General features: G+C 47.1%; 23 protein-coding genes, 15 long non-coding RNA genes, 1 other non-coding gene and 3 pseudogenes across 101 annotated transcripts; 24 read left to right on the top strand and 18 right to left on the bottom strand.

The window, feature by feature from the left end:
• The first annotated feature begins 20,576 nt into the window (after positions 1-20,576).
• Positions 20,577-57,910, top strand: GRID2IP (Grid2 interacting protein). Of its 8 annotated transcripts, none has more exons than XM_049699446.1 (22): positions 20,577-21,055; positions 28,705-28,859; positions 36,918-37,166; positions 37,396-37,481; positions 40,021-40,090; positions 40,584-40,678; positions 41,010-41,193; positions 43,751-43,905; positions 44,902-45,054; positions 45,310-45,407; positions 45,587-45,704; positions 46,478-46,833; positions 47,248-47,664; positions 49,437-49,524; positions 50,318-50,395; positions 50,922-51,118; positions 51,445-51,600; positions 51,725-51,811; positions 52,670-52,799; positions 52,889-53,007; positions 53,909-54,073; positions 54,309-57,910. In XM_049699446.1, the coding sequence occupies exons 1-22, from the start codon at positions 20,642-20,644 to the stop codon at positions 54,378-54,380; spliced, it is 3,642 nt and encodes a 1,213-aa protein (XP_049555403.1). In that variant the 5' UTR covers positions 20,577-20,641; the 3' UTR covers positions 54,381-57,910. The 8 variants fall into 8 exon arrangements, with proteins under 8 accessions (XP_049555403.1, XP_049555402.1, XP_049555401.1 ...); XM_049699445.1 differs by having other exon boundaries at positions 44,899-45,054; XM_049699444.1 differs by lacking the exons at positions 20,577-21,055; positions 28,705-28,859 and adding an exon at positions 34,118-34,266.
• Positions 57,911-73,502: 15,592 nt separating this feature from the next.
• KDELR2 (KDEL endoplasmic reticulum protein retention receptor 2) lies at positions 73,503-88,633 on the top strand. Its single transcript, XM_004268942.3, has 5 exons — positions 73,503-73,715; positions 82,433-82,533; positions 85,710-85,868; positions 86,951-87,203; positions 88,324-88,633. Exons 1-5 carry the CDS (start codon positions 73,625-73,627, stop codon positions 88,356-88,358), a joined length of 639 nt encoding a protein of 212 aa, XP_004268990.1. The 5' UTR covers positions 73,503-73,624; the 3' UTR covers positions 88,359-88,633.
• LOC125961466 (uncharacterized) lies at positions 73,727-80,372 on the top strand. The gene is made up of 2 exons (XR_007472208.1): positions 73,727-74,926; positions 76,377-80,372. It is a non-coding gene; the product is annotated as an uncharacterized LOC125961466 (long non-coding RNA).
• A 681-nt stretch (positions 88,634-89,314) lies between the features above and the next one.
• Positions 89,315-95,193, bottom strand: LOC125961464 (uncharacterized). The gene is made up of 2 exons (XR_007472206.1): positions 95,074-95,193; positions 89,315-91,467 (listed from the first exon to the last, which is right to left on the bottom strand). It is a non-coding gene; the product is annotated as an uncharacterized LOC125961464 (long non-coding RNA).
• On the top strand, positions 92,851-93,802 carry LOC125961461 (DNA-directed RNA polymerases I and III subunit RPAC2-like; annotated as a pseudogene).
• A 31-nt stretch (positions 95,194-95,224) lies between the features above and the next one.
• Positions 95,225-126,276, top strand: DAGLB (diacylglycerol lipase beta). 2 transcript variants are annotated; one of them, XM_004268940.4, is made up of 15 exons: positions 95,226-95,435; positions 96,832-96,983; positions 103,832-104,003; positions 105,177-105,435; positions 106,894-107,016; positions 107,999-108,126; positions 109,105-109,231; positions 110,825-110,908; positions 112,762-112,839; positions 115,287-115,367; positions 115,457-115,584; positions 121,137-121,205; positions 121,288-121,360; positions 122,376-122,617; positions 122,718-126,276. In XM_004268940.4, the coding sequence occupies exons 1-15, from the start codon at positions 95,341-95,343 to the stop codon at positions 122,914-122,916; spliced, it is 2,010 nt and encodes a 669-aa protein (XP_004268988.2). In that variant the 5' UTR covers positions 95,226-95,340; the 3' UTR covers positions 122,917-126,276. The 2 variants fall into 2 exon arrangements, with proteins under 2 accessions (XP_004268989.2, XP_004268988.2); XM_004268941.4 differs by lacking the exons at positions 105,177-105,435; positions 107,999-108,126 and having other exon boundaries at positions 95,225-95,435.
• On the bottom strand, positions 113,530-113,602 carry TRNAK-UUU (transfer RNA lysine (anticodon UUU)). The gene has a single exon. It is a non-coding gene; the product is annotated as a tRNA-Lys (tRNA).
• Positions 118,679-214,795, bottom strand: LOC125961467 (uncharacterized). Its single transcript, XR_007472209.1, has 2 exons — positions 214,754-214,795; positions 118,679-120,536 (listed from the first exon to the last, which is right to left on the bottom strand). It is a non-coding gene; the product is annotated as an uncharacterized LOC125961467 (long non-coding RNA).
• On the bottom strand, positions 126,201-160,927 carry RAC1 (Rac family small GTPase 1). 3 transcript variants are annotated; one of them, XM_033426859.2, is made up of 7 exons: positions 147,112-147,379; positions 137,581-137,652; positions 134,681-134,798; positions 130,478-130,534; positions 128,918-128,980; positions 128,018-128,177; positions 126,201-127,823 (listed from the first exon to the last, which is right to left on the bottom strand). In XM_033426859.2, the coding sequence occupies exons 1-7, from the start codon at positions 147,144-147,146 to the stop codon at positions 127,693-127,695; spliced, it is 636 nt and encodes a 211-aa protein (XP_033282750.1). In that variant the 5' UTR covers positions 147,147-147,379; the 3' UTR covers positions 126,201-127,692. The 3 variants fall into 3 exon arrangements, with proteins under 3 accessions (XP_033282750.1, XP_049555434.1, XP_004268987.1); XM_049699477.1 differs by lacking the exons at positions 130,478-130,534; positions 147,112-147,379 and adding an exon at positions 160,830-160,927; XM_004268939.3 differs by lacking the exon at positions 130,478-130,534 and having other exon boundaries at positions 147,112-147,373.
• LOC101283823 (small integral membrane protein 10-like protein 2A) lies at positions 174,397-193,102 on the top strand. 2 transcript variants are annotated; one of them, XR_007472205.1, is made up of 3 exons: positions 174,397-174,867; positions 185,426-185,625; positions 191,274-193,102. XR_007472205.1 is itself a non-coding variant. In XM_033426860.2 (2 exons), the coding sequence occupies exons 1-2, from the start codon at positions 174,682-174,684 to the stop codon at positions 191,292-191,294; spliced, it is 207 nt and encodes a 68-aa protein (XP_033282751.1). In that variant the 5' UTR covers positions 174,538-174,681; the 3' UTR covers positions 191,295-193,102. The 2 variants fall into 2 exon arrangements, 1 of the variants encoding a protein (XP_033282751.1); XM_033426860.2 differs by lacking the exon at positions 185,426-185,625 and having other exon boundaries at positions 174,538-174,867.
• On the top strand, positions 196,002-205,408 carry LOC125961465 (uncharacterized). The gene is made up of 3 exons (XR_007472207.1): positions 196,002-200,975; positions 201,068-201,539; positions 205,209-205,408. It is a non-coding gene; the product is annotated as an uncharacterized LOC125961465 (long non-coding RNA).
• A 7,179-nt stretch (positions 214,796-221,974) lies between the features above and the next one.
• Positions 221,975-222,379, bottom strand: LOC101273766 (60S ribosomal protein L22-like 1). Its single transcript, XM_033426861.1, has one exon. The coding sequence runs from the start codon at positions 222,356-222,358 to the stop codon at positions 221,990-221,992; it is 369 nt and encodes a 122-aa protein (XP_033282752.1). The 5' UTR covers positions 222,359-222,379; the 3' UTR covers positions 221,975-221,989.
• Positions 222,380-241,641: 19,262 nt separating this feature from the next.
• Positions 241,642-332,389, top strand: CYTH3 (cytohesin 3). Of its 2 annotated transcripts, XM_033426855.2 has the most exons (14): positions 241,891-242,082; positions 306,842-306,924; positions 309,207-309,271; positions 309,726-309,792; positions 316,905-317,023; positions 323,416-323,496; positions 324,372-324,484; positions 324,572-324,720; positions 324,914-325,025; positions 328,755-328,831; positions 328,932-329,003; positions 329,096-329,250; positions 329,398-329,493; positions 331,163-332,389. In XM_033426855.2, exons 1-13 carry the CDS (start codon positions 242,031-242,033, stop codon positions 329,468-329,470), a joined length of 1,218 nt encoding a protein of 405 aa, XP_033282746.2. In that variant the 5' UTR covers positions 241,891-242,030; the 3' UTR covers positions 329,471-329,493; positions 331,163-332,389. The 2 variants fall into 2 exon arrangements, with proteins under 2 accessions (XP_049555433.1, XP_033282746.2); XM_049699476.1 differs by having other exon boundaries at positions 241,642-242,082; positions 329,398-332,389.
• Positions 261,954-276,536, top strand: LOC117201005 (uncharacterized). Its single transcript, XR_004482902.2, has 3 exons — positions 261,954-263,181; positions 263,239-270,877; positions 272,431-276,536. It is a non-coding gene; the product is annotated as an uncharacterized LOC117201005 (long non-coding RNA).
• A 223-nt stretch (positions 332,390-332,612) lies between the features above and the next one.
• On the bottom strand, positions 332,613-368,427 carry USP42 (ubiquitin specific peptidase 42). 5 transcript variants are annotated; one of them, XR_007472203.1, is made up of 18 exons: positions 368,299-368,427; positions 363,935-364,184; positions 361,646-361,846; positions 352,420-352,530; positions 350,661-350,763; positions 349,671-349,738; positions 348,920-348,990; positions 347,896-347,978; positions 345,531-345,642; positions 344,458-344,598; positions 344,171-344,271; positions 342,911-343,064; positions 341,290-342,006; positions 341,077-341,171; positions 337,911-339,368; positions 335,899-336,881; positions 334,538-334,581; positions 332,613-333,620 (listed from the first exon to the last, which is right to left on the bottom strand). XR_007472203.1 is itself a non-coding variant. In XM_004268936.3 (18 exons), the coding sequence occupies exons 2-17, from the start codon at positions 364,173-364,175 to the stop codon at positions 334,574-334,576; spliced, it is 3,972 nt and encodes a 1,323-aa protein (XP_004268984.1). In that variant the 5' UTR covers positions 364,176-364,184; positions 368,299-368,427; the 3' UTR covers positions 332,613-333,620; positions 334,538-334,573. The 5 variants fall into 5 exon arrangements, 3 of the variants coding, with proteins under 3 accessions (XP_004268984.1, XP_049555395.1, XP_033282709.1); XR_007472204.1 differs by lacking the exon at positions 368,299-368,427 and adding an exon at positions 366,429-367,724; XM_004268936.3 differs by having other exon boundaries at positions 336,574-336,881.
• Positions 368,428-375,802: 7,375 nt separating this feature from the next.
• Positions 375,803-376,421, bottom strand: LOC101273004 (60S ribosomal protein L9-like; annotated as a pseudogene).
• A 5,510-nt stretch (positions 376,422-381,931) lies between these two features.
• Positions 381,932-412,665, top strand: EIF2AK1 (eukaryotic translation initiation factor 2 alpha kinase 1). 7 transcript variants are annotated; one of them, XM_033426845.2, is made up of 16 exons: positions 381,933-382,130; positions 388,600-388,758; positions 391,917-392,050; positions 393,231-393,268; positions 394,020-394,119; positions 394,705-394,785; positions 395,673-395,772; positions 396,307-396,364; positions 396,690-397,017; positions 398,214-398,325; positions 399,219-399,338; positions 402,361-402,461; positions 407,957-408,068; positions 408,306-408,388; positions 409,469-409,702; positions 411,868-412,665. In XM_033426845.2, exons 1-16 carry the CDS (start codon positions 382,013-382,015, stop codon positions 411,976-411,978), a joined length of 1,989 nt encoding a protein of 662 aa, XP_033282736.1. In that variant the 5' UTR covers positions 381,933-382,012; the 3' UTR covers positions 411,979-412,665. The 7 variants fall into 7 exon arrangements, 6 of the variants coding, with proteins under 6 accessions (XP_049555431.1, XP_049555430.1, XP_033282736.1 ...); XM_033426844.2 differs by having other exon boundaries at positions 396,304-396,364; XR_004482891.2 differs by lacking the exon at positions 411,868-412,665 and having other exon boundaries at positions 381,932-382,130; positions 396,304-396,364; positions 408,306-408,820; positions 409,469-409,571.
• Positions 403,241-407,638, bottom strand: ANKRD61 (ankyrin repeat domain 61). Its single transcript, XM_004268935.3, is given in 5 exon segments — positions 403,241-403,657; positions 403,659-404,295; positions 405,744-405,838; positions 406,759-406,823; positions 406,826-407,638. Coding segments are annotated over 5 exon segments (1,248 nt in total). The 5' UTR covers positions 406,974-407,638; the 3' UTR covers positions 403,241-403,354.
• AIMP2 (aminoacyl tRNA synthetase complex interacting multifunctional protein 2) lies at positions 412,662-420,957 on the bottom strand. 4 transcript variants are annotated; one of them, XM_004268933.4, is made up of 4 exons: positions 420,701-420,957; positions 415,985-416,191; positions 414,018-414,249; positions 412,662-413,191 (listed from the first exon to the last, which is right to left on the bottom strand). In XM_004268933.4, the coding sequence occupies exons 1-4, from the start codon at positions 420,833-420,835 to the stop codon at positions 412,803-412,805; spliced, it is 963 nt and encodes a 320-aa protein (XP_004268981.1). In that variant the 5' UTR covers positions 420,836-420,957; the 3' UTR covers positions 412,662-412,802. The 4 variants fall into 4 exon arrangements, with proteins under 4 accessions (XP_004268981.1, XP_033282747.1, XP_033282749.1 ...); XM_033426856.1 differs by having other exon boundaries at positions 420,821-420,950; XM_033426858.2 differs by having other exon boundaries at positions 415,985-416,281; positions 420,821-420,945.
• A 94-nt stretch (positions 420,958-421,051) lies between these two features.
• Positions 421,052-447,344, top strand: PMS2 (PMS1 homolog 2, mismatch repair system component). 8 transcript variants are annotated; one of them, XM_004268932.4, is made up of 15 exons: positions 421,052-421,206; positions 423,405-423,544; positions 424,219-424,305; positions 424,487-424,589; positions 425,288-425,471; positions 428,489-428,656; positions 429,250-429,347; positions 430,722-430,821; positions 432,389-432,473; positions 433,868-434,023; positions 436,459-437,329; positions 440,388-440,555; positions 442,847-442,947; positions 443,488-443,657; positions 446,215-447,344. In XM_004268932.4, exons 1-15 carry the CDS (start codon positions 421,184-421,186, stop codon positions 446,356-446,358), a joined length of 2,598 nt encoding a protein of 865 aa, XP_004268980.1. In that variant the 5' UTR covers positions 421,052-421,183; the 3' UTR covers positions 446,359-447,344. The 8 variants fall into 8 exon arrangements, with proteins under 8 accessions (XP_004268980.1, XP_033282714.1, XP_049555405.1 ...); XM_033426821.2 differs by having other exon boundaries at positions 421,067-421,206; positions 423,410-423,544; XM_033426822.2 differs by lacking the exon at positions 421,052-421,206 and adding an exon at positions 421,835-422,884 and having other exon boundaries at positions 423,410-423,544.
• Positions 447,345-447,501: 157 nt separating this feature from the next.
• On the top strand, positions 447,502-487,198 carry RSPH10B (radial spoke head 10 homolog B). Of its 4 annotated transcripts, none has more exons than XM_033426624.2 (20): positions 447,502-447,820; positions 449,112-449,482; positions 451,948-452,023; positions 455,061-455,129; positions 456,969-457,142; positions 458,749-458,834; positions 459,538-459,658; positions 466,466-466,642; positions 467,800-467,959; positions 468,185-468,306; positions 468,923-469,112; positions 470,468-470,582; positions 471,535-471,614; positions 471,714-471,862; positions 477,935-478,042; positions 479,019-479,162; positions 480,555-480,680; positions 482,044-482,143; positions 485,241-485,439; positions 486,918-487,198. In XM_033426624.2, exons 2-20 carry the CDS (start codon positions 449,208-449,210, stop codon positions 487,090-487,092), a joined length of 2,646 nt encoding a protein of 881 aa, XP_033282515.1. In that variant the 5' UTR covers positions 447,502-447,820; positions 449,112-449,207; the 3' UTR covers positions 487,093-487,198. The 4 variants fall into 4 exon arrangements, with proteins under 4 accessions (XP_033282515.1, XP_033282514.1, XP_033282516.1 ...); XM_033426623.2 differs by having other exon boundaries at positions 447,502-448,359; XM_033426625.2 differs by lacking the exon at positions 485,241-485,439 and having other exon boundaries at positions 447,502-449,482; positions 486,918-487,130.
• On the bottom strand, positions 461,616-462,661 carry LOC101271755 (peroxiredoxin-1-like). Its single transcript, XM_033426628.2, has one exon. It carries the CDS (start codon positions 462,612-462,614, stop codon positions 462,015-462,017), a length of 600 nt encoding a protein of 199 aa, XP_033282519.1. The 5' UTR covers positions 462,615-462,661; the 3' UTR covers positions 461,616-462,014.
• LOC117200965 (uncharacterized) lies at positions 462,882-466,070 on the top strand. The gene is made up of 2 exons (XR_004482818.2): positions 462,882-465,652; positions 465,885-466,070. It is a non-coding gene; the product is annotated as an uncharacterized LOC117200965 (long non-coding RNA).
• Positions 479,826-483,424, bottom strand: LOC125961468 (uncharacterized). Its single transcript, XR_007472210.1, has 2 exons — positions 482,738-483,424; positions 479,826-481,688 (listed from the first exon to the last, which is right to left on the bottom strand). It is a non-coding gene; the product is annotated as an uncharacterized LOC125961468 (long non-coding RNA).
• Positions 487,199-489,062: 1,864 nt separating the features above from the next.
• On the bottom strand, positions 489,063-510,111 carry CCZ1 (CCZ1 homolog, vacuolar protein trafficking and biogenesis associated). Of its 2 annotated transcripts, XM_004268930.4 has the most exons (15): positions 509,979-510,111; positions 508,899-508,996; positions 508,714-508,807; positions 508,358-508,435; positions 507,900-507,947; positions 507,233-507,316; positions 505,974-506,149; positions 501,784-501,865; positions 499,510-499,571; positions 499,098-499,209; positions 497,977-498,010; positions 497,214-497,331; positions 490,908-491,066; positions 490,495-490,622; positions 489,063-489,408 (listed from the first exon to the last, which is right to left on the bottom strand). In XM_004268930.4, exons 1-15 carry the CDS (start codon positions 510,090-510,092, stop codon positions 489,353-489,355), a joined length of 1,443 nt encoding a protein of 480 aa, XP_004268978.1. In that variant the 5' UTR covers positions 510,093-510,111; the 3' UTR covers positions 489,063-489,352. The 2 variants fall into 2 exon arrangements, with proteins under 2 accessions (XP_004268978.1, XP_033282518.1); XM_033426627.2 differs by lacking the exon at positions 508,358-508,435.
• A 30-nt stretch (positions 510,112-510,141) lies between these two features.
• LMTK2 (lemur tyrosine kinase 2) lies at positions 510,142-684,780 on the top strand. Of its 5 annotated transcripts, XM_033426620.2 has the most exons (16): positions 510,142-510,280; positions 518,994-519,081; positions 567,936-568,637; positions 630,386-630,510; positions 633,529-633,673; positions 637,451-637,524; positions 641,256-641,374; positions 646,951-647,038; positions 657,209-657,345; positions 664,016-664,100; positions 665,035-665,156; positions 669,394-669,543; positions 670,808-673,769; positions 679,636-679,768; positions 679,992-680,234; positions 681,125-684,780. In XM_033426620.2, the coding sequence occupies exons 4-16, from the start codon at positions 630,445-630,447 to the stop codon at positions 681,151-681,153; spliced, it is 4,353 nt and encodes a 1,450-aa protein (XP_033282511.1). In that variant the 5' UTR covers positions 510,142-510,280; positions 518,994-519,081; positions 567,936-568,637; positions 630,386-630,444; the 3' UTR covers positions 681,154-684,780. The 5 variants fall into 5 exon arrangements, with proteins under 5 accessions (XP_033282511.1, XP_049555394.1, XP_033282510.1 ...); XM_049699437.1 differs by lacking the exons at positions 510,142-510,280; positions 518,994-519,081 and adding an exon at positions 519,113-519,261; XM_033426619.2 differs by lacking the exons at positions 510,142-510,280; positions 518,994-519,081; positions 567,936-568,637 and adding an exon at positions 603,776-604,167.
• Positions 523,563-525,687, bottom strand: OCM2 (oncomodulin 2). The gene is made up of 3 exons (XM_033426629.2): positions 525,627-525,687; positions 524,928-525,060; positions 523,563-524,493 (listed from the first exon to the last, which is right to left on the bottom strand). Exons 1-3 carry the CDS (start codon positions 525,685-525,687, stop codon positions 524,310-524,312), a joined length of 378 nt encoding a protein of 125 aa, XP_033282520.1. The 3' UTR covers positions 523,563-524,309.
• Positions 684,781-687,147: 2,367 nt separating the features above from the next.
• Positions 687,148-690,151, top strand: BHLHA15 (basic helix-loop-helix family member a15). Its single transcript, XM_033426617.2, has one exon. It carries the CDS (start codon positions 687,148-687,150, stop codon positions 687,703-687,705), a length of 558 nt encoding a protein of 185 aa, XP_033282508.1. The 3' UTR covers positions 687,706-690,151.
• Positions 690,152-690,246: 95 nt separating this feature from the next.
• On the bottom strand, positions 690,247-717,624 carry TECPR1 (tectonin beta-propeller repeat containing 1). 9 transcript variants are annotated; one of them, XM_033426605.2, is made up of 26 exons: positions 717,486-717,591; positions 716,333-716,407; positions 713,588-713,822; positions 712,989-713,171; positions 712,593-712,715; positions 711,538-711,663; positions 709,149-709,323; positions 708,941-709,041; positions 708,287-708,388; positions 706,666-706,811; positions 703,593-703,948; positions 703,101-703,246; positions 702,353-702,508; positions 701,603-701,752; positions 701,357-701,514; positions 700,608-700,735; positions 699,589-699,691; positions 695,847-695,943; positions 695,692-695,771; positions 695,084-695,140; positions 694,474-694,654; positions 694,049-694,184; positions 693,156-693,248; positions 692,275-692,381; positions 692,008-692,127; positions 690,247-691,838 (listed from the first exon to the last, which is right to left on the bottom strand). In XM_033426605.2, the coding sequence occupies exons 2-26, from the start codon at positions 716,341-716,343 to the stop codon at positions 691,677-691,679; spliced, it is 3,432 nt and encodes a 1,143-aa protein (XP_033282496.1). In that variant the 5' UTR covers positions 716,344-716,407; positions 717,486-717,591; the 3' UTR covers positions 690,247-691,676. The 9 variants fall into 9 exon arrangements, with proteins under 9 accessions (XP_033282496.1, XP_033282497.1, XP_049555213.1 ...); XM_033426606.2 differs by having other exon boundaries at positions 713,106-713,171; XM_049699256.1 differs by having other exon boundaries at positions 713,588-716,216; positions 716,333-716,647; positions 717,486-717,546.
• Positions 694,191-710,571, top strand: LOC125961434 (uncharacterized). The gene is made up of 4 exons (XR_007472162.1): positions 694,191-694,414; positions 695,025-695,275; positions 706,335-706,826; positions 710,478-710,571. It is a non-coding gene; the product is annotated as an uncharacterized LOC125961434 (long non-coding RNA).
• A 69-nt stretch (positions 717,625-717,693) lies between the features above and the next one.
• LOC117200962 (uncharacterized) lies at positions 717,694-727,037 on the top strand. The gene is made up of 4 exons (XR_004482815.2): positions 717,694-717,916; positions 722,919-723,043; positions 724,068-724,233; positions 725,847-727,037. It is a non-coding gene; the product is annotated as an uncharacterized LOC117200962 (long non-coding RNA).
• On the bottom strand, positions 720,409-726,954 carry LOC125961436 (uncharacterized). Its single transcript, XR_007472165.1, has 3 exons — positions 726,921-726,954; positions 721,580-721,646; positions 720,409-721,436 (listed from the first exon to the last, which is right to left on the bottom strand). It is a non-coding gene; the product is annotated as an uncharacterized LOC125961436 (long non-coding RNA).
• A 6,180-nt stretch (positions 727,038-733,217) lies between the features above and the next one.
• On the top strand, positions 733,218-741,670 carry BRI3 (brain protein I3). The gene is made up of 3 exons (XM_004268926.3): positions 733,218-733,538; positions 734,044-734,146; positions 741,277-741,670. Exons 1-3 carry the CDS (start codon positions 733,397-733,399, stop codon positions 741,407-741,409), a joined length of 378 nt encoding a protein of 125 aa, XP_004268974.1. The 5' UTR covers positions 733,218-733,396; the 3' UTR covers positions 741,410-741,670.
• BAIAP2L1 (BAR/IMD domain containing adaptor protein 2 like 1) lies at positions 741,584-903,553 on the bottom strand. Of its 5 annotated transcripts, none has more exons than XM_049699274.1 (14): positions 903,550-903,553; positions 807,412-807,487; positions 802,378-802,464; positions 771,086-771,147; positions 770,910-770,981; positions 769,515-769,652; positions 768,696-768,848; positions 765,842-766,009; positions 763,264-763,411; positions 761,307-761,514; positions 760,595-760,672; positions 758,740-758,920; positions 744,365-744,402; positions 741,584-743,778 (listed from the first exon to the last, which is right to left on the bottom strand). In XM_049699274.1, exons 2-14 carry the CDS (start codon positions 807,479-807,481, stop codon positions 743,703-743,705), a joined length of 1,479 nt encoding a protein of 492 aa, XP_049555231.1. In that variant the 5' UTR covers positions 807,482-807,487; positions 903,550-903,553; the 3' UTR covers positions 741,584-743,702. The 5 variants fall into 5 exon arrangements, with proteins under 5 accessions (XP_049555231.1, XP_033282501.1, XP_033282502.1 ...); XM_033426610.2 differs by lacking the exon at positions 903,550-903,553 and adding an exon at positions 830,237-830,562; XM_033426611.2 differs by lacking the exon at positions 903,550-903,553 and adding an exon at positions 830,237-830,562 and having other exon boundaries at positions 741,584-743,775.
• On the top strand, positions 743,976-754,611 carry LOC117200963 (uncharacterized). 2 transcript variants are annotated; one of them, XR_007472157.1, is made up of 3 exons: positions 743,976-744,158; positions 747,630-751,891; positions 752,514-754,611. It is a non-coding gene; the product is annotated as an uncharacterized LOC117200963 (long non-coding RNA). The 2 variants fall into 2 exon arrangements; XR_007472158.1 differs by lacking the exon at positions 752,514-754,611 and having other exon boundaries at positions 751,235-752,271.
• On the bottom strand, positions 793,847-793,954 carry LOC117201031 (uncharacterized; annotated as a pseudogene).
• On the top strand, positions 840,320-843,992 carry LOC125961435 (uncharacterized). Its single transcript, XR_007472164.1, has 2 exons — positions 840,320-840,428; positions 841,701-843,992. It is a non-coding gene; the product is annotated as an uncharacterized LOC125961435 (long non-coding RNA).
• A 587-nt stretch (positions 903,554-904,140) lies between the features above and the next one.
• On the top strand, positions 904,141-916,393 carry LOC117200957 (uncharacterized). 8 transcript variants are annotated; one of them, XR_004482802.1, is made up of 4 exons: positions 904,141-904,279; positions 904,945-905,072; positions 913,097-913,190; positions 914,106-916,393. It is a non-coding gene; the product is annotated as an uncharacterized LOC117200957 (long non-coding RNA). The 8 variants fall into 8 exon arrangements; XR_004482799.1 differs by having other exon boundaries at positions 904,917-905,072; XR_004482798.1 differs by having other exon boundaries at positions 904,141-904,329; positions 904,917-905,072.
• A 61,303-nt stretch (positions 916,394-977,696) lies between these two features.
• NPTX2 (neuronal pentraxin 2) lies at positions 977,697-990,029 on the top strand. The gene is made up of 5 exons (XM_004268924.3): positions 977,697-978,309; positions 979,911-980,127; positions 985,300-985,544; positions 987,322-987,501; positions 988,538-990,029. Exons 1-5 carry the CDS (start codon positions 977,884-977,886, stop codon positions 988,763-988,765), a joined length of 1,296 nt encoding a protein of 431 aa, XP_004268972.2. The 5' UTR covers positions 977,697-977,883; the 3' UTR covers positions 988,766-990,029.
• Positions 990,030-1,065,042: 75,013 nt separating this feature from the next.
• On the top strand, positions 1,065,043-1,071,527 carry LOC117201011 (uncharacterized). Its single transcript, XR_004482910.2, has 3 exons — positions 1,065,043-1,065,134; positions 1,065,215-1,065,325; positions 1,071,237-1,071,527. It is a non-coding gene; the product is annotated as an uncharacterized LOC117201011 (long non-coding RNA).
• A 44,098-nt stretch (positions 1,071,528-1,115,625) lies between these two features.
• Positions 1,115,626-1,133,501, top strand: LOC117200956 (uncharacterized). The gene is made up of 3 exons (XR_004482796.2): positions 1,115,626-1,115,851; positions 1,131,528-1,131,629; positions 1,133,364-1,133,501. It is a non-coding gene; the product is annotated as an uncharacterized LOC117200956 (long non-coding RNA).
• On the bottom strand, positions 1,122,375-1,139,365 carry TMEM130 (transmembrane protein 130). 3 transcript variants are annotated; one of them, XM_004268921.3, is made up of 8 exons: positions 1,139,110-1,139,365; positions 1,133,404-1,133,709; positions 1,131,960-1,132,119; positions 1,128,581-1,128,747; positions 1,127,770-1,127,854; positions 1,126,342-1,126,544; positions 1,124,265-1,124,377; positions 1,122,375-1,123,797 (listed from the first exon to the last, which is right to left on the bottom strand). In XM_004268921.3, the coding sequence occupies exons 1-8, from the start codon at positions 1,139,192-1,139,194 to the stop codon at positions 1,123,609-1,123,611; spliced, it is 1,308 nt and encodes a 435-aa protein (XP_004268969.1). In that variant the 5' UTR covers positions 1,139,195-1,139,365; the 3' UTR covers positions 1,122,375-1,123,608. The 3 variants fall into 3 exon arrangements, with proteins under 3 accessions (XP_004268969.1, XP_004268970.1, XP_049555244.1); XM_004268922.3 differs by having other exon boundaries at positions 1,122,375-1,123,761; positions 1,139,110-1,139,360; XM_049699287.1 differs by lacking the exon at positions 1,139,110-1,139,365 and adding an exon at positions 1,138,752-1,138,794.
• Between the last annotated feature and the right edge of the window lie 2,267 nt (positions 1,139,366-1,141,632).

Here is a 1,141,632-nt window from a genome sequence, read left to right as displayed (position 1 = left end):
GGCTCTACATCTTGCTTTCTTTTTACTTCCCCCAAAATATGTCTCGGTGATCCTTCCACACCAATACGTATATATTTGCCATATCATATTTACCTCATTATGTGCAATTCATTGTTTAGCTGAGCCATAGCTCATCTGCCAGGGTCCCAAACTCTAGTGCCTACAGGGGATATGCAGGTAACAAATCAGTAAAGTGACAAAGTGGAGCAGGTGTGTTTTGTTCTAAGCAGAAGTAGCTATTTATTTACACAGACCAAAGGATTGTTAACTTGAATTCCAGTGTTTTAAGAGTATTTGAAAACCTGGCTTTTTATGACATAAATCAAATTTTTTAATGTTGGCAACTAATTCAAGATTTTAAAACACTATTCAGGCTAAGCACAACATACCTTCAGGACAAATCTAGCCTAAGGGCCACCAGTTTGCGACCTTTAATATAATGGTCCTATTACTAAACATTTAGGTTAATTTCACATTTTGCTATTACAAACTGTGCTGAAGTGAAAATACCTTCATGAACTTCATTACACACAAGTAGGTGTATTTCTCTAGGACAGCTATAGGAAGTAGAATTTCTGGGCCACAGAATAAATAGGCATTTTTAATTTTAATAAATACTAAATTGCTCTTGCACTACAAATGTCTGAGAGAGCCTGTTTCTCCAAACCCTTGCCAACATTTGATAGATCGGCTTCTGCTTTTTTTTTTTTTTTTTGGCCCTGCCATGAGACTTGTGGGATCTTAGTTCCCTGACCAGGGATTGAACCCCAGGCCACAGCACTCTGGACCACCAGGGAATTCCCAGATCAGCTCCTTTAATATGTATATTCTGATGGGTTAAATGGCATTTTATTTATTTATTTGCTCACCACACACTTAGGTAGCACCTACTGGGTACCAGGTACCGTTCTGTTAAAAATTTTAAAATATTTATCATTTAATCTTTATAGTAACTCTATGAGATAAGTACTATTATTAATATAATACCACTTTTATAGATGAGGAAATGGAGGCATAGAAAAGTTAAATAATTTTCCTTCAGGCCGTAGAGTTAAAAAGTATTAGAGCCATGATTCAAACTCAGGCCATTGGGCTAAAGAATCAGTGTGCTTAATTGCTGTGCTGGGCTGTCTTCACTACAGCTGGCTGGTTTCTAGTGATGTTGAACATCTTGTGAGTTTATTGGCCAATTGTCTATCCTCTATTGTGAACTGCTTACAATTATCCTTTGCCACTTTTATTTGTTTACCATTTTCTTGTTGCATTGTGTAAATAATTATTTACATATTTTATGTATTTGTTAGGGAACAGGCTAAGGTGCTTCTCTTAGTTCAGGCTCCGTAAGAGCAAACCCCAAGACAAGGATTTGGTATAAGTAGTTTGTTTGGGGAGAGGTTCCCAAGAAACATGGTGAGGGATTGGGGGAGAGAAAGGAGAGGAAAGCCGGGAAAGCAGATGTTGATGAGTAGAGGGGGGCATGTGGGGCTCAGTCCCACTGGGGATCATCTGAGAGGCTCCACAGAACACGCCTCAGGAGTGTCCCATGGAGGAGCAGCTACTCCTGGGACAGTAACTCCCGAGTCCTTCGGGCCTGCCCACACATAGGCCAGCCCAGCCCCACGTACAGAGGACACCTCAGGCAGACACTCAGGAAGCCATCCATCTCCACGGAGGGCTGTGGGGATACAGGCAGGGCACCTACAGTGTCTGCTCTGCTGTTATAACAGAGAGACCCCAAAACACAATGGTTTTATTAGGAAAGAAGTTTATTTCTTTCGCATGCGATAGTCCAGAGGTAGGTGCAGTCCAGGCGTGGTAGGCAGTTCCGCTCCAGGAGATCCATGCGATCACACAAAGACCCAGATCCTTCCTATCTTGTTGCTCCACCGCTCGGTAAAAATTTCCAAACCTTCTCTGATTACATCACCCCTCACGGACTTAGAATTTTTTTCACAGAGCACCTCAGCCAAAAGAAATATCTAATAATCCCATCTATTAAATAATTACCTCTGAACAACTTCATAAGTATTTGTGTCCAAACAACTTAGTGCCCCTTGCGCACTGCACAGTTTATCAAACTTTAAAAACAGGTTGAAAACCACCATTCTCATTCCTGCTCCACATTCCAGCAGCACTTGCTTTCTAAATCCATCTTCACAAAGATGAGATGTCAGGAATTTCTCCATCTAACGGGTGAAAATGTGAACTAACTCAAGCTAGCATTTCATGTACAACACAGATGTTACTTTGTTTTCTCAAATTTTTAAGATATCCCATAGCATCCCCATGAGTTTCTGCGGCACGCCCCCCGCCCCCTCCCCGGCACTCTGGGCACAGTATGCAGCCACAGCACTAGGGTGTTGCCCTTATGCCAAAGTCACTACCCTCCAGCCCCTGAGTAGGAGAAAGAAGGAAATGAAAGGCTGTTCACTTTCAAGAATGGAACTTTCCAGTTGCACTTAGCCTTTCCTGCTCAGATCCAATTGGCCAGAACTTAGTCACATGGCCATACCTGGCTGCAAGGGGAGCTGGGAAATGTAGTCTCTGGCTGTACTGCTGTGTGTCTAGCTAACACTTGGAAGGTTGTACTGCTGTGTGTCTAGCTAACACTTGGAAGGTTGTTACTTCTAAAAGGAAGAAATAGAGAGAAATTATTCTCAATCTTATTCTGGATATTAATCCTTTGTCTATGATATCAATTCCAAATATTTTCTCCTACAGATCACATCTGTTAACTTTGTTTATGGTGTCTTTGTCATACAGAGATTTTAAATTCTGAAGTACTCACATTTATCAGCCTTTTGTTTTGTGGCTTTTGGGTTTTGTTTTGTTTTATTTTGTTTTGTTTTGGCCGCGCCCTGCAGTGGAAGCGTGGAGTCTTAACCACTGGGCCGCCAGGGAAGTACCAAGGGGCTTTTGTTTTTGTATCGTATTCAGCAAGGTATTCTTTATTTCTTTTTTCACTTTTAGGTGTACAGCAAAGCAATTCAGTTATACATATACATGTATCTATTCTTTTTCAAATTCTTTTCCCATTTAGGTTGTTACATAATATTGAGCAGAGTTTCCTGTGCTATACAGTAGGTCCCTGTTGGTTATCCAGTTTAAATATAGCAGTGTGTACATGTCAATCCCAAACTCCCAAAGCAAGGTATTCTCCAATATTACATATACCAAAAATAAAAAGCACACACACTCATACACACAAATATATTCTGCAGTGTTTTCTTCTAGTTGATTTAAACCTTTATCTCGAATTCATCTGGAGTTTCTTCCCCTGATGGCTGAGATCATTTCAGAAGGGAAAGGAAACATTTAAAGTGGTAGCCAAGGCATTATGTATCTATATATCTTTCTCCATTTACAATGGAGTTACCTTCTAATAAACCCATTGTAAGTTGAAAATTGTTAAGTTGAAAATGCATGTAGTACACCTAACATACCAAACATCATAGCTTAGACTATCCTACCTTAAACGTGCTCAGAACACTTAACATTAACCTACAGTTGAGCAAAATCATCTAACACAAAGGCTATTTTATAATAGTATTGAATATCTCATGTAGTTCATTTAATACTGTAGTGAAAGTGAAAAACAGAATGGTTGTGTGGGCACAATATGGTTGTAAGCATATCTGTTGTTTACCCTCATGATTGTGTGACTGATTGGCGGCTGCAGCACACTGCCACTGTCCAGCATCACAAGAGAATGTTGTACCACATATCGCTAGCCCAGGAAAAGATCAAAATTCAAAATTCGAAGTCTGATTTCTCTTGCACCATCATAAGTCGAACCCTTTTAAGTCAGGACTGTATTAAATTCTCAACTGCCTTACAACTCACCTTCCTGCTTTTCATGGCAATCTTCTGCACACGTTCCACATGGAACAGTGAACACTGGTGTTTCCTACCCAACACACCTCCATGCGTGTTCTTTGGGTATGACTGAACTACCCCCACCTCTAGGAGTGGGTCTTAATTGGTCTCAGCCAATCAGGATAATCCTATCCTCCTTATCACAGTAATTTTTCAAAACAAAAGCCAATGTCTGGAATGCATGACCAGCCTCTGGGATGCAAGTGAACCAATTAGAATGAAGCTAGGATTCCTTTCCAATGGTGTCTCCTCTCCCTTAGATTGACTAAAGATATTAAGGAGGAAGCCTGTAGCTTCACTTCCCTTAACTTGTAACTATGAGGAAAGACAGCCTGAGGATAAAGCCTACGTACTGGAGAGGGCAGACCCAAGAGAGGCGCAGAGAAATGAAGTCAGAGCCCTGATCAAACTGTGCCTGAAGCCCACACCACAGCTGGACCTCCTAGTTAGATGTCCCCTTTATTTTTTTAAACTATGTTGAGTTACATTTTCTGTAACTTGCAGTTGAAGACATCCTAATCCTAAAAGAAACAGGTAGTCACTCAGCTCTTTTTCCCCTACCTCATATTTTTCTCTTTAAACTCATTTAAAATTTTATAGAAATGTAGAAATAAACAGCAAAGAAAAAGACTGTATTTTACTATCATAACTGCTACTTTATTATTGTGTGTTTCTATAAACATGAAAATGTGAACTTTATATGCGTTTAAAAGGTTTACATAGCTGTAACTGTAGTGTCTAGACAATTTTTAAATTTTGCTTTTTAAATATAGTTTATCATAAATTCTTTTACTCTATCTAGATAATTTTAATTATTATTCAGGGATACAACATAATGAACTTAATCTTATCATTGGACATTTGTATTATCTCCTACTTTTCAGTATTATAGTTTTGCAAGTATTCATATTCATAGCTTTTATTTTTATTCAGTTGAATTACTTTCTCAGGACACATATCTCAGCGGTCAGTCAGTTCCTGAAACTCATGTATTTCTGGCATTTTATTTTTTCCCTCTGTTCTTCAAAACCTCTAAGCATGAACCTTGACACTTGTACTTTTATAAATAGCAGAGGAGAATACATGCTACTTAAGCCTAAATCCAAAATTTTAATTCAAGTGTGATAGGAAGGATGGTATCACCCATGAAACATGTAGCAAAGAATCCCTCTTTGGAGCATTCCTAGGCCCTCCTGTCAACCCCTGAAACTGGACCTGTGGTATCAGTTTTTTACCTGCTACAAGATCGGTTGACAGGATCAACCACATTTTATACCGCCATCTCTTGTCCCCAAGGGAATGACTGAAGCAATACTTTGGAAAGGGGATACGGGACTTCATAGCTACCCTTGCAGAGACAAATATAGCACATGATGCTTGCTTACAAACAGTGATTTATTGGTCAGGAGGAATTTTACAATGGAGAAAAAATATATAAAGGAACATGACCAAAGTATTTTTTTTGGAGGACAAGCATTGCGTCTGTATTTGCTTACTATTGTATCCATATCAGCTATTTTAGTGCCTCGTTCATAGTAGATGGTCAGTAAAAATGTGTTGAATGAATGAAAGAAAAAGGATGAATTCTACCCAAAGGAAAATCTGTATCCTGGATAGCAACCAAAACAAAAATTCTTCTGGCCAGTAGGTGGGGCCATAGAGTGTCACCATTAACCAGCTTGAAGCATTACATAGGTGTGGCCAACTTAATACTTTCCAATGGGCCTTTGCTTCCTTGACTGCTGCCTCTTAAGGTAACTGTGTTCAGCTCTCAGTTCAAAGGGATTGTCAGAGCAGAATCTCTATTTCCCGATCACTTCTGGTCTTGTCTTAAGCCTGTGCCCTGTTCAGCTCTCCTCACCCCACATGCTCTGTCATTCCGGACACCAATACTGCAGTCCACTGTCAACTGTGGTATCTCTCAAAAGAGGGAATAAGAATAGCTATACTAAAAAATTATCCTTTGTTTATCTGAAATTCAAATTAACTGGGAGTCTCGTATTTTTATTTCCTAAATCTGGAGAGCCTATCTCTAGCTACCTACCTTAATGCCTCTCAACAGAAATTTTCGTTTTCTACCCCAGTTGAGACCAAGAATTAGTTTTGCAGTTGGAATCTGGTCATCCCCTGGTTAGCAGTGTTGAGCAAAAGGAGAGTCCAGCCCTGGACATTGAGCTGGGGCTGAGCTGTCTCTGGCTGACCCTGAGACATTTTCAGAAAAGAGAAGCCACCTGACAGCCCAAAGAAAAGGCAGACAAGCAAGAGATTCCAGGCTGACTGATGGAGGATGGCCCCTCCCTTCACATAAAGTATACAGTTTGTTCTTCACTTGTTTGGTTTGTATGTTACACAGAAAGAGGCTGGAGAAAGACAAGGGATGATGTTGTGAATACTGTCTCAGAGCAGTGGGGAAGAAATGAGGAGCACTTCTTGGTCAGGGTCCCAGAGTCATGACTTCCTTGTTAATGCTCTCGACACCAAGCAAATCAGGACTGACACTGGGCCCTGTGAAGGGCAGACATGAGTGTCATCCCAGGAGGAAATTCAGAATGAAAATATTCGGTGGGAAGTCATGTAGGGGTTAAGCAGATGAGTGCAGGGGCTTCCCTGGTGGCGCAGTGGTTAAGAATCCGCCTGCCAATGCAGGGGACACGGGTTCGAGCCCTGGTCTGGGAAGATCCCACATGCCGCGGAGCAACTAAGCCTGTAAGCCACAACTACTGAGCCTGCGTGTCTGGAGCCTGTGCTCCACAACAGGAGAGGCCGTGACAGTGAGAGACCCGCGCACCACGATGAAGAGTGGCCCCCACTCGCCGCAACTGGAGAAAGTCCTCGCACAGAAACGAAGACCCAGCATAGCCAAAAATAAATACATAAATTTATTTAAAAAAAAAAAAAAAAGAAGATGAGCTCAGGAATCAGGCTTCCTGGGCTCCAGTCCAAGATCCACCTCGTCTAGCTGTATGGTTTTTACTTAACCACTGTGAGTCTGTTTCCTCATCAGTCAAGTAAGGATAAGAGACTCTACCTCAAAGCGTTGTTGGGAGGCTTAAATGAGATAATGCACGTAAAGCACATTCAATCAACACTGGCCACTGCTACAGATGTTAACAACTGTGATCAATACAGGAGAACAAAGTGGGAAGTACTTCTGACCTCTGAAGAGGTTTGGGGTATCAGGGTTCTTTATGTTGCAAGTAACAGTAAGCCCAACTCAGATGGGAATAAACAACAAAGGAGATTCCTTGGCCTCTGTCACTGGAATATCGAGAGATGGTGCAGGCTTCAGGAATGGTTTGAATCAGCAGCTCAGTGACATCATCAAGCATAGAGGTTCTTTTTGTCCCTCACTCTGTCATCCAAGTATCAGCTTCATCCTCAGACCAGCTTTCCTTCTGGTGGTGGCATAGCTGCCAGCCACAGCTGGGGCTTCGTGCTTCCCCATTCACTTCCAGATGTTTACCCTGGTGTTCCAAGTAGGAGTGCTGAGATTCACCCTGGCTGGCTTGAAGCAGAGGCTCACTCCTGCACCTTGAAGGGCTGGGAAAATGGACTGTGCCTTTTGGTGAGTTAAACAAGGCCCCCTGCTGAAGCTGCAGGGGAGATCAATTTCTTGCAAATCACGTGAGCTGCTCAGGGGAGAGGAAGATTCCAGACAGAGACCTGGGTAATACTAGAAAGGGCATGGATGCTGGGTAGGCACTCAATAAGTGGGTATCTAATAAGTTGTATCTGGGATGATGGGCACAATAAGTAAAAAATGTTCCCCCAGTTAAGAGTGAGCCCAGGATGAAATAAGTTGCCACAGTGAAAACGTGGGATGAGTGGGGCGTAGCAGGAGCTCGTGGTGGACGCCCTTCGTCTCCCAGACTCAAAGGCAAATATATTAATAAACTTCCTTCCTGGCAAGCCGTCCCCTGGTGTAAGTTCGAGAAAATGTGTATTCAAAGGAAGAAGGAGGAAATTCTAGCCACAAAGCTGCAATCTCACAGTTCTGCAAGGTCACCCAGAACGGATGCAATTCCTTAGGAAGAGCAAGAGGCATAAAGAGAGAAGAGGCAGAGGCTCTCCAGCATCACGGGGTGGCAGGAAAAGAGGGGCTGGCAAAGACAGCCCAGTTAGGGTGGTCCACCAAGAGGGCCGCCATGGAAGCCAAAGGAGGAAGTGTTCTCTAATCTCTCCAGGGGCGCTCCAACAGGGGAGGCAAATGGGAGGCCCTGGAATGAGCGTTCCCACAGACATGAAGAAATGTCCCTGGGGAAGCGAGGTGCTCCCTATCCTGGCACAGGCTCTGGCGGCCCCTCCGGTCCCCTGAGCTACCACAGCAACTCCTCTCGCTACAGATGTCACGTTGCGGGCTAGGAGCTCCAGAATCCGCAGGATTAACAGCTTACAAACTGCAGCCTGGAGAAGGCCGATCCGGATCCTGCCGTGTTGGGAAGCAGTCCTGAACATTAGCCCGAAGCCAGGGGACCGGAGGGAGAGGCTCCTGGGATACACAGAGTGTGTTGTTTGTCACACACACAACACAGTGAGGTTGTGCATCACCCTGACCGTTCCACTCTGATGGCGCTCCCAGGAGTGGAGTGGGGCACCGAGGGAGTGTGTGCAGCTGAGATGAGCTCAAACTGCCCCCAAAGTCAGCTGTGCCAAACGCAACCTCCTTCATTTCCCCATAACTGGACCGAGCTTGGCTCCCATGACCTGGGTTCTAGTGGGGCGGTGAGTCTGCTCCTCCAAGCCTTCTCCTGAGCCTCCCTCCTTGCCCACTGCTCCAATTCTTACTTCTTTGGGGTGTGAAAGAGGCTTAGTCCCAGTGAAAGCAGTCTCACTCTATGGTTTATGGTGTAAACCATAGGTTTTTGCAATATTTTCTTTTCCCCTTCCAAAATCCCCAACTTGACATCAAAAAAAAAAAGAAAACAGTTTGTATTTCAGAACTTGATCTTTCACCAGACACACTAAAGTCCACTAAAGAGGGTGAAAGACCAAAAGGTGCTCTTTTAAGGCTAAATCTCCCCATCACACACACACCCCAAGTTCCCATCTAAAGCTACCTTGACGACTGGGGGAAGAGCAACAGGTATAAGGGATAGGCAGGACGACTTCTCCAAATCTCAAACTGTTCTCCACCACATTTATTTAAGGACAGGTGCTTTCTTATTCCTGGCAGGACTGGAGATGGTTTACATAGACATACAAAACAAGATAAAATAACTTTCAAGTGAGTAGAGGGGAAACAAGACAAAGGGGAAATGAGCATAAGAAAGACAAGGTGCACCAGTGGGTGGATCTCACTTCCGTCGTGGAAACAGGGGTGCCAGGAGAGGCTCCTACCGGCACTTGGCTCACAGACCAGCTCTACATGCAGCTCAGGCCAAGGCTTGTGCCAGGGGCTGAGCAGAGTCAATCCTGCCTGGACCCGGACGTGACAGCTACTTTGTTCTTCACTGTTGTTTTGCTAACGCTTCCTGTGACATGGTGGTGGGATTTACAGTCCCAAATGCTGCTCATCACACCACACTCCTCTCCAAAGAGCACCCCCAACAACTCCCATCCTTAATTCACACCAGATCCGTGGTCAAGTAAGCCCCCAACTTTTACCCTGTTTACCGCTAAGCCAACTCTCCTACTATCTTGTTGGATTGAAACGATTGTGGCAACCAGCATCCCTGACTCTGGAGGCTGAGTCCCCACCCATCATCTTCCCCAGCATCCCAACATTTGCAGGCTGGGTGGGAAGATGAGTGTCTTTATCTGTGGTAGGGACAATGCCAGGTGCTTACCACCCGGCTTCCTCTTCCTGGGCACAAGGGAAGGTGACATCTCCCAGGCTCCTTTGAAGTTTGTTCTGGGCATTGAAAAGCAGGCAGAAGAAATGTAGGTCACTTCTAGACCATGCCCTTAAAACATTCCCGCACAACCCTCTGGCAATCTCTTCCCCTTCTATAATGACTTCTACAGAAGTGACCACATGTTTACGATGTCGGCATCACAAGATAGAAGGATCTAGAACCCTGCGTCTTTTCCTGGAGGTAGCCCCCACCCCCGACCCAGGAAAGCCACCCAACCCATGCCAGACTGTGATGTAGGCAATAAATAAAACTTTATTATGTTAAGCCACTGAGACTGCAGGTCGTTTGGTACCACAGCCAGCATGCATCACCCTGACTAATACACTAGCCAAGTTGAGGCCAGTCATCAAAATTCCATTATGACTCTGGTCAACTTCAGCTCTCATGTCACAGGGATGGACAATCATCTGGACCAACCCCTCCATCCCCTCAGTAGGCTGTTGCCTATTCCCCTGCCTTTGTTACCCAAGGTCCTAAGGATACAGTGCAGATATACTCAGAGGCTTTGGGTAGGAGTGCATGACGTGACTGCAAGATATCAGTGCCCAGTCCTCAGTCCTGAGTGGCTGGGTGTGTCAGGGTAGACTTGGCATGGAGAGAGGAAGACACGAGCCAATTTTAAACTGATGTCTGGGTCTTCCCACTCAATCCCTGTCTGCCCACATTTGCTCTCCTTGGCCAAGGCCACTTACCTAGCTCTTAACACATCCTGAGTGAAGAGCCTTTTAACCATATTCTGATGAAACTTCACTACAGCAATGCACAAGTTTGCTAGGGCTGCCTTAAAAATACCACAGACTGGGTGGCTCAAACAATAGGGATTAATTTTCACACAGATTTCAAGATCTGAGATCAAGGTGTTGGTAGGGTTGGTTTCTCCTGAAGCCTCTGTCCTTGGTGCTGTGTCCTCACATGGTCTTTCCTCTGTGCACATGAATCCCTCGTTGCCTCTTTGTGTCCAAATGTCCACTTCTCATAGGGACACCAGTCAGATTGGGTTAGGGGCCACCTTAACAGCCTTATTTTAATTTAATCACTTCTTTAAAGATTTATCTCCAAATGCAGTCGCATTTGGGGGTACAGGGGTTAGGAATTCGGCATAGGAACTTGAGGGAACACAATTCAGCCATAACGAACAAGATCCATTTTGTGGTGTTTGCGGTCATATTCCTGTGGATTATTTAAGGAGAAAAAAGCATCTTCTTATGGGGGGAGTCAGATCAACTACAATATACTCTTAACAGGGCGCCAGGGCTGGGCTGGATGTTTCCAAAGTTTGCTGGAAGAAAAAAATTAGGAGAAAATCTGCACAACCTCGGGTTTGGTGATGGGTTTCTAGGTACAGCACCAAAAGCATAATCTTCCCCCTGCAAATTTAATAAACTGGACTTTATTCAAATTTAAAATTTGGCTCTGTGAATAACACTGTTAAGAGAATTAAAATACAAATTACCCACTGGAGAAAATATTTGTAAATCACATAACAGGTGAAGGACTTGTATCCAAAACACACACCAAAAAACTCTTAAAACTCAATAAAAATTTTAAACAGACAAAATATCTGAACAGACACCTCACCACAGAAGATACACAGATGGCAGATAAGCACATGAAAAGATGTTCAACATCATTTGACATTAGGAAGAAGCAAATTAAAATATCAATGAGATACCACTATATACCTACTAGGGCTAAAACCCAAAATAACCTTTACAATACCCATTGCCTATAAGGATGTGAAACAACAGGAACTTTCATTCACTGATGGTGGAATGCAAGATGATACAGTCACTTTGGAGACAGTTTGACAAAGCTAAAGTCTGTCTTACCATATGATACAGCAATCGTTTGTATTTATGTACAACTCCTAGATATTTACCCAACTGATTTATGTCTACACAAAAGCCTGTATGTGAATGTTTATAGTAGATTTACTAATAATAGCCCCAAACTGGAGGCAACCAAGATGCCCTTCATAGGTGAATGGATGGTGACCCATCCAAACGATGAAATGATGTACAAAAGTAAAGACACAAAAACATGGGTGAATCTTAAATGCATATTACTAAATGAAAAAAGCCAGTCTAAAAAGGCTGTTTGATTCCATTTATATGACAATCTGAAAAAGGCAGAACTAAAGAGACAGTAAAGAGATCAGTGGTTGCCAGTGGACTGAGGGAGCAGGATTGATCAAGCACAGGGGGTATTTTAGGGCATTGAAGCTCCTATAGGCTATAGTAATGGTGGACACATGACATTAATCATGTATCAAAATCCGTGGAAAGTTATAGCACAAAGAGTGAACCTTAATGTATGCAAATTTAAAAAATCGTTTGGGAAGTTAGGGCATCCCAAGATGAAATACAGAATGCGACCCCCCCAAATCAAACTGTATTACAAATGTATGAAATAAACTCAATGAAGGGAATGAGGGGAAAAGATGCTGACTTAACTTGGGAACTGAGTGGAGACTATATGACTAAAGGTGCAGAAGCAAGGACACCCCAGTAGGAATGAGCCCATCCAGTGCCAGATCTTAGTTTCTAATACGATTCTTCGAGAAAAGAAACCAGAGCTCCTCGGAGAAATGGTTGATTCTAGGGGTGGGATGAGCCTGGCCTGCGTTGTAGCAGCAGAAAATAAGACAGTGTAAAACACACATATGATTTGAGCAAAAAAATAAATAATGTAGGACTGGATTATGAAACAAAGTATAAAATAAAATATCCATGAGTCTATACAGATACAAATGATTGAATAAATCAACAGAGGAGAAGAGACATGTCTCCTATGCAGAAGGATCCCAAATAATTTATGTAGAGCATAACTCCCCAAATTTAAGTGACTTCCAAAGAAGGCAGGACGCAGGGGTGGGGGAGGGAGAGCTGTACAGGGGAGAAACCTGACAAACGGGACCTCAGTCAGGTGATCAAGGTTAACAGCATGTAAATCACATTGATAGCATGTTCCCTTGATACGACGTGATGAGAATCGCAGTTTGCTTCTCTGGTCTTCCTCCCCAAAACCCACAACCAGTCTAACTATGAGAAAATATCAGGCATACCCAAGAGAGGAACATTCTGTGGAACAGCTGACCAATCCTCTTCAAAACTGTCAAGGTTAAAAAAAAAAAGTACTAAAGAACATATTTAATGAATCTCTTATAAGCTATTTCCAAAAACAAACAAACAAAAACCTGTCCAGGTCATCAAAACCAAGGAAACTGCCACAGATTGGAGGGACCCAAAGAGACATGACAACTAAATGCGGCATCTTGGATGGGATCCTGGGACGGATAAAGCACCTTAGGTGAAAACTAAGGAAATCTGAATTAGCTGATAATAGTGGATCCATTTTAGTTCATCGGTTTTGACAAATGTAACATGTAACTAATGTAAGATGTCAGCGATGGGGGACATTGAATATGGGGTATATGGGCACTGTACTATTTTTGAAATTTGTCTGTGAATCTAAAACTACTCTAAATAAAACTACTCTAAAATATAAAGTTTCTATTTTAAGTGGTTTGTGACTTTGGGGAACACAACTGAATTGTCAGAAGAACCTAATAATACTGGATATAATAATGATCACAATACTTACCATGTGCGATACTGGGGCCCATCCTGGAGATTCTCTTAAGGTTACTAAGGGCAGGGGCTTCCCTGGTGGCGCAGTGGTTGAGAATCCGCTTGCCAAAGCAGAGGACATGGGTTTGATCCCTGGTCCAGGAAGATTCAACAATTCCCCAGAGCAACTAAGCCCGTGTGCCACAGCTACTGAAGCCCGTGTGCCTAGAGGCCGTGCTCCACAACAGGAGAAGCCACCGCATAGAGAAGCCCATGCGCCGCAACGAAAAGTAGCCCCCGCCCGCCGCAACCAGAGAAAGACAACGCGCAGCAATGAAGACCCAACAGAGCAAAAAATAAATAAATAAGATAAATTTATTTTTTTAAAAAAAGATTACTAACGGCAGCCTTGGGGAGAGAATGCACTTCCTTCTGTTTGAGGCATACAGCGTGGCTTTATTTATTTATTTATTTTTGGCTGCATTGGGTCTTCATTGCTGCGCACGGGCTTTCTCTAGTTGCCGCAGGTGGGGGCTACTCTTTGTTGCGGTGTGCGGGCTTCTCATTGCGGTGGCTTCTCTTGTTGCGGAGCACAGGCTCTAGGCGCGCAGGGTTCAATACTTGTGGCACGCGGGCTCAGTAGTTGTGGCTCGCGGGCTCTAGAGCGCAGGCTCAGTAGTTGTGGCGCAGGGGATTAGCTGCTCCGCGGTATATGGGATCCTCCCGGACCAGGGCTCGAACCCATGTCCCCGGCACTGGCAGGCAGATTCTTACCCCCTGTGCCACCAGGGAAGCCCAAGGTTTTATTCATGTATTCATTCATTTTACAAATATTTATTGAGCACCTGCTACGCAGCCGAGCACTGTTTTAGGTACTACAGGTACAGCAATGAACAAAAGTGATGGAAATCCCTGCTCTCCTGGGGCTTGCACGTTAATGGGGAGAAACAGACAATAAAAAAGTTAAATCAATAGGTCACACGGCAGGTCAATTGGTGAGAGTGCTATGGGGGAGGGAAAACAGAAAGCAGCGGACAGAAGGAGTGCTGGGGAACCACTCACAGAACAGGAGACACCGGAACAGATTCTAAGGGGGAGGGGGAGGGGCACGTGCAGACATATGAAGGAAAACAATCTAGGCAGAGGGAAGAGCTAGTGCAAAGGCCCTGAGGTGGGAACATGCCTGGCCCTTGCACAGAGGGAGAAAGCAAAGCGTAGTGTAGCAGCGGGAAAGCCAGGGATTTGCAAGGGGCCTGACTGGGTGGGGTCCTACAGGCCACTGTGAGGAATTAGTGCTGGGCTGGGTTTTGAGCAGAAGAGTGACGCGATCTAACTTCAATTCAACAGATCATTCTGGCTGTTACATTGACCATAGAGTGCCGGGGGCAAGGGAAGCCCAGTGAGGAGGCTGAGGAACCAGTCCAGGAGAGGGATGATGGCGGCTTGGACCAGGATGGCAGCAGGGGAAGTGGAGAGAAGCAGGTAGGTTCTGGTTATCATTTTAAAGTCCAAGATAGAGTCCGGAGGATTCGATGATGTTTGAATTTGGGATGTAAAATAAAGAGAGGAGTCGAGGGTGCCTGCTCTTTTCAGCAGCACCCGCCAAGTGTCTCCAGAGGTTCCTTCTTCCACACCTACAGACATCCCCCTCCCTGACTCCCACGAAACCCTGGAAACCTCGGCCTGGCCTCCCCCACTCCCCACCTGCTGGCATGCCCACAGCTTGGCTGGACCTTCTGAGATTGGGGTGGGAAATGCCCAGGACACATTGTGAGCCTACTGGGACACGGTGGGCAAAAGAAGGTGGAACCCGGAGGAGCATGGAGAAAGTATCTAGGCTTGGGGGGCAGAGATGTGCATTCATCTGAGGTCAGTTCTACAGGACCATGAGTCTCCCTGAGGGCTCAGGTGGAGGAGGGCAGAGATGGTCAAACACCATCTCAGCCACTCATGAGCTTGTGTGGCCCTGGACAAGTCACTTAACTCCCTGAAGCTCTGTTTTCTCCTCTCTGAACTGGGGCTAACAATTCTGACTTCGCTGGGAGAGTCGTGACCATCACATGAGGTAACAAATATATGACAACTGCTGGCGCATGATGGGGTCTGGCTCAGTGTGTGTTACTTTCCCAGCCTACATAAGTTACAGGGTTTAGGAGTGTACCCCTCAAGTAATTCAAGTTTCTAAACATCACCTTTATCGAGGTATAATTTATATGTAAGAAATTGCATACATTTAAAGCATAGAGTTCAGTGAGTTTTGACAGGCACATCCCTGCCAAATTACCACCACAATCAAAATACAGAACATTTCCATCTTCTCCAGAAGTTTTCTCACACCCCTTTGCAGTTCATCCTTGCCTCTACCTCGGCCCCAGAAATCACTCGTCTGCTTTCCAATGTTATAGGTCAGCTTGTATGTTATAGATTTTAATATAAATGGAATCATAGAGCCTTTCATTACCAGCTTCCTTCACCATGGAGCTTTTGAGGTTCATCCTTGTTGTTGATTGTATCAATAGTTCATTTCTTTTTGTTACTGAGTAGCATTCCATTGTAGAGATAGACCACAATCTGTGTCTCTATTCGCCAGTACATAGGTATTAAGATTGTTTCCAGTTTTTGGCTGTGTGAATAGTGCTGCTATAAACATTCATGTACAAGTCTTTTTTAAAAAATTTATTTTATTGAAGTAGAGTTGATTTACAATGTTGTGTTAATTTCTGCTGTACAGCAAAGTGATTCAGTTTACTGTAGAGCAGAATATATATATAAACATATATATATATATATATATATATATACACACACACACATACATACACACACTCTTTTTCATATTCTTTTCCATTATGGTTTATCACAGGATATTGAATACAGTTCCCTGTGCTATACAGTAGGACCTTGTTGTTTATTCATTCTATATGTAATAGTTTGCATCTGCTCATCCCAAACTCCCACTCCATCCCCCCCACACACACTCCCCCTTGACAACTACCAATTTGCTATGTCTGTCTGTTTCTGTCTCTTAGACAAGTTCATTTGTGTCATATTTTAGATTCATATTTTGATATACTTAGATCACATAGAAGTGATATCATAGGTATTTGTCTTTCTGTTTCTGACTTCCTTCACTTAGTATGATAATCCCTAGGTCCATCCATGTTGCTGCAAATGGCATTATTTCATTCTTTTTTATGGCCGAGTAGTATTCCATCGCATATATGTACCACATCTTCCTTATCCATTCATCTGTCGATGGATTCATGTCCAAGTCTTTGCGTGGGCATATGCTTTCATTTCCCTTGGATAAATCCATACCCAGGAGTGGGATGGGTGGGTCATTTGAAAAATGTTTAGTATGTTTAGCTTTTTAAGAAACAGTATTCCATAATGGTTGTACCATTTTACATTCCCATCAGTGCTGTTAGGTAACTTAATTTTGTACCATATAGACTTTGTTAGTCAGGAGGACAAAAGAGCAACCCAAGTGAATCAGCCATGTGACTGCCCTGGTTTGTGTCCAATTACCATGCAGCACAACAGTTCTGCAGCCTAACAGGCCCTCAGAGTTGTGCTTGAAGACGTACTCAATTACAGCATCAGTCACTCTTCCACCAGGCTCTGGGGACACTCTTGTTCACTCACAGTTTTTTTTTTTTTTCCAATGAGTATATACTGTAAGCTTCCTAGCAGAATTTATAATGTACATGAGACTAGAGCACACATATACACACTTCTCTCTCTCTCTCTCTCTCTCTCTCTCTCTCTCTCTCTCACACACACACACACACACACACACACACACACACAGTAACTTGGAGCACCTATGGTTAAAGCAAACTCTGGAAAGCATCCAATTCAATCATGGTGACCTATTAAGAGTACCTTCTGATCTGTCTGATCCCCATTCCCCACATCCTGAGAAAAGGATTTAAAAATAAACTTTTAATTTTAGAACAGTTTTAGGTTTGCAGAAAGTTGGGAAGACAGTACAGAGTTCCATCTTACCCCGTACCCAATGTCCCCTATTGCTGTCATCTTACATTACTATGGTCGATTTGTCACCCCTAATGAACTGATACTGACCCATTATTATTAGCTAATTCAGATTTCCTTAACTTTTCACCTAACGTGCTTTCTCCGTCCCAGGATCCCATATTGCATCTAGTCATCAGGTCTCCTTAGTCTCCTCCAGTCTGTGACAGTTTCTCATACTTTTCTCGTTTTTGATGACCTTGACCATTTTGAAGAGCTACGTATTTTCAGAATGTCTCCCAATTTGGGTTTGCCTGAAGTTTTTCTCGTAGTCAGACTGATTACGGGTTTTGCAGAGAAGTCCACAGAGGCAAAGTGCCATTCCCATCACGGCAGATAAAGGGTCTGTGCTACCAACCTGATTTTTCCCTGCTGGTGGTGACCTTGATCACCTGAATGAGGTCATGTTCGTCGGGTTTCTCCACTGCAAAATACTCTCTCCCCACCCTCGCATCTGTCCTCTTTGGAAAGAAGTCACTACGCTAAGCCCACATTTAGGGGTGGGGAGTTCCGTTCCACCTCCATAAGGAGAAATAGCCGTCTAAATTATCTGGAATTCTTCTGCACAGGAGATATGTCTCTTTTCCTCATTTATTTAATCAATTGTTTACATCAGTGTAAACTTGCAGATATTTATACTTTGGGTTGTAACCCAACACTATGTTATTTACTTTTTTGCTCAAATCGTTCCAGTTTTGGCCACAGGGAACCCTTTCCTTCAGCTCCTGTGTCCCTTTGACAAACCCCATCGTGTGTGTGTGTGTGTGTGTGTGTGTGTGTGTGTAGCACTTCCTTACTCTCCAGCACTAGAAGATGCTCCAGGCTCACCTTGTATATTTCCTGCCCCAGCCCTCGAATCGGTCATTTCTCCAGGGAGCCCGGGCTCCTTTTACTGGGCAACGATATTAGAAATCAAGATCTGGCACTGGATGTGCTCATTGCTGCTGGGATGTCCTTGCTTCTAAGCCTTCTCAGCTGACAGAGCAAGCAAACTGATGTGCAGGTACTAACCTATGCATACGCGCATATGTGTAAAGATTTCTCTGTATATCTATCTGCTGCAATAGTAGGCTAAGCATGAGTTCATACTGCTGTTCCTGACTAATCCAGTGCCTCGCGGGTCATTCCAGCTTTTCCCCTTTGCTCATCTGTAATCTCCCACTCCAACAGGGAGAATCCTGGCTCCCACGATCCACTGACTTAACTGTTCAGTGCCAGTGTGCACGTACAGTGTGATTTCAGAATTGTCAACCTGCACCCCTGTAGGGAACAACTTTCCCAACTAGAGCACAGTGTTATGCACAGTTCCTTTTGCCTTTCGTTTTACAGACCCTGCTCGTTTCCAAAATTACTTAGGTCAGCATCTTTTCTCCCATCCAAACATCTTTTTCTGGACTGGGTCTCCCCTTCTCCTGCCAATAAACCTGGCCTGTGGGGCTCCGGAGGTGGTGTCCTCTGTGGGGACTGGATCTCCATGCCCCAGAGAGTTTCATCAGTCCCCTGTGCCGTCACCCCCACCCCCAAACAGCCCAGTTGAATCCTCTTGACCCACCTGCCAAGCTCTGTGACCTCAGGGGTGGACCTGGCCCCAGGCCCAGCTCCAGTCAGTCTTCACTCCTGCCTGAGGACCACTGCACATCCCCCAGGACCCTACAGCAGGGGCCGGCCACTCTGGGCCCTGGCCAAGCTGTCCAACCATCCTGCTGGTCCACCTGGTAACCGGGGCCTTCTCGGGTTACTCAGAGGATCACTTTGCCTTAGAAACTCCAGCTGTCACCTCGGACGCATCAGTAACCGATGCTAAGGCCCTGAGCAGCGGAGGGCTGGCAACAAGCAAGTGTCCCCAGGTGTCCCGCGAGCGCTGTGCTCTATCACTGCAGCCACTGCCGTCACCAGGGAGGAAGGTGAGCAAACCTGGAGGGAGGTGAGGGACCCAATATTCTGGGATGGGCAGCCCTGGGATGCCTGCCTCTCGTAAGCCCTGTTGGGAGCCTGGAGTCCTGTTTCCAGGGGAAGATGAGGGAGAAGAGTGACCCAGACGGGGAGCTCTGCATGGGTGAGAGAGGGCTTTGGTCAACCTGCAGGGCTGCAGACGCACTGGAGGGCTGGACACAGCTCAAATGCCCAGCAGGGTTCGCTTGCTGGCAGCCTCTTTGGTTGTGCAGGCTCCCCAGGTTGGGTGTAGATGTGTTAGGAGTTGCCTGCTCTGGCCTCTGATAGGCAGCCCTGCCAGAGGCCGCTGGTCAGAATAGGTGCGCACAGTTTCCAGCCAGCCCCTCTTTGATCGTGGAGGAGCTGACTGCTTCTCTCGTGGTACAAGAACTGAGCTCAGGCCCCTCCAAGACACGGGGATGCCCCCACCCCGCCTGGGCCCAGCGGACCCAGGAGTCCAGTGAGACCACCGTGTGACAGCATTAAGTGTCCCTGAGGCCCTGTGGTAGCACCACTGCCTGGCGGAAGAGGACCAGGTCCCCTGGGGTGGGCTCGGGAGTGAGCCTGCCGGCCTCGGGGAATGGCAGCTTCCACCCCACCAAGTGTGAGGAGTTCTCACACCGTGCACTCTGGTGGCAGGTGACACAGGTTCTCACTGAATGTCACTCAGGGACATTTCCTCCCAGAGTCCCTGATGCTCCTGGGAGCCTGGACCTCCTCCCTGCCCCCCAATGGTTCTAAGAAGTGTTCCCCAGGTGTCCTGGGAGAGGCCAGCTCCTGGGAGAGGGAGCCAGTGGGAGGATGCCACCCATAGTGTGGGTGGAGGGCTCTCCAAACACCTTCGGAGGGCCGAGGGGTACCGAGACCAGGGCCTTCAAAATCCAGCCCTCAGAGGTTCTTCTAAGCCAGCATCAAGAAGATCTCAGAACTATGGACTCTCACCCAGAACACTAAGCCTCACCTATGACGTGTCACCCTCACCTCCCCACGATGTGTTTGCGTCTCCAGCCCACACAATCATCTGCTTTTGGAGGACAGAGTCACCTCCCCTACCCCGAGCCTGTCGTAAGGCCAGGAGCCCAGAGCCCCCAAATCATGCTTCCTCAAGGAGGGCAATTCAAAGGGCAAATAACCCCCAAGGTCAGTAGGAATTTGTGAGCGCATACCACTGGGAAGTCCCATTGTCCCATGGAAGTTGGTGAATCGGGCACAACTGGATCCAAGAGTTCAGACAATATCCTAAGAACTCATCCTCCACACGGAGGCAGAGAGGAAGAAGTAGAGACTCGGACTAGCACAGGCTTTGAGTCTTTGAGCGGCACGCAGCCCAGTGTGCAGTCTCTCTCCCTCTCCAGCTGCTCGGACACCACTGCCATGCCAGCCACCAACCAGGGCTGGCCTGAGGACTTCGGCTTCCGGCTGGGCGGCTCGGGTCCCTGCTTCGTCCTGGAGGTGGCCGAAGGGAGCAGCGCACACACCGGGGGTCTACGGCCTGGGGACCAGATCCTGGAGGTGGAGGGGCTGGCCGTGGGCGGCCTGAGCCGCGAGCGCCTCGTGCGCCTGGCCCGGCGCTGCCCGCGCGTGCCGCCCAGCCTGGGCGTGCTCCCCGGCCCCGACGGCGGCCCCAGCGCGGGATCCGGCTGTGCACCCCTGACCACAGCCTCGCAGGCCCCTCGCTCCGGCCGCGGCCTCTCTCTGGGCCGCGAGCTGCTACGACTGGCCGGCCGCAAACGCCCTGACGCCGTGCACCGAGAGCGCAGGCGCAAAGCCCAGGAGTTCAGCCGCAAGGTAGGACGCCCAGGGCAGGACGGGGCGGGGCCCTAGGAGGCGGGGTGGTCTGGGGGTGGGGCTCTAGGGGCTATTGTTCTGGGGGGCGGGCACTGTGGGCGGGGCACGTCAGGGGCTTGATTTGTGGGAGTGGCTTTTCTTTATTTATTGAGGTAATACGGATGCACAGCTCAGTAAATCTTACCTAGGCATACACCCTTATAACTACCACCCTGATCAACCTGTAGATTAATAGCATAAAGACAGTAATAGAATGCAGAACACAGAATGATTCCTTCACCCTCTCCTTCATGAGAAGGTTCTCATGTGATCCTTTCCCTGTGTATCTGCCCCAACGAGAGGTAGTTACTATTCTGTCTTCCATCGTTCTAGATGACTTTTGCCTGTTTGTGAACGTCATATAAGTGGAATTATATAACATGTACTCTTCGGTGCTGGGCTTCTTATGGTCATGTTATATCTGTGACTTTCATCCCTGTTGTGTGTGGTAGTGGATCATTCTTTCTGTTGCCCGTATTAGTAACATACTGCCTTAGTCGACTGCGGCTGCTCTAATGAACTGTCAAGAGTGTGAGCGGCTTATAAGCAACAGGAGTTTATTTCTCACAGTTCTGGAGGCTGGGAAGTGCAAGATCACAGTGCCAGCAGATCAGTGTCTGTGACGACCCACCTCCTGGGTCACAGACAGTCGCCTTCTTGCTGTGTCCTCACAGAGCGGAAGGGGCTAGGGATCTCTGCTGGGTCTCTTTCACAAGAACATTAATCCCTTAATGAGGGCTCTACCCTCATTACCTAAACATCTCCCAAAGGCCCCATCTTTGGGGGTTAAAATTTCAATAGATAAATTGGGGAGGGGGACACAACCACTCAGACCATAGTACATAGTGTTATTTTCAAAAGAGCCACACCTGGGCTTCCCTGGTGGCACAGTGGTTAAGAATCCGCCTGCCAATGCAGGAGACACGGGTTCCAACCCTGGTCCGGGAAGATCCCACATGCCGCGGAGCAACGAAGCCCGTGAGACACAACTACTGAGCCCCTGTGCCACAACTACTGAAGCCCGTGTGCCTAGAGCCCGTGCTCTGCAACAAGAGAAGCCACCACACGAGAAGCCTGCACACCGCAACGAAGAGTAGCCCCCACTCACTGCAACTAGAGAAAAGCCCGTACGCAGCAACGAAGACCCAACGCAGCCAAACATAAATAAATAAATAAAAGAACCACACCTATTTCAAGCCCCCACAAAACCGGGATCTGGCCCTGCACAGCAGTCTGGATGGCAGGTTGGCCACAGGAGGCCCAGGTTTGGGTCCCCCAAACCTCCAAAGGCATCGCCTGTCAGACTTTGGCACAAACATGCTCTGAGTGTTCTCAGGTGGAAAGTTAGGACTTCCCTGAGGACTGAGAGTTAGGAGCCTGAAATGGCCAAGGCCTCCAGCCGAAAGAGGAGCCCAAGGCCTGAGTCACCTTCAGGAAGTGAGGGGTAGCCACCAGGAGAGGTGGGGACCCGGGGCTGGGAAGGAAAGACTGAGGATGGTGTTGGCCTCAGGCCAGAATCCCAAGAAACCTGGGATGTGACACATATATGAGGAAGAGGCTGCCCAGTACGATCATGTCTACCGGGAAGGTCTCAGGGCAGCAACTACCTCAGGCCATCCGCCCTCATATACCTATGCTCCAGGGCCTTCAGATGTGGTCCAAAGGCCCTCATTTGACTGAAACTCCAACTGAACAACAAGTGAGCCGGGAAAGAGTCTGGAGCCTAGACACTCCCCTCACCCTGCCTAGGGTTCAGGCCCCATGTGGATGCCAAGCCCGATGTCCTGGAAACTTAGTACCTGCTTGGTACTTGGGACACTTGAGTTCAGATACCATTCCTTATCCTCCATGGAAGTGGATTTGCTCAGTCCTGCCCTTGGCAGGGTTTGGCCATGGGGTTTGGGGGCGAAGGGGCCAGGAAGCCATGCTGGAGTTTGGCCATTGCCCAAATGGCTCCCAGCTCACTGCCCAGGTATCAGATCCCCACCCACCTGGCCTCTTCCGGCACCTAAGCTTGGCCCAGTCCTCCTTCTACACGGACCCCCCTCAGGAGCCTCACCTCTACCATGTGCCCCGGCATAACCCCTTGTCTGGGCAGGACCTCAGCTGAGCCTTTCAGCCCCATTCCCCCAAGCAGGCCAGCCTCTAGCCAGGTCCAGGCAGTCACTCACACATACACACAGGACTCAGCTCTGGCCTTCCTAGGTCACCAGAGTCCAGCTCCTCAAAAGATGTGACTTTTTCCTATCTCCATAATAAGCTCGCCCGTAACAATAAACATCAAAGATATGGATGCCTTTGCACCCACCACAGTTTATTTTTACCCCCACTTTTAGTCCTCTAAGTGTCCAGAGGGCTGACCTCTACATGAGGTCCCAGCATTCCAGACTCCTCCATCTCAACATGAAGCTCAAAGATTCCCATAGAAGAGGAAGAGAGCATAGAAGATTGTGCCTCACAAAATTAAAATTCTAAGCAATACTAACAAGGAATATGATAGGGTGATAAGTGGAGGCGATCTGTGTTCCATAGTAAAGTGTCGTAAATTTCTTTTCTTATCTAGGAAGGGGCCAGAGATTATTGTCAGACTTCGGGTCATTTTTTTGTTGTTGCTGTTTAGTTAAATACATGTGTTAATAATTTAATGGTAACTACTAAAAAAATTAAGAAAATATTCATTAAAAAAGAAAAGAAGATTGGGCCTCAACTCTTAAGGGAGGAATCCACCCACTGCACCTCCTGTCAATGCTCATTGGCTAGAACCAGTCACACTGCTGCTTCCAAAGGATGCTGGGAAGTGTAGTCCTCTGTGTGTCCAGGAAGGAGGGGAGACCTAGAGATATTGGTGAGCGCTAGCACCTGAATCCATTCCAGCTGTTGTAAAAAACTACCACAGATTGGGTGACTCATAAACAGGAATCTATCTCTCACAGCTCTGGAGTCTGGAAGTTTGAGAACAGGGTGCCAGCATGGTTGAGCGAGGGCCCTCTTTGGATTGCAGACTTCTGGTTTTGTCCTCACATGGTGAAAGGGGCGAGGGAGCTCTTCGGGGCTCTTTTATAAGGGCACTAATTCCATTCATGAGACCTCCACCCTCATGACCTCATCACATCCCAAAGGCCCCACCTCCTAATACCATCGCCTGGGGCATTAGGTTTTCAACGTACAAATTTTGGGGGGACACAAACATTCAGACCATAGCAACTAGAAAAGTCTGCTGTAATGCCAGATGACCTGCTGTAGAACCAAAGATCTGTCCCAGACTCCATGCAATCCCTGGAGAGTCGGAAGGGGGCCCATCAGAGGCCCCAGAAGGGCAGGGTGGACATGCAGACTTGGCCAGGAAGCAGGGCCAGGGGTCATGACTGAGGGAGGAATCTGACCAGCTGCCCAGGTCAGCTGTGGTGCATTTTCTGGCAAGAGGGAATGGAGAGTGGTAGATTCTGGTTAGAGCTCCCCAAGCAGCTCCACAAATCCCCAAAAAAAGACTGCCTCAGGAAGATCAACAGTGTCTGTGGAGCGCCTCCCCCCACCATCCGCCATTGGTTTTGAACAATCAGCTCCCAGATTCTCGCCAGCACTCTTCCTGCCCCAGATTGTCCTCCTTGAAGAGTCTGATATTTAATAGAAAATCCATTAGTGTCCCGTGATGGCGCATCATGCTTAGATGTAGGTTGAGAGCATCTCGGTAATAGCTGACACCAAAACCGCACTGTGGCAGGGGCCCCAGGAGGGAGGAACTATTTTTTCCTCTTTCTTACATAAAACATCTTTCCCCCTAGCCATGTTCTCCTTTGAATCGAGGCTGCAGCTGACTTTGATTTCAAAGCCACTAACCTTCCTCGGTCTGGCGGGTTCTCGAGGAGGGATGCCTGGTACTGCAGCCTGCCCCACGCACCGAGAGGGAAAGAAAGGTCGGCGGGGAAGCTGCGGGAAATGCACCTCGAGAATGGCTGGCCACTTGCCAGCTCTTTGGTTCAGTCCTGTAAACGCTCACTGAATGCACCAAGCCCTGTGCTCGGGTCTGGATAGGAGTAAGATGTCAGGTCTATGTCTCGGGCCATCACACCTGGTGAGGGAGACCCGGTGTGCAGGTGCCGGGACTCAGGCATGCACAGAATGTGGCCTCTGGCTGGATGCCCTGGAAGCCACCTGCTAATACCTGCTCATCCTCTATGGTGTCACCACCTCTGGAAAGCCTTCCTTAATCCCCTTGTGCTACCACGTAGAAAGCAGCTGGATGTACAGTTCTGAAGTTCAGGAGCAAGCTCTGGGCTGAAGATCAAGATCTAGCCGTCACCATTTGGGGTCCTTGTCCAGAGCGGTGTCAGGGAGCACTTGTGGCAAGTCAAGGGGTGGACTGTGGCGGGTAAGGACAGTCATATGGAAAGAGCAAGTATAGACAGTTCTGAGCAGGAAAAAGAAGAGGATGGTGGGGTTGTGGGATCAGGGAGGACTTTATTTACTGGGAAAGATGTGAACATTTGTATGAGCTGAAGGGAAGGAGGCTGTGGAGACACTGAAATCCATGCATTTTGCCACGGTTGATTACAGCCGTCTGATGAGCAAGGGCTGGGGAAACAGCTGTGAACAGGACTGGAGGGGAGCCTGCTCTCATAGCTGCTGACATGCCTGTGGGGAAAGGAACAATGAGCAAGTGGCCAAATCAATAAACAGTTATTTCAGATGATGATCAATTAAGGGAGGAAATAAACAGGGAGATGAGAGAGTGATGGGGGCCCCTTGAACGGAGTGGTCAGGAAAGGCTCCCTGAGGAGGGGACTTTCAAGCTGATAGCTGAGTGACAAGTAGGTGGCAGGAAGAGAGGGTGGGGACTCTGGTGTGTGTGTGTGTGTGTGTGTGTGTGTGTGTGTGTGTGTGTGTGTGCAGTGGAATGTCTGTGGCCTCGTGGGTTGGCCTTGCCCAGGAGAGTGGAGGGTGGAGGGGAGGGATGCTGGGTCTGTTGAGAAGTTTGGAGGTGGATGGAAGGGAGTACTGAACAGCCCACTTCTGGCTGAAATTGCACCTGCACGGTCCTGAGAGAGATGCATGGCAAACTCTCAGGCTCACCAAGTGGCCCAGCCTCCCACCCCTGCTTCAGGGTTAGCTCAGGATGTCAGTACCCAGAGGCACCCCCAGACCCTGAACTAACAAGGCAGGGATCTCCTGGAGTATGGACAGACAATGGTTAACTGCTGCATTTTTAAAAGTATAAGTGGGAATTCCCTGACAGTCCAGTGGTTAGGACGCTGTGCTTCCACTGCAGGGGGCGCAGGTTCGATCCCTAGTCGGGGAACTAAGATCCCACATGCGGTGAGGCAAAAAAAAAAAAAAAAAAAAAAGTATTGGTGCCAGGCACAAAAGCCCACATAGTATATGATTCCAGTCATAAGAAATATTCAGTATGAGCATCCACAGAACAGAAAAATAGATTAGTGGCTGCCCGGGGCTGGGGAAGTAGGGAATGGGGAGTGACCGCTTAATGGGTACAGCGTTTCCATTTGGGGTGATGAGAATGTCCTGGAACTAGAAGGTGGTGATGGTTACACCACATTGTGAATGTACTTAATGCCACTGAATTGTACATATGAAAATGGTTACAGTGGTAAATTTTATGTTATGTGCATTTTTACCACAGTAAAAAATAAAGGGAAAAAAAGAAGCAATGACAACATGTATGCCTTTTCCTGACTGTATAAGTCATATAAGCTCACTGTTTAAAAAATGGAAACCATTGACATAAAAATAATCAAAATCACTATAAACCTTAGTGCATATTGCCTGTGCAGACATATGTGTAATTATCTATGATAAAAATGTAACACCGTGTGTTCCATTTGATAACCTGTTTTTTTCACTTACCTGTTTATCACAAACATTTTCTATGTATTTTATAACAGCTTTATTGAGATGTATTCATATACCATACAATTTATTCATTTAAAGTGTACACTTCAATGGTTTTTAGTATATTCACAGAGCTGTGCAACCATCACCACAATTTTAGAACTTTTTAATCACCCCAGAAAGAAGCCCTGCATCCATTAGCCATCACTCCCCATTTCATGGTTTTTAAATAAAGACCTACAGCATCATTCTCTCTGGCCAGATGGTACCACATTGCATCAAACCTTAAACACTGTCGATTGCAAGATGCCCTTGTTTTATTTACCACCAAGAAAGAAAAATCCCTGCCAACTGACCCATGACACATGCTTCCTTATCTTCTTGTCACTTAATTTGTAGTTAGTGGAAGAGGGCTTTTAGACTTATTTGGACATATTTAGTACTCGCAATGCATATAACTCAATGGAAGTAACAATATGAAACCTATGACCAAATTCATACATGCACAGGAATGACAACTAGCCGTAGGACACAACCTGATTTCAGAGATGTTAAAATTTTTTTTAAAAAGTGCTCACCCTAGAATCAACGATATCCAATATTGCAGAGTATGGAGTGAACTTGGCTGTGAAACAACAGAAGTTGACTCCGCTAACTGAGGCAGAAAAGGAATTTGTGGGAGGAAGAGTTCATAGAATCAGTGCTGGAGACCTAGGCTTAGGACCAAGAAGGGATGGGCCACCTGGAGCACAGCTGTCCTAAACACCCTTCAGAATGAGTCTGCTCAGGGCGCGCTACAGGGCTCTGCCACTGCCCTGAACAAGCTCTGTGTCCCCACATCTCTGCATCATTCCTTCAAGAGCAACCCTGGGTAAGAGCCTCCGATTGCCCGAGGCTGCAACATCAGGCCCAGGACCTTGCCTCTCACCTGTTTGGGGATTTCCTCCCATCTTGGCTGCATAGCCAAGGAAATATCCCCCAAACGGATGTGCTACAATTATTTAGCCTGTAATGTCAGATATTTATACTGCTTCCAATGTCTCAGTATCATAGACAATGCAGAGGTGAACCTCTTCACTCATATATCGTCGTGCACTTGTCAGGACACGTCAAGGATACATTCGTCGACGCACGATCATTGGGTAAAATGACAGGCGCATTTTTAGGCTTTGGACACTCTTACTGCCCATGTCCGGTAGGCTCCTCTGAGTAGATGTGCTCTGTCTGGCCTCAGCTGGTTTGCACACTAAGGTGAAGAAAACAAAAGTCCAGAGGGAGCATTGAGGAAACCAGAATTTGGGGTGACGCGTGCACTCCAGGGCTTTTTTGTGGAGCCAGAATGTTCTCTGTGGGATCTCTCGGCGGAAGAGTATGGTGGAAGGGGATATAGTGTTATGATGATAGTAACCAGCAATTACAGAGCGCTTGGCACGTGTTTTAAGCCCTTACATGGAGTCCTTTAATCCTTACGATATTCAGTAGGTCTGTCTCTGGGTTTGAATCCTGACTCCATGGCCTTGAGTAAGTCACCCCACCCCTAGCAGCCTCCGTTTCCTTAGATATAGAACAAAGATACTGGCCCCGCCCACCTCGTTGGGCTACTGTGAGCTCTGAAATGGCATGGTCTGGGTAAGGAGCTCTCACGGGGGCCCAGAGGGGGCTGCCATGTCAGCTGTCCTGGGGGAGAAAGGGAGGGAGGTGACTGATTCCCTGGTGTTCTGCCCTGGGACCCTGGTGGCCACTCATCAGACCCTTCCCCGCAGGTGGATGAAATCTTGGGGGACCAGCCGATGACCAAGGAGCGGATGTTCGCTGCTCTGAAGCAGTTCGCGGCTGAGCAGCGGGTGGATGAGCTGGTGTGGGTGCTCACCCTGGTGCTGCCCCTCGAGGCCCGTGGGCCCCTCCTGGAGAACCTCAGGTACCTCAACTGGGGGGCAGGATGGGCAAGCAGGGGTGCCCACTCTCCCACCACCACCCCGGGCTCCGCTGCTGCTGTTGCTGCGTGGCCCGCCCCTGAGCTGGACCCCAACACCCCCTCAGCTCCAGGATATGGGTGGGCCAGTGACCCCGAAGGCTGCTGGGAAGGGCAGCTGTTGGCTTTGCTGGCCGCCAGGGCATCACTTTGAGTGAGAAGGAAAGGGCTGCTAACTGCTGGGCTGGGACGGGCTGCAGAGAAGACCCACCCCCTGAGCTCAAGTCACAGTCTGCCCTGCTCTGTCCCCAAACCCAGATCGCAGAAATCTCCAGTGCGACACCAAGACACTCCTAGTTCTTCACTGAGCGGGAGTAATGGCGCAGTGTCAAGGCAAGGAAGCCTGGAGCTGTGCTGTGTCCATCCCGGGCACCGCCCCCCTCCCCAGCCTATAAACAGTGTGTTCTCTCTGCCCTTTGATGATGACAGCTGCATGCCAAGAACCTCGCCAGGTCCCTAGATGAACACTCTCTCGCTGAATCCCACCAGCACTGTTATTGTCCCCATTCCACAGAGGTAGACTGAGGCTCAGAGAGGTTAAGGGACTGGCCCAAAGTCACACAGCAAATGAATAGCAGTCACAAGAACATGAACCAGTCAGCTGTGCACTTTCTGCTCAGCTTTGGACCTTCTAAATTCCTCCTTCAGGAAAAAAAAAAAAAAAATCTCCTGGTAGGTCCACACCTGGAGTGGCCTGGGAATCTCCCGAAACCGGCCCCCCACCTCCACCCCCATCCTGCCCTGCACCGCACAGCTTTGATCAGGCCCCCTTGGGCCTGAATGATGTGTTCCCTGCACGGGTCCTGCGGGGCTGGCTCTCCACCCCCTGCCTCCAGGGCCTGTGACGCTCCCCCACCCCCACCCCTCCCCCTTCCTGGGCTCAGCCCGCCCCCTCCCCTCGCTGCCATTCACCCCGCAGCCTGCCCCTCCCTCTGGGCCTGGCCAATGTCAGGGACCGGGCTGGCCACCCCCACTCCCCAAGCCCGGGCGCAGCGTCTCCGCTCTGCAGCAGAGCACAGAAGGCCACCAAAAGAGGCCACCATGAGCTGCCTGGGGTGAGTTAGGGGCCTGCCCCTTGCTGGGAAAATCCGGAGAGAAAAAAAGTTATTTCTAGAGCCAAATTTGCAGAGCAGATGATGCGCTGGCGCTGAGGGCTCCCTGGGGAGGTGATGGATGGGCAGCCCCCCACCCCGCCCCTCCGCACCAGTGCTGGGCCAGGGGCCGGGTGGCCAGGCTGTGCCTGGGAAGTTGGCATGCGTGTCTTAAGGCTGTTAGCCGCCAGACTCAGCTGGAGGCCCCCTCGGTCCCTCATCTCCCTCCGGCGCTGCCCAGGCTTCCGTCCCTGCCGCCTCTGCCGGGTCAGCCGGTCTGCCTCCCGGGACAGCCCCTACGCCCGCCTTTCCTGTCCGCGGCTCGTCCCCCGAGCGGCCGGCAGAGGGTCAGGAAGAGTCGGGGTGGAGAGGCACCCCCTTGGGCATGCCCGATTTAGAGCCTGGGAACCGGGAACCCTGGACACCTGGGATGCCCAGTCCCCGCGGCGTCCCCGTCCCCGGGGCGCTGCTGGGGAGGATGAAACAGCAGCCTCTTGTCCGAGCGTCAAGGGCGACAGGAAAATTGGGGAGGCTGCTGGAGGGGGGGGCGGTGCCCAGCTGGGCTCTGCAGGGAGAGGGGTGCCCTGGCAGCCTGGCTTCAGCCACCCATCCCCCTACCTCCCCACCCCCCCTCCACCACCCCTCTGGTGTACTGGTGTACTCTGGTGCCCATGTACTGGGTTCCAGGCATGAAGTGATGATCCCCACGCAGCTCCTTCCCGAGAGAGCTCAGAGGAGGCAGGGAGGAATCAGACAGTTTTCTGTGATTCTGAGAGCTGAGCATCAGCTGAGGGGCAGCTGAGAATGGACTCAGCACAGGGCAGTCAGGGCAGGCTGCCTGGAGCAGGCAGCAAGTTCCGGAGCTGGAGCTTAGACAGTGGCCGGTGGGGTGTGGCCTGTGTCCTGTGGAGGTGGGAAGACAGTTCCTCAGGGCCAGGCGTCTAGCCACAGAGGTGGAGCCCGGAGAGCCAAGGCGAGGGTGGTACCACACACAACCCAACCCTGGGTACCCAGCTGTGCCCAGCTGTGACCCACCCTGCCTTGGTAGAGGGCCATGAAGGGCTCTGGGTGCCCAACTGTGCCCAGCTGTGACCCACCCTGCCTTGGTAGAGGGCCATGAAGGGCTCTGGCCTTGGGACCCCCCAATTGAGGAGAGACAAGGCTTGAACGAGAGGTGCAGCAGCAAAGGGTAGGTAAAGATACACGTGTGCGCGTGTGTTGTGCTCATGTGTGTGCACACTCGACAGAGGCTGGAACCCACCCAAATCACCGTGTGGCCTCTGAGGGGTGGTCCCAGTGGCCCAACTGGAAGACTTGGGGAGAAAGGAGAAGGAGCAGTGAGACCATGAAGTTGGGCCATCCAGTGCAGTAGCCACTAGCCACATGTCACTCTTTAACATTAAATTTAATGGATATCAAATACGACTTAATATTCAGCGTGGCCTCATCATCTTAGCATGGCTGTGAGGGTGAGATTTGGGTCAGTGGCGATGTTGTAAGTAAAGGGTCTTATCTTTCTTTACGACAGCAGTTACTCCTGTGGCTCAGAGCCTAATTTGGGTCTATCCCCAAAGGGATTCCAGTCTGATGAAGTGATAAAATGACTTTCTAATTAGGACAGGCCAGGTAGTTTGGAAAGCGTGACGTGGATAGGAGGGAAGAGGAAAGCAAAGTCAGCTTTGTGCTCTGCTAGTGTTTCAGGAAAAAATGCAAAGAAGGAAAGGGTCAGGGGTAGGGGTCGGGAGAGGAAACAGCTGAGGTAGTGGAAGAAGCTGTGTTTTGAATCCCAGCAGACCTAGCGAGCCCCCAGTCCACTCACTGGCTGTGTGACCTTGAGCAGTTTCACTAACCTCTACACTTCATTCATAAAGATGGGGTTGGTCATTTCTACGTGTTCCCCGTGGGGTTCTTGGTAGGAAAGCATGTAAGTGGACTCTGCCAGTGGCAAAGCAGAGAAAAGATTAGTTGAGAATCTGGGGGATAGGGTGTGAGCACTCCTTCACCCTCCTCTGCTTTAATGACAAGTGTCAGCGACACCATCATACAAAGCTCCTTGGAAAATTCTATGACACTGTAGGGGAAGCGCCAGGCATCTAGTATGTGCTCCGTTAAATTGGTTCCCCTAGGGAAGGTCTCTTTCTCCCTAGAGAGGTTCCTTGACCATGGCACTATCGACGTTTGGGGCCCCATGTTTCTCTGTTGCTGGGGGCTGTCCTGCATGTTGTAGGACGCTTAGCCGCATCCCTGGCCTCTGCTCACTAGATGCCAGTAGCACGCCCTCCTGCCACTTGTCATTTTGTGACAACCAAAACTGTCTCCAGACAATGCCAAATGTCCTCTGTGGGGCAAAATCACCCCCAGTTGAGAAACACTGCCCTGGTGTGACCTGCCTTTGGTAGTACCCTCTTGCCGGGGCAGACATTTCAGCAGGACCAGCCTGGCCCACCCTATGCCGCCATGGGTCATCTGGCCAGATGCACCAGCTGCTGGCCCCTTCGGTGCCTTCACTGTGCTGGGGTGGCGGGGGGGGGGGGGAACCTGGCCCCAAGGCAGCGAGTGCACTGCTGGCTGTGTCTGGATTCGAGCAGCAGCATCTGCTCCGTGGTCGCGTCTCCAGTGCCCACGGCAACGTGGACGGTCTTCACAGCCTCAGGGCCATCACAGCTGGTACCAAACAACCAGAAATGGCTCGATCATGATGGGACGGCTGTGGCCCTGTGGATGACAGGGAGCTGTGCTCACCGTGAGGATTTTCAGACACTTCTCCCCCCGGCAGGGCTGAGGTCAGGCACGGGGAGGACACCGAATGAGCACCGGCTCAGGCTTCCTGCTGCTGCAGGGGAGACATAAAGCCGTGAGAGGTCACCCCAGAGTGGTGGCCTCCCTGGGGCCAGGCATGCAGGGCTGAAGTGTGTTGGGCAGCATGGCCTGGATAGAGGACAGAGACTGACCGTCAGGTCTGCAGGGGCCTCCCTGTGACGAGCTGCAGGAAACCCGCAGGCAGGATCATGGAGGATGTTCCCCGCAAAGACTGAGGCGGAGCCAAAGTCCCCAGGGTTTCCTGCCTCTGCGGTTCCAGCCTGTCTGGGTGGTGACCGCCTCCTTGTGCTGACCCCCCTTCCCCCAGCGCCCTGCCACTTTGAGGCTGTCCCTGAGAAACCCCTCCCAGGATGCCCTGGGCTGGCTCCCCGGCATCTATCCTTTGGTCCTCAGAACTCAGATTCTCACCCTTTCCAGCCTGAAGCTAGGACTCGGATCAGCAAGAAATGACAATGCAGTGGGGGCCCTGGGGCCTGCTCCTGTTTTTTGGCAGGCCCAGAGCTGGGGGAGGGGTCCGAACCCCCTTTCCCCTTATCTCCGTCTCTTCCCCTTAGCTGGTCCTCCCCTCCCCTCTCCCAGTAGGACACGCCCATCCCAGGGAGGCCCTCTGTTCCCCCCACTGCCCTCACCTGGGACTTGCCCCAACCTGGCCACCCCCTCCTCATTTCCACTCGCTCACCAGGTTTCATTAACTTGACTTCCTGTGTTTTAGAATCTGGCCACTTGTCCCATCCCAACATCCTTTGCTGTGCCCCTCCCAGCATCACCCCTCCCCTGGTGTACCAAACCTTCGGGGTCCCTCCACCTCCCCTTAAATCCTTATACCCTCCCGCGGCTCCTCACTGTTCGGAGTGCAGCTTGAGCGGCTGACAATGGCATTCAAGGCCTCCTTCTCTAGCCCCTTCTCCTCTGGAGCTTCCCCCTGGGTGGGAAGGGAGGGTCTCTCTGGACGACACCTGCTGAGTCCTCGAGTCCCAGCGCAAAGGCCACCTCCTCCAGAAAGCCTTCCCAGGCTCTGCACAAGGCAGTCGGAGCTTCCTCTGAACGGTCGGGTTCGGCCTCGCAGCATTCGGGTGTTGGGGACTCTCCGGAGCGCCGCGGCCCGAGGGGTCGGAGGCGAGGCGCCTGGGGAGGTGCTCGTGGAGGGGGCCAGAGGAGGCGGCGTGACGGCCTCGACCAGCCCAGCTCGCGGGGAGCTGACTGAAGGGTCCCCCGAAGGGGCGGGGCCGGGCGGGGCGGGGCCACCCGAGAGGGGGCGGGCGCGGGGCCTCGGGCCCAGCCGGCTCGGGAGGGGCCGAGCGCGCTCGCCCAGCAGAGGCGCGTGGAGTCTCGGCGACCTCGCTCAGCTCGCGGGCTCCGCCACCCCCTGCCCATCGGCACCTGCCGCGCCGCCGTCGCCGGCTTCAGATGGGGAAGGACCAGGGCTTCTCTCGGCACTTTCGGTAGTTTCCCCACTGCGCCCGGAGCCCCCGGGAACCGCGCACCCTGGTGCGACGGACCCGCCTCCGGCTGACCTGAAAAGGGGTGGGGCTGGGGCACTGAGGGGCTTCGCTGTCCTGGGTGGGCACCCACCGAGCCTGGCTGGGGGCGGGGGCTTGGGAGGGCAGGCATAAACCGGAAGGTTATTAAAGGGGCGAGTTCCCCGCGCTAGGCACCCGGAACCCGTCCGAGGCCCTAGGGGTCGGGATCCAGGTCGGGGATCAAGGGCTGGGATTGAACTGGACTGATTGAGGGAACTGGGCAGAGAACAAGGCGGGGAATGTGGTGGAGAGAGAGGACCCTATGGGAGCCCCGGGTAGGAATCTGGAGTTGGATTTAGACCTGATCCCCCAGAGAGAAGAGAACTGACTCTGAGTGCAAGGTCATTGTGTGGCACCCAGAAGAGCCCTGTGGCCACAGAGAAGCTTCTTGGCATAGCAGGGACCTGGGAGTCCTGAGGCAGCCGTAGCCAGGCTGTCAGGTCAAAGGGGCATCAAATCCATCAGCCACAGTGGTCCATGAGACCTCACTGCATCTGGATCTGCTGGGCCAGTCCATTCAGAGCAGACCCAGGGCTGGGGTGCCTGGGCCAGACTGAGCCGCATGGAGGGCCCACACCAGCCAGAAAGGGCATCTGGCACACCAGGCAGCCTTGGCTTCCTTCTCAGCCCCAAGAACACCAAGGAGGGAATGGGCCACCCGACTTTCTCCTACCTATGCAGTTGGTGACTCACCTGGTTTCCACTGCAGGGGCAGGGTGGCGGCCGCCACCCTCTATTGCTGCTAGAGGGTGGCAGGTTGGACCTAGGGGCTGGGGGTGTTGGGCTGATACCTTCTGGAGCCTGGGGCCAGAGCCAAAGTGTAAGGTAGACAGTTTCCGGCTTGTCATCTCTGCTTTGCCTGAGCATGAGGCATGTGGGGAAGGTGCAGGCCAGGCGGAAGGAGAAGGCAGGCTCTGGAGACCTTGACTGACCGTGTGGGGAATGCGACTGAGGCTCTAGATTTTCGGGAACCACTGGGGGTGGGCAAGGATGCGTGTATCAGGCGATGACTCTCCTGGCAGAGTTGAGCAGGCCATCGTTCTAACCTCCTGGTTGCCTGGAACATCCAGATCTGAAGCAGAGCTCACTGGGGGGTGGGGGGCAGGCCCTGATGCACCCTCCTCCCCGAGGATCCACATCCCTTCCCTCCCACCAGGTAGCTTAGTGTGTCCACTGACCTTATTAAACTACCCACAGAGATCGGGGCAACTTAGCGGGGGCCACCGTGCGACATCAGAGGCGTTGTATTTCAGCTGTGGCTGCAAGGCCTCTGCTCCCTCCCCTCCTCCCATGCCCTTGGCACTGGCTCCTGGTCGAAAGAACAGGAAAGGGAGCCTTGGGATGCAGCCAGGGAGGCCTCGATAGCAACCAGACCTTCAGGGGCCCTCGACAGAGCCCTGCCACAGTGCGGAGGTCCAGAGGCTGGGCTTCCATCTCAGCTGTGCCGAGGGCAGCCGAGTAACCCTGGAAAGTTAGGGATCCTCTCTGAGCCTCAGAATCCTCTTCCATGGGCCAGGGAGTCCACCAGAATGTTAACTGCTGCCATTACTTAGAAGTATGGGTGGGCCACTGGTAGACCCCTGTTTACTGCGTCTCTGAGTCCCAACCATGTGCCGAGCCCTGGCTGGTCACTGTCGGTCACACCCAAGCTTCAGATCCAGCCCTCAGAGAGCTTCCAGCCTTGCCGAGGAGACCTATGGGCACCAAGGAAACATTCCAGGGTGTGGACCCCAACAAGGGACTGTGTGAGCCTCCCCGCTGCCTCTCATCACTTCCAGGGTGACTCCTTTTAGAGCAGGGTCCACAGTGCCTTCAGCTTTGAAGCCGAGCGCCTGGCTGGCACAGAGAGCAGAGACTTCCTAAAACATGTTGGACAAAACGAGGAAGGCCAGTGTTGGGTGTTGAAGGGCGAGCCCGGTTTAGCTAGAAGAGCAGAGAGTGTGTGCTAGGTGGGGGCCACAGCCCGGGCAAAAGTGTACAAGACAGGACTGGATGTGGTGGTCCTGGCGCTTTCTGAGGCGGCAGCTGTAGAGAGGGCTGCTGGGAGAAGCAAGCTGGGAGCTGGGGAGTCTGATGAGGGTCTGGGCGAAGTCTGACCCCGGAGCGGATTGTGGCTTCAGTTTTCTCCAGCAGAGCTGCCTGGAATCAGGCAGGGAGACGGTGGGTGGTGGGGACCCCTATCTGCTGTTTGGCCTGGTGCGAGGGCATGAGATGAGGGAGTCTGGGAGAGGCCAGAAGTGGGAAGACAGAGGCAAGAGGAGGAACGGGTCCACGGATGGGCTTTGAGGGCACTGAAGGCCCCGAGGCCAGAGTAATGGGGACAGTGGGAACGAGACTTTCCCCGAAGTGCAGCAAGTAGGGCGCCGTGGCCTTCGTGTGGCCCGGGCCCGTTGGGGCGCAAGTCCGGGCACTGAGGGGGACACTTGGGGTGTGGGCTGCTGATTCCCCCGCCACCCTTGGGTGGAGGGGAGAGCCGAGGGCAGCGCCCACGAAGAGAAGGTTTTGGGCCGAGGTTTGCCGAGTTCAGGGCGCGATCAGGGGGCGCGCCCCGACTCTGCTGTCCTCGCCCGCAGGATCTTCATCCCCAAGAAGCACCGGGCGCGCTTCGACGAGGTGGTGTCTCAGGGTCTGCTGGGCAAGCTATGCCGCGCCCGACGGGCGCAGGGCGCGCAGCGGCTGCGCCGGAGCCGCAGCGAGGAACGGCCGGAGCGCCTCCTGGTGTCCACGCGCGCCAGCGCCGCCCCGCGCCGCCCCGACGAGCCTCCCCAGCGCAAGGCCGCCTCTCTGCTCGGCAGCCGCGCCGGCCCCGGGGGCGCGCGCAGGTACCCGAGACGCGTGGGCGCGGGCTGCGGACGCCTCTCGGTCGGTGGGCTCGGCACGGAGACCCGGGCGGAGGGCGCGGGGGCGAAGCGAGGACAGCTGGGGGTTGGGGTCCAGGAGAGGTGAAGGAGAGCGGGACGCTGGACGTCGCCATCTCCTGCACCCCCCAGGCTCCTCTCCCCAGGGGAAGGCGTGCTGCCCGCCCCCCACCCGCCCCTTCTTTCTCCCCAGGACGGTCCGAGTCTACAAGGGCAACAAGAGCTTCGGCTTCACGCTTCGCGGCCACGGACCTGTCTGGATCGAGTCTGTCGTGCCTGGTGAGGTGTGGGTGGGTTGTTCAGGATGGGGTGAGGGAGTCTGTTAGGCCGATGCTCAGCAGCCCCTCCCCCTTTCAGGTACCAACCTCAAGTAGCCTGTGTCCTCTGAGTGTCCCAGAGCAGCAGATCCAAATCATCCACCTTCCCCAGTCAGGGCGAACCCCCTCCAAGTTCAGGGTCACCCCTGCGCCACGTGAGCCAAGTTCTCCGTCCAGATCTTTCCTATGTCCACAGGGAGGGCAAGGGGCACTGCCTGAGACACGGGGTCAGCCGGGACAGAGCTGGTGCCCGCCCAGGCTGAGCCCCAGACAACATTCCCATTCCCTGGGAACTGCGCACTTGCTGGGCGGGCAGCAGGGCTTCAGGGCCTCTTCCCACTATCCAGCCCCCCAGCCCCCCAAATCTGGACTCCCCTCCTCCTCCCACCTGGCCAGCCCCTTCTTGCTCCTGGAATGGTGCATCTTGAAAAAGGCAGTCTCCTCAGTGAAGGAATTCCTTCTTCCTACCCTTCCAGTGGAGCATTGAGGGGAGGGAGGGAAAAAAACCCATTTATTGTGGAGGCAGCCCATTCCCTTGTGGAAGGTCTCCGTGGACAGACATGTCTCCTGGTACCGAATTGATCTCTCCCTCCCTGTAAGCAGCCCACAGGGCTGGGTCACCTGCTCTGTCCTGTCCCCATCCCCTCCCAGCACCTGAACATGATGTGCTAGTGAACCAGCCCCATCGGTGCCCCTGCTGATGCTGAGTTCTTTCTACCCTTCTGCATCTCACATCTCCAGTGCATGGATTTGTGAGAAGGGCTCTTCTGATCGCTGGGAAAGTGCCTCAGTGCCCTTGCATCACTGTTCCAGCCTTCGGATCATTCTGAGACCCAGTCCATCTTGGATTTGTACATCACTAAGTCATTGACACACTGTTGTAGAGAAGAGGCCCAAGGCTGCTCTCTGGGGAGCTTCCTCTAGACATGATTAATTTCTCCTCTTTGGATATGTCTCTTCCAACTTTGCTATCACCCCCACCCCCACCTCCCTGCCTCTCCCACATGGGTAGCCAGAGATACTTGGCCTGGGGCCATGTTAAAATCCAGGGGTGCTGTTCTCCCCAACCCAACCTCCAGGCTGGTAACGCCATGCCTTCCTCGTCATAGGAAGCCAAACGGGTGCTTCGATGGCAGCTTTTACAGATGGGGATACAGGCTTGAGGGACTCTGGCAAATCAAGGACTAGAACCCGGGGTCTCCTGACTCCTGATCCAGTGCTCTTTCATCCCTTGCCAAAGACCTCTCTGGCCTTTCCACCCCAGCCTGGCCCACGCTTCCAGGCAAGCCATGTTGGATTTGTCACCATCGCCCTCACCCCCTTTTCAGTCCCAGGAAAAAAAAAAAACCCTGGCCCCCTCTGTCAGGAAGTCTTCCCTGATCATTCCCCTTCCTCTCCTGACGAATCCCACCTCAAGAGAGAACCAATTGCTCACAGTCTGAGAGTATATTTAGGCATCTATCATTTCCCCCAACTTGCTTCCAAATCATATTTAGAGTGATGAATAATGAAAGAGTCAGAAAGAAAAAAAAGTCTGTATCCACAGGAGCAAACTTAGCAGCTCCCCCTTCTCCAGGTATCAGGTACTGGGTTAGGGCTGACCTGCAGGGCCATTAAGGCAGAGTGAGAATTAGCTGCTCCCATGTGCTGAAAATGTAGGTTTTATTATTCAGACATGGTGAGGCCAACAGGTCAGGAGATGACTGCCATTAAAAAGATGGTGTGTTACAGCTCCCAAGAGGAAGGGGCACGGCACACCATGCCACAAAGGGCCACACAGGGAAGCACCAGGATTGGTCACGAGGCAGAGGGAGCAAGAGGAAACGTGCGCAAGAGTCCTTTTGTTTTTTTGTTTTTTTTTTTGTGAAGAAATGGGTGAGGCAGGGTAAGCCAGCTAAGCAGGTTTACCTGGACTGTGCGAGCCCCATAGACGAAGGGCAGCGGGATGGGCTTAGGATTGGTTGGCTGGCACGGGAAAGATGCACTTGCAGACCAGTCATGTACCATCTCTAGGGATTGGCTAGCCTCTAGAGGGACAGTCCCTCCAGTGTCAGCAAGGTCCCAAGATGTCGAAACATGATTAATTCTTCATGTTTCCCAGCCTGAGGGAGGAACCTCCCTCTAGACACATTTTCTCCTAGTGACAAAGACACAGAGGAATTTATGACGTGGACCTTTGTACGAGGGGTCGAGAATAGAGTATAGAGTAGGGTCCTCTGCGGGTGTGCACACCTTCCTTTTCTGCTCTCCTCCCCCAGCTCAGGGCTGACCGGTGGTCCACGCCGGGTCCCGAGCACTCCCACCCTTGCCAGGCTTCGAGCAGCTCCCTGCTTCGAGCAGCTGGGAGCAGAGGGGCGCTGGCTCTAATGTGGGACTGCTGGCCTGAATTTGGCTCTCCTCTGCCACCCATCCCACTTCTCGCCTGTAAAACAGGAGGACGACACAGGGATCCCTGAGTGGGTCACCGCTCAGCTGACCACACCCTGTCTCCTTGCTTCCAGGGAGCCCAGCTGACAATGCTTCCCTCAAATCGGGTGACCGGATCCTCTTCCTCAACGGACTAGACATGAGGTCAGAGGCTATTGGGGTCACTGGAGCTTGGTGGCAAACAGTCCCCAGGACTCCTGACTCTTGGGATACCCCGGCCATGGGCCTCTGGCCAGTTGGTCCCCAGTTTGTCCCTCTTCTCACAGGAAGTCTTGAATCCACCCTCCCACCCTCTCCAGGATGTCAAATCGTCCTTCCAACCAGGAAACACCCCAGCTCCGTGCAGGGGGCACAGAGTTGAATGGATCATGTGTGTCTTACCCTTAAGAGGGGACCCTGCCCAGGGGTGGCGTGGTCATGACCCCTTCTGTACCCAGAAGTGTCCAGCTGGCCCTGGGCCTGGAGCTTCTCCTGCAGAGGAGATTAACAAGCAGGAGAGGCAGGGCCCTGGCTTCTGGTCCTGGCCCAGCCGTGGGCTTGCTGTGTGGCCTCCACCGGCAGGACAGGGAGGTCTGGCGGGTGGCTTTGGGCAGGGCTCATCCTGGGCAGGCCCTCCTGGGCCATCTCTGCTCGGCAGGAACTGCTCCCACGACAAGGTGGTGTCCATGCTGCAGGGCAGTGGTGCAATGCCCACGCTGGTGGTGGAGGAGGGGCTCGTCCCATTCGCCAGCGGTGAGACCCCCACTGGCCCTTGGCCGCCTTGGCCCACATACCCTGCTGGGGTCGCCATGGGTGGGATTTATGATTCTACAGAGGACTCTGCTTGTCCCCCATCTCTGCAGCTTCCCTCTCCAGGTGGTGCTGCAAAACCCAGTGGGGTGGCCTCAGGGACGCTGCCTGGGGCTCTCCCTCCTCCCCCAGTGGGGCACATCCCCAGGTGTGCCTCCCAATGCATGGTGCTCACCCCAGTTCGGGAGGTCCCCTGGCCCCAGCTGCCAGGAAAACCGCGCCCGGCCTGGGGACACTGGGTCACCCGGGCCCCTCCTTCCCGTGGCCCCTGCAGACTCCGACTCGATGGATTCTCCCAACCCGTCGTCGGCGCTCACCTCCCTGCAGTGGGTGGCGGAGATCCTGCCGTCCAGCATCCGGGTGCAGGGCAGGACCTTCAGCCAGCAGCTGGAGCACCTGCTCACGCCCCCCGAGCGCTACGGGGTCTGCCGGGCCCTCGAGAGCTTCTTCCAGCACAGGTGGCTGGGCCAGGGTGGTGGTGGGGACCTGCCCAGGGTAGACCCCGATTCCTGCCCAGTCTCACCATCGGGGTCTCCCTGCCTGAGCTTCCTAAGCCCCCTTCTCCTGAGGGAAGCTCAGAGGACCCGAGTTGGGGTGGGGACCATTGGGGCTGCCCTAGAACAAACGCTGACTCTGAAACCTCCTAGCCAAGTGCCCTGGGCAAGTCACAGCCTTCTCTGTAAAGGGAGGCAGGCAGCGCCCCCTGCAGGGTTGTTGGCGGGACTCACAACACCCCCCGCCGCGGGCACTTGCCACCAGCCCCGCCCTGTGAGGCTTGGGTTAGCACCTTTCTTTCTGCACCTCAGCAGCAGCAGGAGTGTTTATCACACGTCCCTGCAAAGCCCATCACTTGTTCATTCCCTTTGTTTGTTTAAACAAAAATGTATATTTGTTGAAATATAATCCACATATCATGCAATTCACCCATTTGAATGTACAATGCACTGGTTCTTAGTATATTCACAAATATGTGTAACCATCATCATACTCAATCTTAGAACACTTTCATCAAAAGGAAAGCCCAACGCTTTCACTATTGCTCTCGCCCCCTGCCGCTCCTCCTTCACCTTAAATAACCACTAATCTACTTTCTGTCTCTGTAGACTTCCCTGTTCTGGACATTTCATATGATGGAATCATACAATATGTGGACTTTCATGTCTGGCTTCTTTCATTTAGCATGTTTTCAACATTCATCCAAGTTCTAACACCCCCAGTCGGTCCTTATATCCATGGGTTCTGCATCCATAGATTCAACCAACCACTGAACAAATGTATTTGGAAAAAATTCCAGAAAGTTCCAAACGGCAAAACTTAAATTTGCCAGAGTTCCCTGTTTGTTTTATGTTTTATTTATTTTTTTATAAATTTATTTATTTTACTTATTTATTTTTGGCTGCATTGGGTCTTCGTTGCTGCATGTGGGCTTTCTCTAGTTGTGGCAAGCGGGGGCTACTTTTCATTGCGGTGTGCAGGCTTCTCATGGCAGTGGCTTTTCTTGTTGCGGAGCATGGGCTCTAGGCACGTGGGCTTCTGTAGTTGTGGCTCACGGGCTCTAGAGCGCAGGCTCAGTAGTTGTGGCGCACGGGCTTAGTTGCTCCGCGGCATATGGGATCTTCCTGGACCAGGGCTCGAACCCGTGTCCCTTGCATTGGCAGGCGGATTCTTAACCACTGAGCCACCAGGGAAGTTCCTCTCTGTGAGTCTTAGATTCCAATTCCTTGTTGATTTTAGACATTGTAAATATCTTCTCCCATTTGTTACTCTATTGTTACTTCCATTATTTCTAATATTTTGTGTGTGTGTGTGTGTGTGTGTGTGTGTGTGTGTGTGTTTGCGGTACGTGGGCCTCTCACTGTTGTGGCCTCTCCTGTTGTGGAGCACAGGCTCCAGACACGCAGGCCCAGCGGCCATGGCTTACGGGCCCAGCCGCTCCGCGGCATGTGGGATCTTCCCGGACCGGGGCACGAACCCGTGTCCCCTGCATCGGCAGGCGGACTCTCAACCACTGCGCCACCAGGGAAGCCCCATTATATCTAATATTAACAGCTCCAAGTTGTGCTTCTTTGAACAAGTATTCTTGATTTTGTATCATCACATTCAATACATTTGGGGCCTATGGCTTTGGCTTTTGAATTTTTGTTTAAGAAGTCCTTCCCTGCCCCTTGGTCAAAAGATATCTCCTGCATTATCTTCTATTAATTTTATAATTATACCTTCCACACTTTGGTCTTTTAACCACCTGGAGTTCACCTTTATGTGTGGTGTTACATGAGGATCAGTTTTATTTTTTCCATACAATGCAGCGATCAGCAAACTATTTCTAGAAAGGTCCAGATAGCAAATATTTTAGGCTTTGCAGGCCATATAGTCTCCATTGAAACCATTCATCTCTTCTGTTGTAACTTGAGAACAGCCATAGACAAAATATAAACCATAGGCTTATATAAACCATGTTCCGATAAAACTTGCTTTACAAAAACAGGTGGCAGGCCAAATTTTGGGCCTTGGGCCATCGTTTGCCAGTCCCTGATATAGTGAGTCAGCTTTCCTAATACTTTCTATACGTTTTAATCTTCACAACAGCTCTGTGTGGTAGATGCTTTCTTTTTTTTTTTTTTTTTTTTTGGCCGTGCAGCACAACTTGTGGGATCTCCATTCCCCGACCAGGGACTGAACTCAGGCCACAGCAGTGAGTCCAGAATCCTAACCATTAGGCCACCAGGGAACTCCCCAGTAGATGCTATTTTTATCTCCCATTTTACAGAGGAGGAAACTGAGACAGAGCAATTAGTAGCAAGAAAGGTCACTTGGCTAGTAAGTGGCAGAGCTGGGATTTGAATCTGGGCAGCCTGTCCGCAGAGCCTACCTTCCTGCCCACTTCTCTGTCTTGGGGAGGAAGGGAAGGGCATGAGGCTGAATTCTGTGGCCCGGAAGTGCCCCCTTGTCCACCACCCTGCCCCCTCTGTTGAGCCCCTGAGTCATGAACCCCTTGCTCCTGCACGCCACCCCCAGGAACATCGACACCCTGATCGTTGATGTCTACCCGGTGCTGGACACGCCCGCCAAGCAGGTCCTCTGGCAGTTCATCTACCAGCTGCTGACTTACGAGGAGCAGGAACTCTGCCAGGAGAAAATCGCATGTTTCCTGGGCTACACGGCCATGACAGGTAAGCAGCCCCTCCCCCTGCCCAGCCCGCCAGGTAAAGGCCAGACACTTGCTGTTCTCACCTGTGAGGTATTACTGCCAACCCGGGCTCCTCCCACACACAGATGCACCCACTTGTCCTGGAGATGCACACCCAGCACACCGGGGCTGGTCCCACACTTTGCCCCACGGATGTGCTTTGCCAACTTGACCCTTAAGGCAGCATAACCTTAGACTTTAGACACCCCACCAAACGCCCAGGGTCTCAGGTTTCTCACCCACAAAATGAGGGTGACCACAGTGGCTGTGCTTTGCACCCTGGGAAGTGTGGCACAGATCAAGAAGTTCACGTGGACACTGTTTACAGACCTGGATTGTGAGCGCACGGCCAGGTCACACCCGCCTAGTGGGCTCTGGAGCCCACAGACTCACACGAGGGCCTACGGGGCCCCGTGCAGCCTCAGCTCCCCGCTGCTGCCCCGTCACTGGGTGCCCCCGTGCCCACACCACGCACGTGCTTCATCACTCGGCTGTGAGCATCGAAAGTGGGCTAAACCCTGGGCACCTGCCGTTCGCCTGCCCGTCTCCTCTGTGCTGGCCCTTGTGTGCCCACCAACCCTAGTCCTCGGGACCCAGAGTTTGTTGGGGGGTTGAGGGTTTGAGCTCAGGTGCAGGCTGGGCAGCAGATGTCCCACACATCTGCCCTGACCTGGAACCTTCCATTTCACTCTGCAGGCCCCTAGGGGCAGCAGCACCTGCGTGTTGAGACCTGGGAATCAGGGGGTCCTAGGCTCTCGGCACGAGAAGGGGCCCTGAGGGTGGGTTGTGGCCACCTCCGCCCAGCGTCTGTCCTCAGGCTGGCACCCCAGCGCCCCGCCTCTCACCCTAGGGTTCCCAGCTGTCCTAGAGCCGAGCAGGCCCAGGCTCACAGGTGGGTGCCCTCACCCTCCCTGTGTTTGGAGGCTCCTTGTCGGGCTGAGAGGACAAGGGGCCTGTCTCCCCTTTGGTCCCACAGCAGAGCCAGAGCCCACACTGGACCTGGAACCCGAGCCGGAGCCGGAGCCGGAGCCGGAGCCAGAGCCCGAGCCCCAACCACGGAGCTCCCTGAGGGCCTCGTCCATGTGCCGCCGCAGCCTCCGGTCCCAGGGCCTGGAGGCCAGCCTCAGCTGTGGTGAGGCCCCGGACCAAAAGGCTGGAGTGGGTGAGAGGGCGCCACAGGGCTCGGTTTTCCCACCTGCAAAATGGGCTTGGCGAGATGAGACATCCCTGGGAATGGGCTGAGCAGTGGCCCCTCTGGGCCCACAGGGCTTGGCGGTTCTTTCTCCAGAGGCCCTCGCTGGGTCTGGGCTGGGGCCTGAGTCTTAGAGCTCAGGGGTGGTCACTAGACCCCCGTGTTGTGGACTTGGCCCTCCTGATTCCCCGGCAGGGCCCAGCGACTGCGCGGAGATGCCTCGTCCTCTGATCCCAGGCGAGCGCCAGGCGGGCGATGGTACATCCCTCCCCGAGACCCCCAACCCCAAGATGGTGAGACCTTCTCTCTGCCCTGCTTTTGGTGTCAGTGGGGAGCTGGGAATGGGTGGCCTACGGAGCTGGGGCAGACCCTGGCCTCCCAGGCCACCCAGGCCTGGCCTCTGAGGCCATGTGAGGGCCATGTGGGGGAGGTAAGGGCAGGCTGGACCCATCCCCACCTCCTCTCCCCAAAGATGTCGGCTGTCTACGCAGAGCTTGAGTCCCGGTTGAGCAGCAGCTTCAAAGGGAAGATGGGGACCACCTCCAGATCCCGTGCCTCCCCACCAGTGCCCAGCATGGCAGGCACGGAAGGTAGGGGCTCGCCAGCCCCGGCTCCCGAGGGCAGCTCTGGCCTCCGGCCTCCCGGCTGGCTGGCTGGGTGTTACCACCACCTCCAGGCATATCCCTGGACCTCCCTCTTCGCTCCGTGGCTATGGGACTGAATGCTGGGGAGCCCTGGCAACCTCCATAGCTAGGGGCCATCAAGGTCCGGGTTGTCCTGGCCCCTCCCATGTCCCCTCTGATCCTCACCTCTGCTACGGATCTAGAAAAGCACAGGGCCGCCCCCACAGGAGTCCCCAGGTTCACATGTGACTGTCCGATAGACTAGGAAGTGCATGCATTTTGCTCTGTGAGTGGCACGGCTGGGAAGATGGTTGTTCACAGACACACATGATGGTTTCTCGGCAGTTCAGAAGGCAGGACCCCTGGGTGATGTTTCTGTGAGCCAAGGGCTTGCTGGGTGCGGGAGGTGCCCCATGACCTTTGGTCTGGAGACCCCCTCACCCTTGACTTGTGTTCAGTGGGTTCCAGGTGGGACCGTGGGATTCTGTGCAAGATGAGCTGGGGTCTGCCTGTCCTGGGGCCAAGCAGTACTCCCCCTGCCCACTCCGTCCTTTGATCACCCTAAGGGAAGCCTGGGGACGCAACGCCATCCAGGGTCTTCCTGCACTGTGTCCAGAGGAGGAAAGGAAGGTGTCCAGGGACACAGAGCCAACCTGCCCTGGGGCCCCTCCCCTCCAGCCCGCACCTGGAACCCAGGTACTGACCCAAGAGGGGTCCTCACGTTCCATCCCCCACCCTAGGACCCAGGACCCTGTCCAGCGTCTCGTGGACCAGCGAGCGGCTCCTGCCCTCCCCCTGCTACTACCCGCTGTGCTCAGAGGGCCTGGCCTCCCCCAGCAGCTGCGAGTCCCACCCCTACGCCAGCTTGGACAGTAGCAGGGCGCCCTCCCCACAGCTGGGCCCCGGGCCTCTCCGCTCCAGCAGCACCCCCAGCCCGGACCCCGGCCGCCCGCCCAGCCGCAGGAAGCTGTTCACCTTCGCCCACCCTGTGCCAAGCCGGGATACTGACCGCTTCCTGGATGCGCTGAGTGAGCAGCTGGGGCCCCGGGTCACCATCGTGGATGATTTCCTGAGCCCTGAGAATGACTACGAAGAGGTGAGCACGCGGGCAGACGTGCAGGGTTCGGGGGCCTATATGGGGACAGTGTCCACAGGCTCCTGCAGGAGGCCTGCTGCCCTGGGGATGTGCCCCAGGCTCCCCCTCTCCCTGCCCCAGTCCATCCTAGAATCTGTCCCAGGACACCCCGCTCCCTGGCTGGAGCTATCCCACCCTGGGCTCAAGCTAGGACCCTGTTTGTCCAAGACCGCCCCATATGCCCTGTCTCAGGTTCCCTACACTCTGTCGGGCTGTCCCACCACAGCCTCAGGCTAAGCCCCCAGCCTCTCCTGTCCCATCCCCGGGCCATGCCACCCCCTGCCCCAGACTACTCCACTCTCCCTCACCTTGGCCCAGGCTCCAGTCTCCCTGGGCCCAGCCTGACCCTCCCCTTGCCTTGCTCTGTCCCCCCAGATGAGCTTCCACGACGACCAGGGCAGCTTCGTCACCAATGAGAGGAGCAGTGCCAGTGAGTGCATCAGCAGCAGTGAGGAGGGCAGCTCCCTGACCTACTCCTCCATCTCCGACCACATCCCCCCGCCCCCACTCAGCCCCCCGCCACCGCCACCCCTGCCCTTCCATGACCCCAAGCCCAGCTCCCGCACCCCTGATGGCCCCTGGGGCCCCGCTCCGACGCTGGCCAAGCCCCTCACCCAACTCAGCCACCCAGTCCCTCCACCACCCCCGCCACCCCTGCCCCCACCTGTCCCCTGTGCGCCCCCCATGCTGTCCCGGGGCCTGGGCCACCGCCGCAGTGAGACCAGCCACATGAGCGTCAAGCGCCTGCGGTGGGAGCAGGTGGAGAACTCGGAAGGCACCATCTGGGGACAGGTAGGTGACCCGGGGGCCAGGAGTGCTCTGCGCCGGGGGAGGTGGTCTGGGCAGCAGCAGTGAAGGCAAGACCCTTCTCCAGGCCTCTTCCAGCGTCAGCTGAACATCCTCTGGTCATCCCCATGCTGAGCAGAGGATGAATGAAGGCCCAGCCCATGAACACGCCCACCCTTGGTGGCTGACACAGGCACCAGAAGCTCAATCTGTGTCCCTAAGCCAATGACACACTGGGGACATCCAGAAACAGCACCACACTCACCCTTGAAACCTATCACTTGAGATTTGAACAGTTCCCTTAGGCTCTTAGAGCCAAGAGAAGGACATCTGGTTAGAGAGTCACAGACCTTCGAACTGTCCGCCAGTCTACGATCAGTAGTTTATTCACAGGAGCCAAGACTGAAGGATTCTTAAAAGGGCAGCTGTTCCAAACCCCTGCACACCAGCCTCCACCCTTTCACTCTGATGCTTGAACTTCCTCCCAAACAACACTGCCAATATATACTTGAACCCCTTTAGTGATGGGGAGCTCACTACCCATCAAGGCATCCCTTTCCTCACTGGACAGTTTTCACCATCCATCCTTGTATTGCTCTGAAATTTTGTCTCACCAAGATTCCCATGTCCTGCTTTCTGTCCTGCCCTTTGAAATCAGGCAGAGCAAGTATATTTCCTTATCCACAGACCAACCAGCCTGTCCCATGAGCAAGGTTCACCCCATCCCTGTTCTTTAGGTCATTCCCCTAGAATGTGGTTTCTAGCCCCATAGTCTGTCAAAGGGCAGGTCCCAAATGGAACTCCTAATGGGGCTTCACCAGTTCAGAGGAGAAAACAGTGCTCTCATCTCCTTTGACCTGGACATCATACTCCTTTGAACATGGCCTGGGAACCCTCCAGCTTCTGGGGCTGCCCCATCGCCGTGCTCATTCCCTCCATCATCCTCAAGCCTAGTCCCTTCCTCTTCTTGGGACCAACAGCATGTCCTTACATGCAGCCACCCTCCACTGGGGCACGCTTGTCATTTTTTCCCATTGCCACTTCCTGGGTCCCAGTTCTGTCTCCTGCCTTCCCAGCCAAGTTGGCCTCAGCCCACACCTCCAAGGGAAGCTTTCCATGTTGCTGATAAGGATGCTCGGCAGGACAAAGTCACAAACTGGGACCTACTGGGTCCCCTGGAGACCTCACTCCTACCAGCCTCAGATGGTCCTTGAAACCTTGCTCTGAAGAGTGGTCTTTCCACTGGATTCTGAAGGTGGACACAGGGACAGAGGTCATGCACATGGCCAAGTCCAAATCCACGCCAGGTGTCCCTGGCCTGCAGCCATGGCCCTTCTAGACTGTCACCTCTCACCCAGGTCATTTGTTAAAACCACCTGTCCAGTTCCTAGCTCCTGGCATTTCCCTGCTTTAGTTTCCCCAGAATCGGGAACCCAGAGCAGCTCTGGTGAACTCACTCAAAACAGACCCAGACCCCTTAAGCCTCCTTGGTCGGCTCCAGCCCCTTTAGAGCCCCTCTACCCCCTGCTCCAGCGCAACTTGCTGGCTTCTGCGTGGAGAGTGCTGCAGGTGTGAGTGTTGTTGACCACAGGAGGGGCGGGCTCACCGCCTGATAACTTGGATCATTTAGCTTCTCCTGCAGCCTCCTCCTGCCGCCGGGTTTATCCCAGGGCTTGATGAAGGCTCTCCCTCCTGGAGCTCACAAGGCAGCCCTTAGAGGGTGGGGGCGGTGGAGGGCGGCAGTTCTTCCTCGCTCTGAACCTCCCCCTCCCTCGCAGCTCGGGGAGGACTCTGACTATGATAAGCTGAGCGACATGGTGAAGTACCTCGACCTGGAGCTCCACTTTGGCACCCAGAAACCTGCTAGTGAGTGGCCTGAGGGCCCTAGGGGAACCCAGATACCAGGTCCTCTGTGGCAGCCCACCCACTACCTTCTGTGGCGTCCGAGGGCTTAGAGTCCCCAAGGTCTGCACGGACCGCCATTTATTTACTGTGTCCCTGAGTTATTGAACTTCTCAGAGCCTCAGGTTTCCTACCTCACAATGGAGATAATAAGAGCTGACATGTGTTGCATGCTTACCAAATGTCAGACACCCTTGTTTCTAAATTAATCCTGTGACAATTCTGTGAGGTAGGGACTGTGATCCCCCCAACCTCCTGATGAGGAAGCACAAAGGGGCTAGGTAACTTGCTCCAAGTCACACAGCCACAATAAGGTAGACAGATATCCCTTCCAAGTCTCTCTCTCCCATTACCCCTCTCAGGGTATCTCCCTGTAGTTGTTGGGTGGGGCTCCAGGCAGCCAGGGATACTGTGTGTGGAAAGTGGTCCCGGGATTGAAGAGAAAGGCCGTTGTCCATCCAGGAAGCATCTGCAAGGTCGAGAGGTGATTGGTTCTCCTTATGGGGCCAGCTCAGTCCCAAGGGCCCAGGGGAGAGAGGATGGGGGGCGGGGAGCGGACACACGCCACATCATGCACACTGTGTTAGACTGGACCCCAGAGTCCATGAGTGAGGGGAGTGTGGACACGTGGAGCTGATTCAGTCAAGTCCATGGTCGGGGGCGTCTGGGCTGTGGGGTGTGGCCACACCCCTCATGGGCCCTCGCACAGCAGCCTCAGCCTGGCGTCCCCTCATTAAACCATCAGTTTCCCTTCCAGAGCCGGTGCCCGGGCCTGAGCCCTTCAGGAAGAAGGAGGTGGTGGAGATCCTGTCCCACAAGAAGGCCTACAACACCTGTGAGGGGCTGGGGGTGCCGGGTGGTTGTGGGGGGCAGGACGCGACCCCCCACCGGGCCACCGAGCCTTTGATCCACCCCGGTGGATGATCGAGATTAGGCCGTGGGGGCCCCAACACCTGCCTCCCGCGCGGTGAAGACCCTCTCCCAGGTCCCACGGCCAGCCCGATCCCACCGGGCGCAGGTGCCGGCCTTGGCTCCACCCCCATAGGCCCCGCCCTCATCCTGTAATCGGCTCCCCAGTTCCGGCCCCGCCTCCAACCGCATACCCTACTCTTCCCGTCTCAGTTCCCTGGCCCCAACTCCGCAGGCCCAGCTCAATTCCAGGTCTGTCTCTTTGAGAACCCCGCCCTCGCCCCTCAATAGGTCGCGGGAAGGACCCTCCCCTCCCCTGGGCAGGCTCCTGCTCCGCCCCGGTTCCTGGCCCCCCGTCCCCCGACACACCCAGGAGCCAGGGTGGATCTTGAAGCCCCGCCCACTCCCCGCCCGGGCCCTGCCCCGGCTCACCCTCGCGGCCCCGCCCGCAGCCATCCTGCTGGCGCACCTGAAGCTGAGCCCGGCCGAGCTGCGGCAGGTGCTAATGAGCATGGAGCCCCGGCGCCTGGAGCCCGCGCACCTGGCGCAACTGCTGCTCTTCGCGCCAGACGCCGACGAGGAGCAGCGCTACCAGGCCTTCCGCGAGGCGCCCGGCCGCCTCAGCGAGCCCGACCAGTTCGTCCTGCAGGTGCTGCGGCCGTGACCCCCGCCCGGGATCAGGGGCGGCTGCCCAGCGGCCTCGGCCTCCTCTGTCGCGGCTTTCGCTTTGGGCCTTTGTGCGTGGGTCTCGCTCCCCTCCTGCCACCGCGTTCACGCCTCTGAGTCCCGGTTTTACACCTGTAACAGCCAGTTCTCACTCAGGGTCCAAGGTAGATGGGATGAGGGTGCCCCCTAGAGGTTGTACTTGTTTTCCTAAGGGAATACCGGGCAGCCCGCTGACCCCCACGCCCGGCTGCCCCGGGGCAGCGGGTCTCCCGGCGGGATGGATGAATCCTGGCCCTGCCTTCCCGTCAGATGCTGTCGGTTCCCGAGTACAAGACCCGCCTGCGTAGCCTCCACTTCCAGGCCACCCTACAGGAGAAGACAGAAGAGATCCGGGGCAGCCTGGAGTGCTTGCGCCAGGCATCCCTCGAGCTCAAGAACAGCCGGAAGCTCGCCAAGATCCTGGAGGTCAGAACCGCCCCTTCTCAGATCACTCTACCTGCCCCTCTGTCCCCTGGGGCTTCCAGCCTGGAGGTTCATCCAGAGAGGGGCCAGGGCGTGGGGCAGGACCTGCCCACCTTTCTCTCCACAGTTTGTGTTGGCTATGGGCAACTATCTCAACGATGGACAGCCCCAAACCAACAAGACCACGGGCTTCAAGATCAACTTCCTGACGGAGGTGAGGGGGCCTGTCAGACAGTCACTGATTTGTTTGCTCTACCATTGAGGCCCTTCCCCACCCCCATCCCCCCCGGAGGAAGAGCTGGCTGCCCGCAGGCCAGGATGTAACAGAAGCAAAGTTTGGGGGTTGAGGGGTTGGGGGGACAAGGTGGTGTCTCCAAGCCAATCCTCAAGATCTGGAAAAATGGAGTGGTGGGAGAAGAGAAGGGCAGGGAGGGAAGGCTCCAGGAGGAAGGGGCGAGTCCCACCTGGTGGACTCTGTGCCCTCAAAACCACCACCACCATCAGGCCAGTCCTACCCCAGAAAGATCTAGGATCAGAGAAGGGACAGCTCAAATATCCAGCCTTTCTCCTGTGTTTCTGGGACTTTTCCCCATGACGCCTTTGGTTGTTTTCAAAAAGAGAAAGAAAAACCCCCTTTATAGATATGAATGGTTTAGGGTGTCTGAGGCTCAGATGGGCCACAGATGGTTTCAGAAAACCACAAAAGGGAAGAACTGTGAGTGATGCTCCCCGCTTTCCCTGGGGTTAGAGAATCTTGGGCTCTATCTTTTGACAAGGGCAAACTCACAAGGACAGAAAAACCTAGGGTCCTTCCCTAGCTGGGGGCTGGGGGCCTGGTTCCTGGGGGTCTCAAAGATCTGGGCCAGGAAACAGGCCTGTGGCATCCCAGCAGATGAGAGCTTCAGAGTTAAGTATTACTAGCCATCAGCTTATGAGCTTTGGAGTTGGAGAGTGTCGGGGGCCAGGAACTGATGCCACAGCCCAGGGGAAGCAGGGAGGAGAGCACTTGAGCCCGTGTGATCGGGAATCTGATGGGGTCCTTGAGGAAGATGTATGTTGGGGTCACTTGCAGCTGAACTCCACCAAGACGGTGGATGGGAAGTCCACCTTCCTGCATATCCTTGCCAAATCGCTGAGCCAGCACTTCCCCGAACTCCTGGGTTTTGCTCAGGACCTGCCCACCGTGCCCCTGGCTGCCAAAGGTAGGCTGGGTGGATGGGTAGGGAGGCAGAGGCACCGCTGTCCTGGGCTGAGAGGGCAGCCCCACGAGGCTCTGTTGCCTACCCTACAGTGAACCAACGGGCCCTGACCAGTGACCTGGCTGACCTCCACGGCACCATCAGTGAGATACAGGCCGCCTGCCAGAGCATGTCCCCCACCAGCGAGGACAAGTTTGCCGTGGTCATGGCGGTATCCTGTCCCAGTGCCGCAGTGGACCCTAGGCCGGGGGGGGGGGTCAGGTAGAGCTGGCTGTAGCTCCAGTGGCCTGCAGAGATTCTGGGCAGAGGCTGCTCTGGGTCCAGGGGCTCTGGAAGGGGGTCCGCCTTAGGTCATTTAGAATCTAAGTGCTTATGTCAAGTCTGTGTGTAACTGAGAAGGAGCTCTTTTTTTTTTTTTTTTTTGCGGTACGCGGGCCTCTCACTGTTGTGGCCTCTCCCGTTGCGGAGCACAGCCTCCGGACGCACAGGCTCAGCGGCCATGGCCCACGGGCCCAGCCGCTCCGCGGCATGTGGGATCTTGCCGGACTGGGGCCCGAACCCACGTGCCCTGCATCGGCAGGCGGACTCTCAACCACTGCGCCACGAGGGAAGCCCAAGGAGCTCTTCTGATTGGCTACATCGCCCCCTCTGTCCTCGGGGGTGGCAGAGTCCAGGCTTAAGTCACAAGATACAGGGAGAGGCTTGTCAGACTTGCCAGGCCTGGCCAGCCAAAGGCAGTCAGGAGAGGGGAATATTCCGACTGAGCACAGACAGTGACAAATGCTATAGAAAAAGAGAGAGACAGAGAGAGGGGGCCACTCTAAGTGGATGGTTGGGGAAGAGAGGGTGGTAGCATCTGAGCAGAGCCAGGAGGGAAGAGAGAGCTGCCCCACAGAGAGAGGAGCAAGTGAAAGGCCTAAGGCTGGACTGGACGTGGCAGGTGTCAGGACGAGCTTGGAGGGCAGTGGGCAAAGGGACTGGAGCCTCTGACCAGGGCATGGTGCCCAGGTGAGCAAAGGGCCTGGGGTAGACTGGAGTGGTCGCTGTTTGGGTCACTGCCCCGGGACCTGCCCCAGGGACCTAGGGCAGTTTCCTTAACAGAGGCCCATCAGTCCTTCCTGGAGACAGCCCAGCCGGTGCTGCGGGCGCTGGACGGGCTGCAGCGGGAGGCCATGGAGCAGCTGGGCAAGGCGCTGGCTTTCTTCGGCGAGGATTCCAAAGCCACCACTTCCGAGGCCTTTTTCGGCATCTTTGCGGAGTTCATGAGCAAGTTCGAGGTGAGCCACGGTGGGAGGCCCTGAGTAGAGAGCAGGGCCATAGGTCCAACGAGGGGGTACCTCTGTGAAGCCCGGGGTGGGAAAGGGCCCCTAGTGAGTGACACGCTCCCCCAGTGGGGCGGAGCCAGTAGGTCTCTGCCCCGGCGAGGGAGGGGGTGGGGGGAGACGACGCAGGGAGGGGGCGGTCCCGGGACCACTGACCAACCCGCGTCCCCACGTGCTCCTCCCTCCCCAGCGAGCACTCGGCGACCTGCAGGCTGGGGAGGGCACACGCAGCTCTGGGATGATTTCGCCCCTCTCCTGGTGACGGCGGCGGCCTCGCGTCCTCGGCGGCCCGAGCGCGGAGCGGACGCCGCCCGCGTGGCTCGGAGCGTCCCGGGTGCGGGAGTGGGGCCCAGCCACGCGCGCATCTCCAGCTAGCTCAGCCGTCGAGCTCCGGCCGCCCTCGAAGGTGCGGAGACCCCTTCTTGGGGCCGATCCCGGGGCTCCGAGGGTTGGGAGCGCGGGGACGGAGCCGGCACGCCGACTCCCCGGGACGCGTGAACCACCCGCCGCCAGGTCCCGCCGGCTTCCCGCGCCTTGTCCATTCCCCCTTCTCCGCCCCACCCCCGCCCCCTCCCCGCTCCCGGGCCTTCCAGCAAGGGCTGGCTGTGCACGCCCTCAGGACCTCGGGGGTCCCGGGGAGGGGCCGCTGCCACCAGCCGGTGGATTCCGAGATGGCTGCGGCACTAGGGCGGCGTCTTGGCCAGAGGGTGCCCGGCCCCAAGGAAGGCCGTCTGAACCTCTCCTGAGCCTGCTCCGAGTGTGCCCAGGGGACGCCCTCGCGGAGCACGGACCCCGCAGACCTTAGACTGTGGAGAAGGAGGCAGACGCCCTTGAACATGCCACACCAGTGCGCACGATAAGGCCTGGAGGTCTCTCACCCAGCCCAGGGCCTCCTGGGCTGCTTGGACGAAGGCAGGCAGGATGGAAGGAGAGCCCCAAGTCCAGGGACCTGGGGGAGGGGGGTGGGTGCGCACCTAGCCTGGGTCTTGGAAGCCAGAAGAAACCTCAGCTGGCTGCAGAGGAGAGAAGGCTGGATTGGAGAAGGCGGGAGAGAAGCTGGGCAGAGAAACAGGAAAGCATTAGGAAGACTATATCAGACTGCAGAATTGAAGTTTTCACCCAGCAGACAAACTGAAATCCAGTTTAGAAGTGGTCCCTTGGAAGTGGGGAGTCTGGGAGTGGGAGTGGGGGTGTCGCGGTAGGGCAGAGAGAGCAGAGAGATGCTCAGGTGATGGGTGAGCAGGACCTGGTGGCCGGCTGCCAGGTTTCTCGCCTGGGTGGGTGGCGATGATGATGTTCCCTGGAGCAGACCATGTGAGCAGAGCAGGCTTAGAGGCAGTAACACCACCTGGGGCATATTTGGGATCTCAGAGTCTGTTTTCCATGTGTGTCTGGAGCCCCTGGTGAGGATTGGGGACAGAGGAGGGAGCTACCTGGACGCTGGGAGCAGAGGGATGCTGGGGGCATCCTTTCCTTTCTTTGTTTCATCCTTTCCATTCTCCAATCGACAAATCCTGGATCAGGCAGCTTCCTGTTACCTCTGCCCTTAACTTTCTTCCACAGAAGTCTGAAATGGACTTTAGAAACCATCTTCTGGCTTTTTTTCCCTCCACTATGATTGAATAGCTGGTGTTGCCCCTGGACAGTATTCGGGACCCATCCAGTTCTACCCGGTCTCCCACAGGCCCCTTGTGGAGGCCATGTATGTTCTTCCTTTGTTCCCCGCTCACAGCCACCATATAAAAATATCTAAACCAAATTGTGTAATTCAGGTGGGGGAAATGAACCCAGATTTGGCTAGTGGAGGGCATTTCTCCCCAGCAGCTCAAGCCGGATAATTTCCATAACTTCCCAAAGCCTTCGTCTCTGAGAAACATGTCAAAAGGTCCATTAAAATCCTGGTATGAGATCCGTAGAGACTGTAGACTCCACCAGGCTATGAATAGGCATGACCCTCCAGGCCCAGGCGTCCTGTATGGCATTTTCCCGCAAATTAGAAACACACACCCTCTTCAGGTAGATGGGACTCAGGTTGGCAAGCCAATCGCTAGCTGGGTTTCCTCCCTATAATGCCTTGTAACTGTTACCTATCTCCCACACAATGCTGTGTAACAAACTGTCCCAAAACTCAGTGACTTAAAACGGCAGCCACTACTGCTCTTGAGTCCATGGGTCCTGCTGGGCAGTTCTGATCCGAGCTGGGCTCAGTGGACTCACCTGGGTGTCTATAGTCTTCTGTGGGTCAGCTGGGCAGCTTTGCTAGTCATGCAGGGCTCTTGCCATGTCTGGGGCCTTGGTTGGGACAGTTGAGATGGCTTCATGTGGTCTCTCATCCTCCAGCCAAATAGCCAGGACAGTTCACATGGTAAGGTCAGGGGCCTAAGAGAACAAGCAGAGACACAGAAGACCCCTGGAAGCCTAACCTCAGAACTGTCACACCATCCCTTCCGCCACAGTATATTGTCAAAGCAAGTGACAAGTCCAGCCCAGATTCTAGGAGAGGGGAAATAGGCTCCCCTCTTGATGAGAGATGCTGCAGAACTACATGGCAGAGGGTGTGGATTCAGGGCCAGGTAGAGAGTCAGGGCCATGGTTGCCATCAGTGTACCAAGTACCTCCATGGCCAGGCACCCTGGTGCACATCCCAACCTCCTTCAAATCCTCAGTGGCCCCGGTCCTCGCTGGACCCAGCACCGCGCTGATTACTCATCTTCATGTGTCCTGCAGGTGCCATGCTTTTCATTCTCTCTTACTTAGGCACCCATGAGTTACCTGACTTCTCTCCAGATACACTAAGTCCAGGGGCACAGTTGTCTGTGTCTGTGCCTGCACCTGCCTAGCAACCAGTCTCCCTTCTGCTGGGGAAAGCTCCCTGTTTTTCCTTTGGGAAATTATCCCTCCTCTGCTCCCAGGCCTTGGAGTGCTGCTGATTGGAATAAGGATGATCTTGTGACTCTGGTTGGGTGGCTCAGAGTCAATTCAAGACTCAAGTTTGAAGTGTTTGGAAAAGGAGGCTCCTTACTTCTGGATGAATTGTTGGGTGTAACGAGGGTGGAATCCTGGAAGGAGCTGCCAGGACTACCACGTGGAGGGCACCTGCCTGGGTGTAAAACCAATACAGAAGAAAAGGAGAGAAGACCACTCCATCCATCTCTTGTCCCTGGATCCAGCTGTGCCTGAAGCAGACATCCCAACTTTTCAGTTTCCAAGCCAACAAATTCTGCCACCACGTGTGAATTTTTTTAATTTCTTTTAATTTTTTTGGCTTAGGCTGGTTTGAATGGGTTTCTGTCACTTGCAATGTTAAGGGGGTTGACTAACATACTCATCAACAGATCGTTATAGATGTTCAGTCTTTTAACATTCTCAGTGCATTCTCTTCATTCATAAATGCAATCGCCAATACTATTTGACTGCCTACCATGTGCCAGCCACAATGCTGGGTGCAGATAACCTTATGGGTCAGCCTCTCTGAGTTTCGTTTCCCAGGGTTCTATTTCATGGTGATCTACACCCAAGTCAGTTCGAAACCCTATATGTGAGCCAATATGTGCGCCATACCCTCCGCCCCATTCCTCACCAAATGACAGGGTGTGACAAGCAGGAATGTATTTCTCTCTCAATGATACTAATAAAATAGCCTAGCCCAATTACACACCGCCTTTCCTAACAATCAGTTAATGTTTACTAGGTAGTGTGCTCCATGTTTTTACATATTTCATTTTACTTTCACAGTAACCCTCTCAGGTGGGTTTTGTTATCTCCTTTTTACAAATAAAAAGTCTAAAACTCAGGAGGGTTATGTGACTTGCTTGATGGAAAATCAAGTCTGTCTAAATCCAAAGCCCATCCTCTTAGTGGAAATATCTTCTTTGTTTTGCTTAACATGACTTTTAAAAACATCTATCAGCATTCCAGGGGCCACAGATTCTGGTGACTTCGACATAAAGAAAGCCTTTACCTCTTTTCTCACCCCCTTCTATTCCTCCCTGTGTTAATCTGCTTAGGCTACCATAACAAAATACCATAGACTAAGTGGCTTAAACAACAGGAATTTATTCCCTCACAGCCCTGGAGGCTGGAAGTCCAAGATCCATGTGTCAGCAGGTTGGGTTCCTCCTGAGGCTGCTCTCCTTGGCTTACAGACGGCCGCTTCTTGCTGTGTCCTCACGTGGCCTTTTCTCTGTGCATCACTGGCGTCTCTTCTCGTAATGACACCAGTCCTATTGGCTTACAGCCCCATCCTTATGATATCATTTAACCTTAAATACCTCCTCAAAGACCCCATCTCCAAATGCAGTCACCTTCTGAGGTACTGGGGGCTAGGATTTCTGCATATGAATTTGGGGAGGGGGACACAATTCAGCTCATACCACCTTCTTACCAGGTGCCAAGGATATAATAGTGCTAGTTCCAAGGAGGCCTCAGAGATCTCTGGATTCAGCTGATGTTCCAAAGAGAAAGGCTTCAATCAAGCGGGATTTACTCACCTTCTCCCCCCACCATCTGCAAACTTCTATGTACTTGCCCTCATCTTCATCCCATGATGTTCAGGCATTGCTCTCAACTCCAATTCGGAGCTAATTCTTTGTCCCATATCCCCACCTCCCCAGGCTCCCAGGGGTCCCAACGCACCTATGACCACAAGTCATTTTCCACTGGCTCCCCTTCACCAATAAACATCCCTCTTCCTGCAACCCTCAAAGAACAGTCTAGACCCCAGTGGCTCATGCCCTCTCACTCCCTCCTTTAGACCAGATTTTTCAGAGCTGTTGTCTACACTTGCTGCCTCTGCATCCTCACCATCCCCTCACCTCTCAGCACACAGCAGCCTGGCTTTCTCTCCTGTCACTCCCCTGAACCTGCTGTCGTCCCGACAGGAAACCACAGGAAGCTCTAGTTGTCTTTATCTTCATGGACCTTTATTTAAGCAGCGCTGGGCACTGTTTGCCCTCCCTCCACAAATTCTCACACACCCAGGCTTCAGCTAGTAGATGTCTACTCACTGATAACCCATTCATCAGCCTGATTTCCCATTGGCCCATCTGCTTCTAGCCTTTGCATACAGCAAGGTTCCGTAATTGCCTATTAAATCAAACAAATAACACAAAGGTGAGGGTGACCAAGCTGCTCAAGAAAATGAATGGCTCCTTTCTATGAAACAGTTTGGCCACATGTATCCAAAGCCCTAATGCAAGGGTTGCGGACGGAATGCCCACGGAGACTGGACAAGGAATGCAGGCTTGTGAAGAGGGTGGTGTAAGAAGACAGCTACACAGGACCAAGGATGACAGGTAACTGACACGGAGGGACAGGGAGAGACAGTAGGGAGGGCTGGAGAGCGGATGCCCTGTCTGCGGGGGCCCCGCTGCACCCTCTAGTCAGTGGGCCTCCATGTGAGAAGGCACACCCTGGGATGCCTGACCTCAGGCTTTCGCAAAGGAAGCTAGAAATCCAGATTTCTATTTCAAATGTCCTAACGAAATGTTGGCAACCAATTCAAAACTTTAAGGAAGATGATCAATTATGAGCCAAAGAAAACGTGTCTGTGAGCCAGATGGAGCCCAGCTGTGAGTTTGCAGCCCCTGACATGAAGCATGTCTGCCAGTTGACTCATTCGGGCTATCCTGGGGTATAGTGGTGTACCCCCCAAAAAGGGATTCGATTCACTTTTAGATGTTAGCAAGGGAGCTGTGTTTGAAGCTAGTTGGCTGTTCTGGTTTCTAGATGGAAAGATGCTGATTACCTTATCTTGAAGATGCTCTTTGTTTTAGGAAATTCACCCAGACGATGGGGAGTCACAGGCAGGCAGGACCCACGCAGTGTTCTGCGGGGAAACCATGACGTCACCAGGAAACCGAGGGCTAGGCATAGACCACTGGCTTAAGGGTCTGTTGGTTGTGCAAATTAGCAAAATCTTTCTCTTGATAGCGCCCTAAAAGGGAGGGAAAATATTTTCTCTAAAGAGATGTTAACTGGATTCCTGATGTCCCCGGCACTGAATAAAAGCACTGATGGTGTGTTCTCGGACCATGTGGGGTCAGTGGGGGGTTTCCGCAGAAGGAAATGGATGACCCCAATGTCCAACATCTAGGAGCTGGAAGGACTGGAGGTTGCGGAAGAGGAGAGTCCTCGAGGGAGGAGCTGGGAGCTCCCGCACTAGCGGGAGGTAAGCTGGGCCCTGGGGGGAGAGGCCCTGATGTGGGATTAGAGCATCAACCTGGAAGCACTGCCCTCCCCCTCTGAGCTTTAGGCAGACATCATCATGTGACCTTATTTGTGTTGGCAGGACTTGTATGTGTTAGGAGGGAATTGATTCAGGAAACACGAAGAGCTTGGGCAGAAGTAGTGGCTCTGAGTGCAAAAGCTGGGCCGAGGTGTCAGGCTGCTACCAGAACAGATTTCCAGCACGTGGCCACATCCTTGAGGGATTCCCCCAGAAGCTCCTTGAGGAGGGGAACCCCAGGAGAAAGACCAGACTTCCTGCTGGTTTGAGCCATTTCATCTGTTTTGCCGTTTCTAAGCGTCTGTTATCAGCCATTGAATCTACTTCGTGAGAAAGTTATCCTCAGGTCGTCAGGGTCTTTAAGCAATCATTAATCCTGATTGGTGAAGGCACCTGCAGAAAGTTTTTCTCTTCAAATTTCATATTATTCATAAGCGTATATGTGCATGTGTGTGTCTATACACACATAGTCCTTCTGAGAAATCATAGACTCAGACATAATGCGCAGAAATAAATCTCAGATCTAACCTCATACCCATTCAGAGATTTACATTTTCACAACAAACTTACATGCTAAAAGAAACAAGAAGAGAAAAAGGAATACGATTTCATGTCATTATGTTACACAGCAAACTGAAATGTGTACAGAAGGTTTGGATGACGCTTACTTAGAACTGAAACTCTATCTCATAAGCTCAAGAAAAGAGTGAAAAGAAGTTACAAATCTCTTAGGTATGACTATGTCATTATGAGCCAACAAGCCATGATTTTTTAGCACAAAAAAGTAGTTCACAAAGCCTAGTCTGTGTGTACCAATAAAGATACACACATACTATATCCAAAATGGAGGGAGAGATGAAAAGAAGACAGCTTTTTCAAAGTATTTGGGTACTTCCAGTGTTTAACTTTCTACTGCTCTGATAAAAGATCGTTTTATGCATTTGTTTCTAAGAATGAAAAGTGGTTGTGTGCTCTGAACCTTTTTCACTTATGAAAGGAAAAAAGGAAGTGACAGGACCCCAGTCATTGCTAAAATACACAGGTATATGCTGTATGTAAATATTTAAACAATTTGGCAACATCTCACTATACAAATCAATTTGTTTTGCGACGGTTGCCAATAAGTGGTCCCAGATATTAAGTAGTCTGATATTTTTACACTCATCAGTAGGTAGAAGTATTTGAAATACAAAATACTTGCAGTTTTCATAAGTTACATATTAGTTACCCCAAACCATCTAAGAACCCCAAAAATAAATTAGAAGATTTACACCTGTATCAAGAATATAGAGCCGTTTCTCATTTGCTCAAGAAATTCATCGCGAAAAAAAAGAAACTCATCGCAAAATCTCGATTAGCCTTTCCTTACACTAAGCACCAAATGATATTTCTGGAAAATGCTGTGTAAATGGACACTAATAACGCTGGTTCAGGAGCTGAATTACTGAGTCGGAAGGGATCGCCGGTATAGGAGACATTTTTTTGTCAGCTTCTTTTCCTGCTTGGTGGAAAACTCCATCCTGGGAAACAATCAGACCCATTGTCCCCTAGCTGTAGAGCTTCTGCCTACTGAAAGGCTGGCAGCTGAGTTCTTGTGTTTCCCTGGGGCTCCCAAAGTTTCCACCCCTGCAGAATTCTTATCTTCACATCCTGAATTGTGATCCTGTCTTGCTTCTTGTGCCTTCTTTCTGGGATCATTTTCATTCTTCCTCAAGTACATTTTTTACTTTAGAATTTTGTTTGTAGTGAGGGTCTGTTGGTAGTAAATTCTTTCAGTTTTTGCATCTGAAAATATCTTTGTAACTACCCACGTTCTTGAAAGACAGTTTTAGTGGATATACAGTTCCGGGTTGACAGTTATATTTTCTCATCAATTTGAATTCCACTGGTTTCTGACTTCCATTTTTTATATTGAGAAGTCAGCAGTAAGTCTAATAAGCATTCTGTTGTAAAAGGTAGGTGTATTCATTTACTAGGACTGCTGTAACAAACTACCACAAACTGGGTGCCTTAAAATAACAGAAGTGTACTCTCTCACAGTTTGGAAGACCAGAGGTCCAAACTCACGTCAGCAGCATTGCCTCCCTTCTAGCCTCTGGTGGTCGTTAGGTTACCAGCAATCCTTGGCATTCCCTGGCTTATAGATGCCCCACTCTATCCCCCACCATCATGTGGTGTTTTCCCTGCCTGTCAGTGTCTTCACATGATAGGGTATGTGTGTGTGTGTGTGTGTGTGTGTGTGTGTGTGTGTCTGCATCTCTGTGTTCTCTTATAAGAACACCAGTCATTGCATTAGGACCCACCCTAATCCAACATGACCTCACCTTAACTAATTACATCTGCAAAGATCTTATTTCCAAATAATGTCACACTCTGTGGTTCCAGGTGGACAAGAATTTGCAGTAGGGGAGGGAGCATTATTTGACCCAGTACAGTAGGTTATGTCTCCACCATAAATATATCAGATACACAGAAAAGGCTCTGTGCTTGATTTCAAAGCTTTCTCATTGCTCTTGACATTCTTCTGTGTCTAGAAAGATATTTCATTCTCTTTTATTTATTTTTTTTTAATTTAAAATTTTTTATACAGTGTTTAAAGTTTACTTTCCATTTACAATTATTACAAAATATTGGCTATATTCCCCATGTTGTTCAATAGATCCCTGAGCCTATCTTACACCCAATAGTTTGGACCTCCCACTCCCCTACCTCTATATTGTCCCTCACCTCCTCTCCCCACTGGTAACCACTAGTTTGTTCTCTATATCTGTGAGTCTGCTTCTTTTTTTGTTATATTCACTAGTTTGCTGGGGTTTTTAGATTCCTTATATAAGTGATATCATACAGTATTTGTCTTTATCTGTCTGGCTTTTTTTTTTTTTTTTTTTTTGCCATGCCACACAGTTTGTGGGATCTTAGTTCCTCGACCAGGGATTGAACCTGGACGCTGGCAGTGAAAGTGCTGAGTCCTAACCACTGGATCACCAGGGAATTCCCTGTCTGACTTATTTCACTTAGCATAATGTCCTCCAAGTCCATCCATGTTGCTGCAAATGGCAAAATTTCATTCTTTTTTCATGGATGAGTAGCATTCCATTGTGTATATATGACACATCTTCTTTGTTCATTCATCTGTTGATGGACACTTAGGTTGCTTCCATATCTTGGCAATTGTAAATAATGCTTCTGTGAACACTGGGGTGCATGTGTCTTTTTGAATTAGTGGTTTTTTTTTCTGATATATGCCCAGGAGTGGAATTGCTGGGTCATATGGTAGTTCTATTTTTAGTTTTTTGAGAAACCTCCATATTGTTTTCCACAGTGGCTGCAGCAATTTACATACTCACAGTGTTAGGGGGTTCCCATTTCTCCCCTTCCTCTCCAACATTTGTTATTTGTGTTTTGTTTGATGATAGCCATTCTGATATGTGTGAGGTGATATCTAACTGTGGTTTTGATTTGTATTTCCCTGATGATTAACAATGTTGAACATCTTTTCATGTGACTGTTGGCCATCTGCATTTCCTCTTTGGGAAAATGTCTGTTCAGTTCTTCTGCCTATTTTTAAATTGGGTTGCTTGTTTTGTTTGTTTGTTTTTAAGATTTTTTTGATGTGGACCATTTTTAAAGTCTTTATTGAATTTGTTACAGTATTGCTTCTATTTCACATTTTTTGGGTTTTCTGGCCACGAGACATGTGGGATCTTAGCTCCCCGACCAGGAATCAAACCCACACTCCCTGCATTAGAGGGCAACGTCTTAACCACTGGACCACCAGGGAAGTTCCTGGTTGCTTGTTTTTTTGATGTTGAGTTGTATGAGCTGTTTATGTATGTTGGATATTAATCCCTTATCAGTCATATCATTTGCAAATATTTTCTCCCATTCAGTAGGTTGTTTTTTCTGTTTTGTCAATGGTTTCATTTGCTGTGGAAAAGATTTTAAGTTTAATTAGGTCCCACTTGCTTATTTTTTATTTTATTTCCTTTTCTTTGGGAGATGGATCTGGAAAAATATTGCTGTGATTTATGTCGAAGAATGTTCTGCCTATGTTTTCCTCTAGGAGTTTTATACTATCCAGTCTTACATTTAGGTCTTTAATACATTTTGAGTTTAGTTTTGTACATGGTGTTAGAGAACGTTCTAATTTACTTCTTTCACATGTAGCTGTCCGATTTTCCCAACACTACTTACTGAAGAGACTGTCTTTCCTCCATTGTATATTCTTGCCTCCTTTGTCGTAGATTAATTGGCCATAGGTGGTGGGTTTATTTCTGGGCTCTCTATCCTGTTCCGTTGATCTATTTTTCTATTTTTGTGCCACTACCATACTGTTTTGATTACTGTAGCTTTATAGTATAGTGTGAAGCCAGCACAGCATCACTCTGCTTCATTCTATGGGTTAAGGTGAGTCACAGCCCCAGCCCAGACTCTGGGTGGGAGAGACTACACACGCGCATGCATACCAGGTGGCATGGCTCATGGGGGTTACCACACATGGACGCCATACTTGGCAGGCTATTGTGAAGCAAAGAGGTGGAGAGCCTCTTTCTCTACCCCTTCCCCAGATTTTGCTCCTTCAATGCAACCTCAGAGCAAAACGTCTAGAACCCCAATTACAGACTCCAGTGGTCCAGCTGTCCCAGGCCCTCAACCTAGACCTTCCAACATGATGACAAGGCTGTTCCAGTACCAGCCAAGTCCCACTCACTCTTCACATACAGGGAGTCCCCTCATGGGCTCACAGGATTGTCTGGAGCTGGACTTCCATTGCTTCCCCTCCAGACTTCCCAGACAAGTCTATATTTACTGACACCACAATTCAGACATTGTTCAATCCTCCCCCATCTTGCCCCATAATCAGCAAGACTCTGCAACTCCAAATCTCCCCTGGGAATTGGGGAATCATTATGGGGAGGCCCCCCTACTCGATACCACATCTTCTCTGAGCTTCAGCTCTAGAGTTTGGACTTATAGGTGACTTCCCCCCCTTATTTTTACCTTTTTATATTTTCAAATTTCCTATAATGAGTATGGACTCCTTTTTACTACAAAAAGGATATTAAAAAACATTTAAGAAGAGAATTCCCTGGGGGTCCACTGGTTGGGACTGCCGAGGGCACGGGTTTGGTCCCTGGTCAGGGAACTATGATCCCACAAGCCTTGTGACTGACACGGCCAAAAAAAAAAAAAAAGAAAACAAGTTTAAGAAGTGCCATGGAGAGATGATGTTCAGGAAGAGTTAATGATATGGAAGAATGGTTATAATTTTTAATTATTCAAAAACAAGGTGCAATTTTACTATATATACATATATATAGTACATTAAAAAAATAAATTTATTTATTTTATTTATTTATTTTTGGCTGTGTTGGGTCTTTGTTGCTGCACGTGGGCTTTCTCTAGTTGCGTCAAGTGGGGGCTGCTCTTCATTGCGGTGGGCTTCTCATTGCGCTGGCTTCTCTTGTTGCGGAGCACGAGCTCTAGGCCCGTGGGCTTCAGTAGTTGCGGCTTGCGGGCTCTAGAGCACAGGCTCAGTAGTTGTGGCGCACATGCCCAGTTGCTCCGCGGCATGTGGGATCTTCCCGGACCAGAGCTCAAACCTGTGTCCCCTGCATTGGCAGGCAGATTCTTAACCACTGCGCCACCAGGGCAGCCCCTAGTACATATTTTTTAAACAACAGGACAAAATACACGTTGGCAGGCTACTTACCATGAAGTGAATGAAGCTTAGGCTCCAGGGCCCCTCACTTGTACAGGCTACTTTGAAGACCCTGGGAGGGGCTCTAACTATGCATTCCCAGGGTCATGTGTCTTTGCAAATTTTGCAAAAGTGAGATATTTGAACCACAATTGGTTAAGATCACTGACTCCACTCTACCCGCCCCCGCACATTCTAAGTGTTCATGGAGAGACCCCAGGCATTTTTGTGGTCTGGCTAAGGGGAAGTTGCATAGGGGACATATTCAGTTTAGGTTTAGTGGGATACATCTAGAGGACCCACAATCCTGTACACATCCAGTTATGTGACTGCTAGCTGTCCCGGTGTCTGAATGGCTTCCGGGAATACCTGTGCCAATTCACCTGGGGCAGGTGTAAGGCCAGAGGTCAGATCATCATACAGACACGTCCCGTAGCACGTGTCAAAGGTTGGGCTCTTTGGAGGCAGATATTGAGATAGAGCCCGTGGTGCAAGAAGTTTACTGAGGATCGAAGGCTGGGAGGGGAAGGAGTGAGAACGTGAACTGCAACACAGGGCTGACACAGCCTTAGCCGACCAGGTGGAAGCTCTGGAGCGAGGTTTGTCCACGGGGGTGTCCTGTGAGCTGAGGGGCAGGGCCTTTACGCTCAGTGGCTGGGTATGGCTGCCCTGGGAAGGGCATGACCTGGGATGAAGCAGCTCCCAGTGCATGGACAGACTGAAGTTACAGATGCTGTACTCTGACCTCCCTCTGCTCGGCTGACCAAGCTCTCCACAGCTACACGGGAAGTTCCTCCTCCAAGGGGATCCTGGTGGTGCATGGTTGGGTTTCATAGCCCATGCTCTTCGTACGCACACACCTCTCTCCCTCTCTCTCATATTTTGAGGGTTCTGATCCTGCAGGATTTCAGTCGGCCTTTCTTCTTGCTTTCCTTAGAAGAGGGAAGTTAGTAGGATGAACTGTAGCCATTGTCACTGTAGGCAGCCTCAAAGCTGCAAGGGATACCCATCCTCTCCCTCCTCCATTCTAGACTCCCCTCACCTTTAGTTACTACCTCTGCTGGCTTTGATGGCTTACCTGGGGGCATGACCCAGACCTTCATCTCCCAGGGACATGCCCTTCTCAGGCTGGGGTTGCTGTACCCATTCATTTATGGTCATAATTGTGCAAGGGGCTACCAGGGGGCTCTGAGCAGATCACCCGAATTTTATGGAGTAGCAGCAGCGCTACCTCCTCTTGGTATTAGGGTCAATTTCCCTGTCAAAGTGGGGGCTTTTCTTGCCAGTTGGTGTCTGCCCATAAGAAGCCCAAAGTGCCCAGGCAGCATCTGTGGCTTACCATCCCATCGGACTCTTTTGTGTCCTTTGGTGGAAGAGTCCCCCTTTGGGGACCAGGACTCTAGCCCCACAGAGCCCAGAGTTGCGGCAGCAGAAGTGATGGGATATCCCTTCCAAGATCAGGTTATAAAAAGACTGTGGCTTCCGCCTTGAGCATCTTCTCTTGCTTTCTTGCCCACTTGCTCTAAGGGAAGCCAGCTGCCATGGTATAGCTGCAGTAGGGTGAGGCCCACGTGGCAAAGGACAGATGTCTCGTGCCAGCAGCCAGAGAGGGCCCAAGGCCTACCAACAGCCATACCAGTGAGCCGATCGGCCCCAATCATCCTCCACTCAAGCCTTGAGATGACCACAGATGGTCAATGCCTTGATTTCAGAGCTCCTGAATCAGAGGCCCCCAGGCAAGCTGCAACCAGATCCCTGACCCACGGAAACAGCGAGGTAATGAATGTGCATTGTTTTCGGCTGCTAAGTTTGGGGGTGATGCGTTACCCAGCAACAGATATGATACATGGGACCACTCCTGCTTCCACCCCTTGGTGTCCAGGTCCATGCATTCTTCCTTGTGAGGACACAGTGCCAGGCAGAGGTTTAGGGCACACACCATCCTGGGGGATGGTACCCCATCTTGCCGAGCACTGCCTTTGAGCTGGCATTTCAGCTGCACCATCCACAGGCGGTGCCCTCACGTCACCCCGAGATGGCAGCGGCTGGGTGGTGTGGCGTGTGACATTGCCAGCGGTTCCAGGGGTCATGGGCCCGCTTCCTACTTCCTTTGCTGAGGAGTGGATCCTCCGGTGGGTTGTAGTATTACGGGGGATCCCATGCTGGTAGACCAAGCACTCAGTAAGCTCTCAGCGTGTGGTGTCAACAGAGCTCTGCATGCAGGAAAGGCAGGTGTAAGCTGATTGGCAGCTTGTTAGAGGCCCAATCCTTTGGCCCCTTGGAACACCACATTTGTTTTGGTTTTTTTTGGGGGGGGGGGTTTGTGTGTGTGTGTATGTGTTTTTTTTTTTTTTTTTGGCCGTGCCGTGCTGCGCAGCTTGTGGGATCTTAGTTTTCCAACCAGGATCTAATCACCTGCTTTCTTGGACCCCCACCTCCAACTGTCACAGGATGGGTTCTCCAGAAGCAGATGCTACCAAGACGGTTTGGGGTATGAGATGTTTATTAGGAATCTGAACCTGTGGAGGGCAGAAGAGGAAGCAGGATTGGGAAGATGGAGAAGTCAGTGGTTACACAGGCCCAAGAAAGTCACGGCCACATGATGCGGAGTTTGAGACTGAGTGTGGTCCACTAGCCTGTCCCTCCTCAAGGTGACATGGCCAGGCCTTGACACCCCATCTCACTCTCCGGCAGCAGGTATGGGCTTGGGTGAGGTGTGACGTTGGATGAGGAGTATCTCTGTAGCTGCCAGCTGGATCCTGACCCCACTTCTGCAGCTGGGATGCATCTCTGTGTCTAGTGGGGCACAGACAGTGTGTGCAGTATAGAGGGCCAGAGGCTAGTGTGCAAAAAGTTCTTCCAACCAGAAAGAGGGTAAAATGGTAGGTGGGCGATGGGGTTCTCAGTGATGCTCCATAAAAATGGAAAATCTCGGGCTTCCCTGGTGGCGCAGTGGTTGAGAGTCCGCCTGCCGAGGCAGGGGACGCGGGTTCGCGCCCCAGTCTGGGAGGATCCCACATGCCGCGGAGCGGCTGGGCTCGTGAGCCGTGGCCGCTGAGCCTGCGCATCCGGAGCCTGTGCTCCGCAACGGGAGAGGCCACAGCAATGAGAGGCCCGCGTACCGCTAAAAAATAAAAAAATTAAAAAAAGGAAAATCTCTCCTGTGTCAATAGATTCAAAAACCCAGTGTACACAGTTATGGACACAGGATTCATTTTTGCGTTCATGGAAATCCAGTGAAGTAGAATGATCACAGTGCCTCTGTACCTCTGTGTGAAGCACAAACCCTGGTGGAACTCAAACATCGCGTGGGTCTTTGGATGAAGTTGCACGCCTTATGTATCACTCCAGCACTGGTTTTCTGTGACTGGGTAACAAATTACCCCAAATCTTAGCATCTTAAAACAGCAAATATTCATTTTGGAATGAATATGTATTTTGGAAGGCCAGGAATTTGGGAGCGGCTCAGCTGGGTGCCTCAGGCTCAGGAAATATCATGAGATTAGGTAAATAAAAATCTAAAAAGTTTACAATTTTCCTGGGCTTCCCTGGTGGCGCAGTGGTTGAGAGTCCGCCTGCCGATGCTAGGGGACATGGGTTCGTGCCCCGGTCCGGGAGGATCCCACATGCCGCGGAGCGGCTGGGCCCGTGAGCCATGGCCACTGAGCCTGCGCGTCAGGAGCCTGTGCTCTGCAACGGGAGGGGCCACGGCAGTGAGAGGCCCGCGTACCGCAAAAAAAAAAAAAAAAGTTTACAATTTTCCTGGTGCCAAAAGGGAAAAACACCCTCCCCCCCAACACACCTTTTCTTTCAGCATTTCCTTTAGAAAACTTGTCATCTTAATTCCTTTCTCTGTCTCTTTCAGGCACATAAATCTTTTTAAAAACTAAATAAGCCTCTTGCCAGTTTTGCATCCTAGGACTGTCCTTGGGGGATATTGGAGCTGTCTCTTTGAAATGCAAACACCAAGGCTTCCTGTCTGTGTGGGAGTTTAGCCACTGTGCCTGGCTCACAGTCATAACTTCTTGCTTGTTGAAAAGATAAGTTTTCTCTTTTCTTTTGGACAAAGACAATTCATATATATGTAACGAGTTGTGTCTGCCTGGCTATATATTAATAAAAGGGTGAGATTTCTTTCTGTCCAAAATCTCTTTAGTGGATTGTCTGTGATGCACATCACAGTTTGGTTTGATCCTTATTCAATAGCAAAACTATTGTATTCTTTGCTATATTTTGAGCAGAGGTTTTACTGGGTTGGCCGGAGATTTTATTTTTAATTACATTTCCCCAATAGTTGCATTTAAGACATCAGTCAAGGTTGCATTCATCCAAAGGCTTGACTGGGGCTGGGATACTGCTTCCAGGATAGTTCACTCACATGGCTGTTGGCAACGGGCCCCAGTTCCTTGCTGGCTGTTTACAAGAAGACTCAGTTTCTTACCATGTGATCCTCTCCGCACGGTTGCTTGTGTGTCCTCCTGGCCTATAGCTGGCTTCTCTCAGAGCGACTGATGAGAGAGAAAGGAGGAAGCAAGAAGAACTTTTATGACCTACTTTCGGAAGTGATATGACATCACCTCTGTCGTATTCTATTTGTTAGAAGTGAGTCTCTAAATCCAGCTCACATTCAAGGTTGGGGGAAGGGATTAAGCTTCCCTCTTAAGGGAAGTGTCAATGAATTTGTGTATGAAAACCATGAAATACAACAAGAAGTGCCAACAAGCTAGTTAATTAGTGTCATCAATCTAAAAAGTATTACATTAGTCCTTGCACAAGAAAACGCCCTGAAAACTTGGAGCTTTTTTCTTTTTTAATAAATTTATTTATTTATTTTTGGCTGCATTGGGTCTTCCTTGCTGCACGTGGGGTTTCTCTAGTTGCGGCGAGCGGCGAGCAGGGGCTACTCTTCGTTGTGGCGCACGGGCTTCTCATTGCGGTGGCTTCTCTTGTTGTGGAGCACGGGCTCTTGGTTCGTGGGCGTCAGTAGTTGTGGCTCACGGGCTCTAGAGCTCAGGCTCAGTAGTTGGGGCGCATGAGCTTAGTTGCTCCTGTGTATGTGGGATCTTCTGGGACCAGGGCTCGAACCCGTGTTCCCTGCATTGGCAGGTGGATTCTTAACCACTGAGCCACCAGGGAAGTCCCAAACTTGCAGCTTTTATATGAAATAACTTGATTGAGGTTTTCTGAATGTGACAACTGTCCTAATAATGTCCATGATATTACCAATAACAAGTTGAGAAGATGAAAGAAATGTTTCCAAACTATCAAAAGCATTTTTCAATTAACCACGATGGAGAAAACATAATTTTTCTATTCTCTCTATAGAAAATATTTCCAAATCATTGTTGGGGTGAGACTAGGCAAAATGGATAAAGGTGGTCAAAAGGTCAAATTTCCAGTTATAAAATAAGTCCTGAAGATGTAATGTACATCATGGTGACTATCGTTTATAATAATAGAGTCTTGTATATTTGAAAGTTGCTGAGAGAGTAGATCTTAAAAGTTCTCATCACAAGAAAAAAATTGTGTAACTATGCATGGTGATGGATGTTAACTAGATTTATTGCGGTGATCGTTTGCAATATATACAAATATTGAATCATTACATCGTACACCTGAAACTAATGTTTTATGTCAATTATATCTCAATAAAAAATAGAAAAAAATGGCAATGTTCTGCATTATTAAGGTTGTTAATCCCAACACACAGACATACAAAAAAATCATCGTCCTATGAAGAGGTGGCTGAAGAGTGTACAACGAAAAAAATGTAGGAAAAATGAGCATTACAGAAGTGCGCCAGTGAGGTAATTAATAAAAACATGTTTCATTTTCAGGATTTAGTGTTGTTTGTGGTATCTGTTGGAAGGGCTGACTTCATGCATTTTCACAGGGACAGAAGGTCCCATAATCAAGGCATAATGCTCTACCCTCATCTTCTTCAAACTCTTAATAATTTTACCTTTGGATTTATGTTTTGCAAGTGAGGTCCCATGAGACAATGGCACATGCAATGGAGACTTGGAGTCTTGGCTCCTGGTCGTTTGTCCCTCAGCGTGCCTGCTCCCCTGTGCTCTGGGAGCCCGGCCTCCTCCTCTCTCTCCTGCCCAGTGACCGCTGCATCTTCTGCTTACGTGGGGGCCAGGGTGCAGGTGCAATGTGTGTCAGAGTGGGTGGGGTTGAGCTCGTGTGCCCTGCGGCTTCTCTGAGCAGGACATGGTGATGGCTGTCCCACCTTTTAGCGGCCAACCTGGCAGGCGCAAGCCTCGTGCCCACCCCTGATCCAGGTACCTCATGTATCCTGGCACCGAGGTTGCAATACGCTTGATGTTGCCCTCTGCCATGGGTTGAGGTGGTAGAGGATGGTAAGGGGAGGTGCCTGGTTTCACCTCGCTGCCCCAGCAAGCTCAGCTGGAGGGAGAGGGAACCAGCAGCCATCAGGCCCATGTTGGTCCTCCAGCCAAGTCCAGGGCAAGACCCTGGCTCACTGGAGCAGTGGCACTGGCCCATCCATTATCCCACGCCCAAAGATGTGCTCCTTTGGCCTCCACTGTCCCTGGGGACCCCTTTTTCCTCCTTCCAACCTTCCTGGGTCTGGCCTGTGTTCATCTCTTCTGGCCAACTCCAGGCGCCCTCCATGCACAAGCCATAAAATACAAATTACACTTTCCGCGATTCCGCACCCGTGTTAAATGCTCTGATATTTGCACTCAAAACTGACATGGCTCTATATAAAGACAAACGGTAAAATTCATGATCATAGTTTAACATTTTCTTTTTTCTTTACTTAGAATGACATGAAACAGAGACATGAAGTCGAGAGAGACTGCAAAATAAAGGGAAAAGGTTTACATTTTAGAACCTTTAGCAGCAGGTTTTTTTTCCCTGCATTTAAACAATCAGGGAACCCCCGTTTTCATTTTGCACTGGGCCCCGCAAATTATGCAGCGTATCCTGTTCGTCAGCTTCGTTCCGTTAGTAATTTCTTGTGATTTATTTTTACATCCTACAGAAATGTTCGTTTTCTACCTAATTTTGCACACTCTTTGTCAAAGAGAGTCCCCAGAATGGTAAAACCTTCAGATCCCGGCATAAGCCGCACCCTCCCCGAAACCCCAATATCCACCTTATCTTGAGTGATGCAATCACATTAATTTTTCCCCCCTCATACTTTTTCATACAGTAAGCCTATAGAGCTCTTAAGATCAGTGGGAGGGGAAAAAAAATCCCCCACAAGAGAGTGTCATTTCAAAACTTAAAGGAAATCGCTGGCACCCGAGGGGAAGCCGGAAACCCGGCAGGGGGAAGTTCGCAAGCAGTCGGGGTCCTGGGTAGGGGGCCCCGGAGCCTGCCCGCCCTCCCGGTCTGCTCCCGAAGCGTCCCCTTTAAGGGGCGGGGAAGGGGCGGGGCCTGGCGGCCGTCCGCGCTCCCAAGCTGCCCCGCGCGCGCGCCGGCAGTTCGGCCACGTCCCTGGCCACGTCGCGCTCGCTTTCGCCATCTTCGCAGCTTCCTGTCTGTGGCCGCCGCCGCCGCTGCCTGAGCCGCGGAGCCTGGGGCCGCCGCGCAGACCGCCGCCGCCATGAACATCTTCCGGCTGACCGGGGACCTGTCCCACCTGGCGGCCATCGTCATTCTGCTGTTGAAGATCTGGAAGACGCGCTCCTGCGCCGGTAAGCGGCGGGCGAGGCCCAGGAGAGGCTCGGGCGTGGGGCCGGGTCTCTGGGAGGACCAGGCGACCTCGGCTGCCCCACGGCCCGCGGGCCTGCGCCGGCCCGACACACCCCCTCGGCCGGCCTGGCGGGCGGCGGGGCCCGGGGGGAGCCTGCGGCCCCTCGGGGTGGAAGCTCAGGCCGGGGTGAGGTGTCGCGGCGCTGGGCCCAGCTCTGCACTTGGTCGGCTCGCGAACTTGAGCCGTCGGAGCGGGGGAGGCGCCAACTGGACAGCGCGGGGCCTTGTTCTCTCTGAAAAGTTTGGATGGGGGGGCGGGGGTCCGGCAGGCGCGGCCTCCGCCCGCGGCTTTAGTGGGCGCTTCTCCGAGCGCCTTTCTGGGGGTCCCGAGGTGCGGAGAGCCCGCGAATCAATGGGACGCGCGGGAGGAGGATGGGCAGGACGGCGGCGGCTCGGCCTGACGTGGCAGACTACCCAGCCCGGTAGGTGGGGCTGGTGTGGGGAGAGGTCACCCTGCTCCCCACCCTGCCCCTTCGAGGACTGGCCTTTACGTTAGGGTGTCCGGGCAGGCCTGTCCTTAGAGTCCTGCTCTAACACGCCAGCTCTCGGGTCCAGCATCACGCCTGCCACGGGAGGGGGTATGGGGAGGTCTCTAATTGAATTTCGTGGGGCAGTTAATGCTGCTTTGAGGGACGATCTAGTTTGTTAAACTCCGAGTGCCTTCATCTAATAATGGGGTTCTCTTCAACCTGCGGCGCGGCGCCGGGTACCGCCGAGGTCTCGTGTGGTCTCCTGTAATTCCTCACTCCACGTCACCAGTGAGTTGGCGGCTCGCTCCTCTGGAGTACACATTTCATGCTCACACTGCTGGGAGGCAGTGAGACAAATCTTTACCGGCTAGTAGTTGCGGGGTTTTGCATTTCATTAACCCTAAAAGTTTAAGAATGGCGAATTTTAAATGATTTCTTAAAATTACAGCGTCTTCCTTAAAGATATTTTTGATGCCATGGCCTTAGTATAATAACGTTTGATGAATTAAAGAGCTTAATTTTTGCAGAGACAGTAAAAGATGGGGTCCCAAAGGACCTGGGTGGCAGAGATTCCATTTACCTGACTGATTTCTAAATATTTTCACCTGTCAAGGAACACCACATCTTTGGCTGCTGTCTTCAGGCCTCACCTGTCTCCCTGGAACATAGCTGAAATCCAGGAAGTAAGCAAAACCAAAAAAGACCTTTGAGCAATCAAAGTGGATGTTACAAAGTCCATGTACTGAAGCTGGTGTGTTTGGCTTGGAGGTGATCTCTCAATTTATGTATAGTTCTGCGAGGTTCAGTTGTATGATTTCCAAAGACAGCGAAGTAATTTCAGCGATCGTGATAGCTGACATTTAAACGCTTGCTATGTATTAGGTAGTGAACTAAGTACCTTATATGGCTTATTCCCGTGTAGTCCTTGAAATAACCCTATGAGGTGAGTGCTGTTGCCCCCATTCCGTGGACCAGGGAACTGAGGCTCAGGGAGGTGAGAAAATTAGTGCCAGGGTTGGAACACAGGTGATCAGTAACTCACAATTAAGGATTTGAATAAATATCTATTTGGCCTGAACAATTTTTTTTAAATTATTCAAAATTATTCAGGTGAGTAGTTTAGGACATTTTCTGTTGCACTCAGGAAATGTTATTTTTTATCCCTGCTTTATTGAGCTGTAATTGACATATAACATTTTATTAGTTTTAGGTGTACAACGTAGAAATTTGATATGTGTATTGTGAAATGATTACCACAGTAAGTTTAGTTAACACCCATCACCACACATAGCTACATTTTTTTCTTGCCATGAGAACTTTGAAGATCTACTCTCTTAGCAACTTTCAAACATATGATACAGTGTTGCTAACTACAGTTAACCACTGTATGTTACATCCCCAGGATTTACCTTTTGACTACCTTCACCCATTTTGCCCATCCCCCCACCAGAAAATGTTACTGTTAATCTTTATTTTTGCTCCAAAATCTTTGTGTGAATCTCTTTATCCTTCATATGTTCCTCAGAATCCCCTTCTCTGTCAAGTCATTAAATGTTGAAGCACGCGATCTCCTAAATGTGTATCTAAACTAAGATGTTGGGGAGAAGTTAGTGCAATGCTGAATATAGAATTCTTAAGGGAACCTTGAGTAATAGGAGAAAGTAAGGAGGTTTGTTATTTTGTTTGTTTTAAAATATTCATTTAGAACATTTTTAAATGTTCTCATTTGGGAGATTTAGGAGCATTTAGGAAAATAAAATACTTCAGCCAAAATAATAAGGAAGGTGAATAGGTGAGTTAAGTTTGTGTGCATTTGCCCAGTATCCCAATAGTTACTAAACTATCCTCTTTATCAGACTTAGGATCATTTTAGTTCTTATATGTGAGATTTCCTGGCCTTGTAAAAATCAAAATCACCAAGATCGTTTATTCAGAATTAAAGTCTGAATTTGACTAACTGCCTTGTTTTTTCCATCCTAATTTAAAGTTGTTTGGAGACTTTTGAAAGAGTAAGAATTTGATATGAGGTTCTCAACTAAAATAGGAGACGTGTACATTCAGGTTGTGTTTCTCACTTTGAAAATACTGGTATTGGGGTTCATTTTAGGATTTTGGCATTTGTTTTGAACACAGCTGCAGCTGCTACTTCCCTGGTGGCGCAGTGGTTAAGAATCTGCCTGCCAATGCAGGGGACACAGGTTCGAGCCCTGGTCTGGGAAGATCCCACATACTGCAGAGCAACTAAGCCCGTGCACCACAACTACTGAGCCTGTGCTCTAGAGCCTGCGTGCCACAACTACTGAGCCCGCTTGCCATAACTACTGAAGCCCACGCACCTAGAGCCTGTGCTCTGCAACAAGAGAAGCCACTGCAGTGAGAAGCCTGCGCACCGCAACGAAGAGTAGCCCCGGCTTGCTGCAACTAGAGAAAGCCCGTGTGCAGCAACGAAGACCCAACACAGCCATAAATAAATAAACAAACAAATAAATAAAAACAAACATAGCTGCAGCTATAGAACCACGGGGCTTTTTCTCCTTAGGGTAAGGGATGAGACAGGTGAGTGAAGAAGATTCTGTTTTCTTGAACAACTGCCTTAAAGGACCTATTTTAAAGTGAGGGCAGGGGAGTTGATCTTGGTTTAGTTTGAACTGGCATTCTCCGGTGTCTGCCGTTGTCATGACAGAGGGGTACCCAAATGAAGTGTGAGTTCCTCATCTTCCTGAACTATGACTGCAGCTGGATCCACAGTATGCTCAAGTTGTCACTTTATTGTCTTCAACACTGACCTGGGTAGTGTTGGGAGAACAAGCCTTGGTTTGTAGGTGAAGGATTTCCTATCTACATTTTCCTGTAGGCTGATAGTTATTATTAGTACTGTATCTATTGTGCTTAAAGTACTAGTGGAGTTCTGAGCTCCAAGGCTCCCAGCCATCCTCCCCTAGTCCTCCCCTTCCCTCCTCCACCTATTGCTTAGATTGTTGTTAGCTGTTGTCATGTAAGTTGCAGACTTTTCATTCTCCTGAAGATGACTGTAATGTACAGTGTCCCTGCATTGCTTGTAATTGGACAGTTTTTATATATATGTGTGTGTGTGTGTGTGTGTGTATGTGTGTGTGTATATATATATGTATATATATACCTTTATATTTTGAACTTATTAGGAGGTAGTTTTTTTGCAATGAATGTATCTAATTTACAAAAAGCAGCCATTTTCTTGGCTCTTAAATGTGTTGAAGTTTTAGGTTTTAATATATTTCATCTTAAATTGTCTTAAGTAGTACGCAGTGTCTGGTATTTTGATTTATTGATTGATTTTTGTAGTTGCTTTTCCAGATGTGGGGAGTTTTTTCCCTCTTTCTGTTTTGTTTTTTTTTTGTTTATTGAAGTGTGGTTGGTTTACGGTGTTTTAGTTTCAGGTGTACAGCAAAGTGATTCATATATATATACATATATATATGTGTGTGTGTGTGTATGTGTATACATATATATTCTTTTTAAGAATCTTTTCCCTTATAGATTATTATAAGATATTGAGTATAGTTCCCTGTGCTATACAGTATGTAAAACTTTTTGTAAAACTTTTTGTAAAACTTGTTGTGACAGTTTATATTTTTGAAGCACATGGAAAAGACCTCCTCTTTTATTGTCACTGAGTACTTCAGGAAGCTTTTGCCTCACATTCCCAGCTCCCTCTTGGTAGCAGCTGTCACCTTTGTTCTTTTGAGTGCCAGTCTTGTGAGTAATCATTGCTCTCACTTACTGACCACCCACCATGTGCAAGGCACTGGGGACACAGTCCAGAGCAGCAGCTTGTTGCTGTCAAAGTTTCTGCTCTCAAGAAAGCTGCAATTTAGTTGAAATAATAAGACATATATAAAAAGATAAAAACACAGGGTATCAAACCATTACAGGCAGTAAATCCTATGGATGTGAAGTGGCAAGACCCTAGGGAAGGCTCCCTTAATTTCCCAACAAGGAGGGTATAAGACCTCTATGAGGAAAAGTATGAAACTTTGCTCATGGACATAGAAGGTGACCTTGAATATATGTTCATACCAATGTCCTGGATAGGACCAGGCAGGCTGGTGAGGAAGCAAGATGATTTGTCTCCCCAGATTAACTTACTAATTCAGAATATCATCAAAGTTAAAAGATAATAAACTGAGAGAAGTAATCTGCAATATATCTAAGTGACAAAAGGTTAATATCCATAATAAAATACTCCTACAAATTAAAAAAAACAATCTGATAGATAAATGGGCAGTGTTGGCAGTTCACAGAAGAATAACAGAAGGCCAGTTAAACATGAAAGAATGCCTTGCCTCACTAGTAGTTAGGAACCTGGATATTAAAATAGCAGTGCACGCCATCATTTGCTGCTGGGTGGGAAAAAGTCAGAGGTTTACAGGATCTAATGTAGGCAAGGGTGTGAAGTAAGGCGTATTCTCATCTGGTGTTAAGGAATATGTAAATTGGCACAGCCTATGTAGAGGAAATTTGATAGTATTTCAAAACAAAGTGTTTATTTTATCCCAGCATTTCTAGGGAATTTGAACTACAGAAATTGTCTTATATGTGAACAAACTATATATAGGTATAAAGATGTTTGTTGTACATAAATAAATACAAAACACTGTTTATAGATACAAAGATGTTTTTATAAGAACAAAAATTGTACACAACCCAAATGTCCATTAGTGGAAGGGTCACACAAATGACACTATGGAGCACTATGCAGCCATTAAAAAGAATGAGCCAGAAGTATTAACAGGAGAAGGTATATCTGAAACACTGAGTTAACAGAGCAAATTGTAAAGCGAGAGATGGTATGGCCCCATTTTAAGGGGCAAACGTGTGGGTACACATATAAATACACATATGGAAAGCGGCTTTAACAAAAAGCCTGGAACATTGCACTTAAAATGGAGGTGGGAGGGGTGTTAAAAAGGTCCTTTTGATTCTTATTCCATGTATGTTAGTCCAGTTGTTATTTTTAATAAAATAGCATGGATTTCTCTGAAAACAAGAAAAGATGGCAAAGCGATACATAGTAATAGCTGTCATTTATTGAGCATTTGCAGCATGGCAGGTATAGTCAAAAACACGTTTTCCAGTAGTCCCACAATTTGGCATAATTTGTCCCCATTTGACAGCTGCAGAAAGTGAGGTTTAGGGGGGCCAAGAATGTAATGGGCCCTGACTTACCGGTGCATTCAAGGGCTGAGCTTGAACCCAAACCTTCTGGCCCCAAAGCCTCTGTTTCCCCAAGTCCCAAGAGCTGTGTTATGAGTCAGGTGCTGACTGTTGGGCTGCTGGTTCCAGGGTAAGTTAATGGCCTTTAGGAGAGCATCTGGATCCTTTGAGACAATGGGGCAGAGCATGGTGCCTGGGACCCTTGTTGAATGCGGCCGTGCAGATTATCCTGGTAGTCTGACCTACAGTGCTTGGTTGCATCCCAGCTGTTGCCAGGACAAAAATAATTCATTGAACGCTTTTCTTTTTGGTTGAGGGCTTTGTTCTATAAATACAATGGGAATATGAGAAGTGCAGCTTTTAACCAGCTTAATTTAAAGTAACATACAGTGGAGTATTTAGTTGTAGGCTTTTATTAAACTTAACTTGGCCCAGTGGGAAAAGACAGGAATGGTGTTAAGTTTAATGACTGGTTTCCATTTTACAAGCTATACTCCTTACTCTGGGTATTTGGTGCATTTGGTATGGGGATGTGGCTGTTACAGAAACATTTAGAGTGAGTGTTCTTGAGAGCTCGTTACCGATAGCGTTCGCATGCTTCGGTCTCGACACCGAAACTGACCGTGGGAGCCCCTCTGGCTTATAGCAGGTATTCCCCCTGGAAGGAGATTCCTGCCCCTGCCTGATCTGTCTTCAGCTGGGATCCCTGCCTTCCCGGGAAGACAGAACAGTTTTTCTGTTTTAAAGGGAAAAGCTGCTACCTGCTAATCAGGATCCCAGGCCAGGAAGAATAGGGTAAAACTGTGTAAGCACACTCAGGTTTCCAGCATGGCGGTTCCTGCATGGATTCTGCACCACGGGACAAGCTGCAGGCCACTCGCTGCCTGTCCCCTGCTCCTCTGCCCCACCCTCTGGCTGGCAGTAAATTAGGGCAGAGCCCAGAGCATGTCGCCTATTTACAGTCATAGAGACACAGTATGACTTAGAAACTCTTTGGAAGTGTTACCCCAAAATACCATAAAATGAGAGCTTACCCCCATGACATGAAAATAAAATGAATTGCATTTTCTTTTTTCCATTTGCTCATTCATTCAGCAAGTATTTTCTGGGCCCTGCTGTGTGTCAGGCCCAGTGCTCAGCACAGAGAACACGAAGTGGAATAAGGCATGACCCCGGCCTTCGGAGATCTCTGTGTCTGGTGGGGGTTTGGGGGAGAGGGAGACAGGCAACCAGGTAATCACAGTGTATTTATAAGCACTGTAACAGGAGCTAGGGCAGCAGCTGGCATGAAGTAGTTCCCAGTATATACTTGCTGAATGAATAAACAGCAATGAGGGAGGGTGTCTTCAAAGACGACTTCCCAGAGGAAGTGATGTGAATTGGGTCCCAAAGGGGAGTGGTAAAAGCAATATGATAGTCCCTGATGTTTAGTATAGGAATGCTGAAAATGAGGACATTAGAATAAACCCTTTACAACAAAATTTGCCCATGTGTATTCCATAATTTTTTATTTAAAATATTGGAAAGAACCGTATAGAAAATGAACTGGAAATTTCTCACTCAAGGCTTCAGCAATCACCAAACGTGAACTGCATGCTCCCTGTCCTTTTTCCCCCATCTTGTCTTCTCTCTCCCATCTTCTCTATGTCAATGGCAGCCTCATTGTTTCTCCTTTGGAACACTGATCTTTGATAAGAAAAAAAAGTCCCTATTACTGGAGAAAAGACTAGAAGGGGTAGGCTGACTATCTGTATCTCCACCTTTGGCGCTTGAAATTGGTTACTACTGATGGATCCAGAGGGATAGAGTCAACTTTTTCTTCGGTTTCTATTTAGGTATTTTTGTGAATAGGTTGGAACTGCAATTATGCATGTGTAGAAAGTAACATTTTTAGATCCAGGCTTTTCGCTTCAACAGGCTTTAAAATTGTTTTCTAAAGTAGTGTTGTTTGTAAAATATCATTTAAAACAATGTGATTTTCACATTCTGGAAGAATATTGCTAATGATTTGGCTGCAGTGACATTTCTGCTAAATACAAACTTGCTTAAATGTCTGATGGTGTGAAGTTTGCAATGTAGGTGAGGTTGGGCCGGTTCTGACACCTAGTAAGACTCAGTTTCCTTAATGAGTTCGCTCTTTCTCCAACCTCTGAAACCCACAGTTCACAGTCTGTTGTCACACAAATATTTGGCCAAATCCAGATGTCGGGTACACTCCACCTGATCTACTAGATGTCCCCGGCTGTGTCTCCATGTGCCACAACAGTGCTCTGGAGGGAGAAACAGTTTCAAAATGTGAAAACAATAGAAGACTGCTCTTTGGGGGACTAGCAGGTTCCCACCCTCTTGTTGCCATAGCATCCAGGAGCATTTTTATGTGAGTCTGAGATTGGTTGTGTGATTCCTCTAAGAGAACTTCTTTTAAAGTTTTTAACCTGTCCCAAGTAAATGCTGCCCTCACAAAAGAAGTCACCTTGGGAGGCCAATCCAGGAGGATTACTGCTCAAACTCTGCCCTGAAACACTGTCCCCCACAGGGTTCCTTAATCCAGGTAGATTCCAGCTCCATCCTCGAAAGATTTGTCACCACGAGACATTGTTTTGAAATGGAAAGATGCTAAAGGTAACAGACAAGTTACAACACTAAGTAACAGCAGGGTTTTTGAAATAAATTTCTTCCTGCTTAGACATATTTGAGAAGTTTAATGTTCATTTGATCAATGCACATCCTGGTATATTGGAGCTGGCATAATTAAGTCACTTTCTATGGTCACCCATCATAGTAAGACAGAAAAGTTGTTAGAACCTTCCCAAACGGTTATGTTCAAGAATGTTAAGGGAAAGAAAACCTGAAACTGCTGTCATTTATTTAGAGTCATCCCGACCATCAGCCTTGACCCCTGGTGTCCCACGTTCCTGCGTTTCCTGCACGGTGTTGTCTACAAAAATCATAAAGCTCTTGGAGGCATTTCTAATGCTTTCCTTTTGTTTCTTTAGGTATTTCTGGGAAAAGCCAGCTTCTCTTTGCACTGGTCTTCACAACTCGTTACCTGGATCTTTTTACTTCATTTATTTCATTATATAATACGTCTATGAAGGTATGGTGTGGCATCCAGTGGAATGTATTTTATCCGTAATTCACAGACCTATGGAAACTGTTAAATTTATGTCACCTGTGCACTTAATTAAACATCTTCAAGAATAATGTCTAAATATGCTGTTCTTGTTGTAGGCACTTTTAGACCACCTAGTACATATAAGAAGGAATAGTTACCTTTAGGCATAATTTTTTCCTACATCAAAGCAGTATCTATTTAATGAAAGTGCTTCACACTTAGAGATTTCTTAGTCTTAAGTTCCTCAACTATGATAAAGTTCTAAAGCTCTTGAAAACCTTATAAGAAAGAGGGGTGACTATCATGTTTTCAAGCAGTGGGAAATTATAGACTCCCTGGGAAACCCAGCAAGTTGGTTCAGAGCGAGAAGCGAAAGCCGGGGCTCCTCGCCGCACAGCCTTGTCCTGCTGCTCTGGGAGGGCCGGGCTGTGCCATCTGGGTGTCACTTGTGCTGTGCTGAAGCAACAGCTGCACCGTAATTTACTTAATATGGATTTTAAACCTTTTAACTTGTCCTAAGTATTAGTATCCATGACACCTTTGGTGTCATATATCCCCGCATGAAAACAAATGTATAGCTCTCAAAATACAAAATGTTTGTATACCACCTAGCCTCTTGTGTGCCACTGGTGGTACGCGCTCCACGCTTACGGCAGCCTCAGTTCTTTCCCACAGGCACTGACCTCACACTTGGTGAGCACCGCCAGGGCGCAGTGAGGGTGGGGCAGACAGCAAGCAGCACTCCGTCTGGCAGCGGAGAGCAGACTATCATAGCAGCACTAAATGGATGACTGCGGTGTGTGATTGGTGCCATGAAGGAAAGTATGGGGCTCTCAGCATGTGTAAAGGATGTCTGATTTCATTCATTCATTCTTCAAATGCTTAACCGCACCTGCATGCTGGGCACTATGGTAGGCACTTGGTTATTGGTACCCAGGGAAGCAATGTTTAAAGCCATGGGTATGGTATTTAAAGCAACTCCCCCCAACACTTTCTGTTCAAAAGCATTTTTATAAGCACAGGTCAAAGTAGACAAAGCAGTATTTGAGCCTGTGGTCTTTACTAAGAAGCAAATTTGAGTTACCTGTAATCATTCCATTCTTTATTACTAAGTGATGGGAGCGTCATTATCAGGAAATAATTAGCTCCCTTAAAAATGGCTAGGTCCGGGAATTGCCGGCAGTCCAGTGGCTAGGACTCTGCGCTTTCACCGCCAAACTGCCAGGGGCCCGGGTTCGATCCCTGCTAGGGGACTAAGGTCCCACAAGCTGCATGGCGCTGCCCAAAACAGAAAGCCTAGGTCTTTGCTTGCTGTGCAGGCAAGTTACAACTGTAGATACTGGAAGTGTATGAGTGAGAGTCCCCTTACCCCCAGGACGCCTAGCTTTCAGAGGAATCCTTACTTGCTTAATTGTTGCTTCCAAACATAATGTCTTGAAAATCAGGGCAGTGAGAGCCAAGTTTTATGTGCTCATAGCTTTTTACTTTAAATGCCAAGCACTGGTGAGAGGAGAAAAGCAGCTGCTTTTCCCAGTGGCTGCTAAGCCTTTATGGGCGCGGTCTGGGCTGGCTGCAGGAGTGGGGCTGGGGAGGGACCCCCGGCCACCGTGTGCCTTCACAGGATGTTCGGGGGGGGGGCTCTGTACATAGGTGTGTGTGGGTTTTGTTTATACATGTGGATTATATGTTATTTTATTCATATACATACATGCATATATTTTCACGTGGAGAGAACTCACAGTATAAGATATTGACCTTCCTTGATTTTGCATTGGGGAGGGGAGTGTGTGTGTTACTTCTTGGTGTATGGGTATCGTCAACAATTTTAATATTGACGTTGTGTTGACTATTTATTTGCAAATGTAACTTCATGATAAGATGCCAGGGACAGTTTAGGTCTTTGTTTTGTTTTGTTTTTAAGTGTATGTGGACTGGATGCTTGCTCTCATTTTTCTCTGAAGTTGTTTTGCCCAAATGTTTTCCTAATCAGGTTTCACAAGTTGCCTTTCCTGGAGAGAAGTGGCACCAGGCCACGCGGCTGACATCCTGGTTGTCTATGTTTATAGGCTGGAATTGCCATTTGCTTCTTGAGCCTAAAATTCTGCAGTCTGAAAATTGGTGTAATTTCAGAATATCAGACTTTTCCTTGGGTTCAGATGAATATATAGTGTTTTACCTTTTGAATGTGAAAGACGAACATGTAGGCAGCAGTATTTTACAAATTACCACTTAGTTTGGTTTTGCTTTTGTTATGTTACCAGGCAGAATTTCATAGCAGCAATATATAAGTTAAAACCATCATTGCAAAGTTTAACATGAGTTACATTGTTTATCTTATCTTTAGATAAAGCACTAGCTCAGAAATATCTTCATGCTGTAAGGAAGTGCCTTGGTTTTGAACTGCATTGAACTTCCCGTTCACTTTTTTTCTAAAGCTACCATCTAATAGTTTAAAATGAGATTAAAAATACATTCTTTGCAGTCTCTTATGTAAAGTTAAACTTAACACTTAACATATGATCCAGCAATCCCACTTGTAGGTATTTACCTAAGAGAAATGAAAACTTACGTTCACACAAAAGCCTGTACACAAATGTTCACAGCAGCTCTACCCACCATCTCCCAAGCTGGGAACAACTCACCTGTCCTTTAACTGCTGGGTGGATGAACAGCTGTGGCACCCAGACATGGGCTGTTGCTTTGAAATATGGGGGGACCAGTTCTTAATACACATGACAACACAGTTGGATCTCAAATCGTTATGCTAACTGAAAGAAGCTGATCTTAAAGTTGACATATGGTTATGATTCTATTTATGGAATGGAATTCTAGAAGAGGCAAAAACTGCAAGGACCAAGAACTCATCAGTGATTGCCAGAGGTTAGGCTGGGAGAAAGGCTTGACTCTGCAGGGGCAGCATGAGGGAATTTGGGGTGGCGGAGGTGTTAGGACTGGTCTGTGTCTTGATTGTGGTGGTGGTTATATGACTTATAGAACCGTATATCCCAAAAAAGTATATATTTTAAATTTTAAAAAATATATATATACACATATGTGTGTGTGTGTGTGTATGTGTATACATATGGATGATGTAGACATCCAAGAGAGTGTGAGCAATTTTAAGATATTGATGACCCAGTATTTTTTTTTCTTTGTAGCTTATCTACATTGCCTGCTCCTATGCCACAGTGTACCTGATCTACATGAAATTTAAGGCAACCTACGATGGAAATCATGATACTTTCCGAGTGGAGTTTCTGGTGGTCCCTGTGGGAGGCCTCTCGTTTCTAGTCAATCATGACTTCTCTCCTCTTGAGGTTAGTTAAGAGGCTATTTAGTAATCCTGTCTGGTTCCCTAGGGAAATAGACCCGTTTGCAGGTAATGGGGTTCTGTTTTGGTTTGGTTTCTTGAGGGGCGGGGCGGTGGGTTGGCAGACATACATGGTTTGGTGTAAATAAATCGTGGGCAGGAATTAAGCACCCAGGTTAGACACCTCTTTGGGTGTCTCTGACTCTCCTTTAGAATATAAACTTGGCTTCTGTGATTCCAAGCACAGTGCGCTGCCTGTCCGAGTGTCTGAAGCACACGGTCTTCTCCCCGCTCCCACTCTTCGTGCGCGGGCTTCGCTCATTGGTGCCGTCTGCGAATCACCTAAGCAGCGTTGCTTCAGTCCTCGTCTTCAGGAAGCGCAGTTAGCGTGGTGCCCCAGCACTCCTATGCGCTCCGCCCACCCCTGAGCGTCCTGGGCTTGATTCAGTTACTGCACTGACGGTGGTCATCTGATGGTGCAGGGAGCGCCTGGGTTTTGAAACACTTCAGGGACTACTCACAAGTCCTCCTTTCGTCATCGTGAATGAAGTGCTGTGTTGGGCAGAGAGTTTGCATGATTACAGCTCTGACTTCCTACCCCTTTGATTTAACCATGCTAAAAGCCTGAAGGATAAGAAAAATAGTGAGACGATTTAAATAGCCTGGAAAGGAGACCCAGTTGGTGAGGAAAAACAGCAGTGAGGGAGTGGAAGGACCCAGTCATCAGTCCTGTCAACCCTGGCAGAAAGCAGAAATTAGGGACCCTAGATTCGAAGTGGGATAAGCTGACGCAGGAGAAGCAGCATACACGTAGAGTCCCAGAAAATTGAAGAATGCAACGCTGGAGAGACAAGGTGATGAAAGTCCAAGAGGTGGAGCTGTGCAGGTTGTCCAGCCTGTCACTCGGAGCGTCCGTGCCTTTTATCTGTGGCTGAAGTTTCTGTGATTTATTAAATTGCAAAGCTACTCTGGCCTGGGCTCTGATGCCAGATTCCCCACTCTGTGCTACTTCACAGTAAAGCAAGAGTGTTTCCTGTGAACTCATGGCGGGCACTGGATGCTGACCAAAGCGTGCTGTTTCTCTTACAGATTTTGTGGACCTTCTCCATTTACCTTGAGTCAGTGGCTATCCTACCACAGCTCTTCATGATCAGCAAGACCGGGGAGGCCGAGACCATCACCACCCACTACCTGTTCTTCCTGGGCCTCTACCGTGCTTTGTATCTTGTCAACTGGATCTGGCGCTTCTACTTTGAGGGCTTCTTTGACCTCATCGCTGTGGTGGCCGGCGTTGTCCAGACCATCCTGTACTGCGACTTCTTCTACTTGTACATTACAAAAGGTACATTGGGCTGCGTCCTGCCAGCTTTGTTGTACGGCCGTGTGTTCTTCTAGGGGCTCTCCTTGCCTCACATGCTCCTAATCTGACACTTGCTCAGAAAGCAGAACTGGCTTCAGAGGAACCTTTTAATGACTGTCCAGTTAAATTCTCGGTCAGGGTTGTCAGGCTTTTTTTTTTTTTTTCTTTTTCTGTAACTTTATTGTTTTCTACAATGACACGTTTTCATTGTAAAATCAGTCAGAACTAATGATTCTGAAAACAATCACCCAGAATCCTACCACTCAGAGATAATCATTGTTAATGCTTCAGTAAATGTAATCATTTAATGATACATGATTTCAACTAAACATGTTATTCTATAATCTGCTCTTTTCCCCAGACATCTACATAATTTTTAATAGCGATAGAGTATTATGTGGATTACCATAATTTACTTACTCAGCCCCCTGTTCATGGGTGTTTGGGCTTAAAAATCCAGTGCTTATATCAGCATCCTTGTATGTGTATATTTTTGCATTTGTATGAATAGAGGATGTGTGAACGTCACAAAAATCTGATGAAAGCCATGGTCCTTGCTGAGAAAAAAATGCACAGTTAGACATATTCACACAAATATATGCGTAGAGTTTTAGGGAATTCAGGAGCTTCTGAAACCCAACCACAGATCCCAGGCTAAGAATCCTGGCTATGCAATAAAATTCCTAATGGTGGAATTGCTAGTTATAAGGGCATATGTATCTTATCTCCTTTTTTAACATCCAAAATATCATAACAGTTATATTTCAGTACATGTTAATTAGGGAAGAAAGTCATGATAAAAAAAAGCTGCTGTGAATTTAGTGACAATTTCAATTGAATTACTATTTTTAAATTCAATTGCTGTGGCATCCAGATACATGAAGAAAATTCCGGTCTGTGTGTGCATGACACTTCCATAGTTCAGAGGGCTTTGTTTATTGACACCAAAATCAGACGCCTGTTGGTTGCCAGAAGCTTATTTCCTTGGACCTTACTATGTAGTATCTTGTATGACAGACTTCTGGGAATGGGAAGGAGGAAACTGTAAGCTTGTCAGGATCAGTAACCTTTTGTTTTTTTCTCCCTCTCTTGAAAATTCTAGTACTCAAGGGAAAGAAGCTCAGTCTGCCAGCGTAAGTGCCAAAGACCATGACCAGCATCTGTCCTTCAGGGTGCTCGGACAGAATTCTTACCACAGCAAAGGCACAAGATGCTTCATATGGAAAATCAGAAACTTAACTCTTTTGTTGCAGATAGTCATCTATGGCTCTGTAAGAACCCAGAGGGAAAGAACCAGAAGGTTTCTGTTCAGTGCATCTTGCCTTATCTTTTTTTATTACTATGTACAAAGATTTTTTTACACAAAGAAACTTAATGCTGTATTAATAAAGTCAGTGTGTAGCTTCAATTGGGATAGTTGCAAAAGTGAAGATTTTGTGAGGAATAAGTGCAAACTTTTTTTTAAATTCTTTGAAATTGTTGATTCTTTGTGTCTGCAATGAAATCATACTCCTTGACAATTGGTAGATTATATATTCCTCCATCTATCAAACTTGCATTCCACTATATTTATTTTTTTGCCAAGAGATGAGTTATCTTTGTTTGAAATCTGAGACACTGTGTCCAGTTTGGTACATCTGTTGAAATCACTTCCCACCTGATGTGGAAATCCTTCCTTGGACGTCACAACACTACATTTAAGGCTGGTAAGGGTGACTTGCAAGTCTTACGGTTTTCATTACCAAAATTTTAAGATTCTGAATGTCGATGGAGTCTCATTTAGGAGTCAGCAAAGGTGCCTGCCCTCCTCCCCTACTAAGAAGTGTCAGTTTGAGACTGTCCCAAGGCTGTTAAAGAGCTCGGTGGGCAGGGGCTGTGGGCTGCCTGCTGTCTGAGCGTGAGGTGCAGGAAGCATTTGTGATTATTTTGGATCTAGGACTCCTCTGAGAAGTGGAACACGAGTAGTTACCTATCACTTTAATTTATAGTTACAGAAGATCACTACAACCATGTCTATGCTGAGATTCTTCATACCACTTTTGGATAGCAAAGTGATTTCCTTTTTTTTAACTGGCAGCACCAATTGCCATTCCTTTTACTTTTTTTTGTTTTTTGTTTTGTTTTTACTGAGCTCTTGCGTGACTTATCTTGTGTTACCATCCTAAATAAACATTTTACTAAACATAGAAGAAACTGTCTTTTTTCTGAATTAGGCTTTTGGAACATCCTGTGTCAGGATGGGTTTTTATGTTTTTCGATTGGCAACGAAAGCTCTACATAGGGCTGCAAACATTTGTTCTCCACTTAATAATCTAAAACCCTCTGTATTTTTTAGAAAATTTGGAATTTTCCTCCTGATTTTGCCATTGTATTGGTTTGCTGTGTTTTTTTGATTTATGCAAAAGCATTTGACTTTGTTTTTATGTGATGCACCATAAATGTTAACGTGTTGAATACTAACAGTGCTTACTACAAGAAGGATGTAGTCTTCTTGCTTGCTGCATTAAAATACCTTGTAGAGGAAGGGAGCTGGATGGGTTTTACTTTTATCTAGTGTGTCTCATAACATCTTTCCAAATAAGCAGTATAACTGCATAGTTTAACCTCCTGTCTTTCTCTCTCTCATTCCCACCCCCCGACCCCCCGCATGTCTTTGCTTTTCTGTATCAGAGTATCTTTCTTTCTGGCATCCTAGTTTTGTTTCTGTTTTCATCCTCCTTGGAAGATTCTGATAGTGTGGAGGAAGGGTAGGAAATCGTGTCCTAAGTGGAGCAGACTCCTTGCGGCCCAAGCTGGGGATGGGTGGGGGTCTCACACTTGTTTTTGTGCATGTAAATCAAACACAGGCTGGGATCATTCGTTGGAGAGCACAATGCGTAGAGCGAGGATCTGGGACTTCCGCACGCCACCTGATTCATGAAGTGTCAGTGCCTCCTTCAGTCATTCTGCCCAAGTAACTGTAAAGCTGGCTAAGATGCTGCCACCATCTTGTGGCCCACCAGGATGACATCTTAACAGGTGCCTTAGGGGAGCGCAGGACTGGGCAGCATCCTTGCACACGCTGGAAACAAAGGCATTGTCTGATGCACCTCACGAAGCACTGTTTCAGAATTACTCTCACTTCCTGAATAAAGGTTATCAGGTAATTCATACTTTTGATAGAGCTGTTTTATTTGTGTGAATTTTTTTTAATGTAAACATACAGGGAAATTTTAAAAAGTTAACAAATTTGCCCACTAAGTAACTCTGAAAAGCTGCTGGCTGTTGGCTGCTTACAGACACCAATCCCTTCCCTGTCCAGTTCAATCACAGGCATCCTAGTTTCCCAGGGAGTTCCCTGGTGGTCCAGTGGTTAGGACTCGGCGCCTCACTTGTGGTGGGTTCAGTCCCTGGTTGGGGAACCAAGATCCTGAAAGCTGCTCAGCATGGCCAAAGAAAAGAAGAAGAGGAAGGTTTCCCGCTTTTTATAGTCAGGTCAAAGAGAGAAATGGCTGGAGAAAAAAAAGTTGCAGGTGGAAGGCTTGCTAGGGAAGATCCAGCCCAGCCTTTCCAAAGATACCAATTGGTTGGACAGTTTCCTGGAAAGATCAAGCAAAGATTCCATTTCAGTAGAAATCGTAAGTGGTTTGTGGGAATGCTAGGTAAGGCACAAGCTTTGGGGTCAGACTTGTGTTGAGTCCTGGCTCCCCCACACTCTAGCTCTGACCTTGGATTTAACGTGAGCCTTGTTCCCGCTCAGTTACCAGCAGAGACTCCTGCCACAGGATTTCTGCGAGGTGTAGATGAGCCCATGTCCTGAAGCTCACAACACAGAGCTTGGGGTACATCAAGTGCTCAGGACCTCAGGGGCCCTCTTTCCCCTCCCCTTCTTTGTGCTTAACTTGGGACAGCTGCCTTGAAAGCTGGCTGGAACCAGTTCGGCCAGAGTTCCTTTGACCCATTTGACGACTTCAGTAGTTTTGCCCTTGTTAGAGAGCTTGCATCTTCAGAAAGTGACTCCCGTACCTTGTAAAACCTGCTGTCAGTGAGGTCTGATGAGGGCTGATTGGATTGGGGCTCCATGTGGGGTCTTCTCCTGTGTGCTTCACCATGTAGTGGCTGAATGTGGAAACTCCAAGGAACCTGCACTCTGCCCAGTAACCACCGCTCCCTCGCCTGCCAACTGATGTGGGTTAGCCTTTGCAGTGTAGAGTCCTGTGCAGGTGCTGGGCAGGGCATTCTCTTCCCGTTCTGGAACAATTTGTCCCTGCAATTTAAAAGCAAGTTGCAGCATGATATAGCACTAGTCCTTTTAAACAATGACAAGGATACTTTTATACCACCAGAACGTAATATTCCAGATTTCTGACCTAGTGTGACCTTGGGTACTTAAAAAGTGAGTCTCCATTACCAAAATGGAATGGAAATACAGAACCTATTTACTCATAAGTTTTCTAAGACAATAAATAGTTCTGTAATAGGAAAACTGGTGTGCCCTAAAACTAAGTGATGTGTTTACTTCAAGTTCTGAGAACTGAAGATCTCAGGGCTTTAAAGAATGCTCAGAGAAACAACTGTCTAACTGATGGAAAGATCACCTGGCTAAAAGCCCCCATCCCAACCCCCATCTGACACAGACAATAGAGCAAACATTAAATCCAAGCATATTAACCCTGTTCAGAACATAGGGGTTTACTCAAAGAAAATCCAGTCCTAAAGGGAGAAATAGAGGAAGATGTGAATCAGTTTGAAACAGAATAAAGATCAGTTTCTTCAAGTTAGTATGAAGGTAAACTGAAATGCCAAGAAATCGCTGAAGAATACCTGCTGTTATTTGCAGATACATAGTGAAATTAACCTGAAAGAACAAGCAGGGAAGGATATCAAAGATCTCCCCCACCACCACCACCAAATTCAAGATGAAGCAAATATGGCAGGATGTTATCCCTTGTTAAATCGGATGGTGGGTCCTTAGGTATCAGACATCTTCTCTGTATTTGAAAATTTTCATCATTTAGAAGTCATGATGGGTCATTCACCTTTTCAAGAGCTATGCTTTGACTTGGATATCTCATTTGGAAGTAACAAAAAATAGTTATTTTTTAACGTTGATTTTTAAAAACTTTTAAAATAGCTATTTTTAATAGAAAATTGAAAAAAAACTGTAAAATAAGGGGCCGTCTATGCTTTGTATGACATACCCACACGATGGCACAATATATTGTTTTAAAATAGCTCCAATTCAGGACTCCCCTGGTGGCACAGTGGATAAGACTCCACGCTCCTGATGCAGGGGGCCTGGGTTCGATCCCTGGTCAGGGAACTAGATCCCACGTGCATGCCGCAACTAAGAGTTTACATGCCACAACTAAGGGGCCCACATGCCGCAACTAAGGAGCCTGCCTTCCACAACTAAGACCTGGTGCAACCAAATAAAACAAATATTAAAAAATAAATACAATAGCTCTAATTCAATCAATGGAATACTGTTAATGTGGAAATGGCAGAATATACCTGCAGTGATTAGAACTATACAAAATACAGGGAATTCCCTGGTGGCGCAGTGGTTAAGAATCCGCCTGCCAATGCAGGGGACACGGGTTTGAACCTTGGTCCAGGAAGATCCCACGTGCCATGGAGCAACTAAGCCCCTGTGCCACAACTACTGAGCCCGTGCTCTAGAGCCCACGAGCCACAACTAATGAGCCCGTGTGCCGCAACTACTGAAGGTGGTGCGTGTAGAGCCAGTGCTCTGCCACAAGAGAAGCCACTGCAATGAGAAGCCCATGCAGCACAACGAAGAGTAGCCCCTGCTCGCCGCAACTAGAGAAAGCTCGCGCACAGCAACGAGGACCCAACACAGCCAAAAATAAATTAATTAAAAAAAATACATTTACCTTAAAAAAATTTGTTTACTCTTTTTTTAAATTAATTCATTTATTTTTGGCTGGATTGAAGACCCCAATGGCTGAAGACGAGAGGAAGACAGCCCTGGAAATGGTCCAGGCAGCTGGGACAGATAGACACTGTGTGACATTTGTATTGCACGAGGAGGACGATATCCTGGGAAATTCTCTTCGTTACATGATCATGAAGAACCCGGAAGTGGAATTTCGTGGTTACACTACAACCCATCCTTCAGAGAGCAAAATTAATTTGCACATACAGACTCGAAGTGCCCTTCCAGCTGTTGAGCCCTTTCAGAGAGGCCTGACTGAGCTCATGAATAGACATCTGCCAACATGTGCTTGATATGTTTGAAGCCAGCATAAAGGAATGTAAGGATCAAAAAGCCAGCAGAAATGAAGCCACATTCTAGTCCCTTATGCACTATGCAGGGAGGACTGACCTCTAGGATATCCTATTCATGTTCTTGCAAAACCCAGAAGTAAACGTTTGTGATTACAACATGACCTGTCCTCCAGAAAGGCTTCTTTCTAGCTCTTAACCCACTTCTGCTGTTGGAGTCCCCATAAGAAACTGTATTCTTCTAATAAATTCCCTCTTTTATTTAAACTGGAAAAAAAAAAAAGAATGTATGTGATCACAGGCACAACATTCTAACTTCTGAATCACCCTTTTCCACCTTAATTGCTACTCTTCCTCCAGATCTCATTTTAATATCTTCTTCAGGGAAAGTCTTCCCTGACCTCTCTGATTAAGTCACTTCTGGCCACACCAAGTGCCCAATAAATATTTATTTTATGAATGATTGAATGATCCTCTTTTTCTATAAAAATCTCATAACTTCCTTGTTTACAATTCCCTGTATCATTTTCACAACCGTCAATACAGTTTATTATTATTACTTTTTTTTAACATTATTTAACTCTGAAATTCTGCCCTTTAGAAGACCACTGAAGGTTCTTCGGACTTGGAAAATTTTGACATTTAATGTTTGTTTGTTCATTAATCAAGTATTTAATAAGTGCATTTAATGTGCTCTATTACGTGCATTGCAGTGAACAAGATGGACAAGGTTTCCAGGCTCAGGCAACTTAACACACTCAAGGTGGAAGGAGAGCGGTAACACATGTGATACAATGTCCGGGAGTGATTAAGAGCTGTGAAGGAAACTAAAGCTGGGCAAAGGAACGGGAACCGATGGGTGGGCTGTTTTAGATAAAGTGGCCAGGGAAGGCTCTTGAGGCAGTGACACTTGAGCTGAGGGCTGAATGAAGTGAGAGAGTGACAGGGAAATACCTGCAGGAGGAACGTCCCTGGCAAAGGACACGGGGACTTTGAAAACCTTGGGGCGAGAATAAGCTTGATGTATTTCAGGGGAAAAAAGGTGGCAGGCAGTGGAGTGAAGGAGGGAGAAAGTAGTAACCCTAACCCGGGAAGGCAGATAATCACGCATTTACAGACTTACGCTGTATAACTACCAAGGAAAAGCTTCTCTAGGGGTTTGGAGTGCAGCCTTGCAAGATCCTAAGCTGATGGGCCTCGTTTGACGGTTCAACAAGGTCACGCCAGCTGCTGTAGGGAGAATGCACCGTAGGTGGGGTAGCAGAGTGGGGGAGAGCAGTAGGGAGACCGGGTTAGGTACACGATGAAGGGGGCTTGGGCCAGGGTGGAGGGGCGTGGAGGGGCTGAGAAGTGGTCAGAACCTGCTCGGGAGGAAGGAGGGCAGATCAGGTTATTCCCCACTCCCCAGCACAAAGCTGCCGTGTGGCTTCAGGCCCTGAACCAGGGAATGGTCCCAAAGAGGCACTCCTGATCCCAGGATCGGTCGGGGCTGGGGGCAACTTCGTCATAGGCTTGCAGCCCCACAGACCTGGGTATGAACTCCAGATCCGCCACTGACTGCTGGGGGTCTCTGGGCTAGCTAACCCTTCGGGTCAGGAAGACTCCTTATCTACAAAATTCATACCTGCGAAGTCCCTACGAGGCCCACCTGCGTCTTCCGAGTCAGCTCACCTGCGCAGGCGCAGAGGCCCAGCGGCCGCTGCGTGGAGCTCAGTGCGCGTGCGCCGGTCTCGGCCTCTCACTCTCTCTCCCCCCTTCCCCCCCCCTCACCCGCCCCAGCGTGCGCCTGCGCGGAGTCGCGGTTCGGCGGTGGAGACCGGAGGGCTCGGGGCTCCGAGTGGCAGCGCGCTCGCGGCGAGCCGGCCCGAGCCCGGGCGGCGGGTACTTCGCCATGCCGGGGATGGTGCTGTTCGGCCGGCGCTGGGCCATCGCCAGCGACGACTTGGTCTTCCCGGGGGTCTTCGAGCTGTTCGTGCGAGTGCTGTGGTGAGGGCGGGCTCTGCGGGCAGCGGGCGGCCGGGACGGAGGAGGGAGCGGGGGCCGAGGCGGTCGAGGGCAGGGACCATGTCGCCTGCCCTGCGTTCTTGTACCTGGTCCTCTCCACCGCCCGAGGGGGTGGGTGCCGCTGCTCTCCCCATTTCCAGACAGCATACGGCGGCCCAGAGCGGGGACGCCGTGCCCGGCGTCATGGGGTGGGCCCGCCGGCGGGACGTCGGCGCTGCAGGGCACGGGCACCCCTCCGGGGCGTCGAGACCCGGGCCTGGGAGCCGCCGGGACTGCGCTGCCGCCCAAAGCCGTGGCCTCGGGACCTCCTGCCTCGAGCCGGGAACAGCCATCAGCATCGCTCCAGCGTTCTGCATGGAAACGCACTGCATCTTGTCTGCCAAACGCAGGAATGGCAACAATACCGTTCGTGCAGTTCCTGAGCCGGTTGTGGCTGAATCCCTCGACGAGCACACAGGACTGGCATTTTCTCTCTAGTCTTTCAAAATGTGGAATCCGTGGGGAGTGGAATTGGGTGCCTGAAAGTCAGTCCCAGAGGGTCTGAGCGAAGAGTAATATCATCGTTATTAAAAAGTAGATTCTTAAGGGGAGAGGAATTTAAAAACATGCAAGTATGAGCTGCTTCTTAGTTGTTTCATAGTTTTCAGGGCCAGTCTTTCTGAGATCATTTCCCGTTATTATTTCTAGACAAGGATGTAATATCACAAAACTGACAAAAGCATAAAAAGTTATCTAGTCCAGTTCCTCTTCTGGCCTTGAATCTCTAATACCGCGTTCTTGCGAAATGGTTCCCTGCCGGATTCTGAAATAACTCTAGTGAAGAACCACTATGACGTTGCATTGTTGGGTGCTGCCTTTCATTGTTCTGTCCTGAATTACAAAATATACTTATGAGTCTGCAGTCCTTGTCCTTTCAAGTTGATCAGTGTTCACCACAGAACATCTTTCCATAGCTTGCTTCCCATCCCCTTGTTTTTGTACTACACCCAGCAGATTACGACGTGCGTTTGTCAGTTTCTTGTTAATCCACAGAAGTAAAAATTCTCTTGCTGATGACTGATCAAGTATATACTTTGGAGTCATGATGGGGCAACTTTCCAGCAGTTCACATTATATTTGCTTACTTATGGCTTTAAATGTATTACAACAGGCACAGAATAAAAACAATGATGTAAGCATAGAAAGTATAAAGCTCATTAAAAATAAAAAAAAAGCCATACTCTTTAATTGACTTAGTAAATATGTTATTGAGGAAGATTCAGTTCCAAAGTGAACCTCGCCTTGTTTTGGAAAGTATTAACTCCATTTACTTCCTTCCATTGTGTTTTTCAAAGCGGCTCCTTGGATTCCATTTCTGACGCTACCTGTGTCTCGGCAGGTGGATCGGCATCCTGACGCTGTACCTCATGCACAGAGGGAAGCTGGACTGTCCTGGTGGCGTCCTGCTCCGCAGTTACCTGATCGTGCTCATCATTCTGCTGGCAGTTATCATATGCACCGTGTCAGCCATCGTGTGTGTCAGCATGAAAGGTAAACGCTAGTCTCTTCTGTTTGACACTGCTTCTTCCTCTTCTTCTTTTTTTGGCTGCGCAGCCTGCGGGATCTTAGTTCCCAGACCAGGGATGGAACCCGGGCCCCCTGCAGTGGGGGAGTCCTAACCACTGGACCACCAGGGAATTCCCAACACCTCTTCATTTTTAATCGCTTTTTTGAGATACAATTCACATACCATACAATTCATCCATTTAAGTGTACAATTCAGTGATTTATCGTATATTCAGAGAGTCGTGCAACCTTCCCTGCTACCAATTTCAGAACATTTCATCACCCCAAAAAGAATTTCCTGTGCCCGCTAGCAATTACTCCTCATTTCTCCCCAACTCCCTCAGCCCTAGGCATCCACTACTCTACTTCCTGTCTGTAGATTTGCCTGTTCTGGACATCATATAGGTGGACTCATCCACGATGTGGCCTTTCGGTCTGGCTTCTTAAACTTGGGATAACGTTTTCAAGGTTCGTCCGTGTTAGAGCATGTATCAGCACTTCATTCCTTTTTATGACTGATTAGTATTGCACTGAACGTGTATACCACAGTTTATTTATCCATTTGTCAGTTGGTGGACATTTGGGTTGTTTCCACTTTCTGGCTGTTACAGATAATGCTGCTTTCAGCGTTCGCATACATGTTTTACATACCCTTATGTTTTTATTTCTCTTGGATATGTACGTAGGGGTGGTAGTGCTAGATCACATGGTAAATCTGTTTAACTTCCTGAGGAACAGCCAGACTGTTTTCCAAGCAGTTGGACCATTTTTCTTTCCCACCAGCACTTTATAAGGGTTCCAGTTTCTCCACATCCTCACCAACACTTACTATCTGACTTTTTGATCATAGCCATCCTGGTAGATATGAAATGCTATCTCATTGTGTTGTTTTTTTTTTTTTGCGGTACGCGGGCCTTTCACTGTTGTGGCCTCTCCCGTTGCGGAGCACAGGCTGCAGACGCGCAGGCTCAGTGGCCATGGCTCACGGGCCCAGCCGCTCCACGGCACGTGGGATCTTCCCGGACCGGGGCACGAACCCGTGTCCCCTGCATCGGCAGGCGGACTCTCAACCGCTGCGCCACCAGGGAAGCCCTCATTGTGGTTTTGATTTGCATTTTCTTGATGACAAATGATATTGAGCATCTTTTCATATGCTCAGTGGCCATTTTTATATTATTTTTAAAGAAATGTCTGTTCAGATTCTTTGCCCAATTTTAAATTGGGTTCTTTGTCCTTTATTAATGAGTTGTAAAAGTTATATCTCTTCTTGATAGTTTTTTTCTATATGTTACCATTTTCTGCAGACAGTCGTTTAGCTGAAAATGTCTGAAAACGTTGGAAACCTTCCCTGTCGATTACTGTGGTTTGTAGGATGAGCTGAGCACTCTTGTGGCTGATAAAGAAATGCATCAGTAAATGAAAACTCATCCGTCAAAGGCAGGGCTGCATGGCATGCTACCATCCAACGTGTTTTATCACTGCTTGAATCGGGATGTAGGAGGGAGGCTTACAGATTGTAGATGATGATGATAAAACTGGGAGGGAGTAAGTAGCTGATACCCTGGGTGATGGAATCAAGATCTCGATAGGGTGGAACGATAGACTGAAACTTAATAGATGGTAGTTCGTGGGGAGAAATACAGAGAGAAATGTTAGTGGCAGAGTGTTTCATGAGAAAAAGCCCTTAGGGTTTGGATGACCAAGAAGCATGGCGCACGCCCACGTACTGCAGCAACGTAGAAAAGAGAGCCCTGGCTATTTTAGTTTACCTCTGAAAACGTGAATGCATGGGGTCTGGATCAAAGACGGTCCCAGTTCTTTGGTCTCTGTCGGACCCCAAGTCTGGATCGTCGTTGGTACTGATGCTGAAGGAAAGGAAGGAGCTGAAATGTGTACGATGAGGATTTAGCACTATGAGGTTCTTATTGAGCTCAGATTTTCTGAAAGATGGTGTCATTTCAGGTACAGGGTATCTAATTTAGTTTCCCTATCTGTTCACAGCACATTCTGTTTAGCACACCAGGTTTACAACTGTAATAGTGGGTTAAGTACAAGCCTTTTTCTCCTTAAATGTTTTTCTTCGGATATTTTGGGTGGTGTCAGGGCACAGTCACACCCCTGCGGTGGATGGATGGCCGCATGCCTCAGGCTTCTCCTCGCAGGCACCGTCACACGTCACAGTTCGGCAGGCATCTGTCGGTTGTGTGGGGTGTTCTGGGTGGGTTGCTTATGCAGCAGCCTCCTCCAGACAGGACTTCCCCCCACCCCTCACAGAAACCGGCCCTGTGCCCGGTGCAGGATGGGTGGTTGGTTCAGGACTGGACGTGTGCCCTGATTCGGGCCAGTGAAATTCAGGGAGTTTGCTGGGAAGTTCCAGGGAAGTCCTTCCCTGCTCCTCTGGGAAAGAGCCAGAAGCAGCATATGGTTTTCCTTCGGGATGGCACTGTGCATGAGTGAGCTGCTGAATTCCCGCTGAGTCTCCTCCACTCACAGCCCAGGAGGAGCTGAATACAGAGGAGGGCAGGGCTGAGAAGCAGAGGACACCCTGGTGCCAGTCCCGGCCCTGCATTTCCAGCCCCTTGAGTCAAGACAGGTCCTGCTTGTTTTTATGTTTTTTAATTTATTTATTTTATTTACTTATTTTTGGCTGTGTTGGGTCTTCATCGCTGCGTGCGGGCTTTCTCTAGTTGCGGCGAACGGGGGCTACTCTTGGCTTCTCATTGGGGTGGCTTCTCTTGTTGCGGAGCACGGGCTCTAGACACATGGGCTTCAGTAGTTATGGCACATGGGCTCAGTAGTTGTGGCTTGCGGGCTCTGGAGCGCAGGCTCAGTAGCTGTGGCGCACGGGCTTAGTTGCTCCGCAGCATGTGGGATCTTCCTGGACCAGAGCTCGAACCCGTGTCCCCTGCATTGGCAGGCGGATTCTTAACCACTGCACCACCAGGGAAGCACCCTGTTTTGTTTTTAAACCAGTTTGAGTTTCTGATACTTGTAGGTAAAGATACCACAACTGAACTGAAGACAGTATTTTATAAAAACATGTTAGTTTAATTGCCAATTTGTTACAAATCAATAACATCATATGCTTTATTTTAAATATTATGTAAATTTCAGTGAAGAACACCATAAAGTTTAAAAAAAAGACAGATGATGGTTAGGGTCAGATAAGAAGAGGAATAACCATCAAGCCGACAGTAGATGATGACTGAAGATTATCAGTGAAGTAATACATTTGGATGAAGTCAGAATTTCTCTTAACAACCTAGGGGTATAATTTCAAAGCAGTACTGGGGATACAGCTCATTACCTTAGTAGAAGCCATAAGGTTGTTTTCATTTTCTTCTGATGAAAATTAACCTCTACTACTAAAATAAATAATAGAATCTATAATAAATGTCAGAATTGGCATATTGGTGGATTTAATCCACATTTAGCCGTACTTGATCATTGCTTAACAGTGTCACATTTGTGCATCAATTCAGGTTTGAAGTGAAACTGCTGTTACGACCAGCCTTTGCTGTAGCATGCATACCGCTGAACCTGTTTGAAATAAAGTTTTTCTCTTACTTTTTCAAAGGAAAAAAAAGACAAATGGGAAAAAATATTGTAATAGATGAGACTTAGAGCCAATCTCCTTAATATAGAAGGGCTCTACGATAAATAAGAAAAAGACCAATAGCGCAAAAATGGGCAAATATGGTGAACAATAAAATAAGTAAAAGAGATTTTTACATATATAAAAAAACATTCAGCCTCAATCACAGTAAGGAAAATTCATCAAGGTGATACACTGGGTTGGTGAATCTGTGCAGTTGTGAGACTGTTGCTTCTGGGTCTTTCCTGGAGCAGGGAACGCCTTCCCCAGAACCTCCCTTCTGCTCAGGCCGCTCATTTTGTTGGTGGGCATGTAGATTTGTTGAATCTCTTGGAAGCCTAATTTGGCTGTGTGTGTTGTGTACGTGTGGGTATCAGCCGGTTTATTCCCTATATATTTGCATGTGTGCAAAATACTTGAAGTTTGCCACAGTGTTGCTTGTAGGCATGACAGATTGGAAGAAACTAGGTGCCTGTCAATAGGCCGCCGGTTTAAGTGTCGCTCGTTCATATGATGGTCTCCTGTGCACCTGTTAAAAAGAATGTGAAATGCTTTGTGAATGGACAAGGAGTGATTTCCAATATGCTAAGCTACAGGACACTGTATGTAGTTTGTTCTTTTTTGTAAAGGGATAAACTTACCTGTTTGGTTTATGTGTGGACTCTCTGGGGTGGGTACATGAGTGACTAGTTTACCTTGAGGGAAGGTGACCGAGGGCTGGGATTCAGTGGTGGGAGGGAGGCTTAACATTTACTTTATACCCACTTGAGCGCTTTGAACTTTTCACCCTTTACCTGCATTGCCTGCACAGAACCAGAGTTTTTTACAAGTTATAAACTTTAGGTGTATCTTTTAATAACCGTGAACCCCTTGGTAAACCTTATTACTGATACATGGGTAACTCCCATCACCCCTTCTGTTTCGTAAGTCATCTCAATAGTTAATCTGTCATTTGAACGGAAAGGCCTTGTTTCTGAAGCTTTTGGCTGATACACCTCTAAACGAAACGGCGCACATTGTAAGGGTGCATTTGGAACAAAGAGAATTCAGTCATCTTTATCCAGAAAACCGACGCTTGTGTAGTTACCTCTTTCTTGGTCTTCACTGTAGAATCTTGATATCGTGGTAGTTTCTAGTTTTGATTTGAGAACCTCCCTGATGAAATCCTACTGTTTTGGCCATGTGGGAGGTTTAATTAGGGAAGATCCACCCTCGTGCCTATGGTGTTTTGAGAGAGCGCCCTCCACTTCCAAGGTCTGCCCTTCGCTGTGTTTGGTTCGTATTCTGGGACATCTTGCATCGCCTCGGCGTTTGTCTTAAGAACTCCTCTTATGCCGGAGAAAATCACTGCAGTGGCTAGAGGTGTCAAGTCCCGAGATTCTGTGACACGGGCCTTCCTTGTGTGGCTCTCATGTCATCGGCTCAGCCATGTGAAGGGCAACAGGGTTCCTTCCTGAGACGGCGTCAGGGATAGTACGATCGGGAACGTAGCCACGCTCATTCATTCTGGGGCGTCAGCCTTGTGATGCTCGCTGCAGCACCAGATCCACACCGGCAGCTCTTTACGTCGAGGAGAAAATAAAGGTCTGCGTAAAATAAAAATGCTTTTCTAGGCAAAGCGTAAACATATAAAGGCTTTTTTAGTCTCTCACGTCTTCTCTGGACCCTTCACCAGAACTCCGTCTCCTGCTTCCTTACCTCTGAGTTTGCTTCATCCGGGCAGGGTCCCGGGCTGGAGCCTCCCTGCTCCAGCAGCCTCTTCTTTGGAATCCTAGCCCTCCAGGAGGTAGGATGTGAGCAGGTGCTGTTTCCTGTTTCTCTCTGCTGGTTGACTATTGCTATATAATAATACACTCCAGATGCAGGACTGGTTTTTACATACCTGCACTATTTGTCCCTCAGGGAGAGAGAGGGCGTGCTGTTTCAGTTATCTTAGAACATTGTGTCTTTGTGCCAAAAAGAAGGCCGGATAGTGTCTAATATTTTAAAATATGACTCTGAGTAATTCATTCTAATGGAAGGTAGCTTTTGGAATTTAAAAGCTATTTCCTTATCCAATTATTTTTTAGATCTTAGATTTTTTTTCAGTCACTGTTTTTGTTTTAATCATGTGGCATTTTTATGTTGCTGAAATTGGTGTTTATCACAACTTTTTCCCAAAGGGAGAGAGTTGATTTACACCAAGAATTAAAGTACACAGGCCTCTAATGATACTTGGATTTGTTTTACAAACAGTTTTATTTATTTATTTATTTTTATAAGTGTATTTGTTTGTTTTTGACTGCGTTGTGTCTTCGTTGCTGCGCGCGGACTTTCTCTAGTTGCGGCAAGTGGGGGCTACTCTTCGTTGCAGTGCTCAGGCTTCTCATTGTCGTGGCTTCTCTTGTTGCAGAGCACGGGCTCTAGGTGCTCGGGCTTCAGTAGTTGTGGCACGTGGGCTCAGTAGTTGTGGCGCACGGGCTTAGTTGCTCCGCGGCATGTGGGATCTTCCCGGGCCAGGGCTCAAACCCGTGTGCCCTGTATTGGCAGGCGGACTCTCAACCACTGCACCACCAGGGAAGCCCCAAACTCAGTTTTAAATGTTGTGTCTAAGTGGTGAGCTTCTACAGGTGGTCTCACACATCAGAATTGTTCGCTTCCCAAAAGTGAGGACCACGGAGCATTGGTGAGGCAGAGAGCCTGCAGCGTGCGAATCTGGATTATGTTTTAGAAAGTGGTTGCTAAGCCCTCTGAGCCTCAGCGTCCTCATTTGTAAAATGGGATGATGACGATGTCACAGCCATTGGGAGGATTAAAGAATAACGGGCCCATGCCGTTTCAGGTGGTGCCTGGATTTTCCTGGCTGTGGGAACCCGGGTGACTGTATACCTCTGTTTGCTGGTGACAGTTCTGTTTTATGTTGATTGTCCCAGCATTATTAATAGAGCCTCCCTTTGCTCTCAGAAGTATCCCAATTTGGACAGTGATTTTATTGTCACTCTAGTTAGAACCCAGAAGTGTTTTTAGACGCTGGTAAGTCTAAGAAATGAATCTGAGGCTTTTTGTCATGTTTCCCATCCCTCGCTTTGTCTCTTGCTCTCAAACTTAGGCATTGTTGCCCAAGTACAGGCAGAAAAGTCAGGTGGCGGGTGAGCCTATGGGACACACATGTGTGCTGTGACAGCTGTTTTTTTGTGGAAGGGCAACTACTCATCTCTGAAGGGGCAAGTGACCAGTTTGAACATTTTCTGTGTTTCAGGGACCATTTGTAATCCTGGACCACGGAAATCCATGTCTAAGCTGCTCTACGTGCGCCTGGCACTCTTTCTGCCAGAGATGGTCTGGGCGTCCCTGGGGGCCGCCTGGATAGAGGACGGTGTTCAGTGTGACAGGACGGTGGGGAATGGCATCATTGCGACTGTCGCCGTCAGGTGAGGTCTCCAGTCTTCTGCAATTTCTTGTCCAAAATGTACTCGAGATGTAGGTAAACAAATACCTTCTGAATAACTGAGGTGGCCCAGTGTCGTGCAGGCTTCCTAATATAGTTAGAAAGGGATCTTTTTTTTTTTTTTTTTTTTTTGTGGTACGTGGGCCTCTCACTGTTGTGGCCTCTCCCGTTGCGGAGCACAGGCTCCGGACGCGCAGGCTCAGCGGCCACGGCTCACGGGCCCAAACATTCCGCGGCACGTGGGATCCTCCCAGACTGGGGCACGAACCCGCGTCCCCTGCATCGGCAGGCGGACTCTCAACCACTGTGCCACCAGGGAAGCCCAGAAAGGAATCTTTCTGAGTAAATCATAAAAATGCAGAGGCACTTGTTCATACACGAGGAATAGTTCATCTCCCGTTATGCATTTATTGATGTAGTTTCCTTTCTTACCCGTTCTCATTTTTCTGCATTCCCTCCCTTCCCTTACAAGAAGGAAGAGACCTGAAGACCAAAATAGGGCCAAAACTAAAAGTAGGACGTGAAGAAATATAGTCTCTGGAATTGCTGCAGGAAATAATCTGCTGGAATAAGGTTTATGCCCTTCCCAGACTAAAAATCTTACAGATGATCTAGTCACACCCCCTCATGCTGTACATAAGGGGATGGAGGCTCCCGCTGCCCTGCTGAGCCTCTCGGGAGAGGCCGTGGCGGCCCTTCCTGGGCCACCTTCCAGGAGCACATGTGCTCATGGACCCAGGGCGCCTTGCGCATGGTGGACAACCTAGAAATATTGAAACGTATGAATGAAAGACCTGTGAGGGTATCCCGTGGCACGGGAAGCCTCCTTTGGTTTTACTGAGGGGAACCCCGAGATCCTGGGGAGTAGGCCTGGGTCAAGGTCAGGGACTTCCATGCCCAGGCCGAGGCTCTGCCCACCAGACACTTCCCCTTTTCCTTTTGTGGCTTTTGGGGCTCTGATCTTTGTCGTGCCTGGGTTGGCCATGGGCTCGTAAGGAACTTTCTAGAAGAAACAAGTTGCCCGCCTCCGCCAGGTTCTGGGAGACCCCCATCTTCCTTAGTAACAAGAGCCACAAGTTGTACAGATGCAGAGAGTGACCCCCTGGGTCACTTCAGGACTGCAGCCCCCAAGCCTTTTCCTCTCTCTGTGTCGCAGCTGGATCATCATCGCCTCCACCGTGGTCACCATCGTCATCGTCTTTGACCCGCTGGGGGGGAAGATGGCTCCGTATCCCCCTGCGGGCCCCCATCACCTGGATAGTCATGAGTCCAGCCAGTTACTTAATGGCCTCAAGACGGCAGCTACAAGCGTGTGGGAAACGAGAATCAAGTTCCTGTGCTGCTGCGTCGGCAAAGACGACCGTACTCGAGTTGCTTTTTCGAGTACGGCAGAGCTTTTCTCAACCTACTTTTCAGTAAGCCGACGGGGTCTGCTCTGGTCTCTTTCTTCTGTTTAAGTAAACACTTCTTTTGAGAAGATGAGTTCTCTGCATTTTGAACCCTGTTGTCTCCCTGTTGACATAAAACACCTCCTGAGAGTGAGTCCCCTGTGGGTGCGGCGGGTGGAGGTGTGCCCTGGGGTGAGCGCCCGAGAGCTCCAGGGAGCAGGGACCCAGGGCCCTGTGCTCACGGACCCCATGCCCTGGTCGGCGCATCCTTGTGTTGACGCCCATCTGTTACACAGTTAAGATTTTGAATTAGTTCTTAAGGAACTAAGTAGTGGAACCTGTACATTTTGAGACTCTTTTGCCAGTCGTTTCCTACGTTCTTTGTCCAGCTGGTTCTCAGCAGATGCCAGGTCCCGGCAGTGTCGTGCCTCCGAGGTAGTATCGGGCCCTGGTTTCTTACAACTTTATGGCATGATGGAAATGACAGATGATTCTCTTTTTAAAGACAGTTGCAATGCAGAAGGGTGTCATGGTTCTAGAGCAGTTTCTTCAGTGATTTGGAAACATTTGTTTTTCTTTCACATCCAATTTCTCTTATAATGATCTCTGATAAACTCCTCTTATGTTCAGTACTGCAGCCAAGTGAGAGAGAGGAGTTCTCTTGACGTCGTGCCCGCCCGCCAGTCTTTTTCTCACCTCTCTGTGGTGGCCAGGCCTGCCCTGTTCAAGGCTGGCTCTGTAACCAGCAGCCTCCACATAGGGATGAGAGAAGTGTGTCCCCCTAAATAATTTCAAAGGAGCACTTCAACCCGGTCTTAAGATTGTTGAAAGAAGGAGGAAGAGAACCTGGCTGTTCTTAGAGGACGTCTTAACCTGCATCGTGGGCAGAACCGATGGCTCAAGTGGCCGAGTAGCCAGTACCTGGTTTCTCGTGGACTCCCGTCTGCTCCGTGTCCCTCGGGAAGGAGAGGGTCGGGTCAGGCTCTGGACACTCACTCGGTTGCTTTCCTAGTTTGCGGGTCTTTCTGAGGCTCGTTCTGCCCAGTGAGTATAAGTCCAGTCTCATGCATCTCTGCCGTGGACTCTTTCAACAAAACCTTCTCAGCATCTTGAGCAGGAAGAGTGTAAACCTGGGCCAAAATCAGACGTTACTCCAAAGAGGGCAGATTTACCCATTTACTCACCCACTTCACAGGCGATGTGAAGTAGATTAAAAATAGCCGACTCCCTTGACGTGAAACCTGAGAGCAGAGATCAGTACAATATTTATGTTCTCGAGCAGGTTTGTGTGAGGGCAGGATGGCGAGAGACATGAAGCCCACATGCAGGAGTCCTGAAAGGGAAATAGTTTTCAAAACACCTTTTCACACGTAGCCGTATGTGTATGTGCATGTGTGTGCATGTGAACTGCGTAAAACTGGGCCCTCGGGAGCTCGTGGGCCATTCCCGCTGGGTTTATGATAAGCCCTGTGGTTTCCCACCCAGGACACGGACCTGGTGCCCAGCGACATTGCAGCAGGGCTCGCTCTCCTCCACCAGCAACAGGACAGCATCAGGAACAACCAGGAGCCTGATGAGGTGGTCAGCCATTCCCCAGGGCCCTCCCAGGTAAGCCCACGTCTCCGTTGAGCTGTACCGTCTTGACATTTACACCTACTTGTAAATTAAAAAAAAAAAAAGCAACCGTTTCAGGAGCAGTTGATTGGAATCTGACTTGAGGCTTTTGCTAGTTGTGGTTTGTCACCTGTCCGGTGGGGCGTCTCCTCGTCACCTGGAGTTCACGTAGAGGGAGCCCACTCCTGGCCCGTTCACCACCCGTTGTATTTTTTTTTTTTTTCCCCTGAGATTCTCTTTTAGGAAATTGGCTGTTGTCTGCATATCGAAAATTCCCTCTGGGGTGGGACCTGGTTCTCCCAGAGTGTGTTTGCTCTCTTCTCTGGGTCTGGGGAACAGAGACAGTTCAGCTTTGCTTGATGATTGCTTTCCCGCTACAGACTTCTGTGCTTTTGAAAGAGAAAATTGCATACGGATTGTGTGTCTATCTCTGCACCTAGTTCCCAGAAGCCCATTTGTTGCAGGGGCGTCTGCATCTGCATCCAGCAGGAAGTCCTGGGCTTATTTCACCAGGAGTCAGGAAAGTCATTAGGGATTTTTGCTGCTAACTTCTGCATTCTCCGAAAATGAGGGGTTCATCTGTCTGTATTTAAGGACCAGTTTTCCCAGTGGAAGTCCTCCGAGAGGTCTATTCCCTGAAGAAAGAAAGGGAAGAATCAGGAACTTGAGTTCAGGTTTAAGATCATAGTGTGTTCTACTGTTTATCAAATAGATAATCCACAAGGACCTACTTTGTAGCAAAGGGAACTCAACGTCTTGTAATAACCTATATGGGAAGAGAATCTGAAAAGGAATAGATATAGGTATATGTATAACTGAATCACTTTGCTGTACACCTGAAACTAACACAACATGGTAAACCAACTATACTCCAATATAAAATGAAAATCAGGTTAAAAAAAAGAAAGATCATAGTGTGTTGATCCTCTCCTTGATGGGCTCCCCTAAACAAAAAGCTTTTCTTCTTCTCTTCCAGGAAGCTGATTTGGACGCAGAATTAGAAAACTGTCATCACTATATGCAGTTCGCCGCAGCTGCCTATGGGTGGCCCCTCTATATTTACAGAAACCCTTTTACAGGGCTGTGCAGGATTGGTGGTGACTGGTAGGTCGGCAGTCTGAGGCCTCCATCCTCATTCCGCCCCGGATGTTGCTTGCTATGGTGTCCGTACTTTATTTTCTAAAAATAATCCCATTTCCCTGTTTAAAAAAACTTCCTATTTTGAAATATTTCCAAAACCGCAAGAGCAGTGCTAAGAACGCCCACGTCCTTTATCTAAAATGACCAGTGGTGACTCAGTTTTGTCACATGTGCTGTATCACTCTCTCCATAAATACGTGTTTCTCCCCCCAGAACCACTGGAGATTCAGTTGCGGGCATCATGCCCCTTTCCCTCGAATTACCTCAGCTTGTATTTCTTAAGAACGAGGTCTTTCTTTGCCATAAATTACAGTACAGTTATAAAATTCAGGAAGTTGATCATTAATCGTTAGCTATTCCAATTTTTCCAGTTGTTCCAGTAATACCCCTTGTAGCACATTTTCTTCCAGTCCGGGAGCGTGGATTGCATTTAGCTGTCATGTCTCCTGAGTCTCCTCCAGTTTGGAACAGTTCCTCAGTCTTTTTTTTTTTTTAAGTCTTTCACAATATCGACATTTTGAAAAGGACAGTCTGGGTACTTTGTATGCTGCCCTCACTTTGCATTCGTCTGGTGACTTCTTCACGATTAGGTTCAAGTTACACATCTTTGGCAGGAATGCTTCCATGCGGAGCGCGCGTCCTTCTTAGTACATCGTATCAGGAGATCCCTGATGCCGGCTTGTCCCGTTCCTGGTGCTTTTAGGGTCTCTCCCATCCTTGTTGGTTTAAGTTTTGAGTATGTAAAGCATTAATAAATAGGTCAGACTGTAGTAAGTCGTGTACACAGAAGTGTCATTTCAAGGCCACTATAGGTTCGCCAGACTGAGCTGTGCAGACTTGCAGCGGGCGCCCTCAGGTTTGCTAGGAAACGGGACGGCAGGGTGGGGTCTTCCTCGGTACGTGGCTCTGGTTGGCGCAGTAACGCCTCTGCCCCCGTTTTAGTTGCAGAAGCCGGACAACCGATTATGACTTGGTTGGAGGTGATCAGCTCAACTGTCACTTTGGCTCCATCCTGCAGACGACGGGGCTGCAGTACCGGGATTTCATTCACGTCAGCTTTCACGACAAGGTAGGGTGAGCAGTGCCTCCTAACTTCTTCTGGGTCTTGGAGTCCTTCGAGATTCTGGTGGACGTTATAAACTATTCCCCCGGAAAAGTGTGTGGGGACACATACACAGACACGTACCCCAAGTTTAGCGCACTATCTCCGAGGTTCACAAACGCTCTTGAAGCCCCCACAGGTTTAACATAAGATGGGGCAGAAAGTCTTCATCAGGGAGACTATGCTGTGTTTCACCTGAGCCCATTTTTAGTGAAGAACAATGAGTTGCACTTGGCGTTAATCCCACACAGGTCACCGGGGTTGATCAATCCTAGCCTCTGGGTCTGAGCTCCATCCTATGAGTGCAGTGCAGTGCAGTGGGTCTCACACTTGGGAGGGTCCCGGAATCGCAGGGCTGGCTAGTGAACCTGCGGAAGCCAGTCTGGCTTCAGGGACCCGTCCTGCATTGCTTCGTGGCTCCCCACACGGTCCTCACAGGCACCGGAAGCCCAGAACCTGCGGCCAAGCGCAGCGGCTCTCACATCTGCTGTCTACTGGGATCTCCTGGGGAGCTTTTAAAACTCAGAAGCCCAGGCCAGACCCCACATGAATGAAGTCAGAATCTGTGACGATGGGACCCCAGCTCAGGAGCCCCCCACGGTTCCAGCGCACAGACGATCCAGGCAACCACTGGTGTCCTGTTCTTGACCCCCCTGGCTCCCAAACTGCTGCATTTTAGACTCACCTGGGAGGTGTAAAAGTCACACCCCACCCCACTGAGATCAGAACGTCCAGGATCTTGTTTTCATGTCCGCAGTGAATCTGGTACCCAGCAAAGCGCAGGAGCCCGTGAGCCCTGTGCTGCCCTGTCACTGCGTGGTGATGACAGAAAGCGGATGGGGTTTAAAGGAGGTGATTTTCCACAGAAGGCTCGTGACTGCTCTGTGGGCTCTTTCAAGGAGCGCCCCACAAGGTCATCAGTAGAAGTCCCTCTCCTGCGGAAACCAGGGCAGTGAAGTCGGCAGTCTGTCCTCTCCTGCTGGCTCCACATGCACGACCGTTCACCACGCACAGGTGGCCGTCCCCGTGGTGTCACACCAGCTGGAGGACAGCACACCATGCTGTCCTCCTTAAAGATGAGGAAATGGGGTCGAAGAGAACTTCAGACATTTGCTTGGGGTCCCACGGCAGGAATGGGGTGGAGCAGAGTTCCTGAGGCAGGTCTGCCTAACCCAGACCCTCTCGCTGCTCCTCCAGGAGCCTCTGCAGATGCGAAGGCAGGAGCCTAGGGTTACCGCTGGACCTGCGGTCGGTGCTGATGCAAGTGGGTGCTTACGGCGCCCAGAGCCTGTCACCCGCTGCTTGCACTGACCCAGAGTGGAGGCTCTGGTCTTGCACGCTGAGATGGCTCTATCCCCTGCCCCCGAGGGTAAAAGGGGCTTGGCTTTAGAGAGCCTTTCATCACTGAGAATCAGAAGTCACACTGTCTACTGAGAACGAGCAGAGGTGGGGATCAGTGCACCCCTCCGCGCTGTGCTCGGAAGCGCATGTGTTACACGCTGCGGGCTGGCCCGGCCGTGTCCGCAGACACCTGTGCTAATGCTCATTCCTCTCTCCCAGGTGTACGAGCTCCCCTTCTTAGTGGCCCTGGACCACAGGAAGGAGTCGGTGGTGGTGGCTGTGAGGGGAACCATGTCTCTCCAGGTACGGAGCCTGGCACGCTGGCCCAGGGGGCTGGGGGCGGGGAGTCAGCAGCTCAGACGCCAGGAGACCCAGCTTTCCTGGAACTGAGGGGAAACCTTCGTAAGCGACAGCATCAGACACAGGGAAACACCGGGCGTGGAAAACAGGGAGGCGAGTCCAGGGCTGTCAAATGTTCCCTTTGAAAAAGCAGAGAAAGCCATTTCCTTTTAACCAAGAAATACTGGAAACTTAGACGCTGGCTGGGCTGGGCTCCCCTATTCCCGGGCGGGTGCCCACTGGATTCCCTGGGCCCCCAACCCGGGTGACCCTCCCCTTGAATTTTCTGCACCCAAAGCCAGAAAGAACAGTAGGTTAAGTCATGCAGTCCAAAGTCAGCCCACTCTTAGGTACCCCCCACCCCACCTCCCCAGTTCCTGTTGGGGGCCTCAGCCGGCCCGACGTGCCTGCCCCTGGCTCCCCTGGCCGCTGCTCCCCTGGCCGCTGCTCCCCCGGTGCCGTGGGAACGAGCACTGCCCAGCCCCACCCAGCGGCCCCCTCCCGTCCTGCTCGGTCTCTGCCCCACGAAGACACCTGGCGACATTCTTCTCTCCTGTGTTGTGCTTTTTGGTCTCTTCTTGGCTGTTCCTCAGTCTCATTTCCTAGTTCTCTCTTTTCTCCTGACCCAGGAAATGAAACGAGACTCCACCCTCTTCTGCTTCCCCCCGCCCCCCGCCAACCTTGCCCCTGCCTCGCCAGGAGCTATCTGGGTCTGCCCGGGCCCCCGCTCCTGGGTCTCCTCTCCCGTCGGCACCGCCCACCCCAGTAACCATGCGGCGCCCCCTTGCCCACCAAGAAGCCGCAGAGCTGAAGTCGTCTCTGGCTCTCTCCTCGCTTCCTGCCCAGTCTGTCGCGTGTGGTCCTGCCCGGCCCCTCTCCGGCCCGTCTCCTCCAGTCCCAGCACCGCAGCCCTGGTTCTGGTCCCAGGCCTCTCTTTCCTGGGCCAGCGACAGGTCCTCTACCTCGGTCCCTGTCTGTCGTCTCGCGTCTTCCCAGTCTGTCCTTTGTACTGTCCAGAGGACTCTTTCTAGAACATAGTCAGACCTGCCACTGCTCGCAAACCTCAGGCAGTTCCCGCTGCGTTTTATACACGGTTCCTGGTTCTTGTTGAGGCTGTCGGCACTGTGGCGCACAGTTCCCAGCCCTGGCAGCGCCAGAGCCACCTTTGGGGCCCCTTCCCCCGCAGGTGGGCCTCCCCGGGTCCCAGGGACACACCAGCCTCCCAGGCTCTGCCCGCGGCCCCTCGATGCCTCCAGAGTCAAGTGCCCGTGAGCCCAGCCCACTGCCCTCTTCCCGTGCTCAGATGCCTCTGCCCTGGGTCCTGCTGCTCCCCTGGGTGAGGATGCCGGCCTCTGTTCTCTCCTCTGCTTCCTGAAAACCAGCTTTTCCATCAGGCTCTGGCTCAGGCCACCTCCTCCAGGAAGCCCCCCGTGCCCTGCAGCGCTCACCCCTCCTCTGCTCTGTGTGACGTGTCTCTTACCCTCCCTTAGGTTTCAACCAGCCGTTGACTGGGCCCATGGAGGACGGGAACCATGCTTTGCTCAACACCCTGGCCCAGGGCTCTGTGCTTCGTGGGTGCTTAGATGCTGTGTGCAGGGAGTGGGGGCAGAGGGTGCGTCTTAGACGTGTCCCCTCCCCAGTCTTCATGTCTGATTGCGCCGTGGGTTCCTCAGGAGCTTCCTGGCCACCTGGCATCTCTCCCGAGTTCAGGCACCTGGGGTCCAATTCTCAACAGCCTGACCCAGGGGACTGTCCCACGCAGCCACCCTCATCTAGCCCAGCCCAGCTGACGGCCTCTTCCCACGCACTGTTTCCAGGACATCCTTACGGACCTGTCAGCGGAGAGCGAGCCGGTCGACCTCGAGTGTGAGGTGCAGGACTGCTGGGCACACAAGGTAGGAGCCGAGGCCGTGTGGTCTGGAATGTTCTGCCAAGGGGAACCTCGAAGGCGCTGGAGTATTTTCAGTTCGGGGTCTCCCGCGTTAACGCTGCTCTGCGCCAGGTGCTGTCCAGCACAACTTCTCACCACAGCCCTGAGAGGTTACTTTTGTGTTTTGTTGTTTGTTTTTTTCGGCGGTGTGCGGGCCTCTCACTGTTGTGGCCTCTCCCGTTGCGGAGCACAGGCTCCAGACGCGCAGGCTCAGCGGCCATGGCTCACGGGCCCAGCCGCGGCATGTGGGATCTTCCCAGACCGGGACACACACCCGTGTCCCCTGCATCGGCAGGTGGACTCTCAACCACTGCACCACCAGGGAAGACCTCTTTTTTTTTTTTTTGAACGTAGCTGTTCTAGTGGCTGTGAAGTGGGTATCTCACTGTGGTTTTGATTCGCATTTTCCTGATGACTAACGAGGTTGTAGAGCTGAGCGTTTTAACATTTGAGGGAAAGTCTGGGATGATTCCTTCCCTAAAGGTTACAGCGGCTGCTTCTGGGGAGAAGGATATCGGGGGCGGAGGGCAGTGGCCTTCCACTATTTTTATACACTTCGTGTGGTTTTTAACCAAAACATGCATTACTTCTGTAGTAATAGTTTTTTAAATAGAATGCTTAATTTTTTTTTTTAATTCTGTTTATTTATTCTTGGTGCCTGGACACGGACATGAACCCTGGGCCCTCAGATTAAAAGTCTGATGCTCTCCCAGCTGAGCTACCTAGGCTGGAATGCTTACTTTTTATAAAAGCACGTGTTATTGCCAGACTGCGGTGCTGCTAATTGAACCCCAGTGTCCTGTCTGGACAACTTTTTTTCCTTCCAGGTTTTTTTGTTATTGTTGCTTTGGGGGGTTTTGTTTTCTTCTGTGCCTGGACACTTCAGGGAAGAGCCAGCGTGGAGGCATTTGGCTTTTGTTCTGCCGCCACGTGGAGCTTGACAGTCCTAGGAATGTGAACTTTTTTCCTTTATCCCTTAGCTGTCTTTTCACACCTCAATTCACCGACAAGTCCAGTTTAACTATTACTGGGTGTGCATAAAGAAAAACAAATGAGAAACTTAAAACTTCTTACAGAGACGCATCAACTAGCCAAGCGCGGAATACCCTCAGAGCCCTGTGGGCTCAGCTGTGGCTCTGCTCTTAGAAGAATTTGGGCCGCAGACCAAGGCTTTGTGCCTCCAAGCTGCGACCCGCAGGCCTGGCCGGCTCTCAGCGGAGGCCTCCTCCAGCACCGTTTCGTTCAGTGACACAGCTCTTGCCCTCCCCCCCCGGGAAGACAGCTGCTCAGGGCCTCAGGGCACGGACTGTTCTCTGCTCTTGGCCTCGGTACCGAGTTTTGGCTCTGACGCTGTCCACGATGGTTGGAGTTCAAAGCTGTGCAGCTGAAAACGGTCTTGGCGTTTCACCTGTAACACTTGTGCCAGGGAGACTCATAGCCGGCCGAGTTGTGGTCCAGATGCCGAGTGGCTCTGGCTGCCCAGAACCAGACACGCGGTAGGTGCCTAATAAATGTTGGCGGAAGTCGACAGCATCGTGTGGTAGGAGGGGGAGGAAAGGGAGATCTGGTGGTTTGTCCAGAAGTGCCGTCAGACTGTGCACAGCGTGTTAACCCTTCAGACCTCCTGGTTTCTCACATACGAGGCCAGGTTCCGCGTTCTGCTCACAGGGTTATAGAGCTACTGAATCAGGAATTTGCAGCAGCTTCAGAGAGGAGCAAAACAGCCTCCCATCTTATGTGGAATTTCTCCCACTTCATCCTGTTGGAGGTTAGGCTGCCGGGGCCGGTGGCCAGGCCCGTCCTGTGTTGTCATGCAGGAAGCACTCCGAAAATGCTTTTGGTTGACAGGGTTTTCTCTCCTCGATGGGAACTACTTAATTTTCAAAAAGTCTGTTTCGTGAGATAGCTGTATTTGTTAGGAAGTTTTACATTCTATTTTTGGAAATGAAACCAAAGCCTGACCTTCCTAGAACTCATTTCTGATGGTTTTAGTTCTGCTTTTGCAGGAACAGTGGCTGCTTAGTCACTGTCACTGATTCAGAACTCCACATTTTAACATACTTGTAAAAGCCCAGCCATTTATAATCTAAATGTGACGGACCATGGGGACTTGGCTAAAGTAAACTGTGGGACGTCCACGCAGCACAATGCTTTGCAGCTGAAGAAGCCTTAGAAATGTCCATTGACGTGGAAAGATGTTCCTGACGTCACCTATTCGCTCATGGAAATATTTTTTGAGCCCCTGCTTCTTGCCAAGCTCTGTGCCAGGTGCCAGGAATACAGCAGTGAGCGGTAGATGTGCCCGCTGATCCCAGGATGCCTTTCCTGTCTGCGGGGACAGAGTCACCGATAGGAGACCCCGTGTAGGCCTGCCCTGACAGTCACCAGCCACCTCTGTGTCTGCACTTTCAGGGGATTTCTCAAGCTGCCAGATACATTTACCGACGACTCATCAACGACGGGATTTTGAGCCAGGCGTTCAGCATTGCACCTGTGAGATTTTAATTCTTCTTTTCTTTCGTTTTCTCTGCCATTAGCTATTTGTTTTCTTAACCTTTACTCATTCTGCATTTGCCCCCTAGGAATACCGGCTGGTCATCGTGGGGCACAGCCTGGGGGCAGGCGCCGCAGCCCTGTTGACCATCATGCTCAGAAGCCCATACCCACGAGTCAGGTGTTACGCCTTTTCCCCGCCCAGGGGGCTGCTGAGGTACTTCTTTGTTTCCTTTCCTGTAAGGAGGTGCTACTCACAAGTCATATGGTCAGAACTGGTCTCTTATCTGCAAGTTAGTTAACAATTTCTCATCCTCAGGAGAAGTTTGTTTCAAAGCCCTGTTTGGTTGAAAAAAGACTGGATAGCTTTTCATAGGTCTCTCTAACCATAGCTTTGATTTGACTTTTTTTAAACTGAGGTATAATTATATTAGTTTCAGATGTACAACGTAACGATTCGATATTTGTATATGCTGTGAAATGATCGCAATAAGTCTAGTTAACAGATAGTTACAGAATCATTTTTCCTTGTGAGAACTTTTAAGATTTACTTTCCTAGCAGCTTTCACATACGCAGCACAGCATGGTTAACTGCAGTCGCCATGCTGTACGTTACATCCCAATAACTTATTGATTTTATAACTGGAAGCTTGTACCTTTGGACTCCTTTCTCCCATTTCACTGCCTCCCCTCCCACCCCCCGCCTCTGGCAGCCCCGTCTGTTCTCTGTACCTGTGAGCTTGGTTTGTTTTTTCAGTTTTCACATATAAGTGAGATCACATGGTATTTGCCTTTCTGTCTCTTATTTCACTTAGCGTAATGCTCTTAAGGTCCATCCACGTTGTTGTCCATCCACAAATGGCAAGATTTCGTTACCTTTTATGGCTGACTAATATTCCATCACACACACACACACACACACACACACACACACACACACACACGTCTTTGTCCATTCATCCGTTAGCGGACACTTAGGTTTTTTCCATGTCTTGGCTATTGTAAATAATGCTGCAGTGAACATGGGGGTGCAGGTATCTTTCAAGTCAGCGTCTTCATCTTCTTTGGATAAATACCTACAAGTGGAATTGCTGGATCATCATATGGTAGTTCTATTTTTAATTTTTTGAGGAACCTCCATACTGTTTTTTTTTTTTTTCATACTGTTCTTTTGTAGTGGCTGCACCAGTTTACATCCCCACCAGCAATGCACAAGCATTCCCTTTCCTCCACATCTGGCCAGTGCTTGTTATTTCGTTTATCTTTTTAGGATAATAGCCATTCTGACAGGTGCGAGGTACCATCTCAAGCTTTGCATTTTCATTTGATTTGCATTTCCCTGATGATTAGTAATGTTGAGCATCTTTTCACGTTACCTGTTGGCCATCTGTGTGTCTTCTTTGGAAAAATGTCTACTTAGATCGTCTGCCCTTGTCTTTTGGACACGCGACATGTGGGATCCTAGTTCCCGGACCAGGGCTTGAACCCTGCAGGGGTCACGCCCCCTGCAGTGGAAGCTCGGCGTTTCAACCACTGGACCGCCAGGGAAGTCCCCGTCAGATTGTCTTATTGCTATTGAGTTATATGAATTCTTTATGTATTTTGGTTTTAACCTCTACCGGGTATATGATTTGCAAATACTTTCTTCCATTCAGTAAGTCGCCTTTTCGTTTTGTCAATGGTTTCCTTTGCTGTGCAAAAGCTTTTTAGTTGGATGTAGTCCCATTTGATTAGGCTTTTGTTGCCTTTGTTTTTGGTGTCAAATCCAAAAAATCATCACCAAGACCAATGTCAAGGAGCTTACTGCCTATGTCTTCTTCTAGGTGTATTCTGATTTCAGGTCTTACATTTAAATGTCTTTAACCCATTTTGAATTAACTTTTGTGTATGGTGAGATAGTGGTCCAGTTTTCCCAACATCATTTATCGAAGAGACTGTCTTCTCCCCACTGTGTATTCTCAGCTCCCTTCTTAATTAATTCACCGTAAGTGCATGGGCTTATTTCTGGGCTCCCTGTTCTGTTCCATTGATCTGTGTGTCTGTATTTATACTAATCATCATACTGTTCTGATTACTTTAGCTTTGTATTATATTATGAAATCAAGGATCACATCACGATATCTCCAGCTTTGTTTTTCTTTCTCAAGATTGCTTAGGGCTGTTTGGGGTCTCTTGTGCTTCCAAATGAATTTTAGTGTTGTTTGTTCTATTTCTTGAGAAATGCCATTGGAATTTTGATTAGGATTACATTGAATCTGTAGATTTCTTTGGGTAATATGGACATTTTAGTAATAATTCTTTTAATTCATAAGCACAGAATACCTTTTCATTTATTTGTGTCTTCTTCAGTTTCTTTCATCAGTGGCTTCTAGTTTTCACTGTGCAGGTCTTTCACCTCCTTGGTTAAATTTATTCCTAGGTACTTTATTCTTTTTTTTTTCAATATTTATTTGTTTGCATTGGGTCTGAGTTGTGGCACACTGCATCTTCGTTGTGGTGCTTGGGCTTCTCTCTAGTTGTGGTGCATGGGCTCTAGAGCACACGGGCTCAGTAGTTGCGGTGCGGGCTTAGTTGCCCTGCGGCATGTGGGATCTTAGTTCCCTGACCAGGGATCAACTCGCGTCCCCTGCATTGGAAAGCAGATTCTTAACCACAGGACCACCAGCGAAGTCCTATTCTTTTTGATGTAATTATAAATGGGATTGTTTTCTTAACTTCTCTTTCTGATAGTTTATTATTAGTATATAGAAACGCAACAGTTTCTGTATATTAATTTTGTATCCTGCAACTTCACTGAATTTGGTTACTAATTCATTTTTTGAGTTTGAAAATTATTTTTCTTTTCTGATTCAACATACTTAATCCTGTATAATCTTTGGCCTGATGATAGAAGAAATCTGTATGACCATTAAAAAAAATAAAAAATGAAAGGGGTAAAAATTAAATTTGTATCCATCGTAGAATTTTTGAAAAATATAAATAAGTGGAGAGATCAGGATCTACCCAGAAGTCATCACTGTAACTATTCATGTTTGCTTTCTTCCAGCTCTTTGTGTGTGGATATGTGTTTTTCTAATACTCTGTATACATTATATCCTTAACTATTCTTTGAGAACATGTTTTTAAATTAACTTAGTTTTCTATCATCTGGTTACACCACTTTTATTTATTCCCATACTGATATTTACATTCTTTTCATTTTTTCATTATTATAAATCTATCAATATCTTTATACATAAATGTGTACCTTTAAAATTTTTAAAAGCTCTTTTAATATTAAAACACATATTTATACATATAAGACACGAAAGTGACTTTTTAAAATAACTTTTTATTCAGTGAAACAAAGATAAAACATGTTTTTTAGAGTAATAAGCAAAAATCCATACAACTTGGATGCATTTTGCTGTGTGAAAGAAACGTGACACAAGAGACCTTACTGTGTGATTTCACTTATGACATTTAAAAAAAAATTTTTTTTAATAAGTTTATTTTATTTATTTATTTTTGGCTGTGTTGGGTCTTCGTTGCTGTGTGCGGGCTTTCTCTAGTTGTGGTGGCTTCTCTTGTTGCAGAGTGTGGCCTCTAGGTGCACGGGCTTCAGTTGTTGTGGCACGCGGGCTCAGTAGTTGTGGCTCATGGGCTTAGTTGCTCTGTGGCATGTGGGATCTTCCCGGAGCAGGGCTTGAACCTGTGTCCTCTGCACTGGCAGGTGGATTCTTAACCACTGCACCACCAGGGAAGTCCCTATATGACATTTTGGAAAAGACAAAACTATAACAACAAAAAGCAGATAGTGGTTGCCTGGGGTTGGGGATGGGGTATTGCAGAAGGACACAGGGAGCCGGGCGGGGGGGGGGGGGGGGCGGGGGATGGAAATGCTCCACGTCTTGATTGAGGTGGTTGCTAAACAATTATAGACATTTGTCAAGAGTCATCAAATTGTACACTTACAATGGGTGTGATTTTACTGTTGTAAATTACACCTCAATAAAGCTGATTTAAAAATAGTCACATACCTCTGCACCCACCCAAGTGGAGAAATAAACGTTGCCAGTGCCTTAGAAGAGTCCCTGTGTGTCCTCTCCTTTCCTGTTCACAGGGAATCACTGTCCTGATCTTTGTGAAAATTCTTCCCTTGCTTTTTTTTTTAATTAAAAAAAATTGTTTTTTAATTTTTGGCTGCACCATGTGGCCTTGCAGGATCTTAGCTCCCCAGCCAGGGATTGAGCCCATGCCCCCTGCAGTGAAGCGCAGAGTCCTAACCACTGGACCGCCAGGAAGTCCCTTCCCTTGCTTTAAAAATCAGTTTTACCACCTGTAGACATGTCTCTACATAGTCTGGATTTGCATGATTTTGAAATTCAGAGAAAGGGAATTATACTTTTTTTGTTATTTTTTTCCCGCACATTGTTTGATGTCTGAAATGTTATTGTGTAAATTCTCGTTGTTTCATCACATATCACAAATTATCCGTTCTGCTGGTGACGGACATCGGGCTGTCACAGACGTGCTGGGTCATGGAGTGTGCACATGCTCGCGCTTTGCGTGTTGTGGCTGCACCCATTCACACCTTACCGGCAGCGTGCATACCCCTCCACATTCTAACACTTAATAGAGTCCAATTTGAACATTTTTGTCAATCTGATGGGCACGCAGTGATGTTTCACTGTTTAATTTGCATTTCCATGATGAAGTTGAGTCTCTTCATATTTTTATTGAATTTCCACTCTCATGAAGTTCCTTTTGCCCACGTTTCTATTGTATTGTCTTTTTTTTCTCACTGGTTTGTATATATATTCAGTATATCACTTCTTTGTTGGTTCTAAGTATGTGTTGTAAATATACTCACTCCTTGATGTGTCTGGGTCAAGTCTTTATCGGTTCTTAATTTTAACATTGACTAATTTGTCATTATTTTTGGCTGTGTTGGGTCTTCGTTGCTGCGTGCAGGCTATCTCTAGTTGCAGCGAGCGGGGGCTACTCTTCATTGCGGTGCGTGGGCTTCTCACTGCAGTGGCTTCTTGTTGTGGAGCACAGGCTTCAGTAGTTGTGGCACATGGGCTCAGTAGTTGTGGCTCACGGGCTCTAGAGCGCAGGCTCAGTAGTTGTGGCACACAGGCTTAGTTGTTCTGCGGCACGTGGGATCTTCCCAGACCAGGATCGAACCTGTGTCCCCTGCATTGGCCGGTGGATTCTTAACCACTGCACTACCAGGGAAGTCCCAGGTTTTCGTTTTAAGAAATCTTTCTGTCCCAAGGACATGGAGCTAGTCTCCTATCGTATCTTTTAAAAGCCTTTTAGTCTGACCTTTCACCTTTACCTAGGTCTTTAATCTATGTTTAATTCGGGGTTTTTTTTGTGTACAGCATGAGGTAGAGATTCCGTTTCATCTTCCCGCTCACACCTTGAGTGCTTTATCTCAGCACTGTTTACTAAAAGCCCATCCTTCCCCTACTGTGGGAGGCGTCTATGCTCACTTTTCCCCTGGCTTCGTCTGACTCTGCTGACGCCACACTGGGTTAAGTACCTTAGTTGCCTACCCAGTGCTGACATCTAGTAACGCAAACCCCCATGCCTTTTACTTTTTCAAGAGAATCTGGCCAGTGAGTTGCTCTACCTGGAATCTCTTATTTCTCTTCCCCTTTAGAGGGTGGAGAATAGAGTGGAGTTCTGTGAACACTGACCTCTTCCTAACTTGGTACAGTTACTTGCTTTCTCTTGGAAGCCTTCTGTGGGCAATATAATCACTTTATTTTTTTATTTCAGCAAATCCCTTTATGAATACTCTAAGACCTTCATCGTGTCACTTGTTCTGGGCAAGGACGTGATTCCCAGGTGAGTCTGCTGGCTGTCCTGTCTGGGCTTGGGCTGGCGGGAAAGGCAGTTCTAAGCCTCAGTCTGGTCTTTTGCTCAACAGGTTAAGTGTGACCAACTTGGAAGATCTGAAGAGGAGAATCTTGCGAGTGATTGCTCACTGCAACAAGCCCAAGGTAACGCGGGGGTGGGGGGTGCGGAAGAGGACCTGCAGGGGTTAGGGCCTCCCCGCCAGGCTGTTTGTGGCCTCATAGCGCAGGGCACTGATGCTGCTAGAAGCTCTTCTACCCCCGGCACAGACTGTTGGCTGCTGTTCTGCAGAGGCCGCCTGAGAAGCAAATGGCTAAACCATGCGCAGGGAAGCTGCAACTAGAACATACTATACTAGAACCATCCCTGTTTGGTTAAGTGATTTGTTTTTTTGGTCATACTTAGTCCTGTCATGACTAACAGCGTTCTGATGGTTTTGGTCCCAAAGCTTAGAAAACAAGGCTGCCAGATACAGAGTTTAGAAGGCGCTGGTGTTGCTGGGCTGTGGGATATTATAGTTGTTACAAATATAAATGCATTTTTATTTACCAGTAGAGAAAAATATCCATGATGTTTTGAAGAGTTTTTTTAAAAACGGAAGGATTAAAAATGCTTCTTAGAAGGTAATCCAAGGCAGGGGTAGGTGACGAGGTATATATAGCTTTCACCAAAAAAATACACCAAAATGTGGTTTTATTTAGATAACGGGACTAGAGATGATTTTTCACTTAACATCTTTGTTTTGTGACGTTTTTTGTTGCTAATTAGAAAAAATTTTTTAATTTAAAGATAAACTTCCTTCTTATCAGCTACACTCCCCCAAATTAAAAAAAAAAAATTTGTATCTAATGTCTTTAAGGGTAAAGGGTAAAACTGGTTTACAGAATTGCCTAAAAAGAATTAAGGGTAATTTTTCCTCAAAATCTGCCTGAATTTGGTTTTTAAATATTGCTTCAAGTGTGATGGCGTCACTGCCCCAGAGAAACCTGAGTTTGGGCCCCTGACCTCCACACTCCTAAGGTCCATGTTGAAAAACAAAGCAGCCAGGCTTCTAAGTGCTGTGGGGTTGCCGCCACCAGCTCACGGGTCGCAGGAGGTCTCCGGGGACCGTGAAAGCCTCACGGAGTCACACGCATGCCGTCTTCTCGGTCTCGCCCTCAGTACAAGATCCTGCTGCGCGCGTGCTGGTACGAGCTGTTTGGAGGGCACCCCGAGGACCTGCCGACGGAGCTGGATGGGGGCGACCTGACGCAGCCTCTCCTCGGGGAGCGGAGCCTGCTGGCGCACGGGTCCCCGGCCTACAGCTTCTCCAGCGACTCCCCGCTCGAGTCCCCCACCAAGTACCCCCCTCTCTACCCTCCCGGCAGGATCATCCACCTGGAGGAAGTGGGCACTTCAGGGAGGTGAGTGCGGCGGGCCTGACGCGGTCAGTCACCCACCAGCGGTGAAGGGAGGACTCACAGGGGTGAGACTTGAAGAGATGCTCGGCTTTTCCTCTTTCAGGTTTTCCTGCTATCCTGCTGCTCGGTATAGTGTGAAATGGTCACACGAATCGGAATTCAGCAAAATACTCATCGGCCCAAAGATGCTAACAGACCACATGCCCGACATCCTGATGAGAGCCCTGGACAGCGTGGTGTCCGACAGGGCCGCTTGTGTTTCCTGTCCGACCCAGGGAGGCTCCAGTGTGGAGGTCGCGTAACCAGGGCAACTGGGAGCTGCTCGGGCCGTGGACATCTGAGTGATTCCCACGATGCCAATGATCGGATTTCAGTGGTCTCCTAAATGACTGAGTAATTTGAGAAATACTTCTGACTACAATATTCACACTATCAGGAGCCAGGAGAGCACTGAGGTGACGGCCCCCCCGAGACTGAGTGGGTGTCACGCCCTTTTCTGTAGGCCTGCTGATTCCCGGGAGTCCCACAGCCAGGTTTAAGGCCCTAACGATCTGTAGGCGCCCGCCCCTCAGGCCACCTTTTCAGTGACAGGGTCCTGCCTTACGAGTTGGCACACAGGTGTGCAGTGTATTCTGCAAACTGGACTTTCCCGCCTGCACAAACTCAGTATCAGTTGCGAGGGTGCAGACTGGGGTCTGTCATGGGTGGCACTAAGTGAGGGTCAGCCCTGAGCTCCGACTGGGAATCGGACGAAAGCAGGTCGGGGAGGCGAGCAGAGACTGCAGCTCCTGGCCTCCGGGTGCCCTGCTCACGCTGCTTGCTTCACCAGCCTCAGGGTGATGGCCCAGTTCTCGTGGGGTATTCGCAGAGGTCGGCCAGTGGATTCAGAGTGAGTTAAAAAAAAAAAAGCACTTACGTATCATGAGTGCCTGCACAGCCATGAACTCTTCCAGTGGGTGTTTCTGGGAAGGTCTATTTTACTGGGTAGTTTTACAACAGTCCTGTTTTAAACATCTTTTTTCTGTCCACTGTAAACAACAAAATGGAGTCTTAGGTTTTCCTGGAGCTCTGGCTAAAGACTGAAGGTTGCCCAGGCGTCTGACTGCACTCCACCCCCGATCCAAACCCTGTAAGATGAGAGTAATGGGATTCCTTTAGAAAGCATAGACCCACAAGGACGGGGCGGGGAAGAAGAGACAGGAACAATGAGATGGCCAGAGGTAAGCGGACTCCTGGGTGAAGTGGGGAAGGAAAGACAAGAATAAATCCGGTCTACAAACCAGATGCCCCAGGTACCTCGGACCCGGGCATGAAGCAGACAGCGGGGGACCAGCCGGAGTGACGGCTGGAAGAAATCTGGCTCCTCGCTTGCTTCAGGGTAGAGGGGGCGCTGGACACCAGCGCAGTAGAACAACTCCTCCCACTTGGCCCCTATAACCTTTAAGAAGGTGCTCCAAGGAAATCAGACCTCTAGGGATACCCGCCCCCTCAGGGCCTAGTAGCTGTCACAGCCATACCACCTTAGTTTTTGAAAACCCACAAAGGTCTCTGACTGAAATGCTGCGGTAACATCCAACTGCTACAAGTTTCGTTTCTAAACATAATTCCTGTACGTTCCTAGCGGCAGGAAGCAAAGCGATCCCAGCACCTTGAACCACACCGCCCTGGCGTGACCCACCTACGTGCTCAGTGTCCGGTCTGCTTTTTAGTTTTCAGTGTTCAAGCACGAGCCAGGGATTGCCAGACACTTGGGGAACAAAGGACCAAAAGAAACAGACACGGGAGAAGCTACATACAGCTTAGGAACAGAAAGAGTGCTGCAACCACAAAACTGATCCACAAGGCTGAAAAATAGTATTTAGGGAAAAAAGAACTCCTGGACATGAAAAGTATAAAAAATGAAATCAAAAGCAGCTGGGAAAGGGATACCTGAATAATGGGAGACAAGCTTCCAGACGAACAAGCCCACCAAGCACAGGGTACGGGAGACAAAGATCCACCCAGGACACGAAGACGCAGGGCAGACCCCGTGAGACGTGCAGATAAACGTACCGCCCCCTGCAGTGCAAACAGCCAAGACGACGGGGAGATCTGCCTTCAAGAAGCCGAAGAGAAGTTATTTCCAGCCTGGAATTTCAGACCCAGCCAAAAAGTATCAGGTTCGAATGAAGTTATTTTCAAAGATACAAGTGCTCAAAAACATAGGTGACCCACATACTTCTCAGGAAACTCTTGGAGAATCTGTCCATCAAGGTGAGAAAGTAAATTAGAAAACAAGGAGTTAAGATGTAGAAAATGAAAGATCAACACGTAAGAGAAGTGGTGGTCAGAGGGCTCTGTGCCTTTAGGGAAATGAAAACTGGTGAAACACATGCTACATCCGAATGTCCTGAGAGATTCAGACAACAGATGGAAAAGTCCGTTAAGTTAATCAAATACACAGAAAACAAAGCAAATAAACTAGTACTCCAGAAGAAACCAAAGTTGTGCAGGAAAGGCAGATTCTGTTACTACATGGCTCAGCCCTGAGCGTTTACGTGGCAGTGGTAATGCAGACACTGAATATCAGCGCCAACCCAAACGACTGTACTGAAGGGGTGGGAAAGGTGTGTTGAGGCTGGGGTCACGGCTGGTTAAGAGCTACTGCATCCCCACCGGGGAGGGGACGTCGTCAGTGGTGGCTGGAACTGAAACTCCAGCGGAGCACCCAGCTCAGCCTGAGCCCCGGGGAGGGGAGGGGCTGACAGCTCAATCGGTCACCAATGGCCAGTGACTGAACTGAAGCCTCCAGAAAATTCGAAGGGACCTGGTTTGGACAGCTTCCGGGTTGGAGAACACATGGAGATGTGGGGAGAGCCGTGCACCCAGGGAAGCGCCCAGCCCTTCCTCCATACCTTGCCCTCTACATCTCTGCCTTCTGGCTGTTCCCGAGTTACATCCTTTTATGATAAACCAGTCATCTGGTAAGTGAAAGAGAGAAAAGCAAGCACATGCTTTAGACATGTGAAGACAAGTACGAAGAATTACCTAAGAGAACTCAAATGGGTGCCTCTGGGGAGGGTGCGAAGGGGGAGGACTGCCGTTTTTGTAGCAAATCTTTAGATTTGGTCTTAAAACTGCATTGTTTATCTTTGGTTTAAAAAAAAAAAAACTCTTCCAAGCAATAAAAAAGAGGATTTAAAAAACTGCTTCATAACATGAACTGTTGATAGTATAAGTTTAGGCTCCAGAAAGGATCTTAAAGTCATATCGTCAGTCTCCACCTTACCAGGCTGCCAGTTCGGGTTCCAACATGTGCATCTTCAGCCCAGAGCTCTGGTCCGACATGCTGACACACGTCCCGGCGTGGACATCACATGAGTCTCACCAACATTCGCCAGGTCTCAAACCGAACGTCACTCAACGCCCCCTCTTTGTTTGCTGGCTCCTCCGTCTTCTCCCCGTAGAGAGACGGCTCCCTGTCCCCCCACCACGAAAACATGCATTGGAAATGAACATCCAACGACCCAGGGTTTTACAGGGAGGCAAACAAACACATACCCCAGCAGGTGGTTCCCCAAGCTCTCAAGAACTCCAGTATTACCAATCATGATTCAAGGATTTATTAAGTCATACATGCAAAACATACTGCTAATCGCATTAGCAAAAGATCAATGTAAAAACACTCCACAATTCTGCAACTGTCAATTTAAAAAATTTTGTTCTAGTGGTTGAAAGGTCCAAGCTCGTATTCTTGCCAGTGGGTAAGTTGTACAGAACTTCGTTAGCACGAGCACGGGGTTGACAGAACCTCACAGACCCCAAGGAACATCGTTAGGGCAAGGACAGGAAGCGTGTGCACGCTGTGAGGCAAGAGGCGGTCAGTGTTATTAGTCCAGGTGCAGTGTCGGTGATCTCGCAGGGTTTACAGTTTAAGAATATCTAAGTATTTTAAAAACTGTAAAGCTGCAACATAGGATTTTTACACCTAGTTACTAGAAAACCAAGGAAAGCACTTACTAGCTTTGGATAAGGTAACATGAAAACAGGAATGCACTTTTACTAATCTACAAAAAAAATTTTCTAATGCATATTCAGAACGATTTTATAATACAAGGAGGCATATTGCTCATTAAGAAGGGGTTCTATAAGAAAAGCACTTACTAAGTTAGCAACTATGAGAATGATGAGGTCAAAGATGGATTAAATGCCCAATTTCAGGAGGGATGGGCACGTTTAAGGAAAAGCTTAAGAAAACACTTACTGATAATACCGGCCTTTCTTCATCATCTACTGCATTTGACAGAAATTAACCTTTTAAAACGTTTACCCGTGACACTTTTAATAGTTTATTACGTATACAATGTAGTGTAAATTAATCTCCATATTTTGTTAAAATACTGTTTTCATCCTCTGATCACAAGTGTTCCACACACTCCACCCAGTGCACCCGCGGCCAGAGCAGAATGCTTCATCGGAGGGAGCACGGCAGTAAAAGCTCTGTTCAAAATCTCACCAAAGCTAATACACTAATTTGTTTTAAAAATCTCACTACGAAATCAAAACGATTGATCCAAAGAGCTGAGCTGTTACACTCGTTCATTATGATGTACAGTACAGTGTTAGGTAGTGAACATGGGCTGGTAAATCAGGATGCATTAAATGGCAACGTTTCAGGAAGGAGGCGGTACTGCTCTTCGCGTCTGAAACTCATTAGCGAGCGTCTGCATCTCCTGCCTCAGAAGCTAGTCTCTTCCAGACAAAGGTCTTTGAACAGTTTAGTGCTTAGTGTTCTTAGCCCAACAATGCAACTTAGTTCACAAGGTATTTTGGCAACTCTTAATCTGAGCAAGAATAGGGGCTTTGAGAAATAAGGCTTTAAGGAAGCTTGTCATCTTAGGGCTAAACTTTAATAGGATGTGAAAGTTTGAACTCTTACACCTTAAACAAAACCTAGAAATTACTGATTGGTTCAAAACGGTTTTATGGAAAAACTAATCTGTAACAAAAACTTGGCATTGAGTGCGAAGGCTCCACCGTTTGAGCAAAGCGTACAAAGGGTCCTGGGGGACGGGGACAGGCGGGAGGGGCCCGGACATTCACAACAGCAGGCATTTTCTCTTCCTCTTCTTGACGGGGGGCGGGCAGAGAACCGCCCGGATAGCTTCATCAAACACCGTCTTAAGACCTCGCTGCGTGAGCGCCGAGCACTCCAGGTATTTGACGGCACCTGTGGGAAACACAGCCTCACCCTCAGATCAGAACGGGGGCGCCCCCCACCCTGACACGGCACCGAGGGCCCTGCTCTGCGGGGTCCCGAAAGGCAAGCCAGACCCCGAGTCCACTCCCCCAGGCGGGACTGCAGCCTCCATCACGAAAATAAAAACGTGGGCAAAGCAGACATGACAATGGGGGGTTCCATACCGATCTCCTTGGCCATGGCCAAGCCCTGCGGGTAGGTGATGGGTGTCAGCTTCTTCTCCTTCAGTTTCTCAATCGTGTCTTTATCATCCCTCAGATCAAGTTTCGTCCCCACCAGGATGATAGGAGTGTTGGGACAGTGGTGTCGCACTTCAGGGTACCACTAGGCACCAGCAGAGGAGGCAGTCAGCCTCTCCTTCGGAACCGCCCTCGCCTGAACTGTATCCACACAGGTGCCCAACTGCATCAACCACCCACTTGGTCACCGCGTCCCCTTGCCTAGCTCACACCCTCCAGAACCACCGACTGGCTGCGGTGTGTGCCTAGCCAGCCTGGAGCCCAGGACTCACGCCCCTACTGACAGCTATACTTGTCCGTGAGAGAGGAGAGAGGAAGGACAACCCCCCCACCCCCCCACCCAACTACTTTGTTTTTGGTAAAACAGGCCAGGTTCTTAGGTCATCTCAAAATCCCTTACGTATTCAAGGATGAGAATAAAACTATCTGGACCCAGGTCTCAGCTCTGCCGCCATTACCCCCACCAGACACGTCCCCGATCCCAACTGAAGGGCCTCTCACCCGTCATTTTCACTACGTTCATGAAAGATGCCAGAGTAGAAAGTATGGTCATTATTTTTATTAGACCGACTCCGAAGTGCTTCATTATTTTAACAAGGAACACGGCACTTCTGAATCAGACCTTGAGACTTTAGAACTCTGCATACTCAAGTCATGTACCTAAAAAACTGATGACTTATGTAAAAAATTACCTAAGTAGTAGAATTACTAAAATCAACTTAAATAACTGAAAGTTTCTATCAGTAAATGGTATTTTATTTTTTAATGTTTCTTCCTGAGAGTGACATTATGTAACAAAATATTTTCCTAAAAAATCCCACTTACCTTTGCACGAACATTTTCAAATGATGCAGGACTCACAAGAGAAAAGCAAATCAAGAATACATCCTATAAAAAGAAAACAGGGAGGTGTTTAGAAAATGGTCTTACAGTGAGGAATGCACTTTGCTTCCTGAGTGCTGCTGGGAGGGAAGCATGGGGCCAGGGCATACGCCTTCTCCCCGACACGCCTGCAGTGTAGTCAGACGCTCCCAGACCAGAACCAGCATGTGAAGCACCAGTTACCAGTGAGAAGGGGAGTGGAGTACGAAATATGCTGTAAGTTACTCGAGGCTACAGAGAGACATCAAATTCAGACCCCTGGGAGGCCTCTTTTCCATCCTTCCCAGCTCCCACTGGGAACTAACTTGATGCTCTGTTACTACACGGGGACAAGAACCAGTGGCAGGTACTATGGCAATATTTCTATAAAACTTGGTTTCAGTCCGTCAAAAGCAGATTCAAATTAAAAACTGTTATCCTCAAATGGTATGCTTTTCATTACGCTCCCATCAGAATCTTAAGTACAAACATTTTTAGATGGTCACTGGGTTCCAATTTAACTGCTTCTTAAAGAACTGCCGTCAGAGTCCCAGGCATAAAGCCGGGTCTCAAGAATTCGCTAAACAGGCACGTCCCTCTGGGAGGGAGGATGATCTGGTATGTAAGGGGCGTCTTGCCAGCTGTCAGAGCTTCTCAGACCCAAGGAGGGCCTCCGGAAAGCTTGCACCGTGTTGTGTAAAAAGTGAAATTTGGGACTTCCCTGGCAGTCCAGTGGTTACGACTCTGCGCTTCCACTGCAGGGGGGGAAAGGTCGGATCCCTGGTCCAGGGAACGAAGATCCCGCGTGCCACGAGGCGTGGCCAAAAAAGAAAAAGTGAAATTTAAATATTTACCCATGTTAAAAAATGCCTACGAGTTTCTAAAATGCTAGATTTATGAAACACTTTCCTGGAAAAAGGCAATTAGGCTACTCTGTGAAATGCACACAATTCCCAAGTTCCTTGCGATCATCCAGCTGCTATCTTGTACCTGAAAGGGAAGAAACATCCCACACAACAGCTTTTCGTAAACGACACTGAAAATGCTAGCACATGCACAAGCTCGTCCAAGAATCACCACAGCATCTCGGCACCTGGGCTGATCACAACATCTCAAAGCAGGGGTGGGTTAGCTCACCAGCGTCGCGCAGCCTCGCCCGACAGGCCCTGCACCGGACACCAAAGCGGGAGGAAGGAGGACCTGCAGTGTGGTTAGTCCCGCTCCCGCCAAGCACTCGGGCCACGTGAGCTGCAAGGTAGAGCCTCCGCACTCCTTCCCCAACCAGCCTGGACAGGGGCCCTTGCACGACAGTCCCTCCTGTCCCCTGGGAGGGGGAGGAAAGCAGTTCACACACTGCTCTGATTCAAGCCAGTAGGTAAACTATCAGGCAAAACCCCAACCTTGAGTGCGTTAAATATAAAACACTCAAGGAACGTGAGGCTCAATAGGAAATCCTAGGAAAACTAAGTGAAACGAGAGAACAGATAAAGCTTGAAACTGAAGTCGATTGAAAGTTTTACATACGGCAATCGGCTTGTCTTTGCCCCTGGAGGGTATATCCTTACCATACGTTTCTCCAACCTAGTAATGCATGAGAACTTTGTTTGAGTTTAGTAAAAAGCGAGAAGAAAAATCAATATAACCCGTTACCTATTCTTCATCTGAATTTTGTCTCAACCCTCCCAAGGGATCTAAAAGCAGATGATGATCTAGCGGGTCTATAACGCCAGGCGCTGCTGAATCGCTCCATCACTCTGTGAAGGTCAGAGACGGTGGAGACCGAGGCGCGCTTCAACCTGTGGTGGCACAGGGAGGTTCCCTCCCCAGCATGAAGCCCATGGCTTCTGCTCAGCAAGGACTTGCCAGAGGGGTGTCCCACCCTCAGCGAGGGCGTCCATCAGCAACGACACACCTCTTAAAGCTCTCCGGCCAAGTTCTCAGACAGGAGCCCAGCTGGAGCCAACAGGAGGCGTGGCCGTCTGCACGGCAGGCCTCTCGGCCGAGACACCGTCCAGCAAGGCGGCCAGGTGTGAGGGCTGTGACCTCACGGGAGTGCGGCTCAAATGCAGGGACCCGCTCTACTGAAAGGACAGCGCTGCTCCCGCCCCCCGTGTGCATGGAGGGGCCGCCCAGAAGGGACCGCACTTCCAGCGTGTACCACTGTGCTTTCAATTCACTCCTCTGTTCCAGTAAGAACTGAAGGCCTGCTCTTCAGCAACAGAGAACCTGGAATTCTAGAATCGAGAGAAAGACAGGCGAGACAACTATTTTAATTTCATCTCACTCAAGCTTCTCCGATTTACAATTTAAAGCGAATGTTAAAGTCTCTCTAACTATCCTGATTTGATCTATGGGCTATTTTTGAAGCCTGGTCCTCCGGAGACCTTGAAGTGATGCCAAAGCTTCATTGTGATACGGGGACTCATGGGGATTGGCCACAAAAACTCAGCTTCAAAATACCCTTTAACCGCATCTGTTCTACCCTTTTGCATCTTTCAGAACATCTTTCTGATGGAGAAGAACATGCTTTCCGTCCCACATTAACGTGACACCGTCTGCCTGTTCCTTCCTCTTCCTTCTGCCCCCAGCCCAAACTCGGCTTGAAGAAAACGCCTCTAGCGCTTCTGATGACTAACCTTCAGGCGTCCAGTCCCTCCCACCTCTGCTCTCCGACCTGGCGCGCTGTCCTTCCGTCCTCAGCCCTCCTCACAGGGTCACTCTCGTGTCCTGGAGCGGCGTCATTCCTCCTGAGCTGCTGTCTTGGGTCTCAGGCCCATCTCCCCTTTGGTCTGAAGGCTACTCTCCCTCCGTGGCGGCCTGTCCTCCCCACACCAGACGCCCCTGGGCCTCCACCAACCTTGACTCCTGTGCCGCAGCCCCATCTCCCTCACAGGCCCCAAAATGACAGCAGCCCTCGGCGCTCCTGCCCGTCCGCCCGCCTGCCGGCAGAGCCGTCCGCAAATGGACCAGCCTCTCCCAGGAGAATGAGGGGGCTGGACCTCACCGCTCCGAATGATGACCCTGTGCCCACCACCTTTTGGAGAACCAAGTGGAAGCTAATGGTTTAAACAGTTTTAACTCAGCCACACAGAGGATGCCAGGATTAAATGACCACAGGAAATACACGTCTCTTTGTAGGTCACGAAGACCTAGAGAGTGGGGAGACCTTTGTATGAAATCATCCAGCTGGCCCTTCAGGCATGGGTCAGGGCAGTGTCATGGATGAGCCACAGAAACAGCCTGCAAACCAGAGACCGGGCTTCATTTAATACAAAGTTCAGAGGTTTCTCTTTGCCAAGAAGAAATCCAGGTGCCAGCCTGCCACTTCCAGGGTCTGCTCCTCCTGGCAGGACAGCATGGCCCAAGGAAGGAGACCCTCCAGGCCCCAGCGTCTCAGCGCTCGGGGCGGCCCTCAGTAGCCAAGAGAACCCTCTCGTCTCCAAAGGAGCCCAGGCAGGCCCAGCTTTAACTGCTAGTGGGGTGCCCGCCCCTCTTTGCTCCTAAGCTGGCAAGGGGTGGGTTACACACTGCGGTGCAGGTCCACTGCCTTCCCCAGATGGGATGTGAAAAGTTCAAGTCCTGGCCCCGAAAGGACAACACCCACTTGGATTTCAGGCCTCACACACTACAGCCTGATTCAATGTGTCGCTTATCTAGGTGTTCTTCAGCATGCAAAGTGGGGATCTTGCCAAGTCACCTTGCACTTACTGCGAGTGACCGCCTCAAAGGAAGAAGCCGCACCCTGCCCTGGACCCCCCGAGTCACAGCAGATGGTTCTCATTTCTCAGTGGTGACACGCCGCCCTCCCAGATGTATCCAGTTGACTGGGGACTCCTACTCTACCACTCAACGCAGATGCCTTTGAAACCTGGACTCAGCAAGCACCCACTGGGGATGGAACAGTTTCCTAAACTATTCTACTGAAAAATACTGAAGAATTCAAACCATTTGGTGACTATGGGCTGATTTTTTGTGTGTGTGTGTGGTACGCGGGCCTCTCACTGTTGTGGCCCCTCCCGGTGTGGAGCACAGGCTCCGGACGCGCAGGCTCAGCGGCCATGGTTCACGGGCGCAGCCGCTCCGCGGCATGTGGGATCCTCCCGGACCAGGGCACGAACCCGTGTCCCCTGCATTGGCAGGCGGACTCTCAGCCACTGCGCCACCAGGGAAGCCCTATGGGCTGATTTTTAATACATAATCACAGTTAACTTTTACCTGGAGATTAACTGAGAAGCCAGCCAATTCAAGCCTCCCATTTTATGGTTTTGGTCTTTGTTTAGCACTCTTCCCAGAATTCAGCTAAAGGACAATCAGCAAAAATCTACAGCTCAAAGAAACTGTGCCTGGACTTCCCTGGCAGTCCAGTGGTTAAGACTCCACACTTGCAATGCAGGGGGTGCAAGTTCAACCCCTGGTCGGGAACTAAGATCCCACATGCCACGGACCAAAAAAAGATAGAAAGAAAGAAAGAAACCTGGCAATTCCTCTAGCAGAAAGCAACTGGAAAAGACAATAAGTTTTGCTTGGAAAAAGCCATATTTCAAAAGCAAAAAAAACAAGATTTGGGTAGACTAGAACTAATTACTTCTTTTCACTCACACTCCCCCCCAGAACAAAGTGATAATTAAATCAGTGCAAGGGCGGAGGCCTGTCTTCTCCGGGATGTTTCCCTGACCCCAACCCCTCTGGCTGCCCGGCTCACTGAGAGCGAGTCCTGCATCTTCCTCTCCTCTGGATGCAGCTCGGAACCGAGGGCCTCCCCACATCTACCAGCACAGCTACACAAACACAAGGAGGAGTCCCAACAGCAGCGACACGCCTGGGGCTGTTCTACGTGCGCTACATCTATACTCATCCAGCCCTGCGAGGAACGGGGCAGGCCTAGAGGTGAAGAAACCTGCCCAGTCACAGGGCGAGGAAGGGGAGGGCGGAATTTGAACCCGAGGAATTTGCTCAACTGCCTCTGTGCAAACTGCCCTGGCCAGTTAGTCACTAACCCTCCAAAGCTGTTTTAAAAAGCACTTTTAAAACAAAGAACAGACATGTAACGAGAAGCAAATGATACAAGTAAGACAACTGCTTATTGAGAGAAAAGTGGCTTCTGACCATGTGTCCACCAGCTACGGCTCCATATAATTAGCTCTGGTAGAGACGAGCTGGCAGCTGGTAGGCAAGCAAACCCAATCTAACAATTTTCTGACTGGACACGGTGGACACATTTTTATAAAGCTAAAACCTCAATCTACATTGAGAAGATTTAGGTACTAAAGCTGCAAAAAATGAACATGTATTTTATAGAAAAACAGCATTAAACCTGTTAGATTAGTTACTAACTTGATCTAAAGAAACCTTAACCTTCACTGCTTAATTTGATTCTGTGGTACAAAACTGTCACAAAGCAAACTCATCTAGAAACTAACTGCTCTTAAAACTATTTAGCCAAAACAAAACAATCAATACCTATTTCAGACGGCTGTCCTAAAACTACACGGAAGAATGTAAAACGCACAGCGCCGTAGTTAATAACTGGTAATGCTCAAAAAATAAAAACAAGCAAAACCGTGGTTTGCATCCAGGCGGATATTCACTATTGAACTAATTTAACGTTATTTGTTATTACTCGATATACCCAAAAGATGGCAATATAAGCAAATCCAGAGGTGATATGAATTAATTAAATAATCAGGAATTGTAAAGGACAAACTAAAAATCAGTCATGCTCCTTACCGTTTGCGGATAGGATAGGGGACGTAATCGGTCATAATCTTCTTGTCCAGCTGTATCCCACAAGCCCAGATTCACCGGTTTTCCATCCACCATAACATTGGCAGAATAGTTGTCGAAGCTGTGGAACAGAGTGAAAATGGTTAGTCTCTAGCCGTGGAGCACAAGGCACAGACCTGGGAGCTGAGTGGTGCCCAGGCTGGGGTCGCGGGGGCAGAAAGCTGGGGAGGCCGAGGCAGGCCCAGAGGCGGCCAGGCCAGCAGGTGCCCAGCCCAGCCTGCAGGTGCGAGGCGAGGCTCCCAAGGGCTGAGAAGCAGAGGGAAAACGGGAACTGGAGTGTAAGGGAAACAAAGGCAGCACTTGAGAAAAACACCCGAGAAACAGGAACAAGCTACTAAATTTAACCAAAACAAGTCGCTGTCAGCAATAAAAACCTGCTTGCCTTTAATGAAGAGAGCATTAAAGTTTTTCTCCCCAGGAAGAAATAAAGTATAAAATTAATCCCTCTTTCAAACCCCACGTGTTGACTTTTCCATGTACACGTGTGAGTCATTCTCAGTTAGGGGGCACACCAGGACGGCTGCGCTGGCAGTGTTTCCAGAACAACACCACCCCCCCAAGATGAGCCTTGGTCATCCACCTTGCGACCAAAGTGCAGGGTAACGCAAAGCAAACTGGATCTGAGAAGCTATGTTGTAACGCTTTCAAAGTGAGTTCACACAGGTATTTAAATTAATTTGAGGCTGCTACACACAAATTAGTTTATCTATAAGAGGAAGCCTAGAAGGTCTACAGGCTGACAGGGGGAAAATAAGGTTGACATTAAAAAATTACGGCGAGTACCATGAAGTAGCTCATTAAAATCTGGCTTCACAAGGTAAACCAGGGCAAGTGCCAAGCAGAATACAACACATCAGCCTTTAAAATAGAATTCCAGAATTAATTTTTGCATACTTAAGACTAAAACTTAGGATCTTACTACACTGTGACAGCAAAGTCATGGTCTGAGTAAGTTCCATTGTGATTTATAAAAGTTAATGACCAAACCAGCTTTCATAAAGAAAAGGTCTCATATGCTGTATTTCCGCTTCAGTGGGAAGATGATAGATTATTCAATAAACGGTACTGGGACTTTTTTTCTTTTCAACCTGTGAAGAAGAATCAGGTTCCTGCCTCATACCATACCAAAAAATAAACTCTAAATGAATGAAAAATAAAAACTTCAGCTACAAAAATCCTACAGAACATTTTTAATAAGACATTAAACTCAGGGAAAAGGTAGGATGGCATGTTTACATAAAAAAGCAGAAGACACCATAACAAAGTTCAAAGACAAATGAGAGACAGAGGGATAAATATTTCTCATTCACACAGTTCCAACAGTAAGAAGAATTTTCAGTGGAAAAACAAGCAAGGGATTTCAAAAGGCAATTCACAGAATATTATATATGGACAGTAAACATTCAAACGATTTTAACCTCACCGGTGACCAGAAATGCAAATGATGAGGTCACTTTTTTTAACTCATGTTAACCACAGTATGTATGAAGGGGGTGTTTCAGTCACAGCTGCTCAAAGTGACAGCCTGTGGGACAGCAACTGTGTAGCATCTATCAAAGCATAAAGTGTCCGTTCCTTTGCTTTGCCACAGTTCCTCTAATTATCTATCACATGTGCACAAAGACACGTGCAATGATATTTAGCCAGCCCTGTTTGCAATGCCAAGTGACCAGTGGTTAAGTCCGCTACAGCACTTTAGTCAGTAACAGCTGTTAATGATTTAGCTCTAGCTACATGTGGAGATTAAGAAAGTCCCCACCATAAATTCAGGACAGTGTGATCCCACTTACGTTAAAACACACACAGGACACCGAGATGTGCCTGTTGTGACTGAGGGGGTGAGCACAGTGGGAAGTGAGGCGTTTCCTCTCCACCAGCACCGCAGCCATGAGGACAGAGCTCCCAGCAGCAGGGCGGTGCGTTACGAGGCTCCCTGGTAACCCCACCATCAGAAAAGCACTTTTCCACCCCCGCCCAGTTCTGCTGCCAACAGGGAATAAGCAGCTCAGTAGCTGATTCCGTCCTCCCATCCGTCCCCCCACTCTACACCCCACCACGCACACACACCCTGATTTCAATTCCAAAGCCCAATAACTCAACAGTGACATGTAACCGTTGAATTACTCGCCAGAAAAGGCCAATTAAAACATAATGGAGTATTTTGTTCCAGTTCCTTGACCCTTCACACAGAGCCCAGAAAGCCAAACTTATCCGAAACTCTTATATTATCCAGTCTCTGTACTTCACAGTTGGTTTAACTTTCACTTCCCGAATATCTAAAAACCAATTAGGAAAGCTGTGTGCTTCATCACTGTGCAGAAACTTTACGTTAGATTATTATTATTTTTTTTAAAGACACCAATTGTACTTGAACATTTGTTACTTTTTTTTTTAAATTTATTTTTGGCTGTGTTGGGTCTCCGTTTCTGTGCGAGGGCTTTCTCTAGTTGTGGCAAGCGGGGGCCACTCTTCATCTCGGTGCGCAGGCCTCTCACTATCGCGGCCTCTCTTGTTGCAGAGCACAGGCTCCAGATGCGCAGGCTTAGTAGTTGTGGCTCACGGGCCTAGTTGCTCCACGGCATGTGGGATCTTCCCGGATCAGGGCTCGAACCCGTGTCCCCTGCATTAGCAGGCAGATTCTCAACCACTGCGCCACCAGGGAAGCCCCTGTATTAAGTATTTTTTAAAAGTCCAAATACCTTATAATGAGACCTCAGTGACTGAAAGGAAAATTAATCACATCTGTTTGCATAAGGATTAAGAAAGAGCAGAACAAAGGTCAATAGAATCCAAAGCAACGTATGACAGACAAGTTAATTTCCAGTTTAACTCAGGATACTTACACAGTGGGGATATACTCTCCAGGAAAGGCATTGGTCGTATAACTGATCAGGAGGCAAGTTTTACCTACAGCTCTAAAGAGAGAAAAAAATGGTGTAAGTTGCTTAGTCAACATGAATGCAGTCTTAGATTTCATTATTCGGTGAAAATAACTTATAGAAAAATCAGGACGTATATACATCAAGTACTTAGCCCTAAAGAGTTTCTATAACCTTTTATTTAACACTACACATAGTTTTATCCTGAAATTTAAAGTAAACAAACTAGAACTACTCAGAAAGGCGGAGTCCAGAGGCTTCACACTCTGCTTTTGCTTTAGGTATTAGCACTAGTAGTCAGGAAATACTTGTTAATAAGCACAAGGTTGAACAGGAACAGTATTTTAAATTGACTGATTGATGGCTGTGTTGGGTCTTCGTTGCTGCGCACGGGCTTTCTCTAGTTGCGGCGAGCGGGGGCTACTCTTCGTTGCAGTGCATGGGCATTTTGGTGACTTCTCTTGTGGTGGAGCATGGGCTCCAGGCGCGTGGACTTCAGTAGTTGTGGCACACGGGCTTAGCTGCTCCGCAGCATGTGGGATCTTCCTAGATCAGGGATCGAACCCGTGTCCCCTGCATTGGCAGGCAGATTCTTAACCACTGCACCACAAGGGATGTCCCCGGGAAAAGTATTTTTAAACTGAAAGTCTCTTCTGTGAAGATCTCTAGAAGGCTTTCATCCAAGAATCTGCAAATCTATCCTCAAATTATTTTGATGAATACTAATATGCAAACATAGCTTTCCTCTCCAGCTTCCATTTTGTTGCTAAGTAATATATTTTGCTGCCTCCGAGTGGCAGCTCAAATCCCACCACCTTCCTAAAGCCTTCCCTCTGGCCAACAGTGACAGCTGTTCTCTAAAGAGAGTGCTTAGTTACCAACCACCACACACAACTGCTCTCACTTTAATTCATCTGCATTCACGTGCCACCTTGCCACATCCTCACATCCACCATAAACTTTTTTTTTTTTTCCTGGTACGCGGGCCTCTCACTGTTGTGGCCTCTCCCGTTGCAGAGCACAGGCTCCGGATGCGCAGGCTCAGCGGCCATGGCTCACGGGCCCAGCCGCTCTGCGGCATGTGGGATCTTCCCAGACTGGGGCACGAACCCGTGTCCCCTGCATCGGCAGGCGGACTCGCAACCACTAAGCCACCAGGGAAGCCCCACCATAAACTTTTAGAGCAGCTAACACATTACATTCCAGACATATTAATTAATGGCTCAGGGACGCTGGAGTAAACTTCCCAAACAGCTGCAAAGAGGAGAAGTAACAGAGAAGAGTGTAGAAATACTCCCGAGACAGGAGGGCCTCCCGCACAACTGGAAGCAGATACAGGGTGCCAGGGCGGTGATGAAAGTCTCCCAACCACTTGGAAAATTTTTCAGGGGGGTATCACCTAAAAATTAAGACGATCACTGCACCAGTAGCCAACACACATTCTCTAAATTTTACAACATTCACAGGGTGGCTTCAGGGGCTTCTCAGAGTCCCTGGCCTCCCAAGGGCTCACCAAATAAATGCTCCTTACACGGGCCCATCTCCCTGCTGTCCTCTGTTGGCTCACCAAGGTCACGAGATACACTGGAGCTCTGAGTCGTAAGATTTTGTTGTTCAATCTCAACTACTACTATAAATTAGGACTCACAATAAAGAAGTTAAGTGATTTTCTATTTTCCTTGCACTCTTAGCAAAAACCTCTCAACAAGAGCAGATTACATACAGGCCCAGGCAGTCTTGCCAATACTTGTTGCACTCATAACATTATCAAGGCTTAACAAAAGCTGGAACTCCCTCACCCCAAAGACCTCATAGTCAAACATGACATCATCAGGAGCTAGCGTCCAACTCCTAAAGGCTTTCTAAACAGAAATGACTCATTGGCCATACATTTTGTTAAAAGCTTAGAATGTTAAAAAAAAAAAAAAAAAAAACCTGAATGAGTAGGAGTCTGAGATATCTGAAGTCACTGTCCCAGATGTGCGACCCATAGCCAACTCTACCACTTACTGGCTGGAATTGTTTAAGTTTCAACTTCCTTATGCCTCAGTTTTCTCAATTGTAAGATGGATACAAAACTACCAACTCCATCACCAAACTATTGTGAGCATTAATGCAATTTCAATCTATACCAACAAACTGGGTGCTATGCCAGAAGTACACTAGGTGCTAAAGACACTGCAACGCACAAGATCTCATGGAACTTATGCAGTTACTAAACTAAAAAATGAAAAATGCAGTCATTACACAAAATTATAGGTGTGATAAGTGTTACTAAAGATGCTCTGGAGATGGACAGCAAAGGGATCTAACCTAGTCTTGGGGGCAGAGGCGGCAGCAATGTCATTGAGACTGATGAGTGGGGACACAGCAAGGAGGAACATTCTAGGCAAACGCAACAGCACGTGGCGAGACCCAGACTACAAGAAGCCCAGTAAAACTGAAGGACGAAGAAAGAATGGGCAAGTGGCAGAGGGAAATCTGAAGAAGTTGTCCTCTCTTCTCGTTAAGGGCCTGGAACTTGATGCTACTTGGGAAGTAACAGAAGATTTTTGTTGCCGAGAAACCATTAGATTTGCATTTTCAGAAGCAGCCTCTGATGACAGTGTGGAAAGAGGACCAAAGAAGTTGAAACTGGAGGCTGAAAACAAGGAAGCAGCTGCCACTGTGTTCCAGGAACCAGCCCTGGTGGCCTGGACCGTGGAGGGGGTTTCAGGGTGCAGAGAAGTGGGCCACTTCAAGAGCTACCGAGATGTGGGGCAAAACAAGCGTGGCTTGGCCAGGGGCTGGATGTGGTAGCTGAGGAAGAGAGTGGACTCTAAGGCCAGGATAAGTGAATCTCTTTTCAAAATTACAAATGTTGCTGTGTAAAAATGTTAATAGTTATTGCCTCTTAATGTCAAAGATAAGAAGCTCTAAAAGTTTTAACTGTTATGTTAAAATATCACAGTTTCACTTCAGAGACCCTGTCCTAAGTCTCTCCTCTAGGCATGAGGAACAAAGCCATCACTATAAATACCACCAACTGTGTTTTAAATGCTCCAAAATTTCTTTTCCTGAAACTCCACCTTCAGCTGAGCCTTCATCTTTTGAAAGGTTTAACTGTAAAGGAATTCAAGGTACTGGCATCACCTGATAATAAATGAAATTTTATTACCAATCATCATTTGCTAAAAAGCTGTATTCTATAAGAAAATTAGTAAAGTATAAAATTCTGACTTTTTTTAAATAAGTACATGTCCAACCTTTGATTTAAATGTTTACTTAATTTTAAAAAACAGATAAAAAGAAAAGGTTATTTACCTCCCATTAGTGTATTTATTCACCGCTTTTAAACACACTCCACAAATAAATGCTAGAGGCCAAAGTCAACATCGGCTCTAGACAAAGTCACAGCTTTTCCCCACAGAAAGAATAGAAGCAGTTATTTGGTCAGCCTTGACTGATGCTGCTGCATAATTTCTGGAAGTTACTATTTGCTTTGGAATTTCCAATTTTATATATTTAACTATTCGGTTCGGTCTCTTTTTAATCTTTGAAAGATGCTGTAACTCTAGAAAGTGAATGAGTCTACTAGAAGAACATTCACATAAACACATTTTTTTTTAATTTAAGAAGTATCTTATTTGTGATAAATAATCGCAACTGTTACTAGTTTTTTTACGGGTTACAAAGTTGACAGTGTAGATAGAAAATATTTATTTAAGTTTTAAGTGACAGTGAGTCATCACACAACATTTTAATCTAACGGCAATTGAGCACATTTTTTTAACCTATGCTTCTGCTCTATCCTGTAGAAATAATCAAGACCAAAGCCAGTAAATTATGTTCCTACTATGTCCTTTATTTTTCCATTAGGAGAACCTCAAGGAAAACGTTTCCTTAAAAAATTTTTGGTAAACTTCAGTGTTACTTCCTGAAACCTATAAGCCAAAACTTAAAAGCACATAAAAATCGATAAATCTGTAAACACTGGCAATTTCCTCACATTAAAAAAGTAAGGGATGGGGCTTCCCTGGTGGTGCAGTGGTTAAGAATGTGCCTGCCAACGCAGGGGACACGGGTTCGAGCCCCGGTGCAGGAAGATCCCACATGCCGCAGAGCAACAAAGCCTGTGAGCCACAACTACTGAGCCCACGTGCCACAACTACTGAAGCCCATGCACCTAGAGACCTTGCTCTGCAACGAGAAGCCACTGCAATGAGAAGCCCTCGCAAGGCAACGAAGAGTAGCCCCCGCTCGCTGCAACCAGAGAAAAGACCACGCGCACAGCAACGAAGACCCAATGCAGCCAAAAATAAAATAAATAAATTTATTTTTTTAAAAAAGTAAGGGATGGACTTCCCTGGCGGTCCAGTGGTTAAGACTCTGTGCTTCCACTGCAGGGAGCATGGGTTCGAGCCCTGATGGGGGAACTAATGAGATGCCACACACCACCCAGAGCAGACACAAAAAAAAAAAAAAAAAAGAAAGAAAAGAAAAAAGTAAGGGATCCAGGCAACTCAAAAAGAAGAAGATTCTGCATTGCCTTAAAAAAAATAAAAAAGATAAATTGATCTTAGTAGGACAGAAAAACCAGAGTTCTCCAATGACTATTGTAAACCAAACTAAGGAGCCTGTATTGCTGTCTAAAAGTACCTAGATCTTTTTTCCCCCAGTTTTATTGCGGTATATTTTACATACAGCACTATATAAGTTTAAGGCGTTTAACAATGATTCAACTTATATACATCATGAAATGATTACCACAATAGGTTTAGTGAACATCTATCAGCTCTTAAAGGTACAACATCAAAGAAATAGAAAAAAATTTTTCTCCTTGTGATGAGAACTCTTAGGATTTATTCTCTTAACAACTTTCATCTATAACATACAGCAGTGTTAATTATCTTTATCATGTTGTACATTACATACCTAGTACTTATTTATAACTGGAATTTTGTTCCTTCTGACTCCCTTCTAATTCCCCCTCCCCTAACCCCTAAAAGTACCTAGGATCTTAAGAACAAATTAATAGAATGTAGTGGAATGTTAATTATAAGTATCAAATATACATTTATACTTATTGCATTAATGAAAGACCCTGAATGAAAGTCCTCAATTTATGCCAAGAAATGGGTTTTGGGGACTTCAGTTATACGTTTACTGAAGACACCAGCCCTTCAGTAAATGTATAACTACGCAGAGAGTTAAGTTCAGAAAATGTATGGATTAATAGAGCAATTTAGTGCTACAAAAACACAAAACCCTAACTGAAATTCTGATGTTCTGCCACCAACAGGGGACATTCCAACCAACTTAGAGAAAGCCAGTCATTATCACCATTGGAGGCTTCAAAAAGTTCAGATTCTCAACACTTAGGTTACTAGAACACTCAAGGCTGAAGATGCCACCTACGATAGAGTTCAAATCTGAAGCAGCCGTTACTCCAGACTGTCATTCTAGAACCACCAAGCCTAACCCTGGGGTAGCTGATTATATGGGTCAGCTAAAGATGCAGAGTTCAAAACCAAGAATTTATATCTAACTGTGTGTCACCCCCATTCTCCTTCCAAAATCAGCTTCTGTATCAAATCCTCTTAAACTACTGCCCCCAAATGGGAACACGTTACCATGTGATAAAGCAAATAGAGCAAACTCTTGATTACAGAATCTAAGTGGTGGGCATATGAGTGTTCACTGCACAATTCTTCCAACTTTCCCATGTTTGACATCTTTCACATTAAGATGGTGGAAGAAAAAATCCCGTCTGGTGACATGTGGTAACTGCCCTGGTAGCAGGATCCCTGGTAAAACATCTCCTTTCTAGGAAGACTACAATTCTAAGTTAGAGCTACCTGATGATGCAAAGGTGAAAAAGTAGGAAGTACAAAGACATTAACTGACTAATGCAAAAGACAGATTATAAAAGGGTGGCTTTAAGGTTTCTAAAAATGGACTCCTGATATTCCTTCACTGAACCCAACCCCAAACTTTTAGCTGGAATTATCACCTGAAATTAAAACAACAGCAAAAAACACATTACACAGAATTTTACCAACCAAGATCAGATTCAAACACTAAACATAAATTTGGAAGGCAATGCAGAAACTTAAACTCATGGATCACACCATTACTGCTTGTTCAATGGAAGTAGGCAGGAACTGGTGTACATTCCTATCAAGATGACATCATGGAAGGCATTTATCATGCTCAACTAAAAAAATTCCTGGACAGCAATGTCTAAATCAGACACTGGGCTGGAGAGACCACTAACGCCACCTGGAGTGAAATGGGGAACGGGGGCTCAAGTCACTCACCCCCAGCCTCCCAGTCAAGCAAAGCCGAAACAACACACAATTAAAAGTGGCTGTTCAGGACCTCCCTGGCAGTCCAGTGGTTAGGACTCTGCGCTTCCACCCAGAGGGCACGGGTTCGATCCCTGGTTGGGGAAGTTCCACGTGCCACACAGTGCAGCCAAAAATTTAAAATGTGGCTGATCATAAATGTGAGATGCTGTCTTACCTAAGTAAAGCTGAGAGAAAATCGTGGGGCAGAAGTTCCCCAAATTAAAGTGACAAACCCCATGTTCAGGAAGGACTAACAGAATCAGGATCAACAGAAGGATTAACACAATTAAAAAGTATCAAAATTTACCTCACATTTGATACTCAATGCCAACTGAATTGGTGTATAGAAAATAATCCATTAGAAGAATATAGGCTTGGGGACTTCCCTGGTGGCGCAGTGGTTAAGAATCCACCTGCCGATGCAGGGAACATGGGTTCCATCCCTGGTCCAGGAAGATCCCGCATGCCTCGGAGCAGCTAAGCCCGTGTGCCACAACTACTGAGCCCACACTCTAGAGCCCACGAACCACAACTACTGAGCCCACGTGCTGCAACTACCGAAGGCCGTGCGCCTAGAGCCCGTGCTCCGCAACAAGAGAAGCCACCGCAATGAGAAGCCCGCGCACCGCAACGAAGAGTAGCCCCCGTGCGCTGCAACTAGAGAAAGCCCGTGCATGGCAATGAAGATCCAGTGCAGCCAAAAATTAATTAATTAAAAAAAAAAAAACAATGTCAGAGGCAGAATCTAAGTTCTAAAAAAAGAAGAAGAATATAGGCTAATTGGTGCTAATTATAATACAGTTACGACAGAGCCTTTAACCAGAATATTTTTAAAATAAGGAAGCCTCCAATTTGTGGAACCTCAACCAGTTTGCCTTCCCTGCTTAAACTGCCCCTAACTGCCTGAAATTCCATAACATTAAGCAACTTTCACGCCACAAAATTTAGACCCGCACTTACAGCTGTAACAATTTTTAATAAAACATTCCCATCAGGAATATAGTTTATTCAGATAAAAGCAGGAAAATACTTTTGATGGAAAAAGTATATATCTAGATTTTTTCACTTAAGCCATGTCTGCTACATGTTAGCCCTGATTTAAAGTAATACAGCTCAATTTTTTTTGTAAAGGTACATTTCACTTCTAATGTCAACATCAATGTCAAATACAGTACTAAAAAACTGACAGAAAACTCTAGGTCACCGTGTTTTATGCCTAACACTCCTTCCACAGAGCCTAGCAATGCCTCAGAGTAACAGAAACAGCAATAATAATAAAAATACTGGCAGCTGGCACTCAGTAAGCACTCAGTAGGGGCCAGGCACCTGTGAGGCACTTAATAGCCAGCATCTTGTTTAATCTCACAATTTCCCCTTGAGGCACCTCTCTTGGGGGATGAGTGATATGCTCAGGGTTTCCCCGTAAGTGGTGAGGTGGGGATATGAAGGAAGGATCCAGATTCCACAGTAGGCATTCAACAAGTATTTAACTAGATAAAGAAGCCAAGCAAACAGTAGAGGTCCACAGTCTGTAAGTATAATTAAGTAAACTGAATATGTCTTCTGTGCATATGTTTTTAAATTTTTCAAATAAGAATATTACATTCTAGGATTAGGTAATGGATTATCAGCAATATGACTTTAAAAAATCTAGTATGTATTACTGATTCCGCATTCTTATTTTTTAAAGGAAATTCAGATAATTTAAAATGTTCCTAAGACAGTGACATATGCTCAGTTAATTCAGTAGCAAAAGGATCAAAACTTCATTTAAATGAATTTAGTGATTTCACTGTTAAACCAATTAACTGAACATTTCCCCCAAATTAAAGCTTTCTTTTAAAGGGTTAAAAAACACAAAACTACTATACATATTCCTAAATAGAAACTTACAATTTTTAATAATATAGACAGAACTATGAAGTGTCAATAATCTTTCACATTTGTGAGCCTGACAAATCACACAGAGGGCATCTTTTTAAAACAATCAGTTGTCTGATTGTCCTTCATGGATCTGAATTAGTTATAGAAACAAGTCAAATGTCTAATTTACAATGATCTAAAGAAACCGAGAACTCATAAATTCATCGAGGCATAAAAGCAAACCAGCCCTTATAACAAGTTTAGGGTACAGGGATGCCAGAACTCTTCGTTCGACTTTACAAGACTCCAAATAGGTACCAGTTGCATTCTGACTTTGCTGCAACTGGTAGTAATTCTTGGAGCTTCCTTGTTAATGCTCATGTACTCGAACCATGCTGAGACGCACGATTTTGCTCGGATTACACTGAGATTCTTGTTTCCAGGGGAGGAAAAAACTGCCGAAGACAAGTCTTCCTTTAGGGCCGGGAACCACCACAGACAGTAGTGAAAAGAACTGTTTTGAGTCACAGGGCGGCCCGGCTCAGGGAGGCTGTTCTGCTACATCCCAAACCTAACGCATGAGGCGAAGGCCAGCTTTTTCTTCTTTTCTTTTCTTTCTTTCCTTTTTTTTTTTAAATGTATGACCACACCACATTCCGAGAAAGGAACCGTCTTAAGCACACCCAGCTCCTCGCAGCTAGAAATCCTAAAAGTTTCCCCACCTTAATAGCAAACAGAGAGTCCCTTAAAAAATCAGAAAAGTGGCTTAAGTACAAGCGGAAGGCACCCCCTGGCGAATCAGCTTAGGATCCACCCCCAACCAGCCCGTGCACATATTCCTCCCCTACGACCGAGCTGGGACCGCCGGGACCCACGAAAGGTCTCAATGAAACTCGAGGTTAATGGGAAAATCAAGAGGGGGTCCTTTTTTAAGAAAGGCAACTCCCTAAACCCACCCAAACTACAGGCAAACGAGGGAGGGTGGCGGCCCGGGTCGAGTTCTGCCGGGCGGTCAGCGGTCCGGGGAGAAAGCGGGAGGGTGGAGTTCACTTTCCCTCCGGCCGCCGATCGCCGATCCCCTCCCTCCCCCCACCACCACACACACACCAAAAAATAAAAAAATAAAAAAGCCGGAACCAGGCCCGCGCCGTCCGGTCCCGGGGAGGGTGGCGGCCCACGCCCCCCGCCCCGCGCCCCCCGCCCGGGAGAGGCCCGGCCAGGCCCCAGGCCAGCCCGCGGCGCCCGCCCGCCCGCCAGGCCCCTAGCCCCGGCCCTCGACCCCCGGGGCGGCCCGCGCACTCACCCGTCTCCCACCACCACACACTTGATGGCCTGCATCTGGGCCGCTCTCTGGGCCGCGGCGGCGGCGGCCGGGCACTGAGGCGAAGAGCGGAGAGCTCGGGGCGCGGCGGGCGGGCGGGTGCGCGGCTGCGGGCGGCGGGGCGCGGGGTGCCGGGGCCGCTGTCCACGCCGCCTTGCCCTCCGCCGATGGGAAGCCGGAGCCCAGCAGCAGCCACCACCCAAAGCTGAGGAAAACTGCAGAGAAACAGGAAATGGCCGCTCCACTCACATCCGGCCTCCCCTCCCCCGCCCCGGCGCCTCCGCTCCCAGGCTCCGGGGCGGGGCCGCTCCCGCCCGCGCGACTCCCGGGGTTTCTCTAGGCTTCGGGAACGCTCGGGAGCGCTCGGGGGCGCTCGGGAACGCTCGGGAACGCTCGGCTCCGGACTCCGGGAGCCGGGAGCGGGGCGGGCCGCCAGCCATCTTTGTGCGCTTCGGCCGCGGACCTGGCCCCGCCCCGCCCGCCCAGGTGGGCCTCGAGGGAGGCCCCGGCTTCCAGGAGCTGGCTCCCCAAGCCCGCGACCAACTGCTGTCGGGGGCCGCCCAAGGGGTGAACATCTGTTCTTTGTGATCCCCATAATTTAGGTGATGACAAGGCCCTTCTAGAAAATTCGCAACCTAGAACTATAAAGAAAAGACCATACATGGTACCATTAATCAGATAACTAATGTTCATTCAGCCAAAAATAGGTTGAACTTTCCTCCTTTGCATATGCATTTTCTAGTTATTCTTAATTATTTTTATTTTTTTAATTATTTATTTTTGGCTGCGTTGGGTCTTCGTTGATGCATGCAGCGAGCGAGCTGCATGTTGCGGCGAGCGGGGGCTACTCTTCGTTGTGGTGCGCTGGCTTCTCATTGCGGTGGCTTCTCTTGTTGCGGAGCACGGGCTCTAGGCACGCAGGCTTCAGCAGTTGTGGCTTACCAACTCTAGAGTGCAGGCTCAGTAGTTGTGGCTCGTGGGCTGTAGAGCACAGGCTCAGTAGTTCTGGCGCACGGGCCTAGTTGCTCTGCGGCATGTGGGATCTTCCCGGACCAGGGCTGGAACCCGTGTCCCCTGCATTGGCAGTCAGATTCTCAACCACTGCGCCACCAGGGAAGTCCCCTTAATTATTTTTAATGCGTTGAGCGTTTACTATGTCCTACTGATTTGCACCAAGTTCTGGAGATAATGTCCTCTTAGCAGACCATTAACGTGAGAATATTTTGGTATATCTCCTCCTAGTTACATCTGTATATATATAATGAACATGTTTTTAAACAAAAGTGGGAAATCATGCTGAATCATTGTTAGAACATTTTTCATGACTGCTTACTTTTCATTCCATTATGCGCATGTGCCTTAATTTAACCAATTTCTCTATTATCAGACAGCCAATATTTCCCTATTTGAGAAAGAATGATGGGATGAACATGTATGTACAAGAATCTTTGTAGCTTTATTTCTTTAGACTGCATTCCCCCAAAATGGAGTTACTGGGTTAAAAGAGGTGAATGTTAAAAAAAAAAAGAAAAAAAGAGGTGAATAGTTTTTTAAAGTTTTGATACATGTTGCTGCAATGCCCTTCTGCAAGGTGATAACCAGTTCACGCTCCCCTTACCCTGTTTAAGAGCGGATCTTCCGGAGGAGTTATTTCCAATAATATTTTCATCGTGTAGGTCTTCTCTTCCTGTAACTCATTCAGTTGTTCAGTACTATAACAATTTTTCTGAAATCAGACCTTTTCTATACAATTTTTTAAAACATTTTTGTCTTGCAATTATTTCAAAATAAACGTTTCCAGAGCAAAGGGCATCTCTTCTTTGTTCATTAAGATCCCCCTTGAAGGCCTCTCTCACCTTCGGAGAGGGCCCACACACTGTGGTGGAGTGTGTATCTCCCTGAATAAACCTTCCTTCACTTTACTGTGGCTTGCTCTTGAATTCTTTCCTGCACAAAGCCAAGAACCCACCCTTGGCAGCCGCCCCAGGGACTCGCCTGAGACCTGGGACGTGACCATCCTCTCGCCCCGCACTCTTTCCTGCAGCATCTTTTCTGGTGCCCAACGTGGGAACTCAAAGGGCAGAATCTCGATCTGCCTGTTGGGCTTCGGCTTCCCCTCTGAAGGGTGGCTGGGACTTCTCCTGAGCTGTGTAGATTCCAGGAGGCCCTTAGGTGGTGACTGACACTGCCTGCAAGATCTGGCAGAGACAAGTTCTCTGGCTGTGAAGGAGCCCACAGGCCAAGGCTTTCCTCCTCTCAATCTTTCTCATTATCCTATCGCTCTATCTCTTTGGACTCGAGAAGATTGACCCAGACGACCACCGGATATCCAAATTAAGACTGCGCGCGGCAAGTCATTGACAACTTGGCTGGGAACTAAGGCCCCCAGCCAGGTGGAGGATGGCAACTTCAGGCTGAGCAAGATTCCCGGAACACTGCCCTGTTACTTCACAGCCAACCAATCAGAGGAAGGCCACGCCGCCTGCAGCCCTCACCCCAAATTTTGCCTATAAAAACTTCTCCCCCTTGGGCTTCCCTGTTGGCGCAGTGGTTGAGAGTCTGCCTATTGATGCAGGGGACGCGGGTTCGTACCCTGGTCCGCGAAGATTCCACATGCCGCAGAGCGGCTGGGCCCGTGAGCCATGGCCGCTGAGCCTGCGCGTCCGGAGCCTGTGCTCCGCAACGGGAGAGGCCACAACAGTGAGAGGCTCGCATACCGCAAAAAAGGAGAAAAAAGAAAAAAAACTTTTCCCCCAAAACCATCAGGGAGTTCGGGGTTTGTGAGCACGAGCCACCCCCCGTTCTCTTTGCTTGACCCTGCAATAAACCTTTCTCTGCTCAAAAAAAAAAAAAAAGATCCCCCTAGAAGGTATTGGAGGTGTGGAGAGGCTGGTTAGGAGGACATAATACTAGTCCAAGGAAGAGGGGTGTTACGGGCTGAACTGTGTCTCTCCCAGATTCATATGTTGAATTTCTAACCCTCAATGCCTCAGCATGTGAGTATTTCAAGATAGGATTTTTAAAGATATAATTAAGGTAAAATGAGGTCCTATGGGTGGGCCCTAATCTAACATGACTGGTGTCCTTTTAAGAAGAGGAGATTAGGACACAGACAACACATAGACTGAGGGGAGACCACGTGAGATCACAGTGAGGTGGTGGCCATCTGCAACCCAAGGAGGGAGGCCTCAGAAGCCAAACTCGTTGACACCTTGATCCTAGACTTCTAGTCATAGTTTCTCTAGACTTTTGAGAAAATAAATTTCTGTTGTTCAAGAAGAAAAGATCCTCCTTAAAGAGGAGTTGAGATTTCAAGGACTGTAGAGCAACTGTGGTCCCTTTGCTGATAGAAATGTCCAGCGAATCTATGAAAAACCTCAACTACTAAGTGTAATTACCTTCCTATCTTTAGACCAGGAGCAAGTAAAAGGGTGGGGCCTCCAGTCAACAATTTAACTGAACAAATATTTCAGTGCTGTTGTTGCATAATGGACTGATAGGAAATGAACCAGACAAGGACACAGTTGCCAGGATTTCAGTCCTTCTGAGCTCAGTGCTGGAAGTGTTGCCGAAACTCAGCCTAATAGAAACATGGAGACACAGTCATAGGTGAAGTGGAAAAGAGTAGCTCTTATTGCTTTGCCAGGCCCACAGCAGGATAATGCCCTCAAGACTGTGTGTCCTTCCCTGGAGGGAGTAGTGAGGAGTCTTACAGTGTTCAAGGAGGAGGGCGTGGTCAGCTCATGGACATTCTTCTGATTGGCTGGTGGTGAGGTAATGGGGACTCAACATCATCAGCCTTCTGGTTCCAGCTGGTCAGGGGTCTACGTGCTTGTGGGCAGCATGCAGTTAACTTACTTCTTCCACCTGGTGGGAGTTTCAGTCTGTGCAAAACAGCTCAAAGGACATGGCTCAGAGCAGTATCTACAGCCCTTGAGGAGGAACTAAAGGTCCTTGACTTTGTTTAATGGCTAAAGTATTATTATTTTGTATTGTTCGACTGTTTTCCTTTCTTTCTGCATTTTCTTGCTTCTCTGATTAAATTTATTCTTTGACTAAAGTTTTTCTACAGACAAAAGGTGGCGGAGGACATGCGTGGGGGATCTATTATGGGAAAGCCTCATAGGGTTCTGCTCGGTTACAGAAGTGGGGGACAATATGGTGCTTATCAGGAGGCAAAAAACTATAGTTATGCTAATAAAAAGGCTTTCCTCAAAGAGATGAGAGTTGAAAGATGGTCTGGGTAGAATGGGTCTTGATGGAATAAGAAGAAAAGAGTTGGACTTCCCTGGTGGCTCAGTGGTTAAGAATCTGCCTGCCAATGCAGGGGACATGGATTCTAGCCCTGGTCCAGGAAGATCCCACATGCCGCGGAGCAACTAAGCCCGTGAGCCGCAACTACCGAGACTGCACTCTAGAGCCCACGAGCCACAACAGGTGAGCCCACGTGCTGCAACTACTGAAGTCTGCGCGCCTCGAGCTCATGCTCTGCAACAAGAGAAGCCACCGCAGCGAGAAGCCCGCGCACCACAACGAAGAGGAGCCCCTGCTCGCCGCAACTAGAGAAAGCCCGCGCGCAGCAACGAAGACCCAAAGCAGCCAAAAATAAATAAATAAATAAATATGAAAAATTAAAAACAAAAAAGAAGAAGAAAAGAGTTTTCCACGGAAAGAACAAAGTCCAGGACTTTAGAGGCCCAGGGCCATCTTCAGTCCTGACGCAGAGGCACTTGGGCTGCTCCAGGTCTAGAATCCTGGAGGTAACTGCAGGCTGAGTTACAGACTGGGTGTGGACTTTATTCTGATAAGACAGGAGTTTTTGAGCAAACATGTGACTTGACCACATTGAGATCATTATTTCTCTAGATTGATAAAGTGTAATTCCATTGTATGAGAAGTTTGACCAGGAATATAAAATAATAATATATATAAAATAATAAAGTTAATGTACACACCACATATGAAAATCAGCTTTAAATGAAAACTGAGTTAGTTTAAAACTTAATTTAAAACTTCTCCAAGTTTGGCCTTGAGTGGCCATTTACAATGTTCCACATGGCAACGAATGGTCCAAAAAAGTTAAAAATTAAAACTAAATAAAAAGAATCTGAAAAAGAATGTGTGTGTGTGTGTGTGTGTGTGTGTATCTGAATCACTTTGCTGTACACCTGAAACTAACACAACATTGTAAATCAGCTATACTTCAATTTAAAAAAATTAAATAAGCAAATATCAGACCATGTGTGTTTCTGAATGTGCTACATAGTTGTTTCTCAAGTACCTGTTACGTATGCAATCATATATCCTACTTAGGTTCTTCATTCAAGGTCAGTCATTTATTCCGCTCCAGTCACTGTCCAGATGTTGAAAGTGTGAAATGAACAAAATGAATCCCTGCCATCAGGGAACCTACAGTCTGTTGGGGAAGATGCTTAACAGGCAAATGAACAGACAGTATTCATTTCCAGGTTGACATGATTAGTTGCAAGTACTGTATCTAACATCCCTTCTATCCAAAATTCCACTAGAATTTCAGAAAAGGAATTTCAATAAAAAAGACATGTAATTCTAGAACAGAAAGTATGGAGAAGACAAGAGATAGTGGAAGGTGGAATGAGGGGACAGACTGGTTTAGCCACCTAGACCAGCAGTGGGAAAAGGTGATCAACAGCAGATCGAGAGCAGAGACTCGTCAAAGGGTTGGGAACTGGCAGCCCCAGGCACCTCTGGGACTGGGGGTGTTGGGCGCTTACAGTAAGGAAGATGGGATGAGAGCTGAGAAGCAAGAGCAGGCAGCCTGTGTGGCTTCCTATCATGCATCAGGCAGGGTGACCGCCTTCCCCTACAAAGGACTCGAGGTCCCTCTCTAGAGAGGGTAAACCAGAGGGTATGGGGGGCAGGGGTGGATAACTCCAGGCATAGGATCTGGAAAACAGAACAAAGACCAGAGGATTGAGTAGCCTAGGCTGAATCTTGGACCTCCCTAACCCCCTCCTTCTCGGCTCCGGCTGGAAGGTTACTTCAGCGTAGGAGGGTGGAGGGTGGGAGCTCTTCTCTGGGGAAACTGTCCAGTCTAGGAGGAAAGACCAAACAGGGGAGGGTCTTCAGGAAGCCTCCCACTCCTTTAGACCTTCCCATTACCCCCTAGTTTCCCACCTCTGATCAGCAACGGAACCATGGGTTAAAAGACATGAGGGAAGGGGCTTCCCTGGTGGCGCAGTGGTTGAGAGTCCGCCTGCCGATGCAGGGGACACGGGTTTGTGCCCTGGTCCGGGAGGATCCCACGTGCCGCGGAGCGGCTGGGCCCGTGAGCCATGGCCGCTGAGCCTGCGCGTCCAGAGCCTGTGCTCTGCAACGGGAGAGGCCACAGCAGTGAGACGCCCGTGTACCGCAAAAAAAAAAAAAAAAAAAAAAAAAAAAAAGACATGAGGTAAACCTCCAGAATGGTAGGTAGAAATCAAAATAATCAAAATAAGTAAATTTGGAGAAAACAAAAACAGAGCAGAGAAGGAAACTTAAAAAAAAAACCAAAAAACTATCAATAACTCAAGATAATATAATTCATCCATGAATAAGAAGGGAGTGCTTTTATTTTTAGAAAAAGGAACGTTCAGATGATTAAAACAAACAACAACAAAAAACCCTCAGAAATTAAAAACAAGCCAGCTGAAAAAACTCGGCAGAAAGGCTGCAACAGCAAGTTGGGGAAGTCTCTCAGAGGACCCAAAAACATGGAGTGAGAGAAAGTAGGAAATGGTGAGAACATCAGGGAACCAGCCCAGAAGGTCCAACCATCCTAATAATATCCTGTAATAGAAAAGAAAGAACAAAGAAAAAGCAAAGAAGGAAAACATCTATGAAAAAATTGAAGGAAGTTTCCCAGATCTGAAGGACAGGCGTTTACAGAGGGAAAGCACCAGCCCAGCAAACAGAAATACCCCACCCCAGAGCACCTCGCTGAGAAACTTCAGAACAATGGGAACAGATAAGATCCCACAAGCTTCCAGAGAGAAAACACAAGTCTTAAGGAAACAGGAAATAAAACAGCTTCAGGTTTCCCAACAGTTACACTGGTGGAGCCACACCTTCAAGGTTCTGAAGGAAAATGATCTTCCACCAAGGATTCTACTCACTGCTGAACTATGGATCCAGTGGGCGGGTAAAACAGGAACATTCCCGCACATCATGTCTCGGGAAGCTACTGGCACATGTGTTCCTCCAGTAGAAGGAAATAAACCACAAGAGGCAGAAATGGGAGCAGAGCGGAGGGCAATCCCCCCAACCTCCCCAACCCCGGGCATAGTGTCTATTGCATGATCAGCCCACTTCCGAGCAGGGAAACTTCATGGCCAGAAACCGCACACAGTCCTATTCTTGGCCACTTCCCTCAGGGCGAATGGCTGGAGATAGTGAAAGACAAAGAGTACTGCAGTTGTGTTGACCAGCTCAGCTCTGATGACAGGGCAAGGATGTGATACCAGTGAGTCGGTAACAATGAAACAAAAGAAAAGTACTTACTTCTTGATATGAAGTATACTCCCACCCATACTTCTCTTTTTTTCTTTTTCCCCCACCCGTATTTTATTGTAAACATTTTCAAACGCACAGAAAAGTTGAAAGGCATATACAGTGAACGCCCACATATCCGTCGAAATTCTATAGTTAACATTTTTCTATACTTGCTTTCTTGCTATCTGACCATTTATCCATTCAACAATTCATCTAATGTTATTTTCAAAACAAGTTACAGAAATCAGGACATTCCACCCTTAAACAATTCAGCGTGCATATCATTAATTACAGTTGCTTATAGTTTGCTTCTTTTAAAGTAAAAATTACATACAATGAAATACACAAATCTTAAGTTTGCCATTTACCAAGTGTGGACAGGTATATACACCTGTGTAACGCAAAAACCCTCTGTATGTAAAACATTTCCATCACCCCAGGCAATTTCTTCATGCCCTTGCCCAGTTGATCTCTGCCGCAACTCACAAAGGCAACTTCTGTTGAGATCTTTTTCACAGGTGAAATGAGATCGTTTGGCCTGTTCTAGAAAGTCATCTAAAAGGAATCATACAGTATATACTCTTTTGCATCTGAATTCTTCCCCTCAGTATCATGCTTTTGAGATTCATTTGTGTTGTATATCATGGTTTATGGATTTCCTCTTTGTGGACACCTAGGGTGTTTCCAATGTGGGCCGTTGTGAATAAAGCTGCTAAGAATATTCTTGTACAAATCTTTTTAGACATGTATTTTCACGTATCATGGATAAGTACCTAGGAGTGGAATTGCTGGGTCATAGGATAGGTGTGTTTTGTTTTATAAGAAACTGTGAGAGGTTGGTAAACACGTGGAGGTCCTGCAAGGTTGAAACACCCAGAAAGGGCATGGGAGCTCCGTGCCCCTTCCCACGTACCTTGCCCTACACATCTCTTCCATCTGGATGTTCACCTCTATCCTTTATCATACCCTTTTTTAAAAAAAAATAGATTTTATTTTTAGGGCAGTTTTTTTTTTTAATATTTATTTGGCTGAGCCGGGTCTTAGCTGTGGCACACGGGATCTTCATTGCAGCACGCAGGATCTTCAGTTGTGGCATGCATGTGGGATCTAGTTCCCTGACCAGGGATCGAACCCGGACCCCCTGCATAGGGAGCACAGAGCCTTAGCCACTGGACCACCAGGGAAGTCCCTATCATATCTTTTCACAATAAACTGGTAAACAAAAAGAACACGTCTTCCCTCCCATTTCATTCCGAAAGAACCCTAATCAGTGCGTTCAAAGCTTCTCCAACAACGGCGGGGGATTTCAGATACTGGGCACAGTCTGACCCTATTGCAGGATTGGGAGAGAGAAAACTCTGTCCTCTTGTTTCAGCAGCAAAGGAGAAGTGAGTTGGTTGAGGATGGCCTGGTTCAGAAGCTCCAGAACCAAAGTAAAATCAAACTGGAAAGGATCTTTGAGATGCAGCTGAGACCGAATCTGGCCCAAGTGGAGAAGGCAATGGATGTCAGAAGAACTGGGTCTCACTGTCCATCCCCCTGATGGAGGTGTCAGAAGCTTCACTTGGCATCTGCGAGTCAGTTCTGATGGGAATACTTGGTCTGGGACTTCCCTGGTGGTCCAAGTGGCTAAGAATCCACCTTCCAATGCAGGGGACTCAGGTTCAATCCCTGGTCAGGGAACTAAAATCCCACATGCCGTGGGGCAACTAAGCCCATGTGCTGTAACTACTGAGCACGTGTGCCACAACTACAGAACCTATGCGATGCCCTCGAGCCACAACGAAAGATTCTGTGTGCCGCAATTAAGACCTGACACAGCCAGAAATAAATAAATAAATAAATATTTTTTTTAAAAAAAAAGATATACTTGGTCCCTACAAATTATCACAGCAGACTGGACTTCACCCTAACGAGGTTGACTAGACATGAACATTAGATGAGTCATGAGAATAATAGTAATGAAAATTATAAACCCCAAGTGGGAAAGTCCATACAAGGATGCTCAGTTCTGCATTATGTGTGGCCCAAACCCTAGAAAGAGGGCTTCACGTGCTTTCCCTAGGCCATCTCCAGGACGGTGGCCTCTAGCCACTCACGTCGGGGCCAGCTTCTGGACTTGAACAAGCTTTACAGAAACACGCTTTACACTCTGTTCAGCTTGGGAAGGTGAGAGAGAGAAAAGGACAATTTGCATCATCTCAAGCTGGAAGTAAGGTGCTGCCCCCACCGTTCCTCACCGTCGTGGGCAATTGCTGAACCAAACCCAGCTTGCACTAACAAGGGTGGCTGGAGGGAAATAAATTAGTTCTGTGCTCAAAATAAAAAGAAACTGTGGGGCTTCCCTGGTGGCGCAGTGGTTGAGAGTCCGCCTGCTGATGCAGGGGACACGGGTTCTTGCCCCGGTCCAGGGAAGATCCCACATGCCGCAGAGCGGCTGGGCCCGTGAGCCATGGCCGCTGAGCCTGCGCGTCCGGAGCCTGTGCTCCGCAACGGGAGAGGCCACAGCAGTGAGAGGCCCCGCGTACCGCAAAAAAAAAAAAGAAAAGAAACTGTGACATTTTTTTCCAAAGCAATTGTTCCATTTCACATTCTCATCATCAAGGTATCCCCACCAACACTTGGTGTTATTGACTTTTTTTTTTTAATCAGTCTTTTTGATTTTAGTCATTCTGGTGGTTTCTAGCAGCATCTCATTAATTTGCCTTTTCCTAGTGGAAATGCAAATGATGTTGAACACTTTGGTGTGTTTGATTATCACCATGCCTCTCTTTTAACTAATAACTCAGCAAGAGTCTTCTGATTTTTCTGGACAGTAATGCAGAAAAAAATTTCACAAATCTGCCTCAATAAGAAAAATTCTGTCATATAGACATGGTTATTTACGTGTAGCCTCTCTCTGGAAGGAGACGCAGGAAGCTGGTGACAGTGCTGGCTTTGCGGAGGGGTCTCGGTACCTGGGGAAAGGGTTGTGAAGGAGACTTTTCACTGTTTACCCTTGTTCCTTTCATATTTTATCCTATGTGCATGGAATACCAGCTCAAAATCAGAATAAAAATTAAACTTGCTGTAAGAGATTGCAAGAAGGAAATCAAAAAGATCTCAAGGGTGTGGCTGTACTTTGCTATCTTGATGGAAAGAAGCAAAACCCCAGGATATGGTTCAGATTCCTTCAATAAGGGGCACCCATGGCCCAAAGAAATGGCTGCCTTGTCTTCATCATGTCAGACTTGCTGACATTTGATGCTGAAAGCCTGGCACAGTGGAAGGAACGCTGGAATAGGAGCCCGAGAATGCCCAGCTTCACCACCAATGGGCTCTGTGGCTTTGCTGAGTCACCAAACCTTTTTTTGCTGGTCCGCACAATGACAATGAACTTTGTGCTCTCAGTTCTATGGGTCCACAGTTCCAGCAAGGACTGTAACCATGAGGAGGATACAAGCTCTACCGATCACTCATTACGTTATTGGAATTTTTTGGTAAGTAAAGCCACATGCACGTCGTTAAAACAGCAACTGCGGGCTTCCCTGGTGGTGCAGTGGTTGAGAGTCCGCCTGCTGATGGACACGGGTTCGTGCCCTGGTCCTGGAAGATCCCACATGCTGCGGAGCGGCTGGGCCCGTGAGCCATGGCCGCTGAGCCTGTGCGTCCGGAGCCTGTGCTCCGCAACGGGAGAGGCCCTCTTACCGCAAAAACAAAACAAACAAACAAAAACCCAGCAACTAGTACAGCAAAGCTTATACTAAAGACCACGGTGCTCAGCCCAACTTCTCTTTGGATCTCCTACCCCCAAGTCTGCCCCCAAGGGCCAACCACTTTTTTTTTTAATTGTGAAATATAAAAAATGAAAGAAAAAGGCATTAAACCTAAATGTACATTTCTAGTTTTATCAGTTTTCCTGCAGTGATTTCCCCAATCTCTAAATAACGAGCCAATACCACGATTTCTTGCTGATCAACTGTCAACCTTATATCTTGGCTTTGTGCTGTGATAAATAAAGATTAAGCTCACTGCTATCACCATTCCCCCCTTTGTTGTATATATCACGATTTCAGTCCTTCTCTTGGTTACCAGTAAAACTTTAAGTAACATACTGTCCCTCTCTTTTTTGCTTTACTCACTATCATCTCTGGATCCTCCTGGGTAAGATGAGGATAACTCATCAGGCTCACCCAGGCCAGCAGGTGCTGTGCCTGGACAGAGAGTGACCAAGGCAGCATCAGCCAACCTGCTTGGACCTCTGACCCAAGGGCAGGCTGTTTGCTTGGGCCCCAGCCTCCTTGGAGCGTTCACCGATTTTGTCCCTGACATCTGGACGGGTAGAAGCCTGAAGGTGAAAGTCCTGCCCAGAATTCAGGTGGGAGAGATGTTAGGATCGTCTCCCACCCCTCCAGACCCCAAGCCAGCTGCCGCTTGCTCCTTTGTTTCCTAAGGTTTCTAGGTGTGGTGTGTCATGCTGGCTTATCTCCCTGGAAATGTTTTTAAAATGCATTAAGGGACTTCCTGGTGGCACAGTGGTTAAGAATCCGCCTGCCAATGCAGGGGACGTGGGTTAGATCCCTGGTCTAGGAAGATCCCACATGCTGCGGAGCAACTAAGTCCGTGCACCACAACTACTGAGCCTGCTCTCTAGAGCCTGCGAACCACAACTACTGAGCCTGTGCGCCACAACTACTGAAGCCCATGCACCTAGAGCCCATGCTCCCCAACAAGAGAAGCCACCACAATGAGAAGCCCGTGCACCGCAACGAAGAGTAGCCCCGGTCGCCGCAACTAGAGAAAGCCAGTGCACAGCAATGAAGACCCAATGCAGCCAAAAATAAATAAATAAATAAATTTATTTTAAAAAATGCAGTACTGTTTATTGTCTTAGGGTTCTTCAGAGAAAACCAATAGGAGAAATATGGAGAGACAGAGAGGGAAAGAAAGAGGCTGAGATTATGAGGAATTGGCTCATACAATTATGGAGGCTGAGAAGTGCCCGGGTCTGCCACCTGCTGTAAGCTGGAAGCTCAGGAGAGCTGGTAGCTCTAGTCCAAGTCCAAAGGCCAAAGGACCAGGAAGTTGCAGTCTGAGTGCAGAAAACCGATGTCTCAGCTTGAAAACAGTCAGCAAATTCTCCCTTACCCCACATTTTCTACTCAAGCCTACAGTGGATTCTGCTTTATTCAATCTACTCATTCAAATGTTAATCTCATCCAGAAACACTCTCACAGACACACCCAGAATAATGTTTAACCAAATATCTGGGCACCCTATGGCCTAGTCAAGTTGACACATAAAGTTAACCTTCACCTTTACTATTATGGGTATTGAGGGGGATGTGTTATTATCATCATTAATAATAATAATTGCTCATTAATAACAAGAACAAAACCCAACTAATCATTGAACACATACTATTTACCAAGCACTGCATACACTATACTTTTTTTTTTTTTTGCAAATACTTTTATTGTGTTCTTTCTAAATCTCAAAACAGCTTGTGGATGAGACAGTACTATTATACCCATTTCACAGATGAGGATATTGAGGCATATTGACATTTAGTAACTTGTACAAGATTATGTCTCTTGCAAATGACACTTTGAACCAAAGTCGTTGGATGCCAGTGCCTTCTGCCTTAGTCACTACACTAAGCTACTTCATTTATTCATTCTTTCATTATAAATTCTTAAAGGTCTGGTCCCTGCCCTCAAGAAGCTTCCAGGATAGCAAGGCCATGAATACACTCACAAAAAGAAACCATCTGTGGTTTGGAAGATAAACATGATGCCAGGGAGATGCATCAGACGTGTCCACAGGAAGACGTGGCCTGGATCTAAAAGGACAGGTGTCCATAGGGTTTCCATACTCGTGGCAGGTTATATTTTCCAAGTTGGCCACTGGAAGATCTCCTATCCTACAGGCCCCGCCTACAAAGTGATATTGACACATCTCCCGCTGAGAGATGAGATCTACCGTCCCCACCCCTGAGCCTGGGCAGGATTATGTCTCTGACAGAAGTGGCTCTGCTGGTCTGCCTGGGATCTCTTGCTCTTGGCACCCAGTCGCCACAGTGTGAGGAAGCCTAGGCCACCTGGAAAGGCCACAGACAGGTGCTCAGAATGACAGCTTCAACTGGTGCAGCCAATAGCTGGCATCAGCTGCCGGATTCGTGAGCAGGAAGTGTGGTATAACAAAAAACATACCTGGTTTTGTGTCCAGTTCCTGGCCCGGAGATCCTAAAACCTTTGGAATTTCCTGAGCCATAGGAGTGTCTTTTGTTACTCATAAGGAGACCTTTTCCACCATATCGGAGTTTATGCTAATGAGGTGACTCAGACCTGGGTCCCTAGGTGTGTTCAGGGTGGAGGTAAGCACCAGAAAAACCTCCCACGTGAGTAGAGGGTTGGAACCTTCAGCACCATCCCCAATCTCCAGAGGTAGGACAGGGACAAGAGATTGGGTTCAAGAGTGTGTTTAATCAGTTGTGCCTGTGTGATACAAACCTGAGACCATGAGGCTGGAGGAGATTTGGGTTGATGAACACACCTTCATGCCGGGAGGGCGGAGGGTCTAGATGCTATGAGGAGAGGGCATGGAAGCTCTGTGCCTCCCGCCACCTTGGAGCTCGTCCTATTCAACTCTTTTTAAATTTTATTTATTATTATTATTATTATTATTGGCTGCACAGTGCAGCATGCAGGATCTTAGTTCCCTGACCAGGGATGGAACCCGTGCCCCCTGTGGTGGAAACAGGGAGTCTTATCACTGGACCACGAGGGAAGTCCCTCTTTCTTTTTCTTAACCATTTCATTGAAGTATGATTGACGTACAAAAAGCTAGACATATTTAGTGTATGTAACTTGATGAACTTGGAGATAAATATACACCTGTGAAATTATCACCACCATCTATGCCCTAACCATATGCATCAGCCCCAAAGTTTCTCCTGCCTCCTTTACTTACTATTACTATTTGTTATAAGAACACTTAAGACCTGCACTCTTAGCAAGTTTTTACATGTATAATACAGTGTTGTTAATTCCAGGCACTATGCTATGTACTTAGCTCTCTAGGACTTGTTCATCTTGTATAACTGAAACTTTGCACCCTTTGACTAACACCTCCCCGTTTCCCTCTTCCCCCATCCCCTGGCAACCACCATTCTATTCTCTGCTTTTATGAGTTTGACTGTTTTATTATTTTTAAAATTTATTTATTTATTTATGGCTGCATTGGGTCTTCCTTGGTGCGCACGGGCTTCTCTAGTTGCAGTGAGCGGGGGCTACTCTTCGTTGCTGTGTGCGTGCTTCTCATTGCGGTGGCTTCTCTTGTTGCAGAGCATGGGCTCTAGGAGCACGGGCTTCAGTAGTTGTGACACATGGGCTCAGTAGTTGTGGCTCACAGGCTCTAGAGTGCAGGCTCAGCAGTTGTGTGTGTGTGTGTGTGTGTGTGTGTGTGTGTCTCACATCTTCTTTATCTACTCATCTGGAGCTTGATTATTTTAGGTTCCTCCATATAAGTGGTATCATGTAGTAATTGTCCTTCTGCGTCTGACTTATCTCACTCAGCATAATGTCCTCCAGGTTCACCCATGTTGTCACAAATGGCAGGATTTCCTTCCTTTTTAAGGCTGAATAATATTCCATTGTATCCTATTGGACTCATCATCTAGCTATTCATTTGTATCCTTTATAAGAAACCAATAATCATAAGTAATAGTGGTATCTTGAGTTCTATGAATCATTTCAGTGAGTTATCAAACCTGAACAGGGGTGGTGGAAACCCCCAAATTTACAGCCGACCTGTCAGAATTACGAGCAGCCCCCAGGACTTGTGGCTGGAGTCCAGAGTGAAGGCTGTCTTGTGGGACTGAGCCGTTACACCTGTGGAGTCTAGTGTCAGAATGGAGTTGAATTATTGGACACCCAGTTGGCCTCAAGGAATTGCTCGGTTGGAAAATACAGGAAGCTTTCAAGACAACTGCAGTTCTTGCTACCATCTGACTGCAAAAACATAAGAGACCCCAAGTGAGAACCACTCAGCAGAGCCCACTCAACCCTAGAACCATGAGAGATGATAGCAGAATGGTTGTGGTTGTTTTAAGTTGCTTAGGGGCTATTTGTTATGGAACAACAGTGACTGTGGAGTATCAGGGATTCCAGGGAGAGACCTTGGCACCATCAGAGGTGGAAGAAAGAGAAGCAAAGGGCATGTGGGAGAACATCAGCAGCTGTGGCTCTTGGGTTGCAAGTAACCAAAAGCTACTCTGTTTTTGTTTTTTTTTTTAAATATTTATTTGGTTGCACTGGGTCTTAGTTGTGGCTTGCTGGCTCCTTAGTTACGGCATGGGAACTCTTAGTTGCAGCATGCATGTGGGATCTAGTTCCCTGACCAGGAATCGAACCTGGGCCCCCTGCATTGGGAGCGCAGAGTCTTAACCACTGTGCCACCAGGGAAGTCCTGCGAAACCTACTCTAAATTAAGAAAGAGAGAAAAGATTAGTAGGAAAAATACTCGGGGAGCTCAGAGAATCAAAGGAAATGATAAGTAACCAGGACTCAAAAAGGACATGATTCAGGACCACTCTGGGGCCCTTAAGGATCTTCTTTTGGGGGCAGACATCACAATACCTTAGACCCACCTGCCTGAGGACCCTGTGCTACTCCACCCAGGTTGCCCTTCCTGGTGAAGGGGAGGGGGGATTCTGGTGGCTGGTCTGGTTACCTGCCTGCCTATTGGGGAAAAGGGAGGGACCCAGTGACTCACAGCCCACCAGAACCACAAGGAATGAGGTAGAGGAAGTCCCCCCCTGCCCACCAAAACAACGGGCAGTTGTGGCTATGCAGGCAAAGCCCAAAAACATTTGTAGGAGTAGGTTCCGTGCCAGTGACAGAGACCTAAAGTGACAACGGCTTAGACAAGATCAAAGTTGACTCCTCCTGTGTGTGTCAAAACCCAGAGGTAAATGGTTCAGGCTGGTATATCCCTCTTATCTGTGAAGCCTCAGGGCCCAGCTCCTTCCTCACATACCAAGGCGGAGCTCTAGCCAGCATGTCTAAGTTCCGAGTACAGGATGGAGAAACAGAGCAGAAAGGGAGCAGAGTGTGTGTCCACACAATCCTGGGAAAACGTCATGGTTCTCCTTGCATCCCACTGGCCAGAATTTTGTCACACGACCACACTAAGCTGCAGTGCAGGCTGGGAAATATCGTCCCTGCTAAAAATTCTTTTGCTCCTAAGGAAGAAAAGCCTGGATCCAGGACTGTGACCAGGTCCTACCATAGCCACCATCTGGCTGCCCAGTACTCACACGTATACATCGTTCCCCACATTTAATTTTTTTTTTTTTTTTTTTTTTTTGCGGTACGCGGGCCTCTCACCGTTGTGGCCTCTCCCGTTGCGGAGCACAGGCTCCGGACGCGCAGGCTCAGCGGCCATGGCTCACGGGCCCAGCCGCTCCGCGGCGTGTGGGATCTTCCCGGACCGGGGCACGAACCCGTGTCCACTGCATCGGCAGGCGGACTCTCAACCACTGCGCCACCAGGGAAGCCCCACATTTAATATTTTTAAATGTTCCCACCTATCACAATGGAACCACCAACATCTCACACTCAACCAAGAACACACTCCCCGTCCTCAGGTCCAGGTGCTGCAAGAGCACCAAGTCCAGCACCTCTGGGGAGTGTCCTCTTTCTTCCATCCCTTCTCAGTGTTTTGAAACTTGTGGACCAAACAGAAGTTTAGCAGGTGCCAACTCACCTTATCTATAATAATGAGGAAAAGGAGGAGGAAAGAGATGTAAACTTTTTAAAATAACAATAGTATGACACAGAATGCAAGAAAATGCAGGTAGGCACTATCCACAGTCCCCATTCTGCAGTCATAATCCTGGAGCTGACGTTTATCACTTCCCTTTTCACTACCCTTTCTGAGATCCCCTTGCCTTTGGCCAGAGTCAAAGTTAGTTAGTTAATTCGCTCAAAACTTCATTCCTAAGAGGTCTAAGCCCCTGATGGTCCAGCCCAGGTAGGGATTCTGGCATCTTTTAAAACCTTTACCCTTGATGGATCAGTCATCTATTGCTGGGTAATTAACGACTCCCAAACTTGAAGGCTTAAAAGAAAAATAAACACCAAGCAGGGTTTTGTAGAATGACTGTGAGCACTTCTACGTCATCCTGTGGAGCTGGGGACGCCCCAGGAGTACACACTCACAATACTAGAGTGGGAGAGTACTAAATTATCAAGCAGAGAGAAACACTAACAGGCTATTCAGTGTCTCCTTTTTTTTTTTTTTTTTTTGTCTTCAAGTAGCACTCCTTATAAAAGGCATCACAGGGGCTTCCCTGGTCGCGCAGTGGTTAAGAATCCTCCTGTCAATGCAAGGGACACGGGTTCGAGCCCTGGTCCGGGAAGATCCCACATGCTGCCGAGCAACTAAGCCCGCAAGCCACAACTACTGAGCCCATGCGCCACAACTACTGAAGCTGGGGCGCCTAGACCCCGTGCTCCACAACAAGAGAAGCCACCGCAATGACAAGCCCGCGCACCGCAACAAAGCGTAGCCCCCGCTCACCGCAACTAGAGAAAGCCCGCGCACAGCAACAAAGACCCAATGCAGCCCCCGCCCCCCAAAAAAAGGCATCACAGGTGCAAACTATTATATATAGAATGGATAAAAAACAAGATCCTACTGTATAGCACAGGGAACTATATTCAATATCCTGTGATAAACCAAAATGGAAAAGAATATGAAAAAGAATGTATACATATGTATAGCTGACTCACTTTGCTGTGCAGCAGAAATTAACACAACACTGTAAATCAACTATACTTCAATAAAACAAAATTTTTAAAAAGGCATCACAGGGACACTTATTTTGGTCAAAAATTTTTTTTGAAATGAGAAAATAGAGGATCACCATATCAATTCCTAAAAATTCATCTATAATTTTCATTACTCTTAGCTTTTTGTCAAGCTGTATAAAACTTTTAAGTATTTCATGGATTACTCATGGATAACTGGATTATTTTTAATAAATTAATTAATTTATTTTTGGCTGCATTGGGTCTTCGTTGCTGCGCGCGAGCTCTCTCCAGCCTCGGCAAGCGGGGGCCGCTCCTCGCTGCGGTGCGCAGGTTCCTCGTTGCAGTGGCCTCTCTTGTTGTGGAGCACGGGCTCTTAGGCACGCGGGCTTCAGTAGTTGTGGCACACGGGCTCCACAGCGCAGGCTCAGTAGCTGTGGCGCACGGGCTTAGTTGCTCTGTGGTATGTGGGATCTTCCTGGACCAGGGCTTAGAACCCGTGTCCCCTGCATTGGCAGGCGGATTCTTAACCACCGCGCCACCAGGGAAGTCCTGGATAATTGGATTTTGCAATTTATTTCATGACAGTTAACATCAAAGAGAATAATCTGAGTTTACCTAGATGACCCTGACTTTCGGAATGTCTTGCATTTTATTCTGACACATTCTTGGAGTGATTATTCAGTCAAAAAATATTTGTTTTCCATCTGCTACATCATGAACATTATTGTTAATTGATATTGGTAACAACAAAAAACAATTTACAGCTAAGGAGAACTTTTGATACTTTGTGGCTTAACAGAAACATTTTATTTATTAGCCACTGCATGCGGCATGTGGGATCTTAGTTTCGAACCCGTGCCCCCTGCATTGGAAGCACAGCGTCTTAACCACTGGACCACCAGGGAAGTCCCTGGGTTTTATTTTTATTTAAACCCTTAACTAAAGATATTTTCAAATATACAGAAAAATAGAAGAGAGTAACAAACTCTTAGGTACCTATTACCCAACTTCAATCATTATCAATATAAGGCCAGTCTTGTTTCATCTATCTCCCTACTGTCAACACCGGAGTACTTTAAAGCAAACTCCCTTCATCACACAATTTTGTTCATAATTACTTGAGTATGAATCTCTAAGATAAAAACTCAATAAAATAGCTATAATTACATTAGCACACCTAATGCAATAATTCTTTAATATCAGAAATATTATACCTAATTCATGGCCAAATTTCTCTATCTCAAAAATAACTTTTTTTTTTTAAGATGTTGGGGGTAGGAGTTTATTAATTAATTAATTTATTTTTGGCTGTGTTGGGTCTTCGTTTCTGTGCGAGGGCTTTCTCTAGTTGTGGCAAGCGGGGGCCACTTTTCATCTCAGTGCGCGGGCCTCTCACTATCGCGGCCTCTCTTGTTGGGGAGCACAGGCTCCAGACGCGCAGGCTCAGTAGTTGTGGCTCACGGGCCTAGTTGCTCCGCGGCATGTGGGATCCTCCCAGACCAGGGCTCAAACCCGTGTCCCCTGCATTAGCAGGCAGATTCTCAACCACTGCGCCACCAGGGAAGCCCAAAAATAACTTCTAAAAAACCTTTTTTTTAATTATGGAAAATTTCAAATGTATGCAAAAGCAGCAGAATAGTAGAGGGAATCTCCATCTATAGGCATCACCCGATTTTTTTTAAAGTCTTTTACTGAATTTGTTACAATATTGCTTCTGCTTTATGCCTTGGTGTTTTGGCCAAGAGGCATGTGGAATCCTAGCTCCCTGACTAGGGATCGAATCCATACCCCCTGCCTTGGAAGGTGAAATCTCAACCACTGTACCACCAGGGAAGTCCCCGCATCACCCGATTTAACAGTTATCAATTTATGGGTCTTTTTGGGTCATCTCTATCCACTCTCCTCCACACTCATTATTTGGAAGCAAATTCCTTGTATCATACATTACATCTGTAAATATTTCAACAGGTATTTCTAAAGGATAAACTCCTTAAAAATAAGAATAATTCCTAAGATCATCAAATTTTCCCTGTTGCCCCCTGTCTTTCTTACAGTTGACTTTTTTTGAAATAAAGTCCAACATCAGATTTGGTAGCTAAATCTCACAAGCATCTTTTAATCCATCACCTCCCCACCACTCTTTCTCTTTCCTTTTTAAAGTACCTTTTTAAAAATGTCACAGTCTTGATTTTGCTGACCACATCATTGTAGACATTTCATATGTTCCTCTGGTAATTAGATCTAGATTTAGGGTCACATATTTTCCCAATAATATTTCGTCAGGAGTCATATGTAGTTTTACCTTTTTGTGTGCTTTTTTGTTTTTGTTTTGTTTTTGCTTCTTGGCTGTACCGAGCGGCACGCAGGATCTTAGTTCCCTGACTAGGGATTGAACCCGTTCACTGCAGTGGAAGCGTGGAGTCCTAACCATGGGACTGCCAGGAAAGTCCCAGTTTTTCCTTTTCGTGATGTTAGCAGTCATCAGCGATCACTGCTTAGATTCATTCATTCATTAAATTCTGCAAAATGGTGATGTTCTCATTCTGGCATTCCTGTTTTACTTATTAGCTGGACCCATATATAGAAAGTGACCTTATCAACTACTTACTTATCCTGAAGTACAGTATATACAGGTAAAGTAAGATAAATGCTTCATTTCTTCCCTTTACTGACTAGTTTATAAAAAAAGTTTGTCTCCAAGCATATTCCTAAGGGGACCAGTGAGGCTGTTTTTGTTTCCTTTTGTTTTGTTATTGAGTGCTGTATTGGGTTAAATAATGTCCCCCAAACTTCATATCCACCCAGAACCTAAGAATGTGACCTTGTTTGGAAATGGGGTCTTTGTAGACATAGTTAAGATGAGGTCTTACTGGATTAGGGAGGGCCTTAAATCCAATGACTGGTGGGTGTCCTTCTAAGAAGAGGAGAGACACACACAGGGAAGTTGCCCGTGTAAAGACAGAGGAAGAGATTGGAGCAACATAGCTACAAACCAAGGGAGACAAGGATTCCTGACAACTTCTAGAAGCACAAAAAGCAAGGAATGATTCTTCCCTAGAGCCTTCGAGGGAGTGTGGCTCTGACAACACCTTGATTTTAGACTCACAGCCTCCAGAACTGAGAATAAACTTCTGTTGTTTTAAGCTGGCTTGTTAATGTATTACAGCAGCCTTAGGAGACTCATACAAATACCATGATGAACTCAGGGATTTGCCCATGCTTGGTGTGTTTCATTTCATCATAGTTATCCTTATTGGTGCTCAAACCGTCCCATTTTGGCCAGTGAGATCCTCTTTAAGTTGGTTCCTGAGTCTTTTTGACACAACCCTAGCATCTACGAGAACTTCCCTGCTGTCGGGTGTGACAGGAAGTTCTAGGCTCATCTTGTACATCGTCTGCCCCAGATCAGGTATCTGCCTCTGAGCAGGAAGCAGTATTTAGAGACTCTAACCTGGACACTAGGGGTGCTCATTGCTGCTAGATTGGTCACTACTCCTAGGCTTTTTCGGCGAATAGAGCTAGGAAACATACGTACATTACTGAACCAAACTTGGGTCAGTTTGCCCTTGCGCAGTAAACCCAATCTCCTGACACGAGGCTGTGGTGAAGGAAAGTGCAGCATGTGTTGCAAGGCCAAGCCAGGATACAGGCAGCTGATGCTCAAAGGACCTGAACTCCCCAGTGGATTTCAGGGAAGGGTTGTTTAGAGACAGGGCGAGGGAGAGGGTAAAGGGGTGTGTGATCAGCTCGTGGACATTCTTCTGATTGGTTGGTGGTGAGGTAATCAGGAGTTTGCATCATCAGGTGGGTTTCAGTCTGTGCAAAACAGCTCAAAGATAAGGCTCAAGATATTACCTACAGCCCTTGAAGAGGAGCCAAAGATCCTTGACTTTGTTCTATGGCTACACTATTATTTTGTCTTGCTTGACTGTTTTCCTTTGCTTCTGCATTTTCTTACTTCTCGGATTAAATTTGCTCTCTGGAACTCAGGGAAAGCCTAGGAGGCTAAAGTTTTTCTACAAACAAGAGGCAGGCAGAGGACATGGTTGGAGGTCTGTCCTGGGAAGGCCCCATAGGGTCCTACTCAGATAAACACACACTCATCTTTTTAAGATAAATACATATGAATTCACAGCATACCTCCAATTCAAATTCAGAATTACAGTATTTTATTTAAATCCATCAAGTTTATATGGGCAACTCCCTTCTCCCATGCCAAAATTCCTTGTTCTCAGAAACACCAAAATGATTACTGATTACAATACATACATCCGAGTTTCAGAGCAACAATACCGAAGCCTCTACCCACAATACAGTTAGTGAAAACAGTTTAGGAGTTTATCTTGGTTTTTTATTTTTTTTATACAGTGAAATTACAGTTGTGATGTTTCTGGGAACAGCTGCTTGCTCTGTATTATGCCACCAATTGGATACACAGGTTCATTTGTTTCATTTTGCTTTCTGTTTTAAGGGTTTTAAATTTTAAAAAAAAGTTTTTATAATTGTGTAAAATATTTACATGTTTCCAAACTCAAATTCTAGAAAAGAAGGTATATTCAGAGAATAGCTTTTATCTCTGTAGCCTTGGCTCTATTCCCTCCCTCTCACTATAGGTAAACATTTTATTTATTTATTTAAAATTAATTTTAAAAATTGAAGTCTGGTTGATTTACAATGTTTCAGGTATACAGCCAAATGATTCAGTTATATATATGTATATATATATGTGTATATATTCTTTTCAATTATATACAAGATATTGAATATAGTTCCCTGTGCTATACAGTAGGTCCTTGTTGTTTATCTATTTTATATATAGCAATGTGTATCTGTTAAACCCAAGTTATTAATTTATCGCTCTTCTGCCCTTTCCCCTTTGGTAACCATAAGTTTTTTTTCTATGTCTGTGAGACTATTTCTGATACTTAACCACTTTAAAAGAAATTTATGGTTTATTGTTTTACTTAAAGAATAAACAAACAAAAGACCCCTCTCAAACCCTATAAATATGTATTTTAAAATATGTGTATATTTAGATGTATATATATGTGTGTGTGTATATGAGTATGCATTCCTCTCCTTTTCTTAGCTAAACAGTGGCATTCTATGAATACGTTTTCACTTAAGAATGCTCCATGCTAGTACTGACTCAGCAACTCATGTTGACTTTGATCTGTTGAAGTAATAAGTCAGGTGCCTGAAAATAACCCCTTAGCAGGAGACTGGAAACTTGCATTTTCTCAAAATGACAATTAAGGTAGTGTGTTGAAATCTACCCCACCTTTCCAAGTCTCCATGGGAATGAGCACAAGAATTTTAATTACTTCTGACCCACATTTTGGATCGTTTGTGTCCATCTTCTCTTCGAGGTGCTTGTGATCCAGAGTTAAACATTATTGATTATAATGATTAGAATCAACTGAACTTGCTTTCTAAGGACTCAAGGGCTCTGAGTATGAAAATAGCTACTACTTTTTGGGTGCCCTCTGTCTGCCTAGGATGTGCCAGGTACTGTGCATCCCTGATCTCACTTATTTCTCACAAATATGCTGTAGGATGGGTGTCCTTATCCTCATTTTACAGAACCAGCTCACAGGGCATCGAGCAGTTGCTGAACCTGGAACCTGGCCTCTCTGTGCTTTTCTCACCGGGTCATGCTGAAAAGAAAAAAAGCCTTTACTATTTTCCTCACCTGAGATGCTGCTCTGATGGCAAGAGGGAAGATTACAGGCAAATCACCTGGATCTTGTTGATCAACAATCAGGATTGTTAATAAAATTATTTTCCTCTTTGCCTCTGCCTCTTTTCTCCTCTTTCCTCTCATAATCCATTGTACATCTATGAAAATACTTTTCACACTGACATAATTAGTTCTGTTTGTTTCTCAAATTATAATTAGCAGACTGTCTTTCCCAGAGATGTCAGAAGATTGGGGCTGAGTTAAATGTTAAGTCATGAGGCTACACTAATTTACCCGCCTGCTTTGTAGCAAGGAACTAGTTAACCTTGATATATAGTAAACTTCAAATCTTGTTCGTGTTCCCATGTCTTCTCTTTGACCTCTCATTACATCTAATTACAATAGGCTTCTCACCTTGCTCAGTTAAGCTTTATGGTAATTTTGTTTGCCATTGTTTATGGCAACCGAAGAGCTTGTTAAAAATGCCTCATTGCCTCAATGGCATTTGGAGACAAAGAATGAGTAACCAGGGAGGAGATATATATATCTCTCTCACATCTCCGAAGCCCATCTGGTTCTTCAACATAGTTCTAATAAACAGGACTGCCAATTCTCCACCCATGAAAATCTTTATAGGCCCAAGAATAAATTTAGCTGATCTCCAAACCTGTTTGCACATTGTCAGACTGGTTTTGTGTCTTTTGGTAAATTTTCCACGGAAGATCCTAGCCTTTAACATTTAGTCTCCTAAAAACTGTATAAAGAGTAGTTCATTTTGCTTTTGGGAGGGGATGGATTGAAAAACAATGATAATTCAGCAGCGTGTGTTCTGTTGTCCTCAAAGATAGCATCCACTATGCACCGAAAGGAAAACATGGCTCACAAAAAAAGCGAAGTGAGCTTTTTAAGGTCAGCGATAAATGTGGCAAAATGCAATGCTGCAAAAATAAGGGAAATTAAAAGTTTGTGCAAATCCTTTGAAAAAATATTATTTTCATAATAACAAAACTAGCCACAAGCGGGCTTCCCTGGTGGTGCAGTGGTTAAGAATTCGCCTGCCAATGCAGGGGACACAGGTTCAAGCCCTGGTCTGGGAAGATCCCACATGCCACGGAGCAACTAAGCCCGCGACTACTGAGCCTGCGCTCTAGAGCTCGTGAGCCACACTACTGAGCCTGTGCACTACAGCTACTGAAGCCCGCAAGCCACAACTACTGAGCCCATGTGCCACAACTACTGAAGCCCGTCCACCTAGAGCCTGTGCTCCACAACAAGAAAAGCCACCGCAATGAGAAGAACGCGCACTGCAACGAAGAGTAGCTCCCACTCGCCACAACTAGAGAAAGCCCACACACAGTAACGGAGACCCAACGCAGCCAAAAATAAATAAATAAAATAAATAAATTTATATATTAAAAAAAACTAGCCAAAAGCTAAAAACCCTCAAATATCTATTTCTTGGCCCAAAACACTGAACATCAAAAAGTACAATTCTTGGGCTTCCCTGGTGGCTCAGTGGTTGAGCGTCCGCCTGCCAATGAAGGGGACACCGTTCGAGCCCTGGTCCGGGAGGATCCCACATGCCGCGGAGCAACTGAGCCCGTGCGCCACAACTACTGAGCCTGTGCTCTAGAGCCCGCAAGCCACAACTACTGAGCCCATGTGCTGCAACTACTGAAGCCAGTGTGCCTGGAGCCCGTGCTCCGCCACGGCAACGAGAGGCCCGCGCACTGCAGCGAAGTGGCCCCCGCTCGCCACAGTCAGAGAAGGCCCCCGCGCAGCAACAGAGACCCAATGCAGCCTAAATAAATAAATTTATTTTTTTAAAAAAGTACAATTCTTTTTAAACAGTAGACATATAAAGAAAAATGATAATCTAAATAATAGTTACAATGACAATACTAGAAATGCCCTATGTAGTTTATAATCTTCCCCTTTGCACTACAGAGGGGAAAAAAAGCATGTTTAAAAAAGATTCTGAATATGAATTCATTTTGTGGTAGAGAAATTTTAAATGATTTTTTTTTTTTTGGCAGCACTGGGAGGCTTGCGGGATCTTAGTTCCCCTACCAGGGATCGAACCTGCTCCCCTTGCAGTGTAAGCCTGGAGTCCTAACCACTGGACCGCAAGGGAATTCTCTTAAATGATTTTTAAATTTTTTATTTCACTTTTTATTTATTTATTTTTTGTCTGCGTTTGGTCTTCGTTGCTGCACGCGGGCTTTCTCTAGTTGTGGCGAGCGTGGGCTACTCTTCGTTGCCGTGGGCGTGCTTCTCATTGCGGTGGCTTCTCTTGTTGCAGAGCACGGGCTCTAGGTGCGCGGGCTTCAGTAGTTGTGGCATGTGGGCTCAGTAGTTGTGGCTCGTGGGCTCTAGAGCACAGGCTCAGTAGTTGTGGCGCACTGGCTTAGTTACTCTGCAGCACGTGGGATCTTCCCGGACCAGGGCTCGAACCCGTGTCCCCTGCACTGGCAGGCGGATTCTTAACCACTGCACCACCAGGGAAGTCCCTTAAGTGATTTTTAAAAACAATTATTATCACAAATCCATTTGGGGACAAAGGATTTTTAAATTTAAATACATTTAAATCCATCTTACACTGTTGCTTTCTATTGTCTCTTTCTTAAAGGACTTGACTTGTTTTTCATTTAACCAATGAAACTTTTTTCCCACCTGAACTACATTCCCAGGCTTTCTCTTGGGTGGGCTTAAGTAATGACATGAAATACTGTGTCTGAAACGAGAAACACAAACACCGCCCACAAATCTTTAATAGAAACCTATATGCTTAAGCAGGAATGTAAAAACTCACTGTAAAAAAAATCCCCTTAAAACCACAGAACACTAGAAGTTTTGAAAGTTTCAATATTTTAAATTTTTACATCAGAGGCTTTATAATTAATATCATAACTATTAAAAGATTAAACTATATGTAAGTTGACACTGTAATCTACACGAGGAGTAAGTTCTGCCTGTTGGCCCCAAGCTTTCCTTTTTTTCTTTTTTTAATTGTGGTAAGACACATAACACAAAATTTACTATTCTAATAATTTTAAAGTTCAGCAGCATCAAGTACATTCACGTCGTTGTGCCACCCTAAACCCACTGTTCAGCTCCTCAGCTCCTCCACTAGGGGGCGGACGAACACAGCGCAATCAGCCGGCCTCTTCGCGCCACCTAGTCTACGCATGCGCTTCTCACCTGGGGAAGGTAAACGGGGGCGGGGCCTGGGCGGAGCCTCGGGGCGGGGCCGGGGCACGCAGGCGCGGCGCGGGCAGTGTGACGTCAGGCTGCGCGGCCGGGCTAGGACCTGGCCTCGGCTCGCTGCGGCTCTTCTCCGAGCGTGACGTGTTGACTCCCCTCCCCGTGGACTCCCTTCCCCGCGGCCCGCCCGCCCGCCTGCCTCACCGCCGCCTCCTTCGCTCCCTCAGAGCGGGCCAGCGGCCGGGGTGGAGGCCCGGAGGCGTCGCAGCGCCGAGAGGGCGGGCGGGCGGGCTTCGGAGCGCCGGGAGGGCCGGGTCCGCGGCCGGTCGGTGCGCGGCGGGCGGGCGGCGGGCGCCGGTCTATATGGCGGCGGCTCTGTCGGGCCTGGCTGTCCGGCTGTCGCGCTCGGCCGCCGCCCGCTCCTATGGGGTCTTCTGCAAGGGGCTGACCCGCACGCTGCTCATCTTTTTCGACCTGGCCTGGCGGTTGCGCATCAACTTCCCCTACCTCTACATCGTGGCTTCCATGATGCTCAACGTCCGCCTGCAGGTGGGTGAGCCGCGCCCGCCCGGCCCCTGTCCCCCGACCCTCCCCGAGCGCCGGTCCGCCCAGCGCGGCCCGGCCCACCTCGCCCAGGACGATGCAGATGCCGCCGGGAGCTGCCAAGCTGGATGCTGAATGTATGCCAAACGCCGTGCATTTCTCCCGCAACCCCACGGGGGAGAAACCCGCTGAGGTTATTGTTATCCCTGTTCCGCAAACGAGGCGGGGTGGGGACGTGAAGCGGCCTGCCTCGGGTATGGGCCTGCGGCTGGGGCGTGGGCTCCGCGGCCAGGCAGGTGGATGCTGCCACGGGCGCCAAAGGCCCTGGCCCTGAAGAGGAAATTTTGCCCAGAAAATTGAAAATTCTGGGGCGCGGGGGTGGGGGGTGCGTTTATGGTTGACTTTTCTAGTTCCCAAACTTTATGAAGCTTTGAAAAGAATTAAAACTTAAGAGGGATTAGTTAATGTTAACCAGTGTTCTGCTGGAGTTATCTCATTTATCCTGGCGGGGGTGGGTGGTGGTGAAAGGAGTGGGGGTGATGAGAGAAAACGAGGTGGAAGGAGGTAGAGAGGCAAAGGTTCAGAGGCTCGAAACAGTTCAGGTGTGAAATAGCTCACACACAAACACACACACCACACGCACACACCCAGCGCCTTGGAGATCATCTTTGCTATAAATGATTGACATTTCTACATCCCTCAAATTCCAGATGCCTTTTTCTGGTGGAATGGAAAGTCATCAAATTGAGAATTATTCCTTTCCAAGTGTGTCATAGATGGCCAAGTGCTGAGCGTGTCTTGGATTTCGTTTTCACATGGTGGAGTGTCTGCTGTGTGCGAGGCACGGGCTCTGTGATGGAGGGATGGGTCCCTGTCCATCGAGAGCTTACAGTCCGGCGGTACTTGTGTTGCTCCCTGGTGTGCAAAATGAGGAAGCCTGAGTAGGAGTATGCAGTATTGACATGGGCGGGGCAGGTGTTTTTCTTTTTCCCTTTGGTTTAGTTGTATCAGAATATAATTGTCTCTAAGCTTGAACTGTGAAGTTTTGGGTGCCTGTCACTGGTGCTAGCAGGCCACATAAAACTTAAAACCCACTGTTCATCAAAATTGTGTTCAGGTGAGTTGGGATGAACCTGCCTATTTCAGGGTCCAAACTGAGATACTTTTATGTGAGCAGGGACTTGGGGCATCCTTAAGTGGTTCCTGACAAAAGGAGTAGAAAACTCGGATACCTTTCCAGCACGTGGTATCAATGTGTAAAGAAGGGTGCTGGGAGTGGGGACTGGGGTAAATCAGAAAGCCTGTGCTCTATCCACTTGTCACTAGCCAACTGTTGTTTGTCAGATATAGCAATTTACAAGAGAAATTGGAAATCCTGATTTTTAAATATCAACTTAACAAAAAATAAACTGTGGGCAAAACAAAATATTTGACCCCAAGCTCCACTTTGGAAACTCTTGTTCTAGTGTTACATTTATAATTTGCAGTCGTCTGTAAAAATCACAAGAATGACTGTAAGAGAAAACCTACGTAATGTTGAAAATACTCAATTTTGTATCATTAAAAAAAAAAATCAGCTTTCTCATATGCTTACTTAGCTATTTATGACCACTCTCCTAGTCCAAGCTACTATAATCACTCACCAGGCCTATTGCAGGTGCCTCTATCTATTCTCCACAGGGCCCTTAGAGAAGTCTTTTAAAAACATAAATCAGATTGTGTCATTCCTCACAAAAAAACAGAAAACAAAAACTGCTTCCCATTGCATATGGAATGCAGTTCACATGTTTCTATCCTGCAGATCTGATTTCTGTCCACCTTTCTAACCTCTCCCCTGGCCTGTTCCTTGCTTGCTATCATTTCTCTTATTTTCCTATCTACTCTTAGCATGGACCAAGCCCTTGCGGCCCCTGGACACTTGCACTTGCTGTTCTTTCCACCTCGAGTGCTCTTCCCTGGCTCTTTGAATGCTGATACATTCTCACTCCCGGGTTCTCCTTTCAGAGGGGTCTTTTGGGGTCACCAAGGAGGGTCTTTTGGGGTCACCAATCGGTATGATCTTGCAGCAGCTCTCTTCACTGCAAGAGTGCTGAAGGCTTGTTTGTTTCATATCAACAAGGAGCAGAGGAGTCCGTTCCTATTACGATGATGAGGGTTTCCAAATCTCTCAGTTGCTTGTAAGGCAGTAGGATTATCTCTGGAAAGGTTGTTCAAATACAGATTTCATAACAAGGAGTTTGCACTGTCATGACTGAGGGTAAATGCATTTTGGAGGCGGGAAGTTGGCTCTGTGAGGATGGCGTGGGCAGTAGGGAGAGCTGGGTACACCAGGCTAATGGATGACTTGGTGGACTTGATGTCAAGTCATCATCCAGGTACAGCACAGCTTTAGAGTACTGGGGAATTCGGACGCTCTGGCTGTAGAGTGTGGGCTTTGTTGGTCAGTTCAGGAATGAGTGGGAGGTGGGGAGGCCCAGACAAGGTGGTCGCCGGGTACCTCGCGGGAGGGCTGTCTGAGAACTACGTGAGGATTTTAGGTGTGATCTTGGGCTTGGATCAAGTGCAGCAGCAGCCTGTCGCATGCTGAGGGGGGCAGGGTGGGAGTTGGGGTGTCTCTTTACTGTAACATTTCCATCTGCTGCTTTAAACTCCCCTGCAGGTTTAGAGTTTCTGTTCATTGGTGGAAGATCATTGACTTACCTGACTTGAGGGTTTAATGATTCTGGCCTCTGGTAAAGAGAAGTGCAACAGGAAATAGGGGACAAGAGTAAGGGGACGGGCCAACTCACCGCCACCTGCTTACTCAGGACACTCTGTCCATCCTCTTCCTTGCAGGGGCGCTGGAGGCTGTTTTGTGAGTCATAATGAATAAAGGACTCTGTCCCACATGTTTACGCAGGACCCCCAAACCATCTGTCAGTAGGGTAGCCAGGCATTTTAAGGAGATTGATACCTCTTCTTCAATTTTTTTTTTTTTTTTTTTTTTTGCGGTACACGAGCCTCTCACTGTTGTGGCCTCTCCCGTTGTGGAGCACAGGCTCCGGACGCGCAGGCTCAGTGTCCATGGCTCACGGGCCCAGCTGCTCTGCGGCATGTGGGATCTTCCCAGACCAGGGCACGAACCTGTGTCCCCTGCATCGGCAGGCGGACTCTCAACCACTGCGCCACCAGGGAAGCCTCTTCTTCAATTTGAGAGTGATTAAATGAGAAAATAGATGCAAAGGGGCTTTGTAAACTGAGAAGGGCTATGATTTAAAAATACCGTTTGCAAGCAAGGCTTAATCTCCTAGAGTCATTAGCATCCTCCTTATTTATATATGATCTGAAATACAAGGCAGTGAAAAAAGTGAGAATCCATACCAAATACTAAATGTAGTAAAAGGAAGATGAAAAAAAGTGCTCTGAGAACCTGCCATAATTGAACAAGTTATGCCTACAACGTTTCAGTTACGTTGCCTGTGGAAGGAATCAAGTATCTTAGCCCCAGGTCCCCTAGATTCGCGTAACCATTAAAAGAGGAGGCCTGAAAGAGAACAGCTGGAGAAGGGGACTTCATGAAGGTGAGGGATAGTTGTCAGGCCAAGCTGTGGCCTTGGCTTTCTGAGCAGGCAGCCACACGGCCCTGTGCGGAGCTGGCCAGGCCGAGAACCTCTCTTGGCCCATCCTCTGCGGCCTGTCTCCTTGTTTTGTTTCTGACTGCTCTTCTTCAGTCTCCTCTCTCCGAAGGACTTTCTAGATCCATAGCTCCATAGGTTTCAGTGTTCACCTATCACTTGAAAATCTATATTCATTCCTTCCAACCAGGTAAAAAGAGTTGAGGAATGCTCGCAGGGCTGGGGAAGCTGGGTGCTGTTCCAAATAGAGCACTCAGAGTGGGCCTTAGCGATGAGCAAAACTTGAAGGGGATGAGGGCTTTAGCCACGGAGTTGCCCGGCTTAGCAGAGAAGCCTTGCAGCCCGTGCGAGAGCTCTGCGTGTCCCAGGGCAGTGGGAGGTGGCCGGAGGCTGGGACTGAGAGGCTCGTGTGCCTTGGACTGCCAGGACGTTGGCCTTGACTGATTGAAATCATCTTATGGCCGGACAATTTCAAAAAGTAGTAAAGATTCCAAGGGTCGACTGCAGCTTGAAGTGAGTTTTATTTTGTTGCTTGATCTACATCAAGCTCCTGGAAGAAAGTTGGAGGAAATTATAGACTATTAAGGAACATCATAAAAGCTTAAGAGGCAAAGTCAGAAGCATGAGCTCAGTAAAACGTAGGAGTTTGTTCTGGCTTCTGGGGTATTGAACAGCTATATACTTTGAGATGGAAAATTCCAAACATGTAGGACACATAAAAATACCATGGAATCTTTCCTATCTTTCAAGGGAATTCATAATCATGGTTTTTCATAAACTTTTGAAAAAAGTTCCACCTCTAAAGATAGGTTGAAGTAGATTTAAAAAAATTTTTAACCTGCATAAAATTTGAAAGAATAGTACAGTGAACACCTGTATCCTTGACTCAAGTTTTTAAAAAGTCTTAGAAGTAAATTCTCACATAATGGTTCGAGCAGATGTTAAAGTATATGAATTAGGTCTATATGTACTAATGTTAAAAGGTATCCACCAAATATACAGTGAAGAAAAGCAAGTTTAAAAACCATCTAAGTAGTAGCACATTTAAAAAATTTTTCATAAATACACTTGTCAATACCTAGAGCAGGGAGAAGCATGCCAGGACCAGGAGGCAGCCCTAACTCAGGAGAGAGCCTGGGCATTCCTCCTCACATGATCTGTGCAGAAGGGCCAATGTTTCTTCACCTCCACAGACTGGATGGTTTGTAAACAACAAACATTAATTTCTCGCAGTTCTGGAGGCCGAGAAGTCCAAGATCAAGGCACTAGTATGGTTAAGGTCTCTTGAGGGCCCTCCTGGTTTGTAGCCAGTGCCTTCTTGCTGTGTCCTCACATGGTAGAAGGGGCTAGGGATCTCTGGCATCTTTTTATAGGAACATTAATTGGGGCTTGCCTGGTGGCACAGTGGTTAAGAATCCGCCTGCCAATGCAGGGGACACGGGTTTGAGCCCTGGTCCGGGAAGATCCCACATGGCCGTGGAGCAACTAAGCCCATGTGCCACGACTACTGAGCCCGTGTGCCACAACTACTGAAGCCTGCGTGCCTATAGCCCGTGCTCTGCAACAAGAGAAGCCACCGCAATGAGAAGCCCGCACCCTGCAACGAAGAGTAGCCCCCGCTCGCCGCAACTAGAGAAAGCTCGCGCGCAGTGACAAAGACCCAACGCAGCCAAAAATAAATTTAAAAAAATTAATCTCATTCACCTCCTAATACCATCATCTTTTGAGGTTAGGGGTTCAGCATATGAATTTTGGGGGGTTACAAACATTCAGACCATAGCATCTCCTGATAGGTTTGTAAGATCCAATAGAAATGAATTGCTTTTAAACATAAGAACTAAATGTAGTTCTTAGAATGTAGTTCTTAGAATGTAGGGGAAAATCTTCATGATACTGAATTTGGCAATGATTTCTTGCCAAAAGCACAGGCAACAAAAGAAAAAGATAAATTGGACTGTGAATATTAGACATTGGTTCATCAAAGGATACTATCAAGAGAGTGAAAGAGGCAACTCACAGAATGGGAGAAAGTATAGTTGACCCTTGAAGAACACAGGTTTGAACCGTGCAGGTCCACTAATACGCAGAATTTTTTCAGTAGTATATGTTAACACTGCGTGATCTGAGGTTGGTTGAATCTTCAGATGTGGAACTGCAAAGACGGAGGAACCATGTATAGGAAGGGTTGCTGTAAAGTTGTACTCAGATTTTCGACTGTGAGGAGGGTCAATGTCCCTAGCCCCCAAGTTGTTCAAGGGTCACCTGTATTTGCAAACCATATATCTGTTAAGGATTAATGTCCAAAATATGTAAAGAACTCTTACAACTCAACAGCAACAAAAAACCCAATCCAAAAATTGGCAAAGGACTTGAATAGACATTTCTCCAAAGAAGATAGATCAATGGCAAGTAAACCCAGGAAAAGATGGGCAATTGGAACATGTTTGTGGGCAGCCAGTCCACCAACTATGGTGAGGCCCTGACACATCATTATGATGACCTCTGAGCCCCAGCTTGCCCACTTCAGCCTTGTGGCCCCATGGGATGCCCAGAGGAGGGGCCCTGGTGGCCAGGCGCCTCTCCCCATACCAGCCCTGCAGGATGTGGACGCAGTGTCCCCCTGCCTCTGGGCTCTCACAGACCCACCGGGTCAACTTCTCTCCCTGAGACTCGGCTCCTCCCATCTCTCCCCATCCCGCTCCAGGGACACTCATGGACCTGAAGGGTGAGTGACCACTCGTTTCTCACTGACAGTCTCCCAACCCAGACCCAGGGACCCCCACGCCAGGCTTAGTCTCCAAGAGCCCTCACTAACTGCTCCAGTTCCAAATCTGAGCCCAGCCACACAGGCTGAGAAACACTCCCCCTGCCCAGCCCTCGCCTGGCCTGGCACTGCCCCTAGGATGCCTCTCCTCTGCCAGGGCGGTAATAAAATCCAGTGCTAGGAGAGAAGAATTAGGGAACTGCAAATCAAAGCCACAACGAGATGCTACCTCACACCCGTTAGGTTGGCTATTATGGGGTGAGGGGGAGGGAAAGAACGCGAGGATGTGGAGAGATTAAAACCCTTGTGCACTGTTGGTGGGAATGTAAAATGGTGCAGTTGCTATGGAAAACAGTTTGGCAAGTCCTCAGAAAGTTAAACATAGAATCACTGTATGATTCAGCAAGTTCACTGGTAGGTGTATACCCCAAAGATTTGAAAACAGGGGCTCAGGCACTTGTGCTCCAATGTTCATAGCACTATGGACAACAGCCAAAAAGTAGATACAATCCAAGTGTCCATCAACAGATGAGTGGATAAACAGAAGGTTTTATACTTTCAATGCAAAATTATACATCTTTGAAAAGGAATAAAGTTCTTTTTTGGCTGTGCCGTGCAGCTTGCAGGATCTTAGTTCCTTGACCAGTGGTCGAACCCGTGCCCCCTGCAGTGGAAGCAAGGAGTCTTAACCACTGGACCACCAGGAAAGTCCCAGGAATAAAGTTCTGATACCTGCTACAGCTTGATGAACCTTAGGAACACTATTCATAGAGACAGAATGTAGAAGGTGGTTGCCAGGGGCTGGAGAGGGGGAATGGGAATTGTTTAATGGAAACAGTTCTAGTTTGGAATGATGAAAATGTTCTGGAAATGTGTGGTGGTGATGGATGGTAGATTTTATGTATATTTTACTGCAGTTTTTTTTTAAAGTACTAGAAAAGTGATTATGCTGTTGGTTGTTGTGGCAGTGTTAAGTTGCCATAGAAGTTTCTAAGAGCCTATTCTTAATTTTGTTCTTGTATGATCACAGTAACAAACTTGGGGGTGTGGCCAGGGTCCAGTGGCTTGTACATTTTTAAGGATTTTGGCTTCCTCTGAGTGAAATGGGAAACATTTCACTGAGATGTGACCTAATCTGATTTGCTTTTATAAAGGATCATTTTTTTCTTCTTTTAAAAAAAAAGGTTTATTTTTTCTTTCAAGGATCTTTTTTTTTTTTTTTTCCCTGCGCAGCATGGCTTGTGGAATCTTAGTTTGCCAACCAGGGATTGAACCCAAGCCCCATCAGTGAAAGCACCGAGTCCTAACCACTGGACCGCCACGGAATTCTCTAAAGATCATATTATAAAAAAACCTTTATTATGGGAATATTCAAATATACACAGAAGTGGAGTACAGTTGTCCCTTGGTACCTGCAAGGGGTTGGTTTCAGGACCCCTGGGGATACCAAAATCCACAGATGCTCAAGTCCCTTGTATAAAACTGTGTAGTATTTGCATGTAACCCGTGTACATCCTCCCTTATACTTTAAATCATCTCTAGATTACTTTTAATACCTAATACAATGTAAATGCTATGTAAATAGTTGTAAACACAATGTAAGTGCTATGTAAATAGTTGCTAGCACACAGCAAATTCAAGTTTTGCTTTTTGGAACTTTCTGGAAATTCCCCCCCCCCCAAAAAAAATCTATTTTTTTCTATTTCCTCTTGGTTGAATCCTCAGATGCGGAACTTGCAGATATGGAGGGCCACCTGTAGTATAATGAACCCCATGTATCCATCACTTCTTTTCAGTAAGGATCAACTCTTTGCTAATCCTGTTTTATCTTTTCTCCCCAGTCCTGCACTGTGTCCATCTAATCACCCCACACCGGAGTATTTTAAATAAATCCCAGACAGAACAGATCACTTTTTTGGTTTGTTGCTTAGTTTTTACTTTGAAGTAATTTGACTTACAGAGGTTGCACGTCAGTGCAGAGAGTTCCCATAGACCCTTCCCCCAGCTTCCTCTAATGTTGACATCTTACCTGGCCAGAGTACAGGCATCAGAACTAAGAAGTTAACGTTGGTGCAATACTCTTTGGATTTCACCAGTTTTTTCCACCAGTGAATTTTTTTCTGTCCCTGGACCCCACAGTGCATTTAGTTGCCATGCCTTTTAGTCTCATCCAATCTGTAATTTCCTTAGTCTTGTCTTTTATGTCCGTGAGTTGTTTTTTCAGCTTTTGGGTGTTTTTCACTTTTTGGCTGTTGCCACGCACATTCTACAGGCACACCTTAGGTTTTGTGGGTTCTGTTCCAGACCACTGCAATAAAGCGGTTATCATGCTAAAGCGAGTCACGTGAACTTTTTGGTTTCCCAGTGCATGTAAAAGTTATGTTTACACTATAAGGTAGTCTATTAAATGTGCAATAGCATTATGTCTAAAAAATGGACATACCTTAATTAAAAAATACTTGATTGCCAAAAAATGCTAACCATCATCTGAGCCTCCATTGAGTCATCATCATTTTTGCCGTAGTAACATCAAAGGTAACTGATCACAGACCACCATTACAAATACAACAGTAATGAAAAAGTTTGCAGTATTGCAGGAATTACCAAAATGTTCTGATACGAAGTGAGCAAATGCTGTTGGAAAAATGGCGCCAATAGACTTGCTCAATGCAAGGTTGCCATAAACCTTCAGTTTGTAAAAAACACTGCGAAACGTAATAAAGCGAGGTGTGCTTGTGTAGGTGTTGTGTGGGCATGTGTTTTCATTTCTCTTGGTTATGTACCTAGGGGTGGAATTGCTGGGTCATATAGTAACTCTGCATTCAGCCATTTCAAAGAGATCACTCTTACTTCACGGTAAGAGTGGAGGGTGGAAGCAGGGAGACCCTTAGATTAACAGGAGAGGATGCTGGTGGTTTCTCAGGGCGCAGCAGGGGAGGTGATGGGAGGAGGTTGCACTGTGGGTGTATCTTGGTGTTTGAGCCAACAGCCTTGCCTGCCTTAAAGGAAGAGGTGGTGTGAGAGAAAAGCTCATTAGCATCTCTGTGTGTGTGAGCTATACATGTTCTTTACCCATTTTTTTGGTGGGTTGTTGGTGGGTTTCTTGGAGCCACCAAGAAACCCACCAACTTATCAGACACCTTATCAGTTGTCTGTGATAAGAGTTGAAATTTTTTTCCAGTTAATATATTTTTGACTTTGTTTATAGTGTGTTTTTGCCATACTGAAGTTTATGTAGTCAAATTTAATAATCTTTTCTGACTTTTGGGTTTTGTCATAGTTAGAAAGGCCTTCCAAATGCTAAAGATATAAGGAATTCACCTGTTATTTATTCTGGTACCATTATATCATGTTTTACTTTTTTGTGTGTGTGTGTGTGGTACACGGGCCTCTCACTGTTGTGGCCTCTCCTGTTGCAGAGCACAGGCTCTGGACGCGCAGGCTCAGCGGCCATGGTTCACGGGCCCAGCCGCTCCACGGCATGTGGGATCTTCCCGGACCGGGGCACGAACCCGCGTCCCCTGCATCGGCAGGCGGACTCTCAACCACTGCACCACCAGGGAAGCCCCATGTTTTACTTTTAAATGTAGAGTGTTGGAATTTATCCTGGTATATGGTGTATGATGTTGATCCAAACTGACCGTTCTCTGAACAGCACTGCCGGGAGAAACCCCGTGTGTATGACATTCTTGTCCTTGTACGTACATTCACTAGAAAGCAAGTTTCGAGAAGACAGAGCCCTTTTTGTCTGCTCGGTGCACTGTCCTGATACCAGCGCCTAGAACAACGCCTGGCTTAGGGGCTCTGTGAATGCTCGCTGATAGAATCTCTAGCAAAAAATCATAGGTGTAGAATCCCAAAGGAAAGGTTATACTCATTTGTAAATAATTTTCAAAGTCATTGCCAACTTGCCTTCCACAGAGGTGCTGCACTGTGTGCTCCCTCTGGCCATGCGGGGGGCCCTCTGGTTGCTCCCCGTCCCCTGTGGCCACTCCAGCCTGGGCCTCGGTCTCTGTCCCCCACTGCAATGTGCTGGTCCGTGCTTAGGCCACTTCCGTGTTGCCATCCAGTGGTCACTTCTCTGTCCTCTGCTTTACAGACCCCCTCAGCAGCGTTTTGTCACTGGTTCCCTCTAATGCTCTTGCTGATAATGGTACTAATAGCAGCTGTTTCTTGGATGCCACAGGCTGCTGGTCAGAGAACATGCTGGGTGCTTTCACATGAAGAGTCCTCACACATCCTGAGGAAAGAGGACACAGCCTAGCTCAGCCATCCTTCTCGCCTCTCGGCCCTCGGACGTGTGAGCGCACCTTTGAGCCTCTGGGTGACCGAAGCAGGGGACAGAGTAGTGGCCCGCAGGAGCTGCACAGCCAGCTTAGAGCACAGGTGTGATTTGGACGCGCTGAGTGGTTTGCAGTAGGAAGTTGGTCCCTGTGGTCTGCTTCCTGTGCTTACGATTCAGTGTAACGCAGAGATGGCCCAGCCCTTCCTGTTTCTCACCCTCTAAACTGTGTAGCAGCTTGAGCAATTTGTTACTCAGCTTGTGTGTGTCAGCTGCCTCCTCAGGCTGATGTTTCAGTGGTGAGCTCAGCGATGGTCAGGTCTGCTAACACTCACCTCTGAGAGCTGTGAGTGTGTGATATCACTCATATATGGGACCTAAACATAACACAAATGAATGTACACGCAAAGCAGAGACAGACTCGCAGGTACAGAAAACAAACTGGTGGTTACGGAGGGGGGCAAATTAGGGGTATGGGATTAACAAATACAAACAATGATGTATAAAATAGATAAGCAACAAGGATATATTGTATAGCCATCATCTTGTAATAACTTTTAATGGAGTGTCATCTGTAAAAATACTGAATCCACTATGCTGTACACCTGAAATTAATATAATATTGTAAATCAACTGTACTTCAATTTAAAAAAAAGGCCGTGAAGCCAGGTGGCCTTGGAGCGCATTTGTGAGCTGTCACCAGGCAGGACCCCCGTCAAGCCCATTGTTGTCTAACCTGGCTGGGCAGCCCCTGCTCCATTAGCTGTGTCTGCGCCCCCAGCCCCACGCCGGCCCGCTTTGGGAATAGCCTTGCCACCTGGCTTTCAGGAGCACAGAGGCTGGGATATTTTTAGTTTCCAGAGCAATGGTATCCAGCCCATCATGTCCCTGAGGCCATTAATAGCCCAGGTTAGGGAAGGGAAGGTGTTGGCCGTCCAAGAGGGCACAGCTGCCTAACTGGGTCAGGCCTGTTGTCAGGCAGCAGGTCAGCTGCCTCCACAGGTGGGGACTCTGGTGGGAGAGACTGCTCCTGTCCGCCCCGAGGATCGTGGACACACCAGACAACCTCGTCTCCCTGCACACCTCACCCCCTCTGGCCTCTGTGGCTCCATTTTCAACCTTTGTCATTCGCTGAGGGGCAGGGGGAGGCACCTGTCGGGGAGGTACAGAGTTTAAGTTCAGGAATTTACTCCCAGTCCTGCACTTTGCTTTTCCTGAATCATACTGTCTTGAATTTCAGAATAGACTTCCCTCATATTGGGGCAGGGAGGGGGTGTGTCAGTTTTTGTGGATAAGATGGTTTGCCATAATTTATGCTGCTTATTATTTTGTAGACTTAACATGGGGGTTGAGGGGTGGGAAATGATGAGAGAGCTGGGGCCGAGGATGGTTAGTTATATAATTGTGCATATTTTATTTGGTATGATATAGTGTGCCAAGATGTATGTATTCAAAAGTACAGTGAGAATAAACCACAAAAAACATTTCACAGATGACTGCGTGTTTGGAAATTACTTGAAAATTATTTCTGGCTCTCAAAATATAAGTAATGTGTGTAACTGTCTAATATCAAAAGAGGTGGCTGGTTAAGGGCTCAGAGCCAAAATGTTTTACTGACTTACTGAAGTATTTTTAAGGTAATTGAATACATAGTTTATTACTGCATTTACTAAAGAACTAGGAGATCTTCAGTAAGCAGTTTATTCTATCATTATTGAATGTATGACTACATTAATAGTATCTTATTCAAAATATTTTAACACAATTCTGGCAACACTTTATCTTTCTGAATGGTACTAAGTCCTCATACAAGGACATAATAAAAGTAGTTAGAAACTAATTTTCCTGAGAGTTGGCCCACATTAAGTGACCTGTTTTTCTTAAGAATTATTTTAAACCTGTTCTAATATGTATTAAAAATATATTTAGGAATGCTTCCATTTCAGGAAAATGTTCATTCTTAGTACATTTCAGATCAGTAAAATAAATGTAAGGTTTAAAATAACATGCTTTGGAGAGTTAATTTGAGAGAACTGTCAAGAGAAGTTAATTAGATTTGACTTGGTGAACTTTGAAAGTGTTTGTTTTGATTCGTAGCTGGAGTTGCACCTCTTATAAGTGTAACTATGTGAGGTGATGGATGTTAACTTGTGATCATTTTGCAATATATAGAAATATCGACTTACTGTGTTGTATACCTGAAATTAATACATTTTATGTCAGTTATATCTCAACTTAAAGAATTGCACCTTATGTTTGCATATGGCTTCATACTGCTCAAATATATTTGTATCAGTTGTTATATGTAATAATGGTCACACTTGTACAGATAAAAAGTTTTGAGCATGCCCTGTGGAGATATCTATATCTCTGTGGTATAAATAAGCATATATATACTATTTTTATAAACTATGTATTTTGCTCTACCAAAATATGGTATATATTATAAAACATAGAAAAAGTTACAAGGGGAACAAGGTAAAGATGAACTAGGCGAAGATGTTCTGATATTTTCTCCCATGCTCCTTGAGTTGGGGGCACTTGAACAGCCGCTGGCCTAGTGGAGTGAGTGAAGAGTTCTTCAGAGCTTACCTGACGCTAACTTAGTTGTTTGTGCAGGAAACGTATGTAACTGCCCTCTTTTTGAAGCACTCAACGCAGTTGGTGTCGGCGACCCTGGATTTTCCCGAGGCGCTTTTTTTTTTTTTTTTTTTGCGGTACGCGGGCCTCTCACTGCTGGGGCCTCTCCTGTTGCGGAGCACAGGCTCCGGACGTGTAGGCTCAGCGGCCATGGCTCACGGGCCCAGCCGCTCCACGGCATGTGGGATCCTCCTGGACCGGGGCACGAACCCGCGTCCCCTGCATCGGCAGGCGGACTCTCAACCACTGCGCCACCAGGGAAGCCCTCCCGAGGCGCTTTGAGTCTCCCTCCTTAGTGACTTTGGTGGGCCCCTCGCCCGTCCGGCCTTTAGATCCTGGAGACCCCTGTCTTCTGTACCTCTGTCTTCTCTCTTGATCTGTTCTACCGGGCCGTCATTTTACCTGCCTCCGCAGAGCTGGCGGCTTCTGAGTCGAGGTCCCCGGCTCTGACCTCTGTCTTGAGGTAAAGGATTTACTGATCCACCTGCTCGCCAGAGCCCCGCAGCCCAACTCTGCTGCCCAGTCTGAGCACCTTCCCTGCCTTCCAGACCTGCTGCTCTCCCCGCTTTGCGGTTAATAACACGTTCATTATCCAGAACTGAAAGTCAAGAAACCTGCGGGTCATCTCACTTTCTTCTGCACCTAGTCAGTCACCAACTTAAAAAAGATTCTTCAGTTTCTCTCCCCTCTTTACTCTCACAGGCTTACTTCCTTTTTTCCCCTGCAGTATTAGACTAGCCTCCTAATTGGTCTGTTTAAGATGATTCCTTTCCAGTCTAGCCACCACCCTGCCTTAGCACGGTGGCGGGGTGGGGGTGGGGGCGTGCCTCACTGTCGGCCCTGCTCCTCAGTGACTCCGCAGCCCCGTTTCTCAGCCCTCTTTGCTTTCTCCCTCAGCCTCCAATAATACTTACCTGCTGTGTTTTCTTCCCAGTGTACTCTCTTTAAATTTTTGTTTGTTTGTTTGTTTGTTTTTTGTTTTTTTTGCGGTAGGCAGGCCTCTCACCACTGTAGCCACTCCCGTTGCGGAGCACAGGCTCCGGACGCGCAGGCCCAGCGGCCACGGCTCACCGGCCCAGCCGCTCCGCGGCACGCGGGATCCTCCCGGACCGGGGCACGAACCCGCGTCCCCTGCATTGGCAGGCGGACTCTCAACCACTGCGCCACCAGGGAAGCCCACTCTCTTTAAATTTAAAAAAAACTTACACAGTCATAAAGCTTAATGAGTCTCCTGGTGCCACGAGATTAGTTAAGAGAAACAGCAGTTTCCTGTCTCCCATTTCTCCATCCAGCCGACTGCTTGCAGCTACAGCTGGTTCTCTTAGTGTTTACTTCTCTATCTCTAAATTGCACGCTTGTAGTGTTGCTTCTTGACTTTTCATTTTTTGAGTTCGTCTTTGTCTTACTGTGGGAGAAGAGTCAGACGCAGCTGTCTTCTACCTGAACCCATATTTCCATCCCTCCTCCTTCCAAAAAGAGTTACTGCATTTTAGCTAGGTTGCTGTTCCTTAGGCTAGCCTCTTAGAAAAATTACTGAACACAAAGTATGTATTTTTGAAGTTGAAACATTTATCCGCGTTCTCTCCGAGGTATGCTCCTTTTTAAAGGAACATGTGTCAGACACTTTTTAAAAGTCATCAATTAAGGAGGGAGCTAGTAAGATGTTATAATCAGTGTAAAGCAGCATTTAGACAAAACACATACATACAATGAGGAATGCTAAAGTGAATTTACAAATAGATGTAAAACTGGTCAATGTGCATAGGGCAGTAATCCGTTGCATTCCTCTGGACAATATTAATTTCCATTTCTTTGGACAGGAAATCACTTGCCTTTTAAGTTTTCTACAACTTAGAGCTGTGAAGCATCAAAGAGAAATCTGTGGAGCCCTGTTACATTAGATAACGCAGAGAAGGCACTAGACAGCGCACCCAGTAATGTTGTTTTTTTGGGTCCATTTCAAAGCCTTTCACAGTTTTTCCTACATCTTCCCCGTTTGGAGCATAATGTCACAGAAAGATTATTCTTGGTCACAGAATCTCAGTAGGTTTGCAGGTGCCTCGGGGTCAGTGACCCCACGGGCCACCTTGAGTTTGCTCTTGAACAACTGGTGAAGTCGCAGATCAACTTCTGTCCAGAAGTTTTCATGTGGAATCTGAGAGTGGGCAACTAAGCCCAAGAAGCTTTCTCCGCCATAGTTTTGCCTGCAGTACATAAAAATCTGGGTGAATTCTTCTCTTATGGAGGCTCCAAAATTTGCTGAGACTCCTGACCAGCCGGCGGGTGATCTGAGGCTGGAATCTTGGATCGCAGGACCCCTCCAGGCTGGTTTTCCTGGGAGGGCTTTGTAGACATCGGATCCATAAGTAAAGTTGCCCTTGATTCCTTAAAAGTGGCTTGTCGTACCTGAGTCACTGAGACTCATTCTCAAATAGGACACTTTGGTAAGACCTTGGTTGCCTAATTGTGTCATCCAATTTATCCTGGTTAAAGGGAGGACAGATTTTTTTTTTAATTTTTATTTATTTTTGGCTGCGTTGGGTCTTCATTGCTGCGTGGGGGCTTTCTCTGGTTGTGGCAAGTGGGGCTCCTCTTCGTTGCGGTGCATGGGCTCTAGGCATGTGGGCTTCAGTAGTTGCGACACATGGGCTCAGTAGTTGCGACCCGTGGGCTCAGTAGTTGTGGCTCTTGGGCTTAGTTGCTCCACAGTATGTGGGATCATCCCGGACCAGGGATCGAACCCGTGTCTCCTATTGGCAGGTGGATTCTTAACCACTGTGCCACCAGGGAAGCCCCCAGGAGGATAGATTTTTTTATCGAACCTACAGGAATAACTATATTGCCACGAAAAGTGCAGAGCCTCAGAATGTATACTTTTATTATTTTTAAGTATTTTTAGGAAACACTGCATTAATAAACTACTGTTCTTTTTGTTGTGGTTTCTAATTGGTAGGTTGGTAGGTTGATATCCTGTTTTCTATCACAGTGTAGGTATCCTTGGGGTACCAGAGACTGTCAAAGATATCTTTGTATTTGTTGGGAAATAGCTGTGTGTGGACTCTCTTAAGACCCTGTCTTCATTATTACACTTTAATTTGTTGGTCTTTTCCAGGTTCATATTGAGATCCATTGAAGGCCTTCCGTGGACTGACAGGCGTGTCCTGGGGCTCAGGGTGTCAGAGAACACACAGCATGAGGGACGGAAGGGGGACTCTGAGCACCTGCCTCGCAGAAGAGAAGGGAGCGGGCGATGACTTGGACAAATTACTGTACAGAGAACTGTTGTATAAGAGAATGCAGGAGGAGAGCGCTTGCCCATCAGATATAACTTCCAGGATGAATAAGCCTGCGGTTGATGTAAATGGAAATTCACAAAATGAGGAGTTATCACTGGAAATGAAAAATGATCTGAGTGAGGTCAGCCTCTTGCTTCACGATGGCAACAAAGTGCTTGCATATCTGCAAGAACCAATACGAAGAAATTCAGCTTCAGCAGCTGCTCAGAGCAAGACTGTCGATCTGTTCTTTGCTCCCACAGAAGAGCGTTTTGCTGGGGCATCCTTTGGCGTCGGGGGAGCTTATGGTAGGGACTGGCTGGGAGGAGGGCCCAGGGCCACTGACAGCCCCGGAGGATGGAGCCACAGAGGAAAGCCTTGGGGGTCAGGACTACCGTGCCATCAAAAATGGTTAGAAATGGGGATTTCTGAGAATGGACCACCAAGCGCTTTGCTGGAGAAGCTGGACTCTGAGTCGGAACCCTCTCGCCTACGTTCCGTCCTGTCTGCACTGCTGCACGCACATCCCCGAATATTCTTGAATGATGAGACAAAATGTGTTTTCCCTGGCCATTCAAAGCCCATGTTTTCAGAGCAAAGAGGAGAATACAAGAAAATGCTTTCACGAGTAAAAAGTACCTCAGATGATCTGCAGGAACCACTGGCGTTACTGGCTCTACAAGCTTCTGAATTAGCAAATCTCTTATGCCATAGTTAAGGTACAGACAGAACAATAAAAATAGATTTTTAAAAGTTGTCCTAGAATGATTTCTTTTGCATTAGGTCTGGATGCACAGGGTACAGCCATGAAGCTCCTGCTTTGGTTTGCATGACCAGACATACTTAAAGTCAGTGGAATTTAAACTCATGGAGAGCTGGTTGAATCAGAAGGAAAATTTTGAGTTTTAAATTGTGCTTGAAAGACACTCAGAGTTGGGAAGACATGTCAAGGAGAATATTGATATATCCTATATAAATATCAGATTAGAATCAAAAGATTTAACAAAGTTTTTAATTTACCTTCAGCACCCATCCTAAAGGGCTGCTGTCCCAGATACTGTCTTTCTAGACTGTCTCTGACCATCTAATGGGAGTAGATATTTGTAAAGTCGACTCTGAGCCAGGCTGAGTTAATGGTAAGCTGTTACCATTTCTGCATTTCGCAGAATAATTTGAGCAAAATCTGATTTCTTTTCTCACATCCCTTTCCTTCCACTTGACATGCAATTTAAATGGAGGCCCTACGGTGAAAGTTGCAATATTAACCTTACCTTTAGATAACGCTTTCTCAAGCTAGGAACCCTAGCAGTGTTACTCAGGATAAAAAATGAGCTTGAGCCTGTCTGCCGGGGCTCAGTTATAGAGAAAAATCAAGCCTCTCCCTAGAGAAGGTCTCCAGTTTCTAGGAGTCGAGGTATCTCTTACACTAAGATTTTTCCTGAGAGAACACCTTTTGTTGTGTGTTGATCACTTTGATAAAAGGCACTTAAGAGCGTAAGTTTTTAAAGAGTCCGAAAGTAAGGCTTAACCATTTTCGGAATTATTGATTGCATCTATCAGTTTATATTGTGTGCTAAATTACTATGCCGTGCGCTATTTCAGTGTTTTGGGGAAATGAAAAATAAAACCTGTTCTTTAGCATAATAAATGTCGTATTTTACATGTGTAGGCTTGGTTCCCCTTGTCTTCATTATTAATGCTGCCCTCCTCACATGCAAGTCTTTTAGCACAAAGTCATTGGCTGATTTAGAAGGTTGGAAGCAGAGAATGAAAAGCATAACGTCAAGTTACGTTGGAACTCAACTCTCACTTTCCTCCCCGGATGTAATGGAATGCAGTATTGTGCTCCTTGGTTACGGGGGGGTGCGCTCAGAGAACCCCAAAGTAAGAACCCTTGTGGAAGGAACGATCTCTAGCCGGTCTAAAAGGACACCGACTTGACTGAACGATTAAAGCCCTGGTTAGTGGACACTCCGCCTAGGGGTCACCCGTGGGTGGTGAAACGAGATGACACATTTCAGTGTTTCAGAATGGGAACTGTTTTCCTGTCAACACCTTCTCCCTGCCCCCCGCCTTTTTGTTTTAAACTCAGTCTGCTACTTTGAGATGGAACTTTCTATGACTCATCAACTGTTTTTTTTTTTAATTTTGCTTTGTAAATTCCAAGTCTGTAAATTTTCAACCAATTGCAGACAACAAATACAGAATTTCCTGCTTAGCATTAACTAAATTAACTTGAAGTGTTTTCATATAGTTATATCAGAATAAGGTGTGTTTTTTCTAAAAGCTTTGTGGAAAAGCTCTCAATAATTTTTTTTTTACATTAATTTTTTAATACACTTACACTAAGCTGAAATTTTTCCCTTTGGTGCTATATTGGTTCCAGTTCTGTCTGAAGGTGGCCTCTCCTGTGGAAAGTTCTGGGGTAAAGAGGTGATGATAACTATAGCGTATGAAGTTTCATGACTGTGAAAGAAGGCCTTCTATAAACATTTTAATTTTTAAAGCAATTAGTAGAGAAGATATTCTTTTGAATAAATTGTTTCCATGATTGAATTATAAAAGGGATCACTCATTTGAAATATTTTAAGTTGTATCATTTTGGCAATGAAAGCCAAGGGAAGCCTGTTTTAAAAATTCTGACATTTATATGCATTTTCTTCTTTTTTGCCTTTATGGATTCTGTTCTTAAAGATTGAACAGCACAATCACTTTAAATTTAGAAACAGTGTATAGCACAAAATCTTGGACTCGGTTATTCTCATTTGGAAATCATAAAATCTTTTTTTTTTAAACATTTGAATGTTGAGATCTTGAAGTGATTATGAAGTTGCAAGCCTATAGAGAATAAAAAATTAAGAAACTTGCGTTTAAATCGATCATTCTTTACGTGACTTGATTTTATAGCTAGGAAGCAAGACATATTTTGGAGCTCGGCATGTGTATTCTAAAATGCATATAGACCATTTACTATAATTTCACAGAGAGTAAGAAATGTGGGGACTTCGCTGGCAGTCCAGTGAATAAGACTCTGTGCTTTCACTGCTGAAGGCCCAGGTTTGCTCTCTGGTTGGGGAAATAGGATCCCACAAGCCTCTCGGCACGCCAAAAAAAAAAAAAAAAAAAGGGAAAAGAAATGTGCTATAAGATTCTTTTTGCACTTTGCCATAGATAATTTTTAAATTCTTCTTAAACTTTCCAAAGAGAAGAAATAGAATTAAGGGATCTCCTAAACCATATGAACTCAGAGCTGGAAATGGCCTTTAAACACCAGCCAGTGCTGGAAGCTTTGAAACACACCTCATCCAAGTGATAATCTGTACATTCAACGTAACCATTTGAAGTTAGAGGCCTAAATAACATTCCACAGGATGGTAGCTTCTACTTGGCTCTCCTTTGCTTCCAAAATGTTACCTCATTTTTCCAATTTTATGGAAACTTGGATGAATTGGATCAATTTTTAAAGAAGCATCTCTGGACTTCTCTGGTGGCGCAGTAGTTAAGAATCCGCCTGCCAATGCAGGGGACACGGGTTCGAGCCCTGGTCTGGGAAGATCCCACATGCCGCGGAGCAACTAAGCCCATGTGCCACAACTACTGAGTCTGTGCTCTAGAGCCTGCGAGCCACAACTACTGAGCCCACGTGCTGCAACTACTGAAGCCCGCGCACCTAGAGCCCGTGCTCCACAACAAAGGGAAGCCACCGCAATGAGAAGCCCGCACACCGCAGCAAAGAGTAGCCCCCATTCACCACAACTAGAGAAAAAGCCCGCGTGCAGCAACAAAGACCCAATGCAGCCGAAAATAAATTTATTTTTTTAAAAAAAGCATCTGTTCACTCTTATTTGCACTTCAAACTCTGCAAACTATCCCTTGAGCTGTATATATGCACAGCTGAAATTTGATTAGAGAATATTGTTTGCAAAGGGCCTGACTGCTTGGGAAAGGTCATCTTCGTAGGATAAAGTTTCCTTTATCCTGAAACAAATGATCTTCCTTTATAGAGGCGTGCCAAGATGTTTTAACTGAAGTGTTGCGGGTTGAGTTGGGAGGGTGTGAGGCGGCCCCGCCAGATCAGACACACACCTCATCTTTGTAGCCTGTGCCGTTGGGTGGGAGGCATCTTTGAGGGCTGGTTACTTCTGGTAAGCAGCGGTTTGTTTAAGGAGTAGGAGCAGGCATGGCTGTAGTTCTGTTCTGCCTGTGTTTTGAGTGGATTCTTTACAGTTCATTTTTGAATTTGTTCAGGTACATGACACAAGGAATTTTTATAGGGGAGCTGTGCCTTAGCACTGTATTAGAGTGGAATTCTCCAGTTAACTTCAGTGCTTTTAGTTTTTAGTTTTTAGTTTTTTTAATTTATTTACTTTTGGCTGCGTTGGCTCTTCGTTACTGCGCGCGGGCTTTCTCTAGTTGCGGCGAGCGGGGGCTACTCTTTGTTGCGGTGCACGGGCTTCTCATTGAGGTGGCTTCTCTTGTTGCGGAGCACGGGCTCTAGGCACGCAGGCTTCAGTAGTTGTGGCACGCAGGCTCAGTAGTTGTGGCTCGCGGGCTCTAGGCGCAGGCTCAGCAGTTGTGGCTCACGGGCTCTAGAGCGCAGGCTCAGTAGTTGTGGCGCACGGGCTTAGTTGCTCGGCAGCATGTGGGATCTTCCCGGACCAGGGCTCGAACCCGTGTCCCCTGCATTGGCAGGCGGATTCTTAACCACTGCGTCACCAGGGAAATCCCAATGCTTTTAGTTATTTTTTTCTGTATGCGGGCCTGTCACTGTTGTGGCCTCTCCCGTTGCGGAGCACAGGCTCTGGACGCGCAGGCTCAGCGGCCATGGCTCACGGGCCCAGCCGCTCCGCGGCATGTGGGATCTTCCCGGACCCGGGCACAAACCCGTATCCCCTGCATCGGCAGGCGGACTCTCAACCACGGCGCCACCAGGGAAGCCCTGCTTTTAGTTTTTTTAAGGAAGTGGGCTTAACCTGTTTTCCCTTCCCCATCTACCTACTAAGTGTTCTGTTTCTATCAGAAACAAGAAGTGTGCTTCAAGATTGGAAACCGGCTCAGTTTTCTAGCTCTTAAAGCTTGTCTTCTATTATTTTTAAGATTACAAGCACTCTGCCACTGCTGCTTATCTAAGATGACTTGGAGAAAGCAGCAAGTCTCTGTGCTCCTTTGACTTAAGTTGCTGTATTAGTCATTCTCCAGAGAAACAGACAATAGGATAGGAACTTCCGTGGTGGAGCAGTGGCTAAGACTCTGAGCTCCCGATGAAGGGAGCCCAGGTTCGATCCCTGGTTAGGGAACTAGATTACCACATGCATGCCACAACTAAGGAGCCCGAGAGCTGCAACTAAAGAGCCTGCCTGCCACAACTAAGACCCAGTGCAACCAAATAAATATTTAAAAAACAAACAACAGGATATACAGATATGGATATGAGGAGATTTATGATAGGAATTGGCTTACATGATAATAGAGGCTGAGAAGTCTCACCATCTGCCATCTGCAAACAAGAGACTCAGGAAAGCTGGTGGTGTCATTCAGTCCAAGTCCTAAGGCCTGAGAACCAGGGACACCAATGTCCAAGGGCAGAAGAAGGTGGATGTTTCAGCTCAAGCAAAGAGCAAAATTGCCCTTTCTCCTTTTTGTTCTATTCAGGCCCTCAACGTTTTAGATGCCCACCTGAAATGATGAGTGTGATCTTTACTCAGTCCACCGATTCAAGTGCTAATGATCTCTTCCAGAAATACTCTCACACACCCAGAATTAATGTTTTACCAGCTATCAGGGCATCACTTAGCACGTCAAGGTGAGGTAAAATTAACCATCACACTTACGTTGCTGCCTCTTTTCAACCAAATTCTCAGATGCATCGAAAAGTCTAGTTCTGGGACTTCCCTGATGGTCCAGTGGTTAAGACTCCACAATCCCAATGCCAGGGGCCTGGGTTTGATCCCTTGTCAGGGAACTAGATCCCGCATGCCGCAACTAAAAAAAAAAGTCCTGCATACCACAACGAAGATCCTGCAAGCCGCAGCTAAGACCCAGCACAGCCAAATAAATAAATAAATATATATTAAAAAAAGAGTCTAGTTCTTTGTAGGACATGCAAGGGGATGTCATAGCTAGGACATAGCGCTGTTCCTTGTCACTCCCCCCGCCCCCATGACTTGATAAGTACTCATTCCTGTTTAGAAACACCTACGACTATGTGACAGTGATCTGAGAAAAGAGGGGAGTTGGCTTATTTTCCATGCAGGTACTTAGTTCTCTATGGGGCAAACATACACTTGTCTGAATTCACGTAGAAACTGAGATTGCAGCGGTAAGGGAAACAAACTCATCTTCCAGCCTTGTGATGCCTTTTGGGAGAGAGATTGAACCACGTTCTGGTCCCTGCCTCCAGAGGAGTGGTAGGCAGGGTAAGTTTGGCAGATACGTGAATTTTAAAACATTTAAACATTTAGAGTTTCTGTTAAAATCAGCTTCTCCTTTTTTCCCTCGATTAGGGATTCCCAACAAGAGTATCTTACCAGACACCTCCCTTTGAGTCTGCGTATATATTGATTTGGGTTGGATGTGTTATATTCTCTCATCTGCCTCTTTATTGCCTGTATTTTCACACTGTCTCTACAAAGGGTCTTGGAAGGTTGGAATCAGCTGTTTTGTTTTTTAACATTTGTATCATTTATTTATTTATTTACATCTTTATTGGAGTATAATTGCTTACAATGGTGTGTTAGTTTCTCTTTATAACAAAGTGAATCAGTTATACATATACATATGTTCCCATATCTCGTCCCTCTTGCGTCTCCCTCCCTCCCACCCTCCCTATCCCACCCCTCCAGGCGGTCACTAAGCACCGAGCTGATCTCCCTGTGCTATGCGGCTGCTTCCCACTAGCTATCTACCTTACGTTTGGGAGTGTATATATGTCCGTGCCACTCTCTCGCTTTGTCACAGCTTACCCTTCCCCCTCCCCATATACTCAAGTCCATTCTCTAGTAGGTCTGTGTCTTTATTCCTGTCTTCCCCCTAGGTTCTTCATGACATTTTTTAATATGGTGAGTATGACACCAAAAATGACTTAACTCTTCTGGCTCTGGATTTAGTTTGTTGGGAGGAGGAAGTGGAATCCAGAACAAGGGATGAAAATACCTGGTTCGTTCTGGATGAGAATCGTTCGGACCAAGGGACCTGCCAGGTGAGGAGGAGACTGGGGGTTAACTCCCAGAGAGCCCCCTTCTCTCAGTGGGAAAACCCGACGTTTTCATAGTTGAAACACTTTGATACGGCTCTTGGTGTGACTGAAGAAACCTGATTTTTCTTTAAAAAAAATCTGTCCATCAGTATAGGATGTGTTTTGAAGGTAATGCTTATTTTTGACGCTAAGGGTACGTATGCATGTTGCATTTTAAGTTGGCAGATGAGGTCAAATGTAGGATGGGAAGGTCAAGTAGCTACTTTACTAAGTGGCCTTTATCACTCTGGGCATATTTCAACAGAATATTCTCACCTCCCTCTGGACAACTGAAGCCAGCCCCAGTGGATGGGACGCTACTGCCCAGACTGTGTGTTTTTAGTAATCTTAGTAATTCAGGGTCATTTGAATGTAGCTGGCTAATTTGAGGGGAATGAATGGGTGGGGTGTGAAGCAAGCCCAGCAGTGGACATGTGAGGTCTGCTTTTGCCACAAGAGGGAGCCACGTGTTCACTTAGGGTGTGTCTTGTTTCAGGGAAGGTCTTGGGGTGTTTTTTTCCAGTTATTTTGTTTCTCCAAATTCTTAAGCAAAAATGAACGTAAAAATGCTGGCACTGGTTCAGTTCATTGTGCTTTGTTAAGCTCAGCAAGAGTGATAAGATTGTAACTCTTTAAATCAATGCCCTTAGCTGGTGCTTTGAAACAAGAAGGTCCATGTGCTAGAAACATGAATTTGGTGGTTTTGTGTTTATTCGGGAGAGCGACTTTCAGTATGAAACTGCGTTTTCACACTGTATCAACAAGAGCAGTGGTGGGGCTTCCCTGGTGGCGCAGTGGTTAAAAATCCGCCTGCCAATACAGGGGACACGGGTTCGAGCCCTGGTCCGGAAGATCCCACGTGCCGCGGGAGCAACTAAGCCCGTGCACCATAACTACTGAGCCTGCGCTCTAGAGCCCTTGAGCCACGACTGCTGAGCCCACGTGCCACAACGACTGAAGCCCGCGCGCCTAGAGCCTGTGCTCCGCAACAAGAGAAGCCACTGCATTGAGAAGCCCGCGCACCACGACAAAGAGTAGCCCCCGCTTACAACTAGAGAAAGCCCACACGCAGCAACGAAGACCCAACACAGCCAAAAATAAATAATAAATTAATTAATTTAAAAAACAAAACAAAAAACAAGAGCAGTGGTTTCGTCAGAGTATCCGCTTCTGCCCAGAGTGGCTGAACCCACAGGCCACTTCAGAAGGCCCTGGGTCTGTGCTGATCCAGCTTGGGCCACAGTGAGCTTGTCCTGAGCCCGATGCATGTGTGAGAGCCTCTTGGAGACCCTTAAAGGGAAATCTGCTACACCAATGAGTCGTTTTTTTTTCACTACAGAAATCATGACTTTAGATTTCTTTGGTGGCTCGTAGTGAAATATTCCTAAAACGTCAGAATCTGTTAAAATATTGGGAACGGCTATCATTCTGTAATGTCAATGAATGATTGCTCTTTCTGGGGCACTTTGGTAAAAGACCTACTGGAATTTTTTAAAATGATAAATTCTGATAATAGAGTATATATAAATAACTTACAAGCGATTTAATTTCTTGGAAATGTTCTCAGTACCACTTAGGACTTATTAAAATAAAAGCAGTTTGAATAAACTCCAGGCTTCCTCTTTGTGGGATATTTCCGTTTGGGTCTCTTGGGGAAAAATCGCTCGGGTATTGCTCCCTCTCTCCTGCTCGATTCAGACACGCAATACGCAAAGCTCCTCAGAGAGATTTTGCAAGATCCCAGAATCTGGCCTGAGTTTCTCATGAAACGCTTGTCTTTATGTTATAAGACTCCTATCTTTATGAACATGGTTTAGCCCCACATTTACTGTTCTCTTAAGTTGTGTTAGAATGAGGATGTTTTATTAAAAGAGAAACTAACGATAATGTTCAAACTCCTAAGAATATTTCAACCACCATCAGGCAGCAGACCATTTGGATAGCTAATAACATCCATTCATTGCCCTCCCACCCCTGCAGCGAGAAGAGGCAGCAGCTCTCCCAGTCAGAACGATCTCTTACATTTGAGTAGCCACGGAGGCCAGACGGCATAGCTGGTAACCGGCAGAGACGTGATTTAACAGTTGAAGAACACAGTTCGTTGTTCATGCTGTTTTGTTTTGTTTTTTCCTTGTCACTTCCTTCCAAGATAGTCATTCAACATTCAGCAAATGCTGATTGGACACCTACTGTATACCAGGCATCCTAGTAGGTGCTGGAGACAACGAGTGAGTGAAACCAAGCCCTTCAGATTGGAGAGCCCAGCTCTTGGTTCCTCGTTACGTAATGAAGTGAAAGGCTGGAGGTACGAGGGGCATGAATGGGGAAATGGGAACTCTCAGCTCTTACAAAAGTACTGATATTTGATATTTGACTTTCTGCTTGGGAAAATGACAGGTCTTACATCAGAGAATCCAAGTTTTGTCTGGAGAGGACGACGCTGTTCACTTTTCGGTGTTGATGGGGGTCTTCAAGGATGAACGTCAGACCTTCCACATCATACTTGAATGTTCACTCACCTCAGGCTGCACCGGCCACACCAGCCTCAGACTTTTCCACCCGTGGTCAAAGACTAAAAAAAAAGATCTTGAATGGATCTAAAGTTATGGACATTATACCTGTCCTATCCAAATAGAGTAGATGCTACTACCTGTGACTACTTAAATTTTAATTAAAATCAATAAAATCTAAAATTCAATTCTTACAATAGTTACCTTTCAAGGGCTCGACAGCTGTACGGGGCTAGTGGCCACTGCTTTGGGCAGTGCAGGAAAAGAACATTTCCACCATCACAGAAAGTTCTGTTGGATAGCCCGTCACAGACAGACATGTGACAGTTTTCCTTCTTCAGGATCTTTAATATAATATGGTGTGTGATTTTTTTTACTTTTAACACCCAGCAGTATAAGGCAAACACCCCATTCTCTTGAAGTGAGGGGGGAAAATGATCACGAGTTTGCACATGGTTTTCTGTAAGTGTTTACAAAAAGGGATTGTCTTAATCTCTGCCTTTTAATCTTATTCACAAGTGTATCAGTCAGGGTTCTCCAGAGAAACAGAACTAGCAGGATATACATGGATACAGAAGAGGAGATTTATTATGGGAATCAGCTCATGTAATTATGGAGGCCGAGATACGCTATGATATGCCGTCTGTGAGCTAGAGAACTGGGAGGGTGGGTGGCTTAACACTCCTGGACCAGAAACCAGAGCTCAGATGTCTGAGGGCAGGACATGATGGATGTCCCAGCTCAAGAAGGGGTCGAAAATATCCTTCCTCTGCCCTTTTTGTCCCATCCAGACCCTCAGTGGATTGGATGATGCCAGCCCAGTTTGAGCCCATCTTTATTCAGTCTACTGATTCAGATGCTAATCCCTTCCAGAAACGCCCTCACAGATACAACCAGAAACAATGTCTCACCAGCTATCTGGGCATCCCTGGGCCCAGTAAAGCTGACACGTAAAATTCACCTTCACAACGAGGCCAGTCGTCATTCTCTCTGAATGAAAGACGTGAAAGTTGAACAAGGGCCACATGCACGGAAGGCGTTCTGTGAAAGAGACTGGCATCCTCTCTTTGTCTTTATTTCACATGATTTTGAAAATTTAAAACTTTTAATTTAATTTTTATTTTTTAATTAAAAAATTTTCAATTGAAGTATAGTTGATTTACAGTGTTGTGTTAGTTTCAGGCGTACAGCTAAGTAATTCAGTTATACATACATACATATATATTCTTTTTCATATTACTTTCCATTATGGTTTATTAGTTTATTAAAGGATATTGACTATAGTTGCCTGTGATGTACAGTAAATCCTTTTTTTCTTTTTCTTTTTTTTTTGCGGTACGCAGGCCTCTCACTGCTGTGGCCTCTCCCGTTGCGGAGCCCAGGCTCCGGACGCGCAGGCTCAGCGGCCATGGCTCATGGGCCCAGCCACTCCGCGGCATGTGGGATCTTCCCGGACCGGAGCATGAACCCGTGTCCCCTGCATGAGCAGGAAGACTCTGAACCACTGCGCCACCAGGGAGGCCCCACAGTAAATCCTTTTTGTTTTTCAATTTTATATATAGTAGTTTGTATCTGTTAATCCCAAGCTCCTAATGTATCCCTCTCCACCTTTCCCCTTTGGTAGCCATAAGTTTGTATTCTATGTCTGTGGGTCTACTTCTCTTTTGTGAATAAGTTCATCTGTATCATTTTTTAATATTCCACATATTAGTGATAGCATATGATATTTGTCTTTCTCTGTCTGACTTACTTCACTTAGTATGATAATCTCTAGGTCCATCCATGTTGCTACAAGTGGCATTATTTCATTCTTTTTTATGGCTGAGTAATATTCCATTGTATATATGTACCACATCTTCTTTATCCATTCCTCTGTTGATGGACATTTAGGTTGCTTCCGTGTCTTGGCTATTGTGAATAGTGCTGCCATGAACGTTGGGGTGCATGTATCTTTTTTTTTTTTCTTTGCTGTACGCAGGCCTCTCACTGCTGTGGCTGCTCCTGTTGCGGAGCCCAGGCTCTGGACGCGCAGGCTCAGCGGCCATGGCTCACGGGCCCAGCCGCTCCGCGGCATGTGGGATCTTCCCGGACCGGGGCACGAACCCGTGTCCCCTGCATCGGCAGGCGGACTCTCAACCACCGCGCCACTAGGGAAGCCCGCATGTATCTTTTTGAATCAGAGTAAAACTATATTTTAAAATGAAGATCCCTTGGCCTTTCTTTGCTGAATCCTAAGCATTTTATTGTCCAATAGCAATGAGTTTTGAAGTCTCTTTCAATCTTTCACCTTTGGAAACATGTCATCTTGTATTAGGCTGTCACCCAGCCTGCGACTGTAGGAGAGGAGTGTGTGCTACAGTTCAGCACACTGTGAAGGAAATACAGACTCAGGTTTAAAGCTCGACCTTGGCACTGGTGCTGGGACTGTTCAATGGACTTGAGATGATTCATGAGAACATCCTGTACCATGCCCAGTGGAGCCACGTGGGGACTCAAAACGTGAGAGAGGACAGCATGAGGGATTAGGGCGGGTCTTGGAGGCCGTTGCCCCCTAGACCTTCGGGCTCACGGAGGAACCCTTGGGTTCCTTCCAGCTTGAGGCTGGACTTGGCTTCCCCCTCATCACCTCTAAAAATAGGATTTGGAAGTTATCCCCGCTGTGACATAATGCATCTCACAGTCGTGGGCAGGAAGTGAATGCTTTCCTGCCAGGTCTGCAATGTCCCAGGGAGATGGGCTGGGAAGGACAGTCCTTCTCCTATTTCACAATAGAACATCAGAGCACTTATTCTAAGCCTACTCTCTTCAGTCTGAAAGCATGGCATCTCTTCAAAACTATGCAGCAAAATAGACTGGCTAGATCTGGGTGATCCTGGATGTTTATATGTCATGAACAAAGTATGGTCAAGTATGAGTAATACTACCCTCCATCTGCTCGAACTCTGTCCTGGGCTCCGTGAGGCTCATGAAAGGGGTAAGGGCATCTCATTAGGGAAACACACTCATAGCCTTCAAACGATTAGAACAGACAACAGAATTTGGTTCACTGGCCCAACGGGTGATTAAGAATTTCGTACAGCAGACCGAAGCCAGCAGGCCAGGGCTCCAAGCGTTTGACAGTAATTTTGGTTTTCCAGGATTTGCAATAAGAAGCGAATGTCTTCATTTCATTGCAACTGTGTCAGGGTCTAAGGATAAACAAGACAGGAGGGCTTCCCTGGTGGCGCAGTGGTTGAGAGTCCGCCTGCCGATGCAGGGGACATGGGTTCGTGCCCCCGTCCGGGAAGATCCCACATGCCGCGGAGCAGCTGGGCCCGTGAGCCATGCCAGCTGAACCTGCGCGTCCGGAGCCTGTGCTCCGCAATGGGAGAGGCCGTAACAGTGAGAGGCCTGCGTACCGCAAAAAAAAAAAAAAAGAAAAGAAAAGAAGCCTCTGCTCTATAAAAGCAGGCAGCCTGAAAGTCTGGTCCCGCCTGTGCCCTGGCCTGTACCCATCTCCTCGCCCTCCCGTGCCCTCACCACATCCAAGTCCAAGTCCTCCCCTTTGTGGCTGACGGCCAGCTCCCACCGCAGCCCTGAGCACCCGAGGCGGCCTTGCTATCCTCGGTTCTTTGCCCAAGAAAGACCCTTATCACCACCACCCAATTGTTTAAAACAAACTGAGAATAAGAAATGAGAGTCAGATTTTTGCTTTGCTGCTTGAAGTAATTCATTATGAGTTCTAATGGAAGCAAGACCCCATTTAAGATGACAAATGGGGGAAACCCACGTTAGTTGGATTTGCTATTAAGTGGGTGTATTGCTACCAAGCTGGACAGAAAATTACTGGGAGCACTTAGAGTGAGAATGAAAGTGTCTCAGATGGTGGGAATGAGGCCCAGGCAGCTCTCGCTCCCTCCCGCTCCCTGGGTGGCTGCAGCCTGACGTTTTCCCCGTGGTTCCGGGTCCCTGAACCCCATCTGGCCCCTAGGGGCTCCCAGACTTCCGGCTGTTCGCTGGCTGACCCCCTTTTCCCCACTTCCTTCCAGGCTTCTTGGGATCCAGCCTGCTGTCCTTCCCTTCTGAGCTGCCAGCACTGACTCTGATTTCTTGAGATTCCCATCTTCAGATCAGACACAGTTTCCCCACGTCCTGGTCATCCCCCCAAGCATGAGTGCTTGTCGTCTTGAAGATGTCACTGTAATTACTGTGAAGAGAAAGGAGAACACAAGGTAGCAAGGAAGAGAAAATGGGGGTGGGGGTGGGGGGATGGGGAGTTATTATTGAATGGGGGCGGGGTTTCAGTTTGGGAAGGTGAACAAGTCCTGGAGATGATGGTGGTGACGGATGCACAGCAGTGTGAATGTACTTGATGCCCCTGAACTATGTGCTTAAACGTGGTAAATTTCGTGTTATGTATTTTACCACAATAAAAACTTAAAAAAAATTTTTTTGAAAGGAGAAATAACAAAGTTTCTGGGATCTTGAGAGCTAGAGCTCGATGAAGTGGCTGGTGGCCCCAGGCCTCCTTTCTTACTTGGTTATGAGAAGACCTTTGAGCCCTCTCTGCCTCTGCCTCTGCCTCTGCCTCTTTCTCTTATTCTCTTATTCATTTTTTTTAATTCATTTATTTATTTTTGGCTGCATTGGGTCTCCGTTGCTGGGCGCGGGCTTTCTCTAGTTGTGGTGATCAGGGGCTACTCTCCATCACGGTGCGCGGGCTTCTCATTGTAATGGCTTCTCTTGCTGTGGAGCACGGGCTCTAGGCGCGCGGGCTTCCGTAGTTGTGGCACGCGGGCTTCAGTAGTTGTGGCTCGCGGGCTCTAGAGCACAGCCTCAGTAGTTGTGGTGCACGGGCTTAGTTGCTCCGCGGCATGTGGGATCTTCCCGGACCAGGGCTTGAACCCGTGTCCCCTGCATCGGCAGGCGGATTCTTAACCACTGTGCCACGAAGGAAGCCCTTATTCTCTTAGTTGGATTGCCTCCAAACCCTGACCACCCTCTGATTCCCCAGCCACAGACCTTAACCCTCTATCATGGACTGAATTGTGTGCCCCCCAAATTCAATATGTTGAAGCTGTGACCCCCATGTGATATTTGGAGGTGGGTCCTTTGGGAGACAATTAGGTTTAGATGAGGTCCTGAGGATACAGCCCCCATGATAGGATTAATGTCTTTATAAATAGAGGAAAAAACTGGAATTTCTCTCTCTCTCTCTCAATCTCTCTCTCTCTTTCTCTGACATGGGAGGACACAGCAAGAGGGTGGCCGTCTGTAAGTCAGGAAGAAGGCCCTCACCAAGAACCGCATCTCCCGACACCTTGCTCTTAGACTTCCAGCCTCCAGAGCCACGAGAAATAAATGTCTGTTGTTTAAACCTCCCAGTCTATGGTCTTGTGTTGTGGCAGCCTGAGATGAGGTGGACACCCTTGGACCCAATGGGCGTATCACCTGTAAGGATGTCTGCAGACCTGGGGCCCCCATTTCTGAGCCCTCCGCCTGTCGAGGAAAGGGTGCCTTGAAGGATTGTTTCGTGCTTCCTAGGGGGTGTGCCACAAAAGGGCCAAGACTGTCACCTCCCACCTTGTTGCTCCAGAGGCCCACGGGGAGGATCCCTATTTTCCCCACCCCCAAGCCCCTGGCAACCACTTCTGCTTTCTATTTCTATGAGTTTGACTTTGTTTTACATTTCACACGTAAGTGATATCATGCCGTATTTGTCTTTCTCTGGCTTATTTCACTTAACATAGTGCCCTCGAGGTCCACCTATGTTGTCACAAGTGGCAGGACTTCCTTCTTTCTCATGGCTGAATAATATTCCATTGTATATACACCACATCTCCTTTATCCATTCGTCTGTTGATGGACACTTAGGTTGCTTCCATATCTTGGCTATTGTGAATCGTGCTGCGATGAACATGGGAGTGAAGATATCTTTTTTAAAATATCCTGTTTAAACGTCCTTTGGATAGATACCCAGAAACGGGATTGCTGGCTTGTATGGTAGTTCTATTTTTAATTCTTTTGAGGAATCTCCAAACTGTTTTTCATAGTGGCTGCACCAATTTACATTTCTACCCACAGTGTCCAAAAGTTCCCTTTTCTCCACATCCTCGCCAATGCTTGTTATCTCTTGCCTTTTTGATAATCGCTCTCCTAACAGATGTGAGGTGATATCTCATTGTGGTTTTGATTTGCATTTCCCTGATGGTGAGTGATGCTGAGCCCCTTTTATGTACTTGTGGGTCATTTGTGTGTCTTCCTTGGAAAAATGTATATGCAGTTTTTGTGCTCAGTTTTCTTTTTTCTTTTTTTTGAATTTTAAAAATATTTATTTATTTATTTTTGGCCGTGTAGGGTCTTAGTTGCACGCGATCTTCGTTGCAGCACACAGCCTCTCTAGTTGTGGCTCGAGTGCTCAGAAGTTGTGGCATGCGGGCTTAGTTGCTCCGAGGCACATGGGATCTTAGTTCTCCGTCTAGGGATCAAACCCACGTTCCCTGCATTGGAAGGTGGATTCTTAACCACTGGACCACCAGGGAAGCCCCTTGTCCCCAGTTTTATTTTTTTAACATCTTTATTGGAGTATAATTGCTTTACAATGGTGTGTTTCTGCTTTATAACAAAGTGAATCAGTTATACATATACATATGTTCCCATATCTCTTCCCTCTTGCGTCTCCCTCCCTCCCACCCTCCCTATCCCACCCCTCTAGGTGGTCACAAAGCACCGAGCTGATCTCCTTGTGCTTATGCGGCTGCTTCCCACTAGCTATCTATTTTACGTTTGGTAGTGCCCAGTTTTAAATCAGATTTTTTTTTTTTTTACTCTATTGAGTTGTGTGAGTTCTCTACATCTTTTGGATATTAACCTCTTATCAGATGGCTGACTGCAAATATTTTCTCCCATTTTGGAGGTTGCCTTTTCATTTTGTGGATGCTTTCCCTTGCTGTGCAGAAGCGTTTGAGTTAGATGTGGCCCATTTGTTTATTTTTGCTTTTGTTGCTGTTGTCCTTAGGGACCTGCACCAGCCTTTGATCTTTGCACCAGATCAAACTAAGCCTGGAGCTGGTCAATCCTCCAGCCTCACTTCTGAAGAATCTGTTGGCTCTGGTTCTTCCACGGGTCCTCGTCTAGGTTTTGTTATTTGTTTAGAGGTTATTTTTAGCCAGTTGGACCAGTTTTTAAGGTAAATCTTTTGGGTACTTACGCAGTATTATTTTTTTTTAACTGATCATGACTATTTTCAACCTGGTATAAGTTCTAAGGCAGAAATTTTTCCTTTTTAAGGCGCTGTTTCTCAGGCAATTAGAAAGAGTAATCCAAAAGATTAGCAAAAATAGCTGCTTGTTAAATAGCTTAAATCTGGGAAAGACAGGTGCTGCTTCTGTTCAATGAAGCTCTCTGGGGTGAAAAGGAAAGAAGAAAAACTGAGAATTTCTATGGACATCTATGAACGGTGAATTCTTTTCTAGAACCAAGATTTCTTTTTTTTTTAAACTAGAAAGTTTACCTTCATCAATGATTAACAGCATATACCTGACCCAGAAAGGCATCCCCCAAAATGTAAATTAAAGAGTCCACTAACCTCTTTGGGGTCAACCCTGTACATCTGCTGGCTTAGCTCACTGGGTCTGATCCATTTCTGTGTCTTTGGGAATCACTTGGTCTTGGGGCTCTCCCCATTGTTTCAGGGGTGCAGGTGTCAGCCTCCTTCAACTCTGGTGGCAACCCCCAGAGTCAGGCTTTGTCTTCAAAGTTTGCAGGTAAACAGAGTATTTTCCTTTAGGAAGTGCCTGCGGTTGCTTTTTTAACGTTAAACACAAACACACCCTTGAAAAAATTTATGCTAAGTGAAATAAACCAGACTCAAAAGGACACCTATTGTATGATTCCATTTAGATTGTGGAACCTACTGTAGTCAGATTCATAGAGACGGAATATAGAAGGGTGGGTGCCAGGGGCTGGGGATGGGGGATGGACAGAGTTTCCGTTTGGGAAGATGACAAAGTTCTGGAGATGGTTGGTGGTGACGGTTGCACGACAATGTGAATGTACTTAATGCCACTGAAGTGCGCACTTAAAAATGGTTAAAATGGTAAATTTTATGTTTTGGATATATTGTCACAATAAAAGAAAAGTTCACACGAACACACATGCAAACACACACACACACACACACACACACAGTGCGTTAGCCAGTATGAAGCTCTATGTTCAGGGGCCTCTGCAGGAAGACTGCGGGGGTTGCTGGCATTCAGACCAGGATCTGGATCCTGCCTCCACCACTTACTTACTCCTGGGTGACCCTGGCAAGGCACATAACCTCTGTCCCTCAGCTGTCTTCGTTACGGTGTTGGTCATGTTCCCGTCCTTAGGCCATTGTGGAGGACCTTGGGTGCTAAAGCATGCAGAGTACTTTGTCTGAACTTGGCACATGCTAGACGCCCAACCAGCAGCAGAGACAATTGGGAGTAGAGTCACCGTCTGCTTGAGAGCTTAAATGCCTTTAAATACTAGGAAATCAGAGTTTTACTAGCTAGCTCTAATAGTGTTAAGACTTCTTTTTCAAACTTCCTACTAGCAAACTGGTTCAAATGAGATCAAAAACTAATTTTCAGTCTCATAGTTGCTAATCCCACATGCAGATATGTCCTCAGTACTATGTGTGTACATTGGGGTCACCAGGAAGCATTGTTCTACTGCCAAAGTTCAGATCCGGTTACTATTGGCATGATTGTTGGTGGTTAAAGAGAAAATACTATGAGGGGAAGGTTCGTGATGAATAGTCAGGGATGAGAATCAGAAGTATGTGAAATAAGTAAAGTCTGTTAGAAATATTTAAAAGGTAAAAATAAAAAGGTTATGTACTCAGTCAACCAACAGTGTCTGGGTGCTTACTAGCCTAAGTGTGTGGGTTTTCATGGCGGGCTGCCTGGGCAGGTGGCCCAGCCTCACCCCTTCCCAGCCATGGCCAACTTCAGTGTTGGAGATCACAGTCAACTCTTAAATGGTCTTTTTTCCGGCTGCGTTGGGTCTTCGTTGCAGTGAGTGGGCTTCTCATCGCCGTGGCTTCTCCTGTTGCGGAGCACGGGCTCTAGGCGCGCAGGCTTCAGTAGTTGCGGCATGTGGGCTCAGTAGTTGTGGCTCACGGGCTCTAGAGCACAGGCTAAGTAGTTGTGGCTCACGGGCTTAGTTGTTCCGCAGCCTGTGGGATCTTCCCAGACCAGGGCTTGAACCCGTGTCCCCTTCATTGGCAGGTGGATTCTTAACCACTGCGCCACCAGGGAAATCCCTCGTAAATGGTCTTGAAGAAAGTCTGCTGAATTTATTTGGACAGTAACTTTGAGGCCTGCTGGGAGACCCCAAAACTACTCTATCTTTTGGCCACACCATGCAACATGGGGGATCTTGGTTCCCCACGCAGGGATCGAACCCGTTCCCCCTGCAGTGGAAGCGTAGAGTCTTAACCACTGAACCGCCAGGGAAGTCCCACATAAAAACTGCTTTAGGGACTTTCCTGTGGGCCAGTGGTTAAGACTCTGCTTCCAATGCAGGGGACACAGGTTTGATCCCCGGCTGGGAAACTAAGATACCACATGCCACATGGTGCGGCCAAAAACATTAAAAAAAAACAACAACCCAGAAACTACTTTAAACAGCGTTTGTGTTTTTGGCCAAGTTTTTAGTGTCCCTGCTTTCTGCTTGCTAGAGTTTGGGCTCCTCAGCTTTCTTTTTAATAAACTTATTTATTTATTTTCAGCTGCGTTGGGTCTTTGTTGCTGTGCGCAGGCTTTCTCTAGTTGTGGCGAGCGGGGGCTACTCTTCATTGTGGTGCGCAGGCTTCTCGCTGTGGTGGCTTCTCTTGTTGCAGAGCACGGGCTCTAGGCGCACAGGCTCAATAGTTGTGGTGCATGGGCTTAGTTGCTCCACGGCATGTGGAATCTTCCTGGACCAGGGATGGAACCCGTGTCCCCTGCATTGGGCGGCCGATTCTTAACCCCTGGACCACCAGGGAAGTCCCAGTACTTCATTCTTTTTTATGGTTGAATAATATTCTGTTGCATGGACACACCAAAATTTGTTTTCCTGTTCATTAGCTGATGCACATCTGGGCTGTTTTCAGCCAGCCTGCTGGACCATACTGGCCCTTGGGACCATGCTAGAATGGTGGATTTTCAGCCCAACTGCCCCTCCCCCCCACCTTGCATCATTTTCCTCTTTACATGCCAGAACAGTGGACATATATGAAATTCAATAAGTGAAATTGAATTTCAGTGCCATTCCTAGATCTGGAGTTTGTAAATTATTACCCTTTGGAGACTTCTATTCTCCTAGGATCCATTTTTGTATTTGACATTTGGAAGACTTTGTTTTCTTTTTAATGTCAGAAAATTATATAAGGTCACGGTCACTTTAGTCAGCTCTCTAGTGTTTTCTTCTGAACCATGCAAAATATTTGTTTTGTTTGGAGCGCTAACTTCAGTTTCATAAACTGTACCAGTGGTTCTTGAGCTTGACGCATCCTAAGAACCGCTGCAGATGCTTAATACAAGGGCGGACGGCCAGATCCTATCTCCAGATAACCCAATTTAGAAGGGTTGGATGGGCCCCAGAATCTGCATCTTTTTATGCATACCAGGTGGTTTATAGATTATAATTTGTGAAACTGTGGCAGATACAGATGTCCTGAGTTATCCCATAAAAATCTATCAGATTAGATGATGGAACTTTTTTTGACATACAAGCTGAAAGATATGTTAAAATAATTCATTAAAGTCCCAAAGAATCCATCGCCGTAAGATACATGTTAAGTGGAAATGGAAGAAATATTTTAAAATGTTTGATGAAAGTGGGTATTTTTAATCCAGAGGAACTTTATATCTGTCCCCATATGAGTTTTTTAACTTTGGAAAAATAATAATTCTAAATTCATGGGAAGTTACCAAAATGTCCAGGGAGGTGCCCTATACCCTTCATCCAGTTTTGCCCAGTGGTAACATCTTGCATGACTATAGTAATATAATATGTTATTATACAGATAGTAACATCTGTGTAGATAATGTAACATATAATAACTAGGACATTGACATTGATAAAATCTACAGAACTGATTCAGATTCCACCAGTTTTACTCATTTGTGTGTGTGCCTGTATGCAATTTTATCGCACACATAGATTTATGTAAACACCATCACAATTAAGAGGCAGGACGGTTCCATCACACAAGGGTCCCTTGTGTGAACTAGCCACACTTGCTTTTCTTCCTGCCCCCCATGGTTAGGCAACCACTAGTTCTAATCTGCTTTCTGTCTCTATGATGGAATCATACAGTATGTAACTTTTTGATATTGGCTTTTTTAACTCAGCATAATTCCCTGGAGACTCATCCGAGTTGTTGCATCGCATTAGTCATTTACTTCTTTATTGATGCATAATACTCCACGGTATAGATAACTCACAGTTTGTGTAACCATTCACCTGTTCTAGGACAATTTTATTGTTTCCACTTTGAGTTACTACAAATAGAGCTGCTATGAACATTCATGCACAGGTTTTGTGTGAACATAGATTTCCATTTTGCTGGGATAAATGCCATATGGTCAGTACATATTTAGTTTTGTAAGAAACCACCAGACTGTTTCCCAGAGAGGCTATATTATTTTATATTCCTACCAGCAATGGATGTGTGATCTGGTTTCTCCACATCATCACCAGCATTTGGTATTGTCACTATTTTTAATTTTAACCATTCTGACAAATGCATAGTGATATCTCATTGTGGTCTTAATTTGCATTTCCCTAACGGCTAATGAAGTTGAACATCTTTTCATGTGCTTGTTCGCTATCTCTATATTCATTTCAGTGAAATATCTATGCATGTCTTTTGCCCATTTTAAAATCAGATTTCTTTTTCTTTTTGTTGTTTTCGCCGAGCCGTGTGGCTTGTGGGATCTTAGTTCCCCCACCAGGGATTGAACCCAGGCCAAAGCAGTGAAAGGGCTGAGTCCTAACCGCTGGACGGCCAGGGAATTACCCTAGATTTCTTGTTTATTTTTATTGTATAGAGTTTTTTTACTGTTGGATTTTGAGAGACATTTATGTATTCTAGATATTCCACTGAAAACATTTTTATCATCTTTTCTGACTACAGAGGTAATGCGTGCTCATTATTTTAAAATTCCAGCACTTCTGAAATATATAACATAGAATGTGAACGTTCTCTGTTATTCTAGCACATATGTATCCATATTAACTGATATCAGAGGATGTTTTTGCTTTTGCATGTACTATAAACCGATTCGCATAAATAGTTTTTTTTTTAAACCCAAATGAGATGAATGCAAACTGCTGTAAAACTGCTTTTTTTCCCCCCTCCATTTCATAATGTATCCTGGACATCTTTTCACATGGTTGGTAGAGACCTACCTCATACCTTTTAACATCTGCATAGTAATTCAGTAGCACATGAGACTTCAGAACTACGATGAAAGCGTTCACTTGAAAGCCAGGAAAGTTCCCATTGTATTTTGTTTCATTTATGTTGGGGAGTTATCGTCCTGAAGCATAGGGTTGTTTAGTACCTTAGAAGCCAAGACAGCTCCCAGGTTTCCCTGAGCTCATGCTTGAAACTGAGATATTAGTCGTGTGGACCAATGGTCTGTTAAGTTTTTATCGAGTTTTCTTAAGAGCCTGTGACCCTCCTCGCCCCCATTTTTTTTCCTGGGAGCCTCTGATTCTGGTGTGGATTCAGCAGCAGGAAAACCCATAACATCCCTGGGTGAGAAGCTAAAACCAGCCCTGGGAACAGAGCCTCGGGATCTTTTCTTTGTTGCTTTGTGGAAATTGATCTGATGGTTGGCACAAAAGCTTCTTCCTCTCCTTCTGATGTAGATTAAAAGTCAAGCCCTAACAGTGCCTCCCAGGTCCTGTGTCATCTGTGCCCGGTTCTTTCCTGACCTCCTCTCCTGCCTCATGTGTCACTGATTCCAGCCGCAGCAGCCTCTGTGTCTGTCCCCCAAAGCCTCGTTCTTTGACCTGCTTCCCACCCCCTCACCTCATTCAAGTCTTGCTCCTTAAAAAAAATAAAAATTAGGTACTTTAGTTAAGTATAGTATGTTTATCAAGGCAGGTCAGTGGTATGATTTCCCAGTTTATACTTATTTTCAACAGAAAGGTTCGGGGAAATCTTTCAACAGTGTCAGACATAGCTCTTGACTATCCAGAATCTTCACCACCCTTTATTCTGGATAACAGAAGGATATAAATAAAGTGATCGCTCTCTTTTTTTAAAAAAATTAATTAATTAATTAATTAATTTATTTTTGGCTGTGTTGGGTCTTTGTTGCTGCGCGCAGGCTTCTCTAGTTGCGGTGAGCGGGGGCTACTCTTCTTTGCGGTGCACTGGCTTCTCATTGCGGTGGCTTCTCTTGTTGCGGAGCACGGGCTCTAGGCGCTTGGGCTTCAGTAGTTGTGGCACGTGGGCTCAGTAGTTGCGCGGCATGGGCCGTAGAGCTCACAGCCTTCAGTAGTTGTGGCGCACGGGCTTAGTTGCTCCGCAGCATGTGGGATCTTCCCGGTCCAGGGCTGGAACCTGTGTCCCCTGCATTGGCAGGTGGATTCTTAACCACTGCACCACCAGGGAAGTCCCCTGCTCTCTTTTTAAAAATTTTTTTTTAAGTTTTAGCTTTAGTTTTTTTGGTCACGCCGCCACATGGCTTGTGGGATCTTATTTCCCCCGACCAGGGATGGAACCTGCGGGCTCGGCAGTGAGAGCGCTGAGTCGTAACCACCGGACCGCCAGGGAATTCCCTTAAGTGATCTTCGTTGCACAGATATCCTCCCCTCAATAATTTGTAATGCCATTCTATCTCTCAAGAGCAGCTAAAAATCCTATCAATTGAATATGAATAGAAGTATGAACAAACTCTGACTGCCCTCCTTAAAATGGTAATCTTGTTCACAAATTTCCTTTCTCCACAGCCCTTATTATTAGAATGTTTTTAATTGTGGTAAAACACACTTAACACAAAATTTACCATTTTAACCAGTTTCAGGCATCCAATTCAGCGGCATTAAGTGCACTTACATTGTTGTGCAGCCATCACCACCGTCCATTTCCAGAACTCATTTCATCTTCCCAAACTGAGACTCTGTCCCCATTACACACTAACTCCCCTCCCCCTCCCCCAGCCCCGGGCCCCACCCTCTACTTTCTGTCTCTATGGATCTGGCTCCTCCAGGGACCTTATAGAAGTGGGATCACACGGTATTTGTCCTTTCGCGTCTGGTTTATTTCACTTAGCGTAATGTCCTCGAGGTTCGTCCACGTTGTAGCAGGTGTCAGAATTTCCTTCCTTTCTAAGGCTGAGGAGTGTTCTGTTGGATGGATGGACGCATTGTGTTTATCCATTCATCCGTCCATGGATCCTTGGGTTGCTACCATTTTTCGGCTGCTGTGAATAATGCCTTGTCTTTTCATATGGAGTAAAATTACGTTCCATGAGTGCAGGGATTGTTGTGTGTTTTGATCGTCGATGTAGTTCATATGCTTAAAACAGAGTCTGGCACACAGTAGGTGCTCAACAAATATTCACCGGATGAATGAATGAACGAATGTGCTCCTCGTTGCTGTTTTTGGGGGTCTGTGTCAATGGGATCTCCAGTCATCATACTTTAGAGGTTCTAGGTCCATCTGGCCAGCACTTACCAGGTCCCTGCCCCTGCTCATTGGTTTGTTCATTCATTCATTCATATTTATTCTGCTTCTACTGTGTGCTGGCCGCTGGGCCAGGCGTGGGACACATAGTGAGCAAAACCAGGCCTAGTAACTGATTTTCTGGGCTCTAACTGGGGACACACAGACATTGGTCAGATAATCGCACAGACTACTTCTCGTTAAAGAGAGCCGTGGAAAGGCATTTCTCCTCCACTCCCTTTTCACTGGATCCAAGTGGCCCACTTTTTTTTTTTTTTACTGTTGAGTTTTGAAAATTATATATTCTCAACACGAGTCCTTTGTTGGCTATGTGATTTGCAAATAATTTTTCCCAGTCTGTGAGATGTCTCCTCATAGCCTTATCAGGGTCTTTTGCAGAGCAAATCTTTTTAGTTTTAATGAGGTTCAATGTACCCATTTTTCCCTTTATGGATATGGGATGATTTTTTTTTATTGTCATAAAACATGACACAAAATTGACTGTCAGTGGCCGTTTAGTACATTCAGGATGTTGCGCAACCATCGCTACTGTCTAGTTCCAGACGTTTTCGTCACTCCAGGAGGAAACCCCAGGCTCATTCCGTCCTCCGCGCAGCCCCAGTGTTCTGTCTCTATGGATTTGCCGACTCTGGGCATTGCACGGATAAATGGAGTCACATAACGTGTGGCCTTTTGTGCCTGGCTTCTTTCACTTAGCACGGTATTTTCAGATGATAGGTTCTTTTGGATCAGCCTCATGGCTCTACAATGACAGTCTGCGTTCCTGGTGGGTCCTCCATCAGCCTAACGTCCATGGTCTCAGTGCTTCCGGCCCCGGCCTCTCGTCTGACCCAACCGCCAATCCCTGCCCAGCGCCCCGTTCTCCGGTCCTCTCCAGGGAACAGCCTGGTGTTTTCTGGACCTCGGTGCTCAGCGGCTTCCTCTCCCTCCACCTCCACACCCTCTTCCCAGCTGATAGCTCCCATTCTGGCTCTCTGGGCACTTGCGGTCCAGACATTTAGCTCTGTCCTGGGCATCTCTGCAGGGTTCCAGCACTGGCCTCACCTCGATGCCACAACAAAAGCCTGTCCCTTCTCCTGTTCTCCCTTCATCGTCCAATGTGTGGGTCCTGACTTCTACTTTTCCTGTCCTCAGACCCCCATAATCACTTACACCCAGAGAACGGATAAGGAAAGGGACTTCGGAGTCAGACCCCCTGGTTCTGGGTCTTTCATTCATTGGCCTAATACCCTTGGACGAGCCACTCAACCTCACTAAGCCTGTGAAATGAGTTGATAACACCTGTCTCGTGGTCATTGTGGGGATTACCTGGGCTGGCACTTGGCCATTGCAGAGAGAATGGTTGATGGTTGCGGCAGATTGTATTTCACAAGGATGGCCACAACAAGAACTCCTGTCCCACATGCCCTTCTAGAACCTTGTCACCCCATCAAGAGATGGAGTGCAAATCACCCCCACTCCTTGAATCTGGGCAAATTTATGACTCACTTGTAACTAATGTGACATATGACACTAAATGACTTCCAAGGCTGGGTCATAAAAGGCTATTCAGCTCTTGCCTTGTTCACTGGAACACTTGTGTTTGGGGCACTGAGTTGACATCATGTCAAAGACCTTACATGAGGCCACCATACTGTGAGGAAGCACAGACCACACATAGGTGTTCTGGCTGTCAGCCCCAGCTAAGGTCCTGGCTGAAAACGGGCATCAGTTGCCAAACAGTGAGTGAAGATGCCTCCAGATGCTTCCAGCCCCCAGCCATCCAATTGCCCCCCACGCCTCCCAGCCTTTGAATCGTCCCAGCTGAAGCCTCAGACACCAACGAGGAGGGACAAGCCATCCTTGCTGTGCCCAGTGTTAATTCCACACCCACAAAATCCATCAACATAACAGAAGCGTTGTTTTATGCCTCTAGGTTTGGGGCTGGCTTGTTACACAGCAGTAGTAACTAGAACAAGGATAAAGATGCTATCTTGCCGAATCTCTCTCTTTTTATATCTGAATCTGACCACTTCTCCCTGTCCATCTCCACTTCTACCATCAGAGCTTGGACCCTTGTCTTTGACCAGCATCGAATTCCAAACTTGTCTTTCTGCCTCCTGTCTCGACCCTCTAAACCTCCCTCTCCCACACACATCTTTCTAAAACGCAAATATGTCCCAATTACCTTCCCCAATCCTTCCCCAAGTAATGACTCCCAGGCATCTCTCATAAAAGTCTAGAGCGATTAATCACAACATTGAAAGGTTCAGAGTGTAGCGTACCTCACTATAAAGAGGTACTTTACCTTTATCCCAGCCCACTCTGATTCTGCCTGGAAAAAAAAAAAGATAAAGAATATGATGCTGCTCAGAGCATTTGATATTTTTGGAAACAGAAAGTAAGTTCTTTACTTGGGAAACATGTAAGTACTCTGAGTTTACCCATCCTTGAAAAATTATCTTAAAACCCTTCAGGCCCTGAGAATTCCAGATAGACAGGTAAAAAATGATATACTCTTGAGTTAGTTATTTAACTGCATGTGGAAAAATTAAATATAATTTAGTCTTATGTGCTTTTCAACCACACAACGTTTCTTAGGTGGATCAACAATGAAAACAAGGGTCTGGCCAGGGATGCTGGGTGCAGGAGGCCCAGGTGAGCAGACCCAGGCATTCAGGGTCCTTACTGATAAAAAAAAAACATCTGCCCCATGGGACTCGACAATCCAACATCTCCCCCAAATTTACCTTTTAAGTGTCGGCAAACAGAACAGATAAAGCTTTGAACTTAAAATGGGATGCTTGCTTTTTGGCAAATGCATTTTAAAGGCTGTTGCTCTTCAGAGGTTGTTTTTAACTGACCCTTTGGAATATGAGGCTGCACTAGGTGTGCCTTCAACTCGTAGCTGTTTCAGAAATTCAAATTGGGAGGGCTTCATTCCTGGTTACTTCCACGGTATGTGGTCAAGATCATTTGGGAAATGTAGTAAAATTTCATAGTTAAGTGAGCAAATGAAAAAACCCTTTCCAGAGGGGGAACATGGAAATAACTTTTAAAAATGCCCTTTGTCTTTTAACCATGAAGTTTTGCCTTGACCGTGGCCGCTTGCCACCGTCATTTTTAGAGCTAAGGTCTCTCTATAAAGCCTAAAATTCTTCTGTTGAAAGGCACTTCCTTCTGCTACTTTATCACCTTCCTGGTTTTGTCTAATCTCACCCAGATTACGGTCGTATTTCTTGGCTTAAAATTTCAAACACAGAGTCTTTGTTCTGCAGTCTTGACTTTTCGTGCACCCTTAGACGTATTTTGGGTCTCTTACAGAGAAGAATGTTTTGCTTTAAATAATCTTATGTCTTTAAACCTACTTTGTCATGTCCAACTTCTAAAATTTTCATGCATTCTGATGAGGTATTCTATTTAGAGAGTATTTTGTTTTAATTAAGCCCATCTTAAGAGACATTTGGTTTTTGCCAAGAATGTGCTTTCTCCCTTACAAATCAGTTATATTTATAACATTCATAAACTAAGTCATAGCAAAGGCAAAATTTTAGCTGCACTGTGACTGTGTCTTCTAAGTTCATGGGGAATTAAAGAGAATAAGACGGGTTAAGACGAAACATGATAGCAAATCAAGACACTGTAAACACACACGGACTTTATCTTCCATAATTTTTTTCTTCTGAAATGCTGGGTTTTAAAATTGTTTTATAGAACAATTTCTCATCTCTGAAAAGAATGCGGATGGTAGGTTGTTATATTTGTGAGCAAATTGTGGGAAAAAGCTACGCTAGAAACTCTTAATTCTTCCTTTGTTCAATTAGGCTGCATTTAAAAATTCAAGTTTATTTTTTCCTGAATATTACAACGTACATCCACATAATAGAATATATAGAAAATACAGAAAAATAGAGACATGAAAATTAAAGTCATCTGTCTCTCTCCTTCTTTTTTAGATATTATTTTTTTAAATATTTATTTATTTATTTGGTTGCACCAGGTCTTAGTTGCGGCAGGCGGGCTCCTTAGTTGTGGCACGCGAACTCTTAGTTGCAGCATGTGGGATCTAGTTCCCTGACCAGGGATCAATCCCAGGCCCCCTGCATTGGGAGCATGGAGTCTTAGCCACTGCGCCACCAGGGAAGACCCTAAAGTCATCTATCTCTTATCAAGAGGCAACCAATATTACTATTTTGTTCTATTTTGTTGGTAATATTTCGTATATAACTTTTTTTCTTATGTGGTTAGGATCATATCATATATGTATGTTTTTTATCCTGCTTTTTTTATTGTGGTAAAAAATGCACATAACAAAATCTACCATTTTTTTTAACATCTTTATTGGAGTATAATTGCTTTATAGTGTTATGTTGGTTTCTGCTGCATAACAAAGTGAATCAGCTATATGCATACATATATCCCCGTGTCCCCTCCCTCTTGCGCCTCCCTCCCACCCTCCTTATCCCACCCCTCTAGGTGGTTGCAAAGCACCGAGCTGATCTCCCCATGCTATGCACCTGCTTCCCACTAGCTATCTATTTTACATTTGGTAATGTGTATATGTCCATGCTACTCTCTCACTTTGTCCCAGCTTACCCTTCCCCCTCCCCGTGTCCTCAAGTCCATTCTCTATGTCTGCGTCTTTATTCCTGTCCTGCCCCTAGGTTCATCAGAACCATTTTTTTTTTTAGACTCCATATATATGTGTTAGCATATGGTATTTGTTTTTCTCTTTCTGACTTACTTCATTCTGTATGACAGACTCTAGGTCCATCCACCTCACTACAAATAACTCAATTTCATTTCTTTTTGTGGCTGAGTAATATTCCATTGTATATATGTGCCACATCTTCTTTATCCATTCACCTGTTGATGGACACTTAGGTTGCTTCCATGTCCTGGCTATTGTAAATAGTGCTGGAATGAACATTGTTTAACCATTTTAAAACGTACAGTTCAGTAGCATTAAGTCCATTTACATTTTCGCACAACCATCACTCTCATCCATCTTGAGAACTTTTTCATTTTCCCAAACTGCAACTTGGTACCCATTAAATAATAACTCACCATTCTCCCTTCCTTTCAGCCCCTGGCAACTACCATTCTACTTTTTGTCTCTATGAATCTGTCTCTACGTTATCCTGCTTTTTTGAACAATATTATATCATAAGCATTTTCCCATATTATTAGGATCATTTAATGACTGCTTACTATTCCATTGTATGGATTTGTGTAATGATTTACTGAACTGTAGCCCTACTGTTGGTCTTCTAGGCTTTTTCTACTTTTCCATTATAAATAATACTTTGATTAGCATTGGGGACATAAAACATTATCCGTTCTTCTGTGTTTTTTAGGATCGAGTCCTAGAAGGGGAAATTATGGGGTGAAAGTGTGTGAACGTTTTTTTTGTTTTTTGGGGTTTTTTTCGAGAATTTAAATATTTTATTCTATAAAGTTACACCCAAAATTGTGCTTCATTTTTTCACTCTATACTTTAACTCAAGGACGTTTGTGAAAGTAGCACACTTCAGAAATCCTGGAAGAAATTCCACCAGCTATAGGCTATTTAAATACTGCTTACAGAAAGTATTAAAAAAAGCAACAACAGAGGAGTACAAAAGAACTTATTTACAAAACAGAAGTAGAGCAACAGATGTAGAAAACAAACTTATGGTTACCAGGGGATAAGGGTGGGGGGGCGGGGGGGTGGATAAACTGGGAGATTGGGACTGACATGTACATCCTACTATACATGAAACAGATAACTAATAAGAACCTGCTGTATAGCACAGGGAACTCTACTCAATACTCTGTAATGGCCTATATGGGAAAAGAATCTTAAAAAAGAAAAGGAGTGCATGTGTGTAACTGACTCACTTTGCTGTATACCCAAAACTAACACAACATTGTAGATCAACCACACCGCAATAAAATTTTTTTTAAAGTATTAAAGAAAAAAAAAAAGTATTAAAGGAAAGCCAGGATACACTTAAATCAAAGAGATGAATGCTTAACATACAGAGTAATGTTTTTCATTCACTGATAAACTAAAGGTCCATTTCAAGATGCTTCTCTCGTATACTTGATTGGTTTTGTTAGCAAGCAAAGCCCTGAAAGGGACGGCTTCGTCTAGTTCTCAGACTCGGATCCATCTTCATCTTGACTAATCTGGAAGTAACGCAGTTCATCAGTCTCCTTGTCGGATGCGACCACACGGAGCCAATCACGAAGATTGTTCTTTTGAAGGTATTTCTTGGGAAGGTGTTTCAAATACCTTTTAGAGAACTGTGTCTCAGAAACAACTGTGATTTTATTCTTGAAGCGTTCAACGTGAACGACATTCCCAAGATTTCCAGTTTTTCCATTCACTTTAACCTTCTCCCGTAGAAACGGTTCAAAATTTCCAGAATCGGAAATTCCATCTTCTACTGGATGAGTAAGGTCCAAATTAAACTTCCAGGTTGACTTCTTAGGCTTCTTGTCTTTCCTCACCGCCATCTTGCATGCCGGCGGCGCGATCAGAGCGGGTGTGAACGTTTGAAAGCTTTTCTAAAATATAAATTTATTTATTTATTTTTGGCTGCGTTGGGTCTTCGTTGCTGCGCGCGGGCTTTCTCTAGTTGCAGCGAGCGGGGGCTGCTCTTTGTTGCGGTGCGCGGGCTTCTCATTGTGGTGGCTTCTCTTGTTGCGGAGCATGGGTTCTAGGTGCGAGGGCTTCAGTAGTTGTGGTGCGCGGGCTCAGTAGTTGTGGCTCTCAGGCTCTAGAGCGCAGGCTCAGTAGTTGTGGCGCACGGGTTTAGTTGCTCTGCGGCATGTGGGATCTTCCTGGACCAGGGCTTGAACCCATGTCCCCTTCACTAGCAGGCGGATTCTTAACCACCACGCCACTAGGCAAGCCCCTGAAAGGCTTTTAAAAGATATTGTCAATTTACTCTTCCTACAGGGTTTTACCCATTCACACGTGCCTTCCTCAGCACAGGTAAATCTCTCTCTCTTTCTCTTTTTTGCTAATTGAGCTGCTGGTAAGATTCAATGTATTTATTTATATTTTAAATCATTTATCATCTCTTGCAAATGGGCTGTTTGTATTCAGCTTAATAATCTAGGGTCGAAACTGCAGTGAAAGCTAAGCTTGCTGAGATATAGCCACTCTTCTGAAAAATTCTACAGGGACACTGACTTTCGGGGTGTACTGCTGAGTTTCTGGGGTGCACGTCACCTGTCCTTCATGTCAGATTTCAAATCTCATGTAGGATTTTTTTTCTGCTTTCTAGCAAATTTCTGAGCTGCCCTCCAGTGCACCTTGGAGAGGTGGAAAGGGACCTCCCAAAGGGGCTAGGACGTGGGTCCTAAGCTGTGTGATGGTGGGCAACGAATCACCTCTCTGGGCCTCCCCACCCACTCCGAGGGCTCGCCTAGCTCTCAAACCCACAGGAATAATGACACACGCTTAAGGCCTCCAGGGTTGGGCGAGCTCCAACAAGGAAAGTATTTGGCACACAGTAAATGCTGAGTTCCAACCTGGTGATTCCTATTTGATAGTTGTGTAAGCAGAAGGTGATACAATAGTAACGTTTGTTCCTCTCTCTTATAAACCGATTCTCAAGAGGGAGGTAGTATATTCTGACAACCAGACCACCTGTTTTATTGATTGAAGAATGTCAGCGAGGACCCTGGCTCTGCATTCTAGAGCCATTCCATTCCATTCTAGAAATGTTCACATCAGGGTGTCTCCTATTTTTTTTCATAATAGTTAATACATGCCAGGCACATAATGTAAATGATCTGTAATCTTAGGAACAACTCTGAAAGCAGGTGTTACTGTCTCTCGTTGATAAACCAAGAAGCTGAGGCACAGAGAGGTCAATCACCTTGCCCTGAGGCACACAGCAGTGAGCTCCAGGGACCTCTCTTCATTCTGGGCTGGGAACCATTCACAGATTTTTAACTGAGCTGAAATTCGCACAACATAAAGTTAACTATTTTTTTAAAAATTTCCCTTCCCCCCCTCCCCTCTCCCCACTGGTAACCACTAGTTTGTTCTTTATATCTGTGAGGTCTGCTTCTTTTTTGTTATATTCACTAGTTGGTTGTATTTTTTAGCTCTGTGATACATTTTTTTTCTTTTTGGCGGTACGCGGGCCTTTCACTGTTGTGGCCTCTCCCGTTGCGGAGCACAGGCTCCGGACGCGCAGGCTCAGCGGCCATGGCTCACGGGCCCAGCTGCTCCGCGGCACGTGGGATCTTCCCGGACCGGGGCACGAACCCGTGTCCCCTGCATCGGCAGGCGGCCTCTCAACCGCTGCGTCACCAGGGAAGCCCCTTTTTTTTTTCCTAAATGTATTTATTTATTTTATTTTCGGCTGCGTTTGGGCCTCAGTTGCGGCCGGCGGGTTTCTCTCTAGCTGTGGCGTGCAGGCTTAGTTGCCCCGTGGCATGTGGGATCTTAGTTCCCAGACCAGGGATTGAACCTGCGTCCCCTGCATTGGAAGGCGGGTTCTGAACCACTGGACCACCAGGGAAGTCCCGTAGAGTTAACTATTTTAAAGTGAACAATTCAGTGGCATTTAGTGCGTTCACAGTGTTGTGTCACCACCACAGCTATCGAGTTCCAAAACATTTTCATCGTCCCCAAAGGAAACCCGGTCCCCATTACGTGGTCACTCCCCATTCCTCCCGCCCTCCGGCATCCAGCCGCCATCCGTCTGCCTCTGTCCCCGTGGCTCTGCCTGGCCTACATATCTCACGTAAATGGAACCACACAGCACGGGACCTTCTGTGTCTGGCTTCTTTCGCTTCGCGCAGTGTTTTCAAGGCTCAGCACATGGCGCATATCCATACCTCATTCCTTTTTATGGTTGAGAAATATTCCATTATATACTATATACGTAACTGTGTCTCTAATTACGTATATTAAAATACTTTATGTATATATAAAAACACAATTTGTTTATTCATTTATCCATTGATGGCCATTTTGGCTGTTTCCATCTTTTTGCTATTTGCTATTTGAATAATGCTTCTATGAACTGTGTATATAAGTTGACCCTTGAACAACATCAGTTTGAACTGCACGGCAGACGTTTTTCAATAGTCAATACTGAGGTACTGCATGATCCGTGGTTGGTTGAATCCGGGGACAGGGAACCTCGGATATGGGGGAACTCCATATGTGAAGGGCCGACTGTAAGTTAAATGCAGATTTTCAACTGGGCGGAGGGTCGGTGTCCCTGACCCCCCTCATTGTTCAATGGTCAGCTGTATTTGTTTTAATGCCTGTTTTCAATCCTTTTGGGTATACGATACACCTAGGAGTGAAATTGCTGGGTCGCATGGTGATTCCATCTTTAACTTTTTGATGCACTGTCAAACTGTGTTCCACAACGGCTGCACCATTTTACATTCCCACCAGCAAGGCACGAGGGTGCCAGTTTCCCACATCCTCAGATGGGGACCCTACCTTGAAGCTGGGGGGGCCTCTCTCTGATTCACGGTCACAGTTTTGTCCATCATTAGTTTTGATAACCTCCACTGCTGTTTCCCTCCATGATTCACCAGATGGAATGTTGGCCGGAGAGCAGCTGTTGTGATTTGGGAATGGACTTCAATTCTGTTAACCTGAAAATTCACACAGTCTGAAGAGCTGGAAGGGACTTTGGAACAAATGTAGTACAGACGTATTTTCTCTTATTTCTACTTGAATGTTTCCTGTGATGGGGAGCTCACTCCACCATGGGGGGGACAGTTACATTGTCAGACAACTGTCTTGAGGGCGTTGAGTTGACTGAGGAAAGAAACAGGGAGGTACCTTCCTGGCAGAGGAAAAGCCATAGCAATATTTTCCAACTTGGACCCGTGCGCTGCACTGCCCATATCATCAGAGACCTCGCCGGGGCGGGTCCTCTAGTGGATAACCCTGGACGAGTTTCAGTCACCATACACAGCCCCTCCCTGCTTCATCATCGGTCCATTTCATTTCCTTTTTTTTTTTTTTTTAATATTTCATTTATTTATTTATTTGTCTCTGTCGGGTCTTCGTTGCTGCCTGCGGGATCTGCGTTGCAGCATGTGGGATATAGTTCCCTGACCAGGGATCGAACCCAGGCCCCATGCGTTGGGAACGTGGAGTCTTAGCCACTGTTCCGCCAGGGAAGTCCCCATCCATCCCTTTCTTAAACGTCTGGTGGCTTTCTTGATCTGTGAGTCTGATCCCCTTCATGACCCCAGTCTTGAGTTTTTTAGGAGACACTTTGTTTTCAATCCTCCAGGACAGGCAAATGCAACGTCTATAATTAAGCATGCCTGTTATTAAATTTCACACCTTAATGGATAGTTCTTGCTGAGGAGAGTAGAGTGCCAGGAAAGGAAATAAAATGTGCCTCAAAAGTCGTAGAAACTCAGACTTGAGTTTGCCTGGTGGGATGCAAATGAAAAAGTCCTCCAGCAGTTGAGCTGCAAATTGTGTCTTTGCCACGGAACTTCTCACCGTTTCCTGATACGCCACTTCTTGCTCCCAAGGAAGAGTACCTGGGATTTAAACTGATAAATAAGTCAACTCTTAGTTGCCAGTGATGGCTGGGGACAAGGGTGTTGTAAATAAACATAAATATAAACATATTTTTATAAACACAAATATAAACATAAACATAAATAAACAGGTAACTTTCAAATTGCATTTTATCTGCTATCATTATAACTTCTTCCCCTACCAAATTTTCTCTGAGTAGCAAAATGGGACTATTTGGAAGCCTTTTTTCTTTCTATTTTTTTCTTCCTTTCTGATCTTGCGGGATGCGAATGATCCAAGGGCTGGGTACTCATCGCCCAAGTAAGAAGCAGCTACAAAAACGTTAGATGAGAAGACCTAAATAGACATTTCTCCAAAGAAGCAATACAAATGGCCAAGAGGCACATGAAAAGACTCTCATCATCGATAATTGTTGGAGAAATGCAAATCAAAACTACAATGAAGTTCCACCTCACACCAGTCAGAATGGCCATCATTAAAAACTCTACAAATAAGTGCTGGAGAGGATGTGGAGAAAAGGGGACCCTCCTACACTGTTGGTGGGAATGTAAGTTGGTGCAGCCACTGTGGAAAACAGTACGGAGGTTCCTCAGAAAACTAAAACTAGAGCTACCATATGATCCAGCAATCCCACTTCTGCGTATATATCCAGACAAAACTCTAATTCAAAAAGATACATGCATCCCTATGTTCACAGCAGCACTATTCACAATAGCCAAGACACGGAAACAACCTAAATGTCCATCAACAGATGAATGGATAGAGAAGATATGGTATATATATACAATGGAATACTGCTCAGCCATAAAAAAAGAATGAAATAATGCCATTTGCAGCAACATGGATGCAACTAGAGATTATCATACTAAGTGAAGTAAGTCAGACAGAGAAAGACAAATACCATATGATATCACTTATATGTGGAATCTAAACTATGACACAAATGAACCTATCTATGAAACAGAAACAGGCTCACAGACATAGAGAACAGACTGGTGGTTGTCAAGGGGGAGGGGGCTGGTGGAGGGATGGAGTGGGAGGTTGGGATGAGCAGATGTAAACTTTTATATACAGGATGGACAAACAACAAGGTCCTACTGTATTGCACAGGAAACTATATTCAATTTCCTATGATAAACCATAATGGAAAAGAATATTAGAATATATATATATATATGCATAACTGAATCACTTTGCTGTAAGCAGCAATTAACACAACTTTGTAAATCAACTATACTTCAATAAAAAATTTTTTTTGTAAAGTTAGATGATGCGCTTATAAGAGAAAAATGGCTAGAAATTAAATAGGTGTCACACGTGCTGTTTTTGGAAAACCAAAGTTCAATTTGATTTCATGGTGAAGCCCCCTCTACCTTAGACCCCTGGCTCTGAGATTTCCCAACAGAAGGCAGCCTTATGCTGTTTCATCTTCAGAATCAACAACCGATCTGCTCCACGTCTGGTGCATGACTCTGTGGGCAGCTCCCCTTGGTTTCTGGTTGCAGGAGATTCAGGTGAGGGCTGGGTAGAAACCGTCTTTCCTCTGTCGTCCCCTTTTCTTTCCATATTCTGGTTATTAATAATTAATTTTTCTTTTTAGTTCTCAGTAGTCTGTTCTTTTGAACCAGGCCAAAGCACACTTTGCTTTTTTATATTTCCTTTCATTCTAATCACAAAAATCCCTCCAGGCTGAAGCTTCTTCTCAGAAACCTGGCAATTAGAAGAGGCAGCCAGTCTCTTCCTAACACTTCCTTTGGAGCCCCGTCATAAATAATTAACCTGAAGTTAGGCTCAGCACACAAATGGATGGGGTGCGATTGGCGATGGTGTGGGCACCTTCTCTCCTGGGTTTTTACCCTGTTCACGAAATCCAGGAAGCGGATGCAGACCTTTCCATTAGCAGGCATGAGCTGTCCACTCTGGAACACTTAGAGAGGAAACCACAGCCGAGACACTTTTCTCCTGCACTTAAACCTGAGAGTTGTTCATGAAGCTGTTATCTGAGGACGGCATTTTCTCCCACCAGCATCTCACAGGCCCCCCAAGGCTGCTACTGCCCCACAAACATTTTATTTTGACCTGCTGCCAATTCAGTCTCATCCCTGGGGATGACAGTGGAGGGTGAAGGGTAGATTCAGAAGGGGCTGCGGTCACCTTGACCCAGATCCAGTCTGTGGCTACAACAGTCTCAGTGAGGAGGGGGCTAAGATGGATTGATTGGTTTCTTTTCCTTTCTTCCACCCTTCCCTCTCTCCCTCTCTCTCTCTCCCTTTCTTTCTCCCTTCCTTCCTTCCTTCCTTCCTTCCTTCCTTCCTTCCTTCCTTCATTCCTTTCTTTCTTCCTTCCTTTCTCCCTTTCCTTCCCATCCCTTTCCTTCTCCTTCCCCTTCCTTCCTTCCTTTCCTTCTTTCTCTCTTTCCTTCCAATCAATGTGAAATTCACATGACATAAAATTAACTATTTTAATCACAAAAGGGCAAATATTACATGATTCCACTTATAAGAGGTCCCTAGAGTTGAGACAGAAAGTAGAAGGGTGGCTGACAAGGGCTGAAGGAGGAGGGTGGGGAATTAGTGTTTAAAGGGGAAAGAGACTCAGTTTGGGAAGATGACAAAGTTCTGGAGGTGGATGGTGGTGGCGCTGGTTGCACAACAATGTGAATGCACTTCACGCCCCTGAACCGGACATTTCAAGACGGCTAAAATGGTAAATTTTATGTTATGTAGATTTTCCTACAAACAGGTATATAATTTTTTTAATTAACCATTTTAAAGTGTTAGGTCAGTAGCATTTAGTACATTTGCAATGTTGTGTGACCACCACCTCTAACAAGTTCCCCAAACATTTTCATCACCTGCAAAGGGAAACTCATACCATGAAGCATCCCTCGTCAGCCACGCCCCTCCCTCCCCCATCCCTGGCAACCACCAATTCACTTTCTGTCTCTATGAATTTACTTATTTGAGACAGATCGTGTAAATGGAGTCATGCAGACTGTGGTCTTTTTGTGTCTGGCTTCCTTCACAGAGCTTCATGTTTTCAGGGTCCATCCACATCGTAGTGTGTGTCATTCCCCTCTATGGCTGAGCAATATTTCATCGTATGGATTTCCACCCCTTGTTTATCCATCATTCATTGATGGTTGATGGACACTTGGGATGTTTCCACCTTTGGCTATTTTTTTTTAATTACCATTTTGATCATTTATTTTATAAACTTTATTTATTTTAAAGTTAATTTTTATTGGAGTATAGTTATTTTACAATGTTGTGTTATTTTCTGCTGTTATACGTATACGCATATCCCCTCTTTTTTGGATTTCCTTCCCATTTCGGTCACCGCAGAGCACCGGGTAGAGTTCCCTGTGCTATACAGTAGGTTCTCATTAGCTCTCTATTTCACCTTTGGCTATTGTGAATGTGTGTGGACCAGGATTTGCTTGGGCACCTTTGATGGGATTATTTAGCTGTTTTTTGTTTCAGTTTCTCTCTCTCCTCGTCAAGAAGGCTGGAAGCTGCCCTTCCTCACCTGTGGCCAGGTTGGTCCTGCTGGGGCCTCCTGCAGCATCTCTTGGAAGACCTGCCAGGCAACACGTGTCAGAGGGTCACAGCCGTCAGAGGCCACCAAGGAATTAGGCGGCTGCCTTGTCATGCTCCCTGGGGAGGGTGCTCAGCGACATGCGTGGGTCGTTCTGTCTGTCGTCAGTTTTCTAGAAGCACCACCGAAGGGGAAATCATAGCCTCGGAGGGGCAGGTACTTGGAGAATCCATCTTCCTGAGTCACCTCTCAGCAAACCCTACTTTCAAGTCCCTGGATATCCTGTCTCACTTCAGCTTTAGTGTGAACAGGAGGTGTAAGACATGGGGTCACTGAAAGGGGAGGGCAGGACAGTGCCACCGAAATTGTGCCCCAGCGCGGCTCGCCAAATGACCCGCCAACACCAAGGCTGTCCTGGGGCTCTGGCTGCTGCCTGAACGTGGTTCCCGCAAAGAAAGGGGTGAGATGGGCTTTTAGGCTGTGACCGCGTTAAAAATCCTCAGCCATGGAGTTCCTTTGTCGTGCAATTCCCAAACGCTTTTAACTTATTGAGGCAAAATTCACATCACATAAAATCAACCATTTTATTTATTTCTTTTCTTTCTTTCTTTCTTTCTTTCTTTCTTTCTTTCTTTCTTTCTTTCTTTCTTCCTTTCTTCCTTTCTTCCTTTCTTCCTTTCTTCCTTTCTTCCTTTCCTTTCCTTTCCTTTCTTTCCTTTTCCTCTTTTTTTTGGTTGCACCGCACAGCTTGCAGGATCTTAGTTCCTTAACCAGGGATGGAACCTGGACGCTTGGTAGTGAAAGAGCAGAGTCCTAACCACTGGACCACCAGGGAATTCCCTCTTTAAAAAAAAAAAAAAAAATATATATATAGAGAGAGAGAGAGAGAGAGAGAGAGAGAGGGAGAGAGAGAGAGTTTAATTTTTATTTTATATTGGAGTGTAGTTGATTTACAATGTTGTGTTAGTTTCAGGTGTACAGCAAAGTGATTCAGTTATACATATACATATATCTGCTCTTTTTCAGATTCTTCTCCCATATAGGTTATTACAGAGTATTGAGTAGAGTTCCCTGTGCTATAGAGTATGTCCTTGTTGATTATCTAAAACTCAACCATTTAATTAATTTATTTATTTACTTATTTACAATTAATTAATTAATTTTGGCTGTGTTGGGTCTTCGTGGGCTTTCTCTAGTTGCGGCGAGCGGGGGCTACTCTTCGTTTTGGTGTGTGGGCTTCTCATTGCGGTGGCTTCTCTTGTTGCAGAGCATGGGTTCTAGGTGTGCAGGCTTCAGTAGTTGCAGCACATGGGCTCAGTAGTTGTGGCTTGTGGGCTCTAGAGCGCAGGCTCAGTAGTTATGGTGCACAGGCTTAGTTGCTCCGCGGCATGTGGAATCTTCCCGGACCAGGGCTCGGACCCGTGTCCCCTGCATCGGCAGGTGGATTCTTAACAACTGCTCCACCAGGGAAGTCTGTATCATTTTATTTATTTAAAATTTTTTTTTAAAGTAATTTTATTTTATTTGGCTGCACCACATAGCATGCGGGATCTTAGTTCCCTGACCAGGGATTGAACCCGGGTCCCTTGCATTAGGAGCTTGGAGTCTTAACCCCTGGACTGCCAGGTAAGTCCCCCAAAATCAACCATTTTAAAATGCACAATTCAGTGGCACGTAGTACATGCACAATGTCGTGCCACCACCACCTCCATCTAGTTCCGAAGCATTTGACTCACCCCAAAGGGAGCCCCCGGACCCACTGAGCACTTATACCCCAACCCAAACCCTCTGACCAGTCACTTGAAAATTCAGTCGTACATGTGAAGCCAGGCCCCCTGATTGGTGTCCACGCCACGTGGTAGGGGCTTAACAAAGATGTGACAGAAGATGGGAAAAGAAAGGTGGGGGGACAGGTGAGGACATCGGTCGTGTCCAGGCAGCAGGCTGGGGGTTCCCTGGATGTGTGGTATTCCAGGAGTGGCTGGAATGTTTTCCTTTTTCTGTCTTTCAGAGGCTGGATGGTGTCTTGAAAGAACAGGGGCAGTGGAGGCAGGCTGACTGGCGGGGCCTCCACTTACTACTTGGGTGGTGTCAGGCACACTATTTATTTACACAATTTTAATTTGTGTTACTGAGACTCAGCTTCCTTGCCTCTCCGGGGGCTGAACAATGCCTACCTGGAGGGCAGCTGGGAGGGGACTTCGTATGGAGGTCGGCACACAGCAGGCGCTCAGAAGTCGCTCCTATAATATTATACATATTCCACGATGGAGATGGTGATGATGCTGGTGATGGTGGAGAGGATGATGTTGCTGTTGTGGGTGGAGGTGCCAGGAAAAGCCACACCCCCTGGTTGCCTGCTCTGATCCTGAGTCCAGGGGCATTAATAGAGGCAGAAAGGTAAAGAATGAGGGCGAGACTCAGGAGCAACTTGAAAACCACTCCACTCAGGAGGAGCCAAGAGAACCTGAAAACCTTTGAAGAAATTAGGATACTGCCTCGCCCTGACTCACATGTACCGGCAGGGTGTCTCACTGAGATGGTCCACAAAGCCTTGTTTCTTTTCTCCTTTGAACTTGGAAGCTACGGAGGAGGGTTTGAAAGGCCGTGACTAAGCTCCCAGCCAGCTGACCCGCGGCCTTCTGCTGAGCGAGCAGGCGCCAGGCGAACGCGCCCCGGGCGGTGCATTCACGTGGCTCTACAAGAATGTGATTTTTGTTTGCGGGTTTTCCTGCTCTTCTTTCACACACAGAAAAATGCTGCGTGCTTGAGGCTGTGTCCCTCTTTTTCCTGTGTAGAAGACACTTCTTCAGTTCCCGAATAGGATCTGGGGTTCATTCTCCTTGTGAGGAAGCCACACGGATTGCCCGAGGAGCCCCCCCCATCCCTCCACCCCCCAGGCATTCTTAGCAAGATGCCACTTATTCTAGATCGTGGGAAAGGCAGAATCGGACTGTGTTTGTTTCCTAGCGCAACAGTGACAAGTGACCACCAACTGGGTGGCTTAAAAGCAACAGAAATGTATTCTCTTCCAGTCTTGGAGGCCAGAAGTCTGAAATCAGGGTGTCAGTAGGGCCGACCTGTGCCTCTCTTTGGGTCCTCAGCAGTACTTGGCTTTGCTTAGATGGGAGTTGCTTCCCTCCAATCTTGGCCTCTGTCACACGGCCATCTCCCCTGTGTGCGTGCTCTCTTCTTATAAAGACAGGAGGCCCTGGATTTATGGCCTACCCTAATCCAGTATGGCTTCATCTTAACTGATTATATCTGCAAAGACCCAACTTCCAAATAGGGTCATATTCTGACATTCTGGGTGGATATGAATTTTGGGGTGGGTGACACTATTCAACTTGGTACACAAACAAAAACTTCAAATGGCAGCAATGATCCAAAAATCCCAAACACACAAACCTAATACACAGATTCCAAGCCAGACTGCCTATGTTCCCCTCCTTCTCTTTTAAGAGCGACTGCATTTTGTGTGTGTGTGTGTGTGTGTGTGTGTGTGTGTGTGTTTAGGTTAAACTTCCATAGCTTTGAGAGTGAAATCCCAGCTTTGTTTCCAATCTTAAGGGTACATCCATCAGTCTTTCAAAATTAAGTGTGATGTTAGCTATAGGTTTTTTTTTTTTTAATTAATTAATTTTAAATTTGTTGGGTCTTCGTTGCTGTGTGTGGGCTTTCTCTAGTTGTGGTGTGCAGGCTTCTCATTGCGGTGGCTTCTCTTGTTGCAGAGCATGGGATCTAGGTGCACAGGCTTCAGTAGTTGTGGCACACGGGCTCAGTAGTTGTGGCTCATGGGCTCTAGAGCTCAGGCTCAGTAGTTGTGGTGCACGGGCTTGGTTGCTCCGCAGCATGTGGGATCTTCCTGGACCAGGGCTCGAACCCATGTCCCCTGCATTGGCAGGTGGATTCTTAACCACTGCGCCACCAGGGTAGTCCTAGCTATAGGGTTTTGGTAGTTTTTTTTTTTTGGCTGCACCGCATGGCCTGCGGGATCTTAGTTCCCCGACCAAGGATCGAGCTCACGCCCCCCCTCCAACAGGGGAAGCGTGGTCTTAACCACTGGACCACCAGGGAAGTCCTGTAGATAGTTTTTTTTTTCTTTACCAAATTAAGGAAGTCCCCCTTTATGCCTAGCGTCAAAGAGTTTTAAATCGTGAACGGTACTGAATTTTGTGAAATGCTTTTTCCACATCCGTTTATATGATCATGTAATTTTTCTTAGCCTATGATCATGGTAGATTACATCAGTTGATATATGATTGTTGAACCAGGCTTGCACCCTGGAATAGATCCCACTCAATCCTGGTGTGTAATTCTTTTTATACGTTACTACATTTTTTGGTTAATATTTTGTTAAGGATTTTTGTATCTATATTCATGAAGGACATTGTAATTTTCCTTGTTTGTACTGTCTTTGTCTGGTTTTGTTAACAGGGTAATACTGGCTTTATAAAATGAATTGGGAAGTGTTTCCTTTGTTTATCTTTTCTGGAAGAAATTGTGTAGAACTGATGTTCATGTAAACATTTGGTAGGCTTCTCCAGTAATACTATCTGGGCCTGAAGATTTCTTTTTTGGAATTTTTAAAATTACGATTCCAATTTCCTTAATTGTTACGGGTTCTTTAAATTACCTATTTCATTTGGGGTGAGTGGTGACAGTTTTTGCTTTTTGAGAAATTGGCCCATTTCATCTAAGTTGTCATATATCTATGAGTGTATAGGTTTCATAGTATGCCTTTATTGTCCTTTTAATCTCTGCAGGCACTGTTTCATTCCTGATATTGGTAATGCGTGTTTTCCCTCTCATTTTTCTTTTTCAGTCTTGCTAGAAGTTTGTCAATTTTACCTATCTTTTCAAAGTACCAGCTTTTTTTTTTTCTCTTTCACTTTGTACTTTTTTCCCCAGCTTTTTAAAATTAATTAAATAATTAATTTTATTGTGTTAAAAATATAGAACGTAAGGTGTTTCTCTCTCATGGCTTTCAAGATTTTTTTCCATTTCTTTATTTTCAGTGTTTTCCTATGATGTATCTTGGCATGGACTTTTTTGGATTCATCCTCTTCGGCATTTTCTCAGCTTCTTGAATCTGTAGGTTTAGGATATTTGCCAAATTAGGGAAGTTTCCAGCCATTATTTTTTCACATACTTTTTCTACTCCACCCTCTTTATCCTCTCTTTCTGCAGAACTCTGATGACAAGAGTGTTAGTTCTTTTGTTATAGTCCCACAGTTGCCTGTGGCTCTGTTCATTCTTTTACAGCCTATATTTCTCTGTTGTTCAGATTTGATAATTTCTGTTGCTCTTTCTTCAAGTTCATTGATTGTTTCCTTCATCTCTTCCATTCTGCTGTAAGCCCATAATTGATTTTTTTGGGGGGAGGGTTGGTTATTTTTTTCAGTTCTAAAATTTCCATTTGGTTCTTCTTTGTTTCTTCCATTTCTTTTTTTTTAATAAATTTATTTATTTTTGGCTGCATCGGGTCTTCATTGCTGCATGCAGGCTTTCTCTAGTTGTGGTGAGCGGGGTCTACTCTTCGTTGCGGTGTGCAGACTTCTCATTGTGGTGGCTTCTCTTGTTGCAGAGCATGGGCTCTAGGCGCACGGGCTTCAGTAGTTGTGGCACATGGGCTTAGTTGCTCTGCGGCATGTGCGATCTTCCTGGACCAGGGCTCAAACCCGTGTCCCCTGCATTGGAAGGCAGATTCTTAACCACTGTGCCACCAGGGAAGTCCCTCTTCTATTTCTTTGTTGAGATTTTCTATTTCTTTTTAAATTACTTATTTATTTATTTTACTTATTTTTGGCTGGGTCGGGTCTTAGTTGCGGCACATGGGATCTTTCGTTGCGGCTCACAGGCTCTTCATTGTGGTGTGCGGACTTCTCTCTAGTTGTGGTGTGCAGGTTTTCTCTTCTCTAGTTGCGGTGCGCAGGCTCTGGGGTGTGTGAGCTCAGTAGTTGTGGCATGCGGGCTTAGCTGCTCTGCAGCATGTGGGACCCTAGTTCCCTGACCAGGGATCGAACCTGCATCCCCTGCATTGTAAGGCGGATTCTTTACCACTGGACCACCAGGGAAGTCTCGAGATCTTCTGTTTCTTTGCTGAGACTTTATATGTTTTTGTTTGTTTCAAGTGTGTACATCATTGCTTGTTGAAAATTTTTCTAACAGCTGCTTCAAAATCTTATTCATATTATTCTGACATCCCTGCCTTCTTGGTATCAGAATCTATCAATTGTCTTTTCTCATTCAACCTGGATTTTCCTGGTTCTTGGTGCGGTGAGTAATTTTCAGTTGTCTCCTGGACTTTTTGGTATTGTTATAAGACTTTGGGCCTTCGATAAATATTTTTATTATGTCTGCCTCCACTGACACCTCCAGCAAAGTAAGGGGGGGAATTCCTCCTCATTACTACCAGGTAGGGGGTGGAAGTCCAGGTTCTCCACTTGGCCTCTGTGAACATCCTGCACTGGGGGAAAGGGTACCTTGTTACTGCTGAGTGGAGATGGAAGTTCAGGCTCCTCCAGGCCCCTGCTGATACTGCCTTAGCTGGGAGAGGCTGGGGTACTTTATCACTGCTACCCATGGCCTCCACTGGTACCATGGGCGACAGGGGGCCTTGTCACTGCTGAGGGTGGTCAAAGTCCTGATGCTCCCCAGACCTTCTCTGACACCACCCCAGTGGAGAGGGAGAGGGGGCCTCATTACTGCCTGGCTGGAGTGAAAGTCTGGGTCCCCTACTTGACTTTCTCCAGTACCAACCTTGGAGAGGGGCCATTGGTTTGGGATACCTCCTTTCAGCTTGAAGAGAGTGGAGAGCTAGGCTCCTCTCTCAGGCTTTTGCTGATTTTGGTGGGAGTGGGGCTGGCTGCAGTGGAGTAGAAGCTTATTATCCAAAAGTTTTCTGTCTTGTTAGGCTGTACCTTTCCTGATCCTTCGACTGGAGAGAGGAGGCTTTTGTTATAGTTTTTCCTTCTTTGCACCAGTTGGTGTGTCTGGGTTTCTGGCTTCTCCAGCATCAAGTCTGGGATCTCTGAGGCAAAAAGAAAACTCAGGGAATTCACCACCATGTTGTTCCTTGGTTCCTGATGTCCCTAGTCCTTCTGCCCTCATCTTTCCAAGTCTTCTTGAGTAATGTTCATGGATTTTAGTTGTACTTAGCGGGAGGAATAGGAAAAAGTACGTCAGCTCCATATTTCTGGAATGAGAAGTCTGTCTAAGCTACATTATTTTTAACAACAAAAGTGATCAGGATGGTCAGAATCTGCCCTGTATGTTGTTAAAGGAGGGGAAAGAGAGATTTAATATTGTGTCATTGGGCAACATGATGGAAAGACAAGCAATCACTTGCATTGTTTCTATTCCAGTGAATAGGGGTCCTTAATAGTGTGTTTATATATTTGAAACCTCAGTGATGAATTTTAATACATTTATTAAATGCTAAAAATGTATTGACCAAACAGAAGATCTGTACAAATTAAACTAGTATGATTAATCTATTATTGAGGGAGAAGTATTTGAGTGGGGTGTGCATGCCCGACCCTTCCCGTCTCTCTATTTTGCCTAAGAAAAGGAACCTTGGCAGCTGCAAGGGGGTGTGTGGCGAAGGTTTCTGGGGCTGTTATTGTCCGTCTGGATGCTGAGGTCTGATGGGGCCTCATTAAACGTCATTGACTGCTGGCTCTTGTTGAATCCCCAGGGCCTGCGTGGTGGGGGAGCTAAGAAGCAGGTTTCGAATGAATAAAGTAACATCAAGGGAGGGGCACAGAGTCCCCAGGTTCCCCTGTGGAGCTGCATGCATGTGACCGTGGCCCTAAGAACCTAGTTCTTTAGAGGACTAATGAGGTATGAAGTGTGGGACAATTCACAAGCAGAGGGCGTGGAGTGTGGCAAGGTATGTTCCAGAAGACAGACTTGGAGGAAAACACAGCAGTTAGAAGGTGGCCGTGAAGGCGGGGAGCCCTTACTAAGATTCAGCTTTGCCTCCCTGTCGTGTCTCATGCATCCTGTCTGGCTTGTGAAAGAGGGAGTGGAGAAGCTTTCTGCCTCTGTGCATAACAATGATGAGCATTGATTGAGCACTTACTGTGTGCCATACACTGTTGGTGTATGATAGCATCTAGTTCTAGTTCTCAGAGTACCCATATGGGGCAGAGTCGTTGTTGGTTCCATTTCAGCTGCAGAAACTAGGGCACAGAGAGATGAAGCAATTTGCCCAAGGTCACACAGCCAAGAACTCAAAGTACCTGGGCTGTATGACTTTAGAGCTTGCAGTATCCAGTTAGCAGAGGTGGTGTGCTCTGATGCATCGTGGCTGGGAACCTAGTGACCTTACTGGGCATTATGTGGCCTTTTGGCAAAGTCAGTGAATGACTGGAATTCGTGGCTGGCTTTCGCCATCCTCCAAGTCAAATTGCAGACTCACCTTTGCTTGGGCACAGTTTGGCTCTCTGGGTCTGGGAGGGGTGTTGTTCTGTCACTTGATTGCTGGCTAAGAGCACAGTTTCTATTCAGAGGACAGTGATTACAGACAGATGTTCCATGTACTAATGTGTGTCATTTTCACATTTTTTTCCTTTTTAATCCCCTGTCCGATAGTCCACTCTGCTCCCCGGGATGGATTTTCCTGATGACTTTAAGCTGCACACAGCAGACTCTGACCAACATCTGAAGGGGACCTTTTTAAATTAAAAATTTTTTTTGTTTGTTTTTGTTTTTAGTAGGTCAGGGACGTCCTATAAAAATGAAGAACGAGATAAAAATAACACAGCTTTTTATTACTACAGAAGACACTTTGCATTTGATAACTTCAGATCCACGCTGCCTTGAGTGGGTATGTGGAACGCCTTTCTTCCAAAGTAATAGCTTGAAATGGTGGCCAAGTTATTTTTTTCCCAAGTTTACCACTACTGAGAAATTTGACCGCCTTTGTTCTTGAAAAAATGCAAGTGACTAATCAATCTAAAAGGAGTTAAGCTGCCCTTGGTAATCTGAGGCCAGAGAACTGTTGTCAATTGTGTAGATTCCAGGGGGGAGAGAATAAGACCAAGGTAGACTGCACTGAACGATTGGAAAGGGAGATGGACGCTGTGAAGGACATGATGTCTGGGCTTTTGAAAATTTAATGAGGATGTGACTTGACACTTGGACCCCCGTTGTTTGCCTGGGCAGAACGGAGAATGCTAGTCTGCACAAGATCATCTCGATTCCAATGAGACGTTTTCTTTCCTAGATGAAATTAGATTTCAGAAAGCGTTGCTTTCCTTTCATGACCGTGAGCCAGCAGCGAGCTGGACGCTGTGTGTGCCTTTCCCAGACTGGACCAGAGACTCCTGAGCAGATGTAACGGATTAGTTGAGGTTTCCATCTGCTGACAGTCACTGCTGTCTCTGCATTTCTTGATCAGTATCAGAGGAGACGGGAACTGCTCTGTGTAGGCCGCGTGGGCAGCGTCTTTCTGACTGAGTGCAAAGAAACTGGCCTTGGCAGGGTTTTGGCAATTGTGACTTTAGTGCTGGGCGAGGACACTTCTGTCCAATTTCATAGACTTCCACTTGGAGGATGGAGATGAATATACAAAGGAGAAGTCCTCTGACCATTCCAGAATGTGTGCCCATTCTTGATTTCTTAAACTATTTCTGCGGTGGTCAAAGGGCTGATAAATGGCTTTTAACATGTTTTCAAGATGTCTCTCACTTTTGCTTGCCCTGTTCCAGCAGCAATACCAAATACGTCCAGTTCAAGCAAAAACTGTTGCTTTCTACATTTCTTTGATATGGCCAGGCCCTGCAGTGGATCACAGAGACAAAATACATACAGACTACAGTTTTGGTCTGAAGGAGTTTCAAGGCTGCAAAGCCAATAGACAGGAAACAGCAAACACTGTGAGAAAGTCTATAAATAGGATAGGACATCAAATTTTCAATTAAATAATTATTTGAGTAATTATATGCTTAATGGCTGTATTCCTTCTAGGCCATATGTCCCTTGAGGACAGGAACTGAATCTATCTTTTTCATCATCGTATTCCCAGCACCTGGGACAGTGCTTGAAACACAGCAGGTCCCTAAATATGTATTGTCTGATGGAATGATTGCAACAAGGTTTTGGGTTTAACACTTGGAGTGGTGTCTGCTGCATGAATTGTTTTCCTTACAGATTCACTTATAAAGCTTTCAACATCCGAGTAACACAGATGGGCATAAAGTGAGTGCCTATCTTAGTGGATAATTAGGATACTTAATGTTCCTATGTAGGGCCAACCTGCACGTGAGCAGATTAGATACCTGCTATCTTGGTGGCATTTAAGAGGTACTGGAAAGCAGCTCTTTTCCCCAAAATCTAATTTTTCTATTAGATATTAATTCCTTCGCATACTGAAGGTTTTTAAGTCTTCCAATTACGCCATTCAAGTGCAGAAATAAAGGCTTATAATCTGAGCCTTTATTCTCCCAACACTTTCTGCAGGCTTTGTCGAAATGGAGGCCCTGGCTAAGCTGTGGGGATAATATAATACCCTGCTTACAAATAACTGGGCTATGGCTGATTCTGATGGAAATGAGCTTGGGTGGAGATCAGAGAAGCAATTTTCAGACTCAAACTTTGAGAGAAGCATCTATGGATCTCACTCTAAGAAACCTAAAGAATTAGGAGTTGACATTTAAAAGCACTTAAAATTGATAGTATCACTGAGTTCAAAGCTCCACATGTCACATTATCAAGTTCAAAGTATGCTGTCATTTTTCTCAGTAACTACGCTGTTATCTCCAAGATAACCAAGCCAACAGGAACAAGACCAGGAAGCCAAGTCTGTGGGCTGGGATGCAAACCTACATCTCCTGATGCCTAGACCCCTTTTCTGTTGTATATTTGTCACATAAGCTGCCACAGGTCTTATCTCACCCAGAAGTGTGCCGGGAGGCTTGAGCAGCGCCAGAATGCTGGGTGTTTAATTTTTGAGATTATTAGGAGATTGCACTGTTTGGAATCATCCCACAACCTTGAACAAAAAAGTGAAAAATGTCCATTTTGATAAATGACAGCAGAAAGTTCCTTAAACTCAATGGGCCATTTGTAAATATAAAACACTTGCTGGAAAATTATATTAGAGATGAATTATCTCCTCCATTACAATGTTTCCTTTTCTTTAATGCAATTTAGTTCCAGCAAATTGAACAGAAAAGCTTGGGAGGGGCCCCATTCAATGGTTCAGGAGGAGTTACTGGAAGCAAGATGTGGAGTGGAAAAGGAGATCGGGGAAGATACGGGGCAGGGGCTGGCTGAGGCCTTCTGCCCAGGGGGCCTGTGCTGAGGACCCCGGCTGTGCCCACGGGAAATTGAATTCAGAGCTCCTTCTGCATCATAAATCCAGGGCAGCTGGCAGCTTTCCAAGAGAGACGGGAGAGAAAGCGCAGGAGCGACTGGGGCCAGACGGGCCGACCCTACAAAGCCCTCTGAGGGTGAGCCCCAGGTGTGCCGGCTGGGGATTCGGTTCCAACCTCATGATAACGTTTATTTACAAGCTTTACACTTTGTTGAAGTGCACTCATCTCCAGGAAAGGAGAGCCTCCATTCTACACCAGAAAGCGGGAAGGCTGGAATTACTGTAAAATTTCTCGGGCCGAAGGGCGAAGGCTTGACTTTTTAAATACGTTTCTTGGTCTTTTTTCCCCGGGTGCACATGCGAGGAGGACCTCCCGCCGCCGTGTTTTGTAGACTCGGCATTCGCCTGCCCCGGACCCCACGTCCGTCCCAAGGCTGCTCGAAGGCGGGGCGGGGCCGGGTGTGCACGCCCGCTTCGCCCCCGGAGGGTCCCCTCTCACCCTCGCGGGGCTCCGGGCGGGGCCGAGCGCGTTCACGAGGGGTCCGGGCGGGTTCCCGCAGGCGGGGCCGCGCGGCCTCGGGCCACGCCCATCGCAGCCGGGGGCGGGGCCTGCGCGCCACGTGACGGCGGCGCCGAGCGGCGAGCGCCCCGCCCCGCGGGAGGAGGCCCGGGCTGCGACCGGGTCCGCGCGCTGCTGGAGCTGCACGGCCGCCGGCGCGCTCCGCACCCGCGGCCCCTCGCCCGCTGGCCCCGGGCTCGCCGGCTGCGGGAGCGGCTTCAAGATGGACGAAGACGGCGGCGGCGGCGGCGGCGGCGGCGGCGAGGGCGGCGGCGGTGAGTGTCGGAGGTGTGGCCGGCGCGGCTGGCGGCCTGGGGCGGGGGTCGCGGACGCGCCGGACCGGAGCGGGGACTGCCGGTCCCGGGTCGGGGGTTGGTGGTGCAGGTCCGCCTGAGAAGACCGGGTCTGGGCAGCGCCAGTGCCGGCTGCCGACCGCCGAGGCCCGCGGCGCGCGCCGGGCCCGGGGCCCGAGGCGGGGGTCCGGGGGCCCCGAGGCGGGGTCGTCGCGGAGCCCGGGCGAGGGTCTGGGACGAGGCTGGGGCTGCCCGCCGGCCGGGGCCTCCCGGAGGCTCGGGTCGGGGTTCGGGGGTCGCTCTCCGCAGGCGGGGGACCTTGGGGGCGACCTTCTCTGCTCTCACGCCCTCCGGAGCCCAACCGTCGGTGACGACCCTCCCCGCGTCTTCTCTCAGGTGGTGGGAAGCGGGGAGTCCACGGGAAACCGGGATGGCAAAGTTTTGAATTGCGGATCCTCTGGGTCCAAGAAGGGCGGCTGCGGGGAGAGGGTTGAACGTCGTGACAGTTTTCTTGGCTTTAGGTCAGAAGTGGTCAGTGGGATCGTTAAATGAGGAGGGGGCAGCTAGAGCGCACGCATTTTATGAAATAGGGGAACGTTACGGAGTGAGCCAAAAATAAATTTAAAAAAAGTCAGAGGAGCCGAGGGGTCGGAGTCAGGAGCTGCAGCCCGCCCGGAGGTGAGACCAGAAAACCAAGCTGTCCCTCTGACGCTCGGTCACCTCTTGCTAGAAGATTCGCGTTTGTTGTAAATTATTTAGTGGAATACAGATTACCGTTGTGTCATGATGCGAATTACGCCTTTAAAAGCGAATAACGTGTCTCTGTAGTGTCTGTGGATGGAGTGGGGTCATTGGCTTGGGAAGCAAAGGGTTAATACCCCTGTTTTACAGGAACACCCAAAGTTAAGGATCTCTCTCTGTTTTTGCTAAAGATCTCCTTTATGCTGACAGACGGAATCATCAGAATCCCTTGTAATAAGGGAGCATTTTGGAAAAAAAAAATCTTAATTACAGGCTGCGGAGCAGCTGCCTGTAAGAATCAGCAGTGTTGAAAGCTTCAGGATGAAGTGGTTAATCAAGGTACCTTCTAGCATTTAAGTGCTGCTCCGGGGGAAATGTTTGCGCCCCAAGAAGCGGTGGGGCTGGGATGGGGGTAAGTTCGCCCGAATCCTGGCGTTTGTCGAGTTCAGTTTTCATAGTTGAAGCTGGGGGTAGCACTGTGGCACTGAGTGGGTGTGTTGTTTTGACGGAAAGTTCTGTGGAAAGGAGGAGCGCAGGTGCACACCCTCCTCCAGCCAGGCTGCTGTCTGAAGAATGTAAGTGATGGATTCTCCGTGGACGCGGTGCTTCCTGCCTGTCAAAATCGGGGTAATAGCACCGGCAGACAAGTGTCTCCTTTTTAGAAAACAAAGACAAACAACTGTAATATTTAAACGTTTGACATTCGAGTCCAGGCAGCTGGCTGGCTTGGCGATTTCATTTGAAGGAGTTTTGGACTCTGTCCGTTAAGGAATGTAGAAAACTTGAAGGTAAAAGCAGGTATAAAGATGAAAAAAGGAAGCCAGTATAGATCTTGAATATTATAGCGAAGGACAGTATTACATCTCCAAAGTATCAAGACTTTCTTTGGGCTAATATAGCTCATCTGGGAATACAATCCTGAGATTTAAAAAAAAAAAAATCACGCACAGGAGCTGTGCATTAACGTTATTTATAATAGAAAATTGGAAACGACAGTGCCTAATAGGAGACTGGTGAGGTAAATTATGGGGAGTTTACTGGAGGAAATATTTTCCAACCATTAAAAATAAGCAGTTTTATATATTATGGTCTAAACAATGTAAAAACTGCTGATATTATGGATGTTTTATTTTCTTGGTTTTTATATTTTCCAAGTTTCTGGAATGATGTATATTACTTTCAAATTTGGAAAAAAAAAACTTAAAAAATTTACCCTAGTAAGACAATTGATAAAATTTGAATAGGCAATAGATCAGATAATGGTACTGTATCAGTATTAAATTTCTGGGTTTTGATAATAAAAATAGAGAAAATATTCCTTTTCTTAGGAAATACACACTGAATTATTAAGGTATAAGGAAGTATAGTGCCTCAGCTTACTCTCAAGTGGTTCAGAAAAAAAAGTTCACACACATGAAAAAAATAGAGACAGAAGGATAAACATATAGGGCAAAACGTAAATACTTGGTGTATCTGGGTCAAGGGTATATTGGTATTTGTTGTACAATTCTTGGAACTTTTCTGAATGTTTGAAATTATATAAAATCATCTCTTCAAAAAAAAAATTACCCTGCAGTGGGAAAAAGGATATGATTGTTTTTAAAATATCATTTAATTCACTTCACTGGAACGGTCAACAATGAACAGATATTTATTGATTATTTACTAAAATGTCCCTGCCTTATTAAGCTTTATTGATATGGTTTATTAAATTCTTTCTTCCTTGCCTCATGGAAGACACTTTAAAATGTTTGGCATTCTTAGAGCAAGTGTGTTTTTGAATAGATGGAAATCTTAAGAGTTTTGAAAGAAGAGTCATAGTGCTTGTCATATAAATTCGGTGTGCTTATATTTAACTTTTGATTGATGGAAGTTTTGAAGTTAACATACTTCTTTATGGTTCATTAGTTTTTATCACCATTTAGATTTCTAAAAATGCTTTGCTTTAAAATTCATGGTTTTAAAAATAAAGTTCAGCCCTTCGAAAGAATAGTTTTGCTTGCCAGTCATTTGCAAAACATAACTTTTTTGGGTATATTTTTAGAGTGTAGTACAGAACTTTGAACTGTATATGGGGAAGTCAGTTTCAGCTTGTTTACCAGAGAGGGTAAATAATCTATTCAAACATAGTTATGCCAGGGGCAAAAGAATTAAAATATCTTTTTGCTAATGTGTTGGTCCGGTTAGAAGACTTCAAAAAATGATTCCTGCTTGCTGTTTTGATACTTTTAAGTGTTTGTCCAGGGTATTACTGTTTGTTCTTTAACTGTAGGATAAGGAGAGAGGGTGGTGGTAGGAATAGCTGGAAGGCAGTTCTAAGGAGGAACACATGGGGGGCACTAGATTACAAGAACACACTTATTTATAATGTGTGCTGAGTGTAGTTAAGGTATCTTTCATTCCTTTGGGGCCTTGTTGCCTTTCAGTTTTTCTAGAACAGTTCTTGAGATATGTCTCTACTTGGAAGGTGACTGGCTAGTTCGGTTCATTGCCACCATCCTAATGCTCAGTTTGGGAGTCTGTGTGATTGAACTTCCTGAACGGACCCTCTGTGGCAGATGAGGTGAATAACTTTACTGATTTCCCCTCCCTCCTGCACCCCGCCCCCCCTTACCCCATCAGCATAGCTGAGACCTAAGCCTGTGCTTCACGTGAAAAGCTGCTCCACCTCACCCAATAAAAGTTAATATAAATTAAGGCCAGGCTGAGATCCCAGATTTTGCCTGTCAGGCAAGCGATAACCCCTACATTTGAAACCATCTGTGGGCGATGGGAGTGTAAATTAGTTACCACTCGTAAGGAGGCTGCGCCAGCCTGTGCTTGGCTGGCTTGGATCCATTGCTTGCCCTTCGCCTGCAGAGGGACATTTCCCAGAGCCTGGGTCGGCTGGCTCGGGGCTAGGTGTGGCCAGTGGGAGCCGCTGGTGGGTGATTGGATGGCAGGAGGAAGGGAGAGGCCAGGTTATCGTCTTTGCTCGCATTCTGCCTTCAGCCTTGTGTCTGGCGGTCGGTCTCCTTTTGGCTCCAGCTCCTGCCTGTTGACCGAGCCCCCGAGCTTTGGAAGGACCTCCTGCCTGTGACCCTCCAGTTTAGAGGTGGTAGCAGCTTGTTCTTCTTGCTAATCGCTGCATTGTCTTACCATTTCCTGTATGATTCTCAGCTTTTCTATTGTATGTGTAACCAATTCCTTGTTTTAAATTCCCTCTGCTTCAACTCCTTGAGGGCCTTCTGTTTCTCTGGTTGGACCCCGATAGATACAGGTGCCCTGGGCAGCAGCTTTTAAAATTACAGGCATGTACATCCTTTGACGCAATACCAGTTCTAGGAATTTAACGTGTAGGTATATTTTTACATGCCTGAGATACCGTAGGTACAAGAGTATTCACTGCCTTGTTTGTAATAGTAAAAGATGGAGAATAACCCGAGTGTTCACTTCACGTTATGTACCCGCATGGCGATTGAAGTCGTGAGGCTGTAGAAAGGAATGAGGAGGCTCCTTATGAACCCATAGGCAGAGGTTTCCAAAGTATTTTACTAAGTTACAGAAGCAAAGTGTAGGCAAATGTGCACTGTTTGTTACCATTTCTGTTAAAAAGAAAAAAAAGGAAGTGGTTACATATGCATGAAAATTCTCTGGAAGGCTAAGCAAGGAACTAATAACAATGGTTACCTGTTGGGGAGGGTGATGGGAACCAAGCAGATGGGGAACGTCAGTGCCCGGGAAACTTCGCTCTATGCCTTTTTATATTTTGCAATTCAGAAAAGCTTGTCCATCTCCACTGTTTGCCAAACTGGAAACCAGTTTCACAGAAAAATAGTATGAAAACACCCTTTTTGAGAGAGTTTTAAAAATTGAATTATAGTTGATTTACAATGTTATGTTTTAGGTGTACAACAAAGTGATTCGATATTTTTGGAGTTTTTGTATATTAAAAAAATCAATGTAACCTGTAGAAAGTTATAAAATAAATAACTTATTTTTTCAGTCTGCATAGGAAATTAACTGCTTTCTTTTGAATGTTTAAAAAGTGACATGATAGGTGCTTTTAGGGTATGCTTAGAGTGTATTGTTTTCTGGAACATTTATTTATTCAACAAATATTGATAGCATCCCGACCAAATGCCAGGTCCTGTGCTTGGCGGAAGGGTGAATACAGTGAATAAAGCAGATGAATTTCCTGCGTTCCTGGAGCTTTTGTTTAGACGGGAGACTGAAGAAAAATGTAAACAGATGTATAAAGTCTTTGCAAATTATGCTGATGTGTGAAAGGAAATCAACAAGGGGTTGAGGGGAGAGTTGGGGGCCTGTGGTGGGAGGGGTAGGTAGGGCCCGTAGCCAGGGGAGGCCTCTTGGAGGGAAGACTCTTTCAGGTGTGACCTAAAGGGGTCGAGGACCAGGCAGAGGCTGGGCCCGGGGCTTGGGGAAGCAGAGTGCCTCCAGAGGGCTGAAAGCTGCCGTGTGTGGTCTGAGCCAGCAGTGAACTGGGACGCTTCAGGCAGTTTGAGTAGGTAAGGAATTTACATTTTATTAAGTGTGTGAAGCCAATGAAGGGTTTTAAACTGCGGGATGACATTTGATTTATGTGTAAGTAATTGTAGCTAATGTTTACACAATGGTCTCTGTGTCCAGTTCTGCCCCGCCTGCTTTATGGATCTATTTACTTTTCGCAATAACCCTGTTAGGTACTTAACATGAGCACCATTTACGGGTGACAGTGGACAGCTGAGGCACAGGGAAGCCAAGTAGCTTACAGCTAGTAAGTGGTGGAGCCGAGCTTTGAACCCAGGCGTCCTGGCTTCAGAGGCCATGTTCTCAAGCACTGGACACCCTGCCCTGTAAGGAGAGTGTCCTCGGCTGCCGAGTGGGGAGCAGAGTGGAGGAGGGGCAGAGAGGACTTGGGGATAGGCGCCAGTGAGGAGGGGTTCGGGTGGGAGTCACAGGGGCGAGGTGGATTGCGGGGGGTGGCAAAAGTGAAGGGAAAGATCGGTGTAGGACAAACCTATATAAAAACTCACGGAAAAGTACAGAAAGCAGTGAAACAAACACGTTCCCATTACTCAGAATCCATGTAGCTGTTAATGTTCTGTCCCATCGTTTAAGGTCTTTACAAAAACGAATTAAAGCATCTCAGGTAAGTGTCTCCATCCTAGCACCTGGCAGCAGCGTTCTTCCCATTGCTCAGGCCCAGATTCTGGTGCGGTCTTCCACTTCCTTTGCCTTAGCCGTCCAGCGTTCTCCTTGCCACCGCCCTTGTCCACACAGCAGCCAGAGCTGTCTCTCTAAAGCAGAGGTCGTGTCACTCCTCTCCAAGTCGGCACCGTCCTTGGCGCACTCAGAGTCCCCTGCTGCCTGCAGTGTCGGGTCCCTGTGCTCTAGGCCAGGGGCCTACACACTTTTCCTGTAAGAAGGCCCGACAGCAGACGTTCTCAGCTGTGTGGGCCACACTTGGGCTCTCACACGCTCTTCTTCATAACCCTTTAAAAACATAAAAAAACGTTCTCGCCTTGGGGCTGTCCTTGCCCCTGCTCTAGTCCCCTGTGGTCTCTGATAGTTGCCCTCACTTTTGTCACCACGCTGGTTCCGTGAACTTGCCAAGCGCTGCCCTGACTCCGTGCCTTGGCACTTACTCTGCCCACGGTGATTTCCCCTTAGGTATCTGCGTATGTGCTTGCTTGGTCCCTTCGGGTTTCTGCTCGCACGTCTCCCTGCCACAGAGGCCTTCGTCCACCAGCCTGTCTCAAGTAGCACCCCGCTGTCCCCCTTCCCAGCCTCATTTTTCCTCTTCGCTCTTAGCACTCCTCATCTGCTGCACACCTGTTCATCCTTCGTCTCTCCTCTCTTAGAATGTAAGTTCTGTGAAAGAAGGAATAGCGTCTGCTTTTAACCACTGCTGTCTCTCCAAGACCTGAGATGTCGTGTGGAATAGGCCTTCAGTGAATACTTGTCAATAAGTACTGAGTAAAGTGGGGCTCGCTCCTGTCGAGCGCTTCTGGTCCTCTTCCCCTTCCTGTCTTTTGTATTTCCTAAAGGCAACCATGATGAATGTGATGTGGGCCCTCTGGAATAGTTTTCATACTGGAATGTGTATGTGTGTGTGTCGGTAAGCAATATATGGATCTCTTTTTGGTTTGTTTAAAAAATTATCAAAAAATGGCATCATACTCTGTGTAATGTTCTGCAGCTTGTGTTTGAGGTTATCCGTATTATTATGTAGAGACCCTGTTTGTTTCTTTTAACTGCCATAACGTTTTATTTTTCTTGTCCTGCCTTGGACTGTTCTGTTGATTTTACATTGTTGCAAAGAATACCACGGCTCCTCTCCTTTTACAAGCTGTGGAAGTTTCTCTTGAGTATCTCTAGGATCGCAGTTGTGGGTTATAGGTGTGCTCTCTGCTTAACCAGATGCTGGCAGGTTGGTTTCTCACTAGGTGTGTTATCAGCGTCGTCATCAGCTCTTGGCGTTTGTCAGACTTCTAAGTGTTCGCCTGTCTCCTGGGTGAGAAATGATGCACTGTTATAATTCGCATTGCTCTGCTAGATGTATTTTGGAGGATCAGATGGGCGTATTGACAGCTGGGAGGTTAAAGGCAAAGGAACTGCAGGAATCAGAGATGACTCCTAGGTTTCTGGCTCGCGTGACTGTGGGTGCTGCTGCTTCAGGAGAAGGGGAGTCTTGAGAGAAAACCATTTGGGGGGCTCATTTGTTTTTTTGTTGAAGATGTCATTATTTTGTCCTCACTTTTTTTTTTTTTTTTCGGTACGCGGACCTCTCTCTCACTGTTGTGGCCTCTCCCATTGCAGAGCACAGGCTCCGGACGCGCAGGCTCAGCGGCCATGGCTCACGGGCCCAGCCGCTCCGCAGCACGTGGGATCTTCCCGGACCGGGGCACGAACCCATGTCCCCTGCATCGGCAGGCGGACTCTCAACCACTGCGCCACCAGGGAAGCCCATCTGTTGAGTTCTTAATTTCAGTTATTGCTTTTTTCAGTGTTCTTGATTCTTTTGTTAGATTCCAATTTTCTGTTAAAATTTTTCGTCTTGTCCAGTGAATTTCTTTATTAGTTATTGGTGTCTGATAACGTCAATATTTGGACATCCTGTGAATATATTCTGTTGTGTCTTTTACCCTTGGTTTTCAGTCTGTGATCTTGATTCCAGATTGCCTGTTAAGCTTTAATTAAATTCTAGACGATGTGCATGAAAAACTATAGAGGTAGTTTGAGACTATCTTCTTCAAGAGAGGCTCCTGGCAGGCAGTTAGGGTGGGGAAGTAATCACTTTAACACTGTGAGGGTTGGTCTCCCTCTGGTTTCCCCTTCTCCCAGGGTATAGCGCTTTGGTGGTCCCAGCTGAAAGTTCGGGGTGTTTACCAGGGCCTCTTCTACTTGGCAGCCCCTGAATTCTAATTTTGTCCCCCCAGTGCCATCAGACTGCTGGAGATTCTGTTGACCTCATATTCTATTCTCAACTACTTGTCTCTGCTTAGCTTCTTGGCCTTTGACTTTCTGCTGTGAATTGGCAAATGTCTCGAGGAGAAAAGTGGCTCAGATGATTGGGCTCATCTCTCTGCACCTTCTCTCTGGGATCCTGGCCTCCTAGGTTCTCACTGCATTGGTAGCTCTCTGATACCTTCAAACAGTTGTTTCTTATAATTTGCTCAGCCTTTTTAGTTGTTCTTGGCAGAAGGGTTGTCTGCAACAAGCTGGTCAGCTTTTACTGGAAACAGAATCTTAGGAATTCAGTTTTGGTGTTTAAAATTCGGACTTCTTTGTGAGATGTCCTGGTAGAGATGGTAGGAAGATGCTTAGCTATGTGGTCTGCTGCTTAGAAGAATGGTCTGGATAGGAGATAAACATTGGGAAGATTTAAATTCTTCTAATTTATGGGAATGGGTGAGAGATCACTTAGGGGAGAGAGTTGAGAGAGAGGAGAAAAATTCCAGGACTGAAGACAACCCAGAAAAGGAGACCAAGAAAGGGTAAAGTTTTGCTGTGTGGTGAGAATAGAGGGAAAGCGTGGGGCGTGGTGAGTGGCGGGGAGCTTAGGGAGGGAAATGTGGGTTTGTTTTGCAACTAAGCATTTCTCAAGTAAGTCCTTCTGATAGAGGACCGACAGTAATTCATCAGGTGAGTTAGAATAGTAATGCTGTTTGCACGTCACACTCTTAGTGTAAATAACTTTGGAAGAGAGAAACTATTTTTTAAAGGTTATTGGCACGTCCTTCGGGAAGCACGTTTATCAACTTGTAGTAGAGGATTATTGAAACTTCTGAAGTGAAATGAAATGAAAAAATAGGTTTTACCAAAGTATCCTAAAAGCTGCATAAAGCATATTAAATATTTTGAATTTGTGGGAAAATAGTAAATCATTTAAATGAGAGTAGAAAATACATGACTCTCCATCCTGATATTGAAGTTAATCAAACATAAACTTTTTATAGTTAATGTCAGCCCCCCAGTCGACATGATAGAATAGACACGAGATCCCGTAGTGTTTTATAACGTGACTGCGACAACTCAGCAAGCGTTTATTTTGGGTAAATATCTTTCAGTATTCCGTAAATATTAGAAAAGACTCACCTGAGTCAATTTAGTTGGCTAAGGCTATTTTGTGATTTACTTTGATAGAGCAGATTTACTCTTTCTGCTGACTTGATCTCACCAGGCGCACTGTGCAAATAGGGGAAAGTAAGTTCCTATCTTAAACTTGCAGCAGGGCTATTTTTAATCACTGTACTCTTCTTTGGAACAACTTATTCCTGTAATTAATAAATAAAAATGGCAGTTTGCTATAAAACCAGACATTTTAATGATGATTGAAAAGTATTTCCCAATATCTAGCTAATTAGTGAATTTTTTTTTTCGGTTTTCATCCAGATGTTTGGCAACATGTAGACACAGCCTTACTGCAATTTTCTAATTCACTTTCATGGGAACATATAATATTCTCCGTTTATCTTGGACAGCAGAGTTTCCTTTTTCTTTGGACAGATACATATGAAACACATGCTCTTCTAGTAGAGTTTTGTGGTCCTCAGAGAATTCTCTGAAGGAGGAAATGGGTTGACCTATTTGGTTGCTATGAAGTAAAAACAATCTTGTTTTCATTTTTTTCATGAACATCTGGGTTGCATTTATTTTACATTCTGGAGGTTCTTTAAAACCACAGTTTGATAATATGAGGCTTCATTAAAACAGTCACTATTTAGCTATTTCAATAGTTAATTTAGTGCTGGGGTGGCTGATAGACTTTTTAAAATCTTAAAAAAAAGTTTCCCTTTCTATAAAATGTAACTTTTAAATAACAACCCTTGATTTTAAACCATAAAACGGGATCTAGATATTCTGGGGCGGCAGGGGAAGGGTCGGTCAGCTGGTTTGTTTCTCTGTTGCCCACCGCCATGCAGGCTGGCCTTTGGTAGGCCTGAATTCGAGTCTGTAGCTGCCATTGTGCTTCCCATCACAAATCCATCCTCCCTCCCTTCCTTGCTTGACAACCCTATTTGTGCAGATAATCTGTCCATTGTGAAGCGACCGTATCACCACGAGGAAGTGAATCTTAAATGGTGTAAACCAGGTAAGGTAATCCCGTTTTCCTTTATTGACTGTGTAAGCTAAATCTGACCAATGAGCTGTGAAGGGCAGTTAGCAGGGCGACTTCTTGGAAGGGTATCTTCCTTCTTGGAAAAATACACAGGGAAGAAACAGTTCCTCTTCTTATGATGGCCTTTGTTGGGCCTGGGTGGGTAGCCAACTTACATTCACGATATCCCTGAAGTCCGTCCAGTTCCAGGCCCCCACGCTGAGGATGATCTGCTGGACCCTTGGTGGAGTTGCTGGGCTTCACCCACTGGGGAGCCCCCCCCCCCGCCCCCACGTCTCCACGTGTCCTGTCCTATGTGACTGTAGATACCTGTCTTGTTCCAGGGCTGAGGAGAAGTGACTGGAACCAGGGCTGCGGGGTTGTCTGATACTGGCTGGAGCGGTAGGCAGGTTTCATTCTCTTATTTATTAAGAATAAGAATCTCATCTTGGCCATTGAGGGCCAAGAGGAAACCTCTTCTCTCTGCCACACGTGTTCACTGGGTGTATATATTTATCCCTTTAAGAACGGAGCTAGGTTACACTTTCTTTTTGAGATGAACACTTTCTGCTACTTTGAATAAAGCAAAATATATTTTCACATGCTTGTAAATCCATTAACAGTTTCATTTGGCACATCCTTATGACTACATTTCTTTATTTATTTTTTATCATTTTTAAAAATTTATTTATTTATATATTTTTGATGCGTTGAGTCTTCATTGCTGCACCCGGGGTTTCTCTAGTTGTGGCGAGCGGGGGCTACTCTTCGTTGCGGTGCGTGGGCTTCTCATTGCGGTGGCTTCTCGTTGCAGAGCACGGGCTCTAGGCACGTGGGCTTCAGTAGTTGCAGCACACAGGCTCAGTAGTTGCAGCACTTGGGCCCTAGAGCTCTTGGGCTTCAGTAGTTGTGGCACATGGGCTCAGTAGTTGTGGCTCATGGGTTCTAGAGCGCAGGCTCAGTAGTTGTGGCTCATGGGCTTAGTTGCTCCACAGCATGTGGGATCTTCCTGGACCAGGGCTTGAACCCGTGTCCCCTGCGTTGGCAGGTGGATTCTTAACCACTGAGCCACCAGGGAGGTCCATGACTACATTTATTTTAACACAGAAATATTTTAGAAAATGCAGTAATCGGAAGTGGCAGGCGTTGGTCATTTAATATTCTGTTAGAAGACAGGACTTCCTTTTAGCTCTTTTCGGAGAGGAAATAAAATGATTAAGCATGTCCTTTTCCAAGTTTCAGTAATTAGATTAAAATTTTTTTGAATTGAGACAGGCAAATGAATTCATTTTTGTTTGTATTAGAGTATGGGAAAATGGGAGGATTTCAGTGACTTTTAAATGTTTGGCCTGTTCACACGATGAGGCTGTATTTCCCGAGTGTGGGAGGACAAGTGACTGCAGACTTTGATTCAGTATGTGATGCCCTCATGAGAGCGAGAACCATCTTGAGGATAAAATGACGCCTTTCATCGCCTGTGTAACAAGAATCTTAACGCTAGATAATTGTTCTTCTGAAGCATTGTGTTTCCCCAGGAATCACAGAGTATCTGCTGTAGATTCCCCAAAGTCACATGTTTCTAAAGCTTAGCCTTTTCATTTAAAATAGTGGGTAAGCTGTGTGCTGGTCAGACGGTTACTATGTTTTTATTTTGACAAAAGAACATCACATGCCTTCTTCCCTCCTTCCTGTGGGTCAGACTGGTCTTTAGGGTGTTGAGAATCTCGCTCACAAGAGGAGTCCGGAGCGCATGTCGCACGTCCTCCGGCAGCCCTCGTGGTGGTTCTGCCTCACAGATGCCCAGCAGTTTGGCTGGACGTGCAGAACATGATTATTTTTTTAACCTGGAAAGAACATAAGCCGAGATATTCCCCCTGGGCTCTGCTGCTATCAGTACTTAGACATTTGGCTTTAGGATTTAAGTCCCTGGTACCTTCGGGCGGCCTCCATCCTTTTCTCCTCCAGCGGAGGGGCAGGGGCGTCTGAAGCCTTTCTTTTCTCATGTCTTCCTGTCCAGTGTTATGATCCTGACAAAGAGCAGACCCTCCCGCGTGTAGAGATGACAAAGACTTCCAGAAGTCTTCTGGCTTCTTCTGCATTTGAAATCTTATCTCCCTTTTCTCTTTGACCTGTGAAAATTCGAGGTAGGGTAAAAAGAATTGCACTCTCGAGGGAAAAGTCTGCACCTGGAAATGTGGTGCAGGCCTGCCCAGCAGTACGGAGTCGGGGGCACACCCTCAGCCCCACTCGGTGGCTGGTCGCCGGCCCCAGCTGTCTCCCTACGTCTGGAAGCTTTCTAGTCAACGTGAGCTTGGCTCGGGCGGTTTTAACTTGGTTTTAGCAGTCAAGAGACACATCGGTGACTGGGAATTTCAGGAACAGATTTGACAGGAGAGCCTTTTCCTTAATTAAAGAGTTGTAAATTGACAGTCAGGGCCGGTCCAGCTTTCACTAGTTAGAGATGAAAGGCCAAGCTCAGGTGGTAAAACTAACCTGATCATCTTCCCCCAGTGCTAGAGAGGGGAGTCTTTTAGTGTAAACCCTTCATTTCATGAGACCGTTTCTGCATGTTTTGTTGAAGCTCTTTTCCCCTAATGTCCCTAAACATGTCCCTGCTGCCCTCCCCGCTCCATTCAGAGACCATTACTTTCATCCATTTACTGGAACTGGGAGCCTCAGGATGGCCCAGCGCTGTGGCGGACAGCCTTCCTTGACCTCGGCCGTGCTTCCTTCTGGCGGGCTGTGTTGGGATGAACCATGCCGGAGAGAACCATGCAGCTACCCCTGCCCAGATAACCTCAGTCCCGTGGGAGTGGAGAGGCCCCCTTCCCCCTTGTGATCTCTGGGAATTACGATTTCAGAATTTTTGCCTGGTTGCTCTATCAGGTCAGCCATCGAAGGATGTTTCAGACAGTTTCCTCAGCTCAAGGCAGAAAATAGTCGGCTGTGATGTTAGTGGTTTGTTCTGAGAATCTGAGACTCTCAGAGAGGTTTGCTTAAACATTTCAACTGGTTATTTGTTGTTGACGTATTTTTAAGCAAATATATGCAGCTGTGGTACCTCTAGCCTTGATTGTGTAAATTACTTAATCTCCTAGAGATTAATCTTAATCTCCTAGAAATTAATTTAATCTCCTAGAGCTTCAATCTTCCCATATGTAAAATGGACATTGAAAAACCCAAGTGAAGTTACTTAATGAAAAATTTATCAAAAATCCCCAATAAACAGCAGGCATTTAAAACCTTTTGTCGTCAACATAGTCAGCCCCTTGCCCACCCTTAGAAGCACAGCAGAGCGAACTGGAAGATGTTTTGTGTTTGGGTTTAGGAATAACTGATGATTGGCAGTATGATTATTGTTTCTTTTCTCCTCCAATTTGGTATTTTGAAAATTTTCAAAACTACAGAAAAGTTGAAATAGTGCAGTGAATACCCATGTATCTTTAACCTAATTGCTAGCATTTTTGCCACATTTGCCTTATCTCTAATATGTACTACTTTTTTTTTTGGCTAACCCGTTTGAAAGTAAGTTACATATAGTATAACACTTTATCCTTAAATACTAAATAGCGTTCATTTCCTAAGGACATTCTCCTACTTCAACACAACCATTACCATACTTAAGAGAACTAATAGTAATTCCATACTATCATTTCACATGTAGTCCAAATTCTGCTTTCCCCAATTTGTTCTCAAGATGTCTTTTATAACTATTTTGCTTACCTATCTAGGTTCTCATCAGGGTTTACACCTTGTATTTAGTTATGTCTCCTCAGTCTTAAAAAAATTTTTTTTTTTCCAGTGACTGACTTTTTTAAAGAGTCCAGTCTGATTGCCTAATATCATTACTTGAATCCTATAGTCTAGATTCCATATATGAACAGAAGAGAGGAGTGCTTTGGTTTCTTTAATGTCATTTTAAAATTATAAATATGTTAAAATCATCCGCTTGATTCAAGGTCAAAGTCCCATTCATTTTCCTTGTTCTTTGGTAAATGTGGATTAGATTGGTGACCAAAAGGAGTTACCAAGCAGCTCAGATGTCAGTGGAGTACGTGCGTGGGCGAACTTGGAAAGAATATACAGAGCGGCTGGTTAGGCCTACCCGCATGTGGAGGTGATTAGTTATCTGGCTTAACACAGTAAGGATTTTATTTTAATATTTGGCCATGGGTTTACAGAGAAACGAACTTCAGAACTGGAAAACTTAGTAAGACAAACTATATTTACATAATACAGAAGAGATGCCTTTGCTGCCAGAACCTTGGAGGAAGAGCAGACCTTTCAACTCCCAGGAAGGAGTCCTTTTCTTCTCCCTTCCCTCAGCGCCTTCCTATTGGCTTGAAACGTTTTTGAACTTCAGCTGCAGCTGAGACTAATACAGGATCCAGCTGTAACTTCTTTGTTGTTGTTAGTATATCCGGTGATGGTCATAGCAAGCTCATTGTATGAAAATTCAATAAAGGAAAGGGCAGGGTGGGAAAAAAAATGATCCTCTACAGAAGTATTCAAGAACTAGGACCTGATCCAGGAGTCTCCCTTTCAGACCCACCCTGAAGTGTTAGTTCTGTTTGTGACGAGTCCAGTAGGTGTTTTAGTCTCTCCCTTTTAATCACGTTAGGTATACAGCCATGTAACCAGAGAACATGCATGAGGCTGACGTGTTGTTTTCGGGACGGGGCGGGGGGGGGGCAGAAAATAGTACCTGTGAGAACCCAGAGGACTGAGCCCTCCCCTTGTACAACGGGTCAGGGACTCCTCAAAGACCCGTCCGCACTCCTGTGGAGTGAAAAGAGGCGTTCTCTTTGCTTAGGTCTGTTCAGTAGAACTCATAGTTATGCGTTTACCAGAGAGCAAGTAAGTACAGAATCAGCAGTTCAATAAAATTAAACGTCAGATTTGCATGTCTGCTACGAAGTAATTCCTATAAAAGCTTTGTATCTCTGATCAACTCTGTCTTACAAGGAACAAGTACATATCATCACCCTGTAGCTGAAGATGGATCGTGTGTTTTGAAACAGTTTTTGTGATAAACGTAATTATCATACGACTAGTGATTTTCACATGCTTGTGTATCTTGAACATTTTGTTTTCCTTTTTTTATGTTAAGGAGGTCACATTTCTCAGATTTCTTCTAATTGTAGCCAGACATCCTGTTTGGGGGCAAATCGAGACCAGCGCTGCCTGTGAAGGAATCACGCGGTTCTGTGGTGATCTTCCGGGTGGTTGTTTTTGGATTTGATTTTATGGACAGGTTTCCTTGAAATTCTGTACTCTAGTTTTAGATGATCTCTTTACATTTCTGTGGTTCAGGACATCAGTAGTAAATATAGTATTTAGCACAGAAATATCGTTGAGTGTCTTAAGGCTGTATGAACTTTATAGGAAAAATAAACCAGTGACACTTCAGTGGATATAAGAGATGGGTACCACTTAACAAATTTAAGGGAGCTTTGAGCTGTTTCTCAGGTCACTGCTGTATCTGTACCAGCAGGAACGATATTTTGAATAATCCTTACCTGTTTTACACTAGGACACTTCAGTCTCCTGGGTCCCCGCAAGTTACTGTTTTCTGTCTCCCACTGAAAGGAGCGTTTTCGCGACCCTTCAAGAGACTTCCTGCCAGTCTCCTCTACTTCTCTCCTGTCTCAGTTTTACTCATAGTTTTGGGGGTTTTTTAAACTTAAGAATAATCTGGTATTTTAAAAAGATTTATAAATGATTGGTTTGCTCCTCTATATAGTATCAGAGACCCTGTTCTCCTGAAGTACTGTTTGATCTAATGAAGGTGTTACAGCAGTGAGCCTGATTTGGTAATAAATCAGGCTTTTTTTTTTTTTGGGGGGGGGAAATTGAACTATCATTTACATAACAGTATATTCACCCTTTTATTTATTTATTTTAATTTTTTTAGGTTTTGAAAATTTTTTCAAACTTCATTTTTTCAAATATCCTGCTGATTTTACTTTCCCTTTTTTTTTTTTTAACGTTTCCTTTTTCTTTAATTGAAGTATAGTTGATTTACAGTGTTGTATGTGTTTCTGGTGTACAGCAAAGTGACTCAGTTATACATATATATATTCTTTTTCATATTCTTTTCCATTACGGTTTATTACAGGATATTGAATATAGTTTCCTGTGCTATACAGTAGGACCTTGTTGTTTATTTTATATATAGTAGTTTGTATCTGCTAATCTCAAACTCTGGATTTATCTGTCTCCACTCCGACCCCCTTCCCCTTTGGTAACAAGTTTGTTTTCTATGTCTGAATAGTCACCCTTTTAAAGAATACAATTCAGTGGTTTTTAGTATCGTATATTAACAAAGTTGTGCTACCATCACCTAATTTTAGAACATTTCATCACCTCAAAAAGAACCCCATCTCCATTAGCATAATTCTCCTTACTCTGCCCCTGGTAACCACTCATCTACTTTCTGTCTCCATGGATTTGCCTGTTCTGGACATTTCATGTAAATGGACTCAGGTGCCCTGTGGCCTTTGGTGTCTGGCTTCCTTCTCTGAGCAGGTTCATCCACGTTGTAGCATGATTCCATTTTCCAGGCACATCCACGTCCTGACATGACTCAGTGTAGAGCGCCTGTACTTTTCCTGTGAGTGCAGGGGAGACTTGGGTTGGTTTTGGTGTTGGGAGAGATTTTACTCACCTCTGTCACATGGTTGAATCTGTGGTTTGTATGCCGTCTTGAAGGTTTTTAGGTTTGCCTGTGTTTCTTCTCATTGAGAAAGTTGAAGTTTATTTTCAGCCTTTTTACTTGAAGGACAAAATTGAAGCCTTACTGTCATAATACCTCAGTTTATAATGTCTGTACTGTTGTGCATGGTTGCCTCCAGAGCAGAACCATGTCGTCTGTAGAAAATTTTTACTCCGAAGACCAATATATGGGTTCAAGAAACCGAATTTCCCAGGGAGCTGTACTGAACTGTGTTAATAAAAGCAGGGAGAATCTTCTGGTCGGGGATCCAGTGAGGCTTTGCCAGTGTCATCCCAGCGGTGGACACATGAGACCAGACTTGCATCCTCTATTCACCCTGAAATCCCAGCAAACAATAAAAAAGGAAGCGATAGGAAACGCCGAGCAGCAGAGGGACTGGGAAAGGGACCTTTACCAGAGGAGAGTTGTTTTTTTTAACAAACCTTCGGAAGAAACAAGAAATTGGAACCTATAAACAGATAAAAAACAGAATGCAGATTGCGAGTGAGCGGGCAGGGCTCCCGGGCAGTCCCCTGAGCTGAGCGAGCGTGGACGTGCACGTAGACTCGGGCTGCTGCCGTCCCCGAGGAGCCTCTCCCCTTCTTCTCTCCCTTCTTATTGTTGTTGTTGTTGTTGTTTTGGCCGCCCCACGTGGCTTGTAGGATCTTCGTTCCCTGTCCAGGGATTGAACCCAGGCCCATGGCAGTGAAAGCGCTGAATCCTAACCACTGGACTGCCAGGAAATTCCCACCTCTCCCTTCTTCTTGTTTTGAGGGAGGCAGGTGATAGCATTTTACCATCAGGCAAATATTTCTTTATGGAGATAGCATTCTCTGGGGGAGAATTGGATCTCCCTGGGTAGGTACCAGCACCCCAAGTGAAGCTTTTTTTCTTCTGTCTTATGGGAGCTTTTCAACCTAAAGGTTGCTGCCCTGACTTTTCATCCCAAGTGAAACCTGCCAGGGACAGAACACAGCGAACCTTCCCGTTCAGGACAGAAGTCAGGCGAGAGAAGGTACTTAATCCAGTGCTGGAGGAAGCCACGCAGCTGCATCTCAGTTATAAAAATGTCCAGACAGCAGCAGACTCCAGACAGATGGGGAAAAACTGACAACATGGAGGAGAAAATTTAATACATTTTTATAGCGGGAATAGCTGACCCCCAAAGAAAGAGCGTTCAGAAGATAGAATAACACCTAAAAAAAGGATTCTTGGAGAGTCGAGGGAAGATGTGACTTGAGCACTAGCGTTTGTCTAACTTCTACCTCCCTTGAATCACTAGGTCCTGATGGAAGTGATTGAGGGGAAAAAAAAAAAGTGTAAAAAATGAATGGGGAGAATTGGGATCAGGGTGAAGAAATACCAAGTGCTGACTCATGACTCTTTCCCTAGAGCTCAGTGCAGGGATAGGAGAAGTGTAAGAGGACATGCTATCGCCTCTGCTAACTTGGGGGAGAAGAGGGTGAGTGAGGCCACGTGGCCGCAGGCAGCTGGGGTGGGTTGGCTGCCTCGCAGCAGTGGTATTTGGGCAGCTGTACTCAGAGGCCGGAGGACACACGTGGCTGCAAAATGCTCAAGACTAGTGGGGCGTCCCCCTCCCCCTGCTCTGCAGCTGTCCTCCCTGGTGCAGTGGGAGCACCCCAACTCTCTGGATCGGAAGCCCTGCCAGGTGGAGGATGATGTACAGAAACTAGGTCACAGAACCAACATGATAGATTCACAGAGAAGCTGGACCACCCATGCATGGGTGATGCACCTTCATGGGCATCAGCCCTTCAGCTTATGGACTTAGATCGGGAAAACCCACCTAACTCAGCATCCTAAGGAGTACCAGACATTGTTTTGGGGGCAAATTGCACCTGAATATCACTGTTCAACGATAAATAAAAACAGCATGTTGCCAAAATAAAATAAGGGAGGGGGATATATGCTTTTTGAGGCAGAGGAAAAGTGTAATTTTGAAGAAGACTAATCATAGAAACTGTAAGTAAATTTCAGGTTGAATCTGCTTTGTGTTGTTTTCTAATAAAATTCAAGGCATACTCTGAAATAAATGATTGAAAGGGGAGATAAGGCAACAGGCAGATAAAGTGAAATGAATGAGCCTAGAGGAAGAAACCGTAATTATCCTAAATGCATTTGCTGGAAGAGCATCATCTCCAATGTAACAAGTTAAATTAGTGCTGTGATCTAAATAAGTTGTTCCTGAAGAAACTACGGAAAGAAATAGAACAGAAACAGTAATCAGAGATACAATGGAAAAACATATCTTTGAGCTGAAAAAAACAACAGCTGCTTCTGTGTGTTGAAAGGGCTCATTCTGCTAAGATGAAATTAGTGGAAAGAGCAACTGTGTGCTGGTGAAATTTTTAAATTTCAAAGTTAAAATACCTTACAAGCAGCCAGTCAGAAGAGAGAGAAAGAGAGAAAAAAAAGGCTACCTAGAAAGAAGGAAAAATCAGGATGATTTTAGGCTTTACTACAACATTGCCACAAGATAGTAGAGCGGAGGCTGAGAGTTTTGTGGCTAAAAGGTTGTAACCAAAAATAAAATAAAAAAATAAAAGGTTGTAACCAAGAGTTTAATGATTACACTAATTGCTGTTCATCTGTGAAGGCAACAAACAGATGTTCTCTAAAGGTACAGAAGCCAGGCCTCGCACCCCGCCTGTGGTTGGAGCTCACCCTGCCTTTGCACTTAAGAATTGAGAGCCAGTTTGTTTCTTTAGTCCTTATTCTTTTTCAGCTACCTGTACCTAATATCCTCCTGACAGACCAGCTGTGAATTTTTCTTGGAAAACAAAAAACAAAAAAAAAAACTATTTCAGGGCTTCCCTGGTGGCGCAGTGGTTGAGAGTCCGCCTGCCGATGCAGGGGACACGGGTTCGTGCCCCGGTCCGGGAAGATCCCACATGCCACGGAGTGGCTAGACCCGTGAGCCATGGCCGCTGAGCCTGCATGTCCGGAGCCTGTGCTCCGCACCGGGAGAGGCCACAACAGTGAGAGGCCCGCGTACCGCAAAAAAAAAAAAAACAAACAAAAAAAACTTTTTCAAAGATAAATTCCAATCCACTAAAAGATTAATTAAAATAACTCAGGAAGGAGAAAGTTGGGATATAAAATAAAACTGACATTGAATTGAAATCATGTAAACATAAATTTAAGTGTATAATTATAAATTTGGTTACAAATCAGAATTCAAATGTCATAAATCTTGAAAGAAAAGATATGTAATGAAAAGAAAAAACCCCATTAATTCAGTAAAAATGGCAGCAATAATAAAGACGAATCCAAGTAACTCTAACATAAGCCAAGAAGTAGGCGATGGGGGAGACAGGAAGGTTGGGAGAAAGTTAAAGTTCTGCCTTGTCTTGCAAAGGGGGATATCAACAGTTTTATTTCTGATCTTGAAAAATAGAAAAATACTGTTAGCGGTGTGGTTTTTTTATTTTTTTGCAGTTCGCGGGCCTCTCACTGTTGTGGCCTCTCCCGTTGCGGAGCACAGGCTCCGGACATGCAGGCTCAGTGGCCAGCATGGCTCATGGGCCCAGCCGCTCCGCGGCATGTGGGATCTTCCTGGACCGGGGCACAAATCCGTGTTCCCTGCATCGGCAGGTGGACTCTCAACCACTGCACCACCAGTGAAGCCCTAGCGGTGTGGTTTTTGAAAAAATAAAGGTAACCACTAGAAATCTAAAGTAAGATATATACATTCCACATCACTAGAGGGAGAAAAACATAGGTCAGTTTGATCATGGGATAAGGTCACATCGGGTCAAAGGACCATGGTCCGGTTTCATTTTTGTCATTGACTTTTTGAATTTATTTAGAGGAGCATTACCTGCTTCTTTTTGGCCCACATTTGGGAAAATTTTTTAAAAGGAGGGGGTTGGTGGGAGATTTGTCCATTGTGTGAAATGTATTCTTTTAGAAATTTAGATCATCCGTGACTCATCCCCATGATGTTTCGAGATATTTTTGGACAGATCTTTAGGAAGGTCTTGGAGGCAGAGGGCTTGAGGAAGGGGTGGTGTGGCTGGAGGTGAAGTGAGGAAGGGGTGGTGTGGCTGGAGGTGAAGTGAGGAGGGTGTGGCTGGAGGTGAAGTGAGGAGGGTGTGGCGTGGCAAATGCAATTGAAATGCATTTTAAAATTGCCATTAAGTTGTGTTGAGTTAGATAATTTAATTGTGACTTGTAGATGAGTAGGTTTGGAATTTTGTCTCCCCGAAACCATGTTTCTTCAGGCTGTTTTGTCGCTTAGGTGGCAGTTTTGTATGCTATTGTATCTGTAGAATCCGGCACTACCAGACTTAATCAGGACAAGGTGCACCAGATACAGTGTGATTTCACTGGGCTGCATCAAACATGCAAGTTCAACACAGACTTACTTGCTAGTTCTGGACCACAGGTTTAGAACCTATACACATAGGAATTCTCATAAATTCTATTTTTCACAATAAACACCAAAGAAGAAAAAAATAGGATGTATTTATATTATTGCATGTGGTAATCATCAAGTATATTCCTAACAGGAGAGCATTTCCATTTTGATGAAACTTCAGTGTTAGAGTCAAATCTTCTATTTAAAAATGTACATACCCAGTGATGGGAACCATTTTCCACAGACTACCTTCTGACCCCATACCGTTCAAACCTCATTTCTCCTCCACTACCCTCACCACCCTTCTGTTGTTGGGCACTGAGAGACCTGTTCACGGTAAAATACCCCGTCTGCCCGTCCACTGTTGATGGTTTCATCAGGTAAGTCGGTGCAGGGCAGGAAGAGCATTCCTCGAGTCATTGGTCTATTATGCCTCTTTCCTGTAAGGTGATCCGCAGAAGTGACCAAAAGCCGCATGAATATATCCCGCTGAACCCGAACTAAATGTATCCTCAACTCAGCCTCCCCTTTAAAAAAAAAAACTTTATTGAAGTACAGTTGATTTACAATGTTGTGTTAATTTCTGCTGTACAGCAAAGTGATTCAGTTACACATATATATACATTTTATATACACACACACATACATACACACACACATTCTTTTTCATCTTCTTTTCCATTCTGGTTTATCACAGGATATTGACCATAGTTCCCTGTGCTCTACAGCAGGACCTTGTCATTTATCCATCCTGTATATAGTAGTTTGCATTTGCTAATCCCATAGCCTCCCCTTACGGATCCCCAATTTGTGCAAATTTATCTGAGAGATAAATTTTCAGACTGGGATTCCAGATCCAAAAGGAAAATGGATTTGAGATGTTGGTGGACGTTACCAGACTTCCCTCCACACCCATTTACTGTTCCTAACTCCCACCGGCAACGTGGGATGGTGCATAATCCCCACAGCCTCCACAGCAGAGAATGCTGGCCAACTTGGGCATTTTGACAGCCTGATGGGTCAGAAATGGAATCTTAGTTTTCATTTGCTTTCCTCTCATTATGTGCCCATTTATCTTTCGGGTTATTGGCCTTTTCCTTTTCAACTTCTAGAAGATCATTCTTTCTTAGGGGGATTCATTCCCATGAATTGCAAATGTTATCTCCCAATTTGCCATTTCTCTTTTGACTTCGCTTTTATGACTTTCTGTTTGCTTTTTATTTGCTTGTTTTGTTGCCATAAAGAAAATCTTATTTATTTTTTTAATACAATAGCTTCTTTTTTTAAAAAATAGTTTTTTAAAAAATTTATTTTATTTATTGATTTTTGGCTGCGTTGGGTCTTTGTTGCTGTGCTCAGGCTTTCTCTAGTTGCGGCAAGTGGGGGCTACTCTTCGTTGCGGTGTGCACAGGCTTCTCTTTGTGGTGGCTTCTCTTGTTGTGGAGCACGGGCTCTAGGGTGCAGGCTCAGTAGTTGTGGCGCACGGGCTTAGCTGCTCCGCGGCATGTGGGATCTTCCTGGACCAGGGCTCGAACCCGTGTCCCCTGCATTGGCAGGCGGATTCTTAACCACTGTGCCACCAGGGAAGCCCCAGCTTCTTTTTTTTAAATAAATTTATTTACTGGTTTTTTTTGTCTGCGTTGGGTCTTCATTGCAGTGTGCAGGCTTCTCATTGTGGTGGCTTCTCTTGTTGTGGAGCATGGGCTCTAGGCACGCAGGCTTCAGTAGTTGTGGCACATGGGCTCAGTAGTTGTGGGCTTGTGGGCTCTAGAGCTCAGACCCAGTAGTTGTGGCACACGGGCTTAGTTGCTCCGCGGCATGCGGGATCTTCCCGGACCAGGGCTCGAACCCATGTCCCCTGCATTGGCAGGCGGATTCTTGACCACTGCACCACCAGGGGAGTCTCAAATCTTACTTTTTTAATGTAGCCAAATGTATTTTTTTTTCTTGTGCAGCATCTAAATTTTGAGTTATACTTAGAAACGACTTCCCCATTCCAGGATTATAAAAGAATGTTGTCTGTTTTAGTTTATAGTTTCCCTTGCTGCATGTAAATCTTTGAACTACTTGGCATTGATTTTGGTGTATGGTGTGAGGTATACATACAGCTTTATCTTTTTTTCCCAAAAGACTATTTTGTCCCAACACCATTTATTAAAAAGTTCATCTTTATCTTTCCACCTTGTCATACACTAAATTTCCATCTGATTTGAGTCTTTCTGGACTTACTATTCTGTTCCATTGGTCTATTATGTCAGTACTACACGATTTTCCTTCTTCATATAGGCCATGGTGTTTTAATATTATTTAGGGTTAGGTTCCTCGCCCCTTCTCACTTTTCTTCCTTTTCAGAGTTTTCCTGGCCCTTTTTGTTTGCTTGTTTTTCCTTGTGATCTTTATTTATTTATTTAAAATTAATTTAATTTTGTTTTTGGCTGCATTGGGTCTTCGTTACTGCATGCGGGCTTTCTCTAGTTGTGGTGAGTGGCGGGGGCTACTTTTCGTTGCGGTGCACGGGCTTCTCATTGCTGTGGCTTCTCTTGTTGCAGTGCGCGGGCTCAGTAGTTGTGGCATGCAGGCTTCAGTAGTTGTGGCTCGTGGGCTCTAGAGCACAGGCTCAGTAGTTGTGGCGCATGGACTTATTAGTTGCTGCGCGGCATGTGGGATCTTCCCGGGCCAGGGCTCAAACCCGTGTCCCCTGTATTGGCAGGTGGATTCTTAACTGCTGTGCCACCAGGGAAGCCCCCTCATGATCTTTATAATCCGCCTGTCTACAACAGAGAATAAACAGCCGCCACTTTGAGATGGCATTAGATTTATAGATGACCTTGGGGGGTATGACATCTTTCTGATGTTGCATCTTTATATCCAAGAACATGGTGTGTCTTCTCGCTCAAGTCTGTTAGGTCATTCAGGAATGTGTTCAAGTTTTCCTTCTACTTACGTAAGTTTTATACATTAATTAAATTTATTTCCCGATACTTGATGTTTTATTGCTGTTGTAATTGAGGTGTTCTTTCCATTTTATTTCCATTTTATTATCTAACTAGTTATTGTTTGGATTTATGAAAGCTGTTGATTTCTGTATATTTTGTATCTCACTAGCTTACCAAATTACTGGTTTTAGAAATGTAGCTTGTTGGTTGGTTCTCTTGGATTCTCTACTTACACAGTCATTTCTTTGGCAAGTGATAATTTTATCTCCTCCTTTTTAGTTTTTATTCTTCTGATTTTAGTCTCTTGGCCTTTTGCATTGGCCCTGAGTTCTGTTTTGAAAAATGTTCATTTTGAGCCACTAGTGAGCCCTCCATATGGAGGCATAAGTTTGAAGCTTAAGAGAGAGTTACTAGGGCTGGGAATCACATTTGCAAGTCATTAACTGAAGATGGTAGTTCAAACACTGGGACCCTGTGTGTTTGCCAAAGGCGAAAGTGCAGTGGGGAAAGGGGACAGAGCTGGAGACAACAGTGGCAACATGCGGGCGGTGATGGCCAGAAACCACAGAGAGCAGAAAGGAAGGGCTGGCTTTCTTTTTTTCGCCCCCCCCCCCCTTAAATAGACTTTATTTCTAGAGGAGTTTTAGGTTCACAGCAAAGTTGAGCAGAAATTTCAGAGGTTTTCCATGTACCTGCTGCCCTACCCCCACCCCGCCTTCCTGTGGGCAGCCCCCAGGGAGTGGTACACCTGTTACGGAGATGCCCCTACCAAGAGCTGTCAGTATCACCCAGAGTCCCCAGTTTATGTTAGGGCTCACTCTGGGTGTTGGGCATTCTGTGGTTTGGACGAATGTGTAAGGATGTGTATGCATCAGAGTATCATACAGAACAGTTTCACAAAAGGCTAAGTTTGCTTTTGCTCACTCCACATGCGCACCCATACTGTAGGTTATTTGCATTGTGCCGTGGTTTGTATTTCTGTACTAATCATACCACTTTCTTTAGTCTTTATTGAACTTCATCTTGTTTGTTAGCAGTCATTTCTTTAATCTTTCAATATCTTTTCCTCATTCCTTTTATTCTATTTAGAAGAGAAGTAAAGAAGTTCCTTTAGTGGAAATTGTTCAAACACTTACCTGCAGGGAGGAATTGTGCTTGAATGGGAGCCTGAGGGTTGTTCCTTTGGGTGACAGATGAAGCAATTAAATAGATATCAAGATTCACAGTGTTTTTTCTGATTTTCATGGACCGGAACTTAAAAAGCAATTCTTAAAAAAAAAAAAAAACACTGGCTCTTAAAATATTAATAGTTCATTCTTCTGTTTGGAACAAGTTCTGTAGTCATTTTCCTAGGTTTGAATGATAACCAACCGCAGAGGATACTTGATAGAGTAGGAAGGTTGTCTAAGATGTTGAAAATGTATTTTCTCCTATTAGAATATTTGAATGAGTGAGAACCTTGGTTCTTTGCCCATAGCTGACCCTGTACTCATTGCTCAGCATCTCAGCCAAGTTGATGTGTGAGCCCGCTTTCTAGCAATACAGGATGAATACATCCATGTGTGCAGCGACGTCTTATGTTCTCTCTCGGGTTTGTTACTCTTGCCGTCCCTGGAAGTAGGCTGAGACTTTTTGTAGACGAAATAAAGATAAACTTATAAGTAGCCAGATTCCTGTGTACTGCTTAGACACATAAGTGGAACTTTCTAATTGGTATAAACTCCTGTCGGAATCAAAGTTATGTTTTTTTAAATAGAAATTGGAGAACCAGGTAGGTGAGAGGTGGGTGCTGCTTCTTAGTAACTGATTTCATCAGTGTGGTGATTTGTTGTCTGAGCCTTTATGGGTGGAGATGGGTGCCGTCCTCTGAAAAGCAGAATCCCGGGGTTCTGTGGCACCTGCGCCTCCCGTCCCTAACAGGCCACCCTGTCCCAGGCTAAACTCACGTGAATTGAGACAGTGCGTGTCTGCCCAAGGGTGTTGGCTGCCGAGTGGTGGCCACTGATCAGCTCCTGCCCTGCAGCCAGCTCCTTTGATCTGCAGTATTCTGAGCTGCTTCTCAACAAGGGTACCTCCGCTTAGATACGAGCCTTCTCTTCTCTGAGCAGTGGAGTGAGGAAATAGGCACACCACCCCCACCCCCACCCCCACCCCCACCCCCGCCAAGAAAAAGTCAGAAGCCGATCCAGGCCTGTTGACTATTGACGTTGAGGCAATTGTTTTATTGATTTAGCTGTCTTTCATATGAAGAGTTGTAGCTTTATTCATTTGTATGAAAGAGAAGCAGGCCTTCTGTTCTAGAACATTAATTGGGAAATCTGGGGGCTTCCCTGGTGGTGCAGTGGTTAAGAATCCGCCTGCCAAGGCAGGGGACACGAGTTCGAGCCCTGGTCCGGGAAGATCCCACATGCCGCGGAGCAGCCAAGCCTGTGCTTCACAACTCCTGAGCCTGCGCTCTAGACCCGTGAGCCACAACTACTGAGCCCTCGTGCCACAACTACTGAAGCCTGTGTGCCTAGAGCCCATGCTCCGCAGCAAGAGAAGCCACTGCGATGAGAAGCCTGCGCACCACAACGAAGAGTAGCCCCTGCTCACTGCCGCTAGAGAAAGCCCGCGCGCAGCAACGAAGACCCAACACAGCCAAAAATAAATAAAATAAATTGTAAAAAAATTTTTTTAAAAATTGGGAAATCTGGAAGTTTCAATAATCTCTTTGAAACAGTGTGTAGCAGGTGGGTATAAGTACACTTCTGGAGACTGGGGGCGGAAAGTTAATCATAAGAAATGATTATTGGCTGTTAATACGTTCTGCAGGGTTTCTAAACCCCTTCTGTGTCTACGTGGTGCAGTTTGCTCAGATTGCAAAGTTGTCTTCCTGCTTGAGGCTGTAATCCTGGAGTCGTTAGTTACAGAGAGAACCCAGGTGGCCTGGGAGGGGTGTTCATGTGTGGTTTCCTCGACTGGCGGGGTTGGTCTCAATTTTAAGTGGCAGCCAATCCTGTCTATACAGACATTCCAGATTTCTTTAAACAGTGGTGGATTTGTGTCTACTGACTTGTACTGATTTTCCTTAAATATTTTTAAAAATTAATTAACTTTCTAATAATGGGAGGCCCTGCTCTTTTGGTGGAGTCGAGTTGTGGAGAAGAGAACAGGGATCCCCGAACTTGAATGGGGCTTCTCTGCCTGGCGGCTTCACAGTGTGCTCGACTTCATAGGTGAGGAACCTGTGGAAGTTGGTAGCGGGACCCTGCCAGCTGTTGCGTGGTGTCCAGTTTTCGTTGGGAATAATATGTGTTAGGTGAGCATCGTGTATGAGGAGGAGCCTGGCGGGGGGAGGTTGTGGGGGGACGCGGAGTCCAGGACCAGAGCTGGTGGCATCGCGGGCCACGCCGCGGAGGGCCTTAGGGAGGAGCAGTTCTGGTCGCAGGGACCAGGGTGGACCTCGTGGAACGAGCGGTGACTGAGCCCGGGAGGACCAGCAGGCGGTCCACGGCTGGGGTGGGCCCTCCTGCAAGGAGGACAGGCATGCACACGATGGCGGGGAAGCGCAGTGTGCTCCGGGCAGCGAGCCGAGGCTACGGGCCGGGCGGGAGGAGAGGCTGGAAGCATCTCTGAGGACCAGAGAAGAGGCACTTACATGGCGCGAGGGAGGCTCTGGTTCCCGTGCCGAGTAGGTGGGGAAGAACCGTCCATGACTGAACGACCTTCTCCACCAGCTTGGTCCATGCCCCTTATCTTTCCAACAAATCACTCCAGCCCTCTCGTTACTGAGGGCTAGGAAGTCCACCGTCTCCTTCAGGATGACCCTTCTTGACCTAGGACTTGTCCTGCAGACCTCCGGGGATTCCTTGGTCGGGCCGTGAGCCCGGAGAGCTGGGGGAGTCGCAGCTCTTTTTTCTGGCGCTGAATACGCAGCTGCTCCTCCCCGAGCACAGCTGCTTGGCGGGGTCGCTGGGTCCCCAGGGGCTTCTATCTTAAGTACAAGTTGTGCTGAAACCAGCACCCTCCTTGAGCATCCGGGCCTTGGTTTTGAGCCCGAGTCACCCTTTCTTGGTGTCCTCGCTTGCCGGCTGACCTGGGATGCCCAGTGTGTCAGGCTGCCTGGGAACTTCTCTAACAGGAGGGAACGAGGGCATCTCTCCTTTGCTTCCAAGAGGCTCCTTGGCCCAGATGCAGATTGGACCAGTGGAGTTTGAATTACTGCAAAGGAAACCTTGGTCAGGACCCGGAAGGTGCTTTTATTCTTTTTCCAGGGCAGTGGGTGCCTATACTCATCTGATAATTGCATCCTCGGGAGGGCTGACTCACAGACCTCTCCTGTTGACAGAGCAGCTCTGCAGCGGCTCCAGAACACGGGAAGGTGGGCCCCACCAGGCTCCTGCAGCACGTGGTCAAAGTTACTGAGTACAGCTCTGCCGGTAGGGTGGTAACTCTGTGAACAGCTCTGTGATTTAGAAAGATAACTGTGCAGCGTCAAGTTTGGACCAGTGATAAGGTCTTGAGATAGGGTACAGACTGGGACTAGAGGTGAAGAGACAGATTTACTGTCTTAAACAAAACAAAAACTTGTTACTGAGGTAGAGTTGACAGGATTTGTTGACCTCTTGGATGTAGGTCAAAGATAACTCAAAGCTTGTCTAACACGATTCCTAGTAAAAAGACTTGAATCCAGGCATGGAACAGGACAAACAGAACGTGCAGAGTTCAGCATGATGGGTTCGTTTTTGGACACAGTGATATTTCTATATGACATCCTATGAGGCTGTCTGGCAGGCAGTTGAATATACTGGAGTGACCAACACCTAGGTGATGTTTGACATTGTGAAAGCACTGAGATATCAAGAGAAGTGTAGGATGTGTAGAGTGAGGAAAGTGGGTGCCTGAGGGATGAATATTTAGGGAGAAGCCCTACTTAAGGAGCTTGAGAAGAAAAGAATCCTGGGATGCCAGGAAGCTGAGGTAGAAAGAGGAGTAAGAGTGGAGGTAGTGGGAGAGCAGTTTCGAGTGACCAAAGGAAATCATTGGAAAGACACAGGGGAAGTTACAGAGCCTGCGGGAAGTCTAGAGAGCCCCGCCCAGAAAACTGAGCACTGCCAAAGGAAGCCGGCCGTCAGAGCCTGGTTAGGGTGCCGTCTGACTACTGCTGCAGCTGCAGCACTGGGTCCTGTTTGCTGCTGGCACTGGCCAGGCCATTTCCAGATTGTCCGTTTCTTGACCACAGTCTGTGAGTCAGAGCCCTGGCCAGAAGTAGCTCGCAGAGCAGGCTCCCGGCCCCAGGGCTCCGTGGATTGCACGATGGCAGGTGGCCCCTCACGTCAGGCCGGGAGAGTCAGCAGGCACTGCGCTCTTGGTGGTCTTAGCAGGAGCAGGGGGATAGCAGTTGGGAGAATAACTGGCAGGCGGGAGGCAAGAGAGCCCCGTGTCCCCAGGCCTGGCAGTCAGAGCCGGGGCATGCTTGATCCCTGGAGGCCTCTGGCCTCTCCTGCAGCCACGACTCCCCAGGGCCCGCCTGCGTCTGCTGGCGTTTTCCCAAGGTGGGAGAACTGATTTGCCTCCTGGTTTGTTTTAATTGTCAGGAATGTGCTTATGTCTGGGTTGGACTAAAGGGTGGTTGAGCTTATCCAGGATTGGGCTTGGCAGTGGGTCTGGTGGAAGGGCTAGAAAGTAAGGAAAGTATTAGAAAGGTGCATCTCTGGGCTGACCGGGAGGAAGTGCAACCTTCAGGGTGTGGAGAGACCAGGAGACAAGGCAAGTTTAAAGACTGGGGTGCAGGTGGGGGTGCAAAAGCGGAGCACCCAGCTTGTCCCGGTTAGGATCAGAGAAGAACTTGGGGCGAGAGAATCTGGAAGAGGGCCTTGTTTTGAGGCTTTTCAGGACAGCAGTGAGGTATCCTCAAAGAGTTTGTGAATGGGGGAGGTTAATTCCTATCCTGGGGTTACAGACTGTAAAATCAATACCATCTCCTCCTCAGAGGGACACAGGTGGCTGCCTGACAAGTATAACAGAGGCGAGGATGGGATGTGTCCTTGAAGGAGCAGAGGCAGAGCTGGCCTGCTGGCCTCTGGGCGTCCAGTTCAGTGGAGACTCCGTCCTGAACGTGAAGATGCATGCAGCAGGCGCTAGCAGTGGGCTCGGGTGTTCGTGCGGTGTCCCTGTGGAGGCATGGGGGCATCTGGTCAGGATACTGCTGCCCTTAAACAGCCTCCCTTCTGGTTGGATTGCTTGGGCACACAGCAGTTTTCCATTTCCTCCCCACTTTGGGAATGATGTGGCGATCGTTTTAATTTCTAGTATCTCTGTCCCCTGGGATAGGTTCCTATTTATCTCCGAAGTGATCAGTCAGCATTGAAAGCAATGCAGTTGTATTTCTTACTGCACATGGATAATTGGACATGCTGATTTGAAACATAAATTTCCAAAGTGTGACTAATGTAATTGAGGACCTGAGCAATGGGTCCACTCCTGGCAGGTAATAAACAAATCCGGCTTCTGGGCCTGCAGAGGCCCTCCGTGGTGAGCATCTCTGGGTGAGGCTCCTCAGGAGAGGTGCTGGCCCTGCCTCCCTGCAAGACGCTGTCGCGCTGTCACATGAGCCGTGAGCAAGTTTCTCACTTACTGCAGAGCCCTTGGATCCCTGCTCAGACGGGGCCCCTTGCCTGGAACACACTTACCCTTGACCCTGCTCTTCATCTGGTTCCATCCTACTCAGCCTCCGGGTCACCTCCTCACCCTGCCCTAACCCTCAATCTGAAGTTCCTATTGTTCTCTCTTTTCCCTCTTAGAACTTACTGTTATTATTATTGTGATGATGATGATGGTGATGGTGATGATGATGTGCGTGTGTGGGGTGGGTTATGCTGCCTTGCCTTACGGGACAGAAAGCAGAAGCCGGGCGGAGGCCCTGTGGTCTTGTTCACGTGCGTGGCCCTGCTGCAGGCACAGTCCCTGCTCCAGGCAGGCGTGGAGTAGTATTTGCTAAATGAATGAAAGCCCTGGGTGTGGTGGGTACAGTTGGGAGGGAAAAGGCCTAGAGAGGACCCCAAGGGGTGAGGGGAAACCCTGCTGAAGGTTGTGAGAGCAGCTGTCTGTGAACCGTGGCGTGCCTCGCGCGACCTGCTCAGCCGCGGGGTGATGTCTTATTTTAAGACGCAAATAGCATTATCCATTTTCTTTTTTCTGATTGTGAAGGTACAAACTCCTAAAAATTTTCAGAAAATTACAAAGAGGAGAATGAAAGTCATCTATAATCCTGCCATTTTCACCATTTTGGTTTGTGTAACTTGACTTTTCTGTGAGTATATATATTTTTCAAAACACGAACACAATTGTATGTACTTATGGTTTCCTACCCAGCTCTTCTTATTTAATTATGTTGTAGACATCCTTCCATGTCAGCGAGATCCACGTTGTCATTGATTGGCTGTGTGGTATTGTCGTTGGAATGCAAGCCTGTCTCCTGTTGTGAACACTTAGATTACATCGGGGTTTTTTCCCATGTAAATTGCACTGAGATGAACATTCTTCAGATTGTAATTTCAGTCCTCCAAGAGGGAACTTTGCTTGAGTCTGGTGGCTGATAGAGTAGAATGCAAATTGGGATTCCAAGTGTTTATTTTTGACTGTTTCTGTCTCCTTGGGGTTTGCATTAGTCATTTGATGCCCTCCACAGGATCCAAAAATCTCCCCAAAAGTTCCTCTTTCCCTGCCTAGTAGAATGGGAATAGACAGGTAGTTTTTAGCTTTAGGTGCCTGAGGCTCTACTTTAAGGAGGAGAAACTCCTTGTAAGTTTCTAGCTGAAGGATGTTAACAGTTATTAATAGAATCACAGTTAACAGCAGCAGCAGTACCTAATGTTCAGTTGTTAATTGTCCACCACGTGCCAGAGTGTTTGGAGTAGTAGCTCCTGGGTGGTTCTCACAGCAGTCCTTGAGATTGGTGCTATCAGCCCCATTGTACAGATGAGGAAACTGAGACCTAACCAGATGAAATAACTTGAACGAGGCTTGTGAGGATGGAGTTGAGCTGTGGACCCCCCGGTCGCGTGTTCCTGGGGTCTGCCTTGGCGACCACGTGCCCTCCACTCTGTGTGCGTCTCAGGAAAATGAGCGCACCTGGCGGTAGCGAGCTAGTTGCCTTATAAGGTTTTTAAGAAGAGAAGCAGAAATGTGTTAACATTTGGGGGAAACGTATTTAAAGTGAAGACGTGACTGCTTTTATTTATTTGGCTACAGATTGTAGCGGTTGGGAGAGGTGAGTCGGTCGGGGGTCTGGTGCCCCGGCCGCCTTTAACGACTGCGTGTTTCCTCCTTGGATCTCCCTCTTCACTTTCTTTGGCTCAGTCAAGTTTTACCTCCTGTTCCTCTGGTCTGTGCTGTTACTGGACAGCTGTTAAACATCTGTTGCTCTCTGCTCTGAGGACGCGTGGTGGGTGTGTGTACACAGTGGCTCTGATCCTGTTGGTGTCGGCGCCGGGAGCCTTCAGAACGAAGGGTCTCTCGTGGCCCTGTGCAGCGTCTTCTCTTCTCCTAGTCACCGCAGCCTTAGAAGCTGCCAGTTGCCAATAAAGATGTCTAACAAAATTAAGAGACCTTTTCCCATCACAGGAATAAAGGAAAAGAAAAAGATAAGACAAAGTGGAAGGAGGAAGTCTCCTACTAAAAAGGGAGATTTTTAAAAATCATTCTTAAAAATACGGTGCTCTCAAGTGTGAGGGAATCCTCTTGCGGATCTGGGCAGTGGGAGGGGTGTTGGAGTGGGAGGACGCGTCTCAGCGGGGGGAAACAGCCCAGATTTGCCGAAGATGAAATGTAACGTTGAGCAGGGCTTGGACGCAGATAAGAAGTTCTTTTGCCTCCTCGACTTGCTTTAAAACCGTTCATTTTTTATTTTTAAGGTCATTTGGGGGGAGTCTCTTTGCTCCCAGCCTGGCTCTTTCAGTGTGGCCTGACCCCTGAGTCCTACCCTCCCACACAACTTGAGAACTTGATTTCTTTGCTCACAAAGACTTCTTTCCAACCCCTCTCTTCCCCGCAAAATACTCCGTATTTGGTGCTGAGTATTCTGCACAGAGCATGGCTAGAGGGCCTGTTAAGTATGTCCTTCTGTCCTGTGGACATGGAAAAGTATGAGCTTTAAAGCAAATGTATATAAAAAGGAAATGTTCTCTAAGCCAGGGACACACGGTTTTCCCTTTATGAAAGTGCTGAGCGGTGTGGTCTATTCAACATGCCTCTTTGAAACCGGAAAGAAGGTGATCAGTGGCGGTTTGAGATAGTGAAAGGGAATGGAGAATCGAGAACATGGCTCCTTAGACCGTTCTTCTGTGAGCCTTGGCTTACAGAGTTAAACACTTAAACAAGGATGTAAAATAAGGGTAAGCGTCACATTTTCACATTCACATTCATTGTTAAATGTTTTTTTTTTTAAATAGGAGACTCTGAGTCAGAGTGAGCCTGAGCAATGGTCTGGTTGTTGAAATTTACCCCACCTACCACATTTCCATGATTAAAGAAACAGACCTGCAGCAAATCAGAGGCTCTCATTCTCCAAAGAGTTGAGTTTTTAAACGCTGGTTCAGCTGAGGTCCTGTAAGTTTGCTTGTTCACATTCACGGTGGAATTTTCTGCTGGAGGAATCATAATAACATTTTCAGGAACATTTTCAATAAAGTTTATGAGATGAGGTGGTCTTGGAAGATACACAAAGAATCTAACAGCCCATTTGGGTGGAGAACTACAGATTTGCTAATTACTGAAAACTTAGTTGATGTGAATGCTTCTTCCCTTTGGGAGCCCCGTGAATTGGAGGCAGCTGTCCGTGACGGCGGGGCCCCCGTGCCTTGGCCCGTCTTTGTTGGGAAGACTTCCAGGTCTGATGAGCGTTACAGGTTTCTGCCAGAGATCCTTTGCTGAGGTTGAGAAATCTTCTATTCTTAGTTTACTGCATTTTTTTTTTTTTTAATCACGAAGGGCTGTTGAATTTTAGCAAATGCTGTTTTTCCGTCTGAGACGGTCGTGTGTTTTTCATTAGGAGCCTTTCTGTACTATTCGACTTTTTTTTTTTTTTTTTCTATTCGACTTTTTAGTACATCCACTCACCCGAGGCTTAGAACTCCTTTAAAACACTAACTTTGCAGCCATGTTACTGCATGTGTTTTCCCTTGAATTTGATTTCTCCTTCCGTCTGTACTGTCTGCTTTCCATTTTGAGGTTATTTCAGCATTTCTAGGCTATTAGTGATTTCTTCTTTCTTCAGAAGCCTCTCCTGTCATTTCATGGGTTTAGAGGAGGGAGCGCACACGCCCCTGGGCCAGGCCTGCCCTTTGACCGAGTCTTGGGGACTTTGAAAAGCCAGCCCTCCTCGCCCAAGTTCTGCTGTGCTGTCAACTTCCTGAAGCCGTTGAGATGTCCTGTCACTTTACTCTGAGACCCTGACTGTGAATCGGGGCTCGGAATTGCATTACAGAACCTGACAACTCAGGCTGAAATTTCAGGAGATGATTAGAAGGTTCATAGGACCTTAGCGACAGAGTAGCTGGAAGAATCTCTGGGCTTTTCAGCCCAGACTGCCAACCTCACCTTCCCTCCTGGACTGAGAGATAAAAACCACATGGATTCCGCCCTGATTTGCGTGCTTTGCCCTAAAATAGCCCTCCCCCACCTCACGTTAAATTCCTCAAGTGTTCCATTATACCCTTTAGATGTTTGTGAATGGGAAGCAGAGTGCCAGGTGTTGTACAGCTGTGTTCAGTCTGCTCAAGACTGAGCAGTGGAGCAGGCTTCCTGGCAAGGATGAGGAAGTCTCTACACTGCTTTCCAGGGGAGGGTGGTGGGGACTGTTGTTTGAGGGGTGGATGTGCAGAGGGTATGGAAGGGACCTATTCGGTCTTCCAGCTGGAAGTGGGAGCCAAGCATGGATACGTTGCTGCCTTTTTAAAAATACACCCTTTCGGACTTCCCTGGTGATGCAGTGGTCGAGAATCCTCCTGCCAGTGCAGGGGACACGGGTTCGAGCCCTGGTCCGGGAAGATCCCACGTGCTGCAGAGCAACTAAGCCCGTGTGCCACAACTACTGAGCCCTTGAGCCACAACTACTGAAGCCCGCGCGCCTAGAGCCCATGCTCCGCAACAAGAGAAGCCACCGCATTGAGAAGCCCATGCACTGCAACAAAGAGTAGCCCCCGCTCGCCGCAACTAGAGAAAGCCCGTGCACAGCAACAAAGACCCAACACAGCCAAAAATAAATAAATAAATTTATTAAAAAGAACTCTCTCTACTAACAACATTGTAAAGCAACTATACTCCACCTTTTGGCTGTTGTAAACAGTGCTCAAAGGACATTCATGTACAACTATTTTAAATACCTGTTCTAAGTTCCTCTGGGTATATACCTAGTGGAATTGCTTGGTCTTATAGTAATTCTGTGTTCAACTTTTTGAGAAACCTCTAAAATGTTCTCCAGAGTGACTAAACCATTTTACATTCCCACCAGCAATGTATGAAGGTTCCAATTTCTCCACGTCCTTGCCAACACTTGTTACTATACTTAAAAAATATTTCTTGGGCTTCCCTTGTGGTGCAGTGGTTAAGAGTCCACCTGCCAATGCAGGGGACATGGGTTCGAGCCCTGGTCCGGGAAGATCCCACATGCCGCGGAGCAACTAAGCCCGTGCGCCACAACTACTGAGCTTGCACTCTAGAGCCCGTGAGCCACAACTACTGAGCCCGCGTGCCACAACTACTGAAGCCTGCGTGCCTAGAGCCCGTGCTCCGCAAGGAGAGAAGCCACTGCAATGAGAATCCCACGTACTGCAACAAAGAGTAGCCCCTGCTCACCACAGCTAGAGAAAGCCCGCGCGCAGCAACAAAGACCCAATGCATCCATAAATAAGTAAATCAATGAATTTAAAAAATTTCTTATAGCCATCCTACTTGGTATGAAGTACCATCTCATTGTGGTTTTTGGTTTGCATTTCCTAATGACTAATGATGTTGAGCATCTTTCCATGTGCTTTTGGGTATTTGTATGTCTTCTTTGGAGAAATGTCTATTCAGGTCCTTTGTATTTCTTAATTGGGTTGTCTTTGAGTTATAAGAGTTCTTTATGTATTCTGGATACTAGACCCTTATTAGATATATGGTTTACAAATATTTTCTCCCATTCTGTAGGTTGTCTTTTCGCTTTCTTGATAATGTCCTTTGATGCACAAAAGTTTTTATTTGATAAAGTCCAATTTATCTTTTTTCTTTTAGCTGTGAAAGCTAAAGATATAGTAGTGTAAAACAACATTAACACACTTTGGGTTTTGTGATCTAAGTACGGGGAGCTTGAAAATTGGGTTAAATTTAAGCATTTGAAATTAAGTGGATGCGTGAAAGCTAGTCATTCTTTCTCTATTAGAATTGCTATTTTTTTTTATTTTTTTTATTTTTTATTTTTTTTAAAGATTTATTTTATTTATTTTTGGCTGAGTTGGGTCTTTGTTGCTGCATGTGGGCTTTCTCTAGTTGCAGCGAGCGGGGGCTACTCTTCGTTGCTGAGCCAGGGCTTCTCATTGCGGTGGCTTCTCTTGCTGCGGAGCACGGGCTCTAGGCGCGTGGGCTTCAATAGTTGTGGCTCACGGGCTCTATAGCGCAGGCTCAGAAGTTGTGGCGCACGGGCTCAGCTGCTCCGCGGCATGTGGGATCTTCCCGGACAAGGGCTCGAACCCGTGTCCCCTGCATTGGCAGGCGGATTCTTAACCACTGCGCCACCAGGGAAGCCCAGAATTGCTATTTTTTAAAAAATTATTTTATTATTTTTATTTTTGGCTGTGTTGGGTCTTTGTTGCTACATGCGGGCTTTCTCTAGTTGCAGCGAGCGGGGGCTACTCTTCGTTGCGGTGCATGGGCTTCCCATTGTGGTGGCTTCTCGTTGCGGAGCACGGGCTCTAGGTGTATGGGCTTCAGTAGTTGCGGCACACAGGCTCAGTAGTTGTGGCTCGCAGGCTCTAGAGCACAGGCTCAGTAGTTGTGGTGCACGGGCTTAGTTGCTCCACGGCATGTGGGATTTTCCCGGACCAGGACTCGAACCCATGTCCCATGCATTGGCAGGCAGATTCTTAACCACTGTGCCACAGGCATGCCCCTAGATTAGTTTTTGCTTTAATGAGTGCAGTGCAGTCTTTCTCTTTTGGGAGTGAGTTTTTTTTTGGGGGGGGGGAGTGAGTTTTGATGTAAAATAAGCTAAGAAAGACTGAGATAAATTGTGACTTAAGAAACTTAGTTTTGATACAAAAGGTATGTCTTGGTCCTGCGATGTAAGATTTAATTTTGTTTTTATTGATTATCATATCTTTACAAAGTTTTTTAAAAAGGGTAGAATGGTGTTTTATAAAGTGCTAGTTTGTGTGGTCAGGAGGAGAAGTGATACAGTGAGGTGCTAATTATTATAAGAAAGTAAGCGGCACTAAAGATGGAGCAAGCCACACCAGTGTGACCTGGTTCCCAAGCTGCCCGGGCCATCAAAGTCTGTAATGTTAGTATCATCCCATTAAAAATTCTTAGAAGTTCCGTTTCTCTTTCTGTGTCTGTGTGTACGTATGTGTCTGTATCCTGGGAGGATGAATCTGGAATGTTAACTGTGGTTATCTCTGTGTGTGGGGTTGTAGCTGCTTTTTCTTTTGCTTATCATTTGCTTTTTCTGCATGAACATGTGTCTGCTTTTAGTATGGTAGAAAGATTTAAAAGGTGAGTGAATGGGGGTAGAGTTGTTAATCAATGAGAATTATTTGTGTGGAAACTGAAAAGACAGTATTTGCCCCATTCACAGGTTTGCATGATTTGACTGCTGTTGTCACACACATTGTCTGTTCTTGAAATCCTGGAGAATTAATTTGTGTATAAATACCTAATCGCCATGTAAGTGGAGAAGTGAAATATCCTTACTCACTTTTTCTTGCTTTCAGTAGAGCCTGCCAGCAAATGTTCAGTCCCTGTTGAATAAATTACTGATGCACTGACTGTTTTGAACAGGCCAACCAAAGTGTTGTGTAGAACTACTTTATAAAATGTTCTTTTGTCATATTAGCTGTGTTGTCAAACAAAAATTAAGCATCACCCAAAAATCTGGAACATTTCTTTGTTATAATGAATTATAATGGTATACAACGAAGTGGTTCAGGTGAAGAGCACTGCACAGTAACTTCTGTCCGGGCTGCTGCTTCCCTAGCTGTTAAAATGTTAACGAATCCTCCAGGTGGGCGGGTGTCACCGCTCAAGCAGGTGAGGAAAGCCAGGCTCCTGCCTCTCGTAGCACAGAGACGATGGTTCTGTGTTCCCTGCTCGTTTCCACCTGGTGGCACATCTTTAGAATAAGTGAGCCCTGATGTTCAGTCAGTGATGATGGACCTTGACAGTTGTGTCCTTGAAAGTCTGGCTGGTGTTTCATTAGCGCTCTGATCCCACCCCATTCAGAGACTGTGATGAGCACCGGCAGGGGGGCTGCCATTCTCTGCTCTTGAGCCAAAGGCTCTTCTCGGACCCCCTGCCAGTTTTCCCTGAGATGGCTCGCAGGACCATGTACCTGGAGATCAGGGCTGTAACCAGTTCCTTCTGTCCTGTCACAAGGGTATGGAAAAACACCTGTTTTTTTCCCCTTAGGTGATGTGACTTAAAAAAACTTTTAATTTTGAACTAATTATAAATTCACAGAAAGTTGCAAAGAGAGGTCTTCCTTGCTCTTCACCCATCCCTTCTCATTGGTTACGTCTCATGTAACTGTAATATGAAAATCAGGAAGTTGGCATTGGTACGATGTGTGTATAGGTCTGTGTCCTCTTAACACTTGTGTGGATTGATGTAACCACTACTGCAATCAAGATACAGAACCACAAAGATCTTTATCTTTCTCCTGTTACCCCTTGGTAGTCATACCTACTGTTCACCCCCAACCATCCTTAACCCCAGGCAGTGGCTATCTGTTTTCCTTGTCTATAATATTGTTATTTCAAAAGTGTTATGTAAATGAAATCATACAGTATGTAACCTTTCGAGATTGCCTTTTTTACCCCACTCAGCGTAATGCTCTTAGGATCCATCTGAGTTGTGTGTATCAATAGTTAGTTCATTCGTATTTATTGCTGAGTCGTATTCCATGGTATGCATGTACCAAGTTTATCTCTTTACCTATTGTAGGACACTGGTTGTTTCTAGTTTTTAGATATTATAAGTAAAACTGCTGTGAACATTTGTGTACAGGTTTTTGTGTGGCCATAGCTTTCATTTCTTGGGGTAAATGTCCAGGAGTGATATTGCTGGGTCATACGGTAAGTGTGCATCATTTGTAAGAAATTGGCAAACTGTTTTCCAGAGGGCTGTAACAAGTTACAGTCCCACCAGATTCTCTGCATCCTCACTGGCCTTTGGTATTGTCACTGTTTTAAATTATAGCTGTTTTAATAGGTGTGGTGCGTTATTCTAATGACTAATGATGTTGAATATCTTTTCATGTGCTTATTTGCTGTTTATCCTCTTCAGTGAAATGTTTCTTCTTGTGTTTCGCCTATTTTCTAATTGGATTGTTTGCTTTTTACTGTTGAGTTTTGGGAGTCCTTTGTAAATTCTAGATAAGAGTCCCTAATCAGACATGTGGCTTATTTTCTCCCAGTCTGTAGCTTACTTTTTATCCTCTTATCAGAGCAAAAGTTGTTAGTTATGATGAAGTTCAGCTTATTGATTTTTTTTCCTTTATGGTTATTGCTTTTGTTGTCATGTCTGAGAACTCTTTGAAGCCCTAGCTCCCAAAGCTTTTCTCTTACGTTGTCTTCTGAAAGTTTTATAGTTTTACACTTGATAGTTAAATCTGTGATCCGTTTTGAGTTAATTTTTTTTTTTTTTTTTTTTGTGGTACGCAGGTCTCTCACTGCTGTGGCCTCTCCCGTTGTGGAGCACAGACTCCGGACACACAGGCTCAGCGGCCATGGCTCATGGGCCCAGCCGCTCCGCGGCATGTGGGATCCTCCCGGACTGGGGCACGAACCTGTGTCCCCTGCATTGGCAGGCGGACGCTCAACCACTGCGCCACCAGGGAAGCCCCTTGAGTTAATTTTTATATAAAGTGTAAAGTGTAGGTCGTCTCCTTATTTTGCCTATGAATATCCAGTTATTCCAGCACCGTTTATCGAAAAGACTATTATCCTCTATTGAATTGCTGTTGTACCTTTGTCAAAAATCAGTTGGCCCGGCCTTCCCTGGTGGCATAGTGGTTAAGAATCCGCCAGCCGATGCAGGGGACACGGGTTCGATCCCTGGTCCAGGAAGATCCCACATGCTGCGGAGCAACAAAGCCTGTGCGCCACAACTACTGAGCCTGCACTCTAGAGCCTGCGAGCCACAACAACTGAGCCCGTGTGCCACAACTACTGAAGCCCATGCACCTAGAGCCTGTGCCCCGCAACAGGAGAAGCCACTGCAGTGAGAAGCCCGTGCACTGCAACAAAGAGTAGCCCTGCTTGCTGCAGCTAGGGAAAGCCTGCGTGCAGCAATGAAGACCCACAAAATAAATGAATAAAATAAATAAATTTATTAAAAAAAAATCAGTTGGCTGCATGGAGTGTGGGCTCTTTGGAGTTTTCTATTCTGAGTGATTCCTCCAACTTAAGCCTTTCTCAGAATAGTTCTAGTTATGCTGATATTCCTTTGATTTGCCATATAAATTTTAGAATAATCTTTGCTATGTACATACATTTACAAAAATTTTGCTGGGATTTTGATAGGAATTACATTAAACTGGTTTATCAATTTGAGGAGAAATGGCATCTTTACTGTGGTGAGTCTTCCAATCCATGAACACGGTATATCTCTCCATTTATTTAAATTTTTCATTTCATTAGTTTTTTGTAGCTTTCAGCATACAAGGTCCTGTACGTGTTTTGTTAGACTTACACCCAAGTGTTTTGTTTTGAGTGCTGGTGTTACATTTTAAACTTTGGTTTCTACGTGTTCACTGCTAGTACATAGAAACATGATTTTTATATGTTCTTGTATCCTGCAGTTTTGTTGAACTCATTTTAACGTTTTAGGAGGTTTTTTAGGATTTTCTTTGTAGGTTATCTTGTAATCTGCAAATAAGGACACTTATTTCTTCTTTGAGATCTCTGTATAACAATTTTCAGATAAATATTCATGAGAGATATTGGTTAGTAATTTACTCTTTTTGTACTGTCTTTGTCTCATCTTGGTATTAGGATAATACTAGCTGCATAAAATGAAATGAGAAGTGGTCCCTCTTCTTTTTTCTGGGAGAGATTATGTAGAATTGGTGTTAATTCTTTAAACGTTTGGTAGAATTCTCCAGAGAAACAATGTGTACCTGGCCATTTCTTTTGGGGGGAGTTTTAAGCTACAGATTTAGTTTCCTTAATTGTTATACATTCTTCAAATTATGTATTTCATTTTGGGTGAGTGGTAGTAGTTTTTGCTCTTTAGGGAATTGGTGCGTGTTATCTTAGTTGTTTGCAGTATTTATCTTCTCTCTCTCTCTCTCTATATATATATATCACTATCCTATATATATCTTATCCTGTACGTCACTATCGTCTGCAAGGGCTGATATCCCCTGTTTCATTCCTCATATTGGTAATTTGTCTTTTCTCTTTTTATCTTGTTAGAGGATAGCTCGTTTTCTTTTTAAAGAACCAACTTTTTGTTTCATTGATATTTCTCTATTGTCTTTCTGAAATTCTGGTGGAAGCTACAAATGTTTGGACTGTTCATCATTGTTTTCAATTTCATTGATTCTGCTCTTTATTTTTTCCTTCTTTCTGCTTGCTTTAGGTTTATTTTACTCTTTTAAAGTTTTTTGAGATGGGAACTTAGATTGTTGATTTGGTACATTTCCTTCTAAACATTTTAGTGCTATAAATTTCCCTCTCAGAACTGCTTTAGTGATGCCCCACGAATTTTGATGTGTTGTATTTTCATTTTCACGCAGTTCAATGTGCATTTATGAATTTCCCTTGGGATTTTGCATTTATCCCATGGATTAATTGGAAGTGTGTTTATTAGGTTTTGGTATTGGGAGACTTTCCAGCTATATTTCTGTTACTGACTTCTAATTTGACTCCCCTGTGGTCAGAGAACACATTGTGTATGATTTCACATCTTTTAAATTTATTGAGGTTTATTTCATGCACCAAGGTATGGTCTATCATAGTATTTGTCTGTTTTAACTTAATTTTTGTTAGATTAGGTCCTAGATTTCTTTTGCGGGAGGGCATCATTCAGCCTATCAAAGATTCATATCTATCTCACATGCAAAGTATGTTCATCACGTCCCCAAATCTCCTTAAGTCTCAGCCTATTACATTGTCAAATCAAAGTAAGAAAGTCTCGTCTAAATATCATCAGCTCAGAAATCCCATATCTCAACCAGGTGTGGGTGGGACTCTGGGTCTGATCCATCCTGAGGTAAAATTCTTCTCCATCTGTGGCTCAAGTTAGAAAACAAGTTGTCTGTTCCCCAGATCCAGTGGTGGGACAGGCAAAGGATAGCAGTTACAGACACTCCCATTCTAAAAAGGAGGGGAGAGAGAGAGAGAAGGCAAGGGAAGGAAAGAAGCAGTCACTGCTCTCCAGCAATTTCAGAACCCAACCAAGCAAGGTCATTGGGTGTCAGGGCCTGGGAATAATCCTCTGTGGCTCAAGGCTCTGGTCCTCACAGTGATCTTTCCTTTTTCTCGAGGTTAGTTAGCATGTTTGCAACTGAGTAGTTTTACCAGCCAGTTTTCCTGTCTGTAGAATTTTGGGTGTCTGACAGCTTTATTTCATTTCATCCTCTCTTGTCTTTTTCATACCAAGCAGGCCGTGTTTCTGCTGGTATAACGTTCTCAGAAACCTGTGGGTCTCTATCTATTTCATGGGATTCACTCCATTAGACAAGAGGGTCCCCCATAGATCTTTCCTGTATAACCCCATTTCTATCCCCGGCTTCTGCCAAGATGGTTGGAGGGATTAATGAGTGGCAGGCTTGTCAGAGAATTTTCTGTGTGAGGGAATATTGTGTTCTTCAATTTCTTCCAGAGCATTTGCAAGGCATTAGCCAGCCACACCTTGGCTTTCTCTTTAGAGCGCGTGTTCCTTACAGTGAATGTCCTGATTTTATTATCTTTTACAATCTGGATGAGCTGAGATTTTCTCACATCATCACGTCTTGGTTCCTTTTTGTGTAACAGTTTTTCCTTCAACTTATCTCTTTCCTCTTGCATTTTACTGTAAGCAGCAAGAAACCAGGCTGCACCTTTAACTCAGTTAAATGGCCAACATCGAGACGAAGACCCTCCACCAGCAAAAAGGTTATGACTCACCGAAGGCTCAGATGATGGTTAGTGTTTTTTAGCAATAAAGTGTTTTTTAATGAAGGTATGTACATTTTTAAAAGACATAATGTTATTGCACACTTAATAAATTGCAGTGTAGCGAAAAATGTAACTTTTATACGAACTGAGAAAACAATTCGTGTGACTTGCTTTATTGTGATCCTGGCTTTATTGCAGTGGTCTGGAACTGAACCTGCAGTATATCTCCGAGGTCTGCCTGTATTCCAAGATTCCTTTGTTTATCTTTTTTTTTTTTTTCCCCAGCTGCGCCTTTCGGCTTGTGGGATCTTAGTTTCCCAACCAGGGATTGAACCCGCGCCCTCACAGTGAAAGCACCTGCCAGGGAACTCCCTGTTTATCTTTTTTTTTTTTTTTTTGCGGTATGTGGGCCTCTCCCGTTGCGGAGCACAGGCTCCGGACGCGCAGGTTCAGCGGCCATGGCTCACGGGGCCAGCCGCCCCGCGGCACGTGGGATCTTCCCGGACCGGGGCACGAACCCACGTCCCCTGCATCGGCAGGCGGACTCTCAACCACTGCGCCACCAGGGAAGCCCTATCATTTGTTTTTAAAGAACTTCCTTTAGCCATTCTTTTAGGGTAGGTTTGCTGGTAACAAATTCTTAGTTTTACTTCATCTTAGAATGTCTTAATTTTTCTTTTGTTCTTGAAGGATAATTTCACCAGATATAGAATTCAGGGTTGATATAATAGTTTAAAAAATTTTTTTCCCCTTCATTTGAAAAATGTTGGGTTTCTTCCTCTGCCTACTGTGGTTTCTGTGAGGAATCCAGTGATTTGAATTGTTTCTCTGCTGTAGGTAAGGTGTCATCTTCTCTGGCTGATAAAAAACCTTTTTTCTCTTTCAAAAGCATATGATGGCAACTATACGCAAATAAAAATTCAAAAAAAAAGATAACAGAAAAACAAAAGCATATGATGTGTTTTGGCACAGGTCTCTGGGTTTATCCTTTAGAGTGTGCTCAGTTTCTTGAATTTTATAGGTTTGTTTTTTCACAGATGGGGGAAGTTTTCAGTCATTACAAAAAAAAGCACTTTTGCAGCCCGCCTGCCTTGTCCTCATTTGTTTCAGGGGAATTCTCTGTGTCCTTGCTGACTATCCAATGCCCCTGTCACCTGTGGAGCAGCTTCTCCTCTTGGCCCGTTGGGGTTCAGGCAACAATTGAGAACAACTTGCTGGTCACGCACGTCTCTCTGGGACTTTTTTGACTCCAGTGCCCCCTGTTGGGAAGTGATGTCTAAAATCCTGTCATTAAGCTTTCAAGATACGCAAAAGTAACAGGCATAATTCCCCTCAAAGGGATAAGGGGTGTCCCATCCCATCCTCTTCACGCACAAAATAACTCTGTAGTTTTGTGTAGGGTGGGTTTTGTTTAAACTCTTGTCCATTTTTATTTACCACGAGAACCTTACTCTTTGGTCCAAAGCTGATTAAAATCAGGCTAAGAACGTGGTATCGTCTCTGTACTAACACTGTGACCTGGCAGCCCCTCGCCTGGGGTGGTGAAGAGACTCGCACAGCCTTTCACAGGGAGACTGTCAGCATTGGCCCTTAAATCATTTTGTTTTATGAGTGGTAATTTTATGTTACTGTAGGAAATTTTACAAACCTCGCGCATCCTACAGAAAAGAGGGAAACAATAGATCTTACGGTTCTACTTGTTTCTTAAACCAGCAAGTTATCCTTGCTCCATATTTGTTAATCTTTTACTTTCTTCTTATGATTTTTGTCAGGCATGCCCAGTTTTTTTAGCTTCTAAGGTCACACCCAGGCCATGGAGGGCTGTGGCCCTGTTAGGTGCTAGCCGCCAGGGGAATTCCAGGGCTGAAAATACATGCTTGTTTTTGAGATTACACCAGTTTGTGTGGTTTTGAAGAGCCAGATATCGTGTAGGTTATTTGGGAATACTTAGTAATATTTGAGGAGAAAATAAGAGTTCTTCTTTTTTGTAAAGCATTCCTTACACAGGAAATGAAAGATAATTTAAAATGGTTTAGACATCTGCAGAGTTCTCTAATGAGGCTTCGAAAGTTTTTTTTTAATGTTTCAGATTTTCAAAAAAATGTCAACATTTTATTATGAATAATTTCAAGTATAGAGAAAGTTAAAGAATTCATTATACAGTGGCTGTGCAGAAGCCCACCTCCTAGAGTCTGCCATTAACCTCTTGCTGTGTGCTTTACCCCGGGTGTATCCATTTATCCATCTCTCATCCATCAGTCCCTCTTATTTTATAGGCATTTTAGAGTTGTAGGTATCTCAACACTTCACTCCTTTGGCAGGTTGTTTTCTTGTTTATATGGTCCAAGATGGACCCTCCAGAAACCTGGCATCAAAACACCTGTCTTCTAGAAGTTCTAGTTACTGCCACAAGGTGAGGTGAGTCTGCCCTCTGTCCCTTCTGCCAAGAAGAGCTCCCTCCAAATTCGTGTCTGTGCAGCTCAGATTTAACCTCTCCTCAGTGCTGGGCCATCCTGATAAGCTCTTGCTTTGCTGGCGTCTAAGGAACAGTGTTTATCTTCTGCTGGGCGTGATCCTGAATTAACTGAGGAATCTGGGAAGAGGGGACAAGACTGTGTACTTGGGGTCCCAAGAAGAGAACAAGTCACACTTAGGAGCAGTACCTTGTAGACTGTGGGCTTCCAGGCCCCTGGGTTGAGGGCCAAGGAGGTTTTTTTTTTTTTTTTGATTGAGCAATTAAAGACAATGGTAGAAAAAGGTAGGGACATTGTACCAGGATTGAGGCTATAATGAAAAGAGTGGGATCAGACTGCCTCATTGTGTAGAATGCTGGCAGTAGTGTCATTAAAGCCCTTGGTGTGAACATTACTTGATCATGGAAATGTACAAAATCATGGAAATCTTATTAAAATGCTCTGGGAGGCTTCCCCCCCCTTCTCCCCAAGCTTTTCTGCACCACATGACAGTGGATGATGCTGGAACGTATTTTCAGGAATCCACCAAGACCATGAAAGTGTACAAACTACTTTTTTTAATTGCAAAGAATTAACAAATAAGCAAACAACTCTCATCCCTGGAGTAACTTTTGTGAAAACCCTGTGTTCTGAACACTAAGATAATTCAAATATTCTTGAGCACCTACTGTGTGCTAGTCATAGCTCTTGGTGCTGGGAATTCAGTGGTGAACAAGATAGGCAAGAAACCTATCCCTGGGAGTTGACATTCTTGTAGGAGGAGACTAACAAATCAGTGAGATGATAATATGAACACACAGTACTTGTGTGTTCGACAGGCTGCTGAAGTGCTTAATATTGTCCCTATTAAAGAGGAGAAAAGCGTGCAGAGAAATTGCAACCCCTGTGCACCGTTAGTGGGCATGTAAAGTGGTACAGCTGCTGTGGAAAACAGTATGGAGGTTCTTAAAAAAAAAAAAAAATATATGATCCAGCAGTTCCATTTCTGGGTGTATATCCAAAAGAGTAGAAAACAAGACTCAAACACATGTTTGTAGCCTCATGTTCACTGCAGTATTATTCATGGTAGTCAAGGGGTAGAAGCAACCCAAATGTCCATCGACAGGAGACTGGATAAAGAAAATATAGTATATTCGTACGTAAAACTGTCACATGCTACAACATGGATGGACCTTGAGGACAAGTGAAATGAACCAGTCACAAAAAGGACAAACATTGTATGATTCTTGTTGTAAGTAGTATCTAAAGTAGTCAAATTCATAGAAACAAACTCTGAGTGGTGCAACCCGGGGCTGGAGGAGGGGAATTAGGGAGTTAGGGCTCAGCGGGTACAGAGTTCTGGTTTTACAAGAGGAAAAAGTTCTGGAATGTGAATATACTTAATACCCCTGAACTGTACATTTTAAAATGGTGAAGATGGTAAATTTTATGTTTTTGTTTTGGTTTTTTTTGCGGTACGCGGGCCTCTCACTGTTGTGGCCTCTCCCGTTGCGGAGCACAGGCTCCGGACATGCAGGCTCAGCGGCCATGGCTCACGGGCCCAGCCGCTCCGCGGCATGTGGGATCTTCCCAGACCGGGGCACGAACCCGTGTCCCCTGCATCGGCAGGCGGACTCCCAACCACTGCGCCACCAGGGAAGCCCAATTTTATGTTTCTTTTTAAGCCACAATTAAAAATTTTTAGAAGAGTGAAGCGCAGGAGTCCAGAATCACAAGGTAAAATGCAGGAGCTGCGCCCGGCCGTGTGGCCGCAGAGCACCTGCGTCCAGTCACTGTGCCGACTGTTTCCTACACCCCGATGCTGCTGGGTGCCTAGGAAAACTGAGACAGTGGAGTCTTACAGAAAGTGTCGTGCAGGGAGCCCGGGGTCCTTCAGGCCACGGGGAAGGCCGCGTTTGCGCTGACGTCCAAAAGCGAGACAAGGAGCCAGCAGAGGAGCTGTACCGGGCGGCGTCCACTGGGGAGGGCGCTGCACCCCGGGCCCGGGTGAGGAGGCTGCGTTCTGTGCTGAGGGCCATGGGGAGCTCTCTGTGTTTTGAGCAGGGATGGGCTTCGTTTAGTGCGCACTTCCAAAACTACAGCTGGAAAGGAAGTTGAGAAGAATTTCTAGGCTCTTTGGCCATTTTGTAATCTATCATCAGACTGAAGACTTGGCTGGAGATAGTCTGACTTCAAGATCTATAAGATTAAATCATTGTCCTGCACTTTTTTTTTTTGCGGGGGAGGCTGTTCAAACATATTTAAGTGTGATGAATCTACCAAGCAAGGCAGTCTAGCAAGGAAAGCACTGATGCCCATCCATTTCTTTTTGAAAGATACATAGTTAAAGATATACCTTGGAAGGAGAAATGCTGCTTTCCTTTTAAGCCTGGGGGCCGCTACTCAAGGTGATGTCAGTTATTCATCAGAACTAGTGAAATGAATTGGAAAGAAGATGGACATATGCACTGAGGATTTCTTTTGGGGACATGCTTACTGATGCAGATTTTATGCATTTTTAGCCAGAACTCACCTATGGCTTCAGCAAACTGGTTATAAGAACGTTCTTATCTCCCCAACTTAATGAAGCTTTCAAAGGCAAAGTTTTTGACAGTAATTTAAATGAAAAGAATCACATCTGATCTTAAACTTTAGGTGACGTTTTTCTGACGTCGTAGTTGAAAATCTCATTTGAAATCTGATAAGGAGCCTCTTTCATCTTCTCTCTGATCTTCAAGAAGAACTTGTTGGAAGTCAGGGCTGATTAAATTGCCGGAGTTGACTTTCACAAAATTGTTTAAGAAAATTATTTAGAAGCTTTGGATGTCATTATCTCTTTTTAGAAACATTATTAATAGATTTATTTTTTAGAGTTTTAGATTTACATTAAAAAAAAAAACCTGAGCCGACAGTACAGAGTTCCCATATGGTCCCCTCCACATCTGGTTTCCCTGTTCCTCACATCTTACTTTGGTGTGGTATGTTTGTTACAGTTGATGAACCAGGGTTGGTAAATTGCTGTTACCTAAAGTCCATAGTTTACAGTAGGGTCCACTCTTTGTGCTCTATAGTTCTATGAGTTGTGACAAATGCATGATGACATGTATCCACTGTTAGGGTATCATACAGAATAGATTCGCTGCCCTAAAAACCCCGTGTTCACCCATTCATCCCTCCCGTCGTTCCCCTGAACCCCTGGCAACCACTAATCCTTTGACTATCTCCATAGTTTCAGAAGTTACGTGCGGCTGGAATTACACAGTGTGTGGCCTTTTCAGACTGGCTTCTGTCACTTATTAATGTGCATTTCAGGTTCCTCCGTGTCTTTTCACGGCTTGATCCTCATTCTTTTTAACGCTGAGTAATATTCCATTGTCTGTTGTGCCACAATTTATGTTCACCTGCTGAAGGACATCTTAGTTGCTTCCAGTTTGGGGCAGTTTTTTGGTTTTGTTTTGTTTTGGGCCATGCCCCGCGGCTTGCGGGATCCTAGTTCCACAGCCAGGGATCAAACCTTCCCCCCAAGCACTGAAAGTGCAGAGCCCTGACCACTGGACCGCCAGGCTACTCCCTGGAGCAATTATGAATAAAGGTACTGTAAGCATTCGTGTGCAAGTTTTCATGTGGACAGAGGTTTTCAGCTCAGTTGGGTGAATTCCTGGGAGTGTGATTGCTGGATTGTATATTGCAAGGTGGTGTTTAGCTTTATCAGGAACTGCCGATCTGTCTTCACACGATTTTTATGCCTGTGTATTTGTGAAGCTGTTCCCACTCTATCCTCCACCCCCCATCACAACTTCTGCCTGGGAAAAAAATCAGTTAAACAGGCTTGATGTCAAAAGTTGTTTTGCGTTTTCAGTTATCCACGGTAGAAATAGAAAAGTCTCATTGTTCCTTATTAGTTGTTCATGATTGAGGTAAAAACATGTCTCTTTCAAGATCTTTAAACGCTTCTTGCTTTGATTTAAGGTGTAATATTTATCTTTAAATTTCAAGCAACGTTCAAGAAGAGCATTAAATTTGGATTAGCTTTTTGTAGTAATGCAGACATAGATAATATCCTATTACAGGTGAGGAAACTGAGGCACAGAGGTTAGGTAAGTTGCTTAAGGTCACACAGCTAGTAAGTGGCAGAGACAAGCTTTGAGACAAGCAGTCTGACTGCAGGACTTAGGCTTCTAACCACTGTGTCATGTTGCCTCTCTAATGTATTGCGTTCATGATTTGTGTGAAGGACTTAGCCGTGCATAGCTACATTTTAGCAATGTTCAACAAAATCATTTGGGAAGCTTGTTAAAGTTCAGAGTCCTTGGCCTCCTACCCAGAGGTTCTGATTTGATAGGCATGGGCTGTGGCCTTGGAACCCTATTTTAGACAAGTGCCTGCAAGTGATGCTGACGGAGAAGTCCTGTGGACTGTGTTGTTTAGGAACAGGTTGTCGACAGTGAGCTGGAGTCATTGATTCAGATCATTGTCAACACTGTTGATGAGGAGTCCGGAGAGCTGGTTGAGTTCTTGGCTCTCCCGTGTGCTGTTGCTGGATGGATCCAGGGGATAATCGCCCTTCACCACTGCTTTCAGTAAGACACGCGCCACCGCGGAAGTCCTCCTGTTGCTTAGTGGTGGTTGGCTGCATCACCCACCAGGAAAAGCGACAGTTGTGGGTTGGCAAGTTGGTCATCAAGAGGATGTTTATATACGAGTGCAGACTCACTTGGGGAGGGGGTGCTGCCCCATGTGAGTGTAAAGACAAAGCGGTTATTTAAAAAACTGGCAGTGACTGCTTTCATTCTTAGTTTATTGCTGACTTTATCATCTCTCTGTTGTGCGATGATTCTTAACTCCTACCCAGGGATAGATGTGATCACCGGAGGGTGAGGGAGACTTTGGAGTAACAGCAGTCATGACAAAGTTTTTGTCTTCTAGAGCAGTTAGCAATGATTTTTATCTACTCTAAAAACAATTTTGAATTAAGAGATGTTATTCCGTTATAAAGTAAGCATGCTTCATAGCTCTTCTGTCATTGATTCTAAGATGCACATTTTAACCTCTCTAAAACTGGAATGCACCTTACAGTTTGGCATCATAAAATTAAATTTGGTAGTCTTAGTGCTTTTTCTTAACAGGACACAAAATAATGGCGTCCTTAATAATGGATGGATTTTCAATTTTCTGAAATAAGTTATTCTGTACAGGCAAACCTTGGAGACGTCACAGATTCAGCTCCGGACCACTGCAGTAAAGCGAGTCACATTGTGTGTATTGGTTTCCCAGTGCATATAAGTTACGTTTACACTGTATTGCAGTCTATTAAGTGTGCAGTAGCGTTATTACGTCTAAAAAAGCAATGTGCGGGCTTCCCTGGTGGCGAATTGGTTAAGAATCCACCTGCCAATGCAGGGGACATGGGTTTAAGCCCTGTTCCAGGAAGATCCCAAATGCCGCGGAGCAGCTAAGCCCGCGAGCCACAGCTACTGAGCCCACGTGCCACAACTACTGAAGCCCGCGCGCCTAGAGCCCGTGCTCCGCAACAAGAGAAGCCACTGCAATGAGAAGCATGTGCTCCGCAATGAAGAGTAGCCCCCTCTCGCTGCAACTAGAGAAGGCCTGCGTGCAGCAACGAAGACACAACACAGCCAAAAATAAAATAAATAAATTTATAAAAAACCAAAAAAAACCAATGTGCATACCTCAGTGAAAAAGTACTTCATTGCTAAAAAATAACATCTGACAATTCAGGGTTGCCACAAACCTTTAATTTGTTTGTTTTTTTTTTAAAGGCAATATCTGTGAAGCACAATGGAGTAAAGTGCAATAAAGATGAGGTCTGCTCTAAAAAGAAAAAAAAAATTCCCCTTCCCCTGTGTCCCTTATCATGCCGCATGGCTTCTTGCCCTTTACTTGGTGTTTTGAGTTTTAGAGCTACGGAATGTGAGGCAGAGGTGGCAGTGAGGCCGTCTGACTCATCTTTTTGTACCTCAGACCAGTCTGTCCTGAAGTCCTCCTAGGTGGGCGAGCATCGGTTTCTGTTAGTGTGTGGCAGGCTCTTAGAATCCTCTTTTAATGTCTTTTCAAGGAAGTTCTTCCTTCTCCCTGGAGGGTTATAAGGGATCACTTACCCCGAAGTAGACTTTCAGGGGCAGTAAATACAGTGCCCCGACATTAAGTGCACACAGAACTCGGGCTGTTTTACTTGGATAAGCACACATGCTTGTGTAACTACCACCCAGATCAAAATACAGAACATTTGCCGGTCCCCAGAAGGCCCTCTTGTCTGACTTCTCACGCAGCACCTTTCCCCCCACCCCAGCTTAACCCCTCTTCTGGTTTCTGTTACCACAGATTTGTTTTGTCTGTTCTTGGCCTGTTCTGAACATTTCCTATAAATGGAACCATGCAGTATGTGGTCTTCTGTGGCTGGATGAGCATAGCATGTCCACATATCAGTGCTTCAGTCCTTTTTATGGCTGAGTAATATTCCATCGTGTGGGTATATCCCACTTCGTTTAATCATTCATCACTCGGTGGACATTTGGGTTGCTTCTGCTTCTTGACTGTTGTGACTGATGCTGCTGTGAACACCCATGCACCAGTTTTTGTGTGGACATATGTATTCAGTTTTCTTGGGTAAACACCTGGGAGGAGGGGACTCACTGGATTACATGCTGACTTAGTGTTGAACCTTTTGAGGAACTGCCAGACTTTTGCCAGAGGGGCTGCACTTCATTGCATTTTTAAAATGAATTTCTTTTCTGTTATTTTCTCCTTTGGGTTTTAAACTATTATTTTTCTAATTTTTTTAAGGTGAATGCTTTGCTTATTTTCAGCTTAATTCTTTCCTAAAATAAGCATTCTAGGCTGTGAGTTTCTGAGGATTGTTTTAGCTGGAGCAGACAAGTATTGATACGCAGTTTGTCATCATCGTCTTCTCAGAATTTTCACATTTACATTATATCTTCTTTGACCAAGGAGTAATTTAGAATTGTGTTCCTTGATTTCCAAACAAATGGGTTTTTCTAATCACTGTTTTGTTATTGATTTCTAACGTAATTATTCTCAGAGATTCTCAGAGATAATTATGCTCAGAGAACGTGGTCTTCATGATAGCATTGTTTCCATAAGAGTTCCACGGGAGACACACGAAACTGGCTGTGTCTGGGGCAGGAAGGGATAAAGTAATAGGGAATTGGGGTGCTGGACACAGCCCTGGAATGACTAGGGGACTGGGCTCTGGCCTGGTCTCCAGAATTGAGTCACTGATGGAGCTCCTCATAGGCGACCCCTGGAATCGTTGAGATCCACGTGTATCTCCAGCGAGGAAGGGGTCCACAAGCCTGGATCCAGAAGGCGCTCTACGGCAGCACCGCCTCGACTCCTAGGAGCCTGGAGAATGAGCGCAAGAAGGCTGTTGAAGGAAATCCTCTGCTTCCGCATCCTCGCTGGCCAGCCAAGAAGCATTCTCTAAGAAAAGGCAGGGCGAGGACCCCTGCTTCACCTCCCTCTGTGGAGTCCTGGGTGGTGCATCCGTGGGTAGAGCCTAATTCATCCTCACAAGTCTAAATGTAAGAGAGTCCGGTGGTGTAATTTTGAGCTTTCGGTGGAGCAAAGCCAATCCATTGTATCCACCACACTGGTCCCGTGAGAGTTAGTAAGACTTTGTTGATGGACGGTATACAGTCGGTTTGCATAAATGTTCCCCATGCCCCCGAAAAGAATGCATTTTGCACAGCTGCTGGGGGGGGCAGTGATCTGATTGAATCTGTGTCTCCACCAGTTGTAAGGTGCGTCATTATTTTATGTTCCATTAAGGGAAAAAGAAGCTGTCAGTTAAACCAGACTTAATGATTTCTTCTCACTTAGAATTTTCTTACTTATACTGATGGGAAGAGTTCTTTAAACGTCTTTAAGCATTGATTTCTAAACAACGTTTACTAACTGTCCATACATATAGAAGGTAAGATATGAGCAAAATAAGTTGGTTAAGGTACACCTTAAAGCCTAGGACCAGAGCCTCGTTCTCTGCACAGAGCAGGCGTTTGCGTTTTTGTCAGAAGCAGTACAAACAGCAGTGCTGTCCTCTCTGCTGCTCAAGGCACAGGCGCACAGCACTTCTAAAGGGCCCTCCTGTATCGTCCGGGAGGGGCGGGGTTCGAATTCTGCAGGTTTTCACACTGAGACTTTATTGATCTTACTAGAGGGTACCAATGCAAGGTTTGAAGCAATAGTCAGCCTCTTATTTCTTTATGAAATGGTTCTTAAATTGTGTTTTTAGCAGAACCATCAAGGAGTAGCAAGCACTTCAGTAGTGCCCCTGGCAGTCGTAAACGTATTCACAGATATGAAGCCATTGACCTCTGTATGTCACATTAGGTTTCAGAGACGTAAAGAAGCACCTCTTAAAATTGATGAAGCATATTATGTCTACTAGTTCAGCTTGTTAATTGTATTAGTCAAATCTATAGCTTTTTCTTTTTTCTTTTTTTTTTGCCTTTAGGAAGAGTCCATTTTTACGTGTACCCTGTCAATTTTTGCTTTATACGTTTTGAAGCTATTGTGTTAATTGCATATATGTTCAGACTTGTTAATTTTGTGATTAATGGAACGATGTCAGTATCTAGTGACTTTAGTCTGTTTTGCCTGTGTTCATGTCACGGGACCAGTTTTCCTTTGGTATATCACTCCCTACCCTTCTGCCTTCAATTGTTATGTGTTCTTATATTTTAAATAAGCCTTGGGACTTCCCTGGTGGCACAGTGGTTAAGAATCCACCTCCCAGGGGGCTTCCCTGGTGGCGCAGTGGTTGGGAGTCCGCCTGCCGATGCAGGGGACATGGGTTCGTGCCCTGGTCTGGGAGGATCCCGCGTGCTGTGCGGCGGCTGGGCCCGTGAGCCATGGCCGCTGGGCCTGCGCGTCCAGAGCCTGTGCTCCGCGGCGGGAGAGGCCACAGTGGTGAGAGGCCCGTGTACCGCAAAAAAAAAAAAAAAAAGAATCCACCTCCCAATGCAGGGGACACGGGTTCAAGTCCTGGTCTGGGAAGATCCCACATGCCACGGAGCAACTAAGCCCGTGCGCCACAACTACTGAGCCTGCACTCTAGAGCGAGCCACAGCTACCGAGCCTGTGCACCACAACTACTGAAGCCCGCGCACCTAGAGCCTGTGCTCCGCAACGAGAGAAGCCACTGCAACGAGAATCCCACGCACTGCAGCAAAGAGTAGCCCCCACTCGCCACAGCTAGAGAAAGCCCGCGTGCAGCAACGAAGACCCAGCACACCCCAAAATAAATAAATAAATAAGCCTCTTGTATCTAGAAAAATGGTACAGGTGAACTTTTTTTGCAGAGTAGAAATAGAGTCACAGATGTAGAGAACAAAATTATGGTTACCAAGGTGGGTGGGATGAATTTGGAGATTGGGATTGACATATATACACTACTGTATATAAAATAGATAACTAATGAGAACTTACTGTATAGCACAGGGAACTCTATTCAGTGCTCTGTGGTGACCTAAATGGGAAGGGAATCTAGAAAAGAGTGGATATATGTATGTGTATAACTGATTCACTTCGCTGTACAGCAGAAACTAACGCAACATTGTAAAGCAACTATACTCCAATAAAAATTAATTTAAAAAAAAAACCTAGGCCTGTTTGTCCTTAATTATGTTCAGCAGGCTACACAGCATAGAGATGTTCTATTTTTTAAAAGATGAGTCCATGGTCACGTCAGTTAAGAATCCTCTCAGTTTAATACAATTAGTGTTGTTGGTGCTTCTTTTTCTGGTTACAGATTCCATGGAATCTTTAACATATTAACATGTATCATGATGTACTAAGAGGGGTGATATATAGTATGATATTTGATTGTGGACCAAATCCATGTTTGTGGATTTAAACTTCAAAAATTATACACTCACGTTTATAACAGCATTGTTCGCAGTAGCCGAAATTTAGAAACAACCCAAGTATCTATCAGTAGATGAATGGAGAAGCAAAATGGTGGCTAAACATTGTGGAAAGTTATTGAGCCGCAAAAAGGAATAAAATTCTGATACATCCTACAATGTGGACGAACTTTGAAAACATTGTGCTAAGTAAAATCAGCCAGACACAGAAGGACAAATACTGTATGATTCTACTGACATGATATACCTGGAACAGGAAAATTCAGAGAGATGTAGAGTATAAAAGAGGTCACTAGCCAGCGGTTAGGGCTTGGGGGTTGAGGATGGGAAATTACTGTTTGTTTAATGGTTACAAAGCTTCTGTTTGGGATGATGGGAAATTCTGGAAATAGGCAGTGGTGATGGTTGCACAACGTTGTGAATGTACTTAGTGCCACTGAACTGTACACTTAATGATTAAAATGGTAAATTTTATGTTGTATATATTTCGCTCAATAAAAAAGGCCAAAAATAAATAAATAAATAAACCTCTTTTAAAGAGCGTTTAGTTGGGTGTTTTTCCATTGTGCATTTTTTTACGTCCGGGTTTTTAAACTGGGTCCTTTTTCCTGTTCATTGTAAATGTATCAGTTACTTATGACTTTGTTATTTCATAACAAAGTATTCCAGAGTAATTGGCTTAAAACAGCAGTGGTTATTATTGCTCATATTTCTGGGAGTTGGCTTGCAGTTCATGGACCGCTCTCGTCTGGGTCCACCCACTCCCGTGGCTGCATGGAGCTGGCGGGTCAGCCGGGGCTGAGTTGCCTCCCTGAGGTCCGGGGCCTCAGCCGAGGCGGCTGCAACAGCTGGGATGTCTTGGACTCTCCCTGCCAGTGGCGTCTTAGCACAGTAGGTTTCATTCAGAAGCTTGCTGACCCGTGCTTCTCTGGAGCACGGGACCTGGTCTTGGGGTTCCCAGACAGGAGGGGTGCGAGGCCTGGGTTCCGGGTCCTGCATGGTGTCCTCTGTGCCACCCTCTCTTGGGCAAAGGAAGTCCCCGAGCCTCCCACCTTCCTGATCGGAGGAACTGTGCCGTATCACAGACTCTTTCTTTAGTCTTCCACAGTAAAAATCAATGTTTGCAGTTTTTTTTTTCTCCTACTCCCATATTTTGCATTTTGTATTTCTAATGGTTTTTCTTTTTAAAATTTCAGCTGTATTGAGATAGAATTGACATATCTAACAGTTTTTCTCTGTTTCTCTTTGTTGTTTTGGATTTTTTTTCTCATTGCAGTTTTTCTTCTTCCTCTTTCTCAGTTTGGGCATTTTGAACTCCATTTCCATTGCTTTGCTGCTTAGCCTAGACTTTTTTTTTTTTTTTTACATCTTTATTGGAGTATAATTGCTTTACAATGGTGTGTTAGTTTCTGCTTTATAACAAAGTAAATCAGTTATACATGTACATATGTTCCCATATCTCTTCCTTCTTGCGTCTCCCTCCCTCCCACCCTCCCTATCCCACCCCTCTAGGTGGTGACAGAGCACCGAGCTGATCTCCCTGTGCTATGTGGCTGCTTCCCACCAGCTATCTGTTTTACGTTTGGTAGTGTATATATGCCCATGCCTCTCTCTCGCTTTGTCACAGCTCACCCTTCCCCCTCCCCATATCCTCAAGTCCGTTCTCTAGTAGGTCTGTGTCTTTATTCCCATCTTACCCCTGGGTTCTTCATGACATTTTTTCCCCTTAAATTCCACATATATGTGTTAGCATGTGGTATTTGTCTTTCTCTTTCTGACTTACTTCACTCTGTATGACAGACTCTAGGTTCATCCACCTCACTACAAATAGCTCAGTTTCGTTTCCTTTTATGGCTGAGTAATATTCCATTGTATATATGTGCCACATCTTCCTTATCCATTCATCCGATGATGGACACTTAGGTTGCTTCCATGTCCTGGCTATTGTAAACAGAGCTGCAATGAACATTGTGGTACATGACTCTTTTTGAATTATGGTTTTCTCAGGGTAGATGCCCAGTAGTGGGATTGCTGGGTCGTATGGTGGTTCTATCTTTAGTTTTTTAAGGAACCTCCATACCAGCCTAGACATCTTAATATGGATTCTTAGCTTGCCAGGTCGAAGCTAATGATGCAGGCTCTCCTCCTCGGAACTCTAAGCACTTGAGAGCAAGTTATGTCTCTTCCCGTTTCCATCCTAGTGTCGCTGGCTCTTGTTTATTCTGTGAGACGTTATCATCCTGTGTGGTCACTTTTTCTTTAGGTTTCCTTCTGTAAATCTGTGCCCATGATTCCCTCTGGTGTCCCACCCCTCCCATCTTGGGTCTTTTCTCTTGATTGAAGTTCATTCTTTCAGAATTTCCCTTAATGATGGTGTGCTGGTGGCCAGCTCTTGAGTTTTTGTTTGTCTAAAGGGGTATTTCACCTAATCCAAAGAAGGCTGGGAAAAGCATGAGTGTCCCGGGACGAAGAAAGATCACGAAGGAGGATGAGGGGGAGTGACAGGAGGTGACTGCTGAGTGGTCCGTGGGGGCCAGGACCTTCCTGTCCCGTAGAAAGCCGGCCTCCCAGAGCGCCTCTCTCCCCGCGAGGCACACTCTGTCCTTCCTTGTCCCTGGCAGAAAGGCTGCCGCTGCAGTTTGGTCGCAGTGCTTTAGCGATCTGGAGCCTGCACTGGCCTGGCCCCCGGTGTGGTTGACATACTGCTGGCCCTGTTAGCCATTTGGACTCCGCTTCGTCACCTCGCTGAAGGCGTACAGCCCTTGGGTGGTGACCAGACCCAGAGGCACAGCTGCCGACGGCCACAGCCTGCCTTTATGTTCTTGGTATAAACCATACTGCTTCGTAGTAGCTAGGAACTCATCCTGCTTTAACAGCTTAAGTCACCGGTTTTTGTAGTGTTCCAGGTAGGTATTATTTGTTTGGGTTAAACCACACTCCAGTACAGAGTTCCCATGTAGTGAATTAATGGGACCAGAGGCCAAGCCCATGCTTTCCCAGAATTCTTAGTGTCCTATGGCATTGACCAAAACTCTGAAAAATACCATACAATAACAAAAAAGTTAGTATTGATTAGTAATCAAGGTAAAATTAAGGTTGAGTGACATCAGTTTCCATTAGCACTAGGTACCAGAAATATGCAGTTGTGGGTCATGTGCAAGTGATTGTTTGAAACCCTGTTTTATCACCTATTATCAAATTTGTTAAATTATCACATTTGACATTTAGTGACTAAAACAAGGTGAAGGTTTCTGGCCACAGTTCACATCTGTGGAACATTATCTTCCCCTAGGAGAACTGCTGATTAACTTTATGGAAGATCGTGTGTGTGTGTGTGTGTGTGTGTGTGTGTGTGTGTATGTATGTGTATGTGCGTGTGTAAAATTTGTAAGGGAGTCATTTGATATTTATAGCCGTGAACCAAATTACAGCTTCTTGGTGGATTGGAATCTGTTAGGTAAATAGATTATTAATATAATTTGAAAATTAGAAAACACTTTGAGATACCATTTGCTTATGCTTTGATGTCAGTATGTCTGATAATCTCCCTTTTTCCATTGATTCTGATTTGCAAAATTTTCTACATTTTGAAATCACTAAAGTGGAGGATTCATCTTCTATTTGATGGGATCTTAGATTTCATTAAACATCATAAAGTAATGATTCTCAGTTTCTTATTAATATATTTTTTGCATGCTTTATCTTAGTGGTTTATTTTAGTCTTTAAGTAGTAGTGCTTTTTAGGTATTATATACCTTTAATTTATCAGAGTCTACTATCAAATAATATTACACCACTTCACATCCAGGGTAAGAACCCTGGAACAGTGTACTTTCATTTCTCCCTTCCCAGCCTTTGTGCTCTTTACTTTTATGTGTGTTACCAACCCAATACACTTTGTTATTTTTGCTTTGAACAGTAGCAGTAAATCTTCTAAAGAGATTCACATCATGAGGGGAAAATGTTTACCCACATAGTTACCATTTACAGTATTTTCCGTTCTTCCGTGTAGATACAGACTTTCATCTGGTATCTCTCCACCCCCCACCCCACCCCAGGGCTTTTTTTTTTTAATATAAATTTATTTATTTATTTATTTTTGGCTGGGTCTTCGTTGGCTGCGTGCAGGCTTTCTCTAGTTGCGGCGAGCGGGGGCTACTCTTGGTTGTGGTGCATGGGCTTCTCATTGCGGTGGCTTCTCTTGTTGTGGAGCACGGGCTCTTGGCACGCGGGCTTAGGAGTTGTGGGTTGCAGGCTCTAGAACACAGGCTCAGTAGTTGTGGCGCATGGGCTTAATTGCTCCATGGCATGTGGGATCTTCCCCGGCCAGGGCTCGAACCCGTGTCCCCTGCATTGGCAGGTGGATTGCTAACCACTGCGCCACCACGGAAGTCCCCACCCCAGGACTTTTAAACGTTTCCTATAGTACAGATCAACTAGTGATGAATTCTTTCAAGTTTTTAATGTCTGAAAATGATTTTGTTTCACCTTCCTTTTTGAAGGATACCTGGCAGGGTGTAGAACTGTGTCCGTTGTTTTAGTCATTTCAGACAGGAGTGTAAATCTATCCCTGTTACTTCGTCTTGGCTGAAAGCAGAACTTCCCACCTAAGTACTTCAATTAAGCTCGTACAAATCATGAACCCCAAACACAGACCTCCCACCCACAAGCCTCCATTTGTGGGAAACCAGTGCCTTCTCGAGAAAGGCAGGGGCCTGGACTAAATTACACAGATTGCTCCTGATTCTTAATCTAAAACCTCTCTGGCAACACCTTTGTACTAAAATGGGGAATTTCTTGACATCTTTCCACATTGCTTTTCCCCTGTGAAAACATTTATATTTGTAGAAACCACACCTGCTGTGTTGTGGCTAACCTCCTCCCGTCATTCTGCAGATGAGAAATGGGCCCCAAGTGGTGAGGCTTAAGCAAGGCCCTTATCTCTGGAGAATCGGGAAGACGGTGATCAGCTGCAGCGACTGCACTGAATTTCACCAGCGGGTTCCAGTTAACTTGCTTTTTTAAAAAAAGCTTTTATTGAGGTTGGAAGGAAATTTCTCATGGTATGCCCTTTTGTATGTTTTCAGAGAGAGAGTATGTATGTGTGTAATAACCATATCCATGTATAACTTTTTCAATTAGGAAAAATAAACCACTGGATTTCTTAGGAGAAAAAATAAATCAGCTGTAGACTTTCGTTTCATCTTACCTAACAATGTCAGAGTGACAAAATGTAGATGATAAAGTGAACCAGACCTTATTTTTGCCTTCATTGGGAGAAGACTGCTGAGTTGTGGGAAAGGTCTTGATAGTTAAGAACGCCTTCTCCGAACATGGCTCACCTTCCCGTTTTTTTCCTATGGCACTCGCGTGCGTGAGATCATCTGTGTGTGAGAGGATTATGTGGCTGCAGAGTTATTTTGAAGGCAGAGAGATGCTGATAGAATTTCACTGGATACCAGCAAAATGCTGGTATTCACCGTACATTCAGGGAGTTAAAAGAACTAGTAGGACATCAAGATATTCAAGTGACAGCTGTACAGAGATTGGTCCTGAGTATTTCATTATATACTTGTATTCTTTTTATTTATTCTTTAAAATGTGCCAGGAAACATTCCATTGTTTTTCATTAATACTTTAGCCAAATACCCTGAAAAGGTGCTACTGGCCGTTTATACTTGAAACTTTTTTTTTAACTTATGAAAAATTCCAGGACTTCCCTGGTGGCGCAGTGGTTAAGAATCCGCCTGCCAATGCAGGGGACACGGGTTCGAGCCCTGGTCCGGGAAGATTCCACATGCCGTGGAGCAACTAAGCCCGTGCGCCTAGAGCCCGTGCTCCACAACAAGAGAAGCCACTGCAATGAGTAGCCCCTGCACGACAACAAAGAGTAGCCCCCGCTCAACACAACTAGAGAAAAGCCCGTGCACAGCAACGAAGACCCAATTCAGCAATCAATCAATCAATCAATCAATTCCAAACCCTTAGAGTATAAAATAGGTAATGAATGCCCATATATCCATCAAATAGATTTAACACTTATCGTTTTGCTTGATTAATTTTTTACTGAACTATTTCAAAGTAAAGTCCAGATGTAATAATATTACAACTCCTAAATTCTACAGCATGAATAAAGACTTTTTTTTTAAACATAATCACAATATCGTTATCCCACCTTACAGAATTTGTCTTTCTTTTAGACATGCAAATTCTGGTCAGAATTACGGGTAAAGTAAATGGTCAGTACTTTAACTCTTTAGGGCCTTAAAGGGATAGGAAAAGATGGGCATTACTGAGAGAAAATCAAGGAAATCCATTAAAGATCATGATTCTTGAGTTAAATCATTCTGGTGTTTAGATTCACTTAAAATGTACCTTCACTGTTATCAGCCAACCCTACTCATCATCAGGGTTGGAGGGGAGAAAACTGGAGGTGGGTTTTCTTAAACCAAAGTCTATTGATGATTGAACTAGAGTGGCACCCTTTCAGACTCTTGTTTTCATATAGCTACATAGGAGAACTCAGCAGAACATTTTTTTTTTTTTAAATGAGGCCCCTTTTGGGAGCCCAGTCCACACTGGACAGACTCGATTTGACTCTTTGGGTGCATTTATTTTTTTCGTAACAGGATAGCGTCAACCAACGGGTTAGTTTTTGATTTCTCTCTATATTGCAGTAAGGTGCTTGCTTGCTGGTAAGAGTAATTCCTTGGGAGGTTCAAGAATTGCACACTTGCTTCTTTATTTTACTGTGGCATTTGACGTTGTTGGGTTTTTCCCTCTTGAAATTCTCTCCTTTCTTGGTTTTGGATGCATCATTCTCTGCTGGTTCTCACATTTTCTCTTGATCTGGGTCTCCCCACCCCACCCCACCCCACCCCACCCCACCCCACCCCACCCCATGCATGAATAAGAAGCCTCTGGAAGCCGCTAGCAGCAGCTTTACGATGAAGCTGACACTTTGGACTATAGAATGGAAAGAGCGGGTCCCTGATGACACTTGAGCTGCTGGGCCTGCCCGTAGCGTACTCTGGGCCCTTGTGGATCTTTGGGTTTATCCTACTGGGAGTTCAAGCACCTGGGATGTGTATATTCATGTCTTTTATCAAATATGGAACATTTTACCCAGTACTTCTTCAAATATTTTTTCTCTGTCACCAGGGAAAATCATTAGACGTCTCTTGGCTTCAGTTTTCTCAGTTATAAAATTAGGATAATGATGGCTGCTCTCAAAGTTATTTGGCGGTAGCAGGGGTGGGTGTTTGGTGGTGTGGTATAATTTCCTACTCTGAATTTATAAACACATTTTCTATTTTTCTTCCTAAGAAATTGTGTAATATTTATTGCCTTTTGAATTTAAGCCTTTATTCTACTTGGAACCGATTAAAAATACGATGATAACCAGGAATTCAATTTCATTTTTTTTACATGGAGATAACTGATACAGCACGTAACATACATAGAAGAGTCTGCCCTGTCTCTCTGAGCTGCAATGTCAGTTGTGTTGTAAATCAAGTTTCTGTGAGTCTGTGTGTATTTTTCTGGCTACTGTCTTCTGGTTCATCAGTCCGTTTGTCTGTCCCTGCACTGCGATCACATTATCTTAATTTGTTTGTAGAAGCTCTACATGTTCTCTTGCTATTTACTCAGATTCTTAATCTTTTGTTTCTTTAAACAGATTAATGAAATAGAAATTAAACACACAGGTAGAGGATTATTAAAAGCTGTTTCTCTGAAAAGCTTAATGAGATAAAAGCCAATTTTAGCACAAGGAAAAGAGAATATAGACATAGTAGGAATGGAAAATACTGCAGAGGTTAATCATTAATGCAAGGATATAATGAACAACCCTGTCAATTAAAATTAAATGTCCATGTACCAGCCAACCTTTACCCACTGCATTGACGTTCCCTAATATCGTTCTGGAATGTATTTCCTCACAGCCAACCTTCTCAGAAGGAACCACTATCAAGAATGTGGTGTTGAGGGACTTCCCTGGTGACACAGTGGTTAAGGATCCGCCTGCCAATGCAGGGGACGTGGGTTCGATCCCTGGTCGGGGAACTAAGATCCCACATGCCGTGGAGCAACTAAGCCCGCGTGCCACAACTAGCAAGCCCGCGTGCCACAACTAGCAAGCCCATGTGCCACAACTACAGAGCCCACATGCTCTGGAGCCCGCACGTCACAACTAAGATCCAACGCAGCCAAAAGTAAATAAATATTTTTTAAAAAACCCAAAAAACTGCCATTAAAAAAAAAGGAATGTGGCGTTGATCATTTCTGTGCATTTACTTATGCTCCGCGTATGTGTATGTCATCCCTCTGTGGAAGGTGTCACGCACAGTGTATGTCTTCAGCCTCCTTTTATCTTCTTTTCACTTGTGGGTTTCATGTGTGTTGGAAGACTGAGTTCAGCCATTGTTAATTGTGTGGGATTCTGTTTCATAAATATGCCACAGTTTGTTCATTTTCTTATTAGTGGAAACTTAGGTTGTTTTTCTATTAAAACAATGCTGCTATGAATATCTCACATGTGGTCTGTAAGCGAGGGTTCCTTGGGATAATACCTACACACAGAATCGCTGGCTTGTACATATACCCGCCTTCAGCCTCACCAGAAGTTGGCACATTGTTCTCTGGAGTAGCTGTTGTTTACTTGTTTAACTTGATTTTTTTTTTTCTTTCAGTGCCTGAAGACCTCTCATTAGAAGAGAGAGAAGAACTTTTAGACATTCGTCGAAGAAAAAAGGAACTTATTGATGACATCGAGGTAAAAAAATGTCTTTTAGTTTTTGCTCTTAGGTAAAATTGTAAATCACGTCGTTTGCAGAGACGTGGATGGACCTAGATACGGTCATACAGAGTGAAGTAAGTCAGAAAGAGAAAAACAAATATCGTATATTAACGCACGTATGTGGAATCTAGAAAAATGGTACCGATGATCTTATGGGCAAAGCAGAAATAGTGACACAGACGTAGAGAACAAACATGGATACCAAGGGGGAAAGGGCGGGGGGTTGGATGAATTGGGAAATTGGGATTGACATATATACACTACTATAAAACAGGTAACTGATGAGAGCCTACTGTATAGCACAGGGAACTCTACTTGGTGCTCTGTGGTGACCTAAATGGGAAGAAAATCCAAAAAAGAGGGAATATATGTACATGTATGGCTGATTCACTTTGATGTACAGCAGAAACTGACATAGCAGTATAAAGCAACTATACTCCAATTAAAAAAAAAGATAAACAACAAGGTCCTACTGTAGTGCACAGGGAGCTATATTCAATATCCTGTGATAAACCCGAATGGAAAAGAAAAGGAAAAAGAATATATATGTGTGTGTGTGTGTCGCTGAACCACTTTGCTGTACAGCAGAAATTAACACAGCATTGTAAATCGACTATACTTCAATAAAACAAATTTTTTTAAAAATTGTAAATCAAGTAGCTTCATGAAAATGTAAAAAAGTGGGTATTTAGTATGCGTTTATCCGAACCATATGGAGAGGCGGAGCGTAAGAGTTACCCAGGCTGGTGAAGCAGAGCTCGTGCTCACGGGACGGCGTGGACTCATTGGAAGAGAAGTCATGCCTGGAGTCACGGGCGAGCGATGTGTGACTCTGCAGTCACGAAGGGCGTCTTCACACGGCAGTGGCGCCTGCACACGTACTGCTCCCGGAAGTCTATGGCGAGGCCCCGCTTCGTCTACCAGGGTCCCTGGCATGCTGCCTGGCACATGGTTGGCACTCAGGTGTCCTTTGAATAATGGACTAAACATATATTGAGTTCTAGCTGTGCACCGAGCACCTACTAGCTGGTGGGAGTAGAGTGACGGACAAGACACAGATAGCCAACCGTTGCACTTTCCACACTTGTGTGCTCAGAGGACAGGGTGGAGGGGGTCCCATGGGAGACCCAGAGGAGTCAAGCCACAGTCTCCGAGTCGGAGCGTCTGTAACAGCTACAGAAACGATGCAGAGGGGCAGCGCTCGCGGCTCCCGTCTGGGGCTTCCTCGGGAAGTCGACTGCACGTGTGGCTACTCCCTGGGAAGCTTCCTAACCGTTGTCCCGCCAAAGTCAATGTGGCCTCCCCGGCCACTTGCTGCGGAACCGAGCTGTGTCCAGACAGTAGCTCCTTTCTGGGGGCTCACGGTGTGAGCCTGAAGTTTCTTGGCACCTGAGATCATAGGGTCTGAATAAAAATCTCTTTGTATTTGAGAGAGATAATTCATGAAACTTTTTCTTCTAAGGTTACCCGTCATTCTCAGAAAAATCAGATAACCCAGAACGTGAGCTTTGGTTGAAGAATAAGAACATATTGTAAGGCTGACGTTCCGATTTGGACGTTAGCAATAATAGTGCCCATGGAGCCTTGTGCAGCTCCAGCGACCTCACTTCTGAGTCGAGGATGCCGAGGCCCAGGAGGTCAGAGCTGTCTCAGCCAGTAAGCGGTAGGGAGTCTGTCCCTTCTGGGGTCCTTGGCCTGTCCGAGGGCCCCAGGCAAGATCGTTGTCACCTCCTGGGCTCTGTCCACAGTTTCTCGTCTCATGGAAAGTGACAGAGATCATCCTGAGACGGTGGTTGGAGGCCCGATACTGACCTGACTCGAGTTTAAGCCTCGCCCCAGGTCTTCCCAAGAAGTCAGGTGCCGGCGAAGGCAGGTGGGCGTGTGTGGGTGACGTATAACGGGACTCATTGCTTTCCTTTTGCTGTTTGTACCTTTTTACAGCTGTGATGTTCTCCCCGGGGTCCCTTCTTGATTTTACACACACACACTCCAGGATCTGCCTGCGGGAGGATCTGCCTGCGGGACCCCTCTGCTCTCGTTCTGATGGGAGGTGGACAAACAGTAATTTTGTTTGCTCGTGAGTTGGCGTGGCTCTGACTACGAGACTCTCTGTGTCCATAAGCAGTGCTGGTTTCTCCATACCTGTGATGTCCCGATGAGACCTGAGGGGACCTTGCACCTGGGGGGCTAAAAGGTCTCTGAAGGTGGAGACCCCCTCTCTCACCCCCACAATGCTTTCTTTCTTTCTTTCTCGACAGAGGCTGAAATATGAAATCGCGGAAGTGATGACGGAGATCGACAACCTCACGTCCGTGGAGGAGAGGTGAGCAGCTGTGGCTGCACCTTCAGGTCACCCTCCAGCCGAGCTCGTGACGCCGTGGTGGCCACGGCGGAGCGGGCTTTGGGGCTAGGCAGCGGGGGGAGCCTGTCAGGGCCTCGTCCTCCTCCTCCGCCCCCCTCATCTTCCCTGCTTCTCCCTTCCCCACGTGGTCCAGTTCACCATCAGGCCTTGTAGTTGAGAAAGCTGCGCAGGCCCCTCAGAACACCCTGCCCAGACATGACCTTTCTGTGTAACAAGAAGCTCTGCTTTTGCTGAACAAGTTAGCAACTGTGAAAGAAAAGAGCTGCAGTGGCCGTACCTCTGCTGCTTCCACCTGGGCAGGGGGACCTGGGGGCCTGTGCCCTTTCCTTTCCTGAGTTGTCCTCCTGGGAGGGGACCTGAGCTCCCGGTGCTTTGTGCAAACGTCCAGTAACAACTTCTTAATTCAAACGCACAGCAAAACTACTCAGAGGAACAAGCAGATAGCCATGGGAAGGAAGAAATTCAACATGGATCCCAAGAAGGTAAGAGAACGTCTTCACTTTTCTGGCCTGTGAGAGACTGATGGATGGATGGATTGATCGATTTTAAAGACGTGCTCCCTCTTGGACAGGGGTGGGCATATGCCTCATAAAGACACTGAGTTGATGTTCAGTTTTACCACAAAGGGAGCTGCTGATGAGCGGGGGCAGCAGAAGTCCCTGGACCAGGAGGCCTTTCTTTGGGAAGTTCCAAGTCGGGGCTGGCCTCACAGGAGCTGCCTGACGCTCAGTTCCTTGGTTCCTCCAGGCCGAGCTTTTTGCTGGCCCTCAGGAGCCCCAGGCCAGGGAGTCGCATGGCCCATCGGGGCAGAGACGGTAGGTTTTATGGTCTAGGGGGTTAAAAGGTTCAAGGGAGAGGTCTTCCTTCCTTTCATTTACCTTAAAAAGAAGACATCTGTCTGAAAGACCAAGCGACTCCAGATTTAAGCCAATATCTTTCCTCAAGTTGGATTTTCTAGGAAAGCACCCCCCAAGAAATGAAACCTGCAACATGTAGCATCTTGTTTTTGAGATTTGAGCTAAAGGACCTATTAGCTGAACCTATAAAGCTTTGTGGAACACATGGCTCAGTCGTAACATCGTTTTGGTTTTGAGAAGAGTGGACCTGATCAGCCGCTAAGGTTCATGGTCTAGGAGAGGAGAGGAGAGACGTTGTCCACAGAGAGGTGGCCTCAGGCCCTCCCTGCCGGTGACTTCATTCCTCACTGGTCTTTTTTTGTTGTTGTTTGGTTGGTTGGTTGGTTGCACCAGATTTTAGTTGCGGCAGGTGGGCTCCTTAGTTGTGGCATGCGAACTCTTAGTTGCGGTATGCATGTGGGATCTAGTTCCCTGACCAGGGATCGAACCCTGGTTCGATCAGGCCCCCTGCATTGGGAGTGTGGAGTCTTATCCACTGCCCCACCAGGGAAGTCCCCTCACTGGTCTTTAATTTGTGTTCACTTCTAACGTCTTCCTTGTTTTTCCTGGCATCTCTGTACTAATTACTTAATTATTTGTTCATTCGGCAAATGTTTGCTGATGGCTGGAATTACACTGCGCAAGATCTCAGATCTGTAAATTTACATCTGTAGGTGCAAGCACAGTTGCAGATGTTATTTAAAGATATACGTACCACTTTTCCCTATTCAAGGTTTGCAAATTTGGGTTTTGTCAAGATATTAGCAGGGCTGCAGCACAAGAGGGTCTCTGTTTAACCCGGGTACTCTGGCCACTGTGAAAGTTTTCCTGTTGCTTCCTAATTCTCTGCTTACAGGGTATAAATCAACTCCAGATTGTCAGTGAGAACAATTCAAATTGTGAATTGGGTAATAATTTGATATTTGGGATTAGTAACAGTCTTTTTTTTTTTTTAGAAGTTGAGTTTATAGAGTAGAATTATCAGCAGATGTAATAAGCATTGGAAGCATCTCAGGAGAGAGACGGTCTAACGAGGATGTTTTAAACACTGGGCCTTAAATTTTCAAGTGCAGTGCAGGGTAGCACGCCATTCAGTTCATGGGGGAGATTCAGATCTTCTCTCGAAACAGACAAATAAGTACTTGCTTTGAGCGGTGCCTGAAGTCCTCACCATCAGGGTCTTGCCTGTTGTCTCATTTCACATATACTGTGTGTCAGATTTACAATAATGATGGCTAACGTTTATTGAGAAGTAGCTCTGTCAGGAGCTGTGCTAAGGAAGCATGTGGCCTGGTAGACTTTAGTCCCTGTGACGACCTCCTGAGGGTGGCTCCATCTTAATTCCTGTGTCACAGCTGGGGAGCGGCCAGGGAGCACAGAACCCGACTCTGAGACTCATGCCTGGAACTGTGGTGCTTCCTGGGCTCTGGCAGACTCTGGGGTTGGTTCGTAGGTGGCCTTGAGGCCAGCCTAGGTGGCCCAGGCCCCTGGCCAGCCCCGTGGTGTCTGCTGACCCGTCTCGGACATGGGTGTTTCATCTGCTGTGCTTGGGCTGCGGCGAATTGCACCACAGGCTTCGTTTTGTGTTACTGTTCACCTAAAAGAGTTTTTGAAATATTAATTCTCGGTTCCATTTGACAACTTACTTGTAATTATGTTGTGTGAAAAAACCACTTGACACATTTAGTCTTCATGTTTGCTTTTTCTGGGAATAATTATCAAGATTCTCTGGTTTTGTAGACTTGGTTTCAGCACTTGTAGTCAATGCCAGCCGTCATAACAAAATACCGTACACTGGGTGCCTTAAGCCACAGATTAATTTTTCTCACAGTTCTGGAGGCTGGATGTCCAAGATTATGGTGAGGTTCTGGTGAGGACCCTCTCCCTGACTTGCAGACGGCTGTCCAGTTGCTGTGTCCTCACATGGCAGAGAGGGTCAGGCTCTCTGGCATCTCTGCTTATAAAGACACTGATCCCATCAGACCAGGGCTCTGCCCAAATGACCTCATCGAACCCAAATCACCTCCCAAAGGGCCCACCTCCTAATACCATCATATTGGGGATTAGGACTTCAACATGGGAATTTTCAGGGGACACACGCATTCAGTCTGTAACAGCACCGGATGATCTCACAATTCAAACTTGCGTCTCCGCCATGGCCCAGGCCCCTATTAAACCACGTGACATTGTGAAACACGAGGCTCTTGTCAGAGTGAATTCGTTCTTTCAGGCCAGGAGGAAGATTTAAGTCCCAGAGCGATAACACACTGAGCAAGGAGCTTTGGCTTGTTCGGGTATGGGGATACCCAGGAGTAGCACTTGGGTTTATAAATACAGAAGAGAGACGGTTGATGAGATCAAGGAAGCTGAAAACACTCGGCAGACTCTCCCTTTTATTCCCAACTTCCTAGAAGTGCCTTTAAAAACATAATACATTGGGCTTCCCTGGTGGCGCAGTGGTTGAGAGTCCGCCTGCCGATGCAGGGGACACAGGTTCGATCGCTGGCCCTGGAAGATCCCACATGCCGTGGACCAAGTAAGCTCGTGTGCCACAACTACTGAGCCTGTGCTCTAGAGCCCGTGAGCCACAACTACTGAGCCCACGTGCCGCAACTACTGAAGCCTGTGCACCTAGAGCCCACGCTCCACAATGAGAGAAGCCACTGCAATGAGAAGCCCGCGCACCGCAACGAAGAGTAGTCCCTGCTCGCCGCAACCAGAGAAAGCCCGCGTGCAGCAACGAAGACCCAACACAGCCAAAAATAAATTAAAAAAAAGAAAAGAATCTGCCTGCCAATGCAGGGGACATGGGTTTGAGCCCTGGTCCGGGAAGATCCCACATGCCGCAAAGCAGCTAAGCCTGTGAGCCACAACTATTGAGCCTGCGCTCCAGAGCCCCTGAGCCACAACTACTGAGCCCGTGTGCCACAACTACTGAGGCCCACGTGCCTAGAGCCCCTGCTCCGCAACAAGAGAAGCCACCACAATGAGAAGCCTGTACACCGCAACCAAGAGTAGCCCCCGTTCGCTGCAACTAGAGAAAGCCCGCGCACAGCAACGAAGACCCAAGGCAGCCAAATAAATAAATTTAAAAAATAATAGTAAAAAAAAAATAAATTAAAAAAAACCTTTAAAGAAACTGGAGTGGAGGAAATATTTCAAAAAAAATATTGGAATATTTCAGAACTAGATTAAGATCAAGTCCTCAAATTCAAAGGGCTCACCAAATGCCAAGCAGGGTACATTTCTTAAAGACCTATATGCACAGATATATTGAGTAAGATATCAGGAAACCTGTGGATTAAGAGAAGTGTAGGAAATTTCCAGGAAGGAAAGAGCAGATTCTCTAAGAAGAAACAAAATCACAGCAAGCTCATCAGCAGCAGCAGCGAATCAAGGACAACAGGGAAATCGTGTTTTCCGAAGTCTGGGGAAAAGTGATTTAAATTAACCACTAAGACCTTCTCTGAGCGCCAGAAATGGAGTAGTTGGAGTAGTACATCTCTGATCCGGAGGTGAGCCCAAGGGCGAGATGTGGGATTGAAAAAAAGAAGAGCAGAGAGACCAGAAGAACTTACAGTTAAGTCTACATAGTGATTGTTGTGAGAATACTTTTAAAAGCTAAGTCCCAGATTCTCTCAATGTGTAAGTAGCAAGAAGGAAAGGAAGGAAATTAAAAGCTGGCTAAGGTTTTCTGGATGTTGGTAGATGAATATAAGTTTAAAAATTTGTTAAAATTAAGAGTCGCCACTAAAAATAGCAATAAAATAGGACTTCTGAATTATTAGCGTTTACCTGATGTATCTGTTTTCTAGGGCTGCCGTAACAAACCGCCACAACCTTGGTGGCTTCAATCAACAGAAACTCATTCTCTCGCAGTTCGGGAGCCCGGAAGCCCGAAGCCCAGGTGTGGGTGGGGCCTGTTCCTTCCCGAGGCTCCAAGGGAGCCTCTGCTGCAGCCTCTCTCGCAGCTCCCGGGGCTGCCAGCATCCTTGCCCGTGGCTGCATCCCTCCCGGCGTGTGACGTCTCCTCCTCTCTGGACAGGGGTGCGTGTCCTCAGGCCAAGAGCAGGCCTCTTCCTCTGCTCTGTCTCATCCCCTCCCAGGTGCAGCCAGCCCCTTTCTCCTTCGCAGCTGCTCTCTCTGCCTGTGGCCTGGGCTCACGCCAGTGGCTCCGTGTTCTCCACGACCAGGGAGGGCCTCCGTCCTTGCACAGGGAGCTCAGGCTTCCCTCGGGGCCTCCTCTGCCCGCCTTACGTGACGGTTAAGCACAGAAGGGCTCCCCTTGTGCCGAGCCCGTCTGCCATTCCGGATCCTGGGAGGTGGCTAGGTGGCGCTTCCTCTCGGATCCCAGTGATTGGGGAGCGTTGGGTTTTAGAGCAGGTCGAGTGCACCTGGAAGAATCCAGGAAAGCCTCATCTGCAGCCCGTTCAGTTCCGGGGGACACAGGCTGAGGGGGTTGCCGGTGCCCCTTGGCCGCAGAGATTGCCGGTCGGATGACTCTGCAGACAGCCGGCAGGGTGGGGAGAGAGCAGGGTCGGAAGGATGCAAGACCCTCTTGCAGCCTCGGCCCCGCTGAGGACACACAGCCAGGTAGCATCCGCAGAAGGGAGGCTGGCCGCTGGGCCACCACCCTCACTGGTATCACAGCCGAAGTGGTCACGAAAGACCAGGCCAGAACTGTCACCCCGATGTGAGCCTCGATCCCCCAGGGAGCCTCTGCTTCTGCTGGTCCCTTTGTCCCCGACCTCTGGCTCCTGGGAGGCCCTCTCCCCTGCCCCTACCGTGTTGGGAGCGGCAGAGTCTCCCGTCTCCACCCACAGCCAGCCCGTGAGTCCTCACGACAAGGACTCCAAGGGCTCCATCGAGGCAGCTGGGGGCAGCTCTGCCTCTGGCCTCTTGGCAGGGCTTTTAGGTCAGACTTGGAGCCTCTGCCCAGCTTCACAGAGCTCCCCTCCCTCACAGAGCCCTGAGGGCATCCCCAGCCCTGCAGTCTCCCCTCGCCTTGCTCCATGGGCACCTGGGCGTGGCGTCGTGTCCCCTGAGTAAGTAGCGCCAGCACCGCCCTTGTCCAAGGCCTTGTTTTCCGGAATTTGGGTGAGGACAGTGCACACCTAGGATCAGAATGCTTTGTTCCAGTGTGTGTGTGTCTTCAGATTTGGAAGATGATACCCAGGTGGCTGTACCCACTTACGCTCCCACCAGAAATATAGGGCAGTTAATTTAAGATTGTCAGACTTAGTTTTTTTTGGTAAACTTTTTTTTTTTGGAAGAATAACATGGTGCCCAAATTTAAATGTACAGCTTGAAGAATTTTAACAAATTTAAATATTCATGTGACCACAACCCGGAACAAGACGCAGCTGTGGAACATCACAGGGCACCTTCCTGGCGTCTCCTCCTAGGGAATGAATTCTGAGCTATCAGCATAGATGAGCGTTACCTTTTAAAAAATTTACGTAGGTGGAATTACAATATGCTGAGTCCTTTTATCCATGTCACGTCTGTAGATTCATCTGTGCTATTGTTTATTCCATCTCGTGCTATAGTCTTCCATCATGTGAACGTGCTACAATGTACTTGTCGGTTCTCTTACTGACCCACTGTTGGGTTGTTTCCAGTTTTTAGAAATTCTGAATGAGGCTGCTGTGGACATTCATGTGTTTAAAAAAATGAATAGACCCTTCAGATGCATTCATGGGGCATGAGGGATCCCTGGTCTTGGGCCCTTAGGCTGTTAGCTGCATTTGTAGAAACAGCTTCTGGGCAGAATCCCCTCTTCCCTTACAAGCTTTCCAACATGTATTTTGAAACCAGCTCAGAAGCTCTGCCCGAGGTAAATTTTTGCTGTTATTAGGGCTTCCCGTGAGACAGAGAAGCGATAGTTCGGGCCCAGCAGCCCCTCTGCATCCGTTCATAGAGACTGTTGGGCTGGTCTCCGTAGGTCCTTCCACGGGTGTGGATTTGACTGCTGTGTGCTCAGTGGCATGGTGACTGGTCACCTGTTCAGCCACAGGTGGCTGCACATCCGTGAAGACAGCTTATGCAGCGGGCTGTCTTCTCACGGCGGAGGTGGCCGCAGGGCGTCGAGTGGCTCCCAGGTGGCAGGGCTGGGGTCCTGTGTGCTTCCCAGCCTTTCCCTGTATGCCGGCTGCAAGGGCTCCTGCCATCACATCTGCATTCAGGGCAGGAAGGAGGAGGAAAGAGCTGTCAGGTCCCCTTTTATCAGGAAAGGAGCAGCTTTCCTGGGTCCTCCTCACAGACTTCATCTCTGTTTGACCAGATCTGTTCACAAGGTCATTTCTGGTTGCAGGGGAGTCTGGGAAGCGGGGCTTGGGATGGGTGTTGGGTTGGTCAACCATGTACGATGTGTTCCTGTCGCACACAGCACAGATCCTTTTCCCGAGCTGGGGAAATTCGGTGTCATTGTTCCTTCTGCCTTTATAATCTCTAATAACACTTAGAACGGTTTGTTCAGTAACTTGTTTGTCTCTTAGCCTGTTCATTTGCCACGAGGCGTGGAAGTGCTTTTCTCTGATGGGTAAAATGTGTTACAGTGATGTGAGAATCCCATCGTGCTCTTGTATTAGTTTTGCCATGTCCGAACCAGTAAGGTCATGACACTAAATGTATTTATCTTTGAAATACGAGTCTGGTGACCCTCCTAACCGGTGCTTCCTTTTGACGCTCCTATTCAGGGAATTCAGTTTCTAATAGAGAACGACCTGCTGCAGTGCTCCCCGGAGGACGTGGCCCAGTTCTTGTATAAAGGGGAAGGCCTGAATAAGACGGTGATCGGGGACTACCTGGGTGAAAGGTGAGTTCAAGGGCAGGGGGCAGCCTGCCCACCCGGGCCGACCCTTGCATCAGGGTCTATCATGTGGGCTCTGCGGGTGGCTGTGCTGGCCAAGCGAGTCCAGCGCAGCCACCTCCTCCCCTGTGCCCTTGTGAGCAGAGAGGTGTGGGTGTCCTGGGGCTGGGCGGGGTCGCTGTTCTTCTGGAATCCTCTGCTCATCCAGGAAACCAGGACAGAACCAAGAATGCCACTGCCTCCCGCTCCTTGCCTCGGAAAGCGTCTTTGGTTGTTTTGCACAGAAATACCCGGATCTCTCAGCTGTCGCCTTTCCCCTGTTAGTTGGGGGTATGAGTAAAGGTAGAAGGTTGTTATTTTTTAAATGGAGAGCGGCCAGTCAGGCTTACTTTCTCGACCTTCTCCACTTAAAAGTCCACTGACTCTGCTTAACAGAGGGCAGGGCAGGAGTCCTCAGGCAGCGCTTCCCCTGAATGTGTCAGAATAGACTTGGGCAAGGAGCAGACAGCAGTGTTTTTAAACAGAAGGCCAGCAGTCGCTCAACCAGCGTGGTTTCTGTTTCGAGCTTTTCATTAAAAATACTTGATCAAAAGTGAAAAGCAGAACACTTCCCAGCTCACTCTGTGAGGCCAGTGCTACCTGATACCAAAATCAAAGACATCACAGGAAAAGAAGTCTACAGACCAATATCACTTACGACTGTAGAAGGAAAAATCCTCACCTAAATCCTAGCAAATCAAATCCAGCAATATCGAAGAAGGATTATGCACCAGAGCCCTTGAACAGCACGGGTTTGAACTGTGCAGGTTGACTCGTATGTGGATTTTTTTCCGTAGTAAATACTGCAGAACTACGTGATCCACGGTTGGTTGAATCTGCGGATGCAGAACCGTGGAGATGGAGGAACCCCGTATGTACAGGGCTGTGTAAGTTTACACACATTTTCAACTGAGTGGAGGGTCGCTGCCCCTAACCCCCATGTTGTTCAAGGGTCAAGTGTATTCATTATCTTACGAATGCCAGGTTAGTTCAACATACGCAGATCAGTTATCAATAGATGCGATGTCAGTAGAATGAAGAGCAAAACCCACACGATCATCCCAGTAGATTTAGGAAGAGCATCTGACAACATTTACTGCTTCATAATAAAAACACTCCAACTAGGAAGAGAAGGGAACTTCCTCAGCATTATAGAGGGCACCTGTGAAAACCCCACAACTTCATGCTTTCCCCTGAAGATCAAGACTGTTCTCAGCACTTCCATTCAACTTGGTACTGGCAGTTTGAGCCAAGGCAGTTAGGCAGGAAAATGAAATTAAAGGCATCTAATTTGTAAAGGAAGGATTAAAACCGTTTCTATTTGCAGATAACATAATCTGGCATATGGAAAATCCTGGGGAATCACTAACAAGCTGTTAGAACTAATAATTTCAGTAATGTTGCAAGATATCAGATCAATATACAGTTTCACTCATATGTCTGTACAGTAGCAATGAAAATGCTAAAAAGGATATTATAAGAAAACAGCTCCATTTACAGTAGCATTAAAAAGAATAAGACACTTAGGAATAAATTTTAACAAAAGAACACAATTTTTACTCTGAAAACTGTAACGTATTATTGAAAAAAATTAAAAGATCCAAATAAGTGGAAAGACATCCATGTTCATGGATTAGAAGACTTAATATTGCAAAAATGGCGGTACCTTCCACACTGATAAACAAATTTAACACGGGACTTCTCTGGTGGCGCAGCGGCAGGGGACACAGGTTCGAGCCCTGGTCCGGGAAGATCCCACATGCTACGGAGCAACTCAGCCTGTGCACCACGACTACTGAGCCTGTGCTCTAGAGCCCGTGAGCCACAACTGCTGAGCCCGTGTGCCACAACTACTGAAGCCCGTGCGCCTAGAGCCCGTGCTTCACAACAAGAGAAGCCTCCGCAGTGAGAAGCCCGTGCACTGCAACGAGGAGTGGCCTCTGCTTGCTGCAACTAGAGAAAGCCTGTGCGCAGCAACAAAGACCCAACGCAGCGAAAAAATAATTAAAAAATTTTTTAATTAAAAACAAACAAAACAAATTTAACATACTCCCTAGCAAAATCTGAGCTAACTTCTTTGTAGAGGTTGACAAGCTCATCCCATAATTCATGTAGAAATTCAGGGGACCCAGAATAGCCACAACTGTCTTGGAAAAAGAAGAACAAAGTTGGAGAACTTACACTTGCCCATTACAAAACAGACTAAAGCTACACTAATCAAGACAGTGTGGTATTGGCATAAGAGTAGAAGGAAAGGCCATGGAATAGAATTGAGAATCCAGAAATAAACCCTCATATATACATCAACTGAGGGGCCAACACAATTCAACGGGGGAACGAATGGTCCTTTCAGCACGTGGTGTGGGGACCGCTGGACAGCCACCTGCAAAAAGAGTGTCACTGGGTCACTCACCATATACAGAAATTAAAGTGGGTCAAAGACCTAAGTATAAGCACTTAAACTATAAAACACTGAGAAGAAAACACAGGGGTAAATCTCTGTGACCTTAGATTAGGCAAGGGTTTCTTAGATATGACAGCAAAAGAAAAAAGTAGAATCATCAAATTTCAAAACATCTGTGCTTCAGAGGACATCCTCAAGAAAGGGAGAAGACAACCCAGAGAATAGAAAATATTTGCAGGTCATATATAAATGTGATGAAGACTTGTATCTAGTATATTAAAAGAATTCTTACAACTCAATAAGACAAATAATTATAAAATGGGCCAAGGATCTGAATAGACATTCATCCAAAGAGGATATATACATAGGCATATGATAAAGCTAATAAGCGTATGATGAGATGCTCAACATCAGTAGTCATCAGGGAAATGCAGCTCAAAACCACAGTGAGACAGCACTTCATATCCACCGGGAAGGCTATAATTAAAGAAGATGATAAATGTTGGTGAGGATGTGGAGAAACTGGAACCCTCATACACCGCTATATAAAAAATGGTGCAGGGCTCCCCTGGTGGCGCAGTGGTTGAGAGTCCGCCTGCTGATGCAGGGGACGCAGGTTCGTGCCCCGGACCGGGAAGATCCCACATGCCGCGGAGTGGCTGGGCCCGTGAGCCATGGCCGCTGAGCCTGCGCGTCCGGAGCCTGTGCTCCGCAACGGGAGAGGCCGCAACAGTGAGAGGCCCGCGTACCGCAAAAAAAAAAAAAAAACAAAAAAACAAACGGTGCAGCCACTTTGGAAAGTAGTTGGCAGTTCTTCAAAATGGTAAACTTACCATGTGATCCAGTAATTCTACTCTAGTTACAAACCCAAGGGGGAAAAAGAAACTTGCATGCACAAAAACTTGTGCACCAATGTTCACAGCCACATTACAGCCCCAAAGTGGAAACAATTCGAATGTCCAGCAACTGACGAATGGATAAAGAAAATGTGGTCTCTCCACATAATGCAATGTTATTTGGCATTAAGAAGAAAGGAAGTATTGATACATGCTACAACATGGATTTAAAACATTCAAAACATTATGATAGGAAAAGAAGTCAGTCACAAAAAGGCCACGATGTCGTGTTATTCCATTTTATATGAAATGCTCAGAATTGGCGGATTTTTTTTTTAGAGACAGAAAACAGGGGTTGCCTGGCGCTGGGGCACCGTGAGGATTGGGAGGCGATGGTTCAGGTGTGGGCGTTCTTTCTGGGGGAATGAAAATGTTCCAGAATTGCTCGTGGTGATGGTTGCACAGATCTGTGATATACTAAATATGCTAAAAACTGTTGAATTATACACTTGAAATGGGTGAACAATATAGATTGTGAATTATGTTTCCACAAAGCTGTTTTTTAAAAAAATGGAAGGGTCTCCTAGGAGTTCAGGCACCGAGTCTAACAGGCACCTAGCACAGGACAACGTGCTAGGAGGGCCAGAGTCTGAGTGACTCCCCGGCGTCCTCTGGCTGATGTGCGACTACAGAGATTAAATTAACTATGACGTTAGTGTAATGCGCGGTCTGGCAGTGCCTGCAGATTTGTAGTCCAAAAATATGGGGACTTCCCTGCTGGCACAGTAGTTAAGAATCTGCCTGCCGATGCAGGGGACACAGGTTCGAGCCCCGGTCTGGGAAGATCTCACGTGCCGCAGAGCAACTAAGCCCGTGCGCCAGAACTACTGAGCCTGTGCTCTAGAGCCCGCGAGCCACAACTACTGAAGCCTGCCTGCTGCAACTACTGAAGCCCGCGTGCCTAGAGCTCGTGCTCTGCCACAAGAGAAGCCACCGCAATGAAGAGTAGCACCCATTCGCTGCAACTAGAGAAAGGCCGCACGCAGCAATGAAGACCCAACGCAGCCAAAAAAGAGAAAGAAATGAAGTCCTGGCTCCGTGCCAGGCACTGTTCTAGGTGCTTGGGTGGCGTTGGTACCTCCGCTGTGGAACTGCGTTGGCTGCCGTAATACAGACAGTACATAACAAGCAAACTAAATAAGCAAACATGGTATGTCAGAGGTGACCAGGGCAAAGGGACCGCGGAAGAGCTGGGCGAGTGGGTAGCAGTGTGACAGGCTGGTCAGGGCGTCCGACTGGGGCGGCGGCACCTGTGTGGGGATGCGGGGAGGGGCGGCTGTGCTCAGGGTGATGGGAAGTGGGGGTGTGGAAGGCTCCCGGCGGGGGAGGGGCAGGGATGTGTGTTCCGTCTGGAGCAGATGGTCCCTGTGCGGAGCGAGCGGCAGAGCGGAGGCGGGAGCGGGGAGGGTGGCTCTGGCCAGGCTGGCGGCTGCTCCGGAGGTGAGAGGCGCTCAGGCTCTGGCTCTGAGGTCCAGGGAGAGCTGGGGGGAAGGTCTGGCCGGGGTGATGCGGCGGTGAGAGGCTCCGGGCCGTGGGCCGAGCCGCCTGGGAGGTGGGGCATCGGGGCGAGGAGCTTGCGAGGCCTGGTGGGCGGTCGGGTGGAGAGCTCTGGAGAGTGGCCTGGCCTGCAGGCAGTCCCTGGAGGGCTGGCGCGGAGGCAGAATTGAATTCGCAGGACTGAGGCCCCCGACACCGCCCTCCAGCGAGGGATGGGTGGAGCCCCCCTGCCTTGGGGGGCTTCACACTGGCTGCAAGCTGAGCACTGAACACCTGTGAGCCCGGACCCCCCGCTCCTCCTCTCCGGGTGGAGGTGGCGGCCTCACGGCGGGGCTCCCTGAGCTCCGGGACCCTGCTGTGTGCCGTCTTGCCTTCAACGCGGACTTTAGAACAGACCACTGTGCTGGGTCACAGGCCTGTCCCTGCTGCACAAATCTGTACCCCAGCCTGCCTGCCACTCCTCTGGTGCTCAGCACGCTTGCGCGCACGCACGCACGTGTACACACACCCACCCGCCCCGAGCGTGCCCTTTACGAAGTCTCGCGGCCTTTCAGCAGGACACCAGCTGGTGGGTGCAGCGTTGGACAAACCAGGGCCCGAGAGCCAGTCTTTCCAGCGGGCTGAGTGCTCACTGCTTCCCGGGAGGGTCCCATCCACACCCCTTTCTGCACACCCAGGGCTTGGAGCCCCAGGGCCCTCAGGCAGCAGCCCCACACCTGCCACCAGCTCATCTCAAAGAAAAAGGAGGGGGTGAAGTTGCAAAACATACTTTGTGCTGGGGCCTCTTCCCACCTCGGGTGTCATCCTTAGCCCTCGGGTGGGTGGTGTCGTCGCAGTCTCAGGGGTGCTGAGCTGCAGCCGTTCCTTGCTGTTGACAGGTCATGGGCCTGTACCTGTGGAGGTGAGCATCTTCAGGTGAGGCCTGGCCTGCTCTCCCGGGAGGGCGAGTTACAGGTGTCCCCATGGTCAGTGGGAGCGGCTTGGAGTTAAAATGCCAGTGTATTGAGCTGTCGCTGTTAATGTCATTTCAGTTTTTTTGTCATAAAACTTTACCTTTTTTACTGTGTTCTCATGCTAAGTTTCGTTTTTAAAAGCTAGTTATTAACGTAAGGCGTTACTTCTCTTCCAAACCATCCTTTCTGGGTCCAGGACTGTGCTTTCTGCCATATGACCCTGGAGGAGTTGCTTCCTGTCTCTGAGCTTCAAGATCCCACCTGGGAGGTGGGAACGAGATTAGCACCTGCCTCGTGGTGGTTTTGGAGGTTGAGGATCTGTACCAAGCACCTGGGTCGGTGCCTTACAGCTCAGTGCAGGGAACTCGGAACGTTGGCCATCAGGCTTGTATTTGGGGTCTTACCCTAACTCGTACTGATGGTGAAGTAAACGCTTAATATCCTACAGGGTCTCTCCTTTGTTTTCAGCCTGAAAACAAACGCACAGTGAAAAATACCTGATCTTTTAGTCCTGTGACGATAAAAACCGTGAAAACTTGCTCTAGGAGGTGTCGTTTAAAATTACTGAAATACACGCAGTGAGGCTGTAGATTACGTTTTCTCTCCCAGGGATGAATTTAACATCAAGGTTCTTCAAGCCTTTGTGGAACTCCACGAGTTTGCCGATCTCAACCTTGTACAAGCCTTAAGGTGAGTGTTTCATCACCTGCTCTTGTGCAGAGGGAGGGAGGGTGGCCCAGCGGTGCCGGGTGACCCACTGGCAAGCTAAGGGCCTCTGCAGACCTGCAGCCTGGTGGGGAGGGTGGGGGGGGGGGTGTCGGGCCACGCCTGAATCCTTGTGGCCGCCGGTCCTGCGTTCCATTCATAGTTGCTTTGCTTTTTCATTTTGTGTGATATTTGACAGTTGTGGGCGTGCCTCCTTCCCACTTCTGCACGTGGTCTCAGCGCCGCCTGGGCACGGGCCCACTTTACGCCACATTTGGCCTTGAACACCAACCGTGTGGACACCCAGCATGTGCCTGGGAGGGTGTGGGTTTCCTGCCATCGGAGGCCACCCCTGGCCCCAGCGTGCCCGACGGCCTTGGCTGGTCCTGGTCTGGCCTTTCTCCTCCGTGGTCTGCCCCAGCTCGAGCCTGTTTCCTTGTGGCCGTTCCCCCACCTGTGGACCAAGGTGGCAGCCGTGTTGCTGTCTGCCACTCGCGTCTGTGGGCTCAGCCCCTGGCCTCGGCTGAAGGACACACTGGCGGGTTCCAATCCTGTAGCCGTGGTTCAGGAGTTTTAGATTCAGTGTTTGAAAATGGTGTCACGGGGAGGTGCAGGCTTGGCGAGCCTGGGGTGCGTCCACGTGGATTCTGTTCCTCTGGGTCAGTGTCTGGCGCAGAGCCGCGGGGGCTCCCGACTCGCTCCCGCAAGTGGGTGGCGGAGCACAGACAGCGGCTGTGCCACTGTGTCCCGTGGGTCCCCGCGCTCCGCCCGCAGCCCCGACCGGGGCCTCTAGGCGCGGAGGCGCCGCCCAGCCGGACCGTGGAGACGCGCATGTCCCCCTGGTTCTCGTCCCCCTGCAGGCAGTTCCTGTGGAGCTTCAGACTCCCGGGCGAGGCGCAGAAGATCGACCGCATGATGGAAGCGTTCGCGGCTCGCTACTGCCTGTGCAACCCCGGCGTCTTCCAGTCCACGGGTGAGCGCGGGCTGCGGGCGCGGGGCACACGCAGGGGCGTCGCGCGCTGGGCCAGCGCTGACGCCCCGCGGCCCTGACTCCCCCCAGATACGTGCTACGTGCTGTCCTTCGCCATCATCATGCTCAACACCAGCCTTCACAACCACAACGTGCGCGACAAGCCCACAGCCGAGCGCTTTGTCACCATGAACCGCGGCATCAACGAGGGCGGGGACCTCCCTGAGGAGCTGCTACGGGTGAGCCCCTGCGTCCCCCGTCCCCGATCTCTGTGCTCAGGAGCGTCAGGCTCAGCTCAAGGGCAGCGGCACCAGGTCGTTTGTTTCACGGCGTCTTAACAGGGTCCCTGGGCCCCGTGTTGGGGGGGTGACGCGGGGGCGGCCGTTCCTCCTTCGCCTGAGTCCCCGCGCCCGCTGCCTTCCCGCCTCGCAGAACCTGTACGAAAGCATCAAGAACGAGCCGTTTAAGATTCCCGAGGACGATGGCAACGACCTGACGCACACGTTCTTCAACCCGGACCGGGAGGGCTGGCTCCTGAAGCTGGGTGAGCGGCGCTGGGGGCGGGACCGAGCCGAGGCCCCTCCTCCCGCGGCAGCAGCCCCAGCGGTGCCTCCCCGACCGGAGGCACGAACGCTCCACTGAGCATCCCACGCGCCCTGCCGAGCGAGGCCATTCTGCCGGGGCCGCACGCAGTGCCCGTCCCAGCAAACTGCCCCCCCTAGTGTCCAGATAAGCCCACGGCAGTTTCTGTACCAGAGGCAGGCGCCGCCACCCCGGAACCTGCCGCCTCTCTTGGTTTGGTGTGGCTGATTTTTGATGAGTGGTTTAAATGTGCCTTCTTGTTGTTTTCCTTCTGCTTGTGGCTCCCACCTTTCTGTTCTGTGACGGGCTGTCCCTGCTTGTTCTGCGTTAGGAGGTACGTACCCAGTGGCTTCCTGCCCCTTCCCAGCTTCTTTTTCCTCTCCTTTCTCTCTGTCGGTTTGTGTGAAGCTCTGACTTGGCTGTCATCCATCTGGCCCTTATGGCTTCGGACGTGCTGGGGTCACCTCATCCTCCTTGCAGGGTGCGGCGGCCATGACGCCCACCGGGGCTGGGTGAGAAGTGAGGGACCGGAGGCGCGTGGGGATGCCCAGGGGGGACAAGCTCACGCCTCCGTGTCCTCAGGGCCTGAGCCGGGAGGTCTAAATCACCCGCCGCCCACTCACCGGGCGGTGCATGTCTGCACCACCTGTGTAGAGTCCAGCAGCGTTTTAAGGACTTCATAACCACTGACAAACAAGTAGGATAGCATTTTTATTTTCTGGGCAATTTTAGGAATTGGTAGGGGTTTTTTACTCTGGTCGGGGTTGGGATTTCCACCTTCCTGTGACATTGGAGCCTGAGAGATCTGACACATCACCCAGGCATTGTGCAAACACCGGGGCCTACGGAGTTCTGGTGACTTCGTGCCTTTAACTGAGAGGGGATAAGCATGGGCCTGGTGACAGTGTGACAGTGTGGCGGGCGTGGGGGTGCGCAACGCCAGTCAGCTGTTCTGATTTGGGGTCTTGCTCTGACCTTCCTCTGGCTACGCCAGGGTTTGGAAGAGTTCTGGATCTTGGCCTAAAAACCCAGAACTGTAGCCTTGGACTTGAATGGCTGAGTAACCTTCCAGAGGCACCAGATTTTGAGATCCCATGCAGCCTGTGGTCCCGGGGTGAGGGCAGAGGAAGGTGCCCAGAAGAGCGCTTGGGCCCTTCCTGTTGCTGTGTTGCCAGCAAGTGTCCCCCTCGGAATGGTGACAGCACAAGCGGGCCCGGCAGCCAGTGTGCCCCAGGGCCAGCGGGGATGTGGCTGGCTCTGGAGACTGAACAAAATGAGTGACAACAGGCCTGTGACCTGATTGAGCAGATAAGCGGGCCACAGTGCCAGTGCACAGAGCACCGTCACGAGCCGCAGGGCTGGCTGGCACCCAGCGTCTGCTGCTTCCCTGCTCCCGAGGCCCCGCGCTCGTGTCCTCGTTAAGGCTACAGAGCTGGTGGTGGCGCAGCTCACACCTGGAGCCCGGAGCCTTGGCTCCCGAGGCAGCTCTGCTCTCAGGGCTCTTAGCGTCCCCAGGGGGATCCCAGCACACTGGTGGCCCATCTGCACTCCGGACTTCTGCCAACAGTTCTGACGCTGGCCAAGCTGCTGGGAAGGGTCACTGGGTGTCAGTCCCCGAGGGACCGAGGAGGCGGTCTGTCTGCAGGAAGCAGATGCGGAGGCTGCGTTGGGTTGGGCCTGGGTGCAGCGCCTATACTCGGTGAGGACACGCAGCCCTGGGCCCCTGCATGGCCTGGACACATGGGCAGAGAAGCCAGAATTGTGGCCACGCACGTGCTGGGATAGGAACGGAGATCGCAGTGTGACTTGCTTGGTTGTCTCTCATCGTGAGTTAGAGGACACTGCACTTGAGGAGGCCCGGGTGCCCTGCCGGAGCAGAGCTTGGTGGTGTCGCTTCACGCTGGCACAGTAAATACCATGTAGTCACTATGTTTTGAGAATGAGTCAGTTGTGTCAACGCAGACAGGAGTGCGGTCAGAGTGGGGCTGGCGTGGAGAAGAGGCGTGCGCGATGTGCACGAGAGCGCGTGTCTGCTAACAGCCGTGCCAGCAGCAGGGTGTTTACAAAGAGAAAGTGGGTGCTTATACTAGTCAGGTGTTGCCAGGCTCCTTCCTATAGGTGTGTGTGTGTCCCCGCGTCCTGAAGTCCAGCCGCAAACACGTGCATGAGTGGAGCCGCTCGGTCTCCCTCATCAAAACCTGCTGGGGCTCGGAGACCAAGAGCATCACCACCAGCCACCCTGAAAAGGGGCTTGGGGCTGGGCTGGGCTCAGGGGTCAACGCAGACCACACACCTCCATCTTGATGCCCACAGCCCCCAGCCCGAGAGGCTCCCCTGGTCTCAAGAGCTGGACCAGGGAGGGCTCCTCCAGACTTGCCACTGAACTTGGGCGCAGGGTGGGTGGGAACCCAGGTACGAAGAGCCGAGAGGCCTTCCAGGGAACAGAGAGCCCTGATGGGCCTGCACGCAGGGTTCGGGGAGTGAGAACCCAGCCCATGGGTCTGAGAGACACGGGTTGGGTGGTGCCTCAAGGGGATGGAGGCCTTGGGGGGATGAAGGCTTCTGATGGGGATGGGAAGCGAGATGGGGGGAGATGGGGAATCTGGGGACTTTCCTTCAGGGCATGGCTGAGGCTGCCTCCCCGCATGGCCGCCCCGTATACCCAGCCTGCCTGCGGCCGTCACTAGGACAGACGTATCATCAGTGACGCAGGGGTGAGGGTCTCAGTCCCTGAGGACCCCTCAGTGGCACTGAATCTGAAGGCGGGGCTCCCTCCCTGCAGCTGGGTGTCCTCATGCGTGTCTCTCCCCCCCCCCCCCCGCCCCAGATCTCCACAAACGTCAGGCCCTCGTGCCTCGGCCCTCAGGGTGACCTTCATGTCCCTTCATGTCCCCCTGTGTCCCTGTCTGGGCTCCCCAAGCTCCTCACAGCAGGGACCGGGTTTATGACCCTTGGCCATGAGGGTCTTGCCTGCCTGCACGTCCCCTGGGGAGCAGTGGGTCAGGGGAGCCGCTGCTTGCCTTGTGCCCGTAGATCGTGGGCACCTGTCACCAGGCTCATGTTTTCTCTTTCAGTTTTTGTTTTTAAACTTTGTATCAGGAGCAAAAACTAGAAATGGAAACCAGTTTGTTTCTGCTGTATATTTGAGGGTAAAAGAGATTTTCTTTTCCATAGTGTAAAGAGAGTAGGTGCAGATGAGCTCTGTGTGTGCTGTGTGTGTGTGTGTGTACACGTGTGTGTCCCAGATCTTAAGAGATTAATTCAATCTAATAATTCCCTGGGCCAAGGCGTAATCGATTTTGATGGATCCCAGGGCCGCCTGAAGTCCTCAGTAATGTGATGATGGCCCTGACGTAACGGGATTAAGTCCTGGACAGACCTGCATCCTGTTGTCATTTCCATGTGGGGAAATTAAGACCATTCATCATGACTAACTCTTGCAGGAAGCAGATTTGGGAAGCGCTCATCTGGGTGCCGCGCAGGCAGGCGGGGTGCATGCGGGGCGGGGCAGGCAGCACAGCACGGCCAGCATTTGGCTGAGTGGCGGGCGGAATCGGGGGGCAGAATGTGAAACATTTTCCTCGAGGAAGGAAACTTAAAACCCAGCTCGGCCCCTGTGGCATTTATGAAAAGCGCACTAACTTGTGTAGGGCCCGCGCCGCCCTGACTCACGGGGTCCCTCTGCTCTTAGGGGGGCGCGTGAAAACCTGGAAGCGGCGCTGGTTCATCCTCACCGACAACTGCCTTTATTACTTTGAATACACGACGGTAAGTGCAGGGCAAGTGCGGGGCTGCCCGTCCTCCGCGTCGCGTCGCGGGACCCTCCGCGGGTGCCGGGGGAGGCTGGCTGAGCGCTCTCCTCCCGCAGGATAAGGAGCCCCGGGGAATCATCCCGCTGGAGAACCTGAGCATCCGGGAGGTGGAAGACCCGCGGAAACCCGTAAGCTGGCTTCCCTGCCCCCCGCCCTCCCTCCCCTCCCCTCCCCTCCCCTCCCCCCGGCGCCGGGTGACTGTCGTGTCTGTCTCCACCAGAACTGTTTCGAGCTTTATAACCCGAGCCACAAAGGGCAGGTCATCAAAGCCTGTAAGACGGAGGCGGACGGCCGGGTGGTGGAGGGCAACCACGTGGTGTACCGCATCTCGGCGCCCAGCCCCGAGGAGAAGGAGGAGTGGATGAAGTCCATCCGGTGCGCCCCCGGGCCAGCGGGGGCGGGGCCGGAGGGCGGGGCCCGGGGCTGTGGGTGGGTCACATGGGGGTGGGGGCAGAGGGGGCGGGGCCGCGCGGGGGAGGACCGGCCCTCCTCGCCTAACCGAGTTTCTCATTTTTCCCCCAGAGCGAGTATCAGCAGGGATCCTTTCTATGACATGTTGGCCACGAGGAAAAGGAGGATTGCCAATAAGAAATAGAGCTTTCCTGGCCTGAGCAGCAGGTAAAAGTAAACTCAAACCCCGCAGCAAAGAGTGACTGGGGGCCTCCCCGCAACACCCTGGACCCGCGGCCTGGCTCCTCAGGGACGGCGGCCCCCGCTGGTCTCGAGGGGCCTCACGTCGTCCCTTCCCGCTGCCCTCCCAGCGCCGAGCGCATCCTTCTCGAAGTCTCGTCCAGCAGCTGCGCCTGGTGGTTCATACGTGAAAATCCGCGTGGCAGACGCGGGGTCACACGTGTTCCTTTGTGGCGGTGTTCGCCATTCTGGAAGCCGCTGTTTTGTATCATAACAGGAAAGGAAAAGCTACCAGTTTTTTATTGTTTTTTTTCTCAGATATATAGGATTATAGCTTTTATATGCCTTTTTATATTCTCAAATTATAATGAAAGATACTTTCTAACAGTAGTATTTTTAGAATGGCAGCTATAAATTTAACTTCTGGACACAAGAATATACTGTGCACTGAGAACAATTACATGTGTACACGTATGCAGTCCCCGGGGGGCTGGGGGGCGCCCCGCCCGTGGGGGGCGCCCAGGGGAGCTCCTGGTGGAGGGAGGCGCACGTGTCCTTGACAGCCAGCACTGGGCGGGGCGGGGCGGAGTCCAGTCCTCTGGGACCGTTCAGCTCAGACTTTGTGGTCCCACAGATACTTTCTAAAGAGGCAAATTGTTAAAATATAAATTTCGGTTTGGGGCATTTGTCCTGTAACTTCTGAATCCCAGGATAGACAGCGTATATGTTGGACCACATGAAACTTCTCATGTTTGACCGTTTCTGACGCCCACAAACAGCAGTGTCCTGTGGTCCAGCTGAATACGTGGTTCAGACCAGCTGTGACCACTGTCTTCACTACTTGTTGGCAAAACGAATGCTTAGAATAATTTGACCACATTTCTTAACGTAATGAGTAGACCTATAAGGAGATAGGGATAACCTTATTTCATGTTTTCAGAGATTTGATCTTTCGTTATGGGGAGGGAAAAGAGCAGGCGGCGGGGTGGGGATGAAGAAGTGGAGCGCTTAGGCTTTTCTGTAAATAGTTTAAAACCCCAAACGTGCACTGGTGACGGGACTGCTGAAGATCGCCGACCAGGAGGTTGTCAGGTTGCTGGTGGCTGAATGAGAGAGAGGTGCTCAGTCATGTGCTGAGGGCAGGCTGGAGCTGGGCCCCAGCACGTCGCAGAACTGGCCCAAGGGTGCACAGGTGGGCCGGCCGAGAGGCGCTGGGTGCTGGGACATTTGGGGCTGGTGACAGATGCCTTTTTATTGGGAGCTTTATTTCCGCCGCCAGGACCCCTGCATGTACTACATAGGACCCCCTTGCCCACAGGGGCCGTTCCAGTGGAGGGTCCCTCCCCTGCAGGACCTCCTTTCCCTGCGCCAGCCGCGAAAGCACTCCCTCCGCTTGCACACTTGAGAGGTCATCACCTCTCCTGTGCAAAAGCAGAGTCCGAGAGTGGCAACCGCAGGCTGTACGCACTTACGTGGAGATGTAAAGAGCAGAAGGAACCGTTCCTGGGAGCTGCCTTGATGCTGAGACTGAACGGCTATGGGCCTTTGGCCTCGGTGCAGCTGACCTTGTAGCGCTAAGTCACACCAGACTGCGAAAGGGTCTGCACCCAGGACTCTCCAACATGCATCAAACTGATTTTTTTGGTTCATTCCCAAGCTTTTAGGCTTTGCTACTGTACTGATACCTCAGATTGGACCCTGTAGTTTTGAGAAAGGCAAGTCAGCATTCCTGAAGCGCGTGACTGGCGTATATGCAACTCTGGCCCCAGTCTTCCGTGAAAAGGGACGCTGCCCAGACCACCAGACCAAACACTGCTGGCTGACGACGACCTGGCAGCGCCCTCCCCTCGGGCTGGCCCTGTGCCCGGGCTGCTTGGGGCGCGGGCTCCATCAGGATTTTGTGTGGAATAACCTGTCTCTCCTTTGTCTGACCCAGGTAGGACCCTGGGGATACAGGGCTTTCTGTCTTTCGGGTGTGCCTCAGGGTGGGGCTGGGAGAAGTGAGCATAAGGAAACACCTGGAAGAAATCTGTTCCTCTGGCCACCTGTGAAGGAGCCTTGCCTGAGGCCTTTTTGCCCAGAATGATGCAGAAGGCCATGGTGCTCAGAATCTGTGTCACTTGCCCTCGGGAGTATTACGTGAAATCGTGTAACTCCAGGTTTTGTGTGACAGTGTTAACCTGATGGGGCTGTGGGGTGGGGCCCGGCTGCCTGGACCTCAGCGTGGTCCCCCGTTCATCCCCCTCCCCACCCCCCTGTCTGCGCTCAGTGCTTGAATTGTCAGTCCCAACTCTGGCCAAAGAGCTCTCCTCCAGAGACGGAGGGCAGGAGGCAGGGAAGGGGGTCGCTGGGCGGGAGACGGCGGCTTACACGGCCCCACCAGCCCCCACTAACATGTGGGGTTTAATTGGCCCACCCTGGACCCAGACAAGCAAGTGTCTTCAGGATCACGGAACAGTGTTGAGCAGTTTAATGTGGTACCAGGTTGAGTCCAAATAGGAGCTGTTTATAGATGAAGCAGCATTTAATGCTGCATATAAAGCAATGCATATTTTTCAAGTTAAAATGCATATATCTACATAGATGTGCTTTGCTGAGAAGTTAGGTCTGTTGTAGACCAGAAACCACACATTGTGATTTCTTGTTTTATTTTTTTCTTAGAAAACATTTCTATTTACAGTAAATAGAGTTAATATGTAAATAATGTACATATATAATATGACTTCTGGAGTGTTATTCAGTGTATATACTCCAACTTGCATGAAGAAATACCCTATATCTATTATTGATATTTTGTTGTAAAGTGGATGGTGAAGTTGGAGAGTGAATGGCTGTCAAATTGCAAATACTGTGTTGGTTAAATAAAGACGCACTGTTAAAACAAGATTGCCTATGACTGGGTTCTTTAAAGTAGGGAGGCTGTCGGGTCCAGCAGCCCACACCTGACTCTCCCTCACCCATTTGGGGTCTGCACCTCCCAGTCTGGGACTGACAGCCCGTGGCTTGAGCTTTCAAGGTTTTAGGAAAGTGAAGGCAAAGAGGAAGAAGTCCAAGAGAAGTGTCTGTAAGCAAATGGGGAAAACAGCAGTAAAAAATGACACGAAAGGTTTAATTTGCTGCCATTTATATACTATATAAATTTTACATGCTGTATATTTACAGTGGGGCAAGTGCTTTTTTAATCTTTAAAAAAACAAAGATCAAACTTTAGACGTCTCTGAACAACACAAACTGTATAAACCATACAGATTATTCAGATACAAACTGTATTAAATACAGTTTTCCCCACTCCAACTCCTGATGCAGGACCAGTGAATTATAAGTGTATCACAGTTTGATAGCATATCCATATTAAAAATAAAATCACAGTATGATTTTTGTCTGTAACTAGAAACTTTAAGGGACCAAGCTGACAACTCAGACTCCAATATCATAGTCAAGACAAGAGACACTGTATAAAAAAGTGTTATGTAATAAAAACATACTGTAGGCCTTACAAATAATGTTCCGATTATACATTCATAATGTAAATACTCATCATAACTGGTAAATTGATTGGAATAGTTCCACAAAGTTCAAAAACAGAACTTGTCTATAAAATCTTCAAATCTTGAATACAACTAAAATATGAAGCAAATTAGTTTCTAGTATCAGACATTACAGAAAACAGACTGCTCTCAAAAGTCTAGTTGAGAGCTTGTGAATCTTTAAATAAGTTTTTAAATTAAATATACACACTGTCAGTTTGTACTTTTAATAATTCCATGGTTTCCCGGTTGGTCTTGCACCGGATGTCTAACTTGGAGGAGCATTACATGGAATACGAGTGATCAACCTGAGTCTGTGATTAAGCAGCATTTGAGATGTTCTAGTCCAGGGCGTTATTTTCAATGTGGTTTATATACACAGTATTTTACAATGGTCAGCAGTTGTAGAAAGTGTTCACCCATTTGGAATAAGGGTAATTAAGAAAAGGTAAAAACTAAAAAAAAAAGTTCTCCATGGTAAAATCTATACACTATTTACACTAAAGAAGCACCACGCAGATTTCAAGTTATTTTCTCTATTTGTAATTTAATGTGGGTTGGGGATGGCTTCTGTTGAACACGTTGAATCTGAAAGACAAGAGGCAGCGGGCGTTAGTTGGTCCAGAGGCAGGAAGTGGGAGCCCAGCGCCCCGTGAGCCCCGGTCGGGACTTCTCTTCTTCATTCACGCCCTCGCCTTAGCAGGCGCCCCCAGGTCTCTGGGGGGAGCCCGCCTGCCTCCCCGCGGGCGGTGAAGGAGCCGGCGGTGGCGCGGAGGCCTGCGCGGAGGGCGCCCTCTGCTGGGCGCGGTCGCGCCAGCCCGGCCGCCGCGGAGCCGCCGCAACCTGGCGATTCCCTTGCTCTAGGTAGGAAGAGGCTAATTCCTTAATGCGGCTCCGGTCTTCCCATTGATGACACGCTGTAAAGCGTGTTAATCAACTGCAAGTTAATCTCCTGCAGACAGTTCACTTAAACCCCCCTTGCCGACTACCAGAAGTTACACGTTTGGACAAAATTCCCTCCGGAGAGCAACCCTGCAGCTGCAGCGCGCCCAGGACACCAACCCCACCTCCCGGGGCCACTGAGTACGAGGCCAGGAGGAAACGACACTCCAGGTTTTGATTTGCTGTAAAAAAGCACCCAAAACCCATTCCGATCAAACCAAGCCTGAGCCCTTTCGGTGCGCGGGGCGGGCGGCGGGCACGGGAAGGGCTCCCCTCTCTCGGCCCCTCAGGTGGGGCTGCGAGAGGACATGGCTTCTCCATCTTTCAAATGTTTATCAAATGACTTGATTCTGAAGCTTCTGACCTGGCCTCACTTTCTTACAACGAGGGAGGGAGGGAGGGAGCAGAGCGACTCTCTGACTTAAGGGGCCCAAATCCACCCCCACCACACAAGGACTGACTCCCCACCTGCTACCCCCGAAGCCGAGTCCCAAAGCTCCCTCCTCAGGGCCCCTCAGCGGCTCTACAAACAAACAGGAAGAACATAGACGAAAAGAGCTTACCGTAACCAGTGAATTTTTTGTCTTGAAGCCACGTTTTCAATCACCTAGAAAGCAAAGGTTAGGAAACATTTTAATGATGGTTTTGCAAAAATTTTAGTGCCTATGCTCTGTGTGCGTTACGTGATTACACTCAGAAGCAGTCCTCAGTAGCTTAATGTCTGTTGCCTGAAATCAGTCCTACACAAGCTGTGTCTCCAAGTGTTTCACTGAAAACAAGAGTTGAGGTGATAACTGAGGACCACGTCCCCTCAGCAATAGTCCACTCTGGCCCCAGTAAACTCATCAGCCTTTCAGCATTAGGTGAGAACAGATCTCAGGCCAAAGAAATCGAGAGCTTGATGGCGCCAGAGAACAGGAGTCTGGAAGACAGGTCAGTGGTCAAGGCACCAGGACAGACACACGCAGGCCAAGACGTCCGGCCTCCACCAGCCAACAGCGATGCTTGGCCTGGGCCCGAGCAGGTGGCCCTTCCCGGGAGGTCAGGATGGGACGGGCGCCCAAGCCAGTCATTGGGCGCCATCAGATCGAGGACAGGAAAGGGGCCACCCCATCTCCTGCAGCCTCTGGAGAGGCGGTCTGGGCCACCACATGCCCACTACTGGGCTTTGCACGCCACCTACTGTCCCCCGAGCCAGCTCTGCGGGTGCACTGGCGGCCTCCAGCTGTGGTCCTCACCAGAGACCTGCAGCCGGAAGGGGATTCTGGCAAAAATGTAGAATCCCTGCGGATCTGCGCAGAATGCACACGAACAGCCCGTCTCCACTTCGCCCCAAGCACCAAGCAGACATCAGAAGGGACTCATCCCCAGCAAGCGCCTTCCCCGAATCGCTGAACTGTTCATGGGAAACCAATGCGGAAATGCAAGTAATTCCCCTCTTAACAAACACACAGAGCAAACCCGCCGGTAGCTTCCCTTTCCTGCCGTCCCTACGACTCCTCACCCACTCCGCGCGCCCCAGCACTCCCCCCACCACTCAGGAACACCCCCCCCCCGCCCTCGGCTCCTCCAAACGCCAGTGCACTGTGCAGCCATCTGTCCCTCCTCCACCAACCATCATGGGACTGGGCCACTGGAAGGGACAGGGCTGCCCCCGAACAAACGATACCTCACCCGGGTCCAGGACGCAGTCGAGAACCCCCTGACCCCTGGACATCTAGGACAGCGGGCAGGGTCGTGAGGGTGCGCCTCAGGGCTCCAGGGCGAGGCCAGCAAACCTGTCCCCATGGACGGGCGGACAGGCGGGCTGGGCTGGGCTCCTTGCGGCTCTACTGACACCTCAATTTCACACGATTTTCATGTGAAATGAAATATTCTTCTTTTGACTCTTCCAACCATTTAAAAACGTCAAATCCTTCCTTACCGTCAGGCCGCGCAAAGGCGGCGGCCAGTCCAGCCCTGCCCTAGGGGGGCCCCCGGCCCCCTCAAAAACGCTCAGCACTCCTTCCAGGGTCGAAGGTCATCGGAACAGATGAGGAAGCAAGGGGGGCTCTGCTTTCAGAGCAATCAGAGTAGAAAAGGCTGGGAAGTTACAAGGGAAGGCAGAGCTGTGCAAAGCAGACAAGAATCCCAGAGCCCAGAGGCCTGCAGTGACCCAGGGCACCCCGTCAGGAGCCTGAGCTTCACCAATGCAGGCCTGAAGCATGACGTCCAGCGAGCCAGTCACCAAACTGAGTTCTAGGTTCTACTCACAATGCCAAAGGCTTAAGGATTCTGGAGAGAAAGAATGTACCACAACATTTCTATCAAAAATGGCTTAAAAACAGAAGTTCTGGTCCACAATCAGACACTCAGAGCCATCAATTCCAGAGGTTCCCGGTTCCGCGTAACTCAGGTCTCCAGTAAGCGCCGCGGCAGCACGGCTAACCGTCGAGACCGGCCACAGCAGCCTCGGGCCAGCCGTCGGGCAGAGGACACAGGGCGGGGAGCTCAGAGGGGACTTACACCTTCTATGCCCTTTGAGGCTCCTTCCCTGTGTTAACCACCCTTTCCAAAGAAAAGAGTTTCTATATTCGCAGTTCCAAGTATGTCCTCTTACCCTGGCCACACTTAGACAGATGACACCTGTCATCCCTCGTTTCCATCCAGAAATGTTTTGTTTTCTCAGGGCAAGGTCCCACACCATCCAGAGGCTGGCTGGCCATGAGGGGGAAAGCGCTGTCCGCTCCCTGGAAATGGTCCACAGTCTCACAGCTGGTGGCCTCGGGCAAGAGTGGCTCTGAATCTCTAAGCGAGTTCTCTGATTTTGAGTGCTTCTTCTTTTTCTTCTTCTTCTTTTTCTTCTTGTGTCTGTTGTGCAGGTCGGCATCAGAGTGCGTTACCAAAAGGTCTGAGTACTGCTGCCGCCTGCAGAAGAAAAAGCCAGAACTCAAACCACCGGAAAAGCAAACCACCCCAAAGAGAACTGGTCTTCGATTTATACTCACTACTGTTGACACTCATTACGTGAACACAGGTAAACCCTATAATGAAAAATGCGTTGTTTTCATTGTAATAATTTTTTAAGTCTGGGGTCATAAGTTCACCAATTTCAACCTTTCCCCACCGATGCCCTTCAGCTTTGTTTGGGAGGGGAGCTATGGCCAGAACACCAGAGGAAGGATTTCGTCAATTTTTCCTGAAACTAGTGGCTGAAGGAAAAAATATTTTTGCCAGGTGTCTCAGGCACATAGGAGGCAAAGAGGTTTGATTTCCTTTTCCTTCAAGTAACCACACTCTCTACCTATGCCTCCTGGTAACCTCTTCCCAGGGTTTCGATTTTACGAGACGCCAACGTGTAGCACGCAATGCGCAGTAACCGTGTTTGTGCTCACCCCTCTCATCGTGGAGAAGTCATTTTCAAGAAAACTACTGACCAATTTAGCTTTTTAAAAATACAAATGTCCCAATGAGATTTCAAACTGAGAAATGGAGACAGAAAACTAGACAGAGGCAAATGCAACAAACGATGTGTCTCAGCCCTTTGGGTCACAGGCACGTTCAACAGGGTGGCGGCCTCCCATTTCCTGCCACGAGGCAGTAGTCACTGAGGGTAAAGAAAGTATCAGCAGATGTGAAAATATAACTAAATCTGTGAATAAATATATTAACAATCACTGTGAAGTCAAAACATCCCAAGTTTTATCTATCTACCAAACACTGCACACTTACTCCTAGAAGTTAAAAAGCACTAACTGAAAACGGCAACATCATCTTAAAAGATGGTTTTTGGGCATTTTAAAATACCATGAAATAAGATCCAGCTTAACACAGAGCTAAGTTATAGGAATCTATAAAAACAGGGAAGTCCAAAACCCACAGGGATAAAAAGTACAAATCAGAGTCACATACACAGGACACAGCCCTTCACCTGTCGCCAAGCACACACACCCTCACCTGGAATTCCGCTCTCGGTGTTTGTCCTTGGATTTCTTTTTCTTTGATTTTTTGTGCTTCTTCACTTTAGGCTCCTCTAAAGGATCCTTTTGTAAGCTTCTCCAGGCTTTCTTTTCTACGTGGCTGTCTTTATCCCCTACACTACTGTACCTCCGTTTTCGTGACTTGATGTTTTTGTGTTCGTGAAACTGACCGGCGAGGTCACAGCCTCTGTCTTCAGCCCCCAGTGCAGCCTTGTCGTGGGCGTACTTGTCAGCAGGGTGTGGAGGGGGCGTGTGGGCCGGGCCCGCCCCGGGGCTGCTGATGCGGTGCCGGTCCCTCTCTTTGGCCGCCGGCTCGTGGCCCTTCCGGCCTCTGTAGTGGTCCTTGTGGGGCCGGCCGCTGTAGGGCCCGGCTCGGTCGTACTCTCGCTCGCCGTGGAGGGGCCTCCACTCCCACGGCTCGCGGGCCGGGTACGAGGCGTACCTGTCGTGGTGGTACCTGAACCGCCCCCAGCGCATCCCGTCCGGGTAGTTCTCCCGGGCCCAGGCGTGCTCGGCCTCAGCGTGGTGGTAGCGGCCCCACTCCTGGTCGGGGGCCCCCATGCTCCGGGAGCGCGGGTGGCCGGACCTGGCCAGGGATCCGGGGCAGGGGGCGTGCGGGGCCGCGGCGCAGGGCTCGGGCCGCTCGGACCGGCACCGCTTCCACTCATGGTGGGGTCGCCTCCGGCGAGGCTGCTCCTCCGTCCCGCTCTTGCTGTCCCGCGCGTGCTCGCCGCTGGACGATCGGTCTTTTCGGCTGCGGTAATGTCCTCGGTCAACCTTTCTGAGGCTGCTGGTTTTTTCCTGCACTGCACAAGCCTCCTGGACCTTCTGCCCGGCCTTACTGTCTTCACCTCTCTCACCGTTACTTTGCTCGGGGACCCCCTCTGGACGGTTTTCTGCGATCCTGTCTAATTGCGGAGAGGGCACCCCATCTGCGGACACCCCTGTGCTTTTAGGGGGACCCTCCACATCCGTGCCTCTGTCCCGACTGCTGTGACCCAAGGGCTCAGGCTCACAGTCGCCCTCGGTACCTGACAAGGGGCTCGGGCTCAGCCTCCCCGCGGCTTCTGCTGCCGCCGGGTCCTGGGGACGCTCTGGTGACGTCCCTTTCACGTCCTGGGACGGTTTGCTCTGATCGTTTGTTAAATTCCCTGGGTCACCCGGTTTAGGAAGCTGGTCACCCCCGAGGGTATCCTTGTTGGTGTTACAAAAGGTGTTGATACTCGGCAAAGCCTCCTCGGGTTTTGCCAAAATGTTTTCAGAGACTTCTTCTTTGGTAGGTTTGATGCTGGCGTCTGAGGGCAACAAAACCTTCTTGAATTTGCTGCTAAGGCTCATGACCAGCTCTAGGTTCTCACGGGAATCGGGAGCGGAGCTGCCAGCCTCCAGCTCAGCCTCAGGGTCCTGCGGAGGCCTCTCCTCTGTCCCAGTTGTACTGCAGCCCCACCGAAAGAAAGAAAGAAAGAAAGAAATCAGCCATTTACTTGTTTGCTTCCTGGCTTACAGGGACAAACACTTCAAATCGTTCATTTACTAAATATTTTATGGCTTTACTACATCTGGTTTAAACCTAAAACTGGGCTTATCATTTTTGGAAACTTCAAATTTTCTCATTAAATAAAAATGTAAAAATTTGTATCAAGCCTACCCCATTTTTCAGCAATAATAATTCCGCAATTCTAGGCGCCTTCTGTTTTCAGATATACTTCTAATTCTTCTTAATAACCAAGTCCGAACCATCAGAAAAGTCAAGTAACGATGGGGCTCTTACTTTTCCTCTGGATCCCTTTTCTCTGAATTTTCCTGGAGCCTCGGAGCTAGAGTAGCTACCTCCAGACACAGCCAAGAGCTCCCTGAATTACCTGCAAATTGTGAGGAATCACTGAGGCTTTAGAAACACTTTCTGTAGTAAAAGAACTCTGCCTTGCTTCTGATGGAGTCTCGAAGTTAATGAAAGCTGCCAGAAAGCAAGAAAAACCCTAAAGCGGGCCCGCTCTGCAGCGGGAAAATATCTGGGAGAGAGAAGACACGTGTGATCTAGAGCGTGGCAGTGACGTGTTCAAGGCTGCACGTGAGGTTAGGAAACGTGCGTAGCTGGGGACTGACTGCTTACACAATCACCTGTCACAATTCTCGCACACATTACATTTGAAGACCAACTAAGCCGGACAAGGACAGAGAAAGGAGGACAGCTATCCTGCCAGGGACTGAGTGTTCAAGTGCCCAGGGTCGACTGGGAGTGCGTGCTCTTTGCTCGTTCTTCTGAGCATTCGTAACAGTGGTTCTTGGTGAGAGCACGCCCCCCGCAGGGCCCTTCTGAAATGTGGGGTGCATTTTTGGGTTAGCCCCACGATGGGGGAGCCTCACCAGCACCAGTGGGTGGGGGTGAGGCAGGCGGTCCCACAGAACAGCCCATGTCCCAACGTTCACGTGGGTGAAAACCCCGGCTCTATTACTGGCCATTTCACAGACACCACTAGGGTGTTGATCTCAGGTTGGTCAGAGCTTGGCCAGAAGTCGTCTACCAGGAGGACGTCACGGCGCTGACGTGCGTGATGCGACCTGTGCGTGGCGCCAAGCTGCTGGCCCATCCCGCGTCCTGCGGTGGCACCGTCTCCCGGGCTGTTCGCGTGGCGACACGCCACTGCCTCTGACCCTTCCTTCTACTCCCATCACATGACGTTGAGGTCAATGCACTGACTTCTTTTTTTTTTAAGTGTGGAGACAGACGATCTTAACTAGGAATTTAATTTCAGAATTCTAAAGGGAGCAAAACCAAGGCTTCGCTATTGGACAGTCGAGAAGCCCTGCGCCACCCCTTCACACCTCCTCAGGTGCCTGTCACACGGGGGGCTGAGTGGGACGGTGTCGGCGGGAGGCCCAGCCGGGGGCTGAGGGGGGGCCCCAGAGAGGAGGGGCCCCAGAGAGGAGGGGTGCTGCGGGGGGGGGCGGGCGTCAGCTGGACTAACAGACCCTGTACGTGTTTACTTTCTTAAAAGGAACATGAATGAGTTCAACAGATCGTTATTCAAATCATTCCAGGGTCCAAAAGGTTCACCCTAAAGACTTCCAGAGCGGCCGCACCCACAGGCCCTGCTGTGACTCCCCGGCCCGCGTCCCACGGCCTTGGGACCGTATCCTACCTCATCTCATCTGTGGAGCCTTTCCCTTTGCTGCCGAGTTTGAAGGTCTCTAAGATTTTGTCTTCTGGGAGAAGTGGCAAAGGAGCAGGCATCAACTACCATAAAAAAACAGAGAGATTTCAACTCTGGGGGCCACCTGAAACCCAGCCACGTGACCCGCGGACACAAGGGTGGAAGCAAAGGCCGCCCCAGCCCCGGCCGATGCGCACTCACCTTCCCAGGGAGACTGTTTGCCTTAGAAAAGGGGTTTTCTGAGTGTAGGGCAGGCTGGACGTGGCAGCTGGCAGCACCCGAGGGTAGGCTATTTTCTTTCAGGTCACTGTCCGTACTGGTAGCACCATTTAGAGCCACGGGCTCTCGGAGCTCGTGCGGAGAGGCCCCGACATCTTCGGCAAGCGGACCAGGGGCGCGCGCGCTCTCGGCGGGCCGGAGACTGTTCTCCTTGCCGAGGCCCTTCGCCTCCTCGTCGGACTCTTCGGACGACTCGGCGCCGTAGGGGACCAGCACGCCGGAGCTCAGCTTGGACCTGCCGTTCGTCACAGGCTCAGGGCAGGACTCCCTCAGGGCGATCTGCTTCGTTACCTTACTAGACGCGGGCATCATGGGGGCACTCGAGGTAGACTGTATTGCAGTAGAAGTCGTAATGGTAGAGGAGGGGGCGGGCTTGTTAGCGCTCTCCGAAGAGCTGCTGTGGAGAGTAGGCTGTGGCTGCATTTTCTGCACAGGTAACTTGCTGTGAATACTGATCGTGATTTTCTGTTTCTTGGGATGTTCTGGAATAACTGAGGGCCTGTTAACCGGCCAGTCCTGAACAGATGTCGAGGCGTTAACAGGGCCAGTCCTACTGACACTGGAATTCCCGTTAGGACTTGCCATGGAGCTGCTCGGCATTTCCTTCAAGGGTCCTGTCCCGTTTAGATGAGGTGGGTTCTGGAAACAAGCAGACCACAGCCAGGTGAGAGCTCCAGAAACAGTCGCAGACTCAGAAACCTGAGGCCGTGGGCCTCTCCCACTTCGGTTATCTTTTTCTTTTGTCAATAACAAGTTTCACGCACCTAGAAAGCCCTCCCCCTCTCCTGCGGGCCTGCCCACCACAAACCTTTCTGGAAAAAGCAACAGCAGTGGCCCCTCCACACAGGGCATGTGCTCTCCAGTTGGCCGTGTCCTGAGGTCTCACTCAGGCAGAGCCCAGGACAGGACCTGCTGCCTGTCCAGCTCCCTAAGGCACTGAATCTGTGACTCCCTATCAAACTGAAGGCTGTTATGACACTATGGCACAGGTGAAAGGATTATTCCAAGGTGTATACAGGCTATTCCAACAAGTCCAACATGTCCACAATCTCAACACCTACGTCAAGCAAAAAGCCAGGCCTCCACTGAGGACTCAGAGCTTCACACGAACCAGGCATACCTTCCATTCCCCCTGAGAAGCCATGAGGGAGTGTGATCAGACCCAGCCGGACGGCACAGAGAAAATGCCAAACTCCTGAAAGGGCTAAACGGATACGACTGAAGTGTTCTTTCTGTAAAAGCATCACTTTCCTGGAGGCCAGCATTGATCAAGAATCCCCAAATATTTAATCCATTAAGTGAACGGAAGTCCAAGGTGGGAGCTAAAATCTCTAGCGTCTAAATAGACTTACACCAGACTTTCTTCTTGATCATTATGTTCATACTTGGAGATTTTCTGTATATTTGAAATATAATCAACAGCTTGAATAAACTCTTTGGACAAGAAATTCAGTTGTAGATGAGGTCATGACAACCACTGCAGTGTTAACTAGAGGGCTGGAAAGATGAACATAAAGATGACATTCTACCCGTGGAACGTTACCTTCATCATGTGAGAAGGAAGCTGTGGTCCGATGAACCCGGATGCTGCCTGTGTGTTGCTGACAACCCGCTGGCTGATCACCGGCTGGGGAGAGGACTGGCCAGGGCTATGGGCGGAATGAGTAAGTTCACCTCCTATTTTCACATCGTGGGACCTGGGGACAGAGAGTGACAGTGCTCAAGGTGATATGGGACATCTCCCCAAAAGAGACTCACGTACACCCCACCCTCAGGTAACAGGTGACATGATGTGCAGAGCTACACGCAGGATCCCCATCAAGTCCAGGCCAACGCCGGGTGCTCAGATCGGGAGATAACAGGTCACTGGGCAAATGGTATTGTGAACTGTGTATTCTGAGGATGCCACTATCTGAAAGCTACTGTTCTTTACTTTTTAATTTTTTGAAAGCTATTTTTCTTTTTTATTTCTATTTTTCTAATTATAAATACATACCATTGTAGAAAAATCTGTAATATCCTGAAAAGTTAGAAACAAACAAAAACACTTTGCCTCCCCTCACTGCTTTGAGGCGTCTACTATTCAGATTTAGTGGATTTTCCTCCAGGCTTTAGCCTGTACTGATTTCTTCAGTATCAGTGTGTAAAATTTCAAACTGCTTTTCCTCCTTATGTGGAGCACTCTCTCATATCATTTTAAAAAGCTTTATAAAAATCACTTTTAACAGCTGCATTGTTTCATCATATGGATATGCTATAATTTATATGATCTTCTGCTATTGATGGAAATTTCATGATGTTCTTAATTTCCAGCTACTACAAATGAATGCACTGGAGCACACATCAGATTGTTCCAAGGCCCAACATTTCCAGAAATGGAACTAGCAAGTCAGAATATCCAGCAGCAGCAGGGGTGCTGGTGCTGGCCCAGGCCTGGCCCAGGGAGGTGGCTGGCTGCCTGTGCTCAGTGGTTGAGAGGTGACCACACCCAGGTACTCAAGAGTCCCCTTCTCCAGGCCTCCGCTCACTGCCTCCCAGGCCCGCTGGCCCACCCGGTTTGCCAGCAGCAGCAGAAGCCCACCCTCTGAGACTGCCACCTTCCCTTTCTTCTGCACGTTTCTTTATTAACCTGCCAAAGAGCTGGGAGCTAAAGCAAACTCATGATCCACACTGAATACCACCTTCCTTACTCTCCCCACCATCGAGATGCTGTTTAAACAAACAATATTGAACTTAAATATGTTGATGAGAGGAAGAGAGATGACATAACAGAAAAGATGAAAATTTGCTTTCCTGACAATACCTGATATAAAAGAGAACATAAGCTTGTTGACTGAGTACCGATCTAATATCACTGATAGATACGATGGAGTCATTCATTTGGTACCAGAGGTCATTGCTAGCCTGCAAAACAGCCAATAAAAGAGATATTAGATACAATTAGGTAAATAGGGAACACCAATCCAGAGACGTAAGGAAAATGGGCTTTCACATTTCACCTGTAAGAGCCCCACCTTTCCTCCCCAAAATGCCAGGGCTGTCTTACAGTGTATTGTAAAAACAGTTATTAGCAAAATCCACAGAGCTTACTTTTATGTAGCAGAAGTAATGGCCAGCATGGCAATTAAAACCAGTGTGTACCAGTACTGCATACAAATCATAAATGATCGGTTCTCCGTTCGGCTGAGACATATACGGTCGAATATCAAGATACTCAGGGTATTTCACATCCTACACAGGAATGGAAAGAGGAAAAAGGAACGTCATTTCTGAAAGTGCAGGTCATCCCATGTGCACGGGCACAGGAGACCCCAGAGCACTGTGCCCTGCGTTCTGGCAGAAAACCAGCACACTGAACCTCGTTTCAAAAGACAGAATCAACCTGGAGCACACCTGAACCTCAGTGTGTTTAATGCAATCCCACTGTATTCTTTATTTCCTTTAAACAAGTAAGGATCCACAGTAAGTGAATTCTCCAAGTCCATCGAAGGAGACAGTAACAATCACAACCTGGATTTGAGCGTCCAGACAGTCTTATTTTTATTTTTAACAGTTCGGGAACAGATTTCTTTTGCATGTTACTAGATTTCTGACCACTTTCAATCTTCAGAAAGTGGGAAGACGATGGGAAAATTCAGTATACTACCAGTCAGAAAACAAATGAATAAAAATAAGCTCTGACGAAAGAATGGCAGGATGTGACTGGGAACCCTCTTTGGATTCAAATGACACAAGCTCACTCCCTGCAGCCACTCGTCACCTGCACTGACTGTGAAGCCCAAATGAAGATAATAATCATCAATTTATCTTCAGAAAGTCTAGCCAGCTAAAGGATACAGAAAAAAACACATACGCTCATAAACACACATACCAAACTACTAGCTCAATTCTTCGACTTTTTTTTTCTACTACCAAGTGCTGGAAGAACTTAGAAAATCAGATAATAAAACGGTTCAATTTAGTTACTGACACTTAAGCCCTGAAAGGCTAAACATAAACTGTTATTAATAATATTATCTACAAGGGAAGAGATATGGGAACATATGTATATGTATAACTGATTCACTTTGTTATAAAGGAGAAACTAACACACCATTGTAAAGCAATTATACCCCAATAAAGATGTTAAAAAAAAAAAAATAATAATAATATTATCTACATACCTTAGCAATTTTTCCACCAGTAAAATTTGCAAAACGTTTCAGAGAAAGTGTGAGAACATTAGAAGATCTGTGTATAGTGAACCTCTTCGAAGCTGGAACCATATTTTTACACCTTGGAAAAAAACAGAAACAGATGTTTAAGATTAATATGTTTTTTTTTTAATCTTTCCCTTGTTATTCCTCTGAAACATTCTAAATTAAGTTTCCAAAAGAAGGCTATGAGATGAGAAATACCACCCTTTTCAAACAACAGTGAAAATATTAAAATTTAAAGTATGGGGGAAACTGCTTAATTAGCATGAAAGAAAAAGGACAGTTCTGAAATGTCAGGTATGACAGGTCACTGGTATTTTAAAAATTAGATTAATATAAGTTTCTCTCAATGGAAAACAAACTGAAAAACTGGCTGGTATAATACTGTGAAAACTAAGCCCAGATACAAAAGGAAGAAAGTAAAGACTAGAAATGTCCATGAAGTTTAAAACAAAGGAGAAATCTCTATGGTCGTGGGAGGAAAGGGAGCCGTCTCCCCCAACAAAATGAACCCAGGCACACCTCATGTTATTACCCTCTGCAGATATTCCATTTTTCACAAACTGAAGGTCTGTGGCAACCCTGCATGGAGCAAGTCTACTGGCATCGTTTTTCCAAAAGCATTTGCTTACTTCGTGTCTCTGTGTCACATTTCGGTAATTCTTGCAATATTTCAAGCTTTTTCATTATTATTATATTTGTTATGGTGACCTGTGATCAGTGACTTTTTTTTTTTTTTTTTGCGGTACGCGGGCCTCTCACTGTTGTGGCCTCTCCCGTTGCGGAGCACAGGCTCCGGACGCACAGGCTCAGCGGCCATGGCTCACGGGCCCAGCCACTCCGCGGCATGTGGGATCTTCCCGGACCGGGGCACGAACCCGCGTCCCCTGCACCGGCAGGCGGACTCCCAACCACTGCGCCACCAGGGAAGCCCGATCAGTGATCTTTGATGTTACTATTCTAGTTATTTTGGCATTTTTTAACAGTAAGTATTTTTAAGTGAAGGTCTGTACATTGTTTTTTAGACATAATGTTATTACACACTCAGACTACAGTATAGCATAGACATAACTTTTCTATGCACTGGGAAATGAAAAAATTCATGTGATTCACTTTATTGTAAGATTTGCTTTATTGTGGTGGTCTGGAACCAAACCTGCGATATCCCTGAGGTCTGCTTATATTCAATAACAACGCTTACCTGTATTACCTGACTTAAAATGAAAATCTACTTAGAACATATGAAACAGGGCTTTCTTAAAATAGGCTCTCTTGGGACTTCCCTGGTGGTCCAGTGGTAAAGAATCCGCCTTGCAATGCAGGGCACAAGGGTTCGATCCCTGGCCAGGGAACTAAGATCCCACATGCTGCAGGGCAACTAAGCCCGCGCGCCACAACTACTGAGCTCGCACGCCTCAACTAGAAAGCCCGCGTGCCGCAAACTACAGAGTTCATACACTCTGGAACCTGCATGCCACAACTATGGAGCCCACGTGCCCTGGAGCCTGTGTGCCACAGCTAGAGAAAACCCACATGCCACAACTAGAGAGAAGCCTGTGAGCTGCAATGAAAGATCCTGCATGCCGCAACTAAGACCCAACACAGCGAAAAATAAATTAAATAAATAAATAATGAATAAATCTTTAAAGAAAGAAAGAAGGAAAGGGAGGAAAGAAAGAAAGAAGGAAAGAAAGAAGGAAGGAAGGAAAGAAAAGGAAGGAAGGAAGGAAAGAAAGAGAAAGGAAGGAAGGAAGGAGGAAGAAAGAAAGAAAGAAAGAAAGAAAGGAAAGGAAGAAAGGAAAGGGAAGGAAGGAAGGAAGAAAGAAAGAAAGAAAGAAAAAGACACTGCCCCCCTTTAAAAAAATAGGCTCTCTTGACTTGCTGGGGAAACATTAAAGAATAACTTAAATTCGAGGTTTCTAGCAGATACTGCCCCAAATCCTGGGAGACAGCCAGCAGTTAAGAGAGACCCTGAACTGCTCTGGGAGAAAGTGACTCCCCATCCACCCCAACCCTTTCACACAGGGGAGTCCATGTAGATGCTGCTCGACACACACACTGCCGCAGCCAAGCTTCACACGCGGCAGCACTGACCTTACCTCTCCATTCCCACCCACCTCCCCAGGAGCGAGGCCCCATCTCCCATTCTTCAGTGCACTTCTCTGCAGAGTGTAAACACTGAGACACAGAGTGCCCTGGCCCTTGGGAAAGAGAGACCCAGGGTCTTCCCAGACGGTAACGGGAATCTAGCCCTGGGTTACGCAGACACACCGAACGCTTTCAAACCAAGCCTCCCCGCCCCCCATGCGGCCTCCAGCGTCACCCGTCATACTTGCTGCACTTGTACGAGTTTTCTCCATCGAGCTGTTCCGGCTTCACAAACTGCTCCAATGCCTTATTAACGCTCTGAGCAGCCTGGGGACAGAGCACCAACACCACATTACCACTCATTGCCGCTTGTTAGGAAAAAGAAAAGAGATGACTCGAAAGTATAAAAGCAAACGTGAATTTTTATGTAAAAAGAAAATCTTTCATTATGACGTTCAGTTTTATATTAATACATGTACACACCAAGCTATTTCCCCTCCCATTAAAAAAAAGAGCAGATTAAAGTCAGCAAAAATATGTGAAGAGCTTGCTTGCTGCAGCATTATTTAAAATAGTGTAAAGCTGGAAACGAATGAAGTATCTACCAGCAAGGAGTCAGGCATGTAAATCGGCTGAAGCACAACACACAGAAGCCCAAGCAAAATGCAGTGAAGACAGGAAGTGGCCAGACAGACTGAAGGTATGCACCCATTTTTATAAACAGTAAACAAATACTCTGCAAGCAGTTTATATCAAGCTGTTAACAAGAGTACATTCTGAGGGATAGGATCTCACACGTCTCTGCAATGTTTCTCATTTTTGTCACTAGCGTGTATTACACTTGTAATCAGAAAAACAAAAGCTTAAGACAACACACCATTGTAAAGCAATTATACCCCAATAAAGATGTTTAAAAAAAAAAAAAAAAAAAGCTTAAGACAACAAAAAATAGGAGTTTAGAAAATGCAAGAAGCAAAACAGCACCTACAGAATAACCACCACCTAAATTTGGCTAATATAGGCATCAGAATCTGGTTTTATTAAGATTAAGTGAAAAGTCAAAGGGTGATAAAATTATTAAACGTTTTAAGTTTTTTATGATGCCTAATACAAAGCTTAAATAATCTCCTCTAAATAAAGTCCTAGCCTATTAAAATTTTCAATTTATATTCTCTAACAAGTGTAGTCTAAATTATAAGTGAACTATACATACATAAAGTATGACTGACTTTTTTTAACTTCACCACCACAACAACTATCAAACTTACCTTTATTTCCAATGTTATGTCGAGATATGGATCAAAAGTATCTGACACACCTTTGCAATTTAAACATTTGACTGAAATAAAAAGAAAATGCAAAGGATAAGCCAAGTATAATCAGCATGGCAATACCAACTACTGAAATGACAGAACATATAAATACTATCACAAAATGAAACACACAAGGTACTTTTTTCTCTATCACATTGGGCAAACCATTTTACCACTACACAGTGAGAGGCACTAATGTGATGCACACTCACCGCTGGCTGGAGTGGAAACTGGCATAGGCTCTTGGAAGAGTGACACGGCAGAGTCAAAGTTCAAAATAAACACACCCTTTGATAAGGAGATTCTAAAAAATTATCCTGTGTATATACACTTTTACATGGACATAAAGGCATGTGTATACAGGGATGTTCAATGAAGCACTGATGGTAACAACAACAACAAAAATTAGAAACAATCTAAAAATTCCCTGATAGGGAACTAAAATAAATGGAATACTACTGCAACTGTGAAAGACTCTGTTAGACCTATATGTGCTGAAATGTAAAAAGGTTTCCAATGTGAAAAGAAGCCAGTCTGCTCATGCACAGGAAACTACTGGAATGGGACAGGGGCTGCCTCTGAGGATGGGGGATGGGAGTCTGGGCCGGAAGGGAGATACACTTTCCATTATTAACCCTTTCCTATCCTTTGCATTTTTTAAACCACATACTGTATCACACTTATCAACCTTTAAACAGAAGTTTACCTCTAGATCTTAGGTATCCTCCAAATATCTGGCAAACGAGTGTGGTAGCCTGGGTGTGTCTGTCTAATCTGAAAAAGTCAAACAGTAAAATGAGAGAAGAGTTCTACAAGAACGACAGAGGCTATAACCAGATTTTAAAAGCATGTACATCTATAAAAGAACGAGAATTCAAACAGCAGAGCTGCACAGTATGTGTGACAGCCAGAGAATAGCCTTGCCTCATCAGAACACAGTGAGGGTTTGGGGTGAGGCAGGAAAAGAGGTAGCCTGGTATTAAGAAGGGACTTCAAAATTAAGTCAGGAATCTGGCCCTGAAGCAAGTAGTAAGAGGAAGTCACCCTAAAGCAGGACTGTGACACCGAGTGTGAGGACTTGCCGGCGAAGGCAGGGAACACAGAGCATTCTCCCCTGTTCTGCAGCTACTGTCATACTGACAAGGATAGCCTGGGCGAGGCAGTGCTGATGGCAGTGGGAAGGGAATGGGAGACTTGCTGGGTGTGTTGAGGCAATACAAGTGGGTTAGGACTTGTTATCTAATTGTTTCTCCAATCTTCCTCTTGAGCCCACATTTAGATTTTAAAGAAGAAACTGCAGAAACTGGTAAGTGACCAGAATGAGAAAGACACAGGGAACAAATACAGATTTTAAAGTCTAGAGATCAACTCAGAAAACGTTGGCACAAGAAAGGAGAAGTGGTTAGTTTTGACCTGCAGAGGGATGATGATACCCAGAAATTAAATCATGTCAAGACCAATATTCATGTCCTGACATCTGTAATTAAATCCAAATTATTATAGTAAGCACACCTTTTAAAATTTCAACCATTTGAAAATAATGCCAATCACTGGAGGAAGAGGCAGCGCCAAGTCAAAAGTTGAGGCCGAAAGAGAGCTCTGCACACCCATCGTAAAAGGCTAGACTGAGTTCTGGTGAGCCAGCGAGGTAGGCGGGGGGTGGGAATGGGGGTTGACGGATGCTGTGTGTACTCACTTGTTGCTGCCATTCAAGCATGCTTTTTGCATAGCATCAACAGTGTGCTGAAGGAATTCATGGGCATCTTCTTGGCTTCCAAAGCGGAAGTGCCTAGCTATGCCTATAAAGTTCGAGTAAAGACACAGCTTTATCATCACGTGACATGCGGGGCTGTACTCCCCTAAAAGTTACATCTTATGTCAATACGTTGGTTAGAAAATACCCGATAATTATTTTATGAGGAAACAGCATTAATAAGCTCCCCTGAGAACAGCTAGGACAGGCCCTTTAGACCATTAAAAGTCCACATGGGCTAGAGTTGCTGAGAGCCCAGAGACTCTATGTCTTCAGCAATAAAATGATACCTGAATAAATTCAACTTTGGCTGTACTGTTTCAAAAATTTGTCCCAAATGTTATGTCAGTGCACACATCTTAAATCTGGCCCTAGATCTCCCTGAGAGAATCCATGTAAAACATAAATGTGTGAACCTATCTAAATTCTATCCCAATAACCTAGAGAACACACTATATTCTCCACTGAGTATCACCTTGGTCCTATTTCTAATTGACTAAACAGCCGCAAGACAAAATTACATAATAATGAAAAACAACACAAAAGTATAAACAATATACATAGAATTTTAATGTGTATGAATATATATAAATATATATTAACTTGAATCATATGAAATTGCCAATATTCTACCAGTTCTGACCTACAAAAATGACAATTTCATTATTCAACCATATATGTTTGGAGTTAGCAGGCGGTGTATGTTCATGGATGTATGTATATACACACAATGACATTCTCTTAAAGACTAAGTTTAAAAATATTAGACATGCCTGCCGTATGTGTATGTGTGTGTGTGTGTGTGTGTGTAATATATACACGTAATTAAACAAACAAAATCACCCCTGGCTAAAATTCTGCCGGGATCCTATAATGTTTAAAAAATTTTTGCATTGTCTACTCTGGCCTGTTAATAGTACCAAGGGCCAATATAACACCTCTTTATCTTCAGCAGCTTTTTAGGCAAAAAGATTATAAATTGTCACTGTGTAATTATCCACCCCTATAATTACCCAGCTAGACAGCAGAGTAAGAGTTAGGTTTTTGTTTTATTCGCAAGCATTTTTTATTCCAACTCAGTTAATTAAGATGATGTAAAAGCTTACTGCAAAAAACATACAGAAAGTGCATAAAAATATTTCATGTGACCTATCAGGATCATTACAATTCAAGAGGAAATTTTAAAGTCATTTAAAATTTGTATAGAAAAAGTGAAATTTATCCACAAATTTGCTAAGTTATGAGTATAAAATTTTCTTTAAAAGTATAATTAACTTTATTTTGATAATTCCCATCACTATGTATAGTGTACTACTCATTCATTGAATTAAAACTAACTGAAAACTAAAGAAACCTGCGGGACAATATTAGTTAGTATTAGCATAGAAATCCAAATATCTGAGAAAAACACTGTAAAACTTATCAATGATTTTATTAATAAATTGAGTTTTTAAAAATTTTTAATGTGTTTATATATTAAACTGAATACCACCTTCTTTACTATATTGTCATCTTTTACTTTAGGTTTCAAAATGTGTTTATATAGTAAATAGTTTACTAAAAACCTGTTATTCATTAAAGACATATACATATACAATAAGCTGTTTGTTGTAATACACAAGGAGCTCATCATCTACCAGTTAGACCATTAAGACCAATTAGCTAACAAATACTAATATAAACTACTATAGAGGATACTTACGCCGCATCTCATTAATGACAAACATCGGTTTAATAACATCCCCAGGATGGTTCAGCACTTGTGTGATATGAGCCTGCATTGTACACATCATACAAAATCCTTCTGCATGACCTGAAAGATAACAGATGATAATCCTCCAAATTAGCAAAATATGACTCTATATATACATCAAGGGGTATTATAAATAACGGGCACACTCCTGAAATAAGAATAACAGTTACAGGACTTCCCTGGTGGCGCAGTGGTTAAGACTCCACACTCCCAATACAGGGGGCCTGGGTTTGAGCCCTGGTCCGGGAAGATCCCACATGCTGCGGAGCAACTAAGCCTGTGCGCCACAACTACTGAGCTTGCGCTCTAGAGCCCACGAGCCACAACTACTGAGCCCGCATGCTACAACTACTGAAGCCCGCGTGCCTAGAGCCTGTGATCTGCGAAAAACACAAGCCACTGCAATGAGAAGTCCGCACACCACAACAAAGAGTAGCCCCCACTCACCACAACTAGAGAAAGCCCGTGCGCAGCAACGAAGAACCAACGCAGCCATAAATAAATACATTAATTAATTAATTAAAAAAAAAGTTTTGGGACACAGCTAAAGCAGTGTTGCAAGGGAAATTTACAGTAATACCAATATCAGAAGCAAAAACAAGGATATCAACCCTGCAGACATCAAAAGGATAACAAGGGAATACTATAAATAACTTCACACACATAAATTTGACAACTTTGGAAAAATGGACCAATTCCTCAAAAGAAGTGAACTACCACAACCCACCCAATATAAAATAATTGCAATAGCGCTATACTTATTAAGGAAATTAAATTTGCAATTTTAAAACTCCCAGAATAGAAATCTCCAGGCCAAGATAGTTTCCCTGATGGATTCTACACTAAATAAGAATTTACATCAATTCTACACAATCTCTTCCGAAAAACAGGAGTTAACATATCCCAAATTCATTTTATAAAGCTAGTATTACGCTGATACCAAAACCACACAAAGGTGGTACAAAAACAGAAGATTAAAGAGCGACATATCTCATGAACACATGTAAAAATCCTTAACAAAAATTCAGCAAAATATAAAAATAAACATCATGACCAAACGGAGTTTATTCCAGAGATACAAAGATGACTCAGTACTGGAAAATCTACCAGTGTAATCCACTATATTAATAAGCTGAAGAAGAAATTCACATGATCATATCAATTTGACACAGAAAAAGCTATTGACAAAAATCAACACTCATTCAAGATAAAAAGCGGGAATCAGTAAAACAGAAATAGAAGAGGAAAAAAAAAAAAGAAATAGAGGGGAACTTCCTTGACTTGATAAAAAGGAAAAACCTACAGCTAACATGAAACTGAATGCTTTTCCCCTAAGATCAGAAATGAGGCAAGGACGTCAGCTCTGAGCACTCTTATTCAACATATTGCTGGAAGTTCTAGCCAGTGAAATAAGGCAAGAAAAGGGAATAAAGGACACAGATCAGTAAGGAGTAAGTAAAAATGTCCCTATCTGCATATGACATGATTCTCTACATAGAAAAATACAAGGACTCCCAAAAGAAAAAAAAAAGCCTAGAAATATTAAGTGAAGTCAGTAAGGTCAATATACAAAAATCAAATGTATTTTTATATACCAGCAATAAAAATGTGAACACCAAAATTAAAAATATAATGATGCTTATAATTCCTCAAAAAATAAAAGGATTAGGTGTAGATCTAACAAAACAAAACATGCTGATTAACTACACAACACTGATGAAACAAAGTAAAGAAGATCTAAGTAAATGGAGAGACACACCACATCCACAGACTGGAAATGTCAGCATAGTAGAGACGTTAATTCTCCCCAAACTGAGATACAGGTTTAACAAAATTTCTATCAAAATCCCAACAAGATTTTTTTGTACATATAGACAAGATTATTCTGTAATTTATATGGAAAGACAAGGGAACCAGAATAGAAAAAAACAATTTGGAAAAAGAATAAGTGGATGGACTCACTCTACCTGATATCAAGATTTATTACATAGCTACAATAACAAAGACCAACCGTGTTGTGGGACAGATACATACCTTAACAGAACAGAATAGGGGACCCAGAGATAGACCCACACAAATACACCCAAGTGATTTTTTTACAAAAGTGCAAAAGCAATTAATGAAGGAAAGATAGCCTTTTAAACATATGGTGCTAGAGCAACTGGACATCCACAGACAGAAAAACTAAACCTCATGCTATACAAAAATTAACGTAAAATGGATCACATACCTAAATGTAAAACTATAGAACTTGTAGGAAAAAAAATCGGAGAAAATCTTTAGGATCAAAGGCTATGCAAAGAGATCTTATACTTGACAGCAAAAGCACAATCCATAAAAGGAAAAATTGGACTTCACCAAAATTTAAAACTTTTGCTCTGTGAAAGACCCTGTTAAGGGGATGAAAAGACAAGCTTCAAACTGGCAGGAAATGTTGGAAATATACATCCGAAAAAGACCTAATATCTAGAATATATAAAGAACAAAACAACAATATAAAAACAAAGAACACAATAGAAAATGAACAAAAGACACAAAGAGATATTTTCCAAAGGGGATATATACAGATGGTAAATAAACACGTGGAGAGAAGTTCAAGACCTTTAGGCATTAGGGAAATGCAAATTAAAACTACAATGAGATATCATTATACTCATCATTACCGTATGGCTAAAATGAAAAATAGTGAAACACCAAATGCTGGCAACAATGCAGAGCCACTGGAGCGCAATACACTGCTGGTGGGAACGTAAACTGGTCAGCCACTCTGGAAAACTACCTGGCAATTTCTTACCAAACTAAACACGCAACTACCTTATGACCCAGCAACTGTAGTTCTGGGCATTTATTCCAGAGAAATAAAGACTTGTGTTCACACATATGCTCTACACACTAATGTTTACAGCAGCTCTATTCATAATATCCAGAAACTGGAAACAACCCAGATGTCCTTTAATGGGTGAGCGGTTAAACAAATTGTGGTCCATCCATACCATGGAATACTAGTCAGCAATAAAAAGGAACAAATTATTAATATACACAACAAAGTGAATGAATATCCAGAGACTTATGTGGAGTGAAAAAGCCAATCCCTACTATACAATTCAACATATGTAACATTCTTGAAATGACAAAATAATAGAAGTGATAACTAGTAGTTGCCAGGGATTAAGGAGGAGGTGGGGACACGAGGGAAGTGGGCTTGGCTATAAAAGGGAAACATGATCCTTAGTGATGGAAATGTTCTGTACCTTGACTGTATCGATATCAATATCCTGGCTGTGAGACTGAACTACAGTGTCACCACTGGGGGAAACTGGGTAAGGGTACATAGGAGGCCTCTGTGTGATTTCTTACAACTGCAAGTAAATCTAAAATTACCTCAAAATAAAGTTTAGCTTCAAAAAAAGGCAAAATAAAAATATTTCAGACCAAGAATAAAAAACAAACAAATAAATAAAACAAAACCCAAAAAACAGAGTTTGGGGGCTTCCCTGGTGGCGCAGTGTTTAAGAATCCACCTGCCAATGCAGGGGACACGGGTTCGACCCCTGGTACAGGAAGATCCCACATGCCGTGGAGCAACTAAGCCCAGGCGCCACAACTACTGAGCCTGCGCTCTAGAGCCCATGAGCCACAACTACTGAGCCTGTGTGCCACAACTACTGAAGCCCACGCACCTAGAGCCCATGCTCCGTAACAAGAGAGGCCATCACAATGAGAAGCCCGTGCACCACAAGGAAGAGTAGCCCCTGCTCGCCGCAACTAAAGCCCGCACCCAGCAATGAAGACCCAACGCAGCCAAAAATAAATAAATAAATAAATTTATTAAGAAAACCAACCAACCAAACAAACAAAAAAAACAGTTTGTCACCAGCAAGAAAAGTTAAGGGAATTCCTCCAGGCATATGAAAAAATACCAGATGGATGTCTGGATCTACACAAAGGAATTAAAAGCAGTGGAAATGATAAAAGAGTAAGTAAATATAAAAGACTGGTAAAGAAACCTTAACAAACTACTTAAAACTTTTAAATTTTATTTAAAGCAAAATAATACAATATATTATGTGGATACAAATTAAGTAAAAATAAAACGTGTGACAACAATAGCACAAATGCCTAGAGAGAGACCATGAAAGTATACTGTCATAAAGTCCTTATACTACACAAGAAATGTAATAGTATCTCAATGCAAGCTATGGTAAGTTAAAAATGTATCCTAAACCCTAAAGCAACCACTAAAAAGAGAAAACAAAGTTAGAGAAAATATGCCAATAAAGGAGAGGAAATATAAAATTACTCATTCCAAAAGAAAGCAGAAAACGATGAAAAAGGGAACAAAGAATACAGGACAATTAGAAAACAAATAGCAAGATGGTAAATGTAAAACCAATCATATCAATACTCTCATTAAATATAAATGATTTATATTTTAAAAGGCAGAGACTGTAAGACTGGATTAAAAAACAAGAACAAACTATAGGCTGTTTACAAGAAATCCACTTTAAATATAAACACAAATAGGTTAAAAGTTAAAAGATGGAAAAAGACATACCATGCTAACATTAATAAGAAAACTGGAGTGGCTCTATTTCAGACAAAGCAGATTTCAGAGTAAAGCATACTATTTGGGATAAAGAGGGTCATTTCATAAGTTATAAATAGGTCAGTTCACCAAGAGGTCATAATAACCTTAAGTGACAGAGTTTAACAATACATGAAGCAAAACTGATAGAACAGAATGAAGAAACAAATTCAAAAATTTCTTTTATTTCAACATACCTCTCTCAAAATTTGATAGAACAAGTAGACAGAAAAGCAGTAAAAGGACATAAAAGACAACCTCAACAACATTATCAAGTAACTAAACATAATCAGCATTTATAGAAACTCCAACCAACACAGCAGAATACACATCCTTATTAAGTACACGTGGAATATTTAACAAGCTAGACCACGTTCTGGTGCATAAAACAAGTCTCAAGTTTCAAAGGATTCAAACAATAAAAGTATCTTCTCTGACCACAATGGAATTAAAGTAGTAATCAGTAACAGGACAATTTCCGAAAAACCCCCAATCATCTCGCAACTAAAAACACGCCTCTAAGTAATCATAAGGGCATCAATCAAGTAACTGTATTTAAAAAACTACTAGAATTAAGGAGCTGAGCAAAGTTGTAGGATACAAGATCAATAAACAAAGTTCAACTGCATTTCTATATTCTCACAATGAACAATCAAAAATCGAAATTCAAAAACTATTACCATTTATAATAGCTTTCAAAAATATGAAATACTTAGGGATAAAGCGGATTAAAAAATGTACAGATTGTACTTGTATACTGAAAACTATGCAACACAGCTAAGAAAAACTGAAGATAACCTAAATAAATACCTAGTTTGTGGGTCAGAAGACAATACTGTTTGGATGTCATTCGTCCCAAACTGATGTACAGATTCAACACAATCCTAATCAAAATCTCAGGAAGCTTTTTTGTAGAAATTGACAAACTGATTTCAAAATTCATTTGGAAATGCAAAGGACCAAGAATGGCCAAAACAACTTTGAAAAAGGAGAACAAAGTTGGAAAAGTTACCTGACTTCAAAACTTTTAAATATATAGAAACAAGGCACTGTGCTATGGTGTCAAGACAGATAGTGGATCAGTGTAACAAAACAGAGTCCAGAAATAGATCCATATGTATATGATCAATTGATTTTTGTTGCTGCTGCTGTTGTTGTTTTTGCGGTACGCGGGCCTCTCACTGCTGCGCCTCTCCCGTTGCAGAGCACAGGCTCCCGACGCGCAGGCCCAGCAGCCATGGCTCACGGGTCTAGCCGCTTCGCGGCACGTGGGATCTTCCCGGACCGGGGCACAAACCCGCACCCCCTGCATCGGCAGGCGGACTCCCAACCACTGCGCCACCAGGGAAGCCCTGATCAATTGATTTTTGACAAAGGTACAAAAACAATTCAGTAGAGAAAGGGCTATCTTTTGAACAAATAGTGCTGGAACAACTGGATATCCATATTGAAAAACATGAACTTTAATCCATTCTTCACACCACAAATAAAAATTAACTCAAAATGTATCACTGACCTAAATATAAAAACTAAAAGTATAAAACTGCTAAAAAATAAAGGGAAAATCTTTGCAACCTCTCGTTAGGCAGATTTCTTAAATACAACACCTAAAGCACAGATGATAACAATGGAAAAATAATGAAGTAGTATTCTTCAAAACTAAAAACATGCTCTTTGAAAGACAGTGTGAGGAGACTATTTTCTCCAGATTGGGAAACATTTGCAAATTACATATCTGATAAAGGGCTTCTATCCAGAATACATAAAGAACTCTCAAAACTCAACGATAAGAAAACTACGCAATTTTAAATCAGGCAAAAGATATGAGCAGGCGCCTGAGCAAAGCAAATACACAGATGGCAAAGAACCATATGGAGAGATGTTCAACATCATTATTCATTACAGAAATGCAAATTAAAACCACAGTAAGATACTATTATACTACACACATATTAGAGTGGCTAAAATTGGAAAGACTGACCACGCCAAGTATTAGGGGAGATAGGGAACAAATGGAAGTTTCATTCACTGCTGGTGGAAATGTAAAATATCACAATCCCTTTGGGAGACAGTTTGGAAGTAACTTAAAGTTAAGCGCACACATACTATAGGACCAAGCCATTCCTCTCCTAGATATTTACCCACAAGAAATGAAAACATGTCCTTACAAAGACTTCAAGGTAGCTTAATTTGTTGTTTTGTTTTGTTTTGTGTTTTGGCTGCGTTGGGTCTTCGTTGCTGCGTGCAGGCTTTCTCTAGTTGTGGCGAGTGGGGGCTACTCGTCGTTGCGGTGCATGGGCTTCTCATTGTGGTGGCTTCTCTTGTTGCAGAGCACTAGGCACGCGGGCTTTGGCAGTTGCAGCACATGGGCTCGGTAGTTGTGGCTCATGGACTCTAGAGCGCAGACTCAGTAGTTGTGACGCACAGGCTTAGCTGCTCCATGGCATGCGGGATCTTCCCAGACCAGGGATTGAACCGGTGTCCCCTGCATTGGCAGGTAGATTCTTAACCACTGCGCCATCAGGGAAGTCCTCATAGTAGCTTAATTTGTGATGGCCCAAAATGGGAAATCACCCAAATGTCCATCAATAGGTGAATGGAGAATCAAACTGTGGTACATCTATCCATACAATGGAATACTACTCAGCAATAAAAATTAACTATTGATACATGCAACAACATGGAATAATGCTGAAATAACTGTGCTGAGTGAAAGGAGCCAGGCAATATAAAAATATATACTGCGTAATTCCACATAGAAGACATTCTAGAAAATACAAACTAATCGGTAGCAAACAGAAAGCGTATCAGGGGCTGCCTGGGGTGGAGGGGATGAGGGACAGGAAAGGGCGGGAGGGGCTGATTTCAAAGGAGCACTGAGACTCTTTAGGGGGCAATGAGTATGTCCATGATGTAGACTGTGGGGATCGTTTCATGGGTATACACAAATGTCAAAATGCATCAAATTGTGTATTTTAAACATGCAATTTATTGTTTATCAACAACACCTCAATAAAGCTGAGAAAACAGAGAGAAAGAGAAAACTACCAATGGCCTATAAAAGACAGGCACCTAATTCTGGATACCCCGAGTGTCTGCATTTTTGTCTCCATCCTCTCTCTCTCTGTCCAGGTGCCAGTGCTGGGTTTTCATCCACATCCTACTTTCATTAAGTGCAAAAGTGATAGGAAAGCTGTCTGTGAGGAATGAATTATGGACTTAAAAAGGAAGAAAATGAGGGCAAACAGAATCTTCCTTCTGTAATTTGAAACCCTGGCATAAGAAACACCTCTTGATGGTGAGATTCTAGGTGATTTTCTTTTGGTTACCTTAAAATTTTCTGTACTTTCCAAATTCTTTAAAACCATAATTTTGCTCTTTGGGGGAATAAAGTTTTAAAAGAGTGAGTCTAAATTCTCCATTAAGTAAAAAACTATTTGGGAATTCCCTGGTGGTCCAGTGGTTAGGACACGACACCTTCACTGCCGAGGGCCCAGGTTCAATCCCCGGTCGGGGGACTTCCCTGGTGGTCCAGTGGCTAAGGCTCCACGCTCCCAGTGCAGGGGGCCCCGTTTGATCCCAGGTCAGGGAACTAGATCCCACATGCATGCTGCAACTAAGAGTTCGCATGCTTCAACTAAAGATCCCACATGCCACAACTAAAGAACCCGCACGCCGCAATGAAGATCAAAGATCCCGCGTGCTGCAATGAAGACTCGGCACAGCCAAATAAATAAATAAATAAATAAATAAATAAATAAATCCCTGGTGGGGGAACTAAGATCCCACAAGCCACAAAAAAAAAAAACAAAAAAGTAAAGGGCTATTCAAAAAGAAACCAAGGGGCTTTTTTTTCACCCTAATAATGAAGGACCAGCACCCTAACATACACACACACACATTAATGTAGATCAAAGAACAGGGAGATTTCACTTATCAAGGGTGAAGAGTATGTACAACACTATATGCAGAAGGTCAAAACCTCAAAAAACGGGTATGTTCTAAATTCTGAATTTCACTAGTTGACCACGGAGTTGGCTCTCACCTAATTAAAGACATAACGTGTGTTAACTAACTTCCTGCCCTCTGGGTTGAAAACCGAGCTCTCACACACTAAAGGGAAAGTCCTGCATGAATTTCCAGGAGGTGAGGACCAGTGACAAGAGGCTCCTCTCCGTTAATGCTTAAAGCCTGTAAATGAATCAAGCGTTCAACACAGGATGGATGCCAGGAGAAGTGGGATTCTTAGCCCTGCTTGTCCCAAGCTGTTGACAGTAGACATTTATGTCACATTTTTTAGTCACATTTTTTAGCAAGTGCAGAAAGCCAGCAGGGGCTTCAGAAATGCCAAATGCTGATAAAATATGTTTCTTTTAAAATAATTCTACAGGTCAAATTATGTGCAAAATGTTTTTTATGCGACCTGAATGTAAATCTTTGTCTTCCTCCATGATTTCTAAAAGAAGAAACCAACTCCTTAGTGATGATCAAATTCTTGGCTTAAAGCTTCACTTTCATTTCAGAGAAAAAAAATGAAAGTAGGTTAGCATACCATAACACTATACACATAAAATAATACAGAACACTTACATGTCTTGGAGTGTTCGTGTGATAGCATGTAGTTGGCAAGTGGTGGTGTATAAGTTAAACACTGCAGCGCTGCGTTGGCAAAACAGGTATTGCCCAAATTCTGGAGCCCAGCTCCTACTCTATGAGTTTGCTGCCACTTAAGACAAATCTTCTCAGATGGGAAAAGAATTTTTTCTGGAGGAGCAATGCCATCACCTAGAGCTAGAAAAATAAACAAATATTTAAAAAGAAAGCTTTGTATACTTCCGAAGCTGAATAAATAGCAACACATCAAACCTGAATCTGATCAAGATTCTTATGACCAGCTAACCAGAAATACAGGGGAGAAAGGGACATTTTAAAAGAAAGAGCCCAGAATGTGGGAAACTCTATATGATTTGGTTTCTTTGATAAACAAACTGCAAGGACAAAAAAAGCGGGGGGCAGCATATAACAGATTAAAAAAAACTTAAAAGATATTCACCAAATGCAAAGCATAGACCTTGTTTGGAGGTTGATTTCAACAGCCAACTGTTAAAAAAAATTATACAACAACCAGGGAAATCTGCACATTGACTGGATTTTTAATATAAAAAGCTTTTAATTTTCAGACATGATTTCTTTAAATATACACACTGAACTATTTATAGATGAAGTATAAAGTCCTGGATTTGCTTTAAAATGATGGGGAGTGGGGAGAGGAGTAAGTGGGTGGAGGTATAATTGGCCAGGAGCTGATAAACATCAAAGCTGGCTGAGGGGCACGTGAGACTTCATTACAATTATTCTCTCTTCTGCACCTACTTAAAATTTTTCATTAAAATAATTTTAAAAATAAACAAAGTACAACACAGTAAAAGTGCAGGAAAGTCGATTCCCTGTAATATGTGCTGAGGATGCTCATGTTCTGTACCCCCAGCAGCACGTCATCCTCACCATCATCTCACCTCCTCAGTCCTCACTAGCTGTCGGATACTCTCAATTCTAAAGGTTGGTAGTGATGTCATCCCAAATTTACCAGCAGGGAAACAGGCTGTTAGGCATCACTATACATACTCATAAGTATAGTCTACATGGTCTAAAAATTTCTTATCTATTTTTAAAACTTACAAACAGATTGCTAATGATACTCAGGCGAGGCTCAAAAACAATTTATTTAGGAAAGGTCAAAAATCATCCACAGCAAGACTGTTTTTTCAAAAGTTCAGCAGTTCCTCAGTACTACCAAAGATTGAGATGCCCAATAGATGGTTCTCTACTTTAATAGCAATATTGAGTGTTTAAGCATGCAAAAAGGCAGGCTTCAGCTTCCCGAAGAAGGGAGATCAAAATCAGGAAAGGAGAAATGGATGTTCAAAGAGCGTGACAAGGGCCCCCAAAAGGGCCAGGTGGGGTGATACAAACTAAATCCTGAGGAAGAGAGAGGAGCCCCAGCAAGGTGACAGGAGGCTGGAGTCTGTGAGAGGATGTCCTGTGGGAATGCCCTGCTTATAAAGATCTTTAAACCCCTCTGTATAACATTCAGTTACGTTGTTTGATTTGTGATGTAAATGTCCCGTCACCCAAAACACCTTCAGCAAATCCTACCACCCACCTCCACATCACAATATCACACGCACTAGGAAGACTCAAAACAAAAAACAACGTGAGAGCCAAATTATTCTAGACCAAACAATGTTCTGTGTGGGAACTAATCTCTTAAGGTTTCAAAGCTTCCAAATCCGAAAGTCTCAGGAGTACCAACTAAAGTGTCAATGTCTTACTTATCAGCATGGGTTTTAACAAATATAACCACATTAACCTGGCTTTATACATAATGTAACATTTACAGGATCTGCTCGCTTTCAAAGAGCTTTATTTCTACAGACGATTTTAACTGGCAAAAACTAAACAAACAAAAACAAAGTTGGGTGGAGCTCATTTGTCAAAAGGCAACCATTTTTAAAAACATTAAAAAAAATCTTTAAATTTTTAAAAGGTAGACATTTACTTAGGGCACTATAGTTAACGGACAAGTTAATGAAATGCTTACCCATCTCAATTCTCACCAAAACAAAGTTTATCCTTCAAAAAATTAGGAATTCAACTACAAATAAATTCATAGTAACTAAAAATAATCTTACCTTGCTATGATACATATGTTAATCATGAACAAGCAGCAGAGGAAAATGAAGCCTGTCAAATAATGTAACTCTGCTGGCCATTCAGGTGGCAGTGTATCTTGCAAAATAAGCCCCTCTCTGAAACTACCAACCCACTGACAGCATTTATACAGGAGTTTCTTGTAGTGATTCTTCTAGAAAGTAGTACCTTGATCCTTTGGTGGTGATGGTTTTGATTTTTCAGGTACAGGTGAACTTGAATAAACTACAGCACCAGGTACTGGTCCTAAAGAAAGCGCGTGACTTGAAACATCATTTAATGAAGACACAGTACCCCAGCTGGCAGAACCTGCCTCCATGTCTCCAGGTGAGACTGCCTCAGAACTGCCAGGCTGGTTCTGACAGGTTGATGGGTCTGAAGATTCTGAAGCTTTGTCACCTGTGGTCATTGTTCACCTCTGTAAAAGATGAGAAAAGCATACATTTGTTTCATAAGGTAAGAAGAGTAATCTACTTATTCTACCATTAGATCTTTGAAAACAATTAAAAACGGCTAGGTTAATTTTCCAACAAATCACCCCAATACAAAAGCAACACTATTTTTTAACTTTGTAATAATTTCCTTGGGATATTTACTGTTGTGCTAATCTGAACATGCCAACAATTTTTAATTATAAAATCTTCAATGAAGTATTTGATTAGATCTTGTCATTCTATTTCATGCCCTCTGAAAATCTGATATTTCGTTTTATAATCAGGTATCTCAATTTCCAACTCTATACATTCACAAAGTACCTATATTTTTTCTCTCCCTTGCTTAAACCTAGAATGTGAAATGCACTAACACATTTGGCTCAATTTTCAATTCATATATAATTCCTCAAGGAAAAGTCTCAACTACATGAAAAGAAAATCTAGCTTTAATTTGAAGCTTAAAGTCCAAAATGACATTGTTTGAAATATATTACTTTTTTTAATATAGGAAGTCTCACTTTTGAAACACATTTTGAAGAGGCTCATTTATTTCGCATATATGATTTTTTAAAATGAAGTCCATAAGGCATTACTTACATCAAACTGGAACACAAATACATGTTATAAAAGTACTTAATTATAATTTTCTCTCTGAACCCTATTAAAATCTTAGGGCCACCACTAACTGAGCACTTTCTATGTGCTAGGCATTGTGTCACCCACTGAACACACACTAACTTACTTAATTTTCATAATGACCTATGAAAGACTGGACAGAATCCACTGGGTCTACGAAATGGAGCAACTATTACCCAAACTAGTCACTACTGGGAAAAGGTCCCAAGCCCAACATTCCCGGCTGGGCTCTACCAAACTCCACAACACAGCACTTTAGGAACGTTTCCCATATTGTCTAGCGGCAACCAAATCTAGCAGAGGCCACTGCTCTGCAGACGATCTTCCAGGCGGCCCCGAGTGCCTCCGGCCCAGCATCCCGACACCCGGACTCTGGACACTGGCCGCCCTAGGAGCCTCTCCGTGCCCCTGGTCCTGTCCTGTCTTCTCTCTCCAGGCTCTGCACATGCTGTTCTTTCCCCAAACTTTCTCCACCCTTCCACCTCCAGCCAGTGAACACCTTCTCCGTTTAGAATTCATTTCCTCTGGGACACTTTCCTTGATAGTCCCCTCCCCCAAGACAGTCTGAGAACCCCTCCTGGAGGCTCTGGTGGCACCCTGGGCACCCTCGGGCTGATTTCCAGATTTCCACCTTAGCGCTCACAGCCATCCTGCCTGCGGCTCTCCATCATGTTCTTGTTTACATGCCCTGACCTGGCACAAGGAAAGCTCTCCACACATGTGTTGAACAAATGAATCAGTTGTGAAGACAGGACGTAACCAGTGTTTGCTCCTAGCACCAATTTTCGCTGACTGTTTTATATAAAGTATCTCATTTAATCCTTAAAAATTCTGAAGTAGGAATAGCCTTTAAAACTTGTTTTAAAAAATATTCAGCACAGTAAAATAATTACCCATGTACGTGACACTTCAACAAATGTTACGATGCACTGTCTACTCACAATAAGGTTTGTTTAAAAGCCTCAATTCTGTTCTGATTTTAAATTAAAGATTTAAATTAAGATTATCACCCCCCAAAAAAGTACAAACTTAAATATTTTTGGAATCTTACGTAGAAATAGAGAAGAAGATGTTAATTAGATCTCAACAAAAAGAAAAACTGAACTGAAATTTTAAGTCAATCTAGGTAAAACACAGGACCTTTATTCAGGAAGAAAGCCTGAGCCATATTAGCCAAATAAAGTTTATACTTTCCTCATCTGACAGTCAAAAGAAATTACAAAACAGTGTGGAGGCAAGAATAAGACAACAAGGGGAAAAGAAGTAGAGGAGGAGGAAAAGGAAGAAGAAAGCCAAAACAGTGACGATTAAGCCAGCCTTATTTACAGTAATGTTAAATAGCAAAAACCTTGATTTTCTGGGATAAACATCCCTTCAGGACAATCATTAACAAATGACTAAATAAAACCATTTTACTTGCTCCAGTTGCCTTTGGGGGGATCGCGGGGTGGGGGGGAACAACTCTTTAATTAAGGAAAAAAACCCAAGGAAAACATACAACGGAGTCATTGATAACCACATAGCATTATAATTTGGGAAAACCAACAACATCCATTCTCCTTCAGATGCATATTCAGCCAATGACTTCTTACCCTGAAACCATCAGGTATTAAGCTGGAGAAAACCTTTCTGGAAGCCAAACAATGTTGCGTAGGGCTCAGGATTCAGATGTTACATGTTCTTTACTCTCAGTAAAGCTTCTAAACATTACTGAAATAAATCTCAGGACTTTTAAGCAACTACTTCAATGAAAAGTTTAAATTTCTCTCAACACCTCCTGATGATAGACAAACAAAAAGTTACAAAAGCATGTTTGAAAAAAACTGAGTACAAAAATCAAGGTTGGATGTGTGTGGAGGAATGAGACAAAGTGACTTCTCAATTGTTTCCATTAAGTGTACCTGCTTTAATTACAATGTTTTACTTGAAAGTCTTAAAATGCTGTCCCTTATATGGTATTTCTCCCTTGTGGTGACCAAATGCTAGAATACATTATTCTTTTTCATTTTTAAAAGAATAAGCATATGGCTATTTGAACATTATGGCACTCCACATACATTGTGGTAAAAATATAAATACATGCAAAAAGAAACTGTTATACCTGTACTTCTTAATAAACAATGTAACCCACATTCTTGTTGCATTTCCATTTGAAAACTCACAAGCTTTAAAAAGACAACCTGGATTTTACTTATTTGTAAGGAAACAAATCACTTTGCTTTAAACTTTTACCAAAAAAACTCTGTAGACTTAATTCAATGATACAGAAAAGAAGTGAAACTGACCCTAGATACAAATAAGTGAAACCGATTATTCACAACACCGATACACTTTGAATGAATAATACAATCAGAAGAGGAGAATTATGTTTCAAATGTACAAGTTAAAATTTGAGACTCCACTAAAACGTACAAGAACCTAAAATACTGCTGTTTTAGGGGCTAACTAGTTTTTCAACCAGTTTTACTGTTATTTGAGTGTATTTACTTTAAATAACCAACGTGTTTTCCCATAAACAAGTAAGCCCTAAGGCCTCCCGTAATATAAAAGAGCTATTCCACAAAAGTAATCTCAATTGCATTCAATACAGCGAGGTTAAAGTCCTAGATGGTAAAACTTCTGTCCCATCAAATCTTCATCTCAAACATCTGAAACTGACCGCCCTTTCCCCCCCACGCCCCCGCCTCAGGTAAGTTGGGTCTTCCTGCCCCGAAGATAAAGAACAGGACCAGGGCACACGCGCTTTGGGGGACGCGACGCCGGGCCGGCCGGCCCCTCCTCTCCTCCCGAGGGTGCCCGCTCCGCCCGGCGGCAGGCGTGGGGAACTCGGACACCCGGTGGACTAGCCAGGTGGACGGCCCCGCGAGGACGGACCGGCGCGGCGGGCGGGCCGGCGGGACGCCCGGGTGGGAAAGTTTGTCTCTTTGGGGGGCGCAGTGGGGGCAGGGAGGCGAGCCGGGGCTCCGAGGGGCGGGAGGTGGCAGCCACGCGGGGGGCGGTGGGCGGCCCGGGGACTACGGGCGGCTCAGCGGCCGGCACACGCCCACCCCGGGCAGACCCATGCGGGCCTGGCCGCCCCGGAGCAGCCAGCCGGGCCCAGCCCCCGGGCCGAGAGGGGCGGGCTGGGCCGGGTGGGGGTGGGAGGGCAGTGTCCATGGGCAACCAGGGGGGTCCGGCCTCCCCGCGCAGCCCGGCGATCTGGGAGCCCGGCCGCCGCGGCCGTTGCGGCCGCCGCCCCCTCCCCAGCGGCCAGGCCCGGCCGGCGGTGGCGGCACTGCCACCGGCGCGGCGGGGTCCCGGGCGGCCCGCCGCTGCGGAGGGGGCGGCGGGCGAGGGGCCGCGCCAGCCCCCGGCGGGCCGCGCCGGCAGAGGGGCGGCCAGGGCAGCTGCGGCCGAGGCGAGCGGGGCGCTCCGCGGGCCCCACGCCGGCCAGCGGCGGGCAGGAAAGAGGCGGGAGCTTACCTGACCCGGCTCGGCGCTCGCTCCATCCCCCTCGGCGGCCGCCGCCGCCGCCGCCGCCGCCGCCGCCGCCGCACACAGCCCAGCCGCCCGGCGGGGGACAATGACGTGCCTCCATCCGGGCACCGCCGCCGCCGCCTCCGGGTCAGCGCCGCGCCCGCAGCGCCCCGCCGGGCCGCCAGGGGGCGCGCCAAGGCCGCGCCCGCACGCGCCGCCGCCCAGGGGCCGTCGCACAAGAGGCGCAGCGCGCAGCTAAGTAGCCGGGCTAGCGCGGGAGGGGCCATCGCCAAAGCGCCGCGGGCGCAGGCTGGCCCGCGCGTCACTGGAGCGCTGGTCGGCCGCGGAAGGAGCGCGCTGATTGGTGGAGCCGAGCTGTACGGCGCGGGCGGGTGAGGTCTTTCCCCAGCGGCCCTCGGCGGCCGCGACGGGAGGGCCGAGACAGCCCTGCGGCGTGTGCGCTCAGTCCGGCCCGCGCGGGTGCACGGCCCACGCGGGACACCTGGCCCCCCCAAATGCACACGGCTCCGGGAGACGCCCCTCGGCCTAGAGACCCGGACTTGAAGAACACCGGACCCAGCGGTGCTCCAGCGCGCCATCAGACTTCGACAACTGTTACTGGAAGCGGAGAAACCCGGCTCCAGAAAAGGCAGACCCCCGCCTATCCCGTCAAGATCTCATCTCAGATCCGAGTATTGCTCTTGGAACGGAGGGCCAGACCATACTTCCGGAGCAAGACCGGCTCTTGCTCCGGAGGGCCAGATCCATATTTCCAGCCGCTTATTGGATGTCTCCACCGCGAGGTCGAGCAGAAAACGAATTGATTGATCGTGGCATCTCCCCTCCACCACGACCCTGCTCCTCTCTGTGGGGTTCCCTGCTTTGATTAGGGACGTGGCACTCTCCCGCACTGACCGAGTCCTCCCTCTGTCTCTCTTCTCTCTCCTTCCCTGACCTAACCCCTTACACCAGGTCACACCCACCCGACCTACCCACGGGCTGTAATCCCCGCCCTCCCGGGGCAACCTTCCTAGTCTCGCCCCTCGCCTTCCCACAGTCTCCTTACCGTCACTCCACTCTCTTTCAGCTTCCACGCTGCGGCCAGGATGATCTTTCAAAGACACAGGTCAGATGTGGGTCCCCTCCGAAGAGCTTTTAGCTACTTTCTTGGCCCACGGAAAAGTCTCATCTCCTTTACCTGGCATTGAAGGCCTACAGTTCTCTCTCCTCTTTTGTGTCCCAGCCATAACCTCCTTTTTCCTACAAACACCCCACTCCTGCTTCTGCTTATAGAAATCCTGCCTGTGTCTGTTCTTCCATGAGGCCGCCATCGGAATCTTATTGCTCCCCCTATGTCTTTTAAAGTAGTGCTAATTTCACTATTATGGAAAGAAATCACTGAAGTGATGAAATAGCTGTTGTGCGTTTGGAGCAGAACACTGAAGTTGTCTGAGAAAACCAAAAAGGAAAAGGTGAATTCCAAACCTCCAAAATTCAGTACCCACTTTTGGGATTAACACCACAATTTACTTCCTGATGAAGAATGGTTATGAAATTTCACCTGCACGGTCCTGGCAACACTAATAAGAGACTTGGAAGAACAGAATAGCCATAGGGATGGATCCAGTAATTTGCTTGCCTTTTCCAAATGACTTGCAGGTGATTAAATACAGAACAAGAAGGAATTAAAGAGTCAAATGCCTAACAGTCACCTGAGCTTTGTGGTTATTTCAAAATGCTTCCTTTGGAAGTCACATGAGAAGTTTGGCTTCTAATATCAGTTTCCATTTCATATCCTATTGACAAACTGCCCCTGCAATTAACGTCTTAATACAGTAGAGTAGGAAAAGAGATTTAAAAAAAAAAAAAAATCCCTTGGCATTCTCTCCAGAACAGAATTTTTTGGAGGGGAGGGGTTGTTACACAGCCCTCTGCTCCTTCCTCCGTGCTTTGAAAGCAAACATAGAGGCCCTTTTCCTCTAAAGAATTTTGGGGCCACTTCAGTGCAAACTCATGACATAAATAGAGTAGTTAACAAAGGACGTTAGGAAGTCCCTGCCTTCAAACAGCTGGGTCTTTGGCTTTTGCCCCAGAAATTCGTTTTCCTCCAGACCAGAGGAAACCAAAGTGAACGCTGTTGGGAGAAGATTTCACTCTGCCTCTGTTCTTACAAGCTGTGGGACCTATGCTAATTACTTAGCCAGTTGCCTTGACCAAAACTGTCTTTAGGCGAGAGGTAAACTGACGCCAAGTGCGCCACCTCCCAAGCCAGGTGATCACACGATCAAAGAGCAGAAGGTGTCAAAGAGGAATAAATTAGATTTTTCAAGGCCCTCCAGATAATGAGGGAGCCGGTGGTGGGCTCTGTTAATGCCCCAACTAGATCCGCTTTGCTGGCTGACTCATGAATTCCCTTCCCAGCTGTTATGTATGTTAGTCGCTAGTAACCTACAGCTGTCCCCTTCTGACAACTGTTCTTGGCTGGTGGGGAGCTGCCTTCTGGGGAGGCTAAGCCCACCTACCCTCCCCCCTTTCAGTCTATACCAATGGCTCCCCAACGCAAGGGTTCAGAAAGACCTTGCCTCGATTAGTGACCAGTCTTGCGATGCAGTTTACATTCCAGAGCCAATGGAATCAGAAGGAAGCTCATCTCCCACTGAGACGACATCCTTGCCTAACTCTTCCCTGCCCTCTCCCTCCCTTCATTCCCTTTAAAACTCCCTCGATGTATCCTATGCATCTGAATTCTGTCTCAAGCCCTGCTTCTCGGTGGTCCAGCTTAGAGAGTCGGTACCGGGAATGGTCCTAAGAAGCAGAGTCTAAGGATAGGATTTCAAGTGGTAGCTGGGATGCTGACAGCTGTGTGATGACCCTCACCTTGGGGGAGCTGGGTGGGAGAGAGGTAGATGGGGCTGCATTGGCTTAGGCAATCTCTCTGGTGATTGAGGATGTGGGGGAAATAGTAATTTTTTAAACTGAAATTAGGTGGTCACTGATGCTTTAAAGAGGGAAAATGACTGCCTCTGGTCAATCCGTCATCAATATACAGCAAAGCCCGTGGACCTGCTTAGGAGCCTGTTGTAACCATCACCTGCAGTCAGACAGCAGACCGTTCGTTCCGAGGACCAGGCTCAGGCTCACTTAAAATGAGCTGATCTTTAGAAATGGTCAACTCCTCAGCCATGGTTAATCCCCAACACCATAGTCTGGGCTCTGAGAAGGAACTAGGGATGAGAACCAAACAGTGGTAGAACTTCAGACTCCTCTGAACCTTTGGGGCCTGTAGAAGTGGCCAACTCCCACCCTCCAATCTGAAGACTATGCAGAAGCTTCAAATGAGGCAGTTACCCTACAAGACAATGCATTTTCCAGGATCTGCCCCATAGCCGCTAGACCAATCACTAAAATTAGGCCTCAGGGACTTCCCTGGTGGTCCAGTAGTTAAGACTCTAAGCTTCCAACGCAGGGGGAGCGGGTTCAATCCCTGGTTGGGGAACTGAGATCCTACATGCCCTGCGGCACAGCCTAAATAAATAAATAAAATTTTTAAATAAAATAAAATTAGGCCTCAGTATGGCCTACCTGGGGAAGTGTTGCAGGCTTGCTAAGGGAGGAATGGAATGAGCTTGCAGGACCATGCTAATATATACTAGCAGGAACTTTAAATAAGCCTCAAAGTGGATCCCAATGGGCTAGATCAAGGGGCGGGAGTGGGGTTAAGGAAGGGTTTGTAGATGTGGGCTCGCTCTCCCATAATATAGGTCTAACACTTTGTCAAGGGCCCTGAGTGGACTGCTTCTGATACACCATATGGATGGTACTTGGCAAGAGAAGTGAGACACATTAAGTGAAGTCAAGATAATATGACTTCCATGGTAGATGAAGGAAGAGCTCAACAGGCTCAGGGAAGTGAACCTGTTAGAACGGATGCTCCTAGCGGAATATATTTCATAAGAAGACCCGGAGGACACTCTGTTTACCGAGGCCATGAGAGGTGGGGGCACCACCAGCTTTGCTGAGAAACTCGGTGACGCCCAGTGGGATGTGTAGGCCAGGGCCGACCATAGGGGATGCTGTTACAGAACTGGGCTCTCTAGTAATGGGATCCTGGAGTGACAGAGGCTGGGTGGCAGCACTTACCCATTCGAAGCAATGTGGGCATGATTGCTATAGAGGGAAGCAGGGTCAGAATGACAGATAGGGGCACCTGACTTGCAGGGATCCATGGAGATGGCTGATAGGACATGGGACTAGATAGATAGGCGGTCAACAAAGGCATAATATATGTAATCAAATACATATATGCGTGTGTGTGTGTGTGTATATATATATATATATATATATAAATATATATATATATATATAAAATCTGGATTGCAGAAGACTGAAGTCAGCTGACCCAGTGGAAAGTCACAATCTCCTTCCCAGCTTCCCCACCTGAGCCAGTTCTCAGATCCAAAACACCCATTCAGTAAAAGAGAAGCCGGATCCACAGCAAATGTACACAGCCGTGATTTTCCAAATCCTTCCCAAAGAGACCTCTGACCATTTAATTTACTCGGGGAGCCGTACACTGGGTTACAAAGAGCAATACTCAGGTATTTCCAGGCTACTGGATACAGAGTCCAAGTTAATGCAGACAGATGGGGACTTAAAGCACCCACAGGGATCCTTTTTGGCTAAGGGAGTAAGATCACCTTATTTGGGAAAGTAAAGAGGAAAGGCGGAATAGATATGCTCACCCAAAAGAAGTCGCTATTCATTTGGGACTTGCCATTCCACGGTTGCCAGGACCCTATTAAGTGAGGTTATAATCCTGATGACATCACAATGGTTGACTGGTAACCAGTCAACCATTGTACACATTATACTAAGCACCTTATTAGTTATCTTCTATAATATAAATATCTGTTTACTGGTCCATGCAATTGAGAGAGTATCTTCTAACTCCCCACCTTATAGATGAGAAATTTCTACCTCTCCCCATCTCATTACTTCCAAACATGTATGGCCATACCACTGATTCTATTAAGGTTTATAGCACTTACCTCCTGTTGGGCAACCATAATCATTTATGTAACAGGATGATTGATAAAGGTAGCTAGGAGGGACATCCTCTGAGGTTACTGATCTCTCTCCCATAACTGAGAGGTGACTTTGAAGTCCATGTGGATATTGGTGGGAAGGCTTCATATTGGGGGGCTTAGTGATGGGGGAGGTAAAGGAGAGACTGGGTAGGCATTTGTGCACACACACAGACACACACACCTAGATGTACACAGACGCACGCCTACACTGCCCAAAAGAGGGAGCCTTCCTCCAGGATGCCAGCCCCCACTCTGCGATCCCCACCCCTGCCAAAAAGAAATTTCCATCTCTTTAGAGAGTTCCTCTTTGCCTCACCATGAAGAAAAAGCTATACTGTCCATGCAATATAGGTGGAGGAGGGGGGTGAAGGCCATCTATGCAGCCAATCGCCAATTGTTCAGTTACTGAGATTTCCGTCCTACTTCTTGTGTGACCCTGTCCCTGCTCCAGAAACTGTGACCTTGAGAACAATCTCTGCTCTGTCCCTCCCTCATGAATGCGTAAGTCATGGGTCTTGCTCATCGGCCTGGTCCCATAGGCTGCCGTGAGAGTGGCACGACTGAAGACTGAAAAGGAAGGCTGGGGTAGCTCTTGAAAGGCCCTGTGGGCCTTACAGAGGACTCTGAATTTTCTTCTAAGTGCAGTAGAAAGGCTGACCCATCACAACAGGTAACCGGTTCTCTTGCCACTCCTGTTTCTTTCCCTGGTCTCCTTCTTTCTTTGAAACGTACTAAATTCATTCCTACCCCAGGGTGTTTGTACTTTCTTTCTCTCTCGGGACAGCTCCCGGGTCCTAATACTGATGATGCCTTCTTATAATTCAAGTGACAGCTCAAAAGAGGCCTCTTCAGGCAGGTTTCCTCTGGTCCTGAAATCTGATGTGCTTCCTCACCCCCTCCTTTGCCCCACACCCTTCCTATCTCAGTGTCTCACTTGTCTTATGCGTCAACTTGCCTGGGCCATGGTGCCCAGATAGTTGGTCAAACATATTCTAGATGTTTCTATGAGAGTGTTTTGGGGTGAGATTAACATTTAAATCAGTGGACTTTGAATAAAGCGGCTGGCCCTCCATAATCTAAGTGGGCCTCACCCAAACAGTCGAAGGCCTGAATAGAGCAAAAAGATTGACTTGAACCTTCAGACGCATCAAAACATCATTTCTTCCCTAGGTCTCCAGCACACCAGTGAACTCTGCAAAGTTTGGAGTTGCCAGCCTCCATAATTGCATGAGACAATTTCTTTTTTTTTAATTTTGTTTTGAATTTTATTTTATTTATTTTTTTATACAGCAGGTTCTTATTAGTTATCTATTTTATACATATTAGTGTATATATGTCAATCCCAATCTCCCAATTCATCATCCCATCACCCCCACTCCCTCCCGCCACTTCCCCCTCTTCACACATCCCATTCGTTCTTTTTCTCTGGAGAACACTGACTACACAGATTTTGATATCAGGAGTTGTTCTAGAGGAGAGGAAACTTAAGGGTGAGTTTTCTGAGTGGGCTCCGGGCTTTCTGGAATTGGCTCTCTAATTAAATTCGGTTGAAAGACTAGTGACTATTTCTTTTTCCTATCTGTTGTTTTCTTTTTATGTTCCAAATAGGTTTTATTTTTTCTTGCTTATTCCTTGACTATACCTTACTTTGAAGGACAGCCCACAGATTTTTCTGATAGACTAGACACATAGTATGTAAGAGAAATCAAACTTGAATGTTATGTTTTGCCTGAGAAATCATAAGGTTGGAGTTTCTATCAAGGAAGAGGTTTCCAGGCAATCCTATTGAGTTAAGATAGTCTAGGATGGTAGCGTATCTGAAGCATGACACATGGAATGAAGAGATTATGGAAGGGTTATAAGGTTTTTTTTAGATATCAAGGCCTAGGACATAGGAGTAAATGGCTGAAATTAGGGTAAAACAGAGAACCTTGGGCCACAGGAACCATGTTTATCATGAATATAAATTAACTCCATCTTCTAATTTTCCTAAGTCTTACTAAGACTGTATCACTTCTCAGCTGCTTTTTCACACAAAGTTACTGTGACTCACGCACTTGCCTCACAAATATTCAAGTTCGTGCCTCTGCAAAATTACAGATACCTTCAGGACATCTCTCAAAGTTCTTCATCCAATACTGAACAACCACAGTGTTGCCTGTCACCAGTACCCATGTTCCTCTTGCCTGAAATACCCTTGCTATTCCTTCAAGCCACTTCTCCCATTAAGTCTTACTAAAAAACAAAAAAACAACACTCATTCCTTCTGTTATTGTTCTTACCACACTAGAATTTACTTAACTGCTTACTGGCCAAATAGTTGGAAAGGATAATCAGTTTAAGAAAAATTGCCCAAGTCCAAAGAGATTGTATTCATTTTAAAAATATCACATATGAGTCTGGCCTCTTGCAGTTTCTGTAGCTGGATCACTCAGAACTTATTCATCAACCTGTTGAACTGTTCTTTTTTCAGAAACATAGATACCACCCAAAAATGTTCTGATACCCTTGTTTTTAACTGTTGTGGCTTTTGCTGAATCAAGGCAGCTGAATTTGACACAAGTTCAATGTCGTTTCCTTCAAGAATCAACTCATCTTTCCGGGCTTGAGATACTGAACAAGCAACACCTGGCCTCATCTGAACCCTGCAGATGTATTTTTCACTCCCAAAATCTTGGATTTCTACAAGAGAACCATTTTCCTGAATAACAACATTGATGGGTAAATGAGCATACACAGAACTCATCTTGTAACTGAAGCCCAGGGTAACACCCTTGATCACGTTCTGTACATGACTACAGATAGTACGAACAGTCACCAGTTCCTTTCTTTTCTCCCATCATGTGTCAACCCGGAGCCTCTTCTTTTTCTTTCCAAGGAGACCGAGTTCTCCACTGATGTGATTGAAGTCCCTCTGCTGGGTGCCTCTGGGGCCCTTCACAATAAGTGTGCGTCCCTTCAGAGTAATGTCGACATTTTCTGGAATGTCGACAGTCTGATTGCTGAGAATGGTCTTCATTCTCACCTCGAAATAGATGTGGCAAAGAGTAGTGACTCTATTTCTAGAGGTACAGAGAATCCTCATAGTACACGGTGTGATGTGGCAAAAGAGATACAGAAAATATCACCACTGGATATGCTTAATCAAACACTTATAAGAAGCAAGGATCTGGGTGACCTTGTATATGATACCTTAAAACATTTTGTTAAATTAACAAGTATAATGAGATTGACTGGTGACTTCTAATGTCACTGGACAAAGAGGGGAAAGAAAAGGATGAGCTTTTACAGATTTGATTTTAACTGACGTGGAAGCTCTGTGTCTGCCTTGAAAGAAGAGATCCTTGGGACTTCCCAAGGATCCAGTGGTCCAGTGGTTAAGACTCCGTGCTTCCAGTGCAGGGGGCGTGGGTTCAATACCTGGTCGGGGAAGTAAGATCCTACATCTTATTTACCTGAATGGTTTATCATGAACTGGGTGTTCTTTGACCCAACAAGCCATAAAGCTGGGCATGCGCAGAAGCACTGCATCACCAAATGGAAGTGAAATGACGCCCAGGCAGACCCTGAAAGCACACATAATTTACATGAAGAAGTGGCTCAAATGTTCACGGTTCCCACTCCTGCTACAATACCCTCTCTCTCCACGCCTACGAGTATGGCCTTATGGAGAGTTGCCTATGATCAGAGCATATACAAAGGAAGGGAAGACTTGGGCCTGGTTTCCAGATGCTTCTGCACAGTATACAGGCACCACCCACAAGTGGGCAGCTGTAGCACCACGGCCCCTCTCTGGGACATCCCTGAAGGACATGGTGAAGGGAAATCCTCCCACTGAGCAGAACTTTGAGCAATGTATCTGGTTATTCATTTTGCTTGTGAGAAGTGGCCAGATGTGATTATATACCGATTCATGGGATGTGGCCAATGGTTTGGTTGTATGGTCAGGGACTTGGAAGGAATGCAAGTCTATAATTGATGACAGGGAAGTCTGGGGAAGAGATATGTGGATACACGTCCCTGGATGGGTGAAAAAGGTGAAGATATTTTCATCCCAAGTGAATACTCACCAAAGGATTTTTTTTTTTTAATAAGGCCGCACTGTGTGGCATGTGGGATCTTAGTTCTCTGACCAGGGATTGAACCCTCGCCCCCTGCAGTGGAAGAGTGGTGTCCTAACAACTGGACCTCCAGGGAAGTCCCTCAGCAAAGGATTTTAATAATCAAGTCAATAAGATGAACCATTCTGTGAATACCAGTCAGCCTTTTCCCCCAGTTGCCCCTGTAATCACCCAATGGGCAAAGTGACCATGGTGGCAGGAATGGAGGTTATGGGTGGGCTCAGCAACATGGGCTTCCACTCACCAAGACTACAGCCACTGCTGAGGGCCCAATCAGCCATCAGCCGGGACCAACACTGAACCCCCAATATAGCACCATTCCCTCGGGGTAATCAGCCAGCTACCTGGTGGCAGGTTGATTATATCAGGCCACTTCCATCATGGAAGGGGCAGTATTTTGTTCTTACTGGACTAGACACTTATTCTGGGTAGAGATTTGCCTTCCCTGCATGCAATTATTCTGCCAAAACTACCATCTGGACTTACAGAATGCTTTATCCACTGAAATGGTATTCTACACAGCTTCTGATCAAGGAACTCACTTTCCAGCAAGTGAAGTGCAGCAATGGATCTATGCTCATGAAATTCTCTGGTCTTACCATGTCCCCTACCTTCCTGAAGCAGCCGGCTTGTCAGAACAGTGAAATGGCCTTTAAAAATTTTGTTTTATTTTATCGAAGTATAGTTGATTTACAGTGTGTGTTAATTTCTGCTGTACAGCAAAATGATTCAGTTACACATATATGATATATGTGAGTTAATATTTGTATATATATGAGTTAATATTTGTAAAAGCACATAGAACTGTGTGCATGAGGCTGACACAGTTCTCAGTAAACATTATTATACATATAAAATAAGGCTTCTGCAACTTTCACTGTGTTTTAATTAATTAATTAATTAATTTATTTATTTTTGGCCACACTGCATGACTTGCAGGATCTTAGTTCCCTGACCAAGGATTGAACCCATGCCCTTGGCAGTGAAATCGCAGAGTCCTAACCACTGGACTGCCAAGGAATTCCCCACTGTGTTGTTTTAAATGTCCATGATAAGACAAGTATATCTAGTTGATTCATTCTAGCTTTTCTATAATGTTTGTTTGCATATATGTTTATTTCCCTACTGATGGCTATTAGGCTATTTTTGTATTTGTTGTTACAAACAATGTTGCAATAAGTACCTTTATACACATATCCTTAGGCACAGATAGGGGTGTCTAAAGGGAACCAAGAGGGGAATTATTATCTTTAGAATATATTTTAAAATTTATTTATTATTTATTTGGCTGTGCTGGGTCTTAGTTGCGGCACGTGGGATCTAGTTCCCCAACCAGGGATCGAACCCAGGCCCCCTGCATTGGGAGCGTGGAGTCTTAGCCACTGGACCACCAGGGAAGTCCCCAAGAGGGGAATTAACTACTGGATATTGGGTATGCACCATTTCAGCTTCACTCAATATCCCTAAATAGCTCTTTAGCGATGTATGATGGTTCCTTTTCTCCATATCCTCACCAACTCTCGGTATCAAAAACTCCAATTTTTGCAAATGATAGTTTGAAATGATATTTCATTGTTTAACTTACACTTACCTGTAACTAGTGAAATGTTTGTATCTTTTCCTATGTTTATTGGCCATTAGGGGTTCCTTTTTGGTTACCTGTATGTTTAATATTGCATCTTTATATGTATCATGTTTCTATTTTTTATTTATTTATTTATTTATTTATTTAATTTTTTTTTTGCGTTACGCGGACCTCTCACTGTTGTGGCCTCTCCCGTTGCGGAGCACAGGCTCCAGACGCGCAGGCTCAGCGGCCATGGCTCATGGGCCCAGCCGCTCCGCGGCATGTGGGATCCTCCCAAGCCGGGGCACGAACCCATGTCCCCTGCATCGGCAGGCGGACTCCCAACCACTGCGCCACCAGGGAAGCCCTATTTATTTTTTTATTAATTTGTAGGCAGCCTGGATATATTCTGGATATGGAATAAAAGTTGACTCTCAGGTTTCAGGCTTGGACAAGTGGGTGGATTGTGTGCTAATTTAAATGGATGGAAAAGGGTAGTAGAAAAGAAGTTTTAGGAGGAATATCAAGAGTTCACGTTCAGACAAATTTGAGATGCTTTTAAGCCATCCAAGAGAACAAGTCTGTGTTGCAGAGATACATTTGGGAGTTGTCAGGTTATAGACGGTATGTAAAGTGATAGCGGGGCACGTGGTTATCTCCTGACAGAATTTGGAGTGACATGACAAGAGCCCTACAGAATTACACATTTGGAGAAGGAGGATCCAGAAGGGGATACTGAGATGAAGGGCCAGTAAAATAGAGAAAAACTAAAATTGTGTGATATTATGGAAGCCAAGAGAGGAACGTGCTTTTTTTCTTCCAATTTTTGCCTACATGTGGTTTCATTGCAGGGATGTACCCTAACTGCTCTTCTATTTGGAATTTGGATTATTTCAGTGCTTTTTAAATTATAAATTACACTTTGATGGACATTCTTGTATTTATCTTTTTTCACCACTCTATTTCCTTTGGATATACACCTATATATATAGGTGGAAGGGTATGCTTATTTAAAGCTTTTAACTATAAATTGCAGGTCATCTTCTAGAAAGATTTCTTTCATTCTATTCTGACCAGAATGAGTTTGTTTGGTTTTTTTTTTCTCCATTCTGGTGGTGGTGGAAAAGTGGTGAGAACCAGATAATGCATACCAATATTTTTAATGGTTGCAAAGTGTGCCATTGTATTGATATTTGTAATTTATTTAACCAGTTATATTGCCTGTTTTGGGTATTATAATTAGTGTTGCAATTAATAGCTTTTTAAGCTAAATCTTTTTGCTCATTCTTTTTAAAAAAATTAATTAATTAATTAATTTTTGGCTGTGTTAGGTCTTCGTTGCGGTGCGCGGGCTTCTCATTGTGGTGGCTTCTCCTGTTGTGGAGCACGGCCTCTAGGCACGCCGGCTTCAGCAGTTGTGGCACTTGGGCTCAGTAGTCGTGGCGCACGGGTTTAGTTGTTCTGTGGCATGTGGGATCTTCCCAGACCAGGGCTCGAACCCATGTCCCCTGCATTGGCAGGTGGACTTTTAACCACTGCACCACCAGGGGAGTCCCATCAAATAAAATTCTTTAAAAAAATATTTATTCATTTATTTTTGGGTGCGTTGGGTCTTCGTTGCTGCGCGCGGGCTTTCTCTAGTTGCGGCGAGCAGGGGCCACTCCTCGCTGTGGTGCACGGGCTTTTCATTGCAGTGGCCTCTCTTGTTGTGGAGCACGAGCTCTAGGTGCACGGGCTTCAGTAGTTGTGGCACATGGGCTCAGTAGTTGTGGCTTGCGGGCTCTAGAGTGCAGGCTCAGTAGTTGTGGCACATAGGCTTAGATGCTCCGCAGCATGGGGGATCCTCCCAGACCAGGGCTCGAGCCCGTGTCCCCTGCATTGGCAGGCAGACTCTCAACCACTGTGCCACCAGGGAAGTTCAAATAAAATTCTTAAACAATACCATTTTTCACATCGCACTGGGGTTGAGGCCCCAAATCTGAAAAGCTTTTCTTTTTTTTTTTTGGCCGAGCCACGTTGCTTGCGGGAGCTTAGTTTCCCAACCAGGGATGGAATTTAGGCCAGGGCAGTGAAAGCGCCAAGTCCTAACCACTGGACCGCCAGGGAACTCCCCCAAACGCTTTTTATTCCAGCTATGTTATTTGATCTGCTATCTAAGAATCAACTTCCAACAGCATTGTGCCAGCGACCAAGTCTTCAGAGACATCGCCAGAGGGCAAAGAGGATTTTTGCAGCCAATGGCTTCAAACCACCGTTGGTCCAGTGTGGCCATGGGATCACTTGGAAAAGCCTGTCTCAGGTTTGTGAAAGTCGTCTCAAAACCAGCGGAATTTTTATTAGGCTCATTCACTCTGGAATCTATTTGGCATTTCCCGTTTTGCTGTGGCCTAACGGTTCACCAAAATACGTTCAGTTCTCCTTGAGACGAGTCTTGCAGATGCTTTTGATTTTTTTAAAAAAATAAATGACAAATGAACAGTCACCGCTGTATCCGCAAAAAGTAAACATTTGGATCAGCGTCCCTGCAGACATCCGATTCTTACACTAGCACCCGAGTCTTGGCGTGAGAAATGAGAGCGCTGACTCGTCGGGTGTTCAGGTCTCGAGGATAGTGGGGCTGAACCGCAGGGAGCAAAGGCCGGGGTTGACCCCACGTGGGGGCCACCCAATTCCTCCCGCAACGCCGCGCCAGCCGCCGCCCTCAGAGCAGCCCACCACGCGCCAGCACCTGGCGTGCGCCAGCACGGGACCAGCCACCCTCCTTGAAGGGGAAGGGGCGGGGCGGTGGCATGCGGCAGGGCCCGCCCCCTCAATCGCCCGGGGGCGGGCAGGTCTTCCGCCTTCCGAAGGGCTACTTCCGGATCCGGTGGTGGCCGCTGGGAGTAAACAGGGAGGCGGCGCTTGGGTGGCGGGAGGGCTAGCTTGCAGCCCGCGCGCGGCGGGCGATGCTGGGGGGTATCTTGGGGGCCCGAGAGCGCGAGGCGGAGGGCGACGCGGCAGGGGCTGTGCCTGCGCCACCTGCCATCGACTTCCCGGCCGAGGGCTCGGACCCCAAGTATGATGGTGAGGGACCCGGAATGCGGCGGCGGCGGCCCTCCCCGCCCCCGTCCACCTTCATTCCCGGGGCGGGCAGGTAGCTGCGAGGTTCGGCCCAGGACCTGGACAAATTCGTCTGGATCCGGGCTTGAACTGGGACCCAGCGGTGCCGTATGGGGGCGGCGGGCGGGCCGTCTGGGTTAGGTGAACTCGTGTTGAAACAGGTGTCTGCAGCTCGGTCGATCGTTTACATTTCTGTATTTCCTCTGTGGACTCGGGGCTGCGGATGTGCTGGACTGTTTTCCAGCATCTGAGCCCCGGGGTGTTGTCGGGCGATGAGCTTGAACTTTGTAAACTACTGGAATGGAACTCTGCAGACCCTATGCGCTGAACAGTTTGGGTTAAGAGTTTTAATTTGTGGCTTCTCTTGTCTTTTGCTTCACTAATCGCGTAGCTAAAGAGTTCTCATAGTGAGGCAGTATGGACATCATCCTCTTCGGTTAAAAAAAAAACGCCCGAGTTTTCTTGAGGCTTTTGGTTTCTAGGAGATAGGGCTAAGTCGGCAAAGTCAGTCAAGTTATTCATAAAGCGAGAGGTACTTACAGCATTGAGTCTAACCAGTTCAGAGTATCTAATGTTTTAATGAAAGTGCAATTGGCTCTTTAGCTGCAACCAGTTGTTTTGGCAAAAAGAAATTTTTTTTTTTAATTGAACATGAGCGTGATTTGGAGAACTTTTGCAGACTTGCAGTTGGTATCAGAAGGGAGGGAGGTTTCATGTGGACAGTCTACCCTGTAACATTTGTAGTTGGCTAAGCCCTTGCAGACATCAACATAAGGATTGGGAGTGAGCATTACAGCATATAATTATGAGCAGAACTAAGATTAAATAGGGGCCAAAATCGAGAGAGTCTGGTATGTAACGTCTGCTCAGTTTAGATATTGGACAACTAAAAATAGGGGAGTGGGGAAAGCATGTATTTAAAAAGTAAATATATTGATGGTGGTAGTATAGGTCTCGATATTCTGTAACCCAGTAGCAACAAATATCCCAAGTTCTCAGAATGTGGTCGTTTTTTTTTTTGCTTAGTGGATGAACACTTTAAAAAAATTGAATTATAGTTAATTTACAATGTTGTGTTAGTTTCGGGTGTATAGCAAAGTGGTTCAGTTATACATATGCATATATATTCTTTTTCAGTTTCTTTTCTATTATAGGTTATTACAAGATGTTGAGTATAGTTCCCTGTGCTATACAGTAGGTCCTTGTTGTTTACCTATTTTATATATAGTAGTGTGTATGGACTTGTAATTAATTAATTAATTATTTTTTTGGGTGCGTCGGGTCTTAGTTGCGGCATGTGGGATCTTCTTGTTGCGGCACGTGGGCTTCTCTCTAGTTGAGGCGTGTGGGTTTTTTCTCTCCAGTTGTAGCACACAGGCTCCAGGGTTCAGTGGGCTCTAGTTGAGGCGCGCGGGCTTAGTTACCCTGCGGCACGTGGGATCTTAGTTCCCTGTCCGAGGATCGAACCCACGTCCCTTGCATTGTAAGGTGGATTCTTTACCACTGGACCACCAGGGAAGTCCCTGTATGGCCACTTTTAAAATAAAATTGTGCCATAAAAAATGAATACATTGATTCAAGGAGGTTTTTACTATGTGGTAGTTCGAATAGAATGATTACAGAGAATACACGTTAAGTTGAAGGATGAAACAAATATTAACATGTTTTAGGGATTTAAAGGTGCAAGCCGAGTCGAAAACGTCTTAATTTATTCCTTAAATTCTTTGATTTTCATCCTTATTACTACCTACAATTCTTGATCTTAAAGAGAAACAACAACAGACTCTGAGGGTGATTTAAGTAGGCCCTTAGCACAGGACAGTTGTAAGCTAACTACTTTTTAATGGGCAAACTGATTTTTTCCACGTGTCATATTATAGCAGCTCAATGATGCATAAAGCATTATGTCATAGAAGTCCCAGCGGTAAACAGGCAAGTCTGTCTGTTCTGTAACATTGTGATAAGGTTTTCTGCAAACCGAAGATTATTCTTGAAGGGAGTGATCGTTGATAAGCTTCTAAAAATTTCCTCCTCATTTGGTTACTAATAATACTGCTGCATTTACGTATTGCCTTTTCTTCCAAAGAAGCCCAGAGTGTCCAGACATACTTTATCTTTTTATATGAAAAGTTAGGTCTGTGAGAAATGTAGTTTCATTTCTAGACTTCAAACAGTAGGTAGATGATTTCTCGACCGTGGTCTGTATTGATGTGAGGAGGTCAGTCTGCCCGCCAATGGTAGTAGTGTCAGAAGAATTGCCACCTAGATGTAAGTAACACCTGTGTTCTTTAGCAACTCATCCTGTAGGGAGTCTCCTGGAGCCAACATCAGCCTTTGATCAGAGTTTCTGCATGTTTTTTTTTTTCCTGTGGAACAGCACAGTGTTAGAAGGAGGGCCGACAGTAAGCCCATTGTCAGACTCATTCATTTTCCTTCTTTCATCTGACACAAATGTTTTTACCTCAGATTAATTCTACAGGTTCTTTAATTTAATAATGGACCATTTGGATCATACTTTCCTCAGGAGGTTGAATCAGTTCATCCCTTTCCTGTTTGTTTTACTCCCCTGCTTCTTGGCAGAATTCTAGAACTCTAATGCACATCGGGTTTAGATACCATTTCCTACTCTTTAAGAAGAGAACTTGACCTCACCTTTCCTTTTAGCCACTTAACCTCTTCCTTTTCTCTTGACCAGAACTGTGAAATGGGAAGCTTTTAGCCTCAGCCTTCATTTCCTTTCAGTTTTACTCCTTCCTGCATTTGGGTGTCTGTCCATTGGTCTTTTTAAAGTTGTCATTTTCATGATTTATTAGGTTCAGTTGACTCCACTGAGCAACCATTCTTTTTTGTTTTTTATTAAAAAGTAGATTTTCTCATTGTAGAAAATAGGAGAGTATAAAAATAGGAAAGTGTAGGGCTTCCCTGGTGGCGCAGTGGTTGAGAGTCCGCCTGCCGATGCAGGGGACACGGGTTCGTGCCCCGGCCCGGGAAGATCCCATGTGCCGCGGAGAGGCTGGGCCCGTGAGCCATGGCCGCTGAGCCTGTGTGTCCGGAGCCTGTGCTCCGCAACGGGAGAGGCCACAACAGTGAGAGGCCCGCGTACCGCAAAAAAAAAAAAAAAAGGAAAGTGTAGAAGCAGAAAACCCTCCCAAAAAAATCTCAGCACTGTTGACAATTCAGTACTTAAAATTTTCTTTCACATTACAGAGTATGTTAAAAATGTGGAAAAGCATGAAGAAGAAAATTAGAAAAACCATAATCTCATCGCCCAGAGATTACTGTTTGTCATTTAAATATACAAACATTACATTTTGACTTAGCTAGAGACAATTTTTTGGGTGAATTTTGCATTTAAAACTGTTTGTCAAAGAAAGGTATTCTGAATGGATTCAAGATTTCTGTCTGATTTCGTCGTCCAGATAAGATAAAAATTTAGAGAAGTCATGTGCAAAATTTAAAGGCATAAAGGAAGAAGAGGGGGAAAGTGTATATATATTCACATCTCTGAGGAGAACTCACTGCTAATAATTTGGTGTATTCATTTGCAAATATTTCCTGAGAGTTGCTGTATGCCAGGTAGATGCCTAGATATGAAGGATCAAACAGGCAGACTATAAAACAGCTGCTCACTGTAATTTCACTCTTTTTGTAGCCTCTTTCATTGAAAACACAGGGGGCAGAGATTTCTGTCTGTTTTGATGTTTCCATTCTTTTTTTGTGTGTGTACATTTATATAGATATAGAATAAATATATTTTAAAATCGTGATCGTAAAAATTTTATGTTGCTTTTTATTTTTTATTTTTATTTTTTGGCCATGCCTTGCGGCTTGTGGGATCTTAGTTCCCCAACCAGGGGTTGAACCCAGGCCCCGGTAGTGAAAGCTCAGAGTCCTAACCACTGGACCACCAGGGAATTACCTTATGTTGCTTTTTAAATGTGAACTTTTATTAGCATTTTCTTGTGACAAATTAGTCTTTAAGAACGTTATTTTAAGACCATCACATTCTGTACTATCATTTATTTAGTCTTCGCTGTATTGGTGGAAAACAGATTTATCTTTTTTTTTACCATTAGAAATAATGATGGGTTTGACATGTGTATACATAAATCTTTGTTAATATCTGATTATTTCTTTAGAATAGACCCACAGAAGTAGGATTTGTTGGGTCAAAGAAAAATATTAAAAACAGTTTTGATATGTTTTGCTAAAATGATAACCAGAAAAGTTGCATTGGTTTGTATGAAACTATCTCTCTCAGCTTCATTAGTGTTACTGTCTATGGCCTGCTTCTTTGACTCGATACAGGATTATTTATGATTATCTTTCTATACACCATCATTTATAACAGCTACATAGTATTCTATTATATGTGTATAACTTGTTTAACAAATTTTTAATACTTTGTTATCCTGAACACCTTGTACATATATATTTGTTATGCTTTGTTTAATTATTTCCTTGGTTTACGTTTCCAAAAGTAAAGTTTTGCACACGTGAAATTCTACAGTGTATTGTCAAAGGTTGCAAACACCCCCTTGTGTTTTAAAGTATCTAGTTTTCTGTGCCCTTAACAATACCAAGGATTCCAGGCTTTAAATAGTTACCAGTCTGATGGCAAACTCTTGTACTGTGGTTATTTTACTATGTATGTCATTACCCACTAGTTTTGTTAAGCCTATTTGAATTTTAATTGTGCTTCATTTTCTTACTAGCTTGTAAGAGTGCTATATAAATTTTATTCCCTTTTTCTTGTCATGTACAGTAAAGGTATCTGTACTGTATCTGATTTTGTGATTCATATTTTAACTTTAAGATGTCTTTACATAGAGAAGTTTTTACATGGCCACATTTTCCATTCTTTTTCTTTCTCATATTCAGGCAATAAGTATATATTTAAAATGAATAGCACATCTCCATTCATGCAGGTCTTTTTGGGGCCACCTACAGGTCGGAGAGGTGAATTGGTGAATGAAGTCTCGATTTCAAAACCTCTCTTCCAGGACCTTTTAGTAGTTGATAGAGAAGCGTGGAATAAAATGTTTGGACTGGGGCTGATTTGAGAAGGTGTAGGATACCTGGGCTCTGTCTCCACAGGGCATTTCCAGCTGGGTCAGCGGCTCCTGAGTTTGAGCTCATCTTTCCTCCAACAGCCCCTCTTACCAGTTTTCACTCTTGTTAACCTCTCCTTCCTCTCATTCCTAGTGTTTCAAATCCTGACCCGTCCATTTCTTTCTTGGTATCTCTGGGACCTGTCCTTTCCTCCACGTTTCTGTCACTTACCTGCTTTATAGGCTCACCCTGACTTCTTGTTGACTCTTTTTTTAAAAAATTTATTTTATTTTATTTTTTAAATTCATTTTTGGCTGTGTTGGGTCTTCATTGCTGCGCGCAGGCTTTCTCTAGTTGGCGGCGAGCGGGGGCTACTCTTCGTTGCCGTGCGCGGGCTTCTCATTGCTGTGGCTTCCCTTGTTGCGGAGCACGGGCTCTAGGTGCGCGGGCTCTAGAGCACAGGCTCAGTAGTTGTGGCGTGTGGGCTCAGTAGTTGTGGCTCACGGGCTCCAGAGCGCAGGCTCAGTAGTTGTGGCGCACGGACTTAGTTGCTCCGCGGCGTGTGGGATCTTCCCGGACCGGGGATCAAACCTGTGTGCTCTGCATTGGCAGGCTGATTCTTAACCACTGTGCCACCAGGGAAGCCCCTTCTTGTTGACTCTTGCATGTCTCCTTCCAGGCTACCTATCACGGGTCCAGAACAGTTTCCTCAAACATGTTTCCTGCATTGTGTTTTTGGCCTGTTAAATAACGTATTAAACAGTGCGTGAGAACTTAATGACTGTCAGCTTTAAGTGCCAACTCAGCTGTCCGCTTGGTCTTGTTCAGTGGAAAGACGATGGACTTGGGAGTCAGTCTGATCTGCTGCTAACTTGTTCCTTAACCTCTCAATGAGATCAGTGTCTGCATCTGTAAAATGGGAATAGTAACATAGGGCGTTTTGGGAGGATTCGATGAGATTGTGCATATAAAACACCTGGTCCATAGTGTGTAGCTCAGAGTAAAGATTCCGTTCTTCCTCCCTTTCCCTTTCTTTGCTGCCAAACTTCTTTCTCTCTGCTTCTCGAAGGAAGGAAGCCATCCTGTTCCTGCTTGCTTGCTTGTTTGCTGGAATATTTATTTGTTTCTACCTTTGTACACATCATCCCTAACCAGCACTTCCTCCCTTCCCGAACTGGCATCTCTCTGCTAGTTCTTCCAGAATTCAACTCAAAACTCAATTCCAGAATGTCTGTCTTGATTAACCCCACTCACCGTAACTACTGTTTTGCTTTTTATTTCCTTGAATTTAAATAGTGTTTTCCTAATTAGAATATGCTGTTTTGTCATTACGAGCTATGTTTACCATTTCTTAAATTTTTTTTCCTTTTTTAATTTGCAGAATCTGATGTTCCCGCAGAACTCCAGGTGCTGAAAGGACCCCTACAGCAGCCAACCTTCCCTTTTGCAGTTGCAAACCAGCTGTTGCTGGTTTCTCTGCTGGAACACTTGAGCCATGTGCACGAACCAAACCTGCTTCATTCAAGACAGGTGTTTAAATGTTAGTAAGAATAAATTAACCTTGCTAAATAAAACTTGTAAAATTACTCTGTTGTTTAACGCTGTCAGAGAAGCCGCTGGTGTATAAAAATTTGAAATAAGCCTTAGTAGTACATCCTGTAAATTTATTTTATGTTTTCCTTTGGGTAATTCCTTATGAATATCATCCCTGGGGACCCTGCAAAAGATTAATCACCACAAAATTGTGTGTATTTAAAAGGTAGTTCTTTTTGATTTATAAGTGATAATTCATGCAATTTTCGAAGATCTGTCACGGTTTAGTTGGTGAACAGGTACATGAAAATCCCAGGTATTGATTCGGAACTTGTTTTTGCCCAGAGCCCTGAACGGTTGTGTTTTGTGTCGTTGAAGGAAACTGTTTCCCTCTACACATTGAATACTTCCGACACCAAATGTGTGGGGCTTTCCTCCCACCCGGACCAGTTCTTCTGACACCAGCTGGGTGTCTTACAATTCACTTCCGACACTGTCTCCCTGGAGTTGGTGTCAGATCTGGCAGGTTAAGGGCTCAGTCCTACAAGCCTGTCCTCATTTCAGATGCCAGTCGAAAGTAGGAGGTCCCTAGGTTCTCAGGTTACCCACACTTGTGTCTGACTTGGCTCCAAATTGGGGGTTCCCAGTGCCCCTCCTCAGGTTTGATAATTTGCTATAACAGCTCACAGTATTCAGGCAGACACTTACTTTTTAAAAAAAATAAATTTATTTATTTATTTTGGCTGTGTTGGGTCTTCGTTGCTGCGCGTCGGCCTTCTCTAGTTGTGGCGAGCCGGGGCTACTCTTCATTGCGGTGTGCGGGCTTCTCATTATGGTGGCTTCTCTTGTTGTGGAGCACAGGCTGTAGGCATGCGGGCTTCAGTAGTTGCGGCTTGCGGGCTCTAGAGCGCAGGCTCGGTAGCTGTGGTGCACGGGCTTAGTTGCTCCGCGACATGTGGGATCTTCCCGGACCAGGGTTCGAACCCGTGTCCCCCGCATTGGCAGGCGGATTCTCAACCACTGCGCCACCAGGGAAGCCCGAGACACTTACTTATGCTTACCAGTTTATTATAATAAAGGATACAGAGGCACACAGGGTGAGGTCCTGAGGGTCCCCACAGAGTTTGGGTTCCCCACCCTCCTGGCAGGTGGCTGTGTTCACCCACCCTGTACTTTAGGGACTTTTTATTGAGGCTTCATCACGTTGCTATGCTTGATTATCAACTCAGTCTCCAGCCCTTCTCCCCTCCCGGAAGATGGGGGTGTGAAGTGGAAAGTTCTCAGCTTCTAATCAAGGCTTGGTCTTCCTGGGGACCAGCCCCCATCCTGAAGTGACCTAGGGGCTCCAGCCACCAGTCATCTCATTAGCATACAAAAAGACTCATCACTGGAGACTCCAAGGCTCTGAGAAGCTCTTGTGTCAGGAACTGAGGTCAGAGACCAAATATTATGACAAAAGATGCTCCTAATACCCCTATCACTCAGAAGATTATAAGAGTTTTATAACTGTGGAGCTGTGTGTCAGTAGCCCAAGACAACGATCAAAATAATCACAGTGGTTGAAAATGTTTATTCCTGCCATAGGTTACTTGTCTGAGGACCAAGCACAGAAATGAGTAGAATCACAGATTATGGCATTTCTGGTTCAGCTTCATAGATTGAACTCTTGAGGAGCCCACACCACAGATTCTAAGTGTCTTTTCTCCCAAAAGTCTTCCCAAGTCTTGTTTGGTGTTAGAAAGCCTTAAATTTACAGATACTTTTATGTGATCTTAGAAGAACATAATGTTTTTAGTTAAAGGTAATTATTTTGATAAGCTTCATGGGACATAAGAAATGGTAAAAAATGTTATTTGTCCAGTATATACTTATTTTCTTGAATATGTGTTGGGGGGGGTGGGTCGTACAAAAGGGGGTGTTCTGTAGGTTCCAAACCCGGGGATTATTTTCTGGTATAGAGAAGATTATAATGCTTTTTTTTTTTTTATAAATTTATTTATTTATTTTTGGCTGCGTTGTGTCTTTGTTGCTGCACGTGGGCTTTCTCTAGTTGCGGCGAGTAGGGTCTACTCTTCGTTGCGGTGCGCGGGCTTCTCACTGCACTGGCTTCTCTTGTTGCAGAGCACAAGCTCTAGGCTTCAGTAGCTGCGGCTCACGGGCTTAGTTGCTCCGTGGCACGTGGGATCTTCCTGGACCAGGGATTGAACCCATGTCCCCTGCATTGGCAGGCGGATTCTTAACCACTGCGCCACCAGGGAAGTCCTATAATGCTTTTAATATAGTACTCTCACTCCTGATTAAAGCAAAGCTGTGAATCTTGCTGGGTTTAAGATGTTTTAAAATTCCTTATATACAGCCCTTTTAAAGCCTGAACTTTAATACAAAGTTGATTATTTTTTAAAGAGAAATGAGAGTGTTAATATCATTATTACCTTTTACTTACTGTTTCCCTCTTCTGACTGAATTTTGGTTTCCTTTCTTCCTTCGTGTCATGGTGTTCAAAATAAAGGATATTTAAGTAAATGTTTTTGATGTGGTTTAGTTAGTTGACAATCTAAATGGAGAGTTTTTCACATAGAATTTTCTCTATAGTACCTGTATTCCTTGAACAAGTAAAAACCAAGCACTTCTGTAGAAACTTCTTTTTCTGAGCAGCCTCGTCTTGTGACTCGAGACTTGACTTCCCCCCGGGTATTTGGTCTGTACACACATCTCAGATGTGCTCTTTGTGTGTTGGTTAAGGATATTCCATAATTGAAAACAACAGTTCGTATTCACTTTTGTTGTCAGTTCTAATCATTTGTTTCCACTCCTGCCTTTTAAATTTTTATTTATTTATATGTTCTACCCCTCCCCCTCCCTTTTTTTTTTTCTTGCCTTTTTTAAAAACAGAACTTAGTACTTTACTGACTGACCAAGCACGGTAAGCAAATGACTGTAGAATGTAGAGTGTCAGGTAAGAAATAACAGATGAGCCCCTGATCAACGAGTGTAACCAATCATTCCGTCTCTTAAGAGAATCAGTCCCCAAGCTGTAATGTGTGCGTAAACATAACTTTTTTCTTATAGAGGCTATTATTATGACTCTTTATTTTCTGTGTTTTCTTGAAAATTGCCATCTCATTGATGGCCTTTCTAATAATTGTCTTCTATATTTTCTTATAGTACTTTGTCAGACCTTTATCAAAATGGGGCTGCTGTCATCCTTCGCGTGTAGTGGTGAGTTTAGCTCCTTGCGGCTACATCACAGCAGAGCTATTATGCACTTAATGAGGTCAGCTAAGGAGAGAGTTCGTCAGGTAAGCACTAAGAAATGTACTTGGAGTGTGATAAAAACATTTTCATTTCAAGAGAACTGCATTTTAAAGCATTCTGAAATCCTGATTATAACATAGGTTTATTCAACGTTATAACATCTGTTTATTCAACAGATGTTTATCGAATGGCTGCTATGTGTTAGGCTCTCTTGTAGGAGCTGGGGTCCAGGCAGTGAGCAAAATAAAAGTCCCTGCCCTGGGGCGGGGGTGGTGGTGGGATGAATTGGGAGATTGGGATTGACATATCTACACTAATAGGTATAAAATAGATAACTAATAAGAACCTGCTGTATTTAAAAAAAAAAGTCCCTGCCCTCAGGGAGCCGATGTTCTGACAAGCGGGCAGTAAACAGGAGAAAAAGAAAAATACATGGGGTGTTAGGTGGTGGTAAGTGTTAAGGAGAAACATAAAGCAGTGAAGGGCATTAGAAAATGTTGGGAGGGGCCGTGTAGCGTGGCAGGTAGGACCTCGCTGAGACAGGAGCAAGGAGCTGAGGTTGAGGAATGAATCACGCGGAGGGAAAGCATTCCAGGCAGAGGAGCAGCTGTGTGCTGGCCTGTTTGTGAGGCTGACAGGCAGCCAGTGGCAGAGGTGGAGTAAGCAAGGGGGTAGAGGCAGGGCCGAGGGGCAGATGGAGATGGATCTGGAGACGTTTTAATGTCTTTGGTTTTCACTCAGTAAAATGAGAAGTGTTGCAGGGTTCTGAGCATGGGAGTGACATAATCTGACTTTAACAGGTTCTCCCCAGCTGCTGTGTTGAGAATACACAGAGGAGGGGACTGAGGGCAGAAGCAGGGAGACACGTGCAGTCATATAGGCACAAGGTGCTGGGGGCTTGGAACGGTGACACGGGAGCAGTGGTCAGTTTCTGCTTTTATGTGAAGGGGAAGCTGGCGTTGTTTGCCGGTGGCGCTCCTTGGTGAATCTCAGCTTTGTCCTTGGATGGCAAGAATATAGCTTTTTCACGGGTGATCTTTTAGTTAAGAGAAAAATGTCTTCAATTGCAAACTCTTAAGTAATATTGAAAAAGCCATTGGGTGGGTGTGGTTTTTTTTTAAATATTAGTTTGAGCATTTATACTAATCTAACATTGGATTTTGATAGATTCCTTATTCCATGAAATTTTCAAAATGTTTTTTAAAATTAACTTTTTGATTTTAGGGTCCTTGTGAGGATAATTCTCATATCCAGAAGATAAGGTATGTGTTGAATACTTTTTTGACTATGCAAGGAGTAAACTGATCCAAAAGAAATCGGGATTAAGAATTCATCCTGAATTAATCAGAAATTACTAGTGGGATTAAAAATAACGTAGTTAGGGTAGTTTATGAAAATTAAAAACATTGTAAGATTAAAAACTTTTTAAGATTTGCTAAAAATTTTGTAAGATTTCTCATTCTCTCTTTGACTACCCTTCCCCCGCAATTCCATGTGGATTCCATAAGCCCCACTCTTAATTCAGAGCACTGACATCCAGTCCCTGTCAGGGGAACACCACTGAATTTCGGCTGTATGTAGGAAATGCTCGTTTAAAATCTGTAACTGGTCTGAATCATTAAGAAATTTAAGTAAACTTATCACTGAGCTTAGCTACTTAACTCCTGCCTGTTAGTCGTCCTTAGGATTCCTGTTAAAACAATAATAATAAATAATAATATTAACTTAATAATTATTAAAACAATAATTTCTAATTGGAATACTGATTACTGGCAAAATACTTAAAATTAATGATCCCCTTGATACCTCTATTACGCTATTGATTCGCTTGTTATCAAATGTTTTCTTCATAGAGAATGAAAACTTTCATTTTAGCTCATCCTTTCCAAATTATCACAGTTTAGTGATAAACGAGGTTTGCCAGGCTAGTAATACAGTGAACATGGTCTGTCTTAGAACATTTTGGTTCTCTCATGCTTGGGGATTGATTGATTGATTGTGTTTAACTTTCAGATCAAGGGAAGTAGGCTTTGAAGCACAAACTTCACGTTACTTGAATGAATTTGAAGAGCTTGCCATCTTAGGAAAAGGTGGATATGGAAGAGTATACAAGGTGGTTTTCCACATATTTGTTTTGACCCCCTACTCTAAACAATGTATTTGCAGAAGTTGTTTTCATTGTTATTATTTAACGTGCTCAAAGGAAAATTCCTAGAAATCACGTATGTTTACTTTTTATTTAGATTTGTCATTTACAGGGACGTGGGCAGGTTTTAATGTCTTCCTAACCACGTTGGTGATTTAGTGGATTCTGGAAACTTGGAGGTTTTGTTCTGTAGCTAATTTCTATTAAAAAATGTATTACTTGAAAAAGTTTTGCTGCTGTGTTTTGCACATAGCCCTTTTGCTAACATTCCCATTCTTCAGACCTAGAGATTCTAGGAGTTGGACTCTCAGTACAGTTGGAAAAACTATTAGTCTAGTTGACTACGGCTGACTTCTCTGAACATAGTAAAGGGGATGCATAAAGCGTGGAGTCCAAACCACTGAACCGCCAGGGAATTCCCCAGGATGTGTGTCTTTAGCTTAATTTTATCTCTTGGGCTACTTTGGATTATCTAAGGTCAGGTTAAAAGAACTTTCTTTATTCAGTTGGATTTAATGGTATAATATACGTTGTCTTTTCCTCTACTTTTAGGTCAGGAATAAATTAGATGGTCAGTACTATGCAATTAAAAAAATCCTGATTAAGGGTGCAACTAAAACAGATTGCATGAAGGTATGATTTAAAACATTTACTTACTTTGAATAATTGAGTATTTAGGTCCTTCTGAAAGAGTTTGTGTGTGTGTGTGTTTGTGTATTTGGGAAATACTTGGTGATATGGATTGCAGTTTACTAGGAATGGGTTACCATAAAATAAACATCAAGATTAAATTTTTATTTGACTTAAATTTTTTATAGGCACTTTAGGTTGACCACATTTCAGGGTCATTGCTGGGGAAATTAATTCTTTAAGTAAACTATTCATATACAATATATAACAAGCTTTTTATGAAAAACACAGGCGCTCAATTCAGGTCCAAGTCTTCTCCCTGACATGCTGTGTGATCCCAGGCAAACGACCTAGTCCTCTAAGCCACTTCTGTCTCCTGCCCTTGAAAATAGTGGTGACAAGAATGGTTTTATTTACCTTGGAGGTCTGGACTTACTTGTAGGAATGAAATGAGGGAATGATTATATATGAGCCATGGAAAGTGTAAAGTGCTATATGCATGTCAGTTATTTAGTTGCTATAACAACTGCAGGGCTTCCCTGGTGGCGCAGTGGTTGAGAGTCCGCCTGCCGATGCAGGGGACACGGGTTTGTGCCCTGGTCCAGGAAGATCCCACATGCCGCGGAGCGGCTGGGCCCGTGAGCCATGGCCACTGAGCCTGCGCGTCCGGAGCCTGTGCTCCACAACGGGAGAGGCCACAACAATGAGAGGCCCGCATACCGCAAAAAACAACCACAACAACAACAACTGCATTTGTCTCTCACAAAAGTATTCCCATTATTTTAACACAGTCTAGATTCCTCGTACAGAGGGAACAAGTATTATTTAATACCATGAACATTTAACAAATTTGTCAGTAAAAACCAGCTCTAAGTATGTTTCTTCTTCAGGTGCTACGGGAAGTTAAGGTGCTGGCTGGTCTTCAGCATCCTAATATTGTAGGCTATCACACTGCCTGGATAGAACATGTTCACATGGCCCAAAGGCAAGGTGAGCGGTTTTAGATGAAACAGTTGAAGGGTTGGTAAATTTCAGCCTGTGGGTGACATCAGGCCTACGTCTGTTTTTGTGCACCCCACAAGCTGAGAATTTTTTTTTTAAAGAGTTAAATCAAAGGAAGAATTATTTTGTAAAGATTATATGAAATTCAAAATTCAGTGTCAGTAAAGTTTATTAGAACACAGGCTCGTTCGCATGTGTTATCTTTGGCTGCTTTTGCACTACGGAAGCAGGGTTGAGTAGTGGCAGCAGGGTCCCTAGTGCCCACAAAACCTGAAATATTTACTGTCAGGTCCTGTACGGAAGGTTCGATGAGCCCTCGCATAGTTGAACAGCTCTGTTTTTGTCTTTTCTAAAATCTGCCAGTCATTTGAATAAGCTTGGTGTATTTGCATTTTGCCAGAAGGTCGTGACATTTTTAACTTCTTGTCTCATTTGGTCTTACTTATGTATTTTAGCTCTGCCTTTGACTATAAATTAGAAAACTGGGCTGCTTGAAGATTTCCTTTTGTTTCTGTTCAGCAGATAGAATTTCTATTCAGTTGCCATCTCTGGAAGTGATCTCTGACCAGGAGGACCCCAGGTACGTGGGCTGCCGTGTCCTTTCACACCCTAGACGTTACCTCCCGTCACCTGCCTTGGGTCGCCTTTGCTTTTTACGCCTAGGAGCTCAGGAGTGTTTTAGACTTCCTTTTTGCTTATTTTCATTACAAAATGTTAAGTTATTTTCTTCCTTCTCTCAGGTATTTCTCAGTATTTTTAAGTAAATGCTGCTGCTGGACAGATGGGTTGTCTCTTTTGTCAGGAGTTTACCAGTCAGTTTCATACAGGCTTGAAGGGACAGTTGAGGTACACTGGATCTTTTTTTACATTGGTTTTTATCTTTACTGTTTTTTTTTGGCCTCCAGAGATCAGTGTCATGTTAAAAGTGATGAAAGTAACAGCCCATCCATTATCTTTGCCGAATTCACCCCAGAAGAAGAAAAATCCTTGGGAGAATCTGGCGTTGAAAATCAGAATAATAGATTGGTGAACTACAGCGCCAGTGTAGTCACAAGAGATGCCGGTGAATTTGAACCGTCCCTTGAGCCCCAAGGAAAAGGTGTGGCTGACGAGTCTTCCAGATCGATTGTTGGGCATTGGCTGCCACTTGGGCATAATTCAGACCTGGAAGAGAATTTCGCATCCACTGAGGAATCTTCTGAAGAAAACTTAAACTTGTTGGGGCAGACGGAGGTAGATGAGTTTCCCAGAACCTGCGCATTTGCTGTTTCCCTGTAATAACGGCGTGGAGGACGGTGATTAGACGCGGCCGGCCCTGCCCCGCAGGCGGCTTCCCTCCTCAGCTCCCCATCCCTGTCTCTGCCCTTGCTCTTCTGCCCTCGTGCTGCCTCCTGACACGTGGCCCGGGTATTTGGTCCTCCCTCCTTCTCTTAGTAAACTCCTCCTGGTCCTTTTCTGACCTCCCTGACTGGGGCATCTCATAGGTACACCCTGGAGCAGGAAGCAGCACACACGTTCTGTTTCTGTGGTTGGTGAGCATCATGCTATCCAAATATATTTATGCAGAAAGATTTCCTGTATTTTGGAACGTGACTTTAGAACATGTTATTAGAACACAGAATAGCTGTCTGAATGGGTGGATCACCAGGTCAGCTTTCAGTGTCCTAATTACAGTAATTAGGATTACACTGATGTGCTGGTGTTCTCTCCCTTACTGAGTGTTAGTATTTAAACTGGAACGTTAACAGGGTCTGCGCATAACCTGTCGTGTTGGGATCACAGAACTGTATATACCATCTGTACACTCACACGTAGCATTAATTCTGGCTGTCCAGGAATATGAGGTTCTGTATTTTTATGAAACACAAAAAACTTTGAGCAGGTTCCCTGAATATAAAGGAGTTGAGTTTGAGGGACTTTTCATCAGAATCATTTCATTGCTCTGTAATACATTTGGGAAAATTTCCTGAATGGGCTACAGTGAGCTTAATTTTTGCTTACTTTTTTCTTGGACAAATTATTAGTTATGTGAAGCCAGATAAAGTGTGTGCACACTCTGGGGTATCCATAGAGTAGCAGAATACCATACAGCCAGCCTGATGCTGTATCTTCAGCTTTAAAAACTGTTTATCTCGAGAGCAGACTAAACAGTTTCAGGCCCATGGACTCTGTCACGTTCAAGAGCTTCTTCCATTTAATACCTGCCTAACCCCAGCCGGGCCTGCCTCTGCCCACTTGGGTCATGACGCGTTGTGTTGAGTATTGCTTTATTCCTCTGTCTCCTTCACTAGACTTCGGGCTTCTTGGGCAGGCTTGTGTCTGTAGTCTCTGTCCACAGCACGTAACCTGGTGCTTGGCCTAGGGTTAGGCAAGGGAGCATTTGTCCGCTAAATGGTGCAGATGGGAGCCAGTGGTGTGTCGCCCCCTAGGTGCAGTACCACCTGATGCTTCACATCCAGATGCAGCTGTGTGAGCTCTCGCTGTGGGACTGGATCAGAGAGAGGAACCAGCAGGGCCGGGAGAGCATGGATGAATCCGCATGTAAGTACCATGTGGGTGTTCAAGGGCTGGGCTGGGAACTACAGACAGGCCTGCCGCCTTCTGCCTGCAGGTGCTTTAGATTGGGGGAAAAATCACATTTTTAAAATATAAGTAGGTATTTGGAAGTTAATATTTTCTGTTATAGATACATAGTTTGTTGATATTTAAGAGTACTATGCTAGAATTTAGTATAATGATTTCAGGTAGAAAAGTCTTGTAAAAAATTTTTAAGGGAAAATTTAAATATTTGTTTTACTTTTTTAAACTGAAAATGTGATACTTTGGGACTTCCCTGGCAGTCCAGTGGTTAAGACTCTGCGCTTCCACTGCAGGGGGCACGGGTTCGATCCCTAGTCGGGGAACTAAGATCCTGCATGCCGTGCAGTGTGGCCAAGAAGAAAAGAAGACTGAAAATGCGATATTTCTATAAAAAGAAACCTTTAAAGAAATGCTGATAGAAGGGCATGTGGTCAAAAGTTTGTCTCCCTCAAGACCCATATCCGCCCGCTCCCCTGCAGTTATACAATAGCCTCTAGAAGTGCTCTGTTAGGTTAATATTTGTAGAGTATTATAACACTGGTTCTCAGCTTAACACTGCACGTAGAAATCAACTGGGGGACTTTTAAAAAGATGTTGTCAATAAAAAAAAGTAACTTTACAGTGGAAGAAACGTGACAAACGCCCCCTCAGCAAGTAGTCAAGGTCAGCATCGACAGCGATAACTCACGTTGATAGTATGTGCCCTTGATAAGAGGCTGTGAGAAGGGCACGGTGTCTCTGCGCTTTTCCTCCCCCAAACCCATAACCCCAGTCTAATCATGAGAAAAACAGACAAATCCCAGCTGGGGGACATTCTTCAAAATACCTGACCAGTACTTCTCAAAACTGTCAAGGTCATCATAAACAGGAAAAGTCTGAGAAACTGTCACAGACCAGAGGACCCTCAAGAGGCATGACAACTCAGTGTAATGTGGTATCCTGGATGGAATCCTGGAGCAGAAAGAGGACATTAGGTAAAAACCAGGGACGTCTGCATAGGCTGTGGACTTGTATCGGAATCGGTGCATTGTGACATATACCAGACTGATGTAAGGTGTTGGTGACAGGGAAACTGGGTGTGGGGTAAGTGGGAACTGTCTTCTCAGGTTTTCTGTAAATCTAAGACTGTTTTTAAAAATGAAATCTTTTTAGAAAAAGGGTGTTGTCTGGGACCACACCAGTAATTTTTCTGTAATTGGTCTTGGATAGGGCTTGGCCTTTGTTATTTTTTGGTGAAAGTTCTCTTGTTGATTCTAATGTGCGGCCAAAGTTGAAGTTCACTGCGGTAGATGATCAAAATAGGGGATGCGAGTGACCTGATTTTAAGTAAAGGCTCAACTAAATATCAATCATGAATCATTTGCTGTTCACTCCTAGTGACACTATAACCCTTTATTTGGCCTAAAACACAGGTCAGTTGGCCTACTCAGAATCTTAGATTAGCTTCCCATGGAGACGGAGACATAACGTCTCTCTCCAGCAGCTCCTCAGTGCCCCTCTGTTTGCCATGAAATTAGAACATCCCAGACTTCGTTCAGTTCAGTCATGGTAAGTGGTGCGTGGGGTATTTTTAGGGCCCGGTAAAACTGGATCCTTGGCCTGCTGCATGCACATTCTAGTGCTATGTGCCCATCTTTGTGGAAAGAGAATCGTTCATTTCAGCCCCGTGTGCAGTTAATCTTGAAGCTTACGTTGGGAAAGTGAGTCCTCAACGAAGTGTGGGGTGAGAACTCTAATCTATACCATCCAGTACGATAAACCCGTCAAAACAGTGAAGGCAAGAGATGGATCATACTGCTAGCAGGATGTATATTTTTCTTTTAAAAAATATTTTAAAATAAAAAGTTTTATCTTTGTAGCATTCCAGCCCTGTGTGTCCAGCTTTACATCAATCACATTTTTTACGTGAATCATTCCCAGCTCCCATGAGCGGCACACCTGGGTTTGAGTCATGGCTCTGGTACTCACCAGCTAGAAGGTTTTGGGCAAGTCAGTTACCAGTTTTGTCTCTATCCTCACCTGTAAAATGTGGATCATCCCCATTTTATGGGGTTATTGTGAGGATTAAAGCAGTGTCTGCAAAGGATGTAGCACTGGGTGGAAACTGTGATCACTGGAGCAAGCCTGTGTATAATTACTGAGTCCTCCAACAGTTACCTACCGTTTGGATGTGTTAGGTGAGTTAAAAGGAAAACCGAATTAAAGACAGACCAAAGTAAGGTAGTTATTCTGAATAGTTGGGAAAGTCAGAAAGCCCTTCTTGCATTTCTTCCCAGACAGGTTGGTCACTTCAGGGGCGGGGTGGGGGCGGGGGGGGGTCGTCATACTAGAGGTACTTGTAATGGAACCATTGTTTTTGTTTTATTTTTTAAATTTTTATTTACTTTCTGGCCGTGCCACGAGATTTGCAGGATCTTAAGTTCCCCAACCAGGGACTGAACGCGGGCCCCAGTAGTGAAAGCGCAGAGTCCTAACTACTGGACCACCAGGGAATTCCCTGGAACCATTGTTTTTACACACACACACACACACACACACACAGAGTTTTCTGTCTTAAATACTTGAGGTCCCTAAATTATATGCTAGACAGTGTAAAAGGAGGGTGTGGAATAGGTTTGAGCTCTATAACAAAGTCGGCTCATTCAGGGAGAAGGGAGCATGTGGTGCTCTCGTGCTCAAAGGTAAACAATAGGTTTATGATTTTATTTTATGTATTTATTTATTTAATATATTTATTTATTTTGTTTATTTATTTTTGGCTGCATTGGGTCTTCGTTGCTGCGCGGGGGCTTTCACTAGTTGCAGCCAGCGGGGGGCTACTCTTCGTTGCGGTGCGCGGGCTTCTTGTTGCAGTGGCGCGGAGCACGGGCTCTAGGTGCTTGGACTTCGGTAGTTGTGGCTCGTGGACTCTAGAGCGCAGGCTCAGTAGCTGTGGCGCACGGGCTTAGTTGCTCTGCGGCATGTGGGGTCTTCCTGGACCGGCGCTCGAACCCGTGTCCCCTGCATTGGCAGGTGGATTCTTAACCACTGTGCCACCAGGGAAGTCCCTGATTTAGTCTTACCAAACCTCTCCACCCTCTAAATTCCCATATTATGTTATGATATTAATAGATTAATTAATTCGTTTACCTTTTCCCCCCTCTACTTCATTTGTCCATCATTTTTGGAAAATGTGGCATTCCAAATCTTCCAGGCAATAGAAGCTCACCCCTTGGGCTAACATAATTTATCTTTTTTCTTATTCTGTTATTTGTAATAATGTGTTTAATCCACAGCGGGCCAGGACACCAGATTTATTAGCATTAAACCCCAGATGTCAGGGGTTGAAGGGGACTGAAACGTAGTTTAATCTAGTCACCCGACGCCTGAGAATTGTTTACAGAGCAGTTAATACAGGGGCTCTGAGTGACATGAGAGGTCCTCTCTTTCTGGTGACAGAAGTCCATCGACTCTTGGGAGCTAGTTTGCAGTGGCTTCTTTGTTTGCTGATTTCTAGGTTTGAAACCATTGTGGAGTATTGACTGTGTTGACAATCTGAATGTTGTGTGGTGTCAGGTGTTAATGTATTTATAACTACGTTCATTACATGTTTTTTTTATAAAGTTATTTATTTTTCGTTGCGTTGGGTCTTCATTCCTGTGCGCGGGTTTTTCTCTGGTTGTGGTGAGCGCGGGCTACTCTTCGTTGTGGTGCATGGGCTTCTCATTGCAGTGGCTTCTCTAGTTGTGGAGGAGGGGCTTCAATAGTTGTGGCATGTGGGCTCAGTAGTTGTGGCTCGCGGGCTCTAGAGCGCAGGCTCAGTAGTTGTGGTGCATGGGCTTAGTTGCTCCGCAGCATGTGGGATCTTCTTGGACCAGGGCTCGAACACTTGTCCCCTGCATTGGCAGGCAGATTCTGAACTACTGCACCACCAGGGAAGTCCCCTCATTACAGTTTGATGTTATGTAACAAGTGAAAAACTATTAGAGAAATAAAACTATTTTTTTTAACTTAAAGGTCCTTATGTTATGGCCAGTGTTGCAACAAAAATTTTTCAAGAATTGGTGGAAGGTGTATTTTACATACATAACATGGGAATTGTACACAGAGATCTAAAGGTAAGTGGGGAAGATTAAATCATTGACAGCTGCTTACAGGGATGACTTGGGTATTGGTTTATTGAATTAAATGAGATCATGTACCCTAGTTTATTTACCTCGGAGGTTATCATTACCTTTATATTGTATAAATCATTGTTCCATAGGTCTAGAATGTGAAAACTTTAGATTGAATTTAAAAGGAGTAATCTTTGGGCATTCGAAAATTCTAGCTGTTTTCAGGTAGTAAGTGTGCTCTGAGTACTAATATAACTGATGATGCTAAATGTATTTCATGCTGACAAAAATACTCATTTCTGCCTTAGAGGTAAAATCTGTTTCTGTAATTATCCCTCTTAAAAGAAATTTAACATGGGAAATTTTTTTCTGCTGTTTCAAAAATCTGTAATGACTATTCCAATTTTTATAAAAGACTATCAAGAAAGAGAGACAATAGGGAATTCCCTGGCGGTCCAGTAGTTAGGACTCCAAGCTTTCACTGCTGGGGGTGCGGGTTCAGTCGCTGGTTAGGGAACTAAGATCCCGCAAGCCGTGCGGCATGGCCAGAAAAAAAGAGAGAGCGAGAGAGAGAAAATGTATTTACTTCTTTGGCTGAGAGTTTTAAATTAATTTACTTACTTTTGGGGCAAAAATTAAATCATGGAAAATGCATTTAAAAGACTATTTAGGAAGAAAAAGTTAATGTGCAAATCATTTTATTTATTTATTTATTTTTTAAACATCTTTATTGGGGTATAATTGCTCATTTTATTTTTTGAAAAAGGTTTAAGAACCAGTAGTTTGTGCATTTGGGATGTATAAGGTGATGGGTTAAGTATTTTCTGGGTTCACGTCTAGCCAGAAAATGCGATGTGAGTTACTGAAGTTCTGTGGCTCTGTGCAACTTTGAGATCTTATTTCAGGAGGTGAGCTAAACCATAATAACCAGATACAGAATTCCAGATCTTCCCTGGGAGAAGTCGCTTCAAGTGCTGTTTTTGTTTCTCCCCACAAATATTTCTGACATTTCTTTTACAGTTGTCCTCTAGGGATAAGGGTTTTTGAGATAACTTTATTAGGGTTTCCCTTAGGAGGTGGAATTCTGGGAGCATGATTCCTGCAGGTAGAATTCCTTGGTCATTGGTCAGTCTCAAAGGATAAGAGTGGTAAAGCAGCCTGGTGAGAAGTGCTGTGTCTCTTATATTGGAACCACTCTGGAAGGTACATATATATCAGAGATTCCCCATTTCTTGTTAATATGTTAACATTGGCTTCAAATTCGAGCAAGAGATTATTGCCTCTCTGCCTCCAAAACACCTCGTGGCTCGTGGCTTGACCTTCACGGTCCTGCGTATTCACCTGGGCTCTGTGAACGAGCAGCAGGCGGATGCAGCTCAGGCCCGCGGCCAGCAGCCGGCCGGCCTTGCTTGACGCGGTGCACACCGCCAGCTTCAGGGCCATGTTGCCTGTGGAGGAGACGGCGCAGTTGACGTTTGCCCCGTGGGCAGTGAGCGTTTCTATCACCTCCTTATTCAGTATATCTGCAGCCATGTGCAGGGGTGTCATGCTGGACTCGTTTATGGCGTTGACCTGGGCACCGTTGTGGGCCAGGATGGAGAGAACTGGGTAGGTTCCGTACGTGATGGCCAGGTGGAGCTGGGAGTGCCCGTTGCTGCTGTCCGCTCGCGCATTCACCTGGGCCCCGTGTTCGCACAAAATGCGGAGACACAGGACGGTGTTGTTCTGGATGTCTGTCAGGATCCTTTGGATTCTGTTCCCCGGCTTCGTCCACGTGGCAGAGGTGATGGGCCAGTGCAGAAGCATCAGGTGGCGTGTGGTGAGGCCTCTTGTGTCTCTGGAATAGGTACTGATGGCAGATTGCACTCAGTTCACAGTGGGAATGGCTCGACGCGGAGAGCTACTGCTTAAGAAGGCAACACTTATTTAAGATAATCCCCCGTAATTACTCTAGAGAAGTGTTTGAGAATCTGCATTGCTGTTTAATTTCTTGGGGTATCCCAGCGTCTTGCGGGGACAGGGTGGTATGCATCGCAGCACGGAGGGGCCCAGCTTCCTATTGCAGCTCATGTCAGCTTTGTTACTCCTGCTGGGACGGTGGCCTCTTCCAGGTTGCATCTCAGTTAGCTCTGTGTCCACAGCCCCTCAGGGCTGTGCTGAGTTAGCAGCCATTCAGTAAAATTGTGCGGACTCGAGTGTGATCCGGAATTCCCACAGAAGTGAGCCGTGAAGGGGCAGAACGCCCGCTGACTCAGTCCCTGGTGGCCCCGCACCGGCTCCTCTACCTGGCCTTCTCACTCGTGTGTGTGGATGGCAGGGGCTGCAGCTGGAGTTTATCGTCAGTCCCTCCCCAGCACAGGCGGAGTGAGAGTTTGACAACTCGGCCCTCATCTCCTTTCCTGAAATCTCTCAGGATTGCCTCCAAAATTCCTTGATTGTGGCAGAGAAAAGGGAAGGTCTCTTATGAGCATCTGACCGCTCCACTGCGATGAGAAGATGACTTTTCAGTTCACCTGTTGATTTAGTGTAAGCCCTGCACCAGGGGTGTGGGGAAACAGCAGACTCCCCACGCTGCAGAGCTTACAGTCAGGTGTGGAAGCATTAATCCGAAAGAGCTAAGTAAACAGGCCAGTGGGCAAAGAGGTCTGCAGGCCCCACCCAGGGCGAGAAAGGGTGGGAAGGCTGTACTGAGGAATCCTGTGGGGAGGGGGAACATGATGGTCCAGTCCTGGGAGGACCTGCAGAGCTGGAGTGGGGCTCGGGGGCAGGGTGAGAGCAAGACGGGGTGGGGCGCCCTTCCGGAGCGTGGTAAGGATTTGGGGCTCGACTCTCTTTTATACCATGTGCTTCTCCCATTCATTCAGATGATATTTATTGGGCACTTAGGAAGTGTCAGCATTGGTTTAGGCGGTGAAGATATATTGGGAAGCAAGATGAACTTCTTTCCAAGAAAATCCCTTGCCTCTTTCCATTTTCTTATTTTTCGTATCTAACTTAGGTTGTTAAACTCCCTGAGGGCTGTGACCAGGACTTAATTTTCCACAACACCATTGCTGAGCGCTTAATACTTAACGATGCTTTAAGTGGGCTGACTGATTTGTGTTCCTGTATTATTTCCGGTTTTCAGAGGATCTCATCTAGTCAGTAAGGAAATTGGTTTATTCCAAACGTGGTAACCTGTAGTCCATCACCTGTGGAGAATGGATGAGTCCAGACATGATCGGGAAAGGAACACAGATCGTGTGTGTCCTCATTTAGAAACAGTCACCTGTTGAGTTAACTTACCTTACTTCTGGGTCTGCTTCATGTTCTAACAAACAAAGCAAACTCTGTGCCTTGCGGTATTCCGCAGCCAGGATGGGGATGATGGACTGCGTCTGCTTTGGGGGGAAAAATACATTACAAGTAGCCCGATATAGTTAGAATAATTGTGTTAGCTTGCTATTTCAAAGGAAATAATTGTATTTAGCATCTCTTTGGTTCAGTATTTCTCTGTTATGTGCACTGAAATTCTCCTTTTGCGTTTTAAATTACCCCAAACCAGTCAATTTTAGATTGATATTATAAAAATCTGTATTTTACATACATGCAGATTTACCAAGGCAGCAGATATAATTTACTTAAAGCTTCGAAAGTTGATTCTTGTGAAGAGCTCATTGTGTAAAATTAATGGTAATTGCTATCAAGTCCCTTGGTCCTTAAATTGGCCCAGAGAGTCATTGACAAGTAGGTTTTGTTTTTTAAGCCTTTGCCAAAGTCATAGCATCAGTAGTATAACCTGCACGTTTAGGGTTTCACAGTTAATGCTGCTTGTATTCTGTCTACGATTAGCAGAGCTGTTTATGCGAGTTCTTTACACACACACACACACACACACACACACACACACGCCTTTACAGCACGACTGCAAGATAAGGGCAGAGGGTGACTTTCTGAAAAAAATTTAAGTTATAAGGGTAATAATTACTGTATAAAAATTCAGAAAATGAAAAACTATATGTAAAAAAGGGAGAAATAATTCCAGCACACAGACATAATCAGCACTGGCACATCTGAGAGGATGACATTGATGTTCTTCCAACCAAGCGAGCCCCAGTCTCTGCCCCTGTGATCCCTGGAAGGAGTCGTCGCAGACTCAGCAGAACACGGCTTTGGGTGTGCGGTGTGCTCAGCGTGGACCATCCAGCCTCGGGCACGGTGAAGGCAGCCAGGTGTAGTGAGTCCTCAAGAATCAGGTGGCGCTCCTTCTGAAGCATCACGTTTTTTTTCCTCAAAGTGACTGAGAGGAGAACGCGGGTACCTGGCTCAGCAGTGATCTGTAGCTGGTGGAGTTGGCCAGAACGGCCGTGGGCTGGTTGACAGGCGGCTTCTAAGCAGAGCCCGGAGTGCGGTGCTGCCCTCCCTCAGGATGGCCTCGTAGAGCCCGGTGTGGAATGACACCACCGCGCCCTCTTCCGGGGCCTGGGCCCCGTCAGCCACCAGCCCCCTGCTGCCTCTCTTGGTTATGTTTCCCATGAGTACAACTTCGAGGGGGGACTTAGGAATTCAGGGCAAACGCGTTACAGAATTGGTCAGTCTCAGTCTCTTTATGATTCTTTCCATTCAGTTCTAGAACTGTTGAGAATGGTATCCGTGAAGATGATGATGCATTTTTATATCAGAACCAAACTTTTTCACATGTTGTTCCTGTATCTACAGTGCCAGCTACAGGAGCACAGTTTCCAGGACTTTCTACGTAGTCACAAAAGTGTAGCCAGATTACCATCTTGCACCTAAGATTGTTTCTGTTTTCTCTTCCCATTCAGCTACTGTTAGAAAAACCTGACAACGCTAAAATAAGGGAATTTATACAAACAAAACATTTACATTAAGAAGACCTAACTTTTAAGTTAAACGCTTTCTAGTTTTTAATGGAATTCCACCCCGCCTCCAACAGAGGTGCATTTTCCACTGGTCTGGGGGTACTTCCATCGGGAAATGTGTTGGGTCTGTGATGACTGCTTCAATAGAGTGAAATGTGTACCGTTAGAGTGTGACCTGGCCGTCCCCAACCCTGGCTAACATGTTAGATCATCTGGGAGCTTTAAAAAACATCAGTGTTTTCATTAAAAATAACAATAATCAAAGTCTTTGACTTGTTGAGAGGATAGTAGTTATTAAAACCTTCTCGGTGACTCTGAGGTCCCGTCAGGGCTGAAATGCACTTGTGCACAAGCACGCTCTACGTTAGTGGAATAAGCTGGGGACTTTAGGTAATGTCGACGCCTGTGTCCACCTCCAGGAAATCTGATTTAATCCGTCTGGGCAGTGGCTTGGCCGCTGAGATTTGTTTAAAGTTCCTCCGGTGATGCTGATGTGCGGCCGAGTTTGAGAACCACTGCTCTCATTTTTAATTCTTGAGGGGCTGTTGGCTCCTGAGTTGAAAACTCTCAGCATCTACATGTTTTCACTATTCATTCTAGAACACTGTGGGGTTGACCTGTTCTGTTTGTTTCCAGCCCAGAAATATTTTTCTTCATGGCCCCAATCAGCAAGTAAAAATAGGAGACTTTGGCCTGGCCTGTGCAGACATCATCCAGAACACAGACTGGGCCAATGGAAATGGAAAGAGTAAGTTTGTTTTGGTGGTTGTTTTTGTTTGGTTTTGCATTAAAAAAAGAGAGAGAGAGACATGGTTGAACACTGTCAGTATTTAAAGAGAATCAGAAAGACTTAACAGCAAAGGTGAGATTTTAAAAAAAAGCAACTATCATTTCCTTGGGAGCTGCAATGCCCTGCTCAGTCAGGGGTCTTTATGTAGACAGTGCTAACCCTGCCGTGCTTAATCTCTGGCTTTTCAAATTACAGGGACACCCACACATACCTCCAGAGTGGGCACTTGCCTGTATGCTTCCCCTGAACAGTTGGAGGGATCCGAGTATGATGCCAAGGTAGTGTTTGTTCCCTTCTACCCTTTCAGTGGACTTACCCTGCAGTTGTAAGTAACAAAAAGTACAGTAAATGCAGTGGAAGGTCTGACGTCGAAGTCATTTGGAAATAGCGGAGTGTGGTAGGTTATCTCTTACATCAAACTACCATAGTGCGGAGCCTCACTTTTCAACTGAATCTGACTTTTTTAGGCTATTTTACTATTTCCAAATCCGTGGGTGTCACAAAATAATTTTTGCAATGAGCTTTCCCTTTAAGATACCACCTTCCCCTCAGGAAGGCAGGATTCACCAGAGTCTGTTTTCAGCCGTTCATTCTGCCTTCAAGCTTAGGTAAATCAGTGCCCCCGACAAGTGTGCCACCTGCTTCCCTCTGAGGCTGAATGAAGATGCGGAAAAGTTTTAATCCAGCTCGTTCCTCGAAGGAATGTTAAAGTAAATTCTTTTCTCAAAATAACAGCCTAGTAAATTTTCTTCCTTTTGATGAATCATTCAACTTTTTAGTGATTGGGAAAGAGCTGCCAGAAAAACCATGGCAGCTCCGAAAATCCTATGTAGTAAACACCTTCCTAAAAGACTGTTTTTAGGAAAAGTGACAGGTTTTATGCAGAGTTTGCTAAAACTTTACTAAGAATGCCTAACTCTTAGCGGAGGCAGAGGTGGGGCCGGGGTAGGCCGCAGGGACCCTCGGTGACCTCTCATGTCTCTCTCAGGCTATACCTGGCCTGGGTTTTCAAGGAGCAGTGGAGTCAGTTGTATGGTAGTGACCGCTCTGGGTGGCCGGGATCACCCCTGCCCCTCACCTGGCCCTCAGTCCTTCGTGCCCCTGGATGCCCCTTTTTGGTGTTAGAGCTGGGGATTGCAAGAGTACAGTCATCTGTCTGTAGATCACCTACAGTAGATCCAGCTGGCAGACACCTGCCTCTGTGAGGGACGAGCCAGCCCGCTGTGTTCCCTCCGTTGTAGGGACTGTCGATCATCCTTCTGTAGAAAATCCTCTCGCTTTTGAAAGGAAGGTGGGTGGGAATGGAAATGTTACTCTGTGTATTTCACTACTGATTGACCGTTTCCCCCCTTTTTTAGTCAGATATGTATAGCTTGGGTGTTATCCTGCTGGAGCTCTTTCAGCCATTCGGGACAGAAATGGAGCGAGCACATGTTTTAACGGGTTTAAGAACTGGACAGATCCCCGAGTCCCTCAGTAAAAGGTGTCCCGTCCAAGCCAAGTACATCCAGCACTTAACCAGAAAGAGCTCATCCCAGAGGCCGTCTGCTGTTCAGCTGCTGCAGAGTGAACTCTTCCAAAATTCTGGAAATGTATGTATGATTTTTTTAATACTGGGGGAAATATGAAGCTTAAAATGGAATTTGTTTAAATTGTGAATCCCATTTCACGAAGCGCAGTTGAGCTTAGAGTCAGGTTTATGGAAACAAAATATTTCAACCCATTCTCAGAGTTGCCAGTGGCGTACTTGTCAGGTAAGCTAGATGACCACTGCCAACTGTCTACTCTGAAAATGGTCACATGGGCTCCAGTTTCGAGCCTCATCTTGCTAAGTCAAAAGGTTTTAGTTTTCCTTTCCAACTGTGGTATATGGCCTTTTATGAATGATTATAAAGTATCTACTAGTAGAACGGCACACACACCAAAGGATATAGGACAGCAGTGCTTCTCAGGGGAGCTGGAGCATCTGTGGCTGAGACCGCCTTACCCACCCTGAGATCTCAGCATCCCCGTGTGGAGTCTGGTTTTCTGTCCTGTGAGGGGTCCTGCTCCAGGCAGCCATCCCCTTCCTCCGTCCTGACGTGTCGTTTCAGTGCCAGGTATACACAGAAACTTTCTAAGACTTAAAAAAGCTTGACTCAAAGAGAAATTCACAGGTTCTCTAGTGCTTTGCTACTCAAAGTGGGTCCTCCGACCAGCGGCATCAGCCTTACCTGGGAGCTTGTTAGAAACACAGGCTCCGGGGCTCCCCCCCAGACCTGCACTGTAGTGAGATCTCCGAGTAACTTATACCCAGCGTGTGAGCAGCAGTGGGTGGACGCACCGGCTCCAGAGTGCAGGCTCCAGACCAGCAGCGTAAAATCACCATGAACTCGACAGAATTCTTAGACCGCCCCCCCTCTTCCCCCACTGACCTATAAAAGAGACATCTGGGGGAGAAGGGGCTGCTCTCTGAGCTTCTGCAAACCTCGAGGCGGTTCTGATGCACACGAGTTGGGGAACCCCTTGCAACTGGTTAGTTGATTTGTCTTTTGTTTAAGGCTTATTTGTGTTCAAGTAAAACAGTGAATTTTAGTAGATTGAACAGTAAATGGGTAGGTGTAGTGCTTTTCTCTCAGTCTCTGAAAATAGCAGATGTGGTTGTTAAATTGATATCCTTGTATGGAGAGAATTTTCTAACTCCCTGTGAAGCTAGAGTAGAGACCGTAGTTATTTGTTGTTAATGGTAAGGATTTCTCCTTCTTGCAGAATTGTTTATAAAGTAACCTGTGCATACCTGCAGAGATAAATTTGCATAGACAGGTGGCCCTCACTTTGCACTTTGTGTAGTGCAGGACTGTGACAATGACCACGCAGAGCTCACAGCATACAAAAGGAGCTTAATAATCAATGGGGAAAGTTACGGTCGTTCCATGACCTTTAAAAATGTTTGTCAGAACATTAAAACTCTCTTATTATCAGTTACAGATGTTTGTGGAAATGAAAAAAATTATAAAACTATAATTGAGAATGAAAGTGTTTCAAGAGTAGTTTGAATAGTGCCCACCATCTTGTCCTGGAACTTAGGGCACGGAGTGAGCATCTTTTCTGTGTCCTGGTGACTCGTCATACTCCTCGCTAAGTTTGGGTCAGTTTCTGGCATTTTACCTTCGGCACTTTTGACGTTATGATCCGTCCCCAAGAGTTCTTTAATGTGAAGTTTTCTTGGGGCATCTTCATCCTTCTCCTGCTCATGTTGATAAGCGGTCTTCGCTCAGGGCGTCCGATGGTGGCGGGATCAGCATTCCCACGATCAGCTCTTTCGTCTGTAACACCGTGCGTTTGATATTCACTTCTAGCATCCTCACTTTTCATGACTTTGCTGTACTTTCATCTTCGTTGGCCAGTTCCCTTTCAAAAACGTCACGTGGGTTTATCACTGGGAGACAGGAGGCAGCACAACTCCACACACTGCCCGTGTGTGAACCGACTAACAGGTGCACGGTGACCAACCAGCAAAGCCGTTGAAAGAAGTGATGATTGTTCCTGATTATGACATGTATGGTGGGTCACATAGTGTTTCGTGGACTGAAGTGCTAAGGCAATTAGTCACTATACCTTGGTAACTGACACTTAACCCACGTTGCTGGGTGACGCGTAATAAGCTGTGAGAACTGGAATCCACGCATATTGGAAGTGTGCAGAGAGGCAGGCCTGTATGTTTAAAAGTAAAGGAAGAAGCCGTTGTAACGGAGCTTAAAATTTTCTCTCTTTACAGGTTAATCTCACCCTACAGATGAAGATACTAGAGCAAGAAAAAGAAATTGAAGAACTAAAGAAGCAGCTAAGTCTCCTCTCTCAGGACAAAGGGGTTAAGAGGGTGACTTGAAAGATGGGGGTGTGCCCGTGTAGCCTCAATAGGCTCTGTAGATATGAGAGTGGACTTTTTAAGCTAAATAGTCAGCTGGAATGTAAATTTTCAGTCTTTATTAGGGTGTGGCTGGTATAACTCTAATTGCATTTAGTGAGCCTGTATAAGACGTATTAAAGCGAGGCTGTGAAAGTACCCTTTAAGGCTGGCATTTTGAACCGGAGACTGCTCGAAACGAAGCCTGTTCTGTTCTTGCCTTTCTCCTACCCCACACGCTCCTTTTCCTGGACTTCTCACTTTAATATTAACCGTCCATCCAGTCTCTGAAAGTGAAAGTGTAGGCCTCATCCTCAGCTGTTCTTTCTCTCTTGAACTCTGCCTGTTGACCACCAAGTCCTCCTCTAGGTTCTACTGCAGAAACCTAAGTGTGCTCTGGACCCATCGCTGCCCAAGCCCAGGCCCGCGCATGAGCTGCACCGTTCCAAGTGGACAGCTGCTGGCCTTCCTACCCTCCACACTGCGCTGTTCCCACGGGCTCCCTCCTTCCTCACAGACTTGCTTCCCCCCAAGTCTACATTCCTTGAAGGCAGCGATATGATACGTTCGTGTTTGTACCCCAGTGTGCCTGCCACGTAGCTGGCAATCGTCACGGTATATTGCATACAGTGTTGCTGGGTTTTAAATAAAATGAAAACCACAAATTAATTATATGATGCATTTATTGATATTTAACCACTGGCCTAGATAGAGACTTTGATTTTAGTACAAGTCCCTTTACCAATAATAGGCACAAAACAGCACCATCCTTAAAATTTAAACCTGTTAAAATCAGTGACTGAGGCTCACTGAAGGAGCTCGAGGGCCATGTGAAAAGGGGCCAGGTTTTCACAGGCCCTCATCCACTTCTGCACGTTGGCTGGCGCTGTCCCACTGCAGCTCCCTGTCTGCCGGAGAACGGACCACAGCACGACATCCGCCACCGTGAGTTCATTCCCAACGAGCCAGGGACTCTTCCCGAGAGCAGAGTTCATGGAGCGGAACACAGCGGCTTTTTCTTTACTGCTTCCCTCTTTTAGCTGAAAAATCGCTATATCTACCCAGCTATCTATGAGGGTTAAATTCACAGCATCCTGCTTCTGGCCAAAGAGAGAGAACAGGAAGCGTGCAATGTTCCCTTCTCCTTCGATGGGACACATCGTTTGGACACTGAACTTCATCTGAGTCTTCGGCACTGAAAAGAAATAAGCACTCCATGAAATGTCAACAAGAGCAGCACCGCCGGAGGAAGTGCTTGTAGAGCGTGGCAAGGGGAGTCCCTGTTGGTCACGAACTGGTGGCGAGGGAAAGTGTATTTTCAAGAAAATCGCAGTTTTAGTCGGTCTCCAAAAGGTTAGTAATATTCAAGAAAGTTTAAACTGCAGGTTTAAACGGTGCAAACTTTAAGTTATAAAGTAACCATTTCTGGTATTTGATGATGACAGTTTTCAAGCTAGAAAGGACCTCAGACCATCTGTTCCAACCCCTGTGCCTAAGGACCTGGGCATGAGGCCTGGAGACCAGGGGTCCCATCTCCCAGGCCAGGACCTCCTGCTGCCCTCACCCTGGCTCTCCACGTGTGGCTGAGGGCAGTAAGGCCTCGATGGATGGACATGAACTCAGTTCCCTCTGTAGGAACTTAACCGGGAGAAGTGCACACACCAGTGAGATAACGAATAAATGACATCCTGCCACCCTTTAATGGATAATGTCCATTAAAAGAGGACGTCAGTGTCCCCATAATGATGGGTTTTGGAATGTGAGGGCAAGACGGCCGTGACAGCCGTGACTCCCCTGCCCTGGCCGGTTAGACAGGATTCCCTCGGAGACTGCCCTCAGTTGAGACCTTCACCTTCCCAGAGGAAGGAGAGCATCTCCGGGCCAAAGTGTGCCTGCTCCTCTTGTAGGACCCCCACAAGCTCTCTAGACTTTGACGGCAAGCAGCCGAGGAGTCTGCGCAGCTGCAGGCCGCCCCTTTCCCATTCCCCATTGCCTCCTAGTCACGCAGCCCCTCCGCTTACCATCCTTCCAAATCAGAGTAAAACCCAGCTGGTACTCGTGACGGGGCTGCTGCCTCGTCTGCTCGCCGAAGCACTTGAGGAGGTTTGCCGGCACACTCTTGACGGCTGAGTGCGTGTGAACAGTGGACAGGACCTTGTAGTGGTCACAGAGCAGCCGGTGCAGCACGAGCAGGGAGAGGGGTGGCGAGGCGGGGTTGGCGTTGATCACGATGTCCTTCAGTGCCCCGTAATCCTGGGGAGCAAACCCCAACAGAGCAGATGACACCAACAGCAACCCGAGTGCTGACACTGTACCAGGTGCTGTGCTTAGAACCCCACCAGGCTTCTCTAAAGAATCGTCACCTCCCGGGAAGAAGGTACTAATGTCACCCGACCTGCAGCCAAGGATGTGAGTGCTGGGGATGGAAGGAAGCTACCAAGGGGGCTCGGCTCGGTAGGAAGCAGGGGACAGCAGCCAACTCCAACCCTCCACCCCTGCAATGCTGCTCCCAATAAATAAAAGGTGACTCTACTCAGATTAGTACAACATGTTAGGATTGACACCTCTATTTGTCCCTAAGTTGAAAAAAAAAATCACACGTGTAATTACTCCATTTACTAAATCTTTCTAATGCCCGACAGGATATAGTTTCTACAGCAATTTGTTTGAGTTACGTGTCAATGAAGAACCCCTTGGAAAAGGGTCTTCGCTCAGGGAGATTTTAAAAAACTAGGTGTGAATTAAAGTGCCAAAACACACTGCCTTTTTATTTTATTTTGTTTTTAAAATTTATTTTATTGAAGTATAGTTGATTTGCAACACGCACTGCCTTTAGATGCGGACTATCTTATTTCTGTACATCCGCTCTTCATAACTAATGAACTCATATGATACAACAGAGGCCAAACTCTGTGGCTTTCTGTCCACAGCCGGCCACAATCTGGCCTCTGGTCTTGCCACTCCTGACCGATGCCCTTCATGTGGACCTATGCTGGATGCTCCGCATTTCTCTGAACATATCGTGTTACTTGATGCTGTGCCTTCTGCGGTGTCAAGATTCATCTGAAGCACCGTGTGCTCTGGGAGGCCCCCCGGCATGCTGGGACACCCGGCACAGCTGTCTCACCGACTCATCCCCTATGCAGACTGGCTCCCTGGGGGACTGGCTGAGTGGGGTCTCATGGGCCCCCGGCGCATGCAAACACGAACTGGGGGATGAAGGGATACATGAGTGCAGAGGGATGGACGTTACCAAAAACAGCTCTGGGGGAGACATGGCAATGCTGCCTCCGCTTGTTAGGTCTTTAAGCAGGACCGTTGTCTATCACCAATTCTGGGGGAGGGTGCTAGCAGGGATTCTCGGGACGAACCCTCTTGCACCCACTTGTAACAAGATATTCTTTCTTTGCGTTATCAGATTGTCCTGTAAATCAACTGAAGCCTGTAGACTGACATTAAAGGTGGCTGATGCAACTGAATTTTAACACAGCAAACTGAATTTAAGCAAAATACGTCTGAGGTATGAGACTGTGACTGGCTTTTAGCAACAAATTGCAAAAGGATCGGTGGGGATTTTGCGCCTAGACAGCCCAGGCTCTGAAATTCAGGCCACTCTCAAAGAGTCGGGGTGGACTTGGCTGAACTCAGAGAAGCATTGAGTGTACGACCATTTCTCCAGGGCTCGGAGTCTGCCGGGAGCTGCCTGCAGTAGCAGGAAGCAGGGACTCTTGACTCCCTCTTCTGCCTAAGGATCCCCCCCACCCGTTCTCTACCGGGTCTGAGAAATCCAGAAGCTGCATTAGAGCCTGCCTGGCTTCACTCAACGCTCATGAATCTGTTCTGTGCAAAGGCACAATCAGAGGAGGAATGTGCTTTTGCACCACCTTTGAAAACTCGAAAACCAAGGCTTTAATCCCAGCAGCACAATTTTCCAGCACTAATATCCACCTAGCGCGCCGATGTTCCTTAGCTTTCTAGATGCACTCACCTTTCCAAGCACGGAATTTAAGTCCAATGCACTGGTCGATAAAGCAGCGGGCTCGTCAGCTTGGATTATGTTGCTTACATCCAAGTCCGCGTCTGGTGTCTGAATCATCTTGGAGAGACCATCGACCGCAGCTTTCAATTCATACAGACGTTTTAAAATATCATCTTGGCGGGACTCAAGAGCTTGAAGAGATGGGTCCGACTCTTCCTAAACAGACCAACATCAAAACGTTCACTTCCTCTCACATCAAAGCAGTCTGTTTGATCACTTGTCTTCCACTTAGTTCGAACCTCCCACCTTTCAGAAGACATTAAAATGAAGTTAGCAGAATCATCTCATTTGCTCCAGTCCAATAGGTCCTGCAAATCAATCCCCAAATGCTATAAAACAAATAATGTTGTGCCTGAAAGCCACTCAGAAATTGCAGGACTCCTATTTCAGATGATTTAGTCTTTAAGAACAGAGAAGGAGAGAAGACGAACACAAATTGTTCTTTCTATCAAACTAGTTCAAAATACTTTGCGTAAATGAATAGAAGATGATTGGGGGTGGCGATGAGGATGTAATCAATCATACTAATCGAAGGGAAAAGGGAGCACACACAGGTTAAGAGAAAAGTGTCCTTAGGCTTAGAAGTATGTCCGGGAGGGTCAAATGATCCATTCCCCAAATCATTTTCTAGGCAATACTGGCACTCACATTATCTTAGAATCATCTAGAACTTTTTCACTGCTGAAATGTATTACTTCATAAAGAGGGAATATTCACATCCTTCATTCACTGAATCTGCATCTTTCTTGCCTGGTACAGTGGACTAGCATACCATAAGTAACTAATAACATTGGGTTGGCCAAAAAGTTTGTCTGGGTTGTTCCGTAATGGAACTCTTTGGCCAACCCAATATTTGCTGAGAAATAAATCTCAAATCTCTACAGACTTACTTTATTGTTTATTTATTTATTTAATTTATTTATTTTTGGCTGCGTTGGGTCTTCGTTGCCGCGCATGGGCTTTCTCTAGTTGCGGCGAGCGGGGGCTACTCCTCACCATGGTACACGGGCTACTCACTGTGGTGGCTTCTCTTGTTGTGGAGCAAGGGCTCCAGGTGCACGGGCTTCAGTAGTTGTGGCACACAGGCTCAGCAGTTGTGGTGCACAGGCCTAGCTGCTCTGTGGCATGTGGGATCTTTCTGGACCAGGGCTTGAACCCGTGTCCCCTGCATTGGCAGGCGGATTCTTAACCACTGTGCCACCAGGGAAGTCCCTACCAACTTAATTTTTTTATTTTTATTTTTTTGCGGTACGCGGGCCTCCCACTGCTGTGGCCTCTCCCGTTGCGAAGCACAGGCTCTGGACGCGCAGGCTCAGTGGCCATGGCTCACGGGCCCAGCCGCTCCGCGGCATGTGGGATCTTCCTGGACCGGGGCACGAACCCGCGTCCCCTGCATCGGCAGGCGGACTCTCAACCACTGCGCCACGAGGGAAGCCCCCAACTTACTTTAAAAAGCAATAACAAGAAACCTCCCAGCAGTCACACTGTGCAACCTATTTTCAGATTCACAAGCTCTCACAAAAGATAATCCATTTGAATCAAGAGAACAAAGAACACGTTAAGCATGAGTAAGACACTCATGACTAGACAAAAGGGTCAATAGGCAATGACCTTGAGTTTATTATAAACACGCACTCGTGGCCTCCCCTGGTGGCACAGTGGTTAAGAATCTGCCTGCCAATGCAGGGGACACGGGTTTGAGCCCTGGTCCGGGATGATCCCACGTGCCGCGGAGCAACTAAGCCTGTGCGCCACAACTACTGAGCCTACACGCTGCAACTACTGAAGCCCGCGCATCTAGAGCCCGTACTCCGCAATAAGAGAAGCCACCGCAATGAGAAGCCTGCGCACCACAACGAAGAGTAGCCACCGCTCGCTGCAACTAGAGAAAGCTCGCGTGCGGCAACGAAGACCCAACGCAGCCAAAAATAAAATAAATTTATTTTAAAAAATAATAAAAAATAAACATGCACTCATGATACAGTGTGAGTGTTGGAAGAGTGCCTGATCACATTTGTATGCTGGTGAGTTTAAGGAACATTTTGTTTCTCCCCTTGTCACTCACAACACTGCCCTCTTCGCAGAGCTAATGCATCACCAACTGTTGTCAATTTTCTGGAATCCAATGACTTGTAAGTATGCCTCCATGGTCAATGCCTGAGTCCAAGACACCATTTTTCACCTGGCCTACTTCCACTGGTCACCTTGCATCCATTCTGGTCCACCCCTCCACCCCACCCATCCCTACGATGGCAGCCAGAAATCAAAACAACCTCTTAGGCTAAAAAGCCTAAGATAAATAGCTTGATAAATAGCTTGTAGGAATGGTTCTCTGCTTACCTCCTCTCCCATCATTCTCCCCATTGCTCTGTGCTCTGGCCATGCTGTTCTTTGGATCCTAAACCTGCCACAGGGCTTTTCCTCATCAGGTTCCCTCTGTCTGCAACACCCCTCCCCCTTCTCTCGGCTGGTTAATGCCGATTTACCCTAGAGCTGGATCTCCACGATCTCAGCTCCCCTCACCTGCTGCTCTTGTTTGAGATCAAACAGCAGAGAAATGCAAGATGACTACCATCTGGGTGGGACAAAGAAGGATAGAGTTCAGTGTGCCAATTAAACAATGTGGTGCTGACTGGAAATAAGTGTGCAAAATGTGTGACTGGTAAGGCTGCCACCTGTGTGATATCCTCATGTTACTCAGTATCAGTCCTCCTGAGTAATACTTCCAATCTTTTAATCCAGACTGTATGTGTGCATTCTTTGTGTACAACTTTGCTCATTTCTACAACTGGCAGTCGGGTCCCTGCCCAACCAGGGGCAAAGCACCTACTGTATTCAAAACCCGTCAGCACTCCACTGAAGACTGAACCCAGTAGCTCGATCTGAGGAACGCAAGATACTCAAGTTCTGCTTTACCTACCACACCTTCTAATGCTGGCCTGTTGTTTTCCTTGTTCAGGAGAGACCGTGACTTGGCGTGCTGTGTTTATCCATTTGTTATTTTACATGGATTTAGAAGCTTTTTTTTTTAGAAGCATTTTATTCTTTGTGTTGCTCTCATTTCTCCTGGAGATGCTAGATTTCTAATGATCTATCCACATTGTTATCATCTGCTGTTATCATCTTCTAAGTTGCAAGTTCACAGTTAAATGCCCAAAGGAAGTAGTTAGGCAGCAGACTTAAAAAAAAAAAAAAAAAAAAAGAAAGGGGGACTTGGTCTCAAAAGAGATGTTATGCTCTCCACTCTGGGGTTTTCTTTTTGATTCCATGGGACTGTCCAGTTGAGGGGCACCAGACCATGCCTGCATGGGAATCTCCAGGTGAAGAGATACTGGACCATGCTTGTGTTTTTGCCTTAGCTCTACAGTGAGACAACAGTTGTGTTATTTGGTTTCAAACTAAACTAACCACCGCCCTTCCAATCGAGGCAGAAAGGTCTTAAGACAGGATGACAGGGAAAACAAGCCACGAACGTTATCTATTCACTCATCTTGAGCCAGAATGGATAGAAAGTCTCTCCAGTTGGAAAATTAAAATGTGTATTTGCAATTAATAAAAAAAGTCAAAGTTGAGCAGGTACTTTACAAAAGAGGTGAAATCAAAATGCCTAATAAACATGAAAAGGGGCTCGACCGATTTAGCGGTCTCGGAGATATGAACTAAATTACATTAGGATACCACTGTACAGCCACCAGCTTTGGGGAGGGTGCCAACATCAGAAATTCGTATACACTGCGGGTGAGAGCATAAACCGGGATGACCGCTTTGGAAAGCAATCTAATCCAGTTGAAGACAGACCAGCCCACTGAGCCAGCGATCCCATCCCTTAGTATATCCCCTATGCCTGCTCGTGTACAAGAATATTCTGCAGAATAATTCATAACAGCCTAAAATGCAAAACCAGCCGACGCCCGTGAGCAGCGGGATGGATAAAGCCCTGGGGGCACAGTCAAGCCAAGGAGCAGCAGGCCGCAGAGGACGAACGCTTTGCTTTCTCATGGCAGCAAAGGGATTCTTCAAATCATATCTAGAAGAGGCAGCCAGACATTGCAGGGCACACGCTGCATGCTTCCACTTACACCAAGACTACGTGGTTTAGGGATGCATACTCAGGTGACAAAATAAGAGAGAAAAGCAGGACGTAATGACCGTGGAAGTTGGGAAGTTTGGGGGTAGTTTTAAGTGGGGCGCTGACAACGTGTTAACTTGAGTGGTGGTGACACTGGGATTCGCTTTATAATTCCTCAAAACGAGCATTTACGTGCTATTCGCTTTTCTGCGGGTAAAATTTCGTCATATAAAAGTTTAAGTAGTCATAAGCGAAAGAAAGATTCCAGATGGATAGCTGTTTTAATAGTTGAGTTTACGGTCGTTCGGAGGCCGGCGGGCGCGTGAGGCTGGAGTGGGGTAGGCGATCGTGTCTGGTCCCCACGGTTTGTTCGCGACAGTTCGGGTCCCAAGGTCCGGGCCTGGAAGGACCCCTGCCCCTAGTCCTCCAACTGAGGGCCAGGGCGGCAGCGCGTGCGCACTGAACAAGAGGGCAGCGGGGCGGGGCCGCGGTGGAGCCAGGGCGCCTGAGCACTGGACGGGCGGGCGGCGGGACTAGAGCCTTGGCGCCTGGCACTGGGCTGATGCGGGGCCGGGGAGAGGGCCGCGCGCTCCTACCTGCACGTGGCTCGCTGCTGGCGCGGGGCTGGCGATCCTACCGTGCACGTTGGGGAGCCGGTACATGCAGGTGGGAAGCTCTACACGGAGAGATCCACTGCCCTCGTGATAGGGCTTTACCTGGTACATCGGCATTGTGGAACCCAAGGGAGGGAAGGTGGCGGGTGAGAGACACGAACGCTCAGAAACCTGCAAGTCCACGACAGGCTGCGGCCACCTCCTTTCCGACCCGGAGGCTGGTGTCCGGGAAAGCTCAGTTCCTGTGCTCTAATTGGCCCCTGCTAATTTGACGTCATTGACTCGACCTTTGACACAACCAATCAGCGAGAAGGAGAGGTGGGACGTGTTCGTAGCCTTATCCGGAAGTGGCGGGACACCGTGTCGGAAGCAGCCAATGGGCGGCAGGGTGGCTGGATTCCGTCCCCACCCACCGTGGGAGCGGCGGCGCAAACTGTTCCGATTCCAGGATCAGGCTCTGCATCCATGGAGCAAGCCGTCGTGCCGAGGTGAGCCGAGCTTGCAGCCCCTACTCGCGGTCGCCCTAAGGCCCACAGCGTTCCAGACCCCTGAGGGGAAAGTGACCGCGGCGCTGGGCGAGCCGGCCGCACGGAGGCCCCAGGCCAGGCTCCTCGGCGCTCCCCCAACCCGCCGCCCTGTGGGTGCGCTTTGAGGTCGGGGTCCGTGGGGGATTCGGCCCGCTGCCCGGACGCCGCCATGCATCTGTGGACCTGAAGCCGGAGCTTGAAATCCCAGTAGACGGAATTAATTTCCTTTTTACCTGGTTGCTCTCTCTTCTTTTTCAAAATTGAGGGTTATTTTCGGGGACGCTTTAAGGCATATGCTAATTTGAGGTGGACAGTTTTAAGAAACGCATTGCTTCTGTATCTCGAGTATGCGATTACCGGCAGCTACACCGAATTAGGGGTAGCGAATCTTCGGGTAGCACTGTTGCACTGTGTCAGATTCCTGAATCCAGATTCGCTCAAATATCAGGAATAGACCTGTAGCCTATGGTGTCTTGCCAAATCAACAAACTTTTTAGAGATACTTTATTCCTTTTTTTTTTTTTGCGGTACGCGGGCCTCTCACCGCTGTGGCCTCTCCCGTTGCGGAGCACAGGCTCCAGACGCGCAGGCCCACCGGCCATGGCTCACGGGCCCAGCCGCTGCGCGGCATGTGGGAATCTTCCCGGACCGGGGCACGAACCCGTGTCCCCTGCATCGGCAGGCGGACTCTCAACCACTGCGCCACCAGGGAAGCCCCTTTATTCCATTTTCAGTGGCGTCATCTGCAGTTTTTCCATTTGAGACAAATTTGAGTGGAATTCTTTGCAAGGTCGAATAAGAATAAAGATGTTTGTTCTTTTTTTTTTTTTTTTTTAACAAGGGTTTACCGAGGGTCTATTATGTGTTGTATGTTGTGGGAAATACCCAAAGATTTCCCTCCCAGGGATGCTCCTGTGTTCAGTTACACCCAAGTTATCAATAAAACCGATTACTACAAATTGCTAAATTAGTGAACATGTACACGAGAGGTAGTTTGCCAGGCAGAGGAGTAGGAGGCTACACACCTGTATGGGCAAGATGCAGTGTCTAAAAGAGCTTGTGATATTCAGGAAACAGTTGTTCGCTGTGACCAGAATGTAGGGGAATTGGCAATGGGAGGATTGGAGAGAGAGAGAAAATAAGGTAGATTGGGGTCCAATTGTGACTAGATTTGAAACTTAATATAGCAGACAGTGGGATGCTAGTAAGTTTTTTTCTTTTTTAAATAATTATTTTTTGGCTGCGTTGGGTCTTTGTTGCTGTGTGCGGGCCTCTCATTGCTGTGGCTTTTCTTGTTGCGGAGCAGGGGCTCCAGGCGTGGTGGCTTCAGTAGTTGCAGCACGTGGGCTCAGTAGTTGTGGCTCGTGGGCTCTAGAGCGCAGGCTCAGTAGTTGTGGCGCATGGGCTTAGTTGCTGCACAGCATGTGGGATCTTCCCGGACCAGGGCTCGAACCCGTGTCTCCTGCATTGACAGGTGGATTCTTGACCACCACACCACAAGGGAAGTCTGCTAGTAAGTTCTTAAAGCAGAAAAATTATTTGACCAGATTTGTGATTTCTAAAGTAACTCTGGTGGTAGCATGGAAGATTGATTGAAGTAGAGAGGAAATGGAGACAAACCAGTTGGAAAATTCTGAAGGTAGGTACAGCCAGAACTGTGAGGGCCTTTGCTAAGGCAGGAGCTGGCAGCCTGGGTTTAGAGTGGGGATTTGTAGGCAACCATAGGAATAGTTACCCAACTGGTACCCGGTTTCTGAGATGGTTTTGATTTTGACATGAACACTGGATTTCCCAGCAAAATTTTGGCTTTTCAAATTGTGTGGGAAACATTGCTTTCAATTTTCAAGAAAGAAGATCCTATTGTTGCAAAAGATTATTCACCCATAGCCTTAGGGGGATGTGTCTCCTCCATGTAGATCCCAGTTTAATTAGATTTTAAATGTCTGTTTCATTTGAAGTATCTATTCAGAAGACTTTTTGACAGATGTTTAAGGATTGTAGACCAACATTTATATTTGTGAATATAATAAATGGATATGTTAATATAATGAATGGATTAGACGCATTAACTGTTAACGGAGATGAATCATTTCCCACAGTTAAAACCAGGATGAAAATGCATAATTGCCTCCTTGCTGTCTTATAACCTGTTTCTTTAGTTCAGAACTTGCTAAGGCCATCAAACCTATCGATCGGAAGTCAGTCCATCAGATTTGTTCTGGGCAAGTGGTTCTTAGTCTAAGCACTGCTGTGAAGGAGTTGGTGGAAAATAGTGTGGATGCCAGTGCCACTAACATTGGTAAGTTTGGGAGAGTTTTAAACCACAAGAAATAATCAGTTTATGCTGTTTTATTCAAGACATGTTTGTTACTGTAATAAGGCAATCAGGTATTGATATACAGAGAAATTATTATTTTTTAAACATAAATTTAGCACATTATTATGTGCCTAGTATTTAGCTAGGTAGTAATAATAATAATAGCGGTTAACTTTTATTGTGTTCTTACTATGTGCCAGGCAGGCATTGTGCTAAGAGCTATACAGATGGGATACCTCATTTAATCTGTAGAATAACTTTATGAGATTGGAATTATTATTATTGTTATAATTATTATCTCCGTTTTACAAATGAGGAAATTAAGGCACAAGGAATTTACTTTTGTTTTGAGGTTATAAAGCTAGTAAAATATGATCCTAGGGAGTCTGATTCCAGAACTTGTTCTCTTTAATGACTGTGTTAACACTGTCCTCTTGAAGGAAAGAAAAAAGAAAGAAAATAAGAACAAAACTATTTTATCTGGGCTAGTAAATAGCCAAGAAGGCCTTTAAAAGATAAAATATACAAAATGACAGTAGTACATTTAAATAAATATAGTTAGGACTCAAAGTTGCATTTTGTAAGTTATAAATACTGTCACTCTAAAGCCTTTTTGCATGGATCAATTTGAGAAATCAATATTTTAAACTTTCTAGAGCTCAGGCTTAAAGACTATGGGGCGGAGCTCATTGAAGTTTCAGACAATGGATGCGGGGTAGAAGAAGAAAACTTTGAAGGCTTAAGTAAGTTGCATTTTGCTAATCCTATTTTAAAATATTTGGGCCAAATGTCTGAGAATTTGGGGTAACACTGTCTTAGGAAACACAAAACAGCTTTTTAAAACCAGTCACTTGGGTGGGTGTTGTGTGTGTTCATTGCTGTATCACATGCGATCTCTTCGGCCTTACTCCACCTCTCTTTCAGCTCTGAAGCATCACACTTCTAAGATTCAGGAGTTTGCTGACCTCACTCAGGTTGAAACTTTTGGCTTTCGGGGGGAAGCTCTGAGCTCACTCTGTGCACTGAGGTGATGCAATAATTTTATCCACTAACTTGACCCCTTATAAAAATCTCTCTGAAAATTGAAAAGTATGATTAGAATCATTATTGTTTACACTTTTCCATCTGAATGTCTCAGCTACTAACTTCTGCATTCTGTTTTATCTTACTACCAACTTAAGTGGTAATACTTCTGAAATGTAAGCAATGAATGAACAAAATGAAGCAAATAGTATTGTAAAAAAGTTGTTACCCTTATTAAGGCAGTAACTTCTCAATTTAAAAGTAAGGTATAAATAATACATTATAGATACCATATGCTATTGGTTTTAATTTATTTTGACGTTGAGGAAAAAATTTAGCTGAAGCACTTAATTAATTACACAACAGCTTCTAAGATTTTGTTAGAACAGTAGTAGCCAAACTGAGAAATAAATCTTTATTGGTGAATACGTAAGTTTTGAGATCTTTTATTTTGCAGTTTAACCAAAATAAGTATCAAAGCTTTTATCAAAACAAAACATTTACAGAACTCTCTCACTATCTATTGGGCGAAACCTTGGTCTTTATGATGACTCCTTACCCATTTAAACTCTCTTGATGATCTCGGAGGGATCATCACCTTTTTAGGGGAGTTTAGAGAGAACAGAAGCGAGAAAATGAGCACATGATGACCAGCACCTGGGAGTCTCTAGCTGACTGTGCTCTGCTGGCTTTTTTGTACAGTGATGTAACTATTTCTACCTGCCACACATCTGCGAAGGTTGGGACTCGACTGGTGTTTGATCACAATGGAAAAATCCTCCAGAAAACCCCCTACCCACGACCCAGAGGGACGACAGTCAGCGTGCAGCAGTTATTTTATACGCTACCTGTGCGCCATAAGGAGTTTCAAAGGAATATTAAAAAGGTACGGTAGAGGGCTTCCCTGGTAGTGCGGTGGTTGAGAGTCTGCCTGCCAATGCAGGGCACAGGGGTTCGAGCCCTGGTCCGGGAAGATCCCACATGCTGCGGAGCAACTAAGCCCATGCACCACAACTACTAGCCTGTGCTCTAGAGCCCGTGAGCCACAACTACTGAGCCCACGTGCCACAACTACTGAAGCCCACACACCTACAGCCCATGCTCTGCAACAAGAGAAGCCACTGCAATGAGAAGCCCATGCACCGCAACAAAGAGTAGCCCCTGCTCGCCGCAACTAGAGAAAGCCTGCGCGCAGCAACAAAGACCCAGTGCAGACAAAAAATAGATAAGTTAATAAGTAAATTAATTAATTAAAAAAAGGTACGGTAAATTCAGAATCCGAGAGCCTAGAGAGTGTGATGCCCAAATGTAGTCCAAGATCACTCAGGGTGGTTTGCACTCCCGTTCATTCTCTTCCCTTGATTTTTGGAGAAGTGCTTAGCTTGCTTCTTCCCCTCAAAGACCTAACTTTTGGGTGATTTACCCTTTTTTTTTTTTTTTTAAATAAATCTGTTTATTTTATTTATTTATTTTTTTGGCTGCGTTGGGTCTTTGTTGCTGCACATGGGCTTTCTTTAGTTGCAGCGAGCAGGGGCTACTCTTCATTGCAGTGCGTGGACTTCTCATTGCAGTAGTTTCTCTTGTTGCAGAGCACGGCCTCTAGGTGCGAGGGCTTCAGTTGTTGTGGCACACTGGCTCTAGAGCGCAGGCTCAGTAGTTGTGGTGCACGGGCTTAGTTGCTCCATGGCATGTGGGATCTTCCCGGACCAGGGCTCGAACCTGTGTCCCCTCCATTGGCAGGTGGATTGTTAACCACTGCACCACCAGGGAAGCCGCCCTTTTCTTTTCTTGAAAAGAATCATCAAATTGTGTTTATGAGGTCTTCTAATATGGGAAATGAGTCTTTTAAGACAAGCATTATTTTTTGATTCTATCTTTATTTTTAATAAGATCATTTTTCTTGGCTCCCTGAGAAGTGAATCATTACAAGTTTTATGAATTGGAATGAAAATGAAGAAGATAAATATTATATAATTGTGTTTAAAAAGCAGTTATAAATTGTCTATATATGTGTATACATACATGTGTATATACATAATCATATATATATATATACACATATAATCATACCTGTGTGTGTGTGTGTGTTTGTGTGTGTGTATGATTACAGTTTTGTAAAAACAAAGCAACTGGCCAAAATATGCATAGAAAAAAGCCTGGGAGAGTAGACGCATGAATGCTACCAGTGGTTATTCTTGGATGTGCGATCACTTGTGCTTTTTGCCATCTTCCTTGTACCTTTCTGTTTTGTACCTATATTCTTTATAATCAAAAACGTTACTTAAACATATGCTGCTAAAAACTTTCTTTACCTTTAAAACAATTTGTGCTAGTTATAACTTTATTAATTTTGGAAAAATACAGGAAACTTTAAAAATGTTTTTTAATTCAAATATTAAATTTTTGTACAGAGAAAATTATTATTATTTTGTATCTTATGGTAAAAAAAAATTGGTGTCTTAGAAAATATAGGCATAAAGAACTTGTGCTCGCCAGAGATGACCATTGTTAACAGTTTGGTGAATCTTTCCAGACTCCTTTTAGTTTCATGTATTTATAAATCTTGGAAAATTTTTCAAGATAAATATTAAAAAAAATGAAATCAAGTGACATAGAACATTAAACATTTAAGTCACATGGAATTGTGTGCAGTAGAAAGTTGGTATTGTCTCTGCCTATCTCCCAGAGTTTGGTTTATATCCCTTAGACTTTATTTTTTAATTTTTAGTATTTATTATTTATTTATTTGGCTGCTCTGGGTCTTTGTTGCAGCATACGGGATCTTTAGTTGCAGTGTGCAGGGTCTTTAGTTGCAGCATGCAAACTCTTAGTTGCGGCATGCATGTGGGATCTAGTTCCCTGACCAGGGATCGAACCCGGGCCCCCTGCATTGGGAGTGCGGAGTCTTAACCACTGGACCACCAGGGAAGTTCCTATATCCCTTAGACTTTAAATGCATACATGTATATACAATCTTTATACATATGTTTCTATTTTTTTAAACAATTGGGATCATATTATATATACTGTTCTATGCCTTGACTTTTTAATATAGTATATTGTAGATACCTGTTTTTGGTCGATTGGTAACTACCTTATTTTTTATCATGGCACCATTATTTGGATATACTGTAATTAATTAGTCCCTGGTTGATGGTTGCTTAGGTTGTTTATAATTTTTCACAATTACAGATTGTTTCAATGAACACTTTAATAATATATCTTTTTAAAAAAAATTTTTTAATTTATTATTTTTATGCTTGGCTATGTTGGGTCTTCATTGCCGCGTGCAGGCTTTTCTCTAGTTGTGGTGAGCGGGGGCTGCTACTCTTCGTTGCAGTGTGCGGGCTTCCTACTGCGGTGGCTTCTCTTGTTGCAGAGCTCAGGCTCTAGGCACACGGGCTCTAGGCACGCGTGCTCAGTAGTTGTGGCTCACGGGCTCTAGAGCACGGGCTCAGTAGTTGTGGCACACGGGGTTAGTTGCTCTGTGGCATGTGGGATCTTCCTGGACCACATCTCAAACCCGTGTGCCCTGCATTGGCAGGCGGATTCTTAACGACTGTGCCACCAGGGAAGCCCTTTCATAATAGATCTTTGATTGTTTATGCGAGTCTTTCTACAAGGATAAATTTCCAGAGGAGGGATTTCAAGGTCAAAGGGAACATAGTTCTCGATTTTTAGAGCAGAAGACCTGGACATTTTGGAAATGAGGAAAGTGTGGTGAAGAACCTTATCCTCTGATTTCCCTTTGATACCATTCAACTCGTGGATCATTCTGTCAGGAATAATTTGCCTTATTTGTGAGATGATATGAGAACCTTGAATTGACTGTATAACTTGAATCATGCGCTGCTTGTAAGATTGAAGTAACATTGAGTCCTTGCATTTGTGTTTTTTAAACAGGAGTTCTCCAAAATGGTCCAGGTCTTACACGCCTACTGTATCATTTCAGCGGGCGTCCGTGTAAGTTGCACCAATCAGGTTGGACAGGGTAAGAGGCAGCCTGTGGTGTGCACCAGTGGAGGCTCCAGCATGAAGGAAAATATCGGATCTGTATTTGGGCAGAAACAGGTAGTGGTGGCCTGTTCTTTTGGTTTTTTTCTTGATTCAGGTGCTCAAATCTCGCACCTGGAGCTCTCCGGCAGTCTTTTCACTGATGTCCTAGCCTCTAGACCGAAGCTCACTCTTATCCATCCACCACCACGCAATGAAAATAATCATTCTAAAACAAAAAACTGGGTGGCCAGTTGTTTAAAAACACTTTATTGCTCTAGTGATTGTGGCAGGTTTCTACTGTCCTTTCCAAGAGCATAAAGAATAAATTCTAAGAATTGATTTTTTTTTAAACTACGTCCCTATCACAAAAATTAATGTTAGGAGCCGCAAGTTTTAAAATAATCCTTTTACTCTCTCCTTGAAAAAAAAGTATTGTGGGCAATGTACTGTTTATGGAGAAGTAGGAGCACAAGTGTTTCATCTTGCTAATAAATCAAAATTATTTATTATAGAACTGCAAAATGCAACTATTGAGATTCTTTGTCCTCTTAATGTGGATAGCTTGGCTAGGAAGGAAAACACACAAAACCTTCGTTATATCTTCCTTTCTGAAGTCAGGCCGGTTCTTGCTTTATTAGGAAATAACTGTAAACCGTGATTTCTTTCAGTTGCAAAGCCTCATCCCTTTTGTGCAGCTGCCCCCTAGTGACACTGTCCGTGAAGAATACGGGCTGAGCTCTTCCCAGGCTCTGCAGAACCTGTTTTGGTAAGTTAATTGGTGCCAGGAAAGTTACGATCAAACAATTTTTTTGAGTTGTTTTTTTTTCTTTGGTTTTGTTTTTAAAGATTGTGATTTTAAAGCTTATAGTTTCTTATGTCCATAATAAACTGTAGGCAGTATTATTGCTGAGAAAGAGGATTTATATGGAGGAGTCAGGTTCTTAATGTAAGCAGTATTCTGGGTAACTGGTGCATTTTAGGGGGTTTCTTATTAAATTAGCGTTTGTAGAAGAGGCTCTGTTTAGTGAACAATTAGAATAACTCTTAAATTATGTATAATGTTTCACTTTGTCAGGGCCTGGCATAGAGGGATAGAGGCGCTTTTCCTTTAACTCGTGCCTTACCCAGAATCCAATCCAGCATCATTACTTTTAGTGTAAGAAAAATAGACATTTTTCCATAAGCAGAATTGGGCCCATATTGCTTACCCTCCCTCCACTTGCCTTTGGCTTATCCCTGAAATTAAAGATGGGGATTCATTTTTTTGTGTGTGTGGTACGTGGGCCTCTCACCGTTGTGGCCTCTCCTGTTGCGGAGCACAGGCTCCGGATGCGCAGGCTTAGCGGCCATGGCCCACGGGCCCAGCCGCTCCGTGGCATGTGGGATCTTCCCGGACCGGGGCACGAACCCGCGTCCCCTGCATCGACAGGCGGACTCAACCACTGCACCACCAGGGAAGCCCGGGGATTCATTTTTTATGCTAAGGTATCATTCTTATGGAAACTCAAATATCCCTGGGGTAAATCTCAGGTGAAGCCCTTAACCAACGTCATAGGAGATAGAAGTTTGCTAACTGAGAACAGATTTTATGTTTTATATTTATTTTTTTGGCCACACCGTACGGATCTGAGTTTCCCAACTAGGGATTGAACCTGCGCCTCCTGCACTGGAAGTGCAGAGTCTTAGCCACTGGACCTCCAGGGAAATCCCAAGAGAACAGCTTTTGAAAAGGCGGGGAATGTGGGCAAAGAGCCTGGATACAGGTCCGTGGGCTCCCTGGATAGCTTGGTGGGGACTGCACGAAGGTTCTAGAATGTGAGTGTGGGGTGAGACCGACTCCTTGTGTGGAGGCCAGGGATTTAATAGGGAAAGTGAGAGCTGAAACGAATCAGTTTTGAGCCCGCTGGGTTGCCCATGGAGGATTTGTCAATGATGGGAGCTTTGGAACATTCCAGAGGGTCTGTGTTCCTTAATGATTCACCAGAATGGAGCACAGATACACGTTACCTGAAATGTTAATACTTGTCAGCTCGTCACCAGGGATTATGTTTTTATTTTTCACTTTGAGAATGTGCCGTTTGATGTGTGTCTGATCCTTTCTGTTCTGGAATCCTGCCCTAACGGCATTAACATTGAACAGTATCTCAGGTTTTATTTCTCACTGTGCTCACGGCGTGGGAAGAAGTTCAACGGACAGACAGTTTTTCTTTATCAATCGGCGGCCTTGTGACCCAGCAAAGGTATTTCAAAATATGGGGGGATTAGTTTTTTCTTTTAGCTTTATTTTTTATTAAATAACATTTTCTGACACAGGCAATTTACATGGAACTTGGGACTTTGACTCAGAAACATTACTTTATCTTTTTTTTCATTCTAATCAATTTTATTCTAAAAACATGTTTTTATGCAAATATATTGATATTATTTTAACAATATTATATTGTCATTTTAAAATATTTTAAAAAATATCTTTAAAGTATCTTGCTGTTAATTTCTTTTTAAAAAAAATTTTTATTTTATATTGGGGTATAGTTGATTTACAGTGTTGTGTTAATTTTAGGTGTACAGCAAAGTGATTCAGTTATACATACACGTGTCTATTCTTTTTCAAATTCTTTTCCAATTTTGGTTATTACAGAATATTGAGTACAGTTCCCTGTGCTCTACAGTAGATCCTTTGTTGGTTATCTATAAATCATCTTATTTTAGGCATTTAAAAACACCTACCATACAGTGGTTTCAATTATATATATGTGCATACATATGGACACATATTAATAACCAATATATTTATTATCGTAAAAATTATCACTATTAGAAGAAAGTAAACATTTGAAAACATTCACCATTATCTAGACTATTTGGTATAGACTGACACACATGCGTATGCTTTTGTATTTTCTCTTTGTTCTGTCCATTTTCCAGGAAAATAAGGGCCCAGATTACTTCTGCCTCAAACTTAAACTGATCATCTTGATTATAGCACTTTTAGCGGGCAGTTTTGACTTTGCATCTTCAGCAACATTACACCTAGCAGTGAAAGTGCCAAGTCTTAATCACTGGACCACCAGGGGATTCCCCAAAATTACTTCTATCAGCCAGATATGGTTCAGCTTCTATTATTTTTCTTTTCTTTTCTTTTTTTTTAATATTTTTTAGCGTATAAAGCGTAGAAGTTTTTCTTTTTTTCTTCTTTTTTTGGCTGCGCCATGCAGCATGCGGGATCTTAGTTCCCCACCCAGGGATCCAGCCCGTGCCCCCTGCATTGGGAGCACAGAGTCTTAACCACTGGACCACCAGGGAAGTCCCTCAGCTTCTAAATTTTTAACCTATATTGTAATTGGTGTGATTTTATGGCTTATCCCTAATGTCATTTAATAATCTCATTATAAAGTCATATAAATACATTTCTGTGTACATTTGAATGTTTTATGAGCATTTAAACCGCACCTCATTTTATTGACATTTCTTTAAGAGCATCTTGAGTATGGAAAAAGATTCAGTTTTATGAATCTATGATTAAAGATACACCTTTGAAAAAAAAAAGATACCCCTTTGAGAGGAAAGAGGAGACTTTTTTGGGTGATGGATATCTTCATTATCTTGATTGTGGAGGTGGGTTCGTGGGTGTTTATATATGTCAGAATTTATTAAATTGTATACTTTAAGTGCAGTTTGTTTTAGGCCAATTATACTTCAAGAAAGCTGTTCAAAATGTATCCTTTTAACGGCTGGTTAGAGTAGCATGTTATTAGAAACTGGGGGAAGAAAACATTTATTCTTTTCTAATCTTTGTTTTTTGTATAGGTTTCCAGACTTGTGAATGAGATCTATCACATGTATAACCGGCATCAGTATCCATTTGTTGTTCTTAACATTTCTGTTGATTTGGGTAAGTTCCACTGACATTTCAGTAAAATTGGTGACTTACTCCTTTTTTTTTTTTTCAGGCTGCACATGGGCTTTCTCTCGTTGCGGCGAGCGAAGGCTGCTCTTCGTTGCGGTGCGTGGGCTTCTCATTGTGGTGGCTTCTCTTGTTGCGGAGCACGGGCTCTAGGCGCACGGGCTCATAGTTGTGGCTCATGGGCTCTAGAGTGCAGGCTCAGTAGTTGTGGCTCACGGGCTTAGTTGCTCCATGGCATGTGGGATCTTCCCGGACCAGGGATTGAACCGTGTCCCCTGCATTGGCAGGTGGATTATTAACCACTGCACCACCAGGGAAGTCCCTGGTGACTTACTCCTAAAAGAATAAAATGAGATTATAAAGCTCTGATATGACCAGAAAGAGACTTTTATAGCAACAATTAATGGTGATATATATTTTTATAGACTTAAAAAAATTTTTTTAATTAAAAAAAATCTTTTTAGACTTTTATTTTTTATACAGACTGTATATCTCCTGCTTTCTACTTGAGACTACATTAATTGTATTGTTCGGAAAAATGTGACTTTTTCACGTCAGCCGAGGGAGAAAGTAGACTAAATGTTCTCCCTGATTTTGAAAATAACTCATTTCATGTAGATACTTTTCTTCTGATTGCTAATATTATGGTTTATTGTTATCCAATATTTTTTTTAGGTGCTTAGAAATATATATGTGCACACCTTAAAAAAATATATATATTTAATGATATATCCATATTTTTTGGAGTGAGAAAATAATTTTGGGTAATTTTGTGCTCTTTATCCTTAGGTGTGAACATTTTCTCTTCCATGTCATTAAAGTTGATTCAGAAACATGATTTTAATAGCTGTATTGTATTTCAATGTGTGGATATATCTTGCTTGTAAACTTTTATGTTTGTGCCTATTTTAGTTGTTTTCAGTTTTTAGAAATTTAAATACTGTTCTTATAGATAAATCATTACCTATGTTTTTGATTATTTCTTTAAGATAAATTTCTAGAAGTAGAATCATTGGGTCAGTAAATGGGATCCTGTTATACCGATTTACACACCTACCAACAATGTACTAGGTGTTATAATTTTTAACCAGATTCAATAGATGATAAAAATGACATTTTAGTTTGCAATTTTATCGTACCTTTTCATGGGTTTATTTGCTTTTTTTCTTTTGCAATTTACCTACTCAAATGCTTGCATATTTCATCTCTTTAAAAAATTATTCATCTTTTCCTTGTTTATTTGAAAGGACTAGTTTTATAGTATGAATATGAATCTGGACATGGCTTTTGGCAAGTGCAAGTGAGTAAAATAGTCGATGGGGAAATCTCTCTTGTTAAACGTGAACTTAAACACAATTGGCATCTTTTCTATTTTGCTTTAGAATGTGTCGACATCAACGTTACTCCAGATAAAAGGCAAATTTTACTACAGGAGGAGAAGCTTTTGTTGGCAGTTTTAAAGACGTCTTTGATAGGAATGTTCGATAATGATGTTAACAAGCTCAACGTCAGTCAGCAGCCGCTGTTTGACGTCGAAGGTAAGAGAAACACACGTGTATAAACAGCTTCTAAAACTTGTAGCTGTTGTGATACTTTCCTTATTCTTTCGGAGGCAAAGTTTTTTTTGGCATGAAACAAAATCTGTCAGATTTTGATGGGTACCTACCACCTCCATCTCTGCACAGTGCACAAATAGACATGGAGATGGGGGGCAGGTTGGCCTAGAGGAGTATCTGCCCCAAGAAGTGGATCTGGCTGTCAGAGGGGATAATGGCCAACTCAGAGAGGACGTGTCACCCTAGAAAGTACGTAGCTGCAGATTTAAGGTAATCTGGATCACCCAGGGCTGCATTCTTACCAAGACTCGCCCATTCTCCTTTCAATAAACACGCCCCCATTGGAATTCCCTGGCAGTCCATTGGTTAGGACTCAGCACTTAAACTGCCAGGGCCTGGGTTCAATCCCTGGGTGGGGAACTGAGATTCTGCAAGGCAGGCGGCGTGGCCAAAACCAAAAACCAAACAAACAAAAACACTCCCCGATCTTGGCAAGCCTTTTGTTAATTTCCAGAGTTCTGAAAAAGTTGATTCTGACCATTTTTACCCGTTTTCTCCTATCTTTTATGGAGTAGGGAATTTGGGGGGGGCCCTTACTCTGCCGTTTTCCCTCACGTCCCCCCTGTGCATTCATCACTGAGTGGCATGTTGAGATGAGACTTGGCCCAAAGCTGGTTTGACCTCTGTAAAAATATGCACAATCATTGTTTTACTTCCTGATCCTGAGTGAGCAGCCTTTCGTTTAAATAGTTGGTTTTATTCTTTTGCCTCCAAGCTAAGTGCATCCGGGGCACCTTGCAGGGAGGCGTCCACAGCTGAGCCCAGTAGCCTTCCGTAGCGAGGCAGGAGCTGGCTACCCCTTCTGACAGCCAGATCCGCTCCTTGGGGTGGATACCCTTCTCTAGGCCAGCCTACCCCCGAGCTCCACGTATGTTTGTGCAGAGACGGAGGTGGCGGGTCCCAATCACTGTGTACTCCGGCGGGGGGAAAAGACCAGAGAGCAGCTCAGGAAGGTGAAAATACGTTTGGTGGAAAGCTCAGGTGACAATGGGAGGAAGTCGTTCCGGGATGAGGCTTCATAACGCGAGGGTACCAGGAGCCATAAGCCAGGGGTTAAGAGGAGGCGCGGGACCCAGAGTGGCTCTGTCCTCCCTTTTCCTAACACCCCTGGGGTTGGGGGGCGGAGAGGCTGACTTGGAAGACAGTGAGGTGCGCTCTCATCAAGTGCCACGGTCGGCAGTTGTGACAGTCGGAGAGTGTGGTGGGGACACAAGCTCCTCAGGGTGGGGCGGGGCTGCTGGGTGGTGGGAGAGGCGCACAGGACCACTGCCGCGAGTGCGGCCGAGCTACTGACCTCACATCTCTGCCGCCCACTCTGCATGGGATAGTATGGCTGCGTGCCTGCGTGCGTGTGTGCGCATGTGCGCGCACGAGCCCGGGGGGGGGGATGAGGCGGAGGATGGTAGGGAGCATCGCGTCTGTGTGGAATGGGCCGGAGGTAGCAGCTCTGAGCGCACGCGTGCACGCAAGCGCACACACGCGTGCGCATGTGCGTGGCCAGAGAGGCCACCCCATACAGAGAAACTGCTCAACTTATCTCTGCATCTTGAGGCACAGTCAAATCGACGCCCTCTTCTTAGCCCTTTCGTCGAAGTACAGCATCCACACAGAAGCAAATGTGTCGTGAGCGCATCAGCCCTGAGATCAGGAAGTAGCACCCGCAGAACCACCCTTGTACCCCTTTTCAGACACTAACCCCCGGTGGGAACCGTTTTCCTGACGTCTAACACCATGGATTCGTTTTATCTGTTTTTAATTTGAAGGCATCCAGTATTTACATTTTTCCATCGTTGGTTTCTCTCTCAATATTTTGTATGTGAGATTCATCCAAGTCCTGTGTGACAGTTCATTTATTCATTCTCGTTGCTGTGCAGTATTCTGTTGTATTTAAATACCACGACTTATTTGTGGACAACTGGGTGGTTTCCAGGATTGGGTTGCCATGAATATAGCTGTCACGAATATCCCCATCCATGGTTTAGGCCAGCACAGGTAGACATTTCTGGTAGGATAGCAGTGCGGGGTCACAGGTGTGCATGTTCAGATTAGATGTTCCCAGAGAGTTTTACAAAGCAGTTGTACCAATTTCAACACCACCAGCAGTATTTAAGCATCCCATTTGATCCTCAGCCTTGTAAACATTGTTAAAAAAAATTTTAACTGTTCTGATGAGTATATAGTGGCATCACATTGTGGTTTTAATTCATGTCTCCTTTATGGTTCATGTAGAACTGTGTTCACACATTGGATCAGCCATTCGGAGCTCCTCTTTTGTGAAGTGCCCGTTCACGTACAAGTATCCCCTTATTCTATTTCCGCGCAGCCCCTGACACCCTTCTCTGTTCACATCTGCTTAGGTCACTCAATAAAAAGGCATTCGGCAGAGGTGGAGAAGCCCGTGCCAGAGAAGCAGGATGATCCCGCCCCATTAAGGACTCGCGGGGAAGAGAAAAGGGCAGTGACCATTTCCAGACTGAGGGAGGCCTTTTCCCTTCGTCACACAGTGGAGAACAAGTCTCGGGGTCCGAAGGCCACCGACCCAAGACGGATTTCTCCACGACAGAAAAGCAGCACCCCACTTCCTAGCGCTTCAAGGCCCCTCTGCTCCTGGAAGCACATCTCTGAACCTCGGGAGGAAGGGGTGACTTCCACTCAGGGGCCCTGTGACCCGATGGGCAGAGTGGACACGGAGGAGGGCTGGGGGCACAGCAGCACATCTGCCGGCTCTGAGGAGGGGTCCAGCACCCCAAAGACGGGCAGCCAGCCCAGCAGTGACCATGTGGCAAGCTCCCCCAAAGATGGGTTTTCGCAAGAAAATGTGGAGTCTTTGGAGAAGTTACCTGAAACGGACGATCGTCTTTTGGGCACGAATTGCCACTTAGACCACGAAGAAAGCGGCTCCCGAGCTAGAGTTTCGCTGCAGCCAACTCAGCTCTCATCCCCAAACGCAAAGCGTTTTAGAAAAGAAGGGGTTCCTTTAAATCCCGATGTCCCTCCAGAGTCCATGAAAACTCAGAACGCTTCAGCGCCGGAGGTGGATGTAGCTGTTGAAATTAACAAGAAAATAGTGCCCCTTGACTTTTCTATGAGCTCTTTAGCCAAACGAATAAAGCAGTTATGTCAGCAAGAACAGCGACAAGAAGGTGGACAAAATTATAGGAAGTTTCGGGCAAAGATTTGCCCTGGAGAAAATCAAGCAGCAGAAGATGAACTAAGAAAAGAGATAAGGTAACAACTTTTTCCACTCGCTAACTTCTTTTCCTTGCCTCTCACATCCATCACATTAATTTTCTTTAAAGAACTCTTTGACCAGGCAGTTCTGCAGCCTGAAATCTTACAGGAATTTTTTTCCTTAGGTTTTCTCTGCACATCTTTTCCCTCGGGTCCAAATCAATCAAGGTCTTCTTCACCCCAATTTTATTCCTTTTCCTGGAGGTTTTCAGTGCATGGTGACTTCTCCCTGCATTGAATTCAGGGCAGCTTTGGGGAACATTGCTATTTCCCATCTTTCCATTTTAACATGTATGAGGAAAACTTATCACATTATCAAAGCTATGATTTCAAGAAGATTGCATCAGATAGGGTTAAGTAAAAAAGTCAATTTAAAGAAAAATCTTCACAATACAGATAATAGCAAACACTGGTCACCAGCACTTTCTTGACAGTAGTCGTGTCCAACATTGTGACTCTTAAAAATGATGAATTCTTTTGAAATAGTTTTTATTTTTTAAATTTTGTCTTTGTTTTGTGTCACCAGTTACTGAAATGTGCTGTGCACAGTGCAACTCAGCAAGTACGTTGCATTTTTATAGCACTTTTAGCCTGGACCACACAGGCTTTGCCTGATTTCAGTTATAAATTCTTCACCGAGTATTATATAATTTCTTTGTTATTCATAGTGCCTAGCTTACACGGAGAAGGGTTTTCAGGAACCTTTATTTCTTTTAAAAGGTGTGTAATTAATGGAAATGAACCTCTCTGGTTGTGAACTCAGAGGGAGCCAGTGAAGAGAGCCAGGTTCCTTAAATATTTTTAAATAGAGATTTTAATTAAGTTTGCAAACATGTATTGCTCACCTGTTACCATGGTTTTTGAACGTTGATATGCCTAAGAATCACTTGGAGAGCTTGTTAAACAAGCAGGACCTATGTATGGCCAGATTCCAGTGTTTCTGCCTTAGTACATCTGGCGGGTCTTGGGTGTGGAGCCCAGGAATCAGCATTTTTGACAAGTACCCCAGAAGGTCACATTGAGAAGCTGATCCACAAGGGTCTGGCATTGGCTTCTGGCTTTCAGGGCACGGCTGTTGGATTGGCTGTACTTCTGAGCTATTGGTCTGATGAGGTTTATGTTTTCCTGAGAAGCACAGGAAAAAGTATTGAGCTAAAGTTTAGGCAGCAGTGAAGATACTGAGGTTGTGTTTACCAGCTCCTGTTTCTGCATTTTGAATTATAACTAAATATACCAAGCTGTAAAACTTTGTTTCTTTAAGCCAGATGCTAGGTTCTAGTTTATGGTGGGAGATACACCTGCCGAAGACACAGAAGACCTGGGTCTTCAGGCCGGCACAGGTTCTTCCCATGGGCAATCTGCCTGGGGAACCGGAGCAGACCCAGGCGGTTCCTGGAAGAGCAATCAGAGGCAGGGAGTTGGTATTTGTGCCAATTACCAGTTTATTGCCTCTCAATTCCAAATCCACTCTTTGCCCTGCTTTGCAGTCCTGGAGGCTGAACCATGTAAGCATTTCTCCTGGTGCACTGTTAGACTTGATCAGCAGGGGGCGCTGGAGGGACACTGCAAGACAGCAGGAGCCGCGGCTTCTCTTTTGCTCCTGTGATGCCCTTGTCTTTTCCTCCTACAAGGCAGCCACTGGCAGCAGGCAGGAGGCCCAGCAGTGCTCACTCTGCTACTCCAACCAACTTATTTTCATTCATAAATGAACGAAATGCAGCCACGCCTGTTCCAACCAAGTCTGAAGCTCAGCCTGGGGTGGGCAGGGGGTGGGGGGTGCTCCCCATTAGAAGGATTGATATCCACTATTGACAAAAAGGTACACGTATACAGGTAGCCCTCCGTATCTGCCGGTTCTGCAACTGCAGATCGAAAATTTAAAAAAATTCCAGAAAGTTCTAAAAAGCAAAACTTGAATTTGCTACGTGCTAGCAACTATTTTACATAGCATTGACATTGTAGTAGGTATTATGAGTAATCTAGAGATGATTTAAAGTATATGGGAAGGATGTGCATAGGTTATATGCAAGTACTGTGCCATTTTATGTAAGGGACGTGAGCATCTGGGCATTTTTGTTTCCTGGGGGTCCTGGAACCAATCACCTGCATATACCCAGGGACAACTGTACATATTGGTGGGAGTGTAAACTTTTATAGATGTCCTATCAAAGTAAAGTGTACATATATAATAACACATCTAGGGATTTATCATACAGATACATCCACAGTAGAGAAGATCTATGTAGAGGGATGTTGCACCTTTGTTTGTGTTTCTTAAAATGGATACAACTGAAGTGTCCTTTAGTAGAGAATTTGTCAGACAAATTGGTACATCCATATAATGAATTCCTACATGGACATTAAAAAGAATGAAGTAGGTCTCTATGGGTCTGAAAAAATATCTGAGATGCATTGTTAAGTGATGAGAGTGAAACGGTGTGAAGAATTGATTCCATTTTTTGTTTTGTTTTGTTTTTTTTTGTTTTTTGCGGTACGCGGGCCTCTCACTGTTGCGGCCTCTCCCGTTGCGGAGCACAGGCTCCGGACACGCAGGCTCAGCGGCCATGGCTCACGGGCCCTCCGCAGCATGTGGGATCTTCCCAGACCGGGGCACAAACTTGTGTCCCCTGCATCGGCAGGCGGACTCTCAACCACTGCGCCACCAGGGAAGCCCCATTTTTTTTTTTTTTTTTTTTAAACAATGTATAGTCAAAGGTCTGGAAGGATATGGACCAAATCATTAATAGTAGTAACTAATGTCACCTGGAGAGTTGGAGGAATGAATAATGTTATCCTTAGAAAGTGGGATTTTTAGGGACTTTGTCTATTTTATGTTTTTGTACTTTTTTATTAGTGTTTTATAAGCAGAGAAGGAATCTTTTAAAATGTCTTCTAAAATGGGAATTCCCTGGCAGTCCAGCGGTTAGGACTCCGTGCTTTCATTTCTAAGGGTGCGGGTTCAATCCCTGGTTAGGGAACTAAGACCCCACAAGCCGTGCAGCGCAGACAATAAAAGAAATTCAAATGTCTTCTAATTAACATTTTCTACATGCAGCAAAACGATGTTTGCAGAAATGGAAATCATTGGTCAGTTTAACTTGGGATTTATCATCACCAAACTGAACGCAGATATTTTCATAGTGGACCAGCATGCCACGGATGAGAAATACAACTTCGAGATGCTTCAGCAGCACACTGTTCTCCAGGGTCAAAGGCTTATAGCGTAAGTTCATTTCAGTGTTCAGAATTTTCAGTGTTGTTTCATCCCCAAATTTAAGATCTCTTAGCTATAAGTGTGCCTATCTTTATCTCTGTCTAAACCTATCTATACCTATCTATCTATCTATCTGTATTCTTTGGCTGTACGTATCCTTACAGCAGATTTTTACACTTTTTGCGTAATAATAGTCATACCTGCCATTTATGGAGTGCTTATTTGGTGCCAGGCGCTGTTGAAGCAATTTATATTTAATCCTCACAAACGTTTGAAGTAGTTACTGTATATTACCACCAACATCTCACAGGTGATAAAACTGAGAGACGTTTAATAACTTGCCCAAGGTCACACAGCTAATGGATTCTTTAAGTATCAAAAGATACTTAAAGTTCTTTTAAGCTGTTCAAAAATGCTGATCACTGATTGGCCAGAAAATCCTTTTGATGAAGAGCAATTTATAGTACAGAGTATATCTACGTAGAGTACATGGAATTCACGTGTTCAGAAGGTCAGCCGTGCCTGTGTGTCTGTCCTCAGCTGTGGTAGAGCGATACCAGTGATTGGTCACTGCAGAATTTGGTATTTATCTCTCTTTTGCCAAATTGAATGGTTTACACTGGCCATTTTACAAGGTGGTGTGATGGTGTAGCATATATCCAGAAGTCTTTCCGTAAGCGAAGTCGTAAGGGGAGGTCTTGGATTTTCATTTCGGAAATTAAACTACGTAATTAACTCGGATCCCAGCGGCAGCAGATCCCAGCATGAGGAAGTTACCACTAAAACAGCCACTCAGCTGGAAAACATACCTAGTTTATTTGCTGAGTACTCTGGATCCTACAGAATGGCTTAATTATATTTATTTTCAGTAGGAGTAAGTAGTAATAGTAAAGACATTGAATGAGCCACTGTATAATACTGAGCTATTCCTGCCCCTGTTACAGAGGTCGTTTATTTTTTAGCCATTTGGTGTAAGTACGGTGTCATTTGTGGCATTTCAAGTTGACCTGGATAATCACAGGCCACTGTGGGTCCCATGTGGATCACACTTCAGGATGAAAGGATAAAGACCACGACTGCATCCTTTCCTACTGGCCCTGCATAGTTTGGCCCTGATGACCTCTTCAGCTGTTCCTAAGCCCTCTTCTCCTGTTCTCTATACTCTGGCCATCCTTCCTTTTCCCTTGACAGGCCTGATGAATTCCTACAGAGCCATTAAGCAGAATGAAGCAGATCTTTGTGTGTGGCTCTGGGAACACCCATGGTCCATCCTAGGGCCTTTTTACAGACTGTTGTCTCTGCCTAGAATACTTGCCCCTGCACCCACCCCTCACCCCCATCACCTGATAACTGCCACTCAGCCCCAGATCTCAGCTCAAAGGTCACTTCCTCAGAGAAGCCTTCCCTGACGCCCTCTCTCTCCAGGCCAAGTCTCACATGCTCTGTGCTCCTATGGCCCTGGGTGTCTCTTCTTCCTGATTCTCAGTGTAGTTTGTAATTACAATTTGTTTGTTTGACTGTTTGATCAATGTCTTTTTTTCCCCACTAGACTGTTTGTTTCGTGAGAGCAGAGAACGGGTCTGTGTTTGCTCACCTTTATATCTCCTGCTTTAGCGGTGTCTGTCTTACTAAGCACTCAGTAAATCCAAGAGGAGAGATGGTTGGATAAAGAATGCAGGCAGGGGGGACTTCCCTGGCAGTCTCGTGGTCAAGACTTCGCCTTCTAGTGCAGGGAGTATGGGCTCGATCCCTGGAGCTAAGATCCCACATGCCTTGGGGCCAAAAAACCAAAACATAAAACGAAAGCAATATTGTAACAAATTCAATAAAGACTTTAAAAATGGTCCACATCAAAAAAAAAAATCTTTAAAAAAAAAGAATGCAAGCAGAAGGAGCAGGATAGCAAAACAGATGCTGTTTCTTCTGTTTTCAAATGTCTGTAGTGACCGAACCCAACTTTTCAAATTGTCTTTATTGTGAGGAGGAAAAGTAGCATTTTTAGGTCATATCGTTATCTTGGAGAAGAGAATTAAAAAAAAGACAGTCATTGGGGTGGCATGGCAGATTGAGGAAAGGCAGGCTACTTTTGGAGTTACTCTAACTTCTAAAAAGAACTTAAAAAAAAATTAAAAGGAAATGCTCGGAGTTTTGTGACAGGAGAGGCTCATAGCTGGAAGCATGTTATTCGTGTTGCTTTTTGAAATGAATTCAAAGAATCACAGAATTGTTGTTTTAGTTTCATTTCTGCTTTAGAGCCAAATGTTTGACTTCAAGGTCTAGTTTGGGTCTCTCTTTTTCAGACCTCAGACTCTCAACTTAACAGCTGTCAATGAAGCAGTTCTAATAGAAAATCTGGAAATATTCAGAAAGAATGGCTTTGACTTTGTTATCGATGAAGGCGGTAAGTTATTACTTAGGATTGTAGAACTGTGTCCTTTTAGAGCTGAGAACGATCTTTTTTTTTTTGATAAATTTATTTATCTTATTTATTTATTTTTGGCTGTGTTGGGTCTTCGTTGCTGCACGCGGGCTTTCTCCAGTTGCGGCGCGTGGGCTTCTCATTGCGGTGGCTTCTCTTGTTGCAGAGCACGGGCTCCAGGTGTGTGGGCTTCAGTAGTTGTGACTCTCGGGCTCTAGAGCGCAGGCCCAGTAGTTGTGGCGCACAGGCTTTGCTGCTCCACGGCATGTGGGATCTTCCCGGACCAGGGCTCGAACCCGTGTCCTCTGAATTGGCAGGCGGATTCTTAACCACTGCACCACCAGGGAAGCCCGAGAACGATCTTTGAGGTCATACACTTCAGCGTCTTTTATAAGAGATGAACATGCTTCCCCCCAAAAGCGTTTTGCTTCTGCCCTCTCTTTCAGATGTTCCTTACAAATAGAACCCAAATGAATCAGATTTTTCAAATGACGGCTTTTTCTCCAAATTTTCTTCTTTTAGCGCCGGTCACTGAAAGAGCTAAATTGATTTCCTTGCCAACTAGTAAAAGCTGGACCTTTGGACCCCAGGACATAGATGAACTGATCTTCATGCTGAGCGACAGCCCCGGTGTCATGTGCCGGCCTTCCCGGGTCAGGCAGATGTTTGCCTCCAGGGCCTGTCGGAAGTCTGTAAGTAAAGCAAGCTTATTTGCAGGAGCCTGGCGGGTCTGCTCCAGCTCATGGGCCTTGGAAGTTCTCAGTTCAGCCCCTGACTTGTCAGCCTTATTAAATGTGGGTGATGGTCGCTCTGGGCTGTGTACGTAGAGTCCCATTGTCCTCAGCCATTGTAACACGTAAGCCCTGCACGTCTGCCTTAGGTCAGACCTCCGACCCATAATTACTGCTGTTTCTCAGCGTCCCTGAAGCAGTGTCCTCAGAGCTTTCGTCACTCCCACGCAGTTAGCTGGGGATCCACGTTGTTCATCTATGGACCTTATGGGCATTAATGACACTGGTGGGTAAAGATTAGGGGCCGCCAGCCCTCAAGGGCCCTGCACGAGATTATCCAGAACCCTGCAGTCGGCTCGCTTTTCACAGGAGTCCCAAGGGCGGGCACTGCGTATTGTCTGGCTCCCGCTGCTCAGACTGGTTCTAGAAAACGCTAGCAGTGGTAGGTGATGAGCCTGATGTCAAAGCAGAGCACGTGTGTTTGCATCACCTGGCCCACCCCTTCATTCACTCAGCAGAGACCCCCTGGCCCACCCCTTCATTCACTCAGCAGAGACCCCTTGAGCCCCCGCTGGGTGGCCGGCCCTGGTCCGGGTGCTGGGGGCACAGGTTGGCAGATGAGGTCCTTGCCCTCGTGGAGCTTATAGTTTAGTGGGGGAAAGGGACATAACATTAATAACGGCAGCCTCAGATACAAGTTCGGTAGAGAAAACAGTATGGGGGTGGGGAGTGAGCACCGGGAAGCGAGGCGGGTGGTCGCGGTGAGGCTGTGTGAGGAGGTGACCTCCCAGCTGACGCTTGGAAGGTGAGCTGGAGCCCCTTGGGAAAGAACTTTCCAGATAGAAGAATTAGCAAGTGCAAAGGTTCGGGGTGTTTGGCGAAGCCAGAGGCTGACCCCGTGTGACGGATGGGGGACCAGGATGGGGGTGGGGCCCCATCCGGGGACCCACTTAGGGTCCTTGGGATCCTGGTCCGAACCTGGGTGCCTGCGCTGCACGTGTCAGGAGGTGCTGGAGGGTGACCATGGGAAAGAGACCACAGAGAGGGTGTCACAACGGAGATGAGGGAGGTGGGGCAAGGGCTGTGGCATTTTCACCTTTGGGGGTGGTGGGGTTCAGCATTCTCTGTTAGACGCGTTGTATTGAGATCCTATTAGACGTGAGAGGAGGTGTCTGAGAACAGTCACGTCAGTGAATCCAGAGCCAGGGGAAGTGTCAGTGCTGGGGAGAAAGGTTTAGGTTTTCTAAGTTACGGCCATGGCGTCGGATGAAATTCCTCCAGGCAAGAGTTTGATGAGAGAATAGGGCCCCGGACCTGACTTCAGCCACAGATGGTTCTTTGATAAAGGCCTAACCTTGATCTCCCCATCCTGGAGTCGGGGGTAGGAGTCAGAGCTGGGCCTGGCCTGTGCTGATGGCCAGGTGTTCACAATGCCATGTCCTCGTGTGATGCAGAGATCTTTGGGGCCACGGGCCGCTCCTCAGTCCCCATGCTGGCGGGTCCCTGGCGCCGCAACGCTGTCTCCACACAGCACATGGGCTGAGGGGGGCGGGCTGTCCTCTGCTGCACCCGTGGGCCCCGTGTCCTACGCTCGGCTCTAGCCACGCCTGCCACACCATCTCCTTCCTGCCTCAAGTCCTCGCTCGCTGTCCCTCTGCCTGGATGCCCCGCTCTGCACGCCTTCTTCGCCCACCTGGCCCCCTCCCATCCTCTGGCCTCCCTGAGCACCCAACTGAAGTAGCCTCTCCCGGGTGCTCAGGCACAGCCCGAGGGCTACAGAGGACAGACAAGGCGAGCTGTTTAATTGCAGGGAGGCAGGGACATTTGAGCAGCAGCCTGCGGGAGAGGGAACATGAGAGATGTAGATATCTGAGGGAAGCGTATCCTGGGTAGAGGGCACAGCCAGTGACAAGGTCCTGAGGTAGGTACTCGCTTTATGGGCTTGTACTAGAGGCAAGGGGGTGCCGGTGTGGCTGCAGTGGGGGCGGAAGGGCTGCTTGCTCGCAGGTGTGGGCAGTAAGGCCAGTGAGGGCCAAGTCAGGTGATGCACTTGGGCTATTATCCAGGTGGGGGGCGGGGCTTCGAAGAGGAGCCACGTGATCTGACGCGCCTTTAAAAGGAATCACTGGCCGCGAGTGGAGGATGAGTTGAAGGGAGAAGGAGGAGAGTGGGGAGGCCCGTTAGGAGGCCGCTGCAGTCGCCATGGTGGGAGGTCGGGGCGGCTGGGATGTGGATGCTGGTGGAGCTGGTGAGACTGGTTGGTCCTGGATGGGAGTGGTCGGCGTCTCTCCTGAGGATGTGCTGCCATGACAGAGCCACGGAGGGGCTGGATGTCACAAAGAGGCCGAGGGCTGAGATACTAGAGGGTAGGGTTCTTCGGGGGAGGACTTTTCAGGGAATTGTTGCTTTTGTTGTAATCTTGTCCAGCCTCTTTGTAGAGAACAGGGCTTCTGAAGAGTTGCTTTTCTAACCAAAAACCAGTAAAACTTTAATGTAAGCCATCATGTCTCACATGCAGGTGATGATTGGAACTGCTCTTAACACAAGTGAGATGAAGAAACTCATCACCCACATGGGGGAGATGGACCATCCCTGGAACTGTCCCCACGGAAGGCCCACCATGAGACACATTGCCAATCTGGACATCATTTCTCAAAACTGACAACATTTCTCTCTTTCTTTTTTTTTTTTTTTGCGGTACGCGGGCCTCTCACTGTTGTGGCCTCTCCCGTTGTGGAGCACAGGCTCCGGACGCGCAGGCTCAGCGGCCATGGCTCACGGGCCCAGCCGCTCCGCGGCATGTGGGATCTTCCCGGACCGTGGCATGAACCTGCGTCCCCTGTATCGGCAGGCGGACTCTCAACCACTGCGCCACCAGGGAAGCCCTAACATTTCTCATTTTAAAGAGCTATTGATCTTATTGCAGATTTTTCTGTTTTTCAAGGCAGGGTTTTAAGTAACCATTTTGGGGTTTGTTTCTCAATGAACCTGCTGCTTAAAAATGCATCAGGTCCGTTTAGAAGTGATCTTGAGAACTTTTTCAATCCATATGGAGCATTGCTTGCAACATTTTTTGCTTCACATTTGAACATATGTGTGTGTGTGTGTGTGTCTGTCTGTCTGTGTCTGTGTCTGTGTGTGTCTGTGTGTGTGTGGTGTAGCAGCAAGAGCATGTTTTACAAAAAGAGAGCACTTTGGAAGTCACCTAGACTTCTGCTCTGGCCCGACGTATTTTAGCCTGCCACTTTTCAGCTCTTAATGATGATTAAGCCCATAATGGTTTAACTTCATAAATTGAAAATTATGGTCCTTTTGAGTTAGTCATTTTCAACCCTAATGCATATTAAATTTAGAAAATAATCCAAAGATACCCAAGGGATATTCTCTGTCCAGCTGGAAGAAGTCGACCAGGTGGGGTGAGGTCTCTTTTGTTTTTTTTGTTGTTTTTGGCTGTGCCGCGCTGCTTGCGGGATCTCAGTTCCCTGATCAGGGATTGAACCCAGACCACGGCAGCAAAAGCCCGGAATCCTAACCAGTAGGCCACCAGGGCACTCCTGGGGGTCTCTATTTTTAAATGTTCTCCGCTGCAGCCAGGGTGGCAAAGAGCGCTGTAGGCAAGGGCAAATAAAAGGCTTTGATTTTTCTGTACCTTTGATGCTGTGATCTGGTTTTCTGGGAGTGTGAACTGCAAGACGGTCTAGTTACTGACTGGTACTGGAGGTAGAAGAATCCCTGTGTGTTGTCAAATGGTTTTTCATGGAGTCTCGTCCCATTTGAACTCTGCTAGAAATGGAAGTAAAAATGCCCTCTGCGGGGTCCAGATGGCGGTTGGGGTACAGGGCCCAGTGTGGGCCTCCCACCCACACCCTGCTCTCGACCTCTCTGCCCAGACAGTGGGCTTCCTTCCATTTGCAAACTTAGAATTCCTTAGGTGTAAGGAGACAGTCAAGTAATGGTCATTGCCACTTGTGCAAGCACTGCACGGGTGGACCTGTCCGAAAGATTTAATATTTGCAAGAACTCCGCATATCGGGGTTTGTGGGAGGCAGGCCTGCCCCAGAGACCACCTGTCCTCATCCCAGAACCCTTGAAAACCTGCTCTATGTGGCCAAGGGGCTCCGCAGGTGAGTAAGGGAAGGGTGGTGAGATGGGGCGAGTACCCTGGGTTGGCTGGGTGGGCCCCGTCTAGCCCGTGGCTTCTGAAAAGTGGAGAACTTTTCCCAGCTGAGCCAGAGAGAGGAACGTTGCTAATTTCGAAGATGGAGGAAGGCGGCCTCTAGAAACTGGAAAAGGCAAGGACATAGATTCTCCCCTGGAGCCGCCAAAGGAACCAGTCCTGGTGGTTTCCTAACTTACAGAACTGTGAGATGATAAACTTGTGTTGCTTTAAGCCACTAAGTTTGGGGTAATTCGTTTAGGGCCATAATGAAAAAGTAACACCTGAGTTATTCTAGTGAGCGAGGCCTCGGGCGCGGCAATTAGTAGAGCTGGGAAAACCCTGGTCAGGTGCTTCAAGCTTCAGCGCTCTGCTTTAAGGGCTGAGCACGCTCGGCGGCCCGTTTAAGAGCGGGGCGGGGCCTGCGGTTGCCTGGAGACCGGCAGGATCAGGTCGCCGCGCCGCTTCCGTCTGGGATTGGCAGAGTCCCACGGCGTCCCCAGCGAGGTGAGTGCCCCGCGGGGTCCCGGGGTCCCAGGCCGTGGTTGCGCCGCGACGGACATGACCTTGCCTTGCACTCCGGGACTCACCTGTGCGTCCTGCTCGATGCACCGGGGTGTCTTCAGTGGGGCCAGTTTGGGAAGGCCACAGAAACTGTGGCTTTGGAGCCCTGTGCCTCAGCTCTAAGACCTTGGGCAAATAATTAGCACAAGATTTTTTGCTTGACCCTGGCAGTGCTGTCCTAGGGAGTAGGTAGCCGATGATTTCAAGTTCAAAAACAGGAAAGTGAAAAAATAATCACTTCATTATTGATTGTGCACACTGTCTGATCCGTAGGGATTTTGTGCCTCATCTCATCCTTATAACCAGACCAAGGTGCTGTTATTCCTGTTTGACAGCTGAAGCAGAAGGACCTCAGGTAACAGCTGGGAAGGGGCAGTGCAGCTCATGAGCACTTTGCCATGCTGACACACGAAGAGACGGGCTTTTAAAGTACGAACTGGTGGCATGTAAGATTTCAGAGGTTAAGTCGGTATTTTTCACACACAGGATTGCTCTTCTTACTGGAGCACTATTTGGAAAGAAGTGGTAGATGGTGGTTCCAATTTTAAAAATTTTAGGAAGCAACCAATGCAATATTGAAGTAATATTTTTATAAACTGGTGAGACTCGATACTTGTAATTAATTTTTCAGGCTGTAGGAAAAGAGTGATAATGACATTGGGGTTGTAAAACGAGACATAATTTTTATTTGTCAGGTAAAACTCATCAACGCCTTGAAACAAACAGCTTTCAACCAAAGGAGTCATTTGATACTTACCTATATAAAGCAAACCTTAGGTCTTCTAAAGGCAATGGTGAAAGAAAAGAAAAGAGCAGATAAAAAAGGGGATAAGTTGGCCTGCTCTCCCTCGTCTGTCTCCGATCATACAGAGTTTCCCAAACAAGATGGCAATGCTGCTAGGCAAGATATGCCCCCAGGTGCTGTGCCACCATTGGACATGCAGCTCAAAGAACCAGAACTCGAGAGAGAGTGCAAAAATGATGATCTGCGGAATGAAGATACCACCCAGTATGAAGATACCACCCAGTATGAAGAGCCCATTCTGACCAAACTCATAGTAGAAAGGTGATTTTTTTTTTGCTTTTGAAAGGTGATTTTAATGAGCTGCATCGTCCATGCTCCCTTTTCTACGACTTTCATGCTCTCTGTTCTCTGTCTCTTGATAATCTCTTACTGTAGCTTTACTTCCGTCTCCCTAGACGATGGTAAACATCAATGTCTTTAGCACTGTTCTCTCTCCAAGAGTTTTAGGTTCAGATTTTTACCTCCCTAGTGGACATCGTCCACTGGACTTCAAACTTTCTGTGTCTCAACGCAAAGACTGCAGGACTTGAAGTACCATGATCTGGATTTGAGTCTTAGCTCTAGGACATCAACCCCATCGCCGAACCTTTCTGAGCCTCAGGTTCTTAATGGGGGGAAATAAATGAGTATTCGCACCTTAGAAGGTTCCTCTAAACGTTGCTGTTTCTCTCGCAGCCTTTGGCTCCTCCCTTGGTCCCTGTTTCTATCAGGGCATCCAAGCTCCAAGTCACAGAACTAATCTCTTCCCTACCCCTGCCTTTTGTGTTTCTTTTTCCTCCGTGCTTCTCTCATTCATCCTTTTCGCTACGCACAGACTTGTCTTCATACCTCTTGCTTGGGCCATTGGACTCACTTCCTCAAGAGTCCCTGCTTCTAGCCTCTCTCCCCACGCCTCATAGATTTACCTTCCTAATGCTGACTTGGTTTACATCACTCCTTGTATTAATTATCTATGTAACAAGTTACCCCAAAACATGACACTTAAAGCAATAAATATCACGTCGTTTATGGGGCTCGGGAGTCTGGCAGCAGCTTTGCTGGATGCTGGATGGTACTGGGTTAGGATCTCATGAGGTTCAGCGAAGATGTCAACCAGGGTTCGTCTAAAGGCTTGACCGGCTGGACAGTCTTTCGCAGTGGCTCCCTGGGGTGGCCGTCAGTCTCAGTTCCTCATCGCATGGGCTGTCTCCGCAGGGCTGCTTGAATGTCCTGCCGGCATGGCAGCTGGCTTCCCTGGGGAGTGATCGAGAGCGAGCAAGCTTTGGGAGCCTCGGTGTCTTTCACAACCTAGTCTCGGACGTCAGCTTCTGTCATTGCCAACAGCCTAGTGGTCACACAGGTTGCCTCCCTGGCTTGACTGTTGTGTACAGTGCTGCTATGAACATGGGGGTACATGTATCTTTTTGAATTAGAATTTCTGTCTTTTCTGGATATATGCCCAAGAGTGGGGTTGCTGGATCATATGGTAGCTGTATTTTTAGTTTTTTTAAGGACCTCCATACTGTTTTCCATAGTGACTGCCATTAATTAGAATTTTTAAAAAATGATTGCTGAATGTTATCATACTTTTCTGGCATCTTGATATAAACATGGTTTTTCTTCTTTGATTTGCCGATATCATGAATTATATTTATAGGTATTCTAATGTTTACCCTTCCTTGGATTCTTGGAATAATCCCAGTGTGGTCATAGCTGTCACAGGTCCATTTGTTTTCCACCTCACTTACCTCAGAGCCTAGAGGCAAGCTAGGTGACACATCACACGTTATCCATTCGGTGCTGAACTAAAAATCTGGGTGCTGTTCTCGGTACCTCCGTTCCCCAAAGGCAGCACGTCAGCAAGCCCTGTTGGTTCTATGTCCGGAATATATCTTAAAAATATTATCATAGTAAAATACACATAGCATAAAATGTACTATTTTAACCATTTTAAGTATAAATCCAGAGGCATTAAATACACTCACCATGTCATGCAACAATCCCCACTACCCATTTTCAGAATGTTTTCATCACCCCAGACAGAAAATTGTCCAGAATATTCCATACGCCTCCATCTCTCTCCCCTCTCACTACTCCATCCCAGCAGTTAGCTTCCCCCCACACACAGTCCGTTCTCCACGGCAGCTGGAGTGATCTTTTTAAGACGTAAATCTGGTCTTGTCCAACCCACCTCTTAAAACCCTCTCATGATTCCTCTTAGAGCTTTTCGATTTTATAGCAAGTCTTTATCACAGCCCAGCCTCCTCTTCCCCTGGTCTCCCTCCCATCCATTGCTCACCTACTCAGTGTGGTCCAGCTGTGCAGCTGAACTTGAGCCGGCAGGCTCTTTCCTGCCTCAGGGCCTTTGCACTTGCTGTTTCCTCTTCCTGGGGATCCTCTTCTTCTCCAGGTTCTTTGTTATAAGTAGCCGTCTCCTTACTCCTGATCACATTCCCTGATCATATCTTTCACAAAAACTGAACGTGATCTAGAATTATCTTGTTCATTTGTTTCCTTTTTACTGTCTCTCCTCTTTGAACCATAAACTCCCAAGGGCAGGAACTTGTTCACAGTTGCAGCCCTGGTACTTAGAAGGGGGCAGGCACACAATGGTCCTCGGCGGGGAATGCTTGTTGAGTGAATGTGAGGTATTTGTACTTTTTCATTGATGTTCATTACGTACTTTAACACACAGTCACTGAGGTGTGCTCACATGATTCATTGCCTTGAGCTTTGTTTCACTGTAGCTACGAAGGGGAAAAAGTCCGTGGACTGTATGAGGGAGAAGGCTTTGCCATCTTTCAAGGAGGCTGTACCTACCACGTGAGTTATACCTTTTGGGACTGGGCAGGGCAGACAGTGCAGGGTGATAATTTTAGATTTGCATCTTCAGAAAGTCCACTGATTCCTCAAAAGAAATTGGAAGTACTTGATGCTGATTTTAGTTTGAACCCTGAGTACATATTTTAAGGTAAAAACATGACTACTTTAGTACAAAGTAGTCATTTTAGATTTTTTCCTTTTGCCAAGTTTTATTTTGTACAAACAACATTAAGGTCTCTAAAGTAAAAAACAAAGAGTAAAAATCCCAGCATCCTTTTGCCATAAATGTTTTCAATTTGCTGTGTCTTTTTTTGGGGGGGGGGGATGGGCACGTGGCTTGTACCCTGACCAGGGATGGAACCCATGCCCCCTGCAGTGGAAGTGCAGGGTCTTAACCATTGGACCACCAGGGAAGTTCCTCTTTTATTTATTTATTTATTTTGGTGGCCTCTCCCATTGCGGAGCACAGGCTCTGGACGCGCAGGCTCAGTGGCCATGGCTCACGGGCCTAGCCGCTCCGCGGCATGTGGGATCTTCCCGGACCGGGGCACGAACCATGTCCCCTGCATCGGCAGGCGGACTCTCAACCACTGCGCCACCAGGGAAGCCCCCTTCTTTTATTTCTTGAATGGATGGATCAGTGTTTTTACATGGACATATTAATTTTGTAGATAACACCTTGAATTTTTTTTCAGTTATGAATACATTGCTGTATTAATGTATGGTTTCCATAACTTAAAAGTTTGTTTGTGATAAAATGTATGTTAAACTTACCATTTTTAAGTGTTAGTTTCAGTGGCATTAAGTACATTTACATTGTTGAACAACCATCACCACCGTCATCTGCAGAATTTTTTCATCATCCCACACTGAAACCCTGTTCCCATTAAGCACTAAATTCCCATTCCCTCTTCCATAATTATTTAAAATATTACACAGTGCTCTAATTTACCATTCAGAGCTATGCCATAATTATTAGATACTTTTGGGGTGTTTTCATTTTTTGTCTTTATCAATGATGCTACAGTGGCAGTAGTCATTCATCCGTTTGTTCAGATTATCCAGGAAACGTGTGCTTGTTATAGGAACAGATTTTTGTAGTTGAGGTCAAAAGGCACAGGTTTCAGTATCCTGATTTTTCCCATTAACATAACATGTTCATTTTCCTGTGTTATAAAAGCTCTTAAAAATGCCATTTATGGGAATTCCCTGGTGGTCCAGTGGTTAGGACTCTGCACTTTCACTGTTGAGGGCCTGGGTTCAGTCCCTGGTCGGGGAACTAAGATACCACAAGCCATGCAGCTGGCCAAAAACAAAACAAAACAAAACAAAAAAAAACCCCATGCCATTTATTATGACTGGATGATACTCATTAAAATGACTGTCCCTCTGGCCTCTGCCAGTTCTGGCCTTTGTAGTGTTTCTTTATCCCGATGAGAATCTTCCTTCACCGCTGTGGTACTTCTACAAGGCACCAGTGTGTATACCATTCAAAGATACCTAGTGCTTGACCACATGGGATAAACCCCTCCTGGGCTGCTGAGGATGTGATCACAGCTCCTGCTAACCCTGGGTGTCCTCAGGTATGCAGTCACCTGGTAGCTCAAGCCTGGCCAGGCAGCCTTGCCCTTCCCCCTAATGAGAGGCAAACACCCCTTTATTTCTGGAGGAGCCCCCTTCCTCGCTGCCAGCTACCTGCTTTGTAAACTTTGCATATTTTCCTTAGACTCAGATTCTTGCGATTGAAAGCCATCATCAGTTGGATCTCCTTTAAACGGTGAAGGAGGCAGACCCAGTGGAACGACCCAGTAGCCCCACGACCCACAGGGGTCAGACCTGCGTTGGTCACATGTTTAGATCGCAATTTCCTAAAGAGAAAACTTGAAAACAAACATTTCACGAAACACTTGCCCTTCCCGTGTGGATGAAGCGCGATCCCTTCTGTTCTATCAATACTCAAACAAAACAAAACTCTGCTTCTTGCGACCACGATTGATTCCATAATCCAGACGAGAGCCTCAGCCTGCAGTTGGAAGCTCTCTGGCTGCCCCCAGTTTCCCTGAGCGCCAGCCCTGCCTGATGTGCGGCTAGGTTCACCTGGATGGATGATATAACGGACCTTCTCGCTAGTGAAGTTAAGGCAGTGCTTCTTAAAGCATGTTCCCAGGGACCAGCAGCAGCACCTGGGAATTTGTGCAGAGGACAAATTCTTGGGCCCCAGCCCAGAGCTGGTGATGAATCAGGATCTCCAGCGTGCAGGGCGGGCCCAGTCATCTGTGCTTTCACCTCCCCCCACCCCGGTGGCTCTGATGCACAGTCGAGTCTAGAACCACTGCGTCAGGGCACTGTTTACATAGATTCTCGGTTCTCTCCAGTCATCAACCCCTGAGCTCACCACCTCCTCTAAAGAAGTGATTCCGAGGAAGGACTGGGTGTAATGTTATACGCGTTTTCTCTGCTGCATTGCGACATTCAGGTGTGTCAAGTTTTTAACAACTAGTTCCTATACATTAACAATAGATACTTTAAGTGAATGATATGGACAACCGTACATTATGTATACTTGTGTTTGTGTCAATACACACACACGCTCACACGTTCTGATAATTCCCAGTAAGGGAAAACAAAGTGTGACGTTGACAAATGTCATAATTTCTGATATCCAGATAATGGTTTTAATCTAGTCTAAATAATTTTCAAAAGACCCTTAAACTTTGAAATGCAAAGCCCAAAGCATATGAGTTCTTTTGAACTCTAGAGTTTTCCAACAGCTTAATTAGGTGAGGAAGCCTGAATTTACAGCTCAGTTTTAACAACTGCGGAGCACCGCCTAGTGCCAGTTTTAGGGAACTGGGTTTTTTTGGACTCCTACTCAGATCCTTTTTAGAACAGGATAGACGCCAGTGTGTTGCCAGCTCCCAGCTGAACACTGGACAAGCATATTTGTCGAACTTGTTTCCATTTTAAAAGCTGAATCCCTGGGTGGCAGTTTTGTAAATCAAGATTGGGCCTAACGCTTTGTTGCTCTGTTTCAAAGGGTATGTTTTCAGAAGGACTCATGCATGGACGGGGGACTTACGTCTGGGCTGATGGATTGAAATATGAGGTAAAGCGTATAGTATGTTATAGTTCTAAGTGAATTATGTGATTTAATGGTCAGGTTCCCACAATTAAACATACTAGTTTCATAAAAGTAACTCAGCACATGGGTTAAAAAAAAATCCATAGAACCAAAGAACAGAGGTGACAAGTTAGTTGTTACCGCAGGACCCTCTGTAAATTGTCACCAGTTTCCAGTTTCGTTTGTATATTCTAGAGGTATTCTTCAGCCTCTCCCATTTTTTTGCAAACACAAATAGTTTATTTTTTTTTAAAGATTTAATTTTATTTATTTTTGGCTGCGTTGGGTCTTCGTTGCTGCGCGTGGGCTTTCTCTAGTTGCGGTGAGCGGGGGCTACTCTTCGTTGCGGTACGCGGGCTTCTCATTGTGGTGGCTTCTCTCCTTGCGGAGCACGGGCTCTAGGCATGCAGGCTTCAGTAGTTGTGGCACGCAGGCTCAGTAGTTGTGGCTCGCGGGTTCTAGAGCGCAAGCTCAGTAGTTGTGGCGCACGGGCTTAGTTGCTCCACGGCATGTGGGATCTTCCTGGACCAGGGCTCGAACCCGTGTTCTCTGCACTGGCAGGCGGATTCTTAACCCCTGTGCCACCAGGGGAGCCCTGTAAATAGTTTGTTATACACTCTCTTCTGTACCTTTTTTCTCTAGAGACCAAACCATACCCACTCACTCAGATGTAGCTATCTCTACTGGCAGCTTGTGCTGCGTTTGGGCCTCACTTAACGGTCTTGCCGGGTTAGGGAATGCGTATTTTTAGACCGGTGCCTCTACAGTGCGTGTGGGCCTGAAACGCTGCCCTGAAAATCACAGTTGCAGAGCTGCTAACGCGATGGTGTTCCTAAGTCGTAATGAAAGTATTTAAAGCAGGGGATATAAGGCTCACATGCAAACAACAGCCAGGTTAGGGAAAGAGGCACGTTTGGGCCAGGTGGGCAGCTAAGTGGACTGGGCAGTGGGAGATGAGGCTGGGGAAGAGCGAGGGGAGGGTCCACCTTCATTGTCACGGAGCGGAGAGAACAGCCGAGGTCCAGGGCGGCCAGAGGATTGTGTCCCGACTGCCGTTTCAGGCCAATCTTTCCTGGGAAACTCCCCGCTGCCCCCAAGCCCCGCCTCCTGGCCTGGACCTCTGGTTCATCAGCTCTGGAAGGTCAGGTGGGGCTCATTCTTGCAGACACAGACCCACCCCCATCACAGACACACAAACACCCAGTCAGGGGAGGGTTTATGGGCAGGATTCAGGCTCTCACAGAAGCATCCTCTGGGAGGTTGGCTGGCCTCTTGGGACCTCTGCTGGGCCCTCGCCTTCAGGAGTTCATGTTCCTGGAAAAGAACCCGATGCCTCTGGGCTGAGGTGTGGGGGGCACCGCATGCTGGCCGCTCATCCTGGGGCAGGAGGTTGGCTGGTGTGTCTGCAGTATATTAGGGTTTCCACCAGTGATCCCTGAGCCTGGCTAATCGTCAGCATCTCCTGGGGGTGACACTGGAACCCAGTGAATTAGCCGCCTCCAAGGCGGGTTCCAGAATCCAAAATTCTCAAGGCCAGGCTTGGGAGCCACCCCTGTACCACGTCACCTGCTGGCTTCTTCGAGCTTCGTCTGCACACAGCTTTCCCGATAGCTCATTCCGCCTGGGCTTCTGTCCGGTGGAGGGACCAGGTGTGGGAGGATGGGATGTGTAGAGACGGGAGGAGGGGGGTGGGGGCTGGAGGGGGTATTCAACCGTTTCCAAGGGAGGAGAGACCGGCGTGGTATCCGCATCTCCAGCAACCCACAAGACGAGGGATCTCTCCACTGCCTTCTTTCTGCCACACTGATGACCATTTTGGCCTAGGGGGACTTTGTGAAAAACATCCCCATGAACCGTGGCATCTACACGTGGCCGGATGGCAGCACCTACGAAGGAGAAGTGGTCAACGGCATAAGACACGGATTTGGCATGTTCAAGTGCAGCACGCTGCCCGTGTGCTACATCGGCCACTGGTGCCACGGCAAGAGATACGGCAAGGTGGGTGAGGCAGCCACGCGACCCCCGGCTGTGAATGGGATGTGCAAACACAGAGAGCAGGAGGTGGGGGGGGCTGTGAAGGGTATATTCACTTTTTTTTTTAATGAGGTGAAATTCACATCACGTGAAATTAACCATTTTACAGTGAACCATTCAGTGGCATTTAGTACATTCACAGTATTGTGCTACCACCACCTCTATCTAGTCCCCAAACATTCTCATCATCCCCAAATGAAACCCCATACCCATTAGGCAGTTACTCCCCACCTCCCCAGCCCTGGGCAACCACCGATCAGCTTTCTCACGCTATGGGTTTACCTATTCTGAATATTTTGTATAAATGGAATCAGACAATATGTGACCTTTTGTGCCTGGCTTCTTTCACTGAGTATCATGTTTTTGAGGCTCATCCGTGTTGTGGGTAGTTCGTTCCTTTTTCACAGCTGAGTAATATTCCATTGTATGGATGGACCACATTTTGTTTATCCATCCATCCAGTGATGGACATGTGGGCTGTTTCCATCTTTTGGCTACTGTGAATAGTGCTGCTATGACTGTGAGTGCAAAGGTTTATTTGAGTACTTGTTTTTAGTTCTTTTGGGTATATACCTAGGGGTGGAATTGCTGGGTCCTACGGTAACTTGATGTTTAGCATTTTGAAGGACCACCAAACTGTTTTCCGTGCTGGCTAAACCAGTTTACACTCTCACCAGCAATGTAGGTTATAGGTACTTTGAAGCGAGGTTGCTGTTTTTGGTACTATTGTCTCACTTTTATATAGGATGATAAAATACTGTAGCACTGTTTTTAGAAAATGTCAAAAGAAAAAGTCTATCTTCATAATTATCACCTTACTCAGATTTAGACTGTTCCCTTGTGTTCTGCATTCTGTTTTTTTGTCTTTTAGCTCAGAGCAGGTCAGTTCAGATATTTGGGGGAGTTGGGGATGGTGACTTCTATATAGAGGCACCAGGATGGCTGCGAGAAGGAACAAGTTAGCGTGATAATGAGGAAGAAGATGGAAAAATCACACACACACACAGAAATAAACCAGTGAATAAACAAGCAATTTCAGGCCATTTACCGTAGATCCAAATGCTTTGCACAGTGGCTACTCCCACTCCCTTAAAGGAATCATCAAAGAAAAATTATGCCGTGTTCACTTACGCTCAGAGGCAGTAAAGTAAGACGTCAAAATGGATAAAACAAACTGGTTTTGGTACGTAAAAGAGAGTGAGCTTCAGTTATAAGGAAGGTACTACTCTTCACTTTAGGAGACGACAAAATAGGATTTCTTTAGGTACTTATTTGACAAATAATTACTGAATATACTGAGTGTGATGGATGTAGTCGTTTCATCCCGTATGTGACACTTTGCTATTCAGGGGTAACTGATTTGTGATCTCATTCTCACTTGGGGGGCACTTTACAGTATTCTTAATCACAAACCAGAAACATAACACGGGTTATATGTCTTACCTAAGGATGACATTTTCTGCATCATTTAGACTCCTTAAAATCATACATTTTAACCTTTACCTTTAAAAAAGCATTTGTTTTATAAGACTTGATGATTTTATTAAAAAAATGCTATTCTTTGTTCTAGGGCTGCATTTGTTACGATCAAGAGGGTACCTCTTGGTACGAGGGAGACTGGGTGCACAACGTCAGAAAGGGCTGGGGGATAAGGCGGTAGGTATCCGCCGCCCCCCCCATGTTTGGGGTGTTGGCGAAAAGCGTTCTTGGGCCCAAATAACTTTCACATAGGCTATTTAAAGATAAGGTGCAGAACTTACAGAGAACACGTTTTCTATATAAGCAGGGTGGAATATTTAAATTAACCCCAATATAATCTCAACAGGGATGAAGTATTCTTCGGAAAATTTAGAAAAACACCATATTAAATATGATGGCTAATCATACTGTTTCACTTTATTATACATAGAAACTGCCTCCCTTTGTTTTCTATATTAATCACGGGTCTCCATTGTTCGTTTCGTATTTTCTGAGGGATATTGACATATCGACTTGATTTTAGATCGAGCTGAGGGAGCCAAATATTTTAAGGATTAAAATACTTGGGAGCAAAATATTAACCAATCATAATACTATAGGGAGTTACTTAAAAAGATTATAAACACTAATCTTACCCACTGTCACCTTATTAAGTAATCAGAAGTTTTTACAAAGTGATTTATTCTGTCCATCCCCCCCCCACCCAGATGATTGTTCATATGGACCACATGCCTATTCATTGAATTTAAATACAGGGAAGATTGTATGGGCACAAGGATTGGATTTCTTCAGAGGTATTTAGGGAGAAAGTTTAAGAAAGTCTTAAAGGTAAATGTTGTACGTGAGATAACTGGTTGTTTTTAATTTTTGTTTGTCCTAGTTACAAATCTGGAAATATATATGAAGGTCAGTGGGAGAACAACATGCGTCATGGGGAAGGCCGGATGAGGTGGCTGACAACTAACGAAGAGTACACGGGTCATTGGGAGCAGGGGGCCCAGGTACTGTGCTAGCTGGTTTGAGCGGAATACACCCAGAGGTGGGGGCTCTGCTGATCCTCAGCCCATGAAGTATTTGGTGTAGGGTATTGCACGGTAATCTGAAATTCAAGCTGTGTTAAATTTAGAAACTCACAAACTCACATTATGATTACTTGTCTAAATCAGCCTTTTTATTATTTTTATTTTCTTTTATTTTATTTTTTTCGGTACGCGGGCCTCTCACTGTTGTGGCCTCTCCCACCGCGGAGCACAGGCTCCGGACGCGCAGGCTCAGCGGCCACGGCTCACGGGCCCAGCTGCTCCGCGGCATGTGGGATCTTCCCGGACCGGGACATGAACCCGTGTCCCCTGCATTGGCAGGCGGACTCTCAACCACTGCGCCACCAGGGAAGCCCTAAATCAGCCTTTTTTAAAAATATATATTTTGTTGACATATAGTTGATTTACACTGTTGTGTTAATTTCTGCTCTACAGCAAAGTGATGCAGTTACACATGTATATATGTTCTTTTTCATATTCTTTTCCATATGGTTTCTCACAGGATATTGAATATAGTTCCCCGCGCCTTACAGTACGATCTGGTTGTTTATCCATTCTGTATATAATAGTTCGCATCTGCTCATCCCAAACTCCCAATCCGTCCCTCTCCGCCCTCCCCTCCCCCTTGGCAACCATAAGTCTGTTCTCTGTGTCTGTGAGTCTGTTTTTGTTTTGTAGATACGTTCCCTTGTGTCGTATTTTAGATTCCACATACAAGTAATATCATAGGGTGTCTTTCTCTTTCTGACTTACTTCACTTAGTATGATAATCTCCAGATCTATCCATGTGGCTGCAGATGGCATTATTTCATTCTTTTTATGGCTAAATTGACCTTTTTTTTTTAAGTGCTATTTTATTAGTATTTAGTTTTCTCTAGAGGTCTCCCACCCAAGCGAGGTTTTTCCATTGGCAAATTCATAAGTCACGTGACTCTTGGGAGGGCTGAGACTATTATTTACATTTTATTTATTTAGTTTTTTGGACTTATTTGGCTAGACAAGGTTTTATTGGGTACAAGGTGATCATTTTTGATAAAGAATTATAGTAGAGATCTTAAATGAAGATAACAAGGCTCAAATTTGAAGTTTGGTCAAGAGACCAAAGCAGATGCAGACTTGCCAGCTGCCTTGGGATCTGGGATTATTACCTGTTCCCATTTCTCTGCAGTGCTTCCAGATGCTACCGGTGACAGGGCTTAAGAAGCAACTGTCCCCTAAATAAAGGTGCCTGCCTCAGAGGGTTCTTATGGAGACTGAATAAATACGAAATAGTGCCCGGCATATAATAAGCTATTATTAAAGGCCCCGGGAATCCCATACCACCGCTCGTAGTTCTGGCTTGTCTGAATACTGGAGGGGTAGGTAGGCTGGGGCAGCCGTGTCTGGAAGGTGTCTAGAAGGGCACCACGTGTTATACAGAAGGATTCTCAGTCCTGAATCTGCCCTAGCCTCAAGAGCCCAGGAGGAATCCACCTTTGCCCCACTGACAACCCTCCCTCAGGACAATGATATGAGGATAAGAACTACCCTTAAATCAAGGATAGAAACCCAGGGAAGCCAAGAGATGCTCAGCACCGTGCTTTTGACACAGACAGCCTCCCCTATGAACACCAGCGCTGTGTTCGTCTCCCCCTCCCCCTTTTAGTTCTAAAGGCACTGAAGCCTCTTAACTCTGATCTTTTTACAGAACCAGTACCAGGCATTTCTCAGAAGAGGCCAAGCTTCAGGTTTTCATACAGCCCTCCCAGTAGTGTAAAAGTAAATGCCAGTAATCTCACTGGGCTCTTAACTTGCAACCCAGCCTATAGCGTAAATTGCAGTGCCTTGGCCAGTACTGTAGTAGGCCTTGCTCTTCTCCAGATACGGTGAAATGAAACACCTTGCTTCAAGGTCCATTCCCTGTATCTACTTGGCATTTCCCCTCAGTATAATTTCCTGATTCTGAGGCACTCTCACACCTCATTTTCCCCTAAAGAGGGGAAAGCAAAAAGTAAATTCCTCTTCCACTCAAAGGCTAATGTCCACCTAAAATGAAGAATCAAAAAGGTCTCAGCTCAAGTTTAATAAAGCTACAAAAGACCAAAAGTGATACCCTACTACCATACACATCAGTTTGCCTGCCCCATAATACAGCTCAGGCTGTTCCCTCCAGAGGAAGAAAGGCTGGCCTCCCCAAGCCCTGCAGGAAGGGCCTGTCCTGTCCCACACCACATCTGGGCTGAGTGTAAAGTCTTGTGTTTTAAGCATGACAGTAGTACAAAAGAGGTTTTGTTCTCATGGCCACCTACTGCAGCCTGGCCCTAAAATGGCCCAGCGCTCACTTCTGCTTAGAGAAATATTCTTTGCTCTTCTGCACATCAGGCTCGATGGTATCACGGCCAGGCTTCCAGCCAGCTGCGCACACTTCCCCATGTTTGTCAGTAAACTGGAAGGCCTGAACTAGTCTCAGTGTCTCCTCCACAGAACGGCCAACAGGAAGGTCATTTATGGTGATCTGTCGAAGGATACCTTTATCATCAATAATAAAAGGACCCCTGAGTGAGATGCCTTCATCGGCCTTTAAGACCCCATAGTCCTGAGCAGTGGTGCGCTTGGGGTCTGATATCAAGGGAATGTTCATGGGTCCCAGTCCTCCTTGTTTCTTGGGTGTGATGATGCATGACAGGAGACAGAAGTGAGAATCCACAGAAGCACCAATCACTTGGCATTTGAGTTTCTTAAATTCTTCTGCCCTGTCACTGAAAGCAGTGATCTCCGTGGGGCGCACAAAGCTGAAGTCAAGAGGGTAAAAGAAGAACACAATATATTTTCCTTTGTAGTCAGATAGGCTGATATCTTTTAACTGACCATCTGGCATTACAGCAGTTGCTTTGAAGTGGGGGGCATGGGGCCCAATTTTGGCATTTCCTGAAGACATATTGCAATCAGCACTTCTCACAAACCACAAAGGACAGTCAGGAAGCACACACACTATTTACATTTTACAAGCTATGTACTGGGCTTCCCTGGTGGCGCAGTGGTTAGGAATCCACCTGCTAATGCAGGGGACACATGTTCGAGCCCTGGTCCAGGAAGATCCCACATGCCGCGGAGCAACTAAACCTGTGTGCCACAACTACAGAGCCTGCGAGCCACAACTACTGAAGCCCGCGTGCCTAGAGCTGTGCTCTGCAACGAGAAGCCACCGCAATGAGAAGCCTGCGCACCACAAGGAAGAGTAGCCCCTGCTCACCGCAACTAGAGAAAACCTGCGCGCAGCAATGAAGACCCAGCACAGCCAAAAATAAATAAATAAATAAATAAATAAATAGCTATGTATTTCCTGCAGAGGAAAGGAAAGCTTTCTATGGTTAATTTTATATAGTTTATATAGCTAGGATTTTCTGAGGACATCTTATATATTAACTTACTAATCGGGGACCTTGCTAAACTCACATGATAGTTCTAGTCGCTTTTTTGTAGACTCTTTAGGACTTTTTCATCTAGATAACCATGCCTGCAAATACAGTCAACTCCATGTTTCTTTCTAATCTGTATGCCATTTTTTTCCCTTGCTTTATTGCACTGGCTAAGACCTCCAGGATATCCTGTGATATTGACTAGGAGCGGAGGGAGTGGACATCCTCACATTGTTCCTGATCTTAGTGTGAAAGAATTCAGTCTCTCATCAAGCATGATGTTAGCTGTAGGTTTTTTGTAGCTACCCTTTATCAGGTTGAGGAAGCACTTTTTTTTAAAATTAATTAATTAATTTTTTGGCTGTGCTGGGTCTTCGTTTCTGCGCGAGGGCTCTCTCTAGTTGTGGCGAGCGGGGGCCACTCTTCATCGCGGTGCGCGGGCCTCTCACTGTCGCGGCCTCTCTTGTTGCGGAGCACGGGCTCCAGACACGCAGGCTCAGTAGTTGTAGCTCACGGGCCCAGTTGCTCCGCGGCATGTGGGATCGTCCCAGACCAGGGCTCGAACCCGTGTCCCCTGCATTGGCAGGCAGATTCTCAACCACTGCGCCACCAGGGAAGCCCCGAGGAAGCACTTTTTCATTCTTAATTTGCTTAACAGTTTTCATCATGAATAGATGTTGAATTTTGTCTAGTGCTTTTTCCGCCTCCAGTCTGATGATCATGTGGTTTTTCTTCTCTGGTCTATTGATTGGTTGAGTTAGATTAATTGATTTTCAAATGTTGAGCCAATCTTGCATTCCTGGGACAAACCCAACTTGGTCATGATGATATTATCCTTTTTATATCTTGCTGGGTTTAATTTCCTAATATTTTGTTGAGAATTTTTGTGTCCATGTTCATGAGGAATATTGATCTGTAGTATTATTTCCTTATAACATCTTGTCAGCTTGTAGTAATCAGGGTAATGTCAGCTTCATCAAATGAATTGGGAAGTGTTCTCTTTAATTTTTTGGAAGTTTGTAGCATTGGCATTATCTCTTCCTTAGCCATATAGTTGAATATGCCAGTGAAGCCTTCTGGGCCTGGAGTTGTCTGTGGGATGATTAAATTAACTACATATTAACTATAAAACCAATTTCTTTAGTAAATAAGGTGCTATTCAGGTTATCTATTTCTTCTTAAGTAAGCTGTGGAAGTTTGTGTTATACTGAAGGAGTTTGCTTGCTTCATAGAAATAGTTAATGTTATTGGCACAAGGTTGTTTATAACATTACCTTATTCTTTTAATATATATAGGATCGATAGTGATGGTCCCTCTTTCTTCTACTATTAGTAATTTGTGCTTTCTCTCTCCTTCATCAGTCTTGCTAGAGATGTATCAATTTCATTAAAATGATCAAAGAGCCAGTTTTAGTTTTGTTTTCTTTGATGTTTTTCAAAATAACTGATATCTATTCTTGTTATTACCTCCCTTCTGCATGCTTTGGGTTTAATTTGCTCTTTTCCTAGAGTTGTATGGATGCTCTATTGATTTGAGACATTTCTTTTTTCCTAATATAAACATTTAATACTACAATTTTTCCTCTTAGCACTGCTTTATCTGTATCCCACTTATTTTGATATATCATGTTTTTTAAGTTTTGTTCAGTTCAAAATATTTTCTAATTTCCCCATGACTTCCTCTTTGGCCTATAAATTATTTTGAAGTATGTTGTTTAATTTTCAGATATTTGGGTATTTTCTCAGATACGTTTCTGTTGTTTTTTGTGTATGTTTAATTCCACTGTGGTCAGAGAACATACTGTCTATAATTGCATTTCGTTTCAGTATGTTGAGGTTTATTTTGGTCTATCTTGGTGAATGTGATGTGTATTTCTGATTTTGTTGAGTGGAGTTTTCTATAGATGTCAGTTAGATCAAGTTGGTTGATAGTGTTGTTCAGATCTTCTATATCATTACTCATTTTTTGTCAACTTTTTCTATCCATTTCTGAGAGAAGCATGTTTAAGTATCCAAGTGTAGTTGTGGATTTGTCTGTTTCTCCTTTCAGATCTATCAGTTTTTGCTTCGTATATTTTGACAGCTTGTTGTTACGTGTATACACATTTAGGATTGTTATGTGTTCCTGGTGAGTTGACCCTTTTTATAATTTTATAATGTCATTCTTGAACCCTGGTGATTTTTATTTCTCTGAGCTCTACTTTTTCTGACATGAATATGGCCACTCCAACTTTGTTTTCTTCTTTTTAATTTTAATGGTGGTAAAATACACGTATAACTTACCATCTTAACCATTTTTAAGTGTATATAGTTCAGTGTTAAGTACATTCACAGTGTTCAGCCGTCACCGCCATCCATCCACAGAATTCTTTTCACCTTGCAAAATTGAGACTCTGTACCTATTAAACAATAACTCCCCACTTCCCCCTCCCCCCAGCCCCTGGCACCCACCATTCTACTGTCTGTCTCTGTGAATGTGACTCTTCTAGATACCTCATCTAAGTAAAATCATATAGTATTTGTCCTTTCGTGAATAGCCTATTTCACTTAGCGTACTGTCTTCAAGGTTCATCCATGCTGTAAGCATGTGTCAGAATTTCCTTCCTTTTTGAGGCTGAATCGTATTCCGTTGTATGGATGGACCACATTTTGTTTATTCATTCCTCAACAGACACTTGGGTTGCTTCCACCTTTCGGCTGTAGCAAATGTTGCTATGAACATGAGTGTACACATTGTTTGTTCGATTCCCTGCTTTCATTTCTCTTCAGTATATACCCAGAATTTACAGAATGGTATATATATCCAAGCTGTGTAAGCTTGTATAACAATGAATAAAGTCAGATAGGGTTAAAAAAAAAAAAAAGAATGGTGTATATATAGAAACATTCCATTGTTGAAAAAATTGTGTATGTCTTTATATATGTATGTAATATGTTGATTAAGTATGATTGTATGTGCCTGGGAAGAACAGAGATGAATTTCAAACCCAACTAGTAGTTACCTCTGGAATGTGGGATTGAGGAGGGAATATTTCTATCAATCTATATGTTAAAAGTAATTAAAATTTAAAATAATATTAAGCCAGGCACTTTATATACACTGTTTTCAATGATTACATCCAACCTGTGGTAGGTGTTATTTCCCTTTATAGATGAGACCCAGAGGGCAGAACTAATTAGCCTTATGTCAAAGGGCTGGTTTGTAAATGACTGAGCTGAGGCTGAACCCAAGTTTGTGAGACTCCATCACGCACGCTCCTTGCCCCTTCACATGAGTCCCTGGATTTGATTCATACCTAATTTTAAATGGATTTGGGTAAAAAGAGGAAACACTTTGAGCATTTCTCATGGAAGTTTGCTTTCTTTTCAGAATGGTTTTGGCACACACACATGGTTTCTAAAGAGAATCCCCTACTCCCAGTATCCTCTGAGAAATGAATATGTGGGAGAGTTTGTGAATGGATACCGTCATGGCTATGGAAAGTTCTACTATGCCAGTGGAGCCATGTATGAGGGAGAATGGGTTGCCAATAAAAAACATGGCATGGTGAGTACAGACCTGTGAAGAGTACATTTTAAAGGTTATGTAAAGGCATGTCATTCTCTGTCTAGTAAAGTGCATTATCCATTTTGCATAGGATAACTTACTGTTTTGTTAAGATGATTACATAACTTTTAAAATAACTTCTAACATATCAATTTCCTTTGTATTTAGAGGTTATTTAATTAGTCTGGTGTGTGTTTGTGTATGTTAGGGTAGTTTTGGTTGCAAGTAACAGAAAATCTAGCTTAATCTTCCATAAATGATAAAGAATAATGTGGGTTTCAGTGTTGGTTTGATTCAGCAGCTCCATGACGTCGGGGTTTCTCCTCCATCCATCCATGTCTCCTACCATGTCAGCTTCACAGTTATGCTGCCCTCCCTTATGACTGCAAGATGGCTGCTGTGGTTCCAGGCTTCACGTCTACATACCCCACTAAGTAGAAGGAGACAAGAAACTCTTTTTGGAGAAGTTTTCCACAAACATCTTTAGCTTCACTGAGCTGAACTGGGGGTCATTTGCCCACCTTTGAGTCAGACCAACCACTGGCCTGGGTGTGATAAATATCAAGAGAGTCCCCATTCTGTGATAGGCACCTCTGCTGTCATCAGCATATTTAATAAGCCACATTCTGTGACCTAGGGGTGCTTAAAGTTGGGGAGAGGTTGTGGGGCAGATACAGTGAGGGGAGAGAAGGGGGATCGGGGAGAGGAGAGAGGATCTACACGGTAACAAGAGACTCCAGGAGCCTGACTGTAAGTGGACTAAGTGCAGATCTTAACAAGCAAACAGAAGCCTCCAAACCCTTGAAAAAGATATTGATGTACGTTTACCAATGGTTTCCTTTTTCTATAATTTTTTAAAAAATATTTATTTATTTATTTGGCTGCATTGGGTCCTCATTGTGGCACATAGGCTCCAGGGCACGCGGGCTCAGTAGTTGGGACACACAGGCTCTCTAGTTGTGGCACGCAGGCTCTGGAGCGCTCGGGCTTAGTTGCCCCACAGCATGTGGGATCTTAGTTCCCCGACCAGGTATCGAACCCACATCCCCTGCATTGGAAGGGGGATTCTTAACCACTGGACCACCAGGGAAGTCCCTACCAATGGTTTTCTAAAAACGGTTTTCCTAAGCTGCAAAAAGTTACTTTTCTCTCTGCAGGGCCGATTAACTTTTAAGAATGGGCGTGTGTATGATGGCCCATTTTCCAATGACCGCATAGCAGAGTTTCCAAATCTTGAAGGTGAACTGATCAGCTACCTGGACACGACTCCAGAATCTGCCCTCAGGAACCAGTATTGCAGATCCTCCATCAGTGCCGGTAGGGAGCGTCCACCTGTCAGCTAAAGGCAAATTAATGTGTAACATCGCATCAAAAATACACCTAATCTTTCAGAAAACACAAGTTTCCTGTGAGCAACTGCTTTCTTATAGGTTTTTGAATACTCTTGTGTCACGCTTCTGCAGAAAATCATTTTGACATGACATTGAAATATTTTAACATTGTTTTTCACATTTATCCTGTATATTTGTCCTCATCTGCTAGAAATCATCAGAAAGCTTGATGGCAGTGAAAGTAATTCCACGTTAGGCTCGAGCATTGAGCTGGATCTCAGTTTGTTGCTGAAAATGTACCCGGAGAGAGACCAATCAGAAGAAAAGAAGCAGGTAAAAACCTTCTGTATTGTTATAAATTTATATTTTAGGCTAAAACATTAGCAGACTCTCCACAGTCCTGGGAAGATGCAGTTGATGACTGTTGTCATGTATTGAATGTCTTTTATTTTTTAAAGTTTTTTAAATTAATTATTTATTTTTGGCCATGCTGCGTGGCTTGTGACATCTCAGTTTCCCGACTAGGGATCAAACCCAGGCCCCCGGCCGTGGAAGTGTGGAGTCCTAACCGCTGGACCGCCAGGGAATTCCCTGGTTTGCTAATATTTTGTTGAAGATTTTTGTGTCTGTGTCCATGAGGGATATCGATCTGTAGACAAGAGAATTTTATCACTGTCATTGAGATAGGATGAAACAGGACAGGATCGGACAGAGCAGCATGAAAGTAATTCCACTGTCCAGATAACAGCATGTCTTTCTACTCTTACTCAGAAATTGCACGTTACTGACCTGGGGATGGGTGGGGAGAATATAACATTTATTGAGCTCTTACAGTGGTAAGAGGTAAATGCTATTGCATGTGTTACCTCGTTTAATTTAGAAAACAGGTTTTCTTTTACCTTTGTTCTTATCAGGTAAGATGAAGATATGTGTGGCTTTCCCTTTTCAGGTAGAATATGCTATCTTAAGAAATATTACAGAACTAAGAAGAATCTATAGCTTCTACAGCAGCCTAGGATGTGATCACTCTCTGGATAACACCTTTCTGATGACAAAGCTTCACTTCTGGAGGTTTCTAAAAGACTGCAAATTCCATCATCATAAAATAACCCTCGCCGATATGGACAGGGTACTAAGTGGTGAGTATTCCACATCCTTCGCATCTGGTTTAAAGAGCAGTATAACATCACAGCACCCTGACACCAGTTAGGAAATGTTAAGGGAGTGAGGAAGGCAGATGTTGGGAGAGGTGTTCCAGAAAGCAACACATGGTCGTGTTCCCAGGGTGCTTAAAACATGACTGAGGAGAGGATCTCATGAAATAACAGCAACAGTCAAAGACCATCTCTAGCAGGGGCAGCAAAGTCGGCCCGTGGGCCAAATCCAGCCCAACTGCGTGTTCTTGTAAATAAAGTTTTATTGGAACACAGCCATGCTCATTTGTTGTCATCTTGTCCGTGGCTTCTTTTGCCCTGCACCAGCAGAGCTGAGTGGCTGTGACAGAGGCTGGCCCACAGAGCCTAAAATATTTACCGTCTGGCCCTTTACAGAGAAGCCTGCCTATCCCTGAGAAAACAACAACAACAATCCGCCCCCCCTCAAAAAAAAAAGCCCCCAAACCGTCCAGTTGTCAGGTCACAAGCAGAGAGGATCAGGGAGGGCTTGGAATAGCCTAGAAAAGGCTTTAGAGGGCTTCCCTGGTGGCGCAGTGGTTAAGAATCCACCTGCCAATGCAGGGGACACGGGTTCGAGCCCTGGTCCGGGAAGATCCCACGTGCTGCGGAGCAACTAAGCCCGTGCGCCACAACTACTGAGCCTGCGCTCTAGAGCCCGCGAGCCACAACTACTGAGCCCGTGTGCCACAACCACTGAATCCCGCACGCCTGGAGCCCCTGTGCTGCAACAAGAGAAGCCACCGCAATGAGAAGCCTGTGCACCGCAACTAGAGAAAGCCTGCGTGCAGCAACGAAGACCCAATGCAGCCAAAAATAAATAAATAAATTTAAAAAAAAAAAGAAAGAAAAGGCTTTAGATAATCTTGGGCTTGGGCTTGATTTCAAGTTGAAAAGTCCCTGCAGTAAAATTAACAACTTTGAAGGCTTTATTCCTTTCAGCTGAATTGTGGCAGGCAGGCAGGCTGGAAGGCCTCAGATCACCTTCTTGATGTTAGACCTAACGCCTATTTACTTCAAATTTCAGTGTCTGAAACACACTTCAAACTTCACTTAGAATTAGCAGCGTTAATCAGACTGTGGCTCAGACCACTTTGAAAAACACCAGGACAAGGTATCTTGTAAGTTTCTTGTAAAGTGACCAGATGGAGCTCTTTCGTGTGGACCTTAATTTTTAGGTGGACGCTTATGTGCTGTTCAGGGTAGTCTCTAGGAAAAAGGTGTACTCCATTGTATTCAGTTCTTTGAGTTGTGTACCAGGAGCAAATAAGATAGAAGGTTCTAGAGACCACCAGGCATCCTCCCCAATTTTCTTGTTTTAGCCAATAAGGACATACCAGTTGAAGAAATTCATTCTCCATTTACAACAATACTTTTGACAACATTTTTGAATTACCTCCTGGAGTTGGCTTACCACATCCATCACAAAGAATACCAGTAAGTACTCCTTCTGGACCCCATGATAGGATGAGGGCTGAGCTCATAGGATTGTTATGATATTGTTCCTTTTTCTTCGATATTCTTTTTCATACTCTTGAAGGATCAGAAACAAAAGTTTTCCACAAATATTAACCACAAAACCGCGAGAAACAAGATTAAATTTTGAAAACCCTTCCGACGTGGGTCATGTTTCAATTCTGCACATAGCCCTCAAGTTTTTATTCAGAAATAGTTACCACCAGCTCTTCCTTAGACCAGAATTTCCTATCTTTCTCAGAGCAAAATTGATATTGTATCTTTAAAAAAAAAAAACTATTTTGAAATAATTGTTGATTTACAGAGTGTCGCCAACGCAATTCTCATAACACAGAGAATTCCTATATACCCTTCATCCAGCTTCCCCTAATTACTACATCTTACAGAACCATGGTACACTTATCAAAATTAAGGAATTAACATTGCTACAACACCATTAACTAAATTACAGATTTTTTTAGGACTTCCTGAGTTTTTTCCCTTTTCTGTTTCAAGACCGAATCCAGGATCCCACCTTGTATTTATCACATCTCCTTAGTCCCCTACAGCTGTGATAGTTTGTCTTTTATGACCATGACACTTCGGAAGAATATTGGTCAGTTATTTTGTAAAATGCCCCTCGATTTCAGTTTTCTGATTTTTTTTCATCATCACACTGAGGTTATGAGTTTGGGGGAAGAATACCATCCTATCAGGTAAATGATGTCGATCTGTCTCATTACTGGGGAGGTTAACCTTGATCACGTGGTTAAGTGCTGTCAGCCAGGTTTCTCTACTGCAGACTTACTATTTTCCCCTTGCTGTACTCTACTTGTTAGAAGCCAGTTACTAAGCCCACCGCATACTCAAGGGGAGGGGAATTAAGTTCCACCTCCTGGAAGGAGCAGTGATTATGGTGTCTTCTTAATCACAGAGACAGAAGCCCATCACTCTTTTTGTGTTTTACAAAACTGATGAATGAGAACATTCGCCCAAATGCCTGCCGTGTAAAAGGTAAATACAAAACCAATAGGATTATATTTACCATAATATTTTCCAAAATAGAGTTTTGTAATCATCTTTTGAATGTTTATTTTTCCATTACATCTTTAGGCAGTTTATTCTGCGAGGCCCACCGGACACTCTATTCAATGAATTACGTGGATAAGTGCTGGGAGATCTACACAGTTTACTGCAGACCAAACGCAGCCCCTCCCCATGAGCTCACAATGAACATGAGACACTTCCTCTGGATGTTGAAGGTAACCACTCATGGCTGGTACTGGCTTTATATTTATAGGTACTTTGATTTTAATTTAAGAAAGGCAAAATATTCTAGCTGTGATGTGCAAGGAACAAGGTGAAGGTCTGAGAGAAATTTTCGTAGCCATCAGCAGAGGAGAGTGACTCTAATGGCCTGTGATAGTGGAAGGAAGAGAAACAGAAGGAGCTTGTGCCCAATGGGCTTCCCAGCCAGGGGGGAGGGGTATGGTCGGTGGGGCCTCCAGCATCTTTACTGATGCAGACCTTTCCCTGTAAAGGAAGGTGGGGGGATGGATGTCACTTAAAAAAAACTACTGTTCATCAGAAAAGTGATTTAAGAAAGTTATTAGTTTGGAAAATAGTGAGAATATCTAATTTATACAATATTCTTATATTCTTGGTAGTTTTTCTTTCATGATATTTAAAATTTATACTTGTGGGTAGATAAAGGATAAAACTAATAGGGGATAGAGTGATTTAAAAAAATTTAAGTGTCACATGTATACAAAAAACTGGTTTTACAAATTTAAATGTCATATATACGAAAAACTAGTATTGATAGGAAATAATTTTTTGAAGTACGTGGTTTTTTGGGATGGAATATTATACAGCTGTTTATTCACTTTCCCTCTTCTCCGTGGTCCCTTATTATTGATGAAATGAGGCCATTTGTCCCTGTAGACTGACTGGTCAGACTTCAGTTTTGGTTGGCTGCATCCTCAGAGAGTTGATGACAGGTGTTCCTTTTCCCCTTTATTTCCATCAAGTGGTCACTAGAATTAGAAGCTTGATTAGATTCAGGTTTTGTTTTTTTTTAAAAACTTTTTAATTTTAATTTATTTATTATTTTTGGCTGTGTTGTGTCTTCACTGCTGCACGCAGGCTTTCTCTAGTTGTGGCGAGTGGGGGCTACTCTTCGTGGTGGTGCATGGGCTTCTCATTGTGGTGGCTTCTCTTGTGGAGCACAGGCTCTAGGCACGTGGGCTCAGTAGTTGTGGTGCACGGCCTTAGTTGCTCCGTGGCATGTGGGATCTTCCCGGACCAGGGCTCAAACCTGTGTCCCCTGCATTGGCAGGTGGATTCTTAACCACCGCACCACCAGGGAAGTCCCTCAGGTTTTGTTTGTTTCCTGACAAAGCTGCAGGTGCTTCTGGCTAATTCCTGTTGTGTCACGTCAGGGATGCTCCTTTTTAGTGATGCTGAGATCAACCAGTGGGTCATATGGTGTCAGCAGAATCCTTCCATTTCAACGTTCCCCATAAACCTTTCACTAGTGGTTCGAGTAGCCCTGACAGTCATTGCTGACATCTGTTATTTCCTTAAGGGTCCCACAATAGTAATTTTGTATCATTCCATCTGCATTTCTTAGCTGTGAATCCGATATAAAGAAGAACTTTACCTCATCAGCTATTTGATGACTCTGAAATACACAGGAAAGGAAGGATAAGTGCTCAATTTTTCCCTTTATTAATTTTCAGAATGAGTTGATATCCTGGCAGTTCTTCAACAGTGACTAATGAGCTTTTGAAAATATCATTATAACTCCTGGGCTTACACATATTTGATGTGTTTCAATCCACTGCGGTCTTCCCTCCATCCCCCATGGTCAAATTGTCCCATATTTGGCCAGTAAGAATCTCTCCAACTTGCTACCTGCTACCTTGACTCCATGGATTAATGTTGTTCATCAGTTTTTAAAAAAATTTCCACTATTACTTGTTTAATCATTGCTTCAGAACCATTTTTTCACTCTGGGACTCTAGCTAAAATAGTTTATACTACTATATCCTCCGTATCTCTTTTCTCTATTTTCTCTTTGTGTAGCTTCTTTCAGCATAGTCATTTTGAGATTCATCCATGTTGTTGCAGGTATAAATAGTTCGCTCTCTGTTACTGCTGAACAGCATTCCATTCGATGGATGTACCGTGACGATTTGTTTATGCATCCGTCCATCAATGGACATTTGGGTTGTTTATAGTTTGTGGCTGTAGAATCAATACAGTATGAACAACTGTGGACAGGTTTTTCTGTGGACAAGTTTTGATTTCTATGGGATAAATGCCCCAGGCGGCAATTACTGAGCTATATGGTGAGTATTTGTCTCTTTTTTTTTTAAAAGACTGCCAAACTATTTTTCAGCGTGGCTGGATCATCTTATAGCCCCACCAGCAATACTTGCCAGTATCTGTCTTTCAACTGGTGTATTTAGAACATGGACGTTTAATATAATTGGTTTGTTGGGTGTAAGTTTGCCATTTAATTTTTTGATTTTTGTTTGTTCTGTTTTTGTTTTCTTTTTCCTGCCTTCCCGTAGGTTACTTAAACATTTTTTAGAATTTCATGTTGATTGATCTAATAGTGTTGTTTTGAGTATCTATAAATATATTAGACTTATCACAGTCTAATGGTGTCATCGTTTGACCAATTCGAGTGAAGTACAGAAACCCTTACTTCCCTTTACATCTTTTTACCACCTACCATTTATAATATAATTGATATTTCCTCTGCCTACCTTTAGAACCACATCAGATAGTAGTATAATTTTTGCTTTAACTGCCAAATATAATTTATAAAACTCAAGAGGAAAAGCAAAGTATATTGTACCGATCCGTATTTTTGCTTACAGTATTTGTTCTTCCTTCCTGAAGTTCCTGATTCCTTATCATTTCCTTTCTGTATAGAGAATTTTCTCCAGCCATCCTTTTCAGGTAGGTCTGCTAGCAACCAGTTCTTAGTTTGCCTTCATCCGAGAATGTCTTAATTCCCCTTCAGTCCTGAAGGACGTTTTCTCTGGCAAGAGGATTGAGTTGAAAGTCCTCTTTCAGCACTTGGAAAATGCTGTGCCACTTCCTTCTGGCTCCTGTGCTTTCTGATGAGAAATCTGCCGTCATGTGAATTTTTTCCATGATAGGAAGGTGTCGTTTCACTGTCACTTTCAAGACTTTTCTCTTTGTCTTTAGTTTTCAGAAGTTTGACTTGTGTCTTGATGTGAATTTCTTTGGGTTTATCTTATGTGGGATTCACTCAAATTCTTAGATCTGTAGGTTTGTGTTTCTATCAAGTTTAAGAAGTTTTCAGCCCTTATTTATTCATGTACTTTTTCAACCCACCTTTCTTTCTCCTTTCCTTCTGTGACTCTGATAACATGAATGTTAGATCTTTTATTATAGGCCCATGGGTCCCTGAGTCTGTTTTTTTTTTCAGTCTATTTTCTCTCTGTTGTTCAGGTTGGATAATTTCTATTATCCCATTTTCAGGTTCACTGATTCTTTCTCCTATCCCTTTCTTTATGCTGTTGAGCCCATCTATTGAGCTTTTAATTTAATTATTATAGTTTTTGGTTCTAAAATTTCCATTTAGTGCTTCATTTCTTCCATTCATTTGCTGAGACTTTCTTTTTTCCCCCATTTGTTTCAAGCCTGTTTGTAATGGCTCATTTAAGCATTTTAATTAAAATCTTTGTCACTTAATTCTGTGTCCTCTGTCATCTTGGTGTTGGCATATGTCGATTGTCTTTGTTCATTCAGTTTGATATCTTCCTGGCTATTGGCACCATGAGTCAGTGATTTCCCACTGAAACCTGAACATTTGAGTATGTTATGTTATGAGACTCTTATTTAAAACCTTCTGTTTTTGCTGGTTTCTGATGAAGTCCAATTATCTATTTTTTTCTTTTCTCACTTGTGCCTTTGGTGTTAAGTCTAAGAATCCACTGTCACACACCATTGTAAAGCAATTATACTCCAATAAAGATGTAAAAAAAAAAGAATCCATTGTCAATCCAAGATCATGAAGACTAACCTCTATGTTGTCTTCTGAGTTCTCTCTCTCACTTTTAGGTCATTTTGAATTAATTTTTCTACAGTATATGGTCTGAGGTAGGGGGTCCAACAATTTGTGTGTGTGTGGATCCCCAGTTGTCCCAGCACCATTTGTTGAGAAGACTGTTTTTCCCTCTATTGATTGGTCTTGGCATTCTAGTCAAAAATCAGTTGGCCATAGATGTATGGCTTTATTTCTGGATTCTCAATTGTATTTCATTTATCTGTATGTTTATCCTCTTACCAGTACCACACTGTCTTGATTACTGTTGCTTCTCAATCATTTTGATGTAATTTCTTTTCCTCGCTGAAATATTTTACAATCTACTTTTATCCTTGTTCCGAAATTTCACAGTGATGCAGCTTTGGTATTTGTCTTTTTACGTTTATTTCGTGAGCTTTAACATTGGAAACCTGTGCCCTTCAGTCCTGCAAAATGCTCTGGAATTACTTGTTCAGATTTCCTGCCTTCCATTTTCTCCATCCTTTTTGTGGAACATGGGTGTCAAACCTCCTGGACCAATTTAATTTTATTTTAGTCTTTTCTCTCTGACCATCCATATCTTTGTTATTTTTTGTTCTCCTTTAGGAGAGATTTCCTGCATTATCTTTCCCCTTCTATTTGAGTTTCTGCTATTAAATTTCTAATCCTTTGACCCTTTTTTAAGCATTTTGCTTGTTTTTAAAACATGGATGCAATCTCTCTTATTCCACTGAAGAAATGAATTGGGGGTGGGGGAGCTAAATGGAATTTTTTTTTCCTCGGCTTTTTACATTGCCTCTGTTCCTTCCAAGTCCAGATCTCCCTTCCCCACCTCTGTTGGTTTTGTTCTCTGGCTTTTATATTAAGGCTTTCCCCATAGCATGTGTGGTGAAACTTGGCTGTCCACTCATAGATAGGACTGTGGCACTCTCTAAGGCTGACTGGGGGCTTCCCTGGTGGCACAGTGGTTAAGAATCCACCTGCCAATGCAGGGGACACGGGTTCCAGCCCTGGTCCGGGAAGATCTCACATGCCACGGAGCAACGAAGCCCATGCACCACAACTACTGAGCCTGTGCTCTAGAGCCTGCGAGCCACAACTACTGAGCCCATGTGCCACAACTACTGAAGCCCGCGTGCCTAGAGCCCGTGCTCCGCAACAAGAGAAGCCACCACAATGAGAGGCCCACGCACCACAACAAAGAGTAGCCCCTGCTCGCTGCAGCCAGAGAAAAGCCCAAGCACAGCAACAAAGACCCAACGCAGCCAAAAATAAAAAAATAAATAAAATAAATAAAGGCTGATTGGAAGTTCATGTGGATGAGCGGCACTTGTCAAAGATTAGGTTTCACTGTGGAGTAACCAAGCCAGGAAACTGCCCCACCTCTCCCCTTTCTCCTCCCCAGCCCACAGTTTTGTCTTTTTGGCTGTGGCGCGTGGCATGTGGGATCTTAGTTCCCTGACCAGGCAGTGAACCCAAACCCCTTGTATTGGAAGTGTGGAGTCTTAACCACCGGACTGCCAGGGAAGACCCTCCACCAGCCTGTGGTTGACAGAGCTTTTCTCTTGGATGTTCGATTTTCCAGGGGAGGATTTCTCCTAACTCCTGCCTGGGGGATATGAACCTGGTTTTCATAGTTCTTAGAACAGAGTGGAGGGAAGGGTCAGTGTGAAGGGAGGGCCCTACCAACGTGCACTTTCCCCTAATTCTTGTTTTCAGCAGGACTGTGACTTTAGGGGAGCCAAATGCACTGTGGTTCAGTATCTCCAGCGAGTCAACCTTCTGTTTTCAGTCTAGATGCGGAAAGGGTCTTCACCTAGACTTTCTGGGAGTCTTCCTGTGTTCAGCCTTACCTGTAGCACGGCTTTCAGAGCTGACTCCTTCCTGAGTTCCGACTGGACTTGACTTGCCTCTTGCCTCCCTGAGCTCTCAGCTCCTTGTTCTGCTAAGCCCATTCATTAGTCCAGCGCTTTCCCACCAGTAGAGCTGTGTTGATCTCTCACATCTGGGTCATCCACTCTCCCGTTCTCTGTCCTATGTTTATGCCTCTAAAAAAATCTTTACTGTTGTCTTAGAGGGATTAGGGAAGGAGTAGAGAGGTAAATACCAATGTTAATCCAGAATGCTTTTCAAAATTACCAGTTTTTAAGATACTTATTTCTAGACCATCTCCTTAAAGTGCTGTATTGGTATAAACTAACTTTAAAAATATATAGCTGTTTGTAATTATCGGCCATTATGATTTGATTGGTTGTTTCTTTTACAGAGATTTAAAATGATAAATAAAGAATTAACAGCAAGAAAATTTGTGGAGGTCATAGCAGAGGATAATCCTTTCATGCATGATGGAATTGACAGCAACTTTAAACTTGAGGTTTGTAAACTGGTGTCACGAACGGTACAGATCCAACTCAGGCTGTTTGCTCTACCTTGGACACCAAGATTGGATTGGCACCAATGGTGCCAGCACGGCCACCTCTCTGGGTCCACGTCTGACACTGAGTCACACCTGCCGTTTAGCTGTTCCCTGAATACGCCCACCACACCCCTACCTCAGGACATTTGTACTTGCTAACCTCCGCCCCTGCCACCTGTTTTTGGCTTATATAACACATATCTTGCCTGTAGTTCTGAAGGCTGACAGTCGGAAATCAAGGTGTTGCTGGAATTGGATCCTTCTGAGGGCTGTGGGGAAGGATCTGCTCCAGGCCTCTCTCCTTGGCTTGTAGAGGTTGTCTGCTCCCCATGCCTCTTCACATTGTCTTCTATGTTTCTGTCTGTGGGTCCAAATTTCCCTCTTCTTGTAAGGACAGCCGCCACACTGAACCAGGGCCCACCCTAACGGCCTCACTTTAGCTCGATTATCTGCAAATCTGAGCATACTGGGGGACAGGACTCCAACTCTTTTTTGGGAGGCACAGTTCAAACCGTAACAGTCTTCCCTTTGCAACGCCCCTCCCCATTCATATCCTCCTTACGTACAAAATATGTTCACCCTATCCCAGCATCTCCAGAGGGCTTAGCCATTCAGCACCACCTCTTAACAGGTGCCACTCCTCTAGCTGTCCAAGAAAAAAAGAAATACTTCTGAAAGTGACTGTCCTCAATTAGCTAATATAAAATAAAATGTTTCCGGCAAATAGAAAAATGACTTACAAGCTAAGGAGAGAATATACGTCCTCACAGATCTTTTAAATGCTGTAGTTTTTATTGCAAACTGGTGTGCGCCCATGATGCCTGAGTGTTGAACAAGGTGGTACTTTCTGGAGAACAAACACCCAGAAGAACTGCTGGTCCACCTCGAGGTGTGTCAGGATGAATAAGACCCTTTATATTTTCTTCTATTTCAGCTGGTTTTCCTGGAATTCTTTGAAGCTCTGTTAAGCTTCGCACTCATCTCTGTTACTAACCAATCGAATAAATTCTATTTAAATTTTCCAAATGATGACTTGTCTGGAAACAAAGCTGGAAGCACTTATACAATGATAAAGCAGGTAACAAATAATATCTAGAATTTACAGAGTAAAGAATGGGTTTTATTCTGGAATGGTTAAACCATCATCAAGACTATCTTGGGCTTTTGTAACCCTTCAGGCAATAACTTATTTAAGACTTCTTTTCACATTCTGAAAGGAGTGTATTGTCTTTTTTCTACATTAGGGAAAATGTATTTTCTGGTCATGACCTATGACAGTGGAAATACGTAATGAGTGTCAGAGGGCCTACCGACACCCTCAGGGGTGTGGGGCTCCCCTGGCTTGACCACGAGGCCTACGGCATCTGAGGTGGTTTTTATGAAACGTTTCATCCCATGATCTAGTGTTTACAAGAGTGGATCGCTCGTCACAGAGCACAGATGCCAAGGAACAGCTCCCGAGCGTGTGCAGGATGCTGGGCGCGTCCCAGAGGACAGGACCTGCTCGTGGGGCTGGACACTGGGCTTCACGCCAAAGCCCTGGGGGAGCAGGGACAGCGTGGGCCGTTGACCGAAAGATCTAGCCGCTGGGTCAGATGGATCGGAGGTTTCAGGGTAGTGGGCTGGAAGGGTTTCTGATCGTTGAGTCCTTCATTCAGAGCCACAAGGGAGAGTGTTGGGGGCCAGCGGAAACCCCAGCTGGGAAACTCGCCAGAGCTGCTCACTCAGGGAGACCTCTCACTGTTGGTCATCTAAGGAGCACCTCTGACCACGAGTCCCAGGATGTGCCTTGGACCCTCGTGCAGGTTCAACTTCAGTAGCACCCAGTCCACCCGATCAGCAGATACGCCCCCTCCAGGTCATCCGAGAGCCTGGCCACAGGCTGGGGCTGGGTCATGTCCACCTTAAACTCATCCATGCCTGCGTGGATGGCAGCACGTGGGCTCCAGTAACCACACACGGACACGCTGGCCTCGGGGACAGCCTCAGGAACCATCCGATCAAGTTCACGTCTGGTTTCCAATCTGGCACCGCACATCCATCAAGATAAACAAGTCCTATTATAACCATGCAACGGGGAAGAGCCAGCAGTGCAATAACTCCTAACACATGCCAACAGCATGGGTGCATTGCTTATGCTGGGTGGAAGCAGCCAGACGGAAGGGCGCATGCCGCTGTGATTCCAACGACGCAAAATCCGAGAAAGGCCCAGTGATCTGTAGTGACAGGGAACAGGCAAGCAGTTGCTCGAGGATGAGGGAGGAGGGCTTCCTGGGGCACAGGAAACCTGGGGTGATGGATACGTCCACTCTCGGAGGCGACGGTTTCACAGGTGTAGGCACATCGAAACTCACCGTCATAGTGCGCCTTATGTGCAGGTCATTGTAAATCAATTATACCACGTTAAAATCACGTACACGTGTCTCTCCACGGAAAACAGAAATCCTCTTATGTATTTGTCGTTGATCAGAACACCCAGAACAGGAGTCCAAGTGCTCTAAGAAGCCAGGAATCTGAGGTGCAGGACGGCAACACTAAGTCGTCTTCAAGGAAGTTAGGAGTCTTGCTTGACATGAGCAAGATAAGGCAATCAGAGGTTTGTATTCACAGCTACCCATGAAAACAGTGCCGCGGCCATGGGATCTACCGCTGCTGCGCACCTGCTATATGGTGAGGGCTCTTCTGGTGCCAGGGTTCTGGCGGGAACAGAAAGCCTGTCCTCTCGTGGGCATCACATTCCGGGGGAGAGAGGGACGTAGTGACACGTGAAGAACAGGAAGAGTGAACGCCCTCGGGGTGCTTACCAGGTGCTACGCACTTCCCAGGGGTCCACTCATTTAATGCCCAGACGACTTGTAGGAGCTTCATCGGCTCCAAGGGGGAACTGAGGCACAGAGGTCGAGTAACTTGCCCACTGTCACAGAACTGGTAAGCAGTGGAGCTGGGGGTTTGCATGCAGGCAGTTCAACTCCAGGATTTACACCCATTACCGCAGTGCTATACTTCTTTACACAATTGGGAGGGATCAGTGATGCGGTGGAAAGCGAGGCAGGCGGTGGAGACTGAGAGACAGGGTGGGGTGGGAAGGGAAGGTCTTTGGATGAAGCCACACTTGAGCGCAGCTGGGAGGAGACTGTCCTGTGCGGGGGCCTTGAGGCGGGAGCACCTCTGGGGTGTTGGAAGGGGTGTAGCAGCAGGTGTAGCCACGTCGGCGTGGCCCAGAAGATGCACTGAGTGAGGCAGTGCCCGGCCGGGAGGGGGCCCTGAGCAAGGGGGTTCAGTAGGCTCACGATGGCTTTGCTGTTGACAAACCCGTAAGGAAGCTCTTGGAATTATCTGCATGTATTTTGAAGGCTGTGGAGTTTGAGAGGGAAAGAGAAGGCAAAGATGATTCTAAGGGTTTTTTTGGCCTGAACGACTGGAAGAACAGAGCTGCCATTTATCATGAAGGGGAGGACTGGGGTTTGAGGGGGAGATGAGTTTTGGGGGTGAAATTAAAGGGTTGGGTTTGGGCATGTCAGACTTAAGGTGCCTGATGAGACATCCACGTGGTGACAGCAAGTGGCAGCTGGAGACAAAGTCTGGAGTTCAAGGGTGAGATCTACTGGAGATAAAAATGTAGGCGTAAACAGCATGTATTGATATATGGTTTTATATATATATATAGTAATTAAAGCCACTAAGAGATGGATTAATACTTTCCCAACAGGCCCAGGGAGTATTTTCTAGTCTTTGGTTTCCTGGGGAAGCCTTCCAGCAAATACAATAGTTCTGTTATTCATTTCCTTAACAGGTTAAAAAGTCAAATTTTAGGCAGATTAAAAATAGTCAAATTAGCATAAAGATAATGGCCTCACTAATACTTTTCTAATTATTTATAATGCAGAAAATTAGTTTTAGTCCATAATGATGCAGAAGTTATATTTTGCTTTATGATTTTTCTTTTTTTTTTAAAAAAGAAAAAGCCCAAGATCAAGAAGTCTGTAAGTGACGGAAAAACTTCCAAAATGAACTTTAAATCTCCAGGAAAGGAGCGAACCTTTCTTTTATCTCAAAATGGTGAGTATTTTAATAATAGAACTTTGGTATTAGCAAACTGTTGCTTATAAATGATTTAACATTTATAAAAATGTACAACCATCTTTTAAAACATAATTAGGCTGGGACAGCTGCTCCCAACTCTGCCCCCTGGCTTGACAGAGTTCCCTTTCAAGGCATTGATCTAACCCTTTTCTTTCCCCAGTTTTATTGAGATATAACTGACATACAGTGCTGTGTAAGTTTAAGGTGTACAACATAATGACTTGACTTACATGTATTGTGACATGATGGCCACAATACGTTTAGTTAACATCATCTCATAAATACACACAAAAACAGTTCTTCTTGTGATGAGAACACTTAGCGTTTATTCTCTTAACAACTTCCACATACATCATTCAGCAGTGTTAGCTACAGTCATCGTGTTGTACGTTACATCCTTATACCTTACAACTGGAAGTTTGTACCTTTGACCACCTTCCTCCAGTGTCCCCCATCTCCCTCCTCTGGTAACCACATATCTGATCTCTTTTTATATGTTTGTATTTTTAAAAAATAGATTCTACTTATAAGTGAGATCATACAGTATTTGTATGTCTCTTTCTGACTTACTTCACTTAGCGTAATGCCCTCAAGGTCCATCCATGGTGTTGTAAATGGCAGGCTCTCCTCCTTTTTATGGCTGAGTACTATTCCATTGTGTATATATACCTCTTCTTTATCCATTCATCTGTTGAGGGACACTTAGGCTGTCTCCTGTCTTGGCTGTTGTAAATGGTGCCACTGTGAATGTGATGATGCAGCTATCTCTTTGACATAGTGTCTTCATTTCCTTTGGATATATTCCCAGAAGTGGAATTGCTGGATCATAGGGTAGTTCTTTTTTTATTTTTTGAGGAAACCTATACTGTTTTCCATACTGGTTGTACCAATTTACAATCCCACCAAAACCGTACAAGGGTCCTGTTTTCCCACATCCTTGACAGCCTCTCTCTTCATTTTGAAGCAAGCCATTCTAGCAGGTGTGAGTTGGTGTTTTTTTTTTTTTTTTGGCCTTGTCTCGTGGCTTGTGGGATTTTAGTTCCCTAACCAGGGATTGAACCTGGGCCCTCGGCACTGAGAGCGCAAAGTCCTAACCCCTGGACCTCCAGGGAATTCCCTCTCATTGTGTTGTTTTTTTTTCCAAAAATCTTTATTGGAGTATAATTGCTTTGCAATGGTGCGTCAGTTTCTGCTTCATAACAAAGTGAATCAGTTATACATATACATATGTCCCCATATCTGTTCTCTCTTGCATCTCCCTCCCACCCTCCCTATCCCACCCCTCTAGATGGTCACAAAGCACTGAGCTGATCTCCCTGTGCTATGCGGCTGCTTCCCACCAGCTATCTGTTTCATATCTGGTAGTGTATATAAGTCCGTCTCACTGTGGTTTTGATTTGCATTTCCCTGATGATCAGTGATGCTGAGCACCTTTTCATGTACCTTGCTTTCCCAACGTCGGTGCTAAAGCTGGAATTTGTGGTCCTTCCGTGGCCCACAGATTGGGGCCAGCTTTCTGTGTGTGCTCACTAGTCACCTGCCAGAGCTCACTCTCACCACCACAGGTAGCTGGCCACAGGGGGGAGGTATGTGTGGGTGAGGTGCCTGGAGCCCGGGGGGTGCCTGTGGGCCACCTGGTGCCACTGACTTACTTTCTCCATGGATTTGCATTTTCTGGACATTTCCTAGAAATGGAATCATATTCTCTTGCATCTGCTTCTTTCACTTATAATTATTTTGGGATTCGTTCATGTTGTAGCACATATTAGTATTTTGTTCCTTTGTATTGCTGAGTAGTATTCCACTGTGTGGATACACCACATTTTATCTGCTCATCAGCTGATGGACGGCTTGGTGGTTTCCATTTCTGGCTATCAGGAGTAATGCTGCTATGAACACTGGTGTGCAAGTCTTTATGGATATGTTTTCATTTCTCTTAGTCCTTGTAAAATCTGGCACTTGGCGGGACTTCCCTGGTGGTCCAGTGGGTAAGACTCCGCGCTCCCCATGCAGGGGCCCTGGGTTCGATTCCTGGTCAGGGAACTGGATCCCACATGCATGCTGCAACTAAGAGTCCGTGTGCTGCAACGAAGACCCAGAGCAGCCAAAATAAATAAATAAATAAATAGTAAAAAAAAAAAATCTGGCACCAGCATCAAGGTTCTCCGCATGCGTCTTCCACTCTTGGGCCCTTCACAGTGGCTCCTGGGATGGAGGGTAGATTGGTCACAGAATGCTACGCTTACAGAGTACCTGTGCCCATACTCCTCTCCCATCACTGCCATCAAACAGCAGATCAGCCCAAGCTGTAGACACAGTCAAAAAACAACTGCTCTCTTGAAAGATCCCCAGTCTTATTGATATTATAGAACTATCCAAAGCATTATCTTCCTGGAATCAACTATATTAAACACATTCCAAAGTGTGTATCTGCTGGCCTTAGTAAATGTGAAGCAACTCCTTACCAAGTCAATAATTTTACCTACCTTCTTATTCAATTCAGAGTTAAAATCCTTCTTAAACTTTTCTTGGAATTCCCTAGAGGTCCAGTGGTTAGGACTCTTGTGCTTTCACTGCTGAGGGCGCGGATTTGATCCCTGGCGGGGGAACTAAGATCCTGCAAGCTGTGTGGCATGGCCAAACAAAACAAATAAAATGAAATGAAATTTTCTTAGTGAAAACTGCCTTTAAAGACAATGTATACAAAAGCCAAGAGTTTTTTTTCTTTCTCAGAAACATGGGAATCTTGTAAATTTTCTAAGATTTTAATTTTAGAAAACCAAAATATTTAAGCTATTTAGGAAAAAAATAACAGGTACCAGGAGACTTGAAGGAAGTGTTGACAATCATGGCTGTGGTCAGCTGACGCCAGCCTTGTTCCAGGTGGTCCCTGAAGCATTTTGCAGTTACCTTAATCCTCACAAGCCGACGAGAAGCACAGTGTCACCCACCTTATGGGGGATGAGGACACTCAGCCTAGCACAGGAAGTGACAGAACTGGGGAACTGGAACACAGACCCCAGAGTTATTGCAAGACTGTATTAATGCTCATTTTAATCAAACTTTCTTCCAGCGGAAAAAGAAAAATCCAAGGATGAACAAAAGGAAAAATTCAATACGTGGATCAGTAACATGTACATCTTTTTTGTGAACACTCTCTTCCAAGCACATAAACACGAAGAAACCCTCAAGGAGAAAGTAAAGGAAAACAGGCTACGTAATGAAGCGGCGGCCCTTCAGAGGAAGGTGGAGAATGAGGAGCTGCAGGCGAGGTAACTCAGTGAACCCCTCGGCTCCCTCCCGCCCACCCGGCTCTCGGGCATCTTTCTTTCCTGTCCTTTGTAGCCACCAGAAGCTTCAGTACCAAACACTTTCATTAAAAGTCTACCACCTCTGGGCTTCCCTGGTGGTGCAGTGGTTAAGAATCCACCTGCCAATGCAGGGGACACGGGTTCAAGCCCTGGTCCGGGAAGATCCCACATGCCGCGGAGCAACTAAGCCCGTGTGCCACAACTACTGAGCCTGCGCTCTAGAGCCCACGAGGCACAACTACTGAGCCCACGAGCCACAACTACTGAGGCTGTGTGCCACAACTAATGAAGCCCACACGCCTAGAGCCCATGCTCCGCAACAAGAGCAGCCACTGCAACGAGAGGCCTGCGCACCACAATGAAGAGTAGCCCCTGCTTGCTGCAACTAGAGAAAGCCCGCATGCAGCAACGAATACCCAATGCAGCCAAAAAAAAATGAATAAAATAATCTAAAAATATATATTAAAAAAAAAAGTCTCCGCCTTCCGAAGGGCGGCACGTCCTCATGTGCAGCTGGGAACCCGTAGCCACCAGTTCTGTCCTGGTTGTCTAAGGCATCCCCAGGCATCCACGAGGAGGCAGCATGACATAGATCCAGACCGCCCAGGTTCACATCCCAGCCCCATCACTTATATCACCTGGGTGACCTTGGTGAGGTCTGTCCCTGTGTGCCTGTTTCTGCATCTTTAAGGTGGAGGTGATACCTTGCAGGACTGTTGTGAGGACTGAGTGAGCTAGTGTTTGTGAAGCATCGAGAACAATGCTTGGTGCGTGGTGAGCACCTAGCAAAGGCCGCACACTTACCTTTCTAGAACCACTGTCCAGGCTTAGTTCCATGCAGACAGGTCAGTCCCAAGTGCAAATGTCTGACCTCTGTAAAGGGCATCTCAAGCCCATTGGTCTGTGGAAGAGAGCATTAGACTTAGGGAAAACGGCTACAACAGTATTTTATTTTTTTACAACAGTATTTTAAAAGGCTACTTACTAGCTAAGTTGCTTCAGAGACAAGTGTGTCACAAGTCACCTTAGATGTGTGAAAACTCTGTCTTAAACTATCTAGCTATTGCACCACTTTTTATTTCAGGCAAAGTGATGACAGTTTAGTTCTGTTCACAGAAACTGTTGAGATCCAGGTATGGACTACTTTACACCACATACAACATAAAAACCGGTTTTGAAATTTCAAAGACAAAAAAAGATATCGGGCTTCCCTGGTGGCGCAGTGGCTGAGAGTCCGCCTGCCGATGCAGGGGACTCGGGTTCGTGCCCCGGTCCGGGAAGATCCCACATGCCGCGGAGCGGCTGGGCCCGTGAGCCATGGCCGCTGAGCCTGCGCGTCCGGAGCCTGTGCTCCGCAACGGGAGAGGCCACAACAGTGAGAGGCCCGCGTACCGCAAAAAAAAAAAAAAAGATACTTTCTTGTGTTTGCTTCTTGTTAGGCTGAACAGCTTGAGAGAGGAAGAGACCAAAAGGCAAGACTGTGAGGTCGCCATCACTGTGATCAAGGAACCAGTGCGTGCCACATCCTTGAATTTCATGCCGAGCCTCCTGAAAGACGACACAGTGGTGTCCCAGTCCAGCAAATCCATTGCAAATAAGAAAAAGAAAAAGTAGACATCACTGGGTTTGTAAATGAGCCACGAGAACAAGCAGGTGTGAAGGGAATTTAGAACCAAAGCCTGTAACAAATTTCCTACCCAATAAAATTACGTGTGTTTTACTTCTTGTCTAAGTGTTTCTTGAAATACCACTACCTGGGCCCACTGGGTTTTGGGTTTCTAATATGGTTGGATCACTGAAATGCCTGCGTTTTGACAACTGAGCTGAATGAAAATACACAGATGTGGGTATTAAATGTGTATTCATTGTTTTTTTTTTTTTAAATCCAAGTATAAAACGGATGATTAAATTTAGAATCTGATAAAACCAGTGGGGAGTGAAGTTGTTTAAACGTTTCTTTAGGCCTTCCTCCCATGAGCCTGGCACACCTCCTTTGCCCCTTGTAACCGCCCTGTGCCCACATCCTACCTGTCCTTCACATGCTGCCTCTTACATGGCCTCTTCCCTGGTCCTTTCCCAGCCATTCCCACAGCATCGCAAACAGCACTGCATGGACAAAAGGCCGAACAATGTAGGATTGTGCAGTCAGCAGTTAAGTGAATACTTTAAGTCTGTTAGGAAAGTGTTACAGCTAATAGTTGTGTTCAATATAAGAGTAACCACCAAAAGCATAAAAATACAATCTAAAGCTTCCAAACTAGCAAAAAGGAAGGATACTATCATCTGACATAAAGTTGGAAAAAAGGATGGAAACAGAAAACGCAAAAGATGGCAGGGAAAGTACAAATCTACCCGTCATCACCAAGCAAACAGGTTAACTCACCTTTTCCTCCCCTTCAAAATCCCATAAATAATTAGATTGGGTTTAAAAAAAACAGAAATTCACTTCAATGTTATTCTTTACAAGGCAAACATCTTAAACAAAACCAGATCGAAAGGATGAAAATAAAGATATAGAAAAAGATGTACCAGGACAATCTAAACAAGATGACTGGAATAACAAGCAATATTAAGGACAGAACAGAATTTAAAGCAAACATCTGCATGATACAGATAAAAATAAAGATAACAATAAAAGGACCAACAACCAAAGCGACGCATTACTCACATACATCGCACATACTAGCCTTGCAAGAGCAGAGAGAATTACAGGGAATACTACCGTGAGGGAAGAAACAGATCAGGAAGACACACACGTAGTAAGGATACAGGTAATTTTACCAACCAAACTACAAAGTTGGAACTAACACAGAGTTAGCAACCAGGATGCAACAGAGAATAAACACTGACAAAAACAGTGACTACATTTTAGGTTGAAAACTGCAACAACTTCAAATAATACATCAGAGACCATGATCTATTTTTGCTGCGATTACTAAGTCAGCAATAAACACACAGTAAAGAAAGCCTGAGATCACTGGAAACTAAAACATACCATTTTAAGTATCTCACGGGGTAAGAGGAAATCATAAGGGAGATTGTGAGTTAGCGGGTGACAATGAAAATAACTGCAAATAGATGAGAAGTCATTTCCCTGCTCCACCCTAACTCACAGGCTGGGTGCAGAGGACCGTGGAGAGCTCCTATTAGGGCCGGGTTGGTACCGGTTTTTCCAGACCATGCCCGGCTAGTTTTCAACCAAACTCCGGGATGTCCAGTCCACCAAAAGTTAAATCAAATCCTGCCAGGCTGAATCTCAGTTGTGAGCATGCAGGTGGGGCTGTGCCTGCCTGGGAGTTCTACGTGGCTTTATGTTTGGAGCACACGGAGGCACTTGCATTAAGTTCTTTGTCTGATGTTTATTTGTGGTCTAAAAATCCCATTATTGCTCAAGATAAAAACCAAGTCCAGCAATAACTTTGGGCAAATGCCTCATAGTTTACCACGTCAGGCCTAGGGACCAGGGAAGGAATCCGAACTCTGAGCACCTTTCGCTGCTAGACTATTCCTGAGGATGAATCAGGGACCCATGGCTGGTGCGGTCTACAAACAAGCAACCAGAGAGACTCAATGCAAGACCAGAATTTTAAAAACTTTAACAATTTATTAGTCTTATTTTCCAGTAAAATAGTCACATAATGTCAAAAGAATGGAATGAAAGAGATGTAGCTGGCTACCTTTAATTCCACATAAATATTCAAAATCTAAAAACCTCAGGGGATCATCAGGCTGAGTAGAAATTTGATTCTTCAAAGCAAGTATTGCTTTACTATTGTCATTAATCCAGTCAATAATATGACCAATAACCTGCAAAGGTAAACAAAATGCTTGCTGAGCTGTTTTTTTAAAAGATGTTTCGGTGAGCCCTTGTCAGTCAATCCAAGAAGAATATGTTATTGAACTGCGTCGCACAAAGCTTCTTGACCTCTTCTGCAAAAAGAATAGAAAACGGTGAGTAAGGTATAGAAATTCTCACTTAAAAGGTTATATATCAGTACCTTAAATTCCCTGGAGTAAAGTTGGTCATAAATAAAGGTCTGCATTAATTTTGACCTTAAATCTCAGAAGCCTTGATAAGAAATGTTAAGTCGAGAGAAAGAAAAAAGGACCTGACGTACAGGAGACTTTAACACTATGTAACATTGCTTCTTTGGGCCTGAGACAGCTCAAACCCAAAGTGTCTAAGACACCCGCGGGTTGGGGCGTGAGGAGCACAACTTCTAAAATCTTGAGGAATCTGATTCAAAAACACAGGAACTCTAGCTGCAGCCCTGAATTGTGGATCGGGAGCTCCGCAACAGTGGCGTCATTATCTGGACTTTACTCAATTCCTGTTTTAAATGAGGCACGTAGGGGCTTCCCTGGTGGCACAGTGGTTAAGAATCCGCCTGCCAATGCAGGGGACATGGGTTCCAGCCCTGGTCCGGGAAGATCCCACATGCCGCGGAGCAACTAAGCCCGTGTGCCACAACTACTGAGCCTGCGCTCTTCTAAAGCCCGCGAGCTGCAACTACTGAGCCTGTGTGCCACAACTACTGAAGCCCACGCGCCTAGAGCCTGTGCTCCGCAACAAGAGTAGCCACTCCAATGGGAAGCCTGCACACGGCAACAAAGAGTAGCCCCCACTCGCCACAACTAGAGAAAGCCCGCGCGCAGCAACGAAGACCCAACGCAGCCATAAATAAATAAATGAGGCATGTATTCCCTGAGGTTGTTTCTAATGCATAGACTATTAATACAAGTATTGGTATCAAGAGAAAAATGTAATACACCCCAGAAGATGTCTGCAGAAGAAACCTCACACCTGATTATCCTTACAGTGGACACTTGGGGTGCACTGCCCCACTGTCCCACTCCTGAATAGACCAAATGATGATTTCTTTTAAGCAACAGGGGCATCTGCTTAAAATCTCAAGTCATGATTTGTTCTATTTAGCATGTCCTTAGTACACTGAAAAGATAGTTTTTAAATATCAGTAGCATTAAAATTCTGCTCAAATACCAAACCCTATTTACCATTTACTTCAATGAGGTTTGCATTTTTTTGATTCAAAATAACATACAGCTCCCGCTGGTCAGACTTTTTCCCAACAACCCAATAATCACTCATTGCTTTCACGATGATTTCTTCATCTTCATCCACTCTGTAAGAAAAGAGTTTCAAAACGCAATTGTTTATTTTATATATACAGCTGGATTGTGAAAAACATTCTAAAACAAGAAACAGGAAACTTGAGCCATTTGAAAAGTTCAGGGAGTCCCCTGTGAGTGACCAGCCCCTTCTGGGCTTAATGATGTTTGGAACTGGTGCCCAGGGAGGTAGTCAAGACCTCTGAAGGGGCCTGGGGTCACTCGGTTTTTGAAGATGATTCCTTTAATGTCCTCTTATTAGAAAGTGGATGCCTAACTGGTGAGGTGGTTAGAATTACCTTGTAAAATCACTGTTGATGTCACCCAGAATCTTCATTAAATCTGGATGAACAGACGTAAGTGACACACTGGGTGTTTTCCTCATGTGAATTGTACTTTTTTCTGCTAAATTCATATGGTTGAAGTAGATAAACTTAAACTGGGGTTCTTTTTCAGACCTGTGAAAACATGTTATGGAGGTGGTAACTTTCTGAAAGAACAATTACCCAAATGTACAACTACACTGTAAAAACTCTAAATGTGGAATGGCTAAGGTGGTATTTTCAATGGCTGGGCCTTCAAATCAAGAACCTCAGTTAAGACGTAACATTCGGCAGTAACTTATCTGATATCCGTGAGGTATTCAAAATGACTGAATTTCCCAGCGAGCTCAAGTACGTACGTTTAAAACCACAAATATTTTAACCATTCTGTGATGATTTTTTTTTTTTTCAAGTACAGTGTTTTATAAACAGCAGTCACTCAGTTATCTGTTCACTTAAAAAACAAAATACAAAGTAAATCAATGCAGGCCACTTACCCTTCCAGTGAAGGGATCAGCAAACTATGGCTCTGGGACCAAACCAGGCCCTGTTTTTCTAAATAAAGTTTTACTGGGACACCCATATGCCTATGTATTGTTACAGCTGCTCTCACGCTTAAAGGATAGTTGAGTACTTGGAACATACACGGCCCACAAAGCCTAAAGTACTTACTGTTTGGCCCTTTGCAGAAAAAGCTTGCTGACCCCCGTACATCTCATTTATCCCACAGCTGCATGTATGTAAACTGCCACAGAACGGAAGCTTAGCACTGTAAGTAACAAAGCTTTCATCATCCTACTCAGAGATCATTCTAAAACGTATGAGCCTCCTCTGAAGTATTTAATTGGGATTTACCCTTTCATTATTCTGGGTGACTGGGCAATGCTACTTTGCTGTCTCCCGGGTCAGAGTCTGATACCCCTCGGGGAGCCACCCTGACAGCTGGGCCACTCGGCTCTCAGGGGCCTCCCCTCCCTCCCCTCTCACTGTGCCTTAAATTCACAATCGGGGGTCTGCGTGAGAGCCTGGGCAGCCCTGCCACTGGGGGCCAGAAGCCTTCTCTGCTTACTACAGGGGGAGCAGCCACGCACTGGGGGGCTGAGGGTGCCGGAAATCCGGCCTCCGGGGAAGTGGTTACTACTGTGATACTCTACCTCTAGGCGAGAAAGAATGTGGACAATTAGTTCCCAGGAAAATGAAAACAGAATTCTTATAAAACCAGAATTTGTTTTGAGTAGGCCCCTAAGTCTAAGAAAAGCAAGTATAACTACAAGAAAAATTTTCTGGAAAGATGAAAATTTTAAAAGAAGTTTGCAAAGAGTTGTAAATTTCGTCGTTTGGACAGACTAACTTCTATGACCTTCGATCAGGCTTAAAGTTCTGGTTACTTGTCTAACACTGTGGCGTTCCTCTTTCTCTCATTTATAACATGTACAACACTCTTCTAAGAAGATCGGAATTCTTCCTTTTGTAATCCCACATGGACATTCACATGAGAGACGTTATTTAGGTAGTTAGGACAGGGGCAAATGTGCCCTCTTTCCGCTCCACCCACCATGAAGGATAATGTAAAAACGAAAATAGAAAACAGTTACCTGCAATGTACTGTTAATAAAAGAAAACAAGATCTGCTCACATTAAAAATAGCGGGGATTCCCTGGTGGTGCAGTGGTTAAGAATCTGCCTGCCAATGCAGGGGGACACGGGTTCCAGCCCTGGTCCGGGAAGATCCCACATGCCACGGAGCAACTAAGCCCGTGTGCCACAACTACTGAGCCTGTGCTCTAGAGCCCGCGAGCCACAACTACTGAGCCCACGTGCCTAGAGCCCATGCTCTGCAACAAGAGAAGCCACCGCAATGAGAAGCCCGCGCACCGCAACTAAGAGTAGCCCCTACTCGCCACAGCTAGAGAAAGCCCGCATGCAGCAACAAAGACCCAACGCAGCCAAAAAAAATTAATTAAAAAAATAAAAATAAAAATGAAAAAAGATAACAAGATCTGCTCACATTAAAAATAGCAGGGTTTCCCTGGTGGCACAGTGGTTAAGAATCCGCCTGCCAGTGCAGGGGACACGGGTTCAAGCCGTGGTCTGGGACGATTCCACACGCTGCAGAGCAACTAAGCCCGTGCGCTGCAACTGCTGAGCCTGCGCCCAGAGCCCGTGAGCCACAACTACTGAGCCCATGTGCCACAACTACTGAAGCACACGCGCCTAGTGCCCGTGCTCCTCAACAAGAGAAGCCCCCGTGATGAGAAGCCCACGCACCACAACGAAGACCCCATGCAGCCAAAAATAAAATAAATTTATATATAAAAAAAGAGGTCACAGGGATATCTCCCATGAGTAAAGAGCATCAATTTTACTGAGATGCCAGAGATTATATGTTTAAGGACCAGTTATGTGAAAACCTTCCCACACTTCCAAAGCCCACCTGGAAAGGTTACTGTGAGCTGTGAACCAGGGGAGGAAATGACCAGATGTTCAGCGCACACGTAACTGCTCGCAGTTTCGCCTGTGTACTTGGGACAGCTGGCTGGGAGCAGGGCCCAGCTGTGGTTTTCATCTGTTCTGGGCTGTGTTCCAGAGAGCTGAGGGTTGCCAGATAGACGATTTCTAGATGGATATGGCTACTGGCCATTCCTCACTAATCGGACCAAACTTAAGGCAAAGAAGACTTCCTCCACCGCGCTCCACCATTAACCACCACTGACCACAGCCGGGGCCAATTCTTCCCATCTCGCCTTCGTCCGGCTCCTCCCCATGTCCGATCCGGGGTCTGATCATAACCAAACCTTACTGCTAATAGTTACACTGCTCACTTGTGGGAGGAATCCAGCGCAGTCAGCCTCCTAGGCAACTGGGCTACTTTACACATATATTCAAGAAGACTGATAAAAAAGGATTACAAAAAAAAATTGCTCACAGGAAAGAGGCTCCTTTCCTAATAACTTCCTACATCCTCCTCCTCCTTCCTGCCTTTTCAAATTTAATATTAGAATTGGCCAGTGAATGGGGTGTGTGAAAGAAACAAAAACTGAAGTCTCAGATTCAGAAAACCATCGATTTGGGGGAAAACTTTAAGTTACAGCCCTCCTGCAAGCCCTTAAAAATTCTAGGTGAATTAGAGATTTAACACAGAAAATAAAGCCAGGAATGTACCAGACATAAAAATGGGACATTTTTACAATATTGGGGTGGAAAGCCCCAAGTGTGCCACTGAAGACAAATCCAAAGGCAATGATTAATAAAACTGACTAAATACAAAGGAGAGAGGACGCAACATGGCAAGGGTATTACATTAGGAGTACTGATGTAAAAGAAAAAAGACAAAGCACTTCAATGGAAAGAGCCAGAGGACGGCGACAATCTGTGGAGGAGACAGAAATGCCCATAAACAGACGAGGAGATGCCCAACCTCAGTGTCACTGTCAAAGTGCGAGAGCATGGAGAACAGGAGCTGGTGGCACTGGCGGGAGGGGAAGATGGCTCCATCCTTGCGGGAGCCGAGCCACATGGTAAGCGTGCATTTCCTTTGCCCCCGAGCTCAATCCTAGGGATTTCTCTTGAGGACATAATTGGGTGTTTAAGTACCAGACTGTTCAATACAGAACTGTTTGTAATACTAACAGCCATAACTAGCCCTAACCATTAAATGGGAGAACGATTAAGCAAATAAAACACACCTTTCCTATTAAATACTATGAAGCCATTAAAGAGAATGAGGTAGGTCTGTATTTATTGGTTTAAACTGATGCTCATACCATATATATATTTATTTATTTAAAGCTGCAGATTTACAGCATGATATATTTTCAAAAGTCCATGTGTAAAAACACCATGTGTGTATGTCACTGTGTTTATATGCGTGTACAAGTCCAGAAAGACAGAAGCCAAATAAGATATCCCATATTTCTATTTTGGAATCCTTTAAAAATTAAGGACATAAATTACTCTCAAAAAAAGAAAAAAAAAATAGAATTTTAAGTTCTAGAGGAGAAAAAAACTGAGGTGGCCCACAAAGGAATAGAAACCAATCACCAAACAAACCTACTTCACACCATTCTTTAAAGGGCTGACCCCAATTTCATAAGGAACGTTAAGGGTTTCCCTGGTGGCGCAGTGGTTGAGAGTCCGCCTGCCGATGCAGGGGACACGGGTTTGTGCCCCAGTCCGGGAAGATCCCACATGCCGCAGAGCGGCTGGGCCTGTGAGCCATGGCCACTGGGCCTGCACGTCCGGAGCCTGTGCTCCGCAACGGGAGAGGCCACAGCAGTGAGAGGCCCGCGTACCGCAAAAAAAAAAAAAAAAAAAAAAAAAAAAAAAGGAACGTTAAGAGATGCAGTTTATAAATCTGGACTCAATGCTAAACACTGGCACACAGCCCCGTGGGCACTTTCTAGTGGGGGCTGCAGCCGAGAGAACAGAGGCCCCTGAGCTGGTCTCTGGGATCAGGACGGCTGGCTAACATAGCCTCCTCTGCCCCCCAACAATGCCCCTGACATGCTGCTGGCTGGGGTCTTTCCTCCCTCAGGGCTGCCTCTAATTTCTCTGGGATATGACTTATGGAGGTCCCAGAATTGGCATATAAAATGGCTTGATTTGGGTCAGAAGGATTTCTGGAAGAAAACTACATTATCTTTTGTACTCAAAAGCTTTTATCTTTAGTCAGTTGATGGTTACGGTTTGGCAATCAAAGCTCCTTACATATAACATCTCAGATGCATCGAGAGCCATCTTCAGGTCACGGTTTCAAAGACAAGAACAAGTACGTTCCTAGAATTCCTGTTATTGGGCACACCCCTAAATTGTGTGGCACTTATTTTACCATCACGTTTGCCAGGTACCCTATCCTCCAGGGGCTAATGGTACTGTGCAGTGATTCTCCTAACAGTCCTGTAGACAGGAATTGACAGATTTGTGCCCAAACATACATGGCAAAATGCCGATGGAAGAATCTAAGTGGGGGTATATGTGTATCCACTGTACAATTTTTTCAACCTTCCTATGTTTGAAAATTTTCGTAATAAAATATCGGAGAGAAAACTGCTGTCTAATGATAGGATAATTAATATCCAAGGCCATCTCCTTTCTTCTGTACAATCCCCAAGAGGGTTAACCTGATGTGTAAAATAAAAGGTACTAGACAGCAAGTTTACCTCTGGATATCTGTCAGTGAGTTACCTGATATTCATCATATCTGCCGAAAGCACAGGCAGAGCAGTTAAAATGTCCAGTCATCTCCCAAGGGTTTGGGGATGTAAGTAACTACACTTGATCATTCTCCACTCATAACCTGCATGATCCAACACAGATTTAAGGCACATGCTTCCTTCAAAATTGAAAATCTGGCAGGTTCATGGTCAAAAAATTAGATTAAACAGCACTGTCAAGATGTAAGTTGGTCAGGCACTTTCATTCCTTGGCTGTATCTTTTCTAAAACTACGTAAGCTGTCAGCAGTAAAAATCCACTTGCAGATACAAAACCTACCCGTGCTTTCACCTGGAGCCCGTGTGGGACCTCTCTGTGGGCTGGTGCTTATGTAAGACCACATACATACAACATATGATCACGACAAGCACAAGGTTATATATAAATTCACAGCACTTTAGTAAATTCTCAAACACATGGGAAGCCCATATAAAGAAGCCTTTTATTCCTTAAAGTACTTTCCATCTACACACTTTACAGTCATTTGACTTTGCCCTGAGAAAAGAGTAGAAAGAGGTTCAGTGACTTTTCAGGGTGTTTTTAGAACCAAGGTGAGTTTAACCTCGAGTCTCCTGATACTCAGTCTAGAGCCTTTCAAGACGCCAGACTCAGCACCAACGCCTACTGGCTTACGTCACAGGCAACCTCACCAGGAACACTTCTGCACAAGAGGCAAAGTGCTTTCCGTCTATGCAAAGCAAAACCCTGCTGATTACCTCTGCCAGTGTGGATTTCACAGCCTGGGCGGGTCATGTGGGATGTGAAGTGAACTCACAAGGCCAAGACCACAGGCAGAGCTAGCACACCTAACCCCACATGTTCACACCACCACTGGGGAGGGCTGAGGGGATGCATTAAGAGAAGACCCAGCCCCGACCATCATTGTGGAGCAGAAAAACTCACGAACAGCTCCCTAGGAAGCTTTGCAGACAGGACCAAACAACACATTTGTTCTCTGGATTCAGAGATTATACGAACCTTAACACCATCCATGTTCTAAGCAAAAACCACCCTTATTCTTCCAAAGCCAGTTAAATGCTTGAAAGCAAACACAAAGCAAAGTACAAACCCAGATATTCTTTTGTTGATGTTAAACTGCTCACAAATGTCAGATGCCAGCACTGTAAGCTGCGGCCCAACAATGCTGTCCAGTCTTCGGCAAAAGTCCAATGTAGGCTGGATAGAAGCTAACAAGTAATTCAAGAAACACAAGTGAGTGTGAGGACACTGTGTTAAAAAGGTCAATTTTCATTTTACCATCTTAACAACAATATTCAAATGAAAACTGTACTGATCTGGAAAATAATTAAATGATCAGGTCCCCCTCCCCTCCCAAATAGAAGAGAAACAGAGGAGCCAGAATCAGTCATATTTAAGATGAAAAAAAGGCAAAGAACTATCTCACTGTGACTGTTGACTGAAGCACTCCCTGCGGGGTAGTAAATTGACTGCCTATCCCCAGTAGACCTAGGAAGGTCAAATATTTATTTAACAAACACTACACAGCACTCACAGGCCAGGCACTGTTGGCGCTTTACAAATATTCCCTCATTTAATCCTAAAGCTCCCTTTGAGATGGGTACTCCCATAATCGTTTCACGGGCAGGAAGGCACAGAAAGGTGCCCAGGTCCTACTGCTGAGAAGCAAGAAAGCTGGGACTTTAACGATATTAGAAATAGCTGGTTAAGATGGCAGAGGCCCCAGATGGAGGCTTAATACAGCCTCCCTGTTGCTACCACAACTTGTTTATCATTTAGGAACAGACCACAGCAAAGTGTAAGGAGAAAAGGCTTAGCTAATCAGGTGAAATCAGATACAGGTGTGTACCTACCATCGATCATAAAGCACACAGCTGCACTCATGGCCTGCGGGGGGAGGGGAGAAAAGAAACCAAAGATTAGATAATGGTACCAAAAAAGAAGACTTAAATAATCAAATGCAGTGGTCTTGTTTAAATCTTTATTTAAATATATCAACTTTATAAAGACTTTTTTAGTCAACTGGAGAAATCTGGATAGGGTCTGGATAATAGATGGTATTAAGGAAGTTATTAACGTTATTTTGGTCCAGTGTGATAATGGCAGGTGGTGATGTTAAAACAGAGGTCCTTATTAGTTAGAGATGCAAAATGAACTATTTATAAGGGAAATGAGATGATTTAAAATGCTCTAACAAGAAACCAAAACATGGGGCTTCCCTGGTGGTGCAGTGGTTCAGAATCCACCTGCCAATGCAGGGGACATGGGTTCCAGCCCTGGTCCGGGAAGATCCCACATGTCGCGGAGCAACTAAGCCTGTGCACCACAACTACTAAGCTTGCGCTCTACAGCCCGCGAGCCACAACTACTGAGCCTGTGTTCCACAACTACCGCCCTCGCACCTAGAGCCTGTGTTCCACAACGAGCGAAGCCACCGCAATGAGAAGCCCGCGCACCGCAACGAAGAGTAGCCCCCACTTGCCGCAACTGGAGAAAGCTTGCGCGCAGCAACAAAGACCCAACACAGCCAAAGATAAGTAAATAAATAAACCCAACCTAACATAAATATACATCCTTAGAAGATAATATCCTGACAGAAACTCAGACTATCCTTATGGAATTAGCAAGTCCACAGCTTTAAAATCAGAGCGAAGGCAGAATCCACTGGAGTGTGGGCAGGCATCGAACAACAGGCAACACCGGCCTTGACGGCCTCTGATCTGTCCGCGTGCAGGACTTGAAAAATCTGAGTCACAGCCTCAGACAGTAACTCTTGCTAATCACAGAACTATTGTTTAATGGGGACTGAAAGTAACCCTCTTACTCCAGAAAGCACCCATTTTGAGTTTTACAATAATCAGAACTTGCGACACCTGTTCCAAGAAACGTGAGGTCTGCGCACCGACTAGTGTACCCGTGCAGAAAGATTTACTTTAGTATCATCTGTAACCCTGGAGAGAAAGGCCACTGTTACCTTATAAACAATTAAATGCAGAGCTTCATACGTGTCGTCTGTATTTACAAAAATTTTGGGGAATCTGCATTTTGCTTCTGGATCATTCAGATTCAAGGGTCCAGTGAGAAATCTGAAAAGGAAGCACAGAGATGACTTGATTCAATTAGGCAGATTATAAACAGGAATATATAAACAGTGCACTCCTATAAGGGTGTTAATATACGGCCTTTTTGGGAAGCTAGACATTACTTAGAAAACATCAGATCAGAATACAAAAAAGTAATCGTTTTAATTCATTGGAAACAAAAGAATTTCCTTTGTTGATTATTGTCACTAGAGTAGCACAAAGGTAATTCAGTGTTCATGATTTTATCTTTACCAAAAAAGATAATAAAATCCAATACTGTCTATCAAAGGACAGAAGTCCTACCTTCCATAGTGTTGAAGATTTCCGGGCATTTCTGCCCTTATTGGAGAATCCCTTCCCGCCAACTGTAAACAAATTTAATGTTGACAAATGACTTATTAGATTTCCTATATTCAAAACTTTGAAAAACAGCATTTATATTTACTAGTTGGCTCCATGCCATTTTTCTATATCAATTTTCCATATTCCTCTCCACCAAAAAAAAGGGAGGGGTGATTACAGAGGTACAGAAAGAACTCACTGGTTTTAATAAACAGAACTATCATAACTTCACTGTGCCCTAAATTCCACATAGTGATTTTGTTCCTTTTACAGCAATAATTGAAATCTCCCATGTGGTTAATACGTGCTAGGCGATGACATAAATTACATAATTTCATCTCATATCACCCCTATGGGGAATGCCGTCTTCCTATTTTCTAGAAATGGAAACAAGTTTGAAGAAGTTCACCAGCACACCCAGCCCCTGAGTGGAGGGGCCAGGCATCAAACACAAGCCTGTGTGACCTGAAAGTCCCTGCCTTCAGCCATGACATGGTGCCTCCTCATAGATCTATGTAACCCATTCCTGGTTTCTTCTGCTGAAGATACACTACTTCAATATGCATAGGAAATGAAAAAAAATTCCAAGTCTAATAGTCACATTAGCTAAAACTTATTATTCTTCTAAAACTTCTTGATGTTCTTCTAGTCTATATAAAATTCTAGCATGTAACTGAAAATGAAAGATTGAAAAACAGTAAATCCAATAGTGAAAATGCACAGCTCTCACACGTGCAGCCTGTAGCGAGAGAAGTCCTCACATATCCACGTCCTCACTGCCACTTCGTACATTCCTATTTTATAAGCCCGGCTCTTTAGACATATAATAAAGCACCAATAGAGTGTTCTGCTGTTGCAACAGCACTGTCCACCATGGGAAAGCCTCCTGAAGGATCCTTCTGAGGGTGTGGTTGGAAGCAGGTGCTTTAGCATTAGCCAGACCCCGAGATCAAGTCCTGGCTCCTTCACTTACTAGCTGGGTGACATGGGGCTAAATCACGTAAGCCCCCCAGGCCTGGGTCTCCTATCTGTAAGATGGAGATAAGGTACCCGGCTTTCAGGACGGCTGTCAGGATGTCATGAGATAATGCAAGTGTGCTGGGCACTTACACCGTGTCTGGCGTATGGTACACACTCCAGAAACGTTAGCCACTGTATTCAAACTACCCAGAAAGGAGCAAAGTGCAGGACCAGGTCCTTCTCAAAACCTTGAGATTTCTTATCAAAGAGACTTTTTTCCTGTTGTTTCAGGTCATGGCCTTAAAAAACAGAGCGAGGGAGAGGGTGCGTGTATGCGCTCCTGGGTCAAAATGATAATGTTATGGTTTACGAACACTTTTCACTTCCAACCTAACTAAAGCTAAGAAAAGATACTTTGCAGAAAACACTGCAGTATTATTTACAGTTCTCTGCAGAAAACTGAGAAATTGTCAGAATGGAAAAGCCAGGTGGGAAGTATAAAATCAACTCAAAATCAGATCTCATGTTTGTACGTGAAAAGACCACAGAATTAACACTGTTTTGTCCAAGATCCCTGGCATTTTCAGAGTTCCCAGAACCCGACATAAAAATCCAGTTTTCCTCTACTCAATGAATTGCTCCCCTTAAAAACATAGCTTTGCAACTGCATTTGAACGTAACAAAATGAAGAAAAGCTGACATACGTGGTTTGCTGTGCTAAGTGACACACGCTAAATATATACAGTTGGCCTTCCGTATCTGAGGTTTCCACATCTGCAGATCCCACATTTGTGGATTCAACCAACCGCATGTTGAAAATATTTGGGGCAAAAATTTCTTTTGAAAGTTCCAAAAAGCAAAACTTGAATTTTCCACACACTGGCAACTATTTACATAGCATTTGCATTGTATTAGGTGTTTTTTGTTCAATTTTATTAGGTATTATAATAAACTAAAAACAATTCAAAGTGTAAGGGAGGATGTGTGTAGGTTACATGCAAATACTATGCCATTTTATATAAGGGACTTGAGCATACGTGTGTGGATCTGGGTATCTGGGGGTTCCTGGGAGCAATCCCCCATGGATACCAACGGACAGCTACACGAATAAACATCACACTAATAATGTAAAATACAGATCAGAACTGCCCCACCCACCAAGTTACTCCACCCCCAAATCTGTGTATGTGTGTGTGTGTGTGTATATATATATGTCTGTCTATATATCTATTTATCCATCTATCTATTTATCTAGAGATTAGTACCCCATCATACCTCAGGTTCGATATGCCTTGGAAATAGAGATGTGGTGAGGTATTTGTATAAAATTCTCATGTCATCTTGTTCTAATCCACTCCTGAAACATCAGAAAAGCACTGTGTTAAAAGTCTGGAATTGGTCTTCTGTCTTTCCATTGCTCTGTGATAAAAGTTCATCTCTCTTTTTTTTTTTTGCATGATATCAAGAAGCCCTTTCCTTGATGGAAAGTTCAAGAATGGAATGAATTAAACTTGAGTCCAGCACTAGAACTCTACCCTGACCTGCTAAAGGCTACTACATAGTCCTGCATTTTATATGCCATTTGAAGTAAAAAGTCACAGCAGATTTGATTTGCCTACCACGTGGGATTATCCAGGGAGCATTAGCAGCTCCCCTTGAGGTAGCAGGTTTCTGTCCACTTTCTGGGTTACACGGTAAGGCCACTTTCTTTCACCCCGCATCCTGAACATACTGCTATGCTGTAGACGGGGAACTCAAAACGCTATGTCTCAGAAATGTATTTGGATTTTAATTCTCTCGATTCAGTGTACGCAAAAAGTGGGAACAGAAAGAAACAAACTTTTGGGCAAACCATCCAATCTGGCACCTGGAAAAGTACTGAGAAACTAGCAGGTGTTGTTGGACTCTACCTGAAACCGGTTTTTCAGATAAGGATATAAACAGACAATGAGTCTGTATCTGGGCGTTTTTTTCTATTCAAGATAATTGAAAAAATCCTTGAGGAAGTCTAACTAGATATAAACCAAGCCTCTGCACCACGTTCCAGGGGCTCTGTCTTCTTTCCCAGTGGAATCGCAGGTTATGTTAGAAGTCCGGCCCGGCTCGGCACAGAAACCCGGCCCACTTCCCTGAACTCCTCCCATTTGTCTTATCTCCACCTCCTCCTACACCACCTCTCCTCTCCCATTTTCAGAATGTCTGTCCACAGCTAAAACTCTAAAGGGGCCAAACACCCTGAAGCAGTTTGAAGCTTCCTGCCAAGCAGAACGAAGTCCCGGGTCCAAAGGTGAGGCCAAAACAGAAACAGCTGAGAACTGTCAGCGCTTGGCCTGTGACAACACGAATTCTGAGAGTAACCTGCAGCCGACCGGGCAGATGGACCTTTCAGATCAAACACACAGAAGGTCCCCCACTCTTTTCTTTTGTGGAAATAACTGAGGAAAGAAAGAGAAAGACACAAAACAGGCTCTGGATGTTCCTTTCCATTCAAGACATAACTCCTGGTGGAGAGAGCTTGCTAACGGTAAGCAGCAGACAGCATGTAAAGACTCATGCTCTGGGCAATTTCTTCCAGAGTTGCGCTTCCGGAAACGGTAGCTACTGGGTACATCTGGCTACTGAACACCTGAAATGCGGCTGGTGGAGATGAGTGTAAATACACACTGGACTTTTAGGATTGAGCACAAAAAGAGTAGCTCGTTAATAATTTTTTATGTTGTTTACATGTTGAAAAAATATTTGAGATACATTGGGGTAAAAAAATATATTATTAAAATTGATTTCTCCAGTTTCTTTTTATTTTATTGTGGCTACTAGAAAACTTAAAACGACATTTGTGGCCTGCATCATATGCTTATTGGACAGTACGGCTCCAGACCAGAGACACTGAGCAGAAAACACCCTATAAAAGGAAACGGAAGACACTTCTTAACTACTTACTATGTGCGCTGTGCTTAGGGCTTTGCATTTATTATTGCACTTAAGATTTAATGCTACGCATTAAGTAATTTGATGCTGGTTTTCTGGGTAGAAAATTTATAAGGAAAATAAGTAGCAGCCAGCTGTTCAGAGCATGAAGCAGCAAGTAGGCGGTTCCCACTCTGCCTATGGGGAGGCCTGCCGGGTTGTGGAACGTCCACGAGCTCCGACTGTAGCAACCCTCTTCCCAGTACCTGCCACCCCCATCCCAACTCCTGCTCCCCAACAAAAGTGAATGAAGTAATACTGTGTTATAATTATGCCGGATGTTACCGCTGCAGAAAAGTTGTTACGACTTCATGCCAATCTTCAATAATCTCAAAATAAAAAGTAAAAACAAACAACCCAAAAAAACAAGAGTTCCTTTCTTAGCACAAGTAAACAAATAAAAGCAAACAAAACCCTGTACTGACAGGTCCACATGATTCAGAACTCTGTCAATGGCTCACATCAAACAGGAAACAGAAGAAAAAAAAAAAAAACAGGAAACAGCCTACGGGTGCTCAGAAGTACACATGTTCTCAAAAGTTTCTCAAATAGTCATTTGATATGAATGATTTAAAAAAAAGAAAAATTATTCTTCTGCTCAACTGATTTATTTGTGTGCATGAGATGCTACTACTTTCTCAAGACTGATTTTTCTTTCTGTTTTATATGACTCTGTGCCTTGTTTTTACTTAAATGCTAAATGGGCTTCACCTATTTTGCTCTAAGACCTCCACACCTGCTCTGAGTGAAGCCTCAACTCCAGCGCTGTGAGCTGCGCACAGCCGTGGTCCGGGATCTATGCACTTCTCCAGAGCCCGCCAACTCTGTTTCTGGTGGCGATGCCAAGTTATTCGAGAATCTCTTTCAGCGGGAGCGTTACCGAGAATGAAGGGGCCATCATTCGACATAATCCTTCAAGGTAGGATCAGTTTACTCTATAATACAGACTATGTCACTGTCACGTGTTGAATGTAAAATAATCTAGCCAAGATCAAAGAGTCTGGTCAACTTTGATTAACTTAAGAAATAGCTAAGGCATTTGTTCATAAAAGCATTCACCCCTTGGGCTTCCCTGGTGGTGCAGTGGTTGAGAGTCCGCCTGCCGATGCAGGGGACATGGGATCGTGCCCCGGTCCGGGAAGATCCCACATGCAGCGGAGCGGCTGGGCCCGTGAGCCATGGCCGTTGAGCCTGTGCGTCCGGAGCCTGTGCTCCGCAACGGGAGAGGCCACAACAGTGAGAGGCCCGCATACCGAAAAAAAAAACAGGCCAAAAACACTGGGCGAGATAGTCAACTGACACCTTCCTCCCAACAGAGGAGCCACTGCTAAATCCTTTCACAGCCGCTGCTAAAACCAAATCCACGAGTTAGACGCAACACGGTCCAAACAGAACTCTAAGGTATTTCCTACCATCTGCTTTGAGCTCACCATCAACGTTCTCGGAGCACAAACAACATGCCAGAAGATACAAACACAAAAACCGAATGCACTTGAGCAGCTGCCGGAGGGCTTTCAGCTGGCTGCTCCCCCGTGAACCTCAGCGGCTCATCACAGGCAGACCACTGTCAGCTGTGAACAGACAGGCTGGCTCTCACTCAAGTCTTCAGGGACCTCTCCCCGCGGTCTCAGGCACGTTCACACAGCTCTTCCAGAGTTCCATGTTTGGGAGTTGAAAGCTTTTAGTAACAGTTTATGTTTGCTTCTTGAGTATCAATGCTTTCATCAAAGAAATTATGTATTTGTCCCTACTACAGGACGCAAACACAGTTTGATGACAGTGGGTTACTTCCTGGTTTTATAGCACTTATAACTTGTTGGATATTTTTTAAAAACTAGCTTCCTTAAAAGGAAGTATGAAAATTATGGGGCTTCCCTGATGGCACAGTGGCTAAGAATCTGCCTGCCAATGCAGGGGACACGGGTTCCAGCCCTGGTCCGGGAAGATGTCACATGCCGCAGAGCAACTAAGCCTGTGCGCCACAACTACCGAGCTTGTGCTTTACAACTACTGAGCCTGCGCTCTAGAGCCCGCGAGCCACAACTACTGAGCCCGTGTGCCTAGAACCCATTATCCACAAGAGAAGCCACCGCAATGAGAAGCCTGCGCACTGAAATGAATAGCCCCCACTCCGCAATGAGTAACCCCACTCGCCACAACTAGAGAAAGCCTGTGCGCAGCAACAAAGACCCAATGCAGCCAAATATAAATAAATTAATTTTTTAAAAAAAGGATTCTTCAACCTAACATTTTCTCTATCTTCCGTGGAACCAGTTTTAAACTCCCCTGCTTGGTAATTTTAAACAAAATTACCCTAATTTTGGTTTAAACAATCACTGCCTTATTTTAACAATATCTAAAAAGACGCATCCTACCCCTCCACCCACCACCAGCTATTACTTCCAGTTTGACAACATGGTATCAACGGAGTCATTGCTATTTTTTATGATCCTAAAAGACTTTCTTCTTCTATACACCAAGCCGTAGGGTACACCTACCAGATGAGTTGATCGTTATAGAGAAAGGCAGTGTACTTGACTATACTCAGGCTTTCTTCCATTCTATTAATAAAGGACTGGATTTTCAAATAAGTCATTTTATCCAATGGGAAGAAGCTGATCCCGCCAAAAATGTCAAGTAGATCACATGACTGCAAATGCAACGTTTGCAAATACTGTAGGAAAAAAATAAGGCATAAAAGTTACTAATAGTATATTGAAGACAGTACTCTGACAACTGAAAATAATTAGTCTTAATTTATGGTACAATTACATGCTAGCAAACAGCACACAGCCAAGACCAACACGGAGGTGAGCCACAGGGAACTGGATTTGAAATCAGTACCAATTTCAAAAAATTAAGTTCAAACATAAGTAGTGTTCATTCAGCATTGTGCTATCTGTCTTTGAAGCGCTGAAGTCTTCATATCAGTGCTCCTCAGATTAGATTGACCTCCACACATGATATCATGGGCCATCTTATACTAAAATCACGCTGGAAGGGCATACAGTCAGTGTTGATGGACAGGAGAGAAATTAAGACAAGAAGAGGAAGAGGGGACAGTCAGAGTGAATAACTATGGTCATTAAAGTGAAGAAACAAGAAAGAAAAGTACTTCATAAAAACAAAATAATTAAAAAAAAACAAACAAAATAATTCAAAAATAGACATCAAAGGTAGTGTAGGGAGAAAGATAAATTGAGAGTCATTTCTCTAAGATAAACTGGATTTGACCGGGGAAGGTCAAATATGCAAAATTTACATTGAAGGAGCATGGCAGCTGTGTAGACACATTCCCATCAGCTGGGAAAGAAAAATCACACTAATCACCATTAAGGGAAGAAAGCCTGTGTCACAGCCACAGGCTTCACCTTGAGTCAATACAGATTATGCCTGTTTAGTGAACATAATTGATCTGTAAGAATGTGAGATTTTGCTAATTAACCGATCCACCACACAGGAAGTTTGCTTTTGAGTAAGCCCACAGGGACAGACACAGGTGGGACAAGGATGAAGCCAAAAGACATCTCCAAGATGCTTTAAGGAGCTGTGTACAAAAGTCAAGAAGCTCTGATTCAAGAGTGCAAATCTAATGAGTCTCCTCACTGGTCTGATCTTGTCACACTATGCCTGAGGCTCTTTGCCATTTCCAACTTCTAGATTTTTTTTGTATGTGAGAAACAAACCTGTCTGTGTCACTCTCTAACAGTCTGTTTGGACAACTACCAAGATTACAAATAAAATTCAAAATATTTACCCGATGGAAGAATTTCTCTAATCTTTCTTTTAAGAGCTTGACACCTCCATCTTCCATGGCTCTCAGAAATGTACCATTAAAAAGCTAACGGTGTAAAAGATTAAAAAAAAAAAAGTCAATTTCTTATGTCCTTCAATTTCCCAATATAACAAGTTCTTCTTTTCCTTTTACATTAATTCCGCTAATTTCATCCCCCAATTCCTTTTGAATATAGAAAATATTTACATGAAAAAGCCTGAGTTATAAGTCATAAAATACCAAAACACTGTCAAGTGATACTGTAAATTTTATAAAATCACCTAACTGTTTTGGGCATTTTTTTTTGAAACCTGAACTCACACCTAAGTTTCAGTTTACATAAATAATATTGCCAGATCCTTCAATCATGCAAATACCTGCACTATGTACTTTCCTCAAGAACATGGACTCTACTGTTCACTAATGCAGATATACTCCTAGCACAAGTCTGGGAAGAGAGAAGGGCTCAGTACTGAGTAAGTGCACGCATAAACCTCAATACTGTTTCAAAGGCCCCATTATTTCCTCCCCCTAAAATGGACACATAGTCACCTCGCAGTCATGTAAAGAGTTAAGAATTATTTTAAACATCCCATGTAAATTGGGGTAACTGGCTAGACTCTCAATTCAGAAAGCATGTCACGCTTACCTTGTACATGCTGTAGCACTGCTGGAGCACCGAACTATAAACCTTGTCCTACAAACAACACAAAGACATGGCACAGATCTTAATTTAAGGGAAAGCAAAAGAAGTCTATTGCATAGCAAAGGTACAGTGACTCTTGGCAAAGCAATACAATGCCCATAAACTTGGTCCTATAGTAGTTGCGTGCTGAAAATAAGAGGTATTTAAATTCAATTACGAACCAGTAAGCCTAATTTTTAGGAAGGCTTTAAACACAGATGATCAGTAGAAGGGATTCGTAAGAGACGGTACATATACACTTTTATAAGATTGTGCTAATGGAAATGATAAGCATAAAATTTTGCTGTGTGTACCCTGAGAAACTTCTGCAGAAGTGACATAGCTTAAATCTGAAAAAATAAGTCACTCAAGATACTAACAAATTTTTTTCTAAAAATATGAAATAAAAAATGACACATTACCAGCAACTCCTCCTCTTGGTATTCGACAACTGGTTTTCCGTCCTTACTTTGCTTTTCAATTATGGGATTCCTAACAACCTACAAAGTTTGATCAACCGAAATTACACAACGTATCAACTATGTGTTTTAAATTTTCCCCTAAATTAAAAAACTTGGACATGTCCCAACCCAAAACTTCTTAAAAGAGCCCCAGTAACAAATACACCAAACAGGAGTCTGATTTTTAAACTGCCACCAACCCTACTGTAACTCTCCTCAGATGCAATGACTGGAGGACTTTCCTGAATTCCTAACAGTAAAGATCACCCATCACTTTATAATACAAATTCAAAAAGGTGTACTGTGTATGTAAATACCATGACCATCCAGAAATTTTCTTCTGGTTCGTTGAAGAACTGTCTGTTCTTCTGTGTATGTAAAGATTTTGCAGGTTTTGATGGACTAAAGGTCCTAAAAAGGTTAAAAGAATGTTAGGGACAATTCTCCAGCATAAGTTTTAAGAATTCACTGAACTCCGCAAAAGCACATTGAAAAGTATTACCTTGTAAACTGTACAATAGCTTCACATAATCCGACATTTCTAATTTTTTCATTCTTTTCTACTTCATTTGGATAGTAAAACAAAATTTTATTCTCCTCCTAAAGTATGAAGAAACAGAATCACAACATTGACATAAGCATTTTTTCTGTCTTAGCTGTTGAAAGTGCTACATTTACTGTCAACCTCTCATGCCATACACGTTAGCTGGCAAAACAAACGACGCTTTTTTAGAAAAACAAAAATTATCTTCTCCTCACGGTGTAAACAACGCCCACCTGCCTGAAGGTAATTGTGATATTCAGTAAATCATATGCCATCTGAAATAGCATTAGACAACTATTCTGAAAACTCAGTCTTTGGATTTCTTTCCTCATGCTAATTTGTAATACACCAACGCTTGTTAAGAAATAAGCGTGTGTGCAGGTGCACAGACTTAACACCTCCCCACAAATTAAACCCAGCAGGTTCACAGGTATTTAGACTGACAGCCTTTAAAAGGACCGTGATTTCCTGCCAACACAACCTACCGCCGGACGCCCGTTGAGGAAATCACCGTCCCCACCTTAAAAAATAACCATTAAAAAAAACACCCGCCCCCATCCGATTTAATTTATTAATTTGGAAAAAAAAACTTTCCGCAAGATCCCCCAAACCTGCATTTAAAGGACTACAGTCTCCCACTCTTGTTCCATGCTTCTAGGCGGGGACTTCTAGCAACAAAGACGTAAACTCAACTTTAATCACCCAGGATTGATGTAGAGAAGAGAGACTCCACCTGTGTGGAGTGATTAGCCTGACGAACCTTCACTCAATACACAGGCTTTGAGTCAGGACCTAGAACAGACGCTGCCCGCGTTGTGTGGCCCCCGCCGTAGCCCCTGGCCCGGGCACACACCTGGCACAAAGCAGCCCGGTAAATGCCGCTCGACGAGGGCAGGGTGACAGGTGCTGCCCGGCTCCGGGAGGGCCGGGGCCGACGCCGCGGTGCACTCTGCGGCTGCTCGGGCCCGACGCCGTACGGCCGCCCCACGCCCTCCTCGGCCGCTTACGGACGCCCGCGCGCGGCCCCGCTCCGCTTACCTCTCCCTCGCGCGGCCCGAAGCGCGGGTTGTAGATGAAGAAGCTCAGTAGCGCCGGCGGGAACTGCTTCTCCTGGGCCGCCCCAGCTCCTGCCCCGGCCGCCGCTGCCGCCATCCCGGCCCGGCCCCCCAGCCTCGGGAGCCTCCCTCTGCCCGCCCAAATACAGCTGCCGAGAGGAGACCGCACTTCCGCCTCGCTCGCCGTCGTCCCGGAAGTGTCCGCTGCCGGCCCGGAAGAAGAATTCGCAGCCCACCTTCCACTTCTGGCGCGCCTGTGTGGGTTCGTTCCCGTTTGTGTCTTGGGTAGGTGTTTCTTATAACTGTAAGAGTCAAGTTGAGGGTGAAATCGGTTTTTTTAGTTTGTTCGCAGATTTCTGGCCTGGCTGAAGGCGAGGGTTGCGTGTTTAAAGAAAAATGAAACGGACATAGTTTTCTGTAGAAGGTAGTGTGAAGGTGCAAAGGAAGCCCCTGCGTTAGGGGCGGTCGTGCATTCAGCCAGGCAACTTGCGCATTTTCATCATCTACAGGGTCCCTCCGGGCATTTGTGGGCTTTTTTTCCCCCTCTTTGAGAGACCTCAGGTGACCGCTGGATCAAACCAAACCGTCCGGACTGCGCCGCACGCGGATTCCTCTGGCTTCAGGAAGAAAGTTTGCTGCACCTGGCGAGGCGCGGTGTGTGGCCTAAGCGGGACAGAGCGTGGCATCTCCCCATAGTGCCCAGTCCCAGACCTTGGAGCGCAGGGTGTCGCCTTTTTCAGCTTTTGGGGCCTGTGAATTGTGGCAGTTGGAACGGCTCATTATGTCTGGCACTTGGAGTTCAAGCCCTTGCAGCAGACCGCTTGACCAAACTCAAGATTTTAGTTTAGGTTATCCCTCACAGATTAGGTTTGGAAACAGGACTTCTTATCCAGCCTGGCAGAATAGACCTTCACGTTTAGGGAGGCGGTGTTGGAATTTGGACATGAGACAGATCTGGGTACTTATTCTAGCTCTGTCACTCCCTAGGCGTGCATCCTTGGACTGATTACATAACCTTTCTCAAGTCTCTGTGTCTTATATGTAAAATAACTAACAGTAAATGCTTTTCTAGTAGGAATTTCACTTTAAGAATTAAATGGGTGGGGCTTCCCTGGTGGCACAGTGGTTAAGAATCTGCCTGCCAATGCAGGGCACACGGGTTTGAGCCCTGGTCCGGGAAGATCCCACATGACATGGAGGAACTAAGCCTGTGCGCCACAACTACTGAGCCTGCTCTCTAGAGCCTGCGTTCCACAACTACTGAAGCCCAGGTGCCACAACTACTGAAGCCCACATGCCTAGAGCCTGTGCTCTGCAACAAGAGAAACCACCACAATGAGAAGCCCGCACACCTCAATGAAGAGCAGACCCCACTCTCTGCGGCTAGTGAAAGCCCACGTGCAGCAAGAAGACCCAATGCAACCAAAAATAAATAAGTTAAAAAAAAAAATTGGTGGGAATTCCCTGGTGGTCCAGTGGTTAGGACTTGGCACTCTCACTGCCTGGCCTGTGTTCAGTCCCTGGTTGGGGGACTAAGATCCTGCAAGCCACACTGTGCCAGGCAAGAAAAAAAAATTAAATGGGACTATGATTGTATGTATAGTAGTTCCCAGCCCTTAATCATTATTCGACAAAAGATTACTGTCCTTACTTGCTTTAGTGTATGACATTCTCCTGTTAGAAAGACTTGTTTTGACGTTAAAGTAATAATTTTCAAAGAATTTTAGTGTAGCAAAATCCCCTCTCCCCTTTTTATCCCCCCCCCAAAGTCTGTCAGAACTTCTAATATATTAAATAGACACAGAGCTACTGTGGTTGAATGTGAGAGGATTGAGACCTCAGAGTATGTCCCTCTGGCCTTTTCCAGGAGCTACCCGCCCCTCAATCTCTATCTCCCTGGGGGACCCTAAAGCACCTGCACAGGACCCTGGGGCTCCAGGGACCATAATTTGAAAACTCCAGGTTAAAGAATTCTTTCCTCTGTCTCAGAACAAATGCTGTTGGAAGAGTAGTAGAAAGAGCCCAGGGCTTAAGTTGGAACACCTGAATTTTAGTTCTGGTTTTGTCACTTACCAATTGTATGACCTTTGACTACTCACTTAACTTCTTTGACCTCAGTTTCCTCCTCTGAAAAATGAGATTAATACCTGCCTCAAAGGATTATTGCAAATATTACATTAGATGATACAAATGAAGTGCAAAGTACTATGTACATGTTGTAAGATAACATTTTATAGCATTATAGCATTCTCCCCAGCACGCCTCTACTTCCTTGATTACTTTGCCTCCTGTGCCCCGTTCACTCAGTTGCATTGATTGCCACAGGAGAGAGGTGATTAAAAAAAAAAAAAAAAAACACCAGAAATCAAAATGCTTTTAAGTTTCAAAAGCCAAGGAAGCAAGAAAGCTTAGGTAGTGATGCATCCCCCTCTCTCACAGTCCTAGGGTGTTGCCTGGGTGTGAGGTGGGAGGAGTAATGATGATAGATACTTAGATGTGCTTGGAGATCTCAGAGGAGAGAGGACGTGGATGTGTACATTGTTCCCTGTGGAGCTGGGGAGGTGGCAAGCCTTGCAGAGTTCCCCTCAGTGTCAAGCATGATGCAACAACAGTAGGGTAGCCATAGCCACGTGAGTGTCTAGACTGTAAGCGCTACTTTGATGCAGGAAGCAACCAAATGTTTTACTTGTGCACAGAAGTAATTCAGAGAAAGCCAGACCTGAGATGCCATAAGATGAGGACAAAGAGAAGCTAGCTGTGGCCTAGGTGGACCCACCACCGAAGCCCACAAGACTAGAGAGGAATGAGGATGACTCAGTGGTCACTAGTATGGACTGAGCACCAGATACTCCTTTCCCATGAAGGGCTTTGGAGTACCCACTTCCTCTCTCCAACCAGGGAAAGAAGGGTGAGGAGGAGGCTGATTGCCTTATGTCATCCTGAATTATGATTCTGTCACCCAGCATGATGGGGATTCAAAACTAAGTCCAGTTATAGAAATAGAAAATTAGATCCTTTGCACAGAGAATTTGTGAACTCAGAAGGGGAGACCAAGTTGGAGACGTAGGAGGCTCCTGAGCATCCTTTGTCCCACAAATGTACTGAACATACAGCTACACACAGTCATTTCATCGGAGAGAAATCCAGAAACTAGCTGAATGACTCCCACACGGAAGGTGAATGAGAAAATACCCACATCAAAACGGGCAGCAAAGTCTGAGACACACTCTGGCCATATAAGCCCCACCTCCTGCACAGCTCCATACAATTGGGAGGAAATCCCCAACTCCTAGCTTCTCCTTGAGGATTGACGTGTTTGGACTGCACATCCAGCACCTCAACTTTTAAGAGTCTCACTGAGGGCCTGACCCCCAAAACACTTGACTCTGAAATCCAGTGGGATTTGCATCCACCAGATCCACAGGACTATAGCAAGCAAAGGAGCAGTTCTTAATGGGCACACGAGCACGTGCAATGGCTGTTTCCCCAAGGCTCAGTGCAGAGGGAGCAGACAAAAATGCCTATCGTTCTGTCTTTCCCTGGAAGGGATTTGACTGCATACTTTCCAAGCTGCTGCCTAAGGGTCTGCTTCTAATTTAGCACTCATCTAAAGGCTGGCTGTGATCCTCCTTGAAGCCCCAAATAGCTGATGGGTGCTTTCCCTGACTTTCCCACTGGTTCCCTCCAACAATGAAACCAAGTCACCGTTTCTTCCTGGAGGACCTTGTCCACACATCTAGTGCCCCAACATTTACAGCTGCCACCCAAGTGTGGGCCCCCAAGTTACCTGGCTTTGATAGCCAACCAGGCTTACATTCACAAGTCCCACAGCACCACATCAAACAAAAAGCAGTTTTTAAACGATTCAAGAGCACCTCCTAGTGGCTGTACTCCTGGGCTCAGTGCAGAGGGAGTAGGCTCCTCTGGACAAATTTCACTGTCCTGTATCCCGATAGAATATCAATAAGGAAACATTGGACTTAAACTACATGTTAGATGAGATGGCTCTAACAGACATACACAGAACATTCCAACCAACAGCAGCAGAATAACCATTCTTAAGCACACATGAAACATTTTCCAGGATGGATCATATATTACACCACAAAATAAGTTTTAATAAATTTAAGAAGATTGAAATCCTATCAAGCATCTTTTCCAATGACAAATGGTATGAAACTAGAAATCAGTTACAAGAAGAAAACTGGAAAATTCACAAATATGTGGAGATTAAACAACATGCTTTTGAAGAACCAGTAGGTCAAAGAAGAAATCAAAAAGGGAAATAAAAAAATCTAGAGAGGGCTTCCCTGGTGACGGACGCAGTGGTTGAGGGTCCACCTGCCGATGCAGGGGATACGGGTTCGTGCCCCGGTCCAGGAAGATCCCACATGCCGTGGAGCAGCTAGGCCCGTGAGCCATGGCCACTGAGCCTGCACGTCTGGAGCCTGTGCTCCGCAACAGGAGAGGCCACAACAGTGAGAGGCCTGTGTACCGCAAAAAAAAAAAAAAAAAAAAAAAAATCTAGAGACAAATGACAGTGGAAACATACCCTACCAAAACTTATTGGATGCAGCAAAAGCAGTTCCAGGAGGGAAGTTTGTAGCAATAAATACCTATAATAAGAACAAAGAAAGAACTCAATTTAACTTTAAACCTCAAGGAACTAGAAGAAGAAGAACAAACTAATCCCAAATTTAGTAGAGGAAAGGAAATAACAAAGGTCTGATTGAAAATAAATAGATACTAAAAAGATGATAGAAAATACCAATGAGACTAAGAGCTGGTTTTTTGAAAAGATGAACAAGATAGACAAACTGTTAGCTAAACTAAGGAAAAGAAGGAGGACCCAAAGTCAGAAATGAAAGAGAAGACATTACAATTGATAATATAGAAATACTAAGGATCATAAGAAACTACTATGAACAATCAACAAATTATATAACCTAGAAGAAATGGATAAGTCACTAGAAATATACAGCCTGCCAGGACTGAATTATGAAAAAATAAAAAAACAGTCTAATTACTAATATGGACATTGAATTAGTAATCAAAACCTCCCAACAACAAAAGTTCAGGACCAGATGGCTTCACTGGTGAATTCTACCAAACATTTAAAGAATTAATACCAATACTCTCAAACTCTTCCAAAAAACAGAAGAGGAGAAAACACTTCTAAACTCATTTCACAAAGCCAGCATTACCGTGACACCAAAGTCAGAAAAAGATACTACAAGAAAAAAAGATGACAGGCCAATACCCCTGATGGACATAGATGCAAAAAACCCTCAACAAAATATTATCAAACTGAATTCAACAGTACATTAAAAGGATCATACACCATGATCAAGTGGAATTTATTCCAGGGATGCAAGGATGGTTCAGCATCCATAAATCAATCAATATGATACACTACATTAACAAAATGAAGGATAAAAGTCATATAATCATCACAATGGATGGTGGAAAAGCAGTTGACAAAATTCAACATACTTTTATGACAAAAACTCCCAAAAAACTGGATATAGAAGGAATGTACCTCAACATAATAAAGCCCATAAATGATAAAACCACAGCTAACATCATGCTCAACAGTGAACAGCTGAAAGCTTTTCCTTTAAGATCACGAACAAGACAAGGATGCCCATTCTAATCACTTTTATTCAACATAGTACTGGAGTCCCTAGCCTGAGCAATTAGGCAACAAAAAGAAAAAGTCATCCAAGTCATAAAGGAAGAAGTAAAATGGTCTCTTTTGCAGACAACATGATCTTATATAAAGAAAACCCTAAAGACTCTACCAAAAATCTGTTAGAATAAACAAATTCAGTAAAGTTGCAGGATATAATATCAATACACAAAAATCAGTTGTGTTTCTATACACTAACAATAAAATATCAGAAAGTGAAATTAAGAAAACAATCCTATGTACGGTAGTATCAAAAAGGATTAACTACTTAGGAATAAATTTAACTGAAGTGAAAGATCTGTGCACTTAAAATTATAAAACATTGATGAAAGAAATTGAAGAAGACTAAATGGAAGATATTTTGTGTTCATGGATTGGAAGAATTAATATTACTAAAATGTCAATACTACCAAAGTGATCTACAGATTCAGTGTAATTCTTATCAGAATTCTAATGGCATTTTTCATAGATATAGAAAAAAAAATCCTAAAATTCATATGGCACTACAGAAGACCCCATATAGCCAAAGCAATCTTGAAAAAGAAGAACAAAGCTGGAGGCATCTCATTTCCGTATTTCAAACTATACTACAAGTCTATAGGAATAAAAACAGAATGGTATTGTCATAAAAACAGACACATAGATCAATAGAACAGAATAGAGAGCCCAGAAATAAACCCATGTATATAGATCTCTGTTTTAAACAATACACACAAATCAACTCAAAATGGATTAAAGACTTGAGCTTAAAAGCTGAAACAGTAAAACTACTAGAAAAACACAGGGGGTAAGCTCCTTGACAGTGGTCCTGGCAATGATTTTTTGGATTTGGCACCAAAAGAGAAAGCAACAAAATAAAAAATGAGACTGCATCAAACTAAAAAGCTCCTGCACAGCCAAAGGAAACCATAAATAAAATGAAAAGTCAACCTACGGAACGGAGGAAAATATTTGCAAACCATACATCTGATAAGGGGTTAATATCCAAAATATCAAGGAATTAATACAACTCAATAGAAAAAAAGTAACACAAAAAATGGGCAAAGGATCTGAATAGACATCTCTCCAAAGAAGACATCCAAATGGCCAACAGGTACATGAAAAGTTACTCAACATCACTAATCAGGGAAATACAAATCAAAACTACAATAAGATATCACCTAACACCAGTCAGGTTTATTTTTAAAAAGGCAAGAGATAGTAAATGCTGGCCAGGATGTAGAGAAAAAGGAACTCTGGTGCACTATGAGTGGGAATGTAAATTGGTGCAGCCACTATGGAAAACAGTATGGAGATTCCTCAAAAAGTTAAAAATAGAACTACCGTGTGATTCAGCCATTCCACTTGTGAGTATATATCCAAAGGAAATGAAATCATTATCTAGAAGAGATATCTGTACTCCCATGTTTATTGCAGCATGATTCACAATATCCAAGGTATAGAAACAACCAAAGTGTCCGTTGATGGATGAATGAATAAACAAAATGTGGCATATATGTACACAATAGAATATTATTCAGCCATGAGAAAAAAGGAAATCCTGCCATTTGTGACAACATGGATGAGGCTGGAGGGCATTATGCTAAGTGAAATAAGCCAGACGGAGAAAGACAAATAGGGTGTGGCATCACTTATATGTGGAAACTTTTAAAAAAATAAATGGAACTCAAAGAAACAGAGTAGAATAACGATGGTTGCCAGGGACTGGGTGGTGGTGGTGAGGGAAATAGGGAGAGGCTGGTAAAAGGGTACAAACTTTCAGTTAATAAGATAAATAAGGTCTAAGGATCTAATGTAAACATGGTGACTATAGTTAATAACACTGTATTGTATAATTGAAATTTGCTAAGAAAGTAGAATTAAGTGTTTTCATTAAAAAAAAGTAAATATATGAGGCAATGGATGTGTTTCTTAACTTGATGGTGGGAATCCTTTCACAATCCATGCATATATAAAATCACCACGTTCTACACTTTAAATATATCACAATTTTAAATGTCAACTATACCTCAATAAAGCTGAAAAAAAGAAAAAGAATTTGTGGACTCAAAATTCCAGGGGAATAAGATATAGGCACAGTTCCAGGTAAGAAGGCACAGTTCCAGGGAGGGAGGTTCTAGACATGTTCTCACATATGTCTGTCTCCCCGCTAACAAGAAAAGTGAGCTTGTCAATGGTAGGACCCAATTGGAGTCATCCTCTTGTTCCTATTGTGCAATGCAATGCCTGCCTCAAAGGACACAGTGTAAGTGTAATGGTGGATCAATTATGGAGGTAGGAACAGGGAGGATGGAGAAACGGACTTTTCCTCTTCATAGTGCTGTCTGCTGCATGCTGTGCAGACAGAGCTCGGGTAGAGACTGATCAGACATTCTACTGAGTTCTCTCCTCCCTACACTCATCTCAGTACTGAGCCCCAAGAGGAAACTGCTGGGTAGAGGTCTGGGTATGAGATACACCTCCAAGGCCACCTGTACAAAGAGCCACTTCCTCTCTGCTGGCAGAAGTAACAGACCCATGAGTCAAGTAATCGATCTTTTCTCTGTTGACTTAGAGCCCAGAGACTGTGTCATTCAGAGGTGACCTTCATCCTGAGGGTACATCTCTCTCCTGCAGTTAAAATTGTCCTCGATCTCCGTCTCCTCCTGTGATCACCTGTAAAGGATCTTCCAAAATGTGTGATTCTTTTTATTAAAAAATGAAAAACCTAGGGCTTCCCTGGTGGCGCAGTGGTTGAGAGTCCGACTGCCGATGCAGGGGACACGGGTTCGTGCCCCGGTCTGGGAAGATCCCACGTGCCGCAGAGCGGCTGGGCCCGTGAGCCATGGCCGCTGAGCCTGCGCGTCCTGAGCCTGCGCGTCCTGAGCCTGTGCTCCGCAGCGGGAGAGGCCACAGCAGTGAGAGGCCCGCGTACCGCAAAAAAAAAAAAAGAAAAACCTGAAGGAAATTTGGTAAATCAGTGTTCAGTTGGAGAATGAGAACCATTTAGAAAAAATATATGTATATTATATATAATGTAACTTTTTAGATATGAATTACAGGTATTATGCAATTATGTAGTCATGTAATATATACAGTGATATATATAAATGTATGTATTACAGGTACTATGAGCTTGTGAGGTCTGGTTCAATAGTCTCTATAAAGCTGTTGCCTTCATCTGATGCTGAAGCTTGAAATCTTCAGAGCAGACAGTCAGGAAGGGAAGATGGATGTAAAGAGGGGGAGAGTGAGGACAAACTGGAACCCCTAGGGACAGACTGGAACTCATGTCAGTCTCTCACTGCTCCCAACTCTGATGTCCTTCAGGAAAGGCTGGTGTCCTTTGTCACAGAAGGAAGTGCACCTGGAGCTGGGAGCAGAAGGAGGGCCCCGCAGCAAGGAGGGGAGCCAACAGGTAAGCTACCCCCGCACCGACCTCTGGAGCATCAGTACCATGGCTGCTTCACTCTCACCCTCCTAATCCCAGGCAAGATGTCTCCTGCGGCCCACCCTAACCAGATACCTACAGCCTAAGCAAGATGACATATTACAGAGCAACCACATAGTTCCTGCCGAGGTTTGATACAGTGAGGCGGTAGGTACACAGTTGTTAGCTACATATCTGTGTAGTCTCAGATGTATGTTTGAAATACCTTACAATTTAAGGTGTGAATCCATCTACATTCATTGTAGAACCCATAAGAAAAAGATGTCAAAATCCACCCGCTTCCAAAAAAAGTCGACTTTTTGGAACCAGTTAAAACATTATGTAAATGAATAGCCTTTCCAGTGAATAAATTAACAGGCCAGATGGAAACGATCCCGGTGATTCCAATTTCATCTGTCTTCTTAAGTGTTTGCAAAGTAATACCATACCTTAACATTAGCAGAAGAGATATAAGATAGGTTTTTGCTTGAAATTGGATTCCCGAGTACTCATTACACAAAATTAAACTGCAGTCGTTACATGGAATTAACTATGTAGCTTGTAAACCTGAACAACTAGACAAATATTTCACATCTTCACCATTTTGCTACACTTTGAGTTCGAGCTGGAAAGAACTATGAAAACCTATACGTTAAAAAATTGTTTACGTATTTCATAATGTGCAGAGGCTGAAGCAAAATACTAAATAACGTTTCAAGTATTTTAATAATTTTCATTAGTCTCAACAATTAAGCACATTCACGAAGCTGACTTTGCGATCGTGTTCCGTTAAATTATAACTACCAAACTATAAACTAAAATTATAGTTAAGTAAAAATAGTCCAAATTAAAGCCACTGTTGCCACCCTATTTTATTAGCAATTAGGGAAAATAAGAGACACCAGGTTTTTCAGCTCTGTGACCTGCTAGGCAATCTAGGCCCTCGTTTCAAAGTCAAAATAACATCATTCTACTGCTGAGAACATGCTTTCTTGAGGTGGGTTGATCGGGTGAATTCTACATGTCTGTTTTTTGTTTTCTCTAGTTACTATGCTCCCCCACTGAAAAAGCCTTCACGCTCGTCTCATTGTTCTGTAATCCTACCAGCTGGAGATAACTACTGTTAACATTTTGCTATATGTCCTTTCACTTTTTTTTTTCCATGAGGCACATATTGAATAGAACCCATTTAAAAATTAGTTGTTTGTACTATATTTACATGATCACTAAAACTAGGGAGATTTTTGAAAACAATTTTTGTTTTCAAATTATACTTAACACTAAAATTTGGAAATGCTAATGTTGCTACAAAATTTCAACTTAGAAAAATAACCCCCAAAATGAAAAGTGCTAATTCACAGATATGTTCAAATGCCCAGAGCTGTTATTACCTGCATTCAGAGTAGAATACTCACCCCCTGCCCCAAACACCCCAGCTGCAAACAACATAATTAAAAATTGGTATGAATCAGGACCACACGAGGTTATTGTTTCATGTAAGCATACCAGCTGACAGTTTTTGGGTGTTAAATATAGAGAGATGGCTCCTTTGGATTGCTGTTTATTATCTATTGACAGAGACTGAAATTAAATTCCTCAGACTGGGTTAGAAGAATGAAAAAGTGATGTAATTGAAATGGGCAAAAATAATTAGAATTGTACTTTTGAAACAGTAGAATGAACACAATTCATGAATAACCGACCGTCATTCTATGTATGAAAAATTTGTGGCGATTCATCCTTTTGTATACATCCATCCTCTAAGCAATTTCCCCAAGACATTCAGAACATCAGTACCATCCAATGACACAGTGTCCCCTGGGTGCTCCAAATAACCCCTCCAGTGATTATTCCCATACAGGTCCCCTCCTGAGTGACAGAAAAGAAATAACAGAAATCCACGATCATTACCTAGATGCTGTGAGGCTGCCTTTGCTGCTCCAGTGGGTGATGGATTGCTTAGTCAATTAGAAGCTCACAACCATTATTTAAAAGCATCATCATTCACATTGTTTCTCCGAGGCATATGGTAGCCAGAGCCCCGTGGAAAGAGGGCTACAGGATCACGCTGAGTTATTTAAAGTGTTCCCCTTCAGAACTGTTGGGATGAAGAGCCCCTAGCTGGGAAGGGCCAACGGAGTGAATAGAAATATCAGGAGGATCAGAGTATCCACATGGTGCGGCGGTGAAGGCAACATGTGGATTGTTTTAGGAATCAGGGCTCTTAGGTCATCAGTACTGGCCCGGAAAGCCCTCTGCTGGTACGTGGGCGACATTGTCACACACCCAGGGAAGCTAGAGGTGGGGAGGAACTAACCCAATTCCTGCCAAGATGGCCGGGGAATGAGGAGAGCATGAAGGCACAGGTGTGTACCGGGAGAGGGGAAAAGAGAGCCGTGAAATGACACAGCTCCGTTCTTTGGCTCTCCCCAAAGAGCGCTTCATTTTCAGGCTAGATTTCCCCAGTTTGACTTATCTGAAAACTACCTTTTTGGGTTTTGTCCCTTCAACGTGACTTAATATTCTTCAAATCTTCAAATCGATACGCTTTCAAATGTCTAATAGCCTCATTCTAAAGGGGCGATATTGAAATCAGGTTTGTGCTACTTTTATTTTCCTGATGCCTATTAAAATAAATACACGGTTATTAAATTTAACAATGTTGACCCCTGTCCCCCTAAAATCATCTTGAGGCCCCCTTGTGGTACATGTCCCGCACTTTGAAAAGCTGCTCTGCCACAACCCTCCAAAAAACAGGAGTTCAGAGTTGCTAAGCTACTTAGCAGGATGGCAGCAAACCCAGGAGAGGCCAGGGCGTTGTTAACTTGTGTGTTGGGGTAAAAAGTGCGAGCTTTTAAACGAGCTCCCGGGAAGATGCCTTGCTTCCTCCCGGGAGTCCTCAACCCGGGGTCAGCCCAAGAGAACAGCTTGAACCTGCCACCTGGAAATCAGCCTAATGAGAATTTCCTGGCTTGAGATTGCCCCACCCTAATGAAAGTCCTGTAATGGGACCCTGAGGCTCGCCTCAAATGTTCGGACAATTCTGGGTGTAATTGGCTCAGGTGGTATCAAATAAGAGCCAGGAAAGTAGTGGCTGAGAAAGTGGAGAGGGGTAGGGAGAACTGGAGGAGTGGGGGAGGAAAAGGGGGAGGGGAAAGGGAGGGGGAGGGGAAAGGGAGGGGGAGGGGGGAGACAGGAGAATGGGTCAGAGCCGGCAAGTGTCTGATAGCTTGTTTTTCTAAGAAAAAAAAAAAGCTTCAAAATATGTCTGCCTGTCTCAACCAGCATAGCAAGTCTCCTTAGCTTTAGGGCCAAGGTAGCCTCGCACTTTTTCCTGTCTTGTACTATTTGCTTTAACTTAAATCTCGCTTATGGCAATCTAACACCCAGTAGCAGAAAACACATAAGCAAGCATGACTTTCTGCTGGCTAAAATCTCTTCATAGGCATTTCAGACTCAGATAAATCGCTGAGAAAAGCCTAGCCTGACGCCCGGTAAGACCAGAATTCTTCCTAAAATCTTCGGTCTCCAAACTACTTTCATCCCTCTACCTCTCGGAGGAAAAAAAACCACACCCACACATCAGCAGATGATGAGAAAGGTGTCTTTATTGGATGATTTTGTTAAAAGGCGTTTTTTGTCTGCTGAGGATCTTACAGGAGTCATCAGGGCATACCCACCACCAAAAAGTCACGGATGACTGTCTTATGACCTCACTAAAACAATGGGCAAATTGCAGAAGCATTTCGGGGGAAATTAATAAATAAATTAGGGGGAGGATGCGGAGTGTCCCAGTTCCTGGGGCTTTGGAGGCCTTCCAGCTGATTCTATCTCCATAGTCTGGGCCCTTTAAGAATGTACCATTTCCTGGAATTCTAGAACAGAAGAGGTGAGAACAGGGTCAGCCAGGATGGCTTGGTACTTTACAGACTTGCTATGGCCAATGAGAGTTCTGAAGAGGAAAGGGAACGAAGCAGATTGTCAGATGATGGGCATGGCCCCCTCCAAGGGCACAAAAGGAAGAAAAGGTGTCACTGCCCACCGGTCCTGACACTCTGCAGCATTCCATCTTCCTGCCTAATCTAACAAACATCTTTAGCTTTTCGATAGAGCTCCTTGTGTTAGAATTTGCCAACCCAGTTATTTCTCTCTGACAATGAGTGAATTCAGTATAGTGGCCCATCACAATCTGTGCTCACTCAACCTTTTGTCTGGTCAATTCAGGACAGAAATGGGAGGTTTTCTTTTTCTATTAAGTAGCTATGTATTGCATATTTAGGAAACATTTAATAGAGCGGGACTTTGAACTAACTTTTCTTTACTGAACCCTAACCTTACCCCCCAAATATATATTACTAAAAGATAATAGTAATAAGGTGTGGATGCTACAGACTGAAATTGAAAACTGGGTATTTGCTTTATATTTATCGGTACGCTTTGCTTATTTGGAAGTCTTTCATGGTTAGGTTTAAATAAATCAACTTTCCCTCACCTATTTTTCTGACCTATCTATACAAGGTGCGTTAAGTCCCATGTAGTAAGTTATAGTGGTATCATCTTGAATAGATTTTTAAAATGAAGTTCTAAAGTAGCAGTTTTACATTTTAATTAGTACCACCATAAGAACCACATGTAAGTTCTCCTGAGCTGACATGCACAAAGTAGGTGAAAATCATGTAAGCAACATGACAAAATCAGATAAACATAATCCTACAGCCATGCAGTTATGCTAAAATTTGAGTATAAGGCTCTGCATACAGAAGACTGCATAAATGATGGTTGATTTATTTGTTCTCTAATATTTCGGGCTACTGCCAATAAAATGTATTTGTTTAAACCCTTGAAAGCTAAGAGGCTTTCCTACTCAAGTCAGTGGACTCTTTACTATGAGACATACTTGAGAATGTCAGTCCTTCCCTTATTCAGAGAGACTCACATCCCACTGGTGGAGATTCCTTACATTATTTTCAGGGTGCATTAGGGTGTCTTGCAAATAATTGGCCAGGAAAGTAGCTAGTATCCTGGTCAGGTGAAGAGTATTTTCTGGTTCATAGACAGTGACCAGTGGGACCAGCTTCTATGGTACATCCCCAGGCATCATGCCAGAGTCTTGACATACATCATTTGCATCCTCACTTTAGTTCTATTTTGTAGATGAGAAGACTGAGGCTCAGCAAGGTTAAGAAAGGGAGATTTTAACCCATATCTGTCTGATCTCATGGCCTAAGCTCCCTGCCCCAGATGCTGCCTGAGCTAAAGTCTCTTATGCCGTGTACAGGTGTGAACATACCATCAGCCCCAATTTTCCCGTCTCCATCATTATCTGCAGCCGCCATCAAGGACTTGGTTTCTGACTCGGTCAGTTCTCTAGCACCACTCTCAAACTTCTGGAGGAAAAACCTACAGGATAATAAAGATTGAGGGGACTGTATTGAAAACCCACACACATTTCTATGCTCACCCCTTTCTCTTGAAGCAAACCGTCTGTTCCAGCAGTTGCAATGATCAGTCAAGATCTTAGCAGGCAAAGGTTTCCTTCATTGTAGAGACTAACGGTGGGCATTTTGTTTTAAAACATCTTTCCAGGATTTTGTTATAAGTCCGTTTGCCCAAGAAAACCTCTAAGACTAATGAATTTTTGCACCCCCAGTCTTTGGTGCCCATGTTTAGTGTTTTGCGTGGGTAGATATGTGTGCCACCGACTCATGTTCTTCCCTTTCATGAGGATCTGCTCATGGCTGGACACTGAAGGATACTTAGGAGGCTGGCCCCCTCTACACCCCAGCCCCAGCTAGCAATGTTGGGGTGCCAGACAGGCTTAGGACAAAGCTTACTTCAGCTCTTCTTCATCCAGGTACCCACTCTGGTCGTTGTCTATGAAACGAAAAACGTCCTTCACCTGACTGGCTGACATCTTGGCGAGGCCCGATGTCTGGAAGAATTTTTGGGGTTCAAAAGTATCCGGGTCTGAAGAACAGAGAATGGGTTATTCTGATGCTCACTGGATTGCATTCTGTCTTTGGGCCAAAGTGCTGAAAACATAGGTTATTAAAAATACTACTTTTCATAATAGCATTGAGCTACAGGGACCGAGATTTTGAGTCAGCCAAGACTGGATGGCTTTGTGCTCTCATCTCCTTTCCCCCTTCCCAGCTTTCCCTCTCCACTTGACTTTGTCCGTCTCCCCTTCTCTCGCCTCCTCTCCTCTGTGCCTCCCCCTGCTCTTTTTACTGGCTGTGTATCCAAGATGCCAGCATCACTGGTCTAGTTGGTGGGAGAAGTGCAATCATGGGATTCAAACAGGCTGCATGGCATCCACCGATTCCTTTTTTTCACATTTAGTAAGTTTCTTTCACCTTACAGAAATGTGATCGTATGTTCAGAGCTCATATTTTTATCATTGTAGTTATCTAGTTAATAAGTTTTTCTCTGATCCCGTGAATTTTCAGCAAAGTTCACATTTTAATTTTTGTAGCTTTTCGGGAGGTAGAGGTACGTGAGAGAAACCCACCCCTGCCTTGTTTCCACTTTACCTTGGCACTCCTGCAGGGCTGCTGCAATGTCATCAGCACTAAGGACATCTGTGATGCTCATTTTCCACCTGTTCACACAGAATAAACAAGATGTGGTGAATGGCAAGCAGAAACATGCACGTCTGGGGGGACCACAACCCCCCCACCCCCAGGCCCACAGAAAATGCAAATTTGTTGAAAAATTTTAAAATGTGATAAGCATAGTATTGTATTAAGAGCTGGGACAGAATATCCAAATAAAAACCAAATATCAAGAAGATCCCAGTCCCCTGTGTCTCAGTGCCCTCTCCTGAATGGAGTTAAAGATGAAATTTTAAAATACCACCTAAAGAACAATTCGATTCTGTTTTCTTGTAAAAATTATAATTACATCATCGACCACTTACATAGGCATCTACAAACCATTCAGAAGTAAACCATGTTACAAATGCAATAGCATTTTAACACACCAGCCAGAGAAAGGCAGTGTTGCAAATTCCATTTAGGGAAGGATAGAGCTTGAGGCTGCTTGCAGACTTTCTATGGAAGGGTTGCTATCTGTCCTGAAGGATGGGAATCAGAGACATCAAAAAACCCATCTACCAGAGATCAAAATCCATCCATGTGTCAACTCCATGGGAAAAGAGAATCTGAGCACAGCATGCACCAACCTAATATGAATGCGTGTAAGAAAGAAGAGTCTGGGGTCTGGTAGGTCCACCAGCTACTCACCGTTTTAGATTTTCCTCTAAGAAGAATCAGGGAAAAGAGTTGAAAGAGCCAAAAAAAAAAAAAAAAACAGATGCGGTTTTGCTGCCTTACTGACCTACCTTATATAGGACTGAAAAAGCCATAGTAAGAACCTCTCAGATTTCCTTTTCAAGGATCAGGTGGACGTAGCTCAGATGTCTTGCTTTACTAATTAAACCTCTTTTTTTTTTTCTATTTATATCGCAAGGGAATGTGGGTGGGAACAGCAAATTTTCAAAAACAAACCTCAACAAGCCTTAAGGAAGGTTTCGATTCTGCAAACCAGCCCTGCTGGCAAAGTGTAAAGGCACCAGAGGCCTGGTAAAGAGGAGACAGTGGTTGAAGTGAGGTAAACACATCTGGGGGTGCTCTGTAAACTGAAAAAGGCCCCCCAGATGTTAGAAGCTGCTGCCAGAGGCAGGTCTGTGGTCAGCCTCTGAAACTGTGGACACGTGAGGCCGACCTCAGTCTAGGCCTGACAGACTCGAAGTCAGTGTCACATGGATACGAAGGACTTGTCCAGCTCCGGGGATGGCACTGGTTAGATGACTTTCCAAATAAGTCTTGACTTTGGTTTTTCTCAACTATGTCTTTTTTTTTTTTATTATTAAAGTATAGTTGATGTACAATGTTGTGTTAATTTCTGCTGAACAGCAAAGTGATTCAGTTATACACATACATACATTCTTTTTTAAAATATTCTTTTCCATCTTGGTTTATCATAGGATACTGAATCTAGTTCTCTGTGCCATACAGTAGGACCTTGTTGGTTATCCATTCTACGTATAAAAGCTTACATCTGCTCATCCCAACCTCCCACTCCATCCCTCCCCCTGCCTCCTCCCCCTTGGCAACCATAAGTCTGTTCTCTACGTCCGTGATCCTGTTTCTGTTTTGTAGATAGGTTCATTTGTGTCATATTTTAGATTCCACATATAAATGATATCGTATGGTATTTGTCTTTCTCTTTCTGACTTCACTTAGTATGATAATCTCTAGTTGCATCCATGTTGCTCTCAGCTATATCTTAAATTGCACACACTAAAAAGGCAAAAAGGAGGAAAACAACCAACCATTCCCAACCCCATAGGTAAAATTTGCAGAAAATATATGAGGCCAGGACTTGGGACCTCATGATTTGTTTTTGTTGGTTTGTTTGTTTGTTTTTACTTTCAGCAAACATTTATAGAGTCTCTATGTGGCCATCACTGTGCTAGACTCTTTTTTAAAATTTGTGGTAAAAAAACACATAACATAAAATTTACCATCTTACCCATTTTTAAGTGTACACACCACATAGTAGCGTTAACTACATGTACATGGTTGGACAACAAATCTCTAGAACTTTTTCATCCGACAAAACCGATCTCTGTACCCATTGAACAAGAAATCCCCATTTCCCCTCCCTGAGCCCCTGGCGACCACCATGCTACTTTCTGTCTCTAAGAGTTAGACTACTTCAGATGCCCCTTAGAAGTGGAATCGTGCAGTATTTGTCTTTCTGTGACTGGTTTCTTTCACTTAGCAAAATGCCCTCAATCTTCATCCGTGTGGTAGCATATGACAGGATTTCCTTCTTTTTTTGAGGCTGAATTCAAGTTTTTTAAAAGTCAAAACTGATCCCATGTTGCAAACAGAATTATTCAGTGATTTTTTTAGAGAAGGGCCTCAGATTCTTCCCCGGTGGGTACAACCTGGATAGCCATCTTCAGTTTGATCCCAGATATATGTCCCTACCCCCATCCCTGCTCTGTACTTTTGCTAGTGTCATCAATGAAAAGTTTCTCTCAGGAACATCTACAGCATTATTTTTGCATTTTATAAGGTTTTTATTTTTTTATTGAAATATAGTTGACTTACAATGTTGTGTTAGTTTCAGGTATATAGCAAAGTGATTCAGTTTTTTTATATATATATATATATATATATATTCTTTTTCAGATTCTTTTCCCTTATAGATTATTATAAAATATTGAGTATAGTTACCTGTGCTATACAGTAGGTCCTTGTTGGTTATCTATTTCATATATAGTATTGTGTATATGTTAATCCCAAATGCCTAACTTATCCCTCCCCCCCTTTCCCCTTTGGTAACCATAAGTTGGTTTTCTATGTCCCTACAGCATCTCTTAAATTACCAAACCTCAGGTCAGCACCATTTCTGTCTTGCCCACATGATGTTGCCCCAACGCCTAGCACATGCCTGACCTAGTTAGGTACTCAGAAATTATTTGATGACTAGATATATAAAAACAGCAAAAAAGAACTTGAAAACAAGATTACCAGCCAGCATCCACTTGCCCAGCCTTTAAAAAAACAGTTTCTGAAAATAAGTCTCAAGAAATTAGGTTGCTGACATTAAGTTGCCATAGAAACTAGCCGAGTCCTTTCTTTCTGTGGAAAGGTTTACAACTGTCCACAGAGATAAAGACATTTTAAAAAATCTGCTCATTTAAATGAAAACAGTATATGGGTTAAACCAAGACACTTTAGATTTTCATGCTGTTTTTCTGATAGAAACTAAAGACAACAGAGACCCAGTAAACATGATGTCTGAATCAACAGTGTAACCAGGATTCTGACTTGAATTCCACCGTGTGCAATCTGGGGGTCAAAATGTTGACTCACACAGAAGGACAAACAGTCTTTGATTTCACTAATGTGAGGTCCCTGGAGGAGTCAAAATCATGGAGACAGAAAGTAGAAGGTGGGGCCGGGGGGTGGGGGGTGGGGGAGGGGGAGGGGGAGTTAGTGTTTAATGAGGACAGAGATTCCATTTGGGAGGATGAAAAAGTTCTGGAGATGGATGGTGGTGATGGTTGCACAACAGTGTGAGTATACTTAAAGCCACAGAACTGTACACTTAAAATGGTTAAAATGGTAATGTTTATGTTATGAGTATTTTACTGCAATAAAAAATGTTGATTCAGTAATCTTCCTTATTTTGGCCACCAACTCACAACTGCTCCGGGGAAAGAGTAGAAAGAAGCTTTAGAGGTAGAAGACCTTAATTTGAGCCCAGATCTGTCCTTTATTAGTTGTGTAACTCTGGGTCCCAATTTCCTCTTGTGGGAAATAGGAGTAATTCAAGTGTCTGCTCCGTCAAGCTCCCTGCGTTCTTTTGAGGATCAAAGGACCAAGTGCGGGTCTGCAAGTGTCCAGAGAGGTCTCAGAGTCCCCTGTTGAATCCCACCCCTGTCCTGGGATTGCAAGAGTATTTCATTTGTGTATGCATTCCACTCGGTTGGTAGGGACTTCCCAGAGTGGAAAGAATGGATGCCTGGGTCGACTAGCAATGTCTGCAGTGGGGAAGCCCAGCAGCAGGGAGCAGGGAACTTGGCGATTCTGGCCAGGCTGTGTATTTGGACTTTGCTACTGCCAAGGGCCCTGGACTCTGAGATCACACTTCTGTCTCAGCTATTTGATGCTGTCCCCAGTCACCTGTTTCAATCCAAATCCCTGGTGTGCCTCTTAATCTTGCAGACTTCCTCTACTCTGAGCCCACACACCTGCTGATTGTGTAGCTCTGTGATGTCATCTTTCTAGCCACACTGGCCTGACCCATCTCCTGACCCACTGGCCTGTCCGAGATGTCATCACTGCTTATGCCCGATCCCAGCTGCCTTGCTGGTGACTAATTTCCCAGAAGTGTCTGAGGCTTTTTCAGTGTTTATGACGCTGTAGACAAAAGCACAGCTGACCTACTTCCATACTCTCTCAATGGATGTCACCTCCTAACATTTCTCAACTTCATCTTCTCTCCATGCCCCACTGTCACCACCCTAGTCCAAGCCACCATCATCTCTTTGGGGAATAATTGCAGTGAACTCCTAACTGGCCAAGCCTCATCCACTTGGGTTCCCCTTCCAACCTAACTGGGTGGACCTTTCTAAAAACCCACCTGTGTTAGTTTCCTAGGGCTGCTGTAACAGACTGAGTGACTTAAAATCTGTTGTCTCAAGTTCTGGAGGCCAGAAGCCCAAATCAAGGTGACAGCAGAGCCATGCTCCCTCTGAAAGGCTCTATGGGAGGATCCGTCCCTGCCTCTTCCAGCTTCTGGTTTTGCTGGCAGTGCTCAGCATTCCTTGGCTTGCAGCTGCATCACTACAATCTCTGCCTCTATCATCACATGGCCATCTTCTCCCTTTGTGCCCTCTTCTTAGAGGGACACCAGTCATAATGGATTGTGTTCACCCTACTTTAGTATGACCTCATCTTAACTAATTATATCTGCAATGACCTTATTTCTAAATAAGGTCACATTTTGAGGCATGGGGATTAGGACTTCAGCATATCTTTTTTGCGGGGAGGGGACACGATTCAACCTATAACTTCAAGCACATGGTTCCCCATCCCTCTCTCCCGCCAAACCACAAGTCCTTCACTGGGTTCCACTTGCTTTTGAAATAAAGACAGAAGTCCTTCCCATGGCCTTGAAGGCCCTGCCTGATCTGTCCCCTGAGGACTTCTCCAGCCTCATCTCACACTGTCTCCCACTTCAGTCCCTCGAGTTACCTTTCTGCCATCCATGGCCTCTTTGTACTGTTGACTTTGCCTGAAAACTCTTCTCCTTCTTCTCGCCATAGATGTCTCATACACAGCCTTTATATCTCTGCTCAAGCGTCACTTCTTCCAGGAAGCCTTCCTTGACTCCCAGACCAGGTCAGACCCCCCACTTCACAGGCAGTTGAACCACCATGCTTCTCTCTTATAGCAAAATCACAGCTGCACGGTCCCACTTGCTGTGATTGCTTGAATAGTGTCTCTCTGCCCACCGGCCAGTAAGACGCATGAGGGCACGGGCAGGGGCTGTGTTTGTTCAACTCTGTTTCCCCATGTGGACACAAACAAAGACCAACCAAATGAGAACATGCAAGGGCTATTTCTTCAGAGCATCCTGAGGCAAGGGAGTCGATCACCATCACTTGTGTTTGGCAGAGCCCCGAAGGCAGGCAGAGGAGCAGGAAAGCTTTATTTTATCTTATTTTTTATAAATTTATTTATTTATTTTTGGCTGCATTGGGTCTTGGTTGCCGCGCGCGGGCTTTCTCTAGTTGCAGCGAGCGGGGGCTGCTCTTTGTTGCGGTGCGCGGGCTTCTCATTGTGATGGCTTCTCTTGTTGCGGAGCATGGGTTCTAGGTGCGAGGGCTTCAGTAGTTGTGGCGCGTGGGCTCAGTAGTTGTGGCTCTCAGGCTCTAGAGCGCAGGCTCAGTAGTTGTGGCGCACAGGCTTAGTTGCTCCGCGGCATGTGGGATCTTCCCGGACCAGGGCTCGAACCCATGTTGCCTCCATTGGCAGGCGGATTCTTAATCACCGCGCCACCAGGGAAGCCCAGGAAAGCTTTATAGTGGAAAACAAGGAAGGCTCAGATAGGCTCTGGTAGGAAGCTGTCAGCGGGGAAGCCGGAGGCAGGCTAGTAGAAGCTGGACACCCTATGTGAGTATGTCAGGGAGTGTATTTGGCTTTCTCTGATTGGTCCTACGTTGGAAGCAGGAACAAAAATGAGGGGAGCTGTCAGTTATTAGTCACGTCCCCATTGCTTTGGGCCGACGGTCACACGGGTTAGTCTGGCTTCCTGGATTACTTGCTGGAGACAATGTTCTGACTTCCTACAACTCTGACTTGTGGGCTGGTTTCCTGGGTGGCGGGTCAGTGTTCTGACTTCCTACACCTCTGACTTATGGGCTGGTTTCCTGGGTGGCGGGTCAGTGTTCTGACTTCCTACAACTCTGACTTATGGGCTGGTTTCCTGGGTGGTGGGTCAGTGTTCTGACTTCCTACAACTCTGACTTATGGGCTGGTTTCCTGGGTGGCGGGTCAGTGTTCTGACTTCCTACAACTCTGACTTATGGGCTGGTTTCCTGGGTGGTGGGTCAGAGTTCTGACTTCCTACAACTCTGACTTATAGACTGGTTTCCTGGGTGGCGGGTCAGAGTTCTGTTTTCACATGTGCTCTGACCATTGTCCATTTTTATTTTTTTATTATTATTATTTATCTTTTTTTAGCGGTACGTGGGCCTCTCACTGCTGCGGCCTCTCCCGTTGTGTAGCACAGGCTCTGGATGCGCAGGCTCAGCGGCCATGGCTCACGGGCCCAGCCGCTCCGCGGCATGTGGGATCTTCCTGGACCAGGGCACGAACCTGTGTCCCCTGCATCGGCAGGCGGACTCTCAACCACTGCGCCACCAGGGAAGCCCTCCATTTTTATATTCAATCTCTCACCAGCACCTTCCTTGTCACATTGTAAATATTCAATAAATACATTGGAACGAATGGACTAGAGCGGGTCTCTTATCCTGAGCCTCAATTTCCCCCTTTTATAGTGGAGATAATAATACAACCTACTCCATCTATAGGTTGTTGACAGGTAATCCATGGGAAGCACCTGGCATTGGGCCAGGCACTCAGTGAATGAGGAATAAATGGTGGGCGTTGTTGTTGCCGTTATTGCTGTTTTAAAACAAAGACATTCCAGGCGAAACTCATCCAAAGCGCTAGAAAAGGAGAGGACAGTAACTGGGGGTTAGGAGATCCTGGAGTGTTGATAATGTGTTGGTTCTTGATCTGGGTGCTGGTTACATGGGTGTGTTTACTTTATAGAAATGCATTGAGCACTTTTCTGTACCTGTGTTATACTTCAATAGAAAGTTTACTTTTAAAAAGTGGTTATGGGACTTTCCCAGTGGCGCAGTGGTTAAGAATCCGCCTGCCAGTGCAAGGGACATGGGTTCAATCCCTGGTCCGGGAAGATGCCACATACTGCAAGCAACTAAGCCACGAGCACAACTACTGAGCCTGCGCTCTAGAGCCCACAAGCCACAACTACTGAGCCCAGGCACTGCAACTGTTGAAGTCCATGTGCTCTAGGGCATGTGTGCTGCAACTACTGAGCCCACGTGCTGCAACTACTGAAGCCTGTGCACCTAGAACCCATGCTCCACAACAAGAGAAGCCACCACATTGAAAAGCCCACGCAACGAAGAGTAGCCCCCGCTTGCCGCAACTAGAGAAAGCCCGCGCACAGCAACGAAGACCCAATGCAGCCAAAAAAAAAAAAAAAAAAAAGTGGTTGCTACTCCCCCAAGGTTGAGCAGAGAAGGACGGAGGGTCCTGCCCCATGACTTTGGCCTTGAGGTGTGGTGGGTGGAAGAGGTGGGATCAGGCATGGCCGGCTGCAGCCTCTCTCTGTCCTCTGGGCTGAATGATCATGGGGTTCTGTGGACTTCCACCAGAGGAGACCCAGATGCTGAGCTGGGGTGCTGCTTATGTTCATAGCAGGGCTGTGATGAGAGATGCTTAACCAGAACCAGGCTGTACCCTCTGAATGAGGAAAATTACCTCAGAGCTCAGAAAGAGAAGTCATCCCGGCCCTAAAGGGGATCAGAATATGCTGCCCAAGAATATGCCACTTGGACTACTTTGGGCTGAAGGCAATTGAGAAACAACAAATGCAAGAAGAGTTCTCTTCTCTGCCCTTATCTGCCTAAAGCAGGTTATAAATTTCCTGCAAGAAAAGTGGTTTTCCTGTACCAGGAAGGGGAGAGCAACTCATCACTGGAGGTGGAGAGTTGACGCCAGGATGAGTCTGCATAAACAGTCCTTTCTAAAGGAACCCTTATCTTCCGTTAGTTCCCCATATACTTCCTAGTCACTTCCCCATGACCTATCACCCCCAGAAGCCCAAACCTCTGTTCCTTTGTCTAGTCACTTCTCCAGAATTTATCATCCTTTGTTAAAATGATATGTAAGCCCCCAAGTTTAATTGCTTCTTTTTTTTTTAAACATCCTTATTAGAGTATAATTGCTTTCCAATGGTGCATCAGTTTTTGCTTTATAACAAAGTGAATCAGTTATACATATACATATGTCCCCATATCTCTTCCCTCTTGCATCTCCCTCCCTCCCACCTTCCCTATCCCACCCCTCTAGGTGGTCACAAAGCACTGAGTTGATCTCCCTGTGCTATACGGCTGCTTCCCACTAGCTATCTGTTTTACATTTGGTAGTGTATATATGTCCATGCCACTCTCTCACTTTGTCCCAGCTAACCCTTCCCCCTCCCCGTCCTCAAGTCCATTCTCTAGTAGGTCTGCATCTTCTTTCCTCTCAACTCCCATGCAGGTAAAATAAAATTGTACCTTTTCTCCTGTTAACCTGTCTTTTGTCAGTTTAATTCCCAGGCTCCATGAACTGAACCTAAGAGATTGGAGGAAAAGTTTTTTTCCTCCCTGACTGCTGCCTTCATCTCATCACTCTGTATTCTTTTTTCTTGAGAGCACTTACCATGGTCTGAAATTATCTGGTTTACTTCTTTGTTTGCTTGGAATGTGCTGAAAAGTAGGGGCTGTATGTGTGTCCTGTTCACCCTCAATCCTCAGGGCCTGGCACTTACTAGCACCAGAGGCCCCTGCAGTGGAGAACAGAGGGCCTGGCCTCATCTGGAAGACGTGAGTAGTCGTAAGGTGGATCAGGTGGGAGTCTGAATTCTTACTTAAACAGTGGCCAGTGTGGTTAAAAACATCCCTCATGCTTTGTCATTCCCCATCTAGTCTAAGGGAGTCTCCAATGTCTTGCAGGACTGTGGCAAATTTGAGGACATTAAGAGCTGAGATTCTTAAAGGTTGGTGATTAAATTCCAAGGCCCATGGGAAAGCAACTCCTGAGTGACAAGTTAGAAAACCTGAAAAATTCTGAATTTCAACATCTAGCTGATGCCTCTGTACAGTGATATGGGTGGAAATCTAGAGTTACCCACCTTTTCCCCTTGATAATTCACTTCAGACCCAGGGTCATGTGTGGGCTGGACCTGTTTCCTTAGGGGGAATTTCTTTTTTTTAAATTGAAGTAGAGTTGATTTACAGTATTGTGTTAATTTCTGCTATACAGCAAAGTAATTCAGTTATACATACATACATTCTTTTTTTAAATATTCTTTTCCATTATGGTTTATCATAGGATATTGAATATAGTTCTCTGTGTTATACAGTAGGATCTTGTTGTTTTTCCATCCTGTACATAATAGGTTACATCTGCTAACCCCAACCTCCCGGTCCACTCCTCCCCCACCCCTCTTCCCTTTGGCAACCACCACCAGTGGCAACCACCAGTCTGTTCTCTATGTCCAGGAGTCTGTTTCTGTTTTGTAGATAAGTTCATTTGTGTCATATTTTAGATTCCACATATAAGTGATATCATATGGTATTTGTCTTTCTCTTTCTGACTTACTTCACTTAGTAAGATAATCTCTAGTTGCATCCATGTTGCTGCAAATGGCATTATTTCATTCTTTTTTATGACTGAGTAGTATTCCATTGTATATATGTACTTAGGGGGAATTTCTAAGGGCAAGACAGGATACAGTACTTTAAGATATGATAATGTTAGGTTAGCTTGACTTAGCATAACATGTATCTGGACTACACTTAGGATAGTAAGCACTCATATGATACCTGGCTAGGCTGGGGCACTTTCAGTAAATGAATGAACAAGCCACTAGCCTGGCTTACATGCACTGTGTGTGTGTGTGTGTGTGTGTGTGTGTGTGTGTGTGTGTGTGAAGGTTAAATACAGAAAGAGAAGAAGAAGAAGGGGAGGAGCAGGGAGAATGGAGAAGAGAGAAGAGAAGGAAACACGGGCCCTCCTGTCCCTTGAGCCTGGGGGGACTTGTAACTAAACATCCACTTGCCCGGCTAACACTTCTCAGGTCCCAGGAAAATGTTTCTTCACATCTCTTGCTCTGTGTCCTCAAAACAAAAGACAACTGTGTCTAAAGATGTGGAGGCTGTCCCTCTCCGATCCCAGAGACAGGGGACGAGGGAAGATTTGAGTGGTGGGAACCTTAGGAAACAAACAAACAAAAAGACAAAATTAAGTCATCAAATCCTTTTTCTCAGATACGGTGAATATGATGGATTCTCATATAACAAAGTATTGTTTCCTGGTAGTGCTAAATGTCTGTTTTTTTCCTTTTCTTGGTGTTTTAATTTGTATTATAGTTATAGTTAATTTGTATGGACTAATTCCAGAGGTATGCACAGAGTAGCTTGTTAGTTACAACAATTGCACATGGTGACTAGGAAAATTTGCAGTATTAAACAACTCATGTTATTTTTGATTTGTGTACATATAGGTCTAGATGTAACATGAGAGAAGTGTTATATCAATTTTTTATGTTGGCAACTAGTTAGACATTGAATATTAGAATTGTGAACTGTCATGTTTAGAAAAATTTAGCAAGGTTTAATGAAATTCAGTGAATATCTTAAAACATTAAAAACTTTCATTTTATTTAAATCATTTTGATTAAAAATTTTGGTTTTCCTTAACTATAATTCATAGTTTACCTTTTATTTGTAATAGCTGACTTTGAATGCTTTAGAAGAAAACAAGTTTGTGAAAACATACAAAAATAATTTTGATTTTTAAATTTTTTACCTTTAATATGCGTTTTTGATGAAAATATATTCATATGTCATACTTTGAATACAGTTGCATTTTATTATTTATTCTTTATTTATGTTTGGCTGTGTTGGGTCTTCATTGCCCCATGCGGGCTTTCTCTAGTTGCGGCAAGCGGGAGCTACTCTTCATTGTGGTGTGCAGGCTTCTCATTGCAGTGGCCTCTCTTGTTGCGGAGCACAGGTTCTAGGCGTGTGGGCTTTACTAGTTGTGGCACGAGGGCTCAGTAGTTGTGGTTCACAGGCTCTAGAGCACAGGCTCAGTAGTTGTGGCACATGGGCTTAGTTGCTCCGCAGCATGTGGGCTCTTCCTGGACCAGGGATCGAACCTGTGTCCCCTGCATTAGCAGGCGGATTCTTAACCACTGAACCACCAGGAAAGTTCCTACAGTTGCATTTTAATTTTTAGTCCTTGAGCTCATTATTGACAGTAGAACATTAATTATGTGAAATTTTTATGATATCATTACATAGTTTTTGCTAAAAAGAAGGGAAGAAAAACAAATTCTACGAATTTAAAATACAATAATTTATGAATTATGTACATCATTGTTTTTTGTTTTTGTTTTTGGTCGCACCACATGACATGCGGGATATTAGTTTCCCGACCAGGAATTGAACCCGTGCCCCCTGCAGTGGAAGTGTGGCATCCTAACCACTGGACTGCCAGGCAATTCCCCTAATTGGATGAGTTTTTTTTGTTTTCATCATTGTTTTATTATTCATCCAAACATTGTTGACCTGGCAATACTGACATATAAAATAATAAAAGCTAGTCATTTTTTATATTTTGCCTATTTTGTTCATGCAAAAAGCCATACACAGCCTATCCACTTAAAATGTGTGTGAAGCACTTGTGTACCTCACGTCTCAGAACATTCCTGAAAGACAGGTATTGATGCTTCCTTATAGATGAGGAAACTAAGCTAAATTCCAGAGAATGTGCCAGTCCTCAGCTTCCTACTGAAATCTTCCTGGTTCCCTGCTCTTTCTACAGTTTCTGGACTAACTGCTTAATTTTGCAAGACACGGAGAGCAGAGTCCCAGTGAGATGATGGTTATTAGGAAGGGCCCACCCTGGCCCCAGTCAATGGAGAGGCTGCTATGACAATGTATAAAGAATTCTGCAGATGTCAATCGCCTCTGCCAAAAATGTTAGAAAAAAACAAAGAAGCCATAGCTGTGGTTCAGTTGCTATGAGAAGGCATTTGTCAAGGTCGGAGGACAGCACGATGTACTCTAACGCTTCTTTGCACCACTTGTGATTCACACATGTGGTGCGTGGGCCTCTGTGCTGTCACCCTGGGCCAGCAAATGCCAGGGCCGGGAGCCAGGGCAAGAATATTTGGAGAGGGAAGGATGGATCAGCTGTGTCGAATGCTTCTGCAGGGTTCAGATGAGGCCTGAGAATGTCCATAAGGCTTAGCACGTGGGGACGATGAATGTGAGTGTTTTGGGGCAATGCAGGTGGGAGCTGCTAGGTGGGAGGTGAACAGGTGGGAGGGAGACCGAGGTGGGCAGCAGGAGGGGATGCAGAGCTGCAGGAAATCTTTTCAGATGTCAGCTGCCAATGGCTTTGCAGAAAGTTTGGGTTCAGGAGAGGGTCTGAGAGGGCCGAGCACCCCACTTGTGAGAACACTGATACATCCTGGGTTTTAGTTCTTCTCTCTCAGGTCTTCCTCCAGCTTTCTGTTAGGACTGTATTTTGAGTGTTTGGAATGTTGGATCCATCGCTCCAGGCTTCAGTAATGGTCCAGCTGGCATTCTGGGTGTCCTTAGATCCCTTATGGGCGTCAGGGCCCCAATACCCGCTCCCTTAGCCTTCTCACTGGCTCTCAGAGGACAGCATAAGCCACAGCATTTTTTACCCAAATGTTGCAGGAGAAGACAATTCCTTCTCTCTGCCTTCCCTTCTAATGCCTTAAAATCATCCCGGAGATGACAGCACTTATGTCTTTTTTTTCCTCTTTGAGATTTACTTTAATGACTCAGTGGAATTGATGGCAAACATCTATTAATTCATTTGCACATAAGCCTTTGCCTGGCTGTGTCTTTGCGGGCTTTGAGAAGGATTGTAGGAAGAAAAGGCTGACATTGAGATGTGGGCAAAGCTTTCCAATCCACCAGCACCTTCTGAGTTCATGGGCTGCACTCCCCTCTTGAACAGCCTGCGTTTACTGCCATGGATCCTCTACTGTCTAGGAAACCCTCCGTTCTCCTGTGTTTCTCCTTAACTCTTACATTCCTACCCCACTCACGACACTTCTGACACCAGATGTGTGTGGCTGGGTTTCCCCACAACGAGCAATTCTCTGCGACACCAGCTGGGTGTCCTACAGTTTAACTCAATTAAGCTCGCTGAGCTTCATACTTTGGGGATTTTTATGGAAGCTTCCTCACGTAGGCATGATCAATTATTAACTCCATTTCCAGCTCCTCTCCCCTCTCTGGGGGATGCAGGGTGGGGCTGAAACTCTGAGCTTCTAATCGTGGCTTGGTCTCTATGGTGACCAGCCGCCATCCAGGAGCCCACCAATAGTCACCTCATTAGAACAAGAGACTCCTATCACCCCCGAAATTCCAAGGCACTTAGGAGCTGGTGTCAGGAACCAGAGTTAAAGACCAAATATTAGCACAAAAGATGCTCCCTGTGCTCTTATCACTTAGGAAATGCCAAGGGTCCAGGAGCTCTGTGCCAGGAGCTGGGGCAGAGACCAATATATATATTTTCTATTATCTCACGTACACAGTGAGATCTCTGGCGCTCTGTGATGTACATGATCGTTTTATATTTATTATTTCTACACCAGTAATATTTAATTAATTAGCTAACCAGTTAATTAATAATTTTGTTAGTCATGCCAGGCATGTAATAGGTACTCCATAAAAATTTATTGCATATAAGACAGACTGTGTACCAATATTTTGATAACCTATAAGTTCTGTGATGTCTTTTTTCTGGCATTTCTTTTCTTCCTTAATACAGGTAACTTATAAGGAATCTATGTAGTTTGCATTTGAATGACTTGAATATCCTTTAGTTCTACTTTGATTTGACACAAAGAAGCACTGGTAGGTCTCAAGTATTATCTGTTTTAGAAGCCTCCTGTCTGTAAGAGGAAACCCAATATCAAGAAATTGAAACAAATTAACTTCTGTGGAAGGAATGTAAAGAAAACATTGGGTAGCTTGGCTAGAGCATTATCAGAGCAGTGCGTTGAATTGTAATGAAAATTTTTGATGTGCTGTTTCAATTTTCAGTAGCAAATCAATGTGTGTATAGAGGATCTTATTAAAAAGTTTATTGCGTAAATGAATAAGAAAAGTGATGTTCTAAGAGCTTGGGTGAATTCCCCAAGGTCAGACAGCTGGAAAATTCAGAGCGGTGGTGAGCTCCTATGTCTTCTGATTGTGTATCTGTTCAAGATCATGCCTAGATAAGAACGTGAGGGGCCCCTGGGGCTTTAGAACAATCTCCTAGATTTGGACCTGGCCCTGATGTCTGTGGTCTCCAGAACTTCTGGATGACAGTGCCCCCCCTTCCTTGACGTTTCTCTTATTAGATGGTTTTCCCGGGTCTGATTCTCAGGGGGATATCTGTCCAATTCAAGGAGCTCCCCCCACCATCCGCCGCCACAGCACCTGTATGTTAGGGAAGAGCAGACAGATAAGAAGAGGGTGCCCTGGAGTGCGCGCTGCGGCCTCTCTCGTTATGTTGGGTTTCGTTGCTATTTCTCCTTAATTAACTCACTTAGTCTCCATTAAATGTTACCTGCAGCCCGTCGGTAAGTTGAGATGGAGATGCTCACATTTCTCGTTCATGAAAGAATCAGCCTTCTGAAGCATTTTGTTTCTTCTCTCCTCTAACATTTCATATGTGCCTGAGCAGTTTGGGGCTCTCCTAATATTTTTTGCCCTGGTCAAAAATGGGTACATTTATCAAATAGATCACAGAGTTGGTCAGATAGCAAAAACTTTAAGGATAGGTTTTTACTGAAAAATGCTCAGAAACTTCTTGGCAAGAAGTCTTTGAACGTGGGGGCAGCCCCACTGCTGACACGGGCTGTGTTGGAGCAGGTGGTGGTGGTTGTGGTGGTGGTTGTTTTTTATTCGGTGGGAGGGAGGATGTGCCTTGGGAATCCCGATTCTTCAGTGGAGGAAGCTGGAGTGGAAAAGCTGGGTCATATAGTAGTTTTAAGACACTGTCAACCCGTTTTCCAAAGAATTTTAAATTCAGGAGAGAAAACATGTTGAAAAGTAACCTAAGAGCCCAAGAGATCTTATCGGCACTTGGGGAACACACCTGTTCACACAGAGAAAGCAACTCCAGCAGTGAAGAGAGTTCCAGTCCCCTCCATGTCCTCACCAACACTTGGTATGACAGGTCTTTTTAAAAATTAGGACGTTTTCATTGATTTGTAGTGGGATTCTCCTAATGACTATGATGTTCAGCATCTTTCCATGCGCCTACGCTATGGACTGAATGTATCTCTCCAAAATTCAAAGGTTGAAACCTAATCCCAAGTATGAGGATATTAGGAGATGGGTCCTTTGGGAGGTGATTAGGTCCCTCCTAAATGACCTCCAGATCACCTCCTAAATAGGGTGGAGCCCTAATGAGTGAGATTAGTGCCCTTATAAAACAGACCTGCAGGCATCTCCCTTGCCCCCTTCTGCCATGTGAGGACACAGCTGGGAGGCGCTGGCTGTGAATCAGGAAGAGGGTTCTCACCAGACACCAAATCTGTCAGTGCCTTGATCTTGGACTTCCCAGCCTCCAGAACTGTGAGGAATAAATTTCTGTTGTTTAAGCCACCAGTCTGTCGTATTCTGTTATAGGAGCCTAAATGAAGTAAGACATCCTTATTGAGAATTACAAGCATACCTCGTTACATTGTGTTTCACAGATATTGCATTTTTTACAAATTGAAGGTTTGTGGCAATCCCGCATCAAGTAAGTCTATTAGTGCTATTTTTCCAACAGCATTTGCTCACATCATGTCTCTGTGTCACATTTTGGTAATTTTTGCAATTTCCAAACTTTTTCATTATTATTATATTTGTTTTAGTGATCTGTGATCGTTTTTGTTTTTTTTTTTTCTGCGGTACGCGGGCCTCTCACTGTTGTGGCCTCTCCTGCTGCGGAGCACAGGCTCCGGACGTGCAGGCTCAGCGGCCATGGCTCACGGGCCCAGCCGCTCCGCGGCATGTGGGATCCTCCCGGACCAAGGCACGAACCCGTGTCCCCTGCGTCAGCAGGCGAACTCTCAACCACTGCGCCACCAGGGAAGCCCCGATCTGTGATCTTTGATGTCACTACTATTATGACTTGCTGAAGGCTCAGATAATGGTTAGCATTTTTTAGCAATGAAGTATCTTAAAAATTAAGGTATGTACATTTTTTTTAGACATAATGCTATTGCCCACGTAATAGACTATGGTATAGTGTAAACAAAACTTTTATATGCACTGGAAAACCAAAAAGTTATTGTGACCCACTTTATTGCAAGATTCGCTTTATTGCAGTGGTCTATAACTAAACTTGAAATATCTCAGAGGTCTGCCTGTAGCTTTAAAGATAGGATCAATAACAGCATATTTGTCCACCAATTAGAAAGATTTATTAGACAGTGAAAAATCAGTGACTGAGGGGAGAGTGATTGGAGTGATGTCCTTGAGTGTGATGGGGTCCTGTGTCCACATGGAGAAGCTGGCTTAGGTAGGATGGGGCTGGAGCATCCTATGCATAAGGATAGAAGGCAGAGTATGTGGGATGCAGGTGCTGGTGGTGCACAAATGGGTTTGGGGGAGGGGCAAAAAGCTCTCTTCTGATGGTTTCTGTTTTCTCAGTGAAGAAGCAAGTTCACCTGCTGAGGATGAAGATGTTTTGGGGTTTGAGGATTGAAAGAGTGATCTGGGGAAGTGAGAGAGAGAGAGAGGGAGAGAAAAGACTAGAGATAGAGTGGGGTTTCCTGGCAGGAAGTTTTACTTTGTGAAATATTTCAGACTTCAACGACCTGTAAAACGTAGCAGGCAGTGCCTGTAGTTCGATACCACTGGATCTGACCTGGGATTCCCATTAACCAAATTTGGTGTCATCATGACTCAGCCACCTGATCTAGTCACCTTGAGCCTCTTTATAAGTGCTTACGGTATTTTTGGCCAGTGTCAGCACAGCTGAGCAGCATGATTCTCCAGTGCCCTGAATTATTCATGTTTTTGACCTATTCTAACGAGAACTTTGCCCAAAAGGCTAAATTATTAAGCACCTGGGTGTGATCTTGGAGGATGCTGCCTAGAAAACCGGGACACGGTGAATTTTCTTGCTGGTTTTGCTTCTTATGGGAGTTGAGCCTTCACTAATGACGCACAATTGCTCCCCAAATGAAAGATGGTGATGCCGAGTGGCATTAACGTCACAGAACCCAGAGGAGAGAAGCCTGACTAATTAGAGGAGGAGAGATCCCCACCTGGCCCGAAAGTCAGCGTTTTTTTAGAGCATCATGAAGGTGTAGTGGATGATGACCACACCATTCCCTTAGCTTGTCAGGCCGAGGCGATTTCTTTTTAAGAAACATGAATCACTTCTAGCGACAGAAGAAAATGAAATTCTGGAAATAAACATGTTCAGCAGTGCCCTAGGGATCCATGAGGGCTGTTCAGCACTTAGGCAACACATATCCTGTGCATTTAGAGAAAGTGAGCTTAGCTGTGTATTGAAGTAAATAGGTAATGACCACACTGAGCTCCTTAGTTCTTGAGTCATTTTTGGAAAGCAAAACGAATACACACATGTAGATGTGAGGTAAATGTGCCGACTTTTAAATAATGGTATAGTTGTCTACTTTTAGTTCTCCATTTGCATAAAGATTTTAATTGCTGCAGTTCTGTAACTGCAGGGCAATTTAAAGACTTCATGAATATTATATGTACTTATGCAAAATTCCAGAGCTAAAATTTTCCATATAAATAACACTAGGTTTTCCTGCTTTGTAGTCAAGAATTTCTAAGGATGTTGGGTATTATTAAAAGAACATCGGGGGCTTCCCTGGTGGAGCAGTTGTTAGAATCTGCCTGCCAATGCAGGGGACACAGGTTCAATCCCTGGTCTGGGAAGATCCCACATGCCACGGAGCACCTAAGCCCGTGCGCCACAACTACTGAGCCTGTGCTCTAGAGCCCGCGAGCCACAACTACTGAGCCCACATGCGTAGAGCCCATGCTCCACAACAAGAGAAGCCACCACAATGAGAAGCCTGCACACCACAACAAAGAGTAGCCCCCACTCGCTGCAACTAGAGAAAGCCCGCGTGCAGCAACAAAGACCCAACGCAGCCAAAAATAAATAAATAAAATAAATAATAAAAAAATTTTTAAAAAGAACACTGTACGCACACTGAAGCATTTATAGGTAAAGGACATTCTGTCTAGGATTTCTTTTTCTTTTTCTTTTTTTTTTTTGCAGTACGCGGGCCTCTCACTGTTGTGGCCTCTCCTGTTGCGGAGCACAGGCTCCGGACGCACAGGCTCAGCGGCCATGGCTCACGGGCCCAGCCGCTCCGTGGCATGTGGGATCTTCCTGGACCGGGGCACGAACCCATGTCCCCTGCATCGGCAGGCGGACTCTCAACCACTGCGCCACCAGGGAAGCCCTAGAATTTATTTTTTTATCCAGCAAAAACGGGGTGGAGCTGGGAATAAATGAAGAAAAAATATTTATGGGCAATAGATGCACAGCAATTACAGTATAGTATAGAAAGCTTTTCGGCCATTATTTCTTCAAATATTTTCTTTCTCCTACTCCCGCTTTTCTTCCTGGACTCAATTACACATATATTATTATGCCTCTTGAAGATGTCTTGCAGCTCACTGATGCCTGGGTTTGTTTTTTTTTTCCCCAGAATTTTTTCCTTCTATATTTTAGTCGTATCTTTTCTGTTGCTGTGTTTTCAAGTACATTACTCTTTTCTTCTACAGTGTCTAATCTGTTAACCCCATTCAGTGTATTTTTCATCTCCAGAAGTTCAATTTGGGTCTTTTGTATCTCTTTCGTGTTTCTTCTTAACCTGCTCACATTTTCCTCAATCTTCCTGACCATATCAAATGTAGTTGTAGTAACTATTTTAATGTCTTTTTCTATTAGTTTTATCTGTGTGATTTCACTTGATTGATTTTTCTCCTCATTATGGGGTATAGTCCTTGCTTCTTTGCATGTCTGGTCATTTTTGATTGGGTGCCAGATATTGTGGATCTTACCTTGTTGGGTGTTGGATATTCTTCTATTAAAAAAAAAATCTTCTCGAGCTTTGTTCTGGGACGTAGTTAAGTTACTTGGAAGTAGTTTGATCCTTTTGAGGCTTGCTTTTAAGCTTTGTCAGACAGAACCAGAGCAATCTTTAGTTTAGGGCCAATTTTGCCCCACCTTCTGAGTACTTGACTTCATGCTGTGTATATTATTAATGGAGCTTTTCATTCTGCCTGTTGAGACAATTCCCAGCAATCTGTGGGCTTCTGCCTGCTTATTTCAAGCATTTCCCCACCTGACTCCAGGTAGTTTCCTCACGTGCATGTGCTGATGATGATACTCAGCTGAAGACTCAAGAGGGCTCCTTTGCAAATCTCCAGAGCCGGCTTTGTAAGCACCCTCTCCTCTGTGGCACTCTGCCCTGCAAATTCTTGCTGCTTTGCCCTCCCCAAACTCTTAACTCAGGGAGACTTCCAGGCTCTGCCTGGGTCCCCCTCCTTGCACTGCAGCCTAGAAACTCTTTGCCTCATTTTCCCCCTCTATCAGGGATCATTGTCCTATGCTGCCTGCCATCCAGTGTCAAAAGCTGCTGTTTCTTATGTTTTGTCCAGTTTTGTAGGTGCTTGAGGCAGGAGGGTTCATCCAGTCCCTGCTATTTCATCTTGGCCAGAAGTGGAGGAGATCGCCACAATTTTTTTTTATTTTAATAGATCTTTATTGGAATATGGTTTCTGTTATACACCAAAGTGAATCAGCCATATGCATACATATGTCCCCATATCCCTTCCCTCTTGAGCCACCCTCCCATCCTCCGTATCCCACCCCCTAGGTCATTGCAAAGCACTGAGCTGATCTCCCTGTGCTATGCTGCTGCTTCCTACTAGCTAACTATTTCACATTTGGTAGTGTATATATGTCGATGCTACTCTTCGCCCCAGCTTCCCCCTCCCACCCCATGTCCTCAAGTCCATTTTCTATGTCTACATCTTTATTCCTGCCCTGCAGCTGGGTTCATCAGTACCTTTTTTTTTTTTTTTTTTAGATTCCATATATATGCGTTAGCATATGGTATTTGTTTCTCCCTTTCTGACTTACTTCACTCTGTATGACAGACTCTAGGTCCATCCACCTCACTACAAATAACTCAATTTCATTTCTTTTTATGGCTGAGTAATATTCCATTGTGTATATGTGCCACATCTTCTTTATCCATTCATCTGTGATGGACATTTAGGTTGGTTCCATGTCCTGGCTATTTTAAATAGGGCTGCAATGAACACTGTGGTACATGAGTCTTTTTGAATTATGGTTTTCTCAGGGTATATGCCCAGTAGTGGGATTGCTGGGTAATATGATAGTTCTATTTTTAGTTTTTTAGGGAACTTCCATGCTGTTTTCCACAGTGGTTGTATCAATTTGCGTTCCCACCAATAGTGCAGGAGGGTTCCGTTTTCACCACACCCTTTCCAGCAATTATTGTTTCTAGATTTTTTGATAACGACCATTCTGACTGGCATGAGGTGATACCTCATTGTAGGTTTGATTTGCATTTCTCTAATAATTAGTGATGTTGAGCATCTTTTCACAGGCCTCTTGGCCATCTGTATGTCTTCCTTGGTGAAATGTCTATGTAGGTCTTCTGCCCATTTTTTAATTGGATTGTTTGTTTTTTTGATATTGAGCTCCATGAGCTGTTTGTGTGTGTGTGTGTATATATATATATATATATATATTATATATATATATATATATATTTTTTTTTTTTGCGGTTCGCGGGCCTCTCACTGTTGTGGCCTCTCCCGTTGCGGAGCACAGGCTCTGGACACGCAGGCTCAGCGGCCATGGCTCACGGGCCCAGCCGCTCTGCGGCATGTAGGATCTTCCCGGATCAGGGCACGAACCCGTGTCCCCTGTATTGGCAGGCGGACTCTCAACCACTGTGCCACCAGGGAAGACCTGTTTATATATTTTTGAGATTAATCCTTTGTCTGTTGTTTCATTTGCAAATATTTTCTCCCATTCTGAGGGTTGTCTTTTTGTCTTGTTTATGGTTTCCTTTGCTGTGCAAAAGCTTTTAAGTCCTATTAGTTTATTTTTGTTTTTATTTCCGTTACTCTAGGAGGTGGGTCAAAAAAGATCTTGCTGTGGTTTATGTTGAAGAGTGTTTTTCCTATGTTTTCCTCTAAGAGTTTTATAGTGTCCGGTCTTACATTTAGGTTTTTAATCCATTTGGAGTTTATTTTTGTGTATGGTGTTAAGGAGTGTTCTAATTTCATTCTTTTACATATAGCTGTTCAGTTTGCCCAGCACCACTTATTGAAGAGGCTGTCTTTTCTCTGTTGTATGTTCTTGCCTCCTTTGTCATAAATTAGGTGACCATATGTGTGTGGGTTTATCTCTGGGCATTCTGTCCTGTACCATTGATCTATATTTCTGTTTTTGTGCCAGTACCATACTGTCTTGATTACTGTAGCTTTGTGGTATAGTTTGAAGTTGGGGAGCCTGATTCCTCCAACTCCATTTTTCTTTCTCAAGATTGCTTTGACTGTTCGGGGTCTTTTGTGTTTCCATATGAATTGTAAAATTTTTTGTTCTAATTCTGTGAAGAATGCCATTGGTAGTTTGATAGGGATTGCATTGAATCTGTAGACTGCTTTGGGTAGTATAGTCATTTTCACAATATTGATTCTTCCAATCCAAGAACATGGTATATTTCTCCATCTGTTTATGTCATCTTTCATTTCTTTCATCAGTGTTTTATAGTTTTCTGAGTACAAGTCTTTCACCTCCTTAGGCAGGTTTATTCCTAGGTATTTTGTTCTTTTTGTTGTGATGGTAAATGGGATTGTTTCCTTAATTTCTCTTTCTGATTTTTGTTGTTGGTATATAGGAATGTCAGAGATTTCTGTGCACTAATTTTGTATCCTGCAACCTTACCAAATTTATTGATTAGTTCTAATAGTTTTCTGGTGGCATCTTTAGGATTTTCTATGTATAGTATCATGTCATCTGCAAACAGTGACAGTTTTACTTCTTCTTTTCCAATTTGTATTCCTTTTATTTCTTTCTCTTCTCTGATTGCCGTGGCTAGGACTTCCAAAACTATGTTGAATAAGAGTGGCGAGAGTGGGCATCCTTGTCTTGCTCCTGATCTTAGTGGAAATGTTTTCAGTTTTTCACCATTGAGTATGATGCTTGCTGTGGTTTTGTCATATATGGCCTTTATTATGTTGAGGTAGTTTCCGTCTATGCCCATTTTCTGGAGAGTTTTTATCATAAATGGTGTTGAATTTTGTCAGAAGCTTTTTCTGCATCTATTGAGATGATCATATGGCTTTTATTCCTTAATTTGTTAATGTGGTTTAGCACATCGATTGATCTGTGTATACTGAAGAATCCTTACATCCCTGGGATAAATCCCACTTGATCATGGTGTATGATCCTTTTAATGTGTTGTTGGATTCTGTTTGCTAGTATTTTGTTCAGGATTTTTGCATCTATGTTCATCAATCATATTGGTCTATAATTTTCTTTTTTTGTGGTATCTTTTTCAGGTTTTGGTATCAGGTTGATGGTGGCTTCATATAATGAATTTGGGAGTGTTTCTCCCTCTGCAATTTTTTGGAAGAGTTTGAGAAGGATTGGTGTTAGCTCTTCTCTAAATGTTTGGTAGAATTCACCTGTGAAGCCATCTGGTCTTGGACTTTTGTTTGTTGGAAGATTTTTAATTACGGTTTCAATTTCATTATTTGTGATAGGTCTGTTTATATTTTCGAATTCTTCCTGGTTCAGTCTTGGAAAATTGTACCCTTCCAAGACTTTGTCCATTTCTTCATGGTTGTCCATTTTATTGGCCTAGAGTTGTTTGTAGTAGTCTCTTTGTACCCTTTGTATTTCTGCAGTGTCAGTTGTGATTTCTCCTTTTTCATTTCTAATTTTATTGATTTGCATCCTCTCCCTTTTTTTCTTGATGAGTCTGGCTAAGGGTTTATCAATTTTGTTTATCTTCTCAAAGAACCAGCTTTTAGTTTTATTGATCTTTGCTATTGTTTTCTTCATTTCTATTTCATTTATTTCTGCCCTGATCTTTATGATTTCTTTCCTTCTACTGACTTTGGGTTTTCTTTGTTCTTCTTTCTCTAGTTTTTTTTTTTTTTTTTTTTTTTTTTTTGCTGTACGTGGGCCTCTCACTGTTGTGGCCTCTCCCGTTGTGGAGCACAGGTTCCAGACGCGCAGGCTCAGTGGCCATGGCTCATGGGCCCAGCCGCTCCGCAGCATGTGGGATCCTCCCAGACCGGGGCATGAACCCGTGTCCCCTGCAGTGGCAGGCAGACTCTCAACCACTGTGCCACCAGGGAAGCCCTCTCTAGTTGTTTTAAGTGTAGGGTTAGATTGTTTATTTGAGATTTTTCTTGTTTCTTGAGGTGAGATTGGATTGCTATAAGCTTCCCTCTTAGAACTGCTTTTGCTGCATCCCATAGGTTTTGCGTCATTGTGTTTTTGTTGTCATTTGTTTCTATGTATTTTTTAATTTCTTCTTTGATTTTTTCAATGATCTCTTGGTTATTTAGTAGCACACTGTTTAGCCTCCATGTATTTATGTTTTTTTACAGTTTTTTTTCCTGTAAATGATTTCCAATCTCATAGCATTGTGGTCAGAAAGGATGCTTGATATGATTTCACTTTTCTTAAATTTTCCGAGGCTTGATTTGTGACCCAAGATGTGGTCTATCCTGAGGAATGTTCTGTGTGCACTTGAGAAGAAAGTGTATTCTGCCACTTTGGGGTGGAATATTCTATATATATCAGTTAAATCTGTCTGGTCTATTGTGTCATTTAAAGCTTGTGTTTCCTTATTTATTTTCTGTTTGGATGATCTGTCCATTGGTGTAAGTGAGCTGTTAAAAGTCCCCTACTATTATTGTGTTACTGTCGATTTCTCCTTTCATGGTTGTGAGCCTTATGTGTTGAGGTGCTCCTATGTTGGGTGCATAAACATTTATAATTGTTATATCTTCTTCTTGGATTGATCCTTCGATCAGTATGTAGTGTCCCTCCTTATCTCTTGTAACAGTCTTTATTTTAAAGTCTATTTTATCTGATACGAGTATTGCTCCTCCAGCTTTCTTTTGATTTTCATTTGCATGGAATATCTTTTTCCATCCCTTCACTTTCGGTCTGTATGTGTCCCTAGGTCTGAAGTGGGTCTCTTGTAGACAGCATATATATAGGTCTTGTTTTTTTATCCATTTAGCCAGTCTGTGTCTTTTGGTTGGGGCATTTAACCCATTTACATTCAAGGTTATTATGTTCCTATTACCATTTTCTTAATTGTTTTGGGTTTGTTTTTGTGGGTCTTTTTCTTCTTTTGTGTTTCCTGCCTAGAGAAGTTTCTTTAGCATTTGTTGTAAAGCTGGTTTGGTGGTGCTGAACTCTCTTAGCTTTTGCTTGTCTGAAAAGCTTCTGATTTCTCTGTCGAATCTGAATGAGATCCTTGCTGGGTAGAGTAATCTTGGTTTTTCCCTTTCATCACTTTAAGTACATCCTGCCACTCCCTTCTGGCCTGCAGAGTTTTTGCTGAGAAATCAGCTGGTAACCTTATGGGGATTCCTTTGTATGTTATTCTTTGTTTTTCCCTTGCTGCTTTTAATATTTTTTCTTTGAATTTAATATTTGTTAATTTGATTAATATGTGTCTTGGTGTGTTTTCCCTAGGGTTTATCCTGTATGGGACTATCTGTGCTTCCTGGACTTGGGTGACTATTTCCTTTCCCATGTTAGGGAAGTTTTCGACTGTAATCTCTTCAGATATTTTCTTGGGCCCTTTCTTTTTCTCTTCTTCTTCTGGGACCCCTGTAGTTTGAATGTTGTTAGTGTTGTCCCAGAGGTCTTTGAGATTGTCTTCAATTCTTTTCATTCTTTTTTCTTTATTCTGCCCCTTGGCAGTTATTTCCACCATTTTGTCTTCCAGCTCACTTATTCATTCTTCTGCCTCAGTTATTCTGTTATTGATTCCTTCTAGTGTAGTTTTCATTTCAGTTATTGTGCTGTTCATCTCTGTCTATTTGTTCTTTAGTTCTTCTAGATCTTGTTAAACATCTCTTGTATTTTCTCAATCCATGCCTCCCTTCTATTTCTGAGATTCTGGATCATCTTTACTATCATTACTCTGAATTCTTTTTCAGGTAGATTGCCTATTTCCTCTTCATTTATTTGGTCTTGTAGGTTTTTACCTTGCTCCTTCATGTGTGACATATTTTTTTGCCATCTCATTTTTTTTTTTTAAATGCATGGGATTATGTTCCTGTCTTACTGGTTGTTTGGCCTGAAGCTTCCAACACTGGAGTTTGTAGGCTGTTGGGTAGAGCTCGGTCTTGGTGCTGAGATGAGGACCTCCATGAGACCTCACTCCAATGTATATTCCCTGGGTCTGAGGTTCTCTGTTAGTCCAGTGGTTTGGACTCAGAGGTCCCACCACAGGACCTTCTGCCCGACCCCTGGCTTGTGAACCAAGATCCCACAAGCTGTGTGAGGTGGCAAAAAGAAAAAAAAGGAGAGAAAACAATAACAAAGTAAAAAATAAAATTAGACTAAGAAACTAACAGATATGTTAGAAAGAGTATAAAAATAAAAATATAGATGAATCAACACCGGAAGGTACAACCGCATCACTATAGTAAAAAAGAGGAGGAGGGAGAAGAAAAATAAAAGAAAAAAGAAAAAAAGGGGGAAGGGCTTGGCTGCAAAGTTTGGGTGGTGGGTGGGGCCAATGCTCAGGACCCTCAGGGCTGAGGGGTGTGGGGGTGGGGCTTAGGCTCACGGAACAGAAGGGGCCCAGGCGTGCCCCCCACCCTGGTCTCAGAGGGCGGGGACCTCAACTGGGAGCCCAGCAGGCCTCCTGGGCTCGAGTGGGCGGGGCAAACGCCCTCCACTCATTCCCGCTCCTCCCGGAGGGCACCTCCCGCCGGCCTCTCCTGATCTTGGGGCCTCAGGGGCGCGATCCTGTCTAGCCTCCACTTCTCCCCCCCCCTCAGTCCCCCAACGTCCTACCAGTTCACTTGGGGGTTCCTCCCTCCTTGGGCGTCAGGGTCACGCCCCAGCGGCTGGTAGCCACCCTAGTTGTGGGGAGACGCTAACTCAGCATCTTCCCACACCGCCATCTTGACTCCGCCCCCCCCAATTTTTTTAAAAAATTGTAAGTTACTAGGAGAATTTTTGGTTAAAGACTGTATAATGTATTAAGCTTCTTGATAATAAGTAAATAAGAAATTTAAATAATTTTTATGTGTGTATAGATGCCAGAATATTTATTTCCCATGGAACCCTGAGTTCTCCAGACTCCTTGGTAATTCTGTTTGTGGGCATAGATTTTGCAGCTTCCTGTAGGTGTCACCAGAGGAAGGCAAGTCAGAGGGCACAGAAATCCTGGAGTGAAAACCACAGCATCATAGCAGAGGGCAGAAAAATGAATTGAAGAAGGTTGTAGTTTAAATCAAGAAAATCAGTCCACAAAACCAAAATGTGTTAACAAGGATATAATGAAACCCTTCTTAAAACAAATATTGTCATAAGCAACCAAATTAAACGTTGTCCAAGTTAAAAGCAAATGAGGAAAGATTTGGTTATATGTTCAGGGCTTCGGACCGATTCAATCGAGGTCACATTTGATCAAATTCTTCTTTTTAAAAGCTGGGGGTTTGGGCTGGAGCTTAAGCACGTGTTTCTCATAAAGGGCCCTTTGTGTGTCTGTGGGTGGGATATCATTAATTGAATACAACTTTTGTTGTTCAAGTTGCTGAAGATAGAGTGTTGATCAAGGCACAAGATCCCCACTGCCATGAAGCTAACCTTCCAGGGAAGAGGGACAATAAACAAACAAACAAGAAAACACTAACGTGCAAATAAGACACAGCAGAGGGGCTCGCTGTTACTGCCTTACGAACTCATGTTCTCATGCCACCATATGCCCATCACTAGGGAAACAGTTTGGAGATTTATTAACATGTGTCTGAATCTCTTTTTGGCAAAGCATTTAGACATGTGTCTTGTTTAAGCGGCTGAGTTGCTTTGTATCCTAAAAGCCAACCAACTCCAGCAGAGGGAGACATGGTGACGGCTGGGACCCTGTGTTTGGACTGCAGGGGCCGCAGTTCCCGCCCCATCCCCCAGCATGTTCTGGGACGGGCACATGCACGTTGCATAGACAGTGCCAGGCAACCGCAGAAGAGCTGGGATGCAGTTCCAACTCAGCTGCGTTTAGAAGCTGCGTGATCTCAAGCAAGCCCCGTCGTCTCTCTGAGTCGGTTTTCTTAGCTCTAATGGTCCTAATAAGACCTGCCCCTAAGTGCAGTGAGAGGTGTTTATAAGGAACACGTGGAATGAGGTGCCCCAGGCAATTCTGTGTACCGTATACATCTCCACATATTAACTTTCCTGTCTTGGGCAGATCAACTGCCCTCTCCAAACCTCAGTTTTCTCATCTTTAAAGGGGGTTGTAAAAGGTCTTTCCATAAGTTCTAGTTCTGTTCAACATTTTGCCTATAGTTAACAACACTGTGTTGTACACTTGCAAATTTGTTAAGAGGGTAGGTCTCACGTTAAGTGTCCTTACCACAGTAATTTTATTAAAGCGTTTTCATCCAGGGGGCACCATAAAGAAGCCCAGTCAGTGGTGTCTGGCTGTCCTTGCAGGACCCCAGACCCTCCTCTTTCCCGGCTGCGGTTGAGAGGACTGCTGACCGTCATGGCCACTCTCTGCTGTCCCCTTACTGGCTCCTACTGCCCCTAGGCCACAGGCTCCTCTTCCTGTCTCCACATCCCAGGGCCAGCGGGTCCAGGAAGCCCACCCAAGCCACAGCTCTCCAAGCTGTTCTCTGCCGGGCCAGGGCCCAGAGCGCTGCCCTCACGTGGAGAGAAGAATTAACCTTACCCTGAGAGACGGCTGCCCTTTGCCCTGGGCTACTGGGGAGTGATATTTCTAGGCTCCTGGAATGTCCTGCCTGATAGGAGTGTATTTGTTTGCGGGGGCTCTGGCCACCGGACCGTCGAACAGTGTGATTTATTGTAATTTATACCAAAGAAAAACAGAGCCAGACATTGGTGATGGGCAGCATGACAGATTTTATTCAGGCCCTTTATACAGGAGGGGCTTCTGTATAAACTGAGCTCAACCCTGGTCTGTGCAGAGGTGACTGGGCGTGTTTTAAAGGGAGGGTGAGAAAGCATTCAGGAGGAATGGGCAGGGGCTCAAGCAGAGTCAGGGGAGTGGAAAATGACAAAGAGTGGGTGAGGGGGCTGTTTTATGAGAGCTGTTAGGCAACGCAGGCGCTGGGCCCGAGTGTATCTCACGCAGAACATTATTTTGGCTGCCTTGAGCTTTCTTAGTGACTAAAGTTTAGTCAAGGAGCATCTTTGTCAGGGTTTGGGGCAGGTGTAGCCCTCCCTCCAGGAGGGGCTAGAGAGAGCAAAGCCACTGGGCTGTGTATGATGGAGCCCCAGCAAAAACCCTGGGCACTGGAGCATGATGGCTGGCAATACTCTGTGCATGATGTCACCTGTGTGATTCCATGGGCGGGAACAACAGAATCTCTGTACCCGGAACCCTCCTGGACCTGCCCATGTGCCAGTTCCCTTGGCTGACCTCCTTCTGGATCCTTGATACCGTAAACCATAGTCGTGGGTACAACAGCTCTCAGTGAGTTCTGTGAGTCCTTCAGCAAATTACCAGGCTTGAGAGGGGTTTCGGGGAATCTCCCGAACTTGCAATTGGTATCAGGAGTGAAAATGCTCTCGGGAGGACTGTCCCCTCTGACTTTGTAGTTGGGTAACTCTTGCAGTTGGACTCCACTCCTTGTGTCTCGACGGTCGGACACCCCATCTTCATGGCGGGGCATGATGTGGGGCTGGGAGCACGGTCATTGCTGTGAGGTCCTGAGGCCGGGGCCTGGTGACCACCTGACCGCTCTGGACACACATGCTGTCTCAAGATTTGAGGCATATTTGTCGAGCACAAACAATGACTGGTGTCTGCTGATACCTTCTGTGCATCTTGCAGAAGGGACTTGGGGGGTCATCATCCTGCCTGTCCCCATCTTACCCGTACCGGCCTCTCCCGAGGCCACCGATTCTGTGATGCCCATAGAGAAAGTTCCAGATGCTCTGAGCCCGGGCCACTCTCTGGGGGCGGAGGCCTCGCTCTCCACATGGGGCTGCTCAGCCTCCAGGCAGTTCCGCTGGTTCCGCAGCCTCTCGCCCCTCACCCTGTAATTCTTCATTTTATACTTCTCTACTTTTTATTTACTTTCCCCACCACATCCTATTTCCAATGGATAAATCTGGACTGAAACCCCAGTTTGGGGCTAAGCGTCATAGGTGGGGAACCAAGTCCATGCTAAAAAGGGGTTCATGGGAATAGGATGTGGGATTACAAGTAGTGAATCCACGTGATTTTAAAAAATACCACATAACTTCCCTTCACGTGATGCCTGTCGATCCATAGTCTGACAACACAGGCAAGTGTACACAGTGTCATCAAGAATGTCAGTCTGTTAAAAAATAAAATCCTATTATCCAGATTTGACGAACATCCTGCATTTTCTTTTATTTTCCCTTTAAAAAATTAACTCCAGGGCTTCCCTGGTGGCGCAGTGGTTGAGAGTCCGCCTGCCGATGCAGGGGACACGGGTTCGTGCCCCGGTCCAGGAGGATCCCACATGCCGCGGAGCGGCTGGGCCCGTGAGCCATGGCCGCTGGGCCTGCGCGTCCGGAGCCTGTGCTCTGCAGCAGGAGAGGCCACAACAGTGAGAGGCCCGTGTACCGCAAAAAAAAAAAAAAAAAAAATTAACTCCACAAGGGAAGTAAGGTATTTGCTTTTCGTATTCACTGTAATATACATTGAACACATATTCAAATGTCTCAGAATCACCCAGAAAAGGACAAAAAAATATATCAACGCGATAACATGAGATTCAGCAGGCCCACGAGGAAATCTGTGGCTCCGGATCTAAGGAAAGGGAGTGCGCCGACCCTGACAAAATACGTTTGGCGAGGGTGTGAGTGCACGGCTGATTCCCAGTGCACAGTCATCAGTCGTGTTTCTGCAGCTTCCACCTGTGAACTGTAAGCGATTTGTAAAATGCTATATCTGGTTTCAAATATTAATAATTCATTGAGGTGGTTGGTGGCAATTAACCACACCAGTAGTACACACACACACGTGTTTCTGAAAACTGAAGCTTCAGCCACATCCCCCTGCTTCTCAAAGAAGCTTCTCTGAAGCTGGGTAGCAGAAACGGCTTGGAGAGAGAGGGGTGCCGTGAAGGGTTTCCTAAGGACTTGATTCAGACCAAGGTCATGATGATGTTGGTGAAGGCAGAGGAAGCTGTCGGTGGCCTGTGTTACTTATTTGTGTTTGTCCTCTTCCTATCCTCATCATAGCAAACGCAGAACTCCTATCACATGGTATGGCTTGGGTTATGTCCACCCACCAAAAAAAGATACGTCGAAGTCATAACCCCCAGTACCCCGGAAAATGACCTTATTTGGATATAGAGTTTTTACAGAGGTGATCAAGTCAAAATAAGGTCATTAGGGTGAGCCCTAATTCAATATGACTGTGTCCTTATAAAAAGGGGAAATTTGGACACAGACACACCACAGGGAGAAGGCCATGTGAAGATGAGGCAGAGATTGAGGTGATGCACCCACATGCCAGAAGATACCAAAGATGGCCAGCCAACCACCAGCAGGTAGGGGAGAGGCCTGGAAAAGATTAGCCCTCACAGCCTCAGAAAGAACCAACCCTGCTGACTCCTTGATCTTGGACTTCCAGCTTCCAGACTGTGTAAGAATATCCACCAACTCCTGTCCCTGATTGTTTGAGGGATGCTCAACCTGGGGCCATTGCCCCCCCAGCACTTCCAGCCTTCCTGGCACATGGAGTTGTCCATCAAAGTCACAAAGCTAAGTGTGCTAAGGCCAGATTGCTTCGGATCAAGCCCCAAGTGTATCATGTACAAACTTTGGGTAAATCCCTCTGGTGCGGTCAAGAGGGTAGGGTGAGGCACCCACAGCATCTACTACATCACCCCTTAGTCCTTTCACTTCCTTTCTTCCTCTCCATGTTCTCCATCGAAATGCCTACAGTGAGGAAGAGAAAAAAATCATGCATTGTCCTCATTACTAAATAATAATAATAACATTTCTTAAAGGACTTCCTCTGTGCCCAGCACTGTGTGACATGTGATGTAGTTACAGTTATTAACTCCATGACTTTACAGATGGGGAAACTTGAGGCTTGAGGGCTGTGCTCAAATTGAGTAAATTAGATGGAGCTGGGGCTGGGCTGAAGCAATCTGACCCTGGCACATGTATCCTTGCCCCCTGCAGACAAGGGCACTCCAGGAGCCAGGGTGCAAAAAACATGACCTGCCTCACTCTTTTGGCTCCAGCCGCAAGAATAAGACAAACTGATGTTTCAGTAAACATTATTATTTTGTAAAGTAAATGAAGTTGCCCTTTTCATGTGGTTCTCAGTTGACTGGGTGGGGGCATTCTCACTGGAAAAGTTTTCTCTGGGTGAAGAAAGTGTTGACTATTGTACATTTTAAAAGTTGCCAGTTTTGTTGTAAATCAGGCTGAGAAGGAGCTCGTTGAAGGCAAAAATATGAAAGACTGTAGTCCAAACAGGCAAGACCAAGGATGTATTTTTTACAGACTTTGCAGAGAATTCTTGGATCAAGCTAGCAACTCGGTGGCTGATTATAAGACGAGCTGTGAGGAGTCTAATTCCTTTAGTCACAAAGGCATCTGGGACCCTGCTGCCCCATGGAACCTTCAACTACCCATTCTCCATGCTCAGAGGAGACCTTGCACCCCAGGTCCCGGCTGGAAGGGCCTGACCGCTCTCTGGAGAGCGGGGATGGAAGGGAAGGTGATAAACATGTAGAGGTTGTTCAGCTGGGGTGATGCTAGCACCAGGTTGATGAGCAAGCCAGGGAGGAGCCCCTTCCCACCCCCAAGCCTGACCCTCCCTGAGCCTGAGTCTGCAGTGACGGAATGGATTCCCGCCCTGCTCTAGGGGAGAGAGATGAGTGATGCCTGCACCCACCAGCCTTGCCTGGAACAGGGCATGTTCTGTTTCCCTCGCGAGGGCCCAGCAGCAAAAGTCTTCCCTTTCATGAGTGTCGTGAGGCAAGGAAGGTTGAGGTGTGAGAGAAGGGAGAGAGAGTATCTGATCCTTGCTCAGTAAAGGGAAAACATACAGGTCAGTTAAGTATATTCACATTACACCACCATCCATCTCCAGAAAGTTTTCATCTTTCTAAACTGAAACTCTGTCCCCATTAAACACTAAGTCCCCACTCCCCCCTCCCACAGCCCCTGGCACCCTACTCTAGGGCACCTACGGCATTCTACTGTCTGTCTCAATGAATTTGATGTTGCTAGGGACTTAATCTAAGTGGAAACATACAGTATTTGACCTTTTGTGACTGGCCCTTTCACTTGGCATCATGTCCTCAAGGTTCATCCATGTTGCAGCATGTGTTATAATTTTCTTCCTTTTTAAGGCTGAATATTCTTCCATTGTATGGATGGACCACCATTCATCCGCTGATGGACACTTGCGTTGCTTCTATCCTTTTGGCTCTTGCTAATAATACTGCTATGAACATGGATGAGCAGATATCTGGCCCTGCTTTCGGTTCTTCGGGGCGTATACCCAGAAGTGGAATTGCTGGATCTGCTTTTGTTTTTGAAGTGGGTCAGCCCTGGGTGGGGGAGCCAGGGCGCTTCTGCTGTAATCCGGCACAGCCATGGGATGTGATAAGAAGTTAGTTTGATTCTCAGAACCTGCGTTTCCTCAACGGTAAAAAGGAATAATGATAGTAGCACTAATCACAGGATTGTTGTGAGAGGTATTTAAAATCACGTGTTTTGTATGTTGGATGGTGGCGGGGTGGGGGGCGCCCACCCAGCTGTCCATCATTTTCAACACGATTGTCGTCAGCTTTAAGATTCGGGGAAAGGGGGGGGGAGCATGCTTCGTCACGTCCACCAGGCGTCGCTATTGCCCTCGGAGCTGAGTCCTGGCTGGGCCGTAATGGCCTCCCGCCTCCGCCTTCCATCAGCTCCCACCATTTGGCCCCTAACTCTCTACTCTCTATCCCACTTACTTTTGACTCTTCAGTTCCAACTGTCTTCCTGTATCGCTGCTTTCACCCAGGAACAAGAAGTTCCCCAATGATCCAAGCCAGATCACCTTATCTGATTACCCGTGCCCCATTGCTCCCAGCGGGGCTTCCTTCTGCAGGAATTTCAGGCCATCATGGAGGCAGATTTATCTGCGCCAAATGATGTCCTGCTGCAGGTAATTACCATGTTCTGTTTCCCTCTTGAGGGCTTTTACGAGAGTCAAGTGAGGCCATGTGTGGGAAAGTACTCATGAACATTTGGGACAGCTGCCGTGAGTCTCGGGCCTGGGCCCCGAGGAGTCCTTCCTGGTCAGAGCCGCCTCCGGGAGTGACTGCAGTTTCTGAGCAGGAATGGAGCATTTAGGTGTCCACAGGGTCTGAGCAGATGCGGCCCTGGGAGAGAGGCCCTGGGCACCGTGACCAACTCTAAGAGGGTGCTGGGTAGCTGCTCCTGAAGCCTGGCCCATGGTCACTTGCTGGGCCTGAATGTGGGCTCAGTGTGGCCAGATATTCTCATTTTTCAAGGGAATCTGAAAATGCAGATTTTTTTTTTTCACGTGAAATCTCCAAAATTTCCAATATGGGCCGTTAGGGACAATTTTTCTCAAACTCTGCATGGGCCAATCAAAACATTCCGCAGGGTGGTCTTGGCCCTTGGGTGCCACATTGCATCCTCTGATGGGGTCTTGTTTAAGATGTAGTCAGTGACTGGTGGCAAATACCACTGACATTGACCATGGGGATGACCTGGGTTTTTAGCTGCCAGGTGCTCTTTGGTGTTCACCTCCTCAGGGACAGACCAGGACTCCTGGCTTCTCCTGTGGAGAGTGGGGGGAGGGGTCCTTTGGGTGTCTCCCATGGGACCCAAGCTGAACCAGTAACCTAGAGATTCAAAAAGCCCCATTTGTATCCCACTTCCCCGAGCTGTTCAGCTTCACTTCTTCTCCCGCAAGACTTTTTGCCCAAGGAGCAAGAGACACTTGGTAACCCACTTACGGCATCAGTGCCAGGCTCTTATAAGGAGCATCATAACTCCCTCTGTCGCCAGGATGGCATTTCTGGGTGCTCCCAAACGACCCAAGAAACTGCTAATTGTACACTGATGGTTCAACCACCCCTTGAAAGTTCAACCTCACGCTGCCCATGGACTGTGTGGATGGTCCTCTGAATGGAGGGGCCCCGTGGACAGGAGTCAGCGGCAGGGGCTGGGAGGAAAGAGTGTCCCTGTGGGTTGGGTTGGAAAGTCCTGATGTTCAGCTCATCACACCACCCAGTGAGTGTGATTGCAGCTGTGGAATCCAACACAGATGCGCTTGCCAGAGGGGCCTCTTAAGGGGCTGAAATGGGACTTCGCAGGGTGGGCTAGTATTGAGGTGCAATAAGCAGCCAGGCACCCTCCGCCTCCCACCCGCCCCATGTGCGTCCAGCAGACAGGACTTACGGTGGAGGTCCCAGTTTGCCTTCGCTTCTGACCCCGAGCCGGCAGCTGGATCAAGCAGTCCTGAGCAGGTGACCCATTTCCCTAATTTGGGAAATGCTAAAGTGTGAAATACTGAATGCAGCTATCCCAGGCACATTTATCCCACACCTCCTCCCCCAGGCTTAACTTCCATGGAATGAACGAAGTCAGATTTTAATGATGATACAGCCAAGGGCAAAATAATTCTGGTTCTTTCTCTGTAGCTCCCCAGAGAGCTGACCACACACACACACACACACACACACACACACACACACACTCCTTTTAAATCAGTGCAGTTGAAACAGAATTGCCTAAAACAAATGAAGGTTATCACAGCAACATTTTTTGTGATTCAGAAATTTTGTATCCAATTGAGGGAAAGCTATTCCCCTTGCCAATCCCAAGAAGTGAAGGTAACCACATATTTCTCGAGCACTTCATTATGAAAGGTGGCCTCTGTCTCTGGAGAAGGGAGAAACATACAAGTTTGCCGCTGGAGTCTTCTGCTGATGCCAGGGAGGAATTTGAAGGGCATCCATCCTGGAGGGTAGCTGAAGTCATAAGAGCTCTGTACTCTTCCTCAGCAACAAAACCTCCACTATTTTTTCTCCTTTTCCTAAGTTCTCAGCAAGAGGCTTTCTCCTCATTTCCCTTACCCCTGCAGTGGGCCTAGATTTAAGAGTTCACAGTGAATCATAATCACAGCTGGCCTTCTTGGGTCCTAATGATGGACTGGGCACTGCACATGCCCCAGACCAGCTCTGTCCAACAGAACCTTCCACCTTGACGGACGTGTTCTGTATCTGCTCTGTCCAATGCAGGAGCCACTAGCCACATGTGGCTATTGAGCCCTTGAAATGTGACCAGTAGGACTGACAGACTGAAGTTTAATATACTTACAGTGAATGAAATAGCCATATGTGGCTAGCGGCTATCATATTGGACAGTTCAGCATTAGACCCTCGAAGCAAGCTTGTAAGTACTGGTGTTATTCACCCATTTTGAAGATAAAGAAATAAAGTCTCCGAGGGATTAAGTAACTTGCTTGAGGTCACAGAACTAGCTCTAACCATGGTCCCAAGTCTTGTGTTTGGAGGGAATGTTGCTTGGGAACCTTGATTCTCAACTCTCCTTCCTCCCACACCAGGGACCTGGCTCAGGTGTGCAAATGAAGGTGGCTTTCTGCATGCTATGTTTGCTTAGTTAGTTCTCTTTCCTTTTCCCCTCCTTTAAAAAATGTCTTTTTCTGAATGTTGAGGAAATATAGGTGCATCAGGGCAAAATTACAGGAAAAAATAAAAAGAAAAATATTTATCCATAATTTCTTCAACTAGATTAAACCACTACATACAATTGCATCATAAGGAAAAAAATACCTAGGAATAAATTTAACCAAGGAGGTGAAAGAACTAACTGTACACTGAAAACTATAAGACATTGATGAAAGAAACTGAAGAAGATGTAAATAAATGGAAAGATATTCTGTGTTCATGAATTGGAAGAATTAATATGTTAAAAGGTCCATAATACCCAAAGCAATCTACAGATTCAATGCAATCCCTATCAAAATTCAAAAATGACATTTTTCACAGAGATAGAACAAAGAATTCTAAAATTTCTGTGAAACCACAAAAGACCCCAAATAGCCAAAACAATTTTGAGAAAGAACAAAACTGGAGGCATATGCTCCTTGATTTCAAACTATATTACAGAACTATAGTAATAAAAGCAGTATGGTATTGGCAGAGAGAAAAAACAGAAATAGATCAATGGAATAGAATAGAGAGCCAGAAATTAGCCCACACTATATGGTCAATTGATTTACAAAAAAGGAGCTAAGACTATACAATGGGAAAAGGACAGCGTCTTCTATAAATGGTGTTGGGAAAACCGGACAGCCACATACAAAAGAATAAAGCTGGACCACTGCAGGTACACCCCGTTTTACTTTGCTTCCCTTTAGTGCACTTCACAGATACTGCATTTTTTACAAATTGAAGGTTTGTGGCAACCCTGCATCAAGCAAGTCTATTGGTGCCATTTTTCTAACACCTTCAAATATTATCATTGTTGGGCTTCCCTGGTGGCGCAGTTGTTGAGAGTCCGCCTGCCAATGCAGAGGACACGGGTTCGTGCCCCAGTCTGGGAAGATACCACATGCCGCGGAGCGGCTGGGCCCGTGAGCCATGGCCGCTGAGCCTGTGCATCCGGAGCCTGTGCTCCGCAATGGGAGAGGCCACAACAGTGAGAGGCCCGCAGTACAAAAATATTATCATTGTTTCTTTTGTTAAATTAATAGACAAAGCAATGGTATCTTGTTTTTATTCATTTTTTTCTAGTGTGTGTGGTCATATGTATCATACAATTATTCATTTTATATATATATTTAAAATACCTTACTTTCATTATGTCTTAGTATTTTTCATCTTGATTTGTGTGATATCCTGATATGATAAGGCTACTTAGTTTTTGTGGGTGAGGCTTGTGGCAAATATTATCCCAACTTGTTTGCCTTTCAACTTTTTTTTTTTTTTTTGCGGTACGCGGGCCTCTCACTGCTGTGGCCTCTCCCGTTGCGGAGCACAGGCTCCAGAGGCGCAGGCTCAGTCGCCATGGCTCACGGGCCCAGCCGCTCTGTGGCATGTGGGATCTTCCCGGACCGGGGCACGAACCCATGTCCCCTGCATCGGCAGGCGGACTCTCAACCACTGCGCCACCAGGGGAGCCCTGCCTTTTAACTTTTTATGATTTTTTTTTTTTTTACTAGTGTTTCATTACCAACTCCATCATGGTTGGTCCCCCTGGTTTCAAGCATAAAGTCTTCGTTCTGTGGCTGAGCTGGCTGCAGTGTGCCTGATGCTTCTGGTGGGAAAAAGCACTCCTATCTCCCAGCCTCCATGTGCAGAATGCTAGGAGCACGAGGCCGTTTGATTTGGGGTGAAGCCTGAGAAGGAGGAGGGAGTTTTGTGCAGGGAACTAAGGAGCCAGAGAAGGGAGGAGAGGAAATGGGGCGCCGGCGGGGGTAAGGGGTGAGGAGGGGTGGCAGCGAAGAGCTGGTCGTGGGCACAGACATGGGGAGGAGAGAGTGCCAGGAGCTGAACAATGCCGCTTAGGAGTCCAGGTGATTGAGTGCCACAGGGGCAGGAAAGGGACCTTTACCCTCTTCCTTCATTCATATGCATTCATCCACCCACCCACCCAATCATTCATTCGTCCATCCACCCACTCACCCATCCTTCCATTCATTCATGCATGCATGCATTCATGCATTCCTTCTTTCAGCGATGGGGCAGGAATCTGAGAACAGGCCTCAGTATAATGTGGCAGGATGGGTCAGGAGCTCAGACTGAGCCAGGTCTGGGTGGGTCTGGATTATCCTCACACCTGCAGCCATGGGGCAGACAAGTCCCCACAGGCACAGAGTGACAGCCACGTGAGGTCCCAAAACACAGGCAAAGGGCACTGGACCTCCTGTACACACCACAGGAGCGATCGTGACAGCAGGCCACCTAGCTCTACCTTCAGAGCAGACAAAATATTGTGATGAATGAAAGTGAAATCCACAGCCCCCTAACTTCAGTTCAAGTTCATATTCATGGGTGAAGCCACAGATGACAGCCTCTTTTTTTTAACCGACAAATGGGTTTTATTTGGCCTGCGTAGTGTTAGATTACAAAGTATTTTTTTAACTTTTTGAATTCACGCCCAATGAACTTAACCTAGAAATCAGGATTTCTAGTTCTTTTGAAAATTAAGCAATCTGATGACACTGGCCCTGCCCCCATTGAGCACTAACTTCCATCCCCCTCCTCCAACCCCCGTTACCGCCCTTCTGCTTTCTGTCTATGAATTGGGCTCCTCCAGGGACCTCACGTAAGTGGGATCATATGGCATCTGTCCCTCTGTGCCTGGCTTATTTCACTTAGCATCATGCCCTCAAGGTTCATCCAGGTTAACTTTACTTTGCCGCTATCTCAATGTTTAGTGGAATTTCCCTTTTCTAAGCTTTTAACTGCTTCCTTGTCCCAGGCATTGCAATCCAGGCAGATCAATATCTCCACTGGATCCCACAGACAAAGGCAGCCAGTCATGGGAGGCCGGGCAGCCACGAGGGTCGGCACAGAAAAAAAGAGGCACATCCTTTTGTAGGCTGCTCTTTGCTGTATGTTTTCACTCGTGGCTGAGATGCCACATTGTGGGTTGCCACAGTCTCTCGCCTTTGGTTCTGCCCATCGGGACCCATGGCTCTGTCACCCCACATGCTGACTTGGCCATTGGTCCTGATGGGACAAGGGCTGTATGCCTTCACGCGATGGGGACCCAGAGTCGCAGAGCCCAGCTCCCTAGGCCTGGGGACTTTCCCGCCTTCACAAGAGGTTTTCATCTATGCTGAGAACTTCTGGGAAATTCCCAGGCAAAGACATGGGCAGTGAGCATGTCCTTGTGTGGCGTCGAAAGCATGGAGCCTCAGAATGGGGTGAGATGGAGTTTAATTCCAGAAGGCTCTCCCACATGAACAAGGTCATCTAGATGGGACCAAATCCAGGCTTTTTGTCTTTGGGTCCTGAGCCGCCTCCAGGGTGACTCCAGCATTGGGTCCCCTTCATAGCCAGGGATCTGGCTGGGGAAGCAGGTGAGGGAGGGGGGCAGAGCAGGAGCTGTTGGTGGTTCACCTAATTTGATGTCCCATTTGGGTCCCTGGACTAGAGGTTTGAGCACACTCACCTGGCAGTCGGTCCCTGAAAATTCCTGCTCAGACAGCATGTTTGTCAGCCCCCAGGACACCTACCTGGCTGGTGGGGCCTCCCAGGACTCATAGCTCCTCCGACGCATCATCCAGAGTGGAGAACTTTTTTTTTTTTTAATCAATCCTTCCATTACTTTCTTTTCATTCAAGCATTCATAGACAAAGAAAGGTTTCCATACTTAATTTTTAAACATAATATACAGAACCACAGTACTATTTAAATTTCAAATTATGGGAGATCACATTCAAATATGCTTAGATTTGACGAGTTGCTATGACAATACTGAGACATTTCACGGAAAAGGTATTTAGAATTTGTAAGATAGTCAAATGTCTTTTTGCTGCGTGGGCCAGGGGTGAGCATCGTTCTCCCCACGCTACAGGTGAGCACACCGAGCCCCACGGAGCCTGGGGAGGAGCAGGGAGTGGAGCCCGGGGCCACTTTTTCCAAGCGGTAGGAATCCTTGGAACTTTAGAGCATCCTGATCTCCAGGCTCACTTGGTGATCAACTGCTTCATCTTAAAGATGGGGCCTCGGGGGGCACTGAGGCTGAGGGAGGTGCTCAGGGTCACACGGCCACTCGGGGCCAGGCCACCTGGAGAACTGGAGTCTGTGGTGTCTTGTTTGAGTCCTCTCTGGGCACCTCTGCCCCACCACACAGGCATGCGTGGTCTCGTCGGAACGGAGGGTTCTGAGTTACTCAGAATAACTTAGTTATTCTGTAAAGGAGGCCTCGATACAATCGGGTGGGACAGGGCTCCGGGAGGTGGAAGGAGGTGAGAGATGGGAGGCACCTGGAACACACAGCCCATACTCCTGGCGCCTGGCCTGCAGCCCTGACTGGCACAGGTGGGCTGGAAGGTCTGGGGCCAGGTGCTAACTCAGCTCACGTCCCAGCCAGCGTTTCTCAAACTAGGGCCTGATATCTCTACAGGAGTATTTAAAATTCTGTTTTAATTTTTATCATTTTTTTGGCTTTTATAAAATATCATGTTTTAATTTTACAATCACCAATTGATGCTGTACTAGGAGAGATGAGACTAACTCCTTTGTGTCTTGTTTATTCAGCTGAGGTGTAATTAACATATATTAGTTTCACGTGTACAGCATCACGATCTGCCATTTGTATAGACTGAGAAATGATCACCACAGTAAGTCTAGTTAACATCCATCACCTTTGTGTCTTCCCACCTCCCTTTCCCTTCTCCAGAATTTTTACCTGACAAAGTTTATCCCATTTACATCCCATTCCGCTACCATAATTTCCTTTCCAAAAGAAAGGTTTGTGGTTGAAGCTGCCAGATTCTGAAAAAGATACAGAGACCCTTAAGGGTTATTTTTTTCTTTTGTTTTTAACTTAAGATGTGGCCCAACCTAAATCAGTGCCTCATGCTTTTATCTGCCATCTCCACGGAAGTTCCTCATAGATGGGTAACGAGTGTGTGTGTGTGTGTGTGTGTGTGTTTATTGAGGTGAAATTCACATAACATTAACCATTTTAAAGTGAACAATTCAGTGGGATCCAAGGCATTCACAATGTTGTACAGCCACCCCTCTATCTTGTTCCAAAACATTTTCATCGCCCCCGAGAGGAAACCCCACACCAATAAGCCATTGCTCCTCACTCCCCGCTTCTTTCTCCCCTGACAGCCACCCATCTACTTGCTCTCTATGGATTTGCCTGTTCTTAATATTTCATATACATGGAATTATAGAATATTTGTCCTTTTGTGTCAAGCTTTATCTGTGTTGTAGCAGGTGTCAGTACTTCATTCCTTTTCGTGGCCAAATAATATTCCATTGTATGTATATATCATATTTTGTTTGTCCATTTATCCAGGGTGGGCATTTGAGTAATTTCTACCTTCGAGCTATTGTAAATAATGCTGCTGTATCCATCCTAGTGGGTGTGAAGTGATTTGGTGTTTTTATAGGATGTATTTGGCATACAGTCATTAAGGAAATCATATCAAATATCCTCTTCTAGAGGAGCCGAGGTCTGTACATCTAGAAGTAGTCATCACAGATAGACTTTTTTATTTATATACTATCTATAGGCATGATTGGATGCTAATGGCAACTGAAGCAATATTTCAGATTTACAGACCTGGCCACAGATAGCAAAGGAAGGCTCTCATTTCCTTCCCCAGAATATAAATTTTCTCTAATTCACAAAGAGGTCTCAATGAAAGATGTCAAAATTAATAACAATACTATCCAGAATTTATTGAACGCTTAGCCACATGTCAGATACTGGGCTCTATTGTATGAAACAGCTTCTATTTTTATATCCGTCTTACCAATGAACTCCCTGAGGAGAAATGGCTATTAAATGGGAATTAAATGGCTGTTTGGTGTCCTGGGGTTGGTAAGTGGCCAAGCAGAGGCTGAGGCTGGGCAGACTGAGCCCAGGGCCTGTGCACTTAACTGTGATCCCGTGCTGTCTCTCAAGGTAATCCACTCCCTTGCATTCCAGATGCTACAGGAGGAGCTGTCGTCTCCGTGCCAGCAGCAGAACCCGGGAGTCTGGAAGCCCTGTGACAGCCCTGGGGAAACCAACCCCCTCTGAGCCTCAGTTTCCTCATCTGAAAGCAAGAGGATTGGACTGAGTGCTGAAGGTCCAGCTGCTCTGACACCCCAGGACCCTCCTCACTTGGGGAAGAGAGCAGATGCCCTCACCTTTGCTGCTGGGCAGAGTAGCCTTTGTGTCCTTTGGGGAGACAATGTTGGTCATCGCCATGGCTGGGCTAAGAAGTGACAAGCAAGAGTGAGTCTCTTTGTCCTGGACTATTTTGTCCCCAGTCTGCCTCTGCTGACACTTGAAACCAAAAGGAAGCCTGAGAGTTTGGAGTCTGGTGATGAGGGAGGCGTTCTCAGAAAGAAGACAGGAAAGCCCCACATTTCAGGCCCGTTCCTGTGTTGGCCCATTCACACCTGTGAGCTGGGGACAGGACATGCACTCCTGGTCGCCATCCCCAGGGCTGACTTGCACTGGCGCCCCTGCCAGCGGGGCCCCACAGACACTGCATCCAGTCCAACACCAAGTCTGGAATCCAGAACTTCTGGTCAGCAAATGCATTCTCCGTTTAATCAAGAAAAGTGGATCCCTGGACCTGGCCTCCACCACGCTGAGCTAATGCTTTGGAAAGAGGTATTAGGTTTGCAGCCACGGAGGACGGTAAGAAAAAGCCCTTCTGCCTTGTCATTATGACTCTTTTCAGAGGAAGCCAGAAATAGCCGTGCTGGGGAGGGGGTCCTGCCTGGGAATGGTCCCCCCAGAGAGCAGGTCTCAGTATGGACTCAAAAGAACTTATCTAATTAACAGATCAGAGAACTTATAAATCTCTTTATGACTGGCCAAGGCAACTTCTCTTTACTATCGTGAACTAACTCATCTCTCTGGGAGCAAGATGACGCAGGCAGGAATCAATAAAAATAGATGCTGGGGATGAGGGTGGGGTCCTGGGTGAGCCTCACACCCTTTCTGGAGCTGCTTCAGGTCAGCCTTATGTGTGATGTTTCAAATTTTCATGTGGAGAAGGTATTATGTGTAACCCGTGTATTACTTGGATAATTAAATCTTAAATTTTGAAAGACCACTTAATTGGAAACCACTATGGTTTTCCTCCCACAGTCATTAGGAATGTCCTGATTTGCATATTACTATGTTCCCAAATTCAGGTCTGCCTTCCCTGTTTTGTTTTCTTCATAAATATTATGTCTTTGAAATTATCTCAGGCATTGGTTTACTTCTGGGGAGGTCTGTCTCCACTCATTAGAATGTAACAATAATAACATCATATAGAGCTTATTCTGTGCCAGGCACTGTTCTAAGTGCTTTGTATGTAAATTAATTCATTTAAATGTCACAGCCGACCCTAGGAGGGAATATTACTTTAACATCCCCATCTTAGAGATGAGGACACTGAGGCTCAGAGAGGTGAAAAGATTTGCCCAAGGTCACCAACACTAGAATTTGGCTCTTAACTGCCAGCCATGCTGTCGCTGGGACCAACTTGCTGGTCCTAAGGGCAGATCTCGTAGCTGAGGGATCTTTCAAGGCGAGTTTGTTGACTGCCCTGTGGGCACGTGGTACCGAGGAGGAGCGGGGAAGTGGTTGCATCTGTGCCTGCTGGTCCACAGGCGGTCTTCCTATCAGCTCATCGCTAGGGTCTGGCTTGGAAGAGGGTCCTGAGCCCACCAAGAAAGGGCCCCTCAGAGAAGCTCAGGCCTGGCCCCAGCCTCAGTTCTCCAATTAGTCCCCACACTCCAGGGACTTGACGTCAGAAATCACCTCCCCCCAAGTTTCTGGCAGCACATACTCGGCCTCCAGGCTCCTCCTGGAGAAATGTAGAGAGATTCCCCAGGCTCACCTTTGGGTGCTCCTGGATGGGGCCCTACGGGTGTCCGGGCAGCAGGGTGCTGCCTCCTGCGGGATTCCCCACCATTACACACCCTAAGCTGAGCGCATGCACAGACCCCGGGCCTGGAGTCCAAACAGGACCCCGCCGGAAAATGACCTCTCGCCATTTTTATCTTGAGAGAATGCACCTGATATTTGCAAACAAAACAGGATAAGTGGCTAAATCTGGGGAAAGTGCTTGGCCAGATCGAATTTCTTATGATTTAAGCAGAAAGTTTAAACTTCTCCTTAAGCCCAGAGCCAAGGACGAAGACGAGTGCTGGGCTGAGCCCCAGGATGCAGGGTGCAGCAGAAGGGGAGCGGAGAGGCTCTGAAATGTGCTAACTTGTCCCTGCTGTGTGCAGACGGCGCCCGGGGGCAGGGCCCGCCTGCCAACGCCTGCGGGATAAGCCAATCCTGCGCCATGCAGCTCAGGTTTTGTTTTGGGGCAAAGGAACAGAATCAGCATTGACTCAGATGTTGGAAAGAGGAAAAGAGGGTGGGATTCCCCGGTTTGTTCCCTCCTTGTCAGTGGAGGGGGTCTCGTCTCCCGGACGCTTGGGGACCCCGCTGACGTTGGACCCAAAGCTGCTGATTGTGCCCCGGGTTGGCAGATTCCCAGATTTCCTCCAAATTGATGAAAGGGAATCTTGTACTTATTTTATCTTATATTTTTAGTTCAATAGTGTTTTTGTATTTTAATGCAAAACGTTTTTCTTTATTGTGTTAGAACGCACATACCATAAAATTTAGCATCCTAACCATTTTCAAGTGTACAGTTCAGTTGTATGAAGTACATTCACATTGTTGTGCAGTCATCACCACCATCCATCCCCATAACTCTTGTAAATCTGAAACTATCCGTATTAAACACTAATTCCCTCCCCTCCCCCAACCCCCAGCAACCACCATTCTACTTCCTGTCTCTGTGAATTTGACGAGTCCAGGTACCTCGTCTAAGTGGAATCATACAGAATTTGTCCTTTTGTGACTGGCTTCTTTTACTCCGCATAATACCCTCAAGGTCCATCCATGTTGTAGCAGGTGTCAGAATTTCCTATCTTTGTAAGGCTGAATCATATTCTATTGGATTACCATGTTTTGCTTATTCATTCATCTGTCGATGAACACTCGGGTTGCGTCCACGTGTTAGCTATTGTGAATAATGCTGCTATGAACATGGGTGTGAAAATCTCTCTTCAAGACCCTGCTTTCAGTCCTTTTGGGTGTATACGCAGAAGTGAAATTGCTGGATCATATGGTACTTCTACTTTTAGTTTTTTGAGGAACCATCATCCTGTTTTCCACAACAGCTTCATCATTTTACATTTCTTAACAACAGTGCACTAGTGTTCTAATTTTCCCACATACTAACCAACACTTGTCATTGTCTTTTTTTTTTTTTTAATATAGTAGACATCCTATGGGTATGAAATGGTGTCTCATTGTGGTTTTTATTTCCATTTCCCTAATGATTAGACATGTTAAGCATCTTTTCCTGTTGACCATTTGTATATCTTCTTTGGAGAAATGTCAACTTGAATCCTTTGCCCATTTTTTAAAATATTTATTTATTTATTTATTTGGTTGCACCGCGTCTTAGTTGCAGCTGGTGGGCTCCTTAGCTGTGGCTCGTGGGCTCCTTAGTTGCAGCATGCAAACTCTTAGTTGCAGCATGCATGTGGGATCTAGTTCCCTGACCAGGGATTGGACCTGTGCCCCACGCATTGGGAGCGTGGAGTCTTATCCACTGCACCACCAGGGGAAGTCCCCATTTGCCCATTTTTAATCATATTGTTTGGGGAGGGGGTGTTGTGGAATTGTAGGAATTCTTTATATATGTTGGATATTAACCCCTTATCAGATATAAGCTTTGCATCTATTTCCCCCCATTCCACGGGCTGCTTTTTCACTCTGTTGATAGTGTCCTTAGATGCACACAAGTTTTAAATTCTGAGGTTTTCCAATTTATCTATTTTTTCCTTTGCTGCCTGCAGATTTGCTTAACGTTTAAAAAGCCGTTTTCTTGGAAACCACCATGGTTTTTCTCCTGCTGTTCTTAGAAATGTCCTGATATACATATCATTGTGTTTTTCTAGTAAGGTCTTCCTTCCAAGTGATTCCCACGGTTTCTGCCTTCAGTGCATCCTGGGAGATGGTTCCTGTGGCCTGGTCATCTGCACCCCCCAGGGGCCCACATCCATCCTGAAATCCCCCAGTTACCCACCATTTGGGCTTAAGGCCCCTTGGAGAAAGGCAGCCTGTTCCTGGGATCGTGGCTCTTGGACCTCTTTTAGGCAGAAAGCCCTGGGTGATGGGCTTCCCATGAGAGCTGGGCCTGGTCTCAGCACTAAGACCAACCCAGGAGAGACGTTCAGAACCCCCAGTGTCACCCTGACCAGAGGCCTCTGGGTTTCCTCAAGGCCCCCTGAGGGCCAGGCCCGGCATTGTGGCCCAGGCAGAAGGCAGCACTGCCCACATGTAGAGAAAGCTCCAGAAAAGGCCTCTCCACCCTCCTCTGCTGGCTCTCACCTCTGGACTCGCCGTTCTCCACATGCATGTTCCTTCAGAGGGCCTTGAAAATGGCTCATTTTGGTCAATCTTTTCCATTCTGGCACTAAGGCATTTTCTGCCAAAGACAGAATCTATTTTGGACTGCCTTTTCTTGGCCTGCTTGCTTCATACGTGTGGGTCTCCCGTGGGCTCCACATCAGAGATGCTTCATCCCCTTGCTGGTTTCCAGAAACAGAGCCAGCCACATGGGGCGAGCTGTTCTCAGGCACAGATGGTGCCTGCGGTGAGGGCGGTGGGGAGACGGGCTCTGGTTCTCCTCCACCTGCACCGGTTGTGGGGACGGGGCCATCCTTCAAAATCAGAAAGAGGTGACCACAAAACCCCTTTTAAAGCCACCGTCCCAGAGCCCTGGATCTTGTAAACACGTCCCACAGTTGCTTTCTGTTCCCTGGGCTGAGATGGTGGTAGTTTGTATGTTGACATCTTTTAAATTCAGATGTCTATGCATAGATACCCTCTGCTACATTGGTGCCAGCTGATTTGGGGGGTGGGATTTCAGGAACAAAGGCAAGGTGCTCTCTCTGGGTCTGGCCCTGAGCAGCTGGGGAGAGGGCGAGGGGGGCGGGGGGCCTGGAGAGTCAGAGGACTCAGGGGCTCTGCTGTACATCCTCCACGGCCGTCCCCCAGGGCCCACGGCACTCCCCGGTGACTCTGGGGTCCTGTCACTCCCCCACACTCCGCAATAACTATTTCAACCTCCCCCTTCTCTCCTCCAACCTCGGATCTCTGCCCCTTACCTCCCCCCAACACCCCCTCACCAGTGGCCTGGCCTCCCACTTCACAAAGATCCTGGGAGCCTCCAGTTAGAAACGCCCAATGCCCCTCTTCCCTCCCTCCATCCGCCCCCCCATGGGACTTGGACCCCTCCCTCTTCCCCCACCCCCACCCCATCTCTCCAGCCACTGGATCCTCCCCATCTCGGCTTTTCAACAGACCTTAGCCTCTCTCATTGGAAACAAAACAAAGCACACAAAAAAGAACACTCTCAGGACCCCTCACCCCCTTTAATTAACACCAGCTTTCTCTCTTCTCCCTTTCACAGCCAAACTCCCCAAAAGATGTCTCTAAACTAACAGCCTCCCATCCCCCATTCTCTCTCGAGCCCCTGTCTGTTCCCACCCTGCCACTGAGGTCACCAATGATGACCTCCATGTCACTAGAGCCAGGGCATTTCAGCCCTGTTCTCACCTGTCCTCTTGGCAGGAGAGATGCCAGAAGGTTCTTTCTGCTGGGCTTGGTGGAGTTTCCTCTGCCTCATTGGAGCTGCCTTCCCAGTCTCCTTTTCAGGCGCCTCCTCCTGCACCAGGCTGGATGCTGTCCCCCTTCACCCTATGCTGTCTTCTGTGATATTCTCATCCCACCCATGACTTCACTTACAGTCAATTCCTATTATTCGAGGTCATTATATTCTATAAAATCTCTGCCAACACTGAACTAGTGAACACAGAACCATTGCTCATGGGGAAAATATGGGGTTAGGTTCCCACCAGCCTCTGATCACGTCTTCATCAACCGATCAATACATAACCTCATTCTTTGGGAGATTTAGCTCTGTCCATGCCTCCACTGGAGGGAGGCAGCTAGAGGCTCTGTGTGTAGAACCTGCCTGGACTCTGCCCCATGAGCCTCTGCCCTTGGCTGACCTTAATATATGTCCTTTCTCTATAATAAACCATAACCATGAGTACAGTAGCTTTGCAGAGTTCTCTGAGTCCTTCTGGGAAATTATTGAACTTGAGGCTGGCCCTGGGCTCCCTCAAACTTGAAATTGCAAAAGTTTGGCAGCATCCATGTGGCCCATGTAGGTACCTGTGTCCCACAGTGTGTGCTCCCTTCTGGGGTCCTCTTGGGGTCCACTAATGCCTCAGGCCCTTCCCCAACCTTGGTTCTTTGAGCGCCTGCTCTAGCTGCTGGGGTTCTTGGAGACGCTCTGGGACACGGCCAGGGCACATCGTCTCATGCTGGTATGAGACTCAAGGACAAAATCTTGATGCATGAAAGTGCTCAGCTGGCCAGGCCACTCCTTAAATTCGTGGGAGACTAAAAACAGGCCACACGTCCAAAAGTAGGAGAAGGGCAAAATAAATTATGGTACATTGACCAGATGGGATGTTGTTTCCCAGCTCTTAAAAATAACAACCACGAGGACTGCAGCCATGTATGAAAATGTCCACAACATTAAAGTAAAACAAGCAGAATCCAAAAATGTCTCTGTGCTGACTCAAACTGGGTAAAAATACACCTGCAGGTGAACAAAGACTGGACAGAAGGCAGAAAGATGTATGTGTTGGTGTGGACGACTTTTATTTTGTTTTGTCCTTTGTTGTTGGTGGTGCAGTTGATAGAGCTTGAGGGGGGGAGTGAGTACAGAGCCTCACAAGGAGGGAGACAGGCAGTTCGCCTCCCGCCTCTGCACCGAGGGCGGGCAGGGTGAACATCTCGGTCCGCGATGCCCTGCATGCAAAGGGGCTGGGCTCCTTCAAGGGGGTTATACTGATGTGCTCACAGGTCCACAGACACTCAGGGCTGCCATCTGGACCTGCATTTCCCCCAGCATGAAACATGTCCCACCTAATTTCAAGGTAAGTGGGTTGTTTTTTTTTTTTGCTGGTGGTGATGATTTTTATTAAGGTAAAGCATACCTAACATAAAATTGACCATTTTAGCCATTTATTAAGAGTATGGTTCCGTGGCATTAAGTACATTCATATTGTTCTGCAACCATCACCACCATCCGTCCCCAGAACTTTTTCATCTTCCCAAACTGAAACTCTGTCCCCATCCAACAAAAACTCCACACCTTCCCTTCCTCCAGCCCCAGGCAACCTCCCTCAAACTTTCTGTCTCTATGAATGTGACTATTCTAGGAGCCTAGAATAGGTTCACGTCAGTGGAATCATACAACATTTGCCCTTTTGTTACTGGCTTATTTCACTGAGCCTAATGTCCTCAAGGTTCATCCGTGTGGCGGCCTGTATCAGAATTTTCTCCCTTTTAAGGCTGAATGACATTCCATGGTATGGATGGACCCCATTTTGCTTACCCCTTATCCTAGCTTTGAGCCTCCCTGAACTCCCACACACCATGGGTCCATGGAGCATCAGGAAAGTCATTAAGCAAATGGGGTGACAGACAACCATGGACATGCTTATTTCAGGTATCTCTCTTGTTTATGTACCTTTGCCATTGTCCCATCGGCCCTCACTCAACAAACACAAGTTCAAAGAGAAAATTATTAAGAATTTCAAGACAGTGAGAGCAGAGCATGAAGCTGAACAAGGGACTCCTCTGAGCGTGGGGTCCTGCCAACTGCACGTGTCACTCACCCAGGAAGCCAGCCCTGCTCTGCTGACTCTGCTGGGACTGGGCAGGTTAAGAGCATAGCGAGGAAGGAGATGGGGTGGGAGGAAGCAGAGGTGACAAGGAGTGTGGTCAAGGGCATTCATTCTGATGGCATTGTGGGCACTTAGAAGAAACCGATGGTACCCAGGGCAGGAGCCTGCCCTACTCCCCACAGGTCTGTGCAAAAGGAGAAGCTGCAAAACATATTCTTAGAAGTCCACTAGGGATGCAGTTCAAAGATCAGCCACTGTTATCAGTGAGCCACCTCCTCTCACCTCCCTGAGGAGTAGGCAGGAAGACGTGAAGCTGAAAAATGGAAAGGGTAACAACACTAAGTCCTGGTGAGGACTTGGGGAAATGGGAACTTGCACCCTGCTGGTGGGAGTGGAGATTGCCTCACTCACTTACCGAGCAATCAGCAATCCCTGGTGACTGGAGGCTGTTCATCTCTCACAACCCAGAACCCGTGCTCCTAAACGTATTCCAGAGAGAATCTCTTGTATGGGGCACCGGGAGCAAAGAGCAAGGATGTTCACTGGAGCATTGTTTGTAACAGCAAAAAAATGGAAACAATAGAAATGACCATATTTAAACAGAATAAAAATGGGTATGTTAAAACAAAGGACGTCTATAAGGCAGTTAAAATGAACATCTATCAAGAATAAATCTCAACAATATGTTGGGTGAAAAAGCAGTTTGAAGACTACGTTCGGTGTGAAAATGTACATTTGAAAACAAAAACAATACTCTTCACTGTTTATGGATACTATTGAGGTAGTGAAAGTAGAAAAGCATGGGCAGGAAGGATACAGGCCAACTTCAAGTTAGGGATTTTGCCTCCAGGGAGAGGAAAGTGAGATTCAGGAGGGATCCAAAGGGGATTTCTTTCTTTTTTTTTTAAACATCTTTATTGGAGTATAGTTGCTTTACAATGGTGTGTTAGTTTCTGCTTTACAACAAAGTGAATCAGTTATACAGATACATATGTTCCCATATCTCTTCCCTCTTCAAAGGGGATTTCTTAAAAATCAGAAACGTAAAACAAAAACGTTAACATATATTTATTCTGGATGGAGGGTGCATGAGAGTTGTTTTTACTCCGTATAGTTTTCTGTATGTTTGAACCGTTCCATAACCTTCAATAAGAAAAAAAAAAAGCAGTGCTGAAAAGTTTTCCTTTTGTTTTTCACTCCTCCCCAGTCTCTGCCTTTTAAAGACAGGGAAACTGAGAGCTGCGGGTGGGGCGACAGGACTGGAGGCGATGGGGTGGGGATTGGTAACAGGAGGGTGGCAGACAGATGAGACCAGCCCCTTCCTTCTCGGCTCCAGTTTGGCTCCGCCCCCGCCCAGCTGTATCCGCGTTAACCAGAGTCCGTCGTGTTGGCTGGACAAGTCGTCGAGTCGGGCTGACGCTCGCCACCTAGTGGCCTATCTGGTGGCGCGGTCTGTGAGAGGGGTCCCCAGGCGTGAGTTAGAGGGGCAGCACTGAGAGGCGCTCCTTAAATATAAAGAGCAGCGTTGCCCTGTCACAGCAGGTCCCTTAGAGCCGCGTCTGCTGTCCTTAGGGCAATGGCAGTTCATTTCAGAAACTGCTTTCATTAAACTTCCACTGTAGCCATTGACCGTCAAGTGTTTTCTGGGCATCTTCTGGAGCCCTGGGCTGCTCTGGGCATTTATGGGTGTGTCTCTTCATGGGGACCCCCAGAGCCCGTGGTTACAAATTCCTTAGAGACCCCAAGAGAGGAGAGTTTTTTATGACATGCTGGTGTGGACTTATATATAGCGTATGCCCCTTCTTTTATATGGGTTTTATAGATTTGTTTCAATCTTTTTTTTTTTTTTTTTTGCTGCACCGCTAAACTTGGGGGATCTTAGGTTCCCCAACAGGGACTGAACCTGGGCCCTCGGCAATGAAAGTGTGGAGTCCTAACCACTAGACCGCCAGGGAATTCCCTAAATTTGTTTTACTTTAAAAGCAACATAAATTTGTGGAGAGTGTGGAAAATCATCTCACCACCCATGCTTAACCAGAGCTAACATTTGGGCCTTTATCCTTCCAGTATCCCTCTGCTCCATTCATTTTTTTAAAAATTAATTAATTAATTTCTTTTTATTTTTGGCTGCGTTGGGTCTTTTTTGCTGTGCAGGGGCTTTCTCTAGTTGCGGCGAGCGGGGGTTACTCTTCTTTGCGGTGCACGGGCTTCTCATTGTCGTGGCTTCGCTTGTTGCAGAGCACAGGCTCTAGGCGTGTGGGCTTCAGTAGTTGTGGTACGCAGGCTTAGTAGTTGTGGCTTGTGGGCTCTAGAGTACAGGCTCAGTAGTTGTGGTGCACGGGCTTAGTTGCTCCGTGGCATGTGGGATCTTCCGGGCCCAGGGATCGAACCCATGTCCCCTGCATTGGCAGGCGGATTCTTAACCACTGCGCCACCAGGGAAGCCCTCCATTCATTTTTTGAGGGGTTTGTTTCTTACAAAATTGGAAATTCACGGCCTCTGAGTGATTTTTTGCCAGGGCTCTGGAGACAGGTACGCCTGGGTTACAAGCCCAGCTCCTCTGCTTAACTGCCACCTCAGGCAAAGGAATGAATTTCTCTGCACCTCAGCCTTCTAACCTGTAAAATGGGAATATTAACTGTGCCTACCTCACAGGGTCATTGGGGAAATTTCAGTGATATAAACAGTACAGTGCTGAGTACATAGGAGGCAATAGAACCTCAGCCATTGCTAAAATTATAGCAAAGGATAGCATGGTATAATTACAATATTTTGCAATCCACTTTTTTCATTTAATACAGCCTGAGCATTTTCCTTTAGTTTTTTCCTTTCCATGTAGGGAAAACCCCAGCTCTTCTCTATATGTTTCTTTCACCTGTGAGTCTCCTTTACTAAGAGAAAACACTTCACTTGTGACAATTCTGGTCAACAAATGAGAAGAGGTTTTCCCCACAATACGTAATTCTCTGTGACACCAGCTGGGTGTCCTACAATTTAACTCAACTCTAATGCTGTCTACCAGGAGACAGTGTCAGATCCCACAAGTTAAGAGCCCAGTCCCACAAGAATGCCCCCCGCCTCCACTCCAGTGCCAGTCGCAAGCCCAAGTTATCACCTGTGCTAGGTTCCAACCACGCCTTCCTTGGGTTCAATTAATTTGCTAGAGTGGCTCACAGCACTCAGGGAAACACTTACTTACGTTTACCAGTATATTAAAGTTTATAATAAAGGATACAGATGAACATCCAGATGAAGAGATACATAGGGTGAAGTCTGGGAGGGTCCCAAGTGTAGGAGCTCTGTCCCCATGGATTTGAGGTGTGTCACCCTCCCAATGTGGATGTGTTTGCCAGCCTGAAAGCTCTTTGAACCCCCTCCTATTGGGATTTCATGGAGACATCCTCACGTAGATATGATAAATTATTTTTTTTAATTTATTTATTTAATTTATTTATTTTTGGCTGTGTTGGGTCTTAGTTGCTGTGCGCGGGCTTTCTCTAGTTGCGGCGAGCAGGGGCTTCTCATTGAGGTGGCTTCTCTTGTTGCGGAGCGCGGGCTCTAGGCGCGCGGGCTTCAGTAGTTGTGGCACGCGGGCTCAGTAGTTGTGGCACGCAGGCTCAGTAGTTGTGGCGCACGGGCTTAGTTGCTCTGCGGCATGTGGGATCTTCCCGGACCAGGGCTCGAGCCTGTGTCCCCTGCATTCGCAGGCAGATTCTTAACCACTGTGCCACCAGGGAAGCCCCTGATATGATAAATTATTAACTCTATTTCTAGCCCCTCTCTCTTGTCTGGAGGATGGGGGATAAGGCTGAAAATTCCAAGCTTCTAATCATGGCGTGGTCTTTCTGGAGGCCCCCATCCAGGAGCCCATCAAGAGTCACCTCATTAGAACAAGAGATGCTCCTCATGCTCTTCTCATGTAGGAATTGACCAGGGTTTTAGGAGCCCTGGGTCAGGGAAGGGGTCAAAGACAAATATTAGAAGGAGATGCTCTTAGCGTTCTTATCGCTTAAGAAATTACAAGGGGTTTAGGAGCTCTGTGCCAGGAACCAGTGGCAGAAACCAGTATGTAATTTCTATTATCTCACACCCTATATCCTTAAATATTATTTAAGAACGTGATTCTTAATGATCACATGGTATTTAAAGATGCAGATGTATCTAATAACTTATTTAACCAATTCTCCACCTTTGGATTTGAGGGTTCCTGACTTTTCCCTTTTACAAACAATGCCACAGAGGATGTTCCTTATTAGTTGCTTCCTTTATTGATGATTTGTTCCTTTTTATGTTCAGAAAGACCTTCCCCTCCCCAGGATCAGATAAACATTTTCAACTAAGTGTGTTTTGTGCCTTTATAGCTTTTAATTAAATTCTTTGATCCATCTGGAATGTATTTTGACACCATAAGGTGAGAGCTAAGAAGTCTAATTTTATTCTCATTCACAATAACCCAACCAGTTGTCCCAGCATTATTTATCAGAGGATCCAATCCCTCTGCCCTGATTTGTGAGACCACCTGTAGTAGATTCTAAACTTATCTCCATGCTGGCTTTCTGTTGGGCTCATTGCTCCTGCTCCAACCTCACATACATGGGCTGGATGTTTGTGGCTCTGCTGGTCACAAGGCATCACTTTGCTGAGTCCCACGGAAGTCCAAAAGCACCGGCCACACATGACAAACAGGAGTAGCCAAGCCTTGATCTCTTCTCCAGTCTGCATTGACTGCCTTTACTATCTTTTCCCCAACGCGAAAAATCCTATATTCCTGTCAAGACCAGAACTTACCTCCTCCACGCTCAGCCACATCCCTCCATGGTCATGTCCATACTTAGAAATGTCTCAGCACTTATGTATTCAGCCTCCTCAAGTGCAACAGATTGTGTTTTCCGAAGAGGACCTCACCAGTATATTTATCCATCCTACGTGCTCTTCTTACAAAAATTGAGTGACTTGCCTCCCCCTGAGAAGTGGAGTCTGTGTGCCCTCCTCATGAATCTGGACTTTGTGACTGCCCCATCCAATGGGGCACAGCCAGAGTGAGGCTATGTGACTTCTGGGATGAGGTCATACAAAGAATACAGCTTCCTGCCCACCCCTCCTCCTTCTCCTCCTCTTTCATCTTCTTCTTCTTCTTCTTTTCCTTCTTCTTCTTTTCCTTCTTCTCCTTCTCCTTCTCCTTCTCCTTCTTCTCCTCCTCCTCCCCCTCCTCCTCCTCCTCCCCCCCCCCTCCTCCTCCTCCTTCTTCTTTCTTCTCTCTCTCTCTCTCTCTCCCCCTCTCTCAGTGCTTGCCTTCAGAATCCAGCAACCATTTTTAGAGGAAGCCCAGGTCACATGAAAAGGCCATGTATACATGTTCCAGCCCACAGCCCCAGCCTATCAACTGCCAGATATGTGAGTGAATGAGATGATTCCAGTACCCAGCCTTCCAGTCTTCCAGAATTCCATCTTAGAACCCAAACATTAAGAAGCAAAGACAACACAATGGGGAATTGTTATTTAATGGGCACAGAGTTTCTGTTTGGAATGTTAAAAAGTTCTGGAAATAATGGTGATGGTTGTACAACATTGTGAATGTACTTAATGCCACTGAACTGTATACTTAAAATGGTCAAAATGATAAATTTTATGTTATTTATATTTTACCATAATTAAAAATAGTTTTAAAAAACCCAAAAAACAAAAACAAGCCATTTCCACTTTGCCCTCTCAAAATTCCAGAGCCACAGAAAGCACCCACACTAAGTCCTGAAGTAATTTGTTATGCAGCAGTAGCTAACTAATACAGGTATTCTCTCCTGCCTTGCAAAACAAAATGAAACAAAACAAATCCAAAAACAAACAAAAAAACTCTGGGGAATAATACAGGCCTTTTCCAGAAATAAATTAGAAGCGCTCAGAGCAGTACCTCTCCCTAAAGCACCTAAAATACTATATGTACTCATTAATGTTTATAGACTTGAACCGAAGGTGCCCTAAGTTACCCCAGTGATCTTCAATTCTTTAAAAGTGATTAACGTTACATCCTCTCTCTGAGACTTTAAGTAGCGCAGCCTATTGTAGAGAATTCTAACTAACAGTTAGAATTCTAACTAACAGAATTCTAACTAACAGTTACTGGGCTCTCCTGTGTGCCCAGCACATTGTGTTCGTTATGGTTAAGTACCCAGGTTTTGGAGTCGGGCAAACCTGGGTTCAAATTGTAGTCGTCATACTTATCAGCAGTGCGGACTTGGGCAAGTTATGTGATCTCTCTGGAGCTCAGTTTTCCTGAACCATAACATGGGTGTGACAGAACCTATTTCAGAGAGTTGCTGTGAGGATCAAACAAGATAAATGCAAAATAAATCATGAGCAAAGGCTTGGCCTGTATTTAGTGCTCAGGAAATGTTGACTCATTCACTGTTCATAACAGCTCAAGAAGGTAGGTGTGTAGTAGCTGTCTTATTCTCTTCATCTCACTGATGGAAGCGGTGAGCCTCAGGGAGGGGAGGCAGACCCGTCTATGAGTACATGAGCAGTGAGGGGTTGGTGCCTGTGTCACCTCGCCAGGGCTGTCACCACAACTGCAGACTGGGTCGCTTAAACAACAAAAATTAATTTTCTCCCAGTTCTGGGGGCTAGAAGTCCAAGATCAAGGTGTTGGCAAGGTTGGTTTCTTCCGAGGCCTCTCTCCTTGGCTTATAGACAGCCATCTTCTCCCTGTGTCTTCATCTGGGCTTCCCTCTGTGCGTCTCTGTGTTCTAAATTATAAGGACATGAGTCAGAAGGGATGGGGCTCCACCCATATGACCTCACTTAATTTAATCACCTTTTTAGAGGCCCCATCTCTAATTATAGTCACATTCTGAGGTCCTGGGTTTGAGGCTGCAACACATGAATTTGAGGGACACAATTTATCTCATAACAGCCCCCTTTCTGTTATTTTGGGGTTCTCATTCTGAACGAAGTGGACGTAGAGGGACCTCGGTTCCAGCATCTCCTGGTTCTAGGGCTGCATGTCTAGACCAGGAGGAAACACGCAGCTGGGGAGGTGCGTTCAGGGAGAACAGCTTATTTTATGCGAGGTGAGGCTGACCCTCACAGCCTTGGCAAGACTAGAAGGTGCTAGAAAAACTGTGTGGAGTGATGATTGTTCAGACAGGTCCAGGCTGGCAGCGCTCACCTCCACACAAAGACCTGGGAGAAGGGAAAAAGTATCTGTTAGCTAAATGGAAAAGAACAACCCTTCAGTTGATGACTCCCTGGGGATTCTGGGGGTGCGGACTGGTGGGGAGATGGCTAGACAGTAAAAATTTCCATCCGCAGTGGCTGTGCAAATCCGCCAGGGCGCCCTAGTGGAGGAAGACAGACTTTACGTCAAAATAAACAGGCAAGATAGTTTCAAACAATGATAGGGACCATGAAGAGAGTGAAACCATGTGATGGGATAAGGGGGTGACAGGAGGCGCCCCCTTCACACAGGATGGTCTGGAGGGCCTCTAAGGACAGGTGGCGTTTGAGCAGAGGCCTGAAAGAGGAGGACTGAGTTATGGAAAGCTCCAGAGCTGAGTTTCTCTACCTAGGCCCTTGGGGGGCAGGGTAATTCTTGGCTGTGGGGGCGTCCTGCGCCCTGTGGGGTGATGAGCAGCCCCCCACCCCTGGCCTCTACCCACTAGATGCTGTAGCAGCCTCCTCACGTTGTGAAAATCAGAAATGTCTCCAGATATCGCCAGAAGTCCCCTGGGAGGCGAAATCGCCCCGTGGAGATCCACTGACCCAGAGGAAGGGCATTCCGGGAAGAGGGAACAATAAACATGAAGGTCCGGAGGTGGGGACAAACTCAGCAGATCTTCTGGGAACAGAAGTTTCCGGAAGTGGAAGTTTTCGAGGAAATGAGAGTTCAGGGGTGGAGTCCAGGGAGGGAGGGGATGAGGGGAGAGGCAGGCAAGGGCCCGATGTTATGGGGAGGGGGTGGAATGCCTTCTGACCTGAGAGAGCCCTCCAGGGTGGGGTGGGGTCGGGGCAGAGGTCGGAGGGCATGTGCATGAGTGTCCTGGGGTTGCTGTAATAAATCACACGAGCTCGGTGGCTTCAAGCGACAGAAATGTATTCTCTTATTCTGGAGGCCAGAGTCCAAAGTCAAGGTGTCAGCGGGGCCACGTTCCATCTGAAGGCTCCAGAGGAGGACGCTTCCTGCCTCTTCCAGCTTCTGGTGGCCCCAGGTGTTCCTTGGCTTGTGGCCGCATCACCCCAATCCCTGCCTCTGTCGTCACGTGAACTGCTTCCCTGTGTGTCTCTGTGTCCTGACACCAGTCATGCGAGTTAGGGCCCACCCTAAATCCAGCATGATTTCAGCCGGAGATGCTTAAGTAATGACATCTACAAAGACCCTATTTCCAAGTCAGGTCATATTCTGAGGTTCCAGGTGGATGTGAATTTGGGGAAGACACTACCGAAGCCACCCCAGCAAGCAAGGAGGAGGCAGAGGGGGCTGCTGCTGTCCCCAGACAAGAAGTGGTGGGGCCTGGACCACAGGGCACCCAGGAGCTGGAGCGCCGAGGTCAGGCTGGGCCGCGCACACAGCGCACACCCCGCGTTCTCACCGGCTGTGTCATGTTGGGCACACAGGCCAGGCCTTGCCCCCAGCATCTCCCCTCTCACCCACCGGGCGGGGATCCAGGCCACCCTGGCGCCGTGGCCACCTTTTCCTGATCCCGAGCCTGGCGCCGTTTGGGGCTCCCCTGCTTTCTCTCCTGCATCACACGGGGGTTCTCCTGGGTGCAGAAGTTTCTGAGAAAGCACGAGTTAGTCCCTGGCTCCTGCCTTCCCCCTGAAGCTCTCACGTGAATATTCTTCAAGAATGGAGGTTAGGAGCCTTGATCTCTGAGCCAAGGGCTACATAGAAGAATGTCGCTGGGCTCCCTCAGCAGCGCTGGGCTGGGCTTGTTTTTCAGGTTTGGGACAATGGAGGGTTTTTGCTTTCTACAGAAACAAAACCCAGAGCGCTGGGTCCTGTCCTACTGGAAGGTATTGGGCATGGCTGGCAAATGGTCCCAGGTGTTCTCGGCGTGCCCCTCGCCCCACACCCAGAGCCCCACCCTCTTGGGACTGCTCCAGGAAGGAATGTTCCACCCGAGGGAAGCCCAGCCTCTCTTATAGTGATCCTTAGGGTGGGGGCCAAGTGCAGGCAGGTCTCAGGGTGAAAATGAGGCATTGAGAGGTCAAGGGAGGGGTGCAGAGGGGAGTGGGCAGGGATGGGAGGAGGGGCACGTCCCTGACGGTCCCCTGGATTGGATGTCTGTGCCACCGCTTAGCCCACAAATACACGCCTCCTGCCAGCACTTGCCCGAACTAAGTGGAGAGCCCTGGGACTCCGCCCAGAGTTGATGCTCAGAGCCCAAATTCTTGGACGCAGACACTGACAGTAACTGACCTGCTCCCCTTGCCACCTTGCCCTTCTGTGACACTCACTGCCCTGTGTGGGAAGAGGTGTGTTACTGCCCGTGCCTTCCTTTGAGACTCAACACACAAGCCGACAGTGGGCAGACCACAGATGACAATAGAATTCTGACCACCACCTCTGCAGCCACCGGCCCCAGACAGCTGGGACTCCGTCAAGAACTGCCCCTTCCTGACTCTTTGTCCCCACTTCTAACTTAGGACCAAACAGAGCAAGCCACACAGCTCCGCTGCAATCACACAGGATGTCTGGCTGCAGCATCCCCAGGCCGACAGCCTCCTATCAGGGCAGACCTGCAGCCTCTCCTTGCTTCCGCTGTAAAGAATGAGGAGGGGGCTTCCCTGGTGGCGCAGTGGTTGAGAGTCCGCCTGCCAATGCAGGGGACACGGGTTCGAGCCCTGGTCCGGGAAGATCCCACATGCCACGGAGCGGCTGGGCCCGTGAGCCACAACTACTGAGCCTGCGCGTCTGGAGCCTGTGCTCCGCAACAAGAGAGGCCGCGATAGTGAGAGGCCCGCGCACCGCGATGAAGAGTGGCCCCCGCTCGCCACAACTGGAGGAAGCCCACGCACAGAAACGAAGACCCAACACAGCCATAAATAAAAATAAATTAATTAATTTAAAAAAAAAGAATGAGGAGGCATCTCCCCGCCTCTTGGTTGTTATCCTGGTGGTTGCACCTCTTCGACGTGGCCCATGAAGGTTTTTTTTTTCCTTTCTCTTTTTATAAGATGGAATTCACATAACATGAAATTAACCATTTAAAAGTGAACAATTCAGTGGCATTTAGTACATTCACCATATTGTTTAAACACCTCCTCAATCTAGATGCAAACATTGTCATCAGCCCAAAGGCCCACCCACCCCCTCCCCACAGCCCCTGCGTCTTGGTGGGCCAAGTTTATGCGACGCCGATCAGATGAGTTTTAACACTCCCCTTGTCTATAAGACAAAATTGTTTTCAGTAATAATTATGTAAAGATGATCATTTTCTAGATTTGTTCCTTGGTTTTCAAACCATCGGCTTAGGAAAGGATTCATTTTTATTTTTAAAGGTATGATCCAAAATCAGTAAACTACTTCACATGTGAATTGGATGTTACATTTAATTAAAAAAATCACACCTCGCAATTCGCACTTTATTTCACGGTTTTAAATTTTAAGCCCAAATGCAAATCCCCAAGTGGTCATGTGAGAGGACAGAACCGAAGAAACTCAAGTTCTGGGTCTGGTCTTTATAGTCTCTGTCCCTGGAAGATGAAGAAACACCACAGGGGTGAGAGACACAAACGGTGCCAAAAGTCGGTTCCAACAGCACTGAACTGTTACGAATTGGTCTGTGCATGGCAGGGCCAGCTGTCTAACTGGGAGCTCTCTGAGTTAACTTCCAGGTAGAATGCAAAGCTTAGAAATAAAGATGTGCAGGGACTTCCTCAGAGGTTCAGTGGTTAAGAATCCACGCTTCCACTGCAGGAGGCATGGGTCCGATCCCTGGTTGGGGAACTAGGATCCCGCATGCTGTGTGGTGCTGTCAAAAAAAAAAAAAAAAAAGAGTGTGCAAATTTGAATTTCAATCTATGATATTAAAACCCAACACTAGGGACTTCCCTGGTGGCACAGTAGTTAAGAATCCGCCTGCCAATGCAGGGGACATGGGTTCGATCCCTGGTCCGGGAAGATCCCACGTGCCTCAGAGCAACCAAGCCCGTGAGCCACAACTACTGAGCCTGCGCTCTAGAGGCTGTGAGCCACAACTCTGAAGCCTGCACGCCTAGAGCCTGTGCTCTGCAACAAGAGAAGCCACCGCAATGAGAAGCCTGCGCACTGCAACGAAGAGTAGCCCCTGCTCACTGCAACTAGAGAAAGCCCACGTGCAGCAACAAAGACCCAACACAGCCAAAAAAACAAAAACAAACAAACCTTCAATGGGAGACTTCCCTGGTGGCATGGTGGTTAAGACTCCGCACTCCCAATGCAGGCGGCCCAGGTTCGATCCCTGGTCAGGGAACTAGATCCCACATGCATGCTGCAACTAAGAGTTCGCCTGCCACAGCTAAGGAGCTGGCGAACGGCAACTAAGGAGCCCATGAGCAGCAACTAGGAGCCCGTCGGCTGCAACTAAGGAGCCCGCCTGCCACAACTAAGACCCAGCACAAGCAAAGTTAAATAAATAAATAAATAAAATATTAAAAACAAAAAAAACCTTCAGTGGAATTGGAGATTTGGAGACATTAAGGAATTGTTTGTTTTTTGTGCGTATTTGTTTCAATGGAACATGTTTATCTTTTGGAGATGCACCACGAAACATTCACAAATGAAAAGGTAGGATGTCTGGAATTTGCTGTGTAGTAATATGGGAGAGGCAAGGAGCAGGTGGGGGTGAGACCAGGCTGGCCTTGAGTTGAAGGTTTGCTAAAGCTGGTGACAGGTGTGTGGAGGGGGGGGCTGGCCTTACACTCCAGCATCTATGTTTGCATGTTTGAAATGTCCCCAGCAAAAAGTTGAGTGAAAAAACCCTTCAGCAGTCCCTAACAGTGGCTGGACAGAATCCAAACCCTGGAGCCGGCAACTCCTCACCCCGCGTCCTGGCCTCTGTTCTCCCCAGGCCACCTCCTCTGGGCACTAACACACGCCCTGCATTGCGCCCCACAGCAGCCTCTAACACTTGCCCCTGGGCTTCCCCTGTGCAGAGAACACATACACCTAAGCTGGATACCCGCAGGCTGGCTAGGTGCCTCCAGGGCTCTCTACCTCCTTTACAGCCCCAAACACCTTGTATTTCTAACACCTGTTTCCTTACCGCTGGCATGCATTCATTCAGTCAATCAGCCAATGAATAGTTCTTGAGCATTTTTAGTGAGTATTTAATCCAGTCACTGGGGATCCAGCGGGGACTGTGTCTATTTAACCGGGCCTAGGACCTGCCTGGTTACAACCCAAGTGGCGGAATAAAAGGGCTGAGATGGGGAACATATGATCCACCTGGAACTCTCTCCATGGCTCATAGACATCTGAACAGCAGGAATAAAAAGGCAAACGGTGGGTGTTGTGTGTTTTTGAGTGAATAAATTCAGAGGTGTTCAAAGTGTCGCAATGTCCTTTCAAACGAGCCGACAACCACACGTTGGGCCTTACTGTGATTTGAGGGAAAGTTGTCTCTTTATGAGTCTCTGAACAGGGTCCACTATTCCCTCCTCCATGCAGCTCTGGCTGAAAAGTAGGACTCCCGGGCGGCAGCCAATCTTGAAGCAATAGAGGAGAATTCTGCAGATACCACATCAAGCCCTGGTGATGTGGGACATAAACCTTTGACTACTGCCTGTCTCAAATGCTTTGCAACCCCAGACCTGTTTTTTTTTTGAATGAGAAACTCTAGTGAATTTTAGGGGAAAAAGTACCTACACATCATTAAACCCCACACTCTCTCCAAATGATCTTTTAATCTTTCTTGAGGGCCTTGGGTTTGTACACAGCTGTAATCAGTAGGTACAGATATTTGGGGTTGTGTTTTTCTTCTTCTTTTTCTTAGTCTGGTTTTTACTGCAGAGACTCCGTGTAGTGTGGTTGGTTAGCTTAAAGACTGTGCAGCCAGCTGCCTGGGTATGAATCCCAGCTTGCTGTGTGGCTCTGGGCAAGTTACTTAATCTCTCTGTGCCTCTGTTTCCTCATCTATAAAATCAAGTTGGTAATAGGACCTACCTCGTTGGATTGATGGGCTGATTAAATGAGTTAATACGTGTGCATGGGCCAGGGCCCTGGCTAAAGCAGATGGGTAGCTGCACAGGGCAGAAACTCAGAGCCACCCATGTGCCTCCCTTTTGCTTTCTGCCCCGCCCCGGCCACTGTACTCAATTGGTGCCCATGTCCTGTGGGCTACATCTAGGGAGGCTTTCTCCAGTCCTCTCATTTCTCTTCATCCCTGTGCTTGCCGCCTAGCCCATCACTTCCGGCTTGAATGACTGCGGTGTTCTCTCTCCTGACCGGTCTCCCCTCTTTTCTCCGTCCTGATAACTTTTCAAGGTAGTGATTTTGTTTCCTTTGGATAAATACCGAGAAGTGGGATTGCTGGATCATATGGAAGTTCTCTTTTTAACTTTTTGGGGAACTTCCATACTCTTTTCCATAGTGGATGCAGCAGTTTACATCCCCGTCAACAGAGCACAGAGTTCCCTTTTCTCAACACTTATCTCTTGTCTTTTGGTGACCGCCCTCCTAGCAGGTGTGAGATGATATCTCATTGTGGCTTTGCTTTGCATTCTCCCGATGATGAGTGATACTGAGCACATTTTCATGTACCTATTGGCCATCTGTATGTCGTCTCTGAAAAAAATGTCTGTTCTGTTCCTCTGCCTACTTTTTAATTGGATTATTTGTCTGTTTTTGCTATTGAGTTGTGGGAGTTCCTTATATATTTTGGGTACAAACTCTTTATCAGATGTATGATTTGCAAATATTTTCTCCCATTCTGAAGGTTGCCTTTTCATTTTGTTGATGGTTTCTTTTGCTGTGCGGTCTTTTGGTTTGATGTAGGTCAGTGTCCTTTATAAAGGCCCCCAATATTTAACTACCCTCCCCTTGCATATTCAGTCCCCCACCTGCATGTCTCTGAGATGAACCTTTTCTCAGAGATGCCGAAAAACATGCATGGGGATAAGTTTCAAGTGACGGCCCTGGTACATTTGGTAGACTGTCCGAACCTGCCTTTTTGAAGGATGTGTCACTCAAAAGATGCTGATGCCAAGAGAGAATGGAGTGCCGTGGGAGCTGTATCTGTGCTGCCTGGTACGTGGGATTTAGCCACATGTGACTATTTACATTTAAATTCAGTTCCTTAGTATGGCAATTCCTCAGAAAATTAAACATAGAATTACCACATGACCCAACAATTCCACTTCTGGGTATAAGCCCAAAAGAAGTGAAAGCAGGGGCTTGAACAGATATTTGCTCACAGTATTATTCACAACCAAAAGGTAGAAGCAACCCGTGCCCATCAATGGATGAATGGATAGACAAAATATCGTCTATCCATACAATGGAGTATTAGCTTTAAAAAGGAAGGAAATTCTGACACCTGCTACAACATGGTTGAACCTTGAGCACGTTATGCTCAGTGAAAGAGCCAGTCACAAAAGGACAAACACTGTATGATTTCACTTAGGCGAGATACCTAGAATCGTCAGCTTCACAGAGTCAGAAAGTAGAATGGCATTCGCCAGGGGCTGGAGGAGGGGGAAGGGGGACTTGGTGTTTAATGGGGACAGAGTTTCAGTTTGGAACGATGAAAAGCTTCTGGAGATGGATGGTTGTACAACAGTGTGAATGTGCTTAATGCCACCGAAAGGTACACTTAAACATGATTAAATGGTTAAACTGGTAAATTAAAAATGGTAACTGATTAACATGGTACATTTTATGTGATGTATATTTTCCCACAATAAAAAACATCAGCTCCTCAGTAACACCAGCCACCTTTCAAGGGCCCAACACGTAGCCAGTGGCTACCATAGCTCAAAGATATACAACGTTTCTGTCATCTCGGAAAGTTCTATCGGCCAGCCCTGATACCAGGATGCCATTGGGTGCCATGGACCCCAGTGGTTCTCCTCACTGATCTCATCATCATGGATGAAACATGAAGACAAAGGGAGCCTGATGCTGAGGGAGTGATTCCCTCTTGGGTTTTCCTATCATCCTCCTGGATGGTTTGAGCACAAACGGGAATTGATCACATAAGCAGAGCCCTCAGCCCTGTGCTACCTTTACAGACAAAAGAGATGTGTGATCTCACCAATCTTTAGAGAGACTGTAGCAAGTCCATCTCCCTCCAAATGGCTTCAAGCTTATTTTCCCTCATCGCGGAGTCTTTGCACCCTTGAAATTTGCCCTCACAATGTACACTAGGGTTCCTTGAGGACAGAGGCTGCATTTCACCTATTGTTTGTTTGTTCACACTCTGTAGCACCTATTACAAAGTTTGGCACAAATTAGCCATTTGAGACATTTGAGTTTTAATTTAAAAAACTTGTATCTGGGGACTTCCCTGGCGGTCCAGTGGTTAAGACTGCCCTTCCAGTGCAGGGGGAGTAGGTTCGATCCCTTGTCAGGGAACTAAGATCCCATGTGGCGCGGCCAAAAAAAAGAAAAAACCCCAAAAAACAAAAAACAAAACAAAACCCTTGTATCTGTGCCAGGATTCCTGCCACAAAGGCTGAGATGACTTACAAAAGGAAAATATGCAATAAAATCATCATAACTCAGGAGGAAGGAAACAGGGCCAATTAAATGGGAAAAAAAAGTGACAGCTGAGGACAAAAGAAGTCAAAAGGCAAGTCAAAGGCTGATGTAGTTGCTGTGCACAAGCCTCTGATTTGGCTCAGAGCTTCCTCCATCAGTCACATCTGTCTGGTTGTCAGGGACACCAGATATCTCCCCCTTTACTGCTTCAGATCTACTCTCAGCCCTTCTCCAGGCCAGTCTCTGTCCCACATATTGGCGCTGTATGGACCATACCAGCAGGTTCCCGTGCCCTCCAGCTTCTAGATGGGTTCACTCCATGCAGAGCTCTGGCGTGAGATCAGAGGAGAGAGGAGAGTGAGGTTGGACTAGTCATCTCCCCCTCCATCCCCAGCTCCTCATACTTCAAGGTTAAGTGGCCTTGAGCTGGCTGTCCTCTCAACTGAAAGTCATCCCTCCCTCCCTAGCTCTCTCCCCTCCTGGGTCTGATAACTCCTTCTTCCCTACTCCTTCCAGCCAGGGGTGATAACAACTTGACTGCTGTTATCCACACCTTTGTAAATAGCTCCGCTGTAAAAAAACCCTCCTAAAATGACCCTATTTTGAGTGTGCCATCTGGATCCTGATGGGACCTTGACTGATACAATATCCATTTCTCAGGGGAGGCAAGCTATTTTGGCCCTAAGTTTGAAAATGAATGTCTTACGTGGAGTGTGATCTAGGAGATAGGGAATGGGGGTGGGTGGGTGGTGGTGAACGGTATCCCCCCAGCAAAATCAGCAATGAATGTCAATGGAGTTTCCTTCATGAGAGCCAAGAACATCTTATTCATCCATTCAACAAATAATTCTTGAGCACCTATGGTGCTCAAGATGTTGGGAATTACACTCATGAACAAAATGCAACCCCGTGAAGACAGCTCTGTAAGAGAAGAGCTACTGCATCCCCGTATGTGGTCTTGGGAGGGTGGTTCTCAAACGTCAGCATCAGATCCCCCTGGAAGGCTGGTTTAGACACAGATCACTGGCCCTGCCCCCAGTTTCTGTTGCCAGAGCTCCAGGCTGGGGCCTGAGAATGTGCATTTCTAACATGTTCCCAGATGATGCTGATGCCTCTGGTCTGGGTACCACACTAACTTCTGATGCCCAGATCCTAAGGGTGGCACATAGAAGGCCTCTTGGGATGAACATATTCTTCAAACCCTCTATCAGTAAGACATCTTCACCTTGGCTTTTGTAGGCCACTTGGGGCTGTATTCTCCAGCCAGGGTCCGGGATGCTAAAATTAACCACTCTGAGTTAACTGGGGCTTGGTCATAAGAAACCAGGGGGATGTGCCTTTATGAAAACAAAGGCACAAATTCCAGGACTCTGACTAGCATGGGAATGCTGAAGGATAAGACCTAAACCTTCTAAGTGTTTGAATACCCTCTTCTGTGTCCCTTTACTCTGACAGAGACTGCCAACTCTCCACGATATCTGCTGTTCCTTTATTCCCCAGTAAATGAAAGCCCCAATTCTTAGCTGGCCACACAGCCACCTAGAAAAAAGCCTACATTTCCCAGCTTCCCTTGCAGCTAGGTATGGCTATGTGTCTAAGTTCTGACCAATGAATTATTTTTTTCAGTGCATTCTCAGCCCATGCTGCTTTATTGCCAAAATATATATGTACACAGGTGCAAAGTTTCCAACTCTTACAGCAGTTCCTTTTTACAGCAAAGAATAAAATTTCTTCTAAAATCCCAAAGGTGCATAGATTAGAAAGCAAGCTACCTTCTGTAAAACTTCATTCAATGAAATTCTTTTACCATTATCTTATATACCAATGGGGCAATGGAGAAGATGCTGAACAGCAAGTAAAAGTTTTTCTTTAATTGAAATATAATTCACGTACCATAACATTCACCCTTTTGAAAGGGAATTTCAGTGATTTTCAGTGTCATTAACAAAGTTGTACAACCATCACCACTATTGAATTCCAGAATGGCTAATGAGTTTCAAGTTTCCGGAACCTTCCCTGAAAGGTAGCTGTGACAAACTCTTTGCCCCTTCTTTGTCCTCTCTTCCATTTTGTAACCTGGAATGTGAATATGATGGCTGGAATTCCAGTTGCCACCTTGGACCATGAGGATGGGACCACACCCTAGGGACGGCAGAGCAGGAAGCTGAAAGGAGCCAGGACATCTGGGGCCTTCGTGCTGCCAGGACTGTTTGCCCAGACTTTTAAATGAGAAAGGAATACACTTTTGTCTTGTTTAAGGCTCTCTCATTTGGGAGTCGCTGATATTCACAGCTGAACCTAATTCCAACTGATAACCAGTAATCTGATGAATCAGCCTGGGTTCTTAGTTGTAACCACAGAAACTAATTCTAGCTGCTTTGAACAGAAAAGAGATGTGTTAAAGGGTGCTAAGTAACTCCCAATCTCCAGAAAGGCTGGAGAACCTGGCTTGGAGTCTACACCACCAGGCACAAGCCCCAAGCACACTACAGAGCAGGTTTAGATGGGAACCCCGTTAGAATAACATTCCCTTTGATTCCCTCCCTGCTTCAAAGTGGATATGCCTGCTCCTGTTTCTAGCCTCTTGACTAGGCACCCATGCATCTGACTGGTGGAATACAGTGACATGGCAGGGCCCTAGCTTCACAGGAGGCTGGGAAAATGATTGGCAGCCTCCCGTGCCTGGCACTGGGAACCAGAAAGAATGACAAAAGGCCACGACACCCATCTCTGGCATTCCCCACAGCTGTTGCCAAACCAGAATCTCAGAGGGCTTTTCACTGCACGGAGCCTCTGATTTATGTCTGTGTGGAGGGGATCTCTGATGGACAGGGGCTTATCTCTAGGATTTAATCAGCCGCACTTTTCAATGCTTTGCGTTGCCTGTCACTTGGATGTAATTCAATCTGTGTGGTGCCTCTTGAAATTCACCTCCATCCTTAGGAGAAGTGAATGCATGTGTGGCGAGCTCTTACAGGGCACAAGTAACTCCTGATCCAGCAGAAAATTCCCCCTACAACTCCTACTCCGGAGTTTCGGCTTTCTCTTCTTTATCCCTAAGAGGAGAAGGGCTCAGGCTTCATGACCAGGACAGAGGAACTGTCTCACTGTAAGACCTGAACTCAATGCAGATTTTTCATCCACAAAGAGAGCTTTGGGCTCCATGCTTCTGAAGACCCTTCCAGCCCAAACTGATATTCTGGGCCTCAGTGCTGCCGCATTTTCTAAACTTCCTGGGGTCCCTCCGGGATGCAGGTGTTGTTGGCACCAAGGACCGGGAGCCAGAAGACTTTCCAATTGGCCTCATCTCCTTTTCTATTAAAATGCCTGCTTGCTCAGCAATTCTACTTCTGGGTATATATACACCCCAAAGAATTGAGAGCAGGGACGTAAGCAGATATTTGCACACCCACGTTCCTAGCAGCATTATTCACAAGAGCCAAAAGGGTGGAAACAACCTAAGTGTCCACCAACAGATGAGTGGTCTGTCCTTACAATGGAGTATTATTCAGCCTTAAGAAGGAAGGAAATTGACACCTGCCACAACGTGGACCAACCTTGAGGACATTATGTTCAGTGAAAGAAGACAGTCACAAAAGGACAAATAGTACATGATTCCACTTATATGAGGCACTTAGAAGAGTCAAATTCATGGAGACAGAAAGTAGAATGGTAGTAGCCAGGGGCTGGGGGAGGAGCATGGGGGGTTATTTGGTAGGGACAGAGTTTCAGTTTGGGAAGATGAAAAGGTCTGAAGACGGATGGTGGTGATGGCTACACAACGATGTGAATGTACTTAATGTACACTTACTTAAAAATAAAGTGTTGCATTTTATGTCATATATTTTACCATAATAATAATTTGAAAACGTCTGCTTGCTCAGAGCCCAGTGTCTTCAAAGACTGTCTGCTGGATCTCACTAGCAGGACTAAAGCCAAGTAACCTATTGCCAAAACATCCCATCAACTCACTCAGTCCCTAAATAATTGTAATCAATACAGAGAAAAAGAACCAGTCAACCCTTCCCTGTTCTCACGTAAAGGAGACAGCACCCCCTGAGCCCTCAAACCTGACTCGTGGAAAGGTGCCGATTTCTGCTTAGATATTCCAAAATCCACATAGGATGTCTTGTCCCCAGACAAGCCAGCTCATGACTCCAGCTTCCTTCTGAACACAGACACACATACCCAGATTTGAATAAAGACATGACAAATAGAATTTCAACTCCATGCGTCTATACCTCGCACAGAAACAATGCAGAAGAGCCAAATGGAAAAGCTACCCGCCATCACCAGACAGCAACAATCTTTCAGGTCAAATTCAAAGAGAGTACCTGGAACATAGCCAACCACCCCACCAAAAATAAAACACTCCACTGCCCTCAGCCGATTCAATTATCTCTCTAAAAAAGGGCTTTTTTTAACACCTCCCAGCAAGCAGCAGATTCAGCGAGTTGGTGAGGATAACAGTACATAATCAAGCAAGTAGAGCCCAAGGTGTAAAGTAAAACGCGGACTGGCTCGGCCAGGAGCAGCGGTGCCCTCACGCCATGAATACAAATGTTTAGAAATGGGTATTATCGTTTTTTTGTCATCTGGAATATTTTCCTCTACGGAAAGCATATGTTAAAATGTCTTCACTATTCTCTACTTGGAAAGCGATGCTGGTGACCAAGTTTCTGTCCTTGACAGGATATCACCGAGTCGAGTCTGTAAAAATCCACCAGCTTAAAAATAAACACACGAAACAATCTGCCCTTTTCCCTATAAAATAATTCAGGGTCATTATAGAAAAGTGAGAAAATACCAAAAAAAAATAAAAAAAAAGAAAAGAAAAGAAGAAATGAATAATAAATAACGGAAGGCAGAAAAAAATGATACATCCATAGTTGTACCTTTCAGACATAAGCATGTTATTACTCTAGTGTTTTGGTGATTTCCGTCTCGTCCTTATGAATATGTATGATATGCATATGAATATGAACATGGGATTATGCTGCCTCCTTTAACTTAACATGGCAACATGGCATTTTCCCTTGTTAACGTGGTCACTCTAGTCTTGATCCCCTTCTTGCCTTTTAAGGCCTTTTGGCCTCTGTCCTCTGTATGGACTCTCTCTCTCTCTCTTGCCTCGCACTTTCCTTTCTCATCCAGCCTTACTGCGATGTGATTTTCCGCTATTTATGCCTCCTCATTGGAGTTTCTGTGCTCGGGGCCTGTGTGAGGCCATCAGACCCTTCTGGGCACCCAACAGCCAGCCCCGTTGGACCCTGGTTCTCTGGCCAGGCCTCTCATCAGCAAGGGCAACCTCTGCATTCAGTCTCCCCCGCCTCGCCTCCAGCTCTTTCACCAGCCTGGATTTAAATGGCTCAGGAGGCCTCCGGTCTTTTCTTTGAAATGCTTTCTTGGAGGGCAAAGGAGTTTGCAATTGGTTTTCCCCACAGGAATCATTAGCTTCCATGGCTTCGACTCCATAGCTATCTTGATAAGAAGAAAGTCACAGGTGATTGTTCTCAAAGGAATCTGGGGCGTGGCTGAGCAGGACCCACATAAACACAGCTTGAGCAGAGGAGGACGAAGGCTGGGTCCAGGGATGCCCGGAGACATCCCTCACACCCACGCCCGACAGTCCCAGGAGCAGGAAAGCCCCGGGTCTAGCTGAAGAGCTGCTGGAGGTATTTTGTCCTCTCAAGACCTAGGACAGACCTGGTGTCAGTCCCTGATGCCCAGGTCCCCTCTGCCCCGTCCTTCCTCGGGGTCTCTGCCAGCCCGCCCAGCCTGGAACGAGCCTTACCTGTCCACAGATGGCAGCCTCACCCTTCATGAGGAAAGGTGAGCAGCTGGGTCAGGGCCCATCTCCCCCAAGAGGAAACAAGTATGAGGAGGGAGACTATGGCCTTGGACCCGAGTGAAGCCCATAGCGGAAGTTCAGCCTCCCTATGAGCCCTTCCTGCTGCTGATCAAATATCACCCGCAGCCTCATCATCCTCAGGGAAAATTAAGATGCCCCAATTCCCGCACCTGTAAAATGGGCACAGCTCCGACCCCAGAGGGTCATTCTGCGACGTAATGAAGTAACGCACCAGAAATGCTTGTGTGTCACCCAGGACACAGCTCCTGTCTGAGCATCCGGAGCAGAATCTGGCTTGTCTGTCCCTGGAATCAGAGAGAGGGACACACACTTGCCCCCTGGAAGAACTGTGGTTTATGGTTACAACCCAGATGTTCAAAGAGCAGTGAAAAGACCTGGTTTTTTTTTTGTTTGTTTTGGGTTTTTTTTGCGATACGCGGGCCTCTCACTGCTGTGGCCTCTCCCGTTGCGGAGCACAGGCTCCGGACGTGCAGGCTCAGCGGCCATGGCTCACGGGCACAGCCACTCCGCGGCACATGGGATCCTCCTGGACCGGGGCACGAACCCGTGTCCCCTGCATCGGCAGGCGGACTCTCAACCACTGCGCCACCAGGGAAGCCCGAAAAGACCTGTTTTAATCAAATCTGGCAATTTTAAAAACGGCCACACCTCCCTCTGCTAGTAAGTAATAAATTCCCTGAGCAACAGAGAAGGAGCCACACGTTCGGGCCCAGCCTGTTGGCAGATGTTGGAACTGCGCGAAACAGCTTCGGGCTCAAGAAGGTGGGGCGCGGGGAGGTGCAGGAAGTCACCTGGGCCTCCCTGACTTGGGCTCTGGCAGCCGAGGCGGGGGTGAGGGTGCCACTGGTGACCCGAGGCTGCCTCCTGGGCGCTGGGCCTGAAAAGGAGCGCAGGCAGGATCAAGCACCAACTGCAAACAGCGGCCTGTGGTTCATCTGGGTGACTTTGGACCCAGGTTCTGGCCAGTTGGGCTCTGGCGGAGTCGATTCCTTACTTGTCCTCGTCTTTGGGGTCCCATGAAGGCTTTGTTTCCCCGACATTTGGGGGACAGACAGACAGAAAGAATAAGGAAAGTTCCTGCTTCTGCTGCCCCTCCCTGGGGCACCAAGGGCACCTCGGATGGGTCGGGGTGGCACGGCTGGGGGAGTCTCCCAAGGAGTCCCTCTGCTCTGAAGCTCCCAGGCCTCTCTGGGTTTCACCAAGAATCCTTGCAGAAGACTTAAGTAGCTGAGGGTTGGTTTCAAGGATCTTCTGGTGCTCTGAGAGGTCGCACAGGGCTGAGAAGTGGCTGGAGAGCAGTGGGCAGCCACAGAAGAGCTGGGCTTGGGTTCAGGACATGAGCAGCCCCCAAGGGGGCTGGGCAGCAGGGAACTGTGTGCCAGGATGACACAGCTGCCAGCATCACCTTGGACCTGGAAAGACGTGCTATACCCTGGCTGCTGGGGCCCCAGAGGGCATGCCTGGTCCATAGTCTTCATAGTGGGAGGTGACCTTCCTACTACCAAGATTCATATCATGGGGGTTTCTCAATATGGGAAGGAATTCAGCTTCTGGGCAGGCCAAAGAGAGAAAAAACCCAAGCGTTCATCCCAGGAGGAGAATCTGTCTTTCGCAACAGATTTATTTTATTGAGCAACTATTGCCTTCAGGGTAATATTTGCTTCCCCACCTCCTCTATTCTCCCATCCCTACCTCTTTCCCCGCCAGGAGGCAACCCCTAATAGGGCCTCTCACCTGAGGGGCGCACATAGGGTAACTTGGCTCCCAGCTCATATTCACAAAAGTCCTTCAGTGTTTGCTTTTGACATTATTCAGTTTTGATTTTGAGACTCGCAAGGACTCTGGAGCCAGGCTGCCTGAGTTTGGATCCTGCCTCTGCCACTTACTAGCTATGTGACCTTGGCTAAAGTACTTAACCCCTCTGTTTCTGTTTCCTCTTCTGTAAAATGGGAATGCCAATAGCTTACACCAGTCACAAAAAGCCACACATTGAATGATGCCATTTATAAGAAATGTCCAGATTAGGTAAATCCGTAGAGACAAAAAGTAGATTTGTGGTTTCCAAGGACCAGAAGGAGGGGCGCGATGGGGAGTGACAGCAAATGAGTGCAGGGCGTCTTTTAGGAATGATGAAAATATTCTAAAATTAGATAAAGTTTAAAGAGTTATCACAAAATGCTTAGAGCAGTACCTGAAATATAGAAAATGATTTGTAAGTCATTGTTAAGGAAAACCCACTTCCAGATGAAGGCATTCACCCTGATGAGCTTGGGGAAAATACGCTCATCATGTACTTTTAAAGTGGTATTCCATTCCTGACTCTCACTGTCTGTCGGGTACTTTTATAAATCCTGTCATTATCTTGGGGATAGCATTGTGCATTCATTCATTTTTACCATATTGGGGCCCCACCTCCATAAATGGGTGGTGGCTCAGGGCTCTGAAAGGCCACCACATCTGGCGAGCTGTCCTTGACTCAGTCAGCTTTAGACACAGGATCTAGAAGGCAACAGAAGGTGAGGACTTCATACAAAGGCATTTAGAAGGAGAGTTGAGGATGAGGTGTGTGGCCTTTGTTTCATTGGCAGAGAACTAGGAAGAGGTGATTTCCAAGCTGCATGGTCTCTTTATTTGCTCAAAGCTAAATTAAAGTAATGCAACCACAAAAAGGATTCAAGTCAGCAAGCGGCAGTCATAGAAACCCTATGGAGGGTGCCCTATGGCAAGACCACTAGTGCGCATAACTAGGGCTCTCTGGGAGGAAAAGAGCCTTGATTAGTAATGTTTGCCAATTTCCATGGTGTAAATACTCAAGCTACAGACATGATATCACTGGAGTCAGAGTTGGCAAGAGTTGTGCAGTAGTACAGTATTATATAGCATTTCTGCCATACTATATAGCTACAACAGATGTAAATAACCTCAAGGGCTTCCCTGGTGGCGCAGTGGTTGAGAGTCCGCCTGCCAATGCAGGGGACATGGGATCGTGCCCCGGTCCGGGAAGATCCCACATGCTGCGGAGCGGCTGGGCCCGTGAGCCATGGCCGCTGAGGCTGCACGTCCGGAGCCTGTGCTCCGCAACGGAAAAGGCCACAACAGTGAGAGGACCGCGTACTGCAAAAAAAAAAAAAAAAAAAAAACCCTCAAAGCATAGATAACAGTAAATGTAGCAAAATAATTGACTTTTTAGTATTTATAACCTTTGCTTTTTAATAACAACTTTGAGATATAATTCACAAACCACAAAATTCACTCCTTTAAAATGGATTTTAGTATATTCACGAAGTTGTGCGATGATCACCATTATTTAATTTTAGAATATTTCCAACACCCCCCAAAGAAACCCCATACCTATTAGCAGTCGCTCCCCATTTCTTCCCTTGGCCCTAGGCAACCACTAACCTAATTTCTGTCTCTATGGATTTACTTAATCTGGACATTTCATAAAAATGGAATCATACAATATACCTTTCGTGACTGGCTCTTTTCACTGAGCATAACGCTGAGGTTCATCTGTGTTAATTGGTCTCACTGAGGTTCATCTGTGTTGTAACACGTATCAGTACTTCACTCCTTTTTATTGCTGAATAATATTCCATTACAAGGATATACCATATTTTGTTAATCCATTTATCGGTTGATGGACATTTGCGTAGTTTCCACCTTTTGGCTATTATAAATAATGCTGCTATGAATGTCGGTGGACAAGGTTTGATGTGGACATATGTCTTCAATTATATTAGGTGTATATCTAGGAGTAGAATTGTTGGGTCATATGGTGACCCTACGTTTAACATTTTGAGGAACTGTCAGACTATTTTCCAAATCAGTTGTCCATTGGCACCTCATTTCCTAAATTTTTCTTTTACATTTTCAATCAGCCATCTGGTGTCACTGGCTCAGGAAGCTGCAATGTTAAACAGTTGCCACTGGTTGTTTTCAACAAACTGGGGGTAGTGCTGCTTGCACTAAGGGAGTTCTGAATCCTGTCAAATAAAGACAAATCCTGAGAATGATGCCTTTCTAGGGAGCTGCCTGACAGGTCAAATAGTGACAGTTTTCTGGGGATGCAGCTTTCGGGAGAGCTCCAAACATGTTCTGTCCCCTCCAGTAGCTTAGCTAGGCTGTTCATTTTCACAGCTACCATGGTTGTGAGGTTGATGTTTTTCAAGACTACCACGGAGATGGGAGAGAAGAATGTGGCTACAGCAAGTGAAAACACCACAAAGCTCACAGTTTTTACTGAGGTCAGCCATTTTTCTTTAATAAATGCTCCTTGTGATGTTGCAAACCTCTGGCTAATTTCTAGAGTTCTGAAGAAGTTGATTTTGACAATTTTTGCTAGTCTTCTCATTGCTTTCCATTCTGAAAATGCTTCTCCTTATTACTTTTGTATTTAATATAATTTATTTAATTGCAAGTTTATATAAATTAATTTTCAACAATGGCTGTGTCTAACAACTGGCATGCAAAATTCCTGAAGATTTAACAATTGGCTTTTACAAGCTGGTACCAGCTGGCTCCAGTATACCACTGACAGGACCCTCACAGATGCACCCATTTGATCCAGCTCAGCCCTGCAAACATTTAGGGTACTCAGAGATGCATGCTCATCCAGTACTAAACTGAATCCATTTCCCTTGAATCCAGCCCTCAGCCAGAGCTTGCTGGCAGGACAGACAATGCCTGTAGAATCATCCAAGTGATGGCTTGGCATGCAAGAAAAATTGGAAAAGGCCGAGCACAGGTGAGGACAGCTATAGAAACACTGAAAGATATTGCTTCTCATCTTAGGGATCTAATCCCAAATTGTGCCAAAGGTTGTTTTCTGATTCCTAGAGGAAACTAAACAAAGCAAACAGGTTCTTATTTGCTTTATAAATTCTCTAACTGGAAGTCTTCAAGAGAATCACTGGGCAAAGATGTGAGCAGTGAGGTAGGTGGTAGGTTAAAGGTTTCTATTAGACACCGCCCGAGGAATGTGCACCTTAACCCTTGCTCTGTGAAGTGGAAAGGAAAAAAGTTTTTAAAAAAACTTTTCAGCTGGTCGAATAATAACGAAACCTGCTTTGGGATTGTGGTCTGACATGTGGTCGTTGGAGCTCACTTTAATTATGATTAACAGCCACAAGGATTATGAGTCAGGGCTTTGGTTGGGCCAGCACTGCTGCACACAAATCCAGTGACTCCCCACGGGAAACAGTGTGAGCATTCCCTGGCTTTCTCAAACTCAAAGTCCGGAGCTTCCTGATCCAAGGAGAAGCACAACAGGGTGATTGTGGCTCTTTTCCAGACCTTTGCCTTCCTTTCCTTTCCCACACAGAGATCAGCAGACAGCCATATACGCTTTAACCCAACACTTCCACATTCCAGCTATTTGTTTACTTAGGTGTTTATTGGCTTGCCTTAATCATTCAACAAATATCCCCTGGGCATGGTCCATGTGTCCACACGGGGTTAGCCCCCCACAGAGAGCTGGCATTTGGGATGGACATTTGAGGAGTCCGGAGAATTGGGGAGGCTCCCCCGTGCTGCCCCATCTGATAAGATTCAAAACTGTCCCTCTCATGCACAAACTGGACTCTGGGTGCATTCTCCGGAAGAGCCCAGCATTTTCCCAGCCTCCAGGCTTCTGATCATTGTCACTTCTACCTGGAAAGTATTTTTTTCTCTACCCTTTCTGCAGAAGGATGCTCTCCTCACGTGTTGGCTGAGTCTTGTCACTTGGTGGGAAGAGGCAGGCACCCAGGACCAGGCACCACTGCTTTGGAGAATTCCTACTGGAGCCACCCCCAGAGGACACGTGCACAGTTCCTGTCCTTAGGGAACTTACAGGGACAATAAAATATGGCAGCTGGGATAGCAGTCTGTCCAGGGCCAGGGAGGGGCACTAGGAGTTGCTAGTCATTTCTCCTGAGGTTGGGAGAGGCCTTCTTAGATGACATCATTCTTCAGGTGAGTCTCGACAGTGGAAAGGGAGTATGCCAGGTGGCCAAGAAAGGACAGGAAGGGAACTCTTGCCAAGAGGAACAGCTTGAGCTCAGGAGCTGAACTAGTGGGTGCGAGGGGAGAGGTATTCTATTCTTGTTGAATTGAAATAAAAAAGCCCAAAGCTCCTTGGTGGCTGATAGGTCAACCTAAGAAGAGTCTAAAACGTCTGTTGCAAGTAAAAAAGGCAGAAGACAAAACAGGCCTATTTTTACACGTTTTGAAATACTGAGAAAAAAATTCAGAATGGATTCTGGATGCTTTTCATTATCTTCTTTATACTTCCCTTTTTAAAAAATTGTAAAATAATTGCTGGCATCACCTGCTGCTCACGCACTTCTTGGTCTGCAGGGGGCGCACCGGCAGCCACCCTCCCTCAGCCAGGGTGATGGGCGGGGCCTCCCAGGCCGGTGTGGAGCTGACGATTGGCGGGGTGGGCTGTCTATCACGGCGTCCCGCCCCCCCACCCTACGTCACATGACGCAGCCCATCATGGCGGTGGGAGCGCGGCTGCACTGGCTCGCGGCTCCGCAGAGCTGCTGCCGTTGCTTCTGTTGAGAGGCGGCGGCGGCGGCGCAGGCGGGCGGGCAGGAAGGATGGTGTTTCTGTGGTTGGAGCGGTGGGTGCGGACCAGGATCTGGGCTGAGGTTTGGCCGAAACGACGTGTGCTCAGGAGCAGCCGGCGCGGGTGCCGCTGAGGCAGCGGAGGGAGACAGGACCGACTGACGGACGGACGGACGGAAGGCAACCCGAGAGCCAGTCTCCGGGGCCGCGCCGTGGGCGAGATGCCGGGGCCCCCGCCGTTGCTGCTGCTGCTCCTGGCCGCCGGCAGTGCCGGGGCCGCGCCACTTCCGCAAACAGGTGCAGGTGAGCGGGCCCGAGGCAGGGACGGGGCTGAGGGGACCGGGCTGCGGGGCCGCTGCGACGGGGGTGTCTGGGAAGGAGGCTGCAGGCCCGGTCCGGCCTCGGCGCCGAGGAATCGGAGGGCCTGCCGGGGCGGGAGGCCCGGGGAAACGAGTGATTAGGGAGATTTTGCAGCAGGGACGTGTGTTGGGCGGGGGAGGCGGGCTGCCTCTCGAGGGCCGAAGCGGGGGCGAGGCGATGCGGATGGGGCTGGGGAGGACTGCGAGCGGGGCGGCAGCGACCGACCCCTCCCGGGGTAGACTGCAGCACCGGCTCTGGACCTGTTGCCTGAAGGTCCTCAGCCTACATCCCTTGCTGGCAGTTCTGCTTTCTTTTCCAGATGTCACCTGCCTCCTGTGCTTTTCTCACATCTTATAATAAGAACCGTTTCTTAGCCCTAATCATACTTAAATGCAAATGACTTGGAGAGCTGCGCAGAGTTTCCTTCGCTCCCTGTAACTTGTTCTGAAGTTGTAAATTGATTTTAGACGCTGTGCGTTTTATTCAGATTGAATCTCTGGGGATGAGAAGGAAACCACTCTATAAATATCTCTACTTTAGGAAGCCAGTGATTAGAGTAGCAGCCTTTGAATAACTATTGACAAAATGGCCCAAGGGTGATTGAAGTTTCTATTTTAGCTACGTCAGTGTGTGATTTTCTTTTTTTCTCCCCATCGTTTTCGTTTGTGGTTTATTTTCTCAGATAAAACTTCAGTCCAGGAAAGCATCTCAAGTTGGATAATTATTTTTAAGTAAAAAAATAATCTAGGCTAATTTACCATTATCATCTGTTACTTATCTTTGAAATGAGGGGAGACTGAAATTTCATAGAATCATGGAATCTTAGAGATGGGAGAGACCTTAAAGAAAATTTAGTCCAATTTCTTTCATTTTGCAGTTGAAGATAGTGAGGCCCTGGGGGTCAAATGACCTACCCAAGGTGACACAGCTAAATTTTAGGAGGAGTCACAACTTAAACCCAGGTCTTAGATTCCCCTAGCTGTGTGATTTTTCTGCTTTACCACTTCAGGTCTCTTATTAGCTGTTTAGAATACTCTTGAGGTCAAGAGTTATTTTAGAATGATGTTAGTTGGGTGCAGAATGTGGAAGGTACTGTCCCTGGTAAAGACATATTTTTCAAACACATCTACAATGGAAGCTAAATATAATTGTTTCCAGAGACACACCAGGTTATGTCATTGAGTGCCCTTTAGTTGGGTATAAACTGTTATCATTGTACCACGTAGTGTATTGCTAAATTTGTGCCACTGCCTTAGATCAAATATGCGTAAGGTGAATTCTGTTTTCTGACCTGATAGATAAGAAGAGTGAATATTATGAGGAATGTATAGGCAACCCAGGTATGAGTCACAGAAAGTACCTGGGAAATTATAAAAGACTGTAGGGAGAAGTGTCGATGTTGATATTGAAACATACTCATAGTGAAATTGAAAATTAGCACTAGAATAGGATAGTGGATAAAGATTACATATGTGAAAGGGATTCAAGAAGTTTCCAGATGACTTTGCTCTTAATTGAAGTTTTACATATTTTGTAAAACAGATTCTATTTAGGAAACTTTGGAAATGTGGCTGCTTATAAACCTTTTTTTTTTGGCTGAACCGTGAGGTATGCGGGATCTTAGTTCCCCGACCAGGGATTGAACCGTGCCCCCTGCAGTGGAAGCTCGGAGTCTTAACCACTGGTCCACCAGGGAAGTCCCTATAAACCTCTTAATGTGTTTATTCCCTTCTTTTACTATTTCACGGAGGTATGAATCAAAAAATTGAAGTTTTTTTTGGAGTGTTGTGTGTAAAACAAAGCAATCAAGAAAATTAATCCACAAATAGAAATATTAAATCTTGGCATTAAAAAAATGTAACGGTGACTTGTAGCATCTTTTGTAGATTTTCCCTCATGTTCTGTTGCTTGGAGGGTGTATGGTGAGACTTGTGGCCTATGGATGACAAATACCTACTACGGTTAAATTATGTGGAAAAGATGCACAATCACACATAGATTTGGGAGTTTTTATTTCCATTCAGAAGGGATTGTTAATCCTGGTAATGGGGGTAGATTCTTGACCAAGAAGAGTAAAGAAACCTTTGAGCTAATCCTGATAAGTGAGTTTGCTGGTTAAGAAAGAGGAACCCCTCTGGAACATACATAGTAGATAAAAGAGCAGTTAAACATTGAAAACAACTATCAAGCTTTTGATTATCTGGGGGCCTGTACTCCTTACAAAGGGAGAGCTGGCCATTTTCAAATTCAGAGTAGATCCATTGTATATGGTCTTTGCCTCCTTGGCCTTATTCTGCTTAAAGTTCAAACTGGTTAATACTGCCTTGGAGAAAGCATGGCTTATCAACAGTAGGTTGGAAAAAATACTTGAATTGTATCCTTTGCCAGCCTGTTTGCATGGGGAAATGAGACAGTTAACTGAAATTCAGCATTTAAATCGAAGTTCATTTATCCCACGTTTCTTTGTCATCCAGAATCATTTCTAGGTTCTAAAGTTGAAAAAAGGTATTTACCCATTCAGTCATAGTAAGCTTTGTAAATATGTGGATTGCCTTTGCCCATCAGGCAAGAAGGCATTTCTAGGTTGAATTTGGGGGGGAGAATCTCTTTATCACTCTGAGAGTCCCTTATGTCCTCCCTGGTGGGGGGGGGGGGCTTTCCTGAGAATCTGTATTTCTGCAAAGGCCCTTATTATATAGACTGAGATCCCGGTCCTCACTTAAGAAGCTTACGTAAAGGCAGGAAGTCCACTGTTTCACACACAGTTCAGTTACCAAACTAAGATTACAGTTAAGAAATTCTTTTTCTCCAGATCATAGTTATCAGACCTTTCTTCTCGGCAAATATTTATGTGCCTTTTGTAAGATTCTCAGAATTCACATCATAGAGAAAGATGTTGTATGCGTGAAGGCATTCCTCTAAGTCCACAACTTGTTATTAATATTAGGATAGTGGTGAGACAAGGAAACTCACTTCTATTGTTCTGTGGCATATTAGGTCACAGAGTACAGAGGAAGCTTTTAGCAGTTCCAGATAAAGGACCTCACGGAAGTCTGTGAAGCCGGTGGGACTCAGCTACTGATTAAACAGCAGCTTGTGAAACCGGGGCTTTTGTTTTAGATTAAGCAAACAGGCTTGTATCTTGAAAAAGATTTCTGAAGTAAAGGAAGTGCTTTCTAAAGTGTGAATTTTTGTGTTTATTTTAACAGCTTCTGAGAGCTTTCCATGCAAATTCTTGTCAGGATATATGGCTCTAAGGCTTGAGATCTGATTTAGACTGGGAATGCTGTTAATTGCTTTCAGTAGGTGATATTTTGGGGTTAACTAAATATGTCCATTTGCATAGTAATAGGAAGTCTGTCCAGCAACTTGGTAGCTGATCAGCATCGAAGTTATCAGATCTCTACAGTTTTGCTGATATCGAGGTGCAGATGTGCTGACTGTTCATGCAATTCTCTTGAAATTTAGAGCCCTTGGGCCCTCTGTGCTCCTGTGGGCTGTGTCACTTAGAACAGCTGTACATATAATGAAAAACACTTCGTAATGTAAATGTCATATAGGGGATAGCCAGGGTTCTGAAACTGTTAAACAGACTGGTCCTCAAAAAAGTCCTTGTAGGTGGACATATAAAAAGAATCCACCTTTTCAGCTCAGTTGAGAGTAAAATTCATGAACCAGTCACAGGAGGAGCAGGCGTTGTGGCCAGAGCTTGGACTTTGGAGTTAGTCTGGGTGTGAGGCCTTCCTCTGCCACTTTAAAGCTTTTAAGACCTTGCCCAGTCACTTGACCTCTCCAAGCTTCTTAGAATTCAACTATTAAAAAAGGATGATGATAATATTTACCTAAGGGGTTGCTGTCACGTGATAGCCATGCCTGCTACAGGTTTGGCCCTTGGCAACATAGATTCCTTCATTGCTTCAGATTTCTTTGTAAATTTGGTGGGTTATCCTAGAATTGACTAATGGTGGGTGGTATGGCTTCAAAGAAGGAAGTCACCGTGGTAGCTGCGTATCATGGAATGCCTAGAACTTATGGATGTAAGAAAATCTTTGTTTCTCAAAATAGCAAATTATATGATGGGTGAAGATCCTTGAGAGAGAAATCTGGCTTATTGAAGTATGATGTATAAGCTGGTAGTGTTACTTCTTTTTTTGCGGTACGTGGGCCTCTCACTGTTGTGGCCTCTCTCCGGACGCGCAGGCTCAGCGGCCATGGCTCACGGGCCCATGGCTCACGGGCCCAGCCGCTCCGCAGCACGTGGGATCTTCCCGGACCGGGGCACGAACCCGTGTCCCCTGCATCGGCAGGCGGACTCTCAACCACTGCGCCACCAGGGAAGCCCTACTTCTTGAAATTCATAGTCTTGGGGAATTATGCTAGAAAATTTTAACATGATCTGGATTAGTCTGCTTTTATATAATAAACCTGTTTTTGAACATCGAGATGACTAAAACTCTTGCATGTGAACAATTGCTGGTTTTAATTTACTTAAAGGAACCACGGGCAATCTAAGTTTGGTTGATCCCAAACAAAATTGTGTACTCGCAGAAAGCGTCCCTGAAGGGAGCCCGTTCACCCAGACTGTGGTAGGACCAGCACAGTGCTGAGGCTTCCCCTTAGAAAATGTCATTTGGAGAGATGAATGTGGCAGACTTGCTTTCTCTCTCTCTCTTTTTTAAAATTACGTATTTTTGCAATCCTCTAGCGTTGCTTCACTCTTTGAAATTTTTATTTATTACTCAGACACGAGGAAAGGAATGTTATAGAAAGGAGAAGCTGGACAAACGTTCCTGGTCTAAAACAAACTACTGTATCTGGGATGGTTTTTAGATTCGAATTCCTGCTTTTCTGTGAATCCTCATATGAAGACACTGTAAGAAAGCTGAGGAGATGTGGCAAAACCTGTGTCAGAGCAAAATGTTGGAGTGAAGTATTTTTAAGTTGTAGTAAATGACTGATTTGGAACCATGCCTTGGCATTACAGTTATTTGCCACAAAGAACAGGCATATCAGAAAAATAACCTCAATATTTCAAAAGAAGGTTTTGTGCAAAGGTTAGCCCAGTGCAGAGATTCCAGATTTCATTGCACTTTATTGTGATTCAAGTGGGCAACATGAGAACAGCTGAAGCCGAATGTCGCAACGCAGGTGCCTGAGACACAACACGGTGAGCGCCTTTACTCCTCTGAAAGCCTCTGCCCACCCCCCACTGCCCTCCACCCTGACTGCAGAAGAGCGCTTTGTACTCTTCTGCTTTCCTGGAGCTTCAGAGGGGTAAACCTAACATTTTATTTTTAACAGCTTGGCAGATTTTGCATTTTACTATATTATATGTTTGTTTTAAAAGACTTAAATTCCCATTACCTCAAACAGATGTGCCACGACCCGGTGCTGTGGTGCAGCTGGGGTAGCTCTGGGCACCCGGCATCTGACCCCAGTTTGGGAAGCTTTGGGCAGGGAGGTCGTGGCAACTGAGTTTCTGCTGTCCCAGCCTCCGCTCTCCCCCTCTCATGGCACTTTCTTAACAGCTAAATTGATCTGCTCATGGTTTGCAAAATATCCTGTGCAGAGTTCCATCTTCCAGCGCTTCATATTCTGTGTGCAGTTGCCTGACTCTTCCCCTTGTATCTTTTAAATGCTGTCATCTCTTTCTTTGTCTTTTTTTTTTTAACCTCTTTGCAGCCCCAGTTTCCCTACTGAGACCTTTCTCCTTGCCCAGGCTTGGCGATTGCCACCCCTGATGAACTCTTAGAGTGTTTCCTTGTGGGACAACACGTTCCAGGGGATGCAGCATGAAAACGTGGGAATTTTCTAATTTATTTTCATTTCGCCCTTAAAAATTTTTGACTTATGTGACTTTTGAGGGATAGAGTGTATTGGTACACTAATGCATTTGTATGACTTGTAAATAAATTTACATGAAATGGAAGGACTACGAAGAAAATTTACTGGTGGGTTGCGTCATCAAAAAAGGTTTGCATTTGTTGTACTGGCCTACCACTTGCACTTAGCAAATACCACCTGTTTTTTTAAGTCCTGTCTCTTCACCTGGATTGTAAGCTCTGTGTCTCATCGCCTCAGTATTTCTCGTGTTTGCGTGGTTTTGAAGTTTGTGGGTGATGCTGAAGTATGAGAGAGATGGTGCTGGAGAACTGACTTCACCAGACCAGCACTCCAGAGCGTGCGTGTGTTAAAAGGAGGGGGTGTCAGCTTAGACCCTGTCATTGTCCTGCGAACTTCATCCAGCCCCAGTCCTTCACCTGGAATGAGGCCATGGATAGTTGTTTTATTTTTAGCCATAAACTTTTTCTTTTAGAACAAATGTAGATTTACAGGAAAGTTGCAAAGATGGTACAAAGAGCTCCTGTGTATCCTTTGCCCAGTTTTCCCTTTTGACGTTGGTAACAACAAGTAGCCGGTACTCATACATTGTAACCAGCGTGCAGACTTCACTCACATTGCTTCAGTATTTCCCTGGTGTCCTTTTTCCGATTCAGGATCCCACAGTGTGTCTGGTTGACATGGCTCCTTGGGCCCCTCCAGTCTGTTCCCTGTTTTTGATGATTCTGACATCTTCAGGAGTCCTGGTCAGGAGTTTTGTAGAATATCCCTCTGCAAAAGGGATGCATGTTTGATGTTTTTCTAGCTATTAGGCTGGGATTCTGTGTTTTGGGGAGGAAGACCACAGAGTTGAAGTGCCGTTCTCATCACATCATGTCAAGGGTGCGTGCTTTCAAGACTCCTAGTCCCTTGATCCCCTGGCCGAGGTGCTGTGTGTCAGCGTTCTCCACTGTCAGGTTACCCTTTCCTCCCTTCTCCGCGCTGCGCGTATGCACAGCCCGCGCTTAGTGGTGATGAGTTCCGTGCCACCTCCTTGAGGTAGAAATTACCTGGGTTTCTGTACGGGGTATTTAACTATTCTTCCCCATTTATTTCCTTATTCAATTATTTATATCAGTATGGACACATGGATATTGATTTTACACTTTGGGTTATAATTCAATACTGTTACTTATTTTGCTGCTTAAATTGGCCCCTGGGAGCCCTTTCAGTTGGCTCCTGTGTCCTATAGACATATGTCCATCTTTCTTTTTTTTTTTAAGCGCTTCCTTGTTTTCTGGCGCTAAGCTCACCTTGTATATTCCCTGCTCCGGCCCTAGGATCAGCCGTGTCTCACGCAGCTCCCTTTATTGGAGAGCGATATTAGAAACCGACGTCTGGGCACTGGATTTGCGTGCTGCTACTGGCACATTTATAATAGGGTTTTTCTTTTTTGTTTGTTTTTATTTTAACATCTTTATTGGAGTGTAATTGCTTTAAAATGGTGTGTTTCTGCTTTATAACAAAGTGAATCAGCTATACATATACATATATCCCCATATCTCCTCCCTCTTGCATCTCCCTCACGCCCCTCTAGGTGGTTCCAAAGCACGGAGCTGATCTCCCTGTGCTATGCGGCTCCTTCCCACTAGCTATCTGTTTTACATTTGGCAGTGTATATATGTCCACGCTACTCTCTCACTTCGTCCCAGCTTACGCTTCCCACTCCCCATGTCCTCAAGTCCATTCTCTACGTCTGTGTCTTTATTCCTGTCCTGCTCCTAGGTTCTTCAGAGCCACTTTTTTTTTTTTTTTAGATTCCATATGTATGTGTTAGCATACGGTATTTGTTTTTCTCTTTCTGACTTACTTCACTCTGTATGACAGACTCTAGGTCCATCCACCTCACTACAAATAACTCAATTTCGTTTCTTTTTTTGTCTGAGTAATATTCCATTGTATATATGTGCCACATCTTCTTTATCCATTCATCTGTCGATGGACATTTAGGTTGCTTCCATGTCCTGGCTATTGTAAATAGTGCTGCAATGATCATTGTGGTACATGACTCTTTTTGAATTATAGTTTTCTCAGGGTATGTGCCCAGTAGTGGGATTGCTGTGTTGTATGGTAGTTCTATTTTTAGTTCTTTAAGGAACCTCCATACTGTTCTCCATAGTGGCTGTATCAATTTACATTCCCACCAGCAATGCAAGAGGGTTCCCTTTTCTCCACACCCTCTCCAGCATTTATTGTTTGTAGATTTTTTGATGATGGCCATTCTGAGTGGTGTGAGGTGATACCTCACTGTAGTTTTGATTTGCCTTTCTCTAATGATTAGTGTAGCTGAGCATCCTTTCATGTGTTTGTTGGCAGTCTGTATATCTTCTTTGGAGAAATGTCTATTTAGGTCTTCTGTCCATTTTTGGATTGGGTTGTTTGTATTTTTGATATTGAACTGCATGAGCTGCTTGTAAATTTTGGAGATTAATTCTTTGTCAGTTGCTTCCTTTGCAAATATTTTCTCCCATTTTGAGGGTTGTCTTTTCGTCTTGTTTATGTTTTCCTTTGCTGTGCAAAAGCTTTTAAGTTTCATTAGGTCCCGTATTATAGGGGTTTGATCCTCTGCTTCCTGTATCTAATCCTAGGTGTTGGAAAAAGAGAGAGAGTCAGTGAGAGATTTTGGAGGGACAAAAGGCCTCTAAGAGACAGATGACTTGGACGGATCCTGTGCACGTTTGACCCTGTCACTTGACCACCTTTTAACCGCCTATTAATACCATCGTAAATACTACACATCCCACACTTGTGGTATAGTGGTATTGGCAAGATGTTATTTTTATTTTCAGAGCAATGGATATTTGAAAGATTTTATTGACTCTCTCCAAGAGCAGCCTAATCTCTAAGAATAGGAGGGAAACCTTGTAAGCTTAAGGATCTACTTAGAGAGAATTATTTTAGGGGGCCTTTCAGCTTTGGAAATTGTTGAAAGGGATCATAGGCAACTCCTTTAATTGGTGAAAGTTCAGATAAAACGTCCAGTGGCAAGTCTCTTGGAAAGTACAGGGGGCTGTAGACTTGCTGTGATTTTTTTACAGAGCTTTTTGTTTCTTTTCATTTTTTATTGTGGAAAATTTCAAACATACACAAAAGTAGAATAATTAATATAATGAACCCTCATGTGCCTGTCACCCAGCATCAGCAATTTTGAATTTATGGTGAATCTTGTTCACGTGTACCTTTCCCACTGGCCCAGTGGCCCCCACTGTTTTGATATAAATCCCAGCCACGGTATCAAGTTCAGCTGAAATTGTTTCAGGAAAAAGTAAAGATGTTTTTATAAAACAGGATTATTTGCATCAAGATCACCCAGGTACTTGTAGAAATGCAGGTTTGGGGGCCCCCAAACAAACCAGCTCAGTTGGAATTCTGGATGTTGGCCCGGAAATCTGCATTTGTAGTACTTTTCAGGCGATTTCTCCAATCCCGAGACACAAAATATTTTATCTTCTACTAGAGACAAAATAATATCAGTTATTTAATAGAAATCTGTTGACTTGTGGAGCTAGTGAGACTCAAGGAAGGAAGAACAATTTAAAATTAGCAAAAGATTAATGTCAACACCTAAAATCTGAAGTGCTCTCTGCTCCTGACCACCATACATGAGTATCATTCTGAAGAAACCTCCTGTGCAAAGTATGTGTGCTATAACCACAAAGGAATTTAAACAGGGTAGAACACACTTACAGCACTTAACCGCTCCAAAGACCTTTCCTTTCGTTCATTTTTTTTTTTTTTGTAACTTTAGCCCCTTCTCTGGGAGTCAGTATGAATAATAACCTCTTTACATTTTATAAATCTCCTGTATAAATAATCAGTAAAAAAGAATTGTGAGCTGGTAGCCTGACAGTCAGATGCCAGTACTGTGAGCTGTGAACCTCATGGTGTAGATGTTCCTGCCCTGGCCTGCCAGGGTTCTGCCCACTGCAGCTCAGACCAGCAAGGAAACTAAGCTTGAGCAGGTATAACTCATGACATTCTTAGTTCTCCAGGTGACAGATGTGCATGCTTTGTGAGAGTCCCTGATTCTTGACCTGTACAAGAACTTGCGGGGTTAGTTTTTTCCAGTATAATAATACCATGTTGTTAACATTTTGCTATAAAAAAGTTTGTTTTTCTAAACTGGTTTATTTTGGAATAGCCTCGGGTTTGTAGCCCATTTTGTATTTTTCAACAGGTACTTTTTTTAAAGCTAGTTGACGTAATTTGATGTATTTTCTGTGGGTGTATTGATGTGTACAAAATATTTTTATGACGAGCTAAAGAAAGCAAACTATCTCTCTCTAAAACTGCTACAGAATGATGATTGTATAATCAGTTGGGTTTGATTAAGAACGTCATAGGCCCGGGACTTCCCTGGTGGCGCAGTGGTTAAGGATCCGCCTGTCAATGCAGGGAACACGGGTTTGAGCCCTGGTCCAGGAAGATCCCACATGCTGCGGAGCAACTAAGCCCGTGCGCCACAGCTACTGAGCCTGTGCTCTAGAGCCCGCGGACCACAACTACTGAGCCCGCATGCCACAACTACTGAAGCCCTCGCACCTAGAGCCCGTGTTCTGCAACAAGAGAAGCCACCGCAATGAGAAGTCTGTGCACTGCAATGAAGAGTAGCCCCTAGTCGCTGCAACTGGAGAAAGCCCGCGCGCAGCACTGAAGACCCAACGCAGCCAAAAATAAATAAATAAATAAATGAATAAAAAGAACATCATAGGCCCACACACTAGTACAGATAATTCTGGACTCTGTTTTCGTTTTTTGTTGGGTTTTTTTTGGCAATACATATGCTTTGCATAGGAGAAAAGAATTTCATTCTAAGAATCTAGGATAGTGATTTTTGAGAGAGAAGTTGCTCTTATCCTAAAATGAAACCACTAGAATTTAATTTTTATTTTTTATTTTTTTTTAATTTTTTAAAATTTAGTTGGCTGTGTCAGGTCTTAGTTGCAGCACGCGGGATCTTTGTTGCAGCACGTGGGATCTTTCGTTGCAGTGCACCGGCTTCTCTAGTTGTAGTGCACGGGCTTCTCTCTAGTTGTGGTGTGTAAGCTCCAGAGCGCGTGAGCCCAGTAGTTGTGGCACATGGGCTCTCTAGTTGTGGTGCACAGGCTTAGTTGCCCCACGGCATGTGGGATCTTAGTTCCCCGCCAGGGATCGAGTCTGCATCACCTGCATTGGAAGGCAGATTTTTAACCACTGGACCACCAGGGAAGTCCAGAATTTAATTTTTAAAAGCTCGTGGTTTTTTTTTTTTTCCTCCTTGAGGTCCATGTTCAAAGTCCATCCTGAAAGTGTCTTTTTCCCCTTTTTGCTACACTGAACAGGAGGCTTGAGTTTGATGTGATATAACTGCAGCCTTTAATTATGGCAGGTAAATCTCTAAGACATTTTGGACTTAGAAGACAGAGGAGGATGAGTTTGCAGTCATTTTGCACATTTAAAATATCTACTCTAACCAACCAGTAATTGTAAAATTCTGTAGTTTCAGCTTATTGCAAAACCGAAGGTTGTGATCTACTGGTTACCTCTCAGATTAGCCTCTGAATTTAAGTTTAGCGTGTTTTTCACGCTGCAGATTCTTCCTCAGAACCCTCAATAAATTCAACCTGCGCTCCTTTCAGAAGGAAACAAAAATCCCTCTTCCTGGTGCTACCTGGCAGTGTGCCTCCCTAGAATGGTTCTGTGTCAGCAGCAAGTGTTACTTTCCAAGGATGCAGGCTGTAGCTTCCAGGCGCAGAGCCCCACTTGACTCTGACTTCAGACTGTTATTAAAATGCAACACCCGGACACTGATTGCAGGTGAGGCACTGAAAAATAACAAACTTACCAAAATAGTCCCCTGGGAACACTCCACCAGAGGCCTGATGCGCAGTGCAATCCAGAAGTCTGTAATTTAACTTCGTTTGCTTTAAAAAAAAAATTTCAATAAAAGATCTGATTACCAATTTTCACTGTAGAGGCACTTGGAGAACTCATGCAATCTTGGAATTATAATCCTTTTGTATAGAATTTTAGAGCTGAAATGCCAGTTTACAGGTGAGGGAACTGAGGCCCAGAGATGTGAAGCAGTAAATTCAATCCCGTACAGCCTGTCAGAGGCTGACTTCATTCTGGGTTGAGGTGATCTGACATCCAGTCCACCCTGTTCTCCGGTTCACTGCCTCGTACTTTCAGGAAAACTCTTATTAGTGTGATGCACACGCATAGACTGATTCCAGTTATTTTTCCTTTGAATATTTATTTCTATTTATTATCTGAAAGTCCTGAGTGAAATTTAAAAATATTTATGATATACTTGATTCTTGAAGTACTATAGATAATTCCTTATTGAATTAGGAAACGTGCTAACTTCCATAATTAGGCTCACAAAACTACATTCATATTTAATTTTTTTTAATTTGTAAGAACAACAACTTCCACCTATGAAGTGATTTGCACTGTTTAATTAAAGGTGATATAAAAATATTTCTGACTTGAAAGAAATGTAATCGTACACTTGTAAACATTCGCTTGTGAACATGAAAAATACTTAAACACTGTGATTAAATAAATGCTTTTGTGGAGGTGTGGACCACGTCTAGAGTCTGCTGGAGGCTGTGGATCCCAAGAAGAGTGCTCGTGAGCAGATAGTTTGTGTGTACTTGGAAGAGTCACAGGCAGGTGTCAAGAAATGTAGACACGTCATTTTCCTCCTTGTGCTCTCAGCTCCTTTTTTTTTTTTTTTTTTTTTTTGTGGTACGCGGGCCTCTCACTGTTGTGGCCTGCGGAGTGCAGGCTCAGTGGCCATGGCTCACGGGCCCAGCCGCTCCGCAGCATGTGGGATCTTCCTGGACCGGGGCACGAACCCGTGTCCCCTGCATCAGCAGGCGGACTCTCAACCGCTGCGCCACCAGGGAAGCCCTCTCTCAGCTCTTTAAGACCACCTCCTTGATTGATGCCCTTGATCCCATCCTGCCTCATCTGTTGCTTCCCTCCAGGGCTCAGTCAGCAGCAGCAGTAGCTTCCATATTTTCTCCTGGACCCTCTCTCTCAGTTCACATATAAAAGATGACAATTTAATGTATGTATTTTCCCGCATAGCTTTATTCTACTTTTGAATAACTTTATTAGTGTAAGTTCTCGGGAGTAGTTAAAAAAAAAAAGTGAACCATTCTTATGTTTCTTTTGCTACTAATCACCATATTTCTTTCCAAGACACTTTTTTTTTTACATCTTTATTGGAGTATAATTGCTTTACAATGGTGTGTTAGTTTCTGCTTTATAGCAAAGTGAATCAGTTATATATATACATATGTTCCCATATCTCTTCCCTCTTGCATCTCCCTCCCTCCCACCCTTCCTATCCCACCCCTCTAGGTGGTCACAAAGCACTGAGCTGATCTCCCTGTGCTATGTGGCTGCTTCCCACTAGCTATCTATTTTACGTTTGGTAGTGTATATATGCCCATGCCACTCTCTTGCTTTGTCACAGCTTACCCTTCCCCCTCCCCGTATCCTCAAGTCCATTCTCTAGTAGGTCTGTGTCTTTATTCCTGTCTTAACCCTAGGTTCTTCATGACATTTTTTTTTCTTAAATTCCATATATATGTGTTAGCATACGGTATTTGTCTTTCTCTTTCTGACTTACTTCACTCTGTATGACAGACTCTAGGTCCATCCACCTCATTACAAATAGCTCAATTTCGTTTCTTTTTATGGCTGAGTAATATTCCATTGTATATATGTGCCACATCTTCTTTATCTATTCATCCAATGATGGACACTTAGGTTGTTTCCATCTCCGGGCTATTGTAAATAGAGCTGCAATGAACATTTTGGTACATGACTCTTTTTGAATTATGGTTTTCTCAGGGTATATGCCCAGTAGTGGGATTGCTGGGTCATATGGTAGTTCTATTTGTAGTTTTTTAAGGAACCTCCATACTGTTCTCCATAGTGGCTGTACCAATTCACATTCCCACCAGCAGTGCAAGAGTGTTCCCTTTTCTCCATACCCTCTCCGGCATTTATTGTTTGCAGATTTTTTGATGATGGCCATTCTGACTGGTGTGAGATGATATCTCATTGTAGTTTTGATTTGCATTTCTTTAATGATTAATGATGTTGAGCATTCTTTCATGTGTTTGTTGGCAGTCTGTATATCTTCTTTGGAGAAATGTCTATTTAGGTCTTCTGCCCATTTTTGGATTGGGTTGTGTTTTTTGTTATTGAGCTGCATGAGCTGCTTGTAAATTTTGGAGATTAATCCTTTGTCAGTTGCTTCATTTGCAAATATTTTCTCCCATTCTGAGGGTTTTCTTTTGGTCTTGTTTATGGTTTCCTTTGCTGTGCAAAAGCTTTGAAGTTTCGTTAGGTCCCATTTGTTTATTTTTGTTTTTATTTCCATTTCTCTAGGAGGTGGGTCAAAAAGGATCTTGCTGTGATTGATGTCATAGAGTGTTCTGCCTATGTTTTCCTCTAAGAGTTTGATGGTGTCTGGCCTTACATTTAGGTCTTTAATCCATTTTGAGCTTATTTTTGTGTATGGTGTTAGGGAGTGATCTAATCTCATACTTGTACACGTACCTGTCCAGTTTTCCCAGCACCACTTATTGAAGAGGCGCTTTCCTCCTCTGCCTTCCGTACACCCTTGTCTCCATCTGCCTCTACAGCGTCCTGTTTCCTGTTTGACCCTGTTTCTTTGTCCCATCCCCATCCCTTAAATGTTGTTCCCACCCCCTTGGCCCTCTCTTTTCTATTCCCCTCCCCGTCTCCTCTCTATTTGCATCAATTAGTGCATGTAGATATTTTTTAAAGTGAAAGTGTTCCAGAGCTTATAATAAAAATAGCTTAGGGAGCCCCTGTCCCACATCCTGTTCTTCATCCCTACTCTCTGCTCCCCTGGGCATTGCCTGCCAGCTCTTTTAGCCATGTTGCTAAAGAACAGGGTGGAACCACTATTTCTTGGTTTCAGTAGGTACTGAATTTCTGCTATGGAAGAAGAGGATTTATATACTTACACACGTACACACTCTCCCCCTCCTCAGCATCGTTATTTACACTTTTTGGTTAAATCAGCATTCAGCATTCTTTTTTTTTTTTTTTTTTTTTTGCGGTACGCGGGCCTCTCACCGTTGTGGCCTCTCCCGTCGCAGAGCACAGGCTCCGGACGCGCAGGCTCAGCGGCCATGGCTCACGGGCCCAGCCGCTCCGCGGCATGTGGGATCTTCCCGGACCGGGGCACGAACCCGTGTCCCCTGCATCGGCAGGCGGACTCTCAACCACTGCGCCACCAGGGAAGCCCTTTTTCACCTTTTTTAAGGAGGGTTTTCTCAAATGTCAGGCGATCCTTGAAAGCCTGCCCATGTTGAAGAATGAGGGACACTGATGGGAGGTGTCCCCTGCAACCCTTTCTCCTCACACTCCTTGTCGCATCTGCCGACAGGTCCCAGGCACTCCTGCCTCAGTGCCCTGGAGTAGGAGTGTGCCCCTGAGCATCACCACGTGGGAGCTGTGTGACCCGGGAGAAGCATCTTTGCCTCTCCCAGGTTCAGCTTCTTCACTTTAAAGTGGGACTAATAATAGTACCCACCTCAAAGGGTCGTTATGGGGTTGGATGAGTTTAGAACAGTGCCTGGCATATAGTAAGCACCATTTATGTATTAGCTATTTTTATAACCACCTGGGGCCAAACCACCATCATTTCTCATGTGAATTATTCTAATATCAGAATGGGTTCCCTGATCACTTCATATAAAGTAACAATCTCCCACGTCCCCTCCCTGCTTTATTTTTCCACATTGCTTATCACCGTCCAAGGTGCCATATATTTATTAATTTGCCTGTGGTCCGTCTCCTGCGCGAGAGTGTAAGCTGTGAATGCAGGGGCTTTGTTCTCTCCACTTCTGTGCTCCCCGAACCTGTGGCAGTGCCTGTTCTGTAGAAGATGCTGGGTGAACACTTACTGAATGAATCGATGTGTTGAGTGGGGCTTCCTGGTGGGTAGACTTCACAGTCTGGTGATGGAACAGCTGTTTCCATAAGAGACACCTTGTCCCCAGAACTCTTCTAATTATCTATAGGTCTCTTGACTTGGGCTGGACACCTGAGTGTCTGGAAGCACCCAGTTATATTGGGTTTATTTTTCTGTATAATATAAGGACAGTATCAGAGGAGCATTATCAGATAGGAAGCCCTAGGTAATCTTGCCTTGATGTTCCATAGACCCTTGTCCAGTTCAGTATTGTAAGCAGTTTCTGGCTTAGTTATTAAGGTAGTACTTTATTATGGAGAATTTTGAACATAAACAAAGTAGACGGAAGAGTGTAATGAATTCTCTGTACCCCTCCCCCAGTCCAACCATCCCTATGGCCAGTCCAACTGCATCTGTACCACCGTCTGCTTCCTCTAAAGAGAGAACTTTTAAAGACATGGCCAGAGAATATGTGTCAATTATATTGGCAAGACTTCCAATTAGACCTTAGGAAGCTGGAAAGGTTCTGAGACCATAGACTCTATCAAAGTGTTGTAGGAAATATTAAGAAACAGGTAGACATGTTTATCTAGGATGTTTGGGGTCTGCCCTGCCTGGGAAGTAAGGAGCACACATCTAGGTCATCTGTCCTTTCCTTTTTGGCTGTATTTTGCAGGAAGTGTACCGGCTAAGTGTTGTGAATACAATACTGCCATTGACTTGCCTGCACGATGCTACAGATTTCAATGGGAAGTTGTATGGAAAGACAGAATGTCCTTTTCCCCAGACATTAGTGGTGCACTGAAGTGGCCAGTTGTGGGGGAAGAAGCCCTGGGAAACTGGCCCAGGGTTTCTACTTCTGGGACCAGATCCTGCCTGTTCATCAGCTGGCTTCCTGGACCACAGGGAGGTCCTGATTCAGTACTGTTACAAACATCTGGCACTGTGGATGACTCCACACCTTAACTATGCCAACAACCTAATTAAGATTCTAGTTCATAAAATATGATCCCTGCCGTCATTTTCCTGGGGTGTGGTCCCAGGGTGGTCTGGCAGAGGTCATCTAAACCTGACATTCCTTTGGCCAAACTGTGACATTCCTTTGGCCAAGCTCACGTGAGATGAGCTCTTTTGTGGTAGTCTCCATCCTAGTTAGTGATTTTAAAATTGGAATAAAATGAGCCTCTGATAACAGCTTTTAATGGACACAGCTGAGAGAAACAGCAACTTCATCTAAAATGATCTCATTCACCGGTATTCAGTCAGCGCTCAAAGTATATAACCTTTCTGCAGGTGTGAGAGAACAGTGCGGTTGGCTGACCTTGGAAATTGTTTCTGAAGAAGAAGAGGACTTCACTGGTTAGCACACAGCATGGTTTGTTTTTCCAGGCTGTTGATGTCCTGGCTTAGGGGTCTTTGTGGAATCTCTGATTCATCAGCTAGATCATCAATGCACTATTTACTGTTCCCTGCGGTTGGGTATATTTAGTGCTGTGCTTCATTTTCCCTTCCTAATATTAGAATTCATCAGGGAGATTCTAGAGTGTTTAATGTTATTATAAATAGGTGTATTGTTAAATTAAGAGACAAGGAAAACAGTGACTGAAGATTCTGTGCACAGGAAACCTTTATGATAGATGGGTTTGTAATTTTGAGGTGTTAAATAAAAATGTGTGATTTGCAATGATTGTCTGAATCTTTTTCCTTGAGTAGTATGATTCATTTGACTGGTCTCCCAGATGTAGAGCTGCTTGTCAGGATGTTGGAAAAGGAAGGTAGACTTGTTGGTCCTACACTTAAAAAAAAAAAAAAAAAGCCTGGGCTTGATGTCTGGCACTGGTTTGGAAGATTGCTGGTCCTTAGCTTCTCTGAGTTCTGCCAGGTTTCCTTTGTCTAGTCAGCCCAGTGGGCACCAGCTTTAATTGTCAAGTAGACACATAAATCTCTCCTGCGCATTTCCTGAGGGTGAGGGTGGAGAACAGAAGGGTTAGGTACGTATCTGACCCTCGCTTTAACTGCTGTAGCGTCCGTTCCCATTTTCAAACCACTGCGTCCTGGGAAGCCAGGGAGGAAGGCTGCGTATACTTGTCTCTGGTACCAGCAAGAGTGGATCCCCTACCAGTGGGGGTGGTGTTCCGAAATTAATAAATTTTCAGTGTTCAGGGCTGAGCTCAGCCACCCTGCAACTTCAGAAGGTGACTGACTGTATTTGGAGATCAGGCCTTTGAAGATGTGAATATGTTAAAATAAGGCCATTAGCTCTTTCGTTGCTAATCCAATATGACTGTTGTCCTTACAAGAAGAGGAAATGTGAACACAAAGAGACATCAGGGATGCTCGCTCAGAGTAGGACACAGCGAGAGGATGGTCATCTGGGGGCTTCCCTGGTGGCGTAGTGGTTGAGAGTCTGCCTGCTAATGCAGGGGACACGGGTTTGAGCCCTGGTCTGGGAGGATCCCACATGCCGCGGAGCATCTGGGCCCGTGAGCCACAACCACTGAGCCTGTGCGTCTGGAGCCTGTGCTCCGCAACAAGAGAGGCTGCGGCAGTGAGAGGCCCGTGCACCGCGATGAAGAGTGGCCCCTGCTCGCCACAACTAGAGAAAGCCCTCGCACAGAAACGAAGACCCAACACAGCCCAAAATAAATAAATTAATTAATTATTTTTAAAAAAGAAGATGGTCATCTGCAAGCCAAGGCCTCAGAAGGAGCCAACCGTGCCGACCCCTGGCTCTTGGACTTCAGCCTCCAGATTGTGAGACAGATTTCTGTTGTTGAAGCTGCACAGTGTCTGGTGTCTGGTTATGGTGGCCCGAGCAGACTAATACGCAGGTTTAGACTCGTGTCTTAGAAGGCATCTGTTAAGATTCCCTGTTACTTGGGGTACCGACCATGGAGGCTCCTTGTGCAGCACCATCGGGGGCCCCTGGAGGAGAGGGTGCCTTTGGATCCTCTCTGCCGGCGTGGGGTGAAACCACTCTGACGGCTTCCAGTGAGATGAGACTGTGCAAAGAGCATGGCGTGTGGAAATAAATACCCACTATCACAGGAGAATATAAGCTGGGGGAAACCCACTCTTTAAGAAAACTTATTTTTTAAAGAAAACAACTTAAGAGTTACACTGCTAAACATGAATTGCAAAATGGGCAAGTAAAGAGTGTTTGTGGGAGTTGTGTGCAACCTGGGGAACGAGTGATAAGCCATGACTGGGGCAAGGGAGGGACACCCCAGTGCCGTGGACATAGGGTGATTAGTGATGGGGGAGAATCTTTGCTGAGTAAGAGCATAAAATTACTGAAGGAATGCTACTTTTTGGTCTTATTTGTTTGACCCTGAAAGCATGTGTTTATCCTGTTAACGAGTAGATTAATGATGGATTTCTGGTGGGGGAGAAAGTGAACTTGAAGACTGAGGTCACAGAATCCATCTGGAAGGACTGGGAGGGGTCCATCGTCGCTCCAGGTGGAGAGCTGGGGCGAGTGATGAGGGTGCAGGGCGAAGAGGTGAACGGGGGCTGGAGGACCAGGGATGCTGTAAGGCTCGTTAAGGGGTTTGGACTTTCGGCTGACAACCATGGGAAGCCCCTGGTACAGAAGTCAAGACGTGGAAGGATGGAGCCACCTCTCCCTGTGTCCCCTCCTCCTGGTCTCCCTCCCCGTAGGTGCCCACTGTTGCCCGCTGGTGACGTTGTGTACACACTGTTGCGACCTGTTCTGTTTGTTTCTGGTTTTTTTTTTTCTTGTTTTCATTTAAACATACATCCTGGAGATGGGTTAAATCGTATCCCCCTCCCGGATTCATATATTGAAGTCCTAACCTCTTATAACTCAGAGTGTGATCTTATTTGGAGACAGGGTCTTTACAGAGGTTATGAAGTTAAAATGAGGTCGTTAGGAGGGCTGTGATTCAACATGACTGTGTCCTTATAAAAAGGGTAAATTTGGACACAGAAATAGGCATAGAGGGAAGGTGATGTGAAGATTCCCAGGGAGAAGACAGACCTGGGACAGATCCGTCTCTCACAGCCCTCAGAGGAACCAACCCTGCTTCATCTTGGACTTGTAGCCTCTAGAAGTGTCCATACCAGTTCGTACTTTGTTACAGCATTTCTAGCAAACTATGACACACAGATTGTAAATTGTTATATCTACTTTTTTTTCCTATTTAAACTTTTTATTTAATGGATGTGAAGAAATTATTTAATAAATGGAAAACTTCAAACATACACCAGACTAGACAGAGGCTATAATGAATTCCCACGAACGTACCTTTCACCCACCCATTGACTCGGCTTGGGGCCATCTTTTTTCATAATACCCCCATCAGTTTCTCTACCCTCATACTATTCTGAACCAAATTCCAGTCATTGTTAAATAGGTCACTATCTCTGAGAGATAAAGACAACTTTTAAAAACAGAGCCATTATCACTCTCTCCTAGGAGAACTAGATCATGCTTCCCTAATATGGTCAATTGTCAGTGTTCAGATTTCCAATCGTCTCAATGTCATAATTTTTTTAAGGTTTTTGAATCATGATTCAAATTAACACCTGTACATTGCAGTTGGTTGGTCTTTTAAACTCTCTTTTAGTTCCTTCTCCATCTCTCTTTCTCTCTCCTTGTAATTCATCAGGGTTTTCTCCTTGAGTGTTTTTCGTAGCCTAAACTTTGCTGATTATGTTCTTGTTGTGAAATTTAATATGTTCCACTATTCTCTTTATTTCCTGTTAATTGGTATTTAGATCTAGAGGCTTGGTCAGATGCAGGTTTGATACTTTGTTACTATGGGATTGTTTGTTTTGGGTAGTACTGTGTAGTGGGTGGTGGTGTGTCTTTCCATCTGGAGGCTGGTAATGTCAGGTTGTCTGTCTTTTTGCATTATTAGCTATCGATACAAATGTCCTGTCATGAAATATTTTTCTTTTGGGTTTTTTTTTTTTAAACAGCTATTTAAGAATGTAAGCACTATTCTTAGCCGGCAGGCCATACCAAAACCAACAGCAGGCAGTCTTTCCCCACAGGCCATTGTTTCCTGAGCCCTGTTCTAGGGTCTATATATCTTGGACATAAGAGGAAATATCTATTTGGTCTTTGTCCCCTCTTCTGGCACGGAGCTCCTGAAACTCTTGGAATTTCCTGAGTGATGGGGTGACAGGAGCACCTCTTGTTATTAATAACAAGCGCCTTCCAACCACACCCGAATTTATGCTATTGAAGTGACTCTTGGCCCCTAAGTACCTTCAGGATGGGGGCCGGTGGCCAGAGGAACCAACCATGTGATTAAAGGGTTTGAAGTTTCAGTCTCACCCTTTACGACTTGAACCACTGGCTAACCAGATAGTAAATATGGGGAAATTTTCTTTGTAAACTGATATCAGTATATCAGCTGGTAACCAAACAGGGAATGACAAAGTTAGAATATCAGCGTTTTGCAATCCCTCATGGATCTAGACATTGATCATCATTTCTTTTTATCTGTGAACCTTTAAAATTTTTAATTTAATCTGAAAAAGGATTCACAGGTGACTCTTCAGTTAATTACGCATGTGCTCAAGTTCTAATCATGGTTCTAGGCAGGGATTTATAATGGTTGAATTAATAATTGGATAGCACTCCTCACTTACCCTGCGTCATTACTGAGAAATTGTGTTCCCCAGATTACCTGTTGATAAAACAGATAAGATGCACCTACCTCTCAGAGTTTCTTAGGTTTTCTGCTTATTAAATCAAGTGCTAGGTATCTATTAAAATGGTTTGGAAACGAAAATGAAAACTCATAGACTGTACCTTGGAGATACCATGTGTTTTTGCATCGGTGTCTTGGGGAGGTGTACGAAGTACCCCAAACCTCTAATTATCCTTGTTCTCAGTTTGTAATCTGTGAGGCAGCCTCAGTGTGCGGAGACACTCCTGTCATTATTGATGTTTTTCTGTAGGCGATGATTGGTTTGACTTAACACGTCTCTGAATGCTGCAGACTCGAGAGTGTCAAAAGAAAACTGTCTTTCTTCATAGTTTCCAGCTGTCGCAATCAGGAACCTTCCAGGGTCCTGGGTTGTAGTTTGACCACTGGGGCCACGGGGATTTTAGTGTAGTTCCTCAGGTCTAGAATTTACTTCCTCTCTGAGGTTTATGCAAACCCATCTCACCTTCCAGCCTATAGGAGGCTGGTTTGATTTCTTCATTTTATACAAGTTTTTCTTTTTTGTATGGAAGTGTTCCTCTGTTGGTATACAGTTTTGTTGTTGTTTTTTTTTTTAAAGCATAGGACTTTGGGCTGATCAAAAGAAAAATACAGTAAATAAAATAGTTTCTAGGAATGGTAAAACTGTAAAAATGTCTACTAGAGGCTATCTAGTAAATATCTCAGGTAGTGATTTAGAACCTTTTCAGTGGGCCTGGTAGACATTGAGGTGGAGTAGACTTGTATGCCTTGAGGAAATCTGAGTCCAGGAGAGCAGAGGCCCCTGCAGTGTCTTAACAGAAATAAATACGTTATCAAGGTCAGGCAAAACTCCACATAACTAGTTATTTTTAACACGGGTATGACTTTTCATGCCTGCCTGATGACTCACAGAAGACAGTTTTATGGATCAGTTATTGCGCTGGCCCTCAGGCAGTTTTGATCAAATTTTATGATAGGGTGTGACGATAAATTATAGATGGAAAGAGAGAAAAAAGTTGTTTACTATTCATCCTCTGGAGTTTGGAGAAGTATGAACTGTCTTAATTACAGTGAGAGGTTTCCTTTGAAGCACTTAGGCTGTTTTTAAATGTTAAAAACAATGAGGCAAATCAATGTGGTATCAAGGGACTTGTACCCAGCACCCCTGAACCCAGAGTCTGGCCTAGCCGCTTTCCCACCTCGTGTCCTTAGGCACATCGGTGTCCTTGTCTGTGACATGGAGCTGGCGTTGTGACGATCAAATGAAATAATACTATATTTTAATCTCAAATCTCAGATATGACCGATAATGACACACCCTTATTTTTGTGCCATTAAGAAAGAAGAGGGCTTCCCAGGTGGCGCAGTGGTTGAGAGTCCGCCTGTCGATGCAGGGGACATGGGTTCGTGCCCCCGTCTGGGAAGATCCCACATGCCGCAGAGCGTCTGGGCCCGTGAGCCGTGGCCGCTGAGCCTGCGCATCCGGAGCCTGTGCTCCGCAACGGGAGAAGCCACAACAGTGAGACGCCCACGTAACCACAAAAAAAAAAAAAAAAAAAAAGAAAGAAGAAATGCTGCCAATGAAACAGCTTTCTTTCGAGTGTAAGATAGCCCTGAAATTTAGAGATCTTAAAATGCAGTGGGCAAACCTCATCTTAAAAATCAGTAAAATAGGACTTCCCTGGTGGCACAGTGGTTAAGAATCCGCCTGCCAATGCAGGGGACACGGGTTCGATCCCTGGTCTGGGAAGATCCCACATGCCGCGGAGCAACTAAGCCCGTGCGCCACAACTACTGAACCTGTGTTCTAGAGCCGGGAACCTAGCTACTGAGCCTGCGTGCCTTGAGCCCAGACTCTGCAACAAAGAGAAGCCACTGCAACAAAGAGTAGCCCCCACTCACCGCAACTAGAGAAAGCCTGTGCGCAGCAACGAAGACCCGACGTGGCCAAAAATAAACAAATAAATAAGTAAATAAATTTATTTTAAAAAATCAGTAAAATACAGTGTATATGAAAGTGCTTTGCCACATAAGCCTCAGGAGTCGTATTTAATCCTTATTATATGAGTCAGGGGGAGTGAAACAGAGTTATAAGAAAATACCAGTGGGCAGCACAGGCCGAGCTGAGTATTGGTTCTAGAAGGTCGGCTCTCAGTGGCTCAGGCTCCTTGCTTCGCTTAGTTTTCCAGATGGACACCGGTGTCCCTAGTCAGGGAATTCTGCGTTCTTCTGTGTTCATGTGTGGATTTCCCTCTGTGTTCAATTTTGTGGGTTTAGAGCTTGCAGGTGCTTGACAACCTTTGGTCAATGGCATTATTTTTAAGAAGGAAGGCTGCAGCGGAGTCCGAGCGCCCTCGTGACAAAGCAGGTTCCAGCAGTGCTCATTCTCAGATAGACTTGTGTTATTGGAAAGGAATTCATTCCTGCTTTGCACTTGACGTGCTGACTCCTTTAGGCTTCTCTGCTCTTCACTAAAGAAGAGCATTTTATGTTCAAGAATGTGTTTCACTCACGTAAGAGTTTGGTTAGTTTTTGCTTTCTTCAGGTATTGTGATCTCATTTAAGAAAAATGGTGGCATCGTTCCTTAACTTGTCTCCAGGCCTCCTTGCTTGGTGCCTCTGAACATGTAATTAGCCGTTGGTGGGGATTTTAAGGAAAAGTTTATTTCTGACTTTACTGTGATAATCATTTCACAATATATATGTATATGAAATTATCATGTCGTACACCTTAAACTTACACCGTGTTATATGTTAGTTATATCTCAAAGCAGGAGAGAAAGAAGAAAAGTGTATTTCTTAGTAAAACGCTGGTAGGTAAGACTTAACAATTTGCTCTAACAAAAAAAGGTTCAAACTAGCCCTAGTTGAATAAGATGCTTTCCAGATAACTAAATCTTTGCTGAAAGTAAGCAGAGAGAATCTTTCTGGTCTAGACAGGGGTTGCAGACTTTTTCTGTCAATGGCTCACATGCAGTATCTATTACAAATTCTTCCCCACCCCCCCCCCCCGAAACAGCCCTTTAAAGATGTAAAAATCATCCTTAGCTGCCCCCGCCCCCGCAAGCAAAAAGTGGTCACAGGCTGTAGTTTTCAGGTTCCTTATTGTGACAGGAGCTCCTTGGAGAAGTGGCTGATTCTAAAGCCGGAGGAGGGAAAATATAAGAGGAGCCTGGAGCTTCCCATAGCCTCAGAGAGTGAGGAAGTATAGGAGGAAAAAAATAAAGGATGGGGCATGTCTGAAGGACCCAGGAGTCAACTTGAAACAGCTCCCAGGGGCCAAAGCTCGAACAATTTGAGCCACAAAGAAATGAGAATAATGGATTATAACCCAAAGAATAAAATAAATATCTTATGAGTTCATAACTTTGTAAATGACTGAATAAATAAGTGTGGGAGGAGGGACAAATCTTCCTTACAGAAGCGTACCAAGTAGTAAATGTAGAAGGAATAAGGGAAATAGAAGAATCACCACTAGAACATCACAGTGTTCATTGCTGCAGGGAAGACGCACGACTCCGGTGAAAACTATGGTGTAAAGCTTCCCGGAGACCCGGGGTGTGTGAAGAGCCTCAGAGTGTATCCCCGGGTATCAGTTACTGTAGCCCTTTTAACCTGTGTCTACACATCCTGGGACACTCCTCCCTCCGGGAAGTACAGCTTAATTCCCTTACCCGTGCGTGTTCCCTGGACTTTGTGACCCTCTTCTGAAGAGAGGCGTATGCGAAGGGAAAAGGGTAACTTCACTGTGGTCAAACCTGGCAGAAACCCCCTGGGCCAAGGGATCCAGTTTCACGTCACTGGTAATGATTGTGCCAACATCACATGCCCCAGATACGATGTCATGAGAAGGACCTTTCACCATGTGGTGTTCTAGATTCTTCCCAGATATCTGTAACCTCAGTCCAGTCATGAGAAAACATCAGGCAACCCCATTTGAGGGACATTCTACAAAATAACTGACCAGTACTCTTCAGGAGTATTGGAGCTATGAAACACGGACAGAGAGACATCAGAGATCAGAGGAGACTAAGTGGACATGATGAGTAAATGCAACATTGGTGGCCTGGATTGAATCCTGGAAAAGAAAAACGGTGTTGATGGAAAAACTGGTAAAATCCAAATAAAGTCAGAAGTTCAATTAGTGTTGATAGTATTGTACTAGTGTTACTGTTTTAGCTTTGATAAGTACACTATGTAATATGCTAATGTTAGTGGAAGCAAGGTGAAGGGTATATGAGGACTGTCTGCACTGTCTCTGCAACTCTTCTGTAAATCTGAAGTTGTTTCAAAATCAGAAGTTTTTAAGATTTTTTTTTTGATTTGTACCAATTTTAAAGTCTTTATTGAATTTGTTACAATATTGCTTCTGGTCTCGAGGCATGCGGGATCTTAGCTCCCTGACTAGGGATTGAACCCACACCCCCTGCATTGGAAGGTGAAGTCTTAACCACTGGACCGCCAGGGAAGTCCCCAAATCAGAAGTTTTTTTAAAAAACCCTCTAACTTCTTATCCTGGGTTGGTCATCAGCTTTATCTTGAGCATTTGAGCATTATTTTATTAACTCTTGGTCCCGTTTGTATCTGGCAAAAAATATATTGATTCACTTATTAAAGTTGATTTTGGAATGCGCATGTTAATATTGTTTATTTCTCTTTCCAGGGGAGGCACCTGCTGCAGAAATTTCCTCATCTTTTGTGATCCTGTCTGTGTGCAGTTTAATGATATTAATAGTGTTAATTGTAAACTGTGTATCCTGCTGTAAGGACCCAGAAATAGACTTTAAGGTGAGCACAGGTGGTAGGAACATTTAAAGTCATCCTCTGATACATTTACCAATAGAACGGCTGTATATCACAGTCCCTTGGGTGCAGGAGTCGGCAAATTTTTTTCTGTAGGGGCCAGATAGTAAATATTAAAGTTAAATAAAGAGCTATTGTAAATAGTAAACACTGTGGGCCATACCGTCTCTGTCATGGCTACTCAGCTCTCAGCTCGGCCATTGTAGCCACGTGAGCCACAGACAGCATGGGAACAGGTGGTCACCGCTGTGTGCCAGTGAAATCTCGTGTACAGAATAAAGTAGGTGGTCTGGATTTGGCTCACTGGCTGCAGGTGCTGGCCCTGCCTCAGAGCATCATTGACAGTAGCCACTTGCCTGTTTTAATTTAAGTTTTGTCAAGTGAGGAATAAGGAATGATGATTGAATTCACTTGCTATAAGGCCTGTAAGGAGAAGCAGGCTGGTTTTGATTTTTTTCCAAACTATGTGCTGGTGAATTTGTGGTTGTTGAGATCATTGAGGCCAGTGTGTTTTGTGTGTGAGGAAGAGCATCTTGCAGTTTACCTCGAGCCCTGAGTTCCCTAAGGAGGAGAAAAGAAGGGTGCCAGTTGTAAAGCTTGCCCAGGGTGGAGGGTGGAGGGTGGAGGTGGGGGAGGTGATAATATAGAAGGATTGTTGTCGTAGCTGCTGAGGATGGGTGGAGTCTGCCAGAAACCAGCTGGGATATCCCCTCTAGAACTTACCGCTGGCATGTGTTAGGGCTCAGTGAAGACTTATTAAAAAGGAGTACATAAAAGAAGGAAAAAAAAGGACTGTGCACATGCAGAGGAAATGGTCTTTAATACAGAGCTTTACCAACTGGACTAGGGCTGTCCCAGGAGTCCTGAGGACTGTGGTTCAAATCAGGGGAAAACCTTTTTCGTGGATGTGTGGACCTTATTTCTCGAGCCTCACACCTGTTTCTGTCGTGTGTTCCCTTTACCTTGGGTCTGGTGGCAGCTCTGAGGAGAGAAGATGTGCTGTCCCTTTGGCTGGACACCAGTGTTATACACACACAGGATGGAGGCTGGAGGACTGGGGTGGGCGTCTGGGGGGAAAGGCTCATGAGCACAGGTCATTTTCTTTAGAAGATTTCACCCCAGACATGGAGGACATGAGCGCCTAGGCCCTTGGATCAGTGCAGACACTTCTGTGGGAACCCAGCGACTGCGCCGCACGGGGCCACAGAGGTGGGCAGAGAATCCGTGTCCCTTGACTGTCAGTCTTGCTGAGGGACTTTGCACAGACCCCTGGCCCTTTGGGGACGAAGATAAAGCCTGATCAGTGTTTCTGAAAATAAAATGAAAGCCAGTTTCTCTCTCACATCACGATACCTCATTCTTGCCTCGAATTGTTCTAACCCCCCTGACGCTTAGTGTGGACACAGGGCATTTATGATGACTCAGATTCAGGGAGGGTGTGTTTCTATCGGGCTTCCCCAGGTGATTCTGATGCAGGCGGCTCAGGGACCACACCGTACAGAGGATCCTCTCCAGCTTCCAGACTGTAACTGAAGCAGAGTGTCACCATCTATCATTCGTGGGTTTCCTTTAGACTTAGAAGTGTGGCGTTTCAGAACTAAATGGTCCCTGGGAAGTCATTTACAGGCCAAGAAGCTGCAGTCTTTTACAAGTGACCTGGTCTTCTCTCACGGCCCCGTTGTTGTTGTTATTGTTGTTATACTGCTGTTGTTGTTATTTTTATTGTTGTTGTTGTACTGTATTGCTTCTGTGAATCTTTAGAATCCTCTGCTGCCTAATGGTATATCCTGCCGCTGCCAAGGTTAGGAGTGATGGATGAAGTCTTTTTTTAATGAGAGAACCTTTAGGAATGTCTGAAGGGGAAATTGGACAAAGCTGTTGTGTTTAGAGGTGACCTCACAGATTGAGGTGTCCTGCTCTCCCCTCCCCCGATACAAATAGTGATAGTGTCCTAATGCGTTTGACAACGTGTATGACATACATAAGAATATGTCCTCTTGCGTGCATGTGAGAGCATAAATGTATCAGAGAAATCCACCCTTGCAACCTTCAGCTTCTCCCTTGCATGGGGGCGGGTGGGGTAGAGGGAGGTCGTAGAAAAGGGAGCTGTGTAGACGAGTGAAAACAGTCGCGTTCAGCTTCTGTCATGGCTCCTGGTGGGGTAATGCTCATTAATTATCTGAATGAAAGACCTTGATAATCATCTGTATCTATGTTAAATTAACATGGACACCAAGGTAGGCCCAGCTCACTGGAATGATGATAGGAAGAGTCAGGATAGCTTTCTGCTGGACAGAGTCACTTAAAAGGTTTCCACAGCGTTATTGGTGCAGCCTCAATATTAAAGTTGCTGTCTTTAGAAAGCTGGATGTTCTTAGAATGTTTATTGCACTTATGTGATACAGAGTTTAGTACTGACCTTCCTGGTTCAGATCTTGATAGTTTTTTTACCCAGTTTAATAATTTATCCATTATTACTCTTTCCAGAGAAATAGGACTCGCTTAAAAATATCTTTTCTGAGTCTTTTAACTATCTTTATTTTGATTGAAATCACACAGCAACTAGAAGTACATATACAATTGAAAAATAAATGTTTTGATTCAATATGCAGAGAGATTTGTGAAAGTGAATAATAGTAATAAAAAGAATACCTTAAACTATAGTAACTTAAACATAAAATTTTGAAACTGGAAGATTATTTCCCTTTTAAGTTCCAGGGTCATTTCAGAAAACTTTGCATTTAACTTCAAGTTATCAGTTTAAAAATTACATAAAATATGTATAATTTATTTTCAGATCTTATTTATTCTGCTATTTTGAGTTGGAGAACACAATTACATATGCTTTTTACCTGAAGTCAGCACAAATTGGAAAAAAAAATTATGGCAGTGTGTTCCAAATGAGTGAATAAATGTTCATATCTTAAATGTTAGCAGATGTTTTTGGTATTTACTCTCAAGCTGATTTATATTAGATATAACATTGCTCGTCCTTTATTTTAGGAATTTGAGGATAATTTTGATGATGAGATTGATTTCACACCACCAGCAGAAGATACTCCCTCTGTTCAATCCCCAGCAGAAGTTTTCACACTTTCAGTACCAAATATTTCACTACCAGCTCCATCACAATTCCAGCCTTCTGTAGGTAAGACCTTCCATCCTGATGTCATGTTTCCATGAATAATTTCTGAGAAGTGAGAAAGGGAGCCTTACTACTAATCATAAAAAAATTGGACTGCCTGTCTCCTCTGCTTGCTAATTTTTCTTCCTTCTGCTCTCTGGTGAAGCTGAACTCTAGTGGTCAGGCCCATTGCGTTCCTGCAGTAGCTGAGTCCTTTCCTTTTGGACCTTGGCTCCGGCATAAGAGTAAATTGGTCTCCTCGATTCTTCAAAATGGAATACTCTGACAGAGGCTCCTGGCCTCTGTGTTGGTAGGCAGGCTTCTCTGCCAGTTCTCAACACTGCCTGTCTGGCTGAGTAGGACACTGCTGTTTTCTACTGGGATGTCCTGCGTTTGGGGAGGAGGGGTAATTTGGATATTACTTTTCATGCTAACATAGAAGATAGAGGTTTGACTAGATGTTAATTAATTTCTTATTATAAAATAGAGTATCACTAGTGGTTCAATAATTAGGGATTTCTAATACTGCTGAGAAGGTTCTTTAAGTCTTTGTAGGTACCAAGCCTGCCTTGGTACTGCACACACAGTGGTGTATGTTTAGGGCAGTATAAACTGAACAGTTGATTAATATTGCTATAGGCTATATTTTTTAAAAAGCTAGCTAAAACATGGCACAGCTGGTGTGTTTCATACAAAATATTTATATGTGGTGTGAGGTAATGATCCAGGTTAATTCTACAGGTGGATGACTAGTTGTCCCAGCAACAAGTTTTGAGGAGACGGTTCTTCCCGCCTTGAATTGTCTTGGCACCCTTGTTGAAAATCAGTTGACCATATTCGTTTAGGTTAATTTCTGGACTTTCAGTTGTATTCCATTGATCTATATGTCTATCCTTGTGCCAGTACCACATTGTTTTGATTATTGTAGCATTGTAGTAAGATTTGAAATTGGGAAGTATGTGTCTTCCAACTTTTTTTTTTTTCTAGTTTGTTTTGGCTATTCTGAGTCCCTTGCAATTCTATATGAATTTTAGGATCAGTTTTTCCATTTCTGCAAGACAGGCCACTGGAATTTGTGTGTGTGTGTGTGTGTATGTGGGTGTGTGTGCACCCATGCATGCATATCATTTGATTCCCTTCTCATTCCCTTTTGTGTATATTTTTTATATTTTTAAAAAGTGATTATAATGGGATTACAATTACCTTAAATTTATAACAACTGAGTTTGAATTTATAACAACTGAATTTATATTCACCAACATATAAAACCTGTTCCTTCCCTTTATGTTGACACACATTACAGCTTTATACATTGTGTGCCCATTAACATAGATTTATTGTTGACCCTTGAACAACGAGGGGGTTAAGGGTGCTGACCCACACCCCACACAACCACGCACCCCCAGCCCTGCACACAGTCGAAAATCTGTGTATAACTTTATAGTGGGCCTTCTGTATCCGTGTTTCTGCATCCAACTGTGAATTGTGTAGTGCTATAGTATTTATTGAAAAAAATCTACATTTAAGTGGACCTGTGCAGTTCAAATCTGTGTTGCTCAAGGGTCAACTATACAATTTTTTAATGTGTTTGTCTTTTAAGTCATATAATAAATAAAAAAGGAGCTACACACAAAAATACAATAATACTGGCTTTTATTTTACCTATGTAGTTACCAGAAATCTTTATTTCCTCATATGACTTCTAGTTACTCTTTAATGTCCTTTTATTTTAGCCTGAAGGACTCCCTTCAGCATTTCTTATAGGGCAGGTGTACTGGCAGCAAACTCCCTAAACTTGTTTATCTGAGAATGTCTTAATTTCTCCTTCATTTTTAGAGGACAGTTTTGCTAGGTATAGAATTCTTGGTTGATGGTACTGTTCTTTAGCACTTTATATGTGCCATCCCACTGCTTTCTGGCCTCCATGGTTTCTAATGAGACATGGAATTGTTATTCTTATTGAAGATCCCTTGAATGTGATGACTTGTTCTCTCTTGCTGCTTTCAAAATTCTCTATCTTTGGTTTTTGATAGTTTGATTATATTGTGTCTTGGTGTGGATCTCTGAGTTTATCTTACTTGGACTTTGTTGAACTTCTTAGATGTATAGATTCATGTTTCTCATAGATTTGAGACATTTTTTACCATTATATCTTCAAGTATTCTTTCTGCTTCCTTTTCTCCCTCATCCTCTGGGGCTCTCATTATATGTATGTTGGTCCACTTGATGGTATCCCATAAGTCCCTTAGACTTCATTCATTAATGTTTTCATTCTTTCTTCTTCCGCCTCCTCGGATCGGATAATTTCATTTGACCTCCCTTCAGGTTTGCTGATTATTCTGTCTGCTCAAATCTGTTGTTGAAACCCTCTTGGGATTTTTTTTTTTTTTTTTTTTTTTGTTATTGCACTTTCAGCTCCAAAATTCTATTTGGCTCCTTTGAATAATTTCTATCACTTTATTGGTCTTCTCTATTTATTGAGATATCATTCTCTCAGTTTCCTTTGGTTCTTTGTCTGTGGTTTCCTTTAGCCCTTTCAGCGTGTTTAAGACAGTTGATTTAAGGTCTTGTCCAGTAAGGCCAATGTCTGTTTTCTCAGGGACACTTTCTTTTAAATATCTTTTGTATCAGTGCATGTAGCATTCTTTATTGTTTTTTATTTGGTTTGTAATTTTTTGTTGAAAACTGGACATTTTGAATAATAAAAAAAAAAGAAGAAAATAGAAAGGAAACAAATGACAGATGCTGTCTAGGTCCTGGCAGACTGGCTCTGTGTTGGGGCAGGTCCTCAGCCTGGCCACTGACAGCTCTGCCTTAGCCTTCACTTCCTGCTTTGCTGAGCATGAGACTTGCCAGAGGTGAAGCCTCTGTTCTTCTTGGGCCTCTTCTGAGTGTGTGTGCTTCCCTGGGCATGCAGGTGGCTCTCTAAGTTTCCCTGTTTGTGTAATAATAGCTTTTTTTTAAAAAAGCCCATATCCCCCCAAACCCCCCAAATTTCACTGGGCTTTTCTGCTAAAGCTCCAGCCTGTCTGTTATTGCCTCAGTTGGGTTTTTTTATTTGCCCCGGGCAGCAGCACCTTGTCCACTTGGCTTTCGTTGTCTCTGAGGCACGTGAAGCCTCTCCATCCTGATAGAGCCCAAGTTAGGTGGAACAAGGGGCACCACTGCAGCAGGCCTTCCGGGAAACCCCAGTCAGGTCAGAAAGAAGCACAGTTCCTGGGGAAGAAGGTCACTGTGCTCCCTCTGGAACCAGCACCCACTCTGGCACATGGGTCATCTTTAAGATGTGCTGCAAGAGAGGTAGGACATGAGTAAATTAAAGGCCACAAAGCAAGTCTGCCTGTTTCAGTGGCCTTCCTCCTGGTTCTCGTTGATTGCTATAAACCTTTTCCACCCTCCAGAGTTCTGATAAGGTTGATGCTTACAGTTTTTTGACAAGATTTTCAGTGTTTCTAGGGAGGGACAGCCCCGGAGGTCCCTACTTCACCATAAAAGTAAGGACTGAGTAAAGGCCAGTGAGGTGGTGGTGACTGGTGGTGACTGGTGGTTATAGTAGGTAGTTGGTCAGAGGATTCCGTGCAAGAGCTTAAAGTAAGGGCAGATACTCATTCACAAATACTGTCAGTTTTAAAATTTGAGACCGTTTTGGCATTATTAGTTTGAGAGAGATATTTTATTTCTACCTTTATTATCACAAACATTAAATTTATGTTAGTGTTTGTACTTTATAGGTTATATATTAATATTTATTTCAGTTAAATACGTATCTATCTTTAGTTTTCAATGTTCTTTTTCCTACAGAAGGTTTGAAGTCTCAAGTTGCCCGCCACAGTCTAAACTATATACAGGAAATTGGAAATGGCTGGTTTGGAAAGGTAAAGTTTGTTCGCTTTCATTTTTTCCCCTCCTACTTATACTGTTTAGAATTTAAAGCTAATTAAGACTTGTGTTACGTGACATTCCACATACTGTCTACACGCTATGGTCCCAATTGAATTTCTCCATTGGCCCCTGAAACCATGTGGAAGTGTGAGCGTCAGCATTCCTGGGTGTGTGAGTTTTTCCAAGAAGGTCTTTTATTTCTATATCAGAGACTTTTCTAGTTGTTGGCAGACAATGGTAAAAAGGGAAAAAAGATGGGAGTTTTAGAAGCTTTTTGTCCTCCTCAAATTATTTGTTTCTTCTTTCTTCTCCCCCTTCCCTTATGACACTTAAACCACTTTATAATAGATGGGTAGCATGGTTATAATGAAAACCATTGTGAAGAACTGTTGTGTTTCTCGTAGCCTGTCAAGTGACCTATAATAACACACTTTGTTGATCTTTTTACCACAGAAGGAATGATCTTTTTTATAACAACTGTTTCTATGATGGAGCAATCATTCTTTGTAAAAGGGTGTAACTGAGTGATCATTGCATCATAAGTAGGGCGGTCATGACCAGAAGATGTATTTGCTCTGTAGTCAACCATCTCATGCTTCTGTCTTTCCGATAAGAGTTGTTTGTCCTGTATCTTTCATGTCGTCCAAACTTTATTAGTTACCGGATCTTCTAAGCCATTTAGCAAAACCTATTATGTGTCAGACGTTGTTCTTGGTGCTGGGAGTATGATGTGGAGGAAGATGGTAAAGTCCTGGCCTGTGGAGTCCTGGGAATGTAGCAGCAAACAAGATGGAACCCTTGCCCTGACAAAGCTGAAATTTCTAGTTGGGGCTGGGGGGTGATCAGACAGTAAACAGTCAATGATAGGAGACAGGCTCAGAGAGGGGTAGGGGAGCCAGGGGACATGAGGTATTTCCTGCATTTAGAGACTTTGACTTTTTCCTCAGAGGGGGCTAGGAAGGTGCTCCAGGATCTGGGGATGAGTGACATCACCTGGCTTACAGGTTGAGAGGATCGCCATGTTGTAGAGGGCCACGGGGAAGCAGGGAAATTGGTAAGAAGGCTGCCGCAATTGTCTAGGGAGAGTTGCAGGCAGGCTTGGACCTGGATGATAGCATGGAGACGTCGAGGTTCCAACAGAAAGCACACAGGACTTGGGATGGAGCAGATACGGAGTCTGGAGAGGGAAAGAAGTTAAGGATGATGGCTTATGGCCCGATTGGCAAGAAGCATGGAGTTGCTGTGATCTGAGATGGGAAAGACCTAGGGAGAAGCAGACGTGGAGGAGGAAGATGGGTTCACTTTTGGATACATCAGGGGTGAGATGGCTCTCAGATGTGCAAATGGAGATACCATGTAGGCAGCTGGAAGTGCAAATTGAGAGTTCAAGACAGAGATATAAACTTGGGAGAACTCAGTATAGAGGTGGTACTTGAGGCTAGATGAAATCACCGAGAATGCTAACACAGAGGAGAGGGGGAGGCACAAGGACCGAGCCCTGAGGCCCTGCAGCGGGGAGGTCAGCACAGTCAGGGAGACCCTGTGAGGGAGACAGAGAGTCAGCCAGTGAGTAGGAGAGGGTACAGGAGAGAGGAGCATTATTCTGAAGGTCTGAGGAGGAGCTCCAGAAGGTGAATTGCAGTAGATGCTGTGGACACACTGAGCAAGATGAAGGCTGGGAGAATTAGGACCCAGCAGCATGCAGTCCATGGTATCCTCAAAAGATTCAGTGCTTGTGACCTCAAAAGGGCCATGTCACATCCTCACGTGTGGTGGGTTCCAGGGAGAAACTGGAGATAGCACATTTAGACAACTCTGTTGAGGAGTTTTAATCTAAAAGGGAACAGAGAAATGATGAGCTGTTTGGGCCCGTCCAAGGGCCAAGGGAAGGTTTTTTGATTGTTTTTTTTTTTTATAGTATATGCTGCTATTTTAGCGTGTTTATCTGGGAGGGGGACTGATACTGTGGGAGGGGATGTAAGCGTAGGAGGGATCCACAGCATTATTGTAGGACCTGGTCTTAGGCACAGGGACAGTTTCTCTCCTGAAATGGGAGCAGAAACAGGATGTGTACACAGGTGCAGGTGGGTCTGGTGTTAAAATGAGCAGGATCACTTTTGATCATTTTACTCAGTAAATAGGAGGCCCGTTTGAAATGCAGGAGTGAAAAGATGTACGTGAAGTTTGAGCAGGAGGAGAATGTGGGAAAGTATATCAACTGGGGAAATGGGGGTGGTGGTGAGCAGTGCTGAGGACCCTCACAGATTTAAAATGAGACCACTCATCATGGCTTTTTTCTACTTTCGATGCTTTTTATTGTAGGCAAGTAGATGGATTTAAGCAGCACCGAGGCTTGGCTGAGCTAATAGACCTTAGCGAGAGGGTGCGGGGGTGATGGGAGTGAAGGGTCGTGGGCTCTAAGCTGTCAGGGAGGGGAGCGGGGCCTGCAGTCAGGACAGGAGGGTGGAAAAGCGGGATCATTAGTGGATTGGGGGGCAAGTTGTGCACTTGTTGGATTAGACTGTTGAAGTAAGTGAGCTGGAAATCGAAGGACGGGTAGAGAAGAAGTTAAAATTCAAGGTTTGGGACATAACATAATTACTAGCTAGGTCTAGACCCCTGGGAGTGTTTGCTGAGATGGGCTCATAGGAAAGATGAGCGGGAGTGAGGTCAGAGAACTGAGAGGTCCCGGTGTTGAGTGAATAGTCCCTGCATACGTTGCCCTCCAAGGATGACAACAGTGCTGGCTACAGAGAGAGAGAGACAGTGAGCCAGATCATTGCACTGGTCCCCTAGTTATTCTCCCCTCTCTGCAAATCAACACCATGGACGTGTTAGGCTTGTTATATCTGTGCAAACTCGTTATTTGAAACAGAGAATATGGCTTAGTTAATTATCAGAGTTTCCTGTTCTATGCATTTTTCTGCCCTTATATTCCTAATATAACATTAAATTCTGTTCAGGTTCTTATTCTCTATTTTCAGGGCATTAAAATTAATCTATTTTATAAAAATATAAAAAACCTATTTTAAAAGGAAGCCTTTTAGTTTTGACCATTCTCAAATTAGATAAAAATCTTTACTTCATCATCATTTTCATCTTAAATATTGTATTTTGGAGTGCCTTTGTATTGTCCTATATTAATACTTAATATATCGCTTGTAGCTTGTTCTTATTTTCATTCACATTTTGTGTTCTGTTAATTTCAGTGGAGTGTTTTTTCCCTGTGTTTTGACTGAAGCTTTAGTACAAGATAAAGGCCTGGAATAACTGGCATGCCATGGATTTTTAAAGCTATAATGCAATGATAGTTTGTACACTGGCTGTTTGTCAGTTTATTTTGTCCTATGTGAAGTAGACATAACAAAATAACACAACTCAGTTGACGTGTTTTTGAGAAATATTTGGGTTATATTTGAACCAAACTAATAAATCACTCTTCTGTAATGTCATTGGCAATTTCTGTTAAAGTATAAAACATTTTTAAGTAAATAGAAAAGAAGTACATATAAATATATGAATGTTGTAAACATCTGATGACTGTTTTAAAACTTAAGGAAAATATTTTAGCTTTCCAAGCTTTTCGTGAGGTAGAATTTAAAATAATAGAAAGCCATCTGACTGTTGCTTAATTTGTTTTCCTGTATTCCATTTCCTGGTAAGTGTAACATACTTCTTTATCATGTTGATGGAAGTGAAGTGAAAAACTATTCTTTGGTTTTAGGTGCTCCTTGGAGAGATCTACACGGGCACTAGTGTAGTGAGAGTAATAGTGAAGGAGTTAAAAGCAAGTGCGAGCCCAAAGGAACACGATACTTTTTTGAAAAATGGAGAACCATACTAGTAAGTAAACCGTAATGAATGTTTTGTAAACGTGGTCTGTGGTCTGTTGAAAATCAGGTGTTTAAAACGCCTCTGGGATTTCTGCTTGTAAAATACAAAATTTAAATAAGATCCAGAGTCTCATAGCATAAGACCCAAAATGTCCAGGTTTCAGCTAAAATCACTGATCTTTCCAAGAACCAAGAGAACTCAGCTAAGTAAGAAAAGACAACAGATGGTGGGAATGTAATTTGGTGCAGTCACTATGGAAAACAGTATGGAGATTCCTCAGAAAACTAGACGTAGAGTTGCCAAATGGTCCAGCAATCCCACTCCTGGGTGGGTCCAGCAATCCCACCCCCAGACAAAACTCTAATTTCAAAGAGATACATGCACCCCTCTGTTCATAGCAGCACTATTCACAATAGCCAAGACATAGAAACAACCTAAATGTCCATCGACAGAGAAATGGATAAAGAAGATGTGGTACATTATATATAATGGAATACTACTCAGCCATAAAAAAGAATGAAATAATGCCATTTGCAGCAACATGGATGAACCTAGAGATTATCAAACTAAGTGAAGTAAGTCACACAGAGAAAGACAAGTATCATATGATATCACTTATATGTGGAAGCTAAAATATGACACAAATGAACTTGTTTACAAAACAGAAACAGACTCACAGATATAGAGAATAGGCCTGTGGTTACCAAGTGGGAGGGGGGCCAGGGTAGGGATAGACTGGGAGTTTGGGATTAGCAGATGCACACTGTTACATATAGAATGGATGAACAACAAGGTCCTACTGTTACAGCACAGGGAACTATATTCAGTATCCTGTGATAAACCATAATGTAAAAGAATATGAAAAAGAATGCATTTACAACTGAATCACTTTGCTGTACAGTACAAATTAGCACAACATTGTAAATCAACTATACTTCAATAAAATAAACACACAAAAAAAATAGAAAAGACAACAGATACCAACACCAAGATGACAGAGATGTTAGGATTATCTGACAAGGATTTTAAAGCAGCTGTTGTAAAAATGCTTCAATGAGCAATAAATTTTAGTACCCTGGGACTTCCCTGGTGGCATAGTTGTTAAGAATCCGCCTGCCAGTGCAGGGGACACGGGTTTGAGCCCTGGTCTGGGAAGATCCCACATGCCATGGAGCAACTAAGCCTATGTGCCACAACTACTGAAGCCCACATGCCTAGAGCCTGTGCTCTGCAACAAGAGAAGCCACCGCAGTGAGAAGCCCATGCACTGCAACAAAGAGTAGCCCCCGTTCGCCGCAACTAGAGAAAGCCTGTGTGCAGCAATGAAGACCCAACATAGCCAAAAATAAAATAAATAAATAAATTTATATTTAAAAAAATTATAGTACCCTTGAAACAAATGAAGAAAACAAAGTTTCAGCAAAGACATAGACTACATAAGGAAGACCAAAGCGGACACTTTAGAACTGAAAAATATAATAAAGTAAAAACTCAGTGGATGAGTTCAACAGCGGAATGGAGAGGACAGAGGAAGAAATCAGTGAAGTTGAAGATAAAACAATAAATATCACCCAGTTCAAACAACAGAAAGAAAATATGCTTAAAAAAATGAAAAGTGCCTCAGGGACTTGGGGGACTTGAACAAAAGATCAAGACATCCCAGATTGAAAGGAGATAGAAAGTGGATAGAAAAAGTATTTGAAGAAATATTAACTGGAAAATGTTCCACATTTTGAAAAGACAAACCTACAGATTCATAAGTTGATCAAATCTCAAACAGGATAAACCCAAAGAAGTTCATGCCAACACACATCATAATCAAACGTCTGAAAGTGAAAGACAAAAAAATCTCAAAAGCCGGGAGAAAGAAACACCACCTCACCTGTAGGGGGGTTACATTGAAAAGAGGACAAGTCTCAAATCAGTAACCTAAGCTCATACTTTAAAGGACCAAAAAAAGAGGAGCAAATGAACTCAAAGCAAACAGAAGGAGTAGATATTAAAGATAAGAGCAGAGGTCGATAAAATTGAAAACAGTAGATAAAAATCATTGAAACATAAAGTTGGCTCTTTGGAAAAATAATAAAATTGACAATCCTCTAACAAGACTGACAGAGAATAAAAGAGAAGACACAGATTTCTAATATCAGGAATGAAAGAGACTCTACAGACATCAAAAGGATAATAAGGGACAAACAGCTCTACGTAGATATATATTTGACAACTTAGATGAAATGAACCAATTACTCAAAAAGCACAAACCACCACGACTCACCCAATATGAAATAGGTTATCTGAATAGACCTATAATCATTGAAGAAATGGAGTTTGCAACTTAAAAACTCTCAAAAAGAGTCCCCAGGCTTAGACAGTTTGACCAGAGCATTCTACAAAACGACTAAAGATGAATTAATACACAATATTTTCTAGAAAATAGGAGGGAACACTTCCTAACTCATTTTATGAAGCCAGTATTACCCCGATACCAAAACCTGACAAAGTGCAAAAAGGAAAACTGTAGACCAATATCTGTCATCGATGTTGATGCAGAAATTCTAACCAAAATATTAGCAAATATATAAAAAGTTATATATCATGACCAATTGGAATTTATTCCAGGAATGCTAGTCTGATTCAGTATTTGAAAATCAGTCAGTGTAATCCAGCATAATTACTGGGTAAAGAAGAAACATCACATGATCCTGTCAGTTGATGGAGAAAAACATTTGACAAAACTCCACACTAATTCATGAAAAAACTCTTTGAAAACTAGAATTAGATGAGAATCTCCACTTATTAAAGAACATCTACAAAAAATCTACATCTAGCATCATACTTAATGGTGAAAGACTGAATGCTTTTATCCCTAAGATCAAGAAAGACGTAGATGTTCGCTCTCATCCCTGCTATTCAATAAGAGCCAGAAGTTCTAACTAGCTCAATAAGGCAAGAAAAGGAAACATTCAGAAGCCTGTAGATCAGAAAGAAAGACCTAAGTGTCTGTGTTTATATGCAGAAAATCCCAAGTAATCTCCGAAAAAAAAAAAATCCCCTAGAACTAGTAAGAGAGAATTCAGCAAGGTTGCAGGATGCATGGTCAACATACAAAAGTCAGTTTTATTTCTGTGTACTATCAATGAACATGTGGAAACCAACTTTTAAATTAAATAACTTTTATATTCACTCAAAAACAAATACTTAAGTACATGTACAGGACTTGTATGCTGAAAACTATAGAAACTGATGAAAGAAATCAAGGTCTAAATAAACGAAGAGACATACCATATTCATGGGTTGGAAGATTCGTGAAGATGTCCGTTCTTCCCAGTCAGATTCCTACAATTCCTATCAAAATCCCAGCAAGATTTTAAAAACCTATATACAAGATTATTCTAAAATTATATATAAAGGCAAAAGTAGGATAGCCGAAACAATTATGAAAAATAAGAATAAAAATTGGAGGAATCATTTGACTCAGTTTCAAGACCTTATATAGCTACATAATTCGGACAGTGTTTTTGGCAGAGAGATAGACAAAACTCAACAGTAAAAAACAAAAATAAACAAAAGACATCAAGTGACACCAAAGAGGATCTATGGATAGCAATGAAAAGATCAACATCATTAGCTAGGATAATTACGATCATGATGAGAGACCACTTCACAAGTATTAGGAAAGCTAAAATAAAATAGCAACAATACCAGGTGCTGGTGAGGATGTGGAGAAACTGGATCTCTCACACATTGCTGGTGGGAATGTAAAATGGTACAGCCACTTTGGAAAACAGTTTGAGAGTTTGTTAAAAAACTAAACATACGCTTACCACTGTATGTATTAGTGAACGTACTCCAGAGAAACAGAGCCGGTAGAATCTGTAGATAGATATGTGGATGGATGGATGGATGGATGGATGGAAAGATGGATAGATGGATAGATGGATGGATGGATAGATAGGTAGATGGATGGATAGATAGATACATAGATGAATGGATAGAGGGATGGATGGATGGTTAGAGAGGTAGAGAGAGAGATGGATGGATGGATGGATGGATGGATGGAGAGATAGATAGATGGATGGATGGATAGCGAGAGAGAGATAGATGGATAGGTAGGTAATTTATTTTAGGGAAATGGCTCATGCAGTTATGGAGACTGGCAAGTCTGCAGGGTGGACCAGCAGGCTGGAGACCCAGAGCAGAACCACTGTTCAGCTCATGTCCAAAGGCCATCTGCTGGCAGAATTCCTTCTTCACTGGGTGAGGCTAGTCTTTGTTCTTTGGACAAAGCCCACCCACATTTTGGAGCACCGTCTGCTCTTACTGAAAGTCCACTGATTTAAATGATGATCTCATCCAAAAACACCCTCACAGAAGTGTCCAGAATAATGTTTGACCAAATATCTGCACTGTGGCTCAGCCAGGTTGACAGAGAATTAACCGTCACGTCTTGTAACCCAGCTGTTGCTCTCCTAGGCATCTATCACATAGAAACGAAAACTTATTTCCATGCAAAATCTCTTGTGTGATTATTTATGGCGGCTTTATTTATAGTAGCCTCAAACTGGAAAAACTAAAATGCCCTCTATAGGTGACCGGTTAAACAAACTATGGTCCATCCAGCCATGGAATCCTGCTCAGTAGTAGAAGGGAAGGGACTGCTGATGCAGGCAGTGACTCGGGTAATCTGGAGGGCATTGTGTTGAGTGAAAAAAATCAATCTCAGAAGGCCACATACTGTGTGATTTCACTTACATAGTATTCTCAAAATGAGAACATTATAGAAAAGGAGACCAGATTCGTGGTTGCCAGGGCTGAGGAATGGTTGGGGGCGGCAGCAGTGTGACTGTAAAGGGGTAGCAGAAAGGGGTAGCATGGGAGGTCTTCGTGGTGGGGGGCAGTTCTGCATTTCTGTTGAGTGGTGGTTGCACAAATCCACACATGTTGATAACAGGACTTGCAAGCCACACACACACCGCACCCTAGTGTCAGGGCCCTAGTTTGGGGATTGCACTGATGTGTCAAGTGTCACCAGTGGGAAAAACTGGGTGAAGGGGACATGGGACCTCTTTGCACTATCTTTGCAACTTACTCTTAATTCATTATTGCTTCAAAATAAAGTTTTGAAGTTTAAAAAACCATTTTGGCATATCTTTTTTTTAAACTTTGTTTTAAACAAAATATTTTCCAAGAAGAGTTTGTGTACTGTGATTTATGAAAATAGTATATAAGCTAGATAGCCTAAGAGGTAAACTGAGTATTTTATTATGTGGATTGAAAGTGCTCATGGAATATAGTTTGCCTTCTTTTAAACGATGCTTCAAAATGATATCTATAAAGTTAAATTACTAAAGTTAAAGATTCTTATGTTAGGAGATGTTTTAATTTGTGAAAATGTTCGCCTGATTGGCTTTGAATTACTTAATCATTACATGACTTAGAATACATCTGTTAAATAGAATCTTAATTGTGCTCTTTTCAGTTGATTATATTTAAATCGTTAAGAATGTTAAATTTGCGGTTACTGTTTGAACAATTTTACTAGCCTGCTCCCTCATGAACAATACTATGACTTTTATTTTTACCAGTATTCTTCAACATCCAAATATTCTTCAGTGTGTTGGACAGTGTGTAGAAGCAATCCCCTATCTTCTGGTGTTTGAGTTCTGTGACTTGGTAAGTTTTCAGTAGAAATTCAAAGTCAAGTATTCAGAAGTTTTTACCAAAGTGTTTTTGACAGATAGAAATGCTGGATGAGGGACTGCTTTCACTTCTGTCCCAGGTAGTTAATTCCAAAGAAAAATTATTAATAAACTTGATATATTAGCTTTCCATGGGTTATATTATAGTAACCCCCCCAAATCTCAGTGGCTGATAAGAGCAAAGTGATTCTCATTGGCTCTGGGTCAGCTTCAGCTCTGTTCCAGGCTATGTTCACCTCTACCCCAGGGTCAGTGTTTTATTCTAGCTGTAGATGCTGGGGAGAAAAACGTGTATTCTGGTGATCTGTACAGTATGTCTGTATGGATCTTTTGGGTCAGGTTTATGAGGCTGTTCAAATCTCCTGTATCCTTCTGATTTGTGGGAAGGGGGCAGGGACAGAGGGAGCCTGGGTCAGTTTTCTATCAGTTATTGAGAGGCATGTTAAAATTTCCTGCTCTGATTATGGATTTTCCTTATTTTTCCTTATAGTTCTAGTTGTTTTGCTTTGTACATTTTGATACCCCGCTGTGTCAGGGATCCAAATTTAGAGTTGATATAACTTCCCTTAATTTGAAACTTTTATCATTATGAATGCAATCTCTTTAAGATTAAAAGCATTACTGAGGATTAAGTCTATTTTTATTGATGTTAATGTAGTTAGGCCAGCTTTCTTTTGGTTAGAATTTGCCTGGTTTATCTCTGTCAGTCCTCTTCTCTGGTTGACATCTCTTGTAAGTAGCTTACGGTTAGAATTTTATTAACCTGTCAGTCTCGGTCACTTAACATGGAACAGGTCATCCATTTATGTTTATTGTACCTATGAGATATTTGGAATGTTATGTGCCTGTTGTGTATTATTTTTCTTACCTGTTTCAACTTTTCTTTTTTGCTTTTTTTCTAGCCTTCTTTTAGATTCTTGAATTTTTTTGTTTGTTTCAGTTTTCCCCATCTACTATTTTAGATACTGTTTCTTAATTTTGTGTATGGTTACACTAGAAGTTACAACATGCATATTTAGTGTAACAAGGTCTAAAATTAATCAATATTTTAACCCTTCTCCAGAGATGCTGGGACCTCATCAAACTCTCTCTCCATGTAAAGAAACCAGAGTTAATCCTACTTTTCTGTGCCCTCCCCACGTTTCCCCCGTCGTGGAGGGTGCTTCCTGATTGAACACTTGGTGTAGAAAGGCAGCGTGCTGTTCTCAAGGGACCCAGAGAGAAAACTGGCCATTGTCCTCTAGGCCTCCTACTTAGAGGGAGCAGACACGTGATAATTGCCATTTAGCCTGATTATTTAATAGAGTCACGAGAACGAAGAGGAAGGAGTTCGCAAGGATGTTTCTCATAGTTTTATTGCGTAGCTGGTTTTGATTATCTCAGAATTATCAGAGCTGTGGTATGTATGACCTTACTTATCATGATATGAAAATAACTCCTCTTAGTCTAGCTCTTGGTGACCAGTATGATAGGTGACACAGCAGGTGAGGAAAGAAGACCAAAGATGCATTTTTATGTGATAAGACAAGTCTGCTTGTCAGAGTTCTGCTTTTCTGAGACATTTAATGGTATCTTTTTTGGGTCCCTGAGCTCCTGATATTGATTATAAATAACAGTGGGAACGTTCTTTATGAGTGACTGTAACAGAAATAAGAGCAGAACCACCATCTTCTTGAAGTAGCACGTTTCCAGGCTAATCGAGGTGGTTTATAAAACTAGCTCATGTACTTTGGCATTTTCTTATTCTTTACCCTGTTTGTCCATTCCTGAAAGTTTTACTAGACAATGTTGTTGTTTTTCCTGGAATAGTAAAAGCTTAATGTTTTCTTCTAAGTGGGTTCAGGTAATGGGTTTAGTTTTAGTGCTGTTCTAATTTGTTTTTGCTTTTGTTTTTTTTTTTAAATTTTATTTATTTATTTTTGGCTACATTGGGTCTTCGATGCTGCGCGCGGGCTTTCTCCAGTTGTGGCGAGCGGGGGATACTCTTCGTTGCGGCGCGTGGGCTTCTCATTGCAGTGGCTGCTCTTTGTTGTAGAGCACAGGCTTAGTTGCTCCTCCGCATGTGGGATCTTCCCGGACCAGGGCAGGAACCTGAGTCCCGTACATTGGCAGGCGGATTCTCAACCACTGTGCCACCAGGGAAGTCCCCAACATTCTTTTCATAGAATTTTTCCCTTATACTTTTCTATCTCAGATTTAAATGCGTATTCTCCAAGTACTGACACTAGACTAAGTATTCAGAATATACATATTTACTTACCTACATTTCTGTTGGCTTTCATCTTTTGAGATGAAGATTATGGATACAGCCCTCCAGAATTAGGAAATGTGACTTCTTGAAACACATTTTATGTGACTCTGCTAAGTCATGTTCACTCTCCTCAGTCACTCCTGAAGGCTGAACATCTGGAAAGAGCCCATCCCCACCAAAAGCTTTCACTGGCAGTGAGAGCTAATAGCCGTTTTTATTTAAGTGCACTGCCCAAGGGTACATTGATCAATAGTAAAATTGAAAAACAATAATTTTCCTCCCCGAAATTAAACTAGAATTTCCACATGATCTGGCAGTTTCACTTCTAGGTACATATATCCAAACAGTTGGGAGCAGGGTCTCATTTTCATGCCCGTGTTCACAGCAGCATTATTCACAGTAGCCACGAGGCAGAAGCAGCCCAGGTGTCCATCAGTGGTTGAACAAATAAAATTGGGTCTATCCATACACTGGAGTATTATTCAGCCTTAAAAAGGAAGGAAATTCTGCCACATGCTGCAATATGGAAGAACCTTGGGGTCATTATGCTCAGTGAAGGAAGCTAAGTCACGAAAACACAAATACTGTAGGGTTCCACTTACATGAGGTCCCTGGAGTGGTCAGACTCACGGAGACAGAAGGTAGAAGGGTGGGTGCCGGGGGCTGCCGGGAGGAGGGGATGGGGGAATTAGTGTTTAATGGGGACAGACGTTCAGTTTGGGAAGATGAAGAGAGTTCTGTGGATAGACGGTGGTGATGGCTGCACAGCAGTGTGAATTACTTAATGCCACTGAACTGTACACTTAGAAACACTTCAGGGTGGTGATTTTATGTTGCGTGGTTCTTACCACACAAAAGACATTGGTAATTACCTACTATTATGGAAGGGGCTGTACCGCTGTTAACTATACTTGGAGGAGGCTGGTATGCCCTTGGGAAATCTGTCAGTCAGCACTTGGAATGTCCAGCCTCATATCAAGGTAAAGGCCGTTAACCCAGGGAGCCCCCAACCTTGCCAGGCAGTGATGTCACATTTATCTCCGAGGGCAGTTTTGTTCTCATCATCTCTGGACCCTAGTAAGTTGCAGAGGGACCAGCTCCTGAGCAGCAAGGGCTGGGCCTCGACCAGGGACACTGGCCCTGCAGTTAGGTCCTCAGGGCTCAGTGTGTGCAGAGACCAGGTAGCAGAAACGGTCAGCTCGTGTCAGGCCCGTGAGCCATAGAGGTGCCTTCCTGCCTGGACTGCAGGGACGTTCCCAGCACACCCCAAAGCCTGGCTTCACCTGAGCCCTGCTCCCAGCCTGGATGCCCCAGAACCCTCCCAGAAAGAGGCCAGACTGAGCAGAGGGGCGTCATTCAGGGCAAAAGCACCTTCTGGCCAGGGTCCAGAGGCCAGAGGCCCGTAGCCCAGGATTGGTAATCAGCAGCTGCAGGCACAGTGAAAGGAGCCACTATCTTCACATGTTCTTAGTAGGTCAGGAGCTATTGAGTGAATGTTGGCCTTTTCCGTCGTCACCAGGCAGTGACCATGCTCAGCGATAACATCTTTTAAGGAGAAAGGAGAGAATATTTTCACACTTACTTAAGTCATTCCTTGTGAGATGGAATTACCAGTCTCTGAAAAGCACTTTATCTTAGAATTTTTATGAAAGAAAATGAAAACTCTTCTGAGTTTGGTAGCTGGACCAGAGTCACCGATGTGTACTGCTGATGGTGCAGTGTTCGTGAGGGGAGAGATCACTGCAGGGTGTTGTGTGTAACTTGTGGCCATAGGAGGTACACTGTGCTCTCACATGTCTATGCGGGCAAGATTGTTTGGGGGTAAGGGTCACTCAACAGAAATGTATGAGCACCTGTTGAGTACAAAGAGCTGTGCCCAGTGCTCTCAGGAGCACGGGTGAGTCACCCTGACCCTGCCTTTTCTGCCTGTAGAGCCAAGCGGGCCTGCCTTCAGATGCTGGTCCTGCCACTTACTTGTGTATCACCTTGGAGAGTTACCCGACCTCTTTAAGCCTCAGTGTAGACATCTGTAAAATGGGAGTGATACTGCCCACCCTGTAGGCATAGTAGGTGCTCAGGAAGTAGTAGTTATTTTTATTCATTTTTAGTTTCTTAATTGATCATAATTTAAAGGTTTGAGTAGTTCTGTGTAGCAATTCTAACTAGGCTCACTGGCTCCTTTGGAAAGCTTCACAAAAGAAGTGGTGTTTGGTCTGAGTGTGGACAGGTGGGTGGATGGACTTTCCTCCGCAGGAAAGAGTCATAGGAACAGCGTGAGCCAGGCAGGGTAGCTCAACTGTGCATGTGGACCGGGGTGGGGGGTGGGGCGATAGACGGTCCCACAGTGGGTGGCGTGGGGACCGGGTGAGAGAGCACTGCGTTAGGAGAGGCTGGGTGGCATCCGCTGGGAAAGATCAGCTGGAGAGGTGACAAGCCGAGACCAACTACTTGGAGGCCAGACTGCAGGCCAGGTAAAGACAAGGAAGTAGATCACCTCCACTCCGTCTTATCTCCCATGACAGTCAGCAGTTTCTTCCTCTGTCACTGGACTCCGAAGCAAGAGATGATAGTCTTTTCTTTGCAAGGGAGCGATCTTGGTGTCGTATGCAGATTTCCACAGTCCTCTGCGGGCCGGGCTTGCTCCAGCCGCTCAGGAGAGACAGGGAGGCAGGGTCCCGGGCTCCCAAGGCTGTGGGAAGCTTGTCCGCTGCCCACACAGGGGTGGCGGTGTGAGGAGGGAGGGCTCTGACCTGTGCCAGGCCTTGTGCTGGGCCTGAGGTGTTTGCTTCTCCTTCACTGAGTCTTCTTGCCTCAGTCTTCTTCATTTTACAGATTAGAAAACCGGGCTGCAAGAGATGAAGGGCCTCTCGGGGCCACACCCATGCCCAACCTCAGGACCAGGCTTTCTGTCTTCTCTTCTTTGGTTAGTTGACTTGCCTGATGTCACATGATTGCTTGTGGCAAAGTGGGGATTTTAACTGATGGCTTAATTTTATTCTATGTACTTCTATATCAGGTAGTTTAATGGCTGTACCTTTGTCTTCCACCAGTGGGAAGCCTCCATTTTCGAACTGGCCTTTTGTACAGAAAACGCCTAGTCCATGTCTGTGTCTTATGTGTAAATGAGTTCGTTACATAAGCCCATGCACTGGGGCCCTCCCAGGCATACAGAGATGGGTGATGTGTCCCTGCCACTCGGGAGCGGGAGTAGAAAAGAAAGGACATGGGCTTACTGTGGAACAGAGGTGCACGTGGACGGTGTCTCTCACTTGGAGTCAGCGGGAGGGACACGTGCAGAGCAATGACACGGCATCATCAGGCTTGGAAGGGGGGTGGCTGGTGGGGGCGCCACATCCCCGGGCCCTGCCAGTGGCTCCCTTCCCCACACATGGCTGCTGCCCTGGGCCCTGAGGCCCTGGCTCTTTGTGAAAATAGATCCGGGCCTTGGTGATGGGTTGGATGTGGGCGTCTCGAGAGAGAGCAAACTCAAGAATGAGGACTTTGGTTTTGGCCTGATCCACTGGGAAAGCGGTGATGCCATTTCCTGAGATGGAGCAGATCGTCGGAGCTTTGCATTGGGCGTGTTAGGTTTGAGGTGCCTCTCAGGGCATCTAGGGAAGGGTGTCAAGTCCGCAGCTGGACAGATGAGTCTGGGGCTCAGGAGGTGGAGGGGTCTGAGTCAGAGAAATGTATGAGAGATGATTTTCAAAGCCACAGGGTGATAGAGTCACCCGGAATGAGTGTCACGGTGAGGAGGGATGAGGACCACAGACAGAGCCCTGGGCGTGCCGACGCCTACAGACCAGTAAGAGGGGGAAGGTCCAGCACAGGGGCCCCAGAAAGGAGTGGCCAGTGAGCTCGGAAGAAAGCCAGGAGACAGGTGGGGAAGGAAGGAATGGACCCCTCACTTGGTCCTGCCCAGCAGGAGCAGCTAGAGCCCAGCCTGTTGGGGGGCGAGGGGGTTCGAGAGAGATTGGGGGGCCAGGAGGCAGGCCAGCCAGCGCAGACCCGGCTTTTGAGGCGTCTGTCCGTGAAGAGGGGAGGGAAATGGGGTGGGAGCGGGAACAGGGTTTGGAGGCAGAGGGCGCTTGCAGGTTCTTTGTGGGATTCACCTGAGAGGTATTTGAGCAGAGAAGGGATGGGCTCAGGGAGAATAATCCGTGATAACAGAAGGTGCTGTGCAGGTGTGGATGTTGGGGGGCGGGGCAGGACTCGAGTGGTGGAGGGAAAAGTAGGCACAGTCAGAGGGCTTGAGGGAGTTAAGAAACCCTCGGGCTGGGGGCGTTCCCAGGGCTCCCGCCCTACCTCCCTGTTTCACTTTGTCGGTGGACACCGTGGGCACTGAGCACATGCGGCTGTTGCTGCCATTCTTTCCTCCTTTCACTCAGTTTTTTTTTTTTTTAAATCTTTAAAATTTTCGGCTGCGTTGGGTCTTCATTGCCGTGTGCGGGCTTTCTCTAGTTGCGGCGAGCGGGGGCTACTCTTTGTTGCAGAGCACGGGCTTCTCACTGCGGTGGCTTCTCTTGTTGCAGAGCACAGGCTCTAGGTGTGCGGCCTTCAGTAATTGCGGCACGCGGGCTCAGTAGTTGTGGCTCATGGGCTCTAGAGCACAGGTTCAGTAGTTGTGGAGCACAGGCTCAGTAGTTGTGGCACACGGGCTCAGTAGTTGTGGCGCACGGGCTTAGTTGCTCCGCGGCATGTGGGAGCTTCGCGGACCAGGGCTCAAACCCGTGTCCCCTGCACTGGCAGGCGGATTCTTAACCACTGCTCCACCAGGGAAGTCCTCAGATTTTTGTTTAAAAACATAAATTTTCCTCCCAAATCCTTCTATTAAATGTATAAACAACTAATTTTTCAGTTAGAAAGCTATTTACTTGTTGGGTTTTTACATTGTATTGGAGTTCATTCATTGTTCTCAGTGTCCTGTGAAAAGCTGGCCGAAGCCCTCATGGCAGCTGATGCTGGGATTTATGGGGGCCCTTGTGAGTAACCCTCTAAAGGTCTTCGAGTGACTTATTCCAAGAAGTCGGCCAAGGGGCCGCTCTGGTATCTGAGATCTTAGTATAAGCACTTTGCTGCCATCTAGTGTCATGCATTTTTCTTTTTGAGTATTTTGCAGAGGGGCGCAGTTTGGGGAGGATCTGAGAAATTTTTAAAACTTGGATAAAGGAAACTTTATTTTAGTTCAGAATACATTGCTGTTCTCAGTGTTTTTCTCTTCAAATAATGGACCAAAGTAATAATCCCTGTCTACTCACTAGGCATCATTAAAACATAAATAAAATAAGCCAGATATCTAAATACAGCTTTATCTGTTTTGGATAGAACGAGCCAATTTTTAGTACTTATATAATATAAATTTTTTTTCTGTAATTAAAGATTTTATGCTGATTTTTCTTTCAAATGGTGGTGCCGGGAGAGCTCTGAGGCTCTTTCTAGAACACAGAAAGAGTCCCTCCCAACCCATCACAGGCCTCATCCTTGGGAAACAGTCATGGGCTCCTCAGTAATCGCTCATGTTTACTCCCCAGGTTAGAGACGTCTTTTCTGGGGTCGCGCTCACTTTGCGCCCCCACCCAGTGTGGGTTGGGAGAGGCCTTTAGCGTTTGTCAAGCTGGAAACTTCCAGAGCGTTAGCAGTCTGAAGCAAAATCCCCTTCTGTTCATTATACTTTACCTTCTAGTGAAATCTGGGGAGTGGCCTGTTGTGGGGAGAAGATAACTTTAGAACAGTGAGTGGTAAGGAATATGCTTTAGGGAACCTTGAAAAATAACTACACCCACTCTGCCGTTCCTGCCTTCATGGCCAAAGTCACTTGGGAAGTACTTGCTGTTTGCCCGAAGCTTCTGTTTGTTTTGAGAAGTGGCCAGATGCAGCACAGCACAGTCCTACTTTTGTGTGAGGGTAGTTTTTTCCTTAGATGGGTATTGCAAGAAAGGGGTTAGACAAATGCATTTAAGTGGTCATTTCACTGGTAATGTAAGTAAACTTCAGCTCTTTGTTTTCATATTTCATTTCCATATGAACTACCTTATGAAAATCCCATCAGCCTGTAGCCTGGTGCTTTTTGCTGGAGTTTTTCTGGGTTAATTTAATTGTCGCCCAAAGCTGGGTTTATTCCCACCACTCCCATGCTGGACAGAGCCTAGCCTGGGTGAAGGTGGGGTTGGCACGGGGAGGGGCATGTATTTTTAAAGGGGAAGAAAAGGTGTCTGTTTCTCCGCTGGAGCAGCTTGTAATTGCTAGGGGAGCAAAAGGGGAAAGCACCACGTTCTCAAAGGAATAGGAGGATGGTGGCGTGGGCGAGCACACACCTTGGTCCTGAGGGGAGCAGCTGCTGCCCTGGCAGAGCAGTTCACTAAGTTTGGGAGACTCCTCCACAGCTGTGTGATTGGCTTGAATTTACTGGACACTCACTCTTATAGAATAATCGATTTGATCTACGTGCTAATTTGGTTCACTCACCAAATAGAGTTTTCTTGGCAAGTTGGTAAACTGTAGAAGTGCAGCCCCACTGTTTGTTAGCTCTGTGGCCTTGGGCAAAGTTCTTAACCTCCCGAAGCCTATTCCACATCTGGAAAGTGTTTTAAATTTTGAGAGTTATTTGAGGGCAGCAGGTGTGGAAACTCCCAGAACAGTGCTTGGCAAACGTTCGAAAGCCCCGGTGGTAACAGTTATTGATATCAACATTATCGTTCATATTAAGATGATGGAAACTGGGAATGAAAACAAATTTAGGTTCTTGGTGTGGACCTAGAAGTTACATTAGAATGTATTTATTATGCAGTGTGGACAAATGCTAGTAAAGGAATATTGTGTTTTAAAGTTTAATTCTGGGAGGCATTTGCTATCTTCAGTAGCAGTTATGAGAAATGTATCAGAATCTTTAATTGGTTGAGAAAAATTTCCTTCCTCTGGAGTCTTTTTTGACTCAGATGTAAAGAAAAGTGAAAGCTGTTGACTTGCTTTCTAAATTTTATTAACTGATTATATAAAGCTTAAACTTGGAATTAAAGCACATCAATAAATACTTAATCATGTGGTAAGCAGAACGTGGAAGATTGCCTCAAAAGTGTATTTCCCAAAAGAGATACACTGTCCCCCAAGACATACAGCCCTAAAATTAAAGTCATGAAACAAAAACAGGATAAGATAGGGGAGTCTTGTGCGAATACATGGGGTACTCGGCATTGAAACATGTGTGCTGGGTGTCTAAATGTGAATTTGCCCATTTTCCTGCCCGTGCTGCTGTCCTTTGAACAGGCTTATTTAAATTAACATCACGAATTTTTCTGGAGTGGCTAGAATGCACTTTCTCGCAGTGGTCTCTGGGCAACACAGGGCCCTGGGGAAGCCGGTGGAGAACTGAAGCAGTTACCGGCGCTGAGAGTACTTTTTCTTCCTCTTCCCCCCGTTTTTCTTTCCTCATCTCCCTCTCTGTTGCTCATGAGTGCTTTGGTGGTGGCCTTTGTGGTGTGATGTTCTCCTGGGATCCCTGAAGGTGGTGTGACTGGCACTTCTTTTACTCTCCATCTCATCTCTTAGTTACCTGGAAATTTCTGTACTTCTGCACTTAAATTGCGCATTATTGCCAATTTATCTTTTTTAACTGTTGTTATCTCTGTGTTTATATAACAAAGGTAAACTAATGTTTAATTTAGAATGATCCTAAAAGGTGAATAGTGTTTTCTCTACCTTTGAAGTAAGTATTTGGTTGGAATTGCTTTTTTGTAATTTCAAACTTGTTCGGGGTGAGCTTATTCTTTATTAAGCTCAAAACGAAATAATTTCCAATAAGTAATCTCAGCCATCTTGGTCAGCTGAGGCGTGTGTGGAGATGCCCGTTTGTTCCCCCGGTCCTCTTTGGAAACTGACCTGGGCTGGTTTCTGCAGGGCGATCTGAAGGCTTACCTGCGCGGCGGCGAGCCCGAGCCGGCGCGGGGGGACGCGCAGACCATGCTGCTGCAGAGGCTGGCGTGCGAGATCGCGGCGGGGCTGGCGGCCATGCACAAGCGGCACTTCCTGCACAGGTGGGTCCCTCTGCTCGCGTGCACCTCCCGCACTGCTGACCCCAAAAGTGTGGGAAGAGGCCCTGCAGGATGCTCAAGGAGGACCGGCTGTAACGTGAACTCTCGATGTATAAACAAGGTGTCCACTCCTGCCCAGTTTCAGAATAAGGGTTGAGCGGGGCTCCATTTAAACCAATTCCCGGGGAACAGAGTGCCTTAATACAGCCTAAGGCCTAGAAATTATTCCCAGAATTTCAAAGAATGCGAAAGAGTGCAGAGGGAACAGTTCCGGTCTTGCATCCTCCTCCTGTCAGCTTCAGGCTCCGGCTCTACCCGCTGGCTTTCACGGCGTGGCCCACCTCCCGTTCCGGAGATGGGAAGAAGGGATCTGAAGGGCTGACATCATCTTCTCATAGAAGGTCACAGCACTGGTCTCCGACCAACGCCACCCAGGCCAGGCTGGGGGTGATCGCGGGTTGTGTGTGAGCAGCACAGTGGTCGGGATAACACGTTTCTGTCCAAGCCTTTCTGTTCCTACTTGAATAGCTGCAGCTCTCTGGAGCGCATCGTATCTTGTTCAGATCGTCAGTGTAATTTCCGTAATTAAAACAACAAAGGGCTTTGAGTGCTGTCTGAGATGATGATTCTGTGAATAGTCTTTTGAGCTCTGATTTATGTTTAAAATTATTTCTCAGGTCTTTGGACAAAACTGGGCAGTGTCTCTTTAGTTGACTTTAAGTCATTTAACTCTTAACAATCCAAAGACCTGAAAAGGAGCACCTGTGTGTACCCACATGGAGGATGTCTATGAAGTATTATATATTTTTTAAAGCAGGTTGCACAGGAATATATTTATGACAACGTTAAAAAAAAAAGCTTCTATTTGTAGAGGTGTGTGTGTGTGTGTTTGTGTGTGTGTGTGTGTGTGTGTGTGTGTGAGAACAGACATGGAAAAATACCTATCAAATTCTCAACATTACTTCAGGGTGGGAAGAAGGAAAATTAACATTTTTCTTACACATCTATCTTGTCTGACTTGCATAGTGAGCAAATCATTCTGATAAAGTGCTTTTTAAGAGACCCAGAAGATCATGAGTTTCTTCAGGCCCAAGGCAGAAACCCTTACACAAAAGTTCAAAATGTAAAGATCTATTTGTTTTATAATGGAGAAGTCTTATATTTTGTTTTTTAACTTCATGACAGGTTAATTCCCAGCATATTTGTATTGTTAATCTTTTGTGAAACACAGATGATTATTACCTAATACTTGGTGTAGGAATTTTTAGATTTTGGAGAATGGAGCATTTAAAAAGAATATCATATCAGAATCAGCAACATAAAGTTATCAAAGACAGCTAGAAATTGTGTTTAAAGCCCAGGTCGGTTTCTACTCTTGTATTTTAAAAATTGGCAAAGATGTCAGAGTAACTGTTATCTTCCTGTGAGTTTCTTTAGGTTAAAGTTTTACTTAATTTAGAATCTTGTGAACTTTAGAACAAATAAAGTTGATAAATTTACTCACGTGGTTTGGATTTAATTCAGGTGCATAAACTCAAGGTAAAGAAAATTCTTGGAACCATTGACAACTGTTTCATTTTATTTTAAAAAGTAGCCATATTTTATGTAAAATTTCCATCTGGGGCAAAATTTTTTGCTTTATTTTTTTGTTGGTAGCACAGCGTAATAGCATCTTTTAAAAATTGAAGTATAATTGATTTACAGCATTGCGTTAGCTTCACATGTACAGCATAGTGACTCAGTTATATATATATATATTTCTTTCAGATTATTTGTCATTATATCAATAGGTTATTATAAGATATTGAATACATAGTGGCATATTTTTAAGTTGGACTTTAGAGTATTTGTTTGCTAACTCAAAGTCGGACTTTCTGTGTTGGTTGAAAATAGAATATCCTACACGTCCAACTGGAAGCTGATCTAGTAAAGCACCCCCAATTAAATTTTATTTTTGCTTATCGTCTAAGAGGAGACGTATGCCTGGGTCTCGGGTAGCCTGTGTTTCTGCAGTCAAACACGTGACATTCGTGAAGGCCGCATAAACAGCAGGAGCTGCCAGTGTGTTACGCTCCACACCATCCTGCCCTGCTGGCCAAGAGCCTGGGACTTCCTGTCCCCAGCCTGTCAGTCTTCCTGAAGGAGCAGCTCCCATGAGAAACCACCAGCTCACTGCAATGAGCTAAGTGCACAGGGCACCCAGCCCGCGGCGTGGGCCTTGTGGTGGCTCACATAGCTGGAGACCTGTGTGACGGTGGCCTTGAGGAGTACCCAGGTGGCAGCTGTGCATGAAAGGACCTCTGTAGGATTTGCCCAGTTTTAAAGTTAAAGTTACTCTCTGCTGAGAAACACCGAGGTGACTAAGTCATCCAGCCCTAAGAGTGTGGGTGTCCAGTGTTACAGGAGCCCAGTGTTCATATAACCCAGCTTACACAGAAGGTACGTGTGAGAGGGTTAGGAAGGACTGCTGTAGACCTGTGGGCTGGCTGTGTTGTGTGTCGGGGAAGAGAAGCATGATGGGGGCTGACTTGATAAGCAGGGGTCCAAACCCTGAGCAGAGTTGCGTCTTTGTGCCATGTCAGAGTCCTCTTGCCTTAATCCTCTACCTGTATCTCTGTGAGCTGCACCCCACCTTCAGGTGGTCAGTGGCAGAGTCTCTTCACAACCCACGTAGGGATTTTTCTTTTTAAACCTTCGTGGCTGCCAACGGCAGGGTGGTGCTGTTAAGTGGCCTCTCCTCAGCTTTACCAGTGTGAGCCACGTTCCTTAATCCTCCTGAGCCTGTTTCTTCTATGAAATGGGGATAATCTTGCCCTGAAGTGTTCTGGTCAAGATTACAGGAGGTAACGTGGGCCAAGCCCTAGAAGAGTATTCTGTAACTTTCGGTTGGTTGTTGCTCTTTTGATCAGGAATTCAGGGTCTCTGGGAGACCCTAAGTGGTAACGTAAGTAGAGGAGAGGATGGTTTGGGAAGTGTCTCCAGCCACACTGGGGCGTTTCCATGAGAGCAGTCCTGGAGATGGGTACACTCTCATTCCAGTGGAAGCAGAGAACAAGTGGTGATGCTTCCTTGTGACTCGGGATGGGAAGCTGTTTAGAACCCCTTTCCTCTGTGAACGCACGCTTCCTGTGTCTGGCGGCTCTGCTCACGCGGCTGGGTCCCACTGACAGCTGAGGCCACCTCGAGCGTGCTGCCAGCCAAGGGGGACGGGGCCAGAGCTTTAGAGCCTTTCAGGGCTGGATCGCTTGGCAGCTTTGCCACTAGACCTGTTTTTCAACTTGAAGGAAGAATATACTGGGTATGTTTGTATTTCCTGACCCAAACCAGCCATTGACGTCAAGAGTTACCTCTGCCATTAAATAGTTACACCTTTGCGTTTTCCTATTCTTTAGCTTGGCGTGTTATTGGCCTTCAGAGAGTGTTTATTTTTACTAATTTTGAATTGAATTATATCATCATTTAGAATCTGGATAACACTTCAGTGTTTTGAAAACATTTCATATTTTAAAAAATTTTATTCTTATAAAAACCGTATGAGTTAACCCTTACAGGTTAGGCCCCCCCTTTTTCTGACAAGGAAAAACGAGGCTCTGATGTGTGAATTGACTTAGCCCGAAGTCACACAGTTCTTAGCGGTGGAGCCAAGACTCGTTCCCAGGTCTCTGACTTTGTCCAGTGCTTTTGCCACTGTACTCTGGTGACGGGATGTTTGGGGTAGAGGGAGGGAGCAGGTTTAGAAGAAATTCTCTCAGTCACACCATTGTTTTCCTCCTCATTACCCCTGGTTTTCAGGTAATGAGAAGCACTTCCTCCTTCTCTGAGAGCAACAGTTGAATTGTGTAAGAGTTTCACAATGTCGTTTATAACGAGAGCCGCAGGTCTTTTGCAGGTATAACTTTTCATCTTTTATCTAAGCTTCTCCTTTCCTGTATCTGAAGACCTGCAGGAAACATGTGTGAGGAGAGAGGCGAGGAGGGAGGCAGCTGGGTGGTCCTGGAGTGGCTCTAGTGGCCTGAGTGGAAGGTGCCAGGGGCTCTGCAGGTGCCCTGCTGGCCTCGCCCTGCTGCCCTGCCACAGATGACACTCATATGCCCCGGCCGGAATGCTGGCACTCAGCTTTTAATTCTGGTCCTAGGACACAGGTGTTGGGGAGGTTGAGAATGATCTGTTGGGGCTTCCCTGGTGGCGCAGTGGTTAAGATCCGCCTGCCAATGCAGGGGACACGGGTTCGAGCCCTGGTCCGGGAGGATCCCACATGCCGCGGAGCCACTAAGCCCGTGTGCCACAACTACTGAGCCTGCGCTCTAGAGCCCGCGAGCCACCCTGCTGAGCCAGTTTGCCATAACTACTGAAGCCCACGCACCTAGAGCCCGTGCCCTGCAACAAGAGAAGCCCCCGCAGTGAGAGGCCCGCGCACGGCAACGAAGAGCAGCCCCGCTCGCCGCAGCTAGAGAAAGCCCGCGCGCAGCGACGCAGCCCCAACGCAGCCAAAGATAAATAAATACATAAATCAATGGAAGGATCTGTTTGCAGGGGCTCCAGAAATTCTGGTTGGAGGTGCTCAGGGCCTCTGCGGCAGGACCCGCAGGGCCGCACAGGTGCAGCTCTTGGTCCAGAGGGTCAGGCTGCCTTAGAGCCTTGTATTCTCCTGCCCACATGTGGCCCCCCTCCATTTCTCCCTTCACTCCAAAAGACAGGGACCACATCTCTCCTTGAGACGGCAAGTTTCTACAGGCACACCTCGTTTTATCACGCTTCGCAGGTGCTGCGGTGTTTTATAAATCAAGGGCCTGTGGCAGCCCTTTGCTGAGCAGGTCTGTCGGCGCATTTTTCCAACAGCGTTTGCTCACTTCCTGTCTCTGTGTCACATTGTGGTAATTCTCGCAATATTTCAGACCTTTTCATTGTTATTATGTTTGTGATGATGATCTGTGATCAGTGATCTTTGATGTTACTTATTATAATTATTTCGGCATTTTTTAAGCAATAAAGTATTTTTTAATTAAGGTTTATACATTGTTTTTTCTTTCTTGGACATAATGCTCTTGCACACTCAGTAGACTACAGTGTAGTGTAAACATCACTTTTCTATGCACTAGGAAAGCAAACAATTCATGTGACTCGTTTTATTGCGAGATATGCTTTATTGCGGTGGTCTGGGACCAAACCCGCAGTATCTCCCACGTGTGCCTGTATACTGTCTATAACAGTAGGGGTGTCCCGAGGTTTTCCCCAGATGCCTCCACAGGCCTGATGTCTTCTGGATGGTGCGCCGTGAAAACACGGCTTGTAAACATAGTGTAAAGAAGAATTGAGCACATCTAACTGGAAATTGAGATCAGCACGTTTATTGAGGAGCAGCTGCACGCACGGCACCGTGCTCTGACTGGTAATAACGGATTGTTGGTGGTGGTTATTGATGGTGAAGGACGGAAATACTGACCCTGGCAGAGTCACTTCAGTTCTCTGTGCCTCAGTTTCCTTTTCTATAAACGGGGAACATAACAGTGCCCACCTCAAAGGCTTGTCGTGAAGATTAAGTGAGTTAATACGTGTCAGGTGCTTAGAGAAACACCTTGTGCAAAGTGCTTGGCTCACATTAGCCATTATTGTACGATTGGATCAGTGTCATTGTACACACCAGGCTGTCACTGAAGTACATCAGCCTTAGCTGTTGCTGTCCTCATTCTCATTATTATTACATTTCAGACATGTGAGCTTTGGAAATGAAAATCATCTAAAATAAGAATTTGATAGTTTTTGGTCTTCTACAGTCATATAAAGACAAACGTTTTAAATTTTGGACTATAGCAATCCAGCTTCTGATTACTTTTATTTGTGATTTAAAACTATAGATTAGGTATCCAATTCTATTTTAATTTAGTGGCTTTTTAATTCATGTGCCAATTGATAATTAAAAAGATTCTAAGGGGTAAAGGTGAAATCCAAAAAATGTAATCTGCTATTTTTATGGGAAGTTCCTTTAGAAAAAATAGTTTTTATTTTGCAAATTAGGTGTTTTTGAAAATGAACTTGTTCTTAAATAAACTATGTAAGTAAGTTGTTTTAAGTGAGTCTCGAAAATACGCTCTTTGCCTCCCTCTTGGGGAGGTGGGTGGAGTTCGGAAGAAAGGAGAGTGACTTGGAAAGGGTCTCCTTATAACGCTTGCACAGCTTTGAAAAAGGAGCTAAAAACCAAACATTTTTAATAATGTAGATTATTTTCGGGTGCTTGAAGTTGTAACTTTATTCTTCTTTACTTACATTAAAGAGACTACTACTAGACTACTACTCAGGTAATGCAAGTTATTTTAAAAACTTCAGACAATTTAGCCAATTTAGAATTCTTTCTTGGTAACTCTAAAAAATACTAGGAAATGAGCCATAAATCTGGTATTAATGCAGAACAAGGTATGGATATGGTCAGTATTTAACCTTAGCAGTCAGAGTGATGTACAAAAAAATCTGATCATCTCCATTCTTTAAGTAATTAGGAATATGGTATTAATCTTTATCTGTGAAAAAGGATTTTAAAACACGAATTATTAAGCAGGGAGCTCAGTACACTAACTGATTACTCAAGAAAGCCTTTAGCCGTAGCAATTTCATGTCACATCATCCTGGGTGTTGATTCTCCTTGTTCTCGTGTTCACTTCACTCTTTCTGTTTTCAGTGATTTAGCCCTGCGGAACTGTTTTCTTACCTCGGACTTAAATGTGAAAGTGGGAGATTATGGAATAGGATTCAGCAGGTACAAGGTAAGCCAAAGGTTTAAGGGTCCTCTCCTTGACCTAATTTAATTTCATGCTCATGAAGTGGTCATATCACGAAATGCCATGCCTTTTTGGAAAGTGGGGTAAATTATTGCTACCTGTATAATAAAATACACGTCATATAAATATTTCTCTGTTACATGTTCAGTAAAATTTCAGCTCAAATTCGGTAAGCTTGGGATTTGGATTTTTAAACTCTGTTATAATTATATCCCCAAAGAAAATAAATGAAGTATTTGAGATTTTTATTCGTGTGTGTTTGTGTAGCCCAGCTGAGTGAGGTGCCATAATGTGGGGCAAAAAAAACATCACGCAAATGTAAGGCAGTTCTTTGTCCACATGGTAGCTCTAGCGTCTTGAGCGCCTGCTGTATACCACCCAGGCACTATGAAGTACTTGCCTGCATGAGCTCATTTAATCCTCACTGTAAAGGGAGGTAGGTGTGTCTTCCTGATCTTAACGGATCAGGAAGACGGCTCAGTATGTTTGTTGCTTGCCCAGAGTCACAGAGCTGGTAAGTGGTTGAACGTGGACTCAGCCGGTCTGTCTGATCGGAAAGCCTGCGCTCTTACTCATTAACCGCCCCACTCCCCTGTTCAGGGATACGGCCCAGCATATTTTACAAGATGTTTTGCTCAGAGTCTGTGTTCTGTGCATCAGACACGGCGTACCTTCCTTTTCCAGGAAGGATGACTGAGCAAACGTTCATGGCTCAGAGACCAGCTCATGAGGCCCAGGAGGCTTCAGGGAAACCCTCACCCACCTTCTGCCCAGAAAGTCGGTCTCGTGCCGCCTTCTTTTTCTGACATGTTTTTTGGGGGTGGAGTTTGTGTTTTCTGAGAATGACCTGGAATTAAATCATTGAGCTCACTAAAAGTGTTATAAAATTCAAAATTCTGTATGCTTCCTAACAAAACAGGAGGATTATATTGAAACAGATGATAAAAAATTTTTCCCTCTGCGATGGACTGCTCCAGAATTAGTAACCAGCTTTCAAGACAGACTACTAACTGCAGATCAAACTAAGTATAGTAATATCTGGTATGTATTGATTTATCATTCTGTTAGGCTTTTGTTGTTAGCAAAGTCCTGACTTCTTTCTTCTCAAGTACTTTCTTAAGGGAAAGTAATTGAATAAGACGGAGGAACACTAGAGTGCCTGATGGTGTGAAAAAAAAAAACAATTTATTGACATCATAGCAATTATCACAGTTGCCATGATGCTGTTAACTTTTCTCTTACCCATTTGACAGTAATAATCTCCGTAAAAGCAGGAACCAAGGCTATTTTCTTTGCCTACCACAAGGCCTGGCTTATAATAGATGTTTAGTAAATATTTGTTGAAGTGAATGAAGAAACAGAAAGGTTTGGACCATTATGTAATACTGAGATGTATGTCAGTTTAATGGAAGTTGAAAAAATGTACCTGAGTCTTTAGCAATTTCTATTACAGCTTCCTTAATTTACGTCTACACTTTTTTGTGTTATTGTCCTGCTTTTTCTACTTTCTTTTTCTCTTCTTGCCTTCTTTTGATTTTTTTTAAACTGTTTTTTCCTCTTAGCTTGGGAGCTGTATACTCTATTCCTATACTTTTATTGGTTACCCTAGAAATTATAACGTGTATACTTCACTTAACTTAGTCTAACAGTAGTTCTCATCTTGGCCCTGTTTCTGAGCCATACAAGGACCCCAGGCTACTTTAACGTACTTTAACTTGGTTTAGTTTTACTCTACACACACACATGCAATTATATGTCATTATTGTTGGGTATGATTTTTTTCTTTTAACCCCACAAGACATTACTATTTTTTTTTAGCATCAGTGTTTGTTTAGGTTTATCCACGTAATCAAATCACTTTGCTGTTTTGTTTGTTTTTTTTTTTTTAAATCTCAGACCTTCCATCTGGGATCAGTCTCCTTTTGTCTGAAGTATGTCCTTCAGAATTTCCTTTAGTGAGGTTCGACTGGTAATAGATTCTCAGGTCTTTCTCCGTAGGTCTGAGTGTACCTTTACTTCGTCCTCGTTCTTGAAGTATATTTTTACTTGATGACAGTTATCTTCTCTCAGCATATTGAAGATCTCACTCCACTGGCTTCTGGCTTCCATTGTTGCTCTTGAGAAGTCAGCTGTAAATCTCCCTAAGCTCTTTGGAGGTGACGTGACGTTTTCCTCTCTGGCTGCTTTTAAGCTCTCCTCTTTGTCTTTTGGTTTTTGTAGCTTCACTATAATGTGTATCGGTGTGGATTTGTTTGTTTTTCTGCTTGGGATTTTTTTGGCTTTTCATATCTTAGGTTGGTGTTCACAGCCCTTATTTACCCTTCAAATACTGCCTTTGCCCCGTTTTTTCTCCTTTTGGAAGTCTGATTAGATATGTGTTAGACCTTCTTGCTCTGTCTTCTGTCTCTTATCCTCTCTTTTATATATTCCATCTCTTTGACTCTCTGTGCCACACTCTAGATAATTTTTCAGACCTGTGCTCTAGCCAGTAATTCTCTCTCTTTTTAAAATTCTCTCTTCAGCTGTGTCTATTCTTCTGTTAAATCTCTCTGTTGAATTCTGTAGTTCAGATATTGGCTTTTTGGTTTTAGGAGGTCTATTTGATTATGATCCACATCAGATAATTCCAGTATCTGAAGTCTTTGTGGATTTGATCTTGCTGGCTCTTGATGGTGGTTTGTTTCCTTGGGGACTTTTTTATGGTGAGGATCTTGGAAACCTAGAATTGAGAAACATTTCTCCAGAGAGGGTCCACATTTGCTTTTGTCAGGTACTTGGGTGTCCCGTCCTGTAAGGGACTGCTCTAATCCAGGGCTTTATGTATCCAGCTCAGGATCTTTTAGAGCACTCAGATGGTGTGAGTTTGGGCTGTAAGTCCAGGTAAGGGCCAGCTCTGTGGTTACAGCTTCTTTGGGACTACACTCCCCGCCAACACACACACACGTTACTCACGCTCCCACACGTCCACTAATTCACAGGACCTCAGTGCCAAGGCAGCTTGCCTTCCAGGCCACTGAGAAGGGCAGGGGGCAGGTTTATTCCCACTGTGAGGAGGTCTCTGTGAGACCCCTTACCTTGTGCAGGCCCAGGGCTTTGGCCTGTCCACCGCCACCATCACCCCCACTTAGCCTGGTACACCACAGATACAGAAGCGCAAGTTCTGTGCTTCAGCAGATGCTGCAGTCAAAGGTGGTTTTAGTGTTCTGCTTAGTTCACTAAGCTCTAGATTTTGTCCAGGTAATTCCCTGCTATCTTATCTGCTGTTTGTTGTGTTTAAGAAGTTGCTTTTCACGCTTCATTCATATTTTTACTATTCTTGCAGGGTGATTGGCCTGAAAACTTCCCAGAGACAGTTTCCCTTGTTTCTGACGGGTTGAGCAGCCTCTGGTGGCAGGGCTGGCAGTGGCGCCAGCTTCCATGAGAGGCAGGGACCAAACTGCCCTGTGCCAGGGGTGAATGAGAGGGTCCTCTCTCAGTGAGTTTGGTGGAAGAGGGGATAAGAGCTACAGGATATTTTTCTTCCCAGAAGAAAGAGGCTTGCTGGTCCTCAGGGAGACACAGGCCAGTGCGAGGCAAAGAGCTGGAGAGAAGGGAATGCTGGCGGTGGCCAATGGCACTTGTCCCCGAGGAGACTGGGCGGGGAAGACTAGGGAATAGAGAGCTGCAGGGCAGGGTGGGCACATGTCTCCTCTTTCTATGTGGCCTGTGCCAGGAGAAAGGGATGCTCAAGGAAGATGCTAGGAGTCGGGGGAGTGGGGAGTTGAGAAGAAAATCCATGCTTCACGGTCTCTGAAGAACTGGGGAGGGGATTGGTTTGGGAACAGGCCTTGCTGGGAGAGAGAAAGGTAGTTACATCGGGGATTTGGAGAAAATAAGGCAGGTAGAGGTCACACCAGGCCCAGGGTCAAACCAGGCTTCATGCTGATAACACTCATTTTGCCCCTAATCATAGGCCACCTTTGTGGTCTTTAGCATTTCATGTAAACTTCTTATTTTCCTCGGTCAAATAAACTGTTAATTCCCTAAAGTCGTTGACAGTGTCTTAAACTTCTTTGTATCCAAAACAGCCCTCTGCCCCTAGCAGTTCTGTGCCAGGGAAACTTCTCCCGTCTTGAATTGGATTGGGAGACTTGGGTCCTTTCCTTTCCTTTGGTTGAAATGCCCTCTCCACTTAGATACTGAATATGTTGATTTTTCTCACTGATTTGTGAGATTAGTGTAAGAGAGTTTAACTCATACGTTATATTGTACTCTACCACGTCAAATAGTCAACTTATTTACTCAAGTACGGCTCATTATTCACACAAGCATTCTGGTGGGTATAGTCACGGAAACCATCAATAGCCAAACCTGGCTGGACGTCAGAACCATGAGGGAGCTTTTAAAGATGCAGCCACACCTGCACCCACCAACGAAGAGTCCTCGGGGTGGGTGGGGCGGGGAGGGTCCTAAGTACCAGCATCCGGTCAGCCAGGTTTGGAAGCCGTTACAGAAAATAGACTGTAATATGCGGCAGAAGTGGAGGTGGTGGGAACGAACGCAGGGATCACACAGAGGAAGTGGAGAGGAAGTGTCCCTCTGGCTTCAGCCACAGAGGCCGTTTCCATGGGGACAGCACTGGGCGCGCGGGCGAGTGGGCCGGGTACTGCGAAGGTTGGCCCTGCCCGTGGTGACGGCTGTGCACCTGGTGGTGGTGAGGGGCTCGGGCATGTGGCCGCTTCTGGCAGAGTAGTGGGGGGCGTCCTTCCGAAGAGCAGAAAGCCCCAGATACTCAGGAATAGCTACAGCAAGAAATACACGGGGCGAACAGGGAAGGGTTGTTCGTGTCAAGATTTCCGACGTTTACTGCTGTCGTGAATGGGATGTTTTTTCCCCACCAAAAATCTCAGAATTCAGTGTATTTACCTTGTATCTAGCTGTGTTGCTGAACTCTTAAAAGTCATCGTGATGATCTTTCTAATTTCTTGAGTTTTAAGGTTGACGGTCATATTCGCTTCTCCGTGTAATCATGCCTCTTAGCTCCATCTCATGTTTTTTTTGCATTGGCCAAAATTCCTAAAGTAATATATTCCGTTAGTAACTCTGAGGAGGTATTCTTGTGGTCCTCATTTTAATGGAAATGCCTGCTTTTAAAATCACGTTAAAGAGCGATCTTCAGTAACCGTGTCAGTAGACACCTTGTGCTTGAAATTACTAGTGACTGTACAAGTAAAAATGTAGGTGTTAAAACTTCGACATCCGAAGAGGGAAAGAAATAACCGTGTTCTTTTTTCTGCAGGTCCCTGGGTGTGACACTTTGGGAGCTTTTTGAGAATGCCACTCAGCCTTATTCCAACCTTTCCAACTTAGAGGTTCTCAACCAGGTCATTCGAGAGAGAGACACAAAACTCCCAAAGCCCCAGCTGGAGCAGCCTTACTCTGACAGATGGTGGGTAACTTCACGTCACGTTCTTTTCAGAAGATAAGGAAATCCTGTCTGCATGGGTCTTAGTTATGTATTCTCTAATTTTGAACAGTAAATGTTATGAAAAGCAATCGTTTGTATATTATTCATGACTGATTTTAGAATTAACATCCATTTTTTTAATGTAATGCTATTTTTAAAAAATGTGTAGAACAAGCAGGAATTAATGTATTACATGCAATAAGAAAAATGTTAAGTCTGAACTAATTAGGAAAGTCAATTCTAAGGGAGTTTCCTGTTGTGGAATTATTTTTAAATGAGGCTGTTTGTTTAAGTGATAACCCGACGTGCGAGAAGAGAGACGGGTGGCATAGACACGATCATATTTAAATTGGCACATGAGGCTCATTTGCATAATGTATGTTGACATTTGCAAAACAAATTTACTTCTTATGATGCTCCAGACCAGTTCTTACTCGGTTTCCAATTAGGATCGGGCTCACCTGTGTCAAGGCCTCTGTCTGCGTCACCCTGTGCCCGGCTGATGTTGCCCCTGGAGCTCGGTGCCCCTCCGTGTGGGCGTTGCTCAGCCCCCCTACTTGCTAGAACTAACTCACCCAGAATAACTGGACATTCACGCTGTTAACTTAATACCATGACATCGTCTTTGTCTTCCCTTCCACTCGCGGCAACAGTTTAAGATGCTGGCCGCATTCAGCCAGCAACTTCGAGGACCAGCTCCTGGTTGCCGCCGTCTCTGGGCTTCTTTCTCTACTCTTTCCCTCCACCCTCAGCTCCTTTCATGACCCGAGGAAACCATGTGCTGCAGGAGATCATGGTGTCACTTTTTACTGGGGGAATAATTAGAGATTAGTCACAACAGCACCTGTCTGTGTGAATTCTTGCAAAATAAAGTGAGTAAATCTCAGAACATTAGGTACATGCATCCTTTACTAAGCAGAATACCTATGGCAGTTGTGTTAAGAGGAGAGCGTTTTAGAACTGGTTCTAAATTCGGTGGCTAAGTCTCTGGAAAACGCCAGAAGAACAGATGACAAAGCAAAAGAATTGCAGTGACACTGTGCAGTGTCCTGAGGACACAGAAATCTGTCTCCATTTTCCCTTTCACGCTGATATCACCGTGAGCTGAACCCCTTCAGGTGGTCGGCAGTGATTAAAGTGTCGAGGCTTCTGGGGTGTTGAGTTGGCCCAGGGGTCCTTGTGAGGTCTTTCCTTATTTTAAAACAATTTATCATCTGTCCGCTAATCACCTGTCTGTGTCGCTCAGGTATGAAGTCTTACAGTTCTGCTGGCTGTCACCAGACAAGAGGCCGGCGGCCGAGGATGTGCACAGACTGCTCACCTACCTGCGGATGCAAAGCCAGAGGGACCCGGAAGTCGACTTTGAGCAGCAGTGGAACGCACTCAAGCCAAACACAAACAGCAGAGATGCTGCAAGTAACGCCGCCTTCCCCATCCTCGACCACTTCGCCAGGGACCGGCTCGGTCGTGAGATGGAGGAGGTCCTCACCGTGACCGAAACCAGCCAGGGCCTGAGCTTCGAGTACGTCTGGGAGGCGGCCAAGCACGACCCCTTCGAGGAGCGCAGCCGGGGCCCCCCGGACGAAGCCGTGTCCTACACCGGCATCTTCTTTGCCACCGAAGCGTTTGAGAGTCCGCTCTCAGATCCCGGGCCCGGGAAGCAAGATGACAGTGGCCAGGACGTCCCTCTGCGGGCCCCCGGAGTAGTGCCCGTCTTTGATGCCCACAACCTTTCCGTCGGAAGCGACTATTACATCCAATTAGAAGAAAAAAGCGGTAGCAACTTGGAGCTGGATTACCCACCTGCACTGCTCACAACGGAAATGGATAATCCAGAAAGGGTCGGTGACACAGCATCCCAGCCTCTGACCCTCAGGAATGTCGAATTAGAGGAGTCCAGTACAGATGAGGATTTCTTCCAGAACACTACAGACCCCAAGGATGCCAGGGTACCCGAGGATGTGCATGTTACCAAGGGCCCCGAGAGCCCTTTCGACAGTATATTTAATGATCTTGACAAATCAGAGGCTTTGCCCAGTCACCAAAAAATATTTGACTTAATGGAACTAAATGGAGTCCAAGCTGACTTTAAGCCGACCACCTTAAGCTCCAGTTTGGATGACCCCAGAGAGTCGGTAATCATGCACCACTTGAAGAAAGAAAAGCCCCGTAAGCTTTTTGACTGCGAGCCTCTTTGCTCATCAGAAAACCTCGTGCACCAAGATGGTTTCGATCAGTTGGATGATGAAGAATTGTCAGAAAACTTTTTATTTCTTCAAGAGAAGAACTTACTGAAAGACTCCTTGTCCAGCAAAGAACATATAAATGATCTTCAAACAGAACTTAGAAATGCTGGTTTTCCTGAAACCATATTAGAAAGTCCGAGTAGAAACTCTCTAGATGCTGAGTTTAAGTTTGCTGAAAATAAACCAGGCTCTTCTTTGCTGCAGGAAAACGTCAGCACGCAGGGCAGAGGCCCGGGCGTGGCGCCCAAGGACGGCACTTGGGACGCGGCCTCGCCACCTTGCCCGAAGGCGCAGGTACCTCCTACCTCGCTCAAAACAGAGGGGCCGCCTCACGATGTCGCTCCAGGTGTGCCCCTGAAGCAGGACGGAGCTAAGCCCACGTGTTTGGATGTCGGTGTCCGTGAAGACGGTGTCTGCCGAGAGGTAAACCCAGACTCCACGCCCGCCCCGGTGGACACACCTCCCACCGGCGACAGGTCCCGAGACCTGACTCCCCAGAGGGAGGGGGCCTTGAGACTGACCCAGAGCGACTCAGGCCTTGTCCACAGCACTTTGGCCAGTAAGGTGAGTATAGGGAACAGCCTTCCAGAACTGAGGCAGAGCTTACAAAGTCAACCACCTTTGGAAGACCACTGCCGTCGAGGCCTGCCCGAGAGGGCCTTAGAGGCCGCGGATGCTCTGAGTCAGCTGGGCTGTAAAGATGCTGCTGCAGAGGAGCGGGGCTTGGTGTCTGCCCTCTCCTTGGACTCTGCCAGTCAGGACAGCCTTCTAGAGGACAGCTTGTCGACACCCATCCCGACTTCGGAGCAGTCCGTGGAGACCCCAGGCTCCCTGGACTCGGTGGATGTCCGTGAGGTTTTACTGGGCTCCTTAGGCCCTCACACGCCACAGAGACTCTTGCCCCCCGATAAGCCTGCGGACAGTGGCTACGAGACGGAGAACCTGGAGTCCCCCGAGTGGACGCTGCACCCGGCCCCCGACGGCGCCATAGCCCCCGACGCAGGCTCGGCGGGCGACGGCGTTCGCGGGGGGCCACCTCCCAACCCCGTCATCGTCGTCTCAGACGCAGCCGATGGCCACAGGGGTGCAGAGGTCACCTTTCAGACTTCTGCCCCTGGCTGCCAGGGCTCGTACCGAGACTCCGCCTACTTCTCAGACAATGACTCTGAGCCCGATAAGAAGTCGGAGGGGGTCCCGGGAGCCTCGGCATCGGCCTTGGGAGCAGACCAGCCCCTGCCTGAGCCAGGCACCCCTGAGCAGAGTCCCAGCCCCCCGGACGGCTGCCTGGAAACCAGCAGCAGCCAGCCTGGCCAAAGGTGTCCCCCTGCTCGGCAGAGCGCCAGTCACCTGGAGTCGAGAGAAGCGGCAGAACCAGCACCCGCTGGCGCTTCCGGGCAGATGCATCCCCCCGATGACGGTGAGGCCGGCAGCCCCTCAAGTCTGCTGAACTCGGAGCTCAGCAGCGGGGATGACCTCGAGGCCCAGGAGGAGCCCCCCTGCATGCTGGCTTCCACCGGAACCAACACCAACGAACTCCTGGCGTTTGCAGATGCCCCCCTCTGCTCTGGCGGCCCAGCAGCCCCGATGGCGGAGAAGGCCTTGCGCGGCCACTCCGAGGGCCCCAAGCTGAAGGAGCCAGACGTCGAAGGGAAGTACCTGGGGAAACTCGGCGTGCCAGGGGTGCTCGACCTCACCGAGGACGGAATCGACGCGGACGAGGAGGACGAGAACAGCGACGACTCGGACGAGGACCTCCGGGCCTTCACCCTGCACAGCCTCAGCTCCGAGTCGGAGGACGAGGCGGAGCACATAGTGCCTGTGGTCCTCAGCCGTGAGGACGGCCGCCACCTGCGGAGCCTGCTGAAGCCCTCAGCCTCCGCGGACCAGCCGCCCGACGACTGGAAGAAAGAGAAGAAGGCGGTGACGTTTTTCGATGACGTCACAGTCTATCTCTTTGACCAGGTATCTGTTGTCTGTCACCTCCAGGTTGTCCTGCTAGAGAATTCCAGAACGTGTTAGGGGAACGAGCGTGCTTATTTTTTCTGATTGCCGTTTCGAGGCCACGGATTGTTTTGTGATACCTCAGGAAAAGGAATTTGGGGTTGGCTACAGTGTCAGTTCCAAGAACACGCAGAAATGGGGTTTGCACAGGGAACTCCTGTTACATTACAGGAAGAAGATCTGCATGCCCTTCCTGGGTGTCCTGGCAGAGTCCTGCTGAAGTCGCTAACCCTTTCCAGACCAGATTTTTATACTCTGACAGTCGGCAGTAATGCCCAGCGTGCAGGTGCTGCTTGAACTGTCCGAGGCTCACGTGTAGCCCTGGAGACACCGACCAGCGGCCCTGCCTGTGGAGTGGGGACGGGGACGGGGCAGCAGGACAGAGTGTGTGGCCCTGCCCTCCTCCCTGCGGTTGCGCAGGCTGCCTGCTGTCGCCACTCGGGGGGCCAGCCTTCGGCCTCTTTAAAAATGAGGCAGCCTACAATTCAAGCTTTTTTTTTTTTTTTTTTTAAATGTTCTTTGTTGACTAGTCTTCGTAGCCCTTGAATTTGCTTCTTGAATCCGCTGGATTGTAAGTGAAGCGCCCGTTCTAGAAGGCGTGGGAGTCCTTGTTGGTTTCTTCTTGGACCTGCTTGCCCTCCCTTTGTGTTTAGTCCTTGGAACCGAGACCTTGGTACCTCAGCCTCTCGTTCAGCATTGGGCCTCTTGGGCCCCACACTTGAGGCTCTGCCCACACCCATGGGGGTCCTGGGTGCCGCCCCGCCTCTTCCCTGGGAGCTGGGTCTGCTTTCAGTTGCTCGTTACTTTACGCGTTGTCGCTTCTGTGTGTTCTCTTTCTACGGTGTCGCTCAAAAAAATTTGACCTGTGGCGTGTGGGGCAGGGAGGGTAGAGGTAGTTAAGTGTTTGGGAAAAGAAAAAGTAGATTCCCGGCCCCAACCTCAGTTCACCAGATCTGTGAGAGGGGCCGGGAGGCTTATACACATCCCAGCTTCAGAACCTGAGGGCTCAGGGAGCCTAGGAAACTGGTTTGCCATTTTTTTTACTGAGAGTGGAAGAGAGGAGGGATCACCTGGCCCCAGATTTTGTGTTTAGTTATCAGTCGTTCGAATTCACGTATCCCTTTCTTCACCTTCTCTGTGAACTTGAATTGTACCGAGACTTCACCACAGAGCAGACGATCTGTAGGTGGGATAGAAAGAGTTACAAAGTGTGTGCCGTGAGCAGTGGTGGGTGAGGGCTGGGGAAGATGTCTGGGGGTCTAGTTGCAGCAGAGGGATGAACTCAGCTCCCGTGGAAGCCCCCGCCTGGGCTACAGAAGGGCTGCACTCGTGTGACGACTTTGGTGGGGGGTGATGTTCTGGTGGCTTCAGAAGACAGGGCAGGATGGCATGAGATCGAGATTCAAGGCATGAGAACGAAGGTACAGAAATCAAGTGTAAGACATGCTTAGTAGACGTGAGATTTGAGAGGCTTAGTGTCGTAGAGAAAGTTGGGAAGTGGGTGAAGTCCTGAAAGTCTTCCTGTCGGTGGTCTCTAGTTAGTTTTCTCGTGCGCTCCACGCAGTGTCCTTGGAGTGGCAGCCCCCCGCTGGCTCAGGCTGAGGGCTGCTGGATTTTCTCCCGCTCTTACTGTGAGGTAGCTTCGGTACCTTAGCTCCAGAGTTTTAACTGCGCGCGCCTGGGCTTCGGCAGTTCTGTGTCTTGCTTACTTCACTGTTGGCTCAGCAGATGCTTGGCGAACACTTACTGCATGTGAAGCAACTTGCTCGTGAAATCACGGCACAGTGAGTGAGCGGTCTGGGTGCCGGCACTTCACGCTCAGGGTCTCCTTAGCCTCCCCACACATCGGTGGTCTCCCATGTGCCTCTCGTGGGCCCTAAGTGAGCCAGGCGGGGTGTTTAACCCTCAGCTCTCACACTGCCCCTTCCGGACGCACAGTGTTCTCAAGGCCAGAACGGTGGACAGTGATGCTTGCTTACAATTAACGGGACGTGTGGCTGCCCTCCAGCCCGTCACAGGGCAGATGAGCTCTGAGCTCAGGCCCATGCGTCGCAGCGCTGGTCATTGTAACGACGGGGCCGGGGCTCGGCAGTGTGGCCTTGGAGCCGTGTAGAGCCACGCTCGGGACACCTGCGTCGTAGTCTTACAGCCAGGAGCCCCCAGAGATGTGAGGTGGACTGCCTGTCCTGGGGCACATGGGGAGCCTGGGGGCCTGTGTGCTGCTTTTCTATATTCACAAAAATATTCTACTGGGATTTTGATGGGAGTTGCATAAAATCCATAGATCAGTTTGGGGGAGAATTGACATTTTTACTATGTTGAGGCTTTCAACTCATGAGCACAGTACGTCTCTCCATTTATTCAGTTCTTCTTAGTGTTTTGTAGTTTTCAGCAGACAGATCCTCTGCGTGTTTTGTTAGATTTATACCTAAGTATTTCATTTCTTGGGGAGCTAATTTGAAAGGTAATTTTAAAATTTTGGTTTCCATTTGCTCCTTGCCAGTATATAGAAACGTGATTGACTTTTTTCTAAATTAATTAATTATTTTTTTATTTTTGGCTGTGTTGGGTCTTCATTGCTGCATGCGGGCTTTCTCTAGTTGCGGTGAGCAGGGGCTACTCTTAGATGCGGTGTGCAGTTTTCTCATTGTGGTGGCTTCTCTTGTTGCAGAGCACGGGTTCTAGGCACACGGGCTTCAGTAGTTGTGGCTTGCGGGCTCTAGAGTGCAGGCTCAGTAGTTGTGGCACACGGGCCTAGTTGTTCCGCGGCATGTGGGATCTTCCCAGACCAGGGCTCGAACCTGTGTCCCCCGCATTGGCAGGCGGATTCTTAACCACTGAGCCACCAGGGAAGTCCCTCAACACATTTTCTGATTTTCCTTGAGACTTTTCCTTTGACCCACAGATTATTTATAAAAAATATTGTTTAATTTCCAAGGGTTGGAGATTTTTTTTTTTACCTTTCTGCTACTGATTTCTAGTGTAATTCCATTTTGGTCAGAGAACATATTTTGTAGGGTTTCAACTCCTTTAAATGTGTTGTTTTGCTGTAGAGCCAGGATATGGTCTATCTTGGTGAATGTTCCATGGGCACCTGAAAGAGTGTGTATTTTGTTTCTGGTGGGTGGATTGCTCTATAAGTGTCAGATGCAGTTGGTTGTTCATTTCTTCTGTATTGTTGCTGATTTTTCTGTCTACTTGTTCTGTCTATTACTGAGAGAGAAGTGTTGAAGTCTCTGGCTATAATTATGGATTTGTCTGTTTCTCTTTTCATTTCTGTCAGTTTTTGCTTTATCTGTTCTGTAGTTCTGTTAGTTTCATACACATTTAAGATTATTATATCTTCTCGGTGAATTGACTTTTTGTCATTATATGATGTCATTCTTTATTCCTTTCTCTGATATTCATAAAGCTACTGTGGCTTTCTTTTGAGTAGTATTTGTATGATGTCTCTTTTTTCATCCTTATACGTACCTGCATCCCTGTACTTGATAGTAGTTTCTTGTGGAAAGCACATAGGTGGTTTTTAAAATCTATTCTGAAACTTTTTGTCTTTTAATTGGTATTTTATGCCACTTACATTTAATAGAATTATTTGTATTTGGATTTAGGTGCACCATTTTATTCAGTGTTTCTGTTTGTTCCTCTGGTTGTTATTTCTTTTCTTCCTCTTTTTGCTTTCTTTTGGGTAATTTGAACAATTTTTAGAATTACCTTTTATCTATGCATTTCTTACTATATGTCTTAGTGTAGTTTTTGGAGTGGTTCTTGGGATTACAATGTACATACTTAACTTTTCACCGCCTCCTTAGAATCAGTGTTTTACCATTTCAAGTGGAATATAAGAACCCCTGTACCCTGTGGGCCCTTCATCCCCCCCTACCCCTTTTCTTCAGGTTGTCTGATGTGTCATATGTTTATTCATCAAAAACCCCATCACACAGTGCTCTATGCTTTACTTCTAGTCATCAAACATGTTTTAAGAAACTGAAGAGGAGAGGTATAGGATTATATTCACTCAGATAGTTACTACTGTTCTTTTTTCATTTCTGATGTTCCAGGTTCCTTTTTATTATCATTTCCCTTCTGTTTGAAGAAGTTTGTGTGGCCTTTTTTTTTTTAAACAAATTCTCTTAGCTTTTCTTCATCTGAGAGGGTCTTTATTTTACACTCATTTCTTAAGGATATTTTCTCTGAACATAGATTTCTGAGGTGATAGTTCTTTTCTTTCAGCATTGTCCCTGGCTGCTTTCAGGAGTTTTTTTTCTTTGTCTTTGGTTTTCAGTAGTATGATTATGGATTTCTGGATTACAGGCATGGATTTCTTTGTATTTATCTCATTTTAAGTTTGCAAAGCTTCCTGAACCTGTAGTTTTATGTCTTTCACCAGATTTGAGAAGTTTTCAGCCATTGTTTCTTCTTTTCTTCTTCACCACACTCTGTCTCTCTGTTTCTGGGACTCCAGCGTTACGCCTTTTGGTAATATCCTAGTATATGGGCCCTGAGGCTCTGTTCTTTTCTTTCCCTCCAGTGTTTGCTTTTGTTCAGATTGGATCATTTCTGTTGATCTGCTTCACGTTAACTTATTCTGTCCTCTCTCATGTCCATCCTGCTATTGAGCCCACCCAGTGAGTTTTAAAATTTTGGTTATTGTATTTTTCTGTTCCAAAATCCGCAATTCATTATTTTTATCTATTCTTTTGCTGAGACTTTTCCATTCATTTCCAGTGTGTTTTCCCATACTTTGTAAGAGCATATTTATAATTGTTCTCAGGTAATTCCAACATCTAAGGACATCTTGGCATTGGCATCTGTTGATTGTCTTTTCTCCTGGGAATTGAGGTTTTCCTTATTCTTTGTTTGCTGAGAAATTTTAGATTGTACCCTTATTATTTTATCCGATTCTGTGCCTTGTTTAGATTCTATGGATAATGTTGATATTTTCTTCTTAGAAGGCGTTGACCCAGTTGGGTTCAGGTCACAAGTTCCAACCAGCCTTCTGGGGATTAGGGTCCCCTTTCAGAGCCTTTGTTGTGCTGTTTGAACCTGTCCTGTGCATGTGTCACCCCCTGGCCAGGCTGGACCTTGGCAGTGGTCTCCCTGAAATTCAGTTCTCAATGCTTTGGTGTGCTGTTTGGGGTCAGATCTACCCTGAGCAGCTGGGGGTAAGCCAGGAGCTCATTAACAACTGATGGGATCCCTTTTTTGAGCTCCCCCCTCCCTGGGCTGTCCAGTGTCTTGGCCACTCTCTTCTTGGTCCTCCGGCCAGAAGGCTGGGCTTTGGGTTACCACAGTACGCTGTGCAGCTGTGCAGCGGGAGGACGGAGAGGGAAAAGGCATGTGGGTTCTCCAGGCAGAGAGGAAGCTCACCGCCCTCAGAATTACAGGTGCCTGCCACCCCTGCTGCTGTCACCCAGGATTGCTTGGGCTGGGAGCAAGAGAACAGGGGGAAAAAAGCAAACCCCTGGAATTTCCTCTCCTCTTTCTAAGCATCAGAAGACCCCCCCTTCCTGCATCTGGAGCCAGGACCCAAGTGGCGGGGGTGGGGTGGAGGGGTGGGGTTGGTTCACTGCTGGCTTGGTGTCTTTTGACTCCAGCGCTCTGCCCCAACCTGCTTGCTGCGTCTCCTCCTCCGAGGTCTCCCGTGGCCACTTTGTATGTCTGCCCAGGATTTAGACCCCGTTCCACGGGAGAGATGGGGCACGGACTCCCGGCCCACCTTCCCCAGGGGTGGGAGGGACAGGTCACAAATGGTCAGCGAGGGCCCCTGCCCCAGGGCTCCTGAAAGCAGGCGCTGGCTAATGGGAACTTATGTTGGGCTTTTCAGGAGACCCCGACCAAAGAGCTGGGCCGCTGCGGAGGAGAGGCGTGCGGGCCGGGGCTGAGCAGCCCCACACCGTCATCAGGCTCCCCCTACCCGAGCAGGTGCATGAATTCCGAAAGTTCCACTGATGAAGAAGGTATCTCATTGGCAGGTTTAAAAAGCAACTAAACTTGAGTGTGATGTGAGCTGTTTCTGAGGATAACTTCACGTGTCGCCCTGCGGGTGTGGGGTGGGCAGCTCTGCCGTCTGCACCCAGGGTGGTCTGTGCCCCTCTGAGCCCACCTGGACGCCTGCACTGCCCTCTCTGTTCCTTAAAACGAAGTCATGAAAGGAGAGTTACTTTTATGTCTTACTTCCAGGTGGAGGCTTTGAATGGGACGATGACTTCTCCCCGGACCCTTTTATGTCAAAGACAACGAGTCACCTCCTCCGCTCCAAACCTTCCCTTCAGACATCCAAGTACTTCTCCCCGCCGCCGCCGCCCCGGAGCACGGAGCCCAGCTGGCCTCACGGGGCGCCCTACTCCCGGTTCTCCATCACACCCGCCAGCATCGCCAGCTTCTCTCTCACGCACCTCACAGACTCGGACATGGAGCAGGGAGGTGAGCAGGGTGCAGAGCCAGGGCAGGGCTGGCTGCCCGGGAACGGGGTGCTCTCCCGCTGCTGGCAGACAGGGCTGTTCGAGTCTTTACGAAGAGCTCACAGCCTTGGCAGTGTGCTCCGGGGCCTCGGCCCCCACTTCCGGGCTCCGTCTCTGCCCTGCTGGGCCCGGTGGCCCTGGGGCTGCTCTGCCACCTTTCTTCTCCTTTTTCCCTTTGTTCTGTTAGCTCCCAACCCCCATCTCTCCTTCTCTCCCCCAGAGAGGAGCAGCTCTTCAGAAAGCTCATGCTCTGAAGAACACTTGGCCCTGACTTCGGGCTTGAACCCAAATGCACTCGGGCCCCTCCCCCGGGAATGTTGATTTTGCCATTAAGTCCTAGTCTTCGTGTGCCACCAGAGGGCCCGGGGGAGGTCATGGGCCGGGCACATTTGAAGTAGTGGTATCTGAACATATGGATCCTTTTTTCCCCACAACTAGATTGAAGATAAATGTTAATAGGTACACTTTTTTGATGTGAAGTTTGCAGATCAAATAATAATAACTGCGGAATATAAAGGCTTTTATTTGTGTTTGTCCTGGGTTTAATTGTGCCGATTAGATAACACCCATGACCTAATGATCTGTTGGGGGCAGATGTGTGGGGCTCAGGGCCAGTTCTCTCCCGCGCCCAAAGCATTGGCATTGAGCAGCGTGTGAGCCGCGCAGATGTGTCTGCGAGAGAGCCTGGCAGGTGCTGCTGTCGCAGGAAGCGGCGAGCGGCCGGGCAGGTGGCTGAGAGCCACACTTCTAGCTTCAGTTCCTCTTTCTGCAGCGAAGCTCAGACGCCGTCCACACTGTTTTTATCTGTGACGATCGTTTTAAAACACAGCTTTGCTTGCTCTCTCCTAATAGGAAGCAGCGAAGACGGGGAGAAAGATTAGGTGATGCTAAGGCACCTCGGGCCCAGGCGGCTCCCTGGCGGCGGCGTTTCCGGCTGCCCAGTGGCACCACTCGACAGCTGCTGACACGGGAAGCGGAGGAGGACTCAGGAGGCCGAGGGAACGGCGCCGCGGGACGCCCGGCCAGGCGTGGTCTCCCAGCTCGTCCAGAGCTATTTGCTGCCCTCGCCGCCCCGCCAGCTGGAAGGGCCGGCACTCGTGCCGTCCGCGGGGAGCCTGAGCCTGGCCAGCGTGGGGGGCTGTCGTCTCTGGGCGGTTTCTGGTTCCCATGTGGGGTGTTCTCCGCGTCCGCACCTGTGCATCCCGTCCGTGCACAGGTCCCCGAGGACCACGATGGGAATTGGCACCAGTGAGCCATATTTATTGTTTTTAAAGAAATCACTAATTGCTTTCTGTAATTGCACTGTGGATAAATGTCCTGAGAGTCCCTGATATTGTACAGAATCTTAAATTATTCAAGGAAAATAAGGCAGGTCAAGCTGGTGCTATCCACTAGTTTGATTTTTTTTTCTTCTGTTTTATAGTTTGTTTGCATGGTACTTGTAAAGCTTAAGTATTTTGAGTGTTATGCTGTCTTTAGAAATTGTTGGAATTGTACATATGGTACTCTTTCGTAAATGATAAATGATTCTGAATGTTAGTGTTTTATGTTCTTATAGGAAATATTTTTGATGAGTCCAAGAAGACTGCTCTGTTTCGCTGATTGAATGAAACACATTTCTGTCTCTTCTCTCTAAGGTGGTTTTTTCCTTGTTGCAGTTGAGGCTTCTCTGAGGGGCTGACGGGTCTTGCAGCCCCTCTGTGTGATTCTCCCACCCTCCCCTCCCCCAACTTTTAAAAAACGCTTTTGGTAAAAATCGACAGGTGGTTCCCAGAGCTCAGCTTGGTTGGAACATCCAGGTCCCCCCCGTTGTCCCCAGGGGCCGCGAGGCCTCCTCCCAGCTGGGCCCCAAGTCACTTCCCCTCAGAGCCGGCTCTTCTGCTTGGTTTCTAGAAGCGCAGACAGCGGTGGCTTGAGGGCCCTTGTGTGGTCACTCCTCCCTTCAGGAGCATAGAAGCGGCTCCACGGAGGGCCCTGGGGGCCGAGGACGGTTTGTGTTCATTCTGTCTGTGCGCTTGAGGTGTTGAGCTTCTCACAGCCCCCAGAGCCAGTCCGGATCACGTCCCGTCCACGTGTGGCTGGTCTCTGTAACCGAGGCAATACACTACATCCCGCAGCCGTGAGGACGACGGAGGAGCCTCCACAGCCAGCACGTCCTCCTGGTTGGGCCCTCGGGCAGCCCGAGTGGCCGTCGCCCCCAGACGCCGCCCCGGGCTCATCTGCACTGACCCCCGCCTTCTGCGTTAAGCCCCCAGTTCTCCCCTTGCTCTGAAAGGACCGAGTGTGTCCAGTGCAGCCTCATGATGTTGGCAGGTGTCGGGTGTTGGGAATAAAAAGCTGACCTCATTCTGCGGCCCTCGAGTTCTGCTCTGCCAGCAGCGTGGCAGCCAGTGTATACGGGTGGGGCCTTGGGGCTCGGTCCCCGCACACCGGCCCCTCACCCCAGGGCTTTCCGGTGCTGACGTGCTTTCCCGACTTGAGCGAGAGGCTGGGATGACCCTCCAGGCCCGCCTGGGGCTGCAGGACATCGGTCACGGGAGCTTGGGGACCCGATGCAGGTGTGTGCGCTGGCTAGAGTTGACGTAGTAAATTGTGACCTATGTTATCAATTCTGGCTCGCCCCCTTTTTATACTAGCAATGACTTTCCAGAGCGGCAGGGGCACCCTTCCCCTCCCCCGGTGTGAGCACAGAGCACTGCCAGAGCCGGACCCTGGGACGTGCATGTTGAAAACACAGTTAACAGGGCATTAGGAGGTGATTTTGCCAAAACTGTCATAACTCTCAACTTCTTGCTCTGGAGACTTCCAGAGTTTTCTGAATTTTTACATCTACCAGTCTTGGTTAAAAGAAAAATGAGAGGCAGTTACACTAGTTTTTTTAAATTTACAGGTTTAAGGAGTTCAGATCTAATGACTAAAATCAGGTAGATCCATAGACTAGATAGTCTTCTACAGTCAGCCTGTGGTAAATTATCGATGCTTTGGGGCTGTCCATTTTCCACTATGATTAAGGAGATTTTTAACACCATAATCCCCATTTTAATTTACTTTAAGGTCTGCATCACTCTGATACAATGAATTGCCAAAAACATTTTATACAGGGAGCTAGGGGTGGGGCTGGGTTGGAGTAGCAGGTCTTAGTGTGGTGTTGCATGGTCGGGTAGATTTTATATTTATAATAAACATGGGAATTAACATGTTCTTTTGAAATCTCAAGTAATACACAGGAAATTATGTAGATTAAAATTTTCTGCCCATTTTTGAAATGTCAGCATGTGCTTTGTTGTTTGTTTCAGTTTTCTTTTCACTCGGTTACCAGTAGGTGGGTTTGTAAACCGCTTTTGTTCTAATAAGTTACACAATGAAATAGTATCAGTGGAATTCTCTAGATAATGTGGGTGAGGTGTGTCATACCTGGTTCACAAGGATATTTCCTGGCCTCCTTTGGGATCTGTCTTACTTTGGTGGAGTTTACGTATCTTAAGTCCTACAATAAAAATAATCTAACCTTCATCTCCTTCCTAGCTAGATGTTAATTTGTGTTATCAAAGGACTTGGTCATAAGCCAGTGAGAGCAATGTAGAAAAAGTGCTCCCCCAAAATCCTTCTGAAACTTGGACTGTGCGTCTGGGTAAGAAGCCATTCATCTTAAGGGTGAAGAAGCTCCAGGAAGCTGAATGGAGAACAGAGTATCTGTTCTATTTTTGAGTGTACAGGCGATTGTTTCTATGAAAATGGGTTTATCTAAGAAAGGTGTTGGTATGTCTTGCTGCCCTGAAACCCCTTTCAAAGCCTCCTTCTTTTATTAACACTTTCCACAGGGTGTTCGTGGGGTTAATGACTTTCTGTACGTTTGTCCTGAGGGCCCAGGTGCAAGGGAGGAAGCTCCTGGTTTTACTCTACTCAGCCCGTCATCTGAAAATTCCAGAAGCGAACCAAGTGTGAGGCTGGAGATGCCGGGCTTCAGTTACGAGGGGCTTCAAAATATTAGCCTTAGGAGAAGTAGCCTTAAAATAAGAATGGGTGTACACAGTTACTTCAAGTGTAAGTCTCAAAAACAACGTTCCTAAGTAGTAACAGGGTTGGCCCAAGCTTTGGCTATCAAAAAGTAAAACACTCTTTGGTATGTAAATTAATTCTTAAAAGATGTGTGGACAGTATTGAATCGCCAACAACCTGTTATTTGAATGGCTGGAACATGGTTAAGTTCAAGTTGGCACGGGCGTAGATAGACGGTAACAGCGGCCCGCTGGGAGTACCCACTGCTTCATTCCAGCCGCAAATGAGGACGCATGGGGCCATCCCACCTCCGAGGTTTCCCTGTTGTGCTTTAACACAGTTGTAAGAGGTTCACGGCAATATAATAGTTAATGAACTTTCAGTTTAAATCGTGTACATTTTTAAATTGTAAGATTTTTACTGTATATTGATGCATAGTGTGATTCAATAAACTGCTTGTAATTTAAAAACTATTTAATATTCAAAATAAATATAGTTATATATTTATAGATTCTGTTACCGCATTGATTCTGTGTGTTTTCCACGGTGTAAGGCCTGGGGTGGGCAGTCTGGCACTGCCCCACTGTGGGTGCTTGGCGCCTGCAGCCCTGGGTCACTCACTGCCCTCGTCTCTAGAGATGGGATGCCCTTTTCTGGGACAGACCTAAACCCCACGCACCCGAGAACACGAAGATTTGCATAATCACCGGAAAACTAGCATGGACTGTTTGTGCTGCCATAAAGTGTACCTGTAATTCAAACATGGATGAATTTCAGAAGCATTTTTTGGTTTTTTTTTTTAGTATTTATTTACTTATTTGGCTGCACCGAGTCTTAGTTGTGGCACGCGGGATCTTCGTTGCCGTGTACGGGATCTTCACTGCGGCACACGGGCTTCGTAGTTGCGGCACGCGTGTGGGATCTAGTTCCCCGACCAGGGATTGAGTTCCGGCCCCCTGCATTGGGAGCGCGGAAGTCTTAGCCACTGGACTGCCAGGGAAGTCCCAGAAGCGTTTTAATTTCTGAGATCCAGCCTCTAAGGAGCGCTAAGCCCAGAGGCTAATCAGCTCAAAACCAGCCTTTCTGCTCCCCGAGTGTCCCCTCCTTGCTGTCCTGGTCCCAGCTGTCACAAGCAGGGAAATGGGCCTCCTTGTACCAAAATAGGGGCCTGGCCCCAGCTCAGGTTACACCAGCTGCAGAGTGACCCTCGGGGAGTAGATGGAGGAGACCTGTGCACTCCCATTCCCAGAGCCCAAGACAGGCAGCGAGTGGCAGTGTCCGGGGGAAGTGCGGGGGCCAGCGCAGACCCTGGGCCTGCAGGACCGGAGCCGGTGGGAGCCCAGGACCGTGTGCCGCCGCGGGTCCTGCTGCACTCCGGCGACTCCCATCAGCCCCCAAGACCCCTGTGCAGTTGCTGCTTTTAACGCCTTATAGTGCTCCGGTCAAAGGTGAGGAAACTGAGGCAGGGGACGATGAAGTAAAGCAGGTGGGTGGCAGCCGGTTTTGAGCTCGAGCTGCCTCTAGCCCCTGGAGACCTAAAACCGATGACCAGTTATTTCTCGGTGAGCTGCCCACAGGCGGCCGGGCAGGTGCTCCCCGGGCAGGGCTCCGCCGGCTCGCACCTGGCCCGGCGCCGCGGGCGTGGCGGGGTCGGGTCCTCAAGCCCCCGGTGCTGCAGGATCCTCCCGAAACGCGGGGTGAGGGCGCGGGGTGCCTGGGCTATTGCTCTTCGGGGCTGTGGCCGCCGCCCGTTTGAGAAACTCGTATTACCGCAAAACGGCTTTTCCACGAATCTGACTTTGGCTCCGTGTGCTGAGCCTTAACCCCAAGGCCAGGTGCGGCGGCCAGGTGCTTCCCCTCCGCGCCGGCCGGCTCGCAGCGAGGCCGGCGGAACTGGCTCCGGGGGCCTGCGCGGGGCGGGGAGGCGGCCCGGGAACCCTTCGCGGGCGGGCGGGGAGGGGCCCCAGGTCCCCAGCCGGCAGGTGCGCCCCGCCCCCGCCGCGGGGCGGGGACACGCGGACTCCGGCCACGCCCCGCGCCCGCCCCACGGGCTCATTTACATGCGGCCGCCGCCCCGCCCGCGGCGCCTAAAGCGACGTGTCCTTGTCCCCCGTGGACAGCCCCAGCGCGTGCGGCCACGGACCCCCAGGTAACGGGGTTGGGGTGCAGGTGGGGCGGCGGGGAGAGGACCCTGGGGCAGGGCCGGGTGGCGTCTGGAGGGAAACCTGGGTGGAGGGTCCGGGTCTCGAGCTCTGGCCGCCGCCATCCACGTGTTGGGCTTGGGGACTGCGGCGGGCTCTGGTCACCGTCCGCCTCTGACCTCCGACGGCCTCCTCACGTCCACAGCCATTCTGGCACCAGTGTTGTCCCTGCATGTGTGACGTCCAGTGGGGCAGGACCGTGAGTGTAGTGGCCGGAGTTGGTGCCTGTACGTCCAGGCGACCAGGAGGTAGTGCAGCCTCGGGCAGAGGGCCTGCCCTGGGCTAGGATGGGGCCGCGCCTGTGGGCGGTCTCAGGCAAGTGTCAACGGCCACCTAAGCCCAGGAGGCACTCAGGAGGCAGTGAGGGGCATGGGGCCGGAGAAAGGTCCAGGGGTCAGTACGTGTCACCCAGGGGGAGAGGGGGCCACCAGACCAGGGAAAGGTCTGAGGGGTCAGTGTAAGGTCAAACAGGGGCATGGGGGGTGGGGTGGGGTCTGGGAAAGACCCTGGGGTCACTGTGCACCAGCTGGGCAGCCGCCACTGGGGACCGCTGCCCTGAGCGCCCACTGGCCTGCGGAGTAACCGCGGGGTGGCCTGTGTTCTGGATTTCAGCTCCAAAGGCCCCCCCCCCTCAGAGCCACCCCCACCCCCCCCCAGGACAACCAGTTTGGAGCCATGAAGACCAAGAGCCGGCCTCCCCGGCGCCGGGTGCCCCCGCAAGACCCAGAAGCCACCCCAGGGGAGCGGACGCCCGACAGGCCACCGCCGGGCTCGGGGCCAGACGCAGCCAAGGCTCTGCGGAGCCGGAGGGCGCGCGCGCAGGGGGCGCGGGCAGAGGGTGGGCGCCGGCGGCCGGGGCCAGGGAGCCGGCGGGAGAGCAGCGTCCAGCGGCGGCTGGAGAGCAACGAGCGCGAGCGGCAGCGCATGCACAAGCTCAACAACGCCTTCCAGGCGCTGCGCGAGGTCATCCCGCACGTGCGCGCCGACAAGAAGCTCTCCAAGATCGAGACGCTCACGCTGGCCAAGAACTACATCAAGTCGCTGACCGCCACCATCCTGACGATGTCCAGCGGCCGCCTCCCGGGCCTGGACGGGCCAGTCCCCAAGCTCTACCAGCACTACCAGCAGCCGCAGCAGGCGGCCCGGGGCGCGCTCGGGGCCTCCGAGGCCCCGCCCGAGGGCCACCTGCAGAAGTTCTCCACGCAGATCCACAGCTTCCGCGAGGGCTCCTAGCGCGCCGCCCCGCCCGGGTCAGCGGCCCGGCCCGCCCCTCCCAGCCCTGGGCCCTCCGCGCCCCACGGCTCCGTTTCCCTGCACTCTTGGCGCAGCCCTGGGCACATCCCAGGGCCCAGGGACAAGACCGGTGAGTGGCCTGGTGGAGGCCACGGCTCTGGGCAGCATGAGGCCCATACCTCCACAAGGTCCCAGGGCTGCCTCGTCATCGTCTAGGCAGGAGCTGGCCGGCCCTTGTCACTAACTCCTCTTCACTCCCACTCCCTCCCGAAGTGAGGGGAGATTCCACGCAAAGGTTTGCTTAGGTAAGTTCCCCAGTTACTGCTCAGGCCCAGGCCCAGGCCCAGGGCGGAGCCTCCCCCAACCTGCACCATAGCCTCCTCGTTCGGGGTAAACTGAGGCACGGAGCAAACAAAGCCCACAGCCTCGAGGGGAGTGGGGCTGAGCAGAGGTGCTTGAGTGTCTAGTTCAGCATCTGTCAGGGAGAAGCCCCCGTCAGGTCCCCTCCCATTAATTCTGAAGGGACCTTGTCGGGGAGAGGGGCTGGGGTCTTGGCTCCTCTGGGTGGGGCTCCTGACCGTGGAGGGTCTGCGGCCCGGCACCGAGGGTACAGGAGATGGGGCTGGGGGGTCGGGCAGACAGGCTGCTAGGCCGTGGTTCCCCTGAGCGGTCAGGAGTCTCCTGCAGGGAGAGGGTCTGTCCCCAGGCCTCCCTCAGGGTCCCACCGAGGTTTGCCACTCATTGTCGTGTTTGTGGTCGTGTAAGTGGCAGAAGGTGGTCTGACAGACTTCAGGATGTTCTTGGGTCCTGGTTGCACTTGGGGGCCCTGCGGGGAGGAGCCTGGGGTGGCAGGGGCTCCCCTCCCCCAGCGGGTGCTGCTCCTTAAAGACAGGACTGAAGCTTGGCAGGTCCCCACCGCCTCGGGCCACGCTTCCTTCTGTGGCGTTCCCGCCCCGCTGGTTCTGACAGGCTTGGCGACTTTGCTCCCAACCCCGCTGGCAACTCCTCTCCCTTGTCCGGCTGCCCACAGCCAACATGGGGAGGGGACAGGGCCCTCTGCGTCTCGGGTAGGAAGCCCAGCCACAGGGCTGCGGAGAGGCCGGAGTTGGCCTGGCACGTGGGGCCGAGTTCCCCGTGCCCAGATCTGCCGCAGAGCCGTCGAGGGCCAGGCGCCTCTGCACGCTCTGCGTGGGGCTGAGCCAGGCCGGGAGCGGGGCTGCCGCAGCTGAGGACCCAGCCTCCGTGTACGGCCTCACCCTCCCGCCCCGGCAGTCCCGGCCCCGGCCACTTAACGCCCCGCCCGGCTTGGCGTCAGCCCTGGCCTCGTCAAGGACAGCAGGTGGCAGCCCTGGAAAGAGCCATGAGGGGCTTCAGTCCCAACTTTCCAGGTCAGACACCAGCCGACACCCCCGCCCCCCCACCCACCCACAACACCCCAGTCGCTAGGCCCCAGTGCCTGGTGGCCCCGGAGGCCTGGTCTGGTCCTGGCCCCATCGCCCCAGCCGACCTTCAGCATGGGTCGGGGGGGGACCCCAGGTGTCCTGGCCTGCCCCCCAGCGGTGGCCACGCGGGAAGGTCAGTGGTCAGGGGCCCACCAATGGGAGCCGAGATTGCGGGCAACTCTGAGCTCGGGACAGATGGGGCCCACATGGCCCGTGTTAGGAGAGGGAGGCCTGCAAGCCTGGCACCTCTCGTTCTGGCTGAGGTGAGGCCAGAGCAGGGCTCAGCGCGTCCCTGGACTTGCCGAATGAGCCGACAAACTGAGACTGAAAGCCTGGGGTGGGGTGCGCCCAGCAGAGGCTCCGTCCAGCAGCCCGTGCCTGGTGACCGGGGGCCTGTGGATCACCACCTTGCAGGACAACAGCCTTTGTGACTCTGTCCCTCTGTCCCAGACCGGCATCTGCCCCCACGCTGCTTCCCAGAGGGTTGCCTGGGCCCAGATGTGCAGCCTTTTCCACCCGAGGCTGGAGGGCACTTGCCTGCCCTGTGGCCACATCACGAAGGAGCCTTAAAGGCCCCAGTCCAGGTTTGGGGTGTTGAATATGGGGAAAGGGGTGGTGAAGGGACAGGTCTGGTGAGCCTGCTGCCAGGTCCGCTCCGTCGACCCTCGTCTTGGACTCCAAGCCCAGGCTGGACGCTTCTGTCCTGCAAGAAGGCCCTGCCCTACCCTTCCAGGCTGTGCATTTCCTAAAGTCAGAGACTCACGCACTCTGAGCCCGGGCCGCCCGGCCGGCACCGGGGGCCACGGACCCACCTGCAGACCAGACCTGCATGAGCTCGGGGGTGACAGAGAAACAAGAACTGCGACTTTCCTATAGAGAAAACCTACCTGGAACTGAACGGCCAGTGCCCCTGCTATAATTATGGTGAAAATGTTTCTTAGATGATCCCAATTTGCTTTTATTTTTCCTAACAACCTCCTCAAAGTACTAATGAAACCAAAATAAAAGGTTTCACGGCAACTGCTACTTTTGCCCCAAGCTCGAATGGGTGGGGAACTGTGCATTTTAATCGTAGTGCAGCAATAAAAATAGCACGTCCTTGACAGTCTGGCCTAAGTTTTTATTGAATAAAGCATCCGAGGACTCGAGATGGTTCGGTGATGCTGAGCAGGTCAGCAGTCGGCGCTCCGCAAGGAGGGGACACGGTCGCCCTGGAGAGAGGGCAGGGAGAAACCAGCGAGTCACAGTAGATCGACAGGGCGCTGCCACAGAAGAAACAGTAATGCCCGCGCGGAGAAACCTGACAACCACGAGTGTAAACAGACAGGAGGGCGCCGCCCACCCGGCCCGTCACTTGCTTTGCCTGGGCACTGCCCCCAGACTCACGCCTCCCGGTCCCACCTCCAGGAGATGAGGCAGAGGCCTGTGGCCCCTCCAGTGCCCCTCAGGAGGGGGCCCAAGGGAGACCTCCTTAGAGTCAGCTTCTGGGCGGCAAACACTGCACCACAAAACAGCGCACTGCCGAGCCCTCCTGACGGGAACGCCGGGGAAGCTGGCAGTCAGTGAGCAGAGACGGGACACGCGCTCTGATGACCCCCGGCAACGCGTCTGGCTGTGGGAAGCAAACTTGAGACTTAACCAAATGGGGCCTTTTTCTGATTAAAAAAAAAAAAAAGCAGCTGAGAAGCTGCCCGCTGGGAGTGGGGCTGCTTGGGGGGTGCCTCCCTAGGGCTCTGCTCCAGGCTGAGGCCTCCAGGCCCCTCTCGGCTGGTCTCCACCCTCCCCACCCCCTGCGACATGATCCGATGTAAAAGGAGCCCCCAGTCCCCAGCCCCGTCAGAGGAAGGGCTGGCTGAGGACCGACGACGGTGACTCTGTACTTGGACAGCTTCTCGCAGCCACGGGCGGCCCCTCCGTCCTCCGACCACCCCAGGAGGGCCCGGCCCACCCGGGGAAGAAGACGCCCCTCCCCAGCACTTATTTCCAAACTTCCAACTCCTTCCTTAACTTTTGAAAGGAAACCCCATTCGCGAATCCTGCTCAGAGAACTGATCAGGTCCAGGTGAAGCCACACTGAGCCCCACAGCCAGTTTTCTTTAGGGGGCAGGGCTGACGCCGTCTGGGGATGCCCGGGGCTCAGGGGTCCTTCGTGGGCTCTCTTCCCCAGGGGCAGTGCTCCTGGAAGCCTCCAGGCTCCCGTCCTGGAAAGGGAGGAGGCAGAGAGGGAAGGGACGCGCAGGAGAGGCTGGGGCGAAGGGGTCTGCACCTCACACCCCACGTTCTCCTCGCAGCCGGGGACACACAGCGTCCACAGAGCTTCACATTTCTGGGTTGTTTCAGTGCCTCCAAGGTGGCCATGATCTCAGGCCAGGTTCCCTCCCCAGTCTCGAGTCTGGGCCTGGAGATACCACTCCTGGGATCCACGTTTCAGCACGTTCAGCACGAGAACAGCTCCCGACAGGAAGGCTTGCATCAACCTTGGTCCTTCAAACCCAGCATCACACCTGCTCCAGGTGAGGGGAAGCGGCCTCAGCAGCAGACGGGATTGGGGGTCTCCTGTGGGGCACCGGCCACCTCCGAGGGCCCACTGGGGAGGCCCTGCTCCCTTCTCCACTTGCCGGCTGTCTCCTGGGACGAGCTCCTGGGGGCCCTGGTGGCACTGGCCCGGACGGACAGGTGATCCCAGCCCCCCTGAAAGGAGAGAGCGGAGTGACCCGGGGCTGCCAGGGGTCAAGGGGCAGAGACCATCCTTCTAGATGGTTGGACTCTTGGGCGGCTCTGCCCGGGGCCTCCCAGCCGAGAGCCCTCGGGGCTCGGAGCCCCAGGCCAGCACAGCCGCCCCGTGCCCAGCCCTGCTTACCCCGATGCCATAGTCCCAGCCCTGCCCCTTGGGCTCCAGGGGCTGCACACCCGTGCGGCGACACACAGTTCCCCGGCTCAGGCTGTGGCTGCCCTGGACTTTGTTGGCGATGACCCAGACCTGGAATGCAGACCCACTGAAGGCCTGGCCCCACCGCTGCAGGGGGACCATGGAGACAGCAGCGGGGAGACCAGAGCAGAAACCCGGATCCCCCCAAGTCCCCGACCCCAGGGCAAGCACCCACCCCCCACCCCTGTCGCCCCAGACCTGGTCCAGGGGCCCCACGGACACGTGGCGCACGTTGTTGGACACGTGTTCCCAGCTGGTGCCCTGCGGGTAGCTGGGTGTGACCCCCTGGCGGTACCACAGGTTCCCTAGGAGAGAAGCACCGATACCGTGAGGCCCCGAGCGTCGGGATCCACTTCGGGGTCTGCAAGGCCGGGAGGTCTGACCACGAGACAGGCGGGGTCTCCCTCTGCATCCCCCCCCACTGCCCGGGGCTCCTGCTGACCCACAGCCGGAGAGACCCCGGCCGTAGCCAGCCCTGCCCTTCCCACGTTTGCCTCCCCCTCACTTCATAACTGCCCCGCTGTGCTGGGCTGGCATCCTCGTCTGCTTTCTATGCATGAGAAACCGAGGACAAGGAATTCTTTAAACAATAAAGAGACCTGGTGTGGAATAAAATCCCTGGGTTCCAGTCCCGATTCCGCCCTTTCCTCGCCTTGCTCAGCTAGGACAACAACTACAGACCATTAAAGGGCACGGGCGGAGCTGGCTGGAGGTGGCACGGGGGTGGGGCAGGGATGGCCTGGGCGGGGCAGGTGACCTCTGCCAGCCGCAGCTGCCCTGGGGCTCCTGAGTCGCGGGCCTGGGTGGCACTGTCTAGAAGATGCTCCCAGGCCTTGGCACCGGGTCCTCCTCCCGAGGTGCAGGCAGGCCAGAGCACCTGGGGGGGCTGGGGGCCCCCGACCCTGCCTGACTCGGGGGAGACTGCTTGGAGGCTGACCTCAGGCTGGCGGCCTCTCATGGGGCTTACGAAGGTCTCATGTTGGGGCCTGGGGTGGGCGAGGGTCTGGTCTCATCCCATCAGGGCACTCAGGGAACCCCAAACCTCCCCTGGTGACCGCTGGGGATCAGAAACCACTTGCCGTTTTCGTCCAAGGCGAACACCGCTGTGTGCCCCACAGACACCTGTTTCAATCTCTGTTTGGGAGGAGATGGGATGAGGTACCAGCAGTCGCCTGCGATGGGAGATTGGATTTGGGATGCAGCACCGAAACTGTCACCCCGGTGCTCCTGGAGCACGTGGCCTCCTCTGCAGCTCACGGGGTCGAGCAGGTGCGGCCGGCCTCTGTCCCCAGACTGGCCGGACCACAAGTGTGAGAGGGCCCAGCGCGAGCTGACCTGTGTCCTGCTGTCCCTTCGATGCCCCGGCCTGCCCAGTGCCCTCCCCAGGGCCCGCCCGAGGCTGTGGCAGCTTCCAGACGGTGGGGTCCGATGGGCCGCTGTCCCGAACAGGGACAGGAAGGTGCCCGGCCCAGCATGCGGTGGAGACTCAGCCTCAGGGCCACTGTGCGAACCCACTGCCCCTCGTGGAGGGTGGCGATGCGCCAGCCACCACCCACCCACCCACCCGTCGGTCCATCCATCCCTGTGCCGGACACTGCCCAGAAGTCCAGAAAAGAACAAGCCTACACGGCCTGCACTCCCGGAGGGCAGCCAGGGTGGACACTGTGGACGGGCTGTGCGGGTGCCCAGGGCCGTCCCCGAGGGGCAGGAGGCCAAGGGCGCTGAAGGGCAGCCCCACTGCCAGGTGACCACCCCTGGGTCAGTCCCAGCGGAGGGGGGCGGCCTCTGGGGGGAGCCCAGCGCGGCCCCTGCGCCTGGTCCACAGGTGTGTTCGGTAAATGCTTGTTGAACTACACGGAGACCCGTCAACCGGCTTCCCCGGAAGCGGAAGCAGCTCCAGCCGCCCCCGGCGCCCGTCACAACATGGCAGCGGTGGCGGCAGGAGGAGATCCTCCCGAGGGGTGGCACTCACCAGCCGGCTTGGACGGGGACACGGAGCCACGGTAGAAGGCGGAACCGTCCCTGGCCACGGCCCACACCTGGTAGCAGCCCCCGACGGAGACGGAGGCGAAGGGCTGGTCGGTGCCCACATGCAGCCAGGAGGAGCCCTGCAGGCGGGGAGGAGGGACACTCAGGGCGGCCAGGCCCCGCCTCTGTCACCACCCGGGTTCCGGGAGCTGGCGGCTCCTCACGCCAACCTCGTCCTCAGCTCCAACAGCCCGCAGGGCTTGGCGACCGCTCGGGCCACGAACGGTGTCCACCGGTCCCAGGGAACGTCCTGGGCAGAGGCCTGGGGAGGCCCGATCCCTGCCCGACTCCACCAAAGAGCCCTATCTCGGTAAGAATCCGCCAGGGGGCTGGCAGGTGGGCAGGCCCTGGGTCCCACAAGGTGCTCACCGCGGGGTTGAGCTCGGACACGCCCAGACGGCACAACACGTCCCCCTTGTCACTGACGGCCCAGAGCGCGATGCCGGGCCCGCTCCCGTGGGCACCCGGGCTCTCCGGAATGATGGACACGTCCCCCAGGGCGATGGGGGCCACCTCCAGCCAGGGCCCGCTGGTCACTAGCTTGCACTTTCTGTGCGGCAGAAAGAGAGCAAAGCCCCGGGCACCCTGATGCCGCCGTGAGCCTCAGGGCCGTCTGCTCTGGACAGAAGGGAGCAGCCAGGCCCCTGGCCCTGGGAAGGGCTGGGACCACAACCTCCGGCCCCCCAGAGGAGCCGGTGGGCACCACCCTTCATGCCGTCCGCCCCTGCCTGGCCTCCAACCCCATCTGGGCCTTCCTCCCACCCTGAGGGTCCTGTAGAGCCTGCCAACATTTGTCTTGTTTGTTCTTGAAAACAAACGCTTCAGAAACAGCACTGGGAGCCCGAGGGCACTTCCTGGGCTGACATTTACTTTGATCCTCTTTTCTCCTCCCGCCTCTAACCTCCCCTTTGCTTCCACAGGGACTGAGGCCGAGGCAGGGAGGGGCATGGCGGCACCCCCCAGTTACCTCCCTCCTTACCTGGTCCAGCACCTTCTCCTGACGAAATCCTTCATGGTTTTGTGCCCGTGGTACAAGCTGCAGAGGAAGAAGCTGACATCGAGACCATGCCGTGGAAGTTTCTGGAAGGTGACGCTGCACGCACATCCTTTCCCCAGGAGTTACAGAGCCCAGCCCTCAGTGCGAGCCGAAGGTGGGGCTCGGGGGCAGCAGGTAAGGGAGGACACCGTCCTCCTGCTTCAGATGCCTCTGGCCCCGCCTGGGCCCCCCTGCGGGGTCTCCCTGGGGCTGGCAGCTGCCCAGCTGGGGGGTGGGCTCTAGCTAAGGGGCCTCTGAGCCCTCCCCACCCCCAGGCGCCATCGGAACGCTTCTGGGGAGCAGTCAAGCTCAGGGCCCAAGGCCAAAGCGGGGGGATCAGTCCAGGATAAACCAGCCTGGGGCTCAGAAGCCAGGCTCAGGCCCTGGCTCAGTCTTGCCCGGCTCCATCCTCCATCTGGACATGAACTGTGTACCGTGAAGGGTCTGCACTGTGGGGCAGGGGGCAGGGACTCTGCCTGGCTGACCGGGCCTGACACTCAGGGTCGCAGCCCCCTGAGGCCCCCTCCCCACGCAGAGAGAGACATGCTTACGCAGGGAAGTCGCTGGCGTACTGCCACCCCTCCTGGTCCGTGCCCCCAGGGACGCTGAAATCCACGAACCAGTCAGAAACCTGGGGGACGGGCGGGTCAGTGCGGGCGGACACCCCCCACTGCAGCCCCCGCCCCAGCCCCAGCCCGGAGCTTACCCAGGCCCACTGCAGGGACGGGGGCTTTGTGCTGGCCTTGGTGCACTCCTGCAGGCCTGTGGCGTCACTCCACATGTACCGGTCGGTGGGCAGACCCCTGCGCAGGACAACAGGGCTGAGGTGACGCCAGAGAGAGGGGAGAACAGGGCCCCCCTGCCCAGGCCCCTGGGATGGCTGCATCTCTGGAGGGGCGAGAGGGCGGAAACAGGATGGCCCCAGGGCGGGGACAGCAACAGGGGGACCCTACATCACACGGGGGCCAGGCGCCAACCAACCACAGCCAGGCCATCCACCCGAGGGACCCCACACCTCGTTCTCTCATGATGTGGGTCATCGTGTCCCGAAAAGACGTTGAAGCCCTAACTCCCGTGCCTATGCGTGGGACCTCATTTGGAAATAGAGTCTTTGCAGAGAATCAAGTTGAGATGAGACCGTTATTTAGTGGGCCCCAGTCCACTAGGACAGCGTCCTTACCAAACGGGGACATCTGGACCCAAGTTTCCCAAATTGGGAAGATGACGTGAAGACAGGGAGAAGGCCATGTGACAACTGAGTCACCAGACAAGGAATACTGGAAGCCCCCAGAAGCCAGGAGAGAGGCCGGAACAGATCCTCCCCAGGGCCCTCAGGAGGAAGCAAGCCTGCTGACACCTGATCTCAGACTCCGCGGCCTCCAGAACGGAGAGAATAAACGTCTGCTGTTTAAGCTGCTCAGCCCGTGGTGTTTTGTTACAGCAGCCCCGGCTGACTGATACACTCCCAGCAACACACAGCGCACAGTGGTCTCCGCGGGCGGCTGTGGCCCTGGCTTTGCACTCTCTACACGGGCTGGGGAGCCCGGCACTGCTTTTCTTCTCCTGAGGACCAAGCAGGGAGTGAGGAGGAAGGGGACAGGCAAGCAGGTCAGCATCCCGTGTGGACCCTACGCACAGCCGGGGCGGAGGCTTCCAGAACACATGCGGGCAACGTCTATCAGCTCCCTTAGAAGGGCTCAAACCCTAAGTTACCGGGGTGAACGGAGAGACTCGCAAATATTTACACACGAGGAAATCCTTCAAACTGTCCAGATGACAGCAAAAGGTCACAAACAGTCTACATGTCCAAGACCGAGGAGGGGTGAGATAAGCCAGGTCCACCCTCGGGGATCAAATTGGGAGGCTGTCACAGGCCATCTGTACATGTCTGACTGTCCCCCTGCCTCCAGCAAATGCGGGCACACTGGGGACGGGCAGGGGGAAACACACCAAAATGCGGAGAGTGGCTACTATTTTTGGTTGGTGGGATTAGAATTTATTCTTCGTGTTATTTGAAATTTCTTCCTTTCATCAATTTTGAAAACACAAAGGAAATTTAAAAGTTTGTGCCATTTATCATAGACTCAAAAATATGAAATACCATTTACAAAAGATGTCAAGACCCCGTTATAGAAAATCACAGAACCCTATTAATACGAAATGAAAGATCTACATAAATGGAGGTATAAACTGCGTCCAGATTTTGGAGATTTGGGAATGTGAGATAACGTTTCTACCCAAACTGACCTACAGGTCCAAGGCCATCCTGACCAAGACCCCAAGAGCCTTTGAGGACTGCTTCTAAAGTTCACCTAGAACTGTCCAGGAAGAGCCAATGCTGGATGAAGAAGATGAGGCTTTGACAACTTCCCATAAAGGGACGGCAGCTGGAACCATGTAGGGTTAGCACGAGGATGCCCAAAGCCGCACGGAAGAGAAGGGCTTGGGAACAGCCACTGCCCCCATGGACACTGGAGTTAAGGCAAAGGTGGCCGCTGTGATGCAAGGGGGAAGGACAGTCTTTTCAATAAATGGTGTGGGTCACTGGAGAGTAAAAAACCAAAAACACTTTACCCCTACCTCACCTTATATACCAAGTAGTTCAGGCCAGGGGGTTCTAGACCTAAATGGACAAGACAGAGGAATAAAGCTTCCAGAACAGGGTGGACAAAAACACGCCTCACAGGCCCAATCAGGACTGTTTCAGCACAGCCTACAAAGTAAGGGTCGTTTTTACATTTTTAAATGGTTGAAAAAAATTCAAAGAAGGATAATGCTTTGGGACACGTGAAAATTCTACGCAATTCAAATTTGTGTCCAGGTGTAACGTCTTATTGGGACACAGCAATGCTCATTCGTTTACGTGGGTGCTTTCAAGCGGCAGCTGCAGAGTGAGTCACTGTGACAGAGACCCTAAGGCCCACCACACCTGAACTATTTCCTATCTGGTCCTTTATAGAAAAAGTTTGCTGACTGCTGTTCCAGAGATAGAAGGATGTATTAATCCCCTTGGGGTTAATGAGATTTCTTAAGAGGTTTTTTTAAAGGCCCCATCTTTATGTAAAGAAAAGGATGATCAACAGGACTACATTTAATAATGAAGTCACCACTAACAGGGTGAAAAGCAAGCTGCAGAACAGGAGAAATAACAGAGAAAGGGCCCACACCTTCATATGTAAAGAGCACTGGCAAATCAAGAAAAAGAGATCATCCGACCAAAACATGGGACAAGGACTCGAAGGGGCATTTCACAAAGGAGGGTATCCAAGTGCCAGTACATGTTTGAAAGGTGCTGTGTCCCATTAGCCCCCAGGAAACAGAAACTGGAAACAGGAGATATTACTACACGCTCATCAGTGTGTCTAAAACATAAGAAACCAGCAAAGATGTGGGGCGTGCCCTGCCTGTGAGAGCGTGGACAGGTCCACCCACTGCAGAGAACTGGCTATTCCAACACCAACTGGGTGGACTGCAACACCACTCAGTCCCCACAAGGTAAAGGCACGGTCCCCAGCAAGACTGCCCCCACTTCAGATACCAGCCATACTGCACTTCTGACCAACTGGCTACAAATGGGGGGCAGTTCTCATTACCTCCTCGGGTTTGATAATTTGCTACAACGACTCAGGGAACTCAGGAAATCTCTCTACTTAGGATCGTAGTTTTAGTATACAGGATATGAAATGGGACCAGTCGAAAGAAGAGACCCACAGGGCTAAGTCTGGGAGGGGCCCCAGCGCAGAGCTTGGATGAGGCTCAAGCTTGAGGACCGCTGTTCTGGCCGGCCAAAACCCCTGCAGTGGCTTTAGGAGGTAAGAAACACCACAACTCGCTTGCTTTCTGAAACAAACGAACCAAATACCCCAGGACAGGGTATGAGAAATACGCTTCTGTGCTGAGTGGGCAGGAAATAAATAGCTGCATACAATCTAGATTTTCTAGAGTGTCCCGCTTCTGCACCAAACACCACGTATTGACTGTCTTGTCCCAAAGCCTCACATTTGGAGAATTAAAATAATTTCGGTGGAGGCTGTGATGTTCTCAGCAGCTTCAATTAAGCAAAACTTTGTAAGAAAGTTAAGTAACCACCCCACTCAAAAAAGCACCCGAGGGGATGGGGAGGGAGGTGGCGATGTTCTATTTCGTGACCCGGGTAGTGATTACGCTGGTGTTTGATCTGTGAGAATTCGATGATATATATGGACATATCAACATATTTAGATACATGTCACCGTATGTACGCATATGTGTATGTTTCACGCACTTTATGTATGTCACGCTCTCAGTAAGCGAGTTTTTAAAATACGCATTATACTTTGAGGGAGAAAATCCTGCTAAGCAGTAAGATCCAGTCAGTTCCACATCTGGGGCCAGACGCCAGCTCTCCCGCTACAGCAGATGCGCCCGTTCAGCTCGGTCCTGTTTCCGCGGGCACGCGACTGGCTCACCTGCTGGTGTAGCCCGTGACGGGGTTCCAGCGCTGGTTCTCGTAGATGTAGACACACTTTACGTCCGACTGCGTGTAGATGTTGCTGGTACTGCTGGCCAGGCCTGGGGGCGGAGAGGAGGGTGCTGGACCCAGGCCACACCTGCCCGCCCGACCAGGTGAGAGCAGGCGGGAAGAGAGGGCCGAGAGGATTCACAGGCCGGCTGAGCTCCTCGGGTTACCCGGGGTTGTACGTCCTGGTGGCAAGAATCTGACACTCCTCCACCTCACGCCCTATTCTCACCTGCTCCTCTTCCCCCACCTTCCAGCCCACTCACCTGGCACTGGGCAGGTGTGAGGCCCCCCCAGCTCATTCCTTACTAACAAAGGTGCCTTGGACCCCTCATGTAAGCCCATGAGCCCCACTTTCCTCACCTGTAGGACGGGGACAAGAGTAATTCCTGCCTCACAAACAGGGAAGCTGTTAAACCTGCACGATGTGCCTTCCTGGGGTCTCGGTGGACCACAGTTATACAGGATTAGCTGCCTCCACTGTGGGGCGTGTGGGCTGGGGCATGGAATGTCCCACTTCGGTGTTTGTTTCTGCCTCTTGTTTACCAGTAGGAGACAGAGGGACCCTACCTCCACAACTCGGGGAGCCCCCAGGGGTTCAGCAAGTTCAGCAAGCCCTAAGGCGCAACCCATCTAAAGGGGAGCTGGAATCTGGGCCTGGGAATCAGGAGACTGGCCCTGGCGGCTGTCTTTCTAGAACCTTCACGGCCTCCAGCTCAGCAGTGGGTGCCCAGGAAGGCCCACTGGGGGCGAGACCCGGTCTCTGGGCTCTCACGCTTTGTGCGCTGGCCCCGGGATTTGGAGGTTGGCAGTGGTGAAGGTCACCTGTCAGCCAGCCGTCAGCTGAGCGTCGATACTGGCGCAGCGGCTCCGGCGTGGGGCGGGGAAGCCAGCCAGGGATTAGAGGGGGGACCGGCCCGTGCGGGAGGCTGGGGGCAGGGCTGGGGGAGCCGGTCCTGCCACCCTCACCTTGGAAGCAGCCTCCGCCGTAGCCACCCGTGTACACCCAGGCCGTGTGGTCGTAGCCGATGCCCCACACCACGCCCCGGCTGTTGGCCTCCACCACCCGCAGGTGGCCTCCCATTTGCCGCCAGAACCTGGAGATGAGGAGGGAGGGAGGGGAGGGGAGAAACTGTCCCGCAGGGCTTTCCAGCGGCTACCCCTCTGCTCCGTGGCCTCCCGGACGTCCTGCTTCACTCACCTTCGGCCTCCAATGACAGACTCTATTGAGCACAAGGGAACCCGCCTGGCTTCCCACTGGGAATTAACCAGCTACGGCGAACCCTGAGCTGGTGCAGGAGCCGGTCAGGCCCCCAGCGAGCGGGGGCTTCAAGAGCCCCCGATCCCTGGAGTTATGCAGACGGGAGCGAGGTCAGCAGCCTGAGTCCCCCCTGCACCCTGGGGTCTGGGACGGGCGCGTCACGCCAGACCAGGAGGGGCCACCACTCGGGCCAGCACGGCCTCCTGGAGTGCAGGGTGCAGCTGCCACCTGGGGCGCGCTCCTGCGGGCGGAGGCCCTGCCACTGACCAGAGGCAACTCGTCCGACTGGGCGCCGGGCACACAGGGCCACCAAGAGCGGACGAGCGAAGGGCAGACAGACATCCCCTCTCCCTCCCGTGCAGGGCCTCCCAGCCTCACCCACGTCCCCCTGGTCCTCACGGGCTCTGGGTGACCTTCTGGGCCAGGTCCCCAGCTCCGTCAGGTGCAGCCAACTCACATCTGGTCACAGGGCAGCCAGCCCTCGGGGGCCTCGAGGTCTGGGCTGGGCTCGCTCACGAAGATGTCCCCCTTGCAGGTGACAGACCAGATGGCCTGCGGGGAGGGGCGGCCGTGCACCCTGCGGCTCTCGCAGCAGGACAGGTCGAGCAGGGCGAGCTGTGGCGGGGGGACGGCCGGTCAGCGAGGCTGGGCGCCCAAGACCGAGGCTCCCTCGCGCCCGCCCGCGGGACCCCCGCCCGCTCACCCAGTCGCTCATGTCCTGCTCGGTGGCAGCGGCCAGGCGCACAGGCCACCTCTGCCGTGTCCTCTCGGGGGTGTACACGGCGAAGGAGTGCTTGGCCTCACTGAGCACGGGGACCAGCGCCGTCACCTCGTTGAGGAACACGTGGATGTACTGTTGGCAGAGGACAGGCAGCAGGGCCGTCACCGGGGAACCCGCGGGCCTGGGGCTGCCTCGGGCCCCTGGGTGGAGCCCCCGTGTGGTGTGGCGACGGGGACGGCTGGGTCACCCCGATTCGAGAGCCGACCCCTGGGGGGTCGTGGGGTTTAGTGGTGGGTGGCAGGTTCTGATGGGGAGGCCTTGCTCGTGAGCAAGGGCCTTAGTGATGTTTTCGATGTGGACGAGGGCATTTAGAGCCAGACTGACTGTGTTCAAACCCCAGCCCCGGAGGGGGCGGCTCTGTCTCCAGAGCCTGGCTCCTCATCTGGAACACGAGGGCCCCTCAGCAGCTGCTGGGGGTGAGGCCGGCACACACCTGCCGGCCACTGCCCGGCTGCTGCCACCGCGGACGGGTGCTTTGCAGATGCCACACGCTGTCCTGGGCCAAGCACCTCGGGGCCCGTGTCCCGTGCCCACTCCTGCACCCCGGCTTTGCAACCCCTCCCCTGGGACACCCCACCCCCCTGCACCTCCCCCCTCCCCTACACACCCCACCCCTGCACCTCCCTCCTCCCCTACACCTCCCCGCACCTCCCCCCTGGCGCCCCCACCCACCTTCTTCTCCTCATGGACCACGTAGTAGATGAAAAGGATGCTGTCCCGAACCCCATCGTGGCCCGTGAACTGTTCCAGGGCCACACGGACATCCACCCACTTGTGGGGTTTCCAGTCGCACCACCACTGCAGGGCCCCCGTCTTCACCCACACCGACTGCAGCACAGCGGGACGGTGGGACAGGTCACAGGCCGGCCCTGGGGCGCCACACTCCGGCCCAGTCCCCGGCACCCCGGGGCCACTCTGCTCCCTTCACTGCCACACTGGGGGCTCCTGCCCGGCCCTCCTGGCTACCCCCCTTCACCCTAAGGACAGAAGTGACGTCACCAGACACCGCCAGGCCCCGAGCCAGCGAATTCTATGATTCTCAAACAGTCTGTGGGATCGGCACCGTTACCCCATGCTCTGGATAGGGAAACTGAGGCCCGGGAGGTTCTGTGCCTGGCCCGATGTCAGAGAGAGTCAGCGGCAAAGCCGGGGCCCACGCCACCCGAGACGCAGCCAGGTCCTCTGTGCCTACAATGCAGTGGGGCCCGCACGGGGTTCTTGAGGGCAAGTGAATCAACAAACGGACTCATCGCTTCATCGTTGATTCTACACGGGCCTGGAGGGGACAGCTTCACGTCCGAGATGGACAGACAGAAGGATGGCTGCATCCATCTGTGTCCCTCCCACCCACCTCAGGGCTGGCATGCAGCAGGTGCTCAATGAATGTGTGCTGGAAAAAGTGCACCCGGGCACTGCCCACCTGCTCCACGGCCTGCTCGTAGTGTCGGAAGTTCTCCAGCTCCCGCTTGGTCCTTTCTGTGAGCTGCTGGAAGATCTGCTTCCGCCAGGCGGCAGTCTGGGCCGGCGTGATGGACAGCGAGAGCATCTGCATGGAGGCGGACAGGCCTGCGGGCCGGTCGGAGCCTCAGGGCTGGGCAGCCGGCCAGGCCTCTCTGCTCTGTTTTTCACCAGCCCTTGCTTTCTAGAAAGCTACCATCTCTGTAACATGTCCCGTGAGCCCTCCCTCCCATCATTCACCCTGAGGGGAAAGTTGATGTCCCCCAGGTCAGCCTAGACTGGCCACCACTGCTGGGACAGGGGGAGGGAAGGGGCTCCAGGCCCACGCCCTTCCTCCTGACAGCCTGGGCTGGTCTTGGAAGGCCCCAGAAAGATGGGCTGAGCACGGTGGGGGCATCAGGCCTGCCCCACCTCCCCTGGGGCACCCTCTGGGGCGCTGGGCCGCTGCCCTTACCCGAGTGGACGGTGAACCATTTGAGTGTGGTGTGGGCCTCCACGGCACAGCCTCCTCCGGACACCCAGGCCCACAGCGCGTGGCAGTTGGCACTGTCGGGGTCCTCCAGGCCCAGCGGGAGAAGTGGCAGTGAGGAGAGGTTGGTGGCCTCGGGAAAGTCGGCGGCCGCGTGGCTGGGCCCTTTCTTGGGCTCCTTCAGGTCGATGTTGGTCCAGGGCAGCTCGGCCGGGGCGGAGGCAGGGCCGGCGACCTCCACGTCATGCTCAGGGTCAGGCCCCGGTCTCTTGGCTTCCGAGTCGCTTGGCACACGGGACTCACCACCACCCCTCACCTCGTCGCCAAAGAAGCAGCCGGCGCTGGAAGGAGAGGGGCAGACCCATGATTCCCTCGGGGAAGGACCATGCGCTGTGTGACCCCTGGCCAAGTCATGGCCTCTCTGTGCCACACACACCAGTACCTGCTCCCCAGGGAGCTGGAACCCCTGGGAACTTTTTTTTTTTTTTTTTAATTTTTGGCTGCGTTGGGTCTTCGTTGCTGCGTGTGGGCTTTCTCTAGTTGCGGTGAGCGGGGGCTACCCTTCGTTGCGGCATGTGGGCTTCTCATCGCGGTGGCTTCTCTTGTTGTGGAGCATGGGCTCTAGGTGCGTGGGCTTCAGTAGCTGTGGCATGAGGGCTCAGCAGTTGTGGCTCGCAGGCTCTAGAGCATGGCTCAGTAGTTGTGGCGCACGGTCTTAGTTGCTCCGCGGCATGTGGGATCTTCCTGGACAAGGGCTCAAACCCGTGTCCCCTGCGTTGGCAGGTGGATTCTTAACCACTGCGCCACCAGGGAAGTCCCACCCTCAGGAACTCTGAAAGGTCCCCAGGCCACACCCAGACCAACCAAATCAATGTTAGGTGGAGATCTGGCAGTATTATTAGTTTTTACCGTAAAATACATGTGATGTAAAATGTACCGTTTAAAATTGTACAATGCGGTGGCGTTAAGTACATTCACAATGTTGTGCAACCACTACCAATTTCCAGAACCTTCTCATCTCATCATAGAAAGCCTGTACCCATTAAGGAGTCACTCTCTAGCCTCCTCTTTTCCCCCAACCTCCTGGCAGCCACGAATTCGTTTTCTGTCTCCATGCATTCGCCTGTTCTGGACACTTCATATAAACGGCATCGTACCGCATGTGACCTTTTGTGACTCGCTGCTGTCAATTAGTGTAAGAGGTCAAGAGTCATCCGTGCTGTAGCATGTGTCAACACTTCATTCCCTTGTATTGCTAAATAATATTCCGTTGCATGGATCACACTATGTTTTATTCATCCATTGATGGACATTTGAATTGTTTCCACGTTTCAGCTATCGTGAATAGTGCTTCTTTTAATATTCATGTACAGATTTTTGTTTGAACATGTTTTCGGTTCTTCTGCGTATCTATCTAGGAGTGAATTTGCTGGGTCCTATGGTGACTCTATCTTTAACTTCTTGAGGAGCTGCCAGACTGTTTTCCAAAGTGGCTGCCCCACTTTACACCCCACCAGCAGTGCAGGGGAGTTCTAATTTCTCCACATCTTGTCAACACTTGTTACTGTCTCCCTTTTTGATTACAGCTATTCTGGTGGGTGTGAAGTGGTATCTCATGTGGATTTTTTTTTTTTTTAATGTGGTTTTGTTTGCATTTCCCTCATGTCCCACGACGTTGGACATCTTTTCCTGTGCTTGTTGGCCACTCGTATATCTACTTTGGAGAAATGTCTATTCAAGTCCTTTGCTCTTCTGAGTTGAGTTGTTTTTGATTGTAAGAGCCCTTTATGTATTCTAGATAACAGACCTTGTTAAATATCTGATTTGCCACTATTTTCTCCCATTCTGTGGATTGTCTTCTCATTTTCTTGATAGTGTCCGTTGATGCACAAAATTTTTAAACTTTGATGCAGTCTGATTTATCTATGTTTTCTTTAGTTTCTTGCGCTTTGGGTGTCATATTTAAGAAGCCACTGCCAGTATATGTATAGCTGATTCACTTTGTTATAAAGCAGAAACTAACACACCATTGTAAAGCGATTATACTCCAATAAAGATGTTAAAATATATATATATATATATATATATATATATATTTATATATAAAAAGAAGCTACTGCCAAGCCCAAGGTCATGAAGATCTGGCGTCAGTGGTTCTGGAAATTCTCAGCTGATCCCAATGTGCTGCTCCCTTTGAGAATGACCAGCTGAAGAGCCTAAACCCTCAGGTGAATGTGAGCAAACCCTGCCTGGCCAGCCTCCGGGCATCTCTAGGCTGACGGTGCAGCTGAGCGCTGACCACCAAGCTGGGGGAGCAGAGGGTGTGGACCAGCGTCTGAGGGGGGCCCAAGCTGCAGTCGGACGGCAGCCGGCTGCAGAGTGCTGTGCCGAGGGCCCTGGGCCCCATGACCGGGCAGGTGAGCGCTGGTGGCGCCCCCAGCTGAGACGCTAAGTCACCTGCCTGCGTTCTAAGGGCCAGTGGGCAGGGCTGGGATGGGTCCACACGCTCTAACCCCAGGGATCTCAAGGCGTGGTCCCCAGAACTGCAGCAGGAGCACACCTGGGACCTTGCAAGACATGCAAAATCTCAAAAAAGTAGCTCTGGGGGCAGGGCGTGGAGATCCTCGGGAACGAGTTCTCCAGGTGATTCTGGGGCACGTCTTAATTCAGGGCCTCTTCTCCAGGCTAGAAACCCTCCATCTTCTTCTCTGCCTTCCTTTAACACAGGGGCCTGAGCATCCTCCCGCAAAGAAGGCTTTTGTCTCCCAGACCTTGAGGCTTCAGGACCAACAGGCCAGCCCTGCTCTGGGACAGCCCCCAGCCCCTACATGGGAGGACATCCTGGCCTCGCCCAGCTGCCCTCTCCCGCCTCCCGCGTGCTGCCCCCGACCTCGGGCCGAGCAGGACCCCAGGCACAGGAAGGGAGAAGGCCACACAGCCGCCGCTCTCGTGGGTCGGGACCTGCTTTTCTCCCGCCTGGGGTGAGGCCGGGCAGCAGCCTCCTCCGACACGGCCCCCCACCCCGGACCAACCCCACGGAGCCCCACCGCCTGATCACCTGAGGAGGCTGGACAAGCTGCCCGAGTGTGAGCCGTCACACTCCCGGCCGGCGACGATGGCCTTCCACGTCTTCCCGCTGAGCTCGCTCTGGGTGACGCCATGACGGAAGTACAAGGCCCGGTCTGCCCAGCCGATGCCCCAGACCTGGAACAGAGAGAGGTGCTGCTGCGGGGGGTGGGGGGTGGACCTGGAACAGAGAGAGGTGCCGCTGCGGGGGCGGGGAGGGGCGGGTGCCCGGTCCACCCAGCCAGATGCCCCAGACCTGGAACAGAGTGCTGCTGCGGGGGGTGGGGGTGGACCTGGAACAGAGAGAGGTGCTGCTGCGGGGGGGGGTGTGGACCTGGAACAGAGAGAGGTGCTGCTGCGGGTGCAGACTGGGGCTCCCTTCCCCTGGGGGTGTGGGGGGAGCCCCCCAGGTCTGGAGGACACGCCTGCAAATGCAGGCGGGGGTGGGGGGGTGCGCCTGTGTGGGTGGGCTGCGAAGGGGCTGGGGTGGCTGAGAGCTGAGTCCAGGACTCAGATGCAGGAAGCGGAGCCCCGAGGGGGCTGGGGGAGGGTGCGGCTCCAAGGTCAGGAGGAGCAGGGACCCAGCCTGGCTCCCCGACCTCAGGCAGACTTGGGCCTTTGGGGCAACAGCGTCCAGAGGAGGTGCTGGTGCCGGTAGGCACTGTGCGGGGACAGGAAGTCCACCCATGTCCCCAGCTTCCCTGCGGCCTTGGTGGGAAGGGAGCTGTTCCCCAAGTGAACCCAGAGGATGGTCCTGGTCCTTTTAAAGATGCAAAATAACCTCCTTGATTCTGACCTCAGTTTTATGGGAAAGGTGGCCGGGCGGGCGCTGAGGAAGGAAAGTGTGCTGGGCAGCTGAGGGGCCCAGGGGAGGGGCCTGGGAGCAGCCCCTTGGGAGCTCTGGCCTTGGGGGTGCCTGAAGGCAGAGCCGTGGCCCCAGGTGGCCTTGCTGTGGGGGGGGGCTACGGCATCTCTGTCACTTGGTTATCGCACGTGGCCTCCGTGCTCAGGCCCATGGGCACCAGCTGGCACCCCTTGCCCCTGCCCTTGCGTGCCCAGCTCACCTGGGCAGGTGAGGAGTGTGTGCGGACACAGGAAAGGCCAGCCCCCCCGCCCCCAGGAAGGCTTTCAGAGCATCGGGAAAGGCGTCACCTTCACACCCTAAGTCTTAAAACTAGCCAAACCACAATATCCACCAGAAAGAGGCTACGATAGGAACCATGCAGGTGATGTTTAAAAGATGCTGCTCTTATAAGGTTGGAAGATGTTTTGTCCTGTACTCAGTGATCTGATTTCGCCCTGAAATTTCTCAACAAAACTTTCCAGTCTCCAGGATGAATGTCCCTCCCCAGATCCGTGCTCGCTACCACTGCTCTGAGGGTCCTCGGGGGTGTGACCCAGGACAGTGGGGGCTCCAGGACTTGGGGGAAAGCAGCCCCCTCGGGTGCCCTCGCGGGCCTGGAGTGGGCAGAGGTTCTGGGATGCCCTCCGGTACCAGCCTCATGAGCATGCCCAGTGGAAAGGGATGGCGGGACGCATGGGGGGCCCCATTCTGATTCCTCTGCCGCCCCCCACCCCCACCCCTGGGGACCAAGGCTCCGGACCACACACACCTGGTCGTTTAGCCCCACATTCACCATCATCATTTCTCCAACCATCTCGATCCAGCTCGTGCCGCAGGGGTTGTGAGAGTTGACGCCTCTTCGGAACCAAACCTGGGAAAGTCAGAAATAAACACACCTCCCTGGAGGGCCACTGAAATAGAAGGGTTTTTTTTTCAAGGCCTGGGAAAACAAATGAATAATTTGGTCCTTTGGTTCAGGCCGCAGATGAGCACAGCACATTGTTCAGAAAGGATGCCCCTGACGTGGGGTTAGAAAGAGATCACGGAAGCAATGCGAAATCAGCTTACTTCACTGGACTTGCCTCTGATAAAGTCAAAATGACAAGCTCTGGATAGAGAAGAGGGGAGGCATTCATTTAGCTGAGGGCTTCAGAAAATTAGCTTCTGATTATTTGAAATGTTACAGCCTGTTGCACAGTAAACCCAGTCATTCTGCACTTTGTACAGGGGTGCAGGCAACGTTTGGGGGGTCACCAAACATCTTGGAGATCACCAGTGACGTCAACAACAGAATACGCACGGTGCCTGGCCGACACTGGATTTGTTCCAAAGGGTGTGGACCACTCTCACGAGAACAAAAAACCACACAACCCTCAATGTTAAACAGAGCCATTGGACCCAGCCCCCAGGGACCCCGTCCTACCTTACGGTCCTTGGTGACGGCCCAGACGACACCGACTCCTGCGGAGACGTGCAGGATCCCGTTTTCAGACGTGGGAGGCTCCACCACAGACCACGAACTTCCTACCCGACCCCAGAAGACAGTGCAGGTGGCCCCCATCACTGGGAGCTCCGAGGAGAAGGTGGGCGGCCCCGCCCTCCTCTCCTCCGCAAGGTGCAGGGCTGCCCACCTTTGGGATTGTTCCTGTTGATTCCTTCCCGGACCAAGGCCTGTCCCTCCCAGAGCGACACCCACAGCAGGTCGTGGGGCCCACAGCTGATCTGAACCGCCTCCCCCGGGGTGTCCACCAGGGACCACGACGAGCCTTCGGGGTTGGCGTGGCTGACGTCCTCTCTGTACCACACCTGGGTGGAGAGAGAAACCCATGGGGAGAGTCAGGCAGGGTCAGGCCGGGGCTCTGTGGCCGGGTTGGCTGCCCGAGCTTGGCTGCACTTGCATCAGCCCATGCACAGCCCAAGCATGGGGTCTCCAGGGGACCGGGGGTCTCCAGGGGACTGGGGACCAGGGTGCTGGGACTGTCCAGATCTCGCTCACCCTGCCCCCACTGCCATCGGGATTCTCGACCAGATTAGATGACTCCCCCACCCCTGCTAAAAAATGCGACACTGACACCTGGATTTTGGCGGTCCTAGGGGACAGACCTCCTGTCGTCTGCTTGACTTGTGAGAACTCCAGCCCCAGCCCGGGTGTCCTGCGCCCCCTAGTGGCACAATGCCCTCAGGACACCTGTCTCTAGGGGAAGCCAGGGGCCCCAGCGGCTGGATGAGGAAACCCCCAAGCTCCCTTCATAGGAATGTCTAAAACGTCCACTTCTTTTTCTCCTTAACCTGAAGACAGGGAGCATAATCAAATATTTAAGACTGAGCCACCCGCTCCTATTGCCCAAACTGGCTGATTTCATCTAGAGGGGGCAGCACATTGCTGCGTGGTCCATGAGGCCTCCCAACCCTGTCACCTTGCCCTTTTTTTCTTTTTAAAATTCTTTATTAGTTAGTGGGATTTATTACTCATACTAATTTTATTTGTAAACTTTAAATTCTATGCTATCTGAACAGACTGCCTTAACACTTGTGAATTATGTGACATGATCTCACTTATAATAATGAATAAAACATTTTCAATGATTTAGCATAGACAGAATTTTCCAAGGACAAAAGAGACAATAGACTGGTTATAAGCCTCCGCCATGATTACCATCACTCACAAATGCGTGTGCTATGGGCCCTGTTTGTACGTGATGGTTTACTGGGTGCTTCTTCGAACACCTTATCCAGTGAATAAATCAGCAGCTGGATCAACTGCCTTCCTGCACTGCAGAACCCGGTCTTGGCAGCCCCGCTTCTGCTGCCTGCTGGTTTGGGCCCAACTGTCTGCCCGGCTCCTCCGGGAGCCCGGGGTCCTGGTTTCACCTTTTACAGACCACAGGAGTGATGTCGGGCAGCGCTGGCTCACACCTGGCGCTGCTCTCAAACCTGTTCTCCCCTCTCTTTGCATCCAGGTGGCGTGGCCCCTCGATGGGGGCTCTGTCCCCGGCCAGCTCCCCACCACCCTTCAGTGTGGCTCGGAGAAAACTACTACGGGTTGACCTAAGCCCAGACCAAGCAGGACCTGAAGGTAAGCCTGATAAAAGCCTGCTGTGGCTGCTCCAAAGCCAACCAGAGAACTTTGGTCCGTTTGTGTTAAGGGTACTGAACGGTCACGAAGTACGGGCTACAGCCACAGCCGAAGTGTTGGGTCACCTGCACCCAGGCCCATCCGTGTCACTGTCACTGTTGCTGTCAGCAGTGGGTTTTATTCCTTTGCTTAGTTCACAAGCTCCCCGAGAAAAGAATCTCCTCTCCTCCCACCCACACAGCTACCTCCACCCACCCATCCCAACAGCCAGCCATCCATCCACCCACCTATCCACGCATCAATATGCTTATCCACCAAGCCACTTGCTCATCCGTCCAACCAACCATCCATCCATCTATCCATCCCCCTGTGCATTCATCCACATGACCGTCCATCCATTTATCCATCCACACACACACCCACACACACACGCACACATCTATACCCCTATCCATCCATCTACTTATTCATCCATCCTCCTGCCCACCCACCCATCCACAATACTACTGGAGACCAGCATGTGGGAGGCAGCACAAGGCAGTGGGTAGGGAGCTGAGATTCTATCTGAGGAGCCAGTATTGATGCCCTCTGAGCCCAGGGTGGACACTCATCAGTGCTCCAGGGGCTCAGAGGAGGGACAGGCCAGGAGCAGCCATGCGGTGGGAGGTCAGAGGCTTCTGGGAGGAACAGGACCCCGTGGGTCCCCAGGACAGCAGGATTCACAGGAGGGGGACTCTGTGGGGAGCCCGGTAACAGGCTGACCACTCAGGGCAGCCCCAGCTGCGGGGACAGGAGGCGAGGAGAGGGTCCCGGGGAGAGCCCTCCTCCCTCCTCCACCTCTGGGAGGACAGTGGACGACAGCTTCTCTCCTGCCTGCTCCCTGCGGCCGGCCTCCTTCAGCCGCCTCCCATGCCAGGCCGGGGGGGCGGGGGCACAGGCCTCACCTTCCCCTGCAGAGACACGGCCCACACGGACAGGCGGCCCACGGGCTCGTCTGTGATCTCCCAACCCCCCACAGAGATGTCGCTGAAGGGGTCAGGCAACCGCTGGGGGTCATCCTCCGACGGGATCTGAAATGAGGAGGTGTGAGGCAGTAGCAGTCAGTGCCTGTGGGCACCTGGGCCAGGAGGTGGCCCTGCTCCCCGCCTGGTGGACACCTGGACGTGCACACTCCCACCCCCGGCTTCCCCTCCGGCCCTCAGCACGCTGCCTTCCGTCCTCCACCTAGGCCCCAGCGGACTTCGCAGGGCCGGCAGCATCAGGACGGAGGGTTCCCAGCCCTGGGCCCCCTCTGCCCTGTCCTCCCCCTGTTGGCCGCCAGGCCTGGGCTGCTGTCCCCAAGGAGTCACTCCTGCCCCTGCTCTGCAGTGGCCTGACCGCTGTGGCTCCCTCCCCCCATCACAGAACACGGCCCTGCAGTGAAGGCCTCCCGTGACACTGGCCGTCACCTTGCTCCCAGGCTGCTCCCAGCCCCAGGGCCAGGCAGGCTGGGCTGGCAGCCCCACCTCGTGGCGTGGACCCTGCAGAGGGGTCAGGCGAGGGCCTGTGGCCTTCCTCTCATTTGAGGCCACGTAGGACCCCAATACAGGCCTTGCGTCCCTAAGCTGGTTTTTGTGGGTCACTGGAAAAATACAAGAGCCAGAGCGGCTGCCACGCGGGGTGGGGGGCAGGGGAGGAAGACGTGTACAGACTGAGCCTGAGTCTGGGACAGGGCAGCCTGGAGACCAGGTCAAGACAATTCTGTGCCGTCCGGGGCCACGGTCTGGCCCGGCTCCCCGACCAGCCATCTCCCAAACGAGGGCCGCCCAGGGCCACAGCCTTCCGAACAGGAGAGCAGGAAAGGCCAGGCCCCGGGGCGGGCATGGCGTCCCCAGAGCAGGGCAGGGAGGGTGGGGCTGAGGGCCACGTGACCCTCCCCACTACAGGGCTGCGCTCTGGGCCCCGCCCCCTGCCCCCCCCACCCCCCCCTCCCTCCCCGGCCACACGCAGGACCCCGGACCTTGGCCCAGGTGTCCCGGGACTTGTATCTCCTGTACCGGGTCCACCGCCGGCGCCGCACACAGGAGTTCCACTTCTTGTCCCTCGTGTACGTGGCGGGGAAGTCAATGGCATATGTCCACCCCTGCAATACCAAGATGGGGGGAGGGGCCGTAAAGCTCTCGAGGAAGGACGTGAAAGAGCTGGGGAAGGGGGAGCAGGATGGAGGAGGGGTGGAGAAGCAGCAGCGCGGCCCGAAGCATCGTCCCCATGGATCCCGTCCGGCAAGCGGGGAGCACGGGGGGCCCAGGCTGAGGTCTGATGCCACGGGGTGCTGGGGATAGCACTGGGGGGACGGGCCGAGCCCAAGGCGCTCCCTCCCCGCAGGGGAGCCCCGGCGGGACCCGAGTGCACCTACCCCTTTCTCTGTGGGTTCCCCTCCAAAATTCTCATCCACGTACCAGTCCGACTCCCACTCCCAATGCGGCGAGGGCAGCGCCACCCCATCCAGCGGCCGGTGCTGGAGCCCACTCACGTCACTCCACGGCCAGCGGTCACTCGGCAGGAGCGTCTCACAGAAGCCGCCCACGGGGTTCCAGCGCTGGGGGCCGGAGGCAGAGACCAGCCTTAGGCCTGGTGGCCAGGGCCTCTCCGAGGCCAGTGGGGACCTCCTCTCGTCTCCAGGGCGGGAAGGGAGCAGAGGGCCTGGCTCTGCATCGTGAGCCTGCAGCCCAGTCCGGTCCCAAAGGGCAGAGGACCTGCCGCGCCGAACAGTGGGGGACACGACCGTCCTGGGCTCCTGGAATCCGGCCGGAGCCCCGTGCCTGTGCGGACCCGGCCAGCTGCCTGGATAGGGACCCACAGGGGCTCTGGCCTCAATGACTCGGATGCTGCAGCACTCGGATCTCAGCAGAATGAAGGCGGTGAAGGCGGGAACACGCCGGGAACCTGGGGTGCGGGGGCCCTTACCTCCCGGCAGAGCGACCAGCCCAGCAAGCCCGCCGCTCGGGACCCCACCTGATTCTCATAGGCCTCCTCCCGGCAGCGGATGGGGACGTCGCTGGCGCCCACGTGCACGTACACCTGGTTGTCGCAGGCGATGCCCCAGCAGCACGGCGCGGCCGCACTGACCCGCTTGAACTCCAGCTGGGCGTCCCTGCACAGCTCCCAGTGCCGCCCGGCCGTGGACAGCGTGAACACCCTCCCGAAGAGATCCACCGCCCACAGCTCCGAGCTGGGCATGGCCGCGGCGCTGCGGGAAAACAGCGGCGGGAGGGCGAGGGTCAGCACCCACAGCCGCTCCCGGCCCGGGGCCAGCCGGGCCAGGCAGGAAGCCCGGGCCGTGACCATCTCCTGCCGTAGGGGGCTGAGCGGCCCCCCGCAAAGCAGGGGCAGAGCCCAGCTGCAGTCCAGGGCCCTTTTCTCTTCTCTGCCTTTCGCCCTTCTTGTGATGGGGATTTTTTTCCAAACACACAAAAAAGTCCAGAGGACAAAACGTGTAACATCCAAATACCCACTGCCCCCAATTTAATGAATGTTGTTATTATCTGGTCAGAGTTCGTTCAGATCTTTCTTGTCTAAAGAGTAAGTGAAAAGTTGTAGATTTAATGAATCCCAAACCTACACGCGTCCTGCTGCCTCCCAGGGAGGCCTCTGCCCCACAGTGGAGAGGGACCCCCTCGTGCTGGTCCCCCTGTGACCTTCCTCTGTGCATTCGTGGGGCGTCCCCACAGGCCCGGCACCGCCCCCCCCATCCCCCGAGCGCCCTGCATGGTCGCGCAGGAGCTCTGTGGCTGTGTGCGTGGCAGGGATGGGAGGGGCCTGTCTCTACCCTCCTTGTGCGACCACCTTCCTCTCTTCCCCGACCCCTCTCCTGCCATTCTCCACTCCGGTTCCTTCTTCTCTCCTCTTCCTTTCTTATTTGCGGGGGGTGGGCAGAGTCACGGCTATGCTCTACCGCTGACCCTCCCAACCCCAGGGCTGACAGTGCTGCTGGGACGTAACTCCTAGAGGCGTGGCAGGGCCAGGTGGCCAGGCCCACGGCAGCAAAACAGAGCAGCTGGACGAGGGCAGTGCAGGGAATCCCAGTGCGCAGCTCTGCCGGACAGGGCGGCTCCCACATCCAAGACCCATCACTGCCCCAGGGCGAGACACGGCTTGTCTGGTTCGGAAACCAGAGCTACGGGGAGACAGAGCCTGGGCGCCTCGAGGCCGGGGCCAGGCTATTCTGCTCCCGAGACCTGCCAGGGGCACCAGGGCGCTGCAGAAAGCGTGACGACTGGAATGACAACGTGGACGATGGAACGCGTCTGGAAACAGGAGCATCTGCTGCGAGCAATGAGGCTCTTTCGGAAAAAAGTGTGTCTTACAAACACCGGAGAAGAAAGAGCGCGGGCGGGGAAGGAAGTGACTGAAGGATACAGAACAGGAAGCAGGGAAGTGGAGCAGGCACCAGCTTTGGGAAACACCCAGAACAGGAAGTGGAGGAAGACGATGGGGGTGTGGGGGGGAGCCTGACTGGCAGAGTGGAGGAGCTTGATCCCTCCACCCGGGGCCCCAACGCCCAGGTCAAACACACGGGAAGTCAGGACGCTAGCCTTCTGAAGCCATTTGAAAACTGGCATCTGTATCCGGGTGCCTGAGATGGGACCCCTGGAAGAGCTGTGGCACCCCCAGATGCCCCTCCACTCCTCCCTGGGCAGGCCTGAGGGTCCACTCTCCCCCCTGCGGCATCTACGCCGTGACTAAGAGTGCCCAGAACCACGCCGGACCCACACCATCCCAGCCCCACCACTTTCTAGCATGAACAAAAGCCCACTACTAACCTCTCTGTGCCTCGATTTCCTAATCTGTAAAAAGACGAAAGGAAGACTAACCCAGTTATGTGGCTGTTGTGAGAACTGAATGAGATAACACAGGCACAGAGTTACAATAAAGTGCCCAGTACCCAGCAAGAACTCAATGAGTGTTACTGAAATCATTTTATTACTTGCCATTTGCTCTCACAAGCTGCCACTTATCTTCTATCTCTTAAAAACAAAAAACTCAAAGCCCTTTCTGGTCAGCCTGAGTCTTCGGCCTCTTCATTTCCTCTGCATCTCCCAGTGCTCTGCACAAAGTGGGTGTTTGTTCAAAGTTATGGAAAATCACCACCACCTACATTCACCACACCACCCCTCCCTGAGCTAAGAGACGGAAATATGGCTCCAGGGAAGCTGAATGTCACCAGTTACTTAAGGTTAAGAGTAAGGTACTAGGAGGTGGATAGATATGTGATAAAGCAAGAATGGCAAACTGTCAATAGTGGAATCTAGGTGGTGGGTGTGTGGGTGTTTACTGTATAATTCTTTCAACTTGGCTGTATGTTTGACAATCCTTATCATAAATTGTTGGGGAAAAAAAGTAAGATTTTTACATGGGGGGAGGGGTGATGGCGCTTCCCATGGTGACATTTTAATATAAATACAGTCTTCAAAGATATTTCTTGGCTCACAGGTCACTGTACAAGTAGCCAGTTAAGTCAGGCTCAGTCTGCATGTTGAGCTCAATGAATGGTGATGTTGAACTTGGATACACTTTCCTCCAGAGAAATGACTAAGCAGATAGACGTACTTTCAGCCTTCTGGGCAACTACCAGAAGACTCTACTGCAGAGAAAAGATGGGGGGGTTATGTTTGCAAATTCCCTTTGGTGTGGAAATACCGGTACCCGTCACTTCCCACCTAAAGATAACACAAGGTGGACATCCTTGGTCAGCCTCACCTCCTTTCCATGCCAGCCAGGATGTAGTCCCAAGATCTCCCAGGCCACTTCCTGGCTGTGAGGTGATGGGGTAACCTGTCCAGGGACATGGGGTCACTGGATCAGAGGACTCTTGAGTGGGAGGTTGGAGCACTAAGCTGCACGATTCTGGGATCCTGGGATCTCTCTGTTTTCTAGGGGTGGAGTGAGGGAGGCAACATCTTCCGAGAAAGCAACCTCCGATTCACCCAGAACTTCTGCACAATGAATTCCAGGTGGACCTTCAGTCATTCTTCTCAGTAGGCCTGCTCACCACCCGCAGAGTCATCTACCTTTCTGCTGGGGTTAATTAACAGATCCCTTCAGAGATGTAAAGGTACCCAAGGGAAGGTGGGGGTTGAGGGAGTAGCGTAGGGTGCGGTACAGGGAGGGACACGGTCCCAAGGGAGTGCCTAAAGCATTTACTTCCCAGGCCATCTTAGGACTGCTTCCTGCCCAAGATTTCCTGCGGTTTTTTATTATTATTATTACACCCTGTCACACCCACCCCATGAACAAACAGAGGAAACCCTGGCTACTAAAGCAGCTCACTGCCCACCAGTTGTGGGAGCTGCTGGAAGGCGACATCAGGGTCTAAAGAGGTGGGAGAAAACTGCGGGACATGCACGCTAGTTGACTCCTTCCATTCCCACAGGGAAGGAGGTGCCCTGAGCCGGCTGCTCTGAAAATGAACCCCCGGCTCCCATCATCTGGGCGGTCGGCCTGGTTTCGTTCAGGTTCCGTGCCCTTGGGCGACAGGTGGGTCCCCTGCCCGGCCACCAGTAGCATCTCAGCGCCGGGCCCTTACCATCTGCCTGAGCTAATCCCACGCCAAGCAGCTTTGCTCTCACCACTGCCCAGAGGAGGGACAGACGGGCTCCTCGCAGCTCGATCCTCTACACCCGCCAATCACTTCCCAAGTCACTCCAGCGCAAAGGCTGGTGGGGGTGTCACGTTCAGGGGTCGGGGTGGGGGTCCGGGGACGGCGCCCCGCCGGGTGTGCAGGAAAGAGCACTGGCACAGCCCCTTCCCACCTCGCCGCGCGTGGGGCAAACGCTGCTGCTGCCTCCGCCGCCCCAACCTGTCCGGAGGGACGGGGGCGCCCGTCCCACCTCACGGTCGCCGCTGCACTCACCTGGGCCGGCGCCCGGAGGGCGGGGTCGCGGCGATTGCGCCTCTGAGGCCGGCAGAGCGAGCAGGCTCTCCCCCGGGGCCGGCGAGCCTGTGGGCAGGAAGCGGCAGCCAGGCCCGCGCCCATTGGCCGGCCTCGCAATAACGCAAACGCAGGAGGCGCGCGATTGGCTGCGGCATGCTGCGTCACCAGCCGGCTTTGGGGTCTCGGCTGGGTCGCACGCCCGCCCACTTCCGGGATCTCGAAGAAGTTGAGCGTCGGGGTTGCGGTGGTGGGGCGAGCTGCCCGCGCTCCCGGGACCGAGGCGGGCCTGCAGACCGCCCGCCGCCCCCCAGGACCCGGCTGGTCGCCCCCTAAGACCGCCCGCCACCCCCAGGTCCACCTGCCGGAGCAGGCGGTGTGTTCTCTGGGCCGCAGGCGAGGAGAGGGGCCAGGTAGGGAGGTGCCTGGGTGCGCGGCTCTGCAGGGACTGGAGGAGGGGGGAGGGGAGCCGGCTTCTGGGCGCTTGGTCTCGGGCATCGAAACAGGTGTCTAGGTGGTTTCCATCTAACTGAGATGTCTGAGTACACATAAAGTTTTAACCTTCTTGGGAGAAATTGTGACTACGGCATGGTGTGGTAGCAATAACAGGTCACCGTTCTGTTCAGGCTCTTGTGTTGCCAATGACAGAAAACCTAATTCGAGGTAGCTTGTATAGTGATACTGCCATGTGAGCGCTGGCTAGGTGCCAGGCTCTGGTGTAAGTGCTGTACGTGGACCTTGGGATGGAGAAAGAAAAATTAAAAAAAAGGAGTTGTGACTGATGAAAGGCCAGGCACAGCCAGACAGAAAGGCTGAAGCAGTGTCAGTTGGACCTAGTCTCCCTCCCTTCCTCTCTGGTTCTTGCTCTTCTGAGGACGCACTGGGGAAGCCCTCCATGGGTTGACTCCAGAGGGAGAAAAGGCAGAAGCCTCTGATTCACCCTGGATGGCATTATGGAGTCTTGTGTGTAATGAGGGAATGGCATTTGTGGACTGGCTTAGTCTGGAGATGTGGGTTGTTATGGATGATATGTTCGTGTCCCCCCCCAGAATTCATACCTTGAAACCCTAATTGCCAGTGGGATGGTATTTGGAGACAGGGCCTTTGGGAGGTAATTAGGTCATGAGGGCGGAGCCCTGATGAAGAGACTAGTGCCTTCATAAGAAGAGACACAAAAGACCTCACGCCTCTTCCCCTTGTGAGGATACAGTAAGAGGGTGGCTGTCTTCAAGCCAGGAATCAGGCTGTCCCCAGATGCCATCTCTACTGGTGCCTTGATCTTGGACTTTCAGCTTCCAGAATTGTGAGCAGTATTTGTTGTTTAAGCCCCCAGTCTGTGCTATTTTTGTTGTAGCAGCCTGAGCTAAGACCCTTAGCATGAGGACTCAGCCAGACAGAGGGCGTGGTTCCTCAGAGGAAAATTAGGGTACTGTTAGCAGGAGCATGAGTGGCCACTAGTCTGCAGAAACATTAGTCTCAAAGTCGAGACCACTGGACTCTGTTCTGTGTGTGACACTTTGTAGCCATTTCTTTTCTCTGGCCTTGGTTTCTGCTTTAGAAGAAGCGTGAATTCGGAGCTCTCCAAGGTTCTTGCAGTGCTCATGGGCTGTGACAGAGTTCAGTGCCAGTTTTCTTGGATTCAGGGTCTGACCCAGTGGACTCTCTGGGGACCCATGTTCCTCCCCATCGGCCACCCCCACCCCCAGTCCTTCCAGCCTTCGCAGAGCTGACTCTTCAGTTATTGTCAGGAGGTCTGCATTTTTCTGCCCTCACCGCAACGGATTATCCTCATTCCTATTTCTGCTTTTTAATCTTAGCTTTCATTTCCTGTTTCTTTTTTTAAAAAAGTTATTTATTTTTGGCTGCATTGGGTCTTCGTTGCTGTGCGCGGGCTTTCTCTAGTTGTGGCGAGCGGGGGCTACTCTTCGTTGCGGTGCGTGGGCTTCTCGTTGCGGTGGCTTCTCTTGTTGTGGAGCATGAGCTCTAGGTGCACGGGCTTCAGTAGTTGTGGCTTGCAGGCTTTAGAGCACAGGCTCAGTAGTTGTGGCACGCGGGCTCAGTAGTTGTGGCTCACAGGCTCTAGAGCGCAGGCTCAGTAGTTGTGGCACACGGGCTGAGTTGCTCCGCGGCATGTAGGATCTTCCCAGACCAGGGCTTGAACCCGTGTCCCCTGCATTGGCAGGCGGATTCTTAACCACTGCGCCACCAGGGCAGTCCCCGTTTCCTGTTTCTTCTCCATCCTAACGCTGCCACTTCTCTCCTGGGCCAGACACAGTGGGTTCAGGTTCCAGGTCCACCACTTACTATGTGAGCCACTCACCCTCTGAGCCTGTGTCCTCCTCATCAGCAAAATGGGAATAACACCACCACCTGCCTCTCTGGGTTGGAGGGAGGATGAAGTGAGAAAGTGCGTGTGGAGCGTTTCCAGCAGTGCTTGGCGCCCGCAGAGCACTCACGCGTTCCTGGTATTATTCTTATCATCTCTGTGTAGCTGGGTTGGTGCACTTGCCATTTGCATCACTGCTTAGTGGAAGTTCCAGAAACACTTTAGAAACAACCCTGGATCCAGCACCCTCCCAAATGATTGATGGAGAGATGCTTTCAAGGTGACGGACGTTCCCGTGTATATTCTGGTATTTGGGACAGGGAGGGATGGCTGGACTGATGCCAGGATGGGCTGGCTAGACTTTCCCAGTGGTTGCCCGTCAGCCACAGGCAAGAGCTCAGGCTCTTCCCAGCAGCCTCCCCGCCGGCTCCACGTTTTGTGGTGCCTCGTCCCCCGTGAACCTATAAGCTTGAGCCTTGGCAGAGGTCCCTGTGCGGGCCCTCCCCACTCTGGCAGACCCCTAGGCTTCCCCCACGCAGCTCCCACTGTGCCAACGTCCCACCCACCTTCCTTCTTCCACTGTCCATTCTCATTCAGCCTCAAGTCTCAGATCAAAGGTCAAGTCTTACTGAACCCAAGGGAAAGCAGATCTGCATTATTGCACCCTCATACTTTGTACTTTCTCCATTCTAGCCCATCACATGTTGTATCGTAATCGTAATCCCATCTGTCTCCCTGACCACACTGTGAGATCTCCAAGGGAGTGCCTTTCTTCCTGACATTGGAGTTTCCACGGCTTTATCATTGCCTAACACACAATAGGTACTCAAGTTTTATTAAAGGAATGAATATCCCTCCCTCAGTCCCCCAGATAATGGGTAAGTCATGCACTGAAAAATGTTGGAAAAGCCCAAAAAAAGGGGTATAGATTAGCAGAACCGACCTTCACACATCTCACACACCCTGCGTCTCACCCCCACCTCCACCAGCACTGTGCGTGGCTGTCTTCACCCTCCATGATGCAGGAGGCTCTCCGCCATGTGCCAGATGGAGGTGGCCAGGTTGCTCCTAAACTCTCTGATGGCATATCTCTTTGTTAATCACTGTTTGAAGTTTCCTTTCTCTGTGGAAACTATTATTCACTCGGAGTAAACTCTTACTCACAAGTGGTACACAGTGTTTTCACTTTAATTCTGCTTAGTCATTCCTCCCTTGTAAAGCCAATCAGTCAGATGTCTGCCGTGAGCCAGGTTCCCCTAGGGTGGGACCCTGGGCAGACTGCCTTCTCCAGGTCCCTTCTCACCACTCAGTCAGTGGTGCCCAGCTCCCGGGGTGGCCCACACCGCACAGGTCCTTCCTTTACACTCTGCTAACGAAATTAATTTCAACACTTTCGTTTTTCCTTTGATACTTACGGTGCTAGATGAAGCAGCTAAAAATGTGCTGTTTCCCCGTCTCTGGCAAAGGGAAACTTGCAGAAACGGTCTGTAGAAAAATGCAACTCAGAGTTCATGTGCACGTCCAGATACACACATCCAAGTACAGGCGACGACGCCTTGAAGTGAAGAGATGATGTTTTTGTGTCTAAGAGAAAACCTACAAAACCTCTAAAAGCAAACAAAGAGTGAGCGAAACCTGGAAGCCAGTGATAGGCACTGTCCCAGCTGCCTGACCCTCACCCAGTTATGCAAAGTCATGTAAACACAGCCAAGTCAAGCGTTCATTTGACAGACATTTTAGGAGTGCTTACTATGTGGTAGGCTCCGTGCAGGCACTGTTGGGAGTTCAGATTGGTCAAGAGTGCTTTTCACCTGGAGCTGAAAAGGTCCAAGAGAGGAGAGAAATACCTTAGAAGGTAGGAAAGACTGTAACCCGTAAGGTTTTTTTTGAGTTGTGTGTATAAAGGCAATTAATTAGGGGTTAAGGAGGAGAAACTGATAAGGTCGGGGGTAAAGTACAAGGGTCAGGAGTAGACCAAAAGAAGACCCAGGGTAATGGGCTTAGCATAAGCTGTGCTCCAGGAAGCAAAATAAAACTTGTACTCATACATTCAATCCCAAGTGTTTATATACCTGTAGGTCTCTGTATTTATCTGTTATCTGCCAGAAGCGTCTTAGGATCCACCTTCCGCTCGCTTTATGTGTTACCCTGCGCTACGCCACATGACGGCTACTGGTCGACAGCAGTTTGAGGAGCTTCTAATGGCACTAAACTCGCACCGAACGTTCAAAACCAGACCACCAGGGGCTTCCCTGGTGGTGCAGTGGATAAGAATCCGCCTGCCAATGCAGGTGACACGGGTTCGAGCCCTGGTCCGCGAAGATCCCACATGCCGCGGAACAGCTGAGCCCATGTGCCACAACTACTGAGCCTGTGCTCTAGAGCCCGTGAGCCACAACTACTGAGCCCATGTGCCACAACTACTGAAGCCCACGCACCTAGAGCCCATGCTCTGCAACAAGACAAGCCTGCGCACTGCAATGAAGAGTAGCCCCTGCTCGTCGCAGCTGGAGAAAGCCCGCATGCAGCAACAAAGACCCAACACAGCCAAAAATAAATAAATAAATTTATATTAAAAAAAAAACAGTCGTCCTGTAGACCCATTCAGTGGCAGGGCTGAGACTGATGCCCAGGGCTATGTACATGAATTTTACTGTCCCTTCCATCTTGCTTTGGACCCGGGGGATGGGACAGGTGGTGAACACTGGTCACCAGTGGCAGCATTCTCACCCCCTTGCATGGTTGCTGGTCTCAGATCCCACATGAACAGAGAGCTCACCCTGCCTGGACTGGAGACCCCTTGCAGGAAGCTCCTGAGGTCCCCTCACAAGAATAAGTCCCAGCAGCAGCTCTTCAGTTACTTTCAAGCCAATAAATGTGCAGGTGCAGAGAGGAAAAACTCCAGGCTCCTGCTCTAAAGAGCTTGCTGCCTACCCGCCTAAAACACCAGCTGGATCTTACTGCTACCGTGAATGCCTTTCATGTAAATTCCCGAACTCCTCTTTCTGGTCCCCCATTGTATTTCCAAGTGTATGTTTTAGGGGTCCAGTACTCTGTGTGAAACCTCTTTTCCAATTTATGTTTTACAGGTATGGTCACGCCTCTTTCTCCCCAAGTGATAAAGCTCATCTATTAAAGGAAGCTTTAGGAATGCGAGTTTCGGGATTGTTTGACAAGCTACTTCACTGCCTGGTGTAGTTCTTTGGGCATCATGGTAAGTACTTGACAAATACTAGTGAACGGCGAGAGGTGGGGCACCAGGTCGTGGAGAGAGGGGATGAATCTGATTTAGGTATCGAGAGGCTTCCATTAGGTTACCTAAGATAAATGTCTCCTGATCCGAAGGAAGTCAAATTAAGGGAAACTTCATAAAGGAAATTCCTCCAGAAAGTGGAAAGGACCAGCAAGGGGTCAGGAGCAGCATGGGATCCCCAACCAGGGCCTCTGACCACCAGGAAGGCAGGCGAGCTTGCCCTGAACCCACACAAGGAGCCACTTTCATCCCAGGTAGAAAGGAGTCAGTTGGATAACTGTGTATGTGGGCCAGGGGTCTATGAGAGCCCAGACCCCCGTCCGCACTTGACCAAGGACGACCCTCGGGCTCAGGGTGGGAGGTCACATGGTGGGTCCAGAGGCAGCTGGGGTTCACCCTTCAGAGCCTGGCTCCTGACCCCTACACTGCTGCCTCTCTGAGCGGTTTTCTGATTTCTCTGATGGGGCGAAAGTTTGGCAGAGGCTGGAATACAGTAAAGGAACAAGGATGTGGCTCCCTCAGGGGAGAGGGAAGTGGACAGAGGGAACGTCAAGCGCAAAGGCCCGGGACCAGCAGGAAGGCCAGGTGGCGGGAGACCCGGCACAGGACACCTTGAGGGAGACGGCCTCTGGGTCTGCGGCAAAGCCACAAGCTCATAGTGAAACTCCAAAGGGAACCGTTACTATGATGTGTGCACAAAGGTAGTTGTAACTGCAGAAGATGGGGGAGAGCGGCCCCCGAGATCTCGGCCCCCCATATAGCCCCCTCCCTTGAATGGGGGCGGACCCGTGACATCCTTCTAGCTGGCAGAACACTGCAAAGAGAAAGGGATTTTGCAGGTGTAATTAAGGTGCCCAATTAGTTGTTTCTGAGTTAATCGAAATGAAGATTATCCTGGTCGAGCTTGGCTTAATTAGGGAAAAGCCCTTTGAAGAGAGACTTGGCTCTTTGAGGCTAGGAAATTTCTCTCCTGCTGGCCTTACAGAAGCAAACAGCCAGGCTGTGAACAGCCTCCGGGGACCGGGGGCAGCCTCTAGATCCCAGGGCAGCCAACAAGAAGCCAGGACCCTCAGTCGTCAGCTGCGAGGAAATGAATCCTGTAAACACCTTGCATGGGCCTGGCAGCGGATTCTCCTCACTGAGACCTCCAGGTAAGAATGCAGCCCGGTCGACCCCTTCATAGCAGCCTTGTGAGACCCTGAGCAGAAGACCAGCTAAGCTGAGCCCAGACTCCTGGCCCACGGAGACTGTGAGATAATTAACGGGCATTGTTTTCAGCTGCTAAACCTGTGGTCCTCTCTTGTGTAGCACAGAAAACTAATACATTGGGCGGCTGCTAATGTATAGGTATGCTGTCCACCCCCCGCCCTGCCCCGATTATAAAGTGATGCTGTGCATTTGTTTCTGTCTGTGTAAGTAGAAACCGGTAAATGCATGGACCAAGGGACAAAGCTAGTGGCTCCCAAAAAGCAGGAAGTGTCCACACTGGTGGTCGCTCATGAGAGCCAGGAGGGGTCTGCCCCAGCACTCACACACGGAAGCCAGGTAACGGGCAGGCTCAGCAGGGTGTTCCCAGATCCTGCACTCCCCAGGTGTCCTGAAGAGAAAACTTAACCACGAAGATTCAACCCTTCATTTCTGGGCGATGGAATTTCTAGATGGCCCTGCTAATTTTAATGCAATACTAATAAGACACACATAACTCTTTAATAATGCTAACAGATAAGTCACCAATTCATAATGACAGGACCAGGTTAGTTGATCAGAAAAACCCAAAGATGGATTACATAATCCTGTATTACCAAGCAAGACTCTACAAATGCATCGTTTTAGGGGAAACACGGGGCGGCAAGGAATTAAAACCTATGCGAAGGGTTTGAGCTTTCAAATCTGATCGATGTAGCAAATGGCATTTACTTATAAACAGCAACTTTCAACTGATGGCCTTGGGAAGAACCATCTAGATCCAGCCCTATCCAGGAATTACTCCATCTATAACCAAAATGCCTTAACGCGGCTGATTAGAGATGATATTCTTCTTCCCTGGGGCCGTCAATCCTGGAAGAATATCAAAGTAAAGATAGCTGTAACCCGAAAAAGGTATTTGAAAAAAAAATAAAGGAAATAACGAAGATGTTAGTTAAACCCATGATGTTGATATTTGGAGTAAGAAATTGGTTTTGTAGTCATCACATTAATATAAGCTTTATTTGCTGTCTGAGGTGTTTGCAATATTCGAAAGAATCAACCATGCCATACTTATAACTGCAGGTTACATTGTTTAAGAGAATTACTTTAATGTATCTGTAATCGTTGTTTAGATGTGCAAAACAAAAGAAGATGTGTAAAATTTGGTTCATTGGACATGAGAGTTACATTGAGCATTAAACAAAGTGCAGGGATGCTCCTGGGACAATTGGGAACCCCAGCAGCAAGTGAAAGGGGTCTGGGTATGGAATCCCAACTGGGGGACCTGGCCTTCCGACAAGAGGGACATATATCGATCAGACAGAGGACAGAGATCATGGGTATCTCAGAGGAGGAGCAAAGATCCCCAAGTGGAAAAAACAAATTACAGAACAAGACAGAACATGTCCCCACGTGGGGAAAAGGCAACCCTAGTCTATTACATATGCATGTACCTGACAGGAAAGATGACAAGATCCACCCCACACCATCCACCAGGATTGCTGGGTGGGGGGCAGCAGGGGGACGGTCAGGTCCCACCGAATGTCAGTGCCTGATGTGCCACCGCCCTGTGCAGGGGCCCCAGGCAGCAACCGGTGCTCAGAGGCAGTAACCACACTTGGCTGATGGCCGCTCACTTGGTGCCGCGTGCCGTGTCCTGGACCTCTCACAAAGGTCGGGTGAGTACGTGCTATTAATGCCTCATTTTACAGCAGAGGAAACTGAGTCACGAGTGGGCTCCTCCTTAGCAGGCTAAGGAGACAGAGTAGCGGACCCCAGACGGCCCGGCCTCCTGGCTCTCAGGCATGGTGTGAGGGGCGCCTGGAGAGATGGGAGGCCTGCAGGTGACAGAGGCCAGGACCCGCAGCCCTGAGATGGAAAAGCAGGCTGTGTCACCTTTAAAAGAAAGACCACACGATTACACCTCCAACAGGCTACAGGTAGGAAGACAGGAAGAGACCTGTTTTCACTAAAGGCCACTCCTCCTAAATGAAAGGGATAAGGGTTATGTAGTGGGTAGCGCCAAAGACCAAAACTTACGCTACAGCACCCAGCTCTGCTTGCTGTAAGGATGTGAACTGCAGGTAACAGCTCGGTTTGCCAACGGGTTCCTTGGGCAAGGCGGTTCGTGGTAAGCATCTGGGAACCCTCCCACACAGCACACCTGTTACCGCTTTCCACTTGCAGCAGCTGAAAGTACGGGCAGCCCAGGGAGCACAGGACATGCCCTGAACAGAGTGCACGCCTCCGGGGTCCTCCCACCAGCTCCCCGCACAGACCCCGGGTACCCGCTCCTCCTGGCGGAGGTGCACGACACCACTCCCCTTTCCTTGGGTCTTTGTCAAAACTGCAGAAGGAACTTGTCCACAGAAAGTAAAGGGAGGAACCCGTGAAAGCAGACGAATGAACAGTGGCCCCATCTGAGGGGGGCCTGGCTCCTGGAATTTCAGGGGTTATTCGTGTCAACATTCCCCACCCCTCCAGTCCCTGCTGACACTTTCTAGGGACACAGGAAAAACCCTGACGCTGGGCCTTTGTCTTTGGTGCCGGTCACATTTCGTCACCTGAGTGGCTCTCCTGCCCCTACAGACCATAAGTCATGGTTTTCATCAAGGATCCCCTGGGCAGTGCTCTTAAACGGGCTTCTCACCGAACCCTCCCAGCTCCCAGAGGTGAAATCTGGTTGGTGGCACCTCGAGCCTCTTCCTAGTGGCGGGACTCCAGGCTCAGAACCTGAGAATCTTGGATTGTGAGCCAGCATTCTGTCCCCCCAGAGACCCGGCCCTTCCTGCGATGGCCCCACCCCCGTGGCCTTCTCCATCACCCATTCATGACGGCCCCTGCCCACCTTCTGCTGGCGCGTAAGTGGACTCTTCCTGGCTCCCGCCCTCAGGCTCCCGCCCACCGGCCAGGGGCATCTCACTGAAGCCAGCCATGTCCACCGTGCAGGGAGCAGGTAGGAGCCACCGAACAGGGCTGGAGAGGGGACCCAGGGTGGGCCTGGCCAGAGGAGGGTACGGGGCAGAGGGGCCCTCACGGCAGAGGCGGCCTCTCCTTCCTGAGGACCCCTGCCCTCTGCAGTCTTCCGGGCCGCTTGTTTTACAAAGCCAGGGCCCCATGACGACATGGTTTCTTCTGCTTCCCTTTGCCGCCTACAGGAAAACTGAGGTATGTGGCAGGATAGACTAATGACCGAGAGAGCAGGAGACCAAGACTCTCCCAGGCCCCGCAGGGCCCCTTAAAAATGACTGACGAGGGGAGGCGGATGGGTGACCCACAGAGGTCCTGCCCTGACCTAAGGAAGTGATCTCTCCCCTCAGCTTGGGAGTGGTCATTTGCTTGCCCCCAACCAAAGAAGATGCCTGCTGTCACCAACTTCAGTGCTCTGGTAAATGGTAACGAGTCCACTTGGCGGCAGATTTCAAAGGGAAGTACTTGCTGTAAAGCTGAGTAACTTTCACTGATGCCCGGCGGGGGGTAGAAAATTTGAGCGGTCCATCATTTCCCCTGAATGATACTCTGTAATCACAAAACACCGAGTGAGTCCCAAAGAGCCGTCATCGTCTTAACGAATGTCTTTCCTACTACCTGGGCACTCTTGATTTTATAAAACCAGGAATGGCCTTCTGGAATGGTCCAGACCTATTTCTAGCCTGAAGCGGGGGTGGGGGTGGGGTGGGGGACACACCTCACAGTCTCTGGGCTGGAGCTCAGTCTGGAGGCAGAAGGACCTAGGTTTGAACCCTCACCTGGGCAAGTGACCCTGAGTTCCTCCATTAGACATTCATTGAGCACCTACTACGTTCCAGGCACTGGGGATGCAGAGATAAGTTACAAGGGGTTCAGTGGACCCAGCTCAGTGGGGAGGTGGCCTCTTTCCTCCAAGTTGGGGGTGATACCTGAGTATCACGGCCTTGATACGAAGTATGAGTCCCTACAGCGTCCAATGCATAGCAGGAGCGGGATACACGTTGGTTTCTCTCTTGAAGTTCCATTTAGAATTGGCGATTCTGTCATTCTGGAAGGTGATGGGGTAAAACTGCCCCCCACAGAAGAGACGTTGTTGTATTTCTGAAAGGATGGTGGGTATCTTCGTGTAAGGAAGCCTGGCTCCCAGAGGTGAAGTGACTTGTCCAAGTCACACAGGGAGTTTGTAGAACCGTCAGGATGGGGACCACATGCCGCCTCAGCATCCAAATGTGGCTGCAGTTTTCTTGGACCCCCCCCTGCCCTCAGTCAAGAAGTCCTGGAGAAGCACCCTGTTCTGTTACTCTGAATGTGGCAGATGAAAAAGGCGTTCAGTTCATCTTGCGCGTGGTTGCCATAAATGTGTGGACTTTTGTGTTTTAGCTCATCGTTAGTCCAGATACATCACTGACATCTATTGATACTGCAGTGTGTTCAGAGGTTTTGAGTACAGCTGCTTGGTAACTTATTTAGCTAGAAACTTTCTATTCAGAACTTACTCTCTGTTCTTGTGAGAATTGCTAGAAAATGTTGACTTAAGGAGATGCTTCTGTGTTTCATTGCACAAGTAAGTGTGTTCTACTGGGCAGGATTATGCAGTGAGGACCACCTCTTAGAGACTGAAGGGCGTAGTATGGATTTAAATATAGTAAAACATCCAGGCAGACCTCGGAGGTATTTTGGGTTTGGTTCCAGACCACCGCAATAAAGCGGGTCACACAATTTTTTCCTTTTCCCAGTGCATAGAAAAGTTATGTTTACAGCACACTGTAGTCTGTTAAGTGTGCAAGAGCATTAGGTCTAAAAAAAAAGTGCATACCTTAATTAAAAAATAATTTATTGATAATACTAATCCTCATCTTAGCCTTCAGTGAGTCGTAGTAGTAACATTACAGATCGCTGGTCATAGATCACCATCACAAAGATAATAATGAAAAAGCTTGAAACATTGGGACAGTTACCAAAATGTACCACGGAGACATGAAGTGAGCAAATGCTGTTGGAAAAGTGGCGCCGACAGACTTCCCGCGGGCCTTCAACTTGTAAAAAATGCAGGTCTGCAAAGTGCAGTAAAGCAAGGTGCACTAAAACGAGGTCTGCCCGTGTATTGTACTTGCGATAAGACAGACCTTGTGATTTGCATGAAATTGTCGTTTGTGTTGTGTAAAAACATCTGTGCTTAATTTCTAAAATATTTAGAAAGATTTTCCTGGTAGAACTGTAAGGCTTGCCATCAAATGGAAAACTCGGTGTTCATCTAAGATAAACATTTAGCAAATATTTGGCAAGGGCTTTCTCCAAGCCAGGCACTTGTAATCAGTTACAGCCTTGAATTTGGAAATGATATTTGCTTCCTTTTTAAAAATTTTACCTTATTTTTGCCACAATCCCAACCCCGTGAGGTGCTAGCTTCTCAGATGCACAAGCAGCCCATGTGACGGGTTATCAGCACTTCTCAAAGCCTGCCAGAAAGGGCGCAGTCCCGGTTTTGGTTTCCTTTGGCTATACCTGAGGACAGTCCTTGGTGACAGTCAAGGTCTGGAGGACAGTGGCACTTTCCCTGGCCCCCTGGCCAGGGGCCAGCACGTCCCCTACCCGACAAGGTCCCCTGCTGAGTGCTCCCAGCAAAAACATGTACGGATAGCAGTTAAAATCATATTCTCATTTCTGTGGAACTGGCAATGCTAAAAAAATTCTTCTGTTAATGTATGCATGATATAAAAGTGGATTGGGAGGAGGATTTCAGAGACCTGAAAAATACGCACAGAGTAAGGTATGTTTCCAAGCCTTCTTCAAGAAGGAAGTGTTTCTGTTAAAATCAGCACACAGCGGCTGGCTTTCCTCTCATGCATTTGCCATGGAGGCCACGTGCCGGGATCGTTAGGGTCACCTGTGCTGGATCAGGGATCCAGAGATCCACCTTCTGTGGCCGGGAGACGGCGGAAAAGTCACGGAACCTCTGTGTGCCTGGGTTTCCTCTTCAAGCGATTGGGGGCTGTTGGTGACTACTTCTCAGGATGGCCCCAAGGATGAACTGAGATAGGAAATAGCTTGGAGGTGAGGTTACTCCCGGAGGCTGGACTTGCTTCCCGTTTCATATAGAAAACAGAAGCAATCGGAGCCAGCGTCCCCTCCCTCCTCCTGCCCACCTGCCCGAGTGCCCACATGCTCCACCTTCTCCCGCTTCTGTGAGTGGCTCGTCTGGGACTCTGCCAGGGACCCCACATCCTTTTTCCTCCTACCCCCCTCTTTCTCCCACACCCCCCTCGTCTGCATCCAATTGTTCCCACCAACTTACAAACTGTGCTGTTACTTCCCCTTTCCCTTAAAACACCAGCAAACTGGCAAACACGCAAAAGCTGGTCCTTCCGGCCTCCTCACGGCTGGCTCTCCGACCTCCTTCCAGACTCTGCCCACCTACTGGACCAGCCTCTCTGAACAGCAAAGTAAAATCACACACCACTCACTGCACCGCCTTGCCTGCCTCACTCCCTATGCCCTTGACCTGCTCATTCTGCACCCCCCCCACCCCCCCGCCGACTTTGCAGCACCGGCCCCACCCCATTGGAGTGTCAGCTCCACAAGGCGGATGTCGCCAGTTTTGTTGCCTCCTGGGGCAGAGTGTCTGCTCCAAAATACTTGTGGGTGAACTGCCAGTGAGACGGCGCAGGTCTTTATCCGAAGGCTAGTGCTTCGCGGATGCATACGCTTTCCTTTGGTTAAGTGTTGCTTCAGGATGTGCGCGTTCTGGGTCCACCCGGGCCGCTCAGCCTCCCCACCCGCCCCGTCCCCTCCTGTTGGCTCCTCCCGATCCGGATCCAGGTCCTGGCACCACTGTCACCTGAGCCCGAGACCCTAGCGTCCTGAGTCTCCCATATCCAGCCAGGCGGTCGCCAGGCCTTAGCGGGCTCTCCACCTCACGCACCTGGCCTCTCCTCCCTGTCCCTGCAGCTGTCCCTCCTCGTTGATCCCCCTGCGCCTCTCACCCTTCACGCTGCTGCCGAAGTCATTTTTCTAATAGGAGATCTGATGCTCCTACTTCTGTTTCAACTCCCAGCGGTTCAGCCCCCTCGCAGGGCTCCGGCCGCACCAGGTGACCTAGAGTCTCGGCAGGTAGTGGGCTGCTGCTCTCTGGGACCGCAGTTCACTCTGCCTGGAATGCTCGTCCCCTGGTCCCTCGGGACCAGTCACTGCTGGCCATACTTTCAGGTGGGGGCACTCCCGGGGCACCCAGCGTTCAGAGGCACCTCCAACTCTCCCCCCTCAAGCCTCGATTGCTGCACTGCTGTAGTGAGGCTTCCTACTGGACCGCTCCTTTTCCGTGGCCAGTTATCTTTGTTCCCCTCAGGCCTTGCTTGGGGGAAGCTTGGCGAGCCGGTCACCCTCGGCTCAATGAAGGAATGACAGGGAGGGGCCTGCTTTGTTGGGAAGTCCCACATCCTGTCATTCACTGAGACATTTCCAAGCGGGGGCGGGGGGGGGTAACTGCTGGGGGCGAAAATCTATTATTGGACGAGAAGGGAGCCTGAGGCTATGGGTTCTTCGGAGTTTGATCTGTAAACACAGACACGTGAGGAAGGGAAAATTAACCATGAAATTGAAGACATCTGCCAACTTAACTTGAGTCAGATAGGAAAGGCTGAGGGGTAGGCGGGGAAGGATGGGGGTCCCGCAGGAGTGTCCACAGCTGACGAATCTTAGGAGGCCTGCCCCGAGCCCACTTTTCCTCGCTCCTTGGTGAGGCTTGGGGTCGTGCCCCAGTTTTCCCTAGGGCGGGGGGGGGGGGCGCGGTCTTGATTTTGGCTGCTCTCACCCTGTGGTTGGTCAGAGCTCACAGCTGCCCCTTGGAGTGCAGGGCCTCCCCACCGTAGACAGGACCTCTGCTGGCCGGAAGTCCTTGGCCACTCGGGGCCAGCCTCCATGCTGGACCTGGCTCTCCCCCACCAGTGCCAGCGAGGCCCTTACCCGGTCGCCCCTCCTCCCTTCCCACCGGATTGTTGGGCTACACTTGCGATAAAGAATCTCGATGGTCTCTTAAGAGAAATTAAAAATGAGGCGGGGTCTGAGAGTTGTCCCCGAGCTAGATCAAAGTGCGGGTCACGTGAGAAAGGCTGGGAAACCCCAAACGCTGCAGAAGGCCCGGGAGGGGTGCAGGGGAGCTACAGGGTGTCAGGGCCTGAAGCTCACACATGTGTTTGTTTAAAGTTTTATTACAAAACCATTAAGCTCTTAGCATGTGACATAGTGCTTCCGTGAGGGCGTGGGACTGAGCGGCCTTGGTGGTACAGTCTAGGTCACTCCCCTCTTCGGAGCCGTCTCCGGACTGTGGACCAGGGGTCAGTACTTCCTTGGGTTGCCGTGAAGATTACCGAACCGAGGAGCAACAGTGGGACAGAACCTGCCACACAGCGGTGCCCGATATTTAGGGTTTGTTCCCAACAGGGGAGTTAATTTGTAATCAGTGGCCACAACCCCTATAAATTACCGAATTTAGTTTGTCAAAAAGAAAACCGAGGAATTGAACGCCAACTGAGCACGAGCAGGCACGATTCACAGGGTCGCTCAGAATGCGGAGGCCCCGGCCCCTCTGTCCGGGGCGGTGACAACCAGGGGGCGGCCTGGGGACTTGTCCGGCCAAGCACCTCCTCCGGGCCGCCCCTGCCCCCCAGGCCTCAGCCCTCCTCAGTGGTGGGTGGGCTCGGGCCCCCGAGGCCCAGCGGGCCAGGAGCGCCGGGAGGGACAGGTCTACAGGCCATAAGGTCACGCCCCTAGTGCGGCGTCTCTGGGTCGGCGTGGGGGCGGGGGCTCTCCTCGCTGTGTGAGGTCTGGGGTCGCGGATGCCGGATGGGGACGCCCGGACTGGAGGCCCGCGGGGCGGCTGAGAGCGGGCGCGGCTCCTTTAAGACGCCGCCGGCCCCGCCCCGCCCCACCCCCCCGCGGGAGCCGCGCCACGTGACCCGGGTCTTGTGACCGGCGGGGGGAGGCGCGGGGGGAAGCCCGCGGCACCCGCCTCCAGGGGGCCCAGCCCCACCGCCGCCACCGCCGCCGCCGCCGCCCGCGAGGAGCGGGGCCCGCCGCCGGGCGTCCCCGCGAGTCCGAGTCGGAGCGGAGTCAGAGCGCGAGCGGGAGCCGGGCCGGGCGCGGTGGGCGCCGCCCGCCATGGACCACAAGCCCCTGCTGCAGGAGCGGCCGCCCGCCTACAACCTGGAGGCCGGCCAGGGCGACTTCGCGTGCGGCCCGCACGGCTACGGCGCCATCCCCGCCGCCGCCCCGCCGCCGCCCTACCCCTACCTCGTCACAGGTGGGCCCGGGGCCCGGGGAGCGGGGTGGGGGTCGTCCCGGGACTGGAGCTGGCCGAGCGGGCGGGGCCCGGGGCCCCGGGAGCAAACTTTGGGCGGAGTTCTGTGGCGACCTTTAACCCCGAAACCAACTTTTCTCCGGACGCGGCAGGGGCGCGGCCGAGGGGAGACCCGGTGGTGGGCAGTCTCCGCTCGGCGAACCTGATGTCGGGACCCCGAGTCTGGGTGTCGCCCGAGGGCCCTCAGCCCACCTGCGCGGTCGCGCGCGCCCGGCTCGCCCTTCCCGGGAAGCATTATTATCTCTCTGCAAATTAACTTTATTAACGAGATGCTGTCTGCAAGTTAACACCTGATAAAGCCCGTAGTAGGCACTTAGTGGACGCTGTTGTCTTGATTTTGAAAAGGATGCGAGTTTTTGGTGGGGAGTGGGGAAGGGCAGGAGAAGTAGATCTCTGACTCCCCGCGTTTTCCTGCCTGTTCCCTTCTGATGTGCTTTCCTGCCCACAGGGTTACCCACGCACCACCCCAGGGTCTACAGCATCCACAGCCGAAATGTCACCCGGTACCCTGCCAATTCCATCGTTGTCGTTGGAGGCTGCCCTGTCTGCAGGTATGTCACGGGCCTGGGGGCCCCAAAAACCTCTAAGAACACACTTACTGAAACTCATAAAACCAGGATCGTTTGGAGACACGGTCAGTCTTGGGACAGGCTGCTCACTGGGGTATGGGAGAGAATGGGTTCAGTGGTCCTTGGGTCCACGCACCTTTCATGGGGCAGAGGGAGCTGGGTTCTCTTTCCTGGGGGAGTTATGTGCTTTGGTGGCCATTGAATCCCGAGTGGGTGGGATGAAGAAATGGTAGCAGTTGGACTGGCAGCCTCTTATCTCCGATTCTGGGAGCTGCAAGTTTGCTCTGCGGTTGGTTCTTGAAGGTGGCAGAAGGTTCTCTTCTCCTGGGAGGGTCAGTTTGAAGTGCGTGGGCAGGAGAGCCCTGACTCAGGTGGCCCGTGTTGGAGGAGCTGGAAGGCCAGGGGGCCAGGGGAGCGGCCGCTGTCAGGGCTGCTTCATGCCATCAGGGCCCTTACCTGCATAAGGGCAGCAACGCCGAGGTTCTTTGGGGTGGGAGCGATATTTCAGATTCTCAACCTTGAGCCTCCAGAATTTTCTGTTTTTGTAGGGCCTGAGAAGCAGCTATTATGTGCTTGTTCTGTGTGGGTCTTGAGGATTCAAATTCAGATAAGATTTGGTTCTTGCCCTTGGTGAATTCGACTGCATGGATAATTTAGAAAGTCAGGGCAGACTTGGCAAGGACTGGGCTTTCAGCCTGGGTGGGGAGGTGGGTGGCGGAGGAAGTTGGAGTTCGTGAGATGGAACTGAGAAGCCGTGGCTTACACTTAGGCTTAATTTCAAAAGCGTATCAGGGATGCCCAGAGTGGAGTCGAAGGGAAGTTAACAGTTTGAGTCACAAGGGTCAATTGTGTGGGGAGACAAGGGCCTGGGAAGAGGGGGAACGTCCGGAAGTGGGGGCAGGAGGCTGGACCCGCGAAACCAACTGTGAGTTTACTAAAGGGGTTGTGGGCAGGGGAGAGCCCTCTGGGTTGCATGCTGGCCAGGTGGACCTTGATATGCAAACCCTAAGCAGGTGTCTTTTCGGACACATCTGGTGATACTCTAGCCTTTGGAGAATGTGAAGGGGGAGGGGAGACAACTGGCTGCCTCCGGAGAGGAGCTCTCTGCACCCTGCACTGGGCACCTGTGGGCGGCAGAGTTCTTGGGGTTGGGGGCATGTGGGTGGGCTTGGAGATGGGGGGCACGGTCTGGGAGGCTGGTCCCTTGCAGAGAGAGCCATTGGGAATCCTTTTGGAAAGTTGCACAGAGAGGTGGGCTACGGGAAACCCGCTGTGCTTGGCTTTGAGGCTGGTTCAGGGTGCCCAGAGCCTTGCTGTGTGCACGGCCCTTCTGTCCCCAAGGAGCCTAGCTGGGCGATTCCAAGGGCCTGTTTCTGGGCGGGAGGGGTTCCGAGCAATATCCTAAGTGTAAGGAGGGGTTTCAGGCTGGCAGCTGAGGAGGCGCCGCACCTGGAGCAGAGCCCTCTGGCTGGGGTTTCAGCGTCTCCCCGCAGGGCCCAGCCTGCCAGACGAGCTGGGCTCAGATCCTGGCCTTGCCAGCTGCCAGCTGGGCCCGTTTCCCCATCTGGGAGATGGGGTGTCTGATGGGATGGTCCAAGGCTCTTGCTGGCCCAAGGCCCTGAGCGTGGGGGAGGGGAGACCAGCAGTGGAGTTTACGGGCACGGATCCCCCAGGGTTGTGAGCTTCCAGGCTGCTGCAGGACGGGGAGCATTTCCCCTGATCCCTCCCTTTCCCTGGGGTGGGAGCGGTCACAGTGGAGGCCCCGGCTTCTGCCCTCAGCCCCCAAAGTGCAGAATGTGGGTCACCATCTCTCTGCTCTTCTGAGGAGGGGCTTGGGCTCAGGGCTGCTCTAAGGCTGAGGGAGGGCGCCTGCACCGGAACAAGTTTCTTCCCTTCTGTCGGGATCGCTGGCCTCCCGGCCTCTGGGTGGTGGGCACAGCAGTGGGGAGCAGGTGCTCTGAGAACAAGTTTGGGGGCCCGGGTTGGGAGCACACACTCTGACGCCCTCCAAGGCGTGTCCTCCATGGGCCCTTCTGTCAGCTTGAGGACAGATGCCGGCGGTTAGGGCCCTCCCGGCGCTTGGGCTCTTACACAGGGGTGTCCCGGTCCCCTGCCTGCAGTGCCCTCTGCTGCCGGAGTGGGCCGGGGGCCCGGGGAGGTGGGCAGCAGGAAGCAGGGGAAGGCCGGGTGCTTCCAAGGAAGCTCCGCGGTGGTTTGGGGAGAGGGTGCCTAGTCCCTGGGGACAGCCGGTGTGGCCCCTGTCCAGTGTCATAGGGTTGGGAGACAGGCGGCTTCTCATGTGACCACACTTCCTTCCTTCCCAGCCAGCCTGCCAGGCTCCGTCCCTCCCTGGGAGCTTGGCAGGAGTTTGCCGAAGTCACACGTCTGTGATTCCCTCTGAGTGAGGCCTGGCGTCAGAGGCCTGTGCCACTTGTCACTTTGCCACCGTCTGAGCTTTCCCTTAAGCAGCCTGACCCCATCTTCTCTGTTTAGGCGCTATGAGAGCATTTCTTTCTACCCTTGCAGACAGCATGAGCCTCACCCCACCCCTGCCCACCCGCGGCCCCTGTGGACTGAGCACCGCCTTGGCTGGTGGGGCTTTGGCCAGGCCTCGGGCCTCTCTGAAACTGTCCTCCTCTGGGGCGTGGGCTGTCCCTGGATGAGGCCACCTCGAGTCTGGGGGCCCGGGGCTGCAGTGGGAGGGCCTGTGCAGAGGGCGCTGGGCAGCGCGGGTCGGAGGCTGGAAGGCACGTCGAGGCGTGGGGCCTGGCTGCACCCAGCTCCCAGCTGGGCGTCCGGTCTTGGGGGTGACCAAAGAGGTAGGAGGGAATCCAGGAACGGCTGGGGTTTTGGAAGCCAAGACGGGCTCAAGGAACAGCTGTGGAGGTCAGGTGTTGCCCAGAGGTCAGGACAGTGATGAGGCTGGGGCTCCGGCCTCGCCCCTGGGAGCGGGCTCTCCCCGGCCCAAGCACTGATGAGCCGGCCCCGGCTCCCGGGCTGCCGCGGGCAGGGCGTGCCGACCGTGGGGGCCTGGGAGTGCTCGGGGCCTCTCTGTCCAGCTGTGCCTGGACTGAGCCTGGGGTCCGGGGAGCCCCGGGAGCCCCAGGCAGGCCTTGCCACCTTGCAGGCCCTCCCTCAGCATTTGTTCTGCTTGGGGAGGCTCTGGGCTACCCAGCCGCAGGCTTGCTCAGAAGCGCCCCTGGAGTGGCCGGCGGCTCCCTGCCCCCATGGGACCCTGGGACAGCTGGGGGCGAGGTATGACCTGGTCTCTGGAGGGGGCTGGCCAGGTGCTGTGGGGCATCATGCCCCACCCCTGCCTGTCCGCAGGCTCGTGGCCACCTGCACGAAGCCCTCTGCTCCCCTCTCCCGGCTTGTCTGGGGTGGTTCTGCGGCAGATCCTGACCTGAGGCCTTGTGCTGGGAGCAGTGGTGGCACTAACCGGGGGGGCTCAGAGGGTAGGGAGGCCCTGGGCTGGGGTCTGGATTGTTCCCAGCCAGGCCACTCGCTGCCTGAACAAGGCTCCGGGCTCCAGCTTCGTGTAAGGGGGACGCGATGGGACGGGGAGGACGCTGTGAGGAAACGGGGGGTGGTGAGGATGGGATGGGACGTGTGTGTTGCAGGGTCTCCGCCGCGCTCGTCCTGGGGCCCCACCCAGCCCAGCTCCCTGAGCAGATGGGTGTCAGTGGAATCGAGTGATCACTCTCCCCGTAAGGTCAGAGTCCCTTAAGGAAGTGTTTTCAGAATCAGTTCCCAGGTTTCTCCAGTTTCCGCATCCTCCCCACCCCCGTTTCTCAGGAATGGGGGAGGGGCCTTTTAACCCGCCGCTGAGGCCGCTTGCTCAGTTTGGATTCTGAGCCAGTGGATGAAGAGATGAAGCTCAGTCTGAAACGGTGAGGGCTTTTGAGGGGCTTGGAGAGAAAGAGAGGCCACGCCACTTAGGAGAGGCTGGCAGGACGGGCAGGGGGTCCCCTCCCTCCTACGTGGCCCCAGAGGGACAGGTTTGCTCTGCAGCCTGCTGTTGCTGCGTCAGGACTGGCCTAGAGACCAGGTTGTGTTCTCAGTTCAGAAGATTTTGGATTTTTAAAAACAGTAAATCATGCACTGCTTTTGAGGTTTGGGCAGCACCCATGGTCAAATATTAACATTTCTGCAGCAAGACACAAATATTCCCATTAAGGGGACACATTAAGACTATAAATGGCCACACATCAGTTCAGGTCACATGTGGCTGCCAGCTGGGTTTGTTACAAACTTATAAAAAAGTTCTGCGTTCAGAGCTTTCGGCATTTGGAATTGTGGGTAAGAGGTGTGGACTGCGATGCGGGTAGCAGGTCCCTTGGGCTGGGAAGCCACGTTGGCGGGTCGGGCCGTGGTTCTTCATGGAAGGTCTGAGTGTGGAGCAGACCTGCTAGCAGGGCCCGGATTCTGCCCACCTCCCTGGCCGCTGAAGGGAGACGGCCTGGCTCTGCCGACTTCTTGGGGTGGGCTGGAGGTGAACGGGGGAGAGGGCGTGGGGTCTCATCCCATCAAACCCGGACTCCTGACTGAGGGTGTTGGAAAGGGGAGGCCCAAGCTGCCTGCTTTGCTCTGGCTTGAGTGAGTGATGGATCTGGACAGAAAGCACTGCAGGTTTGTGGAATGAGGGAGCGTGTTCCTCCTGCCTGGGGTGCCGGGCCTCCCCCGGCTGGTGTGACTGCTGCTGGGAAGCTGTGCTTACGCGGGGCCAGTCCACTGGCCTCATGGTGGGGAGGGCCCGGATGAGGGTGACCAGCCCTCCTGGGCTTCCTCTAGCTTTAGACAGTGTTGACCAGGGTCTGGGGTCTGGGTGGAGAATTAGGGAAGAGGCAGATGGGGGGCTGTTGCTGTTTGACCCCTGACCCCAGAGGACAGGAACAAGTCGCAGACGGGCCAGTTCACGTGGGCGCGGGCACCAGGCAGCCCAGGGCAAGCCCCCGCCCCTCCACTGTGGGGAGATGGCTGCCACTCGGAGGGCTTCTCCAGCCAGGGGGCGCTGGGTGCCCTCGCAGCAGGGCAGGACCCCGCCTGGCCCTAGCCTCCTCCTGGGATCTCCTGGAGCCTTTGAGTGGACACCCTGGGTTCTAAGCTCTGCCTCTGAACAGCCTTGATCCTTAAGTGAGAGAGTACGGAGCGTCTGGTAGTCACTCTTCTCAGGCCTCAGTGGCCCCTGGAGGGGACACGAGGCACCCTGGTGGCTCAGAAGGTTCTCAGCTGGTGCAGGTGACACAGCTGTGAGGCCTAGTTCAACTCTGTCCTGTGCTTCTCCTCCCTTGGACATTCTAACCGAATGTGCAAACCGGTGTGAGTCTGGGGATTTCAGCTGTAGGTGGAACCTGGTTCGGTGCCTGGAGGAAGCAGGGAGTTGGGGCCATGGCTCCCTGAGTGGTCCCAGGCTGTCTGGCCGCCTCCAGTTATTCTCGGGTGGCCTGATTAGTACCAGTAGGTGTAGGAGCTGTCAGCAGCGACTGCATAGAGCAGGCGTGTTCTGGGCCCGGGGCAGCCTGTCACGGCCTCCTTTGTGTGGAGCCACAGGTGGTGGTTCAGGGCCTTTTGGAAGCCCCCGCTCCCTACTTCGGCCGCGTGGCCTCGGGTGCTCTCTCAGCACGTTCTTCTGCCACCCGGTCTGAGAGGGCCTCAAAGCTGGGGCAGGTGGGGTCTGGGCGGGCACGGGGCACAGCGTGGTGACCCGACAGCCTGTGTTGTACTGTCTGTGCCGGAAATGGCGGCCCTGCTGACAGATGCTGGCCAGCTGATGCGCTTTCCCTTGGGGCGGGCCTGGCCTGTGGGCGGCGTCCGTGAGCCTGGGCTCAGCAGGTGTCTCCGCTGCAGGGCTGCTCAGAGCCTTTCCTCAACTAGGGGCGTGAGGCAGGTCCCCAAGACCCCCCCCCCCCCCCCGCCCTTGGTCTCTCTGCAGTGCTCCCAGGGCTTCCAGTGGCCAGGCCCGCTGGGAGGTGCTGCGGGAGTGGAGTGTCCACTGCGTGCTTTTCTCTGGGGCAGGGCTTGGAGTCGGTGTCCTGGCTGAGCTGCCCCTCGCTGGGCCCCCACAGCCCTGTTTGCCCGCCCCGCCCCCCCTCCCGCCGCTGCCCACGCTTGTTGGTTGGGCTGAACCTTCCTCTCCACACAGGCGGCCAGAGGAGGGTCGTGGGCATAAAGGATCCTTACCGTATTTGAGGACAATAAGGTGGCTTCAGGAAGCCCAAGGACCTTGGTGTGTGCGTCGGGGGACAGGCTGGGGTCCCGAGGACGGGGCACTGGTTCTGCGCTGCAGCTGGCGCGGGGCTGGGCCTGCGGGGCCCGAGAGACACGCTTCTGGGGGGTGGGCATCATGGGCGTCACCCGAGGAGCTGAGCACATGGCTCCTACTTCCCCCCTTCGGGGCCTTTGAAAAGGACCCGACCCGGGGTGGAGCCCTCGTGGGCACACAGTGCGGGGATGACCCCTAGCGGTCCCAGGGATTATGTACTGTGCACGTTGAAGGTTATCACGACTTCTTCCAAAGAGGAAGCTTTGAGATTAAATTTCTCAAGATAAGTGACATGGTGTGAACATGGTGTGAACATGGTGTGAACATGGTGTGAACATGGCTGATTGTAGTCTTTCACTAAAGTCTGCTCCCCCCACCGAAACCAATAAAAATCACACAAAATCCAAACTCTGTCACTATTTTCGGAATTTCCCTGTAGGGAATGGGAAAATAAGTCTCAAACTTTTCAACGTTGGGAAAAAAATATCCTAAAGGGATTTGGGTTTCTTGGTTTTGTTCTCAGAGACATAAGAATTTTTATAGAAACCAGCATTTGTCTCTTGTTCCTCATTTTGTAAGAGAAAACATGTGGCAGGTTATATGGCAGCCGGATGTTCTTGCCTTTATCAGTAGGTGCTGGTGCCTCCCAAGCGGCTCTTCTCTCCTCTTCACGTTTTCTGTGCAGCCACCGGTGGCAGCTGGCCGTCCCCTCCACGACCAGCGCCCCAGCTCTGGAGGCGCCTAGGCTTGCGGACGTGGGTGGAGGGTGCCTTGGGGACAGGGGTCCGCTGGGCTGGCAGGCCTTGGGTCTGCGAGGGCCCTAACCCGCGTGCCCCCTCTCTCTCCGCAGGGTCGGGGTTCTGGAGGACTCCTTCACCTTCCTGGGCATCTTCTTGGCCATCGTCTTGTTCCCCTTTGGGTTCATCTGCTGTTTTGCCTTGAGGAAGCGAAGATGCCCCAACTGTGGAGCAAACTTTACTTAAAGGGAACAGCACACCTGGCTTCCCCACACCCAGCTCTCTTTTTCTAATGTAAATGTCGTGTACAATAGCTTCATGGGATTCAGCTTCAGGACTGTTTTGTAAAGGGAGGTGGGTGGACTGGGCGCGGGAGCCACAGGGAGTGTGGCCGCGCACGGCTCCCAGGTCAACAACAGCTCAGTAAGGCACTGCTTTTATTTTTTGCAGTCTTCAGTTTGGGAAAGGTGAGACATACTGCTTTAAATAAATGAGATCCATACCGTTGTTCACCTGGTTTCGCTTATTCAGTGCACACTGCCACTTACAGAAACCTGCCACTTACAGAAATCAAGTTTTGTTACGAAAACTTCAAACATATACAAAATAGAGAAGAGCGTTACCTCTCCTAAGTCAGCTTCAACATTATCCAGTTCACACCGACCTTCTGTTATTCCTCATTAGGCATTTACAGCTCAAAAACTGTGCTTGTTTTCAAGTTTGTATTATTATAATGAAACCTAATACCTTGACATTTACAGAGCACGCACCCCAGTGCCCAGGACCTAAGGCAAGGCCTCCCGTGCTGTGTGACGCAGGTAAGTGACGGCTGTCGTCCCTTCTGTGGAGGTGTAGAGGGTCTGGGTGAGCCAGGTGCGCCTGCAAGTGGCATCTGATAATCCCAGGACCTGTGCCATCCCTGTAACCAGAAGACCCCCCAGCAGCAGAGCTCTGGGGGCCGGGGCCACGGTGTGACACCCCCTCCCCTTTTTCCCTTAATTAACAAGCCTCTACACCTCACTCCCTCCACACTGTTGAAAATAAAGGGCTTCTGAACCCTACTCTTATTAAACGGTGAGAGCAGCAATGGGCCATGTGACTAATTTGATTGTGTTTTCTTGGCTGGTGGAAGGGTCTGCTCTCAAAAGACAAGTGTGCTGCTTGACAGAGGCCCTTAGCCTGCGGGTCCTGGGAGCCCTCACACAGTCCCAGACCCCCACCACCAAGCGGTCATAGCCGACCAGCCAGGAGGAAGACAGGACCAAGAACCCAAAGCGTCACACGCTTACACTGGTTTACCTGCATTTGACCTTGACCAATTTCAAGCTTATAGAAAAACAATATTCATGGCAAAGCCAAAAGCTGTGGTCAGCAACAAGCCCCCCTCCCCTGCTCCCATACAGTGGATGGCCTGTGTGTGAGTTTTCCTCCTCCAAATTGGGCGTAGTCCCTGACAGCCAGGGATAAACCCTGCCACTGGCTCTGCCTTGCCGCGCCGCTGCAGAAGCCCAGGTTCCGGGTATGCTGGCGTGGGGCTCAGCCGAGGTGCAGCCTCCCGCTACCCTCCCCCGGCTCCCAGAGGTCCTCCTGGCTTCAGCAGTGCTGTTTGCAGTTTCAGCACCTGACTGAAAAGTGGAGAAACTTGCACCCCAACAGGTTTCAGAGTAAATCAGTGATGGAGGCAGCTTTGGTCAACTAGCTTAGTGAGAGGAGCCTGGGTTTCTACGTGTGGAGTCCCCAGATGCATGTGTTATTACCCTGTGAGCCAGGCCCGCATGTGGCATGGCCTGGCATGTTTTCATTGGTATCCCAGTTGGTAACTCAGAACGCCGAATTCAGTACCTCTTAGAAAGTATTCAAGTGCTAATATCATGGCTGTGATAGGAGAATTCTCAGTGCTCTTAGCGCTGTGTCTAAATCACGAGAACTTGCGGGATGCTTCATCTTGGGTAGGGCTGCATTTGACTTAAGCAAACATTTAGAAGTTTTTAAGTTAAAAAGTTAAATTTTATACAATATTCTCATAATTTATATTGCTTAAGGTTATTTGCATGCTGGGATGCAAATCTACACAGTGATTTCTTTAAACATCGTAATGCTATTTAAGAGCACATGCTTTATAAAATAAAACTGTGATCTTATCTGCGTTCAGGTGCAGAAAGCCAGTCACAGAAGCGTCAACTATCCCTTATTCTGGCTATTAAAAAAAAATCATAGAATATTAAAAGAAAATGATACAATAGGATTGGAACCAAATTTACAGTACTTGAAAATTTACAGTTCTTGAACAGAATAGGAAGAAAATACTTTAAATGATTGAGTTGTATCTAAACTATGATGTAGTTACCTTAAAGACAGAAATATGTAAACCCAGCTATGTTAAATTAGAAAATGCACTGATTTGCTCGAGTGGAATACATGTAAAATCAGGCACCCTCCGGTGAAGCTTTACAACAGGACAGCACTTATCACAAACGTATACCTATCATTTCCCAAGCGAGAACCGAACGGGGAACCAGAAGAATCTGGGGCCACCTTTTCATCGAATGACTGGTGCTGAGCGATCATTTGTCACTGTTGGTCGGAGTTTCACAGTAGCAAAGGGATTTTCTCTGCTGGGGAGGCGGGGGGAGAAAAAAATTGTAAGACAGGGATTTGGTTCAGAAAAAGAGCTAATAACTCTTGCTCTTGTTCTGTAAAATTATATAGCTTATATAAATCCCAGACATTTTCTGAACATGAAAGTTTTGTTCTGTGACAGTTCTCTCCATGCGCCCATTATAAGCTGCTAATTGTTTCGTTTTGGCTACAGTGAGAAAGGCCTCAGGCCTGGGGGTCCTCTGGGAGCGGGGCCTGGAGGGCCTGCCCAGCATCTGCCCTGATCCAGAAGGGAGTTCCCCTGGCCTCGTGTTGCGTTTGGCACTTAATAATGCAGCCGCTGTCCTAGAAGGCTCTCCCACCACCACCTTCCCGCCCCACACAGGACTGCAGAGAGGTACGCTGCCCTCTGTCTGAAATGTTTAAAGCTCTGGACAGTTCTGTAATGGGCGGTGGGCTTCCCTGGCGGTCCAGTGGTTAGCACTCCACGCTTTCATTGCTGAGGGCCTCGGTTCTGTCCCTGGTCGGGGAACTGGGATCCTGCAAGCCCAGTTCTCCTAGGCTGACCAAGGGGGAGGGCCCTGGTGGAGGAAAGTAACATACCTGAGAAAAGGAGGCTTTGCAAACCCATTTGCATCATTCTGTGGGAAAGAAAAAGAAGTTTATGGAAGGCTCATGAAATTGGGACATTTTTAATAAGAACTGAAGGTAAAGACATCTAAAGCATAAGGGACTGCTTAAAGCTATGCATGTTTCAAAGTGCCCTGGAGTCTCAATTCATTTGTCTCATTTATCTAAATTCACTCGGAAACGTAAGGGCAAGAACAGAAGACATTCTGAAACACAGTGAGGGACCCTTACAAATGCTGGAACATCTTAGAGGGAAACACAAGGTCTGCTGCTCCCTGCCTGTGGCCTGAATTCACGTGCAAAACTGTAGTGATTAAGGTTGGCTTTTTGGGAGCCCGATCCTGAACGATGCCATGAGAAACAGTAAAAAGAAAACCTTGTTGGGTTTCGCTGCCGTAGACTGGTGCCAACTGCCAAGCAGAGATCTGATCTTGCAGAAGTTCCGTAATTGCGGGAGAGAGAGGACAGAACAGTGCAGGCACTGTCTTTGCCTTCAGGAATTGCCAGAGCCCTCTCGGAGCCCCGGCCTCCAGCTCCCAGGGGCTCGGGGTCTCCCAGTGTGGCCGGGGACCAGGTGATTGTGTGTCCTCTCCTTCATTCCACAAAGAATCTGCTTTAAATCTGCTCTGGCTGTTGTAAGAAATCACTGGCCCAAGCTGGAGGGCTTATTTAGATGGCTGCCCAGGAGAGGGCAGTGCCATGCCATCTGACCAGGGCCACCAGGCCAGCTCCCAGGATGCCCCATGGTCTCAGGGCTTGCAGGCCTCTGAGCTCCTCTCACTTCCCGTTGCCAGTAGCCAGCCTGGGGCTGAAGGCCACGCCTGGAGTAAAAGCCAGGCCAGGGCTCCCTTGGGATGGCCTCTCCTGGGTGCTGGATGTACAGACTCAAGGCAGAAGGGGGCTGGGGGCACCAGGGCTACTTCGCAGACCTGCGCCTGCTGTCTCCGGGCCTCTGGGGACCTCACACCTTGACCTTGAACCTGGGGCCAGTAAGGTCATCCCGAGGGGGAGCCCCAGCACCAGGGGCAGCCAGCCCGATGTCCGGATTCAATGTCTCCCTCTCAGGATTGAAGCACAAAGCAGCTGCCCTGCTCGTTAGCACATCCTAAAAGGGCCTGTCCCCACAGGGCTGCCGGGCTTGCTCAGCAGGCCTCGGGGTGAGCAGTTTCTGATGTAACATTCATGTTACAAGATGAGTAAGGGCTAACTTATGATTTATTTTAAAAATACCCCAGAATGCCTGTTGTGCAGTCCCACACATGCTCAGGGTGCTGGCATTAACCTGCTGCCCAGAGCAGGTGCCCCCAGGCTGGGGAGGCTGAGTCCAGGCTGTGACTGTGGCTCAGGGGGAGGCCGGCTGCGTCCTCCCGGCCTGGAAGGCCCACGTCCTGCCAAGCTGGACTCCCCGGATGCGGCCTCCGCAGGGCATGTAACAGAAACCACCTTCCTGCCTGTCCTTGGGGCAGGACACTGTCCCCCTCCCCTGTGTGTCCTCAACTTGAGGAGTGCCCCCGCTGCCCTCAAGGCAGAAACCTTGGAGCCTGACTGAACTCTGAAACGAGCTTAGCCATGGTTTCACAGGCTGTGTTATCTGGGTGACACGACATGGTGAGAGAAACAAACACTGGAGGAGATGCGCTGAAGTCCAGCCCTGGCGGTAAAGTGGCAAGAAGTAACAACTTGTGCTATGAGGAAAGAGAGCAAAATGACTCCTAAGACGGCAGCCCGAAGCTACCGGGCCCTGGCACATGCCCCAGCGAGCCCACTCCTGGTTGGTACAAGCAGCATGCGTGCACATTAGTACTGAGACACCCGCTAGGATGCACGGGGCAGCCCTATCCCAACAACAGGAGAGATGTCAGGCAAAACGTTCTCTGACATAAATTGTAGCAATGTTTTCTTAGGTCAGTTTCCCAAGGGAATAGAAATAAAAGCAAACATAAACAAATGGGACCTAATCAAACTTACAAGCTTTTGCACAGCAAAGGAAACCATAAACAAAACGAAAAGACAACCTACAGACTGGGAGAAAATCTTGGCAAACTATGTGACCGACAAAGGCTTAGTTTCCAAAATATACGAATAGCTCATAACAGCTCAATAACAAAAAAACATTCCAATCCAAAAATGGACAGAAGGCTTAGACATTTCTCCAAAGAAGACATACAGATGGCCAACAGGCACATAAAAAGATGCTCAACATTGCTAATTATTAGAAAAATGTAAATCAAAACAACAGTGAGTTTCCACCCTCACACTGGTTAGAATGGCCATTATTAAAAAGTCCACAAATAACAAATGCTGGAGAGGGTGTGGAGAAAAGGGAACCCTCCTACACTGTTGGTGGGAATGTAAATTGGTGCAGCCACTATGGAGAACAGCATGGAGGTTCCTTAAAAAACTAAAAATAGAATTGCCATATGAATCAGCAATTCCACTCCTGGGCAGATATCTGGACAAAGCTCTAATTCAAAAAGATAAATGCACCCCAACGTTCATAGCAGCACTATTTACAATAACCAATACACAGAAACAACCTAAAGTGTCCATCAACAGATGAATGGATAAAGAAGATGGGGTACATATATACAATGGAATATTACTCAGCCATAAAAGAGTGAAATACTGTCATTTGCAGCAACATGGATGGACCTATGAATTATTGTACTAAGTGAAGGAAGTCAAAAAGAGAAAGACAAAACCAATATGATATCACTTATATGTGGAATCTAAAATATGACATAGGGACTTTCCTGGTGGTCCAGTGGGTAAGATGCCACGCTCCCAATGCAGGGGGCCCGGGTTCGATCCCTGGTTGGGGAACTAGATCCCACATGCATGCAGCAACTAAGATCCCACGTGCCACAACTAAACATGCCACAAAGATCCCACATACTGCAACTAAGATCCGGTGCAGCCAAAATAAATAAATATTTTAAAGAAATAGAATATGACACAAATAACTTATTTACGAAACAAACAGATTCACAGACAGAAAACAAACATGGTTACCAAAGGGGAACACAGGGAGGGATAAATTAGAAGTTTGGGATTAACAGATACACACTACTATACATAAAATAGGTAAACAAGGTTCTACTGTATAGCACAGGGAACTATATTCAGTATCATGTAATGTACTGTAATGAAAAAGAATAGGTTTAAAAAAGAATGCATACATATGTATAACTGAATCACTGTGCTGTACACCTGAAACTAATGCAACGTTGTAAATCAGTTATTCTAACCGGAGGGATGACAGCCTCTGTTGAGACACCAGTGGAACCACAGGAGGACACAGTTCTGTCTACGCAGGGCCAGACCAGACAGGCACCCAGCGTCCAGAAGAGGGCAGTCTGGACTGTGAGATGGGACAGTTGGGGGGACTCCCGGAGGGCCGATAATGCTCCAGTTCCTGATTGGGTGTTGGTTATATGGAGTCACTTTGTGAAAAGTGACTTTTCTTGCACTTTTCTGTATATGGTATTCAATATTTACCAAAAAAAAAATAAGGACCTTTTCAGAAAGGTGTCCTCTTTAACACACCTGCCAGCGAGCTTATTGCCACGGCCGCCCTCCTCCCAGCTCCCTTCTCCTCCGCGAAGGCACCTCCTTTGCCCAGCGAGGAGCCCAGGATCCGCTGGCCTCAGACCTGCCCGCACGGCCCACCCCCCGCCGGCTGAGCCGGGAGCCGCCTGTCCCTCTACTGCCTCCCCGAGCCTGCGGTGAGGGGTTCGGGGTCTCCCCCCACACCCCATCTTGCCCTCCTCTGTCGCCTGGCACACGTTGCCCTGTCCAGGAGCACCGAGGGCTCTGGAGGCCCTTCTTGGTCGTTCTGTGACCCATCTCGGCACAGCTCCTGGCGTGCCCGGGGCACCTCCTCTGTCGCAGTGTGGGCCACACAGCATGCGCTCGGAAGAGCCCCGCCCCGCCCGCCGTCGGGGAGACACCGGTCCTCACTCACCTCTCGGGTTCTGCTCGAGTTCGCAGCACGCGTCCCACCCCCACTTCGCTCAGGCTTCACAGAGCACGACTCCCAGGTGCTGGTCCCTCTGCTGGGCTGCACCCGTGGCCACGGCCTGTCGCGTGTTCTGTGTCCCCTCTTGGCAGCCGGCATGCTTCCCTCCCCACGAGTGGCCAGGCTGCCAGGGGACAGCGGGGCCGGGGAGGCCTGGGGACTGGATGGCGAGACAGCCCACAGGTGGGAACAGGCATGGGACATGCCTGGTGACTTTTCCCGAAAAACCCTAAACCCCAGTCCACCTGGAGGTGGCCCTTGCTGGCTGTCACGGTGTCCGCATCACGCCCCCTCCCCGCCACCCCGGAGTTCTGCCTGGGTGTCTACTGCGTGCCCGTGTGCCTTGAAGATGACGCGGTCCCAGCCTACAGGTCAGCTCAGACCCGCAGCCACAGGCAGACGCACAGAGGTGATGGGACCCGCGGCCCGGCCAAGGCTCTGTTGAGAAGCCTCGCGGGGAGTCCTCCACGCCCCTGGGGACCAAGCCATCCTGCCGACAGCAGGGCCTGAGGGACGGGCCCTAGGGCTTCCTTGGTGCCTGCCCTCCTGCACGGCTGCTTCCTCGGACAGAACGTCCCTTCCTCTCCACCGCCAGCTGGAGAGCAGCTTCGCGTGGCCCACGGTGTGAGCAGCCCTGAGTGACACTGCTTTACGTGTTGTTAACTAACTCAGTCCTCAGCTGCAGGCTGGACTCTCCCAGTTCACAACCTCTGACCCAGTTCAACCCCTTTATTATTTTTTTTAATTTATTTTTGGCTGCATTGGGTCTTAATTGCTGCACACAGGCTTTCTCTAGTGGAGAGCGGAGGCTACTCTTTGTTGCGGTGTGCGGGCTTCTCATTGCAGTGGCTTCTCTTGTTGTGGACCACGGGCTCTTAGGTGCGCGGGCTTCAGCAGTGGCGGCACGCGGGCTCTAGAGTGCAGGCTCAGTAGTTGTGGCACACGGGCTTAGTTGCTCCGCGGCATGTGGGATCTTCCCAGACCAGGGCTCGAACCCGTGTCCCCTGCATTGGCAAGTGGATTCTTAACCACTGCACCATCAGGGAAGCCCAACCCGTTTATTCTTAAATGGGGAACTGAAGCCCAGACGGGGAAAGCCAACTGCTCTGGTCATGGAGCTCTTTCCTGAAACCAACGTGCCCACTCGGTGAGGCGGGGGGTAGGGGTGGGGGGTGGAGGCAGCACCCACTCAGCGCAGCTCCTACAGGTCGCCAGACGCGCTTTGAAATCAAAGTGTGTGGGTTTGAGGGCTTGGTTTCTCAATAGCTATTTAAAGCCCAGTTATCGGATTACTTAAAAGCTACTGCCACTAAGGCAGAGAGCACGTGACCGACCCCCAGCCCCTCGGTACTGAAAAGACGGCATCTCATCTCTTGAGATGGGAAGTCCCAGGGCAGCTGGGTCCACCTCACTGGGTTCAGGAACATTCTCTGGTGGGTGGCTCCCAGGTATACCCTAGGTATCCTGGTGTTTAAACAAAACTCGACGTGTAACTGACAGTATTCTGATGGTTGTGTGTGTGTAAAAACTACATATAAAAGTGTTAGGGGGGGGCCTCCCTGGTGGCGCAGTGATTGAGAGTCCGCCTGCCAATGCAGGGGACACGGGTTCGTGCCCTGGTCCGGGAAGATCCCATGTGCCGCGGAGCGTCTAGGCCCGTGAGCCATGGCCGCTGAGCCTGCGCGTCTGGAGCCTGTGCTCCGCAAGGGAGAGGCCACAACAGTGAGAGGCCCGCGTACCACAACAACAATAAAAAAAAGTGTTAGGCTGCTTTACCAGCTCCCACGGACCCCAAAGTCTGGCTGAGACAGAACATACTTTTCTCCAGTGTTATCAGCTGGTGTAAACAGTTTAGGAAAGATAAATGACCAGCCCAGTTGGGCATAAGAACCTCTGAGATACGAAATTCCAGGGCTGTGTCTCCAGCCCTCAGGGAGGTCCTGGAAGGGCCTCATCGTGGTACCTGCTTCTCGACCATCACCCTCTGGATCAGGTTTCTAAATGAAATCTCGTTCTCTCTTGTGTGATCTGTACCTGGCCGATTGATACAGCAGCCGCTCACTGTATGACTAGATGAAAATACAAATTTAAAATTAAAAACTCAGCTCCTTACAGTTGCACTCTCCACTTTTCAAGTGCTCAGCAGCCCGTGTCCAGTGGCCACTCTGCTGGGCCGCCCAGTTCCGGAACATTTCTGCCTGATCCATAATCTCTCCGGGTTTGTTTACCGACGCACAGATGATTGGATCCTGTGTCTGCTGCCTTTGCAAGAGGCCACGACGACTAGGTGGCCTATTAAAAACAGGCCTTTTCACCTGCTCCCCAGGGGCTCTCTTTGGGGCAGAGCTGGTCCTTCTGTCCGCTCTGCTGTGCTCTTGGACTCCCACTCTGACTTGGTAGCGATGAAACGCGGTAGCTTGTCTAACGGACAGGTTGTAGGCAGCGGAGGCATCTGAGGGTGTACACCGCTGACAGTTGCAGCTTTTTCTTTGGCACTTTGCAGAGGATACTGAAATATTACTTCAAAAGATGAAGCGATAGAAATGGAATACGAATCAGTCATTATACCTCATGATGCGTCTGTGAACGCCCTGTACTTACTTTTGGGTTATTACCGTCTTCAGCCCAAGGTTAGATGCACGTTTACAGACATGGAAAACTGAAAATCGAGAAGAGTCAGGGTGACTGGGTGAGAGGCTCTGAAATGACGGATGGCAGCGCCTCGTTCAGGAAGTGCACGAACCTTGTGGCCTTTGATGATTTTTAAAAGCCAATTAATATTTTCTTGTGGCCTTTATTAATTAGCATTTTCCATTATTCTCCAGATCAGAACATAGTAACCTATTGGTACGTCTTAAACAGCACACAGGTGACGGTGGTACTTGTCTCATCAACGGAGTTCTGATGGAGGGACACCTACATGCTGCTGATCCGTGAGGATGAGAGGGGCGCAGAGGTGCTATTCATGGGCTCACACAGTTCCTGCCACAGGCCTGCAGCTCATCACAGCCCAGGCAGCAGTGCTGGGGCTCGTTAGAAGCATAAATGCTTCTAAGGTGATATGAGAAAATGCTATGATCCCACCATGAGGTTGGGTGCTGGGGAGGGAGGGGAAAATATCTATATATCTAAATATATCAATATTTATCTATATCTCAAAGGAAATATAATGAAATGTTAACAGGAGTTATCCTAGAAGTGAGATTATAAATAGAATTTTCTTTTTAATACTGTTGTATGTTTTCCAAATTTTCTACCCAAACAAAAATTCTCTGGATTATTTTTATGAACAGTGTTATTTTTAGAAGTAGTATTTAAAATGAGATGTAATGATTAGATGTTTTAATTTTTACAAGGAGACCCTGACCAAACTTGGACTTTGCTGTTTAGCCAAAACCTGTAGCTTCGACTGCCCGCCGGATTTAAAAGGAAACCTAATTTCAGCATATGTTTAATGTACCCAGCAAATGGCAACATTTGAGGTGAAAAAATATTAAAACATACTTTTGTTTACTTAAAGCATGGGATGGATAAATATTAATTTAAGAGTTCATCCTTATTTCTGTCTCAAGAGTGGGATAATTTATCAGTTTATTTGCAAAGTAGAATTTTAGATAAAAATTTTACCATAAAGCCATTCCTTAATATAGTAGTCAAATCATAAAATATATAAATACCTCCATGAAAGGCAACTTTTATCTGTTTTTTAATCAAAAGTGGGAAGGGGGTGGTTTCTCAAATTGTAGGTACTTTAACAAACCATAAGTAACTTCGTCTTTAATTAATACAATCATACTTATGGGATGCTGATTATTTTTAATTATTCAGAACCTCCAAAATAAATATTTATATTTTTCTAGTAGTTAAATGTGTAAGAATGTTTTTTCATTCTAATGCTGGCATGTTAAAGATCTAATGTATGTGCTCGTTATATAAATTATCCAAAAAAAAAAAGGCTCCAAATATGTAAACATGAGTAAACCAGACCTGCTCCCAGAGCTGAGACAGAACAGCACTCTCTCCCGTGTAGGTACCAGCAGTTAGTCACTAGCTCTATCAGTTCTTCCCCTTAAGTACTGACAGATCCTGTCGCCCCATCCCCAGCAGTGGACGGGACTCCTACCGTCCCCTCCCTGGATGAACGAATGCTGCCCGGAAGGATGGGAAAGGACGCGGTACAGCTCAGGCGGCCCGGCTCGGGGAGCGTCACCCCTGGCCTGCCCATCCCGCCGCTTCTCCGCCGTTGCCCCAACCGCGCCCAGCCACGCAGACCCCACGACACCGTCTGAAGGCTTTGGGTTTCATCAGAGCTCTTCCTTCAGGACTCGGCTCAAATGCTTGCCTCCAAGAAGCCACTTCTGATGCTTCCCAGGAGCCTGAGCCAGGGCCTTCCCCGCCTCCTGTCACCCTGCACCTTTTCCACAGCCCCAATAAACAGCGCTCACTGGACTCAGTTCCGGGGTTGATTCCTATTTGTTACCCTAGAGCCTAGCCCAGGGCCTGGACTGTAATAAGCTCATCAATAAATGTTCCATGGACGAGTTCCAGTGCGACCCGCAGATGCCCTCTACAAAGTGTACCTTCACGTGCCATGTGATTGGGTTTAAAAAAGTTTCGTTGGTCACAGTAGTCTGATACCATAGAAATGTTTGTTGCCAACGTTATAAATGTGACCTCACTGTAACTATCGACTCTATACCTGTTCCCTTTTACTGCAAGGTTTCACTTACTATTAAGAAAAGTGTTCGTCAACATTCATTATTCTGACATTTGCAAAATCAACGCCAACTAATCGCCATTGGAATCACAGAAGGAGGGCGTTTTCATTACATATTTAGAGTTTTTTTTTTTTTTTTTTTTGTGGTACGCGGGCCTCTCACTGTTGTGGCCTCTCCCGTTGCGGAGCACAGGCTCCGGACGCGCAGGCTCAGCGGCCATGGCTCACGGGCCCAGCCTCTCCACGGCATATGGGATCTTCCCGGACCGGGGCACGAACCCTTGTCCCCTGCATCGGCAGGCGGACTCTCAACCACTGCGCCACCAGGGAAGCCCTGTTTGTAGATTTTTTGACGATAGGCCCCCTATTTCTGTCTTGCAGGCTGGAAGGCCTTTTTCAGTCTTTCATTTTAGTGGCCTTTATTTTTTTATTTCATATAAGAATATTTAAAAGCTCTAGGGCTCCCCTGGTGGTGCAGTGGTTGAGAGTCTGCCTGCTGATGCAGGGGACACGGGTTCGTGCCCCGGTCCGGGAAGATCCCACATGCCACAGAGCGGCTGGGCCCGTGGGCCATGGCCGCTGAGCCTGCGTGTACGCTGTGCTCCGCAACAGGAGAGGCCACAACAGTGACAGGCCTGCGTACCAAAAAAAAAAAAAAAATCTACAAACAATAAATGCTGGAGAGGGTGTGGAGAAAAGGGAACCCTCTTGCACTGTTGGTGGGAATGTAAATTGATACAGCCACTATGGAGAACAGTACGGCGGTTCCTTAAAAAACTAAAAATAGAACTACCACACAACCCAGCAATCCCACTACTGGGCCTATACCCTGAGAAAACCATAATTCAAAAAGAGTCATGTACCACAATGTTCATTGCAGCTCTATTTACAATATCCAGGACATGGAAGCAACCTAACTGTCCATCGACAGATGAATGCTTAAAGAAGGTGTGGCACATATATACAATGGAATATTACTCAGCCATAAAAAGAAACGAAATTGAGTTATTTGTAGTGAGGTGGATGGACCTAGAGTCTGTCATACAGAGTGAAGTAAGTCAGAAAGAGAAAGACAAATACCGTATGCTAACACATATATATGGAATCTAAAAAAAAAAAAGGTTCTGAAGAACCTAGTGGCAGGACAGGAATAAAGACTCAGACACAGAGAATGCACTTGAGGACACGGGGAGGGGGAAGGGTAAGCTGGGATGAAGTGAGAGAGTCGCATGGACATATATACACTACCAAATGTAAAACAGATAGCTAGTGGGAAGCAGCCGCATAGCACAGGGAGATCAGCTCGGTGCTTTGTGACCACCTAGAAGGGTGGGATAGGGAGGGCGGGAGGGAGACGCAAGAGGGAGGGGATATGGGGATATATGTGTACGTATAGCTGATTCATTTTGTATACAGCAGCAGCTAACACAACATTGTAAAGCAATTATACTCCAATAAAGATGTTAAAAAAAAAGAAATAGGGGGCCTGACCGGAGTGTCAGAGCAATGCTGGCCTCACAGAATGAGTTAGGAATTCTCTCCTCTCCACTTTTAAGGAAAGTCTGAGTAGGATTGGTATTCTTTAGACGTTTGATAGAATTCACCAGTGAAGCCATCGGGTTTTGGGCTTTGTCAGGAGACCTTAAGTTACCGGTTCGGTGGGGAGGGGCTTCGGGCGTGGAGCTCTGCCTGGAGGCAGCCCTGGGACCTCGCAGACCAGGATCCCCAGGGTGTGAGCTGAGGACCCCTGCACCTGATCCGGGGGGCAGGGCAGCAGCTTCCACGAGGGCCTGCCACAGAGGAGGCGGCCCCAGGGCAGCCAGGCCACCCTGGGCCTCGGGAGAAACCAGTGTGCTTGAAGCTCTGCTGCCCAGCAAGTGGGAAGGGATAAAAAGGTGGGCACTGCGTGCGGTGCTGCTGCCTAGCTGGTCTCCATGCTTTTCAAGACAGCCTCCCGATACTGACAGTCTATTATGATCCAGCCAACAGAGAGGTTTAAAAATAAAGTTAGAGCTCATTTAAACTGCCAAATGCTTAATAATGAATATCATTACTGACTATATTGATATCTAAAACGAGGATTTTTCAATCTATCCATCCAGTGTGGTAAGAAGTACACCAATGCTTTCTTCATTGAGCTTTATCCACGTGGTAAAAATACTGAAAATTAAAACATGTTATTTTCTAAAATCGGTGCTGTTAGCTAAAATGTGTTTTCATTTGTAATTCCAGTGCTAGCTATGATTTGGGGGCAAGATTCTTCTACCCTAAAAGGCACTATACAGGCAGACCTCATTTTATTGCATTTCACTTGACTGTGCTTCACAGATGCTGCTCTTTTTTTTTCCTTACAAATTGAAGGTCGTGGCAAGGCTATAGGCATCATTTTTCCAATGGCATTTGCTCACTTCATGTCTGCACCACATTTTGGTAATTCTTGCAATATTTCAAGCTTTTCATTATTATTATAGTCACAGTTATCTGTGATCAGTGGTCTTTGGTGTCACTACTACGACTCACTGAAGGCTCCGATGATGGTTAGCATTTTTTATCAATAAAGTATTTTTAAATTGAGGCTTTTTGAGACATAATGCTATTACACACTCAACAGACTACAGTATAGTGTAAACATAACTTTTATATGCACTGGGAAACGGAAAAGTTCCTGTGACTTGCGTTGTCGAGATGGTCTGGAACCAAACCTGCAACATCTCTGAGGCCTGCCTGTACAACCTACATCCATGGAGCCGGGCGGTCATTATCAATGGCTGCTGACATCACGGAAGGAAACAAGCAGACGCCTATACCCACCACCACCGCTGATGAAATGCTCTACGAAACAAAACAGGCAAACTAACAAAACAACAACAGACTCTGATCAAGGCGGGAAATACAGAACAAAGGGGAACTCAGTAAAGGACACCATGTGCATGCAACCAGCAAAAATCCAGACTGGGGACACCCTCCAGGACCAGTAACCTGGGTTTTCTACAGAGAGATTACAAGGAAAAAGAGACAGGGGAGACCTCTAGATATGGAAAGACTCATCACGAGACTGAACCACCAATTACAATGTAGGGAGCTAGCCTGGGTCCAGATTCGAACAACTGTACTGTCAAGAAATTTTTAATGAGACAATCAGAAATTTGAAGTGACCAGGTGATGATATTCAGGAATTATTGTCAATTTTAAAAGATATGATAATTGGCATTGTGGTCATGTGAGAGAAAAAAAGAGGATCTTTAATATATTTACAGATGAAATGATATGTTGTCGGTCGTTAGCTTCAAATTGATCTCGGAGTGGGTGGGGGAGAGATGAAACAAGATTTATAAATGAATTGTTGAAGCTAACCTGGGGGACCAGGTCATTAGATTATTCTGTCCATTTTTATGTTCGAATTTTTCCATAAGAAAAAGTTGCAAATCAAAGCCAGGAGAAGGCACTACAGAGGGACAGGTCCCACCGGAACAACGGGCCTCATGTGCCTGGATTCTGAGCTTTGTGACGTGCAAATTGCAAAGTTTCTTTTTCCCCAGCAAAAGGAATTGTTATGCTTTCAGAAATGCCTTAAGATCATTTCCAAAGAGTTTGAATACTGTTTTAAAATATACTGGGACCTTTAATAAAATAGCATTTCACATGTGCCCTTCCCAAGCAGTTTGTCCAGTTTTGACATCTACTGCTAACAAAATGGAAAAGCTCCATTTTCTTCTGAAAATAATTTTTGGAGTTAGTTGGGGTGATCTGCAAACAATCATGCAGCATGCTTATTTAAGAGGAGAAGCCAAAGGCATTTTTGAATGAGATTTCAGAACAGTGCATTTCCTGGACCAAAACATGTGCTTCGGCCTGTGAGGGGGCCGGCACGGTCCCCGACACCTGCGCTCGCACTGTAGCCACGATGGGCCCATCGTTGGGAGCACTCCCATCTCCTGTAAGCGACCCCGCCCCCGCCCCGCTCAGAGCTGAACAGAGGCCCCCACTAGGGGTGACAACACACCCCATGGGAGGCATGGCTTCTGCACGCACCACAGGAAGGAGCACACGATAACGAAGGGTAACGGAAAACAAGCAGAAACATCGGCCCAGGCTTACTGCACCGACGGCTCGTATCCCACTCCTCTCCGGAGCACGCTCACTTTCTCACTCTGCAAAACACCTCTGGCACCAATTCTCTTCTTTTGAACTTGTTCAGCACCTCCCTGCCTGCCCCGTCCGCTGGTGATCCGTCCTTCGGCACTGACAGACGTCCCCCAACACAGCCCTTGAGTCTGTCCTCCCAGCTGCACCCGGGCCCCGGCCCTCGGCCTTCCCGTCGGCACAGTGGACCCGCATCCCTGCCCCGGCCAGCCGGCTCCTCCCCGTGTGCTCTTCTTCCTTCTCAGTCAGCCCCTTTCCTCCATCCTTTCCCCCTTTCTCTACTGTATAATCTACACTGAAAATAAAATTTAAAAAAAGATGAGAACCCCTCTGGAGGCTCCGCCACCCTGGAATCCTCACCTCCCTCCTCTGCTCCCTGAGGGTGCCGAGTCCACCACCCTCAGGACTTTTAAACTTTCTGCTCCTTCTATCTGGGAAGCTCCTCCCCTTGACCCCTGGGTCTCAGATGTCACCCCCCAGAGAAATGCTTCGTTGCAGGCTCTGTCATGTGCTGCCCAGATCCCCTTCAGGACTGGGACTGATTCTGGCTGTGGGGAGATGGCCCTCGGCTGGCAGCGCTCCTCGGAAATCGCTCTGGCTAAGACCCCGGCCCCCAGATGCTGCCCCAAATCCAGGCAGCTCCAAGGGCCGTCCCAGCCCAGAGGTCTCGGCGGGGACAGTGGAGGCTCCGGGCCAGCCTCTCCCTTCCATACGGGGCCCGGGCGGCTCTCATCAGCACCCGCACTCGCTCTCAGAGTCAGCTTCCCAGAACACCCAAACCCTGACCTCCATCCAAGAGGTCACCCGATCCCTCATCACCTCACCTTGCTACATTCCTCCATGTAGCTTCTAGCATTGATATTTGTGTTAACTTCTCATCGTCTGCTTCTTATCACTAGAACCTAAGTTCCAGCAGAGCCAGGGGCTGGTCTTGTTTATCTTTGCGTCTCCAGAGCCCACACCGGGGCCTGGCCCAGAAGACAGAGTTGTCAGAGGAACAGACGAAGTGACTCACAGCCTCTGTGCCTCTTACCCGCTTGTTTAGGATTACAGATAACGTACACACAGGGTTTACACAGCACCCTTTCTGAAGGTGTAATGATCAGATCACTATGTTCAACCTTAAGTCTTCCTTCAGAAAACAAGATGAAAACTGAAGAAAATGCAGAAAAAGGTCACTACAGGTCTAAAGGACTGCAGCCATGAACAAAAGCAAGGAGAGCTTAAAACCTGATACAGTCTGGCAAACGATGGGCCTACTGTGTGTAAACTGTCATTTACAGATAAACTAAAAACAAAAGGGGGACTGAAGGTAAGGAAGCTGAAAGGCTGTGTGGCAGGGGAATCTGCAGGCCCTGGGAGGGAGTCTCCACCCCGCCTGGGGGTCAGCACCTTCCTGTGTGGAGGGAAAAGCACCCCGCGTCACCAGAGCCTGCTGTTCAGGATCGCGGTACACTGGGCCTTACTCACAGGAGAGGTGGTTTCTGGTTTGGACACTGGTGCTTTAAAGGTAGAAGCGTTTTGGAAAACCGCTCCTTTCTTTTCTGCAGCTGCCCCCATGGACGAACATTCTAAGTAATCCGGTGGGGGGATGACGACGCTGCTTTTCTCAGATAAGTTCATCGTGCTCACGCTCCGTACTGATACCGAGCTAGCGAACAAGAACCAGAGGATACAAGTTAGATGAGACCTGGCCCCTGCACCCCAAACATCCCCAATCTCCTATGGCCAGAACTGCGGTGGATTAATCATCTAATACGGTGAGGGAGGAGGAGATTACCCCCCCAACACACACACACTGTATATGACACTGCAGTGTTTCTGCTGACTTATAAATGTACACTCAAAAGAAATCCTTTAAAAGACATGACAAAAGAAAAGGAGAGGAAAACTGGCTCAATTAGGGGCTAGCTCTTAATTCAAGGAGTTCAATAAGAAAATACAGCAAATGCCTTAAGCAAAAGCATCGAGCACTTCGGACTAAAAAGTCTCAGAATTTCAACATCCTAAAGATATTTAGGGGCTTCCCTGGTGGCGCAGTGGTTGGGAGTCCGCCTGCCGATGCGGGGGACATGGGTTCATGTCCCGGGCCGGGAAGATCCCACATGCCACAGAGCAGCTGGGCCCGTGAGCCATGGCCGCTGAGTCTGCGTGTCTGGAGCCTGTGCTCCGCAACAGGAGAGGCCACAACGGTGAGAGGCCCGTGTACCGCCAAAAAAAAAAAACAAAAACAAAAACATATATATATATATATATATATATTTAGTTTCATTCCTTGGTCACTGGCAGCTGAGCTATTCTGCAAGGGACAGAAACACACAGATGGCTCGGAGCAAGTATAATGGAAGGACTTGGGGGGGGCATCAGGTGCGGCATCCGCGGTCTGCTGGGGACAGCGGGATGGGTCAGGACGGTTGCTCTGACATGGGAAACACTGTGGCCAAGGTGGTTTGTGGTCAAGACGATGCCACGTTCAGTTTGGACATGTTTCTGAGGACCCACACCACATACAAACATTCACGTCTTGGCTGGGAGAGACCTGCCTGAGTTAGTCTAGTCTTGGGTCCACCACTTCCAGCTTCCTGAGCAAGTTATTACACCTTTCCGTGCCCCCATCTTCTCAATTTTCAAGCAGGGACCTATCTCACAAGGTTGTATGACGATTCAATGACCTGGTCAGTGTAAGGCACTTTGGACAGTTCCTAAGTGATGGTGATAATGATCATTATCTGGATGGGATACAGACGTGAGGGGGTGGTGGTGGCACAGAGGTGCTGAGTGAAGCCCGTTGATGTAATTCAAGCTTAGGGGGCAGACACGGTGGCCCAGGAAGCACCGAAAAGGAAAAAGGGACTGAGGGCAGATCCCGAGGACACCTATGTCTAAGCACAAGGCAGAGGAGAGATCTGAAAGGGTACTGAAGATGGATGGGTGGTGAGGTGGAGGGAAAATAGAGTGCAAGGTCAAGAGAACATTCCAGATAAAGTGTTCATCAGTGTTAAAGGCTGCCGAGTAAGACCAAGACAGAGCACAAGGGCCTTGGATTCAGCTGCAGTAGGAGGTGGGAAGAGTGCTTCTGAGGCTAAAGGGGGGTTCTGGGGCGCGTCTCTTTCCAGCAGATGGTCAGTGAAGCGCGTGGGCAACAGAAGTCAGGAAGGAAGCAATCACGGAGCAGCAATCCCCCGCAACCCCCCACTACTCCACACCATCTGCGGCTTCCCCGTGGGCTCTGCTACACATCCAGATTAATTCCGACACGCCTGAGAACACGAGGTCAAGGTGCGTTTTCTGCCCCTGGGCCATCTGAGCCACAGGCAGGTCCTACCTTGGTCCGGGCACGCTCACGGTCTCCTTCTCGTTTTCCTCCAGCAACTTTGTGTATGACGACGGGAACCAACCCCTCCTGCAGGTGAAGAGTGGGGAGAAAAAGACCTTGCTGGGATGCTCCCAGCAGACAAGCAAAGCATAAACACACCCAGGAACGCTCGGTCACAGCGCAGGGGCTGGAACGGCTCGGTCACGGCGCAGGGGCCGGCCGGGCCACTCTCATCGCAGTCTCTCATATACAGAATTACTCTTATTTGGATTCCCTTTTTGTCTTTGGTTTCCATATTGGTTTTACTTAATACCTGAATAATCCACACAGAAACTTGATTTAACTTACTTCCTGTAAAGCTTATGCACGTCCAGTTGAAATGATGACACTGGCATTTAAACTATTCACATGCTAAATCTTAACAAAGTATATCTTGAGAAATCTGAAGTCACGTGAAAAAAACATTTAAAACTACTTTCAGAAGTGACTCCTATTTACTTACGCATCAAATTCATCTATATACGCACACACACACAGAGAACAGTTGGGGAATGACTGGGAATAGAACAACTGCAGTTAACTGTAACTGTCACTAAACTATGAACCTAACTGTGGTGAAAATGCTAATCTGCCCACAAGGAAGACCTGCTACGAGGAGAGACAGCAGCCCTCTCGGCGTGGGACCACTGGACCCCGTGCGGAGGCCCCTCCCGAGACCTACACTTTGGTGTCCTCATGCTCTCCATACAGCCAGCCATCCTTCTCCTCGGAGATGAGCAGCGTGATGACATCTCCCTGCGCGAAGCTAAGTAAGGTCTGGTTCGTGCCGGCCGTGTGCGGAAAGATGGTTTTCACTTTCTGCTTTTTTACCCTGTTCAGTCCAGTGGCAACAGAAACCGATCGCTGTAAACTGGGGTCATCTGAAGAACCTGTCAAAAATGAACCGAGCAGTGATGGCTTTTCAAGGAAGGATGATCAGGCAAGTTCAAAGGAGCCAAGCCCAGGAAACCACCCGCCCCCATCTCTCCAGCACACTCATTCCACTGAGACACCAATCGGATTATATTTCCACACCTCCACCCATGTCTGGATGGACAGGGACAGCAAGGGACAGCAGCAGAGCCATGGCCCGAGGCCTCTCAGAGGAGGATCCCTGTGGCTAAAGGCTCTTTTCCAGACCGAGAGGATAAAGTAGTGTAGCCAAGCTTCATCTGCACTGATTCAATCAGGACGGCTCTTAAAGAGGCAAAGTTCTCCACCACCAAGTGGCCCACTGCTTTCCTCGCCGCACTCCCCCAGAACAAATCACAAGGCCTGTGCCACAAAAAAGAGAAACTGGAAATGTAGACGTTCTTGCTGCCATGGCTGCTCACCTGCGAGCGTGGCAGGGATGTAGTGAGGGTGAGTCACGTGTATTGACCCCTCCCCCTAGGTGCCCGTGGCAGAAGCAGGAACCAGATGGAACCAGATGGAACCAGATGGAACCAGATGCGGGCAGCCCGGCTCCACGGCCTAACGCTGCACTCCGTCATGTCTCAGCTCAACGCAGGCTGATATCTACCGGCACTACCCGCCGCCACCCCAAAATTGGAATGGAAAAATTTTTTTCCATATTTTTTTTCACTCAAATTTTGCTAACCCACTATTTACTATAAAATAATGCAAAATCTCTTTCTGCATCATTCTCACAAATTCTTAATAAGTACAATGTAAACTTTGCTATCTCTTCAACATGCCGCATAGTCTAATTACCTCGGCTGTATTGAATTCAATGATTTTCATTTAGCTTTTACCAATAAGAACCAAAGAATCATTTGAATGATTGGGCGGCACACAGCACTGTATATTTTAACTTTATATTATATATAACTTATAGTTCTTCAAAGGCAAATGGCTACAGAGTATCATCTTTCCAGCTGACATTCTGAAAATCCCATCTCTTCCCCAAGAGCTGCACGCGCTAGACAGCCCGTGGGCTCTCGCGAGCAACACACTGTGTGACTGCCACGACTTCACACCCAAGGGGCCCGTGAGTCCCCCCCAAAAGAGGCGGGTCTGGCGCCACGACAGTCTCGAGGTCCTGGGTGCCAAAGACTCTGTGTAGGCAGAGTGGAGCCTAACCAAAGCCACCTGAAATGCCTGCAAACAATAACTGGTCCCAGTCTACTGAAATAGAGTCAACCGGGTTAAGAAATGTAAGCAGTTAGAACCTAAGCCCCCAGAAACCATGAAGTGCTCTGTTAGAGACGATGAAAACACTGATTATAATTTAAACGAAGCTTACTGGTAAGACTGATAACCATTAATTTTGTCATGTGAACTTCTACAGTTTGTTTCATTGAAAAAAAAAGAAATTTTAGTCCAATTGCCACAAATACGTAACACAGCGTGAGGCTCTGTAAGTTATATCCCATTTCTTTTAAAATATAACACCTTTCAATAGGAATGTTCACTGTATGTAAACATCAATCTGTATATAGAATTGGCATGTGTCAAAGCAACGTGTCTTATGGTTTCAGAATAAACCTAGACCCCATCACAAGGTGTGAGTTCCTCCAAGCCAGTGTGGAGGGGGTGCTACCATACATGTGTATTTACCTCTATCTCAAGGCACACTTATCCTAAATATTTAAAAACTTTTAAAGGTACTTTAAAAGAAATCCAACTAAGTATCTTACCTGTTGAATTATTTTTTCTTTCTGAATTCTGTGCGACTGTGGCTGGGTTATTAAACATATCAATCAAAGGGCTGGTTAACGCTCTGGCTGAAGGAGCCGAGGGGATCTTTGGTGAATATTTAGAAAGGGTGTCATAATCTCGCCCAACCTGTGAAAAATTCGTTAGTAGTTTAACATTAGTGTGACACAGCAATGGCATTAGACAGATCCCCGGACTGTTTTGCATTACATGCTTTAAATTCCATTTTTCCCCCAAATTTTTTGTAGGGCAATGCCCCTTTTTGAATTATTTCAAGAACACCATGTCCTTTTTCCCATTTTTGTCTTTTTTTTTTTTAAAGCAGTTACTCCCCATTTTCCCCACCCCTTGAAAAGCACTCATCTCCTTCCTGTCTATATGGATTTTTAGGCTCCCTTTTAAGTGCTGCTTGGCTAAAGTCATCTACTTTTAAAATTATTTTTCCACAGAATTTTGAGTGCATTACTCCATTACTTTCTAACATCTTGTTTTCCAGTATCAGTGGGATTCTCTTTTCTTTGTGAGTAATCTATTTTTGCCCTCCCTGAAAGTTTTCAGAATCCTCTCTTTATCGCTAGCATTCTGCCGTCTGTTGAGGTTCTGGTCTTTTCCATTCAGCCAGGATCACCCTGCCTGCTGTGTTAAAGCCCAGGCTACCGCGGTCATCTCTGCCGGACCTCCGTTAGAGCAGGGTGGGGGTAGAAGTGGTGGGAAACAACAGTGTGTACCCACGGGCTAGCCGTGGCCTAAGAGAGGGAGAGGGTCGATGTCCGGTGTCCGCGCTGCTGGAAGGATGGAGTCGCCATTTACTGGACGGGAAAGACTGAGGAGAAGCGGGGTTAGAGTGAGAGAGCCGCAGGTATGTGGTTTTGGACACGCTGAGCGGGAAGATCCCCACTAGACATGCGGGCAGTGAGGCCCCAGGCGGCAGCTGGACGTACCTCCCACGTTTCAACCCAGCTAACATTGATAACCTCTTTGATTTTTTTTTTTTTTAAATCCTGTTTTTGCACTGTATTTTGGGAGAGTTCTTTGGCTTAATTTCCCAAGCTGATTCATTCTGCTAAGGAGCCCAGCTCTTGTTTTGGGGTGTTTTTGGAGGGGACGAGGGGGAAATGAAAAACTTTAATTTTAGAAAAATTTGGAACAGGTACAAAAGTAGAGAAAACAGCACAATAAATCTCCATGTACCCAACACCTAGCTTCGACAATTACCAATCCACGGACATTCTCGTTTCCTGTATGCCCCATCCATCTTCCTCCACAACTGGATTATTTTGAAGCGAATCTCAGACATACCATTTTAACTAGAAATAATAATCCTTTTAAATTTCCAAGACAGCTGACTCTTCTCTGTGGTTGTAATAGCCTTTCACCTCTTTTCTCCTCTGCCCTGTTGGCTCTGTTGCCCCCTTTACTCGTCATTCCAGTTTTTACTTTGGTGCGTCTTTTTATGACACTGGTTTCCCCCACCTGTTCAGTGACCGCTGGTTGTCTGTCCATCTTTGTACCCCATTCTTTTTACTGTACACGACAGTCTGTGTTTTCCCTGTGCTCCTGATCGCATGCGACGTGGGGAAGAGGCAAGACACACCCCCAGGAGTGGGCCCCACCCTTCGGTCTACACATGCTGTTTCAGTTCACAGACGAAAGCCCGGGCTGCCTGTGATTTAGCACAGGTGGGACAAGCGGAGGGACCAAGCAGCCTGGACAGTCTGAACCAGCTCCCCAGCCGACAACACTCAGGACAACCCAGCTTCTGCCCCGCTTCTTGGATCCACTGGCTCTGAACTGACGGCTCCACCCTCTGCAGGAACCTTGCCCTGCACATCTCCCCTGGGGCTGACATGTCCTTCTATTTTAATAGAAAATATTTCTATTTTCTCCACACGCTGACCTTGCCTTTCTCGCTCTGGAGACTCCTTCAGTGTTTCTGGTCCATTGACAGCACCTGCTCTTTATTTTCCCATGCGGTTATGGATCTATTAGGCAGGTTGATGGCTGGTCATTAATATCTTTGCTGTCATTTCAGAGGGCTTTATATGGACAGGGAGGGTGGACTGACACATGTGTTCAAACTACCTGCTGGATTTGAATCTCCTCACGTGTTTGTGAAAAAATAATAAAGCCCATATTCAAAGAACAGTGAACTACGATGCTTGACTTCATTACCTGGAATACTGGGGTGATTATTTTTTTCCTCAGGTGCCTTATGTAGTGATGAATGGCACCAGAGTTTTGCTAATCTGTGTTCTAAGACACTTTACGCTTCCTTCAATGGTAATAAACTTATAAAGTTGGAATCATTACAATTAAAAACAGAATCAGTAAAAAAATCTCCAAAACAAAGATTACAGTGCTAACACAGTGTGAAACATTTTCACATCTAGTTTCAAATCTGAAGGTAAGGGGATAAAAGGAAAGGCAGGCCCTAGAAGTAGTACAGGAGAACCTGTGATTTCCACTAACAAAGAAGGCCTTGGTCTGTCGTGCAAATATGGCTGAAATCTTATTTAGCAAACACACAACCAAAATCTTGAGGAGACAACCAGCTCTTACCATGCTTCTTCTCTCGATCATGGGTGAAGGCAGAGGCGTTCCAGACATTGGGGTGGAGATTGGGGTCTTAATTTCTTCGATCATATTCATGATTTTCTCTGGTACTTTGGTGGCATCACCACATGTTTCTTGCCACTTAGGCAGTTTGGAATTGATCAATTCTGCAGACTATAAATTCAAAAGAAACAAAACCAAAGAGAAACGTGTACTGTTGGAAGGACTGACACAAATTACAACTACTACTAATGTATTCCTGGCTTACCACTGGAAGTGTGGGAGCTATGAGTTCAATTCAGTGAGGAGCTTAAGCACCTATGGGGATCTGCTGTGTCTTATTTGCTGAGGATGTAGGCTCCTGTTCTAAAGGAATTTACATCTCCCTCAGGGTGAATACAGAGTTCAAGACTAATACAAGGATTGTACATGATTCAGAAGAAGTTCAAAAACTAAAAGGGAAGGCGGATCAATCCGTCTTAATCCCCATGTTTCCCCACGGTCCCAGAACTGCCAATCCCCACTGTCTTCCTCCCACAAGAAGCACCTCTGACCGAGCGACAGGACCAAGAGTGGACTCTGTTTGTGTGTGTACGTTCGTGTGCACTAAACACTTTCCTAAGTACTTCATCCTTGTTAATTCACTGCATCTGCCCCACAATCCTAAAGTAGGTACCATTCTCATCCCCATTTCACAGATGAGGAAACTGAGAACTTTGAGAGGCTAAGTAACTGGTTAACACAGCCTTCCGTGGTAGATCCAGGACCCTGAGGTTTCAACTACTGGGACCTCAGGGAAACCGGACTGGCGTGTTAGAGGAGTGAATCAGACCTGCCCTGAGAAGTTCCTCTACGGGGACAGAGGGACTAGAAGCAGAGCGCGGTGGGTCTCCAGAGTCGGGGGCAGTGTTGAGGGGAAGCCCCGCCCACAGGCCGGCTGGGGCTCTGGGGCAGGCAGACCATGGGCTTTGCAGAAAAGCTGGATTGCAGAACAGAGAGATGCAGAAGTACAGCGACGAGACCCCTTAGCCCCAGAGGCAGAGGCATCTGTCCTGGTTCCCACAGCCTGGCTCTTCCTCCAACTGGACTCCCAGACTCCCCGGAGCCTTTCCGAGAACCCCTTTTTCCAGGGCGGCAATCTAGTTGGAAAAGGGAAGCAGGGGATCTTTTTTGAAACTATTTTCATAACAACCACACTGTTTTTCATCTAGGCTCTGTGTCCATCAGAAGTGGGCTGGGGGAGTTGGTGTAAATCCTAAGCCCCGCCCCTCACACCACCCTGTCCCCTGCCTGTGACGCAGACACACCGTGGACCAACTACTAAGCCTGCTTCATCCAGGACTGGGATCAGGGAAGGCACAAAAACGGTTTCAGAGACTTGAAGAGACTTCTGCTAGGGAAAGGAGGAGATCTGGCTTGCGTCACACTAAAAAACGTAATAGAGACTCAAGGTTAAGTGTAAGAAAGACTGTCAACAACTAGAGCTCTCTGGAAATAGGCCATGTTGCCTCACGACACAGCAAGGACCCCATTGCTGGGGGGTGGTGTCACCACAGAGAGCTTCAAGGTTGCTTCTGTGCCCCTCCGGCCCACGACCCTGCCCCAATAGGACAGTGTCACCATGGAAACATTAGTACGTATGCACTGGTGACAAAAGCGATCATCTAATGCAGCATATTTTTCTTTCCTGTAACAACCTGAGACCTTAGGTATTTAGATTTGGTAGCTGAATATTCCTTAAAGTTGCAAAAACTTTATGGAATATGTAACCTGTGATATATGCATACATACAAGTCCAAGTTTTCTTTCCCCCTGAAAAGAGGAAGTTGCACTATATTCAAGCTCTTACAAAGCTTCTCATATCACGGAGTGCTCTCTAAATTACTTTATTATGAATAACAATGAATATTTGACTTCAGTCAATGCTAGTTCTGGATGCTTACATAAGCCCAATAGAATTCATAATTTAAAAAACAAAAAAAGAGAGGAAAGGAAATTTAACACACGGTTTGTAATGATTCCTGGAAATATAACCTCACAACTGCATGCGATGAGGGAGAGGGATAAATCCAGTCACGCAGCTGATGCGACCTTGAACAGACACACAACCTGAGGAGGAGTGAAAAAGGGAGCCCCGACCAGCTGTCCTGAGGCTGTGAATGGGGTCTGTGGCCTGGGATAGAATTTCTAGCAACACCATCTACATGGACCTCCAAGGTGAGCATCTCACGCCACCCAGGTGGGCTGGACCTGGGGCCTGCTGGGACTCACCCCGTGGTTCTGGGGAAGACACTAATGTTGAAGATGCATCAGAAAGAGTCTGAGAAAAGCTGACTCATGGGTGAGAGAAGGAAAAAAGTGCCATTTCTCAGTTATTCAATAAGTATGAATGTGTTACTAAATTAAACATTATAAACAAGCATTTGACCATTTCATCTACATTTCTAAAAGTTTACACATTCAAGTTGGTCAAAAATTATTTCCTTGGGGAACTTCCCTGGTGGTCCAGTGATTAGGAATCCACCTTCCAATGCAGGGGACGTGGGTTCAATCTCTGGTCAGGGAACTAAAATCCCACATACCATGGGACAACTAAACCCACGCGTTCTAGAGCCCGCGCACTGCGATGAAAGATCCCGCATGCCACAGCTAAGATATCCCGTGTGCCGCAACTAAGACTCAATGCAGCCAGATAAATAAATAAATAACTATTATAAAAAATCTATTTCCTTGTAATCTTCTCCCTGGCAAAATAAGCCTTTCGCTTTATATTTGGGCACTTATGGAAGGTGAAGCATTTCAAGGGCATTTAAATATGAATAAAATTAGTCCTCACAACGCAATTTGCCACCACACCCACCTGTAAGTGATACTGATGAATGTGATTTGCGAAGCTGCAGTGTTTGTCAACTAGGAAGCAGAAGCGCCTTTTCTCTTCAAGTAGAGCTTCTTTGCAACCATCTGCAATAAATTTCTGGATTTCATTCTGGCGAGAAGTGATGGTTTCTACATACTAGGAAAATAAATAGTAATTATACAAGTATGACATGAGGAATCAAATAGCTGCACAGCCTGACACTTATCTTCTCCCATCTTTATGCTTGGTTTATTTTGATAATGGAGTAAGTGCTAAATGCAGATAAACATTAGACAAAACGACGTACTTGTAACCTGATCTGAGCAGATGGCAAATTCTCATTAAGATCCCTGACTCATGCTTGGAGAGAAGTTGCCAAAGGCTTTACATTCCACTGGGTAATTTGCACAAAATATTACTCTGTAATCCAGGGATATGATTATGTTTTACTGGAAAATCGTGGGACCAAAAAGTTCAGAACCAGAAAGTTCAAGTTCAAATCCCAGTTCCAAGTGCCAACCATGTGACTTAACCTAACCCTCACTTTCCCCATCTGTAAAATGGAGATAGTAATGCTTATACTGGGGAGTCCCTGACCCTCCCTGAGTTGGGAGAAAATGCCAATGCTCTTGACTAATTATTAACTTAACTCCGGGCAACTCTGCGGCCTTCAGCTCCTACCAAGTCGAAATGCTTATTTTTAACTTTCAACAGCAGAACAGTGACGGATGAAGTATAGACTGACTGAGGTGAGCACGCTTCCCCGTTAACTGTACAAATCATCAACCCCAAAATAAAGTAAAATAGTGCTGAAAAGTTCACCTCCATCTCCTTGTGTTCATATTTCAGTGCATTTCGTCCTCCTTGACTTTTCCTTCTGATCTTCTTCAATTCAGCTTGAGATTTCTCCAAAGAATCTAATTTATTCCTGTGTTCTGCTTGGTATCTTTTGAGAGTCGCCTGTAAGTTAAACGTTGCACTTATTTTTACTGCAGCACCAGGCAGTGTCAGGCGGTTACTCTTGCTGCGTTTCCACTGGGCGTGGTGGCAAAAGGCCCACGCTTCGCGCTGCCCTGCCTGGCTGCAGGTATCCCCACTTCACACCACCCCACTCCGCTCCTTCGACTTCAATGTCCTGTCCTAACGTTCCCCGTTTATATGATGAGCCCCTGACCAGAAGGGCAGCTTCTCGGAGGAAAACAATGTCGTTTCTTTCTTTTATTCCTTTTTTCTCCAAGGTCTTTGGACACTGGGTGGCCTGTAAGTGCTTTGGTGAATAAATGAACAATATCAACTCACACACTCCTGACTGTTTTATGACTTAACGATTTCAAGAAACAGAATGAACAAGAGCCATCACTTCCGGTGATTCTGAGGGCTGTGAAACAGAGTGTTCTGGAGCCTCACAGACCTGGGTTAGAATTCTGGCTTCATCCCTCATTTCCTGTGTGATCTCAGCAATTACTTAATTTTTCTGAAACCCCTGCTTACCCTCTAATCTGTACAGTGGGGATATAGTAAGAGTACCTATGTTACAGAGTTTCTGTGGGGATAAAAATCAGACAATGCACGTAAAGGGCTTGGTATTACATCCTCCGGGCCACAGAGCACGTGCACGCAGGGCAGCAGGACGACTTCAGGGTGACCCCCACCGCTTACTGCCATGCGGGGCTTGTGAAGAAGGGGAGCTTCGGGCGGCCAAGGAAGCAGCTACTGTGCAGCAGAAAGGCGAGGCGGAAGGAGCAAACTGCTGGAATCGACACTGCCGTAGGGCAACAGGGGAGAGACACCACGATGGGACCGGGGCCCCAGGGAGCTCCAGACGGCGTCCTGCCACACGGCTCACGTCCACAAGTGTCGGTTTGTGAAAGCAACAGCTGCACTAATGCAGATGCAGGTGTCATCCACATATGCATGTTCCTTGAAAACAATGTTTTCCAGAAGTGTATGATTCCCTGCAGGATTTCCTGCTATGCTTTTTAGTAAAGATCCCAAGTGTTAACACTTGGCCCACTCAGCCCAAAGGGACCTTGTCGGTGTTATGCGGCTGTGTACACACTCGACAGCCAGCTCCATCATACCTGCTGCTGCCGAGTCAGCAGTGGGGGAAGTTGTCCTCGAGCTCAGCCATCAGGCAAGTGCAGCCTTCGCGAGAGCTGGGCCCCCGGCCCCGGGCCACCTCCACCTACGGGAGGTGGAGCAGAACTAGGTACTCACGTTCATATATTTTACATCAAGCTCTGTCTTCTTCTCCAGCTCATGGATAATCTCCTTATGGAATTTTCTGAACTGTTAACACAAGGAAATGAAAAATTCAGACCAGGTTTGAGACTTGAAGTGAAATAAAATTTAAAAATAAGTATATTTGGTAAATATAAAAACAGTTCACATACATTTTCATCAAGCCTCTCGTTGAGTTTCTTGTGGATACTCGAAATCTCTATGAGAACGTGGCCTGTGGACAAAACCAGGTACGTAAGGGCAAAAAGCCACTGCGTGGTTTTTGTAAAGATATGAAGGGAAGTAAAGTGGTGGATGAAGCCCAGTCCCTGGCTGCTCCCAGAGCAGGTGCGCACCAGCCCCGTGGCACTGGGAACACCGGCTGCGTCCTGACAGCGGGGGTGGGTCAGATGGACACAGCTGACAGCAAACTTACTCCACAACATCGTTCATCAAAAGCTCGCCAACTTTGTCTTTAAACTCACGTTGTTCTCTGGCCATTTACTCATTCCCTAAGCTGAATCCTATTTATCTGGTTTAATTGTTAAACTCTCTTACAAGAGATTATTTTGGTCATTATAGTACTAACTATAGGAACAAATGACTTATTTTCATCTAATCCTGGGTAATCTGATTATCTGTCAGGCATAAAAGACAGAGGTTATTTTCTCTTCCTCACATTAGTTCTCGTATCATTCTGGAAAATCTCAACACCACGGGAAACTGCAGCAGGGACAGTGTTCTGCCTCGCGTCTCCTGGGGCTACACCGTTCTCTGAAATGACTGCACAGAAGAGAATGTTCTGGGACAAAGGAGTGTTGCTCCAAAAAAGCAGCGAGATGACCACTTGATTTGCAAAGCACATGTCCTGCGGCTCGCGTCAGGGCGCTGCCTCCCGCTTCTAAAGGTGAACAAGAGCCCCCCGCCAACTTCTCTACAGGAACCAAATGGGTCTGATACCCAAAAACTGGGAGCGAAAGAGTTATTTGGAACCACCACCAAATCATCCCAAACCACAAAACATGCCGAGCGGACCATCCTACGGTTCGGTGGGCAGATAAAAAGGAGTTCTTTGGGCAAACTGAAAGGCTGTGGATGAGGGAGAATGAAAAGGACGAATATGGTAGACACGGGGGAAGAGGAAAAGATTACTGATTAGACTCTGGCTTCAGCGAGCACCTCTATGCAAATGACTTTAGTAGGCCCAGTTCTGGAAACACCTGAAGACATCTGACTCTAAGGGGGCAGCCCAGGCTCTCCCCCATCTTCTAACTCAGAAATTCTGCCCGTCCTGAACATGTCCACCTGGATGTCCCACTAGTCGCCCCGTATTCAGCAGGCCTACGAGTGAATCCCACCCCACCCTCATTGTCTCTAATACCAGCTCTTGGCTGCCAGCCAGCCAGTCATGAGGGGTCGACACCCCGCCTACGCCCAATGACAGACTCATTCCCTCGTGCCATCACTTGGGCACCTCCGGCATGGAACCATGCCTCTTACTCATCCTGCTTCCTTGGGCAACAAATGTGCCAGCCCTCCCCTACCCAGGAGAGAAGGCACGTGGGGATGACGTGAAGTCAATGTTCACTCGATGACCTGTTCTAGGAGAGGTGGGCAGGGGTCTCCCCAGGCCCTCTGCCCCACATGTTTACACCTGCCAGTTGGACCTCTTAGGAGGCGCCCTCCTCCTTCAAGCTCTTATTTCTCATGACTCCCAGCTTGTTCTCTTCTGGATCTCCTCCCTCACAGGTGCCAGGGATCTTTCCAAATCTACATGTAAAATGTCACTCCCTCCCATGGGGTCCCAGATAAAACAACTCCTCGGCCTGAAGCCCACCATGAGCAGTGTTGCTTAAAATAACCATCGTGGGTGGTGGGGACAGAGAATCTCCTGGAAGGATATAACCATGTTAATAGGTTATAGGTACATGTAAGTCCCTAAGCACCATGTGATTCTAGGAACATCTGCTGGATAAGCATGAGAGCGAGGGCAGACACGTCCCCAGCACTGATGGTCCACGTGCCAGGGTATCAAGGTACCCACTCTACACCCTCAGTGACACTGACTCCATTTATCCCATAATTCAGTTCTCCTAAAGCTCAACATGAAACAAACCAGAGTTCTTCACAAAGGAAGCCTTTATATGACCAAGAATATAATTACATTAATATATCATTTCATATATTGAAATAATCTGAGTTACCTTCACATCTATTTTAAACCCATAACTCTGAGTTGGAGATGAAAAATAAACAACAACAACAAAAACCACTTCAATTAATTGAAAATCAAGCACTCTATCCTGGGCAAATCAGATCTACTTAAAAAAGAAAAAGGTCTAAAAATAATTTTGCTTAAATCATTCAGAGTGATTCAGGCTAGTAGCAAAGTGTTCACATTTTTTTTTTCATGTTGTCATGAACTTAATTTTTACAACCTTATATAACATGGACCTCTGAGAAGCGTGTCAAAAGTATGTGCTTGTGCAGTGCCCTCGGGAACGCCAGCGCTGCTAAAGCCGGCGCTCTGGCCTGAGGGCCCCGGCCACCCGAGCCCCCTCCTCACTCTCCCCCTCCCGTCCACAGTCTCTCCCCGCCCCGCAGGCGCCCAGTGAAAAGGCCCAGTGAAACAGCCCATTCACTCTGCGGGCAGAGACGGAACACCTGACCTTCCCCCCTGTTATTCCTGTCCCTCACAGTTCGTGGAATTTAAATGCCAACCTCATAGCAGCAGCCACTGAGTCCTCAGTCATAGAAAGGATTAAAAAACATCTTTACTGTGATTTTGCAAGCTGCCAAAAGAGTATCTTGAAACAGAAAATGAAAACAGCCTTTATGTTCAATCTACAGAAGTTTATTCTTAACATAGCAAGTGTTACTTTATGTCTGAAATGTGGTATCGCACGTTTTACTCTTAGCCCTGTAACCTACTTTTTCATAAATTACATTTGGGAAGAAAAAAAATTTTTGAAACGAGAGGGTGCAGTCGAGAAAGCACGGCCCAGATTCTAATGGAGCAGAACTAAGTAAACGTCTAAACAGGAATCAGAGTGTTGATCCCAGAAATTACAGCACTGTATGTACTGGATCAACCATTTCCTTTTTTCCCTTTTAGGTCCCGAGTCAATATTTTGGGAAGAAACTCATAGTAAGTACAGTAATGTAATTCGGTCTGAATAAATTATATTCTTAAATAACAATATTAAGGGAATTTAAAAATATACAAATTTTTCAAAATCATGAACTTGATACAACTAAAAGTCAATGTCTACCATCAATTTTTCTCTAAAATTCATACAAATAATAGCTCCTCATGGTATCACTCTAATTTTAGGAACTATGAACAAATATGTCCAACATTTTGGACAATACTGTATGAAGATACACATTTAGCCAATAGGCAGTATGGACTTTAAAAGTTAAACAAAAATTAAAAAATATTACTAGTATGAACACAAAGAAAGTTTTCATCTGAAATATAGGTTAGTCATTGGACTATTAATATATTTTCAACTAGATAATTCTTCATCAATTCACAGTATAAATTTAGAGGAACCAGATGGACACTACTAACAGACGTGAGTAGCACAGAACGTGTAGGCATAAATATTCTTTTTCATTTATATTTGATTGTGGATAATCAGAACATTTATTATTTCCAGATAGCACACAGCAGTGACAGGCGCACACTACTTCCTCCGTGTGACTTTGAGTGGAACCAGACAATAAAACGACAAGATGGAAGCCAACCCACTACTGGCCTAAAGTTACACTGTATGGATGAAAGGAAAACTGATAGAAAAAAATGTCACTGGAAAAAGGATATACTTTTTCTGAGAGTTTTTCAAATACCCAGTGTGATGCAGAGAAAATATAATGAAAGTAAAAGCAAATTACACATAGATGGGATACGTTAAAAAACACAAGTATGTACTCAGGGTCACCAACACTGTTAGCAGAGTCGGAGTAGTACCCACCAACATGTGACCCAGCTTGGAAGGCTTTGCCGGCATCTAAGAATAGCTCCCAATGGCTGTTCCCAAGTCCCTGGATGCAGGTGGAGGTGCTCTTCTCTCATCAGTATTGAAATTGTGCAAATAAACAATGTGCACATAGGCACAATGCCAAGTCAGTGATAGGGTGAGCATTTCATCCAACGTTCCTCCAAAGTCTAGCTTTTGACTTACCCAATCATAGTTCTACAGTTCTAATTAACACCTTGCATGGAGACTATAATTATTCTACCATTGATCATGATTTATCCCATCTGATGAAAACAAGTGAGACTAACTGAAGTTATACAACAGAATTATATAGTGTTCCAAAGTTCTTTCATTGTCAGAAATGAAAGTAAAGTGCCAAGTAACAACTGACTTTGATAAGAAAAGATGCATGGTGAAATCTCCAGGGTAGCCACTAAAAGAATAAAGTTCATATAACTATCAAGCTAACAGAGAGGAGAAAAAATAGTCAAAAAGAGGACTAGAGAAGAAATTAACATAGGACAGAGAGTAGAAAGCAAAAGTAATTACACTGGAGGTAAATGGAGTATATAGTTTAATTAAAAGACAAAGATTGTTAGGATTAAAAAAACAACACCCGGGGCTTCCCTGGTGGCCCAGTGGTTTAGAGTCCACCTGCCGATGCAGGGGACACGGGTTCGTGCCCCAGTCCGGGAAGATCCCACATGCCGTGGAGCGGCTGGGCCTGTGAGCCATGGCCGCTGAGCCTGCGCGTCTGGAGCCTGTGCTCCGCAACAGGCGAGGCCACGACAGTGCGAGGCCCGCGTACCGCAAAAAAAAAAAAAAACCAACACCCCACTATATTCTGCTTACAAGAAACACACTTAAATACAGAAAGGTTGAGAGTAAAAGGATGGAATCAGATACATGGCAAACACTAACCGAAAGAAAGCTGATGCCGGTACATTAAGACCAAACAAAGAAGACAAAATAGTCAAAGAAGGCAAGAAGCATTATTAGAGATAAAGCAGTCATTTCATAATGGCAAAAGGTTCAATTCATCCGGAAGATAGAAAAATTTTGTATTTGTGTGCATCTCAATGTAGTCTCAATGTTTCTAAACCAAAACTGAATTATAAAAAAGAAACAGATAAATCAATAGCCATCATAGGAGATTGTAATATATCTCTCTTAGTAAACTGATAGAACAAGCAGACAAAAAAATCAGTACAGATATAGATGACTGAATAATGCAATAAAGAAACTTGATCTAGTGAACATATTAATACTATATAATACATATAAAGAATACATTATCTAAAGCAGAAACTAACACACCATTGTAAAGCAATTATACTCCAATAAAGATGTAAAAAAAAAAAAGAATACATTACCTATATATACCCTACATGTAAAGCTTATCCAATAACTTCATTTTAAAGCAAACACAAAATACTAAAAAGGGGGCTTCCCTGGTGGCGCAGTGGTTGAAAGTCTGCCTGCCGATGCAGGGGACACGGGTTCGTGCCCCGGTCCGGGAAGATCCCACATGCCGCAGAGCGGCTGGGCCCGTGAGCCATGGTCACTGAGCCTGCGCGTCTGGAGCCTGTGCTCCGCAACGGGAGAGGCCACAACAGTGAAAGGCCCGTGTACCAAAAAAAAAAAAAAAAATACTAAAAAGGAACCACAAGAAAGCCTCCTGGTATTTCAGAAAAACTGAAATTATACTTAGAATATTCTTTAAATGCACCACAATTAAGCTAGAAATCATTAACAAAAAGGTAACTAAAAAATGTCCATATATTGGAAATGAAACAGACTTCTAAATAACCTGTAAGTCAAAGAAGAGAGCACAATGGAAGTTAAAATGATTTTGAAATGAAATGATAAAAGAAAATACAGCATATAATACACGTAAGATGCAACTAAAGCTGTGGTTACAGGTAATTTTATAGCCTCAAAATGCATATATTAGAAAAAAATGAGTGAAAAATCAATGCTCTAAGCACCCATTTCAAGAATTTAATGAAATAATACCCAATAATAAAAAGAAATGAACTAGACATAAAAATATGGATGAATTTCAAACACATTATGCTCAATGAAAGCTACATACTGTATGATTCCATTTATAAAACATTCCAGAAAAGGCAAAACTGACAGTTATCTGATAAACAAATCTGCTTACCCTATTACCCAGCAATTCTACTCCTAGATATTTTTCCCAAATGAGTGCATTTGTTCACCAAGACATGTACAAGAATGTTCACAACAGTTTTATTCATCATATCTCCAAGTTAAAAACAACCCAAATATCCATCAACATAAGAATGGATAAATCGTGGAATACTCACTCACACAATGGAGGAGCAGGGAGACCTCAAACTGTATGTAAATTCCCCTCAAATCCTTGACTAACACTTAAATTGCACATGCTCAGGGTGAGACTAGGAAATGCAGCAAAAGCAACAGTTGGAAGGTTGGAAAGCTTAGCGGATGTTCTCAGGATACACAGTGTTGGGAATATAGAGTTTGAAATTCAAGGTCTGGTAAACACCACAGGCTTCCCACTGAAACTGAGAAGGGCTATACCTTAGGAATGAGGACTGAGTCACAGGACTACGGGCAAAACCAAAATAGATCCACCAGAAAAAAGTCCAAAATTAAGCCTCCACAAAGTCAGGTGATTCATCAGTAATTTAACTGTCTGCTAGAATAAAACTCCACACTCTTAAGAGGAGGGTAACAGAATCCAAAGTCTCTACAATATTTTACCACAATATACAGAATAGGAAAAAAAAAAAAAAATCAGTAGACAGGGTGAATGGTAAAACTACAAACAAACTCTGAACTCTTTTCCCCAAGAGTTAGTATGGTCATTTTTTGGTATTTAAAATATATTTCATAACTCTAATAATAGTTAAGTTTATTTATAACTTATAACAAATATATTAACATATAAATTTATAATATAAAATTATAAATTTATGAAATTTCTAATAATTCCAAAGCTATTTTAGATGTATTATAGGATTGAGAAAGTGTGTAAATATGTTGATGTTACCGGGAGCCAGGGTTCTCAAACATTTCCAAAATACGTAAGTGTAAGTGCATTTGCTCATTTATTTGTGTATGAATATATGTGTGTATACATATATACACATCTATTTTTGTGTATATACACAGTATAAGCTATACACATGTATATATTTCCTAGCTCTGTTGGCTGAAAGGACCCAGATGACATCTCAATAGCAATGAGCACACCTAGTACCCAAATCTTGGTTTCTAAAATCACTCCCCACTAAGGGGAAGCAACACTCCTCAGAAAAATGGCTGTGGATTCCGCAGCTGAGGCGTAAAAGGACAAGATGAGCCCAGAACACACTGTTACGCAAAAGAGTAAGGAAGTGCACAGGAATGAATGAATGAATGAATGAGTAAAAGAGTCAGCTCAGAAGAGCTCCTACAGGCCAAACATGGGACAGTTTGAGCACCAAAATAAGGACAGTAATATATTATAAATCATTGAAAAATTCATAGAATCCATGAGACCATAGCAATAATAAATAGATAAATTTAAAAAGAAAGAAATGAGGGAGAAGGGAGGGCTCCTGCTAAAAATGGAATGCCAAGTGCCAACTGGTCAGTATGAAGGGAATGTTAGAGCTGGAAAATCATCACAGTAGAGTTTGCAACCATCACAGTAAAGACTGGTTCGGGCAAAAATCATTAATAGGTGTTAAATTTAGGATACAAATGTTGGTGAGGAATAAGATATTTACATAGTCTGAAAGTAGCAACAGAAAAAAAAAGCAACTGTACATTGGAGAAATCAGACAACACCTTCACTGGACAGTCAAAAATAATGCCACAAATGAGAGGCAGGTAACACTGTGTGTCCAAATTGATACTCTGGGCACAAATTGCCTTAGATAGCATTAATATAACTTGAATCTAATCATGAAGACCTGGCATTTGAGAGTTATTATCTTGCGTTCCTGACTATTCATCCCCTTTTAGGGTTTCTGATACATGGCTATCTCATGCTAGTTCTTTATTGCCAACATTAAATTTATTTGCTTATTGTTGGAGAAGAATAAAATGATTTCATCCTTCTCTGATGGTACATCCAGTACTAGCTGATAAAGGTAAGGAAGAGATGAAGAGGTCTGTTGACAGGAGAAATAACATCAATGTTCTACTTATTTAATAGTAAGACCTCTGAAAACCTCGATTTTAGAAAATAGTAGAAATGGCCAAAGATCTGAAAGTGACAAGTCCTCTGAGCCAAACAAAAGCTGTAACCACAAACCTAAACACCACCCCTGCCCCCGACCCCACCAGAGTGGAGTCCCTTTTAGATACAGAACGAACAGAACTTACTTTTATATAAAAGTCTACAAGAGATTGCCTAAAGGATGTTGGTTTTTCATAATAAGAGGCCAGCAGCTACTGCTGATCTCTTAGTGATAGAGCACAAGATCTATAGGAAGAAGAGCTCATGAAGAAGATGAAAGGCTGGTAAAGGAGTCTGGAAAGGGCCGGGGGTACTGTGAAAGCTAAAAGATTGAAGCATCTTCAGAAAGTGGGGTCCTCTGGGCTGTCATCACCCACAGAGAACTCAAGGGACACGAAGACTGGGCAAAGGTCAGAGTCTGCCAGAAGTTACAATGGTGCCAGACAAGCCTCTTAGCTGTGCACACCTGGGAAGTTACTTAACCTCTCTCCAGGTAATCTCACCTGTATGGTGGTAACTAGAATACTTACTTCACAGGCTTGGGGGAGTGTGATACTTTCTTGTGAGTTGAAGAGAAATACTGGCTGATAAGGTGTGTGCGTCCAGACAGAAGTAGCAAATTAGTTCAATAATGCATGATATATGCCAACAGCATGGGGCCCACACTCCTCAACACGCCATTTTCTGGGTGAGTACTTGTTTTCTAGAAATAAAATCCACATACTAGGTTGCCAACTTGTAACTAGTCACCGTGTTTCATTATTTTTTGTTCCTTATACATATACATGTATATATTCTTTAGTATGCTTTATTGTACTATGTTTAAAATGCTTCGGAATAACTCTTAAAACTTACAGAATGAGAGAAACAGACACTGACCTCTCCTAAACTCATCGCCTCCCTCCCCACCCCCGATTCCCAGGGTCCCCAAAGGAAAAACTGTTACTCTCCTATTATCAAACAGAACACAGTTAGAGAATACACTCTGCTTTCCTCCACCTCACAGCCTTTACAGTACTGTAGTTAAACAGTATCTATCAGGATTGATCCATGATGAGAAGAGATACATCTGACCACTGCGGGTTAGAACAAATTGCAAGGGCACTTCTGGTTTTGCTCCGACGTGTAAAAAGCCTGGAAGTCGTCACTCCCTTACTTACAACAAGAAACAAGCTAAACAAACTGAAAAACAACTCTTAGATTCATCAGAGAATTAAGTTCACAGGCGGAGGTGGAAAATCAGAGTTTACCAGGAGCAGAGACTGATGCTGGAGCCATGGCTGCCAGGAACCCAAACGGTAACTGAGGATTTGCCGGAGGCTCAGTGTGGACCAGCTTGAGAGTTAAAAACAACAGGCTGCTCACATTTTCATGAGTTTTATCTGTAGGAGGCATCCTTGCCACCAGGTTTTTATTGTTAGGAATGGGGAAAATTCCTCTGGGGCTTCTGGCAGGGGGAGGGAGAAAACGACCGTTTTGAAAAATCTGCCCAGAGTTGTTCTGTTCTTGTTCTGTTCTGTGTAAGGAAGGCTAGCCCTCCAGGGAAACACTTTTCCTCAGCTTTATCTGATCTGGGGAAGGACAACTAGGTACCTGCAGCCCCTCTAGCCTTCCTGTCTCAATTAAGGGGAGGGGAAAAAAGGCTAAGAAACTCTTCCGAAGGTCACATTCCAGATACTGTGGTCCACTGTAAAAACCAAAAATACCCAACAAAACAAAACAAAACAATGGAGATTTAAACGTGAGATTATAGAATGGTCCCCCTCTCCAATATTTTACCACCACATCACCCATCAACAGGACTCCGGGATAATAACAGTGGATTACAACTGACACTCCATTTAGAAGGATTTTCAAAAGAAACCCAAAGACAACAGGGGAGACAAAGACAATGGAGAAAGCATAGTCCTTTCAACAAAGGATGCTAAACAACTAGACACCCACTTGCAATGAATCTAGACACTGACCTTATACTTTTCACAAAAAGCAACTCAAAATGGAGCATACACCTAAATGTAAAATGCAAAACTATAAAACTTTTAGAAGATAACACCAGAGAAAATACACGACTTTGGTTTAGCAATGAGTTTTTAGATATAATGCCAAAAGCATGATCCATGAAATAAAAAAACTGGTTAAGTTGGACTTCGTTAAAATTACAAACTTATGCTCTACAAAAAACACTGTTAATAGAATGAAAAGAAAAGCCACAGATTGGGAGAAAATATTTGCAACACACATATCTGATAAAGGAAGGACTTGTATCCAAAATACATGTAAAAAATATATAAAGACTGCTTAAAGCTCAACCATAAGAAAACAAACTCAGTTAAAATGTAAGATATACAGATGGCCAATAAGCATATGAAAAGATGATCCATATCATATGATTAGGAAACTGCAAATTAAAACAACAAGATACCACCATACACCTATCAGAATGGCTATAATCCAGAAATCTGACACCACCAAATGCTGAAGTGGAGCAAGAGGAACGGGTGGGAATGCAAAATGGTACAGTCACTTCTCAAGATAGTCTGGCAATTTCTTACAAAGGTAAACAGTCTTATTTGATCTAGCAATTGTGCTCCTAGGTGTTTACCCAAATGACTAGAAATATTATACCTATGGAAAAACCTGTACAGTATATGAATGCCTATAGCAGCTTTATTTATATTGCCAAACCCTGGAAACAACCCAGATGAGTGGATAAACAAACTGGTACATCTGTACAACTGAATATTATTCAGGGATTAAACAGAAACCAGCTATTAAACCATAAAAAGACATGAAGGGAGTTTAAATGTATGTCGTTTAGTGAAAGAAGTCAGTCTGAAAAGGCTGCATAGTACACAATTCCAACTAAATGACATTCTGGAGAAGGCAAAACCACAAAAACAGTAAAAAGATCGGTGACTGCCAAGGACTGGTGGGGGGGTGGCTGTTCATACATTTGTCAACCTCATAGAACCCCAATATAACCTATGATCTTTAGTTAATAGTAATGTACCAATACTGGTTCATCATTTGTAACAAATGCACCACAACAATGCAAGATGTTAAAAACAGGGGAAATAGTGAGTGGGGGAGAGAGTGTATGTGAGAACTGCGTGAGATCTATTCAATTTTGTATAAACCTAAAACTGCTCTAAAAACTAAAGTCTATTAATTAAAAATAAATTCACAGCAGTCATCTGGAACCTGCAGTGATTAGGAACCAGCACCCTGCTTGGAGGAACACACACGTAGTGTCTGAATGTTTCTGGCAGTTACACACGGAAGAGAACTTGATCTTCTGATTCCGTTACCTTTGTGCCCCCAAGTGCCTGCCTGGAACACACCGGCCTTAAAAGTCTGGTTGTTAATGAATATACTGAACAAACAAATGAAAGGGTGACTGCAGTGAAGCATGGAAGTTCAGTGATAGCAGGAGAAGAAAACCAGCAAAAGCTGGACCTATCAGAAAGTGGCATCTGTAGTGTTTGATTTTATTGGTATAAATATATTGATTACAGAAATGCCTACAGGAAAAGTGACTTTTGCGGAACCCAAATGCCTGGTTCCTAACGTGTGAGCGCTGGGCATCCATCTGCAGCCACAGCAGAGCCGGCTGGCTCCAGGTGGGGCTGTTTCCATCCTCAGGGCTCCAGGAGCACGTTCCTGTCATCTTTTGTTTCCTATCACCAAGATTTAGTAACACTGAGGTCCAGTCTCAGAGGCTTCTGAGTCACAAACAAGATAATTTAAAAAAAAAAACAAAAAACAAGAGACATATTTGTTTATAAAATTTTCATTTTGCCAAGCAAGAAGCTACAATCCCAGACTCTGTGGGTTCAGTGCTGGACACCTGGCAACCCGAGTTGTGAGGATTAAGTGCCTAACAAGCGGAATGTGCTAAGAGCAAGACACACACTAGACACTCAGTGTTTGATTCCTTCCAGCTTCCTGATAAAAAGTGGGAGAGGAAGGGAGAGACGAGGGAGAAGGGAGGAAGCTGGTATAAACTACTTATTTTGGAAGTTTGGCAATAGAAGAAAAGTGAATTTAGAAGGTAGCTAGAAAAAGAAACATTAAAACATTTTTTTCTTTTTAAGAAACATTTTCTTTTTCTAAATAAGGTCTGCAGAAAGAAAAAATGGAAACTAATAAACCCCATATGACTGACACACTGAATTAAATTTAAGCTTATGTAAGAATGCTTTTTAAAATAAAATATTACTATTATCCTAACAACAGGACTTAAATCTCAATGGGAATTATCACTAGAAAACCTTCTGGATATTTTAAAATCAAGTCTTTTCAGTTAGGTATAAAGCAAATGCAATCCCACAATATCAGAGATCTAGTCTTCTCAATACCTAAGGTAATACCTAGTAGAGATGTCCCCTCAGAAAATTATAACCAAGTATTATGTCAAGGAGGGTGGAGATTCAGGGCTTAGGTGATAATTCTGTCATTAGATTGATTCAGGAAGCAAACTGAATGTTTATTATCCACTTCATTTTTGATTAGCAATTAAACTAATTTAGCCTACCTGCTACACATAAGTGCTGTCAAGTTAAACAAAGTACAGGATTTGCAATGAAAATATTTCCCAAGTTGGATTTTAATGTACTACTCTTCTTTTACCTAAAAGAACAATGTGAATTTGTTCAAGTGTATCAATTATATCACACAAATAATTTATCAATTTTGCATCCATATACAGATTATAAGCAGTTGTCTTCTTTACATTGAATGTAAAATACAGCATTAGAAGTTTTCCATAAGTTATTACACCAAGTGAGGTAAATTAACATTAATTATTTATTCTTTTTCATCGATTAGTAGATTAAGGTTAAAATACAACCATTTTGATGCCAACAAAAATGAGAGCAGGTGTGCATTATCAATAATGAATGAAGCTGACAACCAGTTAGTCTTAGGAACCACTAATTGACTGCAGGCATTTTCATTGAAGCTTGAAAAATGCTACATCTGAAAAAATTTTAGGTTCTTTAAAATTATTAAAACAGGACCCCCAAAAACAAAGATGAGGACAATACACAGGTAGAGGAGGCACCAAGAGACAGTTTCCATCCAGTATTACTGAGTAAAACCATCTTAAATTTTTAAGTGAAGAAATTTTTCAAAAGACTATGGTTTTTTATTGTTTTCTTTTAAGGCAACCAGTTCTAATTAGGCAAGTTTAAAAACACAAAATAAAACTGGGCTACTGCTCCCAACTTTTGGATGGAAAGACATTAATCTAAAACCATACTCCCCACGTGGATGTTGGTCAGTCCTATTATGACGTGAATTTAAGGGAGATTCCACAAAATCCAGAATCTATTTTATTATATCTCTTACTCCAAAGGGACAACTGAGCAAACAGGATAACTTGGTGCTTTCACAGTTCAAAAGTATTCCTCACCTTCTTCTACTTCAGACGGCAAGATGACAACTGTATGATCCTCATGGACAGCTTACAGGTGTCAAGTCCTTCCCTTGTGCCAAGCACGGTGCTAGCTGCCTTACAGAAATGGCCGCATTTAGTCCTCACAGCCCAAGAAGAAGTAGCTCTATTACCTCACGGTACAGAAAGGGAAGCTGAGACTTTGAGAGGTTAGATGATTTTCCCCCAAATTACAAAAGTACTAAAGGTGGTGGGCCTGGAATTTGAACTCATGTCCGACCCTGAGCCTGTGCTCTCAACTACTTTGCATCCTCACTCAAATATGCAAAAGGAATTAGATTTTCCCTACCGGGTACCCTAGGACAGAATGATGCCCAGTATGTGTGAATTACAGGGACAGGCATGTGTACCCAACATCCACCAGAACACTTTAATTATTAGGGCTGTTTTAAAATGGAACAGGCTACCTCTGGGGGGGCAGTATCACAGAGGCACGGCCGCACTGGGTGAGGGCCGGCCTGGTTGCTTGAAGCCATTTCAGCTCAATGTTTGGTTTGTGCAGGAAGTAAAACCAAAGTAGAGGACTGAATTCCCAAGGCAGCCCATGACAATCAGCCTCCCCACACCTGTCACAGCCCAAACACACCACACACACAGGCCCTAACTCCAAGTCAAACAGAGCGGTCGATGGCCACCTTGCCTGATGCACCTAAACTTTTGAAACAAACTAAAAACATGCTTTAGGAAAGGAACTAGGGAGGCATAAAAAGATGATGATCCACTGCAAACGGCAGGGAACCCCACAGCCTGCAGTACAGCTACACTGGGGAAGAACGCTCAGAAAAGGGCTGGGCTGCCAGCCCGACTGGCACGTTACTGTGGCTGTGAGGCTTTATGTGGGGTGGGGAGGGCTGGTCCCTGCATCCCTGGTTCATCTGTATGATGGACATGTAAACAAACAGCCCCCGATACGACCTGGCAAGAATCAAATGAGAACACAGAGGTAAAGCATCTGACTCGCTGTGATGCTTATAACTGTTGGTTTCCTTGCGACTGAGGGAAGCCACAGGGCACATTGCGAGAGCGAAAGAGGGCCCGTCTTGCCCACAGGGATAAAAAGCTACTCGTTCAATGAACTCCAGACCTACGTTTCCAGCTGCTGCCTCAACATTTCCACTTGGTCTAACAGGCATCCCAAACCTAAGACATCTATGAACAAACCCTGACCCCTCATCCACCACACCCTCTCACAGGTGGCGGCCAGTGCACAGCAAGCCCACTGCCTCTCCCTTCAATCCCAGGCCGACCCAGCGTTCTGGCTCACCTGCACTGGGACAACAGCCTCCCAGCCCGTGTCCCTGCTCCCACCCTTCTACAGCCTATTCTTTGAGCAGAGCCAGGAAGAATCTTGCCACTCCGGAGTCCAAAGCCTTCAGAGGCCCCTCACCCTCACCTCAGGTCAAAAGGCAACGTTCTTACCATGACCCACAAGGCCTCACAGGGCCTGGTCCCACCCGCGCAGCCCACCTCAAGCCCTCATCCCCTCCCTCCCCCCATCCTGAACTGCACCTCAACTGACCGGCTTCCCAACTGGGACCCAAGCTCACCAGGCCTCAGGAACGCTGCACTTGCCGGCCTCCACGGAACCGTCTCCTGGGACCGCTCTCCCTCCTGACTGCATGTCCCTGACGCCCCACCCAAACCAGCTGCGCTCACCCCTTTCCTCCATCAGTGGCCCTTCGCCTCATTACTGCCCGGCAAATTAGACCTGTTTACCACCCACTAGAACGCAAGTTCCCAAGAGCAGGGACTTGTACGTATTGATTTTTATCCCTAAGTGATGAGAACAACGCCTAGCAGAGATGCTCACTGAATTGAGCATACTGTTATTTAAATGAGGAAAGAAAAACTACTGTAGTCCCTTGATTACTGAATATTTGGTTTTATGTGCTTTTCAGAAAACCATAGAAGGACTTTTCTGTTTAGTTAAAGGACAATTTTTCACAAGAGCAAAGAAGAACAAACCCTGTAGTCATCCCACTACCACAATGCTCACCCTCCTCCCCAGCACTGGGACTCCACCTCCGTGCCAACAGAGGAAACTTTAAAGAAGTGAAATGTAGGCAGACATCAAAGTGATGAGTAAATGGATTACTTATGAATTCAAAGAAATATGTGTGGAACGTTAAGTTAAAAAAGCAGTGCCCCCTCAATGTTCATAGCAGCACTCTCTACAATAGCCAAGACATGGAAACAACCTAAGTGTCCATTGACAGATGAATGGATAAAGAAGATGTGGTATATATCAATATATACAACGGAATATTACTCCACCATAAAAAAAAAGGAATGAAACAATGCCATTTGCAGCAACACGGATGAACCTAGAGATTATCATACTAAGTGAAGTAAGTCAGACAAAGACAAATATCATACGATATCACTTATACGTAGAATCTAAAAAAATGATAAAAATGAATTTATTTAAAAAACAGAAATAAGACTACAGACACAGAAAACAAATTTATGGTTACCAAAGGGGAAAGCAGGGAGAGGGATAAACTAGTAGTCTAGGATTAGCAGATACAAACTACTATATATAAAATATAGGTACTACTGTATATAGCACACCGAACTACATTCAGTATCTTGTAATAAACTATAATGGAAAAGAATCTGAAAAAGAATATATATATATATATGACTGAATCACTTTGCTGTACACCACAAAGTCATGCAACATTATAAATCAACTATACTTTGATTAAAAAAAAAGCAGTGCCCAAGATAGTTTATATAGCCACGGGTTTTAATTATTTTAAAACAGACATTTTAAAATAATAAGGAAAGAAACTGTTTCTTAGGTTCATTTTTCAGTAAAAGCATTAATTTTTTAAAAGCTTGAAGTGTATTTTAATACTCATTATAAAACAAGTTCTAAACTTCCTAGAGGATTCATAAGTTGTTTTAAAATATTAATATGATGTGGAAAGTTGGGCAGGATTGAGTAGAGAATAAAAGTGAGATATTAAAACATTTAATCATATATATATGAAGAGAAAAAAGAAACCTTAGTATGTCACAAGTTTCTACTGTTATAAAAATGGAAGCTGCTATCAGCTATGGCTTTGAGTTATAAATACCCGAGACATATACACATATTAGCTTCACTGCACTCAAGAGTTACAGGAATAGACTTATTCTGGACACTAAGAGTCCAGTTTTTAGTTGTAAAGAGCATGCCATTTAATTTGCCTTTTTAGTCATCTCATAATTTTTATCTTTGAACTCATGCTCCTAAAATATTAGTCAGCTTTTAATAATGCAAAACCTTTTAGTCCTAATAATATTCTTACTTCAATTTGAAATGAGACATACAAACACAGAATCTGTAGCCTATCACTCAAAGTAATAAGGCTCCAATTCTAACCTAGACTCACAATCCTCTCCATGAACCCTGAATCCCAGGCAAACTGAAATATCCCCCGTCCCCTCCACCTGCTCCCTCCACCAGAAACCAACCCCTTCCTACTCAGGATTACAGCATCCCCTGACTCAGTCTGTCTCTACCTCCTCCACCTGCATGTGGGTGTGATTGCCTCCTCCCATGAAGTCCGGTAGCCTTTGTACCTTTTACTCTTGCACTGGGTCCTGTATTAAAGCTATGTATGTATATATTTTCATAATCTCTCTTACTAAGCTGTAGATACCCTGAAGGTGGGGACCAAGCTTATTAATGCTGTAAATGACAGTCATGGTTTCAAGAAAGCCCAGAAAAACCTGATTCATAGAGTTAGAATGCAAAGAGCCCAACACCCTTATCTGATACACTCATTTAGTCCATCAACAAACATTTCTAAGCTCATCCTAGAGCTTACTTCTCACTGAAAGTTTCACTGAGCAGGGCAGTGGTGGCACATTTGTTGTAACTGCTGCCATCTCCCCCTCTGGAACCTCCCTAGAGCAGACACTGCTAAAGGACCATCAGGATACCTCCCCCAGCCTCAGAATCCTTCTCGAGACATTGCTGCAAGCATAGCAGTTCATAGCTCCTTTGCAGGTTTTACAGGAGGACTTGTCCCAAGGTCATTTTCTATACTGAACCAAATGCCGGCTTCCTGTCACTTCCTCTCACTGGATTTCAGGAACAATACACGAGTGACTACACCCTTCTGTTGCACACCCTGTCTTCCAGATTTTAAAGACTACTTTTGTAATTTGTTCCCTGTGTAGAAATCCAACTTTTGTGGAGTCCTCTTTAAGGAGTACAAAATCACAAATTCAAAATTAAGTACAAGGTTTTAAAAGATGTTGTGAAACTGAGAGGCCTTAAAGCTTAAACTCGGAGTCTGTGGGAAACCCTGCACTCACCATGGAATCAATCAACTGGAATTTAACCCCCAGCTTCACTCCTAACTACTTGTGTGAAGTTAGGCAAGTTATTCAACCTAAGTTTTCGTTTCCTTGTTTATAAAATGGGAATGACATCTCCTTCCTCAGAGGACTGCTGTGAGAATTACATGAGGCTCTTGAATTTCCATTAACGCCAACAAAATTCATTAAAGTTTTTTTATATTGAAGTATAATTAACATATCATATTGTATTAGTTTCAGGTGTACAAAATGATACAATGTTTGTATACACTGCAAAACAATCACCACAAGAAGTCATTACCACCTGTTACTATACGTTACCAAAACATTTTGTGTGTGTGTGATGAGAATTTTTAAGTTATACTCTCTTGGCAACTTTCATATATGCACTACAATATTATCGACTATAGTCATCATGCTGTACATTACATCCCAATGACTTATTTTATAACTGGAAGTGTGCACCTCAAAATTCATTTACTGTGTAATTCATTCACTGTGTAATTCATTCTGAGCCGGGCGGGGCCAACTAAAACCCTTCACAGGGGCTGGGAAATGTGTACCACTAGCCTCTTGAATCATTACAGTGTCTATTATATTGTTTTTAGTATGAATTAATTAGGATATCCCATATATTGGGGACTTCTCAGAGTGGCATACTTATTTTTGGGGGGTTTTTGGTGGTAGAATACACATAACCTAAATTGACCAATAGTGACATTTAGGACATTCACAATGTTGTACAACCATCCACACTATCCAGTTCACTTCACTACCTGAAAAGGAAACCCTGTACCCATCAAGTAGTTATTCCCCATTCTCCCCTCTCCCCAGCCCCCGGCAATCACCAATCTGCTTTTTGCCTCTTACGAATTTGCTCTAGAACTTTTGTATGAATGGAATCTTACAATACGTGGCCTTTTAATCTGGCTTCTGTCACTTGGCATGTTTTCAAGGTTCATCCATGTTGTAGCATGTGTCAGTACTTCATTCTTTATGACTGAATAACACCCTACGGTATGAATATATGATATTTTGTTTATCAATTCATCAGCTGCTGGACATTTGGGTTGTCTCCACCTTGTGCCTGCTGGGAATAATGCTAAGATTTTGTATGAGCGTATGTTTCATTTCTCTTGAGGAGACATCGGAGGAATGGAATCGCCGGGTCATAAGGTAAACTCTGTATTTTGAGGAACTGACAGACTCTTTTCCAATGCAGCTGCCCCATTTTACATTCCCACCAGCAATGCACAAGGGTTCCCATTTCTCTACATCTCTGCCAACACATACTATTGTCTCTTTGATTACAGCTGCTGTGGGGTGTGAAGTGGTATCTCATGTGGTTATGATGTGCAAATCCCTAATGGCTAATGGTGTTGACCATCTTTTCATGTGCTCCTTTGTCATCCTTACTTTTTTTTTTCCTTCAATTGAGGGATAGCTGATTTACACTGGCATCCTTACTTTTAATAATTTTAAGGCATCCAGACCAGGAAAGAGTACCTAAGGAAGTGCATTTACTTCCAAGTGGCTGAAGACCAAAAACATTCAGAACCCCACGTGCGCTAACAAGGAATCTACCACGTCCCCCCTGCCAAGGCTGTCACTCTCCTCCGCAGCATGCCCATGTGCTTAGGAACATGTGGCCGGCAGGGTCAAGGCAGGCCTCACCTGCACCACGATTCTAACTACACCTGTCTCCACCGTGTCCCTCTCCCTTTAACTTCGTTGTCCTCCCCCCTCAACCTACTGCAGGGGCCATACCCTTTGCTGTGTCTGGTGCTTCTGACCAGAGCCACTCTTTCTTGCTGTGAAGTCCCTTCCCCTATTTGTGTGTTAGAACTTTGTGTTTTTGTTTGACTCCTGATTTCAAGCCCAGCATAGTGCCATGAATAGAGTAAGACACCCGTGGGCATTTGTGAGAGGATGCGGTGGCTCTCGTGACTGATGTGAATGACGAAAGAAGCGGTCACGAGGCAGAGCCCTCAGGCCCCTGCCTCGTGGAGACCTGGACAGTTGCTGCGGCCCCCTGACCGCTGTTCTTTGGCCACAGCTGAGAGCCTGAGAATAAGGAGTCCTAACCTCTCCCCATCCGGAGTTGACAGGACACATGATATCCTTTGAGGAGAAAAAGACCAATTTAAATAATTGTGAAAACTGGGTTTAAACAAGATAATTTTCCCTTCACACACTTTAAAATTCAAAGATTTAAGAGAACGGGCAAGTATCATAAAGTGCATTGAAAAATAGGTAATGACATTCAGACTGACATTCAGGATGTGCCCATCATGCCGTCAGGAAGCATTAAATGTTAAAATGACTCATCTTGATTTGACATCTTAGCTTTTATACCTGTAGTTTTTACTAATTATAATACATCATCTGCACATATGGTTACTTCAAAGCTGGAAGAAGGAATGCTTTTCTTATAATAACTTCTGTAGGGAGGTACAATTTACAACACAGAACATCCTCTCAGTTTTAGAAATTTATATATACTTATACCAATATGCCTAGATGATATATGGACTTATATGGTATGTGCTTATATAGATGTTATAAATTATACATTTATAAATTATAAGCCTATCTTTCTCTACAGTTAGATCTTTTTTTGCTCCCAACGAGGTGCCACCTGAAAACTGAAATGGCAAGTCATTTGCAAAGTTGGAATAAATGGTCATGTAATAAATGCTCCTAATACAAAATACAAACTCTTGATTATATCTGATAAAAGCACAAAATACAGAATCATACTCACATGATGAATCAGTTTCAGACTATATGATGGTTCACTATTTAACACAACCTTTTATCTGCTGAACTATAATGGACAGGACAATCTGACTGCCATAAAATAAATCACATCAGAAAAAGCCCATCTTTTCGACATGTAGAAAATTAAATCAGCGTAACAGGCCACACAGCTGGCAGACTACCTGAGCTCAAATTAACCAGCCGTTAACCAGCTGGGTGACTTTGGCAAGTTATTTAACTCTCTTTGAACCCCAGTTTCCTCATCTGTAAAATGAAAATAATAATAATAATAGTACCCACACTTCAGAGAGCTATCACGATGAGTACAGGAGTTAATATGCATACGTCAGGTACAATGCTAACCAAATAAAATAAATTCCCTACTAACTGTTTCCTATATTTGCGGAAAGGATTTTAATCTCTTTAAAGTGAGCCTCGGGCTTCCCTGGTGGCGCAGTGGTTGAGAGTCCGCCTGCCGATGCAGGGGACACGGGTTTGTGCCCCGGTCCGGGAAGATCCCACATGCCGCGGAGCGGCTGGGCCCGTCAGCCATGGCCGCTGAGCCTGCGCGTCCGGAGCCTGTGCTCCGCAACAGCAGAGGCCACAACAGTGAGAGGCCTGCGTACCGCAAAAAAAAAAAAAAAAAAAAAAAAAAAGTGAGCCTCACCTGCAACTAAAAGATAAATGGTTTTGGTCAACAACAATTGCTTTGACTCAACTTAGCTCTCTCATTGACTCTGGCATGAATTCTTTTATTTTATCTAGACCTTAGGAATCTATTTATGATATTTCTCTGAATGAATAACATTTAAAAAAATTTTCACGTATTGTTTTCTGCTCTTTTTTTTTTTTTGCGGTACGCAGGCGTCTCTCTGTTGCGGCCTCTCCTGTTGCGGAGCACAGGCTCCGGACGCGCAGGCTCAGCAGCCACGGCTCACGGGCCCAGCCGCTCCGCGGCATGCGGGATCCTCCCGGACCGGGGCACAAACCCGTGTCCCCTGCATCGGCAGGTGGACTCTCAACCACTGCGCCACCAGGGAAGTCCCTTCTGCTCTTATTTTTAAGACCCAAGACTGTCAGGTTGGATTTTGAGTGTCAACAAGACAAAACTGTAATAAATATATATTGTTTAATTGCATGACCAATGAACACTGTATCAATAACAAAAGAAAACCTATGATTTTCTAGGTTCCCTGATGGTGAGGAGATAAAATCTTCTGTTTTGTGATCAATTTAAGAAACTGGCCCAAACAATTTAACAGATGATTCAAAATAATGTGGGCTTCCCTGGTGGTGCAGTGGTTAAGAATCCACCTGCCAATGCAGGGGGCACGGGTTCAAGCCCTGGTCCGAGAAGATCCTACATGCCACGGAGCAGTTAAGCCTGTGTGTCACAATTACTGAGCCTGTGCTCTAGAGCCTGCATGCAATAACTACTGAGCCCATGTGCGGCAACTACTGAAGCCCGCGCACCTAGAGCCCGTGCTCTGCAACAGGAGAAGCCACCACAATGAGAAGCCGACGCACCACAAGGAAGAGTAGCCCCCGCTCAATGCAACTAAAGAAAGCCTGGGCACCACAACGAAGACCCAATGCAGCCATACATACATGCATACATACATACATACATAAATAATGTAATAGCTGGCTGAATTGGAACATAATAACACAGTCTAAATTTATGTAATGCTGAGGTCCTTATACCTCACAGGAAATTTGTCAACTCCCTGAAGAAAGTCCCCTGTTATTCCTTGAGAAATAAGTGAGAACAAGCTTTATTTTTCTATGGTTTAAAGATGAAAAAACTGGTTCAAAGTTTCTTTTGAATATTTTGCCAAAATATTTTCCCCTGACCATTTCTGTTTTCCCTTTCCACCATTTCCATATTTCCTAAGTCTTAAAAAATAAACGTCATTTGATTTAGGGACAAAACTGGAAGCTTTAGACAAATTTCAGTTTCCTCTTTTAAATGAGCACTGTTCCTTGAGTTGAACTGTGTATCTGTGATAAGGATTTATGTGCACAGCTACAGGTACACACCCTGACGACCTGAGTCACATGAATTATTTTTCATATGACTTACTATTTAACAAACACAGTGGATTAAAATATTTTACCTGCCAAATCCTGACTACAGAGCTCTGGTCTTTGGCTTTGCATTTGTCTGTTCGTTTGTTTCTCCCAACAGGGCAAGGCGGTGTCGCCCCAGAGCTGCTTACATGCTGTGGTTATTGGGATCATGCTGTTAATGTGTGTTAAACCCAAGCACTTAGTAACAGACTACAGGAATGATCCTGGAAAGTATAGTCTTAATTAAACCCAAGCACTTAGATCGCAGATGGTAAGGAGCTGCTTTTTCTTTGGAGAAAAGGATATCAAATCCCTCACACGATGGCTCTGTCCTGAGTGGCTTAAGCAACTGGATGACCCTAAAGGCCTTCTGCTGTCAAGTAAGGGCCTGCAAGGGGCCGGGTTGTAAACAGTTCAGGTCTCCTCTGTTGCAACCGCTTAGCTCTGCCAGTGTAGCTGCAGACAACACATGAACAAGTGGGCACGGCCGTGGCCCAATAAAATTTTAGTTTCAAATCGGTGCTGGCCAGCCCCTTGGCTCTTGTTTGCTCAGTTAAGGTACAACTGATAAAAGGTGATGCTTTAACAGAGCGAATTTGAAGGCTACTTCAAAATATACGCTAATTCTTACTGTAATCTTCTAGTGGTTCAGCGCATTTAGCATAAAAATGACTAAAATTTGGCAATTCTCTTGAATCATTAGAATTTTCCTATTACTTTCAATTATAGTTGAGAAAAAGCAATGACACATTTCCTCAATAGTCTCTATAATAGGAGAACAGACTCTATTCATGAAGGACCTTTTGTTTTCAAGAGCAAACCATTAGGAATGACTCCTGGGAGAAGGATGTGTATCTAGCCTATTTATAGAAAATTAAAACCTGCCATTATTTAAGTTTTAGATAATTAGAAGAGCTTACAAATTTTAGACATTTAAAGATATTTTCCATAAAGTCTGAGTCACTTTCCCTGCAAAACTGGCAGAATACCTTTGTTAGTATGGATATGACAGAAAATAAAGGAGCATTTCATTTGCACATTCTAAATATTTTACAAGAATTTTATCAAATGGTAAGTCATATTCCATCAACTATTTTTATTTTCTAAGAATTAAACATATTTAAATGAGAGAAGCTCCACCATTGCTTGGCATTTCTACTTTTCATTTCTTGGTGACTTTCAATGGCAAAACTTTTACACCTCCATAGGTGACCCCAACATGGAAGAGAACAATGAGATGACAATAAAACCCATACAGAAATATTTCCACATGAATGAGAATCAAGAGGCACAATAAAGCATCAGCAGAATTAGACTGTCAAGAACTTCAAACTGGGACTTCCCTGGTGGCGCGTTGGTTAAGAATGCCTGCCAATGCAGGGGATACGGGTTCGAGCCCTGGACCTGGAAGATCCCACATGCCATGGAGCAACTAAGCCCACGTGCCACAACTACTGAGCCTGTGCTCTAGAGCCCGTGAGCCACAACTACTGAGCCCGCATGCCACTACTACTGCAGCCTGCGTGCCTAGAGCCCATCCTCTGCAACAAAGAGAAGCCACTGCAATGAGAAGCCTGCATACCACAACAAAGAGTAGCCCCCACTTGCCGCAACTAGAGAAAGCCCAGGCACAGCAATGAAGACCCAACGCAGCCAATAAAGAAAGAAAGAAAGAACTGCATTGATAATAAGAATCAAAAGAGAAAAACAAAACTTTATTAAAAGTTGATTGGCAAACTCAATAATAAAAAGACAAATAACCCAAGTAAAAATGGGCAAAGGATCTGAATAGACATTTCTCCAAAGATGATATGCAATGACCAGTAAGAACATGAAAAGATACTCGACATTAACCACTAGGGAAATGTAAATCAAAACTCAAATGAGGTAGTACCTCACACTCACTAGGATGGCTATAATCAAAAAGACAGACAATAACAAGTGTTAGCAAGGACTTAAAGAAGTTGGAACCCTCATACACTGCTGGTGGGAATGTAAAATGGTGCATTCACTTTGAAAAATACTCTGGCAGTTCCTCAAAGGGTTAAATTTAGAGTTAACATATGAGCCAGCAATTCTACTCCTAAATATATACCCAAGAGACAGAAAAACGTATGTACACACAAAATTTGTACATGAATGTTCATAGCAGCAGTATGTTTTAATAGCTAAAAGGTAGAAGCAACCTAAATATCTATCAACTGATAAAACAGATAAACAAAATGTGGTATATCTATACAATAGGATATTATCCATCCATAAAAAGAAAGGAAGTACTGCTACATGTTACAATGTGAATGACCCTTGAAATCATTGTGCTAAGTGAAAGAAACCAGTGACAAAAGATCACATATTGTATGATTCCATTTATGTGAAAAGTCCAGCAAAACCAACTCTATAGGAGACAAAATATATTAATGGTTAAATATGACTGGAGTTGGGGGTGAATGGGAGGTGACTGCTAATGGGTATGTGATTTCTTTCTGGAGTGAGGAAAATGTTCTAAAGTTGACTGTGGTGATAATTTAAAACTTTGTGAATATACTAAAAACCACTGAACTATACGCTTTAAATGGGGCAATTGTACTATATGTTAATCAGATCTCAATAAAGCTATTAAAATGATAAAAATTAATTCACAGATTTCAAAAGAACTAAATAGAACTTTCAACAGACAAAAAAAGTAGAAAATAAAAAAATTTAAAATGCCATTTACAATAGGACAAAAATGTCATAAGTATCTAAAAATGCATGTATAAAAATGTGCAAGACTTCTACAATGAAAATTACAAAATGGTGCTAACAGAAATTAAATAAGTCTCAAGTAATTAAAAGGATATACCATCTTCATGGATTAGAAGATTGAGTCAGTTCTCTCTAAATTCATCTATAGATTCAATCTATAGTCAAAAATCCGAGATTTTTTTTTAGTGAGACTTGACAAGCTGATTCTAAAGAACGTGTACATGCAGAAGTCCTATAATAGCTAAGACAATCTCGAATAAGATCTACTTACTTTACTTGATATCTCCTACTAGATATCAAGATTTATCATAAAGTTACAGTAATTAAGACAGTGTGGTGTTGCTGCAAGGACTGCAGATAGAGCACACAGACAGCAAAGTGTGTAGGTGTGTTGCCTCCCTGTTTCCCAGTAACAAACCCATGTGATGTGTTACAAATATGAATAACTGAAAGAGGAAGTACAGCAAAGACATTAAAAGTGGTAACAATGACTGTAAATGGAGTTACAGAAGAAATACCTGCCTGTGGGAACGTCAACACTGCTACTGTTTGAGAAACCCTGGATGTACAGCCACAAGAATGGAGTGAAGCCCAGAATCATCAACATAATTGAGGAAAGCGGTTGTGGTGAAAAGGATGAAGGTGTTTCCGAGAAAGTGATACCAGCCCAAAAAACTTCACATTAAAGGAACTCTCAAGGCTATCTCACAACATTGAAATCACCGAGGATAAAATGCTAGAAGCTGATCCAAGCTTAAAAGGAGCATGACAATTTGCGAAAGCATATTGTATCTTAAGTTATACAAGAAGGCGACAAGAGTTGTTGAAACGACTCGAGTTTTTTACAAATAAATAAAAATGCTTTAACTATCAGTGTTTCTAATGCTTTAAAGTACTGTGTACTAAATAAGTATCAGTTTTATTTTTTCCATTTCCTTACACATTTATAACTGAAAGTGAGAGAGTTTTTAATGTTTCTGGCAAACATTTTTAAAGGTCACAGGACAATCATAATTTTCCCCATTGATTATTAAGATGGCTTTGCATGGTTTTAACTTGTATGGTCATCTTTGTGGTCCTACCTGTATTTAAAATTAATGAGTTAAATGTATCATTTCAGAAATTAGAAAAAGAACAGCAGAATAATCCCAAAGATAGTACAAGGAGGAAAACAAGGGTAAGAGTAGACATTAATGAAATAGAAAATGAAGATACAATGGAGAGAACTGAAATAATTTGTTCTTGAATAATCAAGCAAAAATGTATATTCTTACAAACGTATCACCTACTTTATGGAAGAGAATAATGTCAATGAAAAAAAATTGGTACTGATTTTTGAATTCTCAAATACTTGCGAACATATGAAGCGGCAACAGAGAGGCATCTTTCTGGTCTGTGAAACTTTAGAAAACACAAGGCACATTATCTCATTTCATCTTCAAACAACCCAGAACGTGTTGCTGTCCTCTCCCTTAGTCCCGCCAACCACTCATAAGGTGACGTGTTGCCCAGGGTGGTGTAAGTTGACAGCGGCACTGTAACAACACAAGCTTTACTGAGCATCTCTCAGGTGTTGGGCAGTCTCAGGGGAAAATAAGACCTGGCCTGGCCTCCCTGTTCTGGGTCACAGGATCGTTCCCAAGCAGCACCAATGCCGCCTACCATCCTCTCGTAGAGGTCACGACCTCCACAGCCCTTGCTCTGCCTTGCTTGGCTGCAGAGCACATGGCTAAGGACACAGGACCCAATGTGGTTGCCCATGGAGGTTATCTCACCACCATGCAGAAGGCTGTGACTGCCAAGTTTACCCTATGGTCTACCAGCCTCCCCAGGGAAACGCGGGGTGAGCATCCACCCTGCAGATCTCAGAGGAAACATCTATCCACGAGGCTCCTGAGGATGAGATGAGGCAACACACGAAGGACCCGGCACACAGCACGCACTTAGTGAGACCTGAGTTTCTATGTGAAGCACAGCTGTACAAAAGTCAAGCAATACGTGTAAGAAGGCATACATATGTAAGTAAAACTTCTGTTAGTTCCATCTTCCTCAACCCTGTAACACCTGGTGTTTATGGTCAGGACCCTAGTGAAGCCACCATTTCTGAGGGGGCCAGTGAGCTCCAATCACCACACCTGCCAGCCCCTCCCCAGTCTTCGGCTGCTCTGACACCAACGATTCCCTCTCATCTCCTTCTTGAAAAGGTCCCCATCGTGGGCTTCCTGTTTTCTTCCTCTTCAGCAACCCGTGATTGGCTGCCTCTTTCCTTTCCCTTCGCCTCAGTGAAGTGCAGTAAGTGCAGAGGTGAAGAGCTCAGATCCTCAAGTCGGACCACCTGCTAACCGTGTGACCCAGGCACACACTTCACCTCTGGGTCTTACGTGGAAAACAGAGACGGTGGAAGCGCCTGCACCCAGATCTGTGCAGGACGGCTCTGAGGACTAAATGAGACGCTGAACTAAAGGCCCTGTCAGGCACTGGGTCCTGCGCCCGAGGAGAGCAAGCACTCAATGTTGGCTCTTAGGCACAAACTCACCGGAAGAAAAGCCTGGAAAGAAATATGGCAGTGATGAAAGAGGCTGTGAGACCATGCAGGTACGTCAGCAGAGAGGAAGATGAGAGGAGGAAAGAAAGGAGAGAGAAGCGGAGGCAGGGAAGATGCCCCAAGAGTTTGTGATGAAAAGATACCCAAAAGCTTGAGAAGAAAAGCAAAAGGACAGAAAAACAAAAACTACCCCACATCCCTAATTCATCTTCTGTGCTTGGGAGTCCCACTTCCCAAATAGGAATAGACTGGGAAGGATGGCTGTGGTCTACTGGAGAAACAACAATCATAAATAGAGTGTGAAGTACACACACGATAGTAAAACCACACAACCCATGTGGGAGAAAAACACTATCCCAATCAGAGACACAAGCAAAACGCAGCAGCACTTTGCAGCTCACAGCACAGCTAAAGCAGTAACGCGTGTTAAGTCCTTTCCTTTCACTGAAAGCCATTGAAACAAGACCTCTGATAACCAGAGCTGGCTGACTGGTGGCGCCATCGGGTGTCCTCCTAACAGCTGTGCCCTCTCCCCCTCGATGTACCCCTTGGCCAACCATGCCTGGGAATAGTGCTGCTGGGTCATGGGCGTGTGATCCAAATCAGGCCAGAGAGAACAAGAGGGTGTGTGCTGGGGCTCCTGGGAAAAGGTTTCCTCCTCTGTAAAGCGTGCTCCTTCCTGCTTCTGGACATAGTGGGAAGAGGGAGGGTGTGATGCCTGAGACTAGCAATGGCAGGGCAGCCACCCTGGTACCATGAGGAGCTGGGCTTTAGGACGAGAAGAAAGAGAGAAAGAACCAGAGTCCTTAGTAATGATTAACCAAGAACCCCCTGTTCCTGGCCTTCTTATGTGGGATAATAAACATCCTTATTGCTTACACCACTGTTAGTTGGGTATTTTGTTACTCGTGGGCAAGAGCATCTTAAATGATTCACACAGCACTGGGTGAGCTGATGCCGAAAGAGGGATATCAAAATGAAAACACCCATAGCTAGAAGTCAGAAATAGTACTGCTGCAGCCCTGTGCTACTAACAGAGGCCGACCCAGAAGACAAAAAGTAAAAGGCTAATCAACACCCACACACACACACCTTTTCTTTCCTCTAAAGTGAGAAGAGACTGAAATGCTTAGCTTTGCCACCCTGATTTACATTAATAATGTATTTGGCCAAGTTTTCCAAGTTGAATCCTCACTACAAATTTCTATGAATTAAGTAAATATTTTTAGCCAGAGGGTATATTCCTCCCAAAGCAAAAATTTTAAACGGAAAATTGTATAACTATAGGATTTTTTTTTGCGGGGGAGGGGCGTGGGAAAAGAAAGGCTTTTCAGAGATAATACTCTTCAGGAATGAAAATTTTGAAATGATTCATAATCTTCACGTATGTAATACCCCTTCAGTTTTTAACAAATGGAATTTGTAACATAAGTTTCATAATAAAGTATGAAGGCCAATACCAAAATGTCAGTAACTAGATCAGAAAATCTTCTTGAAAAACAAGAAAGGTACAATCAACTTTAGGTCTCTCTTTTTTCTATGAATTGTCCAGTGCTCTTCCATACAGGTATTTAAACAGATATAGGGTAGTATTTTAGTCTAAACTTTAACAACAAAATAAAAAACTAAGCAAATCAAAAGAAGTAAATGTTAGGCCTCCAAAAGCAACTCCTACTAGGATTGCACTTTATCATGGAATGGCTGCAAATGAGTAGGACATTAACTACATGATAGAGTGAATATAAGCAAAAGGACAACTTGGAACAAAAATGGCAGCAAGTAATTTCCATTCCCTCTGAATGAAATACAAACACATGAAAGAAACTGCACCATAGCAACATATTTTCCTTATTGAAACCGAAATTTTAAGCTCCTGTTTATAACAACACGGTTGCTGTGGAAACAGCTGATTCAACATTATGAACTCACAGCTGAATCAAATAAGGTGTGGAACAGAAGTCTTATTTAAACAGTGGCAAGAATCATAAAACATTAAAAAGGCAAACTGAACGACGGTGAGTCAAAGCGCCGTATGTTTTAACATAAGGGTCATACTTTTTTTTCCCCTGATGCCTGACACAAATAGGCTGTTTCTTTTTAATTTAGTTCTATTTTTGGAACCCTATAATCACCCCAATCATCCCTCAAATGTCCTAAATTTTACTGTCTGCTTCTGTCTACATAACACAGTGTATATTTTATTAAACTGATCCACTTTGGACAGAGTTACTATAGTTCAGACCTTGCCAGAACAACAGAATACAAGTCAGCGCTTTGAAAATTTTCTACTCGTAACTGATTCTATTCAGTATCGCAGTACTGACTTATTCATCACCCAGCATCACTTCAGGCTTAGCTTTTGCCTACAGGTTTCAAGACTATGAACTCTTCCGGTACAAAAGCTGTCAGAGAATGTTAACGAGCGCCCAGATCCACTGCAGACGCAGCAGCCCAGCCCCCAACCCCAGAACCATCATCACACCTTGAATTTGTTCCTTGGCTTTTATGGGTCAGTTAGGAGTTTTCCAAGCAATCCTGAAAACCCTCAAGACACTTAACATACGAATGGTGTGAATTATTTGAACCTTAAACATATGCGCCTTTGCCCCTCTGCTTCCCTTTCCACGTTTTAATTGGAGAGGAACACACATTTCTTTAAAACACACACTTTACCAATCCTTTCCTCTGGTTTTCTGAACCTTTCAAATTCTGACAAACATTTTAAACTCTGAAATGTTACCCTCTGTCAAGTAAAACATATTTAACAAGTTATTAAAATGATGGTTATGTGTGGGACTATTAAAAAAAAAAATCCACCTTTCCCCGCTTCGGAGATGGTACAGTGAACCGGCTCTGTAAATAGAAGCCTTGGTGCTGCTGAGGGTGCGGCTGCCCTCGCCCTCCGCGTGTGCACAGGGGATCGATTCATACCAGCAAAACCGGAAAAATCACAAACGAGAGCAACTGTGGAAGCAGCGACAGCCAAGAGCAGAACGTAAAGGGGCTGGACTCTCTGCAAGGTGAGTCACAGGAAGCGCTCTGCCAGAGGCCGGAGGCTGCGTGCACATCCCCTTCAGTTAAAAATGTGGCTCAAGGCTCCCCCGGCTTCACGCTTCAGGGATCAGCAGGGAACTAGGGCCCAAACCTCAGAGGCAGAAGCCCAGTTCCTAGTGGCCTGCGCTTAACTAAGCCTCCACTTTGGACAGACCACGGAGGAGTCAATCACCGCAGAGGTGAACAAACCCGAGTGCTGGGCTAGCCCTCTTTTCCATTCTGGATCCGGGCCACTTTGTATGTTCTCATCAGGGCTCGCACGACAAAGGCTCCGGAACCGCGCTCAAGTTGGGTGTATATGTAACGGACGGTCAGCTCACCCAGCTCTGTCGACACAGGGGACCCGCTGGCACTCTCACCGATCTTGGCCACTCCATCGTAGTAGGCTTTTCCCGCCAGAATCATAGCTAGACAGGGAAGGTGACACACACACAATCATCACTTACACATGGAAAGGAGGAAACGACACAGAGGTTTTCTTCCAAACACCCCGGAGTCCCTCGCGGCTGAGGCAAGCGTGGCTCTCAGGGGGCAGGGCTTGAGCTTGCGAGCTGTGCCAGGGGCAGAGGTCCCTCCACTGCACTCCTGCAGGCCCCCCACCCACCGGAAAGCCCTCACGGGATCCTCGCCTCCGACCAGCCCTGGCGAACCTTCAGCAGCGGCAGAGGCTGGGGGTCCGGAGAAGGTTCTGCCTGCTCCTCAGGCCAGCTCCAGAGGGGATATGTTCCTAACACGGAATTGGGGCTGGAACACATCCACTGCAGCAAGCTGGTCATTCTACAGCAATACAGGTCTGCAATACTGTTAGCTAGAGGGGCTGGTGTGGGCTTGTCTAGGCGCCTGGGCCTTCTACGGCATTTTTACTTTTTCTATTGAAAAAGATATTCTGAGACACAAGCAACTACCATACTTGTTGCCAGGAGAGAAATCTATGAAATCTGAAATACATTATCATTTCAAAAAAAAATGAAATTACCTGAAAAATAACTGAATGCTCTGCTTTTCTTTCTGCTCTTTTTTGGCAGAGACAGGAAAACTCTTACTGCTATACAAGCTGGATTCTAATTATCTTAAAAATCACATTTCTCCTTTCAAACTGATTCTGAAAACTACATTATAAGGTACAGAAATATGCTTCTGATTTGTTTTTCTTTTCCTTTTTTTTCCCCTTTCCTTTTTCTTTTTTGGAGGGTACAGGGAGGTTGTAGGTGGGAGTCGGGAGCAAGACAAATCTGGGTTTGAATTCTACTGTTACTTCCAACAACATGACCTTCTTGGACAAGTTAGTTATCCTTTTTGAAACAAAGGATTTGAATCTATAAAATGCCCTAACAGTGTGAGTATCGGACAAACTAATGGAAGCTGCTAATACCCACTCCTTCCGTCACTTTACACAGGCTGGGTTTCAGGAGACTGAAGGTGTACAACAAGCAAGCTTCTCAGTAAGAGCTAGCCTACTTGGTGTGACTTTGGAGAAAATATTTTATCTTGCTCAAAGGCCAGCTTCATACACAGACATCACTTTGCCCGGTAGCTTTGGAGACCACAGGATTTGGGAGATAAAAGAGCCCTAAGCAACCCCTCTCAGGCTCCTTTCCTCTCACTGAGAAGAAAACCTGAGGCCACACCAGTTGATAATGGGTATTGTTTTTATTTTTTTTTTTTTATTTTTATTTTTTCTGTACGTGGACCTCTCACTGTTATGGCCTCTCCCGCTGCGGAGCACAAGCTCCGGACGCGCAGGCTCAGCGGCCACGGCTCACGGGCCCAGCCGCTCCGCGGCATGTGGGATCTTCCCGGACCAGGGCACGAACCTGCGTCCCCTGCATCGGCAGGCGGACTCCCAACCACTGCACCACCAGGGAAGCCCATGGGTATTGTTTTTAAAAGATGAATTTTAAAAGGTATTTCAAGTTTTAAAAAGGTGGGGGAGGAGGTCACAGAATGAATTAATGCCCAAGTCCCGCTGAAGATACTGCAGGCCAAAAAAAGTAGTATTTTCAAGGCAAATTAATCTATTTTTGCATGTCTTGTAGAATTAAAAAAATTATGAAACTTACAGTTTTTACTACATATATATACAAGTTCATGAAATCTAATGCTCTACTATACTATTGTTTCATAAGACTAAGGATAACTGTAAAGCGTAATTATAAAAAAGAGCAGTAACAAATAGCATTTATGTAAACTTTCCAAATCATTACTTAAATTAATTAATCTACCACACTACATTAAGACATAGGGTGATGATGTTATCACCCCGTTTCACGAAGTGGAGCACAGAAGAGATATTCTGGGACATGCCCAAGGTCAATGGCGAAGCAGAGGCAGTGCACACAACCCCGGCAGTTCTAAATCATGGTGCTTTTTGACTCTTTGGTCTCAGCTAGCACTGAAAAAGAGATGACTCCACCGAAAAACAAGGTTTATAGCCAGTAAACTGTCAAGTTAATATATGTAGTATTTTAGTGGGAAGATTTAAAATTGCAAGGTGCTGATAAGCTGAAAAGCAAATTAACGGGGGAGAATGGTAATACAGGATTACACAACACTTAAATAAAATTTTTGGTTTGCATCCACACATTGCAATTTTTCCATTAACTGCTGACTTATGTTTAAAACTATTTAACCTTCTTAGTCTAGTAAAATATCCTGCTTTTATGATAAAGCTGCATTAACTTAAAAATTATAATTTATCCAGAAAAATAAACTAATATTTTCATAATTCTGTCCCCTTTTGTGGATATATTAGAGATTTTCTACCACTTACTGTTTTAAGGAATGAAGCTTTATTAATTTTTAGTGGTTGATCAACTACTTCATCAATCTAAACTACACATTTCTACCAGAAAAACTTTCCTAAAACTTTCCTATCTTCAATAGGTTACAGTTCTGCTCAAAAGCCTTCAATGGCCTCCCACTGGCCACAGGGTAAGCCTGTCACATTCCACAGAGTTCATCGTAGATTTTTAGTCATAGCCTTCAATGAATCACACCTCCCGGAATTCCCAGGTGGTATAATTGTCTAGGATGCTGACAGGCTGTTTGGTCATGTGACTTGCTTTGGCCAATGGGGTACGAGCAGGCATAACTCCCACGGGGCTTGTACTCTTGGGACAGCCAGCTATGCCTGAGAGAGGAAGTGAGCTCAGCCCCAGTCCACTGCAACTGCAGAGTCCCAGGGGTACAGACAACTGCACTGCCTTTACAGGACGACTGAAAATAATGAACTATTGTTGTCTTAAGCCACCAAGCTTAGAGGCAGTTTGTTATGCGGCAATAGGTAACAGATGCTGCATCCAAATGCATTCATAGTAGGACCTTACTCCACCTTATGTTTTACTGTTCCCCACAGCTTCTCACCCATGCTAGCGTGGACCCCTGGTCTCGGCTTGGATGCTGTCTTTTCTGCCTGAAGCACTAGTAAGCAGCGTCTGCCTACTGAAACCTAACGTCTGTCAGCTGGCTCAGCTCCTACACGGCCTCTGCCTGCTCCATACTCCACCGGCCTCCTCTCAAACTCCTGTGCCGCTGCTCGGCCTATGCTCTTCATCAGCTGTGCTGCTGCGCTGGGCTATAATCTAACTGTTGAATGCACATCTGGCATCCTCGACTATACTACAGATTCTTACCAACGACTTTACACATATTATTGAAGTTTCTCAATGGCTTCAGCCAAAAACAGATGGCCTGCAGAAATCCTGGAACACATTATGAAACGCAGAATAGGCCCCAGGAGGTGTTAAAAGTGGTAGAGGCTGCTGGGGAGAAGCCCTGTTAGCAGGAGGCTAAGCTGTGGGCTCTCCACTGCGTCACCTTGTAAAACTCTGCCTCAGAGAGGCAGCTCGTGCTAGAAAGAAAAGAATCACTGCAGGTCAGAGTGATTTCCTTCCCGGGGATGGATAAAGCGATGACTTTGTGGTCTTGTGACTAGGTAATCATCAGGAGAGAGTCAGCTTCCAAAACAAGGCTCCAGTTCTTTGAAGGAGGGAGGGGGCACCCATAGAAGTCACTGGTACGGCTAGAGGGAGAGGGAGGGAAATCTCAGGCCTGCTGCATTTCCTGACACTGAACACGTCTGGCCAAGAGCACAGAGATCCAGAAGGAAGTCAATAAGCAGTTTACTTTTGCAGTGACTGAAACGATAGTTCGTCCGTAATCCAAAGTCCTGAGTCTTGCCAGCACCTCCCCTTTCCTGGAGCAGGCTTACTGAGGGTGTGAGGGCGCAGGTTTATTTTCAAAACATCATCAGGGAGCAGCCAAAGGTGGGGTATCGTGAAAGAGAGAAAGAAGAGGGGAAAAAAAAGACACAAAGCTTGGTCTGACGCTTTCTTCAAATCTCAAACCGCTGGAAACTAAATTTTCTACTTATATTACGTGCTGGTCTTAGTGAACCAGGGTAGATGGTGAAACTGGGGTCTGAATATTTTGGGGGTGACACTTGCTACATATGGAGAATTGTTCTGACCATGTTAGAATTTGGTGATTGTTAGCATCTTGAGTTTTCAAGGTGATCACTGATAAGGGACTTCCCTGACGGTCCAGTGGTTAAGACTTCACCTTCCAATGCAGGGGGTGTGGGTTCGATCCCTGGTTGGGGAGCTAAGATCCCACATGCCTCGGGGCCAGAAAACCAAAACATAAAACAGATGCAATACAGTAACAAATTCAATAAAGACTTTAAAAAAATGGTCCACATCAAGGTGATCACTGATAACGTTCCCCTTTTGCGAGGGGAATGCATGTGTAGATGCACATTGGCTTCCTCAGATGAAATCTGTTCAAACCAGCAAACAACTCTGGTTCACAGAGAGACAAAAGCCAATGCCTGAGTTCATTTTAAATTAAGCACTCATTTTGAAATGAGAATCTAAGTTCAACCTTTAAGTTAGATGTCTTTCCATTCAGGCTAAACATTTTATTTCTCATATTACTATCAAAAGTGATACACCCAAAGACAAGAAATTCTTCTACATAAATAAAAAGGAGAATAATTCCTATGCTTCAGGATCTTAAAATTTTAAGTACACTTTTTATATGTTATTAGTTTACAAAGTATTTGGTGTAAAAAGTAGAAAACATGTTTATGTCAATGATATAAAAGATTAAGCAGTGTCAAAAAGCAAAATCTGATATTTAAGATATGTCACTTTTGGTAGCCTATTATTCAACTTACTCATTTCAAGTATACTAATATCCTATCATTGCAAAGTTCTACAGATTAATTATAAATGGTTTCTATCAATTTAAAGATATTTTAAAAATTCAGTAGCATTTAAAAATAATTAAGTAAAATATTTAATGAATGGCTTTCATATGCACTCTATATTTATAAATTTAGAAAACAGACTTACCATTAACAGCTTTTTCGTAATTTTTCCCTAGGTTTATTAAATTTCGTAGCCCAGGATTGAACTGTTCCATAACATTCTGACAAACAAACAAAAAAAACAAATTAATAAAATAAGCGAACAGCAGACCAAGCAATCTTTAGATGGTGTCACTGCATAGCCTAGGATCCGCACGTGTGCCTGATGGTACCGTCCACAAAGTCATGATTTGAAAGTAGTGAAGAGCACTTCCATCCTAACTGATGGAGTAGTGAGGTGCATGTGACCCTGGCAGTTCCCTGCCTGCCCAGGAGCTGCCTAGAATTTACTGTAAATGAAGCAGGTAGCAGACATTCCATCTCTACAAAGTACACCCTGTGGGGGCCATGAGTCCAAAAGCTGATGCTCCCTTTTGGGTTTAGGTAAGTTAATGGCTGTCATGATAGTGCTAAGAAACAGGGGCGCATGATAGGAACTTAATTATATAGGCAGTGTTTTGGCTATCAGTAGAACAGGAATTTCCAAGAGATGTTGTTTTTGCTCTGCCTAATTACTGGGGAAGGGATGGGGGTGGGTGTTGCTGACGGCCCTAAGACATAGGCCAGCCTAGAACTTTCTTTCTAGGTGGTCACTGGCATTTTTTTCCCCAGCCATCAGTTCATTCATTATTCATGGAGTGTGCAGTAGGTCCTGTGCTCACAGCAGTGGAGGGGGAGATGTGGTTTCCCATTATGGACTTCATGATGCTCTATCTCTGCAGATGTCATGGTTTTCATTTTTAAAAGTGTCATTTCTATATCACTAGAAGGTCATAAACATAGAGAGAAGTGCTGTGACAAGTATAAAACAGGCAACTATTTAGAACATTGGCCTAAATTTAAAATGCTACCCTAAATCTGAAGTACAGACAAGAAATCATTCCTATGGGTCTCTGGCTTCGTGACCCAGAACACACGATGACAGTACATCTGTCACACCTACAAACCATAAGGTTCACAATATGAATCATTCCAGATAGACCAGCCAGATCCCTTTACCCCCCTCCCAAAATGTGTACCTTGTTTGTAGAGGACCAAGCAACAAAAAGAATAAAAAACCATACAACATCCAAAGCGGCAGATACTTGACACATTACTCTTTGGGATAAAAAGGTCCTCCATTACGAGTTAGTAGAAAAAGACTATAATAACTTTATTAGACAGTATAAAGGCTTATCGTGAAAAAGAACCCCTGCCCCAACCCTTCCCCACCCCTGGCCTTACACCCACATAACAGCTTGCTTGCAAGTGTTCTTTTGTATTTGCTGCCATAGTTTTGATGAATATTCTTGGCTTCTCAATTTTGGACAATAAGTACTGGATTTCTGCTACGGTAGACAACCCTACTTTCCCTTTCCCAGTCTCTCCTATATAATTAAATAACAGTTTCCTGGTAAATCAACAGTCAAGGTTTATTATGACTTTGTAAATACTGGTCACTACAATGCAAGGAATGTAAAAGAATTATGCTTCCTTTCTTGATATACTCTTTTTGTTTCTCCTGGGATTAATAATTGTCTCATTCCCACCCCCGCCTTAGATTTTTCTATGTATCTACCTTAAATGTTTCCACACGCTCCGACGGATCTCATAGGAGCCTATCACTGTTTTTCAAGTGTACAAAGCTGTCAGCTAATCTTCCATTCCATTTTTTCCCCCAGAACTTCCTCCAAGGACTCTCCGTCCTCTTACTCAGTCTGGCCTGACCGTTCCTGCCACACTGTTGCCCTTGCATGTCCCTTTCTGGTCCCCTGTGTGACAGTCTCATTAGCTGGATTCCACATCTTCCTCCTTCTTCATTTATTTTTTTTATTTTTATTTTTTTTTGCGGTACGTGGGCCTCTCACTGTTGTGGCCTCTCCCGTTGCGGAGCACAGGCTCCAGACGCGCAGGCTCAGCAGCCATGGCTCACGGGCCCAGCCGCTCCGCAGCACGTGGGATCCTCCCGGACCGGGGCACGAATCCGTGTCCCCTGCATCGGCAGGCCGACTCTCAACCACTGCGCCACCTGGGAAGCCCCCTCCTTCTTCATTTATTGCTATCTCCTGGAGATCATTCTCCAAGAGTAACCTAAGAAATGACGCAGGAGGTAAATTTGAGTCCCCACATGTCTGAAATTATCTTTACTTTGACATTTAACTGGTATTTCGCTGGGCTGTGTATTACAGGTTGAAAGTGATTTTCCCTTAGGATTTTAAAGATATTGCTCCAGTCTTCAATATCCAGTTTTGCTATTGAGAAGTCGGCTGTCATTTGTATATGACTTTTCTTTTTTGGTGGGGGGCAGGTGGTGGGAGGGGGCTTGTTTATTTCTGGAACCCTCCTCTTTATCCCTGTGCTCTGAAACTACCCAGTGGTCTGTCTCAGTGTGGGTACTTTTTTCATTTATTTTACTGGGCACTCAACAGACCCTACCCATAGAGAAAATTATGTCCTTCATGTCTGAAAAGTGTTCCTGTTTTGATTCTTGCCTCTTCATTCTCTGGAACTCTGAGGAGGATTTTATATGACCTGGATTTATTCTCTAATCATCTTACCCTTTTTCTCTGATTTTCCACTTTTTGTTCTATCTCTGACAGATATCCTCAACTGTACATTCTAACTCCTCTGATGCTTTTCAAACTTTTGATATATTTTTAATTTGGGCTCTTTCAGGTTTTTTTGGTTATTCCTTTTTAAAAGCATCCTGTTGTTTTACGGATGCAGTATCATCTCTTATCTGAATAAACTGTAATTTGGGGGATATTTTCTGCCAGTTCCCCATACTGTCTGGTTATTTCTTCTCATTGTTTGGTATCCAACTGTCTTTTGTGTTGGAGGCTTTCCCCAAATGTCTGGTGATCCTTGACTGTCAGTTTGTATTTAGGAGTAAAGCCCTAAAATGTTGGCTGGAAGTGTGTGTGCACGTGCATACAGGGTGGCTACTGACCGCTTCATTCAGAGTGACTGGACAGCAAGTCAGCTGTAAAGAAACTGGCCAAGTGACGGTAACCAGGGGCCACTGGGTCTCTCCAGAGAAGTTTCCAATTTCCTATCACTGGGCGGGGGAAGGGGCAATCACCAGGTGGTCAGCTTTCCCAGGTCTGGAAGGGGGTTGGGAATCCCACAGGTTTCCTGTGCTGATTTTTCCTGAATTCCAGTACCTCAGCTGGTGTCTCCAAGTCAAGAGTGCCTCTGATTCAACACATCCTGAGACTGAATCTCCAGGCTGCCACGCCCAGGGAGCAGCTGTAATAGTGGTGGCTGGGGCAGGAAAGGGGACCTGGCAGTTTAACCACCTGTGTAACTCCTATTCTAGCCCTGCGTGTCCCCTCCATCTCTACCTTCTGTGGGGCCTGTTCCCCAGCCTTGGGGGTTCTCTGGGGTGAAGGGCTCAGCTCTCACTGGTACTCATCTCTGCAGTTTCTTTCAGTTCTCTTAAGGCAGTTTACCACACCTCCGTCCATTTCTAACAACACAAATTTCTTTAGGCCTTTTGTCAACTGATATTTCCTTTTTCAGGTCTCTACACTATGGATTTACAGGCGTTTTCTTTAAGTTCCTCTGCCATCATTTTAATGTATTCTCAAAAGGAAGAGAAGAAAAAGACTTGAGGTCAATAGGCCATGCTTAACTGGAAGTCCACTCAGCTTGTTTTCCTGGAGCCAGTCAGCTGTTTGAGCCTCATTCACAACCAGCAGCCATGAAGCTCCAGAGCCAAGGCTGACCCCTCACCAGTCCCTCTGCAAGATGGTCAGCCTCAGTCCCGATCACGGGGACCTGTCGCCACAGCTGCTATTTCTATTATCTTTCCTCAAGTTCTTTGTTTTGTTTTTGAGCTTTTAATTTTGAAATAGTTTAAGAGTCACAAGAAGTTATAAAAACTGTACAAAGAGTTCCCATGTATGCTTCCTCCAATGGTAACTTATATGGCCATAGTACATCGTCAAAACCAGGAAACCAACATTGGTACAACACTATTAAACTACAGACCTTATTTGGATTTACCAGTTTTCATGTCTCTAATCTGCATGGTGTGTGCTTTGTTTCTATGACACCTTATCACACGTATAGATTTGTGTAACAGTCACCATCACCACAGTTATTATACAGAACTGTTCCATTAGCACAAAGATCTCCCTGATGCCACCCCTTTACAGCCACACCCTCCCCACCAATCCTAAGCCCTGGCAACCGCTGATCTCAGTCACAACAGTTTTGTCATTGTGAGGATGTAATATAAGTGGGTCACCGTCTGTGACCTTTTAAGATTTACTTTTTCACTCAGCACAATGCCCTTAAGAACCATCCCAGTTGCTGGGCGTATCCAGTTTGTTCCCTTTCTTTGCTATCAGTGGTCCAGAGAATGAATGTATCACAGTTTATCCATTTAACTGTTGACCATTTGGGTTGTTTCCAGTTTTTGGCAATTACAAATAAACCTGATATGGACAATCATGTACAGGTTTTTGTGTGAACATGAGTGTTCATATCTCTAGAATAAACACCTGGGAGTTCAACTGCTGCGTCACATGGTAGGTGTACATTTAACTTCATAAGAAACTGTCACACTCTTTTCCAGAGTTGGCTGTACTATTTTACATTCTCATCGGCAATGTACCAGATTTCAGTAATTTTTAAAGTTTAATAACTTCATTAGAAAATGGTTGCTTTCTAATAAAGAAAACTATTTTTCAAATACCTCATCTACAATCCTTAAAATAATCTTACAACACCGAGTCTGGATGGTAAGAATATAAGTTCTAATAAAAAGATAAAACTATTTTTAAAACACCATTTAAAATTCTTAAAATAATCTCACGTGGCTGAGTCTAGATGGTAATACGTATAAGGAAATCAACAGAGCAAGCTCCGTCCTCTAGCAGATAAGCAGTTACAAAGAGAAGCTAAGATCTGTGTTTTTTCTTAAGATTATTCTTTGTTCAGCGTATTCAAATAATGGGAAAGTACAATTTGATTTCTTGATATAATTCTTGAAATGTTTACATATAACTCCCATCTTAAAATTTCAAAAACAATGAAATAATGAGAACTTCCAAAGTTAACACCAAGCATAAACCACTATCCAAATGATTCAGCAGGAAAAAAGTTCAACTAAGACATGAGACTACAATCAGCTTCAGAGAAAATATAAGAATTTTTAAGCTTGTAAGTTCAACATACACTTCAATTCTTTATTTTAGGTTTAGCTACAGAAATGTTTCCCCTGGAAATTCTGGCCTCTCTGAACAGTGGAAAATCCATTTCGACACTGGCTGTTGGCCATTAATTTAGTTATTTTAGCTGAAGTACATGTTATTTTTAAACCCAGGAACAAAAAAGCAGTGCGCTGTCATATTCCACAATCCATAAAATTTTTACAGTGCATGTCCTTGTGAATTGGATGGGCCCTACATTTTGGAGGGAGGGCAGCAGCTGGGTCAAAGGTCATGCTGTGTCAAGGCCTGGCAAGACCTGAATTGTTTATAGAGCCTCAAATGTAGAGAGAATCACCAGCAGTAATGAACAAATCCATTTTAAGTTTGGCGCTAGGAATAAAAGGTTTAAGATGCCAAGTACAGAAACAAAATAAATTATAAAAGGCATTATCGGGCCAAGAAGCACTATTTTGTTACCATCTATAACAAAAGCTTAGTATGTATCCCAACAGTTACTGCTTGGCAAGGAGGATAATGTGGCAAACCACTCTGAACCAGAATGAGTTTCATCTTCATTCAGGGAAGAATATGGACCATCTAGGCTAAAATAAGATGACTGGCAACATCACTGTTGTACCTGTGCTGTGTCTCATAATGAAGAGGGTTGGTCCTATCACAAGAGCTCCGCAGCACTGGAGAATCAGTGCTCAGCTATTTCCAAAACTGCTGAGGAACAGGCCACTCGGACCCTACAGGCACTTTCCACCAGATTTCTAGTTGGTCCATTTATCTCATACATTTCCTCTGCCTCCTGTACCGTTACAGATCATAATTTTAAAACGAATTATACAATTTTACGATGGTTTTTAACTTTCTCACCATTTAGATTTTTCTTTCATTATTGAAAAATTATTACCTTTACCAGTATGAAACTATAGACTATGAAGCATAAATACAATTATGACTAGCTAGCTAGTTAAACTGAGCTGATTTTAAATTCCTAAGAATTAGTTTCTCTTTCCATTTCTTTTTCCAGTTCTCTACAAGACCAAGGACAACTTATTTGATATTTCAGTGCTTAATTTTCTCAGTTGAAAAGTGTGGGTTATATTTACACTGGAATAAACTTTAGAAGTGATTTAAGAATCTCTAATACAGAGTTTTTTTATAACTTGATTCAGGTACTGTATGTCTCTGAAAATTTCGATATTTTATTCTAAATAATCTCATACAAATTAATCTAGCAATGTCACAAATGCTTAAACTAATCAAGGCACATTTTAATTTCATGTGACAAGAATACCTGTTCATAAGGGCTAACTGAGAATACTTCTAGATAGAAGTCATTTGTAAAAAATCTCACTTCCTCTTGCATGTGTTGTCAGAAGCTGCTGTTCCTAGACTAACATCATCAGTATGTAATTATGTCCCCTGCCTTTAGGGAAAGTACTGACGAGTAAATTTGGTAAAAAGGCAGATGCCTGTGGGCTAACTGATGGTCAGAAGAGCCATGTTTTTCATACCCATCTTGAATGGGGAGCAGAAGCCAAGTAAAGGAAAGTTAGACAACTAAGATGTTTTTTGTTTGAAATATTGAGCTAGAGCAAAAATACTCATATTCGAAGATACAAATACACAAAAATGCTTCCCGTCAGTCAAACGTGAACAATGTTTTGGCCCCCTAGTCTGTATGATCTATCTAGGCTACCAGCTAGCAACCTGTATTATGTATCAATTTGTATCATTTATAATTTGTAACATGCCACCCTAGTAGCAATGAACCTGAGGGGTGGGGGAATATTGCATAAAAAATACTTTGGCCTTGAGTCGTCAGGCAAATCGCATCCCTCCATGCTGAGCCTCAGTCTCCTCCTCTATATGGGGAAACCTCTAATTTCCACCTCATGAGGGGTATGAGAATTCACTGAAATAATAACTAATATTTATGGAGCACCTATTGTGTGTTCTTCAAGGCACCTGACAGTGCACTGAATCAACTGTAGTAATTAACGTTGCAAGACAGAAGATAGAAAATATTAGTCAACTCTTCAGATGGATGAGCATTCCTATTTACACAGAAGTCTCCAGGCACTACCGCTTCCTTTCTGTGACATGAAAACAAACGATCCGGGCTCTCCTGCCTCAAAGCGTCACGTCAGGATGAGAGAGACCGTGAACGCAAAAACCTCCAGAAGTCTGCAGTACAAAGGAAACTGGAGGTGCAATTATTATCTGCTTTATTCAGTTCAAAACTCTTTATTCTTTTTTTCCTTTTGAGATACATTTTGACACTCTGCAGCCTACATTTCAGGCTCTGTGCCTAGCACTTCACACGGGTTTGCTCATTAGATCCTAACAAGGCGATGGTTATCCTCCCCATTTTACAGATGAGACGTGAAGCTCTAAGATGTTAAATGTAAAAACCTCGCCGAAGGGCTTCCCTGGTGGCGCAGTGGTCGGGAGTCCGCCTGCCGATGCAGGGGACATGGGTTCGTGCCCCGGTCCGGGAGGATCCCACATGCCGCGGAGCGGCTAGGCCCATAAGCCATGGCCGCTGAGCCTGCGCGTCTGGAGCCTGTGCTCCGTAACGGGAGAGGCCACAACAGTGAGAGGCCCGCGAACCGCAAAAAAACAAAACAAAACAAAAACCTCGCCGAAGATCCCACAGGCAGTGAGAGGCAGAGTCAGGCCTGGGCACTAACCTTTGCGCGTACCACTCAGGCCTCCAGACAAGTTCCTTGAGAATTGTGCAATAAAGTGGGATGAAAACGCTTTTATGACAGAGAGCACTATTTTAGGGTGAGAAATTATGGGAGTCTCTACAATATTTTTTCTTTTTGGATGGCTTCTTGTAATCTTACTCCTGATTTTAGATGAATATAATTAATCTTCCAATAGCATCACAATATGGACCAATTCTACATGGGCAAGTATTTCTGATCTTCTCCTTTTCTTTCCCTTAAAAAAAGGAGGGAGTGGGGGAGAAAAAGAAGATTCTCCAACTATCTGCAGTCCTCCCAAGAATTCATAATGGTTAACACTGTCATATTAATTTCCTTTGCTGAAAAGAAATCAAAACGTTACAGAACGACACTGCAAAAGCACAAGGTGTTTCGGCCACCTTATCCAAGTCTCATATCCCTTTTTCTTCTCCCCAGAGAACCACTAGTTAAGACTGTAAACTTTCTAACTCATATTTATACACACAGTCAGGATTGATAAATAATTTTGCTTTGTACATTTAATAAAATAAACAGTATCATGTAATACATTTTACATCCTTTTTTAAATTCAGTGTTATGCTTCTGAGACCTGTCTACCTTGATATGTATTAACTGGGTTTATTCCGATTTAACTTCTGTATGGTACCCCTTTGTGATGGCTAATTTTATGTGTCTGCTACAGTACCTAGTCAATTGAATACTAATTTCGGTGCGGCCGGGTAGGAATTGTCGATGTGGCTAACTACCAGTAGACTTTAAGAGATTACCCTCAGAAATCTGAGTGGGCTTCCTTCAGTCGGCTGAAAGGCTCTAAGAATGAAACTGGGGTTCCCTGAGGAAAAAGACCTTCCACTCGTAGACTCCAGGCTGCCGGGCTGCCCCACAATTTCACAACTTCCAGGCCGCACAGCAGCGTGAGCTGGTTTCTGGACTTCCTCTACCGAGAGACATTTAGGCGGCTTCCAGGTTTTTGCTAACACCAACTGTGTGGCAAGAAGCTGTCGATGTCTCCTTGTGCACGTGGGTGAGAATTCTCCTAGAAACACAACTGCTGGGGCATGGGGTACGAAAAGATTTTTCGGGTTTGTTAGCTACTGCCGAATACTTTCTCCGAAGTGGCTGCTGCAATCTGTGCTCCTACAACCGCTGTGCTATTTTACCACAATCACCAACACTTGGTGTCATACTTTTTTTTGCCCAATGGGTGAAAAACAGTACTTTTTTTTTTTTTTAAGTACAGTAAACCGTTTCCCTTGTCAGCATTAAAAAAAGGACACAGGACTGGAACTATCTAAGCAGGGGAAGAGAAACAATGAAAGGTGGTTTTTATCCTCAGCTCTCAAGTCTATCATGGAATAAAGTCATTAGTGACTTCTGTCCTTTTCAACCACAGGGTAAGAAGAGGCACCAAAAGCATGGATCATGCCTGCAATCAAGCCAGTCTGGGCTGTGGCCTCCCCTCCCTACCCCCATCTCTGTGCTCCAGGCCAATGGCCTCTGGGCTGTGCTCGGAACAGGCCAAACCAACTCCACCGCAGGGATCCTGCACCTGCTCTCCTTCTGCCTGGAGGCCCTTCTCCTGGATACCCACCCACCTGGGTCTCAGAGACAGCTTCCTCCACCCTCCTCCTCCCGTCCTCTCTCCAGCTGTTTCTTGCTTCTCTTTCATCAAAAGGTTTGTCACTACCTTACAGGATATTACCTGTTTACTCTGTCTCCTTAGTAGAAACTAAGGAAATTAAGTAAATTAAGGCCAAGGACCACTGCACCTCCAGCACCAAGAACAGTACCTGGACTATCTAATGCCCAAGGTATACTCGCAGCAGCAGTTTTTGAATTCTTTTAAAATTATATGAGATGTATGTGCTCGTGGACGAATCAGCTGCATCATGTGCCTTCAGCTCATCAGAACACACAGACACAATAACCAGGGGGGCTGATTAGCCACAGCAAGGATTGGTGGAGTGAGGTAATGCACTGCTCGCAGATTCATTAGCTCAACGTAACAGCTCCAACAGAGGCTCATAGAAGCTGCAAGATTCTGCCCTCTACCTACTAAGTCATAACAGGCTTACAAAATCTCCAAGTGCCACATCTTTCCTTGTGAACTTTGCTCCCCAACCCTATGTTTTTCCAAGTTGACATTTAAATTACTTTTTAAGTATTAGGCAATAACACAGTCCTTAAAAAAATACGTTGCTGGAAACAACCCAAATGTCCAATAACTGGTGAATAGATAAAAAAACTATAATTTTATAGTTTATAAGTTACACCTCAATAAAGCTATTAAAAAAAACCAGCAACAACAACAATCCAGCAACAACAAAAATCCTGCTCTTCTCGACATCCCAGGCTGCTAAGGGTTCAGGCTCTAAATCCTATGCTGAGAAATGCCACAAAGCTGTGGTTTCTAACTAGCCTGCCCACACAAGACCCAGATGTGCTGAGATGCAGGTCATCTACTGTCCTCTGTGAACACTGGTCCAGGACCAGAGAGAACAATGCTCCTGGTCTGCAGAGCATGTATGCCCATGTAGCTGTTAGCAGCAACTTCCGCTGCTCAATCAGTTAGATCCATTAGTAGAAAAAGATAACCCAGCTATTTTGAGACCAATCTCCTGCTTGGCAGTTATCTTTCCAGCTATGATTGGGGAAGGAGTTTGGCAAAAATGTTTCTCCATTTTCTTTTTCTCTGGCAAAAAATCATTACCGTGTCCCTCTAGAAGGACAGTTTCATAGGAAATCTTCAGCCCACAGAGGGAACCCCACTCCATGAAACTTTCACTATGACTTAAACACTGTTTTGCCTTCCTTCTTCCTTTCCTTTCTTTATTCATAACCAGGCTTTGGTTTGTAGATAATTATTTCTGCAAAAGTGGTCCTTCATTCAGAGGGCAAAGGGCATGCCAGAAATGAAGCCACGAGGTGCCAAGGGTTCCATGGCTCCCCCCCAGCAACATGACCTCTGCACCAGAAGCCACTGGGCTAGTGGCCAGTAAAGAACAGGGCCACCTCTTTGGGCTTTGCCTTTCCTAGAACATTCTGAGAGAGTTCTGAGAGCATCTGGTAGATCCCAAGCTCCTTTAAGAAACAACCAAGTGATGAGAACCAGTGTGATCAGAACCAGAAAGGTACGTCTTGCTGCTTCTTAAGATCCGTTACTAGAAGCAATTACATCTCCGGGACCTTTTATTTCATTGGTTAAAGAAACAGATTTCTGTGACAAAACTCCACCTTCCCTACTCATTTAGGCAGCAAGAACTGCTCTGAAGCCAAAGCACAATTAAGCAAAACAAAAAGGTCCCAACATACCGGTGTGAGAAAGAAGTGTGTTCTATAACTGTTCAAACGTTGTGGAAGAAATTATCAAACATGTCAAGAAAATGAGGTCCCAGAGCTATCCCACCCAGTAAACTAGTGTACTAGTTTTCAATTGTTATTTTTAAAGAAAATTGTGGAGGGAGAACCATGTTATAGGTAATCAGTGTTCATGACCATCTGATAACATAACTTGGGGGAAAAAAATGGCCTGAACCCTATTCAACACTTTCAGTGAAAGAAAGTTTCATTTTAAACACTAGACAAAAGTTTCACATATGTCTATGAGGGGAATCATTTGAAACGACGTTTCCTTGTAGTTTTTTTTTTTTAATTTATTTTTGGCTCCATTAGGTCTTCGTTGCTGCGCGCGGGCTTTCTCTAGTTGTGGCAAGTGGGGGTTACTCTTCGCTGTGGTGCGCGGGCTTCTCATTGCGGTGGCTTCTCTTGTTGAGGAGCACGAGCTCTAGGCGCATGGGCTTCAGTAGTTGTGCCACACGGGCTCAGTAGTTGTGGCTCGTGGGCTCTAGAGCACAGGCTCAGTAGTTGTGGCACACGGGCTCAGTAGTTGTGGCATGAGGGCTCTAGAGTGCAGGCTCAGTAGTTGAGGCACACAGGCTTAGCTGCTCTGCAGCATGTGGGATCTTCCCAGACCGGGGCTCAAACCCGTGTTCCCTGCATTGGCTGGTGGATTCTTAACCACTGCGCCAGCAGGGAAGCCCTTCCTTGTAATTTTAAGTATAGATGATTACACTGGGTCCAAGGTCCAGCAGGTGCTATAACTCCATATAGCTGCACGTATTTCCTGGCAGCACTAAAAATCCTTTCCAGGCTGAAAGTAGGCAATCCTAGCTTACTAACTGCCAATGCTATCAGACATGGTAGCAATGTCTGGCCCACACTGGCCTCCATCAGCAAGAGGATTTGGGGACCCTACCCCAGATTTCAAGCAACTTTTGGACCTTGAACTTCAGAGGAAGTAGTACCTGTGAGACTAAAGTAAAAAAATCACTTCTTGGGCTTCCCTGGTGGCGCAGTGGTTGAGAGTCCGCCTGCCGATGCAGGGAACACGGGTTCGTGCCCCGGTCCGGGAAGATCCCACATACCGCGGAGCGGCTGGGCCCATGAGCCATGGCCGCTGAGCCTGCACGTCCGGAGCCTGTGCTCCGCAACAGGAGAGGCCACAACAGTGAGAGGCCCGCGTACGCTTAAAAAAAAAAAAAAAAAAAAAAAAATCACTTCTTGAAACTCCAGCTATGATAATATTAGCATTCATTTTTGCTTGGTTCCTACAGGTCCATGTTCTTATTTGAAAGAATGGAAATAATCCTTCCTATAAGCCACAGTGCTAGGACAACTCTTACATAACTTTCGATCAGAATCTGGAAATTTGCTTCTTTCCTGGTATTTTCGCGCACGCGTGTGTGTGTGTGTGTGTGTGTGTGTGTGTGTGTGTGAGAGAGAGAGGGAGAGAGGGAGAGAGGGAGAGAGGGAGAGAGGGAGAGAGGGAGAGAGGGAGGGAGGGAGGGAGGGAGGGAGGGAGGGAGGGAGGGAGGGAGGGAGGGAGGGAGATCATGGCAAGTATTAGAGAACAGGTACTTATGTATCACTCCACTAACTTGTAAAGTCCTCACGTTTGGGCCTTTGAAACAACTATACACTTGTTCACTCTTTATTACACACATACAGTGAGCCTAACCTTATGCTGGATGTACAGAACCCAAAGATGAATGAGGTAAGAGTTCCAGCCCTTGAAAATGCATGGTCGGGACTTCCCTGGCAGTCCAGTGGTTAAGACTTCGCCTTCCAGTGCAGGGGATGCAGGTTTGATCCCTGATGGGGGAGCTAAGATCACACATGCCTCACAGCCAAAAAGCCAAAACATAAAACAGAAGCAATATTGTAACAAATTCAATAAAGACTTTAAAAATGGTACACATAAAAAAAAAATCTTTTAAAAAAAAAAAGAAAAGAAAATGCATGGTCTAAGGGACACAGGTATGAAAAAATAGCCAGGCAATCTAGATTGACATGGTGAAAATAAGAAATGCAAAACACCTTTAATATAACTTGAAAATCATTTAGAAATATATAACTTTACCACAGATAGATGGCATGTATTAAGGAAACAGTAACTGATTAGTTACTGGGTTTAAAATAGCTGTTGACAGACATACACTTTGAAGGCTACAGGGCGTGCTAGACCATTTGGTTAAGTGTTCTTGCCTGCCTGGTTATTATTAATTTTAAAAGGTGTGTCATGGAATAAAAAGCAAGCAATGAATTTACAGGAAAGAATGTCTCATGTGCTCAGTTGCATTTGTTTAGAAAGTCCCCAAGTACTTAACGAGCAACAGGAACTTTACCAGATCAAAGTATAGTTGACTCTTGAACAATATGAGGCGTACGGGTGCCCATGCTCCCCAGTTGAAAATCTGAGTATAGATGGCCCTCCATATCCACAGATTCAATCAATGCAATGGTGCAATACTGTAGTATTTACTATTGAGAAAAATCCAAGTATAAGCAAACCTGTACAAATTCAAACCCGTGTTGTTCAAGTGTCAGCAGTAAACTGCTGATTTTATATCGCAAGCGACATTCCTTTTTTTAGTTCACTAGTTCTTTCCAAACACCACTCTTACATAATATCTGGAATAATTCTAATGAACTGCCCTCAATAAGATCCTGTGAGACAGGTCGTTCTGCTTTGCATTAAAATCCCAGCCCTTGGGACTTCCCTGGTGGTGCAGCGGACAAGACTCCATGCTCCCAACGCAGGGGGCCCAGGTTTGATCCCTGGTCAGGGAACCAGATCCCACATGCATGCTGCAACTAAGAGTTAGCATGCCACAACTAAGGAGCTGACAAGTCTCAACTAAGGAGCCCGCCTACCACAGCTAAGACTCGGCGCAAACAAATAAATTAAAAAAAAAAAAAATCCCAGCCCTTGCAATCTGAGAAATATTGTTCAAAAACCCAAAATAATGTAAAAATAGTTCAAGTTTGTTAAATACAGTTCTGATACCAGTAAGGGGAATCAAAACTTCTAAAACTTTTGTTGTTTTGTTTTCATCTACTTCTCTCATATAGCCAACTTTCCAAAGACTTCTTACAAACTGCCTAAGAAACTCTTCTTGACCTTAACCTGCTCATATATCACTCTTTTCCTCCTTTCTTCCAATACTGGGACAAAGCAAACAAAGTCTGAAGAATGGAACTGGTAAAGGCAGGATGCCTCTGGTACTGCTGGAGGTGGGGGGAAGGAGCAAGGACGCAGAATTGATGATCCCGGGCAGGCCAAGGCGGAGGGGAAAGGCTGGCATTGTTGTCCTGTCATAAACTATAAACTTTAGAAAAGCACAGGCTGTTTCTTCTCTAGGGTGGTTTCCAGTGGTGACCACAGTGCTTGGTACAGCCTGGGGCACAAGAAGAGAGCTGCAGAAGGAATAAATGTAGGTGGGAAGCTTAGTTAGTGCATCCCTAACAGATGCTCAGAACACGGTAGCTGTGATTGTTAGTGCCATCTCAGTCTCACTGGCCATGGAGCAGGTGAGGATTTAGTTACAACTGTGAGATAAGCATACATCCGTACTTATTCAACAAATATTTGAGTTCTTACTGTGCCATCAGCACAATGAGAGATTTCAAAAAATCCTCAAGGAGTGTACAGCTCGTCGACTGAGAGACAAATTTGTGCCAATAATATTAATACTATTCTTTTACCTGCCTATGTGTCAGTCACTCTACTAGATGCTGAGGATAAGCAGTAAACAAAACACATGAAAATCAATGCACGTAGGGTGGTATGGTCCAGCAAACACAAGCTACTACTGCTCACAGCCAACACACTGTTCTAAGAGCTTTCGTTCATTATTATGTTTAATCTTCACAACAACCATATGAGGTGGGTACTATCCTCACCCTTGTTCACAGATGTGAAAATTGAAGGCAAGGTCAAATGGAGGAATATGGCATTATCAAGTACATACCAGAATGTGGGGTAACACAAAGGATGGACTGGTTTGCTGAAGAAGTCATCTGTCTCAGGGGCACAACAGTTGGACTGTCATGTAAGAACAGCATTTTGCATGTTTAAAGTGTTTACACACGTAGAAATATATTGTACCATCAGACATAGTTACGGCCGGCACCTCAAGCTGCTCCCAGTGTAAGATGAAGCCCGCAAAAAATACACCATTTGGTCAACTGAAACCATTAAAAAAGTGTTTTTTTAAATTGCAGCACTTAAACATAAGGAATTATCATTGCGATTTTCCTGATTCTCTTCTGTCACTTGAGTTTTTGCATCCAGAAATGGATTGGTCTGTTAGCTTAGGTCTCAGGCATCCGAATCCAAGAGGTGACCAGGGTTGTCTCTGGTCCTCCTCTCCCCTCCCTTCCCCCAGCCCCCCCCCCCCACCCCCGGACTGGAGCTTCTCTTCTCCTAACTCAGGAGGGGGCTGCTCCATCCGGAAGGTCAAAGGGAAGCACTTAGGATGGCTAGTAGCTGAGATCTGTCCTGACCCACACCCAGGTCTTTTTCATGTTTATTATAGGCAATATGTTCTTATCATCTGAACTTTTATCCCTTCTTACTTTGGCAGGTTGTTAACACCAATTTTGTACCTTTTCTGGTCCATCTTACTGCTTTCGTACAGGTCAAGGATACAGCTGCACTCGAAGTGGATCAGCTGCTTGCAACATCAGGAGTAAGACTTTGAAAAGATAGTTGTAAGAACTAGAATTTGGTTCTCAGTTTTGTTGAATTTTTCTTCTGTTGCACTCACAGTCTCAGGTTAGTAAAAGTTAAAAATGTACCCGCATAAGTAAAAATTAAGAGAAAATGGTAAGATTTTAAATTAGGTTTACCCTCAGAAGGTTAATTTGCGAAACAGAGGTAGAAAGTGGCACACTTTACCTTAGTTTTTAAAACTTTTTATCCATTAAAATGGAATAGATTTATCAATTTCTAGGGTTTTTTTTTTTAACTTATTATAAAAGTAACCCGCTCACATAAAATATAAACACCCCAGAAGGTCGACTGTAAGTAAGAAGTAAAAGCCCCTTGCCCCCTGCCCTAGAGCTAACCACAGCTAGCCGTTAATATTTTTATTGGAGGAATTGCTACTGTTTAGGGACTTTTAACCCCCAAATTACCATATAAATAAAACCAGTTTAAGCAACAAACCCAGAAGTATCTTCACCCACTGGCTGTTCTCTCTCAGAACACAGCTCTAGAAGGCCCTGAGCAATCCCTTACATCTCTGAGGGGTGCTTATTTATTTTGCTTCCTAGATTGGGAACACATTCTGGTAATATTTTTCATTTATTTTGGAACGAGAGAGAAACCAGTAACATTTCATCTCATTTCCACAACTCTTACCTTTAACCATAAAGATCTGAGTTACAACCAGAACACAGTCCTTAAAATAATGATAAACCAGAAAGACCGACTCAAGGTCTGGAAAACATAAAGAGAAGTATAAAATCAAGGCTGAGGAAAGTAAGAACAGAAACATACAGGCCTCAGGGGCCACAGAGCTGTAATTACTCTGGACACATCTACAAGTACAAAGTTTATAGGGGAAATTATACCCGGTAGTGCTAGACATGAAATCTAGGGTGTTCTCCCAGCCAATGTCCACAAGCTACTCTATGTTATAGGTATACATGTTCTACTACTTTTTTTTTAAACCCTCTAAAGGTTATAAAAAAAAAAAAAAGAGAAAAAAAGGAAGCAGTTTTAAAAGACCTACTTAATTGGTTGAGGTTCAGGAAAGGTACATTCTCACAGGATCAGATTACAGCATAAATTGGGGCAAGTCTTCTGGAGGGCATTTTGCAATGTATCACAAATATGCTCTACAATGTTGACTACCCTTTGACCCACAACTCCTGCTGGGGATTTAGCTTAAGGAAAAGATCCCAGATTTGTGCAAAGCTTTACCTGCAATGATGTTCAGTGCAGTACTTTAATAGCAAAGCATTGGCAACCATCTTACATCCAAGAAAAGGGGAGTGGATCAATAAATTCTGATGAAGAATGGAGAGTCATCAAAGTGATGAAGCACACAATACTGACTGACATGGAAAGATGTACTGAGAGATACTGGAAAGAGTGACAGTAAGAGTTAACAGTGTGGGATTCTGGGTGACTTTTACTTTTGGTGTAAATATTCATAGAAATTTTGGAAATTCTCTGGTATCAGAAAAAAATATAGTTTTAAAGAGCCTCTGAGGTTAAAACCAACACACACATGTAAATTAATAAAACATGAATGACTGTGGGAAATGCTGAGAAGTATAATCTGGGGGACTTGTTCACAAACATGTACAATCTAAGTGGGGAGAAGACCCAAATTAAAAATAACAGGGACTTCCCTGGTGGTCCAGTGGCTGGGACTCCGTGCTCCCAGTGCAGGGGGTCCAGGTTCGATCCCTGGTGGGGGAACTAGATCCCGCATGCACGGGGGATCTACTAACTACAGTGGAGTTAGATCTACTAACTACAACTACTACAGTGATATGGATGAATCCAACAGACACACTGGGTGAAAGAAGGCAGACAAAATAAGCCAAACTAGTTAGCGCTGCTAGAAGTCAGGAGAGCAGTTATCTTGGAGGGGACACAGTGACTGGCAGGGGCCATGAGAGGGACTCTGGGGGCTGGTCGTGGTCTACTTCTTGATCTGGGTGCTGGTTACACACGTGGGTTCAGTTTGTGACAATTTAGTGAGCTCTATACACCTAAGCAAACCTTTCAGTGTGCATATTAAAGTTCAATAAAAAGTTTTAGAAATAAGAATGGATGGGCTTCCCTGGTGGCGCAGTGATTGAGAATCTGCCTGCCGATGCAGGGGATGCGGGTTCGAGCCCTGGTCTGGGAAGATCCCACATGCCACGGAGCAACTAGGCCCGTGAGCCACAACTACTGAGCCTGTGCGTCTGGAGCCTGTGCTCCACAACAAGAGAGGCCGTGATAGTGAAAGGCCCGTGCACTGCGATGAAGAGTGGACCCCGCTTGCCGCAACTAGAGAAAGCCCTCGCACAGAAATGAAGACCCAACACAGCTAAAAATAAATAAATAAATATTAAAAAAAAAAAAAAAAAAGAATGGATAAGCAACAAGGTCCTGCTGTATAGCACAGGGAACTATTACACCAGAATGGAAAAGGATTTTTAAAAGAATGTACATATATGTATAACTGAATCACTGTGCTGCTGTACAGCAGAAGTTAACACAGCATTGTAAATCAACTATACTTCAATAAAAATAAAAGTTTTAGAAATAAAAATATATACATTTGCAAATGTTAACAGATAAGTTAAATGAATATTTGTGCTGCTTTTATAATGATTTTTACTTTTGAAGTGCAGAATAAATACCTGTGTGGAATGTTGAGGGGAAAAAAATCCAACTGGTTGCAATTGCACAGACATTAGGTTTCCCCTGCAGGTCTGCCTGCAGCTCATTACGATAAAAGTGCAAGGCAAGAATTAATGCCTAATCCTGGAATAATGTCACAAGTGTAAACTCAAAAGCAACCTGAAACTTGGTGTCACAAGTCCAAGTGGCCCCAGCCTTCATTAAAAAGGACGTTGCTCTGTCTGCTTAGCAATGTTATTGTAGTTCTAAAACCTCTTTCCAATCAAGAAAAATGTTATGACAAGAAAGGACATTCAGTGTTTGGCTTTGTGTTTTCATTTTACCATACAAAAAGCTACAATACTGGGCTGTGCAGTTTAATATTCGATACCTGGCAACGCTTTCTGCCGCTACCTGGCACCTGATTCTTACAATCCCCTTTTTTAGTCATCATGGAGCCAAGAGCAAGTTGTCTGGTCTTCTGCAAGTCCCATTTTATCTTCAGCATACCTGAAGAAAGTAGTGTTATGGCGGGAACACATGAAGATATCAAGTAGCCTACACAACAACAACAATAAACATAAACAGCAACTGAAAGCTTCAAAAGCTAGACCTATATGCCACAGTCCACACTGGAAGCCAACCAGGCAGGGACTTTCACTTACATGTCCCCACTTAAACCCAAGTCGAGAAAATAAACCACCCTTACACAAACAAAACCTAGCACATAGGCCTAGACTGCTCGCTTTACCCAGTGAAAGAACAAAAGTACCTCATTTTCTTATTTAAAGAAAAGTTTGTTCAAAACATGTCAATGATGATGAGTTAACGATGACAAACTTCTGCGTGACATCTTAGATGACTGAAGTATGAAAATGTATTTGGTTTGTGCATTTGTTGGCCACTACAAGCTAAATTTCTATACAAAAAAGGAGAGGGATGGAGGCTGGCAAGGGAACTGGCATGTGGGCACTGGTCTCTCACAGACTTTGGGCCTCACCTTCTCAATGGTATACAAGATCCATGTCCACCTAGACAGCTGATGTACACTTCGAATGAAACACAGTGTCAAGGGAGGGAGAGGGGAGACTGGCACAGGACAGGTGCTAACGAAATTAATTAAATGTTCATTTATTCAACAAATATGTACACCTACTAGGTGCCAGGAATTGTTCTAATTGCTCAGAACACAACCAAACAAAGCTTCTTTCCTTTGGGAGCTCACATTCTAGTTGGAGTAGGAATAAACATATATGATAAGTAAATATATATTACATGCTAAGGTCATAAGCACTGTGGGGAGTGGGGGAAGGTAAAGTAGGCTTAGGTGGGACTGGGAGATGGATGGCATCATCTGGGATTTTAAAGCTGTTTGAGGACTCTGAGAAGGTGGCATTTAAACAAAGACCTCTGTGTCCCCTTCCCCATCACTGCTGCTTCAGCAAGATTAATGTAGGGGTGACATCCCTGGATGACATCACATCCAGCCCTCCTCAACTTCCTAAGACCAACAGTTCTAACTTCTAGGAAGGTTGTGGTTACTTTTTGCGTGTGTGTGGTTACTTTTAATTAAGGGTTTTTTTTGAACTTTACTTCTTCCTTGTACCACTAAAGCACGTACTCATTAGAAAACCATACAAAATCACAAGCAAGCTGCTGTGGGAAAATTATGGGCATAGTATAGGCTGAAGAGTGGGGAGGGAGAGGGATCTTTGGCTTAATTCTAATTAGCAACAGTGACACTACCTGACATTTTGGGACTTACTACCATGCCATTTGTTTGTGACGCCATAAAATACACATCTTCCCGGGATTTAGCATGGCTCTCCAGTAATCATTTGTCTAAGTATACATTTTAGAAAACTCAGCAAATGTTTAAATAAATATTTAAAGGTATTTGATACTGCATACAGAGGATCACACCACTTTATAATTCCTCCTTTTCTCTAAAGTATTCCTTTTTTTCAAAGTTAGAAAAATTTGAGTATTAAAAAAAAAATCTAAAACCCATGTAAGTCATAAAATCTCATTTGCAGGTGGCTTTTGTAAACACACCTGGTTAGGTTGTGTTTCTATTAGTAAAACATTCTGGTTTGCCAGGTAACATAAAGGAGACCTCTTTTCTAGGTTCATCAACACTGCAGGGAGATTTTTACCATATTAAACTTAAATTGTTTTCAGCTTTCGTCTTTGTGGGGTGGGGGAGGGGAAGAACCCAAAGAGGAGGTGGTGAAAGGATGGTGGGCTTTCAATCAGACCTGTGAACATAAAATTTCACTGTGCATTTCCATCATAGTCAAAGCGTGAGCTAGCAGCATCCACTTCATAGATTACATATAAACTTGTTATCTGGAGCTGTAAATTATTATCCCACCATCCCAACCTAAAGATGACCCCAAACATTAACGAGGAAATGGTGATTAAAGTCAGTCAATAAACATCTGTGAGCTTTTTGTATCTTTTAAGACACCTGGGAGTAGAAAGCAATAAGGTACTGGTCTCTAATCTTCAGTGTATTATAGCCTTTCAAAATATGAAAATGATTTACAATGCTTTATGTCTATAAATACACATAACCAAAACTATAAAATCCACACTTTTTCCCTCCTGCCTCAGTTCTTTGAGTAATGCGACATTGGCATTTGTGGCACTGTAATTCACTTGAGTACAGTCCCTCCACTGAGTCACCACTAAAAGTGAAAGTCAGGAAGAACTGGGAGAAAAAGCAGAGAAGAGTGACTTCAGGATTGCATGCCAGATTTGGTATCTCAGGTTGGAAAGATATATGTGTCTGTGTTTTGGAGGCAGGAGGAGCACAACTCCACTCAAATTTGCAATGATCTGCATTCCTCACAAAAGTACAGTTTTACCGTCCTTAACTGGACAGTCATCAGAGTAGCCACTACTCCCAAGTCCAAGAGTAAAAATGTTATATTTACACACTTCATCAACATGCCCCACTTCCTACCCCACCATCTTCAGGATCATTTAAATATTAAACAATCTCAACCCAAAGGTAAAACTTTAACATTCAAATTTCTGGGATTTCTAAAAACTGCCCTCTATTAAGGAAACATGAACAAGGAACGGATTTTGGTCACATTTACTTACTGAGCCCCCAAATACCATGACAACTGTACCTACTGTATCTACCTATGCAGTATAATCTACATGACAGTATTTGTGTATCCAGATGAAGGGAACCAATCTTTTAAACTTCGAAGGATTATGAAACTATTTTCATGCTTTTATTCTTAGCCAACAAAAGTCAATAAACTCTGATTTCAGGAATTCACTCAGACCTTGCAAAACTAGAAACTAAATTTTAGGGTTAAAAAAAAAAAAACCTATAAAAAATGACCCAACTGTGGGTCTTAAAAATGGCTACAAATGAATTTAGAGAACTTGAGTTCCATGAGCCTAAGCCGAATTAAAACAAAAGTTGTTTTGTATTCTATTAATATCAGATGATTAAACACATATCTTATTTCAACTGGAATTCATTTATAAGTACTTAAACTTACTAAACTGGCCACTAATCCTAAAACTGTTCGTTTCTGGAAACATTCGCTCGTAATAAGTGAAAGTTAAGAGAATGACCATCGACGCATTCCTTGAGGTTAGGTCTATCTTATTCAAACCTCGGGCGTTCTTTGACTCCCATAACCTCACAAAATAATCGACGTCTAAAAAGCCAAGCTGAACTTAAAGCTGTGTGAGGCAGGGTCTCAGAGGGAGCGCCCCCCGGAGGCCCCCGCGCCGAGCTCAGCTCACCTGGCGCTTGTTAATTACCTGGGAGTTTCCCCCCTACATTCTCAGAGGAAACTCGAGCTTGGCTCTTTGCTCTCCGAGAGCTTAATCGCCGCAGCCACGCCGGCGCGGTCACCAACCCCAAGGAGAAGCTGGGGAGGAGGACGCGCCCCAGGGACGACACAAGACGCCCCCGCCCCCAACTCTCCCCACAGACGTTTGCTTGTGAAATGTGTAATCTGTTGGGCGTCTCCAGCGCTGGGAGGGGAGAGGAGGGGGAGGGGAGAAGGGGAGAGGATGGGGGAGGGAAGGACATTCCCGCGTAAAGTCCCCTCCTCACCCCGAAGGTGAAAAATCCCGACCGTCTCCCCCGGCGAGGACTGCCGGCCGCCGGCGGGGCCTCCCCGCTTCCCCGGCCTCGAACCCCCGTGCCTCCACTGTCCCCGGGACTCCCGCCCTCGAACCCCGAACCCCGGCACTCCCAGGGTCCTGGGCCGCCCCGGGCCAGCTTACCCGGTAGGTGCTCTCCGTGAGCCGGTTCACCTCCTCCGGCCCCCGCGACATGGCTGCAGCCGCCGGGCTGGCGAGCGCGGGAGAACGCGGCCGGGCCTCGTGGCCGCCCGACCCTGGGCGGCGGGAGCGCCGGGGCGCGGCTGAGGGGCCCTCGAGGGTCAGCCGCCTCCACAGCCGTCGGCCGGGGAGTGCAGGCGCGCGCCTCCGCGTCCGAAACGTCAAAACTTGCAGCGCTACCGCCACCGCCGCAGCCGCCCTGGAGGAACTGAGGAGAAGCGGCCCAACCCTTCTAGAGCGAGCAGGGCTGGCCAAGCGGCCCCACCTGAGGCGGGCGGGGTGGGCGGGGCGGCCGCGAGGCGGGGCGGCCCGAGTGGGCGGGACTACCCCACCTGAGGCGGCAGGGGCAGTGGGAAGGAGGCGGGCCGAGCGGGCGGCCCGTGGTGGGCGGGTCAGTGAGGCCCGTGTGGGCGGGGCAGAGGCGCGCTGAGCCGAGCGAGCCGAGCAACCCTTCTTGAGGCGGTGGGTGGGCGGAGTGTAGCGGCCCCCATGTGGGCGGGGCGAAGGTGAGCTGGGGCAACCGTCCCCACCTGAGGCGCGCTGGGGCGCTGGGGCCCGGACCCCGCGAGGCTGTTCTGCTTGGAGCCCATACCGAAGTCCGTCAGGCCTTTGTGGTCCTAGAGCCCTGTAGTGCCCCTCTCAGTACGGGCGACGAATGCCCTGACACCCACGCTCTCCGCGGGCGCTACCCCAGCTGCCTTTTGGGGACTCGGAAAGAGGGTCCCACGTCCCCCAGTTGTATTGATTTCCCTGCTTGACACCTTCCTGCGCACCCGTGTCCCTGACCTCAGATCTGCGGGACCCCAGGACATAGGCTCTCATAGGTGGAGGAAAGGGGCTGCCACTTGCAGCCCTTTTTGGAAGCTCCTGATATATGAAAAAATTAATAAATGCCACGATCTGGTTACAGAAATAGCAGTACGTTTTTAAACTTTGCTCTAAGAAGGACCTTTAATTCAATGCGATGTAACCGTGCTATTCACAAGATCGTGCTATTCACAAGATCGAGATTTAGAAGACCGTGGTGAGTGCAGGTGTTGTGGAGTAACTCCCCGTTCTGTCTCCATCCCAGCCCCAGCCCAGACCCTGAGGATCCAGAAAAGTTTCCTGTTTTCCGAGCGGGAAGCACGGCTTCGTATCTGAGACACTCACCCAACAGGGCAGGAGATCTTATGCTGGATTTTAAAAACGTCTATCTGGGTGCAATTTCATCTTTTATGGGCTTGTTAGGTCATGAGGCTTCTAAACTGCTCCTGTTATAAAATTCACTGGGAAATGTACACAAAGAAAGCACTGTGTGACCTAGGTGGGAACACCAGAGCATGAGATGCAGCTGGACTTAGAACCAACAACTTGGACTCTGGGACAATGTTATCAGGTTTTGCAAGCTATAAAGCATATCATGCTTGGGAACCAAAAGGTTATGTGTCCTTGGGTGTTGGGGGAAATAACACAACAGCCCTAGGCTTCAGGCAGTGGAAGCAGCTGCCTCTTTCCTAACAGATTTCTAGCATTTGACTCATAAGATTTGCCAGGTGGGTTTTATTTGCCATATTGAGTGAACTGATGACCTTATCATTATCACCGTTACCTATTGGGCTCTTCAAGGATGTCTGTCGGTTTTTATTTAAACTTGAAAATCGCTGCCTTAACTTTGCAGGTCAGGTTGGTTACCTTTTGTTTTAGAACCTCCCTCTGTGCCTTCTGATGAATGGGGTCATTTCACCCTTTGCTGCAAGGCAGTCAGCCGAGGAGCCGGAAAGAGAGCAGAGGCTTAACCGTTAACACCCCACAGCTCAGCATTGTGGTTTGGGGCAATTAATAAACCACCATAAAACCAGCCCATACCTCAGATGGCCCAGTTTGATTTCCAAGGTTGGAATTTGATTGAAGGACCAGGTTCACAGTTGTATGCAAATCTTCAAACAGATATTTAACTGTCATATTGAACTCTTTAGAAGTCTTAGAGGATGGTCAGCTCTTGGTCTCTACCAACATCAGGACTAGGGCCACTCAGTCCCAAATAACAGGAGAGTATTGATTATCTGCTCTGTGCCAGGGGCTCTGCTGGGGGCAGGAGGAGTGCAGAGCGTACTGGCCTTGACCCAAGCCTTTCATACATGTGCAGGAGGTAGAATTTAAGGAGGACTGCAGTGAAAGCTGTAGTAGAGGTACAGTCAAATGTGCTATAGGTTTAAAAAGATGGGCGCACTCTCCAAAGGCCATTTGTATTAGGCTCTTCAGGTGTGTGGTTTCATGCAAACTTGAAAACCCTCAGTCTTAGTTGTTCTGAGATTTCATGATGCTCAGCGTGAAGTAAAGTGAATCAATAGAAAGGAATGACTCAGGAGAAGGTGAGAGGCAGATTCTGCCTGCTGAGAAAGCACTGCAGCTGCTCTCCAACTGCCCGGAACCCCGGCCCGAAGGGCTGACCTGGCCTCAGAGGAGATCAGCTCCACACCTTCAGGGGCAGGCAACCAAGCTTTCCTCTCTTAGCTCCTGCTTGCGTTTAAATAACCAAAAATCCTGTTTATGTTAACAAAAGTTGTAAGATGCAATTGCCGGTGACAACATCAATAAGATTTTGAAAGCCCCACTCCAAACTGTCTCTTGTTTTGAGGTTTATGCCTTTTTGTTTTTGGCCGTGTCGTGCAGCTTGTAGGATCTTAGTTCCCCGACTGGTGCCCCCTGCATTGGGAGCACAGTCTTAAATTAACCACTGGACCACCAAGGAAGTCCAAGGTTTATGCCTTCTTCTGAACTTACTGTGGGGCCTGCCAATGGGCTCTCTGCCTTGATGGGTGCCCTGGGATGTCCACAAGAATTCCACTATGTTTTGTGACCGAAGGGGTCCAAGCCGATAATAGTAATTTGGGGCAAATTACCATTTAAAGACCCAGAGATTAGATGTGGCTTTAAGTGTTCCTATTCTGAAAAAGCAAATGTAAATTGAAAACTCACTTGCCTTTCTGTAACTTCCTTCCAATCCAAGCAACACTAACTTCTCCAGCATGCCAAATTTATTTCTGCTGTAGAGTTGGTTTTTTTTTCCCCTAAGTTCCCCAACTAGGGATTGAGCCATGCCCTCAGCAATGAAAGCACAGAGTCCTAACCACTGGACTGCCAGGGAATTTCCCTGCTGTAGAGCTTTTCACTAGCTGTTCCCTCTGCCTAGAATGTTCTCCCCACTACAGTATTTCCCTGTAATGTGGATTTCAGCCTACAGGGACCTTCCTTCACAACCACTACATCTGCTTTCTGTCTCAGTAAATTTGCCTATTATGAACATTTCATATAAATGGAATCATACCATATATGGTTGTTACAATTGGTTTCTTTCACTTAGTACAGAGTTTTCAAGGTTCATCCTTGTTGTAGCATCTAACACTACATCATTCTTTTTGATTGCCGAATAATATTCCATTGTATGGATAAACCACATTTGTTTATGCATTCATCCATTGATGGACATTCAGGTTGTTTCCACTTTTGGCTATTGTGAATAATACTGCTGTGACCATTTGTGTATAAGTTTTTGTGTGGATGTATATTTTCACTTCTTTTATGTACATGCATGGGAGTAGATTTGCTGGGTCATAAGGTCATTGTGTGCTTAACATTTTTAAGAATCACCAAACTGTTTTTCAAAGTGGCTGCATCATTTTACATTTCCACCAGCAATGTATGAGCGTTCCACATCTTTGCCAACACTTGTTATTGTCTTTCTTTTTGATTATAGCCATCCTACAGGGTTTGAATTGTGGTTTTCATTTGCATTTCCCTAGTGGCTAATGATGTTGAGCGTTTTTCATGTACTTCTTGTATATCATCTTTGGAGAAATGTCTATTCAGATCCTTGGCCCTTTTTTAAAGTGTTATTTTATCTTCTTATTGAGTCATCAGAGTTCTTTATTTATTCTGGATACAAGTCCCTTATCAGATACATAGATTCACAAATATTTTCTCCTTTTCTATGGGTTGTCCTTTGAAGCACAAAAACATTTTAAGTCCTATTTATCTATTTTTTTCCTTTTGTTGCTTTTGATTTTGGTGTCATATCTAAAAAACCATTGCCTAACCCAAGGTCACAAAGATTTACCCCTATATTTTCTTCTAATAGTTTTAGGTCTATGATGCATTTTGAGTTAATTTTGGGGTGTAGTATAAGAAGAGGTCCAATTTCATCCTTTAGCCTGTGGATATCCAGTTGTTCTAGCACCATTTGTTGAAAAGATGATTCTTTTCCCCATTGAATTGTCTTGGCACTCTTATAAAAAGCCACTTGAGGGCTTCCCTGGTGGCGCAGTGGTTGAGAGTCCGTCTGCCGATGCAGGGGACACGGGTTCGTGCCCCGGTCCGGGAAGATCCCACATGCCACAGAGCGGCTGGGCCCATGAGCTATGGCCGCTGAGCCTGCGCGTCCGGAGCCTGTGCTCCACAACGGGAGAGGCCACAACGGTGAGAGGCCCACGTACCGCAAGAAAAAAAAAAAAAAAAGCCACTTGACCGTAAATGTAAGGGTTTATTTCTTGACTTTCAATTCTGCTCAATTGATCTATACATCTATCCTACCACGACACTGCCATACTGTCTTCATTACTGTAGCTTTGTAGTAAGTTTTGAAATTGGGAAGTGTGAGTCCTCCAACTTTGTCTTTTTGTTTGTTTGTTTTTTGTCTTTTTTCAAGATTGTTTTGGCTACCCTGGGTGCCTTGTACTTCCAAATCAGTTTTAGGATTTGCTTGTTAGTTTATGCAGGAAAAGCATCAGGAATTTTGATAAGGATTTTATTAGATCAGTTTGGGAAGTATTATTATCTTAACCATATTATACCTTCTGATCTATGAACACAGAATGTCCTTCCTTTTATTTATGTCTTCCTTCATTTCTTTAAACAATGTTTTATAGTTTTCAGAGTACAACTTTTATACTTTTGCTCAATTTATTCCTAAGTATTTTATCTTTTGGATGCTATTATAAGTGAGATTGTTTTCTTATTTTCATTTTCAGACTGTTCATTGCAAGTGTACAGAAATATAATTGATTCTTGTAACCTGCAATATTGCTGAACTTGTTCATTAGTTCTAGTAGTTAGACTGAGGAAATTCCCTTCTATTCCTAGTTTATGGAGAGTTATCATCATGAAAGAGTGTTGGATTTTGTCAAATGCTTTTTCTTTGTCTATTGAGATGATCATGTGTTTTTTGACCTTTATTCTGTGGATTTGGTGTATTACAATGACTGATTTTTATGTGTTGAATCCACCCTGCATTCCTGGGATAAATTCCACTTAGTCATGGTATATAATACTTTTATCGTTGCTGGATTCAGTTTGCTAGTATTTTGTTGATGACTCGTGTCTATATTCATAGGGGATATTGGTGTATTGTTTTCTTGTGATGGCTTTGAATGGTTTTTATATTAGGGTAATACCAGCTCTATAGAAGGAGTTGGGAAGTGTTCCCTCATCTTCTATTTTTTGGAAGAGTTTACGAAGAACTGGTATTTATTTTTCTTCAAACGTTTAGTAGAATTCATCAGTGAAACCATCTAGGTCTGAACTTTGCTTTGTGAGAAATTTCAAAATTACTAATCCAATCTCTTGCTATAGATCTTTCAGTTTATTTTTTAGAGTGTTATTTCCTTAGGTTTCTATTCCTTCATGTCTTTCATCATTTATGATATTACTTTATAGTCTCTACCAGATAATTCTGTGTGGTTTTTGTTTGTTTGTTTGTTTAATCTTGCCGGGTTTGGTTGTTTATTGTTTCTTTCATCCATGGTTGTATCTGCTGATTCTCTGGCATGGTGGACCCATCATTTCCTTACCTATTTTGGTAATTTTTAATTATGAGGTCATCTTTTGTAGTGATCCATTTGTCATTAGGAACCCCATGTGACCTGAATTGTAAAGTATTCCTCCAGAAGTGTTTTGTATTTGTTCCTGCCAGGTACTCCAAGGAGCTCCCCCAGCAGACTGTAAAATTCAGACTCTGCACCTGCCCCATATCACAGGCTTGGGCTGTTAATTTCTCTTGGGATATATATTTTTTCTGTTCAAGACCCCAGTTAAGTCAAATTCCCATGTCCTCCCCCTGGGCCAATAAGTATTTAAGTATTTTTGAGTGCCCCTCTTATTGACACGTGGTCTTTTGAGGGTCCCACTGTGTGAATGGGTCTTAGTGTCTGCTCTCCTTTTTACACAGTCCTTATGTAAGTAAAACACCTAACATTCAAAACACCTGAACATTTGGGTCCATTTCCAGCTCCCATACTCCCATCCACACCCCTAAGAGCTGCCATATCCTCTGTTCCAGGGCTTGGTTTTCTTCCCTTTGTGTTTTTGGTATCTGTTTTCCTTTTTTCTTGCAAACTCAGCTATGTATTAACATATTTTTGCTACGTTTAACCTATAATTTAAAGTATTTGTAGCTGGAGAAATTCTGGGTCAGTCAGCCAGAAACCTAAAAGGGCCTTTGTAGTTTCCTTGTGAGACTGCTTATGGAGTGATAAAGGCTGGGCAAGCAGGAAGGATCGTGTACCAGTCTGTCTCTATCTGTATGTGGGCCTGGGCAAGGCATTTTTCACTTCTTGGTCTCAGTTTTTTTCACCTCTGTAATAGGGTAGTTGGTCTTCAAGTTACTTTTAGTTCTAAAATTGTCTGTTTTTGTTTTTTTTTTAAACTTCTGTCCACAGTGCTGATTCTGAAGTCTTTCTTTTTCTCTAGGTGCAGGTTGGCCTCTGTAAAGAGAGGCTCTTTGCCAGAGGCCAAGATAACCTGAGCATTCTTTATTTTTCCACGGGCAGAAAGGGAGACACTGGTCTGTTGTCCTGAAAACACCACAGTGAGTTGGCTTCACGGGGAAATGGCCAATCTGTGGAAGTGGATCTGCCTGGCCTATCTTCTGCCTTGTCTTTATTTTTCCATGGGAAAGCATCAGCAGAGAGAGCCCCAGACTTTCTTTTCCTAAGCAGATTTGTTTTCTGTGTTTAGCTAATTCCAAACATCGACCACATCTGCAAGTTTCCTCTTCGTAGGACTTAAATCGTTGCTGGGTATGCCCAATATTTTCCCTTGATAAACAAGCGCAGTAAGTTCTGGAACAATTTTACCTTCACTTGGGAATTTTTCTGAGAGAGAAGACTTGGGGAAAGATGCTCTGAAGTGCTTTTACAGAAATCTATTGAGCCAGATAAGCAATTCTCATTTCCTTCCCTGTCCCTGCTGTGAAGCCACAAGGAAAACACCTGGATTGTCAAGCAGTTCCACAACGTGAACAGCAGGGGGCGCTGAGGGGGTGGAATATAAGGGAATATTCTTTTCCACCAGGATGATCTGTCTTTCAATGTTTCAATTCTCTTTCAGGGAGAGCAGAAGCCTGTCTCTGATGAACTTTTTTGTTTTGTCTGCAAGCCCACTTATCACACACCCGTCTTTGTATCCATGTGCCTGCTGGGTACCACCTCATCACATGGAGCCCCTTCAACTTTGGGCCCTGGCATTTCCAGTGAATTTGTTTCCAGACCAGCTCAGACCTCTGTAACCTTTCTTTCTGTCTACACGATGCCTCTGCTCTGACTCTGAATTTCCGTGGATCTATGAGAGCAATAAACGATGAGAGAATGCAACCTTTTACTAAAAGGGGAAGTATTATCCCCGTGGATCTTGAAATTCAGCACAAAGTGAAAATTTCCATTAGGCAAATGCATACAATTATAAATAATTAAGCAAAGGCCTTGAGTAGTAATTTATGTGTTTCTTTAAAAATGTCCCCAACCTACTGACATTGACCAGGAAGTACAAGAAATCTTGAGAATCAATGGAAACTCTGCTGAGTGCTAAAGGCAGACTTTGCCACGTAAGCCGGTTTGTAATGTCCCATTAGTATCCAATGACTATAAAACTTTTAGGATGCGTTTGGCTATGGTGTCAGGCGGTACCTGGGGCCCAGAAGTAGGAGTCACAGATTCATGGTAGAAAGAGCTTTGCTATTTTAATACTCTCAATAGGATGCACTTAACAATGAAAAGCATGCATTCTAGGTAGGCTTCATCTGTTGTGTTTACAGATATTGAAAGTCTATAGTTGTTATAACCTTGGTAAGGCAACAAGCAGGCACATAACGGCAAGTTTTCTACCATGTGGGCTGGAGTTAGGAATGGCAGAATAGACACAGTTCTGGCCAAAGAGATGAAGTAAACAAAGATCTGCTGAGGGGGAAAAAGCAAAAGAGTTGGGGGTTCAGGCAGCCGTTTGCTTGGCTCCCTAATAGCTTCCCAGAAAGCAGATGTGACTTCGGTGCTGCCGTCTTCCAAGCTTGAGTTAGCAAACGAGACTGACATCAACAAACTGAGATTGGCAAGTGGAGAGAGAGAGAAAAGGAGGACCCTGACTGTATCAGTGAGCACAGAGTTTTCTGTTCTTGCTGAAAGCATTCCTAAAGTGACGTACATTGTCATTAAAATTTGGGAGAATTTGAGATTGTGTTGAAGTCAACAAACACCAATGAATCTTCAAATGAAAAATCCAAATGGTGAAAAAGAGCTTCTTGAAACTTTAAATATATTTACATTTCTTCATCTGGGGGATGACCATCTTTTGGAGAGAAAACAAAAAAGACCCATGGACTGTCAAATAAGAACGTGATTATAGAGACCAAAGGGGGAGAATGTTATTAAAATTGGGACTCTCTTGGAAAATCCCCTATTGTGAGTTTATATCCTTAGGCCACTTTCCAAGAGCACTTTTATTTTACTTAAATTGAAGAACACAATTTTACACCCACTTTTCCAAGAGACACATTTCTGAATCATTTTTCAAAGTTGGCAAATAAAAACCGTGTAGAGATAAATCCCCTGCTTTGCTTTTGAGTCAGTCATTGTTCCCACCAAACAACAACGATGACAATATCCCCAGGGGCCCTGAGTAGAAAAGTCTTCATGCATTATTGTTAACTAAAATAATAGAACCATCTCTAGGGCTGTAATTGAGTTCATAATTCTTGGAAGATTTTTCCCATAGTAGCAGCTTTCTTCTAAACGCGAAAGGAGATGAGATTTTGGCACAGAATACCAGAGCTTCTGAGGTCACGAAACATTTGGATCTTTGATATTAAGCAGACAAAATATTTGGGTGTATTTCCTTTCCTTCTGACTGAGCTAGATGTTGGGTTATCAGGTTGACCCTTGGGTGTAGACTCAACGGATTCTTCCTCCATGTAGAAACAGCAGCTGAGAAAAAGGAACAGCGTTTGTGCCTTGTAATGTTGCCAGGCTGTTGTCAGCCTGACTCGACATCGGGGTAGCCCTAGGCTCCTGAGGCCTGTCCCCACTGTGACTTGGTGACAGGGGTCTCCTGCTGCCACTGAAATGGGACAGGGCACCAGGATGGTATGCCTGACATGGCGGGAAGGGAGTGGGATGGTAGGCCTGGTGAATTTCATTTCTGTTTAGTGATAACAGTCCCTATGTGACTTGGAGCAAGTCACATCCTGTCCCTGGGCCTCCATGTCCTGGTAGATCGGAATGAGGGTGGACAGTCCTGCAGATGACCCCGAGGGCAGCGAGAGGCCTCTTTTGTGGCATTTCTCTAGAGACGCAGCTACCCGGCCAGGCTCCCTCTCAGAATACACAGGAGCGAGAAGCAGCTGTGTAGGCCAGCCGGTCACCCTGTCCTGGGACTGCTGGCTGAAGGGAGGTCACGGGTTCACATTCTGAGGCTGCAGCCTGCCCCTTCCCTCCCCTGCCAGGCTGCCTTTGATCTCCAGATCACTTCACTCCACCGTCAACAGAGATTGCAGCTCACGCTGAGATCTGCGGGGGGCCAGTTCTTTCCCCCTCACCTTCAGGCCCTGAGCCTGTTGGTCGAGGCACGTGGAATTTCCACACCCCTCGCAGGTTGTGCAACTACTGTACAGATGCATTTTAAGTTTAATTACTGTTACTTTGTGCAGAGTGAACACTTGTTGATTTATTATGTTTTTCGATGGCCCACCCATCTGAATCACCGATGTTTAGCAATCGTCATGGGAGAGAAAGGGCCAGGTGACCAGGCTGAAAGCAACCATTCCTGGGTAACCGTCTGGAGAAGACTGCTTTGGAAGAAGCCAGGAACCTGCTGGAATTTGAACCCACATGTAAGAGATCTCCATTCCCTGATAGATTTGTTCTAACCTGGTTTGCCTGCCTCTCTGTGGAATACCTCTCTCCCCTTTCTGCCTTTTGAAATCATTTCTCCTGGCCTGATTTTGCTGCCTCTGCACCAGTGAGTAAGCAAACCCTCCGGTCACCTGCTTGCTGTGTGTCTTTGGGCAGGATACTTCCCCACTCTGAGCCTTTTTTTTCTCATTTGAAACATGGGAGTGAGATGCTGTGAGCTTTACACACAGGGCACTGATGGAGGCTGCCACAAGGTGCTGAGTGAGGGGTGGGCATTCTGAGACGCCCCTTCGTCGACCTTCCTTACGTCAGCGGCCGTGTCTCATCTGTAGGGTTTCACTCCACCTGGGTCACTCCAAGGAACCACATACTTCCTTGTTTGGGTGGGTCACAGTATGACTCACCTTGACCAGCAGCTCACCCTTGAGTCACCAGGAAGCCCGGGATGGATGTGACATCATCGGTAAACACAGCCAGTCATGGATATGGGGGCAGCTCTGTTTGTCTTGGAGATAAACGCCACCACTCTGGCTGGTGCTCAGTGGAGGAGATGAAGGACGGCAGGCCCTGGGCATTAACTTGGTGTGATGACGTGTCTGTGGAGGGACCCCAGCATCTCAGGGTGGGAGACATCCTCAGGGGTCACCCTGTCACTTTGTTACAGGAATCGAGAAGGGGGAAGCTGTGTCCTCAGCTGTGCAGGGAAAGGGTGCCCAGAGGCAGCCGTTCCTGTTGCCTGGTTTGCTGCTCTGAAGCTGAGCTCTAGTCTCCCCTGGGGTTGCTGTTATTTAAAGTCCAGGCAGAGAATCCCCTCATGCCCTGCTCCTGTCCTTATGTGTCTCAGCTCGACTATGGTGGCTCCCTTGAGGGCAGGGTGGGCTCCGAGCTCAGTGCCTGTGTCCACCACGGCAGAGAATGTATGGAGACCAATCTTCTTCCCCGGGTAAACGGAATACCCATTGGGACTGGAGTTGGCCATTTTCTTCAGGGCCATATCATTCTTGGTGATGACATGCTTCTGGACCCCAGGCTCTGGCCCAGCCCGGCCCCCGGCTGACGTGGCAGGTGCCCCTGGCTCCCTCCAGGGCTCTCCCGGGGCCAGGCTGGTGAGGCATAGGGCCTGTAACAACGTGCCCCGTGAACCCTACTGGAACCTGAGGCGGATGGAAAGGTCAGGAAAATGAGCCCATCTTTCTTTGAGGATTTGCTATTTTGTTCATCATAGTTTTTTTTTTTTTTTTTTTTTGCAGTAATTTTGATTTTCTAAAATGCCGCATTAAGATATCTTGCTCACCGAGTCAATTCTGTGCTGAGTCAACTGTCACCCTCACCTCACCTGTCTAGTCCTGTTCGTCCTGAATGCCCTCTTGTTGCTGTCCGTGAATCAGAGAGGTGTGGATGGACAGAAGGAGATGATCGCCCTGGGCCGCCCAGCCCTGGAGTTCCAGCTTGCCCTGCAGGGAAGGTGAAAAGGACGGTCTTGCTCTGGGGCTTGCATAGACTTGGAGCCTCTTAAACCTTCCTGAGCACCAGCTGCCTCCCAGGGCCCAGGAGGGCCTGGTGTGTGCCCGCTGCCCTGACTGCCCGCTCTGCCCACTAGATGGCGCGCTGGTTGCACAGGTGAGCACGGGGCCCCCTCCACCCCTGCCCCACCACCCCAGCTTTTGTGAATTGCTGGCCAGTTTGGAGAACACCTGTCCAGTTGATCCCCACCGCGGGCCCAAAGCATAGACGAGACTGAGGCACGGAGAGGCGAGCTGAGGTGACACACCTGATGCCTTTAACATATTAACATTGGCTGTGGGGTCTGGCATTGTACCTGCCATAGCCAAACTCCCCTTCCTCCTGGATCACTTTTTCTTGGTCTGTTTTAGAGGTACCTGTGCCAACCTGGTGAGAGCCATTGGACCCCTCCTTGGAAAAAGTTTGAAAATAATTTCCTGGGCTTCCAGAACAGCCCAGGAATAGATGAAGCACCTCTTTCCTGCACGTTTGCAGTATATGCGTTTGATTTGGGGTTTAGAGTTAACTCCTAACATTCTGTTTCAGATACGAATTTAACCATGCAATCCATCCATTCCTTGAAGAAATATTTATTGAGCACCTACTATGTGCAAACCACTAGAGATACTTGCCTTTGTGGAGCTCATGTTCTGGGGAGTTGGGGGTGGCAAATGATAAAAACAGGCAAAATTACAGTAGTTATTAATGCTCTAAATAGTCTCAGTTCTCCTTTTCTGGGCGCATGGTAGGATTTTACTCCCTGGTCTTGTGATTGCGAGAAACCATGTGGCCAGTTCTGCCCAATGAATTGAGAAATGATGTTACTTCCAGGCCAAAGCATTTGATTGCTGATGAGAGACCCTCTAGAGCCTTCCCTCTGCCCCTGGACGTGGAAACTAGAAACATTTCAGATGGAGGCTGTGCAGTCAGCCTAGGTCCCTGAGCCTTGTAGCACAAGTGAGAAATCAACATTTGTTTCTTTAAGTCACTGAGATTTTGAGGGTGTTTGTTATTGCAACAACAAAAGAAATCTTAAATAATTATTCAAAAGTAATTTGGGGGCTTCCCTGGTGGCGCAGTGGTTGAGAGTCTGCCTGCCGATGCAGGGAACACAGGTTCGTGCCCCGGTCCGGGAAGATCCCACATGCCGCGGAGCAGCTGGGCCCGTGAGCCATGGCCGCTGAGCCTGCGCGTCCGGAGCCTGTGCTCCGCAACGGGAGAGGCCACAACAGTGAGAGGCCCGTGTACCACAAAAAAAAAAAAAAAAAAAGTAATTTGGCTAACTTCTCTTCATTTATTTTATATTTATTAATATGTTACTTCTATGATGACAATAAAAATGATATTCTTAGGAAAAATAAATAAAATGTCTACTAGACCCCAAGTGGAGATGTGTGGGAGACACTGGATGATTGAGTCTGGAGTTAGGAGAATATAAATTTGGGAGTCATTGACAGAAAGATGGTATCAATAGTTTAACGTCTCAAAACACTTTGGCTGGTTATGAAGAGAAACTTTGAAGTGCAGCGTTATAGCCAGGGCCGATTCTAAGGGCTTAGATGAGGATTAGGGAAGACGATGTGGTGAGCTTACTGTCACCTTTGATGGTGTCAGGGAGGTTATTCTGTTCTCTTTGCTTTAGGAATGTCAAGGTCATGGTCCATTGCATCATGCAATGCTCCTCCATCCTACTAAATTTCATCTTTTGCTAAATCCTGGGAGAAGTTCTGCTTTCCCTGAGGAACTGACATGCTTCCTCTTTCCCCAAAATGAAAATCATGAAAAGATTGTGTGTCTCTTTTCTCTTCAGTTGCCAGGGAGCTCAAAGCCAAATTTGAAACTCAACTTTACTACATTAACCACTTGCACCTGTAAAGCCTGCATATTTGTGTTTTTACTTTCCCTCCCCCTGACTTCTTACTTTAAATTCCCAGTCTTAATTTTTAAAATTTTTATTTTATCATGTGTTCTTGCTAGAGTCATCTCAAGTCTATATGGAATGAGGTGGAGTGTAAAATAAAGAAAGGAATGTAACTGAATAGAGTTGCAACTCATTTATAAGTGAAAAAGATATTGAAATTTTGTCTCTAAGATAATTTCCTATATGCAGTCTTATATTCCAGCTGAATTTCATTATAAAATTGAAAATGTGTTCCTCAAGGAAAAAGAATCCTAGTTCTGAAATGTTATAAAAATCACACTTTTAAATTGCAGCAAATATGTAAATTCACATATCTTAAAGAAAGCAAGTTATTGTAAGATACTGAGAATAATATGCAAAATAAGTCATAGAATACAAATGCAAAAGAACTAGAGTTGTTTTGATGTTTTAGGACAAGGATTTAAAGCTTGTGGGAAAAAGAATGTGAGTGTTGCTAACAGGACATGCTGCTCTGTGAGACTCCACAGCCCACCTTTTTCCCGGAATTACTGAAGCAGGTTTCTCAGGGCTTAGTCAGCCTTGACTTTGCCACACACCTATAAGCACCTGATTTATTAGTCTGTCAATATCGGCTCTTCAAATCATTCATTTTTTAAACTTATTTAAAGAGGAACTGGTCTAAGTAATATACAGTAGGTGTGAATTCATGGATTTGCTGTTTTCTTAATGCACATTAAAATCAATGCATAGCTATTAAACGAAAAAATGATATAGTGTGTTCCCCTAAAAGCACCTCTTTCACCACATGCCCCCCCGCAGCACGTGAGGGGTTCTGCTCCCAGCCTTTGGAAGTTGCCAGTGGGTCTTGAAAACAACTAGATAAACTAGGCTGAAGGGAGGAGGGGCCCTGGCATCAGCTGAGATACATGTGTAACTGATTCAGCAGAGGCGGGAGGCTCCCCCCAGTTAAAGGGAAAATGAGGTGAAGTGCGGATATTCTTGCAGAACACACATGACAGAGTCCTGCAGAGTGAATGCTGAATGGAACCCTTGAGAAAGATCTTAAGAAAGCCAGCTGGGATGAGGACACTGCACTGCAATATGGTCACCACCCGCATCTAGTCCCCCTCCGGCTCTTGCCTGTTGCGATGCTCACCCATTTGGGCCAGCTGTACAAATACATCATTAGTTTCTAATAGTAAATCTTGCTCTTGGCTTTTAGAACTGTGGTTCTCCAATGTCGTCCCTGGACCAGCAACAGCATCACCTGGGCACTTGTGAGAGATGCAGACTCTTGGGCCCCACCCTAGCCCTGCAGGGATTCCAATGGATGCTGACGTTTGAGGACCACTGTTGTACAGTCAACAGAAGGCCATTGGCAAGGAGACCTGGGTTCAATGTCCAGGTCTGTAGCCAACAAGCTGTGACCTAACGTCAAATCACTCACAGATTCAGTCTCCTCAACCATAATGTGAGAAAACGCCTGGTTCTGAGCAGAGGTTCCCAGCCCAGAGGTCTATTAGAATTACCTGGCATCTTCTCAAATATGATGCTCCTACACCAGCTGCTGCAATACAGTCAGCCCTCCATATCCACGGGTTCCACATCTGTATTCAACCAACCTTGGAGATACATAGTATTTCCAACTATTTACATAGCATTTACATCGTATTTACAACTACTTACATAACATTTACATTGTATTAGGTATTATAAGTAATCTAGAGATGACTTAAAGTATACTGGAGGAAGGGCAGTAGGTTTTATGCAAATACTACACGATTTCATATAAGGAACTTGAACATGCTTGGATTTTGGAATCCTCTGGGGTCCTAGAATCCCTCTTGGATACTGAGGGATGACTGTACTTTATGATTCTGTTTATATTAAGGTCTGAAACAGGCAAAAACAAATCTGTAATGGGAACAATCAGAGCAGTGGTTGTCTGGGGAGATGGGAGGGGTGATTGGGAAGGGGCGGGAGGGAACTTTCTGGGCTGATGCTGCTATTCTGTCTCGATGGGAATATGGGTTACACAGGTGTATGCAGTTGTCAAAAATGTGTTGAATGGTACACTGAAGATTTGTGCATTTTATTGCATGCATATTTTACCTCAAAAGAAAAACAAAAGGGCTGTAAACAAATATTGGACTCTAGTTAATAGTTTATGTGCTGAAGTGTTTAGGGATGAAATGCACTGACATCCCAATTCATTTTGAAATACATCAAATTATTAGATGGCTTGTTGACTGGACAGAGAAATGGCTAGTTGGATAGATATGTGATAAAGTAAGTATAATATCCAATAAGATGTTAGTTGCAGAATCCAGGTGGTGGGTATACAAGTAATCACTGCAAAGTTCTTTCAATTTTTCTTTAAGTTTGAAAATTTTTATCATAAAATGTTGGAGGGGAAAATTCTGATGCTGGTATTCCACACTCACGTCTATTAGCTCAGGATCCTTCCTACCATTGGAAGGAAGGAAACTTCTACCGTTGGAGGGAGGTACCTTTCTTTCTACAAGGTAGCAGTTTTTAAGCCATTCGTGCAGACATTCTGGGGAGAGGTGACACATGGGGAGACTGTTGGTTTTTACTCCTGACAATGAATTTTTTGGGCTGGAATCTTCCAACAGGTAACGATAATGGGAAAGGCATAGGTGGTGCACCTGAGCTTCATTGCTGTTAGAGCCACGCCGCCCCTCAGCTGCAGGCATTTGGGGCCCCGGCTGCCACCTGTTCTCTGGGTGCAAGATTAGGGCTCCCCCCTGCAGAGCTTCTACTTGCCTCCGCCACCAAGGGGAGCTGTCACTCCAGCAGTTGCCTGAAGTGCCCACAATATTCAAACCCAGAGCTTGGAACGATTCTGATTCTGTGCCCCCTGAGGGGATTACAGGGCTCTTCCCATCATGCCTCGCTTCCCCTGTTAATCCATAACCCTAAAAAGGACCAAGCCTCCGAGCCATGGACCGTCTTTCCAGATCTGCATGTTCTCTGACTCAACGCACCTCCCCACCCCCATCCTTCCTCAAACTTGACTGATGGCACCGTGAGATCCATGGCCAGCAAACTCCCTTCTGGGTGTGTTCTCCTGGCTCTTACCTGGCTCGCCGCCTCGCCTGGTGCCCACTCATGGGTGCTCTTCTCTTACACCCCGCGCACTGCAGAATCCTGCAGGGGTCAGTATCCTCTGTGCTCCCGTGACATCTCCTTCGCGTTCAAAACCCAGCCATATCACCTGCTGTCCGTCTGCTGGTCATCTCATTCGCTGGGGACATGGTTCCTGGCTTACTGTTTCCTCCATCCTCCTGTCTTATTCTCCAGGACCCATGTGGATGGACCATCCTACCCCCTGGTCTCTCGCTACCTTGATTCCCTCACCTCCAGTGATCTTTCCAACACTCCGATCCAGTCACCCCTTCCTGTAGTCACACCCGGGACCCTGACTTTATCTGGAAAAGAGATCCAAGCATCTCTCCTGCCCCCCACTAGCTCTAGCACTCCCGCCAGCCTCATCCGGAGCTCCCACCATCTCACGGAATGACTCCCTCCCTTACTCATCACCCCTCGTTTAATCACCTCCCTTGTCTCTCTCCTGCCGTCATCCCCCACTGAGCACACCCCAGCGTGGTTGACACACACACTGGCTGGCTCTTCTCCATCTTCTCCCAGCATCCCTGTGCTGCCCGGCAATCCCACTACTTTCCCCGTAGGTTGTTCTCCTACTCTCTGCAATGAGGACTTCGTACCTCCTCTTCTCTCCTCGGCTGCCCAAGCTCCTACCCAACCACCTTCTGCTTAGCGGACGCCCCCATCTCTAACTTCATCCAGGAACGACAAGCCAGCAGAGTGAGCTCTCTCCTTCCTGCCACCGTCTGCCCGCCGCTTTCCATTCCCACTTCACAGCGGAAGAATCGTGCCTTCTCCTCCGTGAAGCCAGCTGCCCCCCTAGATCCGGTGCCCATCCCTTCTTGCTGCTCAGGCTTGTCACTCTTACCAGATCCCTGTTTCCTAGTCAACTGGAAACTTTCACTAGAGGGAGGAGAACTGGCTCTATAGTTGGGGACCCAAATGTCACTGAATTTTTCTAATTGCCACCTGGCTAAGGACAGGCCTGGGGGGGCGTCTGGTCTTGGTACAAGTCTTTCAGGTGACCCTGGTCTTTGGTCCACACATGTCCCTCTCGGGGTGGCTTCTGGGAATTAATGAGCTCTGACACAGAACAGCATCTCAAAGTTCTTCCAGACCTGCATGTCCTCATCCAATCCCCCCACCCTCACCCCGCCCGGTCCAGGCATTCTCACCCCCGGCAGGTGAGTAAAAGGACACCTCTGTGTCCACGGAGGACATACCTGAGATAGCACAGCCAGAGCTCCCAGCACTCAGAAGATGCTTGCTACCCCGGGATGGTCGTGCAGGGGTGTGTAGAGGGCATGTCAGAGGATGCTCCTCCACTATCACTGAGCCCGGGGAGGTGAAGGCGCTCTGGGTGTTCTCGCTCAGGGAGGGGTCAGGCAAGGTGGTCAGAAACCCAGCAAAATATTGCGCAGCAGCCAGGGTAACGGGTTAGATGAACGCAAAGCAGCATTTTTAAAGCCGAGAGCTGCCTGGAAACGGAAGGACGATGAGGCCCACAGTGCTTGCATTTGTGGCCATTAAAATACCTGCACCAAAAACAACACAGGTGTTTCAGAGCACACATGAAAACAAGTGTACACGTGGAGCCCATCGGAATGGTTATCTGTGGAAGGGGGAGGTGGGGTAACAGACAGAGACAGGAGTGGGGTCTTGCATGGGGTCCTGCTGCCGTGGGCCATGGGCTGGACTGAGAGTGGGGTGCACTCGGTGTTCTCAGCTGAATTCCCCCCATCTAACGCAGCAAGGTGACCTCACCTGTGACTCTTACTCCAGTCTCCCCTGTGAAGTGCGGGTACAGCTCAGAGACCCACACTTTCCTGGGCCTCACAGCCCCTCGGAAACAAGCTTCTGTTGGTAAAAGCCAAGAGGCCACTCCTTGCTGGGAACATAACTGAGGTCCCAACCATTAAAAAGCAAAAAGGTTCCAGCACCCACCACCTGCTGGTGCATTTCCCTATTTCCAGTGACACTCAGTGCCCAGGTCTGGGCCTCGAACTCCTGGGGTCTGGTCGGCCCAGTCTTGGGGAGCCACGAGGGTTTGTGTGTTCAGTGGGGGTGGGTACTCCTCGGGGGAAAGGTATCGGCACGCCTACCTGAGACGACGGGGCCCAAGGGGGCTGGTCTCAGAGCCGGGGGTCCTGAAGTTAGTGAGCTGGGCCTGGAGGGGGCGTCCAGATCCCTCTTGTCTGCAGACCTGTGGTCTCACACCAATGAGCTTCCCGGGAACTACGTCTGATTCCAAGCTACCAAGGTGAATGAGGAGTTGGGAAGAGTCGCACGTGGTCAGGGGGCTCTTGGGGGCCCGGAAGGGCCGCGCCACTGCCCATGCCCTGCCATGCCCATGCCCTGTGGCAGGAGGGGATGGAGCTCCAGAGGAGGAGCAAGGGGCAGCCGAGGGGCCATTGCCGTGCTGTGGTAGAGAGACCCTCACTTAAGCTAGACCCGTCTCCTCAGACCCTCACGAGGAAAGTGGAGGTTTGCTCTACTTTTATGTAGAAATCCACCCAGATTGGACATTCTCATGAGAATGTCACTTAAACAGAACAGACGTCAGTTTGCAGGTGAGAACTTCCGTGTTCATAGCCCTGGGACACACACCCGACCTTTTCATGGAGGAAATCAGGAATTTGGAAAATCGCTGTCATTTTTTGTGCAAAGGAAACTCAAATGTTTCCCTCTATAGAAACTTGTAATTAGAAAAGAAGGCAAGTTGCCAAGGGGGGGTTGCAGGGGGGAGGGAAGGACTGGGAGGTTGGGATGAGCAGATGCAAACTATTATGTAGAGAACGGATAAACAACAAGGGCCTACTGTAGAGCACAGGGAACTATCCTGTGACAAACCATAATGGAAAAGAATATAAGAAAAAGAATGTATATATATGTATAACTGAATCTCTGCTGTACAGAAGAAATTAATATAACATTGTAAATCAACTATACTTCAATAAAATGAAAAAAAAAACAAGGCAGAAGTCTGATCTCCTGTTTCTTGCAGGTGAATTAATCGCTTCTCATCTTGTAATATTTACAGGATAGGGATGATGAGCTGAGGGGAAGGAGAGAAAAGAACCTCTTAAAAAAGAGGAATTTTTAGGCACAAAAAGGAAACTGTATTAATCAAGGTTCTCCAGAGAACGGAACCTATATATATATATATATATATATATATATATATATCTATCTCCCGTGATCCAGCGAAGTTGATACATATAATTAACCACCACGGAAATCATACCTGTTAAGGAAGACAAGATGCTCCTTAAAAAGGAGGAGAGGGCTTCCCTGGTGGCTCAGTGGTTGAGAATCCGCCTGCCAAGGCAGGGGACACGGGTTTGAGCCCTGGTCCGGGAAGATCCCACATGCCACGGAGCAACTAAGCCCGTGTGCCGCAGCTACTGAGCCTGCACTCTACAGCCCGTGAGCCACAACTACTGAGCCCATGTGCCACAACTACTGAAGCCCGTGCGCCTAGAGCCCGTGCTCCACAACAAGAGAAGCCACCACAATGAGAAGTTTGTGCACTGCAATGAAGAGTAGCCCGCGCTCGCCATAACTAGAGAAAGCCCGTGTGCAGCAATGAAGACCCAATGCAGCCAAAAACAAACAAATAAATAAATAAATTTATTAAAAAAGAAAAGGAGGAGACACAGATGATGAGGTTGGGTAGGAGCCTTGAGTGGCTGCATAGGAGGACTTCTGGGTGTAGACCAAGTGGGTCCTTCTAGAACCTTCTAGGAACTGTTCCTCTCATGTTATGGTCTAGCACGCCTCAGCATTGGAAAGCACAATTCCTGCGTTGCTGGGATTCCAATAGAATGGGAAAGCAGAAATGGCTGGTTTTCTTTAAGCTGACATTTAAGATGTTTCCCAGGGTTCATTTACAAAGCAGTTCATTTAATAATAATAACTTTTAGCCACCAACGATATTATTGTTTTTCCAAAAAAAAAGAAACGTTTCTAATGGGCTGACCATGAGTTGCCAGCCTTGTGTTGGCTCATGGTGGAATAATCAGGCTAGGCCAAGCTGGGGGGCACCCACATTTTTGGGTTCTTCCTCCCATACAAGGTCCAATGCTGCCTAGACTGACCCCATGGAAGAAACTGCTTCTGAGGTTGGGGCAAAGCTCTCTCCCACTTCCCCCTTCTTCCTGTGGTCCCACGTCTCACAGGTGCCACAGCAGGACCCGGCCATCCTCTCTGGGCCCAATGACCCAAGTGGTGGGCTGCTTTGCAGACAGCGCTGGTGTGGGAGAGATGGCCAAGTGTCCACTAAGTCCTGCTCTCCATCTTAGAGTTTAGAGTTGGGCTGGTGCTATGGACTGAATGTCTGTGCCCCACCAAATCCGTATGTTGAAACCCTAATCCCAAGGTGATGGTATCAGGAGGTAGGGCCTTTGGGAGATGATTAGGCCATGAGGGTGGAGCCCTGATGAATGAGATTAGTGCCCTTATAAAAGAGACCCCAGGGAGCTCCCCTGCACCTTCTGCCACATGAGGATACCGAGGAAAGATGTCATCTGTGAACCAGGAAGCGGGTGCTCACCAGACACAGAATCTGCTGATGCCTTGGTCCTTGACTTGCAGCCTCCAGAACCATGAGAAATAAACGTCTGTTGTTTACATGCCACCTGGTCTATGGTATTTCTGTTACGGCAGCCTGAACTGACTGAGAGGTGGGAAGGGGAGGCCCAGCCTGTCTCTGTTTTCCAGCAGCACCCATCGCTTCTCATGTTTTGGTGGGCTCATACACGGCAGGCTGTGTTTTCCCAAAAATGACATTGACACTGTTTCTGGTCTCATCTGTACTTGCTGCTCTCCCCTTGAGAGGTGAACCAGGGGTGGGTCTTTGTGACAGCCTCAACCAATAGAGTAAGCAGATGTGATCTGTGGGACTTCCAAGCCAGGACTCAGAAGGTGATGCAGCTTCCGCCTGGCTCTCTTTTGTGACATGTGTCGTTTGGAGCCTGAGCCACTTTGCATGAGTTTGGCTGCCCTGGAGCTGCCATGCTGGAGAGACCACGGGGAGGTAAATGTGTACGAGGCCCCCGGTTGAGTCTTCCCGGCCCCCCTCCCCCCATGCGAGAGACCCTGAGCAAGAGCCACCCAGCTGAGCCCAGATCATCCCACATTTGTGAACCAAAAAACGTTTGGTCATTGTTTCAAGCCACTGTTTCAGTGTGGTTCGTTACACAAAAACAGATCAGTGGAATACCATGTGGCCATATTCACCAACAGCATGTGAAGCAAAGTGAAGCGGGTTGTTTCCAGATCAAGGTGGTTATGAAGTAGGGAGATCATATATCCGAGTTTGCCCTTACTGAGTTTATTGTCTTGGTATAATTCTTAATAACACCCCCTTTCACTCTCAAAAGTGTCCTGGTTTGGGAGATATGTTCTATAGTCACCCTTTAAGAACCAGATGTGTCTTATAACTCTCTTTCCTTCCCTTGGGTTGGTGCAGACAAGCATAGTAACCTTGGAGGAGCCACAAGATGGAAGGGACCTGGGTAACTGAATCACTGCATAGAGGATGATTCCAGATCCCAACTCAGGACTCTAAGTGAACAAGAAATAAACTTCCAAGGTGAGTGACTTTTTTTGAGCCCTGACGCAGTTTATTTGTTATAGCAGCTAGCATGACCCTTAAATTGGTTATGAGCAAAATTAGAAATCTTCATCTTGTCTTACAAAGTGAGAGTACAAGGTGTCGGTGTCAGGAATCTGAGCCTGTTCGTTTCACCCCTTCAAACCCCTAAAGTGTGTGGCTCCATAGCCAAGGTTGTGCAATCTTTGTGCACAAATAAATATATGTATATCTTCTAACGATTCATCACAAGCAAGGACAATGTTTCCGTCAGTTTACTTCCCCGTTCTGTCTTTACCAGATCAGATGTGCTTGTGACTGTGGATTCTTCAGGTTGTAAAAGGAAGAAAAAATCATCTGTGTTCAAGATGACTGTGGGCTTTGGGAGTCAGGTGGGCTTCGTGTAAATTAGTGTGAAGATGTTCGCTAGCCGTGCTGCCAGGAAAACATCACTTAATCTGTGTCCCAGGTTCCCTGAAATGACGATACTAATATTGACTTTCCTCTCCTTATTTCTCCTCTTCCCCTTCCTTCTTTCTCCCCTTCGTAACATCTTGACAAGTTCATCCATGCACACCTATGAAATAAGAGGTCCCAAAGTGCATACGGTGAATGGTACGTCTGCCTGGGTGACTTTCAGTCTTCATCTTGAACTTGGAGTAAAGTGGTGCTACAGAGAGATGATGGGTCAGGACCCACGTCCTGGTGCAGCAGATGCTCTTGGTGCCTGTCCCACCCCATGTCCCCACGTCCACCTCTGACGTCATCTGCAGCTCAATGGAAAGCTGGTGAGCTCAGGCCATGTGCAGGGGTGGCCCCGCCACCAGCGGGCCCCAGGGACAGCCTTCACCAGTGGAAGCAGGAGCTGGTGCACAGATGCCCCAGTCCGTGGTCTTGGAGGGACGAGTCTGAGTCACAGTCTCCTGGGTGCTCAGGTGTCGTGGGTGGATTGAGAGCCGGTGGCCTTCAGGGGAGGCAGCTCAATCACCGCTGATGAGCTTTTCCTTCTTCTCGCCTTATTAGATTCCTAGGGCTGCCACAACAGAGTGCCACAAACTGGGTGGCTTAAAGCAGCTGAAGTGTATTGGCTCACAGTTCTGGGACTAGGACTGCAGAATCAAGGTGTTAGGGTCATGCTCCCCCTGAAAGCTGTAGGGGGTTCCTCCCTTTGGCATCCCTGGGCTTGTGGCTGCATCACTCCAGGCTCTGCCTTTGTCATCACATGCTTTCCCTGTGTGTCTCTGTCTTCTTATAAGGACACCAGTCATCTTGGATTAGCAGTCCACCCTTCTCCAGTATCGCCTCATCTCAACAAACTGCAACAACCCTATATCCAAATAAGGTTACGACCTGAGCCTCTGGGGGTCAGGACCTCCCATCTCTTTTGGAGGGATCTGTTTCATTCTCTTTGCTCCCTCCTTCCTCTTTCCCGTGATCACCTCCAGTACAACTACCTGACCCAGTCCTTGTCACAGGCTCCGCTTTTGGAGGAAACCAAACCCAAATACCTGGGGCCCGTCTCCCAGCTTCACGGTTCCCCAGCTCCGCGTCCTGACTTACTGTGTTGTGAGGTGTGTTAGTCTCTCCGTGCCCTGCCACGCTGGAGGTTTGTCACTCAGATCTCCGTGTGCTGCAGATCCGGGGGCTCTGCGGGGCGGCAAGCTGAGTGCTGATTCTGGGACTCCCGCTCCTTCCAATTCTAGATGCTGCCGTCTTGAAACATGGCCTTCACAGCGAACAATGGAGGGGAAGAGAGAGGGTGAGAGGTTGACAGAGGCTTATATTCGGGTGTGGAAGCAGCATGCATGAGTCCTATGCATATTCTGTGTCCTAGAACCAGTCCACCAGGAAATGTCATCTGTGTGCCCAGGAGGAGAAGGTGGGCTGAGGGAGTATCTGGTCTGTTTTTGCCAAACTCGCCCTCTGAAATTGCAGTTTCCTTGTCTATAAAATGGGATTCACTTTTGCCCTGTATCCTTGAGTCTCAGCTCTGAGTTAGGAGAGCTGCTCATGACAGCCTGGCGGCACACAGTAGGGACAGACAAGTGAGACTCTGGTTTGTATTGCGGCCAGGTGGGGCAGCCGTTTGATTGCCACATCAGCTGCTCATCCCTACGGGGCCATCCCTAAGGAAGGATTACAAGTCCCAACCCACTGACATCAGGCTTGGCCATGGGATGAAATGTGGGTGGAGCTCCTGGGGGTCAGGAAGGATCTGTTTCATTCTCTTCGCTCCCTCATCCGTCTTTCTCAGGATCCCCTCCCATTTTCTTGTCCTACATTACCCCTTCCCTCTGCTGAAAACCCAGAATGTGCCAGTAGAAGTGGCCCCTTTAGCCTTGGTCCTAGAATAAAGAGGACAGAGAGAAAAACCACAGCTGACCTGCAGCTAACAATGAAGATGATGAGAAACCAGCCTCTCTCCCTGTCTCCCTCCCTCCCTCTCTCTTTTTTCTTTCTTCCTTCTTCCCTCCCTCCCTTCCTTCTTTTCTCCCTCTCTTTTTCTTTGCCACTGAAATTTTGGGGGCTGTTTGTTACAGCAGCATAACCTAACTTTTCCTGACTGATACATCAGCAATGCCCTCATCTGGCCTTGTCAATGTCCTCCTCCCTGACATGGTCCCTGAGTAAGGAAGTGTCTCTTGACTTGGGTCCCAAATCCTGGTGTGGAAACTTTGTGATCCAAGCTGGATCCTATGGAGCCCCCTCTTTCCTAAGGTCCAGGAATTTGGGACAAAAGACCAATTATTCATATCTGTCAGCCCCAGAAGATGCAATCAGAGAGAGGCAGAGAACAAGACAGACCATATCGGCCCCCAGACCCTAAGACCCATCTGGTCTGGACTGAGCACCTCGCTGCCTCATGAGAGAAGAGGGTGGGGGTGGCCAGCCCAGCCCTCTGTTACATCCGCATGGGAGGAGGAGGAGGGGGCCAGGGAGGAGGGTTGGCCGGGCCTGAGTCTCATCACTCCCTAGGTTCACCAGGATCACAAGTCAAAGGAGAGAGGTGAGTCCTAGGGACGTGTGAGTCCTTAGATAACAGTGACCTTCCCGCTAGCGAACGGGCTCCAAAGTGGCCCTGGACTCAGACCCGCCCATCGAGGCTACCCCCACTCCCTCGCTCACAGAGGGGGGCTGGGGTCATGTCAGGAAAGCTTCCCGAGTGAGTTTTCACCCTAGAAGACACGTGAAAGCCAGGTGAAAACATGTTTGCAAAACTGCTTTGTAAATAGTGAAGTGTAACGCATATGACGGATGTAATTTTAAGAGAGGTGGAGGAGAACTCTCATTTTAATCCAGGGAAGCTTCCTGAATCAGACCTCTCTTTCCCGGATCCTGATTGCTTGTGGAGGATGCTGATTAGAAGACGTGGGAAATACTTCTTTCGATCTAGAACAGGCAGGTGGATGTTTTGGTAGTAGGTTTTCCTACGGACCAGGCGGGTGGAAAACTTTATCTAGAAGTGCCTCCCGTTAGTGTGGAATCAGCGGCATCAGATGCCTCTGGAGACAGAGGCTGCTCGTGGCTGAGAGCTTGCTTTCAATTCCACCTCTCAGCCAGCAGGAAACAGAAGCTCCGAAGACCTTAAAGGAAACCCAGGGGCAGCCATAAACTCTGTTTACAGCCTTCTAGGGCCCGAGAGAACCGCTGAGGAAAAGGAGTTGTCTAAGGAACCAGATAGTTATTCTGTTTTTTTTTTAACCTGAAAATAAAAACTCACCGCTGATCTATGAATCATGAACTGGGCTGACCACGAGGCCTCCAGCCGGAAGGGTCGCTGAGGCCCTGGAAGTGGCCGGCCGGGCCCTCGGGAGCAGTTTCTTCTCCTCTGGGGCTTGGGGTGAAAGCATAATTTTCCTTTCTCTCCCTCACGTCCAGCCGTGCCCACCTCCAGTTTCTTCCCCGGGCGGCGCTCACATCCTCGTTTCCGATGATGCTTCCCCTCCATTTCTCCCTCCCCTTTTTTTGAAAATTTATTTAATTAATTTATTTTTGGCTGTACTGGGTCTTCATTGCTGTGCGCAGGCTTTCTCTAGTTGCGGTGAGCGGGGGCTACTCTTTGTTGTGGTGTGCGGGCTTCTCATTGCGGTGGCTTCTCTTGTTGTGGAGCACGGGCTCTAGGCACGTGTAGGCTTCAGTAGTTGTGGCATGTGGGCTCAGTAGTTGTGGCTCACAGGCTCTAGAGCACAGGCTAAGTAGTTGTGGCACCCGGGCTTAGTTGCTCTGCGGCATGTGGGATCTTCCCAGACCAGGGCTTGAACACGTGTACCCTGTATTGGCAGGCAGATTTTTAACCGCTGCGCCACCAGGGAAGCCCTCCCTCTCCTTTTTACAAAATGTATTTCTCTATCCACTCACTTCCTTTCTGCTTCCTGGGAGTGATGACCAATACACCAAAGTGCTAATATCATATAAAACATGCCAGAAAGTGCCAGAGCACAGAGAAGAAGACACCCCCTTCTTCAGACACCCCCAGGCGCTGTGGCTGGAGGAAGGTGGACTACGGCCCAGGGCCCAGGCCCTGGATGACCCTTGGGGGCCTGGTTGCCGAAGCAGCTCCAGGACGTGGTGGGCTTGATCAGCTGGAGGCAGGGTCACAGAGCAGGGGTCACAGGGCACTGAGGGGCTGGTGCAGGAACTGCTGGTGAACGCTGGACTCCCTTCCGCAGGAGCTCAGGGCCCAGGTGGACAGGTAGCTGGGCAGAGGGCACTTTGGAGAGATGTAGGTGAGAGGGGCGTGGGAACAGAGAGGAGCCTGACACCCTGGGAGGCATCCCATACCTGGGGGGCTAGGAGCTGTTCTAGAACCCTCCACAGTGCTGCTCTTTTCTCCCTCACTCACCCCTGAGCCTTACTGGGAGCAGTGGGTGAGGTGCAGACACAGGTCCCTCTCCCTCCCACCTGGTAGGTTACCGGTGAGGGGCTGGTGCTCACTCTTCAGGGGACATCCACCCATCTGGCAGACACTGACTGAAGTCTTCTGTGTCGAGCAGAGGCTTTAAGCTCATCGACTCTGGGTACCTCCACCACTGACAAGCTGTGTGACCTTCGGCAAGTGACTTAAACTCTCTGTGCCTCGGTTTCCTCATCTGTAAAATATCTTATTCACAAAAGTTAAATGAGGTAACATTTTTAAAGCATTTGGCCGAGTGCCTGGCATACAGTACACATGATACGTGTGTTTGTTCAATAAAAATAAGCTGGGAGACGAGGGATGTTCCTAACTCCATGGAGCCCGCACGTCGGGGGAGGAGACAAACAACAGACGTGAACCAATAAATGATAGAATTGCAGTGTCAAGAGGAAATTAAATCAGCAACAGGATAGAGGGTAAGTAGCAGGCAGGGGAGTGTTATTTTAATCAAGGAAGTTAATGAAGGCCTCCCAGAGGATGTGGTCTCTGCATGGAGACCGAAATGATGACCAGGACCAGCTGTGCAAAGATCAGAGGGGTGCAAGGACTTCCCTGGTGGTCCAGTGGCTAAGACTCCGTGCTCCCAATGCAGGGGCCCCAGGTTCAATCCCTGGTCAGGGAACTAGATCCCACGTGCCGCAACTAAGAGTTCGCATGCTTCAACTAAAGATCCTGCACACAGCAACTAAAGATCCCGCACACCGCAACGAAGATCCTGCATGTCGCAACTAAGACCTGATGCAGCCAAATAAATAAATATTAAAAAAAAAAAGAAAGATCAGAGGGGTGGATGCCAGGCAGCGGGCACAGCATGTGCAAAGGGCCAGTGCGATGGAGGAAAAGTTAGGCAGGTGTGGCTGGAGCGTGGGGGCCAATGGGAGAAGTTGTGTGTGAAAGAGTTTGGAGAGAAGAAGGTCCCACGGGGGTTGGCGGTCGGGGGAAGGGATTGAAGTTCTTTTCTAATTGCAGTAAGGGACTGTTCATTTTCTAGGGCTGTGGCAACAAAGTACCACAAACTTGGTGATTTAAGACAGAAATGTATTTTCTCATAGCTCTGGAGGCCAGAAGTCCAAAATCAGGGTATTGGCCATGGTCCCTGCAAAGAATCTGGGTTGGGGGGAGCCTTCCCTGCCTCTCCCAGCTTCTGGTGGGCCCAGGTGCTCCTTGGCTGTTGCTATATCCCTCCAAAGTCTGTCTCCGTCTACACCTGCTATTCTCTGTGTGTGTGTGCTCTGTGCCCTCTTTTTTTTTTTAAAGAAAGAAATAGAAATTTAAAACGTTTTATTGAAGTATAGTTGATTTACAATGTTGTGTTAATTTCTGCTGTACAGCAAAGTGATTCAGTTATACTCTGTACCTTTTTTATATTAGGATACCAGTCATTGGATTTAGAACCTAAATCCAATATGATAGCATCTTGAGATCTTTAACTTAATTACATCTGCAAGGCCCTATTTCCAACTAAGTTAACATTCACAGATACTGGGGGTTAGGACTTGGACACAGTTCAACTCACTCAGAGACCACTGGAAGTTTCAGCAGAGGAGAGCTATGATCTGCCTTACGATTTAACAGGATCACTGTGGCTGCTGTGTGGAGAAGAGCGTGAAGATGGAGAGGCAAGTGCGGGCTCTTGCAGGCAGCTGAGCCGGAGATGACGGGTGAGAAAGAGAAAAAGGCATTTTCCTGTTGGACATAAACAATTTCACGGATCACCAACCTCAGACAAAGCCACTCTGTGACCACGATGGGTTGAGACAGCAACAAGACTCTTCTGAAATCACGTCTGAACACAGACAAAACATGGACATCATCCAAACCGCAAAATCAACCAAACATCTCCCATCCTGGCTAACGTGACTCTTTTTTTTTTAAACTTATCACAGTTCTAGCTTTGTCCCGTCCTTCTTACCTTCTATATAAGAATTATTAAGATGCCCAATCATAGCACCACCCCTCATTCCTGATAGCATCTAACCCAGAGTGAAGGCTTGATTCCCTGAACCCTCCCCCAGATCATATGACAGAAGCCCAAGTCCTGTAAGAGGTCCTGACTGAGATGCCCCAGGGTTCCCCATGGTGTGTGTTCACTCTTCCTGCATCAAATTAACAAGCCCAACTTTTTGTCGACAGCCGTGCTCCTGGTGGTCTCTGGTTGAGGGGCAGGGGGGGCTTTGTGGGTGTGGGACCAGTGCCCTGAACTTGGTGTAATGCTGTGCTGCTGCCATAATGAAATTCTTAATAGTTTTTTTTTTTTAATTAATTAATTTATTTATTTTTGGCTGCTTTGGGTCTTCGTTGCTGCGTGCAGGCTTTCTCTAGTTGCATTGAGCGGGGGCTACTCTTTGTTTTGGTGCGCGGGCTTCTCATTGTGGTGGCTTCTCTTGTTGCGAAGCACGGGCTCTAGGCGCTCAGGCTTTAGTAGTTGTGGTGCGTGGGCTCAGTAGTTGTGGTGCACGGGCTTAGTCGCTCCGTGGCATGTGGGATCTTCCCTGACCAGGGCTTGAGCCCGTGTCCCCTGCATTGGCAGGTGGATTCTTAACCACTGAACTACGAGGGAAGTCCCTCTTAATAGTTTTTGAACACGGGGCTCTGTACGTTCATTTTTCACTGGGCCCTACAAATTCTTTAGCTGGTTCTGCTGAAGAGCGTTGACAGGGGCTAATGCCAGGGTCATTGTGGTCCAGAGAGTGACAAGTGGGTGGATTCAGGACTGTTTTGGCCCCCCACCAAAAAAAGTGAGAAAATGCAAGGAAGAGGGAGAGAAATCCTGAATATGGGGCTGTGTATACTGTGCTCTTTATCAAAGTGGGAAATAATTGGGTGGTGAAGTCAAATAGGTTTGGGAGTGGGAACGGGGAGACAAGAGCCTCCACTGGGTGAAAATATACTTCTTATCACACATTAGGAAATAGACATGGGATGTGACATTTTAAAAAATTGGTGACTCACTATTGTACTACTATTTTGCAAGATATTACCACAGGGGACAGGGGCAGGGGAGGAAGAATTGAGGAAGAATTGGGACTTGGGGATCTTTCTTAACTGCATGAGAATCTACAACTATTTCAAAATTAAAAGTTTAATTAAAAAAATTGGTGACCCAGAAAATCAGGACGTGAGTGGAACGCCAGGCAGCTCCGGGCAGGTGTTGCTATCTGTATTCATCGGTTCTTGAATCTGCAAGGAGTTGGGGGGCAGCTGACGCAGGCGGACTCAGCCCAGTGAAGGGCCGTGGTTGGGGTCTGCAGGGACAGTGGCAGCAGCTGTGGCACCTGAGCCTCCTTCCTGGTGTTCTCGAATTAGGGCTGATGGGGTGGAGAGCATCTCATCTCTCTGAGGTCCTGCCAAGCGCCGGGCATGGACTTGACAGAGGAAAGTTCCTTGAAGAAAGTGCCTTGGGCACTCAGCTCCTTTAGCCGTTTCAGGTCACTGCAGTAGGGGGGTCAGGCACGGGGAGCTTTGGGCTTGGGGACCGTGACTGGGAGCAGAGGCCAGAATGACTTCCGCTGGTCTCCACTTTCATGCTTCCGTTAGCAAGAACTCGTGTGGCCGGGGGTCAGGGGGGAGCATCTCATCTTGATATTTGCAGATTTATTCGTGGAACCCCCCACACATCTGGATGAGGATTTATGACTTGCCCCCTGGAGGAAATAGTTAAATGAATCGCTAAAGCACAAAACATTCCTGTAGAATTGCTTCCATATTTTATTAGACGCAGGTGAGCATGAATTATTGTGAAGTCAACAGGAGGGTTTGCAAATTCGGTTCTTGCCTTTCCACAAACAACTCTTCTATGTCTAGATTGTTATGGAAAGGCTTTAATGAATGTTGGCTTGTGATGGGACTGTTGAATAACTCACTCACTTATCTATCCATCCATCCAGCCAGCCAGCCAGCATTTATTGGGCACTCACTGTATGCCAGGTAATGCCAGCTAAGTTGCAGCTCAGGTATCATTCTCACTGACCTGCCTTCAAAAGACGCCATCAGATGTACAAGGTCCTTGTGAGATGAGCCAACTTGGGGCTTTATTGTCGTGGGAGGGACACCATGTTGGGGGAGCGGTCTTCCTTTCATGTATCGCAGGAGGCCACTGGTCACAGAGAAAAAGGCCCATTTCCATATACCCCTCCATGGTTGGAAATGCTACTTACATTAAATTTCTCTTTCTTAGAATCTCCTCGTTTGTGTCAAGGTGTGAAATTTCTTGGGGGAAAAATGGACACAGTCATATAAAATTAGCCTTCAAGTTGAATGGATCTTATTAGTTTCTCACACTCCAGGTACTTCTGCCAAACTGATCCTGGCTGGGCACCCACGGGGTCTGGTTTCCACTCAGAACGCTCAGGATGGGGTCGGGAGATCTGGGGATGGGAGAATAAACGTCATTTGTTTCTCCTCTCCTATTTGGCAGTTAAGCATCACAGCATGGCTTGGAGGATCCCTGAAAACCCGAGGGATTGGGGACCCTTTCACCACGCTCCTTCTGCCTCCACAGAGAGGAGGTGGGGGACAGGAGTAGAGTTTACCTCTCTGAGCTGGGGATGGGAGCACGGCCACCAGTGACAGGGTCGGGCTCAGCAGTGGGTGGGGCTCACCCCACTGGGACCCTGGACTTGGAGGGTGCCAGTGGCACCGCAAGCTGACGTTCTGGGGGCGGGGCATGGAATCTGCCCCGAGGAGGGAGACTTCTTGAAGAAGAGCAAGGGGTGGGAAGGGCGCCCAGAGGCACGGTCTCTGCTGCACGGTTGATGTCTGGGGTTCTCACGGCAGCCTGTGGGACGCCTGAGCAAGGGAGTCCCTCCTGCCCCCAATTTGTGGGCAGAGAAATAGCTCAGCAAATCCAATAACATGTCCAGGATTACCCAGTGAGTTCTGGAGGCTGGATTGGAACTTACCATCCTTTCTCTACACCACGGCTTCCCGGACAGGAGCTCTGTGTTGACCCCGCCCCAAGGCAAAACAGTGCTGTAGAAAACAATTGGGGGTGTCTGTGAGGAGGGCCCTGGGCAGGGAAGGGTGCCCTTCACTGCATCTGTCCTCAGGTGAGGTCAGTTGAGAATGACCCGGGAACGCCTAGAAGCATCACCTCCCCTCTGAAGACTACAGTTCATGATCAGGCCAGGCAGACACACATGCTCTCCTTTTCATTCCAAGTAGTGGGCACCTGGATTGCTTAGAAATTCAGGAAACAGAGTTGGTTAGAAACAGGAATTCAAATGAATTGCCCCTGAAATCCAAAGAGCCCAGGGAACCAGTGGGGGAGGAGGGGTATCTGGTTCTTAGGAATCAAGTGCTCATCAGCAGCCCTTTTTGTTCAAACTTTGAAATTCATACTGAAAAGGGGTGGATCCCTCCTTCCTCGGTCTTTTGTTCTATTCAGGCTTCAGTGGATTGGATGAGGCCCACCCACTTTGGGGAGGACCATCCCACTGATTCAAGTGCTAATCTCATCCAGAAACACCCAGAAAGAATGTTTAATCTGGGCATCCCATAGCCAGTCAAGTTGACACATTAAATTAACCATCACAGCTTGGAAAGTTTCTTCCTTTCTTTCATGAAATTGGAGGCATGGTCTTTGTAGCTCAGCTTATTTCCTGGGGGAGGAGGGGAAACATTGAGAGCTACTGGGGCCCAGGTCAGGACTGAATTCTTTTATTTATTTATTTATTTATTTATTTATTTGGCTGTGCCGGGTCTTAGTTGCAGCACACAGGATCTTGGTTACAGGATCTAGTTCCCTGACCAGGGATCGAACCCAGGCCCCCTGCAATGGGAGTGCGGAGTCTTAACCACTGGACCACCCGGGAAGTCCCAGGGCTGAATTCTTGGAGTCAGCAGTAGGGAGTGGAGAGAGGAGCCTGGGCAGCTTTGGTGAGGAGGGTTTAAATGCCAAAAGACAGGAAAAGGTATATGAAGAAGCATCCATGTGTGACATTCTTCGAGAGTCATAGATGGGATATAGATCAGAATATCTTTTGATAGTTTTTATCTAATGGCATTTCTTGGAAGGTGCTGCCACATGGGGCTGTGGGATTAACTCAGATACATTTAGAGAGTGGCCATCAGAATCTGAGAACTCAGGTGTTGTGTTCAGTGGCACCTCCTATTAAAATAATCACTCAAGATCTGAGCTCTTGTGTAATAAAGAGTGTGACTGGTTCCTGGGAGGGAGCTTCTAAGTCTTTGGAATTCCCTGAGTGATAGGAGTGCCTGTTATACATGGTGGACTCCTAGGCCCACAACTAAGTTTAGGTTATTGAGACGACTCAGGATGGGGGTGGCCACGCCATAGAGACCAACCACGGGACTAGCAGGCTGGGTCCTTGAGCCAGGTGATGTCAACCTGCTACAATCTGAATGTTTTTGTCTCCCCCAGATTCACGTGCTGAAATTCTAACCCCCAATCTGATGGTATTTGGAGGTGGGCCCTTTGGGAGGTGATTAGGTCGTGAGGGTGGAGCCCTCATGAATGGGACTGTGACCTTATAAAAGAGACCCCAGGGAGCTTCGTAGCCCCTTTGGCTATATGAGGACACAGTGAAAAGATGGCCATCTGTGAACCGGGAAGCAGGCTCTCACCAGACACTGAATCTGCTGGTGCCATGATCCCACATTTCCCAGCCTCCAGAACTGTGAGAAATACATGTTTGTTGTTTATAAGCCACCCAGTCTATGGTGTTACAGACTGCTGTTTATAGCCACCCAGTCTATAATAAAATATAGACTATACCGTTTATACAGAGAGTCTATATTTTGTTACAGTAGCATGAATGGACTAAGAAACAAGCCAGACTTTGGGGGTAGGATGGGGTAGGAGGGTTGGAGATTGAGTTCAGTCACCTGGCCAGTGATTCAACGAGTCCTACCTACAGTGAAACCCCAATAAAAGCTCTGGGCCCTGACACTTGGTGGAGCTTCCCGACTGTTGAACACATGGGTATGCTGGAGGGTGGCACACCCAGACCTCACGAGGAAAGGGAACAGAAGATCCTCCCAGGCCTCGCCATGGGGCCTCTTCACTTGGCTGGATCCTTTATAATGAAACTGTAACCAGAAGGACAGCACTTACCTGAGCCCTGTGAGTCATTCTAGCAAATAGTTGAACCTGATGGGGGTTGTGAAAACCTTCCAGATTTGTGGCCACTTGATCAGAATTGTGGGTGGCCTGGGGGCCTCCAAAGTGTGGCTGGTGTCTGAAGTGGGTGCAGTCTTGTTGGGGACTGTACCCTTGAACCTGTGAAACTTGTGCTAACTCCACAGGGGTAGAGTCAGAATTGCACTGCGGTAACTGCAGAGACAAGAGAACACCATGCCTTACTGCATTTCTTTCAAGCGAGAAATATCTTTTGTGAGCTTATTTTGCGTCAGGCATGGCAGTGGGTGCCACACATCCCACCTAACTGTTGAATGTCATGTTACTAAAGGAATTCATGAAGCTTAGAATATCGCTAGTGTCAAAGGGGCGACACTGTGAAAAACACACTGAGATCGGAATTACTATTTTTAGGAGGATGCACAGATTTGGAGAACCAGATTTTCACATAAATTCATTAAACCAAGGAAGTCTAAACGCTTCATGAAGTTAAGGGCTGCAAAGTAATCTTCAGGCTTGCTTTAAGAGGTATTCTGTTTGTGAATAACTTGGAGTCGTTTCTGGCTAGAGAAAGGATGCTGGCGGCAGACATCCCTGCTCTGTCCTTAGGTCTCCTGGGATGTGCCAGTTGCACTGAGTTTGCTGACTACTAGGTTGGGGTAAACTGTTGGCAGGGACTTGGGGTGCGCCCAGGGCATAGTTTACTAAGAGGAGGAAGGGCTTGGGGACATCCTGACCCTCATGGGGATGGGTGGGCACGGGCAGAGAAGAACGGGTGGATGAGGGTCTGCAAGTTCCTTTACCGAGGTGTTCCTGGCCTGGAAGCCAGGCCCTCTGTTTCTGAGGTGGTCAGTCTCTGTTGTAGGGACACTCTCACTGGATTAGGGCACCTCGTGATTCAGTATGATCTCAACTCTAACCTTAATAATTACATCTGCAAAGACCCTGTTTCCAAATAAGGTCACCTTCTGAGGTTCCGGGTGGATATGAATTTTGGGGGACACACCATCCAACCCATTACACCCTCTAAGTGTCAGTCAATTGGTAGACAGACCAAGGGGGCCAGAAGAGGTCCATTGTCAGCATTATCACAGTACAGCTGAGCTGGGAGGTTATCTCAATGGGAAGAGGGAATATTTATAAACTCCTGACACTGTCCCCAAACACAGGATGCCCAAGGTCACTTCCTTCTTTACTGTGAAGAATCTCCTGAACAGCCTCTGCCTTTCCTGCTGTCCTCAGCTCTTTGGGAAGAAGCTGAATCCTTTATTTAAGGTCTAAAGAGATTGTCTGAACAAAGACTAATGGGTTAAGCCCAGGCACAAGATGACAAATTGTTCTCTTCTGCTGTCTCAGCCCCAAGGAAGGTTCTAAAAAGAGACTAGGATGCTCTGGGCTGGAGCAGAGGGCTGGATGTGGCCCACCGCGGGCTCGCCCCTCTGTCTGTCCATCCCACCCTGACACCAGCTAGACCCCCAAGCAGAGAACAATGCTGCTGCAGCCAAAGAGCAAACGGTTTCTGACTCCAGGCCACTTGTTATTCTTTTGTTCAAAGAATAAAAGCACAGTTTGAGACCAGAGAGGGGAATTAGGCCCCTAAGAGTTCTGAAACCGGAAGGGGGTTCCCTGCTCCTTGCCTGACTTCCTCCACCTACCCCTGCCACCTAGACTCCAGCTGGGCCAGTGAGGGGAGTCGGGTCCGCACTACTACACGGGGGGGCCAGAGCGGAAGGCCAGGTCCTGCTGCCCAGGTGCGTGGGCTGGCAGAGGAGGGGGCTGCCACCCCACGTGAGAGGCAGGAAGGACTGTCCCTTCTTCCCCGTCCACCAGGCCCTTGCCCAGGGTGAGCGGGCAGAGGGTGGTCTTTGATTCATGGTAGCACCAGCCCCGCCCTTGACAATCGATCACGGCGGTCACTTGTCCACCATGACAGGGATGGAGAAGGGAGAGCCGGGTGGGTGCTTCTCCCACAGTCTTCCTGGGAGGTGGAAGTGAAAGCAGTTTCTATTTTATGGGCCAAGGTGGGAGCAGAGGAGGGGAGCTCAGCCTCCTGCTCAGGGGGTGGCCAGGGCTGGGTTTCCCATGGGGCCTGACAAGGTTCGGACACCCACTGAGTTTGGATCCGTGAATACCGGGCAAGGCCTGTGGTCTCTGGCACCCAGCGGACTCAGCCCCAAGAGGAGGTGGCGCTCAGGGCGGCTGTTTCCTGGCTCTGCCCCCAGTAAACACGGCAGGGGCCTCCAGGGGGCCGGAGCCCACCCGGTGCAGAGCTGAGGGCTGGCTGAGGGCCAGGGCGGCGCTGTGGTGCTGGGGCCACAGGTGCTGGGCTCGGGGCTGGAGGAGGACATTGGCGATGCTCAACTTCTTCCCGAGAAGGGCCTGGTGCAGAGCGCCGACAGCGACCCTTCCAGATTTCCGAGCCGCTTGTGGCGTGGGGGGCTGGGCAGTGTTGCAGAACAAATGGGGAGTGGAACTGGGTGTGGCGAGGGCGGGAGGCAGCCTGGCAGGGTCTTACCTTTGCTGTCTGCCTCTCTGACCGGTCCAGAGTGAGGAGGCCTCTTCATGCTGTCTGCCTGTGCCCCGGAGGCAGGCTGGCGGCTCTCAACAAGAAGCATCAGGATCCGGCCGGGCCGCGGCCCACCTGAGTGGGGCAGGTTTTCCTCTCTCTCCTGGCTTTGCAGAAGGGCTGCCCTGGGGGACAGTGTGGGTGGCCCTGGGGACCGGAGGGAGATGAGCTCAGGATCACAGACCTTGAACCAGGGGCCAATCTGAGAAGTAGGAGGATTTGAGGGGTCATGGACCAACCTCCCAGGGAGTCGCCAAGGCCAGCCCAGGGCACAAGAGGGCCCGGGGGTGGGGTGGGGTTGGAGGAGGGCCCAGCCCAGGCTTGAGTCCGCTGCAAGCAGGAGTAAATAATGAAACACTGCAGCTACTTACAGAACCACCATCTGAAGGATGCTTGTGGATTTCTTTCTCTTTTTTTTTTTTAAATTTATGTTTGGCTGTGTTGGGTCTTCGTTGCTGCGTGTGGGCTTTCTCTAGTTGTGTCGAGCAGGGGCTACTCTTCGTCGTGGTGCGCGGGCTTCTCATTGCGGTGGCTTCTCTTGTTGCGGAGCACAGGCTCTAGGTGCACGGACTTCAGTAGTTGTGGCTCTCGGGCTCAGTAGCTGTGGCTTGTGGGCTCTAGAGCACAGACTCAGTAGTTGTGGCACATGGGCTTAGTTGCTCCGCAGCATGTGGGATCTTCCCGGACCAGGGCTCGAACCCACGCCCCCTGCACTGGCAGGTGGATTCTTAACCACTGCACCACCTGGGAAGTCCCGTGGATTTCTTTTGACTTCTCCTTTGCACCCGTGGAGTGTCTGCCTCATGTGTTCCCACCTGCCAGAGAAGCTGAGACTCCAGGCTGGCTGTTTTAGGTTTGGTTCCTGGTTGAACAGATTGTCCCAGAGGCACCAAACATCTGGACTTCCTCGGCCCCCAGTGTACCCCAGCCAGTGGGGATTGCCGGAGTTGCTGCCGGGGAGGCCTGTGCCCACGCCTGCCACGTGAGCCATTCATTAGGTTGTGTAACAGACAATCCCAGTTAGGGAAAGAGAAACCACCTGGGTATTTTTAAAAAGAGTGAATTTGTTGGTTACTCTAATGATTAGAGAGTGGAGAAACCAAAGGGTAAAGTGAGGCAACTCATGGATTAGCAATGCAGGAAGCCACAACCATCCCTGGGACTGGAGAGGCCAAGGGAGGAAGTGGTTTTACTGGACCCCGGGATCTGGAGCCATTTGGTGGAAGGGGGAGTCACGGCAAGAACCACGGACCCTCGGGAGCTGGGGCTGCAGAGGGAGCGACTGTGCAGCAGGTGCCAGAGACGTGGAGGAAAAGGAACCATGTGGAGAAGTGGGGGGACAGACCCTGGCTTCTTTCATCCTGCTTTCCAATTTTTAAATATTTGGATAAAATACACATAACATAAAATTTACCACCTTAACCATTTTTTTTTTTTTTTTTGCGGTACGCAGGCATCTCACCGCTGTGGCCTCTCCCGTTGCGGAGCACAGGCTCCGGACGCGCAGGCTCAGCTGTCATGGCTCACGGGCCCAGCCGCTCCGCGGCATGTGGGATCTTCCCGGAACGGGGCACGAACCCGTGTCCCCTGCATCGGCAGGCGGACTCCCAACCACTGCGCCACCAGGGAAGCCCTGTTTGTTTTTTAAATAGCAGCCATCCTCATGGGTGTGAGGGGATATCTCATTGTTGATTTGTATTTTTCTAATGATTAGTGACTTTGAGCATCTTTTCATGCACTAGTGCCTCCTATTAACCAAACTTACCCAGAAGCCAGAGGGCAAGTGAGCTTGGGAAGTGTAGTTTTTTGCATTACGGAGTAAAGCAGGGAAGGCAAGGCCCAGGTGACAGCTGTGGGTGTGTGTGAGGTGGGTGGGTAGAGCAGGTGGCACTGTAAAGCCAGCAAATATCCCAGGTAGTGGAAGCTCACAGAGAACAGTAGTGACATAAGGGACTCAATCTCCAGCACACATCAGTGTCCTGTGGAGGAAACCAGAACCCAGGGAGGGGTAGGGACCTGCTGAGATCTCACAGAGCAGGTGGCAGAGCTGGGGTTTGCACCTGAGTCTGCCTGACTTCCAGATGAAAGCTCTTCCCACTCTGTGCTCCCTGCCATCCGCATGATGCCTGCAAGGATGAGGCTCACCGGTTATGAAAGTGCCTTGCATTTTCACACCTCATGGCTTTGCTTGTGCTGTTCCCCCTGCTTGGAATGCTTTTCCCTCCTTGCCCACCTGGCAAACTTGTACTCTCGGCAGCTCAGCTCAAATGCCCACTCCTCTAATCTGACCACCAGGGAGAACAAACCCCAAACCATGAACTATTGGCTCAATCCGTCTAAACAGCACAGAACAGTGACAGGGTCCCTGTCTTCACTCCATGTTGGATGCCTAATGTTTTTCTTTTCCCAGCATGCTGTCCATAGACTTCTGATGACTCCGAATTTCCTCTAGGGGTCTCCCCCCACCGTTTCTTGTGGATTGGGCAGTGATGACACCCCTCATCCCCAAGTTTATTATGCAATCCATCTTCCTGGTCACAGTGACTGGCCCTGAGACTTTAGCTGAGCCCTTGGACAAGAGAGACCGTCTTCCACAGGGCTGGCAAGGCCATGAAGATACCATGGGGACCAGGCCTGCCTGAGAGTGAAGCCAACAGAGGGGAAAGCACAGTCCTGGGCTGCAACAGCAGTGAGTCTTGACAACATTGTTTCTGTGCCTGGATACAGCTATGCCTGAAGCCACCTTTCACCTGTAGACGCTAATAAGTTCCCTCTTTTTGCAAGACCAAGTTGTGTTGGGATTTCAGTCACTTACCACTGGAAGCCATGATTAATGCATGTGCCTTGTGCCCAAGTTCTGGCCTTACATGCCTTGTTGATTCAGAATTCCTTGGCTCGTAGCTCTGTAGGTCTGGTCCCCAGGACAAATGGTCCTTCTGAATATCCTGTAGTATGTGGTCTGCACAGAGAAAAGCAGATCAGAAATCGGTGGGATACCACCTGGGGAGTTTCAAGTCAGGAGGGCACACTTTTCCTGATTCCAGGCTCGGTGACTTGCCCAAGGCCCCCAGGTGGTGGGTGGTGGAGCTGGGACCAGCCAGGAAGTCGGGCCCCTTGGCTGCTTTGCTCAAATCTGGGTCTCTGACAAAGGCTCTAGAGGGGTCTCCTTGTTAGGCCAGGATAAGAGACCCGTTCCTCTTCCTGAAACAGCCACAGAGCCGAAAGAGCATTGCTTGGTGAGAGAGCAGAGTGCTGAGGCTTGGAGGCCTCGGTGGCCCTGCCCTTGCTGAGGCAGGCCTGTCCCCTTCCCAGTTGCCCAGGAGGGCCGCTGCAGGGCACATGGTGCCCTGTGCTTCAGGGACAAAGCCGGAAAGAAGCCCCAGCGCCTCGTCAGCTCGGCACCACCCCCCGCCCTCCCTGGGCACTTTACACATTCAAAACCTATTTTAGAAATAGCAGCTCATCTGATTCTTTTTAATGCACTTCCAGGCAGCACAGATGTGCATCAGGGAAAGAATGTTCCTTGAACCAAAGTGCTTCTGTGGGCCTCATGATCCTCTCCCTTGGCGCCCACTGCCAGGCCAAGAGCCTCCTATGAACCATGCATTAGTTCTGGTGATGGCTGTACACAGAGGGTGCAGCTCTTGAAAAGGGAGGGGTGTCCATTGTGCACTCAGGAGGCAGGGGTCAGGGACTCCGGCTACGGGGAGGAGCAGACTCTGAAAGGGAGGATGGATGGAGGCTGGAGGAGGTGAAGCTGGCAGTGTCCAGAGCCCTGCCGCCAGGTCACGTGGGGACGGGGCCCTGGCTACTGCCCCTCCCGCGCTGTCATCCATATGTGAGAGACTTTATCCTGAATGGGGGATCTGGCACCTGAACAGTCCCAGATGGACTGGCTTGCAGGGAGGTGGGGTGGGGAGGGGACCGACAGATACAAAACAAAGCGCAGGGCGGGGCGGACTCTCCACAGGTGAGGAAAGGACGAATGACCAGACTGAGAGATGCAGGGCCACACGGCAACTCCCAGATCAGAATGATAGCACGGAGCTCCTTAAAACACACAGAGACATAAATTAAGCCTTGCAAGCGCCTGTCCCGAAAAACGTGTCAGCCAGACAGATGACGGAGGGAAGACGTCTGATGTTTCTGTCGTTTGCAAAAATACATGTTTTTGATTTGGAGGGGGAGGCACCAAAAGCCATGATTTAACTTTTAAAGGAATTTTCAAAGGTTGTTTTTTTCTTTTCCAAAGCTGAAAAATGTCCCTGGAAGGGAACGTGAGCCATGTGTTATTGAGAGATGTCAGTCTCTCCCTTCAGTGATGCGAAGGAAGCCCAGGGCTACACCAGCCAAGCAGGTATTCCCAACCACGGTGGTCTTCTGGGGGAGGGCCCGGTGCAGGGGGCGCAGAGCTCAGCTCCAACGTCCATTACACACTGAAGGCTCATATGCTGAAACACTCAGGATCTTTCTCTGACTCATGATGTCAACCCACTTCCTGGGCAGTGTCCCTGTGAGTCTGGAAGGCATGGAGCTGCCTGTCTCGGGGCAGCCCCTCATCCCCAGCACCCTACGGATGAGGACTCAGGGAAAACCAGCAGGAGTGGATCCAAGGTCTGTGAGGCCTGAAGCTCAGCCCATTTGAGGGATTCTCTTTGAGAGAAAGGATACATAAATACAATATGGATTTAGGTATGAAAGCAAATGTTGATTTACAGTGAAAAAGGAAATCACCACCAAGTACCGGGAGCCCTGGGAATCTAAGTCTTTTTCTTCTGAAATGCCTTTAGGCAATTTATGAGACATGTTTGCTGAATCCAAGCTGACTTCTCTCCCCACCTAGAACACTCTATGACTGCCAGCATCTTCCAGCTCTTCCAGGGGCCCAAGCAAAGGAGGGGTCCTGACACTGGGGCTTTGTTAGCTTTACCGAAAATCTGCCCCTGGAAAACAAGGCTGACTAGAAAAGTCATATCTCTGCCTTGGCTGGGTCTGCCTGCAGTGGGACCCAAGATCTGTGAGTAAATGAGAGGCAGGAGGATTTGGAAAGACCCAGGACTCCTGTGCTCCGGGATTTGGGGGCAGTTGCCCAGAGGCAGCCAGGCGTGGGTTTGCAATTTCAGTTGATGGAAACCTGGCCAATTGAATCATATCCTGTTGGGAGAAATATCACATAGCGAGAAGGGGCTGGTAAGCCGGGGCCTGGAGACAGCTGTGGGCAGAGCCGTCCAGCTGGGGCCAGGGAGGAGGCATCCTGGCTCTGGCATCCAGGTTGTCTGCCAAGGCTGATCCGTGGCGTGGGAGAGGGAGCCTCCGGCTGCCTAGACCCAGAACCCCCGCCCGAGTTTACCTCACTCTCCTTGTTCTGGTTCCAGGCTAATCAGGTGAATTTGTGGGCATCACAGTCATTCTCCTGGAGGCCTGCCTGCCGGACAGGAGAGTGCAGATGGTGTGGAAGGAGGTCTTTCCACCAAAGTGGACAGCCGACGGTTGTCTGGCTCTCCTTAGAGCCTGCCAGAGGGAGAGAGGGTGCTGTCCTGTCAACCTGCACATCTGATAACTGTATTTCTCAGGGCAAATCATTAAATTGACATCATGGTTTTTATTTATCACTTTCTTTGAACTTGGTTCATGCCCGCTCACCCCCAAGAGAGATGGAACCATTCACTATGCCCACAAAATCATGTCTGGTGCAGAGCCAGCGCCATAAATATCACTCGAAGGAATGGAAATTAGATTTTGAGCCTGCAGGAGAAGGCCAAGCCCAGACAGTAATGCATTCCCAAGGAAAATGGTCACCTTGGGAGGGCCAGGCTAGGGGAGCAGCTGGCCTGTCCTGGGCTCTCTCTGATGTCTCACAGTGAGCTGTGGGTTGGTTTTTTTTTTTAATTTTTATTGGAGTATAGTTGAGTTACAATGTTGTGTTACTTTCTGCTGTACAGCAAAGTGAATCAGTTATACATATACATATATCCACTCTTTTTTAGATTCTTTTCCCATATAGGTAATTACAGAGTATTGAGTAGAGCTCCCTGTGCTATACAGTAGGTCCCTGTTGGTTATCTATTTTATATATAGTAGTGTGTATGAGCCATGGGTTTGAAGTGAAAACTGCCACTGAAACGTGGGTATCCCTTTGTTATGGGCTGAATTGTATACCAATCCTCCCAATTCATATGTTGAAGTCCTAGCCTCCAGCAACTCAGAATGTGACTCTATTTGCAGATAGGGTCTTCAAAGAGGTAATTACATTAAAATGAGGTTGACAGCCAGCTGGGAACGGAGCCGAAGTTTCTGTACAAGCCCAGCGGAAGGCTCGTCCAGCACGCTCCAGGGCTGCCCTCCCTGCCGGCTTTCCGCTGGCACCACGTTCACTCAGGAAGGCCCTGGTCTTCTCTGCCCTGTTTGTCCCAGCTGTGACTTTCCTCATGCCACCCCTGGAGGCAGCCCCTGATATGTGTTTGGAGAACACACACAGGCTTTCGAATTCTCTAGGGATGTGGAGTCAACTACCCTCAGCTTTGGGGAAGAAGCCAAGGGGGCCAACAGCCAATTACAATTCCATTTACACTTTGTGAGTGGAGATCATGCAGATATCAGTGTTGTTTATTCCAAGGAGCCCATGACTGGAGCGCCAGCCCAGCCCGGGCCGGCCCCTCCACAGGAAGCCACGAGTCTGTTTCCAGGCAGGCTTCAAATGAAGCAAAGTCTCCACTAGCTGTGACCACCACTCTGCTGCCCATCACTTCTGAGAAGATTCTGAACTTCTGCCCAGAAGTCTCCATTCTGGAAGACTGCATGTTTGTGGAAGACTAGTGAAGTAGGATGTACCCAGCCAAGGAGAAACAGCAGGGCATTGTACACAGATGAGGAGAGGGTCATTTCTTAACCAGGTCCCGTTTAATGTGGGCTCAATAAATGTACATTCGAATTGAAAAAAATATTAAGTCGAGGTCATATGGGTGGGCCCTCACCCAATAGGACTGGGGTCTTTATAAGAAGAGGAGATTAGGACACAGACACACAGAGAAGGAAGACCACGTGAAGACACAGGGAGACGACGGCCATCTACAAGCCATGGAGAGGCCTCGGAAGACATCAACCCTGCTGACACCTTGATCTTGGACTTCCAGCCTCCAGAACTGGGAGAAAATAATGTCTGTTATTGAAGCTGCCCAGTCTGTGGACTTTGTTAAGTGAGCTTGAGCAAAGTGATACATTCCTCACCCCACCCTGCTGGCCCCTGTGGCGTCCTGTGGATGAGAATGCCTACACTCTCCTGGGGCTGCTCTCTTCTCTCTACTCCCTGCCCTGGAACTCCATCTCTTGCTCACATGGCTGTGGCAGTCTCCTCCACTCTGCAGCCAGGGTGAGTCTTCTAAAGCCCAAACTGACCACCTTCGTTCCCAGCTTGAAGGCCTCCATGCCTCTCCACTGACCAAAGATAAACCTCAAACTCCTAAACGTGGCACTCTGAGCCCCCCTCTTCCAGAGCTTCATCTGCCCCCATTCCTACTTCCTACTTTGCTACAAACTGTCTGCACTCTCCCCTCACCACACATTTTTGGGTCTCTGTGACTTAGTTTGTGTATTAATTTGCTAGAGCTGCTGTAACAAAGTACCACAGATGGGATGGCTTAAACAACATACATTTATTGTCTCACAGTTCGGGAGACCAGAAGTCCAAGATCAAGGTGTGGGCTGGGTCAGTTCCTTCCAAGGGCTGTGAGGATCTGTTCTAGGCCTCTCTCCTGGGCTTGTAGATGGCCATCTTCTCCCCGTGTACCTTCCCATGGCATCTCCTGGTGTGACTGTCCCTGGGTCCACATTTTCCCCATATAAGGACACAGGTCATATTGGACTAGAGCCCACACTAATGACCTCATCTTAACTAATTACATCTACAAGGACCCTATTTCCACATATAGGCACATTCTGAGGTGCTGGGGGTTAGGACTGCAACATATAAAATTTGGGGGGACACAGTTCAACCCATTACACATGGATATGCTGTTGTCTCCATCTGGTATGTTCTTCCCCTTGTTTCTTTTTCTGGATAACTCAGTCATCCTGGAAGATGTAGTCCCAGCTGGACCCTGCCCCGCCCCTTCCCCTCCCCATCCTCCCCTTACTCCTGACCTGTGCATCCAGGCCCCATTCCCGTGGGCCCCGCCCACCCTGGCCCCGCCTTGACCACGCCCCAGCACCACTCCTCTTGCACCCTTCACCTGCCTGTCCCAGTCTGCACCGAGTGTGGGATCGCTGCACCCGCCTCACACCCCCTCCCTCACTCTCCCCAACCCCAGGTACCTTGGGTCCCCCTCTGCTTTGTCCTTTAATTCTGCTCATCATCTTCCTTCTCCCTCTGCTGTTGTTTGTTTCCAGAATTAATGAGACTGAAATTACTTTTCAGAACTTTTGCGGGATTCGGGGCATCCCTTCAGGAAGGCAGGAGATGCCTGGGGGAAGCCTGGCGCTCCTGAGTCGTTAAATGATTCTGGGGTCGAGGAGGCTCCCTGCAGGAGTGCTTCTGCAGGATGCAGTCTGCAAACAAGGATTGTTGATGTGCACGTCGCTGGGCCTGGGGCGGGAAGGGGCGAGCTAGCGGCTCCTGACAAGAAGGAGGAATGTTAGTAACAGCAGCGGCTCACCTCTGGGTAATTTACCAGCCGTGTTCATGCCACCGTCTGAGTTGATCCTTATTAACAAATGAAAGGGACTTCCCTGGTTGCGCAGTGGTTAAGAATCCGCCTGCCAATGCAGGGGACACGGGTTCGAGCCCTGGTCTGGGAAGATCCCACATGCCGTGGAGCAACTAAGCCCATGCGCCACAACTACTGAGCCTGCGCTCTAGAGCCCGCGAGCCACAACTACTGAAGCCCGCGTGCCTAGAGCCCATGCTCCACAACAAGAGAGACCACTGCAATGAGAAGCCCGCGCACGGCAACGAAGAGTAGCCCCTGCTCACGGCAACTAGAGAAAGCCCGTGCACAGCAACGAAGACCCAACGCAGCCATAAATAAATAAATAAATAAACGAAACAAAACAACAAAAAACAAATGAAAGGCAAAAAATTCATGCTGGCATTGTTTCTATCCCCATTTTAAAGACTGGGAAACTGAGATCTGCCTCTTTGGAACAAGGAGATGTGACAGGAAAATGGGGAGGAAACCTTGAGCTTGGACAGGGAGTTGGGGTCCTGTTCTGAAACCACAGGAAGGGGAAGCCACAGAGGGAAAGGTGGCTGAGAACCAGCACAGCTGTCTCTGTGCTTAGCATCTAGGCCAAGCTCAGCACCTTGGCTGCGTGATCCCAGGACCAGCTGCAGGCCTGCATGGGGCCCACCAGACCCCCACGTGGTGAGAGAAACTTCCTTCTACCCCAAACCCTGGGCTGAACTGACCAAAAAAAGGATCTCCCACATTCTCCAGGTTTTTGTTATTTGAAAAGCCGTGTTCAATAACCCCATCAAAGCTGCCAACTGACCAGACCCAGAGAGTGGCTGTCTCAAGGAAACAGTAAACTAGATGAAAGATGACTTTCTCCTACTTGGTTGACATGCTTTATGTGTGATCGCTCCTATGACAACAGAAGGTATATAAAAAGGCTCAGTTACGGCTTCTTGGAAATAATAAAATAACTTGGAGGGACTGGTATGCCAAGGAGCCTGCAGATGAACGTCTGGCTGTAAAAGAGGACTAGCCTCATGTTTTGTCAAGTTGCAGCTCAGCTGCCTGGCGGGTGAGGAACGGAAAGAGGGATTATTTTGAGAATGGTTTAGGATGCATCCAGAAGGGTCCAGTTCATTGTATGATCAACATTCAGACTTGAATGAAGGGAGCGAGCATTACAGTTTTCTCGCTTTGAATATCCTTTTGGGAGATAGCAGTTTTAGGACTGAGTATAAAATCTAATAATTATCAGCTACTCCTGTATAGAGAAGAAATCCATGTTCAGACTCTATAGCATGTTGTGCCACCTGGAGGTGAGGGGTCATTACCTCCACATTACAAATGGGAAAACTGAGGCTCTGCAGGCACAGGGACTGTCCAAGGCCTCAGAATAAACAAGAAACAGAACTGGGAATCAACCTAAGAATCAGCTAACTTCCAAGCCTCTGCCCTGTGGTCACACTGTAATATAATGATTTAAAACGGACTGTTCTCTTCCAATTGTACTTTAAAAATATGTAATAGGAAAGCTCCTTTAAGAAGACTTGTAAATAAAAGCTTCTGTTACCAAAATAAAATCCATTTTAAAAAAGCCACTCATTAGAACATAATGGGATATATTCATTAAAATTATTGGCTCAACATTAGCTTTCTCTGCCCTTGTTAATTTTAAATATTTTAAAATATGTGGCAAGACAGACCTGAAATTATTCGTTTAATTTATTATGGTAACATCTTAGTGTTTAATGTATTTCCAACACCTTTGTAAAGCAACATCTCACTTTGGTGTCTTTTTTCCCCTTCTTTTTCTTTTCTATCTAAAATTAGAGTTGGCTTAAAAGACATGGAAATGCAGGGCCAGTGTGGAGGTGGGACTCTCCCTTCTAGGAATGTTTTATTCCAGTTCCTTGAGTTAATTTTTTTTTCCCAATTTTATTTGGGTATAATTGAAGTATGTGAAACCCTACATAAAGTGTACTATTTGATCCATTTTGACATATATATTTATATATCCATCACTATACTCAAGATAAACATTTCCATCATGCTCCCCCCCAAGTTTCCTCATGCTCCTTTGTAATTCATCCTTCCCCTTCCTATCCCCAGGCAACCACTGATCAATCTTTTGATTACTCTGCATTTTTTAAGAATTTTATATAAAGAAGACTTGGAAATAAAAGCTTCTGTTACCAAAATAAAATCCGTTTTAAAAAAGCCACAGAACTGTTATACAGTATGAAATTATACAGTATGAATTTTTTTTTTGCTCCATTTAGTGATTTGAGAGTCATTCACACTGTTATATATCAACAGTTTGTTCCTTTTTCTTGCTGAGTAGTATTCCACTGAATGGATATACCATAATTTCTTTATCCATTCACTCATTGATGGACATTTTGATTGTTTCCAGCTTTGGCTATTTTGAACCAAGCTGCTATAGACAGGTGTATGAGACTTTGTGTGGATATAAGATGTCATTTCTCTTGGGTAAACATCTAAGAGTGAAAAGACTGGGTTATATGGCAAGTGTATCCTTAACTTTCTAAGGAAACTGTCAGACTGTAATCCAAGGTGGGTGTACATTGTACATTCCCATCAGCCAGGAATGAGAGTTCCCGTTGATCGACATACCTGTCAATTCTGGCATTGATTTCTTTTTTAACATCTTTATTGGAGTATAATTGCTTTACAATGTTGTGTTAGTTTCTGCTGTATAACAAAGTGAATCAGCTATATGTATACATATATCCCCATATCCCCTCCCTCTTGCATTTCCCTCCTACACTCCCTATCCCACCCCTCTCGGTGGTCACAAAGCACCGAGCTGATCTCCCTGTGCTATGAGGCTGCTTCCCACTAGCTATCTATTTTACATTTGGTAGTGTGTATATGTCAATGAATTCTGGCATTGATTTTAATGTATAGTTTTGGACTGTGCCAGGGACTAAACTATTGGCTTATTTAATGATTGTCTATCTCTAAGTCCCATCAATGTTACCTTCTAAATATCTCTCCTTGCTCACTGCTCCTGCCTTATTAACTCTCTCCTAAATGGCCTTCCCAAGGGTACATTCTCCCCTTCAACCCAGGCTCCATGTGCCAACCAGTGAGGTCTCTTCACGATGCAAAACTGGAGGCGCCTTTACCCTGTTTAAGACCATGTCACAGTTTCCAAGTAGTGAGAATACATCTCTCCCAGAATACAACTATAACCCTGTAAGATCTGCCCTGATGGCCTAATCCCATGCCCCAATTCCCAGAATCCAGTCTTCCTTCTATTCTTTTAGTGGTTAGATTCAGCCAGAAAACATGCTTTGTTTGGTTCCTACCTGATGTACGCACATTGTTTTATGATTTTTTTAAAATTTGGAATAATTTGTCAACATTAAACACATAAAAATCCATAAAAACATTAGTGGGTGGGCATTCCCCCTGCGACAGATGTGAGCCAGAGCTGATGGCCGCTCCTTTAAGACAGGGCAGGTACCTGCCCACGCCTCACCATGTGCCCCCGCTCCCTTTCCGTGCACCTGCTCATCTCCACTCACCTTTGCTAAATTCACACCTGTTCCTCTTTCAGATCTGACCTGAGAAGGGGAAGTCTCTGAATCTCCCATCCTGCCGCCTCCAGCACAGGGAACCCACACAGGCAGGGAGGTCTCCATATAGCGTGTGTACCAGGGCCACGCCTCCTCTCCTTCCGGCCCTTGACTTCGTGAGATTGGTCTGCTGACCGCTCAAGACTCCTAGGATGTGAACACAAAGCCGCTTCAGTCTCTTGGGAGGCAGGGTAAGGGACTGAGGCCATTACAGCAGCTCTGCAAACAGGAGGAGAGTTAATATGATGCATGAAATAGGATTTTCAAGTCTGCAGCAAGGTACAGATTAGGTCAAAAGAGGTAAGAATTCTGGAAATTACTTCAGCTCCTCCTTTAGTAGATCTAGAAGCAGGCCTGGTGGTCTGAATCAGGGAAATCTGCCCCTTCAAGCCCAGTGGCTTTTGCAGGAAGTGGGGCGTGGGCACAGGGAGCTGAGCTGTGTCATTCATACACGCCTCTCCTGGTACTGGAGGTGCACATGGGTGGGGGCATTACACAGGGGCTTCTGTTTCACTTTCTTTTCAGGATCTGGGAAGGGGGAAGGTGGCCTCCCAGGCGGCCCTGCCCCAGCTGGTAGGAAGAGGGAAAGCCCTGAGTCCCCCTCCTCCAAGTGCCCCTGTTATGTGACGTGGGCGGAACCAGAAATACACTCCCTTGAGAAGGATGAGGAAGCTGGACTTCTGCCTTGACCTGGGGTTGGGGCCTGTGGGCAGGGATACGTGGGCTGCAGGCCTGACCTCCTGGGCCCTGGTCGGGGATGGGGCACAGCACCCCTCCCAGAGGCGAGAAAGGTCAGGGTCGACTGCAGCTCTGACCAGGCCCCAGGAGAACAGACCTCCCTCACCCCTTCACCCAGCGATGGACCCTCACAAGTGGCAGGTCTGCACACAGACCCTGGGAGCAGGGCCAGCTTTGTGGGTGTGTGGCCTGTGCAGTCCACAGGGCCTGTGCTCAGAAGGGCATGTGCTTGGTATAATGCTCTGCTGTCACCATCTTGAAATGCGTAGCAGTGTTTGAACCAAGTACCCCACATTTTCCTTTGGCTCTGAGCCCTGAGAATTACGTAGCCAGTTCTTCTTAGCAGACACCGGCCACATGTTCATCCGAGGATGCGATAGGGTCCAGGGCCCCTTTCTCCTGGGGCTACCAGGTCATAAAACTACCCACCGTCCACATTAGCCAGATACCATCTTGAAGGGTTGGGGGGGACTTCTGGGGGCCCGAGGGCAGAGAAACCCTGAAGAGACTACAGAGACTATTTAGATTATGGAAGGATGCCGTGTTTACAAAATTAGACGAAATTTTGTTTTCTTCTTCCCTTCCCCTTCCTCCAGCTACAAGGGGGTCTGGGAGGAAGATCAGATTACCTTATAGAGAATATTTATAGAGGAATAAAGAGGCTACACTTTTCACATCTGCATGCAGTGGGAATCTGTGTGATCCTGCTAAAATGATGTATCTCTGCTTTTCATCCAGCGACACCTTCCTCAGGAGACCCAGCGAGGCGAGACAGTCTGGGAGCCAAGCCTATCACAGGGACCCCGTGTGGTGGAGAAAGCCTGCCCACATTCCCCTAGACACCCTCTTGGACTGCCAACCTCTGAATCCCTTCTTAGCCACTTGGCTTACCTTCCTTCCCCCAGCTTCAGTCTTATCGTCTGTAAAATGGGATATAATGGTACCTACCTCACCTGGTTGTCACGACAATGAAGTGAGACAATGAACAGAACACACCCAGCCCACAGCCCAGCATGTGGCAGGAACTTGGTGGGTGTTAGTCGGACTGTTTTCCAGGAGAGTCAACATGCTGGGTGAACAGATAAGTCCCCCCTCCCCCTTAGATCTGCCTCTCCAACTGGTCACCACTGGCCATGTGTGGCTATTTAATGTTAACTTAAAATTAAATGAGGTTAAAAATGCAGTTCTCGATTGCGTGAGCCACATGGCAAGTGCTCAAGAGCCTCGCGTGGCCAGTGGCCACCGTACTGGATGGCGCAGATAGAGAATATCATCCTCCATCATCGCAGAATGTTCAACAGGACAGCACTGCCTTAGGTCAGCGAGCAGAGGCAGGGCCCTAAAAGGAACAGAAATAAATAGGGAGGGCAGGTTTTGATGGGGTGAAGTTTGGGGGCATCACTTGGGTGGGAACCAGCTGTGGGGCGACAGGAGGGGATCTGAGAACACACAGCGCTTCCCAGCCCACCTGTGGGAATCCAGGACGCTGGCTTCATCCTCCACCCTCCCCAGACAGTCCACGGATGAGGCAGTCAGTGGGGTCACTTATGAGCCAGGGGACATGTTGGGTGCCTTCCCTGGCCCCGGGGAGACCTCGGAGGTGGCGCCTTGAATTTCCTTGGCAGTACAGCGAGAACAGGCAGTCACGCTGAGTCCTCATTTGTCCTCCCTAAGTGCTAAGTGATCCGTGATACACTGAGGCCCCGACTGTTTCTGAAGGGCTCTTTTAAGAGATCGCCAATAAAGTTCTAAAAGGATCGTGCCTGTTTGGGGGAAGATAATGCCAGAGCGGTGCCAGGAGTTTGTCAGAAGAGATTCCAGCCGGGTGAGTATTCAAGGAAGGAGATGCAGTTAGCGCTGGGAGACAATGAATTAGATGGCTGGATGTGTCACTGTGATAATGATGAATAATAAATGACCCAGGAGCTTCTGTAACTCACAGGAGAGGAGATTAGGCAGGGAAATTTATGGCCTTGTAGTGTGGGGGTGGGGGGTGGGGGGGGGAAAGAGAATGCCTCAGACGTGCCCTGGTCTTTTGAAGAGAAACCTTCTCGAAGACATACTCTGAAAAGAAAAGAAAAAAGCCTCTTGTCAAAAGTGTCCAAATTTCCTCGAGACAAAGGATCTCTGGCTGTTACAGACGATCTCTCCATCTAGCCCCATCCTTCTGCGATCCCTCTCCCCGCCTCCCACCAGCTCCTGCCAGCCAGAATTAGGGCAGCAGTGGGGACAGGCCACTGCCCCACCCTTCTCTGCAAATGGGCCATGGCCAGGGTGAGAAGAGCCACCAGCTGGAAAAGGACATTGGGAAATGGGTTTCAAGAGTTTCACAAGTGCAGGGAGGCTGCTATTTTTATTAGGGTCCAGGGGTTGCCTTCTTAATATCCATTCAGAGCAACCACTGGAAAGACAGGAGTCAGAAATAAAATGGGCCTCAGGTCTGTGGATCGATGTCGATCTTTAATCATTTATTCATGGTCTTCAGGGGAGCTTCAGCACAGCCTGTGTGGGAAGGCACTGAAGGGGGGACCTGCAACCCCGCCCTCCCTCCCAGGCTCTTCTTGCCAGCTTGCAAATGTGCATAAGCATCTCCCAGCTTACACAACCCTGCCTTGACCTCCCCTCTCGTCCCAGCTCAGCCCTGTTTCTGGGCTCCCTGTCAGAGCACAGACTCTCGATCAGCTCCCTGCCCTCGCTGAATCCATCCCTCTCCGCGCCCGCCGTCTGCTGCCCCTGCCGAAATCACTCACGACAAAGTCACCTCCGAGCTCTGGGTGTCCAGAATGAACGGGCGTTTCCGGTCACCTCGCTGTGCCCTTGGCAGCGTCCAGCATGCTTGGCCGTTACCTCCTTTCTGAAAAGCCTTTTCTTTGCTTTCTTGGCTTCTGTGACCTCGCTGTCCCGTGGGTCTGTGACCTGTGCCGGGTCTTAAATGATAAAGCTGACTGAGTGACAACAGGGTGAGGATAATGCCATTAAAAGGAAGTTTATTGTTACTCACATTTCCCCTGGAACAGAGGCACACATCCATGCAGGGCCCGGTGGGAAAGCACCAGAGTCAGGAGGCAGAAGCAAGAGGAAGGGGAAAGCACAGGCCACATCCTTTATTGCGATCCTCGGGGGAAAGGCAGGGCCGGGGAACAGCCTAGGATTGGCTAGTTTGAATAATGGTGGCAGGGTCTGAGCTACAAGGTGGTCTCTAGACGTCTGGTGATTTAGGGCAGAGGAAGTACTGGGTTGGTGGGTGAGAGTTAGATAAAGGAGATGGTTGGGGGTCTGGACTTGGGATTGTTAGAAGGTTTGTAATATGATTTTCGCATGCCCGTGAAAGCTAGGCCACAGGGGCGGTGTAAACAATTTGACTATTAGTTTGGCCCCATGATTAAGAGATGACAAATAGACACATGCAGAATCTAAGAAAACTCAGGACAGTTTGCACCAACCTTTTGGCAGCGTTTAATAGGCCTTGGTGGAAGTATATTCATCACAGAAATTGACAGATGCTACACATCAGGGCTCCCCTATACCAGAGAGCTGGTTGTTAAACATTTACCAGCACACCACTGCCATGGTTCATCTGCTCTGTGGCCTAAGCCAACGTGGGAGGAGAGGTTGGGGTATTTATCGCCCCGCCACCCCGCCTGGCTGTGCCTCTGGCATTCTCCTCCTGCCTGGCAGTGCCCCTACAGCTCCCTGCCCTCTGGGCTCCCATCACTTGGTCCCTCTGCCCTGAGCTCGTAACAGCTTCCCACTGTTGCTAGAGCCTGGGTGCCTCACCCCCCCGTAACTCAGCCTCCTGGTTAGACTCTCTCAGCCAGGCCATTTGTGCATTGTAATTCTCACCAGGCTCCCAAGTTAACTAGGCTGCTAGATGCAGATTTTGCTGGGCAGAGCCTGCCCAGATCCCCTGGGATATACTTCTCAGTGGACTCCAGCCTGAGAGCCAGCTGACAGCATCTGCACTTCCCTGTCTGCCTGAAGGCTTTCCTTGAAGCTGCTCATAGCTGGGCATTACCGCCTCCTGAGGGTCACCCTCACCCAGCGACTGCCAGGAGTTAGAGGATAAATGCCTGAGCTTCCCCTGTCCTCTCAGGTGGGTGACTCTGGCCTGTGCCACATTCCAGAGAGTTCTTCAGTAGGTCAACCTCCATTGCCCACAGGGGCAACTGGCTTGACAGCAAACACCACAGACTAAGTGGCTTAAGCAACAGAAATTTATGTACTCACAGTTCTGGAGTCTGGGAGTCTGAGATCAAGTTGTCAGCAGGGTTGGTGTCTGGTGAGGCCTCTCTTTCTGGCTTGCAGACAGCTGCCTTCTCACTGTGTCCTCACATGGCCTCTTCTCTGTGCTAAGGGTGCTGCTGGGGGGGAGAGTTATTGTAAGTGTACTAGGGAAGAACAAATCTGAGTCCACATTGGATCTGTTTCTTTTTACTTTAACCTTTTGCTACCAGTTGCCTATAGCCTGAAATATACATTCTCAAGGTATAGCACTTTTCCATTCATACAGAGACAAAAAGATGCAGAACAGAGAATAACACTTGTCTTGTTGGAGGTTTACAGGAACACTGTGACCTGACCTCCCTGGACAGCTGCAAGAACAAAGGATTCTGGCACCAAGAAGTGTGCAATGACCAGCCACACCCACTCTCCTTTTAGCATAAAAGAAGCCTGAATTCTAAATCGGGTAAAATGGTTCTTTGGGACACTAGTCCATCATCTTCTTGGTCTGCTGGTTTTCTGTATAAAGTTGCTATTCCTTGCCCCCAAAACTAGTCTCTTGATTTATTGGTCTGTCGTGTGGTGAGCAATGAGCTTGGACTCCATAACATAAAGACACCAGTCCTATAAGATTAGGGCCTCACCTTATGACCTCACTTAACATTAATTACCTCCCTAAAGGCCCTGTCTCCAAACACAGTCACATTGGGGGTTAGGGCTTCCACATATGAATTTTGAGGGGGACACAATTCAGTCCAAAACACCTGCCTTGCCTCACTCCCACCCACTGGGTGGGTGCTTCCTGAGGTCTGGGGTCACCTCATCTCAGGTCTGCTCTAAGACACTACTGTATGTCCCAGTCCTTCTCAGACTGTCCTCTCTAGACTACAGGCTCTCTAACCAAAGATGGCACCACCACTCTTAGTAAAGGTGACAGGCCAGTGTGGTGAGTCCCAGCTCCCACCAAGGACTCCCAGCCTGGGGCTGGTCTCTGCCCTCCTGGCTCCCAGCCCAGGCCCCGTGCTCCTTTCCTGGCCTCTTTGTTGACCCCGTAGGGGATTTGGATGGTTCCAGCTAGCTTGCACCTTCTGGGGGGGGGGGAAGCCATCTTCGGGGCCAGTCATGGGGCTCCCGAATCCCAAATCCCAGATGCAGCCGATGTGGAGGGCCAGGGAGGCCCTTCTGCTGTCCAAACCTGGAGGGCAGAGGTCTGTGCTGGGGCTGGGACAAAGCCTGCCCCGACGACCCCTCTCAGGCTCTGGCCTGGGCCAGCCCTGCCGGGGATGAGAAAGGAGGGTGTCCCCTCCTTCAGGGTTCTGGGATCCTGGAAGAGAGAGAGGCCTCTCAGAGCAGGCAGTGTGGCTCATCCATTATTCATGTAGCCCTGGGCTGCCCTCTCTAGAGCAGCTCCAGTTGGATGTGAATTCCAGTCTGGTTTCAGAGTAGCAGGGACCCAGTGCTGTGGCTGCCGGCCCTAGAAGGGGAGTAAAATGTTCCTACCTGATCCAAAAGGGCCTGGGTATTTGGATCCTGGAGCCTCAACCTGCAATGCATCTATGGCCTGTTTTAGTTTGGACAGCTACTCACAGAAGACTCATTTTTGCCATCCATCCTGATAGTTGGGGAGAGAGGCACGTTTCAGTAAGTGCCTGCAAGTCTCTCCCTCTATCCAAAGGCCCCGTGGCTTGCCTGGTCCAGGTCACCACTCTGCGTTTGGGTGTTGAAGGCTGAGGTTAAAATGTTAGACTGGGGCTTCCCTGATGGCGCAGTGGTTAAGAATCTGCCTGCCAATGCAGGGGACATGGGTTCAAGCCCTGGTCTGGGAAGATCCCACATGCCGCGGAGCAACTAAGCCTGTGCTCCACAACTACTGAGCCTGTACTCTAGAGCCCATGAGCCACAACTACTGAAGCCCGCGTGCCACAACTACTGAAGCCCGCATGCCACAACTACTGAAGACTGTGCGCCTAGAGCCTGTGCTCTGCAACAAGAGAAGCCACCGCAATGAGAAGCCCTCACACCGCAATGAAGAGTAGCCCCCGCTCGCTGCAACTAGAGAAAGCCCATGTGGAGCAACGAAGACCCAACGCAGCCAAAAACTAAAATAAATAAATTAAATAAATCTAAAAAATAAAAAATAAATGTTAGGCTGTAGTTTGTACACAGTGGAGGAAGGGGCCAGGGCTGAGTGCTGCATGTCGGTCACCAGCCACCAGCCACATGTGGTTCTTTATATTAAGATTAAAGTTAAAATTCAGTCCCTCAGTCAAATTAGCCACATTCAAGTCCTCAACAGCCTCAGTATTGGGTAGCACAGATACAGAACACTTCCATCATCATAGAAAGTTCTCTTGGCCAGTGCTGGCTTAGTGCACTCAGCCCTGGTTGGCCCTATGGGTGAGTACATGTGGTTCTCAGCTCTCACGGAACAGAAAGTGTCCCCTGAATGCTTGTTAATCATGTAGCTTCCTGGAGAGCAGCTGCTAGCCCAGCTCCCAGTGCCTGTGGCCTCCTTCCCTCCACCCTCTCCCATCTTCTTCTCTGCTCCTGGCCCTTGGTTGGCCCTTCCTGGGTACCCAGGGCGAGTCTGGCCCATGGATGGATCTTCCTGCCACTGTCGACCCCTACCAGGGTGGGGGCCTGGGAGTGGACGTGGGTGTTCTGTGTGGCCGCCCCTCTGCACAGCCTGCGTGGTTCTGGGGGTGCTGCTGCTCTGGGACTGTGCCCAGAGTGGGACCCGTGTGCCCTGGGGAACTGCCAGGGGGTCTGCAGGGGTCTGATCATTATGGACTTCATTGTGTCCCAACTCCCCAGATTCATTTGTTGAAGTCCTAACCCCTAATACTTCAGAATATGACTATTTGGAGATATAATCTAAAACTGGGGTTCCCAACTCCCGGGCTGTGGACCGGTATTGGTCCACGGCCTGTTCGGAACCGGGCTGCACAGTGGGAGGTGAGCGGCGGGCGAGTGAGCGAAGCTTCACCTGCTGCTCCCCATTGCTCGCATTACGGCCTGAACCATCCCCCACCCACGCCTGTCTGTGGAAAAACTGTCTTCTACGAAACGGGTCCCTGGTGCCAAAAAGGTTGGGGACTGCTAGTCTAAAAAAAAAAAAATATATATATATATATAAAATATTACATTATATATTATATTATAATTATATATTATTATAATATAATATTATATATATTATATTATATATTATATTAGGTATTATATATATATATTACCACCTACAGCCCACCCCCAGAGCTCCTGAGTCCACAGGTCTGCAGTGGGTCCCGAAATATATATTTTTTAAAACTCGCAAGATAATTTTTTTCACTTTTTGAGTTAATTTGAAACTTACAGAAAAGTTGCAAAAATAGAACAGACAGTTCCCATATACCCCTTACCCAGCTCCCCTTACAGTTACCACCTTACCTATCATACAGTGATGGAACTCGAGGATTAACATGGCCACAATACCAATAGCTGAATTACAGACTCTATGTGCATCCCCCGTTTAATATTCTTTTTCTGTCCCAGGATCCTACCCAGAACACATTGCATTTCATTGTTATTTCTCTTTATTCTCTTCCAATCTGAACTCCCGAGGTGATTCTGACACAGTGATTCAGGGACGTCACCCTGGGAGACACTGGTCCATGGATTTATCCTAGGAGATAGCAAGGTGTTGAGGAACTGGTACCCAGGATGCTGATGGAGGGGAGAGATTGGGGCGATCCAGGAGAGGCGGTGCTTCAGGGGACCAGGCCTCAATGTTGCGCGTGCATGTCTGTGTGCACGTGAGTGTGTGCAGACACACGCACGTGTGTCCACGTGCATGTCCATATGCCTGCATGTGCCTGTGTGTGCAAGTGTATGAGTGCAGCTGCATGTCTGGGTGCCTGCGTGTTTGTAGGCATCTTTGTGTGCACGTGTGTGTGTTTCCATATGTGTAGGCACGCATGTGCGTGTGCATGTGTGTATATGGTTGGGCGGTGAAGGGCAGGGAGACCAGTGGATCTTGAGGCCTGTAGGGCGGCTGCCAATGCAGGGGAAGCCCCCCGAGAAAATCCAAAAGTCTCTTCACTACCAAATAAATATTTAATGCAATAACAAAAGACTAATGTCAAAGATTTTTAAAAACAAAGTGAAACTAAAATATTATACATCATGAAAAGCCGGGGAGGCACACGAGGATGTATAAGGTGCGTTACACATCCTACAGTTTGATGATCCAGGGCAGCCTTTCGTGGTCCTGGAGATAGATGCTAATTAACTTCAGGCTTATTAGGTTAAGTATCAATGTTAAAAGTGTAAGAGCTGCTGCTAAAATACGAGAAAAAGAATGTATACCTTCTAAAACAGTCGAGGGGAGAAAAGGGCAACATTTACCGAGAGCTCGCTGTGTGCTGGCGCTGCTCTGGGTGACTTCTCCCCACGGTCTTCTGCATTAGGTTTATTTTTTTATGTCCTTTTCACAGGCGGGAAAGCGGAGGCACCAAGAGGTCAGAGAGCCTACACTGGGTCACCAGCTCCAAGAGGCAGAGCCAGGATGGGGGTCCAGGCAGTTTGGCCCAGTGACCTCGAGCTCATCATCACTCTGAGAAAGAAGAAAGAAGCAAAGGAAAAGTATGGGAAACAGAAGCATGTACAGGGCAGATGTTCTAGATTCTAGACCCAGTCTACGTGCTGAAGGGAAGGAAGCTGGGGCTCCGAGGCTGCACCGCCAAGGTCACGTCAGGGGAGAGGGTGGACAGCGTGGGGGGTCCAGTGTAGCCTCCCAGCCTGTCTCCCCACACAACCCTTCACCCTGAGTGGGCAAGTATCCCTGACAGCCGCAAAGAAGTAAAAATACAGGACCTCCTGTGTCCTTAATAATAGAAGAGGTGAGTCACTGTAATCAAACTGGAGACCACCCAGGACTCGAATCGTGGACAAATCATAGAAAGAACAGCAGCTTTCAGATGCGCCGGGAAGCTGAGCCCAGAGCTGGGCCTGGGAGATGGGGGTTAGGGGTCTCATTTTGGGGAGCAGGATTTTTAAGGTCCCTGCTCCATCACAGGTCACCCAGTCAGCCACTCGGGGCACGTCATTTCTGAGATTCATTTAGCAATATTTGCTTCTCTACCACGTTAAACAAATCTAAACCTTTTTTTGATGGTAAGTCATAGAGGGACATTAAGTGCAGAAATGATATTTGTTTGCCTCACAAACAAGCATGCTTCCTGTTTCACAATGAGACCATCTAGGTATGTGTAGGCATGTATTCCATTGTTTTCTGACGGCAGAAGTAATATATGTTCATTCTCTAAGCTTGGAAAATACAGAAAAGGACAAGAAGGAAATTGAAAGTCACCCATAATTTGGAGACTACAACTGTCAGCACTTCTATGTATATAAACATGTTTTTTAAACATGAGAATATGCAATTTAACGTATATAGTATATTATAGTATGTGTTTAGAGATACATACACATGTGGAAAACATTAAAGAAAAGGAATGATTAATACAAATTGAGGATAGTGATTAATGGGGGGAGTGAGGGCTGGATGGGGAGGGGCACGCAGGAGACTCACATGAATGGGCCATATTTTTATTTTAAGCTGGGTGGTGGGTACTTGGGTGTGTATTGTTCTTTAAACTATATTTAAAGATGATATATACTTTTTGGCCTATGATATAGTTTACAATTAAACCATTTTGTTTTTAATGGCATTCCTCCCCACTTGTTTATTTGACAAAACACTTGGTGAGCACCTCCTGTATTCCAGGTGTTGTCATCCACTGGGGATCAACACATAAAGATCTCTTCCCTGGGAGCGTGTGTTTGAGCGGAAGAGAGAGACAACAGAGATCAGGAGGGCCAGAAGACAGTTTGTAATTTTTACAGAATGGTCAGGGGATGCTCACTGAGAAGGTGAAGATGGAGCAGAGACTTGGAGGAGGTGAGGGAGGGCGACACTTAGGTCTCTAGGGAAAGACCCTTCCAGGAATCGAGAACGGCCAGTGCAAAGGCCCAGGGGTGGGAGAGTGCTGGGGGGAATTCTCGAACCAGAAGGAGCCCCTGTTTTGCAGCAGCATGGGGGTGGGGGATGGAGGAGGATGAGAAGGAAAAAGAAAAGTAATCAGAGGCCAGACTGGGGAGGGATTGGTCAGCATTACAAGGACTTGGCTTTTCTCCCAGGGAAATGGGCGCCACTGGAGGATTTTGAGCAGAGAGCTGGCGTGAGCTGGCATGATTTCACAGGGTCACTGTGGCTGCTGTTGAGAATGGATTTTGGGAGGCAGAAAAAGGGAGACCACTTAGGAGGCTTGTACAGTATCCAAGGAGAGATGGGAATGATTCAGACAGGGGTGGTGAGACATGGTCAGATTCTGGGTCTTTTCTGAAGACGGATCCCACGGGACTTCCTGTTGGATTAGGCGTGTCAGAGGAAGAGGAATCAACGCCAATGCCAGGATATTTGATCTGAACAACGAGGAGGCTGGAGTGGCGATCTTCCCCCAGATGAGGAAGCCTGTGTGAGGGGCAGAGGGAGGCAAGAGGAGAACCACGGGGAGTGTGGAGGATCCTGGAGGCCGAGGGGAGGGGTACCAAGAAAAAGGATGCTGTCAACGGGTCAGATGAGCTGCAGATGGAGAATCAACATCGGATTCAGCAACTTGGGGCCGTTGGCAACCTTGACAACTCCAGTTCTGGTGAATGTCACAGGTTGAACAGTGACCCCCCCAAAATATAGTCCCTAGTACCTGTGAACGTGACCTCATTTGGAAAGGGGTCTTTGCAGACGGAATTAAGGTAAAGATCTTGAGATGAGATTACCCTGGATTTAGCGTGGACCCTAAATCCAATGATGCGTATCTTACGTGATGCAGAAAATGAGAAGACACACAGGGAAGAGGGCCACGCGACCACAGAGGCAGAGACTGGAGTGACGTGGGGTCACCCAGGGTTGCTGGAAGCAACCAGAAGAGGGAAGAGGGCCCTGGACCAGATCCTCCCTCAGAGCTTCCAGGAGGAATGAGCAGTGCTGACACCTTGATTCCGGATTTCTGGCCTTCCTGAGCTGAAGTTCTTTTAAGTGCCCTAGTTTGTGGTGCTTTGCTACGGTCGCCCCAGGAAGTTAATACAGCGGAGGAGTCGGGGTGTACGCCTGGCTGGTTTAAGAGAAGGCGGGCGGAGAGGAATGGGGGTGGGGGCTAGGGAGGGAAACGGGGTCAAGACGAGGTCTGGGTGTTGTGGATGCTGACAGGTAGGGGTTTAGGGAGGGAGGTTCCCTCCTGGCTGCTTTGATTTGCCTGAAACACAGAGTGACCCTTTTCCATGTCTTCACATTTTATATCATTTTGGAGTTTTTAATATAAACTGATGGATTATTGAAGAACATTCCATTATTCATCTGGTGAGACACGCTTAACTTTTGATAGCAAGCATCATTTCCCACCATTCCTTTGAAGTGCCCGGGGCGTCCTGACACCACCCACACACCCTCCTCTCCAGAGCCGGGGAGGAGCTCTTGGCCTGTGGGCTCTGAATGCGGTGTGGACAGGGCCTGGGCCTGGAATCCAATCAATTTCTGGGGCGATGGAAGATTACAGCTGTCGGGGTCTCAAACAGCCAGCTCTGTCTTGCAATGGCCTCACATACTCGTTTAAAATTCCAGAATTTAATCATCACGCTTGGCATAAAAATAAGAGGGGTGGGTGGCAGGATAGGAAAATACGGATGGAAACGCACAGGACCACAGGCCCTAGCTTGAGGTGGGAAGTACATTTATTCCCCCGGCTGAGCAGAGTGGATTCTGGCAGTGAAACCGATTGCTTTGTGCAGCTGGGCACCCAAGCGCCAGCCGGCCTATTGCTTCATCCATGTAGGTGCAGCCAGGGACATGGGAGGGACATGTCCTGCCAGGGTGGCAAAGCCAGTCCTTCTGAGAGATGACACAGACCTCCCAACAGGGCCTGTAAACGAGGCCATGAATCCTTGCCAGGGTGACATCTGTCCTGGTTCTCTCTGGCCCATGCGAGGGTTTCTTCAAGGCAGTTTTGACTATGCACACACATATTGCTTGGAGCACCCATCCTTCACCCCCGGGAAAGCCGGAGCGTCCTTGTGTCGGTTCATTTACTCAAGCCTTCATTCATTAAAGGCATTGCTGAATGCCTGTCATGCGTGGGGCACCCTGCTTAGTGTCAAATAAAACAACCAATTCCCAAATACTTTTCTGCCCAAGGCCAGGTGATCCAGGTAATGGACTGGAGGGTTTATAGAGTCTCCGTGGATTAGAAGTCCTTGTGCAGAGTAACACATTTGGATGGGTTTAGCCCCAGCTGAAATAAGCTTTAAATGTGGCTTCCTGTGAATAATACAGCGAACCATTCATCAATTCTGCACACCTCCGGGGCCACTTCTGGGGGTGCTGCTGGGTCTTCAAAATGTTTCCTCTCCTGAGGAAGACTGGTTGCTCCGGGACCCTGGTTTTGATTAGTGTTGCAAGTGTCTTCTTCCTCAGAGCCAGGCAGTGTCTGAGACTTTAACCTCATCATCCCTCTTGTGTTTCTGTATTGCTGCCCTGCCAGTGAATAACTGCATCAGGTTCCACGTCCTAACCTTCCTGCTCTCATCTCCCACTCCTCTCCTGGCTTCTTCCTAATGAGAGGTCTGTCTGCCTGGCAGGCGAGGAAGCCAGCCCGGCCCTGCATTACCGGTGTGGGCTTTTCATTTTTATTTATAGGGCGTGCTGTTTGGGGTGAGCCAAGTGCTGGATCTTCCAGGGTATCACGGAGGAACCATCCCCACACATTGAAAAAGTCTTATACCTGTCTGAACAAGAGGTTGCCAAGGGGAAATTTACCCAACTAGTTGTTTTTTTATGATGATGAGAGAAAAAGTGTCCTGGCTGATAGCTGAATGAGCACGCTGTAACACGGCCACAAGAACAGAGTTTGCAAAGAGGCTTCTTCGTGTTCGCAGGGATGGCTCCGTGGAGAAGCTCTGTCCTTTTCCACCGCCCCACAATTTTTCCTATGATTTACTTTGGTGCTAATGTCGTGTGTTCCGTGGCTATTTCTATATCCTATTCACAGTTATGGTTGGTTCCAGTGGAGGGGCTGATAATACAGAAATGGCAGAAAAAATGTTATTATCTTCCAATACCTTCTTGTCTTTTTAGAACTAGGCTAAGTAGAACTGGATTTCTACTCTCCCCAACTTACCCTCATTTCAGGCTGTGTGAAAAGATGAGAGGGGCTGGGATTATGGCAACCCGCCTCGGTTTCTGTCGGGAGGCTGGGCCTCTGGGCAGGGAAGTGTTGACCAGAGAACAGTGCAGTGGGAGGTGCCATCATTCGTACAAAAGCCACGTGGCTTCCAGTCACTTTCAGCCAAACATCTTTTTTATTAATATTAAATGAAAGTGCTTTTGGCTGTTAAGAAAACAGCTCTATAAAATGTGTAAGTATAATGATCACATCCTCAGTACAGTTGATAAGATCTACTGTATGGAAAACCGGCGCTTTTATCCTTGCTTTTTATCATTTGCGAGTGTGACAGGTAATGAGAACATCGATCTACATGGATTAATAAAATTTACTGCATTTTCCTGATATTAATATCATCTTGGATTGCATGACACCCCTTTTCTCTGTGATTAATTCAGGCTTTTGAGAAAGCTTTGCTGTATTCACCTAAGATAGTAGTTCAACAGGGTCTAATTGCTGGGGCCTGGTGGCAGAAATTGGTACCAGTTCGTCGACTGGCAAGGGCAGAAGGGACCAGCAGGAGACTGCTGGTCTTCAGGCATCGTTCAGCTTCCTGGCATGTGGCTGAAGATCTCACTTGAGCTGAGGGCACAGGCATTTTGGAGGTTCTGCAAATGCCTGCCATGCATTGAGAGTGCAAACTTTGGAGGGAATGAGGGCAAGTAAATAGGGTGACGTACATCCTCATTAAGACAGGTGTTCGTGGGAACTAGAAAATGGTCTTCCTCTGTATGTGTAACTTCTCAAGGCCAGCAAAGAGGATAGATCATAAGAGATGGTCGATGTGGCATTTTCTCCACCAGGAATGTCTATTAGCCAACAGATCTGCACATTTATGGTACAAATAGTAAGTGACACTCATAATTAGGACCCTCAGACAACAGAAATTCTTGGCGAGACTTTGTTTACTGGAACCTGATTAAATTATGGTCACTGAGGTTTTAGTGCGAAATGCATTTGATTGTTTTATAAGTCTTTGAGAAAGGGAGATCCGTGTAAGGTACAGATGTGATGCTCCATTAACCAGGATATCTGATTGAGACAGAAGGTCTCATCTGCCAGCCTTGCTGAGGAGTGGAGTTGACTGAAATGTGCCTCTAAAATGTTGAAAGGGTAGTTCAGTGAGTGCAGCTTCCCTTATGGTGGTGACGGTGGGAGATGGAGAGGCCAGGCTGGGGCTGCCGTGAGCTGGCCACGGGGGGAGGGGCAGAACCCCTAACCCATGGGGTCTCCGTACAGCATGCAGAAGAGCTTGTGGGCAGTGGTCCCTACAGATTATGACATGCAGAAATGTGCTTGGGCCTCAAAGGACCTGACATGTCCCACCCTCATCAATCAACCAAAATGCCTGCCCAGCGTGGGACTCTGGGGCATTCTGATGCTCAGTGACTGGGACGTGTGGGCAGAGTCCAAAACTCCCTGCCTGGGCTGCGTGGGGCTTGGAGGGGCAGTGGCAACGCGACAGGGCGTGATCTTAGCAAACAGCCCCCTGCCTTCTGGAGTTGGGCTTGTCCCCGCACCTGTCTCCATGTCCCAGCAGCAGTGGTCCTCCTCTGTCCTCTAAACTTAGCAAGCTCATTCCTGTCTCAGGACCTTTGCATGGGTGGTTCTCGCCACCTGGAGTGTTCGTCTCCTTGACATTTGCATGATTGGCTCCTTAGTCATTCTATTTGCATGGTGGATGCTGTCTTAATGTTGACCTTCCCTGACAACCCTACCTAAAGTGGGTTCACCTTCTGTGACGTAATCTTGTTTTTATGAACATATGGCTCACACCTAATATCTTCTCAGTTACTTGTTTGGAGTTTTTGCCTGTGTCTCCCTGAGGACAGGGTACTGCTGGGCTCTTCTCAGCTGTGTCTCCAAGACAGAAAGCCCACTGTGGGTGCTCATTACAATTTGGTGAAAGGAACGAAGTTATGAATTGTTCTGGGTGACTGTGGTTTGACTATACATCCAAATCCAACCATCCATGCATCCACACACATCCAAATACAGGAGTGGGAGGTCCAAAGCCAGGGCCCCTGGCTGACACCAAGCCCCCAGTCCTTCCCTGCCATATGGATGGATGATGACGTATAGGAGAATACCTTTGGGAGACAGGAAAATGCCCGCAATGCGGGTGCTGCTTCAGGCCAGAGGGAGTCTGGGCACGCTGAGGGCAGTGTCCTCCTCTGGTGAGTCACTGGCAACAAGACTTGCACAGCCCCCTCCCTGGACCACTAAACAAGGGTTTTTCATGGAATTGATTCACAGGTAATGAAAGGAAATACAAATAAAAAATGAACCAATACATACAATGGAATATTACGCAGCCATAAAAAGGAACGAGATTGAGTTATTTGTAGTGAGGTGGATGGACCTAGAGTCTGTCATACAGAGTAAAGTAAGTCAGAAAGAGAAAAACAAATACCATATGCTAATGTATATATATATGGGATCTAAAAAAGTGGTACTGATGAACCTAGTGGCAGGGCAGGAAAAAAGACGCAGATGTAGAGAATGGACTTGAGGACACGGTGGGGAACGGGGAGGCTGAGATGAAGTGAGAGAGTGGCATGGACATATACACACTACCAAATGTAAAATAGATAGCTAGTGGGAAGCAGCCGCATAGCACAGGGAGATCAGCTCTGTGCTTTGTGACCACCTAGAGAGGTGGGATAGGGAGGGTGGGAGGGAGAGGCAGGAGGGAGGGGATATGGGGATATATGTATACATATAGCTGACTCACTTCGTTATACAGCAGAAACTAACACAACATTGTAAAGCAATTATACTCCAATAAAGATGTTAAAAAAAAAAAGAAAGAAAAAACAAACCAAAAAACCTACCAAAGATCTCCCAAGGAAACATCGGATCCTGGGAACCAAGAATTAAGGACATGTTCCCAGAGAGGGTTCCAGATTCTCCCGGGAAGGTGTGGTGGAGTAGAAGGATAAGAACTTGGGTAGGCAGAGCCCAGAGAGAGTTGGCCAGAGCCCAGGTCTGCGCTGGGCACACGTGTGGCCTCAGGGAAGTCCTCTCTGTGGCTGGCCTGCAGGACGACTGACAGCTGCCTCTCCAGCCTCTTCAGGGATGCAGCAAAGGCCTCACGCTCTAGCGGGCACAGGGGGGCTTTGAATGTGGTGTAAATGTCAAGCTGTTATTACTGGACACAGGCCCTGCTCACAAGCTGATAATCATGACTCAATTCCTCAAGCAACACTGGTCTAAATTATGGCAACCATGTCCCACTCCAGGTTGGCCCCTGGAGTCAGAGGCTCCTGTATCTTAGACCAGAGAAGAAACATGGTCCTGCTTGAGTAACAGAAATAGTAGTAATAACCTTGAGACTGAATAATAGGAATAAGAGTAATACCCACGATGGCGATACTGACAGTTTGCATTTATGCAGAACATTCCATAGGCTGGATACCATGGTAGATGTGTGTACGCTGTATCCAGTCGACGCCAGCCCCTCGGAGTACCCATTGTCATTGCGCATCTCACCAATGATGCAACGGAGACTCAAAGAAGTTAAATTTCTTGCACACCCAAGCTCACTGCGCTGCCGATGGCAGAGCACGGATTTGAACCCTGGAGTCTGACCCCCAAGCCTCTCTCGGAGCCACCAAGACTCTTGGTCTTCTCCAGGGGTAAAGGAGACCCAGGAGGGCTGGTCACACGGAGGAAGTGGTGCGGCACTTTGCTCCCTGTCTGAGACTGAAGATGGTGATGTGGTTCATGGAAACACTCACCTGTGGCTAATGGTTGGAAAGGTCCCAGCAGGGCCTCCATCTAGTGCTAATGATTCTGAAAAACAGAAAGGGTACAAAAGAGCTTAAAATGCAAAATTCCCAAATTCAGGAGGGAGAACATTAAAACTCTCATCTCTGTCAAAGTAATATTGTGGTGAGAGGCTCCTTTCCCTCATGCTGATTGGACAAATTCCCTTAACTGCTTCTGGATCCTCCTTGGCTGAAGGTGAAGGCTATTGCCAGGAACTTCTTATCTCAAGATTGAACCAGGTGGCCTTATGTGCCATAAGTAATATAGGGTGGACCCAGTGAAACAGCCAGACTAGCTCTCAAAGGTCCCTGGGGCCTCCAGAGGGGGAGGGAGGAGCCAGGCAGAGCTGGTTCCGATCTCTATCTGCATCTTCCTCACGTGGGACCTTGGCAGGTTACTTAACTCCCTCTGGGCTTCAGTTTTCTCTTCTGTACAGTGGGAGCAGTGCATCCATCACAGGGCTTTCCTGAGAAGTAGGAACAGTCTTTGTGATGTGCCTAATGTTTTCAACACAGAGTAGCATCTCTGATGATTAGGATTTTATGATTTTTTTTTTCCATTCTGCGCAGCATGCGGTATCTTAGTTCCCCGACCAGGGATCGAATCCAGGGCCCCTGCAGTGGAAGCGCAGAGCCCTAACCACTGGACAGCCAGGGAATTTCCCAGGATTCCATGAACTTGGAACAAGGTGGCAAGTGGAAAAGCATCTCCATGGGTGTCTGCCCCTACTGTGCAGTACTTCTGAGAGCCTGGGACCCTGTCTGCCCTGACAGAGGAGCCCCCGTTTGAGCCCCGATTTGACCAGGATCCTGCCCCACAGGGAGTATGACAGTTATGCAGACCAAGAGGTTCCCACCATGAGTGAACCCCCAATGGGCCATTCCCTCTTGCACATCTAAGAAGGCCCCATGTGGGGGGGTAGTGGGGACTGAGCAGGCTAGGGGAGACGGCTTGGTGGGCTTCTGGGGTGTACAGTGGCCACCACCTGGGGGGTGGAAGAGAGGCCCTGTGGGGAGGTCTTGACAAATGTGGCCTGTTGGAGACCGTACCGGGATGAATAGGGTCTCATCAAAATTCATGTCCTTCCCCAAACTCAGAATGTGACCTTATTTGGAAACACAGTCATTGCAGACGTAAACAGCTGAGGTCACACTGGAGTAGGGGTCTTCATCAGTGTGACTGGGGTCCTTACCATAAGAGGAGAAGAGACACAGAGATGCACAGAGGGAAGACAGCCATGTGACAATGGAGGCAGAGATTGGAGTGATGCAGTCACAAACCAGAAGCCAGCAGACAGGCACGGAGCAGACAGATGCTCCTTCAGAGCCGCCAAGAAGGAACCAGCCCCGGCTGACACCTTGATTTTGGACTCCTGACCTCCAAACAGTGAGAAAATATATTTCTGTTGTTTTAAGTCACCCAGTTTGTGGTACTTTGTTACGGCAGCCACAGGAACTAATACAGTGATTTTCAGAGGGTGTGGGGAGAGGATCTGCAGAGATGGGCTCTCGGGCAGAAGAAGATGAGGTCATGAGCTCCAGCAAAGACTCCAGCAAACAGTACCTGTGTGTGATGCTACAATAGATAAAGCAGCTGGTGTTGAAGAAGCACACAGGCTAATGGAACAGTATAAATTCAGAAATAGCCCTGCATATGTATGGAAATGTGCATGGTGCTTCAGATCAGTGGGGGGAAGTGAGACGCTCCAATAAACGGTATTACGATAACTTAGAGTAGCCTGGAAAAATGAAGCTGGAGTCCCCTACATCACTCCTTCTGTGAAAATGAATTCCATATGGATCAGAGGCTTAAATGTGTTATTAAAAAAATAAAGCCATAGTTTCTGGGATGGAATAGACACACTTTTTCCTATTTGTCCAGCTAAGTACAGCTAAAACACTTGGATATTATATGGAAAACAATATAAGAAGCCTCTGAAAGATGGAGAGAACGGCATGGTGGTGAGTTACCTGTTTTCTTGTGGCCTCAAATATCCCAGACTGGGTGCTGGAGAAGCTGGCAACTTAGAAATGCCAACAGGTGCAGATTAAAAAAGCCTTAAGAAAAATCTGATCTCTCCTAGACAGAAGGACCAGAAAAGGGGCAGCCTAGCAAAGTAGGAATTTTTAGGCAATAATTGCTAAATTCCTGCCAAACACTGCAGAAAACACTGCAGTCCCACGCCCACCCTCCAGCAAAGGCTGAGTGAGGAGCCTGCTGGGTTGTAACGAGGCACCCCCATCCGCCCCCCTTCGCTGGGATGGTGGCAGAGAAGGCCCTAGTAGGGACTTTCATCCCTGCTGGGGGTAATGAGACCCCTCCATCTGTGGGTTTGGTGAAGACTGTGTGTGGAGCCTGCGGTCCCCCTCCCCCTTCCTGCTGGGGTGCTGTCATGGGAGGTCTAGAGGGGAACCTGAACTTCCACCCTCACCTTGAAGTAATGAAGTGGCACCAACTCCTTCCCCTGACAGAGTGATGTCAGAGGAGGCCCGATAAACAGATAATAATGCCCAGAGGCTCGAAACACAATACCAAAAATATCCAGGTTTCCATAGAAAAATCACTCATCATACCAAAATCCAGGAATATCTCAACTTGAATGAGATAAGGTAATCAACAAACATGAGATTATCATACTAAGTGAAGTAAGAAAGAGAAAGACAAATACCATATGATATCACTTATATATGGAATCTAAAATATGACACAAATGAACATATCTACAAAACAGGAACAGACTCACAGACACAGAAAACAGACTTGTGGTTGCCAAGGGGGAGGGGGCTGGCGGAGGATGGACTTGGAATTTGGGGTTAGCAGATTAGATTCTATTAGATATGGAATGAATAAACAACAAGGTCTACTGTATAGCACAGGGAACTATATTCAATATCCTGTGATAATAGAAAAGAATATGAAAAAGAATATATATATATGTATAACTGAATCACTTTGCTGTATAGCTGAAATTAACACAACACTGTAAATCAACTATACTTCAATAAAATAAATTTCTAAAAAATGCTTCAGCAAGAAATAATGAAAATGCTTGAACTAAATGAAAACATAAAACATTTAAGCAAAGAAATAGAAAGTCCCAGCAAAGAGATAGAATACATTAAAAAAAGAACCAAATGGATAATTTACAACTGAAAAATACAATAATCAAAATAAAATCTTGGGCTTCCCTGGTGGCACAGTGGTTGAGAGTCCGCCTGCCAATGCAGGGGACACGGGTTCGTGCCCCGGTCCGGGAAGATCCCACATGCCGCAGATCGGCTGGGCCCGTGAGCCATGGCCACTGAGCCTGCGCATCCGGAGCCTGTGCTCCGCAACGGGAGAGGCCACAACAGTGAGAGGCCCGCATAGCGCCAAAAAACAAAAACAAAATAAAATAAAATCTTGCTGGAGAAGCAGAATGATGGGACAGAGGAAAGAGTCAGTGAACTTGATGAGAGACCAATAGAAATTACCTGGTCTGAACAACAGAGAGAAAATAGACTAAAAACAACAACAACAGTGAAAGAACAGAGCCTTGGGGAACTGAGGGATGATAAGATCTAACATTCACTTCATAGGAGTCCTGGGGGGAGATGAAAGAGAGGATGGGGCTAAAAATTATTCAAAGAAATAAGGGCTGAAAACTTTCCAAATTTGGCAAGAGACATACACCTATGGATGCAAGAAACTGAGTAAACCCCAAACAGGATACATACAAAGAAATCCATGCCAAGACACATCAAAATAAAATTTCTAAAAACTAAAGGTAAATAAAATATCTTGAATGCAGTAACAGAAAAATAACACTTTACCTATGTGAGAAAAATAATTAGAATTACAGTAGATTTCTTATCAAAAACGATGGAAGTCAGAAGAGAGTAGCACAATATTTTCCAAAAGCTTACAGAAAATAACTGTCAATCCAGACTTCTATATAAAATGAAAATATCCTTCAGGAATGAGGGGGAAATTAAGAACTTCTCAGTTGAAGGAAAATCAAGAGAATTTGTCACTAGCTGATCTATCCTAAAAGAATGGCTAAAGAAAATTCTTGAAACAGAAATAAAATGATAGAAGGAATCTTGAAACACAGAAAGGAAGAAAAGACAACAGAAAGAGTAAAAATTTGGGTAAATACATAGACTTTCCTTTTATTCTTGAGTGTTCTAAATTATGTTTGATGATTAAGCACAAATGATAACACTTTCTGATGAAGTACTCATGATGTAGAGGAAATATTTAAGACAATTATAAGTGGAGAATGTGAAGGTACATAAAGGGAAGTAAGGTTTCCATACTTCATTCGAATTGCCTGAATGTTGACATCAGTAGACTATGATCTGTTGTGTATGTATAATAAGTCATTGTAAAAAAGTATAGAAAGAGACACATTAAAAAACACTATTTATAAATCAAAATGGAATTCTAAAAAATGTTCAAGTAACTTACAGGAAGGTAGAAGAAAAACAGAGAAATGAAAAACAGAGAATGAACAGAAAACAAAAATAAAATGTCAGACTTTAGCCCTAACATATCAATAATTACATTAAACATAAATAGTCTGAATATACCAATTAAAAGATAGAGATTGACAGAGTGAATTAGAAAACAGCCACACTGGAAAATATTATAATTTGGCAGTTAAAAAAAAAAATCAAACATACACTTAGCATATGACCAAGCAATTGCACTCCTGGGTATTTATCCCAGAGAAATGAATCTGTGTTCACAGAGAGGCCTGACTGTTCATAGAACTTTGTTTGTAATAGCCCCAAGTTGGGAAAAAAACAGAATGTCCTGTGATAGGTAGGTAACCAGTTAAACAAACTGTGGAACATCCACACCATGGAATACTACTCAGCAGTAAAAAGGAATGAACTCTTGATATAGGCATTATCAAGGTCTCAAGGGCATTATGATGAGTGAAAAAAGCCAATCTCAAAAGGTCACATACTGTATGATTCCACTTATATAAAGTTCTCACAAGGACAAAACTATAGAGATGGAAAACAGATTAGTGGTTGTGCAGGGTTATAAGTGATGGGGGAAAGGAGGACAGGTCTGACAATAAAGGGACAGCATGAGGATGATCTCAGCGGTGATGGAAGAGTTCTGTATCTTGGGACTTCCCTGGTGGCACAGTGGTTAAGAATCTGCCTGCCAATGCAGGAGACACGGGTTCAAGCCTTGGTCTGGGAAGACTCCACATGCTGTGCAGCAACTAAGCCCATGTGCCACAACTACTGAGCCTGCGCTCTAGAGCCCACAAGCCACAACTACTGAGCCTGCGAGCCACAACTACTAAAGCCCGGGCGCCTAGAGCCTGTGCTCTGCAACAAGAGAAGCCACCGCAATGAGAAGGCTGCTCGCTGCAACTAGAGAAGGCCTGCATGCAGCAACGAAGACCCAATGCAGCCAAAAATAAATAAATAAATAAACTTTTTTAAAAATTAAAAAAAAAAGAGTTCTGTATCTTGATTGTGGTGTTGGTTACATGAATATGCACAAGTGGTAAGATGGCATAGAACACACATGGTACCAATGTCAATTTCCTGGTTTCTGTGTTGCATAACTTTTAACTATGTAAGCTGTAACCATTGGGGGTAAGCAGATGGGAGGTGACAGGGACCTCTCTGTACTATCTTTGCAATTGCCTATAAATCTATGATTGACTGTTTCAAACTAAAAAGTTAAACATAAAGGCATAAAAATTATAGAAGAGAGCATGAGTGAAAAAAAAATCACCTAGAACTCAGAAAGGAAAGAATCAATAAATTGAGCTACATAAAAATAAAACTTCCATTTGATAGAGTAGACCATAACAGAGTCAAGAGATAGATAAAAATCTGGGAAAACATATTTGCAACATCTGTGGCAGACAAATGTGACAGGCCAATTTCCCAGCCTCAAAGAGTTCACATAAATCAATAAGAAAAAATAACCCAGTAGAAAAATGGGCAAAGGACATGAACGGCAATTTACTGAAAAATAAATACAAATGGCCAATAAATGTGGGAAAGCTGCCCAGCCTCATTTTTAATGAAGGAAATCTAAAACAAACAACAGTGAAATGTGTTGTGCAGTTATCAGATTGACAAAAATGGAAAACTGTGATGCCCTAGGGCTGGTGATGACGAAGTAGACACTTTTCTACCCGGTAGGTGGGAGCGTAAATCAGTGCACTCTTTCCAGAAGACAATTAGGGAATAATTATGAAAATTAAAAGTACTCCCAGCAACCCCACTTCTGTGCAGTTAGCCTAAAAGCACACTCTGAAATTTCTCCAGATACATGCCCCAGGATATTTTTGCACCAATACATGTGGATTATATTCATAAAATGGTGACTGGCACATAGCAAGTAAGTGCTGTGTAAGTGTTTATTAAATAAATCAATAGGGGAACTCTACTGCAAAACTCTCTAAAAGGAACAAAGAGCATGCGTACGAAAGGACTCCTTTTTGTATTTAAAAATAAGTATATGAACTTGCATGTGGATATTTGCACAACACATGTGTGTATTTCTGTATGGGAGTCGGAAGGAAGATGTTACCTAATTTCTTAACTTGGTTCCTGTGAGATTGAAATGTTGTTCAGGAAATGTTCACTCCCCTCCCTCTTCCTTTTGGGGGTGAAGTAGACTTCTCTGCTTGAGTTTGGTCATGTGATTTGCTTTAGCCAATAAGATGTGAGCAAACGTATAAACAGGCTTTACGTATGCTTTTGTGTTTTGGCTTGACATCTTGTGCTTCTGCCACTGGTGTGACAAGAACATGCTCTGAGTGATCACTGGTCCTGGTTAGAGAGAGACCTGGAGACCCACAGACTGAAGCAGGGCTGCTCCAGCCAACCTGCAGACCTATAAAGAGAACACTACTTGTCACTGTAAGCCACTAACATTGGGAGATTACTTGTTACACAGCATTATTACTATAGTAAGTGACAAATGTAGTACCTCGCTAAACTTTTTGATCATTTCCAAATCTTACATATATGTGCGTGTATATATTTTTTACTTTTCTCTCTATATATTTTTACTTACCATATATGATATTTTTTATCATTTATATTTAGTTTTATTATTAAAAGTGTCAGTAGGATTTATCTAGGTGGAGAGATTATGGTGATTATCCATTTTGAATTTTCTTTAAAAACGAAAAAATCTTAATAAATGTCATATTTTTTATTTATTTTTTTTTTTTGCGGTACGCAGGCCTCTTACTGTTGTGGCCTCTCCCCTTGCGGAGCACAGGCTCCGGACACGCAGGCTCAGTGGCCATGGTTCACGGGCCCAGCCGCTCTGCGGCATGTGGGATCTTCCCAGACCGGGGCATGAACCCGCATCCCCTGCATCGGCAGGCGGACTCTCAACCACTGCGCCACCAGGGAAGCCCCCAAAATGTTACATTTTTAAAAAGGAGATTTGGAAAGTGGTTGGAGCAGAGTCTTATCCACGACAGTTGTAGGGAGACTTGGGTGCCACATAAGACAGAAGTCAACAGTTCTTTGCTTTTCACTGAAGTCTGCACATAACTTTGCAACTGACGCAGAGCCACCTGCACATGAAGAGCTTGGTTTGGGAGGCTGCCTGATGCCCCCAAGGGCCTGGCACGTGCCCAGGTGCCATCCCTAAGCAGAAGGGCCTTTCTGGGGCTGTGCCTGGATGGCAGTGGTGGAGGTAAGGTGACCCAGGGAGGAGCAAAGCTTGGCAGAAATGAGACCAGGACGCCCCTGGGTGTGGGGAGAGGGTGTGCCACTGCCAGCTGCCTGCAGGAGGCTGTCAGAGGAAGTCAGGTCCAAGGTGGGGAAGTAGAACTCACCCTGCAGGCAGCTGTTCCTGATACCACTACACAGCCCCGGGGGCCAAATGTCAAATTTGGATCGGAGGGCTTTGGGGTTCCCACCGGCCTGGAGCCTACGAGCCAAAGCCCCAGAATCACACTGGGCTTGCTTCCGTAACTCACTTTCATCCTGGAGGCAAATGGTGCCCTGGATGGGCCTCTGCTGCTCAGAATCAGGATGTGCAGCTGGGCCAGGACAGCTGTCTCTGAGCTGGGGGGCACTCAGCTGAGCTTGCCTGGGTCCAGACCTGGTGTGCTGGGTCGTGCTCTACCAGACTGGCTAAGGCTGGGGAACCCTGTTTCCCAGACTCTCCTCCCCTAAGTGATTTTGGGTTAAAGCTTGATGTGAGAGGAACTTGTGTAAGATTTGGAAGGTAGCAGTAAAGCAGCAGCCACTACTCTCAGAAGCTCGTGAGGCCTTATACTACTGACACTGAGCACGGGTACCAGCTCATCCTTACTCCCCTCTGCCCTGTGTCCAGCTCACCTTCCCAGCTGCTGGCCTTGCTGACCAACCATGGCGCCAGGCCCCCACGAGTGTAGACATCAGCCTTGGCTTTTGGGGATGCACGGTGTTAGAAGCGGGCCCAGCTGGATGTGCTTCCTCTCCAGGGAGCTCCTACCCAACAACGCAGGCCTGGCAGGATAAGAAAAGAGATGGTTACACCTCTCTGGTCTCACATGCCTGAAGTCAAGGTCGTCTTATGACTGGTGTGAATGTAGCTAAAAGCCAAACAACAGGATGCAGGCCTGTGTAGGAAAGGCAATTAGCAAAGACATTTCTTGCATCTCTGTTTTCACTTATCTAATTCTTATCTAATTAAATAAGATGCTCCGCTTACAGTAAAGGCAGCCACTCCTACAGACCTGGAGACTTGCTCAGCTAGGGGACTTTGTAGCTCTCACTTAACAGGGGTATTTGTAACAAAAGTTCTTACTTTTGGTAAAAAAAAAAAAAAAAAAAAAGTTTTCCTCTAGAATAGAAACAGAACACAGAATTTTGACTTGTGAACGTGTAATTCTTCCTCCTTTTTGGTACCCCTTAGTGGTGCTGATCTATTCTTTAGCCCATGCGATGTAAAGAAAGTTACAGAACACATCTCAGAAGCACCTCTGGATTCTGTCTGCATTCACTGAGATGTCATCTTTGGACACTCACCCCATAAGCCCTCAGTGCTTCCCTATCAGCAGTGCCTTTTTTGTTGTTTCAAAATAAATATACGGGGACTTCCCTGTTGGTCCAGTGGTTAAGAATCTGTCTTGCAGTGCAGGGGACATCGATTCGATCCCTGGTCGGGGAACTAAGATCCCACATGCCGCAGGGCAACTAAGCCTGTGTGCCGCAACTACTGAGCCCACGTGCTCTGGAGCCCGCGCGCCACAACTAGAGAGAAGCTCGTGCAGTGCAACGAAAGATTCCATGTGCCGCAACTAAGACCCAATGCAGCCAAAAAAAAAAACACGGTGGATACTCCGAGTTCTAAATTTTTTCTCCTCCTCTCCTCAGCCTTTCTCCCTCTTTCCTATCCGAATTGGCACGTGAACGCATTTGCCTTGGATAAGTTGGGGACAGGGGAAAGCTAATGGAAACCAGTGAGTGTCTCCATTGTGATTGGCACCCAGGCCCCCTCAGTCTCATGAAAATGTTCTGGTTTTTATTTCAAAAATGTATAAAAAGGATTTCACAATACCATAGGTGCTCAGTTATAAATGAAACTGAACGGAAGAGTTTAGGATGAAGAGCAGCAGTGTCCTGACCACCGCCCCTCACCCCCATCCTACTTGCTCTGGGACAACCTCTCTGAACAATCCCTGCCTAGAGTTGCTCTGGTGGCAGCTGGAAGGCTACACGATATGCCTCTTCCTCTGCTTCTTCACTTGTCAAGTTAGGGAGTGACTACTGACCCTGCTGGGGTCCATGAGGACTTAGTTGATTTACACCACCCTCTTCTCCTCCTCTCCCAATGACTGACAGCTATGTTCTTTCCCTTTCTTGTGTTGGTTACCTGAGTGGAGTCTTTTAACACCAGGCGGGGCATGCCAACAACTGGGCTTCCTTCGAGGGTGGGTGGAAGGTGCCCCGATGCCCTGAGTCCCCGTTGGAGGAAGGCAATTCTGGGGCGTGGATCCCCTCTGTCCTGATGGCCCAGTGGTCTGCCGGGGCGGGTGTTTCATAACCATCCCACTGCCAGTCCTCCTCGTGCTCCCCCACTCTGCTGAGTCCTGTGTCATGGCTCCCCCTGCCTCATTTCATGGTTCCATGTGGCCCCATCCACTTTCTCGTCTTCCAGAAACCTGCTGAAGTTTCTCATTCACTGATAACCATTCCTCGTGGGTACACTCCTTTTTTTAAAAAAATTTATTTATTTTATTTATTTTTGGCTGCATTGGGTCTTTGTTGATGCGCTGGCTGCGGTGAACAGGGGCTACTGTTCGTTGCTGTGCGCGGGCTTCCCATTGCGGTGGCTTCTCTTGCTTCAGAGCACGGGCTCTAGGTGCGCGGGCTTAGTAGCTGTGGCGAGTAGGCTCAGTAGTTGTGGCTTGCGGGCTCTAGAGCGCAGGCTCAGTAGCTGTAGCGCACGGGCTTAGTTGCTCCGCGGCATGTGGGATCTTCCCGGACCAGGGATCGAACCCGTGTCCCCTGCATTGGCAGGCGGATTTCCAACCACTGCGCCACCAGGGAAGCCCCATTCCTTCTTTATTTCTATCCTTTACTCAGTCTGTCTCTGCAACAGGAAAACCACATCAGCTTTTTAACAGGTCTGAAGACGCCAAACAGAGGCTTGAGGTTGGCAGCCAGAGGCAGTCCAGGCAGACAGTCTACAAAGGGAACCTGTGCACGATCTTCTGATGATGGCCTGCCTGGGCCTTTCTGGGTTCCCTTTATAGATGTTCCAGACGATTCCATCCATTCCAAACCTCCTCGTGGCTTTAAAACAATTGCTCACCCCAAGGGCATTTGGGGAGTATCAAGTCATGTTTTAAATGGTGGAGATAAGCTGGCTGTTGGATGAAACCAACCTATGCGTCTCCTTCTCCCACGAAGATGGTCTCTCTGTCCATGAGTGGACACCCTTCTGCCAGCCTGGTCGGTCATTCAAAGGGCAACCAGTTCTTGTGAAGCCAAGTGAGAGTTTTGAATGATCCCAAAAATCTCTGTGAACACGTTTTCCATCTGTGAGTCTTGTGAAAATCCCATGAGGCTGTGTTATCCATTTTCCAAAGCAGACCAATGGCTACAGAGGGACTCTGCCCCAGTCTCTGGACTGACCCCAGGTGCTGAAGCTGGGTTTCTAGACAGGTCTGGCTGCGTCGTCCTGAGCAACTCCCAAGCCACTGAGCCCCCCTCTGCCCCATTCCCTGCAACCTGTGCACCCGCACCAATTCATGGCTGTCCTGGTTACACACTCATTTTCTACCCGTCAATCTTTGGGGACTAAATCTATTACCCAAAAATGTTGCCACGCCTGAGCAGCCATCGTGGTTCATTACGTGCAGAAAGCCTGAGGTAGCCCCACATTGTCTGTGGGAAAGAGGGGGTACTATTCTCGGGGGGTAGGTCCCTCTCCTCTGTGAGCTGGATTCTTGGATAATGCACAAACAAAACTCTGCAGGATAAAGCGCCACTGGCTCTGGTTTACTTTTATCTTTTTCCAAAGAGCTTTAATTAAGACTTTAATAGAACTAAAAACGGTCAAAGTGTAGTCAGAGCCCAAATCAGCGGTAACAAAACCAAGCTGGATCCAGGATGAAAATGCTGCCTGGAACATACACAGCTGGGAGCAAACCGGATTCACCTGGGCTTGTGATGGGTGGGGCTCTGAATGAGGATGGGAGGTGCCTGGACAGGGGTGGGTGGAGCCTGGATAGGGATGGGAGGGGCCTGGATGGGGATGGGTGGAGCTTGGATGGGATGGGTGGGGCCTGGTTGAGGATGGGTGGAGTTCTGCATCTTCCATCAGTGATTGGAATAGGAGTAACAGGAGGGCAGAGCAGGCATGTGAGAAGAGGTGTGATTGAAGGGGAGGCCATGACCTTTGGACTTGAAACATAGTTCTGGCACTTTGCCAGCTGTATAAGATGAACAAGTTCTTTGCCTTGTCTCCTCATGAGTAATAGTCACCTTTTGTGCAGATCAAATGGTTGGTGCATGCAAATCACTTTGCACAGTGCCTGGCACCCAGATGGCTCTAGGACTGTGCTCTTTTCTTTCCTTCTTCTGGATTTCCCATGCTCTTTCCTTCCAAGGGCTGGGCAGCGCACAGGAATTTATGTGCGCATGCATGAGGCCTGAATGCACCTGGATGTGTCCTCCCCTTGGGGAAGGTTTAATGGACCAGAAGCCAGGAATCAGGAGACCCAGGTTCTGGCCCCAGCAGTGCCTCTGACCTGCTGCTGTATGACCTTCAGCTTTCCAGATGCAGTTGGAGGGTTTTAGACTAGAGTTTCCAGCTTCCTTGAGTCCAAGGAACCCTGGATCCACAAGAATGCCCCTACAAACCCCACAGAGTCCTCAGTTCTTGCCCCGTGGGTGTTGATGGTGGGAGATCCCCTGCCCTTTAGCTCCCACTAGGTTGCCGTGTGTCACTCTCATGGCTCATGGGCCTCTGGCGGTGGGGGGGCCTGGTCACAGTCCCTGCCCACTGCGGGAATTTGACGCCCACAGGCCAAGGATACATCTAGACCTAACCGAGGGTAGCCAGGGTGTGCCCATGGGGGAAAGCTGGTCTCCTCCCAGCTCTGGGCTGTGCCCATTGGAGCTGGATGAAGTATGGCTGCCTCACCTCCTGTGGCCAGCAGGGAGCAGCATCACACACCAGGCGTGAGCAGGGTCCTAGGTGGGGGTAAGAACAGGGGGCTCTGTAGAGCTGGGAGGGGTTAAGACTGACCCCTCCCTTCTGCCACTGGCAGTTCTCTGGCCCCATAGTAACTAGAAATGAGCCCAAGGGATTCTTTCTCCAAATACCCTTGGGTCCTTCACTTGGGGCAGGCACACAGCACACAGTATCTGTCTTGGACCTGAACAGAAAGACTGGATAAGGATGTGCAGAGCCATCATCCAGCCACATCTGAGGACCATTCTGAGTCCTGGGGCACATACTTCCACCCAGCTAGCGCCTGGCTTCTCCTGGTTGAAGGTAGGTGCTTAATTGGTGCTCCCTGGTGTGGCCGTGGAAGTCCTTCCTTTTGCTCCCCTAGTGACAAGCACACCGGGACGAAACAACCCTCTTTGGAGAGGCCATTTTACAGTTATTGGTTTCATTAGAATGTTTTTCTTTCTTTCTCATCTTTTCCTTTTTCTGGATGGGATTATGGCCGCTGCTGCCAACCGTTCCCAAATCTCATGTCAGATGCTGCCGACCTGCAAGGTTAATTGGGTCAGAGCCCCGTTGGGTTGCAAGCTGCCTGAGCATTGTCTTGGACAAGGGCAGGCTGCTCACAGATTGTTCTTCCACAGTGATGGTGGCCTGTCTTTCCTGGTAAAATATGAGCTTCTGCCAACGTTGGTGCCCTCCAATCCGATTCTGGAAGGTCAGGGCTCGCCTGCTCAGAAGCTGGGGCAGGGGAGGGGGCGAGGACAAGGAAGTGACACCAGGCAGGCCTGATGCCCTTGACCCAGATGCTGCTCTGAGGCCCGCCCACCTCTCAGGGGAAGACTGCACATGTGGGGACAGAGAGCCCTGGGTTTGAATTCTTGCTTCTCGTCCTACCAGCCTGGTGACCTTGGGTGTGTCACTTGGCCTGCCCCAGCTTCAGTGGCCCCTTCTGGGAGATGGGTCCACAGCCATAGGGCCGTGGTGCAGGTGCACTGAGCGGAGGCGAGGCAAAACATCAAAGACACACTTAGTGCTAAAATGCCTTAGTTCTCTCTGCTCCCAGTATGGCCCCCTGGGCCTGGAATTCCTCCACTTTAGTGTTGAAGCGAGCATAGCACCCTCCTCCGGGGTGGTCACCTGAACTTAATGGTTTAAACAGCATGTGACCAGCCAGCCTGTTTTAATGTGGCCGCTACACTCTTTCCCCCCTTGTCTTCACTCCATTGGGGAATGTCAGCCCAGTCTGGGGTGAGTTGGTGTGGGGCCCAGGCTCCCTCTCCTTCGCCTGACAATCACCTGCCAGCCCTTCCTCTACCTGCCCGGCAGCATCTGTCCTGAGTCTCTTGTGGTGCCAAGGCTTTGGCTTGGGCTCTGGTTACAGCGGCTACCAGGGCGAGCCCTGATAGGAAAGCGAATATGTTTTTTTGTGTCAGGAATAACATTGTGTGAAATAGGGAGGAAGCTGGGTGGGTGTCTGGCCTGGTTCTAGGTGCTCGGGAGACATCAGTGGACAAAATCAGACGGAAAAGTTGTGTGGGGTAAGGGCTGAGAGTGCAGCCAGGTAGGGCAGGGGACACTGCTGGGGAGGGGTTACAATATCAAATAAGGTGAGGCCTGTTAGGGGATGCCTCAGTGAGAAGGTGACATTTGAGCAAAGACTTGAAGGACACAAGAGAAGTAGCCAAGTGGAGACCTGGGGGAAGAGAGTCAGTGCAAAGGTCCTGAGGCTGGAGTGTGCCTGTGTGTTTCAAGCCCAGTGATGGGAGCTGAGTGAAACCACTGAAGGATTTTGGTTTTCACTTTGAATGAGATGGGAGGCACTGCAGGGTTTTGATAAAAGGAATGACATTACATGCTGTGGGGAGGTGAGGACAGAGAGGGTCAACCAGTTAGCAAGTGGTTACAATAATCCATATGTGAGATGATGGTGGCCTGGACCAGGGTGGTTGCCGGGAGTGGTGAGAGGTGATTGGATGGGGGGTGTGAGGGAAAGAGAGGAGTCGAGGATGGCTCCAGGCTTTGGCCCAGACGATGGAACCTGCAGTGATGGGGCTGCCATCAACAAGGATGGGGAAGACAGTGTGAGGCGCAGGTTTTGGATGGAAGATCAGGGGTTCAGTTTTCAGTTTGGATGTCTATTAGACGATCCCATGGAGATACCCAGTAGGCATTTGGAGATAGGAGTCCAGAGTTTGAGAGGAAGATCCAGGCTAGGGATGTACAAATGGGAGTCATCAGTCTATGGATGGAATTTAGACCGTAAGACTAAACGAGGATGAGGGAGTGAGGGCATATGAAGAAAAGAGGAGGACGGAGGTCTGAGCCCTGGAGGCTTTCAAAGTCAGGAAGTCAAAGAGAAGAAAAGGAACCAGCCCAGAGGGCCGAGAAGCTGCCAGTGGGGGATGGGACTGTGAGTAATGGGGGTCATTGCTGACCTTGACAAGAGCACTGTGACGGGCCGAATTGTGTCCCCCCAATTCAAATGTTGAAGCCCTAAGCCCCCTAGTACCTCAGATTGTGACTGCATCACCTTTAAAGGGGTAATTTATGGTGAAATGAGGTCACTGGGGTGGCCCTACTCCAATAGGACTCGTGTCCTTATAAGAGGAGAAGATTAGGACACACACGCACACACATAGGGGGAAGACCATGTGGGGACACAGGCAGAAGATGACTGTCTACAAGCCAAGGAGAGAGGCCTCAGGAGAGACTGACGCTGCCAACATTTTGATCTTGGGCTTCCAGACTCCAGAACTGTTGAGAAATTTCTGTTGTTCTAGCCACCGAATCTGCTGTACTTTGTTATGGTGACCAGAGCAGACTAATTCAAGCACCTTCAGAGGAATGGTGGGCAAACTCCAAGTGGATGGGCTTAAGAGAGCATAGGAAGAGAGGGACAGAGATGGGAGAAAGTGGAGAACTTTTCAGAGTTTTACTATAAAGAAGAGCAACGACAGGAGTGCTAGCTTTCAGAAGAAGTGGGATCAAGGGATTTTTTTTTTCCCTTTCCTTTAAAAACATTTTTTCTTCTTTTTTTTTGACAGGAGATAGAACAGCTTGTTTTAATGCTGCTGGGAATGATCCCGTAGCCGTCACAAAAGTGATGATGTCGCAGGAGACAGACGGCCTGTTGCTGAAGTGAGGACCATGGTTGGTGGGAGGGAGGGTCTGGTGCCCAGAGGAAGACCTGGCTCTGAGGCCCAGATGGTCCACCCGTGGAAAAGGCAGAGTTTATGGGAGCAGCTTATCAGGCAAGAAAGAGGATTGCGTGGCCTGCCCAGCACACGCTTCGGTTATCTTCACCTTTCACTGTCTTTGTGGTTTTTTACAACTTGTAAGTTGTAGAACATTGATAATGATGCAAATGATTCCTGTCCATCGAAATGCAAATGAAGTGCGGCTCTTGGAAAGCAATTTATTACCGCCCTGTGGACAGACTGGTTTTGCATCTATTTGCAAATTCATTTCAGAGTCCTTTATTGTGATTCTTTCAATTCTCCTTTAAACCATCAGTAACATCTTACTAGTTCCCTCATTAATTAATGAATTAAATAAGACCTTTGGCAGGTGTTCATTTTATAGTTGTATGAGAGTCATTATTTTACCTTAAAAAAGTATCCTTTTGCAAGATGCCAATAGATGTGATGAAATAAAATTCTTATTTTATGGCAAGATGAGAAAAATTTGAACAGAATTTTTATTTGCCTGTTTGGGCCTCCTCCCTCCCCTTTAGTGTGGACTGTGTAGGTGCACTAACCAGACCTCTTTAGGAGATAATCTTCCTTCTTAATCTTGGAAGGGGCCACGTGAACCATGACCCACTGCTTGCTTTGTACATGCAGATCTGGATTGTGTAAACTGTCAGTAATAAGTCAGTTGATATATAAACCTTTGTCCAAAAACTTATATAACTGTGCTTTGACCTCTAGCAGGCAGAACAGTCCTCAGAGCTTTCTGAAAGACTGTCTCCTGCTTTATAATCCTCAGGTAGGCTGGAGTAAAATTTTCCATTTCTTTCTTAGATGGACTACTGATTAATCTTTTTGTTGACAGATGCTGGGTGTCTTTGTATATTCTCTTTTGATGGGTGAAAATTTCCCACGATATTGGAGCTTGGAGCAAAAGCAGACCCCCGCCGCATCCCTCCGCCTCCTGAAACCCTTACCTGGAAAGCGCTGAGTGCAGGAGGGAGACGCGGACCATGTGAAGCGACTCTGTATGTGCATCCATGAGCTGAGTCCTGGCCGGGCGATGGCCCAACCTTCCCGAGAGTGCAGCCCCCTGGACCTGTGTGGGTTGGAGGGAGGCTCCATTGTACTCTGGCTGCAGGTAGAAACATGATACAATCATATTTCACCCCCACATCACCACTAGCCCAGAAATGCCTAATTTGGTTTATTTATTCATGTGACTACAACCCTGATGAAGGTGGGGCAATCCAGTGGGCTAGTGTGACCCCAAGGGGACAATTCCTCCCACACAAGTTCTGGCCCTGAGACAAGCTACTTCAGGATGAAAAAAAAAGGCACTGAGCTCAGACCCCAGCTCACCTCCCCTCCAGGACACCCTCTGGGACCCATATCTGGTGTGACCCTTCTGACATATACAAAAATGCCTCAGTGTTCCCGAATCTGGTTATATTTGGTCTTGTGCAGGCTTCTCAGAAATATTCACCTTACTTCTGGGTATACATATATATATTGATTTGTGGCCTATTCCAGTCCTTAAAACTCTACTCAATTTTTCAGGCTTGGACCAAGTGCCACCACCTCCAGGCAGCCTTACCAGATTGCTCACAGATTGAATTCACTGCTCTCTCCTCTGTAGCTCAAGTCCCCTTCCCACATTGAGTACATTTAGATGTTTAAATTCTGTTTCCTCTATTAGACTCACTCATTCATTCATTTATAAATCCATTTGGCTGAACTTGACTGAGCCCCTGCCGTGCACAGGCCTGGTGCCTTCAAGTGCCTGTATCCCCAGGCAGGTTTACGTTCCTAGCACTGAGCACAGCACCTGCCTGTTGGGTAACAGGTGTTTGGTAAATAAGTAGATGCTGTGAACCCATCTGCCCAACCCTCCTGCGCTCAGCACATCTTTGTTTAGACTTTTACCTGCGCCTTTGCTGATCACACTTTAATGAACATTCTTCCTCCCTTGATGGGAGAGCTGTGGCGGTGTGGTAAAAACTGTTGGTCAGACTGTTGGAGTTGCCTGCTGCTCTGGCCTGGGCCCCCGGCCGCCGGGTTCCCACGCTGGCTGCGCTTCAGACAAGCCTGCCCAGCCCCGCCGTCCTCCTCCACGGCCTCTGAGAGGTGAGGGCAGTGGGCTTGCTGGAGCCTGTCCAGGTGGTGTAGCTGTTGCCATTACCTGCATCAGTCTCTTGGGGCGGCCGTAACAAAGTACCACCAAACAGGTGGCTTGAAACAACAGAAACTTCTCTCACAGCTCTGAAGACCAGAAGTCCAAAATCAGGGCGTCGGCAGGACCCCACTCCCTTCCCAGGCTCTAGAGGGGATCCTTCCTCACCTCTACAGGCCTCTGGGGGCTGCTGGTGTTCCTCGCTGTGCCTTGGCCTGTGCACACATCACTCCAATCTCTGTTTCTGTCTTTACTTAGCCTTATTCAGTGTGTCTCCCTCTGTGTCTCTTCTCTTCTTTTAAAGACACCAGCCACTGGTGTAGAGCCCACTCTCACCCAGTACAACCTCATCTTAATGACATTTGCAAAGATCCTGTTTCCAAATAAGGTCACATTCTGAGGTTCTGGGTGAACGTGAATTTAGGGGGACACTGTTCAACCACCACACAGCCCTCCTGGGCAGAAATCCGGCATCACCCACATTCCCAGAGCGCTGCCATGGGTGTGCAGGGACGGGAAGAGGACCCGGATGGTTGGGCCCCTCTCATGGCAGCCACCCGCCTGATCCAGTCATGACTCTCCTTCAGCCCTGCCTGGGGGCCCCGAGGCCCCCCCGGTCCGGCTGTGGTTGAGCCGAGAGTCCTGCCCAGGCTTCTGGTTCTGAATCCGAGTCTCTTCCTAGAGAGACAGGTTTCTTCCGCAGTGTGCACCCTGGTCGTCCTTGGGCTGCCCTGTGTCTGGGTGAGCAATGCCACCTGAGGGGGCCCAGTATGGCATTTTGTAAGCACAGTGTGACATTCCTAGGTAGCTCTGCAGCCTCTGGGGGCAGAAGCCCTGGTTTCTGACACGTAAATTACTGTGTTGTTGCCAATGTAAGTTGTAAACACAAGTAAGCCCACGTCACAAATCCACTTTTATTAAAACATGTAACTTTTCAGTGTTATGGGTCCAATTTTCACTAAAGGAGGAAGATGACCAAACCATCTGAGCAAGAAAAATTAAGGACAACTCTTTACCAATCAGTGGGGACCCTAAACGCATGAGTGAAAATGAAGATAGCCATTCCAGTATTTTATGTTAATTAAACTCTGGATATGACTCAGCTTGTAGAGAAGTGAAACATTGGTTCTTCGTCAGGCTATTCAGAGTGTTGTCCTTGGGAAAGAAGTTGGGCGAGTTGGGCCTTGTCTGTTTATGTTCATTGCTGTGAGCATCTCTGCCCTGAAGCACCAAGATGAGGCACAGCCCCGCTGCACAAAGGTCTTTTCTTATGAACACAGTCAGTTTGTGTGAGCTTCTTACAAGGGTTACGGTGTCTGGGCTTGGGTGCCCAGGGAACCTGGGTGCCTCGGGCTAAGAGCCTGGTGGGGCTCTGCCCCGCGCTTCCCAGCTCAGCCTCTTTGAGCTTCAGTCTCCTCCATGGTGCCCTGGGAATGATGCCAGCAGCCACCTCAAAGGCTGCTGTGAGGATTAAATGCCTCCTTCCAGGAGAAGGGCCTAGCACTGGGCCAGCACGCGCAGTGGGCGCTCCGTGAAGCCAGTCGCTATTATCCACACTTGCCTGATGAGCGCACGCACAAATGTGAAATTATCAGCCCACCTCATAGGTGGGCCTTTTCCTCCCTCAGAATCACTCCCGGCAAGGAGCATCTTCTCCCCTTGCAAACTCTGGGGAAGTGGTTATCAGATGTGAACCCAGGAGCTCTGTCTGCTCTTGGCATTCAACCCTCAGCACAGAACCACCATGATTACAATCCTTACTTTTATCTGCTCTTTAAAGTAAACAACCAGTTCACACCCCGAGAGCTTACAGATTGGTAGGATATAAATACATCAATTTGTTTTAAGCTGTCGGAGAGAAGAATGACATTTTTAGCATTGAGAAGGGCTGAATCATGGTCTGGAGGGATGCAATTGGATTGACTGCTTTGAGGGGTCAAGTGTAATTTTAGAGTAGAATTAGTATGATTCGTGATAGAACTGTTACACCTACCCACCCCCCCAACCCCCCCAAAAAAATTCAGTTCCAGGCAAGGATTATGTATCTTTTTATTTAGTCGTTTTTCCGAAGTTTAAGATGTGCTTTTGGAGGGAGGTGTTTGTGAGTCGTGAAGCATCTGAAATCGCCTCTTCCTGCTGAGCACGTCTTTGTTCCAAATGTCAAAGTCATGGGGAAGCGCCCGGATGACACCTGAGTGATGGCCCAACAGATCCCATATCCCGGAGGTTCCAATCAGTTCCTTCCATTATCCCACTGTTGCTTAAGGGAGTGGACTGGGAAAAGCTCAGTCAGAACAAATGGACTTACAGGAAGAACTGAAGGGAGGCACCCACGAAATAGCTGAAAGACTTTAAAGCCACTGCACCTTGTATACTATTATGAAGGAGGAACAGAATTCCAAAGCTCTTAACCTTGGTTTCCTCATCTGTCTGACGAGGTTCATAGTGACCTGGCTGCCTTCTTGAGGGTCATCTTGGGGGTCAACTGAGGAGAAGGTGCCTTGGAAATGTGAAGGTCGCTGGTTATACCTCGGGGGCAGCTGGATGCCTGCCGCACTGGGACTTCCGCAGCCCCTCTTCCTGGCTTTCTCTTCTGCCTTCCCATAAGAGGGATTGATTTCAGAGTCTGAGGTCACGTCTACCAACCAAAGCTACTTTGAAAGAAAAACCAGCTGGATTCGGGCCAGGTGCCTCTTTCTTGGTTTGTTTTGGGGGAAGAAAATTTTAGAATCAATAATCAGAGGTTTGAATTAGTTAAACTTTATTTTTCAAAATAACCAGTTGCAGAATTGAAGCATTACCCACCACACACACCCCGTTCCAAAGCCCTGACTCTTCCACTTGCAGCTCTTGCAGTGCCTTTGTGGGGATGAGTCTTCACCCCGAGGCCCTTTGCTGTTGAAGGAAGAAGGTACATACGTACACCCAGACGCAGCTCTATCTATGTACTAGGTTAGCCAGTAGCACAATATTTCTGGATGATCTTCAAACTATTCTGCTCAGATTTATTTCAAGTGTGGATTTAGTTTCTCTCCTGCACTGTTACTAGTTGGTAAGGACGAGTTTTGCCAAGGTAATTTGTTCTACTCTGGCCCAAGTGAGATGCAAAAATGAGAGACATGAAATCTTCAAAGTGAGAAAGGAAACAGCATAAATTCTCAAGTGAAGCACCTGCCGGCATGGGAAGGTCCCAGGGGAAGGCTGTGAAAGGATTCTATAAAGTTTTAATAGCTTAAGACCTAAGGTAGCAGAATTAAATGCAAGCTGGGGACCAACTCTTTTCTCGATCATATAAAATGTGAGAAAATCTCCATATCAACTCTGGCAGCTCCTTGGATCTGGGGGCAGAATGTGGGTGGACGCTTTGGAATTTCAAGGCACGCGTGAGTCCTTCCGATCTCATCAACAGAGATGGAGCCATTTGCTGGACATGTGGAAGAGTACGACTGGCCTGTGGCTGCAGGACCCACCTAATAGTAGATACATCATGGAGTAGAAGATTTCAGCTTCCCAACGATGAGCGCAGATTCCTCATGTCTGTGCTGCATTCTTTAGTGCTAAGAAAGACCATTTTCTCTTCCTTTCTGCTGTGCTGTCAAGCAATGCTGCTGAATGTTGGCTTTACTCCCTTGGCAGTCATGCTACCTACCTACCTACCTGGCTTCCCTGAAATAATAAAATAGCAGTCCTTCTGTGCTTGCGGTTTTATTCAGGGAACCCAAGCAACAGTGCATTTGTAACTGGATGGCTTCTGTTCCTAAAGCAAAAGGGAGCCTAGGGCCACAGGCCAGACGGCATCAGAGCTGGTAGGCACCGGCTCCCCAGTGAGCAGGGCCAGTCACTCACCCTGGCTGGATATGGCTGTGGGCTGAGCTCTGTGCTTTGGGCCTGTGTTTTCTTGATGAAATAGCTCTGAGCACATTGGTATCTGGATCAAATATCTGCCACATTTGGAGACAGGGCTGCTCCTCCAGGGCCTCTGAGATGAAGTACAGATGCCTCAACCCAGTAGCCAACATCCTCCATGATCTGGAGGTGCCTGTCCTGTGGCCTAGTCCCTGCAGCACCTCCTGCCCAGCCGTTACATCCGCTGCAAAGGACAACTCCCCATCCTGGTTCATACGCTGCATCATCCTGTCTCAGTGCCTTTGCATGTGTCATTCCATCTGCTCTGATGCCTTTTCCTGCCATCTCTGTCAAAATTGTACCCATTCTTCAAGGCCCACCTCACATGCCATCTCCAGGGTCCCCCCCGTCGCTCCCCTCGCTGTCCTCACCAGCTCTGCAGTACCTCCTATTGCGGTCTGCTTCGAATCATGCCTATCTGAGTTTTTGCCTCTAGCGCTCGGTTTAAGATTCCCAAGAGCAGGAACCTATATGGCACACAGGTGCCAATTAATTTTAGTTAATAGTATGGCCTTTGCAGTCATACCTACTTATATTCAAACCTGAGTTCTGCCTCTTCATAGCTGTGTGACTTTGGGAAAGTTACTTAACCTCTCTGGGCTTCAGTTTCCTAAAAATATTTTTTTATAGTGCTTCCAATGTGTGAGGCCCAGTGCCAAAGGCTTTATACACATTATCTTGTTTATATAATGTAATTCCTCCTTGTTGGAGACAATCATAGCATCTCTTTACCTGGGTTTTGGTGGCGTGATCATGAGATAATTCTCAGAAGCTGCTCATGGCCTTGGGCAATTAACAGTCCATCTGGGTGGATAAGACCTCTCATGAGAATAGGTGAGTAACTCACTGAGTACTGTGAGTCATGCTACAGAATTATTGAACCCAAGGAGGTTGTGAAAACCCCCGAATTTGTAGCCAGTTGGTCAGAAGTGCAGGTGGCTGGGGACCCCCAGAAGCGTGGCTGGTATCTGAAATTAGGGCGGCTTTCAGGAAGCCCTTAACTTATGGAGTCTGTGCAAACCTCTGGTGGCATCGAATTCTGGGTTAGCCAGAACTGAATTGTGGTACACCCAGTTGGTTTCTCCTTTCCATCCAACAGGGAAAATATTCCCTCACACACTCCTGAAAGGAGTCAGCAGCTTGTGATCCTTCTCTCTCCAGTGGAGGCTGGTGTGGCCAGAGAGTTTTGTTTAGCACAACTAACCCCCATGCTGGGGATAAGCAGGCGTTAGCATGAACCCTTGGCCTGAAAAGACCAATTACTTCTTATGTCCTCAACTAGAGGTGCCCCAAACCACTAAATGGCCCAGAAACCAAAGGCACAAATGAACGCAATCACCTTTCCCAAGTGGCAGAGGAGCCCTAAGAGAGTGTGTCTGGTGGGGTCTTCATTGCGATTAGGGGTGATGGTGTGGACGCAGGTTGAGGTTTTCACACAGCCCCACCGTTGGCTGGAGTTCCTGGCAGTGCTATCTTTGTAGAGTCGCTATTTAACTGGGTGACTTGCCTGGGCAGCCGCGGAGCTCTCCAATCTAACATATTTGACGCTTAATCACCTGCAGCACCAACGAAGCCCTGCTCTTTTTGTGTGGCTAAAAAATTACAACATCCAGACATGGCTCAGTCATGCTCTGTCTACACTGCATTTAAAACACCTTTGCCCACGTGGAGCATCCACATGGGCCAGGTTTCCTATTAGGAGTGTGAGCTTTAAAAAGAAAGCACAGGGAAAGGCTCAGACCTCACTCTGGAAGGTCTTACTTCATGGGAAGAGACAGTGAAATTCTTGATTCCTCTCATCACATAGCCTAGAGTGGAGGGGAGTGGGAGGGAGGGAAGGGAGGGAAGGGAGGGGAGTTGTGCAAATGGATTTGAAGGGCCGAATGTGTATTTCTGGAGTGTTCAATCCTCCAGGGTTTACACACCCTCTGAAAGGGAAATGCATGGTTTCAGTAATGGATCTAAATCCCTCTGAAGGTCTTAATCTCACTGTGTTCACTGTTGGCTGGAACAAAGCCAATACCCCACATGGCCAGTTCCCAGCTGCTGCCTCCTGCTTTGTTTATTTTCTTTTTGACGCATAAACATCTGTTTCCTTGAGTATCTATCATCCAAGAATGGAAGCCTTGGGTAGGCAGGAATCTGGTCCGTCTTTTTTCCCTGTCGCACCTCCAGACTGGGCATGTTGCCAGCACACAGTAGGAGCTTACTGAATGTTTGTCAAGGAAACCTCCTAACTGGCCTCCCTGCCTCTGGCCTCACCCCCTTTCACCTGCCTACTTAGCCCATCACCTGTGTCATTGCTCAGGTAACAGGTGACCTGAGACGATGTTTATTTCCAGCCCCCAGATCTAGCCTGGCCCCCAGGAACCCCCCACCCTGCTTGTATTTGGTGATTCCCGCTTCTGTCTTGTGCCCTCCTTGCCATGGATCTTCAAGGTCTCCTCAGCCTGGGGTGCCCAGACCCTCTCCTTGCCTTGCTGTCTTCCTTCCTCACACGTTTTCTCTTCAGCTCAGCCCCCAGAGTGCCGTGCACAGTTGTAACCACTGAACGAAAATGTCAGCCACCACAGGTCCACCATACTGGGCCCTGCACCAAGCAAGGCCTTCTTTGTTAAAGACTTCCCATGTACATAATGTGCCAATATAAGTTCTTTCTGTAATAACTTGAATGGAGCTGCAGCCAGCTGGAAGAAAAAAAATCTGTTTTTCATCTAGCGGAAAAAACAATCCAATATTAGGGCACTCAGCCATTTGCACATCCGGATCCTTTTACCACAAATGGCTTAAGCGCCCAGGCACGCCACTGTACCCCTTCTAGACGGTCTGGGCACCAGAGCCAAATGAAGTTCCAGGCGGCAGGGGACAGAACTCTCTGTGGCTTCCTGGAACTGCAGTCGCTGAGGAGACTTGATATGAGCAGCGACTGCAAATGGCCAGGAACCTGGTAATTGCTCATCAGGGTTGGTGCCCGGAGGCCGGGTGGGCAGAAGCTGGGAGAGACGCGCCCGCAGACAGCAGAGATGCCGTAGGTGCCGGGAGGCAGGTGGGGCAGGCGGTAATGTGAGCTTGACAGCGGATGTGTTTGCAGACATGCCTGTCATTCTCCCCTTGGGTTTGCCCTTCTGCGGGGGAAGTAGAGGTGGGAGGGTAAATAAATTTTATGCTTTTGAAAGGCCTGCTGTAACTGCCTCCAGAAGACGGGGGTCAAATCCCCAAAGACCTTTACCAGTGGAGCCTGTTTCCTATTCACAACCTCGGGAGGGTGAGAGTACCTCCCAAGGGTCTGCATCCAGTAACTGGTCACCTGTAGCCTGTGCACACAGCTTTGCCTGCCTCGCTAACTGAAAGCATCGATTTACTGCAGCCATCTGCACCTATTATCTGCAAAATATGACTTTTAATTAAATGAACAAGAATAGCAATGATAATCGCCAGTTGCTAATGCAACACAGGAGCTCAGACGGGGCAATGTGATCAGGAAGGTTTAGGGAAGGGTGGAAATAGACGGGGGGTTGAAGCCCCCTAAAGTCAAACCCTGCTGGTTGCCACCATAGTCTGACTTGGGTTCTCCTTCAACATCTCACAGAAATTGCCTGTGAGTATTTTCTTCATCCAAAGCCCATGGGGGCCCTGACTCTCAGTGGCCACTGATCTTTGCTATCAGGTTTACTCGGCCCCAGGTCCCATCACTGGAAGTCTGGGGGTTTGACAAGAGATTCGCTGGAGATTACATAGGGTTGCTTTAGTTCCTACAGTCTGTAAACTTGAAATGTACAAACCCAGTCTCTGACCCAGACTCATGGGCACAGGCCACTTCCAACCTTCTTTTCTTTTTAAATCTTAAACAAATTCACCTTTTCCTTAGCACATCACAAATATTTCCAACAGAAGTACTCTCTCCCCAGCATCCTTCTTCCCTGGTGTCCAGGTTTTTCACGGTGCTTTCTGGCTGCTCAGAATCCCCACTGGGGAACTGGGACGAGAGCCTTTTTCTTTACGCTTAGCAGCATCCTGTGTCATGTACCTGTTGGGAGAAGAGCTCGGGCTCTCCTGCCATCTAATCTGAGGGACTAGTTCACACTAAGTTATTAAAGACTGACAATTGGTGCAGTGCCTTGACATTCCCAGAAAAGATACCTTAGAACTGGATTTTGACTAAAGATAAGGAGAGGCACCACAGTGGGCATTGGGGGAGATGTTTGGATAGAAACTTAACAACAGTTCACAGTGGCTCTGCTGTCACAGAGGCTGGGCCACAGAAAGAGGAAGACGGTGTGATTTCTGGAGCCCCTGATGAGCCTTCAGACACCTCTGTGTCTCAATTTGCCTTTTTTCTTCTTCAATTTGCTTTTCACATCTCTCTGTGTGCAGCCTGTTTCTCTGGAGGTAAGGGGCTCATTCCTTGCAGGCAGGGAGGGGTCTGCAGCCTTTCTAAGCCTCAGTGGGCCAGGCAAACGAATTTGGGAGTAAGAACAGGAGCAATTGCTCCTGAGCTAGGAGGTGGTCCTGTGAGAAGGGGGCATCAGGAAGGACAGACGATGCCACTCATCAATTCCTCTCATCAACTGAGGGCTGCTGTGTGAGGCTAGAGGCAGGGTCACCAGAAGGGAGACAGGTGTCTGTCAGGCTATGTGGGACCAGCCCTGAGCGACCAGATCACTCCCACAGGGCTATTCTAGTGGAGCTGCCAATCACTGCACCTTAGCTCAGGGATTGGCCCAAGGAGGGAGGTGGTCACGTGACTCAAGCTAGGCCAATAAGAGTGCTCCCCTGGGACTTTAAATGTGGAGCCAGGGGAGGAGTATTCCTTCCTCTTGGGCTGCTAAGCTGTGAGAACGTGAGTTCAGAGCTGCCATGGTTGAGCATCTTGCATTCATAACGAAAAACCTTATCAGCAATGGGAGGGGAAGAAGCTGATGTGTGGAGGGAAACAGAAGCAAGAGACTGGGTGGGGAGGCCTGTTGGTGTTCAACCCCCCAGAGCCAGCTCCCCATCCCTATGGCATTTGGGGTGGGAGATGTGGAGAGGTAGGGGGAGAACCAGGAGACGCATGTGGCAGAAACTGAGATGTAGTGGGGGAGGATCGAAAAGAAATGGGTGGTTGCCCATGGAGAATGACAGCAGGAAACCACCTGCTGGTGTGGCAACTAGAATCTCCATGTCCTTGACGGGGCAGCTGGGAGAGCTATTGCTGGCCAGAACGCTGCCCACTGACCTACAGCTGACAAGAGGGGTGCTTTTTCCTAATTTGCCAAAGGCACCGTATGCAGTGACCTTGGGAGTCATTCATCGAGGGTCAGCCTCTGCCCTACATACTAGATGGATGTGTGCAGGGGAAAGACAAATGCAGTCCTTGTCCGCATAGTGTCTAGTAAGGATTCAGGCATGTAATGTGCAGTTACTGTGCCTGTGAAGAGGGTCACAGGAGAACTACAGGGGCTGTGGGAGCTCAGAGGGGGGAAACATCTGGACCAGCTTCGCAGAGGAGGCAGCAAGGCTGGTTAAAACCTAAGTGGATCACAGCCACTGAGTGCCTTTGCGTCTACAATATTCATGCCTTAGTCAGGTGGAGGCTTTTGTATTTCTCAGGGTTTTCATATCTCTTTTATTTACCCTAAACACAACCATTTCAGGAAAGGAAGGCAAATGTAATAATTGACTCTTGAAGTAGCCTAAGGCAAGGGAAGAAAATATCATTTCTTGAGCATCTACTATGTGCTAGGAACTTTTCAATGACCACATCTACACTCCCGCTCCACTGCAAAGTTGAAGCATTACCCCTTTTATTGATAGGCAGACTGAGGCTCAAGGTGACACAGATTTTTGTCTCTTGGTGCAGAGCTCTCACCTCTGCAGGAAGCCATTTCCCAGCATTTTCCATTGGATTGAACCTGTTAGGACTGTCAGAAAAAGAAATCTTGTCTTATACTAGCTCCACCACCAAAGGGGATTGACTGGCTCATGTACTGGGAAGATTCAGAGGGAAGATGGATTTCTGGGTTGGTTTGATTCAGCAGCTCAACAATGTTATCAAGCACCCTGTTTTCATTCAGTCTTTGCCTTCCAAGATAGTAGCTTGGTCCATAAGCCTCTTCCCTCATGGTGGCAAAAAGGTCTCCAGGCCTTACAACTGCTACCATATCTCCTGTTGTGGCTCTTGCAGAAAAGCAAGGAAACTTTTCTCCACCCCGGAAGTTCCTAGCAAATTTTCCTTAGGTGTCATTGCTCCAAATTGGAACACATGTCCATTTCCAAGGTAATGTCAGGAAAGCTTTGGGCTGACCAGCTGAGGCCTGGGTCACCTGAAACAGTCACTGAGGCATGAGGGATGGGATCACCCTGACTGTCTAGATGGCCAGAGCTCACCCCGCGCAAAGGTGGCCAGCTCGGTGTTTCATGGGAGTCTGGTCCCGTTATGTGCTTGGAAGGGGGATGCCGGTGGGCAGCCAACAGAGCCCCCAGGGATGTTCATGGCTTATTTTCCATGTTCATAGGACTGAACAAACAGTTTTGCATATTCATTGAAGCAGAAGAGCCTCTGATTGGATGCATGGGTGCATTTCTGGCCTCTTAGGGAAGGAAACAACCAAATGAAGAGGCTCTCAGAGGACTTAGTGTCCTCGATGGTTTCTGGAGGACATTTTTTGGTCAATCCCAGCAGAACTGTGCAGTCAGAAACAGAGCCCACATCAGGACCTGTAATCACCTAATTAATTCAGGCACAGGGGTCCTTTGGCAGGTGGGAGGAGGGTAAGGTGGGTGCCTCTGCCGGGGCCGGCTGCACGAGGCCCTGGGCAGTCATGGCCGTAGGACAACTCACCCAGGTAGGGAGACTTAGGCACCCAGAGTGTTTGGTAAGGTGCTCAACTTGCCACCCAGCCTCCTCCAACCCAGAGGGCACATCAACTCCACTTTCATCAGATGCAGACAAAGAGAACTGTTAGTTAATTCTGAGCCCTAGGCTGTTCTGTGCATTTTCTCCTTTGCTGCCTGGAACTGGTTCAAGTTCACCCAGGTCCTGGCTTGGGGAGCGCCCACAGGCTCTTCTTGATTGCTTCATTCATTTACTTATCCAGTAGTCATTCTCTGAGCCAGGCACTGGGGGAGCAAAGACGGGTGGTGGCCCATACCCACTAGAGTGCAGGGTCAACTGGGGGAGGGGAGATGCTCGGGAGGGTGAATCGAGGTGCATCCAGGTAGAGAGAAGCTTGAGAAGCTTGGCTGTCCTGGGCGGGGTATGGGCGCTGAGCTCTGAAAGGACTTGGCATTGTTGAGGGATGGAGGCACAGTGGGAGGGGATGGGGACAGGTGGTGTGTGTGGACAAGAAGGGGCGGTGGTAGCAAATGAGACTATAGGGTAGGACTGAGGCTGGACAATAAAGGCCTCAGTAGAGATTCTCAAAGGAGTAGGAAATGCAGAGCCTGCCAAGCCTGTAGGCAGGCAGGTTTACAGGACCAAATGCGGCTGTCTGGCAGGCTGTGGTGGTGAGATGGAGCAAATCAAAGAGGAGGGCATGTGAGGAATGCTGGGTCAAGGCACAGATGATTTCCTAGTGGATGTAGGGGGTGGCCAGAGTCAAGGTTACCCTCAAGGTACCTGTATCTGGCTTAGAAAATTCAGTTAGAGGACAGAGGTGCGGGAGATGGGCTTGGGTGGGGGAGATGACGGTTCAGAATTGAGGTGCACTTGGGACACCCAGGATTGTCCAGAGGGCACAGCACAGATGCAGGGCAGGGATGGGGATGTGGGAGTTGGTGCACTGCCATTTTTATTTTGCACATTCCCTTCCAGCCTCTGTTCCTGTGAGAGGCAGTTACAGCTCCCGAGTACTGACAACCTGGGCCGAAGTCCAGCAAGTTAGTGAACCGAGTCTCATTTCCTGGTGCGACATGTGGATAACAGTCGCTACCCCACAAGGCTGTCTCAAGAATTCACTAAGATGATGAGCTCAGCTGGAGCCTGGCATGTGCCAGGCAGGCACACACGACACAGCCATGGCTGTTGCAATGACACGTCTACGCGGGTAGGATGGCTGTGGCATCAGGGACATCGCTTTCTAAACTACACCACCTCCCCAACCCCCAGACAGGAACAGTCCTGGTAGGCTGCCTCCATGGAAACCAAGGGAAGTGATGCCTCTGCTGTTCTCTGAGAGGGAGGCTTTGCTGTGGGAAATTCATTTTTCCAGGTGGCTCTCTCCATAATAGAAGCAGCCATGCTGCTTCACATCAAGCACGTGGGAAACACAATGTGGTCTCCTGACTGCCCTTCTCCCCTCCTTTCTGCTCTGGGGCCAGGACCACTGGACACAGGGTCAGGTGGTTTTTTGGTTTTGTTTTGTTTGGTGTTTCTTTGGTTTTGACAATTATTTTTTTTAACTTTTTATTTTATGGAGGATAGGTGATTAACAATGTTGTGTTAGTTTCAGGTGTACAGAAAAGTGATTCAGTTATACATGTATCTATTCTTTTTCAAATTCTTTTCCCATTTAGTTTGTTACAGAATACTGAGCAGAGTTCCCTGTGCTATACAGTAGGTCTGTGTTGGTCATCCATTTTAAATATATGGGCGTGTACCTGTCAATCCCAAACTCCCTAACTATCCCTACCCCCCACCCTTCCCCCCTGGTAACCATAAGTTCGTTCTCTAAGTCTGTGAGTCTGTTTCTATTTTGTAAATAATATTTGCAAACGATGTGACCAACAAGGGATTAGTCTCCAAGATTTACAAACAGCTCATGAAGCTTAATATCATAAAAACAAACAACCCAATCGAAAATGAGCAGAAGACCTAAATAGACATTTCCCCAAAGAAGGCATACAGATGGCCAAGAGGCACATGAAAAGGTGTTCAACATCACTAATTACTAGAGAAATGCAAATCAAAACTACAATGAGATATCACCTCATACCAGTCAGAATGGCTATCATCGAAAAATCCACAAACCATCAATGCTGGAGAGAGTGTGGAGGGAAGGGAACCCTCCTACACTGTTGATGGGAATGTAAATTGGTGCAGCCACTGGGGAGAACAGTATGGCGGTTCCTTAAAAAACTAAAAATAGGGCTTCCCTGGTGGTGCAGTGGTTAAGAATCCGCCTGCCAATGCAGGGGACGTGGGTTCGAGCCCTGGTCCGGGAAGATCCCACATGCCGTGGAGCAACTAAGCCCGTGCGCCACAACTACTGAGCCTGTGCTCTAGAGCCTGTGAGCCACAACTACTGAGCCCGCGTGCCTAGAGCCTGTGCTCCACAACAAGAGAAGCCACCACAAGGAGAAGCCCGTGCCCTGCAACAGAGTAGCCCCCACTTGCTGCAACTGGAGAAGAGCCCACACGCAGCAATGAAGACCCAACGCAGCCAAAAATAAATAAATTAAATAAATAAATTTTAAAAACCCCAACAACTAAAAATAGAGCTACCATATAACCCTGCGATCCCACTCCTGGGCATATCGCTGGAGAAAAACATGGTTTGAAAGGATACATGCACCCCAATGTTCATTGCAGCACTGTTTACAATAGCCAAGACATGGAAGCAACCTAAATGTCCATCGACAGAGGAATGGATAAAGAAGATGTGAGAGATATATATATATAATGGAATAGTGCTCAGCCATTGAAAAGAATGAAATAATGCCATTTGCAGCAACATGGATGGACCTAGAGATTCTCATGAAGTAAGTCTGACAGAGAAAGACAAATATCATGTAATATTGCTTACATGCGGAATCCAAAAAAAAATGATACAAATGAACTTATTTATAAAACAGGGTCAGGTGGTTTTACATAATGTAATTAACTCACACAATAGAGGATTGTTCTGCAATGCGGCACCGGCACCAACACCCTGATCCATCAGTGCTTCAAGCAAAGGGAGCTGCCTGACCCTCGGGAATGACAGGCACTGCTTGGACATTCAGACAGCTTGCTCTGGCTTTAGACAATGACAAGTGTACGTCGAACCCAGCAGAACGGCTGATCCAAATCTCCTACTCTGGTGACTCGTGAGTTCAGTGGAAATAAAGGGCAGAGACAAATAGCGAAGGCCTTGCCCTCACCATGGGGCTGATGGGACCCAGGCTGCAGGGACCGCCTGGGGGTCCTACCTCAGGACTTCTGTGTGTCCAGAGCGTCAGGATCTATTTAGCTCTGGCCTCAGTCAGACCTCAAAGGCTGTTCCCAAAACACTATCCAAAATTCAAGGGATGGGTTGAGGATCAGTGGTGAGAAGAATTTTTCCAGTGTAAATTCAATAACATCTGGTTGGCTCGCATCGGTTGTATTCCGTATAGTTTCTCTGATACCTCACCAGAAGAATACTAAACAGAGGGTTTGGCTTACACCTTTGATAATGCCAACAGAACGAGAGGCACGCATCTGAGGATCTATGAGGCTCTGGCAGGCATTCCGTCCACAGTATATTTGGCAGGTTCTTCATTCACCAGCATGATTAACCCCCCTCTGTGGACTCGGCAGTAGGCCAGTAGCTGTGGGGGCTAAACAGGCACCCTGGATGGACAGATGGATGAATGAGTGAATGAATGAATGAACGAATGAAGAGCAGGACATGTGTCCTGTCCTCAAGCCATCGCATGATTCCTCACATTTCCTTGCCTTGTTGTAACTAACTGGCAGCATTTTCGCTTACCTGTCCTGTCTGGTCCATGTTGTAAATGCTTCGGTAGAGTCAGTCACAGTGTGTGAACATCTGTCTGTCCTCCTACCAACACCAGGTGAGGCATGATGACTTCCTGGTTCCCTATGAGCAGCTTCACTTTTCTGTGTTTTAGCTGAATTTTGCTGGCAGAAATGACAGCCCAGTGTCTGGGGGCAGAATTTAACCCCAAGTAGACTTTGTGTCTCAGACAATAGCAGACACTTCCCTTTCACTTGGTTTATTAGATCCTACCCTAGGCGGAAGAGTGGGCTACTCCCCACTCCTGGAGGGTGTGCACCACACTAGAGAAAATCTTAAGACAACGCATGGGGAAGGAAGTGCTGGGTGGAGCAGGGCAGACTAGGGACACTCTTCATTTGAGCAAGGTGTGCCACCTGGGAAAGTTATTGCCAAGGACTCTTGCTGAGACACGCTGCCAACACCAGAATTGAAATCCAGGGTGCCAATTAATTTTGATTCCCATGACAACCGACAGGGTGAGCCCCACCTCCCCCCAGGCAGGGAAGTATCTCTACAAGAGGCCTGGGGGAGAGAGAAGAACAGGGCATTAGAAAGGACGAGCGAGGATGCCACTTTGGTGGCCCTGGCCAGGACCTCAAAGGTCCTTGAAGGGGGTGGGGTCCAAAATGCCTTCCTTCCATTGCGATCCTGAAGACCAGGAAATTCCCAGAAGAATCCACTGGGGCATGCCTACTCTGTTCAGGGGAGGGAGAGGAAAGAGTTCAGGCCAGGGATGAGGAACTGAGGCTGGGGCAATCTCACTTAAATATCGTTAGCTAACTTTGTGATGTCTGGAGGTCACACTGGCTTCGAGAATGTCACAGTTCTTAGGTCCTGAGTTCCAGAGGAACCACTGATTGATGGGGGGTGGGGTGTCTTAGCTCGAATTTAAATGTACACATGTACTGAGGTTGGCTAATTTAAGAGAAGGCAAAACAAAAGAAAATATGTGTGTCTTGGAGGAACCCTTGATCCACAGCTGCTGGCCTTTGCTTTGAGATATTTCTGGCTCGCATTCAACAGTCTGTACTAATTGACATTTGTCTGTTTTTCCTCTGTGAAGGCTGCCATCCCTGTGTCATTAGGACACTGGCACCACAACTATTTCTGATCCTGAGCGGTAGTTTCTTTCTGTCAGGGCCAACGCTGCAGCAATTATCATAAAAGAAAAAACAGTCGGATAAGGAACTTGCTTTGCAGGCTTAACGAAATTAATAGACTAGTCTCGTGACCAGAAAGACTTCCCTTTTATCAGCACCAGAAAGTTCTCAGGCATCTGTCTGCATAGTACAAAAGGAGCCCAGATCTCTTTATTTCTGTTCAACTCCTTTCCCCCACCCCCAAACCCTGGCTCAGTGTTAGAGAAGACACACTCAACAGCAACAAGATGACTGCCCTGACAAAGAAGCAGAGAGCCTGGGAGATGTATCTGAAAGGCTAGTGAGAGGAGCTCATTTTTCTGATTCCATTATGGGCACCATCGGTTGGAGAAGCAATTTTTAAAAAGTATTCCATCTTCACACAGTGTAAGGTTTTGAAGTGTTTGCCCCCAATTACTGCAGCAGTGGATTAATTTGGAAATAAGGAAAAACTTTGGGTGAGGTAGAGAGGGCTACTCTGGTGGGAGGCTGGGGGCACACTTCCCAGGTAGCCAAGTTAATGGGGATTAATGAGCTGCCAGAGCAGAAGAATCAGCTGTGCCCTTGGCAACCAGCCTGAACATGCTTCACAGAAGGCCCAGGGATGCCTCCCTGTCCTGAGAAGCTGAGGCCTTCGTTCTCAAGCACGCCTGGTATGGCTTCCTCCTCCAGGATGATGGTGGCATCAGTGGTGTGTGCCCCTCAGCTCACGGCTAGGAGGAGCCTCCCCAGTGGGGCTGTGGATGAGCATAGCCTCATGGTCACAGCATCACCCTCCCTCCCCCATGAGGGACAATGGAAATGATCCACATGGGACAGGCTGACCCAAGACAAAACTGGGTCTAGACTTCACTGCTCATTAGCCTTAGACAGATCCTTTACCCTCAATGAGCCTCGGTTTTCTCATCTATAAAATGGGCACAGTGATGGCACCTACGTAAAAGGGTAGTGAGGATTAAATAAGATATCAGATGTGAAATCAGAAGCTGTACAGTGCTCTTACACTTGCCATATTGTTTTTAGCTGCTGTCCACTGTGCTGTGTCAATGGCACCTTTGGGAAGAAGAAAGGAGTGGGGAGAGTCCAAGAGGAACAGAGACTGCTTCTGATGCCCCAACGCCATCTTCTCCTCCCATCCCAGTCACTAGAGGCCTGAGCGTGCTCTGGCAGCCATTCCTGATCTGAGTTAGGATTCTTCTACCTTCATGAAAAAGTGAGATGGAAACGCCCAGGAACCTCCTGCTTCCTCTGGGGCTTCGTCAGGTGCTCCCACCTGGGGGCAGTCCCTGTCCTTCTCATAGCCAAAGACCGTGAACAACTTGATGGCAGGAACCAGGCCACTCAGCTGATGCATGGGGACCACACAATGTGGTCCACATGGCCGCTTTGCTGAAGGAGGAGCTGAGTCCCCAAGGGCCCCCCCCAGGAGATGAAAGTTGTTTCACATTTCTGTCTGATTTCCTATTATCATGCCCCCAACCTGTAAAATGCTGTTAAAAATGCTCCAGCAGACCCTGGCGGACACCAATTAACCTCAGAAACAGAAACAGGAAAGGAAACGGCACTGCAGCAGGATGGATCTCCCTGTCCCCTCCCCATCAGTGATTTGGAGATGAAGAGGGCACATTTTGCTCGCTTATTGAATGTGTAGCAAAAAAAATCAGTAAAAGCTGAACAGAACAGTCAGTGGAGGGTCAAGTGTTCGCTTCTGAATGGTGCTCGGGCAACAGGCACAGTGCCTGCTCACAGAAACAGCGCTGTCTGCACAGATGAACAGGACACAACAGCCTCCTCGGGTGGCGTGCCCGATCAGGGTGGTGCACCAAGGCTGGGAGCAGGGGTTGAGGAGATGCCGTGGGAGGAAGGCAGAGGCTGGCTGGGCAATCAGCTGGGGAAGGTGGGGGCTGGGGCGGGAATTCTGGCACCTAGACAGCCAGGAGGCCGTTTCTTTGCTGGTCTCCAAGCAAATAGAGAAAGCACCGCCTGGTCAGTGGGTGTGATCCTTGTGATGTCTGCATAACGGCCCCCATGAATTCACGCTCAGAGCCAGCATGACTCATGGCCTTGAATCAGCCATTGTTGAGCCTGAGGGAGGCAAAAGGGAAAACAATGGAAAAAGGTGTTGGGAAGAGAAAGTCCTGTTCTGTCCTCCTGTGAGAAGTGCCCATTTGGCAGAGTCACGGCAGGGACAATGGTATAGGAGATGCCCTTGAGAATTTTCCGACTGTCAGGCTGAGAGGCAGAGAGGAGTGGGGAAGTCGCTGTCACTGACAATGGGAGGAGCAGAGCAAGAATCCACTCTTTAACAGGTATTTATTAAACTTCTCTCTGAGACAAGCACCGTTCTAGGCACTGCAGATACCCTGGTGATCAAGACATCGTCCTTCTCATGGCGCTTTGTGGGGACACAGACAATGAAAACGGGTGCTGTCACATTACTTTTCCTTAAGCTCCTGGAAGCCAATACTCAGTTCCACATAGTGTGTTGAGATCACTGGAAAAATTCTGTCTTAGTGCATTTGGGCTGTTATAACAAGATACCATAGACTGGGTGGCTTATGAACAACAAACATATCTTTCTTACAGTTCTGGAAGCTGGGAAGTCCAGGATCTCGGTGCCAAGACATCTGGTATTTAGTGAGAGTTCCCTCGTTCACAGACGGCGCCTACTCCCGGGACCTCACTTGGTGGAAGGAGCTAGGGTGCTCTTTGGGTCTCTTTTATTAGGGCACGAATCCCATGTCTGAGGGCTCTGTCCTCCTGACCTAATCACCTCCTAAAGGCTCCACCTTCTAATGCCATCACCTTTGGTGGTAGGTTTCAACATATGAATTTGGGTGGGGGGGAACACAACCATTCAGACCATAGAAGATTCTAAGATGAATAAATAATACATGGTCCCTGCCCTTGAGGAGTAGCCGCCTCAAGGAGGAGCTAGCGGGGCAGTAGTGAAGCATCCCAAAAGAACAGGATAGTAAGGGAAAGACGATTCACCTTGGAGGGCTAAATTATAGACTCGAGACCTCCTGCATCAGAGCTGAGGAGGCAAAGTCACCTTAAGAGAGAGTCCTCAGTCAGCAGGACTGTAATTGAATTTAATGCTTAACTTCTATAAAGAAATATTGTGTTGAGCAGAAGGAAAGTCACTGGAGAGGATCCGCTCCCCAACCTGTCCCGGCACTGCCTGGAGATTCGGTGGCACCCTGGTCTAGTCCCCAGTGCAGGGATGTTCTCGTGGCACAGAGGCACTTCCTGGGCTACCTGTGGGTGGCAGGTAGCATTATTTGTACAGAATTCTTCCTTCCTTTTCTGCCCTTGCTGTGGCTTCCCTGAGAGGGAATCTACTCCCCACTGGCTGCCTTTGGCCTTGGCTTGCTTCAGCCAATGGAATGCTAGTGGACATGATATGAGCAGGGCTTTCAACACCCTTGCATGGTTTGCCTGCCTCTTATGCTCCTGCCATTTGCCAGGAGAAGAGTTTCCCCTAGTAAACCCTTTCAGTCTGGGTCCCAGAATGAGACACACATGGAGCTGACCTGAACCCAACCTGCAGCCTGAAACAGAGCCTATGGAGTCCACCTGCAAACATGTGAATAGAAAATTAACACTGTTGCTGTAGGTCACTAAGCTGTTAGGTTTGTTACGCAGCATCACCATTCTGGAAACCCGACTGATACATAGAGCCCAATGTGGGTAAATGCTCTAATCTCAGAAGTGGCATAATTGCTCATTTCTGCTCTGGTTCCTGGCTCACTAAGCCACCTTCTACTTATAGTTTAGCTTCCTATACAGTGTGCCAATCAGAGAGAAGGAGCTTGTTGGGTCTACGTTAATTTTATTAGTTTGATTTCTCCTCATTAATTATCATGTTGGCTTTCCACATCAGTCTTGTGAGTGGTTAAGAGAGGCAGGCTTGAGGCTGATCCCCTCTGAGACCCTGGCAAAGTTCCTCATGTGGGGCTGCCGTGTGTGACTGAACACTGCACCCTGGTGAAGGCCCTGAGGCCATGTCCATGGAGCCTCCTTGTGGCTTGACAGCCAGCCAGCCTTCCTCAAGCCATACAGCCTAGCAGCCAGAGACACTCTTCAAAGACAAGTTCACAAATCACTGTAACACCAGGTAGCATCACCAAGATGAGATAATCATGCCTGATTACAGCAGTGGCTCTCAATTCAGGGAGGGGGATGTATCATATGATATAAAATCTCATCATTTCCAGTGGCAGGGTCCTAATGAGGGGGGTTGGAGGGTGGTGTATAATCATGGTAACAATCCCTGGTCTCACCCCATTGCCAGTTGATGACCGCTGTGTTGACAGGATCAGAAAAGCTTTGTGGGGGACGCACCATCCAAGATGAGCTTTGGAGGAGGGGTAGAATTTTGTGATGCAAAGATGGGGGTGGTGGGGACTGCAGATGGAGAGAATGGTATAGGCAGTAGCATGGCCAGCAGCAAGATGTGTGTGCAGAATGAGTTTGGGGAACAGCAAGGCAAGCTGACCTCTGTGGCTAGTGGACAGGACACAAGCTGAGACTGTGGGAGACTTGAAGCTGGGCAGTCAGGCCTGTGCATCATGGAGGGTCCAAACGCCTGGCTGTGGTATGAATGCTCTGAGGGGTGGGCAATGACAAGGCACAGACCTTGGCTCCTTGCACCATAGTCCAGGGCCCTTCAGGCAGGCCAGGCAAGCAGACCAAGATTCCAGGGGCCTGGTATGATCCTGCTGCCCCGAGAACCTGGGCCCACTCCAGTGGCTGCAGCCCCTAGCCGGAGGAACATCTTGTCTGGAGCTCGGGGAGGGAAGGCAGGCCAGCACTGACCTCACTGCATCCCACCAGCTTTGCTTGGCCTGACTGATCTCTGCTCGTCCCTGTGTCTGCCTGGCTGTCAGCCTCAGCTCTGGGCGCACTGGTGTGTGGTTTGCTTCTCTGGCAATGGTGTGTCCCCAGTGACCACGGCTGCCCCTGAGGTGCGAGCCAGTAAGCAATGCCCAGCAGCCCCTGGGCTGGCTCCCGGCCCCTGGACGGGGCATCAGTCCTGCTCTTCCTTCTACCTTCTTGGAAGAGAAGAGACTGGGCAGACCCGAGCTCAGGGGAAAATTGTCTCCACTGAGCCTGGTCACTTCCCCCAACTTCCCTGTCTCAATAAAGATCCACGTGGCATGAGGGAGGGGCTTAGGCTCTGTGAGCCATGTCGGACTCAACATGTAGGACTTGCAAAGAGGGTCAGATACTTCTATGAGCCAAGGCCTCTGCCTGTCTACCCTTGGCCTCTGGCTGTCCAAGCTGCTTCCAGAGATGATTCTGTCTAGAGAAACCAATCTATTCATTCATGCCTTCAACAAGCACTTCCTGAGCATGGCCGGGCACTGTGCTGGGCCTTGGCAGGACAGTGATAAACAAGACAGACCAGGCCCCTGAGCTGACCCTCTGGTGAGGCATATCTGGGCCTGCAAGGCAGTTCTGCACCAATGATGAAGAAAGAAATCTGGTGCCCATTTTGGGCTGGGCTGTAGTTGGCAAGTCCTTAGCTGTGGCTGAGAGCCTGGAGCCCATTGAGCAGTACTGATTAGATTCCATGGCAAATGGGACATTCTCTGCCTGACAAGGGGGGGGGGGAAGGACATGTGCCACCACCCCATCACTGTCCTCCAGGCCTGTCCTGTCTTGATCTGTGCCCCACCTGACTTCCAGTGCCTCCTTCTTCCCACTCTACCCCTTCAAGCCCTCGAACTCCATTTTAACCAAATTCCACACACTTAAAAATGTTATAATGCTGTGCACTGGGGAGAGAAGTGGATGTGGTTTGCCCTGGTTTGTGAAGCCACTGAGAAGGCTCCACCTTGTATTCAGTGGCAGAACTGCCATCCAGGCAGCCCTGCAACAAGACTGTGTCCCTCCCACTAAGGGCCAAAGATGGGTGGTTTGGTAGGAAAAGCTCTTTAAAATTTTTGCGTGGATGACAACCTGCAGTGAACTCAGATAAAAACAGAAAGGTGCTGAGTAAATATTAGCCTGTCTCCCCCTACACTGTCTTGACTGGTCTTATCAACAGAAGGTACTCAATACTTTCTGGTTGAATTGCTCTGCTTTCAGTCCTTTCCCATCCAGAATGTTTCAGAGTCTATGCAGGGAGGATTTGTCCCTATGCAGGGAGAGGCCATAGCAGTGAGAGGCCCGCATACTGCAAAAAAAAACAAAAAAAACAAAAAAACAAAACCGGATTGTTTGGGTTTTCTTGAGTTCTTTAGTGTTCTTTATATCTTCTACATACAAGTCCTTTATCACAATATATTTTTACTTTGTATAGTCAGTTATCTCTTAGAACAATTTAAAATAAGAAAAAAGTGTTTAAAACATTTACCTTGTCTTAAACTATTTTTGGAGATCTTAATATCTTTGTGTAGATTCAAATTTCTGTCTGATATCCTATTTCTTCTGCCTGAAGGATTTTCTTTAATTTTTTTTTTTTTTTTTTTTTTTTGCGGTACGCGGGCCTCTCACTGTTGTGGTCTCTCCCGTTGCGGAGCACAGGCTCCGGATGCGCAGGCTCAGAGGCCATGGTTCACGGGCGCAGCCGCTCCGCGGCACGTGGGATCCTCCCGGACCAGGGCACGAACCTGTGTCCCCTGCATCGGCAGGCGGACTCCCAACCACTGCGCCACCAGGGAAGCCCTAATATTTCTTGTATTATAGATATGCAGATAATGAATACTCTCTGCTTTTATTTGTCTGGAAGAGTCTTTATGTTTATTTTTAAAAGATATAATTCTGGGGTAACAGTTTTTTTTCTCTCAGTACTTTAAAGGTGTCACTCCATTATCTTCTGGCTTACATAGTTTCTGTTGAGAAGTCTTCTATAATTATTATATTTATGCTTCTGTATATGATGTCTGTTTTCCTCTAGCCTTCAAGATTCCCTCTTGAACACTGGTTCTCAGAAATTTAAATAGGATGTGTCTGAGTTTTTTGTTTGCTAGTATTTTGTGGGTGGGCTATTTATTCTTATGTGGTTCTCTGATCTTCTTGGGTTTGTAATTTGATGTTATTTTCTTTTTGTAAAATTATTGGCCATTATCTCCACAAATATCTGTTCTGCCTCACTGTCTCTTTTTTCCTTCTGAGATTCCAATTACACTTATGTTAGACCTTTCATTATTGTCCAAAACCAATTGGATGCTCTGTCTTTTAAAATATTTTTTACTCTTTTATTTTTAATTTTACTCTTTTCTTTGTGTTTCAGTTTGGGTAATTTCCATTGACCTCCCTTAAAAGTTCACTTTCCTTTACTCAGCACTGTCTAGTATTCTGATGAGATCTTTGAAGGCATTCTTCTCCTCTTTATTACTGCTTTAAATTTTCCCCTAACATTTAGAGTTGACTCTTTCTTATAGTTTCCACCATCTCTCTGCTAAAATTTCTCATTTGTTCATGAATGCTATTTACCTTTTCTACCAGAGTATAGATTAACCACAGTTATTTTAAAATCTCTGTCTCAGAGTTCTAGCATCTGGGTCATCTCTGTCTGGTTCTTTTGATGGCTATGTCTCTTGATAGTGGGTGTTTCCACTTGCTTTTTGTGTGTCTTGTAATTTTTGCTTGAATGTCAGACATGCTGTGTAGAACGGTAGAGACTGAAATAAATACTTATGCCTGAAGCGCAAGCCTTTTCTTCTGCTTGGTTGCTGGTGTGGGGGTTGAGCCAATCTCATCAGGAATGAAACTGGGTTTGGGTTTTGCTGTCACTGCAGTTACCTTCAGTGTACTACCTGTTTCACATTTTTCTGGAGGTGCCTTGTGCTTAGGGTGGTAGCTGGATGCTGAAAGATTTTTCCTCCATGTTCCTGTGACACGCTCAGCTTCCAGCCTTCCTTATGTGTCTGCACCTCAGAGAGGGTTTCCGTGTTCCTGCCTCTCCCCCTGCAGTAGACTGCTGTCACTGCCACTTACTGTTTGCTAGTCTTGGGGTGGTGGACAAAAATATTTTCTGTTTCCTGGTCCAGCTTCAATCCTAGGTAGGCCTTGTATCCCTGGGTCTTGGGGCTGGAGCTTTTTCAGTGATCCAGCCCACCTTCCTATGGCAGCCAAGCTCTGCCTTGTATCTTTAGTGGGTCTTTTGAGGGAGAGAGCTTCCTCTTCCTTTAGCAGCAGTAGGAGACATCTAATGGTATTAGTATAAGATTCTGGGCTCAGAATGATTTCTTGACCTTTTCCCAGGGGTAGATTTTTATTCTTTTACCCTTCTGCCACCTGCAATAGGTCTTTGCCTATGTTCTGGTGATGACAGAGTTTTCTGCCCATCCCCTAGCAGCACAAGGCCTTTATTCCAAAGTACCTAAGAGTCCTGAGCACTGATCTTTATGCCTCTGCCACAGTGGCAGTGCTCCATGCCTGTGAGGCTTGCTCTAGTTTTCCAATCTGTGTCCAATCTTTTGTATGAGCTTCCAGTGGAGGTCTGTGGAATAGAGCTTGCAAGTGGGAGTTTGCACCCATGGTTCTATACTCTAATACAAGCCCTCTCTTGGTTTTTAGAGGTTTGTTAAAAAAGTTTACCTGAATTCTTCTTACCCATTTGTATGGCACCTGGCCTTTTCCTCCTGTGCTCTACCACAGTTGATTCAGTGCTTGTATCCCATTTTTCCTTGGAAGGGCCCATCTTTCCTTAGATTTCAGACTGCTCAGTTGCCCAGCAACCTAAGTTTTCTGATGGGTTCAAGAAAAGTTATGATTCTCTTGTTGTTAGGGCAGGAGTGACATTCTTTCTGGCTTTCTGCATCCAAGGCAGAAACAGAATTCCAGTTTGTACATTTTGAACGGGAAGGAACAAGAGAAGCAGTGAAGGAACCTGAGTGGAATCAGAGAGATTTTTCACTAATGGAGAAGCAGAATGCCTGAGGGTTCCATTCTTCAGTAGACCCAGGGTACAGTAATTCAGGACAAGGATGAGGGATGTTGCTAAATCACATGAGGCAGAAAGGCTTGACTCAATTAGTTAACAGGTGTAGCGATTCATTTAGACAAAGGCAGAACCATTTACTGGGTTGCCCAAAAAGTGCCTTCAGTTTTTTAAGTAAAAATAAAAGACACATTTTTCATTTTCACCAAGAACTTTATTGAAAAACATATTCACCCTTTTGTTCCACTACCTTCTGCCATATTTTAGGCAACTTCATAATTCCACCTTCCCAAAACTTTTTCTCTTTTTGAGCAAAGAACTTTTCCAGATGTCTTTTACAGTTTTCCAGGGAATTTAAATTTTTTCCATTAAGAGAATTTTGTAAAGACCAAAATAAGTGGAAATCCGAAGGTATTCTGGGGAATACGGCAGATGAATCAGAACTTCCCAGCCAAGCTGAAACACTTTTTGCCTGGTCATCAAAGAAACATGCGGTCTTGCATTTTCCTGATGGAAAATTATGCATTTTCTGTTGACTAATTCCGGATGCTTTTCGTCGAGTGCTGCTTTCAGTTGGTCTAATTGGGAGGCAGTATTTGTTGGAATTTATCATTTGGTTTTCCAGAAGGAGCTCATAATAGAGGACTCCCTTCCAATCTCACCATATACACAACATCACCTTCTTTGGATGAAGACCGGCCTTTGGTGTGGTTGGTGGTGGTTCATTTTGCTTGCCCCATGATCTCTTTCATTCTACATTATTGTACATTATCCACTTTTCATCGTCCATCACAATTTGTTTCAAAAATGGACGAGGGCTTCCCTGGTGGCGCAGTGGTTGAGAGTCCACCTGCCGATGCAGGAGACGTGGGTTTGTGCCCCAGTCCGGGAAGATCCCACATGCTGTAGAGCAGCTGGGCCCCTGAGCCATGGCCGCTGAGCCTGCGTGTCCGAAGCCTGTGCTCCGCAACGGGAGAGGCCACAACAGTGAGAGGCCCGCGTACCACACACACACAAAAAAACGGACCGTTTTCGTTACGTTTAAGTAGAGAATCGCATGTGGAAATACGGTCAAGAAGGTTTTTTTTTTTTTGCTTAACTTATGTGGAACCCAAACATCAAAGCAATTAACATAACCAAACTGGTGCAAATGATGTTCAACGCTGGATTTGGGTATTTTGAGTATGTCAGCTATCTCCTGCGTGGTATAACATTGATTGTTCTCAATTAATGTCTCGATTTGATCGCTATCAACTTCAACTGGTCTACCCGACCGTGGAGCATCATCCAGTGAGAAATCTCCAGCATGAAATTTCGCAGACCACTTTTGACATGTTCAATCAGTCACAGCACCTTCTCCATACACTGCACAAATCTTTTTTTTGCATTTCGGTTATGTTTTTACCTTTATTGAAATAATAAAGTATAATATGCCGAAAATGTTGCTTCTTTTTTTCCATCTTTAATATTAAAAGGGCTACAAAGAAACTCACCAATTTTGATGTCTTTTTTAAAATGTACACTGATATGACAGCTGTCACATACAATCTAACAAATTGTTTTGAATGAAGTTAAAGAAACTAAGTGCTACTAGAGGCATCTTATGGAAAAAACCAAATGAACCTTTTGGCCAACCCAATACTTGGGTTAAGCCCATATCTCAGCCATTCAAGGTGAGCCCACTGGAGGTGACATGGCAGGAGCCTGGTTCCCTGATATACCTGAGGGATGAGAAAGGAGGGGTGGGCAAGCACTGACCCTTGCCCAATGAAAGGCAGCTGGCACACAGTACTACGTCTCCAAGTGCCCAGCCAATGAACCCCCAAATGTCTTCTCTCCAGCAACTCTGAGATTGCTTTGTGAATAGAGAAACTTCTATCTCCTGATTTCAGCCACTTCTGGGTTCCTGCCTATTCTTTCCCCAAATATTTTTCTTTCCATCCCTACTCTGGATTCCTACTTATTTCTCTGCTTACAGTACTCTATCTCCCCTTCAGTCCATCCTATGACTCAGAATCATAAAACAGAAAGCATCAACATATCCCTCCATTCCTCATAAAATGTCAACAGCAGTCCCTTGCCTAGGGTACAGTCACACACTCAAATGCCTACTGGGACAAGGCAGGAAGCGTGATTAAGTGAGGCAGGTGGGACTGACCAGGAGCCCACAGAGGCCTGGCCACAGTGAACAACTCTTTCTCAACTCCAGGTTACCCTTGTCAAGTGAGAATAAAGACCATGTGGACAGGTTTTCTGATTTTCCTAAATAAGCAGGAAATCTGGATTTTTGAATGAATTTTCCAATTTGTAATGCTGACAACTAATTTAAAATTTTGTCACAAAACTGTGTGGGTCAGAGAAAACAAGCTGTGATCTGGATGTGCCATGACAGTTGCCAGTTGGCAACCCCTGGCTTGGAGGGTCAGCTCCCTAATATGTGAGGCCTTGCTCGCCCCACCACTCAGCCTTTCCTTCAAGGCTCAGGTCAAGGTTCATGACCTGAGCCCGCAGACCAGACAACTCTCCTTCTAGTCCACGTACACAGCGGTCAGTCTTCACACTCAGCTAGTTGCTGAATTTCCCTGTTAGCAAGGACCTGCCTTTCACTTCTTATCATTCAGCCCTCCCTGATTTTCAGAGGGTATGTGCCTCCTCTCCCAATGCAAGGACTTCTCTGACAGCTCTACAACCCACTTACCTTTGTATATTTAAATTTCATTAACTAATTTACTTAAAAAAAATTGTTGAGTTGAGACCATACAATTCACCCATTTAAAGTGTACAATTCAACAGTATTTAGCATATTCACATTAACTAACTTGTTCTTTATGTCCCACTGACTTTCAAATAGGATTTGAGGTTGCTTACAAAAATAAACACAATAGGACAACTAATAAAAACAATACAGCTCCACCAAAATGGACTTTGCGAGCCACCCAAAGGAGTTACTCTGTTTGAGCATTTATTTTAGCATAAGTTCCCTGGCAGAGGAAAAAAAAAAGGTAAATGAGTTGTATAATTCTCATTGTCTGATAAGACAATACAGGCAAATTTCTCAAAAGAGATGCTCTTTCCCCCCAACAGTCCAAGGGGGACATTTGCGTAAAGAGTCATTACATGTGACTTTTATTGATACACAAGAGACTTTCAATCAGAACAATACTGACATTTCTCCACTCAAGTAAATTATTGACTCAATAGATGTGTTGGCAGGAATAAAATGTTCAGTATAACACTGCAATTAAGAACACAGGCCTGGAATCATAAAATCTTAACTAATTATTAGCTGTGTAATCTTATATAAGTTACTTTTGTCTTGGTAGGCCTTAGTTGCCTAATGTGTCAAATAGGCTTAATGATGGTTTCTGTATTAAAGGACTCTGGCATGAGGATTAAATGAGAAAGTGAGGTTAAGGCGGTACCTACAGCATTTCTCCACTGTAAAGGTACTATTTCATCCTCTGTAATTAATAAGTATCTTTTGAGAAGATACTTTGAGATTGTGTAAATATCCTGTTACTCCTCAAATTTTCACCCACTAGATTTAGCATGCATTGATGATTCTTACCCAAATTATTACTAGGTTGGCTACCAAATGACACTCTTTTAATAGCATCATTCCTTCTGCAATTATTAGTTGACTTTCTACAGTAAGAAAGAACTTTCTGAAATTAAAGAAGATCTAAATAAACAAAAAGACATTCCATGTTCGTGAGTCAGAAAACTCAGTATTTTTAAGATGGTAATACTTCCCCAAACTGATCAACAGATTCAATGCAATGTCTACCAGAATCCCAGCTGGCTTTTGTTTTTGGCGGGGTGGGGGGTAGGGGGAGAAGTTAACAAGCTGACTCTACATTTGATAGGGAAATGCAAGGGACCCAGAGAAGCCAAAACAATCTTGAAAAAAAAAAGAATGAATTTGGAGGACTCACACTTTCTGATTTTAAAACTTACTTCAAAGCCACATTAATCAAGACGGCATGGTGCTGGCATAAGGATAAATATATAGATCAATGGACCAGAATTGAAAGTCCAGAAATAAACTTTTAAATTTATGGTCACTTGATTTTTGGCAAGGGTGCCAAAACAATTCAATGGGGAAAGAATAATCTTTTCAAAAAACGGTGCTGGAACAACTGGATATCCATATGTAAAAGAAGTTAGATCTCTACACCATACCATACTAAAAAAAATGGATCAAAGACCTAAATGTATGAGCTAAAACTATAAAACTAGTAGAAAGAAACATAGGAGTAAATCTTCATGACCTTGGGTTAGGCAATGGTTTCTTAGATATGCACCAAAAACACAAGGAACAAAAGAAAATACAGATAATTGGATTTCATCAAAATTAAAAACATTTGTGCTACAAATGATGCCTTCAAGAGAGTAAAAAGACAACCTACAGAATGGGAGAAAATATTTGCAAATCATATATCCGATAAGTTACTTGTATTCAGGATATATAAAGAATTCCTACAACTCAATAATAAAAGGATCACTAGCCCAATAAAAATGTGCAAAGGATCTGGATAGGCATTCCTCCAAATAAGACATACAAATGGACAATAAGTATATGAATAGATGATCAACATCACTAGTCATTGGTGAAATGCAAGTCAAAACCACAATGAGATATAATTTCACACCCAGTAGGACAGCTATCATAAAAAAGACAGGTAATAACAGGATGAGGAGAAACTGGAACATTCACACATTGCTGGTGGGAATTGAAAATGCAAAATGTAAAAGTGGGAAAGCTATCAGTTCCTCAAACTGCTAAACATGGAGTTACCACATGACCCAACAAATTCACTCCTAGAGAAATCCATCCAAGAGAAATAAAAACATATATCCATATAAAAATTGGCACATGAATGCTCATAGCAGAATTATTCATAATAGCTAAATATAATAGTAGAAACAATCCACAAGCCCATCAACTGATGAATGGATAAACAAATATGGTATGTCCACACAATGAAATAATATTGGCAATAAAAAAGAATGAAGGGCTTCCCTGGTGGCGCAGTGGTTGGGAGTCCACCTGCCGATGCAGGAGACACGGGTTCGTGCCCCGGTCCGGGAGGATCCCACATGCCGCGGAGCGGCTGGGCCCGTGAGCCATGGCCACTGGGCCTGCGCGTCCGGAGCCTGTGCTCCGCAACGGGAGAGGCCACAACGGTGAGAGGCCCGCGTACCGCAAAAAAAAAAAAAAAAAAAAAAGAATGAAATAACGATACATGCTACAACATGGATGAACTCTGAAAACATGAAGTGAGAGAAGCCAGTGTGAAAAAACCACGTATTGTATGAATCTATTCACATGAGATATTCAGAGTAGGCAGATCTACAGAGACAGAAAGTAGATTTGTGGTTGCCTGGGGTTGCGGGTGGGGTGAGGAGAACCAGGGAGTGGCTGCTAACGGGTACAAGGCTTTTTTCTGGGGTGATAAGAATGTTCTAACATTAGACATGGTGATGGCTGCACAGCTCTATGACTATATTAAAACCATTTACTCTAAATGGGTGAATTGTATGCTTTCTGAATTATGCCTCAATAAAGCTGCTAAAAAAGCAACATATAAACATTAAAAAAAATCAAATATATAAAAGGGAGAACTTTCTCTTCCCCTGCTTATTTATTTACATCAATGTGGACTCATGGGTTCAATAGGTTATAAATCTTTGCTGTCATCATTTATTTTGATGCTCTAATCGTTCCTTATTTTGCCAGTGGGAACACTTTCAAGCTGGCTACTATGTCCTTTCTACATACTCTCATAATTCTTTGAGCATTTCTTTACTGCTGTTTTCTTTCCTTTTTGCCACAAGATAGTCCAGGTTTATCCTGTATTGTCCCTTTCCCAGCCTGGAGTCAGCTATTTCTCCAAAGAGCCCTGGTTCCTTTTGGTGGAAAATAGTATTTAGAAGCCAAGATCTACATACTAGGTGTGTTCATTGCTAATGAGGTGTCAGTACTACTCTCTGCAGACAGAACTGGGAGACAGATGTATGAATATTCTTATGCATATACATACATGCATGCATATGTATACTTACCCTCACAATCTATATCCATTTCTATATCTAGCTAGACTAAAACCCACAAGCTCACCCTGTTACTTCCAATTTTCAACACAATATCATAAGGCTCATTCTATCTTCCCTCGTTCCATATCTGTAACTCCTTCTTCTGACAGTGAGAAACATGACTTCTATTAACCACAGTAAATGTACTTATTAGCTCAATCCTAGAATTTTCAGAAAGTAATTTCACAATTGCTAGCTCATGTCTCTGAGAAGCCTATTAGTGTTAAATATTTATTTCGAGTTTTTTGTTTTTAGCCAGAGGGTATATAGTCCAAATACTGTGTTCAAAAGTTAATTGGGTAGGTTCTTTCTCCTCCATTTCAGTGTGGTTCTGTTATTCATTTGAATTACGGTTCAGTTTGTTTTTTGTTTGTATTCAATTCCTCCCCCAGCCTTATTGATTTTATTTCTTGCTTCCTGCCTTTCTTCATTCTTTTTTTTTTAAAAATAAGTTTATTTTACTTATATATTTTTGGCTGTGTTGGGTCTTCGTTGCTGTGCGTGGGCTTTCTCTAGTTGCAGCAAGCGGGAGCTACTCTTCGTTGCGGTGCGCGGGCTTCTCATTGCAGTGGCTTCTCTTGTTGTGGAGCACAGGCTCTAGGCACATGGGCTTCAGTAGTTGTGGCATGTGGGCTCAGTAGTTGTGGCTCACAGGCTCTAGAGCACAGGCTCAGTAGTTGTGGCGCACGGGCTTAGCTGCTTCACGGCGTGCAGGATCTTCCCGGACCAGGGCTCCAACCCATTTCCCCTGCATTGACAGGTGGATTCTTAACAATTAGGCCACCAGGGAAGCCCTTCTTTCTTTCTTTGTGAAATATTAACATGGTTCCAAAGTCAGGACTGTACAAAAAGGTTACAGAAAAGTGTCAGTCTCCCTCTCATCCCTCTATCCTATTCATTCCATTTCCATTCATACCCTGTAGGTAACCAATCTCATTAACCTCTAATTTATCTTTCCTGCATTTCTCTTTGGTCAAATGAGCAAATAGATGCATATTTTCTAATTTATGCTTTTCTTTACACAAAAAAAGATAGCTCACTATAGATGCTCTTTTGCACTTTACTTTTTTTCACTTAAAAATATATCCTAGGGACTTCCCTGGTGGCTCAGTGGTTAAGAATCCACCTGCCAATGTAGGGGACACAGATTCGAGCCCTGGTCCGGGAAGATCCCATATGCCGCGGAGCAACTAAGCCCGTGCGCCACAACTACTAAGCCTGCGCTCTAGAGCCCACGAGCCACGACTACTGAGCCTGCGTGCCACAACTCCTGAAGCCCTCACGCTTAGAGCCCGTGTTCTGCGACAAGAGAAGCCACTGCAATGAGAAGCCCGTGCACCACAACAAAGAGTAGCTCCCGCTCGCTGCAACTAGAGAAAGCCCGTGAGCAGCAACAAAGGCCCAATGCAGCCAAAAATAAATATAAATAAAATAAATTAATTAAAAAATATATATATCCTAGAAATCACTCCCCATCAAGTCATAGAGTTCTTCCACTTCTTTCTTCTTCCTCTTCTTCTAGTATAACTTCAAAGTACTCCATTGTGTGAACGTACACACAATGGAGTACATTCTATCACTCTGCTGTGTATGTGCAGTAGGCTGCTTCCAATATTTTTTATTGTTGGAGGTGTGTCTTCAGGGAACATTCTCAGAAGTGGAATTGCTGGGTCAAAAGGTAAAAGCATATGTAGTTTTGCTGGCAAGTCAAATTCCTCTATACGGGCTGTAATGATTTGTACTCTCATCAGTAATCTGTTAAGAGTACAGGTTTCTCTGCAGTCACTCCAACATGGTGTGGTGTCATGCTCTTAATTTTTCCCAATTCAATAGATGAGAAATTGTATCTCAATGTAGTTTTAACGTGCATGTCTCATCATGAGTGAGGTTGAACATATTTTTCTACATCTAAGGACCATTTTTATACTTTTTTTTTCTGTGAATTGTCTGTTCATGTCTTTTGCCCATTTTTCTTTTGTAGTTTTTAAAAATCTTTTCTCCTCTCTGTTTTAAAAAGTTGTTTATATATCAGGTATATTAACTCACTATCTGTAATATATGTTGAAATAATTTTCCAAGGTTACTAGTTGTCTTTTGACTTTGTGTATATGGAGAAGTCTTTCATGTAGTTTAATTTATTAATTTTTTCTTTTATTGCATCTAAGTTTTCAATCATAGTTAAAAGCCTTTCCCTACATCCACATTCAAGGAATCCACTCATGTTTTATTTTAGTACTTATAGGGTTTTCTTTTCTACATTTAGATAGCTGATCCAGTTGGAGTTTATTCTTGAATATGATAAATTTACCTTTATTTTTTTAATAGTAAAGAAATCTATTTATTTATTTACAGGTGTATGACCTGTATCCTTGAGGACACCTGTAACCTGCCTACTCAAGCAGGTCCTGCATCTGAGTCCAATGTCACAGTGTCTGGCAGGGGTACTCCCATAGTCTGTGGGTTGGTAGCTGCTTCCTTGTTTCATTACATATTATGTCCACTCCCCCTCAGTTTTTGGTTATTGTTGCTTTGGTGGGTCTTAAGTAAAGGGGGTAGAGTAAAAATTGTCTGTACTCTGCCATTTTTAACTGGAAGTCAGTTAAATATATTTAAAATATGACATTTTAGCTCTATAAAATAATTAAAGGTATGGTTTGAAATTTTATGAAAACTAGAGACCAGCTGTCTGGGGGAAAGGCAATGATGCCTCCTGGGATTAAAAGGGAGAGAGTTAAGCCCAAGTGAGAAAGTAAGGGTGGGGCAAAGCAGCTAAATGTGCAGTAAAAGACAGGCTTCAGGGATTCCAAAACCTATGGAAGTATGAAAAATTCCACATTTCCTCCAATAATATTCCAACTGGCTGAGTTAGATTATGTTATTCTTCTCAAATTTGCAATAAAACCAGATGGTAGAGTTAGTAAATAGTCACTGAATAAGGTTTTTGTATTTTCCCAAATTATGCTCTGAATTATATACCATCCTTCCAAAGGTAAACTATGCTAATATTAGTAACATTATTATTAGTGAATAGACTGATCATTTTAATAAATTCTGTTTTAGTAGAAACAACTCAATTGGGTGGAAAAGCATGCTAATTTGGGGATTTTTTTGTGTGATAACTTTTTATTCAGAAATTCTGGCCATTTGGACCATGTCTCTAGCTTAAGCACCATTATTTATCTGTTGGAAGTGACCCAAATTTTAGGCATGAAACCTAAAAAGAAAGAAATAGCTTCTGTGTGTAAACTTTGTCAAACCCAACCTATAGTATGGAAGGTATTATTAAAGCTTAATCCCTAAGACTTTACTGAAGATTATTTTGTCAGATGAATGTGCTGGGGGGCATCCAGGTAACCTGGGAGCAGTTGGCACATTTTGGGGGGTCGGAAAGAGAAGACACACTGAAAACAAGCAAATCCTTCTTTACAGTTTTGCCTGACGCAGGCCTTCTCTTGATATCCAAAGAGATTGTTATCTATAACTTATGTGGCACCAAAGAACTGACCGAGCATCTTCCTGTAAGAGGGGGTTTCCATGAACACACAGGTCAAAAAGTGCAAGTGACCCTGACTTGTCCTTCTGCCCTTTACTCTTCAGCAAAAGGAGGAAATAGGTAGGGGAGAGTGTGTGGAGCTAAAGATCAAGTGTTTCATTTTTTTAATTTTCAAGTTTAAGGTGTTTTAGAATCATCATCCAACCTTTTCAGAGTCCTCCCATAAAGCAGAGATGGTCTAAATTAGATGAGCAACGGCAGTTTCCAGACAGCGGAGAGGAAGCATAAAGGTCCATCACTTGGTAACTGGTCCCGTCTCCCAGTCCACGGCATGACCTCATGGATCAGGTGTCCCCTGAGTTCTCTCTTCACCACTCACTTGGCAAATGCTTATTGTCTACTCTGTGTGCTCAGTGATATACTAAATGCCATGATCCTGTGAAAACAGTTTAGTGGATTTTGGCAATGTTTCTGCATTAGTCTGCTAGGGCTGCCATAAAATATCACAGACTGGGTGGCTTAAACAACAGAAATTTGTTTTCTCACAGTTCTGGAAGCTAGAATTCCAAGATCAAGGTGCCATTGGGTTGGTTTCTGGTAAGGCCTATCGTTCTGGCTTGGAGATGGCCGCCTTCTCTGTGCCCTTACAAAGAGAGATCTTTGGTGAGAGAGACAGAGATCTCTGGTGTCTCTTCCTCTTCTTATAAGGTCACTGGTCCTATCAGATTAGGGTCCTACACTTATGACCTCTTATAACCTTATTACCTCTGTAAAGGCCCTATCTCCAAATACAGTCATATTAGGGATTAGGTCTTCAATGTATGAATTTGGAGGACACAATTCAGTACATAAGTTTCCTTCTGGAATTTTAAGATTTTCAAAAAGAGTTTGAATCACAAATATTTTTAGTCCAAGTGCGATTTTACTTTGGCTAACACATCCCTCACTTAAAGTCTGTGGGACGACTGGGCAAACTGAATTAAGGACTTTATATTTCCAAATATACAACGTGTAAATCACTGAGGTGGGTCCACACAGTATTTACACCTACAGGGCCTCTCGTAACTTGCAGGCTGGGGAGTCATTTCAACAGCCCTGTAAGAGATCGCTCACACTCCTAGCATGCACAGAGCAGGTGCTCCACCGAAATGGGCTGAATGAATGAATGAACAAATGAGTGAGTGAACGATGATGATCTCTGCTGAATATGGTGAATGCCAAATACACAGGAGTTTTTGTTTTTTTGGGGTTTTTTTTGCGGTACGTGGGCCTCTCACTGTTGTGGCCTCTCCCGTTGCGGAGCACAGGCTCCGGACGCGCAGGCCCAGCGGCCATGGCTCATGGGCCCAGCCGCTCCGCGGCATGTGGGATCTTCCTGGACCGGGGCATGAACCCGCGTCCCCTGCATCGGGAGGCGGACTCCCAAACACTGCGCCACCAGGGAAGCCCTCACACAGAATTTTAATAAAAAGAGACTTGCTATCTCCCTTGTGTCCGTCATTCACACAATTCTGAGTTTGAACCTGAACATCTCATTTTTTAGCTCTGGGTTTATTTTACTTTGTGTGCTTTAGGAAGGGCAGAGCTCCCTCCAAGTCTTTGTGAAGCGAGCCTTAGACACACTGCAGAGGTGTGAAGAGCACCTGTCTAAGAAGATCCATAATACATCTCCTGTAGGTCTTTAATCCGGTTCCTCCAGGGTGTGTGGCACTGGCAGTTCACAAAGGTTCAATCAGACGCAGAGAAGTGGAAATGGATTTCCTCTTTACGCAGCTGGCTAGACAGTGAGCTTCTTTTCTTTTCTTTCTTTCTTTCTTTTTTTTTTTTTTCCTTCTTTTGCTTTGCAGTGTTCACAAGCTTATTTTGAGCTCTAAGATGGCTGGGACTCCAAAGGATCAGACTAATGCTATTCGATAATCAAGGAGAAAGCCGTTTTATAAAAATCTCTTTAAGGATTCTGCCAACTTAACTTTAAACTGCATATGAACTGCACTACGTAAGAAAAATGTTCGGCCTCAGTCTAGTTCACAATGACTTATGTTAATGACAAAATATTTTATAATTTTTCAAGCTATTTGCGATAAATTAAGCAAATTAAGTCTACCCTGCAAAACTTGAATTGGAATAAAGCTATTAGAGTAGGACTCCTACTCTAGCAAAACTATATCATTAAATGTAGAAGACAATAAATATTTGATAAACTCAATTCAAGTTACATCCACCAACTGCCTACTATGTACGTATAAGGCATAATGCTCAGTGCTACAAGGTTTACAAGAAAAGAATAAAACAGCCTGTCAAGGACCCTTGGCTCTCAAGTATTTTATGTCACAATAATATAAAAATACACAATTTGTTTTTTTTTAAATCAGCTTATGCACTGTTTCTTTAGGACTCAGCTTCCCCTATATACAACTGTACCTTTGTACAATTGAGGTACAATTGTATGTCAGAGGAATTCTGTGGAAATGAACAATTTAAAAAAAGTTCCGGCCTTAAGACTAGCTTGTCAAATGTTGGTAGAGCTTAAATAATGCTATTAAAAACATTAAACATGGTGTTCTAGCTGAGAGCCAAAACAAAGGAACAGAATTCATTTATGGGCTTCTCTGCCAGGGGTATACATACACACTGTCATTTGCTGATCTGATTCTCTCTTCGGCTTGAAATGTTTTCCCAAAGCTCACGTTGAGAAATCCACCAAGAGAGAAGAGCGTTCTCTCACCTACGGAACTCAATCTGGATTCAAGAGCAGATGAATAACACTAGTTCCTCTCAAAAAGGCCCTTATTACTGATAGGATTCTTTTTTTCACCCCCTCTCCCTTCCTGCACTCACCAAAAGGCTCTATAGAAAGTCTCCATAATTTGCTCCTTTGTATTTCTCATTAGGGCCTGAGAGGAACCCTATTGAGCTTCCCTGACATTATCTCAGTCCACCTGATGCCTGTATGTTTCGAAATGTCATATTGCTTGAGAGATAATACCAGCCCTGATTGTGTCAGTCACAGAGCTGGGCATGGAATAAGTAAGTGAAAAGAGACTACAAGAAAGTCAAGGTCGTTCACACACGTTGAAGAAACTGGGCCCTTCCTATGCTCCAGGAAGTTTGGGAGCCAAACTGGTGTTACCAACGCAATCTCAGGGTGACCTCAACATATGCAGTTGGCGATGGGTTTCTGGGCCCTGGTAAGAAGTGGGTTTGAGCCCCTCCGCCATGAAGAGGAGGAATCAGGGGCAATGAAACCTCGTAACTATGACAACCACAGACAGCAAAAGAGAGAGGTGAGCTGGATCCGTCAAGGTTGACACTACGCAGGCGAGGCTGGTCGGCATCCAGTGGAACGGTTTCCACAGCTTCATGTGGTTTGAAGACTGCAGGTGGCTCCCACGTGCCCAGGCAGCTCCCACGTGCCCTGGTGCAGGTACCCCCGCAACTGTGGGCGCTGCCAGAAAGTACGGGCACTCGTTTCTGCTCGTTGCTGACGTCTCCCTCCCGCAGCAGGCATCCCACCCATGGCTCGTGTCCCGTGAATGAGAGCAGAGCATCGCACCCACCTCCAGCCTCCCAGCTGGAACACACCGCTGCATTGTCCTCCTTGGTGCTGTGGAGTGGGCAGCACTGGGCAAGGCCGGCCAAGCATCTAAGATCCCAGGACACTAAGAACGTGGAGGGTCGGCAAACCACTCCTGCTCCCTCATTTACTCTGCCTCCCCCCAGTCTGGGGGTCTCGCATCTCCTTGGCTCAGGGATTCCTGGGAGAAATATACACGATTGACCTGGGGTCTCAGAGATAATTTAATCTCAAATTTCTAATCTCAAAAGTCTATGGGGACCAGGTGAGAACATAAACGTGTGTTTCCGACAGTAAGGAGTCATGGGGCAGGGTCTGAAATGGCCATCTCTTAAAGGAATTCACCCCCTCACCCTGAAAAACCAAATCAAAACAAAATGAAACAGGAAGCCTAAACAAAACACATCTGTGGGCACCAAGTGTCCCTCAGGCCACCAAAATGCAATTCCTGATCTGGTCTACACCCTCATTTTATAGATGGAGAGACTGAGTCCCGGGGGAAATGTTGCTTGTTTCTGGGACAGGACTAGAAGCCCTGGTTGGCAACCCCACAAAGCCTACCTCATTATTTGTTGGGGGCAGGCAGGGGATACCGCGAGATTTCTAAGTCCCAAACCTTCAGATGTGTTAACACCGAGCCCACCTTTTCCAGGGCTCCCTGGGAAAGGCTGAGTCGCCCATCATGGGAAGGGCTCAAATACAGGTTGGATGGCCTTTGTGGCTCAGTTCCTCCATCTGTAACCTGGAGATGAAGCTTCCCTATTTGTCTACTTTATGTCATGAGACGTATCTTAACGAGGTCTTAAGGGGGATAGGGCTCTACAGATGAGGCCGTTGTGTGGATGAAATAAGCTACTTATGGAAAGCCCTGGGAACAGTGCCTGACACAGAGTTAAGCGCTCATTACATATTAGTTTTCACTGTAGTGTTGTTGTGTTAATATTACTGTTTGATGCGGTCTAAAACACTATTGGTAAAATGAAAACATTACCCAGAAGCCTAACTAATAGCAAATGATTCAAAACAAGCTTAGTATGTGATCCACACAGCATACCAAGAAAAATTACATGGAGAGAAATTACACAGCACAGCCAGGAAAACAGAATAATGAAAACCAAGCAGTAATGCTATCCAGGGTAAACCTATTCACCAGCCAGGAAGATAAGAATTGAGCAAATTTGTTCCCAAGAAAGATATGGCAGAGAGCTTTCTCTGAAAAAGAAAAATTGAACAATCTGCATTCTAAGACCTCTTAGGAAAGAAAATTTCCTTTAGTAAATACTTCATATTCAAAATGATCATGAGCCACAAAAGGCATTTTTCCTCAAGTGAACTGAGGGGCATTTTTCCTCAAGTGAACTGAGATACAAAGTTTCTCGTAAATTAAAAATTTTCCAAAAACAAAAACAAAAACGTGGAGCAAGTTCATTGTAAGCTATTAAAATCAACATACTTTTTTAGCTATCTGAAGCTTTTTGTCTGAGGTTGGGTTTCTGCTGCAGGAAGTTTACCGGGCAGTGTGAACTTCTGTACCTTTGGGTTGTTTCTTCCACATCTGCCGTAGCAGTTTGGCTATTCCTACTTTGCTGAATGCGCACCCTTGCTTTCCTCTAAGCTTCCAAGATCTGCCCTACTAGCATGTTGGCAGCTTCTCCAGGGGTCCTTGTCAGGGTGTCAAGCACAGTGGATTCTGTAGGAGAAGTGCTTTCACACCAACAGACTCTCCCTCGTCCAGTCTTATGCCCCCTCTGTGTCAGCTCCCTCAGGATCCAGTCCCATCGTTCTTTCCTCCTGGGGACAATCACCTTCATCCCTTAGCACGCCCTGTACTTCCGCAGCTGGGTTGTGTTAGGACATGGCCCCTGATGTTGGTCTGGTGCCAGGAGGGGAGGTGGGGGCATATTCTGAGGGGGATACACATTGCCTTGAAAGGCTGAGCCTTCTGCATGGTCTCCCAGCTGGCCTCTAAGCAAAGGGGTAGGCCACACCTGCAGCATCAGGGGGTTTCGAGGGGTCTGGGGCTTCAAGACTTTCAACTGCATCTGCCCAGATGACCCCATCTCAGTCCTCAGGGTCCCACTCCTTCTAGCTCAGGTCTTGAGTTGACACGGCGGATTTGCTGGGGCTGAGAATTCACTCTGCTCTGAAGCATCGGGGCTACTCCCACAGTGAAGTCCTGGGCCTGACTTTTCCTGCCTCTGGATGCAGAAGATAAGAGTCTCTTTATAAACTGTTTTGAAGGCACTCTGAATTTCACACTTTGCTTTTTATAGTCTTTCTCCTAGGCATCAGTGGCACTCATTAAAAAGCATCTCATTTCATTGGGATCATTCATTTCATTATAATGTAATATTACCTCATGCCCTTGACCTCTCAAAAGCTGAGCTATTGGCCCTGCCAGGACACCCCACCCCACCCCAGCCCCATTCACCAGGGACAAGCTTTCGCAGCTGCCCCACCACAGCACACCAGGGCCATCAGAGCACCACGCCGCCAGCGACACAGCCTCAGGCCAGCCAACTGGTGGGGGACTGAGGGCCAAGGTCCAATTTTAGAGTCTTCTTCCCTGGACCACTCCTGATCCCAGCTTTTCCCCGGGAAACAGGCTCTGAGACTCAGACGTCCAGGCAAGAAGTTTCCTGGGGAGCCCTAGGGCCCAACGCCGTGGGGAAGGAAGGATGAGGACTCTGAACAGGGATGTGGCTGCAACAAAGGCCTTAGCCGATTCCACAGGCGCTCTGGAGCTGGGACGGCCCTTCAGAGTCATCCTGCCTTGAGGTGACAGGGCCCGAGCCTTGATACTGTCCCGTCAATCAGTCGTTTGATGTGGCTGCCCTGGGGAGCAGTGTGACTTTGGGTGAGACATCTCTCTTTAACTAAGGACGGTTCCCAGACAGGGACTTGGCTGAGGGCTAAGGACGGCCACCTCCCCAAGCAGCTGAGTGACGAGTTGGCCCTTGGGGGCCCCCTAGAGGCGCACACATGTGGCACCGCCTTCATTTGTTAATGCAGACGGCCCCTCATGACCTCCCTCCACCCAGGCGGGTCCCTCCTCGCTGCAGCCAGTGACCTTTCCAAAATGCAGATTTGATCCCAAGATTGCCATCCTGCCTAAAACCATTTCACGGCCTCCCAGTGCCCTCAAAATACAGTCCAGCGAGAGAGAGGCGTGGACATATATACACTACAAAACGTAAGGTAGATAGCTAGCGGGAAGCAGCCGCATAGCACAGGGAGATCAGGTCGGTGTTTTGTGACCGCCTGGAGGGGTGGGATAGGGATGGTGGGAGGGTGGGAGACGCAAGAAGGAGGAGATGTGGGAACATATGTATGTGTATAACTGATTCACTTTGTTATAAAGCAGAAACTAACACACCATTGTAAAGCAATTATACCCCAATAAAGATGTAAAAAAATATATATATACAGTCCAGTTGCCTTAACATGGCTCATAAGACTGCATAATCTGACTTCTGCATGATCTGACTTCTGCCTCACCTTTGGACATGTCACTTGAATGTTCTGTTTCTGACCTTAGGAAGGTCTTTTAATGTCATGGCTGCACCAGGCCTGTGCATGTGTGTGTGTGTGTGTGTGTGTGTGTGTGTAAAATACCCTTTCTGCCCTCACCTCCTCCCTCCTCATAACACCTCCCTCAAGCACCTTTTACCTGCTAACACTTCCTCTCCACTCTCTACTTCTCACCCTCTCTAGAAGTCTTCCCTGATGGCCCCGTGTAAGCTGCGTGTTCCCCTTCTGTGCCTCTCATCCTCCTGCCTTTGTCCATCAACCACGCTGTTCATACACTGCTCTAATTGTTTGCTGCGTGGCCTCCCTGGGAGGACCATGATCGTCACTGTCATATCTATCACTGTATTTCCAGCTCCTCACGGGGTGCCCTGCTCAGTCTCCTAAGTGAAGGAGTGAACGTATATGTGAATATACGTTCAGTGGAGAAAGAAAAGACACATATAAACTACTGCAGGCAATCACACTTTTGGTCAAACAGGCTTAGAGAGAGAGTGGGACTGGTTCTCAGTGCAGATTCTCTCTGAGCTCAAAGGAGAGCGGTATCTGTCAAGCACGGGAGGAAGGCGAACTCACCCAGCAGAAATGGGATTCAACACTGACCTTTACAGAAGTGCTCAGCGCCACTCTGGATGCGGGAACTCAGGGCAGAAAGGCCATAGATCTGGAGGGAATCTCAAAGAAGGCCAACCAAACAGTCAGGGAGTTGATGTGATTCCTGCAGAAAGAGAGACTGAACAAGTTAGGAACCTGGCTTAGAAGGTTTAGGCCAAAGGGCAGGTGGAAGTCTCTGAAATAATGCAGGATGTGTGCACAGACCGAGGCATGGAGGCTGCAACACTGGAATCAGAGGTTTCCCCGAGGCCTAGATGACATGAACGTAAGGACATAGGAAACACTTTACAAGGCAGGAAGCAGGCATGTGGACAAAGGCAAAAATGAGCACATCCATCACTTTGAGAGGACCTGGGTAGTCACATCACTTCCTCACCTCGTCAACAAAGGTGGGGGGGGCACTAAACATAGGGATCACCTTTTTCTGGCTGGAGTTGCTCCTCAGAATAGCCCCACACAGCCTCAGAGGCATCCAGAGTAGGTATCTAAGTGGCGTTAGCATGCTAACAGGTCCTTCAGTTACTGAAAGGACATAAATAATTTGGCAAAATACCTTGGCCTTTAGTAAAAAAAATAAAGAAACTCAAGGTGGGGTCTTTGAGAGAGCTGAACCCCTGTAATGTGATCTAACCTCTCTGGACAGCCAACTATTATCTTGAAGAAAAAAATCGATTCCTCTGTGCCCCAGTTTCCTTCCCTGTAAAACTGGATTGTTATAAGGATTAAATAACTTTTATGTGAAGTGCTTAGAACCATGCTCGGCACACAGTAAGTACTCAATAAATATATGCTATTATTCATATTATTTAGAAGCAGCAGGATGGCATTGTGGAAAAGGCATGCCATTTCTAGAAATGTGGCTTCTAATGCTGGCCCCACAACTTACTAATTATGGGATCTTGTACAGCCATTTACAAACTCTTTGGCTTCCTCATCTCTAAGAAAGAAAGTACCCCCATGCAGGGTTGTTATGGGTATCAAATGGCAAAACAGCTAAGAAAATTCTGCATATGTTTTAAAGTGCTGTGAGTTAGAAGAGGGGTGTGTGTGTGTGTGCGCGCGCGTGCGTGCATGTGCGTTCCTTTCAGCAGTTTTTGTTGTGTGTCTGTGTCTTTTAAGAATGATAACTTGAGACTGGGAGTGATGCCTGGTGGGTGTTTTATGAGGGGGGGATAAGTAGGTAGAGATGCCAAACTGACGTGGACAAGCCCATGCACAGATCCCTGGAGGCAGCCTTTCCACCTCCCTCTATGGCGTAAGGGTGTAGAAATCCATTGAAAGAGCAGGGATATCACCTCTCTTGTCTGTGGCCATTCCCAGCCTCTCAGGCCCTGACCCCATGGAGGACAACAGCTATGCCCTGCTATGGCCATCTCAGAATGTGCCTCTGGTCTGGCGGAGGTGGAATCCTCTTCTTACACCAGGGTGCCAGATACTAAGCCAATAGAAAACCACATGCTTCGATGTGCTCACTCTTATTTGGGGTGTTTTTGTTATCTCTTGACAACAGACTTTCGGATCTGAATTGCTTCCACGACATTAACCGGGTATTTGGTTCACGATGTTTACAGTGTTGCAACGCGGTAATGGACAACCTCCAAAGCCACGAATTGCCATGAATGTATGGAATCCTCTTCTGAACCCATGTCCACTCTCTGCCCTTCTCTTACTATATTTGCCTGGTATCCCCTATAAACTGTGAACTTGAATCTTTCCAGATACTGTTAAATATGTTAACAATGAGAAGTAGATAAGAGAAGGCTTTCAAACCTTGAAGCTGTGTTTCAGATATAGTTACAGATAGAGATATAAGCCATTAGGCCTTTTCCCAAAAGGCCATGTGTAGAATGAAAAATCCATCTCACTACGGATGAAAGAAAAATAAGAAATAGGATTCTTTTTTGATAGAGTATTGGTATAATAAAGGGCAAACTGAACGCTGAACATGTACAAGTCCTTGGCATTGATGAGCCACGTTTTGGTCGATGATATCACTTTATTAGACCTCTTCATTTTTGTTGCTACCACTACTACTACTAGTACTAGTATTACTAGTCTAGTATTACTACTATTACTACTAATAATAATAATAATTAGTGAGTGGTGCTCTTTACCAGGTACCATGCCCTCCACTTAATAAACAGAGAGTATTTCGTCTAATCCTCAAAACAACCCGATGAGAAGATATTAATTAGTTCCATCTTACAGGAGAGGAAATTAAATCTAAGCAGTTAGGTACTTGGCTCCAAGTTACAGACTGGTAGTGATGCAGCCAGGGTTTGAACACAGGTTGTTTAATCTGAAGCCTGAATTCTTCAACTCTATACAAAGCCACTGCTGGCTGTGGGCTTTCTTTTTCAGCATCACATTCACAATTTAACACAGTTATTCTTCACATTATGAGAAACACTGGCTACATGAAGACAGAAAACAACAAAATCCCCTGCAAAGTAGATGTGAGGCCAGCTTCACTGTGAGCTTAATTCACGCTCTTGCCTTAACAAAATGCATAGTGTTATTGACTTTCAGAATAAAGTGTGTGTATTCCTCATTCACTTGGGTATTAGCCAATGGATTTCAACCATTCTTTAGTCTATCCTTATGCTAGGTGGATTTCTAGGCTGGTAACAATTTTTTTCCTCAGAATTTTGAAGGCATTGCTCCACTGCCTTGTAGAGAACGGCCACCTGGTTGTTCAGGGTGGGGAAGGGAATCTGAGCACCCAGAGCTTCTTGTGCAGACTTGCGTCCAGGCTTCCAGTTTCTAGCATCACCTTCACACCCACGTGCAGAAGTACCTGGGCCCCCAGTTCCGCAGCCTGAGGTTTTGTACTGGAAGGCAGCCAAGTCTGGGGCCTTTCTCCAATGTCCAGTTTTCACTTCTCTGGTTTCCTAAGACAGTTGCAGCTCCCCCATCTGCTTTCCAGTCCCGAGATTTTATTGTTCTCGTCTCCTTTGCTGTTCTCTTATCCTTGCAGCTCATGTCCTTTTTAGTCCCTCTGCTGCCATTTTAAGTGAGGTTGCAGGAGGATATTTAATCCACCAGGTTTTACTGAACTCTCATGATGTAGATTAAGTGAATAAAGCACACGACAGGAAAAAAAACACAAGGATGTCTATTTTCTGTATACGACAAAGAAAGAAAAAAGAACAAAACCATGATGTATGAATTCATCTATTTGTACATGCTTGTATGTGTATTTTAATACACGGTATGGAAGGATGTACTCCCCACCATTGACACTAATTACTACTTATATCAGGGGAATTGTGTTAGAGAGGAGGGGGAGGGGGAACACTATTATTTTATAATTTACTTACCCCTGAGTTGTCTGAATTATTACAAAGAGCAAGTATTACTTGGGAAGTTTTTAAAATATTGAAAATATATTTGCTTCACACAAACTGACTTTTTATTCACAGTGACCTGCATGATCCACCCAGGGGATGGTGGGTATGGGTTTCAGGGAAGAAATAGACCTAACTCCCAGATGTTGTCTCAGATTCAGGCTGGATGTACACAAAGCCAGCAAGATCCAAATACTCAGGTACCTGAGGTTTGGACTGTGGCCTGTTTTTAACCTGATGTTTGATGGTATATAAATGTAGGGTTCTCAGCCCTGACTGCACATTAGACTTGCCTGGAATGTGTAAGAATATGAGCAGCAGAAACAATGACAAAATCCCTCACTGCCCCACCCTCAGACTAATTAAATCCCCAGGTGATTCTAATGTACAGGCAGGGTTGAGACTCATTTATGCAGATATGATTTTAATCCATTTAAAAAATCAGTTAAACCAGCTCTCTGATGTCACTCAGATCTTAAAAACAGGTTGAGTTACTAAACGTTTAAAATTCTTCAACTTTCTGACATCATATAGCACAATATCATGGAAGTTTTTAGTCTGTGCCTTAAAATATGACCTTTGCTAGAACCCCAGTGATCAACTTAACAGTATGCCTCACACCATTTCCAAGCTGGATGCTCTCTCATGGGCCTTAGCGATAATACAACCCTTCATTTTACAGATGAGGGAATGTCACCCAGAGGTATTCTTTCACAGATTTACTGTATTGGGGTGGGTAGGGAGGGAGAGAGAGAGGCAAAAAGAATGTGTGTATGTAAGAATGTGTTGGGGGCAGAGAGGGAGGGAGAAAGAGAAGGAAGGAGGGAAAGTGAATGGTATAAAAGACTCATCTTAGTTTCACAATTTTATGTAACTTTTTTTCTGTATTATGTCAGGAGGTTCTCTAAGGATCGGTTTTACTAACCTTGAAAAAAATCAGTCAAGGTCCAAATGAATTGCTCATCTCTTGCTTCCTTGTGGATTTGTACTAACTCAAGTCCTGGCCTTGGCCTCTTTCAGAAAGCAAAGAATAATTTTTTAAAAAAATTTCTATATCTTTACCCAATGTGCTTCTCTAAGAGGTGGTGTTTTCTTCTTTGTGGCTTTACTGAGAGTATTTTGTTTCAGAGAGTAAACCTCTTGACTTAACCTGCAATGTCCCAGAACAAATGGTGTGCTGTGTGAACAGGCTGTCAGCTTATATCTGAGAACCATGGAAGGCTTGACTATTGTGTTTTCCTTATTGAGGTCGAAGTGAGTAATAAGACAAGGTGATTCACAGCAGGAAATAGGTTACTCATGTCATAAGCCAGGACTATTAGTTCAGGAGGGAGGAAGGAAAGTAACGTTCATTGGATGAAAATTTATTCTTTGGTTTTCCTCCATTAAAATCACATTACATTTCCATGCTAGGCCATTACAAATGTCATATCATGTGATATGTTATCTCAAATGCACATTTATGGCTTCTCAGGTGTATCTGTTAACCTTTATGTACAGTTATATTGCATTATTTAGATTTACATACTCCCATATGCATAAAAGTGTGATCTCATGCACATGATCTCATGTTTATTCATGTTACATCGATGTACACATGATCATTGGCTTATGCTCTTTTTCCCATTTTTTTATTATGCTTTACTGAGGTATAACTGACATGAAATAAACTTCACATATTTAAAGCGTGCAATTTGGTTAAGTTTTTACATATGTATACACCCATGAAACCATCACCACAATTGAGATAATGAATATATCCATCATTTCCAGAAGTCTCCTTTTGGCCATGTGTAATCCCTCCCAGCCCCTTTCCAGTACCCTATTCCCCTTGCTTATCTGCTTTAATTTTGCACATTGTAGAATTTTATATAAATGGAATCATGAGTATTACTCTTCTTTCTCTGGCTCCTTTCAGTCAGCATAATTATTCTGAGATTCACCCATACTGTTGCATATACTGATAGTTCATTCCATCTTATTGCTGAGTATTTACCACAAGCTACTTATCCATCCATTTATTGATCAACATTTGGATTGTTTCCACTTTCTGGCTATTGAAAATTAAGCTGCTATAAACATTCATGTACAAGTTTTTGTATTAACATAGCTTTAATGTCTCTTTGGTAAATTCCTTGCAGTAGAATGGCTGGATCACATGTTCAGCAAATGTTTACCTTTTTAGGAAACAAACTTTTCCACAGAGGTGGAGGTACCATTTTATACTCTACAGAGGCGTATGAGAGTTCAGGCTGCTCCACATCTTTGCCAATACTAGGTGGGGTGAGTCTTTTTTTATTTTAGACATTCTAGTGGGTGTGTAGTGGGATCTCATGGTTTAAACGTGCATTTCCTCAATGACTGATGGATGTTGCACATCTTTTCATATGTTTATTAGTCATCTATATATCTTTGGTGAAGCTTCTGTTTAAATCTTTCACCACTTATTCATTGGGTTGTTTCTTAAAATTAAGTTTTAACACTTCTTTACATATTCTGATACAAGTGGTTGGTCAGATCTATAATGTGAAAATATTTTCTCCATATGGCTTAAAAAATTCATTAAGTAGTGCCTTTAAAAGAGCAAAAGTTCTTAATTTGTGTGAAATCTAATGTATTACTCTTAAAAAATGGATTGTGCTGTTGGTGTTGTATCTAAGCAATCTTTGCCTAACCCAAGGTCACAAAGATTTTTCTATGTTTCTTCTAGAAGTTTTTATAGCTTTAGGCTTTATATTTAGATTTATAATCCATTTTTAATATTATGTGGGATATGGACCAAAGTGTTTTTTTTTGTTTTTTTTTTTTTGCATGGTAATCAAAAGAAATTTTTTTTAAAACCTTTCCTTTCTCCACTGGACTTTCCACCTTTGTCAAAAAATCAATTGACTACTGGGACTTCCCTGGTGGCACAGTGGTTAGGAATCCATCTGCCAATGCAGGGTACACAAGTTCAATCCCTGATCTGGGAAGATCCCATGCCTTGGAGCAACTAGGCCAGTGGGCTTCAACTACTGAGCCTGCGCTCTACAGCCTGTGAGCCACAACTACTGAGGCCATGTGTCACAACTACTGAAGCCCTTGCGCCTAGAGTCCGTGCTCCGGCAACAAGAGAAGCCACCACAATGAGAGGCCCATGCACCGCACTGAAGGGTAGCCCGCACTCGCCGCAACTAGAGAAAGCCTGTGCCCAGCAACAAAGACCCAACACAACCAAAAATAAATAAATAATTAATTTTAAAAAATCAATTGACGGGCTTCCCTGGTGGTGCAGTGGTTGAGAGTCCGCCTGCCGATGCAGGGGACACGGGTTCGTGCCCTGGTCCGGGAAGATCCCACATGCCACGGAGCGGCTGGGCCCATGAGCCATGGCCGCTGAGCCTGCACGTCTGGAGCCTGTGCTCCACAACGGGAGAGGCCACAACAGTGAGAGGCCCGCGTAACGCAAAAAAAAAAAAAAAAAAATCAATTGACTATATATGTGGGGTCTACTTCTGGACTCTCTATTCTGTTCCACTGATCTATTTACCTAGCACTACTCCAAAACCACATTATCCTGATTGCTTGCAGCTTTAAAATAAGAACTTAGGTAATGTAATTCCTCTAACTTTGTTCTTTTTTTCTAAAGTGTTTTGGCTGTTATAGGTCCTTTGAATCTCATATGAATTTTCGAAGTATTGATAGATTATCGGTTTATACAAAATATCTTGTCAGAATTTTGATTAGGATTGCACTGAATCTACAGGTCAAACCTGGGAGAACTGACATCTTAACAATGGTGAGTCTCCTAGTCCACAAACATGGCATATTTCTCCATTTACTTAGGTCTTCTTTAATTTTTTCTCAGCAATATTTTGTAGTTTTTAGTGTACTAGTCTTGTACATCTTTTGATAGATATTTCTAAATGTTCCATATTTTTGGTGCTCTTATAAATTTAAAAATTTTAATTCCTAATTGCTGCTAGTATACAGAAATACTACAGATTGGTGTATGTTGATCTTGAATCCTAAAATCTTCTTAAACTCACTTATTAGTTCTAACAGCTTTTTTGTAGATTCCATAGGATTTTCTCCACAGACAATCAGGTAGTCTATGTAGTTACCATTTCTGGTGTCCATTATTCCTTCATTTATATCCATATATCCACCTGGTATAATTTTTCTTATGCCTAAAGATTTCCTTTAATATTTCTTATACTGAGGTCCGCTGGCGATAATTATTTGTGGCTCTGAATATCTGAAAAAGTCTATATTTTTCTTTAATTTTTGAAAGATATCTTCATTGGGTTATAGAATTCTAGACTGACAGATTTTCTTTCAGTTATTTACAGATGTTCTAGATATTTTAAAGATTTTCCTCTTTATCACTGGTTTTAAGAAATTTGATTATGATGTGTCTTGGTGTAATTTTATTCATGTTTATTGTGCCTGGGATTCTTAGCTTCTTGGATCTATGAGTTTATAGTTTTCATCAGTTTTGGAAACTTTTAGGGTATTATGTCGTCAAACATTTTTTTCTGCCCCCTTTCTTTCTCCTCTCCTTCAGGGACTCCAATGACCTCACTGGCTTATTTTAGATTACCCAAAAGATAAACAACTGTAGTCCACAGATAAGACATAGTGAAGGCAATACAATTGGTCTTCGATACATCCTTGCAGAAGAGACAGAGAGAGAAATAATCAAGGTGAGGTGGGGAACATGCTGGATGAAAAGTCAGAAGTTCCTTGTTCAAACTGCACCAAAATTAACTATATTGCTTCAGGTTAGACCCTTTATCTTTCTGGATTTCAATATTCTCAACCCTGAAATCTGGGAGTTGTTCTAAATGACACCCAAGGTTCCCTCCAACTTATACCTTTTTTGATTCTGGGTAAATTTTGAGGAGAGGAAAGGGAGGAAAAGGACTGCAATCTCATATCTTCATCCATTCATCTTCTCCCCTATTAGTGTAACTAGTTTGAACAATCTGAGCTCAACAGAATTAGGGAACTAGGGTATTTGGACCACTCGTCTCACTGAAAACAACTAAAAGCAGTTTTAAAAAATTCCTTTGGTAGGGAGGGATATATTAGGAGTTTGAGATTAACAAATACACATTACTATATATAAAATAGATAAACATGGGGAACAATATTCAGTATCTTGTAATAACCTATAATGGAAAAGAGTCTGAAGTTTTTATATATATATATTTATACTTTATATTGATATATATATAACTAATATATATTATATATAATATAATATATATATTAAACTAAATCACTTTGCTGTACACTGGAATCTAACACAACATTGTAAACCGCTATACTTCAATTTTTAAAAAATTCCTTTAAAACATTAAAGAGCCTGACAAGATAGTATGAAATTACTAGGGAAATCAGAAACTTAAGAGAAATATGCAGAATACTGAGGCCATACTTGCCCATCCAGGGAACTGATTTATTATTGCCCTAAGTCCCTAAAGATAGGGGTGTTCCAGTGACTGGTAATTTGATGACATAATTTACCTTCACCCAATTTATGGCATAGTGACCGAAAGAACAGGATCCATTTCCACAATGAATCCCTTATTTAGAATTAGTCATGTTCACACTGATGAAAGAAATTAAAGATGATACAAATAGATGGAGAGATATACCATGTTCTTGGATTGGAAGAATCAACATTGTGAAAATGACTCTACTACCCAAAGCAATCTACAGATTCAATGCAATCCCTATCAAACTACCATAGGTATTTTTCACAGAACTAGAACAAAAAATTTCACAATTTGTATGGAAACACAAAAGACCCTGAATAGCCAAAGCAATCTTTTTTTTTTTTTTAACATCTTTATTGGGGTATAATTGCTTTACAATGGTGTGTTAGTTTCTGTTTTATAACAAAGTGAATCAGTCATACATAAACATATGTTCCCATATGTCTTCCCTCTTGCATCTCCCTCCCTCCCACCCTCCCTATCCCACCCCTCCAGGCTGTCACAAAGCACCAAGCCAATATCCCTGTGCCATGCGGCTGGCCAAAGCAATCTTGAGAACGAAAAACGGAGCTGGAGGAATCAGGCTCCCTGACTTCAGACTATACTACAAAGCTACAGTAATCAAGACAGTATGGTACTGGCAAAAAAACAGAAAGATAGATCAATGCAACAGGATAGAAAGTCCAGAGATAAACCCACACACATATGGTCACCTTATCTTTGATAAAGGAGGCAGGAATGTACAGTGGAGAAAGGACAGCCTCTTCAATAAGTTGTGCTCGGAAAACTGGACAGGTACGTGTACAAGTATGAGATTAGATCACTCCCTAACACCATACACAAAAATAAGCTCAAAATGGATTAAAGACCTAAATGTAAGGCCAGAAACTATCAAACTCTTAGAGGAAAACATAGGCAGAACACTCTGTGACATAAATCACAGCAAGATCCTTTTTGACCCACCTCCTAGAGAAATGGAAATAAAAACAAAAATAAATAAATGGGACCTAATGAAACTTCAAAGCTTTTGTACAGCAAAGGAAACCATAAACAAGACCAAAAGACAACCCTCAGAATGGGAGAAAATATTTGCAAATGAAGCAACTGAAAAAGGATTAATCTCCAAAATTTATAAGCAGCTCAAGCAGCTCAATAACAAAAAAACAAACAACCCAATCCAAAAATGGGCAGAAGACCTAAATAGACATTTCTCCAAAGAAGATATACAGACTGCCAACAAACACATGAAAGAATGCTCAACATCATTAATCATTAGAGAAATGCAAATCAAAACTACAATGAGATATCATCTCACACCAGTCAGAATGGCCATCATCAAAAAATCTAGAAACAATAAATGCTGGAGAGGGTGTGGAGAAAAGGGAACCCTCTTGCACTGTTGGTGGGAATGTAAATTGGTACAGCCACTGTGGAGAACAGTATGGAGGTTCCTTAAAAAACTAAAAATAGAACTACCATATGACCCAGCAATCCCACTACTGGGCATATACCCTGAGAAAAACATGATTCAAAAAGAGTCATGTACCAAAATGTTCATTGCAGCTCTATTTACAATAGCCCGGAGATGGAAACAACCTAAATGCCCATCATCGGATGAATGGATAAAGAACATGTGGCACATATATACAATGGAATATTACTCAGCCATAAAAAGAAACGAAATTGAGCTATTTGTAATGAGGTGGATGGACCTAGAGTCTGTCATACAGAGTGAAGTAAGTCAGAAAGAGAAAGATAAATACCGTATGCTAACACATATATATGGAATTTAAGGAAAAAAATGTCATGAAGAGCCTAGGGGTAAGACAGGAATAAAGACACAGACCTACTAGAGAATGGACTTGAGGATACGGGGAGGGGGAAGGGTAAGCTGTGACAAAGCGAGAAGGAGGCATGGACATATATACACTCCCAAACGTAAGGTAGATAGCTAGTGGGAAGCAGCCGCAGAGCACAAGGAGATCAGCTCGGTGCTTTGTGACCGCCTGGAGGGGTGGGATAGGGAGGGTGGGAGGGAGGGAGATGCAAGAGGGAAGAGATATGGGAACATATGTATATATACAACTGATTCACTTTGTTATAAAGCAGAAACTAACACACCATTGTAAAGCAATTATACTCCAATAAAGACGTAAAAAAAAAAGAATAAAAAAAGAATTAGTCATGTTCAAAGATCACGATGTTCAGTCTGGAATAAAAACTGGCATTATATAAGAGGGCACTGGTTGAGCTTTTAGATCATTAAACTACTTGACATTACCTCCAAGTTCTTATTTTACAGCCAGAAATTTTTAAACCATATTCCCTAGTCCTTCTACAGGTACTAGAAAAGATGTGAAATTTCACTGGTCAGGCTCTCCCCCTCATTCTGCTGCTTACTTTCCTGGTTGCTTTTCATTTCTTTCACCAGTAAGGCATGTTGTGAAACTGCGTTTCAATATCATTCTTTTCCAATCTGTCAGCTCAGATACTGATCACAAAACAGGTCAATGCGCTAGCTCTTAACAAAGCCATTTCTGTTTCAGATTTGTCAAAATAGCCTTCTAAAGGCATGTGCTTATAATGATCATTGATGATTCAACAAAACTTTAGGGGGGTCACTTTTAATTTGGGCTAAGAGGACAAACAATCCTTTTGTATCTCGGCTATCAATGTTGGTGCATGGGGTTAGGAGGATCATAGAAATAACTCCTGTTCAGCTCAAGTCAACCCACAGATTGTGCTTAAGGTAAACATTATAGCTCTAGAATAATGGCAACCAGGGTACAAGCAATACTGGAGGTAAGTGAATGCTCTCATCCTTTTGCTTTGTATTTGCAAAATTCCATTTGCAAGGTCTATGTGTCTGTGTAGCTTGGGTGGTGGCTGAGGTTCCATAAGGAGTGTTAATTGCAATCATGTAGAGAGAATAGCTGAGGCTTATTCCACTGGAAAAGGCTTTTCAGGCCTATTCTGGTTTTGAATCCTTCTCTCCAAAGGAGGCCCTTTCAAGGTTTTCATTCTCTGGGGTGAGGCCATTCCTCCGTTCTCTAATTCCCTAAGAGGAAATCAAAATTAAGAGAGCTTCTATTGCTCTAGTTTTTCCTGGACTTACAAATCTCCACTGTGTAATTAAAACTGCAACACGGTAGTCTTGCCTAAAGATTTCAGAAGCAAATTAGACCATTGGTAACCTTCTGTCTCAAGAAGTTAGGAGTCTTTTACTCTAAACTAGTATACTACCTATTCATGGAGATATTTGGTGAAGCATACAGACCCTCTACACAACAACACACCTTTCACAACAAATATTCATTGTGCACTTATGATGTACCAGGCACTGGTACAACACTGTCTTCCAGTGTTGGAGACACAGAAGTAAACAAAAACAGTCTTTATCCTTTATCATTATCAATTGAGATAATATTTCCTGGCCAGTTTACTCTATAAGCAAAAACTTCAGCAAGATTTTAAGCATCATGAATTGCATTTATGTAGTATTTGAGGATTAATATTGATTTCAACTGCAAATCTCCCCACCCCACCATCCACCCCTGCCATAGCCCTTAGCAAAGACACATTCTTTATACTTCCTGGCCTAGGCTGTTTTCAAATCAGGACTCATGATACTGCTTATTTGTTTAAAAATAAAGATTAAACATCAAAACGTTAGCTGCAATTTCAAGTAACATACTAAATACATACTTATTTTGTTATGAGGTTTGGAAATTGAGAGAATTCTTTTTAGTGCCAATATGGCAAAGAAAAATATGAAATACAGTAAGAAGAATGAAGTCTAAGCTTTGACCTAAAATATCACACATTGACTCAGACCCTTCTGCTTTCACATGTCATGAGAGGTTTTTAGTCTTTTTTTTATCATTAAATTGACCTTATCTGTCAAATCCAAAGACTCAAGGCTGCAGTACAGCATTATGCCTTTGTTCTCATAACCCTTTTACTACTTTATGTAGTTTTCAGGAAGCAAGACTTAAAAACCAATCATAACACAGTATCTCTTTCCACAAAAGATTTTTCCTTCATCCTAAGGGTTTTTAAATATTTCTTAATAAATCTCAGCTGGGATTCATTTGAGTTGGGGAGTGAAATAAAGATTGTTTAACTGGCTCTTGTTGAAGAGGAAAAAGAATTGCTTGGAGAATTCATTTATTTAGGTTGCTTAAGTTTCAGGGAAATGTCCTCTATCCCCTTCCACCCAGAAGGGCTGTTCATTAGCTGGACTGAATCACAGAGCAAAAGAAGAAAGAGTCTGGGTGGAATAAGCTGCCATCTCTGCAACAAAAGCGGCGATGTACATGAAGGGTTTAATTCGCTTCGTGTGGTCTAGGGCTGAGTGGAGATGGCAATGGGACATCTGGAACACACACGAGCATACTTTCCTGATGGAAGCTGGTAATAGTGCAATTCCTCTCTGATTAGCAATCTAAAATATGCAGTCTCTTTGCACCTTTTTTTCAGCGAAGGAAGAGGCTGTCCCAGGTATGAACATCAGGATTCTAGGGGGAATAACTGATTCAGCTGAGATGAAAGAGCCAATAAAAATTTTAGCACGAAGCTCAAGGATGTACTGAACCTAAAGTGTTGAGAATAAACGTCATTGCAGAACTTATTTTTTCTCTGACCCTCGAACTTCAATTGCTCTTAGGGCTCAGAACCTCTGACAGTGCTAGGATAGAGTTTCATTCTTTTGTAATTTCACATTAACCCCCAGAAGAAAAAAAAGTCGCTAACCCTCCCCCCACCATTTCTGTGACACTTCCATCTGGGTATCCAGATGGGAGAATTTCAGAAAGTCTGGAATGTGTAGACATTTCAGACACAAAGTCTTTCTTTTGCTCAGTTAAAAACTGAACATTGTTACTACTCACACTTTGTTCATTCTTGAAAGTAGCTATTGTGGTCACCTGGCCAAAATAACGACCCTGTCTTTCCTTATGGATGCTAGGTGAGTGATAGCTACTGGAAATAAGATAAATTTGTCTTAAGGTATCCTTGGAAACAGAGAACAGACTTGGAACAGAGGACTAAAAGTCAGAGATTAATAACTACATCTCTTGTTTTCTTCCCAGTGGTTTTAACCTTCCCTTCTCTTGCCTGCTCCTTTAGATGCCCCACACCTCCTATCTTCTATGCCTTTCATTATCCTTTTCAAGGGCTAATTCTCAACTTCTCCCTGAAAATGTTCCCTGCCATTCTTACACAGTGACTTTCTTCCTGCAAAAACACAGATCATGTACTGAGCAAAATCGTCTTTGTTTCTCTTCCATAGCACTATTATTGTTGTGCACAAAGATATCCAACAAGATATTTATTGAAAAGAGAGAGTACATCAGACCTAGATGTGGCCCTTAAGGAGCTCACAGTCCAGTAGAGAAGGTAATTATAATAGAGGCTGAAGTAGTAAGAGAAATAAAGAATGCAAAGACAAACTACTGTCCTTTATAATGTCACTTTAGACTGAGTGAAATCATGTAAACTTTGTGGAGAAGGAAACACGTATGGCAGAGCTGTGAAGGATGAATGAGTTTTATGGTTCCAGAATTGGTAGGAAGGTCAGTACAGATGTAGGAAACAACATGAACTCCAAATCTGAAGGATGGAAAGTGTGGGTCATGTGTGAAAAACAGTTTACCTTGACTGGAAGGAAGGGTAGATTAAGAGATGTAGCAGAAAATGGGGTTGAGGGACTTCCCTGGTGGCGCAGTGGTTAAGAATCTGCCTCCTAATGCAGGGGAAACAGGTTCGAGCCCTGATCCGGGAAGATCCCACATGCCACGGAGCAACTAAGCCCGTGCGCCACAGCTACTGAGCCCGCGTGCCTAGAGCCCGTGCTCCGCAACAAGGGAAGCCACCGCAATGAGAGGCCCGTGCACCGCAACAAAGAACCGCTAGCTGCAACTAGAGAAAGGCTGTGTGTGGCAACGAAGACCCAACGCAGCCAAAAATTAAAATTAATTAATTAATTTTTTAAAGTCTTATAAAGAAAAGTAGAGTTGAACAGTAGATTGGGAGGCAGATGATGGAGACTAAAGAGTTTACAAACATGCATAGGGAAATACTGAGTTTTCTGAGCAGAAGAGTTAAATGATTTAGAGTTGTGCTTCAGGAAAATGGATCTGGCAATAGAATGTAAGTTGAAAGGGAGGTGGCAGAGTTGCAGAGTTTAGTTAGGAGGTAATGGTATAGTTTAGAATAAAAGTAATGAGGTTGTATCAGTGAAGAGAGAGTTGACATATTGTAAAAATAGAATTAGAACTTAGAAACTGACTAGAATTTGAATGGATTTGGAGGGTGGAAGAGGAGACTACAGAGTTTTAAATTTGAATGAGTTGGGAAACATTAATATATCAGAAATAGGGGATACAGGATGAAGAAAAGAGGAATGGGGAAGAGAACAATTCATTTAGTTGAGGACATATTGAGTTAGAAGTGTTGGTAGCATATCCTTGAGGTGTCCAGCATGCAATTGGTTTATCATATTCTGGAGCTCTGTATGGATCAGGGAAAGAGCCACTAACATAGAGATCAGAACTAAAAGCACAGTAGAGAGTATACTGAAGGGAGAGAATTATGACAGCTCAACTTTAGACACATGTTCAGGTAATGAAAGAAGATCAAGGAAAGAAAGAAAAAATTCTCCCAAAGCAAGAAGAAAATCAGAAGAATACAATATCATAGAAACAAATAATGGAAAGTTTTAATTTAAAAAGGACTTAGCCAACAATGTTGAATGCTTTAAGTTCCAGGAGAAATATATGAAAATGGTCATTGGATCTGGTATGGCAAATTATTAATTTTTAAGGAAGCTGTTTCTGAGGAAGCCAAGCATTTTAAAGGGTTAATGAGTAAGCTAGGGAGTGGTACAGAGAAAAGGGCTCTTGACTGGGAACCAGAGAACCTGAGTTCCAGCTTGGCCCTGCTGTTAAGTGTCCATATGACATTTTGACCTTTCTTAAACTATTTCCCAGTCTTCAAAATTGTATAAAATCTCCTTCAATCTCACTTTCAGAGATTGAAGCAAGCTACCTGTGTGCCTAAACCACACGAAGATATTGAGTTACAGATATATGTCAGTTTTACTGCTTGTAACTTGTGTAAAACTGAAGCGCTTTCTAAGTGTTTCCTAATATAGAGAAATTGAGACTACATTCTAAGAGTATTTCCTCCAAGAAAACCAAGTTGATGAGGTCCCTTCCTTCAGCTCATCCCATCCCCAGTCTACTATCCTTTACTTTTAAAAACTGAGCTAAGACATTATCCTCAGTTTATCCAGTATCTTGTTCTACTGCTTGAAATCAGAGAATGCCACCAAAAGCCCCTTTTTTGTTTGCTGAAATCAGTTGGGTAATATTAATAATCAATCCCCCCAAATCATGGTTTTCCAGCCACATGTGATCGTACACTAGTACAGGAACACTTCCTGAAACTCAATGTCTCATACCACATGCTTCCAAAATTAAACCAGAAATATGTTATTTGAGAAGAACCCAGATGCACTGAAGAGAGAACATTTGCTTTATTTAGTGGCCTTATATCTATTGGGATCCCTTGGCAATACAAACTCAGAATCACTGAAATGTTAAGGACTATAAATCTTTTAGTTGGGTCCAGGCACACAGTCTAGAGATTTTAAGTTAGTGTAGATGTAAAACAGTTCATTTTGACTGAATTCTCTGATTAAAGTTAATAAATACAATGCTTTATCTTAAAAAAACAACACAAAGTAGGATAACATTCTCTTGCTGAGACACCAATAAATTTTCCTTAAGTTCTCATCCCTTCCTTTCCTCCAAAGAGGCTGACCTGTTCTTTCTCAAGAATCCTTTCTTGCCTGTTTCATTTCAACTTGATGTCATAGAAAACAAAGGAAAATTTTTAAGTTTGTTTTTAAAAAATGTATATAATTCATCTCTGAATTCAGTGGTTAAAGAGGGAAGAAAAGGACAATTAGGACCTATTGTGCACCTGCTATATGCCAAACATGTTCACATACATTATCTCACTCAAGCCAGACAAAATTTTGTAGTAAATTTAGCTTTGAAGTTAGAGATGAGAAAACTGAGGCTCAGAGAGGTTAAGCTATCCTCTCAAGGTCAAATGGCAAGTTATAAAACTAGAATTGAAACAAGAGCTGTCTGACTCCAAAGCTCAAGCACTTTCTACTCTATCATGCAGTTCATTCTAGTGAAAAATCCACTCTTGAGGGGGGTCTTAGTATTTTAAGCATAAAAGATTATTAGTTAGGAGTCTCTGGAGCCTCCAAATTTTGTTGTATATGCACTGAATCGTACATTAAAAAAACAAAAAGACAAAAACACCACCAACCACACACTCTTAGTTCCCCCCCACACGACTGAAATTCAGAACAGAGGACAGTTCCTGAGTCATGTTTGCAGGAAGTTGTCCTTGGATTCTGTTATTGAGCTCAAACCCCCATTCTTGACTTCCCAAGTGGCACTGAGAAAGAGAGAAGGAAATGTAAAAAAGTATAAGATGGATCCTCTGACACCATGGTGGAAATTAGCACATTTCCCAGAAGACCAAGATAAAAATGCATGTGAGAAGAACAAGAGAACCAAACAGATGGGGCAATAAAATGGAGGTGGAATGAGCTCATCAGGATTCCCAGCACACGGTTTAAGTGCATAGTGGGCTCTCAGCTAACCTGGGAGCCAGGAGACATAGTGAATGAGTGGGTGGCTACTATGCTGCAGCATAAATTACACTAAGAGATTAGGTGGAGCTGATTCACTGCTACAGATCTGCATGACTTTTCAAGTGAAGGAGATTCTGTGGGCCCTGGTCTCTGCCACTCATGCAACCATATTCATGGGTAGCCTGAGTCAGAGATGCAGGATCCTTCAGGTAGACGAGGTTGCTGTGCTGTCAGTAAATCAAGGGCAAACCTCCATGCCGCCAAGGGCGGATTTCAACCCCAGCTATGGCCTCTCCCTGTGAGAAGGGTTACCTGCTGTATCACAAGCACCCTGGCTTCCCATAGTCACCCTTGGCTACAGGTGGTTCACAACACAAACAGAAATGACAAGGCTCTGGGACATTCATCACACCGAACAGTGATGCTTTCTCAAACTACCAGCTCTTGAGCATCATCAGAAGGGCCTTCGGAGAGTCTAGTCTCATCCCCTTATCTTATACACAAGGGAACTGATGTCCAGAGAGGAGAAATGACTTGCCCCCAAACCATTTAGCTAGTGACAGAGTTGGTATGAGGACTCCTTCCTAAGCCAGCAGACTTTCCACTGCACCAGGAAGACAAAACAAAGTCCTAAATAGCATATACCCTGTTAACTAAACCCTCTAATTATACTGCCTCCAAAGAAAATAACGTCTTAAATGCCTGGGTCATTCCATCTGGGCTTTGGCAGTTTCACTGATCACTTCTCATACCGGAAATCTTTCGAGAAATTTACGAGTAAATATTTTGGGATATATGCTTTGTTATTTCTATGTCTTCTTGTACACTGTTTTCTTTATTCAGGAGGAAATTAGAATTCTGGAAATACACTTGATTTATTTAATTATTAAAGGAACAAGCCTCTATTTCAAGCTGTAAATATGAATCTATCAGTCTATGCCAAGAAAGGATATATGGGAAAATATAGGCATACTGCCCTAATTGTCACATCCAATTGAGATCCACCCAGGTCTATGCGTTAAAAAAAACATTGGACCTCTGAGAGAAAATTGAAAAGTCAAATCCTTATCTGGGTAATTCTCAACACGTCTGGATGCAGAGCACTGTGGAATAATCTAAAATGTGACATTTTACAAAGTGCTTTGCAACCTTGTTACTTCATTATTGCAGTTTGTGTATATGAGGGCTCATTTGAACTTGGGGAGTTTCCAAAGAGTTGAAGTAAGAAGGATGTAGGAGGAACGAGTCTATTCAAGGTCATACTTACAGCCTGAAACTGATACCTCCGGGTGGTGCAGACCAGCAGAGACATTAGCCCATTAGCCACACAACCCCCACTCCACACCTTCTCTACTATAGTGAATATTCTTACCTGAACCATCATGGCTTCCACTGTCCTCTGCCTTGAGTGCTGTGGAGACCAGATTTCCTGTCTCTAATGTTTATGCATGAAGAGAGTTTCATGTATAGAACTTTTTCTTGTAATTTAGCAACATTATCCTTGAAAACCCCACAGCTATTTACATAATGGAAGCTATTGTTCGAAGTGCACAGCAGGTCAAAATTCGGTTTCTGGAGATTAATCACTGCAGTCTATTTCATATTATCATAATAATTTCATTTACTTTGATACAGTTTGTTTTTAGAATCAACCTCAGCTTCTGTGTATAAGTGACAAATCCATTTGTTTCTCGTATAATGGATAATATGATTAATGACCTTGCCACAGGATTCCTTAAAAACAGAAAAAAATAAAGATTTCCACTTATAATGTGCAGTAAACCAGTTCCGTCTGTAGCTTTGCACCAAAATCTCTCTGAACTTGTTTGTAAACCACAGCCCAGATTCTGAAACAAATTTGCTCCTGCCTTTGGGGGTTCCTGTCCGTCGATGTACCCTCCAAGAATCTGAGGACAGTGGTTTCTAATGGGTAAACTGGACACGGTGGGCAGCCCATTCACAAGGGTGACGCACGGTTTCACCACATGGCGCCATCTCAACGCGACTGCGGTCGGGATCAAGGCCCATCCAGCCCAGGCCTTGCTGCATAAGGTCACCACCCGGTGGGCTGTCGCCGGACCCGCACGGGAGAGCCCTGCGCGTGGCCTCGAGACTCCGGCCCACTGCACTCCCCTAGCTGGAGGCAACGTGGCCCGAGGGTGCGCGGGCGACTCCTCCTGCGTCTGGAGCCTGTTTCTGGTCCCCGCAGACCTGAGAATTCTTTCCGGGACGGGGACGGGGACGAGGCCGCTGCGGGCGTCCCGGAGGCGGCCGTCGTGCGTCTCTTTCCCGCCTTCTGAGTGAGGGGGCCGCGGGCGGGGGGCGACGGCAGCCCACGGTTCGAGTCCCGCTCGGGCGCCTCCTCACTTTCTCCACTTGTGAAATGGGGGTCGCCCCCGCCCCGGGGCTGCGGCGACCGCGGAACGAGGCCTGGCGCCGCGCCCGCAGCCCAGAGCCGCCCCAGGGGCCGCCGGGGCACCAGTGGGCTCTTGGCTTCTCCACAGCCCGCGACGCCCGCGTCCTCAGGTGGGTCCGAGGGGCGCCTGGACACGCTGGTCGAGCCTCCCGAAGGCACCCAGAGCCTTTTTTACCTCAGCTCCCCAGTTCTGGGGGACCCGGGGTCCCAAGCTCGCGCCCTCAGCTCGGGCCCACACGCCCACCCCCAGGTCCGCCGCTCCGCCGCTCCGCCGCTCCGCGAGTAGGCGCCCCCGCCCCGCCCCGTGCGTGACGTAAACCAGGCCAAGCCAATCAGAGCTCGCGGCGCCGCTCCCCATGCGCTGGGCGCCCCCACCTCCCTTCCAGCTTAAGAAAGGGCGCTCCGGCCCGGCCTGGCCAGAGCGCGGAGCCAGGCAGAGCGAAAGAGCCGTACGACGGCTGGCGGCTCCGCGGGCTCCCGCGCTCCCGCTGCCCTCGAGCGGCGCGCCCTGCCGCAGCCCTCCGCGCAGGCGCCCCGCCGCCCGCCCCGACGGCGCCCGCTAGCCCGCTAGCCTGCCCGCCCGCCCGCGGATGCTGGAGTGAGCGCGGCAGCGGCGGGATGCTGGCGCTGCTGGCCGCTGGCGTGGCGCTCGCCGTGGCTGCCGGGGCCCAAGACGGCCTGGCGCCCGGCAACCGCTTCGTGTGCACTGCTTTGCCCCCGGAGGCGGCGCGCGCCGGCTGCCCACTGCCCGCGATGCCCATGCAGGGCGGCGCGCTGAGCCCCGAGGAGGAGCTGCGGGCCGCGGTGCTGCAGCTGCGTGAGACCGTCGTGCAGCAGAAGGAGACGCTGGGCTCGCAACGTGAGGCCATTCGCGAGCTCACGGCCAAGCTGGGGCGCTGCGAGGGGCTTGCGGGGGGCAAGGCGCCGGGCCGGGCGGCCTCGGGCAAGGACACCATGGGCGACCTGCCGCGGGACCCTGGTCACGTCGTGGAGCAGCTCAGCCGCTCTCTGCAGACCCTCAAGGACCGCCTGGAGAGCCTCGAGGTAGCAGGGCGAGGGGTCCCTGGGGGAACGTCCCCGAGGCTCAGGGCAGAGGAGGGGCGCATGGTCCTGCCACCAGGTTGTGCGGAACACGGCCGCCCGGACGCGCTCAGAAGCAGGGCGAGCTGGGTTCGGGGTCAGGGGCGTTCACGGTCCTGCTCTGGAACTTACTTGCTTGGCTCGCATCCCTCCTCCCCACCTCCTTACTGGAAGGGAAGAGTTAAATCGCCCCGCGCGCCAGGACTGCCAGCTGTGCGGCCATTCACTTCCCAAGGTCCGGGCTGGCGAACGCGGATGGCCTCCTCTCTCTCTTTGCAAATCTCCGAGTCTCCCCTAGCAGGACGCGCTCGTGAAGCTTCTGTCGGGTGACGTGAGGCTGCCGCGTGAGGTCAGCAGCCCTGGGCGTCCGGTGTTTCCTTTCATAAATCAAGTTGGGCTGGACGAGAGCAGGTGGAGGTCCGAGGGTCTCGGCGGGAGGCGAGCGCGGGCCAGTCACCGGCCATACTAGACGCGCCTTGGAGGAAACCTGGTTAACTTCAAAGCCACTGTCCCCAAATTGCGCGGATCTAAGGTGCCCTTCCCGATTGCTTTGGGGGAAGGGACCTTATTCCCTTCTCTCTTGGAAGGCGTATGCAGTTTGGAACTTTGAGAGAGAAATGTTCATTTAATTTCTATCTTTACTTTCCACCCTGTTTAAGCAGTGTGGATGTTTCTGTTATACACGTTTACCAAAATACTACTTCGCAAAACCAGGTTTCAATTACAGGTGGTAATTATTGCAAAATTACTTGAGAGTTTCCCGTGGCATGATGGCTAAATACAGTATTTCCAGCATCTGTATATCCTTCAATTCATTATGATTAATAACAGCTAACATTTCTGGAACACTAAATATGCGCCAGGAGTATTATCTAATTTTAACCCGTGCGACAACCCCGTGAGGCAGATCCTATAATCTGCATTTAAAATTTGGAGCACTTAGAGAGAGGGGGTAAATAGCTTGCCAAGGACTCATGGCTAGACAGTGGCTGGCTGCCTTCAGAGCCAGCAAAATGGTAGAGGAGTGAAAGAAATAAAAGCAAAGATTTCTGGAATTCAGAGTAGTCACGCTTTAGAGTTCTCATTTTCCAGTAACATCCCTGCAACCCTAGTCACGCACCTTTGTGCCATACTGGAGCTTGGGGGGGTTAGATGAAAGTTCATCAGTTTTGAGGACCATTTGATTAACTCTTTCTCTCTCTTTTAATCCTAGCTGTATTTTGGTCTTTACTTGAGAATGACAGATGTTGGTTAAATTTTTGACCTTTTAGTAAAAGAAGAAAAACAGCTTTCTCAGAGGGGAAATGAGATTCCTGAGTTTCAAATATCGCAGCAGAGCAAGTTTTGTCTGACTATGAAATCCTTTCCATACCCCCAACCAAAAAAAAAAAAAAAAAAACAGCATCAGTGAAATGCTCCCTTTCCTGCCACTGGCACGATTGAATACTCCCACTTTGGAAGCTTCTCCCTGTGGGGGGGGGGGGCATTAGAGCTACATCTCACAGTTTCTTTTTAACTGGCCTTAATACTTCTCCCGCTTGCGTCCACTCCTCCCCCACCAAAAGCACCAGCTCCGAGTGAACGTGTCCAGCACAGCGCTGCCCGGCGACTTTCGGGAGGTGCTCCAGCGGCGGCTGGGGGAGCTGGAGAGGCAGCTGCTGAGCAAGGTGGCCGAGCTGGAGGACGAGAAGTCCCTGCTCCACAACGAGACCTCAGCTCACCGCCAGAAGACCGAGAGCGCCCTGAACTCGCTGCTGCAGAGGGTGACCGAGCTGGAGCGAGGTGAGTGCGTCACCAGTGTCTCTGTGGCCCCTTGGCTGACATCCATCCGGCCCCCCAGCCCACTGTCTTCCTTCTTGGCTGCCCCTTCTTGGCTTGGAAGTGGGGCTCAAAGTAAGGGAGGGCAGGCCGGGAGGGGTCAGCAGCACAGCCCTCTTGGCCATTGACAGACGAGGCCACTCCCAGACCCCTGCCTGCTGACTCTCGGGGCAGTGGCTCTGCTCCCGAGTTTGCTCGGCTCTGAGGCTGCTCTCTCATCACCTCTGAACCTTCAGTCCTGGGTGCAGAAAACCACCTGACTCCTTACCATCCAATCAACAATCCACCTCTCCCTTCTGCCTCTCACTTCTCAGATGAAGTGTTGCTTTTTCAACCTGAGTCATCTCATGGTGCACAGGGTTGGGGTTTCTCCCCCACAGGTGGGCCGACTTGGCCTTGTTGGCACTTGTCAGAGATGGTGGGGATGGAAGGGGCTGATGGCTGATGGGAGTGGCCTGGTTTTCATCACTTGTGCTCAGACCCCTGTTGTCAGCGGTGATTGTGGCACCACATGGTTCGTGGCTGTTTTTTGTTGTTGTTGTTTTATAGTCTGTAGTTAGACTCACTCATATTCCTTTTATTGCGTGATAAATTAGAGGAATATCTGACTTAACAGATGTACTATAGCTCTGAAGATTCTGGAAACGATTCCTCAGCCAATTGTAATAGCAAAATAGTGCTCATAAACAGGACTAGGTTCTGGTTAGGAAAACATGTCCCGAAATCCAGCTGGGTCAGTTGTGACCAGCCAGGTGACTTTTCTTTTAGCCAAGTTAGAGACCATTGTACCTGATTGGTTGTACTTATGTAGTCGCAGCAAGAAGTGTTTGTGCTAGCCCAATTTCCTCCTTGCCCAGTTATAGCTGATGAATTCAAACTGCATTGCTAGGTCTCCAAAGAAGAGCTTGTCATTAATGTCTTTCTAGGGTGAGACATTACTGACCGCTTTGCATTTGTATTATTCCCACTGTGCGAATCCAAACTCGCACAGCATGCGTGAACAGGAAGCAGACAATGAGGGTGACTGATAACGGCCATTTCCGGAATTAACCCTGCCCCCAGCCCCACTGGCATCGTCCGTGGAAAAGCAAGACGCTCAGGATCAGCTCGGACAAACAACCTAATCCCTGACCTCCTGCCAGGTGGCCATTTCAGTCCCTTCTTAACTAGCCCCTGCAGCAGATTCTGAGTATCTTTCTCTTCTCTGCTCACTTTCTGGTGGGTAAGTTTCTTCCACAGACAGGAAGGGGAGGGATCCTTGAGGGATCAAGGGCCCTAGATCATTCAGATTGCACGGGGTGTGAAGTTTTAGGTCTGCTGGTAGTGGATATAAGATTGTAGTCTTTTCAGATACACTAAGCTGACAAGGGCAATTTCTCATGACTCAGTTTTATGAATGGGTAGGTGAATGTCCAATGGCAGAATGTCCACTTACTCCTTCAGCGACGTCGGCTCCGCAGGGCCAGATGGAGTCACCCAAGGGGATGGTGTTTCTGTTTCATTTGATTTAGTCGCTTTTACAGCAGCATCCCAGAAGTCCCAGGTCTCCTTCATCCCTCTCCTGTTCTCTCCCTCCAGAAAAGTCTGTCCTTCCTTCCTTCCTCTTATTACTACACTTGGATTCTTGAGTTAAAAAAAAAGTCCTCTCTGCCTCACCTCCATTGCTGGGTGACCTCAGGAAGCTCATTAGGTCTCAAGAGCCTTCCCCGGAGGCAAAGCAACTGCAGCTCAGGCCTCTGTCACAGGACAGGAGGAGAGGAAGGCAGCGTCAGGGCCAGGGGAGGGTGACTCGGGTTCCCTTGCCCAGCCTCGCCCTCATGCGACCTGGAACCTGCAGGCTGGGGGAGCAGGGACACTGCAGTTACTCAGCAGCTTGAAGCAGGGTTGGCTGTAGAATGAGGGGAGAGCTTTGCCAGAGACCTTGGTGGCTGTATACCTCGCTTGGCATGGCAGCCGCGTGGCTACAAGGAGGTGGGTTAGTAGAAGTCCACTGAGTTAGAGCGTGGAGACAGGATTCCTGTTATACCCATTTCATAGACCAGAAAAGTGCTCCGAGGTTCCCAGCCAGACGTGTCATGTGGGGAGAGGGGACCAGCTGGTGAGCAGCCGCAGTCACATAATCCCGCCCCTCCCCGTTTTATTCTGTGACTCCAGGGAGGTTGTGAGTTTCACGTGGCTTCCTCTAAGGTTCTTCATCATGGCTTGGGCCACCCAGGAGATGCCACTTTTTGACTCTCCCTCCCATCCTTAGCCTGCCTGTTCACAGCCAGAAAGCAACAGTCAGGGCTCACCCCAGCCAGCCTGATTCCTGTACCCATGCTCTTTGGTGCTACGGAAAGCCCTCAGAGCTCACCTGGCCCGGAGGGGAAGTCCGTGTTCGAACTAGAGCTGGACTGCACGACATTAAGTCCCCTGGCTGGCCATTCTTGCAGAGCCCGCAGGCCCTGGCACTGGGCAGCAGCTCAGCCTTTGCTGTCCTCTGCCTTTTGACCCCACCACGAGAATTCTCGAATCCTGTTTGCTCCACCCAGCCGTGGGATGAGTCTTGGAGGAAAATTATCATCTGCTGACCGATTAGCCTTCTGGGCAGTTCTGAGTTTATGTCTGTCATGTAGAGACAAGTGTGAAGGGATGTGTAAACTCCCAGGCCCCAAATATACCATGAGTAGAATATACACTGTGTTCCTTAGAAGCATCCTGCTGAGCCCAGAGGAGAGAGACCTCCACCATATGCAAAGTGGGGGCTTTGGGGTGCTCTGGCCTTCGCCGCATCGTCCCCTGCGTGTTAAGTGCCTGTTCTGCACCAGACGCTGGCCTCTGAGCTCCACATTCTCTATCCTCTGTAACCCCTGCAGCAACCCAGTGAGATGGGATCTAGTTAGACGAGGGACTGAGTCAGAGCTAAGCGATGCCTGCATTCACGTGGCTGGCAGATTGCAGAGCTGGGGTTGAGGTTAGTGGTGACCCCCGAGGACCAGAGTCATGAAGGCTGCAACCTGGAGGGGCATGTGAGCTCTGGCCATGCTGGGCGGGAGGCTCCTCCCAGCCCAGTGGTGTGCATCCAACCCTGTGTGTGCCCCTGCCACCCAGGTCCCACGGGTGCTCATTTTCTTTATTGTGAGACCTCCTCATCTGTGGCTGCCTCCAGACCCCGGGTCCGCCGGCGAGGGAGAGCCAAGCTCGGAGTTGAAGTAAACGTTGGAAGCCTTGTCTCTTTGGTCTCAAGCCACCCCCCTCCTTAGCTTGTCTGCCACCTGCAGTCTCTGATTTATTGGTCAGGGCTTTTAATTCCTTAATTGGTTTTAACTGAGTTTCCTCTGAACCTCCAAGCTGTTTTATGTAAATAGAGGGCACCGGCTTTCGAGGTATGCCCACCCCTCGGCTCTCCCAGCTCTGATGAAACCTCTGTTATCACCGAGCTAACGATATTACTGACACCGAGCCTTATTAAGTCAGCAAGCCTGCCCACCTGCCAGGAGAGAAGCAATTTCTCTCTATTAGATAATCACATCTCGTGAAAACACGAGCGTTTGCAGATTAAGTACTCGCAGCTGCGCGTAGCGGGAAGCGGGACTTCTGTTCCTGGTTCTGTCACTCACAGGCTGCGTGACCTGGGGTAAGTCCCGTGGTGCCCCCACTGTGCAACCTGCCAAATCGGGGAGTTGGGGCTTTCTGGTTCTCTCTCTTAGCTCTGCTTCAGCCTCATGTGGGGCCCGTGCCAGCCTAACCTCTAGCCTGGCCGCATCCTCGGCTTCCCCAGGCAACAGGGTCTTCCCAGCCCTCGCCGGGTGCTCCACGGCCTTGGGAGGTCAGGATGGATGAGGCAAGACTGCACAACCAGCAGATAGAAGTAAATGCTACGTATGAAGCCCAGATTCTAGTATTTCTATGCTGCCTGTTCCGGAGAGGTTGGAAGGGTGACACTGGGCCCTGCTGCCTTCCTTTGCAGAAGGTCCTTCGGTAGGTGTGAACCGTGGCACCGAAGAGCTTCTCTCACGTGTTCCTCACTGTGGCAGAAAATGAGTTTGGGGGATCGTGATGGAGAAAGTTCATCCACTCTGGGTCCTGTTCTACAGAGGGGGCCAAGAAAGGGACAGATTTAGTCCACCGGTGACATGGGCAGTTTGGTTCCAGGCCGGGAGAGCCTGCCTGTCTTTGACAGAGATGGGGACCATCTGGCCCCTTGTGTGTGCTTAATAAATACTTGTTGAATGAATGAAAGGCATTTAGGTTCCTTCCCTGGCAGCGCCTGGTCCCCAAATAAGAGGGAAGCTTTTACTGTGACAGCTCCCAGAGTCACCAGTCCCCTGCAAACTCTGAGATCTGTGATAACCGGGCAGGGGCTTGTCTTCTTGCGTGTTTATTTATGATGCTGCCATTAATTTTGAGCTTAAATCAAAACTGTACTGAAAATGACTTAGGCCTGTTTAAGAGTATCACTCTTTTCAAAAGGTCTGGGACGTGCCATTTACATGGGGACGGCCCCAGGCAGGCCTCGAGGGTCAAGACCCCGGGCCGGTGGGTAGCCTCTGTGGAGAGGGAGCCTCTGCATTGCCCCGCCTCCCATTGCTTCCAGACTGCAGGAGACGGTCCATCAACTTGGTGTCCTCTTGAGGAGAGCAGGGCAGATCATGAGCAAAGCAATTCACACCAGGGATTTAGTCCAAAAGCCCCTTCTGAGTTAAGTTGTGTCGGGTCACGGGTGCCTGGCTCCGTCGCCTCGGGCGGTGGTGGTTCTTCTGGGGGAGAAGTGACATGGACTCATGGGGGGACAAGTGTCTTTGGAGCGCCTGGGTTCCTGTAAGATGTCCTGCCTCCAAGCCCACAGGCCCCTGACCCAGCCCTGCTGAAGGGGCCGGGAGTTCAAGCAAACAGTGGAGGGAACAGGGTTTCTGGCTTAATTTAACCAGAAAGTTAAATCCGGCTTGCCCCTACACACTTCCTTGAGCTTCCAAGAGTGAGGATATGCCTGTTTCCCACTGGAGCTTCAGCACTGAACAGCAGCCGGTCAGTAGCAGGTGCTCCGTTGCTTGGGGGACCCGCCGGTAGGCCGGGCGGGGGTCCAGGTGGGCTGCCGCTCTGGGTTGTGGTTGAGAGGGGGCTCACATGCTGCTGCCCCTCTCTCCCTCGCCCCAGGCAACAGTGCTTTCAAGTCGCCTGATGCCTTCAAAGTGTCCCTCCCCCTCCGCACGAACTACCTGTACGGCAAGGTCAAGAAGACGCTGCCCGAGCTGTACGCCTTCACCATCTGCCTGTGGCTGCGGTCCAGCGCCTCGCCGGGCATCGGCACCCCGTTCTCTTACGCGGTGCCCGGGCAGGCCAATGAGATCGTGCTGATAGAGTGGGGCAACAACCCCATTGAGCTGCTCATCAACGACAAGGTGAGGCCTGCTGGGACGGCCACCCCCCAATCCTGGCGGCCACTGAGGTTGGGATGTTGCAGGGAGCCTGGTGTCTGGCCACGGGGCTGTCCTCCTCACAGTCCCACTCTGGGCAGGTGGCTGGGTAGGGGGCAGGGGGCAGGCAGCTGCAGCTTGTGGAGATCCAAGCTGTGAATCCCGCCAGGAAGCAGCAGAGGGTCCAGGCATAGAGGCCACAGAAGGAACAGAATGAGCTGGGTCTCTGCGTGCTAGCCTGAATTGTCACGGACCCTCGGGCCGGGTCAGTGAGGGCTGTTCCCCGGGGCTGCACCAGTTAGGCGAGGGTGTGTATTTGTGTGTGTGTGTGTGTGTGTGTGTGTGTGTGTGTTTGTGTATGAGTGTGTGATATTTCTCATGAGCACATCTTTTAGTGGGGGGGGGCTTGAAATATATTTATATACAATAAAATTTACACTTTTTAGTGTATAGTTCAACCAGTTTTAACAATGCATACAATTATTGTATCCACCACAATTAAAATCTAGAACAGTTTCATCATCCTCCAAATTTCCTCATTCCCCTTTGTAGTCACCTCCTGCTCCTACCGCAGCCCATGGCAACCACCCATCTGTCCCCATCCCTGTAGTCCTGCCTTTTACAGAGTAAATGTCCCCTTTCTGACGGACTGGCTTATTTCGACATTCAGTAACGCGGTCTCCTCAAGAGATCAGCTCTGAGCATCTGCGGGACCCTCCAACAGCCTCACCTAAACTTAAGTCAGGCTCCACGTCACCCGAACTGCATCCTCACACCCTTCTTGCTGGAGCTGAGTGGTGAATGGCTGCACCAGCCCCCTGGCTGCCTGAGCCCCCAGAGCGCTCACCAGGCAATGGCCTCCCACCCTGTCTGTCTTTACTAAACCCGCCCTGGCTGGAACTGAAGTGGGAAATGCTGTGGAATCCACCTTCAGGGCTCTTTCCAGTGGTGACCACATCCTTGAGCTAGGGATTAATTATTCTAAATAAGGCCCTTGGAGGAGGCAAGGCCGAGAGCCTTGTTTTCCTCTCAGTTTAGATGTCGTGTAAATAGCCCATTCCTGGGAGGGAGCTCCGGGTTGCTAGGACACCAGCAGTAACAACACAGTGCTTCACAGGCCTACTGGTCTGTAGAGCACTCACAGGACTGCCAGGAGACAGTGTGGGTGGGAAAGGCCCTCCCCCCAGCTCTACGTGCATCCCCCCACCCCCCTACACTCACACGTAATTGAAGGTGCTCTGCACAGGAGGACACACATACACGCAGATCCCCAAGTGCTCTGCACAGGAGGACACACATACACGCAGATCCCCAAGTGCCACAATGGCACTTGGGACTTTGCCTTCAGCGGGTAGATGCCTGGTCTGTTTTCCAAAGAAATTGGTCCAGTAGAGTCCTGACTTCCCTTTAGATTCTCCAGTGAGGGATGTTCAGGACCAGTATGCAGGGTGGGGAGCCGTCTGTCACATTTGCTTGGTCTGCACAGAATCCTAGGCCCTTAACTAAGCCCAGGTCCAAGGGTGTCCAGTTGAAAGCAGGTCACCCTGGGGTCACGGTGTGTACCCAGGCTGCCCCTTTCCCCTTAAGAGTCTGTGACATACGTGGTGTCTCCAGCCCAAGGGTCACTCTGAGCTGGGCAAGGTTGGGCATGTTACCCAGAGAGCATAGAAGGGGAGCAGCAGTGGGCCCAGGGTCTCCGTATCCACAGGTCAGACTCCTGGGAACCCCAAGGGGGCCCTCACCTGCACGTTGCCGCCCACAGGTCGCACAGCTGCCCCTGTTTGTCAGTGACGGCAAGTGGCACCACATCTGTGTCACCTGGACAACGCGGGACGGCATGTGGGAGGCCTTCCAGGATGGGGAGAAGCTGGGCACCGGGGAGAACCTGGCCCCGTGGCACCCCATCAAGCCGGGGGGTGTGCTGATTCTCGGGCAGGAGCAGGTGGGTGCAGGTGGGGTGCCGGGAGGAGCGGCTGGCAGGCCAAGCAGCACACGGCCGGGCCTGCGGGCTGCCCCTGGCCCTGCTCAGCTGTCTGTCTGCCTGCCGGACCTGGACCTGGCCACCGCAGCACGACGACCAGCCTGGATGGCCAGCATCCCTGCCGGCTCAGCCCGTGCTATCCTGTGGCCTAAGGGGCTGAGAGCGGGGATGGGGACACATCCTGCCCTTCCTGGCAGGGGCCAAGTTGGTGTGGTGGGTTCAGACAGATTCTAGAATGGAGTTTGTCCGATACAGGTGAGCAGGAGTGACCCTGGAGTCCCAGGGTTAGGTAGCGACCCCGGGCCATCTCTCCAGCTGTTTGGCCTCTGCCGGCCACTGCATTGACTCCAGATGCTGGGCGCTGGCTGGTATTGGCATCTTCCAGGAGCTGCCAGCTAAGGGTTGCGACCCTGATCCCCAGCAAGGGCACCTGGGGAACAACACCTGTGGGCGAGATGGGGCCAGGCCTCAGAGACTGCGCTCAGAAAACTCGCCATCTGGGGCAGAGGCCGTCTGCTCTCGGGCAGATGAGAATTCACATTTCAGTCTGTGTTTGGGGTTTCCTGGAAAACGTGGAAAATGAGGGAACAGACTCCAGGTCCTCTGGGGGGCTTTGAGTCTGGGCCCTTGGCTCTCCCCGCTCCCCACTACCCTGTTTCTTCGCCCCTGGGAGGGGCTGGGAGTCGGGAGACCCGGGTCCAGTCCTCGCTCTGGGGCCTTGGGCAAGGATCTCTCTGCTTAGTTTCCCCTCCCTAAAATGGGCCAGTTTGAGTCACGCCATTTCCCAGGCCTGACGTGGCCTAAAGCTTTGGAACTGGCAGGAATCAGTGGTCACGGGCTGCGATCTGAGTTGGGGAGTCAGGGAAATGCCCCAGTCCCCATCTCCCTCCCAGGCTGGCATCCCCCCACCTCCCCTGAAGCCGGTCACGCCCTGGGACAGGTAGCAGATGTGTCTGCCTGTGAGCCTGCCCCGATGCAGTCTGTTCCTCCTTCCCAGGACACGGTTGGGGGCAGGTTCGATGCCACACAGGCATTCGTGGGGGAGCTCAGCCAGTTCAACATATGGGACCGCGTCCTTCGTGCACAAGAAATCATCAACATCGCCAACTGCTCCACGAACATGCCGGGCAACATCATCCCCTGGGTGGACAACAACGTGGACGTGTTTGGAGGGGCTTCAAAGTGGCCGGTGGAGACCTGCGAGGAGCGTCTCCTTGACTTGTAGCCACCTGCTCCTCTGTCCAGGAGGCGGGGGTCGGGCCGTTCCCCTTACTCCCCCGGTGGAACTGTGTATAAACCTCCTGCCATAGTGCGCCGGGACCCCCAAAGCCCGTTCCCAGGGCATCTCTAAGCCTGAGGCGTTTGTCACCAGCTTATTTGTTCCTAACCAAGATTTTGTTGGTTTTGGGGGAGGGGGAAGAAGCCCTGAGCTGCAGGTGGGTGGATTTCGGACTTCTGCTGTGAAGGGGCTCTTGTCCTTAAAGCCCTGTTCAGCACCCCTGTAAATGCTGGCGCACCCCAGCCCCGCCCACCCTCTCGGATCCTTGGTGTCTCGTGTGCGCCGTCTGTCCGTCCCCTTCAGAGGCTGTGCATCCATCCCGCTGGCGTGGCCGCGTCCCTCGTGTGTTGAGTACACCCTGCTGTCAACTGAGCACGCAGCAAACCACCCCCCCCGTTCCACCCCCCACCCCGTTCCACCCTCCCCGCAAAATGGCCTTTCTCTTGATGTTCTTTACGCTGTGAATATTTCCGTCCCAGGAACTCTTGAGTCTACTGAGGAAGGCGGGCTGCCCGGACAATGCCCTGCCTTCTCCAAGGTGGAGGGGGCATCCATGGCTCCAGAGAGGGGGCTGTGAATGGGAACTCAGAACGGAGAAGGGCCATGGCAGCTGTCCCTCCGCCTCTGTCACCTCTCCCTCTGACCCATGCTTTGGCAGAATCCTGGTTGGGTATGGCTTTGAAAGGTGTCTTTTCTCCACTGGTGCCAAAAGTTCAGTTGCAGCTTTTACAACCATTCGGTGTGGTTTGGGGAATTGATTTTTTTTTTTTCCCGACAGAAAAGAGCAGCCGTTAGCTGGCTCGCATTTTTGATGTCTCGCCCCACTGTGAGGAACGTGCTAGTTTTTTTGTTGTTGTTGTTGTTTGGACGTGCTAGTTTTAATTCATGTTGATTCCTGTAAGCATTTGACTGTCTCCAGTATTTCCCCCAGAATGTTTTCAGGAAACGAATGTCATTTGGCTGATGTCTCTTTAGTGACTCCAGGCTGATTAATTTATTGGACAGAAGTAGTAATTTATTTTAAAGATAACGTGATTAGTGGGGAAATTTATACAGCTAAATATTATATATTTTATTTTTCATACATGTTTGAAGTGCAAATCTGTGGATATTCCATTTGTAGGAGCAAGTCGACATGCCCATCCTAACACTGTATGCTACAAGAACCCTTCTGATGATGGAATTTTGATTAAAATGCACTGGAAGATGCCTTGATGTCTGCTTTCTCCTTGTCCGGGGCTGAGGGCAGGGAGGGCTGGTGCTTTGCAAACCCCGGCAGGAGGTTGTCCTCTCTGGTTAGACTGGGCCGAGCCCCAGGGGGTGGCCCCAGGGGGTGGCCCCAGGGGAGCTGAGGACACTTGTAGGAGGGTGTGGTGCTGGACTGCGCCCTTCCCTCCTCAACTCCAGGCTCCCTCTGGGGATGCCCCGCAGGCTCTTCCCAGCCTCTCTGTCCCCAGCCTGTCCCTGTCATCTCAACTGGGAATCAGGCTTAGCTAGATGACCTTCAGCACCCTGTCCCAGGTGTGACACCTGTTCAGCATCTACTCTGTGTGCTCTGCATTAAAATCTCATTTAATCCTGTTCACGACCCCCTGAAAGAGTTCATCCCAATTCACAGGTGAATACGTGGAACAATTAAACAGCCACTTTGGGATCATACAGCTGACAAAGGGCAGAGCTGGGATCCCAGCCGGCCTGTGGCTCTGACGGCCCTTCCACCCACCCCCTGCCTCTGGCTTTTGGCTCCGAGGGGACCTAGGGCCAATGTGTCCTCCCAGTGCCGCCTTTCTGTGTCCACCTGGCCCTAGCAGGTGTGTTGATATTTTCCCCATCTCCACAAATGTTAGGTATGCCTCCCTCACCCCCACTTTCTATTTTTGTATCTTTATTTCAGTAGCTGCAGAGTATAACTCAGTTTGTCCCCTTCCCAAGTGGCAATGTCTAAATTTTTATTCTAAGGGAGCAGAGTCCAGTCTTGGGGCCAATGACACTATGTCATTGGGGCCAAATGACACAAATGTACTATGGGCTTGGTGTACCTGATAGGCCAAAATGGAAGCTGTGACTTGTAAAACCAAGATCATTACTGGGTCACTGAGGCTCTTGGAGTCTATTTTCAATGTTGTATGTTATGACTTGGCAGGAACTCAATCATTAGTGTTGGGTTGAACATGAAATTAGGCCAGGTTCCCTGCTTGGGGGGGGGTCTTTGGAATCCAAAGTGCTGAGGTCAGGTGGAGAGCAGTTTATTTGGAATCTCCTTCATGATGAAGCTACTCAGATCTCCCCCTGAAAGGCACTGAGGAATTACCTTATTTCATACCCACGCCAGACACTGAGCTTACCTTACCTGATTCCCTGGCACTGCTTCTTCCAGGAGCAAAACTTTGCATAAGGGCTTTGAACCCCTGCTGAGCCAGGTAACTTCCTTCCTGCAACTGGAGAAGCTCTGAACCCAGAACACGGGGCCAAAGTACTTCCTGACCCGATGTGGGAAAGTGAAACATTTCACCTCTCCTTACCACTGCTACAGGCTGGTCCTCCTATTGGAGGTTTGGCTTTCCTGACATAAAAGCAGAAACAAGAATCAGCCAGGAAATCCTGTGAATTTCTTATACCTTGAGCCTCGCATCTAAAAGAGACCCAAGGCCTCTGTTTCCCCACCCAAGACCTTACCCTTTGCTAGAGGCTGGAAAACACCTTGATAGTGAACTGGGTGCTCTGACAAGGGTGGGATAGCGAGTGTCCTGGATGATGGAATATTCTGCTTAGTTGAGGGTTGCCATGGAAACTGTAGCTGGATGATCAATGATGAATGAAATAAAGTGATAAAATGCAACTCAGTCGAAGGCAAACTGGGATGAAGTCTCTGCTGGTGGGGAAGGCAGACCTGGGCCCTCTATAGACTTAGGGGACTCCAGCATCAGCTCTCCTTATATGGAAGGACTTGGGAGAGGTCTTCCTGTTAAGCACAGGTATTACCATTCATTCTGTTCACTCAACAAGTATTTGGGGCACCTACAATGTGTCAGGCCCTATTCTAGGCACCAGAGATACAACGGTGAGGAAGATAGCCAAGTTACTATCTTTTTTTTTTTTTTGCGGTATGTGGGCCTCTCACTGTTGTGGCCTCTCCCGTTGTGGGGCACAGGCTCCGGATGCGCAGGCTCAGCGGCCATGGCTCACGGGCCCAGCCATTCCTCGGCATGTGGGATCTTCCCGGACCGGGGCACGAACCCGTGTCCCCTGCATTGGCAGGCGGACTCTCAACCACTGCGCCACCAGGGAAGCAAAGTCTAAAAAGTAGACTTTAAGACATAAATTGTTACTAGAAATAAAGAAGGACATTTATCATTTTATAACGATAAAATGGTCAATCCATCAATAAATTATGACAATTATAAACACACATGCACCTAAAAGCAGAGCCCAAAATTACATGAAGCAAAAGCTGACAGAATTGAAGGAGGAAGTTCTACAATAATAGTTGGAGATTTCAATACCCCACTTTTAGATCAACAAGGAAATAGAGGACTTGAACAATACTATCAATACAAACTTACTATACATAGTAGTACTCCACCCAACAACAGCAGAAAATATATTCTTCTCAGGTGCACATGAAACATTCTCCAGGATAGACCACATGTTAGGCCACAAAATGGTCTCAATAAATTGAAAAAGATTGAAATCATAATATATTTTCTCAAACCACAGTGGAATAAAGCTAGAAATCAATAACAGAAAGTAAGTTGGAAAATTCACAAATATGTGGAAATTAAACAACAAACTCTTAAACAACCAACGGGTCAAAGAAGAAATCACAAGAGAAATCATACAATACGTAAAAATGAATGAAAATGAAAACACAACATACCAAAACTTATGGAACACAGTGAAAGCAGTGCTAACAGAGAAATTTATAGTTATAAATGCTTACATTAAAAAAGAAGAAAGAGGACTTCCCTGGTGGCGCAGTGGTTGAGAGTCCACCTGCCGATGCAGGGGACACGGGTTCATGCCCCGGTCTGGGAAGATCCCACATGCCGTGGAGCGGCTGGGCCCGTGAGCCATGGCTGCTGAGCCTGCGCATCTGGAGCCTGTGCTCCACAACGGGAGAGGCCACAACAGTGAGAGGCCTGCATACCGCAAAAAAGAATCCACCTGCCAATGCAGGGGACACGAGTTAGAGCCCTGGTCCAGGAAGATCCCACATGCCGTGGAGCAACTAAGCCCGTGAGCCACAACTACTGAGCCCGTGTGCCACAACTATTGAGCCCATGTGCCACAACTACTGAAGCCTGCGTGCCTAGAGCCCATGCTCCGCACCAAGAGAAGCCACGACAATGAGAAACCCATGCACTGCAATGAAGAGTAGCCCCCGCTCACTGCAACTAGAGAAAACCTGCGTGCAGCAATGAAGACCCAATGCAGCCAAAAATTTAAAAATATAAATAAATAAATAAATTTTTTTAAAAAGAAGAAAGATCTCAATTCAACGGCTTAACTTTACAACCTAATGTATTAGCAAAAGAAAACTAAATCCCAAAGTAGCAGAAGAAAGGAAATAATAAAGGTTAGAGCAGAGTTAAATAAAATCAAGAATAGAAAAACAATAGAGAAAATTAAGAAAATCAGAAGTTTTTTATTTGAAAAGATTAACAAAATGACAAACCTTTAGCCAGATGGACCAAGAAAAAAAATACACAAATAATTAAAATCAGAAATAAAAGAGAGGCCATTGCTACTGACCTTATAGAAATAAGAAGGATTATAAGGGAATACTATGAATTGATGTATGCCAACAAATTGGATAATCTAGATGAAATGGAAAAATTCCAGAAAGACCCAAGCTACTGAAACTGACCCAAAAAGAAATAGAAAATCTGAATAGATCTATAACATGACACTGAATTAGTAATTTTAAAACTTGCCAAAAAAAAAAAATCCAGGACCCATGGCTTCACTGGTGATTTCTACCAAACAGTTAAAGAAGAATTAACATGAATCCTTCACAAACTTTCCAAAAAGTAGAAGTGGAGATAGAACTTCCTAACTCATTGAGGCCAGCATTACCCTGATACCAAAACCAAAGACTGCACAGGAAAAAAAAAATCTATAGACCAATATCCCTTGTTAATATAGATATAAAATCCTTAGCAAAATACTAGCAAACTGAATCTAATAGGAATTATAAGGCTTATATATTATGACCAAGTGAGATTTATTCCAGGAATTCAAGGGTGATTCAACACAAGAAAATCAATCAATGTAACACACTGCATTAATAAAACAAAGGAAAAAACCTACATGATCATCTCAATAGATACAGAAAAAATCTGATAAAATCCAACACTACTTCATGATAAAAGCATTCAATAAACTAGGAATAGAAGGGTACATCTTTAACACGATAAAAGGCATTTATGAAAAACCCACAGCTAACCACATGCTTAATGTTGAAAAATGCTCTCCCTGTAAGACCAGGAGCGAGACAAGGACTTCTGCTTTATCACTTCTATGTAACATTGTGCTGGAAGTTCTAGCCAAGGAAATTAGGCAAGAAAATGAAATAAAATGAACTTGTAACAAATAAGGAAAACTATTTTTATCTGCAGGTACATGTTCTTGTATATAAAATCATAATGATGCCACCAAAAAACTACTACAGTGATTAAATGAGTTCAGCAAGAATGCAGGACATAAAGTCAATTGACAAAAATCAACTGTGTTTCTATACATTAGCAATGAGAAATTGAAATGTAAGAAAACAATTCTATTTGCTACAGCAGCAAGCAATTCAAATACTTAGGAATAAATTTAAAAAAGGAAATGAAAGATTTGTAAAACTTTCGAAAACTGCAAAACATTGTAGAAAAAAAGTAAAGAAGATCTAAGTAAATGGAAAGATAAACATGCTCATAGATTAGTAGACTTAAAATTGCTAAGATCACTGCTGTGGACTCTTGGCAGAAAAAAAAATTGTTTCAGATATTGAGTCTGATGACACCACCCCCACCCCCAAGGGTATGAAAAAGTTTATTACTCACATAATGAGGCTTCCTGGGGAGATTGGGGTGGCCCCCAAGCAGATCTGAAAATGGCTTGAGAGAGCAGGGAAAGAATACTGGCTTGGGTTTTGTATGGTGGTCAGAGGGTAGGGCCAGAGTGGTGGTTCCCCCATGTATGGTTTGGACTGCCCACTTGGCACCAAAGGAGAAAGAATTTAGGCTTTAGCCCCCAGATCAGGGGCACAAGGGGAAGAGGGTGGTGAGGCTTAAAAGCTGTCAGCAGTCAAACATCAAAAACTGGAGTCAGACCCTTTGTTACAATTCACCTCAAGGTGCTTGATGACCGAAATGTGCCATGCTGCATTTAATTGAACTTGAACTTAAGTAAGCTATTATGGGGTATATAGCTTGAGGCTGGTAAGGGAGGTGAGAGTTCTGCTGAATGCTGGTTCAAAAGCCCAGAACTGTGTATTTTGAGAAGCGCAATCAGTGTCTTGGTCCTTATCAATAATATCTAGAGCTGAAGGAGATAAGGAGTATCTTGGTGAGCTCTTGTACCATGGCTTTAGTAAGCAGAGATATGTGTGATCTTGATTTGTATTTTGAGCATCTGTGGGGCAAGAGATTTCCAGAGTTCTTTACCCCAAAATGGTCAACTTGGCTCAAGAGTATGGAAAAAGGTGCAGATGGGTCAAGTCTTGGCAAGGGCTTCCAGTGCTAGGGAAAAATATTTGCAATCAGGTATTTGATAAGGGACTCGTATCCAGAATATGTAAAGACCTCTTAACAACTCAAAAACAAAAAAGGACATATAATCCAATTTTGAAGTGACAAAAGATTTGAATAGATATCACTCCAAAGAAGATATACAAATGACCAATCACACAGGAAAACATTTTCAATATCATTAATCATTAGGAAAATGCAAATTAAAACCACAATGATATACTACTGCACATCCATTAGGAACAGCTATAATTATCCCCACAAAAAGGAAAACAACTAGTGTTGATGAGAATGTGGAGATATTGAAACCCTTATACTTTGCTGGTGGGGATGTAAAATGGTGCAGCCGCTTTGGAAAAGAGTCTGGTAATTCCTCAAAAAGTTTAACATAGAGTTACCATAGGACCCAACAATTCCACTCCTAAGTGTATATTCATGCGGACTGATAGCATATATTCACAGTAAACTTGAACACAAATGTTCATAGCAGTGTTATTCATAATAGCCAAAAAGTGGGAACAACCCAAATGTCTATCAACTGATGAATGGATAAACAACTTGTGGTATATCCATACAATAGAATATTATTCTGCAATAAAAAGGAATAAAATACAGATCTATGCTATAGCATGGATAAACCTGGAAAACGTTATTCTAAGTGAAAAAAGCCACTCACAAAGGACCACATATTATATGATTCCATTTATTTGAAATGTCCAGAATAAGAAAATCTATAGAGACAGAAAGGAGATTAATGATTGCCAGGGGCTGGGCGTAGATGTGGTGTTGGAGGGAAATGGGGAGTAACTATTAATGGATACGGAGTTTCTGTCTAGGATGATAAACATGTTCTCAAATGGATTGTAGGGATGGTTGCAAAGTCTGTGAATATTCTAAAAACCACGGAATTTTACACTTTAAAATTCAGGGTGAATTTTATGGCATATAAATTACATCCCAATTCTAAAAAGAAAACAATGTGAGGTTTTGGACCTGAGCAGGTGACGGATGCCATTTACTGAGACAGGGAGATGGGGGGAGGCAAAAAGCAAGTTTGGGGGCGGACAGAGTCAAGAGTTCTGTTTTACATATAAATCTGAGTTGTCTAGACCACATTTTAGTGGAGCTGTCTGGTGGGCAATGGATTTTTTGAGAAGTCAGGGCTGGAGATAAAAATTGGGGTTTAAAAACATGGCCCCTGCCCTCTAGGCACTCCCAGTGTGTTTACCCAGCCTCTGCATCTTTGGATAGTAAATGTAAAGAAAAGTAGGTGTCCTCTTCCTTGAGCGGACTGTAGGCTCCTCACTGCTAGAAACCATATTCGCGCACAAGCCAAGTTAATTAAACATGTATTTATGGATCCTACTGTGAGCAGCATTTAGAAGGATGGAAGTGCACCTCTTCTTATGGTCTACTATGAGAGATAGACAGTTAAGCCAATTAAGCAAATAGTTTTCTCAAAAAGCCTGTAGGTGGCCAATGCTGGGGAATGGGCATTTTCCATGGGGACTTCTTTAATGATCCCTTGCTCCACATTCAGCTGCAAACTGAACCAACCCAGCCATTGACATCAACCTTGATGACCCAAATAGCCGCCAGTTGACTCTGCCCGGGGTTGGTGTTGGGACAGTCACATAGAAGCAACTTGATTGTCACTGGGGATTTCAGTATGATAAGGCAGCTTGTCAAGGCCAGGACTGCACGTGTTTGGTTACGTGACTTTGGCCTTGACAGGCTGCTGGCTTCCTATTGTTTTCTCAAGGAAGCACAAGGCAAATTTACTAGGTAGTTTTACTTCTCTCTACAAAGCAGTCCTGCTCTCTGTAGTTGTCAGTGCAGATATTCATGAACACATTTCAAAACCCTGTTCAAGCAGAAATAAAACACAGAAGACTGAAGCTTGTGGGTAGATTGACATTTTCTTCTCAGTGTCATCATACACCAGAGACCATGTCCTGTGGGAATAATGTAGTCAAAACCCTGGCTTTCTGTGCTTAAGGGAGTGGCATACATCATGAAGGGTCTGTATCTTGCCTCAAGACTCAGAACTTGCAAGAAATACCACATTTATTTTCTTCAAAGGCTACTTATCATAAGACACCATATATACAACAAAGTGCCATGCCTATGCACAGTTTAAAAGATAATCATAAAATTTCTCCAGACCGATGCGTGTGGCTGTAATTCATTAATGTTCACTGTTATGTAGTCTTCCTTTAATGCGCATACCGCATTTATCTATCCATTCTTCTGATGAGGGACTTTTGGATGGCATACATCTAGTAGTGCAATCTGCAACAATTTTCTCTGTGGCCAGTGCCTAGGTGTGCAATGGCTGAGCTGAAAGATGTGAGCATCTTCACTTTTTTTTTTTTTTTTGGCCACACCACACGGCATGCAGGATCTTAGTTCCCCAACCATGGATCAAACCCGTGCCCCCTGAAGTGTAAGTGCAGAGTCTTAACCATGACTGCCAGGGAAGTCCCAGCATCTTCACATTTAACCACACGTTATAGGTTGAATTATGTTGTCCCCCCAAAGATGTTGAAGCCCGAACCCCATTATCTGTGAATGTGACCTCATCGGGAAATAGGGTCTTTGCGGATGATCAGGTTGAGGTGAGGTCATTAGGATGAGCCCAAATCGAATATGACTGGCGTCCTTATAAAAAGGGGAAATTTGGAGACAGAGACAGATACATATAGAGGGAAGACAATGTGAAGACACAGAGAGAATACCACCTACAAGCCAAGGAACACCTGAGGCTATCACAAGCTGGATGAGAGACCTAGAACAGATTCTCCCTCACAGCCCTCAGAAGGAACCAACCCAGTGCACACCTTGACAGACTTCTGGCCTTCAGAACTGTAAGCCAGCAAATTATTCTTGAAGCCCCCCAGTTCATGGTACTTTGCTACAGCTGCCCTAGCAAACTTATACAAGTTTTCATACCAGATTGTTTTCCAAAGACTTTGCACCTATTTGCATTTCTTCCAGCACCCCCATTATTGCCCCATATCCTCACCAACACTGGATATATTCAGACTTGTAATTTTTTTGCTAACATGGTGGGAAGAAAATAATACTGAATTTGCTTTAAATTCACAGTTTACTGTTTATTCATGCAGCTGAGCATCTTCTCATGTGTTTATGGACATTTGTGTTTCCTCTCCTGTGAAATAACTGTTCATATATTTTGTCCTTAAGTTGTTTGCCATTTTCTTATTGATTAGTAGGAGTTCTTTGGGTTCTAGAAACTTATCTTTTGGCAGTTGTATGTGTTGCAAATACTTCCTTCTAGTCCATGACTTGTCTCCTTGCAGTTCTATTGGGTTTTGTTTCAGGTGTTTTGAAGCTCTGTTACTGGGTGCATATACGTTAAGGATTGTTATGTCCTTTTGATGAACTGACACTTTTATCATTACAAAATACCCTCTTCATCTCTGGTAATATTCTTGGCTCTGAAATCTACTTTGTCTCATGTTAATATGACCACTCCAGCCTCACTGAGAGCTTTATTTTGATTAGTATGTGTATGGTACATCTTTTTCTACCTCTTTAGTCTTAACTTGTTTGATTTTTTAATATATAAACTGTGTTTATTGTAGGCAATACAGTTGAGTGTTGCTCTTTTATACAATATGACAAACTCTGCCTTTAACTTGGGGGATTTAGACCATTTCCATTTATTGTGGTTGTTGCTAGGGTTAGGTTTCAATCTGTCCACTTACTGTTTGTTTTGCATTTATCCCATCTCTTTTGCTCCCCTTTTCCTCTTTTTCTGCCTTCTTTTGGATTAATTATTTTGTATGATTTTATTTTTATCTCCTTTTCTGGCTTATTAGCTAGAATTATTTTGTTAAAATAAACTATTAAAAGGTTGCTCTAGGGGTTATGGTATACATCTTCAACTTATCAAGTGTACGTTCAAACACCATGATACTACTTCACGTATGGTACAAGAACCATAGAACTTTATACTTCCACCTTTCCTTGAGGTAGTTTTGTCATACATTTTACTCTTACGTATGTTATAAATGCCTCACTACATTATTATTTTTTGCTTAAAACAGTCAGTTATATTTTCAAGAGATTTAAACAATAGGGGAAAAGTCTTGTATGTTTACCCCATGTAGTTATCATTTCCAGTTCTTTTCATTTATTTATTTTCATTCCTTTATTTCCATCTAGTGTCATTTTCCTTCTGTCCAAAGGATTTCCTTGGACACTTCTTGTAATGTAGATCTACTGGTGATAAATTCTTTCAGCTTTTGTATGTCTGGAAAAAGTGTTCACTTCACTTTCATTTTTGAAAGCTATTTTTACTGGGTGGAGAAGTCTAGACTGACAGTTTTCTTTATCTTTCGGTATTTTAAGGATGTTTTTGCACTGACTTCTCACTTGTGTTTTCGCCAGCAAGAGTTCTGCTGTCATCCTTAGCTTTTTTCCTCTATACATATTGTGTTTTTTTCCTCTGCTGCTCTAATATTTTCTCTCTATCACTGGTTTTGGGCAATTTGATAATGATGAACCCTGGAGTAATTTCTTGTATTTGGAAATGTTTCAGCCATTATCTCTTCAAATATTTTTTTTCTGCTCTCCTCCTCTCTCTAAAATTACATGTTTGTTAAGCCACATGAAATTGTCCCACAGTTCATTCATTCTCTTTTTAATTTTATTTTTGATTTTTTTCTTTTACTTATGGTACTGCCTATTGCTGTATCTTCAATTCACTAGTATTTTCTTTTACAATTTCTAATGTGCCATTAATTTCATCCTATGTATTTTTCACCCCTAAAAGTTTAATTTAGAGGTTTTGATATCTACATGCCTATCTAGGAGAAACTCACTGGTTTCCATTACTCTCACACTGAATACTTCTGACACCAGATGTGTTCTACAATTCAGTTGTGTTCTGACACTGTCTGCCTGGCATTAGCATCAGATCCTACAGGTTAAGGGCTCAGTCTCACAAGACTGCCCCCCTTCATACACCAATCACAAGTCCCAGGTTGTCACCTGTACTTCTGACCAACTGTATAAAGTGGGGTTCTCACAAACCCCCCGCCTTGGGTTCAATAATTTGCTAGCATGGCTCACAGAATGCGTGGAAACACTTATATTTACTGGTTTATTACAAAGGGTATAATAGGGGATACAGATGAACAGCCAGATGAAGAGATACATAAGCCAAGATCTGGAAAAAAATCTCAAGCTCAGGAGTTTCAGTCACCATGGAGCTGGGGTGCACCACCCCCAGGCACATGGATGTATTCACCAGCCCAGAAGCTCTCCAAACCTCATACTTCAGGAATTCTTATGGAGACTTCATCACATAGGTATGACTAGTTATCAGCTCCATTTCTAGCCCCTCTCCCCTGTCCAGCAAGTGGGGGTGGAGCTGACAGTTCAAAGCTTCTAATCGTGGCTTAGTCTATCTTGTAACCAGCCCCTATCCAGGAGCCCACCAAGAGTCATCTTATAAGAACAAAAGATGCTCCTATCACCCAGGAAATTCTAAGGGATTTAGGAGCTCTGGGTCAGGAACTGGGGTCAGAGACAAATGTGTGTGTGTGTGTGTTTTAATTTCACAATGCCTCACAACTTTTTGTACACATGGAGAAGAAAAAATTTTTAAGCCTACTGAGCAGCTATAATCATTGTTTTAATGTCCTTGTCTCATTACTTTAACATCTATGTAATTTCTAAGCCTGGCTTCCAGGAGCCCTGTGCCACAAGTCCTCAGCAGCTTCCAGTCTGGGGAGGAGTGTGGTCTGTCTACCATCTCTGACTCTGTCTGCCTGTCTGTCTATAGACAGTGGAATGACTGAAAGGTATCTGTCTGCTCCAAAAAGGGCAATGGGTCTGACTGGGAAGAGGGACTCTCGGATGCCCTTCCTCTGGACACAGGCTCCACGAGGCCCTGGAGTCCCTGCCTGTTTGGAGCTGACCCGTAGGCCTAGGGTGCCGGTGGAGTCAGCCACGCCCCTGAAGATGCAGCCACGCCTCTGGAGGTGTGACCACGCCCATGGCGAGGCAGCCGCGCCCCTGGCGATGCTGCCACGTCCCTAGAGACGTAGCCATGGCCAGCACCTTCCCAGTGGGTGCTGTCCCCCTCCCCTGGGACCAGGGCCACTCAGTTGATGCAGACACAGTCTTCATTTTCCCCCAGGGCTGCGGCACTTCAGCTGGTTCCCAAGCCACCCATTAGAAGCCAGGGCCCCTGGCAAAGCGGAAGAATCCAGGTATGGCGTAGACAAAGTTGGTAACCAAAAAGGCCACATTCTCCTGGACCCAGGGCAGGTCTGTGTGGCGTGGGTGTGGAGGGGTGAGCTCAGGGATTTCCACCTCCCTCCCACCTTGGGCAGAACCCCAGTTGCCTGTGGGCCCTCAGAGAGGAGCTTCCAAAGCCCAGAGACCTCTCCTCACAGCCCCACCTCCTGTTCTATTTTAGGAGTTTCCAGTGCAAAACATAGGAAAATGGAATAAATAAATATATTTGTGTTTCCAGCAGAGAGAGGAGGCAGAGTGGAGAGGGCTGCGAGGAAACTTTCAGAACAGTGTCTCCTGAGAACATTCAGACTCACTCCCAGCTGGGGGAGGGGAGGGTCCTGTTTACCTGTGTGGAAACTGAGGCCCCAGATCTCTAAAAAAGCCAAGACTCAATTCCAGACCCTTAGTATATTCCATGTGCTTGGTCTGTACACCTCATTCTCTTAATAATATGATGTAGGCTTTTTTACTAGGATGTAATTTAAAAATAAATGACGCTTTTGGCCTATTTACGAATCAAGGTGTGTATGTGGACCAGTTAACCTGGAAACCCCAGGTGAGGGGGATGGCCTGCGGGGAGAGCCCTGGTCCCTTCCGCAGGCTTCTGCAGGGTACACTGAATCCCTTCCCAGCAGCTCAGAATCTGCTTCCCTGGCTTCTCTCTGCCTATACACTGCCCCAGGCCCTGACCCAGATTGCGGCTAAGCCCCAAGCATGTCCACAAGGAAGCACACAGCAGCCATCGTTCACAACCGCCCAGCTCTGACAGCGGGCAGAGAGGGCCTCCTGGCCTGAGATGACAGCAGGCCTGGGTGGCTGGGTTCTGGGCCCAGCTGCACGCGCTGTGTGGCCTTGAGCGAGCCACCTCTCCTCTCTGGGCCACCCAGAGGGTGGCCTGGAGCTCTTGACCTCCCTTCATCCTGGAACCCAGTTTGGGGAGTGGTCTTTACCACAGTTCTCAGGAGGATGCTCCAGGGAGGCTAGACTTTACTTAAGCTACTGACATCCCTAAAAAGGCAGGCAGCTTTGTTATTCCTGTTTCACAGATGAAAAAACTGCGGCTCAAGAAAAAGGAGGAACTTATTAGTGCAGAGGAGGCCCACCCAGAACCTGGCCCTGGACATGCTGTCCTGAAGGCATATTTCATGCAGAAACCCAGGGAATGGGCAGGAGGTGGAGGTGTGCTCCCTGGGTAGAGGAGTTATTACTGGCAGCATCTGAGTGCCCCCTGGAGACAGCCCCCAGGCCATCTGCAGGCGCCCAGGACAAAGCCCTGCTCCCTGTTTCCCTCCCTACCTGGTTCTCTCTCTCTTTCAGCAAATATTTGCTATTGCTCGGTGAGCTGCTGCCATGGTTACAGGCATCCCAGGAGCTGAGGGTTCAAGTTGGACTTTAAACTTCTTTGAAATTCAAGACCTAGAGTAAACAGCTTCTTGAAACCTCAGTCCTATAGATGACAGCCCCCATCACGGCAGGCTGTGAGCCCTTTGCTGGCTGAGGGGTTGGGGAAGGTGGACGAGGGGCCCCACAGTCCTGGGTGGGAGAAGAAGAGCCTGAGGCCACACACCAGGGCTGACCCCCGCTCTGAAGGGGTGTCACCCCTGGGCAGCTTCCAATGACCCCAGGGGACTGAGTTCTGATGGGGCTCCCTCCACCCCAGCTGTGGATCCTGAGGAAGTCGTGGTTCTTTAAGCCTTAGTTTGCTCATCTGTGAAATAAGGGTGATTAGCATCCCCGGGGCTTATTTTGAAGCGTAAAGCCCTCGGCTAAGGACATGCTTTCTGAGTAGGAACATGTGGTTGTAAGTGGATGGAAATCCAGGGATCTGGTTATAATGGATGCAAACGCCCAAGCTCACACTCCTCTACACAACGTCTCTGGGTGACTTGGGGCCAGTGATTTCACGTGTTTGAGCAGCAGTTTCCTGCCTATATAATGAGACCACAGTCACTACAGAGCATAGAGTTGTTCTGAGTATTGAAAGAGCTGAGACGAGTGTGTTCGTCATCTGTTGCCACGTAACAAATTATTCTAAAGCAGAGCAGCTGAAGACAGCAAACCTTTATTATCTCATGCTTTCTGTGGGTCGGGAATCCAGGAGTGGCTTATCTGGGTGGTTCCTGCTCAGGATCCTTCATGAAGTCGTGGTTGAGATGTTGGTCGGGCTGCCGTCTCGGAAGGCTCAATTGGGCTGTAGGACCCCCTTTCAAGATGGCGCCCTCACACAGCTGCGGGCAGGAGGCCTCAGTCCCTCACCATGTGGGCCTCTCCAAATGGCTGCTCCAGACATGGCAGCTGGCTTCCCACAACGAGTATTCTGAGAGCAGGCCAAATCTTTTGTAACCTAATCTCAGAAGTGGCATGCCATTGTTGCAGGAAGGGGACCCCTTCCAGGGCCCGAGAGCAGGCTCTTGTCTAACATTCAGAAATGAATTGTCCGAGGAGACACACGTGCTGACAAAGCCAGAGACTTTATGAGGAAGGGGCGCCCGGGCGGAGAGCAGCAGGGTCAAGGAACCCGGAAGAGCTGCTCTGCCACATGGCTCTCAGTCTCAGGGTTTATGGTGATGGGGTGAGTTTCCGGGTTGTCTCTGGCCAATCACTCTAACTCAGGGTCCCTCCTGGTGGCGTGCGCATCACTCAGCCAAGATGGATTCCAGTAAGGATTCTGGGAGGCTGGTGGGACATATGGACTGGAGTCCCTCTCTCCCTTTTTTTTTTTTTAAGAAGATGTTGGGGGTAGTAGTTTATTAATTAATTTATTTATTTCTGCTGTGTTGGGTCTTCGTTTCTGTGCGAGGGCTCTCTCTAGTTGTGGCAAGCGGGGGCCACTCTTCATCGCGGTGCGTGGGCCTCTCACTATCGCGGCCTCTCCTGTTGCGGAGCACAGGCTCCAGACACGCAGCCTCAGTAATTGTGGCTCACGGGCCTAGTTGCTCCGCGGCATGTGGGATCCTCCCAGACCAGGGCTGAAACCCGTGTCCCCTGCATTAGCAGGCAGATTCTCAACCACTGCGCCACCAGGGAAGCCCTCCCTCTCTCCTTTTGACCTTGCCTGAATTCTTCCGGTTGGTGGTAGCTTGTTACTTCCGCATTCCTTACCAGGACCTCCTGTTGTAAGAGAACTCATACGAGTGGCCACTGTTGTGCCTGGCCAGGGTGGGCGGTTTCGGTCAGTGGTTCCCCTCACACCATCACATCTGCTGCCTTCTATAGACCCCATGGACCAACCCTGGTGCAATATGTGGGAGGGGTCTGTTCAAGACTGTGCATCCAAGGGGCAGAGATCATGGGGACCATCTTCAAGGTTGGCTACCACCTGAGGAAAGGGCTCACCCAGTACCAACATGTAGTGAATACTTAGCATATGGGGGTAGTACAGTCGCTATGTGGGCTACAAACCCAGAACTAGAATGACTTAGGATGGAGAAGGGAAGGCAGGAAAAAGACCAGGCCCAGAACGAGGACTCCAGGCCCCAAATGAGGCACATTCCCTGGGCCAGGCAAAGAGACTTGGCAACCAGATCAAGGGCCAGGGGGAGAAGGGGCAGGAGTTGTGACCCAGCAAGGAATGACTGACTGACAGGAGTAAGGTTCCAGGTAGAGCCGCGCAGCCTGGGTCAGGTATGGCTGAGAAGCCGGGTGGACCCCCGCCCTGTCTTCCCTGAGGGTGGCCAAGGCCCAGAGGGCACCCTGTGGCGCTGGAGGGCAGGCTGGGGTGCAGTGGACACCCTGGACCCTCTTGTCCTTGGAGACTCTCTGAAGTTGCCCATCACTCTGTGAGCAATCCTGGTCCCCGTGCATGCTCTGTCCACACTCAGCTGAAGCCTGACGAGCCAGCTCTGCTTGGTTTCTCACTGTTTCTTTCTGGTGTGAGTATATGCCAAGCCTCAGGCGCAGTTGCCTTCCCCGTGGTTTCCGGGGTGCCTCATTACTCGCCTGTGTTCTTGCGGCTTCATTCACCCTCCTTGGGGCCCAGGAACGAATTCAATAATCATCCAAGCACTTGAAAGATGCAAAGAGCCTAGAAAGAGATTCTCTCCACGCACCAACGCCCTCCCATCACCCAGGAATCTGCTGCAATGACACTGCTTCTGAGAGGCTTTCCTGGACCCGGTCTCAAACGCTCTCTCCTTCCTTTCTAACCTTAACTTTGTTTTATCTTCTCCAAAGCACAAATTGCTCTCCACCGTTACCTCATATAATGATTTACTGATTGCTTGTTTTTGATTGATCGATTGATGACTTGATCATTATCGTCTCCTCTAGGGCTGAAATCTCCTGGAGAAGCAGGAAGCGGGTCTGTCTTATTCATTCTGCATCCCCTGAGCCCAGCTCCGTGCAGCACCCAGTAGGTTCGCACATAAGTATCTGTGGAAAAAGTGAATGAAAAAGGGAAGAGACTGGCACTTTCTAGGTGGGAAGAGTACCTGCCAGGCCCGATGGAGTGGTCATTACATTTTGAGACGGGGACAAAACGGTGGGACCAACATGGCCCCTGAGGAGACCTGGGATCAGCTCAGCTTTTCCAACTACAATTTCAGACCCAGGCCTTTTAATTGCTTTCAGACCCAGGCCTTTTAATTGTTGCCTTTTAATCGCAAGAGAAGTTGTCCCATTTCCATCTCCATTGGTCTGGATCATTCTAGACTCATAACACCCCCAGACGAGTGGCAGGGGTACCACATATTAAACTCTAATTAGCTGGGAAGCAAAGGGAAGAAGGAGACAAACACCAGCCCACTGGAATGTCAATCATGTCTCCTGCATCAACATGGAAATTTTAACATCTTTTCTTTGAGCCTGAGTTTCTAGGCTATTCTATTGGGTGGATGTGGGCGATCACTTGTAAAAGTGGGGGAAGCAGTGTGACTCAGCAAGAAGGATGAAGGGACTTCTGGTCTACCCGCCTGCTGCTGTGGGTACAGTTGCCAGCTGTGCAGTTATTAAGTGCTTGCTGTGTGCTAAGCCCTGGGGAAGGTCCTGGCAACGTCCCAAGATGTCAGGCCCTGCTCAGGCTATGGCCCCAAGGGACTGCCCTTTCTCCTCCATCTCTCTAAACACTGCCCATCCTCAGACCCCGCTCCTTTCCCACTCCTCCAGGAATGTCCCTGACCACTGACTTCTCCCCTGCATTCACACAGCAGTTAATCGAGTGTGTGCTGGAAACTGTGGCCCCCAATATTCTTTATACCCTCTCCTCCACTGTGTCTGGGATGGGGGGAAATGAGCCCACACCCATCTCCAGGGCTGGGCCCTGTCTGTCCTGAGCCAATCAGGGGAACCCCACTGGGTCCTGGGCATGCTGGTGGCAAGAAAGCATGTCATCAGGCTCCTGCTGTCTCCAAGGAGCTCGACCCACCCTGGGTGGGTAGGAACAGTGACTCTGCCCGCAGGAGTCCCCAGGGCCCCAGGGGTGGCAGTGACCCGAGCATGGACCAGGCACAGCCAGGGACTGCTTTCTTTCCGGGGGACCTCCTGGGATCACAGATACATCTAGGAAGGAGGCTGGCCTCCCTCCAATCCCTCTCTGTCCTGAGGTCACTTCCTTACTGAGGAGGGGCAGGGCTGAGTTGCTCCATGGCATGTGGCATCTTCCCGGACCAGGGCTCGAACCCGTGTCCCCTGCATTGGCAGGCAGATTCTTAACCACTGCGCCACCAGGGAAGTCCCAAGAGATGGGGATTTTAGGTGGTTAAATGAGGTCATAAGTGTGGGGCCCTAATCTGATAAGATTGGTGTCTTATAAGAAGAGGAACAGTATAGTCAATATCTTGCAATAACCGATAACGGAAAAGAATCTGAAAAAGAATATATATATATATATGTGTGTGTGTGTGTGTGTATGTATAACTGAACATTTGCTGTACACCTGAAACATTGTAAATCAACTATACTTCAATAAAATTTAAGAAAAAGTAGAAGAAGAGGAATAAACAGCAGAGCACTCTCTCTTTGCCATGTGAGGACACAGCAAGAAGGCAGCCGTCTGCAAGCCAGGAGAAGCCTCAGAGTGAAACCTATGGGGCCAGCACTTTGACCTTGGACTTCCAGCCTCCAGAACTGTGAGAAATAAATTTCTGTCGTTTAAGCTGCCCAGTCTGTGGTGTTCTGTTATGACAGCCTGGGCTGAATAAGACAACGATGATGCCTTTAGCTAACACTGTGGGGCACCTACTATGCGCCAGGCACTATTTCAGAAGCTGAGGATGCAACAGGAAACAAAATTAAAAGAAATTCCTCCTATCATGGAGTTCATATTCTAATAAATTTATATAGTAATATGTATGCAGTATCTATCTATCCATCCATACACCTATCTATCTATCTATCTATCATCTACCTACCTATTTATCTATCAATCTATCTATCAATAGATGTAGTAAAATACTTAGAATGTCAGATGGTAATTGTACTAGTTAGGGTTCTCTAGAGAAACAGAACTAACAGGCTATATATATAAGCAGAGGGAATGGCAGGTGCTGAGACCCAGAGTTGAGAGTAACACCAGGGTAGGAAGGACCCATGTGGCAGGAGGAGGGAGGTGGTGAGACATGAGTGGGAGAGATCTGCGGGGCCGAAGCTTCTGAGACCTCGATACTGCAGGTAAGGACTCTGGATTTCATTTAGTATCATAGAAGCCACTGGAGGGTGCAGACCACGGTATCATCTGACAGGTTTTAACAGGACCATCCTGGCTGCTGCAGACACAGGATAGAGGGGCCCAGAAAGAAGGCAGAGAGGACGAGGAGCCTGTTCTACCAACTTGGGAGGGAAATGACAGTGACTGAGCGCAAGAAGGTGGCAGTGGAGGTGGTGAGAAGGACTTGGATTCTGGATTGGTTCTGAAAGTAGAACTGACAGGGTTTCCTGACAGATTGGCTGTGGGTGCGAGAGGGGGAGGGCGTGAGGATGACTCAGATTTGGGCCAGAGCTCGGGGGACGCTGATGCCATTGGCTGAGACAACGCACCAGGGTGGGGGGGGGGGCGTGACGCGGTCGAGTGTCGACATTGGAGACGGAGGTGTTTGTAGGAATCAGGTGGAGGTGTGCGCAGGTGCGTGCAGGTGTGTGTGCAGAGTTCAGAATTTGGGAGAGAGGTTGGGGATAGGAATGTGAGAGGCCCAGGCATGGGGGTTGCATTGGAGGGAGGAGAGGGAGCCGCTGGGTCCTGCACACTACAGGTTAGAGGTCAGGAGAGCAGAGGAACTGAGCGGCAGCTGCTGGTGACAGAAAGAACATGTGGAGGGTAGAGTCCTGGGAAAATGCATTCAGCGTGTTTTGGGAAAGAGGGAGATACCAGTGCCTGACTGAACGGTGTACTGGGTTGGAGAATGTCCCCCCAAAATTCACGCTTATCTGGAGCATGTGACCTTAGGCATAGGATCTTTGCAGGTGTAATTCGTTAAGATGAGATCCTACAGGATCAGGGTGGGCCCTACATCCAGTGACATATAAGAAAAGGAGATGGGAATTCCCTGGTGGCGCAGTGGTTAAGAATCCGCCTGCCAATGCAGGGGACACGGGTTCGAGCCCTGGTCCAGGAAGATCCCACATGCCGCGGAGCAACTAAGCCCATGCGCCACAACTACTGAGCCTGCGTGCCACAACTACTGAAGCCCGCGCGCCTAGAGCCCGTGCTCTGCAACAAGAGAAGCCATTGCAATGAGAAGCCCATGCACCGCAACAAAGAGTAGCCCTCGCTCGCCACAACTAGAGAAAGCCCGCATGCAGCAACGAAGGCCCAACGCAGCCAAAAACAAATAAATAAATAATAAATAATTTTTTTAAAAAAAGAAGAGATGACACACAGAGAGATGCAGAGGAGAAGGGGAGGTGATGAGAGGGGCAGAGATCGGAGTGATGTGTCTACAAGCCAAGGACACCAACGGCTACCGGGAACCACCAGAAGCCAGAAGAGGCCTGGGAAGGGTCTTCCCCTAGAGCCTTCAGAGGGAGCGTGGCCCTGACGGCATGTTGACTGTGGTCTTCTGACCTCCAGAACTGTGATAGAATAAATTTCTGTTATTTTAATCCACCCAGTTTTGCAGGTGCTTTATTCCCACAGCTCCAGGAAACTAACAGGTGGGTACCCAGGTGCCCCCCAGCCCACCCCTAGGGGACATCCTTAGCCAGAGGGTCAGCACCCTGACCCACTCTGCTTTGCTCCCTCTGTCCCCCTTCCACTCTGACCCGCTGTAGCTGGGACACTAGTGACCCTCTGTGGGGAGACTGTAGAGGTGACTCTGTGTCCAGGGGGCCAGGGTTGGGGTTCCGCTCTGCCACTTTTCAGCGAGCCTCTTCCCTGCCTTTTTCCTTACCTGATGAATGAGAGTGACAGCATGGGCTATACTTACACTGAAACCATTTTTTCTGTTTATCTGAATTCAGATTTAACTGGGCACTTTATATTTTTATTTGCTAATCTGGCAACCCTGCTCACCCCTCAACGTGCTTCTGGCAACCAGGACTCGTGGCCAGGTCCACGACGGCCTCACGAAGAGGTCATCTGACCACATTTGGCTAAAATCAACCCCCCGCCTGCCTCTGCCTCCTTCCACCCCCACTGGTTTGTTCTTGTCGGCTGTGTGCAGAACATGCTTTCCTGTCACACCTACGTCTCCACATATGAGGAATCAATAACGACTTTAGGGAGAAAATACAGTTGTCATGGGGGAAAAATAGAGTGAATTCAGAGTTCATCAGGCAAGTTAATCAAATTGCCCAGCCATGCCTCGCCGCCCCTGGGAGCCATCTGGCCCTCCCCGACCAATGCAGGGCCAGGGAACAGGACAGGAGGGCCTGGGAATTTGTCATCCCACGCCTGGGAGGGGCGGCTTTGGTCAGGACCCTCCACCAGCTCTTACGCCCCGTCACCTTGAAGCTACACGTCCGGACGGCTGCCCTTCCACCACGTTTCTTGGAGTCCTCCTCAGCACCCTCCCAGCCCGCCCCCCCCCAGCTCCACCCCCCCACCCCCCACCCCCCCACCCCCCGCCCACACACACACACAGGCAGCGGGCCAGCTGGACAGGCTTCCCTCCTCACAGGGCTGATATTCCAGGCGGGGATAAGCAGTCAACACAGAAGCAAGAACTTGCAGAATAACCGCCTTTCTGAGCTGCAGGGCTGCTGACTATGCGCCTTTCCACTCTGCAACACACACCCAAGTTCCTTGGCTTCCCAACTCCTCCATTTATAGGGAAGCCAGGCTTGGGTGAAGCCCGCGGCAAAGCAGAGAGACAGAAGAATCCGGGTCCTTGGTGTGGGGTCAAGGGTCAAGCAGCTGAATGGAGACTGATTTTGAAGCCCACCCCCTAAGCACTTTTCAGTTTTGTGAGCTAATAAAGACCCTTTTCATTCAAGGACGTGTACGTGAGGTTTCCGCTTCTCACAACTTAAAAAGCTCTGACCTATACCGTCCTTCAGCTCAACTGTTCTCACTGACAGGGGACCCAGCAGTTCTGTGACTCCCAGGCCAGTGTCGATCATGGGTCTTGGCAGCCCACAAGGACAGCTGCAGGAAACACAGGCACCCCCAAGACCTCCACCACTGAGGGCATCCCCAGAGCCTCCCACATCACAGGGACAAATTCACACCTTGCTTCTCATGACTCTTGGGCTCCTCAGGGCAGAGTCCATCGTGGGGTGACAAGTGTCACCTGCTGCTCCAGCAGGCTGGGTCCAGGCTACAGCTGAGCTCTCTGGGTGGCTGGGTACCAGGGTCTGGAAGGATGTATGAAAGTGATGCTCTGGCTGGTACTCAGGCCCTAAAGAGCCCTGCTTGGTCCTGGAGTCTCACGTGGTCCCTTTCAGCTTCTGGCCCTGACACCTGTCCTCAGGTGGGATGGGAGACGGAGATTGGAGATGAGGGAGGGCACACCCCACAGGTCACTCATGGTCCCCACAGGAAACAGGAACACCCTCATCTGGGATTTTTTTTTCCAATTTTTTTTTTTATTGTGGTAAAATACACACAACATAAAATTTATCGTGGTATTAAATATAGTCATAACAGGGAATTCCCTGGCAGTCCAGCGGTTAGGACTCGGTGTTTTTACTGCCAGGGCCTCAGGTTCGATCCCTGGTCGGGGAACTAAGATCCCACCAACCAAAATAAATAAATACAGTCATAACGTTGTACAACCATCACTACCATTATCTCCACATCTCTTTTCGTCTTGGAAACAGGAAACTCCATACCCCTTAAACATTGACTTTCCATTCCCCTTCATCCCAGCCCCTGGCAACCACTGTTCTACTTTCTGTCTCTATGAACTTGACTTCTCTAGGGATCTCATATAAGTGCAATCATACAGTATTCGGTTTTTTGTGTATGACTGGTTTATTTTATTTAGTGTAATGTCTTCAAGATTCATCCATGTTGTAGCATGTGTCACAGTTTCCTTCCTTTTTAAGGTTGCACAATATCCCATTGTATATGGATAGACCACATTTTGGTTTTCCATTCCTCTGTTGACGGATGAGTTGCTTCCACATTTTAGCTATTGTGAATAATGCTGCAGTGAACATGGGTGTACTTTCCTGGGATTTTTGAATGAGGGGCTGTTTTCAGAGGTAGGGGCAGGACTGAGGAATCAGGAAGGGTGATACCCAGAGACTACCAAGAATGGAAAGTCATCATCACCCCCCGGCCTGATGGGCGAGGACAGGGAAGGGTATTTGCAGAGCCCAGGGATTGTCTGGGGCTACACAGCAGGAACTGTAGCTTCTAGAACCATCACAAAGCACAGAGGGAGAAAGGCCATTGCTGATGGGGCCGCGCTATCCCGACACCTCCTCCAGCTCTCTGATCTGCTGGTGCGCTACACAGCAGGAACTGTAGCTTCTAGAACCACCACAAGGCACAGAGGGAGAAAGGCCATTGCTGATGGGGCCGCGCTATCCCGACACCTCCTCCAGCTCTCTGATCTGCTGGTGCTTTCCAGTGGAGCCTGAGGGTATTAGTCTGATATTGCCGCGATGATGCTGGTAACAGACTACCCCAGGTTTCAGTGGCTGAAATAACAATCGTTTATTCTCACAGCTTGGCAGCTCTGTTCCCACATCTCATATCTCCTTCTGTGGCCCAGGCTGAGGGGCCGCAGCTGCCCAGGGTGTGTTCTTCCCATGCAATGCAGAAGCCCAAGAAAGCAGGCCCAGCTGCACAAGCACATTTAGAACCTCTGTGCATCTCACGCGTTAGCCTCCTCTTGGCCACGCCCACAATTAGTGGGCGGCAAGTCCACTCCGTCTACCCCCAGGCCCTGGCAAGGGTGTGGCAGTGCATTTCTGCTACAGGGGAGTGAAGAATCCTGACCAGTAAAGTCAGTCCACTGGGGAGGGTGGGGTAGTCTGCAGAGTCAGGCTCCGGAACCCAGGGAGGGGTAGAGATGGGAGGGGTGATTAAAGAGAGCAGCCAGCAGCTTGATGCCCTCTCGGGTCTCCTCTGACCTCCTCCCAGGTGAGTCAGCATCAACTCCCCTCCCCTCCCCCAGCATCTCTGCAGAGGAACCTGATGTGCAAGCTCTCAGCCACCCATGATCAGAGGCCAGGAAGGGTTAACTGGAGGACTGTGCTGAATCACAGTAGGAGAGAGACTTTTTCAAAGACTTGATAAATAAATCACCGCTCATGTTTAATTCAAAGCCCCCGCTGCCTACAGAGAACACAGGGAAGAAGCCATCTTTCAATTAAAACAGCTCTGAGGGGCTTCTCCTGCTCTCCCAGGGCCTTCCAGCCTCTCCACCCACACCCGGTTGGAGGCCCTGGCAGGGAAGGTCGGCGTGATCCTGCCCCACTCCCAGGACAAGCTGAGAATAGAAATCGGACTCACATCTGGGTCACCTGGGGTCGCAGCCTCAACCCTGGTCACTCTCCTCCCTCATCTCACCATCTCCCATTGTCCCCTCCAGGTCATTTTCTCATACAAGCCAGTTTTCTTTTCTCCAGAGCTCTTGTCATTATGTGATGGTTTTGTGGGTTTTATTTGTTTCTTTATCTTCTGTCTCCTCTGATAGTATTTCATCTCCGTGTGAGCAGAAATTGGGCTCATCTGCTGAAGCCCCAGCACCCAGAACAGCTCTTAGCACATAGTAGGTGCTCAATAAATGTTTGCCTGTTTGTTTCAGAGACTTTTCTCTTCCAGGCTAAGCAACCCCAGGTCCTGCGGTTTCACACATGCAGCAGGAGGCTGAACATCGCTCGACGCCATGCAGTGCTCTGAGCTCAGAGTCTCTGAGGAACAGCAAGAAGGCCAGAGGAGGTGCCGAGCCACATCCACGAGGGCCTGTGACAGGCCACTGCTGCTCTGAGCACTTGGTACGGATGGACCATCTCAGCCTCCCCAGAGCCCATTTTACAAATGAGCAAACCAAGGCACATTGAGATTAAAGTCACCTTCCCCACATGGCACCTTCAGGGCATTGGAGGCAGGATTTGAACCCAGACCCAGTGCTTCTACAGCAGGCACCCTGAGTCACTCTTCGAGAAGATGAGAGCTTTTTATAACCACCAGGTGCTGGGAAGCATGAGTTATCATATCCCTCAAGAGTCTGGCTTTCTGAAATCCCAAGTGGCAAAAATCAGGCCCAGGGATGAAAGGAAGATCAAATCTTCCCCTTGTGGACTGATAAACTCTCAACCAATATTTTGGACTTGAAACCTGTTCTTTTTTATTTGCCAAAATCACACTGAATCACTGTTTCTAGCATAGCACCTGCTTTTATCAGCGGGTCTATGTGCCAGCATTCAGCAGACTTCAGGTGATTTAATCCTCTCACTAATATCATGCAGTTGATGGTTTTAATCTCCATTTTCGCTATGAGAAAACTGAAGCCCTAACGGTTGAGTACCCGGTCACCCTGCTAGGGAGTGTCAAGAGTCAGGAATTGAACCGCTGGCCTCAGAATCATGCTGTTTCTACAATAATCCCACAGTGGACATACCATGAGCTGTAATCATCATCACTAACATTTAATGAGCACTTACTATGTGCTGAACTGGGTGTTTAGCATTTATAGTCATTAACTCCTTTGATCCTAATTATACAACTCTAGGAGGAAAATACTATTTTTATCCCCATTTTAAAGATGAGGAAATTAAGGTCCAGATGGTTAAGGAACTGCTTTAAAATGTAGGTTTTATTATTATTCAGATATGATGAGGCCAGCAGCTTAAGAGATGACTGCCATTGAAGAGATAGTTTGTCACACACAGATCCCAAGAGGAGGGGGCATGTCTTATAGGGCCACACAGGGGAGCATCAGGGTCAGCCAGGTGGTAGAGGGAATGAGGGGGCATCACAGGCAAGAGCTTTATTGTGGTTTCCACAGGGATGCAGACTTAGGATGGGCTAATTTGAATAATTTCAGTGGCTCTGAAGCATAAGAGCTGTCCCTACTTGCCTGGCACCTGGCCCTGGGGTGCTTAGGGCAGATGGATTCTGGGCCAGAATGTGAGAGCCTCATAGAGGAAGGTGTTGAGGGTATGAGCTCTGGATTGGTTGGTTTGCATATGGAAGATGCACTTGCAGGTGAGTCCTTTACTATCTCTAGGAATTGGTGAGCCCTGGGTGGGCAGTCTCTCCCAGGTCAACATGGCTCCAGATGTCAAAATGTCTGCTTTACCCGCTCAATACAGGAACTTCGCCCAGGTCACTCAGAACAGGATTTGAAACCTTAGATCAGCTCATTTCTGAGCCCTCGCTTGTCACCACTTTACAACCAGATTTCCTGTCTGCAGCCAAATACTTGATCATGCAACACAGCGGGAAGTTACTACAAATATCACCATCTGAACAGAGATGAGGCTGGGATGCAGGCTGCAGAGGGGGACCAAGCGGGAGTCAGGAAGGCTGTTAGGGGCTTTCTTCAGCCAGACGAAGAGTCCCCAAGACAACTGTGCTGAGCTGGCATCCCTATTGATTCTATTGTCATCTCAGTTTGGGAGGAAACCAGAAACATCTGACAGAAACTTGAATTCCACCCCCTTCCTTTAAACAAACAGCCCAGATTGGATCCAGTGGTCCCCGCCGCGTGGCTGAGCTACATCCTGATCGTGTTCTGACGCGGGAGTGTTGCGTCTACATTATCTGGGATAGGCAGCTGGAAGGGAAAGCACAGCCCGGATTGAAATAGCAGCATCTGTTAGTATCTCCCAGGAGAAAAATTCTCCTTTTGTTGCATATTAAGTCATTAAAACACCAAAAAGAAAAAGGGACATTCATTTCCCCACCATATTGCAGACAATACTTGAATGCAAAGGTACCAAGGGAAACGGGCCAGGCCTTCAGATGACAGGCTACAGAAGGAATGTCAGGCACAGGGGGTGAGCCAAACACCCGACACCATCTGTCCCCTGCAGGGCGGGTGTCAGAAGCCGGGGCTGGGTCTACTCAATCCCATATTCCGGGTTTCTCTCTGCTTCCCAGGACTAAGGGAGGCTTGGAGGTCTGGGGACCACACTGGGCTTTCAGACTCATGCCTAAATCATTGTCCCAGACCCTTGCCCAGATCCCTTTTGAGGCCACGGTCATTTCCCCCAAACTGCTACCAGCCTCCTGGATCACTGAGAGAGGGATCCCCTCCGAGCTGTCAGCCGTCAGCCACCCACTAGAAGAACAGGCTTTCCGTCCAGCAGCCCTGGGTTTAAAAACCTGTTCCAACCACCCAAATGGCCATGTGACTTGGTCGGGACTTGGCATCTCTGGGCCTCAGTGTCCTCATCTGTAAAATGGGGGCAGTGACGTGTGACCTCTGGTGTTGTGAGGTCCAAAGCCAGTGCTGGCATCTGTCAGAGCTGAGCACTTCCTAGGGAGCTGGGGGGAGGTAGCACCTGGTCCCTCGCCTTCTGATAGCTGATGGGTGATCCTTGTTCTTTCCTTCCCATCGTGCTCGTCAGGGATCTTGATGGAAAAGCAGGTGGCAGCAGGGCCACGTGACCCTGTCATGTGGCCCCTCATCTCAGGCCCTTTTGCCTCTAATACCTGCCGATGATGTCACAAAACCACTGCAAACCTGGGAGGGCGTCTGCCTCTGTTTCTCTACTGAGGGAGCAAATTGCCCCTGTGCTCTTGCCTCTGTCCTCTGCTTTCCTGACCTTGTTGGCCCAGAGCACCCCTCCTGCTCTATCTCCCAGGCCTCGGGGCTCCACCTCTGTTCTCTGCCCATTGGGCTTGGATGCCCAGAAGAGCTTCCGTAGACTGTGCCTCTGCAGGCTAGGTAGCCCTCGGCAAAGCCACGTTGCATCCTGTGCATGAGCCCAGCCAGAGCCACTGGCTTGTGTGCCTGTGAGGGCCCTCCTGAGCAGATTAGAACCAACATCTTCCTTCCAGGATATCCCCAGCTCTCCCTCTTAGGAATAGAGGGTCATTTTTTCTACCTTAGGAACAAAAGGCTTAGAACAATGTTTCATTTGCAATGGTAGCCACCACTCCAGCCAGGATGGTTTATTGAAGATTTTATTATCAGTTTACTAAAGAGTTTACTTGGAAGAGTGTATTAGGTTAAGCTGGGCTTTGAAAAGTAATGAACAGCTCCCAAATCTCGTGGCTTTCACCCAGGTGATGTTTATTTCTTGTTCACATAAATTCTACCTCCAGTCCAGGTGGCTTTCCAGGCAGCTGTCCTCTATGTGTTGTCCCATAGAGGTGTTGTCCCAACGTGAGCTGCTTTGGTCTTGTGTAGCCCTCCCATCAGCATGATCTTCCCAGGGAAGAAAGATCTGTGAACATCATGCACTAGCTTTTGAAGTGCTTCCCTATGGAAGGTCACGTGACCATCTGCTCACTTCTCATTGGCCAATGCAAATGACACATCCATGCCTCACTTCAAGGGGGCGGGAGGTGCCATCCTCCTGGGGTCCAGAAGGAGAAGAGGGATGGAGAGTGAGAAACAGCAGTAATGCCGCTCACAACACATAATAATAATAATAACTAATAAAATTAAATAAATAACATCTAAAAAATAATAGAATAAAATTTAAAAGTGCTTCAGCTGCTGTATTGAGCACCTCACATGTGTTACCTCATTTTATCCTTATGCTAATCTTGTAATATAGAAGTTATTTTCATACCCATTTTACAGATGAGGAAACTGAGGCTCAGAGAAATGAAGTGACTCGCCTGAGACCTGCACAGCCATCCAGCTAGTGCCACCTCCAGATGAACTGCCCTGATAGAGACAGAGGGAGCAGACCTAAGCTTCTTGGATTCCCCTCAAAGCTGGCTGGGCCTGGACCACAGCATTGTCTTTGCTAAGGGTTATGAGCTGAATTGTGTCCCCCCTAAATTTATATGTTGAAGCCCTAACCCCTCAATGTGACTATATTAGGAGACAGAGCCTATAAGGAGGTAATTGAGGTTAAATGAGGTCATAGGGAGGAGTCTTAATCCAACAGGACCAGTGTCCTTATAAGAAGCAGAAGACCTTTCTATCCCTCTCTCTCCCGGGACACACATAGAAAAAGGACCATGAGAAGACAGAGAGAAGGCAGCCTTCTACAAGCCAGGAGGAGAGGTCTTGCCAGAAACCAACCCTGCCAACATCTTGATCTTGGACTTCCAGCCTCCAGACCGTGAGAAAATAAATGTTTGTTGTTCAAAGCACCCAGGTTGTGCTGTTCTGTTATGGCAGTTCGAACAGCTGAGACACTGAGTAATTTGCCAGAATCCTGTGGGGCCTAGGTATGACAGAAAACATGGCACTGCCACGGTTTCCCAAAAGTGGGAGAGGGACAGTGACAAAAGCAGCCTGGAGGGCATGACCTGAAATCAGCACAAGGTTTGCTGACCAGCTGTGCTCCAAGCAGGAGCCTCCTAACTCTCCTGTGGGAAGCAGGTCCTCTGCAGAGACCTCAAATTCTTTGACCCTAGAAATGACATTGTTGGTCCACCCCTAAAATTCTCTGGACACTCTGGTAGTATTTTGTGGGTCAGAATCCTTGGCTTTTGACAAATTGCAATTTATTCTAATGCTGTTTCCCAGGGCCCAGCCCAAAGTCCCCTGGATGGGCAGCCTCAAAATTGGGTAACACTGTGGGCTTTGGAAGCCAGGTCTCAGTTATGACTTTGTTTGTTTGCGTGAAACCACGAACCCAATAAATGGTATATTAAATAAGTAAGAAGTTTATTTGCCTAATGAAACAAGGATCCTGGGGAAGGTAATCCACTGATGTCATCAAAAAACCCAATTACTTCTACCTTCCTACACAGCAATTCTTGGCATGTGGACTTGACCTCATGGTCACAAGATGGCTGCTGTGCATCCAGGTATCATATCTACACTTCAGATAGAATAAAGGGAGAAATTTAAATGGCTGAATCTGTTCCAAGAGCTTCTGCCTAGTCCTTTTTCTTTATACACAGGTGGCCAAAACTGGTCACTTGTCCACTTCTACCTGCAAAGTAAGTCTGGCAAGATGAGTATTTTAGCTTTCAATCTCTTTAGAAGAAGAAGGCAAGGGAAAGGGTGTTGGGAATGGCTTTGGGCATCAGATCCTCGCTGCCTGGCAGAGACAGGCAGATCTGGCCACATCACTTAGAATACGACCTTGCACAGAGGATTTATTTGAACTTCTGTTTATTCATGTGGAAAATGAGGACAATAAGAACACCTCCCTTCCAGAATTGCAGTGCCTGGAATACAGTAAGTATTTAATACATAGTAAATATCATTATAATTGTTACAATGGGAAAACAATATTTACGTGAAAGGTAGGCAGCGGGCCTAGGTAATGTATTTCTGGAAAATTACTGAACTATCCCAAATTACACAGAAATATATTCTGAAAATCCCTGCAGAGGCAGCTTGGCGTTTTACTTGAAGAGGTCTGAAGCTGAGGAGGGTGAGAACTGCTAACCTGTTTTCCTTTGGAGCCTGTCGGGGGTGACAGCAGAGAGTAAACAGAGGGACATGACCATCAGGCTCCTGGGGCCACAGTGAGAGGCCTGTCTGGGAGCATCACGGAGCTAGAATAGCCCAGATGCATGCCGGCCCGCCTTCTCCCCCGTGGAGCTGGAACCCTCCCCACCCCTACTCCGACCCCCACTTACTGTGTTTGTGTTTCTTTTGTAAAGATGAAAAGAAAGCTGGAGGCTGCTGATCCTGCCATGGAAGCATCTCATTTCTGCTCTGATGTTCACATGCAGAGGGCAGCGACCAGCAGCGGAACTGGCTTCACTCTGGAGCTGAGGGCTGCGGCCAGGGTGGCCCCTGGGGTCCTATGGGGATGAGAACCAGGGAATAAGAAGACCAGGCAGGCAGAATTCCTGTTCTGGCCCTTGCTTATCTGGCCCGATTTCCTCAAATAGCCCCCAGGGGACCGAGAGAGAGAGTGGACAAGACTGACCATTGGGCCACCCAAGACTCCTGGTTGGGGCTTTGTGTCCTAGGAACCCCATCAGCCCCTCATCCTGGGAAAGCAATGTGGACACATACCGGGGTCATGTGGAGGTAGCAGCCACAACCCCTGTGTCCCGAGTGGGACATGGCAGGTGCTCCAGAAACTCAGGCTGGGTAGAGGATGCCGGGCACCACTCTAGGAGATGCCCACGACCGCTAGTGAGTTGGCCTGATGCTCGTCCTGACTCACTCTGGTGTGTGTCCTGTGTCCTGCAACCTCTGGGGCCGGGCCTCCCTCCTCCCAATGCTCCTTTGCAGTAGGAAGGTCTATGAGGCACCAGACAGAGCATCCTATCCGGTGAGGTCATTCACGCATACTCAGCATACGCTGAGCACCAACTGTGTGCACCGCCCCAGGCCTGACAGGGTCGATGCCCAGCATGATTTTCATTTAAAATCCGCTCATTTTCACCTCTGGCACGTTTTTCTTAGAAATGACTCAGAGTTAGTCACCTGGAGAGAGACACAAAGGAAAAATTAGGACTTCCCTGGTGGCGCAGTGGTTGAGAGTCCGCCTGTCGATTCAGGTGACACGGGTTCGTGCCCCGGTCCGGGAAGATCACACATGCCACGGAGCGGTTGGGCCCGTGAGCCGTGGCCGCTGAGCCTGCGCGTCCGGAGCCTATGCTCCGCAACAGGAGAGGCCACAACAGTGGGAGGCCCGCGTAACGCAAAAAAAAAAAAAAAAAAGGAAAAATTAAGTTAGAAGTATTAGTGTCCTAATGGCAAATCCAAACAGATACCAAGCAGCTGGTTCTCTCGGGAAATCAGCCTCCCCACGTGGGGTTGGATCTGGGGAGGAAATCAGAGGCTCTTGCCTGACCCATGAGCCCTCCTTCTGAGGTCTTTGGGCTAAGCCGCTCCCAGGAATAACTGTCCTTCAGCCCATCTCTCCCTCTACCAGCCCCCACCCACCCCCAGAACCTGACCTATAACCAGATTTGACTCACTTATTTGATTTTCTCATTAACCCCCAAGGTCATTCCTGCCCCAGGGCCTTTGCACTTGCTTTTCCTTCAGCCAAAGAAAAGCTGCTTGAACTTGTACACAAGCGACTTAACTTCCTGTGCTTCAGTTTCCCTTTCTGTAAACTGGGGGTGTTAGTAGTATTAGTTGTCTTAGAGTGTCTATAAACATTAAGTGAGATCGTACACAGAGAGCCTCAGAACCAAGCTCAACACAGAGTAGCAACAAACAAATTCACTGTCAGGACAGCCTGTGCTCTCAGCCACCTCTGGCCATGAGGCCATGTGGCATCTCCCCTCCCTGCCCCCCTCACTGTGCTCCCCTCGGCCGCAGCACCTGACACAGTCCCTGAAATCAACCAGTTGATGAATTGTGTCCCCCTGGTGGGAGCACCTTCTTCCCTTGGAAGACCTCTCTCCACAGCCACCTCCTCTGAGAAGCCTTCTTGGATTCCTGGGCAGAGACTCCTATTTCCTTTGAGCCCCAGCGCCCTGCTGAGGTAACACTGGAGCCAGATGACAGGGCACTGACTCACAAGCCACTTGAAGCCATTTTAGGGGCAAATCCTCTTTTTTTTTTTTTTTGCTGTACGTGGGCCTCTCACTGTTGTGGCCTCTCCTGTTATGGAGCACAGGCTCCAGATGCGCAGGCTCAGCAGCCATGGCTCACAGGCCCAGCCGCTCCACAGCATGTGGGATCTTCCCGGACGGGGGCACGAACCCGTGTCCCCTGCATCGGCAGGCGGACTCTCAACCACTGTGCCACCAGGGAAGCCCCAGGGGCAAATCCTCTTGCAGCAGCTGAACCTTCCAGACATTATCTTAACTGCAAACTCCTAAGAGACCCTAAGCCAGAAGCACCAGCTATGTCGCTCCTGAATTCCCCAAGCACAGAAAGCGTGATGGTAGGTGTTCATTGTTTTAAACTGTTAAGGGTTGGGATGATTTTTTTCTGCAACAATAGATAACTAATATAGTGTATAAATATCCCACCAGACAGCACTGGGCTCTAATGGGGTAACTGTGAGGTGGGTGTTCCATGCGGGGTCCTGGGGTCCCCCCATGGGATTAATCCCTGCATCTCACTTCCCCATCCTATCACTTTCCCTCCCAATAAACCACTTGTCCTCAAATTCTTGTTTCAGTCAGCTTCTATAGACCCCAACTTTAGGGCACAGGCGGGGCTCAGAGGCTCCGCCCCATGTCCTTGCCTCAGCATCACTGACCTGGCTGTGGCCTCTGCACAGGGCATGTCTGGACACAGCTTGTCCAGCCCCATGGAGCCTGAGTCCTGGGCCCAGTTTCTCCTTCAGGTAACATACCCCGCAGGAAACTTACCTCCTCCCGGGGCCCCTGGGAGGAAAAAAATGCCTCCTGAATCCAAGCTAAGGTGTCAGCACTTAAGACCTGGGGATCCCAAGGGTATCCTGGGCCTCCCCCCTCTTTCCCTCCTGCCCACAGATCCCTACCCTCACCAGAGCCCACGTGGCTGCTCCCAGCCTGAGGCCAGGAGTTACCACCAGGCTTCCAGAATCTGCCCCTGCCACTCCACTCTGCAGCTGGCACAAAGTCTCCCCACCAGGTATTCATTTTCAAATGTATGTAGATGCTGCGATAAATAACTTTCAAATTATTTTTTCAACGTGCCTGAATTAATTCACATTCACTCTTTGTTCTCTACTGGTGTCTCAATCCACAGATGCTCGGAGCACAGCCGCCATCCTTGGCCACGTGGATTTTTCTGACTTTACCAAGGGGCTCTCCCATTACAAAGATTGGGACTCCCTGCTGCAACAGAAGCCATTAACCTGCAATTGTGGTGACAACCATGGGCAGGGCCAGGTCAGGAGGTGCATTGGGAGGCGGGAGACTGTGTTCTCCACCCAGGTGATCTTACATGTGATGTCCATGTTTTCCAGAAGAGCTGAGACTACAAATGGAGATCTTGCTGTTGGACTTGGGGTCTGATTTTGGTTCTGAAAATGAAGGCGCTGAGGCCTTGGTGTCAGGACTTCCCCTGGGCCTTGGGTGTTGACTTTTCTGCTTTTGATTTAGGGAGCAGTGTCCAGGGCCCCCCAGGTCCGCCATGTACAGTTGTTCAGGTTGGAGACACATGGTCATTGAGGGTTCCATGCACATGGAGGATTTCTTCAGAACCTTCTTGCCTTCCTGCTATTTTCACGCTGGCTTACTTACTTATTGTCTGTCTCACCAACAGCCCTGAGCGCCGTGATTGCTGAGGACTTCATCAGCTCCATGCCCAGCACCCGGCTGAGGCTGGGCCATCAACACTGCCACCAGTCACTGCATGAACCACGCGAGTGGTCTGAATTCTCCAGTAGTCACGTGAAAACAACAAAATGAAATAGAAGGGATGAATTTTAATAATACATTTTCTTTAACCCAACCTATCCAAAACATTTATCACCCCAACATATAATCAATATAAGAATGATGAATGAAATATTTTACATTCACTGCATGTCTCAATTCAGACCTAAATTTTCATCCGAAGTTCCTGGTCTGTATTTAGACTTCATAAAATTTGCAGTTGAAAAAGCAGATCCACATGTCCAAGTTGTTCCAAGCATTCTTAAGGCTTTTCCGATAACTATATCAAGTATCTATTCTAAAATTAAAATGAACTAAAAACAAATGAAACTTTAAAATGAAACGTTCAACTCCTTGGTCACACTATCCACATTTCAAGTAGCCGCGTGTGGCCGGTGGCCATTGTACTGGATGATGCAGACGGAGAACATGCCACTGGGGCAGAAGGTTTTGTTGGACAGAATAAATCCAGGCTTTCGTGTTCTTTGGGCTGGAGCACTGATTAACGATGAAGACCCATCTGGACGTTGATTCAGACCCTTAGGGATTTGGGATCAGGGCACACGCTCCACGTGGCCCCAGAATGCCGCCAGCTAAACTTGCGATGCTTTGACAAAACCCAGACAAGATCCTGTAAACAGTGTGGGCGAGAACACGCAAACCCTGCCCAGCTCAGAATGAGAAAGCAGATTGATTCGATATTCCCAATAGACGTTTGTTTCCTAGGTGGGGATTCAAAACCTAAACATTTCAGTCAGCTTTTCAGAGACATGCTTCCAAGAGCATGTGGAAAAGCAAAGTCTGAGACAAGCACATCTTTAAGCATTTCCTGGGCAGGGCCACCTGGTCCACTTTCTGTGACACCTGAGGGTAGCCAGGTGGGCTGTCAGGGCATCAAGCAGGTGGCAGACCAGACTCTGTGCTGGCCTCAGGCTGCCCTTTAAATGTATCGGCTGCTATTCCAGGGCCTTGGTCTGCTTGTGCGAATCTCCCCTCAGCCCCAAACAAATAAATAATTCATCCCCAAAGTGGCACACTTGCTGGTATGGCTTAGATTAAAATCCCTAAAATATGTATTTAATTTGGATTTGGTGAGGCTGTTATCAGCTTCAGATAGCACCAGAATTAAAATAAAATTTGGAGTTCTTAGGAGACAACGGAAAACTCGACTCCGGGTGTTCTCTGACACCGGACCCTTCTCACCCTGGTCTTTCCTAACGACCAGTCTGGAGGTCCGCCTAATTACCATGTTGGAGTGCGTGTAGCACCTGCTTCCAGGGCTGGCAGAACTGAAGCCATGCGCTATGTAATATTTATGTTTCCTGCAAAATTCACAGAATAATTGGTGGTGCTTGGCACTTGGTGTTGTTTTCAACAGAGGCTCCCAGCCTTGGCAGAGTGAATGCCCCGTCCTAGTCTCTGCCTGGGGGTCAGGCCCAGCCTTGGAGGAATGGGGTGGGGGGTGGGGACTGTCTCACTGGTGCCCCTCTGGGGGGGGTTCAGGCCAGCGATGGGATTACAACCCCACTTAAAGATGCTCAGAAACACATTAGTCCTCCATGCATTCACTCAGAATCCTCACAACTGCCCTGTGTTGGTTGATCTTTATTGTTATTTATTTATTTAGTTAGTTAGTTAAGTCTTTATTGAATTTGCTACAATATTGATTCTGTTTTATGTTCTGTTTTTTTGGCCGCGAGGCATGTGGGATCTTAGCTCCCTGACCAGTGATCGAACCTGCACCCCCTGCATTGGAAGGCGAAGTCTTAACCACTGGACCGCCAGGGAAGTCCCATTGGTTGGCCTTTATGACGTGCCTGCAGAAGCTGGAAGAAACAAGGGGGGAGGGGTGAAGATGGTAAAGGTTAAGGGGGAGAGGGGTACCTAGACAACCCAAGGTTCTGCTCATCTTCTGCTCTCTTCTTCCTCCCTTCCTTCCTTCCTCTGACATTTAATAGGTACCTAATATGTGCCGGGTACAAATAAAGATGCCAAATAACACGAACAAAGCCACATCCCTGCCGTCCTGAAGCTCACAGCCTAGAGGAGGAGGCTGTGAGTCACTCCCGAACCACGTGGACGTGTAAATTCACAATTGTGCTCCGTGCTACGGAAGAACACTCAAGTTCTCCTCTGTTACACGAACATCTCAGAGTCCAGGGAAGCACACGTTTTGATCTTCACTGGCCTAACGCCTACGTGGGTGCCGAGAAAGGACTTTGGGCTTCTGGCATTCTGTCACTGCCACACCAAGTGGGTAAGTACTCACATCTTTCATTCATTCCATTGCTTGATGAGTACTGGCCGTGGCAGCCCCTGTGCCGAGTGCCGGGGAGACAGACAAGTAATGGGCGACTCTAACCTGTCAAGAAGACAGAGGTGATGGAGGTGAGCTGGGGAGGGGGTGAGACCTCAGGCTTGGGGAGAAGGCTGCTGGGTGGTGGAGGCACTGATCAGCAAGGAAACCAATGAGATCAAGCAAAGGCTGTGCATTCAGAGCCTCCTATAGCGAGTCAGCCCCTGTCACTGGTGTTTGGCAGAGACTCAGAAGCAGGTAGGGAAACTTTACAGGGGACCAAAGGGAAGGGGCAGGCATGCCCCAGTCGGCCTGGGGAAGCTGGGGGAGGCTCATGGAAGAGAGCATCTTATGTGACTTGTTACGGGAGCATATTTGGCTTTCTCTGGTTGGCTCTAAATTGGAAGCAGGGACAAAATTAGGGAAGATGCCAGGGGATAAAGTCCTTGCTGTCTGGGGCTGGTTGAAGCAGACTGTGGTTTGGATGAGTTCTGCTTTTACAGATAGGCTGGCCCTTGTTGCTTCTCTTTTAGTCTCTCATCCCTGAATGCCACCTTAAAATGAGGTCTTCTCTCTGTCAGGAAGGCATGAGCTGAGTCTGGAAGGAGCAGGAGAGATGAGTTGCTCCCAGGAAAGGACATTCCAGGCAGAGGAAGAAATCTCCAGTCTGATATTGTGCAAATGAATGAATGAATGAGTGATGTAGCAAAGCTCCTTCATCCAACCAGCGTGCTTCCTTGCAAAATGAGAAGTCGGCTTCCTCAGTGACTAGGATATAATTTAGTTCCTAATGAGCTCTTGAGAGTGCTTCATAATTAGGGAGGCTCTGGCGGGCAGACCTGCAGCTGACGGCTACTTAGAGAACACACCGTTTCTTTGGTGAGTTGACCAAGGATGGTGATTTACCAAAGTAAAAACTAATGAGATTCCACAGTCACCAGGTTTTATGTGCAGCCATATAATGCCAGTGTAATTATACATGTGTATTCCTAAATTGGACCTAAAGCTGAAAAGGATGCTTTTGGTAGCAAATGCAAAAGAACAACAAAGTCATAAAAGATGCTCGGTGCCCAGCACGCATGCGTGAAAGCTGCCGTGATGGGGTGTCTGTTTTCACGAACTCTGTGATCTGGGGTCTCTTTTGTTACTCCCCAATCTGACCCTTCCTTCTAAAAGTCGGGCAATGCCCCAATCTTGGGGGTTTCTCCGCGTCTCAACTGCCAGTGTCCATGAAGTCTCCGTGCTGGCTAGGAGCATTTCTTGTACTTTTCGTGGCTTCAAGCCATGTTGTTGGTTAATCACAGAGCTTAAAATGTGATCAGAAAAGATCTCACTTTAGCCTTTCTAAGCTGACAATTTTGCAGAAGGCCCACGGAATGACATTTATTACATTAATTGTAAAACCCTTTTACTACCGGTTCTATCCGCAAACATATAGAGCCTGGCAGGGAGGAATTGGCAGTAAGCCTGCTCCCTCATCTGAGTCCAGTTTCTTCATCTGTAAATGAAGGATTTGGTCTGGGCTCTCTCTTTGTAAGATGCCCTAAAATTCTAAAACCCCGAGTTACTCTTTAGGACATGACATCTGTGGCTTGTCTTAGGCCCACGTTGTATGAACGGATCTGGAATTTGGTGAAAAGTCTGAGATACAGATTCCCAGGACATTTTGGCCACTCCGTGCTCCAATGACTCTGGGGGAAATGTTCTGAGTCAGGTTGACTCAGCCTGGGACTTGAGTAGACTCTGAAACACTAGAGACTCTGTTTGGGGATGAACTGGACCATTTGGGGCAGTCTTCTGTGCAGATTTCCCAGTGCCTTTTGCAGCTGATTTTGCAGAAGCAAGATCCTCCTGTGTCAGCTGCCCTCTGGGGAGGCTGTGGGGAGGGGGCCAGGCTGAGGAGTGTCTCTGAGACCGTCTAGGAGGAGGCAGGCTGGGGTAACCCCACCAGCTGGATGGATTGGTTAGATAGAGACAAGGAATTTTGGAGAAGGAAAGTAGTGTGAGCAAAGACTTGCAAGTGGGAAAGGCCCAAGGACATTTTGGCCAGGTGTCTACTTGGAGCAGAGGGTTCCCTTAAAGAAACAAGTCACAGCCAGACATTCATGGGACACCCCTCTGGGCCAGGACCTTCCTCAAAGCAAGTGAAGGAAGAAGGAGAAAGTCTCCAGTGATCGACTCAAGATGCTGGGCCTGGTTAGCCTGGAAGGAACCTGTTTTCAGGTATCCTCCCCCAGGAGGCAAATCTATGGCAGAAGTGGGGCTTGATGAGGAGCTGGTCTCCTGGTTCTCTGGGGCCTACACCCCCCTCCAGCAGGGGGGCCTCCACCTGCACTAGCAAATTAATCCACTTCTGACTTTAGGTCCCTTTACCCCAACTCATCCCAGGATATGGCTCCAAGCAGCATCTGATAAGTAAATCGGTACAACCAGTTTAGAAAACCGTCAGTACCTCCTAAAGTCTATCCCACCCCATGGCCCAGCAATTCCACTCCACAAACGTGACGGAGTTTGCATGTGCCACCAGAGACTTGGGGAACCAGTGTTCACAGCAGCTTTTGCATGAATTTCTCCAAACTGGAATGAAGTCAAACGTCCATCAACAGCAGAATGCATGACATAGTGTGGTACATTCACATGATTGGAAAAACCGCTCAGCAATCACAAGGGAAAAAAGTACTAATAGACACAACAGCCCAGATGAATCTCACAGGCTAGAGGCTGAGCCGAAGAAGCCAAGCACAAGGCATCCAAACCGCAGGGTGATTATTTGAAATTCAACCACAGGTGAAGCTATTTCGTGGTGATAGAAGCCAAAGTACTGGTTGCTCTGGCGGGGTGGGGCGTGGGGGGATGCTGACTGGGTGGGGGGCATGTAGGGCCTTCTAGGGGCTGAAAACACTCTGTGTTTCCATGTGGGTGGTGGCTGCCTGATTGTATTCGTGTGAAAATTCATTGAGCTGCTCTCTTAAGGTCTGTGTGCACTTTGCTGTAGGTAAGTTAAAACTTGATAAAAATGGGGGGGGAAAAACACAACAGAATGGTGTATAGTGAAGGATTTTAACCTTTGCTCAAAGACAGGTATGGCCTTTGCCCTCGGCTTTTGGGAGGTGATCTCTAAGCCTTGGAATGTCCTGCCTGATAAGAGTGTCTTCATTTACCTGGGGGCCTTGGGCCATGCCAGACAGTCTAACAATGTCATTTAAGGTGGGGGCTTGGGGACACATGTAGTCAGCTTGACCTCCAGAGGGACTGGAGACTGAGGTCAGCCATGTGGGGAGACAACCATGTCCGTGTGATGGAGCCCAATAAGGACTCTGGACACCAAGGCTCAGGGGGCTTCCCTGGCGGGCAGTATCCCACCAGGATACAACATGTTGTTGCATGTTGTTACTGGGAGATGCTAGCACTGTCCTTACCTCTGCTGGATGTCCTTACCTCTGCTGGGACAACTGGAAGCTAGCTCCATGTTTGGAATTTCTAGGACTCTCTGCCCATGAGCCTTTCCCTTTCACTGATCCGTGTCCTTTGCTGTAATAAAGCATGCATGCATGTAACAGCTCTCAGTGTGATCCATGCATCCTTCTCGTGAATTATCCAACCAGAGGGTGGTCTTGGAGACCACTGGTGTCAGAAGTGAGAGTGGTCTTATGGGCTGTTCTCCTAATGACTCTCCAAGGCTCACACCCAATACCTGGTCGTGGAGCACATGGGGGAGGATTGGAGAACAGTCCCACAGGGCCCTTTCCAGGGAGGATGGGGGAGGAGGGCCGTGGGGCCCTTTCTAGCAACTATTCCTCTTCAGAAGCTCAGGTCGCTGCCATCTGGATCCCATTACAGAAACTCCCACTTCTCTGTGTTGATTTCGGCAAAAAACAGACCCATTTCGGATGCACAGAGAGACGGACCCTCCTTGGACATGGCCCTTTGAGCCTCACCCTTTGGTTCCAGTTTCCTGCTTCTCCTCCCCAGTCACGTGTCCCGGGAGGAAAGAGAGCGTTTCCAAGAACCTCCCATCTGAAGTCAGTCTCCTTAGATCCCATCAGACATTCATCCTCAGGTACCCACAGAATCTGGAAAAGCAAATGAGGACTGGAGAAAATTTATTGGGAGGACTGTAGATAGCAAACGATTATGTGTATCTCTTGCTTTGTCTTCCAAATCTGGTCACCAGGCCAAAGAAACATAATGAATTTCTTGGTTCCAAAGAGACAATTTCACCCATGATACACATCTTTAATTAGCCCAACTCAATTGTGCTCCAGTACTTTATTTCAGGGAGCTCGACGCTGACACGTTAATAGAAGATGGTGCCAGACTCTGGGGTAAGAATAAACATGATAATAAAGGTCTGAAATGAAAGTGGTTACTTACACAAGATAAGCACCGGGTCTTCATTCTAGAAGTGAAATAATCAGTTGTGTATCTAAGAGAGAAATGCAAATGGGTAAAAAGTGGAGTAGAATCCATTAGGACAAAGATGAGGAAGGTAAAGAGGTTTAGGGACTGTCCTTAGTAAATCTCTTGAGGGTATATTTTGCAGATGGTGGAAAATCCAATACAAACTAGCATGAGCTAAAGAAGGTTTGTTATCTTATGAAACGGAAGAGCTCTGCAGCAGGCTGTCCGAGCAGGCTCTGACCTAGTTTCTCTGCTGTTCTCTCATCTTCCCTCCTCTGCTTGTTGGCTTATTCCTCATGCCAGTTTCTGTCACGGTCACAAGATGGCTGCCACGAGACTTGCAGCTACAGCTGTCATCCTTCTCCTGGCCGGGGGTGTGTGGGGGAGGGGAGAGGATGCAGAGGGTGAGCAAGAGAATAGCTTCCCACAACCCAAGTCAAAGTGTTCTGTGCTCTGCTCTGATTGGACCAACCTGGCTGGGACCTGATTGGCGTAGGTGGCTGGCCCAGATCTGTACCAACTCAAGGGACTACACCAGGAGAAGCAAACACTGAGCGTGATTAGAAAGGAGGGCTGTACTGATAGCGACAGCATTTAGGGACACAAAATGATAGGATAATCTGAGGAGCACTTACCAGAGACTTGTCAAAGGTGTGAGCAGGGGTTAGGAAAGCCAGGAGGCTGAGGCAGTGCCCTGGGCCCCATGATTGCCCAGAGGCCTGTGGGTGCAGGGGACAGCCATGGTCACTGAGACTGACCCCATAGAACCTTGAGGGGAGAGGGCCAGTGGCCCTGGTCAAAGGCAGCAGCCAGCCTGTGGTGACTCTGCCGAAAGAGAGCAGAGGATTCCATACACAGACACCCCTCCCCTCCCTCCATCACCTGCTGGGCTCCCCATCGCTGAACCAAATGAGAAGCCGGAGGGTAGGGAGACAACAGGTGTGGCCGCACAGGCAGCCCTGGGCAGAGAGCAGCATGGAAGAACACAGAAGAGGGTCCAGAGGCAGGAGAGGGAATCCCACACTCTAGCAGAGTGGCCCTGGGCGCAGGGTGGCAATGCAGCTCCTGGCTGCATCCCCCTGGAAACTACAGGACCAGACAAACTGTCAACGAGGGATCAGCAAGCCTGTTGGTCCTGATAGGTGAACACTCTAGGACCAATAGAAGTTTGCTCTCATAATCAAAAAGTTGCCACCATAACACATAAAGACAGATCAGCTTTCAAATCGTGGGTCTGCCATTAACCAGCCTTGTGAAATAGAACTTCACCTCTTTACACCCTGCTTCTTCATTCATAAGGAAGGGTGGATAATACAACCCATGGGATTTTTAGGGGCATTAAGTTGGATAACGTATGTAAAATGCCCGGCATGTAGTAAGTGCTCAATACATGATGTTACTACTTTCGATAGTGATACTTTGTGATACATTCACATTGTGATACAATGGGATATGTTGCTCATAAACCCTAACGATACTGAGGATATGCAGCCCTGCCCTCTGATTTTTTTTTTTAACACCTTTATTGGAGCATAATTGCTTTACAATGGTGTGTTAGTTTCTGCTGTATAACAAAGTGAATCAGCTATACATATACATATATCCCCATATCTCCTCCCTCTTTCATCTCCCTCCCACCCCTCTAGGTAGACACAAAGCACCAAACTGATCTCCCTTGCACTGTGATTTTTTGACAGTTTCTCCAAAGAGGTGGCATCTAGGCTGGGCCAGGATGGACGAGAAGGAGTTTCCCAGGCTAACGCCATTATAAGGAAGATATTTATCTGCACCTTGATGACATCACCATGTTGCTCAAACACCTGCTATGACTCTCTACGTCCTGCCAGAACAATTCCAAGACTGTGCAACTTGAGTCCCTCCATCTGTCCAGACTATCCCCATCCATGGGGAAGCTGTGCTTAGACCCATCCAGGTAGTTCTGGACAGTTGAAAGGACCCCCTCGCATTGCCATTTTCTCAAATCAATAACTCCCTCCTGCTCACTCTTCAAGACTCCAGGAGCCTCTCCTGATCTGTCCAGCCCTGGTCCCACATCCACACATCCCTCCCCCATCAGATTACTGCTGTCTGCTGTCTCCTACATAGGATTTCCTGGAGGTGGGAGCTCAGAACCCTGGTACACAGCCTTGTACACAGTAAGCACTCCATAGATGTTGGTTGAGCAAATAAACCATGGTTTGCAAATCGATGAATTAATTAATAATTTAATCTTTTATTAGTTGTGGATGACAATTTTTCCAGAGTCTCAATTTCACCAACGGTAAAATGGACAAAATATCTCTTAGGGGTTATTATGAAAGATTAGATGGTATGAGATCACACATGTAGTACATAAGACCCATCACAGGGGCTCAATAATGTGTGTTTCCCTTGACTCCCCTAAAAAAAAGTAAATTATCTGAAAGCGGGCCCTGTGTTCTCCTAACGCTTCTTTAAAGTCAGTTTTATTGAGGTGCAATTTATATCCAATAAAATGCATGTATTTTTGTTTAATGAGTTTTGACTGTATATACACATATAACCACCACCATAATCAGGATACAGAACGTTTCCATCACTGCCAAAGGTTCCCTTGCTGAGCTCCTTCCCAGTCTAAACACACTCCTAACCCCAGGTTGCAGCCAACTATTGATCTGCTTTCTATCAAAAGGCAGTAGATCTCTCTTTCCTAGAGTTTCATGAAAACCTAGTCATCCTGTAGGTACTCCTACAGGACTGGCTTCTTTCACTCACCTCAGTATTTTTAGATCCATCCTTGTGGTTGCATTCCTTTTTAAAACTGCATAGGATTCCATTTCACAGATGCATGACAATTTGTAAGTCTATCTGTTCACTTGTGGAGGGACATTTGAACTGTCTCTGATCTAGGCTATTATGAACAAAGTTTTCATGAACATTCACACACAGGTCTTTGTATGGACATATATTTTCATCTCTCTTAGGTAAATACCTAGGAGTGAAATCACTGAGTTGTGCAGTAAGTGTATGTTTAGCTTTATAAGAGAGACTGCTAAACTGTTTTCCAAAGTGGTTGTGCCATTTTACACCTTGACCAACAACATATGAGAATCCTAGTTGCTCCAGCTCCTTGTTACCATTTGTCATTGTCAGTCTTAAATTTTAGCCACTCCAGCAGCTATATAGTAGCATCTCATTGTGATTTTACATTGCAATTCCCTGATGACTAATGATGTTCACCATCTCTTCGTGTGCTTATTGGCCATTCATGTATCTGCTTTTGTAAAGGGTCTGTTCAAATCTTTTGTCTACTCCTAATGCTTTTGAAACCTGCCTCCCACGTACACCAAAAAAGCCTGATGTCACTTTCCCAGCTTCCCTTGCAACTCAGTTGTAGTCATGTGATCTAGGCTTGACCAATCAGATACACCCAGCCCAATCTGTACATTGGGAGCTGATGGCTGGAACAAGTGAGACTGGTTCCCATTTTAGCATCAGTGGGAACAGTAATTGCCATGGTACCAGTGGCCACACCCGGAGGCCAGTGACCTGTGCCAAACATGGAAGTGAAGGCCAGCCTCCTGGATTTCTGGGGGGGCCAGCAGCAGGGGTCTCACTAAGCCAGGCCTGTAGCTGACTCTGAACCAGCCTCCCCAGGTCCTGCCTATGATCCTGACGTCACCCAACCTCCTCTTCTTCATTCATCAGCCACATCCGCCAAGTCCATTTCTATCCTCCCAGTCAGGGCACAGCACTGAACACACGGTAGGTTGGGTTGTGAATGAGTCCCAGGGGAGAACTGAATCTGTCAAATTCCTGGTGTAGTGGGAATGCCCAAGATCGTGACTTTCTCGGTCAGAATGAGAACCGCCGAATTAGCACACCGCCTGTCACTGCAGCCATTGCAGGCTTGCCTTGCCTTCAACTTCTTTGCCAAAGGGCTCAACAATAAAAGACACTGTCGAAAATGAAATCTTATCATTGCCTTTTTTTTAAGAGGGCTGTCTTCCAAGGCCTGGATCTCTGCCCTCATTTGCGTTTGGATGTGGGAAATCAATACAGCACCATAAGTATTTATTTTTAATAATCTGATAGCATGCAAATACATTTTCCATTTCCCAACTTCTTTCCCTTCACCAACCTTGGTGCTCCTGACAAAATAAGAACAAACAAACAAAGGCTCACTAACTGAAATGCAGCTGTGTGGGTTTGTCCAGGATTTGTCCTTTGGGAATTGCTGGAAGGTTCAAAGTTATAGACCGTGCACTTGGCACAGTCCTTAAGTACCCTGTGGGAGAGCACTTCCCAGGGGTGGGCCCAGGTTTCGCCAGATCTGAAGCATATATGATTTGGGGGGGAGGGGTGTCTCTCTTTAAAAAGAGAAGACAAAATACCATGAAAAATTAGGAGCAGGTGTTAGGATGGGCCCTTGCAAAGGAGTGGGCTGCAGCCTGAATTTCATTAACTTCTCAGTACGTCTGTTTCTAGCTACCACTGCTATTCTTCAAACAACAGTAACAAATTCTTGATTCTGATGAGGGGCCAAGGTTCACCTTTCAATAGGCCCAGGTTTTAACTTTCTGTCCCTTGCTTCTTCCAAGGTGAGATGGGGCAAATCCAACACCTCTGGGCATGTCTTCTGACCAGCTGTGTGTTTTTTATCATCTCTTAATAGCTTTGACGTCCAGGACAAATGAGACTGATTGCTTCCTATGTTGGTGGTCTACCAGTAGGCTAACGGCCCCCAAGGCTCTGGGCTTCCTCCTCTTTGCCCTGATCCCCAAACAACAGTGTTTACTAGGGGACACGGATTTCGACACCTTGTGATCGGGAGCAAGGACGAGTTACATACTTGTACAAGTGGCACCACGGGGTCACTCCAGCTCATTCTCAGCACAGACACCTCCATCCTGCCCTCCCCAGTAATCGCTCCATCTATCGGGATGGGGGTCAGGCAGGTCCTCTCTTGGGCTGCTATGCTGTCAGCTCTTTGTTTCAGAACAAGTTTTGCTTGTGCAGAAAGAGGCCCTGAAGCTGTCTCACAGCCTCAGATGACACCTCACCCTCCACTCTGCTTATATTCTGCAGCACAGGCCTGGCCAGTACAACGTGAGGACGCAGTGAGGACCCTGCCAGATGCTGCAGACGTGGAGAGTAGCTAAAGTTAGTGTGGCATCCTCACCACCAGGAGAAGCAGCGGAGGGAGCCTCACCACCAGGAGAAGCAGCGGAGGGAGCCTCACCACCAGGAGAAGCAGCGGAGGGAGCCTCACCACGAGACTTGTTCCATGACTTAACATCAAGGGAGAGAGACGGAGGCAGAGGAGGGTGTACAGCGTGATGATGCATTTGGAGATTGTGTGTAGCCTCAAATACAGTTACAGTGAGGCAGACTGTACGTTCCAAAGAGAGCTGCAACACTGTCCCACAAGCTCTTCTGCAGTGTGGCTTTGCCACTCCCCTGCCAAGGGCCGGGGTTCCAAAAGCCCAGGGCTAGCTGGGACCTCTCAGTTATTGACCCTTTCCTGGTCCCAGCATGGTGTTCTGGGCTCTGTGGTGGTCTCCACCCTACCCACAGCCCTGCCCTGCAGGGGATGCCCTGTAACCCCAAAGTTTGCCTGACCGGCCAATGTCATATTGGGCATGGCAACCACCAACACGATCCTCGCCCTCAAAAGGACCTGCTTCCCCTTCCAGGAATTGTAGGAAGATGGCAGAGTAGGCAGGAGTTGAAGGCCAGCCTCCTGTGTCAACACCTGCCCCTGATTCGGGGGCTTTAAAAAGCAACAACAACGACAAATTTATTGAGATATAATTCACACGCCCTACCATGTACCTACTTGAAGTGTACAATTGATGATTTGGGGTATATTACACTTTTCAATTTTAAAAATGGTGATAAAATATATATACCATAAAATTTACCATTTTAACCATTTTTAGGTGTACAATTCAGTGGCATTAAGTACATTCGTAATGTTATGCAACCATCACCACTATCTATTTCCAAAATTTTTCATCACCCCAAACAGAAAACCCTGTAGCCATAACCAATAAGTTCCCATTCCCTCCTTCCTCAGATTTCGGTGGCCTCAAATCTACTCTCTGACTCTACGAATGCGCCTATTCTAGATATTTCATCTAAGTAGAATCATAGGGAACGTGGTCTTTTGTGTCTGCCTTCTCTCACTTGGCATCGTGTCCTCAAGGATCATCCGTGTTGCTGTGTGTGTCAGTACTTCATTCTTATTTAGGGCTGAATAACATTCCGTTATATGGATGGACCACGTTGAGTTTATCCATCGTCCGTCGGTGGCCACTTGGGTTGTTTCCACCTTTTACGTCACTGTTTTTTTTCCCAAGAGTGTGTTTCTCTTTTCGGATACAAAATACCTTTTCCTTGATCAGGATTCAAAGTCTGTCCTGGGGACATTCCAGGTCTGGAGTAGAGGGTAGGATGAGAAAGAACAGCTGTGGATGGAGATGGAGGATGGAGGGAAGATGACCCACACTTTTCAGCATGGCCGGCAGTTCGACCCTGTCGTTTACATGGACTGGGTGTCAATCCCATGTTCCAATCTGGGCCAGCCCCTCACCGTCTCTGGGGCTGGGTTTCCTCATATAATGCCTTCATGTGGGATGCTGCCAGGAGGAAATGGGAAGTACTGGTAAAGCACTAGCCTGGTGCTTTATGATTATTATTATTAAAGGATCCCATCTCAACCTCCACCTCCTCCAGGAAGCCTCCTCTGGCTGCATCCACCACAGGGACCACCCTCTCCTAAAAGCCACAGCGTTTGTTGGCTGCAGCCCTTGTTCCTCTCTTCATCATGGCTGCCTTATTTTATTCCACATTTCATCAGTTACACGTAGAAAATGTTAATTCTGTGGGCTGGCCCCCAGGGGATAGACAACACACAAGCTCTGAATCTGTGATGAAGCCATCCCGCCTTTGATGGAGGCAGAAGATGAAACGCAGGCTACCGCGAATCCCGAGAAGATGGGGGCTGGCATGCAATATTTCAACGGCCCTTTCATGAAAGGGAGCTACCCAAGCTCTTAACATCAAGGCTGGAGAAAGTCAGACTTGATTTCCAAACTCAGGCTGATGTTTGGGTGCACTTCGTGTTTTAAATACTCATTTCTACTGCCTTGATATTTTAATTCATTGCCTTTCAAGGTTTACAAGCCCAAAGTGCTATCATCAGGTGCTCTCTTGGGAGGCTGGGCACAGGAGGTGGGGACTCAGCACATCCTAAGAGGGAATTTGACTGTCGCTGTGAGGTCAGGAAAGCTGACCCCTCTGACATGGAGATGGGTGATACCGAGCTCTGGTTTGCACAAAGCCCAGGCTAGGTGTTGAAATATGTAAAGTGGATTCAGGGCAGCACAGTCTTCTCCCTCCCTCCCTTCCCCTTCTCTTTTTCTCCTTTCTTTCCACTTTTTCTAAAGGAGATATAGCTTTTGATAAAGTGGACAGACCTAAGTGCACAGCTCAATGAATTTTTATGTGTGTGCCCCATGTAACTGCCACCAGATTAAGATGTGGAACATTTGTCACCCCAGAGGGACTCCTATGTCCCTTCTCAGTCAGCACCCCCAAAGATAACTGCTATCTTGACCTCTATTGCCTAAGATTTGTCTTCCCTGGTTTTCAACTTCATATAAGTGAAACTTTACAGCATTTCTGGTGCTGGTTACATCTTAATGGGAGAAGCCATGTCAGATAGGTACTTATCAACAAAGGTGACTGCGTTTAGAAATAAAAATTGTACATGTAATTTGCCATGTATCACATATTTGAGAATGAAATACGGGAATTTTTAGAAATCTGCTGCCCTTTGGGAGTTCCCTGGTGGTCCCGTGGTTAGGACTTGGTGCTTTCACTGCTGTGGCCCCCGGTTCAATCCCTAGACAAGGAACTAAAATCCTGTAAGCTGTGGGGTGCGGCAAAAAAAAAAAAGAAAAGAAATTTGCTGCCCTTAGAGCATCACATCTTTTCTGGAACAAGCTTAGCATACTGGAAGTCAACAAGCCAACCTATTTCAATTACAAAAAGGAACCATAAACCTTAAGATCTGAGCTTCTTTCTCAAATGTATTTTAAAAATCTCAAACCAAATGACATTTTAAGTAGGAAAAGTCTAATTTTCCCATAATTCGGTGATCATCCGTCTCTGTGGCTCACAGACAAATGCTCATTAGCCGTTCCATAATAAGCCGGAGTCAAAGTTTATCACTTACATTAAACATGCAAATGAAAGGAAAGGGGCGATTTCCTTTTAAGAGAATCCTCCATATGCCACACCAAAATTACAGAAATAATTGGGAGTGTGAGAAATACTGTTTAATGCTTACTGATGTTCTGCCATGAAACAAAATCCTTTTACTGAATTGTGTTTTGGGGAATCTAGCCGACCCTTTGACACCAGAAAGAAGGATTTTCCATAAATAAAACCTGCAGGTCAATTTCACTTAGTGATGAGTGATTTCTTTCCCATGCCATCGGATTATTAATAGCTGGGATTTGTGTTTCATCTCAAGGCAGGAAATTAATCACATCATGTACAGGACTTCATGTGGTCCCATTTATTTCAAGAAGGAAAATGTAGTTAAGCATTTAAATTAAATAAACGGATTGACGTTACAGCCATTACTGAGGAATGATTTTGTCACACAGCAAAGAGAATGCATTAAAGATATGAAAAGCTGTTTCTCAGTTTAAGGGTATAGTGTTTCAAAATTCAGGAAGTGACTTTTGTGTTCTGCTGAGATTTCAATTTCAAAATTAGCAGAACCAACCCACAATACAGGTAAAGATGTTTGTTCACTTTCACCAAAGCATAACATTTTGGCAAAATGATCCACTTCTCTGTAATGCAACAAAAGCAGGTTTCTTGTTAGAGTTACATATTATGTCAGTGATCATTTTCATTATATGATATCATTTACATATCAAATCCAAGCACATAGTTTTGTGTGGCAGTTGAAAGAAAAGTCAGAAATTACTGAATTTAACACAACAGGATAATTATACTATGAAAGGTGAATTGCCTTATCCTGAGGTTGGTCCAAAACTAGGATCAAGCATTTGAGGCAAAACAATCTTTGAGAATTCTCCCTTGAGGCTGTTTCTCACACCAATAACAAGTTAGATCAGGCTCATTTTCAAAGATTATCTGCATGTGAAGAATGGAAACCCTTTCCACAAAACTCACCCCAGCTGATCTCTGTTTTTTGCTCTCTTCCAAGATCCTCATTCAATAGCTGCTTTCTTAAGAGAGGGCAAGTTGAGCATGAGTAAGAAAAATAATTGTAATGATAGAAATAACTAATGATTTTGAAAGTTGGTAAATAAACAGGAGGAAAAGTCAAGCGTTCATCTTGCCTTTTCTGAATAAATGCTTCCTCAGACTAGCCAAATAGTTAGAGGCATTTTCTCTTTGTAGAAATCTTCCAGCTAATAAATGCAGAAGAAAGCACAAATTTATACTATCACCCATACTGCAAGCTAAGCAGTATGGTATGATCTTTTTTAGATCATATCATTATATGATCTAAAAAAGAGGCCATCAAACATAAAGCATGTCCCTGATGGGAGGACACACTGTCCCCCATGAAGTGGTCTTGCCAAAAACAGCCTGATTCTGGCAGGTCTTTGGATTTACCTGATTAGATTAAATACAGGGGACAGAGGAACAGGTTACAGGACACCATAGGGCTGCAGTCAGCAAAATCCAGGCTAGGGGGAACCCAGGAGAACCAGCGACTTGGTTTCTTTGATGAATAAATCCCAAAGCAGGGGGTGGGGGGGAAGATAAGAAGAGAGCTCAAAGGAGGGGAAATCTTCTAGAATCAGAGACTTAGGTATGATCCAGTTGTGTGGACTTGAAATGAATTCTGATGCATACTGTAAAATTTATAAATATAAATACATATTTATATAAACAAATATAAATGTAAATATATATTTATATCTAAAATATATATAAATGTGTATATATATATATACACATTTATAAGACAAGTGGGGAAATGAGAAATTTGAACACTCAAGATATCTGATGATATTAGGGACATAGTTAATTTTTAAGTGTGATTATGATACTGGGACTATATTTTTAAAAAGCAAGTCCTTATCTTTTAGAGACACATACTGAAATAGTTACAGATGACAGATGATGCCATGAGTCTATTTCCAAACAGCCCAGTGGGGGAAGGGTGGGTGTGGTATGTGGGCAGAGTTGAAACAGAAGTGGCCATGAGTTGTCAACTTATTGAAGCTAAGAGCTGGGGACATGGGGGTTTACTTTCTCTCCTCTTATTTATATTTGAAAATTTCCATAATGGAAGTTTTCTTTTAATTTAAGAAGTTCACAGACCAGTAATGACTTTTTCACCAAGCTCAGAAGTAAATTTTTTAATTGGCTTGCTAGAAATATCTGATCAACTACAGACTTTTTTCTGGGAAAAAATGTGATTTTTTCTCCCCAGGGAAAAAATATATATGTTTAATATTTTATGTTTATTAAATAGCATATATATATATAACCAGCTTGAGGACCTTGGTCCTAATGTTTTACACCCCCCTTTGCAATAATTTTACTGGAATCCTTCTGCTCCCTTCACTGGGATCCCTGTGCTGTTTCCCATGATGCCTCAGCCCCCTTTTAGGTACCGCCCTTTCCAAACCCTCTCAGCTGCTTCTCAATTAGTATTTGACTGTTCTGGGTTTCCTTTCAGCCCCTTCATGTGTCACTGAGGCTGACTCCATCCCTGGCCACTAAGGCTTTATTAATTACAGTTGTGCATCCTGGTTCTTGAAGGTGCGGTTTATAACTGATTCTTGCATTAACTGAAGCCGTGGCTATAAAGGAGCTGCTAGTGGGTCAAGATGCATTGTTGCCACTGTAGGCCACTGCAGAAAGGCTGAGCTTGGTACTAAAAAGCACGTCCCTGTGAGTTGAGGGGCCAGTGTTCCCATGGGACCTGGGCATCTGTCCAATTCATCAAACCAACCTGACTTGGGTGCCCAGGAGTTGCGAGTTTTGTACTGCGTGTGTTGAAAGGGCTTTCTGTTCAAAGACATGCCCTGAAGTTGAGGTCCAGTGGCACCAGCAGCCTGGGCAGTGTCTGAGGACCTGGCGCACAGTGGGGCTGAGAGCCTTGCTCCTCGTCAACACCCACTGACTCTGCCTTCATAAGGAGGACTGAGGTCACGAGCACCTCCTGGGATATGAAGGGTCCTCCACTGCCAGCCTGGCCCTGTGTCTGGGGCAGCTGCTGCAGGAGGAACCTGGACCCAGAAGCACCCTGCTGGGGAACAGAGGGGAGTCAGCCCTGACACATAGCCTTTCTGAGCCTCAGTTTTCTTGTCTGTAGAATGGGGATAATAAGGGTACCTACCTATTGATATATTAGGGGCTGCCATAACCAATTACCACAAACTTAATCCTGGGGTGGTTTAACATAACAGAAATGTATTCTCTCACGGTTCTGGAGGCCAGAAGTTCAACATCAGTTTCACTGGCCTAAAATCAAAGTGACAGCAGGACAATGCTCCCTCTGGAGGCTCTAGGGGAGAAACTGTTCCTTGCCTCTTCCAGCTTCTGATGGCTCCTGCATTCCTTGGCTTGTGGCAGCATCCCTCCAAGGTCTGCCTCTGTGGTCCCATGGCCTCCTCCTCTTCTGAGTAAAATTTCCTTCTGAATCCCTTTTATAAGGACACTTTGGGGAGCATGATAGGAAGGCAGACTCCTTACCCTTACCTCCAGAGATTCTGATTCCTTAGTTTGGGGCAGGGGGAGGACATGGTGCAGGAGTAGGAATCTGCATTTTTAAAGCAGCTCAGACTGAACTGGGAGATGCTGCTAGAGGATATCCAGAAGCCTGTGTCCAGACTTCTTTCTGTTCAGCAAGGAATGTAGCTTCTGCACCTGCTGTACAGCTGGGTCCCACAGCCTTGGGGTCAGACTGTGGACCCTCGGCCTCGCAGAACACATCCATCAAGATCCATGTGTCTGGGACCCATGCCTGCTGTCAGAGGCCGGGTTTTCCCAGCAGCAGAGCCTGAGTCAAAGGTGCAGTGCAGCTGGTCTATTAGTTGCCTATGTCTGCTGTAACAAATGACCACAAGCTTTATGCCTTAGAACACCAGAAAATTATTCTCTCACAGTTCCGGAGGCCAGGGATCAGTATCACTGCGCTGAAATCATGGTTTCGTTGGGCAGAGCTGCATCCCCCCTGCAGGCTCTAGGGGAGCATCTGTTCCTTGCCCCTTCCAGCTTCCAGGGGCTGGTATTCCTCTGCTGGTATTTCTCTGCCTCTGACTTCGCATCCCCTTCTCTCCTGCCTGCCTCAGATCTCCCTCTGCCTCCTACCTATGAGGACACATGTGATTGTATTTAGGGCCCACTGGATAATTCAGGATAATCCCCCCCATCCCAATATCCTTGACGAAATCACATTTACTAAGATCCTTTTCCTTATAAGGTCACAGTTACAGCTTCCAGGGATTAGGACCTGACATCTTTGGGTGGCCGTTAACACTGCCTCGCAAACTAGGAGTGAGGATTCTGTGAGTTAGCACATGTGAAATGCTTAGAAACTGCTCCCAGCACTTTGATATCTCCATCTATTGTTCCCATGGTTCCAGGCAGCCCAGGGAATTGGAATCTGATACCTTAGCCTGGCCCTGGAAGCCATGCTCTGAATTTCCCCCAGCTCCCTCTTCCCCGTGCTTGTCTCATGAGCCCCCTGTCCTTGGGGCTGGGAGCCTCACCGTTGTCTACTGGAGCCTGCTTCACGCAGCCCGCAGGAGATGAAGGGCCATCTCATATACAGACACCCGTTCCTACCTGTGATAATGCAAAAACGTCAACCAGATTTTGTTGGAATAAACATCTTCTGAAGCAATGAAGCTTGCCCTTTGAAATGCCTATGTGTTTAGACTTTCCATGGAAATGTTTCTGGAATGTGTTACATATTCCCCAATAGTTTCGGGACTATAGCTGACACAGTGATTCTCGTCACATGATTCTTGCTGTGCACAGGTGTCACTGGACCAGCCTGTGAGAGGGAGAGGTGGTGAATGTCTGCTCTAAGCTGAAAGCCGCCAGGTGCATGTGACACTGGGTTCTGATTTTGAATTTCCCTGTCTCCTCCCTCCTGCTCCAGGGTAGCTATTGTTTTCATCTGTAGGTATCCCTCCTGAAAGCAGACATCCCATCTCCCTTGCTCCCCGCCCCCTTTTTATTTTGCTGCTTCTAGTAGCTGTGGGCTGAGAAGCAAGATAACTGAAGCTTGTTAGCACTTTTTGCAAAAAAAAAAAAAAGAGTTAATAGTGTCAATATAAGAGTCTGAACCATTCTCCAGGACTATTGTTATTATTATTGTTTGTTTATGTACCATCCTCCACCATCGCTCAGAATTTGAAACATTTTGTATACTTTCACATATTTGTAATTGACATCTAAAATATTTCATAAATGCAAATGGTTGCATTTCTTATGCATTGTAAATATTGACATTTTAAAAAGAGAACTTGTATCACTCTTTTAAATGTATCCAATGAAGTCTAAAGGCCATGGTAATTTGACGTCTATCATCATTCATTTAGAAGATACACGGACAAAGTCTATTCTAGCAAAAATTTTGTAACTTTCATGTTTCTCCTTGAATTCACTTCCACTCCATTTCCCCCACTGGCATTGTATTCTAATGTAATATATTTTAATGCTTGAAAGTATTTTATGAATCACCCTATTATAATTCTCTCAACAAAAAGCCTAGAAATTAATATTACATTTTTAAAATTACCTGTGACCATAAAGTTCTGGAATTAAAAAAAGTTTTGATTTCTAGTTTGAGCTAACAGTACAATTATGAGTAGCCAATCTATCAAAACGAATTCACTACATATTTTCATAAATAATTATTAAGCATAAAAATAAAATTTTGTTAGAATTGCATCTCTTAATGAGATAGATTGGGCTGTCTTTTTCTTCCCCCCGCAGTTAATTCACGAATCCATGGATTTCTCTTGCTATGATGAGCCAGAATTCAGAATCTATTTTTCTATTTTTTTAATGTAAGCTTTAAAAAATATACTGGTTCATAAAATAAGAGGATGGGAACGGAAGGGGTTTTGTTCAATGATTTGAACTCCTTCAGAGTCATGTGCCGAAATGAACATAATGGTCCATCATCAAAAACACTTCCATCAGCCTACAACTTCAATTGGCCTTTTTAAAATTGGACTGAAAGCTCAGTATTGGAAACACCCTGGTTTGCACCTGTTTTCCCTCTGCCCTGAGTAGGTTTCCAAGTAGAGGCAGAGAGACTTTTCTTTATCCTGTGAAATGGAGAAAAGGAGTCTTTGGAAGGCGTGGCTGATAAGGGAAATCTTGATGGCAGCTGCTTCCCTTTGCTGAAAAGAGTCTGGGAAATTGATTCCCTTAAAGCCCCCGTGTGCCCCAGTTAAGACAAGTGTGCAGGGGCTCCCTGAATTTTGCCTTCAAACACCAACCAGGTGAGCATTTGGATAGAAGAAGGGCTGCCTCGCCTGGACCTTTCTGCTCTGTCGCCAGGGCCTGCCCAGTGCACTTCCTCGAATTTTGGACGGGGACGCTGTGATGCTGAATGGTGGCAGATGGCTGAGCTGGAAAGCCCAGGATGGTTGTAACCATGTGATGCCCAAGCTAATGACTGAAGGTGGGAGGCCAGGCAGGCTTTGCCTCTGTGGTGCCAACCATCAGCTGGCCCGAGTTTTCGAGATGTTTCTAAGAGAGCTACTTGGCGATTGTCATCAGTAGAGCTGAAACCCATTTCATGTATCGACTAACTTATTCATGTGTTCATTTCTTTACTCATCAAGTCAGTGGAGAATGCAGCACTCATTGGGTTCCACCTCCTCTGTGACCCCTACCTTGTACCAAGCACCAGGTGACACAGGGGTGAGGACCATGGGTCTCCTGTCCTCAGGGGCCTCACCATGGGGAAGGGGATGCACGCAGATAAATGAGCCCCACCCTTCCCTTTGGAAAGGAAATCCAAGACCTAGATGTGGCAGGAGGAAAGGAGAGTCAGGATCTGGTGGGCCATTTGGCTGTGGCCCTTCACACTATATTTTCTGAACAAGGATCCCCATATTTTCCCACCTGAATATGTGGGGATTGGGAGACTCAGACCTCCAAGGGTTCCCCAGACCCTGACACTCACCTTCTAGAACTGTGCCTCCTTGATGCATGACGTCAGGAAACTTTCGGGTTGTAGGGGGGCTCATCCCCCAGTGTTCCTGAGTCTTGGACCTCCCCCAGGGGGGTGCCTCCCAGCTCTCCACCCTAAACCAGAGTCTGATGCTGGGCTCTGTCAGGTCACTAGGTTTACCCAACTGTCCCTGTCTTCTTGGCTGTCTGTTTTTAAAAGTAATGATTTTAAAAGCTTCAGTTAGTTACGTGTTTGCCACCTGGGCCCAGGGTACTATGATTTTCAATCTCTGTCTCTCTCCCTCCCCATCCCCCTTTCTTCCTTCTCTCCTTTATTTTCCTTCTCTCTCTCTTTTTTTTTTTTGAGACCTGATTTATTGAGGCATAATTTACATACAATAAAACTCACTTTTCTTCTTGTACATTCCTATCTTGCTTATTTCTGTGAGTTTTGACAAACACCTACAGTGTGTAACTGCTACCATCAAGATATAGTATATTTCCATCATACTAAAAACTTCCCTCTCATCCCTTCGGAATCGACCCCTCTGCCTTCCCCATCCTGTCAACCATGGATGTGTTCTCCATCCCTAGAGCTTTTCCTTTTCCAGATGGTCACATAAATGGAATCGTACAATATGTTGCCTTTGGGGTCTGGCTTCTTTCGTTCAGCAGAATACATATGCGATTTTATGTATGTCCCACAGATTGTTTATCTGTTCCTCAGCTGAGGGACCTTGGGGTTGTTTCCAGTTTTTGCAGTGATGACTAGAGCTGCTATGGAGATCAGAGGACTGAGTCTTCGTTTCTCTTGGATAAATGTCCAGGATGGGATGGCTGGGTGAGATGCTAAGTACATTTAACTTAGTGGTTCTCAACTGTGGGTGATCTTGGCCCTCAGGGGACATTCAGGGATGCTCGGGTCATCTTTGGTTGTCACACATGGGGAACGGGAGGGGAGTGATGCTAAACATCGTACAGTGTACACTACAGGCCCCAAGCAGAGAAACATCAGGCCCAAATGTCAACAGAGCTGAGAGTAAGAAAGCCCGGCTTTAACTCTTTAAGAAAGCCTCCAGGAATGTCTTCCAAAGTGGCAGTACCATTTTGCACCAATAATGAATGAACGTTCCAGTTGCTCCACAGGTTCATCAGCATTTGGTTGCTTCTGTCTCTCTTTGTCTCTGTCTCTCTCTGTCTCTGTCTGTCTCTCTCTCTCTGTGTCTCTCTCTCTTTTTAAAATTGTAGCCATGCTAATAGGTGTGGAATAGTAACTCCATGTGGTTTAATTTGCATTTCCCTGGTGACAGATGATGTCGAGCATCTATGCGTGTGTTTATTGGCCATCTGTGTACTTACTTTGGTGAAGTGTCTGTTCAAATCTTTTGCCCATTTTTAACTGAGTTTTTTGTTTTCTTACTACAGACATTTCTTTTTTTTAATTTTAAAATTTTTTAAATTTTAATTTAAGTATTGTTGATTTGCAATGTTGTGTTAGTTTCAAGTGTACAGTAAAGTGATTCAGTTATATGTATACATATACTCACAAATGTATTCTTTTTAAGATGCTTTTCCATTATAGGTTATTACAAGATATTGAATATAGTTCCCTGTACTATACAGTGGGACCTTGTTGGTTATCTATTGTATATGTAATAGTGTGTATATTTTAATCCCAGACTCCTAATTTATCCCTCCCCCGCTTTCCCCTTTGGTAACCATAGGTTTCTTTTCTATATCTGTGAGTCTATTTCTGTTTTGTAAAGAAGTTCATTTGTACCATTTTTTTAGATGCCACATATAAACTATGTCATATATTTGTCCTTCTCGGTCTGATTTACTTCACTTAGTATGATAATCCTAACTGTACACATTTCTTATTTCTTTCCTATTTAAGCCCTGTACCCTTGAGGTAGATTCGATAACTCATATTTTATACACAAGGAAATGAGACTCTGTGATGTCATAGGACACGTGGCTGGTCCCAGGGGTCTCTGGCTCCTTTCTCCTTCACCCCCACCCCTACCCCCCATCCAGACCTGTTTGCTGTCTGAGCTCCTGCTCTGAGCCTTAATCAGCATCCAACCACTTCCCCCCCTCCCCCTCTCTCCTTCCTTCTCTTTCCTTCCTTTCTCCTCATTTATCCCTCATTCTCTCCTTTTCTTTCTCCTTTGGTAAACAAGGTCTTTCTTTGAATGAACAAAAAGGAAGGCAAACCAATTTTTTTTTAAGGAAATGAATTCTGTGTACTTTTTGATGAATGCTGGCCTACTTAGCTCAGGGAAAGAATTTGAGAGCAGAAATTTCTTTGCTTTTCTTGGCCAGAACTCATGCTGAGATGTTGGGGGGGGGTATATTATTATTTTGACAGAGCCAAGAGTTACTTGGGGGAAAAATGGACCCCATTTGTGCAGGAGCATGGTCTCATGGCGGAACGGAGGGCGAGGTTACCAAGGGCTCCGCTGGACCAGATTCAAATTAACAGCTCAGCTTCTGCTTTCTTGCAAATTTGAGGTATTGGCTATGACTTAATAATTACCTCTGTTCGAAGGAAGCCTTTGTTCTTCTCTAAATGAGCAACATAAAAAGTTAGTTTCCAAATATGTGCAGCATGAGACACATTTAGCAGAGTTAGCATCAGAATCTCAACAACAACAAAAGAAAGAGGGCAGCACTTGGCCTCCTGCATGGCGGGGCTGCCGGATCAATTGATTCAATAAATTTCCCAAGCGAAGCATCAGGGTCTCCAGCTCCGTTGCTCATACACTATGATGGCATCTTTGTCAGCGCCAATGGCCCTGGTCCCTTCTAGGAAGAACCAGGAGGGTGCAAATGTGCACGGGCTGGGGGTGGGGCCCATCACTGCACATCAGAAGCCCCCAAATCTCCTTCCAATCCATTTCCAAATGTGTTTGTTAGCTACGGCTTTCTAATGCCTTTTTTCTTCCTGACACCAAAAATACGATGTCTTCTCCAGCACCAACCAATTCTCCGGCTCTCCACCCACGAACTGGGTGTCCCACCAGGTTAAGGGCTCAGCCCCACAAGACAGCCGCTGGCAAGGTCCAGGAACCACCTATACTTTTGGCCAACCAGTTATAAGTCCAGAAGTTTCCACACCTCCTCCTCGGGTTCGATAATTCACTAGAACAACTCACAGAACTCAGGAGAATACTTTATTTATGCTTACTGGTTTATTTATTTATTTATTATATATTTTTTAATTAATTAATTTATTTACTTGGCTGCACCGGGTCTCAGTTGCTGTACACAGGATCTTTAGTTGCAGCATGCACGACCTTCAGTTGCGGCATGCGGGGTCTAGTTCCCTGGCCAGGGATCGAACCGAGGCCCCCTGCATTGGGAGTGTGGAGCGTTAACGGCTGGACCACCAGGGAAGTCCCTATGTTTACTGGTTTATTATGAAAGATACAACTCAGGAACTGCCAATGGAAGAGATGCACGGGGCCAGGCATGGGGGAGGGGCGTGGGGCACCCATGTCTTCTAGTGCACCAACCTCCCAGGAAGTCAACGTATTCACCAAACCGGAAACTCACAAAATCTTGTTTGCATGTTTATAACTCAATCTCCAGCCCCCTTCCTCTCCCAGAGATTGGGGCTGGTGGTGAGGCTGAAAGTTCCCACCCTCTGATCCAATGTTTGTTCTTTCTGGTGACCAGCCCCATCCTGTAGTTACCTAGGGCCCCACCTGGGTCACCTCATTAGTGTAAATTCAGGTGTGGAGGAGAAATGACCATAGCAGGTAGTGACCAGGTCTTCTGGAAGAGGGCGGGAGGGGCAGGAGTGATGGGGGAGGGGGAGGCCATGACGGGGAAATGGACACGAGCTGGTGGGGCCTGAAGGGGAATGGGCCTGGGCACCAAAGGCGGAGGAGGGAGAGGGAGGCTGGGCTGAGGCTGGCATCAGGGGGGCAGCCGGCCAGACCAGGAGCCCCAGGTCGGCCAGACAGACCCCTCCGTTTGCTTGTTCCTGCTCCAGCAGGGCGAGAAGGTTGTTGGCAGAACGGTGGGCACCCAGCTTTGCTGCAGTCAGAGGGTGGAGGGCCACTAGGCCACGTGGCTACCAGAGGCTGGAACCCAGAGAGCAGAGTCACAAGGGTGGCTAGGTGCAGGGTCAGAAGGGTCGGTCAATCCAGCTGCCACCAGAGGCGACGGGAGTTTGGTCCATGAGTGCCCCCACTGTAGCTGACCCCAGGGAAGAGACCAAGCCTTAGAAGCCAGTGCAGAAGGGTGAACATGAGCCCCGCCCCCTAAGAGACCGGCCTCCCCCAGGCCCTGGGACTCACAGTGTTCACAGCTGCCCCTTCCCCACGCGAAGCTGGCCGAAGGCATAATAATGGGTGGGGCCTCTGGGCTGTAACACTGACCCCAACAGAGGCTAAAGACCCCAGGGGAAGCAGGTAGACCAGGGTCCAGATGACTCTTCGGGAGCCGTCACTGAGGCTGCTCTAAGCCCCCCATCATCCAGGTTCTTGGGGAACCAGGGCCTGGAGATACCATGACTCATTAGCTTTTATTTTTAGTTTTATGCCACAGAAGATGTGCAGTAACGAGATCAGCCTAAATGTCTTGCTATAAAAAGGATGATGGGGGTGAGGGAGGGTGGATGGGAAGTGAGAAAAAGGCAGACAGACATGGACAGACAGAGACCAGGAGAAAGAAAAGAAGAAACACGTCAAGATGTTAGGAAAGATTCCCTCTAAGTGTCAAGATTGGGAATAATCTTAAAATATCTTTATAAAGAATATGTATTATGTTTTATAATCAATCAAAAAATATGTTAGGTATAGACATAAGGCATGAGAAGGCCTGAGGAAGCCCTCTAGGGTCAATGTCGTGCAGGCCTTCGATCTAGTTACCAGCCTTGCAGTGAGGAAGACCACCTGCTTCCCAGGGATTTCAGAGAAAGTTCTGGATCCACCATGGGCCACAGACATGCTCCCGAAACCGAGACGGGGTGGTAGCCAGCCTCCAAGATGGTGCCCAATCTCTGTTGCCTCTTGGTGTTCTTACGATGTCAGCCCATCTCTCGACGAATAGGGCTGATCTGTGTAAACAAGAGGATTTGTGGAAATGATGGAACGTGACTTCTGAGGCTAAGCTATAAAGAACGTTGTAGCTCTGCCTTGCTCATCTTAGATCACCAACTCTGGGCAAAGCCAGCCGCCGTGTCATAAGGACACTCAAGCAGCCCTGTGGAGAGGCCGTTGTTGAGAAGGACTGAGACCTCCCACCAACAGCCAACACCAAGGTGCCAGCCACATGCGTGAACCCTCTTGGAGGTGGCTCTCCCAGCCCCGTCAAACCTTCAGGTGACGGCAGGCTGGCCGACCACCTGACTGCAGCCTCACGAGAGATTTGGAGCGAGAACCACCCAGCTAAGCTGCTCCCGAGTTCCTGACCCACAGAGACCATGACATAATGGGTGTTTCTTTGTTCTTTTAAGCCACTAAGTTTGATGTAACTTTTTATGCAGCAATAGGTAATTAATACAAATGATGCCTTTCATTGGAAAGGCCCAGTCACAAGCTTAACCCCAGAGCCAGGCCTGTGGGCCATCCTACCCAAACCGCAGGCCCGAAAGGGAAGGAAGGAATGAGACATTGATGCCATGGACCTTATGGGGCTGGGATGAAGGGGAGGTGAGTGAGGGCAGCGAATGCACAGGCAGGGTCTGATCCTGTCTTTACAATTTTGCTGTCTTGTTCATGGTGAATATTTTTTCATCACTTTTCATTTTTAAAAATTATTGCATTAACATATTATTTGTCTTGACTGCTGAGTTTGAGGCTCCTCTTAAATTGGGCACGTGAGGTGAGTGCCTCACTCACCCAACCCTCCTCTGTGGTCAGACCCTCACCCCGCCCCCGCAGGCCTTCCTGTGCGTGGGGCCGGGGAGGGTGGTAAGTTACCCTCTCAGCTCGCTCTGTTCACACATCATGGCTGATACTCCATGCCCTGATGGCTTCCCCATTTGATTATCAAGGACTCTGCCATCAAACATGGCAGCCGTCGGCCACGTGTGTCCACCGAACACCTGAAGAGTGGCCCATCCAAACTGAGATGTGCTGTAAGTGTAAAATACACACCCAATTCCAAAGACTTACAAGAAAAATAAACGTCTCTGTCACGATGTTTGATACTGGTTGCATAGTGAGATGATCTCCTTTAGATCTATCATATATGTATCCTATGCTTCAGATATATATTTTCCTTTAATGTGGCCCATATTCTATTTCTATTGGACGGCACTCTTCTAGAGCCTTCCCTGGCCCACCAGACCTGGCTCTCATGAATCTACGGCTCTCACCAGGATTGTTTCCTCTGTACCCTTCACAAGCCTGTTCAGGAAGCTGAGGCCGAACTTCTCTCGGAAATCCAGCCTCAACAATTCAAATTCTCCTCAGGCTGTATGAATGCTCCCAGCTTCCAGAAAGGAAAAGCACAGAGGTGAAGGTTTTGAAACATCATCTCACATCTCGCTGGTTCCCCATCACTCCCTTCCCTGGGAGTGGAAACATCAGTTGTCCTCTGGTACTCGCTGTTTGGAACCTTCTCCCTTCTCTCGCCCTGCTTTTCCCTTCTCGTCCCGCCTCTGCTGCTCGCACGCACGTGTGCCCTCAAATACCGGGAGGGTGTAGGGAAAAGGGGGCCTGGAAGGCACAGCCGGACCCCAGGGTAGAAGCTGCAGAATGCAGGTTTCACCTCCAAGATGGAGAGCATGTATGAGACAGGACCCTCGGGAGGTGGCAAGCCCTTCACTGGCCGTGTCCGAGCAGAGGCCACAAAGGCCAGCCTGAGGGATACCACACGACACAAGCTCTCAAACGTTCATCTGCACCAGAATCCACAGAAAGTGTGTTCAAAAGGCAGATTCCCAGGCCTCGCCCCCAGAGGCTCTGACTCGGCAGGACTGGGTGCGCCCCACAGTCTGAATTTTTAACAGGAGATTTTAAGGCCACATTTTGAGGGGCTTGGGGGAGGGATGGAGCCGGAGGTCGGCGTGAGCAGATGTAAGCTTTTATTTATAGGATGGATAAACGACAAGGTCCTACCGTATAGCACAGAGGATTATATCCAATACCCTATGATAAACCGTAATGGATAAGAATATTAAAAAAAAATGTATGTATATGTGTAGCCGAACCACTTTGCTGTGCAGCAGTCATTAACACGACATTGTAAATCAACTAAAATAAAAAAAAATCTGCCGATTGCTTAAATTCCTCATTTCCCTTTCGTGTGCATATACACAACGTGCAGATGTACCGTACAGACTGTTCCAGAACATCCACGGGAATTCCCTGGTGGTCAGTGGTTAGGACTCAGCGCTTTCACTGTGGGGGTCAGGGTTCAATCCCTGGTCGGGGAACTAAGATCCTGCAAGCCACCCGGTGCGGCCAAAAAAAAAAAAGATGGATTATCCAGGGACCTAAATAAAATAATGTGACCTAAAAATGAAAAGAAAAAGAAAAAAAAAAAGGCCACACTTTGAGAAAAAGGGACCCCTCTGCTGGCCAGAGTCAACTCTAGAAGGCTATAGCACTAGGTGCTAAATTAGAGATTGCTGAATGAATAAATGAAGAAATGAATGAATGAATTTGAAGACATATTAACACTGCTCCAGCCCCCTGTCCTGAGTGAGGAAGAGAGCAGCTCTCAGCAAGGAGCCTTTTCTCAGCAACAATCCTTAGGGGTCCCCGAGGGCCTGGAAAACTTACTTTAAAAGTCCTTGCTAACATTAACCTCGGGAGAGAATTCTGTCCTGATCATCCTCGGCATCCTCTCATAAGCACGGGGTCTGAGTTACTGCGTTAATCCTTAAGAACAAACAGACTGCTTTAAATCTCTCCATTGGTCATTGGCGTGTTACTCAGCTCCAGCTGTCATAACAGAACACCACGTGGCTTAAACAACAGAATTTGGTTTTCTCCCAGTTCTGGAGACTGGAAGTCTGAGATCAAGGTGTCTGCAGGGTTGGTCTCCCCTGAGGCCTCGCTCCTTGGCTTGTCGATGGCCGTCTTCTCCCTGTGTCCTCATGTCATTGTCCCTCTGTGTGTGTCTGTGTCCTAATCTTCTCTTCTTATAAGGACCCCAGTCCTATCGGATTAGGGCCTACCCTAATGACCTCATTCTAACGTAATTACCTCTTTAAAGGACCTATTTCCAAATACAGTCATATTCTGAGGTCCTAGGGGCTAGAACTTCAACATATGAATAGGAGAGAGGGACAGTTCAGTCCATAACAATGTGCAACCAGAAATTTCTTATTTCCAAAGAGTTGTGGGTCCCCATTCGTTGAAATTGAGCCTATAGCCCGAATGCTATAGCATTCGGGGTTCCTGTGGACTCCTGGAACCCACAAGAAAGTGCAACAAAGTCATTGCCACATGCTCTGCAGACAGTGTGGTCATGACAGTGGTATCACTTCTGTGGTCTAAGGAGGCGCCACGAGGGGTGGTTCCCTGAGTCACGGGGAGGGCCCCGTGCGCCCTGTTCTCCCGCCCCACGGAGACCCTCCCGGACAGGATTCCCTCTCTGGGCATCCGCCTCCCCACCCCTGACTTTTCTCACTCTTTTCTTACCGTCTGGCTGGGGGAGGGTGAGTCACACTGAAGGAGCCTGACAAGATGGCTCATCGACGTGTTTTATTTTAACAGTCGTCGCCACCAGACGCTTCCTCAGTGAGACTCCTCACTTGAGTTGTGATCCACACGGCCACTGGAAAGTCACTTTATTAAACCATAAATGTTCGCCACAAATCACAACTACATTAGCCCTCGGCGGAAGCTGTGCAGAACCAACACCCCCCACCCACTCCCGCTACTTTAACTCGGCGACGAAGCAAAAGGTAACGACACACTTTGAACACTGTCTCATCAGGCTTTAAGAATCCCGGAGGCCGTCTGTTCTACGGGTTTGGTGTGATTGACATACGTGCACGTGCGCACAGGCGTGCGCAGAGGATGTTGAGAGTGGAGGCAGGAAAGGAGAGGCACCTTTGCTCCCGGCCCGGGAGGCGCCGGTGCTCGTGACAGCCCCCCCTGTCCTCAGGTCCCACTGCTGCAGACGAGAGTCAGCCAGTCACAGGACTGACCACACCAGGATGCCCAAATCTCCTCCCCACCTCAGGAACACCTGCATCTGAGCAACGACCATCTGGAGACCCATCCCTTTCTCGCTCTTGGACTCAGTTTATTCAGCTGTAAAATGGGGGAAGTGGGGAAAATCAGTGGTTTTCAAACTGTGCCCCATGGAACTCTAGCACAGGCACCTCAGAGGCCCCCGTGGTGATCCAGGGGGCTCCAAACTGCCCACCTTCACTTCCACCCAAACAATCCCACTTTTACCTGTTTTGTATGTTGTGGTCATGGGCCTCAGTGGGGGAGGGAGAGAGGGAGAGAAAAAGGGAATCTAAACCAAAAACTGTTCGAAATACACTTGACTTTATGGCTTCTGGGGACGCTTCTGGTTCTATACTCCATGAGATTGTGAATCTGGGACCTTCAGGGACCCGAATATCAGGGGAGGGTCACCTCCACACCTGTGTGGTGGAAAGGTCTTGTGACTCTGTCTTGCCTCGTGATCAACCCAGTGCTTGTGGCTTGTTACCATGTCTGACTGCTCCTGTGTTCCCTGCAGAGTCTGGCCTTGGTAAGTCAGAGTAATGAAGGCACCTCTGTGTTACCAGTCCCCAGTCCTGTGCCCGAGGCAGACATCACCAATCAATTGCCATGCTCTGCTGCTGAGCCCTGATTGGGGCTCAGTGTTCTTCTCGTCTCATTGCTCCAGACAGCCACTGCCAATGGACACGCAAAAGCAGGCAAGATACAGTCTATTTGCCCGTGCCTTTCTCCTTTCCTTCTTGGTAAAAAAAAAAAAAAAAAAACTCCCTGAAAGTTTAGGAACTGGCCTTTCTGTGGCTTGACATGATGCTCTTCAAAGCATTTCCTTTCTTATTCAGAGGTAGCTTGGGGAAGATGTGTCTGTGGTGGCCAATGTCCAAAATGGTCCTAACAGTCCTCACCTCCTGATATTCACATCTTGGTGTGGTCCCCTCAAACACTGAATAGAGCTGAACTGTGCAGCCAATAGGATATTGTGGAAATGACACAGTGACTTCAGACACTAGATCATAAAAGGTGTCGTGGCTTCCACCATGTTCTCTCTTAAATCACTCACTCTGGGGGAAATCAGCCACCATGTTGTGAGGACACTCAAGCTGCCCTGTGGGGAAGTCCACATGGTGAGGAACTGAAGCCTCCACCCACAGCCAACACTTCATTTACCTGCCACAGGAGCAGATTCTCCAGCCCCAGTCGAGCCTTCAGACTTGAAGACGTCTTAACTGAACCTCACAAGAGACCCCAGAACCAGACTCACCCAGCTAAGCTGCGCTCCAATTCCTGACCCACAGAAATTGTGTGAGATGATAAATATTTCTTTTTTCAGCTGCTAAATTTGGAGATAATTTGTTATGCAGCCATGGGTAACTAATACATTACCTGAATCCGTACCTGTTCAGGAGACCCCAGCACAAAGAGAGTCACCAGGGTGACACCCTGCCTAATCATAGACTATCAGAGGATAATTTGGCCCAAAACAAGGTGGGGTGTTAGTGAGGAAACAGAAGGAGTCTTTTGACACAACTCCGACTCACCCAGTGATTCCTCGCTATGGCGTTTCTTTTCCTTGTACCTCTGACTGTGTTTATTAATCAAAACCAGAAGTCCTCAGAGCTCTCCCACCCCAAGAACTAATCATCTAAAATCACAATGATGAGCCCTCCCCCCTCCAAAAAAGAGAAGAGACTGAATAAAAGGAAAAAAAACAAGCATTTTGGTTTCTCATTGCCCTTTCCCTTTTTATTAAAATACTTGTCCATCACGATTATGAATCTTGAACTCTAATGAGCTGCTGGTATTACTGTTGTTTATTACTTTGATGTGAGATCTTTTTTATTATTTGTTTGGGCTGCAGCCCAGTCATAGATTTACTGCTTTCCTCATGACCGGTCTTAAAATATTTGATTTCAGCTGTCAGAATGCAAATAACCCCAGATATCCTTGTAAATGGAGACACCAAGGAGGGTTTTATTGTTGGGAGGAAAATGGTGAATAAGAAATAAAGCTGATAACATTAAAATGGTCTCAGTACTGAAAAAAGAAGAAGAAAGAGGCTGAAAAAGGAGGAGAAGGGGGAGAGGAGGAAGTGGTCATAGCTAAAAGCCAGATCCATTTAATTTTAAAATCTAGAGAACCCCCTCCGCTCAGCCCCTTTTGAAGTTGGCCATGAGGTTTAATTCCCACCTTTCCGGTCTGTGTCTGGAACGTCTTCCGCAACTGATCCACGATCATTTGACTTGGAGAAGGAGGACCCTGTGACCTCACCGTGTGTCCGATCAATGGACTGACTCTCTGACAATCGCTGGTGGTTCTCAACACCCAGCAGCCAGCTCCCTGCCTGGTCCCCAGTAGTTGCTATGCAAATGTTTGCCAAGTGAACAGGAAAGTGACAGATGTGTTCTATGCAGTTTATCAGCGTGTCACCAGCACAACCACACTGGAGTCCTGCCTGAGCCTGGCAAGGGCAATCTTACGCCCATTTTACAGATGAGGTTATTGAGGTTCCTTACATTTCCCAGGATCACAGGCCTGGTCGTTAAGGATCAAAAGCCAGGTGTTCTTACTCCAAGCCCGGGCCCTTTCCTCTACGTCACAGCGAGGCCGGAAGAGGGAGGATGGAGTTGAGAATGCGGCGGGCTTGACGTTCAGGAAGTCACGACAAGGAAGAGAAGCAGGCTCAGTCAGCCTGCGACTGGCTGGTACGCCCTGGGATCAACAGACGTTCCACAGAGATGCCTTCTCAGCAGCACAGTGCATCTTCTGATGCCTGCTGTAATGTCGGGGTGCACGGTTGGCTTCCTCTGACAGCAGCATCATTGATGACAGATGCTGGAGAGGCAGGGAGAAGGCAGCAGGACCTTCTTCCAAAGGGTCAGCCCAGCCTCCCTCTGCTTCCTGCCTGGAAGTCTTCCCCCCAGCACCCCTAGCAGAGTTGCTCCCAACCTGGCTGCACGCTGCACTTACCTGGGAGCTTTAAGATAATACTGGTGCCCGGGCCCTGCCTTGAGTCTAGGATTCAAGTGCACAGCAGGATGGAGAGAGCAGCTCCCCCAGGGAGAGATGGTCACCTCTGGGAAGAACGTTCCAGCTTCGTGACCCCTGGGAATTCCCCACCGTCTTGGTGGTGGAGGTGGTGGAGATGGAAGGAGGGAAGATGGCAGAGGGTGCACCTGCTTGGTCTCCAGTTCTGGAATCTGGGCCTCCCCTCAGCCCCTGGGGAACTCTTTGAATGACAGGCGTCATCTCCAGGTTCTGATCCAGGAACCTGGGTGGGCCTGTTTAGACAAACAGGGCTGTGGGGATCCAGGAACCCGGCTGAGTTCAGATGGAAAGGAGTGGCCTTTCGACTCTTCCCTCAGCTGTGTCCTCTTTAACCACTAAGGACCATGAGCTCTAACGGCTGGTTTCTAGGATTAAATGGCCGCCAATCGGCTGTAGGGGCCATTGCGCTCTGTTAATGGGGGAAGGGCCTCCAGGAAGCTGCCGGACCTGTGATTAGGGATGTACAGGTGCTGTTATCGCCAAGGTTGTGGCTGCCCCAGGGGGAGCTGACTGCCATCCCAGATCTGCCAGGATTTCCTGCCTCCCATAGGTGGGTTTGGATATAACCGAACAGGCATTGAACCCCACTGTGTGCCACGCTGGGCCAGAGAGACAAGGATGAGGGACCCTGGTCCCGTGGGGGGACAGACCAGGAGTAAACCATGACGATGATGCTTGAAGCACGGACAGAGATCAAGCGGGTGGGACCAGGCACCTATGTGGTCGGGAGGAGAGAATGGGGGTCAGGCAGTAGAGGCTCAGGGGCTTCACAGAAGATGCAGCCTTGGAGTTGGATCCAGACAGAGGGAAGACTCCTCAGGTGGACACAAGTGTCACACAGATGAGACAGAGGGACGGAGGGGATGGCAGAAGCAGGGGGCCCTGCAGCAGGCAAGGGTGAAGGTCACTATCCTAAGAGCAGCAGAGAGACTTTGAAGGGCTTCAGCGGAGAAGCAAAAAGAACAGAGGGCATTTCAGGAGAGGGGCTGGTGGGAGGGACCTGGACCAGCTCAAGTCCCGGCTGTCACTTTCTGGGGCGGCACCTTCTTTCGCCTTTAGGCTCCAGTTCCTTCTGTTGTAAAACGGGGGTGAGGCTGGAACCTGCCACGTGCAGTGGGGTGAGAATTAAAGCTCACAATGCACGTGAAACATTTGGCACATTATTCGCCCCACGGCGAGCTCCCAATAACTGTTAACTCTTATTCTTACCATCATTATTATTATTCCCACTTCAGCTCCTGGCACAGTCCCTAACACGTCCTGCTGTTCAGAATATAGGAATGGATGAATGAGTGAATGAATGAATGAAATTTAGGCTCATTTTACAAACACAGGACGTAAGAAGTTCAGGTCAAAACTACGGCCCAGGGCAGCACAGGTGTCAAGGGACAGGTTTGAGACACAGATGTGTACGTTAATCATAAAGGGTCAAAATAATAACCCCAAGCCCCCCAAGGGACTGCAGTGCCTTCCTTAAAACTCTCTCAGCAGAGACACACCACACTGATGGTCCAAATCGGTGTTCTGAGTTTTACCATATTTCCATTATTTTAAAATTCTTGCATTTGTCAGGATAGGAAAGGCTTTGCACATTAACAAAATAACCTGAACGTCTCCGTGACTCAGTGCAGATTTCCTTCCTGCTCATGGTGTAGGCCCAGGTAGGCAGGGCCAGGGGAGGGGCTGGCCTCCACACAGTCACTCAGGGATCCAGGCTGATGGAGGCCTGTCAGTCACTGAGACAGGAAAGAAGACAGACTGGCCATCTTCTCAGTGCCTCAACTTGGAAGGGACACACACCACTTCTTTTATATCATTGGCCAGATCTGATCACACAGCTAGCCTAGGTTCAGCCTCTGAGAGCAGGGAAGGAGAGGAGAGCAGGAGGTTGGTGAACTCTCACGCCGCCCACCCCACTTCTTCACCCCCTTTTCCTTTCTAGCTAGAATACTGAACCAACTGGGGCACCTCACTCAAAGTATCTGCTGCAGCCAGGTGGGTCCGATTGGCAGAGATGCAATTTGAACCTTTCTGTTCCTCCTCTTTTCTTCCAGGGGGACTGATTTTTGCCTGAATGAAATCTCTATTCCTATAGCCAATAGCATTGCTGGCTTCAAGCATTACAGATCTTCTGTGAATTTTGCTATACTCTTTATGCTTTCTTTCTTTTTTTTTTTTTTTTTTTTTTTTTTTGGTGGAGGTGCCAGGGATCGAACCCAGGGCCTCGTGCTATGCTTTGATTTTATGTCCACACTCATGTTCATTATAAGGTTGTTATTTCTTTATTTAACCAATTTTACGGCTACGTATACAAGTTTGAATGGGGATGGGGGGGGTTAAGTTAACCTGATGACAGTATCTTTGCTTGATATGACACTGCTGCTTATACCATCAGTTGAGCTGATTTAACAAAATTTATAATGTATTCAGCAGCTGATGGCTTGAGCCTAATTGAACACAAATTTATAATGCCATCCAGTGTTGTAATTAAAATGAGGTAAAATCAGCTCATCACATATATACGCTACCAAATGTAAAACAGATAGCTGGTGGGAAGCAGCCGCATAGCACAGGGAGATCAGCTCGGGGCTTTGTGACCATCTAGAGGGGTGGGAGGGAGACGCAAGAGGGAGGAGATATGGAGACATATGTATATGTATAGCTGATTCACTTTGTTATAAAGCAGAAATTAACACACCATTGTAAAGCAATTATACTCCAATAAAGCTGTTAAAAAAAACTATAAAAAAAATTAGCTCATCAGATATTGTGTATACACACTCTCCCCTTCAGCGGCCTTTGTTTTGTTTATGGTCAATTACATTTTCAAAGTGGAATTCTCAGAAGAATCCATCAGATGAATGGACATGAAAGGAAACCAACTAAGGACTTGAGCTGGCTCTAAATTGACCAGGAAACACTCAGAAAATATTTTCAAACAATGAGAGAAATTAATTTTCCAAGGTGGAGATTTTGGGGTGTGATTAGTGTTCTATGCTATTTGAATGACCACAGAATTATGGGAGCCGAAGGGGGCTTGGATGCATTAAAAAGGAATTGTCTGTGTTTCTCTGTCTGGAGTCCAGGCCACGCAGGAAAGAGAAAAGGGGACATTCCCCACTCCCTGCCCACCGCCAAAGAAAACCAATTCCTTAATGATGATCTGCAGGCATAGATCATCATTCATTCCAATTGGTCTTTGCTATGAGATGACTTAATCTATCATGAGGGCATCTTCAGGGTTAAAATTACATTTTGTGGGGCTTCCCTGGTGACGCAGTGGTTGAGAGTCCGCCTGCCAATGCAGGGGACGCGGGTTCGAGCCCTGGTCCGGGAAGGTCCCACATGCCGCGGAACAACTAAGCCCGTGCACCACAACTACTGAGTCTGCGCTCTAGACCCTGTGAGCCACAACTACTGAGCCCTAGTGCCACAGCTACTGAAGCCTGCGTGCCTAGAGCCTGTGCTCCGCAGCAAGAGAAGCCACTGCAATGAGAAGCCCGCGCACTGAAACGAAGAGTAGCCTCCGCACACTGCAACTAGAGAAAGCCCACGTGCAGCAACGAAGACCCAACACAGCCAAAAATAAATTAATTAATTAAAAAAAAAAAAAAAGAGGTACAGGGAAAGGTGCTGGTGATGCGGAAAACATTCTCACCATGGGGCTCTTGTTTGCCTTCTGCTGTGGTAGAATACAGCTTCCTTCAACTGGATAAAGTAGTCATGAGATTTGTTGGGTGCTCCCTTTATTTGGGGCGTGAACACTGATCTGTTCTGGGAGGGGGCTCTTCCGCCCCAGCCTGCCCCCCCCCGCCTCTCCCCACTGCCCCCTGGTGGTGTTGGGCTGTAGCTGGAGTTAGCCGAACTCAAGGGTGAGACCCCCAACTTCAAGTTCAGAGGATTCCCCCAAACTCTCTCAGGTTCGATAATTCACTAGAACACCTCTCAGGACCCAGGAAAGCACTGTGCTTGCAATTACAGTTTTATTAGAGCAGAAGGGTACACGTCAGAACCAGCCAAAGGAAGGCTTTGGCTTTTGCCAAGTCTGGGAGGTGTCCAGATGTGAAGCTTCCGCCATCCTCTCCCCGAGGAGTCCTGACGCCGTTAACCCTCCCAGCCATGATGTGTGACAATACTCCGAGTATATTGCCATACCATAGGCTGGGGGCTTAAACAACAGAAATGTATTGTCTCACAGTCCTGGGGCCAAAAGTCCAAATTCAAGGTGTCGGCAAGGTTGGCTTCTTAGGGCTGTGAGGGAAGGATCTGTTCCAGGCCGTTCTCTTAGCTTCTGAAGTTCCGGCTTATGGTGACTAACTCTAATTTTCACACGCTATTCTGTGTGTGTGTGTGTGTGTGTGTCCATATTTCCCCCTTTTTATGAGGACACCAATCATATTGGATTAGAGCCCACCTTACTTTAACTCTGTAAAGACCCTATCCCTAAGTAAGGTCACATTCCGAGGTAGGGGGCTTTAGGACTTCAACATATGAATGGGGGAGGGGGAGACACAATTGAACCCATAACACAGTAGCACCCAACCTGCATCGCAGCTTCCCCTGGTGGTGGCCAGAGCCCTTCTACCATGGAATTGCCACTCCTACAAGGCTCCTATGCGCCTTTAAACAGTTCCAACCTGCCCCCTGGAGAGGCAGGCTGGCATCAGACGCCAGGGCCAGGGCTTTTATCCAGGCCATTGTTACAGATGGTGCCTCTGAAAGCTGTGTTTTAATACCTTCTCAGCAGTGTCCCCCCTGCACTCCCCACCTCTCTCCGGCCAGAAGCCTCATGTGATCAGGGGCCCCACCAGCTGCTGGCTAGGAGGGAAGGCGGGTGTCTGCAGTCATCTGCTGGGGATAGGGGGGCCATTTATTTGGGGGGCTCCCTGACAGAGCAGGGGGGGAGGCACCAGGTGTCCAGCCTGTGTCTAGCCTCAGACATGCCTGCAGACACAGCAGCAAGGGGTCATGATTTAACCAGAAATCAGGTCCTTGCTCTTGGCAATAGGGTTATTCTCTTTCCTGGCCTTTTCCCCCAGCCATTTAAAAGGTTCCCGTGGGTGTATCTCATGGGCACATCCCATGGGTGTGTCCCGCCCTTATTCCTTCTCAATATGCAAAACACACCTGCAGCTGACCCTCACTTCTGCGGATGACAGCTTGGAACGGCCAGGAATTGCACATCTGTTCCCAGTACCGACCTGAAGAGCATCTAACTGTGTTCCTTTGACGCCCCGTGTTTATTTCTCTCTTGACAGATTGTGGGCTCATAGCTCAATTAAGTGAAGGTAAACTAGATGACTTATATTTCCCAGCAAAGGCCAATGCAAGCACCTTGTGCCTTTGAGTCAGGCTTCTCGGTGCCTCTGAAAGACCCTGAAGGCCATGGGCCCTGAGGACTTGCTGGGGCATGGGAGCAAGTCAGATAGCATGTCCCCACATCTGGCTGGGATGAAGCTCCCCAAGGGTATGAGGATCTGTCAGTCAGAGAAAACAATACTGGCTACTGCTGGTGCTGGGTCAAGGGCAGCCTTGGGCCCGAGGGACCCCAGCCCAGGAACTGTCCTGCATTTGGGTTGGGGTGGGTGGAGGACAGACAGTGCAAGTACAATGGCATGTGGGGACCCTGCAGTGATTGTAATAATCATCACAGCTGTCCCTCACTGAGGGTTTACACCAGCCTGAGCCCTCCATATGCACCATCTCCTTTACTTTGCACAAAATCCCTACAAGGTCTGTGTTATTACTACCACCTTATAGATGAGGAAACTGGCTGGGACAAGTTAAGTAACTTGCCTAAGGTCAAGGTCAAAGCTACAATTCACACTCAGTCCTGCCCGACTCCCAGTCTGTTCTCCATCCACCATTGTGCTCATGGCCTCCCACCTGGAGTCCAGGAAGAGCTGAGCCTGGGACCCTGAACTAGGCTCGGCAGAGAGACCCTTTGATTTCTCCCCCTCCTTCCTCCTCCAGGACCCCTGACTCCCTGCTTGCAGTCAGTAGTTTTCATCTAGTGCAGGATCTGCTTCCTATAAAAACAACTTAGGAATGTGTGTCAGACCTTTATCTATATCTTTCAGGGAACTGGGAGTTCCATGACTCTACTATGTGGCTGATTTATAGTCTAAATTGTTACCAGTTTCCCAGCCCAACAGCTACTGTATTCTTTGTTTCTACATCTTTTACTTCAAAGGACAGGGACACAGGGGCTTGTATATGGTTTCAATCCCCACTTTTCTTTGATACTCCTCAATCTTGAGGGTAAGAATTTTGGGACAAGAAAGGTAATACAGTGTTGATCGAGAGGATAATCATAAACTCAGTAGAAGAACTCGGTTTTAAAGGGACTCGCTTTCAAAGTGATCCTCATTTATCCATTCAACTACTTTAGAGGACAGGACAGACAGCAGATAACAACAAACAAGTGCTGGCAAGGACACGGAGCATTTGGAGTCCTCATACACTGCTGGTGGGAATATACAGGGGTGCGGCCACTTTGGAAAACAGTGACAGTTCCTCAGAACCTTAAATATAGAGTTAGCATGTGACGCATCAATTCCACCCCAAAACAAATGAAAACATATGTCCACATAAAAACCTGTACACAGATGTTTATAGCAGCACTATTCATAATAGCCGAAAAATAAAAACAAGCTATGTGTCTTTCAGTGGATGAACAGATAAACAAATTGTGGTCCATCCATACAACGGAAGAGTATTTGATAATAAAAAGGAACAGACGACTGGCACATGCCACGACGTGGATGAACTCAAAAAAACACTGCACCGAGTGAGAGAAGCCAGACATAAACAGGTCCCATGTTGTATGATTTCTTTTCCAGGAGATGTCCAGAATAGGCAAACCCACAGAGACATAAAGTAGATGAGTGGTTTCGGGGCTGGGGAGAGGGGAGAATGGGGAGGGACAGCTAGTGGGGATGGGTTTCTTTTGGGGGTGATGAAAATGTTCTAGACTTAGATAGTGGTGATGGTCGCACGAGCTTGTGAATATACTAAAAAAAAACCTCTGAATTTTACACTTTAAAATAGTACATTTTTTGGTGTGTAAAATATGCCTCAATTAATTTTTTTTCAAAAGTAAAGGGATATAAGACTGCTCAGGAAACTATACAATATTATTGAGAAATGGCAGATCAAATAAGTGGAGAGATACACTATGTTCAGATGGGAAGAATCAATATTGTAAAGAGGTCAATTGCCTCCAGATTGATCCATAGATTCGGGGCGTCCCCAGTCAAAATCTGGCCCCTTACCTTCCCAGTCTTAGCCCAGAGTCCCACACAGTGGAGGAGCCCCCAACCTAAGCGAACATTCTCACCTGCTTTCTGAGGGAGGGAGAATGAGATGTTGTACATGGAATCTCTCTGAGGCCTCCCTTTTCACAGCTCCGGATGGTACAGCCCAGGGAGCCAGGCTCCGAAGACCTCCCAGAATGGACTCGGAGCACGGCTGCATCATCTCCCAGCAGCAAATGTCTTGCCTCAGTGCAGCAGCCTCCAGCTACACCCTTCGTTTCAGAGTAAGTGATTCTGGGCTTCCCCCAGCTCTCACTGTGTAACTCCATGTCCTAACAACTCCTCTCACCTCCTCCTCCTCCAGTGCCCTGCTTTGCCCAGCTGATAACGACGCTGTTGCAGCATCCAGGACCACAGGGATGGAGGCTTCCCGGGAGCAGGGACCGTCTTTCTCTTTGCCGTCTGCAGCCTCCAGGTACACAGTAGGCACTCAGTGTTTGCTGAATAACTGTTAGTGCCTTGAGGCAGGCAGGCAGAAGAGACAGCCCCACAGTATAGAGCACCCAGGGAGGGGCGGCAGGAGGTGACGGCGACAGAGTAAGGCAGTGGTCAGGGCTTCTGCAGAGGGGTAAGGAGTGGGACAGAGCAGAGAGAGCCCTGTCCCAAGGGACGAGTGGGGACAAAGGCCCCAAGTCTTAGGGGCTGGCTCTGCCTTACACAGACCATGGGACCAGGCCCTTCTGGTCCAGGGAGGGGCACCAGCAAGCTTGAGAGCCTTTTCCCCCTCATGCCTGTGGTTCAGGAGGAACAGGGGCTGCCGCCACAATTCTGGGAACAGCACGTAATGGGGTGGATGAGAAATGCCTGGGGGGGCACTGCCAGCTCTTTCCCCTCCATTACCACACCCACATGGGGAGCTCCCCAGACCCCACCAGCACCCAGCGCCCCAGCCCTTCTCCCAGGCCAGCAGCACGCCCAGGCTTCTGCTTCAAGGGGCTGCGCTTCCGAAACCCCCTTCCTAATTAGTTTTCTCCCACCACACCCTGATGTGCTGTAACAACAGTGCACGAGACCCTATCTGCGGCGGATGTCACTCAGCTCCCCAGAGCATCCCGGGTAGGGAAGCACGCCTTCATTAAGCAAGTTAATTACTTGCCAGCTTGGGAGCCTGATCAGGCCTTGGGCAGGGGATGCCCTGGGCCTGCTTTGATCCCTGTAATCCCAGGGCGTCCCTGATGCCGACGTGGGACCTAGCTTGAGGCTTTCTGAGCATCCCAGAATCCCGCATTCATCACTCGGCCAAGAAATCTGGCCACAGACTGGTGGGCAGAAGGAGCCTTAGTCTGGGCAGGGATGTTCATAGCAGGAGAAATGGCTTGAGCAAAGAGAAGAGAAGTCAGAGGTGGGTTCCTGCTGGTACCCAAAGCTCCTGTGAGGACTTTGCTCTGTGACATGAGCCTTCAAAGGGTTTTGAACAGAAAAGCAGGAAGGAGGGACACGACCTACCTCATGCTTTCCTTCCAGCTGCCCCGCTGAGATTCGATTGTGGGAACAGCAGTGGACACAGGAAATATGAATGCAGCGGTCTGGGGTACAGAGGATGACAGCTTGGGCGGGGGTGGGAGCGGGGGAGGTGGGATTCTGGATGCGCTCTGCAGGTGGCGCCCGTGAGACTTGCGGATGGGTTCGGTAGGGCGTGTGAGGGGAGGAGGGGAAATCAAGACAGCTGCCACGGATATGCGTGAGCAACTGGACACCGGAGTTACTATGAACGAGATGGAGGGTCCTTGCGGAAGGCTTAGGGTGGGGGAGGAGCTATTGGGAATTCAGTCTGCGGGCAAGTGAAGGAGTCGAAAAGGCAATTGTCCCTGTGAGCCTGCAGTTTCAGGCGAGGTCTGGTCCAGAGCAGTACGCTGAGTGGTCATTGATGAATTGATGGCTTTGAGGCTCACCAAGTGGGGAGAGTGTAGTCGGACGAAGAGGCCCGAGGTCCGAGCCCTGGGGCCCAGTTAGGGGGTGGGGGAGGGGCAGGGGCAGCGTGGGGGGCGGGGGCTGGGGATGAACTGTCGGATTTAGCAGCGGGGAGGTCGTGGGGCTTCAGGAGCTGCTCCCGAGGATCAGTGTGGGCAAAACCTACCTGGAAAGGGGTTTAAGAGATGAGGTGGGGGGGGCCGGGGAGAGCCTTGGAGGCTGGGGGAGTCTTGTTGCGAAGCAGAGCAGGAAGATGGGCAGAAGCTGGAGCAGGAAGTAGGGTGGGAAGGGAGGGTTTCCACGTGGCAGGAGTACCCCGTCCCCCGCCTCCCCTTCGAAGCCACACCGTGGAGTGCAAAGTCGTGATTTTACCAAATTCAGAAGGAATCCAGGCGGCCCACAAGCTACACCAACGGCCACCCCCAGACAGATGTCGTCACTTTCCCACCCGCCCGTGACTCCTTGGCGCTGCTGCAGGAACTGGCAACCCGTGCCTGCCTCCTCCCCTGCCTCCCTAGCTGAATAATTTAGGCGCTATTCTAAGTTAAAACCAAATAAAGCAATTGAGAGTGACTAATTCCTCGTGAAATTTATGTCCCCCCAGACGTCTTGCTGGTAACAATGCCGGGAGCCATTTATCCCCCTTAATTTCAGCTGTACTGCTACTGGAAGGAGCTGTCCAGCTGAGGTAGCCTTGTCTCGTGCAGCCCAGGGGGCAGGTTGGCCACACAGCTGCCGGAGGGCCGTCCAAACCTGCAATGTACACGGGCGGGTTCTCAAGAGATGGCATCACGCACATAGCCATTCACAAGGCCATCTCAGGACTTCACAGTTGGAAACGATGGAGGGAGAGTGCTGAGCTGAGCTGGACCAGAGACAGTGTGATATGAGCAGGTCCCCGAGGACCAGGGGCTTCAGAAAGGTGGCAAGAAGCTGCGGGGGCTTACGGTGAGCAAACATGTCTGGAAGAACATGAGTGGGGCAGGGAGAGGAGGTGGAAGGAGAGAGAGAAGGGAAGGACCCTCCTCCCCCAGGCCCCATCTCTGCCCCACTCCTCAGGCAGAGCCCTCAGCCCCCCTGGGGTCCCAGCCCCTCACCCTTCCCTGACCTCAGCCCTGTCCCGACTGGGCTGGGAGCATCTGTGTCCAGCTTATCCTTTCTCTAGACTGGACACTCCTTGCCGAGTGGGAGTCTGGGAGAAGAGGCATCTAGCAGAGGGAACAGCCAGTGCAAAGGCCCTGAGCTCCCACATTCTTCTGTGTGTTCAAACAACAAGGAGACCAGCAGAAGTGGCAGGACCTGGGTCTGATCCATGTCGTGTTCAGCACAGGCCTGGCACGTAGTAGGAGCCTTAGGATGGCAGGTGAATGAATCGGGAAGGGGTAGATAGATATATACGTGTGGGGTAGACGGCCCTGTCCAGGCATCACTGTGGTTGTATTATGCTCTGGACCTGGAACGTGTCTGCTTCAGTGCTGTGAGCATGGGTTGGCCATGGAGTCCTGCCTTTGTCTCCCTGAGTCCCCTCCAGGGCTGTCGGGAGCTGGGTGTCAGGACCCTGGTGATGAACCGAGGCTGTTGGTACCTTCCTGCCTGCCTGACACACAGGCACCCCTCCCACCCAGCAGGGGGCCTGGGTGTCCTCCTCTGTACGATGGGGAGGCTGGGGGGGTGGGATGTCCAAAGTGGAGACAGGGGTGGGGAGTGAAGGTCTCGGAGAACCTGGCTCTTGTAATCAGCCCTGTGGGCCGGGGCATGTTTCCTTCCAGAAAAGACTGGGGGTGGCAGGAACCTCCCTGGAGGTTCTAGGGAAGGCACTAGAGGCAGAGACAGGAGACTGGGAGCCCCACAGTCCCCAGCAGCAGGCTCTGAGTTTGGACAGGCGGCAGAATGCAGACCCTCCTCCATCCTGTGGGAGGAGCAAGGGCTGCAGGGATGGACCCTGAGGCTTCCACCCAACTGATATACGGGGCTGCTTCATTCCCTCCAGGGAACAGGGTCCCAGGGGCCTATCAGGGAGGGAGGCCTTGATTCCTGAGTAAAGGAACATGTATTGAGCACCTGTTGTGTGCTGGCACACCTCCGCAGGCCTCTTCATTAATTCTCACAAGCTTGAGGTAAGCAGTCTGTCTCCATCTTAAAAGTGGGAAACAAGCTCAGAGATGTAGTGTGACTACCCAAAGGTCACACAGTGTGTGAGTGACTGAGTTGGGGTTCAAACACAGATTTCTCTGGCCCCTTGTGGATTCTACCAACGCACTGTTGGCTATCTGTTCCTGAATCCTGATTTCAAGAAATGGAAGTTTTCACGTCAGAGAAAACATTTGATTTTCTCCTTGAAGGGATGATTCTCCTGTCCCTGGAGTTCAAAGGGGCTTCAGTTACTCTCCCTACGTGATACTTCCCAGGATGAGTCAAAGGCACTAAATTTACTGTGTTTAAAGCGACTTCTTGAGCATCCCAGCAAAGGCTCTGATTTATATCCAAGGCGTTGTTTTAAACATGTAACAAATGATAAAAATCAGTCCTGCCAATGCACCTCAAGAGAAGTCATACTAAGGGAGGAAAACAAACGGTGAAATTAGATGTTTCGTTAAAAGATAGAGTGATGGATTAAGGCCCAGAGTGTGAATTTAGTGTGACTCGCTGAAAGAAAAAGTTGGGGGGCAGTAAATCCAAAGTGACAATCTGTGTACGGTGGACCAATATTTGTCACTTTTATTATACTTCGTTCAGAATTGGTGATGGGTCGTCATTTAAACACATACACACACCAACAATGCTCAATAAAGCTTTTAAGTGAAAGCTTCTTGTGCTAAGGATACAGGCTAAAATCTCGACTCCAACCCTCTGTGTCAACTCGGAGAACATTGCATAATGCAAGTTTCTTCCTGTCGTATCTAGAAAACATTCCAAAGGCAGAAAATGTGGGAAAGGCTCTCAGAAGATCCCCAACCACGCCCAGGAAGATAGGGAAAAGTAGCACCCACATCTTCCGAGTGGCAGAGCCCCATGCCCAGCCATGCCAGCATCCTCATCAATAACAATAGCAGTGCCAGCGATCGATCGGAGGGTCTGACATTTCTCCTGGTCACTCATTCAAAGGGCTCTGAGAGCAAAGGCGTCTGGAAGCCAGGGCGTGCTGTCTGCTCTTTGCATTGGGAGGTCACAGGTCCCGGTCTCCACCAGAGATGTTGGGGTGGATTGGATTCTTGTTCCCAGTTCTTTCCTCCCTGTAACTGGACATGGACAACACATCCATGGCCTCTGCTCTGTGACTTGCAGCATTTCTCACTGTGGGTGGGGTACATGTCCCTGCCTGAAAAAGACAACCCCCTTAGTCCCAGCCTCAGCCATATACATGCCATATAGGTAGCACCCCACTCTGCCTTCTATTTTAAGGTAACTCCAATCACCTCCAAATCCACCCCCTAGGCCTTGTCCTCCCAAGAGACTCATGGGAAACCTGCTTCCCCTAAGGATGTAACTTTGAGTATATTTCTGTTCCCCCAAATTCGAGCTTCTGTCAGTTTTGTCAAAGGAGTCTCTTTGTCATAGTATTTTTAAAGAACTCTAGAATTTCTCTACCAAGGTTTCCCCATGGAGCCGCAGACCCAGGCCTACTTATGAAATGTTATTAGGACCCGCAGAGGCCTGTGGAGGTGGGGCAGGGGGAGGGGAGACAAAATTGGAGGTCTAGTCAAAAAGCCATTCCTTCTCTCTCTTCCCCTCTGCTCTAGATTGGCACGTGGCCAGTGAGAGGACTGTTTCATGGGGGCTCCCAGTGGCCCATGCCCCCAGCATTCACACTTTCCTGTGGTCACCTCCCATACATTCTGGGCTTGGCCATGTGACCTGCTTTGGTCAAATGGGATGTTAGCAAGCTTGACACAAGCAGTCTTGAAAAGGACCATGCAGATTAGGGATTGTGCTCTTGGAAGATTCCCTTTTGGAACCCTAATCCACCCTGCTGGGGAGAGAGATCTGCCCGGCCAACCCCCAGCTATTCCAGCCATCCCAGCTGAAGTGCCAGGCATGTGAGTGAAGCCATCTGGAAATTTTCAACCCCAATCAAGCCTCCAGGTGACTGCAGCTGCATGGGGAATCCCAGATGAGACCAGCAGAAGAACCATGCTGCTGAGCCCTGTCCAGATAACAGAATAAATAAATGGTGGTTGTTTTAAGCCAGCAGGTTGTGGGGTGGTGTGTCACACAATGTGGTGGATTGAAATATGTCTGTAAGTTTTTTGACACTCCCCTCCAAAGAAAACGAAGCCCAATTCTTCTCCACTTGTATGTGGACTAGACTTAGTGACTCACTTCTAATGAATAGCATAAGGTGGAAGTAATTGTGTAAGACTTCTGAGACCAGGTCATAAAAGGCATTGCAGCTTCCTTGTCTCTGTCTCTCATAGCTCACTTTGGGGAAAGCTAGCTGCCATGTTATGAGGACACTCAAGCAGCTCTATGGAGCGGTCCACACATGAGGAACTGAGGCCTCCCACCAACAGCTGTGAGAGTGAGCCATCTTGGAAGTCAATCCTCCAGTCCTGTCAAGCCTTCAGAAGACAACAGACCCCACCAACATCTTGACTGCAACCTCTCAAGAGACCCTGAACCCAAACCACCCAGCTAAGATTCCTGACTCTAAGCTAGATTCCTGACTCTAAGAAACTGTGTGAGATAATAAATGTTTATTATTTGGAGCTGGTAAGTTCTGGGGCAATTTGTTATGCAGCAATAGATAACTGATACACACAGCAAGAGATGACTAAAGTAGCCATTGTGCTCTGGTACCACTCTGCAGGTTGTCTACACACTGGAATATGACATGGTAAATGGCCTCTGCTCCAAGCTCTCTGAGGGCCACCCAGCTGTCCTGGCCATCCCAGAAACACCCCAGGAAATCCCAAACCTTCTTTTGATCCTTCAGTTATAAGGGGGTCCTCCTTGGCCTGGCAGAGGTCCTGCAAAACCCTGGACCCTGCCGTGGCATGTGGCACAACTATTTTGACATCCCCCTATCCCACTCATCCTGTTGGTGGAGGGATGCCCATCAGGGCATCACAGAAAGAGTCTCTGTGTTGACCTGCCACCCCATCCCCCCAAATCAGCCACTTTCATACACTGCTGACAAGAGTACATAGTGGTACAACCCTCCCACGGAAGGAATTTTGATCACAGCTAACAGAACTTCGGGCATTTTCCCTGAACCCAGCCATCCCACTTCCAGGAATCAACCCTGAAGATACACATCCAACAATACTACACAGAAATTCTGGGAAGTGATTGTAGCACGATCTGTAGAAACACTCATACCACAGAGAGCTGTCGAGAAACCTACGGTCTGTTCACATACTGGATGCTATGTAGTTGTTTAAAAAAAAAATGAAGATCTCTATGTCCTGATGTGGAGGGATTTCCAGAATGTATTGTGAAGTAAAAAAAAGCAAGGTAAGAAAGAGTATTTACTGTGGAGTTATTTTTTGTGTAAGAAAGAAAGGAAAAGAAACACATATACACATGTATCTGCTAGTTTTTACAAACAGAAACACTGGAGGATAATCTCAAAATTAATGAAATTGGTTACGCACGGGGCTGGGGCTGGTTGGGGAACTTCTTTGACTGCACCTTTCTTTTTCTTTTTTTTTTTTTTTTCCGGTACATGGGTCTCTCACTGTTGTGGCCTCTCCCGTTGCGGAGCACAGGCTCTGGACGCGCGGGCTCAGCGGCCATGGCTCACGGGCCTAGCCGCTCCGCAGCATGTGGGATCCTCCCGGACCAGGGCATGAACCCGTGTCCCCTGCATCGGCAGGCGGACTCTCAACCACTGCGCCACCAGGGAAGCCCCTTGACTGCACCTTTTTAATCCAGTTTTCACTTTTGTATCAAAAATGAACAAGGTTGGGGGAAATGCCTAAAAATAATTAGGAACATAAATAAATGAACCACACTGTATATCAAACTGAAAACATAACCATACAGAAGAGATTTTTTTAAAAAATAGTTAATAGTTACTCCAAGTTTTAAAAAATTCCCCTCCAGTTTCTTTAATGGACTAGGCAAGCCTAGTCCATAACAAGCATCCAATAAATGCTTTTGGGAGTAAATGAATGAATGAATGAATGACTCAAGGGCAAAGGCTGGAAGCTGCGAGTCCTGCTTTCCCCTCCCAGGGGTCTCTGCTTGGGTCACAATTTATATAATGTAAGGTCTGTTAAGATCAGTTTCATATCACAAAAATGAGCCGCAGGTGGTGTCTGTGGCCCACACTCCTATGGCCCCCCGAACAAGATTTTAAAATCTCACCCTTGCTGGCTTCTTCCCCTTCCCTTTCCTGTTTCCCCCACCGCCTTACCAGCCTCCCATGGGAGACTTCCCTTAATAAAACACTTGCTGTTTTATTTGTTTGTTTTTATTTGTTTGTTTGCTGTCATCACAAAGTACCACAGGCTGGGCAGCTTAAACAACAGAAATGTATTGTCTCCTGTTTCTGGAGGCTGGAAGCCTGAGGTCAAGGTGTTGGCAGGGTGGGTTCCTTCTGCAGCCTCTCTCCTTGGTTTGTCGACAGTTGTCTTCTCCCTGGGTCCTCACGTGGTCTTTCCTCTGTGCGTGTCCCTGTGTCCGAATGTCACCTTTTTAGAAGGACACCAGTCATACTGGATGAGGGCCCATGCTAATGACCTCATCTTAACTGAATCATCTGCAAAGGCCCTCTTTCCAAATTCACATTCACAGGGATTGGGGTTAGGACCTCAGCATCTTCTGAGGACACAATTCAACCCCTAACACTTGCATATGATCCTGCCTTAGACAAGGGCATTGCTGGTCGCTAGCAGGACTGTTGTGAGGATTAATTATCAATACACATCAAGCATTAACAACAGTGTTGGGGGAAAAGCAAGTACGTGGTTGTTATATTTATTATTATGTATCGAAGCATGGTCTCCACCCTCAGAATACCCTAGTGCTGGCCACTGCGCTGGTGCCATCCCAATGGGACACCTCCCAGTCATTTTTCATCCCGTCCTCAATCTCGGCTGCTTGCCAGGCTTACCAGTCTCACGACCGAAAGTGAAGGTCTAGTTCTGTGTCTTTGAGCTCGGAAGAGGCAGAAACCACCTAGGAACAATCGAAGGACAACAGTAGTCTCCTTTCAGAATGCCAGCAGCCTCCACGCTGTGCTGTAGACGTGATCATAAAAGTTACAGCGCTCCACCGCCCCCTGGTAACATTTACAAACGTATATGGGATTTAACATCAAAAAACGCCCAAGGAGGAGGCGCCCGTGCTGAGTCGGCAGATATCAGGGTCTTAAGGGATTGGGGCAGGAGGCTGGCACTATACATGCTGCTGTGAAGTCCGTGGGGGCAGCTTAGGAGGAGGGCTGGGGGAAGGGAGCGGTCCTCTCTTCGCCCAGGCAACACACAGACTCGTGGCCACTTTCGCAGGGACCCCGGGCGGGTATCCATCCAGGTCCACCCAGCAGGTACGTGTCCTGACCCCACGATTCAGTCGGGCTTTGAGAACCTTGCCCCCCGCACTTCCCCCTCATCAAACATTATTTCAATGTGGTTGGGCGAGGCAGGAGGCAGCCCTGAGTGCGTGGTAGGCTGGGCCGCAGCTCTCGGCTCAGTTCAAGGTCCAGAGGTTCCCTGCGCCGCTGCCAAATGAAATAACGCATTTGTGCATGAAAAGAGAAGCCTCAGAACAAAAGACAGAGAACGGTGCGTGTCCCGCTCTTGGCCTTGGTGATGCTTGACATTTCTGGGAAATGAATTTAGTGCAAAACCCAACAATTCAAAACCTTGTGCCAAACAACCGCTGCGAATAGAACCGGTGGGAGCAGAAATAACGTGAAGAGGCAGCGCGTCCTAAAATAGTCCCCGATGGCTGCTGCGTGCACGGGAGCAGAGGGAGGCAAGTCGTCAAGGGAGCTTTATTAAAGCGGAGCCCGAGGCTGGAGCTAGGGCGGGCTATTGAGAAACGCGAGTGCGTGCGTGGGCGGCGGCGGAGGAGAGGAGTTGTTGTTCTGATGAATTCAGTCACCATCTGCGAACGCCCAGCAAACTGTCCACATCCAACTTCCGGTCCCCCAAGGCCTGGCCGCTGGCCAAGCCGTGGCCACCGTGTCCCACGGCGCATCCCACAGGTCCCACCCACTCAACCTGCCCAGAATGGACTTCTCTCCCTGCCCCCACAGCACACTCAAAAGTGACTCCTCCCACCACGCCCCATCTTCCCCTCTCCACACCCCCATCCAACCTGCCATCTCCACACCTGCCATGTAGAGGCAGCCTTGGGCCACTAGGATGGGTACAGGCTTGGAAGCCACGCTGCCAGGGGTCTGGGTTCAAATCCTGCCTCTGCCACTTATTGGTCATGTGTCCTTGAGCAAGTTCATTTCTCTGAGCCTCAGTGTCCCCTTCTGTAAAATGGGTGTAACAGCAGCACCTGCTTCCTGTGACTTAAAATTTGTCACAGCATAGAGCTGTGCCTGGTCCAGGTGAACTCAAAAAAAGTTGACTATCATTATTGTCGTTAGTATTAGTATCTCATCGATCTCAGTATGCCCTGTTTCTCTGTCCCCACTGTCCCTTCCTGCAGAACTGCTCAGACCACCTCCAGTCATTCATTCATCCTTCCCTTCCCCTCCTGGCAGCCAGGGAAGGAGCCAGCAGGTGGGGTCCACTCCTGGCCAGGGCCATACCTACTCCCCATCTCAGAGGTCTGAGGAACAGCCCCTGCTCTCCCCTTAAGACCCTTCCAGCCCTTCCTGGCCCCCACATACTCTCACCTTGGAGGATGTAGTTTATTGAATAAGTGTCCCCCCAAAATTCATGTTCACCCCAAACCTCAGACTGTGACCTTACCTGGAAATAGGGTTTTTCCAGATGTCATCCAGTTAAATTCAGTACACACTAGATTAGGGTGGGCCCTAAATCCAAGGACAGGTGTCCTTATACTAAGATGGGGAGACAACACAAAAAGGTACACTCAGAGAAGGTGGCCATGCACGGACACAGACAAAGATTGGAGTGACGTGGCCACTAGAAGCCAGAAGAGGCAAGGAAGTCTCCTCCCCTAGAGCCTTTGGAGGGAGCATGGCCCTGCCCACACCTTGGCTTTGGACTCCTGGCCTCCAGACTGTAAGAGAATGAGTGTCTGTTATTCGAAACCACCGGTTTGTGGTCATTTCTAACAGCAGCCCCAGGAAACTAAGACAAGGCCATTCCACCTTGTGAGCAACTTTGTCCCTCACTAAATACCATTTACAACCAACAACATAGGAGTTAAACCATGTTCCTGCCGACTAGCAGCCTTACGTGACATTTTGTAGATGTTTCATTAAACTTCTATTGATTACTATTTTGCAATTTCTTTTCCATATTTTGCAGCCAATGATTGCTTTCCCCAGGTTTCAAATGTTTCTTCGGCCTTTGAAAATCCTACAGCCCAAGGGCCCCATGCCTATGAGGCCTGGTAGATGGAACACTCCACCCACTACAGCCTGGCCACCTCCGCTCCTGCAGGTGCCCTGAGGACAACAGCCAGGTGACCCGGCCCTGGCCAACGGAGCCCTGCAGAGCCCCATAGAAGTCCAGCCGAGGGGCATGGGCTGCCGGTCAGCAAAGACCCTTTCTAGCACCACCAGCCTCCTCCAAGGCTCTGGAGTATGGTAGGGATGGAGACATGGGGAGAACAAAGGTCAGTGCCTGACCTTGGGGACAGGCCCCCAGCCTGCCCTGCCTTCCCTTTGTTGATTCCTCTCCCTTACCCTTTGCTTCAGCAGCTCCCTCTTTGCAGCTCTCCTGTGCCCCTGAGCTTCTGCCTGTCCACCACCTGGAGGGCCCCTCCTGCCTTTCACTCCACTCAACACTGACTATGTTCGTGAGATCCTCCTGGAACCTCCAGCCATGTCCCTCCAGAGCAGGCTCAAGTGATGCTGCGTTTTCTTACAGCAGCAGAGGAGAGGAGTGGGAGTGCACTCTCCAGCCCCTTGAGGTTCATCCACCCACAGGCCCGGATCCCACTCCACAAGGGTGCAGCAATGGGAGGACCCCGACACTTCCCCTGGGGGGTCAGAAATACAGAAAGCTGGGAGGGCACCTGGGGGCCGTGGACACACCTGTTCAAGCAAAACAAAGGCGCACACCTTGGGTCTGAATCAGGGAAAGCTACGGCCGCACAAGGTAATGAGCCTGGCGCGGGCTGCGTGGGCTCCCTGTCTCTTAATAAAGAAGTATTGGGCTTCCCTGGTGGCGCAGTGGTTGAGAGTCCGACTGCCGATGCAGGGGACGCGGGTTCGTGCCCCGGTCTGGGAAGATCCCACATGCCGCGGAGCGGCTGGGCCCGTGACCCATGGCCGCTGAGCCTGCGCGTCCGGAGCCTGTGCTCCGCAACGGGAGAGGCCACAACAGTGAGAGGCCCGCGTACCGCAAAAAAAAAAAAAAAAAAAAAAAAAAAGTGTTCCCACCGGTGCTGGGTCTCAGGTGGCCGAGCAGGGATCAAATAGCACCTGGAGTGACCATTATTTGTCTCCCATGCTTTCTCGCCACCTCCTGTGGCCATAACTCTCCTAACCATTATCTCACAGGCTGTGAGATAATGAAAATCCTACAGCCCAAGGGCCGCATGCCTGTGAGGCCTGGTAGATGGAACACTCCACCCACCTGGCCACCTCCTGCATGCTCGCGCACCCAGGCAGTAAAGCGGAAGCTGTGGGTTGAGGGCGGGCCAGCCGGCTCTTCCTGGCCAGTTCCACCTGCTCTTGTCGTCCTTGCGTCCTGCTCAGCTTTCACATCCCTTCATCCTCCATCCTTCCTTGGGCATCACATCTGCCTCCTCTGTGGACCCTGGAAAGTTCCCAGCCACTCCCAACCCATCTCCTAAGAGTCACCTGTCTGCCTGCCAGCGAGCAAGTGCCTGGCCTGTGGCAGGACTGGGCCAGCGATCATGATACCTGCAGAGCGAATGAATGAGGTGGATCCCCCCGAGGCAGGAGGAGGCCCAAGCTACCCCCACCAAGGGGGCCAGTTTGCTCTCTTCATTGCTGACTTGGAGCCATTGCTGGTGACGTGTGACCTCTCCCGGGGGGAAACAGAACCCCAGCTCCCACCCATCTTGGGACACTTAACCTTCCAGTCTTTCAGGGTATCCACCTGTAATAGGGGTCCTCACATCACCATCCCAGCCCTGCACCGTGGCTGTGGGATGGGAGTTACCCCCCACACGTGGGTTGCCCCCCCCAAAGCTTGCACCATTTTATTGGATTCCACTTGAAAACATGAAGATAAACGGAAGCTAGATACCCAATCTCTACGGCTCTTTCCGTCATAAAGCTCCGAGCTCTCAATGTCTACGCCAAGTCACTTTTAATTTCTTTTTAACTAAGAATTAGCTCGGAGGTAATTGCTTCCATCACGTTGATGGAAATCAAGATGAAGTAAATAAAATGAAAAGCAAAACTGAACCTGAACGTCTTCCTCATTGCCTTTGAATAATACAATGACAAAAAACTATTTGACCTCCCAGGTTTGGAGTTTTTGTTGTTGGACATCTAGAAAGGAGATGTAATTATAGGACCCATTTATCAAAAAGATTAAGGAAATCAGGGAATGGGAATTGGTTTGCAACAGTTCTGGAAATTATATCAACGTGACCCTTTGGTTCTGCATTTTTCACTCTGTGTCCAGCAAGGTTCTCGAATTCTGCAGTTTTCCTCCCTCCCTCCCAGCTCCCCAGATCAATACTCATGAATAAGGTTGATCCTGAGGGGCTGTGGGAGCAAGAGGCCAAAGAGATGCCCCCGCCTCCCATCCCAGGACGGGGGGGATGGAAGCCCCGTCAACTCAGTGCGAGGCTGGCTGGCGGGAGAAAGACTTGTTTTCCTCAAACTGTGTTACCAAGGATACAGCATCCAGTCCTTGGGATCTGAATGAAAGAGCCTGGTTTCCGGGGGTTTTTGTGCCTTTCATAATTTAGAATACGTTTGGTTTTCATTTGCAACCGGCCTGCCAGCCCGTCCTCCCCACAGCTCTGTGAACTCTCCCGTAACATGAATAAATCAAACTCTCTCAGCTCCAGCTGCCTCACGGGGAGGAATCTGGGGTGTTAGGAGGATCAGAGGATTCTCCTGGTTTGGGGGTTCTCAAGACTTACCCTGGGAGTGTTTCCAAAGGACTTTTACAAAATGCACACTCCTGGTTCCCACGCCCTGGGTGAGGTCAGGCAGGTTTTGTGGAAGTTCCCCGGATGGTTCTGGGGCACATCTTAAGAAACAAGTCCAGCACCCCTACTTCAAGCGAGGCAATGGAGGCCCTGTGGGACTGGGGAGGGGTAGGGGGAAGTGGCCAGGAGCAGATGGTCATTAGCAGCAGACCCTGACCTAACCACCCTGACAGTGCAGGGGAAACGGGAGCAGAGGTGTCGTCCCTGGCTCTGCCTCTTGCCAGCTGTGTGACCTTGGGCAAGTTACTCGATGTCTCTGTGGTCAACTTCCTTAGCTGAAATATGGGGACAGTACAGCCCGTCCTTTTGCTGGGCTGGGGTGAGGCTTACAGGAGATTACACCAGTGTGTAATGGGACCCCCCCCACCAACGTCCAGTATCATTATGTCCAGCACGTGTCTTTGTTGATCCTGCACTATAATGAAATGGGGCTTTGGAGGTGCTGTTCCCACAGTCCCCAGGGCTTCTGCCTTAGCTGGCCACTCTAGACGTTTCCAGGGATGGCTATTTCCTGACACCATCCTGGCCCTGTCTGCCCTCCAGGGAACAGTGAGCCAGGCGGGATGCCCAGAGGGCCCTGGCTGCCGGGCCACCCTGCTTGATGGTTTCTGGGCCTGGAGATGGGCACGAGGTTTTCCCTCATTGGCTGCTTGGGGCGTCCTCTTTGCACACACAACCCCTCTGTCAAAGGCTCTGAAAACCCCATGAGTGCTTTCCTGGAAAAGAGTTCCCCATCCTGAAAGCTGTGTTTCCTAGGCCACCATGACAAATGGCCACAAACTGGGTGGCTTAAGACAAATTCATCTTCCCACAGTTCTGGAGGCCAGAAGTCCAAAGACAAGGTGGCAGCAGGGTTGGTTCTTTCTGGAGGCTCTGAGGGAGAATCCATTCCATGCCTCCCTTCTCTTCCGGTGGCTGCCGGCAATCCTCGGCATTCCCTGTCTCGCAGAAGCATCACCCCAATCTCTGCCTCTGTCGTCACATGACCTTCTTCCCCCATGAGTCTGTGTCTTCTCTTTTGTCTCTTATACGGACGCTTGCCACTGGGTTTAGGGCCCACTCAGTGAATCCGGGATGATCGCATCTTGAGATCATTTAATTACATATGCAAAGACCCATTTTCCAAAGAAGGTCCCATTCACAAGTCCTGGAGGTTAGGACTGAATATATCTTTGGCGGGCCACAATTCAACCCACTGCAGAGGCGTTTCAATGCCTGTATTTCCTTGATTCTAAGATTCTCTTTCCTCCCACATGTTAATGTTTAACTCCACATGTATCTTAAAACCAGTGATCAACTCCAGTGCAGTCCTTCTGCCTCCCCACAAGCTATTATTAAATCCATGGTAGTTGTGTTTCTCATCTATTGTGAATTGACAGAGTTCCAGGCTCTGGTCAAAGGAAGGTCTCAGGGCCTCCGGGCTGGGGTCTCTTCTTGCTGGATGCTGGAGATGGGAAGGCCCGAGGCCAGCCCAGTCTCTCTTCCTCTGCCTCAGCAAGGCCACTTGCCAGCCAAGGTGGGGCCCCTCAGACTGAGCCTCCAAGGGCTCTGGACCAGATCTCCTCTCCAGAGGGGGCCAGCTTTGCTTTCTCACCACTCCTGACGGCTGTTGGTTCTGCTGCCAGCACCCCACACCCTACGGCTCTCCAGGCGCAGGGTGGTGGGGGGAAGGCCCTGCAGCAAACCCCGCAGCAAGTACTTTCCATTCATTCTCTCACTTGTTCGCATGAAGCAAATAAATAAGTAAGAAACCCAAGTCTAGCCAGCCGGCTTAATCTTCATAACTGGGTCTACATCCGGGGCCCCTCATCCTCTCAAAATTCACAGCCACCTGGTATTAATGTCCCTTTGATGCCTTTCACAGCTGGACCCGGATACTTCCTGGTTTGGGACAACGGGGCATTTGGATTTTTTCAATGGCAGCCTCTAGAAGCTAATTAGGCCATTACTCTTCAAAGATTTAATTTGCTTTGATGGCCCCATCTATAATTATATTTCCAAACAGCTTCTATTTAATTACTGCACAAAATGAATGAGGTCCTTGAGCAATTTGAGTCTGATAAACTCACTTCCTGTTTGAGTTCCCGAGACAAAGAAAGACACAGGGGGAGGGGGAAGGCAGATGGATGGGGTTAGGGATGGGGGCTGACTGACACCTAGGGAGGTAGCTGTCCCCGCCAGAAGTGCTGCAGGGATCACGTGGCTGCGACCACAGCAGGAAGGACTACGGTGGGAAAGATGAGGTGGGAATCAACAGATGTTTGGGGGTAGGGGGGGCATTGTCCCTAGAAGGGAAGCCCCAGGAGGGCAGGGATTTTGATCTGTCTTTACTGCTGTAGTCCATGTGCCCTGAGCAGAGCTTGGCCGCCAGCAGGTGCTCAGCGAACACCTGTTTAGCAGGTGCATTGGGTAGACTTGACGGGAGTCTGGGTTCTTACAGCCTGAGCGAGGGTGCTGCTGGGAGAAAGCAAGCTGGCCCTCGGACAGCTGATCCCCTAGTGAGTCTTTTGCACCAGGGCAACTGCGGTTGAACAGCCCAGCATCCGTTCCCCCTTCTTCTAGGGGTGGCACCCTTGTTCTGTGTTGAGGGCCCACCTTGCCCCCTGAACTCTGTCCCAATGGATGTCACGGGTTGAATCGTGTCTCCCCTTCCCACAGGCATGTGTTGAAGTCCTGACCCCCCATTTCTTCAGTGTGTGGCCTTACTGGGAAATAGGGTCATGGCAGACATCAGTAGTTAAGATGAGGTCGTACTGGAGGAGGGTGGGCCCCAATCCAATATGACTGGTGTCCCTATAAAAAGGGGAAATTTGGACACAGACACACATACACAGAGAGGATGCCATGCGAAGATTGGAATGAGGCTGCCAGAAGCCAAGAAACTATCAGAAGCTCGGCGAGAAGCCTGGAACGGGTCCTTCCCTAATGCCTACAGGGAGGGAGAACAGACCTGCTGACACCTTGCTCTTGGATATCCGACCTCCAGAGCTGAGAGACAGTGCATTTTTGGTGTTTAACCCTCTCGGTTTGCAGTACTTTTTTTTTTTTTTTTTTTTTTTGGTACTGGGGCGTCTCTCTGCTGTGGCCTCTCCCGTTGTGGAGCACAGGCTCCAGACGCGCAGGCCAAGCGGCCATGGCTCACGGGCCCAGCCGCTCCGCGGCACGTGGGATCCTCCCAGACCGGGGCACGAACCCACGTCCCCTGCATCGGCAGGCGGACTCCCAACCACTGCGCCACCAGGGAAGCCCGGTTTGCAGTATTTTTAATGGCAGTCCTAGCAAACTCCTACAGTGAGAGTGTCAATCCCGACGCCCTCACCTGCTCCCGCCAGGATGCTACTCAGGTGCCCCTTCCCTGAAACGTGACTCCCATGTCCATCAGTGAGCCCTGCCCTTTTCCACCGACTGGGTAATTCTCCTGTGGGCAACTTCTCTCCTGCCTCCCCCTTCAACTCTCTGATCTACCCCCAGAACCTCCTGAGAACTTCTGGGGGCTTACTGAATTCAGAAGGTTTTTTTGTCTCGTTGTCAGTCAGATGTTCCTGATTGACACCAGAACCAAGAGCTGCCCCTTGTGAGGCAGGTCTCCAGGCAGGGAGGGGGCGAAAGCTCCCGGCCTGCCTGCGCAGCGGGCTTGCTCACGATGGCATCATCTGCTCCCTCTTGCCCCGACCACACACGTTATTCAGCTCATCTAGATCATGTGTTTGGTGTAGGGGATGCTGCAGTGAATAGGGCAGCGGGAAGGGAGATGATCAAGTAAGCAATTTCAGTACAGTGGGGTAGGCATTGTGACAGGTAGGAGGGAACCCTGTGGGAGCACAGATGAGGGGCACCTAACTCCTTATGGGTGGGGTGGGTGGTCAGAAACGAGGACGGAGCAGGGCTGCCAAAGGCAGGAGAGGATGGAGCTAGGGTGACCAGCTGTCCCGTTTGCCTGGGACTGTCCTGATTGTAGCATTAAAAGCCCTGGGTGCTGGGAAGGCCCATCGTGCCAGGCAACCTAGGGGGTCGGTCCCCCAGGACAGGGCACGCAGGGGATTGTTTGTGGCTGGAGTGGAGAGTAGGGCGAAGTGGGGAGGGAAGTTGAGAAGAGGCAGCATCGCCAGGGGCCTTGCAGCCCAGGGAAGAAGGTGCAGACCTTAGAGCTAAGAGGCAGGAAAAGCTTTGGAGAGTCTCCTGCAGAAGCGTGATGTGACAGGAGCTGTAACTTTCCCAAGGACCCCTCTGCCTGCTGTGGAGGGTGGAGCGCACGGGGCAGGAGGGGCGGGGAGATGCCTCCACATGGGGACGAAGCTGGGGAGGCTCGGGCAGGTTAGGCCTCGAGCGGCCAGGGAGGTTGATTCAAGCAGTGATTCTGAGCCTTTCTTGGAGGGGAGGGTGGCGACAGACATGCTCTGAGATGCTGATGAGCGCCACGGACACTCTCCTCCAACAGATGCACACGGCTGCCCGCACGCATCGCTTTTCTCAGGCACACGGACGCTGTTGCGGGCAGTTTCAGGGCTTTTGCAGACCCCCGAGATCCAGCCACTCCTCACCTCCTGCCCATCTCCAGCCTGGCCCCTCTGGTCACCCGTCCCTCCAATAAACCCCCCTGCGTTCAAGCTAATCGCCAGGTCAGCTTTGTTCAAGTCAGTTTATACCTACAGCAAGTCGGTAGTGGACCCAGGGTTCAAACACGGGTAGATCCGCTGCCCAACACATCGCATTTTCTCCTGTCTCGATGCCTGCGGGGTGTGTGTGTGTGAGAGAGAGAGAATGAGAGAGAGAGAGAGGTTTGACACTCCCCTTTTTATCTGAAGATAATATTACAGACGAAGGAGCAGCCTGCACTTGACTGAAATACAAACGTGTAAGCAATTCTGTTCCATTGCAGAAGCTCCACGGAGGAAATAGCCCCTGATGTGATGAGCTGTGACGGATCCTCGGGACAGCTGGAGAGATGTGCTTTCTCTTCTCTAAGGGGAGGTCACCCGTCTCTGACTTTACCACCAGCGTGCAGAGCCCAGGAAAAGAAATCGCATATTGAAAGTGTCCATCGTGACACTGTCCCCAGAAAGCAGACAGGGATCAACTAGGAAAACACACAGTAAATAACACGACCCAGGAAGGGAGGGGACTTCCCTGCTTGCTCGTCAATGTGTCAGGTGTTGCTTATTGGGAGGCGGGTTTAAGGTGTCTGGAAAGGAGTCACAAATGTTTGGGACTCCTGGGGAGGTGGATGTCACAGAGATGCTGATGTAGCCTGGAGATGCTGGATGCTGGTCAGGGGTGATTTCTGGGGGTCCTAAGACTGATGTGAACTGTAACTTACACGAACAGAAAACTCCTAAGCTAGGGCTTTAAAAGCACTCGGTGTTTTAACGGCCAGCAGCCAGAGGTCTGGCATTCATCAGCAGGGGCTCGGCCTGGACAGCAGAGGGGCCCTCTCTGTGCCAAAATACTGTCACCGCCCGCGATGCAAACCCACATGCTGGGATGAAACATAACAGGTCTGGCCCTGGCCCCTAGCCCTTGAGCCAAGCCACTGGCTGCCATCCTGTGTCCTGGACCCTTCAGGGACCCTCTGGCTGGGGCTTCCCTGCCCTGAGCAGTGCTGTTGCCTCGGATGCTGGCCCAGCTGCCCGGCCATCGTTCTCACTGCCTGCAATGGATGAACTGGGAGGCAGAGACATTGATCCAGCCCAAATGGTAACCGAGGACACAGGCAGTGCTTTCGGGTGTAGCTGGAGAAGAAATCGAACTTCAGCCACAGGTCAACGTGGAGGGAGACCCCAGCTGACCCAGCTGCAGCCTTGCCAGCCCGGAACGATCCCGAGAAAGGAACTGACCCTGCTGGAGGCCGCAGGGAGAAGGCAGCAGCCACTGGCTCCCACTGGCACTGCCAGGCCATCTCGGGCAAGGGTCTGACCTCACCGAGGCTGGTCCTCCCCATTCTTCACGTCACCCACCTCCCTGGGCTGTTAGGGGACTAAATGATGGATTCTTTTGCCAGGGCTGCCATAACACACTAACTCAGACTGAATGGCTTACATAACAGAAATTTATTTTCACACAGGCTGGAAGTCTGAGATCAAGGTGTCAGCAGGGTTGGTCTCCCCTGAGGCCTCTCTCCTTGGCTTGTGGATGGTCGTCTTCTCCCTGTGTCCTCACGTGTCCCTCCCTGTGTGTGTCTGTGTCCTAGTCTCCTCTTCTCATAAGGACACCAGTCGTACTGGATCAGAGCCCACCCCAGTGACCTCCTTTTAACTTAATCTCCTCCCATCTCCAAATACAGTCACATTCTGGGGTACTGGGGCTTAGGACTTCGATGTGCAAATTTTAAGAGGGCATAATTCAGCCCATAACAAATCAGATGCTGCGTAGAGACGCCAGACACGGTGAAGGTGATTAATAAACAGAGGTGAGTGCGATTCAGGGGGGCTGAGAAGGCAAGCAGAGGCAGAGTGTTGAAAACTCTGCCGAGTTCCGGCATCTTAGCCTTTCTCTCCACCGGGAAGCCACCCTGGGCTTCCGCTGTTGATCCTTCCAGGGAGGAAGGAATTTACTTCGCAGCCTTGCGCGACCCTACATTTCTGGCGTGGCTCAGCTGAGCTAGCTTACGGTCCCTTGAGAGCTTCCAACGGTGGGCTCACCGTGCCTTGAGACAGGAATCCCAGGCCCACTCCCCCCCTCCCCACCGCCAGCCAACAGCTGGTGCCAGTCTAGCAGTGTCAGTGGGCCCTGTAGCCCATGTCAGGGGTCCCGGTGTCACTGCCTTCCTTCCGGGCTGCCCCCCGCTGACATCATCAAACGGGGAGGGGTGATGCCGGGCAGGAAATTCATTACACCTCCTTCCCATGTTTGATTCCATTGGGTCATGAGACAGGGCTTTCTGCCCCTCTGACTTTTTTCTTTTTCTGACCTGAAGCTATTGGGAGATTTTTCTCTGATCTGGACACCCCACAGGCACTCAGGACCGTCTGCTCAGGAAGGGGCACCTTCCCAAAGGCCAGAAATAGGCTCTCTGGATGCCATTCAGACCCAGGAAAGGGGCTCCCCGCAGCCCAAGAGGGATCAGAAGAGAGAGGGGTTGGGTTTCTGGTGAACTGGCTTCATTGAAAGGCAAGAAGCGGCTTAAAAGCACCTCCATGACTATTTTTCTGGTCATGTCCTATTCTCCCCACAGGGTTTAAAAATCTGTCTGAGCCCAAGACAGGCCTTTGATGATCGTTGTGTCAAAGGCGGGGGCTTCCTGGCATCGGCTGGCCCTTCTTCCCACCACATACTTCTGCCCTTATCTTCCCTAGAACCTTGACATGTTGTACCAAGCGGAAGATTTTCTCCAAAACCATCAGCAAGTTGGTGATAATTTTCTGCAGCAAAAACACCACCAAGGCTTTTCTGGTAACATTTCAAAGTTGGATTGCAGTAGACACGCCCCCCCCCGCCCCACCCCCCCGGAGTCTGGGTGAATGAGAGCAGGCGTTTTGAGTCGAGACAGTTTGATGCATTTTACTGGCTGCTGCCCATGTGTCCTGACGTAGTGATGTCATCACCCGCGTTTGTTCACTGTGCACAGACAGGGCTCTTGCCCCGACTAAGCCATACTGTTGAATAATGCAATTATTCTTTTCCGTCCTGCCTGCTGGATCTCAGTAGCTGTAGGACCCGCACTGGGGGCGAAGCTTCAGGACCTGAACTGTGCAGAATGGAGCAGAAGCTCCCCCTCCAACTCTCTCCCTCCCCAGCCATGAGATTTCTCCCGAGGAGCCTCGGTGTCATATTGCTACCCATTAACGCTCCTTTCTTCTTTTTCTTGGAAATCAAAGTGTCAGCTTTTGCCAGCAACTGCCTGAAGAAAGTGAGAAGGCGGAAAGGCCCAACCCACCTCCACGCCCCCGTGCCACGCTGCCAGTACCTCTGGGAGGAAACGCTGGACCTTTCCTGCTTGGTACCCGCTTCCCTGCAGGTTCGCAAGTGGCAGTGCAGGTAAGAGGCGGATGAGTGCCTCAAAAGTGAGAAATGGAATTCCTCTTCTGGATCATGCCCCGAATAATCGAAAGTAGAGGCTTGAACAGTTATCTGTACACACATGTTCATAGCAGCATTAGTCACAGCAGCCAAAAGATGGAAGCAGGTCACATGTCCATCAGCAGATGGATAAAGTGTGGTCTGTCCACACAAGCGAGTATTATTCACCGTTAAAAAGGAAGGAAATCGCCTATCACATGCCACAGTATGGATGAACCTTGAGGACGTGATGCTGAGTGAAATAAGCCAACCACAGAAAGGCGGGTCCTGCAAGATTCCATGTATACGAGGTCTCTGGAGCCAGATCCACAGAGACAGGAAGTAGAAGGGTGGGTGCCAGGGACTGGGCTAGGGGGAGATGGGGGGTTAGTGTGTAATGGGGACAGAGTGTCAGTTTACAAGATGAGAAAGTTCTACAGGTGGACGGTGTAGGTGGCTGCACAGCAATGTCAGTGTTCTTAATGCCTTAAACTGAACTGTTTACCTAAGAATGGTTAAAACAGCGCGTTTTATGTTGTGTGTATTTTACTAACAGTACAAATGAAGCAGCTCAGAATTGGTTAAGGGGTTTTGCTCTCCCTGGGATGGGCAGCATGGCCCGGTGGGCACCCTCTCTGTGCCTGGGCAAACCCGGAGTGGGCTGGCCCAGGGGACCTGGGGCTGCGGCCACCCACCCGGGGTCTGGAAGAAGCCCCACTCTGTCTCAATAAACCCACTGTGTCTCAGTAAACCCCCAGGCAGAGGGAGCTCTGGGTCCCTGTCACGTGAGATTAAATTCAGAGACCAAGGCCCCAGGGAGGCATCGAGACCGATGTCACACAAGGAGGCCCAGTTGCTGTGTCCGTTCTTTGTGTCCAGCTGTGACAGAAGCCAGGGGAGGGCGTGAGTGGTACAGGCCAGTCACTGCATGTGGGGACAGAGGTGGGCAGGGCGGGGACACTGGGTCTGGGCGGAGGGCTCTGAGGACCAGATGTGGCCGTGAGGAGGGCTACAGAGCAGCTCTGCGTCCATGGGGCCTTTTTAGGGCCATGGGCTGTGGCTCAGCGTGACCTCAGGCCTGTCCGTCCCAGTCCCCGGGGGGCAGTTTCCTCCTCTGTCACATGAGGGTGGATGGTCGCTAAGGGCTGTCCCAGGACAGCAGACGTTTATAATTCTGTGTGAAAAATGAGCATGTCCTGAGTAGTGGGACATCAGAGCTCTAGGAGTGTGGGAGACACCTGGTGGTCACCTGGCCAGCGCTGCCCAGTGACCTGGAGAGCTTGGCACGTGGGAAGTGCCCCTGCCGCCCTCCCACCCACCACCAAGTCGGCTCTGGGGGCTTTGTGCGGGGGTCCTGCTCCTGGCTCTGCTCAGAGGCCCTTTGGCAGTTGGGACACCTACCTCCTGGTGCTGCCGTGCCCGGGGTCGCCCCCGCCACTCACTTCCCAGATGAGGCCCAAGAAGGATGAGCTGGGCGCCAGGAGAGGTTTTCTGAAAATGAATAATCTGGGGGAGGCAGGTCCTGTTCCTTTCATTTCTTGAGAATCCAACTGGGCAGGGCCAGGCGGGAGGTGGGGGAGGGGAGCACAGCAGGGACCCGGTCTGGGAGCCACCGCTGTCCTCTGAAGCATCTTCTTCGCCATGACAGCACTAGCGACCAGCTCTGGAGGTGTTCCAGGCACCAATGCTTTACATGTGATTTCTAATCCCGTAAGACAGCCTTTCAAGATACTTGCTACTGTCCCCACTTTATGGATGAGAACATCGAGGCTCAGAGCAGCTGAGAGACTGGCTCAGGGTTACACAGCAGGGAGGAGGTGGGTTCAGGATCTGAGTCTGCGTTAACCTCCCACATCACGCAGCCCCGAGGTCCGGAACTGAAGTGGTGCCCTGAGCGTGGCGGATGGATGACAGGACCCGGGGAGCTCCCGATCATGGCGGCAGGGTCCCCGTGGGCAGCTTCTCAGCCACCAGGCTCAGCGAACGCTGCTGGTTGGCCTGCCCCAGAAGCAGGGAACACACAGTGGAACACACCCACCAGCATTTGGATCCAGAGCTGCGCCGTCCAGCCAACCGGCCAGCAGGCCAGCAGCCAGCGAGGGCGCCCGCTCTCCCAGGCTGAGCACATCCTTTCACGGGGAGCCGCGGGGAGCGGAACCCAGGGCCTGCGCAGTGGGTGCCTCCCCTCAGCGGCCCCGTCCATCCCCGCTCCCCGTTTCCCTAGGCTGGGGTCCGTCCTCCCTGGAGCTGCTCGGTTCTGCCCACAGGCCTCGGCCCAGTTTCCAGACATCTCAGGGAGGCTCAGAAGGCTCTCAGCGAGCCCAGCCTCGGTCTGAATTAGGTTGCTGTTGATGGTATTGTTTTGGAGAGAAACGTTCATTTCCAGCCCCTACGCTGTGCACACAGACTGGGGCTCCTGTCCCGAGCCAGGTGCCGACTGATTCCAAGGGGAGGGGGGCGGGAATTTGATTTGATTCCTGTGCGAGGGCAGAGGGGTCATGCTCCGGCCTGGCTGGGGGACTCTGGGGGCTCTGGCACGTAGGGTGGGCTGCTGGGAGCGTGTCGGGGGGCTCAGAGGGGAGCAGGCAGGCGAGCTTGCCCAGGGCCGAGATTTGGAAACGGCCACAGGGAGTCTGGGGGCCACAGCTCAGTTTTGCCTGCCCCCAGCCCCAGGTCCAGTGTCGGAGTCCCAGCCCCTGAACAGACGAGGGGCGTGGAAAGTCGACTTGCCCCGAGCACGAGGCACAGGCTATGGGGCCAAGGACCCAGGGCGAGAAAGCAGGCAAGGTCTTCCTGCTGCTCCTTCAGGGATGGCTCCTCCCCTCCAGCCCTCCCTGGGGCCCTCCCCCCAGCTCTCCCCTCCAGGTCTGTCCAGGTCTGTGCTCTGGAGGCGGGAATCCCCACACGTCAGCGGTGCCTGGAATAGACACTGCCTAGTGTATCCCTCCTGGACACACAGCTAGATGGTGCTTCCCAGCCCCCCTTGCAGACAGGTTCATGCTGGGGAAGTGAAGTACCTAGCCCCCCCCCCCCCCCCCGCAGGCCTGGCCCATCACACCCTCCTTCCTTGGATTCCAGGGCTCTAGGGGAAAACGGGTCATCTGATGGAAGGAGCCTGGGTCCCTGCCTACCCACGTGGAGCAGAGCATCCACAAAGCCCACTTCCAGCTGAGACGTGAGTGAGAAGTAGCCTTTCTTGTGGGGAGGCCCTGAGCTGTGGACTGGTTTGCTGGCTTCATGGTACCTCTTGGGGGGCCTGGAGAAGGCAGCTGACCTGAGGGCTTCCCATGGCTCCATAAGCAGCACGGCTCCAGCCAAAGGAGAGGCAGGAAAACGCAGGTGCTTCCTTGTGGCGGCACCTGAGGACCTCAGACCTGCTGGAGGCCTCAGCAGCGGTGGGGTCCCACAGGACAAGTGAGGCAGCAGCCTGCACAGAGGAGGCCACTGCTGAGAGAGAGGTGGGGCTGGGACACTTCAGCGTCCAGCACAGCAGTTCAGGAGGGGGCGTCTTGTGGAAACAAGACTGGAGGGGACCCATGGCAGCACCCCTGCGACCTGCAAAGGATTGTGGGTCCAGAGCCTTCCCTATGTGTGGCAAGCAGGCTGGAGCACCCGCCCTCAGTCCCCACTGCTCCAAACAGGTAGGCAGGTGGGCCAAGGGCAGAGGAGGGGTCCTGCCAGCTAGAGGCAGCTGGACCAAACCACATCTGATTCAGAAACGCTCTTGTCTTCAAGAGCACGTGTGGGCCAGCACCCCTGGGCTCCATCTTCGCCCTCAGTGTCCCTGCCCCACCTTGGGTCAGAAGGGAGGGTCTTCCGACACTGCCAGGGAACCGAGCTTCTTACCTCCTCCATGCCCAGAGCCCCTCCCTCACCCAGCATCGGCCTTGACTGCTATGTTCAGCCCTGACCGAGCCTGGAGAAAGGGGGTGCTTTGGGGGGTGGGGTGCAGAGTGGGGGATCGTGCCCAGGTTGGAGGAACAGAGAGCCCTCCCAGATAAACTGGGTGCCACAAAATAACATGTCTTCCTGGGAGAGCCATGGATACACTGAGACAGCACATCACGGAAAGAGATGTTTAAAGTTTAAAAGGCAGTCCATTGCCTAGATCTGTAACCCAAACATCTATCCCTGCTCTGGGCAACTCAGCCCCTGCTACTGCTTACACACCCCTAGTGATGGGGAACTCACTACCTCAAAAGGAAGACATTTTAGTTGTCAAAGAGCCAAGACCAAGTGTTTATCCTTTCTGAAGACAAATGCTTCTTGCCAGGCAGAGCAGGGGGAGTCTCTCCTGGTTTTGGTGAAGGACAAGGGCTCTGGACTCAGACTGGGCAAGTCCCAGCTCCACTTCTCACTGGCTGTGTGTTATTGGACAAGCACTCAACGTCTCTGGGCCTGTTTTGTCATCATCATTTTTTAAATGGGTGTAATAATTGTACCTTCTTCACGAGGCTATTGTGAGGATAAAATGAAATAACCCATCTAAGTTACGTGGCATAGTTTCTGCCATGTGACACGTGCTTGATAAATGTTAGGGATTATTACCCAACTCTATGAAATATAAATTCTTTAAGCCTGAAAGTAGGGATCTGAATCAAATTGGAGCTTGGCCTTGTGGATTCCACAAACGTGAGCTCCCTGGGAAGGTGAGCGGTAAAGCTTTTCATGTCTCTATTTCGAGTTAACAACAGCGACCATTACTAAGCGTCCATCTCCTGCAGGTCCCGTGATCAGCACACGTGTTCACGATCGTATTCCATCCTCCACGGACTCTGTGAGGTTGGGCTCATTAACACCTGCAGTGGGTTGAATAGTGTCCCCTCCCCCAAATTCATGTCCACCCAGGACCTCAGAACGTGACCTTATTTGGCAATAGGGTTGTTGCACGTGTAATTAGTTAAGATGAGGTCTTACTGGAGTAAGGAGGCTCCTAAGTCCATTGACTGGGTGTCTTTATAAAAAGAGTAGGGGCTTCCCTGGTGGCGCAGTGGTTAAGAATCCGCCTGCCAATGCAGGGGACACAGGTTCGAGCCCTGGTCCGGGATGATCCCACACGCCGTGGAGCAACAAAGCCCGTGCACTACAACTACTGAGCCTGCGAGCCACAGCTACTGAAGCCTGCATGCCTAGAGCCTGTGCTCTGCAACAAGAGAAGCCACCGCAATGAGAAGCCCATGCACTACAATGAAGAGTAGCCCCCGCTCGCCGCAACTAGAGAGAAAGCCCGTGCGCAGCAACAAAGACCCAACGCAGCCATAAATAAATAAATACATACATGCATAAATTTATTAAAAAAAAAAGAGGGAGGAGACACAAAGACACACACACACACACACACACACGTAAAGACAGAGGCAGACATTGGAGTGATGTAACTCCAAGCCAAGGAACACCACGTCACCGGGAGCCCCCAGAAGGCAGAAGAGGGGAGAAGGATGCCCCCCTAGAGCCTTGAGAGTGAGTGTGGCTCTGCCGACACCTTGATTTCGGACTTCTGGCCTCCAGAACTGTGAGAGGATCAATTGCTATTGTTTAAGCCCCTAACGTTGTGGCAATTTGTGACAGCAGCCCCAGCAAACGAATACGTACATCCCCATTTTACAGATGAGGAAACTGAAGCTCAGAGACGTGGTCCGGGTCCCACGTCACTAAATGAAGAGTCAGGATCTGATGACTCTTTAACGTCGAAGCTCGGGCGGTTCTCTGCAATCACGCCTCAGGAGAAATATCCATTCTCTCGGGAACACGGAGGACAGCGTAATCAGTGCACCGGGGCTGTCCTAGCCCAGGTTTTCTAGAAAATAGAACCTGAGGCAAGACTTGAGTGCTAAGGGGCTACTGGAAGGTGCAGTCCCAGGGCGGTGAGAGTGAGACAACAGAGGATAGTGGAGACATAAAATGATACGCTCCTAGGCCAGCCGCTGCTTCACCCGCTGCAAGAGGTGCCCCAGGGATGTTTCCCGCCAGGCTTGCAGAAAGACAGCCAAGCCTCAGAACGACATTTCCAAAGGAGGAAAGGAGAAGAATTTATCTGCCAGCTTCATCCCGTCTCCCATCTCCTTCAGCCAAAGTTGGCCGCGTGGGACTTAACTGCCCCAGCTGCCATGTGCATCGCCTGCTACCTTTAGGTGACTGTTGGGGGGAGCCCGGGCCATGCATTCACCCACGGGGGGGTCAGGACAGCCCGTGGTACTGATGGAAGAGGTTACAAGGGCAGCAGAGGCAGCAGCCTGGGCTCTCTGTAAGCAAACAGCACAGTCCCAGGAGACCAGGAGGCAGCAGGGACCCAAGGCAGCACGTCCAGTGTCCTTCCCAGTCCCTATTCCTCTGTCACCCCCAACTTTGCCCTTTCTTTCTTCAAAATGCTGCAGAGAACAGCTGCCACAGGGTCCCCTGAAATTCTCCATGAAGATGCGGCAGAGTCCTGGGTTGGGAGACTGAGCAATCTGGATAGGAATCCACACTCCACAAACAACTCACTTTGGACACCTAACCTTTGACTTCTGCCTTCACACGGTTTTACTCTGTGTGTGTGTGTGTGTGTGTGTGTGTGTGTGTGTGTGTCTGCGTGCACGCCTGTGCGCATGTGCACGAACGCATGCACGCCCACGTGCATCTGGGTCTCTTCCCCTCCCACAGGGACACCAGTCACTGAGTCAGGAGTGAAATCATGTAACCCATCTGCACCCAGTTCTCTCATCCATGGGTTGGGGAGGTGGGCGGTCTCCTAAGACGGCCTGGGTGAGCCATGCCTCCTAGAGTTCACACCCTCATGCGGGTCCTTCCCACGCTAAACCAGCAGAAGTATGCCAATTCCAGGTCTGGCCTGCCAGCGTCAGCTTCCTCCCTCTTGGGTCCTGCACTTTGGGGTGCTCAGGGCCACCACCTAAAAGTCCAGGCCCCTTCCAGGAAGGCAGCATGGAGAGGGGAGACTCTGGTACTACACGGAGCAGAGAGAAGCCCAGCCGTGCCCGGGCCCAGTCGAGCCTACGGATGACACCAGCCCAGCCACTGTCTGACAACGACATGAGAGGCTTGAAGTGGGATCAGAGGAAGAACTGCCATGCTGAGCCCGGCCAGCCCACGGCACCATGAGAGATAAAAGGCTGCGGCTTGGGGTGGTCCGTTCCGTGGCCACAGGTAAGTGAAACAGCAGTGATTTATGCTCTCCGTCCCACAGGGCTGAATTCTGCCAGAACACCTGTGAAATGTCAACGGGAGATAGTTCAAGAAGCATGTGAGGGTCCGGAACAAGCCACGGGTGTAGGAGGCTACCGTTTCCAACCACCTCCGCTCCGCTCTCCCTTCTGACATTCGGAACTAAGAACTGTGGACTTGTCAGCAGCAGGGCCCGCAGAGGTTGCAAGCTTGGGGGCTCTGGCGTGACCCCATAGGTGGCCCTTCTGATGAGGGTCTGCAGGGACACTGGGCTGTGTCGGAAGAATCAAGAGGTGTAGCCCCCCGCTGCAGCCAGCAGTGTCACAGAGGCCCAGCCCAAAGGCCCGGGTCCAGGCGCTCCCGGGGCCACGGGGGGGGCCACAGCCCACGCCCAGCCTGGAGCTGGGCAGAGGAGAAAGGGCTGCAGGCACGGACAGTGCTCACATCTGCACTGAGGGGAGGTGGTCCCTCCCAGGAGCCTGAGGGCCCTGCAGCTTAGTGGCCCAGCCCAGCTTTGTAGCATAAGCGGGGCCCAGAGAGGACACGGTCCTGCCCAAGCTCACACAGTAGAGCAGTGGCACGGTCTGGCCCGCTCCTAGGCCCTGGTCCCCATCCAGGGCTCCTCCTGCACCCTCACTTCCCTGCTGAGGTTGTCCAGGCAAGAGGAGTGGCCGCCTGGGGCCCGGTACTCCAAGCAGGACCCTAGATGGGCAGAGACAGGGGCAGGAGGGCCGCCCCAGTCAGCATCCTGTGCCCTCTGGCTGTGAGCGCAGCTGGACGAGGTCTGACTTGCTGTCATGGTTGTCATCTGCCAGGGCAACAAGCCAGCGCTGTTATGTGAGTGCCATTGCCATGGAAACCATGACTCAAGGCCGCACTTTAGCAGAGTCAAACACGCGGTGGGGGGGGGGGGGGCGGTGTTGTCTCTCAGGGCCTCTGCCAGTGGGAAAGGAGAGGCCCGGCATCTCCTTAGACTCTCCTTAATGGGGTGGAGTGGGGGTGATGGGGAGGGAGCGGGGGTGGGGAGAAAAGGAGAGGAGGAGAGAGGAGGAAGTTAGAGGGACAGCGCAGCCCTGGGACCGGCTCGGGGGCTTCCAAACCCAGATCACAGGGCGGAAGGGTCTCTCCTGCCAAACAACCAAACCTGCCACTTACTGAACCCAGGAGGCCAAACGTCCCGAGCACAGGGCCGCACCCACAGATGCAGCCTTTCAGCAGTGATGGGGAACTGGGGGGCCTCTGGAGCACGGGGCTCCACCTGAGAGGGCACTCAGCACAACAGCTCATTCCCCAGGGGAGCAGGGAAGTTTGGGTCCCGGGGTCATGCGGTGGGTCCAGGTGGCGCCAGGAAGGCAAGAGGAAGAGGGCGCTTCTCACCCACCGAAGCCTCTTCCAGCTCACCACTGTCCAGTGGGCAGGTGGGTGCAGGTCTGCCAGCTCCAGAGGAGGCCGGATCCACACTGGGACCCCCCCCCCCCCCCCGCCTCGGCCTGGGCCCAGCAGAGAACAAATCCCGCCCCCAGATCTGCCTGGGGCACACACACTGCATTGGTAAGTCAGCTGGCAGCATCATGGCACATGGACAGCCAGGGTCCCAGTCTAGCCCACGTAAACCTCACTACCACGCCCTGTGGTATTCCCCCCTACCCCCTGGTCCAGAGCCTCACACTTCCTGAAAAGAGGGCAGACCCCCCGCAGGGAGGGAGCCTACCGGTGAACTGCAGGTGAGGACAGTGGGTCCCTGCTCCCCCTGGGCAGCCATTCTCTCACGTCTTTACTGATAACGGCCAATGAGGCCATTTGCCAAAGGCCACAGAGCTTGCAAAAGGGAGAACCGCGCTTTGAACCGAGGGCTTGGTGATGACAGAGTCATCACAGCGGTTAGACGCCGTGCCACTGAGCACAGGCCCGGTGGCTGAGCCACCCGTGGGAAGCATGATGTCAGGTCAGCCCTCTCACGTCTGATGTCGGGAGGCTGCTGGCTACTGCCCGGCTGCCACTGTGAGCACTTCCGGGGCAGGAGACCGTGGGACCTGGCATTGGAAGGGGAGAGGTGAGTTGTCCTGGCCGGCGTGCTGGGCCAGTTTCCCAGCAGAGGACAGTTGTGTGGTGACCAAGCCACAGGCAGGGCAGGACAGAGCTAGACACGTGCCCCCAGCTCGTGTCTCTCCGCAGTCCCAGCTTGGTGGCTGCACACTTGTACCTTCTGCTGTCGGGCGAGGTTCCATGGCAGGTGCTGCCAGCACCACACCTGTGTCCCCTCATGTCTTACCACTGCCACGCAGGCCAGCATGCTTCCAACTGCCAGCCCCCGCGTCTTGTGGCCAGAGGGCTTTCTCTTGGACACCCAAGTGGCCCGAAGTCCCCAGGGGCAGTTGTCTGTCCACCATTGAGCCCTGAGAGTGTTGGTGCATCAATACCCCAGCTCTCCTGCCCTGCAGTGCGGGGAACGTGCACGCTCCATGCTATCTGCCACGGCTTCCCAGCAGCTTTCAGCTTCAGACGCCCGCAGTGGTCATTTACTGGGTACTTCACCTTTTATTGAAGCCTTCCAATCCCTGCCTCACAAACACCTCTCCTGGTGTTTCCTGGGACACCTCCCAAGTAAACCACTTGCATTCGACTCCTTGTCTCAAGGTCTGCTTCTAGGGTGACTCAGACTCAGGCTCCCATCCTGCCTCACTCTGAGACTCCGTTGGTCTCAGTGGTTACCTGTTGCTCTGTGGATCACACTCTGAGAGCCAGGGTTGATTTTTGGCCACTATCTGCAGACAGGCAACAGGGAATGGAGTTAGGGGAGGCTTAGCAGAGGACCACTCGAGCGAGGTCTTGAAGGATAAATAGTCTTGTCTGTGGAGAAGGAAGCCCGGCAGCACCACCTCCCCCATCTTAGCCCTGAACTATTTGCACAATGTACCTGGGCACCAGCACCCATCACTCAGCTGTGGGATTCTGAAATGTGAACCTGTACAGCTCTGACTGGTCACTCCTTAGCTCTGCAACCTGCAACGTCTCCCCTTTGCCTGCACCAGGTCCAAGCTCTTTGGCTCACGGAGAGAGGCTCTTCGTAAACTGGCTCCACCCCACTTCTATGCTGTTACTTACGTCATTGCAGCTGTCCTACTGACCTCCCCAGTGAACCCAAGCTGGTAAAATTCTGTCTGTCCTATTCTGTGCCATCCAAACACCCTCTCCTCCAGGAAGCCTTCAGTGGTGGCCTCAAGATCACAGCTCTCATCTTTGTGCCACTAGAGCGCCATTGCCAGACCCTAGGGCACCGCCCAGCTCCAAACTGGGGTGAGTCACCCATCTGGGTCGGACCAGAAGCTCCTTGAGGTCAAGACCCATTACCTGGGCTCTTCATATCCCCCCATCACAGCAGTAACAATGTAACAGCACTTCTGGAACATAACAAAGCTCCCATACATCTCCCCTTTGACCTTGCATGGAGAACACATCTCCACCAACACAGGCTGGTTTGGATGGGCATGAACGGGGCTCCCATGCAGCCCCAGGGCTGGATTTATGATTTGATTTCTGGTTTACAAGGGAGGGAACAGAGCTCATCAGGAAGGCCGCAGTCATCCCAACTGCTTCTTAATTAAGCGAAAGATGAGGGTCCAACTCCCTTAAAGAGGAGCCCCTCCTTCCCTCTTCCCCAAAACGTCGCATCATCAGAGGCGCGGATGGCAAGGAGTGGGGGCCACATCGGGAGTGGGCAGGACCTCTGCAATCGCAGCAGCTGGGGATAGAGGTGATGCGCCCGCCAATGAGCTTAAAGCCCAAATCAGAAGTTTTAACATATTCCTTAATTAGAACCCTACTTTGTTCCCAGCTGGCCACCCGTTCGGCCGCAACAAGACCAGGCAGCATTGTTGTCTATATGCCCCTGAGGCAGATCTGCTGGAAGAGCGCATCCCAAATGAGATTACATCTTTTACATGTTTAATGTACTCTTCTCGCCATTTAAAATGTGGGCCTATTAAAATAGCAGGGAGGGAAAATTGACTCTCAGAGCTGGGTGTGGAGAGAATAGATCACTAGTGAAATGAATAATATATTAACAGAGTAATGATGTTGCTTCTCATATTAATCATATAAATCACAGGATTCTCAGGTTGTCAACAGAAGTTTAAAAAAAAAAAATCCGACTTCTAGTTTTCCAAAAGACTGAGGCCCGTGGGGCATGGGAGCTTGTTGCCTGGTGGCCACAAGGGTCATGAAGCTGAGGTTTTCTGGGCACTCTGACGAGGCTGCCGAGGGCCTGGGACTTCCCCTGGAGGTGGCGGCAATGTTGTGGGAAGATTGTAACTCAGCTCCAGCCTGCATCCCTTACCCATGCCAAGGATACAAGAATTGTGAATGAGATGTTGTCCCCTGCCCACTGGCCAGAGGGACGGGAATATATACAAAGGGCCCAGAGCAGGCACAAGCCACCCACCACTGACCCACACAGCCGTTCTAACAATCGCCAGGACCACATCTCACCTGGGAAACCACTGGCCGGGCATTGCTACTGGGTCATTGAATATGCTCGGGGCAGTGTCCCCCAGGTGTCCACAGCAGAGACTGGCCAGGGTCTGTGGCTGCAGCCTTGTCCTCCGATGGTACCCACCTCCCAGGATGGTAGGGGAAGCACGTCGGGTAGTTCACAGAGGTGCTTACAGAGAGCCAGGCCTGGGCTAAGCACTCAGCCCATCTGAGTTACCGTGACTGTTGCCGTTGGTGCAAAGCTGGACTCCCTACTGTCCTATGTTTCTCCCTGTGTCCCTGGCAGGGACCACATCTGAGTGTGGAATTCTGCCCAGCAGGGCCAACCCTGTCCTGGGAAGATGCAAGGGGCAGAGCTCAGGAATCAGCTGGCTGAGCGGTAAAACGTCTCCGCGGCAACCAAACCCACCCCTGCAGAGGGGGTCACTGGCTTTGGTTTTCCAGGCCCTGGGAGGGCAGCTGGAACCCATAAGCTGGAGAAACTAGGGTGCAGACCAAAGGCTCACTGCACTGGATCACAAGCTCCCTCGGCCCCAGGGCAGCCGTGGAAAGTAGGCCAAAGCACGTCTCCCCCTTCCTCAGGCACTGGGAAGGCTCTTAGAGCCCAGAGCCCTGAGGAGGTCTCAGGCCCTGTGTGCAGACGGCTGTGAGCTATGACGTGGCAGGGATGCTAGTCTCGGGCTATGGCAGCAGGGCGCAGGCCGCAGAGCTGTTGAGCGGGGAGCATCTCCAGGTGGAGGAAAGAGGAAAGAAACCCTTGCCTCCTGGAGCTTTTCACCCTGGGAGGTTTCGAATGCCCGTCTCTGGTAGCTGGGGGCGACTGACCATCAGTGTCTCCAGTGATGTGGAACTGATCACAGTGTATGTAGTTCTGCCTCCACGTAGGGAAAATTAGGGAAACTGGGCCTCAGAAAGGATGCCAGCTGTCCTCAGCGTCACCCAGCGAGGCAGGGGTAGAGGGGGAAGAACACAGCTGTCCTGATTTCCAGACCAGCCTTGTTCTACTTTGCCAGCGAAATCATCTAGGGAGATTTTAAAACTCCCAACACCCAGGCCCTTCCCCAGGCCAATGAAATCGGAGTCTCTTAGGGGCAGCAGCACTGGGATTTTGTCAACCATCAGATCATATCACTGGGCAGTCAGTGTCGCTCTGCTGCTGCCGGTCTCCAGCCTGCTCCCCGACTGGCCTTATCCATTGACTGCAAAGTTCTCGACGGTGCTTGAAAACACTGCCTTAGGAGAAGCAACTCGGGACTCCCCTGGTGGTCCAGAGGTTAAGGCTCCGCGCTGCCAATTCAGAGAGCGCAGGTTCAATCCTTGGTCAGGATCTAAGATCACACGTGCCACGCTGTGTGGCCAAAAAAAAAAAAAAACAAGAAAAAAGAAAAAGTAAGTTATGAACCTTCTCCCTGCAATTTTGTCTACACCATTCGCTCTCGTGACAGACTGCTTCTTCATAGATAGTTCCAGAGTCAAATCTAAATGATCAGAAGTTCTCAACTAGTGGAGAACATTCAACTTCCCTTTTTCTGGGCAACCTTCGCTGAGTTACCCACACATAAAAGAAGGAGCTTTGAAACCCTCTGATCCTTTGGGGAACTGAAGCCCTATGAACATCTGTGCTCTGAAAAGTTGTGTGTAGCTACTTTTGGTCATTTTAAGAAGAGTCCCCAGTTTCCTTCACCCTAATTTACACAAAGTGCTTTAGCGGTGCTGTAGACTGAGCGTTTGTGTCCCCACCCCAAATTCAGATGTTGAAATCCTAACCCCCCGACGCGATGGTATTTGAAAGTGAGACCTTTGGGAGGTGATTAGGTGATACAGGTGGAGCCCTCACAAGTGAATTTGCGCCCCTATAAAAGAGACCTCAGGGAGCTCCCTCACCCCTTCAGCCACGTGAGGACACAGCGAGAAGACAGCCATCTGTGACCCAGGAAGCAGGTCCTCACCAGACACTGAATCTGCCTTGATCTCGGACTTCCCAGCCTGGGAACTATGAGAAATAAATTTCCATTGTCTATAAGCCACCCAGTCTCTGGTAGTTTGTTACAGCAGCCCAAGTGGGCCAAGATGATGGGCCTACAAAAGACAGCAAGCAACCACAATGCCCCCGCAAAACCACAGGCTCTGTGTCAAGTACTCCATGGAAATATAAAATAGCAGAGACTTCGGATGATCAAAGGAAACTCGCTGCTGGGAAGGCAACGGTGCAGTGGGGCAGGGAGAGCTGAAAGGTCGAGGTCTTGATTCTGGTTGTGCAACTTCCTGCCTCTACGGCCCTGGGCTCTGCCTCAGCACACAGACGCCCACTCTCCTCCAGGGGCTGCCTGGGGTGCTTGGCGGGAGGGGCGCGATTGTGCCCACGTGCAACGACTCCGCGGGCTATAGGCGGCTCCATGATGGTGCATGAGGCTCCACTGGCCAGAACATTTGCAAACACCGTGCCCGGGCCTGCTTTTGGCTGAAGAAGGAGAAGAGGAGGCCTCGGGGCCTGGCTTGTATATGGAAAGCCCAGCGGGGATCCAGGTCGCACCTGAAAGTGGTGTGAAGATGGACAGCCTCCTCCATATTCATGCATGGAGTAAGGGGGGGAAGGATTCTCCTCCCACCGGGCTCCGAGCTGACTGCGTGCCTCTGAAGTCCAGCCACGCCCTCACCCTCCAGCCTTGCTGTGTCCATCAGGCCCTCACGTTCCTGTCTAGGACGGTTTCCTCCAGGTGCCTGCCAAGGAGCGTGTGGCCCAGCCCGGGACGTGGTGGAGACTCAGGGCAAGCTGGTCAAACAGAATCAGTTCTTGTGGATGCAGACCGGCTCCTTTGCACCCGGCAGCCCACGCTCCTCTCACTTCTTGCTAGGTCATCAGCAGAGGATGCTGTGAGCGCTGAGCCCGGTAGCTGTTCAGGCCGGGACGGGCAGGTCAGAGGCAGACTGGGACAAACAGCGTCCCCTCGGCCCATTGGATCTAAAGGGAGATGGAAGCTCGGAGGATTGGGAAGGGTTAACGGAACATTCTAGGTCTGTTTGAACATTTGCAGCAGGCTGGAACTGAAGAAATAAAGAAGGAAGGGCATTCTATCCCAGTCTCATACAGAGGCAGTGCGAACCGTCCTCAGCTGCTCCTGGACCCATTAAAAGCCTAATTTCCATTCACCTACAACTTTATTAGGCTGCTCCGAACTATTCATCAGAATAACCTGTCTTGAAAAGGGTGTGTAGTAGCTTTTATTAAAATGTCTTCTCCGTGGCTCACGCATTAGATTTTATGGTGCCGCACGCAGATCCACCTTTACAATGGGAAAGAGCCCTCTCACTGCTGCTGAGACCCACAGAGATTACGGGCGAGACCCTGGGAGACAAGATGTCCAAGCCACCCATCCCCGTACATGGGCCTCGGTGTCTGGAGCGGGTCCTTGCCGTGTCTCTGGGAGTTTGGGTAAAATTTCCCATCCCAGAGCTGCCAGCTGACTCTCATACAGTGCCACACCCACCCCGCCCCCCACTCCCAGCTGCCCCGCCCTTCAGTCATACGCTGGAGCCAATGTGATTCTTGGAAACTGGTCCCTGGGTAGAGCCTGGAGAGTCTGGATAAGGCGTGGCCAGGCCGCTAAAAGACTGTGACGGGCAGTCCTGGGAGCACAGGGCTTGGCAGGTTGTGAAAAATGTGGAAGGGAAGGGACTAGATGGATTGAGAGGTCAGAGGTGGAATGCCAGTGCGTCCAGCACTCCGCAGTGGAGAAGGGAGGGTATCCCTGGCACACCCATGAGTTTGCAGGTCTCTCTGCCTCTGAAAAAAAGCCCCGTGAAGGCCAGAGGGAGCAGGTGGAAATCAGCGCCAGCTCTGCAGCTTTGCCGCCGAATGACGATGGAGCAAATTACTCAGCCTCTCCCAGCCTCAGTCGCCTCACCTGTAAAATGGGGCTCACGCCCCCATGCTGCTGGGTCGTTGTCAGGATTAAGGCAGACGGATCTCAAAAAGCATGTAGGGACTTCCCTGGTGGCACAGTGGTTAAGAATCCGCCTGCCAATGCAGGGGACACGGGTTCGAGCCCTGGTCCGGGAAGACCCCGCATGCCGCGGAGCAACTAAGCCTGTGCGCCACAACTACTGAGCCCATGCGCCACAACTACTGAAGCCCACGCGCCTAGAGCCCGTGCTCTGCAACAAGAGAAGCCACCGCAATGAGAAGCCAGCGCACCGCAACAAAGAGTAGCGCCCGGGCTTCACTGGTGGCGCAGTGGTTGAGAATCTGCCTGCCAATGCAGCGGACACGGGTTCAAGCCCTGGTCTGGGAAGATCCCACATGCCGTGGAGCAACTAGACCCGTGAGCCACAACTACTGAGCCTGCACATCTGGAGCCTGTGCTCTGCAACAAGAGAGGCCGTGATAGTGAGAGGCCCACGCACCGCGATGAAGAGTGGCCCCCGCTTGCCGCAACTAGAGAAAGCCTGCGCACAGCAACGAAGACCCAACACGGCCAAAAATAAATAAATAAATACATTAAATTTATTTAAAAAAAAAACATGTAGCGACGGGCCTGGCACATAGCCAGCCCCATGCTCAACTGGGATTTGTTGACAAATATATGTAGTGTTTGAAAAAGAGAGATTGGTCCAGGGCGACCTGAAGGTTTGGCTTGAGACACAGGAGAGATGGACTTGCCACCAACTGGGATGGGAAGGCAGGGTCGCAGGGGACCAAAGCTGAAAGGTGGCCAGGGGTTCACCCTGATCCTGTTGAGAGCCCATTTCAGGACAGGAAGGAGGGTGGAGGGCAGGGAAGTGGGAGTTCCAAGGACACCCCGATGCCCACTGCCCACCACCCATCTGTCTTCCAAGCACTTGTCTTCAGGAAGGGCTGCCCAGCGGAGCCCCCACCAGAAGGCCAAGGCCACCCACTCCTGCAAAGGCCCGTGCCTGTCAGCACATTTCTCAAGGGAGAGAGAAAAACACCTTCAGGGAGGTGATCGCCGTGACTCCTTCTCACTGCCAGCAGATACCACAGCCCGAACTTCTGACACTGCAAGAGTCCCCTAAAAGGAACAGTTGACACCTGGTCCTGCCTCCCGCCTTCCTCTCGATGGGGACCCCTCTCTCCTGACTCAGCCCCTCTCAGCCCTGAGCCTGCTTGGTCATTCTGCATGAAGGTGCAGCTCTCCCGGCAGAGAACAAGAATTCCTCTCGCTTCAGAAGTAAAATGTATACGTCTGCCGGTGGCCTCACATCTCTCCCTCTCCTTTCTCAGCATGAGGCTCGGGCTCTTTATAATTTATCAAAAAGGCCACACATAATGAGCTCCGCGCTTACTCCGCAGCCAGGGCTGCCAGCTCACTTTTTAAGAACCCCACACCCTGGCCGAGGACACTTAGATCTTGTCATCCTGAGGCTGGGGATGAATCACCTGTGAGTCAGACATGGCGCTGAGCCAGCCCACCCTCCCCTTCTTGGGGACCAATCGGGTGCAAGGGGGCTGGGCTGGGGGCTTTCATAGATGCCACCTTACATAATCCTCTTGGCAACGCTGGAAGGAAGATGCCTGCCTGCCCATTCTGCAGTTGTGAAAACTGAGGTACCATGAAGTTTAGTATCTCGTCCGAGGTCCTTGGCAGGTGTCTAGTAAAGAATCAACCTCATCCAAAGAGACGTCTGGCCTTTGCTCTCAGCTCCTAGAAGGTGATCTCTAAACCCTCAGAATGTCCTGCCCGATAAGGGTGTCTTTGTTTACCTGGGGGCCTTGGACCATGTCAGAAAGTCTAACATGATTTAGGGTGGGGGCTCTGAGGCATGCAATATCAGCTTGACCTCCAGAAGGGCTGGCAAACAAGGTCAGCCGCATAAGAGGTCAACCACATGTGGCTATGTGATGGAGCGCCAGTAAAGACTCTGGACACCAAGCTCAGGTGAGTGTCCCTGGTGGGCTGTATCCATGTGTGTGGTCACTTGTCACTGCCGGGAGATATCACACTGTCTATGACTCTACTGGAATGGGACATCCACACATCCTCCTGGACTCAGCCCTGAACATCTCTGCCCTTGGCTCTATCCTTTGCTGTAATAAACCATAACTGTGAGCACGGCAGCTCTCAGTGAGTTCTGTGAGTCCTTCTGGCAAATTATCAAACCAGAGAGTGGCCTTGTGGTCCTCAAATCTGCAAATGTTGTCAGAAATGACAGTGGTCTTGGAGACCCCTGGACTCTGCCATGGGGTCAGAGGTGAGGACTTGTGACCTGGTCCCTCATGAGTCTCCTGGACTGGAAGAGAACACATGTCTGTTGTTTTAAGCCAACAGAATCTCAGGGCTAGGACCCCAGCAGCTCTGCAGCTCACCAGCTGGGAGTTTGTGGTAATTTTATGGCCACCCTAGGAAACAGATACAAGCCCTCTCCCTTCTAGTGGATTCTGCCATAGCCGCTCTCCCTGCCCCCAGAGGGTTCAGTCCTTCTCAGGCCAACAGCAGCTCCCCTTCATTTGACCAATGACCGTGGTGGCCATGAGAATGTGCCCAGAAGCCCCTAACAGCTGCAATGCTCTGAATCCCACAGCTGCATTTGCCCAGGCCTCCCTTCCCACAGACGGCTCCCAGCCACCACTGTCTGCAGCAGACCCATTCCTGGGGCAACCCTGAAGCCGACAGCCAACTTTGGCTCAAGGATTCCTTAAGACCCTCAATGAAACTTCCTGAGGCTGCACACCAGTTGAGCACAGTTCCCTGCAAACCTCCCTCCCTCTCCCCTTCCCTTGGGGTCAGATTGCACAAATCCCAGCCTTTCCAGCTCCCTCCCCAGTTCCTCTCATCTGAGCCGCATTAGTCTCCTGGAGCTGCCATAATGAATCATTACAAACTGTATGGCTTAAAACTACAGGAATTTTTTTTTTTTTTGGCTGTGCCAGGTCTTAGTTGCAGCATGCTGGATCTTTAGTTGTGGCATGCGAACTCTTAGTTGCGGCATGTGGGGTCTAGTTCCCCAACTAGATCAGTAATTGAACCCGGGACCCCTGCTTTGGAAGCACAGAGTCTTAGCCAGTGGACCACCAGGGGAGTCCCTACAGGAACCTATTATCTCACAGATCATGAGACCAGAGTCCAAGGTCAGGGTGTCTATGGGGTTGGTTCCTTCTGGAGGCTCTGAGGGGGAAGCTATCCCATTCCTCACTCCTCACTTCTGGTGACTGCCGGCAATCCCTGGTGCTCCTTGCCTTGTAGACAGGTCACTCCAATCCCTCCTCCATTGTCACATGACCTTATCCCCTGTGTTTCTCTGTATCATCTTCTCTTCTTCTAAGGACACCAGTCATTGGATTTGGGATGATTTCACCTTGAGGACCTTAACTGATTATGTCTGCACAGACCCTATTTCCAAATGTCACATTCTGAGGTCTGGGTGGACATGAATTTTTTAGGGGTAGGGGACATTATTCAACCCACTACCCAGACATTTCCTAATATAACCCGATCTTGGCATCTGGTTGCCAGTGGACCTGCACTTACACACCCTCTGGGTGCCAGACACCGCGCTAGGTGCTGAAACTACAAATGTGGACCATGCAGATGTGGCCCCTGGCCTTACAGGACAGAAGATTTGGGAATGGGGCAGGTGGGGAGGATCAGGTTGGGAATGGAGGTGTATTGGGCACTGGGACACCCACCTCCACCCTGCTTCCCTGCCTCCCAGGTAGAGGCTCTGGTCCAGAGGCAGAAAGACCCAGTTCTGCAGCAGCCTTGGCTTCCAGGGTGTACGTGCTTGGGAGGCTGTCGTGTGCATGAAAATACCAGGGAGGCTCTTCCTTTCTCTGACTCTCCGGCACCCAAAATAAATGAAAAAGAGACATTCCTGGCAGGGTCTGCGGAGGAACTCCACGGCAGGAATGAAAACTGGCTGCAGCATCCAAGAAATCCTCGAATGGAAAGGGATTTCTAGGACAGCGCGCCTCTAGGAACAGAAATGTCAGCAGTAGCTGGGGTAGGGGTGAGCCTGCCCCCGAGCCTGTCTGCACGCGTCTGCAGATGTGCCCGCCGTATGCACACCTGCACAGGTGGAAGCGTGTGGGCGAGTGTGGGGAGCCCAGCTGAGAGCACAGCATAGGCTTTCTCTACTGTTTGCCCATCTGCCATCCTCTCCCATCACCCCCAAGCCCACTGACCAGCTGTGGTCACCTTGTCCTATTACATCTCCACAAAATTGGCCTTGGCCCCTGTCCAGGGTCTGGGAGAGACGCCAGCCTCCGGCCGCTCCCTGGGGATCCTCTGCAGGTTGACATGGCTCCAGTCCCACCTGGCACCGAGTTCCGGCTTTCTCTGAATCCTCCACCTGCCCTGTGCCAGCTGTCCCTTCTCCTCCAGGCGTCACATTCACACAGCTTCAGGGAGTCACTACCGTGGGGGGCTTTTTCCAGCCTCCATCTCAGCCTCCGACATCTTTTTTTTTTTTTTTTTTTTTTTTTGCGGTACTCGGGCCTCTCACTGTTGTGGCCTCTCCCATTGCGGAGCATAGGCTCCGGACGCGCAGGCTCAGCGGTCATGGCTCACTGGCCCAGCCCCTCCGCGGCATGTGGGATCTTCCCGGACCGGGGCACGAACCCGTGTCCCCTGCATCGGCAGGCGGACTCTCAATCACTGCGCCACTAGGGAAGCCCCCATCCTCCGACATCTTTAAATTGAAACAAAGCAACCCTGGCCCCAGAAGTGCCGTGGCCAATCCTCCTCTGGGAGTTTTCCTGGCCAGGGGCCCCCACCTCCCATCCAGAACTCACCAAGGCTGCTCTTTCCATCAGAATGGCCCACCAGGGCGTTGTGAAAACAAAGACGGTCCCTCCCCCATCCCCAGCCCTTTGCCCCTCCCATCCCCCATCCCAACCCTAAGTGGAATCTGCCTGATCTACAAGCTTGGTGAACCACTTGGGTCGGAAATGTGCCGCCCTCCCAGACCAGCTCTGGGGGCCCTCCCAGCCCTCTTGCAGGCACCTCCTCCTTTGGTCCTTCTAGAAACAACCTGGAGCCACCTGCTGGTGTTTGCCCCAAACTTGCGCTGCAGTGGTGGGAATCCAGGAATGTGTGTGCCGGGCGACCTGATCTGAAATCCTTCGTCTTACAGAGGGAGCCAGAGAGAGAACAAGCTTGCCTAAGCCATGCCATGAGTCAGTGTCTCCCCAAGGGAATGGGGAGCCCAGGTCTCCTGACTTAGCGTGAGGGCTTCATCCCAGCCTGTGGGGCCAGCAGGTGCTCCCAGGCACAGAGCCATGACTGTGGCAGGGGGATGGGGGTCCTTAAACACCCAGAATCCTCTAAGAACATCTCTCTTAGTGAGCAGCTTTTCTTGCCTGGATGCCTCCTCTGCCCCCACACTCCCCTCTCAGCAGGGGTGGGGACCGTGAGGTGGATAGAGCTTAGTACCTTCCTGTCCTGTTGTGTGCTCTTCTCTCCAGTCCCCAAAGTACTCCACAGCCCCATCCTCCTCCCCCTCAAAGGAGGACATCTTTGCTAAAACTATTGCATTGTTACAGACTGAATGTTTGTGTCCCCCTAAAATCCGTATGCTGAAGCCCTGACCCACAACATGACTGTATTGAGAGATAGGGCCTTTAAGGCAGTAATTAAGGTAAATGAGGTCAGAGGGTGGGGCCCTGATCTGGCAGCATTAGTGCCCTTATAAGAAGTGACACCAGAGAGCTCTCTCTCCCTAAATGCATGCACAGAGGAAAGGCCATGTGAGGCCACAGTGAGAAGAAAAGGCAGCCATCTGCAAACCAGGAAGAGAGCCCTCACCAGAAACCAAATCTGCTGGCACCTTGACCTTGGACTTCTAGCCTCCAGAACTGTGAGAAATAAATGTCTGTTGTTTAAGCCACTCAATCATAGGTATTTTGTTATGGCAGTCCTAGCAAACTAAGACAAGAATGGAAATATTTACAAATTAAATGAAACAAACTCTGAAAGTTGCTTCAGAATAACACAGAAGAGAAAGTGAGCAGGGGGTAGAAATGAAACAAAATTGGCTACAAGCTAATAATTGTTGAAGTTGGGCGATGGGTTTGTGGGGGAGGTGGTTGTCATTATTTTCTTTTTTCTACTTTTATGTGTTTGAAATATTCTCTAATAAAATGTATGTAAAAATAGTATAGTGGAGTGGGTCATAAGATCAGTGCAGTGGGTCACAACTAGCATTTTTAAAAAAAAGATAGAGGGACTTCCCTGGTGGCACAGTGGTTAAGAATCCACCTGCCAATGCAGGAGACACGGGTTGGATCCCTGGTCCGGGAAGATCCCACTTGCCGCAGAGCAACTAAGCCCATGCACCACAACTACTGAGACTGCACACCACAACTACTGAAGCCCGTGCACCTAGAGCCTGTGCTCCGCAACAAGGGAAGCCACCGCAATGAGAAGCACAGGCACCACAACAGAGTAGCCCCCGCTCGCCACAACTAGAGAAAGACCGCACGCGGCAATGAAGACCCAACACAGCCAAAAATAAATAAATAAAATAAATAGATTTATTTATAAAATAAAAATAAGATAGAATAAAATAGAACAGGCTAGAACATACCAGAATGTAACACATATAATAATGTAATACTTAGTGAAAATTTTTTTCAGGGGTATGTGTGTGGTGTCCTGGCTCTGAATGTAAAATGTACTTCTTACTGTGGATCATGATCAGAAGAACTGGAAAGTCATTTCTTGTAGTTGACTTGACCGTGGCCTCCACAGTCAGATTGCCTTGGTTCTGGTTCTGCCACTTACTGACTGTGTGACCTTGAGCAGGTTGCTAAACATTTCTGTGCCTCAGTAGAGCTGATAATACTGCCCCACCATAGGACTGATGTGAGGATTAAGTGAATTAATGGATGTAAAGTGCTTCTAGCAATTCTCTTAACACATTGTAAGTGCTCAGTAAATAGTAACTATTACTATAGTGTTGGGAATTTGTTGGCCTGTAAAGGGAGCATGTGGGTTTCATAGGAAAAGAAAGGCAATGGTTAGCCGTGAAGTAAATCACTCTCTAGGAGTGGATTCCAGCCACTGCGGCACTTCATTCATTCATGAATATTCATTCATCCATCATTCATTCATTCAATGACTATTATGGAATGCCCACTATATACGTCATTTTATTGCATTTTGCAGATACTGCATTTTTTACACATTGAAGATTTGCGGCAACCCTGAGTCAAACAAATCTATCGGCTCCATTTTTCCAACAGCATTTGCTCATTTCATGTCTGTCTCACATTTTGGTAATTCTTGCAATATTTCAAACTTTTTCATTTTTATATTTGTTATAGTGACTTGTGATCAGCGATCTTTGATTTTACTACTATGACTCGCTGAAGGCTCAGATGATGGTTAGTATTTTGGGGCAATAAAGTATTTTTAAATTAAGGCATTGCATTGTTTTTTTAGACATAATGCTCTTGCACATGCAATAGACTATAGTATAGTGTAAATATAGCTTTTATATGTACCGGGAAATCAAAAAGTTCATGTGACTCGCTTTATTGCGATATCCACTTTATTGCAGCGGTCTGGAACCAAACCCACAATATCTCTGAAGTCAGCCTGTACTAGTCCCAGGACACTGGCAGAGAGTGATGAACAAGACAGATATGGTCCATGCCCTTGTGGAGTTCACTCTTTACCTGGGAAGGAAAATTAAATAATTAATTGTGATAAAAATGTCATTATTGGGATGGGAAACAAAATAGGGTATGGAGGACCACAGAGGAGGGGCAGTAATCTCATAACAAATTAATGTTTAAAACTCAGCAGAGAGGAAGACCAGGGGAGGTCGGATAGAGGGAGCAGCGGGGTAGCCAAGGCTGGGATGCTAAGAGACTGAGAAATGACAGCAGTGTCCCCAGAGGATACCCACTGCCCACGTGTGGCTTTTTAAACTTAAATCAATGAAAATTAAACAGAGTTAAAAGTTCGGTTCCTCAGTGCTCAAAACCCATGCCACTTGTATTGAACATTTTTGTCATTTGCAGAAAGCGAGACCCCACGTTGCCCTGTCCATTGTGACAACCGCAAGCCACAAGGTGGGGCTGCTGAGCGCTTGAAATGTGCCACTGAGGGACTGAATTTCAATTTTTATTTCATTAAATTTCAATTAGTTAACATTTTCAAATGGATCTTTAATGCAGTCATTGGAAGACGCTTCCTTATATTTGGAAGAACTCGGGTATGTGGATCTACTTTTCCAACTGTACACTTTATGAAATCTAAATACAGTTCAAGTTGGAAGATGCTATACGAGGAAAGTACACAACCAGACCGTGAAGACACAGCACAAAACCATGAAGGTTAAATGACCTCATTAATAAACTCTGCATTGATTACATGCTGGGATGATAATATTTTGGGTATAGTGTGCTAAAGAAAAGATAGAATTGAAATAATCTGGCCCGTTTCTTTTCATTTTCTAGTGTGGACATTAGAACATTTAAAATAACATATGTGACTTGAGTGTATTTCTAAGGTTTGGAGGGAGCTAGGTGGTGAGCTGAGAGGTCGGCAGTAGGTATGGAAGTCTTGCTGGCTCAATACTGATGAAATAAAATTATTTTTAAGGCAGGACAAGAAAAATTTTAAACATAACATTCTCCCTCTGCCCATTTGAGCCACTGCCCCCTCCCCTTTAGTGAGCGCTGTGCATCTGCATTACACATTAACTAGATCCCCTTAGAAGGCACAGGAATGCCTACTCACCAAAAATAAAAAAAAAATTTTAAAGAAGAGAAAGAAAGAAAGAAAAAAAGAAATTTCTTCCTGGCACCAGCAAGGTAACTCCTTAGGAGGTAACAGTCCTTTCTCAATCCTGTAAGGGGTCACAATAACTCACTACTCACCTTGTTACACTATGTAAACTGTCACTATGTTACTTTGTCTCAAAAACTTAGATAACTGTGCCTTGATCTCTAACAGTCCTTGGAGCTTTCTGAAAGACTGTCTCCCGGGTTATAATCCTCCAGTTGGCTGGAATAAAAATTTCCATTTCTCTCTTGGGTTGACTATTGATTTATTTTTCGTTAACAACACAGAGTTTGAACATCTTTCTGGGTAATGGGGAGTCACAGCACGTGTTTGAGCAGAATAATGACACAATGAGACATGGTTGCCTCACAAGGATCCCTCTGACCGTCGATTTGGGGGGAATGGGGGCAGCGGGACACCCATTGGAAGCCATTGTCATCAAGCTTATCAGACATGACCATAGCTTGGATCAGGATGGTGGCTGCAGGGATGGAGAAAAACTGCTTGTCTCCCATTTAAGGGGGTTTTGCAGACATTTCACCCAAAACTTCTGCTTTTTTTTTTTCATGTTTCCTGAAGATATTTATTACCATCCAGACGTATTTTCAACAGGGAAAGGCATGATTCCCAATTTTCCCAGGATTCATATTTTCAAGGTCTCCCAGGGAACCCATCTTTCACGGAATCCTCTGAAGACTCGGTCTTTGCAAGGGGTAAACTAATTCAGACTCCAGTTTCCTCTGCCAATTTCCAGGCTGACCTGCAAATTCCATCTTACTATTTCCCTTTAGTCTCTGGTTCCTTTTTGCCAAAACTTCTGCTTTTATCTCATCAGCTACCCCCAGAATGTACGGGGGACTGGAAAAGTCGCTTAGTTGGGCTCAAGGCTGTTCCAAACAAAACTGGGACCCTCGCCCTAAGGAAAATGGAAAGAACGGAGGCTGGATGGACAGCCGGCCACCTCCATTAAGAAAGCCAAGGAAGAGGGGAAAGGAGGCACTGCCAACCGGGTGGGAGGGAACCAAGGAGAGCGTAGGGTCTGCGGGTTTCAGGGAGGACCAGCTGCTGCCCAGGAGAACCCAATGCTGCTGAGCGCCAGGCGGGATGAGGGGGGAAATCTGCGGGCACAGAGCCTGACTCTCAGGGATGCTCTACAAGTGTTTGTTGAATAACATGGGTTTAGCCATGTGAACATTACTGATAACCTTGGGAAGAGCAGTTTCAGAGGGGATGGGGGAGGGAATTCTTGCCAGAAGTTTGGCTGGGCGTGGGAGGGTGGGGCGGGGGCAGGGCCAGAGAGAGGATGGTTGATGGAGGGATCGTGTCCTCTTCGGCTCTGAATCCCAGGACTTGACATTATTATCATCATCCCAACATACGTGTGAGAAGACTAAGCCTCCAAGAGGTGGGACGTTTGCCCCAGGTTTCCAGAGAGGACCGAGGCTTGAGCCTGAGTGGCCACAGCCCAGCCCGGCTCCCCGACCCTCGCCCTCTCCCACTCCTTCCCCGCATCCTATTTTTCTTTAATGAGCAGGGACTTTGATACTCGGGCCTTTCACGAGCTAAGCAAACCAAAGATGCAGAGTTTTGTTTCGTCTCTTAACAAAAGAACTCATTGAATAAGCAATGGGCTTTTCTGCAACTATTTTTAAAGATGGAGCTGCACGCAAGGCTGTGAGGAAAATCACAGAGAGCAATCTTCTGAAGGTCACCCAGCACTTAGGGGAAAAGCCAGAGCTGGTGGGGCACCTCCTGGACCCCACAGGCTGGGACCCATCAGAAGCCAGAGGTCCTGGGTGCAGCTCCTAGAACACAGCTCCATCCCGCCATGGCCCTCTGTTCTCTGCAGTGTCCCCAGCCGTGTCCCTTTGGCCGAGGTATTTTGTGGGCCGAGGTACTTTGTGACCCAAGACACTGCTGACCTCAGCAGCACGCCAGGCTGCACGCTCTCCAAGAGGAGATGCTGTAACTGCCCCACCCCCTCCACTGTCTCCACACATTCCTTTCTCCTCCAGGTTCCCACCTCTGGCCACACAGATGACTCTTTATCAATCCACTCCCCACCTCTGCCCACCCCGGACGTGGCTGCACATACTGGTACCTGGTCACCACACACACATCAGATGCCCTGTCCAGACCTCCGACCTGGTCCCTGCCCTCCTGGAGCTCCAAGGTGGGGTCAACATTCCTGGGAACAAAGGGATTTCATACACATCCCTGCACCTAATTCCCAGCCACTTCCCAGGCATTATCTCTGGGGAAACTGAGGCTCAGAGACGTCAGCGGCTGCATGTGCCCTAGTGGGGGGAGAACCCGGAGCTCCTTCTGTCTCTGTGGTTCCAGCCTTCCTTACACAACGCAGGGAGCTCCCTCACCCTCCACAGATCTCTGGTTCAGGGAACCTGGAAGGTTCTGGAACTTCATGTGAGGTCGTGCCTGGGAGGTGCTGCCAACGGGATATTGAGCCATATCCAGGTGGGGAAGGTTAATTCCAGCTTTTGTGTGCCTGTAACCCTGACTCTCTGGGGCTCAGTTTCCTTGGCTGTAGAGTGGGCTGATAACAGTAGTAGTAGTAGCAGTTATTATATATATATTTTTAAATTTTTATTTTATATTGGAGTCTAGTTGATTTACAATGTTGTGTTGGTTTCAGGGGTACAGCAAAGTGATCCAGTTATACACATAGCAGTTACTATTTACTGGGTCCTAACCACGGAGCACGTGGCAGAGTACTCTAGGAAGGCACCCTTGTTTCCCCCAAAGGAGACAAGGAAAGCAAGATTCAGAAGAGCAAAATGACTTGTCCAAGGTCACATACTTGCAAGGGTTTGAAGCCAGGCAGCCCCACCTGGGTTATCTTGCAGGGCTGTTGGGAGGATGCGAGAATGTGGGGGAGGGGCCTTGAACCCTCCACTTCTGCTTTCCGCCCAGCAGCAGGGGCCTTCCTTTCCCCCTCCTTGGAGCCCTGGTGTCCCCTGGTGGTCGGTCCCTGCAGCTCCACCTCCATCCTGGCCACACCTGGGACAGGTGGGCCCCTCTGAAAGCCTGAGGACCAACAGCGGGGGAGCCCACCAGGGCGGGTGGAAGCCAGCAAGCTAGGAAGTCAAATCCCAGCCCCGCCGCCTCAGCCCGGCTCTGCAAACTTGTGCAAACTACTTACGCAGGAGAAATCACTGAGTAATTCATTTATGTTTTCTTTTTGTTAATTTCCCTCCTCTGGATTCCCAGAAAAGAGCAGGCGTCTGCGTTCCTCTGCCTCCAGGTCTTTGCATGAGACAATCCCCGCTTCCTGGCTTTTAGGGCGAATGCTGAATGGGAGGGCATTGTTCTGGGCCAGGCCACCAGGGCAGATGGGGGTGGGAGAGGGTGGATGCAGCTCAGCTGTGCTGTGTTCCCAGGAATCAAGTACCGTTGCCTGTTTCGACACAAAAGCACTTCTCCCCAACAACGTAAGCCCCTGTTTAGAACCTAAGGTGGGTGGGCAGGGTTCTGACATCACCTGCTCAGACCTCCTGAAACTTCCATTGAGTTAGCAGCAGCTGTCTCCCAAGCACGTCAAATAAAAATAAATCCGGAGACAGGAAGAGAGATTCTGTTCAAAAGGATCGGCCAGCGGAGACAAGCAATTCAGGTAATCATTATGAGGCAAAGAAAAGGGCTTTGGAGCATCTGCAGCTAGCCTTGTGTTGTCACAGGCAAACGGGGGGAGGGCGGAGACGGGTGGGTCTTTGCAATAAGCCATTTTCCCCAATGCAAAGTGTGGGGCAGGGGTGGGGTCCCTTTAACCTCTGCCGTTTCCCAGGAGCTCAAGGCTCCTGTAAAATCCAGCATTGTCAAGAGTGAGGACACTGTTGTCATTTGTGGGTTGAAGCTGAAGGTAGCAAGGATGTTCATTGTGTCCAAGGTGAAACAGAAGAATAAATAGATCACAGAAAATAACCTTTTTCCTAATAACTGTTAAAAAAACAGTTTTCCTAAAAACTTTCCAGGCAGAAGCGCGTCAGTCGTCCTGGGTAGAGCTTATGTTGATGCTTCTAATGAGGCACTGCTGGGCTAGTTGCTGCTTCTGAGCCCTCGAGCTCAGCATCCTAGAGCATCTCCCGGGGAAGCCTTGTGATTTTCTGCCGGAAGAGCCACATGTGGTCACCAGAGTTCTCATGGTTTTGGTCTGGGCCGGAGTCAGGAAACTTGGCCTCATGCTGGCCACTGGGCAGGTTTCAGGCGTGTTCCGCAGGCAGGACGTGAAGAAGAGGCACCAGCCCCTGACAGCTGGTGGCTCTTTCCGTGGTTTATGGCCGGATGCTGGTCATCTACAGGACGGGAGGCCCCAAGAGGCCGGGTTCGCTTGGTTGGCGGCTGCATCCCAGCATCGGTCATCGTGCACACGTACCAAATGGATGAAGGTGAGCCCTGACAGCAGTGGAGGGGAGGCGGGGGGTCGTGCTTAGACCACATGCGTCGTGGGGAAAGGGTGAATCCATACTATAGGGAATAAGGCTGGAGAGAGAAGTGGGAGCAGCTTCAGGGCGGAGAGTTTGGACTTGGTGTTAAAGGTTGTAGGGAGCCCTTGAGCTTTTTGAGCTGATCCCACCTGTTTGGAGCCAGAAGCCTGCGGCGCCGGTCGACACTCATTGGGAGTCTGGGGGTGTGGTGACCAGCTAGAAACTACAGCCTGAGCTGGACCAGTTGAGTCTAAAGGGGTGGTCGGGCCGTCCATTCCCGGCTCTGCAGCTGGCTTCTAGCACCCCCTGCTGCCCGTTCCTGGAAGCACAGCGGGGCTTCGGGGAAGAAAATGAAAAGAAAGCAATGGCTGCGTCCCCCTGCGAGGTGAGTCGGGACCGCTTGCTGCCGCGGCCCCTACAATCCTAGCTCACCACTGACTCAGACTTTGAAATGTGCCCAGCGTGCCGGGAAAGAAGGGCGTGTGTCCGGGGTCTGCTGGGCCCCTGTGCAGGGCTTGTCGATGCTGCCTGAACGTTCTCTCAATGATTGCCTGGAAAATGCACCCATTCGTTCTTTTTATTTTGTTGGAAAAAAAAAAATACGTTGAAAAAAAAATAGATGAAATTCACATAACATTCAATTGCTCACTTTAAAGTGAGCAATTCAGTAGCATTCAATGCATTCAGAATGTTGTGCAACCACCTCTCCGTAGTTTCCAAACTTTTTTCACTGTCCCCAAGAACACACACTACTCTTTAAACAATCCCTTCGCCTTCCTCCCTCCCCCACCCAACCCCCTGGCAGCCACCAATCTGCTTTCTGTCTCTATGAATTTTCCTGTTCTGGACACTTAATATAAACGTGTGTCGCCTTCGGTGGCTGGCTTCTTTCACTGAGCATGATACTTTCGAGGTCCATCCCTGTTGTAGCAGGGTTAGTACTTCATTCCTTGTTAAGGCTGAATAATACTCCATTGTGTGTATTACCACAATTTGTTCATTCATTCTTCTGTTGATGGATATGTTGGCTCTTTCCATCTTCTGGCTCTTGTGAATAGTGCTGCTATGGACATTCGTGAACAAGTACCCGAGTATCTGTGTTCAGTTCTTTTAGGTGTATACCTAGGAGTGGAATTGCTGGGTCATAGCGTAATTCTGTGTTTAACTTTTTGAGGAACCGCCAAATTGTCTTCCATTTACATTCTCACCAGCAGTGTACGAACGTTCCTATGTCTCCACATCCTTGCCAATACTTAGTATTTTCTGTTTCGCTTTGTGTTTTGTGTTGTCTGTTATAGCCATCCTATTGGGCGTGAAGTGGTATCTAAGGGTGGTTTTGATTTGCATTTCCTGATGACTAATGGTACTGAGCATCTTTTCATGTGTCTATTGGCCATTTGTATGTCTTCTTTGGAGAAATGTCTATTCAAGTCCTTTGCTCATTTTTCATTAAGTGGTTTGTCATATAGTTGTTGAGTTGTAAGAGTTCACTCTTTATACAAATTGTGCAACACAAAGAAACTAGAGCTTGGACACATTAAGTCACTTGCCCAGGGTCTGGGCAAGACCTCAGATCTCCACTTCTTCCACCCACTCCCTACCTTGGCTGCAACTAGATTATTTTTGTGGCTGGAGTTACTGGCTTGTGCTGACCTGTGGACGCCTCAGAAAAGATATCAGGGAAGGAAAAGGTGAGGAAGAACAAAGGGGGTCCCCTCTTCTGAAAGGACTTCCCAAGGCAAGAGTCCTGGGAATGCCTTCTGTCCTGGAAGGGCCAGGATGTTCTGGAAGCTGATTCCCAGGTAGGCTTCTCCAGCTGTCAGTGTGAGCGTGCATAGGCATGTGGCGCGTGCACAGGTGTGTGCGTCTGTGGGTGCCACAGCTGCCAGGACCCACGCTATCCGTGTCCCCTGTATTCTTGTGGTTCCCGCAGCCAGCACTAGAAGGAAACTGCAGAAGCATGGCTGGGTGGGGCTGCCACCTGCTGGTTGCACTGAGCACTGCAGGCCTGTGGGGACCTGGCTCCTGGTCTCCTGGGTCAGATACCCAGGGAAGGATCCTTCCCTCTGGCCCGAAGAAAACAAAGTCTCCTGTCACCCCTGTGCCCCTGAGGATCTCCCCAGAGAACAGCTACAGGGGCCTGATAGCCTTCTTGGTACCATGAGCCCCCCTCCAGTCAGATGAAGCCATCAGAATAATGGTTTTAAAAGCATAATATTAAATAATAGGATTTCAAAGGAAACCAGTTATCAAAATAGCAATTGTAATATATGTGCTTAGTGAAATAAGATCCGAAAGCAAGTCTAAGAGCAACGGTAATTTTGAACACATGATCAGCACAAATGACATTTTGAGAGATGCACAGCTGGAGGGTGATGTGAACATGTTTTTGATTGTTACTGATGGCAAAGTCACAGGAACTGCTGACAACACTGCCATTTGGGGCCACTGTGGTGGAAGGAAATGCCTCGATTGGATTAAAGGTTTGTAACAATAGAGATGTCATTTCTCCCATCCAAGTTCATGAATTCTCTCCATGGATCCCTTGGGGGGTCGGGCACCCCAGGTTAAGAGCCCCTGGCCCGGATCCTGCCTGGTGGCCCCAGTCCCTCCTCAGCCCCTTAGCCAGGTTCCAACCCAGCTTGCTCCTTCGGCCCCTGCTGTACCCTCCACAGCCTGGCTCCCCACTACCCTCTGATCGCCCCCCCCAACACGGAATGAGGCATCATCCTCAGAAGACAGCCAGGGGCTTCCCACTCTGATGATGAACAAGCACCAGAGCTGGTTTCCGGAATGCCATCACACTTTGGGGCAGCTTCAGGTCCTCCGGGCAGGGAAGGACACCCCCAGACAGTGGTCCTTCTCTCCAGGATACAGGTGCAGAGGCCTCAGCATCCTGTCACCTGGACATCACCACATGGCCCAAACCAGGGCTTCCATGCCATTTGTCCTTCTGGACAATCTGGGGAGACACTGAGTCCTTTCCTCAGCATTTTCTTTTTCCTCTCCTAAATCCTAGACATTGCCAGGCCATGCATTTGAATGGGGAGGTGGCATTTCTCCTCCTTTCCTCGATAATATTTAATGAACACCTACTATGTGCCAGACATTATGCTAGGTGCTGGAAATAGAAATATTGGACACAGTAGGCAAAGTCCCTTCATTCCTGGAGTTTTTATTTTATGGAGGGAGGCAGAGTAAATAAACAAATTAGTAAAATTAATAGTATGTTAGCAAATGATCAGTGCTCTTGGGGGTAAGGGACGTAGGGTACGGGAGGTGGGGGGTGTCAGGGTCAGTATCACTGAGCAGGTGACCTTGGAGCAGATGTGAAGGCAAGGAGGGAGCCCCAGGCATGTGTAGGGAAAAGCTCCCGGCAGGGGGAACGGCCCTAGGGAAGCCCTGAGGAGGACCAAGCTGAGGCAAGTGAGGTCAGAGGGCCAGGTCGTGTGGGCCTTGAAAGCCCCTGGAAGGCCCCTGAGCTGGGAGACATGGAAGGGTTTGGGTAGAGGACATGGACTTCGTGTGGGTCTGAGAACATACCTGGGGTGAGATGAGGGGCAGTGGAAGCCAACATAATGGGGATGGCCCCACCAGGGAGCGGGGTGGCAGCGGAAGCAGGGAGAAGTGGTTGGATTCTGGATCTGTTTTGAAGGACTTCCTGTTGGATGGATGCAGAGTCTGAGAGAGCTGCCAGGATAGACATTGCAAAGTGTATTCACTTCCTGGGGCGGCGGAAATCAACACCACAAACTGGGCGGCTTAAAACAACAGAAATCTCTTCCCTCCCGGTTCTGGAGGCCAGAAGTCTGAAATCAAGGTGTTATGGGTTGAATTTTGTCCTTCCAGAATTCATCAGTTGAAGTCCTAACCCCCAGCACTTCGGAATATGGCTGAATTTGGAGATAAGGCCTTTTAAGAGGTAATTAAGTTAAGACGAGGTCATTGGCGTGGGCCTACTCCAATCTGACTGGTGTCCTTATAGGAAGGAGAAATTAGGACACAGACACACACAGAGGGATGACCAGGTGAGGACACAGGGAGAAGATGGCCGTCTACACACCAAGGAGGGAGGCCTCAGAAGGAACCAAACCAACCCTGCCAACACCTTGATCTGTGGCTTCCAGCCTCTGGAACTGTGAGAAAATTTATTTCTGTTGTTTAATTCACCCAGACTGTGATACTTTGTGATGGCAGCAGGAGCATATTAACACACAGCGATCTGCTCCGAGCCTCTTCCAGCTTCTGGGGTGGCCAGCAATCCTTGGCATTCCTTAGTTTGTAGATGCATCTCTCTAACCTCTGGGTCCATCACGTGGCCTGTCTGTGTCTCTTCTCTGTTTGTAAGGACACCAGTCATCGGACTTAGGGCCCACCCTATTCCAGTATGACCTCATCTTAATTTGATCACATCTGTAAAGACTCTATTTCCACATAAGGTCCCATTCACATGTTCTGGGTGGACATGAATTTAGGGGGAGTCACTATTCAACCCAGTATAGGTGAGTTCATGTACATTTCCTTGGACACCCACTTTAATCCTATCAGGCTTAAGCCCTCAGAACCCTTCCAAAACACCCGAGTATGTCCAGGGTGATGGGCTTCTTAAAGGAAAACATGGCTCTTATCAGGTACCGGCAAAAATACATTCAATTGATTCTGCTTCTGACACCCTGTGGTCATGGGAACCCACAGCCTCTCATCAGCAACAATCTGGTCCCTCCTGGAACTGTAGGCTGGTGGGAATAGCGGCCCAGCCCTCCTGCCATCTGGACCTGGGGTGTGGTTGTGGGGCAGGCTAATAGAGAATCATGACAGTGCTTATAAGCATGCTCAGGTGAGATGTAGCTGTGCTGGACAGAGCTGGACACTCGCTGCTACAGGCCTGGAATGGGCCAGTGACCAGGGGCTGGTAAGGAAATACAGTGAGTTCCCTACAGGCTCCTCGCCTGGGCTACAGCTCTGGAAACCTCCTGCAATCCTCCAGAGGAACGTTCCAGACAGCCTAGCAAATCAGTGAGCACTGCCCTGGAAGGTGTCCTTGCCCAGGGTTAGGAGGGAGCCTGGAAGTGCCTGACTCTGCTGCCTGACCCAGCCGACTGCCCAACAGCCTGCGTGCTCCCAAACTTTGCAAGTCAAATACTCTGCTGAACTGTATTGCAGCTGGTGCATCTGTGCTTGGCAAAGTGAGCTTCCCTCTCCAGCTCTCAGGTTTTTGGGGGGTTTTTTTATCCCAAGGGTTCTTTCTACCCAACCTCTTAAATGTGGCTGACAATTTGTTGTTGTTTTTTTTAATTTTTTTTAACTTCTGTGAGACAAACACCTGATTACCCCCATTTTTGCAGAGATGTAGCTGCCTTTACAGCATGAAACTCCACTTTAAATTCTTCTGGGTGAGTTGAGATTTTTTTATCCTGGTTCTCTTGAAGGCATGCGGAGATGGGGAGCTGTGTCTTCTGCCAGCAGGAAGTGGTTCTAAAATGTTTTCTGTCTTTGTCTATTAAGAATACTTTAAAGTAACTCAAGGTTTCATTTGATCCTCTAACCAGTTATCCAGGGCATGAGGGTGCCCTGCTATACCCAGGTTCCTTCCCGCCCTGAACCATGACATAGCTGACCCCTGGGTGGGAGGCCAGAGGAAAGGTGTGTGTGGCAGTGTCCACCCCACATGCCAGCGATGCTGAAGTCCAAGAAAGTTCCCTAAATGACTTTGCTCGTTGAAAGTGGGGCCTCCAGGGTGGCACAGCAGGGGTGGGGCCAGGGTCTATTCACACCTATGTCCAGCTCCTCAAATCTTGGGGCACACCCGCTGGGTGCTGGGTGGTGGGGGCGACAGGAGAGCAGAGGCAATTAAGAAAAAATCCTGAACCACTTATAGAAGAAAAAGAGCTCAGGAAGGGTGTAGACTCAGAGCCTTGCAAGTCGAAGTGAGGTCCTGGGACCGGCAGCAGCAGTAGCATCTGGAATCTTGTTAGAAATGCAGAATCCCAGGGCCCATTCCAGACACCCTGCGTGAAGGTATGTCATTTAACAAGACCTCCGGTGACTCTCATCACATCCAAGTTCAGGAAGCCCTGCTGGAGATGGGAGGTTCTCACACTTGATGCACCAGGGCTGCCCCCTCCCCGGGAGCTGATTCACGTGTGGCATGGGGCCCAGGGATCTGCATTTCCAAGTTCCCAGGTGTGCCCTACATCCCCCTCTGATCAGGAGTCCACCCCAGAGTCTCAGACTTGGCTGCACATTGGAGTCACCTGGGGCGCCCTCAGGAGCCAGATTGTCTGTGATGCAGCCTAAGAGGCAGTTTGAGAACCACTGACCCAAACCACTGACCCAGATCTGAGGTCGTAGCCAGCGGCTCCATCCAGGGCCCTTGCCAGAGAACACGACGGGACGTCCCGCTTCATCCAAGAAATGCTCTTGCTGCTTGCAAGGCCCAAACATCCACGCACGGAAAAGAAAGAGACTCGGGCCACCTGGCATATGCTTGGCTATACTCAGAGCACACAAGCTTTATTCGGCAATAATGGCAGTATTTCATGAGTAGGAGCTGCACGACAGTGGGAACGCTGTTTTCAGCACAAAGTCTGAGAGCAAACGATGACAGCAACGAAGCTCAGCCCCCACGGCCCTGCCTCCCCTCCCCAGGCAGGCCCAGGTTGCTCCCTAATCCTGCACAGTTCGATAGGGGCCTAATCGTGGTCTCCCTCTGCACCCATAACACACTCTCTGCACATCCTCTGCCTCCCCCAGGCTGCTGGGCCAACAAAGAAAGAGGAGTGGGCTGGTCCCCCGCCCCGGGTTCCATCCAGTCCTGCCTCTTCCTTCTCAAGGCCACCCTGGGAGCAGCTGGGGGGGCAAGAACACTGTCCCCTCCCCCTCCGGGTACCCAAGTCCCCGTGGCTTGACTCTTTTTTGGCTGCAAAGCCTTTTCCTCAATGAAAGTTTAACACGGACTCAATAAAAGAAGGTGCTATTTATAAAGCACTTTGCACTCACAAAGCATTAGCCCTGCCCCCACCCAACCCCCAGCAAGCAGAGAGGGAACAGGGTGTCCTTAGAAAGGGACCCAGTAGCCACAGGGACAGCACACAAAGGGAGGAGCCAGGCCCAGGAGCTGTCAGGGCCACGTGGGAAAGGTCAGATTTCATTTTAGTGCTGATTCAGGGTACATCCCAGCAACCACCTAACTGATACAGAGGAAATCATCTGAAATGTCTGTGTGGCGTGTGTGCACGCTTGTCTCTGTATGTATGACCTTTTGTGATGCAGCCTTAAATTATCCATTTGTGACCTTCCTTCCAGCTCTCTGACCTGGGCAGGGCTGCCTGGGAGAGGGGACTGTGAACCCAAGATAGACAGCAAATGTGCCAATAGGGGAGGAATGGACGAGGAGTAGCCAGGCACACTTAGGAGAGAACAAGGACCACGTCTGGTGTTGCAGCCCCACTTGAGGCCTCTTCAAAGCCAAGGAGTGGGACTGACTGAGAGGGGCTTACAACTGTATAGGTGGATGGATGGATGGATGGCTAGCGGGTGTGATGGAGGGGGGCTTGTGGAGGCAGCTGGACTGTAAAAATGGACGGCCGTCCAGGGTGGACAGCCCTGCACGCATGAACCCCTCCTGCTGGGCAGCGTGCACCACCCTGCCCCGCCCTGCCCGAAACTCCCAGTCAGCAGTCAGTTAACGCTGAAACCGGGTCGGGGGCGGGGGGTGCTCACACTGTGTAAGTTTTGACAGACTTGTAGAGGGGCGGCAGCAGCCCGTGGTTCTCGCGGACAACTTCCAGGTACTCGGATGGCGTCTCCAACAGGAAGGGCCCACAGCACATCTGGCAGCAGCACCTGACCCCAGTGGGCGGCTCCGGGTTCTTGTCAGACATGGGGGAAAAGTCAAAATCAGCCACCTATGGTGAACAAAACCCCACTGGTCAATCACCCGCCCGCCCGCTGGGAGTCCCATTAGGTGGCCTTAGGAGCTCAGCTGCCTGGCTAGGTGGCCTGGAGCTCAGCTGCCTGCTGGCAGCGTGCACAGAAACACCCTTCTGGAGCCATGCAGCGCTTCCCTGTGCCTTTGGCTTTTCTGCTCTGTGGGTCTTTCCTGCTTTCGGTTGCCCTCTCCCTTACAAGCTCATGGGCACGGCTGCCAAGCAAAGGGCTAGCATAGAAGGAGGTAAGTCACATTGGCAAGCAGCTAAATCATCCATCGGGCCCCATCTATGGATGCCTCTTGGGCACATTACCCCCAGCCTCAGGGCCTTGCTCTGACATCCAGACCACCTCCAGGCTCCCTGGTCTAGCCCCCACTGCCCTCTCCACATATCCTCTCCTGTCAGGGCCCAGGAGTCCAGCCCCCACCCCACCAAGCACCCACCTCCACCATGTCCTTCTGATGAGCGGCGTTCCGCAGGGTCATGTACATGATGAAGGCCAGCATCATGGTGATGAGTGTGGCACACGGGAAAGCGAAGACAGCAGGCTGGATGCCTGGGAGTGAGACAGGCTAAAGTCACGAGCCTGGGTAGTTGGTGCTGAATACTAGCCTTCAGGAGGAGATGACACAGGGGAGAGAACACAGCCCACCAGAGCTTTTCTCCTCCTCGTGTTCATGCATCCCAACTAGGCAACCCCAACAGGCAAATCCAGGATTTCACAAAAACCAAGCTGGGGTATGTGAGGGTTTTCAAGTTTTACTTGAGAGTGACTTTCAAGGGGTGCAACTAAATTTCCCACCAGAGCGTGGACTGCTCCCAATGAGCAGCATGAGACAGAGTGATGACATACAACTTCCGAGCCTATGCCATGAAAGACCTAGCAGCTTCCTCCTTGGTCTCTCTTGGGTGACTTGCACTGGGGAAGGAAAGCCAAGTTGTGAGGACACCCAAACAGCCCTGTGACCTCTGGCAGCTCTGGGCTCACTCCCTTATCCTGTTACCAAGAAGCAGCATGGCAGAGCAGGAAGAGCCCAGGGGGTCTTGGGTTCGAATCCTGGTTCTGACCAGTGACCTGATGGCAATACTGACCCACAAGGCTGCCACGGGAATGCAACCAGGTGAGGCAGGTGCAAGGCAGGCGATCAGCAAGTGTGGGTTCCTTCTCCCTACTCCCCCACCCTCCTCCTGGTAGAGCCACCGCCATACGCCATGAGGATCTGTCTCTCAAGAAAAGGCGGCATTGATTACCTGTAGTGCTGTCTTTCTCTGCAGAATTCAGAGGGATCCCAGACACTCAGTGCCCAGGAGATGTTGGGGGAGGTGGGGCCCAAGGCCGCCGATGATGCTAACAGGTTCTGCCTGGCCCACAACATCAGCCGGGGCCAGGAGTGGAGAGTGGTGTCTGCTCAGGGTCTCAGAGGGACGGGAAAGACTGGAGGGGGCAGTGACAGCATCTGGTGCACTTACAGGGCCAACCTCAGGGATGAGTGCAGCTGGCGGGGTGTCCCCTTTTGTTCTGTATGGCATGGAACCTGGCCGGGCATCTGAAAGACCATCCCTAGGGTTCTGGGATCCTACTTTCTCCTCTACATAAGAAAGTTCTTTTCTGGGGTCACAGAACAGGCCCCCCCACCCCCGGAAATGAAGGGTAGGACCTGATGCTGTCATCAGCCAATCCTGTGGCTGTAAGCCAGTGGCAGGACCTCATGATGTGTTTGGGAAGGGGTATTCCAGGGGCGATGGTTGGGCACCCTTATGAACGAGAGAGACTGTACCGCACACTTTCTGAGCTGCCTACCCTCCCTGGGAGACTCACAACAGCCCTGTGAGTCCAGCACCGTCACCGTTGGAGATGCCTGTTTTAGTGGCGGCAACAGCGCCGAGATGGAGGTGATGGGGTGGCGGTGATAGCAGTGAAGGAGGGAGGGTTCGTGTTGGGGACCAGTGTGGCAGTGGTTAACGTATGGAGAGACACTGACCACTGTCAGTGGTGGTGGCAACAGGAGAGCTGAAGTTGGGATGATGCTGGGGTAGCACGGGATGGATGGTGTTGGTCCAAATGGTCAGTGCAGGGGCTGGTGGCAGGGGTGTTAACGGCAGTGCTGATGGTGGTAAGGGTGGTCGCAACGGCAGCGCCATCTCTGGCTATTGAAGATGCTAGAAGAACTGTAGCATGTGGTGATGGTGGCAGTGGCGCTGGGCAAGTTAGCCGGCAGTAGCTGAGCTGTCTGTCGTTACTGCTAGTGGTGCTGGTGTGGAGGGTGGTGGTGGTGGCACTGAGGGGTTCTGGTAGTGGGGGCTAGAGCAGTTGTTGGTGGCACTACAGAGTTTCTAGTGCTGTGGGTGGTCAGTCAGTGGCGTTGGTTGGGGACCGTAGGGTTACTGATGATGCTTGTGTTGTTGGGACTGATGTTGATGGCTGTTGGTGGAGCTGGCTGGTGGCAGCACACTGGTGGTGGTGGCAGGGTTGACTGGTTTTTGCTGCCTCTGTAAGAGCAGAGGCGAAGTGTCACTTACTGGAGGGCCAGACCTGGATCTTGTGGTACTGATGCGTCTTGCTGATAATGTTCTCGGCCTGGATGCTGAAGCAGTAGTCCCCAGGATCCCTGAAGATGTGGGTCAGGTTGTAAGCCGTGCTGCCCACTGACACAGGGTGGCATTCCCCTTCCCCCAGCGGGAGGCACTCGGGCTTAAGACGCCAGCACACGTTCAGAGGGGGGCTGCAGGGAAATGGGGGCATTTTTTTAGCAATGGCTCAGCAAGGAGTGTGAGCATACACTAAGTCCAGGAAAGCCCAGGCAGTCATGAACTTCAGTGTCCTTTCCAGGACAGAACACCCAGCTTCCCTGGCCTCCAGGGAACAAAATGGTACATAAGAGATGGCTCGGGACTCTGAGGGGGGTCAGTGAGGCAAACAGGGACATACACAGACTGCTGAAGGAGGCAGAATGAGTGCCCCAGTGACGCACTTGGTGCACTGTGGAAGCACAGGGGACGGAGGAACGTGTTCTTAATGAGGAAGTCAGGGAAGGCTTCCTGGAGGAGGTGGCATTTGAGTAGGCCCTAAAAGGATAAGTCGGCTTTTGACAGGTTTGAAGGGGTGAGGGCATTCCAAACTATCCACCTGCCACAGCACAGGCTCAGAATCTGGAAAATGCAGGTCCATAAAAAGAATTCCAAGTGAGCATTCCTATCTCACACGACCTAGACCAGAGTAAACACACACTCATGCCACTTCAACAATCAGGTCTACCAAGCACAAGTAGTTTCCCCCTCTGCTCTCTAAGTACTGAGCTCTTATCTCCAAAGCCCCCTGAAAGCGTCAGGAGCCACCTCCAGCCCCTTGGCTTGTCTTCCTCCTTCCTTGGCTACTTTGCCCACTCCCAGTCTAGCCTCATTTCCCCCTGACGTGTCCCCTTGTCGGGGGATTGGGTGGGGTTGGTCTTCCCCACTAGAGTCCTTGGAGGGCTGGGCCCTGACCACTATTTTTCTGCAGCCCCGTCCATCCCAGTGGCCCCCGAGAGGGGCTCCCTTGTGGGGAGAACACACCCAGCATCTCCTCATCTCATCACTTACTACAAACTCAGCTTGATGGTGTTCGTGGCAGGAGCTGAGCCAGGCCCTACCCAAGATGGCCTGCTTTCCAGGGGGCTGGAAAGCAGGCCCAAGTCACATACGGGTCTTTTCACAGGAGTGGTCGCTCACCTGCCTCTGCCTTGATGCCCATGTTGCCGACAGCCCCAAAAGGCCACTGCTCCCTCCTCTGGACCCTGAGAATGAAGCCACGCCTGTGACTCTCCCATGGCACAGTCAAGGGTGGCATCATCCCTCCGTGAGCTCCTTAACTTGGGTCCCCTCAGGGATGGAGCAAAAGGTCAGGAGCCTCGGAAGGGGAGTGCGGGCAGGACCACAGGTCATGTGCAGTGTGCTCTGGGCTTCACTCACCTCCCCAGGAAGTTCAAGGTCACTATCATCTTTTGGAAGGTCTGAATTAGGGTAGGCCCCAAGACCTGGATGCCTCGAAGGGTTTCTGAAAGGCAGAGAAGACCTCATTGTATCTGGTGGCTGACGACAGCTGTATCAGGGCTCGTGGAGTCCCGAGGCTGTGTGACCGTCACCCCGTCCTCCTCCTGGCCCTCCCCAAGGGCAGGTCACATGTCACATCCAGGGCATACCCGGGTCCCGCCTCCCTGTCAGCAGCAGATGCTGGAGCCAGCTCAGAGTGAGGGAGCCGGAGGAAGCAAGCAGGGCCCTGGTGAGCAGGACCTGGGGCTGACTTAGGGTACCACCGCCTCCCCGCATCATCTGTTCCGTGTGTGGGGTGGGGGAAGCAGCACCCCATTAGCACGACCAAGAAATCTGCTGCAGCTGCCCCAGCACCCCCTCTTGCCAAAGCCAGGTCTGGCTGTTCCCTCCCTGTGCAGCCGACTGAGGCTGTCCCAGCCCTGACAGGACGGTCCTTGACGGGAGGCAGATGTAGCCGGGAACGAGGAGTATCACAGCAGTGTCTGGGCTCTGCCAGCTGGTGGCCACCTGACCTCCTCCATGGCCTGCAGTGCCCTCTTGGAAGCGGGGAATGACAGACCCACTCAGAGGGCTGCCAGGGGAACAGAAGAGAGGCTGTGCATCCGAGCTCAGCCCAGTGCCCAGTTGGAGCCACCCTGATCTGCAAGTGACCCAGCCCTGGAAGGAGTGGTACCCAGAGCTCCCTGATGGGCCAAATGCTCAACCCACACCAACCCCTGCAGAGACTCACCCTGCAGCTTCAGCGAGGCGGAGAAGTCGCCCGTCTTCTGCAGAACGCCCTTCCCGACGTCCGGTGTTACCTGCTCCCACTCCGCCACAACCTTGACCTTCACAGTGAAGGATCCAACGATGGAATAGTTATAATAGACTGTAGCGTCTTTGGTCACCATCTGGGTGCTATAAGGTGACAGGGAGGAGATGACAGAAGTGACTCACGTGCCCTCTTAGAGTGGTTGTACAGTGACACATTCAGACCAACGCCTTGCAAGCAAAAACATCATCCCAGCATCAGTCTCCAGAGCCAGCCAGGGCATGAGGTCAGCTGTACCTGGTAGAGTGGCTGCTGGTTGTCTTTGTATTTGTAAGTTACAGGTAGGAGAACTCCTAGCAACAGGTGCCTGTCACCTGCCAGGAAGTGCTCTGCACCCCGAGCCAGGAAACTGGGAAAGGCTGTGTGTTAGACAAGGACATCTGGGGAGGGGAGAAGTATGAACTCTGGAGTTAAGACACATCTGGCTTTAAATCTCAGCTCCAGATTTCCTATTTACATAACTCTAAGCCTTACTTTTCTCATCTGAAAAACAGGAAGAGTCATACCTCCATCACGGGTTATGATATAACATATTAAGTGTGTAACATCATGCTTTTTCCCTACAATTACCTGAATCACTTCAAAAGGAATTCTAGGGCTTCCCTGGTGGCACAGCCGTTGGGAGTCCGCCTGCCGATGCAGGGGATGTGGGTTCGTGCCCCGGTCCGGGAGGATCCAACATGCCGCGGAGCGGCTGGGCCTGTGAGCCATGGCCGCTGGGCCTGCGCGTCCGGAGCCTGTGCTCCGCAGTGGGAGAGGCCACGGTGGTGAGAGGCCCACGTACCGCAAAAAAAAAAAAAGGAATTCTAGTAACAATAAAATATTTTTGTTGATTTGTTGATGCTCTTTATATATGAAGTTTATCAAACCTTTACCTATTACTTATCTTCCAAATATTTTCTCCCAGTTTAACCTTTATCCTTTGGTTTGATTTACTTCTTCCATTTCAAATTTTAAATCTGATGATGCCAAATTTAGCATTTTTTCCATTCTAGTTTCTGCCTTTTATTTACAGAAATGCCTTCCCCACTGCCAAACTATCTAATCTCAGGGGATCATCTACATCCCAATCTAGTCCTGGTTCATTATGTTTACTATTTTAAATCTATCTGGAATAGCTTTTGTTAGGGATTAGATTATTTTTCTCCCAAACAGTTAACCAGCTACCCTAGTATCATTTATCAAACAATCTATCCTTATTCACTGGCTGGAAATAACATTGTTATCATACACTACATGTGTATATAAACTTAGGGTTTTTTTCTGCTTTTTCTATTCTGTTCCATTGAGCTGCCTTTTCTTGCTGAAAATTATTTGTAGCTTTCTAAATACGTTTATGTATGTATTTCTAGCCCCTTTCCCCATCACCATTCATCATCATTCTGCTTTTCTGATCATTTCTCTTTCTTCTTACAATATTGAGAAATTCTCTCATCATTTTTCAAGTCTTTTTAAGGTTCTCAGTACAATCTATGATTTTATTCACATAAATCCTACAATTTTAGGCTAAGTTTATTCTGTCCATTTTTATAAATATTATGAAAGATTTTTTCGACTGCCATTATATGGAGAAGCTAAGAATCTTTGTTTTGTAACCAGCCACATTATTAAAATCTTTTTAGTTCTAAGATTTTTCAGTTGAGTCTTTTGTGTTTTCCAGGTAAACAGTACTGTCATCTGTGTACAATGACTTTTGTCTCCTCCTTTACATTTATATTTCATTTACTTTTCTTATTTTATTTCATTGCCTAGTCAAAAATGTTCAATTGCAATAGAAATAGTGAATAGGGAATTCCCTGGTGGTCCAGTGGTTGGGACTCTGCACTTTCACTGCCAAGGGCCTGGGTTCGACCCCTGATCGGGGAACTAAGATCCTGCAGGCTGCAGCGCAACCAAAGAAAAAAACAAAAGAGAAAGAAATAGTGAATATAACTTTCTTTAACGTGAAAATAAATGCCCCTAATAAATATGGAGGCTGTGCCCTGGTTTGAGACAAATATTCTTTATGTTATAAAACCATATATATACATATATATAAATGTATATGTGTATTTGTATACATGTATGTATGTATGTATGTATATACGTTATGTGTATATGTGACGTATATGTATATATGTATGTGCACATATGCGTAAAACTGTGTATTTATACACAAAATTTAGATGAACTGTAAAATCTTTGTCATGTTCCAAAAATTATTCTTATTGGGATTTTTATTGGGTTTGCATTAAACTTAAAGAATTACTGGGGGGAAACGGACATCTTTACAATATTAAGACTCACCATCCCGGACGTGGTGTTCATACCCATTTACTCAAATCTTTTCTACTTCTGCAGGTGGGAGAGGGATGGATTGGGAGTTTGGGATTAGCAGATGCAAACTATTATATATATGATGGATAAACAACAAGGTCCTACTGTATAGCACAGGGAACTATATTCAATATCCTGTGATAAACCATAATGGAAAAGAATATGAAAAAGAATATATAGGGCTTCCCTGGTGGCGCAGTGGTTGAGAGTCCGCCTGCCGATGCAGGGGACGTGGGTTCGTGCCCCGGTCTGGGAGGATCCCACATGCCGCGGAGCAGCTGGGCCCGTGAGCCATGGCCACTGAGCCTGCGCGTCCGGAGCCTGTGCTCCGCAATGGGAGAGGCCACAGCAGTGAGAGGCCCGCGTACCAAAAAAAAAAAAAAAAAGAATATATATATGTACATAGCTGAATCACTTTGCTGTACAGCAGAAATTAACACAACATCGTAAATTAACTATATACTTCAATGAAACAAATTAAAAAAACAAATCTTTGCTACTTCTCAGTAGCTCTGTAGCTTTCTTCACGCAGGATCTTGCCCATTTCCAGATATGCCTGACCGGCCCCTACTTCCCGACCTGCCTCCCGCAATTGGCTTGTCTGGAGAGGAGGTGTAAGGAGAATGAAGCTGGAACACCTGAATTCTACCATGTGAGTATAACAGCGTGTGTCATTGGCTGGCCAGGTCCCTCCAGAGTCAAACAGAGAAAAATATACCTACCTTGACCAGCCTTAAAGGGCTGTTTTGGCCACCAATGACCCCTCTACTAGGTTGCAGGCACCTTGAAGGCAGGTCCCATTACTGGCTCACACTGGTCCCTGTGGACCCCGAGCTTGGCACAGAGCAGGTGTACAAGGCATGTTTGGAGTGAGAGAGAGTGAAAAGGTGAAGATGGGAGAGTACAGAGCACCCCGCCTGGGACGACAGGGCCACCAGCCATGAGCCAAGACTTTGGGGCATCAAGGGGGATAAGGACATACCCGTCTCCGAAGTCCCAGCTGTAGAGAAACGAGGCGGTCTTGAAGAAGTTGCTGGGGTCGTGGAGGAGGAAGGAAACTTTAAGGACTGTCTTGGTGAGGTAGGAGCTGGGCCAGGGCAGGGAGGTGTTCTGGGTGACAACGAGGTTCCCCACGAGGAACTCTGGGACAGAGACCACGGGAGGGTGAGTCCACTGAAGTGGAGGAGGGCAGAGCCACATGCCAGTTGGCAGGGCAGCCTCTCCCCCACCCGACCTCCTGGCTGTCACAGCCAGGTGGTGGCAAGAGGGGACCCGGCAGGTCACCGAACACAGAGGCATATGCCCCCTCCGTGGACGCTGGTGAAGACTCCCTTCATGTGTTACATGCATAGCTCTGCTCCTGAACCCCTTTCAGCAAGACCCTGAACTTTCTGGCACAAAAGATGCCCAGGACCAGAAGGAAATGCACAGGCTTTGAAAGCAGCTCTTGGGAAATATTTCAAAGTATTAGATGAGCCTAGAAAAAATGAGCAGTTCTACTGACCGCAGGTCCACACCCCATGTGCTGGGCTGGGTGAGGAACACCATTCCATGCTGCCTCCTCTAAAAAAAAAAAATTAAAAGGCTGATTTTTTAAGCAGAAAGTGAGGTGTGCTCAATAAAGCTCATTTGGAAATTGCTGCAAAGTGGAATGAAAAGAAAAGAAACTGCTTATCACGCAAACACAAGCATTGTTGATGTTTTGAAGAATTGCAAAGTATACGTGTGTACATATTTAAGGTATACACATATTAAACACAGTTGATCAAATTGGTTATAGAATTTTGTTTTGATTTTTTACATTTTACAACCGTGAGTACTCCCCCAGGCTACAACAAACTCTTTGTAAAGGTCATTATTATTCATTATACAAATTGTGTCAGTATACTTAGCCAGTCCCCTTATGGTTGCATACTTAGCTTGTTTCTATTTTCTTCTGTTATTATAAAAACTGTGATGAACATCTTCGTGCATAAACCATTACCCAAATGGAGGTTTATTTCCTGAAGATAAGTTCTTTAATAGACTGTAAACTCCAAGAAAGCAGGGACTTCTTGGAAACAGAGAGAAGGGAGGGGAGGGAGGGAGGGAGGAAGGAAGGGAGGAGAAGGGGGAGAGAGAGAGAGAAAGAGAGGAGAGAGGGAGAGAGAGCGAGAGAGAAGGAGAAAGAAGAGGCCAAAGACTAAAATAATTTATAACCATTGATACATATGTATCAGCTGCTCTCCAAAAGGTTGTATTAATTTACACTCGAGTAGCGATATGTACTTTAAGTGTCCATTTCAGCACAACCCTGCCAGCAGTGCATATTACCGTTTTCTGATCCTTTGTTAACTGACAGCAGCGAAGGAACCATGGGTCTAATCTGCATTTATGTGATTACCAGCCAGGAGTCTGAAGACAAATGAAGTAGGAAAGGTCCTCACCTGTAATGGGGAGGACGAGGACGCTCCTGGCCACAGGCTGGCACATCCCGCAGTCAGCGGCGGTGACCCAGACGGAGACCGGGAAGTCCCCGGGCACGTTCCCCACGACGCGGATGGTGGAGCTGAAAGCCTCATCTGTCTTCCCCGTGAGCAGCAATGGGGTGTGAATCCAGCGGAAGCGGTAAAGGCGGGTGCTGGCGGGCAGGACCAGGCTGCCATTGTCATCGGCCACCAGGCTGGCCGTGATGGTCACCTCTGCCCCCGTGGTGGCAGGGCCATCGGGGGTGAGGTGAAGTTCATACACGCCTAGGAACCCAGAAACGAAGACCGCGTTTCACGAAGGGGCGTGGCCAGGAAACCCACCGCCACCCTCTGGGCCGGCTTCTGTGAGTCTCTTTTACAGGTGGAGAAATTGGGGCCCAGGCAGGTCAAGTGACCCGCCCAAGGGTCATACGATTAGTTCATTGCCCAGCTGGGATTCAAACCCAGGCCCAACTGACTCCAAATCCCACGCCCTTTCCCGTGTCTCCAGTTTGTTTTATTTTTTCATGCCAGCCAAGCAGGGCCTTACAGAGCATGTGTATGCTGACCTGGCCCGGCTTCCTGGCCGTGAAAATGATGGCCAGTGCATGTCACAGGAGGAGCCACCGCAGCTGATGCCAAGAAATGCCCCCCATCGCCCACTCTTTTGGACTAACCTTTACATGTGAAACAAAATTCCAGCTGGAAACACAAAGCTGAGTCTGGACCCTGATAAGGCCTAATACCTTGATGGTGGTAGGCCAGCCTTGTGAGGAAGGGCCCCTGTGATCCAAGCCAAGCCCCCTTCTCTTTGGTCTCAGTTTGTAAATCTGTAAGGTGAGAGTTTCTAGAGCTGAGCTGTCCAATATGGTAGCCACGTATGGCTCCTTAAGCGTCAATTAAAGTGAAACAAACTTAAAACCCACTTTCTCGGTTGCGCTGGCGCATTTCAAGGGCCAGCCACGTGTAGCCAAGGGTCACCACAGTGGACACTGTGGATACAGATCTTCATTATCACGGAAAGTTCCACTGGACTACACTGCTCTAGGGAACCTCCAGGATTCCTGCAGGGGCCAACGCTGGAGCTCTGTGATTCCAGCTGGGTCAACTCCTTGGGGAACCTGAACTGAAATACTGGGGATGCAGCTCTTACAGGGAACCCAGGAATTAGTTTTCTAGGTTGCAAGCAGAGAATAGGGCCTGGAGCACATGGAATGGAGACCAAATAAGAGGCCTTTTCAATAACACTCCCCATCTGACCAACACATTGAAGGTAAGACTAACTGTAATCTGAAAATAGAGAAAGGTATAAAATTTAAAAAAATTTTTTAATAATTAGTAACAACCACTTACTATATTGGGTCATTTCCTACTATTCTTTTAAATGTTGCTTACTCTGAGATTATATATTCCATTGCTGTTGCTGTTTTTTCAATTCTGTATCATAGGCATTTTCCTAAGTCATTATTCTTCACCTGCTTTAGATAGCTGCAGATTTTATCACACTCAGAAGGTAAGATTTTAAAAATCAGATTTGTTTCCATCATAAAAGTAATACATATGCATAAAGAATAGTAGAAGTGTCCTATTACCCTACCCCCCAAACACAACAGCTGCTATCATATTGCTGTCCTCCAGCTCTTTTTCATGCACAGAAGTTTTAAATTTAGTCAGAATCAGCCTCTGCACACAATTTTGAATTACTTTATTTCTACCTGACAATACATCAGAAGGATGTATGTGGCACTAATGTGTCTGCAGTGGCACTAATGTGAACTTCACTATTTGCATGATAATCCCTCAAGCAGGCATATCTTAATTCCCAGAACCCTTCACTCTTGTCAATAGCACTACTGCACGTCTTAGTAACTATTTTCCTGTGATCTGTAATTTTCTTTTTCAGGTGAGAATTCTGAAGGGCCTGAGGTTAGAGAATGTCTAACAGTGCACACCTGGGCAGAAGAGGTGATGCAGAAGGAAGGGAGGAGGGCCCACAAGCCCCCCTCTGCTCATTTTACTCCCTCCCACCCCACTTCCCGGCAACATACACCCCCTCCCTTGGCTTCCAGTACCTCCTAAATGCTGATGGAACCCAGTAACACAGACTTCATTTCTACTGAGCAATAATACAATGGCTACTAACCACATGCAATTAAATTTAAATTAATCAAAGTTAATCACTTCAATGTATAATACTAAAATTCCAGTCCCTCCATTGCACTAGAGCCACAATTCAAGCGCTCAACAGCCATAGCTCTCCCGGATAGCACAGATATAGATCATCTCCTCCATCATCTAAAATTGTGTTGGCCACTGATGCTCTAGACCCCCTGGATTTCTCCCCTCCCAAACCTACCATTCTCTTCACCTATCATTCTCTGCCGGGTCAGAGGACCAGCTGTCCCAAGAATCAACCCCCGGGCCTCTGCCACTAATTCTCCCTCTCCATTACTACCAGCATTGCTTAAGGTAGCACTCAGCCCCATCCGGATGGATTACCGATACATCCTGAATGTGACCCTTGGCCTCCAGTCCTGCCCTAATTCCAGCCACCCCAACAAGCAGCTTCCTGCACAGTTAATCTGATCATGGGCCAGCCTCGGGGTGGAGGGAGACCACATTCACATTTTAGTACATCCATGCTGTAGCTTTAACCCTTTAACACCTGCAGTTCCCCCCAACATGCTCTGTCCTTCCTAGCCTCAGGGCCTTTGCACACACTGTCCCCACTGCTCTTCTTCACCTGTCTGGATATAACCTCTTCCAGGAAGCCCTCCCTGACACCCCCCCACCCCACCTCCTCGGCACTCTCCCAACAGCCTGAGCACACAGTTGTCACAATCTTGGGTTGGGATAAATGTTTCCTTATCTCCCCCACTGCACTGCAAGCTCCTTGAGGGCAGGGCAGGGGTCATCCCCATCTCCCCCAAGCCTAGCCAGGTGCTTGGCACATAGTAGGGTTTCAACACTATGCTGTGGAGAGGCACCTGGAGAGAAGGGTGTGGCAGAGGGACCAGGCCACATGGCACTGCCCCAGGAAACTCTTCACCCAAGCGCTATGGACTGAGCCCCAACCCGCAGCTGCTGGGGGGACCCAGAAGTACAGGATGTGCTCCCTGCTCTTAGGGGGCTCACGAGAGACCTGCTGGACTCAGCAAAACCGGGAGGTGAGCGAGTGTGTCCTCAACTGCACCCCATTTGCCTTGCGGCGATGTTGCCCGCCCCCACTGGGGACTCTGGCTCCAGCCTGTCCGCTCACCCACGTTACACGTTCCCTGTTGTGAATCCCTTTCCTTGGGGCCGTATTTTGGATTATAAAGTCATTTGGGCTAGCATTGCAAAAGGGACCTGCAGCACCTTAATCCCAAAGAGAGAATTCCAGACACGTAAGTTTCTCCAAGAAAACACGGTATGTATTTTACACTGAAGGACCTGAGTCCCCAGAGGTCCCCAGGGACTAATGCTACTGCCGGGGACCACACAGCAATCTGCATTGCCCTAGGCTGAGTCCCTCTGGCTGGGAGGCAGTCTTTGGCCAGGCTGCTGCAGAAAGAGGTGCTTAGAGGAGAGGCCATCTCCTCCCTTCCCTCTCTTGCTCCTGCCCACACCCCCCAGGAGAGGAGCGTGGGCCACAGTGAGGCTGGCAGGTGGCAGGGACATTCAGCTGCATGCTAATGGCCATCCAGCGTCTGCAGCAAGACAGGCGCATGTCAGCACGACGCAGATCCGTTGCCAGGGGAACAGAATCAGGAGGGCAGCCAGCTCAGCCAGGAGGCGGGATGGGGTGGGGGTGGGGAGGGGCTGTGGCTACAGCCAATGTTGCAGCAGACACTGGCCCAGCTCCTGGGAGCGCCCCCCATCCCGACCTGTCCACACACCAGAGGCTCCAAGGGCACTTTTCTCAGGCTTGTTTTTAAAAAGCAGGTATTTCACAGCCCCCGGGGGGTGATGCTGCCCCTCGTCCTCAGGGCCTAGAAAGCGTCCAGAACATCCAGGCTGAAATGGACTGGGAAGGCTTTGCCACCTGTGGCTGAAGGAACCAAGCCCAGGTTTGGTTACCTACCCATTCAAATCCATCTTTCCAAGTTTGGGAGCCCAGATGACATGGCCTTGGAGTACAGAGCAGCCCAGTCAGGGGCTTAGGGGCGCCATAGGTGCCCCAGTGACCACACAGGTGCCCCAGTGACCCAGAGCTGAAAGGGCCAAAGCAAAAAGTGAAGTGACAGCAGCCACAAAGTTTGACCCGTGGAAGAATGTCCACCAGCAGGCTCCCTGGGCTTCCACCTGCAGCATGCATTCTCCCTGACCACACAGCCTGTAGGGCCCCAGAACAGTCTAGAAAAGGGCTACATCAGCCTTTTCTCACTGCACAGGTACACAGCCCAAAACACTTCCCAAGGTACCTCTGAAGTCTGGACAACACAACCTGGAATTAATGAACGGTCCAGGACACGGACTTCTGACTTCAACCCCTGGTGTAGGAAGCATGTCGTGCAGGCTGACCCAGACCCGGCAAGGGTGGAAAGGGCTTCTGAATCTCTCTTTTCCCCCTGTGAGTTTTCCCCAACCCCATTCCCAGCTATTTGGACTGTATCATGGGTGCAATAGGCCAGGTTGGGAACCACACATGACTTCCAAAGAATTAACCCTCTACACCGTTTTTTTTTTGGCAATTTAGGCCGCGTTGATAATTTCTGGACACATGTAAACCTAATGGACAAGAGACCCCATTTCCAGGGGCAAGCAGATGCTCCTGACCAAGCCAATTCCCACAAAATTCCCTTAATTCATCCTTAAGATGCAGGTTTTTTATTTTACCTTGTGGCTTTTATTTCACAAGTTTGCATTAGATCTCTTCTTCTGTCTACCATTCTTTTAAGGTGTAGGGGGGGTCATGAAAATATTGGATAATATTTAACACCCACCCAAGAGCTGCCCACATCCCAACTGTCCCCTTAAAACTCTCCACCCTGGGTCCTTTCTTGTCGCCAAAATGGGGCAGAAAAGTAGGGGTTGGCCTTCGGGCGTTGAGGAGGTGGGGATGTTAGAAGCACGATCCGGGGGACACCGGGTAGGACCCAGCGGAACCAGCTCCGGGTCCATTTTGGAAATCACTCCCAGAGAGGAAATGGCAGACCGGCCTCCTGGGCGCTAAAATCGCATACTCCCCGAAGTCAACACAAGCAGGGTAGAAAGCCTTTCTGGATAAGGCCACATTTTAAGGCAAAAACGCTGCTCCGCGGGCAAACCTGGCAGCGCTCCCTGGGGGCTGTGGCGAGAAGACCGACCCCGAGCATTCCCAGACTCCCTTCAGCGTCCTCCCCCACCTCCAGCGGCTGCGAGGTTTCCAAACATCGGGATGGATGCGCCGGCCACCGCGCGGTCCCTAAGGCAAGGCCGATCTGGAGGTGGCAGCAGGAACGAGGGCGCGGGGAGCCCCCTCAAGTGCCGGTGACTTCAGGGGAGAGGGGAGAAGGGACAGAGGAGAGGGTTGCGCGGCGCCCGGCAGGCCGTGCTCCGCTCCGCAGCTCGCGGCCTGCGGGGAGGTGGGAGGTGCGCGCAGGGCGCACGGCGCCACCTCCGCAGCCCCAGCTCCCGGCGAGGCCGCCCGCCCGGAACCGCCCCGAGGCCCCGGGCGCGCTGCGGCTCGGGGAGGGCGAGCGGCCGGCTCGCGCAGCGCCTTACCTGCAGCCACCCTAGCCGGGGCCAAGGGCAGGAGGCAGGCCAGCCAGAGGATGCGGCCGAGGCGCGGCCAGAGGGCCGGGGCCATGGCGGCGCTGGGAGCTGCTGGAGCGTGGAGGGCACGCGGCTCGATTCGGCTGCGGCGGCTGCAGCTCGTGGGTCGCACGGCACGGGCTGTGCGGGGAGGTACGGGCGCGGCGCCGGCTCGTCCTCTCCTCGGATCGCTGTGTCTCTGCGCGCCGCCGCCGGCCACAGCCCGCCGCGCCGACCCCGACCCACGTCAGCCGCGCCGCGCCCCCTCCCCGCACCCTCCCTCACTCCGCCGCACGCCGCCTCTCCCCACGATCCTCCACTCTCCCCACGATCCTCCCCTCTCCTCCCCGGTCTCCGCTTCTCCAATCTGCTGCCCCTCCCTCCCTTCCCTCGCCGCGCCCCTCCTCTCCCCTCGACCCCTCCCTTCCCCTCCCCTCCCCGGTCACCGTTCCTCCACTCTGCGCCCCCTCCCCTCCCTGCGTCTGTGCCCGCGTCCGCCGGCTCTGACTCAGCGTCCCTAGAGGAGCGTGCACCAGTGTGAAGCCCAGAGCAGGCCCCTTTGGGCTCTTTCTCCAGGTGGCGTCTCCCCTCATGACGCACACGACTTGGAGATGCGGCTCTTCATTCAAGAAAAGTGTAGCATCTACTGTGTGCAAGGCGCTGGGCAGTGGGCCTAGGAACGTCTTGTGTCCCTCCGGAGGGAAGGGCTTGGGTGCAGGTGCCCAGGTGCAGGCGCTGGGACTGATGCCATTCCTCAGTTTACCCTCTCTGCACCTGCTGTAAAGTGGGGTTTGTGGTCATACCTGGGCCCACAGCGACAACGCTGTCACTGAGGGCCTTGGGACACTCAGACAACCAAGATAAGGAGTGACCAGGCTGCTCCTTGGACACTCCCTGGCCTAAGCAGGCGCTTCCATCTGCCATAACGGAACAGAGCATGTCTTTTCTCCTAGAAGGTGGCCGGCCTGGCTGATCTTAAAGACTGGACACCGGCAGCCTGGATCCTGGTCCCAGTTCTGCCTCTACTTTATCCTTGGCAAGGGAGCCCACCCAGAGGGGGTGTTGGATGGCTGGTCTCACCTGGCTGGCACTGATGGGACCACAATTGCAGGATGGGCTGCATGGGAGTGAAAGAACTTCTGGGACAGCTGTGAGGTCCCCTGAGAACGGGCCGCACTGGCCCCATTGCCATCTCACTGTGATGGAGGGGAGAACAGATTCGAGTGAGTCCCCTTAGGAAAGTTAAAAGTGCTAGCCACTCCCTGGTGGCATCAGTCACCATTGTGGGGACAAATACCAGGCCTAGGAACCAGGAGACTTTGGATTCTGAGAGTTATGTGACCTTGAGAAAGTCACATAACTCTGCTGGTGCCTCAGTTCACTTTTCTTTAAAATAATAATAATGCCCCATGAGACTGTGGTAAGGATAAAACGACTTGACACATAGAAGAGTGCTTGGACATAGTAAGTACTCAGTCAGTGTTGGCTGTCATCCTTAGAACTGCTTAAGGACTTGGGAGAGTTTCACTTGTCCATCAGGAATTGAGAAGAAAATTGTGCTTGAGAAGAAAATAGTATATTAAGATTATAAATTGAGTTTCAAATGTTTGACTATTTCACATTTTTCAAAGGTCTGGTTGTTAGTAGTTTTTGTCATGTACTAAATGCATAAATAGAATAATAACATTTATTACGATTTTTTCATGTGTAACATTATTACATTGAATAACTATACAGTAGCCATAGATGGTCACCTCTATGTCACAGAAGCCACCTGCAAGGCCACCCTGAAGCCGATGTTGATGTGACCCTTCTTTGTCTAATTCCCCACAAGTATCACCTCCCCCAGAAACCTTCCTTCTTCTGGGCTCTCACAGCACCTGTCTTGATGTCAATTCTTGTCACTGAAAATCTTTCTAAAGCAGGTTAGTCGGTCTGTTGGCCCTAGCAAAATGGTATAATTGATTTCCCTTTGGTAACAGAAGGGCAGCAGCCCTAGTGTTAATATTCCTACCACAAATCCTCATTATCTTGCATTGGAAATGTAACTGTGGGAAGTGGGGGCCACTGAGCTGATAACAATCACCCCCGATCAGCTCTGGAGAGGCTTTGGGGGTTAAATTCTATGGTAGTTTGAAGTAGGCAAAAGGGAGCTCAGGGTGATCTCTTTGTTGAATTTACCATGGCTCCAGGCCTAGATCTCAGCTTTACCGGATTTTCTGCTGGAATTTTCCAACCACAGGACACCCAGTCACCCTGTTGAAACCCACAAGAGACCTAGGGAGGATTTGTTAATTCATCACGGGGGAAAGGTTCTTCATAGGGGTGGAGCCCTTAGGGCCAGCCTCCAAGAAGCCCAACAGGTGAGGCAAAGGTAAGCAGGGACTCCAGCACAGCAGGGGACAGGGGAGGGAGGACGGCCTCTTGGTGGCTCTCAGAAGGTCAGACTGAGGCCTCATGCCCTGAACCACTCCATGCAGAGACCACTTGTGC

This window comes from Orcinus orca, chromosome 16 (genome assembly GCF_937001465.1).
Source record: "Orcinus orca chromosome 16, mOrcOrc1.1, whole genome shotgun sequence".
Lineage (NCBI taxonomy): Eukaryota > Metazoa > Chordata > Mammalia > Artiodactyla > Delphinidae > Orcinus > Orcinus orca.
Note: the sequence above shows the minus strand (reverse complement) of the source record. Positions and strands in the feature narration are given on the sequence as shown.

Coding starts and splice junctions, on each gene's coding strand:
- GRID2IP (XM_049699445.1), top strand. CDS start 20,642: ATGCCAGCCACCAACCAGGGCTGGCCTGAGGACTTCGGCTTCCGGCTG. Junction 37,482..40,020: donor GATCGAGTCTGTCGTGCCTG/GTGAGGTGTGGG, acceptor CCTTGCTTCCAG/GGAGCCCAGCTGACAATGCT. Junction 49,525..50,317: donor TGGCACCCAGAAACCTGCTA/GTGAGTGGCCTG, acceptor TTTCCCTTCCAG/AGCCGGTGCCCGGGCCTGAG.
- RAC1 (XM_033426859.2), bottom strand. CDS start 147,146: ATGCAGGCCATCAAGTGTGTGGTGGTGGGAGACGG. Junction 137,653..147,111: donor TGTGTGGTGGTGGGAGACGG/GTGAGTGCGCGG, acceptor TTCTCTCTTTAG/AGCTGTAGGTAAAACTTGCC. Junction 127,824..128,017: donor GGCCATGGCCAAGGAGATCG/GTATGGAACCCC, acceptor TGTTTCCCACAG/GTGCCGTCAAATACCTGGAG.
- KDELR2 (XM_004268942.3), top strand. CDS start 73,625: ATGAACATCTTCCGGCTGACCGGGGACCTGTCCCACCTGGCGGCCATC. Junction 82,534..85,709: donor TATATAATACGTCTATGAAG/GTATGGTGTGGC, acceptor TTTTCTTTGTAG/CTTATCTACATTGCCTGCTC. Junction 87,204..88,323: donor CTACTTGTACATTACAAAAG/GTACATTGGGCT, acceptor TGAAAATTCTAG/TACTCAAGGGAAAGAAGCTC.
- CYTH3 (XM_049699476.1), top strand. CDS start 242,031: ATGGACGAAGACGGCGGCGGCGGCGGCGGCGGCGGCGGCGAGGGCGGC. Junction 306,925..309,206: donor AACTTATTGATGACATCGAG/GTAAAAAAATGT, acceptor CTTTCTCGACAG/AGGCTGAAATATGAAATCGC. Junction 329,251..329,397: donor GAGTGGATGAAGTCCATCCG/GTGCGCCCCCGG, acceptor TTTTTCCCCCAG/AGCGAGTATCAGCAGGGATC.
- OCM2 (XM_033426629.2), bottom strand. CDS start 525,687: ATGAGCATCACAGATGTCCTTAGTGCTGATGACATTGCAGCAGCCCTG. Junction 525,061..525,626: donor AGCCCTGCAGGAGTGCCAAG/GTAAAGTGGAAA, acceptor TCTGTTCTTCAG/ACCCGGATACTTTTGAACCC. Junction 524,494..524,927: donor CTGGATGAAGAAGAGCTGAA/GTAAGCTTTGTC, acceptor ATTATCCTGTAG/GTTTTTCCTCCAGAAGTTTG.
- PMS2 (XM_049699450.1), top strand. CDS start 423,021: ATGAACACTGGATTTCCCAGCAAAATTTTGGCTTTTCAAATTGTGTGG. Junction 434,024..436,458: donor GCCGCTGTTTGACGTCGAAG/GTAAGAGAAACA, acceptor ACATCTGCTTAG/GTCACTCAATAAAAAGGCAT. Junction 443,658..446,214: donor CCAGGGCCTGTCGGAAGTCT/GTAAGTAAAGCA, acceptor TCTCACATGCAG/GTGATGATTGGAACTGCTCT.
- CCZ1 (XM_004268930.4), bottom strand. CDS start 510,092: ATGGCGGCAGCGGCGGCCGGGGCAGGAGCTGGGGCGGCCCAGGAGAAG. Junction 508,997..509,978: donor TCGGGCCGCGCGAGGGAGAG/GTAAGCGGAGCG, acceptor TTCATACTTTAG/GAGGAGAATAAAATTTTGTT. Junction 490,623..490,907: donor ATCAACAGTGATTTTACAAG/GTAATTCTAACC, acceptor CTTTTCTTACAG/AGTGGATGAAGATGAAGAAA.
- NPTX2 (XM_004268924.3), top strand. CDS start 977,884: ATGCTGGCGCTGCTGGCCGCTGGCGTGGCGCTCGCCGTGGCTGCCGGG. Junction 985,545..987,321: donor AGCTGCTCATCAACGACAAG/GTGAGGCCTGCT, acceptor TGCCGCCCACAG/GTCGCACAGCTGCCCCTGTT. Junction 987,502..988,537: donor TGATTCTCGGGCAGGAGCAG/GTGGGTGCAGGT, acceptor CCTCCTTCCCAG/GACACGGTTGGGGGCAGGTT.
- BRI3 (XM_004268926.3), top strand. CDS start 733,397: ATGGACCACAAGCCCCTGCTGCAGGAGCGGCCGCCCGCCTACAACCTG. Junction 733,539..734,043: donor CTACCCCTACCTCGTCACAG/GTGGGCCCGGGG, acceptor TCCTGCCCACAG/GGTTACCCACGCACCACCCC. Junction 734,147..741,276: donor GGAGGCTGCCCTGTCTGCAG/GTATGTCACGGG, acceptor CTCTCTCCGCAG/GGTCGGGGTTCTGGAGGACT.
- BHLHA15 (XM_033426617.2), top strand. CDS start 687,148: ATGAAGACCAAGAGCCGGCCTCCCCGGCGCCGGGTGCCCCCGCAAGAC.
- AIMP2 (XM_004268933.4), bottom strand. CDS start 420,835: ATGCCGATGTACCAGGTAAAGCCCTATCACGAGGGCAGTGGATCTCTC. Junction 414,250..415,984: donor TAAATTCCGTGCTTGGAAAG/GTGAGTGCATCT, acceptor TTTGCTCCCCAG/GATTACGGGGCACTGAAGGA. Junction 413,192..414,017: donor TACTCTGATTTGGAAGGATG/GTAAGCGGAGGG, acceptor ATTTCTTTTCAG/TGCCGAAGACTCAGATGAAG.
- RSPH10B (XM_033426624.2), top strand. CDS start 449,208: ATGGTGAAAGAAAAGAAAAGAGCAGATAAAAAAGGGGATAAGTTGGCC. Junction 466,643..467,799: donor CCAATAAAAAACATGGCATG/GTGAGTACAGAC, acceptor TTCTCTCTGCAG/GGCCGATTAACTTTTAAGAA. Junction 468,307..468,922: donor AATCAGAAGAAAAGAAGCAG/GTAAAAACCTTC, acceptor TTCCCTTTTCAG/GTAGAATATGCTATCTTAAG.
- TMEM130 (XM_004268921.3), bottom strand. CDS start 1,139,194: ATGGCCCCGGCCCTCTGGCCGCGCCTCGGCCGCATCCTCTGGCTGGCC. Junction 1,124,378..1,126,341: donor GATCCAGGTCTGGCCCTCCA/GTAAGTGACACT, acceptor TCTCACTCCCAG/GCATCCAGCCTGCTGTCTTC. Junction 1,123,798..1,124,264: donor ATCAGAAGGACATGGTGGAG/GTGGGTGCTTGG, acceptor TGTTCACCATAG/GTGGCTGATTTTGACTTTTC.
- EIF2AK1 (XM_033426844.2), top strand. CDS start 382,013: ATGCTGGGGGGTATCTTGGGGGCCCGAGAGCGCGAGGCGGAGGGCGAC. Junction 398,326..399,218: donor GAGCATGGATGAATCCGCAT/GTAAGTACCATG, acceptor AAAACTGTCAAG/GTCATCATAAACAGGAAAAG. Junction 409,703..411,867: donor TCTTCCAAAATTCTGGAAAT/GTATGTATGATT, acceptor CTCTCTTTACAG/GTTAATCTCACCCTACAGAT.
- LOC101273766 (XM_033426861.1), bottom strand. CDS start 222,358: ATGGCGGTGAGGAAAGACAAGAAGCCTAAGAAGTCAACCTGGAAGTTT.
- TECPR1 (XM_049699256.1), bottom strand. CDS start 713,920: ATGGTCACGGCCCGGGCTTCCTGCCTGGCCCGGCTGGCCCCGGGCCGG. Junction 709,324..711,537: donor CCGTGTCTCTGCAGGGGAAG/GTGAGGCCTGTG, acceptor CTCTCCACCCAG/GTGTGGTACAGAGAGGACGT. Junction 695,141..695,691: donor TACGCCAGCGACTTCCCTGC/GTAAGCATGTCT, acceptor CTTCCTCTGCAG/CTTGTACCACGGGCACAAAA.
- LMTK2 (XM_033426618.2), top strand. CDS start 604,092: ATGCCGGGGCCCCCGCCGTTGCTGCTGCTGCTCCTGGCCGCCGGCAGT. Junction 630,511..633,528: donor ACCCAGAAATAGACTTTAAG/GTGAGCACAGGT, acceptor CCTTTATTTTAG/GAATTTGAGGATAATTTTGA. Junction 637,525..641,255: donor GAAATGGCTGGTTTGGAAAG/GTAAAGTTTGTT, acceptor CTTTGGTTTTAG/GTGCTCCTTGGAGAGATCTA.
- LOC101271755 (XM_033426628.2), bottom strand. CDS start 462,614: ATGTCTTCAGGAAATGCCAAAATTGGGCCCCATGCCCCCCACTTCAAA.
- USP42 (XM_004268936.3), bottom strand. CDS start 364,175: ATGACCACAGGTGACAAAGCTTCAGAATCTTCAGACCCATCAACCTGT. Junction 342,007..342,910: donor TTCCTTCTCACATGATGAAG/GTAACGTTCCAC, acceptor GCTTGTTTCCAG/AACCCACCTCATCTAAACGG. Junction 336,882..337,910: donor CACCGAGAGCGGAATTCCAG/GTGAGGGTGTGT, acceptor TTTCTTCTGCAG/GCGGCAGCAGTACTCAGACC.
- DAGLB (XM_004268940.4), top strand. CDS start 95,341: ATGCCGGGGATGGTGCTGTTCGGCCGGCGCTGGGCCATCGCCAGCGAC. Junction 96,984..103,831: donor CGTGTGTGTCAGCATGAAAG/GTAAACGCTAGT, acceptor TCTGTGTTTCAG/GGACCATTTGTAATCCTGGA. Junction 122,618..122,717: donor GAAGTGGGCACTTCAGGGAG/GTGAGTGCGGCG, acceptor TTCCTCTTTCAG/GTTTTCCTGCTATCCTGCTG.
- LOC101283823 (XM_033426860.2), top strand. CDS start 174,682: ATGGCGGCGGCTCTGTCGGGCCTGGCTGTCCGGCTGTCGCGCTCGGCC. Junction 174,868..191,273: donor TGCTCAACGTCCGCCTGCAG/GTGGGTGAGCCG, acceptor GGTCTTTTCCAG/GTTCATATTGAGATCCATTG.
- BAIAP2L1 (XM_033426610.2), bottom strand. CDS start 830,287: ATGTCGCGGGGGCCGGAGGAGGTGAACCGGCTCACGGAGAGCACCTAC. Junction 770,982..771,085: donor ACGAGAGGCTTGATGAAAAT/GTATGTGAACTG, acceptor TTGTGTTAACAG/TTCAGAAAATTCCATAAGGA. Junction 769,653..770,909: donor TTGATGTAAAATATATGAAC/GTGAGTACCTAG, acceptor TTTAACTTACAG/GCGACTCTCAAAAGATACCA.